Source organism: Populus trichocarpa, chromosome 1, assembly GCF_000002775.5.
Source record: "Populus trichocarpa isolate Nisqually-1 chromosome 1, P.trichocarpa_v4.1, whole genome shotgun sequence".
NCBI classification, from domain to species: domain Eukaryota; kingdom Viridiplantae; phylum Streptophyta; class Magnoliopsida; order Malpighiales; family Salicaceae; genus Populus; species Populus trichocarpa.
In genome coordinates, this window is record NC_037285.2 from 45091944 (window position 1) to 46195122 (window position 1103179).

General features: G+C 34.4%; 35 protein-coding genes, 7 long non-coding RNA genes, 2 other non-coding genes and 3 pseudogenes across 84 annotated transcripts; 14 read left to right on the forward strand and 33 right to left on the reverse strand.

Annotated features, from left to right (window-relative positions):
* Positions 1–7745: 7745 nt before the first annotated feature.
* LOC18095964 (protein FATTY ACID EXPORT 5) lies at positions 7746–10009 on the reverse strand. The gene is made up of 3 exons (XM_006370630.3): positions 9709–10009; positions 8676–8763; positions 7746–8017 (listed from the first exon to the last, which is right to left on the reverse strand). Exons 1-3 carry the CDS (start codon positions 9905–9907, stop codon positions 7945–7947), a joined length of 360 nt encoding a protein of 119 aa, XP_006370692.3. The 5' UTR covers positions 9908–10009; the 3' UTR covers positions 7746–7944.
* A 1331-nt stretch (positions 10010–11340) lies between these two features.
* On the forward strand, positions 11341–13191 carry LOC18095965 (uncharacterized). Its single transcript, XM_006370631.3, has one exon. It carries the CDS (start codon positions 11445–11447, stop codon positions 12537–12539), a length of 1095 nt encoding a protein of 364 aa, XP_006370693.3. The 5' UTR covers positions 11341–11444; the 3' UTR covers positions 12540–13191.
* An 834-nt stretch (positions 13192–14025) lies between these two features.
* LOC18095966 (CRS2-associated factor 2, mitochondrial) lies at positions 14026–16559 on the forward strand. Of its 2 annotated transcripts, XM_006370632.3 has the most exons (6): positions 14026–14582; positions 14678–15190; positions 15286–15413; positions 15538–15763; positions 15885–16012; positions 16099–16559. In XM_006370632.3, the coding sequence occupies exons 2-6, from the start codon at positions 14704–14706 to the stop codon at positions 16192–16194; spliced, it is 1065 nt and encodes a 354-aa protein (XP_006370694.3). In that variant the 5' UTR covers positions 14026–14582; positions 14678–14703; the 3' UTR covers positions 16195–16559. The 2 variants fall into 2 exon arrangements, with proteins under 2 accessions (XP_006370694.3, XP_052310783.1); XM_052454823.1 differs by having other exon boundaries at positions 14027–15190.
* Positions 16560–17326: 767 nt separating this feature from the next.
* LOC18095967 (purple acid phosphatase 18) lies at positions 17327–20488 on the reverse strand. Its single transcript, XM_006370633.3, has 5 exons — positions 20262–20488; positions 19143–19811; positions 18265–18453; positions 17901–17989; positions 17327–17768 (listed from the first exon to the last, which is right to left on the reverse strand). Exons 1-5 carry the CDS (start codon positions 20391–20393, stop codon positions 17549–17551), a joined length of 1299 nt encoding a protein of 432 aa, XP_006370695.1. The 5' UTR covers positions 20394–20488; the 3' UTR covers positions 17327–17548.
* A 3302-nt stretch (positions 20489–23790) lies between these two features.
* LOC18095968 (uncharacterized) lies at positions 23791–36941 on the reverse strand. 2 transcript variants are annotated; one of them, XM_024582116.2, is made up of 14 exons: positions 36775–36941; positions 35533–36673; positions 34679–35417; positions 33464–33959; positions 32115–32266; positions 28630–32040; positions 28303–28515; positions 26876–27079; positions 26516–26719; positions 26257–26415; positions 25341–25691; positions 24541–24976; positions 24298–24382; positions 23791–24160 (listed from the first exon to the last, which is right to left on the reverse strand). In XM_024582116.2, the coding sequence occupies exons 1-14, from the start codon at positions 36806–36808 to the stop codon at positions 23950–23952; spliced, it is 7836 nt and encodes a 2611-aa protein (XP_024437884.1). In that variant the 5' UTR covers positions 36809–36941; the 3' UTR covers positions 23791–23949. The 2 variants fall into 2 exon arrangements, with proteins under 2 accessions (XP_024437884.1, XP_024437888.1); XM_024582120.2 differs by lacking the exon at positions 36775–36941 and having other exon boundaries at positions 34679–35394; positions 35533–35695.
* A 1841-nt stretch (positions 36942–38782) lies between these two features.
* LOC112325676 (peroxiredoxin-2-like) lies at positions 38783–39831 on the reverse strand. Its single transcript, XM_024592506.2, has 3 exons — positions 39508–39831; positions 39343–39422; positions 38783–39237 (listed from the first exon to the last, which is right to left on the reverse strand). Exons 1-3 carry the CDS (start codon positions 39660–39662, stop codon positions 38984–38986), a joined length of 489 nt encoding a protein of 162 aa, XP_024448274.1. The 5' UTR covers positions 39663–39831; the 3' UTR covers positions 38783–38983.
* Positions 39832–44154: 4323 nt separating this feature from the next.
* On the forward strand, positions 44155–49102 carry LOC18095820 (polyadenylate-binding protein RBP45C). Its single transcript, XM_024592517.2, has 7 exons — positions 44155–44555; positions 44962–45433; positions 47597–47652; positions 47727–47857; positions 47943–48039; positions 48131–48385; positions 48696–49102. The coding sequence occupies exons 1-7, from the start codon at positions 44280–44282 to the stop codon at positions 48696–48698; spliced, it is 1290 nt and encodes a 429-aa protein (XP_024448285.2). The 5' UTR covers positions 44155–44279; the 3' UTR covers positions 48699–49102.
* A 2616-nt stretch (positions 49103–51718) lies between these two features.
* LOC18095971 (DEAD-box ATP-dependent RNA helicase 32) lies at positions 51719–56981 on the reverse strand. The gene is made up of 8 exons (XM_006370637.3): positions 56513–56981; positions 55624–55899; positions 54901–55224; positions 54153–54344; positions 53918–54073; positions 53256–53728; positions 52615–52772; positions 51719–52314 (listed from the first exon to the last, which is right to left on the reverse strand). Exons 1-8 carry the CDS (start codon positions 56885–56887, stop codon positions 51968–51970), a joined length of 2301 nt encoding a protein of 766 aa, XP_006370699.2. The 5' UTR covers positions 56888–56981; the 3' UTR covers positions 51719–51967.
* A 2862-nt stretch (positions 56982–59843) lies between these two features.
* LOC18095972 (uncharacterized) lies at positions 59844–66339 on the forward strand. Of its 5 annotated transcripts, none has more exons than XM_052456679.1 (13): positions 59844–60212; positions 60596–60717; positions 60808–60962; positions 61358–61508; positions 61955–61989; positions 62110–62185; positions 62305–62335; positions 62807–63096; positions 63424–63678; positions 63874–63981; positions 64116–64166; positions 64872–64970; positions 65504–65690. In XM_052456679.1, the coding sequence occupies exons 1-13, from the start codon at positions 60050–60052 to the stop codon at positions 65552–65554; spliced, it is 1587 nt and encodes a 528-aa protein (XP_052312639.1). In that variant the 5' UTR covers positions 59844–60049; the 3' UTR covers positions 65555–65690. The 5 variants fall into 5 exon arrangements, with proteins under 5 accessions (XP_052312639.1, XP_024449686.1, XP_024449684.1 ...); XM_024593918.2 differs by having other exon boundaries at positions 59845–60212; positions 63424–63642; positions 64872–64959; positions 65504–66339; XM_024593916.2 differs by having other exon boundaries at positions 59846–60212; positions 64872–64959; positions 65504–66339.
* A 297-nt stretch (positions 66340–66636) lies between these two features.
* LOC18095973 (protein METABOLIC NETWORK MODULATOR 1) lies at positions 66637–68267 on the reverse strand. Its single transcript, XM_052448677.1, has 3 exons — positions 67866–68267; positions 67155–67796; positions 66637–67085 (listed from the first exon to the last, which is right to left on the reverse strand). Exons 1-3 carry the CDS (start codon positions 68265–68267, stop codon positions 67056–67058), a joined length of 1074 nt encoding a protein of 357 aa, XP_052304637.1. The 3' UTR covers positions 66637–67055.
* A 5037-nt stretch (positions 68268–73304) lies between these two features.
* Positions 73305–73845, reverse strand: LOC112326297 (uncharacterized). Its single transcript, XR_008060389.1, has 2 exons — positions 73702–73845; positions 73305–73469 (listed from the first exon to the last, which is right to left on the reverse strand). It is a non-coding gene; the product is annotated as an uncharacterized LOC112326297 (transcript).
* Positions 73846–77200: 3355 nt separating this feature from the next.
* Positions 77201–79639, reverse strand: LOC18095974 (uncharacterized). Its single transcript, XM_006370641.3, has 4 exons — positions 79578–79639; positions 78990–79079; positions 77851–78549; positions 77201–77735 (listed from the first exon to the last, which is right to left on the reverse strand). Exons 3-4 carry the CDS (start codon positions 78547–78549, stop codon positions 77649–77651), a joined length of 786 nt encoding a protein of 261 aa, XP_006370703.2. The 5' UTR covers positions 78990–79079; positions 79578–79639; the 3' UTR covers positions 77201–77648.
* Positions 79640–81601: 1962 nt separating this feature from the next.
* Positions 81602–88282, reverse strand: LOC127904509 (uncharacterized). The gene is made up of 3 exons (XR_008057776.1): positions 88066–88282; positions 87858–87948; positions 81602–81618 (listed from the first exon to the last, which is right to left on the reverse strand). It is a non-coding gene; the product is annotated as an uncharacterized LOC127904509 (long non-coding RNA).
* Positions 88283–101936: 13654 nt separating this feature from the next.
* On the reverse strand, positions 101937–793406 carry LOC18096055 (uncharacterized). Of its 16 annotated transcripts, XM_052448434.1 has the most exons (32): positions 793030–793406; positions 792862–792947; positions 736750–736851; positions 736547–736632; positions 733123–733223; positions 732579–732716; positions 643391–643490; positions 643194–643279; positions 641425–641510; positions 638239–638411; positions 539536–539635; positions 539333–539418; positions 475849–475948; positions 475651–475737; positions 473818–473916; positions 374013–374114; positions 372156–373920; positions 301893–301998; positions 238771–240006; positions 237782–238510; positions 237574–237666; positions 236364–237173; positions 209119–209226; positions 201775–201807; positions 107719–108276; positions 106239–107027; positions 105631–105726; positions 104409–105203; positions 103817–103906; positions 102680–103360; positions 102368–102563; positions 101937–102271 (listed from the first exon to the last, which is right to left on the reverse strand). In XM_052448434.1, exons 17-31 carry the CDS (start codon positions 373907–373909, stop codon positions 102396–102398), a joined length of 8046 nt encoding a protein of 2681 aa, XP_052304394.1. In that variant the 5' UTR covers positions 373910–373920; positions 374013–374114; positions 473818–473916; positions 475651–475737; positions 475849–475948; positions 539333–539418; positions 539536–539635; positions 638239–638411; positions 641425–641510; positions 643194–643279; positions 643391–643490; positions 732579–732716; positions 733123–733223; positions 736547–736632; positions 736750–736851; positions 792862–792947; positions 793030–793406; the 3' UTR covers positions 101937–102271; positions 102368–102395. The 16 variants fall into 16 exon arrangements, with proteins under 16 accessions (XP_052304394.1, XP_052304421.1, XP_052304414.1 ...); XM_052448461.1 differs by lacking the exons at positions 301893–301998; positions 372156–373920; positions 374013–374114; ... (13 more) ...; positions 792862–792947; positions 793030–793406 and adding exons at positions 303536–303608; positions 332281–332426; positions 332517–332603; positions 332917–332987; positions 333144–333494 and having other exon boundaries at positions 238771–241658; XM_052448454.1 differs by lacking the exons at positions 301893–301998; positions 372156–373920; positions 374013–374114; ... (13 more) ...; positions 792862–792947; positions 793030–793406 and adding exons at positions 303536–303608; positions 332281–332426; positions 332517–332618; positions 332917–332987; positions 333144–333494 and having other exon boundaries at positions 238771–241658.
* LOC18096059 (uncharacterized) lies at positions 116326–120848 on the reverse strand. The gene is made up of 3 exons (XR_002976909.2): positions 120480–120848; positions 120277–120362; positions 116326–116969 (listed from the first exon to the last, which is right to left on the reverse strand). It is a non-coding gene; the product is annotated as an uncharacterized LOC18096059 (long non-coding RNA).
* LOC112326625 (uncharacterized) lies at positions 128004–179027 on the reverse strand. The gene is made up of 3 exons (XR_008057783.1): positions 179007–179027; positions 178708–178769; positions 128004–128341 (listed from the first exon to the last, which is right to left on the reverse strand). It is a non-coding gene; the product is annotated as an uncharacterized LOC112326625 (long non-coding RNA).
* On the forward strand, positions 161166–164225 carry LOC112324266 (N-alpha-acetyltransferase MAK3). 3 transcript variants are annotated; one of them, XR_008057762.1, is made up of 5 exons: positions 161167–161494; positions 161584–161707; positions 162109–162164; positions 163372–163480; positions 163630–163779. XR_008057762.1 is itself a non-coding variant. In XM_052448560.1 (4 exons), exons 1-4 carry the CDS (start codon positions 161309–161311, stop codon positions 163408–163410), a joined length of 405 nt encoding a protein of 134 aa, XP_052304520.1. In that variant the 5' UTR covers positions 161166–161308; the 3' UTR covers positions 163411–163623. The 3 variants fall into 3 exon arrangements, 2 of the variants coding, with proteins under 2 accessions (XP_052304520.1, XP_024441810.1); XM_052448560.1 differs by lacking the exon at positions 163630–163779 and having other exon boundaries at positions 161166–161494; positions 163372–163623; XM_024586042.2 differs by lacking the exon at positions 163372–163480 and having other exon boundaries at positions 161247–161494; positions 163630–164225.
* On the reverse strand, positions 174791–177020 carry LOC112326623 (uncharacterized). Its single transcript, XR_002980404.2, has 2 exons — positions 175257–177020; positions 174791–175155 (listed from the first exon to the last, which is right to left on the reverse strand). It is a non-coding gene; the product is annotated as an uncharacterized LOC112326623 (long non-coding RNA).
* Positions 293615–294936, reverse strand: LOC127904510 (uncharacterized). Of its 2 annotated transcripts, none has more exons than XR_008057777.1 (2): positions 294880–294936; positions 293615–294527 (listed from the first exon to the last, which is right to left on the reverse strand). It is a non-coding gene; the product is annotated as an uncharacterized LOC127904510 (long non-coding RNA). The 2 variants fall into 2 exon arrangements; XR_008057778.1 differs by lacking the exon at positions 294880–294936 and adding an exon at positions 294765–294784.
* Positions 419808–421190, forward strand: LOC112326273 (uncharacterized). Its single transcript, XM_024593684.2, has one exon. It carries the CDS (start codon positions 419808–419810, stop codon positions 421188–421190), a length of 1383 nt encoding a protein of 460 aa, XP_024449452.2.
* Positions 461893–532177, reverse strand: LOC112326257 (protein SUPPRESSOR OF npr1-1, CONSTITUTIVE 1). The gene is given in 8 exon segments (XM_052448486.1): positions 461893–462255; positions 462353–462462; positions 462579–463277; positions 463719–463802; positions 464286–465071; positions 465574–466883; positions 466886–467500; positions 531536–532177. Coding segments are annotated over 7 exon segments (4137 nt in total). The 5' UTR covers positions 532107–532177; the 3' UTR covers positions 461893–462255; positions 462353–462390.
* Positions 461935–510877, reverse strand: LOC112326262 (uncharacterized). 2 transcript variants are annotated; one of them, XR_008057758.1, is made up of 3 exons: positions 510041–510730; positions 509108–509824; positions 461935–462017 (listed from the first exon to the last, which is right to left on the reverse strand). XR_008057758.1 is itself a non-coding variant. In XM_024593599.2 (2 exons), the coding sequence occupies exons 1-2, from the start codon at positions 510260–510262 to the stop codon at positions 509471–509473; spliced, it is 576 nt and encodes a 191-aa protein (XP_024449367.1). In that variant the 5' UTR covers positions 510263–510877; the 3' UTR covers positions 509026–509470. The 2 variants fall into 2 exon arrangements, 1 of the variants encoding a protein (XP_024449367.1); XM_024593599.2 differs by lacking the exon at positions 461935–462017 and having other exon boundaries at positions 509026–509824; positions 510041–510877.
* On the reverse strand, positions 462651–530492 carry LOC127904502 (uncharacterized). The gene is made up of 3 exons (XM_052448529.1): positions 529599–530492; positions 527063–527581; positions 462651–462740 (listed from the first exon to the last, which is right to left on the reverse strand). Exons 1-2 carry the CDS (start codon positions 530463–530465, stop codon positions 527189–527191), a joined length of 1260 nt encoding a protein of 419 aa, XP_052304489.1. The 5' UTR covers positions 530466–530492; the 3' UTR covers positions 462651–462740; positions 527063–527188.
* Positions 554464–556131, forward strand: LOC7459150 (N-alpha-acetyltransferase MAK3). Of its 5 annotated transcripts, XM_024611824.2 has the most exons (4): positions 554464–554702; positions 554791–554914; positions 555312–555367; positions 556039–556131. In XM_024611824.2, exons 1-4 carry the CDS (start codon positions 554517–554519, stop codon positions 556042–556044), a joined length of 372 nt encoding a protein of 123 aa, XP_024467592.2. In that variant the 5' UTR covers positions 554464–554516; the 3' UTR covers positions 556045–556131. The 5 variants fall into 5 exon arrangements, with proteins under 5 accessions (XP_024467592.2, XP_024467587.2, XP_052304544.1 ...); XM_024611819.2 differs by having other exon boundaries at positions 555312–556131; XM_052448584.1 differs by lacking the exon at positions 556039–556131 and having other exon boundaries at positions 555152–555912.
* On the reverse strand, positions 558842–558952 carry LOC112326321 (small nucleolar RNA R71; annotated as a pseudogene).
* On the reverse strand, positions 676910–682908 carry LOC18095835 (probable disease resistance protein At4g27220; annotated as a pseudogene).
* Positions 702662–705756, forward strand: LOC18095837 (N-alpha-acetyltransferase MAK3). Its single transcript, XM_006370488.3, has 4 exons — positions 702662–702923; positions 703011–703134; positions 703527–703582; positions 705053–705756. Exons 1-4 carry the CDS (start codon positions 702738–702740, stop codon positions 705215–705217), a joined length of 531 nt encoding a protein of 176 aa, XP_006370550.2. The 5' UTR covers positions 702662–702737; the 3' UTR covers positions 705218–705756.
* LOC18095838 (uncharacterized) lies at positions 713583–725867 on the reverse strand. Its single transcript, XM_052448530.1, has 4 exons — positions 725163–725867; positions 723737–723832; positions 713922–714602; positions 713583–713806 (listed from the first exon to the last, which is right to left on the reverse strand). Exons 2-4 carry the CDS (start codon positions 723794–723796, stop codon positions 713720–713722), a joined length of 828 nt encoding a protein of 275 aa, XP_052304490.1. The 5' UTR covers positions 723797–723832; positions 725163–725867; the 3' UTR covers positions 713583–713719.
* On the reverse strand, positions 726709–728345 carry LOC112326203 (disease resistance protein At4g27190). Its single transcript, XM_024593548.2, has 2 exons — positions 728153–728345; positions 726709–728060 (listed from the first exon to the last, which is right to left on the reverse strand). The coding sequence occupies exons 1-2, from the start codon at positions 728343–728345 to the stop codon at positions 726709–726711; spliced, it is 1545 nt and encodes a 514-aa protein (XP_024449316.2).
* On the reverse strand, positions 784415–857785 carry LOC18095849 (probable disease resistance protein At1g12290). 4 transcript variants are annotated; one of them, XM_052448474.1, is made up of 7 exons: positions 857671–857785; positions 855718–855819; positions 852438–855625; positions 850825–851598; positions 849828–850460; positions 849585–849711; positions 837587–837874 (listed from the first exon to the last, which is right to left on the reverse strand). In XM_052448474.1, exons 3-6 carry the CDS (start codon positions 855612–855614, stop codon positions 849613–849615), a joined length of 4683 nt encoding a protein of 1560 aa, XP_052304434.1. In that variant the 5' UTR covers positions 855615–855625; positions 855718–855819; positions 857671–857785; the 3' UTR covers positions 837587–837874; positions 849585–849612. The 4 variants fall into 4 exon arrangements, 3 of the variants coding, with proteins under 3 accessions (XP_052304430.1, XP_052304434.1, XP_024440047.1); XM_024584279.2 differs by lacking the exon at positions 837587–837874 and adding an exon at positions 849206–849487; XR_008057742.1 differs by lacking the exons at positions 837587–837874; positions 849585–849711; positions 849828–850460; ... (1 more) ...; positions 855718–855819; positions 857671–857785 and adding exons at positions 784415–784843; positions 784940–785132; positions 785249–785878; positions 786426–787193.
* Positions 810621–814921, reverse strand: LOC112323995 (disease resistance protein At4g27190). The gene is given in 8 exon segments (XM_052448507.1): positions 810621–811119; positions 811429–811656; positions 811658–811871; positions 811873–812017; positions 812020–812285; positions 812287–814279; positions 814371–814473; positions 814658–814921. Coding segments are annotated over 6 exon segments (2994 nt in total). The 5' UTR covers positions 814269–814279; positions 814371–814473; positions 814658–814921; the 3' UTR covers positions 810621–810960.
* On the forward strand, positions 829466–830822 carry LOC18095847 (N-alpha-acetyltransferase MAK3). 2 transcript variants are annotated; one of them, XM_006370499.3, is made up of 3 exons: positions 829466–829727; positions 829815–829938; positions 830330–830822. In XM_006370499.3, exons 1-3 carry the CDS (start codon positions 829542–829544, stop codon positions 830527–830529), a joined length of 510 nt encoding a protein of 169 aa, XP_006370561.2. In that variant the 5' UTR covers positions 829466–829541; the 3' UTR covers positions 830530–830822. The 2 variants fall into 2 exon arrangements, with proteins under 2 accessions (XP_006370561.2, XP_024440106.1); XM_024584338.2 differs by lacking the exon at positions 830330–830822 and adding an exon at positions 830169–830288 and having other exon boundaries at positions 829467–829727.
* Positions 857786–878612: 20827 nt separating the features above from the next.
* LOC18104148 (calmodulin-binding receptor-like cytoplasmic kinase 2) lies at positions 878613–879375 on the reverse strand. Its single transcript, XM_006375878.3, has 2 exons — positions 879313–879375; positions 878613–879003 (listed from the first exon to the last, which is right to left on the reverse strand). Exons 1-2 carry the CDS (start codon positions 879373–879375, stop codon positions 878734–878736), a joined length of 333 nt encoding a protein of 110 aa, XP_006375940.1. The 3' UTR covers positions 878613–878733.
* An 18767-nt stretch (positions 879376–898142) lies between these two features.
* LOC112328919 (uncharacterized) lies at positions 898143–902143 on the forward strand. Its single transcript, XR_002984255.2, has 2 exons — positions 898143–898858; positions 901460–902143. It is a non-coding gene; the product is annotated as an uncharacterized LOC112328919 (long non-coding RNA).
* Positions 902144–926546: 24403 nt separating this feature from the next.
* On the reverse strand, positions 926547–1010821 carry LOC127904504 (disease resistance protein RPS2-like). 3 transcript variants are annotated; one of them, XM_052448531.1, is made up of 2 exons: positions 1010553–1010821; positions 926547–927165 (listed from the first exon to the last, which is right to left on the reverse strand). In XM_052448531.1, exons 1-2 carry the CDS (start codon positions 1010772–1010774, stop codon positions 926797–926799), a joined length of 591 nt encoding a protein of 196 aa, XP_052304491.1. In that variant the 5' UTR covers positions 1010775–1010821; the 3' UTR covers positions 926547–926796. The 3 variants fall into 3 exon arrangements, with proteins under 3 accessions (XP_052304491.1, XP_052304493.1, XP_052304495.1); XM_052448533.1 differs by having other exon boundaries at positions 926547–927061; positions 1010449–1010821; XM_052448535.1 differs by having other exon boundaries at positions 926547–926907; positions 1010295–1010821.
* A 10365-nt stretch (positions 1010822–1021186) lies between these two features.
* Positions 1021187–1023381, forward strand: LOC18095741 (uncharacterized). The gene is made up of 5 exons (XM_052449032.1): positions 1021187–1021608; positions 1021816–1022094; positions 1022230–1022533; positions 1022741–1023232; positions 1023334–1023381. Exons 1-5 carry the CDS (start codon positions 1021187–1021189, stop codon positions 1023379–1023381), a joined length of 1545 nt encoding a protein of 514 aa, XP_052304992.1.
* Positions 1023382–1024253: 872 nt separating this feature from the next.
* LOC18095742 (disease resistance protein At4g27190) lies at positions 1024254–1027908 on the reverse strand. Of its 3 annotated transcripts, XM_024610967.2 has the most exons (5): positions 1027810–1027902; positions 1027555–1027656; positions 1026074–1026173; positions 1025826–1025927; positions 1024254–1025733 (listed from the first exon to the last, which is right to left on the reverse strand). In XM_024610967.2, the coding sequence occupies exon 5, from the start codon at positions 1025720–1025722 to the stop codon at positions 1024415–1024417; it is 1308 nt and encodes a 435-aa protein (XP_024466735.1). In that variant the 5' UTR covers positions 1025723–1025733; positions 1025826–1025927; positions 1026074–1026173; positions 1027555–1027656; positions 1027810–1027902; the 3' UTR covers positions 1024254–1024414. The 3 variants fall into 3 exon arrangements, with proteins under 3 accessions (XP_024466735.1, XP_024466731.1, XP_006370444.1); XM_024610963.2 differs by lacking the exons at positions 1027555–1027656; positions 1027810–1027902 and adding an exon at positions 1027400–1027539; XM_006370382.3 differs by lacking the exon at positions 1026074–1026173 and having other exon boundaries at positions 1027555–1027908.
* A 9446-nt stretch (positions 1027909–1037354) lies between these two features.
* On the forward strand, positions 1037355–1040344 carry LOC18095744 (N-alpha-acetyltransferase MAK3). Of its 2 annotated transcripts, XR_008057784.1 has the most exons (5): positions 1037355–1037618; positions 1037706–1037829; positions 1038220–1038275; positions 1039482–1039590; positions 1039749–1039885. XR_008057784.1 is itself a non-coding variant. In XM_024609390.2 (4 exons), the coding sequence occupies exons 1-4, from the start codon at positions 1037433–1037435 to the stop codon at positions 1039953–1039955; spliced, it is 573 nt and encodes a 190-aa protein (XP_024465158.1). In that variant the 5' UTR covers positions 1037360–1037432; the 3' UTR covers positions 1039956–1040344. The 2 variants fall into 2 exon arrangements, 1 of the variants encoding a protein (XP_024465158.1); XM_024609390.2 differs by lacking the exon at positions 1039482–1039590 and having other exon boundaries at positions 1037360–1037618; positions 1039749–1040344.
* Positions 1040345–1050815: 10471 nt separating this feature from the next.
* LOC7491370 (uncharacterized) lies at positions 1050816–1051151 on the forward strand. The gene has a single exon (XM_024593828.1). The coding sequence runs from the start codon at positions 1050816–1050818 to the stop codon at positions 1051149–1051151; it is 336 nt and encodes a 111-aa protein (XP_024449596.1).
* Positions 1051152–1052768: 1617 nt separating this feature from the next.
* Positions 1052769–1057491, reverse strand: LOC7491371 (OVARIAN TUMOR DOMAIN-containing deubiquitinating enzyme 2). 3 transcript variants are annotated; one of them, XM_002300438.4, is made up of 9 exons: positions 1057324–1057491; positions 1056871–1056954; positions 1056717–1056762; positions 1055699–1055807; positions 1054368–1054459; positions 1054204–1054266; positions 1053732–1053850; positions 1053151–1053226; positions 1052769–1053019 (listed from the first exon to the last, which is right to left on the reverse strand). In XM_002300438.4, exons 2-9 carry the CDS (start codon positions 1056933–1056935, stop codon positions 1052963–1052965), a joined length of 627 nt encoding a protein of 208 aa, XP_002300474.2. In that variant the 5' UTR covers positions 1056936–1056954; positions 1057324–1057491; the 3' UTR covers positions 1052769–1052962. The 3 variants fall into 3 exon arrangements, with proteins under 3 accessions (XP_002300474.2, XP_024464540.1, XP_024464538.1); XM_024608772.2 differs by having other exon boundaries at positions 1056871–1057054; positions 1057324–1057475; XM_024608770.2 differs by lacking the exon at positions 1057324–1057491 and adding an exon at positions 1057055–1057262.
* An 8240-nt stretch (positions 1057492–1065731) lies between these two features.
* Positions 1065732–1068717, reverse strand: LOC18110344 (reactive Intermediate Deaminase A, chloroplastic). The gene is made up of 6 exons (XM_006388594.3): positions 1068476–1068717; positions 1067881–1067996; positions 1067577–1067621; positions 1067052–1067125; positions 1066905–1066954; positions 1065732–1066183 (listed from the first exon to the last, which is right to left on the reverse strand). Exons 1-6 carry the CDS (start codon positions 1068663–1068665, stop codon positions 1066053–1066055), a joined length of 606 nt encoding a protein of 201 aa, XP_006388656.2. The 5' UTR covers positions 1068666–1068717; the 3' UTR covers positions 1065732–1066052.
* Positions 1068718–1070581: 1864 nt separating this feature from the next.
* LOC18110343 (NEP1-interacting protein-like 1) lies at positions 1070582–1072624 on the reverse strand. Its single transcript, XM_024595477.2, has 5 exons — positions 1072361–1072624; positions 1071614–1071765; positions 1071260–1071343; positions 1070995–1071165; positions 1070582–1070897 (listed from the first exon to the last, which is right to left on the reverse strand). Exons 1-5 carry the CDS (start codon positions 1072527–1072529, stop codon positions 1070757–1070759), a joined length of 717 nt encoding a protein of 238 aa, XP_024451245.2. The 5' UTR covers positions 1072530–1072624; the 3' UTR covers positions 1070582–1070756.
* A 2992-nt stretch (positions 1072625–1075616) lies between these two features.
* On the reverse strand, positions 1075617–1076245 carry LOC127904920 (uncharacterized). The gene is made up of 2 exons (XR_008058348.1): positions 1076177–1076245; positions 1075617–1076068 (listed from the first exon to the last, which is right to left on the reverse strand). It is a non-coding gene; the product is annotated as an uncharacterized LOC127904920 (long non-coding RNA).
* A 3306-nt stretch (positions 1076246–1079551) lies between these two features.
* LOC127905417 (uncharacterized) lies at positions 1079552–1085309 on the forward strand. Its single transcript, XM_052453535.1, has one exon. The coding sequence runs from the start codon at positions 1081623–1081625 to the stop codon at positions 1084485–1084487; it is 2865 nt and encodes a 954-aa protein (XP_052309495.1). The 5' UTR covers positions 1079552–1081622; the 3' UTR covers positions 1084488–1085309.
* Positions 1082091–1082197, reverse strand: LOC112326333 (small nucleolar RNA R71). The gene has a single exon (XR_002979969.1). It is a non-coding gene; the product is annotated as a small nucleolar RNA R71 (small nucleolar RNA).
* A 5647-nt stretch (positions 1085310–1090956) lies between the features above and the next one.
* Positions 1090957–1093568, reverse strand: LOC18110345 (leucine-rich repeat receptor-like serine/threonine-protein kinase At1g17230; annotated as a pseudogene).
* Positions 1093569–1094039: 471 nt separating this feature from the next.
* On the reverse strand, positions 1094040–1095870 carry LOC7459164 (serine/threonine-protein kinase WAG1). Its single transcript, XM_002300441.4, has one exon. The coding sequence runs from the start codon at positions 1095692–1095694 to the stop codon at positions 1094219–1094221; it is 1476 nt and encodes a 491-aa protein (XP_002300477.4). The 5' UTR covers positions 1095695–1095870; the 3' UTR covers positions 1094040–1094218.
* Between the last annotated feature and the right edge of the window lie 7309 nt (positions 1095871–1103179).

A 1103179-nucleotide genomic window follows, 5' to 3' on the forward strand; every position in this document is an offset into this window, starting at 1 on the left:
GATTCGGGGCTCCTATCACGGCCCACACACCTTCTCTAAGGTGTCTTTGCCCGTTGTCATGGGGCGGTCTGATCCGGGCTCCTATCATGGCCCTCACACCTTCTCTAAGGTGTCTTCGCCTGTTGTCATAAGGCGGTCTGAATTGGGGCTCCTATCATGGCCCTTACACCTTCTTCAAGGTGTCTTCGCCTTTCATAGGCGGTCGCATCCTCCTTCAGCTGAGATGCTTCAAAGTGGCTCCAAAAGTCTCTACCACCATGTGGACTATGGGAGAGATTACTGCCACTGACTACATAGAAAGAGAAAGTTGCGGTATACTCCTCGCAATCCTCCACCTCGATTTCTATGTTTGGAGCTTTTGTGCCTTTTTGCTTGACAGCTCCACCTACACCAACTCTCTTTGGTGTCTTCGCCTTTCATCATAGGCGGTTGCCTTGTATCACAGGCATTTGCACCCCCTCAATTAGGTGCCTCTGCAACAGCTCTCTTTCCATCCTTGCATGTATTGGAAAGGTCTTCGCCTGTTGTCTTCATTAAGAGCACAAGAGACTTCCTGTTGTACAAACTTTAACAGTCTCTGCTCTGAGCTTCATCTGGGAACTCTTATTCTCCTTGCACCTGTTGTCTCATTACAGTACCTCGTTGGATCCTACAGGTACTCTGCACAATCTCCGTGTGCCTTCGTGCAATTTCTGTTCTCCAGATTTCTCCCTATTCCTTGCTTATGTTTGAGAGCAGCTCATCCTGTCATAACACCTATCCAAGTCAAAATAGGGTGCCAATCTTTATCCTCTTGCTGTATTTCTCTTCCATTATCAGGGTCTTCATCAATTCTTCCCTTGAGAAATCACAGTCACCGAATCTAACTTCTTTGGAGAAATCACCACTTCATCAGATCCTTGATCATACGGAACCCAACTGTTCCCTTGTGCCGTCATCTTGCTAGTCTTCAACCGTTTCATTACAAACTGCTATATATACGAAAATAGTACCGTATGGATAATCCTTCCACTAAGCAAGTTCCCAGGAAAGATTGGAGGGGTCACACTGGTCCCGCTTAAAACCCAATCTCCTAGCCAGAACTTCTTAGGTCATATCTATCCATCGTACTGTCTTTCCGTATATACAACCATTTGCTAGCTTTGTTGCGGCTTTCCTTTACAAGTGATCTGGAATATACTGGTTTAATACATGATTTCTCAACATCTGGCGAGACTACCAGTGCTTAGATTCGTCAAGATTGGTCTTCATCAATTTTCACTCTACACCTCTAATTGTCCACATGATCGGGTGTCCAGAGTGTCCCAATTTTGCCTTTCTTCAAGGCAACTAAAATTCTCCCCACTTAGCAGTTCAGCACATATAATTGGGTAAATATGTGCACCTTCTTCTTCTTCATCTCCATCGACCACCATAATGCCCTTCAGATGCCTCCTGATCGGGCAATCTCTTTTGTTAATTCACCACCGCCATTTTTGGTCTCAAATCTCAACGATCGGACCGTACCATTGCATCCGGAACGATCAAATTAGCTGGAAACAAGTCTGAAATCATCCAAATCGCACTTCAGACGGCTAAGATTTGATCAAAACAATTCTGGCCTGATCAACGGCTCAGATTCAATCTCAGATCTGGTTGCACGTAGGATCAACTACACTGGATCCTGTCCCTCGGCTCGCGGCTCGGCTTCAAAACGACTCGGCTCGACTTGGCTCGGCTCGCGGCTGATGATGTGGCAGGTGGGTCCCACTGTGCTGACGTGTCTGCTGACTGGTCGATGATGTGGCTGCTGACATGGCATGCTTACTGTGCATGCTTACATCACACTTACATCAGGCTGATGTCATCCCTGGCATGCCTACTGTGCATGCTGACATCACAATTATGTCATGCTGACGGCATTCATATCCGGGTCAGCCATGTGGGTCGGGTCAACTGGTATTCGGGTCGGGTCAGCCCATCCGGGCGAAGAAGACGCTTGGGGCGCGTCTGCGCGCGTGGGCAGACGCCTTGCCGGAGAGTGATGGAGAGTGCGGCCATGTCCGACGTCCGATTTTGACGCTGTTTTCACCAGTGGCTTCGTCTTGGCCTCCTCTACACAGTGGTATAGTCAAAACACCATTTTGAGAACTTTCATTTTTGAGCAAAAATCAAACACCCCTCTAAACCATGTGCTCTGATACCAATTGTTGGGGATTCCGTCTCCCCCATGCGCGGACCGGGGGTGTACTGATATTTGCTCATAGGAGGGTAAAGCACACTGACACAATATTTTAACGTGGTTTGGCAAAACCGCCTACATCCACGGGAGAGAGTCCATTTTATTAGAGATTAGAGAAAGGATACAAAACAAATACATGGAGGAGGAGGATCACTTCACTCTAACTCTACTCCCAACTCTCATTGTTGCACTTGCAGCTGCTGCAATTGCAGCTCTCCACTTTCTCTCTTGTTCTCTACATTTCTCACCACTCTCATCTCAGTTTGCTATACTCTCTTGCTGCCTATTTATAGGCAAGAATGGTGCCACCAGCTCCAACACTTCTTCAACAAAGGTGGCTGCCAACTCCAGCTCTTCTTCAACAATGGTGGCTGCCAACCTTTGACATCTTGGATGGGTGCACATGGTTGGTGCAACTCCAGCTGCAGCTGCTGCAATTGTCAATGGTTGTTGCACATTAATGGCAACCAACCCAACATATCCCACATAGCTTGCCGTATTATTAACGTTCCTGCCCAAAATGAGAAGGCAAGTGACAGAGAAATGAAGTGGCTGAATGACAGACCTGACCTGGATCTCAATTTACCTAATAAAACCAAGATCTATTTCAAGTAGACATTTTTTTTTAAAGCAACATCAACATGAATTAAGTGAGACATGCTTCTGATGAAACCAGAAATATAAGAGAAGTAGCATAGGTTGTCAGAACAATTTTCTTGTATGTTCTGTGTTACACATTTCTGCGCCTGATAATCTTTCCCCAACCACAGGACAACAGTTGAGAACTAGGAACAGCTACAGTTTTTGCTCTCACAACATCATCTATCAGCTGTGAACTTTTTTTTCCTGCTGTAATATTCACAAATCACATTGGATGGAAACCATATGCACAGGACATGAAAGCATCTTTCTTCATGCAATCATATGGTAAAACAGATTCACAGAATAAATGAATGACCCAACAATGTTGATTGGTGTGATAATTCTTTGTAAGTGAACAAAACCACAACAAATCTACAAATCTGTAATTAAGTAATAATTATACTATTGAGTATTGAAATTTACGAAAAGAATTACTATTTAGAAATAAAACTAGATTTTATAGAATTAACTATCTAAATTAAACTAAAGTAATTGACAAAAATAAATTAAAATAACAAAGAGTAAAATTTAAGTGTTCAATGTCATATTCATCACAAAATTGTTAAAATCTTCCATTGATATATTCCTTCTCATTGTCAGACCTTATAATCTGTATCTTGCATCTACTTTGATTTTCTACCCATGTTTTATACTTCTAGAACACATTAGCAACTTTAAATTTGAATTTAAGAAAATAAATCCAATAAAATCTGGAATAATCATCTATAAAGATTATGTAGTATATATTACCATTTAGGGAAGTTGTTCTCTAAGGACCTCCAACATCTGTATGTACCGGTTGAAGTTTATGTGTTACTCTCCATGTAGTTTGAGGAAAAGGTTTTCTAGCCTGCTTTCCATATTGACAAGCTGCACAGTTTGTTGATATGTTTTCCAGCCATGAAACACCTTTCACTAGATTGTGTTTCTGCATATATATTAGTCTAACATGATGAAAATACCCAGGCCTTTTATGCCATAATTCACCATTGAATGTATTTATAGAAAAAGCACTCTGCTCCTCCCCCATAAGGTTTAGAGTAAAACCTTTTACTCTTATTTTCACTTTGAATATGTTTTTGCCTATAATGTCTTTGATCAAGTACCATTTGTCTTCAAATATCACTTTGAAACCTTTCTTTATTAGTTGTCCAACACTTAGCGAATTCTAATCAATATCAAACACATATAAAACATCTAAAATGCATTTCAAACCTGACAGACTATTTATAGCAATAATTCATTTGCCTTTGACAACAATATAATCATCATTTCTAATTTTGACTTTGAAAATAGCAGTTTTGTCAAGTTTCTTGAATAACTCCTGATTATTTCTCATGTGGTTTATGCAACCACTATCAATTAACCAGGAATCACTTGAGCTGTTGATTGTTGTAAAGCATAATGCAACAAACAGCTACTCCACTTCAAATTGTGGAGCAACAGGATTTGCTTTTTCTTCATGTTATTGTGATCTACAAATTCTTTCAATGTGTCCAATCTGACCACATTTTCTGCACTTGATGTCTAGTCTCCACCAATATTTTCTCTGCTGGAGATTTATTTTTTTACAATAAGAACATGGTGGATATGTCTCCACCTTATTTTTGTAACTTTCAGCCTTTTTCTTCTTATTGAATCTCTTGTCTTTGCCTCCTCATGAGTATTGAGCATTTGCTTAAAAAGCCCCCTACATTGATTCCTCATGTCTCATCAATCTTCTCTACTCTTATGCCTGCAAAGCATTTACCAATTCTCCAATAGATATATTGGTTAAGTTTTTCGACTCTTCTAATAAAGAAATCTTAGACTCATATTTTTCAAGCATGGTTACCAGTTTTTTTTCACAATTCCGTCATCAGAAAAATCCTTTCCAAGCAATCTTACTTTGTTTATTATACTTAGTAATTTGTCAGCATAATCTTTGATGTTTTATATCTCCTTCATCTTCTGCATTTCAAATTCTCTGATTAAGTTGAGAGCCTACATATTTTTAGTTCTTTTATTGCCCTGATATTTTTTTTTAAGATAGTCCTAAATACATTTTGAAAATTCTAAATTCATAATTATTGTGAATATTGCGTTTGACACTGCAGCATATAAGCAGATTGTAAATTTGGACTTCATTGTCTTCTTTACCTTGTGAATCTTTAGTTGAGCTATTGTTGGATTTGCTGGAAAATCAGGAACAACATAGTTTTCTTCTACAACTTCTTAAAGATCTAATGTTTCAAGATGAACTGTCATTCTGATGGCTCAAGCTTCATAGTTATCACCATTGAAGACTGGTGGTGAATCTTGTGAGATAATTGAGTCAGTTTCTATTTCTAGTGTTCTTTTTAGTTTTGTATTTGTGGTTTGATTTGATTGTGTTTTGGTTCTCCCAACTCACAAGTCTCTCAAGATAATTATATATGTTCCCATACCAATTTGTTGATTGTTTTACGCTTAGTGCAGAACAAAACGTAAAAGATCAAAAGAATTGGATGGGAAAGATGGCTTTTATTAATTGCATAACTCTCTTAAATAGAGATAGGGTTTTAATTTAACTTAAAGACTATCAAAACTGAAGAATACATAACAAACAAATCAAAAAATTCAAACAGTTTTATTCCTAAAGACTTGGTCTTCTAGTAGAGATCTTCCAGCCAATCCTCACCATCAGCAAACCTCCTGATCTTCTGCAGCTTTTAAGGCATTCTTTCAACACTCTTAGCTACCTCTTCTTGTTCTGCAACGAACATCAATATAAGCATTGCATTGCACTGCTGTTGGCAATGTATTTACTAATCTTGGACCATTTTAAGAGGGAAAGTTCCATATCCCCAATAAAAGATTAGTGCTTGTGCTTTGTGTTCATTGATAAGTCTTATCAATGAAACGGAATTATAGATATCACACTGAGAAAGAGAATGTCATCTATACCTTTCAGAACAGCAGCATAAATTGAATGTTCATTAGCAAAAAGCCGCATCATATCAGAACAGATGAAGTGTCATGTCCTGCAATCGAAATAAGATAAGAATAACATTATCCACAATCTCCTCACTCACTACTTCTTCATTGTTTTGATTACGCTTGCTAAGCAGGCAAGAGGTGAGATTTTGGTGAGGATTAGCGCCCCTCTGCAATTCAACCTTCTTTCCGGCTATGAGATCCTTCAACATGTTCCAAACCTTTGCACTTGCCTGGAGGCTGCAGTTGTATCGCGTGAAAAACAAGTTAATGACGACTGACCATACTCCCTGTATCATATACTGGGACAAATTGACAAGTTTATCTCTCCGAGACCCTCCTCGTTCGATTCTGAATAGAAGAGAGCAAATGATGTTGAATTTTAGCTTGTTGATTAAGGGCAGGACGCCAGGACCTATAAGCGAACATAAAAAAACTTGTTTTGGTCATCTTTCTTAAACAAGGGGCAATTCATTCATGGTAAACTTCATCAACAAACCGTGACTTGTTTTCCTTGCCAACGCGTCTCCATATGCATCCAGACTTTCTCATCCATTTTCCCCACATAACGGTTCAGTGATTCGGGCTTCAAAAATGATACAAGAGCATCCCCGACACGCTTGTGATCTTGTCCACTGAGTTCTGGCAAACATTTATCCCCCAAAATCCTCGTCAAAGTTTGTGTTTGGCTTTGGCGAGTGTGATGCTATCGCTAGTGAATATGAACTTGTTTTCAGCCTGGCCATATATGAAAACAGTTGGTTTGCCAAACAGACTTAGCTTTGATTGCACTCTTTGTTGAAACCATTTTTCTGCCGTTTTGGCTCTCATGGCACGCTGAAGGTGTAGGCTATATGGCCTACTAATGGAATTCCCAGTGAACCTGAAGGAACCTTCTCTGATGACCATCTGCACCTGGTAAGCAGAAGGAAGATGGGTACAGGGAAGATAAAAATTGTGAAAAATGTATTCATTTCTGCAGATATGGAGTTGAAGTTAAGTGGGCATGTGACTTATATATGAGAATTATGAGGACAATTAAATTGCTTTTGGTCTTCGGGGTTGTAATTTGGCCATAATTGGCGATTAACCTATAAAAAATTGGTGGGACACATTTTTGGACCATAAAAATTGATTGATCTCTGCGGATGATGTGGAAATTTAGAGGTGTCAACTGTCCTAGGACAGGTACGAGGTTAGGTTGCAATCTAAATTTGGATCATAATTTGCTGTCAGCATTATAAGAAAATTGACGTGGGACACGTTTTTGGCTGGTTTGACCTTGTATCAGAAACGCATGATATTGACCTTGCTCACGGCTATGAATATTATATTAACAGTGTTGTATTATTTGTTATTTTGTGCATTTGATTCCAATGCTTAGCACCAATCAATGCACGAAGACAGATGCTTTGCTGCCTTTGTCATCATGTGGTTTAAGATCGGCCATCAAATTTGATTCGTAAATTGTGAAAGTTAGAGCAGGTATATAGTACTGTGAAAATATGTCTAGTTGGATTTGTTCCTAGTTCTTTTGTGTTGGTTTAACCCTAGTGAATTTCTAGGGTTTTTCCAGTCTCTTCAATTTCCTCCTTGTCCTACATCAAATGAAGACTGTCTATGTAATAACCAAACCTAAAATAATAACTTTCTGGGCAGATCCGAAGCCTGAAGTCTACTGGGTAAAATTTCACTCTTTCGATTTTCTTCCTCTATTGCTTTTTGCAATGCTTCACATGAAGAAAGAGAAGACTGAAGAGATTTCCAAGGAAGTGAAAACTCTCCCACGTGCAAGAGGATAAGAGGTTTAAAAATTTACCTCTAATTCTTATCACTTTTTCCTCATCAGGTTTTCATTTACCAGTCAGTTCGAGGAGAAAGGGGAAAGGGGGAAAGAGGGAAAATATTGAAAAGGCACTCAGCATGATGAAGAGAACGCCCCAACTGAGCCAGAAATGGGGTTGTACTTTACTCTTGAACAACATTTTGCCTCATACATTTAATAGCTTCAGCACACACTGGTACAAATCAGTTAAAAAATTTAAAATTCCTCGACACAAATATATGAGTTTCTACAATCTCAGTGCATCTATTGAAATCAGTTATATAAAAACCCTCAAAAGCCTTCACTCAGCCTTAGCTGGAATGTGGTTGCCACCAGCCGCGATTTTGTACAGGTAAAACAGAGTCATAAGAGCACTGCAAGAAAACACAACGGTAAGTGCATAGCTCATGAAATCAAAATAAATGATTCAATCAATAGAGGAAATCCCCGTTAATATGGTGATTTTTAGATGGAGGGTTTCATAAAGTAAAAGTTAACGTGTAGTGGCATGGTGCAATCGTGCACAATACAAAAGAATGGAAGAACTGAAATTTTGAGTGTAAACAAAAAAGAAACTTTGGCAACATGGCTTCTAGAATATTAGATCAAAGGTTTCACAAGGTTAATGGTAAGGCATAGTGGCATGATGCAATTACACACAATACAACAGCAGAACCAATATATTTTAGGCACTAGCACATGCTAGAAAAGATACTAAACAAGAGAGAGCTGAAAAGTTCTATGCCAATACCATGCCAGAACGAGGTTGGAATATAGATTTCCAGACCAAAAATCAGATTGAATAGCTCTCGTTTGATTTATATTTCACAGAAAACACTAGAAAAATATTCAGCAAAGAGTACAATAGATAACCACTGAATATAAGAGGATGAAAGGTGAGATAAGATGTATACAAAATATAAGGCAAATGCATGAATTTTTACATCTACTAATCAATTTTATGATAGGGGTATTGCACATATAATCAGAAAAGAAAGTAGCAGGAAGACGAAAGAGCATGATTTATCTTACCTGATACCAGCAACAATACCAGCAGGCATTATCTTAGAGGTTTGCATATAGCGTTGCCCCATCACAAATGTCAGTATGGCTGCACAAACTGTTCCAAAGGCACATGAATGAATGAATGAATATAATTACAAATTTCCAGGCTATTGGAAAACGACGAAGTAATATGAATACAGTTTGAGTAGTAAAGAGAAGGATGCGATGTTTTCTTCATTTTTAACAGTCCTAGTCAACAAAAAAAGATCAGGATCTGAAGCTTCGCAGATGAATATAAAGCATTTCTATCCTCCTCTTCGAAGATCAACAAAAGCACCATAGTCTTGACATTCAGAATAGGGAAGAAAATCCAATTAACATTTCAGTCAAAATAAACTGTTAAATGGATATTTTCCCTTCTTGGATTCATATGACCATCAACAAACATACACTTGTACTAAAGGTCATTTTTTTCTGTTTTTCCGCACAATCCATTTTAATGCATAGATTAAACTTGAGAGTAGCTTAGTCCCTCTCATGGAAAATAAGGGTCATTTCATTCACCCCGATCGACAAACCAACTTCTCTTCGTAATAGAGAATGCTCCAATCACCAAAAATACACAGAATGATTCGAGTTGAAAACAAAAACCCTTCAATCAACTTAAGCCCAAATGACTACTTCCACTACCCCTTCATCCCATTCACAAACTAATGTTATTTTCTAGACATAGCATATATAATCACAAACCAAGAGGAACCCATTACAATAATAAATACCATCTCATCTAAATCAAAAAAGGAACCTTATTTACTCCATAAATACTTCAAGCCTTAAACACCATGCTCCTTTCTTTTAATAAGGAAATCCTCACACATAATGTCCGTATCCATTCAATTTTCCATCTTTCACTCATTCCTACTCATAGATTATCAAGATCAACACCATTTCAAACACATAACAAGTTAAATTACAGACACAATCAAGAACGTGAACAGCACCAAACCAAAAAGCTACAACCAAATGGAAGAAACAAAGAAAAGAAACAAAAGGGTCATACCAGTTTCGATAGCCAAGCCAAGAAATGAATTCTTCCTCTTCTCAAAAGCTTTAAGACTCAAGTATCCAGCAAAGATAAGAACCAATCCAGTGCCAGCACCACCTCCTAATGATGCCATACTCCCTTTCTTCAAATACCCAATAACCCCTCCAATCACAAGAACCAAACCATAAGGGATTGTGAAGCAGAAATCATGCATCTTTCTTGGATTTCTTGATTTCCAAGATCGAAACTTTTTCTTCACAGATCAAGCAAAGAATGAGTATTTTTCTGTTGGTCAACTGTTTTTGGTCGACCAGAAATGAAATGATTTTATTATTTTTGTTTCCTGATTTGCCCTGGGGACTGTCAAGGGAGTGATACAAAACGTGGTCGTTTTGTTAGTTCTAATTGTAAATGGAAAGTGGTGGGGGGACCATTTATCTTTATCGGAGTGTGGCAAGCACGGTGGGAAGGAGTGAGTTATACGTGATCAAGTTTGGTTATTTGTTGCTTTATGGTCCTTGTATTTTCATAGTAATGACAAATTGAACATTCTATAAAAACATTTTGCTTGTTGAGTTTCTCTAGTTTAAAAACAAAATTGGGAAAAAATCTAAATTATTAAATCAACCCATGAATCATTCCAATCTATTATTTATATTATTTTTTTTATTTTTTTATTTTTTGTGCTGACTAGATTGGATTTAGTTAAATCTACCGAATTATTAAAAATTCAGTCAAAAAAAATTCTTGAGAAATAAGTTGAGTGCATCCAACCAAAGAGACTATAAATGTAACAAAGTAGCAGAATATTGAGACACAAACTGATCCAAATCTACAAAGTCTAATGGGTTTGGGGCAGAAAAGAAAACAAAAGCAAAGCTTGAAGCAACCATGAACTTCCAGTAGTGAACAGAAAATAAAGAGCTGAAAAAAGAAAAACAATATGCAAGCACGTTTCAAACATTTCTGTTAGAGTGCTCAGTAAAAAAAGTTAAATTTTCTACAAAATAATTTAATTTAAATCAAAGAAATAGCATAACTTGAATAAAAATGGATAGAATATTTTAAAAATAGTCGAGATTCATTAATTAAAAACATAGTTATAAAATCAAGAATGATTTGATGGTAAGTAGATCCAAACTGATTTGATAGATAAATTTAGAATCTATCAGTTCAAGTTAAAAAAATAAAATAATAAATTGATCTAAATTAACTTAGTAAAAAAATTAAATTTCCTCATAACTTGATTAACTTAGATAAAACCGGGTCAAAATCTAATGATTTTAAAAAAATTATCAAAATAATTTTTTTTTTAATTTTTTTAAAAAAATTAGATTAATCCTCATGCCTCGTCAACCAAGCCTCATGCCAAATCAAATTTTAAAATTATAATTAAGAGATTTTGAAAGCTTAAGAGTCAAATTGATATCAATGCTAACATTTAAACTATATATATAAAAATATGGTTATTTTAAAAAAAAATTATTTAAAAATATATTATAATTAAAAAAAATTAATAAAAAAATATTTTTTTATTAATACATGAAAATATCAAAATAATATTAATTTAAAAAAGATTTTTTTTTATTTTATTTTATTTTTGTTTTTTTGAAAAGGAGTTATATTTCTAAGGTTTGCATGTAAGAGAACGTCGCAACTTTTCAGAGTACTCTAATGCTTGTTTGTTTTGGTAGCCGGATTCAAACCCCAACCCGAACCAGCTCGTTATATTCAATCCTCAAATCTCTCTAATGCTTGTTTGTTTTGGTAGCCGGATTCAAACCCCAACCCGAACCAGCTCGTTATATTCAATCCTCAAATCTCTCCCCTCCGAAACCCCAAACGCTTCAAAAACCCTAATGGCAGCGCCAGGAACCCAATTGAAATCCAAGCGACCCACTTGTCCATCTTGCTCCAAACCCGCAAGTCTCTGTATCTGCATTCGGATCCAGAACCCGGGTCTTCAAAACAAGGTAAACATCACCATTCTCCAACACAGTCTAGAGAGAAAACACGCTCTTAATTCTGCAAGAATCGCAAGAGTAGGGCTTCAAAATGTCACTTTGAGCACTGTTTCTGATGTTAAATTTGATGCCAAGTTCATGATCCATTTGTTTGACCCGGGTCATGATTCGGGTTCGGGTCAAGATGGAGAAAAAAGTTCAGATTTTTATCAAGTTATGGATGATAAAGCTGATGAATTCGATGCCAGTCATGTAACTAAAGGTAGTAAAGAGCCAGTGATTACCTGTAGTGTAGGTAAATATGGAATTGTTACTAATATTAGTATTGGTAATGTATGGATGCCTCATGTTCAGTGGAAAAGAAGGCTAAGTTTTGATAAGATTTTGGCCTCAAAGGTGGCTGTTGATGATTTGGCAAAAGGGTTTGTTGTTAAAAAGTTGCAAAGGAGAAGGGTTGATGGGAGTGAAGAATTGGAAGAGGTAGAAGAGTTTGAAGTTGCGGTGCCTCCAGGGTCAGTGCTTTTATTTCCTAGCAAGAACGCATTGGATGTTGATGGCCTTAAAGCAATGGATTTTGAAGCGAAGAATTTGATTGTTTTAGATGGGACATGGTCAAAGGCAAGGAGAATGTATTGTGAGAATCCGTGGTTGAGGTTCTTGCCGCATTTGAAGTTGGACTTGGATAGGTTGAGTTTGTATAGTGAGGTTAGGCAACAACCAAAAGCTGGTTATTTGTCTACTATTGAGAGCATTGTTTATGCGTTGGAGGAAATAGGGGATTATCCTGAAGGCTTGGATAATCTATTGGGTGTTTTTGAGTCGATGGTTGGTGATCAAAGAAGATTTAAAAATGAGAGGCTGAGCAAGCTCTCTTCTGCGTAATCATTCTGCTTGCTATTGTAATTTTATCTTATTTATGCAATACCATTTTAATATGGAGGTGACTTCATTGACTTGCGAACCTCAAAACACAGTGCTTGCATCCAGTTGGGACTTGAGATGCTTCATCTTATCTTCTATCTTGAATTATGTTGTTGACTCATGCATTCATGTCTTCCTGATTTGCTGTTGTGGACTGTAGAAAGTTGATGTGGCTTAGTGAAATTTAATAGTTTGTGTATGGACCTTTGATTGTCTTGATATTACTCTGAGAAAAGATATACACGATACGACTAAGCTCAGCTTTTAAGAATTCTGTAGCTGAAATTAATTGTCCCTAGTCATTACGGATGCAGAGAACATTAGCACTGGAGTGAAAAATGCCAAAAATAATGGCAGTTTGCTGTAACTGATGGTTTTACTTTACTTTCTTGACAAGAAAATGCAAAGGGCAGATTTGCACTCGATCAAGGCTGATGGCAAGATAAACTGCTGCGTTTAATCATCTTTGAGATGGTGCCAGAATAGCAAGATGTGTAAGCGAAGGAATATGTTTGCCTGCACTGCAGAATTGAGTTGTATCTGTAGAACATTGTAATTTCGGTTGCAGATTTTGTGTCAAGTAATTTTATTGTGTGCTCTTAGTTGCAAGGTACTTGAACTTCATTCTACAATTCTCTTCGTTAATGAATTCTCATTCTCCTTTATCAAGATTTTGAAGTAAGATGAAGTTCATGTAATCTTCCTCAAAAAGCATGCATTGATTTGACAAGGTAAAAGATATGCACTTTATGATTAGCAGCTTAGTTACAACATGGGATCGATCGATCCAAGAATCTAACCTTTTTCAAATTAAACATTTAGAAGGGCAATCATGCAGGATAAATGAATTGGTCAAAGGATCGTAGAAGATTGCAACACTTTACTAGAACTCTAGAAGTTGCTAGTCAAGGCATACAAATGCGAGAAAATTAGTAAGACAGTTACTCTGTAGCTATAAATTTAGTAGCTGTCATGATCCTGCCATAAACTTTCAGCCCTTGTGCTTTACACTGATATTTCCTTATATTCTCTTCTTGGTGTTTTTTTTTTAATTCACCGAACACTCAATATCATGCTATCAAAACCTCCACCAGAAAGCTATATTAAGGTTCAAAACTTATTTTGTCAGTAGGATTTAGTTTCTCTGGTTTGTTCCTTGTACTCTCTTTGAAAAATCGCTTTTTCTCAAGTGATAAAAAATCAAGAAAATACAATCAGGGCAGGTTTCTTTCACTGTATGGGCAAGAAAATCAAGAACGAGCGAACCAGTGCCGTGCAACATTGCAATGAAGTTAAGGTCTCGGACTTACAGATGACATTCTGTCACTGCCATCTTTCACTTGGTGAGAGAGAGACAAAGATCACTAGGTCAGGGTCTCTCTCTCTTTCTTTATGGGAGGACTAGTAAGTTTAAATAGACTTCAATATTAATTATAGTTGGCTGATTGATGGTTCAAGAGACGGGAGAGTCTTCTTTTCAAGGAGTAAGATTTGAAACATAACCTGTCATGTTTTCTTAGAAATTTGAGAGATTCTATGTTCCCTTTTAGGCTTTTATGATTTAATTGGTAACTAATTTCCAACCCTTTTTTAGTTAACTGGTCTGTTTTCATATACATAGCTTGGTTTTTCGTAAACTAACATGAATATGCTTTTTATTCTGTAAAGCTTAGTCTCTCCTCACTACTGGATGATCAAGATTATAGATAGAACAGGGACAACAGAGATTACTGCCTGTGACAACTTTTGGATTAGTTGGCACGCTCTTGCAGGCTAGCTTAATAACCTGCCAATATGAATAAATTGTGTCGTTCTTCACTTAATTGCAGTAAAAGCAATTTCTTCTGCCATTTCAGTATCTGTCGTGTCTGTTCTAGTCAATGGACTCCTGCTTGCAAAAAAAAACGAAGAAGAAGAAGAAATCTTTAATGCTAGTAGCAATGAAGACTGCTTCTTTACTATATGGAACAAGGCATAATGACTTCATTCACTACATCCAAGGAGGTGTGATTTGCACTTAGAAGCCTCATTGATTGTACCTCCTTTGATAATTTAAATATAAACTCTCAAGAGCTTTTTGTTTTTTTTTGACACAGCAGTGTAATTTAACCTTCTGCTGCACCAAATGGCAGTAAAGTTCCTTTCTTTCCTTCACAAAACCCTAACCCAAAACCCTAAATCAAAATCCCTCTACGTTTCTTACTTCCTAAACCACACTCTCTCTCAAGACCAATATGACCCGCCATTTTCTCTCACCAAAAAACCCAAACCCAAAAACACCACCGAGCCGAAAGAAACGCCTGACCCGAATAACGACCCGAAACTCCCTGTAAAATCGGACCTTGCTTTTGACTTCAGATACTCATATTCTGAGTCAAATCCTGCAATTGAGCCAATTGGGTATCGTGAACCGAAACGCTTTTCTCCATTTGGACCCGGTCGCCTTGATAGGAAATGGACTGGCACTGCTGCTCCGACCCAGTTGGAGACGGACATGGATAAGTTAATGGAGGAGAGGAATCGGGTTCTTGGGGACCCACTTACGGAGGAGGAGGTGGCGGAGCTAGTGGAGCGGTATCGCCATAGTGATTGCTCCAGGCAAATCAATTTGGGTAATTTAGTTACATTAAAATGACATATCATCTATTATATGCCCAATGAACGACTTGTTGTTTTGATCAATTTGTTTGCTTTATCTTGGTGGTAGGCAAGGGAGGGGTTACTCACAATATGTTGGATGATATTCACAACCATTGGAAGAGAGCTGAAGCTGTGAGGATCAAGTGTTTGGGAGTACCAACTCTTGATATGGACAATGTTTGTTTCCATCTTGAGGTGTTGAGCTTAATACAAAGTCTCATAGAATTTTATTTCTTAAAGTTGGAATTCATTTTATCAACCAATCATACATAGTTTTTGGTGTTTGTTAGCTGATGTAGATGATAGTGTTTTTTTGTAGGATAAATCTGGTGGGAAGGTTGTCTATAGGAACATTAATATCCTTCTTTTGTATCGGGGTCGAAATTATGATCCTGAGAACCGGCCTGTTATTCCCCTCATGTTGTGGAAGCCTTATGCGCCTATATATCCGAAGCTTGTTAAGAATGTAGCTGATGGTTTGACGTTTGAAGAGACGAAAGAAATGAGAAACAGAGGATTGAATTCTCTGCCCCTGATGAAACTCAGTAAGTGAAATGTATTATCTAGGGTTGGATAGATTGTTGCTTTAAATAAATTTCAAGGTGATTGAAAGAGGAGGGTGTGTGAGTGGTGTGTTAACTTTGAATGCTGTGAATCTGTGTTCAGCCAGGAATGGTGTGTATGTGAATGTGGTTGACAGAGTGAGGGATGCTTTTGAAACTGAGGAGGTTGTGAGACTGGACTGCAAACATGTGGGTATGAGTGACTGCAAAAAGATTGGTGTGAAACTAAAGGTACGAGTATGACTCAAGCATTACATTTTGTTATTTATAAGATCATGCATGAATGTCTCGCATGACCTTTTATTCCCAAACTGTAGGATTTGGTACCTTGTGTTCCTATTTTATTCAAGGACGAGCAGATTATTCTTTGGAGGGGCAAGAGAAATCAGGAGCTGGAATCATCAACTGCCTGAGCGCAAACTTGGAATCATGTTTTTGGCAAGCCAGGATTGCTGATTGGAGTTTGCTTGTTCTCTAAACACACTCAGCTGGCTGAGACAACATGGATTGGCTTGGTTTACCTGATCAAACCAACAACATATCATCCTTCGTCTCTTGTTTGGTGTGACAGTTAGAATGCCGAAAGGTCCATCCATTACCTCCTTTGCATAAAGGACTCTAGCGTTGCCCATTTGATTAAAATTGGCAGTCTGTTAGACTAAAATTGAGGCCTGATTTGTACAATCTTATCACTTTGCAAGAACTCATGTATTTTCTTGTTTGAGATTGTATTTAAAACTTACTCTTGGTCAAACCGCAATATCCTTCGTTGTTTCTATATCCGGAATTGTGATCGTGGGTCATTATGCCATCTTAGGTGTAAAGAAAGTTGAGACAGAACTCTGAAGTTTCAGGTCCTTAAAAGTCTTGTTATCCTATTCAAGTTTTGATACTATGTTGTTGATGCTTGAGGATTTCCAATGGCACATAAAATTAGGTGCATGTTAAGACGTACAAGAAATTGACTCTATCGCTATAGTCTGGCTACCCTCTTACTTGTTTTGTACGATAGGAAGGGATCCACCGAAAGGGTATAACCATAAGCTCGCTTTTTTTGTTTCTTTTTGGTAGGATTGGTAGGCATACTAATCTTGGATTACATCGAGGAGTTCTTTCTGTTCCATAAAGTGGCCGTTTTCGCTTATGGAATTTCACAAGCTTACCTCTTATTCCGATCCCAGCGGAATATGAACTCAAGATTTCTAACTTTGACTTGCAAGCTCAACCCCTCGAATTAAATTATCTAATCAGTAATGGTTTTTTAATGGAAAAATAAAAATGTTACTGTTAATCCCATTTTTAGACAGTAGCACCTGCCGGCAGATCAATAGTTCTTCGTTCAGATATTTGATCATTATTTGAGGATCAAGAATACTGTTTCATAGCTCTTTCACCTGAATCCACCAATCCCTCTGGGTACCAAACTCTTTGAAATTATGTGTTGTAACCATCATTGTTTTTTCTCTTGGTCCACTAGTGGTTATAGCAAGTAGAGATATCTAAAAGGCCATCTACTAGCCAACCAACACAGGAAGAACAGCATCCTTAGGTGAACGGCTTGAAATTATCCTTCATAAGCAACAAGTGAAATACAACAGCAGCTAGTGAAGTTACTATATTCTATACCCCAGACAAGAGGTGATGGCTTCATTTTATCTACTTGACTGAGATAGGCATGGTAGACTGTGTATCACGACTATTTACTTTGACCTCGCTCGAGTAAAGTTTCATCCCATTTTAGGGTGACAGGAACCAAAAGTTTGAGCATTAAGGTCCCGAGAGAATCTTCATCAGTTCATGTTTCTTTTCAGCGATGCATCCAGAATTCTCCAATGAAGTTATCCAGACCTGATCTGATCTAACAGACTCATCGTCATCGTTCCTGTGCCAACTCCAGTAGGCATGAGTTGAATTCGCTAATTTGAGCTCGCCATGGCCAAAACTTGCTTCACGGAAGACTGACCAAGCTGGCTGTGGGTTTTTGTATCTGTTAATGATATGAAGAAAATTAGATTGTAAGCAAGACAAAGAACTACTCGTTTCGAAAACATTGTTTTCAAAATCTTTTGGTCCTATAAAAGTTTGCTCGCAACAGAAAGTTGTTGGAGTGAGGACATACTTGCTCGCTAAACCTTCTCTGTTTCCTCCATCTCCGATCGTAATATGGACAGCACCACATGGATCCAATTTTCCTTTGTTCACACGTTCCTATCAAAGAGAATGCCAGATAATATAATCAATGTTTCATGAAATCGAGGATGACAGAAAGGTAAGGGCAAATGCAAATGCAGACATAGACTCCTAAACAATTTCCTTGTTCATCATTTAGGGTAAGACTCTCGTCAAGAGAATTTGAACGACAAAACTATAAAGGAATGCAAATCGAAAACTTTATACTTTATAGTGAATGAAACTAAGTCAAGACAAAGATACTTTAGGGAGTATCCCTGGATCTCTGCCTCAAAGGAAAATCTATACCATACCGTGCGTTCATAAGCATGCACATGGCCAGCTAGCACAATATCCACACTAGCAGCGTGAAGTAATGGCTCCATAGCTGCCAGCATTCTGTCCCCTTCATCTTGATGAGCCTCGTTGCTATTATACCATGGGACATGGAATAGTACGATCAGCCAAGGTGTCTTCTTTCGATCCACCTTTGCAACATCAGCCTGTAGATCAATTATGATAGTGAAACCCCAATATTAGAAGCAACTAAAATATTCTCTATTCCTCATGGAGCTTTGAACAAAGAAGAAAGAAGGACAAGAGAACAAACAAGACACCTATCATGTATGCTCATGAAAAGATGGAACTTGAAGCATTTTGCATTAACTTTTGAAATGGCTAAGCCTTTTGTTTTTTTGGAGGCTTTCACCCGCACTGAAGCATCTTGCATTAACTTTTGAAAGGCCTGGTTCATGGTGTGATCACTAATATGCTGCACCTTAATAATCTAAATTTCAATACGGTACGGAGCTATGTTGACAGAATGAGATTGATAGTATTTGATACAGTTTCACGTGCTGCTTTCCAAGTTCTACAACTAGTCCCAATAAATGTTAAGATAATTCAGGGAAGGACAATAGTAAGTCTTGCATTGTTTCATAATGCCTTAGATGACACACAAACAAAGGACACACATAGCCAGGAGCATGGAATCACAACATGCTGTTGACAAGTGCGAAAGAACCACGTGTATACATCAAATAATTATTTCCAAATTTCCTGCCAGCGAGTCTCTTGACAAATTCACATTTTCTTATCAGTTCATTGAGCCTTTTGTTAATAAACTACTATTTGCACTTAAAACAGAAAAGGAAAGAAGATCACATTGTAAGAGGATAAAGATTTAACTAACCTTGAGCCAGTTATATTGATCCGAGTGCTCATCGTAATCTGTATATGAGCCAAGCATAATAATGTGAGCCCCTGCAACTTCAAAAGAATAATAAAGATTTGAACTTGATCCACTCTCCTCATATGGCATCTTCCATCTAGAATTGTAGGATTGAAAACCATCCTTAAAGAACATAATGCTTTCCTTTTCATGATTCCCCTGTGTTACCATCCATGGTCTTGCACTGGCAAGTGGCTCAACCAGCTCGCCAAATGTGTCCCAGCGGTGCTGTATGTAATCAGCATATGAAAGGTCTCCAGGAAGCAGATGCACATCATATTTGCATAGGTCAATATGATCTAGTGTCGATTTAGTCCATCCAGTTTGGCCTAAATCTCCTGCCACAGCAAACATAACAGGGAACTGAGCTGGAGGAGTCTTGAGCTTGTACTCAGGACCTCCTCCACCACATCGATAGTAATAAACCGTGTTATCTTCCAGCGGCCCAATGATTGTGTGGTGTATCTTTCCAGAGCTATAAAATAGATAACTATATGAAGTGCTCTCTCCTTGAGACTTATTGCTGTATCTTCCAGGAGAAGTTCCATATTCAACCATGGGTAGGGTAGATTTATCATTGGAGACCCATGAGACTCGCATGTGCTTGTCTCCAGCCAAAGAGATGTGCACCTACAATAGGGGATTCATTGAGCCAAAGCACTTCAAAACCAAATCAGCATCATAAATTACGTTGAAACCCAGAAAAACCATTGTTCCAAAGCATTTCACAGAGTCACAGACAAGAAAAGCATCTCAGAAACAACTCTTTGGGGTAACTTCAGCATGTAATTAAACCAAACAGACACCCACCAAATCAAGTCCAATAAAACAACAATCAACATCAATAAAATCAAGAGTTCCAATGCAACTAAACAGCAACAATTCAACACATTCAAAAGTAACACTCTTTCTTGACTTTATCCTATTCAATGAACTATTTTTTCATCAAAAGAACCCGGATGAAGAAAACAGAAAAAAAAAAACCGGATCAGATAATTGGAAAAGAAACAATCTTTAACACGAAAACCAATGCAAAACACAATCTGATCAACAGAACAGGAAGAGGGATGATAAGATAACCTGTTGGGGATGAGAAGACAACTTTGAATTCCAAGGAAAATGAAGGGTCTTTCGAGGTGGAGGTCTAATGTATTCACAGGTAGCCGCTGCAGAGATTAGCAGAAACACAAATAAAACCAGTTTTGGCTCCATTGTTTGATTTTCAGTTAGTTACTATTATTGTATGAAAGAGAGATCAGACAATTTATATTGTTTGTTTTGCTTGAACTGGTACTATCTAGCCAGGTTTGTCCTGTTTTGATGACAGGTCTGCCCTTAATACAAGGGGCAGGTACATGACAGAAAAAGGGTTAATGTCAGGCATATTTTCTTGCCAATGACCCATGATTACTTTCTTGGAAGTATGTTTTTACTTTTTCATGGGAGTGGGAGATAATGATCATGTTCCACTTCCGCATGGTTTCACGTTAATTTTTTTTCATGAAAAGACAAATTTCATAAATTATGTTTTGAAAAAAATAATTTATGAGCATGGCCGATCAAAAACTAGTTGTAATGCATTACCTATTTATTTTTTAACAAATATATTATTTTAATTCAAAAAATAAAATTAATCTAATAATTCGAGCCTTAAACCGAGTTAACTGTAGTAAAAAAATTAAAAATTAAATACTAAATTGGATTATTTAAATGTTTGTTTTCTTGATAATTTGCTATGAGACAAGAAATCATATTTTTTTTGGGTGACGAAGTATTTAAATTATGAATTTATTAAAATAAATAGAAAGCAATGTATAGAAAATATTTGTTAACCACCATGGTTTCTTGAACATGGTTCATTTAATTTAGCAATTATTATAATATAATATTAATTATATTATATATGGAATATTCACAAAATTAATCAATGATGATAATAATTACATTAGGATCAATTAATTATTCTAAATTAGAAAGAGTGGATCAACGCAACTACTCTTCATTTATGCACAAAAATTGGATGGGTGTTTGGTAAACCTAATAAAAAGCAAATTAAAATATATTATGAAGCATAGTTTTTAATCAACCTAGTGTTGGAAGATGAAATTGAGAAGAAAAAAATTAATTAAAAATAACACAAAAAACAACTCGAGTCAATTCATCAAATTAATTCGTGACCCGAGCCATGAAAAGAGGATAACCAGCTTCATAGAAAGCAAACTGAAAGATGTTAAGAAGCCTAATTTACAATCAACTTAATTTTAAAGAATAAAACTGAGATAAAAAGTCAATTAGAAAAAGGAGAGAAAAACTCGAGTCAATCGAGTTAACTCATCAAACCTGTAGTCTAGGTCATAATACTGGGATACCTTTATAAAAAATAGATTGAAAATTATGAAGATTAATCCCCAATAAATCTAATATTGAAAGATGCAATTGAAATTAATAAATCAATTAAAAAAACAAAAAATAACTCGATTCAACTCAAGTTAACATACAACTCACAAACTAAATCATGAGATTAAAATAATCTTACAGAAAATAAATTAAAAAAATCACAACCTATAATTCTAAATAAATTTAATTTTAAAGGTTGAATTTAAAAAAAAAATTAAATAAGAAAAACTCAAATCGGTTAAGTTAATCCATTAACCTTGTAGTTGAGGTTACATTACTAATATTTTATAAAAATTAAGTTAAAAAATATAAATTATAATACTTAATAAATTTAATAATAAAAAATAAAATTAAAATTAAAAAAAAAAGTTTCACGAGAAAGGTACACTAAGACTCTCATCTTTAGTTTTTTTTTTGGGGGGTTAATGTGAATGGATTTATCTTTTAGAAAGTAACATGTATTTCGTCATTTCTAGCTGACTTTTTGGGTCTCCCAGGTCCCATCTAAATGACAGATTTGCTCTTAATTTTCATTTCCGGAGGGGAAATCTATCTCAATAGTCACCTCAAACATCAAATCCATACTAAAATTAAGAGATTTATTATTCAAATTAATAGATTTGAACCCTAACCCTATCCCTTCAACAATCATCATGCCGACTCCCTCAATAATCGATGTTAGATCTGCTCTAGCAAAAAAAAAAAAAAACTTTGTTTGTTTATTACAGCTAGCTACGCGTTAGCCGCAAGAACAGACACACCCTAAGAGGTCAGATGGCTAACAGAAATTATTGTCATACCAAAACACGTGAACTCGACAGTGATTTAACGTTTGGATGCCTGTCCATAATTTTCGTACGTTTCTCTCATTGAGCAATCATAATAAATGAAGGGTGAGAATAACTTAAATAGTGATTGGCAGTATTCGTTTTTTTTTAAATAATTTTTTATGTCAAAATGTATATTAATAATATTTTTTTATTTTTTAAAAATTATTTTTTATATCAGTACATCAAAACAATCCAAAACATACAAACTATATTAAATTTTAACAAAAAAACCGAATTTTTTGGGAACGTGGTTTGCACCGTGTTCCCTAACACATTCTTAGTTTGTCCGTTAATTATTTATTTTTGTTTATTAAAAATATTTTTGAAAAAAATTAATTTTTTTATTTTAAATTAAATTTTTTTATGTTTTTTTTTATCTATGTAATAATGTTAAAAATATTTTAAAAAAATATATATATTATTTTAATACATTTTTATACAAAAATAATTGCTATTATAATATAAACATCCTATTTAATGGCCGCCGTTTTAATAGTAATTTAAATATAATTATTTATGAATATTTTAAAAACAACTATTTCCTGAATCATTATTTCTTTCTATTCAAACTATATGGATATTTTAAAACTATTTTACTCTATAATTGAGATTAAATAGTTTTTAAAATAATTTTAAAAACTTACACACAAAAATGTTATTAAAAGTTTGTCTTAAGATTTACACTCATGGAATCAAAGAACATTAGACTACCCTTAACCACTAGACATGCTCATTGAAATTATTGAAAATGAATTATACAATATTCGGTCTACCTAATTGTAGACTTCTATTTTTAGTACAAGCAAGATATAGTTAATGTTTGGAAACGTGTTTGTATCTATATTTTTAAAAAATTTAAATTTTTTTAAAATATATAATTTTTTTTTATATTTTCAATTATTTTGATGCGTTGATCTTAAAAATAATTTTTTTTAAAAAAAAACATCATTTTGACACATTTCAACTTGAAAAATACTTTAAAAAATAATCACAACCATATTTCTAAACAGATCATCATAGTCCCACCCAAACCTGTATCAAATTATGTTCCCAAAAATCGCCTTCATATTCAAATTATGCGAGGAGTGGAGATTTAAAAAACATGTTTAAAGCGTTTCTGAAAATTTTTATTGTTTTAAATTTTTATTATTATTTTGATGTTTATGCTAATATCAAAATAAATTTTAAAAAATAAAAAATAAAATATTTTAATAGACTCTAAGTAAGAAATACAACCTACTCTCAACAACACGTACTGATGTAAGATATGTAGTTCAAGATTCGCGTACAAGAAAAGCATGCCCTATCCTCGGGATTTATTTATTTAATATATAAAAGGAAGCCTCGAAAGCCGAAGACTTGGAACAGAGTGCGAAGATGGCTGAGTTTAGGATATCTTCCAATCCTATTTATTTAATATATATTTTCATGTTTCTTCAGGTGTATAAGCAATCCAAACATAAAAATATAATGTTGGTCACGAGATTAATAGACAAAACTGAACTGATTTTACATTTAAAATGAAAGTACATTTGCACAAGTTATAATTCAATTTCTGCTATAGTCCTTTCCCATTTGAAAAGACCAGAATTTTCTACATCTTCAAGTGATAAAACCCGTGTATCATCTGATGATTTCTTTCCAAGAACATTTGTGATGATCACTAGAAGAGATTGACAGGCGTGCTGTTCATACATTCTCTGTGATTCACTCAGTTCACATGAAGGATCCTTCCACGGTTGGTAGAATGACCTGCACAAAGAATGTTGCAGAGCAATTTAGTTTAAATTGATAGCCTGGAAAATATTTATTTTGCAGCAATGATCAAATTCCTTTCAGTCACACATCATAAAATAAAAGTAGAAACACTCTGACACGGAATATATTACCATCTCCAAGCAGGATTAGCTTCAGCTGGACAACGAATTTTCGACCATAGTGACAGTGTAGAAGTCCTGTAACCAAGTGCGAAATCTGCTCCAGGTTCAACACACATCATCAAAATTAATGAAACTATCATTGCCCAAGGATTAACCCAAAACAAAAACACAATTCTTGCAGACATTTACTTTGGGAAAGAAAGCAAAAGCATAAAACCAAGATGCCAGCAAAAAACAACTGAAGTACCATACCTGAAAACTTCGATTTCTTGCGAAGAAGTAGAAGAGATAGTGAAGACACAACTGAAGGAAGCACTGTGAAATTCATGCCAAGAAGCTGCTGGAGGTAAAATATTGACAAAGCTAATACCTCTTCACAATCAAATCCCAATCTGTTGCTTTCTCCACACCCTTTTTCAACATTTTCTAATAAGTTTTGCAATGTTTTAAAACTTGATTTTTCAGAAAGTTCAGCATTTACATCAAGTTTCCTTGAAAGCTTTCCCAGAATTACAGAAGCAACAAGCCAACGCAAAAGTTTTGATACCAAAGACTCCTCAGATGGTGTTTCCTCCGAGTTGATTGTGAGATTCGCACGAGTATCTTTAACATTGATGATTTGGCTGGAATCAGACTTCATGGCAGTAGAGACTGCCCACAGAAGGAAACTTGAAAGCTTCTCTTGATTCTGTAAATGATATCAAACAAAGATTTAAAAGACCAATGTCAGTTGTGGCAGTATTGGCAACACTGAATAAAAGTGTGAAAAAATAAGTTATTCACTAAACAATTCAAGCAACCAGATATACTCATTATTTATCGAATTTCATTTCATATCACTTCATTTTTTGCCCCCCCCCCCCCTCCATTTTCCTTTTCTGTTAGCGTGTCTGACAGTAAAACCTCCTTTCTTTTCTAGTTCCCCTTTTGTATCCCTGTTTTCATTATTGTAACTTAGAACGTTGAGCATGCATTAATGCAAGAGAGAAGGTAAGAGAGGGGGGAGAGAGAGCTACACACACACACAGAGAGAGAGAGAGAGAGAGAGAGACCATGTGCAATATGTCAACCCGAGGAAAACCCATAAGTATTGTTTTAAGCCCAAGCTCTGAACTTGCACTAGGTCTTGAAGTATTGAATACATCCAAAGCCTGATAAATTTGGAATAAGCCCTCGAATGTTAGGGTAAAATGTGGCTGGTATATTTTCCTTTTTTGGGATATTTTCAATGTTGTCAGCATTATATGCAGAACCGAATTAACCAATGTGACATTCTCCTTTATCAACTTTGAGCCAGCAACTAGGAGCTTGTAAAGATAAGTTGCAAGTTCCATTAGCTGCTCAAGAGCATAGTTTTGCAACCACTCAACAATGTTTCTGGATGAAACAACATCATTGACGACCTAAATCCAAAAAAAAAAAAAATGTCACTAAAACAAAGCATCAACACAATAATTTTGTCAAAAGAACCTAGATAAAAAGAAAAGACATTCAAACAAAAACCAGCATAATTTGACCCAAAAAAACCTAGAGTGCATACAAGCCTATATAACTTTAAAATATGTACAGGTCACTCATAAGCATATCCAATTTTATTCTTGAGCCTATATAACCTTCAAATATGTACAGGTCACTCGTAAGCATATCCAATTTTATTCTTGAGCCTATATAACCTTCAAATATGTACAGGTCACTCGTAAGCATATCCAATTTTATTCTTGCCAGCATTATTGAAGTAGGTTGTGTCCATAATAGTCTCCTATTAAGCACTTTTAACATTGCAAATATTTCAGAGAACAGTCATGACAAAATTGGAGCAATGACAAGATCCCAGTTAAGGACTGAAACAATAATGACAAATTTATTTTACCGGTATGAATGAAGAAAATACTATCAAGTGAACTATAGAATAGAAATATCACAGGACAAATGTTTCAAAAAAGACAGCAAATAAAAACTAGCAACTACCTCTATGACCACAACCAACAGCTGTGAGAAAAAAATTCTTTCATTTTCATGCAGCATCCCTTTGTAGACTGAGAGAACAGATGATAACCACGGAAACAGACCACAGTGTTCCACTAGGTAACGAACCATCCTGGGCAATTTAGCCGCCTTCTTCACTATCTGCAAAACAAATAAGAAAAAAACTGTCATCTGCAAGAAGAAAACTTAAAAGAAATGCGTCAACTGCAAAGCATGCTAGACCAAAAAATCCAAACTTTACCTCAAGAATTATTTCTTTTGACTCATTATCTGAAAGAGGAGAAGAATAAAAACTCAATAGGGTCTCAATAGTGGAATTCCTAATAAATATTTGAGTATCGTCATCTAAATTCAGCCCTCCACATGCTAGGCGAAGCATCCAGAGCCTCTCCATTCTGAAATTGACTGCATTACTCAGGAAAAAGACATGAAATAATGGTATGCTCTGCAATATTAAACAAAGTGAGAAGGATGGAGTTAGTCATTGTAAGAGCAAAAGATTATACAACGAACAAAAAGATGAGTATAAAACAAGCTGCTGCAAAACAATGGAAGAGATACATTCATAGCAAGTCAGATTGCTTTGCTCATAAGACAATACCTTCATGTTCACCTTGGAGGAATGCATCAAATGCTTGCTTAAGGTTGTGTAATGATCATGTGAAGGATCCAACAATATCAAAGATGACTCTGCAGCAAAAAGTGCTAGAACAGAAGGAATTCTCTGCCATGGTTCAGATATTCCATTTTGCAAGTATGTCAACAGGAGTCGGAGTCGCATTACATCTTTTGTCTTTTGACAGTTCTGTGCAAAAAAAAAAATTGAACTTCAAATAAAAAATGGAAGGGAACTTGGATGCGGGAAGAAAAAAATCATGCACTCATGTAAACAAGAAGAATGTGTCACATAACTCTATCCCATATTCTATATTCCATTACATAAAGGGTCCAGCAACTCTACCAACTCTACCTTTTTTATGTTCTTGCATCACAATGAATTTACAATTACTATATATAAAAGTTCCACTGTTTTTAAAATTTTTGTGAAGACAAAAAAATATCCTAATTGCTGTATTTACAAAATAGCCTTATATTGAATTATTACAATATCTGGTCATTAGAGTATAGCATAAGAGAGAGCATTTGAATAGTTACAAATTACCATAGAAAAATTTTGGAGTGCTTCTTTTCCTACTGCAAATGTATTCCCATTTGATTTGTTTTTCTTCTTTCTATTTAAACCTCTCTAGGGTCTATTTTATCCAATGACCCGTGAATAATTTAGATAAACAAGTGAGACAGGTATATTTGATTGGTTAAAGTTGAGACATGATACTTCTTGAATTACTGTTTACCAATGAGACACGTCAACTTTCTAAGATGCATTTAACGCCCACATGAACCTCTTTACCCATGTTCAAAAACTTCTGGAATTATCACAACCCTTTTAAGATGCATCTTACCAATGAAACACGTCGACTTTCTAAGATGCATTTAACGCCCACATGAACCTCTTTTTACCCATGTGCAAAAACCTGGAATTATCACAACAACCCCTTTAAGGGTTTATAAGAGAAAACAGGTCTAACCATTTCCTTTAATATTAGTCCTTTTCCCTTTCCAAATATGTCAGTACTTATCAACCATATTTGTTATTTTGCTCACTCAAAAAAGTTTCTAAACTTAAGTGACTTTTTGCATAAACATGAATGTTATCGTTTGAAAATATACATCACCCATCTGTAATACATTAAATACTATGTTGTAAACCACAAAGAATAAAATGCATTGCATGTCTCACAGAAAAATACTGTAGATTAAATGAGCAATCCACCATTCTGAGTAGCATGCCATAGGAATTTCTTTTAAGGAAAAATAACAAATGAAAATTCAATTATTGAATCAAACCACAGGGATAATATGCATGCACATGCATGGGGACCCATAGACATTAACTGTCTCTCACTTGCATGCATGATCATATGCAAGCTCAGCATGAGCCAGTAACAGCATGGAAGAGAGTATTACCTCTAGCACATTCTTATATTTCCCAATTAATTCATAACCCAGTTTTCTCATCCCAACATCAGGTGAAGACATGCTAACAAATGCAACAGCAAGCAACCCCAAACCAGCAAACTCCACGGCTTCAATGTAACCCATTGACAGAGCATGAATTGAAAAGCGCAATATGAAAACAGGATCATATAGCTGTATGTTTTCAACACCAGGAACATGTCTCTGCACACAATACAATAGAATCAAATAGTTCTGAGTTGTCATGGCCAGAACAAAAAGGCAAATTCTTCAAAAGCACAAATTCAGATTAATCTGCTAAAGTAACATTGATCATACCTCATATATATCCTTTAGATTATCTAGTTGAAGCCTATCCAAGGAAAAAGATCCATCAGTTACAGTTCTGTCGTAGGGAAAATGTAGCGCCGTTGTCACACACATCTTGGGATCAACAGGAAGATTTTCCCTAAATTGACTTCTTCGATGTTCTTTTACTGCTTCTGTATTAGTCACGACATCATATGTTTCCTGATCTAGCACCCGTTCTTTGCTTATCTTTAAAACAGCAGTTCCCCACAGATAATCCATATCAGCAACAACATCAACGACAGAATTATCAATTGACTCAATCTCAAGCATCAAATTGTATATCTCAAAGTCAGTTTCACTTAGGGTTGCACCATAAGAAGATAGAAGCAACAAATGCAATTCTTTAAGATTTATGCCAATATCGTTTCCAGAATCAAAACTGCTCTGACGAGGCTTTAGTTGAAGGAGTGTTCTGAGTAACTTAACAATTTCCAGCTGCTTCATGTGCAGCTCAGTTGTTTGCAAATCATCACTGCTTTTTGTACGAAGGATAACAGGTGATCTCAGAATGCTAGACATGGGCTTGACAAAAGCACCGGTCTGACATCCAAATGATTCAGTGATAGATTGAATAGTAGAAGAAAATTGAGAGTGAGAAACAAGCAGTTGAAGATATAGAGCACATGAAAATTTTCCTTCTGACAGCAAAACTAAAATACCACGAAGAATTTTCATTGTTGTTGGATCCTCAAAACGATAGAGAAGAGAAGACCTCGTCAACTGTTCAAGGAAGGGAACAGACTCCAAAAGGATAAGATCCTCACGCATCTCCATGGCTAATTCAAAAATGGTTCTGAAAATGAACAGCTCCAGGTATCTGTATAACTGCAAACAATTGGAGATCTTTTCTTTCGTTGAACCATTTGAAACTGAAGGGAATTTCTTAACCATGAATTGCCAAGTATCTACCAAAATCTTTAACAACCTCATCCTTGATTGGCCCTCCTTGTTAGACACCTTTTCTAAAGAAACCTCCTGCAAGTTCTCAACTGCTTCTTTTGGCAGAGACACAATCTGATTATCCTTTGGAAATAACAACATTCGACAAAATGATATTTTTGCAACAACTCTATTAACAAGGTTTAATGACTGGTTATGAGAACAAAATTCCATTTCACCAACTTCACAATCTAGCAGTTCAACATGTGTATCGGAACAGGATAGAATGGAATTAAAAAGTTTCAATCGCTCCTTCAATTTCATATCTACACTTATGGAGAAGTACTGTCGTAACATACAGATTGCCTTTCCAAGAAGACTACTATCCACGAGATTGAGAAGTTCTTCAATGGATGATGGCAAGAAATCATTATAACTTTCCTGAAATACATATCCAGATACAAAACTCTTCCAATGAAGGAAACCCTTTAATAGCAATTTTGAGTAGAACGAAGGTATATTTGTAAACTGCTTGTATTGCTGCTTTTCAAATTTCATGAGAATTGAATTCAAGTATGACAAAGCAGCGGGTAGAAGCATAACAAAATCTGTATTTGAAAGAGCTGAATCACGAGTCTTTTCCACTGTCTTTATCTTCAGATTAAAATCTTCATCCAAAATCCCAAAAAATAAGTGTCCGAAGACTGACAAATGCAAGGGGCTCATCTCAACAAGAAGAGACAATAATTTAGTTTTTGTCATGTTTGTTCGGTAAATGCATTGAGAAAGTATTTCTAGAGGAGTGCTCCTTATAATCCTAGGCAATACCAAGCTTAATGGATGAAGGATGCCATGTTGCATGTATTTTTGGCTGTAGACAGCATTCACAGCTTTCAGCAAACAAACATGCGCAAAATCCTGGTTAAAATCAGTGGCAAACTTGCATACTTGAACATAGATCTCCTCAATCAGGTTAACATCAAAAAATTTCTCTTCTGATTTCCAAAGCATATAAAATGGCACATTCCTTGTCATTGGCTGCTGCAAATAAGCAGACAAAATGTCAAAGGCATCAGCAGCGATGCAAAGACCCACAGAAAGAGCTGATAACCCAAAATGTTTCTGAACATTTAAACCACTCGCATCAACCCTACCAAACATCCAATGGACCAATTTGAGAAGCTCAAATGGGGATATAAACCGATTCAAAGCATGCAAAGCATAAAATAATGGGAGAAGGGGCAGTGGATCTTCTGTACTAGTGCACTGATCAAACTTGTCCCTAACTTCCAGATATAGCCTCTGTAACAGGGTGTTGAAAGCCTTCACAATTAGTTTACTAGCACAATCATCAAATTCAAGTGTAGAACGATGTTGCCCACCAGACAGAAGAAACAAATCATCAAAAGTTGCTGTCAACATATCCAAGACATGATGATCTATTTTGTGAACCGTCTGTCCAGAGAAACAAAGGATTTCCTCCAAACTTTCCCCTAACTTTCCCTCGGTGAAATCACCATGACAATGCAAAGGATGAACCAAAGATGCTACCACTGCAGGATGACAGAAAATGGTTTCAGCCACTTCTCCAATGTTATCTGCTGATAAAGGAACCCCTGCATTCATGGGAGAATTGAGCTTTGAAGCCAGTGGTTGAGCAAGGATGTGCTTAACAAGAACATAGCAAATTTCAGCAAGTCGTTCAAGCTCAGTCAATGGTTTAATTCTATAAGATGACCATATTTGATGAAACCAAAATAGAATAAGGCGCAAATGAGAAATAACAGAATCAGTTGATGACTCAGATAGTCTTGCCAAAAGCAAGTCTTTTATATTCAAGGATTCCACTAAAGAAGGAGCATTGATGCTCATGATTGCGGGAAATAGCAGATGAAAAGGCACCTGCCTAAGAAAGAGGCTGAATGAAACAGCTGCTGCAGATTCACTGACATCAAAATCCACATGCTGTGCTGTTTCTTTAGCAGAGGCATCACCAATTGTGCCTTGAGAATTAATCATAGAGATTACCATTTCTAAACCAGAAAAGAACATTTCAGGCCACAGCTTCAGAACACCAGCAAGAAAACTGTGCTCAAGAAAGATTATTGATGATAAAAATGACTCGGGAACTCGAAGGCGTTGAAAAGTTATCAAAACTGACGGAAAGTTCTTTAATAGCTCATTGGATGTTGTACATATAATTGAAGAAGAAAGAGCTTTTGATATTCCAGCTATTTCACCACCATGCCCACTCTCTACAATATTCCTTACTTCATCAAGTGTGTTTGTAAAAGAACCAACAGTGGGCATAGCTTCTTGGTCATTGAAAAATTGGCAGCAAGCTTGTTTATTCAATACACTCTCCGCAAAGAGCAACAAGTTCCTCAATGGTCTCCACTCACAGAACAAAGTCTCAGAATCATCAATTGAAGGACAGTGATCCGTAAGCCCCTCGGACAAAACTGACCTAATCAAAGCAGATAATAAGCCCGCATCTACCTGTAAATTTTCATCTTTCTGATTACATGAAACACAAACACCTCTAATTGTAAGCCAAAGTACAAAATGCTTACCTGAGTTTGCAAAAGATACTTCAATGTGCTGCACACATATACTGAAATTATTGATTTCTCAGGCAATGAAAAGGTTCCTGATTCAGAACCAAGTAACCTTACACACTTCTGCAAGATACATATGATGAAAGGGCTAAAATCCAGGGATGCATCTGCAGTAAAAAAACAATAAAACTGTAAACAAAATACATGCCATCATCTGTCATCGGTCTTTTGGGTGAGCAGAAAGAATTAGACATCCCTTTTATGCAATCTATTAAACAGAAAGACAAAAGCCAATTTATAGGACTGTCAAACTATCAATACAAAGCTGAAGTGATGTTCCTAAGGTTCAGGGGATGTTAGGTATCTATTCAACCAAAAAAAAAAGTATAAGAAATAAAGCTACCAAACAAAAATATGTAGTTAGCGGGGAGGTGTTAGAGAGGTGCTCGTGATTAAAATTGGCTACCTGAATTATCAGAGAGAGAGAGAGACAGAGCTAAAAAGAGGAGAATATTATCCTGGCCTCAACAAATTTTATTTGAAATTTCACTACAGTGTCAGAGAATCATTCGGGTGTATCAATCCAATAAAATATGATATAATTTTGTTCTCGATGAATGAACACAAAAGTTATTCTGATCACTCAAACAGCACAATCAAGCAAAAATCCTTGGAAAGCCTGCAATTGAAGTAACTTCCTGTGGCCCAAATATACTATTCTTGCACAGCCGAGAGATCCATGTTGATATGCACATGCATCGACATGTCCAGTTTGACCAAAACTAAATGCAAGAAAGCAGGACCATAGGCCATGATAAGACATGGATGCAAGGGGCCAGCCATTCTATACAAGAAAGGATCATGTTAAAATTAAAAGATCAAACAACAAAAAAAAGGGAGATTACCAACCAAATATGGTCCACGTCTTAATTGGATTAACATCAGTGTCAATGCATGTTAAGCTGACAGAAGTAGGATGAAATGACAAGTCCATTATCATATTATATAGCCAGTGTATTATGCAAACAGCTAACTGAATCCTAACAAAGCTAGAACATTAAAATAAATGTAACCTTTTTTTTCCTTTTAGCAGACATCCAGCATAACCAATGTATACGCCTCCTACTAACAAATTCTACAAGCAGTTAAAAGGGCCTGCAAATAGTTTCTTTAAACAGCAAATGCTTCAAAAATAGCTAAATGACCAAATTATGAAGAAAAGCTTAACAATATTTTCTATATATTATTGATGTAAATATCAATAAAAACAAATTGTCATATGCAAAGGTATAACTATATAATTTCAATCCACAAAACAAGACTCGCAGATACCATTCAATTAATATGTGTGAATTAGTAGTTACCTTTGAACTCTTTCAAGGAGTGATTATAATTCCTGAGAGCATCCCAGTATTTGAATAAGTTATTCCCAATGGTAGAGATGGCATCACATAAGAATGAAATGACAGCTGATGATAAACTCTGCAGCACTTCGATTCCTTGGACCTCAAAAGATGATCTGACTGCAGTGTAACCAGGTAAGAAGAAAAACCATGCATCAATTTCTTTTAAGTTTCTGTCAAATGCACCAGTACTTGACATAGCTGCCCGTGCCAGGTTATATGCTTGAACCTTTATGTCATCAATGGGTGAAAAGATCAGTAAGTTAATAAAGGTCTGCAGTTGCTTGTACATCAAGGATGGTGTTCTAATAGCAATTCCACTCGTTGGAGACCGTTTAATGTACTCAACTAGAAGAGACAATAAAGAGCCCTGCAGATTATTGGGTAATGCTAAAGGATTGCTGAGAAGATTCATAAAAAATTCAAATGATCCCTCCAAAGCAGTGGGCATTGTCAGCTGCAGAAGATGAAGTTCAAAGCTAAGGTAAGAATGATCACTTGAAACAGGCTTTAAGGTTATAAAGTTACATCTTCCACTCAGCATTAATTGTTGCCACATAAAATGTTCAGAACTAATAACACTTGGAACAGTCTTTCAAAATCATAAAGTTAATCCATCATTCAACATTCATTTCCCCATAAGATTGACAGACATGATAGGAGTCATCAGCTAGATGCTGGAGTATAATAGTGATTTAAAGTCAATAAGCCATAAATATAAAGATGGACCAAGTAACAGGAAAACATAATACAAGTACATACTTGGAGAAACAAAAATTACAACACATTGCAACTCTTTAGCAAATTAAAGATGGAAAGCACAAAATCATGATATCCAGAAAAGGAGAGATTGCCAAATAAACTACTCAAATGGACAAATCAAGAACAGTTTAGTCACTAATTTCCCATCATACAGCAAACAAGCATTTGGTGGGCCAAGAACCATCATAAAAAATGACTGGCCACTGGATGGTAAAAAAAAAATGCACCAAGAACAAGTGTCCTGAACTTGGAAAGGCCAGACCAACAAAGGCATATCAAATCAAATAGCTTATAAACAAATTATTCTAGAATAAAACTATCCATTTTTTGTATATGAAAATTACATGCACGGAAAACAGAAAGAAATTCATGTTTCCATACAATGTCCAAGTTACAGCACGAATTGAAACTTACAAGATAAATTTTCAGAGCATCAAGCAGCTTAGAGTGGAAGAATATCTCTGCATCCTTCAGTGTAATAACAGGCTCAGAGCACAGGTCAGAACCCCACAGCTGTAATATAACATTTATAAAATCCTTTCCGCTGTCTGGCTCCTCTGGTGCCTCTGCCTCAGCAACAGATTCACCCTCCCCAGGCAAAGGGATATCGGGAACTGAACTTATTCCAGCTACAATAATGTCCATCTCCTCATCTACAGCATCTGTTTTCAGTTTCTTTATTCTTTTGCCTCCTTGTTCAGCAAAATTTTCTTCATCTGCTTTTCTTTTCAAACATTTCTCATCAGTTCTAGCATGGCTACCAAAAGAAGAAAGCAAGGTCAATAAAACTTGGGGATCAGGAAGCAAAGTTCGAATTTCATTCTGGATTTCCTGCTTGAGAGATGCCCAGCTATGCAAATTTTTTTGTTTCCTGGAACAGGAAAGGTTTATAGATCTGAAGAAGGAATTCAACAGTTTTAGTCCCTCCATAAGAAGTCTTAAAGTTCCATTCTTTACTAGAAAATCTGAGTGAAGTAACCCCTTATTGATCACTGATCTGCTGAATGGAGGAGGAGATATGCAATTAATGATACTCTTCACATCCATGCTATCGAAGGAAGGTGGATCATTGGATTGAGAATCAAGAAAACCAAAATGAAGGCCGACTCCCACTGACGAAACTAATTTTGCTGCCAGAGAAACAGTAGAAAACCTGCTGCAGCTTCAGTTGCAATGTATATGTGTAGAAGCAAATGGAAAAGAAAAGAAATGATAAAAAAACAAATGAATAAAGATATGGTGTGTGCAAAACTATGCAGAAATCTGACCAAGAAGGCGATGCATAATCTTCAAGGTTGTAAGGGAACTCCTCCAAGTATGCTGAGCCAAACGACGGCCTTCCCTTAACAATAGCTAAGAGCAAGTCTCTGTGATAGTCAATATTAACTGCCTTTAGCTTCTTCATGAGCCCCAAGAGTCTCTTCGGATTACCCTTTAATGGACTTGGATGTCTATTCAAATCCGGCATCAATCCATTGCTAGGATCAGTACAAACCATAACCAACACATTGTGTGCCAACTCAGCAGCATCTCCACCATTCTCCTTACCAGAAATCCCGACTAACTGTTCCAAAGTAACATTCCCAAAGAGAACACTCCTAAGACCAGGAGGCACCAATGACTGCTCGATAAGCACTCTATCCCTCAATGTGGACAAAACATAAATTAAAGTCTCATCGTCATCACTCCCAAGTCCACGTAGAACGCCTGAATACATCTCCTTTTGCTGCAGCACCCATCTCAACAACCCCGGCTTCCCCACCTCCAAAAATGACATCGCAAACCCAACAAATGCCTTTCTAGTGGACTTCTTCTTTCTCTTATCATTTTGTTGCCTCTTCTTATACTCCGCCAGTTTCAAAAACCCCTGAAGCTTAAAATCAAAAGTCTTCGCGACCTCCGAAGCCAAACCCGACCCTCTCCTAACAATAGACGCCATTAACAAAAGCACTGCCTTTTCACGCTTCCCGTCTTTACTATTCAACTCCTTATAAAGACCATCCATTTTTTCTTGGACAATCAACCTAGCAAACTTATCAAGAGCCCTACTAACAAATATCCTCTCTCTATCATTAGCGCTATATTTCCCCTCAGAATGACTAAAAATCACCGAAATCAATGACATTACATATGAAATTCCATTTTTCCCTGCCCTAAGCTTCCAAGCACTTAAAAGTTCCGTAAAACTCGATGAAATTTGTACATAAACACGAAGCAATTCTCCCCCAGACTCACTTTTTAGTAACTTGATGAACTCTTTTGTTCCGTCTTTACATAACTTAATCTCATTTGAATTTATTCTGTGTAGTAATTCACTAAGTTTCGCTTGGAAGTTTGCTTTGATTTCAAACTTTGGCACTGCGCTTTCCTCTACCTCGACTTCGCTATCGTTTTCATCTCCCATTACAACTGCGAAAATGGTACCAAAATATATATAAAAAAAATACATGAAACATAACGATAAATAGAAAGGTTTGGACTAAAAGAGTGAAGTTTAAGTTACTGCATACCGTTGTCTTCAGAGGCGGAGCTTGGGTCGTCCATTGAAGAGAGTGAGGCGAAAGAGTACGTGGTTGTTTTGAGGTTTTGGAAGATTAGGGTTTTTGCTTTTAGGGTTTAAGCAGTTGAGCTGCTGACAAGGAAGAAAGGAGAGGGTTTCTTTTTTTGTTACAGAAAGGGGCTTGAAGCCCAAAACAAAGAAAAAGTAAGGACAAGCCATCCTATCTTGGACCACCCAATTAGATCGGCCCATAAAGCATTCAGAATCCAACGGAGCCCAACTAAATCGGGCCATTCATGCTCCATGTTTTTAAATGTTCAATGAAAATAAAGGATATATGTTTTTTCATATATACATATTTTGAGATTATATAAATTTATTAAGATAATTTTAAGAGTATATTTATTTTATATTTTTATCTTTATTTATTCAACCAATGTATTTTTTCCTCTCTTATATTTATCACCTGTCTTAAAAAAATAATCAATTTATAGTAATTGATTAAAGTAATATTTGAAAGTCTTACTAGATATGCCAATGATGTTAGTTTTTTAAAAAAATTTGTATTTATTTAATTTTAAAGAAATTAAAATAAATACTCATAAGAATTTTAATGATTTAGATTCTAATGAAAAAAAAAGTTTTTGGTTAAGACTCCCTTTTTTATTCATAATTAATAATGTTTTATTAATAGCATGATTTTTAATAGAAACTTATCATGGAAAGCCAATTTCAAAAAAAACAAAAACATGTCTTGGTGGTTGTATCTGAAAATGAAGAATTAATTAATTTGAAAACAATATAGAAAAACTTTACGGTAAAAAATACAAAATAAATATTTTAATATAATAAAATACCCATGAGCATTAAAAAAAACAACTGCATGTTAGATTCATATATAAAAATTTATAAAATAATTGTTAGTGTTATCATAAAAAGTTATAATTTTATTTGAAAAACATAATGTCACCAAAAACATTTTAAAGTATCATTATAATTATTTTATTTACAAAAAAACTATTTTAAAATTATAAAAATAAAATAACTCAATAAAAATAAATAAATAAAATAAGAGAATCAAGCGCAAATATACTTGAATTTTATAGAGCATGTCAAATATATCTAGCTTTTCTAAAAATATTAACCTAATAACACATCATCTAGGCATAAGATACAACATCTCTACAACATATTTTGGCCACCTTAGATAATTAAGAAATTAAAGTTTGAGTTTTTCTTTACTCTTCAAACCCTAACCTCAACTTGTTTTCATCAAAAACATTTTATAAACTTTCATAATCTAATTTTCAACCCCAAAACACGCACGATAACATTAAAATCAATACTTTCGTGTTTAAAATATAACTGACGATTAGTTTTTTCTCTCATATCCTAATTTTAATGGACTGAAATGTAAAGAAAATAAATTTTCATAAAAATAAAATTAAAAACTACACAGCCCAAAGTGTAAAATAAAAAACACTCCTCCTGAACAGTGCAATGTTCCGGGGAACGCATGAACAATGTGGGGGCATGATAGAACACCATTTTATTTTCTTAATTCAGTTTGGTTTGGTTTTAATAGCACAAGTGTCTCCTGCACTAAGTAATTTAATCTGTATATCGAAGTTCATCTATCCTTGAAGATTTGACTTGAATGACATGTGAGTTCAATCAAGTTATACTATCCCAGCTTTGAACTAAGAAAAAAAAATGTGAGCTTTTTTTTAATATACCAATCCAAACGTGAATGATCTATATATATATGAAACCAAAAGGATCCTGGTGATTTTATATATGAACTCTAGAATTGTAGGATCTGCAAAAGGAATTATGTTGCTCTAGTTCTTTAATGTGCTAAACTAGTTATCTTAAAGAACATGTCTGGATTTGCAATCTAACAAGTTCCCATTTAAAGATTTCACATTATCTTCAACCTCGAGTACAGGTAAAGCTCCTGCAAATGGCTATCCAGTACTCACCACGCAGCTTCACACTAACCATTCTAACCAGGAGCATTATATTAGCATATAATCACTTTATTTGCAAAACCATCTCACACCATGATACCATTACAGACGAGAACCTTAACTCCATGCCAAATTCATTACATTCCTTTTCTCCATGAAAACATCAAGCATGACCAGTAGAAACACAGAAAGCAAGAGGAACTAAACCTCAGTGATGCAAAAACATTAGAATAGTGCTGGTGTGGAAATTTAAAGATCCTTGAGGATATCATCAGCACTGGACACAGTGAATTCTCCACCACCTTCAATATTTGCAGCTTTCACCTTGAGGTCATCGACCAAGAGAGCAAACCTCCTAGAACGGGTGCCAAGTCCCTTCTCTTGCAGGTCAAGCTCAAGGCCAAGAGCATGGGTGTATGTTGCAGATCCATCAGCTAGGAATTTGACATGCTTATTCTCAGGGTAAGTTTTTGCCCATGCTTTCATCACAAAGGGGTCATTCACTGGAAATGAATAATAATAAAAACAAAAATTAACAACAAGACTAGATGTTGAGAGTTGGGGTGAAGACATGGATTGAAAAAGAAAAAAGGAAAACGAGGACATACCGCTGATGCACAAAATTTCAGCAACCCCCTTGGATTTAAGCTCCTCTGCTTTCTCAACAAACCCTGGCACATGCTTCAAGCTACACATCACCAAAAAACGAAATCAAAACCAGACCTAAAACCCCAGATCATATATGCTTAAATAGTGAATTACAAATAATAAACCTGCAAGTGGGGGTGAAGGCACCGGGAACACCAAAGAGGATGACCTTTTTACCGGCAGCAAGAGAGTGTACAGACACGTCCTGGAGCTGATCTTGTTCGTCGAAATAAGCGAGCTTTCCATCAGGCAAGACATCACCGACAGCAATCGGAGCCATATCGAATCGACGGTGGTGTTGATTTTGTTGCTGTTACCGAGTGTATTGGATATTATATTTAAGTGGAATTGAGAAAGTTTTGGGATCCGGTGTGAAGTGAGGGGGAGGAAGGAAGGGTGTGGCTGGTCTTGTGATATTTTTAACTATGATAATTATTTTAACATGCCGTCTGTCGAATCAGTTTCATGTTCACTGTCTTGGAGTACCTGCGCTTTACGAGTAGATCATTGGTCGGCACTATACTGGGGTTAAATCAAATCTTTTCAATACGAAAATATCTTATAGCGTTGCTATTATTTTTTCAAGTAAAAATAAATAAATTATATAGATGTTAATTTTATAAATTTGAGGATTGTTTGAATTATCAGTAAAAATAATATAGATTGATTCAAAAAATCAAAACTAAATATTAAGATAAAAAAATATTGAAAGACACGTCTCCATTTAGATTTAGTTATCAAATTCATGAATAATAATGATTTTATAAAAAGATAACTAAAAAAAACTTATATAAACCAATTCTTATTTAATTCAATATTAAATAATAAAATTAAAAAATAAACAATTTGAGTTAATCCAAGTTATCTTGTCAAATTCATAATACAACTCATGAGACCAAAATAATTCTATAACAAATAAATAAAAACAAATCATGCAACATAATTTCTAATCAATCCAGCGTGGAATGATAAAATTAAAAAAATAACACAAAAAATTATCATAGTCAACCTATCAAACTTATAGTATGAGTTGTAAGATTATGATAACCTTGTAGAAAATAAACAAACAAAATTACTCGAGTCAGTTTAGGCTAACTTGTTAAACTTGCAACTTAGATCACTAGACATGGATGATTCTATGTAAGGTAAATTGAAATAAATTATGAAAAACAATTATCATCCAGCCTATATTGTTGAAATATGAAATTAGAAAAAAAAATCATTGTAAAAAAATGACACGATGAAACGACTCGAGTCAACCCACATTTAAGCGCAAAACTTATGATCCAGGTAATGAGACTGAAATAATTTAATAGAAAGTAAATCAAAATAAATCATGAAAACTAATTCACAGTCAACTTAATGTTAAATGGTTAAACTGGAAAAAACAATGCTAGTTTCAAATAAAATAAAAAATTGAGTCAATTGGGTTAACCCACCAAACAAATTATTGGATTAAAAAAAAGTAAATCACAGCAAATTATAAAACTTGATCTCTTATAAATTAAATGTTGAACGATAAAAAAAAACATATTATTATAGTGAAGAATGTTTGTGAGGTGGTGCATGATAAAAATACCATCTTTTTTAGTTTTTTTTGTTTTTGTAATGTTATGATATTATTGACATGTTTTCTTAGTAAATTTTATTTGAGAATTGAAATTATGATATTTGCTTTTTACAGAATGAATTGTAAAATTACATGAAATGACATTCGTTAAGAATTTGTTAATGTTAGCCACATATTAAAGTAAAATGTTAATTTTCATATTGAAAAGACAAAATATAAATATTTGACCCAATAACATGGGTAACTTTACAATTTCTTATTTTGTCGTGCAAATAAAAAAAAATATTTGTGAGAAATATGAAATAAATTTTTAAAAATATATTTTTTAACCAAAACATTTATTTCTTAATATATTTTTTTAAAACCATGTGTGTGTGTAAACATCAAGCATTATGGTTTATTAAATACAAAATAGAGAAAATTAAAATATAAATTAGAAAACATTCTATTGATTTTAAATAAAAATATTAAAAAATATATATCTCTAATAAAAACTTCATTTTTTTTATTTGTGTATTTTAATTTTCCTTGCAAGACATATTTTTTAAGAATTATTATTAAAATAAAAATTATCATAAATTTTGAATTTCTTTTTTATAATTTCAAAGGGCAATATAAAAATATAAATCTAAGAAAACCACATAAGATCATCCATAATAAAAAATAAATAGATATTTATTTGCAATAAATGTTCACAAGTTGATTTAAAAAAATAAGCATATTAGGTTTGTATATTTTTATTAAAAAAGTAGTTGCTAATGCTATTAAAAAGAAGGGTAGCTTTGCTACCTGCAAGTTATGCCACAATCTCATAATTATTTAGATATTGTCTGAATAATTTTATTTAAAATAAATTATATTATAAAATATAAAAAACTAGGACATGTAAAAAGATGTGCCCACACGTGTGCGTGTGTGTGTGGTGGGCGGAAAAAACTATCATGTAGATTGTAGACCTCTAAAAACTTTTTTTTTTAATTAAAATGTTTGATTACTATTTTTTATTAAAAAGTTAGACTATATAAATTTTAAAACACCACTTAGGGCAATAATTGTAATTTAAATAAAAAATATTAATGAAAATAAAAAAAAAATTTGGGTGCCGTGGAGCTTGCCCGACAAACCTAGTTTATTATTATGCTGAACTTTTTTAAATGGATGATATGTCATTTCAAAATATTATCTAACCATTTTAAAAATAAATTAAATGAATAAAAATAAATCATAAACCTCATCTATTTTTTTTTTATAATGGTTAAAATACAACACCATCTTTATCAAAATGTTCATTGACACGGGAAATGTTTTTTTTGATACATTTGGGCATATTCTCTATCCTTAATGTTTGTTAACTGTGTTCTCATTTATTTCCTAGCATCTAGGGACTAAAATATTAAAAAATAAAGTTTGAGATTAAAATATAAAATCAAAAAACTATAGGGACTAGACAATGGATAAACTGAAATTATGGGGTTCAAATTGAACTTTTTTGTGCATTTTCAACATTGGAATCTATTTTGTCTTTATTATTGTAGAATTTTCAATTACAGTCTATGATTGCTTGAATATTTCTCTATAGTTTGTATATTTGAGATCATGCAAAGTAAAAAAGAAGAAGAAGAATGGACACATTGAACCATGCTGGCACAACTTAGAAAGATAAAATTACAAAACAATAAAAGTGATCTATCAAAATAAAAGAAATCATTTAAAATAAACAGTGATATTGATAAAGAGTGGATTGCACTGTTTCTTTTCCCAAATTTTTAGTTTATAAGTATAAAATAATAATATAATGATTTGGATTTTACAATTTTTCCTAACACTCATTTTGCCAATTCAAATGATATACTTACTTTATCTTTTTATTTATTTATTAACATGAGTGTCCGGGCCAATTTACGCATACCTCGAATAATTCTACGAGCCCTGAAGTTAACGACCATGTAAGCCTCCAGTGACCCTAAAATTTGTGGAACTCAAACTAGTAATCTCTAAAGAGTAAACCTAGAGTCTAACCAGTTGAGCTACACCCATAATTTTTAAACCCGGCATGGTAGTCGACCCAATATAATGATCGGGTCATGGGTTAGATGGCTTGACCCGGGTCAACAAAAAAAAATCAGGTAAAAGCCAGTCCAAGTTAGACCCTTGACGTTTTATCCACATGCACACACAAAATTCAAACCAGTTGGTCACGGTGGAGTGGAGTAGTGGACCCCTGAAAAAGAAAGAAAACAAACAAGCTTATAGACCACAAAATTCAAACTGCACGGTCTTTGTCTCTCTCCCCTCCCCCCACTAGTTTCTTGTGCTCAACCACAGCGTCTGCGTTTCTCTTTCATGGACGCCTCTTCCTTTCATCTATAGGCTGCTCTTGCTGACTCTTCCTTTGCAAACAGTTCCCCTACTAGAGAAGAGTACTCTTAACCAACAGGGAAAAGGCGGATTCCGGTCCGACATCCTGTATAGGGTGGGATGAAGCTGTTCTCTTTTTGGAAGAGAGTAGGGCCCTCGTTGAGCCTGAGTTTGTTCGTTCTGTGTACAAGGTTGGCTTGCTTTGTGGTGCCGTTGATACCTTGCCTAGCTGAATAACTGATCGACGGTGGAATGGTAAGCTTTTTCGTTCACCTACACTTGTTCCCGCCAGCCAAACGACTTAAATGCAGCTGCAAACACCTGCAAACTTATATATATATATATATTAAAAAAAAAGACTGGGTCTCAGCCGGGTCGACCAGGTTTCGCCGGGCCAACTTCCAGGCGGGTTTTTATTTAGACCCGGACTGGTCCCAGCCTCGGGTCGGCTGGGTCCCGGGTCGACCCGCCGAGTCGGTCCAGGTTTCAAAACTATAGCTACCCCGCTCAGGTTTCCGTACTTTATCATTAATCAATACAAACACAGCATAATAAATTGTAGTTTATAAAAAACAAGTACATTAATCACTAATTTTGATTGTGAAGTAAGACGATGTTTTTTTTATTTTTTTATTTTGAATTGTTTTGATATATTATTGTTAAAAATACATTTTAAAAATAAAAAAATTATTATTTTAATATATTTTCAATCTAAATATAATTTAAATAATTAAAAAACAAATTTATTTTAACAACTTTTGTTTTTAAAAATCATTCAAATATCTATTATCACTTGAGCCGGGCTAATCCAAAGCCCACAAACCCATCCCCCACCACACACGCGAAGCATAATAAATCATCCCATCCTCTCCATCTAGGGTTTACTTCTCTTGAAAAAATAAATCCTTAGATCTCTCCCCAACCACCACCTTATCCTCCATCAGAATAACACAATCCCTAACTCCAAACATGATGCAACAACCAGGAATCGCCGGAGCGGGTGTCCCGCAACCAGATCAACAACAACAATACCAACAGCAATGGATGATGCAGCAACAGCAACAATCGCAACCCGTACCTCCTCCTGCTGGATGGACTCCGCCGCCTGTTCCTCCTCCGTCCCAGTATGGTTCAGCCGCCGGAAGTGCTGCTGTTGGAGACGAGATCAAGTCGTTGTGGATCGGGGATTTGCAGCAGTGGATGGATGAGAATTATATTCTCAGCATCTTTTCTACCACTGGGGAGGTAATCTTTTGATTCCAATTTTTTGTTTTGGTTTTTATTTTCGTATAAATAAGAAGCCTTATGTTTTAATCTGTAATTCGTAATATTGTGCCTGTTCCTTGAGAAGTGGACTGAGATGGAAATTTTTTGGTGGAACTTTTAGGAGAATAGGAAGTATAAATTTTGTTTGTTCAATTTATTCTATTGATTGTGTATTTAATTGTGATTTGAAAACAGATCTAAGGTGAAGAGACTAGGTTTGTTTTGTGGATTAATGATTTTTTTATTTGGAAACAATAATTTATGAAAATAAAATAAAATTGATGGGCTGTGTTAATCTGTATGAACGGGATATTTTGTTGATGGGAAATATTAATGTTGCGTAGTAAAAAGAATTTTGATGAATGGTATGCTTTTGTTGTAACAGGTTGTCCAAGCAAAGGTTATTCGTAATAAGCAAACAGGTTACCCAGAGGGTTATGGTTTTATTGAATTTGTTAGTCATGCTGCAGCAGAGAGGATTTTGCAAACATACAATGGGACACCAATGCCAAACAGTGAGCAGACTTTCCGGCTGAACTGGGCTACCCTCGGTGCCGGCGAGAGGCGCCAAGATGATGGGCCTGATTATACAGTTTTCATTGGAGATTTGGCTGCTGATGTCAATGATTACCTCCTACAAGAAACATTTAGAAATGTTTACTCATCCGTGAAAGGTGCAAAAGTTGTTACTGATAGAGTTACTGGACGTTCAAAGGGATATGGATTTGTTAGATTTGCTGATGAAAATGAACAAATGCGTGCCATGGTTGAGATGAACGGACAATACTGCTCTACTAGGCCTATGCGGATTGGACCAGCGGCCACAAAGAAACCTTTGACCCAGCAATATCAGAAAGGTATGTTTTTTGCAACTTTGGTTGCTGTGTAGCATGGATACTTCTGTTTGATTTTATTTTGTTCTGCTTACATTTGTACTCTTATCTCTAATGTTGAAAATGCACATCAGATTGGTAAGCTGAATGTTTTGTGTACCATGTATGTATTTTTCTTTTTTGAGGTGATGTTGCCTAAACATGCTCTTAGTTTTTTGTGCTTCCAGTTATGCACTTGAAGATAGGTGGAATTTAAAGAGTCATTTCCTTCCAGCACTTACCTTTGTAAACTTGGGCACATTTAATTTAGTTAAAACATGCAAAAACTTATATAAAACTCATGTTGTCTTAAAGCAGGACACCAAGAGGCTCTCATTTTGGGGAGCCTGGAACTGACTTCAGCTGAAATGATTCCACTTAAATGCGTGGCCTCATTTTAGGTCAGTTATTTTGTTTACGTCATAAGCTTAATTTCTTGTGGCATTTTGCTACATTAACGAATTACTTTCCAGTTTGTTATTTTCAAGGAGTTATGATGTCAAGCTAAATATGTTCTTTTTCCTAAAGATGGTGTAATTTCATTCAAGAGTTCCTTTATTTATATTAATCAGACAAGAATCGTTGGTTTATTTCTTCATGGTTCAGCCCTTTGCTTTGTTCACTTACGGTCAGCAGCTGTTTTTGAGTTCTTGTTTGGTATTTAGCGAAACTATTTACTCTGACGTGGATTCCAAGCATTAGAAACCTTATGAAACCAACCTATGATGATGGATTCAGAGATGTTCTCTGTCATGGGGGTCATTATTCTGACCGCCAAACTCAGAGTTTTAGTGCCCTTCAAGCTGCTCTTTTTTTTATAACATACTTTCTCTCTTATTATTTTTATTTCTTGTGCGACTGAGAGCATCCATGTTTTGGAGGAAGTGCTTGATCACATGCTTCTGTCATTCCATTCCTTAAGTACCTACTCGAGGATCAAGTCCATGTATCTTCTTGTAGAGATCTATATGCATTTAGTGTAATAAGACATCGGGTTATTTGATTTTGAAAGGAGATCTCTTCTTTCTTCTGTGATCATCATCTTTTGACTTCATCCTGTCTTGTATGTCACTTTCTTATTCTTCCTTCTTTTCCATCATTTGTCTTAGACTTGTCTTGCTTAAAACTTAGATAGGCTGTAAACTGAACTTTTGCTTCTGTTCTCCTGTTTGTCTCTGCACTAAGGAAATCAGGAAATATGGAACCTAGAATAACAATTTTTTCCCCAGAAACCAATGGGTTTATTGTTGATAATAACATCAAAAGGTGCTAACATAAAATCTGAATCACGTTTCCCATTCTCTCTGCAAATATGAATCTAGTTTGGAACTTTCCAATTGTTCATGCTTTGAAGTTTGGATATTGCGAAGTATTTGGGCCTTAAATACTTTCTACCTTGATTACCTTTCTCATGATTTTTTGGCTGTCTGTGCTGGGGTTTTATGCTAGCAATGTTCATCTTGAAAAACAACAACTGAAAATTACTTCACTGATGCTCAGTGTTTTGACAACTGACAACAGTATAATGATTTAAAACTGTTGCAAGGCAAGTAGATTAGTTGCATTATTTCTCCCATACTCTAGGCAACATTTATTAACTTCACACTCAAAATGGTGGGCATATGTAAGCAGTGATATTGTTATAAACTGAATTTCCTTTCTTGTCAAATTTCCTGAAAATACTAGCAGTAAGCTGGCTAAGCTGGCACTGGTCAGTTAGCTGATTTTGATGGAGTCAACTCCACTAATATAATGCAAAAGTTAATTATTCTTTGTTCGCTATATTTGATTGGGTAATTGATTTTCTGTTATCTATGCGAACCTCTGTAAATCACTGTACCTTGCATGTAGGTTTTTACCCTAAAGAAAAATCATCTCTTAGATTTTTTAAGAACAGAAAAATAAATTGATCTTTTTTTCCCTGAATGCTCCTCAGAAGTAGTGTTTTTTTAATGTTTAAACTCATTCCAGCGTGATAATATTGTTTGGTTTATTCTTTGGGTTTTCCTGCGTGCTTTCTCCATGCTTACATCTCCTTGGATTTTCATACAACACCAATTATCCTTCAGAGAAGCTCTGGGTTTGGTGCCTGCTGCTTTTTGTTTGTGTTTATTCATGTGTTATTTCACAAGCATTTGTCATTTGCAGCTGCTTACCAGAGTCCTCAAGGAAATCAGGGGGAGAGTGATCCAAATAACACAACAGTGCGTAGTTTGCTTTATTGTTGATATGGATTATTACTTGCTGAAGTGATTTGACTTGTTTCTCTTGTCTGCAGATATTTGTTGGTGCTTTGGATCCAAGTGTGACTGATGACACTTTGAGAGCAGTGTTTAGTAAATATGGTGAGCTAGTGCATGTGAAAATACCTGCAGGCAAGCGTTGTGGATTCGTTCAGTTTGCTAATCGGTATATGAATACCCTGATTTCTGTTATTTTGGATTGTAATGATTGCCTTGTCCTGATTTGGTTGTCTGTGTTTTGTTGCATTTAGCACTTGTGCGGAGCAAGCACTATCGATGCTGAACGGAACTCAGATAGCTGGTCAAAATATTCGACTCTCATGGGGCCGTAGTCCTTCTAACAAACAGGTTTGGCTGATGCCCCTTAAATCTTCCCTGTTTTTACACTTGCGATTGTACCAGTGTTTATTTAAAAGGTGCATCTATTGGTTTCGACCAGGCTCAGCCAGACCAAAGCCAGTGGAACGGTGGTGGATATTATGGATATCCACAAGGATATGATGCATATGGATATGCTGCTGCTGCTGCTGCCGCCGCCGCTGCCGCTCCCCAAGACCCTAGCATGTATTATGGAGGATATCCTGGATATGGAAACTACCAGCAACCAGGAGCTTACCAACAGCAACCGGGAGCTTACCAACAGCAACCCGGAGCATACCAACAGCAACCCGGAGCTTACCAACAGCAACAGCAGGTAGAGTAACCGTATTTTAGAAATTTTTCGTTCACTGAATAAATAAGAGCTCTATTCAACCAAGGCTTGACTAGCAGAGAGTAAGCAGTTGAACTTTTAGAATAACAATACTCAAATCTCATCCTATTTTGATTTTAGTTTCCTGATTGCTGGTAATATAATCCGATGCAAGAGATGCTTCAGTGCATTTTCTATTGCTGGGTGTATTAATTCTGGTGAATTGAATGATTTTGATCTTTATTCAGTAGTGGTGTCATTTGATCCTTTTGTTTTATTAGTAATAATGTCTTTTACGTTCTGGTATGTGCAGTGATCTGCTTACACTGCGGTATCGATGTGAGAGGACTGATGTTAATCGGTAGCAGAGCAATCCTAGGTTGCAGTTCACTAGTTGCATGGATGTGCTTGGTGTTCGGAGTTTGGTATTTTGACATTTGTTCTAGTGTTAGCAGTGTTGTGGGCACCATATGGGGAGGAGGGGGCATCACTGCATTCTGATATGATCATGGTTTTGTAATGTAATGGTGCCTCAAAGTTTGCACTATTTGCCTAATGGATTTTTCGCACTCGTGGCTCTTTAATTACTTAAATTATGGTTTACTTTTTTATTTATTTATGGGATGTTATGCTCTTTGAGGTTTGTGTCTCGTATTATTCGATGATGTGGTGCTCAAACTCAAACTTTGCTATATTTTTACAAGTTGTAGCTTTGTCTCATACTCTCATCACCTCATGTGCTTCCTTATTAGCTCATACTCTTATTCCACACCAGCAGCTCATAAAATCAAAACAATTCTCTTCAAATTTCTTCTCTTCTCTTCTCTTGCAGATCTAAAAAATCTCCGTAATAAAATTAAAAAAATATATAAACGACTCGCACACCTCGCTGAGCTGGACTCTGCTCCTATCCCAGAATAAAAAAAATAAAAAAACTGATAGGGGGTGGTGAATTCTTTGTACATCTAGATATAATGCAGGAAGACTGTATTTATGATTTTGCTCTTCACAAAAAAAAAATTAATAAACTACATATTAGTGGTAATGCTGTAATTTCATAAAGATTAATTGGTTATTATATTGATCGAGATAAATGTGATATTTTTATGTTTTTAGTACAATTTAATGACTGGTGTACTACAAATCAAAATAAATCTAATGGAGTTTAGGGGTTAATTTGTCCTTTTGTTTTTGAATGCACAATGAATTAATTTAATTTCCATTGGACTCGTAATTGTTTGCTTGCTTAAATCAAACATGTTATTTTTTTTTATTTTTTTTTAGCATTTGATCTTTAATTTTTTAGGATGTTATTTTTTTTCTTTGTTTTGGGGTCTTTTGTCAATTTAAATTTGTTTTTAATTTTATTTTCCAAATTAAGAATCGAGAGTCGTGACTTTTTCCTGTTGGGTTACATCAATCTCGTGATTAAGGTCACAAATTTGAAAGACTAACTTGATTGATAACAATTTTTTTTGTTTTTTTTACATTGATTTTATTTTTTAATTTTATCCTTTAATACTTTATATTTTATCTTTTTTTTATTTTTTTTAAAATTTATTATGGCCTCATAGACATATTGTGGATTTGGCAGGTATGTTCGGGCTGACTTGGGTTATTTCTTCATCTTTTTTTTTATTAATTTTCTTCCTACTACACTTGATTGTTTTTTTCTTTTTAATAAGTGGTTTTTCTTTTTTGATGATCATTTTTTTTTCCTAGTTCCTTTTTTTTTTCCTTTTAATAAACGATCCATATAATGTCATTATTTTTTTTTGTTACCGTATTTAAGTTAAGCTTTATTTGACTCAGCTAGATGTATTACTTGAATCAGAATTTTTCTTACTTTTTTGAAATACACTTGCACCCTTTTAATATATTTTTCTAATGATAAGACTTTGTTCTCGTGCGGGCCACGAAACTAGTTTCTCACTAATCGTGCTCGTCGAGGAGGCCAGAAAGTTTGAGGAGAGCTGCGAGTGCTGCTGTAGGAGGAGCTTTTTCATTACTAGGTAGGGATTGTGATGAGAGTCTTTAAGAGTTCAATATCAATACTATCAGAGGTAGCTTTTGAGATTTGCTTCAGATGAGTGTTGCTCTCACTTTTGGTACCCAAATGCCCATCATCAAGCTCCCTTGTCTTAATTCTTTAAGTTTTCCATTCTTTTTCTATGTTTTCTTCTTGTTTTTTTAAATCGAACAGGTGCTTAAATATTGCTGTAGTGCATAAAATTCTGCCGACTTGTTTATACGAATTGGCCTTTAATATTTATTCGGCTCTTTTAGATTGTTAAGTCTTGTCTTCATATGATTTGGGATAAGGTGGCTAAGAACATGGAACTTACGCAGGATCGTGTGAAGGAATTGTAGGCATGGGTCTTGGGGAAACGAGAAGAATGGTTCTTCCTCTGTCTTCTTTCAGTACTTGGTTCTTTCTTTCACTTCCTCTGTCGAATGTTACATTATCTTAGGACTTAGCTCAAGTAAGAGTTGTTGGCCGAGCAAAACTTTCCAAGAGTCTCGATAAAATTCTCTCTTTCATTACTGTTTTTTGTAACCTCAAGCTTTTCACAAAAATCCTCTCCATGCAAGAAAGCTAGGTTAAAAAAATAACCCGTAACATGAAGGTTACAATGAAGATGCCTATCCCATTGCTCCTTAATAATTGTTGTATAATCAAGATTTTAATAAGTTTTTTCATATACATCTACTATACGTAACAACCTTATATGAGGGCCAGCAATTTTCACCATAATCAAACACTAATCCCAAAATCTGCTATCCAAGAAGATATTTTGCGAACCTTTTTTTTTCCAGGTATAGATCTGGATACCTTATGATCTGTGAAAAGCTTGTTTGTTGCCGAAGCTTGAAAGTCAAGCTAGAGCACATGACTATTCTTCTTTGTTAGGAAGGAGGTTGCAAAACGATTTGGTCTCGGACGCACGATCTCTCCCCAAACAAATCTTTTACTTAACCAAGCTAAAAGGCATTGATGATTGTCTGCAAAAACTGTCACCTTACATGAACGTGATGCGAGGCTTTGAAAGTGAATGCTACTGATAACCTTCAAGATCAAGTTCAACGAATATTACCTTACTTAACATGTACCAACTTCCTAGCTTTTATATAACTAGATGCGTTATCAGCATGCATAATTATTAAATAAAAAAAGAGAGAGAACCTGCATCACTAATGTAATACAAGAGCCAAATTCAAAATTTTATTTTCTACCAAGGGCTCTATGATTTGACATAAAAGCACTGACGTTATCGATCATTTAAACTCTTTCTCTCAGCAAGGAGAATAAAAAAGCTGGTAGCAGCATGCACACAATTCTCAGAGCCATCAAAACATAGATTCCAGGTGGTACAACTAGAAATCATGTGATCAGTGCGTATCACAAGTAATCTGTATAGTGCTGTTTTTCTTCAGAAACAAGCAACTCAGCAAACTATTCTTAAAAACAAAAAAGGACACATACAAAAAAAGTATGGGAATTGGGAAAGGGGCAGAGAAAAAGAAATTGCTCATCTAGGCAAAATTGTAGGTTGAGATGAAGGTTCGCACTGTAGTAAACAGGATCTATGAGTGCATAGAACTCAACAACTTCAGGGCAAGAGCTTCTTGGTCTGCAAGTGAAATGGAATCGGTACTTATGCCTGCATTATCTTTACTTTCTGTCATCTCGGCATTATCACTATCACTATCAAAATATATCTTTGATCTTTTATGCTTTCTGCCCTCTCCTTCTGAACCAGAGAGATCATCCTCGCCTTCTCCATCCTCCTCTAAACCCATAGATCCTATTTTCCTCTTCATCTTTTCCTTAATCCGTTTCTCTCGGCGGCGCTGGCGATCTAAAACTTTATCTTCCTTGTCCACATGCTTCATTTGTTCCCTCATGTTTTTATAGTATTCTTCTCTTTTGTCTGCAAATGAACAACAGATTAATGAGAAAACAAAGGCTGACCAATGCAAAGGACAATTTGTTTCAGCTAGACATTTTATCTTTGGCAGACAGCCAATCAAAACAACTATGATCTATACTCCATAGCTTATATGTGTTTTTAAATTGTCAAAAAACCGTAGCAATGTTTTCAGAGCTAGCAATAATCACGGTGAAGGCCACAGAAAAGTAAAGCATTACTTTGTTTCAGTGCAAAACAAGCTAGTTCTGTCCGGGAATATCAGTCAAGATAATTCATGCCTGGAAATTCAGGAGAAGTTACCTTGGTCAAGCAGAGATGAATTAGCAACATTCTTTCTATCAGCCACTCTTGCAAGTGGAGGAAGTGTATTGCCTTCTTCATCAAAGACAACCCTTGTCCCTACCGGTCTATGGACATTGATCTTCAACTTCTTTTTCTTCAAAACTCGTGTTGCTGGCCTGCAAAAACAAAACCAGATCCCATTATTAAGGATAAGAAAACAAAGGTTTAATCCAATAAAGATTTAGCCTAGTCAGATGATTCATTCACAAATAATTCCAATGTCTTATTCCATTACATTTCACAAATGAGGAATAATTCCAATAAGAGGCCACATTATTGCATCAATTAAGTGCGTGTTTCGTATTGTGGTGTAGAGTGCTTTTTAAAAGTGTTTTTTACTCAAAAAAGAATCAAAATGATTTTTTTTTTCATTTTTAACACCAGCACATCAAAATTATTAAAAAAAACACTAAAAAAAGCATTGATTTGATGTTTTTTCAAGGAAAAAGCACTTAAAAGCGGAAGCCACCGCACTTCCAAACAGGTTTGATGGGGAAATTAGTCATTTGAAAATCTTCAAAAGCTGCTTGTAGTTAATTCTTATATCTAGAAGCACTGTGGCATGAACATATTTCCATATTTTTTAAGAAGTTACTTACACAAGATCTTCAATTTCGCCTGTTTTTGCTTCACTCCCATTTAGAGCATTCTTCGTTTGAAGAAAACCTTTTTCCACGTTCTCTTCCTCTGAATCACCAATCTTTAGATTCTCTTTTAGTCTGCCCACACTTTCTTCCCTGAAGTTACCGATATCAAGCTTCTCACCTGGTATCTCTGCAGCATCCTCCTTTTCAGAATCTTCTGATTCGAGAAGAGCAGATTTTCCAAATGCCTTTTTCCCTTTTATTTTCTGGTTCAGAAAACGGACTTTTGGGGTCATAGGTAGACCCAATGAAGCTGAAAATTCTTCAATAGATAGCTTCAAAACATCAAACACTTCTTTGTCCTTCTGTATATGTATAGATCGCAAATATGTTATGAAGGCCCTCTGAGCTAGCTGCTGCATATCAGGATACTTGACTAGTAAAGCTGACAACAATCCAGAAACTGGCTGCAGTCTTTTTGTATTTGCCTGAGAATCAGCATAAAAGCATGTTTAGCATCATGAACCCATGCATATAAGGGACTCAATGCTGTAAACACAAATTAAAGTCAACCACCGTGACTGATTATTTCAGGTAGTAAACCAATCAGCAGATCTACCCCTCCAAATTGAAATAAACCAGGTTAAGATAATACATTTTCCGATTAAGGCACCCACCTTAATAAACTGTACGGGAATTTTTGCTGTTTGCAATTTTTCAAGCATTTTCATTTCTGAAGGCATCAGAAACAAAACTGACCTTCCTCCAGCCAGATAGCGTGCTGTGCGACCAACCCTGTGTATGTAGGATGCAACATCATCTGGACAATCTACCTATAGAAGAAACAAGTTCTAAGAACCTCATCATTGGGAAAGATGTGCCAGGGCTTTGTCTCAAAAACAAATATCTCACCTGGACAACCCAGTCAACTGCCTTATTAAAATCAAGGCCTCTGGAGGCTACATCAGTTGAGAAGAGAACTGAATGACTTTCGCAGAACTGAGAATAAATTCCCATCCTTTTCTCCTGCTTCATCCTTCCATGGAGACACTTCAATGGGATTCCAGGCCGTAGTTTCTTAAATGCTTCAAAGACAAATTTCACCTATCAAATGGCGCAATTCAGAATTGTCAAGAACAGTTGTAACTGGGTTGATTATGAAACTAGGAATTGTAGAAAAAAAACAGAACAAAAGAGTTACATCTGGCACGCTTGAAGAGTGGACAAGTAATACTTCCTCAACTACCTATGCCGGCCAAACCATTCAATTATATTTCCCTGTCTACAACACCAAATCTAGAAATTGCCAGGTAGAACAAGATGAAATCATCTCAAGCTCGAAATGCATATGCCCATACCAATGCACTCATCAATATAATATAAAATTTGAGTGATCCACTAATGCTCAGTTAACTATGGCCTGCCGTAAACAAATTAACTTAAGTCGATGGAAGGAACCATCCAGGCTCCAAACCCAATCACACACATGTCTACTACGAGTTCCTACTGTCTTAATCAGCATTGGCTAAAACATGTCCAACTAGTAATTGAAGACGTGGCTTAGTTCACAACCAAATACAATGGCGGTATTAAATCAACATCAAACACCCTTATCCAACAAAAAAATCACTAGCTTCTCAAAGGAACACTGACAAGTTACCTGTTTGCAGCTAGAAAGAAACACAAGAATCTTTGAGTTAAGATGAGCTTTTACAAAACTCCATAGCATATCTAGCTTCTGCTCAAGAGGAACAATCATTGCAGTTTGCTGCAGGCGGCTGGGAGTTGCTGTCTCAGCATCTTCATGCACACTGATATACTCTGGGTCCTTCAAACTCAGTCTTGCAAGATCCTGAATGGACTTTGTTTGAGTTGCAGAGAAAAGCAATGTTTGTCTACGCTTAGGTAGCTGTGCGACAATTGCATTCAGAGTCTTCTTAAATCCAACATCAAGAATACGATCTGCCTCATCAAGGACCAAAACCTGTTCTATGGCCGGCAATGCACTCAAATCAGATAAGACAAAATAGGATCTAAATTTAATTCCCAAACAGTAGGTGCATAGGCACAGGAAAGAAAGATCAGTATGGAGTTCATTGGAGCAAGATTAAGTAGTTGGAATGGTTCAGAGTGGAGAAAAAGTTAAAGAGCATTTTTCCCAGCAGAAAATGAAAGTAAAACATCATAAGAATGTTAGTTGATACGAAGTGAAAGTAATTAGATTTGGAAGCTAATTTCATTTCTCTCTCTAAAACAAAAGTCTTCTGACAAGACATTGTGGATAAGCACAGTCTCTTGTGTTATCCATGTTTTGCAAATGAAAATATAAAAAAATGACCAGCAAAAAAAAGAAAAAGAAAAGGAATAAAACAGTTATGTTGACCTGAAGCTGTGAACAATCAAAATTTGGAGTCTCGTCCATATGCTGAAGAAGTCTTCCAGGAGTGCAAACTAATATGTTCAGAGCATTAACATGCTCTTTCTCCATTTCCACTTCCTTTCGACCACCAATGAGTAGTCCAGCGCTAAAGTTATGGAACTTCCCAACAGTTTTCAATACATCAAAAAGCTGCCCTGCTAATTCCCTTGTGGGAGAGATAATGATGCCGCCTACTCCATCCTCGGAACCCCATCTTTCTTTATATAATTTTTCCAAAATCTGAATTCCAGATATAAATCAATAAATATGTAGAAACATAAAAACATCAATTCCATCATCCAATCATCCAAAAAATTCTCTATTGAACTGCGAAACAAGTAATAGTCTAACCTTCAGATTTAAGTGCTCAAGTTAAGCATCCCTGTATTGTTCAATTAATTCTCATTTCAAACTGACAAAAGAAAAACTAAACTACACTAATTACTTCCTAAAAATCCATTCTTTTCCCGATAATTAATCTGTCAATCAAAGTACAGAAGCACAAAACTAAACTGTACTAACTTTAATAAGAGAATCATAATAAAAACAACCAAAACAAGCCGAACCCCTCAAACTTAGAGCCGAGAAAGATATAGCACCCATTCATTTCCAATTATCAATTTTTTTCCATTCCGTGCCACCAGAAAAGGCATCTGTCGACCCTAAAAATCCATTCTATTCCCAGTTCTTTTTTTGTTTTCCTATTTTGCAACACCAAATATCTGTCACTGAACCACACAAGCTCAAAATAAGAACCACACTAGGTTTTTCCCCCCACTTTTTGCATGAAAAAGGCAACAAAAGCAAGCAAACCAAACCCATAAAACTCAAAATAAAAATAAAACCAACTCACAGGAATAATAAAAGCGAGTGTTTTGCCAGACCCAGTTTTAGCAGCACCAAGAATATCCCTTCCACAAAGAGAATGAGGCAAAGAAGCCCTTTGTATATCAGTCATTTTAGAAAAATTCGCTCTCTTTAACCCATCTTGCGTTCTCTTTGACAAAGGCAATTCCTTGAACATTGTAGCCCCTGAATATCTTGAAAATTTATCATCTTGAAGGGGCCCAATTGGTGCATCTTTTGGTAGTGGTGGGAGTGATAAAGGGTTGGTCCCTGAGTCTGGTTTTTGTGAGTCTATCCATTGGTTTAGCTTGGAGATTTCTTCCTGTTCTGCTTCATGACGATCCCTTCTTGTTTGTTTAGACTTTGGTTTTGATTTTCTCATCGTGGAAGCTAACTCTGGAAGTTGGAGAGACAGAGAGATGAAGGCAATAGCTAGGAGAAGATTCGATGGGTTAGGGTTTTGTCAAGGTTTTGCTTTTCTTTTGTATTTTATTTTTGGTCTCGAAGCCACGTGTGTATCTACCTGGAGACACGTGGCAATAATTCAGAGTAACTGTCCCTTCCCCGGCCATGTGTAAGAAAAAAACAATTTGAAGTTTACTCGGTTAATTTACAACTCGTTTAAAATTTATTAACTTTTATTTTTTAAAATAAAATCATTTTATTTTTTTAAAAATATTTTTAATAACTAACCCAAAAATCCATTCAACCCTAACCCAAAAATTGAGCCGAATAAATTTAATAACTAGTAGCTATGATTTTTTTTCCTTTTGAAAGACGTAAATTATAAATTTACAATAATACGCTTTTGCCTTAAAAAAAAAAGTATTTTCAATTTCAAAGTCTGCAAATAAATATCAACTCTTAATTATCTTATTCATATTTCCAATAAAAAAAATATTTTCTGTTTTTTTTTATTGGATTTCAACTTTTGATGATAAACTAGAAATCATATTTACTTATTAGTTGAGTTGAAAAAGATTTTTTTTAAAAACAAAATAAACAAGAGTTTTATACATGAGATTTGGTCAAGACTAAAGTGAGTTTGTTCATCCTTGCATGTAAATAAAAACAAAATTGAAAGAAAATAATTTTTTATGAATATTTATATCATAGATAGTATGCTCAAATTTAATCAAGAAAAAAAATAGTTCTGATATAAAAAACTGTCTAAAAAATACTTTGATCCGAAAAAAAAACACAATGCTCTTTTCTAATTCAAAGAAAAAAAATCTATAATAGCAGATGTTTTTTTTTTAGAAAATTTTTTTGCATTTTTTTCCACAGTGTATTAGTTTTTTTTTCTCATTTTGTTTTATTTTTTTTTTTGCATTTTTTTTACTCACATCACATGTATTACTTTCCTTTATTTTCTCTACAGTAATTTTCTTTTTTTTATTATTTTTTTTAAATTATCTTTGTCAATTGAGCTGGTTAAAAATTTTGTTTTGTAATTTTTTTCACTTATAGTGTATTATTTTTTTTTCATTTTTTTTAAATTTTTGTTATTATTAATTTTTGTTTATTTTTTTAATATTAATGTAATTGAAAATTAAGTTTTATAATTTTTTTTCATTTTACCTTTTTACAGGGTTAAAATGGTTTATCTACTTGCTAGGATAACCCAAGTTATTCCGGTTTACAAGTTTGGTGAGATTTTTTTCTTTTTAATTGAACTTGACTTTGTTATCGTTTATCTCATAATAATTAAATATAATAGTTTCAGAAAAAAAAAACCATTATACATAAAGCTAAAACATGTGGGGAAACTACTGTAGCTTTCCTCATATATTACTGTGAATTGCTACAGTATTTTTTTTTCTTTTTTTGTCCCAAAATTATGTTATAGTGTTTCCGACATTGTTTTTTTTTATATTTTTTTTAAAAAATTGACTCTGTCAATTTTATTTTTTTAATATTGAGCTGATTGAGAATTTAGCTTTATAATTTTTTTTCTTTAAAACACTGTGAATTGCTGCAGTGTTTTTTCACATGATTATTTTTATGATTTTTTTCAAAATTATCTTCATCAATTTTTTTTAATATTGAGTTGGTTAAGAATTATAATTACAATAAAACTAAATCATATGAGAAAAGCGTTGTTGTTTTCTGCACAAAACACTGTGGATTGCTACAATATTTCTCTAAATGGCTTTTTTTATGATTTTATTAGGGAAAACACTGTAGTTTTCTTCATAAAACATTATCAATTGCTACAACGTTTTTTCTCATAGGTGTTTTTTCCTTCCAAAATTATTTTTGTCGATTTTTTTTAATATTAAGTTGGTGAAGAATTTTGCTTTATAATTTTTTTTGCTTTTTATTAACAGAAAAGCTAAATCATGTGGCAAAAACACTATATCTTTTATCACAAAACACTGTGGATTGCTACAAATCATTTTATTCAGTCTTTAAGTTTTTTATCACCAATACAATTTTGTTTTCCGTCATGAAATATTAGCTTCATCATATCTTTAGTTTCTATTACTTATTTAGCGCTAATTTACAATTATAATACTATTATATATATATATATATATATATATATATATATATATATATATATATATATATATATATATATGGGGACATGTCATCTCGTATATATCTAAACAACGGAACAACTTCTAGTCAAATATAAAAGATATAAATATGAATAAACATTTTATTAAAGTCTCCACTAAATTCTAACATGATTATCATTATCTTTGTAACATTCACAAATTGTTTTATTTTAAAAAATTCCTTTTTAATTATATATATATATATAAATAAAAAAATTATTCTAAAATCTAATTAAAGAGTCCTTTTTGAACTATTAGCTGGCATTCCCTAATATATCATTGTTCATCTTCTTTTATTATATTTTCATTTTTATTCTCTCTTAATCACTGTCCACGATTCTCTCTCCCCATAATATATCTCCCTTGTATTATTCAATTTACTCTTTATAAAATTCTTTTGGTTACGTGTGTGTGTCAGGAATTTAATATAATAATTTAATAAACTTTAATTATATTTTAAATTTTAATTATTAGCTTTTATTAAATATATTTCTAAGTATTTTTACCACTCAAAGTTTGTAGTTATAAATATTTATTTAATAAAAGAGATAACTACGAGAGGGAGAGATAAATAAAAAATTTTAAAAAATAAAAATTTAAAGAAGTATTAATAATTACACTTTAGAATCATAAGATTTTTTTTTGATAATTTTGATATATTAATATTAAAAATAAGAAAAATTTATTTTAATATTTTTTAAATAAAAAATATTTTTTAAAAATATATTATAATACTAAACACCCACTTATTACATACATGTATTCGACATTAAAAAAAAAAGCCAACGAAAACTCATAAAACAAAACGACAGAGACACGATCACGTACAAAGAACACACAAGGAAAAAAGCATCTCTCTATTTTCCAATTTCCTGCCATTTTTTCCTTTAGATCTCTCCTTCCATCTAGCACAAACTCTTTGTAAGAAAAACTTACATACACAAAAGTCTTATCACTGTTTTTTTTCGGTACAAACAGAGATGGGTTACAAAAACAGAGCAGAAGCTGAAACAGAGGCATGCTTAAACGAGGCTTTATTGTTTGCTACTATGTGTATAATTGGACTCCCTGTTGATGTGCATATTAGAGATGGTTCTGTTTACTTTGGGACTTTTCACACTGCTTCTTTTGACAAGGAAAACGGTGAGCGTGTTCTTTCTTTCAGAAAAAAAGATTGCTTCTATTTAACATTGGTTTTTGAATTACTTGAAAGTTATGATTTTTGTTCAAAATGGTATCTGGGTTCTGATTTTTGTAAGCATTCCTAAATGGGTTTTGGTTTTATTGAGAAATAGTTATGGTACTTTTTGTTATGGATGGGATCAGATTGGATTCTGATCTTGGTTTTTGCCTATTGTCTAAGCATATATTTTGTTTCTGTTTCTGATTTTTACTCTATTTAGTTAAGTAATGGAGGGTTTCGTTGTTTCATTTGTTTAACATAGACTGAATTTGGTACTCTTGGCAATACGAGTCCATAAAGATTGGAAATTCATTTATGAAGTCAAGTTATGGACTTTGCGTAGGTATTGTTTTGAAGGAAGCAAGATTGACTAAAAAGGGAAAATCCAGTGCAAATGTAGGTAATGGGAGTGTGATAGAGACACTTGTAATTCTTTCAGTTGATATTGTTCAAGTTGTTGCTAAGGTATGCAACTCTTTCTTTTTTAGATCTCTGTTAGTTATAAGGATTCAACATTGGAGAGTCCGCCTAATATGCGTGCTTCATTGTATGTAGGGAGTTCTATTTCCAGCTGATGGTGTCGCTGCAAATATATCTGGTGACAATGCAGAAGCTGCTGTAACCAATGCTTCATCTTCTGAGATTGCAGTGAGCGAGGCAAAGAAATCTAACATGTTCACTGTGGATAGAAAGAAATCTAATCAAAACAGGTATTTCCTTGTTTTGGATTTGGGTTGGAAGGATTGGTGTTAACTGTTGAAATTTAATTATAAGTTGTAACAATTTAAAGTCATATCTATTGGTTTACTTTTCTTTTCCATGTTGCATTCATTTCCAAGTTGACTTTTAGTTATATTTTGGTGGTTTCTCTAGGGCGACATTTTTTTATTTCCATGGTTTGTACATAATGAGCACCACTTTAGCGCCTTTTGCATGTTTTCAGACACATATATACTATTGTTGAGTGATTAAGAGATAACAACCTACTTTTTTCCTTCTGTATTAGTACAGAAAATCGGTCTAGGAAATATTTCATCATCCAAGCAATATTCCTTTTCTTTGGTTATATGTATAAAACTCTTCACTAATTGTACCTATGAAGCAGGGGTTCAGCCAAAAACAAGAACGGTTCTTCTCAAGGTCTTATGCTGACAAGAGCAGTGAAGGATCATGAAGGGAGAAAAATGCCACCAAATGACATAGGAAATGTCATGGAATTTGAACATGGGAAAAGAGATGGTGTAAATATCTCAAAGGTGAGGCTTCTATTTTCTTTTTCTTTATTTTTTGTTTTGTCTAATAGGGAAAGAGTTTTCTAAGCTTGTCTTGATACTCATCAAAAGATATCTGTAAATGATTTTAACTTGTGTTTGATTATTAGCATTCCTGTCACGAGAGACCTGTATCAGCTGCAGCATAGTCGCCTGTTTATAATTCTGACAGCAGGTTTTTAGTTTAAGATGGCTGTGCTTTTTTTTTTTAATGCTACCTAGGATGCATCTAATTGATGGTTTGGATGATATGATGGATTGGCACATGGCTTGAAGGGAATCCTTTCAATTACTGGATAAATGAGTCAGTGGTAATTAATATATGTAGCAGGGATACATTATTTAAGATGCTTGTGTGTGAGAAAGAGATATAGGTACACTTTTCACTTCTTTTCTTTTTAACTTTTTTAATTTCTGTTTTGTGTACGTAGAGAGAAGCTTCTTCTGGTGACTCAGTTAATGGAAGGTATAAATTAAATTACCAGCCTTTTCCAAGTTTCAAGTGATATTTACAAAGTTTAAATTATTTTCTTATATGAAATTCCTTCTAACTTTCAGATTCCTGTCAATTATTTTTTTCTGACAGGCAGACTGGAGAAGACTGGTCACAGGGGGAGCAGGATCTCTATAAACATAAGTTTGAGTTTCAAAGGGAAAAGAGTGTATGTCTTGACAGGCATAGTTTATTTCATTGCTTAATGCCCTATGTTTGTAGAAGTGGAAACTATTTGTCTATTGAGTGTTTGATGTAAATTTTTACTTGTGCAATTGATTTGTGCAGGCTGATGAAGTTCATAGCCCAAATGCAATCAGTAAGTTCAATTTCCATCTCTGGGTTTAATTACTTGTTCAGAACTTAGTAGACAGGTCTGCCTTAATATTGTGAATTTTTTTCACGAAAAGAAAGTAGAAGAGGAGGCATGCATTCTTTTAGTAGTGAATAGTTCTGATACTACCAGTGGATATGTTTGTAATAAAATACTCATTATGTATATAAGACTTCGTTTCCTGGCTTCATAATAACAATCATTATTGATAGACTTTGGGCTTTTGTATCAATTGTATCATATTGTACATAACATTCATGCGAATTTAGTGGTTGCATGCCATTTTCTGATTTTTTTTTTTATTATTACAAGGCCCTATGTTGAGATGCATCTAGGCCATAGTTTGTCTGGAAATTGCTAAGCTTTACCACTAATCCCTGATTTTGTCTTGTATTTTTTTAAATGCTTTTGTTGGTTTTGATTCTTGTTTTAATTGCTTATTTTGCTAACATGCAGCAGGGCCTCACCTCAGTGAAGCAAAACCCGTTGCAGAAGGGCGAGTAACAGTGAAGCTGTTGCCTAACGGTGTATCTTGTAATTCTGCTGGCGAGCTTATGAAGCCAGACAATCAATACCGTGGAAGGCCTGCTTCTGTGGGAACCACTTCTCCTATTGCTGTTTGTGCAAGTGTTTCAACTTCTTCCAATCCAACGGTTGATGTTCCTTCAGAATCACTCTGTAGTTCATTAGCAAATTCTACTGATGCAGTCTCTCCACGAATCTCAGAATCTAATAGAAGCTCCAAGGCAAGAACCATGTTTTTACCTTTTGGTACCTACCTCTGTGTCATCTCACCTCCTTTGACTGTCAAATTTATATGGCAGTCATCAGGTCACTGGCTGTCTCGTCAGTAAATCATATAATTTATTGAACCAGCAATTTTTATGAGTAAACTGAAATATTTTGTTGAATAGTTACTGCAATTCATATCTGGTATAGATTATAATCTATACCACAAGCATTGGTAGAAATCATTGGGTTTAGATTACATTGTAGTTTCCTTGGAATTTTGGAATATTTGCAAGTTCAGTTTTATAATCATGGTGATGTTTTTGACATTAATTTTCTTTCAGGCATTCAAGCTCAATCCAGGAGCAAAAATTTTTTCTCCATCTTTTTCCAATCCTATATCAGCTACTGCTCCAGCAGTGCCAACTGCTGCAAGCATGGCTTACATATCAAGCAACTCTCCAGCGGTACCTGTTGCTGTTGTGCAGCCAGAAGTTGGGATCCCTTTTGCACCTCGTTCATCTGTCCCTGCTAAGTACCCCCCCTATAGCAACTTGACAGCGGTAAATGGTGGCAGTGGTTCTCAATTTTTGCAACCTGTATGTGTTAGCTAACTTCTAGTTTCTTGCTTATTTAGTAACTCATATCTATTGAAGTCACTAGAAAAAATCAGGAACTTTATGGTCAGCTCTTGGAATATTTTTTTGGTTGAACTAGCCCAAGCTAAACTAAATGACTAATTGTCAAGAGAGGAACCCTCTATTAGTTCTCAAAAGGTTTCATTTTGGCTATAGGTTGTTGGACACATGGGAAGCAGAGCACAGCCACAGCCACTTAGATATTCTGGTCAGTATCATGCTGTTCAGGCAGCACCAGCATTTGTGCCTCCAAATTCTCAATCTGTAAGTAGAAGGAAGATTCACGTGATATCCTTTGGGCAGTTTATTTCTGGTGCTCTGTTGTTTTATTGTTGGATTTGGAGATTTGTAACTTTATTTTCTAATCTTGTCGCTAATCTGGCTCTCTGTTTCTCAAGGTTATGGTTGGACAACTGGGGCAGCTCATGTATATTCAGCCAGTTTCTCATGTAAGATACCTGCAACATGAACTAATTAAAGCACTCTGATGTTTGATAGTTACAGATACAACTAACATGTAGTTTCTGGGTGTTGTAGCTTGTATTTAACTGTTTTATTACCGTGCTAGGAAGCAATTTAATCTACATATGGGGAGGACGGTTTTAAGTCATTATCTGATCTCAAGATAGTTTCTAGAATCAGCCTTGAGCAGTACTTCTAAGCTTCATACTAACTCTTAACACCCTACTGTGATTTACTTTTCTAATTATCTATATAGTTGGCTTCCTCAACCAGTGTTACACCATGCTACTCTTAACATGGATGCTTTTATATTAGCCAAGTTATAATAGAAGAATGCTTGTTGTGTGTGTCACTGATCCGAAGCTAGATAGCTAATTAGCTAAGATTATAAATATGCTATATTATGTGAAGGAAATAGCAATTATTCGTATCTTACTGACCAAAGCCTGCAGCTATGGAATCTTGCATGTATATCATGAAGGCCTAGTGGCAGGCTTATTTTCTTCTTTTTCGTGCATAACTTCTTTCTCTTTTTCAACACTTCTGTCATTTTTTGGTTGTTGGAGCTGATCCTCTTGCATTTCAAGTCATCTCAAGCTTTTAATTTCTTCACTTCCCTGGAGTTCTTATCCAAGTAGATTAAATGCATGTTATATTTCTCTGATTGTTTCATTGCATTTGTACCATGAAAGGATTTGGTTCCAAGCGCAGCAGCCATATCATCTGTATCTGCACGTCCTATGTCAACTCCTCACCAAGTCCAATATCCTAAACACCAAGGTATGAGAAAGGTATTCCTTTTATTGGTTGGAATTTTTCATGTGCTATATTGCAAGAGATTCTGGTTTCAAAGGTTTGCCATTGCACTTGCTGCCATCAATGAGGCTGCACATTCCAAGCAAGCTTAGATTTTTTATGTTACTGACTACATGAAGGGACAACCTAACTGCCAGGCTAGCAGCAAGTCAGGATAACTGTTTCAAAAATTAATGTTGAAAATTCCAACCTCTGTCAATGTCCGCAAGGGGTTGATAATCATTATGTGCACAACCATTTGAGAAACTGATTACTTTGAGTTTCGATTTAATGAGAAAACTTAAATTTAACACTACAAATCAAATATAGGGAAGGTGATCATGTTCTTGCTGGTGCTTGTTTTAGAGCTCCAACATATTCGCACACCCCACCCACTTGCAAAACACACAGAAAAGAAAATGAAGAAAAATATTTCTTGAGCATAATGTAATTATAGTGGCAGTGCCAAGTCTCAGCATCTCTATGTTTTTCTATCGAGTCTTTGAATTTTTTTTTTTGGATATTGCAGGAAGTGCAGCCGGCCAAACCTTGCAGCTCTGTGTGGCTCCACCTTTTGTAGCTGGTGGACAACAACCATTTGTAATGCCAAGCCATATTCCTTTTCTTCAGCCACCTATCCCTGCAATTCGCCCCATTCCAGTCCCAGGATCCAATACTCTTTTCAACACCAAGTTTCCATGAGTATATTCCATAGTGAAATCAAGATTCGTTTTCGTAAACAACAAAATTTTGATCCATAGTTCTACAGAAAAACATCAAGCAATAGGCAATTAGTTTCATCCCTTATTTTCAGGGTTTAACTCATTTCAATGATTTCTTGTGAAACCTGATTTGAGAGTGATTTTTTATTTGATGATCCATGCTGTAAGGGTGGTTTTCTGTTTTGGCGAAGAATTATGAGAAGTTCCCCCCCGGTAGAAAGAAGAATTGCATCTTGAAAGGTGATAATACAGGCCCAAAGGTGTAAAGTGTACAATATTGAGACAGAGGCAACAGCTACAAGGTTTTGATACAAAAAGTCAGCAGGATAATTCATTTCATTTTTGGCTTAATTTAGCAACAGTTTTGGGGTTCGTGCAGTGCAGATTATTGCTGATTTGTTTTTGTTGCTGGGAAATGTTGAGCGTCACCTTTTCCATCGGCCCTAAGGTGTAGGCATCCTTGTTTACAATCCGTAGAAGCAAAGTTTACCATCATTTGAGTGAGAAGTGAGAGATTTTATATCACTGGAGATTTATTTTCATGGAAATTACAATGTCATCTCTTCCCTTTTGTTCCTCTCTCCTCTTGTCATGGAATAAATATTATTAGTAGCTCTTTTGAATAACATAAAATTTCTATCCAGTGAGAACCTCAGCCTGGAATATTACTCTTGGTACCCAAATTACCTAATGTGAACAGCTTACAATGCATTTTACTCCAGATGAATACTTACAGATCATGCAGTTCCTGAAATACCAACACTGCGCCACCTCACTAAAACGAGTGAATTAAGACACCACAGGGACAGGCCTTAATTTTCCTCGTCTATTTAAAATTCTCCTTGCTAAATCTTTGCTCACCCGTATCTTCCCTTTTACCCTGCAAGATCGCTTTTAGCAAAGTCTACCTGGCACTAGCACAGCTAAAAGCAGGCATGTATGATACAATGATAAAAGCGGAGGCTGTATAAATGTCTAATAAGAAGCTATCTTTCAATTCAAACTGTGAATAAATTACAGTTCCAAACGCTAACAAGCACCTAGGTTTCCTTTATAACTGTAAAGAAAAAATAAGATTAAAGTCTTTGAGGAGACACTTAGCCTCCCACTTTCAAGCAAAGATGGATCTTCTGTGGCCTCTATACCTAGTTTATGACGCTAATTATCTATAGACTTGTACAAGCCTAGCAATTTATTCTCCGGAAACATGTCAGATAGTCCAGAAGCAGCAGGTACACCATCTGCCCGTGCCCTGATCTTAGAAATACTACTCCATTCACTTCCAACCTCGGTTTCTGGGCTTTTCAAATTATCTAGTTCAAAATCCAGAACCTGCAGCTGGCTCCTCAGTCTGAGCCATCAGAATGTCATGTTTTCCTGCAAAACCTTCTTAAGGTTCAATGTCAATAACAAGTCATTGATCTTGGTACATGACAGATAATTGAACAATTATTTTACCTGCAAGAGCTGAGTCATTTTGCCAGTCTTGTAGTCCTCAGAAGGTATAGATGCAACTGCAGGATGGCTGTCAACAATAGGCTGTAAAACTTGCAGCGGTTTAACTGACAGGGCCTGTTCTGTGTCACTGCCATCCTTTTTTTCCACAATACCAGAATCTTCCACAGGCAAGTTAACAGCTAAGCTGCTATTAGTCTCTGTTGATTGTGATGGAGCATGAACCCTCCTGATGACTTCAGTTAACAGTTTCTCAAAAGGCATATGTGTTGTTTTCATCGGGCTGACTTCTGATTCATGCAGTCCCCCTGCTGGATTTTGATTAAAGGGACTTGTTATCACCTGGTGGTTATTTTGAGATTGAAATTGTATAATCTCATTTGTTGGTGTTAATCCATTTGATGAAGGAGCAGCATCTAGAACCTGCTTGCCTTTTGAAGGCACCAGATGAGCAGTTTGGTTTGTGGCACTGGCACTCAGTGCACCATTTGATAGATTGACTGGCTGAAGTACAACAGGAACTACATTGCCTCTTGATATTGGAGGAGTTTGGGGTACCACTGAAAGCACCTGCTTACCTTTTGAGCCAACTGGATTAGCAGCACGGTCAGCATGAGCAGTTCCATTTCTATCTCTAGGCCCAGGCTAACGGGTGTGTACCTGATTATTGCTTTCTCTCGTAAGGGGAATCTCATTCCTTCTGATCATTGGAACATCTGGGGCAATATCATTTTCTGGATTAACAGGGATGTAATGTCCAGGCTTAAAAACAACACCCCTCAAAGTGGTTTCTGTATCACCAACCCTGACATTCAGCAAATATCCAGCATCAAATGTTGCTTCTATGACACCATACACTGACTGGCCTATCATGGCATCAATTGCATTGTTAACTGGACCTACTTGATGTGGCTGATTACTATTGACCACTCCAAATCCAGGAGGAGCATGAGCATTCTCTCCATGGTTTAGATTTTGAATCCCTGGAACGTTAACATGTGCATTCGCCACATGATCAACCTCCATTTTAGGGTACTTGCGTGGACGCCCACGCCTGCGTTTCAGAGGGACAATTGCTGAAGCATCAGGATTATTCCCTTGGTTTGCTTCACTCATGTTCAGTATAATTTCCTGCCTTACCCAAATGATCTTTTATTTGTTTCCCTCCCTGCAGCAAAAGGACAAGTATTTAGTTTGTGAAGCAAATTATGCCAACCATGATGGAATGAAGGCAGTAAAGAGATGAAACACGTGCATTAAAAAAAAAAGCATTTAAGTTCTACAAAAAAGTGTATGATATCCATTATGGAATTCTAGAGAACCACTAATGTATGTAGTGCGATAATCCCAAATTTGGTATATTTTCCACAACTGAGATCCTCAGGCCTTAAAAGGATAGGCAATAAAGTGGGAGAATATGAGTCTTCTGAAACCATGTTTAGAATGCTCAATGCTTATATACTACATGTTGATCATGTCTAGAATAAAAAATGTTGATAAACTTTACGCTTTAGCTCAATGAATCATGCTAGAAAAAAATTGAAACAAGTTAATACCTTAACAAGCAGAATTAACACACCTGATACGGGAATGATCACTACTATACAATACATAGGATATATCTTGAGTTGAATATCACAAGGTTTAATTTCATACTCTCTCATAATAATTGGCTATCAACAGTTTCAAAAAGCCAACTGAATTTGACTTTGACCAATTATTTTTGAAATTTTTATCGGTTTCAAATCTAAAAAATTAAAATTTAGAAAGTTTCAATTCATATTTTTTTTAACATTTTTTTTGTTAAATTTTTAATCAAAATAAAACTAAAGAAAAAATTATTCAAAATCATGTTATATTGACTATGAAAAGTTGACAAGGGCCAATTATTATGGGATAGAGGGAGAAATAAATACTAAATTCTGCGAATTAGGGTGCTCAAGTCAAAGAACATGAGCAAAAAATTTCTTAGATAGTTAAGAATGAAATTGCCTAACTTATCCAAAACTATTTTCGACAAGCTTGAATACCAAGATACTCCAAAGCAATACAACAAAACCATACACATTTCTATTTTCTTAATTTGTAATTTAGCAATTAGTGGTATCCTTGGCCAAGCTTGCGCAAATCAAGACAACATCCCCCTCCCTAGTTTGGTCAAAAGCATACAATCTATGCTAGGACTAGAGGTATCAAGGGGAAATAAATCATCATAGCCTAACCTTAAAATAGAATCACACCCTAATCCAAAACAATACACACTCCAACTAGGGCAACCTCTATGTCACTAGCATACATGTTTCTATTACAAAGTTTCCATATGTACAAGCAATCCCCTGAAATTATATGGATGGTTCAACAAGATGAATCAATACATCAATGCCGCAATTGTGATTTTTGATACATAGCCATAATGCCTCATATTTTTAATGAACCATATATAACACCTCATTTTAAAAGGGGGATTGTTATTATTATAATGTTGTCTGCATATAATTGTCATGGCCAAATTATTAGATCAGTATATGCGCACAACATTTGATATTTTTAACCATTCACATACATGAAATAGAACCTATGGAAACATGACACAAACACAGACAACAACTGCAACATGATACAAATGTCATCGCAACTGCAACCATGATTTCACGACACATTGAATAATTAACTTACTATCACTGCCATCATTACCCTTCAAATCTATAGTTAATTCCATTTTTCTATAAAAGACAATATCATCGGTATCCAATGGTTGCCAACTTCACCAGGGTTTAACATTTTTTTGACATGTTGGGATTCGATACTAATGAGCGTATTTTCTTAAGTTGAAATAGGGCTACCCAATCTAGGTTCAAGTGGGTTGATGAATCAAATAAAGGTTGTTATTTGACTGCAATTGGATGACTCATATTTGATTTATGGCGCTATGATAAGGGAATCATAGCTAATCATAGCTACTATCACCGTCATCATTACCATCAAATCTATAGTTAATTTCATTTTTCAGTAAAAGACAATATCATCGGTATCCAATGGTTGCCAACTTCACCACAGATTTAACATTTCTATAGTTAACATTTCTTTTGCATGTTAGGATTTCAATACTAATAAGTGTATTTTCTTGAGTTGAAATAGTACTACCCAATCTAGGTTCAAGTGGGATGATGAATTAAAGAGCAGTTGTTATTTGACGCTGCAATTAGATGGCTCATATTTGATTTATGGAGCTATGATAAGGGAATCATGCTTATAACAATATTTACATAGTAACAAGCATTATTAAAGATGCTACACAAGTAAGTTTCCAAATGCTATCAACAAATATTATAACCTCTTAATTTATACAAGGATTGAGCTAAATTGCATACAAGCAATCCCTAACTTTGGTAGTTTCTTTGTGTTAAAAATGGAGACTTCTTGGTGTTTGCCGGAACTCCAACTTGGGTATACCTTTTGTGAACAAGAAACAAGGTAAAAACATCTTTTAACAATATCAAATCATTTATTCATAAAAGTATTAGTATTTTCATTTATAGTGAATCATTTAATTTTACTACATTGAAGAAAATTCTGATTTGATACCAATTCATGCCTGGCACGACTGTTACATAACACTTGGGATGCTCAACAATACTATATTCGCAATCATGACAACGAACACTGAAGCAGCCACGAAAACATCAAAACTGTGCCCACCTATTTGATTTGGTAGTAGTATTGACTGCAAACTTGGTTGACCAACAGAATCCCAGCCTTCAGCCAACCCCAAGTTTGACTATCATCGTATAATATTGATCATCACATTATGCTAATATAACAACATTCTTAAATTCACATCCTACCGACTATTATGGCTATTATAATGGCCATCATGCCATAAGAGCCTCAATTTGAGCCAATTTCTCTCTCTTGCCACTATTAGCTTCCAACCATTCTCCACGTTTCACTTTTCTTCAAGTATTTTCACCAAAATAAAGCTTCAACCTTTAAATTTTTGCTTATAAAGTCGAGATCCAAGGGATTATTTAAGATTTTATGGGAAGCATTTCAAATATTTTATGTTTTTTTTTTTGAAATATTGTTATAGACATAGAATCAACAAGATTATGTGACATTCTATATTGATTTTGTGATATTTTAATCACTAAAAGTATGGGTTTCAGAAAAATAAAAACCAAACAAAAAATTGAAAAAATTAAAAATTTTCAAACCAACCCAATCCAACATATTGATCACTTTTGGTTTGGTTTGGTTCGGATATTTTTTAGCTGAAACAATTAATAACCATTTTCAAAAGGTAACTATTGACAAGCCTTTCACCAAAACCATGTTCATTTATGCTGAATCAATCCAAATCAGGTTCAGGTTGCTAACTCAAACTAACGCAATCCAAAATTGAATGCACACAGACTCTGGGTTGTTTCAGTTTATTGATTTTTAGAAATGTCAAACTGAAACTGAACCGAAATAAATGAATATTTCTAACTGAGACGCCCCAAAATACTGAAAAAATGGTTGGTTTTGTTTAGTTTAGTTTGGTTATAGTAGATACCCCTGACAATCTGCTTTTTCACTCGACCTCAAACAATAAGCACTATTATTATGTCTTTAAGTGAATTACTATAAAGTATAAAAATATATGTGGATAATTGAAAATTTGCTTAGAGTTGCTAATAATTCACAACTGCAACAACCAACACGACCAGGTAATGCTTGGGAATGGGATCATGTAATGCTTGGGAATGGGCCTTGGTGCACAATCATGATTGTAACCATGATTTAAAATCATTTCCACACTAGACTATCCAAGACAATTGGTATTGGATTGTTAGCAACAATTCAGTTTATAATAATAATAATAATGTTGATTCTTTTATCTCCTACTTAATGCAAGTGTCCATCGTGTGCTGAAATTGATTATTTACCTCATATTTCTTTTAAAGGTAGAGATTTCTTGGTTGACAATGGGAAAAAGTAATTGCATGGTTATTTTCCATAAGATTCATTTGAGTAAATATTCTCTATTGGAGGTCAATTTCATCGAAGCAATTACTTCAATGAACACTTCCTAATTACCAATCTCTAAGTAGTCATCACCCTTATCCTAACTTTTTTATTTCCTAATAAAATCTCACGGTTTTTCATCATGTTCAAAGGAAAAGTTGACCTTGCAAATGGTGCTCTAAGGAACCAAGTCATCCTAGAACTAATCATCCACCTAATCTCATCAACTCCTTGTTGCACAAACAACTTGTCTCACTTAAAGGGGATTTTAATGATGAACAAACACCAACTCCTTGTTGCTCAAATACATATGCTCATTTAAACACAATTTTGCATTACCTAGAACTGACAAGGCCTAAAATTCCTGACATAGAATTTTGTTTTAAAGGAACTTCAGGTTTTCTATATAGGATGCTTGACCTCATTAAAGATAAACTGAGGACATCCATAACATAAATTATCTTCCTTGCCCCAAAGTCAGCACAGAAAAACCCTGTTCACTATAAAGGTTCTGAATGTTTTTCCTAAATTTCATGATATGGCATTCAACACATCAAACTCCCAATTTAGCATCTTATGCAAACTACAACTGCAGAAGGCTTGTACATGTAGGGGAGGTAGGACGAGCTGCAAAGTTGTCGCATCTATTGTTATGCTGTTCAGAGTTTCTATCTCATCATCCAATCTGCCAAAAATATAAAAGATCATCATGTGCATGAATTTGATCTCAAAGGGGTAACACCTCATATGCCTACGGGAGATACATGACCAGTGATGGTTGTTCTATCCACAAAATTAGCTAACATATGACTATTTTATTCAACTACCATTTCACGATATGAGTTCTCCTAGCCACACTCAAAAGCCCTAGCCGCTATATGAACAAGGCACCTAAAAAATTAATCACCTACCTAATCTAATTCAGGAAAATTTGGTCAAAATCTCCTACAATGAAACGAGTTATTTGAATGCACAGACAGGAAATTCAGGTAAACACACACAAACACACACACACCTGATCATAAATTTCCTAAAGAAATTCTGAATTGTAACATTGGTAAACAAAGAGTGACAATATCATCACATTAAAAATGCATTTCACTCAAAACAAATAACAGCTCAAGAAAAAAAATTGCAAGAAGCCAATAGAGAATAAAGTAAGCAGTCCATAAACAAGAGACAGAGAGACATTGTTCCAATAGAGAAAAGTAATTAAAACCCAACAACTAAAACTGAGAAAGAATCAAACCAGTGAGTAACTAATCCTTTTAAAGCATTCCAAGAATGGCAACCAAATGTAACATAATCAACCTGCAAAAACAAACACAAAAAGAATTAGAAGAAGAAACCCCATTAGTTAATAAGTTCAAACAGCAGCAGCAGCAGCAAAAAGACTCAAATTTTAGTTATTTGGACTTGAGAAAAAGCACTGAACCCTCTGTGAAAATGCCATGAAAGGGGTGCTAAGAAACCAGGAAAATAATAACTTTTAAAAGGGTGTTTTTACAAAGCAAGAAAGAAGCTAGGAAGCAAGGAAGCCTACCCTCACGAACTCTGTTTGTTAATTGTTTTTTCTCCTTTGACGTGAAAACAAAAAAAGAAAAAAAGAAAAAAAATCAAAGAGCACCCAGAAAATCTAGTCAGAAATATTTTATGTTGTTGTTTTGGAGAGACGCAGATACCGAGGAACAGTTGTGGGGCCACCATTGGTGAGCAGTGATACAGTGGCAAGTATGTGAAATAACGCATATTACAATGCGCAATGATAGAGTGAGTCTGGGTGGACAAACTTCTGGTGGTACACGTGGTGCTTAATGATTTGACGGCTATGGAGAGAAGTTACACGAGGGAAATAAGATGGAAAAAGTGGCCTTTCTAAGATTTTGGAAATGTTCTCTGAAGAAAGAAAGAAAATAATTTCAAAGGGGGACAAAAATGGGGTAATATCAGATTTGGAACATAATCTTGGTTGGTGAAGAATAACATAATCTAAGGAGAAATCTAGGGCAAGTCTGGTGAGATTTGAGCTTAGATTTTCAATCAATTTATAGTTAGATGATACCATCATGGATGATAAATGTTTAGTTGATGGATAAAAAAGTTATCAGATTCTGTGTGTGTGAGGCTGTCATATGTTTCTTTCTTCTATGATGGATAAAAAACGCTAAGCAATGAACCATTTTGTCCACCTGAGTAAAAAAGGTATTATGGTTATGATGAGAACTCTACAGCCTGTGATTCTATTTTTGAAGGTATTCTTATTATATTTATAATTATAAAAATATTTAAAAAAAACACGAGTAAAATATTATTCTCGCATCACTATTTACTGGTATTATAGACTTAAAATTCATAGATAATTAAGTAAATTTGTTGAGGAAAAGCAAAATTTAACTATAGATAATCAAAGTGAAAAAAAAACCTCAAAAAAAGATGGTAGTTTCAAGATTAAAGCCAAAAATTCACTTTGATTCTCATACTTTTCAGATAATGACTTTTTGGTCCCTTAAGTTTTCTCACATTTTATTTTTGATCCACAACTTCATTTTTCTATATTCTCATTCCCTAATTTGATAGAGGAGACAAAAAGTTATTGGATTACAATGTTAGAGAGAGTCTCTATAACAGTCTCAACATTTGTATTCAAAACAAAGAGCAAGGACATGATGATTCAAATAAAATTATGAAATTTTTTTTTGTAATCAATAAAAAATTCAGCAGAGTTTTTTTTAATATTTTTAGATACTAAGTTATCGACTTTTCATCTACAATCCTCAATTATCAAATTTCTTACTCATCCTATCATCCAGAACTTCCTCCTCTCATTACATCACAACTTCTTAATAATCAAATTCACATATGTCTAAATAATTCAATATCCCACATTTACATGGATAATCTATGAGTTTGTTTTCTTTTTCTTTTTCTTTTTTCTTTTTTAATATCAACCAAAAATATAATTATTCCTATCACTCAATTAACCCGACATTACTTTCATTAATAGATGATTAATTTTCCACCAGTCTATTCAACAAACACTATTGTCATCAATCCAAAAATTAGTTTAACATTTCATCCATTCATCAGGTACAAATTCTATTAACCAGGGAAATTAATTATTCATCTCGCCCATTTGCCAGGGCACTAATTCCATTAAATCAGGAATTAGTTCAACGATTTACCCATTCACTAGGGTACTAATCCCATTAACCAAAGACTTAATTCCTCATCATGCCTATTCACCAGGATATTAATCCCATTAATTCAGGAATTAGTTCAACGATTTGCCTATTCACTAGGGTTCTAATCCCATTAACTAGAGAATTAATTCCTTATCACGCCCATTCACCAAGGCATTAATCCCATTAGTTCAAGAATTAATTCATCACATCGTATATCTTATTTTCTAAAGTAAACAATATAATAATTTCATATTTATCAACCATAATTAATCAAATAAAAATACATATTGACCAATAATAAATTCAGGTACAGTGTAATTACCTGATGACTAAGCTCGAGCTGAAATTTCCTGCTGTGGTGTCGGTCTGACAGCCTCTCTTGAATTGACAAGTACATCACATCATTATTTTACTTTCCATATTGAAACACTCAATAAATAAAATCATTCCAATTATCCTTTTATTTGCCAAAACAAAATCATTTTGTAAATTTCCTTCCTATTCTTTCAATTTCCACATTGTAACACAATTCATTTCATCATTCAAATCAATATATATATTCTTTAAATTTATTTATTTAATTTTTACCTTAATTTAAATCAAAGAAAAACATAAAAAAATTTCATGATCTATTCACTCTTTAACATTAATATCATCTCTTTCTTACACAATCTCATCATCTTATCAAAACTCTTAAATTTTTATTTTTCTTATTATTATTTTTCCAAAAATCCCTTCTTCAAGAACACCTAAAATTTTGCTTTAATTACCATAATTTCTTACTTTCCCTACTCACTTCAATAATCTTAACACAATTTCATAATTAATTGTAATTTTCTCTAAAATTTATCATGAACCCTAATTCCTCATTTCACAAAGTTCAATCAATTTAAAGCATAAATTCTTCAAGAATCTTATTTAAAAGTGTGAGGACATCTTACCCACCAATAACCAAAGCTTTAACACTTTTAAATTGAGAAATTTTCCTTGCTTGAATTTGTTTTTCCTCTCCTGGGAGAATGCTTCATTCTTTTTGAAAAAGCAAGTTTTTTTTTTGTTTCCTTATAGCACACACTCACTTGCACTCATATATATATATATATATATATATATATATATATATATATATATATATATATATATTAACTCTTTTTTTTAAATACCTTCCACATCCCTAAATTTTTTCTTTCCCCGTACACACATATAATTACTTAACTTTTTAAAAATACCTTCTATTAATAATAAATTTTATGATTTTTGGGTAAAATTTCTTGAATCCTAATGCCTGTTTATACCAAATTATCCAGGTTATTTCAAATTTCACTCAATTACTCGTTAGTATTTTCAGTTTCATGAAATTCATTTCCATAAAAATTTTATTCACATTTTCATGTTTATTTATTTATATTTATTTTTTATATATATTTTAACACCCGAACAAAACATTTCAATTCAGATTTTCGAATATATCATCATTCTTATAATTTAATTTATCACTTTTCCTCATTTTTTGTAATCTTGACTTTTATTAATATCAATAATATTACCTGGGGTTTTACAGTCTCAGTTGACATTGATTTTTGCCATAAAAAATGGTTGATTTTAATGATTTTTTTTAATATCTATATGTTTTTTTTATATTTTATATGAATAAACTTTATTTTCGTGTTTATAAAAATAAGAATTATTTGTTCTTGGTAAGAAAAAATGACCTAAGATTAAAAAGGAGGAGAAAAGTGACCTTTAAGATTAAAAGTATCTGCTCGAAAAAACCATTCAACATAAGATTGCTCTGCTAGGAAAACATGATATCAGTATCAAACTTTTGAACAAAGAGTTCAGCAACAAGTCTCAGCCATCTTGAGATTTGAATGCCCAAATATATTCACATGCTCATACAATAACATTTTTAATAATGCATTATGCATTAGAAACAGAACATCAAACGAAGAGTTCAGCATCAAGGAGAACGCATGAAAGTCCACACATTAAACCAAAAGAAACACAAATGGGCAAGCAAACATGCTTTTTTGAGGTTCACACAGTAATGACTAAATACACAACATGACATTACTCCTGTGCTGTCAACAATTCTTCTAACTTCTTCAGCAATGTGAAGCCAATTTATATCCCATTGCCAATGGAACAGTTGGAATTATTTCCCACCAATCTAAAACATATTCGCAGCACCAACCTTGAAATCATGTAACAGTTAACCACCATTCAACATGAGATTGTTCTGCTAGGAAAACATGATATCAAACTTTTGAACAAATAGTACAGCATCAAGTCCAAATATATTCACAGCTCAAAGACATGAGTCTCCATCTTCTTTCCACCCGTTATATCTGTTCCACTCTCTATTAATACTTGAATCTTCATCTACTTCAGATACCTGTAAACCAATTCAAGCATGGCATGCTCATTTAACTTGTAAATCTTATTATTGAGAGAAACAAGAAACAAACACACTAAAAGAGAGGCAAGAAATCAAGTCAAATCAGCAGCACCTCTGATTGAGCACTCATTGAACCATCTGGTGTAGTAGCAAATTTTGTGGTCAGCTTTGGACATTGATGGACCTTCAACTTCTCCAAACGAGGGAATAAGAAATAATCACACCATCCGAAACTAAAACGGACAATACTTGATAATTGTTTTAGCGACAACTCCTTTAGATTAGGAAGCACTATCTCCTTCTCAACGTTGATAGGTGAAGCTTGACCATCCTGCCCAGGAGACTCTGGAATTATTTCCCTTTCGCCATCCTCTTCTCTGATAATATGCTTCAATTCACCGCAGTTATTTATGAAAAGAACTTCTAGCTTTGACAGACTTCGAGCGAGGGACGGTGTGAAGATAAATGTCAGATTGTTGAGAGACTCCAAATTCAGACGATTAAGACTTTGGAGGCTGACATGTCTAGATGGCCCCTTCCATATACATTTGAGCTCAGGTAAACATGACAGCCGTAACTCTGTTAAAGATGACAGAAGCGGTAGCTCCTTCTCCTCACTGCTTCCTTCATCAGCCTCGCCTAATTCAAATACCTCTTCCAATGATTTGCAGTTGGAAATGTTCACCCTCCTTAGATTTTTCAAAGCTCGTAGCAATTTTGCTGGAAACGGAGTGAGAACATCCCCACAATCGTCCACTTGTACAAGTTCTAATCTTTGTACGAAGCCATTTTGCTGTCCATGGGCGGCCATCTTATCAGAGAACAATATTATATTTTTTCACTCTCATAAAAACAATTTATATGATGTATAAATAGGAGAAAAAAATAGAGAAAAACAGGATTAAATACTTTTTAGAGATTACATATTATTGTTTTAGGTTTTTTTCTTAATTAGAGATAAGTTAAATATTAATTAGATTTTTGCGAAAAAAGGTTACTACAACTCCTAATAATTAGTTTCATGTAAAAAATAAAAATAAAAATAGTAACTAATATTTTTATTTTAGTTATAAAGTTAATAAATTTTTAAAGATATTGTAATAATAATTTTCAACACAAAATTTATGCTCTTATATGTTAATAATTTTTTTGTGAAGTTATTTGATGTACTTTTGTATAAAAAACATTTTTTATTACGTGCAAAGTTGTTTTAGTGGACAAACTTGTCTAATTTTTATCCAGATAGATTACCTTCAAAGTAGTCAATTTGCTCAGACCCTTCCATACACACCTCGTGTCAGGCAGATGGTGCAAGCGTAATTCTTTCAAATTTGTGAACCCCTGCTTCAAAAGAAATTTTGTGCACTTTTGAACTATATAATTTTGGTAAATAGATGAACGAATTGTCCATATAAACTTCAGCAAAAAAACTTATCAACAAAAGGATAGAAGTAGGCATGGGAATATGAAATCATAAGCTGCAGGACTGAAACAATCAACTCAATATTAGCAGATGGAGGTTTATCTTCCTCTTCAAATACTTCCATTAATTGGGGGAAGAGCCTCAATTTCACTCAAACTGGGAAAGCATAAAGATTGAAAAATCTAGGTAGGATTTCATTACAATAATTAATTTCTTACTTCTTAAGCCCTGCATCAAGAGACAAGGAATGATACAGTTAGAAAGCTCCTTTTAAATTTAGTGGATGGCTAATGGATTTATCTCCACTTATCAATTACTTCAGTTTCAGAAATTTAAAGGAAGAAATCAACATGTATTGAAGTTGACAATTTAAATTAAAAAGGAAAAAAAATATTGGAGAAATATAAAGGACGTACTTGGAGCTGTGCAAACAAATTTCCCAATTCTTTGTGGCCATTGATTTGTAGATATTGCAAAGAAGGCAATTAGGCAGCAAAATTCTTCGGACCAAAGAAGCTGCAATTTGAAATATTCAATTCTCTTAGCTTAGGGAACTTGATGATGCCATCTCTGGTGAGTGTATCTCCTTCTACACTGTAAAATATTTGCTTTAAATTATGAGCTTTAAAAATCCGCATCTCTTCCAGGTTCAGAAGGCTTGGAGACACAGAGACAGGGAGGATATATTCCAGTTTACCACACTTCTCTATGCTGATAGTTTTTAATTTTGGGAAGCAAGGAGACTCTGGAATTATTTCCCTTTCACCAGCCTCTTCTCTGATAATATGTTGCAATTCAGCGCAATTCTTTATGTAGAGGCCTCCTAGCTGTGGCAGACTTTGAGCGAGGGACGGTGTGAAGATAAATGGCAGTTTGTCGAGAGAATCCAAACTCAGAATATTAAGACTTTGGAGGCTGACATGTCTGGTGGGCCCCTTCCATATACATTTGAGCTCAGGTAAACATGACAGCCGTAACTCTGTTAAAGATGACAGAAGCGGCAGCTCCTTCTCCTCACTGCTTCCTTCATCAGCCTCACCTAATTCAAATACCTCTTCCAATGATTTACAGCGATCAACAGTCACCCCCTTTAGATTTTTCAAAGCTCGCAGCAATTTTGCTGGAAACGGAGCGCGAACATCCCCACAATCGTCCACTTCTACATATTTTAATCTTTGTAAGAAGTCGTTTTGCTGCCCATGGACGGCCATCTTATCAGAGAACAATATTATATTTTTTCACTCATAAAAACAATTTATATGATGTATAAATAAGAGAAAAAAATGAAAAAACAGGATTACATACTTTTTAGAGATTACATAATGTTGTTTCAGTTTTTTTCTAAATGAGAGATAAGTTAAATAATAATTAGATTTTTGCGAAAAAAGGTTACTACAACTCCTAATAATTAGTTTCATGTAAAAAATAAAAATAAAAATAGTAACTAATATTTTTATTTTAGTTATAAAGTTAATAAATTTTTAAAGATATTTTAATTGAATTAAATATTTGAACACAAAATAAGCTAATATGATTTCTATGATTAATTGTTGGTATTAAGTTTCTTATATTTATATATGTTTAGATAAAACAAAAAAATAAGCAGTGACGAAGAAAGAATAAATCTAACAGATAATAAAAATTACGTAAACCATGAGGCAGTTAAATCTAACAGATAATATATTTCAAATGAGGCAGTTAAATCTAACAGATAATATGTTCTTCCATATGATTAATTTTTAATAACGCAAACAACAATGAGGCAGTTAAGTTTCTTATATTTATATATGTTTAGATAAAAAAACAAATCATAAAAAAATAAAAATAAGCATTTATCAATTACTTTACTTTTAGAAATTGGGAGGAAGAAAGAATAAATTATCGCAATTGACAATTTAAATTAGTGGAGAAATATAAATTACGTACTTGTAGCTGTGCCAACCAATTACCCACTTCTTCGTGGCCTTCAATGTTTAGTTCTTGCAAAGGCAATTGAGCATCAAAATTCCTTGGACCTAAAAAGCTGTAATTTTAATTGAGCATCAAAATCTTAGATATAATGGATCCACCCACACTTTCGATAGCCATTTTCCACCAGTCTGGAATCAGAGAAATAAGGATACCAAACGTGAGAGTGAGTCGTAGTAGAGGCATAGAGAGAATGAGAAAAGGAATTTTATTATCTTAATTTGGGAAAATATGTGCGAAAAGCTCTGGCAATCAATGAAATAGCGGGAGGAAGAAAAGGAGAAGGCCTGTAGCTCTGTATGGAATCCAGCTTCAAAAGCAACAAGGCAAGGTTCAAACTGACACTTGTGAGTTGAAGTAGTAATTCCCATTAAAAATGCTTCTTGATGACATAATTAAGATAATATAGAGACAGTGATAGAGAAATAAAGAAATGAATGAAAGGTTCAGGATAATCACTTAGACGCCTCCCTGGATGATACCAGCTCGCTTCCTACAACAAATATTATTAACCTACGCTATGATCGGTCAGTTTTTTTCAGTTTTCTTTTCTTTTCTTTTTTTTTAAAAAACAGATCAACAAGGGAAAAGACTTGCAAAGAAGTAGAATTACTGGAACGAACTCAACAAAGGATCAAACTCAAAGTAATTGTCTATGAGAAGCATTTTTGTGTCACACACAGAAGTAATATTATTGACCTATTACATTATACAAATTAATAATAATAATAATAATAATAATAATAAAAGAACTAGGTTTTTGATGGCATCCAGAGTGCTGTTACTTTCAAATAAAAAGGCTTGTGCATGTGGTGTTATGCTGTTCATGTAGGCTAAGATCTCCTATGAATACAATTGTAAAATCATACAATTGTATTCTTTTTATTAAGCAGCTAATTTATGCAGCTTTAGCTCATGTTCTCTCTTCTTGTCTTGCTATTCTGATTTTATCTTTTTCTTTGCATGATATAAGAGCAGGTTCTTACCTCTTGAAGTCTGCAGAATAAACCTATCAGCAGAAGATCCTGAACCGATCCCAAATCACAGCTTCAATCCCCGTAGTCTTCCGTCCTCAATTGGGAAATGATCCAAAATCAACAACGGGTCCGGAGATAGTTTGTGTGAAAAGAAACGGCTGAGAGATGAAATGTGAAGGTTATGGTGAGAAATTAGATGACAAACTTACTGTGTCCTACTAATGCTTTTGCTTTCATTGTTTCAAAAAGTAAAAGAGACATAAGCATAATCATAAGAATCCTGTTTTTTCTATTTTTTTTCTCCTATTTATACATAAAAAAAATGGCAGTTTTTCTTTTCCTTTCTTTTTAAAATCTTATGCCAAATTGGGTGAGGAAATTAGTGGAGCATTAGACTTTTTAAAAGACAACAAAAAGAAGCAATGTCTCATCTTTTGATATGGTGGTACAAGATACACCATGGTATGGTGGTCCTGCAAGATCAGTTTGTTGATGAAGATATCGAAAGATTCGAGTCTCCGTTCTAGCTAATGTTGGATGCAAGGCTGAAAGTTAAGATTATTTTAGAATATTTTTTTATCGGTGGTTTGTGTGGAGTAATTTACGATAATTTAATCTTTAAAAAGTCATTTAAAAAAAAATAGATTTTTAATTAATAAATCTTTAAGGCCATGTTTGTTTCTCGGAATTCATTTTCCGGGAAACCACTTTCCAAACTTTCCTGTGTTTGTTTGCCATTAGAAAAGTTGGTCAACGGAAAACACTTTCCGGTCAACGGAAAACACTTTCTGGTCAACAGAAAACACTTTCCAGTCAACGAAAAATTTGGTTTGATTTCTAGGAAAGTGTTTTCCTTTTTGGCTGTGTTTGTTTTCCGGAAAGTGGTTTCCGGGAAACCACTTTCCAAACTTTCCTATGTTTGTTTGCCATTGGAAAAGTTGGTCAACGGAAACACTTTCCAGTCAAAGAAAAATTTGGCTTGGTTTTCAGGAAAGTGTTTTCCTGAAAAATTTGGGCGGAAAACACTTTCCGGAAGTTGTGAAAAATTTAGAAATGTCATTATTTGCTGATTATATCAAATTTGATCCTCAAACTTTTGACTGCTATATATAATTTGTTTTGAATATTTATTTTTCAATTTCATCTCTTAAAATTTAATTTTTATATTAATTTTGGTCCTTATTTTTATAATTGCTATTTGCTTTTTCCTTATCATTTTTTTATTGAAATTTTTTATCTATCAAATTTGATCCTCATTCTTTTGATTTTTACTTATTTTATTTGAAATAATTTATGAAATGTTTATTATTATTATTTTAATTTCTTCACCTTTTATTTTTTTTAATTTTTTAGATTTGATCTCTATTATTTTGATTATTATTTATTTTATTTGAGATAATTTATGAAATTATATTTTTTTTCAATTTCATTCTCATTCAACTTTTTAATTTGTAAGATTTGTTCCTTATTATTTTAATAAACTTGAAAAAATAAAACATTAATAAGTTATTTTCCAGCTCATTTTCCATAACATAACCAAACACTGGAAAGTGTTTTCCAACTTATTTTCCATTACACTACCAAACATCGGAATTCACTTTCCCGGAATTCACTTTCCAAAAAGAAACTACTTTCCAAAAAGAAACGGGGCCTAACTATAAATTTATTTAATGAGATCTTCAGTAATAATTCTAGTTGGTTAGGCAATATAAACAGTTTTCACAAAGATTCTACGACTGATGTGTCCATATTACACAGGAACAGAATGCTAGAGAATAACTTTCTTTTTACAAAAAAAAAAAGGTCGAGAATTTTCCTTAAAGCAGACACCCATGAAGAAGAGATAGTTGCCTTAGCCAAGCTTCTCACTTTACAAAATTGTATCTTAGCAGTCTGCACCCACTAGGAAGTCCAGAATAGGAAAAGAAAAAGGACGCTTAGCGGACCCGCAAAAGTTGAAAACACTTGCATTTCTTTTTTATTTTCTCTTTCAAATTAGCGTGGTAAATTTTATATTTTTTAAAATATCGTAATGAAAAACACAGCATTCAGGGAAAAAAAAACACAATTGAAATAAAATAATAAATCTAGATTATTTTTCTATTGTGTATCAAATTTATGATTTTTAACCCTAAGAGATTTTAAATTCGGTTTGGTGGTCGACCAGGTTCAAGAAATTCGAGTCACAAGTTTTGATCAGGTCATATGAGTTAACTTCATTTTTTTTATATAAATCAAAATAATATCTTTTTTTATTAAAAATATAGTCAACAGGTTACAACCAAATTTTTTATCGGTTCTTTCCAAGTCAACCGGATTACCAGGTCACTCGGCTTTTTTACTTTTCTTATTTTTTAAACCTGGTTTGATTCCAACTTTGGATCTATTGGGTCCGGATTAACCCATGAGACCAGACCAGGTTTAAAACAATGATATATGTGCAAATTCAGCTATCTCAATTCTCAATTTTCAATTGAAAATGCTAAAGAATTCCCAATTGATAGCAAATAATAAATGTTAAGCATGACAAGTCTTTTTTAAATTAAAAAGCCAAAAATGAACGCATCTACTCTTGCAAGAATGGACTCAAAAGGTCAGCTAATCTGCATAATTAAATAGTACTGTTACTGTAAACTACTAGGAAATTCATGGGTAGAGCCAAAATGTTAACAATAGCATTGATTCGGTCAGGGGCTCTGGTGTATAGAGAGGACCTTGCCGTTAGAAACTATGGAACCCACTATTTATTAATTCATTTCTATTTACTACTATTTACTATTTATTTATTTTTATTTACTATATTTCTGTATGTGATACCTAAGTACCAATAAAATTTGAGATTCCTTCAATTTTTAGGTGCATGGTCTAGTCTAATGGCTTCATGTACAAAATCAATTCAAGGGTGTGTATCCTTAACTATATATCAGGCTAACCTTTACAGGCTTCGCTATCAATCGATAATTAATTTTTAATGAATTCATTTTTTATTTAAAATAAGGGAAACGACATTGGTGAATAAAATGTTTCCTTCCTATTGTAATTGTTAGACCTTACAAAAGGGCTAATTTAGAAAAGATTATCAACTTACAGGTCACCAGGGCCGAGGTCAACTTGTAATTATGTAGATCAATTTAAATTAATTATTTTTATTAAAATGATAATGTTTTGTTTTTTTTTTCTTGATATTAATTTAGCTAATTTTTATCAAATCAAATCACTAAAAACTTAACCAAAACAAATTTCATCAAATCAATAATATTTTATGTAGTTGAATTTAAAATTATAGTGATTTAAAACAATTCATTAAAATGTTTGTAAATGTTTTTATTTTGTGACGATGATTCTCGTGTTATCTTTTATGTATTGTCGCTATCGTACATAAACGCCAGACATGAGGGTCATTTGAAGTCGTCATCTAGTTGTTTAGTTCAAGGTCACTAAAAAACCTAGAAATAATAGTCCTGTTAGAGATTTGAGAGTAAAAGACTAATTGTGGCTAAAGAATGTGCCACAATACCAAATTATAGTATAAATTAAAAGAGAAAGGAGTTTTCTCTTCATCACTATTCACTTATATTCATTTTACTATGGATATTAATAGTGAATTTTTGGAAAATTTCCAATTTCATACTCAATTATTTTTTTTCACAATTGAGCTCTTTTAAATCCAAATTAGAGCTTAATTGCATATTTTTTCAAGGATGAGGGCTGAATTGAAAGACATAGGACCGAAGTGAAAAACTCGACTAAAATAAGTTGTGGCTTTGCAATTTGTTTGCAAAGTTCATTTTAGTCCCTATAATTTTTTGTCATTGTATTTTGATACCAAACTTTATTTTCCTTTGTTTTTAGTTTTTTTTTTTGTGTAAGAGAGAGAGAGGATCACCATATTTCGTTTTAGAGAGAGAAAGTTGTTGAGGATTTTGACCACCAAAACAGTTGATTTTTGTGTCAAATTATTATGTATTAATTAAACAAGGTTCCTTAAATGTTTTCTAGGTGTTTTGGGTTAAAATGGGTTGAAGACAGATTTTAGGTTACAACTAGGTTTTTTACCAAATTGGTCAAAGTTTTTTTTATAAAAAAAAACAAATCAAGAAGAGAGAAGACTTGTAAAAAAGTAGAATTACTGAAAGAAACTCAACAAAGAATCAAACTCAAGCAATTAAAAATAATTGTCTATGATGACCATCTCTGAATCACACATTCAGGTAATATGATTGACCTATAACATAAATAAAGCCATGCAAACAATTAAATTATGCTTCAAAAGCAACAAGACAAGGTATAAAGTACACCAACAAAAATAGTTTACTAACTGACACTTGTGAGTTAAAGCAGTAATTCCCATTCAAAATATTGCATTTTGATGACATAATTAAGATCATTTAGAGACAGTGACAATCAAATTTAAAAAAATAATAATGTGTAAAAGTACTCACCTAGCAGAGACAAACGAGTGAAAGGTGTAGGATAATCACTTAGACGCCTTCATGGATGATACCAGCTCGCTTCCAACAATAAATATAATTAATGATCGATTAATTTTTTTAGTTTAAAAAAAAAAGGATCAACAAAGAACTTGCAAAGAAGTAGAGTTACTGGAACGAACTCACTAAAGATCAAACTCAAGCAATTACAAGTGAACGAATTACTCACTAAAGATCGATCACTTGGTCGACACTCACACACTTGACAACACCTTTGATCTATCGATCGATTCCAACCACATATAATTTATCTAAGGAGTTATGTATGTGATCTTACTATAGGTAGGTATGGTCTCTCAAGGGGACATTAGCGAAAAGAATTGAAAAGGAGAGAAGAACCCTTTCTAGACCGCGCGCCCACACAACGATAGCCTAAACAACCACCAGCCATGCCACTTTTCAAGACCCCATCTCTCAATCTCAAAACCAGAAACAACCCTTTCTCCATTTAACCGAACCTCATAACTCCGGGAAAGTGAAGGACTAAACCATAGTGGCAAAAATCTTAAAGGGTTCTAAATTCTCTCTGTTACTTTCCCTTAATTTTCTAGACAAGTAAAAGGAGCTAAACTTATTCCCGACCAAAACGTCAAGAATTTCAGTGGAACAAAAGAAGAGATCATTACTTGACTAAAAACAACTAGTCAGCACCCAAAGAAACCGAGTGAATGAGAGAAAAAGACTAATAGCTAGAAAACAATCAACAGATCCAAGAATTTTCTGTATGGTTTCCAAGAAAATGAAACGAAATGAGCAGCACAACCCTCTTTCTCCTCCAAGAAAACAAAGAAAAAGAAAGGAAAGAAACAAAAAAAAGTCAAACTTGGCTCCTCTTTTAGTGTTAAAAAAAAAAACCCAAAGAAGTTCGAGGAAGTGGGCAGCCTTTTTTCTGATGTTCATGCGGTGTTCTGCTGTTCACGTATACTAAGAGTGTGATCGGTAATGTGATATTAGTTATTTTTGAAATAATTTTTTATATTAAAATAAATATTAATAATATTTTTTTAATTTTTAAAAATTAATTTTAACATCAGATCCAAAACATACCAACCGTATTAAATTTTAATAAAATAAAATTAAAATTTTTTAGGAACGCGGTAACTCCTACCTTCCGTAAAATCATATAATTAAAACACAACAATAAAAAAGTAATAAGCAGCTAATTATGTGCGAAAATCAGAGAAATAAGGATACAGAACGTGAGAGTGAGTCATTGCAAGTAAAAGAGGCGCAGAGAGAATGGGAATAGGAATTTCATTACCTAAACTTGAGAAAATATGTGAGAAGGATACAGAACTGGTACTGATTGCTCAATGAAATGGAGAAGGCCTTTAGCTCTGTATGGAATCCAGCTTCAAAAGCAACAAGGCAAGGTATAAGCATTTTGATGACATACTTAAGATACTATGCGTAGTAATATAGAGACAGTGACAAAGAAATGAAGAAAAATAATGTGTAAAAGAACTCACCTAGCAAAGAAAGAAACGAATGAAAGGTTGAGGATAATCACTTAGACGCCTTCATGGATGATAACAGCTCGCTTCCAACAAGGGAAAAGACTTGCAAAGAAGTAGAATTAATGGAACGAACACAACAAAGGATCAAACTCAAGCAATTAAAAGTAATTGTCTATGAGTACGTAGGGCCAGTCCTGTAGAAAGTTTGAAAAGTAGCATGAAAGAAGAGGATAATAGAGTAGTTGTCAGAATCAAAACACGTATAAATAGAGGACAAGGGAGGGAGGCTGTTTTTTTTTTTTTACTGTGTCTGAGTGCTTTTTATAATTATATTTCATTTAAAAATATTAAATTAATATATTTTTTAATATTTCTTGTTATTATATATATATATATATAATATTTAATAAATTTTTAAATAAAAAATATTTTTAAAAAGTATGTGTCACAATACAAAATTATAGTATAAATTAAAATAAAAAGGAGTTTTATGGTCATTACTATTCACTTGACATGTAGATATTAATAATAAAGTTTTTGAAAGTTTTCGATCTAGTATTTTAACTTAATTTTTTTGCATAATTGAATTTTTTTAAGCTTAATTGCATATGTTTTTTTTAAGGAAATAGGTTGAATTGAGAAACAGAGAAACTCGGCAAAAATATTGGTAGTGTGAACAAATCACCAAAGTCAGCAGCAAGGAAGTTCCAGGAAGTGGGCAGCCTTTCTTCTGCTGTTCATGTGGTGTTCTGCTGTTCATGCAGACTAAGAACTCCTACCATTGTAAAATCATATATTTAAAATACAATAATAAAAATGTAATACGCCGCTAATTAATGTATTGAGCAGCTAATTAATGCTGTTGTTCTTTCTTCTTGTTTTGCTATTTTGATTTTATTGTATTTTAAAAAACAATTATGATTGTGAAAGCTAGCCAAACCATTAGTTCCAAGCAATCGAAGAGGTTATTTGAGAGTATGGCTGTCGTTGTTTTTCAAAGTGTTTTTCACTCGGAAATGCATCAAAATAATATATTTTTATTTCTTAAAAATTATTTTTAACATCAATATATCAAAATGATTTAAAAAATCCAAACAAATATTAATTTGAAGTAAAGAAAAAAAGAAAAAATTTTCAAAAAAATTTTTGAAACACAAAAACAAACAGAAAAACTAGTATAGGTGCGCTCAACAATATTGTCCCGAGTTACTTTTATAATCTAACTTTTTTAATATATTTTTTATTTAATTATGCAATATATTTATAGAAAACACTCAAAATAAAATTATAGACAAAAAATATATATTTCATCAAAATTCTCTAGTCTGATTCATGTATTTTTTTTTTAAAAAAAGTTTTTGATGATATAAAAAGTAATAACAACCAGGAAAAGTATCCAAAAAAACTGTAATGATTTGAACAATCACTTAAATATTTTTTTAATAAATTGATTGAAAGAATTTTTTTATTAAAAATAAAGAATAAAAAATGAAATGATATCTAAGATAAAGGTCATACAAGCCTTCAAAGATAATATATGTACGTGTATAATACAAATTAATAAATTCTAAGTAGCAATATTTAATGCAAGTTTAAGAATAAGAGTTTGATTTGTGTTTTGTTGTGAGATTAACCATATCAAATTATATATTTAATAATAAATAATTGTGCTGTGTTATGAGTAAAATCAATAAATTATTTGGTGTTCTGTTGTCTTGTTGTTTGAATTAAAATTATTATTAAGAATATAAATTAAATTAAATATTGAAAAAACTAAATGAATTGCTTAATAAATAAATAAATTCTTTCTTTAGAAAGCATGGAAATGCCATGACATTGGCTTTTTAGAGAATACTACGATATTAACAGCCAAAAAAGTTATCGATAGCTGTGTAAATCATTGAAATTGCCACAAAAGCAACCCAAATTATTTATGAATTGGATTCGATGGAAGGAAGATGGGAAGGGGGAAATGGGTAACGGGAAATTAAAGAGAGATGAAGATCAGCGCATGGCTCCCTGTTTTTGAGAATTATGGAAAGTTATCCCTAACTCAAAACGGCACCAATTATAAGTTTATTAAAAAAAATCTGGAGCATAAAGAATGAGCCAGATTTTAAGTGCAATGAAATTTGTCTCACTTTATTCTTTTTTTTTTTAAATGATACAATATATACTACTTATTTCAAATCAAACAGAATGACATCGACAACCTTTAAAAGGAGTAGGGACCGCATATATGTAGCTCGAATTCGATAGCCTTTCTCCTATGCTGACATGTGCTTTACACGCACCAACATTTCGTTCTCCTTTATTTTATAATATTTCACATCGGCGAGTAAAGATTTGATAGCTGATCTTATTAGTAGTGTTGGTTGCTGATTTGTCAGATACGTTTTGGGTTCATGCATGGTCACCAAGAACAAATCCGTGAGGGCGATAAGGTCCCAAAAAGACAATATCTGGTAGGTTTGGTCAGGCTATGACATATTCGATAATAACTCTTCAATTAAGTTATAAATCTCATTTCATCTTTTCAATTTAATCTCTAATTTGACACCAACTCTTCAATTAGACCCCAAAGCTTATCTCACTTGAGGAAAGCCCTCTTCTTTCAATTTAGCCCCTTATTATCTTCAATTTAATATCAAATTTTATTCGACCCAAGCCCAAAAAAGGCTAAGCGAAGATAGAATAAAGGAAGGGAAAGAAAATGAATAATTGACCAACTGAGTTAACGTGTTCTGGTCTTTTCTCCATGATTCGGGTTGAACATTTGACATTTATCCTTTTTTTCTATACTCTTTTCTCCATGTTCGTTGTGATGCCGCATACGTGCGACAAGCAGTAAATCTATAGTTAATTTCAATTTTTGATAAAAGATTATACCATAGGTATAGAATGGTTACCAACTGTTAGTTTAATATGTCTTATAGCCAATCAGTTAGTTACACAAGGTATTATTATATTCATGTAAATACATATTTATTATTAATAAAGGCTTAATTTAACTTTAATATTCATATAATATTATAGTAATGAATCTAGAGTATAGATAAAGTTTATGAGATAAAAATGCTTTGCAAAGAAAATTATAAAGTTGTTATAATTATGAGATTTTTAATGCATCAAAGTATTGTTCATAAAATGTTCTTGGTTGATGCTCTCTTAAATACTGGATATTTATTAGAGCCATAAAGACTGATACATATTATGTTTTTTTCTTTATGAAATGAAGCAACTATTCTCATAAGTTGAGCTATAAGGAATACCCAAAACTAATATGTATGCGCTTGTCATAAGACATGTACACTGAATTGACCAGCATGAGAATTCCATATGGAGAGATTACCTATGTCTATGGAAAGACTCACGTGACGGTTGTATATGTAATACTTAGACTTGAGATTACTAAGTTATCTTATATAGAGAATGTTATGCTTTGATCCTGTTACATGTTATCTTAATTGAGGTAACAAAATGATAGACATTGGGTATATCATGAACTATATGAAGGTACTTGAGTGATCAAAAGAGGATTTCATCACCCTATATGAATTAGAAAAAATGTTCCATCTGTTCTCAAATAGTATTGACTGAGAAATCCTTGGGTAAGGTGGAATGAGATTTAAAAAGGGTTTCAAATCTTATTCAAATGATCAATTACTATTATGCAGAGAATGAACATGATTTAACATGGCAAACATGTTTCATGCTTTAATGTTAAATAAGAACATTAGTGATAAAATGGTATTAATTACAATGAGAAACCGGTAATTGAAACCATTAATGAATTTTCTAATATTTAGGGGATCATGACACGTTACTAAACAATGCACATGATATTCAAATCTTCAATTCTAATTTATTTAATTATAATTTATATTTGGACCAATATATTAGGAACCTAATAGGTCATACATATTAAGAATTAAACTGTGATTATTTAATTAAGTATAACTTGATTAAAATATATTTTAGAAATTAAGGACTATAATATAATTAATATAGGGATTATATTTCCAGACCTAGAAAAATCAAGTAAGGACTTGATTGAGTTAATTTATAAAATGATCTTAAATTAATATATGGATATTATTCAAGGGAAAAATTGATATTTTATCAATTTATAGAGTTTTTCAGATTTCCTTATAAATAGTAAGTTATGCCTTTTATTTTTTAGGAGTTGTCTATTAAACAAGAAAACTAAGTATGTCACAAAATAAATAGATAATACTCTAGGCATAATAATCCCTTTCTCCTAAATAGGAATTTAGGAGATTTTTCACTAGTGATTTGTGTGGATTACCATTGAAGGTCGGACAATTAGACGACTTCTAGTTTGTGATAACCCAACCTTTAAAAATATATTCAAAACCGAAGATGATCAAATCTTTAGATAATAAATGTCTAAATAACTCTAGATCTGTTTAACGAGATTCTAGAGACTCTTAAATAATTTTATTTTATTGTTTTGGTTACGTGTATGCTATTCGACAAACCCAACACCAACTTCATCACGGGTTTAACATTTCTTTTACATGTTGGAAATTTGGTACTAATGGGTGTATTTTTTTAAGTTGAAATAATGTCACGCAATCTACGTTCAAGTGGGTTCATGAATCAAATAGTGGTTGTTATTTGACACCGCAATTGGATGGCTTGGTGTTCGCCGGAACTTGGGCATGCCATTTTTGAACAAATAACAAGGTAAAAACATCTTTTAACGATGTGAAATTATTTATTCATTTAAAGTATCAATATTGTCATTTATAGTGAAACATTTAATTTTACTACATTGAGAATACGTTGACCAATAGAATCCCCGCCTTCAGCTAACCCCCAATATGTCTTGAATAGCAATGGCCATCCTTTGGCCATCATGCCATAAAAGCCTCATTTGGAGCCAATTCCTCTCTCTCTCTCTCTCTTGCCACTATTAGCTTCCAACCATTCTTCGCGTTTCACTTTTCTTCAAATGTTTTCACCAAAACAAAGCTTCAACCTTTAAATTGTTGCTCATAAAGTCGAGATCCAAGGGATTATTTAAGACTTTATGGAAAGTACGTATTTCAAATATTTTATGTTTATTTTTCTGAAATGTTGTTTGAAGAAAAAAAAAATTTAATTTTGTTTAAAAGTATTTTTAAAACACAAAAACAACCAGAGTTTGTTTTTTACTTTTTTAAATATTATTTTTAAAAAATAATTTTTTGTATTCTAAATTAATTTTTTGTATTTTTATATTGATATTAAAAATAATTTTTTAAAAATAAAAAAAATATTATTTTAATATATTTTAAGATATAAAAATATTTTAAAAAACATCTACATAAAAAATATTATTTTTCTGAAATAATACTTTTCTCTATATTTTGAGTTTTAGTTTTTAATAGCTATGTTCGTTTGATTTGTTTTTTAATTTTTTTTCATGTTCTTGCAAATAAGGCACGAAAAGAGGATCTGAAATCACGATAGTAAATAAGGAGAGAAATAGGGTGTTTGTTTTTTATTTTTTAAAGTATTATTTTTAAAAAATAATTTTTTTATTCTAAATTAATATTTTGTATTTTTATATTGATATTAAAAATAATTTTTAAAAATAAAAAAAATATTATTTTAATATATTCTTAAATAAAAAAATATTTTTAAAAATAACTTCTTATTCAAACACTTAAAATAAAAATCTTAAAATCACATCATGATAAAAGAAGAAAGAAAGGAATGGGATAAAGAAGAAAGAACCAAAAAAACCCCTAAAATCACGGCATGATCAAAAGAGAAAGAAAAGGATGCGACAAAGAAGGAAGAAAGTAAGGTCACGTAGGGGCCAGTATTGAAGAAAGGCTAAAAGAACTATGTTTATGAGAAAAGGACCAGGTAATCCAAGAAACCAATAGATGATCGCCACATGTTCAACCTTATCTCCACATGTTTAACCTTTTATTGTGACATGGAGATAAAGATAATCTCAAAAGCTAATAGATGTTCGCCACGTGTTCAACTTTATGTACCCACTAGGAAAGGATAGAAAGTGGGAGAGAGAAAGGTTAAAAAGGCTTTAAAAAAAGAGAAAAGGAAAGACACGGTTGGGATAAATAGACAGATCGGAGGAGAGTAAGAAAAAAATATATGATAAAAATACTCTTTTTTTTTTGGTCTTTTATTTGGAATTTCTTTGGACACTTTAATAATATAATAATAAAAAAATTAAAAAATTAATGAAATTATTACTCATTCAAACACAAATTTACTGTGGACTATGATAGTATTTTTTTCTTTATTTATATTTTGGGTTTTAGTTTTTAATAGCCATGCTCGTTTGATTTTTTAAAATCTTTCATGCTCTTGCAAATAAGGAAGGAGAGGAGGACCTGAAATCACGATAATGAATAAAGAGAGAAATAGCGTGTTTGTTTTTGATTTTTTAAAGTATTTAAAAAATATATAATTTTTATTTTTATATTAATATTAAAAATAATTTTTTTAAAATAAAAAATAATTTTTTAATATAATTTTAATTAAAAAATATTTTAAAAAAACTACTTCAAAAACCTTAAAATCACGGCATGATAAAAGGAGAAAGAAAGGAAGAGGACAAAGGAAGAAAGTGAATGGGACAAAGGAAGAAAGTGAGGTCACGTAGGGGGGCCAGTCTTGTAGAAAATAGGAGATGAAAATTAGTATGAAAAAGAGGATGATAGAGTGGTTGTCCAAATCATAGTGGTTTTTTATAATTATATTTAATTTATACAAATATTAAATTAATATATTCTTAGTATTTTATATAATTTAAAAAATATGTGTATAAAAAATTATTTTAATATATTTTTAAATAAAAAATATTTTTAAAAGTATATGTCACAGTACCAAATTATATTATAAATTAAAAAACAAATGGGGTTTTATGTTCATTAGTACTTACTTAGAGTCATTTAATTGTGGATAAAAATGGTGTATTTTTTAAAAATTTTCAATTTTATACTTGAATTTTTTTTTCCACAATTGATCCTTTTTAATTAAAATTAGAATTCAATTGCATATTTTTTTAAAAATAAGAGTTGAATTAAAAGACAGGGGACTAGTTAAGTTAAAAACTCAATTAAAATAGATGACAACTCTATAATTTGTTTGCAAAGTTCATTTTAGTTCCCCATCTTTTTAAGTTATTAAATAATAAGTCCCTATAATTTTCCAACATTGCATTTTGAATTTTTTTTATTGATACATTTTTATATATATATTTGAAAATAATTTTAAAAATGATGTTTTCATTAATATTCATTTTCTATGATTTTTTTTGGCCTTATGTAATCTTTCTTCAATTATTTTTAATTTTGTTAGATGTGTTTAATTTTTTAAGAGGTTAGTATGATTCATTTGTAAATATTTTTTGTATATTTAAGATAGATTAAATATTTAATTTTTATAATATTTTAAATATGTGTAGCCTTGTATAGTTTTTTTTTTCTTTTATGATATTAAAAAAAATTATATGTGTATTGATTTTTATTATAAATTGATTTTAATATATAAATTTATTAAATATAATTAGGTAAATGATTAAATACTTCATCTGTTACTTTCCCTTAATTTTCTAGACAAGCCAGCGAAAGGAGCTAAACTTATTCCCGACCAAAACGTCAAGAATTTCAATAGAACAAAAGAAGAGATTATTACTTGACCAAAAGAACTAGTCCGCACCCAAAGAAACCGAGTAAATGAGAGAAAAAGACTATTAGCTAGAAAACAATGAACAGATCCAAGAATTTTCTGTATGGTTTCCAAGAAAAATGAAATGAAACGAGCAGCACAACCCTCTTTCCCCTCTAAGAAAAGAAAGAAAAAGAAAAAGAAAAAGAAAAAGAAAAAGAAGGGAAAGAAACAAAGAAGTTCGAGGAAGTGGGCAGCCTTTGTTCTGCTGTTCACACAGACTAAGCACTCCTACCATTGTAAAATCATATCATTAAAACACAACAATAAAAATGTAATAAACAGCTGATTAATGCTGTTGTTCTTTCTTCTTGTTTTGCTATTTTGATTTTATCATATTTTCTTAAGAAATTATGATTGTGAAAGCTAGCCAAACTATTAGATCCAAGCAATCTAACATAGAAACTAGTGTAGATGCGCACCGTTGTCCCAGTACTTTTTATAATCTAACTTTCTGTAATATGTTTTTTTTATTTAATTATGCAATAAATTCATAGAAAAGACTACAAGAGGAAAAATATATATTTCATCAAAATTGTGTAATCTGATTCATGTATTTTTCTTAACAAAAAAAAAAAGTTTTTGATGATATAAAATGTAAAATAAATAAATTAGAAAACAAAGACATGGAGAGTGGCGGGCGGGCATTATTGTGTTTTTTTTTTAATCCGACTCCCATATATAATGAAAGTAAGAACGTTCATTCCTTTATAAACATTGACTTTGATTTTTCCTTTATAAAACCATAAACCTGCAAGTCCTACAAATCAACATGAAGACTTATCAGTTCCTAATGAAAAGCTGTCAAAATCCTATCAGAAATTAAGGAAGATGACGTTACGTTAACTTCAAATCTGAAGATTAATTGTAGCAGATCTTATAGGGTTCAGCTGATTGCTTTACTTGTTTAAATAATTCTCTTGTAAGCCTAATGGTTCACGTCTTCCATCATTGCAACCTTTTTTTCTGTGATTGAAAAATCTATAATAGGAACCTGCACTGCATCCCTTCTATGCTGCTGTTCTTTCTTCTTGTTTTGCTATTTTGATTTTATCATATTTTCTATAATGAAAGTTGAAGAAATTCTACTTCGAAACTCAAGACAAAGTCTCTCGGACTGCATATTAGTGGGTTGCTCATTGGGATTTCTATAAACAACTGATTCTATTGCAAAACAACATTACGAAAAACTGAATATTTCACACATAGTCTAATAAAAGTAGATTCCATTGTCAATTCCTTAACATTTTCCAAACAAATCCATGCTCCTCATTTTATACTTTCTTGAGGGTTTCTATTCTCATATTACCAATTTCAGTGAGTTTCATAATAAGCTGCTTAGAAAGAAGCTATCTAACAGGAGGGTGGGGCTACTCTTAGCCAATGAAAACAGCTTCACATGCTATACAGCAACGTGAAAAAAAGATTCTCAGCCTGTTCTCTCTTTAATGAACACCCTCTTGGATTCTCTAGCATTAGCCAACAAGGTATCTGCTTGGAATTACTTCCACCAATCTGAAAAGAACATTCAACCTATTTAACCTATTTAATATACTTAACTAAGGATCTATTTCATAACCCTATATATTTTTTAACTAAACTAGTTATTTTTTTCAAAAACCAAAAAAGTAAACGGTTTTCCAGAAATCTAATTCACAATAAAACAAATAATAAGACTTGATAATAATTCACTAAATAACCATCAATTATTCATCAAACCAATCTAAAAAAGCTAATATTAAGGCTAGGGACCAACTGGAATTTTATCATATTTTTAGGGGTCAAATTATAATTTTATCAAATTAGAAGACCAAACTAAAAATATCATAAATTCATGACTATACTGGAATTCTGCCCATAATTCATCCTCAATTCTGCCCAGAATCTCAAATTATGCTCCAGGGACCACTCTGGAATTTTATCAAATTTCTAGGGTCAAATTGTAATTTCATCAAATTGGAGGATCAAAGTGAAAATGTCATAAATTCATAACTATACTGGAATTCTGCCCATAATTCATCTTTAATTTTGTCCAGAATCTCGGATTATGCTCCAGGAACCAATCTCTAATTTTTCTAAAGTTCAAGGACTAAACTATAATTCTCACAAATTGAGGGACCAAGCTGAAACTTCAACCTCAAACCCAGAATTTACACAGATAACCTACTGATATATCAAGATTTCTAACTTAAATTAACCATTTAAATAAACCATAACTTAAAATCATCATTTTTATCTAAAATCTTTCAAAATCAACTAAATAACTCATTACTCATAACAATCGACCCATAATTTTTTTGTAATGTAATTGTAATTCCTAGCATAATGCATATTCGAGGGCAAGCACAACAACTCAAGAGCAAAGAAACTCGATGAAATAGCGAAAGAAAAAGACTTGAAGGACTGAAATAAAATAAAACCAAAAAAGAGGGATGAAAAATGTAACCGCACAATGGTTGCCACCAAAAACATAGTTCTTTTAGTATTTTGTTTTTAAAAAATATTGTAATAGGTCAATCATATTACCCGAGTGTGTGACACAGAGATGATCATCATAGAAAATTACTTTTAATTGCTTGAGTTTTATCCTTAGATGAAAAACTTAAGTTGTCCTACTAATGCTTTTGCTTTAATTCATTGTTTCGAAAGTAAAAGAGACATGAACATAATCATTTCCTTCCTTTTACTTTCCACTTCTTTGTAATATTGGATTGCGAACAGGATGGGGCTTGCGAAACTAATATTTGATATTTTTATTTTTTTTTCATACTCTTCCAAATAATGCAGGAAATGAGGACCTGAAATGACAGCAGCGAATAAGGAGAGAAATAACGTGTTTGTTCTTATTTATTCTAAAGTATTTTTTTAAAAAATTAAATTTTATTTTATTTTTATTTCAAATTAATTTTTTTAAAAGCTAATTTAAAAATTAGTATGAATAAAGAGGATAATAGAGTAGTTGTTCAAATCAAAGCACATAAATATAGGACAGAAACAGGGAGAGAGACTCTTTGTTTTCTTAACTGTATTGGTTTAATAAGGTTTATAGAGTGTTTTATAAATATTTTAGATAAAAAATAAGTTAAAAGCAAGTTTTTAAATGAAAAATCAAGCTTTATTTTTTTATATAATTTAAATAAAATAAATTTATTTAATTCTTCAGAATTATAACTCAAGGGGAAAGACTTACAAACAAGTAGAATTACTGGAACAAACACAAAAAGGATCAAACTCAAGCAATAAAAAGTAATTGTTTATGATGACCATCTCGCTAAGTAAGGAGAGAAAAGAAAGAGAAAGAAAGGAATGGGACAAAAAAAGAAAGAAAATAAGGTCACGTAGGGGCCAGTATTGTAGAAAATTTGAGAATTAGTATGAAAAAGAGGATAATAGAGTAGTTGTTAGAATATAAGGAGAGAAAAGAAGGGGCTGAAATCACGGCAAGGGCAAGAAGGAAAAAGAAAGGAATGGGACAAAGAAGGAAGAAAGTAAGGTCACGTAGGGGCCAGCCTTGTAGAAAGAAGAGATTATTACACGGCAAGTGCCGAGTGCCAAAGGGTAAAAGTATCAAGTGAAATAGAGCCTTTGTTTTTGCTTTATTTTTTTTAAAAGTATTTTTGAAACAAATTAGATTTTTTTATTTTTTTTATTTTCATATTATTTTAATACATTTTTGAAAAAAAATATATTTTAAAAAACAATCACTAACACATTCTTTTTAAGCTATTAAGTAACCAGTCCCTATAATTTTCCAACATTGCATCTTGATACCAAACTTTATTTTTCTCTTTTTTAAGTTTTTTTTAGGTGGAGAAAAAAGAGATGATCGTCAGATTTCAATTTAAAGAGAAAAAGTTGTTGAAAAAGTTTTTGGCCACCGAAATCATTGATTTTTGTGTCAAATGGTAATCACCTATTTTTTTCATGTGTTCATACTTAAAACCTTTTTAAAGGGTTATTATCAATGGCTTTACATGGATAATCTATGAGTTTGTTTTCTTTTTCTTTTTCTTTTTTCTTTTTTAATATCAACCAAAAATATAATTATTCCTATCACTCAATTAACCCGACATTACTTTCACTAATAGATGATTGATTTTCCACCAGTCTATTCAACAAACACTATTGTCATCAATCCAAAAATTAGTTTAACGTTTCATCCATTCATCAGGTACAAATCCCATTAGCCAGAGAAATTAATTCTTCATCTCGCCCATTTGCCAGGGCACTAATTCCATTAAATCAGGAATTAGTTCAACGATTTACCCATTCACCAGGGTACTAATCTCATTAACTAAAGACTTAATTCCTCATCATGCCCATTCACCAGGACATTAATCCCATTAATTCAGGAATTAGTTCAACGATTTGCCTATTCACCAGGGTTCTAATCCCATTAACTAGAGAATTAATTCCTTATCACGCCCATTCACCAAGGCATTAATCCCATTAGTTCAAGAATTAATTCATCACATCGCATATCTTATTTTCTAAAGTAAACAATATAATAATTTCATATTTATCAACCATAATTAATCAAATAAAAATACATATTGACCAATAATAAATTCACGTACCGTGTAATTACCTGATGACTAAACTCGAGCTGAAATTTCCTGCTGTAGTGTCGGCCTGGCAGCCTTTCTTGAATTGACAAGTATATCACATCATTATTCTACTTTCCATATTGAAACACTCAATAAATAAAATCATTCCAATTATCCTTTTATTTGCCAAAATAAAATCATTTTGTAAATTTCCTTCCTATTCTTTCAATTTCCACATTGTAACACAATTCATTTCATCATTCAAATCAATATATATATTCTTTAAATTTATTTATTTAATTTTTACCGTAATTTAAATCAAAGAAAAACATAAAAAAATTTTATGATCTATTCACTCTTTAACATTAATATCATCTCTTTCTTACACAATCTCATCATCCTATCAAAACTCTTAAATTTTTATTTTTATTATTATTATTTTTCCAAAAATCCCTTCTTCAAGAACACCTAAAATTTTGCTTTAATTACCATAATTTCTTACTTTCCCTACTCACTTCAATAATCTTAACACAATTTCACAATCAATTGTAATTTTCTCTAAAATTTATCATGAACCCTAATTCCTCATTTCACAAAGTTCAATCAATTTAAAGCATAAATTCTTCGAGAATCTTATTTAAAAGTGTGAGGACATCTTACCAAGCAATAACCAAAGCTTTAACACTTTTAAATTGAAAAATTTTCCTTGCTTGAATTTGTTTTTCCTCTCCTGACCGAATGCTTCCTTCTCTTTGAAAAAGCAAGTTTTTTTTTTTGTTTCCTTATAGCACACACTCACTTGCACTCGTATATATAACTCTTTTTTTTTAATACCTTCCACATCCCTCAATTTTTTCTTTCCCCCTACACACATATAATTACTTAACTTTTTAAAAATACCTTCTATATTCCTTAATAGTAAATTTTATGATTTTTGGGTAAAATTTCTTGAATCCTAATGCCTGTTTATACCAAATTTTATCCAGGTTATTTCAAATTTCACTCAGTTACTCGTTAGTATTTTCAGTTTCATGAAATTCATTTTCATAAAAATTTTATTCACATTTTCATGTTTATTTATTTATATTTATTTTTTACATATATTTTAACACCTGAACAAAACATTCCAATTCAGATTCTCGAATATATCATCATTCTTATAATTTAATTTATCACTTTTTCTTATTTTTTGTAATCTTGACTTTTATTAATATCAATAATATTACCCGGGGTTTTACAGTCTCAGTTGGCACTAATTTTTACCATAAAAATGGTTGATTTTAATGATTTTTTTTAATATCTATATGTTTTTTTTATATTTTATATGAATAAACTTTATTTTCATCTTGGTAAGAAAAAGTGAGCTTTAAGATTAAAAAGAAGAAGGAGAAAAGTGACCTTTAAGATTAAAAGTATCTGCTCGAAAAAACCATTCAACATAAGATTGCTCTGCTAGGAAAACATGATATCAGTATCAAACTTTTGAACAAAGAGTTCAGCATCAAGTCTCAGTCATCTGGAGATTTGAATGCCCAAATATATTCACATGCTCATACAATAACATTTTTAAAAATGCATTATGCATTAGAAACAGAACATCAAACTGCAGAGAAAACATGCTGATGCAGAAAATACTCAAGTCGTAGAAAGGAGAACGCATGAAAGTCCACACATTAAACCAAAAGAAACACAAATGGGCAAGCAAACATGCGCCCTTACTTCTGGAGGCTTGTACGATAATGCGCAAGCAACATTGTTTTTTTGAGGTTCGCACAGTAATGACTAAATACACAACATGACATTACTCCTGTGCTGTCAACAATTCTTCTAACTTCTTCAGCAATGTGAAGCCAATTTGTATCCCATTGCCAATGGAACAGTTGGAATTAATTCCCACCAAATCTAAAACATATTCGCAGCACCAACCTTGAAATCATGTAACAGCTAACCAACCTTGCCTGATGCAAACATGAAGAAAAAAGACAATCCATGATTTAATTCAACCATTAAAATTTAAGGGTAAAGGAGAGGATAAATAATTGCAGCTATATCACCTGGTTTGGGCAAGAAAGAATTATTAGACTAGCAATCATCATCATCATCTTCTTCTTCTTCCTCCTCTTCCTCTTCCTCTTCTGACCCAACATCATCATCATCTTCTTCTTCTTCTTCTTCTTCTTCTACTTCTTTCCACCCATTATTTCTGGTCCACTCTCTTTTAAAGCTTGAATATTCAGCTACTTCAGATACCTGTAAACCAATTCAAGCATGGCATGCTCATTTTAACTTGTAAATCTTATTATTGAGCCAAACAAGAAACAAACACACTAAAAGAGAGGCAAGAAATCAAGTCAAATCAGCAGCACCTCTGATTGAGCACTCATTGAACCATCTGGTGTAGTAGCAAATTTTGTGGTCAGCCTTGGACATTGATGGACCTTCAACTTCTCCAAACGAGGGAATAAGAAATAATCACACCATCCGAAACTAAAACAGACAATACTTGATAATTGTTCTAGCGACAACTCCTTTAGATTAGGAAGCACTATCTCCTTCTCAACATTGATAGGTGAAGCTTGATCATCCTGCCCAGGAGACTCTGGAATTATTTCCTTTTCACCATTCTCTTCTCTGATAATATGCTTCAATTGACCGCATTTACTTATGTAAAGTCTTTCTAGCTTTGGCAGACTTCGAGCGAGGGACGGTGTGAAGATAAATGTCAGTTTGTTGAGAGACTCCAAATTCAGACGATTAAGACTTTGAAGGCTGACATGTCTAGATGGCCCCTTCCATATACATTTGAGCTCAGGTAAACATGACAGCCGTAACTCTGTTAAAGATGACAGAAGCGGTAGCTCCTTCTCCTCACTGCTTCCTTCATCAGGCTCACCTAATTCAAATACCTCTTCCAATGATTTACAGCTGTCAACAATCACCTTCTTTAGATTGTTCAAAGCTCGCAGCAATTTTGCTGGAAACGGAGTGCGAACATCCCCACAATCGTCCACTCGTACAAATTTTAATCTTTGTAAGAAGCCGTTTTGCTGCCCATGGCGGCCATCTTATCAGAGAACAATATTATATTTTTTCACTCTCATAAAAACAATTTATATGATGTATAAATAGGAGAAAAAAATAGAAAAAAACAGGATTAAATACTTTTTAGAGATTACATATTATTGTTTTAGTTTTTTTCTTAATTAGAGATAAGTTAAATATTAATTAGATTTTTGCGAAAAATGGTTACTACAACTCCTAATAATTAGTTTCATGTAAAAAATAAAAATAAAAATAGTAACTAATATTTTTATTTTAGTTATAAAGTTAATAAATTTTTAAAGATATTGTAATAATAATTTTCAACACAAAATTTATGCTCTTATATGTTAATAATTTTTTTGTGAAGTTATTTGATGTACTTTTGTATAAAAAACATTTTTTATTACGTGCAAAGTTGTTTTAGTGGACAAACTTGTCTAATTTTTATCCAGATAGATTACCTTCAAAGTAGTCAATTTGCTCAGACCCTTCCATACACACCTCGTGTCAGGCAGATGGTGCAAGCGTAATTCTTTCAAATTTGTGAACCCCTGCTTCAAAAGAAATTTTGTGCACTTTTGAACTATATAATTTTGGTAAATAGATGAACGAATTGTCCATATAAACTTCAGCAAAAAAACTTATCAACAAAAGGATAGAAGTAGGCATGGGAATATGAAATCATAAGCTGCAGGACTGAAACAATCAACTCAATATTAGCAGATGGAGGTTTATCTTCCTCTTCAAATACTTCCATTAATTGGGGGAAGAGCCTCAATTTCACTCAAACTGGGAAAGCATATATAAAGATTGAAAAATCTAGGTAGGATTTCATTACAATAATTAATTTCTTACTTCTCAAGCCCTCTATCAAGAGACAAGGAATGATACAATTAGACAACTCCTTTTCAATTTAGTGGATGGCTAAAGGATTCATCTCCACTTATCAATTACTTCAGTTTCAGAAATTTAAAGGAAGAAATCAACATGTATTGAAGTTGACAATTTAGATTAAAAAGGAAAAAAATTATTGGAGAAATATAAAGGACGTACTTGGAGCTGTGCAAACAAATTTCCCAATTCTTTGTGGCCATCAATTTCTAGAATTTGCAAGGAAGGCAATTGGGCAGCAAAATTCTTTGTAGCAAAGAAGCTGCAATTTGAAAGAGACAATCTTCTTAGCTTAGGGAACTTGATGATGGCATCTCTGGTGAGTGCATCTCCTTCTCCACTGTAAAATATTTGCTTTAAATTATGAGCTTCAAAAATCTGCATCTCTTCCAGGTTCAGAAGGCTTGGAGACACAGATACAGGGAAGACATATTCCAGTTTACCACACTCTTTTATGCTGATAGTTTTTAATTTTGGGAAGCAAGGAGGCTCTGGAATTATTTCCCTTTCACCATCCTCTTCTCTGATAATATGCTTCAATTCACCGCATTTATTTATGTGAAGGCTTTCTAGCTGTGGTAGACTCTGAACGAGGGACGGTGTAAAGATAAATGTCAGTTTGTCCAGAGAATTCAAATACAGATAAGCAAGACTTTGGAGGCTGACATGGCTGGTAGGCCCTTTCCATATGCATTTGAGCTCAGGTAACTGGTACAGCCGTAACCAGGTTAAAGATGATGGAAGCGGCAGCTCCTTCTCCTCACTGCTTCCTTCATAAGGCTCACCCAATTCAAATACCTCTTCCAATGATTTGCAGTCCTCAATTTGCACACTGCTTAGAATTTTCAAAGCTCGCAGCAATTTTGCTGGAAACGGAGCGCGAACATCCCCACAATCGTCCACTTCTACATATTTTAATCTTTGTAAGAAGTCGTTTTGCTGCCCATGGACGGCCATCTGATCAGAGAACAATATTATATTTTTTCACTCATGAAAACAATTTATATGATGGGAAAAAAAGAAGAAAAAACAGGATTACATACTTTTTAGAGATTACATATTATTGTTTCAGTTTTTTTCTTAATTAGAGATAAGTTAAATAATAATTAGATTTTTGCGAAAAAAGGTTACTACAACTCCTAATAATTAGTTTCATGTAAAAAATAAAAATAAAAATAGTAACTAATATTTTTATTTTAGTTATAAAGTTAATAAATTTTTAAAGATATTGTAATAATAATTTTCAACACAAAATTTATGCTCTTATATGTTAATAATTTTTTTGTGAAGTTATTTGATGTACTTTTGTATAAAAAACATTTTTTATTACGTGCAAAGTTGTTTTAGTGGACAAACTTGTCTAATTTTTATCCAGATAGGTTACCTCCAAAGTAGTCAATTTGCTCAGCACGAGACCCTTCCATATACAACTCATGTCAGGCAGAGACTTCAAGCGTAATGTTTTCAAATTTGTCAACCCCTGCATCAAAAGAAATTTTGTGCACTTTTGAACTATATAATTTTGGTAAATAGATGAACGAATTGTCCATATAAAACTTCAGCAAAAAAACTTATCAACAAAAGGATAGAAGTAGACATGGCAACAAGGCATGGGAATATGAAATCATAAGCTGCAGGACTGAAACAATCAACTCAATATTAGCAGATGGAGGTTTATCTTCCTCTTCAAATACTTCCATTAATTGGGGGAAGAGCCTCAATTTCACTCAAACTGGGAAAGCATAAAGATTGAAAAATCTGGATATCATTTCATTACAATAATTAATTTCTTACTTCTTAAGCCCTCTATCAAGAGACAAGGAATGATACAATTAGACAACTCCTTTTCAATTTAGTGGATGGCTAAAGGATTCATCTCCACTTATCAATTACTTCAGTTTCAGAAATTTAAAGGAAGAAATCAACATGTATTGAAGTTGACAATTTAGATTAAAAAGGAAAAAAATTATTGGAGAAATATAAAGGACGTACTTGGATCTGTGCAGACAAATTTCCCAATTCTTTGTGGCCATCAATTTTTAGATATTGCAAGGAAGGCAATTGGGCAGCAAAATTCTTTGGACCAAAGAAGCTGCAATTTGAAATAGACAATTTTCTTAGCTTAGGGAACTTGATGATGCCATCTGTGGTGAGTGCATCTCCTTCTACACTGTAAAATATTTGCTTTAAATTATGAGCTTTAAAAATCCGCATCTCTTCCAGGTTCAGAAGGCTTGGAGACACAGATACAGGGAAGACATATTCCAGTTTACCACACTCTTCTATGATGATAGTTTTTAATTCTGGGAAGCCAGGAGACTCTTGAATTATTTCCCTTTCACCAGCCTCTTCTCTGATAATATGCTGCAATTCAGCGCAATTATTTATGTAGAGGCCTGCTAGCTTTGGCAGACTTCGAGCCAGGGACGGTGTGAAGATAAATGTCAGTTTGTCGAGAGATCTCAATTTCAGAATATTAAGACTTTGGAGGCTGACATATCTGGTGGGCCCCTTCCATATGCATTTGACCTCAGGTAACCTTTGCAGATCTAACATTGTTAAAGATGACAGCAGCTCCTTCTCCTCACTACTTCCTTCATCAGGCTCACCTAATTCAAATACCTCTTCCAATGATTTGCAGTCCTCAATTTCCACACTCTTTAGATTTTTCAAAGCTCGCAGCAATTTTGCTGGAAACGGAGGGCGAACATCCCCACAATCGTCCACTCGTACAAATTCTAATCTTTGTAAGAAGCCGTTTTGCTGCCCATGGACGGCCATCTTATCAGAGAACAATATTATATTTTTTCACTCATAAAAACAATTTATATGATGAGAAAAAAAAAGAAAAAACAGGATTACATACTTTTTAGAGATTACATATTATTGTTTCAGTTTTTTTCTTAATTAGAGATAAGTTAAATAATAATTAGATTTTTGCGAAAAAAGGTTACTACAACTCCTAATAATTAGTTTCATGTAAAAAATAAAAATAAAAATAGTACCTAATATTTTTATTTTAGTTATAAAGTTAATAAATTTTTAAAGATATTTTAATTGAATTAAATATTTGAACACAAAATAAGCTAATATGATTTCTATGATTAATTGTTGGTATTAAGTTTCTTATATTTATATATGTTTAGATAAAACAAAAAAATAAGCAGTGACGAAGAAAGAATAAATCTAACAGATATAATATAAATTACGTAAACCATGAGGCAGTTAAATCTAACAGATAATATATTTCAAATGAGGCAGTTAAATCTAACAGATAATATGTTATTCCATATGATTAATTTTTAATAACGCAGACAACAATGAGGCAGTTAAGTTTCTTATATTTATATATGTTTAGATAAAAATAAAAATAAGCCAATTTAATTTACTTTACTTTAAGAAATCGGGAGGAAGAAAGCATAAATTATCGCAATTGACAATTTAAATTAGTGGAGAAATATAAATTACGTACTTGTAGCTGTGCCAACCAATTACCCACTTCTTCGTGGCCTTGAATGGCTAAGTATTGCAAAGGCAATTGAGCATCAAAATTCCTTGGACCTAAAAAGCTGTAATTTGATCTGAGCCCAAGAGACAATTCTCTTAGTTGAGGGAACTTGATGATGCCATCTCTGTTATGAGACAAAGAGACTGGGAAGACATATTCCAGTTTATCACAGAAATATATGTAGATATTTTTTAATTGTGGGAAGCAAGGAGACTCTGGAATTATTTCCCTTTCACCATCCTCTTCTCTGATAATATGCTTCAATTCACCACAATCACTTATGTAAAGTCTTTGTAGCTTTGGCAGACTGTAAGCAAGGGACGGTGTGAAGATAAATGTCAGTTTGTCGAGAGCATACAACTCCAGATTAATAAGACTTTGGAGGTTGACATGTCTGGTGGGCCCCTTCCATATGCATTTTAGCTCAGGTAATATTTTCAGCTTTAACTCTGTTAAAGATGACAGCAGCGGCATCTCCTTCTCCTCACTGCTTCCTTCATCAGCCTCACCCAATTCAAATACCTCTTTCAATGATTTACAGCTGTCAACAATCACCTCCTTTAGATTTTTAAAACCTTGCCGCAATCTTGCTGGAAACAGAGTGAAAACATCCCCACAACTGCTCACTTGTACAGATTCTAATTTATGTAAAAACAATTGCTCAAATGTCTTCGCATTCAAGGATGTACCAGCTGTCGAAATTAAGGAGGTTGGGTAGCGATCCCTAAACATTCTATAATATCCATCAGCATTCCCTAATATTATATCATATTTGCGCAAGCTATCTGGAAAAACAAAATCTCTAGGAATGCATTCAACCTTCGGTATCCTCAATGATAATACGGCTAACTGAGACAACGAATTTAGTTCTGTTAGTCTTGCATTCATTCCTCCTGTGCTGTCACATCCAACATCATCCCATCCATCAAAGCTGCGATGCCCGATCAACAGCTCTTCTAACTTCTTCAACCTTCCAATCAAATTCACAGGGATCCTTCTTAGCCTTTCACAACCTGTCACATCCAACAACCTTAACTCCTTGAGCTCTCCTATTTCATCAGGTAATTCTTCAATGGATGAGCACGACACAAGACCAAGAATCTTAAGTCTCTGCAGCTTTCTCAACCGAATGAGGTCCTTGCAATTACACGAGATCAACACCAACGATTGAAGTTTCGTTGAGAGTTCAAGTGATTGCAATGACAAACACCCTCCCTTCAGAGACAAAACTTCAATTTCTTTCATCCCTTCAAAAAACCTCTCTGGAACATTCAAACCAGAATCCACTTCTAACAATAGAACTTTGAGCTTTGGACATACCAATCCTTCAGGAAGTTCTGCTAGTTGATTGCCCATTAACGAAATTGTTGTACAACCTTCAAAGCTTGTATCGCTCATTGGCCACTTCTCTAACCCTAAGCCAGCCTTTACCATGAATCCATATTCTTCTGATGCTATGTGAATAGCAACATCACGAACAAGGTCATGCATTTTCACATGTTCTTCAGTTTCAGAGCCCAACAGCATGCAACAATCTTTGAGGTTTTCGATTGCCACAGAAACTCGTTTCCTTGCATCTTCAATGGGCTCCGCATCTTGATGTAACCCATAGCCAACTGCATATCTCGTCAAGTCCTGGATTGGAATGTCATAGTCTTCTGGAAATAAACAGCATAGCACGAAACATGACTTGGTTTCCTGGAGCTTCAAATAATCATAGCTCAACTTAAGACATGTATAAGCATTATTTTTTTCGTCAATTTGTTCCATGCGCGCAAATTGAGATTCTTTGAGCTGTCTACACGCTAATTCCCACTGAAGTGCAGATTGATCTCTTAGAGCCCTTCCCACTGTCACAAGTGCTATGGGCAAGCCTTGACATTCTCTCGCAACCTCCCTTGCCACTGTGTTCAAGGTAGGGTGCCCATCAAGTAAATCTGCATTGATTCTGAATAAATCCCATGCTTCTTTTTCAGGTAATTCTCTTAAGAACACTTTTTGCTGGCATTTCATAGAAGAACATACATTTGTACGACGTGTTGTTAGAAGTATTTTACAACCCCTGTGATCATCACCAATTGGGATCCCTATCTCTTTCAAGTCAATATATTTCCAAACATCATCTAGGATAATAAGCATCTTCTCCACTTGCTTCAGTCTCTGCCATAATCGATCTGCTCTCCCTGCATTAGTACTCTTTTCTTTAATATCCAGACCTAACTTATCTGCCATTTGGTGCTGAATGTCTGTGACATTTGGATTCTGCGACACCGTAGCCATCAAAACTTCATCAAACAGCTGCAACTCTTTGGCTCTCCTGCCTACTTCTTTCACCAGGGTGGTTTTACCCACCCCTCCCATGCCGTACAGTCCGATCATATTGACGGTGTCATCTTTGAGAGCTTTCATAATCTGTTCCAAAGCTTCTTTTGAAGATTCTGAGGGCGTGAAATCCTTTGATGGAAGAAATTCTATGGGCTGAGGATGAGCTCTGTAGGACACTTTAGTAGGCTTTTTTTCTAAAAGTTCTCTGAAAGTCTCCGACTTCTTGGCCAGTGCCTTGCTTAACTTGAATTGTCGCATGCAGTTTGGGCACCAAGGAAAGCATTTGCCATTTCTTCCTATTTCATTTTCCAAGGGCTTCGCACCTTCAATTTTGCTGTTTGCATCTTCCATCCACTTTTTGACAACTTTCTTAATTTCTTCAGCATTCCTTTCAGCAGCTTCGACATCTTTTTGCAGACCATCTAGTGCTAAAGCAAGGTTCTCCTTTTGTTCTTTGAATTCTTCAACAAAATTGTTGAAACAGAACATGTAACGGAACTGCCTTCCCACTGGTTCCACCATGAGTTCTGCTATCTTAGATATAATGGATCCACCCACACTTTCGATAGCCATTTTCCACCAGTCTGAAAATAAGAGAAATGAGGATACAGGACGTGAGAGTGAGTCACTACCAGTAAAACAGGGGCAGAGAGAATGGGAATAGGAATTCCATTACCGTAATTTGGGAAAATATGCGCGGAAAGCACTGGTACTGAGAGCTCAATGAAATAGCGGGAGGAACAAAAGGAGAAGGCCTTTAGCTCTGTATGGAATCCAGCTTCAAAAGCAACAAGGCAAGGTATAAGGATTCTAACTGACACTTGTGAGTTAAAGCAGTAATTCCCATTAAAAATGCATTTTGATGACATAATTAACATCATATAGAGACAGTGGCAAACAAAAAAAAATGTATAAAAGCACTCACCTAGCAAAGAAAGAAACGAATGAAAGAACCATCTAGGTGGTGGCTCAGTAGTAAGAACTTGGGACCAAGAGGTTTGCTCCCTCTGTGGTCTCAGGTTCGAGCCCTGTGATTGCTCATATGATGGCCGCTAGAGGCTTACATGGTCGTTAACTTCAAGGCCCGTGGGATTAGTCGAGGTGCGCGCAAGTTGGCCCGGACACCCACGTTAAACTAAAAAACTAAAAAAAAAAGAAACGAATGAAAGGGCACTTAAGGGTCTAGCTCAGTGGTCAACAGGCGAGGCTTGCCTTGCCCCCCGTCCCAAGTTCGACCCTTCATGTGTATTCCTGTCACCCCCGCGGTGCATTACCTGTCTACTGGACTTGCAGGATGTTCAGTAGACCCAGAGAATTGTCGTGGTGCGCGCAAGCTAGCCCGGACACCCCAGGTTATAAAAAAAAAACGAATGAAAGGTTCAGGATAATCACTTAGCTCGCTTCCAACAACAAATATAATTAATTAATCTAAGCTATGATCGGTAAAGGTTTTTTTTAGTTTTATTCTTTTTTTAAAATTAAAAAAAAAACAGGAAAAGACTTGCAAAGAAATAGAATTACTGGAATGAACACAATAAAGGATGAAACTCAAGCAATTAAAAATAAATTATCTATGATGATCATCTCTGTGTCACACTCAATGAGGTAATCACTATTACAATATTAAATAAATAAATAAAAGCTAAAAGAACTAGGTTTTTGGTGGCATCCACATTACGGTTACTTTCTTCATCTTTCTTTTGTGGTTTTATTTTATTTCAGTCCTTCAAATCTTTTTCTTTTGCTATTTCATCGAGTTGCTTTGCTCTTGAGTTGATGTGCTTGCCCTAGAATATGCATTATGCTAGGGATTACAATTACATTACATAAGAAATTATACTTACAGATTATAATTAAAAATTTCAGTTTTTTTTTTTAAAAACAAATTTATGAGAAAGTACCAATATAACAACGTGAGTAAATGAAAGGAGAATTTTAAATCTTTTTGTGACATGGTGACCAGCTGATCCAAGTAACCAATAGATTATCGCCACTTGTTCAAAGTCATAACTATGACTAGGGGTGAGCAAAAAAACCGGAAAATCAATTTAACCAAGAAAACCAGAAAAAAATAACTGAAAAAACCGAACCGGTAAAAAAAATCGATTGAACCGGTTAAAATATTTAGGAAAATGTTTGATTCGGTTCGGTTTCCGGTTTTGGTGTACCTGAACCAGCCAACCCGAACCGAACCGAACCGGTTCGGTTTAGGAATGAAAAAAAAATATAAACCAAGCGGGTTGCCTCCTCCCATTACTTTCCCTTTTAACAACCCTAGCAGACCATTTATTTGCTTTCCCTTTCACACAGCCGCCCCCTCCCCTCAAACCCTTTCAATCTTCATTCACACTTCACAGACACAGCCGCCCCCTCCAATCACCCCTACTCCCATTAACAGCCGCTCCCTCCCATTAACAGCCGCCTCCTCTTCACCAGTCAACGAGCTTAGGCTATTCTCGGACAACCATTCTTCGAATCTCGAAAGAAACCGCTGTGCGTGTGAGGTGGCGAAACGTTACCGCTTTCAGATCTTCTTCAATCTATTGCTTCTATCAAAGCCGATTACATCGCTCAGGTAATCTTGTCATGTAATTACATATTTAATTAATTATTGCTTGTTGATTTTATATTGTTTCTATTTTTCTATTTTGATGTGTTAATTATTTTGAACAATATAAAAATGAAGGTGGACGAAAGAACACAATTTGGAAAGGAAATTGGAATCGTTGTCCCTGTCTCAGATTCTCAAAAGACAATCAATCGCAAACAGTATGTCCTCAATTTTTTTTCCTTCTTTTCTTTCTCACTAGTAGATTGGAATTTGGAACTGCCAACAAAAGTTTGTATTCGAAGTTAGCTTTTTAAAAATTGACTCTATTATTTACTTTGGCTTAAGCTTTGAGATATTGCATGATTATGAATTAGTTTATATGAGTTGAAACTTGAAACATAGTCTGACAAGGATGGATTAACCAATTGCTGGGGAAATAGTTTTCAAATCTCTTTGAATAATGTTTGATGCTGCGACATAAGTCACATAACAGACCCGATTTGAAGGGAATCTTTGAGATATTGCATGATTATGAATTGGTTTATAGGAATTTGTTGGATTGATTTTTTTTCTTTTTCTTTTTTAAAAGGGAATCTAATTAAAATATATTTTTTTCATCTACTTTTTAAGTTTAAATCTTAGAATTAATATCCAAAAAATTTCACCTTTGCTCGCCAAAATATAATTTTAATCTTAACAAAAAACTATATCTTAAAATTTTGATGGCTTACTGTGTTGCTATCCAACTAAGAAATTGACTCAAGTGGCTTAGTGATATATAGCGGGGACATTCTATTTTAGACATGCAGCTTGTTGCCTTGTTCTACTTTATTCTATAATCTATTTGAGAAAAATATTGTTTATTTCTTCTAGACACTTTAGTCTTCCAAATTTCAGTTGTAACCAGCAAGCATAGAGGTTATGTATTGGGAAGATGAACTATCTTTTTATTTGCAGTGGTTGTGAAACTCTCTTTCTGTGTGTCTCTGTCTCGTGTGCATGTGTACATATGCACCTGTAATTCTTGCTTCTCTCCAGTTCCTTTCGTTTGCAAGTTATTGTTGCTAGAGTAGGTGCAACTAGTTCTTTCCTCTACAAGTCGGGTTTGGTAAGATTGATTATAAAGAAAAAGGTATTGGTAATGCAAAATTTTGATTTTAGTGTTGATGTTAAGTGTGACTTGTTTTATGATGGATAATTATGTTGACAATATTGGGCTTCATGAATGATGATGCCAGATTATTTATGGTCTTAATAAGCTATATTACTGCTGGATTTGTGCTCTTTATTTATATGACAAATTCTTATTCAAATCTTTGATATTTATCGCTAATGAAACTTCAATCTTGCCTCAGGTTGTCGACCAAGGCAAAATTCCTCCAACAAGTATACAATATTGTTTTATTATAATGTTATTTGTTGTTTTTTTAAGCCCTTTGAAGACATTGGTTTGTAATTTGTATTAATTTGGATTTTAACTTATTGATATGTGACTGAATGTTATTTAAATTTTTTTGAAGCATGAGAAAAAAAATTAGAAAGGTAAAAAATATATTGAACACAAGATTGACAATAACAACTTAATATAAATGAATATTTAGTGGCAAAAAAATTAAATATACTTTGGAATTTTTTTAAGAAAATTAGATATTATTAACATCATTTATAAGCCCATCAGAAATCCATTAAAAGCCCATTACGAAGCCCATTACAAAGCCAGAAAAATAACCATAGGTTTTTCCGGTTTTGGACCTAAAACACCGGACCCAAACCGAACCGAAACCGGTCGGTTTGGACCGGTTTGGGTTCGGTTTGGGTCCCTTTTTTTTTTTTGCTTTCCGGTTTGGTTGTTTTTTAAAGGTAAAAATCGAACCGAACCGAAAATGATCACCCCTAACTATGACTCGTTTGTTTAACGAAAATAATTTTTTAAAAAATAAATTTTAAATTTTTTTAATATTTATTTATTATTAAAAAAATTAGTCAATAAAAAATACTTTTTAGTAAAAAAATTAGCTTTATTTTCAAAAACGTGTTTTTTTTTAATTTTAGATGGAAAATACTTTCCAGAAGTTGTTAAAAATTTAGAAATATCATATTATTTGTTGATTATAACAAATTTGGTCCTCAAACTTTTAATTGCTATATATTTTGTTTTGAATATTTTTGTTTTTAATTTCACCCCTTAGAATTTGATTTTATATTAAATTTTGTCTTTATTTTTATGATTGTTATTTGCTTTTATATGATACTAAATACTAAAAAATATTTTCTAACTTTTTTTATATGATATTATCAAATACCAAAAAATATTTTACTTTCCGAAAACATTATTTAAAAAAAAATTACATCAATCAAACAAACAGTAACTTAGATTCTACTGTGACATGGAGATAAAGGTAATTTCAAAAGCTAATAGATGGTCGCCACGTGTTCAACTTTATCTACCCACTAGGAAAGGATACAAAGTGGGAGAGAGAAAGCTAAAAGGCTTAAAAAAAAGAAAAAAAAAGAAAAAAAAGAGAGAGGAAAGGCACGGTTGAGATAAGATAGGGACGTGGAAATAGAGGGAGAGGTTGTTGGAGGCAGAAAAGGAAAGACTACGATACTATTTTTCTCTATATTTTGAGTTTTAGTTGTTAACAGCCATGCTCTTGCAAATAAGGCTGCAAATAAGGCAGGAAAAGAGGACCTGAAATCACGGCAGCGAATAAGGAGAGAAATAGCGTGTTTGGTTTTTATTTTTTAAATTATTTTTTTATAAAATTATTTTTTGTATTCTAAATTAATTTTAAAAAATAAAAAAAATATTATTTTAATATATTTTTAAAATAAAAAATATTTTAAAAAACAACTACTTATTCAAGCATTTAAAATAAAAACCTTAAAATCACGGCATGATAAAAGGAGGAAGAAAGGAATGGGACAAAGAAGGAAGAAAATAAGGTCACGTAGGGGGCCAGTCTTGTATAAAATAGAAGATGAAAATTAGTATGAAAAAGAGGCTATTTGTTTTTTTACTGTGTCAGAGTGGTTTTTATAATTATATTTAATTTATAAAAATATTAAATTAATATATTTTTAAATATTTCTTGTTATTATATATATATATATATAATATTCTAATATGTTTTTAAATAAAAAATTATTTTAAAAAAATATGTGTCACAATACTAAATTATAGTACAAATTAAAATATAAAAGAGTTTTCTGTTTATTACTATTTACCAAGACTTATTTTGTTGTGGATGTGGATATTAATAGTGAATTTTTTAAAAATTTTCAATTTGATATTTGAATTTTTTTTTTTCATAATCGAATCTCTTTATGCCCAAATTAAAACTCAATTGCATTTTGTTTTTTAAATATAAGAGTTGAATTCAAAGATAAATGACTGAAATGAAAAACTCGGTAAAAATATGCGGCGACATTGTAATTGTTTGCAAAGTTCATTTTAGTCCCTTATCTTTTTGAGCTACTAAATAACATGTCCTTATAATTTCTCAACATTACATTTTATCTAGAATCTCAGATTATGCTCTAGGGACTAAACTAAATTTTTCATAAATTGAGAGACCAAACTGAAATTTATCATTTTCAATCTTAAACCTAGAATTTTCACATATCACCTACTGATATAACAAGATTTCTAACTCAAATTCACCATTTAAATAAACGATAACTCAAAATCATCATTTTTACTTAAAATCTTTCAAATCAACTAAATAACTCATTATTCATAACAATCAATACATAATATTCAAATCAATTCATCAATCAAACCCAAAACACAATCTTCAAAACCCTAATATTCAACAAAATAGAAAATTAAAGCTAAGAAAAACACATTTATACACATCAAAGCGTAAATATTCTTACCTTTTAATTTATTTTCTCTAACTCTCTTATCCTTTCTTTATCTTTTCCTCTTTTCTCTTTTTCTTTTTTCACTCTCACGGTTTTTTCTCTAAGAATTCAAATCTCTTTTTTTTTTCTATTTATATTTATGAACTCTTTGTTCAATTACTACAATACCGTTCATTTATTTATACCTACTTCTAAGCCTCCAAGAGTTTTGTTGTCTTTTTCTATTCTCTTTTATTTCCAAATCATCACAATAAAATTGTTTTCTTTTTATTAAGCTGCTAATTTATGCAGCTTTAGCTCTTGTTCTCTTTTCATGTTTAGCAACTCTGATCTGTTCTTTTTCTTTGCATGATATAAGAGCAGGTTCTTACGTCTTGAAGTCTGCTTCAATCCCCGTAGTCTTCCGTCCTCAATTGGGAAATGATCCAAAATCAACAACTGGTCCGGAGATAGTTTGAGTGAAAACAAACGGCTGAGAGATGAAATGTGAAGGTTATGGTGAGAAATTAGATGACAAACTTACTGTGTCCTACTAATGCTTTTGCTTTCATTGTTTCAAAAAGTAAAAGAGACATAAGCATAATCAGTGTGTTTTCTGTTTAGCAATAGCTAGCAAGGTATCTGCTTAAAAAGACCATTGAACAAGGGATGAGCCATTCAGCAAGGGATTCTGCTAGGAAAACATGAAATTGTTCTTCATTCTATTTGATATTTGTATCAATCTTCTAAACAAATAGTACAGCATCAAGTCTCAGTCACCTATTAACGAAATTGTTGTATTTCTAATGACAATGCTAATAAAAAAGTTGAGCCAGCATGACACATTAAATTCAAAAATAACAAAATAACATGACAATATAAATATTTATATTATAATTATACATCTCAAAAAATCACTTGATGCAACAAATAGGATAGACTTCTAGGAAATTCTTTCACTGTAAAATGGCTGAAGGTTCTTTTATGAACATTTATATTAAAAAATTGGGTCAATTAATCTTTGTTATTTAACATGAATAAAGTGTTGATTTAGTCATGTAGTTATTATATCAAAGCTTTTATTAGTTTATGCATGATCCCTTATTTGACTTTCTTTATTTTTTTAAACCCAGCTTGGTTCTAACCCCGGGTCATCAGGTCCCGGATCGACCTTTAAAGCCAAATTAAGTTTTAAAACTATGCTATTTTTGCAAATTTAGTTATCTCAATTCTTAATTTTCAATTGAAAATGCTACAAAATTCCCCATTGGGAGCAAATAATAATATGTTAAGCATGACACATTTTATTTAAATTAAAAAGCCAAAAATGAACGCATCTACTCTTGCAAGAATGGACTCAAAAGCCAAAAATGCTATTTTATTTAACAATAGCATTGATTCGGTCAGGGGCTCTGGTGTATAGAGAGGACCTTGCCGTTAGAAACTATGAACCCACTATTTATTAATCCATTTCTATTTACTACTATTTACTATTTATTTATTTTTATTTACTATATTTCTGTATTTGATACCTAAGTACCAATAAAATTTGAGATTCCTTCAACTTTTTAGGTGCATGGAAGTCTAATGGCTTCATGTACAAAATCAATTCAAGGGTGTGTATCCTTAACTATATATCAGGCTAACCTTTACAGGCTGAGCTAGCAATCAATAATTAATTTTTAATGAATTCATTTTTTATTTAAAATAAGGAAAAGGACATTGGAGAATAAATTGTTTCCTTCCTATTATAATTGTTACACCTTACCAAAGGGCTAATTTAGAAAAAGATTATAACTTATAGGTCACCAGGGCCGAGGTTAACTTTTGATTAATTATTTTTATTAAAATGATAATGTTTTGTTTTTTTCATATTAATTTGGCTAATTTTTATCAAATCAAATCACTAAACACTTAATCAAATTAAATTTCATCGAATCAATAATATTTTATGTAGTTGAATTAATAATATATATATATATATATATATATATATATTTGAAAATAATTTAAAAATGATGTTTTCATTAATACCCATTCTCAATATTGACCAAATTCACATATTCATGTATAATATTTTAATTTGTTTTTAAATAAAGAATATTTTTAAAAAGTATGTGCCACAATACCAAATTATAGTATAAATTAAAAGAGAAAGGAGTTTTCTCTTCATCACTATTCACTTATATTCATTTCATTATGGATATTAATAGTGAATTTTTTGAAAATTTCCAATTTGGTACTCAATTATTTTTTTTCACAATTGAGCTCTTAGTAACGGTTGAGATAAGAGAGGGGCGTGGAAATAGGAGAGGTTGAGGGAGGCAGAAACGGAAGTAGACATTGAAAGATCGGAGGAGAGTAAAGATAAAAAAAAATATGAATATGTGATGCTCGTTTATCTATTTGATTGGGATTTTTTTTGTCTCTTTTATTTGGAATTTCTTTGGACACTTTAATAATATAATAACAAAAAAAATTAAAATATTGGTGAAATTATTGTTCATTCAAACACAGATATACTGTGGACTACAATAGTACTTTTTTTTTTCTATATTTTAAGTTTTAGTTTTTGATAGCCTCGTTTGTTTGTTTTGTTTTTCATGCTCTTACAAATAATGCAGGAAATGAGGACCTGAAATCACGGTAGCGAATAAGAAGAGAAATTACGTGTTTGTTCTTAAGTATTTTTTTAAAAAATTAAATTAAATTAAATTTTATTTTTATTTCAAATTAATTTTTTAAAAACTAGCTTGAAAATTATTACGAAAAAAAATATGATAGTAGAGTAGTTGTCCAAATCAAAACACATAAATATAGGACAAAAACAGGGAGAGAGGCTCCTTATTTTTTTAACTGTATTGGTTTAATAAGGTTTATATAGTATTTTATAAATATTTTGGATAAAAAATAGGTTAAAAACAAGTTTTTTTTAAAAAAAATCAAGCTTGTAACATAGTGCAGAACAAACAGAAGACACATCTGGTTTCTCTTGAGCAAAATAAAGAAATATATATATATACTCTCTCTTCCAATTTCCTCTCCCAACTGAATTTTGGCGACCGCCCACACAACGATAGCCTACACAACCACCAGCCATGCCACTTTTCAAGACCCCATCTCTCAATCTCAAAACCAGAAACAACCCTTTCTCCATTTAACCGAACCTCATAACTCCAGGAAAGTGAAGGACTAAACCATAGTGGCAAAAATCTTAAAGGGTTCTAAATTGTCTCTGTTACTTTCCCTTAATTTTCTAGACAAGCAAAAGGAGCTAAACTTATTCCCGACCAAAACATCAAGAATTTCAGTGGAACAAAAGAAGAGATCATTACTTGACCAAAAACAACTAGTCAGCACCCAAAGAAACCGAGTGAATGAGAGAAAAAGACTAATAGCTAGAAAACAATCAACAGATCCAAGAATTTTCTGTATGGTTTCCAAGAAAATGAAACGAAATGAGCAGCACAACCCTCTTTCTCCTCCGAGAAAAGAAAGAAAAAGAAAGGAAAGAAACAAAGAAAGTCAAACTTGGCTCCTCTTTTAGTGTTAAAAAAAAAAAACAAAGAAGTTCGAGGAAGTGGGCAGCCTTTTTTCTGATGTTCATGTGGTGTTCTGCTGTTCACGCAGACTAAGAACTCCTACCATCGTAAAATCATATAATTAAAACACAACAATAAAAAAGTAATAAGCAGCTAATTATGTGCCAAAAATATCAGAGAAACAAGGATACAGAACGTGAGAGTGAGTCATTGCAAGTAAAAGAGGCGCAGAGAGAATGGGAATAGGAATTTCATTACCTTAACTTGAGAAAATATGTGGGAAAAGCACTGGTACTGATTGCTCAATGAAATGGAGAAGGCCTTTAGCTCTGTATTGAATCCAGCTTCAAAAGCAACAACGCAAGGTATAAGCATTTTGATGACATACTTAAGATACTATGCGTAGTAATATAGAGACAGTGACAAAGAAATAAAGAAAAATAATGTGTAAAAGAACTCACCTAGCAAAGAAACAAACGAATGAAAGGTTCAGGATAATCACTTAGACGCCTCCATGGATGATACCAGCTCGCTTCCAACAACAAATATAATTAACCTAAGCTATGATCGGTCAATGTTTTTTTTAGTTTTCTTCTTTTTTTATTAAAAAAAAAACAGATCATCAAGGGAAAAGACTTGCAAAGAAGTAGAATTAATGGAACGAACACAACAAAGGATCAAACTCAAGCAATTAAACGTAATTGTCTATGAGTCCCATCTGTGCCACACACTCAAGTGAGGAGAGAAAAGAAGGAGAAAGAAAGGAAAGGGACAAGGAAGGCAGAGAGTAAGGTCACGTAGGGCCAGTCTTGTAGAAAGTTTGAAAAGTAGCATGAAAGAAGAGGATAATAGAGTAGTTGTCAGAATCAAAACACGTATAAACAGAGGACAAAAACAGTGAGGGAGGCTGTTTTTTTTTTTTAACTGTGTCTGAGTGATTTTTATAATTATATTTAATTTAAAAAATATTAAATTAATATATTTTTTAATATTTCTTGTTATTTTATATATATATATATATAATATTTAATAAGATTTTAAATAAAAAATATTTTTAAAAAGTATGTGTCACAATACAAAATTATAGTATAAATTAAAAGAAAAGGGAGTTTTATGCTCATTACTATTGACTAGACTTGTAGATATTAATAATAAAGTTTTTGAAAGTTTTCGATCTAGTATTTGAACTTATTTTTTTTGCATAATTGAGTTTTTTTAAGCTTAATTGTATTTTTTGAAGGAAATAGGTTGAATTGAGAAACAGAGAAACTCGGCAAAAATATGTGGTTAAAATCAATCCTTAGTTGTTAAGGAAAGATTGGTAGTGTGAACAAATCACCAAAGTCAGCAGCAATGAAGTTCCAGGAAGTGGGCAGCCCTTGTTCTGCTGTTCATGTGGTGTTCTGCTTTTCATGCAGGCTAAGAACTCCTACCATTGCAAAATCATAAAAATGTAATAAGCAACTAATTAATGTATTAAGCAGCTAATTAATGCTGTTGTTCTTTCTTCTTGTTTTGCTATTTTGATTTTATTGTATTTTTAAAAAAAAATATGATTGTGAAAGCTATCCAAACCATTAGATCAAAGCAATCTAAGAGGGTTTTTTAAAGTGTGGTTGTTATTATTTTTCAAAGTGTTTTTTATTCAGAAATACATCAAAATAATATTTTTTTTATTTTTTAAAAATTATTTTTGACATTAGCGTATCAAAATTATTTGAAAATACCAAAAAAATACTAATTTAAAGTAAAGAAAAAAATAAAAAATTTTCAAAAATGCTTTTGAAACGTAAAATCAAATAAAGCCTTAGAAATTAGTGTAGCTATGCCCAACGTTGTCCCGAGATACTTTTTATAATCTAACTTTTTTAATATAATTTTTATTTAATTATGCAATATATTCATAGAAACCACTCAAAATAAAATAAAATTATAGACAATATATATATTATCAAAATTTTCTAGTCTAATTCATGTATTTTTCTTTAAAAAAAAAAGAGTTTTTGACGATATAAAAAGTAATAACAACCAGGAAAAGTATCCTAAGAAACTGTAATGATTTGAACTAAAAAAATATTTTTTTAATTAAAAACATAAATTTTTAATTCATGCATTTTTTTTATTTTAAAAAAAAATATTTTTTATGAGTAACATTATTTTGCTCAAATGTCCCTAACACATAATTATTTATAAAGTAATGAAAATATCATAATAAAAATTCCTAATCTTCTTGAAAACAATTAAATAATTGAACAATCACTTAAATATTATTTTAATAAACTGATTGACAGAAATATTTTATTAAAAATAAAGAATAAAGAATAAGATGATATCTAAGATAAAGGTCATACAAGCCTTCAAAGATAATTATGTACGTGTATAATACAAATTAATAAATTCCAAGTAGCAATATTTAATGCAAGTTTAAGAATAAGAGTTTGCTTTGTGTTTTGTTGTGAGATTAACCATATCAAATTATTTAATAATAAATAATTGTGCTGTGTTATGAGTAAAATCAATAAATTATTTGGTGTTCTGTTGTCTTGTTGTTTGAATTAAAATTATTATTAAGAATATAAATTAAATTAAATATTGAAAAAACTAAATGAATTGCTTAATAAATAAATAAATTATTTCTTTAGAAAGCATGGAAATGCCATGACATTGGCTTTTTAGAGAATACTACGATATTAACAGCCAAAAAAGTTATCGATAGCTGTGTAAATCATTGAAATTGCCACAAAAGCAACCCAAATTATTTATGAATTGGATTCGATGGAAGGAAGAAGGGAAGAGGGGAAATGGGTAACGGGAAATTAAAGAGAGATGAAGATCTGCGCATGGCTACCTGTTTTTGAGAGAATTATGGAAAGTTATCCCTAACTCAAAAATTTATATTTGTATCAATATATTAGAAATCTAACTGTTATTGAGATGATTTAATTAAGTATAATTTATTTAAAATATATTTTAAAAATTAAAGACTATAATATAATTAATACAAAGATTATATTTTCAGATCTAGAAAAATCAAGTAAGAACTTGATTGAGTTAATTTATAAAATTATCTTAAATTAATATATAGATATTATTCAAGAAGGAAATTGATATTTTGTCAATTTATAGAGTTTTTCAGATTTTCTTATAAATAATAAGCTATGCCTCTTATTTTTTAGGAGTTATCTGTTAAACAGAAAAACTACGTATGTAACAGAATAAAGAGATAACACTCCAGGCATAACAATCTCTTTCTCCTAAATAGGGACTTGTGAGATTTTTTTACTAGTAGTTCATGTGAATTACCGTTGAAGAACGGACAATTGAACGACTTCTAGTTTGCAACAACCCAACCTTTTAAAAATTATTCAAAACAAAAAATGATCAAATCTTAAGACAATAAATTCCTAAACTCTAAATCTATTTAACGAAATTTTAGAAATTCTCGAATAATTTTATAACCTCTTAATTTATGCAAGAACTTAGCTAGATTTCATGCGAACAATCCCTAACTCTAGTATTTTCTGTGTTAAAAATGGAGACTTCCCGGTGTTCGCCGGAACTTGGGTATACCATATTTGAACAAATAACAAGGTAAAAACATCTTTTAACGATATTAAAATCATTTATTCATTTAAAGTATCAATATTGTCATTTATAGTGAAACATTTAATTTTACTACATCCGTTGACCAATAGAATCCCTGCCTTCAGCCAACCCCAAATTTGTCTATCATCGTATAATATTGATCATTACATTATGCGATTTCCAGGTAATGATAGGATATAAAATAAATTTTTATATTCTAATTTTTTATTTTTTTATTTTTATATTGATATTTAAAAAATAAAAAAATATTTTAAAAAACATGTACTTATTCAAACATTTAAAATTAAAATCTTAAAATCACAGCATCATAAAAGAAGAAAGAAAGGAATGGGATAAAGAAGAAAGAATAAAAAAAAACCCTAAAATCACGGCATGATAAAAGGAGAAAGAAAAGGATGGGACAAAAGAAGGAAGAAAGTAAGGTCGCGTAGGAGGGGGCCAGTATTGAAGAAAAGCTAAAAGAACTATGTTTATGAGAAAGGACCAGGTAATCCAAGGAACCAATAGATTATCGCCACATGTTCAACCTTATCTCCACATGTTCACCCTTAGATTTTATTGTGACATGGAGATAAACGTAATCTCAAAAGCTAATAGATGGTCGCCACGTGTTCAACTTTTTCTACCCACTAGGAAAGGATAGAAAAGTGGGAGAGAGAGAGAGGTTAAAAAGGCTTAAAAAGAAAAGAAAAGGTAAGACAGAAATAAAGGAAAGGACGTGGAAATAGAGAAGGAGAGGTTGAGGGAGGCAGAAACGGAAGAAGACATAGAAAGATCGGAGGAGAGTAAGAAAAAAATATATGAATATGTGATGTCCTATTTCTTATAAAAATACTCTGTTTTTTTTTTCTCTTTTATTTGGAATTTATTTGGACAAAGGAAGAAAGTAAGGCCAGTATTGTAGAGACTAGGAGATGAAAATTAGTATGAAAAAGAGGATGATAGAGTGGTTGTCCCAATCATAGTGGTTTTTATAATTATATTTAATTTATAGAAATATTTAATTAATATATTTTTAGTATTTTATATGATTTAAAAAATATATGTTTATAAAAAATTATTTTAATATATTTTTAAATAAAAAATATTTTTAAAAGTATGTATCACAGCACCAAATTATAGTATATATTAAAAGAAAATGGGGTTTTATGTTCATTACCACTCACTTAGACTCATTTAATTGTGGACAACAATATTGTAATTTTTTGAAAATTTTTAATTTTATACTTGAATTTTTTTTCACAATCGATTCTTTTTAATTAAAATCAGAGTCGAATTGCATATTTTTTTAACGATGAGAGTTGAATTAAAAGACAATGAACTAAAGTTAAAAACTCAGCTAAAATAGATAGCAGCTCTATAATTTGTTTGCAAAGTTCATTTTAGTTCCCTGTTTTTTTAAGCTATTAAATAATAAGTCCTTATAATTTTCCAGCATTGCATTTTGAATTTTTTTTATTATTAATACTTTTTTATATATATTTTTGAAAATAATTTTAAAAATGATGTTTTTATTAATACCCCCTTTCTATGATTTTTTTTGGCCTAATGTAGTCTTTCTTCAATTATTTTTAATTTTGTTGCTTGTGTTTAATTTTTTAAGAGGTTAGTAATATTTATCTATAAATATTTTTTATATATTCTAGATAGATTAAGTATTTAATTTTTATAATAATTTGAATATGTGTAGCCTTGCATAGTTTTTTTTTCCTTTTATTATATTAAAAAAAATTATGTGTGTTGATTTCTATTATAGATTGATTTTAGCAAACAAATTCATTAAATATAACCAGATAAATGACCCATGTTGTAATATTAAATACTTTATCTATATTTGTTTCTTAATTTTTCCACTTGCATTTTTAATTATCAGTAATGACTTCATTTTTTTCATTTATTTACACAATTGTTTGTGATTTATTTAGTTCGATGCGTGTATAAGTTTTTCGATTTAAATTTAGAATTTTTTTAATGTAAAAAAACATGTTGAGAAATTCTTATTCTTATGATTTCAGTTTGATTCTTATTCTTATGATTTCTTATTTTTTTTCCCAACCCTTTTATAAAACAAAAAATTATTTATAATTTCATCCTTCAATTCAATATAATGATGTATTTTTTTCATTATATATATTCTTGTTTGTTATTCTTGTTTTTTTTTCTTTATATAATTCATATAAAATCAGCTTATTTAATCGGTCAAGACTAAATAAAAAAAAGAAGATATACTGTGTCTTCCCATTTCCTCTCCCTGGTGAATTTTGGCGACCACCCACACAATGATAGCCTAAACAACCACCAGCCATGCCACTTTTCAAGACCCCATCTCTCAATCTCAAAACCAGAAACAGCCCCTTCTTCCATTTAACCGAATCTCATAACTCCAGGAAAGTGAAGGACTAAACCATAGTGGCAAAAATCTTAAAGGGTTCTAAATTATCTCTGTTACTTTCCCTCAATTTTCTAGACAAGCAAAAGGAGCTAAACTTATTCCCGACCAAAACGTCAAGAATTTCAGTAGAACAAAAGAAGAGATTATTACTTGACCAAAAACAACTAGTCCGCACCCAAAGAAACTGAGTGAATGAGAGAAAAAGACTATTAGCTAGAAAAACAATAACAGATCCAAGAATTCTCTGTGTGGTTTCCAAGAAAAAGAAACGGAACGAGCAGCACTACCCACTTTCTCCTCCAAGAAACGAAAGAAGAAGAAAAGAAAAAGAAAATTCCTTTAATCCACCTCAAAGACAATTTATCTTAGGGAATTCCAGCGACCCATGCAATTTATTTCTTGGAAATTCCTTTAACCCGCCCTAATTAAGTCATTTTATCTAAGGGAATTCCAAAATCAATTTATTTCTTGGACTCAGTATTCTTTGATACTAGTTATTTATATATAATTTAACAACACTTAATCATCTTGCATTTAAGAAGAAATTCAAAAGTAAGGATATAACCCTTACCTAGAGCTCCTGTGGTTCTTGTTCCCGAGAGAATTGGCTCCACTCCGGGCAAATCTACTACCAAAAACCCAAGTTTCAACCAATCAATAACATCAACACCGATTTTAATTCAATGCAATAAGTTTTTCTTAACTAATTTACTTGATGCAAGTTCTTATAATCAAAGTGACAGTTTTCAGGATGAAGACAAGCAGAAGGGTGTGTATTAATTTTATTTTTTAATGTTGAGCTTTTTTATTGAATTTTATTTGTCAATATTAAATTAATTATAAATTAATTTTTATATTTTTTATCATATATAAAAAAACAAAGTAATCTCATCTTTTGATACGGTGGTCCAAGATGCACCATGACATGGTTGTACGTAGTTTTTTTTTGCCTTTTTCTTTTAAAAATGTTATGTCATTTAATTTATAATTATAAATTAATTTTTTTATTGGTCATTTTATTTTTTTTTTACTTTTTTTATATATAATTTTTTAATTTTATATTTTAATGTTGAGTTTTTTTATTAAATTTTATTTGGCTATAAACCAGAACTTTTTATTTTTTGGACAAGTAGAGAGAAATTAAATAAACAAAGTAATCTCATCTTTTGATATGGTTGTAGTTTTTTATTAATTGTTTTTTTTTTTGCCTTTTTCTTTTAAAAATGTTATCTCCTTGGTAAGGAATCCTTGGTTCCCAACGGCAACTGTAGCAACGTAAAAACAAATCTCTGAACTCCACCGAAAGTAGTGGAGCATTAGAATTTTTAAAAGACAAAACGGGGACAAGTGGGAGACGAAGAAAAAGACAATAGTGCATGTTTAAAACATGCGATACACCGTATATATGACAATAATAAAACCACCGTTTAAAACAACTCTGAAAACAAATTTTTTTATAATTCATAATTTATTAAACATGCGATAAAATAAGTCATAGTGCATGTTTTCATTTGGCATTTAATTCCATGAACATGATTTTTTTAGATTAATATGAATATCCGGGTTAGCTTGTGTATCTCGATTAATCTAATGAATCCTAAAGTTAACGATAATATAAGTATCTAGTTGCCCTGAAGTTTGTGAAATTTGAACTTATAAGTTTTAGAAAGCAAATTCAGGATCTGATCAGTTGAGCTACACTCCTCAGACTTTCATTAACATGATCTTACTTTTCGATCAAATTAATGTGACCATATTATACTTGTAATCAGACCATTAATTGAATGTTCTTGACTAGCTATTGTTTCTCATTGGCAAGAGTCATTGCCAATTATCATAACATGTTAGTGATCTATTACAACTAGTTCTAGCATCTACAGAGTTCTTATTTAACCATTAAATCAATTTATAAAACATTATTGACTAGCTATCTAACACTAACAACTAATCACTGATAATATTTATGCAAAACTTGTAGCTTCATACAAATCACAGTTGCTCCTCGTTTGATACTTTCTTGAAGGTTTCTTTTCTCTTATTACCAATTTCTGTGAGTTTGTGAGTTTTTATCTGTACCGTATCATCCGAACAATTACTAGAACCACACAACTAATATGTAAATTCACAAATTCCCTACAGTTCATATTGCCAACGAACTCCTCTTGCCATTCCCTAATTGCATTGAGCCAGCTAATCTGGATGAAAGAAAGGACTTCGACCTTGCTAATCTGGATGAAAGAAAGAAAGGAACCTTAAAGCAGACCCAACTTTGTAGCTCATTACCAGTTACGTAAAAGTTATCAATAGCTGTGTGAATCATTGAAACTGCCACAAAAGCAACCCAAATTAGTTATGAATTGGATTCGATAAAGGAAAGAGGGGAAGGGGGAAAAGACAGATGAAGATCTGCGCAGGGTTACCTGTTTTGAGAATTATGGATTTTTATCCCTGTCTAACGTGACAAAACCTTCTCTTAGACTTAGACCTGTTTCATTGGTCCATAAATGCATTTGCTAGACTATCAACATAATTTATCTTGGGCAAATCTTCATCTAGTTATGGTAGACTCACACCTGACTGCTTATAATCACTAATTATTATAGAATTGACTACATCAAAATTGGTCGGTTTTTTTGTTTTCAAAGAGATTTAAACTTGATGCAGACGAAAGCTATAAACACAATAATTAAAGAACACCAAAAAATATATGAGCAAAAGAGACTGTAGATGTGAACCCTCAAATTCCCAAGTTTATTTTCTCTAAAATAATAATAATAAAATTTTTCTTCTCAGGAGGTTTACAAAGCCTTAAATATGTTAGGAAGCTTACCTCAACTAGGAAACAAAAACAGAAACCAAAATTACAAAGGAAAGAAATATAAAATCCAAAACAAGCAAGAAATAAAAAAATAACAAGGAAAATCACAAAACTGCCAAAACTAGAGGCCTAAACAAGATTTTTTATATTTAAAGATTCGATGGTTCACGTGAAAATTTGAGCATGATCAAATAATCAAATAAAAAATTATAACTTTTTGAGCTTTTATTCTGGTCTGACGCGAACAAACTTCTTCTTAATTTTAAACTTGTTTCATTGGTCCATAAATACATCTCCATCTCCATCTCCATGACCTTTTTTTTTTGTTTCACTATAGATGGAGTTTGACCATCATCCTATATGGTTTGACTTAGCCGTATCGGTTTTCAATTAGATCAACTTTATTTATTATGGGTTTACATTTACTATTTTTTAAGAAGTGCTCACAAGTCTATTTTTCGAATCTCAAACTCGTAACTGCAGCGATTCGTAGGCAACGAAACTAGTTAGAGACTAGAGAGTAAACATGCTACTAAAGTTTGCAGGTGAGGGTTTAGATTAGATTATTTGTTGTCTTGTTTCAAATATTATATCAGTCTCAACTCATTAAATAAACAAGTGGTGCATTGATCCTTGGACTCAAATCATATATACACGGTGAGCTTATTTGTGTTTTTATTATTTGTTCCTCCCTGTACTTGTAGCAGGAGAGAAGCTGCTCTCATCTTTGAAGGAATGCAAACAATTGTTAATATGAAACATATTATGTACAAATTATAATATTTGTAAAAAGCTGTTTTGCTGCCCACCGGCGGCCATCTGATCAGAGAACAATATTATATTTTTTAAACCCTTCACTCTCGTAAAAACAATTTATATGATTATAAATAGGAAAACATAGAAAAAAAATATGATTAAATATTTTTAGAGATTACATATTATTGTTTTAGTTTTTTTTCTTGATTAGAGATAAGTTGAATAAAAGTAGTAATAATTTATTTTTGTGAAAAAAGGTTACTACAACTCCTGATAATTAGTTTCATGTAAAAAATAAAAATAAAAATAGTAACTAAAATTTATTTTAGTTATGTTAATAAAATTTTAAAGATATTTTAATTGAATTAAGTATTTCAACACAAAATTTTTGTTCTTATACAGTTATATATTAATTGTAACAAAAAATATGGTTTCTATGTTTAAATTTTGGTGTTAATAACGCATACAACAATGAGGCAGTTAAGTTTCTTCGATAAAATAAAATCATTTAAAAAATAAAAATAAGCTAGTATGTTTGTTACATAACTAAAAAAAAAATCGATTTTTTTTAAAATTAATTTTTTGTAAAATCATTTTAATAGACTGATATTAAAAATAAATTTTAAAAAATAAAAAATATATTATTTTGATATATTTTCAAGAAAAAAATATTATGAAAATAAATTGTTAATATTTGTTAAAACATTATTGTTAATATTTCTAGTCGTTTACTAAAAATATAATGGCATGTGATTGGAATAATGTATGTGAACTTGTACACAACTTCATAAATGAGAAAACTAAGGTAGCCGGTCACGTGGGCTTAATGGACCTTAATACAAGTTGACACTAACTTAATGCTCAGCCTTGGTACAAATTAAGTCAGCACTTCCATGCCTTGTGATCTTGACAAAAATATTTTTGGTCCTTTTAGTTTAGAAATGAAACTTTTCAGTACAAAACTTTATTTTACCTCTATATATATAGTTCTTGAGTTTGAGAAAAGAAAGAAAGATTTGTTGAAAAACTACAAAGGAGAGATAAAATTAGTCAATTTAGATTTGGGTTGATTTTCTAATTTTAAATCAATTAAATGTTTATTTAAAATCATTTGCACGCCTCATTTTAAAAAGTGGATTATTATTATTATTATTATGTTGTCTGCATATAACTGTCATGTAAGGGCTTCCAATTCGCCTCTCGGTATTACAGCACTTTACATGCATTGAAGCTTTTAACTCTTATATTCAAATTATTAGATCAGTGTATGCACACAACATTTGATATTTTTAACCCATGGAAACAGGACACAAACGTCGACTGCAACTGCAACATTATACTAATGAGTGTATTTTCTAATTAAAGTCGAAAGAGTGCTACCCAATGTAGGTTCAAGTGGGATGATGAATTGAAGAGCAGTTGTTATTTCAATACTAATGGCTCATATTTGATTTATGGAGCTATGATTAGGGAATCGTGCTTGTATATTTACATAGTAACAAGCATTATTAAAGATGGTACACTAGTATGTTTCCAAATGCTATCAACAAATATTATAACCTCTTAATTTATACAAGGATTGAGCTAAATTGCTTTATCAAATATTTTATTTTTATTTTTATTTTTTGAAATATTGTTATAGACATAGAATCAACAAGATTATGTGACATTCTATATTGATTTTGTGATATTTTAATCACTAAGAGTATGGGTTTCAGAAAAATAAAAACCAGACAAAAAATTGAAAAAATTAAAAATTTTCAAACCAACCCAATCCAACATGTTGATCAGTTTTGGTCTGGTCTGGTTCGGATATTTTTTAGCTGAAACAATTAATAATCATTTCCAAAAGGTAACTATTGATAAGCCTTTCACCGAAACAATGTTCATTTATGCTGAATCAATCCAAATCAGGTTCAGGTTGCTAACTCAAACTAACGCAATCTAAAATTGAATGCACATAAACTATGGGTTGGTTCAGTTTATTGATTTTTAGAAATGTCAAACTGAAACCGAAACAAAATAAATGAATATTTCTAACTGAAACGCCCCAAAAACTAATGTAATCCAAAATTAATTGATTGTTTACCTCATATTTGTTTTAAAGGTAGAGATTTCTTGGTTGACAATGGGAAAAAGTAATCGCATGGTTATTTTCCATAACATTCCTTTGAGTAAATATTCTCTATTGGAGGTCAATTTCATCGAAGCAATTACTTCAATGAACACTTCCTAATTACCAACCTCTAAGTAGTCATCTCCCTTATCCTAACTTTTTATTTCCTAATAAAATCTCACGGTTTTTCATCATGTTCAAGGGAAAAGGTGACCTTGCAAATGGTGCTCTAAGGAACCAAGTCATCCTAGAACTAATCATCCACCTAATCTCATCAACTCCTTGTTGCACAAACAGCTTGTCTCACTTAAAGGGGATTTTAATAATGAACAAACACCAACTCCTTGTTGCTCAAATACATATGCTCATTTAAACACAATTTTGCATTACCTAGAACTGACAAGGCCTAAAATTCCTGACATAGAATTTTGTTTTAAAGGAACTTCAGGATTTCTATATAGGATGCTTGGCCTCGTTAAAGACAAACTGAGGACATCCATAACATAAATTACCTTCCTTGCCCCAAAGTCAGCACAGAAAAACCGTGTTCACTATAAAGGTTTTGAATGTTTTTCCTAAATTTCATGATATGGCATTCAACACATCAAACTCCCAATTTAGCATTTTTATGGCAAGAAAACCAAACAAAGCTGGAAGACGATTTGGGTTTTGTACCCTTTCCTCTAAAGACTCAACTGATGATTTACTTCGCAGCTTAAATAATATTTGGTTTGACTCTTAGAAGTTGTGGGTCAACTTAGCAAGATTTGAAACAAGACACACCCAAGGCAAAATCCCACAAAATCCCCTTAAACCTGTAGCTAGACTGAAAAGCCCACCTTTTAGAACAAGAGATCACCGAACCTATGCAACAGTTCTGCAAACTATGGACACCCCGCACCATCTAATGTCTGCGCAAGAAACTTGTCTTCCTCAAAAGCCACCTAAACTTGATTCGATGAAAGAAACTGTCATTTACTCTTCAAAACTAGAAGACATATCATGGTTAAACAATTGTTTGCTTGCATCCATATCTGCAGGTGCAAACTATGGAAAGATTCAAAATGACCTTATTAGTTGTGATATTCAATCAACCGGAATGAGGTTTCTTGGTGCTTCACAGGTTCTGCTCCTATTTGAAGATCATCCCTCCATGATGCATGCTTTTGAGGCTGACTTGCCTTTTTGGGACAAATATTTTGATGATATAAGGCTATGGCCAAGGCGGAGCCAGGAATTTTTACTGTCCTGGGCTATTAAATAAATATATAAATATTTTTAAAGATAAATTATTAATTCATATACATGAATTTTTAAAGTTAACAGTAAAGTTTTAATTCAAATACACTACCCAAAATATTAAAAAATAAATTTAAAAGTATATAAAATTAAAGTGAAAGTAAAAATAAACTCACTATTAAAGTTACATCCTTTGATGTTTTGTGGAATATAATTCATCTATAATCGAATCTGAATCGATATTATAACAAACACTCAACCAGGATAAAATAACAATCTCATGTCAACTGAAAAATAAAGTAATTAAATTTTCTCCCTCTCTCAATTCCTCCTTCCTTCACTTGATTCTTCCTTAGATTACTATTTTATAAGTTGGACTTTGTAAGTTTACAAGGTTATTCTCTCATTTTTCTTTTTTTTTTCCTTGAATTTGTTTTATGTTTTCCCCTTACTTTTTTTTTTCTCTCTCTCTTGCCTTTTCTTTTCTTTCCTTTTCTATTCTACTTCTGCTCAGTCGGCAACATATAAAAGGAAGAAAGAACTGATTTGTTTTATTTTTTAATGGCAAATAATCATTTTACCTTTAATGAGTCGTTTTGCTTTTGTTTGATGTTTTTTTTTTGTTAGCACTACCACACTCTGTTCATCCTAAAATTTTAACCAGATTTTATTCAATATATTTTAAGATTTCTCATAAAGTTTCAGCTCAATCTGATGGTCGGATTGAAAATTACACCCAATAACGTAAAACTGGTCAAATTGTGATTTTTTTATCAAATTTCTGAATTTCTCCAAAAATTCTGAAATTTTAACCCTAGCTAAAGCATAATATTAGAAGGCTCCATGTAAATTTTCAGAATTTTGTGATACCTCAATTAAAAATTACAAATTTTCTTTACATAAAATTAATAAAAAAATATTGATAAAATCTTGATCTAGGCTAGAGCCCACCCTAGCCCATGCATGCCTCCGCCCTTGGCCATGGCTCTCTACAGATTGTGCCATTGATAGGTTAGCATGGATCTCCATACAAGGATTGCCAATAGTAGGATGGAACGTACAGAAATTGTCTAGCAACTCTTCTCAGATCTACAAGAGATATTATTGGCTTTGGCCGTTTAGGCCTTAGACGTTCAGCCCTTGTATCTTTACACTTATTGCTTGGTACAAGAAGTGATGAAGATATAAGGAAGACAATCATCTTGCACATTGATGGGGAAGATCATACCATTTGTATTGACGAAATTGACAGTCTTCACTATCCCATGGCTGACTCAATTTGCTACTCCATTGACACCTTCCATAGTAACTTAGTTTTGGAAGATGGGTACACAACCTGTGGCTATGAATCTAGTTCGGATGGAACTATAGCAAATATTTCAGTTGAAACTAATCATGATGTGGGGCTTGAAACGAGGGAGAAAATGAAATCTTTTTCAAATTGTGAAGAGGCGGCAACTGCTAAACCATATCTAGCTGGTGATCCAGCTTATAGAAAGGCTATCTATTTAGCTCCAACTAGGCTCCAAGACCACAGCTCTCTTGTCATCATAAATGCACTGCAACAACTAGGGGGGCAAGTCCACTTCCCAACAATGTCTACAGATCTTTTCCCTGAAATTTTGGGATATACTCAAAACTTAAATCATCACGTCAGCACCACTAGCAACAATGCTGCAGATGTTAGCAAGGTGCAAGACTCTAATGTTCAAGCTCATCATTTAGTGGACCTTGGTCATGATACTTCGGGCCACCCCCTTACATTAGAAGCCCAGCTTAGTTTGGGTACTTACTGCTCTGACTTCCTTGACAGTACCTCCTCTTTTTCTTGCTCCAATTATGAGTAGGCCCATGAGCCAATTCAAGATAGGCGGCCCCACATGGATGAAGCAAGCCAACCCTTAAAGTTGGGTTCTACTGTGTATACCAACTCTAGAGATCTTACTCAACAGGACAACAGTCAAGTGAAATTTTGCTCTAGACGAAGAAAGACAAAACTTTTAACAATTCATGGGACTTTACAGAGACACGCGGATGACATAGAAGAATCTACAGATGACTCAGATGTTCACATGAGGAATAGACGCCATTTTCAAAATTTTGGGGATTCTCATAAACATCTTTGTATAACAGGATCTGTACAATCAGGAGATGAAGAAGCTACTATGAGTTCAGAAGATCGAGAAGTTCAGGGTATGGTCCAGATTGGGGAAGCTTTGCTTATTGGGGACAATTCCAACCTTTATGCTTTTGAAGGAGATATTCGGAAACAGCTTCAACAAGAGGAGGCTGACTGGAGGGCTGTCCAGTAAGTCCTTTGTTTCCTCTGCTTTGGTTAGGATTTTTTCTGGTTTTTTTTTATGAAGGTTCTCTCTTGGAACTTATGTGGACTGGGTAGGGCTGGAAAATTACGGGCTGTGGGTAGGCTTATTGATATTCATAATATTGATGTGTGCTTTCTTCTAGAAACAAAAATTAAGACTTGCACAGACTCTTTCATTTTTCATGTTTGGAACAATAGCAATGTTAATTGGGCTTGTAATGAGGCTAAAGGAAGTAGAAGGGGTATGATTGCTCTTGATACAAAATTTCAGGTTTCATCTGTTGAATATGGTTATGGTGGATTGGTCTGTACGGTCAGCATATGCAAAGTGGTTTTATCTGTGCTATTGTTGGTGTTTATGCCTCTTATTCTATGTTAGAAAAACGGGATCTTTGGATGAACTTGTGTATCCTCAGACATGCCTTCCCTATTCCGTGGTTGATGGTGGGAGATTTTAATGAGACTTTAAATCAGATTGATAGAAGCAGTGGCTATCTTCATATCAGGGGCTCTTCAGCTTTTAGGAATTTTCTGGATTCTTGTTACCTTATTGAGTATCAACTGGCTGGAGGCTACTTCACCTGGTTCAGGAATCGCTTGATGAGCAAACTAGATCGTGCTTTCTCAGATGAATCCTTTCTTCTTCAGTTCTTTAATGTAATGCTCCATCGATTACCTAGAGAAATGTCATACCATTGCCCCTTGCTTGTGTTTGATTGCCTCCTAGAGAGTGGTTATAGTCCTTTTAAATTTTTGGATTGTTGGCTTCAATTTCCTAACTTCAAAAACATTATTAGAGGCTTTTGGTTTGACGGGTGTACTGCATTCCTAGGACGCTTCAGATTTATTAAAAAGCTTAGCTTTGTAGCAGCTCAACTTCGGTGATGGAACGAAGATGATTTTGGTGATCAAGAGCACAAGCTTTAGGTTGTGATTTCCCAAATTGATGATCTAGAGAGAAAACAGGAGGCTGATCCTCTATGTCCCTCAGATCACCTCAAGCTTGAATCTCTTATAAGGGATAAATGGACCTACAGTAATAGAGTTGAATGCAAGTGGAGGCAGAGATCTAGACAGTTGTGGTGCAAGCTAAGGAACCGTAATACCAAGTTTTTCCATTTGATAGCTAACTTCAGAAGAGCCAAATCTCAAATTATGATGATCAATCATAAAGGGGCTGAACTTCGGTCTTTACCAGAAATCAAATCTGTTGTCGTTGATTATTTTTATAATCTGTATAAAGCTCTAATTGGGAAGAAAGCAAAGATGGGTCCTGTAGGTTTTAAAAGGTTAAATTCAAAGTTGTCTCTTAGGCTAGAGCGAGATGTGACCTTGGATGAAATTAAAAGATGTGTGTGGGATTGTGATGGTTCTAAGAGTCCTGGTCCAGATGGTTTCAATTTTAAATTCTATAAGCTTGCTTGGGATTTTATTGCAGAAGACTTATTGGACCTGATTACTGTATTTTTTAGAACAGGGTCTATGCTGAAAGGGGTTAACCTCTCCTATATCACATTGGTGCCGAAAAAAAAAGCTTACCTTGGAATTCAAAGAGTACCGCCCAATTAGTGTAAACCCCGGGAAAAATAATAAATAAATAAAAGTGAAGAAATTCATGCATATGATTAAATAAAAATAGAAATTCAGAAATTTTTGAATATAAATTTCCGGGCGAAATAATTCGAGACATTATAATAAACCCGGTACTATTGAGGGTTGGATTTAATTGAAGAGAATAATACACTTAAAGGAAAAAGGGGGTCTAAATAAAAATAAGGGAAAATATAGAGTATAAATACTCTCTCCTCAACAAAAAAAAATCTGTAGGAACCATAAGGAGAGAAAATAGGGAGTTTTATACCCATTCTCGAGAAATCAAGAGAGAAACACTAAAATTTCAAGAACCCATCCAAGACTAAGAGCTTAAAGATGGGATAAACACTTGAGAGCAAAGGATTACCAAGAAATTGAACAAGAAGAAAAGACAGGAGGGAAATTGAACAAGAAGAAAAGAAAGGACGGAGTTGAAAATCTTCAACTGGTTGAAGATCAAAATCTTAATTTGTACCGGGTAAGGTATTCTAAACATGATCTTAAAAAAATTCTTTTTTAAATTTGATAAAGAATTGATGCCTTGATATTGAATCATAGGTTAGGATTCTTAGATATAAATTGGGAAAAAAGCACTTATTGTTGAGATTAAGTTTATGAAAGTATTGTGTGAAGGGGAGGGGGAGACGAATCTGGACAGACTTGTCTCCTAACTTTCGATGAGATTTCGGGTAGGAGGATGAGGGGATTAGGATCGGGTTCCCCATAGAAATTGTAGATTTGAATGTTAGGTAACCTAGGAAACTGGTCTTGCTCAATTTGAAAATGTAGAACTCCAGTTATGGGTTACCAACTGAGACTGAGTCGTGACTGATTATGTAGGACAATAGGACTAATTAGTAAATGAACAATTTTGACTATCTTAGAGGCAAAACTGGGTTCTCCTCCCTCAGAGAACTAGTAGCCTCGTGTCTTAGCTTTCCAACGAGATCAATCTCAGTTAAAATGGAGTTTTAGAACTTTAGATATAGTTAAAAATCTGATGAGTGTTCAGACAGTAACAGTTGGAAATTGGACAGTAACAGTTCAAAGTCAAACAGTAACAGTTCAAAGTCAGACAGTAACGGTTGGAAAAGTCAAACAGTAACGGTTGGAAAAGTCAAACAGTAACAGTTCAAAGTCAAACAGTAACAGTTCAAAGTCAGACAGTAACGGTTGGAAAAGTCAAACAGTAACAGTTCAACGTCAAACAGTAACAGTTCAAAGTCAGATAGTAACGGTTGGAAAAGTCAGACAGTAATAGTTGGAAAAGTCAGACAGTAACAGTTCAAAGTCAGACAGTAACAGTTGGAAATTGGATAGTAACAGTTCAAAGTTAGACAGTAACAGTTGGAAATTTGACAATAACAGTTGGAAATTTGACAGTAACAGTAGACTTTCATGTGAATACTATAAATAAGAATATAAAAGAATTGAGTCATACGAACACTTGTATATTGAGATATTAACTCTGAAAATATACATGATATATGTATGTATGTTATTATGAGGAAATGAACATGCATAGAAAGTAACATATGAGTAATGGATGAATATGAATTCTCTATAATATCGGCTTGAAAGAATCATAACCAAAAAAAAAAAACTTCCTTATGATTCAGGAGGAGCAACCAGGATTGGATCTTCTGTTAGGGGAGGTCGCGAGACAGGCAAAGCAGGTGCGTGATTTTCCCTCCTATTTACACATACAATTTAGAATCCTTCTGGTAAATGCAATTATAATAAATATCGTTCAATGTAAATAAAACCTAGTGTATTTACAAGATTAGCTTCGGCTAATGGCATCTATGATAGAATTGCCGGGAAATGATACACATGATTAGCTTCGGCTAATGGCATCCGTGATAGGATTGCCGGGAAATGATTCATATGATAAGCTTCGGCTATTGCCGAGATATGATTCATATGATTAGCTTCGGCTAATGGCATCCGTGATAGGATTGCCGGGATATGATTTTGGGATATGATTTACACGATTAGCTTCGGCTAATGGCATCCGTGATAGGATTGCCGGGAAATGAATTACAGGATTAAACCTTACAAGGTCACCTAGTTTATGCAAGTAAATAAGATTATTCAATTAAGAATATACAAATGAGTGTTAATTCAGTTTAAAAGATTTACAAGCAAAATATAAGTTCTTTGTTAGAATTCTCATGGATTTGATAGAAAATTAATACTTCATTCGTATTCATTACATGAGCATACATATATTCTTTATCAACATAATGGTATGTTTATTTATGTAACAGGTCCATCAAACATTCAGGAAGATCATTAGTTTAGGACTCTACTTTGTGAAGCTTATATAAATATTTAACTTAAAACAAAAAGGAATTAACGTGTTTATGTAGTATACTTTTGTGCAAACCTTGATGTATTTATAAAGGTTCAGCTTAGCATGTAGTATTTTTAGTTATCCTGTAATTAACCATTTTGAAATATTTAATTATATTGTAAATACTTTCTTTGCATGTTAGTATTCCTTTTCCTTTAAATTTTATGATATTGTTGATTAATTTCGCAAGTGCATGAATCGTAACAAGTAATAAAGTGATGAGTAGAGTATCGTCCCACGAGGATTTGTAAAAATGACTACTAATTACCAAAGTCTTTTAAATTATGATCTATTTGAGGAATCGAATAAGATAGTTTATGAAACAAAAATTAATGATTAAAAAAAAAAGAAGCAACCAAATGATTAAATATTAATGAATTCAATTGTACTGGTTCTAGGATTTATGACTTACCGTAACTATGCCTATGTGAACTTTCTCGATTAAATTAATTACGCCTAATGTTGATAATCAGGTTTTCCCAATGTAAATATTAATCTCTCTCGAGCATCAATAAATTATTTCGACAAACAAATTTCATATACTCTACGAAAGTTCTGAACTTGTCGAAATTAATTAAATACTGTAAAACCTGTAACGATTACAAAAGTTCCTAGGATATCTCTATCCTATAGATTTCTTAAGGTATTTCAAACAATAGCTAAAACAATCATCACTTCTCAGTTTCAAATTGAATTCTAAATCATGCAGATGTTGGCCAAACATACGCAAGCATTACACATAGAATGAAATACTCAACATCTTAATGTAATAATTCAATCAAAGAAATTGTTCACATATTCATAGTAAGGTTACATCAAAAATCCCAGAATAAAAGTCTACTCCATATTTAAATTAAAGAGAAACAAACTTGATATGATTATTAAATTATATTGTAACTTGTACATTTTCCTTTATGTCTAGTTAGAGCTCCAAAATTATGAAATTATATTAACTCTTGTATTAAGACAATTCAATTATATTATGAAGTTGATTTTGTTATTAATGTTGCGTTGAACTCTGATTGAGTTAGGATAAGTTTGTATGTAAGTTTGGGTTCGCATAGGTATGGAACCTTGGAGGGAAACCTTGCCTATGTGCCGGTCATGGATCCGGGAATCGGGTCATGACAAACTTGGTAATCAGAGCTTTAGGTTAAAGAAACAATAGTATAATTAATTTCATAATAAGTTGAGCATTAGGATCCGTATCGTCTTGTTTGTTGTTTTTGAATTTTGAATTCTCATCAAGTATGTCTTCTTCCTTGTGATAGACATGTTTTGCTATAATTCTGTGATAATTATCATGCTATTGTTCTAGCATGACTTGAGTGCTCTCACTTTTATTTTAGGAAATGCCGAGGAATAGACATAAAATTGATACTTTTAGAGTAAATGACAATAAAGATGATGTCCCTATTGTACAATTTAGAAATGCAAGGTATAGGAGGCTAGGTAGTACATCCGCACCTCAACATATTCTTGTTGTTTGCTTTTTTTTTAAGCAAAAATATTATTTAATATGGGTGCAACTCATTTATTTGTGTCCTTATATTTTTGCCATGAGGTTGGATAAGCAACCAACTTTATTAAGATCCCCAATTTCAATCTTTACTCCCCTAGATGAATTAGTATTAGTGAAGTATGTGTATTCGGATTGTGGAATAGAAATTGGAGATAAGATCTTTATGGGAGAATTAAATGTCTTAGATATGGTTGATTTTGATGTGATTTTGGGAATTGATTGGTTAGCAAAGCATAGGGCTTCAGTAAATTGTTGGGGTAAGAAAATAATGTTTGATCTAGATGAAGAAGTTGGGTTGGTATTTCAAGGAGATAAAATTGGGTCTCCATCAATTATGTTGTCAGCTATCTCGAGGAAAATGGCTCGAAAAGGGGCACAATGCTACCTAGCATATATAGTAGATGTAGAGAAAGAAGTTTCCCAATGAGATCAAGTCCCTATAGTTAGGGAGTTTATCGATGTTTTTCCCGATGACTTACCTGGATTGCCTCCATATAGAGAGATTGAGTTTTGTATTGATTTGATTCTGGGTACCGAACCAATATCAATGGCACTATATAGAATGGCGCCAGCAGAATTGAGGGAGCTAAAGGAGCAACTACAGGATTTGTTAGATAAAAAGTTCATCCGACCGAGTGTGTCCCCTTGGCGAGCCCCGGTGTTGTTGTGAAGAAGAAAGATGGGTCATTGAGGTTGTGTATAGATTATAGGCAACTGAATCGGGTGACTGTTCGAAATAGATATCCACTCCCTCGCATTGATGATTTGTTTGACCAATTGTAGGGAGCTCAATTCTTTTCTAAGATCGATCTTCGATCTGGGTATCATCAGTTGAGGATAAGAGAGGATGACATTTTGAAGACAGCTTTTAGAACTCGGTATGGTCATTATGAGTTCTTAGTGATGTCTTTTGGGTTGACGAATGCACCAACAACTTTTATGGATTTGATGAATAGAGTGTCTGGACAGTTTATTGATCAATTTGTGATAGTTTTTATTGATGATATTTTGGTGTATTCGAGGTCTAGAGAGGAGCATGAGCAGCACTTGAGAATTGTGCTTCAAACTTTGCGAGATCATCAGTTGTATGGCAAGTTCTCAAAGAGTGAGTTTTGGTTGGAGAGTGTAGCATTTCTTGGGCATGTAGTGTCAAGGAATGGGATTGAGGTTGATCCTCAAAAGATTGAAGCAGTTAAGCAGTGGCTTAGGCCAACTTCGGCGATAGAGAATAGAAGTTTCTTAGGTTTGGCCAGCTACTATCGGAGGTTTGTAGAGAACTTTTCTTGTATTTCTGCACCATTGACTAAGTTGACGCAGAAAAATGTTAAGTTTTAGTGGTCTGAAGCTTGTGAGAAAAATTTCTTAGAGTTGAAAGAGAGATTGACTACAGCGTCTATTCTAGCAGTACCATCAGGTTCTGGTGGTTACACAGTGTATTGTGATGCTTCGAGAGTGGGGTTAGGATGTGTTCTAAAGCAGCATGACAAGGTTATTGCCTATGCTTCACGGCAACTGAAGAAGCATGAACAGAACTATCCTACACATGATTTGGAGATGGCGGCTGTAATTTTTGCTTTGAAGAATTGGAGGCACTACTTGTATGGTGAAACTTGTGAGATCTTCACAGATCACAAGAGTTTGAAGTGCATCTTTCACTAGAGGGATCTAAATCTGAGGCAGAGGAGATGGATGGAACTGCTGAAGGATTATGATTGTATCATACAGTACCACCCAGGTAAGGCAAATGTAGTTGCCGATGCTTTGAGTAGAAAATCATCAGGGAGCTTAGCTCATATTCAGGAGGTACAAAGACCTCTGATTAGGGAGCTGTATGAGTTGGTGGATAAAGGAGTCAGATTTGATCTTAGTGAAGCTGGAGCAATGATTGCTCACTTTCAGGTTAAGTCGGATTTGTTTGATAAGATAAAAGCAGCTCAGAAGAAAGATGTTTCACTACTCAGGATCAGAAATGAGGTTGAGCAGGGTAAGGCTGCAAGTTTTGTGATAGATGATGATGATGTGCTGAGATATAGGAATGGTCTTTGTGTACCTGATGTAGATGATCTGAGGAGAGAATTGATGGTAGAGGCACATCAGACAGTTTACACAATGCATCCAGGTTCCACCAAGATGTATAAAGACCTCAATGTGTGTTATTGGTGGAATAAGATGAAGGCTGATGTAGCAGATTTTGTTTCTAGGTGTTTGACCTGTCAGAGGGTAAAGGGTGAACACCAGAAACCTCCTGGATTGTTGCAACCATTGTTGATTCCAGAATGGAAGTGGGAAAGGATCACAATGGACTTTGTGACAGGATTGCCTAGGAGTAAGGAGGGTTATGATTCGATATGGGTGATTGTTGACAGGTTGACAAAATAAGCCCATTTTCTGCCAGTTAAGATTACTTATGGATATGCAAAACTGGCGGAATTGTTTATTAGTGAGATTGTACAGTTGCATAGAGTGCCAATCTCGATAGTGTCAGATAGAGGTCCACAGTTTACATCGCGATTTTGGGTGAAATTTCAAGAAGCTATGGGTACTAAAGTGCAGTTGAGTACAACTTTTCACCCTCAGACCGATGGTCAGTCTGAGAGGACCATTCAGATCTTGGAGGATATGTTAAGGGCTTGTGTTATGGATTTTGGAGTTGGTTGAAGTAAGTTCCTACCATTAGTGGAATTTGCTTACAATAACAGTTATCAGGCTAGCATAGAGATGACACCTTATGAGGCTTTGTATGGTTGGAAGTGTAGATCACCGGTTTGTTGGTTTGAGGTTGGTGAGAAGAGGTTAATGGGACCGGAGTTGATTCAGATTACCTCGGAGAAGATATAGATAATTAGAAATAAGCTTCAAACAGCTCAGAGCAGACAAAAGAGTTACGCAGATAAAAGAAGGCGTGACTTAGAGTTTTCAGTGGGTGATTGTGTGTTCTTAAAAGTATCACTGACAAAAGGAGTATTCAAGTTTGGGAAGAAAGATAAGTTGAGTCCTCGATTCATTGGACCGTATGAGATTCTGGAGAGAGTTGGGGCAGTTGCTTATAGGTTATCATTACCACCAAACTTATTTGCTATTCATCCGGTATTTCATGTTTCCATGCTAAGGAAGTATATGTCAGATCCATCGCATGTGTTAGAGATTCATCCCATTGAATTGAGAGATGATATGGTTTATGAGGTGCAATCGGAAGCTATAATCGACCGGCAAGTGAGGAAGCTTCAGTCGAAGGATATAGCTTCAGTGAAAGTGAAATGGAAAGGTCATTCACGTGAGGAAGCGACATGGGAGCTCGAGGATAAGATGCGTCAGGAGTATCCTCATCTTTTCGATAATCTCGGTAAGTATTCAATCTTTTCTATTAAGTTTTGAGGACGAAACTTTTATAAGGTGGGGAGATTGTAATATTTTGAAATAAAAAAAAAAGATAGGAAATGGCAACAAAGCCCTTGGAGGCTTAAAGAGTATAAATTTAAATTTAGGGAAATAGAAAGGAATTGAAGAAATAAGTTTAAAGGTAAGATTTAGGTTGTTAAATGTATAAATGTATGTTAATTGAACTTTAATTTCAGTTTTGATGAATGTTAGGGTTTTGAAAATTTATGTTTTGGGTTTAATTGATGAATTAAATTAAATGTTATGGGGTTGATTGTTGTGGGTAATTGATTATTTAGTTGATTATGGAAGATTATGATGATTTTGAGTTATGATTTTGTTTGAATGGTGAATTTCTGTTAGAAATAAGGAAAGAACAGTGGGTTTTCTGTTGAAATTCTGGGTTGGAGGTGGAAGATGATGAAAATTCAATTTGGTCCTTCAATTTATGGAAATTACAGTTTAGTCCCCAAACTTTGGAAAATTTACAGATTGGTCCCTAGAGCCTATTCCGAGATTCTAAACAGAATAAAAGATGAATTATGGGCAGAATTCCTGTATAGTTTTGAAATTTTAACACTTTCAATTTAGTCCTTCAATTTGACAAAAATTACAATTTGACCCTAAAAATTTGGTAAAATTCCAGAATGGTCCCTGGAGTATAATGAGATATTCTTGACAGAAATGAGGATTAATTATGTTCAGAATTTCAGTATAGTAATGGATTTATGATATTTTAATTAGTTTGGTCCTTCAATTTGACAAAAGTTACAATTTGACCCTTAAAAATATGATAAATTACAGATTAGTCCCTAGCTGTAATATTAGCTTGTGCAGTTTGGTTTGATGAATAATTGAGGGTTATTTAGTGAATTATTACCAATTTTATTATTTGTTTTATTATTGGATTAGATTTCGGGAAAACCATTAAATGTTGGGTTTTTAGGAAAAATAACTAGTTAGTTCAAAAACATATAGGGTTATGGAATACACCCTTAGATAAGTGTATTAAATAGGTTATATATTCTTTTGAGTCATTCTTGAATATGTCTCCTCTATATTCAGATAATCCTGATATTCTACCGGCGGGACGTCAGTAGGATTTTCTTCGGTGTCTGCTTTTGATTTCTGTTTGCTTTCGAGTCAGGTGAGTGGATAATTTTCCATATGCATGAGAAATATTATAAATATTTTATTTGTTAATGTGAATTGGATCATGCTTCTTGATAATATATATGTTGATTATTATCCTTGTTATGATAAAGTATGATCAATTGTTAAATCTGAATTCTTGATATGAACCAGTATATATTTTGAATTGACTTCTGAATTGATAACTCCTTATTTGATTGATGTCATGAGTTGAGCCTTAAGATATGAATATGTATGTTTGATTATGATTATGAGGCTATGGTATGTCAGTCAGAATACCCATGCTAACAGGGTAGTGTTAGTCTTTGTGCACATCGTATCTGAACCCTAGTTGGTCGGGGGAGTCACCAACCTGTGTGAACTGATCATCTCACAGTACGGAGCCTTATGCTCATTGCATTTTGATTTTCTGACGAGTTTTACCATATGATATTCTTGTTATGGCCTATTTGAGAAACCTTCCTATAAGAACCTAGAGCCATACTTGTATATATATTTCTCATTGCTGTATTACCTCGTGTGTGTGTATTGAATATTATCTACTCACTGAGTTGTTGAACTCACTCTCTCATTATTTATCCTTTTCAGGCTTATAGCTTGATTTTTGAACTCACTCTCTCATTATTTATCCTTTTCAGGCTTATAGCTTAATAGCAAGTCACTTTTGTTGGACCTTCAGAACCTGCTCTTTTGGTTGTAACTTGTACATTTTCCTTTATGTCTAGTTAGAACTCCAAAATTATGAAATTATATTAACTCTTGTATTAAGACAATTCAATTATATTATGAAGTTGATTTTGTTATTAATGCTGCGTTGAACTCTGATTGAGTTAGGATAAGTTTGTATGTAAGTTTGGGTTCGCATAGGTATGGAACCTTGGAGGGAAACCTTGCCTATGTGCCGGTCATGGATCTGGGAATCAGGTCATGACAGATACAGTTAGACAACTCCTTTTAAATTTAGTGGATGGCTAAAGGATTTATCTCTACTTATCAATTACTTCAGTTTCAGAAATTTAAAGGAAGAAATCAACATGTATTGAAGTTGACAATTTAAATTAAAAAGGAAAAAAATTATTGGAGAAATATAAAGGACGTACTTGGAGCTTTGCAAACAAATTTCCCAATTCTTTGTGGCCGTCAATTTTTAGAATTTGCAAATAAGGCAATTGAGCAGCAAAATTCTTGGGACCAAAAAAACTGTAATTTGATCTGGAAGAAAGATCCAATTTACTTAGTCGAGGGAATTTGATGATGCCATCTGTGGTGAGTGCATCTCCTTCTCCACTGTAAAATATTTGCTTTAAATTATGAGCTTTAAAAATCTGCATCTCTTCCAGGTTCAGAAGGCTTGGAGACACAGAGACAGGGAGGACACATTCCAGTTTTCCACAGTCTTCTATGAAGATAGATTTTAATTTTGGGAAGCCAGGAGTCTGTGGAATTATTTCCCTTTCACCATCCTCTTCTCAGATAATATGCTTCAATTCACCGCAATTTCTTATGTAATAGCCTTCTAGCTTTGGCAGACTTTGAGCGAGGGACGTGTTGGGTAATTCTAGAACTCAAACACACATCAATTTACGTGGTTCGGCAACTTGCCTACTCCACGGAGCTACTGGTTTGTATTAATCAAGCTTAGAAACAATACAAACAACAAAACAAGGAGGAGGAGAAAATCTCCTCTACTCAACTCAAGCTCTCTCTCTCACGTTTTTCTCTCTGTGTTTTCACTCTTCTCTGTGTTCTTCACACACCAACCCTCCAGCTCTTCACTGAGCATACATATATATTAAGCTAGGAGTGAAGGGCATAAATCATGCCATGATTTATGCCCACCGTTTGCCTCCACTTGTGCTAAGTGGAGATTAGGTATTCCCACTAAGCACATAGTGGAGGTGGGACATTGCTTGTCTCCAAATAGCTAACAATCTCCCACTTGGAGACAAACAATGAAATCATCATTTATCCTTGAAGACCAACTGAAGTTTTACACAACTTCAGTTTATCAAGTGTAACTCCTTTGGTTAACATGTCAGCTGGATTCTTGCTTCCACAGACCTTTTCTAGCATCAGTTGTTCATCGTCTAGCAATTGTCGGATGAAGTGATATTTGATCTGAATGTGCTTAGTCCTAGAGTGAAATGCTGGATTCTTGGCAAGGAAGATTGCACTCTGACTATCGCTATACAAAGTACCCTTTCCATTCATCTTGCCCAATTCTTTCAGGAAACTCTGCAGCCATACGATCTCTTTTGCAGATTCTGAGACTGCAACATATTCAGCTTCTGTTGTTGAAAGAGCGACGATCTTTTGCAAGGTAGAACTCCAGGAAACAGCAGTCCCTCCTAGAGTATATACATATCCTGTAGTGCTCTTTCGGCTATCAACATCTCCTGCTAGATCAGCATCTACAAAACCTTCAAGTTTCAAACCACCAGCTGTGAAACTGAGACAAGTTTCCGAGGAACCTTTTAAGTACCTCATGATCCATTTGACCGCCTCCCAATGCTGCTTTCCAGGATTGCTCATATATCGGCTTACAACTCCCACTGCATGGGCAATGTCTGGTCTGGTACAGACCATAGCATACATCAAAGAGCCGATAGCTGAGGCGTATGGAATCTTATCCATGTATCCACTTTCTAGCTCAGTTTTTGGTGATTGATCTTTGCTGAGCTTGAAATGATTCCCCAGTGGTGTACTTACTGGTTTAGTATTATCCATACTAAACCTGCTGAGAACCTTCTTGACATACTCTGTTTGTGAAAGCTTTAGTACGCCTTTGTCTTTATCTCTGAAGATTCTCATGCCAAGTATTTGTTTAGCAGCTCCCAGATCCTTCATTTCAAACTGTTTTGACAACTGCTGTTTCAGCTTATCAATCTCCTCAATGTTGGATCCTGCAATCAACATATCATCTACATATAATAGTAGAATGATGTAGGAGTTGTCAAAATGTTTGACATAGCAACAATGATCAGCTTGGCATCTTGTATACCCGGAACTGCACATAAAGTTGTCAAACTTCTTGTACCACTGTCTTGGAGCTTGCTTCAACCCGTATAGGCTTTTCTGTAGCTTGCAGACTTGATTCTCCTTTCCTTGCATTGTAAACCCCTCTGGCTGTTGCATGTAAATATCTTCCTCCAAGTCACCATGAAGGAATGCTGTTTTTACATCTAACTGTTCAAGATGTAAATTTTCTGCAGCTACTATCCCCAGAACAACTCTGATTGTTGTGAGCTTCACAACTGGAGAAAATATCTCAGAGTAGTCAATGCCTTTCTTTTGTTGAAACCCTTTGACAACAAGTCTTGCCTTGAACCGTTTACTTCCGTCATGCTCAGTCTTCACTCTGTAAACCCACTTGTTTTGTAAAGCCTTCTTTCCTTCAGGCAGTGTGGTTAGCTCCCAAGTTTTGTTCTTCAGCAACGAACTCATCTCATCCTTCATGGCTAACTCCCACTTGCTTGAGTTTCCATCTTGTAAGGATTCTTCATAAGTTAGCGGTTCACCACCATCTGTCAACAAAATGTAATTCAGTAAAAGTGTGAACCGTTGCGGGGGCTTTATCGTCCTCGAAGACCTGCGAACAGCTGGTTCAATTTGCTCCGCATCTTCTTGTGTAGTAGCGGGTACAGATATGCTTGAGTCTTCTTGTAAAGACTCTTGATTGTTGTTCTGCTCAGTAACATCGGGAAGGCCTTCTAATCTTATGAATTCAGATCCTTGTGGACTTGTATCTGAATCAGCCTTATCTGTTTCTGCACTTGATCTGTCTTTGTACAGAACTTTCTCATTGAAGATCACGTTCCTGCTTCTGATAATCTTTCTATTCTGATCATCCCAGAACCGAAAGCCAAATTCTTCATCTCCATAGCCGATGAAGAAACATTTCTTGGATTTGGCATCCAACTTGTTGCGAGCATCAGAATCTATATGAACATAGGAAACACACCCAAAGACCTTTAAATGAGAGAGTTGTACCTCTTTTCCTCTCCATACTTCCTCGGGCAGTCTGAACTCCAAAGGAACTGATGGTCCACGGTTGATCAAGTAAACTGCGGTATGAACTGCGTCGGCCCAGAATGTTTGAGGTAACCTTGAATGCAACCTCATGCTTCTAGCTCGTTCATTGATGGTCCTGTTCATCCGTTCAGCAACGCCATTCTGTTGCGGTGTGCCTGGAACGGTCTTTTCCATTCTGATACCATTGACAGCACAATACTCCTTGAAACCTCCATCAATGTATTCTCCTCCATTGTCAGATCTTAAGCATTTCAACTTTAGACCTGATTCAGTCTCAACCATAGCCTTCCATTTCTTGAATGTTTCAAACACATCAGATTTATTTTTCAGAAAGTAAACCCATACCTTCCTGCTGAAATCATCAATGAAAGTCACGTAATACCGAGAACCTCCAAGAGATGCTACTGGAGACGGTCCCCATAAATCTGTGTGTACCAGCTCTAGCTTTCTTGGTCTTAAGGTCCTGCCAACCTTCAAGAAACTGAGCTTTTTCTGTTTTCCAAGAACACAGCTTTCACAAATGTCTAGATCGACATTTTTTAATTCTGCCAGCTTTCCCTTCGACTGAAGTATCTTCATCCCCTTTTGACTCATATGGCCAAGTCTACAGTGCCATAGTTGTGCCTGATTTTCTGCTTCTGTAGTGGCAATGGTGTCTGCAACTCTTGTGGTCATATACAGGGTGCCGGTTTTCTTTCCACGAGCTAAAACCATTGCACTCTTTGATACTTTCCACATACCTCCAGCAAAACGTATTTCATGACCACTATCGTCAAGCTGTCCAACAGAGATCAACTTCTTCATTAATCCAGGAACATGCCTGACATTCTGCAAGTTCCATGTAGATCCATTCATTGTCTTGATTTGCACATCTCCTACACCCACAACAGCCATTGGTTGTCCATCGGCCAGATAGACCACACCATAATCTCCAGCAACATAGTTTAGCATCATGTCATGGTTAGGTGTACAGTGAAATGAAGCACCAGAATCAAGAATCCAATCATCAATTGGACTTTGTACAGCAAGAATCAAAGCATCATGTACCTCATCTGTGGTAGCGTTTGCAGAGTCAGCTTCAGGTTTTTTCGGTTTTGTGCAATTCCTCATGAAATGACCGGGTTTGCCACAATTCCAACATTCAACCTGTTTTCTGGGTCCAAACTTGCTTTTACTTCTATATCTTGATTTTGATCTGCCTCTGGATAAGCCTCTATCATGTCTCCTCCCTCGAGTGTTGATGTTGAGAGCTGATCCTGAGCTTGAACTTTCACCCGAGTCTTTCCTTCGCACTTCTTCAGCCAAAATCAAGTCTCGAATGTCATCATACTTCAGTTTGGATTTTCCAGCTGAATTGCTCACGGCTGTCCTCATGCCTTCCCAACTGCTTGGAAGTGAAGCTAGCAAGATGAGTGCACGAATCTCATCATCAAACTCAATCTCAACAGATGATAATTTATTTGTGATGGTATTAAAGTTGTTGAGGTGTTATGTCACAGAAGTGTTTTCGACCATCTTCAAGTTGAACAACTTTTTCATCAGGTGCACTTTATTATTTGCTGATGGCTTCTCATACATCCCAGACAAGGCTTCCATCAATCTTGCAGTGGATCTTTCTTTCGTAACATTGTGAGCAACTCTTCTTGATAAGGATAACCGGACAATGCCCAGAACTTGTCTATCAAGAAGTAGCCAATCTTCTTCTTGCATATTTTCTGGTTTGCTCCCCAACAAGGGAAGATGAAGTTTCTTCCCATATAGATAATCCTCAATTTGCATTTTCCAGTATCCAAAATCTGTCCCGTCAAATTTTTCAATTCCAGCTGCTTTTATTTCATCTGCCATTTTTACTACTTCTCCGATTCGAATTTCCCAAATCTGACCTTACAGATGTGTCCGGAACAGCCGAAAACCTTGGAAATGACACTGAGATCACCCCAATCGGACTTCGGATGGCTCAGATTTTAGCAATCAAAGTTTTGGATTAACGGACGGTGCAGATGCAGCCGCGTGTCAGCCAGAGTACCGCCTGCGTCGCACCGGATCAAAACTCAGCAGCGGTTCTGATGAAGCCACGTGGCAGCAGATGATGGCCTGAGTCGCACTGGATCAATACTAAAGAGTGGTCCTGATTTAACCACGTGTCAACTGATTGGATCCTGCGCCGTACTGGATTAAAACCCTTCAACGGTGATGATGTAGCCACGTGTCAGAATATCAGCTTCTGCGACACATCGGAACAAAACTCAGTCGGATGACGTGGCAGGTGACGTGGCAGGTGACGCGGACGGTGACCGTACGGATTTGCTGACGTGGCGGGTCAGTCCGATCCGTTTTGCAGAAGCCGGGCGAAGATGGAGCGTGGCGCGCGTACGGCGCGTTGGTGCGCGTGGGCAGTCTGGACGTCGGCGCGTGGGAGCGCGTGCGGGCATGCAGGACGTCGGTTCTTCGCCGGGTTTGAAACAGTGGATTCGTCCGGTTGTCCTCTACACGATGGTATGTTCAAAAACACGTTTGGAGAACTTTTATTTTTGAGTTTGGATCAAACACCCTCTTTGTCAAGAACAAGCTCTGATACCAGTTGTTGGGTAATTCCAGAACTCAAACACACATCAATTTACGTGGTTCGGCAACTTGCCTACTCCACGGAGCTACTGGTTTGTATTAATCAAGCTTAGAAACAATACAAACAACAAAACAAGGAGGAGGAGAAAATCTCCTCTACTCAACTCAAGCTCTCTCTCTCACGTTTTTCTCTCTGTGTTTTCACTCTTCTCTGTGTTCTTCACACACCAACCCTCCAGCTCTTCACTGAGCATACATATATATTAAGCTAGGAGTGAAGGGCATAAATCATGCCATGATTTATGCCCACCGTTTGCCTCCACTTGTGCTAAGTGGAGATTAGGTATTCCCACTAAGCACATAGTGGAGGTGGGACATTGCTTGTCTCCAAATAGCTAACAAATAAATGTCAGTTTGTCGAGAGAAATCAAATATAGATGAGCAAGACTTTGGAAGCTGACATGCTTGGTGGGCCCCTTCCATATGCATTTGAGCTCAGGTAACTATGACAGCTGTAACGTTATTAAAGATGACAGCAACGGCAGCTCCTTCTCCTCACTGCTTCCTTCATCAGCCTCACCCAATTCAAATACCTCTTCCAATGATTTACAGCTGTCAACAATCACCTCCTCTAGATTTTTTAAACCTTGCCGCAATCTTGCTGGAAACAGAGTGAAAACATCCCCACAACCCCTCACTTTTACAAATTCTAATTTATGTAAAAACAATTGCTCAAATGTCTTCGCATTGAAGGATGTACCAGCCAAATTTAATCTTGTCGAGGTTGGGTATCCATAATTGGCTATCTGGAAACACAAAATCTCTGGGAATGCATTCAACCTTCGGTATCCTCAATGATAATACGGCTAACTGAGACAACGAATTTAGTTCTGTTAGGCTTGCATTCATTCCTCCTGTGCTGTCACATCCAACAACTTCCCATCCCTCAAAGCTGCCATCCCCGATCAACAGCTCTTCTAACTTCTTCAACCTTCCAATCAAATTCACAGGGATCCTTCTTAGCCTTTGACAACCTCTCACATCCAACAACCTTAACTCCTTGAGCTCTCCTATTTCATCAGGTAATTCTTCAATGGATGAGCACGACACAAGACCAAGAATCTTAAGTCTCTGCAGCTTTCTCAACCGAATGAGGTCCTTGCAATTACACGAGATCAACACCAACGATTGAAGTTTCGTTGAGAGTTCAAGTGATTGCAATGACAAACACCCTCCCTTCAGAGACAAACTTCAATTTCTTTCATCCCTTCAAAAAACCTCTCTGGAACATCCAAACCAGAATCCACTTCTAATAATAGAACTTTGAGCTGTGGGCATACCAATCCTTCAGGAAGTTCTGCTAGTTTATTGCCCATTAACGAAATTGTTGTGCAACCTTCAAAGCTTTCAATACTCGTTGGCCACTTCTCCAATACCATGAATCCATATTCTTTTGATGATGCTATCTGAATAGCAACATAACGAACCAAGTCATGCATTCTCACATGTTCTTCAGTTTCAGCGCCCAACAACAAACAACAAGCTTTGAGGTCTTTGATTGCCACATGAACTAGTTCCCTTGCATCTTCAATGGGCTCCCCATCTTGATGTAACCCATAGCCAAGTGCATATCTCGTCAAGTCCTCGACTGGAATGTTGTAATCTTCTGGAAATAAACAGCATAGCAGGAAACATAACTTGGTTTCCTTGGACTTCAAATAATCGTAGCTCAACTTAAGACATGCATATGCATTTTTTTCTTCAATTTGTTCCTTGTCCGGAAATTGAGAGTTTTTGAGCTGTTTAGACATTCTTTTCCACTTAACTGCAGATTCATCTCTTAGAGCCCTTCCCATTGTCACGAGTGCTATAGGCAAGCCGTGGCATTCTCTCGCAACATCCGTTGCCACTCTGTTCAAGGTAGAGTCCCCATCATCTAAACCTGCATTGATTCTGAATAAATCCCATGCTTCTTTTTCAGAAAAGAGACCTAAAAACACATTTTGCTGGCACACCATATAAGAACATATGTCTCGACGACGTGTTGTTAGAAGAATTTTACAACCCCTGTGATCATCACCAAATGGGATCCCTATCTCTTTCAAGTCAATATGTTTCCAAACATCATCCAGGGTTATAAGCATCTTCTCCACTTTCTTCAGTCTCTGCCGTAATCGATCTGCTCTCCCTTCTTTACTGTTTTCTTCAATTTTCAAACCTAACATATCTGCCATTCGGTTCTGAATGTCTATGACATTTGGATTCTGCGACACCGTAGCCATCAAAACTTCATCAAAAAGCTGCGACTCTGTGGCTATCCTGCCTACTTCTTTCACCAAGGTGGTTTTACCCACCCCTCCCATGCCGTACAGTCCGATCATATTGACGTTGTCATCTTTGAGAGCTTCCATAATCTGTTCCAAAGCTTCTTCTGACGATTTTGAGGGCGTGAATTCCTTTGATGTTAGAAATTCTATGTGCTGAGGAGGACGTTTGTCGGCCACTTTTGTAAACTTTGTTTCTCCAAGTTTTGTGAAAGTCTCCGACTTCTTGGCCAGTGCCTTGCTTAACTTGAATTGTCGCATTTTTTCCTATTTCATTTTCCAACGGCTTCGCACCTTCAATTTCGTTGTTTGCATCTTCCAGCCACTTTTTGACATCCTCCTTAATTTCTTCAGCATTCCTTTTAGCAGCTTCGACTTCTTTTTGCAGACCATCTAGTGCTAAAGCAAGGTTCTCCTTTCGTTCTTTGAATTCTTCAACAAAATTGTAGAAACAGAACATGCAACGGAACAGCCTTCCTACTGGTTCCACCATGAGTTCTGCTAGCATAGCTATAATGGATCCACCAGCACTTTCGAGAGCCATTTTCCACAGGTCTGAAAATCAAAGAAATAAGGATACAGAACGTGAGAGTGAGTCACTACAAGTAAAAGAGGCTTAAAGAGAATGGGAATAGGAATTTCATTACCTTAATTTGGGAAAATATGTGCGAAAAGCACTGGTATTGAGTGTTCAATGAAATAGCGGGAGGAAGAAGAGGAGAAGGCCTTTAGCTCTGTATGGAATCCAGCTTCAAAAGCAACAAGGCAAGGTACAAGTATAACAATAAAATAGTTTACATGGATTCTAACGGACTCTTGTGAGTTAAAGCATTAGTTCCCTTTAAAAATGCATTTTGATGACATAATTAAGATAATATAGAGACAGTGACAAACAAATAAAAAAATGTGTAAAAGAACTCACCTAGCAAAGAAAGAAACGAATGAAAGGTTCAGGATAATCACTTAGACGCCTCCATGGATGATACCAGCTCGCTTCCAACAACAAATATAATTAACCTAAGCTATGATCGGTCAAAGTTTTTTTTAGTTTTCTTTTTTTTTTTAAAAAAAAAAAGATCAACAAGAGAAAATTAAGACTTGCAGGAACGAACTCAACAAAGAATGAAACTAAAAGAACCATGTTTTTTATGATGATCATCTCCGTGTCACCCACTTGGGTAATATGATTGACCCGAGTGTGTGACATCCAGAGTGCGGTTACTTTTTTCATCCCTCTTTTTTGGTTTTATTTTATTTCAGTTCTTCAAGTCTTTTTCTTTTGCTATTTCATCGAGTTGCTTTGCTCTTGAGTTGTTGTGCTTGCCCTCAAGTATGCATTATGCTAGGAATTATAATTACATATTATAATTACAAATTTCAGTTTTTTAAAAAACAAAAAAAATATGAGAAAGGACCAATATTACAATGTGAGCAAATGAAAGGAGAATTTTAAATTTTCTTGTGACATGGTGACCAAGTAATCCAAGGAACCAATAGATTATCGCCACTTGTTCAACCTTATCTGCACATTAAGATAGGGGTAGAAAGTAGGAAAGAAAAATCATAATCCTAGATTTTATTGTGACATGGAGATAAAGGTAATCTCAAAAGCTAATAGATGGTCCTTTATCTACCCTTAGGAAAAGATAGAAAGTAGGAGAGAAAAGTCATAATCTTAGATTTTATTGTGATATGGAGAGTTTCTCTCAACTCATTTTTAGACCTCAACTGATGAAGATGGTGTGTATTTTTTTTTAAATCAAGTGCATGTGTTTGTTGAAAAATTGATAAAAATAAAGGAGAAAGAAATATTTTTTTCGAACCCTGTTTGAGGTGTTTTCTACTCTTTATATCCTCCTCCTTTGATGCCAAAAGCATCAGGTTTCTTAGGCTAATAAGGAGTCTTCATATAAATCCCTCATAATTTGCATTTGTTTTTTTAAAAAACTGATTATGCTGCTGTCGTAATTTTTTATTCCAACTTAGGCTCTAATTCTGACTTGGTTTCGTATGATATTTGACCATCCTACCTATTTTTATCACTCATGACATGTTGAAGAATTGACCTATACCTTTATTGGGTCCTAGGGGTCATTGTTCTTAGGGTAGACTCTCAGTCAGATTTGGATGCTTGGCATTGTCAGATCAAGAAAACCTTTTTGACCAACCAGATTCCTGTCAGATTCTGTTATCTAAAACGATTTTATCTCACTTCAAATCCTTCATCAAAGTTGTAGTCTGGGACAAGTAGATGAATTTGAGCTTTTGAATTGCTTGATTTGAAGATATTCCTGTTTGAAATCTAGCATGAAAGCATAAAATCCTGCCGCGAGAAGGTTTCCAGTCGAGTTTGGTTGCAATTCTGTTATTCAAAAGGAATTTATCTCATTTTTATCTTTCATGAAAGTTGTAGCTCTACAAGTGTAGATGAATTTGGGACTTTTCAATCGCTTGATTTTGATATCAAAAGCTCATAATATTCTCGTTTGAATATCTAACGTGAAAGCAGAGAATTCTGTCGCGAGAAGGATCTTGACCCGAGTTTTGCACTAAAGACTCTATTTCCATCACAAAAATTATTGATTTGTTCTTAGGTCATACTCTCAGTCATATCGCGATGCTCGACGTTGTCAGTTTCTGAATTAGATCAGGAGACCCTTTTTGACCAACCAGATTACTGCCAGATTCTGTTCTCTAAAACAATTTTATCTCACTTCGAATCCTTCATCAAAGTTGTAGTCCTGGACGTGTAGATGAATTTGGGCTTTTGAATCGCTTCATTTCAATATCAAAAGCTCAAGATATTCTCATTTGAATATCTAATGTGAAAGTAGAGAATCCTGCCGCGAAAAGGGTTTATCCCAAGTTCGCAGGTCTTATTTGAAGGATTTTTTTGGACCAAGGACTAAATTGAAAAGTGCTAAAATGAGGGATTTAATTGAAGAAGGATATTGGAAGCTGGAGAGGGGGGCTGGATCATCATAAATGACGGGATTTCTACCACACCGAATAAGGAAAATAAGACTTTGCAGCATGCACCGTTACCCATCTGATTTCTTTTCTTTTTCTTTGCAAATTTCTTGCTGGTTTCCACGTTTCTCTTGCTGGATTGGAGAGCTCCAGGCCATGTTTTTATTGCCTCATTTCAAAGGAAACAGCTGGTGTCTCATGATCCCAGATTTGGAAGGAAAGAAAGGAGTCGCACTATCCTCTAAAATACTGGAAAGAAATCAGATATGATCACAGAATCAGAATCAAAATATTTTGGTTTCCTATTTCTACTCACCCGAGATTACACCCTAGAGTTAATGTAATATTTGTTTTCTAAATAGAGCTGCGTTTTAGGTTATAAGCCTCCTCTACTGGGAGAAGAAAGGGATGAAAAAAAAGAAGGGAAGCAGGACAGAAAAGAGGGAGAACAGGAGAGGAGAAAAGGGGCCAAATCTAAACCCTCTCTAGAGGAGCGCCACCCCCCCCCCCCACTGGCTTCTGTTTTGGCTCCCAGAACAGGCCACAACGCAGAAAAGGGGGGGGGGAGGCCTTTTCTTTCATCCTTTGGTTACTGTGAAGACTTTACTGAACGGGGAAAGAAAAGAAAAGGAAAGGAGGAGCAGAGGAAAAAACAAGAAAAGAAAGACAAGAAAAAACATAAGAGAGGCAGGGAGTAGGAGAGAAAAAAACAGAGAACGAGGGAGTTTCTTTCCTTCATCCTTGCGTTGTTGGGAGATCAGGAAGGCAAGCAGTATAAGAGAAGAAGGAGAAGAAAAAGCAAGAAAAACGAGAAAAGAAAGAGAAACCATAAACAAGCAGAGACTGCCTTTTCGGTCTTGCTTTCATTTTTCTGCATATAACATCTGCAGAACAGGGAAGGAGAAAGTGCAGGAACCAGGGAGAGAGGGTGACGAAGACGCAGAGAAAAGAAAAAATCAGAAAACAGACGCAAATATAGAACAAGAGGAAAAGGTTTGAAACAGATGAAACAGACCGATCAACCATCACGCTTTCAACGTCAAGGCAGCTTCTTCGCTTCCGTTCCTAGGTCTGTTCTCTTCACCTCTCGCACCATGCATTTTTTTGCTTTGTGTTTGCATTGTTCAAGTGAATTTTAACTCACTTGAATAGTAACGTGGTCTCTTTGCATGCATTTTACTTTGTTCATTGAGAGGATTGCGCCCTTTTTTTTGTGTCCAGCCGGGTCACTTGCAGCCAGACCTACTATTTTTTTCTTTTAAAAAAATAAAAGAAAGAGAAAGAGATTTATGATTTTCTGGCATATTTATTTAAGGTCTGAATTTTTTTTATGTTGTAAAAAATATCAATCTCGTATTTAGAATACCCGGTTTTCGACGCAATGTGACAAATATACATATATATCAAAAATGTTTTCTTGTGTGTTGCATACGGCCAATACCCTAACATGTTTTGAACGTTCTTTTTTATACAAAAAATATTGGAAGTTTCAAAAATGTGTCGCATGGATTTCTTAAACACAACAAAAATTATTTTCTTGCATTTCTGGATTTTACAACATGTTTGTAAAACTCCAAAGGGTATTGGCCAATATTCCAAAAAAATAAAAAATCTTATTTTGGAGGGAATTAATCTATTGTTCACCATTAATGTTTGGATAAAGAAATCTCAAAGGGATGAATATCCAAAATATTATTGGAAATAACTTGTTATTATTCACTGTTAATATTTGGATAAAGAAATCTTAAGTGGAAAATATCCAAAATAATTTTCTAGAAAGAATAAGTCATCACACATCCTTGAAAAAAGCCTTGATTATAATCGAGGACATTTTAATTTTTTACTCCACGGTTTATGAGCCGTGAGAGTTTAAAACACTAAGGCAAAAATAAGCTTTTAAAGCGCCCTAAATTTCTAAATTTTTGTCCCTCCTCCTTGCGATTTACGAGTTGCAAACTCTTAAAATACTAAGGGAAAATGAGCTTTTAAAGCACATGGAATCTCCTTGGATTTCTATCTTAATAAATTTAGTTGAATCAAACCTAGAAAAACTGATGGGATTAGAAAAACACCAACACCATAGCAATTATAAAGCAAACCAAACACCAAGCAGCTTACCTTAGGTAGGGCGTACTAGGGGTGTTAATACCTTCCCTTTACGCAACCAGTCTCTTGCCTTAGAATCTCTAAAAGACCAGTTAGGGTTCCTAGTGACTAAAATATTAGGTGGCGACTCTTTTTTCCACACAAAAAAAACCGAAATCAATCAAGGGTCGTCGCAATGGTGTGACAAACATCATCATTACCCATCAACATAACTCCTCCATCGAACTCTTTAAGTCTTGAGAACAAGTGTTTGTTGTGGCACATGTGATAGGAAAATCTAAAATTAAAAACCCATTCACTGGAATGGTTTTATGGTGATGAGACCATGAATGAAGAGTCTTGTTCATCTTCATCTCATGCAATATTCATAGTTGGTTCATCCTTTTTTGTTGTCCTTGTTGCTTTTATTTGGACAATCTTTCTTCTAGTGTCCTTCTATCTTAAATAAATAGCAGACATGCTTGGGTCCTCTTTTTTTTCCCTTTGTGAGTGTACAACGCACAGTGGTAGGCAACCTATATTTCTTTTATTATTAAGCAAACAATAATTCACCTAATGGTTGGATCATCTAAAACTTGCTATTATAACGATAGCTGGAAAAATATAGGGTTGGTATAATAATTTAATTTTTAATTCATTGACATCTAAAAATACTATAAATTTTTTTTATAAACCACTTACCAGCTCCAAAACATCCTTAAACCATTCAAAAGACAAAAAAAAAAAAAACTAAATCAAAAAAATCTAAAAGAACTTGAATCTATTTTTTTCAGGTAAGATGAATGACAGAGAACACTTAAATGTAACTTTTCTCCTCGAAAGAAACCCGTTTATACAAAGAATGATTTTTTCATGGTCATAATCTTGGCAATCAAAAACTTTTTTATTTTATCATCATTTTTCAATGTTTCTCTTTCTCTCATCTCTCAAACCAGAGATCAAGATTAACATCCAATCCCCAAATTAGAAGGGATCAAAATGTAACTTTGACAAAACCAAAACATAAAATTTAACAAAAAAACCTAGACTCTTTTATTCTTCTTCCATTTGGTTTCTTAACTTTTAATTTTGTAAAAATAATAAAATCACATAAATTTCAATAAAATTAAAAATCAATTTAATGACAAGAAGTTTTGTCAAGAATATAATAGTCTCGTGAAAAAGCAAGAAAGAACAAATTATAAAGATTGATTCCAATGAACACAATGTGAAACAATTAAATAAAACATTGAAGAGCATTCAAAAAGAAAACATTGTTTAGCCCAATTCACAAATTCCACTAAAGATTCCACCTTTCTCACCTTTGATTTCTGTGTCGCCGGTCTCCGTCTTATTTGGTTTTGGTATCTGTCATTGTTTTTTTTTTTTTTTTTTTTTTGGGGGGGGGGGGGGGGGTGGGGTGGGGAGGAGGATTTATAGCGTGGTAAAATGAGAATTATTTGCTGCTTATTACTTTGTAATAAATAAATTAATTCTCAAAAAATAGTAAATTAAACTTGCCTTCAATTAGGATTTGTGTTCTTCAATTTTGAACCTTTTCTTTTAATCCCACAAGTAGTATTTTGCTATTTAGTTTACTACTACATTATATTTATATTTAGTTTCAAGTTTTTCTTAAAAAAATCTTAATATATTTTTGTGTTCTTTTCTATATTCTACTTTTTACAACTTTTTCTTTAAAAAAACATTATTTTCTACTTTTTTAAGTTTTTCTTTAAAAAATAATATTTTTTTATCAAATCTTAAACAATTCATTCATATTTGAATTCATATATTTATAAGAATTTAATTTTTGTAATTGATTTTTAAATCTCATTCCAAATTTATAGTGTAAAGATTAAACTGAATTGGTTAGGTTGATAAACTAGCACGAAATCCAGAAATGGATAATGCTCGTAAGCCCAACACAAAGCAATACCCAATGGAGTCCAGCTAAAGAAGTAGAAAGGGCCGAAGGGAATCTTTTTATTAGGAAGCTGCTACATTTTCAAACAAGAAGTAGAACCCTTCGGTTATAGTCGTCAAGAAACAGAATAACAACAATGGACGAAGTTCAAGAAAGAGAGAAAAAAGACGAATTCGATGCATCAGAGATTGAATACGTTAGCTATGGTGGTGAGCATCACCTACCATTAATCATGAATCTTGTCGATCAAGAACTTAGTGAGCCTTACTCCATCTTCACCTACCGTTACTTTGTTTATCTTTGGCCACAACTTTCTTTCTTGGTAAGTGTGATTCTTTTCTTCTTTTATGTTGTTGGGATTTTTTTTTTGGTGTTGTAACTGTGTTTTTGTTGGTGGGTTTTCAATTTCAGGCCTTTCACAAAGGCAAATGTGTAGGGACTGTTGTATGTAAGATGGGGGATCATCGGAATTCAACTTTTAGAGGTTACATTGCTATGTTAGTTGTCATCAAACCTTATCGAGGAAGAGGCATTGGTAATGGCTTCTTCTTTTTTTCATATTGGGATTTTGTGCACAGTTTTAGGTTGTGTTGGATTATATATGTGAATCCTGGATTGGTTTTTAATGTACTATAGATCTATTGGAAACAAGAAAGGAAAGGGGGTGAGGGTTTTCAAGAAATTGGACGTGCATTGATAACATTAATGGTAGAAATATGGATGTTTGGAATGATTATGTGTATAATAAACTGGCTGCATTTGATTTGAACTCAAGGTCCATTCTTTGTTTTCCTACACTTGGGATGGCATTTACAAAGGATTGGATGTGGGCTTTGATAGTTTTTAGGCTTTGTGTTGATATATCATGTTTTTCTTGTTAATTGTGTTGTGTATGGGTACGTTGTAATTTCCAGTGAAATTCTCTCCAGACTGCAGCTACTGAACTTGTTACCAGATCTATTCAAGTGATGATGGAATCGGGATGTGAAGAGGTTTGTCGAGTTTTAGTTGTTGTACCTTTTGGTTTGTACTCATCTAAATGGAGCATTATTCATACAACTATATCACAAAGGAAGTACGGATTTTTTATCCTCAAGCTTTAGTTGTACTTTCCATGGTACCAAATGAGCATATAGGAGAGTAGAAATAACTACATTTCCTAAGCATTACCACCAAACGTTGGAGCTCTGTTTGGGGCTTGAAACAGCATGGGAAACAAAGGAGAATTATGAAACTGCTTAAGTGGTTACCTTCACTGCCAATTATAGGAGAGTTGAAATAGTTTTCCTTTCTACTCCATTGTGCTCTTTGATCTCAAACCAAAGAGAAAAATAAGCTTTCCTCTCGAGTTTGACTGGCACCTTGGCATGTGTGTAAATGGTGATGCCGTATCTTTTATTCACACCTCCAAAAACCTTTTCTTCTGAAATTTCTTGGTGTTTGTGCATTACTCTGTAGTAACACCATGTCTCTTAGACACTTCATGCTTCATGTGTTATTTCAATTCTATCTCTCCTCTTAGTTACCTCATGCTGCATGTGTTATTTCAATTCCATCTCTCCTCTTGCTTTAATCTTTATTAGGGTTAAGTGAGCCAGTCCTTGGAGGTATCCCTGCACATGGATAGTAGTCCATGCAAACAATGAATTATGTTGTTAATGTGCTGCCAGTTTATGCTCCCTGCTAGAAGTCCAAAATATTACATGTCATGTGTGATGATTTTGACTTGCATTGACTGATTGCACCTACGTGACCAATTTAGGACTTGCAGCTGATATATTGATATGGTTAAATTGAACTGTCCCAGAAATTTTCATTTCATTATCTCGAGGTTGAAATTGTGAGAAAAAAAAATTAAAAGAATGATTCCATGGAAAAAAAAAAAAAAAAAAACGAGATCAATGGAAATTTACTGCTGAGAAAGGAATATGGTTTCATTCAATGTAAACGCAACTCCATGCTTTGCTGCAGTATCATAGTTCTGAACGAACTTAAATATTGTCCCAAGAAGCCAATAATTTGTGAGGCCTTGGCTTTGCTGATATTCCTTGTGTTTTTGAATGATGCGTTAATTCTATTTCTAGTTATTTCACCTTGATGCATGAATTTGCTCTCATTTCTCATATCAGGCAAAGAACATAGAATGAAAAGGTGGGAGAGAATATAGAATCCGAATAAACTGCTATGACTTTAATGTAGGATATCAGAACAGCTCAAATGAACTGCATGATTATTTGACTGTTTTTCCACCTTAACTGGTGATAAGTGGTCCACTCTGGAACACAAGCATGCCACATTAAAGAATATGGTCCATTAAATAACTAACTACATTCCCCCCTATTTGCTTATGATTTAGCATATCCCAACTTTATATTTATGTATTCAAGCATATCACTTTCTTAACTACATTGTTGTTGATCTTTTATTGTGTTGTGTTTTTCTCTTTCCTCTTCGAAGGTAACATTGGAAGCAGAAGTTACAAATAAAGGAGCACTTGCACTATATGGCCGTCTTGGTTTTATTAGAGCAAAACGACTCTTTCACTATTACTTGAATGGAGTTGATGCCTTTCGTCTGAAGCTGCTATTCCCCCAACCAGAGTTATACCCCTCTTTGCCTATGATGGCTGATAGAGACGATACACACGAGCATGATGATTGCTAGCCAATGGATGAGCTTTCTGAGCTCCGAGCTCCACAGAGGCTTGGAACTAGTGGGCTTTCTACCATTCATTACACAGTCTCTGCGAGCTACAAGGATGGTTTGATATTTGATCTTTAGAGAGGCAGCACAGCCTCGTAACCTACACAGGGATTCGCACAAATGTGGGTTCTTGGTCATGTCATCTTTGTTCACTGAAGTCGATGTACATGTTTTATTGGCCTTGTCTAATAGAAATGTATCAACATACGAGGCCGAAGCTCACATACTGTAATACTTGCACATTATAGATGTGGCAGCTATGACGAAAACAGCCAATCTCTCTCTGTTCACTCTCAAAATATTTGATTGAGGCGAAGATCAAGTCTAAAAGACCAAAAATGCTTCAGCAATGGTTTGGTACAAAGGGTATGATGGTGACTTGAGACAATAGTGGGTTACTTACCATAACAGCCAATGAAACACAGTCAAACCAAGAAAATCCCAAATGTTAAAATAATATCCATGCGTCTCTCTCTAATGGCTGCAGGATATATAACATTTGATTTGCGTTGTATGGTAGGTGGGTTGCTCAATTGAGTCAGCTGCATGCCTATTCTAGTCAAAAGGCTTAAGAAAGTAGCAATACTATTTTAAAAGTGTTTTGTTGCTACGACTTCTTGGAGGTTGCAGCACCAATCAAAATGTTTTTAAAAACCATATTCTAATGTGTAGTTGTGTTAATTTACAAGCACCCGCATTGTTAATTTGTTTGAATTTGGTGTGTTGAAGAAATGTCTTCAATTTGTTAATATTCTCCCAAGTTTATATGCTCTCTATCATTTTAATAACCAGAATTATTTTGATAATTAAGCAACCAAGCATTTACGATATGATGATATGAGTCAATGAACACTGCACCTCTTCAGTTAAGTTGATCTAATTGGCATTGTCTAATAGAAATGCGTCAACATATTAGACCTAATACATGTAACATATTATGAAAAGTTAAAATTAAAATTACATTACTGTTTTTACTGTAGCCAATTTAATGTTCACCCTCTCATTTCATTGTGGATTTCAGTAGTAATATATTTGAAAAGTTTCAATTTAATCTTTAAATTTTTATTTTGCATAATTGAGCTCTTTTCAGCTCAAATTGAATGCCAATTTATATTTTTTTGGGGTGAGGGTTGAATTAAAAGAAAGAGGGCTTAAGTGAAAAATAAAAGTAACATAGGTGACGGCTGTGCAATTTATTTGAAAAGTTCATTATAGTCCCTTATTTTTTAGCTTTGAAAGATTTTTTTGTTTCGGATTGATTATGAGTTTTAAGGTGTTTTCTTTTTTTTGTGTTTTTTAAGGCTATAAATTGGTTAAACAAGAATCCAGAGTGTTTCCTAAATATTTTAGGTTAAAAATAAGTTGAAATAGGTTTTTTGGTTGAAAAAATAAGAACCCTATTCAAAAAATATTTTTTGCATTTATGTTTTGATTAATACTTATTCTTTGCGATTTTTTTATTTATTTAGTTTTTTTAAATAACAATTATTTTTAAATTATATTAAATATTAAAAATAAATTAAATTTTTATTAATAATAAATATAAATATTTATGTGAATATAATAAAATCAAGTATAAAAACAGACGATAGATGATGTGAGAACTCAATCCCATTCCATTTCAGAATCAAAATGGGGAATATTTCCCGGCTCAAAGGTGCAAGAAAGTTGTTCGCTGAGGCTGTGGCATGTGTATATTGAATTCTTTGTTTCGAACAGATCCATTATCCCGCTTGACCAACTGAGAGATGATTAATAAACAAGAGAAAAGGACTAATCAATGGTTTAATTTTCAATTTCGAACAACATAGTACATGCATTGCAAAAGTCATGATTTTTACCAAGAGAATTTTGATCTTTCTTGTTGTAGAGAAATATTTCCCATTTAACTTCGTAAACACATATCTATATGATATTAATTATATAAAAAAAAATTATAAGATTTGAACTTATAATTATTTTGTCAATAAAAATACTGTTAAGTTTGCACAAGCCCCATTATATTATGCTATTAATTATATAAAAAAATAAAGATTTGAACTCGTAATTTATGTGAATTCATTAAAATATAAAAATATCTTAATTTAAAAACTTAATCTATCGTATAAGATTTTAAAATATTATTTATATTATTTTTTAATACTAATAAATATAAATAATCATGTTCTTTGCCACACTCTTGAAACTAGTGAAAACTATTTTTCTGGGCCATCAAACGTGGGAGATTTTTTCCAAGAAAAACAAGATAGGTTATTGTCAATCAAAAGATTAGCGTGACTTTACACAGCTAGAGCGCATTCTTGTTGACTAATTAATATTGAATTCAAGGCTTTGATTTAGCAAAAATCAAGTTGGTGAGGCATGTGATTCAAATCTTTCCAATCTCGACCAAGCCTAATAAACCAAAAACTATAATATATATAAAAAATAAACCTAACCATCTATACTTTTCCTTCTAAATATTCATACCTCTTCAACTTTATTATACATTTCATGATAATCACTTGAAACTACAAGAGAGGATTACCATACGAGCTGCCAATGAAACACAGTCAAACCAAGAAAAATCCCAAATGGCATACAATGTCCATGCATTTCTCCATAGACTACGCAGGATATATAACATATGATTTCCATGGCATGGTAGGTTAAGGTTTGCTCAATTGAGTCAAATTCCCATGCAAGTCAAAAGGCAAGGAAGTAAGTAGTGATACTTGAATTATTTACTAGTACAATCTTGGAGGCTGCAACACGATTTTAACTAAGAAAATTGATCCGAGTAATTAATTGTCTAGGTAGTCTTAAAACCTTATATTATATTGGGTCATTTTCGTATTATACAAGCACACGTACGTCTAGTTAACTTGTTTGAATTTCATGTGGTCTCCGATATTATTCTCCCAAAGTTTGTAAGCTTATCATTTTAATAATCAAAATTACTTAATTTGATAATTAGTCAACCACACATTTTGAATATGGTTAATTAAATGATGATGTGAGCTCCAATTGCATTGATTTATACAATCTTCATGTGAACGGTGTGGTCGAGACTCTTTAATATACTCATACGTGAGATTCTTTATATATAATATACTTAGACATGAGATTCTTTATATATATATATAGTAATGGATTTCTTTGAGTAGTCTACATATTAATTGAGATTAGATTTTTTTTCTCCAGTGATCTTAATTGTGTATCTACTACATTTGCTTGATGTGTCTCGATGAATTTCATAAATTTTCTTGAATACTAACTCTAAATTTTGAATATAAAAAGTCAAAAAATAAAACAAATCCCTTTTAAATTGGCGAAGAGAGCTAGATATGTGGAATGTGCATCTTTAGAATTCAACTTATCATGTTGTTGAACGGGAACAATCTAACGTTTTGGAACCACCTATGTGAACTTGGCATAACATGCAGGAGAATTTATTAAATTCTTTTGAAAATATTAGGCTAATATAGGAAGTATGTCTTTAAAAATCACTAAAAAAATAATTTTAGTTTACATGCAAGTTATCCATCGGAAAAGATATAAGTTATTTGTGCAAGTTAGGGAAACTTTTCATATATTATAACTAGATTATTTCTCATAGCTATGCTGTGAATTGAATTAAATTTTTTTAAATGTAAAAAAAAAAATATCTAAGCCATGAAGAACTATTTAAGATTATTATTAAATCTGGTTTAGTGTGTCAAACTTGAAAACTCCTGACTGAACTCCTTATCTAATCATATTTCAAATTAAATCTTGTAAAATTATTCTAACGTGACCTAGTCGACTTAGTGGATATAAAAGCTAAAAAATAAAAGAAAAAATAATGACCAAAATAAAAGTAAAGAGAGAGAGATCAGGCGCACGAGTCTAAGGACAATATGGATAATTAGTAAAAACATAGTTTGACTTTTTTAAAAAAATTTAAAATAACTTTTTTTTAAAAAAAACAATCAAACAGTGATATATTGAATCGATCTGAGTTAACTTGTCAAACTTGTGACCAGGATCATGAATTCCACTAGATCTAATAACAATTAATTATATGATAAAAAATATGAAGACTAGTTCAAAACCAACTAAATATTGAATGAAAAAAATGAATTTTTTTTTTAAAATACAGCAAAAACTCAATGTTAAATGATAAAACTTGAGAGAAAAAAAATACAAGTCATGTGCGTGAACTTGGATTATAACAACGAAAAAAAAATCTTAGCTTTGTAAAGATATCTTAAGCCTTTAACTCAGGAAAACAAAATGAATTTTTTTTCTACATTTAGTATCAGTAATCCATATTGTCATTTTAATCTCATGGTTTAATTCAATTCGATATAACACATTCATATACATTACAAATATCATACAATTATGATTGATGTTTCTAATTTTTATCAAAATTTCAGCAGAGTCTTCTTTGTCTAGGTAACCAAACAGTTCTTCTCTTCTTCTAAAAACCTACATAACGATCAAGGAGAGTTTCAAATCCCACACATAACAATTTATATCCAGGTATTGGGCCTCAGGCCATTCAATCAATCAATCAATTCATAATAGTTCACACCTATTAAAGTTTATTGGGTACATTTAAATAATTTAAACTTAGCTTTTCATCAAGATAGCATTTCATTACAAGAACAACATTATAAATACTTATTCATATTACAATCCCCGTTCATTTGAATTACAATATACTACTAAGAACTCATCTAACATTGTAACTAAGAAAATTAGAATCTTGTCTTAGCATGTGATATTCCAGATCATAAACATGAAAATTATAGAAATTTAAATAAGATATTTATTACAACACAATTAAAATATGTCAGATACAATATATATATATGATTTTTCATGGAGCAAACATAATTTCTTTGGATAATAATAGAATCGACTCATTTGTCATAATCTCTACTAATTTTAAGTATTGTATAGTCACCTCGTCAAGGTAATTCCAAGCTTTATCTTCTCATCTAAAAGTTATATCTTGTTCATAAATCCATCTTGGAAACTTTATCTATCGAAGCTCACCATAAAGTTTTATTAATGGTAATTAAAGGCCTATTCCACGTATCCTACCCTATGCTATTAATTTATCAAAGGTAAATTATCATTTGTACTCTTTGCTCTATATGTTTCTTAAGGAATTAAATCCTTTACTAGTATCGCCCTACAATTTTAAATAAATATAATTAATGATTTATTGATTTCTATTTTCCATAATGAATCTTTAACATTGATTTAACTTAATTTGGTTTTAGCAACATATCATTCATCTTACAACAAACTTTTATGTACACATGTCTTAACATGCATCAATACACTTATTTGTCCATTGGATTGACCATCATATAGCTTGAAATATACAATCATAGATGTCCATGTTCTTGTCCTATTAGGCCACCAAGATGATTTTCAAATCTCTTATCATGTTGTACTGGAATCAGTATATACTTATGCCCTTTTACATTATCAAACAATCACCATTTTCTTCATGAATACACCATCAAAACCGCATACATTCAACTACACCACATTATACAAACCAATTCTTTATTATAACCCGTTTCACTATCATTACAATCCTTAGAGTTCTCATGCATATGTTGTCCACAACAATATTTGAAATCTATTTTCAAGTCATTTTCACCTAGAAAACATTGTTGTTCCCCTAATAACTCTTTGCTCATATAATAGATTGTCAAAACAACCTACAAATTACGCTTCGATGCAGCCCAAAACATAAACATGTAGTAATATTAGTCATCACACCGTGATTGACTACCCAATAGATTCTAATATCGTTATTGTCTAATACTACTAGTCTTTTAACTCTAAAACACCCTAAAATAACACAAACAAAGGGGTTTTTATTTGTTTAGAAATCTATTTTCAAGTCATTTTCACCTAGAAAACACCATAAAAACATTCCTAAACCAACCATTAACTCTAAAACACCCCAAAATAACACAAAAAATAAAAATCAAACTAATCAAGAAAATCTTAATTGAATCCAATCTACTTTTCAAGCATTGTTAGAGAAAAAGTCATCGCTATTTGAAAACTCATCATTAAATGAAACTCGTTGAGACCAAGAACAACTACTTTTATCGCTGAAAAGTGGTCAAACCGATAACTTTCTCTTTTCTTATCGTTTTTCAATGAGTCTCTCTCATCTATGTAACTTGGGGTTGAGAATGACCAAAATAAACTTTTAGACTAAAATATTAAAAATTCTAGAACTTTGAAATTAACCATGTATTTTCTTCATATTTTACATTTCACTCCTCTCACTTTTAATTTGGTTTTTATTATCAAAATTTCAAACCATCATCAGGCTATAAAAAGAATCAATTGAAAAACAAATTTTGAAGACAGAAATTAAAAAAAAAGGGGACGGAAAAAAGAAAGAAAAAGGAGGGTAGTTTTTTTAGTTAAAGCTGATGGTTTCTAGCCAAAAAAAAAGCAATGAGTGTTGGGGTGCCACGTGTAAGGAGCCCATTAAGTATGTGGTGGGTGAAGTCAGCTAGAGCTAAGCATCCATTTTTGGTGGGGTTTTTCTGGTTAGATTTGCCTGTTGGAGGATCGTAGCATGGGATTATATTTGGTTGTAAAGGAAAGTGTCAATTTAGGAGCCACCAACCATCGACAAGTTAGTGAAAATGGTGTCGAGTGCCGCACCCACCACCTCCTTCGATCAATCACCTCATCATCCATGTAATTAACCCTTTTTTGATCTATCACTTTTACGTTACTAAACACTTCCACTTCTATATTAGACGTGTGGAATGATTCGATTTCTAGTTTTTTTATTTGTGAATCAAATTAATACTTGAAGCTAGTAGATGGATGTGTCTAATCAACTTCCTTTGATTCAATTTCATGAAATTTTTTATCATAAAACATCAATAAAAATGTGTTGTATATCTTGAACCGATATCTAATAAAATCTTAAAAGTTGGGAGTGAAAGATATAATTTATTTTATTTTTTTAATATGTTTTTTAATTAAAAATTATTTCAGTTTAAAACTTAAAGGATTATACTATTTTATACATTAAAAAATAATTCATAACTATTTGGTTATCATGTAAAAAAAATATTTTAAATTAAAAAATTTAAATTTTTAAAATTATATAAATTGCTCTCTTTTGAATAACCTTTCGTATTGTGATGTTTCATGGGTAAATAAAACATGATAAAATATAATAAGAAAGAATTTTGCTAGGAAAAATACAAAAATGAGATACCAAATCTATTTATTTAATTGAACAAAACTATTTTTCTATCAATCTCACATGTATATCAAACAATAAAGGATAAATTAGAAAGTGGACTTGTCACTAATTAAATGTATATATTATGATTTTTATTTTCTAAGATGATATATTAGGATTTTTTATTATTATTAATGTAGGTGTTCGGACTAACTTGCGTGTACCTCAACTAATCTCACGAGTTTTGAAGTTAACGATCATGTAAATCTTCAATGATCCTGAGATTTGTAAGACTCGAACTGGTAATATCTAGAGAATAAATTTAGAATATGATGAATTAAGTTTCACTTCTCATGATTAATATATTTAGAGTTTTGAATACTTAAAAGGAGGTGTTGTTTTTATTTTTATTTTCAAATCTAAGAACCTCAAAAACTTTTAGGAATCTAAAAAAAAACTCATTTTTTTAACCCCAAAACATTTTCTAATTAGCCTAAATAATGAAAATCAATCTGAATAAAAAAAATATTGGTCTAATATATTTTTTCTAGCATGGTTAAAAGGCAAAATCATTTTTATTGAACTCTTTTTTTCAAAACAAATCCATTGATGTTAAAATTAGTTTTTTTATGACCGGAATATGATTAGCTTCACCACATTCTCCCCCTCTCAACATACAATAACTAAAAATATGATAAAAATGAAGTTTTAAGATGGAGTCGTAAAAATTTTAAACAATATGATTAAATAAATCTGAAAAACAAAAACTTCAAGGACCATATTAAACTTTTCTACAACTTTGGAAAAAGATTGCATTATAGGAGAATAGTTTAATGCACAATAACTTGAGTCTTGCTGCACAATAAAATTTATTATGGTAAGAATAACAAATGTTTTAATTTAGATTATAACACGAAGCATACACAATTAAGATTACAACAAGGAGATTTCAAGTAGTTAAACTTAGGTTATATTAGATATGACTTTTGTAAATTGATTTAATATATTTTTCACTTTTGATTTTAATTTTAATTTTTTTTAAGTAAGTTAAAATAGCTTTTGATTTAAATTTTTTTTGTTATAAATTGGATTCAAACCTTTGATTTAATAAAAAACAAGAAAATTTTACTTTAGTTTGTGGATTTTATACTGAATTCCTTATTAAAAAGTTATTTTGAATCATTTTTACAAATAATGCTTATAACTTACGGTTATTTTAATTTATTTTTTTCATAAATTGTTTATAAAAAACAACTTTTAAATTACAATTCAAAGTAAAATATCATAATTAGTTATGAATTGGATTCGATGAAAGGAAGATGGGAAGAGGGGAAATGGGTAACGGGAAATTAAAGAGAGATGATGATCTGCGCATGGCTACCTGTACCAGAACAGATGGAAAAAACTCGAAACAACTCGGCTAGAATTTAGGCAAGAAATTCAGAATGAGTCAACATTTTAAGTGAGATGAAATTTGTCTCACTTTGTTCTATTAAACAGAGGAGCATTTAGAGGATAGAATATTAGAGTCTCTAGCAAAAGCCAGCAAGGTATATTTAGAGCCAAATTCGGGTAACAAATTATCATAACCAACTGATCCATTTCGGCTCGGAGGCTTCAGATTTGTACCAGTCATCAACTGGTGCTCTTTGCTTTGCAGCCTTTGAGGAAGAAGTAAAAGCCTCCAAAAATATCATCATTATTATTAACAGATGAACTAGACCCGTTTAACCCACCAAAATATATCATCATTAAAAGATGATTTCGCACTCGTATTTTTAGTACTGGAAAACACAAAATCATAACCGAAATCAAACCCAGTGCTATTTTGTTTTTAATTCTTTTGAAAAACATCAAAAATGTCAAAATCATCATCAAAATTCTATAATTTTGAATTGCTAAAGAGAGTTTCGTGATAATCCATGAAAGACCTATCAAAAGAATTGGAAATGAAGGTTAATTTAGAAGAATATGAGGAGGGTTTCTGGTTTGATGGAGGGAAATTCAAATAACAAAACTGGCTATATGTTTCTTTGAGGATGAAACATGCAAGAGATTCCACCACCAGGACAGACAACAACACTGAAACACAAATCCACATGAGAAATCAATTTTAATAGTAATTTTATTTTTAAATTTGAAAAAAATTACAAGTTCTTCACTGTTTGTTATTGAAAAGGAAGAGAGAGGGGGGAAAATGTTATGTTTTTAGATGTTTTTGAATTATAGGATGCTAGGGAAATATATATATATATATATATATATATATATATATATATATATATATATATATATATATATATATTTCCCTAGCATCCTATAATTCAAAAACATCTAAAAACATAACATTTTTCCTATATATATATATTTATAAAAGAAGAAGAAGATAGTGTTAAAAAATCAAAGGGAGCTTTTACAAGAATACTATTATCTTTTTTTTTTTCTCAAAATCAATAAAAAAAATTTCATTGAATGAAAAATAGTATATCATCAATCTAATGACTACATTTATCTTTACAATCTTCCAAAGAAACAACTTTATGTTAAAAAGAGGAGAAATATGATAACAAAATAATTTTTATTGATTCAAACTAGTGTAAGAGACACTTGTGAGTAAAAGTGTCAATTCCCATAAAAAAAAATGCAATTTGATGACATAATTAAGGTGGTAAGACTAATACAGACACTAACAAACAAATAAAAATAATAATTTGTACAAATACTCACCTAGCAAAGAGATGAACGGATAAAAGGTTCACCACGGTCAATATTTTTTTTATTTTTCTTGGTTTATTTTTTTTTGTTTTGAAAATGATGAATAATGGGAAAAAAAGAAGAAGAAGAAAAACTTGCAAAGAAGCACTATTAATGGAACTAGGTTATGATGACAATCCCTGTATCACACTCTCAAATAATATAATTTATCCATTATATTTTGCATTATATATATAAACTAAAAGAGCTAGGCTTTTGATGGCATCCAAGTGTAGTTGCTTTTTCATCCCACTTTTTTGGTTTTATTTTATTTCAATCATTTAATTTTGTTTTTGCTATTTTATCATGCTTAGAGTTGTCTTTTTCAATTTGATTTGGTGCCAGCTTGGGAATCACCATTTTAATTGTGGTTGTGATTTCTAATTGTTCGATAGTATTTCAAAAGCTGATATTATAGCCTCTTCTATATGTTATTTTCAGAAGTTACAATTTATAGCTTTTCAAAAGCCATAATTGCCTGTTTGTTTCTGCGTTTAAAAAACATTTTAAAAAAAAATTAAATTTTTTTAATTTTTTATTAACTTTAAATTAATATGTTTTTAGTATTTTCAAATCATTTTGATGTGCTGATATCAAAAATAATTTTAAAAAAATAAAAAAACATCATTGGCATGCATTTTGACACGAAAAGTTATTTGAAAAACAACCGTAACCACATTGTCAAATTTCCAAATAAATTCTTGATAGAGGGTTGTTTTGATCTTGAGTGTTGTGCTTGCAAAGGAATTACAATTACTTTACACATTATAATTATAAATTACTGTTTAAAACAATTAAGAGAAAGGACCAATAATATAGAGTGAGCAAATGAAAGCATAAATTTAGATTTTATTGTGACATAGAGATTAGGTAATTCATGAAAGTTGGTAATAATATACTGTGAGCAAAGGAACCTGCTCGAAAAAACCATTCAACATGAGATTGCTCTGCTAGGAAAACATGATATCAGCATCAAACTTTTGAACAAATAGTGGAGCATCAAGTCTCAGTCATCTTGAAGTATGTCGACAACAAGTCACATAAGCATATGCAATAGAAACAGAGCATCAAACTGACAGAGAAAACATACTGATACCCTTATTCACACAGAAAACATACTGATAGATAAGTCGAAATCTTCTATGGTAAATAAGACTGTTACAATGTGAAGCCAATTTGTATCCCGTTGCCAATGGAACAGTAGGAATTACTTCCCACCAATCAAAAACATATCTGCAGCACCACAGCTCAAAGACATGAATCTCCGTGAAATCGCCTATTGAGGAGTTGATCGTGTAACAACCAACCAACCTTGCCTCAAGCAAACACGAAGAACAAAGACCATCCATGCATATTTAATTCACCCATTAAAAGTTGAAGGATAAGGAGAGAAGATAAATAATCATAGCCATGTTACCTAGTCAGGGCAAGGATGAATTATTAGCATGTTTCTCAAATCCCAATCCCAAACTAATCATTTCTCTTCATTTTGTTGTGCTCAGCGAAGGAACTACCAAATCTTACTGAAAGTATTTAAGTGAAGACAACAAATAGATGTGTACTGTTTTATTTGAACTGAAAAGAATTGATTGCTTACAGATCATTGCAATCCTTACAAATATATAGTAAACCAAACAAACTGAATTGCTAACTTAAAGCACCAAATCATGCAAAATGCTACCATCATTACCTTCAAATCTATAGTTAATTCCATTTTTCTATAAAAGACAAAATCATCGGTATCCAATAGTTGCCGACTTCACCACGGGTTCAACATTTTTTTGGCAAGTTGGGATTCGATACTAATGAGCATATTTCTTAAGTTGAAATAGTGCTACCCAATCTAGGTTACAGTGGGTTGATGAATTAAAGAGCAGTTGTTATTTGACACTGCAATTAGATGGCTCATATTTGATTTACGGAGCTATGATATGGGAATCGTGCTTGTATCACATATAAAAATATTTACATAGTAACAAGCATTATTAAAGATGGTACACTAGTAAGTTTCCAAATGCTATCAACAAATATTATAACCTCTTAATTTATACAAGGATTGAGCTAAATTGCATACAAGCAATCCCTAACTTTGGTAGTTTCTTTGTGTTAAAAATGGAGACTTCTTGGTGTTTGCCGGAACTCCAACTTGGGTATACCTTTTGTGAACAAGAAAAAAGGTAAAAACATCTTTCAACGATATCAAATCATTTATTCATATAAAGTATTAGTGTTGTCATTTAATTTCACTACATTGTAGAAAATTCTGATTTGATACCAATTCATGCTTGGCACGACTGTTACATGACACCTGGGATGCTCAGCAACACTACATCCACAATCATGACGACGAACACTGATGCAGCCACGAAAACATCAAAACACTATTTGCTTTGGTAGTAGTATTGACTGCAAACTTGGTTGACCAACAGAATCCCTGCCTTCAGCCAACCCCAAATTTGACTATCATCGTATAATATTGATCGTCACATTATATTTTCCAACTTTTAATAGGATTTTAAGGACAAGTTACAGTTGAAAGCTAATATAACAACATTCTTAAATTCACATCCTACCGACCATTATGGCTATTAGCTTCCAACCATTCTCCAGGTTTCACTTTTCTTCAAGTATTTTCACCAAAATAAAGCTTCAACCTTTAAAGTTTTGCTTATAAAGTCAAGATCCATGGGATTATTTAAGATTTTATGGGAAGCATTTCAAATATTTTACGTTTTTTTTTTTTAAAATATTGTTATAGACATAGAATCAACAAGATTGTGTGACATTCTATATTGATTTTGTGATATTTTAATCACTAAAAGTATGGGTTTCAGAAAGATAAAAACCAAACAAAAAATTGAAAAAAATAAAAATTTTCAAACCAACAGAATCCAACATATTGATAAGTTTTGGTCTGATTTGATTCGGATATTTTTTAGCTGAAACAATTAATAACCATTTTCAAAAGGTAAGTATTGACAAGCCTTTCACGAAACCATGTTCATTTATGCTGAATCAATCCAAATCAGGTTTAGGTTGCTAACTCAAACTAACACAATCCAAAATTGAATGCACACAGACTCTGGGTTGTTTCAGTTTAATGATTTTTACAGTTTAATGATTTTTAGAAATGTCAAACTGAAACCGAACCGAAATATATGAATATTTCTAACTGAGATACCCCTAACAATCTGCTTTTTCACTCGACATCAAACAACAAGCACTAATATTATGTCTGTAAGTAAATTACTATAAAGTATAAAAATATATGTGGATAATTGAAAATTTGCTTAGAGTTGCTAATAATTCACAACTGCAACAACCAACACGACCAGGTAATGCTTGGGAATGGGATCATGTAATGCCCGGGAATGGGCCTTGGTGCACAATCATGATTGTAACCATGATTTAAAATCATTTCCACACTAGACTATCCAAGACAATTGGTATTGGATTGTTAGCAACAATTCAGTTTATAATAATAATAATAATGTTGATTCTTTTATCTCCTACTTAATGCAAGTGTCCATCGTGTGCTGAAATTGATTGTTTACCTCATATTTCTTTTAAAGGTAGAGATTTCTTGGTTGACAATGGGAAAAAGTAAACGCATGGTTATTTTCCATAAGATTCATTTGAGTAAATATTCTCTATTGGAGGTCAATTTCATCGAAGCAATTACTTCAATGAACACGTCCTAACTAGCAACCTCTAAGTAGTCATCTCCCTCATCCTAACTTTTTATTTCCTAATAAAATCTCACGGATTTCCATCATGTTCAAAGGAAAAGTTGACGTTGCAAATGGTGCTCTAAGGAACCAAGTCATCCTAGAACTAATCATCCACCTAATCTCATCAACTCCTTGTTGCACAAACAGCTTGTCTCACTTAAAGGGGATTTTAATGATGAACAAACACCAACTCCTTGTTGATCAAATACATATGCTCATTTAAACACGATTTTGCATTACCTAGAACTGACAAGGCCTAAAATTCCTGACATAGAATTTTGTTTTAAAGGAACTTCAGGATTTCTATATAGGATGCTTGACCTCATTAAAGATAAACTGAGGACATCCATAACATAAATTATCTTCCTTGCCCCAAAGTCAGCACAGAAAAACCCTGTTCACTATAAAGGTTCTGAATGTTTTTCCTAAATTTCATGATATGGCATTAACACATCAAACACCCAATTTAGCATTCTTATGCAAACTACAACTGCAGAAGGCTTGCACATGTAGGGGAGGTAGGAAGAGCTGCAAAGTTGTCGCATCTATTGTTATGCTGTTCAGAGTTTCAATCTCACCATCCAATCTGCCAAAAATATAAAAGATCATGTGCATGAATTTGATCTCAAAGGGGTAACACCTCATATGCCCACGGGAGATACATGACCAGTGATGGTTGTTCTATCCACAAAATTAGCTAACATATGACTTTTTTATTCAACTACCATTTCATGATATGAGTTCTCCTAGCCACACTCAAAAGCCCTAGCCGCCATATGAACAAAGCACCTAAAAAATTAACCACCTACCTAATCTAATTCAGGAAAATTTGGTCAAAATCTCCTACAATGAAACGAGTTATTTGAATGCATAGTCAGGAAATTCAGGTAAACACACACACACCTGATCATAAATTTCCTAAAGAAATTCTGAATTGTAACATTGGTAAACAAAGAGTGACAATATCATCACATTAAAAATGCATTTCACTCAAAACAAATAATAGCTCAAGAAAAACAATTGCAAGAAGCCAATAAAGAATAAAGTAAGCAGGCCATAAAAAAGAGACAGAGAGACATTGTTCCAATAGAGAAAAGTAATTAAAACCCAACAACTAAAACTGAGAAAGAATCAAACCAGGGAGTAACTAATCCTTTTAAAGCATTCCAAGAATGGCAACCAAATGTAACATAATCAACCTGCAAAAACAAACACAAAAAGAATTAGAAGAAGAAATCCCATTAGTTAATAAGTTAAAACAGCAGCAGCAGCAAAAAGACTAAAATTTTAGTTATTTGGACTTGAGAAAAAGCACTGAACCCTCTGTGAAAATGCCATGAAAGGGGTGCTAAGAAACCAGGAAAATAAAAACTTGTAAAAGGGTGTTTTTACAAAGCAAGAAAGAAGCTAGGAAGCAAGGAAGCATGCCAGCCTACCCTCACGAACTCTGTTTGTTAGGCCATGTTTGTTTCCCGGAATTCACTTTCCGGGAAACTATTTTCCAAACTTTCCTGTTGTCGCACCCGACATCGCGGCGGCCCTAAAAGTAGTTCTCGATATATGGAAAAAGAACAGATTTCTGGCATCTGGTTCTTTTAAGGGAAAAGGTCTTGTTTGAGGAGTCGCCACCTAGTATTATGGTCACTAGGAACCCTAACTGGTCAACAGAGATTCTATGGCTCGGGATTGGTTACGTAAAAGGGAAGATATTATCACCCCTTAAACGTTCTGCCTAAGGCAGACTGCATTGCTGGTTTTGTCTTAAATTGCTAAACATTTATTCGCTGATGCTATGATGATTTGTTTATAATATTCCTGACTCTGGCGCCAGTGAATATTCGAGCTCGAATAATTCCAACTCTGGCGTTGGTAAAAATTCGTAGCTACGAAAAAAAATTAGATCAATATTTTTTATTTCTTACTCTAGCGCCTAGTGAATAAATAAATAAAAATAAATTTATTTTTTCCGCATGCACATATTTTTTTATTTTTCTAGCTAAATAAAATAAAATACAACGAATAAAAATAATATAAATTTAAACCAGTATTTTTATTCCTGACTCTAGCGTCAGTGAATAAACCAATAAATTTACATTATTTTTATTCATGCATACACATTTTTTATTTTTTCTACTTTTTTTTTATTTTTCTGTTTTTTCTAATTTTTTATTTTTTTATTTTTTTTGGGCTGGGCCCATCTCAGCCCACATAGGCTGGGCTAGACCCGGCCAGCCCAGCCCGGTCACTGGCCTAAGCCAGTGACCCGGCTGGGCCACATGAGGCACGCGTGATCCAAATCATGCATGCCAGGCCTTTAGTTTTAAATCAAGACAGGCGGCGAAGATGAATTAATGAAACGCGGGGAAAAAAAAACAGAGCAGAAGACTTACCTGGTTCGTTTGCAGGGAGTTTACGCGAGATTGCTGAGGGCGACGTTTCTGCTTCGAATTTCCTCTTAATTCCTTCTGCTTGTGTTCCCTGTTGTATTCCTTTCATGTGTCTCTATTTCAGCTTGTTTTTCTTCGTCTTTATGCTCTGTTTTCAGAACACCATCTCTCTCTCTCTCGGCTGGTTTTCTCTCTCGTTTTTCTTAAGTCAGAACTGGTGAGGGAAGCCTATTTCTAGTATGGGAGTTCTGGAGATGAACCTAAAAATTATGTGCTTTGCTTGTGTTTCTCTTCTTTTCGGTTTCTTTCGTCTCTCTCTCCCTCTCTAACCGACCTTTCTCTTCGGTGCTGCTCGGTTTATATAGGGCTCGGCGGGTTGATAACAGGCGGTAGGCTAACGGTCGGCCACCATTAAGGCGCCCATAACTGAAGCCAACGGACGACGATTACTGCTGCAACGTTCCTCCCTCCATTACTGCAGAAACGGTCACTGGCTTAAAGGAGAAGAAGATGAACAGCATCCTCAAAACGACGCCGTTTGGAGATAAACAGTGGCCATTTTCACTTTGACCCATGAAGTTTCGAAAATTTTATAATTAAACCCCTGCTTTAAACAGTAATTTTCCCTGCATTTCGGTGCCTTTTACAAGTTAGTCCTTGGACTTTAATCTGCTGCAATCGTATCCCCAATTAACCCCAAACTTTGTTATTTCTTCAATTAAGTCCCTGATTTCATTAATTTAATTAAATCCAAAGTCCAATTAAGTCTAAAACTTATCAATTCTCCAATTAAGCCCCTGATTGGATTGATTAAATTAATTCCAAGCTTAATTAAGTCTCAAAACTTATCAATTCTCCAATTAAACCCTTGATTGGATGAATTAAATTAATTTCAAGCTTAATTAAGTCTAAAAATTTATCAATTCTCCAATTAAACCCTTGATTAAATTAATTCCAAGCTCAATTAAGTCTCAAAACTTATCAATTCTCCAATTAAACCCTTAATTGGATTAATTAAATTAATTCCAAGCTTAATTAGATTAATTTCAAAGTTTAATTAAACCCCAAAACTTCTAATCATGTTGCCCTTAACCCAAATTTTAATTCATTCTTCATTTATCTCATTTTACTTGTTTTTTTATCATTATTATTTTTTTATCATCATCATCATTTTTTTTATCCTTTTCAGTAAATAAAATAATAATAATAATTAAAATAAAATGGTCAAAAATTGGGTAATGACAATTGCCCCCTCTTTATAATATTTACTATGCAAAGATATTGGAAAATTTTATTTTCTTTTAGCTTTGTGTAGTAAATTTATAAAGAAAAGTAGATACAGAAAGAACATTTTTTTTTTTTTAGTCTTGAAAACTTTGAAAACAGTAGATTGACACACGACCTTTACAGAGAGATGTAGAAATCAAGAAACAAGTCATTTGGAAGACGACCCACTTTTTTTTTTGTTTTTTTGTTTTGTTTTGTTTTTTTTTTTAGAAGTGGTCTCATTGTGATGGGTGACCTACCCAAGTAAAAAAAGAAATGAAAATGAGGGCTCGAAGGCGCGCTCGAAAGAATGTGAGGGCTCAAAGGCGCTCGAAGAAGAAAGGGAGGGCTCAAAGGCGCTCGAGGAAGAAAGCGAGGGCTCAAAGGCGCTCAAGGAAGAAAGCGAGGGCTCAAAGGCGCGCTCAAAGGGAAGCGAGGGCTCAAAGGCGCGCTCGAAGGGAGAAAGCGAGGGCTCAAAGGCGCGCTCGAAGGGAAGCGAGGGCTCAAAGGCGCGCTCGAAGAGAAAAGGAAGTGCTCAAAGGCACTCGAAGAGGAAAGAAAGTGCTCAAAGGCACTCGAAGAGAAAAGCGAGGGCTCAAAGGCGCGCTCGAAAAGAAAAGCAAGTGCTCAAAGGCACTGGAAGAGGAAAGCGAGGGCTCAAAGGCGCGCTCGAAGCGAAAAGCAAGTGCTCAAAGGCACTCGAAGAGGAAAGCAAGTGCTCAAAGGCACTCGAAGAGGAAAGCGAGGGCTCAAAGGCGCGCTCGAAGAGAAGCGAGGGCTCAAAGGCATGCTCGAAGAGAAAAGCAAGTGCTCAAAGGCACTCGAAGAGAAGCGAGGGCTCAAAGGCGCTCTTGAAGAGAAAAGCGAGTGCTCAAAGGCACTCCAAGAGGAAAGCGAGGGCTTAAAGGCGCTCGAAGAGGAAACCGAGGGCTTGAAAGCGCCCTAAAAATGATGATCAAAGGCTCGAGGGTGCATTTGAAGGGAGGTAAGGCTCGAAGGTGTTCTCGAAAAGGGAGGTAGGGTTAAGAAACGCAATACCTTGGATGGTCAAGGGCTCAAAAGCGCACTTGAAAGGAGACAAGGACTTGAAAGTGCCCTAAAAATGATGATCAAAGGCTCGAAGGCGCATTTAAGGAGGTGGAAAAACATAGAGATTTTTCAGAGGGCCTAATTCTTGTGGGCGGCCTGCCAGGTTGAAAAATTTTCAAAAGTGAAAATTTTTCAAAAGCAATTTCAATCCTGGCCATTTCAAGTTGGCCTTCCACTTGATGGATTCCGTTGGAATTTTCTCTAATGAGATTTGCAAAACTTATTGTCCAATTTCTCAAAGTTTAGATGATATGCATGCATCTTTACCTGATTTGAAATATAGGCCCCCCATTTCTTCTTTGTCTTCTTGTTGCTTGACTGATGAGGACTTGCTACCTCTGATTTGCGTCATATTTGTCACTTGGCTTCTAGCCCACTCGAGTTGGCCCATGTAAGTCTATTTCCAAATTTGTTTGCACAACTTAGCCTTTATGGTGCCCATCGTGACCCACTTGCTTGCTAGAGATTTTCTATCTTGTCAAATAATTTGAGAGGATCATTCATTACTCCTCGTCTCGCTACTAAAAATATTCGGTGTCACTTGCTGAAAGGATCAAACTGTCTTTCATAAACCAAAATGCCCCCTTGTCTTGTTGTAGGAAATATTCCTCTCTTTTTCTAGAAGAGAAAATACAATGTTGCCCCTTGTACTGCTCATTGCCTCCAAGTGTGCTTTGCCAGCGACTGGGACAAATAATGGTTTTAAAAGACCATTCTCTCATTTCTCTTTTTGTTCATTTTGGTGAAGGAATATGGGTCCATAATAAATCTTGAAATCTTGATCTTGCATTTTGAAAACAAAAATTGTTTCGATGTGAGTCTAAAATAATTTGCTTTTGAAATCTTGCAACTCCTTGGTTGTTTTCTTTTTTGGAAAAGAGATTATTTGCTCTTGTGTTTGGCAAAGAGGTCTTTTGGTGAAAATATGTCATGAGATGACCTTTTTGTTTTCAAAGTGAAGGGCTCGAGAAAAAGCTCGAGGTTTTGTTTGAGAAAAACAACTTATCTCTTTTTAAACATTCATTTTTATCAGCATGAATAATAATGAGTAGTTTATTCTTGATGTCATGAATCTTATGAAAAAGTATTCTTTGCATTTTGAGAGCATTGTTTATTGTTCTAGGTTGCTTGCTTTCTTGATTAGAAAGGACTTTTACCGGCACGTAACGTAGGTTGTGGTTTTTTGCTATGAAAGAAAATGATTCGTAATGCTCAAAGAGTGTTTCAAGGTTTCAAAGACTGAGGATCACTATCAACAGTTTGACTCTTGACGTCATTCACATTTTCTTTTGCCGCTCTTCTTTAATTTGCCCTTTGTCATTGTTTTGGCTATCACTTTTTCTTGTGATTTGGGCATGCCCCCTAGCATTTGAGTTTCTTGGGCTCTTTATGCCTTTTTGGCTTTCTTGCAGCTTTTTCTCTTTTCTCATTGAAATTTTCTCTTGCCCCCTAGTGTGGGGTGTGATCCTAGTCGGGATTTTTTTCATGAAAGAAATATTATTCAGGCTAAAAAAGGGATCGCAAGGGATGTATTTATTTCAGAATGTGAAAGGAATAACAAAGATGACCCTTCTTCATTTCAAGCGCAAGCAGTTAAGATCAATAAACCTTGACCTCATCCAGTGTGTTGGTTTGGTCTTTGCAAAGATGCATTTCATGGGTCATGAGCAACGAGTTCACTACATACCATTATTCATACATTTAAAAACACATGATTCAAGAGTCATGGGGTAAGGGTGTTTATTTCTTTCTTTTTTTTCTTTTTCACAATATTTTTTGGTTTATAAGTTAATCACCTCAATGATGGAGTTGCTTGATTCACTTGTCATTCTACAATTAGAATGTGAAAAATATCATTTTTGAATGAACATCAAATTATTTTTGAAATCAAAATACCAGATCAATTTTTTTTCAAAACTCCAATAGGGAAATGGATTTTGGTACAAGAGATGAATTGCATCTACGAGATCACGCAAGGCTTCAAAGGTGTATTCGTGAGTTCTTATAACAAAACTCTCTTAATAATGATTGGTCGTAAACATGATTGAATGAGAAACTCATTATTTCATTGAAGCTTTGGAAAAGAAACAACAAAGAACTTATGCCAACATGAATACTAGCATGATAACACATAAAAGGGGCTAAACATTTAGTAATCATTGATTGGAATTTCTGGAATCTTTCAATCATTCATTCTCCTTGACAAAGGCATCTTTTCAACACTTAGTTGCAGTCACATGCAGACCATTCTCGACCTACTATCACCATAACCCTATTGGAAAATTTGGGCGGAAAACACTTTCCGGAAGTTATGAAAAATTTAGAAATGTTATTATTTGTTGATTATATCAAATTTAATCCTCAAACTTTTGATTGCTATATATGATTTGTTTTGAATATTTATTTTTCAATTCCATTTCTTAAAATTTAATTTTTATATTAATTTGGCTCCTTATTTTTATAATATTTATTTGCTTTTTCCTTATCATTTTTTTATTGAAATTTTTTATCTGTCAAATTTGGTCCTCATTCTTTTGATTGTTACTTATTTTATTTGAAATAATTTATGAAATGTTAATTATTATTATTTTAATTTCTTCACCTTTCATTTTTTTAAAATTTTTAGATTTGATTTCTATTATTTTGATTATTATTTATTTTATTTGAGATAATTTATGAAATTGTATTTTTTTTCAATTTCATTCTCATTCAACTTTTTAATTTGTAAGATTTGTTCCTCATTATTTTAATAAACTTGAGAAAATAAAACATTAATAAGTTATTTTCCAGCTCATTTTCCATGACATAACCAAACACTGGAAAATGTTTTCCAACTTATTTTCCATTACACTACCAAACATCAGAAAATACTTTCCCGGAATTCATTTTCCCCGGAATTCACTTTCCAAAAAGAAACTACTTTCCAGCAAACAAACGGGGCCTTAATTTTTTTTTCTCCTTTCAAGTGAAAAAAAAAAAAAACAAAGAGCACCAAGAAAATCTAATCAGAAATATATTTTTTTTAGTCTGAAATATTTTATGTTGTTGTCTTGGAGAGATGCAGATACCGAGGAACAGTTGTGGGGCCACCATTGGTGAGCAGTGATACAGTGGCAAGTACGTGAAGTAACGCATATTACAGTGCGCAATGATAGAGTGAGTCTGGGTGGACAAACTTTTGGTGGTACACGTGGTGCGTAATGATTTGACGGCTATGGAGAGAGGTTACATGAGGGAAATAAGATGAAAAAAGTGGCCTCTCTAGATTTTGGAAATGTTCTCCGAAGAAAGAAAGAAAATAATCTCAAGGGTGGACAAAAATGGGGTAATATCAGATTTGGAACATAATCTTGGTGAAGAATAACATAATCTAAGGAGAAATCTAGGGCAAGCCCAGTGAGATTTGAGCTTAGATTTTGGACCAATTTATAGGTGGATGATACCATCATGGATGATGTCCAGCTGATAAATGTTTAGTTACTTGCAATTTTATCAAAAAGTTATCAGATTCTGTGTGTGTGAGGCTGCCATAAATTTCTTTCTTCTATGATGGATAAAAAACGCTAAGCAATGAACCATTTTGTCAACCTAGTAAAAAAGGTATTATGGTTATGATGAGAACTCTACAGCTGTGATTCTATTTTTGAAGGTATACTTATTATATTTATAATTATAAGAATATTTTAAAAAAACACGGGTAAAATATTATTCTCACATCACTATTTATTGGTATTATAGACTTAAATTCATAGATAATTAAGTAAATTTGTTGAGGAAAAGCAAAATTTAACTATAGATAATCAAAGTGAAAAAAAAAACCTAAAAAAAAGATGGTAGTTTCAAGATTAAAGCCAAAAATTCACTTTGATTCTCATACTTTTCAGATAATGACTTTTTGGTCCCTTAAGTTTTCTCACATTTTATTTTTGATCCACAACTTCATTTTTCTATATTCTCATTCCCTAATTTGATAAAGGAGACAAAAAGTTATTGGATTACAATGTTAGAGAGAGTCTCTGTAACAGCCTCAACATTTGTATTCAAAACAAAGAGCAAGGACATGATGATTCAAATAAGATTATGGAATTTTTTTTTGTAATCAATAAAAAATTCAGCAGAGTTTTTTTTATATTTTTAGATACTAAATTATCGACTTTTCATCTACAATCCTCAATTATCAAATTTCTTACTCATCCTATCATCCAGAACTTCCTCCTTTCATTACATCACAACTTCTCAATAATCAAATTCACATATGTCTAAATAATTCAATATCCCATATTTACATGGATGCAATCCAAAGAATTATTCTACAAATTATAACTGAAGTACATTACATAATTCAAAGATTTACAAATAAGGACCATTGACGAAATTATAATCGAAATAAGTATATAATTAAAGAAGAAATTCATAATTAAGATTATACTATACAAAAGAGCTTTCGATAAACTGTTGACACATTATATTACATAACAAAATGATAAATTCATTCATTACAAAAAGATACCCAACAAAATATAAGAAAATTAATCTATTGTTCAGCCCGATAAGGGGATGTACCTGAAAATTGATTTAATACAATAATTCAATTAGACAGATGAAAAAAAGATATCCTGCTTTCTTTCTTTCTTCCTTTTTTTTTTTAAAAAAAAATAGTCAAAAGATCATTAAATTAACTTGCTCATGTAGTATTATATATATATATATATATATATATATATATATATATCAATTATATTTCAGAATAATCTATGAGTTTGAGTTTGTTTTCTTTTTCTTTTTTCTTTTTTAATATCAACCAAAAATATAATTATTCATATCACTCAATTAACCCGACATTACTTTCACTAATAGATGATTAATTTTCCACCAGTCTATTCAACAAACACTATTGTCATCAATCCAAAAATTAGTTTAACGTTTCATCCATTCATCAGGTACAAATCCTGTAACAACCTCAAAACAATTTCAATCAATATATATTTGTTTAACTCTTACATAAAGGGCAAATGGAGCAATTTTTTTTTTTTTTTTGTTAAATTCACCAAAATTTCTAACGAAATTTCGGCAGAGTCTCCCCTATACCGGGAGATCCCAAGTTATCGACAATTTATCCTGCACACAATTATAATCACATCCCACCCATAATCACATCCATGATTGGTACATTCAATCATTTTATTCATTCGAGAATATACTTAGGACAAATCTTCATTCTCAATCTCCATCTCATATCACATGCATAAATTATTAATTAAGAGGACCATCCAAGCACTGAAATTTCATATATATAAGCACAACACAATTTAGCGTTCTGAACATAAGCTATTACGCTATAATTTTTCCAAGTATAGATTAATACATTAATATTCCAAAACATAATAATATAAGGAGTATACTATTCTATTCAGGTTACATGTTGGTGCATAACAAAATTACATGAAAATCTCTAAGTTCCTAACTTATACAAAAGGGATAAGGAACCTAAATTCTATTCCTGACGTGAATGGGAGGGACCTGCAAAACATAAATTTTCCATATAATTAAAAATAACTAAAATACAAACAATTCACGGAAGAAATTTATACAACACATCTACCTACTTAAGTCATATGCAATTTCAATACACCACCACCATCCCTTTTGAGGATTATCCAGTTTATTTCCTTTAACTACTTCTCCCCACATTAGGAAGACTATACCGGCACTAACGACCTCCATTAGTGTCTTTAGTTTTCCATCCTGGGGTCAACTAATCAGATTCATGAAAATGCCGACGCTAACACGACCGTTGGTGTCATTAAATATATATATATATATATATATATATATATATTTTTTTTTTTTGAACCAAAATAGTTAATCACTGTTCTATGCTACTTTGGGAGGTCCTCGGGTATGCCGATGTCAAGGATTCTTGACATCATTAGCTTTCACCTCGGAAAGCTAATCAAGTCTATAAGTTTTGCCGATATCGACGACACCCGCCGATATCATTAACTATTCTGAATCCGAATAGTTAATCAAGTTTACAAATTTTGCCGATATCGACGTCACCCGCCGATATCATTAACTATTCTGAATTCGAATAGTTAATCAAGTTTATAAATTTTGCCGATATCGACGTCACCCGTCGATATCATTAACTATTCTGAACCTGAATAGTTAATCAAGTTTTTATATTTCTCCTCCCACGTACCGGTAATGCCGATGTTAACCAACTTGGTTAACATCATTAGCCTCCCATATCAGGGACAGGCTAATCAAATTCGAGAAACAATCATTATTAAAATTCATTGTTACTGTTCATCTCCTCTAAAAAGACCTATAATTTAAATTTAGTCCTCATTTCTATTTTCCCACCATTTCACCTTTCCTTTTCCCCTTTCTTTTCCTCATCAATATGCACCAAATTTTTATAGTTCAATAGTTAGTTAAAATAATTATTAACAAGAGGAGATATAGGTACCGAGTACCTACCTGCTGTAGACGCTCGACTTGCGTTCCCCTGTTGTTGTTGTACTCCTCCCGCGGTTCCTCCTGAAACCACAAACACCCATCATTATTCCATATTAGTCCACATATCACAACACAACAACAACAATGGGAATAATATTCATTTCTCTTTTACCAATCTTTTCTTTCTCACTTACATTCCTCATTATTATCCTTTCACATTTTCGGCTCATTTGTAGTCCAAGTGGACATCATAAATTCAATTTTGATTACCGTTTATTCTTTTTGAAGATCAAGACACACTTTGTGAAGGGCGAGAAAACAAATTCTACCCTTAATACGGCTAAATTTTGCCGTTTTATCGACTTGGCCGAAACTGCCAACAGGGGTGGCAGCTTGACCTCTCCTCAGATTTTCATTTGTATCCGGAGTTCTAGGACTCCAAATTAGGCGAGGTCAGATTCGTTGGAAAGCTAACACTTCCGGCTACAACTTCTATGAATGGACCCTCCCTAGATTCTATCATCTTCAGGTCCAGATTCTCTCAGGAACCAGGGCAACAAATCTGCCGTGTTTTGTCAATGGAGAAGGTACCTACAATTTTTATTTCCAATCCTTTTTTTTTCCCCATCAATTTCAGCCAATTTCAGCCATGTTTTCACCTTACCTGGAACGTAGGTTCCTCTCCCTTATAAGTTACAATTTGTAACTACACTATAGCAACACACCTAATTAATTAACAGGGGAGTCATACGTTCTCCTCTGTTTTTTTTTCTTCCCCTCCAGTGGCCGGTCCTTTAAAATCAGTTCCTTCTCTTTTTTTTTTTATATTTATATATATACACACTCAATCACCACATTTCCTTATCATTCACCTCCTGAAACCTGTTTCAATTTTGCAATAAGGAAAACAACGCAACTATCACAATTTCCTTTCTTTCCTAACAATCTCATGGCTGGCCACTATTTCCCCATGGTCTTTGGTTTTTGTTGAAATCTTCTTTGCATAATTCCATCCTTTTTAGGCAACCTATGCAGCTCAACTCATTTAGTTCCAATTAATTCCACATTTCCCCAAATTTTACTCAAAGACCCTAATTTTTCAAACTTCAAATTAATGCACAATTCTTGCATGAATTTAATTTGGCTTTCCCAATTGGTTTAGAACTTCATACCTGGAGGAAATTTAGGTTTGATTTCTGATTTGATTAAAGTTTCCTAACCCCTTTCTTCTCTACAAGCAGCCGACCTCCCACTCCCTCTTCTCTTATAAATTCTATCACTTTTTCTTCTTGCAAATCTCCTGCCCCGGTTTGTCTCCCCACGTAGAAAATCTAAGGTTTGTGTAGGTATAGAAATATAGGTGTTTTCTCTTAAGCTTGGTGAAGGAAAATCTGAAAAATTTCCCTCCCCTTTTCTTTTTGTTACCTCCCCCGGTCATGAATGAGAGAAGGGATGGGTATTTATAGTCCCATCTCTTCTTAATTCATTTTGGTCCCAACTTTCTCCCTTTTTCTTATTTTAGCCCCTTCTATTTTATATATATATATATATAACAACATTTTTTTTTAATTATTATAAACTCCCCCCCCCCCACTTTTTTTTTTTTTTTTGCATACTTTATTCTCAGGCTTCACATTCTCCCCCCCCTAATAAAAATTTTGTCCCCGAAATTTAAACTGCTTACCTGACTCAAAGAATAGGTGGGGGTATTTTTCCTTAATCTCTGATTCTCTCTCCCACGTTTCTTCCTCAATTTGTGAGTTTCTCCACAGCACTCTGACTAGTGGTACTCTCTTATTCCTCAATGTTTTTTCACTCCGATCCATGATCTTGACTGGCCTGGTCTCGAGTGTCAAATCTTCTTTTACTTCCATAGGAACTAGAGGTAACACTCGGGAAGGATCCACTTCCGCCTTCCGCAATAGTGATACATGGAATACATTGTGAATCTTCTCTAGGTGTGCCGGTAGTTTCAGGCGGTAAGCAACCGGCCCTATCCTAGCTATCACCTCAAATGGCCCAATGTACCTCGGAGCAAGCTTTCCTTTCATTCCAAACCGAATGATGCCCTTCCACGGTGCCACCTTTAAGAATACTTTATCCCCTATTTGGAATTCTAAAGGTCTCCTCCGGTTATCTGAATAACTCTTCTGTCTATCTTGGGCTTCCTTCATTCTTTGCCTGATCACTCTTACTTTATCAGTTGTTATTTGTACCATTTCAGGACCCAAGAGTTTCCTTTCTCCAATTTCATCCCAACATATCGGAGTGCGACATTTTCTCCCATAAAGGGCTTCATATGGGGCCATCCCAATAGAAGCTTGGTAACTATTATTATACGTGAACTCTACCAATGGTAACAAGTCTTCCCAGTTTCCCCCAAACTCTAGCACGCATGACCTTAAAAGGTCTTCAAGTGTTTGGATAGTTCTTTCAGATTGGCCATCTGTCTGGGGGTGGAATGCCGTGCTCAGGTTCACCTCGGTTCCCAAAGCTCGTTGTAAGCATGACCATAACCTCGAGGTGAATCTTGGGTCTCGGTCTGACACAATTGATAAGGGCACTCCATGTAGTCTAACCACTTCATTCACGTATAATTTGGCCAACTTGTCTACGGGGTCCGTCATTTTCGTGGGCAAGAACAGAGCTGACTTCGTTAGTCGATCTACCACTACCCATATAGCATCATTGCCCCTTTTTCCCTTTGGAAATCCGGTTACAAAGTCCATGGCTATATTTTCCCACTTCCATTCCGGAATTGGTAGCGGTTGTAATTCCCCTGCCGGCCTTTGGTGTTCTATCTTCACTTGTTGACATATCCCACATCTTGACACGTATTTTGCTATCTCCTTCTTCATATTTGGCCACCAGTAATACTCTTTGAGGTCCCTATACATCTTGGTGCTCCCGGGATGGGTTGCAAACCGAGATTCATGAGCTTCCTTCAATATTTCACCCTTTAAGGCCTTATTCTCATGTACGTAAACTCGTTTTCCCATTGCCACCAACCCTCCCGGTACGACCTGAAAGGATAACTCTTTGCCTTGCTTGATTTTTTCTTTGATTTCTCCTATACCCTTATCTGCCAATTGAGCTTCTAGAACTTTATCTCGTAGTACTGATCTGATCTTTATATGAGCCAGTAGTGACCCTTCAGGACCCACGCTTAACTGCAATCCCATCTTTTTTAATTCCATCAAATTCTCTTGTTCTGTAATTTCTATATCACCCACCACTGCTGTCCCTTTCCGACTCAAGGCGTCCGCCACTACATTGGCTTTGCCAGGATGGTAGTCAATTACGCAGTCGTAGTCTTTTATCAATTCCACCCACCTCCTCTGTCGCATGTTTAACTCCTTTTGCGACATTAAATACTTCAAACTCTTATGGTCGGTGAAAATCTGGACTTGTGTTCCATACAAATAATGTCTCCATACTCTTAAGGCAAATACCACTGCTGCAAGTTCCAAGTCATGGACCGGGTAGTTCACTTCATGTGGCTTTAACTGTCTGGAAGCATAGGCGATCACCTTCCCATGTTGCATTAGTACACATCCCAAACCCCTCCTTGAGGCATCACTGTAAACCATGAACCCTTCTGTTCCGGAAGGAAGGACCAAAACGGGGGCTGATGTAAGCCTTCTTTTCAACTCCTGAAAACTCTCCTTGCATTCCTTTGACCAATTAAACCTTACTTCTTTACGAGTCAACTTGGTCAGAGGCGATGCTATTGTGGAAAACCCTTCGATAAACCTTCTATAATACCCTGCAAGGCCTAAGAAGCTTCGGATTTCGGTCACAGTCGTGGGCTTCTCCCACTTTAGAACTGCCTCCACTTTCCCTAGGTCTACACATATTCCCCCCGCTGAAATAACATGTCCCAAAAATATCACCTCTTTGAGCCAGAACTCACATTTATCCAGTTTTGCATACAATTTATTTTCTCTCAATATCTCCAACACCTTCCTCAAGTGCTTCTCGTGTTCCAAATAAGAGCTTGAATATACCAGTATATCATCAATAAACACCACCACACATTTATCTAAATAAAACCGAAACACTCGATTCATCAGGTCCATAAATACCGCCGGGGCATTAGTTAACCCAAAAGGCATCACTAAGAATTCATAATGGCCATAGCGGGTTCTAAAGGCAGTCTTTTGTATGTCCTGTTCTCTGATTCTTAGTTGATGATACCCCGATCTCAGATCTATCTTCGAGAATACTCTCGCACCCTTCAACTGATCAAACAGGTCATCTATCCGTGGTAGCGGATACTTGTTCTTTACCGTCACTTTGTTCAGCTGACGATAGTCAATACATAACCTGAACGTACCATCCTTTTTCTTTACAAATAACACTGGGGCTCCCCAAGGTGAATTGCTCGGTCGTATGAACCCTTTGTCCAGCAACTCCTGAAGTTGGATCTTCAGTTCAGCTAGTTCTATAGGGGCCATTCTATAAGGGGTCTGTGCTATAGGGTTGACTCCTGGAAGAGTCTCAATGGAAACCTCAATCTCTCTGATTGGAGGTAGTCCTGGTAATTCTTCCGGAAACACATCTGGAAATTCTTTTACAACTGGGATATTTGTTAATTCTATGCTCCCCTTCTTTAATTCTCTCACATGAGACAACCAAGCAGGGCATCCTTTTCTAATCAGTTTTCCGGCCGTCATGACCGAGATTATGGAGTTTGGAATCACCCTCCTTTCCCCCATGAATACTACTCTTTTACCACTCACATCTTGGAGGCTTACGGTCTTTGTGAAACAATCTACCTGTGCCCTATATCTACTCAACCAATCCATTCCCAAAATCAAATCAAAATCATATAATTCTAAAGGCATGAGGTTTACCCTTAGTTCTACCCCCTCAATGTATAGTATCACTCCCTTGTAAACCTCATCAATGTTTATATTTTTCCCCAAAGGTGTACTAACTACCATCCCGACCTTCAATCTACTTGGTAACACATTTAAATTACTGATAATTCGATGGGCCACAAAAGAATGACTGGCCCCAGGATCAATTAAAGCATAAACTTGTATTAAACCCAATTGTAGTGTACCTGCTACGACATTTGGCATTGCCCCCACATCTTCTTGAGTCATATGGTATATCCTGCCTCGAGTTCTTTCCTCCTGGAATCTGGGTCGACTTTTATTGGCACTTGTCCCTGACTGAGTAGGTCGTACGGGCCGATCAACTGTCACTGACTGTTGTTGGCTTTGGGTAGTTATCCCCTGTCCATGCACTCCCTCCGTGGCTCTATACGGACATTCTTTCTTTTTATGACCCGTTTCCCCACAATGGAAACAACCCCTTTCCAAATACTGGCAGTCCCTCCATCGGTGTCCTTCCCCTCTACAAATATAGCATCTTCCTGGTGTGGCTGAACAATCCCCGGGGTGTTTCTGGTTACATCTCATGCATAACGGGTAGACAGGTCTCCTCTACTCCATGGACCCCCCTATAACACTTGTCCCCTGGCGAGTCTGACCTCCTATGGATCCCCCAGCATTAACGTGTCTAGCACCTCCTGAACTCCCACCATGAATAAAACTCCCCCTTTTTTTCGGGAGTGGCCCGAACGATGACCCGCTCCTTCCTTTCTTCAAAGGAGGATTCCTTCCCATAGGAGGTATGAAATCCCTTCTTTTGAATCCCGTAGTCTGACTCTGCTCACTTGTTAACCTTGGGGTGTCATTCATTACTCTTTCCATGCCCTGAGCAGCTCGCACTAACTCCCGGACCGACTGAAACTGCATAGCCACCAAAATTAATTTCAGCTCTTGCCTGAGCCCTTCCCGAAACCGTTCTACCCGATGATGCTCAGTGGGAAGATAGGTGGTGGCAAAAATAGATAAGTCCTGAAACCTCCTCTCATACTCCAGGACGGTCATATTCCCCTGTTTCAGATCCAGGAACTCCTGTTCTTTCTCTTTTCGGTGCTGCCAGGAGTAGTACCGCTCCTCAAATTCTTCTCGAAAGTGTTTCCACCTTAATTCTTCTCTTGCCCTTCTTTCTCTAATAGTCTCCCACCAGGAGTGGGCACTCTCCGTTAACAACTGGGTCACACAGTCTACTCGAGTTTCCTCTGGCACTTGCATCTGATCTATGACCCTTTCTACCTTCCTCAGCCAATGTCCTGCTACTTCGGCGTCTTCTTCCCCTGAATAGGTCGTGCAACCCATTTCCCGCATGCCCTTCACCCAATGAACCAGGGTCACTACTCTTTCTACCCGAGGAGTGGAATTGGATGCACCTGCGGCCATCCCTGTTGCTATTGCCTTGACCAATTGCTCCAGAAATGTGGGGTCCGAATATGGATTCGGGGTGACCGTCGGTGCCACTAGTGGTGGCCTGTCTTCTGGTCCTTGACCACCTGCTGCTCCAGGCAATAACACTTCTTCCCGATGAGAGACAGGGTCATCCTGATGCCCCCCTGATTCTCCCCTCTCTGAATGGACCGACGCTGCAGGTTGGTGGGAGGCCGTGTCCATCAGTGGTTCCCCTTCATTTTCATTCCCGTATAGTGAGCCATACTCTCTCCCATGCATAGGGGACGGGTCTGCTCTTGCTTCTTGTCGGGTGCGAGCCATCCTGCAACATGTTTCCAAATTCACATCAGTGTTTCAATCCCTGAAACTTCAACCAGTGGCTCTGATACCAACTGTAACAACCTCAAAACAATTTCAATCAATATATATTTGTTTAACTCTTACATAAAGGGCAAATGGAGCAATTTTTTTTATTTTTTTATTTTTTTTGTTAAATTCACCAAAATTTCTAACGAAATTTCGGCAGAGTCTCCCCTATACCGGGAGATCCCAAGTTATCGACAATTTATCCTGCACACAATTATAATCACATCCCACCCATAATCACATCCATGATTGGTACATTCAATCATTTTATTCATTCGAGAATATACTTAGGACAAATCTTCATTCTCAATCTCCATCTCATATCACATGCATAAATTATTAATTAAGAGGACCATCCAAGCACTGAAATTTCATATATATAAGCACAACACAATTTAGCGTTCTGAACATAAGCTATTACGCTATAATTTTTCCAAGTATAGATTAATACATTAATATTCCAAAACATAATAATATAAGGAGTATACTATTCTATTCAGGTTACATGTTTGCTGCATAACAAAATTACATGAAAATCTCTAAGTTCCTAACTTATACAAAAGGGATAAGGAACCTAAATTCTATTCCTGACGTGAATGGGAGGGACCTGCAAAACATAAATTTTCCATATAATTAAAAATAACTAAAATACAAACAATTCACGGAAGAAATTTATACAACACATCTACCTACTTAAGTCATATGCAATTTCAATACACCACCACCATCCCTTTTGAGGATTATCCAGTTTATTTCCTTTAACTACTTCTCCCCACATTAGGAAGACTATACCGGCACTAACGACCTCCATTAGTGTCTTTAGTTTTCCATCCTGGGGTCAACTAATCAGATTCATGAAAATGCCGACGCTAACACGACCGTTGGTGTCATTAAATATATATATATATATATATTTTTTTTTTTTGAACCAAAATAGTTAATCACTGTTCTATGCTACTTTGGGAGGTCCTCGGGTATGCCGATGTCAAGGATTCTTGACATCATTAGCTTTCACCTCGGAAAGCTAATCAAGTCTATAAGTTTTGCCGATATCGACGACACCCGCCGATATCATTAACTATTCTGAATCTGAATAGTTAATCAAGTTTACAAATTTTGCCGATATCGACGTCACCCGCCGATATCATTAACTATTCTGAATTCGAATAGTTAATCAAGTTTATAAATTTTGCCGATATCGACGTCACCCGTCGATATCATTAACTATTCTGAACCTGAATAGTTAATCAAGTTTTTATATTTCTCCTCCCACGTACCGGTAATGCCGATGTTAACCAACTTGGTTAACATCATTAGCCTCCCATATCAGGGACAGGCTAATCAAATTCGAGAAACAATCATTATTAAAATTCATTGTTACTGTTCATCTCCTCTAAAAAGACCTATAATTTAAATTTAGTCCTCATTTCTATTTTCCCACCATTTCACCTTTCCTTTTCCCCTTTCTTTTCCTCATCAATATGCACCAAATTTTTATAGTTCAATAGTTAGTTAAAATAATTATTAACAAGAGGAGATATAGGTACCGAGTACCTACCTGCTGTAGACGCTCGACTTGGGTTCCCCTGTTGTTGTTGTACTCCTCCCGCGGTTCCTCCTGAAACCACAAACACCCATCATTATTCCATATTAGTCCACATATCACAACACAACAACAACAATGGGAATAATATTCATTTCTCTTTTACCAATCTTTTCTTTCTCACTTACATTCCTCATTATTATCCTTTCACATTTTCGGCTCATTTGTAGTCCAAGTGGACATCATAAATTCAATTTTGATTACCGTTTATTCTTTTTGAAGATCAAGACACACTTTGTGAAGGGCGAGAAAACAAATTCTACCCTTAATACGGCTAAATTTTGCCGTTTTATCGACTTGGCCGAAACTGCCAACAGGGGTGGCAGCTTGACCTCTCCTCAGATTTTCATTTGTATCCGGAGTTCTAGGACTCCAAATTAGGCGAGGTCAGATTCGTTGGAAAGCTAACACTTCCGGCTACAACTTCTATGAATGGACCCTCCCTAGATTCTATCATCTTCAGGTCCAGATTCTCTCAGGAACCAGGGCAACAAATCTGCCGTGTTTTGTCAATGGAGAAGGTACCTACAATTTTTATTTCCAATCCTTTTTTTTTCCCCATCAATTTCAGCCAATTTCAGCCATGTTTTCACCTTACCTGGAACGTAGGTTCCTCTCCCTTATAAGTTACAATTTGTAACTACACTATAGCAACACACCTAATTAATTAACAGGGGAGTCATACGTTCTCCTCTGTTTTTTTTTCTTCCCCTCCAGTGGCCGGTCCTTTAAAATCAGTTCCTTCTCTTTTTTTTTTTTTATATTTATATATATACACACTCAATCACCACATTTCCTTATCATTCACCTCCTGAAACCTGTTTCAATTTTGCAATAAGGAAAACAACGCAACTATCACAATTTCCTTTCTTTCCTAACAATCTCATGGCTGGCCACTATTTCCCCATGGTCTTTGGTTTTTGTTGAAATCTTCTTTGCATAATTCCATCCTTTTTAGGCAACCTATGCTGCTCAACTCATTTAGTTCCAATTAATTCCACATTTCCCCAAATTTTACTCAAAGACCCTAATTTTTCAAACTTCAAATTAATGCACAATTCTTGCATGAATTTAATTTGGCTTTCCCAATTGGTTTAGAACTTCATACCTGGAGGAAATTTAGGTTTGATTTCTGATTTGATTAAAGTTTCCTAACCCCTTTCTTCTCTACAAGCAGCCGGCCTCCCACTCCCTCTTCTCTTATAAATTCTATCACCTTTTCTTCTTGCAAATCTCCTGCCCCGGTTTGTCTCCCCACGTAGAAAATCTAAGGTTTGTGTAGGTATAGAAATATAGGTGTTTTCTCTTAAGCTTGGTGAAGGAAAATCTGAAAAATTTCCCTCCCCTTTTCTTTTTGTTACCTCCCCCGGTCATGAATGAGAGAAGGGATGGTTATTTATAGTCCCATCTCTTCTTAATTCATTTTGGTCCCAACTTTCTCCCTTTTTCTTATTTTAGCCCCTTCTATTTTATATATATATATATAACAACATTTTTTTTTAATTATTATAAACTCCCCCCCCCCCCACTTTTTTTTTTTTTTGCATACTTTATTCTCAGGCTTCACAAATCCCATTAACTAGGAAAATTAATTATTCATCTCGCCTATTTGCCAGGGCACTAATTCCATTAAATCAGGAATTAGTTCAACGATTTACCCATTCACTAGGGTACTAATCCCATTAACCAAAGACTTAATTCCTCATCATGCCCATTCACCGGGACATTAATCCCATTAATTCAGGAATTAGTTCAACGATTTGCCTATTCACCAGGGTTCTAATCCCATTAACTAGAGAATTAATTTCTTATCACGCCCATTCACCAAGGCATTAATCCCATTAGTTCAAGAATTAATTCATCACATCGCATATCTTATTTTCTAAAGTAAACAGTATATAATAATTTCATATTTATCAACCATAATTAATCAAATAAAAATACATATTGACCAATAATAAATTCAGGTACCGTGTAATTACCTGATGACTAAGCTCGAGCTGAAATTTCCTGCTGTGGTGTCGGTCTGGCAGCCTCTCTTGAATTGACAAGTATATCACATCATTATTCTACTTTCCATATTGAAACACTCAATAAATAAAATCATTCCAATTATCCTTTTATTTGCCAAAATAAAATCATTTTGTAAATTTCCTTCCTATTCTTTCAATTTCCACATTGTAACACAATTCATTTCATCATTCAAATCAATATATATATTCTTTAAATTTATTTATTTAATTTTTACCGTAATTTAAATCAAAGAAAAACATAAAAAAATTTCATGATCTATTCACTCTTTAACATTAATATCATCTCTTTCTTACACAATCTCATCATCTTATCAAAACTCTTAAATTTTTATTTTTCTTATTATTATTTTTCCAAAAATCCCTTCTTCAAGAACACCTAAAATTTTGCTTTAATTACCATAATTTCTTACTTTCCCTACTCACTTCAATAATCTTAACACAATTTCACAATCAATTGTAATTTTCTCTAAAATTTATCATGAACCCTAATTCCTCATTTCACAAAGTTCAATCAATTTAAAGCATAAATTCTTCGAGAATCTTATTTAAAAGTGTGAGGACATCTTACCAAGCAATAACCAAAGCTTTAACATTTTTAAATTGAGAAATTTTCCTTGCTTGAATTTGTTTTTCCTCTCCTGACCGAATGCTTAAAAAGCAAGTTTTTTTTTTGTTTCCTTATAGCACACTCATTTGCACTCATATATATATATATAACTCTTTTTTTTAAATACCTTCCACATCCCTCAATTTTTTCTTTCCCCCTACACACATATAATTACTTAACTTTTTAAAAATACCTTCTATATTCCTTAATAGTAAATTTTATGATTTTTGGGTAAAATTTCTTGAATTCTAATGCCTGTTTATACCAAATTTTATCCAGATTATTTCAAATTTCACTCAGTTACTCGTTAGTATTTTCAGTTTCATGAAATTCATTTCCATAAAAATTTTATTCACATTTTCATGTTTATTTATTTATATTTATTTTTTATATATATTTTAACACCCGAACAAAACATTTCAATTCAGATTCTCGAATATATCATCATTCTTATAATTTAATTTATCACTTTTCCTCATTTTTCGTAATCTTGACTTTTATTAATATCAATAATATTACCCGGGGTTTTACAGTCTCAGTTGGCACTGATTTTTGCCATAAAAAATGGTTGATTTTAATGATTTTTTTTAATATCTATATGTTTTTTTAATATTTTATATGAATAAACTCTATTTTCATGACGTGTTTATAAAAATAAGAATTATTTATTCTTGGTAAGAAAAAGTGACCTTTAAGATTAAAAAGAAGAAGAAGGAGAAAAGTGACCTTTAAGATTAAAAGTATCTGCTCGAAAAAACCATTCAACATAAGATTGCTCTGCTAGGAAAACATGATATCAGTATCAAACTTTTGAACAAAGAGTTCAGCATCAAGTCTCAGTCATCTGGAGATTTGAATGCCCAAATATATTCACATGCTCATACAATAACATTTTTAAAAATGCATTATGCATTAGAAACAGAACATCAAACTGCAGAGAAAACATGCTGATGCAGAAAATACTCAAGTCGTAGAAAGGAGAACGCATGAAAGTCCACACATTAAACCAAAAGAAACACAAATGGGCAAGCAAACATGCGCCCTTACTTCTGGAGGCTTGTACGATAATGGGCAAGCAACATTGTTTTTTTGAGGTTCGCACAGTAATGACTAAATACACAACATGACATTACTCCTGTGCTGTCAACAATTCTTCTAACTTCTTCAGCAATGTGAAGCCAATTTGTATCCCATTGCCAATGGAACAGTTGGAATTATTTCCCACCAAATCTAAAACATATTCGCAGCACCAACCTTGAAATCATGTAACAGTTAACCACCATTCAACATGAGATTGTTCTGCTAGGAAAACATGATATCAAACTTTTGAACAAATAGTACAGCATCAAGTCCAAATATATTCACAGCTCAAAGACATGAGTCTCCATCTTCTTTCCACCCCATATTTCTGGTCCACTCTCTATTAATGCTTGAATCTTCAGCTACTTCAGGTACCTGTAAACCAATTCAAGCATGGCATGCTCATTTAACTTGTAAATCTTATTATTGAGAGAAACAAGAAACAAACACACTAAAAGAGAGGCAAGAAATCAAGTCAAATCAGCAGCACCTCTGATTGAGCACTCATTGAACCATCTGGTGTAGTAGCAAATTTTGTGGTCAGCTTTGGACATTGATGGACCTTCAACTTCTCCAAACGAGGGAATAAGAAATAATCACACCATCCGAAACTAAAACGGATAATACTTGATAATTGTTCTAGCGACAACTCCTTTAGATTAGGAAGCACTATCTCCTTCTCAACGTTGATAGGTGAAGCTTGACCATCCTGCCCAGGAGACTCTGGAATTGTTTCCCTTTCACCATCCTCTTCTCTGATAATATGCTTCAATTGACCGCATTTACTTATGTAAAGTCTTTTTAGCTTTGGCAGACTTCGAGCGAGGGACGGTGTGAAGATAAATGTCAGTTTGTTGAGAGACTCCAAATTCAGACGATTAAGACTTTGGAGGCTGACATGTCTAGATGGCCCCTTCCATATACATTTGAGCTCAGGTAAACATGACAGCCGTAACTCTGTTAAAGATGACAGAAGCGGTAGCTCCTTCTCCTCACTACTTCCTTCATCAGGCTCACCTAATTCAAATACCTCTTCCAATGATTTACAGCTGTCAACAATCACCTCCTTTAGATTGTTCAAAGCTCGCAGCAATTTTGCTGGAAACGGAGTGCGAACATCCCCACAATCGTCCACTCGTACAAATTTTAATCTTTGTAAGAAGCCGTTTTGCTGCCCATGGACGGCCATCTTATCAGAGAACAATATTATATTTTTTCACTCTCATAAAAACAATTTATATGATGTATAAATAGGAGAAAAAAATAGAAAAAAACAGGATTAAATACTTTTTAGAGATTACATATTATTGTTTTAGTTTTTTTCTTAATTAGAGATAAGTTAAATATTAATTAGATTTTTGCGAAAAAAGGTTACTACAACTCCTAATAATTAGTTTCATGTAAAAAATAAAAATAAAAATAGTAACTAATATTTTTATTTTAGTTATAAAGTTAATAAATTTTTAAAGATATTGTAATAATAATTTTCAACACAAAATTTATGCTCTTATATGTTAATAATTTTTTTGTGAAGTTATTTGATGTACTTTTGTATAAAAAGCATTTTTTATTACGTGCAAAGTTGTTTTAGTGGACAAACTTGTCTAATTTTTATCCAGATAGATTACCTCCAAAGTAGTCAATTTGCTCATGTCAGGCAGAGACCTCAAGCTTAATTCTTTCAAATTTGTCAACCCCTGCATCAAAAGAAATTTTGTGCACTTTTGAACTATATAATTTTGGTAAATAGATGAACGAATTGTCCATATAAACTTCAGCAAAAAAACTTATCAACAAAAGGATAGAAGTAGGCATGGGAATATGAAATCATAAGCTGCAGGACTGAAACAATCAACTCAATATTAGCAGATGGAGGTTTATCTTCCTCTTCAAATACTTCCATTAATTGGGGGAAGAGCCTCAATTTCACTCAAACTGGGAAAGCATAAAGATTGAAAAATCTAGGTAGGATTTCATTACAATAATTAATTTCTTACTTCTTAAGCCCTCTATCAAGAGACAAGGAATGATACAATTAGACAACTCCTTTTCAATTTAGTGGATGGCTAAAGGATTTATCTCCACTTATCAATTACTTCAGTTTCAGAAATTTAAAGGAAGAAATCAACATGTATTGAAGTTGACAATTTAGATTAAAAAGGAAAACAATTATTGGAGAAATATAAAGGACGTACTTGGATCTGTGCACACAAATTTCCCAATTCTTTGTGGCCATCAATTTCTAGAATTTGCAAGGAAGGCAATTGGGCAGCAAAATTCTTTGGAGCAAAGAAGCTGCAATTTGAAATAGACAATTTTCTTAGCTTAGGGAACTTGATGATGCCATCTCTGGTGAGTGTATCTCCTTCTACACTGTAAAATATTTGCTTTAAATTATGAGCATTAAAAATCCGCATCTCTTCCAGGTTCAGAAGGCTTGGAGACACAGAGACAGGGAGGACATATTCCAGTTTACCACACTTTTCTATGCTGATAGTTTTTAATTTTGGGAAGCAAGGAGGCTCTGGAATTATTTCCCTTTCACCATCCTCCTCTCTGATAATATGCTTCAATTCACCGCATTCACTTATGCGAAGGCTTTCTAGCTTTGGTAGACTCTGAACGAGGGACGGTGTGAAGATAAATGTCAGTTTGTCCAGAGAATCCAAATGCAGATCAGCAAGACTTTGGAGGCTGACATGGCTGGTAGGCCCCTTCCATATGCATTTGAGCTCAGGTAACTGGTACAGCTGTGTTGGGAAAACTAGGGACAACTAACCGGATCAATTCAGCGGAATACAATTCACAATTCACAAGTCCCAATCCTTTTCCCTCTTTGTGCAGTAAAAACAGAATCAAACAATGAACAAATATAATGCAACAATCACACAAATCAACACCAAGATTTTTACGTGGAAAACCCGATGCGGGAAAAACCACGGGACCGGAGTCCACCTAAAAACTTCCACTATCACAAATAATGGGTTCACAATTGTTCTTCCTCAGATTCAACTAAGGGCTACAACATATATATCATCAAGAACAACTTATTCTCGGATTACAACAAGATTAAAGAGAGTAATGTTAGAGAAAAGCTCACAACACTGACAGCCCCGTTTTCTGTCAAAACGACCAGCTTCCACACCACCAATCTTCAATCCAACCGTTCAGAATCAAGAGTAATGTGTCTAGAAGCTTCTGTCCAAATCTCAGCCCGATCCAACGGTGAACGAACTGGAAATCGAAGAAAGAAGACAGACTGCTCTGCTGCCTCTTCTTCCTTTCTTTCTCTCGGTTTTCTCTTCTCTCTTTTGTTCAAAAACAGCTACTGCCATCTACAGTGGCAGCTCCTATATTAATTCAAAGAGACAGCCTTGCCTTGCTGTCTCTTACTAATTAATGTGGTGGTCCCACCATCACATGGTGCGGGACCACACACAACAAATCTCCCCCTCACGCACCATGTGAGGAATTCGCCATACTGGCGATCAACATGTAAGCTTCAATTTAGGAGGCTCTGACAAGCCTGCCTCCCTTCTGCAAAACTCAAACTTCTCTCTCGGTAGAGGTTTGGTCATCATGTCTGACACGTTGTTATTGGTATGGATCTTCTCAACAACAAATGACTTCATCTCCATAGCATCTCGAATCCATTGATATCTAACCTCAATGTGTTTTGATCGAGAGTGAAAAGTAGGATGCTTACTGAGATGGATTGCACTTTGACTATCACAGTGCAACACAAAGTTCTCTTGAACTAGGCCAAGTTCATGTAAGAACTTCTTCATCCATAACAACTCTTTGCCCCCTTCAGTAAGAGCAATATATTCAGCCTCAGTAGTGGATAATGCCACACATTTTTGCAACCTTGATTGCCATGAGACTGCTCCCCCTGCAAACTTCATCAAGTATCCTGATGTGGACTTTCTAGAATCAACATCACCAGCCATATCTGCATCTGTGTATCCATCCAACACAGGTTTATCATTACCAAAACATAAGCTGAAACTAGAAGTACCTTTGAGATACCTGAGTATCCATTTCACTGCTGACCAGTGTTCTTTACCAGGATTTGAGAGGAACCGACTGACCACACCAACTGCATGAGCTATATCCGGCCTTGTGCAAACCATGGCATACATCAAGCTACCAACTGCGGATGCATAAGGAACCTTTTCCATCTCATCTCTTTCTTCATCACTTGAAGGACACTGCTTAGAACTTAGTTTAAAGTGGCTTGCAAGTGGAGAACAAACCGGTTTGGAGTTGCTCATGTTGAATCTCTCAAGTACCTTTTGAACATATCTCTCCTGAGATAGCCAAAGTTTCTCCTTCTTCCTGTCACGTGTGATCTTCATGCCAAGAATCTGTTTTGCTGGTCCTAAGTCTTTCATTGCAAAAGACTTGCTTAACTCTTCCTTCAAAATCTGAATCTTCTTAGCATCATGGCCAACAATCAACATATCATCCACATACAACAAGAGAATAATAAAGTTTCCATCTGGAAACCTTTTCATAAATACACAATGATCAGAAGTGGTCCTGTCATAACCATGGTCCACCATGAAAGAATCAAACTTCTTGTACCATTGTCTTGGAGCTTGCTTTAACCCATATAGGCTCTTTTTCAACTTGCAAACTAACTGCTCTTTGCCTTTTGCTTCAAACCCTTCAGGCTGTTCCATGTAGATCTCTTCATCTAAATCACCATGGAGAAAGGCAGTTTTCACATCAAGTTGCTCAACTTCAAGATTCAAACTAGCAGCTAAGCCAAGTACAACTCGGATTGAAGACATCTTGACCACTGGTGAAAAGATTTCTTCAAAATCAATACCCTTCTTCTGACCGAAGCCTTTCACAACCAATCTTGCCTTGTACCTTGGTTGTGAGCAATGTTCATCAATTTTCAACCTGAACACCCATTTGTTCTTGAGTGCTCTCTTACCTTTAGGAAGCTTCACTAACTCAAAAGTATGGTTTTCATGCAAGGATTTCATCTCTTCTTGCATTGCTTGCAACCACTCACTTTTCTTCTCATGTGACATGGCTTCATCAAAGCATTCTGGCTCTCCCCCGTCAGTAACCAGCACATACTCATGAGGAGAATATTTGGTGGAAGGTTGGCGAGGTCTGGTTGACCTCCTCAATTGTGGCTCATCTGGAGCTTCCTGCATAACCTGTTCAGGAATAACATCAATATCATCATTAGTTGATTCATGATCACCAACTAATGGCTCAACAGGAAAACCACCATTATCATCATTTTGCAAATCTCCCCCATGATTAGCAGGCATCAAAGGTAACTGTGGAGTAGGTCTTGGATTGGAATTAGATGGAATAAAAGTTGTAGACTCTGTTTTCTCCTTCAGTTCAAAGTCTTCAATGGTTTGATCTTCAAAGAAGATAACATCTCTGCTTCTCACAATTTTCTTCTCCTTTGGATCCCACAACCTATAGCCAAACTCATCATCTTCAGATCCCAAGAAAATACACTGCTTTGTCTTGCTGTCAAGCTTAGACCTTTCATCCCTTGGAACATGTACAAATGCTCTGCATCCAAACACTCTCAAGTGTGCATAGGAAACATCCTTTCCTTTCCAAACTCTATCTGGAACATCAAACTCAAGAGGAACTGATGGAGAAAGGTTGATCATGGCAACTGCAGTTTTCATTGCCTCACCCCAAAAGGACTTAGGCAGTTTTGCATGAGAGAGCATACATCTAATTCTTTCAACAATGGTTCTGTTCATTCTCTCAGCCACTCCATTCTGCTGTGGAGTCTTAGGAACTGTCTTCTCCAACTTGATACCTTGTTCCCTGCAGTACTTTTCAAAAGGACCTCTGTATTCACCACCATTGTCTGCTCGAACACATTTAAGCTTTCTGCCAGTTTCTCTTTCAACTCTGGCATGGAAATCCTTGAAGACATCAAGCACCTGATCTTTGGATTTCAAACAAGTGGCCCAAATCTTCCTGGAGTGATCATCAATAAAACTAACAAAGTACAATGCACCTCCAAGAGACTTATCAATCATAGAGCAAACATCAGTATGAACTAAATCAAGAACATGTGACCTTCTATGTGAAGGTGATCTTTGAAATGCAACTCTATGTTGTTTACCAACTAAACAATGAGTACATGTGTTCAAGTTCATACCTTTCAATGGAAGGTAGTTCTTCTTGGCAAGGATGCCAAGACCTTTCTCACTCAAATGTCCAAGCCGCTTATGCCATAGATCAGTAGAGCAATCTTCAATTGCATTCACCTCCCCTTTGATCACCTTGGCTTGTGACATGTAGAGACCCATCTTCTTCCCTTTAGCAACAATTAGGGAATTTCTGGAGAGCTTCCATTTACCATCTCCAAAGTAACTGTGATAGCCTTCTTTATCAAGAGTACCTGTAGAGATTAAATGTAGGCGCATATCAGGCACATGCCTAACATCTTTGAGTAGCAACTTGCACCCAGTATTGGTTTCCAACCAAATATCTCCAATGCCCACAACACTAGCCATCCCTTGATTTCCCATCCTAACTTGACCAAAGTCACCAGCTGTATAGGATGTGTAAAAATCATGTCGGGGTGTAACATGGTAAGAAGCTGCTGAATCTGCAACCCAGGTGGTATCTTGACATGCAAGATTAACATAACCATCATCACAAACAATGGCAACATCACCATCAAACACAACTGCAGCTGTACCATTCTCTTCATTCTTGTCTTCATCTCTACCCTTTTTATCTCTTTTATACTTTCTGCAATCCTTTTGCATATGCCCAGGCTTGTCACAATAATAACACTTAAAACCCTTTCTTGACTGAGATCTTCCTCTTGGCTTCCATTTGCCTTTTCTATGGCTGGATTCTCCATCTTGCTTGCCGTGAGAGAACCTGCTTTGACTTCTCCCTCGACTTTCTGTAACAAGTGCATGAGACTCGGAAATGCTTGTCCCTTTCCTCCTCTTCTCTTCATTGAGGATACAATCCTTCACTGTTTTCAAAGTGAGCTTTCCATTCGGAGTAGAATTGCTAAGTGACACCACTAAAGTCTCCCAACTATCCGGCAATGAACTCAATAGGATTAATGCTTGCATTTCATCGGCTAACTCAAGGTTCATCAATGACAGCTGATTCAAGAACCCTTGGAATACATTTATATGCACCGAAGCATCTTCACCATCTCTATACTTCAAATTCACAAGGTCTCTAATTACAAAAACCTTGTTTTGTGCACTCTCCTTGGCAAAGGTTTCTTCCAACATCTTCCAAACTGTATAGCAGTCATGTTCTTGAGAAATGTGATTAATGGACTTAGAAGATACCCATTTTCTAACATTAGCGGTAGCCTTTCTATTTAGTCCATTCCATTTTGCATCATCCATATCATCAGGCTTTATTCCTTTACATTCAATCGGCAAAGCTAAATCATTGCAATATAAGTGATCCTCCATCATTGTTTTCCATAAAAAATAATTTGAGGAAGTGAGCTTTATCATGCCCGAATCTTCCTTTTCCATTTTAACTGCACAAGAATTCAATCTACACAACCAAATGCTCTGATACCACTTTGTTGGGAAAACTAGGGACAACTAACCGGATCAATTCAGCGGAATACAATTCACAATTCACAAGTCCCAATCCTTTTCCCTCTTTGTGCAGTAAAAACAGAATCAAACAATGAACAAATATAATGCAACAATCACACAAATCAACACCAAGATTTTTACGTGGAAAACCCGATGCGGGAAAAACCACGGGACCGGAGTCCACCTAAAAACTTCCACTATCACAAATAATGGGTTCACAATTGTTCTTCCTCAGATTCAACTAAGGGCTACAACATATATATCATCAAGAACAACTTATTCTCGGATTACAACAAGATTAAAGAGAGTAATGTTAGAGAAAAGCTCACAACACTGACAGCCCCGTTTTCTGTCAAAACGACCAGCTTCCACACCACCAATCTTCAATCCAACCGTTCAGAATCAAGAGTAATGTGTCTAGAAGCTGCTGTCCAAATCTCAGCCCGATCCAACGGTGAACGAACTGGAAATCGAAGAAAGAAGACAGACTGCTCTGCTGCCTCTTCTTCCTTTCTTTCTCTCGGTTTTCTCTTCTCTCTTTTGTTCAAAAACAGCTACTGCCATCTACAGTGGCAGCTCCTATATTAATTCAAAGAGACAGCCTTGCCTTGCTGTCTCTTACTAATTAATGTGGTGGTCCCACCATCACATGGTGCGGGACCACACACAACAAGCTGTAACCTGGTTAAAGATGATGGAAGCGGCAGCTCCTTCTCCTCACTGCTTCCTTCATAAGGCTCACCCAATTCAAATACCTCTTCCAATGATTTACAGCCCCAAACAATCACCTCCTTTAGATTTTTCAAAGCTCGCAGCAATTTTGCTGGAAACGGAGGGCGAACATCCCCACAATCGTCCACTCGTACAAATTCTAATCTTTGTAAGAAGCCGTTTTGCTGCCCATGGACGACCATCTTATCAGAGAACAATATTATATTTTTTCACTCATAAAAACAATTTATATGATGAGAAAAAAAAAGAAAAAACAGGATTACATATTATCGTTTCAGTTTTTTTCTTAATTAGAGATAAGTTAAATAATAATTAGATTTTTGCGAAAAAAGGTTACTACAACTCCTAATAATTAGTTTCATGTAAAAAATAAAAATAAAAATAGTAACTAATATTTTTATTTTAGTTATAAAGTTAATAAATTTTTAAAGATATTTTAATTGAATTAAATATTTGAACACAAAATAAGCTAATATGATTTCTATGATTAATTGTTGGTATTAAGTTTCTTATATTTCAAATGAGGCAGTTAAATCTAACAGATAATATGTTCTTCCATATGATTAATTTTTAATAACGCAGACAACAATGAGGCAGTTAAGTTTCTTATATTTATATATGTTTACATAAAAAAACAAATCATAAAAAAATAAAAATAAGCATTTATCAATTACTTTACTTTTAGAAATTGGGAGGAAGAAAGAATAAATTATCGCAATTGACAATTTAAATTAGTGGAGAAATATAAATTACGTACTTGTAGCTGTGCCAACCAATTACCCACTTCTTCGTGGCCTTCAATGGTTAATCTTTGCAAAGGCAATTGAGCATCAAAATTCCTTGGACCTAAAAAGCTGTAATTAGATTGGAGCCAAAGAGACAATTCTCTTAGCCGAGGGAACTTGATGATGCCATCTCTGGGGAGTGCATCTCCTTCTCCACCGTAAAATATTTGCTTTAAATTGTCAGCACGAGCAATCCTCATCTGTCCCAGGTTCGTAAGACTTGGAGACATGGAGACAGGGAAGACATATTCCAGTGAAGAACAGAAAGATATGTTGATTTTTTTTAATTTTGGGAAGCGAGGGGACTCTGGAATTATTTCCCTTTCACCATCCTCTTCTCTGATAATATGCTTTAATTCACCGCATTCACTTATGCGAAGGCTTTCTAGCTTTGGCAGATTTCGAGCGAGGGACGGTGTGAAGATAAATGTCAGTTTTTTGAGATCTGAAACTTTCAGATGAACAAGATTTTGGAGGCTGACATGTCTGGTGGGCCCCTTCCATATGCATTTGAGCTCAGGTAACTCTTGCAGCTTTAACAGTGTTAAAGATGACAGCAGCTCCTTCTCCTCACTGCTTCCTTCATCAGCCTCACCCAATTCAAATACCTCTTCCAATGATTTACAGCTGTGAACAATCACCTCCTTTAGATTTTTTAAACCTTGCCGCAATTTTGCTGGAAACAGAGTGAAAACATCCTCACAATCCCTCACTTTTACAAATTCTAATTTATGTAAAAACAATTGCTCAAATGTCTTCGCATTGAAGGATGTACCAGCCAAAATTAATCTTGTCGAGGTTGGGTATCGTCCTGCATCAAACCGATTCCCAAATATTATATCATATTTGCGCAAGCTAACTGGAAAAACAAAATCTCTGGGAATGCATTCAACCTTCGGTATCCACAATGATAATACGGCTAACTGAGACAACGAATTTAGTTCTGTTAGGCTTGCATTCATTCCTCCTGTGCTGTCACATCCAACAACATCCCATCCCTTAAAGCTGCGATCCCCGATCAACAGCTCTTCTAACTTCTTCAACCTTCCAATCAAATTCACAGGGATCCTTCTTAGCCCTTCACAACTTGTCACATCCAACAACCTTAACTCCTTGAGCTCTCCTATTTCATCAGGTAATTCTTCAATGGAGAGGCACCGCTTAAGACTAAGAATCTTAAGTCTCTGCAGCTTTCTCAACCAAATGAGGTCCTTGCATTCACACATGATCAACACCAACAATTGAAGTTTCGTTGAGAGTTCAAGTGATTGCAATGACAAACGCCCTCCCTCCAGAGACAAAACTTCAATTTCTTTCATCCCTTCAAAGAACCTCTGAGGAACATTCAAACCATAACCCACTTCTAATAATAGAACTTTGAGCCGTGGACATACCAATCCTTCAGGAAGTTCTGCTAGTTTATTGCCCATTAACGAAATTGTTGTACAGCCTTCAAAGCTTTTACCCGTCCACTGCCACTTCTTTAACCCTAAGCCAGCCTTTACCATGAATCTATATTCTTCTGATGCTATGTGAATAGCAACATCACGAACAAGGTCATGCATTTTCACATGTTCTTCAGTTTCAGAGCCCAACAGCATGCAACAATCTTTGAGGTTTTCGATTGCCACAGAAACTCGTTTCCTTGCATCTTCAATGGGCTCCGCATCTTGATGTAACCCATAGCCCACTGCATATCTCGTCAAGTCCTGGATTGGAATGTCATAGTCTTCTGGAAATAAACAGCATAGCACGAAACATGACTTGGTTTCCTGGAGCTTCAAATAATCATAGCTCAACTTAAGACATGTATAAGCATTATTTTTTTCGTCAATTTGTTCCATGCGCGCAAATTGAGATTCTTTGAGCTGTCTACACGCTAATTCCCACTGAAGTGCAGATTGATCTCTTAGAGCCCTTCCCACTGTCACAAGTGCTATAGGCAAGCCTTGGCATTCTCTCGCAACCTCCCTTGCCACTGTGTTCAAGGTAGGGTGCCCATCAAGTAAACCTGCATTGATTCTGAATAAATCCCATGCTTCTTTTTCAGGTAATTCTCTTAAGGACACTTTTTGCTGGCATTTCATAGAAGAACATACATTTGTACGACGTGTTGTGAGAAGTATTTTACAACCCCTGTGATCATCACCAAATGGGATCCCTATCTCTTTCAAGTCAATATATTTCCAAACATCATCTAGGATAATAAGCATCTTCTCCACTTGCTTCAGTCTCTGCCATAATCGATCTGCTCTCCCTGCATTAGTACTCTTTTCTTTAATATTCAGACCTAACTTATCTGCCATTTGGTGCTGAATGTCTGTGACATTTGGATTCTGCGACACCGTAGCCATCAAAACTTCAGGAAAAAGCTGCAACTCTTTGGCTCTCCTGCCTACTTCTTTCACCAGGGTGGTTTTACCCACCCCTCCCATGCCGCACAGTCCGATCATATTGACTTTGTCATCTTTGAGAGCATCCATAATCTGTTCGAAAGCTTCTTCTGACGATTTTGAGGACGTGAATTCCTTTGATGGGAGAAATTCTATGGGCTGAGGATGAGCTATGTCGGACACTTTTGTAAACTTTGTGCTATTTTCTAGAAGTTTTCTGAAAGTCTCCGACTTCTTGGCCAGTGCCTTGCTTAACTTGAATTGTCGCATGCAGTTTGGGCACCAAGTAAAGCATTTGCCATTTCTTCCTATTTCATTTTCCAAGGGCTTCGCACCTTCAATTTTGCTGTTTGCATCTTCCATCCACTTTTTGACACCTTTCTTAATTTCTTCAGCATTCCTTTCAGCAGCTTCGACTTCTTTTTGCAGACCATCTAGTGCTAAAGCAAGGTTCTCCTTTTGTTCTTTGAATTCTTCAACAAAATTGTTGAAACAGAACATGTAACGGAACTGCCTTCCTACTGGTTCCACCATGAGTTCTGCTAGCATAGCTATAATGGATCCACCAGCACTTTCGAGAGCCATTTTCCGCAGGTCTGAAAATCAGAGAAATAAGGATACAGAACGTGAGAGTGAGTCACTACAAGTAAAACAGGCGCAGAGAGAATGGGAATAGGAATATCATTACCTTAATTTGGGAAAATATGTGCGAAAGGCACTGGTACTGAATGCTCAATGAAATAGCGGGAGGAAGAAAAGGAGAAGGCCTTTAGCTCTGTATGGAATCCAGCTTCAAAAGCAACAAGGCAAGGTATAAGGATTCTAACTGACACTTGTGAGTTAAAGCAGTAATTCCCATTAAAAATGCATTTTGATGACATAATTAAGATCATATAGAGACAGTGGCAAACAAAAAATAAATGTATAAAAGCACTCACCTAGCAAATAAAGAAACGGGTCGTGCTCCAGCGGTACGTGGGGGTTTGTTTTTTTCTGCCGTCCTGAGTTCGATTTTTTTTATGTGCCTGTCATCCCCGCGGTGCTTTACCTGCTTACTGGGCTTATAGGGTGTTCAGTGGGCCGTGGGGAATAGTCATGGTGCGCGCAAGCTGGCCCGAACACCCCACACTAATTCAAAAAAAAAAAAAAACGAATGAAAGGTTCAGGATAATCACTTAGCTCGCTTCCAACAACAAATATAATTAATTAATCTAAGCTATGATCGGTCAAAGTTTTTTTTAGTTTTATTCTTTTTTTAAATAAAAAAAAAAAGGAAAAGACTTGCAAAGAAATAGAATTACTGGAATGAACACAATAAAGGATGAAACTCAAGCAATTAAAAATAAATTATCTATGATGATCATGTCTGTGTCACACTCAATGAGGTAATCACTATTACAATATTAAATAAATAAATAAAAGCTAAAAGAACTAGGTTTTTGGTGGCATCCAGATTACGGTTACTTTCTTCATCCTTCTTTTGTGGTTTTATTTTATTTCAGTCCTTCAAATCTTTTTCTTTTGCTATTTCATCGAGTTACTTTGCTCTTGAGTTGATGTGCTTGCCCTAGAATATGCATTATGCTAGGGATTACAATTACATTACATAAGAAATCATACAATTACATTAAATAAATAAAGAAATGCATTTCACTCAGTTTTTTTTTTTAAACAAATTTATGAGAAAGTACCAATATTACAACGTGAGTAAATGATAGGAGAATTTTAAATCTTTTTGTGACATGGTGACCAGCTGATCCAAGTAACCAATAGATTATTGCCACTTGTTCAACCTGATCTGCACTTTAAGATAGGGGTAGTCATAACTATTCCTCCTTTTGTTTGACGAAAAATAATTTTTAAAAAAATAAATTTTAAATTTTTTTATATTTATTTACTATTAAAAAAATTAATCAATAAAAAATATTTTTTAGTAAAAAAAATTAGTTTTATTTTTAAAAAAGTATTTTTCTTTTATTTTAGGCGGAAAATACTTTCCAGAAATTGTGAAAAAATTAGAAATATCATATTATTTGTTGATTATAACAAATTGGATCCTCAAACTTTTAATTGCTATATATTTTGTTTTGAATATTTTTGTTTTCAATTTCACCCGTTATAATTTGATTTTATATTAAATTTGATTCTCATTTTTATGATTCTTATTTGCTTTTCTCTTTTTATTTTTTTAATTGAAATTTTTTATTTATCAAATTTTATCATCATTCTTTCACTACCAGAAATTCGCTAAATACCAACGGCTTTACCGACGGAATATTTCTGTCGGTATTTTGAGGTTGAAATTACCGACGGCCACTTTCCGTCTGTAATTCAGTCTGTAATTACGGACGGAAAATTTTCCGAATTTAAAAAAAAAGCGGGTCGCTGACGTGGAGGTTTTGGCGGGTTATTTTTTTCCGACGGAATCACCGACGGATTCAAAACGACAGCCCGTACAGTGCCCGTACAGTGATGCGACCGGTTCGCCGTTTGAATTACCGACGAACTCACCGAGGGATTTGAAATGGCAGATCCGTACGGTGACGTGTCTATGTTTCCGTCAGAATCACCAATGTAATCACCGACGGAGTTTATTTCTCCTTCTTCTTCCTCATCCCAACTCTTCCCATCTGCAAACAACCAGCCCCACCTCCCCCCCCCCAAAAAAAATCTTCCTCATATCAGCACAACAAGTTATATTTCTTGAAGTTTTGTGGTCACAGCATCCGTGTTCTGATTTACCGACGGATTTTATCAGTTTTTGTAAGTAATTATATCTTTTTAAATTTTAACATTTAATTAAATGCCAATTTTATTGTTTTTTTAGTATATGTATTTTGTTAGTAGATGTACATGTTTTATTGTTATTTCTCAAACAAACTTGTAGTATATGAATGTATAATTTTGTACCTGTTATGGTTTGTTTTAGATTTTGTAAGATTTTATTTGTTTGTAAATTGTTATTTCTTTATGGAATTACCGAATTACATGTGCTATTTTGAAATAATTAATAGCTTGCTTAATGGGTCCGTTTAAAGTTTTATCAATGGTATTGCGGAGTGGTAATTTCTTTAAATTTATATATTTTAATTCGTATGGACGTTGATAAATGATAATGAATATTTAATATTTATGAGAAGTTGTGATTGGTTTGTTGGATAATCTCGAGGTAAAGTAATATTTTTACAAGTTTATTTACCTAACTTAGTTAATTAATACATGATATCATCATAATTTTATAGAGGTTCGATATAAGTCATGGATGATCGTTCATGGATGTATCGAGATTCACTCCAAGGATTGCGGAGGATGGATTATTGTAACGGGGTTCAGGGTTTTATTAATTTCGCAACATCTATTCCCAGAAATTTTACTGGAGGCGGTATTAGGTGTCCATGCAGGAAGTGTGAAAATAAAAAGTATTTGCATCAAGATGTTGTAATGATGCATCTTCTACACAAAGGGTTTATGGAGAATTACCAATGTTGGTATGCACATGGAGAAGTATTTGTTAGCGAGAGTGAGAGGAGAATGGAAGAAACGGTGGTTGGGTCTACTTCTAGTGCTAGCAACGTGCATGAAACGACAAATGACAACACTAATCCTTACAGAAATATGGTTATGGATGCAATGAGAATGAATCAAGGTAATGGCAGTCAATGTCCAATCGTAGAAGAAGAACCTAATGTAGATGCAGCTAGGTTTTTTGATTTGTTGAAAGATTCTGACGAACCATTATGGGATGGCTGCACGAACCACAGTAAATTATCGGTCGTAGCACAGGTGTTCACCATCAAGTCAGATCACGGGTTGAGTGAGGCCGGGTATGACAAGATTATTGAATGGGCAAGAAGCATTTTACCTGAAGGGAATAGGCTGAAAGACAACTTCTATACTGCGAAGTCCATGATGAAACCCCTCGGTTTAGGATACCAGAAAATTGACATGTGCCCTAACTTCTGCATGTTATACTACCTTGAAAATGCTAAGATGACCGAGTGCATGACATGCGGGCATTCCCGTTACAAACCTAGAACTGGCAGGGGAAAGACTCTAGTGGCATATAAAAAACTTAGATACTTCCCGATCACACCTAGACTGCAGAGGTTATTCATGTCACCAAGAACTGTTGAGCACATGACATGGCACCAAGCACACCATGCGGTTGATGGAGTGATGGTTCATCCTTCTGACGGCGAAGCGTGGAAACGCTTTAACAGTGTTCATCCTCACTTTTCAGCTGAATCAAGGAATGTGCGTCTTGGGTTGTGTACAGACGGATTCAACCCATTTGGGTCATTTGCTGCTCCTTATTCTTGTTGGCCGGTCATACTCACAGTTTATAACTTGCCACCGGGAATGTGTATGAGGCCGGAGTTCATGTTTTTATCTACTGTCATACCTGGTCCAAGAAGCCCAGGGCGGAATATAGATGTTTGTCTTCGACCGTTGATTGATGAGTTGGCGCAGTTGTGATCCTCCAGAGCTCTGACTTATGATATATCGAGGAAACAAAATTTCCTTATGAGGGCGGCATTGATGTGGACTATCAATGATTTTCCAGCTTATGGAATGCTTTCTGGTTGGAGCACGCATGGGAAACTCGCATGTCCATACTGCATGGAAAACAACAAGGCATTCACGCTAGCAAATGGAGGTAAAGCTTCTTTTTTTGACTGTCACCGTCGCTTCTTGCCACTTCATCACAGGTACAGAAAGAACATAAAAGATTTCTTTGTTGGCAGAGTTGAAAAAGATGTTGCATCCCCGTGTCTTTCTGGTGAAGAATTGCATGATGTTGTCTCAGAGTACGGTGACATTGTGTTTGGCCTTCAATCAGGTAAGCAAAAGTTTCCTGGTTTTGGTTTGACCCATAATTGGGTAAAGCGAAGTATCTTTTTTTAGCTTCCTTATTGGAAGACCAATCTACTCCGCCATAACCTTGACGTCATGCACATCGAAAAGAACATGTTTGAAAATATTTTCAACGTCGTCATGGATGTGAAGGGGAAGACAAAGGACAACATCAAGGCTAGATTGGATATAGCTTTATACTGTAACCGTAAAAATATGGAGTTGGTTTATGATGAGTCACGGGTCGCAAAACCAAGAGCAAGCTTCGTGTTAGAGAAAAACGCACAACTGCTAGTCTACAAATGGCTTAAGAGTCTGCGTTTTCCGGATGGACATGCATCGAACATATCAAGGCTGGTTAGTATAGAGGACTGCAGATTGTATGGAATGAAGAGTCATGACTGCCACGTGTTTATGCAAACACTCATCCCATTAGCTTTTCGTGATTTGTTGCCAAAGGGAATATGGGATGCACTCACGGAGATAAGTCATTTCTTCAGAGATATATGCTCCAGCAAGTTGAATGTTGATCACATTGAGAGGCTTCAAACGAATATCGTCGAGACACTATGCAAACTTGAGATGATATTCCCTCCATCATTTTTTGACTCAATGGAGCATCTCCCTATACATCTACTGTTCGAGGCAAAAGCTGGAGGACCAGTCCAATATAGATGGATGTACCCATTCGAACGGTTAGATATTACAGTTGCAATGTAATTCATATATAAAAGTATTTTCTATGTTTTTCTTAATTGAAAATACTTAATTAATTCAATACAGGTACTTGTTTAATCTCAAGAAAAAGGTTAAGAACAAGGCGCATGTTGAGGCTTCGATATGTGAGGCCTATATTGTTGAGGAGATCTCAACATTTATCTCGTACTATTTCGAACCTCATCTGAGAACGAGAATCAATCGCGTTCCATGGCATGATGATGGCGGTGAAATGCCTTCTAGTGGGAACTTGTCAATATTCTCCAATACTGGACGACCCACACCTAAAAATGCTATAAGAGGAAGATATTTGTCGGAAATAGAGTTCAAACAAGCACACAACTATATTCTATTTAACTATGATGAGCTAAGACCTTTTATTCAGTAAGTTTATACTAATTAAACTTTGTTAGTAATATACTGTTAATTATATATTGTAATATCATACACTCATTATCACTTGCAGGCAACATCATCAATATTTGCTCTCCAATAACTCACAGCTGACCGAATCCCAGATCTTAAAATTACAAGATGAGCAGTTTGCCACGTGGTTCAGAACACATGTAAGCACTATCACAAACTCATTCTAACTTGCAAAATTATTGTACGTATGCATGTCATTACGAGATTCTCGTTCATTTACTGTTTATTGATGTACATTACATGCAAGGTTTATCAAATGGGAAGGAGTGCACCTAAGTCATTGTCTTTACTAAGCCTGGGGCCTGAAAGAAAATGTAAGTGCTACAACGGGTATTTTGTCAATGGATATGTTTTCCATACTGAAGAATACGGGCAAGGAAGAAAGACATACAACAGCGGTGTTTGTGTTAAGGGATCCACTAGTAGTGAGTTAGAAGTTGACTATTATGGTAGATTAGAAGAGGTCGTCGAACTGCAATATCATAACGAGCAGAATATAGTGTTTTTATTCAAATGCTATTGGTATGACACGACTGACAGAGGAATCAGAGTTGATCCGCACTATGGTCTGGTCGAAATCAACTCAAAAGCTAGACTCCGCAACATAAACGATGTCTTTGTTTTCGCAAAGCAATGTCAACAAGTTTATTACACATACACCCCTTCATTTAGAAAGGATCGATCAAGAGTGGATTGGTTGTCCGTTTTAAAAACGAAACCCCGGGGTCGTGTCGAGGTTGTTCATGATGAGAATAAAGACACAAGTGTGCGAGATGAAGTTTTTCAAGTTAGTGATGTTGACGCAGAGGAGTTGAATTTTGTTTTGAGCTCTAGCGGACAACCAAATATTGATGAAGAAGATGATATTCATATTGAAGATTGCAATGAAGGTGATGACAATTCAATTGATGACGAAGAAGAAACAAATTCTGACTAACTACCAAAATGAAGCCCTATATAAAACCCTTTTTTTCATGTAATTTAGATTATGAATGATATATATATTTTGAAACACAAAATATTTATTACTTGAAATAATTAGTTGAAATGCCACAATTATGATATAATTACTTGAAATAATTATTGATAATGGATGATATATTTTGTGACATGAAATAATTATTGATAATGGATGATATATTTTGTGACATGAAATAATTACTTGAAATGCCACCCAATCACCGACGGACTTAGTCCGTCGGCATTTCACAGAGAGTTCGAAAATAATTACTTGAAATGCCACCCAATTGCCGACGGACTAAGTCCGTCGGCATTTCACAGAGAGTTTGAAAATAATTACTTGAAATGCCACCCGATCACCGACGGCCACACCGACATATTTAAATCCGTCGGTAAGTTGTCGGCGGTTCAATTTTACCGACAACATTACCGACGGACCGCGCGAATTTCAAAGGGTTGCGCATTAAATTCGCCTCTGACCGCGTAATCTTGCCGACGGAATTACCGACGGACCACGAAAAATATGGAGGGTCATTAAAAATTTTGGTGCGAAATTCAAAATTTTCCGACGGATTTTTAACACATCACCGACGGAACAAATTAAAATAATAATTAATTTTATATCCTTCGGTAAAACTGCCATATAAGTTTAAGTGACCGCCCGTTCAGTTCATTTTTTCTTCTCCTTCGTTTCTCTCATTCGGTGAATCCTCTCCATTCTTCAAAGCTTTCACCTCCAATCTCTAGCAAGTTTTCTTCATCATCTTCATCAGTTTAAAAGGTTAGTGTTTCCTCTATTTCATTTTACTTTAATAGTTTTTTTTGCTATTTTTTTTGTTATTTTATTTGTTTTGGTGTATTTTTTATAATGTAGATAAAGTCTATAGTTTTTTTTGCATAATTCATTGCTAAAGTATATAGTTTTTTTTTTGAATTTATTGAATATTTTTTATTGTTGTATTGGCATAATTATTATTAGTTAATTTGTTGAATTTTTATTGTTAATGTTGAATTTACCATAGAATTAGTAATTGAATATGTTGGAATAATTATTAATTTTACTTTATTATTGCATGATTTGTGTTTAATTTTTTCCATTTATTTTGATTGTTATTCTAGAGTTTTTTTTTTAATTTATTGTTTTGTTGTATTGGTATAATTATTGAATAATTACTTGAATTGTAATTGTTAATGTTGAATTTACCGTAGAATTAGTAATTGAATATGTTGGAATAATTATTAGTTTTACTCTATTATTGCATGCTTTGTGTTTAATTTTTTCCATTTATTTTGATTGTTATTCTAGAGTTTTTTTTATTATTGTTTTGTTGTATTGGCATAATTATTGAATAATTACTTGAATTGTAATTCTTAATGTTCAATTTACCTTAGGATTAGTAATTGAATATGTTGGAATAATTAGTATAGATTGGGTAAATTGGTTGTGGCTATTGTTAATATGTGCAGGTTTGTGGATTTGGGTAGTATCCGGTATAGGGGAGGTGCTGTCGAATTTTTTTTTACATTTGAATTTAATTATATAATTATTTGTATCAAATTGTGTAGATGCGTAGAACGAAAACCAGAGCTGGTCGCTCAGGTGCGGTCGCAGCTAGTTCGTCTAGCAGCGAGGATGATATTTCCTTAGGTGCCTCTCAAGAAGAGGCACCTACACCACCTGCGCCGTCAACCGATGCTGCCTCTTCCAGCGGTACTTCACAGCGCAGAGGCGGCGTGCCTTCGCAGTGGAATCAATTTACCCGCAAGTACGAGGCACAGTGGAAGGACGACCTTTCAATGTAAGTTTGTTAAGGTTTTAGTTTTTTTTAATCACTATTGAATTTATTTCATTTATTTTCAGGTTCACAAACATTGAAGCCGCCCGAGTAATATCATCGGTGTTTAAATCATCGATGGAGATTCCATTGTTTCAATGGAGTCAGATATCCAAGCATCCTGAATGGATGCCTCAAATCAATGCATGGTTTAACAGGTTTGAGGTTGGTATTAATTTATAATTTTCAGCTTATTAATATAATTGTATTATTTTTATTTAAACTTGTTTATTTATACAAAGCACAAATTCTGTTGGGACATTGAGCATAACGCTGTTGTGAGGAGGGTGTGGGAAAATCACGCGGCAACTAGGTAAGATCGAAAACAATAAAGGATTTTTTTTAGACAAAAATTTATGTTTGGAAACAAATTCTCCTTCAAAAAAATATAATAAAGTCTCATATGTTAATGAAGATTTAAGTATAACTTAGCCCTGTAATTTATTAAAATTAATTATTTAGTACGTCCTTAAAGTATCATGGATAATTAAAAAGTCTATTAACTAGTGTTGACCACCCTCCATTAATTATATTTTTCTCTAAAAAATGCCTTCCTTCCTAATGAAATTTCTCCAACTGCATACTTTTCTTTTCCTTATTCTAATTTTTAAGAAAGAAGAAAAAACATATTAATTGGAAAAGAACTAAACAATATGTAACTTTAAAAATATAAGAATTAAACATATAGTTATTGAAACTATGGGATTAATTAATTATTGTTATCAAATTATAGAGACTAAATTATAATTGAATAAGTGTTTGTGTGGAGGAGTGTTTGCAAATACCATGGGAGATGCGATTTGTATTATTAATTTAGTTGTTGGTATAATAGTCCAAATATTGTGACGACCATTTTATAGAAATGAGCACAATGTTTTTAGAATATTTATAAAAATTGACTTAAACCAATCAAAAAAATGATTTTTGAGTTTGTTAAACAATTTTAATAAAAATATAAAATAGAATTGAATTGGTTGGATATGACCCAAACTAAATTAAATAAAAAAACTTAACCAAGCTATATTTCAATGATCTTGGTATGGATTTTTTTTTATAAAAAAAACATGTTCATCCTTTTTTAAACTTCTTGTGGCCTGTTCATTCATACTTTATTAATATTTAAATTATTTTTTTATATTTTTTAAATTTATTTTAATGTTATGATATTTTTTAATTTTGTTTTGATTGATACATAAAAATATTGTTTTTATTGATTAAATTTTATTTGGAATTATTGTTGATATTACAAAGACTTATTTATTCCTATTCAGTTGATAATGACTACTTAGATTTTGTAAAAAGAGTTACTTTCTTTAATAGCCAGATTTTTTATGAGAAAAATAAAACATCTTTTGATGTGAAAAAAAGACACCATGCACCGTCGTGTGATACGATGCTTTTTTTCTTGTGGCATGTTTTTGATGCTTTTGATACGATGTTCTTCCAGGAATTTTTTATCTTTTTATTAGGCGGTCTAAGATGCACAGTCGTGTGTGTGTCTATATATATATATATATATAAAAGTCATCGATGCATGTTTTCATTTGGTATTCAATTCAATTTCATAAACATTACTTTACTCTCTAATTAAATTGCTGCAACTATATATATTATACCCTTAACCAGACTATTAGTTTACCATTCCTGACTAGCTATTGTACCCTTTTGGCAAGAATCATTGCCAATTACTTTATTCGTAGTATGTAAGAGTCACTATCCAACCATTTTCAATTCCATTTCAAATCACTTTCTTTGATAAATTAGTTTATAAAATATTTTTACAAAAACTCCATACCATACATCTAAACATCACATATGTTCAAATTAATTTGAACATAGATAGCAAGTGTTATATCTTCTTTTAAAGATTGTAAATGATAAATATACAATTACATTTTCCTTTTTGGGTCTCAAGTACATTTGCATTTACATATTCACCTAGTAATTTCTTTTATAAAATTTATAATAAACTCAAAAAAATAAATAGTACGAGAAACAAAAATAAAAAACAAAGTTGATAGACACAACCGAGAACATGCTCACGAGTTTAAATATCTTAATTTTAGTTTGCAGAACATAAAGAGAAATAGAATTGATCCATTATTTTGTTTGCAGAACATAAATGAGAAAGCAACATCAATAGATAAACTTAATTAATAAATATATAGTTGGTTTTGTTTTACAAGAAAGAATTATTTTGTTCTAGAAAAGAGTAATTGAATTTTATAAATAAAAACACGAAATTATTTATTTCAATGCAAGATGAAGTCAAGATTCACCACTCATTTGTGTGAGGCAAAACAATATTATTATTATTATTATTGCCCCAGCAGCAAACAATTATTGTTATTGTTATTGTTATTTTAGGTGCTATTTGCTAGAAACTTAACATCCAAAATTTCCTTCACTAATCTTTTGCTCATTTTGAAACCGAAGAGTCCTGTACTAACAAAAGCCTTTTTATAGGATGCTGTGTTTTCTTACCCACCTCACGCATGGACATGGTCATACAAACAATATGATCATGAACACAAGCCTAAGATGTCTCTCTTTTTACTTTCTTGAATCAATAACAAACGTTTGATTAATCTTAGCACACCGTAGATGAGAAGCTCTTTCAATTTCAAATTTCAAAGTTCCCTTTACAAATCCTGTAACAATCAACGCTAACTTCTAACTCATTTTAAAAAAGGCTTCAATGGATGAATATAACCAGCGAGTCTTGTTCTTGCATTCGACTAAAAAAGGTCTGCAAAATTACAGTATTCTCAAAACGTTCATAATGGTACTGATATAGGCCTATTGTTGCCATCCTGCTAACAAATACATATACGAACAATGGCTTTACAAGTTTACTGAATGAAAGCAGTACAATGGCTTACACGGACCTGAAGTTAAACGACGAATTGTAGAATGTTACAGGGCGGCAACTAACTAATGGGTTCACACGGGGGGAAATTCAAATTAAAGGAACAGTTGATAGAACGGTGCGTTTAGAGTAAGTCATTAAGTCCAAAACGATGCGTTTTATAGAGTTTATAATTCTGTTATGAGTCACTTGGAAAGGAAAGAAGTCACGAGCTGGTTGTTAGGCTCCTCTGTATATATAATAGCATTATGTTGCAACAGATGCATGCATGGAATAATATTGAACCAATTCCTTTTCTTTCGGTAATTCTTCCCTCACCCCTTCTCTGTGTTTCCACCGCTCCTTCTTCTTCTTCTTCATCTATTTCTTCTGCTCTATCTCTTGACAACCAAGTTAGTTGCTCCAAGTGGTATCAGAGCTGCATCTTCAGACTCAAAATGCCTCCTGAAACAAGATCCCAAGATGCAAGAAGAGTGGATGAAACCACCAATCCAGAGCAACCCCGAGCATATGATCACATCCAACAACAACTTAATGATACCAGGGCCGATGCTAATACACGCTTCAGAGAACTTAAAGAGGCTATGGATGCCCTTGTTTCTCGGGTAGACACAGCATTGCAGAAGACCCAACTATCTTCAGAGGAGTGCAGCTTACCTAAGGCTCCTTAGTTTCCCCCCACAAGAGATTCCCCTGCTCGTTTCAACTGGATTAATGAAGGTACTCCTCCTCACTATCAATTACGTGGACCAAAACGAGAGTTTCCTATTTTTGAGGGAGAGGGCGCCCTTAAATGGATTTATAAGTGTAACCAGTACTTTGATGTAGAAGAAATTGTTGAGCAAGACAAGCTCAAATTAGCTTCCTATTACCTAGATGGCATGACTCTATGCTGGCATCAAAATTACATGAGAAGTTTGGGAGGACGAGTAGTATCTTGGTCAGAATATGTAGAAGCTTTATGCTGCAGGTTTGGGGGAGAGAAAAACCCTTTAGAGGAGCTCATTGAACTTAAACAGAAAAATGACTTAGAAACCTATATCAAGGATTTCGATATCCTCTGGAATCGATCTGAAATTTCTGAGAAAAATGCTTTGGTATTCTTCATAGGAGGGCTGGATGTAGAGGTTAAGAATATGATCAAGATGTTTGAGCCAAAGTCTTTGAAGCAAGCATATACTTTGGCTAGATTACAGGACAACACCCTCACCCATAGACGTTATGGCTCTAATCCTAACAAACAGACTTATCACCCAACCACCTTTGCTTACCCAAACAAACCTGCTACCCTTTTTAGCTACAACAAAAATTTTCCCACCGGATTCCCAAGCACCAGCCCTAAACCACCACAAGCAGGTCTCTTACCAAACCCACCTTACAACCCCAACATTACCCAAAGAACCACTAGACCCATCAGAAATAGGGACTTGGATGAGAGTAGGGCTAAGGGCCTTTGTTTTTGGTGTGATGAGAAGTTTATACCGGGGCATAGATGTCAGAACAAGAAACTGTATTCACTATGTATTATGGAAGATAGTGGGGAGGGTAGTGAAGACGAGGGAGCCACTGACCTGGACCCTAACACTTATAATCCTCATATATCCCTCAATGCCTTAAAAGGAGTAACTAGCCTTAACACATTGCGGGTCATAGGCAAGATCGAAAAACAGCCTATAGTTTTCTTGATAGATTCTGGCAGTACACACAATTTCATCAGCAATCACGTAGCAGACAGATTGCATTGTAATCTTACAAACATTAAGGCTCTAACAGTGCAGGTAGCTGATGGTGGGATCATGGATTGCACTTCTGTGTGTAGCAACTTCCAATGGTCCATCCAAGGAGTTGATTTTGTGACTGATGTATTTACCTTGGATCTTAAAAATTGTGATATGATATTGGGCATTCAATGGCTGGCTACGTTAAAAACCATCGTATGCAACTATGAAGAAATGTGGATGGCGTTTACATGGCAAGGTCAAGAGGTTTTTATCAAGGGAAATGATCCAGTAACCATGGAAACTGTTAGACTAAAGCAACTTAATGGTTTGTTATGTAGTGCTAATTTGGTTTCTAAAATTAATCTGTGCAGCCTACGCTCTATTAACAGTCAGGAACGGGGCACTGGGTTACAGCCTGGCCTTGCTGCAAATACAGTTTCACCTCTCTGTAGGCAGAATACCAGGAGCTGTTTGCAGAACCAAAGGGCTTACCTCCTCCTCGCAGCCATGATCACAATATACCTCTTAAGGAAGGCTCTAATCCAGTCAATCTCAGACCCTATCGACACTCCAGTCTACAAAAGGATGTGGTAGAACATATGGTTAAAGAAATGTTGGGCTCAGGCACCATTCAACATAGTCATAGCCCTTTTTCTTCCCCAGTCGTCCTAGTCAAGAAGAAGGACGGATCATGGAGATTATGCATTGACTACAGGGCATTAAACCAGCTCACAATCAAAGATAAGTTCCCTATTCCTTTAATAGATGAACTCCTAGAAGAATTGGTGGGGGCCTCAGTTTTCTGTAAGATTGATCTCCGCTCTGGCTACCACCAGATTCGTATAGCTCCTGAAGACATCTACAAGACTGCATTTAAGACGCACAATGGGCACTATGAATTCTTGGTCATGCCTTTTGGCTTGACTAACGCTCCTGCCACTTTTCAAAGTCTAATGAACGACTTATTTAGGGACCAACTGAGGAAGTTTATTCTTGTTTTCTTTGATGACATTCTTATTTACAGTCACTCCATGACAGAGCACATAGGCCATCTTAGGACTGTCTTTACAATTCTACAGGCTAACCTGCTGTATGCCAAGGCCAGCAAATGTGTTTTTTGCAGCCCCCACGTTGAGTATCTCGGCCATGTCATTTCGGCAGCAGGGGAGTCGACTAATCCCCATAAGATCGAGGCTATGTTTAATTCGATAAGGTTATTTTATATTAAAAACCAAATTCATTAAAGAGTTGTTTATTTTTTGTAATGACTTTGTTTTTCATTTATTTATATAATATTCATGATTTATTTAATTTGATACGTGCATAAGTTTTTTAATTTATATTTATGATTTTTTTTAATGTAAGAAAACACGTTCATAAATTTTTATTCTTATGATTTCAGTTTAATCCTTATTCTTATGATTTTTTATTTTTTTCCTTGTCATATTTGTTAATATTGAATTAATTATAAATTAATTTTTATATTTTTTTATCATATATAAAAAAACTAAGTAATCTCATCTTTTGATACGGTGGTCCAAGATGCACCATGATATGATTGTAGTAATTTTTTTTTTTTTTTTGCCTTTTTCTTTTAAAAATGTTATGTCCATGGCAAGGAATCCTTGGTTCCAACAGAAACTGTAGCAGGGTTGACGGTTGCGTAAGAAAAAATCTCTCAACTCCACCGAAAGTAGGTGGTCTAAGATACACCGTATATATGACAATAATAAAACAACTGTTTAAAACAACTCTGAAATTATTTTTTTTTATAATTCATAATTTATAAAACATGCGATAAAATAAGTCATAGTGCATGTTTTCATTTGGCATTTAATTCTATAAACATGATTTTTTTAGATTAATATGATATCTAGGTTAGCTTGTATACCTCGACTAATCTTATAAATTCTAAAGTTAACGATTATGCAAACATTTAGTGGCCCTAAAGTTTGTGAGATTCGAATTAATAATTTTTAAAGAGCAAATTCAGGGTCTGACTAGTTGAGCTATACTTCTCGTACTTTCATTAACATGATCTTACTTTTCGATCAAATTACTGTGACCATATTATAATTGTAATCAAACCATTAATTGACTGTTCTTGACTGGCTATTGTTTCTCGTTGGCAAGAGTCACTGCCAATTATCATAACATGTTAGTGATCTATTATTACAAGTAGTTCTAGCATCGACAGAGTTACTATTTAACCATTAATCAATTTATAAAACATTATTGACTAGCTATCTAACACTAACAACTAATCACTGATAATATTTATGCAAAACTTGTAGCTTAATACGAACTCTCAGACATGTGGGTGGGGCAACTCAAAGTACAGGGAGAGTGGTAACCTCTGATATATAACAGAGAAAATTATAGAGTAAAGCAGGACGGAATTTTCTTAAATTAACAACAGAAATCTAGATACTTCAATAAATTAACACACTGACTAATAAATCCCCCCCCACCATCATCCAGTTATCACAGGTGCATCTACAATGAACAGTTCTTGAGAAGAAACTCAAGAAACGCAAAGCTACATGATGACATAATAGGAACCTGCATTGCCTCCATTCCATGATGAAAGTTCAAGAAATTCTACTTCGAAACTCAAGACAAAGTCTCTCAGACTACATATTAGTGGGATTTCTATAAACAACTGATTCTATTGCAAAGCAACATTATGAAAAACTAATATTTCACACATAGTCTAATAAAAGTAGATTCCATTGTCAATTCCTCAACATTTTCCTAACAAATCCATGCTCCTCATTTGATACTTTCTCTCTTATTACCAACCTCATTGAGTTTCATATAAGCATAGTCAATCACATAACTAATATGTGGATTCACAATTAAAGAAAGGACTTCGACCTTGCTAATCTGGATGAAAGAAAGAAAGGAACCTTAAAGCAGACCCAACTTACACGGGCCAATTCGAGTGGGCTAGAAGCCAAGCGACAAGGAGGACCCAAATCAAAGGTAGCAAGTCCTCATCAATCAAGCAACAAGAAGACTAAGAAGAAATGGGGGCCTATATTTCAAATCAGGTAAAGATGCATGCATATCATCTAAACTTTGAGGATATTGGACAATGAGTTTTGCAAGTTCCATAAGAAAAAATTTTTGCGGAATCCATCAAGTGGAAGGCCAACTTGAAATGGCCAAAGATTGAAATTGCTTTTGAAAAATTTTCATTTTTGAGAATTTTTCAACCTGGGCAGGCCGCCCATGAGAAATCTCTGTGTTTTTCCACCTTCTTTTATCGCGCCTTCGAGCCTTCGATCATCATTTTTAGGGCGCCTTCGAGCCCTCATCTCCTTTCAAGTGCGCCTTTAAGCACTTGACCATCCAAGGTAGTGCGTTTCCTAACCCTACCTCTCTTTTGAGTGCGTCTTTGAGCCCCCGCTTCCTTTCGAGCACGACTTTGAGCCCTCGCTTCCTGTCGAGCGCGCCTTTGAGCCCTCGTTTCTCTTCGAGCGCGCCTTTGAGCCCTCACATTTCCTCAAGCATGCCTTTGATCCCTCGCTTCCTTTCGAGCGCGCTTTCGAGCCCTCAACCATCCTTTTGAGTGCACCTTCGAGCCCTCATTTTCCTTTCTCTTTTTACTTGGGTAGGTCACCCATCACAATGAGACCCTTTCTTTTTTTACTTGGGTAGGTCACCCATTACAATGAGACTCGTTTCTTTGTATTTGTCAAAAAAAAAATCTTCGTCTTATTCTTCATCGAGCAGGTCGCCTGGAACAATTAGAACACTCGCGAAACCCTTTTCGCGTTTTATTCTTCATCGGGCAGGTCGCCTGGAACAATTAGACCACTCGCGAAACCCTTTTCGCGTTTTACTCTTACTATCGGGCAGGTCGCCTGGAACAATTAGACCACTCGCGAAACCCTTTTCGCGTTTTAGTCTTCATCGGGCATGTCGCCTGGAACAATTAGACCACTCGCGAAACCCTTTTCGCGTTTTACTCTTACTATCGGGCAGGTCGCCTGGAACAATTAGACCACTCGTGAAACCCTTTTCGCGTTTTATTCTTCATCGGGCATGTCGCCTGGAACAATTAGACCACTCGCGAAACCCTTTTCGTGTTTTACTCTTACTATCGGGCAGGTCGCCTGGAACAATTAGACCACTCGCGAAACCCTTTTCGTGTTTTATTCTACATCGAGCAGGTCGCCTGTCGCGAAACCCTTTTCGCGTTTTATTCTTCATCGGGCAGGTTGCCCAAAACAATTTGATCCATTAAAAAAACAAAACAAAAAAAAAATAACAAAAAAAAAACAAAAAACAAAAAACAAAAAAAGTAAGTCTTCTTCCAAATGACTTGTTTCTTGATTTCTACATCTCTTTGTAAAGGTCGTGTGTCAATCTATTGTTTTCAAAGTTTTCAAGACTAGGGAAAAAGCAAAGGTTCTTTCCGTATCTACTTTTCTTTATAAATTTACTACACAAAGCTAAAAGAAAATAAAATTTTCCAATATCTTTGTATAGTAAATATTATAAAGAGGTGGCAACTGTCATAACCCAATTTTTGACCCTTTTATTTTAATTATTATTATTTTATTTACTGAAAAAGATATAAAAAATAATGATGAAAATAATAATAATAATAATAATAATAATGAAAAGCAAGTAAAATGAAATAAATGAAGAATGAGTTAAAATTTGGGTTAAAGGCAACATGATTGGAAGTTTTGGGGTTTAATTAAACTTTGGAATTAATCTAATTAATCCAATCAAGGGTTTAATTGGAGAATTGATAAGTTTTGAGACTTAATTGAGCTTGGAATTAATTTAATTAATTCAATTAAGGGTTTAATTGGAGAATTGATAAGTTTTGAGACTTAATTAAGCTTGGAATTAATTTAATTCATCCAATCAAGGGTTTTAATTGGAGAATTGATAAGTTTTGAGACTTAATTAAGCTTGGAATTAATTTAATTAATCCAATCAGGGGCTTAATTGGAGAATTGATAAGTTTTAGACTTAATTGGACTTTGGATTTAATTAAATTAATGAAATCAGGGACTTAATTGAAGAAATAGCAAAGTTTGGGGTTAATTAGGGGCAAAATTGCAACAGATTAAAGTCCAAGGATTAGTTTGTAAAACGCGCCGAAATACAGGGGTCCAATTACAATTTACAAAGGGGCTTGATTACACGATTTCAGAACTTCAGTGACCAAATTGAAAATAATCATTCCCATCGCACAAACGGTCTTTTGCAATTATTGTCAATCCCCCACGTGGCTACCCATAATTGGACTGTCATCACAGCTGTATAAATGTCTCGCTCAAGCCAAAAACAGAAACGCACAAAACCCCTCCCCCAACAGAGAATCAAATGATAGCTAGATGTCTGTGTAACCGACCAATCGCGTTACCAAAGGAGCCTGCCTAATGACGTGTCACTCTAACATCTCCATGACCATAACAATAATAATCATAATCCAACTATGCCTTACTTTTTGATTTTGTACCTTAATAATCTACAATTACACTCTTGAATTATCCCTCACTTTTTCAATGGTGAAGATATCCTCGTGTCTGTCACCTTCTACATTAGGTTTTATAAAATCTTGATTTTTTTTAAATTAATTTTTCAAGTTTTAATTATGAATTGTTTATGCAAAGAACCAAAAGAAAAAGAAAAAATTTCTCAGTGTTTTCTGTTACTTGTTTAGCAATAGCTAGGGATTCTGCTAGGAAAACATGAAATCGTTCTTCTCTTTGATATTTGTTTCAATCTTCTAAATAAATAGAAACAGAACATCAAAACAAATACATGGTATGCATACAGAATTATATCGGTCAAAATTTGCCTTTTCTTTTATTCCAAATCGGATTGGTATGCATACAGAATTATATCGGTCTTACCAATATTCACCTTGAAAACCCTTAATCTCTATCTCGGCTTTTAAATATATAATTCATAGCCGTTGTAAATTAACAAAAAAAACGTTGAATTTATTTTTAAATCCTGTAACTTTATTTTTTTATTATTATCTTTTTTATCCTAATTTTTTTATATAATTCTTTTTAAATAATTCACGGTTTTTTTATTCTTTCAAATTTGATTTTCATTTTTTTTTTGATATTTTTTTCTTTGGTAAGTTTTTTAAATTGATTGTTTTTATGAATTTATCCTTCAAAATTAAATTGGTTGGAAATTACGCTTCTTAATTGAACCTGATTCAAGAATTTCATAGGTTGTGAGTTTTAGAGAATAGACTAGGTTTAGGAGGCTTGTCAGAGTTAACTTATTTCTTTTTCCTTTTTGAAAGCTATTTTTTTATATTTTGATCATTTTTTCTTAGAGATTTGCTTTATTATTTTTTATGAGTTGCCTTTTATGGGATTAGTCTCGGGTTCATGTCCAAAATCACTAGTTTCAAAGTTTGACATGGGCGGACTTTTATTTTTTTATACTTTTTTTAAATTGATTTATTTCAATTTCATCATTCAATATTTAATTTATTTGAAATTGGCTTCCTACCTTTTTTTTCTCTTTTTTCTATTGGGTTATCCCAATCTTGTGCCAATGATCAAGGGGTTTGCGAATTAATCTGGGTTAACTATTTTTTTCCTATCTATAGGGTTAATCTTGGGTTCAGGACCAGGGTCACCGGTTTCAAAAGTTAACACAAATTGACATTTTTTTCTTTATCTTTTTTAAAATTGAATTATTTCAATTTCATCCTTTAACATTTGATTTATTAAAAATTGGTTTTCATACTTTTTTTTTCATTTCCTTCCTATTGGTTATCCTGATCATTGTTTTTTACAATTTCATTCTCCATCGAATGCTTTCCCATCAAATTTGATCCCCATTCTTTTTATTGTTATCTTTTTTTTTGGCAAGTTTTATAAATTAATATTTTCTTTTCATGATTTTATTCTTTAAAATTAAATTGCTTGGGAATTGAACATCTTGATTGAACTCGATTCAAAGATTTCATGATTTCCATGGTTGCGGGTTAACTCGGGTTAATTTATTTTTTTCATTTATATCTTTTAACATTAAGTTGTTTAATGATTAAGCTTCATAATATTATTTAATTTCCTCTGGCAACTGAATTTTGGCAACCATCCACACAATGATAACCTACACAACCACCAGCCATGCCACTTTCCAAGACCCCATCTCTCAATCTCAAAACCAGAAACAACCCCTTTCTCGATCCATTTAACCGAACCTCATAACTCCATGAAAAGAGAGAGATACGACTTTTGTAAATTGATTTAATATATTTTTTACTTTTGATTTTAAATTATTTTTTCAAGTATGTTAGTTAAAATAGCTTTTGATTTAATTTTTTTTTTGTTATAAATTGGATTCAAAACTTTGATTTAATAAAAAAAAATCTTAACTTTAGTTTGTGGATTGTATACTAAATTCCTTAATAAAAAATAGTTATTTTGAATCTTTTTTACAAATAATGCTTGTAACTTATGGTTATTTTAATTTATTTTTTAATAGTTTGTGGATTGTATACCTATAGCTCACTTTGATATCCCCTATTATGTATATAATTACTCTTCAATAAAGGAGCAATTTTTCATTACATTCAACACAATATTTATTTCTCTAACATGAATGAAGATGGCATGAGTTAAAATGATTATGTAAATTAATTTACAAGAACGAGGCCTTTGTATATAGTAATTTATCCCAGACAAGACGACTCAAGTAACTCAAAAGATTCAGTAGACGTTGTCTCAACATGGATTCTGGAATTCTGCCTTGCTCGAACGCGGGCAAAATTTGCCTTTTCTTTTATTCCGAATTGGATTGGTATGCATACAAAATTATATCAGTAATCACCTTTAAAACCCTTAATATCTATCTCGAATTTTAAATATGTATATAATTCATAGCCTTGTAATTTCACAAAAAACATTGATTTTTTAAAAAACAAAATCTCGTAACTTCCTAGAGTGTGGGTTATAATAATTATATCTATGTATTCAACGTGTTTTTGTTTGTTGAAATATTTTTCAGTCATTTTCGATAACTATAAAATGAAGTCATAGTTTTTGGATTGCAAAACTTAAGTTTTATCCTGCAAACACCCCCAAAATTATTAGTAATCTTGAAAACTCAATTTTCAATCCAAAAACATCTTCTAATTAACCTAAATAGTGAAAATCAAACCGAATAAAAAATTTATGGGTTTAATATACTTTTTAGAATGATTAAACGCTAAAATAATTTTTATCGAACTCCATTATTCAAGATAAATTTATTAAAATTAGTCTTTTTACGACTGGAATATAACAAACCAAATCCTCCTTTTTGACCACATTCTCCTCCCTTCCTTAACATTCAATAACTGAAAACAATTTAAATAAACTACAAGATTAAATAAAAGTTTTAAGATTGAATCGTAACAATTTAAATAAACTACAAGATTAAATAAATCTGGAAAACAAAAATTTCAAGGATCATATTAAACTTTTCTACACCTCAAAAAGGATCGTATTATAGGAGAATAGTTTGATGCATAATAACTTGAGTCTTGCTACACAATAAAATTTGTTATGGCAAGAATAACAAATGTTTTAATTTAAAATATAATACGAGGCATACACAATTAAGATGACAACAACGAGATTTTAAGTAATAGTTAAATTTAGATTATATTAAATACGATTTTTGTAAATTGATTTAATATATTTTTTACTTTTGATTTTAATTTTTTTTTTTAAGTATGTTAGTTAAAATAGCTTTCGATTTATTTATTTATTTATTTTGTTATAAATTGGATTCAAAACTTTGGTTTAATAAAAAACAATAAAATCTTAACTTTAATTTGTGGATCATATACTAATTTTTTTGTTATTAAAAAGAGTTATTTTGAATCATTTTTTTTACAAATAATGCTTATAACTCATGGCTATTTTAATTAATTTTTATTTTCATAAATTATTTATAAAAAACAACTTTTAAGTTATAATTCAAAGTAAAATATCATAATTTAAATATCATGTTAAACACGCTCTTGATTTCCAACACCACAAGCTATATGCATAGAAAGAAGCTGGGGCTGCCCTTAGCGACTGAAAACAGCTTCAAATCCAACACAAAAGGAAAAGAAAAATTAGTGAGGGAAGCATTTCCTACATTTTGTGTCCTACAGTATGGTCTGAGATTTAAAATATGTTTACGCAGATTAGCTTATGAAAGGGTTTGTTAAGCAGCAAACAATTAGAAATCAGAGGAACATTTAGAGGATAGAATATTTGAAATCTCTAGCAATAGCCAGTAATATATCTGCTCGAAAAAAACCATTCAACAAGTCATCTTGAGATTTGAATGCCCAAATATATTCACAGCTCAAAGAATTGAGTTTTCCTTGAAATCACCTATTGTCGAGTTGATCACCCGACACCATCTTCTTTCCATCTTCTTTCCACCCGTTATCTCTGGTCCACTCTCTATTACTGCCTGAATCCTCAGCTACTTGAGATGTCTGTAAACCAATTCAAGCATGTCATACTCATTTTAACTCGTAAGTCTTATTATTGAAGGGAAACATGAAACAAACACACAAGAAGAGAGACAAGAAATCAAGTCAAATCAACAACACCTCTGATCGAGCACTCATTGAACCATCTGGTGTAATAGCAAATTTTGTGGTCAGCTTCGGGCATTGATGGACCATCAACGTCTCCAAATGAGGGAATAAGAAATCACAGCATCCGAAACTAAAACAGACAATACTTGATAATTGTTCTAGCCACAACACAATTAGATTAGGAAGCACCATCTCCTTCTCAATGTTGATAAGTGAAGCATGATCATCCTGCCCAAATACTACCAATAATTGAGAGGCTTCACTTACTCTCAGTGTTTGCAGCTTTGGGAAACCTGAAGCCATGGCTACCGGGAAGAGACTCTCCAACTTGTTGCATTCTCTAATCTCAACTTCACACAAATTAGGGAAGCATAAAGATTGAAGATGATCTCCTGGCAATATCTGACCCTTTTCATCATCATTATCCCTAGCAATGATTTGCTCCAATTCCTCACAGGACAATATCTTTAGGACTTTCAGTTGAACTAGACTGACAATCATGCTGCATGTGAATACATGTGTCAGTCTCTTACACTTAACCACCTCCAAAGTAGTCAATTTCCTCAGCACGAGACCCTCCCATATACACCTCATGTTAGGCAGGGATTCCAAGCATAATGTTTCCAAATTTGTCAACCCCTGCATCAAAAGAAAGCAAGGATACCAATTTGTTACATATCATTCCTAATAAATTTTGTACACTTTGGAACTATATAATTTTGGTAAATAAATGAACGAATTGTCCCCAATACTTCAGCCAAAAACATATCAACAAAAGGATTTAAGCAGACATGGCAACAGAGTATGGGAATATGAAATCAGAAGTTGCAGGACTGAAACAAACAACTCAATATTAGTAGATGAAGGTTTATCTTCCTCTTCAAATACTTCGATTAATTGAGGGAAGTTCCTCAATTTTTCTCAAACTGGGAAAGCATAAAGATTGAAAAATCTAGGTAGGATTTCTTACAATAATCAAGAGACAGGGAAAGATACAGTTAGACAACTCCTTTTTAAATTTAGTGGATGGCTAATGGATTTATCTCCACGTATCCATAACTTCAGTTTTAGAAATCTAGAGGAAGAAATCACAGTGTATTGAAGTTGACAATTTAAATTAAAAAGGAAAAAATTATTGGAGAAATATAAAGGACGTACTTGTAGCTGTGTCGACAAATTACCCAATTCTTCGTGGCCAGACAAGCATAGATTTTGCAAAGAAGGCAAATGGGCAGGAATATTCTTCGAACCAAAAAAGCTGTAATTTGATGTGGAATAAAGAGCCAATTTTCTTAGACGAGGGAACTCGATGATGCGATATGTGGTGAGTGTATCTCCTTCTCCATTGTAAAATATTTGCTTTAAATTATCAGAATAAAAAATCCACATCACTTCCAGGCTTAGAAGACTTGGACACACAGAGACAGGGAAGACATATTCCAGTTTACCACAGTCATATACGATGATAGTTTTTAATTCTGGGAAACTAGGAGACTCTGGAATTATTTCCCTTTCACCATCCTCTTCTCTGATAAGATACTTCAATTCACCGCAATCACTTATCTCAAGTCTTTCTAGCTTTGGCAGACTTTGAGCGAGGGACAGTGTGAAGATAAAAGTCAGTTTGTTAAGAGAATACAAATTCAAAAGAGTAAGACTTTGGAGGCTGACATGTCTGGTGGGCTCCTTCCATATGCATTTGAGCTCAGGTAACCCTCGCAACTGTAACTCTGTTAAAGATGACAGCAGCGGCAGCTCCTTCTCCTCACTGATTCCTTCATCAGCCTCACCCAATTCAAATACCTCTTCCAATGATTTGCAGTCCTCAATTTCCACACTCTTTAGATTTTTCAGAGCTTGCAGCAATTTTGCTGGAAACGAAGTGCGAACATCCCCACAATCCCTCACTTGTACAAATTCTAATCTTTGTAAGAAGCTGTTTTGCTGCCCATGGCCATGGGCAGCCATCTGATCAAAGAACAATATTATATTTTTTAAACCCTTTTCTCTTATAAAAACAATTTATATGATGTATAAATAGGAAAATAATAGAAAAAAATAGGATGAAGTATTTCTTAGATATTATTGTTTTAGTTTTTTTCTTAATTAGAGATAAGTTGAATGAAAGTGGTAATAATTAGATTTTTGTGAAAAAGGTTAATAATTAGTTTCATGTAAAAAATAAAAATAGTAACTCAAACTTGATTTATTTTTATTTTTTTTTAAAGGAGGGACATAGGTGTAAGTCTCCATATAGAAATTCAGTGGATGGCTCAGGACTTCCTACCATTTATCATTTATCAATTAGAAATTTGGAGGACGAAAGAATAAATTATCACAATTTAAATTAAAAATATAAAGTACGTACTTGTAGCTGTGCCAACAAATTACCCCCTTCTTTCCACCCGTAATCTCTGGTCCACTCTCTATTACTGCTTGAATCTTCAGCTACTTGAGATATCTGTAAACAATTCAAGCATGGCATAGACATTGTAACTTGTAAATCTTATTTTTGAGCGAAACAAGAAACAAACACACTAAAAAAGAGGTAAGAAATCAAGTCAAATCAGCAGCACCTCTGATTGAGCACTCATTGAACCATCTGGTGTAGTAGCAAATTTTGTGCTCAACTTTGCGCATTCATACACCTTTAACTTCTCCAAACGAGGGAATAAGAAATCACAACATCCAAAACTGAAGCAGACAATGCATGGTAATTGTTCTAGCGATAGCTCCTTTAGTTTAGGAAGCACCATCTCCTTCTCAACGTTGACATGTGAAGCTTGATCATTCTGCCCAAATACTCCCAAAAATTGAGAGGCTTTTGTTATTTTAAGTAGTTGGAGCTCTGGAATACCTGAAGCCATGGCTACTGGGAAGAGACTCTTCAACTTGTTGCATTCTTCAACCTCAATTTCACACAAACTAGGGAAGCATAAAGATATGAGATGATCTCCTGACAACATCTGATACCTTTCATCATCATCCTTAGCAATGATTTGCTCCAATTCTTCACAACTTGATGTCTTTAGAACTTTCAGTTGAACTAGACTAGCAATCATGCCGTATGTGAATACATGTGTCAGTCTCTTACACCCATTCACCACCAAAATAGTCAAATTGCACAGCACGAGACCCTTCCATATACACCTCATATCAGGCAAGGAGTTCAAGTATAATTTTTCCAAACTAGGGAGTGAAAGTTCATGCCCACCTCTTCCATCAGTTACAAAACTTACAACCTGAATTCCATCTTGTGCTCCTCCGCATTCTCTAACATATATATGTTTCAAATCTGAAAACCCCTGCATCAAAAGAAAACTACTTTGGAACTATATTATAACTTTGGCACCCCAATTTGTTAGGTATAATTCCTAATAATTTTTGTGCACTTTGGAACTATATTATACTTTTGGTAAATAGATGAACCAATTATCCCCAGTACTTAATTAGGTTTTAGAAATTTGGTGGAAGAAGGAAGAAATTTAGAAGTTGACAATTTAAATGAAAAGGTACAAAATTAGCAGAGAAAATATAAATGAATGGTTAGATTTAAATGACGTACTTGAAGCTGTACCAACAAATTACCCAATTCTTCATGGCCATGAATGGTTAGATTTTGCAGAGAAGGCAACTGGGCAGCAAAATTCTTTGGACCAAAAAAGCTGTAATTTGATTCGGACCAAAGAATCAACTCTCTTAGTTGAGGGAACGTGATGATGCGTGCATCTCCTTCACTGTAAAATATTTGCTTTAAATTGTTAGCATTATCAATCCTGATCTCTTCCAGGTTCTGAAGACTTGGAGACACAGTGACAGGGAAGACATATTCAAGTTCGGCACAGGCAAATATATAAAGAGTTTTTAATTTTGGGAAGCCAAGAGACTCTGGAATTATTTCCCATTCATCATCCTCCTCTCTTAGAACATGCTTCAATTCAAGGCAATTTCTTATCTCAAGTTTTTCTAGCCGTGGTAGACTTTGAGCGAGGGACGGTGTGAAGATAAATGTTAGTTTGTGAAGACGGTTCAAATTCAGATGAATAAGACTTTGGAGGCTGACATGTCTGGTGGGCCCCTTCCATATACATTTGAGCTCAGGTAACATTTCCAGCTCCAACCTTGTTAAAGATGACAACAGCGGCAACTCGTCCTCGACATTGCTTTCATCATCCAATTCAAATACCTCTTCTAATGATTTGCAGCCATTAATTTTCACACTCCTTAAATTTTTCAAAACTTGCAGAACTTTTGCTGGAAAAAGAGTACAGATATCCCCACAATGCCACACTTCTACAAATTCTAATCTCTGGAAGAAGCCGTTTTGCTGCTTATGATCAGATAACAATACTATATTTTTTAAACCCTCCACTCTCCTAAAAACAATTTGAGACACAGTAGGAAATAACTGCTCCGATATCTTTGCATTTAAGGATGTGGCGCTTGTATTATCCAAATGTAATCTTGTCGAGGTTGGGTATCCTACTGGATCCCTTATAAATGGATTATAATTCCCTATAATTATATCATATTTGAGCAGTCCGGGAAAAACAAAATCTCTGGGAATGCTTTCAACCTCCGGTATCTTCAATGATAATACAGCTAAATTAGACAACGAATTTAGTTCTGTTAGGCTTGCATTCATTCCTCCTGTGCTGTCACATCCAACAACATCCCATCCATCAAAGCTGCAATCCCCGATCAACAGCTCTTCTAACTTCTTCAACCTTCCAATCAAATTCACAGGGATCCTTCTTAGCCTTCGACAACCTGTCACATCCAACAACCTTAACTCCTTGAGGTCTCCTATTTCATCAGGTAATTCTTCAATGGATAAGCACCACATAAGACCAAGAATCTTAAGTCTCTGCAGCTTTCTCAACCAAATGAGGTCCTTGCATCCACACCTGATCAACACCAACGATTTAAGTTTCGTTGAGAGTTCAAGTGAATGCAATGACAAACACCCTCCCTTCAGAGACAAAACTTCAATTTCTTTCATCCCTTCAAAAAACCTCTCTGGAACATTCATACCATCATCCAGTTCTAATAATAGAACTTTGAGCTTTGGACATACCAATCCTTCAGGAAGTTCTGCTAGTTTATTGCCCATTAACGAAATTGTTGTACAACCTTCAAAGCTTTTATTGATCATTGGCCACTCCTTCAACCCAATGCCTGCCTTTACCATGAATCCATATTCTTTAGATGATGCTATCTGAATAGCAACATCACGAACCAAGTCATGCATTCTCACATGTTCTTCAGTTTCAGTGCCCAACAACAAACAACAAGCTTTGAGGTCTTTGATTGCCACATGAACTTGTTCCCTTGCATCTTCAATGGGCTCCTCATCTTGATGTAACCAATAGCCAACTGTATATCTCATCAAGTCCTCAATTGGAATGTCATAATCTTCTGGAAATAAACTGCATAGCAAGAAACATAACTTGGTTTCCTCGTGCTTCAAATTTTCATAGCTCAACTTAAGACATGTAAAAGCATTTTTTTGTTCGTCAAATTGTTCCATGCGCGGAAATTGAGAGTCTTTGAGCTGTTTAGACGCTACTTCCCACTGAACTGCAGATTTATCTCTTAGAGCCCTTCCCACTGTCACAAGTGCTATAGGCAAGCCTTGGCATTCTCTCGCAACCTCCCTTGCCACTCTGTTCAAGGTAGAGTCCCCATCACGTAAACCTGCATTGATTCTGAATAAATCCCATGCTTCTTTTTCAGATAAGACACATAAATACACTTTTTGCTGGCATTCCATATAAGAACATATGACTTGAAGACGAGTTGTTAGAAGAATTTTACAACCCCTGTGATCATCACCAAATGGGATCCCTATCTCTTTCAAATCAATTTCTTCCCGAACATCATCTAGGATTATAAGCATCTTCTCCACTTCCTTCAGTCTCTGCCATAATCGATCAGTTCTCCCTGCATTACTCTTTTCTTTAAAATCCAGACCTAACTTATCTGCCATTTGGTTCTGAATGTCTGTGACATTTGGATTCTGGGACACCGTAGCCATCAAAACTTCAGAAAAAAGCTGCAACTCTTTGGCTCTCCTGCCTAATTCTTTTACCAGGGTGGTTTTACCCACCCCTCCCTTGCCGGACAGTCCGATCATATTGACACTGTCATCTTTGAGAGCTTTCATAATCTGTTCGAAAGCTTCTTTTGACGATTCTGAGGACGTGAATTCCTTTGTTGGGAGAAATTCTATAGGCTGACGATGAGGTATGTGGGACACTTCTGAAAACTTTCTGCTATTTTCTCCAAGTTTTCTGAAAGTCTCCGACTTCTTGGCCAGTGCCTTGCTTAACTTGAATTGTCGCATGCAGTTTGGGCACCAAGTAAAGCATTTGCCATTTTTTCCTATTTCATTTTCCAAGGGCTTCGCACCTTCAATTTCGTTGTTTGCATCTTCCAGCCACTTTTTGACAACTTTGTCAATTTCTTCAGCATTCCTTTTAGCAGTTTCGACATCGACTTGCAGACGTTCTTTTGCCGAAACCAGGTTCTCCTTTAGTTCTTTGAATTCTTCAACAAAATTGTTGAAACAGAACATGTAACGGAACTGCCTTCCTACTGGTTCCACCATGAGTTCTGCTAGCATAGCTATAATGGATCCACCAGCATTTTCGAGAGCCATTTCCACAGGTCTGAAAATCAGAGAAACAAGGATACAGAACGTGAGAGTGAGTCACTACAAGTAAAAAACAGGCGCAGAGAGAATGGGAATAGGAATTCCATTACCTTAATTTGGGAAAATATGTGCGAAAAGCACTGGTACTGAGTGCTCAATGAAATAGCGGGAGGAAGAAAAGGAGAAGGCCTTTAGCTCTGTATGGAATCCAGCTTCAAAAGCAACAACGCAAGGTATAAGCATTTTGATGACATAATTAAGATAGTATGCGTAGTAATATAAAGACAGTGACAAAGAAATAAAGAAAAATAATGTGTACAAGTACTCACCTAGCTAGCAAAGAAAGAAACGAATGAAAGGTTCAGGATAATCACTTAGACGCCTCCATGGATGATACCAGCTCGCTTCCAACAACACATGTAATTAACCTAAGCTATGATCGGTCAAAGTGTTTTTTAGTTTTCTTCTTTTTTAAAAAAAAAAAAAAAACAGATCATCAAGGGAAAAGACTTGCAAAGAAGTAAAATTAATGGAACGAACACAACAAAGGATCAAACTCAAGTGAGGAGAGAAAAGAAGGAGAAAGAAAGGAAAGGGACAAGGAAGGAAGAAAGTAAGGTCACGTAGGGCCAGTCTTGTAGAAAGTTTGAAAAGTAGCATGAAAGAAGAGGATAATAGAGTAGTTGTCAGAATCAAAACACGTATAAACAGAGGACAAAAACAGGGAGGGAGGCTGCTTGTTTTTTTAACCGTGTCTGAGTGCTTTTTATAATTATATTTAATTTAAAAAATATTAAATTAATATTTTTTTTTAATATTTCTTGTTATTATATATATATATATATATATATTTTTAAATAAAAAATATTTTTAAAAAGTATGTGTCACAAAACAAAATTATAGTATAAATTAAAAGAGAAAGGTGTTTTATGCTCATTAGTCAATCTAAAATCTTCTTAAACTCAATTGACAAGCACTTGACAAGCACCAAATTACAGAAGTATCAACACAACAACTTGAGAGAGTGTTTAAAATCAATCCATTTTTTTAAAAAAAACTCCTTAGTTGTTAAGGAAAGATTGGTAGTGTGAACAAATCACCAAAGTCAGCAGCAAGGAAGTTCCAGGAAGTGGGCAGCCTTTATTCTACTGTTCATGTGGTGTTCTGCTGTTCCTACCATTGTAAAATCATATATTTAAAATACAATAATAAAAATGTAATAATCATCTAATTAATGTATTAAGCAGCTAATTAATGCTGTTGTTCTTTCTTCTTGTTTTGCTATTTTGATTTTATTGTATTTTAAAAAAAAATTATGATTGTATAAGCTAGCCAAACCTTTAGATCCCAACAATCTAAGAGGGTTTTTGAGAATGTGGTTGTTTTTAGTTTTCAAAATGTTTTTTACTCTGCAATACATTAAAATAATATTTTTTTTATTTTCTAAAAATTATTTTTGACATTAGCATATTAAAATTATTTGAAAATATCAAAGAAATACTAATTTGAAGTAAATAAAAATATAAAAAAAACTTTAAAAAATATTTTTGAAACGTAAAAACAAATAGAGTCTTAGAAATTAGTGTAGCTATGCCTAAGGTACTTTTTGTAATCTAACTTTTTTAATATATTTTTTATTTAATTATGAAATATATTCATAGAAAACACTCAAAATAAAATTATAGACAAAATATATATATATTTCATCAAAATTCTCTAGTCTGATTCATGTATTTTTCTCAAAAAAAGAAAAAAGTTTTTGACGATATAAAAAGTATCCTAAGAAACTGTAATGATTTGAACTAAAAAAGTATTTTTTTTATTGAAAACATAAATTTTTAATTCATGTATTTTTTTATTTAAAAAAATATATTTTTTATGAGTAATATTATTTTGCTCAAATGTCCCTAATACATAATTATTTATAAAGTAATGAAAATATCATAATAAAAATGCCTAATCTTCTTGAAAACAATTAAATAATTCAACAATCACTTAAATATTATTTTAATAAATTGATTGAATGAATTTTTTTATTAAAAATAAAGAATAAAGAATAAAATGATATCTAAGATAAAGGTCATACAAGCCTTCAAAGATAATATATGTACATGTACAATGCAAATTAATAAAATCTAAGTAGTAATATTTAATGCAAGTTTAAGAATAAGAGTTTGGTTTGTGTTTTGTTGTGAGATTAACCATATCAAATTATTTAATAATAAATAATTGTGCTGTGTTATGAGTAAAATCAATAAATTATTTGGTGTTCTGCTGTCTTGTTGTTTGAATTAAAATTATTATTAAGAATATAAATTAAATTAAATATTGAAAAAGCTAAATGAATTGCTTAATAAATAAATAAATTATTTCTTTAGAAAGCATGGAAATGCCATGACATTGGCTTTTTAGAGAAGACTACGATATTAACAGCCAAAAACGTTATCGATAGCTGTGTAAATCATTGAAACTGCCACAAAAGCAACCCAAATTATTTATGAATTGGATTCGATGGAAGGAAGAGGGGAAGAGGGGAATTGGGTAACGGGAAATTAAAGAGAGATGAAGATCTGTGCATGGCTACCTGTTTTTGAGAATTATGGAAAGTTATCCCTAACTCAAAACGGCACCAATTATAAGTTCATTCAAAAAAATCTGGAGCACAACAGATGGAAAAAACTCGAAACAACTCGTCTAGAATTTAGGCAAGAAGAATGAGCCAAGATTTTAAGTGCAATGAAATTTGTCTCAGTTTGTTCTGTTTTTTAAAATGATACAGGATATATTGCCTATTTCAGGTGAAACAGAATGGAATCGACAACCTTTAAAAGGAGTAGAGACAGCATATGTGTCGCTCGAATTCAATATCCTTTCTCCTATACTGACATGTGCTATATACACACCAACATTTCTTTTCCTTTTATTAAATAATATTCAACATCGGCAAGTGAGGATTTGGTAGCTGACCTTATTAGTAATATTGGTTACTAACTTGTCAGACACGTTTTGGGACCATGCGTGGTCACTAATTAAGAACAAATCCGTGAGGGCGATAAGGCCCCAAACATACAATATCTGGCAGGTTTGGTCAGGCTGTGACATATTCGATAGTAACTCTTCAATTAAGTCCTAAATCTCATTTCATCTTTCCAATTTAATCCCTAATTTGACACCAACTCTTCAATTAGACCCCAAAGCTTATCTCACCCGAGGAAAGCCCTCTTCTTTCAATTTAGCCCCTTATTATCTTCAATTTAATATTGAATTTTATTCGACCCAAGCCCAAAAAAGGCTAAGTGAAGATAGAATAAAGGAAGGGAAAGAAAATGAATAATTGTCCAACTGAGTTAATGTGTTCTGGTCTTTTCTCTTTGATTCGAGTTGAACATTTGACATTTATCCTTTTTTTTCTATAGTCTTTTCTCCATGTTCATTGTGACGCCGCACACGTGCGACAAGTAGTAAATCTATAATTAATTTCATTTTTTGATAAAAGATAATACCATCGGTGTAGAATGGTTACCAACTGTTAGTTTAATATGCCTTGTAGCCAATCAGTTAGTTATACGAGACATTATTATATTCATGTAAATACATATTTATTATTATTAAAGGCTTAATTTAACTTTAATATTCATATAATATTATAGTAATGAATCTAGAGTATAGATAAAGTTTATGAGACAAAAATGCTTTGCAAAGGAAATTATAAAGTTGTTATAATTATGAGATTTTTAATGCATCAAAGTATTGTTCATAAAATATTCTTGGTCGATGCTCTCTTAAATACTGGATATTTATTAGAGCCATAAAGACTGATATATATTATGTTTTTTCCTTTATGAAATGAAGCAACTATTCTCATAAGTTGAGCTATAAGGGATACCTAAAACTAATATGTATATGCTTGTCATAAGACATGTACACTGAATTGACCGGCATGAGAATTTCATATGGAGAGATTACCTATGTCTATGGAAAGACTCACGTGACGGTTGTATATGTAATCCTTAGACTTGAGATCACTAAGTTATCTTATATAGAGAATGCTATGCTTTGATCCTGTTACATGTTATCTTAATTGAGGTAACAAAATGATAGATATTGGATATATCATGAACTATATGAAGGTACTTAAGTGATTAAGGGAGGATTTCATCACCCTATGTGAGATAGAAAAAATGTTTCATCTGTTCTCAAATAGTATTAACTGAGAAATCTTTGGCCAAGGTGGAATGAGATTTAAAAAGGGTTTCAAATCTTATTCAAATGATCAATTACTATTATGTAGAGAATCAACATGATTTAACATGGCAAACATGCTTCTTGCTTTAATGTTAAATAAGAACATTAGTGATAAAATGGTATTAATTACAATGAGAAACTGGTAATTGAAACCACTAATAACTTTTCTAATATTTAGGGGATCATGACACATTACTAAACAATGTACATGATCTTCAAATCTTCAATTCTAATTTATTTAATTATAATTATAATTATAATTTATATTTGGGCCAATATATTAGAAACCTAATAGGTCATACACATTAAGAATTAAACTATGATGATTTAATTAAGTATAACTTAATTAAAATATATTTTAAAAATTAAGAACTATAATATGATTAATACAATGATTATATTTTCAGATCTAGAAAAATCAGGTAAGGACTTGATTGAGTTAATTTATAAAATTATCTTAATTTAATATATGGATATTATTCAAGGGGGAAATTGATATTTTGTCAATTTATAGGGTTTTTCAGATTTCCTTATAAATAGTAAGCTATGTCTTTTATTTTTTAGGAGTTTTCTGTTAGACATAAAAATTACGTGTGTCACAAAATAAAGAGATAACACTCTAGGCATAACAATCCCTCTCTCCTAAATAGGAACTTGTGAGATTTTTCACTAGTGGTTCATGTGGATTATCATTGAAGGACGGACAATTAGACGACTTCTAGTTTGCAATAACCCAGTCTTTTAAAAATTATTCAAAATCAAAGATGATCAAATCTTCAAGAAATAAATCCCTAAACAACTTTAGATCTGTTTAACAAGATTCTAGAGACTCCCGAATAATTTTATTTTATTGTTTCGGCTGAGTGTATGCTATTCGGCAAACCCAACACCAACTTCATTGCAGGTTTAACATTTCTTTTACATGTTGGGAATTTGGTACTAATGGATGTATTTTCTTAAGTTGAAATAATGCCACACAATCTAGGTTCAAGTGGGTTCATGAATCAAATAGTGGTTGTATTTGACCCCAATTGGATGGCTCATATTTGATATATGAAGCTATGCTAAGGGAATCATGCTTGTATCACCTATACTAATAATAATAATAATAATATTTACATATTAACAAGCATCATTTGATTAGTAAGTTTCAAATTCTATCCACAAATATTATAGCCTCTTAATTTATGCAAGAACTTAGCTAGATTTCATGCAAGCAATCCCTAACTCTAGTATTGTCTTTGTGTTAAAAATGGAGACTTCTTGGTGTTCGCCGGTGCTTGGGTATACCATTTTTGAACAAATAACAAGGTAAAACCATCTTTTAACGATATTAAATCATTTATTCATTTAAAGTATCAATATTGTCATTTATAGTGAAACATTTAATTTTACTACGTTGAAAATACGTTGACCAATAGAATCCCCGCCTTCAGCCAACCCCAAATATTGAACAAATTTGTCTATCTAATTCATACCTTTACATTATTAAATTCACATCCTACCGACCATTACGGCTGTCATAGAATAGCAATGGCCATCCTTTGGCCATCATGCCATGAAAGCCTGATTTGGAGCCAATTCCTCTCTCTTTCTTGCCACTATTAGCTTCCAACCATTCTTCGCGTTTCACTTTTCTTCAAATGTTTTCACCAAAACAAAGCTTCAACCTTTAAATTGTTGCTCATAAAGTCGAGATCCAAGGGATTATTTAAGATTTTATGGAAAGTACGTATTTCAAATATTTTACGTTTATTTTTCTGAAATATGATTTGAAACAAAAAAAATTTAAATTTTTTTAAAAATTCTTTTAAAACACAAAAACAAATAAAGTTTGTTTTTTTATTTTTTAAAGTATTGTTTTTAAAAAATAATTTTTTGTATTCTAAATTAATTTTTTTATTTTTATATTGATATTAAAAATATTTTTTTAAAATAAAAAAAATATTATTTTAATATATTTTAAAATAAAAAATATTTTAAAAAACATCTACATAAAAAATATTATTTTTCTGAAATAATACTTTTCTCTGTATTTTGAGTTTTAGTTTTTAATAGCTATGTTCGTTTGATTTATTTTTTAATTTGTTTTTCATGCTCTTGCAAATAAGGCACGAAAAGAGGACCTGAAATCACGGCAGTAAATAAGGAGAGAAATAGGGTGTTTGCTTTTTATTTTTTAAAGTATTATTTTTAAAAAATAATTTTTTGTATTCTAAATTAATTTTTTGTATTTTTATATTGATATTAAAAATAATTTTTAAAAAATAAAAAATATTATTTTAATATATTCTTAAATAAAAAAAATATTTTAAAAATTAACTACTTATTCAAACACTTAAAATAAAAATCTTAAAATCACATCATGATAAAAGAAGAAAGAAAGGAATGGGATAAAGAAGAAAGAACCAAAAAAAACCCCTAAAATCACGGCATGATCAAAGGAGAAAGAAAAGGATGGGACAAGTAAGGAAGAAAGTAAGGTCACGTATGGGGCCAGTATTGAAGAAAAGCTAAAAGAACCAGGTAATCCAAGAAACCAATAGATTATCGCCACATGTTCAACCTTATCTCCACATGTTCAACCTTAGATTTTATTGTGACATGATAAAAGAAGAAAGAAAAGAACGGGACAAAGAAGGAAGAAAGTAAGGTCACGTCGGGGGGCAGAATTGTAGAAAATAGGAGATGAAAATTAGTGTGAAAAAGAGGATGATAGAGTGGTTGTCCAAATCATAGTGGTTTTTATAATTATATTTAATTTATAGAAATATTAAATTAATATATTCTTTGTGTTTTATATGATTTTAAAATGTTTTTTTATGATTTAAAAAAATATATGTGTATAAAAAAATATTTTAATAAATTTTTAAATAAAAAATATTTTTAAAAGTATGTGTCACAGTACCAAATTATAGTATAAATTAAAAGAAAATGGGGTTTTATGTTCATTACCACTCCCTAGACTCATTTAATTGTGAACAACAGTAGTGTATTTTTTGAAAATTTTCAATTTTATACTTGAATTATTTTTCACAATTCATCCTTTGTAATTAAAATTAGAGTCTAATTGCATATATTTTTTTAAGAATGAGAGTTGAATTGAAAAACAGGGGACTGCAATGAAAAACTCAGCTAAAATAGGTGAAGGCTCTGTAATTTGTTTGCAAAGTTCATTTTAATTCCTCATCTTTTTAAGCTATTAAATAATAAGTCCCCATAATTTTCCAACATTGCATTTTGAAATTTTTTTTATTGATACTTTTTTATATATATTTTTGAAAATAATTTTAAAAATGATGTTTTCATTAATACCCCTTTTCTATGATTTTTTTGGCCTTATGTAGTCTTTCTTCAATTATTTTTAATTTTGTTAGATGTGTTTAATTTTTTAAGAGGTTAGTATGATTTATCTGTAAATATTTTTTTGTATATTTCAGATAGATTAAGTATTTAATTTTTATAATATTTTGAATATGTGTAGCCTTGCATAGTTTTTTTTCTTTTATGATATTAAAAAAAAATATATGTATGTTGATTTCTATTATAGAATAATTTTAATAAATAAATTTATTAAATATAACCATATAAATGATACATGTTCTAATATTAAATACTTCACCTGTTACTTCCCTTTAATTTTCTAGACAAGCAAAAGGAGCTAAACTTATTCCCGACCAAAACGTCAAGAATTTCAGTAGAACAAAAGAAGAGATTATTACTTGACCAAAAACAATTAGTCCGCGTCCAAAGAAACCGAGTGAATGAGAGAAAAAGACTATTAGCTAGAAAACAATCAACAGAACCAAGAACTTTCTGTCTGGTTTCCAAGAAAAATGAAACGAAACGAGCAGCACAACCCTCTTTCCTCTCTAAGAAAAGAAAGATAAAGATAAAGATAAAGATAAAGATAAAGAAAAAGAAAAAGAAAGGAAAGAAACAAAGAAGTTCGAGGAAGTGGGCAGCCTTTGTTCTGCTGTTCACACAGAACTCCTCCCATTGTAAAATCATATAATTAAAACACAACAATAAAAATGTAATAATCAGATCTTATAGCGTTCAGCTGATTGTTTTACTTGTTTAAATAATTCTCTTGTAAGCCTAATGGTTCACGTCTTCCATCATTGCAACCTTTTTTTCTGTGATTGAAAAATCTATAATAGGAACCTGCACTGCATCCCTTCTATGCTGTTGTTCTTTCTTCTTGTTTTGCTATTTTAATTTTATCATATTTTCTATGATGAAAGTTGAAGAAATTCTACTTCGAAACTCAATACAAAGTCTCTCGGACTGCATATTAGTGGGTTGCTCATTGGGATTTCTATAAACAACTGATTCTAATATTGCAAAGCAACATTACGAAAAACTGAATATTTCACACATAGTCTAATAAAAGTAGATTCCATTATCAATTCCTTAACATTTTCCAAACAAATCCATGCTCCTCATTTTATACTGTCTTGAGGTTTTCTATTCTCTTATTACCAATTTCAGTGAGTTTCATAACAAGCTGCTTAGAAAGAAGCTATCTAACAGGAGGGTGGGGCTACTCTTAGCCAATGAAAACAGCTTCACATGCTACACAGCAACGTGAAAAAAAATTCTCAGCCTGTTCTCTCTTTAATGAACACCTCTTGGATTCTCTAGCATTAGCCAACAAGGTATCTGCTTGGAATTACTTCCGCCAATCTGAAAAGAACATACAACCTATTTAATATACTTAACTAAAAATTTATTTCATAACCCTATATATTTTTTAACTAAACTAGTTATTTTTCCCAAAAACAAAAAAAATAAATGGTTTTCCAGAAATCTAATTCACAATAAAACAAATAATGAGACTTGATAATAATTCACTAAATAACCATCAATTATTCATCAAACCAATATGAAAAAGCTAATATTAAGGCTAGGGACCAATCTTGAATTTTATCATATTTTTAGGGGTCAAATTATAATTTTATCAAATTAGAGGACCGAACTAAAAATGTCATAAATTCATGACTATACTGGAATTCTGCACATAATTCATCCTCAATTCTACCCAGAATATCAAATTATGCTCCAAGGACCACTCTGGAATTTTATCAAATTTCTAGGGTCAAATTGTAATTTCATCAAATTGGAGGACCAAAGTGAAAATGTCATAAATTCTTAACTATACTGGAATTCTGCCCATAATTCATCTTTAATTCTGTCCAGAATCTCGGATTATGCTCCAGGGACCAATCTCTAATTTTTCCAAAGTTTAGGGACAAAACTGTAATTTTCACAAATTAAGGGGCCAAGCTGAAATTTCATAATCTTCAACCTCAAACCCAGAATTTACACAAATAACTTACTGATATATCAAGATTTCTAACTCAAATTCACCATTTAAATAAATCATAACTCAAAATCATCATTTTTACCTAAAATCTTTCAAAATCAACTAAATAACTCATTATCCATAACAATCAACCCATAATTTTTCTGTAATGTAATTGTAATTCCTAGCATAATGCATATTCGAGGGCAAGCATAACAACTCAAGAGCAAAGAAACTCGATGAAATAGCAAAAGAAAAAGACTTGAAGGACTGAAATAAAATAAAACCAAAAAAGAGGGATGAAAAAAGTAACCGCACTCTGGTTGCCATCAAAAACATAATTCTTTTAGTATTTTTTTTATTAATATTGCAATAGGTCAATCATATTACCCGAGTGTGTGACACAGAGATGATCATCATAGAAAATTACTTTTAATTGCTTGAGTTTTATCCTTAGATGACAAACTTACCTTGTCCTACTAATGCTTTTGCTTTCATTGTTTCGAAAGTAATTAAAAGAGACATAAACATAATCATTTCCTTCCTTTTACTTTCCACTGCTTTGTAATGGATTGCAAACGGGATGGTGCTTAGGGGGGCCAGTTTTTCTTTTCCTTTCTTTTTAAAATCTTATTTTTTATAACACTATTAAATATAAATAAATAACTTACTTTGTAAGAATTTATTTTCTATAAAAACTACCTTTTAAAAGAAACTACTTTAAATAAACGGGGCTCAAATCTCACTCTCATGGCTTTATTTATCAAGTTTTAAGAGATAGATAGACCTTCATAACCGCATGTGGTTATTTGTCATGATATTACCTTCTTCTGGAATTAGGACATGATGAAAATAGGCAAACAAAACCTAATAATTTAGTCATTCTCAATGTTTTGGAAGATTTTTGCGAAAGAAAAATTATTACAAATTTCCCTAGTCATGATCATATCCATGACATCTGACAAAATTATTATAAACAGTTTTTTTTTTTTTTAAAACATTTAGAAAAAAGAGTTTATTACTTGGCGAAAAACAACTAGTCATCACCCAAAGAAACCGAGTGAATGAGAAAAAAAGACAAATAGCTAGAAAACAATCAACAGATCCAAGAACTTTCTGTATGGTTTCCAAGAAAATGAAAAGAAACGAGCAGCACAACCCTCTTTCTCCTCCAAGAAAAAGAAAAGTAAAGGAAAGAAGATAGAGAGTCAAACTTGGCTGAATTGGCACATGATTTGAGTTATGAGTTGGGTGGGTTAATCTAAAATGATTCAAATCAATAATTTCTTCTAAATGATGAAAACATGTTGTTTTGAACAGAACAAAAATATCAATTAGAATTTTTATTGAGTTTTGACTAGGTTGCAAGTCAGACTCGTCATAATGTCAAACTATATTAACTTTTTTCTTAATTTTTATCGAGTTTTGACTAGGTTGCAAGTTAACTCATCATCGGTGATGGATTGTTCAAGCCAAGTTTAATAACAATGTTTTCGTCTATTTAACTAACCCTTGTAATTTATATATTTGTGTTTATGTTTTTTTTTTCCATTCCACAGTAAAAGAAAATCTCTTAATTTCTCATGAACAATCTTAAAACTGTACTTCAAGATTTTGAAGGAAAAGACATTAAAGAAGCTTCTTATGAAATGCAGTTTCAACGAAAACTCCTTCACGCTATTTTCCAAGATACTTCTACCCACAAGAAACCTGGAAAAACTTAAATAATATCAGCAAAACTATAATCAATGAACATGGCAGTAACAGGTTGGGAATGTGACAGAATGCTAAGTGCCAAAGGGTAAAAGTATTATTAAAGAGGCGTGACACAAACGAAGCTACCCCTTACCTACTCCTGGGAAGGGATGTCAGACTATACAGCTTTTTCAATTCATTAATGTCGTTCTCTGTTTGTCTTCTAAAACCTACTTGAATCATATACATGTATTATATTCTTAAAATTGCTCTATGGGATTGCAGGTCATGCTCGTTTGAGTTTTATCCTTAGATGACAAACTTACCTCGTCCTACTAATGCTTTTGCTTTCATTGTTTCGAAAGTAAAAGAGACATAAACATAATCATTTCCTTCCTTTTACTTTCCACTTCTTTGTAAACGGGATAGTGCATAGGGGGGCCAGTTTTTCTTTTCCTTTCTTTTTAAAATCTTATGCCTAATTGGGTGAGGAAATTAGTGGAGCATTAGACTTTTTAAAAGACAACAAAAAGAAGCAATGTCTCATCTTTTGATATGGTGGTCTTCCATGATCAGTTTGTTGATGAAGATATCGAAAGATTCGAGTCTCCGTTCTAGCTCAGGTTGGAAGCTAGGCCGAAGGCTAAGCTTCTTTTAATTATGAATTGTTTATGCAAAGGAAACCCAGAAGCTTGAACAAACAGAAATGCCTTGTTGATTTCTCTGCTACTACTCATTATTTCCAATATTATTCCATTATCTTACCCGAAAGCAATTATAAAGAAATTTCATTATCCTGCCCCAAAAGGAAATTTATTACAAGGACTTCTCCTTTAACCTCCTTGAAGGCAATTTATTTGATGCAAATTCCTTTAATCCACCTCAAAGACAATTTATCTTAGGGAATTCCAACAACCCAGGCAATTTATTTCTTGGAAATTCCTTTAACCCGCCCTAATTAAGGCATTTTATCTAAGGGAATTCCAAAATCAATTTATTTATTGGACTCAGTATTCTTTGATACTAGTTATTTATGTATAATTTAACAACACTTAATCATCGTACATTTAAGAAGAAATTCAAAGGATAGGATAACCCTTATCTAGAGCTCCTGTGATTCTTGCTCCCGAGAGAATTGGCTCCATTCCTGACAAATCTATTACCAAAAACCCAAGTTTCAACCAATCAATAACATCAACACCCATTTTAATTCAATGCAATAAGTTTTTCTTAACCAATTTACTTGATGCAAGTTCTTATAATCAAAGTGACAGTATTCAGTGACAGTATTCAGGGTGAAGACAAGCAGAAGGGCGTGTATTAATTTTATTTTTTAATGTTGAGTTTTTTTATTGAATTTTATTTGTTAACATTGAATTAATTATAAATTAATTTTTATATTTTATTTTATCATATATAAAAAAACAAAGTAATCTCATCTTTTGATACGGTGGTCCAAGATGCACCATGACATGGTTGTAGTTTTTTTTTTTTGCCTTTTTCTTTTAAAAATGTTATGTCATTTAATTTATAATTATAAATTAATTTTTTTTATTGGTCATTTTAAATTTTTTTACTTTTTTTATATATAATTTTTTAATTTTATATTTTAATGTTGAGTTTTTTTATTAAATTTTATTTGGCTATAAACCAGAACTTTTTATTTTTTATTTTTTGGACAAGTAGAGAGAAATTAAATAAACAAAGTAATCTCATCTTTTGATATGGTTGTAGTTGTTTTTTTTTTTGCCCTTTTCTTTTAAAAATGTTATCTCCTTGGTAAGGAATCCTTGGTTCCCAACGGCAACTGTAGCAACGTAAAAACAAATCTCTGAACTCCACCGAAAGTAGTGGAGCATTAGAATTTTTAAAAGACAAAACGGGGACAAGTGGGAGACGAAGAAAAAGACAAAAGTAGGTGTTCTAAGATACACCGTATTTATGACAATAATAAAACAACCGTTTAAAACAACTCTGAAAACAAATTTTTTATAATTCATAATTTATTAAGCATGCGATAAAATAAGTAATAGTGAATGTTTTCATTTGGCATTTAATTCCATGAACATGATTTTTTTAGATTAATATAGATATTCGGATCAGTTTGTGTACCTCGACTAATCTCATGAATCCTAAAGTTAATGATAATGTAAGTATTTAATGGCCCTGAAGTTTGTGAGATTCGAACTTATAAATTTTAGAGAGCAAATTCAGGATATGATTAGTTGAGCTACACTACTCATACTTTCATTAACATGATCTTACTTTTCGATCAAATTAATGTGACCATATTATACTTGTAATAAGACCATTAATTGACTGTTCTTGACTAGCTATTGTTTCTCATTGGAAAGAGTCATTGCCAATTATCATAACATGTTAGTGATCTATTACAACTAGTTCTAGCATCTACAGAGTTTTTATTTAACCATTAAATCAATTTATAAAACATTATTGACTAGCTATCTAACACTAACAACTAATCACTGATAATATTTATGCAAAACTTGTAGCTTAATACAAATCACAGTTGCTCCTCGTTTGATACTTTCTTGAAGGTTTCTTTTCTCTTATTACCAATTTCTGTGAGTTTGTGAGTTTTTCTGTACCGTATCATCCGAACAATTACTAGAACCACACAACTAATATGTAAATTCACAAATTCCCTACAGTTCATATTGCCAACGAACTCCTCTTGCCATTCCCTGATTGCATTGAGCCAGCTAATCTGGATGAAAGAAAGGACTTCGACCTTGCTAATCTGGATGAAAGAAAGAAAGGAACCTTAAAGCAGACCCAACTTTGTAGCAAATAATTAATATGAGATATATTTTTCATTTTTTTTAGATTAACGTGGGTGTTCGGGCCAGCTTGCACACACTTCAACTAATCCCACGGACCCTGAAGTTAACGACTATGTAAACCTCCAGTGGCCATCATATGAGCAACCACAAGGTTCGAACCTGAGACCATAGAAGAAGCAAACCTCTTAGTCCCAAGTTCTTACCACTTGACACCACCTAGATGGTTGATTTACTTTTCATTTTAGTGAACCTTAAAGCAGACCCAACAGTTACGTAAAAGTTATCAGTAGCTGCGTAAACCATTGAAACTGTTACTGTAGGTGCACACTCAATTACACCATGGATTCACATAGTGCAATTGTTATATTTTTTAAAAAAATTCCATGTTATTTTTTTATTTGAACCTTTATTTGTCAGCATGTTTCGCAATTGGCCTTGGTATTTTGTTTTCATTTTCTCTATGTTTCCTTCTTCTGTAGATAAAAAACATCATGTCTTGGGGCTCGTGCTTGATAGTGCAAAATTAATGACACAATAATCAAAGAACACAAAATTTTTTTATAGGCGAAAGGAATTGAAAACGTAAACCCTAAAATTCACAAGTTTGTTTTCTCTAAAATAATAATAATAATAATAATAAAGTCTACCTTTTTAATAGGTTTACAAAGCCTTAAATGGGTCAAGAACCCCACCCCAACTAAAAAGCAAAAATAAAAATCCAAAATTATAAAGGAAAGAAGCATAAAATCCGAAATAAACAAGAAATCTAAAAATAATAAGAAAAATCACAAAAATTACCAAAACTAGAGGCCTCAATGAGATTTTTTATATCTAAAGATCTGATGGTCCGCATAAACATTTGAGCACAATCCAACAATTAAATAAAAAATTATGACTCTTTTGAGTTGTTATTCTGGTCTAGCGTGACCAAACCTTCTCTTAAGCTTATACCTATTTTATTGGTCCATAAATGCATTTGCTAGGCTATTAATATAATTTATCTAGGACAAATCTTTATCTAGTTATGACAGACTCACACTTGACTGCTTAGAATCACTAATTATTATAGGATTGACTACATAAAAATTGGTCCCTTTTTTTTTTTTAAAAGAGATTTAAACTTGATGCAGACGAAAGCTATAAACACAATAATCAAAGAACACCAAAAAATGTATGAGCGAAAGAGACTGTAGATGTGAACCCTCAAATTCCCCAGTTTATTTTCTTTAAAATAATAATAATAAAGTTTGTCTTCTTAGGAGGTTTACAAAGCCTTAAATGGGTCAAGAACCTTACCTCAACTAGGAAACAAAAACAGAAACCCAAAATTACAAAGGAAAGAAACATAAAATCCAAAACAAGTAAGAAATAAAAAAAATAACAAGGAAAATAAAAAAACTACCAAAACTAGAGGCATAAACAAGATTTTTGATATTTAAAGATTCGATGGTTCACGTGAAAATTTGAGCATGATCAAATAATCAAATAAAAAATTATAACCTTTTGAGCTTTTATTCTGGTCTGACGCGACCAAACTTCTTCTTGATCCTAAACTTGTTTTATTGGTCCATAAATACATCTCCATGACCTCTTTTTTTTGTTTCACTATAGATAAAGTTTGACCATCATCATATATGGTTTGACTTAGCCGTATCGGTTTTCAATTAGATCAACTTCATATATTATGGGTTTACATTTACTATTTTTTAAAAAAATGCTCACAACTTCATAAATTATAGTATTTGTAAGAAGCCGTTTTGCTGCCCACAGGCGGCCATCTGATCAGAGAACAATATTATATTTTTTAAACCCTTCACTCTCATAAAAACAATTTATATGATTATAAATAGGAAAACATAGAAAAAAATAGGATTAAATATTTTTAGAGATTACATATTATTGTTTTAGTTTTTTTTCTTGATTAGAGATTAGTTGAATAAAAGTAGTAATAATTTATTTTTGTGAGATAAGTTAAATGAAAGTAGTAATAATTTATTTTAGTTATGTTAATAAAATTTTAAAGATATTTTAAATGAATTAAGTATTTCAACACAAAATTTATGTTCTTATACAGTTATATATTAATTCTAACAAAAAAAATATGGTTTCTATGTTTAAATTTTGGTATTAATAACGCATACAACAATGAGGCAGTTAAGTTTCTTCGATAAAATAAAATCATTTAAAAAATAAAAATAAGCTAGTATGTTTGTTACATAACTAAAAAAAATTGATTTTTTTAAATTAATTTTTTGTAAAATCATTTTAATAGACTGATATTAAAAATAAATTTTAAAAAATAAAAAATATATTATTTTGATATATTTTCAAGGAAAAACCATTATGAAAAGAAAATGTTAATATTTGTTAAAACATTATTGTTAATATTTCTAGTCGTTTACTAAATATATAATGACATGTGATTGGAATAATGTATGTGAACTTGTACAAAACTTAATAAATGAGAAAACTAAGGTAGCCGGTCACGTGGGCTTAATGGACCTCAATACAAGTTGACTATGGAAAAGGCACCACATTTAATTTAGGGGGTGTCTGCCATGTATTTTAAGTGGACTTTTGCATAGTTTTGAAAGTTTTTTTTTTTTTCAAATTTTTTTTTTTTATATTTTTGTGGTTACCATATCAGGCAAAGTAGAGGTTGATTTCAACAAGCATGAAAAACCAAATTCATTATGAGATATATAGCCTCAAGATTATCACATCATAGCAATTTTATCTCGAAACAACATTGACACTAAATTAATGCTCAGCCTTGGAATAAATTAAGTCAGCACTTCCATGCCTTGTGATCTTGACAAAAATATTTTTGGTCCTTTTAGTTTAGAAATGAAACTTCTCAGTACAAAACTTTATTTTACCTCTCTATATATATATATAGTTCTTGAGTTTGAGAAAAGAAAGAAAGATTTGTTGAAAAACTACAAAGGAGAGATAAAATTAGTCAATTTAGATTTGGGTTGATTTTCTAATTTTAAATCAATTAATTAAATGTTTATTTAAAATCATGTATGGATTTATTGAAGTCACTTTTTACATATAGTATTTAAAACATAATAAATTTTTGTATCCTAAATTAATTTTTTTATTTTTATATTGATATTAAGAATAATTTTTAAAAAATAAAAAATATTATTTTAATATATTTTTAAATAAAAAAATATTTTTAAAAAAGCTACTTATTCAAGCACTTTAAATAATAAACCTTAAAATCACGGCATGATAAAAGGAGAAAGAAAAGAATGGCACAAAGAAGGAAGAACAAAAAAAAAAAAATTCTAGAGAACCACTAATGTATGTAGTGCGATAATCCCAAATTTGGTATATTTTCCACAACTGAGATCCTTAGGCCTTAAAAGGATAGGCAATAAAGTGGGAGAATATGAGTCTTCTGAAACCATGTTTAGAATGCTCAATGCTTATATACTACATGTTGATCATGTCTAGAATAAAAAATGTTGATAAGCTTATCGCTTTAGCTCAATGAATCTTGCTAGAAAAAGATTGAAACAAGTTAATACCTTAACAAGCAGAATTAACACACCTGATACGGGAATGATCACTACTATACAGTACATAGGATATATCTTGAGTTGAAAATCACAAGGTTTAATTTCATACTCTCTCATAATAATTGGCTATCAACAGTTTCAAAAAGCCAACTGAATTTGACTTTGACCGATTATTTTTGAAATTTTTATCGGTTTCAAATCTAAAAAATTACAATTTAGAAAGTTTCAATTCATATTTTTTATAACATTTTTTTGGTTAAATTTTTAATCAAAATAAATCTAAAGAAAAAATTATTCAAAATCATGTTGACTATGAAAAGTTGACAAGGGCCAATTATTATGGGATAGAGGGAGAAATAAATACTAAATTCTGCGAATTAGGGTGCTCAAGTCAAAGAACATGAGCAAAAATTTTCATAGATAGTTAAGAATGAAATTGCCTAACTTATCCAAAACTATTTACGACAAGCTTGAATACCAAGATACTCCAAAGCAATACAACAAAACCATACACATTTCTATTTTCTTAATTTGTAATTTAGCAATTAGTGGTATCCTTGGCCAAGCTTGTGCAAATCAAGACAACGTCCCCCTCCCTAGTTTGGTCAAAAGCATACAATCTATGCTAGGACTAGAGGTATCAAGGGGAAATAAATCATCATAGCCTAACCTTAAAATAGAATCACACCCTAATCCAAAACAATACACACTCCAACTAGGGCAACCTCTATGTCACTAGCATTCATGTTTCTATTACAAAGTTTCCATATGTACAAGCAATCCCCTGAAATTATATGGATGGTTCAACAAGATGAATCAATGCCGCAATTGTGATTTTTGATACATAGCCAAAATGCCTCATATTTTTAACAAACCATATATAACACCTCATTTTGTTAGAGAATAATATAAATCATATCTTGGGACCTCACCTAACAGCTTAAACTATTGGGTTGAGATGGTTCTTTGACATGGTATCAGAGCCTTGATGACCAAGCGGTCACGAGTTCGAATCTCACTATCCCCATTTATTTGATAAAAATTAAGCACAAGGTAATGTGGACCTGTGCAAGTTTCAAGCCCAAAGGGCTTTCACTTGAGGGGGTGTGTTAGAGAATAATATAAATCATATCTTGGGGCCTCACCTAACAGCTTAAGCTATTGGGTTGAGATGGTTCTTTGACACATTTTAAAAAGGGGATTGTTATTATTATAATGTTGTCTGCATATAATTGTCACGGCCAAATTATTAGATCAGTGTATGCGCACAACATTTGATATTTTTAACCATTCACATACATGAAATAAAACCCATGGAAACATGACACAAACGTAGACAGCAACTGCAAAATGATACAAATGTCATCGCAACTGCAACCATGATTTCACGACACATTGAATAATTAACTTACTATCACTGCCATTATTACCTTCAAATCTATAGTTAATTCCATTTTTCTATAAAAGACAATATCATCGGTATCCAATGGTTGCCAACTTCACCAAGGGTTTAACATTTTTTTGACATGTTGGGATTCGATATACTAATGAGTGTATTTTCTTAAGTTGAAATAGGGCTACCCAATCTAGGTTCAAGTGGGTTGATGAATCAAATAAAGGTTGTTATTTGACTGCAATTGGATGGCTCATATTTGATTTATGGCGCTATGATAAGGGAATCATAGCTAATCATAGCTACTATCACCGTCATCATTACCATCAAATCTATAGTTAATTTCATTTTTCAGTAAAAGACAATATCATCGGTATCCAATGGTTGCCAACTTCACCACAGATTTAACATTTCTATAGTTAACATTTCTTTTGCATGTTAGGATTTCAATACTAATGAGCGTATTTTCTTAAGTTGAAATAGGGCTACCCAATCTAGGTTCAAGTGGGTTGATGAATCAAATAAAGGTTGTTATTTGACTGCAATTGGATGGCTCATATTTGATTTATGGCGCTATGATAAGGGAATCATGCTTATAACAATATTTACATGGTAACAAGCATTATTAAAGATGCTACACAAGTAAGTTTCCAAATGCTATCAACAAATATTATAACCTCTTAATTTATACAAGGATTGAGCTAAATTGCATACAAGCAATCCCTAACTTTGGTAGTTTCTTTGTGTTAAAAATGGAGACTTCTTGGTGTTTGCCGGAACTCCAACTTGGGTATACCTTTTGTGAACAAGAAACAAGGTAAAAACATCTTTTAACAATATCAAATCATTTATTCATAAAAGTATTAGTATTTTCATTTATAGTGAAACATTTAATTTTACTACATTGAAGAAAATTCTGATTTGATACCAATTCATGCCTGGCACGACTGTTACATAACACTTGGGATGCTCAACAATACTATATTCACAATCATGACAACGAACACTGAAGCAGCCACGAAAACATCAAAACTGTGCCCACCTATTTGATTTGGTAGTAGTATTGACTGCAAACTTGGTTGACCAACAGAATCCCAGCCTTCAGCCAACCCCAAGTTTGACTATCATCGTATAATATTGATCATCACATTATGCTAATATAACAACATTCTTAAATTCACATCCTACCGACTATTATGGCTATTATAATGGCCATCATGCCATAAGAGCCTCAATTTGAGCCAATTTCTCTCTCTTGCCACTATTAGCTTCCAACCATTCTCCACGTTTCACTTTTCTTCAAGTATTTTCACCAAAATAAAGCTTCAACCTTTAAATTTTTGCTTATAAAGTCGAGATCCAAGGGATTATTTAAGATTTTATGGGAAGCATTTCAAATATTTTATGTTTTTTTTTTTTGAAATATTGTTATAGACATAGAATCAGCAAGATTATGTGACATTCTTTATTGATTTTCTGATATTTTAATCACTAAAAGTATGGGTTTCAGAAAAATAAAAACCAAACAAAAAATTGAAAAAATTAAAAATTTTCAAACCAACCCAATCCAACATATTGATCACTTTTGGTCTGGTTTGGTTCGGATATTTTTTAGCTGAAACAATTAATAACCATTTTCAAAAGGTAACTATTGACAAGCCTTTCACCGAAACCATGTTCATTTATGCTGAATCAATCCAAATCAGGTTCAGGTTGCTAACTCAAACTAACGCAATCCAAAATTGAATGCACACAGACTCTAGGTTGTTTCAGTTTATTGATTTTTAGAAATGTCAAACTGAAACTGAACCGAAATAAATGAATATTTCTAACTGAGACGCCCCAAAATACTGAAAAAATGGTGGGTTTTGTTTAGTTTAGTTTGGTTATAGCAGATACCCCTGACAATTTGCTTTTTCACTAAGAGACAAAGAGACAAAACAAAGACCCGACTTTGAATCCGAATTCACTGGTTTGTTGGGCACCCAAACTCAGCTTGCTAGCACACTCACCACGTCTGAAGTTTCATCGTGGTACCTTTACCCAGAAATTACTGAAATCTGCAAACATGCGGTTTTATCTGATGAGAGTACGTATGAAGGCGATAACCAGTTAGCCTTGGTACCTTACGTATCTGTCGAGGTGGATTCAGTTGCATGCAGAGGGGTGGCTATGCAAAAAGTTTCTTGCTTTACTGCTAAGGATGGGCTGAATCAACATATAAATTATGACAGTGGACTCCTAAAGCAAATGGGGTGTAAGAAAAAGCAGAAATCAACGAGCATTGGGCCATCTTTTACAACCTTCATCACTCCTATTGCTGATCCATATGAGCTTAGTGCTCTGGAAGTAGGAGACAGGAAAACCCACAGGAAAAAAGCAACGAAGCTCAGACGCAGATCACACTCTCTTAGGAGGAGGAAATCACGTCAACTGGGAAAACAAAGCGGTAAGCAATCAGAGACCGTAATTGTTGAATACTCAGTTTCTGATAATGGGATAAAGAACAGAAATGCTATTATCAAAGCTGGTAAGGAATTGATTGGTGAGGATGAGGCCAGTAGTTCAAGATACAGGCCCGACACCAATGCTGGTGCTGAAGCAAATACGCCTGCACATTCTGATAATAGGGCAGAAGCCACTGCTTGCTGGGAAGTTGGACAAGCTATTCTCCAAGGGCATGACGATAGCACACTCATGACTCAGACACTGCAGGGATTCCTAGACCGAGAACAGGAAGAGTGGATCCTAAGGAAGAAGACGTGATTTGCTTCCGTAAATAGTCTGAAGGTATGGTCTCTGTAATCACTCCTATGGGTAGTATAATTGTTTGGAATGTATGTGGCTTAGGGGGGCGAGAAAAAAAGAGATGTTTGAGGAATCTTGGTCGAAAATTTGATCTTCATATCCTGGGTATTTTGGAAACAAAATTGGAAACTTTGAATGATTTCACTATTACTGCTATATGGGGTCGTCATCCTAGGGCTTGGTATGCAGTTCCCTCATTAGGTCTTTCGGGGGGAATATTATGTATATGGAATCCGGATTTTTTTTGTGTCTCTAGCTGTTCTGTTGCTATGAATGGCCATATTTTGCATATTGAAGGCACCTTCACTCAGTCCAATCTAGATTGCCTAGTCTCTTTTGTATATGCTCCGAATGGTGGGAACCTGAAGAATGAGTTGTGGACTTATCTTGTTACATTCAGGGATAGTGTTAGCAAGCCGTGGTGTCTTGCGGGAGATTTTAATGAAACCTTATTCCCATCAGATAGAAAAGGAAGCTCACAAATAACATCTTCCATGACACGATTCAAAAATTGCATTGATGGTTGTCATCTTATGGAGCTCCCCTTAAATGGGAGGAAATTTACATGGTCTCGAGGTAATGCGGCGAGCCGTATTGATAGAATATTTGTCTCGGGGGATTGGTTGCAGACTTTCCCATCATCTACCTTATTTGGTCTCTCAAAATATTCATCTGATCATAGGCCTCTGCATCTGTTGCTAGACTCTACAAATTGGGGCCCGAAACCCTTTCGCTTCATGAATTGCTGGTGGCTTGTGTCTGATTTCAGGAATATGATTCAGAGCTTTTGGAGTTCAATCATGGTTTCAAAATCTGGCTCAAGGAAAATGGTCCCAGCTCTAAAGATGTTGAAAGAGAGATGTCGGCAGTGGAGTAAAGCTAATATGGGAAGCATGAATAATAGAATTGCCGAACTGGAACTTGAAGCTGACTCAATGGATCGTAAAAATGAGTGCAGGGTCTTGAGTGCTGATGAACTGATTAGAAGTAATTCCATTGCCTCCCGACTCAAAATCCTGTATAGAGCTCAAGAGTCTGCATGGCATCAGAAATCAAGAATTCAGTGGTGTAAGCTTGGAGATAAAAATACTCGATTCTTTCATTTAGCTGCAACAACAAGACAGAAAAAGAATCAGCTTGCATGCCTGGAGGTTGATGGACAGATCCTATCTAAACCAATCGATGTGAAGCTAGCTGTCTTTAACTTTTTTCGCAACCTATACTCCCACCAGAACAGACCTAGAGCTTCATGTTCAAACCTGGAATTCTCAAGGCTGAAGCCTTCATCCTCGGCTGCTCTTGAATTGCCATTTTCTGCAGAAGAGATTAAAACAGCTGTGTGGGATTGTGATGGAAATAAAGCTCCAGGTCCTGATGGTATTAACTTCCTTTTCATCAAGAAAGCGTGGAACATTATAGGTGAGGATATTATCCAGATGGTTGATGACTTCTATCGGACTAATCTCCTTCCTGCTGGTATCAATAGCACCTTTGTTACTCTTATTCCGAAGATTAAAGGTGCTAACAAGCTATCAGATTTCAGACCTATTAGTTTGGTTGGCAGCCTATACAAGATCATCTCAAAGATTCTAGCAACCAGGTTGAAACATGTTATGCCAGAGGTCATCTCTCATCATCAAAATGCTTTCATCAAAGGGAGGCAAATTTTAGACAGCGTCTTGATTGCAAATGAGGTCCTTTCTTTCATTAAGAAGAAAAAGGGTAAAGCTTATCTCTTAAAATTAGATTTTCATAAAGCCTTTGATTCGGTTTTATGGGAATATATTAATGAAATCATGGCTAGTATGGGCTTTGGCAATAGATGGCGAGGGTGGATTATGCAATGCATATCAACGGCAAAAATGTCTGTGCTTGTTAATGGGTCTCCCACAGAGGAATTCTGCTTAGCTAAAGGCCTACGCCAAGGAGACCCTCTCTCTCCGTTTCTCTTCAACATTGCAGTCCAGGGGTTGAGTTGTATGTTGCAGCGTGGCTGTGATTTGGGTTTGACTTCAGGTATCAACATCGGCAATGCAGGGCTTGTCATATCTCACTTACAGTTTGCGGACGACACCCTTATATTCAGTTCAGACTCTTTACATAGCATGCAGAACATTAAACGTATCCTATTATGCTTTGAACTTGTCTCGGGGCTGAAGGTCAATTTTTATAAAAGTAGCATTGTCGGTGTGGGTGTAGCAGCTCATACATGTAACTTCACGGCTCAGCTTCTCAGATGCAAGCAGGATCAACTGCCTCTCATGTATCTTGGACTCCCCATCGGTGGAAACCTGGGCAGAGCTACAATGTGGAATCCTATTTTACGCAATATCAGTTTCCGGTTGGCTTCGTGGAAATGCAGGTTCTTATCTATTGGGGGCCGTTTGTGCTTGATTAAATCTGTGCTCAGCAACCTCCCCATCTACTACCTATCTATGTTCCCTATGCCTGCTTCGGTTGCCTCCACCATTGATCACAAACTTCGATCCTTCCTCTGGTCTGGAAATGAGGAAAGACGCAAAATATGCAATGTCAGCTGGGCCACTGTTACTCTTCCAAAACAAGCGGGTGGTCTTGGGATTGGTCCCTTAAGGGACAAAAACACAGCTCTGCTCTTCAAATGGTTATGGAGGTTTAGGTCGGAGGAATCAAGTTTGTGGAAGGATGTGATCAAAGGCATCCACATCTCCAATTGTTCTAATCTGCTGCTGCAAGCTCCTATTCCAGGAGCTGCAACTACATGGTCCCGGATTGTCAATCATTGTGTGAGAAATAATAAGCTGCAGGATATTGTGAAAGAGCAATCTCTGGTTCTTATCGGAAATGGCAAGAAGACTAAATTTTGGCTTGACTGCTGGCTTAATAACCACTGTTTAGCAGAGCACTTCCCTACTCTTTTCCAATTATCCAATGACAAAGCTGCCAGCATTGCTAAAATGGGAATGTGGGAAGGGTATTAGTGGATTTGGGTTTTTTCCTGGATACGTCCGCTACGGGGGCGCAGCATTGGCTTGCTCGATCAGCTTTATGCAATCCTATCGACTATACTCATGGACAAAGATGAAGAGGATAGACTAATATGGAAGGACAATAATTCAGGAAGATTTTCAGTTAAATCTCTCTGTGGATTGTTAAGCCCAAAGCCTTCCACAAACAATGCCTTCTCGTTTGCTGGAATTTGGAAAGGTATTGTCCCTCCTAAGGTAGAGATCTTTTGCTGGATGGCTATCATTAACAGAATCAACACCCGATGCATGTTGGTTCGAAGAGGTATATTGAGTAGCTCAGAATCAAATTGCCCTATCTGCCTAGTGGAGGCAGAATCGGTGGACCATATCCTGCTTCAATGCCATAAGCATTGGCTCATTTGGTCCAAAATCATTAAGTGGTGGGGTTTAGTTTGGTGTTGCCCAAAGAGCTTCTCAGATTTGTGGTCTCAATGGACTTCCATGGTGCATGGTCATTTTCAGAGGAAGGCGTGGCTGATGTTGTTCTTCTCAGTGGCATGGTCTCTTTGGCTACTTCGAAATGATCTGATCTTCCAACAGAAGACACCTGACTATGATTCAATATTCTTTCTTATTATCACCCGTCTATGTTTATGGCTAAAAGCTATCCATTCTGATTTCCCATACTCCCCTTCAGATCTGATCAGATCGGCAGATGGCTTACTTCGGTGGTCCAATGCCCACTCCTTCAGGATTCATAATATGTGGTCTCCTCCTATGATTAATAGCCTCAAATGGAACGTGGATGGCTGGTCTCTTGGTAAGCCATGCCCTTCTGGAATAGGTGGTGTACTGCGAAATCATCATGGACATCTTCTCGGTATGTTCTCTGTTCCAGTTGGTTTTTAGACTCTAATATTGCTGAGTTAAGGGCTATTGTCAAAGCCATTGAACTTTCAGCATCTAATTGTCTCTTCCACCATCAACACCTTATCATAGAATCTGACTCAGTCAATGCTATTAGCTGGATGAATAAGCCTCACAACCGTCCCTGGAAGCATCATAATTTGTTCTCCTCTGTTAATAGGCTGAAAGCATATTTTGGTTCAATCACCTTCTCCCATATCTTCCGTGAAAGTAATTGCATGGCAGATTGCATGGCTAAACAAGGAGTGCAGAGATCAAGTGATTTTGTTGCCTGGCTTTGACTACACTTTTTTTTTTTCTATGGCCTTGCTCTTGTGTCTTCTCCCACTATGTCTTTGAGTTATTTTCGTTTTTTTTTTTGTAGAGGATTGTTTAGCTTCGAGCTCATTCGGATGGCTATTCTAAGGTTTTCTTTGCTTTTGTTTTTCTTATTCTGCGCTTTATCCTATTTATGGCTTTTTGCCGTAGTAAGATATTGTGTAGTTTCTGTACTACTCCCGCCAGGCTTTGGCGTTTAAATAATATACACATCTTTCAAAAAAAAACAATCTGCTTTTTCACTCGACCTCAAACAATAAGCACTATTATTATGTCTTTAAGTGAATTACTATAAAGTATAAAAATATATGTGGATAATTGAAAATTTGCTTAGAGTTGCTAATAATTCACAACTGCAACAACCAACACAGTAATGCTTGGGAATGGGATCATGTAATGCTTGGGAATGGGCCTTGGTGCACAATCATGATTGTAACCATGATTTAAAATCATTTCCACACTAGACTATCCAAGACAATTGGTATTGGATTGTTAGCAACAATTCAGTTTATAATAATAATAATAATGTTGATTCTTTTATCTCCTACTTAATGCAAGTGTCCATCGTGTGCTGAAATTGATTATTTACCTCATATTTCTTTTAAAGGTAGAGATTTCTTGGTTGACAATGGGAAAAAGTAATCGCATGGTTATTTTCCATAAGATTCATTTGAGTAAATATTCTCTATTGGAGGTCAATTTCATCGAAGCAATTACTTCAATGAACACTTCCTAATTACCAACCTCTAAGTAGTTGTTGTAACCCAATTTTGGATCCACCAAGATTTTCTCAAATGTTATTTTATTTCTATTATTATTTATAAAAATCCAAAAAAATTAAGAAAAAGGAAAATTCAAAAATATATTTTTCTCGAGTCAACCGCATCTTTCCATCAAAACCGAATCTACCGGGTCAATACGGGTCTACCGGGTCAATACGGGTCAAACCATGTCGACCAGGGTAAAAAATGAGTTTCGGCCCGTTTCGGATCAAAACTGTTATTTTTGACCAAAACCGAGTTCACCAGGTCAGTACGGGTCAAACCATGTCAACCAGGGTAAAAAATGAGTTTCGGGCCGTTTCGGGTCAAAACCGTCATTTTTGACCAAAACCGAGTTCACCGGTTCAATACGGGTCAAACCATGTCGACCAGGATAAAAAATGAGTTTTATGCCATTTTGGGTCAAACCTGTTATTTTTTGGTCAAAACCCGGTCCACCGGGTTTATATCCATTGAAAGTTTTTTTTATGTTTCAACATAATTTTCGGTAATTTAAAATTGATTTTTAGCGGTTGAATCGGGCTTTTTTCTAATACTGATTTGAATTTTTAATTTTATCTATATAAATATTTAGTATTATATATAATAAAACAAAATCAATAATTCAAATGTAAATTTTGTTTCAACGGAGCAGTTTAATTATACAAGTAGCAGGTATGTTAATATAATTTTTTATTTAAGGTAGATGGAAAGCAGATGCTTGCTGTCCCCTCTCATTGGCTATAAATAGCCAGTGACAGTGCGCCAACCAAAAAAAAAAAACAAAGGGAAGAAAAAAAAAAAGAAGAGAGATTACATATTTACTATTCAGGTTTTTTTTACTATTTCTTCACGAGAGTAGGATATTGATTTTTATTAAAAACAATATGAAAAATACCAAATATATCCTAACCGTTAGATCTAATAGTGTTTAGATCTGAACCGTTGACTTAATAGGATACAATAGGGCTTACCACACTAGATTAAAACCCAAACACATCTCAGCCCTTGAAATATTCCAAGATTTGATCCCGTTGCGCCACGTCATCCGGTGTACCGAGCTTTGGTGCACCGCGCCACACCAGATCAAAGCTCCGCTCATCCGGACCGTCCAATCAACCTGCAAATCGGGCCAATCACCGCCGCACGATCTTTCCATCATAAATCCAACGGATCACAGGCCTCAGCTGCACCGGTGTACCGTGTTTGCGTTCTCACCATAGCATAACCCAGAGCATCTCTCTCCTCTCGCCGGCGACTCCCTCTCTCTCCTCCGATCTCCCATATCCGGCCATCGAAAGCTTCCAAGCCACCACAGAAAGGTCGCTATCCTCATATAAAGCCAATCCCCGGTCGGTTTCATCGTTTTAGCCGCCCCGTTTGGCCGGAAAAGGGCCGCGATCGTCGGCTGCCACCGAAGCTTCAAACCGACGATTCTCCCTCGTCAGCTATCAACGGCCGTCAAGACCACCACCATCAGAACCCTCGACATCAGATCTACCAGGATCGACCATCGGTTGGCCAGAAATCCCGCCGGAAAATTTCGCCGCCTCCAACAGTAGCCGCGCGTGTGCCACACGCGCCGCCAGTGGCATTTTCGTGATTTTCAGAGAAATTTGAGGGTATTTCAGTATTTTACCTATACAGTGGCACTCAGGTAATTTTTCGGGGTTTCTACTGGTATTTTTGATATTTTTTATATATAAATGCTTGTAAATTTTCTTGCATGTTGTAAAAAATACAAAAATCAAAGTCGACACGTCTCTTTTTTTAAAAGGACCGATGTCAAAAATGTAAATACCAAATATGGATTATGTCCATTATTTCTTTTGGTAACCCAGACGTAACTCTCCTTTTTAGGGACAAACGTCAATATTTTAGACGAGTCTCCTAATTTTTAGGGACTGGTGTCATTTTTAACGTGTCTCCTATTTTTAGGGACCGACGTTAACCATTTTAAAAAAACAAATTACCAATAAACCCAAAATATAATGGATTATATCCATTATTTCTTTTGGTAACTCAGACGAGTCTCCAATTTTTAGGGACTGATGTCATTTTTAACGTGTCTCCTATTTTTAGGGACCGACGTTAATCATTTACAAAAATTTACAAATAAGCCCAAAATATAATCGCATTTGAATCAAATAAAAACACACAAGTAAGGGTAACCTTTCTTTTGAAAGGATGTTTTAAGGGTGGTGTCTACCTTCCCTTAATCATAACTAACCCCGTACCCGAATCTCTGGGACCAGTGTCTAATTTGGGATTTCTAGTTCCCTCAAATTACTAGATGGCGACTCCAATAAAATCTTTGTTTTCCCCCAAAAGAGAAAAAACCCTTTTTGTTAAACAAACAAAAAAAGCGGGGTCGCCCGACGTCGTGTATCGACAGAATGACGACTCCACTGGGGACTTTAGGGTTGAGCCAACTGCTTGTGTTTGCTTTTCATTTGCTCTTTCTTATTGCTATTTATTTTTGGGCATTTATTTTATTTGCATTATTTATTTTATGCAATATCTACTGTGATTCTTTTCAATTTTTCATTTCATCACATACATACATATTATTTATTTGTGTATTCACACACTTCACTGTGAACCCATAAAAGCTCTGGACCCGAGCTCGTCCTTTTTAAGATTAGAAAAGAGAGATTCAAGTGGCAAGTGTGACTTATGTCCACTGATGCTCATTTGGACTTTTGCTTAGATTGTAACTCACCCTATGCAACTAGTACTGTGGAGTTTTTCTCCCCTACTCATGTTGTATAAGGTTAAGAGGCCGATTACTTCACGAGTAATTCGGGCAATCTAAGAACCGGAGAATATCTTTAAGGATAGACTAAACTGAGCCAAACCTTATGAGCTAGATCCTATCAAGTAGGATATACCCATTAGGACACGAACAAATGTCAATGCATGAACATACATGTTCATATACATTTCATGTGCTCATTAAATCTCCACCGATCCTTACAGGAAGTGTGAGATGGAAAAATCCATTACTATTGAGGAATTTTTGACCAGATCAGAATTGAGCCAGCATGATGAAGGGGATTGTTTGCCATCAGAATTTAAGTCTCAGTTGCCAGAGCATGTTAAATTAGATGACAGACCACTTGGTACAGGACAACTGCTAGACTGCTGGGAAAAGTTATCCTCTCATGATCAAATCACTTTTCAGAAACAATATGGGGATCTATCATATTTACTGAAGATTAGGGTCCAACATGCTTGTTTTCAGGCCATGATAGGGTTTTGGGATCCAGAATATCGGTGCTTTACATTTGATACTGTGGATATGACTCCTACTATCGAGGAGTATGAATCCCTGCTAAATTGTCCCAAGTCAGAAAAGGTGTACTTTTACACACCTATAGAGCATGCATTTTCTAACTTTGCTTGGATTACCCAGACAGACTGTCAACTAGCAAAATCACATGCAACTAAACGAGGAAATAGCCAGGGTTGGTTTTGGAATGAACTAGAGGCCATATTCAAGAGGAGATTACATGATGAAAGCAATGAAATTCAATTGAGAATTTTGGCCTTAGGGATATATGGTTTGGTTCTTTTCCCATCGGCCGAAGGAATGATTGATTTTGAAGCTGTTAATGTATTCAAAAATGTGGTGACCCTTAAAATTAACCCTGCTACAGCAATATTGGCAGAAACTTTCTCATCCTTGAATTATTGCAGAAAAGCTGGAAGGGGTCGTTTAAGATGTTGCTTGCAGTTATTGTTTGTCTGGACTGTGAGTCATATGATTGAGGGGAAGATTTCAGGTTTGGTTGGTACCCCGTGGCATCTTTATTCTCAGCTGGAGAATTTTGCTGAAAAACACTTGCATGAAGTAGGAAAAACCACATGGGAATCAATGTTCCTAAGTCTAAGTAAATCTCAATTTCATTGGAGAAGTCGATATGCTTATTTCAAATCTTATCTGGCGTATTGTGGTGAGTACCCATGGGTCCCGTTGATAGGAGCCCGCTGCTGTATTAGTTACTGTCCTAACCTGGTTTTACGACAGTTTGGATTTGAGCAGTTTATTCCAAGGACTACTAAACTGGCAACATTTTATGAAGATTTCAAGACCTCAAAGAAATTATTGGAGTCAGTGAAGAAGGCATGGAAACATCCTGGTAGGGTTACTTCCGCTAAGAGAGTAGAAGGAAAAACAACTGAAGGATATCCAATATGGCAAAAGAAGAGAGGGAAAGGGTACAAAGTTCCTCCTTTTGAAGGACCACCCAGGTCTTTGATTCAGTCTGCTGAAGACATACACGAAGAAGTTCGCGCCCAACAAGAATCTTATAACCTAAGTTTGAATGCTGAAGTGGAAGAGTTAGGGGCTAAAAAAAGAAAGTTAGAATCTAATCTAGCCACTCGAGAAAAAGCTTTGGTTATCATAAAACAGGAAAATGATGACTTGTCAGCTCAGCTACAACATCAACAACTTGATTTCCAGCAATTACAAGAAAAATATGTACTTTTGTCAGAAGATAAGAGGAAGCAAGATGTCAACATGAAGAGATGGGTTAGAAGAGCATCGAAAGCTGAGGAAATGGTATTAAAGTTGGAAGAGACAAATAAATCACTTCAGGAGCAACATCAAAAGCAAGATGTAATAATTGCCAATTTAGATGAGCATTTAGACCATTTGCTTTTTATTGAGCAAACTTTATCATCAGAAAAAGAAAAGGCAGAAAAAGAAGCAGAATGTTGGGCTTCTGAAGCTATGCGCTATCATGTACAAGCAGATGATGCCAAGAATTATGCTTTAGGATTAAGAGGCCTAGCCCAACAAATAGCAGATGGTGAGCCAATGACCAGAAATGAATTCCATCAGTTTTTTAGGTTGATCAGAGATGGAATTAATGAGATCTCAGCATACGACGGTCCAAGGCTTTGGAAAGATTGACTTGTTGTACTTTTAATATTATCAATTAATAAAAGACAATTTCATCATCTTTTTGTTATGAGAAATGTTTATTCTGATTTATGGCATCAAATTTCTCCACCAAATCGGTTCAAGTTCCTGTAGGTTTGGAGTCCTCGGTGAGAACTTTTTTAAGAGAATCTGATCTGGTCTATTCCTCGTTATAAGGAAACCTTGCAACAAATAACAAACATGCATAAAACATATGGCATTTTGCATCCATTTGTGCATTTCATTCATTTATCAAGCATGCACACGTTTGAAACATACGTTCCCCTACCTGAGGTCTAATGGACTGATGAAGATGGAAAATCAAGACAGGGGTTAGCTAGAGACTCGTTATCAAAAGAAAGTTGAGAGCAGTAAAGGTGAAGTAGCTCAACTCATAAATTTATTTGAATAAGTGTTGAGCTTCAAGAATGGAAAGGGAACGTCTGCACAGTCTCTTGTGTGGAACACTACTTGTCCACGTTCCATTGAAGTTGCACCTCTCCTTTTTCATCATGAACAATGACAACAATGTCTTCAGTCATCAATTAATGACGACAACCCTTGTTCTCGTTCAACTGTACTGATAGTCGTTCAAAGCCTTCACATATTCCAAGAGCACATAATAGCTGCTAGCTTTCTGTTCCTGGTGCATTGGCCTTCTTTCCAGACATCTCTATTGTGAACACTATTCCGGTCCAGCAGCATCGGATGCTGATCTGAGAAAAACAAGAGCAAACATTGCAACTTTAACAAAGCAGAATTCCTACTATAGGTGTTTGTTTGGTGCACTGCCAGTGAGGAATCAAAGAGGAGACAAAAGGGTTTTCAGATTCATCAGTTTCTCTTCCAGTTGAGACAACGCATGATTCCACACGTTGGCAATGGTGGTGTTGCATATTTCTGTGCGTTACTAAGATCACCTGGCTGTTGGAAAGTTTTTACCAATCCACAAATAACCACAACAACATTGGAAAGATTGACATGATGTTGTGAGGATTGTTGAAAGAATTGAACAAGCTACAAAGAGGGGAATGATTGAAGATTCTGCTAAGGATTCTAGAACAATAATGAGAAATGAATCAAAGGATGCCTCTAACGATGGGAAGCCTTAATTATGTGGTCCAACCAGGTCTCACTGTAACATCAACTGCTCAAATGTCTTTGCCACGATTGACATACCTCAACCACTCGAGTTTGTCTACCAGCATCTGTTAGACTCTGGACTTATTGCCCTGACTCCGCCAATTTACCTCCTTTTGAGTGCGCCTTTGAGCCCTCAACTCCTTTTGAGTGTGCCTTTGAGCCCTCACCTCCATTTTGGGTGCGCTTTTGAGCCCTCATCCCTTTGGTGGTGCGTTTTCTAACCCTACCTCCTTTTGAGTGCGCCTTTGAGCCCTCACCTCCATTTTGAGTGCGCCTTTGAGCCCTCATCCCTTAGGTAGTGCGTTTTCTAACCCTACCTCCTTTTGAGTGCGCCTTTGAGCCCTCACCTCCATTTTGGGTGCGCTTTTGAGCCCTCATCCCTTTGGTAGTGCGTTTTCTAACCCTACCTCCTTTTGAGTGCGCCTTTGAGCCCTCACCTCCATTTTGGGTGCGCTTTTGAGCCCTCACCTCCATTTTGAGTGCACCTTTGAGCCCTCATCCCTTTGGTAGTGCGTTTTCTAACTCTACCTCCTTTTGAGTGCGCCTTTGAGCCCTCACCTCCATATTGAGTGCGCCTTTGAGCCCTCACCTCCATTTTAGTGCGTTTTCTAACCCTACCTCCATTTTGAGTGCGCCTTTGAGCCCTCAACTCCCTTTGAGTGCGCTTTTGAGCCCTCATCCCTTAGTAAAATATACATGAATATCATTGAGGGATTTTGTGCCATTCAATTGAACGGTTGAAGAATTTCAAGAATCAAGTTGAGTTTGTGCAAAATGACGTCATCGGCCATATTGTCACCTCAACATCCTCAGATTGACAAGTGATCGAAATGCTTGGCAAAACACAAATATCGCCAGAAAAGCTGATCCAAGAAGAGTGTTAAACTGTCGATCCTTTTTGTTATGAGTTTTGTCATTCTGCATTTTATTTTGGGATCACATCTCATCTTTTAACGAAACATGTCTTTTCTTTGTCCCTTTGTTGTTCTGAACGCATGAGATGTTTCTTTCAAAGGTTATTTTGACAAAATCTTTTGATCAAGCTCCAATATGCGTTTAAGATTAGTCAATCCTGAAGATTAAAATTATGTTGCTTGAATGACTCAATGCTTACTGAAATGACATGTGGTGACCAAGAAACTTTTGAGCTCACACATGAAATTGAACCACACACCATGTAGCTACGTTTTAGCAGTATTCATAATAACACGTAGTGGATTCATTAGTTATGGACTCGTGACTTATGATTCTTACAAGTCTAAATCATTACGTTGAATGAGGTCAAAATTTATCGGTTCTAACCGACCTTGCTTGAAATGAGAAAAGGCCATTTTTGTTTCATCCTTTCACAATTCTTGAAATATATATCCCTTGCAGTCCCATTTTGAGCTGATAGAATATTTCTTTCATAAAAAACCCTGACTAGGATCACACCCCACACTGGGGGCAATGAGAATCTTTTCCTAGAAAAGACAAAGACAATGTTAGAGTCGATGGATAAAGGGAAGGCTTAGAACAAAAGTCCAATGATTGAGAAAGGGCTAGAAGAAGAAAACCAAAGATTGATAAAGACACAACAAATGCCAAAAGTTAACCCGAAAAATCAAGTGATGTCTTTTGGTGTGTCTATGATAAAGCCTTTACAATCTCCAAAAGATTAGATTGGCTATTCATCAAAGAAAAGTTGGATTTGCGTTATGACCTATGCTAAACGAATTTTAATCTTTGAGATTAACAAGGTTGTATGTCACCGTCTCTACAAAGACAACATGAGGAAAAGAGATTGATGAGTAATTGATGGTGATCCTAGGTTTATGAAACCCTCAAACACCTTTTGAGCTTGTGAAATTCCTTTCTTTCAAAGCCAGGAACCATAGCTTACATTACGTGCTTTAGAAAGTCCTTTTTAATCAAGTTAAGCAATCTGAACCGATAAATGGCGATCTCATAACTTGAAGAGTTGTTTCATACAGGTCGTGACTTCATGAATCAAGCTACTGATTATTATGCATGCTGATAAAATTGTTGCTAAGAAAAAGAAACAATCTTTCTTGATAAAGCCTCAAGTTTTGACTCGGGTACCTTGTTTTTCTTGAAATTCATAAAAGGTCACCTCATCACAGACAATCAAAAGATATACCCAAAATTAGAGTTTAAAATGGATACAAAGAACCATGGAAAAACCATTTTAATCTTACAACGAGTCAATTTCTTTTCTCTCAAAATACAAGACAATCAAAGGACTATATTGAATAGCGTGTGTTGGATCTTTGACCAATAAAGCTTGATTTCCAAAAAATACTTTCAAAAATTGACATCTCTCTGATTTCATTTCAACAATCATACTTGAATAGACATGACCTTTGAAATGTGAGATTTGATTCCAAAATAAGAAAGATTTTCAAACAAGAAAAACATCGACCAAGTTTGCAAATTCCTGACATAAATGACATCAATTCTCCTCGACACTCCTGGGGACAACAATTGAGAGCAAAGATGTACCTGAAGGACATCTTCATATCTTCATCTTGGTTTATCATCTCCAATATGGCTATGACTATTGAAAGATGTTATCACATGAATTGCTGTGAATGAATGTTGGGAGGATGCACCGCACCCACCTAGACTGACCGTGAGACCATCTGATTTGAAGTCAATGTGCACTGCACCACATGATTATGGGTGATAAAAGCAACATCATTGATGAGGCCGAGACACTTCTTTTCACAATCTGGTTAAATGAGTTGAGAAGAACTTATTGAGAAAGAAACTGAGCATACAACGATGAGCTTTTTACTGCAAAGTATGAAATGCAGGTCTGAATGACATGACAGTTCCATGAAAGTGGATGACCGCATATACTTGAAGGGTATGTTTCAACTGAAGTCGAGTTCATAACTGATTGACAATCTTGATGGGTGTTGGCACGATGCGCACAATCAATCAGAGAACAATTCTTGAAAGAATCCAGGAGATGAACGATTTGTTAAGCTTCTTAATGATAAATCAAGCAACACTACACTTGGGGGCATTGTCAAGCTTGATAAACAGTGAGAGCAGTAATTATCGCGGACAGCCCAAGATGGGCACTGCATTTACAACTAAGCAGGTGGCTAGCACATGAATGAGCCAATACATCGAAAGAACAAAGAAGGCTTTGGAATGCAAACAAAGCCACCCCATGACGATGAAGCATCAAAGAGGGGGGAACCTATATTTCAAAAACAGGTAAGATGCATTGCATATCATCTAACTTCACGAGCATTGCATATTTGTTTTGCAGATATTTCACGAAACAAAATTCCCACTGGGATCCAACGAGACTCACATGAATTGAAGTTCTTATAAATCACATCAAATATGGCAATTCCACAAAAGCAAAATTCATAAATGAAGACAAGAAAGATGGATTTTTATTCATGGAAAAGGGGTTTACAAGTATAAATGCTAAACAGTGCGAGGACGATCAGGGATATTTTCATCTTGGTGGTTAATCATGCCTCGGAATTCCTCAAATTGTTTATGCATGCGCTCCATCTCTTCCTCGAACTCGAGGTGTCGTGTGTTAACATAGTCCCTCCAAAAGTCAACACGTGTATTTAACTCTTGGTTTCTCCTCTCCAAGTTGTTTCTGTGACGTCTCTCATCACGGAGTCTATTCCTTAAATTCTCAATCTGATGTTGGAGATCAAGAACCTGAGTATTCAACTCAAGTCTTCTGGCATGAAGACGCTCTGCAACGTTCACCAAAGACGAAGTAGCTCTGATACTAAGAGCAAGTGACTGATTCACTGCTTCAATATCGGTCCTGGCTGCCAACATTATTTCATCACGAGGAAGGATCATGTCTCTGGCCACGGCTACATCAATATCTTCATTGTCCATTACAGTATCCTCTATTGTAACTGGACGACCATTCACTTCAAAGGTAGTACGCCAAACTGCAGGCTCTACTTCAGGAACAGGGTTTGGGTTCGCATTGGAAGAAGAGGAAGACATGGTTAAAGCTTCAAAAGTTGAGAACTTTGAGAGTATTGAAAATGCAAGAAGTTGATGATGTCTTTTGCCAAATACTGCGTGATTTATAAGAAATTTACTTCTACCATCACTTTGAACGGCAGAAATCCCAGCCGTACATACGAGACTTCCTTGAGAAGCTTTCCTCATTTTTTGGGATCCACAAATCAAATCCCAACCGTACATACGAGACTTCCTTGAGAAGCTTTCCTCATTTTTTGGGATCCACAAATCAAATCCCAACCGTACATACAAGACTTCCTTGAAAAGCTTTCCTTATTTTTTTGGGATCCACAAATCAAATCCCAACCGTACATACAAGACTTCCTTGAGAAGCTTTCCTCATTTTTTGGGATCCACAAATCGAATCCCAACCGTACATACAAGACTTTCTTGAAAAGCTTTCCTCATCTTTGGGATCCAATTACAAATCAAATCCCAACCGTACATACAAGACTTTCTTGAGAAGATTTCATCATCTCTGAGATCGATTTACAAATCAGATCTCAACCATACAGGTATGACTTCCTTTAGAATTTTTCATCAACCCTGAAGCTCATTGTTGAAATCACTTTCATGTATTTCACAAAAATGTTGAAATCACTTTCATGTATTTCACAGACGGGTCGGTTCACAAAACCATTGCTGAAATCACTTTCATGTATTTCACAAAAACATTGTTGAAATCACTTTCATGTATTTCACAAAAAAAAACCAATGTTGAAATCACTTTCATGTATTTCACAAAACCATTGTTGAAATCACTTTCATGTATTTCACAATGCTAATCTGAAATCACTTTCATGTGTTTCAGAAAACAAATGTTGAAATCACTTTCATGTATTTCACAAAAAAACCAATGTTGAAATCACTTTCATGTATTTCACAAAACCATTGTTGAAATCACTTTCATGTATTTCACAAAACCGTTGTTGAAATCACTTTCATGTATTTCACAACATTAATCTAAAATCACTTTCATGTATTTCACAAGATCAATAATGAAAACACTTTCATGTTTTTCATTTGGGCAGGTCGCCCATAAGAATTAGACCAACTGAAAAATCTGTGCATTTTTCAACACTTCCATCGTTTTTCTTTACAAAACTTACTATGCAAAGTCAAAAGAAAATGAATTTTCCAATGCCTTTGCACCGTAAGCATTGTAAAGAGGGGGCAACTGTTGTAACCCAATTTTGGATCCACCAAGATTTTCTCAAATGTTATTTTATTTCTATTATTATTTATAAAAATCCAAAAAAATTAAGAAAAAGGAAAATTCAAAAATATATTTTTCTCGAGTCAACCGCATCTTTCCATCAAAACCGAATCTACCGAGTCAATACGGGTCTACCGGGTCAATACGGGTCAAACCATGTCGACCAGGGTAAAAAATGAGTTTCGGCCCGTTTCGGGTCAAAACTGTTATTTTTGACCAAAACCGAGTTCACCAGGTCAGTACGGGTCAAACCATGTCGACCAGGGTAAAAAATGAGTTTCGGGCCGTTTCGGGTCAAAACCGTCATTTTTGACCAAAACCGAGTTCACCGGTTCAATACGGGTCAAACCATGTCGACCAGGATAAAAAATGAGTTTCATGCCATTTTGGGTCAAACCTATTATTTTTTGGTCAAAACCCGGTCCACCGGGTTTATATCCATTGAAAGTTTTTTTTATGTTTCAACATAATTTTCGGTAATTTAAAATTGATTTTTAGCGGTTGAATCGGGCTTTTTTCTAATACTGATTTGAATTTTTAATTTTATCTATATAAATATTTAGTATTATATATAATAAAACAAAATCAATAATTCAAATGTAAATTTTGTTTCAACGGAGCAGTTTAATTATACAAGTAGCAGGTATGTTAATATAATTTTTTATTTAAGGTAGATGGAAAGCAGATGCTTGCTGTCCCCTCTCATTGGCTATAAATAGCCAGTGACAGTGCGCCAACCAAAAAAAAAAAAAACAAAGGGAAGAAAAAAAAAAAGAAGAGAGATTACATATTTACTATTCAGGTTTTTTTTACTATTTCTTCACGAGAGTAGGATATTGATTTTTATTAAAAACAATATGAAAAATACCAAATATATCCTAACCGTTAGATCTAATAGTGTTTAGATCTGAACCGTTGACTTAATAGGATACAATAGGGCTTACCACACTAGATTAAAACCCAAACACATCTCAGCCCTTGAAATATTCCAAGATTTGATCCCGTTGCGCCACGTCATCCGGTGTACCGAGCTTTGGTGCACCGCGCCACACCAGATCAAAGCTCCGCTCATCCGGACCGTCCAATCAACCTGCAAATCGGGCCAATCACCGCCGCACGATCTTTCCATCATAAATCCAACGGATCACAGGCCTCAGCTGCACCGGTGTACCGTGTTTGCGTTCTCACCATAGCATAACCCAGAGCATCTCTCTCCTCTCGCCGGCGACTCCCTCTCTCTCCTCCGATCTCCCATATCCGGCCATCGAAAGCTTCCAAGCCACCACAGAAAGGTCGCTATCCTCATATAAAGCCAATCCCCGGTCGGTTTCATCGTTTTAGCCGCCCCGTTTGGCCGGAAAAGGGCCGCGATCGTCGGCTGCCACCGAAGCTTCAAACCGACGATTCTCCCTCGTCAGCTATCAACGGCCGTCAAGACCACCACCATCAGAACCCTCGACATCAGATCTACCAGGATCGACCATCGGTTGGCCAGAAATCCCGCCGGAAAATTTCGCCGCCTCCAACAGTAGCCGCGCGTGTGCCACACGCGCCGCCAGTGGCATTTTCGTGATTTTCAGAGAAATTTGAGGGTATTTCAGTATTTTACCTATACAGTGGCACTCAGGTAATTTTTCGGGGTTTCTACTGGTATTTTTGATATTTTTTATATATAAATGCTTGTAAATTTTCTTGCATGTTGTAAAAAATACAAAAATCAAAGTCGACACGTCTCTTTTTTTAAAAGGACCGATGTCAAAAATGTAAATACCAAATATGGATTATGTCCATTATTTCTTTTGGTAACCCAGACGTAACTCTCCTTTTTAGGGACAAACGTCAATATTTTAGACGAGTCTCCTAATTTTTAGGGACTGGTGTCATTTTTAACGTGTCTCCTATTTTTAGGGACCGACGTTAACCATTTAAAAAAAAACAAATTACCAATAAACCCAAAATATAATGGATTATATCCATTATTTCTTTTGGTAACTCAGACGAGTCTCCAATTTTTAGGGACTGATGTCATTTTTAACGTATCTCCTATTTTTAGGGACCGATGTTAATCATTTACAAAAATTTACAAATAAGCCCAAAATATAATCGCATTTGAATCAAATAAAAACACACAAGTAAGGGTTGTCGCACGTGCGCGACGTCGCGGCGATCGTCCACCCACAATGTGTGATGGGGGGATATATATCTGGTCAATGTGGGGAGACAAGGAATTCGTTGTCTCTTAGTAGTGAAAAATGGTGTGGGAGTCGCCACCTAGTATTTTGGTCACTAGGAACCCTAACTGGTCTCAGAGATCGGGCACGGGGACTGGTTGCGTAAAGGGAAGGTATTAGCACCCCAAATACGCCCTACCTAAGGTAAGCTGCATTGTTTGATTGTCTGATAAAAAAAGCTAAGGTGTTATTGTATTTCTAGTTGTTGGTCCCTTGATAGTTCAAGAAAAGTCCTCCTCAATAAGGAGGTCCTTATCTTATCGGGTAAAGCCTAACCGTTCTAACGTCTATGTAAAAAAACATATTTTTAATATCAGGAATACGTTCTACGTATAAATTCGTAATCCCAAATACTAAAAGAAGACCAAAAGATTTTTTAAGAATTTTTGAAATATTGGCCTAGTTCTCATGGCTTGAATAAACTGGTTATTAAAGCCAAAATGCATGCTAATATATATATTGTTTTTGAAATTTCCTTTGTTGTGTGAAAATATGATGTTATAATATTTATATATATATATTGGAGAGACTAGGCCGTATGCATGAAAACAAAACATTTTTTTTTTTGAAGACTTGACAAAAACCAGGTATTTTAATATCGGATTTGTATCTTTACAGTATAAAAATACAAACCGATATTGATCAAAATACAGTAATAAATTTAGAGAAAATTACATTTTTTTTGAAATAATTTTTAAAGAATTTTTTGTTCGAACGGGCCAGACCCGGCCCCGAAAGGAGACTGGGCCGAAATCGGCCCAAAATAAAACGGGTCTACTTTCTACAGGGCTGGACTCAGCCCAGCAGCATGGGCTGGGGTTCCAGCCCAAAACAACAGTAAACGGGGTCACTGTACATCGGGGGTACTGTACACGCATAGTAACCGGGGTACTGTACACGCATAGCAACCCGTTAATTAATTAGCTGGTTACTATGCACATGTACAGTAACCGGCTAATTATTTTCTTGCTTGCAGAACGTGCACAGTGCACGTTCCGCATGCAAGAAGATGAACAGTAAAACGAGATAAGGGGCAGAGGGCTGACCTGTGGTGGCTCTGAAGGCGGTGCTGCTGGCGGTTGCTGACCGGAGAATGGCTTGGACGGTGGTGAGCTTTTCTTCCCTTTCTTCACTATGTTTTCCCTTACTCTGTTCTCCTCTGCTTCTCCTTTCTTCTTCTGTTTCTCATGGTGCTCTTCCCTCTCGCGGTGGTTCTGCTGTTGTTTGGCAGCTTTGATGGTGCTGGTGGCAATGGAGAGGACGCCCGATGATAGCAGTTGTTTTCTTCTTCTTCTTCCCCTGCTGCTCGCGAGGCAGGCGCTCCCTTTTTCTTCAAGCAGCAACGCCGGGTGGGAGGAAGGTGATGAACTGAGGCAGGATGGTGGTGGCGTTTGGCAATGCTGGTGCAGTTGGCGTGTTACTGCAACTGCTCCTGGTGTTGCCACTGCTGCTCTTCCTCCTGGTGTTGCTGCTGCTGCTCTTCTCCTGGTGTTGCTGCTGCTGGGCTAGAGGAGATGATGAGGGCGTTGGCAGCATTGGTGCGGCTCCTGGTGTTGCTGCCGCTGCTGGGATAGAGGAGAAAATGAGGTCGGTCTGGGGCTCCGTTGACAGAGAAGGTTGTTTCGGGTGCAGGGAAGAAATGGCCGAGAGAGGGGAATGGCCAGGAGGGGGACTGTTTTTTGGGTGCTCTCCCTCTTTCTCCTCCGTTCAACAAAACTCTCCTCGTTTTAAACTTCTTCCTCTCTCTGTTTCAAAAAGTTTTCCCCCCCCCCTTTGTACTGCTGTGTTGGGTGCTATTTATAGAGCCAAGTGAGTGGGGCTTCTTACCGTTGCGCATGGGAGCAGGGCAAGCGGCGGCTGGTCGGCCATTGGGTGCTACTGTCGAGGTTCAACTCCAACGGCATGGGGCCTCGGGTTGAGGAACAGTGTCAAAACGACACTGTTCAAATTCTTTTTTTTTTCTTTTTTTTTTTATTATTATTATTATATATATATTTTTTATTTGTGGGGACCCAAAAATGGGTTACAACAGATGCCCCCTCTTTATAATGCTTACGAAGCAGCATGGGTTTTGCGTAGTAAGTTTTATAAAGATAAACAAAACTGAACTTCCGAAACTGATATTGTCGAAGCTTGATCTATCTGGAACTGTCTTTACAGCAGCTCGCCTTCAACCCGAAAAAAATGATCAAAACTTAGTCCTCTTGAGATCCCAATCCGGCAATCCCCTGACCTCTAACTTGGATTAGATTAACCTGGCATTCCATCCGAGATCCATTCTGGCGATCTCTTTTAACTAAAAATCCATATTTGTAGTTGGGCCAAACTGAAATCCCATCTGATGATTTCCCTTAGCTAATATCGATGTTACGGTTGGGCTAACCTGAGATCCCTTCCGGCGATCCCCTTTAACCAGAACCATTATTCTGTGTGTGGTTGGGCTAACCTGAGATCCCATCTGGCGATCCCCTTTAACCAGAACCAAAATCATGTGTGTGGTTGGGCTAACCTGAGATCCCATCTGGCAATCCCCTTTAACCAGAACCATTATTCTGTGTGTGGTTGGGCTAACTTGAGATCCCATCTGGCGATTCCTTTACCCATAACCTAAATACAAAAACACGTATGTGGTCTCATTATGACGGGTGACCTGCCCGAATGGGAAAAGGAAAGAGTGGTCTCATTATTATGGGTGACCTACCCAGGGGGAAGAATGGCCTCATTATTATGGGTGACCTACCCAGGTAAAAAAAAGATGAAGAATGGTCTCATTGTATGGGTGACCTACCCAGGAAAAATGATGGTCTCATTGTATGGGTGACCTACCCAGGAAAAATGATGGTCTCATTGTATGGGTGACGAACCCAGGAAAAATGATGGTCTCATTGTATGGGTGACGAACCCAAGAAAAATGATGGTCTCATTGTATGGGTGACGAACCCAAGAAAAATGATGGTCTCATTGTATGGGTGACTAACCCAAGAAAAATGATGGTCTCATTGTATGGGTGACGAACCCAAGAAAGAAAAATGATGGTCTCATTGTATGGGTGACTAACCCAAGAAAAATGATGGTCTCATTGTATGGGTGACGAACCCAAAAAAAATGATGGTCTCATTGTATGGGTGACGAACCCAAGAAAAATGATGGTCTCATTGTATGGGTGACTAACCCAAGAAAAATGATGGTCTCATTGTATGGGTGACGAACCCAAGAAAAATAATGGTCTCATTGTATGGGTGACCTACCCAAGGGGAAGAATTCTTAGTAAACTCCATGCTTTTCTAAGAAATAGTTTCAATACGATGTCCCTTCTAGCGACCTTCCTTGATAAATGTCGAAGTACGAGATCCTTTCTGGCGATCTCAAATAACTTGGAATCCCATCGGGCAATTCCTTTTACCAAAGCTAAAACATGAAGTTCCTTCTGGCGACCTTCATCGAAATACAAGATCCCTTCTGGCGATCTGCTTTATCCAAACAACTTGGAATCCCATCTGGCGATTCCTTTTAACCAACATGTAATACGAGGTCCCATCTAGCGACCTCCAAATAGCGAAACACGAGATCCCTTCTGGCGATCTCCTTTAATCAACTTGGAATCCCAATCTGGCGATTCCTTTTAACCAACATGAAATATGAGGTCCCATCTGGCGACCTTCATCAACTTGGAATCCCATCTGGCGATTCCTTTTATTCAAAGCTGAAATAATGAGATCCCTTCTGGCGATCTCCTTTAATCAAAAACCAAAAAAATCTATTTTGTAAATCGGTCAACCTGGAATCCCATCTGGCGATTCCCTTTAACCGATTGCTCGATGTCGTTCTTCCTGATGGCAGGGTTTGAAAATTATTATCTTCTCTTCTTGTTGTTCTAGAATCAACTCAATGATTCTTTCTTCACCTCCAATTTTGTTGGAATGCATTAAGGTCTCCTCCTGTAATGATCCAAAAAACATATATGCAATGATTTATGATTAGATGCCATGCATGCATTTGTACCTGGTTTTGAAACATAGGCCCCATCATCTTCTTCTATTTCATGAAACTCTCTCTTGATATGAGCTTGCTTTTGAAGTCGTATGCTGGATTCATTTCTCGTGCTGCCTCTTTTTACCTATCATATCTTTGAGAAGAAGTCTTCGACTTTTTACAAGTAGCTTTTTCAAAATGTATGACTTGTCATTGTCTTCTTTGTCATGCTTTCGTCAAATGCTTTAACTTATCTTTTCAAATCTACGGGCTCTCATCTCGTTTTAAAATCACGTAAAACTTTTCATGAAATATAATTTATTGCCACAGTGTGGGGTGTGAAAAATATGTCAAGTTTAGATTTAATTTGATTCTCTCCAATTGATGGAGTCATCTCTTTAGTCATGTGTTAAAACAATTCTTTTAAGTAAAAGATTTCAAATGCTTTGAGATCATATGTTTTATATATATATATATATAAAAAAAGGTTCCTTGCAAAGAGAATTCATGGCCGAACCTTTCTTATTGATTGGGAAGCATAGTATTTCTTTATAGAGTCATCATTCATAAGTTTAACTAGATCTTCTCCATCCATCCTAGATAACAAATAAAGCTCCTCTCGAGAATGTTTTCTTTAACATGTAAAGGCCCTCATTGTTTGGCGTCCTTTTACTTTGATCCTCTTCTGGTAAAGGCTATATTCAGTACAAAATCTCCTTCATGGAATCCTCGAGATCGGACCTTCTTATCATATGATTAGGCCATCTTTGATGATGACAGATTGCAGCTAATCTCTTTTCACTGATCATATTCAACTATTCATATCTAACTTTTAATCTTCTCTAGCATGGTCAGCTAGGTGATCGGCAATGACATTCATGGCTTTCCTTATCATATATACTATGTTGTACTCAGCTAGTATAACTTGCCATTTTGCAATTCAGCTTGATAGATAGGGGTAGATTTAGTAGGTACTGCTTGATTTTCTCGAAAGCTTTTTTTCACTCTTATTCCAAATTCCAAGATTCTTCTTCCTTAACAACTGAAAATGGGATCATAAATTGGGATATCAATCGAGCAATGTAATTCAACCTTCCCAAGAACCTCCTTATATCACTCTCAGTCTTGAGAGGTGGCATAGATTGAATAGCTTTTACTTAACCCGGATCCACTTCTACCCCTTCGTCACTCATCATAAATCCCAATAACTTTCCAGATTTCACCCCGAATAAACATTTTGTGTGGTCAAGCCTCAACTTATACTTCTTTGGTCTTTCAAGACAATTCCTTCAATATTTGGACATGATTCTCTCCGTCTCTAGGTTTGGCAATCATGTCATCCACTTATACTTCAATCTCTTTGTGCATCATGTCGTGAAATAGAGTTACCATGGCCCTTTTGGCAGGTGGCCCTAATATTCTTCAACCCAAATGACATGACCTTATAGCAAAGTTTCCCCATGGTGTTGTCTTCTTCTTATCCTTTACGCCATTTTTATCTGATTGTAACCTAGAAATCCATCAAAATATGTGGAGATATATGCTGCATTGTCAACTAACATATCTATGCGCGGTAGACAAACTTTGATTTTATCTTTCTTTTTGGGTAATACCACTATATTGGACACCCATTGTGGATATTTGACTACCTCTAGAAAACCGGTGTTCCACTGCTTTTCAATTTCTACCTTTACTCTTTCTTAACCGATTTGCATCCTTCTACTAGTGGTACCATATACAAACCAGGCACATCCTTGTAGGACCAGGCAAAAACATCCATAAAATCTCAAAGTAATCAACTCTTCTCCTTCTTTAGGAGTGATCATAGTCCATATCTTCAATTTTTCTCTTATTTTTTCATTGCCCGCATCTATGGTTTCAAATTCCTCTCTGGCGGGTTTCCAAGCTTGTTCATGTTGTCCTATTTTCATCCACTTCTTCCTCTTCTATAGCTACTATGTTTTCTTAAGTTTGGCCATTCATTCTTAGTGTAAAGTGTAAATGTTTGTTTTGAAAGATCCGATTTGAAAACGGAAAGTGATGTGTAAAAACATCAAGATGAACTTTTGAAAATGCATGATCTCATTAAAGGAAAAAATAAATAAATAAATAAATTGTCTCAAAACATTTGCTTGAGCAAACCGATTAGGTGCGCAACATCATTCCAAACTCCATGAAGCTTTCTTTGGTACTGAGCTTTTGGGTGTAACCTTTCTTCATTTTCCATCCTTTTCTTTAATTGAGTGTTGTGCATTCTAGAAGGAGGATCTATGTTTCTAGGTCTGATGCGTGCATAGATGTATAAGAAAATGCATGACATAATGCATGATTGTCATAAGAATGCTTTGTATATTGGGTACGGATGCAGCCTTCTTGTGAACGAATAACAGCCACCACCTTATAAACATAGGCTCTCTTGTTACATTGCTAGGAGTACTGCCTTTCGAGTCGTTTGTTTGAATCATGTTCACCAAGAGACAGATTTTGCATAAGAAGATGGGTCAATGCCTAATGCTTGACAAGTTTGTTACCTTTCCTCCACAAACTCTCTAGCCAAAGATAAACAGGCAAAGCCGCGATTCTCAATCTTCCCTAGAAAGGCATCGGTTTTAGCTAGGCTTCGGCGCTAGCGAATGCTGTCCCCTCCTACTTTTCATGCATGGATTCTAATAATCCGATCATGCGCAACAACTTTGTCCATTTGCTCATTCGTCTTGGTCATCTTTTCTATGAGCAACATATTGGTTTTGTTCAAAGCAGCATTGCTAGCGTCTATTTAATCCTTGTATTTTTCCATTGCTGCTAGCTTATTGTCCAAATACTTCACCTTTTCGCGCTCCTTGTCAAGTTTTATCCTCATAACTTTTATCTCATTCTTAACCGCTAACTTTGCTTCAATAGCCTTAAACCTTTCCTTTTACTCTCTTCCTTTACAATCTCCATCAAATGGTCTTCCTAATCCTTCCATCCGTTCGAATTGAACTTGTGTAGATTTTTCTTAGGTATATTTTATGCTTCTTTGGCAATCTTTAAAGTCAATCTCCATTGCTTCAAGTTCAAAGCAACTTTGCATCCAATCCAAACTCATCCCTCCTAGCTCCTTCTCACTTCTTTCCTAGTAATCTTCTCTTCACCTAGCTTTAACTCAAGCTTTGTTATCCTCGCATCAATAGATTGTATTTGCTCATCCTTTCTGCTTTTGCTCAATTCTATCCGAAACTTTTCCACTAGTCTTCCTTATTGACCATTTTCCTCTTAATAAGCTCCTCTATAGTTTGGGGAGATTTGGCTTCTATTAGCTGAAGCAGTTAAGTCTCTCCATCTTGCATATCTTTCACTTGCACTTGCATCCTTTAAACCTCCTATCTCAACCAAAACCAGATGCTTCCAATCTTGTTTGATGATCTCCACAACTTCTTGTGCAATGGGATCTTCGAACAAACCAAAGAATTGAGCAATTCCTATAGTCCTTGGAACAAATTGCATGCCCCCAAGTTGCCTTACCACAAGGGTAGGAGCATAACTTACATAACTTGTGATCCTTACCAAAAGCACCCAGCGTCTTTGCCCACAACTCACCAAGACATCCACTATAGTGACCCACGGGGCTCTCCACTGAAATCACTATTAGGCAAACCTTCTAATTTGTCAACCCAAACCTGGTTGCCTAGATCTTCCCATTCTTTTCTTCTACCAACTTCAGGGGTCTTTGGGTGAACCACGAAAAATTATTAAAGATAGGCCTTTTTGTTTCGATGTGGCTAACCATCTAGATATACAACAACTGCCTCATTGCTCCTTTTCCGGTCTTCCTACAATGGTTAAGTGTCACGATAGTTTCAACTAAATTAAAAAACCACTGGATTGATTTGTGTATTCTCATACTCTACATAAGCAACAGCGGCCTCCAAACTCACTACATTCGTCTGGCCTAGGAACAACACAAGGCCAAATATACTCTATTTCTGATCCTGACCTTTTTCTAGTTCAATTTCTAACATCCTCCACTTCAGACCGGTACCATTCTTTTTCCAAAAACTTTTCCAAGTAGGCAATTCTGAGCAGTTTTGACAGTTCGGGGGTGATCTTGTCAAATCTCAAAGGAAAATAAATCCTATACAAATTGTTTGGAAACTCAGTCAACATCCTATATTAGGACATAGGTTTATGCTTCCAAAAGAAAAACACCGGTAGTCTGGATCCCAAAAATGAACTAAGGCTCGCACAGTTCTGCTTAAACTTCTACCCTTGCGATTTCTACCAAACGTCTATATTTCCTAAAAAACACATCCTCATCCACATTCTGAAAGTGAGTCACTAACTTGGTCACCTCATTCATAATGCAATTCAGGTTCTTGATTGGTGACAACTTCTTAGCATCGCTTCTGAGGCAGTCTCCTTCAGTCAATTGTGACATTTCAGAATTTTTTCGTATTCTATGATGGAAAATTTAGCAATGGTGGCCATTTCATTCACAAGTCCTGGGAAAAATACCTTTAGGTTTAGACTTGTTTTGATGCAAAAGAGATTATGGAGCATACAACCTAAAGGTAGGTTCTAGTTCCTTTATGTGAGACATAGGATAGATTTACTACTTGGTCTCTAAAAGGGGTCTCTTGCTGTCCCAGTGATTGCCCTCGTGGAGGCAATATGGGGGCTTGTAGGCAATGAGATGGCACATGTACCAACTATTACCAGTCTAAGCACTCAGCGAAGAGTTGGGGTTTACACAAACTTAAACCTTGACTAACAGTCGTAAGGTAAGCTGCTAGTCCCCCACTTAACTTAAAGTTTGTGTGTGCTCTCAATAATCAAAGTATGTGATGCATGAGACAGTTCTATATAATGCATGAACAATGTGTAAAAATATTTAAAGCATATACGCATGAGACAGTTCTATATTTAACAATAAACACACGAAAACAAAAACAAATCAGACAAAAACAAAGCTTAGTCCACAAGGTCCCCAGTGGAGTCGCCATTCTGTCGCACGTGCGCGACGTCGCGGCGATCGTCCACCCACAATGTGTGATGGGGGGATATATATCTGGTCAATGTGGGGAGACAAGGAATTCGTTGTCTCTTAGTAGTGAAAAATGGTGTGGGAGTCGCCACCTAGTATTTTGGTCACTAGGAACCCTAACTGGTCTCAGAGATCGGGCACGGGGACTGGTTGCGTAAAGGGAAGGTATTAGCACCCCAAATACGCCCTACCTAAGGTAAGCTGCATTGTTTGATTGTCTGATAAAAAAAGCTAAGGTGTTATTGTATTTCTAGTTGTTGGTCCCTTGATAGTTCAAGAAAAGTCCTCCTCAATAAGGAGGTCCTTATCTTATCGGGTAAAGCCTAACCGTTCTAACGTCTATGTAAAAAAACATATTTTTAATATCAGGAATACGTTCTACGTATAAATTCGTAATCCCAAATACTAAAAGAAGACCAAAAGATTTTTTAAGAATTTTTGAAATATTGGCCTAGTTCTCATGGCTTGAATAAACTGGTTATTAAAGCCAAAATGCATGCTAATATATATATTGTTTTTGAAATTTCCTTTGTTGTGTGAAAATATGATGTTATAATATTTATATATATATATTGGAGAGACTAGGCCGTATGCATGAAAACAAAACATTTTTTTTTTTGAAGACTTGACAAAAACCAGGTATTTTAATATCGGATTTGTATCTTTACAGTATAAAAATACAAACCGATATTGATCAAAATACAGTAATAAATTTAGAGAAAATTACATTTTTTTTGAAATAATTTTTAAAGAATTTTTTGTTCGAACGGGCCAGACCCGGCCCCGAAAGGAGACTGGGCCGAAATCGGCCCAAAATAAAACGGGTCTACTTTCTACAGGGCTGGACTCAGCCCAGCAGCATGGGCTGGGGTTCCAGCCCAAAACAACAGTAAACGGGGTCACTGTACATCGGGGGTACTGTACACGCATAGTAACCGGGGTACTGTACACGCATAGCAACCCGTTAATTAATTAGCTGGTTACTATGCACATGTACAGTAACCGGCTAATTATTTTCTTGCTTGCAGAACGTGCACAGTGCACGTTCCGCATGCAAGAAGATGAACAGTAAAACGAGATAAGGGGCAGAGGGCTGACCTGTGGTGGCTCTGAAGGCGGTGCTGCTGGCGGTTGCTGACCGGAGAATGGCTTGGACGGTGGTGAGCTTTTCTTCCCTTTCTTCACTATGTTTTCCCTTACTCTGTTCTCCTCTGCTTCTCCTTTCTTCTTCTGTTTCTCATGGTGCTCTTCCCTCTCGCGGTGGTTCTGCTGTTGTTTGGCAGCTTTGATGGTGCTGGTGGCAATGGAGAGGACGCCCGATGACAGCAGTTGTTTTCTTCTTCTTCTTCCCCTGCTGCTCGCGAGGCAGGCGCTCCCTTTTTCTTCAAGCAGCAACGCCGGGTGGGAGGAAGGTGATGAACTGAGGCAGGATGGTGGTGGCGTTTGGCAATGCTGGTGCAGTTGGCGTGTTACTGCAACTGCTCCTGGTGTTGCCACTGCTGCTCTTCCTCCTGGTGTTGCTGCTGCTGCTCTTCTCCTGGTGTTGCTGCTGCTGGGCTAGAGGAGATGATGAGGGCGTTGGCAGCATTGGTGCGGCTCCTGGTGTTGCTGCCGCTGCTGGGATAGAGGAGAAAATGAGGTCGGTCTGGGGCTCCGTTGACAGAGAAGGTTGTTTCGGGTGCAGGGAAGAAATGGCCGAGAGAGGGGAATGGCCAGGAGGGGGACTGTTTTTTGGGTGCTCTCCCTCTTTCTCCTCCGTTCAACAAAACTCTCCTCGTTTTAAACTTCTTCCTCTCTCTGTTTCAAAAAGTTTTTCCCCCCCCCCTTTGTACTGCTGTGTTGGGTGCTATTTATAGAGCCAAGTGAGTGGGGCTTCTTACCGTTGCGCATGGGAGCAGGGCAAGCGGCGGCTGGTCGGCCATTGGGTGCTACTGTCGAGGTTCAACTCCAACGGCATGGGGCCTCGGGTTGAGGAACAGTGTCAAAACGACACTGTTCAAATTCTTTTTTTTTTCTTTTTTTTTTTATTATTATTATTATATATATATTTTTTATTTGTGGGGACCCAAAAATGGGTTACAACAAGGGTAACCTTTCTTTTGAAAGGATGTTTTACGGGTGGTGTCTACCTTCCCTTAATCATAACTAACCCCGTACCCGAATCTCTGGGACCAGTGTCTAATTTGGGATTTCTAGTTCCCTCAAATTACTAGATGGCGACTCCAATAAAATCTTTGTTTTCCCCCAAAAGAGAAAAAACCCTTTTTGTTAAACAAACAAAAAAAGCGGGAGCCGTCGCCCGACGTCGTGTATCGACAGTAGTCATCGCCCTTATCCTAACTTTTTATTTCCTAATAAAATCTCACGGTTTTTCATCATGTTCAAAGGAAAAGTTGACCTTGCAAATGGTGCTCTAAGGAACCAAGTCATCCTAGAACTAATCATCCACCTAATCTCATCAACTCCTTGTTGCACAAACAACTTGTCTCACTTAAAGGGGATTTTAATGATGAACAAACACCAACTCCTTGTTGCTCAAATACATATGCTCATTTAAACACAATTTTGCATTACCTAGAACTGACAAGGCCTAAAATTCCTGACATATAATTTTGTTTTAAAGGAACTTCAGGATTTCTATATAGGATGCTTGACCTCATTAAAGATAAACTGAGGACATCCATAACATAAATTATCTTCCTTGCCCCAAAGTCAGCACAGAAAAACCCTGTTCAATATAAAGGTTCTGAATGTTTTTCCTAAATTTCATGAGCTGGCATTCAACACATCAAACTCCCAATTTAGCATTCTTATGCAAACTACAACTGCAAAAGGCTTGTACATGTAGGGGAGGTAGGAAGAGCTGCAAAGTTGTGGCATCTATTGTTATGCTGTTCAGAGTTTCTATCTCATCATCCAATCTGCCAAAAATATAAGAGATCATGTGCATCATCAAAAGCCCTAGCCGCTATATGAACAAAGCACCTAAAAAATTAATCACCTACCTAATCTAATTCAGGAAAATTTGGTCAAAATCTCCTACAATGAAACGAGTTATTTGAATGCATAGACAGGAAATTCAGGTAAACACACACACACCTGATCATAAATTTCCTAAAGAAATTCTGAATTGTAACATTGGTAAACAAAGAGTGACAATATCATCACATTAAAAATGCATTTCACTCAAAACAAATAATAGCTCAAGAAAAAAAATTGCAAGAGGCCAAGAGAGAATAAAGTAAGCAGTCCATAAAAAAGAGACAGAGAGACATTGTTCCAATAGAGAAAAGTAATTAAAACCCAACAACTAAAACTGAGAAAGAATCAAACCAGTGAGTAACTAATCCTTTTAAAGCATTCCAAGAATGGCAACCAAATGTAACATAATCAACCTGCAAAAACAAACACAAAAAGAATTAGAAGAAGAAATCCCATTAGTTAATAAGTTAAAACAGCAGCAGCAGCAAAAAGACTAAAATTTTAGTTATTTGGACTTGAGAAAAAGCACTGAACCCTCTGTGAAAATGCCATGAAAGGGGTGCTAAGAAACCAGGAACATAAAAACTTGTAAAAGGGTGTTTTTACAAAGCAAGAAAGAAGCTAGGAAGCAAGGAAGCATGCCAGCCTACCCTCACGAACTCTGTTTGTTAAAAAAAAACAAAGAGCACCAAGAAAATCTAATCAGAAATATATTTTTTTTAGTCAGAAATATTTTATGTTGTTGTCTCGGAGAGATGCAGATACCGAGGAACAGTTGTGGGGCCACCATTGGTGAGCAGTGATACAGTGGCAAGTACGTGAAGTAACACATATTACAGTGCGCAATGATAGAGTGAGTCTGGGTGGACAAACTTTTGGTGGTACACGTGGTGCGTAATGATTTGACGGCTTTGGAGAGAAGTTACATGAGGGAAATAAGATGAAAAAAGTGGCCTCTCTAGATTTTGGAAATGTTCTCTGAAGAAAGAAAGAAAATAATCTCAAGGGTGGACAAAAATGGGGTAATATCAGATTTGGAACATAATCTTGGTGAAGAATAACATAATCTAAGGAGAAATCTAGGGCAAGCCCAGTGAGATTTGAGCTTAGATTTTGGACCAATTTATAGCTGGATGATACCATCATGGATGATGTCCAGCTGATAAATGTTTAGTTACTTGCAATTTTATCAAAAAGTTATCAGATTCTGTGTGTGTGAGGCTGCCATAAATTTCTTTCTTCTATGATGGATAAAAAACGCTAAGCAATGAACCATTTTGTCAACCTAGTAAAAAAGGTATTATGGTTATGATAAGAACTCTACAGCCTGTGATTCTATTTTTGAAGGTATTCTTATTATATTTATAATTATAAGAATATTTTAAAAAAACATGGGTAAAATATTATTCTCACATCACTATTTACTGGTATTATAGACTTAAATTCATAGATAATTAAGTAAATTTGTTGAGGAAAAGCAAAATTTAACTATAGATAATCAAAGTGAAAAAAAAAACCTCAAAAAAAGATGGTAGTTTCAAGATTAAAGCCAAAAATTCACTTTGATTCTCATACTTTTCAGATAATGACTTTTTGGTCCCTTAAGTTTTCTCACATTTTATTTTTGATCCACAACTTCATTTTTCTATATTCTCATTCCCTAATTTGATAGAGGAGACAAAAAGTTATTGGATTACAATGTTAGAGAGAGTCTCTGTAACAGCCTCAACATTTGTATTCAAAACAAAGAGCAAGGACATGATGATTCAAATAAGATTATGGAATTTTTTTTTGTAATCAATAAAAAATTCAGCAGAGTTTTTTTTATATTTTTAGATACTAAGTTATCGACTTTTCATCTACAATCCTCAATTATCAAATTTCTTACTCATCCTATCATCCAGAACTTCCTCCTCTCATTACATCACAACTTCTCAATAATCAAATTCACATGTCTAAATAATTCAATATCCCACATTTACATGGATGCAATCCAAAGAATTATTCTACAAATTATAACTGAAGTACATTACACAATTCTAAGATTTACAAATAAGGACCATTAACGAAATTATAATAGAAATAAGTATATAATTAAAGAAGAAATTCATAATTAAGATTATACTACACAAAAGAGCTTTCGATAAACTGTTGACGGATTATATTACATAACAAAATGATAAATTCATTCATTACAAAAAGATACCCAACAAAATATAAGAAAACTAATCTACTGTTCAACCCGATAAGGGGATGTACCTGAAAATTGATTTAATACAATAATTCAATTAGACAGATGAAAAAAAGATATCCTGCTTTCTTTCTTTCTTCCTTTTTTTTAAAAAACAAATTAGTCAAAAGATCATTAAATTAACTTGCTCATGTAGTATTTTATATATATATATATATCAATTAAATTTCAGAATAATCTATGAGTTTGAGTTTGTTTTTTTTTTTTTTTTTTTTTTAATATCAACAAAAAATATAATTATTCCTATCACTCAATTAACCCGACATTACTTTCACTAATAGATGATTAATTTTCCACCAGTCTATTCAACAAACACTATTGTCATCAATCCAAAAATTAGTTTAACGTTTCATCCATTCTTCAGGTACAAATCTCATTAACCAGGAAAATTAATTCTTCATCTCGCCTATTTGTCAGGGCACTAATTCCATTAAATCAGGAATTAGTTCAACGATTTACCCATTCACTAGGGTACTAATCCCATTAACCAAAGACTTAATTCCTCATCATGCCCATTCACCGGGACATTAATCCCATTAATTCAGGAATTAGTTCAACGATTTGCCTATTCACCAGGGTTCTAATCCCATTAACTAGAGAATTAATTCCTTATCACGCTCATTCACCAAGGCATTAATCCCATTAGTTCAAGAATTAATTCATCACATCGCATATCTTATTTTCTAATATAATAATTTCATATTTATCAACCATAATTAATGAAATAAAAATACATATTGACCAATAATAAATTCAGGTACCGTGTAATTACCTGATGACTAAGCTCGAGCAGAAATTTCCTGCTGTGGTGTCGGCCTGGCAGCCTCTCTTGAATTGACAAGTATATCACATCATTATTCCACTTTTCATATTAAAACACTCAATAAATAAAATCATTCCAATTATCCTTTTATTTGCCAAAATAAAATCATTTTGTAAATTTCCTTCCTATTCTTTCAATTTCCACATTGTAACACAATTCATTTCATCATTCAAATCAATATATATATTCTTTAAATTTATTTATTTAATTTTTACCGTAATTTAAATCAAAGAAAAACATAAAAAATTTTCATGATCTATTCACTCTTTAACATTAATATCATCTCTTTCTTACACAATCTCATCATCTTATCAAAACTCTTAAATTTTTATTTTTCTTATTATTAGTTTTCCAAAAATCACTTCTTCAAGAACACCTAAAATTTTTCTTTAATTACCATAATTTCTTACTTTCCCTACTCACTTCAATAATCTTAACACAATTTCACAATCAATTGTAATTTTCTCTAAAATTTATCATGAACCCTAATTCCTCATTTCACAAAGTTCAATCAATTTAAAGCATAAATTCTTCGAGAATCTTATTTAAAAGTGTGAGGACATCTTACCAAGCAATAACCAAAGCTTTAACACTTTTAAATTGAGAAATTTTCCTTGCTTGAATTTGTTTTTCCTCTACTGGCCGAATGCTTCCTTCTCTTTGAAAAAGCAAGTTTTTTTTTTTGTTTCCTTATATCACACACTCACTTGCACTCATATATATATATAAACTCTTTTTTTAAATACCTTCCACATCCCTCAATTTTTTCTTTCCCCCTACACACATATAATTACTTAACTTTTTAAAAATACCTTCTATATTCCTTAATAGTAAATTTTATGATTTTTGGGTAAAATTTCTTGAATCCTAATACCTGTTTATACCAAATTTTATCCAGGTTATTTCAAATTTCACTCAGTTACTCGTTAGTATTTTCAGTTTCATGAAATTCATTTCCATAAAAATTTTATTCACATTTTCATGTTTATTTATTTATATTTATTTTTTATATATATTTTAACACCCGAACAAAACATTTCAATTCAGATTCTCGAATATATCATCATTCTTATAATTTAATTTATCACTTTTCCTCATTTTTTGTAATCTTGACTTTTATTAATATCAATAATATTACCCGGGGTTTTACAGTCTCAGTTGGCACTGATTTTTGCCATAAAAAATGGTTGATTTTAATGATTTTTTTTAATATCTATATGTTTTTTATATATTTTATATGAATAAACTTTATTTTCATGACGTGTTTATAAAAATAAGAATTATTTGTTCTTGGTAAGAAAAAGTGATCTTTAAGATTAAAAAGAAGAAAAGGAGAAAAGTGACCTTTAAGATTAAAAGTATCTGCTCGAAAAAACCATTCAACATAAGATTGCTCTGCTAGGAAAACATGATATCAGTATCAAACTTTTGAACAAAGAGTTCAGCATCCAGTCTCAGTCATCTTGAGATTTGAATGCCCAAATATATTCAGATGCTCATAAAATAACATTTTTAATAATGCATTATGCATTAGAAACAGAACATCAAACTGACAGAGAAAACATGCTGATGCAGAAAATACTCAAGTCGTAGAAAGGAGAACGCATGAAAGTCCACACATTAAACCAAAAGAAACACAAATGGGCAAGCAAACATGCGCCCTTACTTCTGGAGGCTTGTACGATAATGGGCAAGCAACATTGTTTTTTTGAGGTTCGCACAGTAATGACTAAATACACAACATGACATTACTTCTGTGCTGTCAACAATTCTTCTAACTTCTTCAGCAATGTGAAGCCAATTTGTATCCCATTGCCAATGGAACAGTTGGAATTATTTCCCACCAAATCTAAAACATATTCGCAGCACCAACCTTGAAATCATGTAACAGTTAACCACCATTCAACATGAGATTGTTCTGCTAGGAAAACATGATATCAAACTTTTGAACAAATAGTACAGCATCAAGTCCAAATATATTCACAGCTCAAAGACATGAGTCTCCATCTTCTTTCCACCCCATATTTCTGTTCCACTCTCTATTAATGCTTGAATCTTCAGCTACTTCAGGTACCTGTAAACCAATTCAAGCATGGCATGCTCATTTAACTTGTAAATCTTATTATTGAGAGAAACAAGAAACAAACATACTAAAAGAGAGGCAAGAAATCAAGTCAAATCAGCAGCACCTCTGATTGAGCACTCATTGAACCATCTGGTGTAGTAGCAAATTTTGTGGTCAGCTTTGGACATTGATGGACCTTCAACTTCTCCAAACGAGGGAATAAGAAATAATCACACCATCCGAAACTAAAACAGACAATACTTGATAATTGTTCTAGCGACAACTCCTTTAGATTAGGAAGCACTATCTCCTTCTCAACGTTGATAGGTGAAGCTTGACCATCCTGCTCAGGAGACTCTGGAATTATTTCCCTTTCACCATCCTCTTCTCTGATAATATGCTTCAATTGACCGCATTTAATTATGTAAAGTCTTTGTAGCTTTGGCAGACTTCGAGCGAGGGACGGTGTGAAGATAAATGTCAGTTTGTTGAGAGACTCCAAATTCAGACGATTAAGACTTTGGAGGCTGACATGTCTAGATGGCCCCTTCCATATACATTTGAGCTCAGGTAAACATGACAGCCGTAACTCTGTTAAAGATGACAGAAGCGGTAGCTCCTTCTCCTCACTACTTCCTTCATCAGGCTCACCTAATTCAAATACCTCTTCCAATGATTTACAGCTGTCAACAATCACCTCCTTTAGATTGTTCAAAGCTCGCAGCAATTTTGCTGGAAACGGAGTGCGAACATCCCCACAATCGTCCACTCGTACAAATTTTAATCCTTGTAAGAAGCCGTTTTGCTGCCCATGGACGGCCATCTTATCAGAGAACAATATTATATTTTTTCACTCATAAAAACAATTTATATGATGAGAGAAAAAAAAAAAAAACAGGATTACATACTTTTTAGAGATTACATATTATTGTTTCAGTTTTTTTCTTAATTAGAGATAAGTTAAATAATAATTAGATTTTTGCGAAAAAAGGTTACTACAACTCCTAATAATTAGTTTCATGTAAAAAATAAAAATAAAAATAGTAACTAATATTTTTATTTTAGTTATAAAGTTAATAAATTTTTAAAGATATTTTAATTGAATTAAATATTTGAACACAAAATAAGCTAATATGATTTCTATGATTAATTGTTGGTATTAAGTTTCTTATATTTATATATGTTTAGATAAAACAAAAAAATAAGCAGTGACGAAGAAAGAATAAATCTAACAGATAATATAAATTACGTAAATCATGAGACAGTCAAATCTAACAGATAATATGTTCTTCCATATGATTAATTTTTAATAACGCAGACAACAATGAGGCAGTTAAGTTTTTTATATTTATATATGTTTACATAAAAAAATAAATCATAAAAAAATAAAAATAAGCATTTATCAATTACTTTACTTTTAGAAATTGGGAGGAAGAAAGAATAAATTATCGCAATTGACAATTTAATTTAGTGGAGAAATATAAATTACGTACTTGTAGCTGTGCCAACCAATTACCCACTTCTTCGTGCCCTTCAATGGTTAATCTTTGCAAAGGCAATTGAGCATCAAAATTCCTTGGACCTAAAAAGCTGTAATTAGATTGGAGCCAAAGAGAAAATTCTCTTAGCCGAGGGAACTTGATGATGCCTTCTCTGGTAAGTGCATCTCCTTCTCCACCGTAAAATATTTGCTTTAAATTGTCAGCACGAGCAATCCTCATCTGTTCCAGGTTCGTAAGACTTGGAGACATGGAGACAGGGAAGACATATTCCAGTGAAAAACAGAAAGATATGTTGATTTTTTTTAATTTTGGGAAGCGAGGAGACTCTGGAATTATTTCCCTTTCACCATCCTCTTCTCTGATAATATGCTTTAATTCACCGCATTCATTTATGCGAAGGCTTTCTAGCTTTGGCAGATTTCGAGCGAGGGACGGTGTGAAGATAAATGTCAGTTTTTTGAGATCTGAAACTTTCAGATGAACAAGATTTTGGAGGCTGACATGTCTGGTGGGCCCCTTCCATATGCATTTGAGCTCAGGTAACTCTTGCAGCTTTAACAGTGTTAAAGATGACAGCAGCTCCTTCTCCTCACTGCTTCCTTCATCAGCCTCACCCAATTCAAATACCTCTTCCAATGATTTACAGCTGTGAACAATCACCTCCTTTAGATTTTTTAAACCTTGCCGCAATTTTGCTGGAAACAGAGTGAAAACATCCTCACAATCCCTCACTTTTACAAATTCTAATTTATGTAAAAACAATTGCTCAAATGTCTTCGCATTGAAGGATGTACCAGCCAAAATTAATCTTGTCGAGGTTGGGTATCGTCCTGCATCAAACCGATTCCCAAATATTATATCATATTTGCGCAAGCTAACTGGAAAAACAAAATCTCTGGGAATGCATTCAACCTTCGGTATCCACAATGATAATACGGCTAACTGAGACAACGAATTTAGTTCTGTTAGGCTTGCATTCATTCCTCCTGTGCTGTCACATCCAACAGCATCCCATCCCTGAAAGCTGCGATCCCCGATCAACAGCTCTTCTAACTTCTTCAACCTTCCAATCAAATTCACAGGGATCCTTCTTAGCCTTTCACAACCTGTCACATCCAACAACCTCAACTCCTTGAGCTCTCCTATTTCATCAGGTAATTCTTCAATGGATAAGCACCGTCTAAGACCAAGAATCTTAAGTCTCTGCAGCTTTCTCAACCCAATGAGGTCCTTGCATCCACACCTGATCAACACCAACGATTGAAGTTTCGTTGAGAGTTCAAGTGATAGCAATGACAAGCACCCTCCCTTCAGAGACAAAACTTCAATTTCTGTCATCCCTTCAAAAAACCTCTGAGGAACATTCAAACCAGAATCCACTTCCAATAATAGAACTTTGAGCTGTGGGCATACCAATCCTTCAGGAAGTTCTGCTAGTTTATTGCCCATTAACGAAATTGTTGTACAACCTTCAAAGCTTTTACCCGTCCATTGCCACTTCTCTAACCCTAAGCCAGCCTTGACCATGAATCCATATTCTTTTGATGCTATCTGAATAGCAACATCACGAACAAGGTCATGCATTTTCACATGTTCTTCAGTTTCAGAGCCCAACAGCATGCAACAATCTTTGAGGTTTTCGATTGCCACAGAAACTCGTTTCCTTGCATCTTCAATGGGCTCCGCATCTTGATGTAACCCATAGCCAACTGCATATCTCGTCAAGTCCTCGATTGGAATGTCATAATCTTCTGGAAATAAACAGCATAGCACGAAACATGACTTGGTTTCCTCGTACTTCAAATAATCATAGCTCAACTTAAGACATGTGTAAGCATTATTTTGTTCATCAATTTGTTCCATGCGCACAAATTGAGATTCTTTGAGCTGTTTAGACGCTACTTCCCACTGAACTCGTGATTTACCTCTTAGAGCCCTTCCCACTGTCACAAGTGCTATAGGCAAGCCTTGGCATTCTCTCGCAACCTCCCTTGCCACTGTGTTCAAGGTAGAGTCCCCATCACGTAAACCTGCATTGATACTGAATAAATCCCACGCTTCATCTTCGGGTAAGACTCTTAAATGCACTTTTTGCTGGCACTCCATAGAAAAACATATGCCTTGAACACGTGTTGTTAGAAGAATTTTACAACCCCTGTGATCATCACCAAATGGGATCCCTATCTCTTTCAAGTCAATATGTTTCCAAACATCATCCAGGGTTATAAGCATCTTCTCCACTTTCTTCAGTCTCTGCCGTAATCGATCTGCTCTCCCTTCTTTACTGTTTTCTTCAATTTTCAAACCTAACATATCTGCCATTCGGTTCTGAATGTCTATGACATTTGGATTCTGCGACACCGTAGCCATCAAAACTTCATCAAAAAGCTGCGACTCTCTGGCTATCGTGCCTACTCTTTTCACCAGGGTGGTTTTACCCACCCCTCCCATGCCGTACAGTCCGATCATATTGGCGTTGTCATCTTTGAGAGCTTTCATAATCTGTTCCAAAGCTTCTTTTGAAGATTCTGAGGGCGTGAATTCCTTTGATGGAAGAAATTCTATGGGCTGAGGAGGAAATTTGTGGGCCACTTTTGTAAACTTTGTTTCTAAAAGTTTTCTGAAAGTCTCCGACTCCTTGGCCAGTGCCTTGCTTAACTTGAATTGTCGAATGCAGTTTGGACACCAAGTGAAGCATTTGCCATTTTTTCCTATTTCTTTTTCCAAGGGCTTCGCACCTTCAATTTTGCTGTTTGCATCTTCCATCCACTTTTTGACACCTTTCTTAATTTCTTCAGCATTCCTTTCAGCAGCTTCGACTTCTTTTTGCAGACCATCTAGTGCTAAAGCAAGGTTCTCCTTTTGTTCTTTGAATTCTTCAACAAAATTGTTGAAACAGAACATGTAACGGAACTGCCTTCCTACTGGTTCCACCATGAGTTCTGCTATCTTAGATATAATGGATCCACCCACACTTTCGAGAGCCATTTTCCACCAGTCTGAAAATCAGAGAAATGAGGATACAGGACGTGAGAGTGAGTCACTACAAGTAAAACAGGCGCAGAGAGAATGGGAATAGGAATTCCATTACCGTAATTTGGGAAAATATGCGCGGAAAGCACTGGTACTGAGAGCTCAATGAAATAGCGGGAGGAAGAAAAGGAGAAGGCCTTTAGCTCTGTATGGAATCCAGCTTCAAAAGCAACAAGGCAAGGTATAAGGATTCTAACTGACACTTGTGAGTTAAAGCAGTAATTCCCATTAAAAATGCATTTTGATGACATAATTAAGATCATATTGAGACAGTGGCAAACAAAAAATAAATGTATAAAAGTACTCACCTAGCAAAGAAAGAAACGAATGAAAGGTTCAGGATAATCACTTAGCTCGCTTCCAACAACAAATATAATTAATTAATCTAAGCTATGATCGGTCAAAGTTTTTTTTAGTTTTATTCTTTTTTTAAAAAAAAAAACAGGAAAAAACTTGCAAAGAAATAGAATTACTGGAATGAACACAATAAAAGATGAAACTCAAGCAATTAAAAATAAATTATCTATGATGATCATGTCTGTGTCACACTCAATGAGGTAATCACTATTACAATAAAAGCTAAAAGAACTAGGTTTTTGGTGGCATCCAGAGTGCGGTTACTTTCTTCATCCTTCTTTTGTGGTTTTATTTTATTTCAGTCCTTCAAATCTTTTTCTTTTGCTATTTCATCGAGTTGCTTTGCTCGAGTTGATGTGCTTGCCCTAGAATATGCATTATGCTAGGGATTACAATTACATTACATAAGAAATTATACTTACAGATTATAATTAAAATTTTCAGTTTTTTTTAAACAAATTTATGAGAAAGTACCAATATTACAACGTGAGTAAATGATAGGAGAATTTTAAATCTTTTTGTGACATGGTGACCAGCTGATCCAAGTAACCAATAGATTATCGCCACTTGTTCAACCTGATCTGCACTTTAAGATAGGGGTAGTCATAACTATTCCTCGTTTTGTTTGAGGAAAAATAATTTTTTTAAAAATAAATTTTAAAATTTTCTATATTTATTTGCTATTAAAAAAATTAATCAATAAAAAATATTTTTTAGTAAAAAAAATTAGTTTTATTTTTTAAAAAGTATTTTTCTTTTATTTTAGGCGGAAAATACTTTCCAGAAATTGTGAAAAATTTAAAAATATCATATTATTTGTTAATTATAACAAATTGGATCCTCAAACTTTTAATTGCTATATATTTTGTTTTGAATATTTTTGTTTTCAATTTCACCCGTTATAATTTGATTTTATATTAAATTTGATTTTATATTTTTGTTATTTGCTTTTCTCTTTTTATTTTTTTAATTGAAATTTTTTATTTATCAAATTTGATCATCATTCTTTTGATTGTTACTTATTCTAAAGGAAAGACTACGATACTATTTTTCTCTATATTTTGAGTTTTAGTTGTTAACAGCCATGCTCGTTTGATTTTATTTTATTTTTATTTATTTTTTTCATGCTCTTGCAGATAAGGCAGGAAAGGAGGACCTGAAATCACGACAGCGAATAAGGAGAGAAATAGCGTGTTTGTTTTTTATTTTTGAAATTATTTTTTTATAAAATTATTTTTTTATTCTAAATTAATTTTTTGTATTTTTAAATTGATATTAAAAATAATTTAAAAAATAAAAAAATATATTATTTTAATATATTTTTAAAATAAAAAATATTTTTAAAAACAACTACTTATTCAATCACTTAAAATAAAAACCTTAAAATCACGGCATGATAAAAGGAGGAAGAAAGGAATGGGACAAAGGAGGAAGAAAATAAGGTCACGTATAAAATAGAAGATGAAAATTAGTATGAAAAAGAGGCTATTTGTTTTTTTAATGTGTCAGAGTGGTTTTTATAATTATATTTAATTTATAAAAATATTAAATTAATATATTTTTAAATATTTCTTGTTATTATATATATATATATATATATATATATAATATTCTAATATGTTTTTAAATAAAAAATTATTTTAAAAAAATATGTGTCACAATACTAAATTATAGTACAAATTAAAATATAAAAGAGTTTTCTATTATTATTTACCAAGACTTATTTTGTTGTGGATGTGGATATTAATAGTGAATTTTTTTAAAATTTTTAATTTGATATTTGAATTTTTTTTTTTCATAATCGAATCTCTTTATGCCCAAATTAAAACTCAATTGCATTTTGTTTTTTAAGTATAAGAGTTGAATTCAAAGATAGATGACTGAAATGAAAAACTTGGTAAAAATATGCGGCGACATTGTAATTGTTTGCAAAGTTAATTTTAGTCCCTTATCTTTTTGAGCTACTAAGTAACATGTCCCTATAATTTCTCAACATTACATTTTATCCAGAATCTTAGATTATGCTCTAGGGACTAAACTAAATTTTTCATAAATTAAGAGACCAAACTGAAATTTATCATTTTCAATCTTAAACCTAGAATTTTCACATATCACCTACTGATATAACAAGATTTCTAACTCAAATTCACCATTTAAACAAACCATAACTCAAAATCATCATTTTTACTTAAAGTCTTTCAAAATCAACTAAATAACTCATTATTCATAACAATCAACACATAATATTCAAATCAATTCATCAATCAAACCCAAAACACAATCTTCAAAACTCTAATATTCAACAAAACAGAAAATTAAAGCTAAGAAAAACACATTTATACACATCAAAGCGTAAATATTCTTACATTTTAATTTATTTTCTCTAACTCTCTTATCCTTTCTTTATCTTTTTCTCTTTTCTCTTTTTCTTCTTTCACTCTCACGGTTTTTTCTCTAAGAATTCAAATCTTTCTCTTTTTTATTCTATTTATATTTATGAACTCTTTGTTCAATTATTACAATATCGTTCATTCATTTATACCTACTTTTAAGCCTCCAAGAGTTTTGTTGTTTTTTTCTATTCTCTTTTATTTCCAAATCATCACAATAAAATTGTTTTCTTTTTATTAAGCTGCTAATTTATGCAGCTTTAGCTCTTGTTCTCTCTTCTTGTCTTGCTATTCTGATTTTATCTTTTTCTTTACATGATATAAGAGCAGGTTCTTACCTCTTGAAGTCTGCTGGATAAACCTATCAGCAGAAGATCCTGAAGCGATCCCAAATCACAGCTTCAATCCCCACCACAACCAATCTCCTCTTTCCCATAGTCTGTCGTCCTCAATTGGGAAATGATCTCAAAAAATCACTTGATGCAACAAGTAGGGTAGAGAAATATAAGACTTCAACAAAGAATCAAACTCAAAAAAATAAAAGTAATTGTCTATGAGAAGCATTTCTGTGTCACACACTCAAGTAATATGATTGACCTATTACATTATACAAATTAACAATAATAATAATAATAATAATAATAATAAAAGAACTAGGTTTTTGATGGCATCCAGAGTGCTGTTACTTTCAAACAAAGAGGCTTGTGCATGCGGTGTTATGCTGTTCGTGTAGGCTAAGATCTCCTATGAATACATTTGTAAAATCATACAATTGTATTCTTTTTATTAAGCTGCTAATTTATGCAGCTTTAGCTCATATTCTCTCTTCTTGTTTAGCAATTCTGATCTGATCCTTTTCTTTGCATGATATAAGAGCAGGTTCTTACCTCATGAAGTCTGCTGGATGAACCTATCAGCAGAAAATCCTGAATCAATCCCAAATCACAGCTTCAATCCCCACCACAATTACCAATCTCCTCTTTCCTGTAGTCTTTCTTCCTCAATTGGAAAATGATCCAAAATCAACAACCAGTTCGGAGATAGTCTGTGTGAAAATAAACGGCTGAGAGATGAAATGTGAAGGTTATGGTGAGAAATTAGATGACAAACTTACTTTGTCCTACTAATGCTTTTGCTTTCATTGTTTCAACAAGTAAAAGAGACATAAGCATAATCATAAGAATCCTGTTTTTTCTATTTTTTTCACCTATTTATACATCAAAAAATGGCAGTTTTTCTTGTCCTTTCTTTTTAAAATCTTATGCCTTGGGTGAGGAAATTAGTGGAGCATAAGACTTTTTAAAAGACAACAAAAAGAAGCAATGTCTCATCTTTTGATATGGTGGTCTTCCATGATCAGTTTGTTGATGAAGATATCGAAAGATTCGAGTCTCCGTTCTAGCTCAGGTTGGAAGCTAGGCCGAAGGCTAAGCTTCTTTTAATTATGAATTGTTTATGCAAAGGAAACCCAGAAGCTTGAACAAACAGAAATGCCTTGTTGATTTCTCTGCTACTACTCATTATTTCCAATATTATTCCATTATCTTACCCGAAAGCAATTATACAAGAAATTTCATTATCCTGCCCCAAAGGCAATTTATTACAAGGACTTCCTTTAACCTCCTTGAAGGCAATTTATTTGATGAAAATTCCTTTAATCCACCTCAAAGACAATTTATCTTAGGGAATTCCAACGACCCAGGCAATTTATTTGCTGAAATTCCTTTAACCTCCTTGAAGGCAATCAAGATTTTAAATTAAAAAGCCAAAAATGAACGCATCTACTCTTGCAAGAATGGACTCAAAAGGTCAGCTAATCTGCATAATTAAATAGTACTGTTACTGTAAACTACTAGGAAATTCATGCGTAGAGCCAAAATGTTAACAATAGCATTGATTCGGTCAGGGGCTCTGGTGTATAGAGAGGACCTTGCCGTTAGAAACTATGAACCCACTATTTATTAATCCATTTCTATTTACTACTATTTACTATTTATTTATTTTTATTTACTATATTTCTGTATGTGATACCTAAGTACCAATAAAATTTGAGATTCCTTCAATTTTTTAGGTGCATGTACAAAATCAATTCAAGGGTGTGTATCCTTAACTACATATCAGGCTAACCTTTACAGGCTGAGCTAGCAATCGATAATTAATTTTTAATGAATTCATTTTTTATTTAAAATAAGGAAAAGGACATTGTTACACCTTAACTATTATAATTGTTACACCTTACCAAAGGGTTAATTTAGAAAAAAATTATCAACTTACAGGTCACTGGCCGAGGTCAACTTATGATTAAGTAGATCAATTTAAATTAATTATTTTTATTAAAATGATAATGTTTTGTTTTTTTTTTTTTGATATTAATTTGGCTAATTTTTATCAAATCAAATCACTAAAAACTTAATCAAATTAAATTTCATCAAATCAATAATATTTTATGTAGTTGAATTATATATATATATATATATATATATATATATATATATATATATATATATATTTGAAAATAATTTAAAAATGATGTTTTCATTAATACCCATTCTCAATGTTTTTTTTGCCTTATTTAGCTTTTTTTTTCAATTATTTTTAATTTTATTAGCTTTGTTTAGTTTTTTAAGAGGTTAATATAATTTATTTGTAATTTTTTTTATATATTTCAGATATATTAAGTATTTTTTTTATGTGTGTTTCAATTTCTTTTATATATTAATTTTATTAAATAAATTTATTAAATATAACCAGAGAAATGACTCATGTTACCATATTAAATATTTTGATCTATATTTGTTCCTCAATTTCTTAATTTTTCCACCTGCTTTTTTAACTATTGATACTGACTTATTATTATTATTATTATTCACACAATATAGTGCTGACACCCGCAGGTGAGACTTGAGTAAACGAAAATGAAATATTTTGGGTGTCTATCTCCTAGTTATGCTATTATTAATATTTGAGGGTTTTGATTTGGAATAATTAATGAAGATTTAATTAGAACTTAGCCCCGTACTTTATTAAAACTAATTATTTAGTCCTTAAAGTGTCATGAATAATTAAAAAGTCTATTAACTAGTGTTGACCACCCTCCATTTACTATGTTTTTCTCTAAAAAAATGCCTTCCTTCCTAATGAAATTTCCGCAACTGCATCAGATGTTTATTCCCGTTCAAATGCTCGCAACAGGGAAAGCATATGATAAAGAGAATGGAACAAGATTCTTGTCTATGGAGGGAATCAATGCTTCAACTTGCCTTGTGATTTGCTTTAATAAGATTTTTTTTATATAAAAAACAACTTTTAAATTATAATTAAAAGTAAAATATCATAAATTTATTTTATATTAAAAACCGAATTCATTAAACATAACCAGGGTTGTTTATTTTTTGTAATGACTTTGTTTTTCATTTATTTATATAATAATTCATGATTTATTTAATTTGATGCGTGCATAAGTTTTTTAATTTATATTTAGGATTTTTCTTAATGTAAAAAAACATGTTCATAAATTTTTATTTTTATGATTTCAGTTTGATTCTTATTTTTATGATTTTTTATGTTTTTTCCTTACCCTTTTATAAAAGTTTTTTTGTTTATAATTTTACCCTTCAATTCAATATGATGGTGTAATTTTTTTTTTTCATTTTTTGCTTTATATTGTTGCCTCTCTCCTTTTGGGAATATTGTTGCCTCTCTCTTTTTTCTTTTTTTCTTTTTTCATTTTATCAGCTTTTGCATGTGGAATATTGAGTCTTCTATTTTTTATCCACAGAATTGAATCCTTTATATATTCTTAAAACTAGATTTGAATTCTAATGAAGGAATAATAAAGATTGTTGCATGTACAAATTCTCCTTCAAAAAAATATAATAAAGTATCATGGATTTAAGTATAACTTAGCCCTGTAATTTATTAAAATTAATTATTTAGTACGTCCTTAAAGTATCATGGATAATTAAAAAGTCTATTAACTAGTGTTGACCACCCTCCATTAATTATATTTTTCTCTAAAAAATGCCTTCCTTCCTAATGAAATTTCTCCAACTGCATACTTTTCTTTTCCTTATTCTAATTTTTAAGAAAGAAGAAAAAACATATTAATTGGAAAAGAACTAAACAACATGTAACTTTAAAAATATAAGAATTAAACATATAGTTATTGAAACTATGGGATTAATTAATTCACTACCAGAAAATTGATAAATACAAACGGAAATACCGAGGGAATATTTCCGTCGGTAAATTTCCAAGGGATTTTACCGACGGAAATATTCCCTCGGTATATACCGAGGGAATTACCGTGGGAAAAAAAATTAAAACAAAACAAAAAAAAATGATGACGTGTCATTTTTACCGACGGAATTTGTTCCGTTGGTAATTCCGTCGGTAAATTTGTTGGTAAATTGTGAACACTGTTCATCATGTTAATTACAAAGGGAATCACCGACGGAAAATTCCATCGGTATTTTCCAGAGAGTAAATCACCGACGGATTGAAAAGTCGTCGGTATTATTTGGCGGTTTTCTGAAAAAATTCAATTAATTTAAAATTTTCATTTAAATATTACAGACGGAATCACCGACGGATTAAAAAATCGTCGGTAATTTTTTGGCGGTTTCTGAAAAATTTTTACGAAATTGAAAATTTAAATTAAATATTACCGATGGAATTACCGACGGAATAATTAAAAAATATTAATATTTAATTATCCGTCGGTAAATCGTCTCAATAAAAAGCTTGAATGCCTTTATTTCACAAGAGACAGAGCCGTTTCTTCTTGTTCTTCTACTTCTTCTTGTTCTTCTACTTCTTCTTCTTCACTATATGTAAAAAACATCATTAAGGTATGTCTTCTTCTTCTTCTTTACTTTATGTAAAAACATCATTTCTTATCTATTTCTTTCTCTTCTTTTCTCTCCTCATCTCCTTCTCTTTTCCTCCATGCTTGGGTATGTCTTCTTCTTCTTTCTTCTTTTATCCTCTTAGTTTTTTTTTTAATTAATATGCTTAATGAAATTTTTTTTCTCTCCTGAGCTTCACTTGCAACTACATTAAGGTAAGATTTTTCTTTTTTCTTCTTTTTTCATGATTTTTTTCACTATATTTGTTTTTTATTTTATTTTTAATTGTTTTTGTTCTTAATAATTGTATAAATGTTGTTGTGAGATTTTTTTTTCATATGAGATCAATTTTTAGTAGATTTATTTATAGGATTTTTAAATTTTTAGCAATTGCAACTTCATTTTTTTCATATGAATTAATTTTTTAGTTGAATTAATTTTTTTATTTTATTTATTTGTTGCAAATTTGTTTGAATTGATTTTCTTATTCTTTTTTCCAAGCATTTTGAGTATATATTATACAGTGTTAATTTATGTTAATTTAATTATTTTATAATTTTATAAAATGAATTTTTTTTAAAATGTTTTTCAATAATTACCGACGGAATTACCGACGGAAATTCCGTCGGTAATACCGTCGGAAATCCGTCGGTACATCCGTCGGTAATTCCGTTGGTAATAAAAAAATTATTACCGATGCGTATGTTCCGTCAGTAAATCCGTCGGTAATTATATTACCAACGGACAAAACATTACCGACGAACGATTTACCGACGGATCATTTCCGTCTTTGATTCCGTCGGTAATATAATTACCGATGGAATATGTGTCTTACACCGACGGAAAAATTCCGTCGGTAAAACTGTTAAATCTTGTAGTGATTATTGTTATCAAATTATAGAGACTAAATTATAATTGAATAAGTGTTTGTGTGGAGGAGTGTTTGCAAATACCATGGGAGATGCGATTTGTATTATTAATTTAGTTGTTGGTATAATAGTCCAAATATTGTGACGACCATTTTATAGAAATGAGCACAATGTTTTTAGAATATTTATAAAAATTGACTTAAACCAATCAAAAAAATGATTTTTGAGTTTGTTAAACAATTTTAATAAAAATAATAAAAATATAAAATAGAATTGAATTGGTTGGATATGACCCAAACTAAATTAAATAAAAAAACTTAACCAAGCTATATTTCAATGATCTTGGTATGGATTTTTTTTATATAAAAAAAACATGTTCATCCTTTTTTAAACTTCTTGTGGCCTGTTCATTCATACTTTATTAATATTTAAATTATTTTTTTATATTTTTTAAATTTGTTTTAATGTTATGATATTTTTTAATTTTGTTTTGATTGATACATAAAAATATTGTTTTTATTGATTAAATTTTATTTGGAATTATTGTTGATATTACAAAGACTTATTTATTCCTATTCAGTTGATAATGACTACTTAGATTTTGTAAAAAAGAGTTACTTTCTTTAATAGCCAATTGAATGATTTTTTATGAGAAAAATTAAACATCTTTTGATGTGAAAAAACGACACCATGCACCGTCGTGTGATACGATGCTTTTTTTCTTGTGGCATGTTTTTTATGCTTTTGATACGATGTTCTTCCAGGAATTTTTTATCTTTTTATTAGGCGGTCTAAGATGCACAGCCGTGTGTGTGTCTATATATATATATATATATATATAAAAGTCATCGATGCATGTTTTCATTTGGTATTCAATTCAATTTCATAAACATTACTTTACTCTCTAATTAAATTGCTGCAACTATATATATTATACCCTTAACCAGACTATTAGTTTACCATTCCTGACTAGCTATTGTATCCTTTTGGCAAGAATCATTGCCAATTACTTTATTCGTAGTATGTAAGAGTCATTATCCAACCATTTTCAATTCCATTTCAAATCACTTTCTTTGATAAATTAGTTTATTCACTGACGCCAGAGTTAGGAATAAAAATACCGGTTTAAATTTATATTATTTTTATTCATTATATTTTATTTTATTTAGCTAGAAAAATAAAAAATATGTGCATGTGTAAAAATAAATTTATTTTATTTGTTTATTCACTGACGCTAGAGTCAGGAATAAAAATATTGATCCAAATTTATTTTATAGCTACGTAATATTTACCAACGCCAGAGTTGGAATTATTCGTAGTTGAATATTCACTGGCGTCAGAGTCAGGAATATTGCAAGTAAACCATCAGAGCATAAACCAATAAATATTTAGCAATTTAAAACAAAATCAGCAATGCAGTCTGCCTCAGGCAGAACGTTTAAGGGGTGATAATATCTTCCCTTTTACGTAACCAGTCCCGTATCATAGAATCTCTGTTGATCAGTTAGGGTTCCTAGTAACCATAATACTAGGTGGCGACTCCTTAAACAAGACATTTTCCCCTAAAAGAACCAGATGCCAGAAATCTGTTCCTTTTTCATAATTCAAGATTATTTTTAGGGCCGCCGCGATGTCGGGTGAGACACCCTACAGTTCATATTGCCAACAAACTCCTCTTGCCATTCCCTAATTGCATTGAGCCAGCTAATCTGGATGAAGGAAAGGACTTCGACCTTGCTAATCTGGATGAAAGAAAGAAAGGAACCTTAAAGCAGACCCAACTTTGTAGCTCATTACCAGTTACGTAAAAGTTATCAATAGCTGTGTAAATCATTGAAACTGCCACAAAAGCAACCCAAATTAGTTATGAATTGGATTCGATAAAGGAAAGAGGGGAAGGGGGAAAAGACAGATGAAGATCTGCGCAGGGTTACCTGTTTTGAGAATTATGGATTTTTATCCCTGTCTAACGTGACCAAACCTTCTCTTAGACTTAGACCTGTTTCATTGGTCCATAAATGCATTTGCTAGGCTATCAACATAATTTATCTTGGGCAAATCTTCATTTAGTTATGGTAGACTCACACCTGACTGCTTATAATCACTAATTATTATAGGATTGACTACATCAAAATTGGTCGGTTTTTTTGTTTTCAAAGAGATTTAAACTTGATGCAGAAGAAAGCTATAAACACAATAATTAAAGAACACCAAAAAATATATGAGCAAAAGAGACTATAGATGTGAACCCTCAAATTCCCAAGTTTATTTTCTCTAAAATAATAATAATAAATTTTTTCTTCTCAGGAGGTTTACAAAGCCTTAAATATGTTAGGAACCTTACCTCAACTAGAAAACAAAAACAGAAACCAAAATTACAAAGGAAAGAAATATAAAATCCAAAACAAGCAAGAAATAAAAAAATAACAAGGAAAATAAAAAAAAACTACCAAAACTAGAGGCCTAAACAAGATTTTTTATATTTAAAGATTCGATGGTTCACGTGAAAATTTGAGCATGATCAAATAATCAGATAAAAAATTATAACTTTTTCAGCTTTTATTCTGGTCTGATGCGACCAAACTTCTTCTTGATCCTAAACTTGTTTCATTGGTCCATAAATACATCTCCATGACCTGTTTTTTTGTTTCACTATAGATGGAGTTTGACCATCATCATATATGGTTTGACTTAGCCGTATCGGTTTTCAATTAAATCAACTTTATATATTATGGGTTTACATTTACTATTTTTTTAAAAATGCTCACAAGTCCATTTTTCACACCTCAAACTCGTAACTGCAGCGATTCGTAGGTAACGAAACTAGTTAGAGACTAGAGAGTTTGCAGGTCATGGGGTTATTATTTGCAGGTGAGGGTTTAGATTAGATTATTTGTTGTGTTGTTTCAAATATTAGAGCAGTCTCAACTCATTAAATAAACAAGTGGTGCATTGATCCTTGGACTCAAATCATATATACACGGTGAGCTCATTTGTGTTTTTATTTTTTGTCCCTCCCTGTACTTGTAGCAGAAGAGAAGCTGCTCTCATCTTTGAAGGAATGCAAACAATTGTTAATATGAAACATATTGTGTACAAATTATAATATTTGTAAGAAGCCGTTTTGCTGCCCACCGGCGGCCATCTGATCAGAGAACAATATTATATTTTTTAAACCCTTCACTCTCGTAAAAACAATTTATATGATTATAAATAGGAAAACATAGAAAAAAATAGGATTAAATATTTTTAGAGATTACATATTATTGTTTTAGTTTTTTTTCTTGATTAGAGAGAAGTTGAATAAAAGTAGTAATAATTTATTTTTGTGAAAAAAGGTTACTACAACTACTAATAATTAGTTTCATGTAAAAAATAAAAATAAAAATAGTAACTAAAATTTATTTTAGTTATGTTAATAAAATTTTAAAGATATTTTAATTGAATTAAGTATTTCAACACAAAATTTTTGTCTTATACAGTTATATATTAATTCTAACAAAAAATATGGTTTCTATGTTTAAATTTTGGTATTAATAACGCATACAACAATGAGGCAGTTAAGTTTCTTCGATAAAATAAAATCATTTAAAAAATAAAAATAAGCTAGTATGTTTGTTACATAACTAAAAAAAAATTGATTTTTTTTAAAATTATTTTTTTAAAATCATTTTAATAGATTGATATTAAAAATAAATTTTAAAAAATAAAAAATATATTATTTTGATATATTAAAAAAAACATTATGAAAAGAAATTGTTAATATTTGTTAAAACATTATTGTTAATATTTCTGGTCGTTTACTAAATATATAATGACAAGTGATTGGAATAATAAATGTGAACTTGTACACAACTTAATAAATGAGAAAACTAAGGTAGCCGGTCACTGGGCTTAAAGGACCTCAATACAAGTTGACTATGGAAAAGGCACCACAATTAATTTAGGGGGTGTTTGCCATGTATTTTAAGTGAAGTTTTGCAGATTTTTGAAATTTTTTTGAAAATAATTTAAAAATGATGTTTTCATTAATACCCCTTCTCAATGTTTTTTTTGCCTTATTTAGCTTTTTTTTCAATTATTTTTAATTTTATTAGCTTTGTTTAGTTTTTTAAGAGGTTAATATGATTTATTTGTAATTTTTTTTATATATTTCAGATATATTAAGTATTTTTTTATGTGTGTGTTAATTTCTTTTATATATTAATTTTAGTAAATAAATTTATTAAATATAACAGAAATGACTCATGTTACCATATTAAATATTTTGATCTATATTTGTTCCTCAATTTCTTAATTTTTCCACCTGCTTTTTTAACTATTGATACTGACTTATTATTATTATTATTATTCACACAATATAGTGCTGACACCCGCAGGTGAGACTTGAGTAAACGAAAATGAAATATTTTGGGTGTCTATCTCCTAGTTATGGTATTATTAATATTTGAGGGTTTTGATTTGGAATAATTAATGAAGATTTAATTAGAACTTAGCCATGTACTTTATTAAAATTAATTATTTAGTCCGTAAAGTGTCATGGATAATTAAAAAGTCTATTAACTAGTGTTGACCACCCTCCATTTACTATGTTTTTCTCTAAAAAATGCCTTCCTTCCTAATGAAATTTCCGCAACTGCATCAGATGTTTATTCCCGTTCAAATGCTCGCAACAGGGAAAGCATATGATAAAGAGAATGGAACAAGATTCTTGTCTATGGAGGGAATCAATGCTTCAACTTGCCTTGTGATTTGCTTTAATAAGATTTTTTTTATATAATAAAAAACAACTTTTAAATTATAATTAAAAGTAAAATATCATAAATTTATTTTATATTAAAAACCAAATTCATTAAACATAACCAGGGTTGTTTATTTTTTGTAATGACTTTGTTTTTTATTTATATGATTTTTTACAAACATGTTCATAAATTTTTATTTTTATGATTTTTTATGTTTTTTCCTTACCCTTTTATAAAAGTTTTTTTGTTTATAATTTCACCCTTCAATTCAATATGATGGTGTAAAATTTTTATTTCATTTTTTGCTTTATATTGTTGCCTCTCTCTTTTTTCTTTTTTTTTTTCATTTTATCAGCTTTTGCATGTGGAATATTGAGTCTTCTATTTTTTATCCACAGAATTGAATCCTTTATATATTCTTAAAACTAGATTTGAATTCTAATGAAGGAATAATAAAGATTGTTGCATGTACAAATTCTCCTTCAAAAAAATATAATAAAGTCTCATATGTTAATGAAGATTTAAGTATAACTTAGCCCTGTAATTTATTAAAATTAATTATTTAGTACGTCCTTAAAGTATCATGGATAATTAAAAAGTCTATTAACTAGTGTTGACCACCCTCCATTAATTATATTTTTCTCTAAAAAATGCCTTCCTTCCTAATGAAATTTCTCCAACTGCATACTTTTCTTTTCCTTATTCTAATTTTTAAGAAAGAAGAAAAAACATATTAATTGGAAAAGAACTAAACAATATGTAACTTTAAAAATATAAGAATTAAACATATAGTTATTGAAACTATGGGATTAATTAATTATTGTTATCAAATTATAGAGACTAAATTATAATTGAATAAGTGTTTGTGTAGAGGAGTGTTTGCAAATACCATGGGAGATGCGATTTGTATTATTAATTTAGTTGTTGGTATAATAGTCCAAATATTGTGACGACCATTTTATAGAAATGAGCACAATGTTTTTAGAATATTTATAAAAATTGACTTAAACCAATCAAAAAAATGATTTTTGAGTTTGTTAAACAATTTTAATAAAAATATAAAATAGAATTGAATTGGTTGGATATGACCCAAACTAAATTAAATAAAAAAACTTAACCAAGCTATATTTCAATGATCTTGGTATGGATTTTTTTTTATAAAAAAAACATGTTCATCCTTTTTTAAACTTCTTGTGGCCTGTTCATTCATACTTTATTAATGTTTAAATTATTTTTTTATATTTTTTAAATTTGTTTTAATGTTATGATATTTTTAAATTTTGTTTTGATTGATACATAAAAATATTGTTTTTATTGATTAAATTTTATTTGGAATTATTGTTGATATTACAAAGACTTATTTATTCCTATTCAGTTGATAATGACTACTTAGATTTTGTAAAAAGAGTTACTTTCTTTAATAGCCAATTGAATGATTTTTTATGAGAAAAATAAAACATCTTTTGATGTGAAAAAAAGACACCATGCACCGTCGTGTGATACGATGCTTTTTTTCTTGTGGCATGTTTTTGATGCTTTTGATACGATGTTCTTCCAGGAATTTTTTATCTTTTTATTAGGCGGTCTAAGATGCACAGTCGTGTGTGTGTCTATATATATATATATATAAAAGTCATCGATGCATGTTTTCATTTGGTATTCAATTCAATTTCATAAACATTACTTTACTCTCTAATTAAATTGCTGCAACTATATATATTATACCCTTAACCAGACTATTAGTTTACCATTCCTGACTAGCTATTGTACCCTTTTGGCAAGAATCATTGCCAATTACTTTATTCGTAGTATGTAAGAGTCATTATCCAACCATTTGGTATTCAATTTCACTTTCTTTGATAAATTAGTTTATAAAATATTTTTACAAAAACTCCATACCATACATCATAAACATCACATATGTTCAAATTAATTTAAACATAGATAGCAAGTGTTATATCTTCTTTTAAAGATTGTAAATGACAAATATACAATTACATTTTCCTTTTTGGGTCTCAATTACATTTGCATTTACATATTGTTCACCTAGTAATTTCTTTTATAAAATTTATAATAAACTCAAAAAAATAAATAGTATGAGAAACAAAAACGATAAACAAAGTTGATAGACATAACCGAGAACATGCTCACGAGTTTAAATATCTTAATTTTAGTTTGCAGAACATAAAGAGAAATAGAATTGATCCATTATTTTGTTTGCAGAATATAAATGAGAAAGCAACATCAATATATAAACTTAATTAATAAATATATAGTTGGTTTTGTTTTACAGGGAAGAATTATTTTGTCCTAGAAAAGAGTAATTGAATTTTATAAATAAAAACACGAAATTATTTATTTCAATGCAAGATGAAGTTAAGATTCACCACTCATTTGTGTGAAGCAAAACAATATTATTATTATTATTATTGCCCCAGCAGCAAACAATTATTATTATTATTATTGTTATTGTTATTTTAGGTGCTACCTAGTACTTTGCTAGAAACTTAACATCCAAAATTTCCTTCACTAATCTTTTGCTCATTTTGAAACCGAAGAGTCCTGTACTAACAAAAGCCTTTTTATAGGATGCTATGTTTTCTTACCCACCTCACGCATGGACATGGTCATACAAACAATATGATCATGAACACAAGCCTAAGATGTCTCTCTTTTTACTTTGTTGAGACGCACGTGAAGAGTCAAGACCGCCAAAAGGGGGTGCAACAGTTCGTTAACAACCGCGCTCAACACTTTGAGGTATGTTCGTTCAACCATTTTATTTCATAAGTTATTATTTTTATTGAATTGAATATGATGATGATGATTTCTTTTTTCATTTTCAGGAGACCTATAATAGTCGGTTGAGGGAGAGATATGGGGACGATCCTTTGACCCTCCGGATTTCGATCCGGATTTGTGGATGGAGGTCGAATCGTTCGATGGACTCGATAAAAATCGGCTGTACGGGCTCTCCAACACTACGACCGAGAACTTGCGGTCGGCCCGTAGTGTCTCAACTGTTGGGAGCTCCAAATCAGTATCGAGCACCCAATCTGAGGATATCATGACCTTGAAACAATACACAGCTAATCTCACCGAGAAATACGAGCAACTCTTGGCAAATTATGATCAACTCCGCCAAATTGTCATGAACATGACTTCACAGAGTGGTGCTACATGTCCGCCCTCTTTTTGGCCGTATAACAACCAGCCTCCTCCTCCTCCTCCTCCAACTCCGCCATTGTGCTAATTTAATATTTTTTTGAAACACATTCAATTTGTAATGAATATTATTTAACACTATTTTTTTGTTCTTAATGTTTAATAAAATTTTATTTGCATAATTGGTTTTTTTACTATTAATTTATATAATTTTATGTTATTTATTCTAAATCATTTTTAATTTTTTTAAAATACCCACCGAGGGATTTACCGACGGAATGTATCACCGACGAATTTACATACGGATATAATCCGTCGGCATTTCACAGGAAATGCACACTCACCGACGAATTTACAGACGGATAACGTCCGTCGGCCTTTCACCGATAGCTAAAAAATATTTACTATATATGCCACTATCACCGACGGAATAAATCCGTTGGTAAGGTTCCAGCGGGAAGTTTTTTTTTTGGCGTGCAATTTCCGTTTGTAAAACCATCGATAATATTTTTTTTACCGACAGCCTTAGCGACGGAATGCGGTATTACCGACGAACATTATGCCGACGGACGTTTTCCGTTGGCGATTTAGTCGGTAAAAAAATTACCGACAAACTCTGAATCTCATACCGACGGAATATGTCCGTCGGTAAAACTGTGAAATTTTGTAGTGATTTAGATTTGGGTTGGTTTTTTATTTTTAAATCAATTAAATGTTTATTTAAGATCATGAATGGACTTATTGAGGTACCTTTTACCTATAGCTCACTTTGATACCCCCTCCGATATATCTAACTCTTCAATAAAGGAGCAATTTTTCATTACATTCAGCACAATATTTATTTCTCTAACATGTATGAAGATGGCACGAGTTAAAATGATTGTGTAAATTAATTTACAATAACGAGGCCTTCGTATATAGTAATTTATCCCAGACAAGATGACTAAAGTAACTCAAAAGATTCAAGTAGACGTTGTTTTAACACCTTGAAGGACTCTGAAATTCTGCCTTGCTCTCGAACGCGCACAAAATTTGCCTTTTCTTTTATTCCTAATCGGATTCGTATGCATGCAAAATTAAATCACCTTGAAAACTCTTAATCTCTACCTCGGCTTTTAAATATATAATTTATAGCCATTGTAAATTCACAAAAAAATATTGATTTTTTTTTTAATCTCTTGGGTTATAATAACCATATCTATCCGGTGTTGTTTATTGAAATATTTTTCAGTTATTTTGGATGAGTATAAAATGAATTCATAGTTTTTGAACTACAAAACCTAAGTTTTATCTTGCAAACAACCCCAAAAACTTTTAGTATTCTCAAAAACTCAATTTTCAATCATAAAACACCTTCTAATTAGCCTAAATGTGAAAATCAAACCTAATAAAAAAATTATGGGTCTAATATACTTTTTCTAGCACGGTTAAATGACAAGATCATTTTAATCGAACTTCTTTTTTCAAGATGAATCTATTAATATTAAAATCGGATTTTTTAGATCAAAATATAATCAGTCAAATCCTTTTTTTTCTCCATTTTCTGACCACATTGTCTCCCTCCTCTCAATATTCAATAACTTAAAATATAATAAAAATGAATTTTTAAGATTGAATCATAAAAATTTAAAGCTATAGAATTAAATAAATCTGAAAAACAAAAACTTCAAGAACCATATTAATTTTTTCTGCAACTTCTAAAAGGATTGCATTATAGGAGAATAGTTTAATGCATGATAACTTGAGTCTTGCTACACAACAAAATTTGTTACAGTAAGAATAACAAATGTTTTAATTTAGAATATAACTAGTTAGGTGCTCGCACTATATCGCGGGTTCACATTTTATTTTCATAAAAAATATCATAAAAATTTATAATACAAATAATAATATTTTTTCAATATTAATAATCATATTTTTTCAAATTTATTAATAATATTTATAACACAAATAATAATTTTTTTATTATAATTGTATTAATTATAATAAAAATAAAATATTTATAACATAAATGATAATATTTTTAATAGTAATACTATTAATTATAATAAAAATAATAATATTTATAGCACAAATGACACTATTTTTAATATTAATACTTTAAATTATAAAATATATATATATATATTTAAAATACAAATAATTATATTTAGAAACCTAAAACCTAAGAACCTTGGGTTTTGATAAAGGATCCAATAGAATTAGGTCCTGACGCAAGACCCTTTAAGCTTGGGTCTTGATACGGGACTCAAGACAATCGGGTCCTGACGCAGGACCCAATTCGAAAAGTAAAAATATAAATTATTGTTCTTATTATCATTATTATCAATAATAAATTTGACATAAAATATTATTACCACCAAAGAAAAACTATATAGTTGATTTGAAGGATAAAATTAATAATAATAATAATAATAATAATAATAATAATAATAATAATTATTATTATTATTATTATTATTATATGTGCTATAGATATTATTATTTTTATTATAATTGAAGGTATTAATATTAAAAATAATATTATTTGTGTTATAAGTATTAATATTTCTATTATAGTTCAAAGTATTATTATTTATGGTAAAAATATTATTATTTTTATTATCATTGAAGGTATTAATATTAAAAACAGTATTATTTATGGTATAAATATTATTATTTAACTTGTCTGCCTAAATGTTTATATTTTTGAGTCTTTAAAAAACAATTGTGGTTTTTCTTCGATAGTAATAATAGTTTTTTTTAATTTATTGATGATGATGATGATGATAATTTTTAATTTTACCTTTCAAATAAAATTTATGGTTGTTTTTCAATATTAATAATATTTGTTTTTCAAATTTATTTATTATTTTATTAATAATATTAATTATAATTAAAATAATAATATTTATAAGACAAATAATAATATTTTTATTATAATAAAAATAATAATATTTATAACACAAATGATAATATTTTTAATATTAATGCTTTGAATTATAATAAAATAATAATATTTATAACACAAATAATACTATTTTTAATATTAATACTTTTAATTATAATAAAAATAATAATATTTAAAATAAAAATAATTAAATCACCTTGAAAACTCTTAATCTCTATCTCGGCTTTTAAATATATAATTTATAGCCATTGTAAATTCACAAAACAATATTGATTTTTTTTTTTTAATCTCTGGGGTTATAATAACAATATCTATCCGGTGTTGTTTATTGAAATATTTTTCAGTTATTTTGGATGAGTATAAAATCAAGTCATAGTTTTTGAACTACAAAACCTAAGTTTTATCTTGCCCCATAAACTTTTAGTATTCTCAAAAACTCAATTTTCAATCATAAAACACATTCTAATTAGCCTGAAAGGTGAAAATCAAACTTAATAAAAAAAATTATAGGTCTAATATACTTTTTTTAGCATGGTTAAATGACAAGATTATTTTCATCGAACTTCTATTTTCAAGACGAATACTAATATTAAAATCAGTTTTTTTAGAAGGGAATATGATTAGTCAAATCCTTTTTTTTTCTCCATTTTCTGACCACATTCTCTCTCTCCTCTCAATATTCAATAACTAAAAATATAATAAAAATGAAGTTTTAAGATTGAATCATAAAAATTTATAGGATTAAATAAATCTGAAAAACAAAAACTTCAAGGACCATATTAAATTTTTCTGCATCTTCTTAAAGGATTGCATTATAGGAGAAAAGTTTAATGCATGATAACTTGAGTCTTGCTACACAATAAAATTTGTTACAGTAAGAATAACAAATGTTTTAATTTAGAATATAAATAGTTAGGTGCTCGCACTACGTCGTGGGTTCACTTTTTTTTTATATATATATATAAAACATATCATACAAATAATAATATTTTTTCAATATTAATAATAATATTTTTTCAAATTTAATAATTATTTTTTTAATAATATTTATAACACAACTGATAATATTTTTAATATTACTACTATTAATTATAATAAAAATAATTATATTTATAGCACAAATGACACTATTTTTAATATTAATACTTTAAATTATAATAAAAATAATAATATTTAAAATACAAATAATTATATTTAGAAACCTAAAACCCAAGAACCTTGGGTATTGATGAAGGACCCAATACAATTGGATTCTGACGCAAGACCCTTTAAGCTTGGGTCTTGATACTGGATTTAAGACAATCAGGTTCTGGCGCAGACCGAATTAAAAAGGTAAAAATATAAGTTATTGTTCTTATTATCATTATTATCAATAATAAATTTGACATAAAATATTATTACCACAAAAGAAAAACCATATAGTTGATTTGAAGGATAAAATTAAAAATTATTATCATTATTATTATTATTAGTATTTGTGCTATAGATATTATTATTTTTTATTATAATTGAAGGTATTAATATTAAAAGTAGTAGTATTTGTGTTATAAATATTAATATTTCTATTATAGTTCAAAGTATTATTATTTATGGTAAAAATATTATTATTTTTATTATCATTGAAGGTATTTATATTAAAAACAATATTATTTGTGGTATAAATATTATTATTTAACTTGCCTGCCCAAATTTTTATATTTTTGAATCTTTAAAAAACAATTATGGTTTTTCTTCGATAGTAATAATAGTTTTTTTTAAAATATTTATTAATGATGATGATGATGATGATAATACTAATAATAATTTTTAATTTTACCTTTCAAATAAAATCTATGGTTGTTTTTAAATATTAATAATATTTGTTTTTCAAATTTATTTATTATTTTATTAATAATATTAATTAAAATTAAAATAATAATATTTATAAGACAAATAATAATATTTTTATTATAATAAAAATAATAATATTTATAACACAAATTATACTATTTTTAATATTAATACCTTCAATTATAATAAAATAATAATATTTATAAGACAAATTATACTATTTTTCATATTAATACTTTTAATTATAATAAAAATAATAATATTTAAAATACAAATAATTATATTTAGAAAGCTAAGACCCAAGAATCTTGGGTCTTGAAGAAAGACCCAATAGAATTGGGTCTTGATGCCAGACCTAAGACAATTGAGTCCTGACGCCGGACCGAAGACAATCGGGTTCTGACGCTGGATTCAAGAAAATTTGATCCTGACGCAAGACCATTACCCTTGGGACCAACACGGGACCCAAGCGAATTGGATCTTGACGTAGGACCCATTAGAGTTGGGGTTCTAGGGCAGGATTTAAGAGCATTGGGTCCTAACGCAGGACCCATTACCATTGGATCCTAGTGCAGGACCCAAGCGAATTGTGTCCTGAGACAGGACCCATTAGACTTGGACCCTTAGGCAGGAGCCAAGAGCATTAGGTCCTGGCGCATTTAAAATAAAATATTATTACCACCAAAGAAAAACCATATAGTTGATTTGAAGGATAAAATTAAAAATTAAAATAGTATTATTTGTGTTATAAATATTAATATTTTTATTATAGTTCAAAGTATTAATATAAAAAATATTATTATTTGTATTAGGAAGATTATTATTTTTATTATCATTGAAAGTGTTAATATTAAAAATAATATTATTTGTGGTATAAATATTATTATTTGCGGTACAAATATTTTTAATTTTTATTATAATTGAAAGTATTAATATTCAAAATAGTATTATTTGTGTTCTAAATATTATTATTTTTATTATAATTCAAAGTATTAATATAAAAAATACTCTTATTTGGGGTATAAATATAATTATTTTTATTATAATTGAACTAATAATATTTAGAATAGAAATTATAATATGTTTGATATTAATACTTTCAACTATAATAAAAATAATTATATTTATAAGGAAAATAATTATATTTAGAAACCCAAGACCCAATAACCTAGGGTCTTGATGCAGAACGCATCAGCCTTGGATCCCGACGCCGGACCACAGAGCACTGGTCCTGTTGCAGGATCCAAGAGTACTGAGTCCGGACACGGGACCCAAGAGAACTGGTCTTGATGCAGGACCCATGAGCCTTGGATCTTGACGGGGACCCAAGAGAACTGGGTCCTGACGCTGGACCCATGAACCTTGGGTCTTGCTAGGGTTCGCGTTGACCCAGCACACAGGCAGGGAAGCCCGAGCGTAAGGTGTCCCCATGTGGCGCGCGGGTCTGGCTCAGCACCCAGGGCTTGCCAGCCGTAGCGCCAGGTGTTCGCATCTCAGAGCTTGCAGCCCCACCAAAACTGGAACTAACCATTTTCTCCCCAACCATCCCTTCAATGCCAAATGCATCCCTGTGAGAAGACAACCCCACCCCTCCCCTGCTGTCCTTGCAAATCTATGTGGCAAGAGTAACTTTGCTATTACACTGCTTTAATCCACAATATTTTGTATCTAGATAAATAGTAACAGGAGCACTGAACCTTTTTAGTATAACAAGGAGATTTCAAGTAGTTAAATTTAGGTTATATTAGATACGACTTTTGTAAATTGATTTAATATATTTTGATTTTTGATTTTGATTTTTTTTGAAGTATGTTAGTTAAAATAGCTACCAGATTAGGCATGTAACTTATGAAAGGGTTTGTAAGCAGAAAACAATTAGAAATCAGAGGAAGATTTAGAGGATATAATATTTAGAATCTCTAGCAAAAGCCAGCAAGGTATCTGCTCGAAAAAACCATTCAACATGAGATTGCTCTGCTAGGAAAACATGATATCAGTATCAAACTGTTGAACAACTAGTACAGCATCAAGTCTCAGTCATCTTGAAATATATCGACATCAGCATACAAAAACATTTATTCTGCATTGCCAGGCCCATTTCCAAAACCACATAAGCATATGCAATAGAAACAGAGCATCAAACTGACAGAGAAAACATAGTGATGCAGCAAATACCCAAGTCGTAGAGCCATTAATTTGAGCAGAAACGAGAATGAAAGTCCACACATTTTTCTTCTTTCCACCCATTATCTCGGGTCCACTCTCTATTAGTGCTTGAATCCTCAGCTACTTCAGATACCTGTAAACCAATTCAAGCATGGCATACACATTTTAACTTCTAAATCTTATTATTGGGCGAAACAAGAAACAAACACACAAAAAGAGAAGCAACAAATCAAGACAATTCAGCAGCACCTCTGATTGAGCTCTTATTGAACCATTTGGTGTAGTAGCAAATTTTGTGATCAGCTTTGGGCATTCAAACACCTTCAACTTCTCTAAATGAGGGAATAAGAAATCATAACATCCGAGACTGAAGCATACAATACTTGATAATTGTTCTAGCAACAGCACCTGCAGATTCGGGAGCTCCATCACCTTCTCAACATTGACAGGTAAAGCATTCTCTTCCTGTCCAAATACTCCCAATAATTGAGAAGCTTCTCTTACTTTCAGTATTTGGAGATTTGGGAGACCTGAAGCCATGCCTACTGGGAAGAGACATTTCAACTTGTTGCATTTTCTGACATCAATTTCACATAAATTAGGGAAGCATAAAGATTGAAGATGATCTCCTGGCACTATCTGATCCTTTCCATCATCATTATCCCTAGCAATGATTTGCTCTAATTCCTCACAACTTTCTATGTTTAGAAAATTCAGTTGAACTAGACTAGCAATCATGCTGTCTGAGAATACATGTGTTAGTCTCTTACACTCATACACCACCAAAGTAGTCAAATTGCTCAGCACGAGACCCTTCCACAAACACCTCATGTCAGGCACAAGCAGGGAGCCCAGGCGTAATGTTTTCAAACTTGTCAACTCCTACATCAAAAGACAACAATGGCACTAATTTGTTAGATATAATTCCTAGTATGTTTTGGTAAATAGATGAATCAGTTATCAACAAAAGGATACAAGTAGACATGGCAAAAGGGCATTGGAATATGAAATCATAAGTTGCAAGACTGAAATAGACAACTCAATATTAGCAAATGGAGGTTTATCGTCCTGTCCAAATACTTTCATTAATTGGGGGAAGAGCCTCAATTTCACTCAAACTGGGAAAGCATAAATCAAGGTAGGATTTCATTACAATAATTAATTTCTTACTTCTTAAGCCCTGCGTCAAGAGACAGGGAATGATACAGTTAGACAACTCCTTTTAAATTTAGTGGATGGCTAAAGGATTTATCTCCACTTATCAATTACTTCAGTTTTAGAAATTTGGAGGAAGAAACACAGTGTATTGAAGTTGACAATTTAAATTAAAAAGCAAAAAAATTATTGGAGAAATATAAAGGACGCACTTGAAGCTTTGCCAACAAATTACCCAATTCTTCATGGCCATCAATGATTAGACATTGCAAAGAAGGCAATTGGGCAGCAAAATTCTTAGGGCCAAAAAAGCTGAAATTTGATCTGGAAGAAAGAGACAATTTTCTTAGTCGAGGGAACTTGATGATGCCATCTGTGGTGAGTGCATCTCCTTCTCCACTGTAAAATATTTGCTTTAAATTATGAGCATAAAAAATCCCCATCTCTTCCAGGTTCAGAAGACTCGGAGACACAGAGACAGGGAAGACATATTCCAGTTTACCACACTCTTCTATGAAGATAGTTTTTAATCTTGGGAAGCGAAGAGACTCTGAAATTATTTCCCTTTCATCATCCTTTTCTCTGATAATATGCTTCAATTCACTGCAATATCTTATGTCAAGGGTTGCTAGCTTTGGCAGACTTTGAGCCAGGGATGGTGTGAAGATAAATGTCAGTTTGTCGAGAGAATTCAAATTCAGATGAACAAGATTTTGGAGGCTGACATGCCTAGTAGGCCCCTTCCATATACATCTGAGCTCAGGTAAGTCGATCAGCAGTAACGTTGTTAAAGATGACAGTAGCGACAGCTCCTTCTCCTCATTGCTTTCTTCATCAACCTCACCCAATTCAAATACCTCTTCCAATGATTTACAGCTCTCAATATCCACACTACTTAGATTTTTCAAAGCTTGCAGCAATTTTGCTGGAAACGGAGTGCGAACATCCCCACAATCGTTCACTTCTACAAATCTTAATCTTTGTAAGAAGCCCTTTTGCTGTATAAATATTATATTTTTTAAACCCTTAACTCTCATAAAAACAATTTATATGATGCATAAATAGGAAAAAAAAATTATAAAGTACGTACTTGTAGCTGTGCCAACCAATTACCCAATTCTTCGCGGCCATGAATGGTTAGTTTTTGCAAAGAAGGCAATTGGACAGCAAAATTCTGTGGACCTAAAAAGCTGTAATTTGATCCGAGCCGAAGAGACAATTCTTTTAGTTGAGGGAACTTGATGATGTCATCTCTGGTAAGTGCATCTCCTTCTCCACCGTAAAATATTTGCTTTAAATTGTCAGCATAATAAATCGTCATCTGTTCCAGGTTCGGAAGACTTGGAGACATAGAGACTGAGAAGACATATTCCAGTTTACCACATCCTGATACAAGGAGAGTTTTTAATTTTGGGAAGCCTGGAGACTCTGGAATTATCTCCCTTTCACCATCCTGTTCTCTGATAATATGCTTCAATTCACCGCATTTTTCTATCTCAAGTGTTTCTAGCTGTGGTAGACTTTGAGCGAGGGACGGTGTGAAGATAAATGTCAGTTTGTCGAGAGACCAAACCTTCAGATGAGCAAGACTTTGAAGGCTGACATGTCTGGTGGCCCCCTTCCATATGCATTTGAGCTCAGGTAACCCTTGCAGCTCTAACATTGTTAAAGATGATAGCAGCGGCATCTCTTTCTCCTCATTGCTTTCTTCATCAACCTCACCCAATTCAAATACCTCTTCCAATGATTTGCAGCTGTCAATAATCACCTTCTTTAGATGTTTCAAAGCTTGCCGTAATTTTGCTGGAAACAGAGTGCAAATATCCCCACAACGCTGCACTTGTACGAATTCTAATCTCTGTAAGAGGCCCTTTTGGGGCTCATGGCCATGGTTGGTCATGTGATCAGAGTGCAATTCTATATTTTTTAAACCCTCTAAACTCGTAAAAACAATTTGGGACACCGTAGGAAACAACAGCTCAAATGTCATCACATTTAAGGATGTGGCGCTTGTACCAGCCAAATTTAATCTTGTCGAGGTTGGGTATCCTCCTGCATCAAACCGATTCCCTAATACTATATCATATTTGTGCAAGCTAGGAAAAACAAAATCTCTGGGAATGCATTCCACCTTCGGTATCCTTAATGATAATACAGCTAACTGAGACAACGAATTTAGTTCTTTTAGGCTTGCATTCATTCCTCCTGTGCTGTCACATCCAACAACATCCCATTCCTCAAAGCTGCCATCCCCGATCAACAATTCTTCTAACTTCTTCAACCTTCCAATCAAATTCACAGGAATCCTACTTAGCCTTTCACAACCTGTCACATCCAACAACCTTAACTCCTTGAGCTCTCCTATTTCATCAGGTAATTCTTCAATGGATAAGCACCACATAAGACCAAGAATCTTAAGTCTCTGCAGCTTTCTCAACCAAATGAGGTCCTTGCATCCACACATGATCAACACCAACGATTGAAGTTTCGTTGATAGTTCAAGTGATTGCAATGACAAACGCCCTCCGTTCAGAGACAAAACTTCAATTTCTCTCATCCCTTCAAAACACCTCTGAGGAACATTCAAACCATAATCCACTTCTAATAATAGAACTTTGAGCTTTGGACATACCAATCCTTCAGGAAGTTCTGCTAGTTTATTGCCCATTAACGAAATTGTTGTACAACCTTCAAAGCTTGTATTGCTCATTGGCCACTTCTGCAACCCAATGCCAGCCTTTACCATGAATCCATATTCTTCTGATGATGCTATCTGAATAGCAAAGTCACGAACCAAGTCATGCATTTTCACATGTTCTCCAGTTTCAGTGCCCAACAGCATGCAACAATCTTTGAGGTTTTCGATTGCCACAAAAACTCGTTTCCTTGCATCTTCGATGGGCTCCGCATCTTGATGTAACCCATAGCCAACTGCATATCTCGTCAAGTCCTCGATTGGAATATCATAGTCTTCTGGAAATAAACAGCATAGCACGAAACATGACTTGGTTTCCTCGAACTTCAAATAATCATAGCTCAACTTAAGACATGTATAAGCATTTTTTTGTTTGTCAATTTGTTCCATGCGCGGAAATTGAGAGTCTTTGAGCTGTTTAGACGCTACTTCCCACTGAACTAGAGATTTATCTCTTAGAGCCCTTCCCACTGTCACAAGTGCTATAGGCAAGCCATGGCATTCTCTCGCAACCTCCCTTGCCACTGTGTTCAAGGTAGAGTCCCCATCACGTAAACCTGCATTGATTCTGAATAAAGCCAATGCTTCATCTTCAGATAAGACTCTTAAAAACACTTTTTGCTGGCACTCCATAGAAGAACATATGTGTTCAAAACGTGTTGTTAGAAGAATTTTACAACCCCTGTGATCATCACCAAATGGGATCCCTATCTCTTTCAAGTCAATATCTTCCCAAACATCATCTAGGATTATAAGCATCTTCTCCACTTCCTTCAGTCTATGCCTTAATCGATCTGCTCTCCCTTCTCTACTCTTTTCTTTAATATCCAGACGTAACTTATCTGCCATTCGATCCTGGATGTCTGTGACATTTGGATTCTGGGACACCGTAGCCATCAAAACTTCAGGAAAAAGCTGCAACTCTTTGGCTCTCCTGCCTACTTCTTTCACCAGGGTGGTTTTACCCACTCCTCCCATGCCGTACAGTCCGATCATATTGACACTGTCATCTTTGAGAGCTTTCATAATCTGTTCCAAAGCTTCTTTTGACGATTCTGAGGGCGTGAATTCCTTTGATGGAAGAAATTCTATGGGCTGAAGATGAGCTTTGTGGGACACCGTTTTAAACTTTTCGCTAATTTCTTCAAGTTTTCTGAGAGTCTCCGACTTATTGGCCAGTGCCTTGCTTAACTTGAATTGTCGCATGCAGTTCGGACACCAAGTAAAGCATTTGCCATTTTTTCCTATTTCATTTTCCAAAGGCTTCACACCTTCAATCTCGTTGTTTGCATCTTCCAGCCACTTTTTGACAACTTTTTCAATTTCTTCAGCATTCGTTTTAGCATCTTCGACAATATTTTGCAGACGTTCTTTTGCCGAATACAGATTCTCCTTTCGTTCTTTGAATTCTTCAACAAAATTGTTGAAACAGAACATGTAACGGAACTGCCTTCCTACTGGTTCCACCATGAGTTCTGCTATCTTAGATATAATGGATCCACCCACACTTTCGATAGCCATTTTCCACCACTCTGAAAATCAGAGAAATAAGGATACAGAACGCGAGAGTGAGTCACTACAAGTAAAAGAGGCACAGAGAATGAGAAAAGGAATTTTATTACCTTATTTTGGGAAAATATGTGCGAAAAGCACTGGTACTGATTGCTCAATGAAATAGCGGGAGGAAGAAAAGGAGAAGGCCTTTAGCTCTGTATGGAATCCAGCTTCAAAAGCAACAAGGCAAGGTATGATCTAAGACGAATGAAAGGTTCAGGATAATCACTTAGACGCCTCCATGGGTGATACCAGCTCGCTTCCAACAACAAATGTAATTAATCTAAGCTATGAGCGGTCAATGTTTTTTTTAGTTTTCTTTTGTTTTTTTTCTTAAAAAACAGATCAACAAGGGAAAAAACTTGCAAAGAAGTACAATTACTGGAACGAACTCAACAAAGGATCAAACTCAAGCAATTAAAAGTAATTGTCTCATCTCTGTGTCACACACTCAAAGAATTTCATTACCTTATTTTGGGAAAATATGTGCGAAAAGCACTGGTACTGATTGCTCAAAGAAATAGAGAAGGCCTTTAGCTCTGTATGGAATCCAGCTTCAAAAGCAACAACGCAAGGTATAAGCATTTTGATGACATAATTAAGATAACATGCGTAGTAATATAAAGAAAGTGACAAACAAATAAAAATAATAATGTGTACAAGAAAGAAACGAATGAAAGGTTCAGGATAATCACTTAGACGCCTCCATGGATGATACCAGCTCGCTTCCAGTAACACATATAATTAACCTAAGCTATGATCGGTCAAAAAAAAAATTAGGTTTCTTTTTTTTTTATAAAAAAAAAACAGATCAACAAGGGGAAAAAAAAAGAAAAGACTTGCAAAGAAGTAGAATTACTGGAATGAACTCAACGAAGGATCAAACTCAAGCAATTAAAAGTAATAGTCTCATCTCTGTGTCACACACTAAAGGAAGGAGAGAAAAGAAGGGGATGGGATCACGGCAAGAAAGAAGGAGAAAGAAAGGAATGAGACAAAGAAGGAAGAAAGTAAGGTCACGTAGGGGCCAGTCTTGTAGAAAGTTTGAGAATTAGAATGAAAAAGAGGATAATAAAGTAGTTGTCAGAATCAAAACACATAACATAAGACAAAAACAGGGAGAGAGGCTATTTGTGTTTTTTAACTGTGTTAGAGTGTATTTTATAATTATATTTAATTTATAGAAATATTAAATTAAAAGTTTTTAATATTTTTTGATATTTTTTTTAAAATATAAAATATTATTTTAATACATTTTTAAATAAAAAAACATGTCACAAAACCAAATTATAGTATAAATTTAGAGAGAAATTGATTTTCTTGTTCATTACTGTTCACTCATACTCATTTTACTATGGATATTAATTGTGGGTTTATTGAAAATTTTCAATTTGATACTCAAGTTCGTTTTTCTATAATTGAGCCCTTTTGAGCTCATTTGCATATTTTTTAAGGATAAGGGTTAAATTGAAAGACAGAGAACAAAAATGAAAAACTAGGCTAAAATAGATGGCGGCTCTGTAATTTGTTTGCAAAGTTAATTTTAGTCCCCCATCTTTTTAAGCTATTAAGTAATCAGTCCTTGTAATTTTTAAACATTGCATTTTGGTATAAAATTTCATTTTCCTTTTTTTTTAGTTTTTTTTTATGGAGGAAAGAGAGAGGGTCGCCAGATTTCATCTTAGAGAGAAAAAGTTGTAGTTGGGGAAGATTTTGGCCCCCAAAACATATGTTGCTTGTTTTTTAATTGTGTCTAAGTGGTTTTTATAATTATATTTAATTTATAAAAATATTAAATTAATATATTTTTAGTATTTTTTGGTGATTTAAAAAAATATAAAATTATTTTATTATATTTTAAATAAAAAATATTTTTAAAAAGCATGTGTCCCAATACCAAATTATTATAATTATAATATAAACTAAAAGACATAGTCTTTTAGTATGGCCTTTGACTTATAGCACCGTGAATTAGAACAATGTTATGATGTCCTAACCATAGTTATTAAACCCGGCCCGGGGGTTGACCCGGCCAAGGTGCTGGGTCCTGAGTTTCATGGATCAACCAAGAAAAAAAATTTAAACTTTTAATATTTTATATGAAAAAATTAAGAAAAAATCCATGTAAATATAGGCTATACATATTATAAATAATGAAGTTTAAAAGAATATTTTAAAAAGTTTTTTTATCTCACATTAAAAAGATATTATGTTAAGCTTTTAAGTTGAAATATTTAAACCAAAAAAGTTTTTTATCTCACATTGAAAAAAATATAACTTTTTTCTTGGAAACATAGAGTATATATACTAATGGGTTTCAAATCCCACATTGAAAAAACATAGTTTTTTTCTTGTGAACATAGCATAGTTTTTTTCTTGTGAACATAGAATATATATACTAATGGGTTTCAAATCCCACATTGAAAAAAAATAACTTTTTTTTTGGGAACATAGAGTATATATACTATAATACTAATGGGTTTCAAATCTCACATTAAAAAAGATACTATGTTATCCTTTTAAGTTGAAGTATTTAAACTAAAAGGTTTTTTATCCCACATTGAAAAAATATAATTTTTTTTTGGAACATAATATATACTAATGGGTTTCAAATCCCATATTTGAAAAAAAAAACACCGGGTCTCGCCCGGGTTGACCCGCCGGGTCGATCAAGTTTGGCCGGGTCATTGCACCGGCCGATCTTTTGACAAACTCGGACCGGTTCAGCCCCCGGGCCAACCCACCAGTCCGGTCCGGGTTTAATAACTATAGTCCTAACCCTTCTTCACAAAACTGAAAGATGTTGCTTTTGAGGGTGTTTTGGTATTTTCATGGGAATTCAATTGACATTGATGAATTCATTGGTGGCGAACTGATCTTCACATAAATTTTTGGCACAGTGCAATGACTTTCTTACCCTTAAAAGCAAAATGACATATACCTATTACTTAAGGGTATTTTGGGTGTTTCAGATTTAATTATATAGTGAATTCACGACTCAACCCTGCAAGACCAAAAAAAAGAAACGGGTATGCAAGGCATTTGTGTATTTTCCTTTTGGTTTTGTGGGTAATTATCAAATTGAGGGAGGAGTTGTTGCGTCTTTTACCAGTTATATAATATCCTCATTTCCGAGACCACACATCAATCATGAAAGAGGAAAACATGGTAATTTTTTTTAATCGGATTTATACAAGGTTCATTGAAATTTCTACTAAAATTTTGACAGTGTCTCTCCTATACCGGGAGGTCTCAAGTAATCGACAAACAACCTGTACATTTTTATTATTCATTACTCAATCTCATCCCAATCATCCTAAATATCAAACATCATAATATTCAATGGTACAACCACAATATCCCAAATATTCATATTAAAAAATCAGACATAATTTAATACTTAAATAAAAGAAACAAACATACATGAATGTTAGAAGTATATACTAATATAGTAGACATTCGGTTTAAAGAATGTTATTACAATTCAAGTCATATAGTTTCTAAGCATCATCATTCGTTTAGTTCTAAATAACACAAAAGATAGAGAATCTAAAATGTTACTCTTGTTGTGATATGATGGACCTGAAACAATATAACCTTCAAAAATAATTATATTAAAGGCAATATTATCGTAAAGAAATATCAAACGGTTATATATATATATATAATTCCCCATCTAGTCTCCTTCTAATACTTCTAGATTTATCCCTTCAAGAATCACTAACATTTCCCCCTCCTTTTTCATCCTACAATTTTCAACCAATCTCACATATTAATGCCGAAGGAATCATTCCTTCAAAATGCCGATTCCCATTTCATTAGTACCATCAACCATTCTCCACTGAGAACACCAATCATACCATTTCTTTCCAAAACCTAGGAGGTAATGCCGACACTAATGAATCTCATTAGTGTCATTTGTCGTCCTTACCGGGATCGACTAATCAAGTTCGTTGTAAGTGTCGACATCAATGCAGCCGATTGATGTCATTAACTATTTCCAACCTGAAATAGTTAATCAATTTTCCATAACACCTTGGAATATTTATGGGAATGTCGATGTCAAAGATTCTTGACATCATTAGCTTTCACATTATGAATAATTAATCAAGTTCCATGGGATTGCCATTATTTAGTAAACCATATTGGGGACCGACTAATTAAATTCGAGAAGTGATTATCAATGAATTCCATTAATATAGTTTATTATTTTTAATCAAATCAATTAATCAAGTTTACTTTCATTTCTCATTTATTTCATCTTATATTTTCTCCTTTTGGCTTTATCCATAGATATGAAATCCAAGAATTGAACATATTACCAAAATTACCATTATTTTAGGAAAGTATACGTATAGAACACCTACTTGCTGCAGAAGCTCAGCTCGCACTCTCTTACTGCTATTGTGCCTCTCCTACGGTTCCTCCTGAATCCACAGGCATACTACATTATTCCTTACTCAATAACATCCTTGGCTATAACTTCTATGAAGAAACCTCTCCTAAATTTTATCATTTTAGGCCTGAATCCTCTCTAGGATTAAGGCGACGAATCTCTCTAGTTTTTGTCAATGGTTTAAATGAATCTCCAATTATCTCCATTTCCCTTTCCTCTCTCAAGACAACTATTTTCACGTTATATGTATGGCAACCTTCTTAAATATGACCTCCCATGGCCATTTATGCAAATTTGCCCTTTTTGTGTAAGGTGATCAAGAACTATTTCAAGAAGCATACATATTATTACTTTTACGATTTTCCTACATTTCGCAACTCCTCCTAAGATAAGCCATAAGCCGTACATATGGCCCATAAACTCAATTCTACCGCACATAACACATGAAATAGATATGTGAAGTTCTCTTATCATCAAGTTATCTTGCTTCCCTTATTAGTAAACTTTCCACGAAACCTAATTCACTCATCATTATGATACGAAATCTCAAAACTCCCTCTCCCCTTCCTTAATCTTGTCTTGGCCGAAACTTGGCCCAAGGGAACCAAGAGTTCCCTTCTTCTTCTTATGTGATAATTATCCTTTCTAGCTATTTTCACATTACAACAACACATCATAAGCAATTAATAAAGAAAATCACAAATTCTACTTTTCCCACTCACACCCTTAGTGCCTGACCACCTTGGATCCTTTACCCATTGGCTTTTCTTTGTTGTTCTTACATAAATTCACATCCAAAGCAACCTATGATACTCTAATTGGTCCAATTCCAAACAATTTTATGTTTCCTCCAAATTTTGTTCAAGAATCCTAATTTCAATTCAAGATAATTACACAAGTTCTAATCAAATTTAAGTAAATTCATATAGTTGAGTTTAAGACTCCTTACTTGGGGATAATCTGAATTGATTCTTAATTGGTTGAAAAATTTCAACCCCTCCTTCCTTGCATGCAGCCGACCCTCTCCCATTTTCTCCTCATAATTTCTTCACTTGTTTCTTACAAATTCTCTTGCCAAATGGTTTTTTTCCCCTACCAACCTATCTAAGACTTGTAAAATCTTGATAAACTTTGGTGTTTCTCTCTTAAATTTTTTATGAAAAAATCTGGAATTTCTCCCCTCTTTTGTGTTCATGTCGCTGGCCTCATGAAGGAAGAAATGAGGTATTTATAACCCCATTCTTCTTAATTACACTGTGACCCAATTTCTTTTTTTTTTTTCACAATTTGAGTCATACTTCTTTTGTCTTTCATGGTTTGTTTTTAATTAATTGAATTTTTTTGTATAAATTCATTCTCGGGGTTTACATGCCGCTTTTTTTTTCTTATTTTCTCTCTCATCCTAGGAAAGCGCATTGTCCATAAAAAAATTCAATACAGTCCTTTAATTAGTTTTGTCTTCAAATTTGGTCCCTGGTCTTTTGATTAGTATTTGTTTATTTGAAATAATTTATACAAAAAAATTGTTTTCAATTTCATCACCAATGGATTTGAGATAATGGGTCTAGAGCTTATCAAGTTGCGAGTTTGAGATATTAATCTAGGGTGAGGAGAGGTTTGCCCGAGTTTGCTTGGTTGTTTTCATTCATTTTTTAAATATCTTTTTTTTGTTTCATTATCCGATATTTTTTTTCCACTTTTGATGGCACTTTTCTACAAATGAAGGAGAAGGAGCATTGGTGAATCCAACTTTTATAAAAGTCTTGTTGAGTGCTTATGTTATTTAACCTGCACGAGACTTGACATTCTATTTGGAGCTGGTTTGGTTAGCAGATTTATAGAAATTCCAAGATTTTCTCGCTTGCAGGCAGCCAAGAGGATTTTACGGTTTGTTAAAGGCATATCCACTTATGGTTTATTTTACCCATCTTCACAAAATCTTGAACTTGTTGGTTATAGTGACAATGATTGGTCTGGAAGTTATGAAGATAGAAAAAGTACTATTGGTTGTGTTTTACTTGGGTGAAGTAGCTTTTACATGGTCTTCCAAAAAACAATCCATTTTAGCACTTTCAATTTGTGAAGCTGAGTATGTTGTAGCTGTTTGGTTGAGCAAATTGCTAGAAGAAGTACAACAGAAGCAAAAGAAAGCAACCAAGATTTTTGTTGATAATAAATCAGCTATTGCATTAGCAAAGAATGCAGTTTAACATGAACAATCAAAGCATATTGATAAACATTTTCATTTCATAAGGGAGCACGTGAAAGAAAGAGATGTGGAGTTGGTTCATGTTAGGACAAATGAGCATGTGGCTGATATTTTTACAAAACCATTAAAGATAAAAAAATGTTCTGTTATTTACAGAAGAAGCTTGGAGTTATGATGATGGATGAAACAAGTTTAAGAGGGAAGAATGTTGATGTTTAAACTTGTTTGTTGAAAACTAATTATATTGAAGTCAGTGTTAGAATAAAATGTCATGAAAATCAGTAATGTCATGAAGTCAGTGTTAAGATTAATTGAGTCAAGAGTTTATTTAAGTTTCTTAGAGGTTTGTAAAAGACATTCTTCAATGTCTATAAAGATGTAAACATTTATGTTATTGAAGGTGTGAGAGTATCAATTTTCAGCCTTTTATATTCCACCAAAATCGTGTGTGTAAAAGTGAGTGTTCTTCTCTGTTTTTGTGTGAAGTTTTCCAACATGCAGGACTTTAGAAATCTGTTTAACATTCCATTATTGAATGGATCAGGTTGTAATGGGCTTTGAGAGGGACAATTTAGGCATGGTTTTTTTTTTTGGAAATAATACGTCTCATATTACAGTGAGTTCTAAGCCTTAAGGGCTACTATCTACCTTCTTATTCCAATGGATCTTCCAGTAGCAATAAGAGCAGAATGTTTGAAGTTTTTATCATACCTATGACTGAGCCTGAGGAGATTGAAAAGCTTGAAAAGGATAAAAAAGAGAGTATGAACAGAAGGAGGAAGATATCGATATTGAAAACAACAAATAAAGGAAAGAAATTGCAAAGTAAGAGGGCAAAGGCAGCATCTCTTGAAATTGTTGATATGTCAATATCTGATGATGGAATTAGAAACAGAAAAGGGGCTCTTTGTTCCTTATAGAGTGATGGATGTTGGTGATCCTATTCAACTGACTGAACAAGATTCTCCAACCATAAATAAACAGAAAGTTATTGCTTGCTGGGAGGTTGGAAAAGCCACTCTTGAACCAGATGAAGACACTGATTAGATGATTGTTTATAGATAAGAAGTGTGAGAATTAGGGTGATGGGAGGGGGCAGTTGTGACACTCCTGCTGAAGTATGGGTGTTCTAATCTTTTCTTATAGGTAGTATTATTGCTTAAATGCTTGTGATTTGCTAGAATTACCTTTATCAGGTAAAACGTTCACCTGGTCTATGGGAAACTCAAACGTTCACCTGGTCTATGGGAAACTCAGCTAGTCATATTGATAGGGCTTTCTTATCTACTGACTGGTTGAACAAATTTCATTCTTTCTCCTTGTGTGGTCTTGCTAAATTATAGACCTATTCATTTGATGATGGATAAAACTAATCGAGGTCCTAAGCCATTAAGGTTCTTAAATTGTTGGTGATTGAGATTTGATTTCACGAAAGTTGTCCAGGATTTTTGGGGTTCTGCATGCTATGACTTCAGTCAGTTATGGTGGAAATGTTGTGAAGGCTATCAAAGTTATTAAAGAGGCTCTGATATCATGGAATAATGCTATTGTTGGTAATATTGAATAGAAAATCAAGGCTTTGGAGTTGGAAGCTGAGATTTTAGAGAGCACCAAAGAGAGCAAGGATCTATTTAGAAGCAAACAACTTGTCAATGATCTTAATTCTTTATACGGTATGTGGGAATCTCTATGGCATCAAAAATCTAGAGTTTAATGGTGCAAATTTAGTGACAAAAACACACGTTTTTCCATCTATCTACCACTGCTAGAAAAAAATGAATGTTGTTTTCTCAATTTCAGTAGATGGGAAGGTTATTTCCAAGCAAGCTGAAGAAAAGCATGAAGTTATTAGATTTTACAAGGGTCTTTACTCTCTTGAAAAATGATGGAGGCCCTCTTGCTCGAAACTAAATTTTCAGAAACTTTTTCCTTCTTCGACAATTTCTCTAGAAGTTAGAGATGTTATTCACTCTTGATGAGGTTAAAGCTGCAATTTGGGATTGTGACAACAATAAAGCTTCCCAGTTTGATGTTGTCACCTTTTTTTTTAATTAAGAAAACATAGGATACAATAAGGGGTGACATCTCTAACATGGTTAATGATTTTTATTTAGATGGTTCCTTTCTCATGACATTAATAGTTCATTCATCACCTTAATTCCTAAAGTTGTTGGCTCTAACAATCTTAAGGACTAAAAGTTTATCAGTCTCATTAGAAGTCTCTCAAAGGTGCTAATAGACTCAAGGGTGTTATGCCTTAGGTTATTGGTGATTATCAGAATGCCTTTATCAAAGGAAGACAAATCCTTAATGGTGTTTTTATTGCTAACAAGATAATCAACCACTTAAAAAGGAGAAAACCAAAAGGTTATCTACTCTAAATCGATTTCCATAAAGCTTTTGACTCAGTGATTTGGGAGTATCTAGATGAAGTTATGGCATGTACGGGATTTGGCTCACGTTGGAGAGAATGGATCCACCAATGTATTTCAACAGCAAAAATTTATGTTCTTGTGATTGGCTCTCCAACTGAAGAATTCTTTATGGAAAAGGGTTTGCATCAACGAGACTTTTTATTACCATTTCTCTTGATCAACATAGTAGCCGAGGAACTTATAGCAGAATGCTGAAAAAACGGTTGTGAATTGGGATTTATAGAGGGATTCATTGAAGATTCAAATGAAGTTCAGTTGCCAGCTATGATTAAAGCACTAAAACTATTTTTTTCGCGAGATGAATTTATTAGAGTAAAGTTTATTTTTTAATCTGATTATGATGTTCTGGTTAACTAGATGAATAAGTCATTTAATAGGCCATGAAGATTTCATGAATTTTTCATCCTTCCATCTAGATTTTCTTCGCGTTCGGTTTAGTGTCCTTTCATATTTTGTACGATACTAAGCATATGGCCGATGGTTTTGCAAAATAAAGTGTGACTAGAAGTTGTGACTATGTGACATGGCTTTGATCTTCATGCTTTATTTACTCCCTGAAACTCTGCTGGAATTGATTCCAATTCATCTCTTCTCATCTAATAATTGATGCAGTTCAGGTTGTTGGCTTACATGGTAATAACTGCTTGGAGTCTCTGGTACACAAGAATTTATAGCATGGGCATAAAGCTGCATTCTTTGCTTTAGTGATGTCCTAATTATATAGTTTTTTATTTTGGTTCAGTATATCTGCAGACCATAGATTTAGAATTTAAGATACGCGTGAAAAACTTTTAAGATTTGGCTATATGTAAAGCAAAATATTTTTTAAAGTGGAAATTTATTTTTTGAATTTTCAATTTAATTTTTATTTTTTTAATCTTTTTAAGATTTTAGAAAAAACTATGTATTTTAATACCAGATCTATAGCTTACCGTGTATGTCTATAGTCCGATATTATACAAAATTATTGGAAAAACATGCGATAAAATCACAAATATTTTGAAATAACCCTTTGGAAATTTTTAGGATTTTTTTTGAAATTATATAATATTACATTATTATTATATTATTAAATATAAATTGGGCTGGACCCAGCCCAACCATCTGGGCTCAGCCGAAATGGGCCCATCCTGACCCAGTCAGGGTGGGCCAACTAGCGGCCTAACTGACCCATCTTTTTTTTTGGAGTTGGGCTAAGTCGGGCCGGTTAGGGTCCGACCTAAAATAGTTTAGTCACTAGCCCAACCTAGTGATCAAGATGCATGAACAATGGAGTGTGAATTATAATTCAGGCTCCATTGTTCATAACGGCATGAATTATAATTTATGTTCCATTGTTTGCATGCAGTAGAATAGGAAGAAGAAGAGAGTTACTTGGCATGAAGGCTTCAACTGTGAAGAGAAGGTTCGACTGGTAGTTGAGGAGGCGTTGATGGAGGCGACGGTGGTCGGTATTGGCTGTGGGATGAAGAAGAAACCTTTGGTTGAGGGGGAAGAAGGAGAAGTCGTGGTGGTGGTCCTTGTCTCCGATGAGGGGATGAAGTGGCAAAGGGTATTGGGCCACCGACAACCATGTTGTTGGTGTGGTGATGGTAGTGGAAGAGGTGACAAAGAGAGAGAAAATCGTCGGCTAGAGAAGGAAAACGGGGGGCAGACTGATTTTTAGCCAACTTTGGACTTGAGTTTTGTAACAGTCCCGACTATTCGATTTTATCAATACTAAAAGATCCTAACATATACTTTTATGAGGGTAATTTTTTTTTTAACCAGACTTCTACAATTTCATGTTCTTGGGATAAAATTCCTAGATCCTAGCATTTGTCTATATAAAATTTTTACCCAGGTGAATTCAAATTTCATTTAGTTACATATTGATGATTTTATTTCCTGGTAACTCACTCCCAGTAATATTTTATTCATATTTTTGTATTTTTTTTCTTTTGTATTTGGTTTGTTCTAATGCTTGTTTGGTGCTTCTATTAAATCTATTCTATAAGCACTTAGATTGCTTTTCTGCCTAATTTTCAACCGGGGTGTACAAGTATCTCCTCCCTCAGGCTATGAAATCCTCCTTTATTTATAGGGAGTGGAAGAGAGACATTTTGTTTTTTATTGTGTTAAATCTTGGCCCTAGATTTGGCCCCAAAAGATTCCAAGAAAAATATCAGGTGATCATTTTCGTGCAAGTTTTGTCAAATTTGATGAAAGGTAGAGGCATTAAATGCACTTGTAAAGTAGCTCTCTGAGCAGTTTTTTTCAGAGAAAAATTGAAGAAGAAGATGAATAGTAACCACAACGGCGCTATTTTGATCAAGTTTAATTCAGTCCTTCGATTTTTTATTTCTCTCAATTACACCCCTGTTTCAAACTTTCAATTTTATACAATTTCATCCCTAAAAAACTTCAATATCAACCCTAGATTTCAACCCGTTTTTCACATTAGTCCTTCGTTTCAGATTTATGCAAGTTGATCCTCAATTGACCATTAAACTTTTAATTTTCTTTAATTTTATCCCTGATTTCAATCAATTGGATCCTTATAGTTCGGTGCCATTTACAAATTGGTTCTTAGCTGTAAATTTCTTCAATTTAACCATTAATTGACAACAAAACTTTGATGTTCTTGCAATTTTATCCATGATTTCAATCAATTGACTTGGTAAAAATTAAATTTGGTCTTCTAAAATTACAATCTTCTCAATTAAGCCCAATTTTGGGCTCCCAAACTTAATTTTTCATCATCAATTAAGCCCCTAATAAAATTAATTTGACTCATTTAAAGTATAATTAAGTCATTGCAGCTAATTAAATCTTTTAATTGGACCCAATTAATTTTTAACATAATTAAAATTTAATTTGGCCTATGATTAAATCAAATTGGCCTATTAAAAATCTAATTATGTCTTTAGGCTTGATTTTTAAGTAGATTCGTCTAATAATCATTTAATTTGTCTTTAAATCTGCATTGTCTCTCTAGTTTTGGATATAATGAGGTACATTTAGGTTCCTAATCCCATCCAAAGTTGCAGCTTGATTTGAAATCCTAATAATCCTTATTTTAGTTATTTTATTTTTTATTTTGAAAAGAAAAAAGATGAATTTGGGAAATAGCTCAGAAATGAGTTATGACAATGAGAATTGTACATTCTGTGATTTTATTTTTGAAGGTATTCTTATTACATTTATTATTATAAGAAACTTTAAAAGGTGCAAGTAAAATATTATTTTCACACCACTGTTCACCCGACATTGTGGTTTGCCACAATGTTTTTTTTTTTTCATCCTGTTTTTATAGGTCTAAATTGATAGATAATTTGAGTAAATTTGTTAAGGAAGAGAAAAATCTAAACACAAATAATCGAAGTGAAAAAACAAAACATAAAAGAAGGGTGGGAGTTTCCATATTGAAGCTAAAAGTTCACTTTGGTCCTTCTACTTTTAAAATAATTACTTTTTGGTCCTTTAAGTTTTTCCACATTTTATTTTTGGTCCACAACTTTATTTTTCTATTTTTTCATTCCCTAGTTTGAAAGAGGAGACAAAAAGTCATTGGACTACAATGTTAGAGAAAAACTCGATTGACGCTGATTTTCACCATAAAAATGGTCAATTTTGGTCTTAATAGGTTTCATTTAATGAAGAGAGTTTCACTGAGGTGTTTTTTGCCCTTGAAATTGCCAAAAAAATTATGTTTTTTTGGGTTATTTTATTGGTTTATTTACATCATGAGGACCATTTTTAGATGTTTTGGTGTGAATGTTGTTTAAATTTGCATTTTTTAGGTCAAAAAACGCCCTGCTTGATTTTCTAACCACCCTTCCAATGGTCAAGAACGGGAGAGTCTTAGTAGGTGACATGTCGTATCCCTTTATCTTTTTTCAAAAACATTTAGGGCATTTCCAAATAAAAAAAAATAAAGCTCACATAAGTGAGCCCTTTTTAAAATGGGCTTGATATGCAGGCCTGACTTGCTAGGCCTAAAAATGCCTGACCTATTTTTTTTTCTAATTATATTCTTTCCAAAGTTTTAGATAGTTTATTTAGTCTTTTTTAAATAGTGGTTATCTTTTACTTATCTTTTATGTATTTAATATCTCAAAGAAATTATTCCAATTCATCTATAATGTTTTTATGTTTTATATAAATAAACTTTATTTTCATGACGTGTTTATAAAAATAAGAATTATTTGTTCTTGTTAAGAAAAAAAAATGACCTTTAAGATAATAAAAGAAGAAGAAGAAGAAAAGTGTGCATTAAGGGAAAAGTTGAGGTTAAATATTATATTTATCTATCTTTTACTTTTATGAAAATGATTATCATTTTATTTTATAATTTGTTTGGCATTAACAACTCTTTATGAGTTTATTAGTTCATATTTTGTTAAGATTTATTTTGTTTCACATCTCTCAATTAAGAGAATCATGATACAATAAAATGCATTTGAAACACCATCCCATTTTTCTACTATATTAAAAATTAACTTAAGATCCTACATGTGGCGCAGTGTGTTAACAACTGTTTTTGTATTTATTAACATATATGACCCCCAATTTATTTTATTATATGTAAACATCAATTTTTTTTATTCACAATTATATTTTTTTTCTCTCGATATCAAAAAATACATTAACAACACTTATATATCCATTCTTTTGTGTTGGAAAAAATTATATGACCCGTAGCGAAGCGAGTTAAATAAACACATCAATACTTTTTTTGTATTTATAATTAGGGATTTTTTTGTTAAAAATACATTTGAAAAGCATTTATTTTTTTTGCTAAAACACATTTCTGACCCATAGTGAAATGCGAGTCTAATAACTACTAATATGACTATAGTGAGTGTCTTTTAGTATATATGTGGATGTAGAAAGCAATGTGTTATATTATTAGTTAGACATAACTTACCTATTCATTATTAAAAAAAACCATAAAATAAATAATTATATTAATAGAAACCTAAAAGAGATCGGCTGAAATAATATATTCTCTGAGTGAAAATATTGTGGATTTACACAATGAGTGTAATGTTTACTTTTTCTTCTTTGTCCTTTTTTTATTTAGTGATCTTTGATTATGAATTAATTAAGATTTGAGGTCGGTAATGTATTTTTATTTGTCTTTCTATGGTTATCTTGCTCTTAATAAAACATCTTGATATTAGGACGGTGCTTAATTTCACAAAAAAATAAATAAATAATTTTGTTGTTTGTAAGAAATTGAAAATGAGGGGATCAAAATTAAAATAAAAAAAAAACCCAGAGACCCTTTTTTTTAAAAAATATGGTGTCAGCTTTGGTCCCTTTTTTTTTTTTTTTGCTTTTGATCATCTATTTTTTTTTTTTATAAAAAAATTTGATCTTTCAATTTTGTGTTAATTGAGATTTGAAGTTGGTAATTTTATGTGAGCATTTAGAACTAAATAAAAAGCCCATCATTTGTTTGGTGCTCGACTTTACGAAAAAGAATTCGATTATATTGTTTGAGAAAAATTGAAAATAAAGAAACTAGAATTGAGACATGAAAAAAATAGGAGGCCTTCAAAAAACAAATTGTGTCAACGCCTCTATGCCTTGTGATTTTGACAAATTTTCTTTTTGGTCCTTTTAGTTTAGAAATGAAACTTTTTGGTACAAAACTTTATTTTACTTGTATTTTAGTTCTTGAGTTTGAGAAAGGAGAAAGAGATTCATTGAAAAATTACAAAGGTGAGAGAAAATTAGCGAAAGACTAATTTTCATAGTGTGAACATATTTCATTTACTATGAGAGTTAAATTTAGATTTCTTTTTCTGTATCTTGCTAAAAAAAAAAGTACATCTACCTCGATAATTAATTTAGATTCAAGTTGATTTTTTATTTTTAAATCAATTAAATGTTTATTTAAGATTTTGAATGGATTTATTGAGGTCCCTTTTACATATAGCTCACTTTGATATCCCCTCCGATGTATCCAACTCTTCAATAAAAGGAGCAATTTTTCATTACATTTAGCACAATATTTATTTCTCTAACATGTATGAAGATTGTCGCACCCGGCATCGCGACGGCCTTAAAATTTTTTACTCAAAAAAACAGATTTTTGGCATCATTTTCTTAGATAGGGAAGATCTTGTTTAAGGAGTCGTTGTCTAATATTATGGTCACCAGGAACCCTAACTAATCAACAGAGATCCTATGATACGAGACTTGTTACGTAAAAGGAAAGATATTATCACCCCTTGAACATCCTACCTGAGGTAGATTGCATTGCTGGTTTTGTCTTAAATTGCTAACAGTTTGTTGGTTTATACTATGATGGTTTGCTTGTAATATTCCTTAACTCTGGTATCAGTGAATATTCAACTACGGATACTTCCAACTCTGGCGTTGGAAGTAATTTATAATTCAATCCTCAAACTTCAAATTTGTGTTGTCTTAATTAAATTCTCAAATATTTTTTATTCATTCATTTTTTTTATCTTATTATTTATTTTATTTTTTGAAAATTTAAAAATTAAGTTATGACAAAGATGACATGAGTTAAAATGATTATGTAAATTAATTTACAAAAATGAGGCCTTTTTATAGAGTAATTTATCCTAGACAAGATGACCACGTACCCAACTCCAGTGAACTTAGATTCTGCAATTCTGCTTTGCTCCAACACGGACAAAATTTGTTGAAGTCCCTTGTATTCCATGTAACAAAAACTTCAAGGACCATATTAAACTTTTCTATACCTAAGAAAGGATTGTATTATATGAGAATAGTTTAATGCATAATAACTTGAGTCTTGCTACACAATCAAATTTGTTGTGGTAAGAATAACAAATGTGTTAATTTAGAATATAATACGAGGCATGCACAATTAAGATTACAGCAGGGAGATTTCAAGAAGTAGTTAAATTTAGGTCATATTAGAAACGACTTTTGTAAATTGATTTAATATATTTTTTACTTTTGATTTTTTTTTAAAGTATGTTAGTTAAAATTGCTTTTGATTTATTTTTTTTTGTTATAAATTGGATTCAAAACTTTGGTTTAATAATAAAAAAAAATCTTAACTTTAGTTTGTGGATTATATACTAAACTTTTTGTTATTAAAGAGAGTTATTTTGAGTCATTTTTTTTTTGACAAATAATGCTTATAACTTATGGTTATTTTAATTTATTTTTTTCATAAATTATTGATAAAAAAACAACTTTTAAGTAACAATTCAAAGTAAAATATCATAATTTAAATATATCATGTTAAACATGCTCTTGATTTCCAACACCACGAGCTACATGCTTAGAAAGAAGCATATGGAAAGGTTTGTAGACAGAAAACAATTAGAAATCAGAGGCGGATTTAGAGGATAGAATATTTAGAATCTCTAGCAAAAGCCAGCATGGTATCTGCTTGAAAAAACCATTCAACAAGGGGTTCTGCTAGGAAACATGATATCATTTATTCAAGATCTCAGTCATCTTGAGATTTGGATGCCCAAATACATTCACATGCTCATACAATAACATTTATTCAAGATCTCGAGCGGCATTGCTGATGCCCAAAACCACATAATGCATTATGCAATGAAACAGAACATCAAACTGACAGAAAACATGCTGATGCAGAAAACACTCAAGTCTTAGAAAGGGAATGCATGAAAGTCCACACATTAAACATTATGCCTTTATTTTTGAAGGTTCACACACTTGAAAAGAAACACAAATGGGCAAGCAAACATACGCCCTTACTTCTGGAGGCTTGTACGATAATGACTGAACACACAGACAAGTCAATATTCTTTTTATTTTATTTTATTTTTAGCAGAAAGGAGAATGAAAGTCCACACATTAAACAGTAAGCATTATGCCCTTGTTTTTGAACATTCAGACACTTCAAAAGAACCTCAAATGGGCCAACACTCACACTCACTTATTTTTTGAGGTTCGCACAGTAATGACTAAACACACAACATTACATTACTTATTCACACATGGATAGATAAGTCGATATCTTATTTTGGGGGTTCTTGTTGGAAAAAAATTGACAGAACAGAGGAGGGAGCACTACTCACACAATTTTGGTGGAATACAATACACTAAACAATGGTACTCTAACATCTTTCATTATCAAATCCATACAATATATATAGACATTATAAAATGTCTTTTACAATATTCAAGGTACTTAATTAATATTAGACTCTTCAATACTTACTCTAGATTCATAGTACTACTAGATTCATAGTATTTCTAGATTCATAGTATTTTTAATGTGGATGATTATTCATTGAACTAACTTTAATACACTTAATCTTGATAAACAAGTTTAATAACTAACATTCTCCCCTCTTAAATTTATTCCGTCCATCTTCATGATTCCAAGCTTCTTCTACAAATAACATAACACATCAGTCTTCAATGGCTTTGTAAAAATGTCTGCAATTTGTTCATGAGTTTTGACATGAACTAACTTCACATCTCCTTCTTTTATGTGCTCTTTAATGAAGTGAAATCGAGTATCAATATGTTTTGAACGTTCATGATGAACTGGATTCTTTGCAAGTGCTATAGCAGACTTGTTATCAACAAAGATTCGTGTAGCCTTGCTCTGTTTCTGCTGCAAATCTTCCATCAGTTTCCTTAGCCATATTGCATGACACACACACGATGCAGCAACAATGTATTCTGCTTCACATGTGGATAATGCGACAATAGATTGTTTCTTTGATGTCCACGTGAAAGTTGTTTCTCCCATAAAGAATGCAAATCCAGTTGTGCTTTTTCTGTCTTCCAAGCTTCCTGCCCAGTCACTGTCACTGTAACCTGTAATTTCAAGATTCCATGAAGATGAATAAAACAATCCATAGCTTGAAGTTCCTTTAACAAAACGAAGGATCCTCTTTGCTGTCTTCAAATGTGAACTTCTCGGCTTCTCCATATATCTGCTAACCAAGCCAACTCCATACAGAATATATGGTCTGGTACATGTTAAATAACGCAAGCAACCCACAATACTTTTGTAGTATGTAGGATTAACTAAATCTCCTTCTCCTTCTTTAGTTAACTTGGTTCCATATTCAACTGGATTGTCTGCTGGACAACAATCTTCCATAGCAAATTTCTTCAAAACTTCTGTTGCATACTTGGCTTGTGAAATGAATATTCCATTACTGCACTGCTTCACCTCTAATCCCAAAAAATAGGCCATAAGACCTAAATCTGTCATTTCAAATTCCTTCACCATGGATTGCTTGAAGTCTTGAATCATAGTTGGATCATCCCTTGTGAAAAGTATATCATCAACATATAAACAAACAAACATTACTCTACCTTGTAAAATTTTCTTCACATATAATGCATGCTCATAAGGGCATCTTGTGAATCCTTTCTGGGAAAGATAACCATCAATTTTGGAGTTCCATGCTCTTGGTGCTTGTTTAAGCCCATAAAGAGCTTTCTTCAATCTGCAAACCTTCTCTTCTTCTCCTTTTACCACAAAGCCAGCTGGTTGTTCTACATACACTACCTCTTCAAGGTTGCTGTTCAAGAATGCTGACTTTACATCCATCTGAAATATCTTCCATCTTTTCTGAGCTGCCAGGGAAATCATCAATCTTACGGTTTCCATTCCTGCTACTGGAGCAAAAACATCTTCATAATCAACTCTATATTGTTGCTTGTACCCTTTCGTTACTAATCTGGCTTTATGTTTTTCAATCTCTCCTTCTGCATTCCTCTTTGTCTTGAAGATCCATTTTACTCCTATTGCATTGTGTCCTTCGGGAAGTGTTGTCAATTCCCATGTATTATTTTTTATGATGGAATTGATCTCCTCCTTCATTGCTTTCTTCCACATGTCTTCTTGATATGCTTCTTCAAATGTAATAGGATCATTTCCTGAAAACAAGCAAAGCATATTAACATCATCAAGATTGATTCTTTCTGTTACATCATAAATCTTTTGTATGCTCTTTGTCTTTCTTGTTGTTGAGCTTGAAGGACCAGCAGGACTGTTAGTTGACGGGGATGGAGCTACATCTTTCTGAATGTGTTCTTCATCTATAATTAGTTTATGTGGCTGATCTTCAGAATTCCAACTCAATTCTTGCTCTTTATCAAACTTCACATCTCTTGACATGATCACCTTCTTTGTCATCGGATTGTATAATTTGTAACCATGCGAGTTTTCTCCATATCCCAGTAGTATGCCTTTTTACTTTTATCTTCAAGTTTAGTTCTTTTTTCCTCTTGATTTTGGCATAAGCAACACTGCCAAAAATTCTCAAATGATCAACTCTTGGTTTCTTCATGCTCCATGCTTCTTCTAGTGTGATCTTTTAAAGTCTTTTTGTTGTAAATTTGTTCAACAAATACACAGCACATACAACTGCATCTCCCCAAAACTCTTTTGGACATTTTTTTCTTTTAGTATACATCTAACCATGTTAATAATAGTTATGTTTTTTCTCTCTGATACTCCATTCTGTTGTGGAGTCTGTGGCATTGTGAGCTGATGAACAATACCATTTTCCTTACAATAATCATCAAAATCACGAGAAATATACTCTCCTCCCCTATCTGTTCTTAAGCATTTTAGCTTACACTTTGTTTTTCTACTAAATTTTTAAACTCCTTAAATTTGCCCAACACTTCTTTCTTTTCTTTTAACACATATACCCATGTCTTTCCACTAAAATCATCAGTAAAAGTGAGAAAATACCTGCTTCCTCCTATTGAAGTAGGCGAAATAGGGCCACACACATCTGAATACACCAAGTCAAGAGGCTGAGATGCTCTTGAGCTCTTCTTTGGGAATGGCTTTCTGTGCTGCTTTCCCATTACACACACTTCACACATTCTGCTTGTGTGCTCTATTTGGTATTCCAAGAACCATTTTGCTTTTCTATATCAACATAAGTGATCCACTGTGAAGCCCGAGAATAAAGTATACAAAGAGGGGGAGGTTTATAATAATTCAAAATGTTGTTATAATATAATAATAATAATAATAAAAATAATAAAGAAAAAAGGGTGAAAGATGGGGCCAAAATGGAATTAAGAAGAGATGGGACTATAAATACCCATCCCTTCTCTCATCAATGGTCGGCTGATAATAAGAAGAAGGAGGGGGGAGAATTTCAGATTTTTCCTTCATCAAAACTAGGAGTAAACACCTAAAATTAGTATACCCAAATAAGCCTTGGAATTATTAAGTGGAGGAACACAATCGGGTGGAAGAATTAACAAGAAGAAAAGTGAAGAATTGGTGGAGAAAAGAGGGGGAAGAGTGGCTGACTATATACAAGGAGAAGAAGGCTAAGATTCTTCTAAATTTGTGAAGTAAAGTTTAGATTTCCATCCAAGTAAGGAGTTCAAATTCCAATTTCTATTAAATCAACTTCAATTTGATTAGAAGTTTATGCTTTTCTTGAATTGGGAATTAGGGTTATTTAACATAAAATGCTGGGAAAATGCAGAAATGAGTGAGGTTAAATGGATTAGAATAATCTAAGTGCCTAAAAGAAGAAGAAGAAATGAGTGCATAAAAGAGAGGAAGGGAACTTTTGGTTCCCTTGGGCACGTTCTCTTCTGGGATACTGCAGAGAGGGAATGAAAACTCATGATGTGCTTAATTAATTAATTTGGTACAAGTGACCTTAAGAGGATGTAAAATGAGACGGGAATGCCATGAATAAAGGAAAGGCATGGCTGTGACTGATGAGGAAGCAGGGATTTAAGATGAATTGGAGATACTTTCTCCATTAGCAAAACAGGGCAGGTTCGTTGCCTTGTTTCCTGGGGAAATTTGGACCTGAAAACTACAGAATCCAGGGAGGGTCCCCACATAGAAGTTGTAGCCGGGAGTGTTAGCTTTCCAACGAGTCTGACCTCGCCTAATTTGGAGTCCTGGAACTCCAGATACAGATAAAAATCTGAGGAAGAGGTCAAGTTGCCACCCCTGTTGGCAGATTCGGCCAAGTAGACAAAACGATGAAATTTAGCCATATTAAGGGTAGAATTTGTTTTCTTGCCCTTCATAAAGTGTGTCTTGATCTTCAAAGAGAATAAACTATGATCAAAATTGAATTTATGATGTCCACTTGGACTACTAATGAGCTGAAAAGTTAAAGGATAATAATGAGGAATGTAAGTGAGAAAGAAAAGATTAGTAAAAGAGAAATGAATATTATTTCCATTGTTGCTGTTGCGTGTGATATGTGGACTAATATGGAATAATGATTGGTGTTTGTGGTTTCAGGAGGAACCGCGGGAGGAGTACAACAACCACAGGGGAACGCAAGTCGAGCGTCTACAACAGGTAGGTATTTGGTACCTATATCTCCTCTAGTTAATAATTAGTTTAACAAACTATTGAATTATAAAAATTTGGTGCTTATTGATGAGGAAAAGAAAAGGGGGAAAAGAAAGGTATAATGATGAGAGAAAAAAATAGAATCGAAGGACTAGATTTAGTTTATGGGTTCTTTTGGAGAAAATGAACAGTAACAACAAATCTTGATAATGACTGTTTCTCGAATTTGATTTTTCTGTCCCTGATATAGGAGGCTAATGATGCTAACCAAGCTGGTTAACATCAGCATTACCGGTACATGGGATGAGAAATATAAACCTTGATTAACTATTCGGGTTCAGAATAGTTAATGATATCGGCGGGTGACGTCGATACCGGTAAAATTTATACACTTGATTAACTATTCGGATTCAGAATAGTTAATGATATCGGCAGGTGATGTTGATATCGGAAAAATTTATACACTTGATTAACTATTCGGTTTCAGAATAGTTAATGATATCGGCAGGTGACGTCAATATCGGCAAAATTTATAGACTTGATTAGCTTTCTGAGGTGAAAGCTAATGATGTCGAGAATTCTTGACATCGGCATACCTGAAAACCTCCTAAGGTAATATGGAACAGTGATTTACTATTTTAGTTTTAAAATAGTTAATGACATAAATGGTTACGTTCGTGTTGGCATTTTCATGAAACTGATTAGTTATTCTTGGGATGGGCAACTAAAGACACTGGTGGAGGTTATTGGTGTCAGCAACAGTCTTTTCGATGTTAAAGGGGGGAGAAGTAGTCAACAGAAACAATTTTTTTTAAAAACCTTTAAAAGGGGTTTATGGTTGTATTGAGAATCTCATATGATTTTAGTAGATAGATATGCTGTTAATTTTTCTTCTGCAGATTACTTGTATTTTAATCATTTGTTTTTAATTATATGGAAAATTTATATTTTTGCAGGTCCCTCTCATTAACGTCAGGAATAGATTTTAAGTTCTTTGATCCCTTTTTGTATAAGTTAGGAACTTAAGGATTTGTGGTGTAATTTTGTTATGCAGTAAACATGTAACCTGTATAGAATATTATATTCGTAATATTTTGTTTCTGAAATATTAAATGTATCAACATATGCTTGGGATATTAGAGTGTACTAGATTGTGTTAGAATATTAAACTATGTTGTGTTATATATATATATGAAATCTTCGTGCTCGAATTGGCTCTTTTGATTATTAACTTATTGTGTGTGATGTAAGATGGAGTTTGGGAATAATTATGGTCCTAAATATAATCTGGAATGAATTATGCAGTTGATTGTACTAAACATGGATGTGATTATGGATGAGATGTAATTCTAGATGTGTGCAGGGTACATTGTCGATAACTTGGGATCTCCTAGTATAGGGGAGACTCTGCTGAAATTTCTAACAAAATTTCGATGAGAGAAAAAAAAATTTATGCTTCATCTACCTTTTATAGGGGGAAGATTAATGGATAAACTAATAGTAAAATTAGGGCTGTTATAGTTGGTATCAGAGCATTTGGTTGCAGTTTCAGGGATTGAAATACTAATGTGATTTTGGAAAAATGTTGCAGGATGGCTCGTACACGGCAAGCCGCAAGGGCTGTTCTGTCCCCTGTGCAAAGAAGAGAGTATGACTCACTTTCTGGGGATGAAACTGAAAGGGACCCATTAATGGGCATTGCCTCCCATCAATCTGTGGTGTCGGCCCATTCAGAGAGGGGAGATTCAGGGGGACATTAGGATGACCCTATCACTTCTCGGACAGAAGTGTCGCCGGCTGAAACACCGGGTGGCCAAGGATCAGAAGACAGGCCACCGCCAGTGACATCAACGGTCACCCCGAATCCCTATTCGGACCCCACATTTCTCGAGCAATGGGTTAAGGCAGTAGCAGCAGGGATGGCTGCAGGTGCATCCAATTATACTCCTCGAGCGGAAAGAGTAATCACCCTGGTTCAATGGGTGAAAGGCATGCGAGAAATGGGTTGCACAACCTATTCAGGGGAGGAAGACGCCGAAGTAGCAGGGCATTGGTTGAGGAAGGTAGAAAGGGTTATAGATCAGATGCAGGTGCTAGAGGAAACCCGAGTAGATTGTGTGACCCAGTTGTTAACGGAGAGTGCCCACTCCTGATGGGAGACCATTAGAGAAAGAAGGGCAGGAGAAGATTTGAGGTGGAGAAACTTTCGAGAAGAATTTGAGGAACGGTATTACTCCTAGCAGCACCAAAAAGAGAAAGAGCAGGAGCTGAAATTAATTTTGGTGGCTATACAGTTTCAGTCGATTCGAGAGTTAATGCGAGCTGCTCAGGGTATAGAAAGAGTAATGAATGACACACCAAGGCCAACAAGTGAACAGAGTCAGACCACGAGATTCAAAAGAAGGGATTTCACACCTCCTATAGGGAGGAATCCTCCTCCGAAAAAAGGAAAGAGTGGGTCATCATTCGAGCCATTATCGAAAAAAGGGGGGAGTTTTGTTCATGGTGGGAGTTCATGAGGAGTTAGACGAGTTAATGTTGGGGGATCCGTGGGAGGTCAGACTCGCCAAGGGGCAAGTGTTATAGGGGGTCCATGGAGCATAGAGGACCTGTCTACCCGATATGCATGAGATGTAATCAGAAACACCCCGGGGATTGTTCAACCACACCAGGAAAATGCTATATTTGTAGAGGGGAAGGGCATCGATGGAGGGATTGCCAGTATTTGGTAAGAGGTTGTTTCCATTGTGGGGAAACGGGTCATAGAAAGAAAGAATGTCCACATAGAGTCACTGAAGGAGTACATGGACAGGGGATGGCTACCCAAAGCCAGCAACAGTCAGTGACATTTGATCGGCCTGTACGGCCTGTACGACCTACTCAGTTAGGGGCAAGTGCTAACAAAGGCCGACCCAGATTCCAGGAGGAAAGGACTCGGGGCAGGATATACCATATGACCCAGGAAGATGTGGGGGCAATGCCAGATGTCGTAGCAGGTACACTACAATTGAGTTTAATACAAGTTTATGCTTTATTGATCTTGGGGCCAGTCATTCTTTTGTGGCCCACCGAATTACTAGAAATTTAAATGTGTCACCAAGTAGATTGAATGTGGGAATGGTAGTTAGTACACCTTTGGGGAAAAATATAAACATTGATGAGGTATACAAAGGAGTGATACTAAACATTGAGGGGGCAGAGCTAAGGGCGGATCTCATGCCTTTAGCATTAGATGATTTTGACTTGATACTGGGAATGGGTTGGTTAAATAGATATAGAGCACGAGTAGATTGTTTCACAAAGACTGTAAACCTCCAAGATGTGAGTGGAAAAAAGGTAGTATACAGGGGAGAGAGGAGGGCAATTCCAAACTCCATAATCTCGGTCATGACGGCCGGAAAACTGATTAGAAAGGGATGCCCTGCCTAGTTGTCTCATGTGAGAGAATTAAAAAAGGGAAGCATAGAATTAACAAATATCCCTATTGTAAAAGAATTTCCAGACGTGTTTCCAGAGGAATTACCAGGACTACCTCCAATCAGGGAAATTGAGGTTTCCATTGAGACTCTTCCAGGAGTCAACCCTATAGCACAATCCCCTTATAGAATGGCCCCTATAGAACTAGCCAAATTGAAGATCCAGCTTCAGGAGTTGTTGGACAAAGGATTCATAAGGCCGAGCAATTCACCTTGGGGAGCCCCGATGTTATTTGTAAAGAAGAAGGATGGTACATTCAGGTTATGTATCGATTATCGTCAACTGAACAAAGTGACGATAAAGAACAAGTATCCGCTACCACGGATAGATGACCTGTTTGATCAGTTGAAGGGTGCGAGAGTATTCTCGAAGATAAATCTGAGATCGGGGTATCATCAATTAAGAATCAGAGAATAGGACATACAGAAGACTGCCTTTAGAACTCGTTGTGGCCATTATGAATTTTTAGTAATGCCATTTGGGTTAACTAATGCCCCTGTAGTATTTATGGATCTAATGAATCGAGTGTTCTGGTTTTATTTGGATAAATGTGTGGTAGTGTTTATTGATGATATACTGGTATATTCAAGCTCTTATCTGGAGCACGAGAAGCACTTGAGGAAGGTGTTAGAAATATTGAGAGAAAATAAATTGTATGCGAAATTGGATAAATGTGAGTTATGGCTCAAGGAGGTGATATTTTTGGGACATGTTATCTCAGCTGGAGGAATATGTGTGGATCCAGGAAAAGTAGAGGCAGTTCTAAAGTGGGAGAAGCCTACAAATGTGGCTGAAATTCGAAGTTTCTTGGGCCTCGCAGGGTGTTATAGGAGGTTTATTGAAGGATTTTCTACAATAGCATCGCCTCTGACCAAGTTGACTCGTAAAGAAGTAAGGTTAAATTGGTCAAAGGAATGTCAGGAGAGTTTCTAGGAGTTGAAAAGAAGGCTTACATCAGCCCCCGTTTTGGCCCTTCTAGAACAGAAGGGTTCATTGTTTACAGTGATGCCTCAAGCAGGGGTTTGGGATGCGTATTAATGCAGCATGGGAAGGTGATCGCATATGCTTCCAGACAGTTAAAGCTGCATGAAGTGAATTATCCGATCCATGACTTGGAACTTGCATCAATAGTATTTGCCTTACTAGTATTGAGACATTACTTAAATGGAACACAAGTGCAAATTTTCACCGACCATAAAAGTTTGATGTATTTAATGTCGCAAAAGGAATTAAACATGCGGCAGAGAAGGTGGCTGGAATTGATAAAGCACTACAATTGCATAATTGATTACCATCCTGGAAAAGCCAATGTAGTGGCAGATGCATTAAGTCGAAAAGGGAAAGTAGTGATGGGTGATACAGAAACTTCGGAACAAGAGAATGTGATGGAATTGAAAAGGATGGGAATACAATTAAGTGTGGGTCCTGAAGGATCACTACTAGCTCATATGAAGATCAAATCGGTGTTACGAGATAAAGTTCTAGAAGCTCAGTTGGCGGATGAGGGTGTAGGGAAAATCAAGGAAAAGATAAAGCAAGGCAAAGAGTTATCCCTTCAAGTGTTGCCGGGAGGATTGGTGGCGATGGGAAAACGAGTTTACGTACCTAAGAATAGGACCTTAAAGGGTGAGATATTGAAGGAAGCTCATGAATCTTGGTTTGCAACCCATCCTGGGAGTACCAAGATGTATAGGGATCTCAAGGAGTATTACTGGTGGCCAAATATGAAGAAGGAGATAGCGGAATATGTGTCAAGATGTGGGATATGCCAATAGGTGAAGATAGAACATCAAAGGCCGGCAGGAGAATTACAACCACTACCAATTCCAGAATGGAAATGGGAAAATATAGCCATGGACTTTGTAACCGGATTGCCAAGGGGGAAAAAGGGCAATGATGATATATGGGTAGTGGTAGATCGACTGACAAAGTCGGCTCTGTTCTTGCCCATCAAAATGACAGACCCCGTAGACAAGTTAGCTAAATTATACGTGAACGAAGTGATTAGACTACACGGAGTGCCTATATCAATGGTGTCAGATTGAGACCCGAGATTTACCTCGAGGTTATGGCCATGCTTACAATGAGCTTTGGGAACCGAGGTGAACCTGAGCACGACATTTCACCCCTAGACAGATGGCCAATCTGAAAGAACTATCCAAACACTTGAAGACCTTCTAAGGTCATGTGTGCTAGAGTTTGGGGGAAACTGGGAAGACTTGTTACCGTTGGTAGAGTTCACGTATAATAATAGTTACCATGCTACTATCGGGATGGCTCCATATGAAGCCCTTTATGGGAGAAAATGTCACACTCCGATATGCTGGGATGAAATTGGAGAAAGGAAACTCCTGGGTCCTGAAATGGTACAAATAACATCTGATAAAGTAAGGGTGATTAGGCAAAGAATGAAGGAAGCTCAAGATAGACAGAAGAGTTATTCAAATAACCGGATGAGACCTTTAGAATTCCAAATAGGGGATAGAGTATTCTTAAAGGTGGCACCGTGGAAGGGCATCATTCGGTTTGGAATGAAAGGAAAGCTTGCTCGGAGGTACATTGGCCTATTTGAGGTGATAACTAGGATAGGGCCGGTTGCTTACCGCTTGAAGCTACCGACACACCTAGAGAAGATTCACAAGTTATTCCATGTATCACTATTACGGAAGGCGGAAGTGGATCCTTCCCGAGTGTTACCTCCAATTCCTATGGAAGTAAAAGAAGACTTGACACTCGAGACCAGGCCAATCAAGATCATGGATCGGAGTGAAAAAACATTGAGGAATAAAAGAGTATCACTAGTCAGAGTGTTGTGGAGGAACTCACAAATTGAGGAAGAAACGTGGGAGAGAGAATTAGAGATTAAGGAAAAATACCCCCACCTATTCCTTGAGTCAGGTATGCAGTTTAAATTTCATGGACGAAATTTTTATTAGGAGGGAAGAATGTGAAGCCCGAGAATAAAGTATACAAAGAGGGGGAGGTTTATAATAATTCAAAATGTTGTTATAATATAATATAAATAATAATAATAATAATAATAATAATAATAATAATAATAATAATAAAGAAAAAAGGGTGAAAGATAGGGCTAACATGGAATTAAGAAGAGATGGGACTATAAATACCCATCCCTTCTCTCATCAATGGCCGGCTGATAATAAGAAAAAAGGGTGAAAGATAGGGCTAACATGGAATTAAGAAGAGATGGGACTATAAATACCCATCCCTTCTCTCATCAATGGCCGGCTGATAATAAGAAGAAGGAGGGGGGGAGAGTTTCAGATTTTTCCTTCATCAAAACTAGGAGTAAACACCTAAAATTAGTATACCCAAATAAGCCTTGGAATTATTAAGTGGAGGAACACAATCGGGTGGAAGAATTAACAAGAAGAAAAGTGAAGAATTGGTGGAGAAAAGAGGGGGAAGAGTGGCTGACTATATACAAGGAGAAGAAGGCTAAGATTCTTCTAAATTTGTGAAGTAAAGTTTAGATTTCCATCCAAGTAAGGAGTTCAAATTCCAATTTCTATGAAATCAACTTCAATTTGATTAGAAGTTTATGCTTTTCTTGAATTGGGAATTAGGGTTCTTTAACATAAAATGCTGGGAAAATGCAGAAATGAGTGAGGTTAAATGGATTAGAATAATCTAAGTGCCTTAAAGAAGAAGAAGAAATGAGTGCATAAAAGAGAGGAAGGGAACTTTTGGTTCCCTTGGGCACATTCTCTTCTGGGATACTACAGAGAGGGAATGAGAACTTATGATGTGCTTAATTAATTAATTTGGTACAAGTGACCTTAAGAGGACGGAAAATGAGATGGGAATGCCATGAATAAAGGGAAGGCATGGTTGTGAGTGATGAGGAAGCAGGGATTTAAGATGAATTGTAGATACTTTCTCCATTAGCAAAACAGGGCAGGTTCGTTGCCCTGTTTCCTGGGGAAATTTGGACCTGAAAACTACAGAATCCAGGGAGGGTCCCCACATAGAAGTTGTAGCCGGGAGTGTTAGCTTTCCAACGAGTATGACCTCGCCTAATTTGGAGTCCTGGAACTCCAGATACAGATAAAAATCTGAGGAGAGGTCAAGTTGCCACCCCTGTTGGCAGATTCGGCCAAGTAGACAAAACGATGAAATTTAGCCATATTAAGGGTAGAATTTGTTTTCTTGCCCTTCATAAAGTGTGTCTTGATCTTCAAAAAGAATAAACTGTGATCAAAATTGAATTTATGATGTCCACTTGGACTACTAATGAGCTGAAAAGTTAAAGGATAATAATGAGGAATGTAAGTGAGAAAGAAAAGATGAGTAAAAGAGAAATGAATATTATTTCCATTGTTGCTGTTGCGTGTGATATGTGGACTAATATGGAATAATGATGGGTGTTTGTGGTTTCAGGAGGAACCGCGGGAGGAGTACAACAACCATAGGGGAACGCAAGTCGAGCGTCTACAGCAGGTAGGTATTTGGTACCTATATCTCCTCTAGTTAATAATTAGTTTAACCAACTATTGAATTATAAAAATTTGGTGCTTATTGATGAGGAAAAGAAAAGAGGGAAAGGAAAGGTAAAATGATGGGGGAAAAAAATAGAATCGAAGGACTAGATTTAGTTTATGGGTTCTTTTGGACAAAATGAACAGTAACAACAAATCTTGATAATGACTGTTTCTCGAATTTGATTTGTCTGTCCCTGATATAGGAGGCTAATGATGTTAACCAAGCTAGTTAACATCGGCATTACCGGTACATGGGAGGAGAAATATAAACCTTGATTAACTATTCGGGTTCAGAATAGTTAATGATATCGGCAGGTGACGTCGATACCGGTAAAAATTATAAACTTGATTAACTATTCGGTTTCAGAATAGTTAATGATATCAGCAGGTGACGTCGATATCGAAAAAATTTATACACTTGATTAACTATTCGGTTTCATAATAGTTATTGATATCAGCAGGTGACGTTGATATCGGCAAAATTTATGAACTTGATTAACTATTCGTTTCAGAATAGTTAATGATATCGGTGAGTGACGTCGATATCGGCAAAATTTATAGACTTGATTAGCTTTCTGAGGTGAAAGCTAATAATGTCGAGAATTCTTGACATCGGCATACCTGAAAACCTCCCAAGGTAATATGGAACAGTGATTTACTATTTTAGTTTTAAAATAGTTAATGACATAAACGGTTACGTTCGTGTTGGCATTTTCATGAAACTGATTAGTTGTTCCTGAGACGGGCAACTAAAGACACTGATGGAGGTCATTGGTGTCAGCAATAGTCTTTTTGATGTTGAAGGGGGGAGAAGTAGTCAACAGAAACAAAAATTTTTATAACCTTTAAAAGGGGTTTATGGTTGTATTGAGAATCTCATATGATTTTAGTAGATAGATATGCTGTTAATTTTTCTTCTGTAGATTACTTGTATTTTAATCATTTGTTTTTAATTATATGGTAAATTTATATTTTTGCAGGTCCCTCCCATTCACGTCAGGAATAGATTTTAAGTTCTTTGATCCCTTTTTGTATAAGTTAGGAACTTAAGGATTTGTGGTGTAATTTTGTTATGCAATAAACATGTAACCTGTATAGAATATTATATTCATAATATTTTGTTTTGAAATATTAAATGTATCAACATATGCTTGGGATATTAGAGTGTACTAGATTGTGTTAGAATATTAAACTATGTTGTGTTATATATATATATGTATATGAAATCTTCGTGCTCGAATTGGCTCTTTTAATTATTAACTTATTGCGTGTGATGTAAGATGGAGTTTGGGAATAATTATGGTCCTAAACATAATCTGGAATGAATTATGCAGTTGATTGTACTAAACATGGATGTGATTATGGATGAGATGTAATTCTAGATGTGTGTAGGGTACATTGTCGATAACTTGGGATCTCTTGGTATAAGAGAGACTCTGCCGAAATTTCTAACGAAATTTCGGCGAGAGAGAAAAAAAATTTATGCTTCATCTACCCTTTATAGGAGGGAAGATTAACAGATAAACTAATAGTAAAATTGGGGCTGATACATCCACAATTCAAATGTCCATATCGCAGATGCCACAAATTCTTCATGTTAGAGATTTCTGCCTTAAAACATTTTGACAGATATATGCTAAGATCCAGAGGGAACATCCTATTTCTAGTCATTTTAATTGAAGCAATTGCAGCTCCAGACTCATCAAAAATGTTCAAATTCTTGTCTTTCATCTGCACTTCAAAGCCTTTCTCTAGAAATTTCCCCAAACTCAGAATGTTGTTTTTCTTGTCTGGAACATAAAAAACTTCTGATATGAACTTCTGCTCACCATTCTTAAGTTCAATAAGAATTCTACCTCTTTCTTCAACTAGTCTTTGAGAAAGATCTCCAAAGGTAATGTTACCTTTATAACTTTCATCGATATCAACAAATGCTTCCTTCATACCACACATATGATTTGATGCTCCTGTATCTAGATACGAGGTGTTGAAGTTGCTGCCATCAAATTTTCCACAGGCCAACAATAATGCAGGCTCTTCATAATCAATTTCTTTCTCAGCAAAGTTGACATTCTTGTCTTCAAATTTGTGTTGTGAGCAATCTGAAGCAAAATGACCATACTCTTTACAATTATAACATTGTACGTTTGCATGATTATTCCTCCAATTTGAATATCCTTTATGACTTCTTCCTCTGCTTCTGCCACGGCCTCTGAAATTAAAATTTTGATTTCGTGCTCCATGAGATTCTTGATTTCGGAATGATCTTCCTCCTCTTCCTCTTCTATGAATGAACCTTCCTCTTTGAAATGCTCCTCTGCCAGATTCATTAACATTCTTCACAGTTAACTTTGTCTGCAATGCTTGTTGAAGAGATCTACCTTCTCCTCTTCTATCAATTTTCTACTCATGGGCTTGCAGAGATCCTATTAATTCTTCTACTGTCAGATCTTCCAAATTCTTTGATTCTTCAATTGCTACGACCACATGATCAAACTTTGAATCCAAAGACCTCAAAAGTTTCTCCATCACACGAACATCATCAATATTTTCACCATTCCTTCTCATCTGGTGAACCACAGAGATTACTTTTGTGAAGTAATCTGAAACTGTCTCATTACTTTCTTTACTCAACTTCTCAAAGTCTCCTCTCAATGCTTGCAATTGTACCCTTTTTGTCTTTTTAACTCCACTATAAGTCTTGTTAAGCATTTCCCATGCCTCCTTTGACGTCTTTGCTGGTGCCACCATCTCAAGAGTTGCTTCATCAAGTCCTTGATAAATGGTGAATAACGCCTTATTATCCTTCTTCCTTGATTCTCTCAATGTTTGTCTTTCTGCATTACTCATTGCTGCCTCTTCTCTTGTTGATTTTGGTTCAGTATAACCATCTTCAATTAACTCCCATAACTCTTGTGATCTTAGTAGTGCCTTGTATTGAATACACCACATATCATAGTTTTATTTGGTAAGACGGGGAATATGAAATTGAGAATTGTTGTTGTTGGAAGCCATATCTACTCTCAAGCTCTGATACCACTTTGTTGGAAAAACAATGACAGAATAGAGAAGTGATCACTACTCACACAATTTTGGTGGAATACAATACACTAAACAATGGTACTCTAACATCTTTCGTTATCAAATCCATACAATATATATAGACATTATAAAATGTCTTTTACAATATTCAAGGTACTTAATTAATATTAGACTCTTCAATACTTACTCTAGATTCATAGTACTACTAGATTCATAGTATTTCTAGATTCATAGTATTTCTAATATGGATGATTATTCGTTGAACTAACTTCAATACACTTAATCTTGATAAACAAGTTTAATAACTAACATTTGGTAAATAAGACTGTTACGATGTGAAGCCAATTTGTATCCCATTGCCAATGAAACAGTAGGAATTACTTACTACCAATCAAAAACATATTCGCAGCTCCACAGCTCAAAAACATGAATCTCCGTGAAATCGCCTAAGCAACATTACATTACAATACATGGGTAAACAAGCAGATACCGTTATTCACACATAGTTAGATAAGTCGAAATCTTCTTATTCCATGTAACAAAAACTTCAAGGACCATATTAAACTTTTCTACACCTAAGAAAGGATTACATTATATGAGAATAGTTTAATGCATAACAACTTGAGTCTTGATATACAATAAAATTAGTTATGGTAAGAATAACAAATGTTTGAATTTAGATTATAATACGAGGTATACATAATTAAGATTACAACAAGGAGATTTCAAGAAGTAGTAATTTGAGTTTGTGGTTATATACTAATTAAAATTTTTGTGGTTATTTACTAAATTTAGTTTGTGGTTATATACTAAATTTTTTGTTATTAAAAAGAGTTAATTTGAGTCATTTTTTTTACAAATAATGCTTATAACTTATGGTTATTTTAATTTATTTTTTTCATAAATTATTTATAAAAAACAACTTTTAAATTATAATTCAAAGTAAAACATCATGTTAAACATGCTCTTGATTTCCAACACCACAGCTTAGAAAGAAGCTAATCATATGGGGGGAGGCGAGCAAGAAATTACTGTTCTACAGTATGGTCTGAGATTTAAAATATGTCAGCTTTAGGTTTCACAAGAAATTAGCGAGGGTAGCTTAATCTGGTAGGAAAACATGCTTAGAAAGAAGCTGGGGTTGGGGATACTCTTAGCTAATGAAAACAGCTTCAAATCCAACACAAAAGGAAAAGAAAAATCAGTGAGGGAAGCATTTTTGTAGGATTTTGCCAGAATAAAATGCAGAGCCTAGCAATTAACACACTTGTTCTGAAAACTTCACAACTTTATTGATCATTATAGGTCTTATTTAAGCAATAAGAGAAACAAAAATGCAAGTAACAAGCAGCTCAATCTGCTATTGTTACGTAAAAGAATTTAAGAAGATCATAACAAAATACAGAAGATTTATGTCAATGTCAATCTTAACAGATTTTGACAATTTCAAATCAACAAGTGTTTTATTAAATCTAAAACTCTTATCAGCATCCACATCAGCAGGCTCCACATCAGTAGCTTCTTGAGACATCAATTCAACATTCCTCTTTGGCTTTGAAGCTGCAGATTCCAAGTCTTTGTCTTAAGAAGTCATACTTAGCTTTAGGAAGTGGCTTAGTCAGAATATCAGCATTTTAATTTTCTGTTTTGCAGTAGATCAGTTGTATTTCACCTTCTTTTTGTACTTCTCTTTGGAAATAGAGTTTCATTTTAAAGTGTTTCATTTTGCCATGAAACACAGGATTTTTTGCGATTGAAATTGCAGCTTGATTGTCTACAAGTATCCGTGTGCTTTCCTTTTGCTCCATCTGCAGATCAGCCATCAATTTTCTAATCCAAATGGCCTGATTCATGGCAGTAGTAGATACTACATACTCTGCTTCTGCTGTGGATTGAGCTATGACTTCTTGCTTCTTAGAGCTCCATGAAAAAATAACAGATCCAAAGCTAAAACAATAACTTGAAGTACTCCTTATGTCATCAACACAGCTGGTCCAATTACTGTCAGAATAACCATGGAGTATGAAGTTTTTAACTTGACAAAACCTCAATCTATAGTCAATTGATGTATCTGACAATTCTTTTTGCTGTTTGAAAATGAATTTCACTTGCACAATGCATATACCTTGAAAGTATACTTGTAGCATTCATAATGTCTGGTCTTGTTGCAGTGAGATACATCAAGCATCCTATTAAGGTTCTGTAGAGTTTTTCATCAATCTTTGCAACTCCATCTTCTTTGCAAATTTCTCCTTTTGATTCATTGGTGTTTATGTTGGTCTGCACTCTTCCATGTTGAACTTCTTTAAAATCTCTTTGGCATATTTTTGTTGTCATATGAAGATTTCATTCTCCTTTTGTTTAACTTCCATGCCAAGAAAGAATGTCATCTTTCCCATGTCAGTCATCTCAAAAACATCCTCCTTTTCTCTTTTGAACACATCAATCTGCTTCATGTTACTTTTTGTCACAAGTAAGTCATCCACATAAAGAGAAACCATAAGTAATTCATCATTTACTTTCCTGAGATAGAGTGTAAATTCACTTAGATTTTTGTAAAGCCTAAGTCTAAAAAATGTGTATCAATCCTGCTATACCAAGCCCTTGGTGCTTGCTTTAAACCATAAAGAGCCTTTTTCAGTAGATATACTTTCTCCTCTTCTCCTTGAACGACAAAACCTTCAAGCTGCTCCACAAATATTTCCTCCTCCTAAATATCCATTTAAGAAAGCAGATTTGACATCCATTTGATGTATAATCCAGCCATTTTGAGCAGCAAGAGCAAGTAGCATTCTTATAGTATCAAGCCTAGCAACCAGAGCAAAAGTTTCAGAGAAATCCACCCCAAACATCTAAGCATATCCTTTGACAACAAGCCTTGCTTTGTATTTGTTTATAGAACCGTCAGCGTTAAACTTGGTCCTATAAACTCATTTGACTCCTATAGCCTTTTTATATGCATCCAAGTCTGATTTTTCTCAATCATCATAAGCTCCTCCTTCATTGCAGTCATCCAATGTTGATCTGCAACAGCTTCTACATATCCTGTAGGTTCAATTATTGCAACAATGCAACTCTGATAGATATCAGAGAGTAATCTGGTTTTTGTAACAGATTCATCATCAATGTCAGCATTCTCCTCTTGGAATTCAAGCTTATTATTCTCCCAGTTCTAGCTTTCTGACTCAAAGAATTGGATGTTCCTGCTAACAATTACTTTGTTGTCTTGTGGAAGAAATCCTATAGGCTTTTGAAATTGAACTGTAGCCTACAAAGATCCTAGGTTCTGTCTTTTTATCAAGTTTGTCTCTCTTAACCTGCGGAATATAAGAGAAACAAAGACAACCAAAAGTTTTTAAATTCTGAAACTTTGGTTTATAGCCATACCATGCTTCAAATTTTTCAGGAACTGTGACAAGAATTTTTTGAACAATTCTAGAATAGAAATCAGTACCAAGAAGCCTTACTTTGTTTACAATGTCAAGAAGTCTGTCATAGTAATCCTTGATGGTTTCTGATTCCTTCATTCTTTGCATCTCAAATTCTCTGATTAGATTTAGAACTTGCATGCCCTTCACTCGTTCATTTCCTTCATACTCCTTTTTCAGGAAGTTCCAAATTTCATTTGTTGTTTTTAGTGTCATAATTCTAGTGAAGATTGAAGAAGAAACAGTTGCAAATAAGTTAGCTTTTGCCTTTGATTTCCTTTGCTTACACTCGTGATTTTTCATTTGAGCTATAGTTGGATTGTCAAGCAAAGGAGGAACCTCATATGCATTTTCAATGGCTTCCCACTGATCATTAGCATCAAGGTAAGCTTCTATTTGAACAACCCACACTTCATAATTTGTTCCATCAAACACTGGTGGTGCCATCACAATCACAGAGGCTTCTGAACTCATTTTGCATTGGTTGGGTTTTTTGAAAGATGATAAGTGTTTAAGCTCTCAACCTCACAGATCTCTCAAGAAAGAAATAGGCTCTTATACCAATTTGAAGGATTTTGACAGAATAAAATGCAGAGGCTAGCAATTAACACACTTGTTCTGAAAACTTCACGACTTTATTGATCATTAGAGGTCTTATTTAAGCAACAAGAGAAACAGAAATGCAAGTAACAAGCAGCTCAATCTGCTGTTGTTACGTAAAAGAATCTAAGAAGATCATAACAAAATAAAGAAGATTTATGTCAATCTTAATAGATCTTGATAATTTCAAATCAATAAGTGTTTTATTAAATCTAAAACTCTTATCAGCATCCACATCAGCAGGCTCCACATCAGCAGCTTCTTGAGACATCAATTCAACAATTTTTCTACAGATTGTGTCCTACAGTATGGTCTGAGATTTAAAATCTATCAGCTTTAGGTTTCACAAAAGCTACCAGATTAGGCATGTAGCTTATGAAAGGGTTTGTAAGCAGCAAACAAATAGAAATCAGAGGAATATTTAGAATCTCTAGCAAAAGCCAGCAAGGTATCTGCTCGGAAAAGCCATTCAACATGAGATTGTTCTGCTAGGAAAACATGATATCAAACTTTTGAACAAATAGTACAGCATCAAGTCCAAATATATTCATAGCTCAAAGACATGAGTCTCTCCATCTTCTTTCCACCCCTTATTTCTGGTCCACTCTCTATTAATGCTTGAATCTTCAGCTACTTCGGATACCTGTAAACCAATTCAAGCATGGCATGCTCATTTTAACTTGTAAATCTTATTATTGAGCGAAACAAGAAACAAATACACTAAAAAGAGAGGCAAGAAATCAAGTCAAATCAGCAGCACCTCTGATTGAGCACTCATTGAACCATCTGGTGTAGTAGCAAATTTTGTGGTCAGCTTTGGACATTGAAGGACCTTGAACTTCTCCAAACGAGGGAATAAGAAATAATCACACCATCCGAAACTAAAACAGACAATACTTGATAATTGTTCTAGCGACAGCTCCCACAGATTAGGAAGCACCATCTCCTTCTCAACGTTGACAAGTGAAGCATGATCTTCTTGCCCAAATACTCCCAATAATTGAGATGATTTTGTTACTCTAAGTATTCGGAGATTTGGGAGACCTGAAGCCATGGCTATTGGGAAGAGGCTCTTCAACTTGTTGCATTCTCTTATCTCAATTTGACGCAATTTGGGAAAGCATAAAGATCGGAGATGATCTCCTAACAATATCTGGTCGTTTTCATCATCATCCTTAGCAATGATTTGCTCTAATTCGTCACAGGACAATATCTTTAGAACTTCCAGTTGAACTAGACTGACAATCATGCTACATGTGAATACATGTGTCAGTCTCTTACACTTAACCACCTCCAAAGTAGTCAATTTGCTCAGCACAAGACCCTTCCATATACACCTAATGTCAGGCACCAGCAGGAAGCTCAAGCGTAATGTTTCCAAATTTGTCAACCCCTGCATCGAAAGAAAACAAGGATACCAAATTGTAAGATATACTTCCTAATAAATTTTGTGCACTTTGGAATATGTAACATATATTGGTAAATAGATGTTTCCAAGTACAATTTTGGTAACATGTCAGGCAGGGACTCCAAGCATTATATTTCCATGTATAATTTTGATAAATAGATGAACGAATTGTCCCCAATACTTCAGCCAAAAACTTATCAACAAAAGGATATAAGTAGACATGGCAATAGGGCATGGGAATATGAAATCAGAAGTTGCAGGACTGAAAGAGACTCAATAATTAATTTCTTACTTCTTAAGCCCTGCGTCAAGAGACAGGGAATGATACAGTTAGACAACTCCTTTTAAATTTAGTGGATGGCTAAAGGATTTATCTCCACTTATCAATTACTTCAGTTTCAGAAATTTAAAGGAAGAAATCAACTGGATGGCTAAAGGATGGCTAAAGGATTTTACTCAATAATTAACTTCGTATTGAAAAGGAAAAAAAAAAGGAATTTTGTGCAAAGAAAATTTAAATTAAAAAGGAAAAAAATTGTTGGAGAAATATAAAGGACGTACCTGGAGCTGTGCAAACAAATTTCCCAATTCTTTGTGGCCATCAATTTCTAGAATTTGCAAAGAAGGCAATTGGGCAGCAAAATTCTTTGGACCAAAAAAGCTGCAATTTGAAAGAGACAATCTTCTTAGCTTAGGGAACTTGATGGTGGCATCTCTGTAGAGACAATCTTCGACACTGAAAAATATTTGCTTTAAATTATGAGCTTTAAAAATCCGCATCTCTTCCAGGTTCAGAAGACTTGGAGACACAGAGACAGGGAGCACATATTCCAGTTTACCACAGTCTTCTATGAAGATATTTTTTAATTTTGGGAAGCCAGGGGACTCTGGAATTATTTTCCTTTCACCATCCTCTTCTTTGATAATATGCTTCAATTCACCACAATCACTTATGTCAAGTCTTTCTAGCTTTGGTAGACTTTGAGCGAGGGACGCTGTGAAGATAAATGTCAGTTTGTCGAGAGAATACAAATCCAGAAGATTTAGATTTTGGAGGCTGACATGTCTGGTGGGCCCCTTCCAGATGCATTTGAGCTCAGGTAACCATAACAGCTGTAACAGTGTTATAGATGACAGCAACGGCAGCTCCTTCTCCTCACTGCTTCCTTCATCATCCTCACCCAATTCAAATACCTCCTCCACTGATTTACAGCTATCAACAATCACCTCCTTTAGATTTTTCAAAACTTGCCGCAATTTTGCTGGAAACAGAGTGAAAACATCCCCACAATCCCTCACTTTTACAAATTCTAATTTATGTAAGAAGCCTTTTTGGGTCATCTGATTAGAGTGCAATTCTATATTTTTTAAACCCTCTAAACTCTCAAAAGCAATTTGAGACACCGTAGGAAACAACTGCTCAAATATCTTCGCATTTAAGGATGTACCTCCCAAAATTAATCTTGTCGAGGTTGGGTATCGTCCTGCCTCAAACTGATCCCTAAGCTTTATATCATATTCTTTAGCATTCCATAATTTTATATCATATTTGAGCAAGCTGGGAAAAACAAAATCTCTGGGAATGCATTCAACCTTCGGTATCCTCAATGATAATACAGCTAAATGAGACAACAAGTTTAGTTCTTTTAGGCTTGCATTCATTCCTCCTGTGCTGTCACATCCATCAACATCCCATCCCTCAAAGCTGCGACCCCCAATCAACAGCTCTTCTAACTTCTTCAACCTTCCAATCAAATTCACAGGGATCCTTCTTAGCCTTCGACAACCTCTCACATCCAACAACCTTAACTCCTTGAGCTCTCCTATTTCATCAGGTAATTCTTCAATGGATAAGCAATGTATAAAACCAAGAATCTTAAGTCTCTGCATCTTTCTCAACCAAATGAGGTTCTTGCATCCACACCAGATCAACACCAACGATTGAAGTTTCGTTGAGAGTTCAAGTGATTGCAATGACAAACGCCCTCCCTTCAGAGACAAAACTTCAATTTCTTTCATCCCTTCAAAAAACCTCTGAGGAACATTCAAACCATAATCCACTTCTAATAATAGAACTTTGAGCCGTGGACATACCAATCCTTCAGGAAGTTCTGCTAGTTTATTGCCCATTAACGAAATTGTTGTACAACCTTCAAAGCTTTTGTTGCTCATTGGCCACTTCTCCAACCCAATGCCAGCCTTTACCATGAATCCATATTCTTCTGATGATGCTATCTGAATAGCAAAGTCACGAACCAAGTCATGCATTTTCACATGCTCTTCAGTTTCAGTGCCCAACAGCATGCAACAATCTTTGAGGTTTTCGATTGCCACATAAACTTGTTTCCTTGCATCTTCAATGAGCTCCTCATCTTGATGTAACCAATAGCCAACTGTATATCTCATCAAGTCCTCAATTGGAATGTCATAATCTTCTGGAAATAAACTGCATAGCAAGAAACATAACTTGGTTTCCTCGTGCTTCAAATTTTCATAGCTCAACTTAAGACATGTAAAAGCATTTTTTTGTTCATCAAATTGTTCCATGCGCGGAAATTGAGAGTCTTTGAGCTGTTTAGACGCTACTTCCCACTGAACTGCAGATTTATCTCTTAGAGCCCTTCCCACTGTCACAAGTGCTATAGGCAAGCCTTTGCATTCTCTCGCAACCTCCCTTGCCACTGTGTTCAAGGTAGAGTCCCCATCACGTAAACCTGCATTGATTCTGAATAAATCCCATGCTTCATCTTCAGGTAAGACTCTTAAAAACACTTTTTGCTGGCACTCCATAGAAGAACATATGCCTTGAAGACGTGTTGTTAGAAGAATCTTACAACCCCTGTGATCATCACCAAATGGGATCCCTATCTCTTTCAAGTCAATATGTTTCCAAACATCATCCAGGATAATAAGCATCTTCTCCACTTGCTTCAGTCTCTGCCATAATCGATCTGCTCTCCCTTCTTTACTCTTTTCTTTAATATCCAGACCTAACTTATCTGCCAGTCGATCCTGGATGTCTGTGACATTTGGATTCTGGGACACCGTAGCCATCAAAACTTCAGGAAAAAGCTGCAACTCTTTGGCTCTCCTGCCTACTTCTTTCACCAGGGTGGTTTTACCCACCCCTCCCATGCCGTACAGTCCGATCATATTGACGTTGTCATCTTTGAGAGCTTTCATGATCTGTTTCAATGCTTCTTTTGACGATTCTGAGGGCGTGAATTCCTTTGATGGGAGAAATTCTATGGGCTGAGGATGAGCTTTGTGGGCCACTGTTTTAAACTTTTCGCTAATTTCTCCAAGTTTTCTGAAAGTCTCCGACTTCTTGGCCAGTGCCTTGCTCAACTTGAATTGTCGCATGCAGTTTGGGCACCAAGTAAAGCATTTGCCATTTTTTCCTATTTCATTTTCCAAGGGATTCGCAGCTTCAATTTCGTTGTTTGCATCTTCCAGCCACTTTTTGACACCTTTCTTAATTTCTTCAGCATTCCTTTCAGCAGCTTCGACATCTTTTTGCAGACCATCTAGTGCTAAAGCAAGGTTCTCCTTTCGTTCTTTGAATTCTTCAACAAAATTGTTGAAACAGAACATGTAACGGAACTGCCTTCCTACTGGTTCCACCATGAGTTCTGCTAGCATAGCTATAATGGATCCACCAGCACTTTCGATAGCCATTTTCCGCAGGTCTGAAAATCAGAGAAATAAGGATACAGAACGTGAGAGTGAGTCACTACAAGTAAAACAGGCGCAGAGAGAATGGGAATAGGAATTTCATTACCTTAATTTGGGAAAATATGTGCGAAAGGCACTGGTACTGAATGCTCAATGAAATAGCGGGAGGAAGAAAAGGAGAAGGCCTTTAGCTCTGTATGGAATCCAGCTTCAAAAGCAACAGGGCAAGGTATAAGTAATTCCCATTAAAAATGCATTTTGATGACATAATTAAGATAATATAGAGCCAGTGACAAACAAACAAATAAAAATAATAATAATATGTACTCACCTAGCAAAGAAAGAAACGAATGAAAGGTTCAGGATAATCACTTAGACGTCTCCATGGATGATACCAGCTCGCTTCCAACAACAAATATAATTAACCTAAGTTATGATAGGTCAAAGTTCTTTTTAGTTTTTTTTTTGGTTAAAAAAAAAAACAGATCAACAAGAAAAAAGACTTGCAAAAAAGCAATTAAAAGTAATTTTCCATGATGACTATCTCTGTGTCACACACTCACGTAATATGATTGACCTATTACATTATTTAAAAAAAAAAAAAAGAAGCTAAAAGAACTATGTTTTTGATGGCATTCAGAGTCTCTCTTTTGAATCTCTCTTTTGTGGTTTTATTTTATTTCAGTCCTTCAAGTCTTTTTCTTTTGCTATTTCATCGAGATGCTTTGCTCTTGAGTTGTTGTGCTTGCCCTCGAATCTGCATTATGGTTTTAAAAATCAGTTTAATCAGTTTTTTATCTCGATTTGGTTTTCTCAGTTAATTTTTCATTGGTTTTTTCAGTTTTCTCAGTTAATTGGTTTTTTTAACACCCCTACCCCCTAGGTATATTCCAATAAAATAGTTTACATGGATTCTAACTGACACTTGTGAGTTAAAGCAGTAATTCCCATTAAAAATGCATTTTGATGACATAATTAAGATAATATAGGGACAGTGACAAACAAATAAAGAAAAACAAGGTGTAAAAGTACTCACGCAAAGAAAGAAACGAATGAAAGGTTGCGATAATCACTTAGACGCCTCAATGGGTGATACCAGCTCGCTTCCAACAACAAATATAATTAACCTAAGCTATGATCGGTCAAAGTTTTTTTAGTTTTTTTTTTTAAAAAAAAAAAACAGATCAACAAGAGAAAAGACTTGCAGGAACGAACTCAACAAAGAATGAAACTAAAAGTCTTTTGTGGTTTTATTTTAAAAGTCTTCATTCCTCTTTTGTGGTTTTATTTTATTTCAGTTCTTCAAGTTTTTTTTTTTTGCTATTTCATCGAGTTGGTTTGCTCTTGAGTTGTTGTGCTTGCCCTTGAAAATTATAATTACATATTATAATTACAAATTTCAGTTTTTTAAAAAAAAACAAATTTATGAGAAAGGACGAATAGTACAATGTGAGCAAATGAAAGGAGAATTTTAAATCTTTTTGTGACATGGTGACAAGCTAATCCAAGGAACCAATAGATTATCGCCACTTGCTCAACCTTATCTGCACATTAAGATAGGGGAAGAAAGTAGAGTAAGGGAGGGACGTGGAAATAGAAGGAGAGGTTGAGGGAGGCTGCAGAAACGGAAGAAGACATTGAAAGATCGGAGGAGAGTAAAGATAAAAATATGAATATGTGATGTCCTATTTCTGATAAAAATACTCTGCTTTTATTTCTTTGAATGGGATTTTTTTCTCTTTTATTTGGAATTTCTTTGGACACTTTAATAATATAATAACCAAAAAATTTTAAAATATTGATGAAATTATTATTCATTCAAACACTTTAATAATATTTTGAATTTTAGTTTTTAAGAGCCATGCTTGTTTGATTTTAAATTTTTTTTTTCATGCTTTTGCAAATAAGGCAGGAAAGGAGGACCTGAAATCACGACAGCGAATTAAGAAAAGAAATAGCGTGTTTGTTTTTTATTTTTTTTAAAAATAATTTTTTGTATCCTAAAATAATTTTTAAAAAATAAATAAAATATTATTTTAATATATTTTAAAATAAAACAATATTTTAAAAAACAACTACTTATTCAAACACTTAAAATAAAAACCTTAAAATCACGGCATGCATGATAAAAGGAGAAAGAAAGGAATGGGAAAAAGAAGGAAGAACAAAAAAAAACCCCTAAACTCACGGCATGATGGAAGACGAAAGAAAGGAATGGGACAAAGAAGGAAGAAAGTAAGGTCATGTAGGGGGGCAGCCTTGTAGAAAATAGGAGCTGAAAATTAATATGATAAGGAGGATGATAGAGTGGTTGTCCAAATGAGAGTGATATGACTTATCTCTATTACTTTCCCTCAATTTTCTAGACAAGAAAAAAGAGCCAAAACGTCAAGAATTTCAGTAGAATAAAAGAAGAGATTATTACTCGATCAAAAACAACTACAAAACAATAAACAGAACCCTCTTTCTCCTCTTTCAGTGTTCAAAAAAAACAAAGAAACGTAAAAGAGGACTTTTCAAAGTCAGCTAAGTATATGGCTTATTATATTCATAGAGAGAGGCGGAATTTTATGAGCCATGCAATATATCTCTTTTTTCTTGGCAACCAAACACAACCACAAGCCCAAATGAAAACAATCTTGACGAATTCCCACCAAACAATTCAACTGTTGCTGTAATTGAGATTTTCAGTTATATGTAATTTTTGTGGTCCAAAGTATAAATAATTTTCTTTTCTTTCATTTTATTAACTTAATTTCGCATATGAAATATTGAGTCTTTTGTTTTTTCAGACACAGAATTGAATCCTTTATATATATATATTCTTAAAACCATATTTGAATTCTAAGTTCCTCAGTGAAGGAATAATAAAGATTGTTGCATGTACAAATTCTCCTTCAAAAAACAAATAATAAAGTCCCCTATGTTAATGAAGATTTAAATATTATAACTTAGCCCCGTACTTTATTAAAACTAATTATTTAGTCCTTAAAGTGTCATGGATAATTAAAAAGTCAATTAACTAGCGTGGACCGCCGTCCATTTACTATGTTTTTCTCTAAAAAATGCCTTCCTTCCTAATGAAATTTCCCCAACTGCATACTTTTCTTTTCCTTATTCTATTTTCAAGAATGAAGAAAAAAAATATTAATTAGAAAAGAACTAAACAATATGTAACTTTAAAAATATAAGAATTAAACATATAGTTATTGAAACTATGGGATTGATTCATTATTGTTATTAAATTATAGAGACTAAATTATAATTTGGTTAAGTGTGTGCGTGGAGGAGTGTTTGCAAATACGATGCGATTTGTATTGTTTTACCTGTTGGTATAATTAATAGTCCAAATAATGCGACCACCATTTTATAGAAATGAGCACAATTGTTTTAGAATATTTATAAAAATTGACTTAAATCAATCAAATAAAATGATTTTTTGAGTTTGTTAAACAATTTTAATCAAAAAAATAAAACATAAAATAGAATTGAATCGGTTGGATATAACCAAACTAAATTAAATAAAAAAACTAAACCAAACTAAATTGAAAGAATCCATTATAAACTAGTGGTCCCTCTATAATTTTAATAAGGACAAATATTAAATATACTATTTAACTACATGGTTATTATAGATTTTGCACCCAATTTATGTTTTAAATTAATTTTATTAGTAAACTATTTTGATTTCTCAATTAAGTATATTGTTACCAACTTTTGACCCCACAAAAAATAAAAAAATAAAATACAGGAGAAAAGTACAAAGAGCAAGCTTTAAAGATTGTGAAGTTGATGGTAGAGGACCAAGATGACAAGTGAAAAAGTTGGAGACCAAAATATATAAGATTTACAAAATCAGCAACCCAATTCTGATTGACAAAGAGCCTAATTTGTGAAAATATTTTTATTTTAGATAAATAAATACAAATTTAAATGGCTAAGGACTTAATGAGAATTTTGGGAAGGCTTAATTAATTTTATTAAAGACTTAATTGTAAAAAAAATCAGTTTTTGAAGTCAATTTGGGTGTTAATTGGAAGAAATTAAAATCTAAGGACTTAATTGATTTTTTAAGAAGTTTAATTGGACGAACCAAGGGCTTAATTGTAAGAATATTGAAGTTTGATGGGAAATTAGGGATTTGATTGAATAAATCTAAAACCAAGGACCTAACTGAAAAAAGCACATGATTGTATGGACTGAAATTAACTAAATTAGAGGTCAAATTAAAAGGAATTGAAATTTTAGTAGTCAATTAAAGCTGAAATTGAATAAATTAAAAAATCATGGACTTATTTGTAAAAGGTAATCATAAAATAAAATCAAATTCCTAATCAATTTGATGATAGGGACCGGACCTCACGCTTTACTTTCAACTTCTTGGCCCAGCCCAACTATAACTAACTTTCCCGCTGATCTTCATTCCCGCCTTTCCAATTTATTTTTTTATTTTCCGAGGTTACCTTCTGTTTTTCCTGTGTCAGTTTGGATTGTTTGAAATTACTAGTTTCTTTAATAATTTCTACCACACCCTTTATTGAAGGGGAAATGTTTTTAGATCTTTTCCCATGTGGGAAGGGGGTGACTTCCTTGTTTCTTGTAAAATACTACGCATGAACTGTATCAGATGTTTATTCCCGTTCAAATTCCCGCACTTTCCAACTTTTTTTAACATAAAATTTATAAAATTTGTCTATGGAGAGAATCAATGCTTCAACTTGACTTGTGATTTGCTTTAATAAGATTTTTTTTTAATATAAAAAACAACTTTTAAATTATAATTCAAAGTAAAATATCATAAGATTATTTTATATTGAAAACCGAATTCAATCGACTAGTTTCGCTTCTATTCATTTCGGTTTTGACACGGTTCAGTTCGGTTCAGTTCGGTTTCGGTTTGATTCGATTATTTTATATTAAGAAACAAAAACTATATTATTTTTTTGGGTTTTTTTTTGCCTTTCTAATGTGCTTGGTTTCGATTTGGTTTGGGTTTTTTTTGTTTGGGTTTTTTATTTTTGTCAGTTTGGTTCAGTTTTTTGATTTTAGACTTATGAAACCGAAACCGAACTGAATCAAATACTTTTAAAAAATTCTAATCAGTTTAATCAGTTTTTTTTATTTGGTTTTTTCAGTTTTTTTTAATCAATGTTTCAGTGTTTTTTCTTACCCCTAATTGTTCGAATCAAAACACATAAAAGTAGGACAAAAACAAGGAGAAAGACTATTTGTTTTTTTAACTATGTCAGAGTGGTTTTTATAATTATATTTAATTTATAGAAATATTAAATTAATATGTTCTTCGTGGTTTTTTTATGATTTAAAAAAACATTGATGATTTAAAAAAATATGTATGTATAAAACATTATTTTAAATAAAAAATATTTTTAAAAGTATGTGTCGCAATACCAAATTATAATATAAATTAAAAGAGAAAGGGTTTTATGTTCATTACTATTCACCTAGACGCATTTCATTGTGGATAATAATAGTAATTTTTTAGAAAAATTTCAATTTAGCACTCGAATTGTTTTCACAATCGAGCCTTTTTAGCCAAAATTAGAGCCCAGTTGCGTATCTTTTTTAAGGATGAGAGTTAAATTAAAAGACAGAGAACTAAAGTGAAAAACTTGACAAAATTATGTGGCAGCTCTACAATTTGTTTGCACAGTTTATTTTAGTCCCTCATCCTTTTAAGCTATTAAGTAAGCAGTCCCTATAATTTTCCAACATTACATTTTGGTACCAAACTTTATTTTTCTCTTTTTTAAGTTTTTTTTAGGTGGAAAAGAGAGAGAGAGGGTCGCCAAATTTCATTTTAGAGAGAAAGTTATAGTTGGGAAAGATTTTGGCTACCGAAATGGTTGATTTTTGTGTCAAATGGTTCAATATGATTAAATGAATTAAGATTAGGTGTTTTTTTTACCTTCAAAACACATAAAAAAAGGATCTGAACTCTAGAAAATTTTTGGTTTTAGGGTGATTTTTTATGTTTTTTTAAGGCCATATATTGGTTTAATAAGGATTTAAGGGTGTTTCATAGGTATTTTTGGGTAAAAAAACATATTGAAAATAGGTTTTTTGGTAAAAAAATCAAGCATTGTTTTCCCAGCTACATTAGTAGCCGAATTCCATGGACACATAGACAAGGCGTCGTCTATAGAGACAGATACATCATTTTTTTTCAAATATTAGGGGAGATGGCACGTCGTCCACCCATTAACTTAACAAAAAAAAAATTAAATGCTTGTGCGCATGGGCCTGATCTTGCAGGTCCGCGCACATGCCTTTGATGGGTGGGCCAAGCACTAGGCCTGACTTTCGAGACCTAGCAACGTCTGACCTCATTTTTTTTTATTATTAATACCTATATATATATATATATATATATGTATTTGAAAATATTTTTAAAAATGATGTTTTCATTAATACCCCATTTCTTTGATTTTTTTTTGCCTTATTTAGCCTTCAATTATTTTTAATTATGTTGGGTATGTTTAATTTTTTAAGAAGTTACTATGATTTATTTGTAAATTTTCTATATATATTTCAGATGGATTAAGTATTTACTTCTTATAATATTTTGAATAATTGTAGCCTTACATAATATTTTTTTTTCTTTTTATGTTATTCAATAAATTTTATGTATGTGTTGATTTCTATTACAAATTAATTTTAGTAAATAAATTCATTAAACATAACCATGATCATTTATTTATTGGTAATGACTTTGTTTTTTCATTTATTTATATAATGGTGATTTATTTAATTTGATGCGTGCATAAGTTTTTTAATTTATATTTAGGATTTTTTTTATTGTAAGAAAACACGTTCATAAATTCTTATTCTTATGATATCAGTTTAATCCTTATTCTTATGATTTTTTATTTTTTCCCTTATCCTTTTATAAAAGTTTTTTTTTTTGTAATTTCACCATTCAATTTAATATAATGGTGTATTTTTTTTTCATTTTTTGCTTCTTTTATATATATATATATATATATATATTCCTGTTTTGGGAATATTGTTGCCTCTCTCCTCTTTTTTTTCATTTTATCAGCTTTTGCATGTGGAATATGGAGTCTTCTATTTTTTCAGCCACATAATTAAATCCTTTATATATTCTTAAAACTAGATTTGAATTATAATGAAGGAATAATAAAGATTGTTGTATGTACAAATTCTCCTTCAAAAAACATATAATAAAGTCCCATAAGTTAATGAAGATTTAATTATAACTTAGCCCTGTAATTTATTAAAATTAATTATTTAGTCCTTAAAGTATCATGGATAATTAAAAAGTCTATTAACTAGTGTTGACCACCCTCCATTAATTATATTTGCAACCCTATATGATCAAATAACAGTATTATATTTTTTAAACCCTTCACTCTTATAAAAACAATTTAATGATTATAAATAGGAAAAAAATAGAAAAAATAGGATTAAATATTTTTTAGAAATTACATATTATTGTTTTAGTTTTTTTTCTTAATTAGAGATAAGTGAAAGGTTAATACAACTCCTAATAATTAGTTTCATGTAAAAAATAAAAATAAAAATAGAAAATTTTACTAATAAAGTTAATAACATTTTAAAGATATTTTAATTGAATTAAATATTTCAACACAAAATTTATGTTCTTATACAGTTATATATCAATTCTAACAAATAATATGATTTCTATGTTTAAATTTTGGTATTAATAACGCAGACAACAATGAGGGAGTTAAGATTTTTAGATAAAAAAATCATTAAAAAATAAAAAAAAGCTAGTACATTTGTTACATAACTAAAAAAATTGATTTTTTTCTTTAAATTAATTATTTTACATCGTTTTAATATTTTAATGTTAAAAATAATTTTTTAAGATAAAAAAATATTTTTTTATATATTTTCAAAAAGTATTTTGAAAAGTAATTATTATTATTTTTAAATTTTTTTGCAAGTATTAACAATCATAGTTTCTACTTTAAAATATGAATATGTTACAGAAAACTAAGGTAGCCGGTCATGTAGGCTCAAAGAACCTACTACAGCTGGCCTAACCTAAATTTCTCAGTACAAGTTGATTATGGAAAAGGCACCACATTTATTTTAGGGGTTGTTCGCATGCCTTTTAATTGGAGTTTTGCATATATTTTTGAAAGGTTTTTTTATTATTATTTTAACTTGAATTTTTTTTTGTGTGTTTTTAGATTATTTTGATATTTTAAAGTTAAAAATTAATTTTAAAAAATAAAAAAATAAAAATTATTTTAATCAATTTCCACACAAAAAGCATGTTGAAAAACATCTACCACTCTACCACTGCTCTAAACACCCTCTGACAACAAAGTAATGCAAGACATGTAAACAGAAGAGGTTTGGTGAGCATATTGGAATTTGATCATCAGTGGCTATGAACTGAACTTGGAGCTCTTTCTGAGTTATCATATTAGACAAAGTAGAGGTCGAATTCAACATCCTCCATGCAAGCATGAAAAACCAAATTCATTATGAGATATATATCCCCAAGATTATCACATCATAAAAAAGAGGAGTAGTGGTCGAAATCCCTAAATCTATAAAAACAAATGAAAATATACTTGATATGTGTATGTATGTTATGATGAGGAAATGAACATGCATAGTAACTATTATATGTGTAATGAATGAATATGGATTGCCTATAACATTTTGCTTGAAGGAATTATGACCAAAGACTTCTTTGTGATTCAGGAGAAGCGACTAGGATTGTATCTTCTGTTGGAGGAGGTCACGAGACAGGTGGAGCAAGTGCGTGGTTTCCCCTCCCCTTTACGCTTATGCAATTTAAAGTCTTCCTGATGAATGCAATTACAATAATGTTATGTTCAATGTAAATAAAGTATGGCATATTAACAAGATTAGTTTTGGCTAATGACGTCCATAATAGGATCGTCGGGAAATGAATTACTAGGTTAGCTTCAGCTAATGACATCCGTGATAGAATTGCTAGAAAATGAATTACAAGCTTAGCTTCGGCTAATGACATCAGTGTTGGGACGCCTGAGAACAATCGATAAGGCTCGATTCTTAAAGGGTATTCGTGTTTGGATGACTTGGGAAAATTGAAAAGCATAATTGCCTAAAAATATCAAGGTTGGACCATGCAAAGTAACTCGGTTCATGCAAGAAAATAAGAGTATTAAAATTAAGGATATGTAAATGATATCTGATTGGGTTTTATATGATTCATAAGCAAATTATAAGTTTATTATTAAAATTCTTATGGAATCGATAGAAAATTTATGCTTTATTTGTATACATTACATGATCATTTATATCTCTTTTGTCAACATAATGGTATGCTTATTACATTGGTATTGTAACACGTTCATCTAATATCCAGGGAGCTCATTAGTTTAGGGGGTGTTTGCCCCGCATTTTAATTTGAGTTTTGCAAAAAAAATTTTGAAATTTTTTTTATTTTAAATTGATTTTTTTTTGTGTTTTTTGATCATTTTGACATGTTAAAGTCAAAAATAAAATTTTAAAAATAAAAAATATATTATTTTAATATATTTTCAAACAAAAAATAGTTTTAAAAATAACATTTATTAGGTTCCAACACCCTTTTAGAACAAAGGAATGCCAAATGAGTAAACAAAAGAGGTTTGATGAGCATATGAGCATATTGGGATTTGAACATCAGAGGCAAAGTAAAGGTCGATTTCAACATGCTTCATGTAAGCATGGAAAACCAAATTCATTATGAGATATATAGCCACAAGATTATCACATCATAGTAAAAAGAGTAGAGATCGAAATCCCTAAACCTATATATATAAAAAAGAACTAAGCAATTTTATCTCGGCAACAAAATTGACAATAACTTCATGCTCAGCCTTGGTACAAACTATATTAGCACCTCTACGCCTTGAGATTTTGACAAATTTTTGTTGTTGTTTTAGTTTTGAAATATAACGTTTTGGTACAAAACTTTATCTTACTTGTATTTTAGTTTTTAAATTTGATAAAAAATAAAAAGAAAGAGTTGTCGAAAAACTATATAAAAAAAAGAATGTTAATGAATGACAACTTTTTAATGATGAAACTTGTTTTTAATGTGAATGGATTTTATTTAACAATTAGAGTTTTATTTCAGTTTTTTTTCTTTATTTTACTGAAAAAAATAAATCATGACTCGATAATTAATTTTGATTTGGATTGATTTTTTATTTTTAAATCAATTAAATTTTTATTTAGATGAATGGTTAAATAAGATCATTTTAATGAAACTCACATCTCGATTAGTCAATTACTCTCTTTTCTCCGTTTTCTCACCACATTTCCTATCTCCTCTTAACATTCAATAACTAAAAATATGATACAAATAAAGTTTTAAGATTGAATCATAAAATTTTAAAACTACAGAATTAAATAAATTTGAAAAACCAAAATTTCAAGGACCATATTAAACTTTTATGCTATTAAAGGATTGCATAATAGGAGAATAGTTCAATGCATAATAACTTGAGTCTTGCCCACATTAAAATTTGTTATGGTAAGAATAACAAATGTTTTAATTTAAAATATAATATGAAGCATATACAATTAATATTACAAGGAGATTTCAAGAAGTAGTTAAATTTAGCTAGGTTATATCATATACGACTTTCGTAAATTGATTTAATATATTTTAGAGTATCTGCTCGAAAAAACCATTCAACATGAGATTGTTCTGCTAGGAAAACATGATATCAAACTTTTGAACAAATTGTACAGCATCAAGTCCAAATATATTCACAGCTCAAAGACATGAGTCTCCATCTTCTTTCCACCCCTTATTTCTGGTCCACTCTCTATTAATGCTTGAATCTTCAGCTACTTCGGATACCTGTAAACCAATTCAAGCATATATGGCATGCTCATTTTAACTTATAAATCTTATTATTGAGCGAAACAAGAAACAAACACACTAAAAAGAGAGGTAAGAAATCAAGTCAAATCAGCAACACCTCTGATTGAGCACTCATTGAACCATCTGGTGTAGTAGCAAATTTTGTGGTCAGCTTTGGACATTGATGGACCTTCAACTTCTCCAAACGAGGGAATAAGAAATAACAGCATTCGAAACTAAAACAGACAATACTTGATAATTGTTCTAGCGATAGCTCCCACAGATTAGGAAGCATCATCTCCTTCTCAACGTTGACAGGTGAAGCATGATTTTCCTGCCCAAATACTCCCAATAATTGAGAGGCTTCACTTACTCTCAGTGTATTGAGCTTTGGGAGACCTGAAGCCATGACTACTGGGAAGAGACTCTTCAACTTGTTGCATTTTCTAATATCAATTTGACACAAATTGGGGAAGCATAAAGATTGAAGATGATCTCCTGGCAATATCTGATCCTTTTCATCATCATTATCCTTAGCAATGATTTGCTCCAATTCCTCACAGGAAAATATCTTTAAGATTTTCAGTTGAACTAGACTGGCAATCATGCCGCATGTGAATACATGTGTCAGTCTCTTACACTCAACCACCTCCAAAGTAGTCAATTTGCTCAGCACGAGACCCTTCCATATACACCTCATGTCAGGCATGGAGTCCAAGTATAATTTTTTCAAATTTGTCAACCCCTGCATCAAAAGAAAACAAGGATACCAATTTATATGTGAATTGTTGTTAGATATAATTCCCAATACTTCAGCCAAAAACTTATCAACAAAAGGATATAAAAGGGAATATGATTGCGGGAATATGAAATCATAAGTTGCAGGACTGAAACAAACTCAATATTGGCAGATTGAGGTTTATCTTCCTGTTCAAATACTTCCATTAATTGGGGGAAGAGCCTCAATTTCACTCAAACTGGGAAAGCATAAAGATTGAAAAATCACAATTTTTAAATTTAAATTACTTCAGTTTCAGAGATTTAAAGGAAGAAATCACAATGAATTGAAGGAAGAAAATTATTGGAGAAATATAAAGGATGTACTTGGAGCTGTGCAAACAATTTTCCCAATTCTTTGTGGGCATCAATTTTTAGATATTGCAAAGAAGGCACCAGCAGGAAGCTCAAGCGTAATGTTTCCAAATTTATCAACCCCTGCGTCGAAAGAAAACAAGGATACCAATTTGTTAGATATAATTCCTAATTAATTGTGTGCACTTTGGAACTATATAATTTTGGTAAATAGATGAACTACTTCAGCCAAAAACTTACCAACAAAAGGATACAAGTATACATGGCAACAGGGCGTGGGAATATGAAATCAGAAGTTGCAGGAATGAAAGAGACAACTCAATATTAGCAAATGGAGGTTTATCTTCCTCTTCAAATACTTCCAATAATTGGGGGAAGAGCCTCAATTTCACTCAAACTGGGAAAGTATAAAGATTGAAAAATCTAGGTAGGATTTCATTACAATAATTAATTTCTTACTTCTTAAGCCCTGCATCAAGAGACAAGGAATGATACAGTTAGACAACTCCTTTTCAATTTAGTGGATGGCTAAAGGATTCATCTCCACTCATCAATTACTTCAGTTTCAGAAATTTAAAGGAAGAAATCAACATGTATTGAAGTTGACAATTTAAATTAAAAAGGAAAAAAATTATTGGAGAAATATAAAGGACGTACTTGGAGCTGTGCAAACAAATTTCCCGATTCTTTGTGGCCATCAATTTGTAGAATTTGCAAAGAAGGCAATTGGGCAGCAAAATTCTTTGGACCAAAAAAGCTGCCATTTGAAAGAGACAATCTTCTTAGCTTAGGGAACTTGATGATGGCATATCTGGTGAGTGCTTCTCCTTCTACACTGTAAAATATTTGCTTTAAATTATGAGCTTCAAAAATCCCCATCTCTTCCAGGTTCGGAAGGCTCGGAGACACAGAGACAGGGAAGACATATTCCAGTTTATCACAGTAAGATATGTTGATATTTTTTAATTGTGGGAAGCAAGGAGACTCTTCTCTGATAATATGCTTCAATTCACCGCAATTTCTTATGTCAAGTCTTTCTAGCTTTGGTAGACTTTGAGCGAGGGACGGTGTGAAGATAAATGTCAGTTTGTCGAGAGAATTCAAATACAAACGAGCAAGACTTTGGAGGCTGACATGTCTGGTGGGCCCCTTCCATATGCATTTGAGCTCAGGTAACCGTGATAGTGTTAAAGATGACAGCAGTGGCAGCTCCTCCTCCTCACTGCTTCCTTCATCAGACTCACCTAATTCAAATACCTCTTCCAATGATTTGCAGCCGTAAATGTTCACACTCAGATTTTTCAAAGCTGGCAGCAGTTTTGCTGGAAACGGAGGGCGAACATCCCCACAATCCCTCACTTGTACATATTCTAATCTTTGTAAGAAGCCGTTTTGCTGCCCATGGACGGCCATCTTATCAGAGAACAATATTATATTTTTTCACTCTCATAAAAACAATTTATATGATGTATAAATAGGAGAAAAAAATAGAAAAAAAAGGATTACATATTATTGTTTCAGTTTTTTTCTTAATTAGAGATAAGTTGAATAATAATTGGATTTTTGCGAAAAAAGGTTACCACAACTCCTAATAATTAGTTTCATGTAAAAAATAAAAATAAAAATAGTAACTAATTATATTTTTATTTTAGTTATATAAAGTTAATAAATTTTTAAAGATATTATAATTGAATTAAATATTTGAACACAAAATTTATGTTCTTATATATTAAATCTAACAGATAATATGATTTCTATGATTAATTGGTGTTATTAATAACGCAAACAACAATGAGGCAGTTAAGTTTCTTATATTTATATATGTTAGATATTAAAAATCATAAAAAATAAAAATAAAAATTTATGATCTTATATTTGTGGATCTGTTTGAGATTGTGGTGGCGATGGCGGTTTAAATTGCTTTTTGCTTAGAAATACATCAAAATAAAGTTTTTTCATTTTTTAAAAATCATTTTTGACAGGAGCACATCAAAACGATTTGAAAACATAAAATAATTTTCATTTAAAAAAAAAATTAAAATTTTTGAAAACATTATTCCTACCGCATTCCCAAACACCTTCTAAATCTAAAAGATAATATGATTTCTATGATTAATTTTTGGTATGAATAATGCAAACAACAATGAGGCAGTTAAGGTTCTTATATTTATATATGTTTAGATAAAAAAAAAGCATAAAAAATAAAAATAAGCTGTGTCAACCAAACTTGTAACTATGTTGTATAATTAAAAAAAAATTAAACTTGGATTTTCCTAGCATTTATCAATTACTTTACTTTTAGAAATTTGGAGGAATAAATTATCGCAATTGACAACTTGAAATATAAATTACGTACTTGTAGCTGTGCCAACCAATTACCCACTTCTTCGTGGCCTTGAATGGTTAATCTTTGCAAAGGCAATTGAGCATCAAAATTCCTTGGACCTAAAAAGCTGTAATTTGATCTGAGCGCAAGAGACAATTTTCTTAGTTGAGGGAACTTGATGATGCCATCTCTGTTATGAGACAAAGTGACTGGGAAGACATATTCCAGTTTATCACAGTAAGACATATTCCAGTTTATCACAGATCCAACAACCTTAACTCCTTGAGCTCTCCTATTTCATCAGGTAATTCTTCAATGGATAAGCACGACATAAGACCAAGAATCTTAAGTCTCTGCAGCTTTCTCAACCGAATGAGGTCCTTGCAATTACACGAGATCAACACCAACGATTGAAGTTTCGTTGAGAGTTTAAGTGATTGCATTGACAAACACCCTCCCTTCAGAGACAAAACTTCAATTTCTTTCATCCCTTCAAAAAACGTCTCTGGAACATTCATACCATCATCCAGTCCTAATAATAGAACTTTGAGCCGTGGGCATACCAATCCTTCAGGAAGTTCTGCTAGTTTATTGCCCATTAACGAAATTGTTGTACAACCTTCAAAGCTTTTATTGCCCATTGGCCACTTCTCCAACCCAATGCCAGCCTTTACCTCGAATCCATATTCCTCTGATGATGCTATCTGAATAGCAAAGTCACGAACCAAGTCATGCATTTTCACACGTTCTTCAGTTTCAGTGCCCAACAGCATGCAACAATCTTTGAGGTTTTCGATTGCCACAGAAACACGTTTCCTTGCATCTTCAATGGGCTCCGTGTCTTGATGTAACCCATAGCCAACTGCATATCTCGTCAAGTCCTCGATTGGAATGTCATAATCTTCTGGAAATAAACAGCATACCACGAAACATGACTTGGTTTCCTCGTACTTCAAATAATCATAGCTCAACTTAAGACATGTGTAAGCATTATTTTGTTCGTCAATTTGTTCCATGCGCACAAATTGAGATTCTTTGAGCTGTCTAGACGCTACTTCCCACTGAACTCGTGATTTACCTCTTAGAGCCCTTCCCACTGTCACAAGTGCTATAGGCAAGCCTTGGCATTCTCTCGCAACCTCCCTTGCCACTGTGTTCAAGGTAGAGTCCCCATCACGTAAACCTGCATTGATTCTGAATAAATCCCATGCTTCATCTTCAGGTAAGACTCTTAAAAGTACTTTTTGCTGGCACTCCATAGAAGAACATATGCCTTGAAGACGTGTTGTTAGAAGTATTTTACAACCCCTGTGATCATCACCAAATGGGATCCCTATATCTTTCAAGTCAATATGTTTCCAAACATCATCCAGGATTATAAGCATCTTCTTTCCCTGCAGTCTCTGCCATAATTCATTTGCTCTACCTTCTTTACTCTTTTTGTCAAAATTCAGATCTAAACTATCTGCCATTCGATCCTGGATGCCCGTGACATTTGGAGTCTGGGACACCGTAGCTATCAAAACTTGATCAACAAGCTGCAACTCTTTGGCTCTCCTGCCTACTTCTTTTACCAGGGTGGTTTTACCCACCCCTCCCATGCCGTACAGTCCGATCATATTGGCGTTGTCATCTTTGAGAGCTTTCATAATCTGTTCCAAAGCTTCTTTTGAAGATTCTGAGGGCGTGAAATCCTTTGATTGAAGAAATTCTATGTGCTGAGGAGGAGCTTTGTGGGCCACTTTTGTAAACTTTGTTTCTAAAAGTTTTCTGAAAGTCTCCGACTTCTTGGCCAGTGCCTTGCTTAACTTGAATTGTCGCATGCAGTTTGGACACCAAGTAAAGCATTTGCCATTTTTTCCTATTTCATTTTCCAAGGGCTTCGCTCCTTCAATTTCGTTGTTTGCATCTTCCAGCCACTTTTTGACACCTTTCTTAATTTCTTTAGCATTCCTTTCAGCAGCTTCGACATCTTTTTGCAGACCATCTAGTGCTAAAGCAAGGTTCTCCTTTCGTTCTTTGAATTCTTCAACAAAATTGTTGAAACAGAACATGTAACGGAACAGCCTTCCTACTGGTTCCACCATGAGTTCTGCTAGCATAGCTATAATGGATCCACCAGCACTTTCGAGAGCCATTTTCCACAGGTCTGAAAATCAAAGAAATAAGGATACAGGACGTGAGAGTGAGCCACTACAAGTAAAACAGGCGCAGAGAGAATGGGAATAGGAATTTCATTACCTTAATTTGGGAAAATATGTGCGGAAAGCACTGTTACTGATTGCTCAATGAAATAGCGGGGGGGAGAAAAGGAGAAGGCCTTTAGCTCTGTATGGAATCCAGCTTCAAAAGCAACAAGGCTGTATGGTATAAGTATAACAATAAAATAGTTTACATGGATTCTAACTGACTCTTGTGAGTTAAAGCAGTAGTTCCCATTAAAAATGCATTTTGATGACATAATTAAGATAATATAGAGACAGTGACAAACAAATAATAATAAAAAAAATAATGAGTAAAAGTACTCACCTAGCAAAGAAAGAAACGAATGAAAGGTTCGGATAATCACTTAGACGTCTCCATGGATGATACCAGCTCGCTTCCTCCAACAAATATAATTAACCTAAGCTGTGATAGGTCAAAGTTCTTTTTAGCTTTCTTTTTTAAATAAAAATAAAAAACAGATCAACAAGAGATAAGACTTGCATAAAAGTAGAATTACTGAAAGAAACTCAACAAAGAATCAAACTCAAGCAATTAAAAATAATAGTCTATGATGACCATCTCTTATCACACGTTCAGGTAATATGATTGACCTATAACAATATTAAAAAAACAAAAAAAAAGCTAATAGATGGTCGCCACGTGTTCAACTTTATCTACCATTAGGAAAAGATAGAAAGTGGGAGAGAGAGAGGTTAAAAGGCTTAAAAAAAAAAAAACAGAAATAAAAGAAAGGTTGAGATAAGAGAGGGACGTGGAAATAGAAGGAGAGGTTGAGGGAGGCAGAAACGGAAGAAGACATTGAAAGATCGGAGGAGAGTAAAGATAAAAATATGAATATGTGATGCTCGTTTATCTATTTGATTGGGATTTTTTTGTGCCATTGATAAAAATACTCTATTTTTTTTTTAATCTCTTTGATTGGGATTTTTTTGTGTCTCTTTTATTTGGAATTTCTTTGGACACTTTAATAATAACAAAAAAAATTAAAATATTGGAGAAATTATTGTTCATTAAAACACAAATTTACTTTGGACTACGATAGTATTTTTCTTTAATTTTGAGTTTTAGTTTTTGATAGCCATACTCATTTGATTTTTTTTTAATTTTTTCATGCTCTTATAAATAATATAGGACATGAGGACCTGAAATCACGGCAGCGAATAAGGAGAGAAATAACATGTTTGTTTTTTTAAAAAAGTATTTTTTAAAAAACTTAAATTTTATTTTTACTTGAAATTAATTTTAAAAAAATTAGTTTGAAAATTAATATGAAAAAAAGGATAATAGAGTAGGTGTCCAAATCAAAACACATTAACATACACTACCAGAAAATCGGCGAAAACCAACGGAATTACCGACGGAATGTTTTCATCAGTAATTTTTACCGACGAAAATAATTCCGTCACCAATTATGTCGGTATATACCGACTGACAATACTCGTCGGCGATACGGTCGGTATATACCGACAAAGTATGTCCGTCGATATATACCGACAGTATCACCGACGGATTAAATAGTTTTTTTGGAAAGTTGCAATGGCGTGATGACGTAGATTTTTTTCAGATGATTTTACCGATGGAATGACCGAGGGATTCAAACTGGGATCTCCGTACAGTGACGTGGCACTGTCACCGGCGGACTCACCAACAGGTATACAGACGGAATGTGTCCGTCGGTGATTCAATCGGCAAAAGTGAATATATACCCACTCTGCCGACTCTCTTGCTCTATTTCTCCTCCTTCTTCCCCATCCCACCTCTCCCCTCTCAAACTACAGCCAACCACCCATCCCAACTCTCCCCCTCTTCTCAACACAAGCACTCAAGTTTCTTATACTTTTGTACGTGGTCACAACATCTGTTCTTGTGGATTTTATCATTTTTTGTAAGTAAATCTATCATGTTTAGTTTTAACATTTAAATGTGAATTTTATTGTTTTTTTAGTATATGTTTTTTTGTTAACGTATATGCTTGTTTGATTGTTATTTGTCAAAGAAACTTGTAGTATGAATGTATAATTTTATAGTTGTTATAGTTTGTTTTAGATTTTGTCAAATTATATTTGTTTGTAAATTATTGAAACTTTGTTTGAATTACACCGAATTAGATGTGTTGTGATGAAATAAATAATAGCTTGTTTAACGGGTTCATTTTAATTTTTATCAATTCCATTGTGAAGTTGTGATTTCCGTAAATTTATATATGTATAAATTTGTATGGACGTTGATAGTTGATAATTGATAATGGATATTTAACATAAGTGTTTTTTTAGTTTGTTGGATAATGTCGGGGCAAACCAATATTTTTGTTATGTTTATTTACGTAATATAGTTAATTAATACATGTTGTCGTCATAATTTTATAGAGGTTCGATAGAAGTCATGGATGATCGTTCATGGATGTATCGGGACTCACCCCAAGGATTGCGAAGGATGGATTATTGTAACGGGGTTCAGGGTTTTATTAATTTCGCAATATCTATCCCAATGAATTTTACTGATGGCGGTATTAGGTGTCCATGCAGGAAGTGTAAAAATAAAAAGTTTCTGCATCAAGATGTTGTAACGATGCATCTTCTAAGCAAAGGGTTCATGGAGGATTACCTGTGTTGGTATGCACACGGAGAACTATTTGTTCCTAATGAGAGCATAGTAGAAAGGGCGGTTGGGTCAACTTCTAGTGCTAGCAACATGCATGAAGTTGGAAATGACAATAGTAATCCTTACAGGAATATGGTTATGGATGCAATGAAAATGAGTGAAGGTATTGTCAGTGAATGTCCAATTATAGAAGAAGAACCTAATGCAGATGCAGCAACGTTTTTTGATCTGTTGAAATATTCCGACGAACCATTATGGGATGGCTGCACGAACCACAGTAAATTATCAGCTGTAGCACAAGTGTTCCCCATCAAGTCAGATCACGGGTTGAGTGGGGCCGATTATGACAAAATTATCGAATGGGCGAGAAGCATTTTACCTGAAGGAACAGGCTGAAAGAGAACTTTTATGTTGCCAAGTCCATGATGAAACCCCTCAGGTTAGGATACTAGAAAATTGACATGTGCCCTAACTTCTGCATGTTATGCTACCTTGAAAATACTGAGTTGACCGAGTGCATGACATGTGGGCATTCCCGTTACAAACCTAGAACTGACAGAGGAAAGACTCTCATGGCATTTAAAAAACCTAGATACTTCCCAATCACACCTAAACTGCAAAGGTTATTCATGTCACCAAGGACTGCTGAGCACATGACATGGCACCAATCACATCATGTGGTTGATGGAGTGATGGTGCATCCTTCTAATGGCAAAGCATGGAAACACTTTAACAGTGTGCATCCTCACTTTTCAGCTGAATCGAGAAACGTGTGTCTTAGGTTATGTACAGACGGATTCAACCCATTCGGGTCATTTACTGCTCCTTATTCTTGTTGGCTGGTCATACTGACGGTTTATAACTTGCCATCAGGGATGTATATGAGGCTGGAGTTCATGTTTTTATCTATGGTCATACCAGGTCCGAGCAGTCCGGGGTGGAATAAAGATGTTTGTCTTTGACCGTTGATTAATGAGTTGACGCAGTTGTGGTCCTCTAGAGCTTTGACTTATGATGTCTCGAGGAAACATAATTTTGTTATGAGAGCGGCTTTGATATGGACTATCAATGATTTCCCAGCTTATGGAATGGTTTCTAGTTGGAGCACGCATGGAAAACTAGCATGTCCATACAGTATGGAGAACAACAAGGCATTCACGCTAACAAACGGGGGTAAAGCTTATTTTTTTTACTGTCACCATCGTTTCTTGCCACCGAATCACAGGTACAGAAAGAACAGAAATGATTTCTTTGTTGGTAGAGTTAAAAAGGATGTTGCACCCCGCGTATTTCTGGTGAAGAATTGCATGATGTTGTGTCAGAGTACGGTGACATTGTGTTTGGTCTCCAATTAGATAAGCTGAAGTTTGCTGGTTTTGGTTTGACCTATAATTGGGTGAAGCAAAGTATCTTTTGGGAGCTTTCTTATTGGAAGATCAATCTTCTTCGCCATAACCTTGACGTCATGCACATTGAAAAGAACATGTTTGAGAACATTTTCAACACCGTCATGGATGTGAAGAGGAATACAAAGGACAACATCAAGGCTAGATTGGATGTAGTGTTCTGTAACCGAAAAAATATGGAGTTGGTTTGTGATGGGTCACGAGTCGCAAAACCAAGAGCAAGCTTTGTGTTAGAGAAAAACGCACAACTACTAGTCTATAAATGGCTTAAGAGTCTGCGTTTCCCCGATGGACATGCCTCGAACATATCAAGGCTGGTTAATACGGAGGAATGCAAATTATATGGAATGAAGAGTCATGACTGCCATGTGTTAATGTAAACACTCATCCCATTAGCTTTTCATGATTTGTTGCCAAAGGAGATATGGGATACACTCACGGAGATCAGTCATTTCATGATCAGCCTTTGTTAAACTTAAAAACTTGCTTACTTCTGCTCTGTCATTCAACCTCCTGATTGGTCATTACCTTTTGAAATAATGTGTGATGCTAGTGATTATGCTGTAGGTGCTGTCTTAGGACAAATAAAAGATAAGAAACACTATGTGATTTACTATGGAAGTAAAACTTTAAATAGTGCTAAAATGAATTACACTACCACTGAAAAAGAATTACTTACAGTAGTATTTGCATGTGACAAGTTCAGATCTTATCTTGTTGGCTCACCTGTTGTCGTTTTTAGTGATCATGCAGCATTGAAATATCTTCTCTCTAAGAAAGATTCTAAGGCTAGATTGGTGCGGTGGATTTTGTTACTTCAAGAATTTGATATCACAATCAAAGACAAGAAAGGCACCGAAAATATTGTCGCAGATCATTTGTCAAGATTGACAACCGATTCAAGATCTGACATCACACCAATCGATGACTACTTTCCTGATGAATCTTTATTTTCTGTCTCTACAATACCTTGGTTTGCTAATATTGTTAATTTTCTTGTTTCAGGACAATTGCCAGCTCATTGGAGTACCCAAGACAAAAGAAAGTTCTTGAACGAAGTGAAGAACTTTTATTGGGATGACCCTTATTTATTCAAATATTATCCTGATCAAATATTTCGAAGATGCATTCCTAACAATAAGGTAAGTAGTGTCATTAAATTCTGTCATTCTGAGGCATGTGGAGGTCATTTCTCATTAAGAAAGACAACTGCAAAAATCTTACAAAGTGGATTTTACTGGCCCACCATGTTCAAGGACTCACATGCATTCTGCAATACTTGTGAAAATTGTCAAAAGTTGGGATCTATTTCAAAACGTCACATGATGCCTTTAAATCCTATTCTTGTCATTGAGATCTTTGACTGTTGGGGTATAGATTTCATGGGTCCATTTCCACCATCATTTGGTTTCTTATACATATTAGTCACAGTAGATTATGTTCAAAATGGATAGAGGCAATTCCAAGTCGAAACAATGATCACAAAATAGTGATAAAGTTTTTGAAAGAAAACATTTTAAGTCAATTTGGAATCCCTCGAGCCATGATAAGTGATGGTGGAACACATTTCTGCAACAAGCCATTTGAGTCTTTAATGAAGAAATATGGAATCACATACAAAGTTGTCACCCCTTATCACCCTCAGACGAGTGGACAGGTAGAACTTGCTAATAGGGAGATCAAACAGATTTTGGAGAAAACAGTGAACCCTAATCGGAAAGACTGGTCTTTAAGACTTAATGATGCACTTTGGGCTTATCAAACGGCTTATAAAACATCATTAGGTATGTCACCTTATAGACTAGTCTATGGAAAACCTTGTCACTTGCCTGTGGAACTTGAACATAAAGCTTATTGGGCTATTAAAGCTTTCAATTCAAACCTTGATGATGCTAGTCAGTTGCAAAAATTAAAAATAAATGAGCTTGAGGAAATAAGAAATGATGCATATGAAAATTCAAGAATTCATAAAGCAAGAATCAAAGTGTTTCATGACAAGAAAATACTGAAAAAAACATTCAATGTTGGTAAAAAAGTCTTGCTTTATAATTCTCGACTCCATTTATTTCCTGGAAAACTAAGATCAAGATGGAGCGGTCCTTTTATTGTGAAACATGTGTATCTATATGGAGCCTGTGATATCAAGAATCCAAAGAATGGCAATGTTTTCAAGGTAAATGGACATCGTTTGAAAGTTTACTTTGACAATTTTTTAGTTGAACATGACTCTATTGAATTGGGTGATCCTGTATATAAAGATTGATTCTTTTTTTTCTCACATTGTTTTTATGTTTTTTTTTGTGTGATTTTTATTTTGCTAGTCTCTTTCACCCCGGTCAAATGGTGGATAACGGTACTCTATGACTCTTAAGTCGGTTCTTTCAGTTTCTCATGATAACTGATATCTGTGTATATATTTGTGCAATTCTTTGCTCTTTCTCCTTTCTTTTCCCGCTCTGCCTCAGAATGCGATTACAAAAATTTACCGTGCTAGATGTGCAAGATTGAGGTTGTTAATGAATCATGGATTTCCTGAAGATATTCACTGGCTGATTGAAGCAAAGGTCCGATTATTAGGTGAGTCCTCCAATTCTTTCATTTCATACATGCCTAGAACAGGTAAAAGCACTTTTACAAAGAAACGCCGTGCAAAACGACTGAAAGTCTGTCACAGATGTGCCAGATGGACTTGTAATGCAACATGTCGTTCTTTAGGAATGGTATCTGTAAATCGTGAATATAAAATACAATTCATTAAGGATGGCCTGAGTAAAGGATCTTTAGATAATCTTCTATTGAGTCTTGAGACACACCCTAGTGGAGATGTGCATCGTGCAATTCATGATTTATGGCCACAATTCCATAAAGAACATGCTCGACTTAGTCTTGGGAATCTGACTAAAAAAGACCCTGTTTGCCAGTTTTTAAGAAAACTAGATGGGAAGCCTATCCCCGACCCATAGAGGGCGTTTAAGCCGTTCTTGGACGTAAAACCAAGGAAAGATGTGAGCCACAATCACAACTACATGTACATACACATGCTTTTTCAAAATAAATAAATAAATAGAGAGAGAGAGAGACTACAATTGGCTTATATATAGGTGGTATGATTGTATTTTCAATTTCTCATCTATAAATTCTTCTCTTCCTTCCCTTCATTTCTACTCAACCCATACATTCATCAAATATAGAAGTGTGTAGAAATGACAAGTTCCTCAAGTCATCACATAAGAAATATTTGTGTTTTTTGTGGATCCAGTCCTAGGAAAGAAAAAGAGTTTTTAGAATCAGCAAATCATCTTGGTCAAGTACTAGCTGAGCGAAAGATTCATTTAGTGTATGGAGGAGGCAACCTTGGGTTAATGGGGGGAGTGTCAATAGCTGCATTTTTAAGAGGTAGTCAAGTTTTGGGGGTTGTCCCCAAAGCTTTAGCACAAGGGGACATCATTGGAAAAACAATTGGAGAGGAATTACAGGTCCCCACAATGTCTGATCGAATGAATACAATGTTTAACCATGCTGATGTCTTCATTGCCTTACTAGGTGGTCTGGGCACATTGGAAGAGATCTTTCATATTTCCTCTTGGGCCCAACTGCACATTCACCATAAACCCATAGGTCTGTTAAATGTTAATGGTTTTTATGATAAGTTGTTGTCTTTTATTGATCATGCTGTGGAACAAGAATTTCTAACATCTTCGACACGACAAATCATAATCTCTGCTGCTACTGCTGAACAATTGATTGACCAACTACAATCTTTCATCCCTGTAATTGATCCCTCCATGAGTCGCATAAATTGGTCAACTAAGGAAAGCCGTAAAAAGCTTAGATTGGATTTGAGCCTTCGTTTGTAAAAACTTTGTGTCTTTTGGTTTTATTATTATGTTTTGTTGTTTCTTATATTTGTTTAAGTGTGTTTCAGGTTTGTCAGTGTTCGCTATTTCAGGTGATGTCTTCTATACTCTATCTTTCTACCTTAGGACATTGAGGACAATGTCACATTTTGGTTGCGGGGAAAGGGTAGTAGTTGATATATTTTTTTAAAAAAAAACTAATTGTGTTTTTTTATTTCATTAACTATTTGCAAAACTATTGTTACTAGGATGATAGAGTAAAAGGAGTTCTTTTGTTAAAGTGACTCTTGAGACGCATCTTAGTAAACATTCTTAACAAGGTCTATCAGAATACTTCTTGAAATATTCAGGTTTACAAACTCTCGTATTGTTATCACTTGATTCTGCTCATATGCTCATTTAACAAGTATTCTTAACTCTTCATTTTTACACACACTTTAACATATGATTGTGGGTTGCACATTGGATTATTACATTATTTATGTTCTTTTGTTAAAGGTAACAACTAAGGAAAAGGGATAGTATATAATTTGTAAAAAAAAAAACAAAAAAACCAAAACAAAAAAACAAAAAAACCAAAAAAAAAAAAAACAAAAACAAAACAAAAAAAATAATAAAAAGGTAGATAAGTTTGGTTTCGTAGCCTCCCTAACCTAAGCAATAAAAAAAACAAAAAACAAAAACAAAAACAAAAACAAAACAAAAATAATAATAAAAACGTAGATAAGTTTGGTTTCGTAGCCTCCCTAACCTAAGCAATTAAGCCCAAAGGGGTGTTTTAACACTTAATACCCTAAAGTCAACTGACTTGGGAGCTATTGGCCCAACACTTGTTACATGGGTTGAGGAGAAAAGCTTAAGGGAATCAAACATTGCACTATCTACATATCAGTATCTGCAACCCGAGTTACTAAGCTTGTAGGAGTGTCTCAACACCTAATGCCCTAAGACCAACTAGTCTGGGAGTCATTAGCCGAAAGCTTGTTACATGGGTTAAAGATGCATTGTGTTTTAAGTTATATGTATATATATTTAAAAAAAAAGAAAAAGAAAAAAGAAGAAAAAGATAATAATCATAACCCAAGGAAGTTAACCTTAAACATTAGAACAAAAATTTTGTTTTCTTCCAAGTAAAGCCCCATAACTATATGTTGATATTTTGAGCACAAAAGAAAGGTTTATTAATATCTTGTTTAAGAGGTATTGAGCAGATATATGAATTTAATGAGAGTTTGTTTATCTGGATAGATTAATGGAAGTTGAATGATGAATGCCTTGCTTTATGGAATTTGCAAATTGTTTTTCTATTTTAACGCTTTGATTACTAGGGACTAGTAGTAAGCTAGTTGGGGGGGTGTTAGTACTTAAAAGTGCATTTTTATCACGGTTTTATATCATCATTTTGCAATTGAAGTATCAATAACTCTTTAACTAAAGCATATACCTAATAATATAAGATACCTTTAATTTATGGTAAATGTTCATCTTAAATGCAGGTCTATCACATAAATGAAAGGATTGATTGATGAGTTTAAGTATTGAAATTGAAAGGCAAAGAGAGGGCCCAACTTAGAAAAAAGATGTTGGTGTAGTCCAAACTGGAACACTGTTCGGTAATTGGGTCATATCTCGAGTTCTAGATGTCCAAATGACCTTAATTTGTTGGACAGATTTGGTAAGACATAGGCCTACAACTTTCATGTGGAGTCCAAGATTTAAAAAGGTCATTTTCAAGTCCAAATTATAGCAACAACAGAGAAGTCTGAATCTGTTCTGCAGCCCAGACACTGTTCAATGTTCAGCCCATATCTCAAGTTTTAGAAGTCCAAATGACCTCAATTTGTTTTCCTGGAAAGATAAGAAAATTTCCTATAACTTTCATGAGTATAGGTGGTTCCAGTTCTGATGCTAGCAATGACGTTTTATTCAGACAAGAAGATAAGGATTTTCACCAAGTCAAGAGTTGGCCACCCACTCAACAATTAGTCATCAAATCAATAGTTCCAAATTTTGGCCTATAAAAGGAGGCATTTGCCATGCATTTAGGGGCTTGGTTATTCAGATCAAGAACTTGCTCTTGCTCTCTCTTGACACGATCAAAGAGTTGATGTCTTATTCCAAGTGCAGGAGTGTCGAAGTAATAAATAACCCGGCAAGACCGGGGTCGAACCACAGGGAGGTCAATTATATAAATTACAAATAAAGAGAAAGATTTGAAGAGAATAATAACATAAAAGGAGTTGAAGAGAGTTTTGGGATGTGATATTGGTGTAAGGATTAAACAATGATAAAACAGATGTCAAAGTTAGAGGATTCGCTAATGGTATTTCAAATAAATATAATATAAACTCTTTTTATTACTCAATTGGAAACCACACACAAAGGAGGTTCCAATCGGATGATTTATCGTTATTAGCTCATTATAAATTATTAACATGATCATATTAATCATCTTATCTAAGTAACACCATACTTATAAATATCATCAGGCATTCATGTTGCTAGCTTATGTTAACAACAAATCAAGTTCCTATCATAACAACGATGTCGGCCGAAAACTATGAAGGACCAAGCATTTGATGTACCAAGTGTTATACAACACAAATCTAGATTAACCATTTAACAAGCAAGGTATTAAGAATTAGTAAGATAAAAAGATAAGACATGCTAATAACAATTTTTCTTGGATATAAACATTAAAGTCCATGTTGAGTTTATATTATACCTATTCTAACACCATTAGTAAAACCTTTTCACCTTGACATAATTAACTTAGCTAAACATAATGAAGAAGAAAAACATAAATAAACAAGATAAGAACATGATTATGATATAAGTTAACTAAATATATGAAAGGAAATGAAAAAGCATAAACAAGAGATTAATATAACATGAAAGAAAACTTGAACATTACAAAGATATAAAGAGAGAAAGTAAGAACATGATTTTGATTTGAAAAATAATATGACTAAATACATGGCAAATGCCTCCTTTTATAGGCTAAGATTCAGAATTATTGATTGGTTGACAAACTATTTGGTTGGTGGCCAACCATTGATTTGGTGGCTGGTTTTTGACATTGGTGGCTGCTGGTTATTGACATTGGTGGCTGGTTATTGATATTGTTGGCTTGCCAAAACATCATTGCTAACATCAGAATTTGAGCCATTTGTTCCATGAAATTTGTGGGCAATTGTCTCAGCTTTCCAACAAAAAAAACCAGAGCTCATTTGAACATCTAGAACTCAAGATATGAGCTGAAAACCAAACAATGTTTGAGCTGCAGGACAGGTTCTGACTTCTCCGTTGTTGCTAAGATTTGAACTTGAAAATGGCAGAATTAGGTCTATGTCTTATCTTTCCATCCATATAAAGTGGACCTAAATCCGAGTTCTACAACTCCAGTTATGATCAAATAACCGAATGGTGTTCCAGTTTGGAATTGAACCAGCATCTCTTCTCTTAGCCTAGTCCTCTTTTTGTCTCTCCATTTCAATAGTTAATCACATCAATCAATCCTTTGAATTGTGAGATATACCTGCATTCAAAACAAGCATTTACCATAAATTAAAGATATATTGTATTAGTAGACTTGTTATTATAAAACATGGTTTAGTTAAGGAATTTAACGATACTTTAGTGCAATATATTGATATAAAGCCTTAATGAGAATGCACTTTTAAGTACTAATCATCTCTCTTTATATTTTTTTTTTGTAATTCTTAAGTTTTGCTTTCATTAATATCTTGTTTATGCTTTTCATTTCCTTTCCTTTACTTAGTTAACTTGTATCTTATTTATGTTCTTGTTTTGTTTATTTATGTTTCTCTTCTTCATTATGTTTAGGTAAGTTTATTATGTCAAGGTGAAAAGGTTACACTAATGGTGTAAGAATAAGTATATTGTAAACTCAACATGGACCTTAATGTTTAATATTAACATGTCTTATCTTTTTATCTTACTAATTCTTAATACCTTGCTTGTTAAATGGTTAATCTAGATTTGTGTTGTATAACATTTGGTACAACAAATGCTTGGCACTCTCATAGCGCAACCGTATGGTATTACCTACACCTGTGCTATGAAAGGAACTTGATTTGTTGTTAACATAAGTTAGCATCATGAATTCCTGACAATATTTAAAAGTTTGGTGTTACTTAAATAAGATTACTAATATGATCATGTTAACAATTTATAATGAGCTATTAATGATAAATCACCCGATTGGAACCTCCTTTGTGTGTGGTTTCCAGTTGAGTAATAAGAGTTTATAGTATATTTGTTTGAAATACCATTAGTGGATCCTCTAACCTTGACACTTGTTTTTATCATTGTTTAATTATCACATTGATCTTCCATCTCAAAATTCTCATCAACTTCTTCTTCTTCTTTATTATTATTATTATTATTATTATTATTATTACTATTATTGTTGTTATTGTTGTTGTTGTATTATTGTTGTCTATAATTTATACAATTAACCTCCATGTGGTTCGACCCCGGTCTTGCCGGGTTATTTATTACTTCGACACTCTTACACTTAGGAGAAGACATCAATCTTTTGGTCGTGTCAAATACCAACAGCCTCTTACCTATCGGTATTGTACCGAGAGTTGCAAAACAATTACGACATTTTTCCACCCTCACCGACGGGCATACCGACAGAAAGGTACCCTTCGGTATTTTACCGAGAGTTGCAAAAAAATTATAGTCCCTGCCACATTCACCGATAGATATACCGACACATTCACCGACAGATGGCGCACATTCCAACTCGCATGACTATCAGACTGCCTGGTTGGTCGGCACATTTACCGACGGATTAGCCGATGGCCCCGACATATCCAATGCGTGTGTGCTCTGACACGCAGTTACCGACGGACATCAAAAAATCTGGAGGGATTTTCAAAATTTTAGTGCGAATTTCAAAAGAATACTGACGGAATTTAATGTCACCGCCCAAAAAAATATTATTCTATGTCCATTGGTAATTTCATTAGTAAACCTACAGTATAAAACCGACCCCCCCCTCCGCGGTTCATTTTTTCCCGGCTCCTCTAATTTCTTCTCTTCTCCTCCTCTTCTCCTCTCAGTATCAATCTTTTGCTCTTGTTATTTTGTATTTTTATTGTTTTGATTGTAGTTTTCAACATATTAAAAGGTATGATTCTCCTTTCTTTATCTTTGTATTTGTTTACTTTTTTTTCTAATTATGATTATTTTTGTGGTGTTCTTTGTTTTGTGTATTATTTGTAGATAAAATCTTGAAATCAACACACTATAAGGTAAACATTTTTCATTCCTAAAGTCTTTAGTTTTTGCTTTTGGTTTGTTCAATTTATTTTATTTTTTGTATTGCTATAATAACTGAAAAATTTGTTAAATACGAATTGTTATTGTTGAATTTACCTTTAAAATGTTAATTGAAATATTTAGTTAAATTTAATTAGTTTATCTTAATTTTATTATATTATTGCTTGTTATGTTTTTTATTATTTTGATTAATTTTAATTGTTATTTATCAATTTGTATAGATGTTAGTTGAAATTATATAGATGTTGAATTTCTATAGATGTTAGATTGTATTGAGTTGATTTTGCAATATTTGTGTAATTATCAAGATTTGCAGGTTTGACTGTGGGTAGTCTCTAGTATAGTGCTGCTGAATTTTTTTAAATAATCGAGTTAATTATGTAATTATTCGTATAAATTTGTGTAAATGTGTTGAATGAAAATTTAATTATTTTTTTGTTTGAATTGTAATAATTATTTGATAATTTAGTCTCTTTTAATTGTTATTGTTGAATTTTCCATGGAAATGGTAATTGGAAATGAAGAATTAAATTACATTGTTTTATCTCAATTTTATTCTGTTATTGATTGTTATGTTTTTTATTATTTCCATTAATTTTAATTGTCATTTATGCATTTCTATAGATGTTAGTTGAAAATATATAGATGCTGAATTTCTATAGATGTTAGGTTGTATATAAGATTTTCCAATGGAGTCAATTGGTTTGTGGTTATTGTAAAGATTTGCAGGTTTGAAAACTGTGGGTAGTCTCTAATATAGGGGAGGTGCTACCGAATTTGTTTTTAAATAATTGAAGTTAATTATGTAATTATTCGTATAAATTTGTGTACATGCATAGAATGAAATCTATAGCACGTCGTCAGCAGACGGTTGCAGCTAATTCTTCTAGCAGCAAGGAAGACCTATCCTTAGGTGCTGATCACAGCGAGGCATCTGCACCAACTAGTGATGCTGCCTCTTCTAGTGTGGTTTCATAGCGCAGAGACGGTGTGCCTTCACAACGGGGTCAATTCACCCACAAGTACTAGGCACAATGAAAGGATGACCTCTCAATGTAAGTTTGTTTAGGTTTTAGTTTTTTTTTATACTTATAACATAATTTATGAACAACTAATTAATATTTTTAGTAAATTTTATTTAATTTTAGGTTCACAAACATTGAGGCTGCCAGGACAATAACATCGGTATTTAAATCGTCGATGGAGATTCCATTGTTTTAATGGAGTCAGGTTTACAGACATCCTGAGTGGAAACCTAATATCAATGCATGGTTTCGGCAATTTTAGGTCGGTGTTAACTTTTAATTTCCAACTTATTTTTAATAAATTATTTTTATAATTTTATATCTTGTACTATTTTTATTTTAAATGAATTATTTATATACACAGCATAAATTTGAGTGGGATAGCATGGACAACAATGTTGTGAGGAGGGTATGGGTGAATCACACGGCAACTAGGTAACATCGAAAATAATATTTATTTTTGTTTTATAATTTTATGTTCTAAATTCTAATTTCTTACTATGGAAGTAGGTTGCGTGATTTTTGGTATGACACCCAAAAAAAATCAAAAAGATATGCGAGCGATAACGGTCTTCAAGGATGGAATGAGGTGGCGGTTTGGCGGGAATTCAAACCGCCATTCATCTCGGGAGATATATGGACGACATATATTGAGCACGTGACGTCAGAGTGGTTCTCACAGCGCTCACAGTCTGGCGTCGACAACCAGAATTGGCAAATTCATGGTTCGGTGACCACGCGCACCAGCGGCTCCATCCCATTCAGTGCACTTGCGAAGTGGATGGTAAGATTAATTAAAATGAAATATATCGTTAATTAATTTGTTGTTGCTTATAAATATATTTAACTTGCAACCTTTTTTTTCCTTACAGGCTGCGTCTCTTGGACGTTAGCTGAGTTCAATGGAGCTGTTTGTAGAGACGCACGTGCGGAGTCAAGACCGCCAAAAGGGGGTGCAGCAGTTCGTGGACAACCGTGCTCAGCACTTTGTGGTATGTTCGGTCAATCATTTTATTTCATAAGTTATTATTTTCTTGACTTGAATGTGATGATTTTTTTTTCAAATTTTTAGGAGACCTATAATAGTCGGTTGAGGGAGAGATATGGGGACGATCCTTCGACCCATCCGGATTTGTGGATGGAGGTAGGATTGTCTGGTGGACCCGATAAAAATCGGGTCTATGGGCTCTCCAACACTACGACCAAAAACTTGCGGTCGGCCCGTAGTGTCTCAACCGTTAAGAGCTCTCCATCAGCATTGAGCACCTAGTCTGAGGAGTTCATGGCCTTGAAACAACAATATGAACGACTCTCAACGGATTATGATCAGCTCCGTCAAATGGTCATGGAGATTAGATCAAGGATGGGTGATAATACATGTGCAGCCCCTTTTTAGTCGTATGGTCCTAGGAACAACGAGCGTCCTCCTCCAGCTCCACCGTTATTCTAGTTTAATTTTGTTTTTTAAACACATTAAATTTGTAATGAATATTTGGATGAATATTATTTAACATTATTTTTATATTTTTAATGCTTAATACAGTTTTATTTGGTTATTAAGTTTTTTTTACTATTAATAAATATTTTTTTAATGTTTCAAATAAATACCGACGAATTTCGAGACGGAAACCGACCGTCAGTATTTTACCGAGAGTTGCAAAAACATTACCACCTATGCCACAATTACCAACGGATATATTCCGTCAGTGTTTACCATTACTATTACCGACGGAATATATCTGTCGGTATTTGACAGAGAGTTCTGAAATATTTACCGCCCATGCCACAATCACCAATAGAATATCCGTCGGTGATTACCGTTGAAAAGACAGACGGAATTATTCCGTCAGTAAAGTTCTCGTAGGAAATTTTTATTACTAACAACATTAGCAACGGAATGAGAAATTACTGATGATCAATATTCCGATGGACGGATTCTGTCGGTGATGCCGTCGGTAAAAATGTTACCGACGGTTTTCGTGCCTCCCACCGACGGAATGAATCCATCGGTAAAACTATTTAATGGTGTAGTGATAGGACAAAAACAGGGAGAGAGCCTATTTGTTTTTTTAACTGTGTCAGAGTGGTTTTTATAATTATATTTAATTTATCAAAATATTAAATTAATATTTTTAGTGTATTTTGATGATTTAAAAAATATATATATGTATAAAAAAAGTATTTTAATATATTTTTAAATAAAAAATATTTTTAAAAGTATGTGTCACAATACCAAACAGCTACTAAAATGATTAATTTTTGTGTCAAATGATTTCATATGATGAAGGGAGTTAAGTTTAAGTTTTTTCTTACCTTGAAAACACCTAAACAAATAGAACTAAACTTTGAAAGATTTTTTTTTGTGTCGAATTGATTATGGATTTTAAGGCATTTTGTTTTGTTTTTAGTTTTTAGTTTTTAGAGGCCATAAATTGGTTAAATAAGGTTCCAAAAGTGTTTCCTCGGTATTTTGGGTTAAAATGGGTTGAAAAAATAAAAACATTGTTTTTCCAATCACCATAATAGTTGAATTCTAAGCAATTATAGACGACGCGTTATTTGTCAAGATAGACAACACATAGTCTAATTTTTTTTGTAAATAATGGGGCGAACAACCCCATTAACTCAGGAAAAAAATAAAGGCCAAGTGCGGATCTTTTCTTTATGAGCTAGGCATGAGGCATGGTTTACTAGGCTCACAACGCCTGATCTCATTTTTTTTATTTTTTTAAATTACTATTTTTTATATGTATTTTTTAAAATGTTTTTTTGCATTTATGTTTTGATTAATACTTTTTTTGGGATTTTTTCTAACTTATTTAGCTTTTTTGAAATAATGATTATTTTTTAATTATATTATATTTATATGATATTTAAGATGAATTAAATCTTTATTAATAATAAATATATATTTACATAAATATAATAATACCATATATAACTAACCAATGGATTATAGATGATATTAAACTAACGTTATTGATGATGTGAGAACTCAATCCCATTCCATTTCAGCTCAAAGGTGCAAGAAAGTTTTTTTTTTTTTTTTTGATCAAATGTTAGAATTTTATAGATCAAAAAGCAATATTAGCTGGAAAACCAGCATGCCAAAAATACATATGTACAGAACAAGCCAGTGAAAACAGGCTCCCAACAAGTGCAAACAAAAAATAAAACCCAGAGAAACAAAACTTCTCATACATAGAGAGAAGGTAACCTCACTACAAGTGCCAAGAATCCAAAGATATAGGTGCCAAGAATAACCGAGGGAACAGAAAACCACAAGCCATCAAGACAAAAATGCTTAACTACATTTACCAAAAATTCCAAAAGCCATGGATTGAGACCACGGACAAAATCAGGTGGACCCGACAGCAAAGAGATGCACGTGTAGCCAATCTGCATGAACCAGAAGCAACATTTCTCTATGGAAAAACCATAACTGAGAGTACTATCTTCAAAATTCCAACACCCAAAAATATATGAGCGCACAGCCACCCGAAGACAAAGCCTGGAGGGCCCAGAGAGGTGAACTTGATGTGATGAACATACCACAAGAGCAAGCATCGCACTTCCTCATGCAGTCACTTAGGCTGAGGCATGTGTATATTGAATTCTTTGATTCGAACAGATCCATTATCCCGCTTGACGAACTGGGAGATGAAAAAGAAAAAAAACCATGATTAATAAAAAAGAGAAAAAGACTAATCAATGGTTTAATTTTCAACTTCGAACAACATAGTACATACATTGCAAAAGTCATGATTTTTATTTATAGAATTTTGATCTTTCTTATTGTGGAGAATTTCCCATTTAACTTCATCAACATATATTATGCTATTAATTATAAAAAAAATGAAGATTTGAACTCGTAATTATTATGAATTTGTTAAAATATAAAAATATCTCAATTTAAAAACTTAATCTCACAAATAAGATTTTAAAATATTATTTATATTATTTTTTAATACTAAAAAATAAATAATCGTGTTCTTTGCCACTCTCTTGAAACTAGTGAAAACTATTTTTCTGGGCCATCAAACGTGGGAGATTTTTTCCTAGAAAAACAAGATAGGTTATTGTCAATCAAAAGATTAGCGTGACTTTACACAGCTACCATACTTGTTGACTAATTAATATTGAATTCAAGGCTTTGATTTAGTAAAAATCAAGTTGGTGAAATCTCGACCAAGCCTAATAAACCAAAAACTATGTTTTTTTTTATATATAAAAAAATAATAATAATAAACCTAACCATCTATACTTTTCCTTCTAAATATTCATACCTCTTCAACTTTATTAAACATTTCATGATAATCACTTGAAACAACAAGAGAGGATTACCATACGAGCTGCCATTGAAACACAGTCAAACCAAGAAAAATCCCAAATGGCATAAAATGTCCATGCATTTCTCCATAGACTGCGCAGGATATATAGCATATGATTTCCATGCATGGTAGGTTAAGGTTTGCTCACTTGAGTCAAATTCCCAAGCAAGTCAAAAGGCAAGGAAGTAAGTAGTGATACTTGAATTATTTACTAGTACAATCTTGGAGGCTGCAACACGATCTTAACTAAGAAAATTGATCGAGTAATTAATTGTCTAGCTAGTCTTAAAACCTTATATTATATTGGGTCATTTTCGTATTATACAAGCACACGTACGTACGTCTAGTTAACTTGTTTGAATTTCATTTGGTCTCCGATATTATTCTCCCAAAGTTTGTAAGCTTATCATTTTAATAATCAAAATTACTTAATTTGATAATTAGTCAACCACACATTTTGAATATGGTTAATTAAATGGTGATGTGAGCTCCAATTGCATTGATTTATACAATCTTGATGTGAACGGTGTGGTCGAGATTCTTTAATATACTCATACATGAGATTCTTTATATATAATATACTTAGACATGAGATTCTTTATATATATATAGTAATGGATTTCTTTGAGTAGTCTACATATTAATTGAGATTAGATTTTATTTTCTCCAGTGATCTTAATTGTGTATCTACTACATTTGTTTGATGTGTCTCGATGAATTTCATAAATTTTCTTGAATACTAACTCTAAATTTTGAATATAAAAAGTCAAAAAATAAAACAAATCCCTTTTAAAATGGCGAAGAGAGCTAGATATGTGGAATGTGCATCTTTAGAATTCAACTTATCATGTCGTTGAAGGGGAACAATCTAATGTTTTGGAACCACCTATGTGAACTTGGCATATATCAATATACCTACTTGAATTAAACGGATTGACCAGATTGATTGTTAAGAGGTTTTTTTTTTTTTTAGATTTAAGTTTTAAGGCTAACATCTAGGAGAATTTATTAAATTCTTTTGACAATATTAGGCTAATATAGGAAGTATGAAGAAATTTAAGACAATGTTTTACAGAAAGAAAACTTCAATCGTATCCCTGTTCTGTTGTTCTATACATGTATATATAGCAGGAAATTATGTGGCAAGGAAAGACAATCTTGCACATAATTTCTCCAAGAATCTCGCTAGGATTTCAGACTAATAATAACAGAGCATAAAATCATGTCTAATCTAGGTAACAAATAAATTACATTAGGGAATATTATAATACTGGAATATCTGCAGAATCTCTGTATCAATAGTTGTAGCTGGAATATCTTCTTCAATATCTGTTGTATTTTCTGCAGTATCTTCAATACTCCCCCTCAAGCTGGATCGAGCGGATTGGTAGATCCAAGCTTGCTCAACAACCGGTGAAATTGAGTAGATGACAGCGCTTTTGTGAGCACATCAGCTAATTGATCATGAGAACGAACATACTGGGGTTGAATAAGTTTGGCTTGAACCTGTTGATGAATGTAGTGACAATCAACTTCGATGTGCTTTGTACGTTCATGAAATACCGGATTGGACGCAATATGCATGGCAGCTTGATTGTCACAAAACAATGTCATGGGAGTAACCCCATGAAAACCGAAATCAGCAAGAAGTTGTTTAAGCCATATCAATTCGCAGGCAGCAGAGGCCATAGCACGATATTCTGCTTCAGCACTTGACCGAGCGATGACAGATTGTTTCTTACTTTTCCAGGACACCAAATTACCACCAACAAACATATAATAGCCAGTAGTAGATCGACGATCAAGAGAGTTTCCTGCCCAGTCAGAATCAGCATATCCCATGATGTTGTTATGACCATTGCGAGTCATAACTATGCCACGACCAATGGTGCCTTTCAGATATCGCAAGATACGTTTGACCATACCAAGATGTTGAACTGTTGGAGCATGCATATAACCACTGACAAGACTGACAGCAAATGTAATATCCGGTCGAGTGATTGTTAAGTAAATGATTTTTCCAACAATTTGTTGATAGTAAGTGCAAGAAACAAGAGATTCACTGGAAGAGTCCAATGTTAATTTGCTGTCTAAAGGGTTGGCAACAGGCTTCATGTGCAGCATATCAACATCCTGCAATAAATCAATGATGTATTTACGCTGATTGAGAAAAAATCCTTTACAGGAGGCTGCCATTTCAATGCCTAAGAAATATTTCAATGAACCAAGATCTTTGATCGGAAATTGCTGCTGGAGAGACCGTTTAAGCTGGGCTATGGAAGCTTCATTACTCCCGGTTATAATAAGATCATCGACATATATCAGTACAGCCAGTATGATCAGAAACAATTTTAATGAACAAGGAGGAATTTGCCGAGCTTCTTGTAAAACCGAGACTCTCAAGAGCAATGCTTAATTTTGTATGCCAAGCACGAGAGCTCTGCTTCAAGCCATAAATAGATTTGTGAAGCTTGCAAACCAACATAGAGTTTCCACTGTGAGGATGTCCGGGAGGAAGTTTCATGAACACTTCCTCTTCAAGATCTCCATGTAAAAATGCATTGCTGACATCCATTTGGAAGAGAGGCCACCCCTGGTTGATAGCAACTGAAAGTAAAACTCTAACAGTGGTCATCTTGGCCACAGGAGCAAATGTCTCCTTGTAATCAACACCAAATTTTTGAGTGAAACCTTGTGCCACTAGACAAGCTTTGTGGCGATCAACTGTCCCATCTGATTTAAACTTTGTCTTGAATATCCAACGACATCCAACAGCTTCCTTTCCAGCAGGTAATGAGACTATAGTCCATGTGTGATTTTCAGTAAGAGCCTTTAATTCTTCATGCATGGCCTGCTGCCATACAGGTTGTGATTAAGCTTCTTTAAAGTTTTTCGGTTCATGAACATTGGATATAGAGGTAAGGAATGCACTATGTGTTGGAGACAGTCGATGATAAGACATAAATTTGGAAATAGGGTACCTCACGTTGTAGGTGACATAGTCTTGCATGCGTGATGGCGGTTGACGTGTTCAAATAGAAACTCTTCTAGTGACTGGCAGAGCATCAAGAGTACCAGGCAGTTCTGAGTTACTGATATGGTCAATTGTGGAATTGCTGGAATCAATGGCAAACTGGAGGTGAATCTGTTGGTCAATCTGCAGAATATCATTGCTGGGATTAGATGCAGGATTAGTTGCAGCTGGAAGTGGATGTTGTCCCAGACCATCATTGTTGGATGTGAATCCAGTGGAAGACTGAGTGTGTTGGTCCGGATTGGGAAGAACACAATCAATACTAGGAACAGTAGACAGAAGATGATTAGTGTTCTCAATACTGGGCAAAGGAAAATTTTTTGACAAAACTTCTCCCTGTTTTCCTGCAGTAAAATATGGTGTGCCTTCAATAAATCTAACATCTCTGGACACATACAATTTCTTCAACAACGGGTCATAACATTTGTATCCTTTTTGGGTTGTAGAGTAGCCCAAAAAAATACACTTGCTTGCTCTAGGATCTAATTTATCCCGGTGAGTAGCTGATAAATGCATGAAACAAGTGCAGCCAAACACCTTGATGTGTGATATATCCGGAACCTTATTCTGCAAAACTTCAAGAAGAGATTTAAATTTCAGCACTCGACTGGGTAAACGATTGACAAGATAAACAGCAGTAAGGATTCCATATGACCAGAAGTGTTTTGGAACATTCATTTGAAGCATGATGGCACGAGTTTTTTCAAGCAGATCACAATTTTTGCGTTCAGATACCCCATTCTGTTGAGGTGTACCAACACAACTAGTCTGATGCACAATTCCGTTAGAATGTAAATATTTTGACATGTCTTTGGACATATATTCGGTGCCATTATCAGATCAAAGGATTTTAATATGAGCAGAATACTGATTAAGGATGAATGAATGAAAATCCATAAAGCAATCAAATACGTCATGTTTAGTTTTCAACAGATACACCCAAGTGACTCTAGAGAACTCATCGATGAAAGAGACAAAATACTTAAAACCATCAATAGAAGCATAAAAGGGTCCCCATACATCTGAATAAATAAGTTCAAAAACATGAGTGGTTTTCGACTTCGAAAGGGAAAAAGGAAGTCGTGTAGATTTCGAAAAATGACAAATCTCACAATTGAGAGGTTCTTGTATTGGGACAGATTTTATTTTATTGAGAACAAACTCTGAAGGGTGCGCTAGCCGACGATGCCATAAGAGGTGCTCATGTGAATGATTAATGGTTGCTTGAAAACTCCTGGGAACTGGAGATTTATGAGAGATATAATAGAGACCATGTAGAAAAAATCCTTCACCAATCATCTTCTTGGTGACAAGATCCTGAAACACAACCTTGGATGAGGTAAAAATTACTTCACAGTTGAGAGTAGCTGTAATTTTACTAATAGAAAGCAATTGAAATGGGAAAGAAGGTAAGAAAAGGACATCTGATTCTATCTTATTAGACAATAGGTTGATCTTACCTTTTCCCTTAACATAAGCATTTTTTCCGTTAGCAACAGACACAAAAGTGGGACGAACGAATGATTTAAAATCATGGATGCTGGTTAACTTATTTGACATGTGATCAGTGGCACCAGAATCAATTATCCAAAGATCATGCAAATTTACAAGTTCTAACGCAGTCATGAAAGCAAGCAGTTTACCTTGACTGTTTTTCGGGTCTGTCTCTGCTAGAAAATCAGCAAAGTGGCTAAGGAGTGCAGCTGATTGCTTCTGATCCTGACTAGTTTGTTGATCAGGTGACTTGCCCTGGACTTGCTTGTCTTGCAAATAATTTGCAAAATCAGATATCAAGGTTCCCGGAGTAGCAGGAAAAATCTCGGTGTGGTTGGAATTATTGTGGGCAAGGTATGACTTAGAATTGTTTGCACGTCTTGGTTGCCTCTTGAAATCCTTTGCAAATTTAGGCTTGAGTTCGGGGTGTAGAAGCCAGCAACGATCCACATGATGACCAATATTGTGACAGTATTGGCACTTGGAATCAGGTCGTTTCCCTTTGTAAGCTTTATTCTTAGATAGTGACCTGTACTGACCATGATCAGCATTTCTAGAACTCATGTCTTGCGACAACAACTTGGTTTGATAAGCACGAGTATTCGATACACCAGCTTCCCGAGTCATTACTTTTCTGCGTATTTCTTCACGTTGAATGGTGGCACACACTGATTTAAAAGTGGGCAGTTCTGGGTTCATTAGAATGTGGCTTCGCAGATCTTCAAAATCTGGACTGAGACTCGCCAATAGCTGAAAAATTTTGTCCTCCTCAGTCCTTTTCGTAGTATGGTGGCATCTGTAGTGTGAGGTCTGTACATTTCCAATTCATTCCACAAGTTTTTAAAACTACCCAACAATTGAACAAAAGGTTTGTCTTCTTGGTGAAGGCTGACAACTTCACGATGGATCTGGAAAATCCTGGCAGAATTGTTTTGATTCCCATACATGTCACGAATAGCATCCCATAGCTCAGAAGATGATTATGAGAAACTAAATATTTCAGCAAGGTTTCTTTCCATGGAGTTGAGAATCCATGACATAACCAGTTGGTCTTTGGACAACCATGCTTCATATTCCGGATCGTTCACTTCAGGAGAAACAGTTGAACCATTGATAAAGCTCAATTTAGATCTTCCACCAAGGGCAATGGTTACAGCCCTTGACCAAGGAAGGTAGTTGAACTCATTCAATAATACAGAGCTTAATTTGTGGAAGGTGTTTGTGTCGTCTGAGTAACTAACTGGTGTAGAGAATTTGGAGCCAACATCAATGGCTTCTTTCAAGTGGCCTTCCATGGCAGCACAACTGACTCTGCCTATGGTAAACAAAAAATTCAGAGAACCTGCTCTGATACCATGAAGAAATTTAAGACAGTGTTTTACAGAAAGAAAACTTCAATCGTATCCCCATTCTGTTGTTCTATACATGTATATATAGCAGGAAATTATGTGGCAAGGAAAGACAATCTTGCACATAATTTCTCCAAAAATCTCGCTAGGATTTCAGACTAATAATAACAGAGCATAAAATCATGTCTAATCTAGGTAACAAATAAATTACATTAGGGAATATTATAATAGTGGAATATCTGCAGAATCTCTGTATCAATAGTTGCAGCTGGAATATCTTCTTCAATATCTGTTGTATTTTCTGCAGTATCTTCAATAAAGTATGTATTTAAAAATCACTAAAAAATTAATTTTAGTTTACATGCAAGTTATCCGTCGGAAAAGATATAAGTCATTTGTGTAAGTTAGGGAAACTTCTCATATATTATAACTAGATTATTTCTTTTAATATGCTGTAAATCGAATTAAATTTTTTTAAATGTAAAAAAAAAATATTTAAGCCATGAAAAACTATTTAGCATTATTATTAAATCTGGTTTAGTGTGTCAAACTTAAAAACTCCTGACCAAACTCCTTATATAGTCATATTTCAAAATAAATCATGTAAAATTGTTCTAACGTGATCCAGTTGACTTGGTGGATATAAAAATAAAAAAATAAAAGAAAAAATAATGACCAAACTAAAAGTAGAGAGAGAGATCAGGTGTGCGAGTCTAAAGACAACATGGATAATTAGTAAAAAAAAAACAACAAAAACTTAATGTTGAAGGATGAAACTTGAGGGAGAAAAAAAAAATACATGACATGTGCGTGAACTTGGATTATAACACCCAAAAAAAAAATCTTAGTTGTGTAAAGATATCTTAAGCCTTTAACTTAGGAAAACAAAATGAAAATTTTTTTTTCCACATTTAATATCAGTAATCCATATTGGCATTTTAATCTCATGGTTAAATTCAATTAGTTATTTAACACATTCATATACATTACAAATATCATATAATGATGATTGATGTTTTTAATTTTTATCAAAATTTCAGTAAAGTCTCATTTATCCAGGTAACCAGACAGTTCTTCTCTTCTTCTAAAAACCTGCATAACGATCCAGGAGAGTTTCAAATCCCACACATAGCAATTCATATCTAGGTATTGGGCCTCAAGCCATTCAATCAATCAATCAATCAATCAATTCATAATAGTACACATCTATTGAAGTTCATTGAGTACAACATTATAAATACTTATTCATATTACAATCCTCGTTCATTTGAATTACAATATACTACTAAGAACTCACCTAATATTGTAACTAAGAAAATTAGAGTCTTGTCTTAACATGTGATATTCCATATCATGAACATGCAAAACATAAAAATTTAAATAAGATATCTATCACAACACAATTAAAGTATGTTAGATATAACATGTACATGATTTTTCATGGAACAAACGTCCATAATTTCTTTTGATAATAACATAATCGACTCATTTGTCATAATCTCTACTAACCTTGAGTATTGTATAGTCACTTCATCAAGGTAATTCCAAGCTTTATCTTCTTATCCAGAAGTTATATCTTGTTCATAAATCCATCCTAGAAACTTTATCTATCGAAGCTTACCATAAGGTTTTATTAATGGTAAAGGCCTATTCCACTTATCCTACCATATACTATTAATTTATCAAGGGTAAATTATCATTTGTAATCTTTGCTCTATATGTTCCTTAAGGAATCCAATCCTTTACTAGTATCGCCCTACAATTTTAAATAAGTATAAGTAATGATTCATCAATTTCTATTTTCTATAATGAATCTTTAACATTGATTTAACTTGATTTAGTTTGAGCTAACATATCATTAATCGTTCATCTTACAACAAACTTTTATGTACACATGTCTTCACATGCATCAATACACTTATTTGTCCCTTGGATTGACCATCATATTGCTTGAAATATACAAGCATAGATGTCCATGTTCTTGTCCCATTGGGCCACCAAGATAATTCTCAAATCTCTTTCCATGTTGTACTCAAATCAGTATATATTTATGCCTTTTTACATCTGTCATAACCCATTTTTGGGTTATTCCCCAATTCACATTTTTTCCTCTCTCTTAAAAAAAAAATATATATAATACAAAAAAATCAAAAAAATATTATCAAAAAATATAACAGTGAAAAGAGAATGCCAGAACGCTCAGAAAATAGTCAAAATTTGGTTGGGGAGTTTTAAAAATACAAAAATTAAAATTTGGCAGTATTTTACTGACTGATGATAGCCCTGTTGACAAAGAAAATTCAATTTGAGGAAGAAAAGTCCAAAATTAGATGTTGGTGGACTCAATTCAATTATATTGAAGGTTTAATTGAATTTATGGAGGGTTTGATTATAAGAAAAATTGATTTTGGAGTTAATTTAGGTTTTAATTGAAAGAAATTAAAGTTCTGGGGTCAAATTATAATTTTTGAGAGTTAATTTGGTCAAATCAGGAGCTTAATTGTATAAATATTGAAGTTTGATGGCCAATTGGGGACTTAATTGAAGAAATCTGAGACCAAGGACCAAAATGAAAAACGCGCGCAAATTGAAGGATTGGCTTGAAATCTGGCGCTTTGGCGCCAGTTTTTTCATTTAAATGAAACGGCGCGTTTTAATCAAAACGACGTTGTTTCATGCGTTTAAAAAAAAAAAGGGGGGGGACAAAACGGTGTCGTTTTGAGGCGGCACTGTTTCTTCTTCTTCTTCCCCTGGACGTGTAGCAGGGGAAGAAAAAGTTTTGTTTTCTTCCCCTTGGCTCTTCCTCCCCACGTGCTCTGTTACAACCAAAACCGGACACCACCTGCACCTCCTCATGATGAGAAAGCAGAGAAGTCGTGCCCTGCAAGCGACGCCACCATTGGCCACCTCAGCCGGCGCCGCAGCGGTGCAGGAGACGTGCGCCCCATGCATGGGCAGCGATGGGATGGGGCAGGGTCGACCCCGCTCCCCCTGCCCCTATAAATACCACCCGAATGCAAGAGAAAAAAAAGAGAAAAAAAACGGCAGCAAACGGGGAGAGAAACCGAAAGAGAGAGAAACCGACCAAGAGAGAGAGAAACCGATCGAGACAGTAGAAACCAAAAAAAAACTGGGGATATCAACAGGGAGACTGAGAGAGACAGTCGGGGAGAAGGAAGAAAAAGGATAGAAAGGATAAAACCAGCGGGGAAAGAGGAAACGATCGGTATCTCTACACAACGGAAGCACCGCTGCTTTCACTGGGTTTCACCGCAACGCCACCGAGCACAGTCACCAGCACCACCATCAGCTCAGCCATCCGGGATCATCGCCTCAGGTAAATTCCCTTCCCCTCCTCACGCCGTTCATTAGTCATCTTCCTGCCTGCAGAACGTGCACTGTGCACGTTCTGCTCATGCACAGTAACCAGTCATGGTTTTTTCCTTCTCCGGCGGGCTGGAACATCAGCCTAGCCCACGCGGCTGGGCTGAGTCCAGCCCTGTTTTATGCGGGCTGGAACATCAGCCCAGCCCACGCGGCTAGGCTGAGTCCAGCCTTGTGGCTGGGCCTAGTCCAGTTTATTCTATTTATTATTTTTTCCTTTTTTGTTCTTGTGTGTTTTTTTTAATTATTATTATATTTATATGTTTTTTTTAATTTGTGATTTTCCCACGGATTTTTTTATGTCATTTAGACTAAGATTGGTCTGTATTTTTATATCATAAAAATACAAATCCGGTATTAAAAATACCCGGTTTAAAAAAAAAAACTTTTGTTTTCATGCATACGGCCAAGTCTCTCAAAGCTAAAAAATCATATTGTATTTTTATACAATAAAGAAAACTTCAAAAAAATATATATATTATTTTAGCATGCATTTTGGCTTTAATAACCGATTTATTAAAGTCATGAGAACTTTGGCCAATATTTCAAAAAATAAAAATAAAAGTAATATTTTGTTTTGTTTTAATGTCTGGGATTACAAATTTATACGTAAAACGTAATCCTGATATTAAGAAGGTAGTTCTTTTATAGACATTAGACCGGTTAAGTTTCGCACCATAAGATAAGAACCTCCTTACTGAGGAGGGCTTTTCTTGAACCATAGACGGACCAACATGATAAGACCTTATATTTTTTATCAGACAATAAAACAATGCAGCTTACCTTAGGTAGGGCGTATTTGGGGTGCTAATACCTTCTTTTTAAGCAACCAGTCTCCGTACCCAATCTCTGAGACCAATTAGGGTTCCTAGTGACCAAAATACTAGGTGGCGACTTCCATTCCATTTTTTACCGCTAAGAGACAACGAATTCCTTGTCTCATCATATTTTCCAGAATAGATAGACATACCACACATGATGATGATGATTGAGGGTGGATGATCGCCACACACGTGCGACAAAATGGCGACTCCACTGGGGACCTTGTGGACTAAGCATTGTTTTGTCTGGTTTTTTTCTTTGGTTTTATGTGTGTCATTTTTAAGATGAATTTCCTTTAGTTATTTGCTCATATGCTTTAGATTTATACATATTTGTTCATGCATTATATAATTGTGTCATGCATCATTCATTTTATATGAGAGTTTGTACTGAAAAGCTTTAAGTTAAGTGGGGGACTAACAGCTTACCTTACGACTTTTAGTCAAGGTTTAAGTTTGTGTAAACCCCAACTCTTCGCTGAGTGCTTAGACTGGTAACAGTTGGTACACGTGCCATCTCATTGCCTACAAGCCCCCATATTGCCTTCACGAGGGTGATCACTGGGACAACAAGAGACCCTTTTGAGACCAGGTATAAAGCCACCCATCCTGTAATGGCCTGAAACTTATCGCTAGAGTCTGAACTCCCTAATATGCATATATATACATTTGCACCCATATGCATACATCCATTCATTTGTAAATAACATACATACATACAACAGGTTGAAATATAGGTCCCTAACGAGTCTATAACACCCGACTTCAAGCGAGAAAAATGGAAGATGAAGAACGTGCTCACCGTGATGCCCATTTTCAAGAAGATTTGGAGTCTCTGAAGACAAGCGTGGCTCGCCTTACTAGCTTACTCGAGCAAACACTGAGAAATGCCTCTGGTGAGGGTCCTTCTAACCGACCGGTCACCTTTAATCAGACTCCAATAACAACTCAGCCCAAAGAAAGAATGAGTGAGCATGGTCAAGAGCCTCAACATAATCCAGCGTTTGTGCAGTCAACAACACCTGTACCAGCCCCGACAGTCATGGATGCATTTGCTAACGAATCCCACCAGGCCAAGTCATCTGATAGCCTTGATCAAGAAAAGATAGCGGCGCTAGAAGCCAGAATCAAAGTCATTGAAGGGGTAGACTTATATGATCCAGTACGGGCAGTGGAGATGTGTCTAGTCCCAAATGTGGTTGTCCCGAAGAAGTTTCGTGTTCCTGAGTTCATCAAATATAGTGGAACACAATGCCCCATGACTCACCTCAGGTCTTATTGCAATAAAATGACAGAAGTAGTACATGATGAAAAACTACTGATGCATTTTTTTCAGGATAGCTTAAGTGGGGCAGCATTAAGCTGGTACATGAGATTGGACAACACAAAGATCCGGAGATGGAAAGATCTTGTTAAGGCTTTTGTCAAGCAATACAAGTACAATATGGACATTGCTCTTGATAGAACTAGCTTGTCCAATCTAGGAAAAAAGGACAAAGAAAGCATAAGGGAATATGCTCAAAGATGGCGAGAATCAGCTGCTCAAGTCCATCCTCCACTTCTGGATAAAGAGATGGTCACTTTATTTGCCGACACACTTAAAGCGCCATATTATGAGCATGTGATGGGCAGTTCGGCTCAACAATTCACTGATGTTGTGGTAGTGTGCGAACGCATAGAGCAAGGAGTCAAGAGTGGTAGAATTCCTGCACCCATCGAGAAAAAAGGCTTTGAAAGGAAGGAGGTCAACCATATTGAAGATGGCTACAAGGGTAGGAAAAACTCATCCCAAAACTACCACACTCTATCCCAAATTGCCAACATCAAAAAACTTGAGCCCTTTCAAGCCAAAAGCCAAATTGGAAATTACCAAAGGGTCCAAGAACAATTACCTCCATTACCGCTCCCCCTGAATGAAATGTACCAGAAGTTATTAAGCATCGGGCAAGTAGCTCCCGAACCTCTGACGCCGGTGCAACCACCTTATCCCAGCTGGTACAAGCCAGAGCTCACTTGCGAATACCATGCTGGTATTGCTGGACATAGTATCCAAACTTGCAACGCCTTCAAAAGAAAACTTTTGCAATTAATCAAGGCAGGGTGGATAGAATTGGAAGACACTTCTAATGTGAACACGAACCCTCTACCTAATCATGCTTGAAGTGGTAGATCAGAAATGCACTAGTGATGGAATCTTCGGGAAATCTAGAAGCACCGACGATTTAGGTGGGGTGTGAAAGAGGCAGCATAAATTTTAAAGGTCTCGGATCTCGACCATAGTTTTTGTCCATATCGTCAAGGAGTCCTCTACAAGAGTTGTTGTGGGGAAGCTAACCTAAGAGGAGATTTGCCAAAATGAAAGGATGAAGCTTGCCCTATTATTGTCTTTTGTTTGATCATGTCTGTTTTAACTTGTTTCAGTCTTGTTGGTAACTTGGCTCATAATGCAACAAGACTTTCTTTGTCAAAAGAGCCTTCGTGTTAATAAGATCAAGTGTTTTCCTGTGTTCATAACATGTTTTCATTTTTGTTGTTGTTTCATGTAAATAACACTCTGACCACAATATTTACTCACAAAACCACTGCACCAAGAATCCTTCAGTGTGTTTCCCTTTTCTTCCAAAATTTTTTTTCGAGAATTCAAAGTTTAGTACAGAAACAAAAATCATTTTGGTGTTTGTTCAAAACTGACGAGTACTGAAAATTCAAGTGATTCCTTAGAAAGGTAATCATACACCAAAAAAAAAACCCATGAGGTGACTCCAAAGCTGAGTTTTATTTAAATGAATAATCACTTGGCATACTCGCATGAAAGCAAAGCTTACCGATCCAAAGTGCATGTGTTTGAGACGAGGAAAGACAATTTTTTGATAATCCGTTCACGAGGCTAAAATATATCATTTGCAATCCCCTTTTGAGCCTAATGCTTTTCTTGAGATAAATAACATTGGTTAGGATCACACCCCACACTGGGGGGCAAGTGCGAGAGACATAGCAAAAAAAAAAAAACCTCAATGTTTGAAAGTGCCCAAGCAACACTGGGAGCATAAAAGAAAATTCTCAATCATCAAAGGTGCCCAAACAAAACTGGGGGGCATGAAGAAAAATCCAAAATATCTGAGCTTCAAAAAATAATAATAACTGATATGATGATGCTCGACCAAGTGAAGAATGAAGAGAAAGAGCCCAAGCCCGACAATAGGGGGCATGATAGACCATTTCAAAAATAAAAATGAAAAAAGGTTAAAAAACAAGCACAAGTGATCCTTAGTCTTGAAATCCCTTAAAACACCTTTTGAGCTTGTAAATATCCTTTTTTTTTCATAACCAACAGCCCAAGCCTACATTATGTGCCTAATCAAGCCCTTTCTGATCAAAGGCAAGCAATTTGGATCGGTAGGCAGTGCTTTCTCATGCGAACCAAATCGTTATTCATGCAAATAAAGTGAATGCTTTGAACACTGATTCTTTGAAACCCTCAAATTAAATCTGAAACTTTTTTGACCAACCAAATGTCACTTCACATTTTCAACAAAAGCAAAACAAAGAGTTTTCATCACTTCTGAAAACCTCTTCATAGGAATCACTTGAATTTCTTCGAAATGAGTTTGCTTTGAATCGATGTTGAAATGATTTCTGTGTCTGGAATAGCTTTGAAATTCCAAAAATTCTGCATGAAAACAACTCCTTGTCGAAAAAACCAAATCTTCCTTCATATAGCCTCATCCCAAACCCGAATTAAATACTTGGGGCATGATCAAGCTGGGGGGGAAATAAAAATGCATGGTACGGTTGGCTCTATTATTCCCTTCCTAAGGAAAATGTCGGGCAAAATTGGCAACCCTTGAGATAAAGGGGCGGAGGACAAAGACGTATGATGATATCAAGTCTTTTCTAGAGGTCAAGGTCACAAGAGATGACTCGAGTAAGCAAGAGCGAAAAAGCCATCAAAGTCTATTTGCCAACACTCCAACTTTTGAGAAAAGAAAGACACCATGAAGAAATGGGGACCTATATTTCTCAGGTAAGTATACATGCATATTGATCATAATGCATTGCTTTCAACATTGTCAGATCTGTGTTTCCTCATCACCTTTTGGGTAGTGCGTTTTCTAACCCTACCTCATTTCGAGTGCGCCTTTGTGCCCTCACCTCATTTCGAGTGCGCCTTTGAGCCACCATCCCTTAGGTAGTGCGTTTTCTAACCCTACCTCCTTTTGAGTGTGCCTTTGAGCCCTCATTTCTCAGGTAGTGCGTTTTTTAATCCTACCTCTTTTCAGTGCGCCTTTAAGCCACCATCCCTTAGGTAGTGTGTTTTCTAACCCTACCTCCTTTGGAGTGCGCCTTTGAGCCCTCACTTCTCAGGTAGTGCGTTTTCTAACCCTACCTCCTTTCGAGTGCGCCTTTGAGCCCTCACTAACATTTTTCTGGGTAAGTCACCCATTACAACGCGACCAACTCTCCATGTTTTTTTACCTGGGTAGGTCACCCATTACAATGAGACCACTCTTCCTTTTTCTACTTGGGCAGGTCGCCCATGAAAATAGACCAGGGTAAGCGTGAGTGTGTGGGCTGGTCGCCCCTGAAAATAGACCACTTTGAGTATGCTTGGGCAGGTCACCCATGAAAATAGACCACGACTAGTGTGAGTGTGTGGGCAGGTCGCCCCTGAAAATGGACCACTTTGAATATGTGTGGGCAGGTCGCCCATGAAAATAGACCGGAGTAAGTGTGAGTGTGTGGGCTGGTCGCTCGTGAAAATGGTGATCGTTTTCTTCAAAAGGGGCAGGTTGCCCAAGATAAAGTGATCGTTTTCTTTTTTTCTTCTTTACAAAACTTACTACGCAAAATCTTTGCTTCGTAAGCATTGTAAAGAGGGGGGCAACTGTCATAACCCATTTTTGGGTTATTCCCCAATTCACATTTTTTCCTCTCTCTTAAAAATATATATATATATATATATATATATAATACAAAAAAATCAAAAAAATATTATCAAAAAATATAACAGTGAAAAGAGGATGCCAGAACGCTCAGAAAATAGTCAAAATTTGGTTGGGGAGTTTTAAAAATACAAAAATTAAAATTTGGCAGTATTTTACTGACTGATGATAGCCTGTTGACAAAGAAAATTCAATTTGAGGAAGAAAAGTCCAAAATTAGATGTTGGTGGACTCAATTAAATTATATTGAAGGTTTAATTGAATTTATGGAGGGTTTGATTGTAAGAAAAATTGATTTTGGAGTTAATTGGGGTTTTAATTGAAAGAAATTAAAGTTTTGGGGTCAAATTATAATTTTTGAGAGTTAATTTGGTAAAATCAGGGGCTTAATTGCATAAATATTGAAGTTTGATGGCCAATTGGGGACTTAATTGAAGAAATCCGAGACCAAGGACCAAAATGCAAAACGCGCGCAAATTGAAGGATTGGCTTGAAATCTGGCGCTTTGGCGCCAGTTTTTTCATTTAAATGAAATGGCGCGTTTTAATCAAAACGACGCCGTTTCATGCGTTTACAAAAAAAAAAGGGGGGGACGAAACGGTGCCGTTTTGAGGCGGCACTGTTTCTTCTTCTTCTTCCCCTGGACGTGCAGCAGGGGAAGAAAAAGTTTCGTTTTCTTCCCCTTGGCTCTTCCTCCCCACGTGCTCTATACAACCAAAACCGGACGCCACTTGCACCTCCTCATGATGAGAAAGCAGAGAAGTCGTGCCTTGCAAGCGACGCCACCATTGGCCACCTCAGCCGGCGCCGCAGCGGTGCAGGAGACGTGCGCCCCATGCATGGGCAGCGATGGGACGAGGCAGGGTCGACCCCGCTCCCCCTGCCCCTATAAATACCACCCGAACGCAGGAGAAAAAAAAGAGAAAAAAAACGGCAGCAAACGGGGAGAGAAACCAACCGAGAGAGAGAGAAACCGACCGAGACAGTAGAAACCAAAAAAAACCGGGGATATCGACACGGAGACTGAGAGAGACAGTCGGGGAGAAGGAAGAAAAAGGATAGAAAGGATAAAACCGGCGGGGAAAGAGGACACCGATCGGTATCTCTACACAGCGGAAGCCACGCTGCTGTCACTGGGTTTCACCGTCACCGCCACCGAGCACAGTCACCAGCACCATCGTCAGCTCAGCCATCCAGGATCATCACCTCAGGTAAATTCCCTTCCCCTCCTCACGCCGTTCATTAGTCATCTTCCTGCATGCAGAACGTGCACTGTGCACCTTCTGCATGAAGGAAGAAAATAATTAGCCGGTTACTGTGCATGCGCACAGTAACCGGCTAATTAATTAACTGGTTACTGTGCTCATGCACAGTAACCAGTCATGGTTTTTTCCTTCTCCCACGCGACTGGGCTGAGTCCAGCCCTGTTTTAGGCGGGCTGGAACATGAGCCCAGCCCACGCGGCTAGGCTGAGTCTAGCCCTGTTTTAGGCGGGCTGGAACATCATCCCAGCCCACGCGGCTGGGCTGAGTCCAGCCTTGTGGCTGGGCCTGTATCCAGTTTATTCTATTTATTATTTTTTCCTTTTTTGTTCTTGTTTGTTTTTATTATTATTATTATTATTATATATCTATGTTTTTTTTAATTTGTGATTTTCCCACTGATTTTTTATGTCATTTAGACTAAGATTGGTCTGTATTTTTATATCATAAAAATACAAATCCGGTATTAAAAATACCCGGTTTTCAAAATAAAAAACTTTTGTTTTCATGCATACGGCCAAGTCTCTCAAAGCTAAAAAATCATATTGTATTTTTATACAATAAAGAAAACTTCAAAAAATATATATATTATTTTAGCATGCTTTTTGGCTTTGATGACCGATTTATTAAAGTCAAGAGAACTTTGGCCAATATTTCAAAAAATAAAAATAAAAAAAATATTTTGTTTTGTTTTAATGTCTGGGATTACAAATTTATACGTAAAACGTAATCCTGATATTAAGAAGGTAGTTTTTTTATAGACATTAGAATTTTTTTGAATGTAAAAAAAAATATATTTAAGCCATGAAAAACTATTTAGCATTATTATTAAATCTGATTTAGTGTGTCAAACTTGAAAACTCCTGACCGAACTCCTTATATAGTCATATTTCAAATTAAATCATGTAAAATTGTTCTAACATGATCCAGTTAACTTGGTGGATATAAAGATTAAAAAATAAAAGAAAAAATAATGACCAAACTAAAAGTAGAGAGAGAGATCAGGTGTGCGAGTCTAAAGACAACATGGATAATTAGTAAAAACATAGTTTGGCTTTAAAAAAAAAATTAAGATGATTTTTTTTAAAACAATCAAACGGTGATATATTGGATCGATCCGGGTTAACCCGTCAAACTTGTAACTAGGATCAAGAAATCCACTAGATCTAATAACAATTAATTATATGATAAAAACAATATGAAGACCAGTTCAAAACCGACTAAATATTGAATGATAAAAATTAAAAAAAAATACAAAAAAAACTTAATGTTGAAGGATGAAACTTGAGGGAGAAAAGAATACATGACATGTGCGTGAACTTGGATTATAACACCCAAAAAAAAAAAATCTTAGCGTTGTAAAGATATCTTAAGCCTTTAACTCAGGAAAACAAAATGAAATTTTTTTTTTCTACATTTAATATCAGTAATTCATATTGGCATTTTAATCTCATGGTTAAATTCAATTCGTTATTTAACACATTCATATACATTACAAACATCATATAATAATGATTGATGTTTCTAATTTTTATCAAAATTTCAGTAAAGTCTCATTTGTCCAAGTAACCTGACAGTTCTTCTCTTCTTCTAAAAACTTGCATAATGTTCAAGGAGAGTTTCAAATCCCACACATAGCAATTCATATCTAGGTATTGGGCCTCAGGCCATTCAATCAATCAATCAATTTATAATAGTACACATCTATTGAAGTTCATTGAGTACATTTAAACAATTTAAACTTAACTTTTCATTAAGAAAGCATTTCATTACAACAACAACATTATAAATACTTATTCATATTACAATCCTTGTTCATTTGAATTACAATATACTACTAAGAACTCACCTAATATTGTAACTAAGAAAATTAGAGTCTTGTCTTAACATGTGATATTCCATATCATGAACATGCAAAACATAAAAATTTAAATAAGATATCTATCACAAAACAATTAAAGTATGTTAGATATAACATGTACATGATTTTTCATGGAACAAACGTCCATAATTTCTTTTGATAATAACATAATCTACTCATTTGTCATAATCTCTACTAACCTTGAGTATTGTATAGTCACTTCATCAAGGTAATTCCAAGCTTTATCTTCTCATCCAAAATTAATATCTTATTCATAAATCCATCCTAGAAACTTTATCTATCGAAGCTTACCATAAGGTTTTATTAATGGTAAAGGCCTATTCCACTTATCCTACCCTATACTATTAATTTATCAAGGGTAAATTATCATTTGTAATCTTTGCTCTATATGTTCCTTAAGGAATCCAATCCTTTACTAGTATCGCCTTACAATTTTAAATAAGTATAATTAATGATTCATCAATTTCTGTTTTCTATAATGAATCTTTAACATTGATTTAACTTGATTTAGTTTGAGCTAACATATCATTAGTCGTTCATCTTACAACAAACTTTTATGTACACATGTCTTCACATGCATCAATACACTTATTTGTCCCTTGGATTGACCATCATATTGCTTGAAATATACAAGCATAGATGTCCATGTACTTGTCCCATTGGGCCACCAAGATAATTCTCAAATCTCTTACCATGTTGTACTCAAATCAGTATATACTTATGCCTTTTTACATCATCAAACAACCACCCTTTTCTATATGAATACATCATCAAAACCGCCTTCATTCAACTACACCGCATTGTACAAACCAGTTCTTTATTATAACCCGTTTTACTATCATTACAATCCTTAGAGTTCTCATGCATATGTTGTCTAAAATAGCATTTGAAATGCATCCCATTGTTGTTCCCCTAATAGCTCTCTACTCATATAATATGTTGTCAAAACAGCCTACAAATTACACTTTGATACAGCTCAAAACATAACACATTTAGTAATATTAGTCATCTTCCCCGTGACTGACTACCCAATAGATTCTAATATCGTTATTGTCTAATACTATTAGTCTATTAACTCTAAAACACCCTAAAAGAACACAAACAAAGGGGTTTTTCTTTGTTTAGAAATCTATATTCAAGTCATTTTCATCTATAAAACACCATAAAAACATCCCTAAATCATCCATTAACTCTAAAACACCCCAAAATAACACGAAAAATAAAAATCAAACTAATCAAGAAAATCTTAATCGATCCAATCTACTTTTCAAGCATTGTTAGAGAAAATGTCACCACTATTTAAAAACTCATCATTAAATGAAACTTGTTGAGACTAAGAACAACAACTTTCATCGTCGAAAAGTGGTCAAACCGACAACTTTCTCTTCTTTTTTTGAAAGATGCATGCGTATATTATTTAAACGCCAAAGTCTGGCGGGAGTAGTACAGAAGCTACACAATATCTTACTATAGCAAAAAGCCATATATAGGATGAAGCGCAGTCTAAGATAAATAAAAGCAAAGAAAACCATAGAATATCCATCCGAATGAGCTCAAAGCTAAACATTCCTCTACAAAACAAAACAGAAATAACTCAAAGACATAATGGCAGAAGACACAAGAGCAAGGCCACAGAAAAATGGTGGAGTCAAAGCCAGGCAACAAATTCACTTGATCTTCGCACTCCTTGTTTAGCCATGCAGTCTGCCATGCAATTACTTTCACAAAAGATATGGGAGAAGGTGATTGGACTTGTCGCACCCTCGCGAGCGGAGCGCGGCGTCGCGGCGACCCTCGATTGATTTCGGGGTCTTTTGTTTTTGTGAATAAAGGAGTCGCCACCTAGTATTATGGTCACTAGGAAACCTAACTGGTCTTTCAGAGATTCTAAAGGCAAGGGACTGGTTGCGTAAAGGAAAGGTATTAGCACCCCTAGTACGCCCTACCTAAGGTAAGCTGCTTGGTGTTTGGTTTGTCTTATAATTGCTATGGTGTTGGTGTTTTCCAATCCCATCAGTTTTCTAGGTTTTGATTCAAACTAAAATTATTAGGATAGAAATCCAAGGAAGTTCCATGTGCTTTAAAAGCTCATTTTCCCCTTAGTTTTTCAAGAGTTTGCGACTCGTAAATCGCAAGGAGGAGGGACAAAAATTTAGAAATCTAGGGTGCTTTAAAAACCTATTTTTTTTCTTAGTGTTTTATACTCTCACATCTCGTAAACCGTGGAATAAAAAATTGAAATGTCCTCGATTATAATCAAGGCTTCTTTCAAGGATTTGTGCGGATTTATTACTCCCAATAATATTTTGGATATTCGTCCTTTAAGGATTTCTTTATCCAAACATTAGCGGTGAATAATAGATGAATTCCTCCCAAAATAAGATTTTTGTATTTTTTTGGAATATTGGCCAATACCCTTTGGAGTTTTACAAACATGTTGTAAAATCCAGAAATGCAAGAAAATAATTTTTGTGTTTAAGAAATCCATGCGGAAACACATTTTTAAAACTTCAAATATTTGTTTTTTTAGAGGAAATTCAAAAAAAGATGTTAGGGTATTGGCCGTATGCAGCACACAATAAAACATTTTTTTATATTTTTTTATCAAAACGCAAACATCACGGAAAATATTCACCTATTCTAAAATTCGCAAGAAGCTTAAAACAATTAATCTCAAATAAACAAGGTTCAGCACACCAATTTAAAACACAAGTCAGTGTGCACAAAACATATAAAAAAACAAAGTCCTGAAGCTAACAAAAATTACAACATGAACCGTGACCCCCCTGCAAACTCAAAAAAAGAAAAACAAAGATGGCTCTTCGAACCCAACCCGGTTACTGGCCCAAACCAGTAACCGGTTCGGCCACTGTTGCATGCATATGCATGCTACAGTGGCTAGATAATTAAATTTGCAAAAGTGACAAGAGTGCAGGGCGCTTACCTGATAGCTGACGGGCGAAGATGATGCTGCAGTTTCTTGCGCAAAACCGGTCATCACTGATTCTGAAGACAATGACGACCGCTGGTAACTGGTGTTGGTCTCTGTCTATCTCTTCTTGCCGACGCTTTCTCTGGAGACGACGAAGACGATGATGAAGGTGTGATGTGCTGGCGAAATGGATGTTCTTCCCTCTGTGTTTTCTTGCTCCTTCTCTGTTTTCTTGTGAGCTGCTGCTTCGGCTAATACCTATGAAAGAAAACGTTGCACCGCTGGAGGAGAAGAAAACTGGAGACGGAAACGAAGGGATGAAGGCGATGGCGAGGGCGTGCTGGTTGGTCCCTCTGTGTTTTCTTCTGTTTATGTTCTTTCCTTCTGCTCGTCCCTGTTGTGCTCTTCTTCGTCCGTTTGTTTCTATGATTTTCTTTCCCGTGCTTCCCCTGTTTCTCCCTCTGTATTTTCTGTTCATCCTTCCTCTCACTCGCGTCCGTCTTGTCTCTACTGAGAAGAAATGCATGGTTGTTGTTGCTATGGCTGGCATGCTCACGGTAAGAGAGTGAGGGCTGGTGCTTACGGGTGCTCTCGGTGAGAGGGAGATTAGTTCGGGAGGAGATGGTGGTCATGGTTTGGGGAAGATGGTGTGGGTGTACATGGGATGCTGGTTTGAGTAACAACCGGGGCTGCTGAGGGAGGCTGGGATGATTGGAGATGACGGGTCCGGCTAAAAATGGGGAGGTGAGTAGCGGCTTCTGTAAAGATAAATTTAGGTTTAGGGTTTTGTATTACCCTTAATTTTTTTTTTTGTCTTCAAACTGCTCCCTTGTGAATTTTCTTCCCCCTTTGCATATGGCTGGAGGTTTACTTATATAGAAAATCTCTACACGTGCTATTTAAGGAAATATTGCAATAATTATTGTAGAGATTGTCTTCTATAACCAGCACCAACAAATCCTATAGATATGGTATTTTATATTGCAATGATTATTTTCCATAACCAGCACGAATCAAATCATATATCTATGGTATTTTATTTTGCAGTAATTATATATGATTCAATAATTATCTCCTTGACATATTGCTTCCTTGATATTAGTCATGATGCTCTATGTTATCGCCACATGTAAACCCTTATTTTTTATTTCTATTTTTATTTTTTTATTTTTTTATTTTTGAAAAATTATTAAAACATGGGTCAAAATTTGGGTAGCAACAGAACTGACAACTTTCTCTTTCCTTATCATTTTCCAATGAGTCTCTCTCATCTCTCTAACTCAAGGTTGAGAATGAGGAAAATATAATTTTAGACTAAAATAAAAATTCTAAAATTTTTGAAATTTATTATGTATTTTTTTTATGTTTTACATTTCACTCCTCTCACTTTTAATTGGTCTTTGTTTTATCAAAATTTCAAACCATCATCATATTTAATCAGGCTATAAAAAGAATCAATGGAAAAAACAAATTTTGAAGACAGAAATTAAAAAAAAAAAAAAAAAAGGGACGGAAACAAAAAAAGAAGTAGTTTTTTTAGTTAAAGCTGATGGTTTCTAGCCAACCAAAAAAAAAAAGAAGCAATGAGTGTTGGGGTGCCACGTGTAAGGAGCCCATTAAGTATGTGGTGGGTGAAGTCAGCTAGAGCTAAGCATCCATTTTTGGTGGGGTTTTTCTGGTTAGATTTGCCTGTTGGAGGATCGTAGCATGGGATTATATTTGGTTGTAAAGGAAAGTGTCAATTTAGGAGCCACCAACCATCGACAAGTTAGTGAAAATGGTGTCAAGTGCCGCACCCACCACCTCCTTCGATCAATCACCTCATCATCCATGTAATTAACCCTCTTTTGATCTATCACTTTTACGTTACTAAACACTTCCACTTCTATTAGACGTGTGGAATGATTCGATTTCTAGTTTTTTTATTTGTGAATCAAATTAAGACTTGAAGCTAGTAGATGGATGTGTCTAATCAACTTTTTTGGATCCAATTTCATGAAAATTTTTATCTCAAAACATCATAGAAATAAGTTGTATATCTTAAAGGATATCTAATAAAATCTTAAAAGTTGGGAGTTAAAGATATAATTTATATTATATTTTAATATATTTTTTAATTAAAAATTATTTTAGTTTAAAATTTACAAAAGATTATATTATCTTATACATAAAAAAATAATTCATAACTGTTTGGTTATTATGTAAAAAATTTAAACTTTTAAAATTATATAAATTCTTGCTCTTTTTTTAATAACCTTTCGGATTGTGGTGTTTCGTGGGTAAATAAAACATGATGAAATATAATAAGAAAGAATTTGGCTAGGAAAAATACAAAGATGACATATCAAATCTATTTATTTAATTGAACAAAACTATTTTTCTTTCCATCTCACATGTATATCAAACAATGAAGGATAAATTAGAAAGTGGACTTGTCACTAATCAAATGTATATATTATGATCTTTATTTTCTAAGATGATATATTAGGATTTTTATTATTATTATCGTGGGTGTTCGGATTAGTTTGTGTGTACCTCGACTAATCTCACGGATTTTAAAATTAACGATCATGTAAGCTTTCAATAATCCTGAGATTTGTAGAATTCGAACTGATAATATCTAAAAAAAAAATCTAAAATCTAACTAATTAAATTATACTTTTCATAATTAATATATTTGGAGTTTTGAATAACTAAAAGAGATAAAAGAGGTGTTGTTTTCATTTTTATTTTCAAATCTAAGAAAAAGGGACAGGTCATCTTGGTTGGTGTGAAGGGAATAAATTAATTAAAAGCTTAATTGTCATAATTATGAACATAAAGTACTTCCTAAATTTTGGGTGAATAGTCATATGATAGAAAACGTTAGGAGCCACACGCGATCATGTAGTGGCTAAGGCATCAAGGTGATAGATTCCTTTCCCTTGATTGTGTTCACACTTGTGCCTTTAAACCTAAAGATTCTATATGAAACCGTGTTCACACTTAATCCACCTAAAGAGCCGCTTTTAGCTTCGGCTTGGTGGCGGGCTTAGCACCATCCATTAGCCGGATGGTCTTATCATCACATGAGAAACATCATTCAAACCAAAATTATTAAGGACATGTTTGGTGCACTAGTTGCACTGGTTTTTTTTATTATAAAATTTTGAATTAATTTTGTTTTAAATTATTTTTTTATTTTTTTATATTATTTTAATATGTTAATATCAAAAATAAATTTTAAAAAATAAAAAATATTATTTTAATGCATTTTAAACGAAAAGTACTTTGAAAAATAATATTCACCACTCTACCACTTTCTCAAATAGATTTTAAGATTTTTTTTGTTCAAGTAAGCATTTTGAAAAAAATATTATTTTAATATATTTTAACCTCTATCTCTTTGAAATGTATTAGAATATTTTTTTTTATATTTAGCATATATATCAAAATTATTGAAAAGTACAAAACAATATTAATTTATGTATTTTTAAAATAAATATGTTTTGAAATATAACTAAATATAGTTGAAAATGCAGAATGATTACTTTTGTTAAATTTTGTTATATTATGTGATTTTGGTGTTAAATTAACATGTATGAACTCAAAAATGTATGAGCACATAATGCATGCATAATATAAAGAGAATAAAAAAAAAACAATAATTAGTTGAAACACGCACCTTGATAGAGACATAAACGAATGATTATGAATGGAAGGTTCACGATCACATAGACACTCGCGCACCTTTCTATCGATCGATTCCAACCGCAAATATAATTTTTCCAAGGAGTTATGTATGTGATGCTACTATATAGTTATATATGGTCTCTCAAGGCTTTTTTTTTTTTTTTTAATGATGATTGGGGAAAAAAACTAAACACTTGAAAAGCAAATATAATTGATTAATTGAATGAAAAATCCTATGTGCCACCTCCAAGGATCAAATCTAAGCTAGCATCTATAAGTAATCTGTTTATGACTATCTGATGTAGAACAAGTAGCGGAAGCATACATGCTCAAGAGGGATCACCCGAAATTCAAAGGCAACTGAATTTCGATAGTCGGGGTGTCGAAGTCGGAATGCCGCGAAACTCACCGAGTCAATGCGTTTCGCCGTTTGCGGAGGAAGTCAACGGCTATGTACCTGATGTCCACCAGTTTTTGGCCAAATTCCATCGTTTCAGCCCCGAAATCGTCATTTTTTTTCATTTTTGGAAAGTTTCGTTTTAGCCATAACTCTTGATTTCCGAGTCCGAATTGACTTTCGTCAATTCCTGTTTGCTCAGGATTTATAGGCTTTTCATATTCTGCATTTATCTCAAATTTGCCATTTATGGTAAATTTAATGTTTTGTGTCGTTTCCTTATCCGTCATGGGTTAGGTTAGAGTTTTGCTTTAAATACCATTGTAAGGCCTCTGACCGGGGAGCGATTGATTATTGAATAAACAAACCTTGAGTTTTCTGAGAGTTTCTCTCGTTGTAAATCATTTACGGAATATTGACGTTGGTCGTATTCATTTACTGTTTTCTGCTGCGTCAATTGGTATCAGAGCACGGATTTGCCAAACTCGATGGCAAATAACGAAGCAGGAGACGAAAACGCTATTGGCGGAGACCATGGAGTAGAGGCCTTGTGGGCGGCAGTGGAGGAGACGCGACAACAAGTAGCGCAGATTCGCGAGATGCTTGCTGCCGGGGTTAACCTCAACGCCAATAACAGGCCACCAGTTAACAGGGCTCGCGCCGAAGGAATTGCCAGAGGCCAACCTGTTGATAGAAGACGCAACCCAGCACCTCGCATCCAACCTGACAGCGAGGATGATTTTGACGAAGAAGATGACATGGGATACAATTTACCTCCACCTGTGAGACGTCTGAGGGAGCAAGATGATTATCGCCTGAAAGCAGATCTGCCCAGTTTCAATGGGAATCTGCGAATTGAAGATTTTCTTGATTGGGTTACCGAAGTGGAGCGATTCTTTGAGATGATGGAGATACCAGAAGAAAAGATGGTGAGGTTTGTAGCCTTCCGATTGAAGGGAGGGGCTGCAGTATGGTGAGATCAATTACAGAAGAATCGGCAGCGACAAGGAAAGGCGTTTGTAAGGACTTGGTGTAGGACGAAGCAACTGATGATAGGGAGGTTTCTGCCACCAGATTATGAACAATATCTGTTTCAATTACTTCAAGACTGCTCACAAGGATCCATATCTGTGTTTGATTATACTGCAGAGTTCTCTAGACTCTTGGAGCGAAACAATCTTAACGAGACAGAGGGGCAGCGCGTAGCCAGGTATATGAATGGATTGAAATCATCATTGCGAGATAAGATTGGGTTACAGGTGGTTTGGACTGTGGAGGAAGCTCATAATCTGGCATTGAAAGCTGAACTGATGGAGCGAAGAGGGGGAGTCTCAGGGTTTCGTCGAAACAATCCAGAGTCTTCGTTTAATACCAGAGACAAGGGTGGCAACAGCAGCCAAGCAGGCGTATTGAATCAGAACAAAGAAGGAGGCAGCAGCAGCAGCCAAGCAGCCCAAAGCAACAGGAATATACCCAGAAATCCAAATCAGAATACGAACACGAACTTGAATCCCAACCCTTACGCCAGACCTGCACCTGGAGTCTGTTATCGCTGTCGGAAACCTGGGCATCTCTCTAACACTTGCCCAGATCATCGCAAACCTGTCAACTGGATCGAAGGGGAAGAAGGGGATCCAGAGGCTACTAGAGATGATGCAGGGGAGGATGACTGTTATGAGGGGGTAGAGTTCGCTGAGGAGGATGGAGAACGAATCAACTGTGTAGTGCAACGGATATTATACACTCCAAGGCAAGAGGACGCAGGACAACGAAATAACATCTTCCGCTCATACTGCACCGTGAGCCAGAAGGTGTGCGACTTAATTGTGGATAGCGGGAGTTGCGAGAACTTCGTTGCAAGGGGCCTAGTTGATCACCTAAAGCTACCAACCGAGAAGCACCCGACTCCATACACTATCGGCTGGATCAAGAAAGGACCCACGGTGAAGGTAACTGAAATCTGTCGCGTTCCTATTTCCATTGGAAAAATATATAAAGATGAAGTAGTTTGCGATGTGATTGATATGGATGCTAGTCATGTGTTGTTGGGTCGGCCGTGGCAGTATGATGTTGATATTACCTACAAGGGTCGGGATAATACTTGTTCACGTGGGGGTCACATAAAATTGCTATGGCTCCTTACAAAAAGAAGGCACTGTCCGGTAAGGCTTTTGAAGTGGGGAAGCAATCGTTTTTGACAGTGTCCAGTTCGGATACAAAGTTTGTGGCAGACATCAAGGGTGCGCCAGAGTTCTATGCGCTCGTAGTGAAAGCCCTCGTGGTGGAAGGGGAAGTTAAGGCTTCGGTGACAGTCCCTGACAGGCTGAAACCATTGATAGATCAGTTTAGGGATATCACTTCGGAAGAGTTGCCGAATAATCTACCGCCCTTAAGGGATGTCCAGCACCATATATACCTCATACCAGGGGCCAGCTTGCCAAATCTACCTCATTATCGGATGAGTCCGAGAGAGAACGAGGTCTTGAGGGAGAAAATTGAAGACTTGTTGCAGAAGGGTTTTATCCGCGAAAGCATGAGTCCGTGCGTGGTTCCTGCGTTGTTAACGCCAAAGAAAGATGGGAGTTGGCGTATGTGTGTGGACAACCGAGCTATCAACAAGATAACCATCAAGTATCGCTTCCCAATTCCCCGCCTAGATGACATGTTGGATCAGCTTGAGGGCTCGAAGTTATTCTCAAAAATTGACCTCCGTAGTGGATATCACCAGATTCAGGTCAGACCAGGGGACGAGTGGAAGACAGCATTCAAAAGCAAAGACGGGTTATATGAGTGGCTGGTTATGCTGTTTGGGTTATCCAACGCGCCCATCACTTTTATGCGCGTGATGAATCAGGTATTGAGGCCTTTTGTGGGGAAATTTGTTGTCGTTTATTTCGACGATATCCTTATCTATAGTAAGACCGCGGATGAGCATGTGGAGCAGTTACGGGATGTGTTGGCGGTGCTACAAGAGAACCAACTATTCCTTAATCTGAAAAAGTGCAGCTTTATGACGGATAGCTTGTTGTTTCTGGGTTATGTGGTAAGTTCAGAGGGGATTCATGTGGATGAAGAGAATGTCCGAGCAATTAGAGAATGGCCTGCACCGAAGACCGTGGGTGAAGTTCGGAGCTTCCACGGATTAGTCACTTTCTACCGCCGATTTATTCGGAACTTCAGTACTGTCATGGCACCGATAACCGAGTGCATGAAGAAAGGCAAATTTCAGTGGGGGGAAGAGGCAGAAACGAGCTTTGCGTTGATTGATGCAACCATATTATTCGATAGTTTCACCCACATTTAACTAGTGTTTTGCCTATGTTTTATATATAAAATGCCTTGATATTCTTTGTTTTATGTTTTGAAGGCACTTTTGGATGAAAGATGCAAAAAGGAGTAAATTGAATTTTACCACTAGTCCTGTTTAGAACGTCGTTTCCCTTCAGGAAAAAAAAAGCCAATACCTAATTCCACCAAAACATCTGTTTTGAACAGTACCGCTGCTGTAATGAACAGTACCGCTGCAAGCAAAAATTCTCTCTTTTTTTTTTCAGAAAAAGAAATAACAACCACAGCAAATAAAAATAATAGCACAAGAATCAACTAAAATTACTTCCCTGACAACGGCGCCAAAATTTGTTGCGATGTCGCAGTCGCACAAATTAATTACCCTAGCTTCAAACATAACACACAAGATAGTATAGAGCAAGCAAGGGGTCGATCCCACGAGGAAGATTCAAGTCAGATTTTTATGCTAGATGATATGCAATTTGGGGGGGTTTGGACGTTATCTAGGCTAAAGCAAAAGAAAACAGAAAACTATCAAACTAAATTTAATAAAATCAGAAAATTATCAAGAGAACAAACCTTGGTCACAAGCACACATCCACCTACAGAAATCAGAACTGATCATGGAAACGAAACATCAATTTATATTCTGAATATTTATCTCTTCTTAACATTGGTTAGTTAACGGATCCGCCGTATAACTAGCCCTAACCATCAAACAACCACAGTGTCCGCACTAGTAATTTAATTCAATGGCAGCCTTAAGAACTAGATAAGTTGATTAATCAAGAAAACATAATTGTCCGCAGTCTATGTTTGATTTGATTGAATGTTCTCCCTAAGATTAATAACGTAGATCCGCCACAATTATTAAACTCAGTTGCTTCACAAGTTCATATACCACAACTCCGGTTTTGATATCAAACTTAACAATAGATTGTCTACAATAATAACTTAGAGTCCGCTCTAGCAATTAAAATAAACAATCATAGGAAAAATAAGCATAGGAGAACAAACATATTCATCATATAAACTGAAAAGAAAAGGTAAAATAAATCTCACAGTTCTTGAAATCTGAAGGTTTCCGTGTCCTTGCAACCAAGAAAAAGTGTTTAGCCTTGCATGTTTGTTGAACAACTAATCAAAAAAAAGGAAGAATGCATAATTTAGGGTTTCTTAGAGGAAGGGGGCGTTTTTCTCCTCTTGGCTGGCTGCCCCCCTTCTCTTCTCTCATTCTTTTTATATCCTAGGAAACCCTAGGTCTCTATTTTACAAAATAGTCCTCCATTAAGTAGATTGTTTACATTTAAGTACTTCAATAACTATTTTCCTAAAAAAGGAGAAATAGCCTTGCATGAAATCTTCAAGCTTTGACTTAGAGGAGCTAAATTGCTGAAATACAAACTTGGATATCGGTTTAGATGCTTCGGAATGTAATTTGGACTCGTTTCTTCACGAAACCTGTTTGCTGGCAGAATTTAGTTGTCATCTTTGAAAAATCATATCTCCCTCATATGACATCGGTTTTGGCTGAAATTTGGAGCGTTTATAAACCTTTGAGACGTGAATCCAAAACAATTGAGTTTGCATCAATTGAATTTTTGTAGCTCCAGATATTCAAGTTGGAATGGCCGAAGGTCAACACTGGCAGATTGTGAGATTTGACTTTGAAGGCTGCGATTTCCATGCTCTTCCTTATTTTATTTTCTTGCCTTAGATTTCCAGAAAGGTATGGATGTTAGATTTTTAATGCCACTGGAATCACTTCATTTCAACCTCTAGAGCTCACGCTCTGCACAAAACATCGACTGAAGGTCAAATCTGCCAATTATCTCCAATTTACTCCTTTTTGCATCTTTCATCCAAAAGTGCCTTCAAAACATAAAACAAAGAATATCAAGGCATTTTATATATAAAACATAGGCAAAACACTAGTTAAATGTGGGTGAAACTATCGAATAATATGGTAGCATCAAATACCCTCACACTTAGCTCTTGCTCGTCCTCGAGAAAGGATAGGTAAAATCAAATTGAAGTTAAATTAAATGAAATCACTATGACTAATCTTCTAATCTCCCATCAATATCCAAGAATATATGCATTATAAACAAGAACACAATTAAGAAGGATAAAGAGTATAAATTTTCATGAATTTATTTATATGCAAACTTCAAAATTCAATTAATCGTCGAGATTTAAATGAAATCTATGTCATGCCAAAGTGATAGGTCCTCTCATTGATATACACTCCAACACTCACGTGTTTAGGGCTTATGTGTTTAAATCTCTCAAATTCAATCAATGAATATGTTCTACCATAAGCTTGCTCTTCAATCTCATCTCCATTAATAACATATTACAAACAATGCATGAATCAAAAGGTCTTATTTTCTGGTTGTAATGGGGCTAAGGTAAAGGTGAGGTAAAAGAGAGTAAAAGAAAAGGTTCAAACCAAAGAAAGTAGAGCATTCTGAAAAATGATATTTCAAACAAGATATTCCATCAAAGCACATAAATTTTCCATCTTTAATCACCAATGCTTAACTTCTTTTGATTTCAAGCTTTTTCAATATAAAATCTTAAGAACATAAAGGAACACTTTTTTCTTTTTCTTTTTCTTTTCTTTTTTTTTCCTTTCCTTTTTTTTTTTTACCTTTGGCAACTTTGCCTATCTTTTCATCAAACATCACTTCTTCTTTCTTTTCACATAATTTCCAACCATAATTCCATGAGATATCATAAGTATACGCTCTACTAATCCTTGGCCAGGGGAAAAGGAAAACATATAAAAAGTTAAGGCTTATACATGGATAAAGCAAAGAAAAGATAAACAAGCTCAAAAGGGGCTCACTAAGGATAATATGCTTTAGGTTGGCTTTTTGGCTCAAGTGGTTAAAATTTCTAATGCCTTTATCATCTTCATGTATATATGTAATATGAATGTAATCTCAATAAGATATGAAGCAAGTTCTAAAGATACATATCATTGAAAGAAGGCACAATAAAAGAATATAATGTTGAAGGCTCAAAAGCTTGCATTGGTATAACACTATAAAGTCAACATGGCATATTCTCAAAGTCAATCCCTAAACCAATTAAACCTTAAAACTTGCATGCACACTCCTTCATTTGATTTATATCTTCATCTATCTCAACTAATTCTCATACATAATACTCATATTCTCAAAAACCAATGGGAGTTCAAAAGATCAAACATAATTTTTTAATTTTTTTTTTTTTGAAAAATAACAAAGAAAACCAAAATTAGAAAACCAACATTCTCCCAATACCCCCACACTTAAAACACAACATTGTCCTCAATGTTGAAATAAAAGAAAAGGAATATTGGAGAATGACGAAAATAAAGTAAAATGCGAAAAATAAAAGATAAGGGAAAAAGAAAGCAAATCTTTTTTTTTTGTGCTGGGTTGCCTCCCAGTAAGCGCTTTTGTTTTATGTCATTGGCTCGACATGTTGCATGCTCATTCTTCATAGATTGGTTCAGCTAACTCCGCAGAAGCGGTGAGTTCTGTCGTCCAACCTTCATAGAAAGGTTTCAAGCGATGCCCATTGACCTTGAGTACTTTGTTGGTTTCTAAACTTGTAATTTCAACTGCACCATAAGAAAAAACATTAGAAACAACAAAGGGTCCAATCCAACGAGAGCGTAACTTTCCAGGAAAAAGTTTCAAACGCGAATGATAAAGAAGGACTTTGTCTCCAACATTAAACTCTTTTCTTGTAATCATTCGGTCATGGAGATTCTTAGTCTTTTCTTTGTAAATCCTTGCATTCTCATAAGCATCATTTTGTATTTCTTCCAACATAATTCCAATCTTTTTGGGCACCAAAAAGATAGGCGCCACCCATTCACTGTCCGTGATGAGCACGTTTCGGGGAACACATACATGCCTCTCCATCTTTTCTATCTTGGTAAAATCATAGCCATAGCTCAAAGCTACGCTTAATCCATCCTCACAATCAAAATCAAAAACTTGCTGCACATACTTATCAACTTGGTCATAGCATGTGATAGAATAAACATTGCTATAAGGATATTTCATTGCATCATGAAAATTAAATTCAATCTTTTCATCTCCTACTTCCATAGACAAAGTATCCTTACCACAATCAATCTTTGTATTGGCAGTTTTCAAGAATGGTCTCCCAAACAATATAAGAGTGTTGTTTGATGAATCACAAGAATCATGTTCCATATCAAGAATATAAAAGTCGCATGGAATGACCAAACTATCAATCTTGACTAGGACATCTTCTATCACACCAAGTGGGTAAACAAAACTACGATCCGCAAGTTGTATTACAATGCTAGTTTTATTCAAAGGCGCAAGACTAAGAGAATCATAAACATGTTTAGGCATAACACTAATGGATGCACCTAAATCGCACAAGGCCCTTTTGAAACCAGCATTACCAATAACACATGGGATAGTAAACGCACCTGGGTCTTTTTGCTTCAAAGGCATATTCTTTTGAACAATAGCAGATACAACTTCACCCATACTTACCATTTCATGACCTTTTAGTTTGAAAGCTCTCTTGGTAGTACACAACTCCTTCAAGAATTTGGCATACTTGGGAATTTGCTTGATAGCATCAAGCAAAGGAATGTTGAGTTCTACTTTCTTGAAAACCTCTAAAATCTCTTTTTCTTTGTCCTCTTTCTTTGACCTAGAAGAACTCACAGGAAAAGGTGGAATTGTTTTAAAACTGGAATTCATTGAGTGAGGAGTTACCTTTGGAGTGTTGGTCGATGTTTCAGTTTGTGGAGGAGGAGGATGTTCCTTCTTTGTACTCAATTCAGTTTCTATCTCTTCTTCTTCCTCCATCTCAATTTGTTTCGACCTTTTCTCTTCAAATTCTTTCCCATTTCGCAGCATGATCACACTAACATTCTCTATTGGATTCAATGCTTGAGAGGGCAATTTTCCATTCATTTGTGCTTCCAATTTCCCCACACTTGAAGCTATTTGCCCCATTTGCTTCTCCAAGTTGTGAATACTTGACCTTGTTTCCTGTTGAAAAGACATGACATTTTGTTGCAAGGTCACAGTGTTAGAAGCCAAAGTTTTCATCATCTCACGAAGATCATCACTGGATGACGACCCCATAACATTGGAGTTTGTGAATGGAGGGGGTTGTCTTGCTTGATAATTCTGTTGGGGTTGAAATCCATGGGGATGGAATTGTCGGCCTTGATTGCCTTGTTGAGGCTGGTTCCCATACTGTAGGTTGGGATGATCTCTCCATCCAGGATTGTACGTGTGGGAAAAAGGATCATACTTACGCTGAGGTTGTCCATTGAATGCTCCATCAACTGCATTAGCTTGTTCAATGTAATCTTCTTGCATTGTTGGGCACATATCTGAAGCATGTCCTTGTAAGGAGCATATGCTACAAACTTTCACCTGCTGTACATTGCCACAAGCCAAAGAACGCACAAGAGAAGTAAGATCATTAACTTTATTCTTAAGGTTAGAAATACTTACCTCATTTACTCGTTTATTTGCGAAGTCTCCACGAGTGTCAAACTGTTTTGAGTTGGCTGCCATGTTTGAGATCAATTGGCGTGCAGCCTCGGGTGTCTTATCTACCAATGCCCCTCCACTTGCAGCATCAATGATACTACGGTCAGTAGGCATCAATCCTTCATAGAAATATTGAATGAGCAGCTGATCGGGTATTTGATGATGAGGGCATTGAATGCACAGTTGCTCAAATCTTTCCCAATACTCGGAAAGTGTCTCTCCATGAGATTGTCGAATCCCACATATTTCTTTCCTTATGTTGGCAACTCGAGATGCTGGGAAATATTTTTCAAGGAAAATCTTCTTCATGGCATTCCAAGTTCCAATGGAACTTGGGAGAATAGAGAAAAACCATGCCTTTGCTGCCCCTTTTAAAGAAAAAGGGAAAGCTTTCAACTTCACCTGTTCTTCGTCAACTCCATTCGGTTTCATGCCAACGCAAACCATATGGAACTCCTTGAGATGAGTATGAGGATCTTCACCTGCAAGACCATTGAATGTTGGTAGCAAATGTATAAAACCAGATTTGAGCTCAAAGTTTACATTATTGTCGATGTTGATGCACAATGGTTGATTTTCCATGTTAGGAGCAGCAAGCTCCTTGAGTGTTTGTTGTCGTTCAACAACCATGATGTTGACGCGAGCTTCCTTTCGTAACCTGCGTAAAGTTTTTTTTTCTTTCGAGATCCAACTGCACTTGACTTTGATTAGTAGAACGGGTTACTGGCATAAATCATCAAGAAAACTCAAAAGAAACCAACCACACAAGAGGATCCAACTCCTTGAATCTTCCTCGTGGGATCGACCCCTTGCTTGCTCTATACTATCTTGTGTGTTGTGTTTGAAGCTAGGGTAATTAATTTGTGCGACTGCGACATCGCAACATTGATAAAGGAGAAGCTATGCACCGCACCAGTATTGGCCCTACCCAGTTTTGAGAAGATTTTCGAAGTTGAATGTGATGCGAGTGGCGTGGGAATTGGGGTTGTGCTATCCCAGGAGAAAAGACCAGTAGCCTTCTTCAGTGAGAAGTTGAGTGAGGCTCGTCAGAAGTGGAGTACGTATAACCAAGAGTTTTACGCGGTAGTCCGAGCTTTGAAGCATTGGGAACACTATCTAGTGCAACGGGAGTTTGTTTTATACACTGATCACCAAGCTCTGAAATTTATTAATAGCCAGAAGCACTTGGATAACATGCATGTCAGATGGGCAACTTTTCTTCAAAAGTTCCCTTTTGCTATTCGACACAAGTCTGGTGCTTTGAATCAGGTTGCCGATGCGTTGAGCCGTCGTGCCAATCTGCTTGTGACATTGGCTCATGAGATAGTGGGGTTTGAGTGCCTAAAGGATTTGTATCAGGAGGATGAGGATTTCAAAGAAATTTGGGCGAAGTGCCTTGAGAAACACCCCGTCAGCGATTTTCATGAGAGCGAAGGTTTTCTGTTTCACGAAAATCGTTTGTGTATACCCCGGATGTCTCTACGAGAGAAATTGATCCGTGACCTTCATGGGGGTAGATTGAGTGGACACTTGGGCAGGGACAAAACAGTGGCAAGCTTAGAGGAACGATATTTCTGGCCGCAACTGAAGAGAGACGTCGGCAATTTTGTACAAAGGTGCTATATTTGTCAGGTATCTAAAGGTCAGTCGCAAAATACTGGTCTTTACACACCTTTACCTATTCCTAACAATATTTGGGAGGATTTGTCTATGGATTTTGTGTTGGGGTTGCCTCGCACCCAACGAGGGGTGGATTCTGTTTTTGTGGTGGTTGACAGGTTTTCAAAAATGGCTCACTTCATCCCTTGCCGAAAGACCTCAGATGCTTCGCATATAGCCCGGTTATTCTTCAGGGAGGTGGTCCGACTTCACGGAGTGCCGCAGTCAATTACTTCTGATCGCGACACGAAATTCCTTAGCCATTTTTGGGTGACTTTATGGAAGATGTTTCAGACTTCGCTGAACCGAAGCACAACCGTGCACCCGCAAACTGATGGGCAGACAGAGGTGACAAACAGAACTTTGGGAAATCTGGTTCGTAGCATATGTGGGGATAAACCAAAACAGTGGGATCATGCGTTGCCACAGGCTGAGTTTGCTTACAATAATGTTGTTCATAGCGCAACGGGGAAGACTCCTTTTGCTATGATATATGTGACACCACCGAGACATACAGTGGACTTAGTTCGTCTACCCAAGGGAGGCCCAGGATTTAGTATGGCCGCTGAGAACATGGCGACACAAGGCCAGACCGTGCAGGAGGAAGTGAGGCAGAGGTTGGAAGCAACAAATGCAAAGTACAAGGCTGCGGCGGATAGGCATCGACGTCGCCAGGTGTTTGAAGAGGGAGATTCCGTGATGGTTTTCTTGCGTAAAGAAAGGTTTCCCGTACGCAAGGTTGTCAAAATCGCGATTTTGACACGGCACGGAACATGCAAATCAAACTCGGATCGTAAAAACGGATCGTAAAATCGTAAGGAATTTTAAAATACATTAAAAAAAATTTATGTTTCAAATAAAAATTTATGGGTGAATAATAGTTATCCTACACCTTTTAATTTTTGTTATTTTATAAATTTTAATAGCATGATTTTTCTGTAAAATTATTATTTTTAATTTTATAAGAAAATATAAACTATAAAAAAAGTCAAATTTAATTAAAAAAAAACACCCCACTAAATTTATAAACAAGAATAACCTGAGTTATTTGACAAACTAGCAAATCACGCTAGCTTAATAGAAAAAAATTACAAATTTAACTTTCCAACCATATTAATATTAAAAAAAACAAAAATAATTTAAAAAAAAAAAGAAAAAAAACCTATTTTTCAACTACAAACAAAAAACTCAACGTGGAAAGTAGCAATTCATGTGAGAAGAAAGAACCACGGTTACCAAGTCAAGAAAGAGTGCAGAAAGTTCATTCAAGGTAAAAAGGAAACTGATACAAAGGACAACAAACCTGACCTTTCCAGAAATTATTTACTTTTCTATTCAAAGTTAGCCTTTACGTGGCTTTATTCAAGCCTGCCACGCAAGGAAAGTAGGAAAGCATGAAACTTTTACCTTGAATGAACTTTCCGCGTAAAATCGTGAAATCGCGATTTTATGCGATTTCACCCGATTTTAACGATTTTACCCGATTTTGACCCGATTTTACCTATTTCGAGTTTTACAAGCGATTTAGCACGTAAAGTCTATATCAACTCGTAAAAACGTACGATTTTACGAGTTGAATCGCGATGTTGACAACCTTGCCCGTAGGCACTTACAACAAGCTGAAGCCCAAGAAATATGGTCCGTATCAGGTTTTGAAGAAGATCAACGATAATGCCTATGTAATTGATCTTCCCGAAACCATGGGCATTTCCAAGACTTTCAACGTTGCAGATTTGTTTCAGTATTATGCAGAGGAACACTTGTATCCTGATACCGATCCAGAACCTAACTCGAGGTCGAGTTCTTTTCAAGTGGAGGAGTCTGATGTAGAACAAGTAGCGGAAGCATACATGCTCAAGAGGGATCACCCGAAATTCAAAGGCAACTGAATTTCGGCAGCCGGGGCGTCGAAGTCGGAATGCCGCGAAACTCACCGAGTCAATGCGTTTTGCCGTTTGCGGAGGAAGTCAGCGGCTATGCCCCTTATGTCCACCAGGTTTTGGCCAAATTCCATCGTTTCGGCCCCGAAATCGTCATTTTTTTTCATTTTTGGAAAGTTTTGTTTTAGCCATAACTCTTGATTTCCGAGTCCGAATTGACTTTCGTCAATTCCTGTTTGCTCAGGATTTATAGGCCTTTCATATTCTGCATTTATCTCAAATTTGCCATTTATGGTAAATTTAATGTTTTGTGTCGTTTCCGTATCCGTCATGGGTTAGGTTAGAGTTTTGCTTTAAATACCATTGTAAGGCCTCTGACCGGGGGGCGATTGATTATTGAATAAACAAACCTTGAGTTTTCTGAGAGTTTCTCTCGTTGTAAATCATTTACAGAATATTGACGTTGGTCGTATTCATTTACTGTTTTCTGCTGCGTCACTATCCCTTTATCACACTCAAGGAATAAGGACTATGATTTACCCATATAGAAGAAAAAGAGACATTCCTTATTTCAAATTTGATTTACTTATGAAATAAGACTGTTACAATGTGAATCCAATTTCTATCCCATTGTTACAAAAGCTTCTTGTGATGATTTTGAGGGTGTAAATTCCATTGATGGAAGGAATTCTATGTCTTGAAGAGGAGCTTTGTGGACACTGTTGAAAACTTTCTTTGTATTTTCTTCAAGGTTTCTCAAAGTCACCGTCTTCTTTGCCAGTGCCTTGCTTAACTTGAATTTTTGTATCCAATTTGGACACCAAGTAAAGAATTTGCCATGTTTTTCTATTTCATTTTCCAAACAATTCACAGCTTCAATTTCGTTGTTCGCATCTTCCAGCCATTTGCTGACATCTTTCTCAATTTCTTCAGCATTCCTTTCAGCAGCTTTGACATCATTTTGTATACGATCTAGTGCGAAAGCCAGGATCTGCTTTTGTTTATTGAATTCGACAAAAAAATCGTTGAAACAGAACGTGTAACGAAACTTCCTTATTGCTGGTTCCAGCAAGAGTTCTGCTATCTTAGATATAATGGATTCACCAACACTTTCGATAGCCATTTTCTGCCGGTCTGAAAATCAGAGACCTAAGGATAACGACTGTGAGAGTGAGTCATTACAAGTAAAATAGGTATTGAGAGAATGAGAATAAAAATTTATTACCTTAATTTGTGAAAATATGTGCGAAAATCATTGGTATTGATTGCTCAAAAATAAAATATAGCGAGGAACAAAAGGAGAAGTCCTTTAGCTCTATATGAACCCATCTTCCAAAGCAAGAAGGGAAGGTATAAATATAGCAATAAAAAGATAGAAATATACCTTATTTATTTTTAAAAAATTACCCTAGTATTTTATAGTTTAATTGAAGTTATATTTGCTTACCGAGTTTTGAAACTTATGAGGAATATATTTCATATTCTGGAGAATATACGGATGAGTCAAAGTCGCTGAATCAAAATTCATGCTTTAGAGAGTTTTGAATGCTTTACAGGACCAGTGAAATATTGAAGTGAGGAGGGTTCATATCGATTCCATAAAGTTAAAAAACAGATCAACTTTTCTTACCCTACTCATAAACAACGTTGGCAAATTTACAGCAGATCCCATAGAAATAACATTCTGACACCCCAACAAGTCAGATCCCATTCTTACACACCAGTTGCTGAGTTGCTGGAGCCAAATTCGGGTAACAAATTATCATAACCAACTGATCCATTTCGGCTCGGAGGCTTCAGTTTTGTACCAGTCATCAACTGGTGCTCTTTGCTTTGCAGCCTTCGAGGAAGAAGTAAAAGCCTCCAAAAATATCATCATTATTATTAACAGATGAACTAGACCCGTTTAACCCACCAAAATATATCATCATTAAAAGATGATTTCGCACTCGTATTTTTAGTACTGGAAAACACAAAATCATAACCGAAATCAAACCCAGTGCTATTTTGTTTTTAATTCTTTTGAAAAACATAAAAAATGTCAAAAGCATCATCAAAATTCTATAATTTTGAATTGCTAAAGAGAGTTTCGTGATAATCCATGAAAGACCTATCAAAAGAATTGGAAATGAAGGTTAATTTAGAAGAATATGAGGAGGGTTTCTGGTTTGATGGAGGGAAATTCAAATAACAAAACTGGCTATATGTTTCTTTGAGGATGAAACATGCAAGAGATTCCACCACTACAGACAACAACACTGAAACACAAATCCACATGAGAAATCAATTTTAATAGTAATTTTATTTTTAAATTTGAAAAAAATTACAAGTTCTTCACTGTTTGTTATTGAAAAGGAAGAGAGAGGGGGAAAATGTTATGTTTTTATATATATATTTTCCCCTAGCATCCTATAATTCAAAAACATCTAAAAACATAACATTTTTCATATATATATATATATATAAAAGAAGAAGAAGATAGTGTTAAAAAATCAAAGGGAGCTTTTACAAGAATACTATTATCTTTTTTCTTTTCTCAAAATCAATAAAAAAAATTTCATTGAATGAAAAATAGTATATCATCAATCTAATGACTACATTTATCTTTACAATCTTCCAAAGAAACAACTTTATGTTAAAAAGAGGAGAAATATTATAACAAAATAATTTTTATTGATTCAAACTAGTGTAAGAGACACTTGTGAGTAAAAGTGTCAATTCCCATAAAAAAAAAATGCAATTTGATGACATAATTAAGGTGGTAAGACTAATACAGACACTAACAAACAAATAAAAATAATAATTTGTACAAATACTCACCTAGCAAAGAGAGGAACGGATAAAAGGTTCACCACGGTCAATATTTTTTTATTTTTCTTGGTTTATTTTTTTTTGTTTTGAAAATGATGAATAATGGGAAAAAAAGAAGAAGAAAAACTTGCAAAGAAGCACTATTAATGGAACTAGGTTATGATGACAATCCCTGTATCACACTCTCAAATAATATAATTTATCCATTATATTTTGCATTATATATATAAACTAAAAGAGCTAGGCTTTTGATGGCATCCAAGTGTAGTTGCTTTTTCATCCCACTTTTTTGGTTTTATTTTATTTCAATCATTTAATTTTGTTTTTGCTATTTTATCATGCTTAGAGTTGTCTTTTTCAATTTGATTTGGTGCCAGCTTGGGAATCACCATTTTAATTGTGGTTGTGATTTCTAATTGTTTGATAGTATTTCAAAAACTGATATTATAGCCTCTTCTATATGTTATTTTCAGAAGTTACAATTTATAGCTTTTCAAAAGCCATAATTGCCTGTTTGTTTCTGCGTTTAAAAAACATTTTTAAAAAAAAATTAAATTTTTTTAATTTTTTATTAACTTTAAATTAATATGTTTTTAGTATTTTCAAATCATTTTGATGTGCTGATATCAAAAATACTTTACACATTATAATTATAAATTACTGTTTAAAACAATTAAGAGAAAGGACCAATAATATAGAGTGAGCGAATGAAAGCATAAATTTAGATTTTATTGTGACATAGAGATTAGGTAATTCATGAAAGTTGGTAATAATATACTGTGAGCAAAGGAACCTGCTCGAAAAAACCATTCAACATGAGATTGCTCTGCTAGGAAAACATGATATCAGCATCAAACTTTTGAACAAATAGTGGAGCATCAAGTCTCAGTCATCTTGAAGTATGTCGACAACAAGTCACATAAGCATATGCAATAGAAACAGAGCATCAAACTGACAGAGAAAACATACTGATACCCTTATTCACACAGAAAACATACTGATAGATAAGTCGAAATCTTCTATGGTAAATAAGACTGTTACAATGTGAAGCCAATTTGTATCCCATTGCCAATGGAACAGTAGGAATTACTTCCCACCAATCAAAAACATATCTGCAGCACCACAGCTCAAAGACATGAATCTCCGTGAAATCGCCTATTGAGGAGTTGATCGTGTAACAACCAACCAACCTTGCCTCAAGCAAACACGAAGAACAAAGACCATCCATGCATATTTAATTCACCCATTAAAAGTTGAAGGATAAGGAGAGAAGATAAATAATCATAGCCATGTTACCTAGTCAGGGCAAGGATGAATTATTAGCATGTTTCTCAAATCCCAATCCCAAACTAATCATTTCTCTTCATTTTGTTGAGCTCAGCGAAGGAACTACCAAATCTTACTGAAAGTATTTAAGTGAAGACTGTCATAACTCATTTTTGGGTCACTCCTAAATTTTTTTTCCTTTTCTTCAAAAAAAAATAAAAAAAAAACTGCACGGTGCCGTTTTGAACGGCACAGTGCAGCTTCTTCTCCCCTGCAGAGACAGGGGAGAAGAAGATTTTAAATCTTTTCCCCGCTCTCTCTCTCCACCCCACTTACCCAAAAAACCCGCGTGACCCATACCCACACAACCATACCCTGCAAGTATTATGGAAGAAAAATGAGACGGAAACCATGCCCTGCCAGCAGCTCCCATCACCCACCTTACCCTGCGCCATGGCAGGGGTAAGGTGATCCTCTCCTCCTCTACTTATAAATACCAGAGGAGGAACCAGCAACCGGGGGGGAAATTTTTTGGGAGAGCAGAGGGAAGCAAGCTGCAGAAACGAAAAAAAAAGGGGAAACAAGAGGGGGCAAAACTTTTGAGAAACGAACTTGAAGGGAGGAACAAATTTGAGAAAGGAGACAGGGGAGGTTTACAAAGAAGCAGAAACAGAGGGGGGGGTTTTCGGGTCCAAAGTTAGAAAACAAAATCATCCTTTTCGGGTTCCCAGCAGCTGCTCCTCCCTCTCCACCGTGGCCTTCGGCCACCACCATCCAGCACCGCCATTCCGCCACCATCGGCGCTGCCACCAGCAGCAACAGAGGAGAAACCGAAACAAAACAGAGAAGGAGAAAGAACAAGAGAGAGAGCAGAAACAGAGAGGAAGCAAAGGAGAGAAAGGAGAAGAACCACCGGCTGCTATCCTCTCCACCGCCACCAGCATCACCGCCAGCTGCCATTGCCCTCCCAGTCGACAACAGCCCCGTGAGAAGCAGAAGGAAGAAACGGAAACAGAGGCGAACAGAGCTGAAGAAAAACGCAGAGAAGAAGAGGAAGAAAGGCCGACCACCGTCCAAGCCACTCCCCCAGGCCGCCACCACCAGCATCTCCAACCGCCGCTGACAGCCACGAAGAGACAGAGGAGAAGAAGAGAAGATAACGGAAAAACAGAGGAGAGGGGGGCTGAGAAGAGAAACAGAGGAGACAGGAGAGAAGGAAGGATAACGCCGCCGCTGTCACCGCCAACTTCCACCACCGCCGACGACCACAACCGTGCTTCCCCACTCCAGGTAACCTGCTCACTCCCGCTGCCTTTTGTTTACTTGCTCTTCCCTGTTTTCATTCTTTTTTTTTCATGCAGAACGTGATTCACGTTCTGCAGCAAAGAATGAAATAATTAGGTAGTTACTGTGCTGAGCACAGTAACTACCTAATTATATTTAGCTGGTTACTGTGCTCAGCACAGTAACCAGCCGTTGTCTGGTGGGCTGGAACATCAGCCCAGCCCATGCGGCTGGGCTGAGGCCAGCCTTGTAGTTGGGCCAATGCAGGCCCAGCCCAGGATGGGTGGGCCGGGCCCGGCTCCTTTTTTTAAAAAAAAAAAACTTGCCAAAAAATATTGTTTGGGATTTTTTTTTTTACAATTTCCTCGCGTATTTGTTACGTTGTTTTTTATCAATATCGGACTTTATTTTTATGTCATTAAAAATACAAAATCCAGTATTAAAATACCCGGTTTTCGTCAAAACTTCCAAAATACAAAAAACTTTGAAAAAAAAAATTTTGTGCATATGGCCAAGTGTCTCAAAGCTAAAAAATCATATTGTGTTTTTTATACACCAAAAAACAATGTTTTAGCATGCATTTTGGCTTTAATAACCAGTTTATTAAAGTCAAGAGAACATTGGCCAAAATTTCAAAAAAACAACAAAAAATTTTATTTTGTTTTGTCTTTTAGTATCCGGGGTACGATATTACATGTAATACGTATTCCGGATATTAAATCTTTTTCCAATGTTAGAACAGTTAGGTTCTACCCCATAAGATAAGAACCTCCTTATTGAGGAGGGCTTTTCTTGAATCTTAAATAGACAGGACCAATAATTAGAAAACACGACCAAGCCTTAGATTTTGATCAGACAAATAAAAATAATGCAGCTTACCTTAGGTAGGGCGTATTTGGGGTGCTAATACCTTCCCTTTACGCAACCAGTCTCCGTACCCGATCTCTGAGACCAGTTAGGGTTCCTAGTGACCAGAATACTAGGTGGCGACTCCCATTCTATTTTTTCCACCGCTAAGAGACAAATAATTCCTTTTCTCCCCGTATTTTCCAGATACACACACAATTGAGTGTGGAGGGCGATCGCCGCGACGCCGCACACGTGCGACAAAGACAACAAATAGATGTGTACTGTTTTATTTGAACTGAAAAGAATTGATTGCTTACAGATCATTGCAATCCTTACAAATATATAGTAAACCAAACAAACTGAATTGCTAACTTAAAGCACCAAATCATGCAAAATGCTACCATCATTACCTTCAAATCTATAGTTAATTCCATTTTTCTATAAAAGACAAAACCATCAGTATCCAATAGTTGCCGACTTCACCACGGGTTCAACATTTTTTTGACAAGTTGGGATTCGATACTAATGAGCATATTTTCTTAAGTTGAAATAGTGCTACCCAATCTAGGTTACAGTGGGTTGATGAATTAAAGAGCAGTTGTTATTTGACACTGCAATTAGATGGCTCATATTTGATTTACGGAGCTATGATATGGGAATCGTGCTTGTATCACATATAAAAATATTTACATAGTAACAAGCATTATTAAAGATGGTACACTAGTAAGTTTCCAAATGCTATCAACAAATATTATAACCTCTTAATTTATACAAGGATTGAGCTAAATTGCATACAAGCAATCCCTAACTTTGGTAGTTTCTTTGTGTTAAAAATGGAGACTTCTTGGTGTTTGCCGGAACTCCAACTTGGGTATACCTTTTGTGAACAAGAAACAAGGTAAAAACATCTTTCAACGATATCAAATCATTTATTCATATAAAGTATTAGTGTTGTCATTTAATTTCACTACATTGAAGAAAATTCTGATTTGATACCAATTCATGCTTGGCACGACTGTTACATGACACCTGGGATGCTCAGCAACACTACATCCACAATCATGACGACGAACACTGATGCAGCCACGAAAACATCAAAACACTATTTGCTTTGGTAGTAGTATTGACTGCAAACTTGGTTGACCAACAGAATCCCTGCCTTCAGCCAACCCCAAATTTGACTATCATCGTATAATATTGATCGTCACATTATATTTTCCAACTTTTAATAGGATTTTAAGGACAAGTTACAGTTGAAAGCTAATATAACAACATTCTTAAATTCACATCCTACCGACCATTATGGCTATTAGCTTCCAACCATTCTCCATGTTTCACTTTTCTTCAAGTATTTTCACCAAAATAAAGCTTCAACCTTTAAAGTTTTGCTTATAAAGTCAAGATCCATGGGGATTATTTAAGATTTTATGGGAAGCATTTCAAATATTTTATGTTTTTTTTTAAAAAAAATATTGTTATAGACATAGAATCAACAAGATTGTGTGACATTCTATATTGATTTTGTGATATTTTAATCACTAAAAGTATGGTTTCAGAAAGATAAAAACCAAACAAAAAATTGAAAAAATTAAAAATTTTCAAACCAACAGAATCCAACATATTGATCAGTTTTGGTCTGATTTGATTCGGATATTTTTTAGCTGAAACAATTAATAACCATTTTCAAAAGGTAAGTATTGACAAGCCTTTCACGAAACCATGTTCATTTATGCTGAATCAATCCAAATCAGGTTCAGGTTGCTAACTCAAACTAACACAATCCAAAATTGAATGCACACAGACTCTGAGTTGTTTCAGTTTAATGATTTTTAGAAATGTCAAACTGAAACCGAACCGAAATATATGAATATTTCTAACTGAGACACCCCCAAATATTAAAAAAATAATTGGTTTTGTTTTGTTTAGTTTGGTTATAGCAGATACCCCTAACAATCTGCTTTTTCACTCGACATCAAACAACAAGCACTAATATTATGTCTGTAAGTAAATTACTATAAAGTATAAAAATATATGTGGATAATTGAAAATTTGCTTAGAGTTGCTAATAATTCACAACTGCAACAACCAACACGACCAGGTAATGCTTGGGAATGGGATCATGTAATGCCCGGGAATGGGCCTTGGTGCACAATCATGATTGTAACCATGATTTAAAATCATTTCCACACTAGACTATCCAAGACAATTGGTATTGGATTGTTAGCAACAATTCAGTTTATAATAATAATAATAATGTTGATTCTTTTATCTCCTACTTAATGCAAGTGTCCATCGTGTGCTGAAATTGATTGTTTACCTCATATTTCTTTTAAAGGTAGAGATTTCTTGGTTGACAATGGGAAAAAGTAATCGCATGGTTATTTTCCATAAGATTCATTTGAGTAAATATTCTCTATTGGAGGTCAATTTCATCGAAGCAATTACTTCAAGGAACACATCCTAACTATCAACCTCTAAGTAGTCATCTCCCTTATCCTAATTTTTTATTTCCTAATAAAATCTCACGGTTTTTCATCATGTTCAAAGGAAAAGTTGACGTTGCAAATGGTGCTCTAAGGAACCAAGTCATCCTAGAACTAATCATCCACCTAATCTCATCAACTCCTTGTTGCACAAACAGCTTGTCTCACTTAAAGGGGATTTTAATGATGAACAAACACCAACTCCTTGTTGCTCAAATACATATGCTCATTTAAACACAATTTTGCATTACCTAGAACTGACAAGGCCTAAAATCCCGGAAATAGAATTTTGTTTTAAAGGAACTTCAGGATTTCTATATAGGATGCTTGACCTCATTAAAGATAAACTGAGGACATCCATAACATAAATTATCTTCCTTGCCCCAAAGTCAGCACAGAAAAACCCAATTTAGCATTCTTATGCAAACTACAACTGCAGAAGGCTTGCACATGTAGGGGAGGTAGGAAGAACTGCATGAATTTGATCTCAAAGGGGTACCACCTCATATGCCTACAGGAGATACATGACCAGTGATGGTTGTTCTATCCACAAAATTAGCTAACATACGACTATTTTATTCAACTACCATTTCAGGATATGAGTTCTCCTAGCCACACTCAAAAGCCCTAGCCGCTATATGAACAAAGCACCTAAAAAATTAATCACCTACCTAATCTAATTCAGGAAATTTTGGTCAAAATCTCCTACAATGAAACGAGTTATTTGAATGCATAGACAGGAAATTCAGGTAAACACACACACAACCCCCTGATCATAAATTTCCTAAAGAAATTCTGAATTGTAACATTGGTAAACAAAGTGTGACAATATCATCACATTAAAAATGCATTTCACTCAAAACAAATACTAGCTCAAGAAAAAAAATTGCAAGAAGCCAATAGAGAATAAAGTAAGCAGTCCATAAACCTGTGAGTAACTAATCCTTTTAAAGCATTCCAAGAATGGCAACCAAATGTAACATAATCAACCTGCAAAAACAAACACAAAAAGAATTAGAAGAAGAAACCCCATTAGTTAATAAGTTAAAACAGCAGCAGCAGCAAAAAGACTCAAATTTTAGTTATTTGGACTTGAGAAAAAGCACTGAACCCTCTGTGAAAATGCCATGAAAGGGGTGCTAAGAAACCAGGAAAATAAAAACTTTTAAAAGGGTGTTTTTACAAAGCAAGAAAGAAGCTAGGAAGCAAGCCAGCCTACCCTCACGAACTCTGTTTGTTAATTGTTTTTTCTCCTTTGAAGTGAAAACAAAAAAAGAAAAAAAGAAAAAAAAAACAAAGAGCACCCGGAAAATCTAGTCAGAAATATTTTATGTTGTTGTCTTGGAGTGACGCAGATACCGAGGAACAGTTGTGGGGCCACCATTGGTGAGCAGTGATACAGTGGCAAGTATGTGAAATAACGCATATTACAGTGCGCAATGATAGAGTGAGTCTGGGTGGACAAACTTTTGGTGGTACACGTGGTGCTTAATGATTTGACGGCTATGGAGAGAAGTTACATGAGGGAAATAAGATGGAAAAAGTGGCCTCTCTAGATTTTGGAAATGTTCTCTGAAGAAAGAAAGAAAATAATTTCAAAGGTGGACAAAAATAGGGTAATATCAGATTTGGAACATAATCTTGGTTGGTGAAGAATAACATAATCTAAGGAGAAATCTAGGGCAAGCCAGTGAGATTTGAGCTTCGATTTGGGACCAATTTATAGCTGGATAATACCATCATGGGTGATGTCCAGCTCATAAAGTTATCAGATTCTGTGTGTGTGAGGCTGCCATATGTTTCTTTCTTCTATGATGGATAAAAAACGCTAAGCAATTAACCCACCTAGTAAAAAAGGTATTATGGTTATGATAAAAACTCTACAGCCTGTGATTCTATTTTTGAAGATATTCTTATTATATTTATAATTATAAGAATCTTTAAAAAAGACACGGGTAAAATATTATTCTCACATCACTATTCACTGGTGTTATAGGCTTAAATTGATAGATAAATTAAGTAAATTTATTGAGGAAAAGCAAAATTTAAATATAGATAATCAAAGTGAAAACAAAAGCGCAAAAAAAAATGGTAGTTTCATGATTGAAGCTAAAAATTCACTTTGATTCTTATACTTTTCAAATAATGACTTTTTGGTCCTTTAAGTTTTCCTACATTTTATTTTTTATCCACAAATTTATTTTTCTATGTTCTCATTCCCTAATTTGATAGAGGAGACAAAAAGTCATTGGATTACAATGTTAAAGAGAGTCTCTGTAGCAGCCTCAACATTTGTATTAAAACAAAGAGCACGGACATGATGATTCAAATAAAATTAGGGATTTTTTTTTAATCAATAAAAAATTCGGCAGAGTTTTCTCTATATTTTTAGGTATCAAGTTATCGACTTTTCATCTACAATCCCTAATTATCAAATTTCTTACTCATCCTATCATCCAGGACTTCCTCCTCTCATTACATCACAACTTCTAAATAATCAAATTCACACATGTCTAAACAATTCAATATCCCACATTTACATGGATACAATCCAAAGAATTGTTCTACAAATTATAACTGAAGTACATTACACAATTCAAAAATTTACAAATAAGGACCATTAACGAAATTATAATCGAAATAAGTACGTAATTAAAGAAGAAATTCATAATTAAGATTATACTACACAAAAGAGCTTTCGATAAACTGTTGACGCATTATATTACATAACAAAATGATAAATTCATTCATTACAAAAAAAAATACCAAACAAAATATAAGAAAACTAATCTACTGTTCAATCCGATAGGGGGATGTACCTGAAAATTAATTTAATACAATAATTCGATTAGACAGATGAAGAAAAGATATCCATAAAATTCTTTTTACTTTCTTTCTTTCTTCCTTTTTTTTTTTTGAAAATTTAGTCAAAAGATCATTAAATTAACTTGCTCATATAGTATTATATATATCAATTAAATTTCAGAATAATCTATTAGTTTGTTTTCTTTTTCTTTTTTAACATCAACCAAAAAAATAATTATTCCCATCGCCCAATTAACCCGGCATTACTTTCACTAATAGATGATTAATTTTCCACCAGTCCATTCAACAAGCACTATTGTCATCAATCCAAAAATTAGTTTAACGTTTAATCCATTCATCAGGGTACAAATCCCATTAACCAGGAAAATTAATTCTTCATCTCGCCTATTAATTTGCCAGGGCACTAATTCTATTAAATCACGAATTAGTTCAACAATTTACCCATTAACCAAGGACTTAATTCCTCATCACGCCCATTCACTAGGACATTAATCCCATTAGTTCAAGAATTAATTCATCACATCGCATATCTTATTTTTTAAAATAAACAATATAATAATTACTAATTTATCAACCATAATTAATCAAATAAAAATACATATTAACCAATAATAAATTCGGGCACCGTGTAATTACCTAACGACTAAGCTCGAGCTGAAATTCCCTGCTGTGGTGTCAGCCTGACAGCTTCTCTTGAATTGACAAGCATATCACATCATTATTCTACTTTCCATATTGAAACACTCAATAAATAAAATCATTCCAATTATCCTTTTATTTATCAAAATAAAATCATTTTGTAAATTTCCTTCCTATTCTTCCAATTTCCACATTGTAACACAATTCATTTCATCATTCAAATCAATATATATATATTCTTTAAATTTATTTATTTATTTTTTACCGTAATTTAAATCAAAGAAAAACATAAAAAATTTCATGATCTATTCACTCTTTAACATTAATATCATCTCTTTCTTACACAATCTCATCATCTTATCAAAATTCTTAAATTTTTATTTTTCTTATTATTATTTTTCCAAAAATCCCTTCTTCAAGAACACCTAAAATTTTGCTTTAATTACCATAATTTTTTACTTTCTCTACTCACTTCAATAATCTTAACACAATTTCACAATCAATTGTAATTTTTCATAAAATTTATCATGAACCCTAATTCTTCAATTCACAAAGTTCAATCAATTTAAAACATAAATTCTTCAAGAATCTTATTTAAAAGTGTAAGGGCACCTTACCAAGCAATAACCAAAGCCTTAACACTTTTAAATTAAGAAATTTTCCTTGCTTGAATTTGTTTTTCCTCTCCTAGCCGAATGCTTCCTTCTCTTTGAAAAAGCAAGTTTGTTCTTTATTTTTTGGTTTCCTTACAACACACACTCACTTGCACTCATATATATCAATTTTTTCTCCCCCCCTCCCCCTCCCCCCCCCACACTTACACACATATAATTACTTAACTTTTAAAAAATGCCTTCTATATCCCTCAATACTAAATTTTATGATTTTTGGGTAAAATTTCATGAATCCTGACTCCTGTTTATACCAAATTTTACACGGGTTATTTCAAATTTCACTCAATTACTCGTTAGTACTTTCAGTTTCATGAAATTCACTTTCATAAAAATTCTATTCATATTTTTGTGTTTTTTTATTTATTTTTATTATATATATATATATATATATTAACACCCGAACAAAACACTTCAATTCAGATTCTCGAATATATCATCATTCTTATAATTTAATTTATCACTTTCCCTCATTTTTTGTAATTTTAACTTTTATTAATATCAATAATATTACCCGAGGTTTTATAGTCTCAGTTGACACTGATTTTCACCATAAAAAATGGTCGATTTTTGTTTTAATGAATTTCATTTGATGAAGAGAGTTTCATTGAATTTTTTTTTTCCCTTTAAATTGCCAAAAAATTTATGGTTTTTGGGCTATTTTATTAGTTTATCACATCATAAAGACCATTTTTAGGTGTTTTGGTGTGAACTTTGCTTAAATTTGCATTTTCGGGTCAAAAACACCCTGCTTAATTTTCTAGTCACCTCTCCAATGGTCAAACAGGAAAGTCTCGGTAGGTGACATGTCGCTTTTTTTTTTCAAAATTATTTGGAGCATTTTCAAATAAAAAAAGGCCCATATGTACCAACCCTTTTTAAAATGGGCTTGATGTGTAGGCCTGACTTACTAGGCCCAAAAGCACTTGATCTATTTCTATTTTTTTTTCTAATTTTGTTTTCTTAATTGATATTTTTTTATGTATTTTTAATGAATTTTTGAATTTATATTTAAATTAATACTTTTCTCTCTAAATATTTAGATTGTTTATTTAGTTTTTTTTTTAAATATAGGTTATCTTTTACTTATCTTTTATGTATTTAATATCTAGAAAAAAATATTTCAATTCATCTATATGGTTTTTTTATATTTTATATGAATAAACTTTATTTTCATGGCGTGTTTATAAAAATAAGAATTATTTGTTCTTGGTAAGAAAAAGTGACCTTTAAGATAAAAAAAAAAAAAAAGAAAAGGAGAAAAGTGTGTATGAAGAGGAAAGTTAAGGTTAAGTATCATATTTATGTATCTTTTACTTTTATGAAAATGATTATCATTTTATTTTATAATTTGATTGGCATTAAGAACTCTTTATTAGTTTATTAGTTCATATTTTTGTAAGATTTGTTTTTTACATTTCTCAATTAAGAGAATCGTAATACAATGAAATGCACTTTAAACATTATCCTATTTTTCTACTACATTAAAAATTAACTTAAGATCCTATATGTGGCACGATGCGTTAACAACTATTTTTTGTATTTATAAACACTTATGGTCCTTACTTTATTTTTATTATATGTAAACATCAACTTTTTTATTCACAATTATAATTTTCTCTTGATTTTTAAAAATACATTAACAACATTTATACATTTTTCTTTTGCGTTCAAAAAATTATCTGACTCGTAACAAAATGAATTAAATAAACATGTCAACACTTTTTTTTTGTATTTATGATTAGGATTTGTTTTTATTAAAAATGCAATTGAAAAGCATACAAATTTATTTTTTTGCTAAAAACAATTTTGTGATGCATAACAAAGTACGAGTTAAATAACTACTAATATGGCTATAGTAAGTCTTTTAGTATATATGGATGTAGGAAGCAATGTGTTATATTATTAGTTAGATATAACTTACCTATTCATTATTAAAAAAACATAAAATAAATAAATATATTAATAGAAACCTAAAAGAGATCGGCTGAAATATAATATTTTTGTCCTTTTTTTATTTTGTTTCACATTTCTCAATTAAGAGAATCATGATATAATGAAATGTATTTGAAACACCGTCCCATTTTTCTACTACATTAAAAATTAACTTCCTACATGTGGTGCGTTGCGTTAACAATTGTTTTTGTATTTATTAACATATATGATCTCAAGTTTATTTTATTATACGTAAATATTAACTTTTTTTATTCACAATTATATTTTTTCCTCTCGATATAAAAAAATACATTAACAACACTTATACATCCATTCTTTTGTGTTGGAAAATATTATTTGACCCATAGCGAAGCGAGTTAAATAAACACGTCAATACCTTTTTTTGTATTTGTGATTAGGGTTTTTTTTTTTTTTGTTAAAAAAATACATTTGAAAAGCATTTATATTTATTTATTTTGCTAAAAAACATTTCTTACCCTTAGTAAAGTGTGAGTTAAATAACTACTAATATGGCTATAGTGAGTGTCTTTTTATACAGTATACTTGGATGTAGGTAGCAATGTATTATATTATTAGTTAGATATAACTTACCTATTCATTATTAAAAAAAAACATAAAATAAATAAATATATTAATAGAAACCTAAAAGAGATCGGTTGAAACAATATAGTCTCCCTAAATTAGCGAAAGCCAGCAAGGTATCTGCTCGAAAAAACAAATGGGCAAGCAAACATACGCCCTTACTTCTGGAGGCTTGTACGATAATGGGCAAGCATCATTGTTTTTTTGGGGGCTTGTACGATAATGACTAAACACACAACATTACATTACTTCTAACTTCTTCAGCAAACACAGATAGATAAGTCGAAATCTTCTGTATTCCCATTGCCAATGAAACAGTTGGAATTACTTCCCACCAATCTAAAACATATTCGCAGCACCAACCTTGAAATCATGTAACAGCTAACCAACCTTGCCTGATGCAAACATGAAGAACAAAGACAATCCATGATTTAATTCAACCATTAAAATTTGAAGGTAAAGGAGAGGATAAATAATCTTCAGCTATATCACCTGGTTTGGGCAAGAAAGAATTATTAGACTACCAATCATCATCGTTCTTTCCACCCCTTATCTCGGGTCCACTCTCTATAAATGCTTGAATCTTCAGCTACTTCAGATACCTGTAAACCAATTCAAGCATGGCATGCTCATTTTTACTTGTAAATCTTATTATTGAGCCAAACAAGAAACAAACACACTAAAAGAGAGGCAAGAAATCAAGTCAAATCAGCAGCACCTCTGATTGAGCACTCATTGAACCATCTGGTGTACTAGCAAATTTTGTGGTCAGCTTTGGACATAGATGGACCTCCAACTTCTCCAAACGAGGGAATAACAAATAATCACACCATCCGAAACTAAAACAGACAATACTTGATAATTGTTGTATCGACAACTCCTTTAGATTAGGAAGCACTATCTCCTTCTCAACGTTGATAGGTGAAGCTTGACCATCCTGCCCAGGAGGCTCTGGAATTATTTCCTTTTCACCATCCTCTTCTCTGATAATATGCTTCAATTGACCGCATTTACCTATGTAAAGTCTTTCTAGCTTTGGCAGACTTCGAGCGAGGGACGGTGTGAATATAAATGTCAGTTTGTCCAGAGACCACAAATCCAGATAAGCAAGACTTTGGAGGCTGACATGTCTGGTGGGCCCCTTCCACATGCATTTGAGCTCAGGTAAACCTGACAGCCGTAACCCTGTTAAAGATGACAGAAGCGGCAGCTCCTTCTCCTCCCTACTTCCTTCATCAGGCTCACCTAATTCAAATACCTCTTCCAATGATTTGCAGCCGTTAATGTTCACACTGCTTAGATTTTTCAAAGCTCGCAGCAATTTTGCTGGAAACGGAGCGCGAACATCCCCACAATCGTCCACTCGTACACGTTCTAATCTATGTAAGGAGCCGTTTTGCTCCCCATGGGCGGCCATCTGATCAGAGAACAATATTATATTTTTTCACTCTCATAAAAACAATTTATATGATGTATAAATAGGAGAAAAAAACAGGATTAAATACTTTTTAGAGATTACATATTATTGTTTTAGTTTTGTTCTTAATTAGAGATAAGTTGAATAATAATTAGATTTTTGTGAAAAAAAGGTTAATACAACTCCTAATAATTAGTTTCATGTAAAAACAAAAACAAAAATAAAAATAGTAACTAATATTTTTATTTTAGTTATAAAGTTAATAAATTTTTAAAGATATTTTAATTGACTTCAAAATTTTCAACACAAAATTTATGCTCTTATATATTAATAATTTATTTGTGAAGTTATTTGATGTACTTTTGTATAAAAAACATTTTTTATTACGTGCAAAGTTGTTTTAGTGGACAAACTTGTCTAATTTTTATCCAGATAGATTACCTCCAAAGTAGTCAATTTGCTCAGCAGAAGACCCCTCAAGTCAGGCACGGATTCCAAGCTTAATTCTTTCAAATTTGTGAACCCCTGCATCAAAAGAAATTTTGTGCACTTTTGAACTATATAATTTTGGTAAATAGATGAACGAATTGTCCATATAAAACTTCAGCAAAAAAACTTATCAACAAAAGGATAGAAGTAGACATGGCAACAAGGCATGGGAATATGAAATCAGAAGTTGCAGATGGAGGTTTATCTTCCTCTTCAAATACTTCTATTAATTGGGGGAAGAGCCTCAATATCACTTAAACTGGGAAAGCATAAAGATTGAAAAATCAAGGTAGGATTTCATTACAATAATTAATTTCTTACTTCTTAAGCCCTGCATCAAGAGACAAGGAATGATAAAGTTAGACAACTCCTTTTAAATTTAGTGAATGGCTAAAGGATTTATCTCCACTTATCAATTACTTCAGTTTCAGAAATTTGGAGGAGAAATCAACCTGTATTGAAGTTGACAATTTAAATTAAGAAGAAAAAAAAATTATAGGAGAAATATAAAGGACGTACTTGGAGCTGTGCAAACAAATTTCCCAATTCTTTGTGGCCATTGATTTTTAGAAATCGCAAAGAAGGCAATTGGGCAGCAAGATTCGTTGGACCAAAAAAGCTGTAATTTGATATGGAAGAAAGAACCAAGTCACTTAATCGAGGGAACTTGATGATGCCATCTGTGGTGAGTGCGTCTCCTTCTCCACTGTAAAATATTTGCTTTAAATTGTCAGCATAATAAATCGTCATCTGTTCCAGGTTCGGAAGGCTTGGAGACATGGAGACAGGGAAGACATATTCCAGTTTACCACACCGTTCTATGAAGATATTTTTTAATTGTGGGAAGCAAGGAGACTCTGGAATTATTTCCCTTTCACCATCCTCTTCTCTGATAATATGCTTCAATTCACCGCATTCACTTATCTCAAGTATTTCTAGCTTTGGCAGACTTCGAGCGAGAGACGGTGTGAGGATAAATATCAGTTTGTCGAGAGAATTCAAATACAGATGAGCAAGACTTTGGAGGCTGATATGTCTGGTGGGCCCCTTCCAAATGCATTTGAGCTCAGGTAAACGTGACAGCCGTAACCCTGTTAAAGATGACAGAAGCGGCAGCTCCTTCTCCTCCCTACTTCCTTCATCAGGCTCACCTAATTCAAATACCTCTTCCAATGATTTGCAGCCGTTAATGTTCACACTGCTTAGATTTTTCACAGCTCGCAGCAATTTTGCTGGAAACGGAGTGCGAACATCCCCACAATCGTCCACTGCTACAGATTTTAATCTTTGTAAGAAGCCGTTTTGCTGCACATGGACGGCCATCTTATCAGAGAACAATATTATATTTTTTCACTCTCATGAAAACAATTTATATGATGTATAAATAGGAGAAAAAAAAAATAAAAAACAGGATTAAATACTTCTTAGAGATTACATATTATTGTTTCAGTTTTTTTTTTTTTCTTAATTGGAGATAAGTTGAATAATAATTAGATTTTTGCGAAAAAAGGGTTAATACAACTCCTAATATAATATAAATTACGTAAACCATGAGGCAGTTAAATCTAACAGAAAATATATTTCAAATGAGGCAGTTAAATCTAACAGATAATATGTTCTTCCATATGATTAATTTTTAATAACGCAGACAACAATGAGGCAGTTAAGTTTCTTATATTTATATATGTTTAGATAAAAATAAAAATGAGCATTTATCAATTACTTTACTTTTAGAAATTGGGAGGAAGAAAGAATAAATTATCGCAATTGACAATTTAAATTAAGTGGAGAAATATAAATTACGTACTTGTAGCTGTGCCAACCAATTACCCACTTCTTCGTGGCCTTTAATGTTTAGATTCTGCAAAGAAGGCAATTGAAAATCAAAATTCCTTGGACCTATAAAGCCGTAATTTGATCGGAGCCCAAGAGACAATTCTCTTAGTTGAGGGAACTTGATGATGCCATCTGTGGTGAGTGCATCTCCTTCTCCACTGTAAAATATTTGCTTTAAATTGTCAGCATAATAAATCGTCATCTGTTCCAGGTTCGGAAGGCTTGGAGACATGGAGACAGGGAAGACATATTCCAGTTTACCACACCGTTGTATGAAGATATTTTTTAATTGTGGGAAGCAAGGAGACTCTGGAATTATTTCCCTTTCACCATCCTCTTCTCTTATAATATGCTTCAATTCACCGCATGCTGTTATGTCAAGTGTTTGCAGTTGTGGTAGACTTTGAGCGAGGGACGGTGTGAAGATAAATGCCAGTTTGTCCAGATACCCCAACTCCAGAAAATTAAGACTTTGGAGGCTGACATGACTGGTGGGCCCCTTCCATATGCATTTGAGCTCAGGTAAACGTGACAGCTCTAACTTGGTTAAAGATGACAGCAGCGGCAGCTCCTTCTCCTCACCCAATTCAAATACCTCTTCCAATGATTCACAGTTGTCAATAACCACCTCCTTCAGATTTTTTAAACCTTGCCGCAATCTTGCTGGAAACAGAGTGAAAACATCCCCACAACCCCTCACTACTACAGATTCTAATTTATGTAAAAACAATTGCTCAAATGTCTTCGCATTTAAGGATGTAACAGCCCAATATAATCTTGTCGAGGTTGATAAATAATACCCATAGCCAAAAGCATTCCCTAATATTATATCATATTTGCGCAAGCTAACTGGAAAAACAAAATCTCTGGGAATGCATTCAACCTTCGGTATCCTCAATGATAATACGGCAAACTGAGACAACGAATTTAGTTCTGTTAGGCTTGCATTCATTCCTCCTGTGCTGTCACATCCAACAACATCCCATCCCTTAAAGCTGAGATGTCCGATCAACAGCTCTTCTAACTTCTTCAACCTTCCAATCAAATTCACAGGGATCCTTCTTAGCCTTTGACAACCTGTCACATCCAACAACCTTAACTCCTTGAGCTCTCCTATTTCATCAGGTAATTCTTCAATGGATAAGCACGACATAAGACCAAGAATCTTAAGTCTCTGCAGCTTTCTCAACCAAATGAGGTCCTTGCATCCACAGCTAATCAACACCAACGATTGAAGTTTCGTTGAGAGTTCAAGTGATTGCAGCGACAAACGCCCTCCTCCAGAGACAAAACTTCAATTTCTTTCATCCCTTCAAAAAACCTCTCTGGAACATTCATACCATCTTCCAGTTCTAATAATAGAACTTTGAGCTGTGGACATACCAATCCTTCAGGAAGTTCTGCTAGTTTATTGCCCATTAACGAAATTGTTGTACAACCTTCAAAGCTTTTGTTTCTCATTGCCCACTTCTCCAACCCAATGCCAGCCTTTACCATGAATCCATATTCTTCTGATGATGCTATCTGAATAGCAAAGTCACGAACCAAGTCATGCATTCTCACATGTTCTTCAGTTTCAGTGCCCAACAGCATGCAACAATCTTTGAGGTTTTCGATGGCCACAGAAACTCCTTTCCTTGCATCTTCAATGGGCTCCGCATCTTGATGTAACCCATAGCCAACTGCATATCTCGTCAAGTCCTCGATTGGAATGTCATAATCTTCTGGAAATAAACAGCATAGCACGAAACATGACTTGGTTTCCTCGTACTTCAAATAATCATAGCTCAACTTAAGACATGTGTAAGCATTATTTTGTTCATCAATTTGTTCCATGCGCACAAAGTGAGATTCTTTGAGCTGTTTAGACGCTACTTCCCACTGAACTCGTGATTTACCTCTTAGAGCCCTTCCCACTGTCACAAGTGCTATAGGCAAGCCTTGGCATTCTCTCGCAACCTCCCTTGCCACTGTGTTCAAGGTAGAGTCCCCATCACGTAAACCTGCATTGATTCTGAATAAATCCTAAACGAAATAGCAGAATGATAATTGAAAATAACAGAGTAATGAAAAAGGGGTTGTATATTCAGTGAGTATGTTTGTACAGAATGGCTAGCCATTATATAGAGACAGATTCGAACTATTCTAGGAATGTCAACTATACATTAAAATGATCCTAAGATCATGCTAGGCTGATCTGGTGCATTGATCCCGATCCACAATTTTCTCCTTAATGAGATTCATTTCCTTTTAACACTCCCCCTCAAGTTGGAGTATGAATGTCTATGACACCCAACTTGCTGAGATGTGTATGAAACGCTGGCGATCTCAATGGTTTTGTGAATAAATCTGCAATTTGCTTTCCATTTTGAACATACGTTGTCTTGACTTCTCCTCTTTGAATTCTTTCTCGAATTGTATGGCAATCTAGTTCAATATGCTTTGTTCGTTCGTGATAAACTGGATTTGCGGCAATGTGTAAAGCTGCCTGATTATCACAAAACAACTTTGCTGGTCCAGGGTGTGATACTCCCAAATCTTTCAATAAGTACCTCAACCAGGTAAGCTCACAAGCAGCTGCAGCCATGGAGCGATATTCCGCCTCCGCTGATGATCTTGATACTGTTGTCTGCTTTCTACTTTTCCAAGACACAAGTGATTTTCCAAGGAAGGTGCAATATCCTGTTACAGATCGTCGTGTAATTGGACACCTTGCCCAGTCTGCATCACAATACCCTATCAAGTGGAGCGGGCTATCTGAAGGAAATAATAACCCTTGTCCTGGGGCTGCTTTCAAGTAATGGAGGAGTCGATGAGCAGTCTTGAGATGATGTAGTTTTGGTTCCTGCATGAATTGACTGAGTGTGTTCACGGAGTACGTGATTTCTGGTCTGCTAATTGTGAGGTAGATCAATTTTCCAACTAGATGTCGGTATCTAGTAGGGTCTTTAAGTGTCGCACTCCCTGTATCTGTTAACACTAAGTCAGGCTCCATGGGTACCTTAGCTGGCTTTGCTCCAAGTAACCCAGCTTCCTCTAATATGTCTAACGTGTATTTTCGTTGACATACTGTAATCCCTGTCTTGGATCGTGCTACCTCGATCCCAAGAAAGTATTTTAATGGTCCAAGATCTTTAATTTTGAAGCAACTGTTGAGAAACGTCTTGAGATCATTAATAGCCTTTTCATCATTCCCAGTAACAACCATATCATCGACGTAAAGTAATATGATTGTAATGGAATCCCCACGGACCTGTGTAAAAAGTGAATAGTCAGCACGAGATTGTTGGAATCCAATTTCTTGGATTGCACATGAGAATCTGCGAAACCAACTACGAGATGCTTGCTTAAGGCCATAAAGTGACTTATGGAGTCGACAAACTGTATTCTCCCCCTGTCGACGATAACCTGGAGGTGGGAGCATATATACTTCTTCACTGAGCTCTCCATGTAAGAAAGCATTGTGGACATCCATCTGATGTAATGACCAGTGCCTAACAGCAGCTACTGCGAGGAGGCAGTGGACGGTGGTTATTTTGGCAACTGGGGCGAAGGTGTCTTTGTAATCGATACCTTCGCATTGTGTAAACCCCTTTGCAACAAGCCTGGCTTTGTAACGCTCGATGTTGCCATCAGCTTTGTACTTGATCTTAAAAACCCACTTGCAACCGATGGGTCGGTGGCCAGGGGCTAAAGGAACAGTGGACCAAGTGTGATTGTCCTCAAGAGCTGTAATTTCAGCAGTCATGGCAGCAACCCACTGGGGATCATGACGAGCCTGCTCATAAGTGGCTGGCTCAACCAGGCGAGATATATTACTCACAAAGGAACGATATGGACTAGAGAGGCCAGAGTAGGAGACATACCGTTGGAGTGGATGACGTGTGCCAGACATGGATGTAGAGGAGACATCAGGGCCAAGGACAGCAGCATGATAGGTTTGGAAATCTTGGAGGTAAGGTGGAGGCCGATGAAGGCGGGTGGAATGGCGAGGTTCGGGGAGGGTTGGTATTGGGTAGACCATGGGGGGTTCAGTGACGTTGGTTAAGGAGGACACAGATGGATCAATGGATGTTGACGGGACGGATGACTGTGGTGTCGTCACATGAGGTTCTAATGGGACAGTGTTTGTGGTGTGAGGGCGACGAGAGTAAACATGGAGTGGGGTTGGGTGAGGAGTGGCAACCGTCGGAGGGGAAACAAGGGTAGGAGAGGTATTGTGGGAGGGGGAAGGTGGTTCAAGATTTGGTTGGGTGGAAGGCTGATTAGATAGTGTGGGTTGAGGATGGGTGATGGTCTCAGGTAATGTGGCTAGGCTACTGGGGATAGGCAAAACTGGGTTGTCGTCTAGATTTTCTGGTGGTAGCTTAGTGAAGGGAAATGTATGTTCATGGAAAGTGACATCTCGTGAGGTAAAAAATTTCTTGCTTTCAAGATCATAAACACGATATCCTTTTTGGCCATGAGGATATCCAATGAAAATGCAACGGCGAGCACGACAATCAAGTTTATGATCAGGGGTGAGATTTGTGGCATAACAAAGGCAACCAAAAACCCGAAGAGTAGAGTAGTTGGGTGGAGTGTGGTATAAAAGTTCATATGGGGATTTGTGAGAAAGCAGGGGAGTAGGTAGACAGTTGATAAGGTAACATGATGTTTGGACACTTTCCCCCGAAAATTGTAGTGGTAAATTGGCTTGAAAGCGAAGGGCTCGGGCTACATTTAGAAGATGACGGTGTTTGCGCTCAACCACTCCATTTTTTTGAGGGGTATAAGCACATGTGTGTTGGAAAATGGTACCACGTTCATCAAGAAAAAGAACGTAGTGAAGTGAATTCACCCCCATTATCTGCACGTAAAATTTTGATGTCCCTATTAAATTGTGTTTTTACCCAAGAGAAAAAGGACTTTATCAATGATTGGGTGTTGGATTTAAGACTCATGAGGTGTACCCAGGTGAAACGAGTAAAGTCATCAACAATCGTTAAAAAATAACGAGCCCCAGAATGTGTATGGATTTTGTGTGGTCCCCAAACATCACAATGAACTAAATCAAATGGTGCAATGGTATTTATTGAGCTTGTAGGAAAAGATAAACGAGTTTGTTTTGCCAGAGGACAAATCTCGCAGACATGCTTATTATTAAAAACAATATCAGGGAAAGATTGGGATAAATGGTGGAGGGGAGCAGCAGATGGGTGTCCGAGTCGTTGATGCCAAAGGTTTGAAGTGCAAGTGATGTGATTGATGAGGCAAGGATTTTGAGCTGGGGTGAGATAGTAAAGGCCATTAAAATGCTTGCCCAGGCCAATCGTCCTCCTCGTATTCACGTCCTGCACAACACAAAAATTTTCAGTAATGCCATGATTTGCTTATACTCTTCAGCTGTGAAGGTTGGGCTTTCATCAGTCGATTCCCTCTTCATCTCAATGTTGTTGATTGCTGTCTTCTTATTTCTTGGCTTCATGTTTTTATTATGCCATTTGTGGCCAATTGGAAACCCAATTAGATAATAACATTGATCAACCAAATGTCCTCCTTGCTCACAGTGGGTGCAGAACTTCCTGCTGCCAAACGAAGTCACCGTCTGTGATCCTCCCCGTCGTGCAACCTGCATCGCATGGGAGGCCGGCACGATGGAATTGCGTGCTGCTACCTCCATTTGCCTCTCTTATTGGAGAATAAGGCCATGGGTTCTTCGTGTATCGGGTAGGGGGTTCATCATCAAGATCGACCCACGGATTTGGGAATAGGGTTCGTTAAGCCCCATTAAAAATTGCATCACCTTCTCCTTCTCTTCTCTGTCAGCAAGCTTTTTCAGCATGTCGCAAGAGCAAGGGATGGGTTCCTGGTAAGACCCTAATTCATCCCAAAGCCCTTTGAGTTTCGTATAATAGGCAGATATGGAGAGGGACCCTTGACGACATTCAACAATTTCTTGTCGTATTTGGTAGATTCTGGATTCGTCTCCTTGGGAAAATCTGTCTTTGAGGTCGTTCCAAATCACGGCTGCCGTATCTGAGTAGATGACGCTACGAGCTATCTTTGGTTGAACAGAATTAAGGATCCAGGACACCACCAGATCATTGCAGCATTGCCATAATGGGAATTTTGCATCATTTGTTGGTGAAGCTTCTATGGATCCATCGATGAGACCAAGTTTGTTTTTGGCGCTGAGGCTGCGACGCATTGAACGACACCATTCCCCATAGTTGCGTCCATTCAAAAGTGTGCTGACCAGGGTGAGTCCTGGTGTGTCTGAATGATGTAGAGCCAAAGGATCAGGTAAGGAAATCCCTCTCTCTTCTCTGTTCTGTGATGTGAAATCTGTGGATTTGTCTAGGATTTCAGTTGTGTTGATTCCTGTGTTGGCCATGTTGTCAATACAATGGTGTTTGTGATTTGGTTGTAGCGGAAGATGTTAGGCTAGAGACACCAGAACCAGCGCTCTGATACCATAAACGAAATAGCAGAATGATAATTGAAAATAACAGAGTAATGAAAAAGGGGTTGTATATTCAGTGAGTATGTTTGTACAGAATGGCTAGCCATTATATAGAGACAGATTCGAACTATTCTAGGAATGTCAACTATACATTAAAATGATCCTAAGATCATGCTAGGCTGATCTGGTGCATTGATCCCGATCCACAATTTTCTCCTTAATGAGATTCATTTCCTTTTAACAAATCCCATGCTTCATCTTCAGGTAAGACTCTTAAAAGCACTTTTTGCTGGCACTCCATAGAAAAACATATGCCTTGAACACGTGTTGTTAGAAGAATTTTACAACCCCTGTGATCATCACCAAATGGGATCCCTATCTCTTCCAAGTCAATATGTTTCCAAACATCATCCAGGATTATAAGCATCTTCTTTCCCTGCAGTCTCTGCCATAATTCACTTGCTCTACCTTCTTTACTCGTTTTTTTCAAATTTCAGATGTAAACTATCTGCCATTCGATCCTGGATGCCTATGAAATTTGGATTCTGGGACACCGTAGCCATCAAAACGTCAGGAAAAAGCTGCGACTCTTTGGCTCTCCTGCCTACTTCTTTCACCAGGGTTGTTTTACCCACCCCTCCCATGCCGTACAGTCCGATCATATTGACGGTGTCATCTTTGAGAGCTTTCATGATCTGTTCCAAAGCTTCTTTTGACGATTCTGAGGGCGTGAATTCCTTTGATGTTAGAAATTCTATGGGCTGAGGAGGAGCTTTTTGGGCCACTGTTTTAAACTTTGTGCTATTTTCTAGAATTTTTCTGAAAGTCTCCGACTTCTTGGCCAGTGCCTTGCTTAACTTGAATTGTCGCATGCAGTTTGGGCACCAAGTAAAGCATTTGCCGTTTTTTCCTATTTCATTTTCCAAGGGCTTCGCACCTTCAATTTGGTTGTTTGCATCTTCCAGCCACTTTTTGACATCTTTGTAAGTTTTTTCAGCATTCCTTTCAGCAGCTTCGACATCGTCTTGCAGACGTTCTTTTGCCGAAACCAGGTTCTCCTTTTGTTCTTTGAATTCTTGAGCAAAATTGTTGAAACAGAACATGTAACGGAACTGCCTTCCTACTGGTTCCACCATGAGTTCTGCTAGCATAGCTATAATGGATCCACCAGCACTTTCGAGAGCCATTTTCCACAGGTCTGAAAATCAAAGAAATAAGGATACAGAACGTGAGAGTGATCACTACAAGTAAAACAGTCGCAGAGAGAATGGGAATAGGAATTTCATTACCTTAATTTGGGAAAATATGTGCGAAAAGCACTGGTACTGAGTGCTCAATGAAATAGCGGGAGGAAGAAAAGGAGAAGTCCTTTAGCTCTGTATGGAATCCAGCTTCAAAAGCAACAATAAAATAGTTTAGATGGATTCTAACTGACTCTTGTTAGTTAAAGCAGTAGTTCCCATTAAAAATGCATTTTGATGACATAATTAAGATCATATAGAGACAGTGACAAACCAAAAAGAAAGAAACGAGTGAAAGGTCCAGGATAATCTAAGCTATGATCGGTCAAGGTTTTTTTTAGTTTTATTCTTTTTTTAAATAAAAAAAAAACAGGAAAAGACTTGCAAAGAAATAGAATTACTGGAATGAACACAATAAAGGATGAAACTCAAGCAATTAAAAATAAATTATCTATGATGATCATCTCTGTGTCACACTCAATGAGGTAATCAAATAATAAAAAATAAAATAATGTGTAAAAGTACTCACCTAGCAAAGAAAGAAACGAATGAAAGGTTCGGATAATCACTTAGACGTCTCCATGGATGATACCAGCTCGCTTCCAACAACAAATATAATTAACCTAAGCTGTGATAGGTCAAAGTTTTTTTTAGTTTTCTTTTTTTTAAAAAAAGAAAAAAACAGATCAACAAGAGAGAAGACTTGCAAAAAAGTAGAATTACTGAAAGAAACTCAACAAAGAATCAAACTGAAGTAATTAAAAATAATAGTCTATGATGACCATCTCGGTATCACACATTCAGGTAATATGATTAACCTATAACAATATTAGAAAAAAAAAAGTTAATAGATGGTCGCCACGTGTTCAACTTTATCTACCCTTAGGAAAGGATAGAAAGCGGGAGAGAGAGAGGTTAAAAGGCTTTTAAAAAAAAGAAAAGGAAAGACAGAAATAAAAGAAAGGTTGAGACAAGAGAGGGACAAGGAAATAGAAGGAGAAGTTTGTAATATAACCATTTTAATTTAATATTTTAAGAGATTTCAGAATATGATTTATATTATTTTCTAATACACCCTCTCAAGTGTTCTTTGGACTTTAAACTTGAACAGACCCACATTACCCTGTGTTTAATTTTTATCAAATAAATAGGGATGGTGAGATTCGAACTCGTGATCGTTTGGTCATTAAAGCTCTGATACTATGTCAAAAAATTATCTCCACCTAATAGCTTAAACTGTTTGGTGAGGTCCCATGATATGATTTATATTATTCTCTAATAAGGTTGAGGGAGGCAAAAATAGAAGAAGACATTGAAAGATCGGAGGAGAGTAAAGAAAACAATATAAATATGTGATGCTCGTTTATCTATTTGATTGGGATTTTTTTGTGTCTCTTTTATTTGGAATTCTTTGGACATTTTAATAATATAATAACAAAAAAATATTAAAATTATTTTTATTTTTTCATGCTCTTATAAGTAATGTAGAAGATGAGGACCTGAAATCACGACAGCAAATAAGAAGAGAAATAACGTGTTTGTTTTTTTAAAAAAAGATATCTTTAAAAAAATTAAATTTTATTTTTACTTGAAATTAATTTTTAAAAAGCTAGTTTGAAAATTAATATGAAAAAAAAGGATAATAGAGTAGTTGTCCAAATCAAAACACATTAACATAGGACAAAAACAGGGAGAGAGGCTATTTGTTTTTTTAACTGTATTGGTTTAATAAGGTTTATATAGTATTTTATAAATATTTTGGATAAAAATTTTAAAGGGTTCTAAATTATCTCTGTTACCTTCCCTTAATTTTCTAGGCAAGTAAAAGGAGCTAAACTTATTCCCGACCAAAACGTCAAGAATTTCAGTGGAACAAAAAAAGAGATCATTACTTGACCAAAAACAACTAGTCAGCACCCAAAGAAACCGAGTGAATGAGAGAAAATTAAGGACTCATAGCTAGAAAACAATCAACAGATCCAAGAATTTTCTGTATGGTTTCCAAGAAAATGAAACGAAATGAGCAGCACAACCCTCTTTCTCCTCCAAGAAAAGAAAGAAAAAGAAAGGAAAGAAACAAAGATAGAAAGTCAAACTTGGCTCCTCTTTTAGTGTTAAAAAAAAAAAACAAAGAAGTTCGAGGAAGTGGGCAGCCTTTTTTCTGCTGTTCATGTGGTGTTCTGCTGTTCACGCAGACTAAGAACTCCTACCATCGTAAAATCATATAATTAAAACACAACAATAAAAAAGTAATAAGCAGCTAATTATGTGCCAAAATCAGAGAAACAAGGATACAGAACGTGAGAGTGAGTCATTGCAAGTAAAAGAGGCGCAGAGAGAATGGGAATAGGAATTTCATTACCTTAAACTTGAGAAAATATGTGCGAAAAGCACTGGTACTGATTGCTCAATGAAATGGAGAAGGCCTTTAGCTCTGTATGGAATCCAGCTTCAAAAGCAACAACGCAAGGGATAAGCATTTTGATGACATACTTAAGATACTATGCGTAATAATATAGAGACAGTGACAAAGAAATAAAGAAAAATAATATGTACTCACCTAGCAAAGAAAGAAACGAATGAAAGGTTCAGGATAATCACTTGGACGCCTCCATGGATGATACCAGCTCGCTTCCAACAACAAATATAATTAACCTAAGCTATGATCGGTCAAAGTTTTTTTTAGTTTTCTTCTTTTTTAAAAAAAAAAAACAGATCATCAAGGGAAAAGACTTGCAAAGAAGTAGAATCAATGGAACGAACACAACAAAGGATCAAACTCAAGCAATTAAAAGTAATTGTCTATGAGTACCATCTGTGTCACACACTCAAGTGAGGAGAGAAAAGAAGGAGACAGAAAGGAAAGGGACAAAGAAGGAAGAAAGTAAGGTCACGTAGGGGCCAGCCTTGTAGAAAGAAGAGATTATTACGTGGCAAGTGCCGAGTGCCAAAGGGTAAAAGTATCAATGAACATGGCAGTAACAGGTTGGGAATGTGACGGAATGCCAAGTGCCAAGTGACACAAACGAAGCTACCCCTTACCTACTCCTGGGAAGGAATGTCAGACATACAGCCTTTTTCAATTCATTAATGTCGTTCTCTGTTTTGTCTTCTAAAACCTACTCCCATCATATACATGTATTATTTTCTTAAAATTGCTCTAAGGGATTGCAGGCCATGCTCGTTTGATTTTTTTTATAAAAAAATTATATAGGGTTTTTTTTTACCTTTTTTTTTAGTATTTTTGAAAAAAAAATAGATTTTGTTAATGTTTTAATTTTTATATTATTTTGATATATTTTTGAAAAAACAATATTTTAAAAAATAACCACTAATACATTCTTTTTAAGTTATTAAATAACCAGTCCCTATAATTTTCCAACATTGCATTTGGATACCAAATTTTATTTTTCTTTTTTTTAAGATTTTTTTTGGATGAAGAAGAGAGAGAGGGTCGCTGAATTTTATTTTAGAGAGAGAAATTTGTTGTTAAGAAAGATTTTGGCTACCAAAATCATTGATTTTTGTGTGAACTAATTCAATATAATGAGAGGAGTTAAGATTACGTGTTTTTTTTACCTTCAAAACACCTAAAAAAAGATATGAACTATGGATTTTTTTTTTTTTGTTTTTAGGTTGATTTTGAGTTTTGAGGTGGTTTTTTATGTTTTTAAAGGCCATGTATTGGTTTAATAATGTTTTTAGGGTACTTCATAGGTATTTTGGGGAAAACAAAATTTCAGCTTGATTTTTCCATAAATTTGAGATCCTTCTCGGCTTGTTTTTTCCATGTTAGCAGCTTTAATTTTATTTTTTATTTTTGTTTTAGAAGAAAAATGAATGAATTTAGGGAACAACCTAAAATGGGTTACAACAGATTAAATAATTTAGTTTTCATAAATTACAGTGTAAAGTTCATCAAGGCAGGTGTGAAAGATTTTCGTTGGATCTATTGCCATTCTGTAATAAATTTCGAAGCACAGAAGCTGGTAGCAAGTGATACCATGGTCAGCACTTGACTTCTATACATGTCCAAGAAAGAGAATGAATATGAGAAGTTTCCTTTGGTGGGGTGAAGCAAAATTTAACTCATTGCTTTAAAAATCATCCCCACTGTTTTTTATGATTTCAGTCTGAATTTCAGGGAAGGCAGGCGGTGGCCGGATTGACAGTGATTCTACCACATACTATAAATGTAATGCAGCAAAGGTTCCGGTAAGGAAAAATACCATAGCTGTTGTTTTTCTTTGGGCTCACATGCGCACATGCAGGTTAACATAAAATACCAGGGGGTGATCATTTTTAGTTCGGTTCGGTTTTTATCAAAAAAAAAATAATTAAACTGAATCATATTCAAACCGACCAGTTTCAGTTCGGTTTTTTAGGACAAAAACCGGCTCAAACCGGTTTGGCTCGGTTTTTTCCGGTTTTGCTCGGTTTTTTCGGTTTGGGTTCGGTTCGGCTCGGTTTTTTCTGTTTCAGGCTTAAAAAACAAAACCGAACAGAACCATTTGGTTTTTTCAAAATTTTAATCGGTTTAATCGGTTTTTTTCACTGTTCGGTTTTTTCTGTTAGATTTTTTTGGTTTTCTCGGTTTAATTAGTTTTTCAGTTTTTTTCCCACCCCTACAAAATACAGAAGCTTGTAAATTTGTTAACTATTTTTTTAAATAAAAAAGTACATATAAGATTCCCAATGTAGATCGTAAGACTAATATATTTGTATTTTGTATATTTCAAAAAACAAAATTCATATATTTGCATTTTGTAAAGCTGTGAGGTCCCGTCCACATGCATGGGGAGAATCTGTTCTGCTTGCCATTTAATTTTCTCAGTAAACAATTCGGTTATCACAAGTTAAATCTCAAACCAAATAGAACACATATATGAGACCTTTTGAATCATCATGCTCAAGATGTTCTGAATATTTTTCTTGGCATTGAGAAACAGCAGATAATCTATCAGACCAGACCGCAGCTCTGATACGAGGTGGTGTTATAGAAATATGGTTATAGATATGGAAAGAATGAAATAGGTTTATGATGGTTAACGAAGAACCTAATGCCATCCATTAAAGTCTCCACGCGGCAGCGAGTATCACGAAATGAGAGGGTTCATCACATAATATTAAAGAACAAAGGGGGAATATATTTAAAGACTATGATTTTAGCCAAATAAAATAATATATATATATTAATGTGGTGTGATTTAATTTTTTGTGTCAATTTGAGGTTCTGTTTCTATTACATATGCCCTTCAAAAAACAGAGGCAAATGAAGTGATTTAGGTTTCTTGAATTAAATTAGGGCAAATAAAAAATCAATGCAAATACTTACTCTAGAGCATAAATAGTCTAGCTAGGAACAAGACATTTTTTAACTAGGATTGATGAAGGTGGGAGTTGTTAGGAAACCCCCACCATTTGGCCAAAAGAAAACAAATATGAGGGGAGGAGGAGTCTTCAATGGTATTATACTAATATAATGATGTTCTATGTTCAATGATAAGGATTGATGAAGTGTGCACTAAGTTAAATCATTTTTAACTTCTTTCCATATCTCTTGATTTGCACTTATATGCTTTATGCTGGTGATTTAAGTTGTGTGAATCATGTTATCATGAAAATAAAAAAAAATAAAAAAAAGAAGAAGAAGAAGAAGAAAGATTTGATGTCTTGATAAGAAATGAACTTTAATTGTTGGTTCCTAATAGAGTTTATACGCAATAGAATCCTATGATGTTAAAAAAATGCATAGGAAATGTTTGATTAGTGGATCAATCCATGAATTCTAGTCTGGGCAGTTCGGTAATGGAAATCCCAACACACATTTGACTTAAAGATGATAGAAATTGTTGTAATGTTTTATATAAAAGTAGTGGAGGAATGAATTAGCTAACATTTATATACGAGCAATATACCATTAAGAGGTCAAACTATTCGTAACAGGATATTTTGGTTATCAAAATTAAAATCATCATTAGACATAGAAGATGATAGAAATTGTTGTAATGTTTTATATAAAAGTTGTAGAGGTAAATGAACCATGTTGTAATATTAAATATCTTGATTTATATTTGTCTCTCAATTTTTTCACTTGCTTTTTTAATTATCGGTAATGACTTTGTTTTTCCATTTACTTACACAATGGTTCGTGCTTTGTTTAATTCGATGCATGCATAAGTTTTTCGATTTACATTTAGGATTTTTTTAATGTAAAAAAATACGTTGAGAAATTCTTATTCTTATGATTTCAGTTTGATTCTTATTCTTATGATTTCTCTTTTTTTTTTACTTAACCCTTTTATAAAAAAAAAATTGTTCATAATTTCACCCTTCAATTCAACGTGATGGTGCATTGTTTTTTATTTATTTATTATTTGGGTCCTCATTGATGGCTTCTTTATATATATTCCCGTTTGCTATTATTGCCTCTTTTTTTTTTCCATATGATTCAAATAAAACCAACTTATTTAGTTGGTTAGGACTATAACCCAAGTTATTTAATGTCCTTTAAAAAAAAACACTTGTAATATAATGCAGACACCAATCTAGTACAAACCGAAGAGACATTTGGTTTCCCTAGAGAGAAAAAAAGATATACTCTATCTTCCCATTCCCTCTCCTTGCTGAAAAGGATGTTACACCCCCATGTTTTTTTGGTGAAGAATTGCATGACGTAGTGTCACAGTATTGTGATATTGTGTTGTAAACAGAAGTTTCCTGGTTTTGATTTGACCCACAATTAGATAAAACAAAGTATTTTTTGGGAGCTTTCTTATTGGAAGATCAATCTGCTCCACCATAACCTTGATGTCATGCACATAGAAAAAAAAACGTGTTTGAAAACATTTTTAACGGTCATGAACGTGAAGGGAAAGACAAAGAACAATATCATGGCTAGAATGGATATAATATTTTTTTGTAACCGTAAAAATATGGAGTTGGTTTTTGATGGGTCGCGGGTCACAAAGTCCAGAGCAAGCTTCGCCTTAGAGAAGAATACACAACTACTAGTCTACCTATAGCTTAAAAGTCTGTGTTTTCCCGATGGACATGTCTTGAACATATCAAGGTTGGTTAATCTGGAGAAATTCAGATTGTATGGAATGAAGAGCCATGATTGCTACGTGTTTTTGCAAACACTCATTCCATTAGCTTATCTTGATTTATTGCCAAAGGACATATGTGATACACTCATGGAGATCAGTCATTTCTTTAGAGATATATGCTCCAGCAAGTTGCAGACACATCACATTGAGAAGCTTGAAACAAATATCAATGAGACAATATGCAAACTTGAGATAATATTCCCTCTATTGTTTATTTGACTTGATTGAGCATCTACCAATACATTTACCGTATAAGGCAAAAGTTGGAGGCCCAGTCCAATATAGATGAATGTATCCATTCGAGAGGTTAGATATTAGAGATGCAATGCAAGTATTAATGTATTTTCATTGTTTTTCTTAATTGAAAATGTTTGTTTAATTTGATGCAGGTACTTGTTCAATTTTTTTAAAAAAAAGTTAAGAACAAGGTGCATGTTGAGGCTTCGATATGTGTAGCCTATATTGTTGAGGAGATCTCAACATTTATATTATACTATTTCGAGCCTCATCCTGGAACGAAAATCAACTGTGTTCCACGGCATGATGATGGTGGTCAAGTGCCTTCAAGTTCAAACTTGTCAATATTCTCCAATCCTGGATAACCCATGTCGCACCCTCCCGAGAGCTCGACGTCGCGGCGACACTTCCTCCGTAGCGGGGATTGATTGTTGGGGTCTTTCTGTTGTGAAAAAGGGAGTCGCCACCTAGTATTATGGTCACTAGGAAACCTAACTGGTCTTTCAGAGATTCTAAGGCAAGGGACTGGTTGCGTAAAGGGAAGGTTTTAGCACCCCTAGTACGCCCTACCTAAGGTAAGCTGCTTGATGTTTGATTTGTCTTATAATTGTTATGGTGTTGATGTTCTCTAATCCCATCAGTTTCCTAGGATAAGTCTGCTCTGATGAACGAAATCTAGGGTGCTTTAAAAACCTATTTTTTGTCTCGTAAACCGTGGAGTAAAAAAAAATTGAAATGTCCTCGATTATAATCAAGGCTTCTTTCAAGGATTTGTGCGGATTTATTATTCCTAGAAAATTATTTTGGATATTTACCACTCCGGGTTTCTTTATCCAAATATTAACAGTGAATAATAACAAATTATTCCCAATAATATTTTGGATATTCGTCCTTTAAGGATTTCTTTATCCAAACATTAGCGGTGAATAATAGATGAATTCCCCCAAAATAAGATTTTTATATTTTTTGGAATATTGGCCAATACCCTTTGGAGTTTTACAAACATGTTGTAAAATCCAGAAATGCAAGAAAAATGATTTTTGTTGTGTTTAAGAAATCCATGCGAAAACACATTTTCAAAGATTCAAATATTTGTTTTTTATATAAAAAAACATAAAAACAATGTTAGGGTATTGGCCGTATGCAGGAAAACAAAACATTTTTGCATTTTTATATTTTTTTTGATGTCTCGACGAAAACCGGGTATTTTCATACCGGACTTGTATCTTTACCATATAAAAAATACAAGCAGATATTGATAAACAATGCATCAACAAACTTTCAGAAAATCACATATTTAAATAATTCTTTTAAAGAAAATTTTCCGAACGGGCCAGACCCGGCCCAAAAGGAAAATGGGCCGAAATCAGCCCAAAAATAAAATGGGCCAACTTTCTACAGGGCTGGACTCAGCCCAGCCCAAAACCACATGATGGGTACTGTTCACTATACAAAGCAACCGGGTAATTATTATTCTCACATTAACAAAGCAAACTGCATGCAAAAGACCACGTTACTGTTCAAGTGAATTAAATTTCACTTGAACAGTGCAAACACAAAGCAAAAAATTACACAGTGCGGGAGGTTACAGTTCAATCCAAGCTGGCGGGTTACTGTTCAAGTGAATTAAATCACTTGAACATGCAAATACAAAGAAAACAAATGCACGCAAAGGGTGAAGAGAACACCTGGAGACGAAGAAGCTGTCTGCGTTCGTCTGTTTCAAATCTTTTACTCCTGTCCTGTATTGGCGTCTGTTTTCCTGTTTTTGCTTTCCTCTACGTCTGTCACTTTCTGCTCTTTCTTCTTCCCTGTTCTGCAGATGTTATATGTAAAAAAAATGAAAGCAAAGACCGAAAGAGATGATGAGCTGGTGCGGTTGGTGGTGTTGCTGCGACTGCTCTTCCTCCTCTTTGGTGTTGCTGCGCTGCCTTTCCTCCTCGTCTGTGCAGTTGCTGGTGCAGTTGGTGGTCTTGCCATTTTCGTCTACTGGCTTCTTGTTTCCTCCTCTTTCTATCTGCCTTCGGGTTCCTCTGGTGCTGGTGCTTGCTGAAGATGGAGGTCGGGAAGGATATCCTGCTGTCATGTTACTGCTGTTGTTTGCTGCTTCAGGAGGAAGGATCCGGCTATTGTGCTGTTCTTGCTTATTGCTGCTCAAAGTGGCTGAGGAATTGCAACTGGTGATGACCGCGCCCCTGCTGGTTCATGCTCCCAGTGCAGAGCAGAACACAGCTACTGCTGGCGACGGGGAAAAGATATAGACGCTTGGGATCAGCTGCTGGTGCAGAGACGAGACTGGTTGCCATCCTGAATTGCTGCTGCGGCTAGTACCCACTCCTGGTGATTGAGGGGCTGCTAGTCAGCGATGGCTGCTGGAGCTGAAGACGACGCCGTTGTTGAGGCTGGAGATGGCTGCGTACTGGTGCGGGACTCAGAGAAGAGCTGTCTGTTTGGAATGTGAAGCAAAACTCCTGACGCTGCTTGTGGCTCACGATTTTGGCTGGTCTTAAGAGAAGCTGTTGGATCGTGGGGGAGAATCTGGTGGTGTTGGGAGGAAGCCGACAATGCCTCATGGTGGTCAGGAAGGTGGCGGTGTGCTCCCAAATGGTAGAGGGAGAGAGCAGAGAGAGAGGTTACCGTTCTCCTCTTCCCCTCTGTTTTCCTCCTTTAACTGCCATTTTCTCTCATTCAAAACTTTCCCCCCTCTTTTAGTTTTCCAGCCCTCTCTCCTGTTTTCAAAAACTCTTCCCCCTCCTTTCAAAAAACTCCTCTTCCTCCTGATAAATTAATTGTGAGTGGTATTCATAGGCACAAGTGGAGCGGGGCAGCAGCGTGCGCATGGGGAGCAGGGGACACCAAGCCAGGGCAGCCTACGCTGCTCCCCACTCCTGAGGGTCTCAGGCAGCGGCATGCACATGGGAGGAACGGTGTCTACACTATTTTGGTTTTTTTTTCTTTTTATTTTTTTATTTTTGTGGGGATCCAAAAATGGGTTACAACAGATGCCCCCTCTTTATAATACTTACGGAGCAGAGATTTTGCGTAGTAAGTTTTATAAAGATAAATAAAACTGAATTTCTGAAACTGATATTGTTGAAGTTTTATCGATCTGAAACTTTGTCTTTATAGCTATTCCCCTTCAACCCGAAACAACGATCAAAACATTGTCATCTTGAGATCCCAATCTGGCGATCCTCTGACTTCTAACTTCGATTAATTTAACTTGGAATTCCATTTTGAGATCTCTTTTGGCAATCTCTTTTAACCAAAAAATTTATATTTGCAGCTTGGCCAACCTGAAATCCCATCTGGCGATTTGCCTTAGCCAAAGCTAATATCTGTGTTGCGGTTGGGTTAACCTGAGATCCCTTCTGGCGATCTCCTTTAACCAAAACCCAAAAAAACTATTTTGCAGCTCGGTCAACCTGGAATCCCATCTGGCGATTCCCTTTAACCAAAGCTGAAAGATGAGATCCCTTCTGGCGATCTCTTAAAATTCCTAGAAAACTCCACGCTTTTCTAAGGAATGGTCTCAATATCGGGTGACCTACCCATCTTAAGATTCTTTAGAAAACTCCACGCTTTTCTAAGGAATGGTCTCAATATCGGGTGACCTGCCCATCTTAAAATTCTTTAGAAAACTCCACGCTTTTCTAAGAAACGGTCTCAATATCAGGTGACCGACCCATCTTAAAATTCTTAAAAAACTCCACGCTTTTCTAAGAAACGGTCTCAATATCAGGTGACCGGCCCATCTTAAAATTCTTAGAAAACTCCACGCTTTTCTAAGGAATGGTCTCAATATCGGGTGACCTGCCCATCTTAAGATTCTTAGAAAACTCCACGCTTTTCTAAGAAACGGTCTCAATATCAGGTGACCGGCCCATCTTAAAATTCTTAGAAAACTCCACGCTTTTCCAAGAAACGGTTTCAATATCAGGTGACCGGCCTCTCTTAAAATTCCTAGAAAACTCCACGCTTTTCTAAGGAATGGTCTCAATATCGGGTGACCAGCCCATCTTAAAATTCTTTAGAAAACTCCACGCTTTTCTAAGGAATGGTCTCAATATTGGGTGACCTGCCCATTGTAAGATTCTTAGAAAACTCCACACTTTTCTAAGAAACGGTCTCAATATCAGGTGACCGGCCCATCTTAAAATTCTTAGAAAACTCCACGCTTTTCTAAGAAACGGTTTCAATATCAGGTAACCGGCCCCTCTTAACATTCTTTAGAAAACTCCACGCTTTTCTAAGGAATGGTCTCAATATCGGGTGACCTGCCCATCTTAAGATTCTTAGAAAACTCCACGCTTTTCTAAGAAACGGTCTCAATATCAGGTGACCGGCCCATCTTAAAATTCTTAGAAAACTCCACGCTTTTCCAAGAAACGGTTTCAATATCAGGTAACCGGCCTCTCTTAAAATTCCTAGAAAACTCCACGCTTTTCTAAGGAATGGTCTCAATATCGGGTGACCTGCCCATCTTAAGATTTTTAGAAAAACTCCATGCTTTTTAAAATGTGGTCTCAATGTCGGGTGACCTGCCCGTTATAAGGTTTTTTAGAAAAACTCCACGCTTTTTCTAAAAGTAGTATCAATGTTAGGTGACCTGCCCGTTATAAGATTTTTTAGAAAAACTCCATGTTTTTTTTCTCTAAAAAGTGGTCCCAATGTCGGGTGACCTGCCCGTTTTGAATCTCAAAATAAATCATCTTACCTCAAGGAATGAAGCAGTGTTAGCTCACCAATCTCCTCCGTATTTCCGTTGACCTTAGATTCGGTATCTCAACGGTTCCCAAAAACTTGGAACTATTTTGGCTTTCGCCACACCTTTCCTGCCAGGTTAATGTTTATGACAGTATAGTATGCATGCTTTTGTTACCTATTTTGGAAACATAGGTCCCCCTTTCCGTTGTAGCCGTCTTTGAGCTCCTGTTTCCATTTATTTGCATGTCCTGTCCTTTTCGAACCAGAATATGCTCCACGCGCTACACTTCTTATCCTCTTGGTGAAGAGATCTTTGGTTCCTTTTGGGGCCCTTTCTTGCTCCATTGAGTATTGGCTTTTATTATTATTTTAAAAGGAAAACTCAAAAGATTTGGTTTTGTTCATGAAAACTGAAACTTTCAATGCAATTAGTAATTCCCATAAAAGATGCTTTTTCAGAAGTTTTTATGATGATACCCCTTTTGGGCTTTGGTTAACTTTGGGCCCCTATGTGCACTTCGTGCGCTCCTTGCCCCCAGTGTGGTGTGCAAAAATATGTCAAGTCTAGATTTGATTTGATTCTCTCCAATTGATGGAGTCATCTCCTTAGTCATGCGTTAAAAACAATTCTTTTAAGTAAAAGATTTCAACTGCTATGAGATCATACGTTTTATGAAAAAAGGTTCTTTACAAAGAAAATTCATGGCCGAACTTTATTTTATTGACTAGGAAGCATAGTATTTCTTTATAGAGTCATCATTCACAAGTTTAACTAGATCTTCTCCATCCATCCTAGATAACAAATAAAGCTCCTCTCGAGAATGTTTTCTTTAACACGTAAGGGCCCTCCTTGTTTGGCGCCCTTTTACTTTGATCCTCTTCTGGTAAAGGCTCTATTCAGTAAAACATCTCCTTCATGGAATCTTTGAGGTCATAACTTCTTATCATATGATTAGGCCATCTTTGATGATGATAGATTGCAGCTATCCTCTTTTCACTGATCATATTCAACTATTCATATCTAACTTTTACCCATTCCACCTCTTTTAAACTCAGAGTCTACCAATACTCTTAATGAGGGGTTTTTCCACTTTTAAAGGCATCACTGTCTCCATTCCATATACCCACGTATATGGGGTGGCTCCTATTGAGGTTCAGACTGCGGTGCGGTACGCGTAAAGGGGCCAATGGCAACATTTCATGCCAACACTTGTACATGACTACCATCTTCTAAATAATCTTCTTGACATTTTTGTTAGTAGCTTCTACCGCACCATTCATCTTTGGCCTACATGGCGAGGAATTCGGATGCATGATTTTCCATTTAGCGCAAAGTTCTATTATCATCTTGCCAATTGAAATTCTGGGCATTATCAGTTATAATCTTTTTCTGGTGGACCATACTGACAAATCAAATCTCTCTCAATAAATTTCTTCACCACCTTTTGCCTCTACGTCATCCAAACATATTCTCAACAAAGTTCTGTCAGATGATTTCTTATACAAAGTTTCCCCATCAAGATTGAAATCCATTGCCAACATTCTCAAAGTCTTCTTGTTGATTTTGGATGCCCCCATGGGATATGTCTGGTTTTTTGGATGAAATTCTTGATATCATAGTACCAAGGGTTTCCATTTATTTCCCTCTCAACTGAGCAACCATGAGCTGGGTTATTTCTGATATCAATGTGTACCGGTTGTATCTTGTGCCCAAAGTCTATTCTAGCCATATAAGTTAATGTGACCAAAGCATCAGCAAAATGTTTTCCTTCCATTCCTAAATGGGTGAAATTTATCTCCTCAACTTCTCTAGCCAATTTAGACAGGTATTCTTGGTAAGGTCCCAACTTCTCGTCCTTGGTTTGCCTTTTTCCTTTCACTTGGCAAATAATCAAAATCGGATATTGTTGTTATTGCACCCATACACATTTATTTTTCTAATATTCAGCTCCAATGCCACCTCTAAAACGAGAATGCAAGCTTCATACTCCTATGTTGTTATTGCAACCAAACTGCAACTTAACTAAAACCGAATACTACTTTTTATTAGGAGAGATTATCATTGCCCCAGCTCTGTTAACACATACGTTTACATCACCATCAAAGTACATAGTCCACCAATCTAATTTCCCTTCCTCCAACTGAAAGCACATCTTCATCAAGAAAATCAAATTTTAATGACTCATAATCTTCTCTAGCATGGTCAGCTAGGTGATCGGCAATGACATTCATGGCTTTCCTTATCATATATACTATGTTGGACACCCATTGTGGATATTTGACTACCTCTAGAAAACCGGTGTTCCACTGCTTTTCAATTTCTACCTTTACTTTTTTTTAACCGATTTGCATCCTTCTACTAGTGGTACCATATACAAACCAGGCACATCCTTATAGGACCAAGAAAAAATATCTATATAATCTCGAAGTAACCCACTCTTCTCTTTCTTTAGGAGTGATCATAGTCCATATCTTCAATTTTTCTCTTATTTTTTCATTGCCCGCATCTATGGTTTCAAGTTCCTCTCTGGCGGGTTTCCGAGCTTGTTCATGTTGTCCTATTTTCATCCACTTCTTCCTCTTCTATAGCTACTATGTTTTCTTAAGTTTGGCCATTCATTCTCAGTGTAAAGTGTAGATGTTTGTTTTGAAAGATCGGATTTGAAAACAGAAAGTGATGTGTAAAAACATCAAGATGAACCTTTGAAAATGCATGATTTCATTAAAGGGAAAAATTGTCTCAAAACATTTGCTTGAGCAAACCGATTAGGTGCGCAACATCATTCCAAACTCCATCAAGCTTTCTTTGGTACTGAGCTTTTGGGTTTAACCTTTCTTCATTTTCCGTCCTTTTCTTTGTCGAGTGTTGTGGATTCTAGAAGGGGGATCTATGTTTGTAGGTCTGATGCGTGCATAGATGTATAAGAAAATGCATGACATAATGCATGATTGTCATAAGAATGCTTTGTATATTGGGTATGGATGCAGCCTTCTAGTGAACGAATAACAGCCACCACCTTATAAACATAGGCTCTCTTGTCACATTGCTAGGAGTACTGCCTTTCAAGTCGTTTGCTTGAATCATGTTCACCAAGAGACAGATTTTGCATAAGAAGATGGGTCAACGTCCTTTTCATTGATGCTTGATAAGTTTATTACCTTTCCTCCACAAACTCTCTAGCCAAAGGTAAAAAGGCAAAGTCGCGATTCTCAATCTTCCCTAGAAAGGCATCGGTTTTTAGCTAGGCTTCGGCGATAGCAAATGATGTCCCCTCCCACTTTTCATGCATTGATTCTAATAATCCGAGTATGTGCAGCAACTTCGTCCATTTCCTCGTCTGTCTTGGTCATCTTTTTATGAGCAACATATTGGTTTTGTTCAAAGCAGCATTGTTAGCATTGATTTGATCCTTGTATTTTTCCATTGCTGCTAGCTTATTGTCCAAATACTTCCACCTTTTCGCGCTTCTTGTCAACTTTTTATCTCATTCTTCTTAACCGCTAACTCCGCTTCAATAGCCTTAAAACCTTTCCTTTTACTCTCTTCCTTTACAATCTCCATCGAATGGTTTTCCAACTCCATATATTTCTTGTTCAAATCCTCATACTTCCCAATCCTATCCATCAGTTGGAATTGAACTTGTGCAAATTTTTCTTGGGTATCTTTTGTGCTTCCTTGGCAATCTTTAAAGTCAACCTCCATTGCTTCAAGTTCAAAGCAACTTTGCATCCAATCCAAACTCATCCCTCCTAACTCATTCTCACTTTTTTCCTAGCAATCTTCTCTTCACTTAGCTTTAACTCAAGCTTTGTTATTCTCGCATCTTTAGATTGTGTTTGTTCATCTAGAAATGTTCTTCTTTTATCTTCTTCCAGCAATCATTTCTTCCAACATTGCCTTGTCTTCTCAACTCCTCTTCATTATTGTCCCTTTTTCTCTTGATAGGCTCTTCTATAATTTGGGGAGATTTGACTCCTACACAAGGCATGGCTAAAGCAACTAAGTCTCTTGATCTTGCATATCCTTCACTTGCACTTGGATCCTTTAAACCTTCTATCTCAACCAAAACCAGATGCTTCCAATCTTGTGTGATGATCTCCACAACTTCTTGTGCGATGGGATCTTTGAACAAACCAAAGAATTAAGCAATTCCCATAGTCCTTGGAACAAATTGCATGCCCCCAAGTTACCTTACCACAAGGGCAGGAGCATAACTTACATAACCTGTGATCCCTACCAAAGGCGCCCAACGTTTCTGTCCACAACTCATGAGGACTTTCACTGTCGTTACCCACGGGGCTCTCCACTTGAAATCACTATTAGGCAAACCTTCTAATTTGTCAATCCAACCCTGATTGTCTAGATCTTCCCATTCTTCTTCTTCTACCAACTTCAGGGGTCTTTGGGTGAACCACCAAAAATTATTGAAGACATGTTTTTTTGTTTCGATGTGGCTAACCATCTAGATATACAACAACTGCATGCAACATCTCATTGCTCCTTTTCCGCTCCTTTTCCAGTCTTCCTACAATGGTTAAGTGTCAAGATGGTTTCAGCTAAATTAACAGCCACTAGATTGATTTGTGTATTCTCATACTCTACATAAGCAGCAGCGGCCTCCAAACTCACTAAACCTGTTTGACTTGGGAACAACACAAGGCCAAAAATGCCCAAGGCAATCAATCTCTCTTGTTCTGATCCTGACTTCTTTTCCAGCTCAATTTCTAGCATCCTCCATTTCAGACTGGTATCATTCATTCCCAAAACTTTTTCCAAGTTGGAGATTCTAAGCAGTTTTGACAATTCAGGGATGATCTTGTCAGATCTCAAAGAAAAATAAATCATATACAAATTGTTTGGAAACTTAGTCAACATCCTATGTTCCTCCATATTAGGACATATGTCTATGCTTCCAAAAGAAAAACACTGGTAGTCTGGATCTCCAAATGAACTAAGACTCGCACAGCTGTGCTTAAAACTTCTACCCTTTCAATTTCCATCAAACGTCCATATTTATTAAAAAATGCATCCTTATCCACATCCTGAAAGTGAGTCGTTAACTTGTTCACCTAATTCATAATGCAATTCAGGTTCTTGATTGGTGACAGCTTCTTAGCATCGCTTCTAAGGCAGTCTCCTTCAGTCAATTGTGACATTTCAGAATTTTTTTCATATTCTATGATGGGAAATTTAGCAATGGTGGCCATTTCATTCACAAGTCCTGGGATTCAAAATGCCTTAGGTTTAGACTTGTTTTGATGCAAAAGATATTATGGAGCATACAACCTTAAGGATAGGTTCTAGTTCCTTTACGTGAGACATAGGGTAGGTTTACTACTTGGTCTCTAAAAAAGGGTCTCTTGCTGTCCCAGTGATCGCCCTCGTAAAGGCAATATAGGGGTTCAGCAGATAGTGGGATGGCACATGTACCAATCACTATCAGTCTAAACACTCAGCAAAGAGTTGGGGTTTACACAAACTTAAACCTTGACTCAAGTCATAAGGCAAGCTGCTAGTCCCCCACCTAACTTAAAGTTTAATGTGTGTGCTCTCGACAAGATAGTAATAATACAAGTGATGCATGATAGGCTCTGCAATAAAATCTATATCCATATCCGATATACCATGCATGATAGGATGTAAAGATGCATGCTAAAGCTTTTAAACAAAGTATCATTCATAGTAAAAAAACAACAACACATGGCATAACAAAAAAAAAAACAATTACCAAGCTTAGTCCAAGGGTCCCTAGTGGAGTCGCCATCCTGTCGCACCCTCCCGAGAGCTCGACGTCGCGGAGACACTTCCTCCGTAGCGGGGATTGATTGTTGGGGTCTTTCTGTTGTGAAAAAGGGAGTCGCCACCTAGTATTATGGTCACTAGGAAACCTAACTGGTCTTTCAGAGATTCTAAGGCAAGGGACTGGTTGCGTAAAGGGAAGGTTTTAGCACCCCTAGTACGCCCTACCTAAGGTAAGCTGCTTGGTGTTTGATTTGTCTTATAATTGTTATGGTGTTGATGTTCTCTAATCCCATCAGTTTCCTAGGATAAGTCTGCTCTGATGAACGAAATCTAGGGTGCTTTAAAAACCTATTTTTTGTCTCGTAAACCGTGGAGTAAAAAAAAAATTGAAATGTCCTCGATTATAATCAAGGCTTCTTTCAAGGATTTGTGCGGATTTATTATTCCTAGAAAATTATTTTGGATATTTACCACTCCGGGTTTCTTTATCCAAATATTAACAGTGAATAATAACAAATTATTCCCAATAATATTTTGGATATTCGTCCTTTAAGGATTTCTTTATCCAAACATTAGCGGTGAATAATAGATGAATTCCCCCAAAATAAGATTTTTATATTTTTTGGAATATTGGCCAATACCCTTTGGAGTTTTACAAACATGTTGTAAAATCCAGAAATGCAAGAAAAATGATTTTTGTTGTGTTTAAGAAATCCATGCGAAAACACATTTTCAAAGATTCAAATATTTGTTTTTTATATATAAAAACATAAAAACAATGTTAGGGTATTGGCCGTATGCAGGAAAACAAAACATTTTTGCATTTTTATATTTTTTTTTATGTCTCGACGAAAACCGGGTATTTTCATACCGGACTTGTATCTTTACCATATAAAAAATACAAGCAGATATTGATAAACAATGCATCAACAAACTTTCAGAAAATCACATATTTAAATAATTCTTTTAAAGAAAATTTTCCGAACGGGCCAGACCCGGCCCAAAAGGAAAATGGGCCGAAATCAGCCCAAAAATAAAATGGGCCAACTTTCTACAGGGCTGGACTCAGCCCAGCCCAAAACCACATGATGGGTACTGTTCACTATACAGGAACCGTGTTACTGTTCCTCTGCACATGCACAGTAACCGGGTAATTATTATTCTCACATTAACAAAGCAAACTGCATGCAAAAGACCACGTTACTGTTCAAGTGAATTAAATTTCACTTGAACAGTGCAAACACAAAGCAAAAAATTACACAGTGCGGGAGGTTACAGTTCAATCCAAGCTGGCGGGTTACTGTTCAAGTGAATTAAATCACTTGAACATGCAAATACAAAGAAAACAAATGCACGCAAAGGGTGAAGAGAACACCTGGAGACGAAGAAGCTGTCTGCGTTCGTCTGTTTCAAATCTTTTACTCCTGTCCTGTATTGGCGTCTGTTTTCCTGTTTTTGCTTTCCTCTACGTCTGTCACTTTCTGCTCTTTCTTCTTCCCTGTTCTGCAGATGTTATATGTAAAAAAAATGAAAGCAAAGACCGAAAGAGATGATGAGCTGGTGCGGTTGGTGGTGTTGCTGCGACTGCTCTTCCTCCTCTCTGGTGTTACTGCGCTGCCTTTCCTCCTCGTCTGTGCAGTTGCTGGTGCAGTTGGTGGTCTTGCCATTTTCGTCTACTGGCTTCTTGTTTCCTCCTCTTTCTATCTGCCTTCGGGTTCCTCTGGTGCTGGTGCTTGCTGAAGATGGAGGTCGGGAAGGATATCCTGCTGTCATGTTACTGCTGTTGTTTGCTGCTTCAGGAGGAAGGATCCGGCTATTGTGCTGTTCTTGCTTATTGCTGCTCAAAGTGGCTGAGGAATTGCAACTGGTGATGACCGCGCCCCTGCTGGTTCATGCTCCCAGTGCAGAGCAGAACACAGCTACTGCTGGCGACGGGGAAAAGATATAGACGCTTGGGATCAGCTGCTGGTGCAGAGACGAGACTGGTTGCCATCCTGGATTGCTGCTGCGGCTAGTACCCACTCCTGGTGATTGAGGGGCTGCTAGTCAGCGATGGCTGCTGGAGCTGAAGACGACGCCGTTGTTGAGGCTGGAGATGGCTGCGTACTGGTGCGGGACTCAGAGAAGAGCTGTCTGTTTGGAATGTGAAGCAAAACTCCTGACGCTGCTTGTGGCTCACGATTTTGGCTGGTCTTAAGAGAAGCTGTTGGATCGTGGGGGAGAATCTGGTGGTGTTGGGAGGAAGCCGACAATGTCTCACGGTGGTCAGGAAGGTGGCGGTGTGCTCCCAAACGGTAGAGGGAGAGAGCAGAGAGAGAGGTTACCGTTCTCCTCTTCCCCTCTGTTTTCCTCCTTTAACTGCCATTTTCTCTCATTCAAAACTTTCCCCCCTCTTTTAGTTTTCCAGCCCTCTCTCCTGTTTTCAAAAACTCTTCCCCCTCCTTTCAAAAAACTCCTCTTCCTCCTGATAAATTAATTGTGAGTGGTATTCATAGGCACAAGTGGAGCGGGGCAGCAGCGTGCGCATGGGGAGCAGGGGACACCAAGCCAGGGCAGCCTACGCTGCTCCCCACTCCTGAGGGTCTCAGGCAGCGGCATGCACATGGGAGGAACGGTGTCTACACTATTTTGGTTTTTTTTTCTTTTTATTTTTTTATTTTTGTGGGGATCCAAAAATGGGTTACAACAGATGCCCCCTCTTTATAATACTTACGGAGCAGAGATTTTGCGTAGTAAGTTTTATAAAGATAAATAAAACTGAATTTCTGAAACTGATATTGTTGAAGTTTTATCGATCTGAAACTTTGTCTTTATAGCTATTCCCCTTCAACCCGAAACAACGATCAAAACATTGTCATCTTGAGATCCCAATCTGGCGATCCTCTGACTTCTAACTTCGATTAATTTAACTTGGAATTCCATTTTGAGATCTCTTTTGGCAATCTCTTTTAACCAAAAAATTTATATTTGCAGCTTGGCCAACCTGAAATCTCATCTGGCGATTTGCCTTAGCCAAAGCTAATATCTGTGTTGCGGTTGGGTTAACCTGAGATCCCTTCTGGCGATCTCCTTTAACCAAAACCCAAAAAAACTATTTTGCAGCTCGGTCAACCTGGAATCCCATCTGGCGATTCCCTTTAACCAAAGCTGAAAGATGAGATCCCTTCTGGCGATCTCTTAAAATTCCTAGAAAACTCCACGCTTTTCTAAGGAATGGTCTCAATATCGGGTGACCTAAATTATTTCTCCCAAGCCAGCCGACTGCCTCCCTCCCTTTGCAAAAAAGGCTGGCCGCCGCTTCCCCCAGTTTTGGTTCCCTTTGGCTCCTTCTTAAACCTTCAGCCCCTCCATCACTAGGGTCTTCATTTCCACGATCTCCCCTAAGCTGGCCCCTGACCCATTTCCGGGCATTGCCAGCAGTGGCGCTGCATGGAGCAAATGCGCCGTCATTATTCTGGCAGATTCCAGAAGGCTTTCCACTGATCCTGTAGTTTCTGGGGGCTTATTTTGTAATTTTTGAATTGTATTTGATACATTTTAAATTTTTGTTATTTTGAAACATGTCAAAATGATGTGTGAGTTGAGCATAATAAAAAAAAGTGATGTGTGTGTGTGTCTGTTTGTATTTTCTTTTATATATGTTTTCTTTTAATGTTAAAATAAAAAAGACAAAAATATTAAAAAGAAGAAAAAAGAATTAAGTGTTTAATTTGTATATGGTCAAGTATTTTAAGGACAAATAAAATCATGTTGTACTTCTCGTGAAAATGTAAGTTATTTTGATTATTTTAAAGACAAGTATTTTTTAATTTTTTTATATGCTAGATTTGATTTTTATTATTTTGATTATTATTTATTTTATTTAAAATAATTTATAGAATTAAATTTCTTTTTTAATTTCATTATCTTTATTTTTTATTTTTATAATAAACTTGAAGAGAAAAACTCAAATATTAATAAGTTATTTTTTAATTTATTTTTTATGACATGAACAAACATTTGAAATTATTTTTTAACATATTTTTTAATTTATTTTTCTTAACACTATTAAATATAAATAAATAACTTACTTTGTAAGAATTTATTTTCTATAAAAACTACCTTTTAAAAGAAACTACTTTAAATAAACGGGGCTCAAATCTCACTCTCATGGCTTTATTTTTCAAGTTTTAAGAGATAGATAGACCTTCATAACCGCATGTGGTTATTTATCATGATATTACCTTCTTCTGGAATTAGGACATGATGAAAATAGGCAAACAGAACCTAATAATTTAGTGATTCTCAATGTTTTGGAAGATTTTTGCGAAAGAAAAATTATTACAAATTTCCCTAGTCATGATCATATCCATGACATCTGACAAAATTATTATAAACATAATTTTTTTTTGCAAACATTTAGACAAAAGAGTTTATTATTTGGCGAAAAACAACTAGTCATCACCCAAAGAAACCGAGTGAATGAGAAAAAAAGACAAATAGCTAGAAAACAATCAACAGATCCAAGAACTTTCTGTATGGTTTCCAAGAAAATAAAAAGAAACGAGCAGCACAACCCTCTTTCTCCTCTAAGAAAAAGAAAAGTAAAGGAAAGAAGATAGAGAGTCAAACTTGGCTGAATCGGCACAAGGTTTGAGTTCTGAGTCTAGTGTATTAACCTAGAAGGATTCAAATCAATAATTTCTTCTAAATGATCAAAACATGTTGTTTTGAAAAGACCAAAAATATCAATTAGAAATCTTATCGAGTTTTGACTAGATTACAAGTCAATTCATCATCAAATCAATCGGGTCAACCTATATTAATGTTGGGTTAACTTTTTTCTTATACCCAACCCGAGCAAGCTAACGGTTTGTTCAAATCAAGTTTAATAACAATGTTTTCATCTATTTAACTAACCCTTTTAATCTATATATTTGCGTTGATGTATTTTTTTTCATTCCACAGTAAAAGAAAATCTCTTGATTTCTCATGAACAATCTTAAAACTGTTCTTCAAGATTCTGAAGGAAAAGACATTAAAGAAGCTTCTTATGACATGCAGTTTCAACGAAAACTCCTTCATGCTATTTTCCAAGATACTTCTACCCACTAGAAACCTGGAAAAACTTAAATAATATCAGCAAAAGTTTTGTTGTCAATGAACATGGCAGTAACAGGTTGGGAATGTGTCAGCATGCGAAGTGCCAAAGGGTAAAAGTATTATTAAAGAGGCGTGACACAAACGAAGCTACCCCTTACCTACTCCTGGGAAGGAATGTCAGACTATACAGCTTTTTCAATTCATTAATGTCGTTCTCTGTTTGTCTTCTAAAACCTACTCCCATCATATACATGTATTATATTCTTAAAATTGCTCTATGGGATTGCAGGTCATGCTCGTTTGATTGCTTTTTTTTATATTCTTTTCATGCTCTTCCAAATAAGGCAGGGAAGGAGGACCTGAAATCACGGCAGCGAATAAATCACGGCAGCGAATAAGGAGAGAAATAGCCCGTTTGTCTTTGCTTCTTTCTTTTAGTATTTTTGAAAAACATTAATTTTTTTACTTTAAATTATTATTTTATATTTTCATATTATATTGATATATTTCTAAATAAAAAAATATTTTAAAAAATAACCGCTAACACACTCTTTTTAAGCTATTAAGTAAACCAGTCCCTATAATTTGTCAACATTGCATTTTGGTACCATCCATTTTTTTCTTGTGTTCATACTTAAAACCTTCTTAAAGGATTCTTATTAATAGCTTTAAAACCTCTCTCTCAAGATTAAAAGGTTAGAAATAACTTTATGCTCTCTAAGTCTAACAAAACCACCAAGTACCCTTAAAATCAAAACCATCATTGCAAAACCAGTTTAGTACAAAAAATTTTAGCTGTTAGCTTTTATCCAGAACCTTTTACTTTGATCAAATGGTTAAACTTTCATTAATTTTTGAGGGAATCCACAAAAAAACCTAGAAAAACCTATAAATACTCTTGAAAATTAGAGCTGGAGAGGAGGAGAAAATGAGAGAAAAAGAGAGGAAAAACGTGTGTAAATAATTTGTTAATAGACTCTATTATAAAGGTTCAAGAGGCTAATATAAAAGGTCTAACCAGCTTTAGAAAGAAAACGAGGGAAAGGAAAAGAAGGAAGGAAATGAAAATAAAAAAATAACAACGTAATTTTGAACTTAAAGGTCTAATTTCAGTGAAAGTTAAGAGCATTAGAGACTAGACCGTGCTTATACCAAAAACGACTCTCATCGTTGAAGGAATGCAAACAGTTGTTAACGAGACACTTATGCTGTTCCAACATTCAAAGATTGTTGAATCTAGTACTGGTGCTCATTCTGGATCTAGTACCAAAAGGAGAATATAGAAAGAGATAGTAGTGAATTAATTATCTTTCATTCAGTAGTAAGAAACAAACGGGGGCACTGCATTTATAATAGCCAGAGAGGTGTTTTTATATACAATCAACAATTAAGGTATCTTCTTGTGCTGAGCTTCCATCATGGTTGCAAGACATTACCATTGGGGCAAGGTTATTTTGCTCGTAAAAGCAAGTTTTAATTAAAAACTAAATAAATAAAGTATTGAAAATTATTATAATCAATATGAAAAAACCTAATAACAATAGATTATTATTCTTGTTAAAACCCTGACTTCATAATAAAATTTGATTATCCTAATACAAGACTTAATACAATTTCATAGTTGTGGAACACTAACTAGATATAAAGAAAAAGTACAAATTACAACAAAAAATACAGGTTTTGAAGGTCCAACAAAAATGATTTGCTAACAAGCTATAAGCTTGAGAAAGATAAATAATGAGAGTGTGAGTTCAAAAACTCAGTGAGTAGATAACGTTCAATATACATACACGAGGTAATACAACAATGAGGAATATATATATATATACAATTATGGCTTTAGATTCTTATAGGTAGGTTTCTCAAATAGGCCATAACAAGGATATCGTAAGGTAAAATTTGTTAGAAAATCAAAATGCAATGAGCATGAGGCTCCGTACTATGAGATGATCAATCCACACAGGTTGATGACTCTCTCGACCAACTAGGGTTTCAAATACGATGTGCACTAAGACTAACACTACTCTGTTAGCATGAGCATTCTAACTGGCATACCATAAGTTCATATCATAATCAAACAAACAAATTCATATCTCAAGGCCCAACTCATGACATTAATAAAATAAGAAGCTATCAATTCAGAAGTCAATTTAGAAGTATATATTGGCTTATATCAAGAATTCAGATTCAATAATTGATTATGTTTTATCATAACAAAGATAATAATCAACATATATATTATCAAGAAGCACAATCCAATTCATATTAACAACTCAAATATTTATATTATTTCTCATGCATATGAAATTGACTTAAAAGTGAACAGAACTCAAAAGCAAATACCGAAGAAAATCCTACTGATATTCCGCATGTAGAATATCAAGATTATCTAAATACAAAGGAGACATATTATAAAATAACTCAAAAAGAACATACAACCTATTTAATACACTTAATTAAGGGTCTATTTCATAACCCTATATATTTTTTTTAACTAAACTAGTTATTTTTCCCAAAAACCAAAAAAGTAAACGGTTTTCCGGAAATCTAATTCATAATAAAACAAATAATGAGACTTGATAATAATTCACTAAATAACCACCAATTATTTATCAAAACAATCTAAAAAAGCTAATATTAAAGCTAAGGACCAATCTGGAATTTTATCATATTTTTAGGGGTCAAATTATAATTTTATCAAATTGGAAGACCAAACTAAAAATATCATAAATTCATGACTATACTGGAATTCTGCCCAAAATTCATCCTCAATTCTGCCCAGAATCTCAAATTATGCTCCAGGGACCACTATAGAATTTTATCAAATTTTTAGGGTCAAGTTGTAATTTCATCAAATTGGAGGACCAAAGTGAAAATGTCATAAATTCATAACTATACTGGAATTCTACCCATAATTTATCTTTAATTCTGTCCAGAATCTCGGATTATACTCCAGGGACCAATCTCTAATTTTTCCAAAGTTCAGAGACTAAACTGTAATTTTCACAAAATGGGGGACCAAGCTGAAATTTCATAATCTTCAACCTCAAACCAGAATTTACATAGATAACCTACTGATATATCAAGATTTCTAACTCAAATTCACCATTTAAATAAACCATAACTCAAAATCATCATTTTTACCTAAAATTTTTCAAAATCAACTAAATAACTCATTACCCATAACACTCAACCCATAATTTTTTTGTAATGTAATTGTAATTCCTAGCATAATGCATATTCGAGGGCAAGCACAACAACTCAAGAGCAAAGAAACTTAATGAAATAGCAAAAGAAAAAGACTTGAAGGACTGAAATAAAATAAAACCAAAAAAGAGGGATGAAAAAAGTAACCGCACTCTGGTTGCCATAAAAAACATAGTTCTTTTAGTATTTTTTTTTTTTAAATATTGTAATAGGTCAATCATATTACCCGAGTGTGTGACACAGAGATGATCAACATAGAAAATTACTTTTAATTGCTTGAGTTTTATCCTTAGATGACAAACTTACCTTGTCCTACTAATGCTTTTGCTTTCATTGTTTCGAAAGTAAAAGAGACATAAACATAATCATTTCCTTCCTTTTACTTTCCACTTCTTTGTAAACGGGATGGTGCTTAGGGGGGCCAGTTTTTCTTTTCCTTTCTTTTTAAAATCTTATGCCTAATTGGGTGAGGAAATTAGTGGAGCTTTAGATTTTTTAAAAGACAACAAAAAGAAGCAATGTCTCATCTTTTGATATGGTGGTCTTCCATGATCAGTTTGTTGATAAAGATATCGAGAAACCTAGGTTGGAAGCTAGGCCGGAAGCTAAGCTTCTTTTAATTATGAATTGTTTATGCAAAGGAAACCCAGAAGCTTGAACAAACAGAAATGCCTTGTTGATTTCTCTGCTACTACTCATTATTTCCAATATTATTCCATTATCTTACCCCAAAGCAATTATACAAGAAATTTCATTATCCTGCCCCAAAGGCAATTTATTACAAGGACTTCCTTTACCTCCTTTAAGGCAATTTATTTGATGAAAATTCCTTTAATCCACCTCAAAGACAATTTATCTTAGGGAATTCCGACAACCCAGGCAATTTATTTCTTGGAAATTCCTTTAACCCGCCCTAATTAAGGCATTTTATCTAAGGGAATTCCAAAATAAATTTATTTCTTGGACTCAGTATTCTTTGATACTAGTTATTTATATAAAATTTAACAACACTTAATCATCTTGCATTTAAGAAGAAATTCAAAAGTAAGGATAACCCTTATCTAGAGCTCCTGTGGTTCTTGCTCCCGAGAGAATTGGCTCCACTCCGGACAAATCTACTATCAGAAACTCAAGTTTCAACCAATCAATAACATCAACACCCATTTTATTTCAATGCAATAAGTTTTTCTTAACCAATTTACTTGATGAAAGTTCTTATAATAAAAGTGACAGAATTCAAGGTGAAGACAAGCAGAAGGGCGTGATAGAGTTTGACAAAGATGAAGCTAGTTCCAATAAAGGGAAACACTCTATGCAGGCCAAACAACAGTGGAAATTCTTATAATCCCACCAATCAAGGATTACAGGACCCTAGTCCTTCCCAAACCAATTTGAACTCCCCGTAGAGAAAACATCTCCAAACCCATTTTGAATCACCCACAACAAGCATCTTCACAACCTGTTCTGAACCCCCCCACAACAAGCATCTCCACAACATGATTTTATTTCCTTGTGTGACAGGTAGGTCAAAATTGAAAGATATTACTATTTTCATTAATTTTATTAAAGCTTAATTTATTTATTTATTTTGCCCTTTTCTTTTAAAAATGTTATCTCCTTGGTAAGGAATCCTTGGTTCCCAACAGCAACTGTAGCATAGTTAAAGGTTGCGTAAAAAAATATCTAAACGCCACCGAAAGTAGTGGAGCATTAGAATTTTTAAAAGACAAAACGGGGACAAGTGGGAGACGAAGAAAAAGACAAAAGTAATCCCATCTATTGATGTGGTGATCCAAGAGACACCATAACATGGTGTTCTTCCATGAAGTCTAAGATACACCGTCGTGTTGTTTCATATATATTTATATATATGAAAATAATAAAACTACCGTTTAAAACAACTCTGAAAACAAAATTTTTAATAATTCATAATTTATAAGCAAACATCACTTATAAGCAAATAATTAATGATGGTTAAACTAATTCATTGTTAGGCGGATATGTATTAAGGTTAAGACCCCTCTATCTAACACTAATAACTAATCACTGATAATATTTATGCAAAACTTGTAGCTTAGGATGAACTCTCAGAGATGTGGGCGAGGCAACTCAAAGTAGAAGGGAAGGGGTAACCTCTGATAACAGAGAAAATTGTAGAGTAAAGCAACCGAATTTTCTTAAATTAACAACAGAAATCTACAATGAACAGTTCTCGAGAAGAAACCCAAGAAACGTATATAAAGCTACATGATGACATAATAGGAACCTGCATTGCCTCCATTCTATGATGAAAGTTCAAGAAATTTTACGTCGAAACTCAGAGTCTCTCAGACTACATATTAGTGGGATTTCTATAAACAACTGATTCTATTGCAAAGCAACATTACGAAAAATTGAATATTTCACACAGTCTAATAAAAGTAGATTCCATTGTCAATTCCTCAACATTTTCCAAACAAATCCATGCTCCTCATTTTATACTTTCTCTCTTATTACCAACTTCATTGAGTTTCATATAAGCATAGTCAATCACACAACTAATATGTGAATTCACAATTTCTTACCGAAAACATTTTATCAGTGCAAATTAATACATAATTTTACCTCTCCTCTTGGTGAAAACACAGACACAACCACCGAGCAGATCTCTGGTAATGGTCTCTACAAATTCCCTACAGTTCCTATTGCCAACAAACTCCTCTTGCCATTCCCTAACTTCATTGAGCCAGCTAATCTGGATGAAAGAAAGGACCTCAGCCTTGAAATTAGCATCATAGTCATGGAACCTTAAAGCAGACCCAACTTTGTAGCTCATTACCAGTTAAGTAAAAGTTATCAATAGCTGTGTAAATCATTGAAACTGCCACAAAAGCAACCCAAATTAGTTATGAAATTGATTCGATAAAGGAAAGAGGGGAAGAGGGGAAATGGGTAACGGAAAATTAAAGAGAGATGAAGATCTGCGCATGACTACCTGTTTTGAGAATTATGGATTTTTATCCCTAACTCCAAATTGCACCAATTATAAGTTCATTAAAACAAATCTGGAACAGAACAGATGGAAAAAACTCGAAACAACTCGGCTAGAATTTGGGCAAGAAATTCAGAACGGCCAAGATTTTAAATGAGATAAAAGTTATCCCATTTTGTTCTGTTTTTTTTTTTAAATTAATATGAGATATACTATCCATTTCAAGCGGAGCATAATGGAATGAACAACCTTGCATAGAAGACCTAATTTTAGTGAAACTCAAGTTTATTGTGTCAAAGAAAATGTTCTAAAAAAATGTTTTAAGCATTAACAAAATCTAGTTGGCCTAGGCAATCCACTATTGTTGCTGTTACCGTTGGTGCATACTCAATTACACCATTGACATAGTGCAACTGTTTTTCTTTCTTTCTTTCTTTCTTTTAAAAAATCCATGTTATGTTTTTTATTTGAAGCTTTTTTGTTAACATCTTTCGCAATTGGCCTTGGTATTTTGTTTCCATTTTCTCTATGTTTCCTTCTTCTGTAGTTAGAAAACATCATGTCTTTGGGTTTGCGCTTGATACCGCAAAATTAAGGACACAATAGTCAAAAAACACAAAAAAATTTATAAGTGAAAGGGGTTGCAGTTGTGAACCCTAAAATTTACAAGTTTATTTTTTTAATAATAATAATAATAATAATAATAATAATAAAGAAGTTTGCCTTCTTAGAAAGTTTACAAAGCCTTAAATTGGTTAGGAACCTCACCTCAACAAGGAAACAAAAAAAAAAATCCAAAATTATAAAGGAAAGAAGCAAAAAATCTAAAATAAGCAAGAAATCTGAAAATAACAAAGAAAATCACAAAAAACTAACAAAACCCGGGGCATCAGTGAGAGTTTTGATATTTAAAGATCCGATGGTTTGTATAAAAATTTGAGCACAATCCAATAATCGAATAAAAAATTCTAGCTCTTTTGAGCTGTTATTCTTGTCTAGTACAACCAAACATTCTCTTGGGCTTAAACCTGTTCTATTGGTTCATAAATACATTTACTAAGCCATCAATATTATTTGTCTGAGGAAATCCTCATCTCGTTGTGGGAGACCCACATCTGACTGCTTAGAATCACTAGTTATCGTAGGATCGACTATATCAAAATTGGTTGGTTTTTTGTTTTCAAAAAGAATTAAAATTTGATGCAGATGAAAGCTAAAAACACAATAATTAAAGAGCACAAAAAATTTTATGAGCGAAAGAGGCTGCAGATGTGAACCTTCAAATTCACAAGTTTATTTTCTCTAAAATAATAATAATGAAGTTTGTTTTCTTAGGAGGTTTCCAAAGCCATAAAAATATCAAGAATCCTATCTTAACTTGGAAATAAAAATACAAACTCAAAATTACAAAGGAAAGAAGCATAAAATCTAAAATAAGCATGAAATTAAAAAATAACAAAGAAAATCACAAAAAACTACCAAAACTAGAGGGCTCAACAAGATTTTTGTTATCTAAAGATTCGATGGTCCGTATAAGAATTTTAGCATGATCTAACGATCGCATAAGAAATTATGACCCTTTTGAGCTATTATTTTCGTTTAACGTGACCAAATCTTTTTTTGTCCTATACTTGTCTTATTAATCCATAAATACATCTCCATGACCTATCTTTTTTTTTCCTACTATAGATGGAGTTTGACCATCATCGTCGTATGATTTGACTTAGTTGTATCGGTATTCAATCAGATCAACTTTATATATTATGGGTTTACATTTACTATTTTAAAAAAATGCTCATTATCGGTTTTCGATCACCATAAGTCCATTGTTCACACCTCAAGTCCGTACCTGCAGCGGATCGCAGGCAACGAAACTATAGACTCGAGAGTAAACATGCTACTATAGTTAGCAAGTAAGGGTCCAGGTCATTTGTTGTCTGGTTTCAAATAGAGTTTCAACTCATTTAATAAATATATACATGGCTCATAGTTGGATTATTTGTGTTTTTGTTATTTGTTCCTCCCAGTACTTGTACCAGAAGCTGCTCTCATATTTGAAGGAATGCAAACAATTGTTAATATGAAACTTATGATGCATAGGAAATTGCCATTTTTCTCATTTTTAATTCAAAGAAAAATCACAAGTAAGTTTTTGTTAGAAAATAACTTCTTATTTCAATCAGAAGTGTGCCACTAAATTGATTTATAAGTAAGTTTTTAAATCGTGGATTATATCTTACATTATATTTTTTTATTTACAAAAGTTTATTTGAGTTATTTTTATTAAAAATACTTATAATTTAAAATTATTTTAATTCTTTTTTATCATAAATTATTTATTAAAAACAACTTAGATTATCGCTTGAAATAAAAAAAGAAAAAGAAAAATTTTTCAGCCTGTTTTCTCTTTACTGAACAACCTCTTTGATTCTCTAGCATCTGCTTGGAAAAACCATTCAACAAGGGGATTCTGCTAGGAAAACATGCAATTGTTCTTCTATCTGATATCAGTTTCAAAATTCTAAACAAATAATGCAACAAGTCACATTTATTACAAAAAAAGTCACGTTTATTCCAGACCTCAAGCTGCATTGCCTATTTCAAAACCACAAAGAGAACATCATACAGAACAACAAATACCCAAGTCGTAGAGCCATTAATTTGAGCATAAAGGAGAATGAAAGTCCACGCATTAAACAGTAGGCACACACATGAGTAGACATTATGCCCTTGTTTTTGAAGATTCAGACACTTCAAAAGAAAACTCACGCTCTTATTTTTGGGAAGTTCTTCTATGGTAAATAAGACTGTTACAATGTGAAGCCAATTTGTATCCCATTGCCAGTGAAACAGTAGGAATTACTTCCACCAATCTAAAACATATTCGCAGCACCACAGCTCAAGGACATGAATCTCTGTGAAATCGCCTAAGGTCGAGTTGCTCATGTAATAGGCAACCAACCTGCCTAATGCAAACAGAAGTACAAAGACCATTCATGCATATCCATTACCTGATTAGGATGTTTTTCAAATTCCAATGCCAAACTAATCATCCTACCCATCATCATCATCACCACCATCTCCCTTCACCACCTTCCTTCATCTCCTTCACCACATACCCACCCATTATTTCGGGTCCACGTTCTACAACTGCTGATTGGCGCAGAGCAACCAGTGCTTGAATCCTCAGCTACTTCAGATACCTGTAATCCAATCCAAGCATGGCATACACATTTTAACTTCTAAATCTTATTATTGAGCGAAACAATAAACAAACACACAAAAAGAGAAGCAAGAAATCAAGACAATTCAGCAGCACCTCTGATTGAGCTCTTATTGAACCATTTGGTGCAGTAGCAAATTTTGTGATCAGCTTTGGGTATTCTAACACCTTCAACTTCTCTAAATGAGGGAATAGGAAATCATAACATCCGAGATTAAAGCATACAATATTTGATAATTGTTCTAGCAACAGCACCTGCAGATTCGGGGAAGAAAAAAGGCAGAACCGAGGCTGAAAAAGGAGAAAAAAAGGGCAGAACCGAAGGGCCAATGGGGAGCATGAACGAAAACAGAGAGGGGACCTAAAAAGAGAGAAATAGGGAGAGAGCAAAAGGACAGCAGGCCTGCTTTGCCTTTGTTCTCAAAACGCAAGTGAAGTGCAGGGAAACTGCAAGCGTTGGTCAGCCTAATTATTCGTCTCCAGCTACACACTCCAAACCATCAAAAGAAAGAACTGAGAAAAACAGGAGAAAAGGAGGAACACGAAAAAAAACCAAGGGAACGGGCAGATACAGAAAAAAAAAACTGGAGGGAAAAACCCAGGGGAAAGAAAAACAGAGGACTGCAGGAGGAAAAACTGGGGAAGAAAAGGGCAGAACCGCGGGAACAGAGAGAAGAGACTCAGGAAAAAAAGTAGAAGGAAAGGCAGAGGAGAGTCACAGATCAGCTCTGCCATTGTCTTCATCCCTGCAAAAAAATAAAAGAATGACACTGAACCAAAGACTATTGACAACCGGCATCACCATTGTTTACTTTCCTTCATCTCAAAACTAGAGGAGACAGAACGCAATCAAAGAAAGAAGCAGAGGAAAGTCACCGAGACCGTTGCTACTGCCTTCGGCGTTTCCAGAACTAGGAGAGAAAGCAAAAGAAAGCAGGAGGAAAGGTGTTAAGCAGACAACAGGCACCATCACACTGCAGCCATCTTCGCCGTTTCCAGAAGCAGGTACGGCCCTCATCCCATTTTGCATCTTCATTTCAAATTGAATTGTTACAAGAGCTGTGCGAAGGTAATTTAATTACCTTCGCACTGCTCATGCACGCGTGAAGCCACTTCACGCGTGCTTTTCGTTTTGCCCAGGGCCAGTGACCGGGCCGGGCTGGCTGGGTCCAGTCCATGCCATGTGGGCTGAGCTGGGCCCAGCCCCAAAAAAATAAAAGAAAAAAACAGAAAAATAAAAAAATAGAAAAAATAGAAAAAATAAAAAAATAAAAAATATGCATACATGAATAAAAATAATGTAAATTTATTGGTTTATTTACTGACGCCAGAGTCAGTAATAAAAATATCGGTTTAAATTTATATTATTTTTATTTGTTGTATTTTATTTTATTTAGCTAGAAAAAAAATATGTGCATGCTGAAAAATAAATTTATTTTTTCATTGGCGCTAGAGTAGGGAATAATAAAAAATTGATATAATTTTTTTTATAGCTACGTAATATTTATCAACACCAGATTTGGAGATATTCATAGTTGAATATTCACTGACGCCAGAGTTAGGAATATTATAAGCAAATTATCATAGTGTAAACTAATAAATATTTAGTAATTTAAGACAAAACCAGCAATGCAGTCTGCCTCAGGCAGAACGTTTAAGGGGTGATAATATCTTTCCTTTTACGTAACCAGTCCCGTACTATAGAATCTCTGTTGATCAGTTAGGGTTCCTAGTGACCATAATACTAGGTGGCGACTCCATAAATAAGATATTTTTTCCTAAAAGAACAAGATGTCAGAAATCTGTTTTTTTTCCACAATCGAGTTTATTTTGTGGACCGTCACGATATCGGGTACGATAAAAGTAGTCAAATTGCTTAGCACGAGACCCTTCCACAAACATCTCATGCTTGTGTCAGGCAGGGACTTCAATTTTAATGTTTTCAAACTTGTTAGCTCCTACATCAGAAGACAACAAAGGCACTAATTTGTTAGATATAATTCCTAGTATGTTTCGGTAAATTGATGAATCAATTACCCCCAATACTTACGTATCAACAAAAGGATATATGTAGACATGGCAGTAGACAACTCAATATTAGCAAGTGGAGGTTTATCGTCCTGTCCAAATACTTCCATTAATTGGGGGAAGAGCCTCAATTTCACTCAAACTGGGAAAGCATAAATCTAGGTATCATTTCATTACAATAATTAATTTCTTACTTCTTTAGCCCTGCATCAAGAGACAGGGAATGACACAGTTAGACAACTCCTTTTAAATTTAGTGGATGGCTAAAGGATTTATCTCCACTCATCAATTACTTCAGTTTCAGAAATTTAAAGGAAGAAATCACAATGTATTGAAGTCGACAACCAGAAGCCCAAAAGAAAACAATTTTGACGAATACCCACCAAACAGTTGAAGTGCTGCTGTAACTGAGATTTTTTATTATATGTATTTTTTGTGGTCCAATGGATAAATAATTTTTTTTTCTTTTATTTTACCAGCTAAATTTCGCATGTGGAATATTGAGTTTTCTGTTGTTTTTTCAGACACAGAATTGAATCCTTTATATATTCTGTTTACCTTCCATAATTTTTTCATAAAAATCTTAAATATTTTATTTTTATCAGCCATCATTATAATTTCAGATTCTGAACTAAATGAGTTGATACCTTTTAACAAATAAATATAAAACTTCAAACCTTCAAATTTTCAAGACACCATCTCTCAATCTCAAACCAGAAACAACCCCTTCTCCATTTAACCGAATCTCATAACTCTGGGATAGGAGAGGGATAGGACTTTTGTAAATTGATTTAATATATTTTTGACTTTTGATTTTAATTTTTTTTTAAGTATGTTAGTTAAAATAGCTTTTGATTTAATTTTTTTTTGTTATAAATTGGATTCAAAACTTTGTTTTAATAATAATAAAAAATCTTAACTTTAGTTTGTGGATTGTATACTAAATTCCTTAATAAAAATAGTAATTTTGAATCTTTTTTACAAATAATGCTTATAACTTATGGTTATTTTAATTTATTTTTTTCATAAAAAAAACTTTTAAATTATAGTTCAAAGCTACCAGATTAGGCATGTAGCTTATGAAGGGTTTGTAAGCAGCAAACAATTAAAATTAGAAATCAGAGGAACATTTAGAGGATAGAATATTTAGAATCTCTAGCAATAGCCAGCAATGTATCTGCTCGAAAAAACCATTCAACATGAGATTGTTCTGCTAGAAAAACATGAGATTGCTCTGCTATTTGATATCAGTTTCAAACTTCTGAACAAATAATACAGCATCAAGTCTCAGTCATCACATGCCCATTCAAAAACATTTATTCCAGATGTCAAGCTGCATTGCCAGGCCCGTTTCCAAAACCACATAAGCATATGCAATAGAAACAGAGCATCAAACTGACAGAGAAAGCATGAGAATGAGAGTCCACACATTAAACAAGAGTAAACATTATGCCTTTATTTTTGAAAGGTTCACACACTTCAAAACAAACACGAATGGCCAAGCAAACATACGCCCTTACTTCTGGAGGCTTGTACGATAATGGGCAAGCAACATTATTTTTTTGAGGTACGCACAGTAATGACTAAACACACAACATTACATTACATGGGTAAACAAGCAGATAACCTTATTCACACATATATAGATAAGTCGTTATCTTCTTTTGAAATCACACATAGCAGATAACCAAACGAGGGAATAAGAAATCACAGCATCCGAAACTGAAGCAGACAATACTTGATAATTGTTTTAGCGACAGCTTCTTTAGATTAGGAAGCACCATCTCCTTCTCAACGTTGACAGGTGATACATGATCATCCTGCCCAAACACTCCCAATAATTGAGAGGCTTTTGTTACTCTTAAGTATTTGGAGCTATGGGAGACCTGAAGCCATGGTAACTGGGAAGAGGCTCTTCAACATGTTACATTCTCCAATCTCAATTTCACACAAATTGGGAAAGCATAAAGATTGGAGATGATCTCCTAACAATATCTGGTCGTTTTCATCATCATCCTTAGCAATGATTCGATTGAATTCCTCACAGGACAATATCTTTAGAACTTTCAGTTGAACTAGACTGACAATCATGCTGCATGTGAATACCAGTGTCAGTCTCTTACACTCAACCACCTCCAAAGTAGTCAATTTGCTCAGCACGAGACCCTTCCATATACACCTCATGTCAGGCAGGGATTCCAAGCATAATTTTTCCAAATTTGTCAGCCCCTGCATCAAAAGAAAACAAGGATACCAATTTGTTAGATATAATTCCTAATAAATTTTGTGCACTTTGGAACTATATAATTTTGGTAAATAGATGAACGAATTGTCCCCACTAGTTCAGCCAAAAACTTATCAACAACAGGATATGAGTAGACATGGCAATAGGGCATGAAAAGTTGCAGGACTGAAACAAACATTGGAGAAATATAAAGGACGTACTTGGAGCTGCGCAAACAAATTTCCCAATTCTTTGTGGCCATCAATGTTTAGAATTTGCAGAGAAGGCAATTGAGCAGCAAAATTCTTTGGACCAAAAAAGCTGCAATTTGAAAGAGACAATCCTCTTAGCTTAGGGAACTTGATGATTCCATCTCTGGTGAGTGCATCTCCTTCTCCAGTGTAAAATATATGCTTTACATTGTCAGCAAAATCAATCTCCATCTCTTCCAGGTTCAGAAGACTTGGAGACACAGAGACAGGGAAGACATATTTCAGTTTACCACAGTAACTTATAGAGAGACTTCTTAATTTTGGGAAGCAAAGTGACCCTGTAGTTATTTCCCTTGCATCATCCTTTTCTCTGATAAGATGCTTCAATTCACCGCAACTACCTATGTTAAGGCTTTCTAGCTTTGGCAGACTTTGAGCGAGGGACAGTGTGAAGATAAATATCAGTTTGTTGAGAGAAATCAAATTCAGATCAGCAAGATTTTGGAGGCTGACATGATTGGCGGGCCCCTTCCATATACATTTGAGCTCAGGTAACTTGATCAGCTGTAACTCTGTTAAAGATGACAACTCCTCCTCACTGCTTCCTTCATCAACGTCACCCAATTCAAATACCTCTTCCAATGATTTGCAGTCGCAAATGTTCACACTCCTTAGAATACTTGTCTCATATTTGTCTCATAGGTGAGTTAGTTAATGTACGTTGATTGAGCAGAAGGTAGTGGGTTCAAGCTATACTAGGAATAATATTATGTTTTTTCAAATTACTAGCAAAGGCGTGTGGGCTTGTTTAAGGCTCACATGCACGTGCCTGAGTTTTGTTGTCATAGGACGAGTCATTAGTTCAGTTTTTTTTTTTATTAGTCATTTTAGTTTTTATTTTTAATTTTTTTAATATATTTTTTGAATTTTATTCTTTAGTATTGAGTTTTTTTATTAAATTATATTTTTTAATATTGAGTTAATGATAAATTAGTTTTTATATTTTTTATCATGTAATAAAATAAAAAAAATTAATTTAACTCAATATAATTTATAATCCGAGTGGGTTGACTAGAGTTAACTTGAACTATTTTATTTTTTTTATTTTTAGACAAGTAAAAGGAAAATTAAAAAAACAAAGTAATCTCATCTTTTAGTACGGTGGTCCAAGATGCACCATGATATGGTTGTAGTTTATTTGCCTTTTCCTTTTAAAAATGTTGTCTCCTTTGTAAGGAATCCTTGGTTCCCAACAGCAATTGTAGCAGAGTTGAAGGTTGCGTAAAACAATTCTCTAAACTCCACCAAAAGTAGTGGAGCGTTAGAATTTTTAAAAGACAAAACGGGGACAAGTGGGAGACGAAGAAAAAGACAAAAGTAATTTAATCTTGATGTGGTGATCCAAGATACACCATGATATGGTGTTCTTCCAAGAAGTCTAAGATACACCGTCGTATTGTTTCATATATATGACAATAATAAAAAAAACCGTTTAAAACAACTCTGAAAACAAAAATTTTTATAATTTATAATTTATAAAACATGCGATAAAATAAGTCATAGTGAATGTTTTCATTTGGCATTTAATTCCATGAACATGACCTTATTCTTTGATCAAATTACTGCGATACTCGAAACTAAATTGAATGTTACTGACTAGCTATTGTTTCTCATTGGCAAGAATCATTGCCAATTATCATAACATGTTAGTGATTTATTAGAACTAGTTCTAGTATCTCCTACCTCACTCATCAAATATCATTATTTTGTTCATAGCCATATGAGAGTTATTATCCAACCATTTTCAAATCCATTCAAAAACCTTGGTAAATCAATTTATAAAACATTCTTACTTACAAAAACTTGTAGGTCTAGTGTTACCAATCCTTGTCTTGGGCTTATACATGTTCCATTGTTCCATAAATATATTTGCTAAGTTATCAACATAATTTGTTTGGGGCAAATCCTCATCTAGTTATAACAGACTCACACCTGACTGCTTAAAATCACTAGTTATTGTAGGATTGACTACATCAAAATTGATTGGTTTTTTGTTTTCAAAGAGATTTAAACTTTTGATGCAGACGAAAGCTAAAAACACAACAATAATCAAAGAAAACAAAAAAAAAATATAAGCAAAAAGGACTATAGATCTAAACACTCAAATTCACAAGTTCATTTTCTCTAAAATAATAATAATGAAGTTTGTTTTCTTAGAAGGTTTACAAATCCTTAAATATGTCAGGAACCTTACCTCCACTAGGAAACAAAAACAAAAACACAAAATTACAAAGAAAAGAAGCATAAAATCCAAAACAAGCAAGAAATAAAAAAAAATAACAAGGAAAATCACAGAAACTATCAAAACTATAGGCCTAAACAAGATTTTTGATATCTAAAGATTCGATAGTCCACGTAAAAATTTGAGCATTATCCAATAGTCGAATAAGAAATTGTAACTCTTTTGAGCTGTTATTCTAGTCTGACGCAACCAAACCTCCTCTTGATCTTAAATCTGTCTCATTGATCTATAAATACATTTTCATGACATATCTTTTTCTTCTTTTTTTTACACTATAAATGGAGTTTGACCTGTTAAATAATATTTATGTAGTCTTATTTATTAAGGGTAGAATAGTACTTTCAGTTTGACCTATATATACTTTATTTGTATTTAGGTTAAGACTATGCATTCATAATATACAGATTATTCAGAATTGTAGCCTCCTTTCTCTATTTGATCTCAATTAATTTAACATGGTATCAGAGCTGGTTTTATGAAACGAGGCTTAATCTCAAGCACAAGTTCGCGGATCCAACCATGCGGTGAGTTGGCTGGGGGTTTGCAGGGGCAGCGCGCCCCTGCCGGGGTTCGGGGCAGAGCCCTGAAAATTTTTTGGAGTGAGATTTTGTCTTCCGCTTCTGCAAAATTTGGTATTTCGTCAGTTTCTGCAATTATTTTGGTATTTCGTCTACCCTTCAGCTTTTGCAATTTGGTATTTGTGTTTAGTTTCTGCAAATTGGTTTTGTGTTTTGGAGTAATCGTATAATTTTGAGAAGATATTTGTTTAGTTTCTGCAATCTCTGTTCAGTTTCTGCAATTTGGTATTTTGTTTTCCGCTGCTTTTGCATTCTGGTTCTCTGTGATTGTTAATTATGGCTACTGAAAGAGATGATTCGCTTCAGTCTGTGAATGTAAGGTTGGATGGGAAGAACTATTCATATTGGAGCTATGTAATGCGAAATTTTCTTAAGGGTAAGAAGATGTGGGGTTATGTTAGTGGAACTTATATAATACCTAAGAATGTTGAGGAGGGGGATGCTGTTTTGATAGATACATGGGAAGCAAATAATGCAAAGATCATTACTTGGATCAACAATTCTGTTGAGCATTCGATAGGTACGCAGTTGGCGAAGTATGAGACAGCAAAAGAGGTTTGGGATCATCTGCAAAGGTTATTCACGCAATCAAATTTTGCAAAACAATATCAATTAGAGAATGACATACGAGCTCTTCATCAGAAGAATATGAGTATTCAAGAGTTTTATTCTGCTATGACAGATCTTTGGGATCAATTGGCTCTTACAGAATCAGTAGAATTAAAGGCATGTGGTGCCTATATTGAGCGTAGAGAGCAGCAACGATTGGTACAGTTTTTAACAGCACTTCGCAGTGACTTCGAAGGACTTAGAGGTTCAATTCTGCATCGTACTCCACTGCCTTCTGTTGACTCTGTTGTCAGTGAGTTATTAGCTGAAGAAATACGTCTTCAGTCTTATTCTGAAAAGGGAATTCTTTCTGCTTTAAATCCTTCTGTACTAGCAGTACCTTCTAAGCCATTCTCTAATCATCAGAACAAGCCCTACACAAGGGTTGGCTTTGATGAGTGCAGTTTCTGTAAGCAGAAAGGTCATTGGAAGGCTCAGTGTCCTAAGTTGAGACAACAGAATCAAGCTTGGAAGTCTGGCAGTCAATCACAATCCAATGCTCATCGACCACCTCAGGGTTATAAACCACCACACCACAATACTGCAGCAGTAGCTTCCCCAGGCTCTATTACCGATCCTAATTCTTTGGCTGAGCAATTTCAGAAGTTTCTCTCCTTGCAGCCACAAGCAATGTCCGCTTCTTCTATAGGTCAGTTGTCTCATAGTTCCTCAGGTATGTCACACTCTAAATGGGTCTTGGATTCTGGTGCTTCCCATCATATGTCTCCAGATTCCTCATCTTTTACCTCAGTGTCCCCTTTGTTCTCCATTCCTGTTATGACTGCTGATGGCACTCCTATGCCCTTAGCAGGTGTTGGTTCTGTTGTCACACCTCACTTGTCTCTCCCTAATGTTTATCTTATTCCAAAACTCAAATTGAATCTTGCGTCTGTTGGTCAAATATGTGATTCTGGTGATTATTTAGTCATGTTTTCTGGTTCTTTTTGTTGTTTACAGGATCTGCAGTCTCAGAAGCTGATTGGGACAGGCCGTAGGGAGAATGAACTATATATTTTGGATGAGTTAAAAGTGCCAGTTGCTGCTGCTGCCGCTGCTACTACTACTGCTGATTTGTCTTCCTTTCGTTTGAGTCTTTCATCTTCTAGTTTTTATTTATGGCATTCCCGTCTAGGTCATGTTTCATCATCTCGTTTGAGATTTTTGGCATCCACAGGAGCTTTAGAAAATTTGAAAACTTGTGACATTTCTGATTGTAGTGGATGTAAACTGGCAAAATTTTCTGCTTTACCTTTTAATCGAAGTATTTCTGTCTCATCTTCACCATTTGATTTGATTCATTCTGATGTATGGGGACCTTCTCCTGTTTCCACAAAAGGAGGGTCTCGATATTATGTCTCTTTTATTGATGATCATACTCGTTATTGTTGGGTTTATTTAATGAAACATCGTTCTGAATTCTTTGAGATATATGCAGCTTTTCGAGCTCTTATGAAAACTCAACATTCTGCTGTGATCAAATGCTTTAGGTGTGATTTGGGTGGGGAATACACCTCTAATAAATTTTGTCAAATGCTTGCCTTAGATGGAACCATCCACCAAACTTCATGTACAGATACTCCTGAACAAAATGGTGTAGCTGAAAGAAAACATAGGCACATTGTCGAAACTGCTTGTTCTCTCTTGTTGTCTGCTTTTGTTCCTAGTGAGTTTTGGGGAGAAGCTGTTCTTACTGCTGTAAGTTTGATTAATACAATTTCATCTTCTTATAGTTCGGGTCTATCTCCTTTTGAAAAGTTATATGGGTATGTCCCTGATTATTCCTCATTTAGAGTCTTTGGTTGTACTTGTTTCGTTCTTCGTCCTCATGTAGAACGCAATAAGTTATCCCCTCGATCCGCTATTTGTGTCTTTCTGGGTTATGGTGAAGGTAAAAAGGGGTATCGTTGTTTTGATCCAATAACTCAGAAACTTTATGTGTCTCGTCATGTTGTCTTCCTTGAGCATATACCTTTCTTTTCTATTCCATCCACTACTCATAGCCTGACAAAATCTGATCTTATTCATATAGATCCTTTTTCTGAGGATTCTGGTAATGATACCTCTCCCTATGTTCGATCAATTTGTACTCATAACTCTGCAGGTACTGGTACTTTACTCTCTGGCACACCTGAAGCTCCATTCTCATCTACAGCCCCTCAAGCTTCATTTGAGATTGTGGATCCACCTCCACGTCAGTCCATCCGCATTCGTAAGTCCACAAAACTACCAGATTTCGCTTATTCTTGTTATTCTTCATCATTTACTTCCTTTTTAGCTTCTATTCATTGTCTCTTTGAGCCCTCTTCCTATAAAGAGGCAATTCTTGATCCGCTTTGGCAGCAAGCTATGGATGAGGAACTTTCTGCTTTGCATAAGACAGATACTTGGGATCTGGTTCCTCTACCTCCTGGTAAGAGTGTTGTTGGTTGTCGTTGGGTGTATAAGATCAAGACTAATTCTGATGGGTCTATTGAGCGATACAAAGCTAGGCTGGTTGCAAAAGGATACTCTCAACAGTATGACATGGACTATGAGGAGACATTTGCCCCGGTTGCAAAAATGACTACTATTCGTACTCTTATTGCCGTAGCTTCGATTCGTCAGTGGCATATTTCTCAGCTTGATGTTAAAAATGCATTCTTGAATGGAGATCTTCAAGAAGAAGTTTATATGGCACCCCCTCCTGGTATTTCACATGACTCTAGATATGTTTGTAAGCTTAAGAAAGCATTATATGGTCTCAAACAAGCACCTCGTGCTTGGTTTGAGAAATTCTCTATTGTGATCTCGTCTCTTGGCTTTGTTTCTAGCAGTCATGATTCTGCTCTTTTTATTAAGTGCAATGATGCAGGTCGTATCATTCTGTCTTTATATGTTGATGACATGATTATTACTGGTGATGATATTGATGGTATTTCAGTTTTGAAGACAGAGTTGGCTAGACGATTTGAAATGAAGGATTTGGGTTATCTTCGATATTTCCTGGGTATTGAGGTAGCATACTCACCTAGAGGTTACCTTCTTTCTCAGTCGAAATATGTTGCAGATATTCTTGAGCGGGCTAGACTTACTGATAACAAGACTGTAGATACTCCTATTGAGGTTAACGCAAGGTACTCTTCTTCTGATGGTTTACCTTTGATAGATCCTACTTTATACCGCACTATTGTTGGGAGTTTGGTATATCTCACCATCACTCGTCCAGATATTGCATATGCTGTTCATGTTGTTAGTCAGTTTGTTGCTTCTCCTACTACTGTTCACTGGGCAGCTGTTCTTCGTATTTTGCGATATCTTCGGGGTACAGTTTTTCAGAGTCTTTTACTTTCATCCACCTCTTCTTTGGAGTTGCGTGCATACTCTGATGCTGATCATGGTAGTGATCCCACAGATCGCAAGTCTGTTACCGGGTTCTGTATCTTTTTAGGTGATTCTCTTATTTCTTGGAAGAGCAAGAAACAATCTATTGTTTCTCAATCATCCACCGAAGCAGAATATCGTGCCATGGCATCTACTACCAAAGAGATTGTTTGGTTACGTTGGTTACTTGCTGATATGGGAATTTCCTTTTCTCATCCTACTCCTATGTATTGTGACAACCAGAGTTCTATTCAGATTGCTCATAACTCGGTTTTTCATGAGCGCACTAAACACATTGAGATCGATTGTCATCTTACTCGTCATCATCTCAAACATGGCACCATTGCTTTGCCTTTTGTTCCTTCTTCCTTGCAGATTGCAGATTTCTTTACCAAGGCGCATTCCATCTCTCGTTTTCGTTTTCTGGTTGGCAAACTCTCGATGCTTGTAGCTGCCACATCGTGAGTTTGAGGGGAGATGTTAAATAATATTTATGTAGTCTTATTTATTAAGGGTAGAATAGTACTTTCAGTTTGACCTATATATACTTTATTTGTATTTAGGTTAAGACTATGCATCCATAATATACAGATTATTCAGAATTGTAGCCTCCTTTCTCTATTTGATCTCAATTAATTTAACATGACCATCATTGTCATATAGTTTGACTTAGTTGTATCGTTTTTAATCAGATCAACTTTATATATTATGAGTTTACATCTACTAATTTTTAAAAAATGCTCACAAGTCCATTGTTCACGCCTCAAATTCGTAACTGCAGCGATTCGTAAGCAACGAAAACCAGTTAGAGACTAGAGAGTAAACATGCTACTAAAGTTAGCAAGTAAGGGTTTAGATTAGATTATTTGTTGTCTTGTTTCAAATATTAGAGCAGTCTCAACTCATTAAATAAACAAGTGGTGCATTGATCCTTGCATTAATAAACCAGAATCTGCTCTCATCTTTGAAGGAATGCAAACAATTGTTAATATGAAACTTATGATGTACAAATTCTAATCTTTGTAAGAAGTTGTTTTGCTGCCCACCGGCGGCCATATGATCAGAGAACAATATTATATTTTTTAAACTCTTCACTCTCATAAAAACAATTTATATAATTATAAATAGGAAAAAAATACAAAAAAATAAGATTAAATATTTTTTAGAAATTACATATTACTGTTTTAGTTTTTTTTCTTAATTAGAGGTAAGTTCAATAAAAGTAGTAATAATTATATTTTTGTGAAAAAAGGTTACTACAACTCCTAATAATTAGTTTCGTGTAAAAAATAAAAATAAAAATAGTAATACGTTAACAAAATTTTAAAGATATTTTAATTCAATTAAGTATTTCAACACAAAATTTATGTTCTTATACAGTTATATATTAATTCTAACAAAATAAATATGATTTCTATGTTTAAATTTTGGTATTAATAACGCATACAACAATGAGGCAGTTAAGTTTCTTAGATAAAATAAAATCATTTTAAAAATAAAAATAAGCTAGTATGTTTGTTACATAATTAAGAAAATTTAATTTTTTCTTCAAATTAATTTTTTTAAATCGTTTTAATATGGTGGTATCGAAACTAAATTTTAAAAAAAATATTATGAAAAGCAATTGTTAATATTTGTTAAAACATTATTGTTAATATTTCTAGTCGGTTGCTATATATATAATGGCATGTAATTGGAATAATATATGTTAACTTGTACACAACTTAATAAATTAATGAGAAAACTAAAGTAGCCGGTCATGTGGGCGCAATGACAATCCGCTTCTTCTCTCAACCTCAAACAATAAGCACTATTATTGTGTCTTTAAGTGAATTACAATAAAGTATAAAAATATATCTGGATAATTGAAAATTTGCTTAGAGTTGCTAATAATTCACAACTGCAACAACCAACACGACCAGGTAATGCCCGGGAATGGGTCTTTGGTGCACAATCATGACTGTAACCATGATTTAAAATCATTTCCACACCAGACTGGTGCACAATCATGACTGTTAGCAATAATTCAGTTTATAATAATAATAGTAATAATAATAATGTTGATTCTTTTATCTCCCACTTAATGCACGTGTCCATCGTGTGCTGAAATTGATTGTTTACCTCATATTTCTTTTAAAGGTAAGGGATTTCTTGGTTGACAATGGGAAAAAGTAATCGCATGGTTATTTTCCATAACATTCCTTTGAGTAAATATTCTCTATTGGAGGTCAATTTCATCGAAGCAATTACTTCAATGAACACTTCCTAATTACCAACCTCTAAGTAGTCATCTCCCTTATCCTAACTTTTTACTTCCTAACTAAATTTCACGGTTTTTCATAATGTTCAAAGGAAAAGTTGACCTTGCAAATGGTGCTCTAAGGAACCAAGTCATCCTAGAACTAATCATCCACCTAATCTCATCAACTCCTTGTTGCACAAACAGCTTGTGTCACTTAAAGGGGATTTTAATTATGAACAAACACCAACTCCTTGTTGCTCATTTAAACACAGTTTTGCATTACCTAGAACTGACAAGGCCTAAAATCCCAGATATAGAATTTGTTTCAAAGGAACTTCAGGACTTCTATATAGGATGCTTGACCTCATTAAAGACAAACTGAGGACATCCATAACATAAATTATCTTCCTTGCGCCAAAGTCAGCACAGAAAAACCTTGTTCACTATAGAGGTTCTGAATGTTTTTCCTAAATCTCATGATATGGCATTCAACACATCAAACTTCCAACTTAGCATTCTTATGCAAACTACAACTGCAGAAGGCTTGTACATGTAGGGGAGAGGTAGGAAGAGCTGCAAAGTTGTCGCATCTATTGTTATGCTGTTCAGAGTTTCTATCTCATAATCCAATCTGCCAAAATTATAAAAGATCATGTGCATGAATTTGATCTCAAAGGGGTAACACCTCATCTGCCTATGGGAGATACATGATCAGTGATGGTTGTTCTATCTACAAAATTAGCTAACATATGACTATTTTATTCAACTACCATTTCACGATATGAGTTCTCCTAGCCACACTCAAAAGCCCTAGCCGCTATATGAACAAAGCACCTAAAAAATTAATCACCTACCTAATCTAATTCAGGAAAATTTGGTCAAAATCTCCTACAATGAAACGAGTTATTTGAATGCATAGACAGGAAATTCAGGTGAACACACACACACACACACACACACACACCTGATCATAAATTTCCTAAAGAAATTCTGAATTGTAACATTGGTAAACAAAGAGTGACAATATCATCACATTAAAAATACATTTCACTCAAAACAAATAATAGCTCAAGAAAAACAATTGCAAGAAGCCAATTGAGAATAAAGTAAGCAGTCCTTAAACAAGAGACAGAGAGACATTGTTCCAATAGAGAAAAGTAATTAAAACCCAACAACTAAAACTGAGAAAGAATCAAACCAGTGAGTAACTAATCCTTTTAAAACATTCCAAGAATGACAACCAAATGTAACATAATCAACCCGCAAAAACAAACACAAAAAGAATTAGAAGAAGAAACCCCATTAGTTAATAAGTTAAAACAACAGCAGCAGCAGCAGCAAAAAGACTCAAATTTTAGTTATTTGGACTTGAGAAAAAGCACCGAACCCTCTGTGAAAATTTGACTCAAATTTTAGTTATTTGGACTCAAATTTTTTTATGCCATACGATGGATAAAAAACGCTAAGCAATGAACCATTTTGTCCACCTAGTAAAAAAGATATTATGGTTATGATGAGAACTCTACAGCCTTTGATTCTATTTTTAAAGGTATTCTTATTATATTTATAATTATAAGAATCTTTAAAAAAGATATATGGGTAAAATATTATTCTCACATCACTATTCACTGGTGTTATAAGCTTAAATTGATAGATAATTAAGTAAATTTGTTGAGGAAAAGTAAAATTTAAATATAGATAACCAAAGTGAAAAAAAAGGCGTAAAAAAAGGTGGTAATTTCAAGATTGAAGTAAAAAATTCATTTTGATTCTCATACTTTTCAGATAATGACTTTTTGATCCCTTAAGTTTTCCTACATTTTATTTTTTATCCACAACTTCTTTTTTCTATTTTCTCATTCCTTAATTTGACAGAGGAGCCAAAAAAGTCATTGGATTACAATGTTAGAGAGAGTCTATGTAACAGCCTCATCATTTGTATTCAAAACAAAGAGCAAGGACATTATGATTCAAATAAGATTAAGGAATTTTTTTTTTGTAATCAATAAAAAATTCAGCAGAGTTTTTTTATATTTTTAGATACCAAGTTATCGACTTTTCATCCACAATCCTCAATTATCAAATTCCTTACTCATCCTATCATCCAGAACTTCCTCCTCTCATTACATCACAACTTCTCAATAATCAAATTCACACATGTCTAAACAATTCAATATCCCACATTTACATGGATGCAATCCAAAGAATTATTCTACAAATTATAACTGAAGTACATTACACAATTCAAAGATTTACAAATAAGGACTATTAACGAAATTATAATCGAAATAAGTATATAATTAAAGAAGAAATTCATAATTAAGATTATACTACACAAAAGAGTTTTCGATAAACTGTTGACGCATTATATTACATAACAAAATAATAAATTCATTCATTACAAAAAGATACCCAACAAAATATAAGAAAACTAATCTATTGTTCAGCCGATAGGGGTATGTACCTGAAAATTGATTTAATACAATAATTCAATTAGACAGATGAAAAAAAGATATCCATAAAATTCTTTCTACTTTCTTTCTTTCTTCCTTTTTTTTTGAAAATTTAGTCAAAAGATCATTAAATTAACTTGCTCATCTAGTATTATATATATCAATTAAATTTCAGAATAATCTATGAGTTTGTTTTCTTTTTCTTTTTTCTTTTTTAATATCAACCAAAAATATAATTATTCCAATCGCTCAATTAACCCGGCATTACTTTCACTAATAAATAATTAATTTTCCACTAGTCCATTTAACAAGCACTATTGTCATCAATCCAAAAATTAGTTTAACGTTTCATCCATTCATCAGGTACAAATCCCATTAACCAGGGAAATTAATTCTTCATCTCGCTCATTTGCCAGGGCACTAATTCCATTAAATCAGGAATTAGTTCAACAATTTACCCATTCATCAGGGTACTAATTCCATTAACTAGAGACTTAATTCCTCATCAAGTTCATTCATCAGGACATTAATCTCATTAATTCAGGAATTAGTTCAACGATTTGCCCATTCACCAGGGTTCTAATCCCATTAACTAGGGAATTAATTCCTTATCACGCCCATTCACCAGGACATTAATCCCATTAGTTCAAGAATTAATTCATCACAACGCATATCTTATTTTCTAAAGTAAACAATATAATAATTTCATATTTATCAACCACAATTAATCAAATAAAAATACATATTGACCAATAATAAATTCGGGTACCGTCTAATTACCTGATGACTAAGTTCGAGCTGAAATTTCCTGCTGTGGTGTCGGCCTGGCAGCCTCTCTTGAATTGACAAGTATATCACATCATTATTTTACCTTCCATATTGAAACACTCAATAAATAAAATCATTCCAATTATCCTTTTATTTGCCAAAATAAAATCATTTTGTGAATTTCCTTCCTATTCTTCCAATTTACACATTGTAACACAATTCATTTCATCATTCAAATCAATATATATATTCTTTAAATTTATTTATTTAATTTTTACCGTAATTTAAATCAAAGAAAAATATAAAAAAATTTCATGATCTAGTCACTCTTTAACATTAATATCATCTCTTTCTTACACAATCTCATCATCTTATCAAAACTCTTAAATTTTTATTTTTCTTATTATTTTTTTTCCAAAAATCCCTTCTTCAAGAACACCTAAAATTTTGCTTTAATTACCATAATTTCTTACTTTCTCTACTCACTTCAATAATCTTACACAATTTCACAATCAATTGTAATTTTCTCTAAAATTTATCATGAACCTTAATTCCTCATTTCACAAAGTTCAATCAATTTAAAGTATAAATTCTTCAAGAATCTTATTTAAAAGTGTGAGGACATCTTACCAAGCAATAACCAAAGCTTTAACACTTTTAAATTGATAAATTTTCCTTACTTGAATTTTTTTTTCCTCTCTTGGCCGAATGCTTCCTTCTCTTTGAAAAGGAAGTTTGTTTTTATTTTTTGTTTCCTTATAGTACACACTCACTTGCACTCATATATATATATATAATTAACTTATTTTTTAAATACCTTCCACGTCCCTCAATTTTTTCTTCACCCATACACATAGATAATTACTTAACTTTTTAAAAATGCCTTCTATATTTTTCAATAGTAAATTTTATGATTTTTGGGTAAAATTTCATGAATCATGACGCCTGTTTATATCAAATTTTATCTAGGTTATTTCAAATTTCACTCAGTTACTCGTTAGTACTTTCAGTTTCATGAAATTCATTTCCATAAAAATTTTATTCACATTTTCATGTTTATTTATTTATATTTATTTTTTATATATATTTTAACACCCGAACAAAACATTTCAATTTAGATTCTCGAATATATCATCATTCTTATAATTTAATTTATCACTTTCCCTTATTTTTTGTAATCTTGACTTTTATTAATATCAATAATATTACCCGGGGTTTTACAGTCTCAGTTGGCACTGATTTTCGCCATAAAAATGATCGATTTTTATTTTAATGAGTTTCATTTGATGAAGAGAGTTCCATTAAAATGTTTTTTGCTTTTGAAATTGCCAAAACATTTATGGTTTTTGGGCTGTTTTATTGGTTTATTACATCATAAAGACCATTTTTAGGTGTTTTGGTGTGAACTTTCTTTAAATTTGCATTTTTTGGTCAAAAACCACCCTGCTTAATTTTCTAGTCACCTCTCCAATGATCAAGAATGGGAAAGTCTCGGTAGGTGACACGTCGCTTTTCTTTATTTTTGTTTTTCAAAAACATTTGGAGCATTTTCAAATAAAAAAGGCCCATACGTACCAACCCTTTTTAAAATGGACTTGATGTGTAGGCCCAACTTACTAGGCCCAAAAGCACTTGATCTATTTCTATTTTTTTTCTAATTTTGTTTTCTTAATTGATATTTTTTTATGTATTTTTAATGAATTTTTGAATTTATATTTAAATTAATACTTTTCTCTCTAAATATTTAGATTGTTTATTTAGTTTTTTCTAAATAGTGGATATCTTTTACTTATCTTTTATGTATTTAATATCTAGAAAAAATTATTCCAATTCATCTATATGTTTTTTTTATATTTTATATGAATAAACTTTATTTTCATGATGTTTTTATAAAAATAAGAATTATTTGTTCTTGGTAAGAAAAAGTGACCTTTAAGATAAAAAAGAAGAAGAAGGAGAAAAGTGTGCATGAAGATGAAAGTTAAGGTTAAGTATCATATTTGTGTATCTTTTACTTTTATGAAAATGATTATCATTTTATTTTATAATTTGATTGGCATTAACAACTCTTTATTAGTTTATTAGTTCATATTTTTGTAAGATTTGTTTTTTACATTTCTCAATTAAGAGAATCGTAATACAATGAAATGCACTTGAAACAATGTCCCATTTTTCAACTACATTAAAAATTAACTTAAGATCCTATATGTGGCACGATGCGTTAACAACTATTTTTTATATTTATGAACACTTATGGTCCTTATTTTATTTTTATTATATGTAAACATCAACTTTTTTATTTACAATTATAATTTTCTCTTGATTTTTAAATATATGTTAACAACATTTATATTTTTTTTCTTTTGCGTTCAAAAAATTATCTAACTCGTAGCAAAGTGAATTAAATAAACGCATCAACACTTTTTTTTTTTGTATTTATGACTAAGATTTGTTTTTGTTAAAAATGCAATTAAAAAGCATACAAATTTATTTTTTTGCTAAAAACAATTTTGTGATCCATAGTGAAGTGCAAGTTAAATAACTATTAATATGGCTATAGTAAGTCTTTTAGTATATGTGGATGTAGGAAGCAATGTGTTATATTATTAGTTAGATATAACTTACCTATTCATTATTAAAAAAAACATAAAATAAATAAATATATTAATAAAAACCTAAAAGAGGTGGCTGAAATATAATATTTTTGTCCTTTTTTTTATTTTTTTTTCACATTTCTCAATTAAGAGAATCATGATACAATAAAATGCATTTGAAACACCTTCCTATTTTTCTTCTACATTAAAAATTAACTTCCTACATGTGGTGCGCTGCGTTAACAATTGTTTTTGTATTTATTAACATATATGATCCCCAATTTATTTTATTATTTGTAAACATCAACTTTTTTTATTCACAATTATATTTTTTTCTCTCGATATCAAAAAATACATTAACAACACTTATACATCCATTCTTTTGTGTTGGAAAATGTTATCTGACCCATAGCGAAGTGAGTTAAATAAACACGTCAATACCTTTTTTTGTATTTATGATTAGGGTTTTTTTGTGTGTTAAAAATACATTTAAAAAGCATTCATATTTATTTATTTTGCTAAAAAACATTTTTGATCCATAGTAAAGTGCGAGTCAAATAACTACTAATATGGCTATAGTGAGTATCTTTTTAGTATGTGTGGATGTAGGTAGCAATGTGTTATATTATTAGTTAGATATAACTTACCTATTCATTATAAAAATAAATAAATAAATAAATAAATATATTAATAGAAACCTAAAAGAAATCGGCTGAAATAATATAGTCCCCGAGAGGAAATATTATGAATTCACACAATGTTTACTTTCTCTTTTTTTGTCTTTTTTTATTCAGTGATCTTTGATGATGAATTGATTAAGATTTGAGATGGGTAATGTATTTTTATTTGCCTTTTTTATAGTTATCTTGCTCTCAATAAAACATCTTGATATTAGAACAATGCTCAATTTCACAAAAAAAAATAAAAATTGTTTGTAAGATATTGAAAATGAAAAGATCAAAATTGAAACAAATAAAAAATCAATGTTTTTTTTAAAAAATATGGTGTCAACTTTGCCTTTTGTTTTTTGCTTTTGATCATCTACTTTTTTTTTTTAAAAAAATTAATCTTTCAATGTGGTAATTTTATATGAGCATCTAGAACTAAATAAAAAGCCACACCATTGGTTTGGTGCTCGACTTTACAAAAAAAAAAAAAATTGATTATATTGTTTGAGAAAAAAATAAAAAATAAAATTGAAACATGAAAATAAAATAAAAATAGAACATCAAACAAAGAGTTCAGCATCAAGGAGAACGCATGAAAGTCCACACATTAAACCAAAAGAAACACAAATGGGCAAGCAAACATACGCCCTTACTTCTGGAGGCTTGTACGATAATGGGCAAGCAACATTGTTTTTTTGAGGATCGCACAGTAATGACTACACACACAACATTACATTACATTACATTACATGGGTAAACAAACAGATACCCTTATTCACACATGGATAGATAAGTCGATATCTTCTTTTGGGGGTTCTATGGTAAATAAGACTGTTACAATGTGAAGCCAGTTTGTATCCCATTGCCAATGAAACAGTTGGAATCACTTCCACCAATCAGAAACATATTTGCAGCACCACAGCTAAAAGACATGAATCTCCGTGAAATCACCTAAAGTCGAGTTGATCATGTAATAGGTAACCAACCTTGCCTGATGCAAACATGAAGAACAAAGACCATCCATGATTTAATTCAACCATTAAAATTTGAAGGTAAAGGAGAGGATAAATAATTGCAGCTATATCACCTGGCTTGGGCAAGAAAGAATTATTAGACTACCAATAACCATCACCACCATATCGGGTCCACTCTCTATTAGTGCTTGAATCTTCAGTTAGTTGAGATATCTGTAAACCAATTCAAGCATGGCATACACATTCTAACTAGTAAATCTTATTATTGAGTGAAACAAAAAACAAACACACTAAAAGAGAGGTAAGAAATCAAGTCAAATCAGCAGCACCTCTGATTGAGCACTCATTGAACCATCTGGTGTAGTAGCAAATTTTGTGGTCAGCTTTGGACATTGATGGACCTTCAACTTCTGGGAATAAGAAATAATAACACCATCCGAAACTAAAACAGACAATACTTGATAATTGTTCTAGCGACAACACCTTTAGATTAGGAAGCACTATCTCCTTCTCAACGTTGATAGGTGAAGCTTGATCATCCTGCCCAGGAGACTCTGGAATTACTTCCCTTTCACCATCCTCCTCTCTGATAATATGCTTCAATTGACCTCATTTACTTATGTAAAGTCTTTCTAGCTTTGACAGACTCCGAGCGAGGGACGGTGTGAAGATAAATGTTAGTTTGTCGAGAGAAGTCAAAAACAGAAGATTAAGACTTTGGAGGCTGACATGTCTAGGTGGCCCCTTCCATATGCATTTGAGCTCAGGTAACTGGTACAGCTGTAACTCTGTTAAAGATGACAGCAGCGGCAGCTCCTTCTCCTCACTACTTCCTTCATCAGCCTCAACTAATTCAAATACCTCTTCCAATGATTTGCAGCCGCCAACAATCACCTCCTTTAGATTGTTCAAAGCTCGCAGCAATTTTGCTGGAAACGGAGCGCGAACATCCCCACAATCGTCCACTTGTACAAATTCTAATCTTTGTACGGAGCCGTTTTGCTGTGTATGGGCGGCCATCTGATCAGAGAACAATATTATATTTTTTCACTCTCATAAAAACAATTTATATGATGTAGAAATAGGAGAAAAAAATAGAAAAAACAGGATTAAGAAACATATTATTGTTTCAGTTTTTTTTTCTTAATTAGAGATAAGGTTAACAATTAAATTTTTGCGAAAAAAAGGTTAATACAACTCCTAATAATTAATTAGTTTCATGTAAAAAATAAAAATAAAAAAAAGTAACTAATATTTTTAAATTAAAAATATAAAATACGTACTTGTAGAGATATGGAGACAGGGAAGACACATTCCAGTTTACCACAGTGAGATATGCGGAGAGTTTTTAATTAGTTTCATGTAAAAAATAAAAATAAAAATAGTAACTAATATTTTTATTTTAGTTATAAAGTTAATAAATTTTTAAAGATATTTTAATTGAATTAAATATTTGAACACAAAATTTATGTTCTTATATATTAAATCTAACAGATAATATGATTTCTATGATTAATTTTTTTATTAAGTTTCTTATATAATTATATCAAACTTGCATTTATCAATTACTTTACTTTTAGAAATTGGGAGGAAGAAAGAATAAATTATCGCAATTGACAATTTAAATTAAGTGGAGAAATATAAATTACATACTTGTAGCTGTGCCAACCAATTACCCACTTCTTCGTGGCCTTTAATGGCTAATTTTTGCAAAGGCAATTGAACATCAAAATTCCTTGGACCTAAAAAGCTGTAATTTGATCTGAGCTGAAGAGACAATTCTCTTAGTTGAGGGAACTTGATGATGCCATCTCTGTTATGTGCTTCTCCTTCTCCAGCACAAAATATTTGCTTTAAATTGTCAGCAAAGTCAATCGTCATCCGTTCGAGGTTCGGACATATTCTAGTTTACCACAGTGAGATATGCAGCGAGTTTTTAATTTTGGGAAGCGAGGAGACTCTGGAATTATTTCCCTTTCACCATCCTCTTTTCTGATAATATGCTTCAATTCACCACAATCACTTACTTGAAGTCTTTCTAGCTGTGGTAGACTTTGAAGAGTTAGAGACACGGAGACAGGGAAGACATATTCCAGTTTACCACACTCTTCTATGATGATAGTTTTTAATTTTGGGAAGCAAGGAGACTCTGGAATTATTTCCCTTTCACCATCCTCTTCTCTGATAATATGCTTTAATTCGCAACAATCTCCTACCTCAAGTCTTTCTAGCTTTGGCAGATTTTGAGTGAGGAACGGTGTAAAGATAAATGTCAATTTATCGAGAGAAATTAAATACAATACAGTAAGACTTTGGAGGCTGACATGTCTGGTGGGCCCCTTCCATATGCATTTGAGCTCAGGTAACCGGGACAGCAGTAACGTTGTTGAAGATGACGGCAACGGCAGCTCCTTCTCCTCACTGCTTCCTTCATCAGCCTCACCCAATTCAAATACCTCTTCCAATGATTTGCAGTCGTAAATGTTCACACTGCTCAGATTTTTCAAAGCTCGCAGCAATTTTGCTGGAAACGGAGCGCGAACATCCCCACAATTGTTCACTTGTAAAGATTCTAATCTTTGTAAGAAGCCGTTTTGCTGTCCATGGGCGGCCATCTTATCAGAGAACAATATTATATTTTTTCACTCTTATAAAAACAATTTATATGATGTATAAATAGGAGAAAAAAATAGAAAAAACATTAATTGAATTAAATATTTGAACACAAAAGTTATATATTAAATCTAACAGATATTATGATTTCTATGATTAATTTTTGGTAATAATAACGCAAACAACAATGAGGCAGTTAATTTTCTTATATTTATATATGTTTAGATAAAAAAACAAATCATAAAAAAATAAAAATAAGCTACTATGTTTGTTATATAATTAAAAAAAATTCAAACTTGGATTTCCTAGCATTTATCAATTACTTTACTTTTAGAAATTGGGAGGAAGAAAGAATAAATTATCGCAATTGACAATTTAAATTAGTGGAGAAATATAAATTACGTACTTGTAGCTGTGCCAACCAATTACCCACTTCTTCGTGGCCTTCAATGGTTAAGTCTATGATGCCATCTCTGTTATGAGACAAAGAGACTGGGAAGACATATTCCAGTTTACCACAGTGAGATATGCGGAGAGTTTTTAATTTTGGGAAGCGAGGAGACTCTGGAATTATTTCCCTTTCACCATCCTCTTCTCTGATAATATGCTTCAATTCACCACAATCACTTACCTGAAGTCTTTTTAGCTGTGGTAGACTTTGAAGAGTTAGAGACACGGAGACACGGAAGACATATTCCAGTTTACCACAGCCTTCTATGATGATAGTTTTTAATTTTGGGAAGCAAGGAGACTCTGGAATTATTTCCCTTTCACCATCCTCTTCTCTGATAATATGCTTCAATTCACCGGATTTACTTATGCAAAGGGTTTCTAGCTTTGACAGACTTTGAGCAAGGGACGGTGTGGAGATAAATGTCATTTTGTCGAGAGAATCCAAATGCAGATGAGCAAGACTGTGGAGGCTGACATGTCTGGTGGGCCCCTTCCATATGCATTTGAGCTCAGGTAACCGGTACAGCTTTAACTCTGTTAAAGATGACAGCAACGGCAGCTCCTTCTCCTCACCCAATTCAAATACCTCTTCCACTGATTTGCAGTCCTCAATTTCCACCCTCCTTAGATTTTTTAAACCTTGCTGCAATCTTGCTGGAAACAGAGTGAAAACATCCCCACAATCCCTCACTTCTACAAATTCTAATTTATGTAAAAACAATTGCTCAAATGTCTTCGCATTTAAGGATGTACCACCCAAAATTAATCTTGTGGAGGTTGGGTATCCATTAGAATAATATTTAGTAGTATTCCCTAACATTAAATCATATTTGAGCAAGCTGGGAAAAACAAAATCTCTGGGAATGCATTCAACCTTCGGTATCCTCAATGATAATACGGCTAACTGAGACAACGAATTTAGTTCTGTTAGGCTTGCATTCATTCCTCCTGTGCTGTCACATCCAACATCATCCCATCCCTTAAAGCTGTCTTTCCCGATCAACAATTCTTCTAACTTCTTCAACCTTCCAATCAAATTCATAGGGATCCTTCTTAGACTGCGACAACCTGTCACATCCAACAACCTTAACTCCTTGAGCTCTCCTATTTCATCAGGTAATTCTTCAATGGATAAGCACATTATAAAAACAAGAATCTTAAGTCTCTGCAGCTTTCTCAACCAAATGAGGTCCTTGCATCCACACCTGATCAACACCAACGATTGAAGTTTCGTTAAGAGTTCAAGTGATTGCAATGACAAACACTCTCCCTCCAGAGACAAAACTTCAATTTCTTTCATCCCTTCAAAAAACCTCTGAGGAACATTCATACCATCATCCAGTTCTAATAATAGAACTTTGAGCCGTGGACATACCAATCCTTCAGGAAGTTCGGTTAGTTTATTGCCCATTAACGAAATTGTTGTACAAGCTTCAAAGCTTTTGATACTCATTGGCCATTCCTTCAACCCAATGCCAGCCTTTACCATGAATCCATATTCTTCTGATGATGCTATCTGAATAGCAAAGTCACGAACCAAGTCATGCATTCTCACATGTTCTTCAGTTTCAGTGCCCAACAGCATGCAACAATCTTTGAGGTTTTCGATTGCCACGGAAACTCGTTTCCTTGCATCTTCAATGGGCTCCGTATCTTGATGTAACCCACAGCCAACTGCATATCTCGTCAAGTCCTCGATTGGAATGTCATAATCTTCTGGAAATAAACAGCATAGCACGAAACATGACTTGGTTTCCTCGTACTTCAAATAATCATAGCTCAACTTAAGACATGTGTAAGCATTATTTTGTTCGTCAATTTGTTCCATGCGCACAAATTGAGATTCTTTGAGCTCTTTAGACGCTACTTCCCACTGAACTCGTGATTTACCTCTTAGAGCCCTTCCCACTGTCACAAGTGCTATAGGCAAGCCTTGGCATTCTCTCGCAACCTCCCTTGCCACTGTGTTCAAGGTAGAGTCCCCATCACGTAAACCTGCATTGATTCTGAATAAATCCCATGCTTCATCTTCAGGTAAGACTCTTAAAAGCACTTTTTGCTGGCACTCCATAGAAAAACATATGCCTTGAACACGAGTTGTTAGAAGAATTTTACAACCCCTGTGATCATCACCAAATGGGATCCCTATCTCTTTCAAGTCAATATGTTTCCAAACATCATCTAGGATTATAAGCATCTTCTTTCCCTGCAGTCTCTGCCATAATTCACTTGCTCTACCTTCTTTACTCGTTTTTTCAAATTTCAGATGTAAACTATCTGCCATTCGATCCTGGATGCCTATGACATTTGGATTCTGGGACACCGTAGCCATCAAAACTTCAGGAAAAAGCTGCGACTCTTTGGCTCTCCTGCCTACTTCTTTCACCAGGGTTGTTTTACCCACCCCTCCCATGCCGTACAGTCCGATCATATTGACGTTGTCATCTTTGAGAGCTTTCATGATCTGTTCCAAAGCTTCTTTTGACGATTCTGAGGGTGTGAATTCCTTTGATGTTAGAAATTCTATGGGCTGAGGAGTGTTAAAATAATTAAGCTCAAACACGAAAAGGAGGCTAGAATTCTGAATAATATGTATATTATGAGTGCTTAGTCTTAACCTAAATACAAACAAAGTATATATAGGTTAAACTGAAAGTACTATTCTACCCTTAATAAATAAGACTACATAAATATTATTTAACATCTCCCCTCAAACTCACGATGCGGCAGCTACAAGCATCGAGAGTTTGCCAACCAGAAAACGAAAACGAGAGATGGAATGCGCCTTGGTAAAGAAATCTGCAATCTGCAAGGAAGAAGGAACAAAAGGCAAAGCAATGGTGCCATGTTTGAGATGATAACGAGTAAGATGACAATCGATCTCAATGTGCTTAGTGCGCTCATGAAAAACCGAGTTATGAGCAATCTGAATAGAACTCTGGTTGTCACAATACATAGGAGTAGGATGAGAAAAGGAAACTCCCATATCAGCAAGTAACCAACGTAACCAAACAATCTCTTTGGTAGTAGATGCCATGGCACGATATTCTGCTTCGGTGGATGATTGAGAAACAATAGATTGTTTCTTGCTTTTCCAAGAAATAAGAGAATCACCTAAAAAGATACAGAACCCGGTAACAGACTTGCGATCTGTGGGATCACTACCATGATCAGCATCAGAGTATGCACGCAACTCCAATGATGAGGTGGATGAAAGTAAAAGACTCTGAAAAACTGTACCCCGAAGATATCGCAAAATACGAAGAACAGCTGCCCAGTGAACAGTAGTAGGAGAAGCAACAAACTGACTAACAACATGAACAGCATATGCAATATCTGGACGAGTAATGGTGAGATATACCAAACTCCCAACAATAGTGCGGTATAAAGTAGGGTCTATCAAAGGTAAACCATCAGAAGAAGAGTACCTTGCGTTAACCTCAATAGGAGTATCTACAGTCTTGTTATCAGTAAGTCTAGCCCGCTCAAGAATATCTGCAACATATTTCGACTGAGAAAGAAGGTAACCTCTAGGTGAGTATGCTACCTCAATACCTAGGAAATATCGAAGATAACCCAAATCCTTCATTTCAAATCGTCTAGCCAACTCTGTCTTCAAAACTGAAATACCATCAATATCATCACCAGTAATAATCATGTCATCAACATATAAAGACAGAATGATACGACCTGCATCAGTGCACTTAATAAAAAGAGCAGAATCATGACTGCTAGAAACAAAGCCAAGAGACGAGATCACAATAGAAAATTTCTCAAACCAAGCACGGGGTGCTTGTTTGAGACCATATAATGCTTTCTTAAGCTTACAAACATATCCAGAGTCATGTGAAATACCAGGAGGGGGTGCCATATAAACTTCTTCTTGAAGATCTCCATTCAAGAAGGCATTTTTAACATCAAGCTGATAAATATGCCATTGACGAATCGAAGCTACGACAATAAGAGTACGAATAGTAGTCATTTTTGCAACCGGGGCAAATGTCTCCTCATAGTCCATACCATACTGTTGAGAGTATCCTTTTGCAACCAGCCTAGCTTTGTATCGCTCAATAGACCCATCAGAATTAGTCTTGATCTTATACACCCAACGACAACCAACAACACTCTTACCAGGAGGTAGAGGAACCAGATCCCAAGTATCTGTCTTATGCAAAGCAGAAAGTTCCTCATCCATAGCTTGCTGCCAAAGCGGATCAAGAATTGCCTCTTTATAGGAAGAGGGCTCAAAGAGACAATGAATAGAAGCTAAAAAGGAAGTAAATGATGAAGAATAACAAGAATAAGCAAAATCTGGTAGTTTTGTGGACTTACGAATGCGGATGGACTGACGTGGAGGTGGATCCACAATCTCAGATGAAGCTTGAGGGGCTGTAGATGAGAATGGAGCTTCAGGTGTGCCAGAGAGTAAAGTACCAGTACCTGCAGAGTTATGAGTACAAATTGATCGAACATAGGGAGAGGTATCATTACCAGAATCCTCAGAAAAAGGATCTATATGAATAAGATCAGATTTTGTCAGGCTATGAGTAGTGGATGGAATAGAAAAGAAAGGTATATGCTCAAGGAAGACAACATGACGAGACACATAAAGTTTCTGAGTTATTGGATCAAAACAACGATACCCCTTTTTACCTTCACCATAACCCAGAAAGACACAAATAGCGGATCGAGAGGATAACTTACTGCGTTCTACATGAGGACGAAGAACGAAACAAGTACAACCAAAGACTCTAAATGAGGAATAATCAGGGACATACCCATATAACTTTTCGAAAGGAGATAGACCCGAACTATGAGAAGATGGAATTGTATTAATCAAACTTACAGCAGTAAGAACAGCTTCTCCCCAAAACTCACTAGGAACAAAACCAGACAACAAGAGAGAACGAGCAGTTTCGACAATGTGCCTATGTTTTCTTTCAGCAACACCATTTTGCTCAGGAGTATCTGTACATGAAGTTTGGTGGATGGTTCCATCTAAGGCAAGCATTTGACAAAATTTATTAGAGGTGTATTCCCCACCCAAATCACACCTAAAACATTTGATCACAGCAGAATGTTGAGTTTTGATAAGAGCTCGAAAAGCTGCATATATCTCAAAGAATTCAGAACGATGTTTCATTAAATAAACCCAACAATAACGAGTATGATCATCAATAAAAGAGACATAATATCGAGACCCTCCTTTTGTGGCAACAGGAGAAGGTCCCCATACATCAGAATGAATCAAATCAAATGGTGAAGATGAAACAGAAATACTTCGATTAAAAGGTAAAGCAGAAAATTTTGCCAGTTTACATCCACTACAATCTGAAATGTCACAAGTTTTCAAATTTCCTAAAGCTCCTGTGGATGCCAAAAATCTCAAACGAGAAGACGAAACATGACCTAGACGGGAATGCCATAAATAAAAACTAGAAGATGAAAGACTCAAACGAAAGGAAGACAAATCAACAGTAGTAGTAGCAGCGGCAGCAGCAGCAACTGGCACTTTTAACTCATCCAGAATATATAGTCCATTCTCCCTACGGCCTGTCCCAATCAGCTTCTGAGACTGCAGATCCTGTACACAACAAAAAGAACCAGAAAACATGACTAAATAATCACCAGAATCACATATTTGACCAACAGACGCAAGATTCAATTTGAGTTTTGGAATAAGATAAACATTAGGGAGAGACAAGTGAGGTGTGACAACAGAACCAACACCTGCTAAGGGCATAGGAGTGCCATCAGCAGTCATAACAGGAATGGAGGACAAAGGGGACACAGAGGTAAAAGATGAGGAATCTGGAGACATATGATGGGAAGCACCAGAATCCAGGACCCATTCAGAGTGTGACATACCTGAGGAATTATGAGGCAACTGACCTATGGAAGAAGCGGACATTGCTTGTGGCTGCAAGGAGAGAAACTTCTGAAATTGTTCAGCCAAAGTATTAGGATCGGTAATAGAGCCTGGTGAAGCTACTGCTGCAGTATTGTGGTGTGGTGGTTTATAACCCTGAGGTGGTCGATGAACATTAGATTGTGACTGACTGCCAGACTTCCAAGCTTGATTCTGTTGTCTCAACTTAGGACACTGAGCCTTCCAATGACCTTTCTGCTTACAGAAACTGCACTCATCGAAGCCAACCCTTGTGTAAGGCTTATTCTGATGATTAGAGAATGACTTAGAAGGTACTGCTAGTACAGAAGGATTTGAAGCAGAAAGAATTCCCTTTTCAGAATAAGACTGAAGACGTATTTCTTCAGCCAATAACTCACTGACAACAGAGTCAACAGAAGGCAGTGGAGAACGATGCAGAATTGAACCTCTAAGTCCTTCAAAATCATTGCGAAGTGCTGTTAAAAACTGTACCAATCGTTGCTGCTCTCTACGTTCAATATAAGCACCACATGCTTTTAATTCTGCCGATTCTGTAAGAGCTAATTGATCCCAAAGATCTGTCATGGCAGAATAGAACTCCTGAATACTCATATTCTTCTGGTGAAGAGCTCGTATGTCATTCTCTAACTGATACTGTTTTGCAAAATTTGATTGCGTGAATAACCTTTGCAGATGATCCCAAACCTCCTTTGCTGTCTCATACTTCGCCAACTGTGTACCTATAGAATGCTCAACAGAATTGTTGATCCAAGTAATGATCTTTGCATTGTTTGCTTCCCATGCATCTATCGAAGCAGTATCTCCTTCTTCAGTATTCTTAGGTACCACATAAGCTCCACTGACATATCCCCACATCTTCTTACCCTTAAGAAAATTTCTCATTACATAGCTCCAATACGAATAGTTCTTCCCATCCAACCTCACACTCACAGACTGAAGCGAATCATCTCGTTCAGTAGCCATAATCAACAATCACAGAGAACCAGAATGCAAAAGCAGCGGAAAACAAAATACCAAATTGCAGAAATTGAACAGAGATTGCAGAAACTAAACAAATATCTTCTCAAAATTATACGATTACTCCAAAACACAGAACAAATTTGCAGAAACTGAACGCAAATACCAAATTGCAGAAGCTGAAGGGAAGACGAAATACCAAGTTGGATCCGCGAAGCTGTGTTCGGGATTAAGCCTCGTTCCATAAAACCAGCTCTGATACCATGTTAAAATAATTAAGCTCAAACACGAAAAGGAGGCTAGAATTCTGAATAATATGTATATTATGAGTGCTTAGTCTTAACCTAAATACAAACAAAGTATATATAGGTTAAACTGAAAGTATTATTCTACCCTTAATAAATAAGACTACATAAATATTATTTAACAAGGAGGAGCTTTTTGGGCCACTGTTTTAAACTTTTCGCTACTTTCTCCAAGTTTTCTGAAAGTCTTCGACTTCTTGGCCAGTGCCTTGCTTAACTTGAATTGTCGCATGCAGTTTGGGCACCAAGTAAAGCATTTGCCATTTTTTCCTATTTCATTTTCCAAGGGCTTTGCACCTTCAATTTCGTTGTTTGCATCTTCCAGCCACTTTTTGACATCTTTGTAAGTTTCTTCAGCATTCCTTTCAGCAGCTTCAACACCTTTTTGCAGACGTTCTTTTGCCGAAACCAGGTTCTGCTTTCGTTCATTGAATTCTTCAACAAAATTGTTGAAACAGAACATGTAACGGAACTGCCTTCAACAAACCATGAGTTCTGCTAGCATAGCTATAATGGATCCACCAGCACTTTCGAGAGCCATTTTCCACAGGTCTGAAAATCAAAGAAATAAGGATACAGATACAAGTAAAACAGGCGCAGAGAGAATGGGAATAGGAATTCCATTACCTTAATTTGGGAAAATATGTGCGAAAAGCACTGGTACTGAGTGCTCAATGAAATAGCGGGAGGAAGAAGAGGAGAAGACCTTTAGCTCTGTATGGAATCCAGCTTCAAAAGCAACAAGGCAAGGTATAAGGATTCTAACTGACTCTTGTGAGTAAAAGCAGTAGTTCCCATTAAAAATGCATTTTGATGACATAATTAAGATCATATAGAGACAGTGACAAACAAATTAAAAAAAATAAAAAAAATGTGTAAAAGCACTCACCTAGCAAAGAAAGAAACGAATGATAAAAATGCATTTCGTTTAGTTTTCTTTTTTAAAGGAAATAGAAGGAGAGGTTGAGGGAGGCAGAAACGGAAGAAGACATTAAGGGTTGAGTAAAGAAAAAAATATGAATATGAGGATTGGGATTTTTTTGTGCCTTTGATAAAAATACTCTGTTTTTTTTTTTTATCTCTTTGATTGGGATTTTTTTTTGTCTCTTTTATTTGGAATTTCTTTGGACACTTTAATAATATAATAACAAAAAAAATTAAAATATTGGTGAGATTATTGTTCATTCAAACACAGTATTTTTTTCTATATTTTAAGTTTTAGTTTTTGATAGCCTCGTTTGAAATTTTTTTTCATGCTCTTACAAATAATGCAGTAAATGAGGACCTGAAATCACGGTAGCGAATAAGGAGAGAAATAATGTGTTTGTTCTTAAGTATTAAAAAAAAATTAAATTAAATTAAATTTTATTTTTATTTCAAATTAATTTTTTAAAAACTAGCTTGAAAATTAGTACGAAAAAAAATGATAATAGAGTAGTTGTCCAAATCAGACAAAAACAGGGAGAGAGGCTCTTTATTTTATTAACTGTATAGGTTTAATAAGGTTTATATAGTATTTTATAAATATTTTGGATAAAAAAAAGGTTAAAAACAAGTTTTTAAATAAAAAATCAAGCTTTATTTTTTTATATAATTCAAATAAAATCATTTTATTTAGTTGTTCAGAATTATAACTCAAGTTATTTAACGTCTTTTTAGGGAGAAAAAAAACGCTTGTAACATAGTGCAGTACAAACAGAAGAGACATCTGGTTTCTCTTGAGCAAAATAAAGAACAAAAAAAAAAAATATATATATATATATACACTCTCTCTTCCAATTTCTTCTCCCAGCTGAATTTTGGCGACCGCCCACACAAATCATTTAACCGAACCACCCGAAACAACCACCCGAAACAACCCTTTTTCCATTTAACCGAACCTCATAACACCAGGAAAGTGAAGGACTAAACCATAGTGGCAAAAATCTTAAAGGGTTCTAAATTGTCTCTGTTACTTTCCCTTAATTTTCTAGACAAGCAAAAGGAGCTAAACTTATTCCCGACCAAAACGTCAAGAATTTCAGTAGAACAAAAGAAGAGATTATTACTTGATCAAAAACAACTAGTCAGCAACCAAGGAAACGGAGTGAATGAGAGAAAAAGACTATTAGCTAGAAAACAATCAACAGATCCAAGAATTTTCTGTATGGTTTCCAGGAAAATGAAACGAAATGAGCAGCACAACCCTCTTTCTCCTCCAAGAAAAGAAAGAAAAAGAAAGGAAAGAAACAAAGAAAGTCAAACTTGGCTCCTCTTTAGTGTTAAAAAAAAAAAAACAAAGAAGTTCGAGGAAGTGGGCAGCCTTTTTTCTGCTGTACATGTGGTGTTCTGCTGTTCACGCAGACTAAGAACTCCTACCATCGTAAAATCATATAATTAAAACACAACAATAAAAAAGTAATAAGCAGCTAATTATGTGCGAAAATCAGAGAAATAAGGATACAGAACGTACGTGAGAGAGAGTCATTGCAAGTAAAAGAGGCGCAGAGAGAATGGGAATAGGAATTTCATTACCTCAACTTGAGAGAATATGTGCGAAAAGCACTGGTACTGATTGCTCAATGAAATGGAGAAGGCCTTTAGCTCTGTATGGAATCCAGCTTCAAAAGCAACAAGGCAAGGTCTAAGCATTTTGATGACATAATTAAGATACTATGCGTAGTTATATAGAGACAGTGACAAAGAAATAAAGAAAAATAATGTGTACAAGTACTCACCTAGCAAGGGAAGAAACGAATGAAAGGTTCAGGATAATCACTTAGACGCCTCCATGGATGATACCAGCTCGCTTCCAACAACAAATATAATTAACCTAAGCTATGATCGGTCAAAGTTCTTTTTAGTTTTCTTCTTTTTTTAAAAAAAAAAAGATCAACAAGGGAAAAGACTTGCAAAGAAGTAGAATTACTGGAACGAACACAACAAAGGATCAAACTCAAGCAATTAAAAGTAATTGTCTATGATGACCATCTCTGTCTCACACACTAAGTAAGGAGAGAAAAGAAGGACAAAGAAAGGAATGGGACAAAGAAGGAAGAAAGTAAGGTCACGTAGGGGCCAGCCTTGTAGAAAATTTGAGAATTAGTATGAAAAAGAGGATAATAAAGTAGTTGTTAGAATCAAAAGTCATAAACACGGGAGAGAGGCTGTTTGCTGCCTGAAATCACGGTTATACAGCCTTTTTCAATTCATTAATGTCGTTCTCTGTTTGTCTTCTAAAACCTACTCCCATCATATACATGTATTATATTCTTAAAACCTGCTCTATGGGATTGCAGGCCATGCTCGTTTTTTATAAAAAAATTATTTTCATGCTCTTGCAAATAAGGCAGCGATGGAAGACTTGAAATCACGGCAGCGAATACGAAGTGAAATAGAGCGTTTGTTTTTGCTCTTTTTTTTTAGTATTTTTTTTTAAAATTAGATTTTTTTTATATTTTTATTTTCATATTATTTTAATATATTTCTGAATAAAAAAATATTTTAAAAAACAACTACTAATGCATTCTTTTTAAGCTATTAATTAACCAGTCCCTATAATTTTCCAACATTGCATTTGGATATCAAACTTTATTTTTCTCTTTTTCAAGTTCTTTTTTGGGTGGAGAAGAGAGAGGGTCGCTAAATTTTATTTTAGAGAGAGAAAGTTGTTCTTAAGAAAGATTTTGGCTACCGAAATCATTGATTTTTGTGTGAACTAATTCAATATAATGAGAGGAGTTAAGATTATGTGTTTTTTTTTTACCTTCAAAACACCTAAAAAAAGATCTGAACTCTGAGATCAATCATTTATTTAGATATATATGCTCCAGCAAGTTGTAGACACATCACATTGAGAAGTTTGAAACGAATATCATTGAGACAACATGCAAACTTGAGATGATATTCCCTCTATCGTTTTTTGACTCGATTGAGCATCTACCAATACATTTACCACATAAGGCAAAAGTTGGAGGCCCAGTCCAATATAGATGGATGTATCCATTCGAGAGGTTAGATATAATAGAGGCAATGTAAGTATTAATGTATTTTCATTGTTTTTCTTAATTGAAAATGTTTGTTTAATTCGATGCAGGTACTTGTTCAATTAAAAAAAAAGTTAAGAACAAGGTGTATGTTGAGGCTTCGATATGTGAGGCCTATATTGTTGAGGAGATCTCAACATTTATATTGCACTATTTCGAGCCTCATCCGAGAATGAAAATCAACCACGTTCCCCGGCATGTTGATGGTGGTGAAGTGCCTTTGAGTTAGAACTTGTCAGTATTCTCCAATCCTGAATGACCCACATCTAAAAATATTGTAAGGGGAAGATATTTGTCTGAAATAGAATTCAAACAAGCACATAATTATGTGTTATTTAACTGCAATGAACTGAGACCTTTTATTTAGTTAGTATATATACTACTTAAACTTTGTTGTAAATGGACTATTTATCTATTGTAATATCACAAACTCGTACATTTTTGAAAACCTCATAGGCAACGTTGACAATATTTACTGTTTAATAACTCATAGCTGACGAAATCCCTTCGATTACAAGATGAACAATTTTTCAGGTGGTTCAGAACACATGTAAGTACTATGACAAACTCATCATGTATCATTGTACTTAATTTCGTTACAAAATTCTCGTTTACTGTTCATTGTTGTACTAGATGTACAACATTTATCAAATGGGAAGGAATGTTAGTGCTTCATTGTCTTTACTAAGCCTGAGTCCTAAAAGAAAAGTGAAGTGCTACAACAAGTATTTTGTTAATGGATATGTGTTTCATACTAAAAAATACGGGCATGGAAGAAAGACATATATAACAATGGTGTTTATGTTAAAGGATTGACTAGTAGTGAGTTTGAAGTTAACTATTATGGTAAATTAGAAGAGATCATTGAACTGCAATATCATAGCAAGCATAATAGAGTGTTTTTATTCAAATGTTATTGGTATGACACCACTGACAGAGGAATCAGAGTAGATCCCCACTATGGTTTGGTCAAAATTAATTCAAAAGCTAGACTCCGCAATGTAAACAATGTCTTTATTTTCGCCAAGCAATACCAGCAAATTTATTACACATACACCCCTTCCTTTAGAAAGGATCGTTCAAGAGTTGATCAGTTATCTGTTTTAAAAACAAAACTCATGGGTCATGTAGAGGTTGTTTAGGATGAGAACGAAGACACAAGTATGACAGATGATGTCTTTCAAGTTAGTGAGTTGATAGAACCATATCGAGTTGCTCCATTGATTGACTTAGAAGAAAATTCAAATTTTTGCATCTTCAATAATAGTCTTGTTGATGTTGACGCTGAGGAGTTGAATATTATTCTAAGCTCCAGCAAACAAGCACAGATCAATGAAGATGATGATACCAATGCTATCAACGTTGAAGATTGTGGTGGAACTGATGACAATTCAATTGAAAAAGAAGAAGAAGATGATTCTTACTAACTATCAGAACACGAAAGTGTAATGCAATTTTTTATAATGTAATATTTATGGATGCAGAAATATTTATTTCATAATTCATTTGTGAACTGTTGTTATTGTGTTGGGTATACAACTTCAATTTAAGTATTTGCAAAGAGGATAACTATGAAAACAGAAACAACCTGTGTGCACATCACAGATGAAAACACTGACAGTTTTTGGTCCGTCGGTGTTTTCTAGAGGCGATAAGAACTGTTCACCTCCCATGTCGGTGATGTCAATTAAAGTTCTCTGAATCAATTGCATTTTACCGATAGAATGATCGACGGATTACGAATTTCAAAGCACATGTAATTAATGCATTTCTGATCGTGTGTACTATTTTACATTAGCGAGGGAATTACCGACGGGTTATGAAAATTCTGGAGGGTTTTTTGAAAATTGTAGAGTGAAATTAAAATTTTTGTGTGAATTTACCGAGAGAATCACCAACGGATTAATTAAAATAATATTATTTAATATTCTATTAGTGAGTCTGTCGGTGAATCCGTAATATAATCTCAGCGAGAGCCCCTTCAGTTCATTTTTTTCTCTCCTTCATCTTCAACGTTTTCTCAATCCCAAATCTCTCTGTTTTTTTCCTCTCAATCTCTATCTCTAGTTCTATCTTCATCTTCAAAGTTTAAAAGGTATGTATTATGATTCAATTTACTTAATGATTTGCTATATTTCATCTTTTTCTTCGTTTTATTAACAATATATCTTTGTTCTTTTTTGTATTGTACATTGATAAAGTCTAAAAATAAACACATTATTAAGGTAAGCATTTTTCATTCCTAAAGTCTATATTTTTATAAAAAAATTGTTGCCTATTTTATTGTTTTTATTGCAATAATGATTGATTGTTTTCTTGAATTTTAATTGTTATTGTTGAATCTGCTATATAAATGTTAATTGAATATATATGATTAAATTTAATTTTTTTATGTCAATTTTATTGTATATATTGCATAATAAAGTGTTTGATTGTTTTGTTGAATTTTAATTGTTATTGTTCAATTTGTATAAATGTTAGTTGAATATATAGAAATAATTATTTTTTTCTATATTTTACTGTTAAATTTGTATATATGTTTGCTTATATGTAGGATTTTTTTTCTTTATTTTATGATTAGAAATATTATATTATCACGTTGAAAATGAGATGAAATTGAATAATCCAAAATTTTTGGTAGAAATAAAATAAAATCAACTGGTTTGTGGCATATATCTTGTTAGTATTTGCAGGTTTGAACAATTTGGGTAATCTCCGATATAGGGGAGGTGTTGCTGATTTTTTTTTAAAAAAAAATTGATTATGTAATTATTCATCAAATTTGTGTAGATGCTTAGAACAAAATCAACTACACGTCGTGAGCACATAGTCGTAGCTAGTTCTTCTAGCAGCGATGATGACCTGTCATTAGGAGCCGACCAAGAAGAGGCACCTGCGGTGACTCACGACGCTACCTCTTCCAGCGCAGTTCCACAATGTAGAAGCGGTGTCCCTTCACAACGGGGTCAATTCTCCCACAAGTACGAGGCACACTGGAAGGACGGCCTTTCAATGTAAGTTTGTTTTTATTTCAGTTTTTTTCTTCTTTTAACGTAATTTGTGAACAACTAATTAATATTTTATTAATTTTATTGATTTTGAGGTTCACAAACATTGAGGCCACCCGAGTAATAACATCAGCGTTTAAATCATCAATGGAGATTCTATTATTTCAATGGGGTCAGGTTTCCAAACATCCTGATTTGAAACCTTATATTGATTCATGGTTTACAAGATTTGAGGTTAGTGTTTGTAATAAATTTTAACTATTTTTATGCTATATTGTAATTATTGATTTATTTTTCATAAATTATTTATATACGGAACAAATTTGAGTGGGATAGCGCAAAAGACAATGTTATGAGGAGGGCGTGAGAGAATCACGCAGCAACTAGGTAACATTGAAAACAATATGATATTTTTTTAAAATCTAATTTGTCATCAAATCATATAAAATTCGTTCATGGATGTAGGTTGCGTCACTTTTGGTATGAAGCGCAGAAAAAAGCAAAAAACAATATGCCAAAGATAATGCTCTACCAGGCTAGAATGACGTGACGGTTTGGAGGGATTCTAGACTGCCTTACATCCTAGAGGATATATGGGCATCATATATCCAACACATGACGTCTAAGTGGTTCACACGTCGCTCACAGTCCGGTGTCGAGAACCAGAACCGGAAAATTCACAGTTTGGTTACCATGCACACCAGAAGCTCTTTTCCGTTCGTTGCACATGAAAGCGGATGGTAAGATTAATTTTAGTGACATCTAGAATTAATTAATTTCTTGTTATTTATAAATATATTTAACTTGCAACATTTGTTTTTCTTATAGGTTACATCTCTTGGACGTAAGTCGAGCCCTCTCGCAAGGCTGTTAGACCCAAGATTATTCTGAGAAATAAAGTTGATGGACACAACTAAGGGCATGCTCATATTGCGAGGTTAAATATCTTAATTTTAGTTATTTTTTAATCAAATATCAATTTATTTAATTAGATATGTGCATAAATATTTTGATTTATGATTGGAAATTTTTGATATAAAAAAAGTTGAAAAAACTTGTTCTTGAAAGATCTAAAAGACCCTGCAACTAAGGTTTGTTTATTTGAAACCAGACACAACAATTCTAGTTTTGCCTTTGAAAATGAATTTCTAATACCTTTTTCCATGAAAAAGTGTTTGACCTTCATCAAATCAAATAGAAATAGAATTGATCAATTATTTTGTTTGCAAAACATAGAGAAAACAATATCAATATATAAACTTAATTAATAAATATATAGTTGGTTTTGTCTTACAATGAAGAATTTTTTTGTCCCAAAAAAGAGTAATTGAATTCTTGTTGAATAGAAACACGAAATTATTTATTCCCATGCAAGATGAAGTCAAGATTAACCCCTCATTTGTGTGAGGCAAGACAATATTGTTGTTGTTGTTGTTGTTGTTGTTGTTGTCGTCCCAACAACAAACAATTATTATTTTATTACTGTTATTTTTGGTGCCACCTAGTCTTTTGCTAGAAACTTTACATCTAAAATTTCCTTCACTAATCTTTTTCTCATTTTCTAACCGAAAAGTCATGTACTAACAAAAGCCTTTTATAAGATGTTTGTTTTCTTAGCTACTTCACACATGGTCATACAAACATGATGAACACAAGCCTAATATGACTTTCTTTTTACTTTCTTGAATCAATAACAAACGCGTCCCAAGAAAACTAATGTTTACTTTTGCGTGTTGTGCATACTAGATCGAAAGGAAACACAAAAAAACACAAACAAGTAGATTTACGTGGTTCCCCAAAATGGGTACGTCCATGGAGGCAGCAAGTTGTATATTATTGGAGGAATGTTACAAACACTCTACTCAACCTCAGTATAATTCCAAAAAACATAGTATTTCACTTTTATACTCAATGTTTCTCTAAATCTGCCTTTTCTCACTCTCACATTACATTGTCTTCCTATCTTTTTTTGCTTTTTTTTCCCTCCTTTTATAAGAGAAATGGAAGCCTTGACAACCTCATTAATGCCAATTCCAGCAACCCATAAATACCAAACAACCGTTAACTATCATAATAAATGTTGCAAATGACTTTAGTGCATCTATCATAAGTGTTGGTGGTTGAAAAATGTTTATATAAATTTGCTACAAATCTCCAACTTGGCGAGATTTTTCCATCAATCATAGTGATTAATCAATATTGCCTCTAATGAGCTATATGGCGCTGCACCCTGAAGGTGCTCAACACCAAAAGATGTTGACAAAGTCCAAACAATATTGGAACTTGATCCTTGAGACATATTCTATGAGCATGTCAGCTGGATTATCTGCAATACCAATCTTCTGTGACAGAATATCCCCTTCATCCATAATTTCTTGAACAAAATGAAATCGAACATCAATGTGTTTGGTGCGAGAATGATGAAACTAGTTCTTTGCAAGACAAATTGCACTTTGACTATTACAATGGACATCCACGTGCTCTTGAACAATTCTCAAGTCTGCAATTAACCCATGTAACCAAATAGCTTCCTTGGAGGCTTGTATTACTACCATGTACTCTATCTTAGTTGTTGATAACGCTATTGTTGATTATAGCATTGACCTCCAACTTACAGGTCGTTTAGTAAGTGTAAACACATAGCCTATTGTGGAACGACACTTGTCTAAGTCACCAGCATAGTCTGAGTCCACATAACCAACTAAATTTTATACGAGGCTATTGTCGCACCCTCGCAGCGGAGCGCGGCGTCGAGGCGATCCCTCGATTGGTTTCGGGGTCGTTTTCTGATTTTGTGTAAAAGGAGTCACCACCTAGTATTTTGGTCACTAGGAACCCTAACTAGTTTTTCAGAGATTCTAAGGTAAGGGACTGGTTGCGTAAAGGGAAGGTATTAGCACCCCTAGTACGCCCTACCTAAGGTAAGATGCTTGGTGTTTGGTTTGCTTTATAATTGCTATGATGTTTGTGTTTTCTAATCCCATCAGTTTTTCTAGGTTTGATTCAAACTAAATTTATTAAGATAGAAATCCAAGGAGATTCCATGTGCTTTAAAAGCTCATTTTTCCCTTAGTATTTCAAGAGTTTGCGACTCGTAAATCGCAAGGAGGAGGGACAAAAATTTAGAAATCCAGGGTGCTTTAAAAGCCTATTTTTGCCTTAATGTTTTATACTATTACGACTCGTAAACCGTGGAGTATAAAAAAAAATTGAAATGTCCTCGATTATAATCAAAGCTTCTTTCAAGGACGTGTGATGACTTATTATCCCTAGAAAATTATTTTGGACATTTACCACTTAGGGTTTCTTTATCCAAATATTAACAGTGAATAATAACAAGTTATTCCCATTAAACATTTTGGCTATTCATCCCTTTGGGATTTCTTTATCCAAACATTAACGGTGAATAATAGATGAATTTCCTCCAAAATAAGATTTTTTATATTTTTGGAATATTGGCCAATACCCTTTGGAGTTTTACAAACATGTTGTAAAATCCAGAAATGCAAGAAAATAATTTTGTTGTGTTTAAGAAATCCATGCGAAAACACATTTTTGAAAGCTTCTAATATATTTTTTTATATGAAAAAAAAAACGTTAAAAACATGTTAGGGTATTGGCCGTATGCAACACACAAAAAAACATTTTTTTTGTAAAAAAAAAACACGAAAAACATGAGAGTCAGTCGGTAAAAAACCATACACATCCATTCCAAAATTTGTAAAAAAAAACTCAAAACACTGATATGTATAAAAATAATTTTCCAAAGCTAAATTTTACTCACATAAGATTCAGTCGGTACTTAAACCCAAATCCTATAAAAAAAATCCTTATGCACCAGAAGACTAAGATTCGGAGACCGAAACCATAACAGGAACCATAACTCACCAATTCCTTTTTTCAATCTTTTAATACTGCCGCGCTTGTTTCATGCATAAAGAAAAGACTTGAGCAGCACCCTTATCTTAAACAATTAAAAACTAACAACACAAACCAAAGGCCATCTCTCTCTTGTTTTCAAAAGAAAATAACAGAAATGAAAACGTGAACCAAAAGTCTGCCAAAAGACTACCTTGACTGTAAAGGGACTCTTCTCATGCCTTTTACTTTCTCCATGGAACATTCTCTTGCGTTATTTACTTTCTCCTTTGGCCAAAGCTTTGTTTAGAAACATAATTTCTCTTATGCAGCATTATAAGACCGAGAGGTACCGGACAAAGGGGACTAGAGGTGGTGAAGGCCTTTAAGCCTCACAGTCTCTTACAAAAAAAAGGGAGGAGGAAGAGACGCATAACTCTAATATAGACAAACTATCTAAACTCAACATGTATGAAAAAACAAATGAGCAAGCGTACAACTTGTTGCCAAAACAGAAAAAAACGTACGTCCCAGACAAGAGCAGAAACAAGTTTTTTGAAAGAACAATCAGCAGACACCAGCTTTGAAATATTGCAAGGAAGGAGAAACTAAAACTTATACCTGCAAATCCTGCTTGTTCTGAATGCCAAAGATGACGTACCAGCCGATAGGCAAAGCTTCTGCATTCTCGCCTCTGGTGACCACAGAAAGACTCCTTCTCTTTCCTTTCTCCTCTCTCTGTTTTGGTCTTCTCTGTCTCTCCCGTTTTTCTCCTCTTTTCTGTCTTTTTTTTTCCTTTTCTACCGTCTTTCACTTTTCTTCTTCTCTGCTCTGTATCCTTTTTCTTTCTTTCACATTCCAGTGAAGGTTTTTTAGTATCAAAGAAAAGCCTCCTTTCTTTGTCCTTGTTTTGCCTCCATCTCTCTCTTTTTTTTTTCCCGTTAGGTCATTAGAAGGGCTTATATAGTCTAATTATGTCTCTATTTAGGAAGGATTCAATGCATTAATCCTAGGACGCAAATCCCTACTGATTTGCAGTAAAAAAACGCAAAAAGGAAACTGCAATATTCTGATTTTGTGTCGGTGTTTTACTTCTGATTTCTTTCCGGTTTTAGAGGAGGGTGTGACTCTTTTCTTTCCTTCCATAGGGCCAGCTGCACCCTTTGAAATGAGGCAACAAAAAACGTGGTCTTCAGCTCCAAAAATCAGGCGTGATGAGAAAGGAAAACAGCAGAGAAAAAAAGGAAAGAAATCAGATGGAGGGTGCAGCTGCAAAGTCTTATTTTCCTTATTTGGTGTGGTAAAAATCCTGTCATTTATGATGATCCAGCCCCCTTCTCTAGCTTTCAATGTCCTTCTTCAATTCAATCCCTCAATTTAGCACTTTTCGATTCAGTCCTTGGTCCAAAAAAAATCCTTCGAATCAGTCCCGCGAACTTGGAAAAAAAACCCTTCTCGCGGCCAGGAATCCCTGCTTTCAACACTAGATATTCAAATGGGAATATCTTGAGCTTTTGATATTGAAATCAAGCGATTCAAAAGCCCAAATTCATCTACGTGTCCCAGACTACAACTTTTATGAAGGATTCAAAGTGAGATAAATTCGTTTTGAATAACAGAATTGCAATTAAACTCGGTTGGAAACCTTCTCGCGGCAGGATTCTATGTTTTCATGCTAGATTTCAAACAGGAATATCTTGAGTTTCTGATATCAAAATCAAGCAATTCAAAATCTCATATTCATCTACATGTCTCAGACTACAACTTTGATGAAGGATTCAAAGTAAGATAAAATCGTTTTGGATAACAGAATCGGGGAGGAATTTGGTTGGTCAAAAAGAATCTCCGGGTCTAATTTAGAAACTGACAATGCCGAGAATCCTGATATGAATGAGAATCTGTCCTAAGAAAAATGATCCCTAGGACCTAATAAAGGTGTAGGTCAATTTTTCAACATGTCATGAGTGACAGAATATAGCTAGGATGGTCAGATATCGTACGAAACCGAGTCAGAATCAGAGCCTAAGTTGGAACAAAAAATTGCGACAGCAGCAGAACCATTTTTTTTTAATGCAAATTCTGAGGGATTTATTCAACCTTAAAGACCAGATAAAAAAAGGAACGAATTTAGCATTATGAAGACCCCTAGTTAGTCTAAGAAACCTGATGATTTTGGCAGCAAAGGGAAAGGATAAAGAGAGCAGAAAACAACTCAAACAGGGTTTTGAAAAAAAAAATTTCTTTTTCTGCTTTTGTCAATCTTCCAGCAAACATGAGTTAAATTCCTACACTCAGTTCAAAAGAGGTATACAACGTCTCCATCACGTGGGGTCCAAAAATAAGTAACAACAGCTATCATCCCTTTCAAACTTCAAACCAATAGCAATTGTGCCATGAATGTACCATAGAATCCATTTAACTGCCTGTCAGTGACCCTTTTCTGAATCATGCATATACCCACTCACCATATTGACAGCATATGAAATATCTAGTCTCGTATAAACTATTGCATATATTAATGCACTTACAACATTTGCATACAGAATTTGAGCCATATACTTGCACTCATCCTCTATGCGTGGAGACATTGAAGCATTTAGCTTAAAATGAAGAGCTAAAGGTGTGCTTACAAGCTTGGTCTTACCATCTACCCCAAATCTCTATAGAATTTTCTTCAAGTATTGGGTCTGTGTCAAACATACTATATCTTTCCTTCTGTGTCTCTAAATCTCTATACCAATAATCTTTTTAGCTTCTTCAAGATCTTTTATTTCAAATTCATTTCTCGGTTGAGCTTTCAATTTATCAATTTCCAATTAACATAGCATTCACATATAAGAGCAAATAAATAAAGGACACATCAAGAAGCTTGCGAAAATATACACAATGGTTAAACTGACTCTGTGTGTATCCATGTTCTATCATGAACTTATCAAATCGCTTATACCACTGGCGAGAAGATTGTTTCAATCCATACAATGATATCTTCAGTCTATACGCTCAATTCTCTTTCTCGGTGACTTTGAAACCATCTAGTTGTTACATATAAATTTCCTCTTCCAAATCTCCAAGTAGGAATCTAGTTTTCACATCAAGTTGGGCTAACTTAAGATCAAAATGTGCAATCAAGGCTAGCAGAATATGAATTGATGAATGCTTAACAACCAGAGAGAATACCTCATTATAATTTATCCCCTATTTTTGAGAGTAGCCATTTGCTACTAATCTTGCCTTGAATTGGATGCTATCTTTTCCAAGATTACCTTCCTTCTTGGCATAGACCCACTTGCAACCAATTGTCTTCTTTCCTTTAGGGAGTTATACCAAATCCCAAGTCTGATTTTTGTGGAGAGATTTCATCTCTTCATCTATTGTCTCTTTCTATTTTACACTTTCTATACTCTCAACAGATTCTTTGTAGGTGTAGGGGATTCCATCATCAATTATTGGAAATGCATAAGCCACCATGTTACAATACCGAAAAGGTTTCTTGATAACCCTTTTCAGCTTACTTATTACAATGAATTCTTGTTGTTATGTGGTTGTTGGAGTTATAACATCCTCTTCATTTGAACTTTCATCTGAATCTTCTTCAACATGAATTGTCTGAATAGTCTTTATAGGAATGGTTGAAGTCTCAAACTCCACATGTTATGCATCACTTGGTTGTTTCACCTTTTCTTGCGACCTCTCTTGTTGTAGCATGCTAAACTCGTCAAAAGTAACATCTCTACTCAAAATCACTTTAATTAATTCAGAACACAAGAGTCTATAACCCTTTACTCCTCCATTAAAGCCTAAAAATATAGATTTCCTAGCTCTAGGATCTAGCTTGGACTCGGTAACATGATAATATGTTAAACATCCAAATACACGCATATAGTCATAATCATTTGCAGGAGAGCTTGACCATACCTCTAAGGGAGTTTTTCTATTTAATGTTGTTGAAGGCAACCAATTAACAATATGACGAGCATAACTTAATGCCTCACCCCATAATGCTTTGTTTAGTCTCGAATGTTATAGCATACATCAAACTTTCTCCACCAATATACGGTTCATACGTTCTGCTACTCCATTCTGTGTGTTTTTTCAAATAGTAAAATGTCGTTTTATCCTTTCATTTTAGCAAACTTCAAAGAAAGGATCTGATGTGTACTTACCACCATTATCTGATTGAAGAGTCTTAATTCTCTTTCTAGTTTGATTCTCCACCATTTTTCTTCCATTTCAGAAAGATATCAAGGACCTCATCTTTGTTGTCATAACCCAAATTTTGACCCTTTATTTTAATTATTATTATTATTTCATTTACTGAAAAGGATATAAAAAAAATGATGATGAAAAAATAATTATGATGAAAAGCAAGTAAAATGAAATAAATGAAGAATGAATTAAAATTTGGGTTAAGGGCAACATGATTGGAAGTTTTGAGATTTAATTAAATTAATCTAATTAATTCAATTAAGGGTTTAATTGGTGAATTGATAAGTTTTGAGACTTAATTAAGCTTGAAATTAATTTAATTAATCAAATCAAGGGTTTAATTGGATAATTGATAAGTTTTGAGACTTAATTGGACTTGGATTTAATTAAATTAATGAAATCAGGGACTTAATTGAAGAAATAACAAAGTTTGGGATTAATTGAGGGTCCAAATTGCAAAATTAAAATCCAAGGACTACATTGGAAATGGCGCACAAATGCAGGGGCCAATTACAGTTTAAACGAAGGGCTTAATTACAAAACTTTTAAAACTTCAAGGGCCAAAATGAAAACAACCATTAAACACAAAAACGGTGCCGACACTGTTCGTCTTCCTCAACGGTTCAGCCGCCCGCCACCACCATTACACCTGCAATCAATGGATGAAACGGCATTGTTCTCTGGCTATAAAAGCCAGAGAACGAAAGGCCACAAAAAAAAAAAATACAGTAGAGAGAGGGACAGAACCGAGGGGGGGAGAACAGAAGAAGAAAAAAAACTTTCGTTCCTCTGTTTCTTCTCAAAGAAACAGAGGAGGCCACGGAGAGAGACCACGAGCAGCGGAGGAAGAAAGCAGCCAGTCCTCCATCACGTTTCCATTTCTCTGCTTCTAGAGAGGAAGTAACACCGGGAACACAACAAGACGCAAGAACAGGAGAATTGGGAGGAGAGAGTGAACCAACAGGAGAGAGAGAGAGAGAGAAGCAAACGAAACAAAGAGGAAAGCGAAACAAACTTATAGCTACGTAATATTTACCAACGCCAGAGTTGGAATTATTCGTAGTTGAATATTCACTGGCGCCAGAGTCAGGAATATTATAAACAAATCATCATAGCATAAACTAATAAACATTTAGCAATTTAAGACAAAACCAGCAATGCAGTCTGTCTCAGGCAGAACGTTTAAGGGGTGATAATATCTTCCTTTTTACGTAACCAATCCCGAGCCATAGAATCTCTGTTGATCAGTTAGGGTTCCTAGTGACCATAATACTAGGTGGCGACTCCTCAAACAAGACCTTTTCCCCTTAAAGAACAAGATGCCAGATATCTGTTCTTTCCATGTAAATATTTTTTAGAGCCGCCACGATGTCGTGGAATGATTTTTTCAAAAGAATGATTTTTTCGTGGTCATAATCTTGGCAATCAAAAACTTTTTTTATTTTATCATTATTTTTTAATGTTTCTTTTTCTCTCATCTATTAAACCAGAAATCAAGATGAAAAAAGAATTATTAGACCATAACTTCCAATCCCCAAATTAGAAGGATCAAAAAGTAACTTTGACAAAACCAAAAGGCAAAATTTAACAAAAAAACCAAGACTCTTTTATTCTTCTTCCATTTTGGTTCCTTAACTTTTAATATTGTGAAAATAATAAAATCACATAAATTCCAATAAAATTAAAAATCAATTTAATGACAAGAAGTTTTGTCAAGAATATAATAGTCTCGTGAAAAAGCAAGAAAGAACAAGTTATAAAGATTGATTCCAATAAACACAATGTGAAACAATTAAATAAAAAATTGAAGAGCATTAAAAAAAAACATTGTTTAGCCCAAATCACAAATTCCACTAAAAAATCCACCTTTCTCACTTTTGATTTCTGGGTCGCCGGTCCTAGTCTTATTTGGTCCTAGTCCAAATTTATAGTGTAAAGATTAAACTGAATTATTATAAAAATCAATAGCAGGTCTTGCTTGGTGGAACTAATAGTGCCTTTTTTTGGTGCAGCATATTCATGTGATTTTATCTAATTGCTTTGGTTAGTTTATATATTTATTTTGCAGGTTTCAATATTAATTTATTTCAAACCAGTTTTATTATCTGAGACTAAATTTATTTTGAGTCTTAAATAAGAAATTATATGATGTTGAATTTATAATCATAATATTTACCACATAAAAAATATAAGAATAATAGATAAATATGAAAGAGGGAATTTTTTAAAATAATATTATCATTTTTTATAGAATTGAATTTCTTTTCTTTTTTTTATATATCTATTTCTCTTCTATACTTTAAATATTAATAGATATAATAACTTGAACTTTTACTAGGAAGAAATGCAAATCTAGAATATAAAAAAAAAAAAATTATTAGTAATATTATTATTATTATTATGGGCCTGTTGATAAACTAGCACGAAATCCAGAAATGGATAATGCTCGTAAGCCCAACACAAAGCAATACCCAATGCCAATGGAGTCCAGCTAAAGAAGTAGAAAGGGCCGAAGGGAATCTTTTTATAAGGAAGCTGCTACATTTTCAAACAAGAAGTAGAACCCTTCGGTTATAGTCGTCAAGAAACAGAATAACAACAATGGACGCAGTTCAAGAAAGAGAGAAAAAAGAAGAATTCGATGCATCAGAGATTGAATACGTTAGCTATGGTGGTGAGCATCACCTACCATTAATCATGAATCTTGTCGATCAAGAACTTAGTGAGCCTTACTCCATCTTTACCTACCGTTACTTTGTTTATCTTTGGCCACAACTTTCTTTCTTGGTAGGTGTGATTCTTTTCTTCTTTTATGTTGTTGGGATTTTTTTTTGGTGTTGTAACTGTGTTTTTGTTGGTGGGTTTTCAATTTCAGGCGTTTCACGAAGGCAAATGTGTAGGGACTGTTGTTTGTAAGATGGGGGATCATCGGAATTCAACTTTTAGAGGTTACATTGCTATGTTAGTTGTCATCAAACCTTATCGAGGAAGAGGCATTGGTAATGGCTTCTTTTTTTTTTCATTTTGGGATTTTGTGCACAGTTTTAGGTTGTGTTGGATTATATATGTGAATCTTGGATTGGTTTTTAATGTACTATATATTTATTGGAAACAAGAAAGGAAAGGGGGTGAGGGTTTTCAAGACATTGGACATGCATTGTTAACATTAATGGTAGAAATATGGATGTTTGGAATGATTATGTGTATAAACTGGCTGCATTTGATTTGAACTCAAGGTCCATTCTTTGTTTTCCTACACTTGGGATGGCATTTACAAAGGATTGGATGTGGGCTTTGATAGTTTTTGGCTTTGTGTTGATATATCGTGTTTTTCTTGTTAATTGTATTGTGTATGGGTACGTTGTAATTTCCAGTGAAATTCTCTCCATACTGCAGCTACTGAACTTGTTACCAGATCTATTCAAGTGATGATGGAATCTGGATGCGAAGAGGTTTGTCAAGTTTTAGTTGGTGTACCTTTTGGTTTGTACTCATCTAAATGTAGCATGTGATTCATACAACTATATCACAAAGGAAGTATGGATTTTTTATCCTCAAGCTTTATTTGTACTTTCCATGGTACCGAATGAGCATATAGGAGAGTAGAAATAACTACATTTCCTAAGCATTACCACCAAACGTTGGAGCTCTGTTTGGGGCTTGGAACAGCATGGGAAACAAAGGAGAATTATGAAACTGCTTAAGTGGTTACCTTCACTGCCAATTATAGTAGAGTAGAAATAGTTTTCCTTTCTACTCCATTGTGCTCTTTGATCTCAAACCAAAGGGAAAAATAAGCTTTCCTCTCGAGTTTGACTGGCAACTTGGCATGTGTGTAAATGGTGATGCCGTATCTTTTATTCACACCTCCAAAAACCTTTTCTTCTGAAATTTCTTGGTGTTTGTGCATTACCACCATGTCTCTTAGACACTTCATGCTTCATGTGTTATTTCAATTCCATCTCTCCTCTTAGTTACCTCATGCTGCATGTGTTATTTCAATAACAGTGTTTTAACACCTACGTGTCACAATTTAACCATATTCTTAAATATTGTCCATAGAAGCCAATAATTTGTGAGGCCTTGGCTTTGCTGATATTCCTTGTGTTTTTGAATGATGCAGCTATGACTAAAACAGCCAATCTCTCTCTGTTCACTCTCAAAATATTTGATTGAGGCAAAGATCAAGTCTAATAAACCAAAAATGCTTCAGCAATGGTTTGGTACAATGGGTATGATGGTGACTTGAGACAATAGTGGGTTACTTACCATAACAGCCAATGAAACACAGTCAAACCAAGAAAATCCCAAATGTTAAAACAATGTCCATGCGTCTCTCTCTAATGGCTGCAGGATATATAACATTTGATTTGCGTTGAATGGTAGGTGGGTTGCTCAATCGAGTCAGCTGCATGCCTATTCTAGTCAAAAGGCTTAAGAAAGTAGCAATACTATTTTAAATACTATTTTAAAAGTGTTTTGTTGCTACGACTTCTTGGAGGTTGCGGCACCAATCATTTTAATAACCAGAATTATTTTGATAATTAAGCAACCAAGCATTTGGGATATGATATGATGATATGAGCTACATGAACATTGCACCTCTTCAGTTAAGTTGATCTAATTGGCATTGTCTAATAGAAATGCGTCAACATATTATACCTCATACATGTAAAATATTATGAAAAATTAAAATTCAAATTACGTTAATGTTTTTACTGTAGCCAATTTAATGTTCACCCTCTCACATTTCATGGTAGATTTCAGTAGTAATATTTTTGAAAAGTTTCAATTTGATCCTTAAATTTTTATTTTATAGAATTAAGCTCTTTTTAGCTCAAATTGAAGGCCAATTGCATATTTTTTTGGGGTGAGGGTTGAATTAAAAGAAAGAGGGCTTAAGTGAAAAACAAGGGTAACATAGGTAACGGCTCTGCAATTTGTTGAAAAGTTCATTTTAGTCCCTTATTTTTTTTAAGCTCTTAGGTAATCGGTCCTTATAAATTTTAAACATTACATTTTGATAGCATATTTTATTTTCCTCTTTTTTAGTGGATGAGAAAGATAAGATTACTAGATTTCAACTTAGAAAGAGAGTTGTTATTAGGAACGATTACAACTAGTAAAATGATTAATTTTTGTGTCAAATGATTTCATATAATGAACGGAGTTAAGATTAAGTGTTTTCTTACCTCGAAAACATCTAAACAAATAGAATTGAGCTTTAAAAGATTTTTTGTTTTTGATTGATTATGAATTTTAAAGTGTTTTTTTTAAGGCCATAACTTTTGTTAGAAAGCTGAGACAATTGCCCACAACTTTCATGAGTAAAATGGGCTCCAATTCTGATATTAGCAATGATGTTTTGGCCAACCAACAATATCAATAACCAACCAACAATGTCAAAAACCAGCCATTAAGTCAATGATTGGCCACCAACTATTTTCTTTGTCAACCAATCAGTAGTTCTGAATTTTAGCCTATAAAAGAAGGTATTTGCCATGTATTTAGTCATCTTGGTTTTCAGATCAAGATCATGTTCTTGTTTTCTTTCTTTATATTTTTATAATGCTTAAGTTTTGCTTTCATTAATCTCTTGTTTATGCTTTTCATCATAACTATGTTCTTATCTAGTTTATTTATGTTCTTCTTCATTATATTTAGCTAAGTTTATTATGTCAAGGTAAAAAGGTTTCTCTAATGGTGTTAGAATATGTATAATATAAACTCAACATGGACTTTAATGTTTATATCCAAGAAAGTTTGCTATTAACATGTCTTATCTTTTTATCTTACTAATTATTAATATCTTGCTTGTTAAATGACTATCTAGATTTATGTTGTATAACACTTGATACATCAAATGCTTGATCATTCATAGTCTTCGGCCAACATCGTTGTTATGAGAGGAACTTGATTTGTTGTTAACATAAGTTAGCATCATGAATACCTGATAATATTTAAAAGTATTGATGTTACTTAAATAAGATAATTAATATGATCATGTTAACACTTTGTAATGAGCCATTAACGATAAATCATCCGATTGGAACCTTCTTTATGTGTGGTTTCCAATTGAGTAATAAAAAGAGTTTATATTATATTTATTTAAAATACCATCAGTGGATCCTCTAACATTGATAATTGTTTTTATCATTGTTTAATATTTTCATCATTATCACATCTCAGAGTTCTCTTCAACATCAATATCATTATTATTATTTATAATTTATATAGTTCACCTCTCTATGGTTCGACCCCGGTCTTGCCGGGTTATGTATTACTTTGACACTCCTGCACTTGGAATAAGACATCAACTATTTGATCGTGTCAAGTTTTTGGCGCCGTTGCCGGGGAGGTAAGTTATTGAATAAATTATATATTTTATTTTCTTTTCACTTTTATTTGTTTCTCTAATTTTTTTTTTCTTCTTTTTCTTTGTTTTTCTTTCTTTCTGCACTTGCATGAGAGTTTGGACACGTACATTAAGTGGTAGACTTTCTAGGAAATCCTCATTTTTTCAGAAAACATGGCCGACGAAGATAACGAGTCAATTCATAATAAGAATAATCGTATTAGAACAGTTAGAGACTACATGAATCCAACAAGAACAAGTGCATGATTATGTATAGTTTTTCCTCCTGATGCATCTCATTTTAATTTTAAGCCAGGTATTATTCAACTTTTACCTACTTTTCTTCGCTTAGAATTAGAAAATCCATACTTGCCTTTAAGAGAATTTGAAGAAGTTTGTAACACCTATAATGACTTAAATTGTAGCATAAACACCATCAGATTAAAGTTTTTCCTTTTTCATTAAAAGATAGAGCTAAAACATGGCTACAAAATCTTAGGTTAGGATCCATTCGTGCTTGGAATAAAATGCAACAATAATTTTTAAAGAAGTTTTTCCCTTCTCATAGAACAAACTCTTTCAAAAGATAAATCACCATTTTCAATCAAAAACCAGGAGAAATATTTTACAAGTGTTGGGATAGATATAAAGACTTGCTTAATACCTGTCCTCATCATGGTTTTGAAACATGGAGATTGGTTTCACAATTTTATGAAGGGTTAACACCTAAAGATAGACAAATTATGGAATTGATGTGCAATGAAACTTTTGAAAACAAAGACCCTGATAAAGCAATGGAGTACCTAGATTTGCTAGCTGAAAATGCTCAAAATTAGGACACTACATGCAGTTGTGAGGCACCAGGTAAAACTTAACCTCATACATTTAGTGGAGGCATGTATAACCTTAGGAAAGATCATGACCTCCAAGCCAAATTTGCATCTTTAGCTAGAAAAGTTGAGGCACTAGAATTAAAAAAGAGTGGTCAATTAAAATCTGTTCAAGAAATTGTGTGTCAAACTTGTGAAACTAATGAACACTCAACCAATGATTGTCCAACTTTGCCTTCTTTTAATCACCAAAATTTCAGTTGGAAGAGTAGTAACAATAATGCGCAAACTTCACAACCACCATTTCAAGCACATCATAATTTTAAAAATTCTCATGGATATGCACCTCCTTATGTTCCCCATCCTAGAAGAAATCTTGAGGAAACATTGTATGCATTCATTGAAAAGCAAGAGACAATCAACACTCAACTTGCTTAAAACATGACAGATTTTAAAGATACTCTTGCAAAATTCACATATGCTCTAAGTTTTCAGGAGAAAGGTAAGTTCTCATCTCAACCACAGCAAAATCCCAATAGGAAATACAATGCAAATGCAAGTACTTCTAGAAGCCAACACATAGATCAAGTCAAATCAGTCATTACTATCCACGGTGGTAAGGTTATTGAAAAACCAATTTTTGAACCTTGTGAGAAAGATGATGAGTCAATCTCTAAGGGTAATTAAGGAAAGGGTTAAACCTGAACATTGCAAAGAAAAGACTGATTCCCCACTAATACTTCCATTTCCTCATGCTATGACCAAACAAAGGGAAGTCAATCACGATTCTGAAATTTTTAAAACTTTCAAATAGGAAGAAATCGAGGATGAAAAAGGCACCGAAAATATTGTCGTGGATCATTTGTCAAAATTGACAATAGATTCGATATCTGACATCACACTAATTGATGATTACTTTCCAGATGAATCTTCACTTTCTATTGCTTCAATACCTTGGTCTGCTAATATTGATAATTTTCTTGCTTCAGGATTTTTGCCAGCTCATTTGGATACCCAAGATAAAAGAAAGTTCTTGAGCGACGTGCAGAACTTTTATTGGGATGACCCTTACTTATTCAAATATTGTCCTAATCAAATATATCAAAGATGCATTTCTGACAATGAGGTAAGTGGTTTCATAAAATTTTGTCACTCTGAAGCATGTGGGGGTCATTTCTCATCAAGAAAGACGACTGCAAAAATCTTACAATGTGGATTCTACTGGTCCATCATGTTCAAATACAAATATGCATTCTGCAAAACCTGTGAAAATTGTCAAAAGGTGGGATTTATTTCAAAACATAGAGAGTCTTTAGATAATCTTCTATTGACTCTTAAGTCTCATCGTAATGGAGATGTGCATCGTGCAATTCATGATTTATAGCCCCATTTTCATAAAGAACATGATCGACTTAGTCTTGAGAATCTGACTAAAAAAGACCCTGTTTGTCAGTTTTTAAGAAAACTGGATGGGAAGCGTATCCCTGACCCATAGAGAGTGTTTAAGCCATTCTTGGACGTAAAATCAAGGGAAGATGTGAGCCACGATCACAACTACGATTTAAGCCTTAGGTTGCAAAAATTTATGTATTTTGGTTTTATTAATAGCATAATATTTGTGTTCTGTTGTTTCTTATATTTGTTTAAGTGTGTTTTAGGTTTGTTTGTAGTCGCTATTTTAGGTGATGTCTTCTATATTCTATCTTTCTGCCTTAAAACATTGAGGACAATGTCTCATTTTGTTTGGGGGGAGAGGGTAGTAGTTGACAAAAAAAAATATTACTAATTGTGTTTTCTATTATTAAAATCATTTGCAAAACTGTTGTTACTAGGATGGCAGAGTAAAGGAGGAACTTTAATAACTCTTGAGACGCATCTTAGTAAACATTTTTAACAAAGTCTATCAGAATACTTCTTGAAATATTCAGGTTTACAAACTCTTGTATTGTTATCACTTGATTATGCTCATATACTCATTTAATAAATATTCCTCAACCTTTATTTTCACACACACACTTTAACATATGATTGTGGGTTGCACATTGGATTATTACATTATTTATGTTCTTTTGTTAAAGGTAACAACTAAGGGAAAGGGATAATATATAATATTCAAAAAAATAAACAAAACAAAAACAAAAGCAAATTGATAATAAAATGAATAAATGAAAAAAGTAGATAAGTTTGGATTCGTAGCCTCCTGACTTAAGCAATTAAGCTCGAAGGGGTGTTTTAACACCTAGTACCCTAAAGTCAACTGACTTGGGAGCTATTGGCCCAGTGCTTGTTACATGGGTTGAGGAGAAAGCTTAAGGGAATCAAACATTGCACTATCTACGTATCAGTATCTGCAACCCGAGTTACTAAGCTCGTAGGGGTGTCTCAACACCTGATGCCCTAAGACCAACTAGTTTGATAGTCATTAGCCGAAAGCTCGTTACATGGGTTAAAGATGCATTGTGTTTTAAGTTATATGTATATATACCAAAATAATAATAATAATAATAATAATAATAATAATATAAATATTAAAGATAAATTAAATTTTTATTAATAATAAATATATATTTAATTGAATATAATAAAATCAAGTATAAAAACAGACGATAGATGATGTGAGAACTCAATCCCATTCCATTTCAGAATCAAAATGGGGAATATTTCCCGGCTCAAAGGTTGCAAGAAAGTTATTGATGTGGCATGTGTATATTGAATTCTTCGTTTCGAACAGATCCATTATCCCGCTTGACAAACTGAGAGATGAAAAAAAAAAAAAAAAACCCATGATTAATAAACCAGAGAAAAGGACTCATCAATGGTTTAATTTTCAATTTCAAACAACATATTACATACATTGCAAAAGTCAAGATTTTTATTTATAGAATTTTGATCTTTCTTATTGCGGAGAATTTCCCATTTAACTTCATCAACATATATTATGCTATTAATTATATAAAAAAAATAAAGATTTGAACTCATAATTATTGTGAATTCGTTAAAATATAAAAATATCTTAATTTAAAAACTTAATCTATCATATAAGATTTTAAAATATTTTTTATATTATTTTTTAATATTAATAAATAAATAATCATGTTCTTTGCCACACTCTTGAAACTAGTGAAAACTATTTTTCTGGGCCATCAAACGTGGGAGACTTTTTCCTAGAAAAACAACATAGGTTATTGTCAATCAAAAGATTAGCGTGACTTTACACAGCTACCAAACTTGTTGACTAATTAATATTGAATTCAAGGCTTTGATTTAGCAAAAATCAAGTTTGTGAGGCATGTGATGCAAATCTTTCCAATCTCGACCAAGCCTAATAAACCTAAAACTATATATATATATATATAGATATATAAGAAACCTAACCATCTATACTTTTCCTTCTAAATATTCATACCTCTTCAACTTTATTATACATTTTCATGATAATCACTTGAAACTACAAGAGAGGATTAAATTAACCATACGAGCTGCCAATGAAACACAGTCAAACCAAGAAAAATCCCAAATGGCTTACAATTCCATGCATTTCTCCATAGACTGCGAAGGATATATAACATATGATTTCCATGCATGGTAGGTTAAGGTTTGCTCAATTGAGTCAAATTCCCATGCAAGTCAAAAGGCAAGGAAGTAAGCAGTGATACTTGAAAAAATGTTTTGTTAATTATACTACCACAATCTTGGAGGCTGCAACACGATTTTAACTAAGAAAATTGATCGAGTAATTAATTATCTAGCTAGTCTTAAAACCTTATATTATATTGTGTCATTTTCGTATTATACAAGCACACGTACGTCTAGTTAACTTGTTTGAATTTCATTTGGTCTCCGATATTATTCTCCCAAAGTTTGTAAGCTTATCATTTTAATAATCAAAATTACTTAATTTGATAATTAGTCAACCACACATTTTTGAATATCGTTAATTAAATGATGATGTGAGCTCCAATTGCATTGATTTATACGATCTTGATGTGAACGGTGTGGTCGAGATTCTTTAATATACTTAGACATTAGATTCTTTATATATATATATATATATATATATATAGTAATGGATTTCTTTGAGTAGTCTACATATTAATTGAGATTAGATTTTTTTCTCGAGTGATCTCGAATGAATTTCATAACTTTTCTTGAATGCTAACTCTAAATTTTGAATATAAAAAGTCAAAAAACGAAACAAATCCCTTTTAAAATGGCGAAGTGAGCTAGATATGTGGAATGTGCATCTTTAGAATTCAACTTACCATGTTGTTGAAGGGGAACAATCTAATGTTTTGGAACCACCTTTGTGAACTTGGCATACATCAATATATCTACTTGAATTAAAGGGGTTGCCCAGATTGATTGTTAAGAGTTTTTTTTTCCTTAGATTTAAGTTTTTTAACTTGGCATATATCATCGAGGAGAATTTATTAAATTCTTTTGAAAATATTAGGCTAATATAGGAAATATGTCTTTAAAAATCACTAAAAAATTAATTCTAGTTTACATGCAACTTGTCCGTCAGAAAAGATACAAGTCATTTGTGTAACTTAGGGAAACTTCTCATATATTATCCCGGATTATTTCTCGTACTATACTGTGAATTGAATTAAGTTTTTTTTAATGTAAAAAAAATAATTTAAGCCATGAAGAACTATTTAGTATTATTATTAAATCTGGTTTAGTGTGTCAAACTTGAAAACTCCTGACCGAACTCCTTATTTAGTCATATTTCAAATTAAATCATGTAAAATTGTTCTAACGTGACCCAATCAACTTGGTGGATATAAAGGCTAAAAAATAAAAGAAAAAATAATGACCAAACTAAAAGTAGAGAGAGAGAGATCAAGAGCGCGAGTCTAAAAACAACATGAATAATTAGTAAAAATATAGTTTGACTTTTAAAAAAATTTCAAGATGACTTTTTTTAAAACAATCAAACGGTGATATATTGGATCGATCCGGGTTAACCTGTCAAACTTGTGACTAAGATCATGAACTCCACTAGATCTAATAACAATTAATTATATGATAAAAAATATGAAGACCAGTTCAAAACCAACTAAATATTGAATGAAAAAAAATGAAAAAACAAATTAAAAAAAATACAACAAAAACCCAATGTTAAAGTATGAAACTTGAGAGAGAGAAAAATACAGGACATGTGCATGAAATTGGATTATAACACCCAAAAAAAAATCTTAGCATTGTAAAGATATTTTAAGCCTTTAACTCAGGAAAACAAAATGAAATTTTTTCTCTGCATTTAATATCAGTAATCTATGTTGGCATTTTAATCTCATGGTTAAATTCAATTTGTTATTTAATACATTCATATACATTACACATATCATACAATAATGATTGATGTTTTTAATTCTTATCAAAATTTCAGCAAAGTCTTCTTTGTTCAAGTAACCAAATAGTTTTTTTCTTTTTTAAAAACCTTGTATAACGATCAAGGAGAGTTTCGAATCCCGCACACAACAATCCAGAAGTTATATCTTGTTCATAAATCCATCCTAGAAACTTTATCTATCGAAGCTCACCATAAGGTTTTATTAATGGTAAAGGCCTATTCCACGTATCCTACCCTATACTATTAATTTATCAAGGGTAAATTATCATTTGTACTCTTAGCTCTATATGTTCCTTAAGGAATACAATCCTTTACTAGTATTGCCCTACAATTTTAAATAAGTATAATTAATGATTTTTTTATTTCTATTTTTCATAATGAATCTTTAACATTGATTTAACTTGATTTAGTTTGAGCCAACATATCATTAGTCGTTCATCTTACAACAAACTTTTATGTACACATGTCTTCACATGCATCAATACACTTATCTGTCCCTTGGATACAAGCATAGATGTCCATGTTCTTGTCCCATTGGGCCACTGATTAGTACTTAAAAGTGCATTCTCATTAAAGCTGTATATCATCATATTGCACTAAAGTATCATTAAATTCCTTAACTAAAGTATCATTAAATTCCTTAACTAAAATATGTTTTATAATAACAAGTCTGATAATATAATATATCTTTAATTTATGGTAAATGATTGTTTTGAATGCAGGTATATCTCACAATTGAAAGGATTGATTGATGTGATTAACTATTGAAAGTGAAGAGATAAAAAGAGGACTAAACTTAGAGAAAAGATGCTGGTTCAATTCAAACTGGAACACCATTCGGTTATTAGGTTATAACTGGAGCTGTAAACCTTGGATTTAGGTCTGCTTTATAGTATGGAAAGCTACGACATGGACCTAAAACTTTTATGCGGAGTTCAAGACTCAATTCTGCCATTTTCAAATTCAAATCTTAGCATCAACGAAGAAGTCGAAATCTGTCATGCAGCTCAGACACTGTTCGGTTTTCAGCTCATATCTCGAGTTCTAGAAGTCCAAATGAGCTCTGGTTTTTTTTGTTAGAAAGCTGAGACAATAGCCCACAACTTTCATGAGTAAAATGGGCTTCAATTATGATATTAGCAATGACATTTTGGCCAGCCAACAATATCAATAACCAACCAACAATATCAATAACCGGCCAACAATGTCAAAAACCAGCCACCAAGTCAATGGTTGGCCACCAACTATTTTCTTTGTCAACTAATCAGTAGTTCCGAATTTTAGCCTATAAAAGGAGGTATTTGCCATGTATTTAGTCATCTTGGTTTTCAGATCAAGATCTTGCTTTCTTTCTTTATATTTTTGTAATGCTTAAGTTTTGCTTTCATTAATCTCTTGTTTATGCTTTTCATCATAACTATGTTCTTATCTAGTTTATTTATGTTCTTCTTCTTCATTATGTTTAGCTAAGTTTATTATGTCAAGATAAAAAGGTTTCTCTAATGGTGTTAGAATATGTATAATATAAACTCAACATAGACTTTAATGTTTATATCCAAGAAAGTTTGCTATTAACATGTCTTATCTTTTTATCTTACTAATTATTAATACCTTGCTTGTTAAATGACTATCTAGATTTATGTTGTATAACACTTGCTACATCAAATGCTTGATCATTCATAGTCTTCGGCTGACATCGTTGTTATGAGAGGAACTTGATTTGTTGTTAACATAAGTTAGCATCATGAATACCTGACAATATTTAAAAGTATTGGTGTTACTTAAATAAGATAATTAATATGATCATGTTAATACTTTGTAATGAGCCATTAACGATAAATCATCCGATTAGAACCTCCTTTGTGTGTGGTTTTCAATTGAGTAATAAAAAGAGTTTATATTATATTTATTTGAAATACCATTAGTGGCTCCTCTAACCTTGACAACTGTTTTTATCATTGTTTAATATTTTCATCATTATCACATCTCAAAGTTCTCTTCAACATCAATATCATTATTATTATTTATAATTTATATAGTTTACCTCTCTGTGGTTCGATCCCGGTCTTGCCGGGTTATGTATTACTTTGACACTTCTGCACTTGGGATAAGACATCAACTCTTTGATCGTGTCAAGTTTTTGGCGCCATTATCGGGGAGGTAAGTTATTGAATAAATTATATATTTTCTTTTCTTTTATTTTCTTTTCACTTTTATTTGTTTCTCTAATTTTTGTTTCTTCTTCTTCTTTTTCTTTGTTTTTCTTTCTTTCTGCACTTGCAAGAGAGTTTGGATACGTACATTAAGTGGTAGACTTTTTAGGAAATCCTTATTTTTTTCAGAAAACATGGCCGACGAAGATAACGAGTCAATTCATAATGAGAATAATGAGAATAATCGTGTTAGAACACTTAGAGACTACATGAATCCAACAAGAACAAGTGCACGATCATGTATAGTTTTTCCTCCTGATGCATCTCATTTTAATTTTAAGCCAGGTATTATTCAACTTTTACCTACTTTTCTTCGCTTAGAATTAGAAAATCCATACTTGCATTTAAGAGAATTCGAAGAAGTTTGTAACACCTATAATGACTTAAATTGTAGCATAAACACCATCAGATTAAAGTTTTTTCCTTTTTCATTAAAAGATAAAGCTAAAACATGGCTATAAAAGCCGTGAGAAAGCCAAAAAGGCATAAGAGCTCAAGAAACTCAAAATGCTAGGGGGCATACTCAAATCACTAGAAAAAGTGACTTCCAAGATAAAATGAGTATGCCTTAGCAAAGCAATAAAAAAGAAAAAAATAGTAAATCAAAGAAGAGCGGCAAAAGAAAATATGAATGACGTCAAGAGTCAAACTGTTGATAGTGATCCTCAGTCTTTGAAACCCTGAAACACTCTTTGAGCCTTATGAATCCTTTTCTTTCATAGCCAAAAACCACAGCCTACGTTACGTGCCTGTAAAAGTCCTTTCTAATCAAGCAAGCAAGCAACTTGGAACAATAAACAATGCTCTCAAAATGCAAAGAATACTTTTTCATAAGATTCATGACATCAAGAATAAACTACTCATTATTATTCATGCTGATAAAAATGAATGTTCAAAAAGAGACAAGTTTTTTCTCAAATAAAACCTCGAGCTTTTTTCTCGAGCCCTTCACTTTGAAAACCCATAAAAACAAAAGGTCATCTCATGACGTATTTTCACCGAAGACCTCATTGCCAAACACAAGAGCAAATAATTTCTTTTCCAAGAAAGAAAATAACCAAGGAGTTGCAAGATTTCAAAAGCAAATTGTTTTAGATTCACATCAAAATAATTTTTGTTTTCAAAATGCGAGATCAAGATTTCAAGATTCATTCTAGACCCATATTCCTTCACCAAACTGAAAAGGAGAGAAATGAGAGAATGGCCTCTTAAAACCATTTACCTATGTCGCTGACAGAGCACACTTAGGGGCAATACAAGGGGGCAACATTGTGTTTAGAAGGAAAAATTCTAATTTCCTTCAACCAGACAAGGGGGCATTTTGGTTTACAAAACACAGCTTGATCCTTTCAGCAAGTGACATCGAATGTTTCTAACAGTGAAATGAGGAGTAATGAGTGGTCCCCTCAAATTATTTGACAAGTCAGAAAATCTTTAGCAAGCAAGTCGGTCACGATGGGCACCACAAAAGCTGAGTTGTGCAAACAAATCTGGAAATAGACTTACATGGGCCAACTCGAGTGGACTAGAAGCCAAACAATGAAGATGACCCAAATCAGAGATAGCAAGTCCTCATCAATCAAGCAACAAGAAGACAAAGAAGAAATGGGGGGCCTATATTTCAAATCAGGTAAAGATGTATGCATATCATCTAAACTTTGAGAAATTGGACAATGAGATTTGCAAATCTCATTAGAGAAAATTCCAACGGAATCCATCAAGTGGAAGGCCAACTTGAAATGGCCAGGATTGAAATTGCTTTTGAAAAATTTTCACTTTTGAGAATTTTTCAACCTGGGCAGGTCGCCCACGAGAATTAGGCCCTCTGAAAAATCTCTATGTTTTTCCACCTCCTTAAAATGCGCCTTCGAGCCTTTGATCATCATTTTTAGGGCGCTTTCAAGTCCTTATCTCCTTTCAAGTGCGCTTTCGAGCCCTTGGCCATCCAAGGTATTGCGTTTCTTAACCCTACCTCCCTTTTCGAGAACACCTTCGAGCCTGACCTCCCTTCAAATGCACCCTCGAGCCTTTGATCATCATTTTTAGGGCGCTTTCAAGCCCTCGGTTTCCTCTTCGAGCGCCTTTGAGCCCTCGCTTTCCTCTTGGAGTGCCTTTGAGCACTCGTTTTTCTCTTCGAGCGCGCCTTTGAGCCCTCGCTTTCCTCTTCGAGTGTCTTTGAGCACTTGCTTTCCTCTTCGAGTGCCTTTGAGCACTTCATTTTTTCTTCGAGCGCGCCTTTGAGCCCTCGCTTCCCTTCGAGCGTGCCTTTGAGCCCTCGCTTTCCTCTTCGAGTGCCTTTGAGCACTTGCTTTCCTCTTCGAGTGCCTTTGAGCACTTCATTTTTTCTTCGAGCGCGCCTTTGAGCCCTCGCTTCCCTTCGAGCGCGCCTTTGAGCCCTCGCTTTCTCCCTTCGAGCGCGCCTTTGAGCCCTCGCTTCCCTTCGAGCGCGCCTTTGAGCCCTCGCTTCCCTTCGAGCGCGCCTTTGAGCCCTCGCTTTCTCCCTTCGAGCGTGCCTTTGAGCCCTCGCTTCCCTTCGAGCGCGCCTTCGAGCCCTCATTTTCATTTCTTTTTTTTTTACTTGGGTAGGTCACCCATCACAATGAGACCACTTCTAAAAAAAAAAAACAAAACAAAAAAAAAGGGTGGATCGTCTTCCAAATGACTTGTTTCTTGATTTCTACATCTCTTTGTAAAGGTCGTGTGTTAATCTACTATTTTCAAAGTTTTCAAGGCTGCAAAAAAAAACAAAAAAAAGTGGGTCGTCTTCCAAATGACTTGTTTCTTGATTTCTACATCTCTCTGTAAAGGTTGTGTGTCAATCTACTATTTTCAAGGTTTTCAAGACAAAAAAAAAAGAAAAAAAAGCAAAAGTTCTGTTTGTATCTACTTTTCTTTATAAATGTACTACACAAAGCTAAAGGAAAATGAAAATTTCCAAATATCTTTGCATAGTAAATATTATAAAGAGGGGGCAACTGTCATAACCCAATTTTTGACCTATTTTAATTATTATTATTATTTTATTTACTGGAAAAAAATAAAAAAAAATGATGATGGAAAAATAATAATAATAATGATGGAAAAACAAGTAAAATGAAATAAATGAAGAATGAATTAAAATTTGGGTTAAGGGAAAAATGATTGAAAGTTTTGGGGTTTAATTAAACTTTGAAATTAATCTAATTAAGCTTGAAATTAATTTAATTAATCTAATTAAGGGTTTAATTGGAGAATTGATAAATTTTTAGACTTAATTAAGCTTGAAATTAATTTAATTCATCCAATCAAGGGTTTTAATTGGAGAATTGATAAATTTTGAGACTTAATTAAGCTTGGAATTAATTTAATTAATCCAATCAGGGGCTTAATTGGAGAATTGATAAGTTTTAGACTTAATTGGACTTTGGATTTAATTAAATTAATGAAATCAGGGACTTAATTGAAGAAATAGCAAAGTTTGGGGTTAATTGGGGATACGATTGCAGCAGATTAAAGTCCAAGGACTAACTTGTAAAAGGCGCCGAAATGCAGGGAAAATTACTGTTTAAACCAGGGGTTTAATTATAAAATTTTCGAAACTTCATGGGTCAAAGTGAAAATGGCCACTGATTATCTCCAAACGGCGTCGTTTTGAGGATGCTGTTCATCTTCTTCTCCTTTAAGCCAGTGACCGTTTCTGCTGTCGCACGGGTGCGGCGTCGCGGCAAAATAATATGATTCCCACTTTAAATCTAAAATGTAAACTTATTTGGCAAATATGGGGAGACAAGAAATTCTTGTCGTCTATTGGTCGAAAATGGAATGGGAGTCGCCACCTAGTATTTTGGTCACTAGGAACCCTAACTGGTCTCAGAGATCAGGTACGGGGACTGGTTGAGTAATGAGAAGGTATTAGCACCCCAAATACGCCTTACCTAAGGTAAGCTGCATTGTTTATTTGTCTGATAAAATTCAAGGTCTCGTTGTGTTTCCCAGTTGTTGGTATGGTTCAAGAAAAGTCCTCCTCGGTAAGGAGATCCTTATCTTATTGGGTAATTCTGGACGTGGAACCGAAAGGGGCGAAGTGCGATGGCGAACACTCACAGTGATGCTGGTGGCGGTGGAGAGGCAGCCGACGAGGGCTCATGGTGGTTCTGACGGTGGCAGTGGCTGGGAAGCTCGATGACAGCAGTTGTTTCCTCTTCTTCTTCCCCTTTGCAGACACGTTGCTTCTTCTCTTGGTTTCCTTTGTTCCCTCGGTCAACAATGTTCTTCCTTCTCTGCAGCGGATTCGTGGAGGTGCTGGTGGTGGCGGCCTGAGGAGTGGCTTGAGCGGTGGTCGGCCTTTCTTCCTTTTCTTCTCTGCGTTTTTCTTCAGCTCTGTTCTCCTCTGTTTCCCTTTTCTCCTTCTGCTTCTCACGGTGCTGTTGTCTACTGGGAGGGCAGTGGCAGCTGGAGATGATGCTGGGGGTGGTGGAGAGGAAGCCGACGATTCCTCACGGTGATTAGGAAGGTAGCAGTGGTTGATGACAGCGGCTGTTTTCTTCTTCCTCCTCCCCGTGCAGAGGCGCAGGTTGCTGCCTTTTCTTCAATGGTGCTGCAACGGGGGAAGAAGATGGTGAGCTGAAAAAGAATGACGATGTCGTGGGTAGTGCTGCTGTTTTTGTGCTCCTGGTGGCGTTGGTGTCGCGGCAGCCGGCTGTGGTCGCTCTTCCCTTTTTTCTGCTGCTTCTGTGTTACTTCTTCTCCTTGTTTCTTTCGGTTTCTCTCTTCTCTACACTCTCACAGTACCTCTCATTTCAAACTTCTCTGTATTCTTTCCTTCCTTTCTCTTTGTTCTCTCTTCTCTTGTTCAAACTTCTCTCCATCCCCCCGTCTTCCCGTGCTGGCGTTGGGGGTATTTATAGGGCAAAAGGGAGCGGGGGCGTCCCTATTGCCACCCTATGGCAGCGCATGGGGAGCAGGGCTTTGCTGCCCTGCCACAGCGCCGGGCTGGCTGGCCAATGAGCGTGGCTGGCAGGGCGCGGCTCCCTCGGTGTATCATCATGAGAGGGTGTGGGGTTTCGGGAGGTGGCAGGCATGTGGCGTGTAGGGTTCATTGAAGAAAGAAGAAAAAACTGCCTTCCCCTGCTGCACGTCCAGGGGAAGGAGAAAGGGGAACAGTGTCGTTCAAAACGACACTGTTCTGCCTCTTTTCTTTTTTTTTAACACATGAAATGACACCGTTTTATACAAAACGCGCCGTTTCATTTAAAGGCGGTGCCAACATTTGTTTTCCAAATCAGTCCTTAATTTATCCTTTGTTCTTTTAAGTCCTCACAATGTAATTTTGATTTTAAGAATTAATTCAATTGCATCCCTGCTAATTTCAGTCTCCGCCCCTATAGTTGGCCGTGCTTTTCACTTCAGTCCTTGGCCTCTGATTTATGCAATTGGACCCCTAATTTGACCAAATCAACTCTTAAAAATTATAATTTGACCCCAGAACTTTAATTTCTTCCAATTAAAGCTCAAATTGACTTAAAAATCAATTTTCTTGCAATCAAACCCTCTATAAATTCAATTAAACCTTCAATAAAATCCAATTAAGTCCATAAACATCCAATTTTAGACTTTTCTCTTCAAATTAAATTTTCTTTTCCCACAAGGCTCTCATCATTCAAGTATATACTGTAAAAACTTCAATCCTTGTATTTTTGAACCTCCTTAATCAATTTTTCTGATCCTTTTCTGAGTGCTCCAATCTCCTATTATTTTTTCTAATTTCTTCCAGCTATATATTTATATATTTATTTTTATTTTTGTGTGGGGACCCAAAAATGGGTTACAACATCTGCAGTAATGGAGGACGCCGAACGTTGCAGCAGTAATCGTCGTCCGTTGGCTTCAGTAATGGGCACCTTAATGGTGGTCGACCCTCAGCCTGCCGCCCGTTACCACCCGCCGAACTCTATATAAACGGAGGAGCACCGAAAAAACAGGGGTTGAAGGGTTGGAGAGAGAAGGGACGAACGAAACCAAAAGAGAGAAACCTAAAGATACCAGCCGAATTTTTAAGTGTTGTTTTAGAATCCCATACCAGAAGTGAACCCTTCCCTTACCAATACCAGCCTTAAAACAACGAAAACAGAAACAAACCGAGAGAGAGAAGACTGGAGAGACAAAAACAGTGAGGCGCATTGGCCAGCCAACACAGGAGCGCCAACCTCGTCTCCGGTTGCGCCACCCCCTTTCCCCTCCGAACAGACATAATACAGAGACGAGAAGAGAGCCACGAGCAGATTTTCGTTCCTCTGTTTCTTTGAGAAGAAACAGAGGAAGCTAAAGAAAAAGAGCCACGAACGGAGGACGAAGAAAAGAGGCTGGAGACGCAGGACACCGAGAGAAAACAGTGAGCATAAAAGGCAGGAGGAGACAAGCAGAAGGGAAGAACCTAAGCAGAGGAAAGCCACCGTGACCAGAACCATCGTTGCACCCTGCCTTCGGTGTTTCCAGAACCAGGTAAGTAGGCTTCACATCCCCCGCTTTTCATTTTAATTCACTCCCTTTACCTGCACATGCACGCGTGATTTAATTCACGCGTGCTTTATGTACCCAACCGGTCACTGGCTTGGGCCAGTGACCGGCTGGGCTGGGTCTAGCCCAGCCCATGTGGGCTGAGCTGGGCCCATCCCCAAAACAATATAGAAAAAATAAAAAAACAGAAAAAATAAAAAAAAGTAGAAAAAATAAAAAAATAAAAAATGTGTATGCATGAATAAAAATAATGTAAATTTACTGGTTTATTCACTGACGCCAGAGTCAGGAATAAAAATACCGGTTTAAATTTATATTATTTTTATTCAGTGTATTTTATTTTATTTAGCTAGAAAAATAAAAAATATGTGCATGCGTAAAAATCAATTTATTTTTATTTATTTATTCACTGGCGCTAGAGTAGGGAATAAAAAATATTGATCTAAATTTTCGTAGTTACGAATTTTTACCAACGCCAGAGTTGGAATTATGAATATTCACTGACGCCAGAGTCAGGAATATTATAAAAAATGATCAAAGCATAAACTAATAAACATTTAGCAGCAATTTAAGACAAAACAACAATGCAGTTTGCCTTAGGCATAACGTTTAAGGGGTGCTAATATCTTCCCTTTTTACGTAACCAGTCCCGAACCATAGAATCTCTGTTGACCAGTTAGGGTTCCTAGTGACCATAATACTAGGTGGCGACTCCTCAAACAAGACATTTTTCCTAAAAGAACAAGATGGCAGAAATATGTTCTTTTTCCACAATCGAGAATACTTTTTAGAGCCGCCGGGATGTCGGGTGCGACAACTAGGATGGCAGAGTAAAGGAGGAACTTTAGTAACTCTTGAGACGCATCTTAGTAAACATTTTTAAGAAAGTCTATCAGAATACTTCTTGAAATATTCAGGTTTACAAACTCTTGTATTGTTATCACTTGATTCTGCTCATATACTCATTTAATAAATATTCCTAAACCTTTATTTTCACACACACACTTTAACATATGATTGTGGGTTGCACATTGGATTATTACATTATTTATGTTCTTTTGTTAAAGGTAACAACTAAGGGAAAGGGATAATATATAATATTCAAAAAAATAAACAAAACAAAAACAAAAGCAAATTGATAATAAAATGAATAAATGAAAAAAGTAGATAAGTTTGGATTCGTAGCCTCCTGACTTAAGCAATTAAGCCCGAAGGGGTGTTTTAACACCTAGTACCCTAAAGTCAACTGACTTGGGAGCTATTGGCCCAGTGCTTGTTACATGGGTTGAGGAGAAAGCTTAAGAGAATCAAACATTGCACTATCTACGTATCAGTATCTGCAACCCGAGTTACTAAACTCGTAGGGGTGTCTCAACACCTGATGCCCTAAGACCAACTAGTTTGGTAGTCATTAGCCGAAAGCTCGTTACATGGGTTAAAGATGCATTGTGTTTTAAGTTATATGTATATATACCAAAATAATAATAATAATAATAATAATAATAATAATAATCCCAACTCAATGAAGTTAACCTTAGAAAAATATTAGAACAGAACATTGTTTTCTTCCAATAAAAGCCCCATCATCCATGTTTTCATACATTAAGCACATAAAAAGAAGGTTTATTAATATCTTGTTTAAGAAGTATAAAGCAGATATATAAATGAGAGTTTGTTTATTTGGATAGATTAATGGAAGTTAAATGATAAATGCCTTACTTTGTGGAACTTTCAAATTGTTTTTCTATTTTAACACTTTGATTACTAGGGACTAGTAATAAGCTGATTGGGGGGTGTAATTAGTACTTAAAAGTGCATTTTTATTAAGGTTTTATATTATCATATTGCACTAAAGTATCATTAAATTCCCTAACTAAAACATGTTTTACAATAACAAGAGTCATAAATTGATTAAACAAGAGTCCAAGGGTGTTTCTTAGATATTTTGGGTTAAAAATAGGTTGAAATAGGTTTTTTGGTTGAAAAAATAAGAACCCTATTCAAAAAATAATTTTTGCATTTATGTTTTGATTAATTCCTCTTCTTGGCGATCGATTTTTTTACTTATTTAGTTTTTTTAAATAACAATTATTTTTATATTATATAAATATTAAAGATAAATTAAATTTTTATTAATAATAAATATATATTTATGTGAATATAATAAAATCAAGTATAAAAACAGACGATAGATGATGTGAGAACTCAATCCCATTCCATTTCAGAATCAAAATGGGGAATATTTCCCGGCTCAAAGGTGCAAGAAAGTTGTTCGCTTAGGCTGTGGCATGTGTAGTTTTGATTAATAAACAAGAGAAAAGGACTAATCAATGGTTTAATTTTCAATTTCGAACAACATAGTACATACATTGCAAAAGTCAATATTTTTATTTATAGAATTTTGATCTTTCTTGTTGTGGAGAATTTCCCATTTAACTTCATCAACATATATTATGCTATTAATTATATAAAAAAAAAATTTAAACTCATAATTATTGTGAATTCATTAAAATATAAAAATATCTCAATTTAAAAACTTAATCTATTCGAATAAAATTTTAAAATATTATTTATATTATTTTTTAATACTAATAAATAAATAATCATGTTCTTTGCCACACTCTTGAAACTAGTGAAAACTATTTTTATGGACCATCAAACGTGGGAGATTTTTTCCTAGAAAAACAAGATAGGTTATTGTCAATCAAAAGATTAGCGTGACTTTACACAGCTAGAGCGCATTCTTGTTGACTAATTAATATTGAATTCAAGGCTTTGATTTAGCAAAAATCAAGTTGGTGAGGCATGTGATGCAAATCTTTCCAATCTCGACCAAGCCTAATAAACCAAAAACTATAATATATATAAAAAATAAACCTAACCATCTATACTTTTCCTTCTAAATATTCATTCCTCTTCAACTTTATTATACATTTCATGATAATCACTTGAAACTACAAGAGAGGATTACCATACGAGCTGCCAATGAAACACAGTCAAACCAAGAAAAATCCCAAATGGCATACAATGTCCATGCATTTCTCCATAGACTGCGCAGGATAAATAACATATGATTTCCATGCATGGTAGGTTAAGGTTTGCTCAATTGAGTCAAATTCCCATGCAAGTCAAAAAGGCAAGGAAGTAAGTAGTGATACTTGAATTATTTACTAGTACAATCTTGGAGGCTGCAACACCGATCAACACGATTTTAACTAAGAAAATTGATTGAGTAATTAATTGTCTGGCTAGTCTTAAAACCTTATATTATATTGGGTCATTTTCGTATTATACAAGCACACGTTCGTCTAGTTAACTTGTTTGAATTTCATTTGGTCTCCGATATTATTCTCCCAAAGTTTGTAAGCTTATCATTTTAATAATCAAAATTACTTAATTTGATAATTAGTCAACCACACATTTTGAATATCGTTAATTAAATGATGATGTGAGCTCCAATTGCATTGATTTATACAATCTTCATGTGAACGGTGTGGTCGAGATTCTTTAATATACTCATATGTGAGATTCTTTATATATAATATACTTAGACATGAGATTCTTTATATATATATATAGTAATGGATTTCTTTGAGTAGTCTACATATTAATTGAGATTAGATTTTTTTTCTCCAGTGATCTTAATTGTGTATCTACTACATTTGCTTGATGTGTCTCGATGAATTTCATAAATTTTCTTGAATACTAACTCTAAATTTTGAATATAAAAAGTCAAAAAATAAAACAAATCCCTTTTAAAATGGCGAAGAGAGCTAGATATGTGGAATCCCATCTGGCGATTCCCCTTTTTTATTTATTTATTTATTTATTTTTTTAACCAACATGAAATACGAGGTCGCATCTGGCGACCTCCAAATGGTGAAACACGAGATCCCTTCTGGCGATCTTCTTCAACTTGGAATCCCATCTGGCGATTCCTTTTATTCAAACGAAATATGAGGTCCCATCTGGCGACCTCCAAATAGCGAAATACGAGATCCATTCTGGCGATCTCCTTCAACTTGGAATCTCATCTGGCGATTCCTTTTATTCAAACGAAATATGAGGTCCCATCTGGCGACCTCCAAATAGTAAAATACGAGATCCCTTCTGGCGATCTCCTTTATTCAACTTGGAATCCCATCTGGCGATTCCTTTTAACCAACATGTAATACGAGGTCCCATCTGGCGACCTCCAAATAGCGAAACACGAGATCCCTTCTGGCGATCTCCTTTAATCAACTTGGAATCCCATCTGGCGATTCCTTTTAACCAACATGAAATATGAGGTCCCATCTGGCGACCTCCATCAACTTGGAATCCCATCTGAAGATTCCTTTTATTCAAAGCTGAAATACGAGGTCCCTTCTGGCGACCTCCTTTGACCAATATCGAAATACGAGGTCCCTTCTGGCGACCTCCTTTGACCAATATCGAAATATGAGATCCCTTCTGGCGATCTCAAACAGCTTGGAATCCCATCTGGCGATTCCTTTTATTCAATATGAAATATGAGGTCCCTTCTGGCGACCTCCTTTAACCAATATCGAAATACGAGATCCCTTCTGGCGATCTCAAACAACTTGGAATCCCATCTGGCGATTCCTTTTATTCGAAGCTGAAATAATGAGATCCCTTCTGGCGATCTCCTTTAATCAAAAACCAAAAAATCTATTTTGTAAATCGGTCAACCTGGAATCCCATCTGGCGATTCCCTTTAACCGATTGCTCGATGTCGTTCTTCCTGATGGCAGGGTTTGAAAATTATTATCTTCTCTTCTCGTTGTTCTAGAATCAACTCAATGATTCTTTCTTCGTCCATAATCTTGTTTGGAATGCACTAAGGTCTCCTCCTGTAACAATCCAAAAAACATATATGCAATGATTTATGATTAGATGCCATGCATGCATTCGTACCTGGTTTTGAAACATAGGCCCCATCCTTTTCTTCTAGTTCATGAGACTCCCTCTTAACATGAGCTTGCTTTTGAAGTTGTATGCTGGATTCATCTCTCGTGTTGCCTCCTATCATATTCTTGGAGAAGAAGTCTCTGACTTTCTTCATGTAGTCCTTTTCCTAAAATGTATGACTTGTCATTGCCTCTTTGTCATGCTTTTGTCAAATGCTTTAGCTTGGTTTTCAAATCTATAAGCTTCCGTACATTTTAAACACATAAAACTTTTCATGAAAACATCTCTTATTGCCCCCAGTGTAGGGGTGTGATTCTAGTCTAGGCTTTTGTATAGAGAAGAAATTCATTCAGCCGATGCTAAACTTTTTAGGTGCGATAACAACAAGACACGCACTATTGGGATTAATGCAAAAATGATTATTTGTGAGACCAATGCAGAAGGAAAGAAGTCAATGGCCAAACTTTGCTTTATTGATTTAGGAGCCTACATCAAGCATAATATCTTTTTACAGAGTCAGAATTCACAGGTCGAGCTAGGTCTTTTCCATCCATTCTAGCCAAGTTCAGCGCTCCTCCTGAGAATGCCTTCTTTACTACGTAAAGACCCTCGCAATTCGGTGCCCATTTACTTTGATCATCTCCAGGTAGTGACAAAAGTTGTTTTCGCCTTATCCTCCGGAGCCATTTTTATCTGGTTGTATCCTAAAAAACCATCCATAAAGGAATATGTGGAACTCCGGGCAGCGTTGTCCACTAAAACATCTATGTGTGGTAGAAGAAAATCATCCTTGGGACTAGCTTTACGCACACTCTAATCTTCCCTTCCTTCTTAGGCACCACAACAATGTTAGATACCTATTGTGGATATCTAACTACTTCTAGAAAGTCGGCACCCCATTGCTTCTCGAGTTCTACCTTAACCTTGATCCAGATATCCGGGTGGGCCCTCCTCAGCTTCTGTTTGACTGGTTTACAGCCTTCTTCCAACGGTATCTTGTGTACTACAATATTTGTGTCCAAACTGGGCATATCATCATAGGACCAAGCAAAGACATCTGTATATTCCTGTAATAGGGCGATCATTTTTTTGTTCTTAGTTCAGCAGTAATTAGGGTACCTATTTTCAACTCTTTCTTGAACTGATCACTGCCTACATTGACGGTTTCAAGTTCCTCTGCGGCAGGTTTCCAAGTCTGTTCTCGTTGTTCTACTAGCTTGGTGAATTCACTGATATTGCTTTCATCCTACTCTTCTTCTTCCATAGTTATCACATGTTCGTTCAAGTTTGGCCATTTATGCTGAATGTATGTGAATGTTGGAGGAGATCCGCTTTCAGGATTCCTGAAAGCGGATCGTGTTTGGTGTAAATGCATAAAAAAGAAGGCAATTTGTGAAAAGTGCATGATCTCACAATTTATTTAAAGAAAAAGGTAAGTTCCATGACAAACACGAAATTTAGCTGACAATTGAGCCTTGATTATCGACTAGAGAAAATAAAAGCAAATAAAAGCAATGACAAAAGCATGCTAAGGCAAATAAAGTTGGTTTACATTTTGAAACACTACGGGAGCTTCTTGGGTCACCCCGTTCTGAAACTTCTCACCCTGAGCCAACTTGCGCACAAAGGTCTTGGCAGAGACTTTTTCTAGTGTGTGGAAAGTCAACCGTGGCAGAGCTTCATCTTCCTTCCCCACTTGTGTTTCCTTGTCATCTCCTTCAATCTCACCTTCTTCATTATTGATAATTTTTTACCAAGGTTTTCCAACCCTTTATCCACTTGTGTCATGACTAGGCAATGGTTTTGAATTGATGTTGGGTGTGTCTTCAAATGACACCCATCCTATCTTGATGAGCTTCAACAACCTTTTCTTGAAAGCGTAGCACGTTTCAAGACCATGCCCGGGGATACCAGCGTGGTACTCGCAAGTCAACTCGGGCTTGTACCAGATGGGGAATGGTGGTTGTAGTGGTAATGTGGGGATAGGAGCTATTTGTCCGATGCTCAATAGTTTGGCATACATGTCCTTCAAAGGCATGGGTAATGGTGGTAGTTGTTCTGAAATGTATCTTGTGTTTGGTCTGTGGTGGTTGTTTTGGTTGTTTGGTTGGTTATTCGCTCGATTAGGGGAAAAAGGTTTGTTAAAGTTTATGTGGGCAACATGAGAGGTAGGTATTTGCGGGTTATATGAATCCACTATCTTGCCATTGGACCCACCTTCGAAGTTGTTAATGTGACTTTCCATTTTTCTTCAAATAAAACCCTTCGTTTGCAATGGCTCAGCTATACGCCCAACCTTAATCCCTTGCTCTATCCTTTCAGCTATGCGCACCGCATCGTAGAAATGCTGAGAGGAGCTACCCATTAAATGCTCATAATAAGGTGCCTTGAAGGTATTGGCAAACAAGGTCACCATTTCTGTTTCTATAAGAGGTGGCTGGACATGCATTGCCTCATCCCTCCACCTTTGTGCGTAGGCCCTTACCGACTCTTGGCTCCTCTTCTCCATTGACATTAGACTTGTTCTGTCAGGAGCTATTTCTATGTTAAACTTGTACTACTTAAGGAAAGCCTCCACCAAGTCTCTCCAGCTCCTGATCCTAACACTATCTAACCTCATGTACCAGCTCAAAGCGGATCCTGCGAGGCTATCTTGAAAGAAATAGATTAACAATTTATCATCGCGGATTACTTCAGCCATTTTATTGCAGTAGGATCGAAGGTGAGTGTTTGGGCATTCCAAACCGGTGTACTTAATGAAATCTGGTATCCTAAAATCCTTTGGCACCACAATGTTTGGTACCAGACATACTTCAGCTGCTCGCATAGGGTCAAACCAGTCATTACCCTCAACAGCCCTTAATCTTTCTTCCAAAGCAATCAACTTATCCTGGTCCATCAAGCTGGGAGGCCTATTATCCGGGATTCCCTCCGCTGTTAAGTCCACAGTGATTGGAGCATGAGTTGGCTGGATAGGGGTGGTAGGCACAAAATGTTGTTCATTGGCCGAGTTTGCCCCCTGGTTTTGAGATGCTTGAGGAATGTGAGCTGCTGGCGCTCCTTCAGGTTATTGTGTTGATGTTCCCTCCCCATTCTTAGCCCTTAGAAGTTGCTCGAGTAGGTCGGTTAGCCGAGAAACTTCATTTTTTACGGATTCCAACTCGGTCTGATAATGTGACTCTAAGTGAGCTCTTTCTTCGTTCTCCATCCTCGATCTAGACCGGGTGTTGTGGACTTTAGATGTGGGACCTATGTTTCACGATCTGGACGTGCATATGATAAATTATAAACAAATGCGTGATGAAAATATGATGCATTTAGTCATGATTTCAGCTCAAAAAAACTTAGTTTGATGAATTTAACATTATTAATCTTGATGCAAAAGAAAGTAAGATACATATCCTAAGGATAAGCTCTATTTATTAAGTGAGAATGGGTAGGTTTGCTATCTGGTCTTGAAAGGGTCTCATATCTGCCCAGTGACATTCTTCGTAAAGACAGTATGGGGGTGTTGCAAGAAACAGTTAAGGCACGTATGCCCACCATTACCAAGCAGGCACTCAGATATGAGTTGCGTGTTTCACGCATCTGAACCCTGACCAATAGTCATAGGGCAAATCGGTAATCCCCCACCTAACTTAAAGCTTGTGTGTGCTTCTCGAAATCAAAATATGTGATGCATGTGACAATTCTATAAGATATATGAGACAATTCTATACAATGCATGAATAATATGTGTAAAATATTTAAAGCACATAAGCAGATAACAAAAGGAAAGTCGTATTAACAATAAACACACGAAAACAAAAACAAATCAGACAAAAACAAAGCTTAGTCCACAAGGTCCCCAGTGGAGTCGCCATTCTGTCGCACGGGTGCGGCGTCGCGGCGAAATAATATGATTCCCACTTTAAATCTAAAATGTAAACTTATTTGGCAAATATGGGGAGACAAGAAATTCTTGTCGTCTATTGGTCGAAAATGGAATGGGAGTCGCCACCTAGTATTTTGGTCACTAGGAACCCTAACTGGTCTCAGAGATCGGGTACGGGGACTGGTTGCGTAATGGGAAGGTATTAGCACCCCAAATATGCTTTACCTAAGGTAAGCTGCATTGTTTATTTGTCTGATAAAATTCAAGGTCTCGTTGTGTTTCCCAGTTGTTGGTATGGTTCAAGAAAAGTCCTCCTCAGTAAGGAGATCCTTATCTTATTGGGTAATTCTGGACGTGGAACCGAAAGGGGCGAAGTGCGATGGAGAACACTCACAGTGATGCTGGTGGCGGTGGAGAGGCAGCCGACGAGGGCTCACGGTGGTTCTGATGGTGGCAGTGGCTGGGAAGCTCGATGACAGCAGTTGTTTCCTCTTCTTCTTCCCCTTTGCAGACGCGTTGCTTCTTCTCTTGGTTTCCTTTGTTCCCTCGGTCAACAATGTTCTTCCTTCTCTGCAGCGAATTCGTGGAGGTGCTGGTGGTGGCGGCCTGAGGAGTGGCTTTAGCGGTGGTCGGCCTTTCTTCCTTTTCTTCTCTGCGTTTTTCTTCAACTCTGTTCTCCTCTGTTTCCCTTTTCTCCTTCTGCTTCTCACGGTGCTGTTGTCTACTGGGAGGGCAGTGGCAGCTGGAGATGATGCTGGGGGTGGTGGAGAGGAAGCCGACGATTCCTCACGGTGGTTAGGAAGGTAGCAGTGGTTGATGACAGCGGCTGTTTTCTTCTTCCTCCTCCCCGTGCAGAGGCGCAGGTTGCTGCCTTTTCTTCAATGGTGCTGCAACGGGGGAAGAAGATGGTGAGCTGAAAAAGAATGACGATGTCGTGGGTAGTGCTGCTGTTTTTGTGCTCCTGGTGGCGTTGGTGTCGCGGCAGCCGGCTGTGGTCGCTCTTCCCTTTTCTCTGCTGCTTCTATGTTACTTCTTCTCCTTGTTTCTTTCGGTTTCTCTCTTCTCTACACTCTCACAGTACCTCTCATTTCAAACTTCTCTGTATTCTTTCCTTCCTTTCTCTTTGTTCTCTCTTCTCTTGTTCAAACTTCTCTCCATCCCCCAGTCTTCCCGTGCTAGCATTGGGGGTATTTATAGGGCAAAAGGGAGCGGGGGCGTCCCTATTGCCACCCTATGGCAGCGCATGGGGAGCAGGGCTTTGCTGCCCTGCCACAGCGCCGGGCTGGCTGGCCAATGAGCGTGGCTGGCAGGGTGCGGCTCCCTCGGTGTATCATCATGAGAGGGTGTTGGGTTTCGGGAGGTGGCAGGCATGTGGCGTGTAGGGTTCATTGAAGAAAGAAGAAAAAACTGCCTTCCCCTGCTGCACGTCCAGGGGAAGGAGAAAGGGGAACAGTGTCGTTCAAAACGACACTGTTCTGCCTCTTTTCTTTTTTTTTAACACATGAAACGACACCGTTTTATACAAAACGCGCCGTTTCATTTAAAGGCGGTGCCAGCATTTGTTTTCCAAATCAGTCCTTAATTTATCCTTTGTTCTTTTAAGTCCTCACAATGTAATTTTGATTTTAAGAATTAATTCAATTGCATCCCTGCTAATTTCAGTCTCCGCCCCTATAGTTGGCCGTGCTTTTCACTTCAGTCCTTGGCCTCTGATTTATGCAATTGGACCCCTAATTTGACCAAATCAACTCTTAAAAATTATAATTTGACCCCAGAACTTTAATTTCTTCCAATTAAAGCTCAAATTGACTTAAAAATCAATTTTCTTGCAATCAAACCCTCTATAAATTCAATTAAACCTTCAATAAAATCCAATTAAGTCCATAAACATCCAATTTTAGACTTTTCTCTTCAAATTAAATTTTCTTTTCCCACAAGGCTCTCATCATTCAAGTATATACTGTAAAAACTTCAATCCTTGTATTTTTGAACCTCCTTAATCAATTTTTCTGATCCTTTTCTGAGTGCTCCAACCTCCTATTATTTTTTCTAATTTCTTCCAGCTATATATTTATATATTTATTTTTATTTTTGTGTGGGGACCCAAAAATAAAAATAAATATATAAATATATAGCTGGACAAAAATGGGTTACAACATCTGCAGTAATGGAGGACGCCGAACGTTGCAGCAGTAATCGTCGTCCGTTGGCTTCAGTAATGGGCACCTTAATGGTGGTCGACCCTCAGCCTGCCGCCCGTTACCACCCGCCGAACTCTATATAAACGGAGGAGCACCGAAAAAACAGGGGTTGAAGGGTTGGAGAGAGAAGGGACGAACGAAACCAAAAGAGAGAAACCTAAAGATACCAGCCGAATTTTTAAGTGTTGTTTTAGAACCCCATACCAGAAGTGAACCCTTCCCTTACCAATACCAGCCTTAAAACAACGAAAACAGAAACAAACCGAGAGAGAGAAGACTGGAGAGACAAAAACAGTGAGGCGCATTGGCCAGCCAACACAGGAGCGCCAACCTCGTCTCCGGTTGCGCCACCCCCTTTCCCCTCCGAACAGACATAATACAGAGACGAGAAGAGAGCCACGAGCAGATTTTCGTTCCTCTGTTTCTTTGAGAAGAAACAGAGGAAGCTAAAGAAAAAGAGCCACGAGCGGAGGACGAAGAAAAGAGGCTGGAGACGCAGGACACCGAGAGAAAACAGTGAGCATAAAAGGCAGGAGGAGACAAGCAGAAGGGAAGAACCTAAGCAGAGGAAAGCCACCGTGACCAGAACCATCGATGCACCCTGCCTTCGGTGTTTCCAGAACCAGGTAAGTAGGCTTCACATCCCCCGCTTTTCATTTTAATTCACTCCCTTTACCTGCACATGCACGCGTGATTTAATTCACGCGTGCTTTATGTACCCAACAGGTCACTGGCTTGGGCCAGTGACCGGCTGGGCTGGGTCTAGCCCAGCCCATGTGGGCTGAGCTGGGCCCATCCCCAAAAAAATATAGAAAAAATAAAAAAACAGAAAAAATAAAAAAAAGTAGAAAAAATAAAAAAATAAAAAATGTGTATGCATGAATAAAAATAATGTAAATTTACTGGTTTATTCACTGACGCCAGAGTCAGGAATAAAAATACCGGTTTAAATTTATATTATTTTTATTCAGTGTATTTTATTTTATTTAGCTAGAAAAATAAAAAATATGTGCATGCATAAAAATCAATTTATTTTTATTTATTTATTCACTGGCGCTAGAGTAGGGAATAAAAAATATTGATCTAAATTTTCGTAGCTACGAATTTTTACCAACGCCAGAGTTGGAATTATTCGAGCTCGAATATTGATTGACGCCAGAGTCAGGAATATTATAAACAAATGATCAAAGCATAAACTAATAAACATTTAGCAGCAATTTAAGACAAAACAACAATGCAGTTTGCCTTAGGCATAACGTTTAAGGGGTGCTAATATCTTCCCTTTTTACGTAACCAGTCCCGAACCATAGAATCTCTGTTGACCAGTTAGGGTTCCTAGTGACCATAATACTAGGTGGCGACTCCTCAAACAAGACATTTTTCCTAAAAGAACAAGATGGCAGAAATATGTTCTTTTTCCACAATCGAGAATACTTTTTAGGGCCGCCGGGATGTCGGGTGCGACAACTAGGATGGCAGAGTAAAGGAGGAACTTTAGTAACTCTTGAGACGCATCTTAGTAAACATTTTTAACAAAGTCTATCAGAATACTTCTTGAAATATTCAGGTTTACAAACTCTTGTATTGTTATCACTTGATTCTGCTCATATACTCATTTAATAAATATTCCTAAACCTTTATTTTCACACACACACTTTAACATATGATTGTGGGTTGCACATTGGATTATTATATTATTTATGTTCTTTTGTTAAAGGTAACAACTAAGGGAAAGGGATAATATATAATATTCAAAAAAATAAACAAAACAAAAACAAAAGCAAATTGATAATAAAATGAATAAATGAAAAAAGTAGATAAGTTTGGATTCGTAGCCTCCTGACTTAAACAATTAAGCCCGAAGGGGTGTTTTAACACCTAGTACCCTAAAGTCAACTGACTTGGGAGCTATTGGCCCAGTGCTTGTTACATGGGTTGAGGAGAAAGCTTAAGAGAATCAAACATTGCACTATCTACGTATCAGTATCTGCAACCCGAGTTACTAAACTCGTAGGGGTGTCTCAACACCTGATGCCCTAAGACCAACTAGTTTGGTAGTCATTAGCCGAAAGCTCGTTACATGGGTTAAAGATGCATTGTGTTTTAAGTTATATGTATATATACCAAAATAATAATAATAATAATAATAATAATAATAATAATCCCAACTCAATGAAGTTAACCTTAGAAAAATATTAGAACAGAACATTGTTTTCTTCCAATAAAAGCCCCATCATCCATGTTTTCATACATTAAGCACATAAAAAGAAGGTTTATTAATATTTTGTTTAAGAAGTATAAAGCAGATATATAAATGAGAGTTTGTTTATTTGGATAGATTAATGGAAGTTAAATGATAAATGCCTTACTTTGTGGAACTTTCAAATTGTTTTTCTATTTTAACACTTTGATTACTAGGGACTAGTAATAAGCTGATTGGGGGGTGTAATTAGTACTTAAAAGTGCATTTTCATTAAGGTTTTATATTATCATATTGCACTAAAGTATCATTAAATTCTCTAACTAAAACATGTTTTACAATAACAAGAGTCATAAATTGATTAAACAAGAGTCCAAGGGTGTTTCTTAGATATTTTGGGTTAAAAATAGGTTGAAATAGGTTTTTTGGTTGAAAAAATAAGAACCCTATTCAAAAAATAATTTTTGCATTTATGTTTTGATTAATTCCTCTTCTTGGCGATCGATTTTTTTACTTATTTAGTTTTTTTAAATAACAATTATTTTTATATTATATAAATATTAAAGATAAATTAAATTTTTATTAATAATAAATATATATTTATGTGAATATAATAAAATCAAGTATAAAAACAGACGATAGATGATGTGAGAACTCAATCCCATTCCATTTCAGAATCAAAATGGGGAATATTTCCCGGCTCAAAGGTGCAAGAAAGTTGTTCGCTTAGGCTGTGGCATGTGTAGTTTTGATTAATAAACAAGAGAAAAGGACTAATCAATGGTTTAATTTTCAATTTCGAACAACATAGTACATACATTGCAAAAGTCAATATTTTTATTTATAGAATTTTGATCTTTCTTGTTGTGGAGAATTTCCCATTTAACTTCATCAACATATATTATGCTATTAATTATAAAAAAAAATTTAAACTCATAATTATTGTGAATTCATTAAAATATAAAAATATCTCAATTTAAAAACTTAATCTATTCGAATAAAATTTTAAAATATTATTTATATTATTTTTTAATACTAATAAATAAATAATCATGTTCTTTGCCACACTCTTGAAACTAGTGAAAACTATTTTTATGGACCATCAAACGTGGGAGATTTTTTCCTAGAAAAACAAGATAGGTTATTGTCAATCAAAAGATTAGCGTGACTTTACACAGCTAGAGCGCATTCTTGTTGACTAATTAATATTGAATTCAAGGCTTTGATTTAGCAAAAATCAAGTTGGTGAGGCATGTGATGCAAATCTTTCCAATCTCGACCAAGCCTAATAAACCAAAAACTATAATATATATAAAAAATAAACCTAACCATCTATACTTTTCCTTCTAAATATTCATACCTCTTCAACTTTATTATACATTTCATGATAATCACTTGAAACTACAAGAGAGGATTACCATACGAGCTGCCAATGAAACACAGTCAAACCAAGAAAAATCCCAAATGGCATACAATGTCCATGCATTTCTCCATAGACTGCGCAGGATAAATAACATATGATTTCCATGCATGGTAGGTTAAGGTTTGCTCAATTGAGTCAAATTCCCATGCAAGTCAAAAAGGCAAGGAAGTAAGTAGTGATACTTGAATTATTTACTAGTACAATCTTGGAGGCTGCAACACCGATCAACACGATTTTAACTAAGAAAATTGATTGAGTAATTAATTGTCTAGCTAGTCTTAAAACCTTATATTATATTGGGTCATTTTCGTATTATACAAGCACACGTTCGTCTAGTTAACTTGTTTGAATTTCATTTGGTCTCCGATATTATTCTCCCAAAGTTTGTAAGCTTATCATTTTAATAATCAAAATTACTTAATTTGATAATTAGTCAACCACACATTTTGAATATCGTTAATTAAATGATGATGTGAGCTCCAATTGCATTGATTTATACAATCTTCATGTGAACGGTGTGGTCGAGATTCTTTAATATACTCATACGTGAGATTCTTTATATATAATATACTTAGACATGAGATTCTTTATATATATATATAGTAATGGATTTCTTTGAGTAGTCTACATATTAATTGAGATTAGATTTTTTTTCTCCAGTGATCTTAATTGTGTATCTACTACATTTGCTTGATGTGTCTCGATGAATTTCATAAATTTTCTTGAATACTAACTCTAAATTTTGAATATAAAAAGTCAAAAAATAAAACAAATCCCTTTTAAAATGGCGAAGAGAGCTAGATATGTGGAATGTGCATCTTTAGAATTCAACTTATCATGTTGTTGAACGGGAACAATCTAACGTTTTGGAACCACCTATGTGAACTTGGCATAACATGCAGGAGAATTTATTAAATTCTTTTGAAAATATTAGGCTAATATAGGAAGTATGTCTTTAAAAATCACTGAAAAAATAATTTTAGTTTACATGCAAGTTATCCATCGGAAAAGATATAAGTTATTTGTGTAAGTTAGGGAAATTTTTCATATATTATAACTAGATTATTTCTCATAGCTATGCTGTGAATTGAATTAAATTTTTTTAAATGTAAAAAAAAATATCTAAGCGATGAAGAACTATTTAAGATTATTATTAAATGCAGTTTAGTGTGTCAAACTTGAAAACTCCTGACCGAACTCCTTATCTAATCATATTTCAAATTAAATCTTGTAAAATTATTATAACGTGACCTAGTCGACTTAGTGGATGTAAAAGCTAAAAAATATAAGAAAAAATAATGACCAAAATAAAAGTAAAGAGAGAGAGATCAGGCGCACGAGTCTAAAGACAATATGGATAATTAGTAAAAACATAGTTTGACTTTTTTTAAAAATTCAAGATAACTTTTTTAAAAAAAAAACAATCAAACAGTGATATATTGAATCGATCTGAGTTAACTCGTCAAACTTGTGACCAGGATCATGAATTCCACTAGATCTAATAACAATTAATTATATGATAAAAAATATGAAGACTAGTTCAAAACCAACTAAATATTGAATGAAAAAAATGAATTTTTTTTTAAAATACAGCAAAAACTCAATGTTGAAGGATAAAACTTGAGAGAAAAAAAATACAAGGCATGTGCATGAACTTGGATTATAACAACGAAAAAAAAATCTTAGCTTTGTAAAGATATCTTAAGCCTTTAACTCAGGAAAACAAAATGATTTTTTTTTCTACATTTAGTATCAGTAATCCATATTGTCATTTTAATCTCATGGTTTAATTCAATTTGATATAACACATTCATATACATTACAAATATCATACAATTATGATTGATGTTTCTAATTTTTATCAAAATTTCAGCAGAGTCTTCTTTGTCCAGGTAACGAAACAGTTCTTCTCTTCTTCTAAAAACCTACATAACGATCAAGGAAAGTTTCAAATCCCACACATAACAATTTATATCCAGGTATTGGGCCTCAGGCTATTCAATCAATCAATCAATTCATAATAGTTCACACCTATTAAAGTTTATTGCGTACATTTAAATAATTTAAACTTAACTTTTCATCAAGATAGCATTTCATTACAAGAACAACGTTGTAAACATTATAAATACTTATTCATATTACAATCCCCGTTCATTTGAATTACAATATACTACTAAGAACTCATCTAACATTGTAACTAAGAAAATTAGAATCTTGTCTTAGCATGTGATATTCCAGATCATAAACATGAAAAATATAGAAATTTAAATAAGATATTTATTACAACACAATTAAAATATGTCAGATACAATATGTATATGATTTTTCATGGAGCAAACCTCCATAATTTCTTTTGATAATAATAGAATCGACTCATTTGTCATAATCTCTACTAATTTTAAGTATTGTATAGTCACCTCGTCAAGGTAATTCCAAGCTTTATCTTCTCATCTAAAAGTTATATCTTGTTCATAAATCCATCTTGGAAACTTTATCTATCGAAGCTCACCATAAAGTTTTATTAATGGTAATTAAAGGCCTATTCCACGTATCCTACCCTATGCTATTAATTTATCAAAGGTAAATTATCATTTGTACTCTTTGCTCTATATGTTTCTTAAGGAATTAAATCCTTTACTAGTATTGCCCTACAATTTTAAATAAATATAATTAATGATTTATTGATTTCTATTTTCCATAATGAATCTTTAACATTGATTTAACTTAATTTGGTTTTAGCAACTTATCATTCATCTTACAACAAACTTTTATGTACACATGTCTTAACATGCATCAATACACTTATTTGTCTATTGGATTGACCATCATATAGCTTGAAATATACAATCATAGATGTCCATGTTCTTGTCCTATTAGGCCACCAAGACGATTTTCAAATCTCTTATCATGTTGTACTGGAATTATATATTTATGCCCTTTTACATTATCAAACAATCACCATTTTCTTCATGAATACACCATCAAAACCGCATATATTCAACTACACCACATTATACAAACCAATTCTTTATTATAACCTATTTCACTATCATTACAATCCTTAGAGTTCTCATGCATATGTTGTCCACAACAATATTTGAAATCTATTTTCAAGTCATTTTCACCTAGAAAACATTGTTGTTCCCCTAATAACTCTTTGCTCATATAATAGATTGTCAAAACAACCTACAAATTACGCTTCGATGCAGCCCAAAACATAACACATGTAGTAATATTAGTCATCACACCGTGATTGACTACCCAATAGATTATAATATTGTTATTGTCTAATACTACTAGTCTTTTAACTCTAAAACACCCTAAAATAACACAAACAAAGGGGTTTTTATTTGTTTAGAAATCTATTTTCAAGTCATTTTCACCTAGAAAACACCATAAAAACATTCCTAAACCATCCATTAACTCTAAAACACCCCAAAATAACACAAAAAATAAAAATCAAACTAATCAAGAAAATCTTAATTGAATCCAATCTACTTTTCAAGCATTGTTAGAGAAAAAGTCATCGCTATTTGAAAACTTATCATTAAATGAAACTCGTTGAGACCAAGAACAACAACTTTTATCGCTGAAAAGTGGTTAAACCGATAATTTTCTCTTTTCTTATTATTTTTTAATGAGTCTCTCTCATCTGTGTAACTCGGGGTTGAAAATAAGAAAAATAAATTTTTAGACTAAAATATTAAAAATTCTAAAACTTTGAAATTAACAATGTATTTTCTTCATGTTTTACATTTCACTCCTCTCACTTTTAATTTGGTTTTTATTATCAAAATTTCAAACCATCATCAGGCTATAAAAAGAATCAATTGAAAAACAAATTTTGAAGACAAAAATTAAAAAAAAAGGGACGGAAAAAAAAGGAGGGTAGTTTTTTTAGTTAAAGCTGATGGTTTCTAGCCAAAAAAAAAAAGAAGCAATGGGGGTTGGGGTGCCACGTGTAAGGAGCCCATTATGTAGGTGGTGGGTGAAGTCAGCTAGAGCTAAGCATCCATTTTTGGTGGGGTTTTTCTGGTTAGATTTGCCTGTTGGAGGATCGTAGCATGGGATTATATTTGGTTGTAAAGGAAAGTGTCAATTTAGGAGCCACCAACCATCGACAAGTTAGTGAAAATGGTGTCAAGTGCCGCACCCACCACCTCCTTCGATCAATCACCTCATCATCCATGTAATTAACCCTTTTTTGATCTATCACTTTTACGTTACTAAACACTTCCACTTCTATATTAGACGTGTGGAATGATTCGATTTCTAGTTTTTTTATTTGAGAATCAAATTAATACTTGAAGCTAGTAGATGGATGTGTCTAATCAACTTCCTTTGATTCAATTTCATGAAATTTTTTATCATAAAACATCAATAAAAATGTGTTGTATATCTTGAACCGATATCTAATAAAATCTTAAAAGTTGGGAGTGAAAGATATAATTTATTTTATTTTTTTAATATGTTTTTTAATTAAAAATTATTTCAGTTTAAAATTTAAAGGATTATACTATCTTATACATAAAAAAGTAATTCATAACTATTTGGTTATCATGTAAAAAAAATATTTTAAATTAAAAAATTTAAACTTTTAAAATTATATAAATTCTTGCTCTCTTTTGAATAACCTTTCGATACTGTGGTGTTTCATGGGTAAATAAAACATGATAAAATATAATAAGAAAGAATTTTGCTAGGAAAAATACAAAAATGAGATACCAAATCTATTTATTTAATTGAACAAAACTATTTTTCTATCAATCTCACATGTATATCAAACAATGAAGGATAAATTAGAAAGTGGACTTGTCACTAATTAAATGTATATATTATGATTTTTATTTTCTAAGATGATATATTATGATTTTTTTTATTATTAATGTAAGTGTTTGGACTGGAGTTAACGATCATGTAAATCTTCAATGATCCTGAGATTTGTAAGACTCGAACTGGTGATATCTAGAGAACAAATTTAAAATATGATGAATTAAGTTTCCCTTCTCATGATTAATATATTTAGAGTTTTGAATACTTAAAAGGAGGTGTTGTTTTTATTTTTATTTTCAAATCTAAGAACCTCAAAAACTTTTAGGAATCTCAAAAAAACTCATTTTTTTAACCCCAAAACATTTAATTAGCCTAAATAATGAAAATCAATCTAAATAAAAAAAATATTGGTCTAATATATTTTTTCTAGCATGGTTAAAAGGCAAAATCATTTTTATTGAACTCCTTTTTTCAAAACAAATCCATTGATGTTAAAATTAGGTTTTTTATGACCGGAATATGATTAGCTTTACCACATTCTACCCCTCTCAACATTCAATAACTAAAAATATGATAAAATTGAAGTTTTAAGATGGAGTCGTAAAAATTTTAAACAACATGATTAAATAAATCTGAAAAACAAAAAATTCAAGGACCATTGTCGCACGTGAGCGACGTCGCGGCGATCGTCCACCCTAAAAAATGTAATGGGGGATATTATATCTGGTGAATATGGGGAGACAAGGAATTCGTTGTCTCTTAGCAGTGAAAAATGGTGTGGGAGTCGCCACCTAGTATTTTGATCACTAGGAACCCTAACTGGCCTCAGAGATCGGGCACGGGGACTGGTTGCGTAAAGGGAAGGTATTAGCACCCCAAATACGTCTTACCTAAGGTAAGCTGCATTGTTTGATTGTCTGATAAAAAAAAGCTAAAGTGTTATTGTATTTCTGGTTGTTGGTCCGTCTATGGTTCAAGAAAAGTCCTCCTCAATAAGGAGGTCCTTATCTTATCGGGTAAAACCTAACCATTCTAACGTCTATGTAAAAATCATATTTTTAACATCAGGAATACGTTTTACGTATAAATTCGTAATCCCATATACTAAAAGAGGACAAAAAGATTTTTTTAGAATTTTTGAAATATTGGCCTAGTTCTCATGGCTTGAATAAACAGGTTATTAAAGCCAAAATGCATGCTAATACATATATTGTTTTTGAAATTTCCTTTGTTTGTGTGAAAATATGATGTTATAATATTTATATATATATATTGGAGAGATTAGGCCGTATGCATGAAAACAAAACATTTTTTTTGTAATTATGTATTTTTTTGATGTTTTGACGAAAACCAGGTATTTTAATACCGGATTTGTATCTTTACAATATAAAAATACAAACCGATATTGATCAAAATACAGTAATAAAATTACAACAAAATCGCATATTTTTGAAATGATTTTTGAAGAACTTTTTTGATTTTTTTGTTTGTTTTAAAACATGTATACATATATAAATAATACAAAACAATATAATGTATAATATATAATATTAAATGGGCTGGGCTGGTCCGGCCCAACCAACTGGGCTGGACTCAGCCCAAAAGTGTTGGGCCGATTTCGGCCCAAAATGGATTGGGCCGATCTCGGCCCAAAAAAACTAATATCCCCTTCTGGGCCAGGCCCGGCCCAGAAGGCAGGGCTGGGCCAGGACCAACCTCGCCCAGCAACAAAACTGGTGGGGGGAATTATTCCCCCCCCCCACTCTCCTGCATGCAGAACGCTATTCGTTCTGCATGCAGGGAGCAAAACATAACGCCACAATGAAGGGGGAAGAAGAATTACCTGGCGCGGAGGAGGCGATGCGTCGCTGGTCTGTCGGCTTTGCTGGTGGTGCTGCGGTGGAGGCCGGTGGCGGTGTCGTGGCTCACGGACGGCGGCAGTGGCGTTGCTGCGACCTCCTTCCTCCTCCCTGCTGTTTCGGCACTGCTTCTTCTCTTTGTTTCCTTTGCTCCCTTTGTCAACAACGTTCTTCTCTCTCTACAGTGGCGTCATAGAGGTGCTGGTGCTGCTGGAGGCTGGTGGCGGTGTCTTGGCTCACGGACGGCGGCTCCAAGCAGCGGCAGCGGTGCTACTTTTTCAGTGTTTTCCCATGATCCTCCCGGTTTGTTTTCTTCAAGTTTACAACTCTTCCTTCCTCTCACTGTGTTTCGGTCTCTCTCTCTCTTTCAGTTTTTTTTCGTTCTCCTCCTTTTCCTCCTCCTCTGTTTTTTCGTTTCTTCCCTCTTTTTGTTTTTGCCCGTCCTCCCTTTTCTCTCTTTCGGGTCTTTTCTTCCTTTTTCTCCCTTTTGGGTCTTTTCTTCCTCTTTCCTCCTTTTTTCGCTGCTGTGTTGGGTGCTATTTATAGAGCGAGTGAGTGTGGCTTTTTACTGTGGCGCATGGGCAGCAGGTCTCGCGGCGGCTGGTCGGCCATTGGGTGCTACTGTCGAGGTTCGGCTCCCCCGGTTTTCTGGCAGGCGCGCGGCGGGTGGTCGGCCAGTGTCTTCGGTCGGCGGTCCAACGGCGTGGGGCTTCGGGTTGGTGGCCTCGAGGCGAGAAAGGGCCGGCAAAATTTAAACGAAAGCTCCTTTTCCCTTCTTCCCCGCTGCATGTTCGGGGGGAAGAAGAAAGAGGAACGGTGTCGTTCAAAACGACACCGTTCTGCTCTTTTTTTTTCTTTTTTTTGATACAATGTATGAAACGGCGTCGTTTTGGAGAAAACGCGCCGTTTCATTTAAATGTGGTGCCAGAACGCGCCAATTTTCAAATCAGCCCTCAATCATCTTTTGTTCATTTCAATTGCACCCCTGCCAAAATTAGTCCCCGCCCTTATAGTTGGCCGCGTTTTTCACTTTGGTCCTTGGCCTCTGATTTATGCAATTGAGCCCTCAATTGATTAATAAACTTTCAATTTCTTCAATTAGGCCCCTGAACCGAATAATTGCAGCCCCTCCATTTACGCGCCTCTTCCAATTTGGTCCCTGGTTTCGGATTTTCTCAATTAAGTCCCCAATTGGCCCTTAAACTTCAATATTTATGCAATTAAGCCCCTGATTTGACCTAATAAATTCCTAAAAAAAATATTTTGGCCCCGGAACTTAAATTTCTTCCAATTAAAGCCTAAATTGACTTAAAAATCAATTTATCTTGCAATCAAATCCTCTATAAATTCAATTAAACCTTCAATAAAATCCAATTGAGTCCATAAACATCCAATTTTGGCCTTTTCTCTTCAAATTAAATTTTCTCTTCCAACAGGGCTCTCCTCATTCAAGTATATACTGTAAAAAATTTCACTCCTTGTCTTTTCGAACCTCCTTAGTCAATTTTTCTGATTCTTTTCTGAGCGCTCCCACCTCTTATTATTTTTCTAATTTCTTCCAGCTATATATATATTTTTTAAGGGGGGGGACCCAAAAATGGGTTACAACAAATGCCCCCTCTTTATAATACTTACGAAGCAGGGGTTTTGCGTAGTAAGTTTTATAAAGATAAACAAAACTGAACTTCCTAAACTGATCTTGTCAAGGCTTGATTGATCTGAGACTATGTCCTTACAGCAATCCTCCTTAACCCAAAACTATGATCAAAACTTAGTTGTCTCAAGATTCCAAATCTAGCAATCGTCTGAGTTCTAACTTCGGTATGATGAACATAGAGTTCCATCTGAGATCCCTTCTAGCGATCTCGTTTAACCAATCAACTTGGAATCCCATCTGGCGATTCCTTTTATTCAATAGAAATATGAGGTCCCTTCTGGCGACCTCCTTTAACCAATATCGAAATACAAGATCCCTTCTGGCGATCTCAAACAACTTGGAATCCCATCTGGCGATTCCTTTTATTCAATATGAAATATGAGGTCCCTTCTGGCGACCTCCTTTAACCAATATCAAAATACGAGATCCCTTCTGGCGATCTCAAACAACTTGGAATCCCATCTGGCGATTCCTTTTATTCAATATGAAATATAAGGTCCCATCTGGCGACCTCCCAATAGCGAAATATGAGATCCCTTCTTGGCGATCTCCTTTAATCAACTTGGAATCCCATCTGGCGATTCCTTTTATTCAAACATGAAATATGAGGTCCCATCTAGCAACCTCCAAATAGCGAAATACGAGATCCCTTATGGCGATCTCCTTTAATCAACTTGGAATCCCATCTGGCGATTCCTTTTTTTAACCAATATGAAAAACGAGGTCCCATCTGGCGACCTCCAAATAGCGAAACACGAGATCCCTTCTGGCGATCTCCTTTAATCAACTTGGAATCCCATCTGGCGATTCCTTTTTTTAACCAATATGAAAAATGAGGTCCCATCTGGCGACCTCCAAATAGCGAAACACGAGATCCCTTCTGGCGATCTTCTTTAATCAACTTGGAATCCCATCTGACGATTCCTTTTTTTAACCAATATGAAAAACGAGGTCCCATCTGGCGACCTCCAAATAGCGAAATACGAGATCCCTTATGGCGATCTCCTTTAATCAACTTGGAATCCCATCTGGCGATTCCTCTTTTTTTTAAACCAATATGAAAAACGAGGTCCCATCTGGCGACCTCCAAATAGCGAAACACGAGATCCCTTCTGGCGATCTCCTTTAATCAACTTGTAATCCCATCTGGCGATTCCTTTTAACAAACATGAAATATGAGGTCCCATCTGGCGACCTTCAAATAGTGAAATACGAGATCCCTTCTGGCGATCTCCATCAACTTGAAATCCCATCTGGCGATTCCTTTTATTCAAAGCAAAAATATGAGGTCCCTTCTGGCGACCTCCTTTGACCAATATCGAAATACAAGATCCCTTCTGGCGATCTAAAACAACTTGGAATCCTATCTGGCAATTCCTTATTACCAAAGCTGATATTGATGTCGTTCTTCCTGATGGCAGGGTTCAAAACTTTTCATTTTCTCTCTTTTTCTTGTTCTTCTCGTTGTTCCAGAATCCACTATGGTTCAAAACCGTGATTCTTTGCTATCATCCACTATGATTCTTTCTTAGTCTCCAATCTTGTTGGAATGCATTAAGGACTCCTCCTGTAATGATCCAAAAAACATATATGCAATGATTTATGATTAGATGCCATGCATGCATTCGTACCTGGTTTTGAAACATAGGCCCCATCATCTTCTTCGAGCTCATGAGACTCCCTCTTAACCTGAGCTTGCTTTTGAAGTCGCATGTTGGATTCATCTCTCGTGTTGCCTCCTATCATATTCTTGGAGAAGAAGTCTCTGACTTTCTTCAAGTAGTCCTTTTCTCAAAATGTATGACTTGTCATTGCCTCTTTGTCATGCTTTTGTCAAATGTTTTAGCTTGGTTTTCAAATCTATAGGCTTCCGTACATTTTAAACACGTAAAACTTCTCATGAAAACATCTCTTATTGCCCCCAGTGTAGGGGTGTGATTCTAGTCTAGGCTTTTATAGAGAGAAGAAATTCGTTCAGCCGATGCTAAACTTTTTAGATGCGACAACACAAGACATGCACTGTTGGGATTAATGCAAAAATGATTGTTGTGAGATCAATGCAAAAAAAAGAAAGAAGTTAATGGCCAAACTTTGCTTTATTGATTTAGGAGCCTACATCAAGCATAATATCTTTTTACAGAGTCAGAATTCACAGGTCGGGCTAGGTCTTCTCCATCCATTCTAGCTAACTTCAGCGCTCCTCCTGAGAATGCCTTCGTTACTAAATAAGGACCCTCGTAATTTGGTGCCCATTTGCTTTGATCGTCTCCGGGTAACGACAATATTTTCTTCAATACTAGATCCCCTTCTCGAAACAACCGCGGTCTAACCTTCTTATCATATGCCTTGGTCATTCGCTTCAGGTAAAGTTGGTGATGACATATTGCGGCCATCCTCTTTTCACTGATCAGGTTCAGTTGCTCGTGTCTCATTTTGGCCCACTCGGCCTCTTCTAATTCGGAGTCCATCAACACTCTTAACGACGGGATTTCTACTTCCAAAGGCATCACTGCTTCCATACCGTACACTAGAGAATATGGGGTAGTTCCTGTCGAGGACCTGACTGTAGTGCGGTATGCATGAAGAGCAAACGGCAACATCTCATGCCAATCTCTATATGTGACTACCATTTTCTGAATAATCTTTTTGATGTTCTTGTTGGCGGCTTCTACTGCGCCATTCATTTTTGGTCGGTATGGTGAGGAATTCGAATGCTTGATTTTCCATTTAGTACACAGCTCCGCTATCATTTTGCCATTGAAATTCTGTGCATTATCTGTCACTATCTTTTCTGGAGGACCATATCGACAAATCAAGTCCTTCTCTATGAACCTCTTCACTACGTTCTGTGTTACGTGGGCATATGAATTAGCTTCCACCCATTTTGTGAAGTAGTCAATAGCTACGAGGATGAATCTATGACCGTTGCTAGCTTTTGGGTTAACAGGTCCGATTACGTCGATTCCCCACATTGCAAATGGCCAAGGGGATATTAGATTAAATAGAGGAGCTGGTGGCATATTGACCTTGTCACTGTAAACTTGACATTTATGACATTTCCTGACATAGTCGATACAGTCTTTCTCTAGTGTCATCCAAAAATAACCAGCCCTTTGGATTTTCCTCGCTATCATATGCCCGCTAGCATGGGTTGAGCAAATCCCCTCATGGACCTCCCGTAATGCATTTCTAGCATCTGCCTCATTCAAACACCTTAGCAGGGTTCCATCAAATGATCTTTTGTACAAAATCTCTCCATCTAAATAGAAGTCTATAGCCAACCTTCTCAAGGTTTTCTTGTCCGTTTTGGAAGCTCCCACCGGATATTCATGATTTTGCACAAGGTTCTTGATATCGTAATACCAAGGCTGTCTGTCTATCTCTCCTTCAACTAAGCAACAATAAGCTGGGTCATTTATAATGTCAATGTGTACCGGTTGTACCTTGCACTTGAGATCAATGGTAGTCATAACAGCTAGCGTGGCCAAAGCATCCGCAAAATGGTTCCCCTCCCTTCCCAGATGGGTGAATCTAATTTCTTCAAATTCCTTTGCTAGCGTGGATAGGTATTCCTGGTACGGCCTCAACTTTTCCTCCTTGGTCTGTCATTCCCCTTTAACCTGACAGATAATCAACATTGAATCTCCATATACATCTAACTTCTTTATCTTTAACTCTAATGCCGCTTCTAAACCGAGGATACAAGCTTCATACTCAGCTGTATTGTTGGTGCACTCGAAATGTAGTTTAACCGAAACTGGATATTGTTTCTTATCAGGAGAGATTATTACCGCACCGGCCCCGTTACCATATACATTCACTGCACCGTAAAAAAACATCGTCCACCAATCTGTCTTCTCTTCTTCTTTCTCTATTGACAATATATCTTCATCGGGGAAGTCAAAATCCAAAGGCTCGTAATCTTCAACAGCATTATCGGCCAAATGGTCCGCAATTGCACTTCCTTTTATGGCTTTCCTTGTCATATATACTTTGTCATATTCTGCTAATAAAACTTGCCACCTTGCAATTCGACTTGAGAGAAAGGGTTTGTTACAAATATACCTCAGAGGATCCACTTTTGAAATCAATCAGGTGGTATAGTATAACATATAATGTCGCAACCTCTTTGCTGCCCACACCAACGCACAACAGAGCCTTTCTATCTCAGTGTATCTAGACTCACATTCGGTGAGCTTCTTACTCAAGTAATAAATAGCTCTTTCCTTCCTTCCAGTTTCATCATGCTGACCCAGTACACATCCCATGGCTGTTTCGGTTACCGTTAAATATAATACCAGAGGTTTTCCTGATACCGGAAGGACTAGTAAAGGTGGATTTTGTAAATAATATTTGATTTTATTGAATGCTTCCTCACACTCCTCATTCCAGGTTCCAGGATTCTTTTTCCTTAATAGTCGGAATATAGGTTCGCATGTTGTTGTCAGCTGAGCTATAAACCGAGCAATGTAGTTTAACCTTCCTAAGAATCCTCTTACTTCTTTCTCCGTCTTAGGGGATGACATAGCTTGGATGGCCCTCACTTTATCTAGATCCACCTCTATACCTCTATCACTTACCACAAATCCTAACAGCTTACCCGATTTAACTCTGAATGAACATTTTGCAGGATTGAGCCTTAATTCATACTTCCTCAATCTCTCAAACAACTTCCTCAAAACTTCAACATGATCCTCTCCCCTTTTAGACTTGGCAATCATGTCGTCTACATACACCTCAATTTCCTTGTGCATCATGTCATGGAAGAAAGTCACCATTGCTCTTTGATAGGTTGCTCCTGCATTCTTCAATCCAAACAGCATGACCTTGTAGCAGAACGTCCCCCAAGGTGTGACAAAAGTTGTTTTCGCCTTATCCTCCGGAGCCATTTTTATCTGGTTGCATCCTGAAAAACCATCCATAAAGGAATATGTGGAACTCCGGGCAGCGTTGTCCACTAAAACATCTATGTGTGGTAGAGGAAAATCATCCTTGGGGCTAGCTTTATTCAAATTCCGAAAATCCACGCACACTCTAATTTTCCCCTCCTTCTTAGGCACCACAACAATGTTAGATACCCATTGTGGATATCTAACTACTTCTAGAAAGCCGGCATCCCATTGCTTCTCGAGTTCCACCTTAACCTTGATCCAGATATCCGGGTGGGCCCTCCTCAGCTTTTGTTTGACTGGTTTACAACCTTCTTCCAACGGTATCTTGTGTACTACAATATTTGTGTCCAAACCGGGCATATCTTCATAAGACCAAGAAAAGACATCTGCATATTCTTGTAACAGGGTGATCATTTTTGTCCTTAGTTCAGAAGTAATTAGGGTACCTATTTTCAACTCCTTCTTGAACTGATCACTGCCTATATTGATGGTTTCGAGTTCCTCTGCGGTAGGTTTCCAAGTCTGTTCCTGTTGTTCTACTAGCCTGGTGAATTCACTGATATTGCTTTCATCCCACTCTTCTTCTTCCATAGTTATCACATGCTCGTTCAAGTTTGGCCATATATGTGATGTTGTAGGAGATCCGCTTTCAGGATTCCTGAAAGTGGGAAGTGTTTGGTGTAAATGCATAAAAAAGAAGGCAAGTTGTGAAAAGTGCATGATCTCACAATTTATTTAAAGAAAAGGTAGGCTCCATGACAAACACGAAATCTAGCTGACAATTGAGCCTTGATTGTCGACTAGAGAAAATAAAAAAAACAACCAAAGCAATGACAAAAGCATGTTAAGACAACCAAAGTGGGTTTACATTTTAAAAACTACTGGAGCTTCTTGGATCACCCAGTTCTGAAACTTCTCGCCTTGAGCCAACTTGCGCACAAAGGTCTGGGCGGAGACTTCTTCTAGGGTGTAGACCGTCAGTTGCGGCAGTGTTTCGTCTCCCTTTCTCGCTACTGTCTTCACGTCATCTCCTTCCACCTTGTTTTCCCCCAAGGTATTTATGCTCATGTTTGACAGCTCTTGATCAAGGCTTTCGGCTTCTTTATCATGTTGCATTATGTATGCAGCTTTTAGGAATGACACGCTAAGGGGAGGGATTTCTAGCTTTTCTTCTTCAGGCTCCCTTCCTTCAATTCTAGCTATTCTTCTTTCCCTTCTCCGACTAGCAGCCCACCGATGATCCTCCTTGCTAGGTTTATATCCTAGCCCAAATATTTGATCAACACATGTCATCTTTGCCGAATTAACACCTTCTGGTATCCCGGTGATAGGGTTATACTGAAATGGGATCCCGCGTTCCAAGAAGCATTGAGTTGCCATCCTTGCTGCTTCTGAGATCCTTGGCTTTCTTAATACTGTGTTCTCCGGCACCCAGTCAGTGTTCACAATCTCAAAAGCATGGATATTGTTATCTTTGCAATCATCTACCTCTATAAAAGGTACCGCCACATTCTTTATCATGGATATTGTCTCTTCAGCTTTGACAGTTACCAACATCCCATTCATGATATACTTCAGGCATTGGTGCAATGATGAAGCTACGGCCCCCGCTGCATGAATCCAAGGTCTTCCTAACAACATACTATAGGAAGGATGTATATCCATAACTTGAAGTGTTACTAGGAACATTTGTGGTCCCACATATAGCTCCACCTCTAAAGTCCCAATTATTGGCCTAGGTGAGCCATCATACGCTCTGGCCATCATAGTACTTGGCTTTATATGGGATTCATCGATCGGCATTTCTCCCAGCATGTGCTTTGGCAACACGTTAAGGGCCGAGCCATTATCAATGAGTACTTTTCCTATGAGGCAGTCCTTGCACCTAACCGTAATGTATAAAGGCTTGTTATGTCCGGTACCTTCAGCATCAAGCTCATCAGTCGTGAAGTACAGGTAATTAGTTGCATGGATCCTCCCCACTAGATGCTCCATGGTTTTATGTTCAATGTCTTGGGGTACATATGCCTCATTCAATACCTTTTGCAAGGCGTTTCGATGCGGCTCAGAGCTGAGTATCAAGGACATAAGGGAGATCCTAGCTGGGGTCTTCTTTAGTTGGTCTACTATGCAATATTCGCTATGCTTGATCAACTTCAAGAATTCATTCGACTCCTCCTCTGTTACCGGCTTATTAACTTCTAGTGCTTTGTCCAGATCTACCACTTCTTTACCCTTTTCCTTCCTCAACTCCTCAGGCGTAAAGCAACGACCACTCCTGGTCAAACCACTTATCTCAGTCTGGAACAAAGGAAGAGGAGCTCGAACGTTGGAGGCATAACCATAATTATAAGGCATGGCATGGTGATTCCCTTTTGTGTAGGACGGTTTAACTAAGATTAGCCTTGGGGGCCCATTAGCTGTTTGTTGGATCCTACATACTCCTGTCATTTCATCTTGACCTTCCATCATACTCACCTCACCCCTGCTCTCCATGGGTTCAATTCTCAACTGCCCCATTTTTAACATTTTTGCAATCTTTTCGCAAAACTCGATGCAATCCTCAATATGGTGCCCATCTCTTCCATGGAACTCACAATAACCACCTCCCTCCAAATGGCTTTCCACATTTGCCTCTAGAAATCCTGATCGTACTAACATCTCGTACATCTTTTCCATAGACACCTTCAACACCTTGCATTGATTTCCAACTTCTATCATGCCTATTCCACTACTACTTGAGGCATTTTTAGGCAACGGGTTTGAATTAACATTGGGCTTGTCTTCAAAGGATACCCATCCTATCTTAATAAGCTCCAACAATCTTTTCTTAAAAGCATAACAGGTTTCAATCCCATGCCCGGGATTACCCGCATGGTACTCACAAGTTAACTCGGGTTTGTACCAAATTGGGAATGGTGGTTGTAATGGTAGTGTAGGGATAGGAGCTATGTGCCCAATGCTCAACAGTTTGGCGTACATGTCCTTCAAAGGCATGGGTAGCGGTGGCAGTTGTTCTGAAGTGTATCTTGTATGGGGTCTTTGGTAGTGATTTTGGTTGTTTGACTGGTTATTTGTTCGATTAGGGGAAAAAGGTTGGTTAAAGTTCATGTGTGAGAATTGAGAGGTAGGTACTTGTGGATTGTGGGAATCTACTTTCTTGCCCTTATACCCTCCTTCCAAGTTGTTAATATCGCCTTCTCTCTTTCTTCCAATAAAACCCTTCTTTTCCACCGGCACCGCTATACGCCCAGCTTTAATCACTTGCTCTATCCTTTCAGCTATGCGTACCGCATCATAGAAATGTTGAGAGGAACTACCCATTAGGTGCTCATAATAAGGTGCCTTGAAGGTATTAGCAAACAAGCTCACCATCTCTGTTTCTATCAAAGGGGGTTGGACATGCATTGCCTCATCCCTCCATCTTTGTGCATAAGCCCTTACTGACTCTTGGCTCCTTTTCTCCATTGACATTAAACTTGTTCGATCAGGAGCGATCTCCATGTTAAACTTGTACTGCTTAAGGAAAGCCTCCACCAAGTCCCTCCAGCTCCTGATCCTGATGCTGTCTAACCTCATGTACCAGCTTAAAGCGGATCCTGCTAGGCTATCTTGAAAGAAATAGATTAGCAATTTATCATCACGGATTACTTCCGCCATTTTGTTGTAGTAGGATCGAAGGTGAGTGTTTGGGCATTCCAACCCGGTGTACTTAATGAATTCTGATATCCGAAAATCTTTTGGTACCACGATGTTTGGTACCAAACATACTTCGGCTGCTCGCATAGGGTCAAACCAGTCATTACCCTCAACTGCCCTTAATCTTTCTTCCAGAGCAAATAGCTTGTCTTGGTCTATCAAACTGGGAGACCTATTATCCGGGACTCCCTCCGTTGTTAAGTCCACAGTAATTGGAGAGTGAGTTGGCTGGATAGGGGTGATAGGCACAAAATGTTGTTCATTGGCCGAGTTTGCCCCCTGGTTTTGAGATGCTTGAGGGATGTGAGCTGCTGGCGCTCCTTCAGGCTGTTGTGCTGATGTTCTCTCCCCATTCTTAGCTCTTAGAAACTGCTCAAGTAAGTCGGTTAGCCGAGAAACTTCATTTTTTACGGACTCCAACTCGGTCTGATAATGTGACTCTAAGTGAGCTCTCTCTTCGTTCTCCATTCTCGCTCGAGACCGGGTGTTGTGGACTTTGGATGTGGGACCTATGTTTCACGGTCTGGGATGCATGGAAAAATGTAAATGAATGTATGATAAAGAAACAATGCATGAATGCTCTTAGAAGCTTGTTTTAAAAAACGATCGATGGCCAACATTCCTCTTGTGTAATGGGCATGGACTCTTTTTGTCACGTTCCTTATCAGGAGTAGTTCTGCTCAAGCTGCTACTTTGGTAGGCTTACATTTTTTTTATAAAAGATGGGTCAAAGCCCCTTTCCATTAATATTGGTTAATTCATCTCTTGAAAAGAGGGTACAAAATAATAAAAAGAGAAATACATCAATCTTCATCTTCATCCATATCTCTAGCCACTGGTAGGAAAGCGAGGCCTCGATTCTCAATTTTCTCTAAGAAGGCATCTGTCTCAGCCAAGCTTTGTCGATAACAAAAGATGTCCCTTCCCACCCTTCGAGCATTGGCTCTAATAATCCGTGCGTGAATGGCAGCTTCATCCATTTGCTCATCTACTTTGGCCATTTTCTCTATAAGCAACATGTTGTTCCGATTCAAGGTATTGTTGTTGGTGTCGATCTGTTCTTTATGTTTTTTCTGAAATTTCCAACTTTTTGGTCAATTGTTTCACCTTTTCTCGTTCTTTGTCAAACTTCACCTTCAGCGTTCTTATTTCAATTTTCTTAGCTGCCAAATCTGCCTTCAAAACCTCCTCTTCATTACCCTTTCTTTCGAACTCTTGCAATTCAGCTAGGCGACTTTCTCTCGTCATATATTTCTTGTTTAACTCATCATACTTCTCAATTCGGTCTAACAACTCTGCTTGAACATGCAAGAATTTGTCCTCGACATTCTCTTGATAGCCGTTGAAGTCGGCTTTCAACGCTTCCAATTCAGAGCTGCTTTGCATCCAATCCAAAATTAGTCTTCCTCTTTCTTTCTCGGACTCTTCTATTACGGCCTTTCCTTTGCTCAATTGCAGCTCTAACATCCCTATTTTCGCATCTCTGGATTTGAGCTGTTCGTTTAGAAACACTCTGCTTTTATCTCCTTCCATCATCATCCTTTCTAATGTTGTTTTATCTTCCTTACTCTTTCCCAATTCTATTTAGAGCCTTTCTAATTGCTCCATAAGGTCTTCCTCATTACTGACCTTTTTTCTTTTCAATGACCCTTCTTCAATCCGTGAAGGCCCATCTTCAGAACATGGCTTTTTCGGAGCGGCAATCGGGGTCAAATTCCTCCACTTTTCATATCCTTCACTTGAGCTAGGGTCTCTCAATCTTTCCGACTCCTTTTGAATTAGAGTCAAATGGCTCCAATCTTGTTTGATGGTTTCAAGGACTTCTCGCGCGGATTGATCCTTAAAAAACCTGGAAAATTCAGCAGCTCCCACAGTTCTTGGGATGTGTTGTATGCCACCTAATTGTCTTATCACCAGAGCCAGAGCATAGCTGACATAACCTGTGATCCCAATTAAAGGTACCCAGCATTTTTGTCCACAACTTACTATGACATCAACTGATTTAACCCAAGGGGCCTTCCAACTAAAGTTGCTACTAGGTAACTCTTGGAGTTTTTTCATCCAACCCTGATCACCCAGGATTCCCCATTCTTCTTCCTCCACTATCTTCAAGGGTTTTTGGTTAAACCACCAAAAATTATTAAAGATCGGCTTCTTGGTTTCAACATGGCTTACCATCCAGATGTATAATAACTGAGTACAGCATCTTACTGCGCCTTTCCCTGTCTTTCTAAAATGGTTGAGGGTCAGCAAGGTCTCAGCTAATATGGCAGTTGTAGGGTTGACATGAGTATTTTCATATTCCACGAATGCAGCAGCAGCTTCTAGACTTATAACCCCTTTTAAGCTTGGAAATAACACGAGACCATAGATCCCCAGAGCGATTAACCTGTTTCTTTCTAGCATTGAGACGTATTGCTCTTTTTTCCTTTCTAATTCAACTTCCAAAAATTTCCACTTTAAACCGCTGCCATTCTTCTCTAAAAATCTGCTCAGATGTGGAATCTTCAATAATTTTGACAACTCAGGAATCACCTTGTCATTTCTCAAAGGAAAATAAACCCGGTGCAGGTGTTTGGGAAACTCCGTCAACATTCCATACTCCTCTATAGTGGGACACAAATCCACATTTCCAAAGGAAAAGCATCTGTAATCGGGATCCCAAAAGTTAATCAAGGCTTTGATTGCTGGGTTCAATACTTCTATCTTTGCAATTTCCAACAATCGCCCATATTTCCCGAAAAATGCCGCCTCATCAATGTTCTGACTATGGCCCAATATTCTCTTCATCTCATATACTACGCAATTCAGGTCTTTGACTACTGGCAGCTTCCTTGCATCATATCTAGAGCAATCTCCCTCTGATAGTTGTGACAATTCAGAATTCTGCCCATATTCCACAGTAGTAAATTTGGTAATGATGGCCATCTTATCGTTTCAAAAGACCTGAAAACCAAATACTTTATGTTTTAGGTTGTTTTATGCAAAATGTACTTTGTGGAGCATACACCCTATAGCCGGTTCTAAATCTTTTGTGCTTGACGAGGGTAGGTTGGCTATTCAGTCTCTAAAAAGGGGTCTCTTGCTGTCCCAGTGATTGCCCTCGTGGAGGCAATATGGGGGCTTATAGGCAATGAGATGGCACATGTACCAACTATAGCCAGTCTAAGCACTCAGCGAAGAGTTGGGGTTTACACAAACTTAAACCTTGACTAATAGTCGTAAGGTAAGCTGCTAGTTCCCCACTTAACTTAAAGTTTGTGTGTGCTCTCAATAATCAAAGTATGTGATGCATGAGACAGTTCTATATAATGCATGATCAATATGTGTAAAATATGTGTAAAATATTTAAAGCATATACGTATGAGACAGTTCTATATTTAACAATAAACACACAAAAACAAAAACAAATCAGACAAAAACAAAGCTTAGTCCACAAGGTCCCCAATGGAGTCGCCATTCTGTCGCACGTGAGCGACGTCGCGGCGATCGTCCACCCTCAAAAATGTAATGGGGGATATTATATCTGGTGAATATGGGGAGACAAGGAATTCGTTGTCTCTTAGCAGTGAAAAATGGTGTGGGAGTCGCCACCTAGTATTTTGATCACTAGGAACCCTAACTGGCCTCAGAGATCGGGCACGGGGACTGGTTGCGTAAAGGGAAGGTATTAGCACCCCAAATACGTCTTACCTAAGGTAAGCTGCATTGTTTGATTGTCTGATAAAAAAAAAAGCTAAAGTGTTATTGTATTTCTGGTTGTTGGTCCGTTTATGGTTCAAGAAAAGTCCTCCTCAATAAGGAGGTCTTTATCTTATCGGGTAAAACCTAACCATTCTAACGTCTATGTAAAAATCATATTTTTAACATCAGGAATACGTTTTACGTATAAATTCGTAATCCCATATACTAAAAGAGGACAAAAAGATTTTTTTAGAATTTTTGAAATATTGGCCTAGTTCTCATGGCTTGAATAAACAGGTTATTAAAGCCAAAATGCATGCTAATACATATATTGTTTTTGAAATTTCCTTTGATTGTGTGAAAATATGATGTTATAATATTTATATATATATATTGGAGAGATTAGGCCGTATGCATGAAAACAAAACATTGTTTTTGTAATTATGTATTTTTTTGATGTTTTGACGAAAACCGGGTATTTTAATACCGGATTTGTATCTTTACAATATAAAAATACAAACCGATATTGATCAAAATACAGTAATAAAATTACAACAAAATCGCATATTTTTGAAATGATTTTTGAAGAACTTTTTTGATTTTTTTGTTTGTTTTAAAACATGTATACATATATAAATAATACAAAACAATATAATGTATAATATATAATATTAAATGGGCTGGGCTGGTCCGGCCCAACCAACTGGGCTGGACTCAGCCCAAAAGTGTTGGGCCGATTTCGGCCCAAAAATGGATTGGGCCGATCTCGGCCCAAAAAAACTAATATCCCCTTCTGGGCCAGGACCAACCTCGCCCAGCAACAAAACTGGTGGGGGGAATTATTTCCCCCCCCCCACTCTCCTGCATGCAGAACGCTATTCGTTCTGCATGCAGGGAGCAAAACATAACGCCACAATGAAGGGGGAAGAAGAATTACCTGGCGCGGAGGAGGCGATGCGTCGCTGGTCTGTCGGCTTTGTTGGTGGTGCTGCGGTGGAGGCCGGTGGCGGTGTCGTGGCTCACGGACGGCGGCAGTGGCGTTGCTGCGACCTCCTTCCTCCTCCCTGCTGTTTCGGCACTGCTTCTTCTCTTTGTTTCCTTTGCTCCCTTTGTCAACAACGTTCTTCTCTCTCTACAGTGGCGTCATAGAGGTGCTGGTGCTGCTGGAGGCTGGTGGCGGTGTCTTGGCTCACGGACGGCGGCTCCAAGCAGCGGCAGCGGTGCTACTTTTTCAGTGTTTTCCCATGATCCTCCCGGTTTGTTTTCTTCAAGTTTACAACTCTTCCTTCCTCTCACTGTGTTTCGGTCTCTCTCTCTCTTTTGGTTTTTTTTCGTTCTCCTCCTTTTCCTCCTCCTCTGTTTTTTCGTTTCTTCCCTCTTTTTTTTTTTGCCCGTCCTCCCTTTTCTCTCTTTCGGGTCTTTTCTTCCTTTTTCTCCCTTTTAGGTCTTTTCTTCCTCTTTCCTCCTTTTTTCGCTGCTGTGTTGGGTGCTATTTATAGAGCGAGTGAGTGTGGCTTTTTACTGTGGCGCATGGGCAGCAGGTCTCGCGGCGGCTGGTCGGCCATTGAGTGCTACTGTCGAGGTTCGGCTCCCCCGGTTTTCTGGCAGGCGCGTGGCGGGTGGTCGGCCAGTGTCTTCGGTCGGCGGTCCAACGGCGTGGGGCTTCGGGTTGGTGGCCTCGAGGCGAGAAAGGGCCGGCAAAATTTAAACGAAAGCTCCTTTTCCCTTCTTCCCCGCTGCATGTTCGGGGGGAAGAAGAAAGAGGAACGGTGTCGTTCAAAACGACACCGTTCTGCTCTTTTTTTTTCTTTTTTTTGATACAATGTATGAAACGGCGTCGTTTTGGAGAAAACGCGCCGTTTCATTTAAATGTGGTGCCAGAACGCGCCAATTTTCAAATCAGCCCTCAATCATCTTTTGTTCATTTCAATTGCACCCCTGCCAAAATTAGTCCCCGCCCTTATAGTTGGCCGCGTTTTTCACTTTGGTCCTTGGCCTCTGATTTATGCAATTGAGCCCTCAATTGATTAATAAACTTTCAATTTCTTCAATTAGGCCCCTGAACCGAATAATTGCAGCCCCTCCATTTACGCGCCTCTTCCAATTTGGTCCCTGGTTTCGGATTTTCTCAATTAAGTCCCCAATTGGCCCTTAAACTTCAATATTTATGCAATTAAGCCCCTGATTTGACCTAATAAATTCCTAAAAAAAATATTTTGGCCCCGGAACTTAAATTTCTTCCAATTAAAGCCTAAATTGACTTAAAAATCAATTTATCTTGCAATCAAATCCTCTATAAATTCAATTAAACCTTCAATAAAATCCAATTGAGTCCATAAACATCCAATTTTGGCCTTTTCTCTTCAAATTAAATTTTCTCTTCCAACAGGGCTCTCCTCATTCAAGTATATACTGTAAAAAATTTCACTCCTTGTCTTTTCGAACCTCCTTAGTCAATTTTTCTGATTCTTTTCTGAGCGCTCCCACCTCTTATTATTTTTCTAATTTCTTCCAGCTATATATATATATTTTAAGAGGGGAAACCCAAAAATAGGTTACAACAACCATATTAAACGTTTCTACAACTTTGGAAAAAGATTGCATTATAGGAGAATAGTTTAATGCACAATAACTTGAGTCTTGCTGCACAATAAAATTTATTATGGTAAGAATAACAAATGTTTTAATTTAGATTATAACACGAAGCATACACAATTAAGATTACAATAAGGAGATTTCAAGAAGTAGTTAAACTTAGGTTATATTAGATATGACTTTTGTAAATTGATTTAATATATTTTTTACTTTTGATTTTAATTTTAATTTTTTTTAAGTAAGTTAAAATAGCTTTTGATTTAAATTTTTTTTTGTTATAAATTGGATTAAAACCTTTGATTTAATAAAAAACAAGAAAAATTTACTTTAGTTTGTGGATTTTATACTGAATTCCTTATTAAAAAGTTATTTTGAATCATTTTTACAAATAATGCTTATAACTTACGGTTATTTTAATTTATTTTTTTCATAAATTATTTATAAAAAACAACTTTTAAATTATAATTCAAAGTAAAATATCATAATTAGTTATGAATTGGATTCGATGAAAGGAAGGTGGGAAGAGGGGAAATGGGTAACGGGAAATTAAAGAGAGATGATGATCTGCGCATGGCTACCTGTACCAGAACAGATGGAAAAAACTCGAAACAACTCGGCTAGAATTTAGGCAAGAAATTCAGAATGAGTCAACATTTTAAGTGAGATGAAATTTGTCTCACTTTCTTCTATTAAACCGAGGAGCATTTAGAGGATAGAATATTAGAGTCTCTAGCAAAAGCCAGCAAGGTATATTTAGAGCCAAATTCGGGTAACAAATTATCATAACCAACTGATCCATTTCGGCTCGGAGGCTTCAGTTTTGTACCAGTCATCAACTGGTGCTCTTTGCTTTGCAGCCTTCGAGGAAGAAGTAAAAGCCTCCAAAAATATCATCATCATTATTTACAGATGAACTAGACCCGTTTAACCCACCAAAATATATCATCATTAAAAGATGATTTCGCACTCGTATTTTTTAGTACTGGAAAACACAAAATCATAACCGAAATCAAACCCAGTGCTATTTTGTTTTTAATTCTTTTGAAAAACATCAAAAATGTCAAAATCATCATCAAAATTCTATAATTTTGAATTGCGAAAGAGAGTTTCGTGATAATCCATGAATGACCTATCAAAAGAATTGGAATTGTAGGTTAATTTAGAAGAATATGAGGAGGGTTTCTGGTTTGATGAAGGGAAATTCAAATAACTAAACTGGCTATATGTTGATGAAACATGCAACAGATTCCACCACCCAGCAGACAACAACATTGAGAACAAATCCGTGTGAGAAATCAATTTTAATAGTAATTTTATTTTTAAATTTGAGAGAAATCACAAATTCTTCAATGTTTATCACTGAAAAAGAAGAGAGGGGGGAAGAAATGATGTCTTTAGATGTTTCTGAATTATAGGATGCTAGGGTAATTTTTTTATATATAAATATATAAATAGAAGATTGTGTTAAAAAATCAAAGGGAGCTTTTACAAGAATACTATTATCTTTTTTCTTTTCTCAAAATCAATAAAAAGAATTTCACTGAGAGAAAAATAGTATATCATCAATCTAATGACTGCATTTATCTTTACAATGTTCCAAAGGAACAACTTTATGTTAAGAAGAGGAGAAATATTATAACAAAATAATTTTTATGGATTCAAACTAGTGTTATAGACTCTTGTGAGTAAAGTGTCAATTCCCATAAAAAAAATTGCAATTTGATGACAAAATTAAGGTAGTAAGACTAATACAGAGACACTAACAAACAAATAAAAATAATAATTTGTACAAATACTCACCTAGCAAAGAGAGGAACGGATAAAAGGTTCACCACGGTCAATTTTTTTTCTTTTTCTTGGTTTTTTTTTTTTTTTTTTTTTGAAAATGATGAATAATGGGAAAAGAAGAAGAAGAAAAACTTGCAAAGAAGCGCTTATAATGGAACTAGGTTATGATGACAATCCCTGTATCACACTCTCAAATAATATAATATATCCATTATATTTTGCATTATATATATAAACTATTATATATATAAACTAAAAGAGTTAGGCTTTTTTATGGCATCCAAGTGTAGTTGCTTTTTTCATCCCGCTTTTTTTGTTTTATTTTATTTCAATCATTCAATTTTGTTTCTGTTTCTGCTATTTTATCATGCTTCGAGTTGTCTTTTTCAATTTGATTTGGTGCCAGCTTGGGAATCACCATTTTAATTGTGGTTGTGATTTCTAATTGTTTGATAGTATTTCAAAAGCTGATATTATAGCCTCTTCTATATGTTATTTTCAGAAGTTACAATTCAAAAGCCATAATTACCTGTTTGTTTCTGCGTTTAAAAAACGTTTTTAAAAAAAAAAATTAAATTTTTTTAATTTTTTATTAACTTTAAATTAATATATTTTTAGTATTTTCAAATCATTTTGATGTGTTGATGTCAAAAATAATTTTAAAAAATAAAAAAAATCATTGGCATACATTTTGACACGAAAAGTTATTTGAAAAACAACCGCAACCACATTGTCAAATTTCCAAATAGATTCTTGATAGAGGGTTGTTTTGATCTTGAGTGTTGTGCTTGCAAAGGAATTACAATTACTTTACACATTATAATTATAAATTACTGTTTAAAACAATTAAGAGAAAGGACCAATAATATAGAGTGAGCAAATGAAACCATAAATTTAGATTTTATTGTGACATAGAGATTAGGTAATTCATGAAAGTTGGTAATAATATACTGTGAGCAAAGGAACCTGCTCGAAAAAACCATTCAACATGAGATTGCTCTTCTAGGAAAACATGATATCAGCATCAAACTTTTGAACAAATAGTGGAGCATCAAGTCTCAGTCATCTTGAAGTATGTCGACAACAAGTCACATAAGCATATGCAATAGAAACAGAGCATCAAACTGACAGAGAAAACATAGTGATGCAGCAAATACCCAAGTCAAGATCCATGGGGATTATTTAAGATTTTATAAAGTATTTTCTTCAAGTATTTTCACCAAAATAAAGCTTCAACCTTTAAAGTTTTGCTTATAAAGTCAAGATCCATGGGGATTATTTAAGATTTTATGGGAAGCATTTCAAATATTTTATGTTTTTTTTTTTAAAAAAATATTGTTATAGACATAGAATCAACAAGATTGTGTGACATTCTATATTGATTTTGTGATATTTTAATCACTAAAAGTATGGTTTCAGAAAGATAAAAACCAAACAAAAAATTGAAAAAATTAAAAATTTTCAAACCAACAGAATCCAACATATTGATCAGTTTTGGTCTGATTTGATTCGGATATTTTTTAGCTGAAACAATTAATAACCATTTTCAAAAGGTAAGTATTGACAAGCCTTTCACGAAACCATGTTCATTTATGCTGAATCAATCCAAATCAGGTTCAGGTTGCTAACTCAAACTAACATAATCCAAAATTGAATGCACACAGACTCTGGGTTGTTTCAGTTTAATGATTTTTAGAAATGTCAAACTGAAACCGAACCGAAATATATGAATATTTCTAACTGAGACGCCCCCAAATACTAAAAAAATGATTGGTTTTGTTTTGTTTAGTTTGGTTATAGCAGATACCCCTAACAATCTGCTTTTTCACTCGACATCAAACAACAAGCACTAATATTATGTCTGTAAGTAAATTACTATAAAGTATAAAAATATATGTGGATAATTGAAAATTTGCTTAGAGTTGCTAATAATTCACAACTGCAACAACCAACACGACCAGGTAATGCTTGGGAATGGGATCATGTAATGCCCGGGAATGGGCCTTGGTGCACAATCATGATTGTAACCATGATTTAAAATCATTTCCACACTAGACTATCCAAGACAATTGGTATTGGATTGTTAGCAACAATTCAGTTTATAATAATAATAATAATGTTGATTCTTTTATCTCCTACTTAATGCAAGTGTCCATCGTGTGCTGAAATTGATTGTTTACCTCATATTTCTTTTAAAGGTAGAGATTTCTTGGTTGACAATGGGAAAAAGTAATCGCATGGTTATTTTCCATAAGATTCATTTGAGTAAATATTCTCTATTGGAGGTCAATTTCATCGAAGCAATTACTTCAAGGAACACATCCTAACTATCAACCTCTAAGTAGTCATCTCCCTTATCCTAATTTTTTATTTCCTAATAAAATCTCACGGTTTTTCATCATGTTCAAAGGAAAAGTTGACGTTGCAAATGGTGCTCTAAGGAACCAAGTCATCCTAGAACTAATCATCCACCTAATCTCATCAACTCCTTGTTGCACAAACAGCTTGTCTCACTTAAAGGGGATTTTAATGATGAACAAACACCAACTCCTTGTTGCTCAAATACATATGCTCATTTAAACACAATTTTGCATTACCTAGAACTGACAAGGCCTAAAATCCCGGAAATAGAATTTTGTTTTAAAGGAACTTCAGGATTTCTATATAGGATGCTTGACCTCATTAAAGACAAACTGACGACATCCGTCCGTAACATAAATTATCTTCCTTGCCCCAAAGTCAGCACATAAAAACCTTGTTCACTATAAAGGCTCTGAATGTTTTTCCTAAATTTCATGATATGGCATTCAGCATTCTTAAGCAAACTACAACTGCATAAGGCTTGTACATGTAGGGGAGACGTAGGAAGAACTGCATGAATTTGATCTCAAAGGGGTACCACCTCATATGCCTACAGGAGATACATGACCAGTGATGGTTGTTCTATCCACAAAATTAGCTAACATACGACTATTTTATTCAACTACCATTTCAGGATATGAGTTCTCCTAGCCACACTCAAAAGCCCTAGCCGCTATATGAACAAAGCACCTAAAAAATTAATCACCTACCTAATCTAATTCAGGAAATTTTGGTCAAAATCTCCTACAATGAAACGAGTTATTTGAATGCATAGACAGGAAATTCAGGTAAACACACACACACCCCCCTGATCATAAATTTCCTAAAGAAATTCTGAATTGTAACATTGGTAAACAAAGTGTGACAATATCATCACATTAAAAATGCATTTCACTCAAAACAAATACTAGCTCAAGAAAAAAAATTGCAAGAAGCCAATAGAGAATAAAGTAAGCAGTCCATAAACAAGAGACAGAGAGACATTGTTCCAATACAGAAAAGTAATTAAAACCCAATAACTAAAACTGAGAAAGAATCAAACCAGTGAGTAACTAATCCTTTTAAAGCATTCCAAGAATGGCAACCAAATGTAACATAATCAACCTGCAAAAACAAACACAAAAAGAATTAGAAGAAGAAACCCCATTAGTTAATAAGTTAAAACAGCAGCAGCAGCAAAAAGACTCAAATTTTAGTTATTTGGACTTGAGAAAAAGCACTGAACCCTCTGTGAAAATGCCATGATAGGGGTGCTAAGAAACCAGGAAAATAAAAACTTTTAAAAGGGTGTTTTTACAAAGCAAGAAAGAAGCTAGGAAGCAAGCCAGCCTACCCTCACGAACTCTGTTTGTTAATTGTTTTTTCTCCTTTGAAGTGAAAACAAAAAAAGAAAAAAAAAACAAAGAGCACCCGGAAAATCTAGTCAGAAATATTTTATGTTGTTGTCTTGGAGTGACGCAGATACCGAGGAACAGTTGTGGGGCCACCATTGGTGAGCAGTGATACAGTGGCAAGTATGTGAAATAACGCATATTACAGTGCGCAATGATAGAGTGAGTCTGGGTGGACAAACTTTTGGTGGTACACGTGGTGCTTAATGATTTGACGGCTATGGAGAGAAGTTACATGAGGGAAATAAGATGGAAAAAGTGGCCTCTCTAGATTTTGGAAATGTTCTCTGAAGAAAGAAAGAAAATAATTTCAAAGGTGGACAAAAATAGGGTAATATCAGATTTGGAACATAATCTTGGTTGGTGAAGAATAACATAATCTAAGGAGAAATCTAGGGCAAGCCAGTGAGATTTGAGCTTCGATTTGGGACCAATTTATAGCTGGATAATACCATCATGGGTGATGTCCAGCTCATAAAGTTATCAGATTCTGTGTGTGTGAGGCTGCCATATGTTTCTTTCTTCTATGATGGATAAAAAACGCTAAGCAATTAACCCACCTAGTAAAAAAGGTATTATGGTTATGATAAAAACTCTACAGCCTGTGATTCTATTTTTGAAGATATTCTTATTATATTTATAATTATAAGAATCTTTAAAAAAGACACGGGTAAAATATTATTCTCACATCACTATTCACTGGTGTTATAGGCTTAAATTGATAGATAATTAAGTAAATTTATTGAGGAAAAGCAAAATTTAAATTTAGATAATCAAAGTGAAAACAAAAGCGCAAAAAAAGATGGTAGTTTCATGATTGAAGTTAAAAATTCACTTTGATTCTTATACTTTTCAAATAATGACTTTTTGGTTCCTTAAGTTTTCCTACATTTTATTTTTTATCCACAAATTCATTTTTCTATGTTCTCATTCCCTAATTTGATAGAGGAGACAAAAAGTCATTGGATTTCAATGTTAAAGAGAGTCTTTGTAGCAGCCTCAACATTTGTATTAAAACAAAGAGCACGGACATGATGATTCAAATAAAATTAGGGATTTTTTTTTAATCAATAAAAAATTCGGCAGAGTTTTCTCTATATTTTTAGGTATCAAGTTATCGACTTTTCATCTACAATCCCTAATTATCAAATTTCTTACTCATCCTATCATCCAGGACTTCCTCCTCTCATTACATCACAACTTCTAAATAATCAAATTCACACATGTCTAAACAATTCAATATCCCACATTTACATGGATACAATCCAAAGAATTGTTCTACAAATTATAACTGAAGTACATTACACAATTCAAAAATTTACAAATAAGGACCATTAACGAAATTATAATCGAAATAAGTACGTAATTAAAGAAGAAATTCATAATTAAGATTATACTACACAAAAGAGCTTTCGATAAACTGTTGACGCATTATATTACATAACAAAATGATAAATTCATTCATTACAAAAAAAATACCAAACAAAATATAAGAAAACTAATCTACTGTTCAATCCGATAGGGGGATGTACCTGAAAATTAATTTAATACAATAATTCGATTAGACAGATGAAGAAAAGATATCCATAAAATTCTTTTTACTTTCTTTCTTTCTTCCTTTTTTTTTTTTGAAAATTTAGTCAAAAGATCATTAAATTAACTTGCTCATATAGTATTATATATATCAATTAAATTTCAGAATAATCTATTAGTTTGTTTTCTTTTTCTTTTTTAACATCAACCAAAAAAATAATTATTCTCATCGCCCAATTAACCCGGCATTACTTTCACTAATAGATGATTAATTTTCCACCAGTCCATTCAACAAGCACTATTGTCATCAATCCAAAAATTAGTTTAACGTTTAATCCATTCATCAGGGTACAAATCTCATTAACCAGGAAAATTAATTCTTCATCTCGCCTATTAATTTGTCAGGGCACTAATTCTATTAAATCAGGAATTAGTTCAACAATTTACCCATTAACCAAGGACTTAATTCCTCATCACGCTCATTCACTAGGACATTAATCCCATTAGTTCAAGAATTAATTCATCACATCGCATATCTTATTTTTTAAAATAAACAATATAATAATTACTAATTTATCAACCATAATTAATCAAATAAAAATACATATTAACCAATAATAAATTCGGGCACCGTGTAATTACCTAACGACTAAGCTTGAGCTGAAATTCCCTGCTGTGGTGTCAGCCTGACAGCTTCTCTTGAATTGACAAATATATCACATCATTATTCTACTTTCCATATTGAAACACTCAATAAATAAAATCATTCCAATTATCCTTTTATTTATCAAAATAAAATCATTTTGTAAATTTCCTTCCTATTCTTCCAATTTCCACATTGTAACACAATTCATTTCATCATTCAAATCAATATATATATATATTCTTTAAATTTATTTATTTATTTTTTACCGTAATTTAAATCAAAGAAAAACATAAAAACATTTCATGATCTATTCACTCTTTAACATTAATATCATCTCTTTCTTACACAATCTCATCATCTTATCAAAATTCTTAAATTTTTATTTTTCTTATTATTATTTTTCCAAAAATCCCTTCTTCAAGAACACCTAAAATTTTGCTTTAATTACCATAATTTCTTACTTTCTCTACTCACTTCAATAATCTTAACACAATTTCACAATCAATTGTAATTTTTCATAAAATTTATCATGAACCCTAATTCTTCAATTCACAAAGTTCAATCAATTTAAAACATAAATTCTTCAAGAATCTTATTTAAAAGTGTAAGGGCACCTTACCAAGCAATAACCAAAGCCTTAACACTTTTAAATTAAGAAATTTTCCTTGCTTGAATTTGTTTTTCCTCTCCTAGCCGAATGCTTCCTTCTCTTTGAAAAAGCAAGTTTGTTCTTTTTTTTTTGGTTTCCTTACAACACACACTCACTTGCACTCATATATATCAATTTTTTCTCCCCCCCCTCCCCTTCCCCCCCACACTTACACACATATAATTACTTAACTTTTAAAAAATGCCTTTTATATCCCTCAATACTAAATTTTATGATTTTTGGGTAAAATTTCATGAATCCTGACTCCTGTTTATACCAAATTTTACACGGGTTATTTCAAATTTCACTCAATTACTCGTTAGTACTTTCAGTTTCATGAAATTCACTTTCATAAAAATTCTATTCATATTTTTGTGTTTTTTTATTTATTTTTATATATATATTACTATTTATCTGGTATCAGAGCCTATTGGGATCTGGGTGGGAATAGTAACATAAAAGCCAGTATTCTTAGAAAGAACAAGAGACCATTAGACTATAGGTATGCAACTGAATGGTGTAAGTCCCGTTTGAGTTTTAGGGCAATAAATCCATATAACTTGCAGCGTGTTCCCTAGTTTATCTTTCCTTTCTATGGATTCCGTCTTTCACAGAACTACTTCTCTTTCAGCTTCCTCTACCTCTGAATCTTCTGAAAGCAGAAGAATAGTACAAAGTGAAGAGATAACTATTGAAGACTTTACAAAAAACATTGATGACTGGAAAATTCCAAAAATTTCTCAAACTCAGATTTATCAAAAATCTAAATATGATATTTTCAAAACAGATTTTACTATCAAAACTGAAGAGCGAGATATTCAGCTTACCAAACCTTTTGAAACCATTCAACTCCTCTCTCAAAAATCCTTACAAAAACATCTAGCCCGAAACTATAAATATATTCATGTTGGCCTTGTCCAGGTTGGAATAAAACCCCTTACAAAAGAAGGCTTAAACACCTCTATTCTAGCTGTCCTCCGTAATGCTAGATTTCAAAACTTCCAAGACTCCCTCCTCAGTTCTATTGAGTCTAGTCTTTGCAGTGGGCCGGTATCATTTGACTGTTATCCAAACATAACCATACCCCTCAAAGACAAAAATATCTTGCAGAGTATGCTACTACAAATAAAGACCCACAACTATGACATGCTCAAAGGATCTATCTCTGTTGCTCTCATATTCAAAATCCATTACAAAGCCATGTTCTCAGCCTTTGCCAGCAAAGACAAATTCCAATCTCAAAAAGGTGAAACACTCCTACTACAAACAGATTTATCCCGCTCAAACACTGTTGTCCCAAAAGCAATCCAATGGAAAGACATATCCCTACCAGAAGATTGGATCCTTGAAGGTGCAGCACCACCAGAACTACCACCACCACCTCAACCCAATGTCCAAATTAAAAATATTACCCAATATACAGATGGAAAAGTGAAACTGTCTTTCCACCGACACTCTACAAGTTCCAGATTCTCAGAAGCCTCTTCCTCTTCCAGTACAATAGATTTGGGAAGAATTTCCAAAATCCCTTCTGTTATCAATATCCCTTATCACGAAAACCTTCCAAGAAAATCTACATCTGATATCCCTTCTCCTAGTTTCCAAAATGCAGACTATACTACAAATATACCAAAACCTGTCTATACAAACCTTGAGCAACCATCTCCTCCAACTTCACCGACCTTTTCAGCTATTACTGAAAATATCCAAAACGAGCTGAATGTTTTGACTTCAGAGAAACATTTCGTTCTTGACAAAACACTTTTCAAAAAGGATTTCTATTCGGCCTGTAACTCTAAAAAACGAATTTGGTTTTTTCAAAACTTTCTCGAGCAAAGAAGTGAAATACAAAAACAATTTTATAATTTCATTGAGCTACATAAAATACAAATTATATTCTTTGATTGATTCGAATTATATTATGCATCTGAACATCACATTTCATATCCTTTTGCATCAATTAAGCATGCATGCCCGGTCACATCCAGGTCAAAAACCCATGTATGGAACCTCACCAGTGGACCTACAGTTGAGTCTGAACATCCACATTTGAGAAATATCCAAATAACCCATAATAACCAGACTGTCGAGGCAGCCCCTTACAAAATATCCACTGATGACACCCTTTCCAATACAAAACACATCATTAACCAAAACAACTTTACAAACACCAACCTTAATACCTTGGGAAAACAGCTTACACGGCTTGAGAAACAAATACAAAGAACTGCTACAAGTTCAGCTGGCATTAAAACCTCAACCGACTTAAAGCTAAAAAACCCAGTCTTCAAACCCTACCAAATTACAAAAACCAGCCAAACACAGATCCAAGAAAACCAAACAGATTTTCTTAAAGCTATTAAAACGCATCTACAACACCTTGACAGTTCATCTTTAACTGTCCCTGACACACCACAAATAACCAACCCTTCTACCTCTACAAATCAAGTCAACACTTTACAGAATAGTCCTCAGGAATCTTCTGATGAAGGTACTTCTCCACAAAAACCTCTTACCCTAAACAGACTTACCTGGCAAACTCCCAAAACAACCATTGCCCCAGACATTTCCATAACTACTGAACCAACTATTCTTACTCAACACAAGTATAATGCCTCTTCCCTCTATGAATGGAATATAGATGGAATGTCCGAATATAATATCCTAAACACTCTCCAACAAATGACCATGGCAGCGAATGCTTACAAAACCCAGACAGGAACCCCAGATAAAGCTATTGCTGAGCTCCTTATTAATGGTTTCTCCGGCCAATTAAAAGGATGGTGGGATTACCATCTCACTGACACTGATCACCTGCATATCCTAAACTCCTTCCAAACATATAAGGACCAAACACCCATCCTTGACCCATCCGGAAACACCATCCAAGACGCTGTGTCAACCCTTATTCTTACAATTTCCCTACATTTTGTTGGAGATCCTTCACATTTGAAAGACAAAAATGTTGAACTCCTTTCCAACCTTAGATGCAAGAAACTAAGTGACTTTCAATGGTACAAAAACACCTTCCTTACCCGTGTCATGCTTAGGGAAGATTCAAACCAACCCTTTTGGAAAGAAAAATTCCTTGCAGGACTACCTATTCTCTTAGGAGAAAAGGTTAGAAACAAAATCAAAGATACCTTCACAACAAAAACCATCCCATATGACCAGCTCACATACGGTGAACTTGTAAGCATTACTCAAAAGGAAGGTCTGAAGATCTGTCAAGATCTTAAACTCCAGAAGCACCTAAAGTGGGAAATGAAACGTACCAGGCAAGAACTTGGTAGTTTCTGTCACCAGTTCGACCTTTCCACCAAAAAACCCTCCTGTAACGGAAACTGTTCACGTCCCAAAAAATATTCAAGCCAGAGACCTCCTTATAAACGATCACTACATAAAAACCGACAACAATTCTATTCTAAACCAGATCAACCTTACTACAAAAAGCCCTATAAATTTACCAAGCCCCACAAACCTTTCCAGTCGAAACCTAAAACAAAATTTGATCCCAAAAACATTACCTGTTATAAATGCAACCAGAAAAGACATACATCCCGTTTCTGCAAGGTCAATACTAAACTTCATGAACTCCAAATAGATGAAGACACCATCAACCAAATACAAAATCTCTACATTGAGGCTACAGACACTGACCACTCTCCTTCAGACACTTCTGAAGAAGAATTCCAAATCGATGAAATAGCAACCACCAGTGCTACTTCAGATGCCTCTACAAATTCCAAACAAATCAACGTCTTGACCCAAGATCAAGAGTTCATTCTTGAGGCTATCAAACGACTTGATGATCCTCAACTTCAAAAAACCTATTTGGATAAATTATTGAAAGACTTCAGCCAACCGGAGCACCCCCAGTCTAACCGCTCTATATTAACTTCTGCCAGCACCAATACCTATGATCTTACAAAAATTCTTGGCAGAAAGAAATCCAAAACCACAGTCACCATTCTAGAACTACAGTCTGAGATAAAAACCCTCAAATCAGAATTGCAAATCCTCAAACAAGCCCAACAGAAAGACTCTGCCATACTACAACATCTTCTGTCCAAAATTGAAAGCCCGTCTGATACTGAGTCTGATACAGAGGATCAAACCATTGAATCTCATGCATTACCACATACACTTACAAATATTGAGCATATTCCAGATGATTTCTTAAACGTTCTAACCCAAATATCTTCCAAGAAATATTTAATTAGAATTACTCTTGTTTTCTCAGAAGATTTCAAGCTTGATACTATTGCCTTATTTGACACAGGTGCAGATTTGAACTGTATCAAAGAAGGCGTGGTTCCAAAAAGATTTTTACAAAATACCTATGAAAAACTCTCTACTGCTAACAATTCCAAATTACACATTGCAGGCAAAACCCAAGCCTCCGTTTTCAATAACGACATTTCTCTTAAAACATTTTTTGTTGTTACAAAAGACATCAATCATACCATCATTCTTGGCACTCCATTTATTGACATGATCACTCCATATCAAGCACGTCATAACTGTATTACTTCCAAAATTAATAACACCAAACTTGTTTTTTCATTCTTAGAAAAATCTAAGACTAGGAATTTAAATTTAATTAAAGCATGTTCCATACATACCTGTCATATCAATGCACTAATTCATGGGAAACAATTCCATCTACATGATTTATAAAACCATGTTTCTTTTTGTCGTATCAACAAACAATTACAAAGTTCTGATTTACAAAAGAAAATCATTGATTTCCAAAATAAGATTGAACAACAGATATGTTCAGACTTACCCAATGCTTTTTGGAAGCGAAAACAACACATCGTTGATCTTCCTTATGAAGATACATTTTCAGAAAAACTAATCCCTACAAAAGCAAGACCTATACAAATGAATGCTGACTTAGAACAGCATTGCAGACTTGAAATCCACGATCTCGAGTCTAAAGGTCTTATCCAAAAGTCTAGATCACCCTGGTCGTGTGCGGCCTTTTATGTCAATACAAATTCTGAAATTGAAAGGGGCACACCAAGACTTGTGATCAATTACAAACCTCTCAATTCTGCTTTAAAATGGATCAGGTATCCAATCCCAAACAAAAAAGATTTATTACAAAAATTGCACTCCGCATTCATATTTTCTAAGTTTGATATGAAATCTGGATTTTGGCAAATCCAAATTGATCCCAAAGATAGGTACAAAACTGCTTTTACAGTTCCTTTTGGCCAATATGAATGGAATGTCATGCCTTTTGGCCTCAAAAATACACCATCCGAATTTCAACGCATCATGAATGACATATTCAATGCATATTCAAAATTCTGCATTGTTTACATTGATGACGTGCTCATTTTTTCACATTCCATAGAACAACATTTCAAGCATCTACATATATTTTTTCATACTACCAAACAAAATGGTTTAGTTGTTTCTAAAACAAAAATTTCTCTTTTTCAAACCCGTGTCCGTTTCCTCGGTCATTACATCTACCAAGGTACCGTAATACCAATAGAGAGATCTTTAAACTTTACAAATAAATTTCCTGACAAAATCACTGATAAAACCCAATTGCAAAGATTCTTAGGAAGTCTTAATTATGTCTTGGACTACTATCCCAATATTAGTCGTCTATCCAAACCCTTACATGACAGGTTAAAAACCAACCCCATTCCTTGGTCTGACCTTCATACCAATCTAGTCAAACAAATTAAGAAACAGGTCCAAACTATTCCTCTCCTCCATTTAGCTAACCCTTTAGCCCCTAAGATTGTTGAGACTGACGCCTCTGACCTAGGGTATGGTGGAATTCTTAAACAGTTACAAGATAACAAAGAACAAATAATCCAGTACACATCTGCCCACTGGAATGACTGCCAGAAAAATTACTCTACTATTAAAAAGGAAATCCTTTCAATTGTTCTTTGTATTACAAAATTTCAAAGTGATTTATTAAACCAAAAATTTCTCTTACATGTTGACTGCAAATCTGCAAAAGAAGTTCTCCAAAAAGATGTCCAAAATCTTGCTTCCAAACAAATCTTTGCCAGATGGCAAGCCATTTTAAGTATCTTTGATTTTGATATTGTTTACATTAAAGGAGAATCAAATTCCATCCCTGATTTCCTAACCCGAGAATTCCTTCAAAACAGGTCCTGATGCCTCATAAAGCAAAAGCCAAGGACAAGGGAAAAGCCCCTCAAACACAGCCTACAAAACCAGAGAGCCCCAAGCCTTCTACAAAACTCATGTCTTCCGCCATCCTCGCTGCCAAGCCTATCAAATCTTGGTATGAGGCAGTTATTGAAGATGAAGAAACTACAAAACCACCACAAGTACAAACAGACGCAGTTCAACATTGGGTTGACACTATATCCAAATCGCCAGAATTACTCCTGGCATTGCAAAAAGTATCCCAACAAGCCTCCAGTGACTCCGTGTCTCAAACAGGTAGTATTTCCAAATCACTTTCAAAACCCCAAGGAGGCATTTTATCTTCAAAACCCCTCCTTTCCTTACAACAAACAAGTTTTCCAAAAACCAAATCCAAATATATTTTCAAAAATGCTTTCCAAAACATTTTAACTATGGAAGAAGGATTTTACCATGAAAACCCTTCCATTGCTGCTTCAAAAATATTCCCTCCAAAATGGCACTATAAACCTTGAAATCTAGCTCAACCACAATCCTATTATGCAACTATCCTTGAAATTACCGATTCTATCAAATTCAAACACTTCAAATTACATTCTGATCACACTGAACCAGCTTACTCTACATGCATTATTCACAAAGTCATCCACCCTAAAGATTGGGGACAACCCCTGCATCAACCTCTCTCCTTCCCAATACAATACCGCACAAGCCCCCAAGACTTCAATACCTCCTACACATATTGGGATTACCAACAGGCATGGTTTAATGCCTTCCTCATACAAAATCAAAATCATAGCCATTCTTGGCTCTTCTACTTCCACAATACCATGAATACTACAAATCTCCCCCTCTGGTTCCTTCAATGGTGGGACTTTTATGGTTGTCATGTTGATTACCTTAAAGAACATCCTTTAGTTGAAAATGGTTATCTACATTTCAAAAACAATTTCCAACCAGCTCCCTCTGAAAGAAAGTTTTCTTCCCTCCTTATCTTCTATACAAAATTTTTTGTTCCGTGGGTATGTTCATGGTTCTTTGATTATAATTTACAAAACGGACATCCAGTACTTATTCGCAAATTCAAAATCAAGTGGTGGGATTCCTTTGCAGCTGAGTCCAAAAGTTCAAAATTAGCTGTTACGGAATGGTTACAAAAACATCAAACAACTCCCATCATCGATCCTCATCCTCAATCAAAGTTCTTAGCCAGAAAGGCCCAAACGGCAGCTCTCCTTGCCTCTGCTAGAACTGAGGAAGAATACCTACAAATAGTACAAGGAATTATACAAAGCCAAGACCCAGAAACAGTCTTGTCCCAATCCAGCTCATCTGGCTCAACATCTCCTGCCATTTCCCTCGGCAATGATAATGAAGATGACTGTTTTGGTATCCTGCCATCTATCACGTGACGTTAAAAAAAAATAAAAAAAAAGGAGTATTTCATGTCTTTTTAAGGCTCATCTGTTTAGAGCCCATTTTGGTCTTTTTTAAGGCTCATCTGTTTAGAGCCCATTTTGGTCTTTTTAAGGCTCATCTGTTTAAGAGCCCATTTCTTTTAGACTCAGATGTTTTGAGTCGTTTTTCGGCCTATCTGTTTTAAGGCCTTTTTCTACAAAAGTTACCAGTTACTACAAACCCACCAATCAAGTGTCGGTGGCAAGACGACAACAAACGAAGCTCAACCAAAAACGTGGACAATTTCCATTTTGTCGCCATCCAATCAAGGCAGACAGCACCACATGGGCTTCTATAGGTTCTGCCAAATGCCACATAGGTTCACATGGGTCCTGAAGAGCTTCTCCAACAGGACAATTTGGCCTCTTCCATGCCAACTCGCCTATAAAAGGCCACTTCAAAACCCTTAGAGGGCGGACTAATCTTTCCCCTAGAAAAAATTTACTCTCCCCTAAAAATTTGTAACCCATTCTCCTCTGTAACCAATATCTCCTGTCTTAATTTTGTTACAAATTTAAGTAAGATAATCTTATTTTTATCTACGTTTTTGTTATATCTGTTGTTGTTCTTTTTGTTACTTTTAAGTATGCTCTGTGTTTTATCAAGGATCCTGACATTGTTGGTCTTGCCTTGATCATTCGCATCAGAAATCTGTTTATATTGTTCTTTTCTTTGTTCTTTTATACAATCAGTATATAGGCTGGAAACCTGTGACCCGATCTTTTAAAGATCATTCTCAAGTATAACAACGCCACGTACTGTTTACTATTTATCTGTTCCTGTTTACTATTTATCTGTTTACTATTATATATATATATATATATATATATATATATATATATATATATATATTAACACCCGAACAAAACACTTCAATTCAGATTCTCGAATATATCATCATTCTTATAATTTAATTTATCACTTTCCCTCATTTTTCGTAATCTTAACTTTTATTAATATCAATAATATTACCCGAGGTTTTATAGTCTCAGTTGACACTGATTTTCACCATAAAAAATGGTCGATTTTTGTTTTAATGAGTTTCATTTGATGAAGAGAGTTTCATTGAATTTTTTTTTCCCTTGAAATTGCCAAAAAATTTATGGTTTTTGGGCTATTTTATTAGTTTATTACATCATAAAGACCATTTTTAGGTGTTTTGGTGTGAACTTTGCTTAAATTTGCATTTTCGGGTCAAAAACACCCTGCTTAATTTTCTAGTCACCTCTCCAATGGTCAAGAACAGGAAAGTCTCGGTAGGTGACATGTCGCTTTTTTTTTTTCAAAATTATTTGGAGCATTTTCAAATAAAAAAAGGCCCATATGTACCAACCCTTTTTAAAATGGGCTTGATGTGTAGGCCTGACTTACTAGGCCCAAAAGCACTTGATCTATTTCTATTTTTTTTTTTAAATTTTGTTTTCTTAATTGATATTTTTTTATGTATTTTTAATGAATTTTTGAATTTATATTTAAATTAATACTTTTCTCTCTAAATATTTAGATTGTTTATTTAGTTTTTTTTTTAAATATAGGTTATCTTTTACTTATCTTTTATGTATTTAATATCTAGAAAAAATTATTTCAATTCATCTATATGGTTTTTTTATATTTTATATGAATAAACTTTATTTTCATGGCGTGTTTATAAAAATAAGAATTATTTGTTCTTGGTAAGAAAAAGTGACCTTTAAGATAAAAAAAAAAAGAAGAAGAAGAAAAGGAGAAAAGTGTGTATGAAGAGGAAAGTTAAGGTTAAGTATCATATTTATGTATCTTTTACTTTTATGAAAATGATTATCATTTTATTTTATAATTTGATTGGCATTAAGAACTCTTTATTAGTTTATTAGTTCATATTTTTGTAAGATTTGTTTTTTACATTTCTCAATTAAGAGAATTGTAATACAATGAAATGCACTTGAAACATTGTCCTATTTTTCTACTACATTAAAAATTAACTTAAGATCCTATATGTGGCACGATGCGTTAACAACTATTTTTTGTATTTATAAACACTTATGGTCCTTACTTTATTTTTATTATATGTAAACATCAACTTTTTTATTCACAATTATAATTTTCTCTTGATTTTTAAAAATACATTAACAACATTTATACATTTTTCTTTTGCGTTCAAAAAATTATCTGACTCGTAGCAAAATGAATTAAATAAACATGTCAACACTTTTTTTTTGTATTTATGATTAGGATTTGTTTTTGTTAAAAATGCAATTGAAAAGCATACAAATTTATTTTTTTGCTAAAAACAATTTTGTGATCCATAACAAAGTACGAGTTAAATAACTACTAATATGGCTATAGTAAGTCTTTTAGTATATATGGATGTAGGAAGCAATGTGTTATATTATTAGTTAGATATAACTTACCTATTCATTATTAAAAAAACATAAAATAAATAAATATATTAATAGAAACCTAAAAGAGATCGGCTGAAATATAATATTTTTGTCCTTTTTTTATTTTGTTTCACATTTCTCAATTAAGAGAATCATGATATAATGAAATGTATTTGAAACACCGTCCCATTTTTCTACTACATTAAAAATTAACTTCCTACATGTGGCGCGTTGCGTTAACAATTGTTTTTGTATTTATTAACATATATGATCTCAAGTTTATTTTATTATACGTAAATATTAACTTTTTTTATTCACAATTATATTTTTTCCTCTCGATATAAAAAAATACATTAACAACACTTATACATCCATTCTTTTGTGTTGGAAAATATTATTTGACCCATAGCGAAGCGAGTTAAATAAACACGTCAATACCTTTTTTTGTATTTGTGATTAGGGTTTATTTTTTTTTTGTTAAAAAAATACATTTGAAAAGCATTTATATTTATTTATTTTGCTAAAAAACATTTCTTACCCTTAGTAAAGTGTGAGTCAAATAACTACTAATATGGCTATAGTGAGTGTCTTTTTATACAGTATACTTGGATGTAGGTAGCAATGTATTATATTATTAGTTAGATATAACTTACCTATTCATTATTAAAAAAAAACATAAAATAAATAAATATATTAATAGAAACCTAAAAGAGATCGGTTGAAACAATATAGTCTCCCTAAATTAGCGAAAGCCAGCAAGGTATCTGCTCGAAAAAACAAATGGGCAAGCAAACATACGCCCTTACTTCTGGAGGCTTGTACGATAATGGGCAAGCATCATTGTTTTTTTGGGGGCTTGTACGATAATGACTAAACACACAACATTACATTACTTCTAACTTCTTCAGCAAACACAGATAGATAAGTCGAAATCTTCTGTATTCCCATTGCCAATGAAACAGTTGGAATTACTTCCCACCAATCTAAAACATATTCGCAGCACCAACCTTGAAATCATGTAACAGCTAACCAACCTTGCCTGATGCAAACATGAAGAACAAAGACAATCCATGATTTAATTCAACCATTAAAATTTGAAGGTAAAGGAGAGGATAAATAATCTTCAGCTATATCACCTGGTTTGGGCAAGAAAGAATTATTAGACTACCAATCATCATCGTTCTTTCCACCCCTTATCTCGGGTCCACTCTCTATAAATGCTTGAATCTTCAGCTACTTCAGATACCTGTAAACCAATTCAAGCATGGCATGCTCATTTTTACTTGTAAATCTTATTATTGAGCCAAACAAGAAACAAACACACTAAAAGAGAGGCAAGAAATCAAGTCAAATCAGCAGCACCTCTGATTGAGCACTCATTGAACCATCTGGTGTACTAGCAAATTTTGTGGTCAGCTTTGGACATAGATGGACCTCCAACTTCTCCAAACGAGGGAATAACAAATAATCACACCATCCGAAACTAAAACAGACAATACTTGATAATTGTTGTATCGACAACTCCTTTAGATTAGGAAGCACTATCTCCTTCTCAACGTTGATAGGTGAAGCTTGACCATCCTGCCCAGGAGGCTCTGGAATTATTTCCTTTTCACCATCCTCTTCTCTGATAATATGCTTCAATTGACCGCATTTACCTATGTAAAGTCTTTCTAGCTTTGGCAGACTTCGAGCGAGGGACGGTGTGAATATAAATGTCAGTTTGTCCAGAGACCACAAATCCAGATAAGCAAGACTTTGGAGGCTGACATGTCTGGTGGGCCCCTTCCACATGCATTTGAGCTCAGGTAAACCTGACAGCCGTAACCCTGTTAAAGATGACAGAAGCGGCAGCTCCTTCTCCTCCCTACTTCCTTCATCAGGCTCACCTAATTCAAATACCTCTTCCAATGATTTGCAGCCGTTAATGTTCACACTGCTTAGATTTTTCAAAGCTCGCAGCAATTTTGCTGGAAACGGAGCGCGAACATCCCCACAATCGTCCACTCGTACACGTTCTAATCTATGTAAGGAGCCGTTTTGCTCCCCATGGGCGGCCATCTGATCAGAGAACAATATTATATTTTTTCACTCTCATAAAAACAATTTATATGATGTATAAATAGGAGAAAAAAACAGGATTAAATACTTTTTAGAGATTACATATTATTGTTTTAGTTTTGTTCTTAATTAGAGATAAGTTGAATAATAATTAGATTTTTGTGAAAAAAAGGTTAATACAACTCCTAATAATTAGTTTCATGTAAAAACAAAAACAAAAATAAAAATAGTAACTAATATTTTTATTTTAGTTATAAAGTTAATAAATTTTTAAAGATATTTTAATTGACTTCAAAATTTTCAACACAAAATTTATGCTCTTATATATTAATAATTTATTTGTGAAGTTATTTGATGTACTTTTGTATAAAAAACATTTTTTATTACGTGCAAAGTTGTTTTAGTGGACAAACTTGTCTAATTTTTATCCAGATAGATTACCTCCAAAGTAGTCAATTTGCTCAGCAGAAGACCCCTCAAGTCAGGCACGGATTCCAAGCTTAATTCTTTCAAATTTGTGAACCCCTGCATCAAAAGAAATTTTGTGCACTTTTGAACTATATAATTTTGGTAAATAGATGAACGAATTGTCCATATAAAACTTCAGCAAAAAAACTTATCAACAAAAGGATAGAAGTAGACATGGCAACAAGGCATGGGAATATGAAATCAGAAGTTGCAGATGGAGGTTTATCTTCCTCTTCAAATACTTCTATTAATTGGGGGAAGAGCCTCAATATCACTTAAACTGGGAAAGCATAAAGATTGAAAAATCAAGGTAGGATTTCATTACAATAATTAATTTCTTACTTCTTAAGCCCTGCATCAAGAGACAAGGAATGATAAAGTTAGACAACTCCTTTTAAATTTAGTGAATGGCTAAAGGATTTATCTCCACTTATCAATTACTTCAGTTTCAGAAATTTGGAGGAGAAATCAACCTGTATTGAAGTTGACAATTTAAATTAAGAAGAAAAAAAAATTATAGGAGAAATATAAAGGACGTACTTGGAGCTGTGCAAACAAATTTCCCAATTCTTTGTGGCCATTGATTTTTAGAAATCGCAAAGAAGGCAATTGGGCAGCAAGATTCGTTGGACCAAAAAAGCTGTAATTTGATATGGAAGAAAGAACCAAGTCACTTAATCGAGGGAACTTGATGATGCCATCTGTGGTGAGTGCGTCTCCTTCTCCACTGTAAAATATTTGCTTTAAATTGTCAGTACGATCAATCGTCATCAATTCCAGGTTCGGAAGGCTCGGAGACACAGAGACAGGGAAGACATATTCCAGTTTACCACAGTCTTTTATGAAGATAGTTTTTAATCTTGGGAAGCAAGGAGACTCTGGAATTATTTCCCTTTCACCATCCTCTTCTCTGATAATATACTTCAATTCACCGCATTCACTTATCTCAAGTGTTTCTAGCTTTGGCAGACTTCGAGCGAGAGACGGTGTGAGGATAAATGTCAGTTTGTCGAGAGAATTCAAATACAGATAAGCAAGACTTTGGAGGCTGACATGTCTGGTGGGCCCCTTCCAAATGCATTTGAGCTCAGGTAACCCTGACAGCAGTAACTCTGTTAAAGATGACAGCAGCTCCTTCTCCTCACTGCTTCCTTCATCAGCCTCACCTAATTCAAATACCTCTTCCAAAGATTTGCAGCACCAAACACCCACTTTCTTTAGATTTTTCACAGCTCGCAGCAATTTTGCTGGAAATGGAGCGCGAACATCCCCACAATCCCTCATGTGTACAGCTTCTAATCTTTGTAAGAAGCCGTTTTGCTGCACATGGACGGCCATCTTATCAGAGAACAATATTATATTTTTTCACTCTCATGAAAACAATTTATATGATGTATAAATAGGAGAAAAAAAAAAGAAAAAACAGGATTAAATACTTCTTAGAGATTACATATTATTGTTTCAGTTTTTTTTTTTCTTAATTGGAGATAAGTTGAATAATAATTAGATTTTTGCGAAAAAAGGGTTAATACAACTCCTAATATAATATAAATTACGTAAACCATGAGGCAGTTAAATCTAACAGAAAATATATTTCAAATGAGGCAGTTAAATCTAACAGATAATATGTTCTTCCATATGATTAATTTTTAATAACGCAGACAACAATGAGGCAGTTAAGTTTCTTATATTTATATATGTTTAGATAAAAATAAAAATGAGCATTTATCAATTACTTTACTTTTAGAAATTGGGAGGAAGAAAGAATAAATTATCGCAATTGACAATTTAAATTAAGTGGAGAAATATAAATTACGTACTTGTAGCTGTGCCAACCAATTACCCACTTCTTCGTGGCCTTTAATGTTTAGATTCTGCAAAGAAGGCAATTGAAAATCAAAATTCCTTGGACCTATAAAGCCGTAATTTGATCGGAGCCCAAGAGACAATTCTCTTAGTTGAGGGAACTTGATGATGCCATCTGTGGTGAGTGCATCTCCTTCTCCACTGTAAAATATTTGCTTTAAATTGTCAGCATAATAAATCGTCATCTGTTCCAGGTTCGGAAGGCTTGGAGACATGGAGACAGGGAAGACATATTCCAGTTTACCACACTCTTTTATGAAGATAGTTTTTAAAAGCACTTTTTGCTGGCACTCCATAGAAAAACATATGCCTTGAACACGTGTTGTTAGAAGAATTTTACAACCCCTGTGATCATCACCAAATGGGATCCCTATCTCTTCCAAGTCAATATGTTTCCAAACATCATCTAGGATTATAAGCATCTTCTTTCCCTGCAGTCTCTGCCATAATTCACTTGCTCTACCTTCTTTACTCGTTTTTTCAAATTTCAGATGTAAACTATCTGCCATTCGATCCTGGATGCCTATGAAATTTGGATTCTGGGACACCGTAGCCATCAAAACGTCAGGAAAAAGCTGCGACTCTTTGGCTCTCCTGCCTACTTCTTTCACCAGGGTTGTTTTACCCACCCCTCCCATGCCGTACAGTCCGATCATATTGACGGTGTCATCTTTGAGAGCTTTCATGATCTGTTCCAAAGCTTCTTTTGACGATTCTGAGGGCGTGAATTCCTTTGATGTTAGAAATTCTATGGGCTGAGGAGGAGCTTTTTGGGCCACTGTTTTAAACTTTGTGCTATTTTCTAGAATTTTTCTGAAAGTCTCCGACTTCTTGGCCAGTGCCTTGCTTAACTTGAATTGTCGCATGCAGTTTGGGCACCAAGTAAAGCATTTGCCGTTTTTTCCTATTTCATTTTCCAAGGGCTTCGCACCTTCAATTTGGTTGTTTGCATCTTCCAGCCACTTTTTGACATCTCTGTAAGTTTTTTCAGCATTCCTTTCAGCAGCTTCGACATCGTCTTGCAGACGTTCTTTTGCCGAAACCAGGTTCTCCTTTTGTTCTTTGAATTCTTGAGCAAAATTGTTGAAACAGAACATGTAACGGAACTGCCTTCCTACTGGTTCCACCATGAGTTCTGCTAGCATAGCTATAATGGATCCACCAGCACTTTCGAGAGCCATTTTCCACAGGTCTGAAAATCAAAGAAATAAGGATACAGAACGTGAGAGTGATCACTACAAGTAAAACAGTCGCAGAGAGAATGGGAATAGGAATTTCATTACCTTAATTTGGGAAAATATGTGCGAAAAGCACTGGTACTGAGTGCTCAATGAAATAGCGGGAGGAAGAAAAGGAGAAGTCCTTTAGCTCTGTATGGAATCCAGCTTCAAAAGCAACAAGGCAAGGTATCATGATTCTAACTGACACTTGTGAGTTAAAGCAGTAATTCCCATTAAAAATGCATTTTGATGACATAATTAAGATCATATAGAGACAGTGACAAACCAAAAAGAAAGAAACGAGTGAAAGGTCCAGGATAATCTAAGCTATGATCGGTCAAGGTTTTTTTTTGTTTTATTCTTTTTTAAAATAAAAAAAAAACAGGAAAAGACTTGCAAAGAAATAGAATTACTGGAATGAACACAATAAAGGATGAAACTCAAGCAATTAAAAATAAATTATCTATGATGATCATCTCTGTGTCACACTCAATGAGGTAATATGATTGGCCTATTACAATATTAAATAAATAAATAAAAAAGCTAAAAGAACTAGGTTTTTGGTGGCATCCAGATTGCGGTTACTTTCTTCATCCTTCTTTTGTGGTTTTATTTTATTTCAGTCCTTCAAATCTTTTTCTTTTGCTATTTCATCGAGTTGCTTTGCTCTTGAGTTGATGTGCTTGCCCTAGAATATGCATTATCCTAGGGATTACAGTTACATTACATAAGAAATTATAATTACAGATTATAATTAAAAATTTCAGTTTTTTTTAAAAAATAAATTTATGAGAAAGGACCAACGTGAGTAAATTAAAGGAGAATTTTAAATCTCAAGGATTTACATGAAAGTGTTTTTTTTAGACGTAAAATATTTTCTAGAAATTATGAAAAATTTAGAAATATGATATTATTTATTGATTATAACAAATTTAGTCCTAAAAAATTTAATTGCTATATATTTTGTTTAGAATATTTTTTTTTCAATTTCACCCCTTAGAATTTGATTTTTATACTAAATTTGGTTCTCATTTTATGATTGTTATTTGCTTTTTTCTTTTTATTTTTTTAATTGAAATTTTTTATTTATCAAATTTGATCCTCATTATTTTGATTGTTACTTATTCTATTTGAAATAATTTATGAAATTATAATTATAATTATTTTAATTTCATCATCTTTTAATTTTTTTTATCTTTAGATTTGATTTTTATTATTTTTATTATTATTTATTTTATTTGAGATAATTTATGAAATTAGACTTTTTTTCAATTTCATTCTCATTTAACTTTTTAATTTGTAAGATTTATTTCTCATTATTTTCCAGTTCATTTTACATAACATAACCAAATAGCAGAAAATGTTTTCCAACTTATTTTTAATAATACTATTAAATATCAAAAAATAATTTAACTTTCAAAAAATCTATTTAAAAAAAAATTACATCAAACAAACAACAAGGATTATATTACGACATGGAGATAAAGGTAATCGCCAAGTGTTCAACTTTATCTACCCACTAGGAAAGGATAGAAAGTGGGAGAGAGAAAGCTTAAAAGGCTTTAAAAAAAAAAAAAAAACAGAGAGGAAAGGCACGGTTGAAATAAGATAGGGACGTGGAAATAGAGGGAGGGGTTGTTGGAGGCAGAAAAGGAAAGACTACGATAGTATTTTTCTCTATATTTTGAGTTTTAGTTGTTAATAGCCATGCTCGTTTGATTTTATTTTATTTTATTTTTATTTATTTTCTACATGCTCTTGCAAATAAGGCAGGAAAGGAGGACCTGAAATCACGGCAGCAAATAAGGAGGGTAATAACGTGTTTGTTTTTTATTTTTTAAATTATTTTTTTATAAAATAATGTTTTGTATTCTAAATTAATTTTTTTTTATTTTTATATTGATATTAAAAATAATTTTTTAAAAATAAAAAAAATATTATTTTAATATATTTTTAAAATAAAAAAATATTTTAAAAAACAACTAGTTATTCAAACACTTAAAATGAAAATCTTAAAATCACAGCATGATAAAAGAGGAAAGAAAGGAATGGGATAAAGAAGGAAGAAAGCCAGTCTTGTAGAAAATAGAAGATGAAAATTAGTATGAAAAGGAGGCTATTTGTTTTTGTAGTGTTAGAGTGGTTTTTATAATTATATTTAATTTATAAAAATATTTAATTAATATATTTTTTAATATTTCTTGTTATTTTATATATATATATATATATATATAATATTTTAATATGTTTTTAAATAAAAAATTATTCAAAAAAATATGTGTCACAATACTAAATTATAGTATATATTATAAGATAAAAGAGTTTTCTGTTCATTATTATTTACCGAGACTTATTTTATTGTGGATGTGGATGTTAATAGTGAATTTTTTTAAAAAATTTTCAATTTGGTATTTGGATTATTATTTTTTTTTACATAATTGAATCTCTTTATGCCAAAATTAAAACTCAATTGTATTTTTTTTTAAGGATAAGAGTTGAATGGAAAGATAGATAACTGAAATGAAAAACTCCGTAAAAATATATAGTGACAATGTAATTGTTTGCAAAGTTCATTTTAGTTCCTTATCTTTTTGAGCTACTAAGTAACATGTCCCTATAATTTCTCAACATTATATTTTATACAGAATCTCGGATTATGCTCTTGGAACCAAACTGAAATTTTCACAAATTGAAGGACCAAACTGAAATTTCATGATCTTCAACCTCAAACCCAGAATTTTCACAAATCACCTATTGATATCAAGATTTCTAACTCAAATTCATCATTAAAACAAACCATAACTCAAAATCATTATTTTTACTTAAAATCTTTCAAAATCAACTATATAACTCATTATCAATAACAATCAACACATAACATTCAAATCAATTCATCAATCAAATCCAAAACACAATCTTCAAAACTCTAATATTCAACAAAATAGAAAATTAAAGCTAAGGAAAACACATTTATACACTTCGAAGCGTAAATCTTACATTTTAACTTATTTTCTCCAATTCTCTTCTCCTTTCTTTATCTTTTCCTCTTTTCCTCTTTTTCTTTTTTCACTCTCACGGTTTTCTCTCTAAGAATTGAGAGCTTTTTATTTTTTTCTATTTATATTTATCAATTCTTTGTTCAATTACTACAGTTCATTCATTTATACCTCCTTCTATGCCTCCAAGAATTTTGTAGCCTTTTTCTATTATCTTTCACTTTCAAAAGATCACAATAAAATTGTATTCTTTTTATTAAGCTGTTAATTTATGCAGCTTTAGCTCTTGTTCTCTTTTCATGTTTGGCAACTCTGATCTGATCCATTTCTTTGCATGATATATAAGAGCAGGTTCTTACCTCTTGAAGTCTGCTGGATAAACCTATCAGCAGAAGATCCTGAACCGTTCCCAAATCACAGCTTCAATCCCCACCACAACCAATCTCCTCTTTCCCGTAGTCTTTCGTCCTCAACTGGGAAATGATCCAAAATCAACAGCCGGTCCGGAGATAGTTTGTGTGAAAAGAAACGGCTGAAAGATGAAATGTGAAGGTTATGGTGAGAAATTGGATGACAAACTTACTTTGTCCTACTAATGCTTTTGCTTTCATTGTTTCAAAAAGTAAAAGAGACATAAGCATAATCATAAGAATCCTGTTTTTTCTATTTTTTTCTCCTATTTATACATCAAAAAATGGCAGTTTTTCTTTTCCTTTCTTTTTAAAATCTTATGCCTTTGGGTGAGGAAAGTAGTGGAGCATTAGACTTTTTAAAAGACAACAAAAAGAAGCAATGTCTCATCTTTTGATATGGTGGTACAAGATACACCATGGTATGGTGGTCCTGCAATATTAGTTTGTTGATGAAGATATCGAAAGATTCCAGTCTCCGTTCTAGCTAATGTTGGATGCAAGGCTGAAAGTTAAGATTATTTTAGAATATTTTTTTAATCGGTGGTTTGTGTGGAGTAATTTACGATAATTTAATCTTTAAAAAAAATTAGATTTTTAATTAATAAATTTTTAAGTAACTATAAATTTATTTAATGAGATCTTCAGTAATAATTCTAGTTGGTTAGGCAATATAAACAGTTTTCACAAAGATTCTACTACTGATGTGTCCATATTACACAGGAACAGAATGCTAGAGAATAACTTTCTTTTTACAAAAAAAAAAAAAAAGGTCGAGAATTTTCCTTAAAGCAGACACCCATGAAGAAGAGATAGTTGCCTTAGCCAAGCTTCTCACTTTACAAAATTGTATCGTAGTAGTTTGCACCCACTAGGAAGTCCAGAATAGGAAAAGAAAAACGGACGCTTAGCGGACCCACAAAAGTTTAAAACACTTGCATTTCTTTTTTATTTTCAAATTAACATGGTAAATTTTGTATGTTTAAAAATATCGTAATGAAAAACACAGCATTCGAAAAAAAACACAATTGAAATAAATCTAGATTATCCTTCTATTGTGTATCAAATTTATGATTTTTAATGGTCAGGGATTTTAAATCCAGTTTGGTGTACGACCCGATCCAATAAATTCGAGTCACGAGTTTTGATCGGGTCACCCGAGTCAACTTTTTTTTTTTATATATATAAATCAAAATAATATCGTTTTTTATTAAAAAAAATAGTCAACATGTTACAATTAGATTTTTTACCGATTCTTTCCAGGTCAACCGGATTACCAAGTCACTTGACTTTTTATTTTTTTTAAACCCGACTTGATTCCAATCCTGAATGTAAGGTCAGACCAGGTTTTAAAAATATGCTATATATGCAAATTCAGCTATCTCAATTCTCAATTTTCAATTGAAAATGCTAAAGAATTCCCCATTGGTAGCCAAAAATGAACTCATCTACCCTTGCAAGAATGAACTCAAAAGTTCAGCTAATCCACATAATTAAATAGTACTGTTACTGTAAACTACTAGGAAATTCATGGGTAGAGCCAAAAAGTTAACAATAGCATTGATTCGATCAAGTAAGGGGATCCAATGTCTCCATAGAAACTATGAAGCCCACTATTTATTAATCCATTTCTATTTACTACTTATTACTATTTAATTAATTCTATTTACTATAGTTTTGTTTGTTCAATTTAGCATACAGGTTTAACAAATATGCTTCGCACTTGCAGCTGTGGTCATTTGGTAATTGGGAGAGGCTTTAGTTTCGTACCTGTTGATCTGCTTCATATACACTTGGACCTCTTATTTTATTTTATATTGGTTGGATCCAAACTTAATCCAACACAAAATTAACATATTTATTATTTATTTAAGATAAATGATATCACTTTAACATATTAGCGTACACTTAATATGATTTAATTTAATTTAATTAATTAACATCTCACCGCAATAAATTTGACCATTTGCAACCAAAAAACAGTTGACACCTTATTAATATAATATTATATTTCGTAGAAAAATTATAGTGATTTAAAACAATTCATTACAATGTTCTAAATGTTTTTATATTTTATATTGGTTGGATCCAAACTTAATCAAGATTTTTAAAAAGTGATTAATTCTCATGAATTAAAAAATAGTAGTCTATTAAAATATTGATCAAATTCACATGAATTTAATAAATTGGTTATTAAATTCTAAAATGCATATTCATATATAATATTTTAATTTGTTTTTAAATAAAGAATATTTTTAAAAAGTGTGTGCCACAATACCAAATTATAGTATAAATTAAAAGAGAAAGGAGTTTTCTCTTCATCACTATTCACTTATATTCATTTCACTATGGAATATGGATATTAATAGTGAATTTTTTGAAAATTTCCAATTTAATACTCAATTATTTTTTTTCACAATTGAACTCTTTTAAATCCAAATTAAAGCTTAATTGCATATTTTTTCAAGGATGAGGGTTGAATTGAAAGATATAGGACTGAAGTGAAAAACTCAACTAAAATAAGTTGTGGCTTTGCAATTTGTTTGCAAAGTTCATTTTAGTCCCTATAATTTTTCATCATTGTATTTTGATACCAAACTTTGTTTTCCTTTGTTTTTAGTTTTTTTTAGGAGAGAGAGAGGATCACCATATTTTGTTTTAGAGAGAGAAAGTGGTTGTTGGGGATTTTGGCCATCAATTTTCTAGGTGATTTTGGTTAAAATGGGCTGAAAACAAGTTGTAGTTTACAACTAGGTTTTTTATCAAATTGGTCAAAGTTTTTTTTAGTTGTTTTTTTTAAAAAAAACAATTCATCAAGAGAAAAGACTTGTAAAAAAATAGAATTACTGAAAGAAACTCAACAAAGAATCAAACTCAAGTAATTAAAAATAATTTTCTATGATAACCATCTCTGTATCACACACTCAGGTAAATATGATTGACCTATAACATAAATAAAGCCCTGCAAACAATTAAATTATGCTTCAAAAGCAACAAGACCAACAAAAATAGTTTACTGACACTTGTGAGTTAAAGCAGTAATTCCCATTAAAAATGCATTTTGATGACATAATTAAGATCATATAGAGACAGTGACAAACAAATAAAAAAATAATAATGTGTAAAAGTACTCACCTAAGAAAGAAAGGTTCGGATAATCACTTAGACGTCTCCATGGATGATACCAGCTCGCTTCCAACAACAAATATAATTAACCTAAGCTGTGATTGGTCAAAGTTTTTTTTAGTTTTCTTTGTTTTTTTAAAAAGAAAAAAACAGATCAACAAAGAATCAAACTGAAGTAATTAAAAATAATAGTCTATGATGACCATCTCGGTATCACACATTCAGGTAATATGATTGACCTATAACAATATTAGAAAAAAAAGTTAATAAATGGTCGCCACGTGTTCAACTTTATCTACCCTTAGGAAAGGATAGAAAGTGGGAGAGAGAGGGGTTAAAAGGCTTTTAAAAAAAAGAAAAGGAAAGACAGAAATAAAAGAAAGGTTGAGACAAGAGAGGGACGAGGAAATAGAAGGAGAAATTTGTCAAATAATCATTTTAATTTAATATTTTAAGAGATTTCAGAATATGATTTATATTATTTTCTAACACACCTCTTCAAGTGAAAGTCCTTTGAGCTTGAAACTTGCACAGACTCACATTACCCTATGCTTAATTTTTATCAAATAAATGAAGATAGTGAGATTCAAACTCGTGACCGCTTGGTCATCAAAGCTCTGATACCATGTCAAAAAACCATCTGCACCCAATAGCTTAAACTGTTAGGTGAGATCCCAGGATATGATTTATATTATTCTCTAACAAGGTTGAGGGAGGCAGAAATAGAAGAAGACGTTGGAAGATCGGAGGAGAGTAAAGAAAACAATATGAATATGTGATGCTCGTTTATCTATTTGATTGGAATTTTTTTGTCTCTTTTATTTGGAATTCTTTGGACATTTTAATAATATAATAACAAAAAAATATTAAAATTATTTTTATTTTTTCATGCTCTTATAAGTAATGTAGAAGATGAGGACCTGAAATCACGGCAGCAAATAAGAAGAGAAATAACGTGTTTGTTTTTTTTAAAAAAGTATCTTTTAAAAAAATTAAATTTTATTTTTACTTGAAATTAATTCTTAAAAAGCTAGTTTGAAAATTAATATGAAAAAAAAAAGGATAATAGAGTAGTTGTCCAAATCAAAACACATTAACATAGGACAAAAACAGGGAGAGCGGCTATTTGTTTTTTTAACTGTATTGGTTTAATAAGGTTTATATAGTATTTTATAAATATTTTGGATAAAAATTTTAAAGGGTTCTAAATTATCTCTGTTACCTTCCCTTAATTTTCTAGACAAGCAAAAGGAGCTAAACTTATTCCCGACCAAAACGTCAAGAATTTCAGTAGAACAAAAGAAGAGATCATTACTTGACCAAAAACAACTAGTCAGCACCCAAAGAAACCGAGTGAATGAGAGAAAATTAAAGACTAATAGCTAGATAACAATCAACAGATCCAACAATTTTCTGTATGGTTTCCAAGAAAATGAAACGAAATGAGCAGCACAACCCTCTTTCTCCTCCAAGAAAAGAAAGAAAAAGAAAGGAAAGAAACAAAGAAAGTCAAACTTGGCTCCTCTTTTAGTGTTAAAAAAAAAACAAAGAAGTTCGAGGAAGTGGGCAGCCTTTTTTCTGCTGTTCATGTGGTGTTCTGCTGTTCACGCAGACTAAGAACTCCTACCATCGTAAAATCATATAATTAAAACACAACAATAAAAAAGTAATAAGCAGCTAATTATGTGCGAAAATCAGAGAAATAAGGATACAAACGTGAGAGTAAGTCATTGCAAGTAAAAGAGGCGCAGAGAGGATGGGAATAGGAATTTCTTTACCTCAACTTGAGAAAATATGTGCGAAAAGCACTGGTACTGATTGCTCAATGAAATGGAGAAGGCCTTTAGCTCTGTATGGAATCCAGCTTCAAAAGCAACAACGCAAGGGATAAGCATTTTGATGACATACTTAAGATACTATGCGTAGTAATATAGAGACAGTGACAAAGAAATAAAGAAAAATAATATGTACTCACCTAGCAAAGAAAGAAACGAATGAAAGGTTCAGGATAATCACTTGGACGCCTCCATGGATGATACCAGCTCGCTTCCAACAACAAATATAATTAACCTAAGCTATGATCGGTCAAAGTTTTTTTTAGTTTTCTTCTTTTTTAAAAAAAAAAAACAGATCATCAAGGGAAAAGACTTGCAAAGAAGTAGAATCAATGGAACGAACACAACAAAGGATCAAACTCAAGCAATTAAAAGTAATTGTCTATGAGTACCATCTGTGTCACACACTCAAGTGAGGAGAGAAAAGAAGGAGACAGAAAGGAAAGGGACAAAGAAGGAAGAAAGTAAGGTCACGTAGGGGCCAGCCTTGTAGAAAGAAGAGATTATTACGTGGCAAGTGCCGAGTGCCAAGTGACACAAACGAAGCTACCCCTTACCTACTCCTGGGAAGGAATGTCAGACATACAGCCTTTTTCAATTCATTAATGTCGTTCTCTGTTTTGTCTTCTAAAACCTACTCCCATCATATACATGTATTATTTTCTTAAAATTGCTCTATGGGATTGCAGGCCATGCTCGTTTGATTTTTTTTATAAAAAAATTATATAGGGTTTTTTTTTACCTTTTTTTTTAGTATTTTTGAAAAAAAAATAGATTTTGTTCATGTTTTAATTTTTATATTATTTTGATATATTTTTGAAAAAACAATATTTTAAAAAACAACCACTAATACATTCTTTTTAAGTTATTAAATAACCAGTCCCTATAATTTTTCAACATTGCATTTGGATACCAAACTTTATTTTTCTCTTTTTTAAGATTTTTTTTGGGTGAAGAAGAGAGAAAGGGTCGTTGAATTTTATTTTAGAGAGAGAAATTTGTTGTTAAGAAAGATTTTGACTACCAAAATCATTGATTTTTGTGTGAACTAATTCAATATAATGAAAAGAGTTAAGATTACGTTTTTTTTTTTACCTTCAAAACACCTAAAAAAAGATTTGAACTATGGAAATTTTTTTTGTTTTTAGGTTGATTTTGAGTTTTGAGGTGATTTTTTTATGTTTTTAAAGGCCATGTATTGGTTTAATAATGTTTTTAGGGTATTTCATAGGTATCTTGGGGAAAACAAAATTTCAGCTTGATTTTCTCATAAATTTGAGATCCTTCTCGGCTTGTTTTTTCCATGTTAGCAGCCTTAATTTTATTTTTTATTTTTGTTTTAGAAGAAAAAGGAATGAATTTAGGGAACAACCTAAAATGGGTTACAACAGATTAAATAATTTAGTTTTCATAAATTACAGTGTAAAGTTCATCAAGGCAGGTGTGAAAGATTTTCGTTGGATCTATTGCCATTCTGTAATAAATTTCGAAGCACAGAAGCTGGTAGCAAGTGATACCATGGTCAGCACTTGACTTCTATACATGTCCAAGAAAGAGAATGAATATGAGAAGTTTCCTTTGGTGGGGTGAAGCAAAATTTAACTCATTGCTTTAAAAATCATCCCCACTGTTTTTTATGATTTCAGTCTGAATTTCAGGGAAGGCAGGCAGTGGCCGGATTGACAGTGATTCTACCACATACTATAAATGTAATGCAGCAAAGGTTCCGGTAAGGAAAAATACCACAGCTGTTGTTTTTCTTTGGGCTCACATGCGCACACGCAGGTTAACATAAAATACTAGGAGTGATCATTTTTAGTTCGGTTCGGTTTTTATAAAAAAAAATAATTAAACTGAATCATATTCAAACCGACCAGTTTCAGTTCGGTTTTTTAGGACAAAAAGCGGCTCAAACCGGTTTGGCTCGGTTTTTTCCGGTTTTGCTCGGTTTTTTCAGTTTGGCTCGGTTTGGGTTCGGTTCGGCTCAGTTTTTTCGGTTTCAGGCTTAAAAAACAAAACCGAACTGAACCATTCAGTTTTTTCAAAAATTTAATCGGTTTCATCGGTTTTTTTTCACAGTTCGGTTTTTTCGGTTATATTTTTTTGGTTTTCTCGGTTTAATTAGTTTTTCGGTTTTTTTCCCACCCCTACAAAATACAGAAGCTTGTAAATTTGTTAACTCTTGTTTTATAAAAAAAAGTACATATAAGATTCCCAATGTAGATCGTAAGACTAATATATTTGTATTTTGTATATTTCAAAAAACAAAATTCATATATTTGCATTTTGTAAAGCTGTGAGGTCCCGTCCACATGCATGGGGAGAATCTGTTCTGCTTGCCATTTAATTTTCTCAGTAAACAATTCGGTTATCACAAGTTAAATCTCAAAACAAATAGAACACATATATGAGACCTTTTGAATCATCATGCTCAAGATGTTCTGAATATTTTTCTTGGCATTGAGAAACAGCAGATAATCTATCAGACCAGACCGCAGCTCTGATACGAGGTGGTGTTATAGAAATATGGTTATAGATATGGAAAGAATGAAATAGGTTTATGATGGTTAACGAAGAACCTAATGCCATCCATTAAAGTCTCCACGCGGCAGCGAGTATCACGAAATGAGAGGGTTCATCACATAATATTAAAGAACAAAGGGGGAATATATTTAAAGACTATGATTTTAGCCAAATAAAATAATATATATATATATATATATATATATATATATATATATATATATTTTAATGTGGTGTGATTTAATTTTTTGTGTCAATTTGAGGTTCTGTTTCTATTACATATGCCCTTCAAAAAACAGAGGCATAATGGTTTTGAAATAAGCCTAGCAATGCAGTTTGAGATCTGGAATTAGCTAGCAAAAAATGGGTCATTTAATCATCTACAATATAAATATGTAACAGTATCAAAGATTTACTCTCTGATTATAGGTTACTGGATAGGCAAGGATTATGCGCCTAAAGCTTGTATTACCTTTTTTTTAAAAAAAAAATATATATGTATGATGAAGAGAAGGAGATTGCATTTTTTTTTTTTAAAAAAAGCCACGCCATATAACAAATAAAATTAAAAGCATAACCTTTTATTATAAGCTTTAATAAATTAATGAAAACAGTCATATCTCTCAATTTTGACCTCCTTGTCACCCACCGGTAGACTGAACCGTGCTAATGTTTTGTTCAGTTGTAAAGCAAAACAGACACGTTGATCAGCGAATTAAATTATTAACAATATATTCTTATACTTTTTTAATATTTAATTTAATTTATATTCTTAATAATAATTTTAATTCGAACAACAAGACAGCAGAACACCAAATAATTTATTGATTTTACTCATAACACAACACAATTATTTCTTATTAAATACTTTGATATGGTTAATATCACAACAAAACACAAAGCAAACTCCTATCCTTAAACGTGCATTAAATTTTACTACTTAGAATTTATTAATTTGTATTATACATGTACGTCGTATATTATCTTTGAGGCTTGTATGACCTCTATATTAGATATCCCCCCACCCTTTTTTTTAATAAAAACGTTTCTTTCAATCAATTAATTAAAATAATATTTAAGTGATTTTTAATTATTTCATTGTTTTCAAGAAACATAAGCCTTTTATTATGATATTATTGATTAATTTATAAATAATTATGTATTAGCATAGTAGATAAAAAATTTAAAATGATTTGCTTATTAATATTAAAAAAGAGAGAGAACAGGAGGAAACAAAAAAAAAAAAGAAGGAAAACCGCAAGGGAGGATAAGAAAATCACCAAGTACTCCCTCAAAATTCTTCCAAGTTCGGGAGGTAAGAGTAACCCTTTACCCTTCAAACTTGTTATATGAGGTGTTAGGTTGTATGAGAAGAAAGCCCCAAATGAAGTGATTTAGGATTCTTGAATTAAATTAGGGCAAATAAAAAATCAATGCAAATACTTACTCTAGAGCATAAATAGTCTAGGAACAGAACATTTTTTAACTAGGATTGATGAAGGTGGGAGTTGTTAGGAAACCCCCACCATTTGGCCAAAAGAAAACAAATATGAGGGGAGGAGGAGTCTTCAATGGTATTATACTAATATAATGATGTTCTATGTTCAATGATAAAGATTGATGAAGTGTGCACTAAGTTAAATCATTTTAACTTCTTTCCATATCTCTTGATTTGCACTTATATGCTTTATGCTGGTGATTTAAGTTGTGTGAATCATGTTATCAAGAAAATAAAAAAAAATAAATAAAAGAAGAAGAAGAAGAAGAAGAAGAAGAAAGATTTGATGTCTTGATAAGAAATGAACTTTAATTGTTGGTTCCTAATAGAGTTTATACGCAATAGAATCCTATGATGTTAAAAAGATGCATATGAAATGTTTGATTAGTGGATCAATCCATGAATTCTAGTCTGGGCAGTTCGGTAATGGAAATCCCAACACACATTTGACTTAAAGATGATAGAAATTGTTGTAATGTTTTATATAAAAGTAGTGGAGGAATGAATTAGCTAACATTTAGCACTAGTCTTGCCTCAATTTGGAGTTATATAGAACTTTATATATGAGCAATATACCATTAAGAGATCAAACTATTCGTAACAGGATATTTTGGTTATCAAAATTAAAATCATCATTAGACATAGAAGATGATAGAAATTGTTGTAATGTTTTATATAAAAGTTGTAGAGGTAAATGAACCATGTTGCAATATTAAATATCTTGATTTATATTTGTCTCTCAATTTTTCCACTTGCGTTTTTAATTATCGATAATGACTTTGTTTTTCCATTTACTTACACAATGGTTCCTTTGTTTAATTCGATGCATGCATAAGTTTTTCGATTTACATTTAGGATTTTTTTTAATGTAAAAAAATACGTTGAGAAATTCTTATTCTTATGATTTCAGTTTGATTCTTATTCTTATGATTTCTTTTTTTTTTTTTACTTAACCCTTTTATAAAAAAAAAATTGTTCATAATTTCACCCTTCAATTCAACGTGATGGTGCGTTGTTTTTTTATTTATTTATTATTTTGGTCCTCATTGATGGCTTCTTTATATATATTCCCGTTTGCTATTATTGCCTCTCTTTTTTTTCCATATGATTCAAATAAAACCAGCTTATTTAGTTGGTTAGGACTATAACCCAAGTTATTTAATGTCCTTTAAAAAAAAAACACTTGTAATATAATGCAGACACCAATCTAGTACAAACCGAAGAGACATTTGGTTTCCCTAGAGAGAAAAAAAGATATACTCTATCTTCCCATTCCCTCTCCTTGCTGAAAAGGATGTTACACCCCCATGTTTTTTTGGTGAAGAATTGCATGACGTAGTGTCACAGTATTGTGATATTGTGTTATAAACAGAAGTTTCCTGGTTTTGGTTTGACCCACAATTAGATAAAACAAAGTATTTTTTGGGAGCTTTCTTATTGGAAGATCAATCTGCTCCACCATAACCTCGATGTCATGCACATAGAAAAAAAAACGTGTTTGAAAACATTTTTAACGGTCATGAACGTGAAGGGAAAGACAAAGAACAATATCATAGCTAGAATGGATATAATATTTTTTTGTAACCGTAAAAATATGGAGTTGGTTTTTGATGGGTCGCGGGTCACAAAGTCCAGAGCAAGCTTCGCCTTAGAGAAGAATACACAACTACTAGTCTACCTATAGCTTAAAAGTCTGTGTTTTCCCGATGGACATGCCTTGAACATATCAAGGTTGGTTAATCTGGAGAAATTCAGATTGTATGGAATGAAGAGCCATGATTGCTACGTGTTTTTGCAAACACTCATTCCATTAGCTTATCTTGATTTATTGCCAAAGGACATATGTGATACACTCATGGAGATCAGTCATTTCTTTAGAGATATATGCTCCAGCAAGTTGCAGACACATCACATTGAGAAGCTTGAAACAAATATCATTGAGATAATATGCAAACTTGAGATAATATTCCCTCTATTGTTTTTTTTTACTTGATTGAGCATCTACCAATACATTTACCGTATAAGGCAAAAGTTGGAGGCCCAATCTAATATAGATGAATGTATCCATTCGAGAGGTTAGATATTAGAGATGCAATGCAAGTATTAATGTATTTTCATTGTTTTTCTTAATTGAAAATGTTTGTTTAATTTGATGCAGGTACTTGTTCAATTTAAAAAAAAAAAAGTTAAGAACAAGGTGCATGTTGAGGCTTCGATATGTGTGGCCTATATTGTTGAGGAGATCTCAACATTTATATTATACTATTTCGAGCCTCATCCGGGAACGAAAATCAACCGCGTTCCACGGCATGATGATGGTGGTCAAGTGCCTTCAAGTTCAAACTTGTCAATATTCTCCAATCCTGGATGACCCACATCTAAAAATGTTGTATGGGGAACATATTTCTTTAAAATAGAATTCAAACAAGCACATAATTATGTGTTATTTAACTGCAATGAACTGAGACCTTTTATTTAGTTAGTATATATACTACTTAAACTTTGTTGTAAATGGACTATTTATCTATTGTAATATCACAAATTTGTACATTTTTGAAAACCTCGTAGGCAATGTTGACAATATTTACTAACTCACAACTGACGGAATCCCTTCAATTACAAGATGAACAATTTTCCAGGTGGTTCAGAACATATGTAAGTACTATGACAAACTCATCATGTATCATTGTACTTAATTTCATTACAAAATTCTCGTTTACTGTTCATTGTTGTAGTTTGTTGCTACCCAATTTTGACCCATGTTTTTGATAAATTTTAAAAAAAAACCTAAAAAAGCAAAAAAACAATGAAAACCCCAAAAAATACATTTTTGATATGTTTGCATCGTTTCTAGCATTTTCAATGTCATCTCAGAAGAATTTAAATTTTCAAAGGTATTTTGAACATGTTCAACTTTTAATGCGTTAATTTTACAATCACTGATTTTTCTTGTTGGGTCAACATTGATATTGCTTGCTTTCAAAAATACAAAAAAAAAAAATAATTTAAAATTGACAAAAAATAAAGAAGTTGAGGAACCAATGTGTTTTGGGGACCAAGCCACTTTGCCTATAAATAGAGGTCACAACACACGCAAAAAGAGGAGAAAAATTTCATAGGGGAACAATTTTAAGACAGAGAAATTTAGGGCAACAAAAAATAAACCTAAACATAAATTATTTCTCCCAAGCCAACCGACTGCCTCCCTCCCTTTGCAAAAAAGGCTGGCCGCCGCTTCCCCCAGTTTTGGTTCCCTTTGGCTCCTTCTTAAACCTTCAGCCCCTCCATCACTAGGGTCCCCATTTCCACGATCTCCACTAAGCTGGCCCCTGACCCATTTCCGGGCATTGCTAGCAGTGGCGCTGCATGGAGCAAATGCGCCGTCATTATTTTGGCAGATTCCAGAAGGCTTTCCACTGATCCTGTAGTTTCTGGGGGCTTATTTTGTAATTTTTGAATTGTATTTGATACATTTTAAATTTTTGTTATTTTGAAACATGTCAAAATGATACGTGAGTTGAGCATAATAAAAAAAAGTGATGTTAGTGTGTGTGTGTTTGTGTTTTTTTTATGTATGTTTTCTTTTAATGTTAAAATTAAAAAAAAAGGTGAAAATGTGATGTTAGTGTGTGTGTGTGTTTGTATTTTCTTTTATGTATGTTTTCTTTTAATGTTAAAATAAAAAAGACAAAAATATTAAAAAGAAGAAAAAAGAATTAAGTGTTTAATTTGTATATGGTCAAATATTTTAAGGACAAATAAAATCATGTTGTACTTCTCTTGAAAATATAAGTTATTTTGATTATTTTAAGGACAAGTATTTTTTAATTTTTTTATATGCTAGATTTGATTTTTATTATTTTGATTTTTATTTATTTTATTTAAAATAATTTATAAAATTAAATTTCTTTTTTAATTTCATTATCTTTATTTTTTATTTTTATAATAAACTTGAAGAGAAAAACTCAAATATTAATAAGTTATTTTTCAATTTATTTTTTATGACATGAACAAACATTTGAAATTATTTTTTAACATATTTTTTAATTTATTTTTCTTAACACTATTAAATATAAATAAATAACTTACTTTGTAAGAATTTATTTTCTATAAAAACTACCTTTTAAAAGAAACTACTTTAAATAAACGGGGCTCAAATCTCACTCTCATGGCTTTATTTTTCAAGTTTTAAGAGATAGATAGACCTTCATAACCGCATGTGGTTATTTATCATGATATTACCTTCTTCTGGAATTAGGACATGATGAAAATAGGCAAACAGAACCTAATAATTTAGTCATTCTCAATGTTTTGGAAGATTTTTGCGAAAGAAAAATTATTACAAATTTCCCTAGTCATGATCATATCCATGACATCTGACAAAATTATTATAAACAGAATTTTTTTTTTGCAAACATTTAGAAAAAAGAGTTTATTATTTGGCGAAAAACAACTAGTCATCACCCAAAGAAACCGAGTGAATGAGAAAAAAAGACAAATAGCTAGAAAACAATCAACAGATCCAAGAACTTTCTGTATGGTTTCCAAGAAAATAAAAAGAAACGAGCAGCACAACATGTTTTGAGTCTAGTGTATTAACCTAGAAGGATTCAAATCAATAATTTCTTCTAAATGATCAAAACATGTTGTTTTGAAAAGACCAAAAATATCAATTAGAAATCTTATCAGGTTTTGACTAGATTACAAATCAATTCATCATCAAATCAATTGGGTCAACCTATATTAATGTTGGGTTAACTTTTTTTTTATACCCAACCCGAGCAAGCTGACGGATTGTTCAAGTCAAGTTTAATAACAATGTTTTATCTATTTAACTAACCCTTTTAATCTATATATTTGCGTTGATGTATTTTTTTTCATTCCACAGTAAAAGAAAATCTCTTGATTTCTCATGAACAATCTTAAAACTGTTCTTCAAGATTCTGAAGGAAAAGACATTAAAGAAGCTTCTTATGACATGCAGTTTCAACGAAAACTCCTTCACGCTATTTTCCGAGATACTTCTACCCACTAGAAACCTGGAAAAACTTAAATAATATCAGCAAAACTATAATCAATGAACATGGCAGTAACAGGTTGGGAATGTGTCAGCATGCGAAGTGCCAAAGGGTAAAAGTATTATTAAAGAGGCGTGACACAAACGAAGCTACCCCTTACCTACTCCTGGGAAGGAATATATGTCAGACTATACAGCCTTTTTCAATTCATTAATGTCGTTCTCTGTTTTGTCTTCTAAAACCTACTCCCATCATATACATGTATTATATTCTTAAAATTGCTCTATGGGATTGCAGGTCATGCTCGTTTGATTGCTTTTTTTTATATTATTTTCATGCTCTTCCAAATAAGGCAGGGAAGGAGGACCTGAAATCACGGCAGCGAATAAGGAGAGAAATAGCCCGTTTGTCTTTGCTTCTTTCTTTTAGTATTTTTGAAAAACATTAATTTTTTACTTTAAATTATTTTTTTATATTTTCATATTATTTTGATATATTTCTAAACAAAAAAATACTTTAAAAAACAACCACTAACACACTTTTTTTAAGCTATTAAGTAACCAGTCCCTATAATTTTTCAACATTGCATTTTGGTACCACCCATTTTTTTCTTGTGTTCATACTTAAAACCTTCTTAGAGAGTTTTTATCAATGACTTTAAAACCTCTTTCTCAAGATCAAAAGGTTAGAAATAACTCTCTGCTCTCTAAGTCTAACAAAACCACCAAGTACCCTTAAAACCAAAACCACCATTGCAAAACCAGTTTAGTACAAGAACTTTTAGCTGTTAGCTTTTGTCCAGAACCTTTTACTTTGATCAAATGGTTAAACTTTCATCAATCTTTGAGGGGATCCATAAAAAAACCTAGAAAAACCCTATAAATACTCTTGAAAATTAGAGCTGGAGAGGAGGAGAAAATGACAGAAAAAGAGAGGAAAAACATGGGGAAATAATTTGTTAATAGACTCTATTATGAAGGTTCAAGAGCTTAATATAGAAGGTCTAACCAGCTTTAGAAAGAAAAAGAGTGAAATGAAAAAAAGGAAGGAAATGAGAATAAAAAAATAACAACGCAATTTTGAACTTAAAGGCCTAATTTCAGTGAAAGTTAAGAGCATTAGAGACTAGACCGTGCTTATACCAAAAACGACTCTCATCGTTGAAGGAATGCAAACAGTTGTTAACGAGACACTTATGCTGTTCCAACATTCAAAGATTGTTGAATCTGGTACTGGTGCTTATTCTGGATCTAGTACCAAAAGGAGAATATAGAAAGAGATAGTAGTGAATTAATTATCTAGTACAAACGTGGGCAATGCATTTACAATAGCCAGAGAGGTGTTTTTATGTACAATCAACAATTAAGGTATCTTCTTGTGCTGAGCTTCCATCATGGTTGCAAGACATTACCATTGGGGCAAGGTTATTTTGCTCGTAGAAGCAAGTTTTAATTAAAAACTCAATAAATAAAGTACTGAAAATTATTATAATCAATATGAAAAAACCTAATAACAATAGGTTATTATTCTTGTTGAAACCCTAACTTCATAATAAAATTTGATTATCCTAATACAAGACTTAATACAATTTCGTAGTTGTGGAACACTAACTAGATATAAAGAAAAAATACAAATTACAACAAAAAATACAGGTTTTGAAGGTCCAACAAAAATGATTTGCTAACAAGCTATAAGCTTGAGAAAGATAATTAATGAGAGGGTGAGTTCACAAAATCAGTGAGTAGATAACGTTCAATATACATACACAAGGTAATACAACAATAAGAAATATATATACAATTATGGCTTTAGATTCTTATAGGAAGGTTTCTCAAATAGGCCATAACAAAGATATCGTAAGGTAAAACTCGTTAGAAAATAAAAATACAATGAGCATGAGGCTCCGTACTATAGGATGATCAGTTCACACAGGTTGATGACTCCCTAGACCAACTAGGGTTTCAAATACGATGTGCACTAAGACTAACACTACCCTATTAGCATGAGCATTCTAACGGGCATACCATAAGTTCATATCATAATCAAACAAACAAATTCATATCTCAAGGCCCAACTCATGACATTAATAAAATAAAAAACTATCAATTCAGAAGTCAATTTAGAAGTATATATTGGCTTATATCAAGAATTCAAATTCAACAATTGATCATGTTTTATCATAACAAAGATAATAATCAACATATATATTATCAAGAAGCACGATCCAATTGATATTAACAGCTCAAATATTTATATTATTTCTCATGCATATGAAAAATTATACACTCATTTGACTTAAAAGTAAACAGAACTCGAAAGCAAATACCGAAGAAAATACTACTGATATTCCGCATGTAGAATATCAAGATTATCTAAATACAAAAGAGACATTATAAAATGACTCGAAAAGAACATACAACCTATTTAATACACTTAACTAAGGGTCTATTTTATAACCCTATATATTATTTTTAACTAAACTAGTTATTTTTCCCAAAAACCAAAAAAGTAAATGGTTTTCCAGAAATCTAATTCATAATAAAACAAATAATGAGACTTGATAATAATTCACTAAATAACCATCAATTATTCATCAAACCAATCTGAAAAGGCTAATATTAAAGCTAGGGACCAATCTGGAATTTTATCATATTTTTAGGGGTCAAATTATAATTTTATCAAATTGGAAGACCAAACTAAAAATGTCAAAAATTCATAACTATACTAGAATTCTGCCCATAATTCATCCTCAATTTTGCCCAGAATCTCAAATTATGCTCCAAGGACCACTCTGGAATTTTATCAAATTTCTAGGGTCAAATTGTAATTTCATCAAATTGGAGGACCAAAGTGAAAATGTCATAAATTCATAACTATACTGGAATTCTGCCCATAATTCATCTTTAATTCTGTCCAGAATCTCGGATTATGCTCCAGGGACCAATCTGTAATTGTTTCAAAGTTCAAGGACTAAACTGTAATTTTCATAAATTGAGGGACCAAGCTGAAATTTTATAATCTTCAACCTCAAACCCAGAATTTACACAGATAACCTACTGATATATCAAGATTTCTAACTTAAATTCACCATTTACATAAACCATAACTCAAAATCATTATTTTTATCTAAAATCTTTCAAAATCAACTAAATAACTCATTACCCGTAACAATCAACCCATAATTTTTCTGTAATGTAATTCCTACACAATGCATATTCGAGAGCAAGCACAACAACTCAAGAGCAAAGAAACTCGATGAAATAACATAACCGCACTGGTTGCCATAAAAAACATAGTTCTTTTAGTATTTTTTTTTTAAAAAAAATTGTAATAGGTCAATCATATTACCCGAGTGTGTGACACAAAGATGATCATCATAGAAAATTACTTTTAGGTGCTTGAGTTTTATCCTTAGATGACAAACTTACTTTGTCCTACTAATGCTTTTGCTTTCATTGTTTCGAAAGTAGAAGAGACATAAACATAATCATTTCCTTCCTTTTACTTTCCACTTCTTTGTAACGGACTGCAAACGGGATGGTGCTTAGGGGGGCCAGTTTTTCTTTTCCTTTCTTTTTAAAATCTTATGCCTTTGGGTGAGGAAATTAGTGGAGCATTAGACTTTTTAAAAGACAACAAAAAGAAGCAATGTCTCATCTTTTGATATGGTGGTCTTCCATGATCAGTTTGTTGATGAAGATATCGAAAGATTCGAGTCTCCGTTCTAGCTCAGGTTGGAAGCTAGGCCGAAAGCTAAGCTTCTTTTAATTATGAATTGTTTATGCACAGGAAACCCAGAAGCTTGAACAAACAGAAATGCCTTGTTGATTTCTCTGCTACTACTCATTATTTCCAATATTATTCCATTTTAATTCAATGCAATAAGTTTTTCTTAACCAATTTACTTGATGCAAGTTCTTATAATCAAAGTGACAGTATTCAGGGTGAAGACAAGCAGAAGGACGTGTATTAATTTTATTTTTTAATGTTGAGCTTTTTTATTAAATTTTATTTGTCAATATTGAATTAATTATAAATTAAATTTTATATTTTTTTTTATAATATATAAAAAAACAAAGTAATCTCATCTTTTGATACGTGGTCCAAGATTCACCATGACATGGTTGTAGTTTTTTTTTTTGCCCTCTTTTAAAAATGTTATGTCATATAATTTATAATTATAAATTAAATTCTTTTTATTGGTCATTTTAAATTTTTTTACTTTTTTTATATATAATTTTTTAATTTTATATTTTATTAATGTTGAGTTTTTTTATTAAATTTTATTTGGCTATAAACCAGAACTTTTTATTTTTTATTTTTTGGACAAGCAGAGACAAATTAAATAAACAAAGTAATCTCATCTTTTGATATAGTTGTAGTTTTTTATTATTTGTTTTTTGCCTTTTTCTTTTTAAAAATGTTATCTCCTTGGTAAGGAATCCTTGGTTCCCAACGGCAACTGTAGCAGAGTTGACGGTTGCGAAAAAACAAATCTCTAAACTCCACCGAAAGTAGTGGAGCATTAGATTTTTTAAAAGACAAAACGGGAACAAGTGGGAGACGAAGAAAAAGACAATAGTAGGTGGTCTCAGATAGATACACCGTATATATGACAATAATAAAATAAGCCTTTAAAACAACTCTGAAAACAAATTTTTTTATAATTCATAATTTATAAACACATGCGATAAAATAAGTCATACTGCATGTTTTCATTTGGTATTTAATTCCATGAACATGATTTTTTTAGATTAATATAGTGTTCGGACGAGCTTGTGTACCTCAAATAATCTCAAGAGACCCTGAAGTTAACGAACATGTAAGTCTCCAATAACTATGAAGTTTGTGGGACTCGAACTAATAATCTCTGGAAAGCAAACTCAATGACTGACCAGTTAAACTACACCCCTGATCTTTACTGCGACCATATTATACTTGTAATAAGACCATTAATTGACTGTTCTTGACTAGCTATTGTTTCTCGTTGGCAAGAGTCGTTGCCAATTATCATTACATGTTAGTGATCTATTACAACTAGTTCTAGCATCTACAGAGTTCTTATTTAACCATTAAATCAATTTATAAAACATTATTGACTAGCTATCTAACACTAACAACTAATCACTGATAATATTTATGCAAAACTTGTAGCTTTATACGAACTCTCAGACATGTGGGTGGGGCAACTCAAAGTAGAAGGAAAGTGGTAACCTCTGATATATAACAGAGAAAATTAACAGCAGAAATCTAGATACTTCAATAAATTAACACACTGACTAATAAATCCCCCCCACCATCATCCAGTTATCACAGGTGCATCTACAATGAACAGTTCTTGAGAAGAAACTCAAGAAACGCAAAGCTACATGATGACATAATAGGAACCTGCATTGCCTCCATTCCATGATGAAAGTTCAAGAAATTCTACTTCGAAACTCAAGACAAAGTCTCTCAGACTACATATTAGTGGGATTTCTATAAACAACTGATTCTATTGCAAAGCAACATTATGAAAAACTGAATATTTCACACATAGTCTAATAAAAGTAGATTCCATTGTCAATTCCTCAACATTTTCCTAAAAATCCATGCTCCTCATTTGATACTTTCTCTCTTATTACCAACCTCATTGAGTTTCATATAAACATAGTCAATCACACAACTAATATGTGGATTCACAATTTCTTACCGAAAACATTTTATCAGTGCAAATTAATACATAATTTTACCTCTCCTCTTGGTGAAAACACAAAGACACAACCACCGAGCAGATCTCTGGTAATGGTCTCTACAAATTCCCTACAGTTCCTATTGCCAACAAACTCCTCTTGCCATTCCCTAATTGCATTGAGCCAGCTAATCTGGATGAAAGAAAGGACTTCAAACTTGGAATTAGCATCATAGTCATGGAACCCTAAAGCAGACCCAACTTTGTAGCTCATTACCAGTTATGAATTGGATTTGATAAAGGAAAGATGGGAAGAGGGGAAATGGGTAACGGGAAATTAAAGAGAGGTGAAGATCTGTGCATGGTTACCTGTTTTGAGAATTATGGATTTTTATCCCCAACTCAAAACGGCACCAATTACAAGTTCATAAAAAAAAAAAATCTGGAACAGAACGGATGGAAAAAAATCGAAACAACTTGGCTCAAATTTGAGCAAGAAATTCAACTAATCATTGTTATTTTTTTTATTTGAACCTTTTCTGTTAGCATGCTTTGCAATTGGCCTTGGTATTTTGTTTCTATTTTCTCTATATTGTCCTTCTGTATTTATAAAACATTATGTCTTTGGGTTTGGGCTTGATCTTGCAAATCTTTTTAATGCAGACGGAAGTTAAAAGAAACAATAATTAAAGAACACAAAATTTTTGGAAAGTGAATTCCAGGAAAGTGAATTATTTTACGATGTTTGGTAGTATAATGAAAAATAAGTTGGAAAACACTTTCCAGTGTTTGGTTATGTCATGCAAAATGAGCTGAAAAATAACTTATTAATATTTTATTTTCTTAAGTTTATTAAAATAATGAGGAACAAATCTTACAAATTAAAAAGTTGAATGAGGATGAAATTGAAAAAAAATATAATTTCATAAATTATCTCAAATAAAATAAATAATAATCAAAATAATAGAAATCAAATCTAAAAAATAAAATAAAAATGAAAGATGAAGAAATTAAAATAATAATAATTAACATTTCATAAATTATTTCAAATAAAATAAGTAACAATCAAAAGAATGAGGACCAAATTTGATAGATAAAAAATTTCAATAAGAAAATGATAAGAAAAAAACAAATAACAATTATGAAAATAAGGACCAAAGTTAATATAAAAATTAAATTTTAAGAGATGAAATTAAAAAATAAATATTCAAAACAAAATATATATAGCAATTAAAAGTTTGAGGATCAAATTTGATATCAGCAAATAATATGACATTTCTAAATTTTTCATAACTTCCGGAAAATATTTTCCGTCTAAATTTTCCAGGAAAATACTTTCCTGGAAACCGAGTCAAATTTTCTTTTGACTGAAAAGTGTTTTCTGTTGACCAACTTTTTTAATGGTAAACAAACACAGAAAAGTTTAGAAAGTGGTTTCCCGGAAACCATCACTTTTCAGGAAACAAACATGGCCTAAAATGAGATGGTAACAAAGAAACATTTAGAGGATAGAGTATTTAGACTCTCTAACATTTAGAGGAACATTTAGAGGAACATTTATAGGATAGAGTATTTAGACTCTCTAGCAAAACCATTCAACAAGGGGTTCTTATAGGAAAACATGACATTGTTATGCTATTTGAACAAATAATACAACGTCAAGTCTCAGTCATCGCAAAAACATTTATTCAAGATCTCATGCTGCTTTGCCAGGCCCATTTCCAAAACCACATTAGCATATGCAATAGAAACAGAGCATCAAACTTATTAAAAAATAATATAAATTATATACTAGAATCTTTTACCTTATAGTTTAACCATAGCTCTTACCAGTTAAGTAAAAGTTATCAATAGCTGTGTAAATCATTCAAACTGCCACAAAAGCAACCCAAATTAGTTATGAAATTGATTCGATAAAGGAAAGAGGGGAAGAGGGGAAATGGGTAACGGGAAAAGAGAGATGAAGATCTGCCCATGAATACCTGTTTTGAGAATTATGGATTTTTATCCCTAACTCAAAACAACACCAATTATAAGTTAATCTGGAACAGAACGGATGGAAAAAACTCAAAACAACTTGGCTAGAATATGGGAAAGAAATTCAAAATGAGCTTAGATTCTAAATGAGATGAAATTTATCCTACTTTGTTCTTTAAAAAAAAATTAATATGAGATATACTGTTTATTTTATGCTAAACAGAATGGAATGGACAATCTTGCATAGAAAATCTAATTTTAGTGAAACTCAAGTTTATTGTGTCAAAGAAAATGTTCTAAAAAAATGTTTTGAGCATTAACAAAATCTAGTTGTCCTAGGCAATCCACTATTGTTGTTGTTACTGTTGGTGCATACTTAATTACTCTTAGAGAATAATATAAATTATATCTTGAGACCTTACTTAACAACTTAAGCTTAGTCACGAGTTTGAATCTCACCATCCTCATTTATTTAATAAAAATTAAACACAAGGTAATGTGAACTTATGTAAGTTTCAAGGTCAAAGAGCTTTCACTTGAGGAGGTATGTTAAAGAATAATATAGATCATATCTTAGAGCCTCACCTAACAGCTTGCGATGGTCCTTTGACAATTACACTATAGATTCACATAGTGCAATTTTTTTAAAAAACAAAATCAACCTTATTTTTTTTTATTTCGACCTTTTCTATTAACATGTTTTGTAATTGGTCATGGTATTTTGTTTCGATTTTCTCTATATTGTCTTCTATAGTTAAAAAAACATCATATTTTTAGGTTTGAGCTTTGTCGTGCAAATTTTTTTGATGCAGTCAGAAGCTAAAAACATAATAATTAAAATACAAAAAATTTTTAACGAGTGAAAATGAGTTGCAGATATGAACTTTTAAATTTACAAGTTTATTTTCTCTAAATTAATAATAATAAAGTCTACCGTTTTAGAAAGTTTACAAAGCCTTAAATAGGCCAGAAATCCTACCTCAACTAGAAAACAAAAACAAAAACCCAAAATTACAAAGAAAAGATGCATAACATCCAAAATAAACAAGAAATAAATAAACAAAAAAACATGGAAAATCACAAAAAACTATCAAAATCAGGGGCCTTATCAAGATTTTTTATATCTAAAGATTTGAAGGTTCATGTAAGAATTTGAACATGATCTAACAATTGGATAAAAAATTATGGTCATTTTAAGTTGTTATTTTGGTATGATGCGACCAAATCTCTTCCATTGATCCATAAATTTAATGCCTGTACATATAAAAAGAAATAGATAGCTGCCCAATTGAGTTAACATGTTCTAGTCCTTTTTCCATGATTCAAGTCGCAAATTTAGCATTTATCCTGGGTTGACTGTGTGTGATCTTATATATCAATATCTCAATATTAAACAATAAAAAATTTCAAGCTTGATTTACTTAGGTTGACCTATATTTTTACCAATAGTCCAAGTTACATTTGGATTTATCAAATAAAAAATGAGCTAAACTTAAGATTAACACTTAAAATAAAAAAAAATTAATTAAAAAATCATATTAAAAAAATTATTAATTTCTGACACCACAACAATATGCTTAGAAAGAAGCTAGCTAACGGGAAGCTACTCTTAGCCATTGAAAACAGCTTCACATGCAACACAACAACGTGAAAAAAAGTGGAAACAAAAGAAAAGGAAAAATTTCTCTGTTTTCTCTTTAATGAAAACAAGGTATCTGCTTGGAAAAACCATTCAACAAGGGATTCTGCTAGGAAAACATGCAATTGTTCTTCTATCTGATATGAAATAGAAACAGAGCATCAAACTACAGAGAAAACATGCTGATGCAGCAAATACCCAAGTCGGAGAGAAATTAATTTTAGCTGAAGGGAGAATGAAAGTCCACACATTAAACTGTAAACATTATGCCTTTGTTTTTGAAGATTCAGACACTTCAAAAGAAACTCAAATGGGCCAACACACACACACACTTATTTTTGGGAAGTTCACATAGCAAACACATACATAGATAAGTCGAAATCTTCTTTTGGTAAATAAGACTGTTACAATGTGAAGCCAATTTGTATCCCATTGCCAATGAAACAGTTGGAATTACTTCCCACCAATCAAAAACATATTCGCAGCACCACAACAGCTCAAAGACATGAATCTCCGTAAAATCACCTAAGGTAGAGTTGATCATGTAAAAGGTAACCAACCTTGTCTGATGCAAACATGAAGAACAAAGACCATCCATGGATATCACATACGTTGATTTAATTGAACCATTAAAAGAAGGAGGAAAAGGAGAGCAGACAAATAATTGCAGCCATATTACCTGTTTAGCATGTTTTTCAAATTCCAAAGCCAAACTAATCATCAGACCCATCATCATCATCATCACCATCATCTTCCTTCATCTCCTTCTCCTTCTTCCCAACCATTATTTCAGGTCCATGTTCTATAAGTGCTAATTGGTGCAGAGCAACTAGTGCTTGAATCCTCAGCTACTTCAGATACCTGTAAACCAATTCAAGCATGGCATACACATTTTAACTTCTAAATCTTATTATTGAGCGAAACAAGAAACAAACACACAAAAAGAGAAGCAAGAAATCAGGACAATTCAGGAGCACCTCTGATTGAGCTCTTATTATTGAACCATTTGGTTTAGTAGCAGATTTTGTGATCAGCTTTGGGCATTCAAACACCTTCAACTTCTCTAAATGAGGGAATAAGAAATCATAACAAGCACAGAGTCTTATTTTTTGAGGTTCGCACAGTAATGACTAAACACGCAACATTACATTACATGGGTAAACAAGCAGATACCCTTATTCACACAGCATATGCATTATTTTGTTCGTCAATTTGTTCCATATGCGCAAATTGAGATTCTGAGCTGTATAGACGCTACTTTCCACTGAACTGCAGATTTACCTCTTAGAGCCCTTCCCACTGTCACAATTGCTATAGGCAAGCCGTGGCATTCTCTCGCAACCTCCCTTGCCACTGTGTTCAAGGTAGAGTCCCCATCACGTATAACCTGCATTGATTCTGAATAAAACCAATGCTTCATCTTTAGATAAGACTCTTAAAAACACTTTTTGCTGGCACTCCATAGAAGAACATATGCCTGGAGGACATGTTGTTAGAAGAATTTTACAACCCCTGTGATAATCACCAAATGGGATCCATATCTCTTTCAAGTCAATATTTTTCCAAACATCATCTAGGATTATAAGCATCTTCTCCACTTCCTTCAGTCTATGCCTTAATCGATCTGCTCTCCCTTCTCTGCTATTTTCTTTAATATCCAGACGTAACTTATCTGCCATTTGATCCTGGATGTCTGTGACATTTGGATTCCGGGACACCGTAGGCATCAAAACTTCAGGAAAAAGCTGCAACTCTTTGGCTCTCCTGCCTACTTCTTTTACCAGGGTGGTTTTACCCACCCCTCCCATGCCATACGGTCCAATCATATTGACGTTGTCATCTTTGAGAGCTTTCATGATCTGTTCCAAAGCTTCTTTTGATGATTCTGAGGGCATGAATTCCTTTGATGGAAGAAATTCTATGGGCTGCACTAATTTCTTCAAGTTTTATGAAAGTCTCCGACTTCTTGGCCAGTGCCTTGCTTAACTTGAATTGTCGCATGCAGTTTGGACACCAAGTAAAGCAATTTCCATTTTTTCCTATTTCATTTTCCATAGCCTTCACATCTTCAATTTTGATGTTTGCATCTTCCAGCCACTTTTTGACATCTTTCTTAATTTCTTCAGCATTCCATTCAGCATTTTCCAAATCTTTTTGCAGACCATCTAGTGCTAAAGCAAGGTTCTCCTTTTGTTCTTTGAATTCTTTAACAGAATTGTTGAAACAGAACATGTAACGGAACTGCCTTCCTACTGGTTCCGCCAAGAATCCCGCTAACTGCCCTCCTACTGGTTCCACCAAGAATCCCGCTATCTTAGATACAATGGATCCAGCAGCACTTTCGATCGCCATTTTCCACCAGTCTGAAATCAGAGGAATAAGGATACCAAACGTGAGAGTGAGTCACTACAAGTAAAATAGGCATAGAGAGATTGAGATTAGGAATTTTATTACCTTAATTTGGCAAAATATGTGCGAAAGGCAAGTGAGGTACTGAGTACTCAATAAAATAGCGGGGGGAAGAAAAGGAGAAGGCCTTTAGCTCTGTATGGAACCCAGCTTCAAAAGCAACAAGGCAAGGTATAAGCATTTTGATGACATAATTAAGATAATATGCGTAGTAATATAAAGATAGTGACAAGCAAATAAAAAAATAATAATGTGTAAAAGTACTCACCTAGGAAAGAAAGAAATGAATGAAAGGTTCAGGATAATAACTTAGAAGCCTCCATGGATGATACCAACTCGCTTCCAACAACAAATACAATTAATCTAAGCTATGATCGGTCAACGATTTTTTTAGTTTTTTTTTATGAAAAAAAAAACAGATCAACAAGGGAAAAAAAAAAAGAAAAGACATGCAAAGAAGTAGAATTACCGGAACAAACTCAACAAAGGATCAAACTCAAGCAATTAAAAGTGATTGTCTATGATGACGCATTACATTATACAAATAAATAAATAAATAAATAAAAGAACTAGTTTTTTACTAGCTATTGTTCTTTCTTCTTGTCTTGCTATTGTGGTTTTATCCTTTTCTTTGCATGATATAATTGCATGATATAAGAGCAGGTTCTTACCTCTTGAAGTCTGCTGAATAAACCTATCAGCAGAAGATCCTGAACCGGTCCCAAATCACAGCTTCAATCCCCACCACAACCAATCTCCTCTTTCCCGTAGTCTTTCATCCTCAACTGGGAAATGATCCAAAATCAACAGCCGGTCCAGAGATAGTTTGTGTGAAAAGAAACGGCTGAAAGATGAAATGTGAAGGTTATGGTGAGAAATTAGATGACGAACTTACTTTGGTCTACTAATGCTTTTGCTTTCATTGTTTCGAAAGTAAAAGAGACATAAACATAATCATTTCCTTCCTTCTACTTTCCAGTTTTTTATTTCTCTGCTACTACTGCTTATTTCACTACCTGTGAAATAGAATTAAGTTTTGAGAAAAATAAAAATTATACAGTGATCAGCGCTTTTAAAGAAAACTAAAATTCTGCACAACATCACCATATTCATATATCATATACTACATTAATTACAACCTTTTTTGTTTAACATTACGAGCACCCAATTTACTTGATGCAAGTTCTTATGATAAGTGACAGTAGTATTCAAGGTAAAGACATGCAGAAGGGCGTGATAGAGTTTGACAAAGATCAAGCGAGTTCCAGTAGAGGGAAGCACTCTATGCAGGCCAAACTTCCAGTCTTACACGTTGACAATAAGGAGAAATTGGCATCCAATAAGTGAGGACAATCTTGTATCTTCCAAGTGGCTGTAGAAGTTAATTATAACTGTCATTGTTCTTATCACCCATGGCCGGCCCTATACATAGCTAAAAACCATATTCTATTTGAAAATTTTCTTTTATTTCATTTCAAATAAAATCAGTTCACCCACACACCATTATTCCTTTTCTACATTAACTCTAACATAAACCCTAATTTGTAACAAAATTGGGGATTTACACCCCTTATCAAAATTTTATTCCGGCTAATGGATTTATCTCCACTAATCAATTACTTCAATTTTAGGAATCGGGAGGAAGATATCACAGTGTATTGAAGTTGACAATTTAAATTAAAAAGGAAAAAGATTATTGGAGAAATATAAAGGACGTACTTGGAGCTATGCAAACAAATTTCCCACAGTAAAATATATGCTTTGAATTATCAGAATAAGAAATCCCCATCTCCTTCTCTATCCAGTTTCCCACAGTGACATATAGAGAGAGACTTCTTAATTCTGAGAAGCAAGGAGACTCTGCAATTATTTCACTTTCATCATCCTTTCCTCCGATAACATGCTTCAATTCACCGCAATCTCTTATGTCACTTTCATCATCCTTTCCTCTGATAACATGGGTGGTCATCTGATCAGAGGGCAATAATATATGTTTTAAACCATCTAATCTCCTAAAAGCAATTTGAGACACCGTAGGGAAACAACTGCTCAAATGTCTTCGCATTTAAGGATGTGGCGAAATATAATCTTGTCGAGGTTGGGTATCCTCCTGGCACGTGCCAATTCCCTAACTCAAGCCAGTCTTGTACAAAGTTTGAAAATTAGGATGAAAGAAGAGGATAATAAAGTAGTTGTCAGAATCAAAACATATAAACAGAGGACAAAAATAGGGAGAGAGGCTGTTTGTTTTTTTAACTGTGTTGCTATTTATAATTATATTTAATTTAAAAATATTTAATTAATATATTTTTAGTATTTTTTATTTTAATATATATATATATATATATAATATTTTAATATGTTTTTATATAATTTTTTAAAAAATAACTATGTGTCATAATACCAAATTATAGTTTAAAGTTTTCCTTTCATTATTATTTGAGCACATACCCGTTCCCTACCTCTATATCATATTTGAGCCTTACATTTACACTCCTTCAACATCAACGATAGAAGTTACGTTGAGAGTTCAAGTGATTGCAATGACTTCAATTGCTGTCATCCCTTCAAGCTGGGAAAAACAAAATCTCATCGGCCACTCCTTCAACACCAACGATTGAAGTTTCGTTGAGAGTTCAAGTGATTCCAATCCTTCAGGAAGTTCGGTTAGTTTATTGCCCGTTAACGAAATTGTTTCACAAGCTTCAAAGCTTTTGATACTCATCGGCCACTCCTTCAACCCAATGCCAGCCTTTACCATGAATCCATATTCTTTTGATGACGCTATCTGAATTGCAACATCACGAACCAAGTCATGCATTTTCACATGTTCTTCAGTTTCAGTGACTAACAGCATACAACAAGCTTTGAGTTTTTTTACTTCCACATAAACTCGTTTCCTTGCATCTCCAATGGACTCCACATCTTGATGTAACTCATACCCAACTGCGTATCTCGTCAAGTCCTCTATTGTAATGTTGCAATCTTCTGGAAATAAACAGCATAGCAAGAAACATAACTTGGTTAATTTCCTTGCTCTTCAAATAATCATAGCTCAACTTAAGACATGCATATGCAGTTCTTTGTTCATCAATGTGTTCCACGTCCGGAAATTGAGAGTTTTTTATCTGTCTAAATGCTACTTCCCACTCAACTTCAGATTTATCTCTTAGAGCCTTTCCCACTGTCACAAGTGCTATAGGCAAGCCTTGGCTTTCTCTCGCAACCTCCCTTGCCACTGTGTTCAAGGTAGAGTCCCCATCACGTAAACCTGCATTGATTCTGAATAAAGCCAATGCTTCATCTTCAGATAAGACTCTTAAAAACACCTTTTGCTGGCACTCCATAGAAGAACATATGCCTTGAAGAATTTTACAGCCCCTTTGATCATCAGCAGATGGGATCCCTATCTCTTGGAAGTCAATAACTTTCCTAACATCATCCAGGATTATAAGCATCTTCTCCTCTTCCTTCAGTCTATACCTTAATCGATCTGCTCTCCCTTCTTTACTCTTTTCTTTAATATCCAGACGTAACCATTCGGTTCTGAATGTCTATGACATTTGGATTCTGCGACACCGTAGCCATCAAAACTTCATCAAAAAGCTGCAACTCTCTGGCTATCGTGCCTACTCTTTTCACCAGGGTTTTACCCACCCTGGCCTCCCATGCCGTACAGTCCGATGATATTGACTTTGTCATCTTTGAGAGCTTCCATAATCTGTTCAAAAGCTTCTTCTGACGATTCTGAGGGCATGAATTCCTTTGATGGAAGAAATTCTATGGGCTGAGGATGAGCTTTGTGGGACACTGTTTAAAACTTTTCTCTCATTTCTAAAAGTTTTCTGAAAGTCTCCGACTTCTTGGCCAGTGCCTTGCTTAACTCGAATTGTCGCATGCAGTTTGGACAACAAGTAAAGCATTTGTCATTTTTTCGTATTTCATTTTCCAAATGACTCACATCTTCATGAACGATTGCTTTGGTTGCATCTTCCAGCCACTTTTTGACATCTTTCTCAATTTCTTCATCATTCCTTCCAGCAACTTGGACAGCATTTTGCAGACGATCTAGTGCCAAAAGCCAGGTTCTGCTTTTGTTCATCGAACTCTTGAACAAAATTGTTGAAACGGAACATGTAATGGAACTGCTTTATTGCTGGTTCCACGAAGACTCCCGCTATCTAAGATGTAATGGATACACCAGCACTTTCGAAAGCCATTTTCCACCGGTCTGAAAATCAGAGAAATAAGGATACCAAACGTGAGAGTGAGTCACTACAGAGAGAATGAGAAAAGGAATTTTATTAACTTAATTTGGAAGAACATGTTCAAAAAGCACTGGCAATCAATGAAATAGCGTGAGGAAGAAAAGGAGAAGGCCTTTAGCTCTTTATGGAATACAGCTTCAAAAGCAACGAGGCAAGGTATAAGCATTTTGATGACATAATTAAGATAATATGCGTAGTAATATAAAGAAAGTGACAAACAAATAAAAAAAAAAATGTGTACAAGAAAGAAACGAATGAAAGGTTCAGGGTAATCACTTAGACGCCTCCATGGATGATACCAGCTCGCTTCCAGAAACATATATAATTAACCTAACCTATGATCGGTCAAAGTTTTTTTTAGTTTTCTTTTTTTTTAAAAAAAAAAAACAGATCAACAAGGGAGAAGACTTGCAAAGAAGTAGAATTACTGGAACGAACTCAACAGAGAAGAGAAAACCAGATCAAACTCAAGCAATTAAAAGTAACTGTCTATGATGACCATCTCTGTGTCACACACTCAAGTAAGGAGAGAAAAGAAGGGGATGAAATCACGGCAAGAAAGAAGGAGAAAGAAACGAATGGGATAAAGAAGGAAGCAAGTAAGGTCACGTGGCGACCTGTCTTGTGTAAAATAGGAGTTGAAAATTAGCATGAAAAAGAGGATAACAGAGTAGTTGTTACGTAGGTAATTATTTTTTCTTCAATTTGGTTTTTATTTATAAAAACTAACTAAATTAAAATTTTATAAAATATAAAAAATAAAACTAAAACTCAACCAAAACTGTTTCAAATTAATTATTTCGATTCAGTTTAGTTATATTATTTTATATTAAAAATCAAAACTCAAATGACCGGTTTTGGTTCTATTTGATTTTTGATACGGTTTGATTCAATTTCGGTTAGGTTTAGTTATTTTATATTAAAAATAAAAAAACTATATTATTTTTTGGAGTTTTTTTTTTTACTTTCAAATGGGTTTAATTTTGGTTCAGTTTAGGTTTTTTCAGTTTGGGTTTTTTATTTTTTTCGGTTCGGTTTGGTTTCAGGTTTATAAAACCAAAACCGAACCGAACCGAATATTTTTTTAAATATTCTAATTAATTTAATTTATTTTTTGTATGATTTAATTTTTTAGTTAGTTTTTTTCTTAATTTAATTTATTTTTTTATTTTTTTACTCCTCCCGGAGCAAAACACATAAAAAAAAAGAAGAAAAAAAATAAACATGAAGAGAGGCTATTTGTTTTTTTAACAGAGTGGTTTTTATAAATATTAGGCAGTCAAAGATGCACCCCGTGTGTGTCTATATATATATATATATATATAAACTAATATTCTAAAAACCAAGGAAAAGTATTGTACCTTTCCCCACATCACATGCCTTTTTTTAGTTTTTTATTTGTTTTGTTTTTTTTGTTTGTTCATTTTTTTTGTTTTGTATTTTTTTTTCCTTTTTTTTTCCCATATTGTTTTCTTTTTTTTTCTTTCTTTTTTTTGGGCTTTACATGTTTTTTTTCTTTTTTTCCCAAGATTGTCTTCTTTTTTTTTGTTTTTTAATTCCTTTTGTTTTTATGTTTTTTTTCAAAATTATCTTTGTCGATTTTTTTTAATATTGAATTGATTGAAAATTTAGTTCTGTAGTTTTTTTCTGTAAAACATTATGGATTACTACAATGTTTCCCTACAAGGTTTTTTTTTATGAATTTTTTTTTTCAAAATTATCTTTGTCGATTTTGCTTCATAGTTTTTTTCTTTAAAACACTGTGGATTGTTACAATGTTCCCCCACATGATTTTTTTTTGCTACAGTGTTTTCCCACATGTTTTTTTTCAAAATTATCTTTGTCGAATTGTTTTTTTAATATTGAGCTGGTTAAGAATTTAGCTTTAACTTTCCCCACATGTTTTTTTTTTCATTTTTTTTGCTTTTTTTTTTCAAAATTGTCTTCTTTTTTCCTTCAATTTTTTGCATTTTTTTTCAGAATTGTTTTTGTTGATTTTATTTTTTTAATATGGAGCTAGTTGAAAATTTAGCTTTGTAGTTTTTTAAAAAACAAACAATGTGAATTGCTACAATGTTTCCCCACATGTTTTTTTTATTTTTTAATGATTTTTTTTCCAGAATTGTCTTTGTCAATTTTTTTTTCATATTGAAGTGGTTGAGAATTTCGTTTCGTAGTTTTTTTCTTTAAAACACTGTGGATTGCTACAGTATTCCCCCACGTGATTTTTTTGTTGTTATGATTTTTTTCAAAATTATCTTTATCGATTATTTTTAATATTGAGCTGGTTGAGAATTACAACTGGAGATTTCCTCATGAAACACTATAGATTGCTATGGTGTTTCCCTGCATGGTTTTTTTTCCTTTTATTTTTTTTATGATTTTTTCTAAAATTTTATTTGTTCATTTTATTTTTTAAATATTAATCTGGTTAAGAATTTAGTTTTGTAGTTTTTTCTTTGAAAACATTGTGGATTGCAACAGTTTTTCTCCATATAATTTTTTATTTATTTTTTCCATAAATCCACGACAACACAAACATGCCACAAGCCCGCGGCATCGCGCGGGCATGACATCTAGTATATATATAGAAGTCATCGAATGCATGTGTTTTCATTTGGTATTCAATTTCATAAACATTACTTTACTCTCAAATTAAATTGCTACAATTATATTATACCCTTAACCAAACTATTAGTTTACTATTCCTCATAGTTATCAGACCAGATTCGGAGGTTGACCCGGTCAAGAAGCCGAGTCCTAGGTTACACGGGTTGACTCGGGACAACCCGTAAAATAAAGAAATATTTAAAATTTTAATATTTTATATGAAAAAATTAAGAAGCAATCAATGTGAATATAGGCTATACATATTATAAATAATGAAATTTAAAAAACATTGAAAAAAATAACTTTTTTCTTGTGAAGATAGAATATATATACTAAAGGGTTTCAAATCTCACATTGAAAAAATAAAACATTTTTTTAGTATTTATATGGTGAACTTTGAAAAGGGTTAATAACCAACTAAAAAATATTTTTTAAAAAAAGATGAGTCACTGGCTAGGAGAAAAAATATATTTGAAAAAAAAAAAACCGGGTCTCAACCAAGTTTTGCTAGGTCGCCAGGGTCATGGGTCAACCCAGCAGGTCAACCAGGTTTTTGTTTATCCCGGTCTTTTGCCTTATCTGGAGGCCATGTTTGTTTTTGCGTTTTAAAAGCGCTTTTGAAAAAAATTAATTTTTTTTTATTTTTTTTGCTTTAAATTAATATTTTTTTGATGTTTTTAGATCATTTTGATGTACTGATATCAAAAATAACTTTTAAAAAATAAAAAAAATAAAATTATTTTGATATATTTTTTAGGAAAAAGTATTTTAAAAAGCAATCGCAACCACACACTACTTCTATTGCATTCGTAGCATACATGAATCATTATCCATTTTCAATTTCATTTCAAATCATTTTCTTTGATAAATCAGTTTATAAAAATATTTTTACAAAACCTCCATTTCATATATTCACAAACATCACATATAAGCAAATTAATTTAAACTTAGCAAGTGTTATATCTTCGTTTAAAGATTGTAATACATGGATTGTAATATACATATAGTAGAGGAAAAATACATAATTACATTTTTTTTGGGTTATAAACTAATCTCAATTACATTTGCATTCACATGTTATTCATCTAGTAATTTTTTTTATAGAATTTATAATAAACTCTAAAAAAAAATTATTCTTAAAAATAAAGTTGATGGACATAATCACGGGCATGCTAATATTATAAGTTTAAATATATTAATTTTAGTTATATTTTAATAAAATATCAATTATGTGTCCAAGTATTTTGATTTTTAGATTGAAAATTTTTTATATAAAAAAAGGTTGAAAAAGCTTGTATATTTAGTTTTTGTAAAGTGCGGGCTTTGAAGTGTGGACTCTTGGGAGATCTCAAAGACCCTGCAATTCTAGTTTTGCCTTTGAAAATGAATTTCTAATACCTTTTTCCATGAAAAAGTGTTGACCTTCATAAATAGAAATAGAATTCATCAATTATTTTGTTTGTAGAACATGAATGAGAAAGCAACGTCAATATATAAACTTAATTAATAAATATATAGTTGGTTTTGTTTTACAAGAAAGATTTTTTTTGTCCTAGAAAAGAGTAATTGAATTCTAGTTGAATAGAAACACGAAATTATTTACTTTCATGGAAGATGAAGTCGAGATTACCCACTTATTTGTGTGAGGTAAAACGATATTGATATTATTATTATTATTATTGTAGCAGCAGGAAAAATTTCTGATGCTTCGGTCTTTCTTCACTTCTTCTTGTCACCAACCTCTTCTATTCCACTCTTTGTCTCCGTCTTTTCCTTCCCCAATCCCCCGAGTTTTCTCGAGTCTCCCCCCTTCTTTTCTGCCCTTCCCCTCTTGTGCTTCCTCTGTTTTTTCTTTTAATAAACGAAAAAAATCACCGACTTTATTTGCATCCAATCTTTGGAGGTAATCTTGCAAATCAACTTAGTTACTGACCATTGATTTCTCTTTGCTTGATTCGTGGAGATAGGATCAGATTTTGAAAGCTAAATCTTGCATCAAAATGGAAAGGATGGCTGCTGGTCTTGGAGGGAGGCTGATTGAGTGAGCATGTTTGGCATGAAATCTGTAATGGATTCTGAGAGTTAAAGCCTGATTTCTTGTATCATGATTGTAGCTAACATATCATAGAACATGTTTCTCTCATTTTCTTGCCACCAAGAGAATCAACTGGGATCAAAATTAGGCCCTAATATTGCACGAAGATCAGTCCTCCTTGCCCACAAATCTGCAGAGCACATGAACAAAACGACGTTGTTTCCTTTGAATCTTCATCTTTTATTCTCCCCTCTTTCAATCAAAATGCATCGTTTCAATTAATTTGAAACAACGCCGTTTTAGGCCTTAGGGTTTCTTTTCTAATTAAATCAGGCCCATCTTCATATAAGTCCCTGTATTTAAGTGTTTTTTGCATTTCAGTCATTCGTCTTTGAATCTTTCTTAACTAGGTCAATTTCATCTTTTTCTTCTTACTTTCTTTCAATTATACCCCTGACAGAATATGTCCTCTAAATTCTCTGCTTTATCCATTTCCGTGCTTTGGTACTTCAATTCTTCATTTTTTGAGCCAAATTGCCTTCTAATTTCAATTTGTTTTTTCAATTAAGCTCTTAATTAATTTTCTAACTTGATTATTTGTTCCAAACTCATCTTTGAACCTCAATTTCTTTCAATTTTAGCTAATTTAAGCCCATTTCTCTTCAATTCAGATCTCAAATATGACTTCAAAATTTACAAACTTCACTTTTGCTTGTGATACTCAAATGTTGGTCCAATTGCAACCCTATATGATCAAAGAACAATATTATATTTTTTAAACCCTTCACTCTTATAAAAACAATTTATATGATTATAAATAGGAAAAAATAGGATTAAATATTTTTTAGAAATTACATATTATTGTTTTAGTTTTTTTTCTTAATTAGAGATAAGTGGAAGGTTAATACAATTCCTAATAATTAGTTTCATGTAAAAAATAAAAATAGTAACTAAAATTTTATTTTAGTTATAAAGTTAATAAAATTTTAAATATATTTTAATTGAATTAAATATTTCAACACAAAATTTATGTTCTTATACAGTTATATATTAATTCTAACAAATAATATGATTTCTATGTTTAAATTTTGGTATTAATAAGGCAGACAACAATGAGTCAGTTAAGATTTTTAGATAAAAAAATCATTAAAAAATAAAAATAAGCTAGTACATTTGTTACATAACTAAAAAAAATTGATTTTTTTCTTTAAATTAATTATTTTACATCGTTTTAATATGTTAATGTTAAAAATAATTTTTTTAAAATAAAAAAATATTATTTTTATATATTTTCAAAAAGTATTTTGAAAAGTAATTATTATTATTTTGAAATTTTTTTTGCAAGTATTAACAATCATAGTTTGTACTTTAAAATATGAATATGTTACAGAAAACTAAGGTAGCCGGTCATGTGGGCTCAATGAACCTACTACAGTTGGCCTAACCTAAATTCCTCAGTACAAGTTGATTATGGAAAAGGCACCACATTTAATTAGGGGTTGTTCGCATGCATTTTAATTGGAGTTTTGCATATATTTTTGAAAAAAAAATTATACTTTAAATTGAATTTTTTTTATGTTTTTAGATTATTTTGATATTCTAAAGTCAAAAATTAATTTTAAAAAATAAAAAAAATTATTTTAATTATTTTTCACATAAAAAAGCATGTTGAAAAACAACGTCTACCACTTTTCTGCTGCTCTAAACACCCTTTGACAACAAAGGAATGCAAGACATGTAAACATAAGAGGTTTGGTGAGCATATTGGAATTTGATCCTCAAAGGCTATGAACTAAACTTGGAGCTCTTTGTGAGTTATCATATTAGACAAAGTAGAGGTCATTTCAACGTCCTCCATGCAAGCATGAAAAACCAAATTCATTATGAGATATATATCCCCAAGATTATCACATCATAAAAAAAGGAGTAGTGGTCGAAATCCCTAAATCTATAAAAACAAATGAAAATATACTTGATATGTGTATGTTATAATGATGAAATGAACATGCATAGAAACTATTATATGTGTAATGAATGAATATGGATTGCTTATAACATTTTGCTTGAAGGAATCATGACCAAAGACTTCTTTGTGATTCAGGAGGAGCGATCATGATTGGATCTTCTATTAGAGGAGGTCACGAGACAAGTGGAGCAGGTGCGTGGTTTCCTCTCCCCTTTACGCTTATGCAATTTAAAGTCTTCTTGATGAATGCAATTACAATAATGTTATGTTCAATGTAAATAAAGTATGGCGTATTAACAAGATTAGCTTTGGCTAATGACGTCCATAATAGGATTGTCGGGGAATAAATTACAAGATTAGCTTCAGCTAATGGCATCGGTGATAGGATTGCCGGAAAATGAATTACAAGATTAGTTTCAGCTACTAACGTCATTGTTGGGACGCCTGGGAACGATCGATAAGGCTCGATTCTTAAAGGGTATTTATGTTTGGATGACTTGGGAAAATTAAAAAGTATAATTGCCTAAAAATATCCAGGTTGGACTATACAAAGTCACTCGGTTCATGCAAGAAAATAAGAGTATTAAAATTAAGGATATGAAAATGATATCTAATTGGGTTTTATATGATTCACAAGTAAATTATAAGTTTATTATTAAAATTCTTATGGAATCGATAGAAAATTTATGTTTTATTTATATACATTACATGATCATTTATATTTCTTTTGTCAACATATTAGTATGCTTATTACGTTGGTATTGTAACAGGTTCATCTAATATCCAGGAGCTCATTAGTTTGGGGGGTGTTTGCCCCGCACTTTAATTTGAGTTTTGCATATTTTTTTTGAAATTTCTTTTACTTTAAATTGATTTTTTATGTGTTTTTGGATCATTTTAATATTCTAAAATCAAAAATAATTTTTTTTTAAATATATATATATTATTTTAATATATTTCTAAATAAAAAATATTTTAAAAAATAACATTTACCAGTGTTCCAACACTTGCTTGTAACAAAGGAATGCCAAATGAGTAAACAAAAGAGGTTTGATGAGCATATTGGGATTGGATCATAAGAGGCAAAGTATAGGTTGATTTCAACATGCTTCATGCAAGCATGAAAAACCAAATTCATTATGAGATTATCACATCATAAAAGAAAGAGAAGAGATCGAAATCCCTAAACCTATATATATGAAAAAGAACTAAGCAATTTTATCTCGGCAACAACATTGACAATAACTTTATGTTCAGCCTTGGTACAATTTTTTTTTGGTTTTTTTAGTTTAGAAATATAACGTTTTGGTACAAAATTTTATTTTATTTGTATTTTAGTTTTTAAATTTGAGAAAAGATAGAGAGAGAGAGAGAGAGAGTTGTTGAAAAACTATAAAAAAGGAAGAAAGTTAGTGAATGATAACTTTTTGGTAATGAAAGTTATTGTTTTTAATGTGAATGGATTTCATTTAACGATTAGAGTTTTATTTTAGTTTTTTTTCTTTATCTTACTGAAAAAAATAGATCATGACTCGATAATTAATTTAGATTTGGATTGATTTTTTATTTTTAAATTAATTAAATATTTATTTAAAATCATGAATGATTAAATAAGATCATTTTAATGAAACTCTCATCTTTAAGATGAATCCATTGATATTAAATAGGTCTTTTTATGACATTAGTCAAATACTCTCTTTTCTCTATTTTCTCACCGCATTCCCTGTCTCCTCTCAACATTTAATAACTAAAAATATAATAAAAATAAAGTTTTAAGATTGAATCATAAAAATTTAAAACTACATAATTAAATAAATCTGAAAAACAAAAATTCCAAGAACCATGTTAAACTTTTATGCTATAAAAGGATTGCATAATAAGAGAATAGTTCAATGCATAATAACTTGAGTCTCGCCCACATTAAAATTTGTTATGGTAAGAATAACAAATGTTTTAATTTAAAATATAATATGAAGCATATACAATTAATATTACAACAAGGAGATTTCAAGAAGTAGTTAAATTTAGGTTATATCATATACGACTTTCGTAAATTGATTTAATATATTTTAGAGTATCTGCTCGAAAAAGCCATTCAACATGAGATTGTTCTGCTAGGAAAACATGATATCAAACTTTTGAACAAATTGTACAGCATCAAGTCTCAGTCACCTATTGTCACCATCTTCTTTCCACCAGTTATATCTGTTCCACTCTCTATTAATGCTTGAATCTTCAGCTACTTCAGATACCTGTAAACCAATTCAAGCATGGCATGCTCATTTTAACTTGTAAATCTTATTATTGAGCGAAACAAGAAACAAACACACTAAAAGAGAGGCAAGAAATAAAGTTAAATCAGCAGTACCTCTGATTGAGCGCTCATTGAACCATCTGGTGTAGTAGCAAATTTTGTGGTCAGCTTTGGACATTGATGGACCTTCAACTTCTCCAAACGAGGGAATAAGAAATCACAGCATCCGAAACTAAAATAGACAATACTTGATAATTGTTCCAGCGACAGCTCATTTAGATTAGGAAGCACCATCTCCTTCTCAACGTTGACAGGTAAATCATGATCTTCCTGCCCAAATACTCCCCATAATTGAGAGGATTTTTTAACTGTAAGTATTCGGAGCTCTGGGAGACCTGAAGCCATGGCTACTGGGAAGAGGCTCTTCAACTTGTTGCATTCTCTAATCTCAATTTCACGCAAATTGGGGAAGCATAAAGATTGAAGATGACCTCCTGGCAATATCTGGTCCTTTTCATCATCATTATCCCTAGCAATGATTTGCTCCAATTCCTCACAGGACAATATCTTTAGGACTTTCAGTTGAACTAGACTGACAATCATGGCTACTGGGAAGAGACTCTTCAACTTGTTACATTCTCTAATCTCAATTTCACACAGATTAGGAAGCACCATCTCCTTCTCAACGTTGACAGGTGAAGCATGATCATCCTGCCCAAAGACTCCCAATAATTGAGAGGCTTCACTTACTCTAAGTATTCGGAGCTTCGGGAGACCTGAAGCCATGGCTACCGGGAAGAGGCTCTTCAACTTGTTGCATTCTCTAATCTCAATTTGACACAAATTGGGAAAGCATAAAGATTGGAGATGATCTCCTAACAATATCTGGTCGTTTTTATCATCATCCTTAGCAATGATTTGCTCTAATTCCTCACAGGACAATATCTTGAGAACTTCCAGTTGAACTAGACTACAATCATGCTACATGTGAATACATGTGTCAGTCTCTTACACTTGAACACCTCCAAAGTAGTCAATTTGCTCAGCACGAGACCCTTCCATATAAACCTCATGTCAGGCAGGGAGTACAAGCGAAATGTTTCCAAATTTGTCAACCCCTGCATCAAAAGAAAACAAGGATACCAATTTGTTAGATAGAATTCCTAATAAATTTTGTGCACTTTGGAATATGTAACATATAGTGGTAAATAGATGTTTCCAAGTATAATTTTGGTAACATGTCAGGCAGGGATCCCAAGCATAATGTTTCCAAGTATAATTTTGGTAAATAGATGAACGAACTGTCCCCAATACTTCAGCCAAAAACTTATCAACAAAAGGATATAAGTAGACATGGCAATCGCCTCAATTTCACTCAAACTTGGAAAGCATAAAGATTGAAAAATCTCGATATCGTTTCATTTCAATAATTAATTTCTTGCTTCTTAAGCCCTGTATCAAGAGACAAGGAATGATACAGTTACACAACTCCTTTAAAATTTAGTGGATGGCTAAAGGATTTATCTCCACTTATCAATTGCTTCAGTTTCAGAAATTTAAAGGAAGAAATCAACATGTATTGAAGTTGACAATTTAAATTCAAAAGGAAAAAAAATTATTGGAGAAATATAAAGGACGTACTTGGAGCTGTGCAGACAAATTTCCCAAGTCTTTGTGGCCATCAATTTCTAGAATTTGCAGAGAAGGCAATTGGGCAGCAAAATTCTTTGGACCAAAAAAGCTGCAATTTGAAAGAGACAGTCTTCTTAGCTCAGGGAACTTGATGATGCCATCTCTGGTGAGTGCATCTCCTTCTACACTGTAAAATATTTGCTTTAAATTATGAGCTTTAAAAATCCGCATCTCTTCCAGGTTCAGAAGGCTTGGAGACACAGAGACAGGGAGGACATATTCCAGTTTTCCACAGTCTTCTAGGAAAATAGATTTTAATTTTGGGAAGCCAGGAGACTGTGGAATTATTTCCCTTTCACCATCTTCTTCTCTGATAATATGCTTCAATTTACCGCAATTTCTTATGTAAAGGCCTTCTAGCTTTGGCAGACTTTGTGCGAGGGACAGTGTGAAGATAAATGTCAGTTTGTCGAGAGAAATCAAATACAGATGAGCAAGACTTTGGAAGCTGACATGCTTGATGGGCCCCTTCCATATGCATTTGAGCTCAGGTAACCATGACAGCTGTAACGTTATTAAAGATGACAGCAACGGCAGCTCCTTCTCCTCACTGCTTCCTTCATCAGCCTCACCCAATTCAAATACCTCTTCCAATGATTTACAGCGGCGAACAGTCAACTCCTTTAGATTTTTCAGAGCTCGCAGCAATTTTGCTGGAAACGGAGCGCGAACATCCCCACATTTGTCCACATGTACAAATTCTAATCTTTGTAAGAAGCCGTTTTGCTGTTCATGGGCGGCCAATCTTATCAGAGAACAATAATATATTTTTTCACTCTCATGAAAACAATTTATATGATGTATAAATAGGAGGAAAAAATAGAAAAAACAGGATTAAATACTTCTTAGAGATTACAATTACAATTTATATGAATAATAATTAGATTTTTGCGAAAAAAGGTTAATACAACTCCTAATAATATTTTTATTTTAGTTATAAAGTTACTAAATTTTTAAAGATATTTTAATTGAATTAAATATTTGAACACAAAATTTATATGATGTATAAATATTTGAATTAAAATTACGTACTTGTAGCTGTGCCAACCAATTACCCACTTCTTCGTGGCCTTGAATGGTTAATTCTTGCAAAGGCAATTGAGCATCAAAATTCCTTGGACCTAAAAAGCTGTAATTTGATCTGAGCCAAAGAGACAATTCTCTTAGTTGAGGGAACTTGATGATGCCATCTCTGTTACGTGACAAAGCGACTGGGAAGACATATTCCAGTTTATCACAGAAAGATATGTTGATATTTTTTAATTCTGGGAAGCAAGGAGACTCTGGAATTATTTCCCTTTCACCATCCTCTTCTCTGATAATATGCTTCAATTCACCGCATTCACTTATGCGAAGGCTTTCTAGCTTTGGCAGACTGTAAGCGAGGGACGGTGTGAAGATAAATGTCAGTTTGGAGACTTTGGAAGCTGATATTTCTGGTGTGGAAATATGCATTTGAGCTCAGGTAACCTGTACAGCTGTAACAGTGTTAAAGATGACAGCAGCGGCATCTCCTTCTCCTCACTGCTTCCTTCATCAGCCTCACCCAATTCAAATACCTCTTCCAATGATTTACAGCTGTCAACAATCACCTCCTTCAGATTTTTTAAACCTTCCCGCAATCTTGCTGGAAACAGAGTGGAAACATCCCCACAACCCCTCGCTTTTACAAATTCTAATTTATGTAAAAACAATTGCTCAAATGTCTTCGCATTTAATGATGTACCAGCCAAAATTAATCTTGTCGAGGTTGGGTATCCATAATTGGCTACCACAAACCAATTCCCTAATATTATATCATATTTGCGCAAGCTAATTGGAAAAACAAAATCTCTGGGAATGCATTCAACCTTCGGTATACTCAATGATAATACGGCTAACTGAGACAACGAATTAAGTTCTGTTAGGCTTGCATTCATTCCTCCTGTGCTGTCACATCCAACAACATCCCATCCCTCAAAGCTGCCATCCCCGATCAACAGCTCTTCTAACTTCTTCAACCTTCCAATCAAATTCACAGGGATCCTTCTTAGCCTTTGACAACCTGTCACATCCAACAACCTTAACTCCTTGAGCTCTCCTATTTCATCAGGTAATTCTTCAATGGATAAGCACCACTTAAAAACAAGAATCTTAAGTCTCTGCATCTTTCTCAACCAAATGAGGTCCTTGCATCCACACCTGATCAACACCAAGTGATTGCAATGACAAACACCCTCCCATCAGAGACAGAACTTCAATTTCTCTCATCCCTTCAAAAAACTTATCTGGAACATTCATACCATCATCCAGTTCTAATAATAGAACTTTGAGCTGTGGACATACCAATCCTTCAGGAAGTTCTGCTAGTTTATTGCCCATTAACGAAATTGTTTTACAACCTTCAAAGCTTTTAATACTCGTTGGCCACTTCTCCAATACCATGAATCCATATTCTTTTGATGATGCTATCTGAATAGCAACATCACGAACCAAGTCATGCATTCTCACATGTTCTTCAGTTTCAGTGCCCAACAACAAACAACAAGCTTTGAGGTCTTTGATTGCCACATGAACTTGTTCCCTTGCATCTTCAATGGGCTCCCCATCTTGATGTAACCCATAGCCAACTGCATATCTCGTCAAGTCCTCGACTGGAATGTTGTAATCTTCTGGAAATAAACAGCATAGCAAGAAACATAACTTGGTTTCCTTGGACTTCAAATAATCGTAGCTCAACTTAAGACATGCATATGCATTTTTTTCTTCAATTTGTTCCATGTCCGGAAATTGAGAGTTTTTAAGCTGTTTAGACACTCTTTTCCACTTAACTGCAGATTCATCTCTTAGAGCCCTTCCCATTGTCACGAGTGCTATAGGCAAGCCGTGGCATTCTCTCGCAACATCCCTTGCCACTTCGTTCAAGGTAGAGTCCCCATCATCTAAACCTGCATTGATTCTGAATAAATCCCATGCTTCTTTTTCAGGTAATACTCTTAAGAACACTTTTTGCTGGCACTTCATAGAAGAAAATATATTTTTACGACGAGTTGTTAGAAGAATTTTACAACCCCTGTGATCATCACCAAATGGGATCCCTATCTCTTTCAAGTCAATATGTTTCCAAACATCATCCAGGGTTATAAACATCTTCTCCACTTTCTTCAGTCTCTGCCGTAATCGATCTGCTCTCCCTTCTTTACTGTTTTCTTCAATTTTCAAACCTAACATATCTGCCATTCGGTTCTGAATGTCTATGACATTTGGATTCTGCGACACCGTAGCCATCAAAACTTCATCAAAAAGCTGCGACTCTGTGGCAATCCTGCCTACTTCTTTCACCAAGGTGGTTTTACCCACCCCTCCCATGCCGTACAGTCCGATCATATTGACGTTGTCATCTTTGAGAGCTTCCATAATCTGTTCCAAAGCTTCTTCTGACGATTTTGAGGGCGTGAATTCCTTTGATGTTAGAAATTCTATGCGCTGAGGAGGACGTTTGTCGGCCACTTTTGTAAACTTTTCGCTACTTTCTCCAAGTTTTCTGAAAGTCTCCGACTTCTTGGCCAGTGCCTTGCTTAACTTGAATTGTCGCATGCAGTTTGGGCACCAAGTAAAGCATTTGCCATTTTTTCCTATTTCATTTTCCAACGGCTTCGCACCTTCAATTTCGTTGTTTGCATCTTCCAGCCACTTTTTGACATCTTTGTAAATTTCTTCAGCATTCCTTTCAGCAGCTCTGACAACATCTTGCAGACGATCTTTTTCCGAAACCAGGTTCTCCTCTCTTTCTTTCAATTCTTGAGCAAAATTGTTGAAACAGAACATGTAACGGAACTGCCTTCCTACTGGTTCCTGTTGGGCAATTCCAGAACTCAAACACACACAAATTTACGTGGTTCGGCAACTTGCCTACTCCACGGAGCTACTGGCTTGTATTAATCACTCAAAGAAACAATACAAACAAAGGAGGAGGAGAAAACTCTTCTCAACTCAACTCCACTCACTCAAGCTCTCTCTGATGTTCTCACTTCTCTTCTGTTCTCTCTGTGTTTTTCACACTCACTCACACAGCTCTTCACTGAGCTTATATCTATACAAGATGAGAGTGAAGGGCATAAATCATGCCATGATTTATGCCCACCGTTTGTGTCCTCCACCATGTGCCAAGTGGGAGATTAGGTATTCCCACTTGCATATGGTGGGACATTGTTTGTCTCCACTAACTAACAATCTCCCACTTGGAGACAAACAATGAAATCATCATTTATCCTTGAAGACCAACTGAAGTTTTACACAACTTCAGTTTATCAAGTGTAACTCCTTTGGTTAACATGTCAGCTGGATTCTTGCTTCCACAGACCTTTTCTAGCATCAGTTGCTCATCGTCTAGCAATTGTCGGATGAAGTGATATTTGATCTGAATGTGCTTAGTCCTGGAGTGAAATGTTGGATTCTTTGCAAGGAAGATTGCACTCTGACTGTCGCTATACAAAGTACCCTTTCCATTCATCTTGCCCAATTCTTTCAGAAAACTCTGCAGCCATACGATCTCTTTTGCAGATTCTGAGACTGCAACATATTCAGCTTCTGTTGTTGAAAGAGCGACGATCTTTTGCAAGGTAGAACTCCAGGAAACAGCAGTACCTCCTAGAGTATATACATATCCTGTAGTGCTCTTTCGGCTATCAACATCTCCTGCTAGATCAGCGTCTACAAAACCTTCAAGTTTCAAACCACCAGCTGTGAAGGTAAGACATGTCTCTGATGAACCTTTTAAGTACCTCATGATCCATTTCACCGCCTCGCAATGCTGCTTTCCAGGATTGCTCATATATCGGCTTACAACTCCCACTGCATGGGCAATGTCTGGTCTGGTACAGACCATAGCATACATCAAAGAGCCGATAGCTGAGGCGTATGGAATCTTATCCATGTATCCACATTCTAGCTCAGTTTGTGGTGACTGGTCTTTGCCGAGCTTGAAATGATTCCCCAGAGATGTACTTACTGGTTTAGCATTATACATACTAAACCTGCTGAGAACCTTCTTGACATACTCTGTTTGTGAGAGCTTTAGTATGCCTTTGTCTTTATCTCTGATAATTCTCATGCCAAGTATTTGTTTAGCAGCTCCCAGATCCTTCATTTCAAACTGTTTTGACAATTGTTGTTTCAGCTTGTCAATCTCCTCAATGCTGGATCCTGCAATCAACATATCATCCACATATAATAGTAGAATGATGTAGGAGTTGTCAAAATGTTTGACATAGCAACAATGATCAGCCTGGCATCTTGTGTATCCCGAACTACACATGAAGTTGTCAAACTTCTTGTACCACTGTCTTGGAGCTTGCTTCAAGCCGTATAAGCTTTTCTTTAGCTTGCAGACTTGTTTCTCCTTTCCTTGTATTTCAAACCCCTCTGGTTGTTGCATGTAAATGTCTTCCTCCAATTCTCCATGAAGAAATGTTGTTTTTACATCTAATTGTTCAAGATGTAAATTCTCTGCTGCTACTATCCCCAGAACAACTCTGATTGTTGTGAGCTTCACAACTGGAGAAAATATCTCAGAGTAGTCAATCCCTTTCTTTTGTTGAAACCCTTTTACAACAAGTCTTGCCTTGAACCGTTTTCTTCCGTCATGCTCAGTCTTTACTCTGTAAACCCACTTGTTTTGCAAAGCCTTCTTTCCTTCAGGCAGTGTGGTTAGCTCCCAAGTCTTGTTCTTCAGCAACGAACTCATCTCATCCTTCATGGCTAACTCCCACTTGCTTGAGTTTCCATCTTGTAAGGATTCTTCATAACTTAGCGGCTCACCACCATCTGTCAGCAAAATATAATTCAGTAGAAGTGTGAACCGTTGTGGGGGCTTTACAGTCCTTGAAGACCTGCGAATATAAACAATTGGTTCACTTTGCTCTGCATCTTCTTGTGTAGTGGTGGGTACAGATGTGCTTGAATCTTCTTGTAAAGACTCTCGAGTTTTGTTCTGCTCGGTAACATCGGGAAGCTCTTCTAATCTGATGAATTCAGATTTTTGTGGACTTGTATCTGAATCAGTCATATCTGTTTCTGCACTTGATCTGTCTTTGTACAAAACTTTCTCATTGAAGATCACGTTCCTGCTTCTGATAATCTTTCTGTTCTGATCATCCCAAAACCGAAATCCAAATTCTTCATCTCCATAACCAATGAAGAAACATTTCTTGGATTTGGCATCTAGCTTGTTGCGAGCACCAGAATCTATATGTACATAGGAAACACACCCAAAGACCTTTAAATGAGAGAGTTGTACCTCTTTTCCTCTCCATACTTCCTCGGGCAATCTGAACTCCAAAGGAACTGATGGTCCACGGTTGATCAAGTAAACTGCAGTATGAACTGCATCGGCCCAAAATGTTTGAGGTAACCCAGAATGCAACCTCATGCTTCTAGCTCGTTCATTGATGGTCTTGCTCATCCGTTCAGCTGTGCCATTCTGTTGCGGTGTGCTTGGAACGGTCTTTTCCATTCTGATACCATTAACAGCACAATACTCTTTGAAACCTCCATCAATGTATTCTCCTCCGTTATCGGATCTCAAGCATTTCAACTTCAGACCTGATTCAGTCTTAACCATAGCCTTCCACTTCTTGAATGTTTCAAACACATCAGATTTATTTTTCAGAAAGTAGACCCATACCTTTCTGCTGAAATCATCAATGAAAGTCACGTAATACCGAGAACCTCCAAGAGATGCTACTGGAGACGGTCCCCATAAATCTGTATGTACCAATTCTAGCTTTCTTGGTCTTAAGGTCCTGCCAACCTTTAAGAAACTGAGCTTCTTCTGTTTTCCAAGAACACAGCTTTCACAAATGTCTAGATCAACATTTTTAAGCTCTGGCAGCTTTCCCTTAGATTGAAGTACCTTCATCCCCTTTTGACTCATATGGCCGAGTCTACAGTGCCATAGATGTGCTTGATTTTCTGCTTCAGTAGAGGCAATAATGTCTGCAAATCTTGTGGTCATATACAGGGTGCCGGTTTTCTTTCCACGAGCCAAAACCATTGCTCCCTTTGATACCTTCCACATACCTCCAGAAAAAAGGATTGAATGACCACTATCATCAAGTTGTCCGACCGAAATCAGCTTCTTCTTTAGATCAGGAACATGCCTTACATTTTGCAAGTTCCATATAGATCCATTCATTGTCTTGATTTGTACATCTCCTAAACCCACAATATCCAATGGTTGTCCATCGGCCAGATAGACTACACCGTGATCTCCAGCAATATAGTTTTGCATCATTTCATGGTGTGGTGTACAGTGAAATGAAGCACCAGAATCAATAACCCAATCATCAACAGGACTATGCACAGCAAGAATCAAAGCGTCTTGCACCTCATTTGTGGTAGCGTTTGCAGAGTCAGCTTCAGGTTTTTTCGGTTTTGTGCAATTCCTCATGAAATGACCAGGTTTGCCACAATTTCAACATTCAACCTGCTTTCTGGGTCCGAACTTGCTTTTACTTCTGTATCTTGATTTTGATCTGCCTCTGGATAAGCCTCTATCATGTCTCCTCCCTCGAGTGTTGATGTTGAGAGCTGATCCTGAGCTTGAACTTTCACCCGAGTCTTTCCTTCGCACTTCTTCAGCCAAAATCAAGTCTCGAATGTCATCATACTTCAGTTTGGATTTTCCAGCTGAATTGCTCACGGCTGTCCTCATGCCTTCCCAACTGCTTGGAAGTGAAGCTAGCAAGATGAGTGCACGAATCTCATCATCAAACTCAATCTCAACAGATGATAATTGATTTGTGATGGTATTGAAGTTGTTGAGGTGTTGCGTAACGGAAGTGTTTTCGACCATCTTCAAGTTAAACAACTTTTTCATCATGTGCACTTTATTATTTGCTGATGGCTTCTCATACATCCCAGACAAGGCTTCCATCAATCTTGTAGTGGATCTTTCTTTCGTAACATTGTGAGCAACTCTTCTTGATAAGGATAACCGGACAATGCCCAGAACTTGTCTATCAAGAAGTAACCAATCTTCTTCTTGCATATTTTCTGGTTTGCTCCCCAACAAGGGAAGATGAAGTTTCTTCCCATATAGATAATCCTCAATTTGCATTTTCCAGTATCCAAAATCTGTCCCGTCAAATTTTTCAATTCCAGCTGCTTTTATTTCATCTGCCATTTTTACTACTTCTCCGATTCGAATTTCCCAAATCTGACCTTACAGATGTGTCCGGAACAGCCGAAAACCTTGGAAATGACACTGAGATCACCCCAATCGGACTTCGGATGGCTCCGATTTTAGCAATCAAAGTTTTGGATTAACGGACGGTGCATATGCAGCCGCGTGTCAGCCAGAGTACCGCCTGCGTCGCACCGGATCAAAAACTCAGTAGCGGTTCTGATGAAGCCACGTGTCAGCAGATTAGGTCCTGCGTCACACCGTATCAAAACTCAGTAACGGTTCTGATGAAGCCACGTGTCAGCAGATTAGGTCCTGCGTCACACCGTATCAAAACTCAGTAATGGTTCTGATGAAGCCACGTGGCAGCAGATTAGGTCCTGATCAAAACTCATCAACGGTGCAGATTGAGCCACGTGTCAGCAGATGATGGCCTAAGTCGCACTGGATCAATACTCAAGAGTGGTCCTGATTTAACCACGTGTCAACTGATTGGATCCTGCGTCGTACTGGATCAAAACCCCTCAACGGTGATGATGTAGCCACGTGTCAGAATATTAGCTTCTGCGACACATCGGAACAAAACTCAGTCGGATGACGTGGCAGGTGACGTGGCATGTGACGCGGACGTTGACCGTACGGATGTGATGACGTGGCGGGTCAACCCGACCCGTTTTGCAGAAGCCGGGCGAAGATGGAGCGTGGCGCGCATACGGCGCGTTGGTGCGCGTGGGCAGTCTGGACGTCGGAGCGTGTGGGCGCGTACGGGCATGCAGGACGTCGGTTATTCGCCGGGTTTTCAACAGTGGATTCGTCCGGTTGTCCTCTACACGATGGTATGTTCAAAAACACGTTTGGAGAACTTTGATTTTTGAGTTTGGATCAAACACCCTCTTTGTCAAGAACAAGCTCTGATACCAGTTGTTGGGCAATTCCAGAACTCAAACACACACAAATTTACGTGGTTCGGCAACTTGCCTACTCCACGGAGCTACTGGCTTGTATTAATCACTCAAAGAAACAATACAAACAAAGGAGGAGGAGAAAACTCTTCTCAACTCAACTCCACTCACTCAAGCTCTCTCTGATGTTCTCACTTCTCTTCTGTTCTCTCTGTGTTTTTCACACTCACTCACGCAGCTCTTCACTGAGCTTATATCTATACAAGATGGGAGTGAATGGCATAAATCATGTCATGATTTATGCCCACCGTTTGTGTCCTCCACCATGTGCCAAGTGGGAGATTAGGTATTCCCACTTGCATATGGTGGGACATTGTTTGTCTCCACTAACTAACAGTTCCACCATGAGTTCTGCTAGCATAGCTATAATGGATCCACCAGCACTTTCGAGAGCCATTTTCCACGGGTCTGAAAATCTAAGAAATAAGGATACAGAACGTGAGAGCGAGTCACTACAAGTAAAACAGGCGCAGAGAGAGTGGGAATAGGAATCCATTACCTTAATTTGGGAAAATATGTGCGCAAGAGCACTGGTACTGAGTGCTCAATGAAATAGCGGGAGGAAGAAAAGGAGAAGGCCTTTAGCTCTGTATGGAATCCAGCTTCAAAAGCAACAAGGCAAGGTATAACTATAATTAACAATAAAATAGTTTACATGGATTCTAACTGACTCTTGTGAGTTAAAGCAGTAGTTCCCATTAAAAATGCATTTTGATGACATAATTAAGATAATATAGAGACAGTGACAAACAAATAAAAAAATAAAAATGTGTAAAAGTACTCACGCAAAGAAAGAAACGATTGAAAGGTTCGGATAATCACTTAGACGTCTCCGTGGATGATACCAGCTCGCTTCCATGGATAGGTCAAAGTTTTTTTAGTTTTCTTTTTTTAAAAAAAAAACAGATCAACAAGAGAAAAGACTTGCAAAGAAGTACAATTAATGAAAGAAACTCAACAAAGAATCAAACTGAAGCAACTAAAAATAATTGTCTATGATGACCATCTCTGTATCACATATTCAGGTAATATTCAGGTAACAATATTAAAAAAAAAAAAAAAAGCTAAAAGAACTACGTTTTTGATAGCATCCAGAGTGCGGTTACTTTTTTAACCCTTCTTTTGTGGTTTTATTTTATTTCAGTCCTTCAAGTCTTTTTCTTTTGCTATTTCATCGAGTTGCTTTGCTCTTGAGTTGTTTTGTGGTTTTATTTTGTTTCAGTCCTTATGCTAGGAATTATAATTACATATTATAATTACAAATTTCAGTTTTTTTAAAAATATATATATGAGAAAGGACCAATATTACAATGTGAGCAAATAAAAGGAGAATTTTAAATTTTCTTGTGACATGGTGACCAGATAATCCAAGGAACCAATAGATTATCGCCACGTGTTCAACTTTATCTACCCTTAGGAAAGGATAGAAATGGGAGAGAGAGAGAGAGGGGTTAAAAGGCTTAAAAAAAAAGAAAAAGGAAAGACACGGCTGAGATAAGAGAGGGACGTGGAAATAGAAGGAGAGGTTGTGGGAGGCTGCAGAAACGGAAGAAGACATTGAAAGATCGGAGGAGAGTAAGATAAAAATATGAAAATGAGATGCTTGTTTATCTATTTGATTGGGATTTTTTTGTGCCGTTGATAAAAATACTCTGTTTTTTTTTTTATCTCTTTGATTGGGATTTTCTTGTCTCTTTTATTTGGAAATTCTTTGGACACTTATATAATATTGGTGAAATTATTGTTCATTCAAACACAAATTTACTTTGGACTACAATAATATTTTTCTCTAATTTTGAGTTTTAGTTTTTGATAGTCATGCTCGTTCGATTTATTTTATTTTTTATTTTTTCATGCTCTTGTAAATAATGTAGGAGATGAGGACCTGAAATCACGGCAGTGAATAAGGAGAGAAATTTTATTTTTATTTGAAATTAATTTTTTAAAAACTAGTTTAAAAATTAATATATATATAAAGATAATAGAGTAGTTGTCCAAATCAAAACTCATTAACATAGGACACAAACACGGAGAGAGCAATTTTTTTTTTAACTGTATCAGAGTGGTTTTTAATTAATATTTTTAGTGTATTTTTATGATTTAAAAAAATGTTTTTTTATGATATATATATATATAAAATTATTTTAATATATTTTTAAAATTATATGTCACGAAGGGGGTTTTATATTTTTTAAAATTCGCCTAGATTTATTTTACTGTAGATAACAATAATGAATATTTTAAAAATTTTAATTTTTAATTTTTATTTTAAAGAGAGAAACTTGTTAAAATCATTGTTTTTTTGTGTCAAATCATTATTTTTTTTACTTTAAAAACACCTCAAAAATAATCTGAACTCCAAAAAAATCTCCAGAAAATCTTTTATTTTAGATTGTTTTTAGATTTTAGAGTGGTTTTTTATATTTTTGGAGATTTTGTATTAGTTTAATAAGGTTATCAGAGTGTTTCATATGTATTTTGGATAAAAAAATAGGTTGAAAATAAATTTTTAAATAAAAAATCAAGCCTTGTTTTTAAATATAATTCAAATGAAATTATTTATTTAGTTGGTCAGAATTATAATTTTAATTATTTAATATCTTTTTAGAGGAAAAAGAAACACGATTACAAATAGTGTAGTACAAATCGAAGAGACATCTTGTTTTCCTAAAAAGAAAAAGAAAGAATATATATATATATTCTTTCTTTTTATGTTTTCTCCCTTCTTAATTTTATCGACCACTTATCCAACGATAACCTACACAACCATCAGTCATGCCACTTTTGAAGACACAATCTATCAATCTCTAAACTAGAAACATCCCCTTCTCTATTTAACCTAATCTCATAACTCCAAGAAAGTGAAGGACTAAACTATAGTGACAAAAATCTTAAAAAGTTCTAAATTATCTCTGTTACTTTCCCTCAATTTTCTAGACAACCAAAAGGAGCTCTAAACTTATTCCCGACTAAAATGTCAAGAATTCCAATAGCACAAAAGAAGAGATTATTACTTGACAAAAAACAACCAATCAGCACTGAAAGAAACCGAGTCAATGAGAGAAAAAGACTAATAGCTAGAAAACAATCAACAAAACGAAGAACTTTCTGTATGGTTTCCAAGAAAATGAAAAGAAACAAGCAGCACAACCCTTTTTCCCCTCCAAAAAAAGAAAAAAAAGGTAAAAGGTAAAAGAAAGGAAAGAAACAAAGATAGAAAGTCAACTTGGCTAAGTCTATGGCTTATTAAATTCATATAGAAAGGTGGGATTTTATAAGCCATGCAATATCTCTTTTTTCTTAGCAACCAAACACAACTAGAAAGCCAAAAGGAAACATTTTTTATGAATACCCACCAAACAGTTGAAGTGCTGCTGTAACTGAGATTTACTGTTATATGTAATTTTTGTGGTTCAATGGATAAATAATTTTCTTTTCTTTCATTTTATCAGCTTTCGCACATGGAATATTGAGTCTTCTGTTTTTTTCAGCCACATAATTGAATCCTTTATATATTCTTAAAACCAGATTTGAATTCTAAGTTCCTAAATGAAGGAATAATAAAGATTGTTGCATGTACAAATTTTCCTTCAAAAAATTAACAAATAATAAAGTCCTATATGTTAATGAAGATTTAATTATAACTTATCCCTGTAATTTATTGAAATTAATTATTGTGTCCTTAAAGTATCATGGATAATTAAAAAGTCTATTAACTAGTGTTGACCACCCCCTATTTACTATATTTTTCTCTAAAAAATGCCTTCCTAATGAAATTTCCCAACTGCATACTTTTCTTTTCTTTATTCTATTTTTCAAAAAAGAAGAAAAACAAATATTACTTGGAAACAAACTAAACTATATGTAACTTTAATAATATAAGAATTAAGCATATAGTTATTGAAACTATATGATTAATTAATTATTTTTATCAAATTATAGAGACTAAATTATAATTGGTTAAGTGTTTGTGTGGAGGAGTGTTTGCAAATACCATGGGAGATGCGATTTGTATTATTTTAGTTGTTGGTATAATAGTCCAAAATGTTATGACCACTATTTTATCATAGTTATTAGACTTGGTCCAGCTCAGCAAGTCAACCAGGACTCGGGTGACCTGGGGCCTTAACCAAGTCTGTTTTATTGAAAACTCGGGCCTGCAATTGACTAAGAGAAAACTGGTCAACCCGAAACCTGGGTGACCCAACAAAACCCGGTAGAGACCCCTTTTTTTTAGTTTGTTTTTTTCTCCTAACCAGAGACCTCTCTTTTTATGTATATATATTTTTCAATTGGATACCAACTCATTTCAAAGTTCAACAACCCAGTTTCATGGAATTGGATGTTTACACCTAAATTCTTCCATTGAAGTCTGCAACATCTTGTCTCTGATCAGTGATCACTACAATTGCATATTCTAGGCTGATTGAGTTGACACCATTAAACGAATGAATGTGAATCTACAACCTCCAAATTAAACACGGTTGGATCTAAACAAAATGTGTGCACCTCCTTTACCAACTTTAGGTGGTTTTTGATGATGTTTACATCAGAGTTGCTCCAGCAAAACCTTAAAAATGCTCAACCTAATCAGCCTTGACTATGTCACCCATTTCACAAAAGGTTTTTTTCGTGTGTTCACATTTAAAACCTTCTCAAAAGGTTCTTATCAATGACTTTAAAACCTACCTTTCAAAATCAAAAGGCCAGAAATAACTCATTGCCTTCTAAGTCTAGCAAAACCATCAAGCACCCTTCAAACCAAAACCACAATTGCAAAACCAGTTAAGTATAAGAACTTCTAGTTGTTTGCTTTTTTTAGAACCCTCTGACTTTGATCAAAGGGCTGAACTTTGATCAATCTTTGATGGAATCCACCAAAAAACCTAGAAATACCATATAAATACCCTTGGAAATCAGAGTTGGAGAGAAGGATAGGGAAAACATGGAAATAGTCTGTTAATAGACCATCCTGTGAAGGTTTAAGAGCATAATATAGAAGGTTTAACAAGCTTTGTAAAGAAAGAGAGTGAAAAATAACAGTTTATAGTTAGCAAGCTTGAAGAAGATATAATCATGTAAAAACCCAAGGGTGGAGTCTATGTGACTTGCCCATTCATGTTTTCTTAATGTTTAAACATCTTTTAATGTTTTTTTAAACTTGTTTTAGTGCTATGATGTTTTTTAGTTTTGTTTTGATTAATACATAAAAATATTATTTTTATTGTTTAAATTTTATTTGGAATTGTTGTTGATGTTACAAAGACTTATTTATCATTGATCAATTTGGTAATGATTACTAGACTTTGTGAAAAGACCTCACTGTCTCTAATAGCCAGTTCAATGATTTTTTATGATATAAACAAAACATCATCATATGAACAATATTTTCACTTATAGTGAATAGTATTTTCTAAGTGGTTTTAGATTTGGTTTATTAGAGTTTCTAAAAGACAAAAAATGAAAAGTGAGAGACAAATAAAAAAAGAGTAATCTTATCTTTTGATATGGTAGTCTAAAATACACCATGATATGGTGGTGAGGTCATTTTTTCCTGCCTTTTCTTTTAAAAAATGTTATGCCTTTGATTACGAATCCTTAGTCCCCAACAACAATTGTAACAGAGTTAAAGGTTATGTAAAAGGAATCTAAAAACTCTATCAAAAGTAGTGGAGCACTAGCATATTGGCTCGTGCTCTGCAACAGGTCAATATCAATTTTTTTAAAATGTAAAAAAAAAAAATATGAAGAGTATAGAAAATGTTTTAAGCGTCTTGGGTCTAGTACCCTTACTAGAACTAAGCATGACTACCAGACTCAAGTTGCTTGGGTCTGGCAAGGCTGAAGACCCAAGGCTCTTCAGTGTAGTATAGTTGCCAGACCCAAAGCAATGGGGTCTGGCATTGTTGCTAGACCCACAGAGACAAACATATCAGACCTACATTACTTGGGTGTGATAACATTGCCAGCCCCGATCGACCTGGTTCTGTTAGTCATGCCAAAATTGATCACCTTTGGTCTTGCAGTCATGCTAGACTTATCGCTTTGGGTTTACCATGGCTAAAAGAACCAAGGATCTTGGGTCTGGCACGATGCCAAACCTAATGCTTTTTGGTGTGGCACCTTATCAAACTCAAGGTGATTGAGTTTGACATGACTGCCAGACTCAAGATGATTGTGTCTGGATTAACTGTCAGACCTAAGGTGCTTAGGTCTCGCAAGGCTGTCAGACCCAAGATTATTCTGAGAAATAAAGTTGATGGACACAACTAAGGGCATGCTCATATTGCGAGTTTAAATATCTTAATTTTAGTTATTTTTTAATCAAATATCAATTTATTTAACTAGATATGTGTATAAATATTTTGATTTATGATTGGAAACTTTTTATATAAAAAAAGTTGAAAAAACTTGTTCTTGAGAGATCTAAAAGACCCTGCAACTAAGGTTTGTTTATTTGAAACCAGACACAACAATTCTAGTTTTGCCTTTGAAAATGAATTTCTAATACCTTTTTCCATGAAAAAGTGTTTGACCTTCATCAAATCAAATAGAAATAGAATTGATCAATTATTTTGTTTGCAAAACATAGAGAAAGCAATGTCAAGATATAAACTTAATTAATAAATATATAGTTGGTTTTGTCTTACAAGAAAGAATTTTTTTGTCCTAAAAAAGAGTAATTGAATTCTAGTTGAATAGAAACACGAAATTATTTATTCCCATACAAGATGAAGTCAAGATTAACCACTCATTTGTGTGAGGCAAAACAATGTTGTTGTTGTTGTTGTTGTTGCTGCTGCTGCTGTTGCTGCTCCAACAACAAACAATTATTATTTTATTGCTGTTATTTTTTATGCCACCTAGTCGTTTGCTAGAAACTTTACATCTAAAATTTCCTTCACTAATCTTTTTCTCATTTTCTAACCGAAAAGTCATGTACTAACAAAAGCCTTTTATAAGATGTTTGTTTTCTTAGCTACCTCACGCATGGTCATACAAACATGATGAACACAAGCCTAATATGACTTTCTTCTTATTTCTTGAATCAATAACAAACCCGTCCCAAGGAAACTAATGTTTACTTTTGCGTGTTGTGCATCCTAGATCAAAAGGAAACACAAAAAAACACATACAAGTAGATTTATGTGGTTCCCCAAAATGGGTACGTCCATGGAGGCAGCAAATTGTATATTATTGGAGGAATGTTACAAACACTCTACTCAACCTCAGTATAATTTCAAAAAAACTTAGTATTTCACTCTTACACTCAATGTTTCTCTAAAATCTGCCTTTTCTCACTCTCACATTACATTGTCTTCCTGTCTTTTTTTGCTTTTTTTGCCTCCTTTTATAAGAGAAATGGAAGCCTTGACAACCTCATTAATTCCAATTCCAGCAACCCATAAATACCAAACAACTATTAACTATCATAATAAATGTTGCAACTGACTTTAGTGCATCTATCATAAGTGTTGGTGGTTAAAAAATGTTGATATAAATTGCTACAAATCTCCACCTTGGCGAGATTTTTCCATCCAATCATAGTGATCAATCAATGTTGCCTCTAATGAGCCATATGGCGCTGCACCCTGAAGGTGCTTAACACCAAGAGATGTTGACTAAGTCCAAACAATGTTGGAACTTGATCCTTGAGACATATTTTATGAGCATGTTAGTTGGATTATCTACAATACCAATCTTCTATAGCAAAATATCCCCTTCATCCATAATTTCTTGAACAAAATGAAATCGAACATCAATGTGCTTGGTGCGGGAATGATGAAACTAGTTCTTTGCAAGACAAATTGCACTTTGACTATTACAATGGACATCCACGTGCTCTTGAACAATTCTCAAGTCTGCAATCAACCCATATAACCAAATAGCTTCATTGGAGGCTTGAATTACTACCATGTACTCTGCCTTAGTTGTTGATAACACTATCGTTGATTATAACATTGACCTCCAACTTACAAGTCGTTTAGTAAGTGTAAACACATAGCCTATTGTGAAACGACACTTGTTTAAGTCACCAGCATAGTAGAGTCCACATAACCAACTAAATTTTATCCGAGGTTATCATCCCTTTCAAACTTCAAACCAATATCAGTTGTGCCATGAATGTACCATAGAATCCACTTAACTGCCTATTAGTGACCCTTTTCTGAATCATGCATATACTTACTCACCATATTGACAGCATATGAAATATCTAGTCTCGTATAAACCATTGCATATATTAATGCACCAATAACATTTGCATACAGAATTTGAGCCATATACTTGCACTCATCCTCTGTGCGTGGAGACATTGAAGCATTTAGCTTAAAATGAAGAGCTAAAGGTGTGCTTACAAGCTTGGTCTTACCATCTACCCCAAATCTCTGTAGATTTTTCTTCAAGTATTGGGTCTATGTCAAACATACTATATCTTTCCTTTTATCTCTTTAAATATCTATACCAATAATCTTTTTAGCTTATTCAAGATCTTTTATTTCAAATTCATTTCTCAGTTGAGCTTTCAATTTATTAATTTCCACCTTGCTTTTAAATACAATTAGCATATCATCCATATATAAGAGCAAATAAATAAAGGAACCATCAAGAAGCTTGCGAAAATATATAAAATGGTTAAACTGACTCTGTGTGTATCCATATTCTATCATGAACTTATCAAATCGCCTATACCACTAGCAAGAAGACTGTTTCAATCCATACAATGATATCTTCAGTTTATACGCTCAATTCTCTTTTTTGGTGACTTTGAAACCATCTAGTTGTTACATATAAATTTCCCCTTCCAAATCTCCAAGTAGGAATCCGGTTTTCACATCAAGTTGGGCTAACTTAAGATCAAAATGTGCAATCAAGGCTAGCAGAATATGAATTGATGAATGCTTAACAACTAGAGAGAATACCTCATTATAATTTATCCCCTATTTCTGAGAGTAGCCTTTTGCTACTAATCTTGCCTTGAATTGGATGTTATCTTTTCCATGATTACCTTCTTTCTTGGCATAGACCCACTTGCAACCAATTGTCTTCTTTCCTTTGGGGAGTTATACCAAATCCCAAGTCTGATTTTTGTGGAGAGATTTCTTCTCTTCATTTATTGTCTATTTCTATTTTACACTTTCTATACTCTCAACAGATTCTTTGTAGGTGTAGGGGATTCCATCATCAATCACTGGAAATGCATAAGCCACCATGCTACAATACCGAAAAGGTTTCTTGATAACCCTTTTCAGTTTACTTATTGCAATGAATTCTTGTTGTTATATGGTTGTTGGAGTTATAACATCCTCTTCATTTGAACTTTCATCTGAATCTTCTTCAACATGAATTGTCTGAATAGTCTTTATAGAAAAGGTTGAAGTCTCAAACTCCAAATGTCACTTGGTTGTTTCTCTTTTTTCTTGCGACCTCTCTTGTTGTAACATGCTAAACTCGTCAAAAGTAACATCTCTACTCAAAATCACTTTAATTGATTCATAACACCATAGTCTATAGCCCTTTACTCCTCCATTAAAGCCTAAAAATATAGCTTTCCCGGCTCAAGGATCTAGCTTGGACTCAGTAACATGATAATATGTTAAACATCCAAATACACACATATAGTCATAATCATTTGCAGGAGAGCTTGACCATACCTCAAAGGGAGTTCTTCTATTTAATGTTGTTGAAGGCAACCAATTAACAATATGACGAGCATAACTTAATGTCTCGCCCCATAACGCTTTGTTTAGTCTCGAATGTGATAGCATACATTAGACTTTCTCCACTAATATACGGTTCATACGTTCTACTACTCCATTCTGTGTGTTTTCAAATAGTAAAATATTGTTTTATCCTTTTATTTTAGCAAACTTCAAAGAAAGGATCTGAAGTGTACTCACTACCATTATCTGATCGCAGAGTCTTAATTCTTTTTTCTAGTTTGATTCTCCACCATTTTTCTTCCATTTCAGAAAGATATCAAGGACCTCATCTTTGTGTTTCATCATATCAACTCATACTCATCTTGAGAAATCATTAATAAAAGTAATAAACCAACGATTACCTCCAATAGATTCATTCTTTGAATGTCCCTATATGTCTATGTGAACATAATCTAGAATCTATTTTATGTTGTGTACTACAGTGCCAAACTTGACCCTTGTCTGTTTTCCAAGAATATGATGCACATAAAACCCATACTTTCTAGTCTTGGCGCCTTTTAATAGACCTTTCTTGACCAATCCTCGCAAAGCCTTTTCACCAGCATGTCTTAAACGTACATGCCAAAGTCTGGAATTATATGCTTCATCATCTTTAAAACTCTTGGAGACGACTACTCTACCAGTAACTGTAGACCTATCCAGGAAATATAAGTTTCCTTTCCTTGTGCATTTTAAAGCATCTAATACACCACAAATTGCTTTTAGGACTCTACCATGCATGATAATCTTATAACCACTGGATTCTAAGACTTCAAGCGAGAAGAGATTTTTCTTTAAGTCAGGTACATACCGTACTTCTGTTAGTGTCTTGACTATCCCATTATGCATCTTCAGATGGATAGTCCCTATCCTTTTTATGTCACAAACATCATCATTACCCATAAACATAACTCCTCCATCGAACTCTTTAAGTCTCAAGAATAAGTGCTTGTTGGGGCACATGTGATAGGAACATCCAGAATTAAAAACCTATTCACTAGAATGGTTTTCTGGTGATGAGACCATGAATGAAGAGTCTTGTTCATCTTCATCTCGTGCAATGTTCATAGTTGGTTCATCCTTGTCCTTGTTGCCTTTATTTGGACAATCTTTCTTCCAGTGTGGGTATCTTAAATAAATATCAGACATGCTTGGGTCTTCTTTTTTTTTTCTTTGTGAGCGTATAATGCACAATGGTAGGCAACCTATATTTCTTTTATTATTAAGCAAACAATAATTCACCTAATGGTTTGATCATCTAAAATCTTGCCATTATAATGATAGCTGAAAAAATAAAGGGTTGGTATAATAATTTAATTTTTAATTCATTGACATCTAAAAATACTATAAAAAACTTTTATAAACCACTTATCAACTCCAAAACATCCTTAAACCATTCAAAAGACAAAAAAAAAAAAAAAAACAACTAAATCGAAAAAATCTAAAAGAACTTGAATCTATTTTTTCAGGTAAGATGAATGACAAAGAACACTTAAATGTAACTTTTCTCATCGAAAGAAACCCGTTTATACCATGAATGATTTTTTCATGGTCATAATCTTGGCAATCAGAAACTTTTTTATTTTATCATTATTTTTCAATGTTTCTCTTTCTCTCATCTCTCAAACCAGAGATCAAGATGAAAAAAAAATTATTGGACCATAACTTCCAATCCCTAAATTAGAGGGATCAAAAAGTAACTTTGACAAAACCAAAAGGCAAAATTTAACAAAAAAACCAAGACTCTTTTATTCTTCTTCCATTTTGGTTTCTTAACTTTTAATCTTGTGAAACTAATAAAATCACATAAATTCCAATAAAATTAAAAATCAATTTAATGACAAGAAGTTTTGTCAAGAATATAATAGTCTCGTGAAAAAGCAAGAAAGAATAAGTTATAAAGATTTATTCCAATAAACGCAGTGTGAAACAATTAAATAAAAAATTGAAGAGCATTAAAAAAAACATTTATTAGCCCAAATCACAAATTCCACTAAAAAATTCACCTTTCTCACCTTTGATTTCTGGGTCGCCGGTCCTCGTCTTATTTGGTTTTGGTATCTGTCATTGTTTTTTCTTTTTTCTTTGTTTTTTTTAGGAGGGGGGGGGATTTATAGCGCGGGTTAAACGAGAATTATTTGCTGCTTATTACTTTGTAATAAATTAATTAATTCTCAAAAAATAGTAAATTAAACTTGCCTTCAATTAGGATTTGTGTTCTTCAATTTTGAACCTTTTCTTTTAATCCCACAAGTAGTATTTACTATTTAGTTTACTACTACATTATATTTATATTTAGTATCAAGTTTTTCTTTAAAAAATCTTAATATATTTTTATGTTCTTTTCTATATTCTACTTTTTACAACTTTTTCTTAAAAAAACATTATTTTCTACTTTTTTTATCCAATCTTAAACAATTCATTCATAATTGAATTCATATATTTATAAGAATTTAATTTTTGTAATTGATTTTTAAATCTCATTCCAAATTTGTAGTGTAAAGATTAAACTGAATTATTTAAAAAAATCAATAGTAGGTCTTGCTTGTAGGAATTAACTAGTTAGGTGGTCCGCTCTACGCCGCGCGGGCTCATATTTAACTTCCAAAAAAAATTGAGAGCAGAACTCAAGCCTATTTGGGTCCTGCCAAGCTAGGTTCAAAGCATATTTGGATCCTGCTGCGGCCAGGATCCAAGGCTATTTTGGGTCCTGCCCAACCTGGCCTAAGTCTAGTCTTGGGCCAGGCCATGCAGGACCCAAGGTTATTTGGGTCGTGTAATGGTAAGATCCAAGTTTATTTTTGGGTCTTGCAACTAATAATTTGTATGTAATTTATAAATTAAATTATATGTAATTTGATAAAATTATTATTACAATACATTTGGCACGTGGACTGCAGCGCAGAGGAAGCAGGCCAGGTGCCACATGGTGTTTGAGCTGTCCGCCCTCAAGAGAGAACTCAAATACCACGTGTCCCAATGTGGTTTTTTTTTATATAGTAATAACAGTTTTTTAAATTTTATTAATGATGATAATAATATTTATACTCTTATAAATTTTAATGAAAATAATAATATGTATAATACAAATAATAATATTTTTAGTAGCAATAATATGAATTATTATAAAAATAATATTATTTATAACACCAAATATAATAATATTTTAGAGATAAATACTATTAATTATACTAAAAAATAATATTAATAGAACAAATAATAATAGTTTTGAGAACAATACTATTAATTAGACTAAAAAAAAATATTTTTAATACCAACACTATCAATTATACTAAAAAAGTATATTAAGAAATAATATAATAATTATTTTAATATTAATTATACTAAAAAAATAATATCAACAAAACAAACAATAATATTTTTACCATTAATACTCTAAACATTAATTTTACTAAAAAAAGAATATTTTTAATACAATTATACTAAAAGTATAGGCAGCCCAAGCGCCACTTGGTGCTTAGACTGCACTCAAGAGAAAGGAAAGCTAGTGCCACGCGGCGCTGAGGCGGCTTGCCTGGGGGCGTGGCAGCACTTGGTCTGCCCGCGGCCAGGACCCAATGCTATTTTGGATCCTGCCCTGCCAGGCCCAAGGCTAGCCTTAGGCCATGCCTGACAGTGCCCACGCCAAAGCACCACGTGGCGCTTGGACTGCAGCACAGAGGAAGCAGGCCAAGTGCCACGTGTACCAACATGGTTTTTTTCATAGTAATAACAATTTTTTAAAATTTATTAATGATGATAATAATATTTATACTTTTATAAATTTTAATGAAAATAATAATATTTGTAATACAAATAATAATATTTTTCGTATGAATAATATGAAGTATTATAAAAATAATATTATTTATAACACCAAATATAATAATATTTTAGAGATTAATACTATTAATTATACTAAAAAATAATATTAATAGAACAAATAATAAAAGTTTTGAAATCAATACTATTAATTAGACTAAAAAAATAATAATATTTTTAATACAAATACTATCAATTATACTAAAAAAAATATATTAAGAAATAATATAATAATACTTTTAATATTAATTATACTAAATAAATAATATTAACAAAACAAACAATAATATATTTGGTTAGTGAACAGACCAAGAGAAAGGAAATCAAGCACCACGTGCGCTCCTGGTCTGCCCAGTGCCTAAGGCCGGGCCAACCAAATGTTCAGGTGGCGACGCGCTTGGCGCCCTGGTCTGCCCCCAGCCCCAAGGCCGGGCAGACTGAGCACCAGGGGACAGCAACCCTGGGGGCTTGCCTCTAGGCTGGCGCCCCTGCCCTTCAGCCCAACCACACCCCTGCTAAACAGTGCGGTTCATAGTGAAAGCTATCACAGTCCACAATAAAAGCACTCACAATGCATCCACAGTGTAGCGAGTGCAATCCACAGTGAATTCACTCACAGTGAACAGTATTCCGCGTTATAGTGAAACACTGATAAGTTTTAGTTATAATTAATAGTGTTTTTATTTTTGTGCAGCATATTCAATATGATTTTATCTAATTGCTTTGGTTAGTTTATAAATTTATTTTGTTGGTTTCAACAATAATTTATTTAAAATCAATTTTATTATCTGAGACTAAATTTATTTTGAGAGTTTTAAGTAATAAATTCTATGATGTTGAATTTATAATCATAATATTTACCACGTAAAAAAAATATAAGAATTAGAGATAAATATTAAAGAGGGAATTTTTTAAAATAATATTATCATTTTTTATAGAAATGAATTTTTTTTGTTTTTTTTATATATCTATTTCTCTTCTATACTATAAATATTAATAGATATAATAACTTGAACTTTTACTAGGAAATGCAAATCTAGAATATAAAAAAAATTAATTATTAGTATTATTATTATTATTATTATGGACCTGTTGATAAACTAGCACGAAATCCAGAAATGGATAATGCTCGTAAGCCCAACACAAAGCAATACCCAATGGAGTCCAGCTAAAGAAGTAGAAAGGGCCGAAGGGAATCTTTTTATAAGGAAGCTGCTACATTTTCAAACAAGAAGTAGAACCCTTCGGTTATAGTCGTCAAGAAACAGAAGGACAACAATGGACGAAGTTCAAGAAAGAGAGAAAAAAGAAGAATTCGATGCATCAGAGATTGAATACGTTAGCTATGGTGGTGAGCATCACCTACCATTAATCATGAATCTTGTCGATCAAGAACTTAGTGAGCCTTACTCCATCTTCACCTACCGTTACTTTGTTTATCTTTGGCCACAACTTTCTTTCTTGGTAAGTGTGATTCTTTTCTTCTTTTATGTTGTTGGGATTTTTTTTTGGTGTTGTAACTGTGTTTTTGTTGGTGGGTTTCAATTTCAGGCGTTTCACAAAGGCAAATGTGTAGGGACTGTTGTTTGTAAGATGGGGGATCATCGGAATTCAACTTTTAGAGGTTACATTGCTATGTTAGTTGTCATCAAACCTTATCGAGGAAGAGGCATTGGTAATGGCTTCTTTTTTTTTCATTTTGGGATTTTGTGCACAGTTTTAGGTTGTGTTGGATTATATATGTGTATCTTGGATTGGTTTTTAATGTACTATTATTGGAAACAAGAAAGGAAAGGGGGTGAGGGTTTTCAAGAAATTGGGCATGCATTGTTAACATTAATGGTAGAAATATGGATGTTTGGAATGATTATGTGTATAAACTGGCTGCATTTGATTTGAACTCAAGGTCCATTCTTTGTTTTCCTACACTTGGGATGGCATTTACAAAGGAATGGATGTGGGCTTTGATAGTTTTTAGGCTTTGTGTTGATATATCATGTTTTTCTCGTTAATTGTATTGTGTATGGGTACGTTGTAATTTCCAGTGAAATTCTCTCCGTACTGCAGCTACTGAACTTGTTACCAGATCTATTCAAGTGATGATGGAATCTGGATGCGAAGAGGTTTGTCAAGTTTTAGTTGGTGTACCTTTTGGTTTGTACTCATCTAAATGTAGCATTATTCATACAACTATATCACAAAGGAAGTATGGATTTTTTATCCTCAAGCTTTATTTGTACTTTCCATGGTACCGAATGAGCATATAGGAGAGTAGAAATAACTACATTTCCTAAGCATTACCACCAAACGTTGGAGCTCTGTTTGGGGCTTGAAACAGCATGGGAAACAAAGGAGAATTATGAAACTGCTTAAGTGGTTACCTTCACTGTCAATTATAGGAGAGTAGAAATAGTTTTCCTTTCTACTCCATTGTGCTCTTTGATCTCAAACCAAAGGGAAAAATAAGCTTTCCTCTCGAGTTTGACTGGCAACTTGGCATGTGTGTAAATGGTGATGCCGTATCTTTTATTCACACCTCCAAAAACCTTTTCTTCTGAAATTTCTTGGTGTTTGTGCATTACTCTGTAGTAACACCATGTCTCTTAGACACTTCATGCTTCATGTGTTATTTCAATTCCATCTCTCCTCTTAGTTACCTCATGCTGCATGTGTTATTTCAATTCCATCTCTCCTCTTGCTTTAATCTTTATTAGGGTTAAGTGAGCCAGTCCTTTGGAGGTATCCCTGCACATGGATAGTAGTACATGCAAACAATGAATTATGTTGTTAATGTGCTGCCAGGTTATGCTCCCTGCTAGAAGTCCAAAATATTACATGTCATGTGTGATGATTTTGACTTGCATTGACTGATTGCACCTACGTGACCAATTTAGGACTTGTAGCTGATAAATTGATATGGTTAAATTGAACTGTCCCAGAAATTTTCGTTTCATTATCTCGAGGTTGAAATTGTGAGAAAAAAAATTAAAAGAATGATTCCATGGAAAAAAAAAAAAAAACGAGTTCAATGGAAATTTACTGATGAGAAAGGAATATGGATTCATTCAATGTAAACACAACTCCATGCTTTGCTGCAGTATCATAGTTCTGAACGAACTTAAATATTGTCCCAAGAAGCCAATAATTTGTGAGGCCTTGGCTTTGCTGATATTCCTTGTGTTTTTGAATGATGCGTTAATTCTATTTCTAGTTATTTCACCTTGATGCATGAATTTGCTCTCATTTCTCATATCAGGCAAAGAACATAGAATGAAAAGGTGGGAGAGAACATAGAATCCGAATAAACTGCTATGACTTTAATGTAGGATATCAGAACAGCTCAAATGAACTGCATGATTATTTGACTGTTTTTCCACCTTAACTGGTGATAAGTGGTCCACTCTGGAACACAAGCATGCCACATTAAAGAATATGGTCCGTGATAACTACATTTTCCCCCTATTTGCTTATGTTTAGCATATCCCAACTTTATATTTGTGTATTCAAGCATATCACTTTCTTTACTATAGGGAAGATGAAATGCTAGTTGTTGATCTTTTATTGTGTTGTGTTTTTCTCTTTCCTCTTCGAAGGTAACATTGGAAGCAGAAGTTACAAATAAAGGAGCACTTGCACTATATGGCCGTCTTGGTTTTATTAGAGCAAAACGACTCTTTCACTATTACTTGAATGGAGTTGATGCCTTTCGTCTGAAGCTGCTATTCCCCCAGCCAGAGTTAACCCCTCTTTGCCTATGATGGCTGATAGAGACGATACACACGAGCATCTCCCCTGCTGTAAAGAAAAACCCCGGTGGTTGTCATCGTTTTCTCCGCCTCATCTGGCCGGAAAAAGACCGCGATTGTCGTCGTCCACCGAAGCTTCAAACCGACGATTCTCCCTCGTCAGCCATCAACGGCCGTCGAGACCACCGCCATCAGAATCCTCGCCCTCAGATCTACCAGAAGCAACCATTTTTTGGCCGGAAATCTCGCCAGAAAATTTCACCGCCTCCAACAGTAACCGCGCGTGGGCCACACGCGCCGCCAGTGGCATTTTCGTAATTTTCAGAGAAATTCGAGGGTATTTCAGTATTTTACCTATACAGTGACACTCAAGTAATTTTTTGGGTTTCTACTGGTATTTTTGATATTTGTTTTTATATATAAATGCTTGTAAATTTTCTTGCATGTTGTAAAAAATACAAAAACCAAAGTCGACACGTCTCTTTTTTTTAAAAGGACCGATGTCAAAAATGTAAATACCAAATATGGATTATGTCCATTATTTCTTTTGGTAACCCAGACGTAACTCTTCATTTTAGGGTTAAAACGTCATATTTTAGACAAGTCTTCTAATTTTTAGGGACTGATGTCATTTTTAACGTGCCTTCTATTTTTAGGGACCGATGTTAACCATTTTAAAAAAAACAAATTACCAATAAACCCAAAATATAATGGATTATATCCATTAATTCTTTTGGTAACTCAGACGAGTCTCCTAATTTTTAGGGACTGATGTCATTTTTAACGTGTCTCCTATTTTTAGGGACTGACGTTAATCATTAATTTTTTTTACAAATAAGCCCAAAATATAATCGCATTTGAATAAAATAAAAAACACACAAGTAAGGGTAACCTTTCTTTTGAAAGGATGTTTTAAGGGTGATGTCTACCTTCCCTTAATCATAACTAACCCCGTACCCGAATCTCTGGGACCAGTGTCTAATTTGGGATTTCTAGTTCCCTCAAATTACTAGATGGCGACTCCAATACAATCTTTGTTTCCCCCAATTGAGAAAAAACCCTTTTTGTTAAATAAACAAAAAAGCGGGAGCCGTCGCCCGACGTCGTGTATCGACAGAATGGCGACTCCACTGGGGACTTAGGGTTGAGCCAACTGCTTGTGTTTGCTTTTCATTTGCTCTTTCTTATCGCTATTTATTTTTGGGCACTTATTTTATTTGCATTATTTATTTTATGCAATATCTATTGTGATTCTTTTCAATTTTTCATTTCATCACATACATACATATTATTTATTTGTGTATTCACACACTTCACTGTGAACCCATAAAAGCTCTGGACCCGAGCTCGTCCTTTTTAAGATTAGAAAAGAGAGATTCAAGTGGCAAGTGTGACTTATGTCCACTGATGCTCATTTGGACTTTTGCTTGGATTGTAACTCACCCTATGCAACTAGTACTGTGGAGTCTTTCTCCCCTACTCATGTTGTATAAGGTTAAGATGCTGATTACTTCACGAGTAATTCGGGCAATCTAAGAACCGGAGAATATCTTTAAGGATAGACTAAACTGAGCCAAACCTTATGAGCTAGATCCTATCAAGTAGGATATACCCATTAGGACACGAACAAATGTCAATGCATAACATACATGTTCATATACATTTCATATTCTCATTAAATCTCCACCGATCCTTATAGGAAGTGTGAGATGGAAAAACCCATGACTATTGAGGAATTTTTGACCAGATCAGAATTGAGCCAACATGATGAAGGGGATTGTTTGCCATCAGAATTTGAGTCTCAATTACCAGCACACGTTAAATTAGATGACAAACCACTGGGTACAAGACAACTGCTAGACTGCTGGGAAAGGTTATCCTCTCATGATCAAATCACTTTCCAGAAACAATATGGGGATCTATCACATTTACTGAAAATTAGGGTCCAACATGCTTGTTTTCAGGCCATGATAGGGTTTTGGGATCCAGAATATCGGTGCTTCACATTTGATACTGTGGATATGACTCCTACTATCGAGGAGTATGAATCCCTGCTAAATTGTCCCAAGTCAGAAAAGGTGTACTTTTACACACCTATAGAGCATGCACTTTCTAACTTTGCTTGGATTACCCAGGCAGACTGTCAACTAGCAAAATCACATGCAACTAAACGAGGAAATAGCCAGGGTTGGTTTTGGAATGAACTAGAAGCCATATTCAAAAGGAGATTACATGATGAAAGCAATGAAATCCAATTGAGAATTTTGGCCTTAGGGATATATGGTTTGGTTCTTTTCCCATTTGTCAAGGAATGATTGACTTTGAGGCTGTTAATGTATTCAAAAATGTGGTGACCCTTAAAATTAACCCTGCTACAACAATATTGGCAAAAACTTTCTCATCCTTGAATTATTGTAGAAAAGCTGGAAGGGGTCGTTTAAAATGTTGCTTACAGTTATTGTTTGTCTGGACTGTAAGTCATATGATTGAGGGGAAGATTTCAGGTTTGGTTGGCACCTCATGGCATCTTTATTCTCAGCTGGAGAATTTTGCTGAAAAACACTTGCATGAAGTAGGAAGAACCATATGGGAATCAATATTTCTATGTCTAAATAAATCTCAATTTCATTGGAGGAGTCGATACTCTTACTTCAAATCTTATCTGACATATTGTGGTGAGTATCCATGGGTCCCGTTGATAGGAGCCTGCTGCTGTATTAACTATTGTCCTATCATGGTTTTACGACAATTTTGATTTGAGCTGTAACACCCCACCTCACTAGCAAAAAATTGTCCGCTTTGGGCCTCCCAATCCACCCATGTCCAGGGCTTCCACCCAGGTCCCCCTGACGGGTTTGTTCTTAGCAGCCATGCATGGCCTCAAAACGCGTCTTTCAGAGTAGTGCAGCACACTCACCCTGTCAGATACTGTCCCTTCTAGGCCCCCCGGTCCACCCATTCCTAAGGCTTCCACCCAGGTTCCCCTCAGGGTTTTAAACGCGTCTTACTAGTCAAGATGAGCATGCACTTATAAGGCCCTAGCTTTTGATGTTCGCTTCCGATGTGGGATCTAACATGAGCAGTTTATTCCAAGGACTACCGAACTGGCAACATTTTATGAAGATTTCAAGACCTCAAAGAAATTATTGGAGTTAGTGAAGAAGGCATGAAAACATCATGGTAGTGTTACTTCTGCTAAGAGAGTAGACGGAAAAACAACTGAAGGATATCCAATAAAAATCAAATTTCTCCCCCAAATCGGTTCAAGTTCCTGTAGGTTTGGAGTCCTCAGTGAGAACTTTCTTAAGAGAATCTGATCTGGTCTATTCCTCGTCATAAGAAAACCTTGCAACAAATAACAAGCATGCATAAAACATATGGCATTTTGCATCCATTTGTGCATTTCATTCATTTATCAAGCATGCACACGTTTGAAACATATGTTCCCCTACCTGAGGTCTAATGGACTGATGAAGATGGAAAATCAAGACAGGGGTTAGCTAGAGGCTCGTTATCAAAAGGAAGTTGAGAGCAGTAAAGGTGAAGTAGCTTAACTCATAAATTTATTTGAATAAGTGTTGAGCTTCAAGAATGGAAAGGGAACGTCTGCACAGTCTCTTGCGTGGAACACTACTTGTCCACATTCCATTGAAGTTGCACCTCTCCTTTTTCATCATGAACAATGACAGCAATGTCTTCAGTCATCAATTAATGACCACAACCCTTGTTCTCGTTCAACTGTACTGATAGTCGTTCAAAGCCTTCACATATTCCAAGAGCACATAATAGCTGCTAGCTTTCTATTCCTGGTGCATTGGCCTTCTTTCCAGACATCTCTATTGTGAACACCATTCCGGTCCAGCAGCATCGGATGCTGATCTGAGAAAAACAAGAGCAAACATTGCAACTTTAACAAAGCAGAATTCTTACTATAGGTGTTTGTTTGATGTACTGCCAGTGAGGAATCGAAGAGGAGACAAAAGGGTTTCAGATTCATCATTTTCTCTCCCAGTTGAGACAATGCGTGATTCCACACATCAGCAATGGTGGTACTGCATGTTTCTGTGCGCTACCAAGATTACCTGGCTGTTGGAAAGTTTCTACCAATCCACAAATAACCACAACAACATGGGAAGATTGACATGATGTTGTGAGGATTGTCGAAAGAATTGAACAAGCTACAAAGAGGGGAATGATTGAAGATTCTGCCAAGGATTCTAGAACAATAATGAGAGATGAATCAAAGGATGACTCTGACGATGGGAAGCCTTAATTATGTGGTCCAACCAGGTCTCACTGTAGCATCAACTGCTAAAATGTCTTTGCCAAGATTGACATATCTCGACCACTCGAGTTTGTCCACCATCATCTGTTAGACTCCGGACTTATTGCCCTGACTCCGTCAAATCCCATACAACCATCGTTTTCTAGGTGGTATAATCCAGAAAAGAGATTTGAACATCATTAGGGGATTTTGTGCCATTCAGTTGAACAATTGCAAGAATTTCAAGAATCAAGTTGAGTTTGTGCAAAATGACATCATCAGCCATATTGTCACCTCAACATCCTCAGATTGACAAGTGATCGAAATGCTTGGCAAAACACAAATATCGCCAGAAAAGCTGATCCAAGAAGAGTGTTAAACTATCGATCCTTTTTGTTATGAGTTTTGTCATTCTGCATTTTATTTTGGGATCACATCTCATCTTTTAACGAAACATGTCTTTTCTTTGTCCCTTTGTTGTTCTGAAAGCATGAGATGTTTCTTTCAAAGGTTATTTTGACAAAATATTTTGATCAAGCTCCAACATGCGTTTAAGATTAGTCAATCGTGAAGATTAAAATTATTTTACTTGAATGACTTGATGCTTGTTAAAATGGCATGAGGTGACCAAGAAACTTTTGAGCTCACACATGAAATTGAATCACACACCATATAGCTAAGTTTTAGCAGTATGCATAATGACACGTAGTGGATTCAGTAGTTATGGACTCGTGAATTATGATTCTTACAAGTCTAAATCATTACATTGGATGAGGTCAAAATTTATCGGTTCTAACCGACCTTGCTTGAGATGAGAAAAGGCCATTTTTGTTTCATCCTTTCACAATTCTTGAAATATATATCCTTTGTAGTCCCATTTTGAGCTGATAGAATATTTCTTTCATAAAAAACCCTGACTAGGATCACACCCCACACTGGGGGCAATGAGAGTTTTTTTTCCTAGAAAAGACGAAGACAATGTTAGAGTCGATGGATCAAAGGGAAGGCTTAGAACAAAAGTCCAATGATTGAGAAAGGGCTAGAAGAAGAAAGCCAAAGATTGATAAAGACACAACAAATACCAAAAGTTAACACGAAAAATCGAGCGTTATGTCTTTTGGTGTGTCTATGATAAAGCCTTTACGATCTTCAAAAGTTTAGATTGGTTATTCATCAAAGAAAAGTTGGATTTGCGTTATGACCTATGTTAAACGAATTTTGATTTTTGAGATTAACAAGGTTATATGTCACTGTCTCTACAAAGACAACGTGAGGAAAAGAGATTGATGAGTAATTGATGGTGATCCTAGGTTCTTGAAACCCTCAAACACCTTTTGAGCTTGTGAAATTCCTTTCTTTCATAGCCATGAACCATAGCCCACATTACGTGCTTTAGAAAGTCCTCTTTAATCAAGTAAGCAATCTGAACCGATAAATGGCGATCTCAAAACTTGAAGAGTCGTTTCATAAGGGTCGTGACTTCATGAATCAAGCTACTGATTATTATGCATGCTGATAAAATTGTTGCTAAGAAAAAGAAACAATCTTTCTTGAACTAGCCTCAAGTTTTGACTCGGGTACCTTGTTTTTCTTGAAATTCATAAAAGGTCACCTCATCACAGACAATCAAAAGATATACCCAAAATTAGAGTTTAAAATGGATACAAATAACCATGGAAAAGCCATTTTAATCTTACAACGAGTCAATTTCTTTTCTCTCAAAATACAAGACAATCAAAGGACTACATTGAATAGCGTGTGTTGGATCTTTGACCAATAAAGCTTGATTTCCAAAAATACTTTCAAAAATTGACATCTCTCTGATTTCATTTCAACAATCAGACTTGAATAGACATGACCTTTGAAATGTGAGATTTGATTCCAAAATAAGAAAGATTTTCAAAAGAAAAACATCGACCATGTTTGCAAATTCCTGACAGAAATGACATCAATTCTCCTCGACACTCCTGGGGGCAATACAATGGACCTCCGAGAAGGAAAACAAACAGTGTTTAAATCAGCTAGGGGATAGGGATGATCAAATGATGAATCAATAAACTGAGGACAATATGGTTCAAAGAAAGATAATCAGTGAATGATCACATTCAGATCAATTAAGGGCAATGATGTTCAAGAACAATTTATGATCCAGTAAACCCCGACAACAATTGAGAGCAATGTACCTGAAGGACATCTTCATATCTTCATCTTGGTTTATCATCTCCAATATGGCTATGACTATTAAAAGATGTTATCACATGAATTGCTTTGAATGAATGTTGGGAGGATGCACCGCACCCACCTAGACTGACCGTGGGACCATCTGATTTGAAGCTTAAATGTGCACTGCACCACATGAGTATGGGTGATAAAAGCAACATCATTGATAAGGCCGAGACACTTCTTTTCACAATCTGGTTAGATGAGTTGAGAAGAACTTATTGAGAAAGAAACTGAGCATACAACGATGAGCTTTTTACTGCAAAGTATGAAATGCAGGTCTGAATGACATGACAGTTCCATGAAAGTGGATGACCGCATATACTTGAAGGGTATGTTTCAACTGGAGGTGAGTTCATAACTGATTGACAATCTTGATGGGTGTTGGCACGATGCGCACAATCAATCAAAGAACAATTCTTGAAAGAATCCAGGAGATGAATGATTTGTTAAACTTCTTAATGATAAATCAAGCAACACTACAATTGGGGGCATTGTCAAGCTTGATAAACAGTGAGAGCAGTAATTATCGCGGACAGCCCAAGATGGGCACTGCATTTACAGCTGAGCGGATGGCTAGCACATGAATGAGCCAATGCATCGAAAGAACAAAGAAGGCTTTGGAATGCAAACAAAGCCACCCTATGACGATGAAACATCAAAGAGGGGGGAACCTATATTTCAAAAACAGGTAAGATGCATTGCATATCATCTAACTTCACATGCATTGCATAATTGTTTTGCAGATATTTCACGAAACAATATTCCCACTGGGATCCAACGAGACTCACATGAATTGAAGTTCTTGTAAATCACATCAAATATGGCAATTCCACAAAAGCAAAATTCATAAATGAAGACAAGAAAGATGGATTTTTATTCATAGAAAAAGGGGTTTACAAGTACAAATGTTAAACAGTGCGAGGACGATCAGGGATATTTTCATCTTGATGGTTAATCATGCCTCGGAATTCCTCGAATTGCTTATGCATGCGCTCCATCTCTTCCTCGAACTCGAGGTGTCGTGTGTTAACGTAGTTCCTCCAAAAGTCAACACGTGCATTCAGCTCTTGGTTTCTCCTCTCCAAGTTGTTTCTGTGACGTCTCTCATCACGGAGTCTATTCCTTAAATTCTCGATCTGATGTTGGAGATCAGGAACCTGAGTATTCAACTTAAGTCTTCTGGCATGAAGACGCTCTGCAACGTTCACCAAAGATGAAGTAGCTCTAATACTAAGAGCAAGTGACTCATTCACTGCTTCTATTATTATTTCATCTTTGACCGATATCAATAAGAGGAGAAAAAAAAAAGAAAGAAAAGAATTGCAAACACTATTCACGTTTTTTTACTATTTCAAAGAAAAACATAAAAAAATTTCATGATCTATTCACTCTTTAACATTAATATCATCTCTTTCTTACACAATCTCATCATCTTATCAAAACTCTTAAATTTTTATTTTTCTTATTATTAGTTTTCCAAAAATCACTTCTTCAAGAACACCTAAAATTTTGCTTTAATTACCATAATTTCTTACTTTCCCTACTCACTTCAATAATCTTAATACAATTTCACAATCAATTGTAATTTTCTATAAAATTTATCATGAACCCTAATTCCTCATTTCACAAAGTTCAATCAATTTAAAGCATAAATTCTTCGAGAATCTTATTTAAAAGTGTGAGGACATCTTACCAAGCAATAACCAAAGCTTTTACACTTTTAAATTGAGAAATTTTCCTTGCTTGAATTTGTTTTTCCTCTCCTGGCCGAATGCTTCCTTTTCTTTAAAAATGTTTCCTTATAGCACACAGTCACTTGCACTCATATATATATGAAGCCAATTTGTATCCCATTGCCAATGGAACAGTTGGGATTATTTCCCACCAATCTAAAACATATTCGTAGCACCAACCTTGAAATCATGTAACAGTTAACCACCATTCAACATGAGATTGTTCTGCTAGGAAAACATGATATCAAACTTTTGAACAAATAGTACAGCATCAAGTCCAAATATATTCACAGCTCAAAGACATGAGTCTCCATCTTCTTTCCACCCCATATTTCTGGTCCACTCTCTATTAATGCTTGAATCTTCAGCTACTTCAGGTACCTGTAAACCAATTCAAGCATGGCATGCTCATTTAACTTGTAAATCTTATTATTGAGAGAAACAAGAAACAAACACACTAAAAGAGAGGCAAGAAATCAAGTCAAATCAGCAGCACCTCTGATTGAGCACTCATTGAACCATCTGGTGTAGTAGCAAATTTTGTGGTCAGCTTTGGACATTGATGGACCTTCAACTTCTCCAAACGAGGGAATAAGAAATAATCACACCATCCGAAACTAAAACGGATAATACTTGATAATTGTTCTAGCGACAACACCTTTAGATTAGGAAGCACTATCTCCTTCTCAACGTTGATAGGTAAAGCTTGACCATCCTGCCCAGGAGACTCTGGAATTATTTCCCTTTCGCCATCCTCTTCTCTGATAATATGCTTCAATTCACCGCAGTTATTTATGAAAAGAACTTCTAGCTTTGGCAGACTTCGAGCGAGGGACGGTGTGAAGATAAATGTCAGTTTGTTGAGAGACTCCAAATTCAGACGATTAAGACTTTGGAGGCTGACATGTCTAGATGGCCCCTTCCATATACATTTGAGCTCAGGTAAACATGACAGCTGTAACTCTGTTAAAGATGACAGAAGCGGTAGCTCCTTCTCCTCACTACTTCCTTCATCAGGCTCACCTAATTCAAATACCTCTTCCAATGATTTGCAGTCCTCAATTTCCACACTCTTTAGATTTTTCACAGCTCGCAGCAATTTTGCTGGAAACGGAGTGCGAACATCCCCACAATCGTCCACTTCTACATATTCTAATCTTTGTAAGAAGTCGTTTTGCTGTCCATGGGCGGCCATCTTATCAGAGAACAATATTATATTTTTTCACTCTCATAAAAACAATTTATATGATGTATAAATAGGAGAAAAAAATAGAAAAAAACAGGATTAAATACTTTTTAGAGATTACATATTATTGTTTTAGTTTTTTTCTTAATTAGAGATAAGTTAAATAATAATTAGATTTTTGCGAAAAAAGGTTACTACAACTCCTAATAATTAGTTTCATGTAAAAAATAAAAATAAAAATAGTTACTAATATTTTTATTTTAGTTATAAAGTTAATAAATTTGTTGTAACCCAATTTTGGATTCACCAAGATTTTCTCAAATGTTATTTTATTTCTATTATTATTTATAAAAATCCAAAAAAATTAAGAAAAAGGAAAATTCAAAAATATATTTTTCTCGAGTCAACCGCATCTTTCCATAAGAACCGATTCCACCGGGTCAATACAGGTCAAACCATGTCGGCCAAGTAAAAAATGAGTTTTCAGGTCAAAACCGAGTCCACCGAGTCAATACGGGTCAAACCATGTCGACCAGGGTAAAAAATGAGTTTTAAGCCGTTTCGGGTCAAAACCGTCATTTTCGGTCAAAACTGAGTCCATCGAGTCAATACGGGTCCGACCATGTCGACCGGGGTAAAAAATGAGTTTCAGGCCATTTTGGGTCAAAACTGTTATTTTTGGTCAAAACCCAGTTCACCGGGTTGATACTCGTCAAAAGTTTTTTTCCAGTGTTTCGACATAATTTTCAGTCATTAAAATGAATTTTTAGCGGTTGAAACGGGGTTTTTCTAATACTGAATTGAGTTTTTAATTTTTAGGATTAAAAAAATGCCGAAAGCAGACGGTGATTAAAAAATAAAATTTTGTGGAAATTTAAGCTTTCTATGTCCCCTGTAATTGGCTATAAATAGCCAGTGACAGTGCGCCAGGGAAGAGGAGAGAGAAAAAGAAAGAAAGAAAAGAATTGCAAACACTATTCACGTTTTTTTACTATTTCTTCATGCGAGTAAGATATTGATTTTTATTAAAAACAATATGGAAAATACCAAATATATCCCGACACATCTCAGCCCTTGAAATATTCCAAGATTTGATCCCGTTGCGCCACGTCATCCGGTGTACCGAGCTTTCGGTGCACCGCGCTACACCAGATCAAAGCTCCGCTCATCCAGACCGTCCGATCAACCTGCAGATCTAGCCAATCACAGCCATCCGATCGTTTCATCCGAGATCCAACGGTGCACAGTGTTCAGCGGTACCGGTGTACCATACACGCGTTCATACCGTAGCATAATCTCGGACTCTCTCTCTCCTCTCGTCGGCGCCGCTCTCTCTCTCATCCGATCTCCACTTTCCGGCCGTCTCCAGCCTCCGCACCACCACAGAAAGGTTTCTCCCCTGCTGTAAAGAAAAACCCCGGTGGTTGTCATCGTTTTCTCCGCCTCATCTGGCCGGAAAAAGACCGCGATTGTCGTCGTCCACCGAAGCTTCAAACCGACGATTCTCCCTCGTCAGCCATCAACGGTCGTCGAGACCACCGCCATCAGAATCCTCGCCCTCAGATCTACCAGAAGCAACCATTTTTTGGCCGGAAATCTCGCCAGAAAATTTCACCGCCTCCAACAGTAACCGCGCGTGGGCCACATGCGCCGCCAGTGGCATTTTCGTAATTTTATCGATTCTAACCGACCTTGCTTGAGATGAGAAAAGTCCATTTTTGTTTCATCCTTTCACAATTCTTGAAATATATATCCTTTGTAGTCCCATTTTGAGCTGATAGAATATTTCTTTCATAAAAAACCCTGACTAGGATCACACCCCACACTGGGGGCAATGAGAGTTTTTTTTCCTAGAAAAGACGAAGACAATGTTAGAGTCGATGGATCAAAGGGAAGGCTTAGAACAAAAGTCCAATGATTGAGAAAGGGCTAGAAGAAGAAAGCCAAAGATTGATAAAGACACAACAAATACCAAAAGTTAACACGAAAAATCGAGCGTTATGTCTTTTGGTGTGTCTATGATAAAGCCTTTACGATCTTCAAAAGTTTAGATTGGTTATTCATCAAAGAAAAGTTGGATTTGCGTTATGACCTATGTTAAACGAATTTTGATTTTTGAGATTAACAAGGTTATATGTCACTGTCTCTACAAAGACAACGTGAGGAAAAGAGATTGATGAGTAATTGATGGTGATCCTAGGTTCTTGAAACCCTCAAACACCTTTTGAGCTTGTGAAATTCCTTTCTTTCATAGCCATGAACCATAGCCCACATTACGTGCTTTAGAAAGTCCTCTTTAATCAAGTAAGCAATCTGAACCGATAAATGGCGATCTCAAAACTTGAAGAGTCGTTTCATAAGGGTCGTGACTTCATGAATCAAGCTACTGATTATTATGCATGCTGATAAAATTGTTGCTAAGAAAAAGAAACAATCTTTCTTGAACTAGCCTCAAGTTTTGACTCGGGTACCTTGTTTTTCTTGAAATTCATAAAAGGTCACCTCATCACAGACAATCAAAAGATATACCCAAAATTAGAGTTTAAAATGGATACAAATAACCATGGAAAAGCCATTTTAATCAAGCTTATTGATATCGGTCAAAGATCCAACACACGCTATTCAATGTAGTCCTTTGATTGTCTTGTATTTTGAGAAAAAAGAAATTGACAAAAAAAATCAATATCTTCTCGATCTAATGTTGGATCTTTAATCAATATCTTATTCTGGCGATACACGACGTCGGGCGACGGCTCCCGCTTTTTTTGTTTATTTAACAAAAAGGGTTTTTTCTTTGATTAGGGGAAATAAAGATTTTATTGGAGTCGCCATCTAGTAATTTGAGGGAACTAGAAACCCAAATTAGACACTGGTCCTAGAGATTCGGGTACGGGGTTAGTTATGATTAAGGGAAGGTAGACACCACCCTTAAAACATCCTTTCAAAAGAAAGGTTACCCTTACTTGTGTGTTTTTTATTTGATTCAAATGCGATTATATTTTGGGCTTATTTGTAAATTGTTTTTAATGATTAACATCGGTCCCTAAAAATAGAAGACACGTTAAAAATGACATCAGTCCCTAAAAATTAGGAGACTCGTCTGAGTTACCAAAAGAATTAATGGATATAATCCATTATATTTTGGGTTTATTGGTAATTTGTTTTTTTTTTAAATGGTTAACATCGGTCCCTAAAAATAGGAGGCACGTTAAAAATGACATCAGTCTCTAAAAATTAGAAGACTTGTCTAAAATATGACGTTTTAACCCTAAAAAGAAGAGTTACGTCTAGGTTACCAAAAGAAATAATGGACATAATCCATATTTGGTATTTACATTTTTGACATCGGTCCTTTTAAAAAAAAGAGACGTGTCGACTTTGGTTTTTGTATTTTTTACAACATGCAAGAAAATTTACAAGCATTTATATATAAAAACAAATATAAAAAATACCAGTAGAAACCCAAAAAATTACTTGAGTGTCACTGTATAGGTAAAATACTGAAATACCCTCGAATTTCTCTGAAAATTACGAAAATGCCACTGGCGGCGCGTGTGGCCCACGCGCGGTTACTGTTGGAGGCGGTGAAATTTTCTAGCGAGATTTCCGGCCAAAAAATGGTTGCTTCTGGTAGATCTGAGGGCGAGGATTCTGATGGCGGTGGTCTCGACGGCTGTTGATGGCTGACGAGGGAGAATCGTCGGTTTGAAGCTTCGGTGGACGACGACAATCGCGGTCTTTTTCCGGCCAGATGAGGCGGAGAAAACGATGACAACCACCGGGGTTTTTCTTTACAGCAGGGGAGAAACCTTTCTGTGGTGGTGCAGAGGCTGGAGACGGCCGGAAAGTGGAGATCATATGAGAGAGAGAGTGTCGCCGACGAGAGGAGAGAGAGAGTCCGAGATTATGCTACGGTATGAACGCGTGTATGGTACACCGGTACCGCTGAACACTGTGCACCGTTGGATCTCGGATGAAACGATCGGATGGCTGTGATTGGCTAGATCTGCAGGTTGATCGGACGGTCTGGATGAGCGGAGCTTTGATCTGGTGTAGCGCGGTGCACCGAAAGCTCGGTACACCGGATGACGTGGCGCAACGGGATCAAATCTTGGAATATTTCAAGGGCTGAGATGTGTCGGGATATATTTGGTATTTTCCATATTGTTTTTAATAAAAATCAATATCTTACTCGCATGAATAAATAGTTAAAAAACGTGAATAGTGTTTGCAATTCTTTTCTTTCTTTTTTTTTTTCTTTCTCCCCCCTCCTGGCGCAGTGTCACTGGCTATTTATAGCCAATTACAGGGGACATACAAAGCTTAAATTTCCACAAAATTTTATTTTTTAATCACCGTCTGCTTTCGGCATTTTTTTAATCACCGTTTGCTTTCGGTGCAACTGCCCGTTTGACAAATTTTTTATTTTATTTTATTTTTATTTTATTTTTTTATTATGTATAATAATATATATTTATATAGGTAAAATTAAAAACTCAATTCAGCATTAGAAAAACCCCCTTTCAACCGCTAAAAATTCATTTTAATGACCGAAAATTATGTCGAAACACTGGAAAAAAACTTTTGACGGGTATCAACCCGGTGAACTGGGTTTTGACCAAAAATAACAGTTTTGACCCAAAATGGCCTGACACTCATTTTTTACCCCGGTCGACATGGTCGGACCCGTATTGACTCGATGGACTCGGTTTTGACCGAAAATGACGTTTTGACCCGAAACGGCTTAAAACTCATTTTTTACCCTGGTCGACATGGTTGGACCAGTATTGACTCGATGGACTCGGTTTTGACCGAAAATGACGGTTTTGACCCGAAAACTCATTTTTACTTGGCCGATATGGTTTGACCCGTATTGACTCGGTGGACTCGGTTTTGACCGAAAATGACGGTTTTGACCTGAAAACGGCCTGAAACTCATTTTTTACCCTGGTCGACATGGTTTGACCCGTATTGACTCGGTGGACTTGGTTTTGACCGAAAATGACGGTTTTGACCCGAAACGGCTTGAAACTCATTTTTTACCCTGGTCGACATGTTTTGACCCGTATTGACTCGGTGGACTCGGTTTTGACCCGAAAACTCATTTTTTACTTGGCCGACATGGTTTGACCTGTATTGACCCGGTGGAATCGGTTCTTATGGAAAGATGCGGTTGACTCGAGAAAAATATATTTTTGAATTTTCCTTTTTCTTAATTTTTTTGGATTTTTATAAATAATAATAGAAATAAAATAACATTTGAGAAATAAAATAACACTATTTTCCGACGAATAGTGTTTGCAATATCGGTCCTGGCTGCCAACATTATTTCATCACGAGGAAGGATCATGTCTCTAGCCACGGTTACAGCAATATCTTCATTGTCCATTACAGTATCCTCTATTGTAACTGGACGACCATTCACTTCAAAGCTAGTACGCCAACTGCAGGCTCTACTGCAGGAACAGGGTTTGGGTTAGCATTGGAAGAAGAGGAAGACATGGTTAAAGCTTCAAAAGTTAAGAACTTTGAGAGTATTGAAAATGCAAGAAGTTGATGATGTCTTTCACCAAATACTGCGGGATTTATAAGGATTTTACTCCTACCATTTGTTTCGAACAGAAGATCAGATCTCAACCATACATACATGACTTCCTTGAGAAGCTTTCCTCATTTTTGGGATCCACAAATCAAATCCCAACCGTACATACAAGACTTGCTTGGGAAGCTTTCCTCATTTTTGGGATCCACAAATCGAATCCCAACCATACATACAGGACTTCCTTGAGAAGCTTTCCTCATTTTTGGGATCCACAAATCGAATCCCAACCGTACATACAAGACTTCCTTGAGAAGCTTTCCTCATTTTTTGGGATCCACAAATCGAATCCCAACCGTACATACAAGACTTCCTTGAAAAGCTTTCCTCATCTTTGGGATCCAATTACAAATCAAATCCCAACCGTACATACAAGACTTTCTTGAGAAGATTTCATCATCTCTAAGATCGATTTACAAATCAGATCTCAACCATACAGGTATGACTTCCTTTAGAATTTTTCATCAACCCTGAAGCTCATTGTTGAAATCACTTTCATGTATTTCACAGACGGGTCGGTTCACAAAACCATTGCTGAAATCACTTTCATGTATTTCACAAAAACATTGTTGAAATCACTTTCATGTATTTCACAAAAAAAAACCAATGTTGAAATGACTTTCATGTATTTCACAAAACCATTGTTGAAATCACTTTCATGTATTTCACAATGCTAATCTGAAATCACTTTCATGTGTTTCAGAAAATCAATTTTGAAATCACTTTCATGTATTTCACAAGACTAAGGTTGAAATCACTTTCATGTATTTCACAAAAAAAAAATCAATTTTGAAATCACTTTCATGTATTTCACAAAACCATTGTTGAAATCACTTTCATGTATTTCACAACATTAATCTGAAATCACTTTCATGTATTTCACAAGATCAATATTGAAAACACTTTCATGTTTTTCACTTGGACAGTTCACCCATAAGAATAGACCAACTGAAAAATCTGTGCATTTTTCAACACTTCCATCATTTTTCTTTACAAAACTTACTATGCAAAGTCAAAAGAAAATGAATTTTCCAATGCCTTTGCACCGTAAGCATTGTAAAGAGGGGGCAACTGTTGTAACCCAATTTTGGATTCACCAAGATTTTCTCAAATGTTATTTTATTTATATTATTATTTATAAAAATCCAAAAAAATTAAGAAAAAGGAAAATTCAAAAATATATTTTTCTCGAGTCAACCGCATCTTTCCATAAGAACCGATTCCACCGGGTCAATACAGGTCAAACCATGTCGGCCAAGTAAAAAATGAGTTTTCGGGTCAAAACCGAGTCCACCGAGTCAATACTGGTCAAAACATGTCGACCAAGGTAAAAAAATGAGTTTTCGGTCAAAACCGTCATTTTCGGTCAAAACCGAGTCCATCGAGTCAATACGGGTCAAACCATGTCGACCAGGGTAAAAAATGAGTTTTAAGCCGTTTCGGGTCAAAACCGTCATTTTCGGTCAAAACCGAGTCCATCGAGTCAATACGGGTCCGACCATGTCGACCGGGGTACAAAATGAGTTTCAGGCCATTTTGGCTCAAAACTGTTATTTTTGGTCAAAACCCAGTTCACCGGGTTGATACCCGTCAAAAGTTTTTTTCCAGTGTTTCGACATAATTTTCGGTCATTAAAATGAATTTTTAGCGGTTGAAACGGGGTTTTTCTAATACTGAATTGAGTTTTTAATTTTACCTATATAAATATATATTATTATACAAAATAAAAAAATAAAATAAAATAAAATAAAAAATTTGTCAAACGAGGCAGTTGCACCGAAAGCAAACGGTGATTAAAAAAATGCCGAAAGCAGACGGTGATTAAAAAATAAAATTTTGTGGAAATTTAAGCTTTGTATGTCCCCTGTAATTGGCTATAAATAGCCAGTGACAGTGCGCCAGGGAAGAGGAGAGAGAAAAAAAAAGAAAGAAAAGAATTGCAAACAATATTCACGTTTTTTTACTATTTATTCATGCGAGTAAGATATTGATTTTTATTAAAAACAATATGGAAAATACCAAATATTTCCCGACACATCTCAGCCCTTGAAATATTCCAAGATTTGATCCCGTTGCGCCACGTCATCCGGTGTACCGAGCTTTCGGTGCACCGCGCTACACCAGATCAAAGCTCCGCTCATCCAGACCGTCCGATCAACCTGCAGATCTAGCCAATCACAGCCATCCGATCGTTTCATCCGAGATCCAACGGTGCACAGTGTTCAGCGGTACCGGTGTACCATACACGCGTTCATACCGTAGCATAATCTCAGACTCTCTCTCTCCTCTCGTCGGCAACGCTCTCTCTCTCATCCGATCTCCACTTTCCGGCCGTCTCCAGCCTCCGCACCACCACAGAAAGGTTTCTCCCCTGCTGTAAAGAAAAACCCCGGTGGTTGTCATCGTTTTCTCCGCCTCATCTGGCCGGAAAAAGACCGCGATTGTCGTCGTCCACCGAAGCTTCAAACCGATGATTCTCCCTCGTCAGCCATCAACAGCCGTCGAGACCACCGCCATCAGAATCCTCGCCCTCAGATCTACCAGAAGCAACCATTTTTTGGCCGGAAATCTCGCTAGAAAATTTCACCGCCTCCAACAGTAACCGCGCGTGGGCCACACGCGCCGCCAGTGGCATTTTCGTAATTTTCAGAGAAATTCGAGGGTATTTCAGTATTTTACATATACAGTGACACTCAAGTAATTTTTTGGGTTTCTACTGGTATTTTTTATATTTGTTTTTATATATAAATGCTTGTAAATTTTCTTGCATGTTGTAAAAAATACAAAAACCAAAGTCGACACGTCTCTTTTTTTTAAAAGGACCGATGTCAAAAATGTAAATACCAAAAATGTAAATACAAAAACGTCATATTTTAGACAAGTCTTCTAATTTTTAGGGACTGATGTCATTTTTAACGTGCCTCCTATTTTTAGGGACCGATGTTAACCATTTAAAAAAAAACAAATTACCAATAAACCCAAAATATAATGGATTATATCCATTAATTCTTTTGGTAACTCAGACGAGTCTCCTAATTTTTAGGGACTGATGTCATTTTTAACGTGTCTTCTATTTTTAGAGACCGACGTTAATCATTAAAATTTTTTTACAAATAAGCCCAAAATATAATCGCATTTGAATCAAATAAAAAACACACAAGTAAGGGTAACCTTTCTTTTGAAAGGATGTTTTAAGGGTGGTGTCTACCTTCCCTTAATCATAACTAACCCCGTATCCAAATCTCTGGGACCAGTGTCTAATTTGGGATTTTTAGTTCCCTCAAATTACTAGATGGCGACTCCAATACAATCTTTATTTCCCCCAATTGAGAAAAAACCCTTTTTGTTAAATAAACAAAAAAGCGGGAGCCGTCGCCCGACATCGTGTATCGACAGAAGTTTTAAAGATATGTTAATAATTTTTTTGTGAAGTTATTTGATGTACTTTTGTATAAAAAACATTTTTTATTACGTGCAAAGTTGTTTTAGTGGACAAACTTGTCTAATTTTTATCCAGATAGATTACCTCCAAAGTAGTCAATTTGCTCAGCACGAGACCCTTCAATATACACCTCGTCTCAGGCATGGATTCCACGCGTAATGTTTTCAAATTTGTGAACCCCTGCAGCAAAAGAAATTTTGTGCACTTTTGAACTATATAATTTTGGTAAATAGATGAACGAATTGTCCATATAAACTTCAGCAAAAAAACTTATCAACAAAAGGATAGAAGTAGACATGGCAACAAGGCATGGGAATGTGAAATCATAAGTTGCAGGACTGAAATAAACAACTCAATATTAGCAGATGGAGGTTTATCTTCCTCTTCAAATACTTCCATTAATTGGGGGAAGAGCCTCAATTTCACTCAAACTTGGAAAGCATAAAGATTGAAAAATCTAGGTAGGATTTCATTACAATAATTAATTTCTTACTTCTTAAGCCCTGCATCAAGAGACAGGGAATGATACAGTTAGACAACTCCTTTTCAATTTAGTGGATGGCTAATGGATTTATCTCCACTTATCAATTACTTCAGTTTCAGAAATTTAAAGGAAGAAATCAACATGTATTGAAGTTGACAATTTAGATTAAAAAGGAAAAAAATTATTGGAGAAATATAAAGGACGTACTTGGAGCTGTGCAAACAAATTTCCCAATTCTTTGTGGCCATCAATTTCTAGAATTTGCAAGGAAGGCAATTGGGCGTTTTGCTGCCCATGGACGACCATCTTATCAGAGAACAATATTATATTTTTTCACTCTCATAAAAACAATTTATATGATGTATAAATAGGAGAAAAAAAAAGAAAAAACAGGATTACATACTTTTTAGAGATTACATATTATTGTTTCAGTTTTTTTCTTAATTAGAGATAAGTTAAATAATAATTAGATTTTTGCGAAAAAAGGTTACTACAACTCCTAATAATTAGTTTCATGTAAAAAATAAAAATAAAAATAGTAACTAATATTTTTATTTTAGTTATAAAGTTAATAAATTTTTAAAGATATTTTAATTGAATTAAATATTTGAACACAAAATAAGCTAATATGATTTCTATGATTAATTGTTGGTATTAAGTTTCTTATATTTATATATGTTTAGATAAAACAAAAAAATAAGCAGTGACGAAGAAAGAATAAATCTAACAGATAATAAAAATTACGTAAACCATGAGGCAGTTAAATCTAACAGATAATATATTTCAAATGAGGCGCAGTTAAATCTAACAGATAATATGTTCTTCCATATGATTAATTTTTAATAACGCAAACAACAATGAGGCAGTTAAGTTTCTTATATTTATATATGTTTAGATAAAAAAACAAATCATAAAAAAATAAAAATAAGCATTTATCAATTACTTTACTTTTAGAAATTGGGAGGAAGAAAGAATAAATTATCGCAATTGACAATTTAAATTAGTGGAGAAATATAAATTACGTACTTGTAGCTGTGCCAACCAATTACCCACTTCTTCGTGGCCTTTAATGGTTAATCTTTGCAAAGGCAATTGAGCATCAAAATTCCTTGGACCTAAAAAGCTGTAATTTGATATGAGCCCAAGAGACAATGTTCTTAGCTTAGGGAACTTGATGATGCCATCTTTGTTATGAGACAAAGAGACATATTCCAGTTTACCACATCCATGTATATCGAGAGATTTTAATTCTGGGAGACTCTGGAATTATTTCCCTTTCACCATTCTCTTCTCTGATAATATGCTTCAATTCACCGCAATCAATTATGAAAAGTTTATCTAGCTTTGGTAGACTTTGAGCGAGGGATGTTGTGAAAATAAATATCAATTTGTGGAGAGAATACAACTCCAGTTTAATAAGACTTTGGAGGTTGACATTTCTGGTGGGCCCCTTCCATATATATTTGAGCTCAGGTAACCTTTTTAGATGTAACTCTTTTAAAGATGACAGCAGCTCCTTCTCCTCACTCCTTCCTTCATCACTTAATTCAAATACCTCTTCCAATGATTTACAGCTGTGAACAATCACCTCCTTTAGATTTTTTAAATCTTGCTGGAATCTTGCTGGAAACAGAGTTAAAACATCCCCACAACGCCACACGTCTACAGATTCTAATTTATGTAAAAACAATTGCTCAAATGTCTTCGCATTTAAGGATGTACCAACCAACATTAATCTTGTCGAGGTTGGGTATCGATCCTCAAACATTCTAGTATATTCATCAGCTATCTGGAAAAACAAAATCTCTAGGAATGCATTCAACCTTCGGTATCCTCAATGATAATACGGCTAACTGAGACAACGAATTTAGTTCTGTTAGTCTTGCATTCATTCCTCCTGTGCTGTCTCACATCCAACATCATCCCATCCCTTAAAGCTGTGACCCCCAATCAATAGCTCTTCTAACTTCTTCAACCTTCCAATGAAATTCACAGGGATCCTTCTTAGCCTTCGACAACCTGTCACATCCAACAACCTTAACTCCTTGAGCTCTCCTATTTCACCAGGTAATTCTTCAATGGATGAGCACCACTTAAAAACAAGAATCTTAAGTCTCTGCAGCTTTCTCAACCGAATGAGGTCCTTGCATCCACACATGATCAACACCAACGATTGAAGTTTCGTTGAGAGTTCAAGTGATTGCAATGACAAACACCCTCCCTTCAGAGACAAAACTTCAATTTCTTTCATCCCTTCGAAAAACTTCTCTGGAACATTCATACCATCATCCAGTTCTAATAATAGAACTTTGAGATGTGGACATTCCAATCCTTCAGGAAGTTCGGTTAGTTTATTGCCCATTAACGAAATTGTTGTAAAAGCTTCAAAGCTTTTGATACTCATTGGCCATTCCTTCAACCCAATGCCAGCCTTTACCATTAATCCATATTCTTTTGATGACGCTATCCGAATAGCAACATCACGAACCAAGTCATGCATTTTCACATGTTCATCAGATTCAGTGTCCAACAGCATGCAACAATCTTTGAGTTTTTTTATTTCCACATAAACTCATTTCCTTGCATCTCCAATGGACTCCACATCTTGATGTAACTCATACCCAACTGTGTATCTCGTCAAGTCATCGATTGGAATGTTATAATCTTCTGGAAATAAACAGCATAGCAAGAAACATAACTTGGTTTCCTTGCTCATCAAATAATCATAGCTCAACTTAAGACATGCATATGCAGTTTTTTGTTCCTCAATGTGTTCCATGTCCAGAAATTGAGAGTTTTTTAGCCGTCTAAATGCTTCTTCCCACTCAACTTCAGATTTATCTCTTAGAGCCTTTCCCACTGTCACAAGTGCTATAGGCAAGCCTTGGCATTCTCTCGCAACCTCCCTTGCCACTCTGTTCAAGGTAGAGTCCCCATCACGTAAACCTGCATTGATTCTGAATAAAACCATTGCTTCATCTTCACTTAAGATTCTTAAAAGCACTGTTTGCTGGCACTCCATAGAAGAACATATGGCTTGAAGACGTGTTGTTAGAAGAATTTTACAACCCCTGTGATCATCACCAAATGGGATCCCTATCTCTTTCAAGTCAATATATTTCCAAACATCATCTAGGATAATAAGCATCTTCTCCACTTGCTTCAGTCTCTGCCGTAATAGATCTGCTCTCCCTGGATTAGTATTCTTTTTTTTAATATTCAGACCTAACTTATCTGCCATTAGGTGCTGAATGTCTGTGACATTTGGATTCTGCGACACCGTAGCCATCAAAACTACAGGAAAAAGCTGCAACTCTACGGCTATCGTGCCTACTTCTTTCACCAGGGTGGTTTTACCCACCCCTCCCATGCCGCACAGTCCGATCATATTGACTTTGTCATCTTTGAGAGCATCCATAATCTGTTCGAAAGCTTCTTCTGACGATTTTGAGGACGTGAATTCCTTTGATGGGAGAAATTCTCTGGGCTGAGGATGAGCTATGTCGGACACTTTTGTAAACTTTGTGCTATTTTCTAGAAGTTTTCTGAAAGTCTCCGACTTCTTGGCCAGTGCCTTGCTTAACTTGAATTGTCGCATGCAGTTTGGGCACCAAGTAAAGCATTTGCCATTTCTTCCTATTTCATTTTCCAAGGGCTTCGCACCTTCAATTTTGCTGTTTGCATCTTCCATCCACTTTTTGACAACTTTCTTAATTTCTTCAGCATTCCTTTCAGCAGCTTCGACTTCTTTTTGCAGACCATCTAGTGCTAAAGCAAGGTTCTCCTTTTGTTCTTTGAATTCTTCAACAAAATTGTTGAAACAGAACATGTAACGGAACTGCCTTCCCACTGGTTCCACCATGAGTTCTGCTATCTTAGATATAATGGATCCACCCACACTTTCGAGAGCCATTTTCCACCAGTCTGAAAATCAGAGAAATGAGGATACAGGACGTGAGAGTGAGTCACTACAAGTAAAACAGGCGCAGAGAGAATGGGAATAGGAATTCCATTACCGTAATTTGGGAAAATATGCGCGGAAAGCACTGGTACTGAGAGCTCAATGAAATAGCGGGAGGAAGAAAAGGAGAAGGCCTTTAGCTCTGTATGGAATCCAGCTTCAAAAGCAACAAGGCAAGGTATAAGGATTCTAACTGACACTTGTGAGTTAAAGCAGTAATTCCCATTAAAAATGCATTTTGATGACATAATTAAGATCATATAGAGACAGTGGCAAACAAAAAAAAATGTATAAAAGTACTCACCTAGCAAAGAAAGAAACGAATGAAAGGTTCAGGATAATCACTTAGCCGCTTCCAACAACAAATATAATTAATTAATCGAAGCTATGATCGGTCAAAGTTTTTTTTAGTTTTATTCTTGTTTTTTTTTTAAAAAAAAAAAAACAGATCAATAAATGAAAAGACTTGCAAAGAAATAGAATTAGTGGAATGAACACAATAAAGGATGAAACTCAAGCAATTAAAAATAAATTATCTATAATGATCATCTCTGTGTCACACTCACTGAGGTAATATGATTGGCCTATTACAATATTAAATAATAATAAAAAAAGCTAAAAGAACTAGGTTTTTGGTGGCATCCAGATTGCGGTTACTTAATCCTTCTTTTGTGGTTTTATTTTATTTCAGTCCTTCAAATCTTTTTCTTTTGCTATTTCATCGAGTTGCTTTGCTCGAGTTGATGTGCTTGCCCTAGAATATGCATCATGCTAGGGATTACAATTACATTACATAAGAAATTATACTTACAGATTATAATTAAAAATTTCAGTTTTTTTTAAAAAACAAATTTATGAGAAAGTACCAATTTACAACGTGAGTAAATGAAAGGAGAATTTTAAATCTTTTTGTGACATGGTGACCAGCTGATCCAAGTAACCAATAGAATATCACCACTTGTTCAACCTATCTGCACATTAAGATAGGGGTAGACATAACTATGACTAGGAGGGAGCAAAAAAACCGGAAAACCGATTTAACCAAGAAAACCAGAAAAAAATTAACCAAAAAAACCGAACCGGTAAAAAAAACCGATTGAACTGGTTAAAATATTTAGGAAAATGTCCGGTTCGGTTTCCGGTTTTGGTGTGCCTGAACCAGCCAACCCGAACCGAACCGAACCGGTTCGGTTTAGGAATGAAAAAAAAATATAAACCAAGCGGGTCGCCTCCTCCCATTACTTTCCCTTTCAACAACCCTAGCAGACCATTTATTTGCTTTCCCTTTCACACAGCCGCCCCCTCCCCTCCAACCCTTTCAATATTCATTCACACTTCACAGACACAGCCGCCCCCTTCAATCACCCCTACTCCCATTAACAGCCGCTCCCTCCCATTAACAGCCGCCTCCTCCTCACCAGTCAACGAGCTTAGGCTATTCTCGGACAACCATTCTTCGAATCTCGAAAGAAATCGCCGTGCGTGTGAGGTGGCGAAACTGTTACCGCTTCTAGATCTTCTTCAATCTATTGCTTCTATCAAAGCCGATTACATCGCTCAGGTAATCTTGTCATGTAATTACATATTTAATTAATTATTGCTTGTTGATTTTATATTGTTTCTATTTTTCAATTTTGATGTGTTAATTATTTTGAACAATGTAAAAATGAAGGTGGACGAAAGAACACAATTTGGAAAGGAAATTGGAATCGTTGTCCCTGTCTCAGATTCTCAAAAGACAATCAATCGCAAACAGTATGTCCTCAATTTTTTTTCCTTCTTTTCTTTCTCACTAGTAGATTGGAATTTGGAACTGCCAACAAAAGTTTGTATTCGAAGTTAGCTTTTTGAAAATTGACCCTATTATATATTTACTGTGGCTTAAGCTTTGAGATATTGCATGATTATGAATTAGTTTATATGAGTTGAAACTTGAAACATAGTCTGACAAGGATGGATTAACCAATTGCTGGGAAATTAGTTTTCAAATCTCTTTGAAAAATGTCTGATGTTGCGACATAAGTCACATAACAGACTCGATTTGAAGGGAATCTTTGAGATATTGCATGATTATGAATTGGTTTATAGGAATTTGCTGGATTGATTTTTTTTCTTTTTCTTTTTTAAAAGGGAATCTAATTAAAATACATTTTTTTCATCTACTTTTTAAGTTTAAATCTTAGAATTAATATCCAAAAAATTTCACCTTTGCTCGCTAAAATATAATTTTAATCTTAACAAAAAACTATATCTTAAAATTTTGATGGCTTACTGTGTTGCTATCCAACTAAGAAATTGACTCAAGTGGCTTAGTGATATATAGTGGGGACATTCTATTTTAGACATGCAGCTTGTTGCCTTGTTCTACTTTATTCTATAATCTATTTGAGAAAAATGTTGTTTATTTCTTCTAGACACTTTAGTCTTCCAAATTTCAATTGTAACCAGCAAGCATAGAGGTTATGATAGAGGTTATGTATTGGGAAGATGAACTATTTTTTTATTTGCAGTGGCTGTGAAACTCTCTTTCTGTGTGTCTCTGTCTCGTGTGCGTGCGTACATATGCACCTGTAATTCTTGCTTCTCTCCAATTCCTTTCGTTTGCAAGTTACTGTTGCTAGAGTAGGTGCAACTAGTTCTTCCTCTACAAGTCGGGTTTGGTAAGATTGATTATAAAGAAAAATGTATTGGTAATGCACAATTTTGATTTTAGTGTTGATGTTAAGTGTGGCTTGTTTTATGATGGATAATTATGTTGACAATATTGGGCTTCATGAATGATGATGCCAGTTTATTTATGGTCTTAATAAGCTATATTACTGCTGGATTTGTGCTCTTTATTTATATGGTAAATTCTTATTCAAATCTTTGATATTTATCGCTAATGAAACTTCAATCTTGCCTCAGGTTGTCGACCAAGTCATAATTCCTCCTACAAGTATACAATATTGTTTTATTATAATGTTATCGCTAATGAAACTTCAATTTTATCTTAGGTGCTCTTTATTATTATATTGATATTAAAAATAATTTTAAAAAATAAAAAATATATTATTTTAAAATATTTTTAAAATAAAAAATATTTTAAAAAACAACTATTTATTCAAGGACTTAAAATAAAAACCTTAAAATCACGGCATGATAAAAGGAGGAAGAAAGGAATGGGACAAAGAAGGAAGAAAATAAGGTCACGTAGGGGTCCAGTCTTGTATAAAATAGACAATGAAAATTAGTATGAAAAAGAGGCTATTTGTTTTTTTACTGTGTCAGAGTGGTTTTTATAATTATATTTAATTTATAAAAATATTAAATTAATATATTTTTAAATGTTTCTTGTTATTATATATATATATATATAATATTCTAATATGTTTTTAAATAAAAAATTATTTTAAAAAAATATATGTCACAATACTAAATTATAGTATAAATTAAAATATAAAAGAGTTCTCTGTTTATTACTATTTACCGAGACTTATTTTATTGTAGATATTAATAGTGAATTTTTTTAAAATTTTTAATTTGGTATTTGAATTATTTTTTTTCATAATTAAATATCTTTATACCCAAATTAAAACTCAATTGCATTTTGTTTTTTAAGAATAAGAGTTGAATTCAAAGATAAATGACTGAAATGAAAAACTCGGTAAAAATATGCGGCAACATTGTAATTGTTTGCAAAGTTCATTTTAGTCCCTTATCTTTTTGAGCTACTAAGTAACATGTCCCTATAATTTCTCAACATTACATTTTATCCAGAATCTCGGATTATGCTTTAGGGACTAAACTGAATTTTTCATAAATTGAGAGACCAAACTGAAATTTTATCATCTTCAATCTCAAACCTAAAATTTTCACATATCACCTACTGATATAACAAGATTTCTAACTCAAATTCACCAGTTAAACAAACCATAACTCAAAATCATCATTTTTACTTAAAATCTTTCAAAATCAACTAAATAACTCATTATTCATAACAATCAATACATAATATTCAAATCAATTCATCAATCAAACCCAAAACACAATCTTCAAAACCCTCATATTCAATAAAACAAAAAATTAAAGCTAAGAAAAACACATTTATACACATCAAAGCGTAAATATTCTTATCTTTTAATTTATTTTCTCTAACTATCTTATCCTTTCTTTATCTTTTCCTCTTTTCTTTTCTTTTCCTTTCGCTTTCACGGTTTTCTCTCTAAGAATTCAGATCTCTCTCTCTCTTTTTCTATTTATATTTATAAACTCTTTATTTAATTACTACAATACAACCGTTCATTAATTTATACCTACTTCTAAGCCTCAAAGAGTTTTGTTATCTTTTTCTATTCTCTTTCATTTTCAAATCATCACAATAAAATTGTTTTCTTTTTATTAAGCTGCTAATTTATGCAGCTTTAGCTCTTGTTCTCTTTTCATGTTTAGCAACTCTGATCTGTTCTTTTTCTTTACATGATATAAGAGCAGGTTCTTACCTCTTGAAGTCTGCTGGATAAACCTATCAGCAGAAGATCCTGAAGCGATCCCAAATCACAGCTTCAATCCCCACCACAACCAATCTCCTCTTTCCCGTAGTCTGTCGTCCTCAATTGGGAAATGATCTCAAAAAATCACTTGATGCAACAAGTAGGGTAAAGAAATATAAGACTTCAACAAAGAAATCAAACTCAAAAAAATAAAAGTAATTGTCTATGAGAAGCATTTCTGTGTCACACACTCAAGTAATATGATTGACCTATTACATTATACAAATTAATAATAATAATAATAATAATAATAAAAGAACTAGGTTTTTGATGGCATCCAGAGTGCTGTTACTTTCAAACAAAGAGGCTTGTGCATGCGGCGTTACGCTGTTCATGTAGGCTAAGATCTCCTATGAATACAATTGTAAAATCATACAATTGTTTTCTTTTTATTAAGCTGCTAATTTATGCAGCTTTAGCTCATGTTCTCTCTTCTTGTCTTGCTATTCTGATTTTATCTTTTTCTTTGCATGATATAAGAGCAGGTTCTTACCTCTTGAAGTCTGCTTCAATCCCCGTAGTCTTCCGTCCTCAATTGGGAAATGATCCAAAATCAACAACTGGTGCGGAGATAGTTTGAGTGAAAACAAACGGCTGAGAGATGAAATGTGAAGGTTATGGTGAGAAATTAGATGACAAACTTACTTTGTCCTACTAATGCTTTTGCTTTCATTGTTTCAAAAAGTAAAAGAGACATAAGCATAATCAGTGTGTTTTCTGTTTAGCAATAGCTAGCAAGGTATCTGCTTAAAAAGACCATTGAACAAGGGATGAGCCATTCAGCAAGGGATTCTGCTAGGAAAACATGAAATTGTTCTTCTAAACAAATAGTACAGCATCAAGTCTCAGTCACCTATTAACGAAATTGTTGTATTTCTAATGACAATGCTAATAAAAAAAAATTGAGCCAGCATGACACATGAAATTCAAAATTAACAAAATAACATGAAAATATAAATATTTATATTATAATTATACATCTCAAAAAATCACTTGATGCAACAAATGGATAGACTTCTAGGAAATTCTTTCACTGTGAAATGGCTGAAGGTTCTTTTATGAACATTTATATTAAAAAATTGGGTCAATTAATCTTCGTTATTTAACATGAATAAAGTGTTGATTTAGTCTTGTAATTATTATATCAAAGCTTTTATTAGTTTATGCACGATCCCTATCGGGTCCCGGATCGACCCATAAAGCCAAACCAAGTGTTAAAACTATGCTATCTTAGCAAATTTAGTTATCCCAATTCTTAATTTTCAATTGAAAATGCTAAAGAATTCCCCATTGAGAGAGCAAATAATAATATGTTAAGCATGACAAATTTTATTTAAATTAAAAAGCTAAAAATGAACGCATCAACTCTTGCAAGAATGGACTCAAAAGTTCAGCTAATCAGCATAATTAAATAGTACTGTTACTGTAAACTACTAGGAAATTCATGGGCAAAGCCAAAATGTTAACAATAGCATTGATTCGGTCAGGGGCTCTGGTGTATAGAGAGGACCTTGCCGTTAGAAACAATGGAGCCCACTATTTATTAATCTATTTCTATTTACTACTTATTAATATTTATTTATTTTTATTTACTATATTTCTGTATGTGATACCTAAGTACCAATAAAATTTGAGATTCCTTCAACTTTTTAGGTGCATGGTCTAGTCTAATGGCTGCATGTACAAAATCAATTCAAGGGTGTGTATCCTTAACTATCAGGCTAACCTTTACAGGCTGAGCTAGCAATCGATAATTAATTTTTAATGAATTCATTTTTTATTTAAAATAAGGAAAAGGACATTGGAGAATATATTGTTTCCTTCCTATTATAATTGTTACACCTTACCAAAGGGCTAATTTAGAAAAAGATTATAACTTATAGGTCACCAGGGCCGAGGTTAACTTTTGATTAATTATTTTTATTAAAATAATAATGTTTTGTTTTTTTATATTAATTTGGCTAATTTTTATCAAATCAAATCACTAAAAACTTAATCAAATTAAATTTCATCGAATCAATAATATTTTATGTAGTTGAATTAATAATATATATATATATATATTTGAAAATAATTTAAAAATGATGTTTTCATTAATACCCATTCTCAATATTGACCAAATTCACATGAATTTAATAAACTAGTTATTAAATTCAAAAATGCATATTCATGTATAATATTTTAATTTGTTTTTAAATAAAGAATATTTTTAAAAAGTATGTGCCACAATACCAAATTATAGTATAAATTAAAAGAGAAAGGAGTTTTCCTTCATCACTATTCACTTATATTCATTTCATTATGGATATTAATAGTGATTTTTTTGAAAATTTCCAATTTGGTACTCAATTATTTTTTTTCACAATTGAGCTCTTAGTAACACGGTTGAGATAAGAGAGGGACGTGGAAATAGGAGAGGTTGAGGGAGGCAGAAACGGAAGTAGACATTGAAAGATCGGAGGAGAGTAAAGATAAAAAAAAAATATGAATATGTGATGCTCGTTTATCTATTTGATTGGGATTTTTTTTTGTCTCTTTTATTTGGAATTTCTTTGGACACTTTAATAATATAATAACAAAGAAAATTAAAATATTGGTGAAATTATTGTTCATTCAATCACAGATTTACCAATAGTACTTTTATTTGGACTACAATAGTACTTTTTTTCTATATTTTAAGTTTTAGTTTTTGATGGCCATGCTCGTTTGTTTTTTTTTAATTTTTTTTTCATGCTCTTACAAATAATGCAGGAAATGAGGACCTGAAATCACGGCAGCGAATAAGAAGAGAAATAACGTGTTTGTTCTTAAGTATTTTTTTAAAAAATTACATTAAATTAAATTTTATTTTTATTTCAAATTAATTTTTAAAAAACTAGCTTTACGAAAAAACAAATGATAGTAGAGTAGTTGTCCAAATCAAAACACATAAATATAGGACAAAAACAGGGAGAGAGGCTCTTCATTTTTTTTAACTGTATTGGTTTAATAAGGTTTATATAGTATTTTATAAATATTTTGGATAAAAAATAGGTTAAAAACAAGTTTTTAAATAAAAAATCAAGCTTGTAACATGGTGCAGAACAAACAGAAGAGACATCTGGTTTCTCTTGACCAAAATAAAGAATATATCTATATATACTCTCTCTTCCAATTTCCTCTCCCAGCTGAATTTTGGCGACCGCCCACACAACGATAGCCTACACAACCACCAGCCATGCCACCTTTCAAGACCCCATCTCTCAATCTCAAAACCAAAAACAACCCTTTCTCCATTTATCCGAACCTCATAACTCCAGGAAAGTGAAGGACTAAACCATAGTGGCAAAAATCTTAAAGGGTTCTAAATTGTCTCTGTTACTTTCCCTTAATTTTCTAGACAAGCAAAAGGAGCTAAACTTATTCCCGACCAAAACGTCAAGAATTTCAGTGGAACAAAAGAAGAGATCATTACTTGACCAAAAACAACTAGTCAGCACCCAAAGAAACTGAGTGAATGAGAGAAAAAGACTAATAGCTAGAAAACAATCAACAGATCCAAGAATTTTATGTATGGTTTCCAAGAAAATGAAACGAAATGAGCAGCACCACAACCCTCTTTCTCCTCCAAGAAAAGAAAGAAAAAGAAAGGAAAGAAACAAAGAAAGTCAAACTTGGCTCCTCTTTTAGTGTTAAAAAAAAAACAAAGAAGTTGAAGGAAGTGGGCAGCCTTTTTTCTGATGTTCATGTGGTGTTCTGCTGTTCACGCAGACTAAGAACTCCTACCATCGTAAAATCATATAATTAAAACACAACAATAAAAAAGTAATAAGCAGCTAATTATGTGCGAAAATCAGAGAAATAAGGAAACAGAACGTGAGAGTGAGTCATTGCAAGTAAAAGAGGCGCAGAGAGAATGGGAATAGGAATTTCATTACCTTAAATTGAGAAAATATGTGCGAAAAGAACTGGTACTGATTGCTCAATGAAATGGAGAAGGCCTTTAGCTCTGTATGGAATCCAGCTTCAAAAGCAACAACGCAAGGTATAAGCATTTTGATGACATACTTAAGATACTATGCGTAGTAATATAGAGACAGTGACGAAGAAATAGAGAAAAATAATGTGTAAAAGAACTCACCTAGCAAAGAAAGAAACGAATGAAAGGTTCAGAATAATCACTTAGACGCCTCCATGGATGATATACCAGCTCGCTTCCAACAACAAATATAATTAACCTAAGCTGTGATCGGTCAATGTTTTTTTTAGTTTTCTTCTTTTTAAAAAAAAAAAAAAAAACAGATCATCAAGGGAAAAGACTTGCAAAGAAGTAAAATTAATGGAACGAACACAACAAAGGATCAAACTCAAGTGAGGAGAGAAAAGAAGGAGAAAGAAAGGAAAGGGACAAGGAAGGAAGAAAGTAAGGTCACGTAGGGGCAGTCTTGTAGAAAGTTTGAAAAGTAGCATGAAAGAAGAGGATAATAGAGTAGTTGTCAGAATCAAAACACGTAAGTTTTTTTTTTTTTTAACTGTGTCTGAGTGCTTTTTATAATTATATTTAATTTAAAAAATATTAAATTAATATATTTTTTAATATTTATTGTTATTTTATATATATATATATTTATTTATTTATTTTAAATAAAAAATATTTTTTAAAAGTATGTGTCACAATACAAAATTATAGTATAAATTAAAATAAAAAGTAGTTTTATGCTCATTACTATTCACTGGACTTGTAGATATTAATAATAAAGTTTTTGAAAGTTTTCGATCTAGTATTTGAACTTATTTTTTTTGCATAATTGTATTTTTTAAGCTTAGTTGCATATTTTTTTAAGGAAATAGGTTGAATTGAGAAACAGAGAAACTCGGCAAAAATATGTGGTTCAAATCAATCCATTTTTTTTTAAAAAAACTCCTTAGTTGTTCCAGGAAGAGGGCAGCCTTTCTTCTGCTGTTCATGTGGTGTTCTGCTGTTCATGCAGACTAAGAACTCCTACCATTGCAAAATCATATATTTAAAATACAATAATAAAAATGTAATACGCAGCTAATTAATGCTGTTGTTCTTTCTTCTTGTTTTGCTATTTTGATTTTATTGTATTTTAAAAAAAAATTATGATTGTGAAAGCTAGCTATCCAAAACATTAGATCAAAGCAATCTAAGAGGGTTTTTTAGAGTGTGGTTATCGTTGTTTTTTAAAGTGTTTTTATTCAAAAATACATCAAAGTAATATTTTTTTATTTTTTAAAAATTATTTTTGACATTAGCGTATCAAAATTATTTGAAAACACCAAAGAAATACTAACTTAAAGTAAAGAAAAAAATAAAAAAAATTTAAAAATACTTTTGAAACATAAAATCAAATAAAGCCTTAGAAATTAGTGTATCTATGCCCAGAGATACCTTTTATAACCTAACTTTTTTAATATAATTTTTATTTAATTATGCAATATATTCATAAAAAACACTCAAAATAAAATTATAGACAAATATATATATATATATATGAACATCCAAAAAAGTTATCGATAGCTGTGTAAATCATTGAAATTGCCACAAAAGCAACCCAAATTAGTTATGAATTGGATTCGATGGAAGGAAGAGGGGAAATGGGTAACGGCCAATTAAAAGTTCATTAAAAAAAAATCTGGAACACAACAGATGGAAAAAACTCGAAACAACTTGAATTATAGTATAAATTAAACTCGAAACTGGAAAAAAAAAACTGGAACACAACAGACTCATTAAAAGTCGACGTGTCTAGAATTTAGGCAAGAAGAATGAGCCAAGATTTTAATTGCAATGAAATTTATCTCACTTTGTTCTTTTTTTAAAAAAAATGATACAAGATATACTGCTTGTTTTAAGTGAAACAGAATGGAATCGACAACTTTAAAGGGAGCAGAGACCACATATGTATAGCTCAAATTCAATAGCTTTTCTCCCATGCTGACATGTGATTTACACGCACCAACATTTTTTTCTTCTTTATTTTGTAATATTTCACATCGGCAAGTAAGGATTTGATAGCTAACCTTATTAGTAGTGTTAGTTGATGACTTGTCAGACACGTTTTGAGGTCATGCGTGATCACCAAAAACAAATCCGTGAGGGCGGTAAGGCCTAAAACGGACAATATCTGACAGGTTTGACCGGACTGTGACATTTGGTATCAGAGCTGACCTCACTGGCTATCCAGTTGTGCTGACAGGGTCATTAAACTCCTTAAAAGGGGTGAATTGTAATATCTCACATCAGTGGGTAAGGATTTGGTAACTGGTCTTACTAGTAGTGCTGGTTGCTGACTTGTCAGATGCGTTTTGGGGCCATGCGTGGTCACCAAGAACAAATATGTGAGAGCAATAAGGCCTAAAACGGACAATATGTTGTAGGTTGGGTCAAGCTGTGACATATTCAATAATTACTCTTCAATTAAATCCTAAGTCTCATTTCATCTTTTCAATTTAATCCCTAATTTGACACCAACTCTTCAATTAGACCCCAAACCTCATCGCACCTGAGAAAAGCCCTCTTCTTTCAATTTAGCCCTTTATTATCTTCAATTTAATATCGAATTTTATTCGATCCAAGCCCAAAAAAGGCTAAGCGAAGATAGAATAAAGGAAGGGAAAGAAAATGAATAATTGCCCAACCGAGTTAACGTGTTCTGGTCTTTTCTCCATGATTCGGGTTGAACATTTGACATTTATCCTTTTTTTCTATAGTCTTTTCTCCTTGTTCGTTGTGACGCCGCACACTTGCGACAACCAGTAAATCTATAGTTAATTTAATTTTTTGATAAAAGATAATACCATCGGTATAGAATGGTTACCAACTGTTACTTTAACATGCCTTGTAGCCAATCGGTTAGTTGTACGAGGCATTATTATATTCATGTAAATACATATTTATTATTAATAAAGGCTTAATTTAACTTTAATATTCATATAATATTAGATTAATGAATATAGAGTATAGATAAAGTTTATGAGACAAAAATGCTTTGCAAAGGAAATTATAAAGTTGTTATAATTATGAGATTTGTAATGCATCAAAGTATTGCTCATAAAATGTTTTTGGTCGATGTTCTCTTAAATACTGGATATTTATTAGAGCCATAAAGACTGATACATATTATGTTTTTTCCTTTATGAAATGAAGCAATTGTTCTCATAAGTTGAGTTATAAGGGATACCTAAAACTAATATGTATGTGCTTGTCATAAAACATATACACTGAATTGACCCGCATGAGAATTCCATATGGAGAGATTACCTATGTCTATGGAAAGACTCGCATGACGGTTGTATATGTAATCCTTAGACTTGAGATCACTAAGTTATCTTATATAGAGATTGTTATGCTTTGATCCTGTTACATGTTATCTTAATTGAGGTAACAAAATGATAGGCATTAGGTATATCATGAACTATATGAAGGTTTTCTTGAGTGATCAAGAGAGGATTTCATCACCCTATGTGAATTAGGAAAAATGTTCCATCTGTTCTCAAATAGTATTGACTGAGAAATCCTTAGCTAAGGAGGAATGAGATTTAAAAGGGGTTTCAAATCTTATTCAAATGATCAATTACTATTATGTAGAGAATGAACATGATTTAACATGACAAACATGCTTCATGCTTTAATGTTAAATAAGAACATTAATGATAAAATGATATTAATTATAGTGAGAAACCAGTAATTGAAATCACTAATGACTTTTCTAATATTTAGGGAATCATGACAAGTTACTAGACAATGCACATGATCTTCAAATTTTCAATTCAAATTTATTTAATTATAATTATAATTTATATTAGGAACCTAATAGGTCATACACATTAAGAATTAAACTGTGATGATTTAATTAAGTATAACTTGATTAAAATATATTTTAGAAATTAAGGACTATAATATAATTAATATAAGGATTATATTTCCAGATCTAGAAAAATCAGGTAAGGACTTGATTGAGTTAATTTATAAAATTATCTTAAATTAATATATGGATATTATTCAAGGGGGGAAATTAATATTTTGTCAATTTATAGGATTTTTCAGATTTCCTTATAAATAGTAAGCTATGCCTCTTATTTTTTAGGAGTTATCTGTTAGACAGAAAAACTACGTATGTCACAGAATAAAGAGATAACACTCTAGGCATAACAATCCCTCTCTTCTAAATAGGGACTTGTGAGATTTTTCACCAGTGGTTCATGTGGATTACAATTAAGAGACGGACAATTGGACGACTTCTAGTTTGTAACAATCCAATCTTTAAAAAATTATTCAAAACTGAAAATGATCAAATTTTCAGGTAATAAATCCCTAAACAACTCTAAATCTGTTTAATGAGATTCTGGAGACTCCTTAATAATTTTATTTTATTGCTTTGGCTAAGTGTATGCTATTCTGCAAACCCAACACCAACTTCATCGTGAGTTTAACATTTCTTTTACATGTTGGGAATTTGGTACTAATGGGTGTATTTTTTTAAGTTGAAATAATGCCACACAATCTAGGTTCAAGTGGTTCATGAATCAAATAGTGGTTGTTAGACACTGCAATTGGATGGCTCCTATTTGATATATGAAGCTATCCTAAGGGAATCATGCTTGTATCACCTATAATAATAATAATAATAATAATAATTATTATTATTATTATTATTATTATTATTACATATTAACAAGCATCATTTGATTAGTAAGTTTCCAAATTCTATCCACAAATATTATAACCTCTTAATTTATGCAAGAAATTAGCTAGATTTCATGCAAGCAATCCCTAACTCTAGTATTTTCTTTGTGTTAAAAATGGAGACTTCTTGGTGTTAGCCGGAGCTTGGGTATACCATTTTTGAACAAATAACAAGGTAAAAACATCTTTTAACGATATTAAAATCATTTATTCATTTAAAGTATCAATATTGTTAAAAAACATCTTTTAACAACCATTCTTCGCGTTTCACTTTTCTTCAAATGTTTTCACCAAAACAAAGCTTCAGCCTTTAAATTGTTGCTTATAAAGTCGAGATCCAAGGGATTATTTAAGATTTTATGGAAATTACGTATTTCAAATATTTTATGTTTATTTTTCTGAAATATCGTTTGAAGCAAAAAGCAAAAAAGAATTAAATTTTTTTTAAATATTTTTAAAACACAAAAACAACCAGAATTTTTTTTTTTATTTTTTAAAGAATTGTTTTTAAAAAATAATTTTTTGTATTCTAAATTAATTTTTTTTATTGATATTAAAAATATATATTTTTTAAAATATTATTTTAATATATTTTTAAATAAAAAATATTTTAAAAAACATCTACTTAAAAAATACTATTTTTCTGAAATAATACTTTTCTCTATATTTTGAGTTTTAGTTTTTAATAGCTATGCTCGTTTAATTTTTTTTTATTTTAATGTTTTTTCATGCTCTTGCAAATGAGGCACGAAAAGAGAACCTGAAATCACGACAGCAAATAAGAAGAGAAATAGGTGTTTGTTTTTTATTTTTTAAAGCATTATTTTTTAAAATTAAATTTTTGTATTCTAAATTAATTTTTTTATATTTTTATACTAATATTAAAAATAATTTTTAAAAAATAAAAAATATTATTTTAATATATTTTTAAATAAAAAAATATTTAAAAAAACAACTGTGTATTCCAACACTTAAAATAAAAATCTTAAAATCACAGCATGATAAAAGAAGAAAGAAAGGAATGGGATAAAGAAGAAAGAATAAAAAAAACCCCCTAAAATCACGGCATGATCAAAGGAGAAAGAAAAGGATGGGACAAAGAAGGAAGAAAGTAAGGTCACGTAGGGGCTTGTCTTGTAGAAAATTTGAGAATTAGCATGAAAAGAGGATAATAGAGTAGTTGTTAGAATCAAAAGACATAAACACGGGAGAGAGGCTGCCCCTTACCTCCTCCTGGGAAGGAATATATGTCAGACTATACAGCCTTTTTCAATTCATTAATGTCGTTCTCTGTTTGTCTTCTAAAACCTACTCCCATCATATACATGTATTATTTTCTTAAAATTGCTCTATGGGATTGCAGGCCATGCTCGTTTGATTAAAAATTGCTCTATGGGAATTTGGTACTAATGGATGTATTTTCTTAAGTTGAAATAATGTCACTGGGATCATGAATCAAATAGTGGTTGTTATTTGACACCGTAATTGGATGGCTCATATTTGATTTATGAAGCTATGCTAAGGGAATCATGCTTGTATCACATATAATAATAATAATAATAATAATAATAATAATAATAATAATAATAATAATATTTACATATTAACAAGCATCATTTGATTAGTAAGTTTCCAAATTCTATCCACAAATATTATAACCTCTTAATTTATGCAAGAACTTAGCTAGATTTCATGCAAGCAATCCCTAACTCTAGTATTTTCTGTGTTAAAAATGGAGACTTCTTGGTGTTAGCCGGAGCTTGGGTATACCATTTTTGAACAAATAACAAGGTAAAAACATCTTTTAACGATATTAAAATCATTTATTCATTTAAAGTATCAATATTGTCATTTATAGTGAAATATTTAATTTTACTACATTGAAAATACGTTGACCAATAGAATCCCCGCCTTCAGCTAACCCCAAATTTGTCTATCATCGTATAATATTGATCATTACATTATGCGATTTCCAGCTAGTGATAGGATTTTAAGGACAAGTTACCACAACATTATTAAATTCACATCCTACCGACCATTATGGCTGTCATAGAATAGCACAAAAAGAGGATCTGAAATCACGTGCAAATAAGGAGAGAAATACCATGTTTGTTTTTTATTTTTTAAAATATTGTTTTTTAAAAATAATTTTTTGTATTTTAAATTAATTTTTTTAATTTTTATATTAATATTAAAAATAATTTTTAAAAAATAAAAAATATTTTATAGTTACATGAAGATAAAAGATAATCTCAAAAGCTAATAGATGGTCGCCACGTGTTCAACTTTATCTACCCACTAGGAAAGGATAGAAAGTGGGAGAGAGAAAGGTTAAAAAGGCTTTAAAAAAAAAAAAAAGGAAAAGACACGGTTGAGATAAGAGGGGGGACGTGGAAATAGAAGGAGAAACGGAAGGAGACATAGAAAGATCGGAGGAGAGTAAGAAAAAAATATATGAATATGTGATGTCCTATTTCTCATAAAAATACTCTGTTGTTTTTTGGTCTTTTATTTGAAATTTCTTTGGACACTTTAATAATATAATAACAAAAAAAATTAAAATATTGATGAAATTATTATTCATTCAAACACTAATTTACTATGGACTACGATAGTATTTTTTCTTTATTTATATTTTGAGTTTTAGTTTTTAATAGCCTTTGATTTTTTAAAATCTTCGAGGACCTGAAATTACGGCAACGAATAAGGAGAGAAATAGCATGTTTGTTTTTTATTTTTTAAAGTATTAAAAAAAATATATTTTTTATTTTTATATTGATATTAAAAATAATTTTTAAAAATAAAAAATATTATTTTAATATATTTTAAATAAAAAATATTAAAAAAAAACCCACTTTAAAAACCTTAAAATCACGGCATGATAAAAGGAGAAAGAAAGGAATAGGACAAAGGAAGAAAGTGAACGGGAGAAAGGAAGAAAGTAAGGTCACGTAGGGGGGCCAGTATTGTAGAAAATAGGAGATGAAAATTAGTATGAAAAAGAGGATGATAGAGTGGTTGTCCCAATCATAGTGGTTTTTATAATTATATTTAATTTATATAAATATTAAATTAATATATTCTTAGTGTTTTATATGATTTAAAAAATGTTTTTAAAAGTATGTATCACAGTATCAAATTATAATAAATTAAAAGAAAATGGGTTTTATGTTCATTACCACTCACTTAGACTCATTTAATTATGGACAATAATAGTGTCTCATTTGAAAACTTTCAATTTTATACTTGAAATTTTTTTCATAATTAATCATTTTTAATTAAAATTAGATTCCAATTGCATATTTTTTTTTTAAGGAGGAGAGTTGAATTAAAAGACAGGGGACTGAAGTAAAAAACTCAGTTAAAATAGATGGCGGCTCTACAATTTGTTTACAAAATTTATTTTAGTTTCTCATCTTTTTAAGTTATTAAATAATAAGTCCGCATAATTTTCCAACATTGCATTTTGAATTTTTTATATTATTAATACTTTTTATATATTTATTTGAAAATAATTTTGAAAATGATGTTTTCATTAATACCCTTTTTCTATGATTTGTTTTTTGGCCTTATGTAGTCTTTCTTTAATTATTTTTAATTTTGTTGCTTTTGTTTAATTTTTTAAGATGTTAGTAATATTTATCTGTAAATATTTTATATATATTTCAGATAGATTAAGTATTTAATTTTTATAATAATTTGAACATGTGTAGCCTTGCATAGTTTTTTTTTTCCTTTTATGATATTAAAAAAAAATATGTGTGTATTGATTTCTATTATAGATTGATTTTAGTAAACAAATTCATTAAATATAACTAGATAAATGATCCATGTTGTAATATTAAATACTTTATCTATATTTGTTTCTTAATTTTTCCACTTGCATTTTTAATTATCGGTAATGACTTTATTTTTTTCATTTATTTATATAATTGTTTGTGATTTATTTAATTTGATGCGTGTATAAGTTTTTTAATTTATATTTAAAAAATTTTTAATGTAAAAAAACACGTTGAAGAATTCTTATTCTTATGATTTTAGCATAATTCTTATTCTTATGATTTCTTATTTTCTTTCTAACCCTTTTATAAAACAAAAAATTGTTTATAGTTTTATCCTTCATTTCAACATAATGATGTATTTTTTCCTTATATATATTCTTGTTTGTTATTATTGCTTTTTTTTCTTTATATAATTCATATAAAACCAGCTTATTTAATCGGTCAAGACTAAATAAATAAAAAAAAAAGATATACTATGTCTTCCCATTTCCTCTCCCTGGTGAATTTTGGCGACCACCCACACACTGATAGCCTAAACAACCACCAGCCATGCCACTTTTCAAGATCCCATCTCTCAATCTCAAAACCAGAAACAACCCTTTCTCATAACTCCGGGAAAGTGAAGAACTAAACCATAGTGGCAAAAATCTTAAAGGGTCTAAATTATCTCTGTTACTTTCCCTCAATTTTCTAGACAAGCAAAAGGAGCTAAACTTATTCCCGACCAAAACGCCAAGAATTTCAGTAGAACAAAAGAAGAGATTGTTACTTGACCATAAACAATTAGTCCGCACCCAAAGAAACTGAGTGAATGAGAGAAAAAGACTAATAGCTAGAAAACAATCAACAGATCCAAGAATTTTCTGTATGGTTTCCAAGAAAATGAAACGAAACGAGCAGCACAACCCTCTTTCCCCTCTAAGAAAAGAAAGAAGAAGAAAAAGAAAAAGAAAAAGAAAGGAAAGAAACAAAGAAGTTCGAGGAAAGAAAAAGTAAGAACGTTCATTCCTTTATAAACATTGACTTTGATTTTTCCTTTATAAAACCATAAACCTGCAATTGTCCTACAAATCAACATGAAGACTTATCAGATCCTAAAGAAAAGCTGTCAAAATCCTATCAGAAATTAAGGAAGATGACGTTAACTTCAAATCTGAGGATTAATTGTAGCAGATCTTATAGAGTTCAGCTGATTGCTTTACTTGTTTAAATAATTCTCTTGTAAGCCTAATGGTTCACGTCTTCCATCATTGCAACCTTTTTTTCTGTGATTGAAAAATCTATAATAGGAACCTGCACTTCATCCCTTCTATGCTGTTGTTCTTTCTTCTTGTTTTGCTATTTTGATTTTATCATATTTTCTATGATGAAAGTTGAAGAAAACACCCCTTCTTTTGCAATTATTACCACTCCCCCCACGTGGCTACCCATAATTGGACTGTCATCTCAGCTGTATAAATGTCTCGCTCAAGCCAAAAACAGAAACGCACAAAACCCCTCCCCCAACAGAGAATCAAATGATAGCTAAAATCAAATATTATTATTATTATTATTATTATTGCCCCAACAACAAACAATTATTATACAATTATTATTATTGCTGTTGTTATTTTAGGTGCCACCTAGTCCTTTGCTAGGAACTTAACATCCAAAAATGCCTTCACTAATCTTTTGCTCATTTTCAAACCGAAGAGTCCTGTACTAACAAAAGCCTTTTTATAGGATGCTATGTTTTCTTACCCACCTCACGAACATGATCATGAACACGAGCCTAAGATGACTCTCTTTTTACTTTCTTGAATCAATAAAATAACCAGTGAGTCCTGTTCTTGCATTCGACTAAAAAAGGTCTGCAAAATTACAGTAATTGCTTATGATGATACGAACACAACAAAAGATCAAACTCAAGCACTTAAAAGTAATTGCTTATGATGATCATCTCACTAAGTAAGGAGAGAAAAGTAAGGAGAAACGGAAGGAGACATAGACAGATCGGAGGAGAGTAAGAAAAAAATATATGAATATGTGATGTCCTATTTCTCATAAAAATTCTCTCTTTTATTTGGAATTTCTTTGGACAAAGGAAGAAAGTGAGGTCACGTTGGGGGGCCAGTATTGTAGAAAATAGGAGATGAAAATTAGTATGAAAAAGAGGATGATAGAGTGGTTGTCCCAATCATAGTGGTTTTTATAATTATATTTAATTTATAGAAATATTAAATTAATATATTCTTAGTGTTTTATATGATTTATAGAAAAAGACTAATAGCTAGAAAACAATCAACAGATCCAAGAATTTTCTGTATGGTTTCGAAGAAAATGAAACGAAACGAGCAGCACAACCCTCTTTCTCCAAGAAAAGAAAGAAGAAGAAGAAGAAAAAGAAAAGGAAAGAAAAAAAACAAAGAAGTTCGAGGAAGTGTGCAGCCTTTGTTCTGCTGTTCACACAGACTAAGAACTCCTACCATTGTAAAATCATATAATTAAAACACAACAATAAAAATGTAATAATCAGATCTTATAGCGTTCAGCTGATTGCTTTACTTGTTTAAATAATTCTCTTGTAAGCCTAATGGTTCACGTCTTCCATCATTGCAACCTTTTTTTCTGTGATTGAAAAATCTATAATAGGAACCTGCACTGCATCCCTTCTATGCTGTTGTTCTTTCTTCTTGTTTTGCTATTTTGATTTTATCATATTTTCTATGATGAAAGTTGAAGAAATTCTACTTCGAAACTCAAGACAAAGTCTCTCGGACTGCATATTAGTGGGTTGCTCATTGGGATTTCTATAAACAACTGATTCTAATATTGCACAGCAACATTACGAAAAACTGATTATTTCACACATAGTCTAATAAAAGTAGATTCCATTGTCAATTCCTTAACATTTTCCAAACAAATCCATGCTCCTCATTTTATACTTTCTTGAGGGTTTCTATTCTCTTATTACCAATTTCAGTGAGTTTCATAATAAGCTGCTTAGAAAGAAGCTATCTAACAGGAGGGTGGGGCTACTCTTAGCCAATGAAAACAGCTTCACATGCTATACAGCAACGTGAAAAAAAATTCTCAGCCTGTTCTCTCTTTAATGAACACCCTCTTGGATTCTCTAGCATTAGGCAACAAGGTATCTGCTTGGAATTACTTCCACCCATCTGAAAAAATAACATACAATCTATTTAATACACTTAACTAAAAATGTATTTTATAACCCTATATATTTTTTAACTAAACTAGTTATTTTTTTCAAAAACCAAAAAAGTAAACAGTTTTTCAAAAATCTAATTCATAATAAAACAAATAATGAAACTTGATAATAATTCACTAAATAACCATCAATTATTCATCAAACCAATCTGAAAAAGCTAATATTAAAGATAGGAACAAATCTAGAATTTTATCATATTTTTAAGGATCAAATTATAATTTTATCAAATTGGAGGACCAAACTAAAAATATCATAAATTCATGACTATACTGGAATTCTGCCCATAATTCATCCTAAATTTTGCCCAGAATCTCAAATTATGCTCCAAGGACCACTACATAATTTTATCAAATATCTAGGGTCAAATTGTAATTTTATCAAATTGGAGGACCAAAGTGAAAATATCATAAATTCATAACTATACTGGAATTCTGTCCATAATTTAACTTTAATTCTATCCAGAATCTCGAATTATGCTCCAGGGACCAATCTCTAATTTTTCTAAAGTTCAGAAATTAAACTGTAATTTTCATAAATTGAGGGACCAAGCTGAAATTTTATAATCTTCAACCTCAAACCCAGAATTCACACAGATAACCTATTAATATATCAAGATTTCTAACTTAAATTCACCATTTAAATAAACCATAACTTAAAATCATTATTTTTACCTAAAATGTTTCAAAATCAATTAAATAACTCATTACCCATAACAATCGATCCATAATTTTTCTGTAATGTAATTGTAATTCCTAGCATAATGCATATTCGAGGGCAAGCACAACAATTCAAGAGCAAAGAAACTTGATGAAATAGCAAAAGAAAAAGACATGAAGGACTGAAATAAAATAAAACCAAAAAAGAGGGATGAAAAAAGTAACCGCACTCTGGTTGCCATCAAAAACATATATAGTTCTTTTAGTATTTTTTTTTAAAATAATATTGTAATAGGTCAATCATATTACCCTGAGTGTGTGACACAGAGATAATCATCATAGAAAATTACTTTTAATTGCTTGAGTTTTATCCTGAGATGACAAACTTACCTTGTCCTACTAATGCTTTTGCTTTCATTGTTTCGAAAGTAAAAGAGACTTAAACATAATCATTTCCTTCCTTTTACTTTCCACTTCTTTGTAATATTGGATTGCAAACGGGATGGTGCTTAGAGGGGCCACTTTTTCTTTTCCTTTCTTTTTAAAATCTTATGCCTTTGGGTGAGGAAATTAGTGGAGCATTAGACTTTTTAAAAGACAACAAAAAAAAGCGATGTCTCATCTTTTGATATGGTGGTACAAGATACACCATGGTATGGTGGTCCTGCAAGAAATGTCTTAGCTTTTGATATGGTGGTCTTCCATGATCAGTTTTCGAAAGATTCGAGTCTCCGTTCTAGTTCGGGTTGGAAGCTAGGCCGAAAGCTAAGCTTCTTTTAATTATGAATTGTTTATGCAAAGGAAACCCAGAAGCTTGAACAAACAGAAATGCCTTGTTGATTTCTCTGCTACTACTCATTATTTCCAATATTATTCCATTATCTTACCCGAAAGCAATTATACAAGAAATTTCATTATCCTGCCCCAGAAGGCAATTTATTACAAGGACTTCCTTTAACCTCCTTGAAGGCAATTTATTTGATGAAAATTCCTTTAATCCACCTCAAAGACAATTTATCTTAGGGAATTCCAACAACCCAGGCAATTTATTTCTTAATTTTATATTACTGTTTTCATTAATTTTATTAAAGCTTAATTTTATATTTTTTCTGCCCTTTTCTTTTAAAAATGTTATCTCCTTGGTAAGGAATCCTTGGTTCCCAACAGCAACTGTAGCATAGTTAAAGGTTGCGTTAAAAAAATATCAAAACTCCACCGAAAGTAGTGGAGCCTTAGAATTTTTAAAAGACAAAACGGGGACAAGTGAGAGACGAAGAAAAAGACAAAAGCAATTCCATCTATTGATGTGGTGATCCAAGATACACCATAACATGGTGTTCTTCCATGAAGTCTAAGATGCACCGCCGTGTTGTTTCATATATATTTATATATATGAAAATAATAAAACTACCGTTTAAAACAACTCTGAAAACAAAAGTTTTAATAATTCATAATTTATAAGCAAACATCACTTATAAGCAAATAATTAATGATGGTTAAACTAATTCATTGTTAGGCGGATATATATTAAGGTTGAGACCCATCTATCTAACACTAATAACTAATCACTGATAATATTTATGCAAAACTTGTAGCTTAGGATGAACTCTCAGAGATGTGGGCGAGGCAACTCAAAGTAGAAGGGAAGGGGTAACCTCTGATAACAGAGAAAATTGTAGAGTAAATTGTAGATGTGGACCGAATTTTCTTAAATTAACAACAGAAATCTACAATGAACAGTTCTCGAGAAGAAACTCAAGAAACGTAATAAAGCTACATGATGACATAATAGGAACCTGCATTGCCTTCATTCTATGATGAAAGTTCAAGAAATTTTACATCGAATCTCAAGACAAAGTCTCTCAGACTACATATTGCAAAGCAACTGATTCTATTGCAAAGCAACATTACGAAAAATTGAATATTTCACACTCAGTCTAATAAAAGTAGATTCCATTGTCAATTCCTCAACATTTTCCAAACAAATCCATGCTCCTCATTTTATACTTTCTCTCTTATTACCAACTTCATTGAGTTTCATATAAGCATAGTCAATCACACAACTAATATGTGAATTCACAATTTCTTACCGAAAACATTTTATCAGTGCAAATTAATACATAATTTTACCTCTCCTCTTGGTGAAAACACAAAGACACAACCACCGAGCAGATCTCTGGTAATGGTCTCTACAAATTCCCTACAGTTCCTATTGCCAACAAACTCCTCTTGCCATTCCCTAACTGCATTGAGCCAGCTAATCTGGATGAAAGAAAGGACTTCCAGCCTTGGAATTAGCATTATAGTCATGGAACCTTAAAGCAGACCCAACTTTGTAGCTCATTACCAGTTAAGTAAAAGTTATCAATAGCTGTGTAAATCATTGAAACTGCCACAAAAGCAACCCAAATTAGTTATGAATTGGATTCGATAAGGGAAAGAGGGGAAGAGGGGAAGAGGGGAAATGGGTAACGGAAAATTAAAGAGAGATGAAGATCTGCGCAGGGCTACCTGTTTTGAGAATTATGGATTTTTATCCCTAACTCCAAATTGCACCAATTATAAGTTCATTAAAACAAATCTGGAACAGAACAGATGGAAAAAACTCGAAACAACTTGGCTAGAATTTGGGCAAGAAATTCAGAACGGCCAAGATTTTAAGTGAGATAAAAGTTATCCCATTTTGTTCTGTTTTTTTTTTTAAATTAATATGAGATATACTATCCATTTCAAGCGGAACATAATGGAATGAACAACCTTGCATCGAAGACCTAATTTTAGTGAAACTCAAGTTTATTGTGTCAAAGAAAATGTTCTAAAAAAATGTTTTAAGCATTAACAAAATCTAGTTGGCCTAGGCAATCCACTATTGTTGCTGTTACCGTTGGTGCATACTCAATTACACCATTGACATAGTGCAACTGTTTTTCTTTCTTTCTTTCTTTCTTTTAAAAAATCCATGTTATGTTTTTTATTTGAAGCTTTTTTGTTAACATCTTTCGCAATTGGCCTTGGTATTTTGTTTCCATTTTCTCTATGTTTCCTTCTTCTGTAGTTAGAAAACATCATGTCTTTGGGTTTGCGCTTGATACCGCAAAATTAAGGACACAATAGTCAAAGAACACAAAAAAATTTATAAGTGAAGGGGGTTGCAGTTGTGAACCCTAAAATTTACAAGTTTATTTTCTTAATAATAATAATAATAATAATAATAATAATAAAGAAGTTTGCCTTCTTAGAAAGTTTACAAAGCCTTAAATTGGTTAGGAACCTTACCTCAACAAGGAAACAAAAAAAAAATCCAAAATTATAAAGGAAAGAAGCATAAAATCTAAAATAAGCAAGAAATTTGAAAATAACAAAGAAAATCACAAAAAACTAACAAAACCCGGGGCATCAGTGAGAGTTTTGATATTTAAAGATCCGATGGTCTGTATAAAAATTTGAGCACAATCCAATAATCGAATAAAAAATTCTGGCTCTTTTGAGCTGTTATTCTTGTCTAGTACAACCAAACATTCTCTTGGGCTTAAACCTGTTCTATTGGTTCATAAATGCATTTACTAGGCCATCAACATTATTTGTCTGAGGCAAATCCTCATCTAGTTATGGGAGACCCACATCTGACTGCTTAGAATCACTAGTTATCGTAGGATCGACTATATCAAAATTGGTTGGTTTTTTGTTTTCAAAAAGAATTAAAATTTGATGCAGATGAAAGCTAAAAACACAATAATTAAAGAGCACAAAAAATTTTATGAGCAAAAGAGGCTGCAGATGTGAACCTTCAAATTCACAAGTTTATTTTCTCTAAAATAATAATAATGAAGTTTGTTTTCTTAGGAGGTTTCCAAAGCTATAAAAATATCAAGAATCCTATCTTAACTTGGAAATAAAAATACAAACTCAAAATTACAAAGGAAAGAAGCATAAAATCTAAAATAAGCAAGAAATTAAAAAATAACAAAGAAAATCACAAAAAACTACCAAAACTAGAGGGCTTAACAAGATTTTTGTTATCTAAAGATTCGATGGTCCGCGTAAGAATTTTAGCATGATCTAACGGTCGGATAAGAAATTATGACCCTTTTGAGCTATTATTTTCGTTTAACGCGACCAAATCTTTTTTTGGTCCTATACTTATCCTATTATTCCATAAATACATCTCTATGACCTATCTTTTTTTTTCCTACTATAGATGGAGTTTGACCATCATCGTCATATGATTTGACTTAGTTGTATCGGTTTTCAATCAGATCAACTTTATATATTATGGGTTTACATTTACTATTTTTAAAAAATGCTCATTATCGGTTTTCGATCACCATAAGTCCATTGTTCACACCTCAAGTCCGTACCTGCAGCGGATCGCAGGCAACGAAACTATAGACTCGAGAGTAAACATGCTACTATAGTTAGCTAGTAAGGGTCCAGGTCATTTGTTGTCTGGTTTCAAATAGTGTTTCAACTCATTTAATAAATGTATACATGGCTCATAGTTGGATTACTTGTGTTTTTGTTATTTGTTCTTCCCAGTACTTGTACCAGAAGCTGCTCTCATATTTGAAGGAATGCAAACAATTGTTAATATGAAACTTATGATGCATAGGAAATTGCCATTTTTCTCATTTTTAATTGGAAGAAAAATCACACGTATGTTTTTGTTAGAAATAACTTCTTATTTCAATCAGAAGTGTGTCACTAAATTGATTTATAAGTAAGTTTTTAAATCGTGGATTATATCTTACATTATATTTTTTTATTTACAAAAGTTTATTTGAGTTATTTTTATTAAAAATACTTATAATTTAAAATTATTTTAATTCTTTTTTATCATAAATTATTTATTAAAAACAACTTAGATTATCGCTTGAAATAAAAAAAGAAAAAGAAAAATTTCTCAGCCTGTTTTCTCTTTACTGAACAACCTCTTTGATTCTCTAGCATCTGCTTGGAAAAACCATTCAACAAGGGATTCTGCTAGGAAAACATGCAATTGTTCTTCTATCTGATATCAGTTTCAAAATTCTAAACAAATAATGCAACAAGTCACATTTATTACAAAAAAAGGTCACGTTTATTCCAGACCTCAAGCTGCATTGCCTATTTCAAAACCACAAAGAGAACATCAAACAGAACAACAAATACCCAAGTCGTAGAGCCATTAATTTGAGCATAAAGGAGAATGAAAGTCCACGCATTAAACAGTAGGCACACACATGAGTATACATTATGCCCTTGTTCTTGAAGATTCAGACACTTCAAAAGAAAACTCACGCTCTTATTTTTGGGAAGTTCTTCTATGGTAAATAAGACTGTTACAATGTGAAGCCAATTTGTATCCCATTGCCAGTGAAACAGTAGGAATTACTTCCACCAATCTAAAACATATTCGCAGCACCACAGCTCAAAGACATGAATCTCTGTGAAATCACCTAAGGTCGAGTTGCTCATGTAATAGGCAACCAACCTGCCTAATGCAAACAGAAGAACAAAGACCATTCATGCATATCCATTAGCTGTTTAGCATGTTTTTCAAATTCCAATGCCAAACTAATCATCCTACCCATCATCATCATCACCACCATCTCCCTCCACCACCTTCCTTCATCTCCTTCACCACATACCACCCATTATTTCGGGTCCACGTTCTACAAGTGTTGATTGGCGCAGAGCAACCAGTGCTTGAATCCTCAGCTACTTCAGATACCTGTAATCCAATCCAAGCATGGCATACACATTTTAACTTCTAAATCTTATTATTGAGTGAAACAAGAAACAAACACACAAAAAGAGAAGCAAGAAATTAAGACAATTCAGCAGCACCTCTGATGGAGCTCTTATTGAACCATTTGGTGTAGTAGCAAATTTTGTGATCAGCTTTGGGCATTCAAACACCTCGAACTTCTCTAAACGAGGGAATAAGAAATCATAACATCCGAGATTGAAACATACAATACTTGATAATTGTTCTAGCAACAGCACCTGCAGATTCGGGAGCTCCATCACCTTCTCAACATTGACAGGTAAAGCATTCTCATCCTGAAGCCATGGCTACTGGAAAGAGACTCTTCAACATGTTGCATTTTCTGACATCAATTTCACATAAATTAGGGAAACATAAAGATTGAAGATGATCTCCTGGCAATATCTGATCCTTTCCATCATCGTTATCCCTAGCAATGATTTGCTCTAATTCCTCACAACTTTCTATGTTTAGAAAATTCAGTTGAACTAAACTAGCAATCATGCTGTCTGAGAATACATGTGTTAGTCTTTTACACTTATTCACCATCAAAGTAGTCAAATTACTCAGCACGAGACCCTTCCACAAACACCTCATGCTTGTTTCAGGCAGGGACTTCAATTTTAATGTTTTCAAACTTGTTAACTCCTACATCAGAAGACAACGAAGGCACTAATTTGTTAGATATAATTCCTAGTATGTTTTGGTAAATAGATGAATCAATTATCCCCAATACTTATCAACAAAAGGATTAGATATAATTCCTAGTATGTTTTGGTAAATAGATGAATCAATTATCCCCAATACTTATCAACAAAAGGATATATGTAGACATGGCAATAGACAACTCAATATTAGCAAATGGAGGTTTATCTTCCTGTCCAAATACTTCCATTATTTGGGGGAAGAGCCTCATTTTCACTCAAACTGGGAAAGCATAAATCTAGGTGTAGAAACACAAATTTTCTACTAGTCAAATTTCGCCATGTGTTATTTTATTCTTTAAAAGAAAGGATAAAATAAAATTGAAATAAATGACATGAAAAATAAATGAGCCTTCATATATTTCTTGGCCAATGAAAAGTTGACACTTGGGATGAGATATTCAAGATATCTTGTCATAAATACAAGATCCCATCAGATATCTTGTCATAAATGCAAGATCCCGTCAATAAATATCAACCAATAAAATTATGCCATGTGGCATTGGAAAAGGACCTGAGAGCCCTTACAGATCTCTATAAATAGAGGGCCTCAACCTAAAGGAAGGGGGATTCCGGGAGATACAAATTTCCTTCAAGACAAGCTCTGCAAACAAGGAAGCTCTCGCTCTCTCTCTCTCTCTTCAAGCAAGGAAGCTCTCGCTCTCTCTCTCTCTTCAAGCAAGGAAGCTCTCTCAAAGAGTTCTCAAGCCTCCTTCATCTACGCTTGAAGTCTACAAAGAACGAAGCTTTGTTGGATCAAGCATAAACGCCCCATAAGAGTTCTTCAACAACACTTTGAAGACAAATCAAAGGTACTCTTCAAAGCATCAAATTACCAAATCTCGCTAAGCTCTGTTGGATCAAGCCTAAACGCCCCATAAGAGTTCTTCAGCAACACTTTGAAGACGAATCAAAGGTACTCTTCAAAGCATCAAATCACCAAATCTCACTTCGTAATACACGCCCAAATTCGCGTTCTTGCAAAGCACAAATCTTGGCTTGATTACTCAAATAAATCAAGTCACCATACATCAAATTCAAGGGAAGAATCAGAGGATTGTCTTGTTCTTTTGAAAGAATATATTACGTAGAGATTGTACCCATTCATATATTTAATAAAATCATATATTTGTACACGCGTGCTTGTTTAATTTCAGGTGCTCAAAATTATGTCTACAAATTTCTGGTGACTCCACTGGGGAAATCTCTACCTCTCATCTCTTCCCTTCAAGAAAGAATTTTCAACAAACTCTCAATGGCAACTAGGAGGAACATGATCACCATTGTCACTTCGAAAAGCAACAAGGCCACTGATTCAAGTCACCAACATACTATTGAAGATTCTTCAACCCCGCCATTGAAAACAAAATCCATCGTCGAGTTGTATGAACAAACTAAGCCGACTCTCAAGTTGACATCAACTTCGAATGCAAGAGGGGCACAAGATCTCGCCTCAAAGATGAAGCCACAAGCAACTCCACTACAAGAGTCAAGTGGGGCGCGCGAAATTCTCTTCGGCACTCAAGGCGACTTCGACAATTCACCCATGGAAACTTCTCCATGTCAATCACCAAGTAAGGCTTCGGGTTTTGGCACCATGTCAGTGATGATGACCGAGACAACATCTTTAGAGGATCAAGTGGCTACCTTGACAAAACTCGTCGAGGGGCTTTCGACTTCACTCAAGGCAAAAGACCACGAGATAGCAAAGTTGATGAACAAGCTTGAGAGCATGAACGAAGGAGGCCAAACCTTGGCTACCAAGGCTTTACAAGTAGATCAATTAGATGTCATTGAGGATTCTACAATCGGAGCTGCAAGGAATATACACGGTATTACTGATGGTATTTTTACCATGAATCAACTGAAAGAACTTATCAAGGAAGTCATCACGGACCAAGTAGAAAGCTCAGTTCAACCCTCGTATTCTTATGTGAAGCCGTACACCCAACGAATTGACCTGCTAAGGATGCCTCCGAACTATCAACCACCAAAGTTTCAACAATTCGATGGCAAAGGGAATCCTAGGCAACATATAGCTCACTTTGTGGAGACTTGCAACAATGCCGGAACTAATGGCGATCTCATGGTAAAACAGTTTGTTCGTTCCTTGAAAGGTAATGCCTTCGATTGGTATACTGACTTGGAGTCTGGCTTGATCGATACTTGGGAGCAACTAGAGCGCGAGTTTCTTAACCGCTTTTACAGCACTCGTCGTGTGGTTAGCATGATTGAACTCACTAATGCACGTCAATGGAAGGAAGAGCTTGTCATCGACTACATTCATCGGTGGAGAAACCTTAGCCTCAACTGTAGAGATCGGCTCACCGAAACTTCTGCACTAGACATGTGTATTCAAGGGATGCATTGGGGACTACGCTATATTTTACAAGGTATCAAACCAAAGTCTTTTGAAGAATTGGCTACTCGAGCACACGACATGGAACTTAGCATTGCGGCGGTTGAAAGCTCATCATTACCTATGCAAGAGCCAATGAGAAATAAGCTTGAAGGTCATAGATTTGAAAAGAGCACTGCAAAGGTCGAGGGAAAGCAATCTTTAGTAGTTAACTCGACTACCACAAGGGTACCAACTGGAGTTAAGAGGAATGATCGGGCGACACCAGTTACTTTTCAAAAAGGTGAAAGAAAGAAACCATCCCTGAAAAAGCGACAAGAAAAGGTGTATCCATTCCCCGACTCAGACATATCTAGGATGTTGGATGATTTGCTTGAGGCAAATATCATTGAGTTACCGGAGGTGAAACGCCCCGATGAAGCAAACCAAATGGACAATCCAAACTATTGCAAATACCATCGCTTGATCAGACATCCCGTAGAGAAGTGCTTTGTGCTGAAAGATAAGATCATGAGGCTACACGAGAATGGGGATATCGTTTTCGATGATGAAGTAGCAACCTCTAATATCACAACCATGGTCAATTTAGGACCACGCCAGTCACTCCCTACAATAAGTTTTGGCTCCTTTGAACCTATAGAGCTTGGAATCATTTTGCCTACGAGCTTCATTGCATCCTCAAGTCAAACTCCATGTATAACCCTCACACCTCATGTTGACAACTCGAAACCTGATTCATCTGAAAATTATGATGACGAAGGATGGACTTTAGTCATGCATAGAAGAGGAAGGAAGAGGCACATGCAGATGACAAAGCCAACTAGAATGAGGATCTCGACGGTGAGGAAGCTAATGGAGCCGACACGCCGAAAGATTCAACGAAAGTCCATACCAGTCAGAAATGAGGGCTTTTCAACTCAAAGTCTAAGAAAGCCCGTTACACTGAATGAGTACATGCCAATAGAAATGAGAAGAATTGAAAATGTACTTGTTGCTTGCTATCATGTTGATGAAGAGAAAACTCATACTAAACCTGTCATGAAGGAAAATCATGATGACTCTTCAAACTTGTCTCACGGTGTAGGCACAACAGAGATATCCTTCAACAATGAAGACTCGTTGCTTGGATCAAAACTCTATAATCAGTCATTGTTCATTAAAGGATATGTTGATGAAAAGATGATGAATCGTATCTTGGTGGATGATGGCTCGGCGGTCAATATACTACCTCTTAAGACTATGAAAGAGCTAGGGATTCCTATAGATGAACTCTTCTCAAGTCATCTGATGATTTAAAGTTTTAATCAAGGACGGCAAAACACCATAGGAAAGATAAGGCTTGCGATACACATGGAAGATATGAAGTTCAATGCATTTTTCCATGTCATAGATGCCAAAACTACTTATAATATGCTACTTGGACGACCATGGATACATGAAAATGGTATCATCTCCTCAACGCTCCACCAATGTTTTAAGTATTGTCAAGATGGGGGCAACAAATTCCTCTCCAAATGGGATTACCCTTATATGGTTCAAGAAGTCTACACCAACGGAGCTTACAAAATTGTTGATGAGAATGGATTGAGGATTGGGCCTATCAACGGCAAATTCTTGAAAAGATACTATGCTTGAAATCTGATGTAGCTTCTGGCCCGCACGAGCTAAAACTATGAAAGGCACAAAAAAAAACAAAATTGAACTACGTTATGACTTGATCCTTTATCCACAAAGGTACGTAGGCAACTCGGAATTCATTCTGAGTACAGTCACGCAAAAAAAAAAATCTTTTGAACTACGTTGTGACTTGATCCTTTATCCACAAAGGTACGTAGGCAACTTAGAAGTTATTCTAAGTACAGTCGCACATCATCCTTTAAAGCTATTCGAGCCGATATGATTGTTCGCATGGAAAAAGAGGGATAAGTAAACCTCACAACACAATCATAACATAGAAAATCAGGTGATAAGACACAAGCGAAGACAAAATATAAACTTTATTAATAGAAAGAAGAATTCTATTACATAAAGAATGTATTCTTAACATAGAGTCAATAAGCCAGTGTCACCAAAACAAAAAAAATCCAAAGCATGAGAAATCATCAGCATACTCCGGCTATGACCTTCTAAGCTCCTTTTGTTTGGTCTCCAATAGTCCTTTTAATTTTTGAAAAATGATTGCGTTGGCTTCATTTACCACAGGAGAAATAAATATTGTATTGATCTCTGCTCGAATACTGGAGGTGGTGACTTTTCTCTTAGAAAACTCGACTGTCAACAGTTGAATAGCCACATAGGAGTGAATTGGATTTTGATGACCCGGTTGGCTTTGTTGTGTCTGGGTGGATGGCCGTTGCTGTCACCAAAGCTGTGAAGGATGAGGCATTCAAGGAGAATAAAATTGATCCATTAAACAAAGGCATAGCCTGAGGATGAGTTCCTCTGTAAGTTATTCTGCCCCCAACATGTGCAGGGATTGGAATCCGATACGCGCCATTTTGCAAAATTGCCAAGTATTTGAGTTTCATTTCCTGGGAAGTTTGGGTAGTTGAAGTTCATTGTTGTAGCGCCAGTTATTGCTAATGTCGTGGTGTTCATTGAAGCAGAACTTTAGCTATTTGAAGAAGCAACATTGTCGGCAACATGGGAAGGACTCATGCTGGCTGGTCGTAGCAGCTGCTACTTCTACAGCAGCTTGTTATTGATTCGTTGGGAAAAAGAAAGCGGGTTCTAGTCTTTGAGCAGTTGCTGTAGAAGGATTGGTTGGGCAAAGGCAATCAGAGGATGTTGTACTGAGAAGTGCTTTCACTGCTTCACCGTGTAACTCAACCATGGCAGATTTTGTCAAAATTTGAACAGCATCTGCTAGTTCGGCAATAAATAGATGATAGTGGGTTGGAGCAGTGGCTACCAGCTTCTTCATTACATCCACCATAAGCTAAGCATCGTCCATTTCTGTTGCTCCACAACTGACGCAGCTGGAGTCTTCGACACACCAGCAGCTGGAGTCTTCATCAACAGCAGCTCTAACTCGATCCACCACGAAATACAGCACCAGCATCAGCTTTAACATCAAGCAACTCTTCATTCCTCCAACAGCACCGAGATCACAGCCGTCCTCCACAGCATAGCTCCATCTCAGCTCTGTTCCAGCCGTACACCAGCAACAGTACGTAGTGATTGATGTGTTAGTTATTAAACTTATTTATCAAGATTAGTATTGAAGAGTTGCATCTATTAGTATTAAAGAGTCATAACTATTAGTATTGAAGAGTTGCATCTATTAGTATTAAAGAGTCATAACTATTAGTATTGAAGAGTTACATGTATTAGTATTGAAGAGTCACAACTATTAATGTCTATATATTGTATGAATCTCATAATGAAAAAGTGTGAGAGTACCATTTTCATATGTATTGTATTCTACCAAATTAGAGAGTGTGCAACCTAAATCCTTTTCAATTCTATTCTCTATTTCTGCCAAATTTCCAACAAAATTGGTATCAGAGCCCGAGAGACAACATGACTTCCAACAACAACTATTCCCAATTTCATATGCCCCGCCTTACCAAACAAAACTATGATTTATGGTGCATCCAATACAAAGCACTACTTAGATCACAAGAGTTATGGGAGCTGGTTGAAGATGGTTATACTGAACCAAGAGAAGACGCTGTGATGAGCAATGCAGAGAGACAAGCACTGAGAGAATCAAGAAAGAAAGACAACAAGGCGTTATTCACAATTTATCAAGGGCTTGATGAAGCAACCCTTGAGATGGTGGCACCAGCAAAGACATCAAAGGAAGCATGGGAAATGCTAAGTAAAACTTATAGTGGAGTTGAAAAAACAAAAAGAGTTCGGCTACAATCTCAGAGAGGAGATTTTGAGAAGCTGAACAAAGAAGGCAATGAGACAATCTCAGATTACTTTACAAAAGTAATCACTTTGGTTCACCAGATGAGAAGGAATGGTGAAAATATTGATGATGTTCGTGTGATGGAGAAAATTTTGAGATCACTGGATTCAAAGTTTGACCATGTGGTTGTAGCAATTGAAGAATCAAAAGATTTAGAAGAATTGACAGTAGAAGAGTTAATGGGATCACTGCAAGCCCATGAGCAGAAAATTGACAGAAGAGGAGAAGGAAGAACACTTGAACATGCTTTGCAGACACAGCTAACTTTGAAGAATTCAAATGAATCCAACAGAGGAGCATTCCAGAGAGGCAGATTTTTGCATAGAAGAGGAAGAGGAGGAAGATCATATAGAAATCAAGAATTTCATGGTGCACGAAATCAGAATTTCAATGGCAGAGGCAGAGGCAGATTCAGAGGAAGAAGTCGTGGAGGATACTCAAACTGGAGACATAACAATGCAGGCGTGCAATGCTATAATTGCAAGGAATATGGTCATTTCGCCTCTGACTGTTCACAATACAGATTTGAAGACAAAGTTGTTAATTTTGCTGAGAAGGTAAGTGATTCAGAAGAACCTGCACTGCTGCTGGCATGTGGAAAATTTGATGATAGCAGATCTAGTACCTGGTATCTAGACACCGGAGCATCAAATCATATGTGTGGCATGAAGGAAGCATTTGCAGATATTGATGAGAGTTACAAAGGAAAAATCACTTTTGGAGATCTTTCTCAGATACCTGTTGAAGGAAGAGGCCGAATTCTTATACAACTCAAGAATGGTGAGCAGAAATTCATAACAGAAGTATTTTACGTTCCAGACATGAAGAGTAACATCTTAAGTCTGGGACAATTTCTGGAGCAAGATTTTGAAGTGCAGATGAAGAATAAGAACTTGAAGATTTTTGATGAAACTGGAGCTTTAATTGCCTCAGTCAAGATGACCAAAAATAGGATGTTTCCTCTTGACTTAAATGTGTGTATGTCAAACTGTTTCAAGGCAGAAAGTTCAAATCTGACGAACTTGTGGCATTTGCGTTATGGACATCTGAATTGTGGATCATTAATGATGATGGAGAAACACAGGATGGTTCTGGGAATACCACAGCTCGAACACACAAACGATTTGTGTGAAGTGTGTGTGATGGGAAAGCAGCACTGAAAATCCTTCCCAAAGAAGAGTTCTAGAGCATCTCAGCCTCTGGAATTGGTGTATTCAGATGTGTGTGGGCCAATTACACCTACAACAATAGGGGGAAACAGGTATTTCCTTACATTCACTGATGATTTTAGTGGAAAAACATGGGTATATGTGTTGAAAGAAAAAAAAGAAGTGTTGAGCAAGTTTAAGGAATTTAAAAATCTAGTAGAAAAGCAAAGTGAATGCAAGCTGAAAAATCTGAGAACTGATAGGGGAGGAGAGTATGTGTCTCATGCTTTTGATTATTATTGTAAAGAGAATGGTATAGCACATCAGCTCACAATGCCACAGACTCCACAACAGAATGGAGTATCGGAGAGGAAAAATAGGACTATTATGAACATGGTTAGATGTATGTTAAAAGAAAAGAATTGTCCTAAAGAGTTTTGGGGAGATGCAGTTGTGTGTGCTGTGTATTTGTTGAACAGATTTACAACAAAGAGGTTGCATATGCTTACACCAGAAGAAGCCTGGAGCATGAAGAAACCGAGAGTTGATCACTTAAGGATTTTTGGCAGCATAGCTTATGCCAAAATTCAAGATGAAAAACGAACCAAGGTTGAAGATAAAAGTCAGAAATGCATACTGCTAGGATATGGAGAAAATTCGTATGGTTACAAATTGTTCAATCCAGTAACAAAAAAGGTGATCATGTCAAGAGATGTGAGATTTGATGAAGAGCAAGAATGGAACTGGAGTACTGAGGAACAGTTGCAGAAATTGGTTGTAGAAGAAGAACAAATGCAGAATGATGAAGAAGAAATCATAATCAATCCAGCCCCATCAACTAGCAGCCCTGCTAGTCCTTCAAGTCCAGCAAGAAAAACAAAGAGCATACAAGAAATCTATGACGCAACAGAGAGAATGAACCTTGATGATGTCAACATGTTGTGTTTGTTTTCAGGAAATGATCCCATAACATTTGAAGAAGCATATCAGGAAGACAAGTGGAAGAAAGCAATGAAGGAGGAGATCAATTCCATTCAGAAGAACAATACATGGGAACTGACAACACTTCCTGAAGGTCACAATGCAATCGGAGTAAAATGGATCTTCAAGACAAAGAAGAATGCTGAAGGAGAAATTGAAAAACATAAAGCCAGATTAGTTGCAAAAGGGTACAAGCAACAATATGGAGTAGATTATGAAGATGTTTTTGCTCCAGTAGCAAGAATTGAAACTGTGAGATTGGTGATTTCATTGGCTGCTCAGAAACAATGGAAGATATTTCAGATGGACGTAAAATCAGCATTCTTGAATGGCAATCTTGAAGAGGAAGTATATGTTGAGCAACCAGCTGGCTTTGTAGTAAAAGGAGAAGAAGAAAAGGTGTGCAGATTGAAGAAAGCCCTTTACGGACTCAAACAAGCACCAAGAGCATGGAACTCAAGAATTGATGGCTATCTTTCTCAGAAGGGGTTTACAAAATGCCCGTATGAACATGCATTATATGTGAAGAAAAACTTGCATGGTAGAATAATGTTTGTTTGTTTATACGTGGATGATATTCTGTTCACAGGGGATGATCCTACAATGATTCAAGATTTCAAGCAATCCATGGTAAAGGAATTTGAGATGACAAACTTAGGTCTTCTAGCATATTTTCTGGGATTAGAAGTGAAGCAATGCAGTAATGGAATTTTCGTTTCTCAAGCCAAGTATGCAACAGAAGTGTTAAAGAAATTTGCTATGGAAGATTGTGATCCAGCAGACAATCCAGTTGAGTATGGAACGAGGTTAACTAAAGAAGGAGAAGGAGATTTAGTTAATCCTACATATTACAAAAGTATTGTGGGGTGTTTGCGTTATCTAACTTGTACCAGACCAGACATTCTGTTTGGAGTTGGTTTAGTTAGCAGATACATGGAGAGACCAAGGAGTTCACATTTGAAGGCAGCAAAGAGGATCCTTCGGTTTATTAAAGGAACATTAAACTATGGATTATGTTATTCATCATCACAGAATTTCCAAATCACAGGTTATAGTGATAGTGATTGGGCAGGAAGCTTGGAAGACAGGAAAAGCACAACTGGATTCATATTTTTCATGGGAGAAACAGCATTCACATGGACATCCAAGAAACAATCTATTGTTGCATTATCCACATGTGAAGCAGAATACATTGCTGCTGCATCATGTGTGTGTCATGCAATATGGCTAAGGAAATTGATGGAAGATCTGCAACAGAAACAGAGTGAAGCCACAAAAATTTTCGTTGATAACAAGTCTGCTATAGCTCTTGCAAAGAATCCAGTGCATCATGAACGTTCAAAGCATATTGATACTCGATTTCATTTTATTAGAGAGCACATAAAAGAAGGCGATGTGGAGTTAGTTCATGTCAACACTCATGAACAGATTGCTGATATTTTTACAAAGCCATTGAAGACTGAAGTTTTTTGTTATCTGCAGAAGAAGCTTGGAATCGTGAAGATTGATGAAACAAGTTTAAGAGGGGTGAATGTTAGTTATTAAACTTATTTATCAAGATTAGTATTGAAGAGTTGCATCTATTAGTATTAAAGAGTCATAACTATTAGTATTGAAGAGTTGCATCTATTAGTATTAAAGAGTCATAACTATTAGTATTGAAGAGTTACATGTATTAGTATTGAAGAGTCACAACTATTAATGTTTATATATTGTATGAATCTCATAATGAAAAAGTGTGAGAGTACCATTTTCATATGTATTGTATTCTACCAAATTAGAGAGTGTGCAACCTAAATCCTTTTCAATTCTATTCTCTATTTCTGCCAAATTTCCAACATGATGTTCACGTTACAAGCGTCCCAAGTTCTCCGGCAGCAAATTTTCAATAGTGCAGCTGTTAAGAGCAACGTCATTACAAAGAATAATTGTATGCTAGGCATGGGAAACGAGCAGTCAAATCGCTTAGAAAGCTTGAGAATATCCATGAGGAAAGCAGGAGATGAGGTCAAGGGAGCTTCTTTGGCTAGCGATGCATTCTTTCTTATTGCTTGGAACGATACAGTGGAGAAGGTATGTGAAGTTAGCATTGGTGTTGTTGCAGAGCATGGTGGTAGCATCAGGAATAAGGACACCATAAAATGCTGCAACAATATACGAAAAAAAAAAGAAAAAAAAAAAGAGGGAGAGAGAGACCCCCATGCATACCTGCTAAGACTGGTGGAGGCTGTGCTGATAGTAAAAGGAGAGGGAGGAGTCGTGCCAGTTATAACAGAAAGAAAGGAAATGCAGTGTTCTTTTAGTCGGAAAAACTGCAAAAGGTGATGAATAGATACTAGTCTCGTGGTGAACTGCAGAAACCGCGATGTTGATTATAAAGTTCTCAATATTCTTGAAGTCACGCAACAAATCATCTCGATACTTCAATAGGAGTGGTTAATACAACTAAATGTGGCGTGATATCAGCTGCTTTGAACCAGATTTTGAGGAAATGCAGAAAATACATTAGGGAACTCGGTGGCCATAGATGATGATGATGAAATGTGGTCTGAATAAACACTTCCTTTACTAGTTGCTGGTGTTTTACTACGAGTGGAAGCTGCAACTATAACTGCAAATTGTCACTGCTTTTAAAGCTGAAGGATTTGTTGACTCTGCGGCTACTGTTACAACAACTCCGTGGTAATTCAATGAGAAGATGAAAGTGAGCCCATACAAAATATTACGATGATCATCAGGGGGGGCAGGTCTTGCTGAAGCAAAATCTGCAAAGACACAAATAAAAAAAAAGATTATTAGCATCGTTTGATCCTTGGAGGTTTGTGCCGGATGGGACCAAGGAGAAGTTTGATGGCAATGGATCTGATGCAATTGGAATTAAGGGTCACAGCTCTGCTCCAGTCGACATTGATGGTCAATAAATCTGATGCTATTGACATTGATAAAGACTTGGTTGGTGATGAAAAGGACATTGAAATAGCTGCAGTAATGGTTTGGTTTCCAATAAAGAAGATCCCTTGATGGAACAGTCCACCATGGGAGTATACTTGGCCAATCACTTCAGACCTTCAATGAGCTTTGGGAGGTTGGATACCACCTAGCAGTGAACAGCCACACGCATAATCGAAGATATATAGAGATAGCAGCAAGAATAGGGTGGGCACCTTCCTTCTCGTTTTTGCAGTTGTAATAAAACAAAAAATAAATAAATAAAGGGAGATATGCATACCTGGACTGCTGGTGGAGGCTGCGTTGAAGGAACCAGGATTATTAAAACAACACAGAACGACCGCAACTTATTGAATGGAAATAATATGGCTGATTCCTTTGAGAAGTAGCAACCTGTTGGTGCTAAAGAAGAAGAGAATGACGAACGCCTCCTAAGATTGATTGCCTGGCTTATTGGAGGCCGAACTGTCTGTAAAAAAATAGAAGGGACAGTATGGTTTTTATAGCCGCTTACTCTGATGAGAGTACTCTTGCTTAATTAACATAATCAAAAGCTAGCGAACTTTTCCTAGTTGAAGAAAATTTTCCTAGTTCAATTAAGCGAAGTCGGCTACCAGTACTGGAAATTCTTTTGCTGCCTTAATAATTCATTCACGTTGGACAATTCATTCAGGAAACAAAGGATGCACATGGTAAAGCCAAAAGAAAAGGAAACAACAAATTTCCTATACTGTTGAGAAGGAATTATATAGGAAAGAGCATTTGAACGGGAATGAAGCAAATAATTCATCAAACAATGAGTGCACACATATCAAGAGAAGAAAGAGAATATGAATCAAAATCTTTAATATGTGATAATTCATTAACCGCTACTCGGAATCATAAACGGATTGCATCATTGGATTCAGAACAACGAGATCTTTAAAACAAGATGTTACAGTGACCACGTCCAGTTAAAAACAAAAAAAATTTCTGCAGCCTGGTCAAAGTGTTAGTTGCTATTCGGGTATAAAGATAAATTTTGTTTGTTCCTGAATATGCAACAGTTTGAAATGAGGTATTAGACCTGAATATTCTATCATTTGATTTGATAAATCTCAATCAAGATTGATCCATAAATTTTCAATTTTGATTATCATATTTTATTTTTACAATAAAATTTATCTGCTTGTTGTGAAAATCTAATATGATCAAATCAAATTTTAGTCGAAAATATAAAACTTTCTCAGCTATTTTTTTCGAGACATGCCCACTTGTTTCTAAAGTAAGTGAACTTGTCTCGAGGGGGCATCTGTAGAAACACAAATTTTCTACCAGTCAAATTTCGCCATGTGTTATTTTATTCTTTAAAAGAAAGGATAAAATAAAATTGAAATAAATGACATGGAAAATAAATGAGCCTTCATATATTTCTTGGCCAATGAAAAGTTGACACTTGGGATGAGATATTCAAGATATCTTGTCATAAATACAAGATCCCATCAGATATCTTGTCATAAATGCAAGATCCCGTCAATAAATATCAACCAATAAAATTATGCCATGTGGCATTGGAAAAGGACCTGAGAGCCCTTACAGATCTCTATAAATAGAGGGCCTCAACCTAAAGGAAGGGGGATTCCGGGAGATACAAATTTCCTTCAAGACAAGCTCTGCAAACAAGGAAGCTCTCGCTCTCTCTCTCTCTTCAAGCAAGGAAGCTCTCTCAAAGAGTTCTCAAGCCTCCTTCATCTACGCTTGAAGTCTACAAAGAACGAAGCTCTGTTGGATCAAGCCTAAACGCCCCATAAGAGTTCTTCAACAACACTTTGAAGACAAATCAAAGGTACTCTTCAAAGCATCAAATTACCAAATCTCGCTAAGCTCTGTTGGATCAAGCCTAAACGCCCCATAAGAGTTCTTCAGCAACACTTTGAAGACGAATCAAAGGTACTCTTCAAAGCATCAAATCACCAAATCTCGCTTCGTAATACACGCCCAAATTCGCGTTCTTGCAAAGCACAAATCTTGGCTTGATTACTCAAATAAATCAAGTCACCATACATCAAATCCAAGGGAAGAATCAGAGGATTGTCTTGTTCTTTTGAAAGAATATATTACGTAGAGATTGTACCCATTCATATATTTAATAAAATCATATATTTGTACACGCGTGCTTGTTTAATTTCAGGTGCTCAAAATTGTGTCTACACTAGGTATCATTTCATTACAATAATTAATCTCTTACTTCTTAAGCCCTGCATCAAGAGACAGGGAATGACACAGTTAGACAACTCCTTTTAAATTTAGTGGATGGCTAAAGGATTTATCTCCACTTATCAATTACTTCAGTTTCAGAAATGTGGAGGAAGAAATCACAATGTATTGAAGTTGACAACCAGAAGCCCAAAAGAAAACAATTTTGACGAATACCCACCAAACAGTTGAAGTGCTGCTGTAACTGAGATTTTTTATTATATGTATTTTTTGTGGTCCAATGGAAAAATATTTTTATTTTCTTTTATTTTATCAGCTTAATTTCGCATGTGGAATATTGAGTTTTCTGTTGTTTTTTCAGACACAGAATTGAATCCTTTATACATTCTTAAAACCAAATTTGAATTCTAAGTTCCTAAATGAAGGAATAATAAAGATTGTTGCATGTACAAATTCTCCTTAAAAAATTAAAAAATAATAAAGTATTTATTAAAATTAATTATAACTTAGCCCTGTAATTTATTAAAATTAATTATTTAGTCTTTAAGTATCATGGATAATTAAAAAATCTATTAACTAGTGTTGACCACCCTCCATTTACTATATTTTTCTCTTAAAAATGCCTTCCTTCCTAATGAAATTTCCCCAAATGCTTTTCTTTTCCTTATTCTATTTTTCAAGAATGAAGAAAAACCTTTAAATGGCATTAGGTTTTTTTTGCAAATGAAAGAAAAATATATCCTTTACAGTTATAATTCCATAAAATTAGATGTTTATATTATAATTTTTTCATAAAAATCTTAAATATCTTATTTTTAATCAGCCATCATTATAATTTTAAATTCTGAACTAAATGAGTTGAACTTTAAACAAATGAATATAAAACTTCAAACCTTCAAATTTTCAAGACACCATCTCTCAATCTCAAAAGCAGAAACAACCCCTTCTCCATTTAACCGAATCTCATAACTCTAGGAAAGGAGAGGGATATGACTTTTGTAAATTGATTTAATATATTTTTAACTTTTAATTTTTTTTAAGTATGTTAGTTAAAATAGCTTTTGATTTAATTTTTTTTTGTTATAAATTGAATTCAAAACTTTGATTTAATAATAATAAAAAATCTTAACTTTAGTTTGTGGATTGTATACTAAATTCCTTAATAAAAATAGTAATTTTGAATCTTTTTTACAAATAATGCTTATAACTTATGGTTATTTTAATTTATTTTTTTCATAAAAAAACTTTTAAATTATAGTTCAAAGCTACCAGATTAGGCATATAGCTTATGAAGGGTTTGTAAGCAGCAAACAATTAAAATTAGAAATCAGAGGAACATTTAGAGGATAGAATATTTAGAATCTCTAGCAATAGCCAGCAATGTATCTGCTCGAAAAAACCATTAAACATGAGATTGTTCTGCTAGAAAAACATGAGATTGCTCTGCTATTTGATATCAGTTTCAAACTTCTGAACAAATAATACAGCATCAAGTCTCAGTCATCACATGCCCATACAAAAACATTTATTCCAGATCTCAAGCTGCATTGCCAAGCCCGTTTCCAAAACCACATAAGCATATGCAATAGAAACAGAGCATCAAACTGACTGAGAAAGCATGAGAATGAAAATCCACACATTAAACAAGAGTAAACATTATGCCTTTATTTTTGAAAGGTTCACACACTTCAAAACAAACACGAATGGGCAAGCAACATTCGCCCTTACTTCTGGAGGCTTGTACGATAATGGGCAAGCAACATTATTTTTTTGAGGTTCGCACAGTAATGACTAAACACACAACATTACATTACATGGGTAAACAAGCAGATAACCTTATTCACACATATATAGATAAGTCGTTATCTTCTTTTGAAATCACACATAGCAGATAACCAAACGAGGGAATAAGAAATCACAGCATCCGAAACTGAAGCAGACAATACTTGATAATTGTTTTAGCGACAGCTTCTTTAGATTAGGAAGCACCATCTCCTTCTCAACGTTGACAGGTGATACATGATCATCCTGCCCAAACACTCCCAATAATTGAGAGGCTTTTGTTACTCTAAGTATTTGGAGCTATGAGAGACCTGAAGCCATGGTAACTGGGAAGAGGCTCTTCAACATGTTACATTCTCCAATCTCAATTTCACACAAATTGGGAATGCATAAAGATTGGAGATGATCTCCTAACAATATCTGGTCGTTTTCATCATCATCCTTAGCAATGATTCGCTTGAATTCCTCACAGGACAGTATCTTTAGAACTTTCAGTTGAACTAGACTGACAATCATGCTGCATGTGAATACCAGTGTCAGTCTCTTACACTCAACCACCTCCAAAGTAGTCAATTTGCTCAGCACGAGACCCTTCCATATACACCTCATGTCAGGCAGGGATTCCAAGCATAATTTTTCCAAATTTGTCAACCCCTGCATCAAAAGAAAACAAGGATACCAATTTGTTAGATATAATTCCTAATAAATTTTGTGCACTTTGGAACTATATAATTTTGGTAAATAGATGAACGAATTGTCCCCACTAGTTAAGCCAAAAACTTATCAACAACAGGATATGAGTAGACATGGCAATAGGGCATGAAAAGTTGCAGGACTGAAACAAACATTGGAGAAATATAAAGGACGTACTTGGAGCTGCGCAAACAAATTTCCCAATTCTTTGTGGCCATCAATGTTTAGAATTTGCAAAGAAGGCAATTGAGCAGCAAAATTCTTTGGACCAAAAAAGCTGCAATTTGAAAGAGACAATCCTCTTAGCTTAGGGAACTTGATGATTCCATCTCTGGTGAGTGCATCTCCTTCTCCAGTGTAAAATTACATTGTCAGCAAAATCAATCTCCATCTCTTCCAGGTTCAGAAGACTTCGAGACACAGAGACAGGGAAGGCATATTCCAGTTTACCACAGTAACTTATAGAGAGACTTCTTAATTTTGGGAAGCAAAGTCACTCTGTAGTTATTTCCCTTGCATCATCCTTTTCTCTGATAAGATGCTTCAATTCACCGCAACTACCTATGTTAAGGCTTTCTAGCTTTGGCAGACTTTGAGCGAGGGACAGTGTGAAGATAAATATCAGTTTGTTGAGAGAAATCAAATTCAGATCAGCAAGATTTTGGAGGCTGACATGATTGGCGGGCCCCTTCCATATACATTTGAGCTCAGGTAACTTGATCAGCTCTAACTCTGTTAAAGATGACAACTCCTTCTCCTCACTGCTTCCTTCATCAACGTCACCCAATTCAAATACCTCTTCCAATGATTTGCAGTCGCAAATGTGCACACTCCTTAGAATACTTGTCTCATATTTGTCTCATAGGTGAGTTAGTTAATGTACGTTGATTGAGCAGAACGTAGTGGGTTCAAACTATACTAGGAATAATATTATGTTTTTTCAAATTACTAGCAAAGGCGTGTGGGCTTGTTTAAGGCTCACATGCACGTGCCTGAGTTTTGTTGTCATAGGACGAGTCATTAGTTCGGTTTTTTTTTTTTTATTAGTCATTTTAGTTTTTATTTTTAATTTTTTTAATATATTTTTTGAATTTTATTCTTTAGCATTGAGTTTTTTTATTAAATTATATTTTTTAATATTGAGTTAATGATAAATTAGTTTTTATATTTTTTATCATGTAATAAAATAAAAAAAATTAATTTAACTCAATATAATTTATAATTCGAGTGGGTTGAGTAGAGTTAACGTGAACTATTTTATTTTTTTTATTTTTAGATAAGTAAAAGGCAAATTAAAAAAACAAAGTAATCTCATCTTTTAGTACGGTGGTCCAAGATGCACCATGATATGGTTGTAGTTTATTTGCCTTTTCCTTTTAAAAATGTTGTCTCCTTTGTAAGGAATCCTTGGTTCCCAACAGCAATTGTAGCAGAGTTGAAGGTTGCGTAAAACAATTCTCTAAACTCCACCAAAAGTAGTGGAGCGTTAGAATTTTTAAAAGACAAAACGGGGACAAGTGGGAGACGAAGAAAAAGACAAAAGTAATTTAATCTTGATGTGGTGATCCAAGATACACCATGATATGGTGTTCTTCCAAGAAGTCTAAGATACACCGTCGTATTGTTTCATATATATTTATATATATGACAATAATAAAAAAAACCGTTTAAACAACTCTGAAAACAAAAAATTTTATAATTTATAATTTATAAAACATGCGATAAAATAAGTCATAGTGAATGTTTTCATTTGGCATTTAATTCCATGAACATGACCTTATTCTTTGATCAAATTGCTGCGATTCTCGAAACTAAATTGAATGTTACTGACTAGCTATTGTTTCTCATTGGCAAGAATCATTGCCAATTATCATAACATGTTAGTGATTTATTAGAACTAGTTCTAGTATCTCCTATCTCACTCACCAAATATCATTATTTTATTCATAGCCATATGAGAGTTATTATCCAACCATTTTCAAATCCATTCAAAACCTTGGTAAATCAATTTATAAAACATTCTTACTTATAAAAACTTGTAGGTCTAGTGTTACCAATCCTTACCAATCCTTATCTTGAGCTTATACCTATTCCATTGATCCATAAATATATTTACTAAGCCATCAACATAATTTGTTTGGGGCAAATCCTCGTCTAGTTATAACAGACTTATACCTAACTGCTTAGAATCACTAGTTATTGTAGGATTGACTACATCAAAATTGATTAGTTTTTTGTTTTCAAAGAGATTTAAACTTTTGATGCAAACGAAAGCTAAAAACACAATAATCAAAGAAAACAAAAAAAAAAATATAAGCAAAAGGGACTATAGATGTAAACCCTCAAATTCACAACTTTATTTTCTCTAAAATAATAATAATGAAGTTTGTTTTCTTAGAAGGTTTACAAATCCTTAAATATGTTAGGAACCTTACCTCCACTAGGAAACAAAAAAAAAATACAAAATTACAAAGAAAAGAAGCATAAAATCCAAAACAAGCAAGAAATAAAAAAAATAACAAGGAAAATCACAGAAACTATCAAAACTATAGGCCTAAACAAGATTTTTGATATCTAAAGATTTGATGGTCCACGTAAAAATTTGAGCATGATCCAATAGTCGAATAAGAAATTATAACTCTTTTGAGCTGTTATTCTAGTCTGACGTATCTTTTTCTCTTTTTTTCACTATAAATGGAGTTTGACCATCATTGTCATATAGTTTGACTTAGTTGTATCGTTTTTAATCAGATCAACTTTATATATTATGAGTTTACATTTACTAATTTTAAAAAAATGCTCACAAGTCCATTGTTCACACCTCAAATTCATAACAGCAGCGATTCGTAGGCAACGAAACCAGTTAGAGACTAGAGAGTAAACATGCTATTAAAGTTAGCAAGTAAGGGTTTAGATTAGATTATTTGTTGTCTTGTTTCAAATATTAGAGCAGTCTCAACTCATTAAATAAACAAGTGGTGCATTGATCCTTGGACTCAAATCATATATACACGGTGAGCTCATTTGTGTTTTTATTTTTTGTCCCTCCCTGTACTTGTAGCAGAAGAGAAGCTGCTCTCATCTTTGAAGGAATGCAAACAATTGTTAATATGAAACATATTATGTACAAATTATAATATTTGTAAGAAGCCGTTTTGCTGCCCACCGGCGGCCATCTGATCAGAGAACAATATTATATTTTTTAAACCCTTCACTCTCATAAAAACAATTTATATGATTTTAAATAGGAAAAAATAGAAAAAATAGGATTAAATATTTTTTAGAAATTACATATTACTGTTTTAGTTTTTTTTCTTAATTAGAGGCAAGTTCAATAAAAGTAGTAATAATTATATTTTTGTGAAAAAAGGTTACTACAACTCCTAATAATTAGTTTCGTGTAAAAAATAAAAATAAAAATAGTAATAGGTTAACAAAATTTTAAAGATATTTTAATTCAATTAAGTATTTCAACACAAAATTTATGTTCTTATACAGTTATATATTAATTCTAATAAAATAAATATGATTTCTATGTTTAAATTTTGGTATTAATAACGCATACAACAATGAGGCAGTTAAGTTTCTTAGATAAAATAAAATCATTTTAAAAATAAAAATAAGCTAGTATGTTTGTTACATAATGAAGAAAATTTAATTTTTCTTCAAATTAATTTTTTTAAATCGTTTTAATATGGTGGTATCGAAACTAAATTTAAAAAAAAAATATTATGAAAAGCAATTGTTAATATTTGTTAAAACATTATTGTTAATATTTCTAGTCGGTTGCTATATATATAATGGCATGTAATTGGAATAATATATGTTAACTTGTACACAACTTAATAAATTAATGAGAAAACTAAAGTAGCCGGTCATGTCGGCGCAATGGACCTCAATACAAGTTGACAACATTTTAAGTGGAGTTTTGCATATTTTTGAAAGTTTTTTTATGCATTTTAATTTAGCCAAACCTTAAAATAGAATCACACCCTAATCCAAAACAATACACACTCCAACAATGTCACATGTTTCTATTACAAAGTTTCCATATGTACAAGTAATCCCCTGAAATTATGAAGATGGTTCAACAAGATGATTCAATACCGCAATTGTGATTTTTGATGCATAGCCGTAATGCCTCATATTTTTAACGAACCATATATAACACCTCATTTTAAAAAGGGGATTATTATTATTATTATTATTATTATAATAATGTTGTCTGCATATATATAATTAACTGCCTTAAAAAGGGGATTAGTATTACATCACTTTACGTGCATTATAGCTTTTAACTCTTATATTCAAATTATTAGATCAGTGTATGCGCACAACATTTGATATTTTTAACCACACGCATACATGAAATAAAACCAATGGAAACATGACACAAATGTCAACTGCAACTACAACCTGATCAAATATTTTATGTTTTTTTTTTGAAATATTGTTATAGACATAGAATCAACGAGATTATGTGACATTCTATATTGATTTTGTGATATTTTAATCACTAAAAGTATGGGTTTCAGAAAAATAAAAACCAAACAAAAAATTAAAAAAAATTAAAATTTTTCAAACCAACCCAATCCAGCATATCGATCGGTTTTGTTCTAGTTTGGTTCAGATATTTTTTAGCTGAAACAATTAATAACCATTTTCAAAAAGTAACTAACTATTGACAAGTCTTTCATCGAAACCATGTTCAAATCAGGTTCAGGTTGCTAACTCAAACTAACACAATCCAAATATGAATGCACATAGACTCTGGGTTGGTTCTTTATTGATTTTCAGAAATGTCAAACTGAAACCGAACCGAAATAAATGAATATTTCTAACTGAAACGCTTCAAATACTGAAAAAATGATCGGTTTTGTTCATGTTTAGTTTGGTTTGGTTTGGTTATAGAGATACCCCTGACAATCCGCTTCTTCACTCAACCTCAAACAATAAGCACTATTATTGTGTCTTTAAGTGAATTACTATAAATATAAAAATATATGTGGATAATTGAAAATTTGCTTAGAGTTGCTAATAATTCACAACTGCAACAACCAACACGACCAGGTAATGCCCGGGAATGGGTCTTTGGTGCACAATCATGACTGTAACCATGATTTAAAATCATTTCCACACCATCCAAGACAATTGGTATTGGATTGTTAGCAACAATTCAGTTTATAATAATAATAATAATAATGTTGATTCTTTTATCTCCTACTTAATGCAAGTGTCCATCGTGTGCTGAAATTGATTGTTTACCTCATATTTCTTTTAAAGGTAGAGATTTCTTGGTTGACAATGGGAAAAGGTAATCGCATGGTTATTTTCCATAAGATTCATTTGAGTAAATATTCTCTATTAGAGGTCAATTTCATCGAAGCAATTACTTCAATGAACACTTCCTAATTACCAACCTCTAAGTAGTCATCTCCCTTATCCTAACTTTTTATTTCCTAATAAAATCTCACGGTTTTTCATCATGTTCAAAGGAAAAGTTGACCTTGCAAATGGTGCTCTAAGGAACCAAGTAATCCTAGAACTAATCTCATCAACTCCTTGTTGCACAAACAGCTTGTCTCACTTAAAGGGGATTTTAATGATGAACAAACACCAACTCCTTGTTGCTCAAATACATATGCTCATTTAAACACAATTTTGCATTACCTAGAACTGACAAGGCCTAAAATTCCTGACATAGAATTTTGTTTTAAAGGAACTTCAGGATTTCTATATAGGATGCTTGGCCTCATTAAAGACAAACTGAGGACATCCATAACATAAATTATCTTCCTTGCCCCAAAGTCAGCACAGAAAAACCCTGTTCACTATAAAGGTTCTGAATGTTTTTCCTAAATTTCATGAGCTGGCATTCAACACATCAAACTCCCAATTTAGCATTCTTATACAAACTACAACTGCAGAAGGCTTGTACATGTAGGGGAGGTAGGAAGAGCTGCAAAGTTGTCGCATCTATTGTTATGCTGTTCAGAGTTTCTATCTCATCATCCAATCTGCCAAAAATATAAAAGATCATGTGCATGAATTTGATCTCATCATATGCCTACGGGAGATACATGACCAGTGATGGTTGTTCTATGCACAAAATTAGCTAACATATGACTATTTTATTCAACTACCATTTCACGATATGAGTTCTCCTAGCCACACTCAAAAGCCCTAGCCGCTATATGAACAAAGCACCTAAAAAATTAATCACCTACCTAATCTAATTCAGGAAAATTTGGTCAAAATCTCCTACAATGAAACGAGTTATTTGAATGCATAGACAGGAAATTCAGGTAAACACACACCCACACACACACACACACACACACCTGATCATAAATTTCCTAAAGAAATTCTGAATTGTAACATTGGTAAACAAAGAGTGACAATATCATCACATTAAAAATGCATTTCACTCAAAACAATTAATAGCTCAAGAAAAAATTTTGCAAGAAGCCAATAGAGAATAAAGTAAGCAGTCCATAAACAAGAGACAGAGAGACATTGTTCCAATAGAGAAAAGTAATTAAAACCCAACAACTAAAACTGAGAAAGAATCAAACCAGTGAGTAACTAATCCTTTTAAAGCATTCCAAGAATGGCAACCAAATATAACATAATCAACCTGCAAAAACAAACACAAAAAGAATTAGAAGAAGAAACCCCATTAGTTAATAAGTTAAAACAGCAGCAGCAGCAAAAAGACTCAAATTTTAGTTATTTGGACTTGAGAAAAAGCACTGAACCCTCTGTGAAAATGCCATGAAAGGGGTGCTAAGAAACCAGGAAAATAAAAACTTTTAAAAGGGTGTTTTTACAAAGCAAGAAAGAAGCTAGGAAGCAAGCCAGCCTACGCTCACGAACTCTGTTTGTTAATTGTTTTTTCTCCTGTGAAGTGAAAACAAAAAAAGAAAAAGAGAAACAAAAACAAAGAGCACCCAGAAAATCTAGTCAGAAATATTTTATGTTGTTGTCTTGGATAGACGCAGATACCGAGGAACAGTGTGGGGCCACCTTTGGTGAGCAGTGATACAGTGGCAAGTATGTGAAATAACGCATATTACAGTGCGCAATGATAGAGTGAGTCTGGGTGGACAAACTTTTGGTGGTACACGTGGTGCTTAATGATTAGAAGTTACATGAGGGAAATAAGATGGAAAAGGTGGCCTCTCTAGATTTTGGAAATGTTCTCTGAAGAAAGAAAGAAAATAATTTCAAAGGTGGACAAAAATGGGGTAATATCAGATTTGGAACATAATCTTGGTTGGTGAAGAATAACATAATCTAAGGAGAAATCTAGGGCAAGCCCAGTGAGATTTGAGCTTAGATTTTGGATCAATTTATAGGTGGATGATACCATCATGAATAATGTCCAGCTGATAAAGGTTTAGTTACTTGCAATTCTATCATAAAGTTATCAGATTCTGTGTGTGTGAGGCTGCCATATGTTTCTTTCTTCTATGATGGATAAAAAACGCTAAGCAATGAACTATTTTGTCCACCTAGTAAAAAAGGTATTATGGTTATGATGAGAACTCTACAACCTGCCATTTTATTTTTGAAGGTATTCTTATTATATTTATAATTATAAGAATCTTTAAAAGATACACGGATAAAATATTATTCTCACGTTATTATTCACTGGTGTTATAAGCTTAAATTAATAGATAATTAAGTAAATTTGTTGAGGAAAAGCAAAATTTAAATATAGATAACCAAAGTGGAAAAAAAAAAGCACAAAAAAAGGTGGTAGTTACAAGATTGAAGTAAAAAATTCACTTTGATTCTCATACTTTTCAAATAATGACTTTTTGGTCTCTTAAGTTTTTCTACATTTTATTTTTTATCCACAACTTCATTTTTCTATTTTCTCATTCCCTAATTTGATAGAGGAGACAAAAAGTCATTGAATTACAATGTTAGAGAGAATCTCTATAACAACCTCAACATTTGTATTAAAACAAAGAGCAAGGACATGACGATTCAAATAAGATTAGAGATTTTTTTTTTGTAATTAATAAAAAATTTGGCAGAATTTCCTCCATATTTTTAGGTATTTAGTTATCGACTTTTCATCCACAATCCCCAATTATCAAATTTCTTATCCTATCATCCAGGACTTCCTCCTCTCATTATATCACAACTTCTCAATAATCAAATTCACATCTGTCTAAACAATTCAATATCCCACATTTACATGGATGTAATCCAAAGAATTATTCTACAAATTATAACTGAAATACATTACACAATTCAAAAATTAACAAATAAGGACCATTAACTAAATTATAATCGAAATAAGTACATAATTAAAGAAGAAATTCATAATTAAGATTATACTACACAAAAAGGCTTTCGATAAACTGTTGACGCATTATATTACATAACAAAATGATAAATTCATTCATTACAAAAAGATACCAAACAAAATATAAGAAAACTAATCTATTATTCAGTATGATAGGGGGATATACCTGAAAATTGATTTAATACAATAATTTGATTAGATAGATGAAGAAAAGATATCCATAAAATTCTTTCTACTTTCTTTTTTTTTTCCTTTTTTTTTAAAAAAAATTTAGTTAAAAGATCTTTAAATTAACTTGCTCATCTAGTATTATATATAAAATAATTTGATTAGACAAGTGAAGGCTTGTACACGCAGGGGAGAGGTAGGAAAAGCTGCAAAAGTTGTCGCATCTATTGTTATGCTGTTTAGAGTTTCTATCTCAGCATCCAATCTACCAAAAATATAAAAGATCATGTGGAGGAATTTGATCTCAACGGGGCAGCACCTCATATGCCTACGGGAGATACATGACCAGTGATGGTTGTTCTATCCACAAAATTAGCTAACATATGACTATTTTATTCAACTACCATTTCAGAATATGAGTTCTCCTAGCCACACTCAAAAGCCCTAGCCGTTATATGAACAAAGCACCTAGAAAATTAATCACCTACCTAATCCAATTCAGGAAAATTTGGTCGAAATCTCCTATAATGAAACGAGTTAATTGAATGTGAGAGTTCGATAAAAGATTGGTTCTGCAAGGAAAAAAAACATTACTCTTAATACACCTTACTTAAGGTATGTTACATTAGTATTTAATTATATTTTTAGGTCATGTTTCTATTCTCTGGTCATTTCTAAGGTCTAAAGTAGATCTTCTTTCATGATAGAGTCTCTATTTTATTGGGTGAAATCCTAACCATTCTAAAGTCTAAATTATAGCATCACATTTATTTCCAAAATACAACTAATTCCTAACATTTCGAACATAAGGATTGTTATGGTTTTTTTGTATTTTGATCAAACCCTAATAGATAATCATAAACTGATTATGATATTTATTTTTGCATTTTTAAAATATGAGAAAGATATAATTTTTATTTTTATATGAAAATACATGTGAAAAACTTTTTAAGATTTGATCGTATGTAAAACAAAACATTTTTTGAAGTGAAAATTTATTTTTTGAATTTTCAATTTATTTTTTATTTTTTAATCTTTTTAAGATTTCAGAGAAAACCGGCTATTTTGATCAAGTTTAATTTAGTTCTTTGATTTTTTTAATTCTCTCAATTACACCTTGATTGATTTCAAACTTTTAATTTTATGCAATTTCATCCTTGAAAAACTTCAATATCAACCATAGATTTCAACCTATTTTTCACATTAATCCTTGGTTTCAGATTTATACAAGTTGACCCTCAAGAGACCATTAAACTTTAAATTTTCTTTAATTTTATCCCTGATTTTAATCAATTGGGTTCTTATAGTTCGTTGTCATTTACAAATTGGTCATTGGTTGTGAATTTCTTCAACTTAACCATTAACTGACCACAAAACTTTGATTTTCTTGCGATTTTACCAACGATTTCAATCAATTGACTTGGTAAAAATTAAATTTAGTCTCCTAATATTTCAACCTTGTCAATTAAGCTGAAATTGGGCTCCAAAACTTAATGTTTCACCAATTAAGCCCCTAATAAAATTAATTTGACTCATTTAAAGTATAATTAAGTCCTTGCACCTAATTAAATCCATTAATTGGACCCAAATTAACTCTTAAACATAATTAAATCTCAATTTGGCCTATTAAAATCTTATGTCTTTAGGCTTGATTTTTAAGTAGATTCGTCTAATAATCATTTAATTTGTCCTTGAATCTACATTGTCTCCTTAGTTTTGGGTGTAATGGGGTACATTTAGGCTCCTAATCCCATCCAAAGTTGTAGCTTAATTTGAAATCCTCACAACTTGCTTTTGTTAAAATGTCAGTCCTTATTTTATTTATTCTATTTTTTTATTTTGAAAAGAAAAGAGATGAATTTGAGGAATAACCCAGAATTGAGTTATGACAATGAGAACTCTACATTCTGTGATTTTATTTTTGAAGATATTTTTATTCATTTATAATTATAACTTTAAAAGGTGTGGGTAAAATATTATTCTCACACCACTGTTCACTTGGCGTTGTGGATTGCCACAATGTTTTTTTTCATCCTGTTTTTATAGATCTAAATTGATAGATAATTTGAGTAAATTTGTTAAGGAAGAGCAAAATTTAAACACAAATAACCAAAGTGAAAGAAAAAAGCATAAAAAAGGGTGGTAGTTTTAAGATTGAAGTCAAAAGTTCACTTTAGTCCTCCTACTTTGTAAATAATGACTTCTTGGTCCCTTAAGTTTTTCCACATTTTATTTTTGGTCCACAACTTTGTTTCTTGATTTTTTTTTCGTTCCTTAGTTTGAGAGAGGAGACAGAAAGTCATTGGATTATAATGTTAGAGAGAGTCTCGGTTGACACTGATTTTCACAACAAAAACAGTCGATTTTGGTCTTAATAGGTTCCATTTGATAAAGAGAGTTCTATTGAGGTGTTTTTTGCTCTTGAAATTCCCAAAACTTTTATGATTTTTTGGGCAAATTTATTGGTTTATTTACATCATAAGGACCATTTTTAGATGTTTTGGTGTGAACTTTGTTTAAATTTGCATTTTTAGGTAAAAAAACACCCTACATGATTTTCATGCCACCCCTCTAATAGTCGAGAACTTAAAAGTCCCAGTAGGTGACATGTTTCCCTTTATCTTTTTTCAAAAACATTTGGCATTTTCAAATAACAAAATAAGGCTCACGTGAGCTAGCCCTTTTTAAAATGGGCTTGATGTGCGAGCTTGACTTGATAGACCTAAAAACACCTAACCTATTTCTTTATTTTTTCTAATTATGTTTTTTAATTGATATTTTTATATGTACTTTTTAATGAATTTTTGAATTTATCTTTCTAAATTTTTTGATAGTTTATTTAGTCTTTTTTAAATAGTGGTTATCTTTTACTTATCTTTTATGTGTTTAATATCTCGAAGAAATTATTCCAATTCATTTATAATTTTTTTATGTTTTATATAAATAAACTTTATTTTCATGATGTGTTTATAAATATAAGAATTATTTGTTCTTGGTAAGAAAAAATGATCTTTAAGAAAAAGAAGAAGAAGAAGAAGAAGAAAAGTGTGCATTAAGGGAAAAGTTGAGGTTAAATATTATATTTATCTATCTTTTACTTTTTTATGAAAATGATTATCATTTTATTTTATAATTTTATTGGCATTAATAACTCTTTATTTGTTTATTAGTTCATATTTTTTTAAGATTTATTTTGTTTCACATTTCTCAATGAAGAGAATCATGATACAATGAAATGCATTTGAAACACTGTCCTATTTTTCTACTACATTAAAAATTAACTTCCTACATGTGGCGCGTTGCATTGACGATTGTTTTTGTATTTATTAATATATATGATCCCCAGTTTATTTTATTATATGTAAATATCAATTTTTTTATTCACAATTATATTTTTTTCTCTCAATATCAAAAAATACATTAACAACACTTATACATCCATTCTTTTGTGTTGGAAAATGTTATCTGACCCATAGCAAAGCGAGTTAAATAAACACGTCAATACCTTTTTTTGTATTTATGATTAGGGTTTTTTTTTGTTGTTAAAAATACATTTGAAAAGCATTCATATTTATTTATTTTGCTAAAAAAACATTTCTAACCCATAGTAAAGTGCGAGTCAAATAACTACTAATATGGCTATAGTAAGTGTCTTTTTAGTACATGTGGATGTAGGAAGTAATGTGTTATATTATTAGTTAGATATTACTTACCTATTCATTATAAAAAAAAACATAAAATAAATAAATATATTAATAGAAACCTAAAAGAGATCGGCTGAAATAATATAGTCTCCGAGAGAAAATATGTGAATTCACACAATGTTTACTTTCTCTTTTTTTGTTCTTTTTTTATTCAGTGATTTTTTATGATGAATTAATTAAGATTTAAGATGGGTAATGTATTTTTATTTGCCTTTTTTATGGTTATCTTGTTCTCAATAAAACATCTTGATATTAGAGCGATGCTCAATTTAAATAAAAAAAAATTTGTTGTTTGTAAGAAATTAAAAATGAAAAGATCAAAATTGAAACAAATAAAAAACCAATTTTTTTTAAAAAAATATGGTGTCAATTTTGCCTTTTGTTTTTTGCTTGCGATCATCTACTTTTTTTTAAAAATAAATTGATCTTTCAACGCTGTTTTAGTTGAAATTTGAAGTTGGTAATATTATATGAGCATCTAGAACTAAATAAAAAGCCGCGAAAAAAAATCGATTATATTGTTTGAGAAAAAATGAAAATAAAAAAACCAAAATTGAAACATGAAAAAAAATTAAAAATAGGAGTCCTTAAAAAAACAAAAAATTGTGTCAACGCCTCCATGCCTTGTAATTTTGACAAATTTTCTTTTTGGCCCTTTTAGTTTAGAAATGAAACTTTTTGATATAAAACTTTATTTTACTTGTATTTTAGTTCTTGAGTTTGACAAAAGAAAAAGAAATTTATCGAAAATTTACAAAACGAAAGCCAGCAAGGTATCTGCTCGAAAAAACCATTCAACATAAGATTGCTCTGCTAGGAAAACATGATATCAGTATCAAACTTTTGAACAAAGAGTTCAGCATCAAGTCTCAGTCATCTTGAGATTTGAATGCCCAAACATATTCAGATGCTCATAAAATGACATTTTTAATAATGCATTATGCATTAGAAACAGAAGATCAAACAAAGAGTTCAGCATCAAGCAAACATACGCCCTTACTTCTGGAGGCTTGTACGATAATGACTACACACACAACATTACATTACTTCTAACTTCTTCAACAAACATATAGATAGATAAGTCAAAATCTTCTATGGTAAATAAGACTGTTACATTGCCAATGAAACAGTTGGAATTACTTCCCACCAATCTAAAACATATTCGCAGCACCAACCTTGAAATCATGTAACAGCTAACCAACCTTGCCTGATGCAAACATGAAGAAAAAAGACAATCCATGATTTAACTCAACCATTAAAATTTGAGGGTAAAGGAGAGGATAAATAATTGCAGCTATATCACCTGGCTTGGGCAAGAAAGAATTATTAGACTAGCAATCATCATCACCACCATCTTCCTCTTCCCCTTCCTATTCTGACCCATCATCATCATCATCATCTTCTTCTTCTTCTTCTTCTTCTTCTTCTTCTTCTTTCCACCCATTATTTCTGGTCCACTCTCTATTAATGCTTGAATCTTCAGCTACTTCAGATACCTGTAAACCAATTCATGCATGGCATGCTCATTTTAACTTGTAAATCATATTATTGAGCGAAACAAGAGACAAACACACTAAAAGAGAGGCAAGAAATCAAGTCAAATCAGCAGCACCTCTGATTGAGCACTCATTGAACCATCTGGTGTAATAGCAAATTTTGTGGTCAACTTTGAGCATTCATACACCTTCAACTTCTTCAAACGAGGGAATAAGAAATCACAGCATCCGAAACTGAAGCAGACAATACTTGGTAATTGTTTTAGCGACAGCTTCTTTAGATTAGGGAGCACCATCTCCTTCTCAACGTTGACAAGTGAAACATGATCTTCCTGCCCAAATACTCCCAATAAATGAGAGGATTTTGTTACTCTAAGTATTCGGAGATTTGGGAGACCTGAAGCCATGGCTACTGGGAAGAGGCTCTTCAACTTGTTGCATTCTCTAATCTCAATTTGACGTAATTTGGGAAAGCATAAAGATCGGAGATGATCACCTAACAATATCTGGTCGTTTTCATCATCATCCTTAGCAATGATTTGTTCCAATTCCTCACAGGACAATATCTTTAGGACTTTTAGTTGAACTAGACTGACAATCATACTGCATGTGAATACATGTGTCAGTCTCTTACACTCAACCACCTCCAAAGTAGTCAATTTGCTCAACTCGAGACCCTTCCATATACACCTAATGTCAGGCACCAGCAGGAAGCGCAAGTGTAATTTCTTAAAATTTGTCAACCCCTGCATCGAAAGAAAACGATGATTGGAGCCTTTGTTAGATATAATTCCTAATAAATTTTGTGCACTTTGGAACTATATAATTTCGGTAAATAGATGAACGAATTGTCCCCAATACTTCAGCCAAAAACTTATCAACAAAAGGATATAAGTAGACATGGCAATAGGGCATGGGAATATGAAATCAGAAGTTGCAGGACTGAAAGAGACTCAATATTAGCAAATGGAGGTTTATCTTCCTCTTCAAATACTTCCATTAATTGGGGGAAGAGCCTCAATTTCACTCAAACTGGGAAAGCATAAAGATTGAAAAATCTCGATATCATTTCATTACAATAATTAATTTCTTACTTCTTAAGCCCTGCATCAAGAGACAAGGAATGATACAGTTAGACAACTCCTTTTAAATTTAGTGGATGGCTAAAGGATTTATCTCCACTTATCAATTGCTTCAGTTTCAGAAATTTAAAGGAAGAAATCAAACATGTATTGAAGTTGACAATTTAAATTAAAAAGGAAAAAGATTATTAGAGAAATATAAAGGACGTACTTGGAGCTGTGCAAACAAATTTCCCAATTCTTTGTGGCCATCAATTTCTAGAATTTGCAAGGAAGGCAATTGGGCAGCAAAATTCTTTGGACCAAAGAAGCTGCAATTTGAAAGAGACAATTCTCTTAGTTGAGGGAACTTGATGATGGCATCTCTGGTGAGTGCATCTCCTTCTCCACTGTAAAATATTTGCTTTAAATTATGAGCATTAAAAATCCCCATCTCTTCCAGGTTCAGAAGGCTTGGAGACACAGAGACAGGGAGGACATATTCCAGTTTACCACAGTCTTGTATGAAGAGAGCTTCTAATTTTGGAAAGCAAGGAGACTCTGGAATTATCTCCCTTTCACCATCCTCTTTTCTGATAATATGCTTCAATTCACTGCATTTACTTATGTGAAGGTCTTGTAGCTTTGGCAGACTTTGAGCGAGAGACGGTGTGAAGATAAATATCAGTTTGTCGAGAGAAGTCAAAAACAGACGAGCAAGACTTTGGAGGCTGACATGTCTGGTGGGCCCCTTCCATATACATTTGAGCTCAGGTAACTCTGACAGTATTAAAGATGACAGCAGCGGCATCTCCTTCTCCTCAGTGCTTCCTTCATAAGGCTCACCCAATTCAAATACCTCTTCCAATGATTTACAGCGGCGAACAGTCAACTCCTTTAGATTTTTCAGAGCTCGCAGCAATTTTGCTGGAAACGGAGCGCGAACATCCCCACATTTGTCCACATGTACAAATTCTAATCTTTGTACGAAGCCGTTTTGCTGTTCATGGGCGGCCATCTTATCAGAGAACAATATTATATTTTTTCACTCTCATAAAAACAATTTATATGATGTATAAATAGGAGAAACAAAATAGAAAAAAACAGGATTAAGTACTTCTTAGAGATTACATATTATTGTTTCAGTTTTTTACTTAATTAGAGATGAGCTGAATAATAATTAGATTTTTGCGAAAAAAGGTTAATTCAACTCCTAATAATTAGTTTCATGTAAAATAAAAATAAAAATAGTAACTAATATTTTTATTTTAGTTATAAAGTTAATAAATTTTTAAAGATATTTTAATAGAATTAAATATTTGAACACAAAATTTAAGTTCTTATATATATTAAATCTAACAGCTAATATGATTTCTATGATTAATTTTTGGTATTAATAACGCAAACAACAATGAGGCGCGCTGTTAAGTTTCTTATATTTATATATGTTTAGATAAAAAAAAAATCATAAAAAATAAAAATAAGCTAATATGTTTGTTATATAATTAAAAAAAAATCAAACTTGGATTTCCTAGCATTTATCAATTACTTTACTTTAAGAAATTTGTAGGAAGAAAGAATAAATTGACAATTTAAATTAGTGGAGAAATATAAATTACGTACTTGTAGCTGTGCCAACCAATTACCCACTTCTTCGTGGCCTTCAATGGTTAAGTCTATGATGCCATCTCTGTTATGAGACAAAGAGACTGGGAAGACATATTCCAGTTTACCACAGTGAGATATGCGGAGAGTTTTTAATTTTGGGAAGCGAGGAGACTCTGGAATTATTTCCCTTTCACCATCCTCTTCTCTGATAATATGCTTCAATTCACCACAATCACTTACCTGAAGTCTTTTTAGCTGTGGTAGACTTTGAAGAGTTAGAGACACGGAGACACGGAAGACATATTCCAGTTTACCACAGCCTTCTATGATGATAGTTTTTAATTTTGGGAAGCAAGGAGACTCTGGAATTATTTCCCTTTCACCATCCTCTTCTCTGATAATATGCTTCAATTCACCGGATTTACTTATGCAAAGGGTTTCTAGCTTTGACAGACTTTGAGCAAGGGACGGTGTGGAGATAAATGTCATTTTGTCGAGAGAATCCAAATGCAGATGAGCAAGACTGTGGAGGCTGACATGTCTGGTGGGCCCCTTCCATATGCATTTGAGCTCAGGTAACCGGTACAGCTTTAACTCTGTTAAAGATGACAGCAACGGCAGCTCCTTCTCCTCACCCAATTCAAATACCTCTTCCACTGATTTGCAGTCCTCAATTTCCACCCTCCTTAGATTTTTTAAACCTTGCTGCAATCTTGCTGGAAACAGAGTGAAAACATCCCCACAATCCCTCACTTCTACAAATTCTAATTTATGTAAAAACAATTGCTCAAATGTCTTCGCATTTAAGGATGTACCACCCAAAATTAATCTTGTGGAGGTTGGGTATCCATTAGAATAATATTTAGTAGTATTCCCTAACATTAAATCATATTTGAGCAAGCTGGGAAAAACAAAATCTCTGGGAATGCATTCAACCTTCGGTATCCTCAATGATAATACGGCTAACTGAGACAACGAATTTAGTTCTGTCAGGCTTGCATTCATTCCTCCTGTGCTGTCACATCCATCAACATCCCATCCATCAAAGCTGCGATGCCCGATCAACAGCTCTTCTAACTTCTTCAACCTTCCAATCAAATTCACAGGAATCCTTCTTAGCCTTTCACAACCTGTCACTTCCAACAACCTTAACTCCTTGAGCTCTCCTATTTCATCAGGTAATTCTTCAATGGATGAGCACCACTGAAAAACAAGTATCTTAAGTCTCTGCATCTTTTTCAACCAAATGAGGTCCTTGCATCCACAACTGATCAACACCAACGATTGAAGTTTCGTTGAGAGTTCAAGTGATTGCAATGACAAACGCCCTCCCTTCAGAGACAAAACTTCAATTTCTTTCATCCCTTCAAAAAACCTCTGAGGAACATTCATACCATAATCCACTTCTAATAATAGAACTTTGAGCCGTGGACATACCAATCCTTCAGGAAGTTCTGCTAGTTTATTGCCCATTAACGAAATTGTTGTGCAACCTTCAAAGCTTTCAATACTCGTTGGCCACTTCTCCAATACCATGAATCCATATTCTTTTGATGATGCTATCTGAATAGCAAAGTCACGAACCAAGTCATGCATTCTCACATGTTCTTCAGTTTCAGTGCCCAACAGCATGCAGCAATCTTTGAGGTTTTCGATTGCCACGGAAACTCGTTTCCTTGCATCTTCAATAGGCTCCGCATCTTGATGTAACCCATAGCCAACTGCATATCTCGTCAAGTCCTCGATTGGAATGTCATAATCTTCTGGAAATAAACAGCATAGCACGAAACATGACTTGGTTTCCTCGTACTTCAAATAATCATAGCTCAACTTAAGACATGTGTAAGCATTATTTTGTTCGTCAATTTGTTCCATGCGCACAAATTGAGATTCTTTGAGCTGTTTAGACGCTACTTCCCACTGAACTCGTGATTTACCTCTTAGAGCCCTTCCCACTGTCACAAGTGCTATAGGCAAGCCTTGGCATTCTCTCGCAACCTCCCTTGTCACTGTGTTCAAGGTAGAGTCCCCATCACGTAAACCTGCATTGATTCTGAATAAATCCCATGCTTCATCGTCAGGTAAGACTCTTAAAAGCACTTTTTGCTGGCACTCCATAGAAAAACATATGCCTTGAAGACGTGTTGTTAGAAGAATTTTACAACCCCTGTGATCATCACCAAATGGGATCCCTATCTCTTTCAAGTCAATATGTTTCCAAACATCATCTAGGATTATAAGCATCTTCTTTCCCAGCAGTCTCTGCCATAATTCACTTGCTCTACCTTCTTTACTCGTTTTTTCAAATTTCAGATGTAAACTATCTGCCATTCGATCCTGGATGCCTATGAAATTTGGATTCTGGGACACCGTAGCCATCAAAACTTCAGGAAAAAGCTGCGACTCTATGGCTCTCCTGCCTACTTCTTTCACCAGGGTTGTTTTACCCACCCCTCCCATGCCGTACAGTCCGATCATATTGACGTTGTCATCTTTGAGAGCTTTCATGATCTGTTCCAAAGCTTCTTTTGACGATTCTGAGGTCGTGAATTCCTTTGATGTTAGAAATTCTATGGGCTGAGGAGGAGCTTTTTGGGCCACTGTTTTCAACTTTTCGCTACTTTCTCCAAGTTTTCTGAAAGTCTCCGACTTCTTGGCCAGTGCCTTGCTTAACTTGAATTGCCGGATGCAGTTTGGACAGCAAGTAAAGCGGTTGTCATTTTTTCGTATTTCATTTTCCAAATGCTTCACATCTTCATGATCAATTGCTTTGGTTGCATCTTCCAGCCACTTTTTGACATCTTTGTAAATTTCTTCAGCATTCCTTTCAGCAGCTTCGACACCTTTTTGCAGACGTTCTTTTGCCGAAACCAGGTTCTGTTTTCGTTCATTGAATTCTTGAGCAAAACTTTCTAAACAGAACATGTAACGGAACTGCCTTCCTACTGGTTCCACCAAGACTCCCGCTATCTTAGATATAATGGATACACCAGCACTTTCGAGAGCCATTTTCCACAGGCCTGAAAATCAGAGAAATAAGGATGCAGAACGTGATAGTGAGTCACTACGAGTAAAACAGGCGCAGAGAGAATGGGAATAGGAATTTCATTACCTTAACTTGGGAAAATATGTGCGAAAGGCACTGGTACTGAGTGCTCAATGAAATAGCGGGAGGAAGAAGAGGAGAAGGCCTTTAGCTCTGTATGGAATCCAGCATCAAAAGCAACAAGGCAAGGACTTAGACGTCTAACTGACTATTGTGAGTTAAAGCAGTAGTTCCCATTAAAAATGCATTTTGATGACATAATTAAGATAATATAGAGAAAGTCACAAACAAATAAAAAAAAAATAATGAATAAAAGTACTTAGACGTCTAATTAGCAAAGAAAGAAACGAATGAAAGGTTCGGATAATCACTTAGACGTCTCCATGGATGATACCAGCTCGCTTCCAACAACAAATATAATTAACCTAAGCCGTGATAGGTCAAAGTTCTTTTTAGTTTTCTTTTTTTAAGGAAATAGAAGGAGAGGTTGAGGGAGGCAGAAACGGAAGAAGACATTGAAAGATCGGAGGAGAGTAAAGATAAAAATATGAATATTTGATGCTCGTTTATCTCTTTGATTGGGATTTTTTTGTCTCTCTTTTATTTGGAATTTCTTTGGACACTTTAATAATATAATAACAAAAAAAAAATTATCTACTTTGGACTACGATAGTATTTTTCTCTATATTTTGACTTTTAGTTTTTAATAGCCATGCACGTTTGATTTTTTTATTTTTTTTTTATGCTTTTACAAATAATATAGAAGATGAGGACCTGAAATCACGGCAGCAAATAAAGAGAGAAATAACATGTTTGTTCTTGTTTCTTCTAAAGTATTTAAAAAAAATTAAATTAAATTTTATTTTATTTTTATTTCAAATTAATTTTTAAAAAAACTAATTTAAAAATTAGTATGAAAAAAGAGGATAATAGAGTAGGTGTCCAAATCAAAACACATAAATATAGGATAAAAACAGGGAGAGAGGCTCTTTGTTTTCTTAACTGTATTGGTTTAATAATGTTTATAGAGTGTTTTATAAATATTTTAGATAAAAAATAGGTTAAAAGCAAGTTTTTAAATAAAAAATCAAGCTTATTTTTTAATATAATTCAAATAAAATCAATTTATTTAGTTGTTTAGAATTATAACTCAAGTTATTTAACGTCTTTTTTAAAAAAAAATAAAACACTTGTAACATAGTGCAGTACAAACAGAAGAGACATCTGCTTTTTCTTGAGAAAAAGAAAGAAAGACAATATATATATATATACTCTCTCTTCCAATTTCTTCTTCCAGTTGAATTTTGGCGACCGCCCACATAACGGCCAGCCATGCCACTTTTCAAGACCCCATTTCTCAATCTCAAAACCAAAAACAACCCTTTCTCCATTTATCCGAACCTCATAACTCCAGGAAAGTGAAGGACTAAACCATAGTGGCAAAAATCTTAAAGGGTTCTAAATTGTCTCTGTTACTTTCCCTTAATTTTCTAGACAAGCAAAAGGAGCTTAACTTATTCCCGACCAAAACGTCAAGAATTTCAGTAGAACAAAAGAAGAGATCATTACCTGTCCAAAAACAACTAGTCAGCACCCAAAGAAACCGAGTGAATGAGAGAAAAAAGACTAATAGCTGGAAAACAATCAACAGATCCAAGAATTTTCTGTATGGTTTCCAAGAAAATGAAACGAAATGAGCAGCACAACCCTCTTTATCCTCCAAGAAAAGAAAGAAAAAGAAAGGCAAGAAACAAAGCAAGTCAAACTTGGCTCCTCTTTTAGTGTTAAAAAAAAAAAACAAAGAAGTTCGAGGAAGTGGGCTGCCTTTTTTTCTGCTGTTCATGTGGTGTTCAGCTGTTCACGCATCGTAAAATCATATAATTAAAACACAACAATAAAAAAGTAATAAGCAGCTAATTATGTGCGAAAATCAGAGAAATAAGGATACAAACGTGAGAGTAAGTCATTGCAAGTAAAAGAGGCGCAGAGAGGATGGGAATAGGAATTTCATTACCTCAACTTGAGAAAATATGTGCGACAAGCACTGGTACTGATTGCTCAATGAAATGGAGAAGGCCTTTAGCTCTGTAAGGAATCCAGCTTCAAAAGCAACAAGGCAAGGTATAAGCATTTTGATGACATAATTAAGAATTAAAGAAAAATAATGTGTACAAGTACTCACCAAGCAAAGAAAGAAACGAATGAAAGGTTCGGGATAATCACTTAGACGCCTCCATGGATGATACCAGCTCGCTTCCAACAACAAATATAATTAACCTAAGCTATGATCGGTCAAAGTGTTTTTTAGTTTTCTTCTTTTTTAAAAAGAAAAAACAGATCATCAAGGGAAAAGACTTGCAAAGAAGTAGAATTAATGGAACGAACACAACAAAGGATCAAACTCAAGCAATTAAAAGTAATTCTCTATGAGTACCATCTGTGTCACACACTCAAGTGAGGAGAGAAAAGAAGGAGAAAGAAAGGAAAGGGACAAGGAAGGAAGAAAGTAAGGTCACGTAGGGCCAGTCTTGTAGAAAATTTGAAAAGTAGCATGAAAGAAGAGGATAATAGAGTAGTTGTCAGAATCAAAACACGTAAGTTTTTTTTTTTTTAACTGTGTCTGAGTGCTTTTTATAATTATATTTAATTTAAAAAATATTAAATTAATATATTTTTTTTATATTTCTCGTTATTATATATATATATATATATATATATATATATATATATTTAATATTTAATATTTAATATTTAATAAATTTTTAAATAAAAATATTTTTAAACAGTATGTGTCACAATACAAAATTATAATATAAATTAAAAGAAAAAGGAGTTTTATGCTCATTACTATTCAGTAGAGATGTAGATATTAATAATAAAGTTTTTGAGAGTCTTCGATCTAGTATTTGAACTTATTTTTTTAGCATAATTGAATTTTTTTAAGCTTAATTGCATATTTTGTTTTTAAGGAAATTGAGAGAGAGAAACTCGGCAAAAATATGTGGTTAAAATCAATCCATTTTTTTTTAAAAAAAAACTCCTTAGTTGTTAAGGAAAGATTGGTAGTGGGAACAAATCACCAAAGTCAGCAGCAAGGAAGTTCTAGGGAGTGGGCAGCCTGTTTCAGGGCTACCTGTTTTTGAGAATTATGGAAAGTTATCCCTAACTCAAAAACGGCACCAATTATAAGTTCATTAATAAAAATCTGGAACACAACAGATGGAACAAACTCGAAACAACTCGTCTAGAATTTAGGCAAGAAGAATGAGCCAAGATTTTAATTGCAATGAAATTTGTCTCACTTTGTTCTTTTTTTTTTAAATGATACAAGATATACTGCCTATTTCAAGGGTAAAATAGAATGGAATCAACAACCCAGCATATACCACATATGTGTAGCTGGAATTCGATAGCCTTTCTCCGATGCTGATATGTGCTTTACATGCACCAACATTTCTTTCTCTTTTATTCTGTAATATTTCACATCGGCGAGTGAGGATTTGGTAGCTGACCTTATTAGTAGTGTTGATTAATGACTTATCAGACGTGTTTTGAGGCCATGCGTGGTCACCAAAAACAAATTCGTGAGGGCAGTAAGGCCCAAAATGAACAATATCTGACAAGGTGGATCGGATTGTGACATTTGGTATCAAAACTGGTCTCACTGACTATCCAGTTGTGCTAACGGGGTCATTGAGCTCCTTAAAGGGGGTGAATTGTAATATCTCACATCGGTGGGTGAGGATTTGAAAGCTGGCCTTATTAGTAGTGCTGGTTGCTGACTTGTCAGATGCGTTTTAGGGCCATGCGTGGTCACCAAGAACAAATCCGTGAGGACGATAAGGCCTAAAACGGACAATATTTCGCTGAGTTCTTAGACTGATAATGATTGGTACACATGTCATCTCATTACCTACTAAGCTCTTATATTGCCTTTACGAGGGTGATCACTGGGACAATAAGAGACCCTTTTGAGACTAGGTAGAAATCCACCCATCATGTAATGGCCCAAAACCTATCCTTAGAGTATGAGCTCCCTAATACGCATGTACATATATTTGCATCCATATATACATCAATTCATTGTAAATAACATACATGCATCAGATTGAAATATAGGTCCCTAAAAAGTTTACAACACCCAACTTTGAGCAAGAAATATAGAAGATGGAGAGCGTGCTCACCGTGATACCCATTTTCAAGAAGAGCTGAAGTCTCTGAAGACAAGCGTGGCTCGCCTCACTAGCTTACTCGAGCAAACACTGAGAAATACCTCTGGTGAAAGCCCTTCTAACTGACCGGTCACCGTTAATTAGGCTTCGATTACAGTTTAGCCTAAAGAAAGAATGAGCGAACATGGTCAAGAGCCTCAGTAAAATCCAACATTTGTGCAGTCAGCGACACTTGCACTAGCCCCGACAGTCATGGAGGTATTTGCTAATGAGTCCCATAAGGCCAATTCATTTGATAGCATTGATCAAGATAAAATACAGGCGTTGGAAGCCAGAATCAAAGTCATTGAAGGGGTAGACTTATATGACCCAGTTCGGGCAGTAGAGACGTGTCTGGTCCCAAATGTGGTTGTCCCGAAAAAGTTTCGTGTTTCAGAGTTCATCAAATATAGTGGAATATAATGCCCCATGACTCACCTCAAGTCCTACTGCAATAAAATGACAGAGGTAGTACATGATGAAAAACTATTGATGCATTTTTTTCAAGATAGTTTAAGTGGGGCAACATTGAGCTCGTACATGAGATTGGACAACATAAAAATCTAGAGATTGAAGGATATGGTGGTTGCTTTTGTCAAGCAGTACAAGTACAACATGGACATCACTCCCGACAGAACCAGCTTGTCCAATATAGAGAAAAAAAGACAAAGAAAGCATAAGAGAATACATTCAAAGATGGTGGGAATCAGCTGCTCAAGTACATCCCCAACTTCTGGATAAAAAGATGGGCACTTTATTTGCCGACACACTCAAGGCACCATAATAGGTAGTTTGACCCAGCAATTCACTAATGTTGTGGTAGTGTGTGAACGCATAGAGCAAGGCGTCAAGAGTGGTAGAATTTCTGCACCCATTGAGAATAGAGGTTTCGAAAGAAAAGAGATTAACCATGTTGAAGATGGCTATAAGGGTAGGAAAAACTCATCCCAAAACTACCACACTCCATCCCAAATTGCCGACATAAAAAAACCTGAGCCCTAAAACTTTCAAGCCAAAAGCCAAATTAGAAATTACCTAAGGGTCTAAGAACAACTACCTCCATTACCGCTACCCCTAAATGAGATGTACCAGAAGTTATTAAGCATCAGACATATAACTCTCGAACCTCTAGCACCTTTGCAACCCCCTTACTTCGGCTGGTATAAGCCAGAGCTCACTTGCGAGTACCATGCTGGTGTTGCCAGACATGACATTCATATTTGCAACACCTTTAAGAGAAAGCTTCTGCAATTAATTAAGGCAGGGTGAATAGCATTTGAAGACACTCTGAATGTGAACATGAACCCTCTACCTAATCATGCTTAAAGCGGTGGATTAGAAATGCACGAGCAATCGAATGTTTGGGGAATCTGAAAGCATCAATGGTCCAGGTAGGGTGCGAAATGGTAGCATAAATTTTGAAGGACTCAAATTCCAACCACAGTTTTTATCCCCATCATCCCAAGAATTATTATAGGGAGGCTAGCCTAAGAGGAGATTTACCAAAATGGAAGGATGAGGCCTGCCATATTATTGCCTTTTGTTTAATCATGTTGGTTTTAACTATTTCAGTCTTGTCGGTAATTTAGCTCATAATGCCACAAGACTTTCTTTGTCAAATGAGCCTTCTTGTTAATAAGATCATATATTTTCCTATGCTTATAACATGTTTTCCTTTTTCCAAAACTATGCATGATCTCACATATTTATAAGAATTTTAGGAATTCAAAGTTTGGTACAAAAATATAAATCATATTGGTGTTTCTCCAAAACAAATGAATTCTAGAAATTCAAGTGATTCCTTAGAAAGGTAACTATACACTTAGAAAACTTGAAAAAAAAAACAAAAAAACAAACACAAAAAAAACCATGAGGTGACTCCAAAGTTGAGTTTTATTTGAATAAATAATGAGAAATCACTTTGCATACTCGCATGAAAGCAAGGCTTACCGATCTTAAGTGCATGTGTTTGAGATGAGGAAATGCCTCCTTTGCAATCCCTTTTTGAGTCTAGTAACATTTTTTAGAAATAACCTTGGATAGGATCACACCCCAAACCGGAGTCAAGTGCGAGAGACACAGAAAAGACCTCGATGATTGAAGTGCCCAAGCAACATTGGGGGGCATAAAAGAAAATTCTCAATCATCAAAGGTGCTCAAACAAAGCTAGGGGTATGAAGAAAAATCCAAAGGATCCAAAATTTTTGAGCATAAAAAAAACAATTAAATGATGCTCAAAACCAAATGAAGAAAACAAAAAGAAAAAGAAAAAGCCCAACATTGGGGGGCATGATAAACCATTTTGAAAAGACATTTCAAAGACAAAAGGTCAGGAAACAAACACTAGTGATCCTTAGTCTTGAAATCCCTTGAAACATCTTTTGAGCCTACAAATATCCTTTTCTTCATAACCAAGAGCCCAAGCCTACATTACATGCCTAATCAAGCCTTTTCTGATCAAAGGCAAGCAATCTGGATCGGTAGGCAGTGCTTTCTCATGTGAACCAAATTATTATTCATGCAAATAAAATGAATGCTTTGAAGGCTGGTTCTTTGTAACCCTCAAATTAAATCTTAAACCATTTTTTACCAAACCCAATGTCACTTCATGTTTTTCACCAAAAGCAAAACAAAAGGTTTTCATCACTTCTGAAACCTCTCCATAGGAATCACTTGAATTTCTTCAGAACGAGTTTGCTTTGAATCGATGTCAAAATGATTTCTGTGTCTAGAATAGCTTTGAAATTCCAACATTTTTGCATCAAAACAACTCCTTGTCAAAACTTCCTTTACATAGCCTTATTCCCAAACCCGAATTGAATACTTGGGGGTATGATCAAGCTGGGAGGCAATAAAAAATACATGGTAGGGCAGGCTTTATAATTCTTTTTCTAAGAAAAATATCGGGCAGAATTGGCAACCCTTGAGATATAGGTTAAAGGGTAAAGAAGTAGGATGATATGAAGCCCTTCTTAGAGGTCAAGATCACAAGATATGACTCAAGTAAGCAAGAGCGAAAAAGTCATCAAAATTTACTACTTACACTCCAACTTTTGAGAAAAGAAAGACACCATGAAGAAATAAGGACCTATATTTCTCAGGTAAGTATGCATGCATATCAATCAGAATGCATTAGTTTCAACATTGTCAGATCGGTGTTTCACCATCACCTTTTGGGCAGGGCATTTTATAACCCTACCTCATTTTGAGTGTGTCTTTGAGCCGTCACTTTCTTTTCGAGTAAGTCTTTGAGTCCTCATCTCATTTTGAGTGCGCCTTTGAGCCTTTACTTCGTTGTCAAGATGCGCCTTTGAGCCTTCGCTTCCTTTGGAGTGCGCCTTTGAGCCCTCATTTCCTTTTGAGTACGTCTCTGAGCATCTCTTAGGTAGTGCATTTTATAACCCTACCTCATTTTGAGTGCATCTTTAAGCCCTCACTTCCTTTTGAGTGCGCCTTTGAGCCCTCACCTCATTTCGAGGGTGGTAGTGTATTTTCTAACCCTACCTCCTTTTGAGTGCGCCTTTGAGCCCTCACCATCTTCCTGGGTAGGTCATCCATTACAATAAGGTCATTCTTCCACCTGGGTAGGTCACCCATTATAATGAGACCACTCTTCCCTTTTCCACTTGGGTAGGTCACTCATTACAATGAGACCAATTCTCCGTATTTTTTTGCCTAGGTAGGTCCCTCATTACAATGAGACCATTCTTCCACCTGGGTAGGTCACCTATTATAATAAGACCACTCTTTTCTTTTTTTCCCCTTTGGGTAGGTCACCCATTACAATGAGACCATTCTTTTTTCTAGGTAGGTCACCCATTATAATGAGACAACTCTTTCCTTTTTTTCCCTTTAGGTGGGTCACCCATTACAATGAGACCATCCTTTTTTCTAGGTAGGTCACCCATTACAATGAAACCATTCTCCATGTTTTTTTTTACCTGGGTAGGTCACCCATTACAATGAGACCACTCTTTCTTTTTTCCACTTTGGTAAGTCAACCATTATAATAAGACCATCATTTTTCTGGGTAGGTCACCCATTATAATGAGACCAATTCTCCTTATTTTTTTACCTGGGTAGGTCACCCTTTACAATTAGACCATTCTTCCACTTGGGTAGGTCATCCATTACAATAAAACCATTCTCCATATTTTTTCACTTGGGTAGGTCACCCATAACAATTCAACCATTTCAAAAATCTTTGAATTTCACTAGGAAAAAAACCTTTTGACCATTTGAGTGTGCTTTCTAGCCCTCAAATGCTTTCCAAACAATTCATCATATGGTGAGTCCGTTATCTTTTTTTTTTCTTCTTTACAAAGCTTACTATCTAAAATCTCTTACGAGACTTTCTATAGTAAGTATTGTAAATAGAGGGCAATATATATATATATATATATATATATATATATATATATATATATATATATATATATTTGGACTAAAAAATAAACAATCAAAAAAATCAAAAAAATAATAACAGTGAGAAGAGGATGCCAAAGTGCCTGGAAAATAACTAAAAATTGGTTGAGGAGGTTTAAAAATACAAGGATTGAAATTTGACAGTATATCATTGACTGATGAGAGCCTGACTGACAAAGAAAATTCAATTTGAGGAAGAAATGTATAAAATCAGATGTTTATTGGACTCAATTAAATTTATTAAAGGTTAAATTGAGTTTATGAAGGGTTTGATTGCAAGAAAAATTAATTTTGGAGTCAATTTGAGCTTTAATTGGAAGAAATTAAAGTTCTGGGGTCAAAATATAATTTTTGAGAGTTAATTTGGTCAAATCAGGAGCAAAACTGCATAAATATTGAAGTTTGATGGCCAATTAGGGACTTAATTGAAGAAATATGAAACCAATGACCAAACTGGAAAAGACGCGTAAATAGAGGGGTTGTAATTAACTGAATCAGGGGCTAAATTGAAGAAATTAAAAGTTTATTGATCAATTAAGGGTCAAATTGCATACATCAGAGACTAAGGACTAAAGTGAAAAAGGCGGCTAACTTCAGGGCCGACGATTGAATTTGGCAGGGAAGCAATTGAATTGATTTTTAAAATTAAAGTTACAATTTAGGACTTGATTGAACAAATCACAAATTGAAGACTGATTTGGACTTTGATATGATTCTGCCGTTATTTTTTTTAAATGAAACAACGTGTTTTGTCCAAAACAGCGCCGTTTCATCTATTGTTAAAAAAAAAAACCTCAAACGATGCCATTTTAAATGGCACTGTGGGTCTTCTTCTTCCCTGCAAACGCAGAGGCAAGGGAAGAAGAAGATTTCTTTCCCCAGCATTTCTCCTTTTCTCCTCTCTCCCCATCAAATTCACATCCTACCAACCATTATGGCTGTCATAGAATAGCAATGGCGATCTTTTGGCCATCATGCCATAAAAGCCTCCTTTGAGCCAATTCCTCTCTCTTGCTCTTGCAAATAAGGCACGAAAAGAGGACCTGAAATCACGGTTGCAAATAAGGAGAGAAATAGTGTGTTTGTGTTTTTATTTTTTAAAATATTATTTTTAAAAAATAATTTTTTGTATTCTAAATAAAAACATGATAAAAGGAGTATGATAAAAGAAGAAAGAAAGGAATGGGATAAAGAAGAAAGAATAAAAAAAAAACCCTAAAATCACGGCATGATAAAAGGAGAAAGAAAAGGATGGGACAAAGAAGGAAGAAAGTAAGGTCGCGTAGGGGCCAGTATTGAAGAAAGGCTAAAAAAACTATGTTTCTGAGAAAGGACCAGGTAATCCAAGGAACCAATAGATTATCGCCACATGTTCAACCTTAGATTCTACTGTGACATGGAGATAAAGGTAATCTCAAAAGCTAATAGATGGTCGCCACGTGTTCAACTTTATGTACCCACTAGGAAAGGATAAAAAGGTTAAAAAGGCTTTAAAAAGAAAAGAAAAGGAAAGACAGAAATAAAGGAAAGGACGTGGAAATAGAAGGAGAGGTTGAGGGAGGCAGAAACGGAAGAAGACATTGAAAGATCGGAGGAGAGCAAAGAAAACAACATGTTTGAGTGGGATTTTTTTGTGCCTTCGATAAAAATACTCTGTTTTTTTTATCTCTTTGATTGGGATTTTTTTGTGTCTCTTTTATTTGGAATTTCTTTGGACACTTTTATAATATAATATCAAAAAAAAAATTGATTAAATTATTGTTCATTCAAACACAGATTTACTGTGGACTTCAATAGTATTTTTCTCTATATTTTGAATTTTAGTTTTTGATAGCCATGCTCATTTGATTTTTTTATTTTTTTTCATATTCTTCCAAATAATGCAGGAAATGAGGACCTGAAATGACAGCAACGAATAAGGAGAGAAATAACGTGTTTGTTCTTGTTTCTTATAAAGTATTTTAAAAAGCATTAAATTAAATTAAATTTTATTTTTATTTCAAATTAATTTTTTTAAAAACTAATTTGAAAATTAGTATGAAAAAAGAGGATAATAGAGTAGTTGTCCAAATCAAAACACATAAATATAGGACAAAAACAGGGATAGTAGAGTGCTCTTTCTTTTGATTTCTTAACTGTATTGGTTTAATAAGGTATATAGAGTGTTTTATAAATATTTTAGATAAAAAAAATAGGTTAAAAGCAAGCTTTTTAAATAAAAAATCAAGCTTTATTTTTTTATATAATTTAAATAAAATCAATTTATTTACTTGTTCAGAATTATAACTAGTTATAACTCAGGAGAAAAGACTTGTAAAGAAGTAGAATTACTGATACGAACACAACAAAAGATCAAACTCAAGCACTTAAAAGTAATTGCTTATGATGATCATCTCACTAAGTAAGGAGAGAAAAGTAAGGAGAAACGGAAGGAGACATAGACAGATCGGAGGAGAGTAAGAAAAAAATATATGAATATGTGATGTCCTATTTCTCATAAAAATACTCTGTTGTTTTTTGGTCTTTTATTTGAAATTTCTTTGGACACTTTAATAATATAATAACAAAAAAAATTAAAATATTGATGAAATTATTATTCATTCAAACACTAATTTACTATGGACTACGATAGTATTTTTTCTTTATTTATATTTTGAGTTTTAGTTTTTAATAGCCTTTGATTTTTTAAAATCTTCGAGGACCTGAAATTACGGCAACGAATAAGGAGAGAAATAGCATGTTTGTTTTTTATTTTTTAAAGTATTAAAAAAAATATATTTTTTATTTTTATATTGATATTAAAAATAATTTTTAAAAATAAAAAATATTATTTTAATATATTTTAAATAAAAAATATTAAAAAAAAAACCCACTTTAAAAACCTTAAAATCACGGCATGATAAAAGGAGAAAGAAAGGAATAGGACAAAGGAAGAAAGTGAACGGGAGAAAGGAAGAAAGTAAGGTCACGTAGGGGGGCCAGTATTGTAGAAAATAGGAGATGAAAATTAGTATGAAAAAGAGGATGATAGAGTGGTTGTCCCAATCATAGTGGTTTTTATAATTATATTTAATTTATATAAATATTAAATTAATATATTCTTAGTGTTTTATATGATTTAAAAAATGTTTTTAAAAGTATGTATCACAGTATCAAATTATAATAAATTAAAAGAAAATGGGTTTTATGTTCATTACCACTCACTTAGACTCATTTAATTATGGACAATAATAGTGTCTCATTTGAAAACTTTCAATTTTATACTTGAAATTTTTTTCATAATTAATCATTTTTAATTAAAATTAGATTCCAATTGCATATTTTTTTTTTAAGGAGGAGAGTTGAATTAAAAGACAGGGGACTGAAGTAAAAAACTCAGTTAAAATAGATGGCGGCTCTACAATTTGTTTACAAAATTTATTTTAGTTTCTCATCTTTTTAAGTTATTAAATAATAAGTCCGCATAATTTTCCAACATTGCATTTTGAATTTTTTATATTATTAATACTTTTTATATATTTATTTGAAAATAATTTTGAAAATGATGTTTTCATTAATACCCTTTTTCTATGATTTGTTTTTTGGCCTTATGTAGTCTTTCTTTAATTATTTTTAATTTTGTTGCTTTTGTTTAATTTTTTAAGATGTTAGTAATATTTATCTGTAAATATTTTATATATATTTCAGATAGATTAAGTATTTAATTTTTATAATAATTTGAACATGTGTAGCCTTGCATAGTTTTTTTTTTCCTTTTATGATATTAAAAAAAAATATGTGTGTATTGATTTCTATTATAGATTGATTTTAGTAAACAAATTCATTAAATATAACTAGATAAATGATCCATGTTGTAATATTAAATACTTTATCTATATTTGTTTCTTAATTTTTCCACTTGCATTTTTAATTATCGGTAATGACTTTATTTTTTTCATTTATTTATATAATTGTTTGTGATTTATTTAATTTGATGCGTGTATAAGTTTTTTAATTTATATTTAAAAAATTTTTAATGTAAAAAAACACGTTGAAGAATTCTTATTCTTATGATTTTAGCATAATTCTTATTCTTATGATTTCTTATTTTCTTTCTAACCCTTTTATAAAACAAAAAATTGTTTATAGTTTTATCCTTCATTTCAACATAATGATGTATTTTTTCCCAACTTGCAATTGTCCTACAAATCAACATGAAGACTTATCAGATCCTAAAGAAAAGCTGTCAAAATCCTATCAGAAATTAAGGAAGATGACGTTAACTTCAAATCTGAGGATTAATTGTAGCAGATCTTATAGAGTTCAGCTGATTGCTTTACTTGTTTAAATAATTCTCTTGTAAGCCTAATGGTTCACGTCTTCCATCATTGCAACCTTTTTTTCTGTGATTGAAAAATCTATAATAGGAACCTGCACTTCATCCCTTCTATGCTGTTGTTCTTTCTTCTTGTTTTGCTATTTTGATTTTATCATATTTTCTATGATGAAAGTTGAAGAAAACACCCCTTCTTTTGCAATTATTACCACTCCCCCCACGTGGCTACCCATAATTGGACTGTCATCTCAGCTGTATAAATGTCTCGCTCAAGCCAAAAACAGAAACGCACAAAACCCCTCCCCCAACAGAGAATCAAATGATAGCTAAAATCAAATATTATTATTATTATTATTATTATTGCCCCAACAACAAACAATTATTATACAATTATTATTATTGCTGTTGTTATTTTAGGTGCCACCTAGTCCTTTGCTAGGAACTTAACATCCAAAAATGCCTTCACTAATCTTTTGCTCATTTTCAAACCGAAGAGTCCTGTACTAACAAAAGCCTTTTTATAGGATGCTATGTTTTCTTACCCACCTCACGAACATGATCATGAACACGAGCCTAAGATGACTCTCTTTTTACTTTCTTGAATCAATAAAATAACCAGTGAGTCCTGTTCTTGCATTCGACTAAAAAAGGTCTGCAAAATTACAGTAATTGCTTATGATGATACGAACACAACAAAAGATCAAACTCAAGCACTTAAAAGTAATTGCTTATGATGATCATCTCACTAAGTAAGGAGAGAAAAGTAAGGAGAAACGGAAGGAGACATAGACAGATCGGAGGAGAGTAAGAAAAAAATATATGAATATGTGATGTCCTATTTCTCATAAAAATTCTCTCTTTTATTTGGAATTTCTTTGGACAAAGGAAGAAAGTGAGGTCACGTTGGGGGGCCAGTATTGTAGAAAATAGGAGATGAAAATTAGTATGAAAAAGAGGATGATAGAGTGGTTGTCCCAATCATAGTGGTTTTTATAATTATATTTAATTTATAGAAATATTAAATTAATATATTCTTAGTGTTTTATATGATTTATAGAAAAAGACTAATAGCTAGAAAACAATCAACAGATCCAAGAATTTTCTGTATGGTTTCGAAGAAAATGAAACGAAACGAGCAGCACAACCCTCTTTCTCCAAGAAAAGAAAGAAGAAGAAGAAGAAAAAGAAAAGGAAAGAAAAAAAACAAAGAAGTTCGAGGAAGTGTGCAGCCTTTGTTCTGCTGTTCACACAGACTAAGAACTCCTACCATTGTAAAATCATATAATTAAAACACAACAATAAAAATGTAATAATCAGATCTTATAGCGTTCAGCTGATTGCTTTACTTGTTTAAATAATTCTCTTGTAAGCCTAATGGTTCACGTCTTCCATCATTGCAACCTTTTTTTCTGTGATTGAAAAATCTATAATAGGAACCTGCACTGCATCCCTTCTATGCTGTTGTTCTTTCTTCTTGTTTTGCTATTTTGATTTTATCATATTTTCTATGATGAAAGTTGAAGAAAACACCCCTTCTTTTGCAATTATTACCACTCCCCCCACGTGGCTACCCATAATTGGACTGTCATCTCAGCTGTATAAATGTCTCGCTCAAGCCAAAAACAGAAACGCACAAAACCCCTCCCCCAACAGAGAATCAAATGATAGCTAAAATCAAATATTATTATTATTATTATTATTATTGCCCCAACAACAAACAATTATTATACAATTATTATTATTGCTGTTGTTATTTTAGGTGCCACCTAGTCCTTTGCTAGGAACTTAACATCCAAAAATGCCTTCACTAATCTTTTGCTCATTTTGAAACCGAAGAGTCCTGTACTAACAAAAGCCTTTTTATAGGATGCTATGTTTTCTTACCCACCTCACGAACATGATCATGAACACGAGCCTAAGATGACTCTCTTTTTACTTTCTTGAATCAATAAAATAACCAGTGAGTCCTGTTCTTGCATTCGACTAAAAAAGGTCTGCAAAATTACAGTAATCTCAAAACGTTCATAATGGCACTGATATAAGCCTATTGTTACCATCCTGCTAACAAATACAAATACGAACAATGGCTTTACAAGTTGACTGAATGAAAGCAGTACAATGGCTTACACGGACCTGAAGTTAAACGACGAATTGTAGCAGCAGGAAAAAATTCCGATGCTTCGGTCTTTCTTCACTTCTTCTTGTCACCAACCTCTTCTATTCCACTCTTTGTCTCCGTCTTTTCCTTTCCCAATCCCACCAGTTTTCTCTAGTCTCCTCCCTTCTTTTCTGCCCTTCCCCTCTTGTGCTTCCTCTGTTTTTTCTTTTAATAAACGAAAACAAATCACCGACTTTATTTGCATCCAATCTTTGGAGGTAATCTTGCAAATCAACTTAGTTACTGACCATTGATTTCTCTTTGCTTGATTCGTGGAGATAGGATCTGATTTTGAAAGCTAAATCTTGCATCAAAATGGAAAGGATGGCTGCTGGTCTTGGAAGGAGGCTGATTGAGTGAGCATGTTTGGCATAAAATCTGTAATGGATTCTGAGAGTTAAAGCCTGATTTTTTGTATCATGATTGTAGCTAACATATCATAGAACATTCTTCTCTCATTTTCTTGCCACCAAGAGAATCAATTGGGATCAAAATTAGGCCCTAATATTGCACGAAGATCAGTCTTCCTTGCCCACAAATCTGCAGAGCACATGAACAAAACGACGTTGTTTCCTTTGAATCTTCATCTTTTATTCTCCCCTCTTTCAATCAAAATGCATCGTTTCAATTAATTTGAAACAACGCCGTTTTAGGCCTTAGGGTTTCTTTTCTAATTAAATCAGGCCCATCTTCATATAAGTCCCTGTATTTAAGTGTTTTTTTCATTTCAGTCATTCGTCTTTGAATCTTTCTTAACTAGGTCAATTTCATCTTTTTCTTCTTACTTTCTTTCAGTTATACCCCTGACAGAATATGTCCTCTAAATTCTCTGCTTTATCCATTTCCGTGCTTCGGTACTTCAATTCTTCATTTTTTGAGCCAAATTGCCTTCTAATTTCAATTTGATTTTTCAATTAAGCTCTTAATTAATTTTCTAACTTGATTATTTGTTCCAAACTCATCTTTGAACCTCAATTTCTTTCAATTTTAGCTAATTTAAGCCCATTTCTCTTCAATTCAGATCTCAAATATGACTTCAAAATTTACAAACTTCATTTTTACTTGTGATACTCAAATGTTGGTCCAATTGCAACCCTATATGATCAAAGAACAATATTATATTTTTTAAACCCTTCACTCTTATAAAAACAATTTATATGATTATAAATAGGAAAAAATAGGATTAAATATTTTTTAGAAATTACATATTATTGTTTAAGTTTTTTTTCTTAATTAGAGATAAGTAAAAGGTTAATACAACTCCTAATAATTAGTTTCATGTAAAAAATAAAAATAGTAACTAAAATTTTATTTTAGTTATAAAGTTAATAAAATTTTAAATATATTTTAATTGAATTAAATATTTCAACACAAAATTTATGTTCTTATACAGTTATATATTAATTCTAACAAATAATATGATTTCTATGTTTAAATTTTGGTATTAATAACACAGACAACAATGAGGCAGTTAAGATTTTTAGATAAAAAAATTATTAAAAAATAAAAATAAGCTAGTACATTTGTTCCATAACTAAAAAAAATTGATTTTTTTCTTTAAATTAATTATTTTACATCGTTTTAATATGTTAATGTTAAAAATAAATTTTTTTTAAATAAAAAAATATTATCTTTATATATTTTCAAAAAGTATTTTGAAAAGTAATTATTATTATTTTTTTAAAAAATTTGCAAGTATTAACAATCATAGTTTCTACTTTAAAATATGAATATGTTACAGAAAACTAAGGTAGCCGGTCATGTGGGCTCAATGAACCTAGTACAGTTGGCCTAACCTAAATTCCTCAGTACAAGTTGATTATGGAAAAGGCACCACATTTAATTAGGGGTTGTTCGCATGCATTTTAATTGGAGTTTTGCATATATTTTTGAAAAAAAAAAATTGTACTTTAAATTGAATTTTTTTTTATGTTTTTAGATTATTTTGATATTTTAAAGTTAAAAATTAATTTTAAAAAATTAAAAAATTATTTTAATCATTTTCCATATAAAAAGCATGTTGAAAAACAACGTGTACCACTCTTCTGTTGCTCTAAACACCCTTTGACGACAAAGGAATGCAAGACATGTAAACATAGGAGGTTTGGTGAGCATATTGGAATTTGATCATCAGAGGCTATGAACTGAACTTGGAGCTCTTTGTGAGTTATCATATTAGACAAAGTAAGGTCGATTTCAACGTCCTCCATGCAAGCATGAAAAACCAAATTCATTATGAGATATATATCCCCAAGATTATCACATCATAAAAAAGAGGAGTAGTGGTCGAAATCCCTAAATCTATAAAAACAAATGAAAATATACTTGATATGTGCATGTTATGATGATGAAATGAATATGCATAGAAAATATTATATGTGTAATGAATGAATATGGATTGCCTATAACATTTTTCTTGAAGGAATCATGACCAAAGACTTCTTTGTGATTCAGGAGGAGCGACCATGATTGGATCTTCTATTAGAGGAGGTCACGAGACAAGTGGAGCAGGTGCGTGGTTTCCTCTCTCCTTTACGCTTATGCAATTTAAAGTCTTCTTGATGAATGCAATTACAATAATGTTATGTTCAATGTAAATAAAGTATGGCGTTAACAAAATTAGCTTTGGCTAATGACGTCCATAATAGGATTGTCGGGGAATGAATTACAAGAGTAGTTTCAGCTAATGACATCCGTGATAGGATTGCCGGAAATGAATTACAAGATTAGTTTCAGCTACTAACGTCATTGTTGGGACGCCTGGGAACGATCGATAAGGCTCGATTCTTAAAGGGTATTTATGTTTGGATGACTTGGGAAAATTGAAAAGTATAATTGTCTAAAAATATCCAGGTTGGATTATGCAAAGTCACTCGGTTCATGCAAGAAAATAAGAGTATTAAAATTAAGGATATGTAAATGATATCTAATTGGGTTTTATATGATTCACAAGTAAATTATAAGTTTATTATTAAAATTCTTATAGAATCGATAGAAAATTTATGTTTTATTTATATACATTACATGATCATTTATATTTTTTTTGTCAACATATTAGTATGCTTATTACGTTGGTATTGTAACAGGTTCATCTAATATCCAGGAGCTCATTAGTTTGGGGGGTGTTTGCCCCGCACTTTAATTTGAGTTTTGCATATTTTTTTTGAAATTTCTTTTACTTTAAATTGATTTTTTATGTGTTTTTGGATCATTTTAATATTCTAAAATCAAAAATAAAATTTTAAAAAAATATATATATATATTATTTTAATACATTTCTAAACAAAAAATATTTTAAAAAATAACATTTAGCAGTGTTCCAACACCCGCTTATAACAAAAGGAATGCCAAATGAGTAAACAAAAGAGGTTTGATGAGCATATTGGGATTCGATCATAAGAGGCAAAGTATAGGTCGATTTCAACATGCTTCACGCAAGCATGAAAAACCAAATTCATTATGAGATTATCACATCATAAAAGAAGGAGAAGAGATCGAAATCCCTAAACCTATATATATGAAAAAGAACTAAGCAATTTTATCTCGGCAACAACATTGACAATAACTTTATGTTCAGCCTTGGTACAATTTTTTTTTGGTTTTTTTAGTTTAGAAATATAACGTTTTGGTACAAAACTTTATTTTATTTGTATTTTAGTTTTTAAATTTAAAAAAAGATAGAGAGAGAGAGTTGTTGAAAAACTACAAAGAAGGAAGAAAGTTAGTGAATGATAACTTTTTGGTGATGAAAGTTATTGTTTTTAATGTGAATGGATTTCATTTAACGATTAAAGTTTTATTTTAGTTTTTTTTTTATCTTATTGAAAAAAATAGATCATGACTCGATAATTAATTTAGATTTAGATTGATTTTTTATTTTTAAATTAATTAAATGTTTATTTAAAATCATGAATGATTAAATAAGATCATTTTAATGAAACTCTCATCTTTAAGATGAATCCATTGATATTAAAATAGGTCTTTTTATGACATTAGTCAAATACTCTCTTTTCTCTATTTTCTCACCACATTCCCTGTCTCCTCTCAACATTTAATAACTAAAAATATAATAAAAAATAAAGTTTTAAGATTGAATCATAAAAATTTAAAACTACATAATTAAATAAATCTGAAAAACAAAAATTCCAAGAACCATGTTAAACTTTTATGCTATAAAAGGATTGCATAATAAGAGAATAGTTCAATGCATAATAACTTGAGTCTCGCCCACATTAAAATTTGTTATGGTAAGAATAACAAATGTTTTAATTTAAAATATAATATGAAGCATATACGACTTTCGTAAATTGATTTAATATATTTTAGAGTATCTGCTCGAAAAAGCCATTCAACATGAGATTGTTCTGCTAGGAAAACATGATATCAAACTTTTGAACAAATAGTACAGCATCAAGTCTCAGTCACCTATTGTCACCATGAATGCCCAAATATATTCACAGCTCAAAGACACGAGTCTCCATCTTCTTTCCACCCGTTATATCTGTTCCACTCTCTATTAATGCTTGAATCTTCAGCTACTTCAGATACCTGTAAACCAATTCAAGCATGGCATGCTCATTTTAACTTGTAAATCTTATTATTGAGCGAAACAAGAAACAAACACACTAAAAGAGAGGCAAGAAATAAAGTTAAATCAGCAGTACCTCTGATTGAGCACTCATTGAACCATCTGGTGTAGTAGCAAATTTTGTGGTCAGCTTTGGACATTGATGGACCTTCAACTTCTCCAAACGAGGGAATAAGAAATCACAGCATCCGAAACTAAAATAGACAATACTTGATAATTGTTCCAGCGACAGCTCATTTAGATTAGGAAGCACCATCTCCTTCTCAACGTTGACAGGTGAAGCACGATCATCCTGCCCAAATACTCCCCATAATTGAGAGGATTTTTTAACTGTAAGTATTCGGAGCTCTGGGAGACCTGAAGCCATGGCTACTGGGAAGAGGCTCTTCAACTTGTTGCATTCTCTAATCTCAATTTCACGCAAATTTAAATACCTCTTCCAATGATTTGCAGTCCTCAATTTCCACCCTCCTTAGATTTTTCAGATCTCGCAGCAATTTTGCTGGAAACGGAGTGCAAACATCCCCACAATCGTACACGTGTACATATTCTAATCTTTGTAAGAAGTCGTTTTGCTGTTCATGGGCGGCCAATCTTATCAGAGAACAATAATATATTTTTTCACTCTCATGAAAACAATTTATATGATGTATAAATAGGAGGAAAAAATAGAAAAAACAGGATTAAATACTTCTTAGAGATTACAATTACAATTTATATGAATAATAATTAGATTTTTGCGAAAAAAGGTTAATACAACTGCTAATAATATTTTTATTTTAGTTATAAAGTTACTAAATTTTTAAAGATATTTTAATTGAATTAAATATTTGAACACAAAATTTATATTAAATTGTTGGTATTAATAACGCAAAATTACGTACTTGTAGCTGTGCCAACCAATTACCCACTTCTTCGTGGCCTTGAATGGTTAATTCTTGCAAAGGCAATTGAGCATCAAAATTCCTTGGACCTAAAAAGCTGTAATTTGATCGGAGCCAAAGAGACAATTCTCTTAGTTGAGGGAACTTGATGATGCCATCTCTGTTATGTGACAAAGAGACTGGGAAGACATATTCCAGTTTATCACAGAAAGATATGTTGATAGTTTTTTAATTGTGGGAAGCAAGGAGACTCTGGAATTATTTTTTTTTCACCATCCTCTTCTCTGATAATATGCTTCAATTCACCGCATTCACTTATACGAAGGCTTTCTAGCTTTGGCAGACTGTAAGCGAGGGACGGTGTGAAGATAAATATGAGTTTGTCGAGAGAATTCAAATTCAGATGAGCAAGACTTTGAAGGCTTACATGCCTGGTGTGCCCCCTCCTCCTCACTGCTTCCTTCATCAGCCTCACCCAATTCAAATACCTCTTCCAATGATTTACAGCTGTCAACAATCACCTCCTTTAGATTTTTTAAACCTTCCCGCAATCTTGCTGGAAACAGAGTGGAAAGATCCCCACAACCCTAGCTTTTACAAATTCTAATTTATGTAAAAACAATTGCTCAAATGTCTTCGCATTTAAGGATGTACCAGCCAAAATTAATCTTGTCGAGGTTGGGTATCCATAATTGGCTACCACAAACCAATTCCCTAATATTATATCATATTTGCGCAAGCTAACTGGAAAAACAAAATCTCTGGGAATGCATTCAACCTTCGGTATCCTCAATGATAATACGGCTAACTGAGACAACGAATTTAGTTCTGTTAGGCTTGCATTCATTCCTCCTGTGACATCCAACAACATCCCATCCATCAAAGCTGCCATCCCCGATCAACAGCTCTTCTAACTTCTTCAACCTTCCAATCAAATTCACAGGGATCCTTCTTAGCCTTTGACAACCTGTCACATCCAACAACCTTAACTCCTTGAGCTCTCCTATTTCATCAGGTAATTCTTCAATGGATAAGCACGACATAAGACCAAGAATCTTAAGTCCCTGCAGCTTTCTCAACGAAATGAGGTCCTTGCATTCGCACTCCGTCAACAGCGACAATTGAAGTTTCGTTGAGAGTTCGAGTGATTGCAATGACAAACACCCTCCCTTCAGAGACAAAACTTCAATTTCTTTCATCCCTTCAAAAAACCTCTCTGGAACATTCAAACCATCATCCAGTTCTAATAATAGAACTTTGAGCTGTGGACATACCAATCCTTCAGGAAGTTCTGCTAGTTTATTGCCCATTAACGAAATTGTTGTGCAACCTTCAAAGCTTTCAATACTCGTTGGCCACTTCTCCAATACCATGAATCCATATTCTTTTGATGATGCTATCTGAATAGCAACATCACGAACCAAGTCATGCATTCTCACATGTTCTTCAGTTTCAGTGCCCAACAACAAACAACAAGCTTTGAGGTCTTTGATTGCCACATGAACTTGTTCCCTTGCATCTTCAATGGGCTCCCCATCTTGATGTAACCCATAGCCAACTGCATATCTCGTCAAGTCCTCGACTGGAATGTTGTAATCTTCTGGAAATAAACAGCATAGCAAGAAACATAACTTGGTTTCCTTGGACTTCAAATAATCGTAGCTCAACTTAAGACATGCATATGCATTTTTTTCTTCAATTTGTTCCATGTCCGGAAATTGAGAGTTTTTGAGCTGTTTAGACACTCTTTTCCACTTAACTGCAGATTCATCTCTTAGAGCCCTTCCCATTGTCACGAGTGCTATAGGCAAGCCGTGGCATTCTCTCGCAACATCCCTTGCCACTTCGTTCAAGGTAGAGTCCCCATCATCTAAACCTGCATTGATTCTGAATAAATCGCATGCTTCTTTTTCAGGTAATACTCTTAAGAACACTTTTTGCTGGCACTTCATAGAAGAACATATATTTTTACGACGAGTTGTTAGAAGAATTTTACAACCCCTGTGATCATCACCAAATGGGATCCCTATCTCTTTCAAGTCAATATGTTTCCAAACATCATCCAGGGTTATAAGCATCTTCTCCACTTTCTTCAGTCTCTGCCGTAATCGATCTGCTCTCCCTTCTTTACTGTTTTCTTCAATTTTCAAACCTAACATATCTGCCATTCGGTTCTGAATGTCTATGACATTTGGATTCTGCGACACCGTAGCCATCAAAACTTCATCAAAAAGCTGCGACTCTGTGGCTATCCTGCCTACTTCTTTCACCAAGGTGGTTTTACCCACCCCTCCCATGCCGTACAGTCCGATCATATTGACGTTGTCATCTTTGAGAGCTTCCATAATCTGTTCCAAAGCTTCTTCTGACGATTTTGAGGGCGTGAATTCCTTTGATGTTAGAAATTCTATGCGCTGAGGAGGACGTTTGTCGGCCACTTTTGTAAACTTTTCGCTACTTTCTCCAAGTTTTCTGAAAGTCTCCGACTTCTTGGCCAGTGCCTTGCTTAACTTGAATTGTCGCATGCAGTTTGGGCACCAAGTAAAGCATTTGCCATTTTTTCCTATTTCATTTTCCAACGGCTTCGCACCTTCAATTTCGTTGTTTGCATCTTCCAGCCACTTTTTGACATCTTTGTAAATTTCTTCAGCATTCCTTTCAGGAGCTCTGACAACATCTTGCAGACGATCTTTTTCCGAAACCAGGTTCTCCTCTCTTTCTTTGAATTCTTGAGCAAAATTGTTGAAACAGAACATGTAACGGAACTGCCTTCCTACTGGTTCCACCATGAGTTCTGCTAGCATAGCTATAATGGATCCACCAGCACTTTCGAGAGCCATTTTCCACGGGTCTGAAAATCTAAGAAATAAGGATACAGAACGTGAGAGTGAGTCACTACAAGTAAAACAGGCGCAGAGAGAGTGGGAATAGGAATCCATTACCTTAATTTGGGAAAATATGTGCGCAAGAGCACTGGTACTGAGTGCTCAATGAAATAGCGGGAGGAAGAAAAGGAGAAGGCCTTTAGCTCTGTATGGATTCCAGCTTCAAAAGCAACAAGGCAAGGTATAAGTACAACAATAAAATAGTTTACATGGATTCTAACTGACTCTTGTGAGTTAACTTAAAGCAGTAGTTCCCATTAAAAATGCATTTTGATGACATAATTAAGATAATATAGAGACAGTGACAAACAAATAAAAAAATAAAAATGTGTAAAAGTACTCACGCAAAGAAAGAAACGATTGAAAGGTTCGGATAATCACTTAGACGTCTCCGTGGATGATACCAGCTCGCTTCCATGGATAGGTCAAAGTTTTTTTTAGTTTTCTTTTTTTAAAAAAAAAAACAGATCAACAAGAGAAAAGACTTGCAAAGAAGTAGAATTACTGAAAGAAACTCAACAAAAAATCAAACTGAAGCAATTAAAAATAATTGTCTATGATGACCATCTCTGTATCACATATTCAGGTAATATTCAGGTAACAATATTAAAAAAAAAAAAAAAAAAAAAGCTAAAAGAACTACGTTTTTGATAGCATCCAGAGTGCGGTTACTCTTTTAATCCCTTTTTTGTGGTTTTATTTTATTTCAGTCCTTCAAGTCTTTTTCTTTTGCTATTTCATCGAGTTGCTTTGCTCTTGAGTTGTTTTGTGGTTTTATTTTGTTTCAGTCCTCGAACATGCAACATGCATTATGCTAGGAATCATAATTACATATTATAATTACAAATTTCAGTTTTTTTAAAAAAAAATATATGAGAAAGGACCAATATTACAATGTGAACAAATGAAAGGAGAATTTTAAATTTTCTTGTGACATGGTGACCAGGTAATCCAAGGAACCAATAGATTATCGCCACTTGTTCAACCTTATCTGCACATTAAGATAGGGTTGAAAGTAGGAGAGAAAAGTCATAACCCTAGATTCTATTGTGACATGGAGATAAAGGTAATCTCAAAAGCTAATAGATGGTCGCCACGTGTTCAACTTTATCTACCCTTAGGAAGGGATAGAAATGGGAGAGAGAGAGGTTAAAAGGCTTAAAAAAAAGAAAAAAGGAAAGACAGAAATAAAAGAAAGGTTGAGATAAGAGAGGGACGTGGAAATAGAAGGAGAGGTTGAGGGAGGCTGCAGAAACGGAAGAAGACATTGAAAGATCGGAGGAGAGTAAGATAAAAATATGAAAATGAGATGCTCGTTTATCTTTTTGATTGGGATTTTTTTGTGCCTTTGATAAAAATACTCTGTTTTTTTTTTTTTTTTCTCTCTTTGATTGGGATTTTCTTGTCTCTTTTATTTGGAAATTTTTTGGACACTTATATAATATTGGTGAAATTATTGTTCATTCAAACACAAATTTACTTTGGACTACAATAATATTTTTCTCTAATTTTGAGTTTTAGTTTTTGATAGCCAAGCTCGTTCGATTTTTTTTATTTTTTTTTTCATGCTCTTGTAAATAATGTAGGAGATGAGGACCTGAAATCACGGCAGCGAACAAAGAGAGAAATTTTATTTTTATTTGAAATTAATTTTTTAAAAACTAGTTTAACAATTAATATATATATATATATATATAAAGATAATAGAGTATTTGTCCAAATCAAAACTCATTAACATAGGACACAAACACGGAGAGAGCTATTTGTTTTTTTAACTGTATCAGAGTGGTTTTTAATTAATATTTTTAGTGTATTTTTATGATTTAAAAAAATGTTTTTTTGATGATATATATATATATATATATAATTTTTTTAATATATTTTTAAAATTATATGTCACGAAGGGGGTTTTATATTTTTTAAAATTCACGTAGATTTATTTTACTGTAGATAACAATAATGAATATTTTAAAAATTTTAAAGAGAGAAACTTGTTAAAATCATTGTTTTTTGAGTTAAATCATTGTTTTTTTTACTTTAAAAACACCTCAAAAATAATCTGAACTCCAAAAAATCTCAGAAAATCTTTTATTTTAGGTTGTTTTTAGATTTTAGAGTGGTTTTTTGTATTTTTGGAGATTTTGTATTAGTTTAATAAGGTTATAAGAGTGTTTCATATATATTTTGGATAAAAAAATAGGTTGAAAATAAATTTTTAAATAAAAAATCAAGCCTTGTTTTTAAATATAATTCAAATAAAACTATTTATTTAGTTGGTCAGAATTATAATCTTAATTATTTAATATTTTTTTAGAGGAAAAAGAAACACGCTTACAAATAGTGCAGTACAAACCGAAGAGACATCTTGTTTCCCTAAAAAGAAAAAGAAAGGAATATATATATATATATATATATATATATATATATATCCTCTCTTTTTATATCTTCTCTCTTCTTAATTTTATCGACCACTTATCCAACGATAGCCTAAACAACCATCAGTCATGCCTCTTTTCAAGACACAATCTATCAATCTCTAAACTAGAAACATCCCCTTCTTCATTTAACCTAATCTCATAACTCCAAGAAAGTGAAGGACTAAATCATAGTGACAAATCTTAAAGAGTTCTAAATTATCTCTGTTACTTTCCCTCAATTTTCTAGACAACCAAAAGGAGCTCTAAACTTATTCCCAAAAAACAACCAATCAGCACTGAAAGAAACCGAGTCAATGAGAGAAAAAGACTAATAGCTAGAAAACAATCAACAAAATGAAGAACTTTCTGTATGGTTTCCAAGAAAATGAAAAGAAACAAGCAGCACAACCCTTTTTCCCCTCCAAGAAAAGAAAGACAAGGTAAAAGGTAAAAGAAAGGAAAGAAACAAAGATAGAAAGTCGAACTTGGCTAAGTCTATAGCTTATTAAATTCATATAGAAAGGTGGGATTTTATAAGCCATGTAATATCTCTTTTTTCTTAGCAACCAAACACAACTAGAAAGCCAAAAGAAAACATTTTTGATGAATACCCACCAAACAGTTGAAGTGCTGTTGTAACTGAGATTTACTGTTATATGTAATTTTTGTGGTTCAATGGATAAATAATTTTCTTTTCTTTCATTTTACCAGCTTTCGCACGTGGAATATTGAGTCTTCTGTTTTTTTCAGCCATATAATTGAATCCTTTATATATTCTTAAAACCAGATTTGAATTCTAAGTTCCTAAATGAAGGAATAATAAAGATTGTTGCATGTATAAATTTTCCTTCAAAAAATTAACAAATAATAAAGTCTCATATGTTAATGAAGATTTAATTATAACTTAGCCCTGTAATTTATTGAAATTAATTATTGTGTCCTTAAAGTATCATGGATAATTAAAAAGTCTATTAACTAGTGTTGATCACCCCCTATTTACTATATTTTTCTCTAAAAAATGCCTTCCTAATGAAATTTCCCCAACTGCATACTTTTTTTTTCCTTATTCTATTTTTCAAAAAAGAAGAAAAACAAATATTACTTGGAAACAAACTAAACTATATGTAACTTTAATAATATAAGAATTAAGCATATAGTTATTGAAACTATATGATTAATTAATTATTGTTATCAAATTATACAGACTAAATTATAATTGGTTAAGTGTTTGTGTGGAGGAGTGTTTGCAAATACCATGGGAGATGCGATTTGTATTATTTTAGTTGTTGGTATAATAGTCCAAAATATTATGACCACTATTTTATCATAGTTATTACACTTGGTCCAGCTCAGCAAGTCAACCAGGACTCGGGTGACCTGGGGCCTTAACCAGGTCTGTTTTATTGAAAACTCGAGCCTGCAATTGTCTAAGAGAAAACTGGTCAACCCGAAACCTGGGTGACCCAACAAAACCCGGTAAAGACCCTTTTTTTTAGTTTGTTTTTTCTCCTAACCAGAGACCTCTCTTTTTATGTATATATATTTTTCAATTGGATACCAACTCATTTCAAAGTTCAACAACCCAGTTTCATGGAATTGGATGTTTACACCTAAATTCTTCCATAGAAGTCTGCAACATCTTGTCTCTGATCAGTGATCACTACAATTGCATATTCTAGGCTGATTGAGTTGACACCATTAAACGAATGAATGTGAATCTACAACCTCCAAATTAAACACGGTTGGATCTAAACAAAATGTGTGCACCTCCTTTACCAACTTTAGGTGGTTTTCGATAATGTTTACATCAGAGTTGCTCCAGCAAAACCTTGAAAATGCTCAACCTAATCAGCCTTGACTATGTCACCCATTTCACAAAAACCACCCATTTTTTTCGTGTGTTCACATTTAAAACCTTCTCAAAAGGTTCTTATCAATGACTTTAAAACCTACCTTTCAAAATCAAAAGGCCAAAAATAACTCATTGCCTTCTAAGTCTAGCAAAACCATCAAGCACCCTTCAAACCAAAACCACAATTGCAAAACCAGTTAAGTATAAGAGCTTCTAGTTGTTTGCTTTTTTTAGAACCCTCTGACTTTGATCAAAAGGCTGAACTTTGATCAATCTTTGATGGAATCCACCAAAAAACCTATAAATACCATATAAATACCCTTGGAAATCAGAGTTGGAGAGAAGGATAGGGAAAACATGGAAATAGTCTGTTAATAGACCATCCTATGAAGGTTTAAGAGCATAATATAGAAGGTTTAACAAGCTTTGTAAAGAAAGAGAGTGAAAAATAACAGTTTATAGTTAGCAAGCTTGAAGAAGATATAATCATGTAAAAACCCAAGGGTGGAGTCTATGTGACTTGCCCATTCATGCTTTCTTAATGTTTAAACATCTTTTAATGTTTTTTTTAAACTTGTTTTAGTGCTATGATGTTTTTTAGTTTTGTTTTGATTAATACATAAAAATATTATTTTTATTGTTTAAATTTTATTTGGAATTGTTGTTGATGTTACAAAGACTTATTTATCATAGATCAATTTGGTAATGACTACTAGACTTTGTGAAAAGACCTCACTGTCTCTAATAGCGAGTTCAATGATTTTTTATGATATAAACAAAACATCATCATATGAACAATATTTTCACTTATAGTGAATAGTATTTTCTAAGTGGTTTTAGATTTGGTTTATTAGAGTTTCTAAAAGACAAAAAATGAAAAGTGAGAGACAAATAAAAAAAGAGTAATCTTATCTTTTGATATGGTAGTCTAAAATACACCATGATATGGTGGCGAGGCCCTTTTTTCCTGCCTTTTCTTTTAAAAAATGTTATGCCTTTGATTACAAATCCTTAGTCCCCAACAACAATTGTAACAGAGTTAAAGGTTATGTAAAAGGAATCTAAAAACTCTATCAAAAGTAGTGGAGCACTAGCATATTGGCCGGTGCTCTGCAACAGGTCAATATCAATTTTTTTAAAATGTAAAAAAATATGAAGAGTATAGAAAATGTTTTAAGTGTCTTGGGTCTAGTACCCTTACCAGAACTAAGCATGACTACCAGACTCAAGTTGCTTGGGTCTGGCAAGGCTGAAGACCCAAGGCTCTTCAGTGTAGTATGGTTGCCAGACCCAAAGCAATGGGGTCTGGCATTGTTGCTAGACCCACAGAAACAAACATATCAGACCTACATTACTTGGGTGTGATAACATTGCCAGCCCCGATCGACCTAGTTCTGTTAGTCATGCCAAAATTGATCACCTTCGGTCTTGCAGTCATGCTAGACTTATCGCTTTGGGTTTACCATGTCTAAAAGAACCAAGGATCTTGGGTCTGGCACGATGCCAAACCTAATGCTTTTTGGTGTGGCACCTTATCAAACTCAAGGCGATTGAGTTTGGCATGACTGTCAGACTCAAGATGATTGTGTCTGGATTGACTGTCAGACCTAAGGTGCTTAGGTCTCGCAAGGCTGTCAGACCCAAGATTATTCTGAGAAATAAAGTTGATGGACACAACTAAAGCCATGCTCATATTGCGAGTTTAAATATCTTAATTTTAGTTATTTTTTAATCAAATATCAATTTATTTAACTAGATATGTGTATAAATATTTTGATTTATGATTGGAAACTTTTTACATAAAAAAAGTTGAAAAAACTTGTTCTTGAGAGATCTAAAAGACCCTGCAACTAAGGTTTGTTTATTTGAAACCAGACACAACAACTCTAGTTTTGCCTTTGAAAATGAATTTCTAATACCTTTTTCCATGAAAAAGTGTTTGACCTTCATCAAATCAAATAGAAATAGAATTGATCAATTATTTTGTTTGCAAAACATAGAGAAAGCAATGTCAAGATATAAACTTAATTAATAAATATATAGTTGGTTTTGTCTTACAAGGAAGAATTTTTTTGTCCTAAAAAAGAGTAATTGAATTCTAGTTGAATAGAAACATGAAATTATTTATTCCCATGCAAGATGAAGTCAAGATTAACCACTCATTTGTGTGAGGCAAAACAATGTTGTTGTTGTTGTTGTTGTTGTTGCTGCTGCTGCTGCTGCTCCAACAACAAACAATTATTATTTTATTGCTGTTATTTTTTATGCCACCTAGTCGTTTGCTAGAAACTTTACATCTAAAATTTCCTTCACTAATCTTTTTCTCATTTTCTAACCGAAAAGTCATGTACTAACAAAAGCCTTTTATAAGATGTTTGTTTTCTTAGCTACCTCACGCATGGTCATACAAACATGATGAACACAAGCCTAATATGACTTTCTTTTTATTTCTTGAATCAATAACAAACTCGTCCCAAGGAAACTAATGTTTACTTTTACGTGTTGTGCATCCTAGATCAAAAGGAAACATAAAAAAACACATACAAGTAGATTTATGTGGTTCCCCAAAATGAGTACGTCCATGGAGGCAGCAAATTGTATATTATTGGAGGAATGTTACAAACACTCTACTCAACCTCAGTATAATTCTAAAAAAACTCAGTATTTCACTCTTACACTCAATGTTTCTCTAAAATCTGCCTTTTCTCACTCTCACATTACATTGTCTTCCTGTCTTTTTTTGCTTTTTTTTGCCTCCTTTTATAAGAGAAATGGAAGCCTTGACAACCTCATTAATTCCAATTCCAGCAACCCATAAATAGCAAACAACTATTAACTATCATAATAAATGTTACAACTGACTTTAGTGCATCTATCATAAGTGTTGGTGGTTGAAAAATGTTGATATAAATTGCTAAAAATCTCCACCTTGGCGAGATTTTTCCATCCAATCATAGTGATCAATCAATGTTGCCTCTAATGAGCCATATGGCGCTGCACCCTGAAAGTGCTTAACACCAAGAGATGTTGACTAAGTCCAAACAATGTTGGAACTTGATCCTTGAGACATATTTTATGAGCATGTCAGTTGGATTATCTACAATACCAATCTTCTATAGCAAAATATCCCCTTCATCCATAATTTCTTGAACAAAATGAAATCGAACATCAATGTGCTTGGTGCGGGAATGATGAAACTAGTTCTTTGCAAGACAAATTACACTTTGACTATTACAATGGACATCCACGTGCTCTTGAACAATTCTCAAGTCTGCAATCAACCCATATAACCAAATAGCTTCATTGGAGGCTTGTATTACTACCATGTACTCTGCCTTAGTTGTTGATAACACTATCGTTGATTATAACATTGACCTCCAACTTACAGGTCGTTTAGTAAGTGTAAACACATAGCCTATTGTGAAACGACACTTGTTTAAGTCATCAGCATAGTATGAGTCCACATAACCAACTAAATTTTATTCGAGGTTATCATCCCTTTCAAACTTCAAACCAATATCAGTTGTGCCATGAATGTACCATAGAATCCACTTAACTGCCTATTAGTGACCCTTTTCTGAATCATGTATATACCTACTCACCATATTGACAGCATATGAAATATCTAGTCTCGTATAAACCATTGCATATATTAATGCACCAACAACATTTGCATACAGAATTTGAGCCATATACTTGCACTCATCCTCTATGCATGGAGACATTGAAGCATTTAGCTTAAAATGAAGAGCTAAAGATGTGCTTACAAGCTTGGTCTTACCATCTACCCCAAATCTCTGTAGAATTTTCTTCAAGTATTGGGTCTATGTCAAACATACTATATCTTTCCTTTTATCTCTTTAAATATCTATACCAATTATCTTTTTAGCTTCTTCAAGATCTTTTATTTCAAATTTATTTCTCAGTTGAGCTTTCAATTTATTAATTTCCACCTTGCTTTTAGATATAATTAGCATATCATCCACATATAAGAGCAAATAAATAAAGGAACCATCAAGAAGCTTGCGAAAATATACAAAATGGTTAAACTGACTCTGTGTGTATCCATATTCTATCATGAACTTATCAAATCGCCTATACCACTAGCAAGAAGACTGTTTCAATCCATACAATGATATCTTCAGTCTATACGCTCAATTCTCTTTTTTGGTGACTTTGAAACCATCTAGTTGTTACATATAAATTTCCCCTTCCAAATCTCCAAGTAGGAATCCGGTTTTCACATCAAGTTGGGCTAACTTAAGATCAAAATATGCAATCAAGGCTAGCAAAATATGAATTGATGAATGCTTAACAGCTAGAGAGAATACCTCATTATAATTTATCCCCTATTTCTGAGAGTAGCCTTTTGCTACTAATCTTACCTTGAATTGGATGCTGTCTTTTCCAGGATTACCTTCTTTCTTGGCATAGACCCACTTGCAACCAATTGTCTTCTTTCCTTTGGGGAGTTATACCAAATCCCAAGTCTGATTTTTGTGGAGAGATTTCTTCTCTTCATTTATTGTCTATTTTTATTTTACACTTTCTATACTCTCAACAGATTCTTTGTAGGTGTAGGGGATTCCATCATCAATCACTGGAAATGCATAAGCCACCATGCTACATTACCGAAAAGGTTTCTTGATAACCCTTTTCAGTTTACTTATTGCAATGAATTCTTGTTGTTATATGGTTGTTGGAGTTATAACATTCTCTTCATTTGAACTTTCATCTGAATCTTCTTCAACATGAATTGTCTGAATAGTCTTTATAGGAAAGGTTGAAGTCTCAAACTCCAAATGTTATGCATCACTTGGTTGTTTCTCCTTTTTCTTGCGACCTCTCTTGTTGTAGCATGCTAAACTCGTCAAAAATAACATCTCTACTCAAAATCACTTTAATTGATTCAGAACACCAGAGTCTATAGCCCTTTACTTCTCCATTAAAGCCTAAAAATATAGCTTTCCCGGCTCAAGGATCTAGCTTGGACTCAGTAACATGATAATATGTTAAACATCCAAATACACACATATAGTCATAATCATTTGCAGGAGAGCTTGACCATACCTCCAAGGGAGTTCTTATATTTAATGTTGTTGAAGGCAACCAATTAACAATATGACGAGCATAACTTAATGTCTCGCCCCATAACGCTTTGTTTAGTCTCGAATGTGATAGCATACATTAGATTTTCTCCACCAATATACGGTTCATACGTTCTACTACTCCATTCTGTGTGTTTTCAAATAGTAAAATGTTGTTTTATCCTTTCATTTTAGCAAACTTCAAAGAAAGGATCTGAAGTGTACTCACCACCATTATCTGATCGAAGAGTCTTAATTCTTTTTTCTAGTTTGATTCTCCACCATTTTTCTTCCATTTCAGAAAGATATCAAGGACCTCATCTTTGTGTTTCATCATATAGACTCATACTCGTCTTGAGAAATCATTAATAAAAGTAATAAACCAACGATTACCTCCAATAGATTCATTCTTTGAATGTCCCTATATGTCTATGTGAACATAATCTAGAATCTATTTTATGTTGTGTACTACAGTGCCAAACTTAACCCTTGTCTGTTTTCCAAGAATATGATGCTCACAGAACCCATACTTTCTAGTCTTGGTGCCTTTTAATAGACCTTTCTTGACCAATCCTCACAAAGCCTTTTCACCAGCATGTCTTAAACGCACATGCCAAAGTCTGGAATTATCTGCTTCATCATCTTTAAAACTCTTGGAGACGACTACTCTACCAGTAACTGTAGACCTATCCAGGAAATATAAGTTTCCTTTCCTTGTGCATTTTAAAGCATCTAATACACCACAAATTGCTTTTAAGACTTCAAACGAGAAGAGATTTTTCTTTAAGTCAGGTACATACCGTACTTCTGTTAGTGTCTTGACTATCCCATTATGCATCTTCAGATGAATAATCCCTATCCTTTTTATGTCACAAACATCATCATTACCCATAAACATAACTCCTCCATCGAACTCTTTAAGTCTCAAGAATAAGTGCTTGTTGGGGCACATGTGATAGGAACATCCAGAATTAAAAACCTATTCACTGGAATGGTTTTTTGATGATAAGACCATGAATGAAGAGTCTTGTTCATCTTCATCTCGTGCAATGTTCATAGTTGGTTCATCCTTGTCCTTGTTGCCTTTATTTGGACAATCTTTCTTCCAGTGTGGGTATCTTAAATAAATATCAGACATGCTTGGGTCTTCTTCTTTTTTTTCTTTGTGAGCGTACAATGCACAATGGTAGGCAACCTATATTTCTTTTATTATTAAGCAAACAATAATTCACCTAATGGTTTGATCATCTAAAATCTTGCCATTATAATGATAGCTGAAAAAATAAAGGGTTGGTATAATAATTTAATTTTTAATTCATTGACATCTAAAAATACTATAAAAAACTTTTATAAACCACTTATCAACTCCAAAACATCCTTAAGAACAACTTGAACAAAAAAAAAAAACAACTAAATCGAAAAAATCTAAAAGAACTTGAATCTATTTTTTCAGGTAAGATGAATGACAAAGAACACTTAAATGTAACTTTTCTCATCGAAAGAAACCCGTTTATATCAAGAATGATTTTTTCATGGTCATAATCTTGGCAATCAGAAACTTTTTTATTTTATCATTATTTTTCAATGTTTCTCTTTCTCTTATCTCTCAAACCAGAGATCAAGATGAAAAAAAAATTATTGGACCATAACTTCCAATCCCTAAATTAGAGGGATCAAAAAGTAACTTTGACAAAACCAAAAGGCAAAATTTAACAAAAAAACCAAGACTCTTTTATTCTTCTTCCATTTTGGTTTCTTAACTTTTAATCTTGTGAAACTAATAAAATCACATAAATTCCAATAAAATTAAAAATCAATTTAATGACAAGAAGTTTTGTCAAGAATATAATAGTCTCGTGAAAAAGTAAGAAAGAATAAGTTATAAAGATTGATTCCAATAAACGCAGTGTGAAACAATTAAATAAAAAATTGAAGAGCATTAAAAAAAAACATTTATTAGCCCAAATCACAAATTCCACTAAAACATTCACCTTTCTCACCTTTGATTTCTGGGTCGCCGGTCCTCGTCTTATTTGGTTTTGGTATCTGTCATTGTTTTTTCTTTTTTCTTTGTTTTTTTTTTTAGGGGGGGGATTTATAGCGTGGGTTAAACGAGAATTATTTGCTGCTTATTACTTTGTAATAAATTAATTAATTCTCAAAAAATAGTAAATTAAACTTGCCTTCAATTAGGATTTGTGTTCTTCAATTTTGAACCTTTTCTTTTAATCCCACAAGTAGTATTTACTATTTAGTTTACTACTACATTATATTTATATTTAGTATCAAGTTTTTCTTTAAAAAATCTTAATATATTTTTATGTTCTTTTCTATATTCTACTTTTTACAACTTTTTCTTTAAAAAACATTATTTTCTACTTTTTTAAGTTTTTCTTTAAAAAAATAATTACTTTTTTTTATCCAATCTTAAACAATTCATTCATAATTGAATTCATATATTTATAAGAATTTAATTTTTGTAATTGATTTTTAAATCTCATTCCAAATTTATAGTGTAAAGATTAAACTGAATTATTAAAAAAAATCAATAGTAGGTCTTGCTTGTAGGAATTAACTAGTTAGGTGGTCCGCTCTACGCCGAGCGGGCTCATCTTTAACTTCCAAAAAAAATTAAGAGCAGAACTCAAGTCTATTTGGGTCCTGCCAAGCTAGGTTCAAAGCATATTTGGATCCTGCTGCGGCCAGGATCCAAAGCTATTTTGGGTCCTGCCCAACCTGGTCTAAGTCTAGTCTTGGGCCAGGCCATGCAGGACCCAAGGTTATTTGGGTCGTGTAATGGTAAGATCCAAGTTTATTTTTGGGTCCTGCAACTAATAATTTGTATGTAATTTGTAAATGAAATTAAATGTAATTTGATAAAATTATTATTACAATACATTTGGTAAAATTAGTAAATAATATAACATTTTCTTTCAAATTCATCAATTATTTTATTAATAATATTAATTACAAAAAAATATACTCTTATAAATTTTACTGAAAATAATAATATTTATAATACAAATCATAATGTTTTTAGTATTAATATTATTAATTATTATAAAAATAATATTATTTATAACTCCAAAAATAATAATATTTTTGAGATTAATACTATTAATTATACTAAAAAAATATATTAAGAAAAAATATAATAATAATATAATATTAATTATACCAAAAAATAATATTAAAAGAACAATTAATAATAGTTTTGAGATCAACACTATTAATTAGACTAAAAAAATAATAATTTTTTTAACACCAATACTATCAATTATACCAAAAAAATGTATTAAGAAAAAATATAATAATTCTTTTAATATTAATTATACTAAAAAAATAATATCAACAAAACAAACAATAATATTTTTACTATTAATACTCTAAAAATTAATTATACCAAAAAAAGAATATTAAGAAAACTAATATGATATTTTTAATATTAATACTTGTAATTATACTAAAAGTGTAGGTAGCCCAAGAACCACGTGGCGCTTGGGCTGCACCTAAGAGGACCTGCCTTTGTGCGTGGCAGCGCTTGGGGTGCCTGCGGCCAGGACCCAATGCTATTTTGGGTCCTGCCCTGCCTGGCCCAAGGCTAGCCTTGGGCCATGCCTTGCAGTGCCCACGCCATAGCGCCACCTGGCACGTGGACTGCAGCGCAGAGGAAGCAGGCCAGGTGCCACATGGTGCTTGAGTTGTCCGCCCTCAAGAGAGAACTCAAATGCCACGTGTCCCAACGTGGTTTTTTTTTTTATAGTAATAACAGTTTTTTAAATTTTATTAATGATGATAATAATATTTATACTCTTATAAATTTTAATGAAAATAATAATATGTATAATACAAATAATAATATTTTTAGTAGCAATAATATGAATTATTATAAAAATAATATTATTTATAACACCAAATATAATAATATTTTAGAGATAAATACTATTAATTATACTAAAAAATAATAGTAATAGAACAAATAATAATAGTTTTGAGAACAATACTATTAATTAGACTAAAAAAAATAATATTTTTAATACCAACTCTATCAATTATACTAAAAAAGTATATTAAGAAATAATATAATAATTCTTTTAATATTAATTATACTAAAAAAATAATATCAACAAAACAAACAATAATATTTTTACCATTAATACTCTAAACATTAATTATGCTAAAAAAAGAATATTTTTAATACAATTATACTAAAAGTATAGGCAGCCCAAGCGCCACGTGACGCTTAGACTGCACTCAAGAGAAAGGAAAGCTACTGCCACGCGGCGCTGAGGCGGCTTGCCTGGGGGCGTGGCAGCACTTGGTCTGCCCGCGGCCAGGACCCAATGCTATTTTGGATCCTGCCCTGCCAGGCCCAAGGCTAGCCTTAGGCCATGCCTGACAGTGCCCACGCCAAAGCACCACTTGGCGCTTGGACTGCAGCGCAGAGGAAGCAGGCCAAGTGCCACGTGTACCAACGTGGTTTTTTTCATAGTAATAACAATTTTTTAAAATTTATTAATGATGATAATAATATTTATACTTTTATAAATTTTAATGAAAATAATAATATTTGTAATACAAATAATAATATTTTTCGTAGGAATAATATGAATTATTATAAAAATAATATTATTTATAACACCAAATATAATAATATTTTAGAGATTAATACTATTAATTATACTAAAAAATAATATTAATAGAACAAATAATAAAAGTTTTGAAATCAATACTATTAATTAGACTAAAAAAATAATAATATTTTTAATACAAATACTATCAATTATACTAAAAAAATTTATTAAGAAATAATATAATAATACTTTTAATATTAATTATACTAAATAAATAATATTAACAAAACAAACAATAATATGTTTGGTTAGTGAACAGACCAAGAGAAAGGAAATCAAGCACCACGTGCGCTCTTGGTCTGCCCCAGTGCCTAAGGCCGGGCCAACCAAACGTCAAGTGGCGACGCGCTTGGCGCCCTGGTCTGCCCCCAGCCCCAAGGCCGGGCAGACCGAGCGCCAGGGGACAGCAACCCCGGAGGCTTGCCTCTAGGCTGGCGCCCCTGCCCTCCAGCCCAACCACACCCCTGCCAAACAGTGCGGTTCACAGTGAAATCTATCACAGTCCACAATAAAAGCACTCACAATGCATCCACAGTGTAGCGAGTGCAATCCACAGTGAATTCACTCACAGTGAACAGTATTCCACGCTACAGTGAAACACTGATAAGTTTTAGTTATAATTAATAGTGTTTTTATTTTTGTGCAGCATATTCAATATGATTTTATCTAATTGCTTTGGTTAGTTTATAAATTTATTTTGTTGGTTTCAGCATTAATTTATTTAAAATCAATTTTCTTATCTGAGACTAAATTTATTTTGAGAGTTTTAAATAATAAATTCTATGATGTTGAATTTATAATCATAATATTTACCATGTAAAAAAATATAAGAATTAGAGATAAATATTAAAGAGGGAATTTTTTAAAATAATATTATCATTTTTTATAGAAATGAATTTTTTTTTTGTTTTTTTTATATATCTATTTCTCTTCTATACTATAAATATTAATAGATATAATAACTTGAACTTTTACTAGGAAATGCAAATCTAGAATATAAAAAAAATTAATTATTAGTAATATTATTATTATTATTATGGACCTGTTGATAAACTAGCACGAAATCCAGAAATGGATAATGCTCGTAAGCCCAACACAAAGCAATACCCAATGGAGTCCACAGTCCAGCTAAAGAAGTAGAAAGGGCCGAAGGGAATCTTTTTATAAGGAAGCTGCTACATTTTCAAACAAGAAGTAGAACCCTTCGGTTATAGTCGTCAAGAAACAGAAGGACAACAATGGACGAAGTTCAAGAAAGAGAGAAAAAAGAAGAATTCGATGCATCAGAGATTGAATACGTTAGCTATGGTGGTGAGCATCACCTACCATTAATCATGAATCTTGTCGATCAAGAACTTAGTGAGCCTTACTCCATCTTCACCTACCGTTACTTTGTTTATCTTTGGCCACAACTTTCTTTCTTGGTAAGTGTGATTCTTTTCTTCTTTTATGTTGTTGGGATTTTTTTTTTGTGTTGTAACTGTGTTTTTGTTGGTGGGTTTCAATTTCAGGCGTTTCACAAAGGCAAATGTGTAGGGACTGTTGTTTGTAAGATGGGGGATCATCGGAATTCAACTTTTAGAGGTTACATTGCTATGTTAGTTGTCATCAAACCTTATCGAGGAAGAGGCATTGGTAATGGCTTCTTTTTTTTCATTTTGGGATTTTGTGCACAGTTTTAGGTTGTGTTGGATTATATATGTGTATCTTGGATTGGTTTTTAATGTACTATTATTGGAAACAAGAAAGGAAAGGGGGTGAGGGTTTTCAAGAAATTGGACATGCATTGTTAACATTAATGGTAGAAATATGGATGTTTGGAATGATTATGTGTATAAACTGGCTGCATTTGATTTGAACTCAAGGTCCATTCTTTGTTTTCCTACACTTGGGATGGCATTTACAAAGGATTGGATGTGGGCTTTGATAGTTTTTAGGCTTTGTGTTGATATATCATGTTTTTCTCGTTAATTGTATTGTGTATGGGTACGTTGTAATTTCCAGTGAAATTCTCTCCGCACTGCAGCTACTGAACTTGTTACCAGATCTATTCAAGTGATGATGGAATCTGGATGCGAAGAGGTTTGTCAAGTTTTAGTTGGTGTACCTTTTGGTTTGTACTCATCTAAATGTAGCATTATTCATACAACTATATCACAAAGGAAGTATGGATTTTTTATCCTCAAGCTTTATTTGTACTTTCCATGGTACCGAATGAGCATATAGGAGAGTAGAAATAACTACATTTCCTAAGCATTACCACCAAACGTTGGAGCTCTGTTTGGGGCTTGGAACAGCATGGGAAACAAAGGAGAATTATGAAACTGCTTAAGTGGTTACCTTCACTGCCAATTATAGGAGAGTAGAAATAGTTTTCCTTTCTACTCCACTGTGCTCTTTGATCTCAAACCAAAGGGAAAAATAAGCTTTCCTCTCGAGTTTGGCTGGCAACTTGGCATGTGTATAAATGGTGATGCTGTATCTTGTATTCACACCTCCAAAAACCTTTTCTTCTGAAATTTCTTGGTGTTTGTGCATTATTCTGTAGTAACACCATGTCTCTTAGACACTTCATGCTTCATTTGTTATTTCAATTCCATCTCTCCTCTTAGTTACCTGATGCTGCATGGCTTCTTCTTCTTCTTTTTAGAGGTTAATATATGTTACTGAGAAAAGTACACTTGGCACCCAAAAAGTAGTGAAAGATTGGTTTTAAAAATATAAAATTTAAAATTTAACAATATATATTTGATTATTGGCACAAAAAATTCAATATAAGAAATAAAAATTTAAAATTGGATGTTTAAGGACTCATTTAGATTTTTTTAAAAAGTTCAATTAAATTTATAAAGGTTTTAATTGCAGGAAATTTGATTTTTTAAGTCAATTTGGGCTTTAATTGAAAGAAATTAAAGTTTAGGGGTCAAATTACAATTTATAAGAGTTAATTTGGTCAAATTAGGGGTTTAATTACATAAATATTAAAGTTTGATGGGTAATTAGAGACTTGATTTAAGTAATCTAAAACAAAAAACCAAACTGAAAATGTACGTTAATATAGGGTCTAAAATGACCGAATTGAAAAAATTAAAAGTTTGTTGATTAATTATGGGTCAAAATACATAAATTCAAAATTAATGAAAAATACAGCTAATTTTAAGGATAACATTTGAATTTAACAGGGATAATTGAATTGAAAAAAAAAAGAAGGTTAAAAATGATGTTGTTTCAATAGCACTGTACATCTTTTTCTTTCCCTAATTGTGCTGTAGACAGGGGAATTAGAAATTTGGAGGAAGAAAGAATAAATTATCACAATTTAAATTAAAAATATAAAGTACGTAAAGGCTTTCTAGCTTTGTGATAATTTAAATTAAATTATCACAATTTAATTATTATAATTTAATTAAAATATAAATTATGAATTTTATTTACTTTTTCTAGCATGGTTAAAGAACAAAATCATTTTTATTGAATTTGTTTTTAATTAAATTCTTTAATATTAAAATCAGTCTTTTTTATGACCTAAATATTATCAGCCAAATCCTTTTTTTCCTCCCTTGACCACGTTGTCTCCCTCCTCTCAACATTCAATAATTAAAAACTTCAAGGATCATATTAAACTTTTCTACACCACAAAAAAATATATCAATTAAGAAAAATAGCTTAATGCATAATAACTTGAGTCACGCTACACAATAAAATTTGTTACGGTAAGAATAACAAATGTTTTAATTTAGAATATAATACGAGGCATGCGCAATTAAGATTACAAAAACGAGATTTCAAGTAGTGGTTAAATTAGTGGAGAAATATAAATTACGTACTTGTAGCTGTGTCAACCAATTACCCACTTCTTCGTGGCCTTCAATGGTTAAGTTTTGCAAAGGCAATTGAGCATCAAAATTCCTTGGACCTTAAAAGCTGAAGAGACAATTCTCTTAGTTGAGGGAATTTGATCCGTTGGAGGTTCGGAAGACATGGAGACACAGAGACGTATTCCAGTTTACCACAATCATATATACGGAGAGTTTTAAATTTTGGGAAGCAAAGTGACTCTGGAATTACTTCCCTTTCACCATCATTTTCTCTGATAATATGCTCCAATTCACGACAATGTCTTATCTCAAGTGTTTGCAGTTGTGGTAGACTTTCAGCGAGGGACGGTGCGAAGATAAATGTCAGTTTGTCGAGAGCCAAACCGTCAGATGAGCAAGACTTTGCAGGCTGACATGTCTGGTGGGCCCCTTCCATATGCATTTGAGCTCAGGTAACCTTTGCAGCTCTAACTTAGTTAAAGATGATAGCAGCGGCATCTCTTTCTCCTCATTGCTTTCATCAGCCTCACCCAATTCAAATACCTCTTCCACTGATTTGCAGTCCTCAATTTTCACACTCTTTAGATTTTTCAAAACTTGCCGCAATTTTGCTGGAAACAGAGTGAAAACATCCCCACAATCCCTCACTTCTACAAATTCTAATCTTTGTGAGAAGCCCTTTTGGGGCTCATGGCCATGGGTGGTCATCTGATCGGAGTGCAATTCTATATTTTTTAAACCCTCTAAACTCGTAAAAACAATTTGAGACACTGTAGGAAACAACAGCTCAAATGTCATCGCATTTAAGGATGTGGCGCTTGTACCAGCCAAATTTAATCTTGTCGAGGTTGGGTATCCTCCTGCCAAAAACCGATTCCCTAACTTTATATCATATTTGAGCAAGCTGGGAAAAACAAAATCTCTGGGAATGCATTCAACCTTCGCTATCTTCAACGCGAATTAAGGATGAGACAACGAATTTAGTTCTTTTAGGCTTGCATTCATTCCGCCTGTGCTGTCAATCCAACAACATCCCATCCCTCAAAGCTGCGACCCCGATCAATAGCTCTTCTAACTTCTTCAACCTTCCAATCAAATTCACAGGGATCCTTCTTAGCCTTTGACAACCTGTCACATCCAACAACCTTAACTCCTTGAGCTCTCCTATTTCATCAGGTAATTCTTCAATGGATAAGCACCACTTAAAAACAAGAATCTTAAGTCTCTGCATCTTTCTCAACCAAATGAGGTCCTTGCATCCACACCTGATCAACACCAAGTGATTGCAATGACAAACACCCTCCCATCAGAGACAGAACTTCAATTTCTCTCATCCCTTCAAAAAACTTATCTGGAACATTCAAACCATCATCCAGTTCTAATAATAGAACTTTGAGCTGTGGACATACCAATCCTTCAGGAACTTCTGCTAGTTTATTGCCCATTAACGAAATTGTTGTACAACCTTTAAAGCTTTTATTGCCCATTGGCAACTTCTTCAATCCAATGCCAGCCTTTACCATGAATCCATATTCTTCTGATGATGCTATCTGAATAGCAAAGTCATGAACCAAGTCATGCATTCTCACATGCTCTTCAGTTTCAGTGCCCAACAGCATGCAACAATCTTTGAGGTGTTCGATTGCTACAGAAACTTGTCCCCTTGCATCTTCAATGGGCTCCGTATCTTGATGTAACCCATAGCCAACAGCATATCTCGTCAAGCCCTCGATTGGAATGTTGTAATCTTCTGGAAATAAACAGCATAGCACGAAACATGACTTGGTTTCCTTGGACTTCAAATTATCATAGCTCAACTTAAGACATGTATAGGCATTTTTTTGTTTGTCAATTTGTTCCATGCGCGGAAATTGTGAGTCTTTGAGCTGTTTTGACGCTACTTCCCCCTTTTTTTGGGAGTGGCCCGAACAATGACCCACTCCTTCCTTTCTTCAAAGGAGGATTCCTTCCCATAGAAGGTATGAAATCCCTTCTTTTGAATCCCGTAGTCTGACTCTGCTCACTTGTTAACCTTGGGGTGTCATTCATTACTCTTTCCATACCCTGAGTAGCTCGCACTAAATCTTGGACCGATAAAAACTGCATAGCCACCAAAATTAATTTCAGCTCCTGCCTGAGCCCTTCCCGAAACCATTCCACCCGATGATGCTCATTGGGAAGATAGGTGGTGGTAAAGATAGATAAGTCCTGAAACCTCCTCTCATACTCCAGGACGGTCATATTCTCTTATTTCAGATCCAGGAACTTCTGTTCTCTCTTTCCAGTACTGTCAGGAGTATTACCGCTCCTCAAATTCTTCTTGAAAGTGTTTCCACCTTAATTCTTCTCCTGCCCTTCTTTCTCTAATAGTCTCCCACCAGGAGTGGGCACTCTCCGTTAACAACTGGGTCACACAGTCTACTCGAGTTTCCTTTGGCACATGCATCTGATCTATGACCCTTTCTACCTTTCTCAACCAATGTCCTGCTATTTCAGCATCTTCTTCCCCTGAATAGGTCATGCAACCCATTTCCCGCATGCCCTCCACCCATTGAACCAGGGTGACTACTCTTTCTACCTGAGGAGTGGAATTGGATGCACCTGCGGCCATCCCTGCTGCTACTGCCTTGACCAATTGCTCCAGAAATGTAGGGTCCGAATATGGATTCGCGGTGACCGTCAGTGCCACTAGTGGTGGCCTGTCTTCTGGTCCTTGACCACCCGCTGCTCTAGGTAGTAACACTTCTTCCCGATGAGAGACAGGGTCAATCTGATGCCCCCCCTGATTCTCCCCTCTTTGAATGGGCCTACTCTATAGGTTGGTGGGAGGTTGTGTCCATCAATGGGTCCCCTTCATTTTTGTTCCCATATAGTGAGCCATACTCTCTCCCCTGCATAGGGGACGAGTTTGCTCTTGCTTCCTGTCGTGTACGAGCCATCCTGCAACATGTTTTCAAATTCACATAAGTATTTCAATCCCTGAAACTTCAACCAGTGGCTCTGATACCAACTGTAACAACTTCAAAAGTTCAATCAATATATTCGTTTAACTTCCACATAAAGGGTAAGTGGAGCAATTTGTTTTTTATTAAGTTCACTGAAATTTCGGCAGAGTCTCCCCTATACCGGGAGATCCCAAGTTATCGACAATTTACCTTGCACACAATTATAATCACATCCCACCCATAATCACATCCATAATTGGTACAAACCAACCATTTAATTCATTCAAGAATATACTCAGGACAAATCTTCATTCTCAATCTCCATCTCATATCACATGCATAAGTTAGTAATTAAGAGAACCATCCAAGCACTGAAATTTCATATATAAGCACAACATAGTTTAGCATTCTAAACATAAGCTAATGCACTATAATTTCCCAAGCATAGATTAATACATTAATATTCCAAAAACAAAATAATATAAGGAGCCTACTATTCTATTCAGGTTACATGTTTACTGCGTAACAAAATTACATGAAAATCCCTAAGTTCCTAACTTCTACTCCTGACGTGAATGGGAGGGACCTATAAAACATAAATTTTCCATGTAATTAAAAATAACTAAAATACAAACAATTCACTGAAGAAAATTTATATAGCACATCTACCTACTTAAGTCATATGCAATTCAATACACCACCACCAACCCCTTTTGAGGACTATCCATTTTATTTCCTTTAACTACTTCTCCCCATATTAGGAAGACTACTACCGACTCTAATGACCTCCATTAGAGTCTTTAGTTGCCCATCCTGAGGTCAACTAATCAAATTCATGAAAATGTCGACACAAACACGACTGTTGGTGTCATTAACTATTTTTGGACCGAAATAGTTAATCAATGTTCTATGTTACCTTAGGAGGTCCTCGGGTATGCCGATGTCAAGGATTCTTGACATCATTGGCTTTCACCTCGAAAAGCTAATCAAGTCTATAAATTTTGCCAATATCGACGTCACTCGCCGATATCATTAACTATTCTGAACCCGAATAGTTAATTTAGTTTATAAATTTTTCAAATATCGACGTCACCCGCCGATATCATTAACTATTCTGAACCCGAATAGTTAATCAAGTTTTATATTTATCCTTTCCTCCCACGTACCGGTAATGCCAATGTTAACCAGCTTGGCTAACATCATTACCCTCCCATATCAGGGATAGGCTAATCAAATTCAAGAAACAATCATTACCAAAATTCATTGTTACTGTTCATTTCCTCAAAAAGAACCTAAAAATTAAATCTGGTCCTTCATTTCTATTTTCCCATCATTTAACCTTTCCTTTCTCCCTTTTCTTTTCCTCATCAATAAGCACCAATTTTTTATAGTTCAATGGTTAGTTAAAATAATTATTAATTAGAGAAGATAGAGGTACCGAGTACCTACCTACTGTAGACGCTCAACTTGCGTTCCCCTGTTGTTGCTGTACTCCTCCCGCGCCACATTTCCCCAAATTTTACTTAGGACCCTAATTTTTCAAACTTCAAATTAATGCACAATTCTTGCATGAATTTAATTTGGCTTTCCTAATTGGCTTAGAACTTCATACCTGGAGGAAATTTAGGTTTGATTTCTGGTTTGATTAAATTTTCCTAACCCCTTTCTCCTCTACAAGCAGCTGGCCTCCCTCTCCCTCTTCTCTTAACAATTCCGTCACTTCTTGCAAATCTCCTGCCCAAGTTTGTCATCCCACTTAGTAATTCTAAGGTATAGAAATTTAGGTGTTTTCTCTTAGGCTTGATGAAGGAAAATCTGAAAATTTTCTCTTAGGCTGGTCATGGATGAGAGAAGGAATGGGTATTTATAGTCCCATCTCTTCTTAATTCCATTTTGGCCGAATCTTTCTCCTTTTTTCTTATTTTAGCCGTTTTTTTTTTGTATTATAACAAAAATTTTGAATTATTATAAACCTCCCCCTTTTTTGTATATTTTATTCTCAGGCTTCACAAAACATTATGGTCCTTTTGAGTTATTATTTTGGTTTGACACGACTAAACCTTTTCTATTGGTCCATAAATTTAATGCCCCTACATATAAAAAGAAATAGATAGCTGTTTAACTGAGTTAACACGTTTTGGTCCTTTTTCCATGATTCAAGTCGCAAATTTAGCATTTTCCTAGGTTGATTGTGTGTGTGATCTTATATATCAACATCTCAATATTAAATAACAAAAAATTTCAAGCTTGATTTTTTTAGGCTAACCTATATTTTACTAATAGTCTGAGTTGTTTTTGGATTTGTCAAATAAAAAATGAGTTAAACTTAAGAAAAACAACTCAAGATTAACACTTTTAAAAATAAAAATAAAAAAATTCTTAATTTCTGACACCAGAACAAGATGCTTAGAACGAAGCTATCTAACAGGAGGGTGGGGCTACTCTTACCAATGAAAACAACTTCACATGCAACACAACAACGTGAAAAAAAGTAGAAACAAAAGAAAAAGATTCTCAGCCTGTTTTCTCTTTAATGAACACCCTCTTGGATTCTCTAGCATTAGCCAACAAGGTATCTACTTGGAATTACTTCCACCAATCAAAAACATATTCGCAGCACCACAGCTCAAAGACATGAATCTTCGTGAAATCGCCTAAGGCCGAGTTGATCATGTAATAGGTAACCAACCTTGCCTGATGCAAACATGAAGAACAAAGACCATCCATGCATATCGCATACGTTGATTTAATTGAACCATTAAAAGAAGATGGAAAAGGAGAGCAGACAAATAATTGCAGCCATATCACCTGGTTTGGGCAAGAAAGAATTATTAGACTAAACACCTTCAACTTCTCTAAATGAGGGAATAAGAAATCATAACAACAAGCACACACTCTCTTATTTTTTTGAGGTTCGCACAGTAATGACTAAACACGAAACATTACATTACATGGGTATACAAGCAGATAACCTTATTCACACAGCATATGCATTATTTTGGTCGTCAATTTGTTCCATGCGCGTAAATTGAGATTCTTTGAGCTGTCTAGACGCTACTTCCCACTGAACTGGAGATTTATGGCCGATTGACATGCCAAAGCAGTTGTGGCACTACCATAAAGTAGCCAACCCGACCAGCCTTTCTGTAGTAACTTGTCAGGCCATGATTGCAACTTTAAGTCAATGGTTGGGATCCTTCAGAGTTGAATTAAGGGCCAAGGGCACCATTAAAGACAAAATGCCCCTCTTCCACCCCTATAAATAGAGGTGAATTTCATGGCCTATGAGAGGAAACAATCGGGTCCAAAGTGTTGGGTTTGTTGCCATTAATGTGCAACAAATGGACGACACCGTCCATTGACTTTGGTAGCCACCATTGTTGAAGATAAGCTGGAGTTGGCAGCCACCATTGTTGAAGAAGAGCTGGAGCTGGTGGCACCATTCTTGTCTATAAATAGGCACCGAGAGAGCAGAGCAGAGTGAGAGAACAAAGAGAGAGTGAGACCAAGAGAGAAAGAGGGGCTGCCAAGGGCAGCAGCCCTGTTGCCTTGTGCAGTAGTGTGAGAGTAGAGTTGAGTGAAGTGATCCTCCTTCTCCATGTGTGTTGTAACCCTTTCTCTATCTATCTCTAATAATATGGACTTCTCCCGTGGATGTAGGCGATTTGCCGAACCACATTAAATATTGTGTCCCAGTGTGCTAAGCCTCCAATAGACAACTATTAGAACACCACCGGTCCATACATAAGGGGTCGGAATCCCCAACATAAAGTTGATAAAAAAACCAGCCTTACCCCTAGTATTTATCCACCATTATCGTTTTTTTCTTCTTCTCTGTCGTCGTACGTGACCTTTGGTGGCCTAGCACCCTTGCCACTCCATCTCCTTGCCAGCAACAGGAGTAGCCATCATTGGCTCCTCCCTTCTCCCCTAAACAATAACCCTTGCATGCTTCTTCCTCTTCCTCCTAAACCAACAATGACTCCTGCACCTTCAACTTCCACTCACTAGTGACAACACCAGTAACTCCAGCAGACCAATAATTGCCACCATTTTAGTTTTGTTCTCCTTCAGCACCGGTAGCAGCAACAACTCCAACCATGCCAATGTTTTCTTCTTTTTCTCCCTTCAACAGCCAACACCGCCCACCACCGTCTCCACCAACAGCTTTGACAGTAGTCGACAAAAAGGCCATGCGGCCACTCCTTCTGTAATAACCCAATTTTTTATTCTCCAAAATTTTCTTGAATGTTGTTTTTATTTCTATTTTGATTCATAAAAATCCAAAAAAAAAGTTAAGAAAAGAATATTAAAATTCAAAAATATATTTTTCTCGGGTCAATCGTATTTTACCATGAAAAATGAGCTCATCGGGTCAATACGGGTCAAACCATGTTGACTGGGGTAAAAATTGAATTTCAAGCTATTTTGGGTCAAAACTATTATTTTTTGTCAAAACTCGGTCAACTGGGTTGACACTAGTTGAAAAATATTTATTGATGTTTGAAATTAATTTTTTAATAATTAAAATTGATTTTTAGCAGTTGAAATGGGATAGGTAAAAAATTTTCTTCAGGACAATGTCGTGTCCCCATAAACGTTTCTTCAGGACAACATTAACTATAAAAGGTAGTGAAAATTTGCTAAAACAAAGAAGAAGAAAAAAAAAGTGAATATGAATGATAATACTATTCATGTTTTTTTAGTTTTTTCTTCACACGAGTAAGTTAATGATTAAAAAAAAAACAATTCAAAAGGTATCAAAACTATCTTGACCGTTAGATCTAATAGTATTTTAGTTCTTGACCCTTAATTAGATTTGATCTAATACGGCTTACCATACTAGATGAAAACTCAAATTCATCTCAGCCATTAACCAAATCTGACCTTGGATCTAATTTTGCCACATCACTAAGCTGCACAAGATTTTTGGTACACCTGGTGACGTCATAAAATTAGATCCAAGGTCAGATTTGGTTAAGCATCCATATGGATTTGGGTTTTCATCCAGTGTGGTAAGCTCTATTAAATTTTAAAATTTATAGCTGGACGATACCAATTTATTTAGATTTTGGACCAATTTTCAAAAAACCAACTTGATAAGGAATCTGAAACTATTCCTTGATTATAGATGATTTGTTATTATATACATATCTTGTAGGATTTATATTGACTACGTTTTATTTGTTTCCTATTATATAGGATTTGTTAACTGCTGTACATTGTATATATAATGAGAATCAATCACCTCTGCATGATAGGGTGAATTACAGCTATTCTTAAACCTTGTTATGGTATCAGAGCTCCTTTAGGTTTTTCTTTTACTCTATCTCTTTATCATGGCTGCGCCGTTCCGCTGAACACGATGGTGCATATGCTTACCATCAAACTGACCTCCTCAAATTATTTGTTATGGAGAAATTAGTTTATACCATTGTTAACAAGCCATGATCTTCTTGGATTTCTGGATAGTAGCATCGCAGTTCCTTCTCCACAGATAACTGGTACTGATGGCTCTACTCAGGTGAATCCAACATACTCTTCTTGGCTAAACACAGATCAGACCCTATTAAGTCTCCTTTATTCTTCCCTTACAGAGGAATCTATGAGTGAGGTGCTTGGTTTGAAACATGCTCATGAGGCCTGGACTGCTCTTGAAGCCTCCTTCTCCCACAGATCAAAGACTCGTGAACTGCAACTCAAGGACGAGCTCCAACTGATGCAGCGAGGCTCCAAATCAGTGGCTGAATTCTCTCGCCTTTTCAAAGGCCTCTGCGATCAACTGGCAGCAATTGGTCGACCCATCGATGACCTGGACAAAGTTCATTGGTTCTTGAGAGCTTTGGGTCCTGAATATAAAATCTTCTCAACAACAATGCTTTCCCAGTCTCCGTTACCTTCTTTTGCAGATATAATCCCGAAAGCTTTAAGCCATGAGATTTTTGAACGATCAGTGTATCAACAATCTGCCAACTCGGCGTTTTATGCTCAGCAACGTCATTCTTCAACCACTAGATCAAAATACATCAACAGAGGAAAACCCAAACCTCCCTCTGCCTCTGTCACAAAATCTAGTTTCTCTCCAGTCCATTGCCAACTCTGTGACAAGGCCACTTGGCTAAACGTTGCTGGACATTTCTTAATCTCAAGAAAAAGCAGTCTGCCAATCTTGCTGAAGCTTTTGCTGCTTGTTCAATCCCGGCCTCCCCTGATCCTGCCTGGTATCCGGACTCTAGAGCCACCTCTCACATGACAAATGATCCTGAGGGTGTTGATATTCCTGCTGTATATTCTGGTAACGAAAGGGTGATGGTTGGTAATGGTCAGTCTCTTTCTATTTCTCACACTGGCTCCGTTTCCGCTCTTGTTCCCAACAGCCCATTACTTTTATCTATTGTTTTAGTTGTTCCTGTTATTACTAAAAAGCTTATTTCCATTAGTCAACTTACAAAAGATAATAATTGTTGGGTCATCTTTTTTTATTCTGGTTTCATAATACAGGACCGGGTCACAGGAGTATTGCTGGGAGTCGGCAGATGTGAGAATGGCTTATATGTACTCCAGCAACATCATTATGCCCTTGCTTCCACAGTTTCTTCCAATAAATTGCGTGTCTCTGCTCATTTGTGGCATGCTCGTCTAGGTCATCCTAGTTTTCATACTATTGACTCTCTCACCAAGTCAAGTTTTATTTCTTGTAGTGATAAATTAATCGGTTTGGATTCTAGTTTATGTGTTGGATGTAACCTTGGCAAAAGCCATCGGCTACCCTTTTCAATTAATAATACTTGTTGTGATTTGCCTTTTGATCGTTTACACTGTGATTTATGGGGTCCTTCACCTATTTGTTCAACTACGGGTTTTCGATATTATGCAGTTTTTGTTGATGATTGTACTCGTTTCAGTTGGTTTTTTCCACTCAAACATAAATCTGATTTTTTTGATACATTTATCAACTTTCAACAGTATATTGAAACTCAATTTTCATCCAAAATTAAATCCTTCCAATGTGATGGTGGAACTGAATTTACCAATAATAAATTTCGCTCTCACCTCACATGTTGTGGTATTGTATTGCGTGTTGCATGTCCTTATACACCCAGTCAAAATGGAATTGCTGAACGTAAACACCGACATGTTACCGAAACAGGACTCACTCTTATGTTTCATGCATGTGTTCCTTTGCCTCTTTGGGTTGAGGCCTTCTCAACAGCTGTTTATTTCATCAACCGACTCCCCTCACAAACTCTTGCTGGCAAAACTCCTTACGAGCTTCTGTTTGGTAAATACCCCGACTACACCATGCTTCGTACTTTTGGATGTTTATGCTTTCCTTATTTGTGAGATTATGCTCCTAACAAATTATCTCCCAAATTTGCTCCTTGTGTCTTCTTAGGTTATAGCCCCCTTCACAAGGGTTTCCGCTGTTTTGACCGCAAGACACAACGTCTTTATGTCTCTCGCCATGTCCAATTTTATGAAACTATATTTCCTTATGCATGTGATAATGTTCAACAAAATCATAATTCCACACCCTATATTACTTTCTCTGATTTCTTGGACTCTCATAATATTGTGTCTCCTGCCTCCCCACCTCCATTGGTGTCTTCTCCAGTTTCGACTTCTACTTGTTTGCCATGCAGTGATAAACCTGTAGCCTCCTGTTCCCAGCCTCCTATTATGTCTATCATCCCATCTTCCAGTCAGCCCTCTCCTTCTGTTCCTGTTCCACCAATGACGACCTCTACTAACCTTCACCCTATGGTTACTAGAAGGAAAGCTGGTATATTTAAACCTAATGCTTATCATGCGCTAACCATTGCAGGTTCTTCTCAGTTTTTTCAGGTTCTTCTAGCTCTCCAAGAGCCTCGGGGTTTCAAATCTGCAGCCAAACACCCTGCATGGCTCTCGGCTATGGATGCTGAAATACAAGCCTTGAAGAACAATGACACATGGGATTTTGTACAGCGTCCTGCAAGTCACAATGTGGTTGGTTGTCGCTGGATCTTTAAAACCAAGCTCCGTGCTAATGGATCCATTGAGCGTCATAAGGCTCATCTTGTGGCCAAGGGTTTCTCACAGATTCATGGCCTTGATTTTGAAGACATGTTCAGTCCTGTGGTGCGTCCTGCTACTGTTCGGATTATTCTATCCATTGAAGTCGGTTCCGGGTGGCCTCTACATTAATTAGATGTTCAAAATGCCTTTCTTCATGGTCATCTTTTTGAACTGGTATACATGGATCAACCTCCTGGCTACATAGATCCCCGGTTTCCTCATCATGTATGTCGACTAAAGCGTGCTCTTTATGGGCTCAAACAAGCCCCTCGTGCTTGGTTCCAACGCTTTAGCTCGTTTTTACTGCAACTTGGTTTTCTTATCAGCAAAGCAGATTCCTCTCTGTTTGTGCATCACTCTGCAGCTGGCACGGTTTATCTCTTGCTCTATGTAGATGATATGGTGCTTACTGGTAGCAATCCCAGCTTGATCAAAACTCTTATCACACGACTGTCCACCGAATTTGCCATGAAAGATTTGGGGTCTCTACACTATTTCCTTGGTGTTGAAGTCCACCATAACTCCCACGGTTTATTTCTCAGCCAGACCAAGTATGCTCTTGATCTTCTCCACCGTGCTGACATGGTTGAAGCCAAACCCATTACCACTCCTTATGTTGTTGGCCAGCATCTATCCACTGAAGGGAAGTTATTTTCAAATCCCACTCTTTTTCGGTCTCTTGCTGGTGCTTTGCAATATTTGACAATTACTCGCCCTGATCTCTCATTCAGTGTCAATTCAATTTGCCAATATATGCATGCTCCGACAGAAGATCACTTTCGCGCACTCAAACGTATATTGCGTTATGTTAAAGGAACGGTTCATCATGGCCTTCAACTTCATCGCAATCCTTCCCGTGATTTGCTTGCCTATTCTGATGTTGACTGGGCTGGTTGTCCTGATACACGTTAGTCTACCACTGGCTATCTTATTTTCTTGGGTCCCAATCTTATCTCCTGGTGCTCCAAGAAACAATCCACAGTTTCTCGTTCCAGTGCCGAAGCTGAATATCGTTCCTTAGATGTCGCTACTGCTGAAGTCGCTTGGATTGTTCAGTTACTTCGTGATCTCCATCTACAATTACCTTCACCTCCGAAGCTGCTATGCGACAACAAAAGTGCTATATTTATGGCGGTCAATCTTGTCACTCGGCCTCGCTCTAAGCATATTGCGATTGACTATCATTTTGTTCGTGAACTCATTGCCAATGGTTCCTTAAAAGTCACCTTTGTTCCCTCTCATCTTCAGCTTGCCGATTCCATTACAAAAGGAGTCCCCAAACCTCAGTTCCTCCTTTTTCGTCACAAGCTTCACGTGGTTCCTTCTTCCATGCTCAACTTGAAGGGGGGTGATAAGGAATCTGAATCTATTCCTTGATTATAGATGATTTGTTATTATATACATATCTTGTAGGATATATATTGACTACGTTTTATTTGTTTCCTATTATATAGGATTTGTTAATTGTTGTACATTGTATATATAATGAGAATCAATCACCTCTGCATGATAGGGTGAATTACAGCTATTCTTAAACCTTGTTACAACTGAATTTGACTTTGACAAATTATTTTATAATTTTTTATTGGTTTAAAATCTAAAAAATTAAAATTTTGAAAGTCTCAATTCATATTTTTTTTTAAAAAAAATTTGTTAAATTTTTAATCAAAATAAAACTAAAGAAAAAATTATTCAAAATCATGTTATATTGAGTATGAAAAGTTGACAGGGGCCAATTATTATGGGATAGAGGGAGAAATAAATACTAAATTCTGCGAATTAGGGTGCTCAAGTCTAAAAACATGAGCAAAAACTTTCATAGATAGGTAAGAATGAAATTGCCTAACTTATCCAAAACTATTTATGACAAGCTTGAATACCAAGATAATAGCTTGCATATGGCCTCCGGAATCCTCAACAAGCTGATTCTTGAGAAGCAGGATGGATTTCCACAGAGGAGAGGCAGGGGCCTGAGCCTAAGCAGACCAAACGTACGAGGCACATAGATAGAAATGATGTATCCATTGGATCCATACAGAATCTGTTTTCAAGTGAATGTTCCACGGCTGCTTGGCTAAAAAATTATTACTGCAGGATTTGATATCAACCAAAGTTGACTTGCTTCTTAAGAAGTTCCCTGTCCATAAAAAGTTTCGACAGAGTCGAGTAATGTGCCTAATGACCGCTTGCGGCATGGGAAGAATACTAATCCAAAACTGAACCATTCCGTGCAAAACAGACTTAACAAGCTCAAGCCTCCCAACAAAGGTAAGATTCTTCCCCATCCAGCCATGAATGCCCGCTTCAAGCTTGTGTAGCAAGGGAGAATACTGACTAGCTAAAAGCCTTGAGAGTTATATTTAGATTTCTTTTTCTTTATCTTGCTAAATGCCATAACCCATTTTTGGGTTATTCCCCTATTCACATTTTTTCTCTCTTTAAAAGAATAAAATACAAAAAAATAAAAAAAATATTATCAAAAAATATAACAGTGAAAAGAGAATGCTAGAACGCTCAAAAAATAGTTAAAAATTGGTTAAGGAGGTTCAAAAATACAAAGATTAAAATTTGACAATATTTTGCTAATTGATGAGAGCTCTTTTGACAAAGAAAATTCAATTTGAGGAAGAAAAGTCCAAAATCAGATGTTTATGGACTCAATTAAATTTTATTGAAGGTTTAATTGAATTTATGGAGGGTTTGATTGCAAGAAAAAATGATTTTGGAGTTAATTTGGGCTTTAATTGGAAGAAATCAAAGTTCTGGGATCAAATTATAATTTTTGAGAGTTAATTTAGTCAAATCAGGGGCTTAATTGCATAAATATTGAAGTTTGATGGCCAATTAGGGACTTAATTGAAGAAATCCGAAACTAAGGACCAAAATGAAAAAGGCGCGTAAATAGAGGAGCTATTATTAAAACCGAATCAGGGGCCAAATTGAAGAAATTAGAAGTTTATTGATTAATTGAGGGTCAAATTGCACTAATTCGAGACCAAGGACCAATTTGGAAAAGGAGGTCAACTTCAAGGCCGACGATTGAATTTGGCAGGGATGCAATTGAATTAATTTTTAAAATCAAAATTACAATTGAGGACTCGATTGAACAAATCCAAAATTGAGGACTGATTTGTACTTTCACATAAGTTTGCCGCCATTTTCATTTAAATAAAATGACGCGTTTTGCCCAAAACGACGCCGTTTCATGCACTGTTAAAAAAAAGGAAAAACCCAAAACAGTGCCGTTTTGAATGGCATTGTGGGTCTTCTTCTTCCTCTGGACGTGCGAGGCAGGGGAAGAAGAAGATTTTTTACTGACTTTTCTCCTCCTCTTTCTCCAAAAAGCATCAAAAAGACGCCGATCATAACCCCACTTGTATAAACTCTGACCCGTGGCCTACCACAGGGCGGTGAAAAAAGGAGGAAACGTGTCCGTCGGCAGTCGTGGGGCGGCAGCATAGTGGCCACCCCAGCCATGTCCCTCCCTTGTTTTTGGCTATAAAAACAAGGGGGCAGAACAAAAAAAAAAACAAGAGAATAAGGGGGGAGCACAAGAGAAAAAGAAGGTCTAGAGACCGAAAGGAAAAAAAAAAAAACTAAGAGGAGAAGAGGAAAAAGAAACAGAAGAACAAAGGAAAAAAAAGCAGAGAAAAACAGAGGAGGAAGAAGGAGAAGGAGAAGAAGAAGAACCACCACTGACAACCTTTAACCCAGCAGCGCCACCGTTGCGGCTCCTCTCCATCGCCATCAGCAGCAGCAGCTCGTCAAGTAGAAGAAGAAAAGAAAAGGAAAAAAAACAGAGGCTCTCACCTCTGCACACTGAAGAAGAGGAAGCCAGCACCGCGTGCCACCATGCCCCTAGCCACCACTAGCAGCACCGTTGCCATCGCCACAGTCGCTCGAAGCACCATGAGCCACCTTAGGTAAGCCTTCTTCCCTTTCCCTTTCTTCTTCTTCTTCTTCTTCGGGTCTCTCCACTGTTCACGTTGGTGTCGCCACTATTCACGTTGCATGTGAACAGTGGAGAGACCCACTGTTTGAATGGGCCAGCAAACCCGGCCCAACCCAAAACGTTTGAGCTAGGTCCGACCCAATTAAAAAAAAAATTCTCAAAATGCTTTTTTAAAAAATTGTAATTTTTCCGTGTATTTTTCTATTTTTTTGCTTAATATCGGTCTGTATTTTACGTCATAAAAATACAAATCCGGTATTAAAATGCCTGGTTTTCGTCAAAACTTCCAAAAATACAAAACAAATTGAAAAAAATGAAATTTATGCATACGGCCAAGTGTCTCAAAGCTAAAAAATCATATTGTGTTTTTTCATACACCCAAAAACAATGTTTTAGTATGCATTTTGGCTTTAATAACCAGTTTATTAAAGTCAAGAGAATATTAGCCAAAATTTCAAAAACAAAAAAAAATTATTTTGTTTGTCTTTTAGTATTCAGGGTACGACATTCCACGTAATACGTATTCTGAATATTAAATTCTTTTTTCGGAGGCTAAAACGGTTAGGTTTTACCCCATTAAGAATAAGAACCTCCTTACATAGGGCTTTTCTTAAATCTTAGATAGACAGAACCAACGATTAGAAACCACAACCAAACCTTAGATTTTATCAGACAACAAAACAATGCAGCCTATCTTAGGTAGGGCGTATTTGGGGTGCCAATACCTTCCCTTTACGCAACCAGTCTCCGTACCCCATCTCCGAGACCAGTTAGGGTTCCTAGTGATCAAAATACTAGGTGGCGACTCTGAGTTCATATTTTACTGATAAGAGACAAGAATTCCTTGTCTATCCATATTTGCCATATACACCATTCCATATTCCATTTCCTTGAGTGGTGGACGATCGTCGCGACGCTGCACAAGTACGACACTAAAAAAAGTACATCTAGCTCGATAATTAATTTAGATTCAAGTTGATTTTTTATTTTTAAATCAATTAAATGTTTATTTAAGATTTTGAATGGATTTATTGAGGTCCCTTTTACACATAGCTAACTTTGATATCCCGTCCGATGTATCCAACTCTTCAATAAAAGGAGCAATTTTTCATTACATTCAGCATAATATTTATCTAACATGTATGAAGATTATCGCACCCGACATCGTGGCGGCCTTAAAAACATTTACTCAAAAGAAAAGATTTTTGGCATCTTTTTCTTAGATATGGAAGGTCTTGCTTAAAGAGTCGTCACCTAGTATAATAGTTACTAGGTACCCTAACTAGTCAACAGAGATCCTATGGTATGGGACTAGTTACGTAAAAGAGAAGATATTATCACCCCTTAAACGTCATGTCTGACTGGTTTTGTCTTAAATTGCTAACAGTTTATTGGTTTATGCTATGATGGTTTGCTTGTAATATTTCTGACTTTAGCGTCAGTGAATATTTAACTATAGATACTTCCAATTCTGGTGTCGGTAAATATTACGTACTAAAAAAAACATATGGTATTTCTCGACTATGGAAGTGAATAACCTAGTAAAATCATTTTAAAATCAATGCATGCATATTTTTTTTTTTATAGAAAAAAATGTATTGTACAGTAGATTTACATTTCACAATAAAAATTTACAAGTTAGTTATACAATGAAATACCAAAAAAATATATTTGAGGGACCTATAAATAAATTCAAAATGATCCTTGAATGTTTTTGAAATTTGCTGAGATAAAAAAAAAAAAAGCTTGCTAGTTAAATATCAAAACCAAAAAAAAAAAAAAGGGGAATGGGCTGATTGGGCATGAGGCCCAGGTCCAACCCGCCCTCAGCTTTTTCAGCTTTACCTTCGCACTGTGTAATACAAACTCAAAGAATGAAACTCAATAGCCAGCATGAAAAAACCATCTTCAAAGGAAATCTGCTCGAAAAAACCATTCAACAAGAGATTGTTCTGCTAGGAAAACTTTTGAACAGATAGTACAGCATCAAGTTTCAGTCATCTTGAGATTTGAATGCCCAAATATATTCACATGCTCATACAATAACATTTTTAATAATGCATTATGCAATAGAAACAGAACATCAAACTGACAGAGAAAACATGCTGATGCAGAAAAAACTCAAGTCGTAGAAAGGAGAACGCATGAAAGTCCACACATTAAACCAAAAGAAACACAAATGGGCAAGCAAACATACGCCCTTACTTCTGGAGGCTTGTACGATAATGACTACACACACAACATTACATTACTTCTAACTTCTTCAGCAAACACATAGATAGATAAGACTGTTACAATGCGAAGCCAATTTGTATCCCATTGCCAATGAAACAGTTGGAATTACTTCCCACCAATCTAAAACATATTCGCAGCACCAACCTTGAAATCATGTAACAGCTAACCAACCTTGCCTGATGCAAACATGAAGAACAAAGACATTCCATGATTTAATTCAACCATTAAAATTTGAAGGTAAAGGAGAGGATAAATAATCTTCAGCTATATCACCTGGTTTGGGCAAGAAAGAATTATTAGACTACCAATCATCATCATCATCACCATCTTCTTCTTCTTCCCACCCATTATCTCGGGTCCACTCTCTATTAATGCTTGAATCTTCAGCTACTTCAGATACCTGTAAACCAATTCAAGCATGGCATGCTCGTTTAAACTTGTAAATCTTATTATTGAGCGAAACAAGAAACAAACACAATAAAAAAGAGGCAAGAAATCAAGTCAAATCAGCAGCACCTTTGATTGAGCACTCATTGAACCATCTGGTGTAGTGGCAAATTTTGTGGTCAGCTTTGGACATTGATAGACCTTCAACTTCTCCAAACGAGGAAATAAGAAATAATCACACCATCCGAAACTAAAACAGACAATACTTGATAATTGTTCTAGCGACAACTCCTTTAGATTAGGAAGCATCATCTCCTTCTCAACGTTGACAAGTGAAGCTTGATCATCCTGCCCAAATACTCCCAATAATTGAGAGGCTTTTTTTACCCTCAGTATTTGGAGATTTGGGAGACCTGAAGCCATGGCTACTGGGAAGAGACTCTTCAACTTGTTGCATTCTCTAATCTCAATTTCACACAAATTGGGAAAGCATAAAGATTGGAGATGATCTCCTAACAATATCTGGTCGTTTTCATCATCATCCTTAGCAATGATTTGCTCCAATTCCTCACAGGACAATATCTTTAGCACTTTCAGTGGAACTAGACTGAAAATCATACTGCGTGTGAATACATGCGTCAGTCTTTTACACTCAACCACATTCAAAGTAGTCAATTTGCTTAGCACGAGACCCATCCATATACACCTAATGTCAGGCACCAGCAGGGAGCCCAAGCGTAATGTTTCCAAATTTGTCAACCCCTGCATTGAAAGAAAACAAGGATACCTAATAAATTTTGTGCACTTTGGAACTATATAATTTTGGTAAATAGATGAACGAATTGTCCCCAATACTTCAGCCAAAAACTTATCAACAAAAGGATATAAGTAGACATGGCAACAGGGCATGGGAATATGAAATCATAAGCTGCAGGACTGAAACAATTAACTCAATATTGGCAGATGGAGGTTTATCTTCCTCTTCAAATACTTCTATTAATTGGGGGAAGAGCCTCAATTTCACTAAAACTGGGAAAGCATAAAGATTGAAAAATCTAGGTAGGATTTCATTACAATAATTATTACTTCTTAAGCCCTCTATCAAGAGACAAGGAATGATACGTACTTCGAGCTGTGCAAACAAATTTCCCAATTCTTTGTGGCCATCAATTTCTAGAATTTGCAAAGAAGGCAATTGGGCAGCAAAATTCTTTGGACCAAAAAAGCTGCAATTTGAAAGAGACAATCTTCTTAGCTTAGGGAACTTGATGATGGCATCTCTGGTGAGTGCATCTCCTTCTACACTGTAAAATATTTGCTTTAAATTATGAGCATTCAAAATCCGCATCTCTTCCAGGTTCAGAAGGCTTGGAGACACAGATACAGGGAAGACATATTCCAGTTTACCACACTCTTCTATGATGATAGTTTTTAATTTTGGGAAGCAAGGAGACTCTTGAATTATTTCCTTTTCACCATCCTCTTCTCTGATAATATGCTTTAATTCACGGCATTTACTTATGTAAAGTCTTTCTAGCTTTGACAGATTTTGAGCGAGGGACGCTTTGAAGATAAATGTTAGTTTGTTGAGAGAATCCAGATACAGATGAGCAAGACTTCGAAGGCTGACATGTCTGGTGGGCCCCTTCCATATGCATTTGAGCTCAGGTAACCTTTTTAGATATAACCCTGTTAAAGATGACAGCAGCTCCTTCTCCTCACTGCTTCCTTCATCAGGCAGCTCACCTAATTCAAATACCTCTTCCAATGATTTGCAGTTGTAAATGTTCACCCTCCTTAGATTTTTCAAAGCTCGCAGCAATTTTGCTGGAAACGGAGTGCGAACATCCCCACAATCGTCCACTTGTATAAATTCTAATCTTTGTAAGAAGCCGTTTTGCTGCCCATGGACGGCCATCTTATCAGAGAACAATATTATATTTTTTCACTCTCATAAAAACAAGTTATATGATGTATAAATAGGATAAAAAAATAGAAAAAACAGGATTAAATACTTCTTAGAGATTACATATTAGAGATAAGTTGAATAATAATTATATTTTTGCGAAAAAAAGGTTACTACAACTCCTAATAATTAGTTTCATGTAAAAAATAAAAATAAAAATAGTAACTAATATTTTATTTTTCTAAAAGGTTTATATAGCTCATTAAATAGGTTAGAAATTGACTTTTGCAAGGTAAAAAAATTATAATCTTAAATAATAAAAAGGAAATACAACATAACATTTAAAATTAAGCATAAAATCCAAAAAAAAAAAAAATTTAGCTCAAACGTCATCTTCCAAATCTAACTCACGAGTCTTTCAAGGCTGTTTTTTTTCTAATAAGCTTGTTTTTTTATATAGAATTGGATCTGTTAAATAATTTAGTGAAATTTAAATTTAATTCAATAATTAAATATAAAATTATGTTATTAAATATAAAATTATGTTATTAATTAAATATAAAATTTAGCGTAAATAGATTTATTTTTTTGTGCACATTATAGCACATCAATTTATAAACGACTCTAATAGGTTTTCTAAAAATGATTCACTGGATAATGAACGAATCTATGTTTGGATACAATATGTTATATAATTAAAAAAAAATATCAAACTTGGATTTCCCACTGGTAGCTGTGCCAACCAATTACTTTACTTTTAGAAATTGGGAGGAAGAAAGAATAAATTATCGAAATTGACAATTTAAATTAGTGGAGAAATATAAATTACGTACTTGTAGCTGTGCCAACCAATTACCCACTTCTTCGTGGCCTTCAATGGTTAATTCTTGCAAAGGCAATTGAGCATCAAAATTCCTTGGACTTAAAAAGCTGTAATTTGATCTGAGCCGAAGAGACAATTCTCTTAGCCGAGGGAACTTGATGATGTCATCTCTGGGGAGTGCATCTCCTTCTCCACTGTAAAATATTTGCTTTAAATTGTCACCATCATAAATCGTCATCTGTTCCAGGTTCGGAAGAGTTAGAGACATGGAGACAGGGAAGAAATATTCCAGTTTACCACAGTAAGATATACGGAGAGTTTTTAATTGTGGGAAGCAAGGAGACTCTGGAATTATTTCCTTTTCACCATCCTCTTCTTTGATAATATGCTTTAATTCACCACAATCTCTTATCTCAAGTGTTTGCAGTTGTGGTAGACTTTGAAGAGTTAGAGACACAGAGACAGAGAAGACATATTCCAGTTTACCACACTCTTCTATGATGATAGTTTTTAATTTTGGGAAGTAAGGAGACTTTGGAATTATTTTCCTTTCACCATCCTCTTCTCTGATAATATGTTTCAATTCACGACAATCTGTTATGCAAAGACTTTCTAGCTTTGACAGACTTTGAGCGAGGAACGCTGTGAAGATAAATGTTAGTTTGTTGAGAAACGTAACTGCCAGAAAATTAAGATTTTGGAGGCTGACATTTCTGGTGGGCCCCTTCCATATGCATTTGAGCTCAGATAAACATGACAGCTGTAACGTTGTTAAAGATGACAGAAACGGCAGCTCCATCTGCTCACTGCTTCCTTCATCAGCCTCACCCAATTCAAATACCTCTTCCACTGATTTACAGCCGTGAACAATCACCTCCTTTAGATTTTTCAAAACTTGCAGCAATTTTGCTGGAAACAGAGTGAAAATATCCCCACAATCCCTCACTTTTACAAATTCTAATTTATGTAAAAACAATTGCCCAAATGTCTTCGCATTTAAGGATGTACCAGCCAAATTTAATCTTGTCGAGGTTGGGTATCGTCCTGCCACAAACCCATACCCTAATATTATATCATATTTGCGCAACCTAACTGGAAAAACAAAATCTCTGGGAATGCATTCAACCTTCGGTATCCTCAATGATAATACGGCTAAATGAGACAACGAATTTAGTTCTTTTAGGCTTGCATTCATTCCTCCTGTGCTTGTCCCAACAACATCCCATCCCTGAAAGCTGTCTTTCCCGATCAACAATTCTTCTAACTTCTTCAACCTTCCAATCAAATTCACAGGGATCCTTCTTAGCCTTCGACAACCTGTCACATCCAACAACCTTAGCTCCTTGAGCTCTCCTATTTCATCAGGTAATTCTTCAATGGATAAGCACCACATAAGACCAAGAATCTTAAGTCTCTGCAGCTTTCTCAACCAAATGAGGTCCTTGCATCCACACGTGATCAACATCAACGATTGAAGTTTCGTTGAGAGTTCAAGTGATTGCAATGACAAACACCCTCCCTTCAGAGACAAAACCTCAATTTCTTTCATCCCTTCAAAAAACCTCTGAGGAACATTCAAACCATCATCCAGTTCTAATAATAGAACTTCGAGCTTTGGACATACCAATCCTTCAGGAAGTTCTGCTAGTTTATTGCCCATTAACGAAATAGTTGTACAACCTTCGAAGCTTTTATTGCTCATTGGCCACTCCTTCAACCCAATGCCTGCCTTTACCATGAATCCATATTCTTTAGATGATGCTATCCGAATAGCAACATCACGAACCAAGTCATGCATTCTCACATGTTCTTCAGTTTCAGTGCCCAACAGCATGCAACAATCTTTGAGGTTTTCGATGGCCACAGAAACTCGTTTCCTTGCATCTTCAATGAGATACCCAACTGCATATCTCGTCAAGTCCTCGATTGGAATGTTGTAATCTTCTGGAAATAAACAACATATCAAGAAACATAACTTGGTTTCCTTGCTCTTCAAATAATCATAGCTCAACTTAAGACATGCATATGCAGTTCTTTGTTCATCAATGTGTTCCATGTCCAGAAATTGAGAGTTTTTTAGCTGTCTAAATGCTACTTCCCACTCAACTTCAGATTTACCTCTTAGAGCCCTTCCCACCGTCACAAGTGCTATAGGCAAGCCTTGGCATTCTCTCGCAACCTCCCTTGCCACTGTGTTCAAGGTAGAGTCCCCATCACGTAAACCTGCTTTGATTCTGAATAAAACCAATGCTTCATCTTCAGTTAAGACTCTTAAAAGCACTTTTTGCTGGCACTCCATAGAAGAACATATGGCTTGAAGACGTGTTGTTAGAAGAATTTTACAACCCCTGTGATCATCACCAAATGGGATCCCTATCTCTTTCAAGTCAATATATTTCCAAACATCATCTAGGATTATAAGCATCTTCTCCACTTCCTTCAGTATATGCCTTAATCGATCTGCTCTCCCTTCTCTACTCTTTTCTTTAATATCCAGACCTAACTTATCTGCCATTCGATCCTGGATGTCTGTGACATTTGGATTCTGGGACACCGTAGCCATCAAAACTTCAGGAAAAAGCTGCAACTCTTTGGCTCTCCTGCCTACTTCTTTCGCCAGGGTGGTTTTACCCACCCCTCCCATGCCGCACAGTCCGATCATATTGACTTTGTCATCTTTGAGAGCTTCCATAATCTGTTCGAAAGCTTCTTCTGACGATTTTAAGGGCGTGAATTCCTTTGATGGAAGAAATTCTATGGGCTGAGGATGAGCTTTGTGGGCCACTGTTTTAAACTTTTCGCTACTTTCTCCAAGTTCTCTGAAAGTCTCCGACTTCTTGGCCAGTGCCTTGCTTAACTTGAATTGTCGCATGCAGTTTGGACACCAAGTGAAGCATTTGCCATTTTTTCCTATTTCATTTTCCAAGGGCTTCGCACCTTCAATCTCGTTGTTTGCATCTTCCAGCCACTGTTTGACATCTTCGTAAATTTCTTTAGCATTCCTTTCAGCAGCTTCAACATCGTCTTGCAGACCATCTAGTGCTAAAGCAAGGTTCTCCTTTCGTTCTTTGAATTCTTCAACAAAAGTGTTGAAACAGAACATGTAACGGAACTGCCTTCCTACTGGTTCCACCATGAGTTCTGCTATCTTAGATATAATGGATCCACCAGCACTTTCGAGAGCCATTTTCCACAGGTCTGAAAATCAAAGAAATAAGGATACAGGACGTGAGAGTGAGTCACTACAAGTAAAACAGGCGCAGAGAGAATGGGAATAGGAATTCCATTACCTTAATTTGGGAAAATATGTGCGGAAAGCACTGGTACTGAGTGCTCAATGAAATAGCGGGAGGAAGAAGAGGAGAAGGCCTTTAGCTCTGTATGGAATCCAGCTTCAAAAGCAACAAGGCAAGGAATAAGTATAACAATATAATAGTTTACATGGATTCTAACTGACTATTGTGAGTTAAAGCAGTAGTTTTGAGTTATAGCTTTCTTTGATATTCGATTGCTGATTTTAAGCTAAGTTTTTTGTGGTTTCGCTTTATTTTTTCATTCACTGTTTCTTGTAATTAGTCATTATATTTTTTTTTCATTGTTTCTTGTAATTAGTCATTATTGATAATATGAGATGGTGAGTAATTGTTAAATAATTAGTTTTGAGTTTTTATTATTAAGTAATTATTATAAAATTAGGTTTATATATATATATATATATATATATATATATATTTGACAACTTTTTGGCTGCTGAGACGTGTCGTTGGAGATGCTGTACTACCGTGCGCTATTACTACTTCTTGTCGCTTTCAAATAGTGATTTTGGTTGATGAAAGTAAAAAATATTTAATTCAAAGTCATGTTTTATAACTTATTATGTTATTGTTAGTTTCTGAGTTTTTTTTATTCTAAATTAATTTTTTTTATTTTTATATTGATATTAAAAATAATTTTTAAAAATAAAAAATAATATCATTTTAATATTTTTTTTAAAAAAAACTACTTTAAAAACCTTAAAATCACGGCATGATAAAAGGAGAAAGAAAGGAATAGGACAAAGAAGGAAGAATAAAAAAAAAAATCCTAAAATCACGGCATGATAAAAGGTGAAAGAGGAATGGGACAAAGAAGGAAGAAAGTAAGGTCACGTAGGGGCCAGCCTTGTAGAAGATAGGAGATGAAAATTAGTATGAAAAAGAGGCTATTTGTTTTTTTACTGTGTCAGAGTGGTTTTTATAATTATATTTAATTTATAAAAATATTTAATTAATATATTTTTAAATATTTCTTGTTATTTTATATATATATATATATATAATATTTTAATATGTTTTTAAATAAAAAATTATTTTCAAAAAGTATGTGTCACAATACTAAATTATAGCATAAATTAAAAGAGAAAGGATTTTTCTGTTTATTACTATTCAAATTTCAGGGTAAAAATATGTTGTGACATTGTAATTGTTTGCAAAGTTTATTTCAGTCCCTTATTTTTTTGAGCTACTAAGTACTAATTCCCTATAATTTCTCAACATTACATTTTGTCAAAGTTCAGGAACTAAACTGCAATTTTTACAAATTAAGGAACCAAATTGAAATTTTATTATCTTCAACCTCAAACCCAGAATTTACACAGATAGCCTACTGATATATCAAGATTTCTAACTCAAATTCATTATTGAAACAAACTATAACTCAAAATCATCATTTTTTTAAAAAACCTTTCAAAATCAACTATATAACTCATTATCCATAACAATTCACACATAATTTTCAAATCAATTCATCAATCAAACCCAAAACACAATCTTCAAAACCCTAATATTCAACAAAACAAAAAATTAAAGCTAAGGAAAACACATTTATACACATCAAAACATAAATCTTACATCTTAACTTATTTTCTCTAATTCTCTTCACTTTTCTTTATCTTTTCCTCTTTTTCTTCTTTCACTCTCACGATTTTCTTTCTAAGAATTCAGATCTCTTATTTTTTTTCTATTTATATTTATCAACTTTTTATTTAATTACTACAATACCGTTTATTCATTTATATCTACTTTTAAGCCTCCAAGAGTTTTGTTACCGTTTTCTATTCTCTTTTATTTTTAAAACATCACAATAAAATTGTATTCTTTTTATTAAGCTGCTAATTTATGCAGCTTTAGCTCTTGTTCTCTTTTCATGTTTAGCAACTCTGATCTGATCCTTTTCTTTGCATGATATAAGAGCAGGTTTCTTACCTCTTGAAGTCTGCTGGATAAACCTATCAGCAGAAGATCCTGAACCGATCCCAAATCACAGCTTCAATCCCCACCACAACCAATCTTAGCAAATTCAGCTATCTCAATCCTCAATTTTCAATTGAAAATGCTAAAGAATTCCCCATTGGTAGCAAATAATAAATGTTAAGCATGATAAATCTTATTTAAATTAAAAGGTCAAAAATGAACGCATCTACTCTTGCCAGAATGGACTAAAATCCGCATAATTAAATAGTAATCTTACTGTAAACTACTAGGAAATTCATGGGTAGAGCCAAAAAAAAATTAACGATAACATTGATTGGATCAAGTAAGGGGCTCCGGTGTCTAGAGAGGACCTTGCCGTTAAGGAAATAACCATAGAAACTATGGAGCCCACTATTTATTACTCCATTTCTATTTACTACTTATTACTATTTATTTATTTTTATTTACTATATTTTTATTTGTGACACCTACTACCAATAAAATTTGAGATTCCTTCAATTTTTTAGGTGCACGCAAGTCTAATGGCTTCATGTACAAAATCAATTCAATCGATAATTAATAAAATGTTTCCTTCCTATTATAATAAGTCGAGGTCAACATGTGAGTTAATAGATCAATCCAAATTAACTATTTTTATTAAAATAATAATATTTTTTTCTTGATATTGATTTGGCTAATTTTTATCAAATTTTATCAAATCAGCTGAATCACTAAAAACTTAACCAAATCAAATTTCATCAAATCAATAATATTTTATGTATTTGAATTAAGAATTCAATTCAATTCTAGCTCTGAACCCTGAGTTTTGTTTGTTCAATCTAGCATACAGGTTTAACAAATATGCTTCGCACTTGCAGCTGTGGTTAATTTGCTGCGGGCAATTGATAATTGGGAGAGGCTTTAGTTTCGTACCTGTTGTTCTGCTTCGTATACACTAGGACCTCTTATTTTATTTTATATTGGTTGAATCCAAACTTAATCCAACACAAAATTAACATATTTATTATTTATTTAAGATAAATGATATAGCTTTAACATATTAGCGTACACTTAATATGATTAAATTTAATTTTAATTTTAATTAATTAACATCTCACCGTAATAAATTTTACCATTTGCAACCAGAAAACAGTCGACACCTTATTAATATAATCAATATAGTAGAAAAATTATAGTGATTTAAAACAATTCATTAAAATGTTTGTAAAAGTTTTTATTTTGTGACGAGGGTTTTCGTGTTATCTTTTATGTATTGTCACTGTAATAATATGTTTCTAGATTATTTTTTAAATTCATCTTCTTTCTTTTCAAAATAAAAAAGATTAAAAAATAATAATAGTAAGAAAACTAGCATTTTGGCAAAAGCATGCTGGGAAAATTTCAAATGTAGAATTGCAATTTTGGATGGAATTGGAAGCTTAATTGTACTTTATTTATCCAAAACTGGAGAAACAATGCAAATTCAATGTCAAGTTAAATGATTATTGAACGAATCTTTATAAAAATTAAGCCTAAGGACATAATTAGATTTTGAATAGGCTACTTTTATTTAATCATGGGCCAAATTAAATTTTATTTCTGTTTAAGAATTTTTTTAGGTCCAATTGAAGGATTTAATTAGATGCAAGGACTTAATTTTACTTTAAATTGATCAAATTAATTTTATTAGGTGACTTAATTGGTGAAAAATTAAGTTTGGGAGCCCAATTTGGACTTAATTGAGAAGATTGATATTTTAGGATGTTGTACATGGACGCGCAACATCGGGGGGTCATTTAGAGTCGCCACCTAGTTGTTTAGTTCAAGGTCACTAAGAAACCTAAGTATACTAGTCTTATTAGAGATTCGAGAGTAAACGACTAGTTGTGGGTAAAGAATGTATTAACACCCCTAGCGCACCCTACCCAGGTAAGTTACTTTGTGATTAGATGTGGTTTAGAGATTTTGATGATTTTATGATATATCTATAGTTTAGGATTGAGATTTGCATGTATGAATAACTTTGGTGTTTAATAATTTATTATGGACTCTTGTACCAAGATAAATTCTTAGAAAAAAAAAGTTATTTGTAATTTGTGTATTATGGTAAAAATTAATCTCAATAAAAATTGATAAATATTTAGAATAACTTTGAGGATTTTCTGATCAATTCCAATTTTTCAAATATCAGCCTCACTTATAGGTATAGCGTTTTATATCAAGATTTTAACCATTAATTCTCATGAATTAAAAAATAGTGGTCTATTAAAATATTGACCAAATTCACATAAATTTAATAAACTAGTTATTAAATTCTAAAATGCATATTCATATATAATATTTTAATTTGCTTTTAAATAAAGAATATTTTTAAAAAGTATGTGCCACAATACCAAATTATAGTATAAATTAAAAGAGAAAGGAGTTTTCTCTTCATCACTATTCACTTATATTTATTTCACTATGGAATATGGATATTAATAGTGAATTTTTTGAAAATTTCCAATTTGATACTCAATTATTTTTTTTTCACAATTGAGCTTTTTTAAATCCAAATTAAAGCTTAATTGCATATTTTTTCAAGGATGAGGGTTGAATTGAAAGATATAGAACTGAAGTGAAAAACTCGACTAAAATAAGTTGTGGCTTTGCAATTTGTTTGCAAAGTTCATTTTAGTCCCTATAATTTTTCATCATTGTATTTTGATATCAAACTTTGTTTTCCTCTGTTTTTAGTTTTTTTTTTAGGAGAGAGAGAGAGAGGATCACCATATTTTGTTTTAGAGAAAGAAAGTTATTCTTGGGGATTTTGGCCATCAATTTTCTAGGTGATTTTGGTTAAAATGAGCTGAAAACAAGTTGTAGTTTACAACTAGATTTTTTATCAAATTGGTCAAAGTTTTTTTTAGTTTTTTTTTTTAAAAAAAACAATTCAACAAGAGAAAAGACTTGTAAAAAAATAGAATTACTGAAAGAAACTCAACAAAGAATCAAACTCAAGCAATTAAAAATAATTGTCTATGATGACCATCTCTGTATCACACACTCAGGTAAATATGATTGACCTATAACATAAATAAAGCCCTGCAAACAATTAAATTATGCTTCAAAAGCAACAAGACAAGGTATAAAGTACACCAACAAAAATAGTTTACTAACTGACACTTGTGAGTTAAAGCAGTAGTTCCCATTAAAAATGCATTTTGATGACATAATGAAGATCATTTAGAGACGAATGATGTGTATAAGTACTCACGCAAAGAAAGAAACGAATGAAAGGTTCCGATAATCACTTAGACGCCTCCATGGATGATACCAGCTCGCTTCCAACAACAAATATAATTAACCTAAACTATGATCGGTCAAAGTTTTATTTTAGTATCCCCTCCTCAATATTCTTAGGTATTATATAAGTTCCACTAACATACTCCCACATCTTCTTATCCTTAAAAAAATTTCGCATTACATAGCTCCAATACGAATAGTTCTTCCCATCCAACCTCACAGTCACAGACTGAAGCGAATCATCTCTTTCAGTAGTCATAATTAACAATCACAGAGAACCAGAATGCAAAAGTAGCAGAAAACAAAATATCAAATTGCAGAAACTGAACAGAGATTGCAGAAACTAAACAAATATCTTCTCGAAATTATACGATTACTCCAAAACACAAAACTAATTTGTAGAAACTGAACGTAAATACCAAATTGCAAAAGCTGAAGGGTAAACGAAATACCAAAATAATTGCAAAAACTGATGAAATATCAAATTTTACAGAAGCGGAAGACAAGATCTCACTCCAAAAAATTTTGGGATTAAGCCTCGTTTTATAAAACCAGCTCTGATACCATGTTAAATTAATTGAGATCAAATAGAGAAAGGAGGCTAGAATTCTGAATAATCTGTATATTATGAATGCTTAGTCTTAACCTAAATTCAAATAAAGTATATATAGATCAAACTAAAAGTACTATTCTACCCTTAATAAATAAAACTGCATAAATATTATTTCACATGAATCACTACAAGTAAAACAGGCGCAGAGAGAATGGGAATAAGAATCTCATTACCTTAATTTGGGAAAATATGTGGGAAAAGCACTGGTACTGATTGCTCAATGAAATGGAGAAGGCCTTTAGCTCTGTATGGAATCCAGCTTCAAAAGTAACAAGGCAAGCTATAAGCATTTTGATGACATAATTAAGATACTATGCGTAGTAATATAGAGACAGTGACAAAGAAATAAAGAAAAATAATGTGTAAAAGAACTCGCCTAGCAAAGAAAGAAACGAATGAAAGGTTCGGATAATCACTTAGACGTCTCCATGGATGATACCAGCTCGCTTCCAACAACAAATATAATTAACCTAAGCTGTGATAGGTAAAGTTTTTTTTAGTTTTCTTTTTTTTTAAAAAAAAAAAACAGATCAACAAGAGAAAAGACTTGCAAAAAAGTAAAATTACTGGAAGAAACTCAACAAAGAATCAAACTCAAGCAATTAAAAATAATTTTCTATGATGACCATCTCTGTATCACACATTCAGGTAATATGATTGACCTATAACAATATTAAAAAAAAACAAAAAAAAGCTAATAGATGGTCGCCACGTGTTCAACTTTATCTACCATTAGGAAGGGATAGAAAGTGGGAGAGAGAGAGGTTAAAAGGCTTAAAAAAAAGAAAAAAGGAAAGACAGAAATAAAAGAAAGGTTGAGATAAGAGAGGGACGTGGAAATAGAAGGAGAGGTTGAGGGAGGCTGCAGAAACGGAAGAAGACATTGAAAGATCGGAGGAGAGTAAGATAAAAATATGAAAATGAGATGCTCGTTTATCTTTTTGATTGGGATTTTTTTGTGCCTTTGATAAAAATACTCTGTTTTTTTTTTTTTTTTCTCTCTTTGATTGGGATTTTCTTGTCTCTTTTATTTGGAAATTTTTTGGACACTTATATAGTTAGAAAACATCATGTCTTTGGGTATCACACTTATTTTTTCTATGATGACCATCTCTGTATCACACTTATTTTTTGGCAATTGGCCTTGGTATTTTGTTTCCATTTTCTCTATGTTTCCTTCTTCTGTAGTTAGAAAACATCATGTCTTTGGGTTTGCGCTTGATACTGCAAAATTAAGGACACAATAATCAAATAACACAGAATTTTATAAGTGAAAGGGGTTGCAGTTGTGAACCTAAAATTTACAAGTTTATTTTCTCAATAATAATAATAATAATAATAAAAAAGAAGTTTGCCTTCTTAAAAGGTTTACAAAGCCTTAAATAGATTAGGAACCTTACCTCAACAAGGAAACAGAAAAAAAAAAACCAAAATTATAAAGGAAAGAAGCATAAAATCTGAAATAAGCAAGAAATGAAAATAACAAAGAAAATAACAAAAAACTACCAAAACCAGGGGCATCATTGAGATTTTTAATATCTAAACATCTGATGATCTGTATAAAAATTTGAGCACATTATTCCAATAATCGAAAAAACAATTATGGCTCTTTTGAGCTGTTATTCTAGTTTAGCACGATCAAACATTCTCTTGGGTTTAGACTTGTTCTATTGGTTCATAAATGCATTTACTAGGCCATCAACATTAATTGTCTGAGGCAAATTCTCATCTAGTTGTGGTAGACTCACACCTGACTGCTTAGAATCACTAGTTATCGTAGGATCGACTACATTAAAATTGACTGGTTTTTTGTTTTCGAAGAGATTTAAAATTTGATGCAGATGAAAGCTAAAAACACAATAATTAAAGAGCACAAAAAAATTTATAAGCGATAAAGGCTGCAGATGTGAACCCTCAAATTCACAAGTTTATTTTCTCTAAAATAATAATAATGAAATTTGTCTTCTTAGGAGGTTTCCAAAACCATAAAAATATCAAGAATCCTACCTTAACTTGGAAACAAAAACACAAACTCAAAATTACAAAGGAAAAAAGCATAAAATCCAAAATAAGCAAGAAATTAAAAAATCACAAAGAAAATCACAAAAAACTACCAAAACCAGAGGGCTCAACAAGATTTTTGATATCTAAAGATTCAATGGTCCACGCAAAATTTTTTGCATGGTCTAACGGTTAGATAAGAAATTGTGATCCTTTTGAGCTATTATTTTCATCTGACACGATCAAATATTCTTTTGATCCTATAATTGTCCTATTAGTCCATAAATACATCTCCATGACCTATCTTTTTTTTTTTTCCTACTATAGATGGTGTTTGACCATCATCGTCATATGGTTTGACTTAGTTGTACTGGTTTTTAATAAGATGAACTTTATATATTATGGGTTTACATTTACTATTTTTAAAAAATGTTCATTATCGTTTCGATCCCTATAAGTCCATTGTTCACAACTGAAGTCCGTACCTGCAGCGGATCACAGGCAATGAAACTATACAAACACACTAGAGACTCAAGAGTAAACATTCTACTATAGTTAGCAGGTAAGGGTCCAGGTCATTTGTTGTCTGGTTTCAAATAGAGTTTCAACTCATTTAATAAATATATATACATGGCTCATAGTTGGATTATTTGTGTTTTTGTTATTTGTTCTTCCCAGTACTTGTACCAGAAGCTGCTCTCATATTTGAAGGAATGCAAACAATATATTGTTAATATGAAACTTATGATGCCTAGGAAATTGCCATTTTTCTCATTTTTAATTGGAAGAAAAATCACAAGTATGTTTCTGTTAGAAATAACTTCTTATTTCAATCAGAAGTGTGTCACTAAATTGATTTATAAGTAAGTTTTTAAATTGTGGATTATATCTTAATTACATTATATTTTTTTATTAACAAAAGTTTATTTGAGTTATTTTTATTAAAAATACTTATAATTTAAAATTATTTTAATTCTTTTTTATCACAAATTATTTATTAAAAACAACTTAGATTATCGCTTGAAATAAAAAATTCTTAATTCAAAAGTCATATTAAAAAAATTCTAGGTATCATTTCATTACAATAATTAATTTCTTACTTCTTTAGCCCTGCATCAAGAGACATGGAATGACACAGTTAGACAACTCCTTTTAAATTTAGTGGATGGCTAAAGGATTTATCTCCACTCATCAATTACTTCAGTTTCAGAAATTTTTTTTTCTTTTATTTTATCAGCTTAATTTTGCATGTGGAATATTGAGTTTTCTGTTATTTTTTCAGACACAGAATTGAATCCTTTATATATTCTTAAAACCAAATTTGAATTCTAAGTTCCTAAATGAAGGAATAATAAAGATTGTTGCATGTACAAATTCTCCTTCAAAAAATTAACAAATAATAAAGTCCCCTATGTTAATGAAGATTTAATTATAACTTAGCCCTGTAATTTCTTAAAATTAATTATTTAGTCTTTTAAGTATCATGGATAATTAAAAAATCTATTAACTAGTGTTGACTACCCTCCATTTACTATATTTTTCTCTTAAAAATGCCTTCCTTCCTAATGAAATTTCCCCAAATGCTTTTCTTTTCCTTATTCTATTTTTCAAGAATGAAGAAAAACCTTTAAATGGCATTAGGTTTTTTTTGCAAATGAAAGAAAAATATATCCTTTACAGTTTTAATTCCATCAAATTAGATGTTTATATTATAATTTTTTCATAAAAATCTTAAATATCTTATTTTTGATCGGCCATCATTATAATTTTAAATTCTGAACTAAATGAGTTGAACTTTAAACAAATTAATATAAAACTTCAAACCTTCAAATTTTCAAGACACCATCTCTCAATCTCAAAAGCAGAAACAACCCCTTCTCCATTTAACCGAATCTCATAACTCTAGGAAAGGAGAGGGATATGACTTTTGTAAATTGATTTAATATATTTTTAACTTTTAATTTTTTTTAAGTATGTTAGTTAAAATAGCTTTTGATTTAATTTTTTTTTGTTATAAATTGAATTCAAAACTTTGATTTAATAATAATAAAAAATCTTAACTTTAGTTTGTGGATTGTATACTAAATTCCTTAATAAAAATAGTAATTTTGAATCTTTTTTACAAATAATGCTTATAACTTATGGTTATTTTAATTTATTTTTTTCATAAAAAAAAACTTTTAAATTACAGTTCAAAGCTACCAGATTAGGCATATAGCTTATGAAGGGTTTGTAAGCAGCAAACAATTAAAATTAGAAATCAGAGGAACATTTAGAGGATAGAATATTTAGAATCTCTAGCAATAGCCAGCAATGTATCTGCTCGAAAAAACCATTAAACATGAGATTGTTCTGCTAGAAAAACATGAGATTGCTCTGCTATTTGATATCAGTTTCAAACTTCTGAACAAATAATACAGCATCAAGTCTCAGTCATCACATGCCCATACAAAAACATTTATTCCAGATCTCAAGCTGCATTGCCAAGCCCGTTTCCAAAACCACATAAGCATATGCAATAGAAACAGAGCATCAAACTGACTGAGAAAGCATGAGAATGAAAATCCACACATTAAACAAGAGTAAACATTATGCCTTTATTTTTGAAAGGTTCACACACTTCAAAACAAACACGAATGGGCAAGCAACATTCGCCCTTACTTCTGGAGGCTTGTACGATAATGGGCAAGCAACATTATTTTTTTGAGGTTCGCACAGTAATGACTAAACACACAACATTACATTACATGGGTAAACAAGCAGATAACCTTATTCACACATATATAGATAAGTCGTTATCTTCTTTTGAAATCACACATAGCAGATAACCAAACGAGGGAATAAGAAATCACAGCATCCGAAACTGAAGCAGACAATACTTGATAATTGTTTTAGCGACAGCTTCTTTAGATTAGGAAGCACCATCTCCTTCTCAACGTTGACAGGTGATACATGATCATCCTGCCCAAACACTCCCAATAATTGAGAGGCTTTTGTTACTCTAAGTATTTGGAGCTATGAGAGACCTGAAGCCATGGTAACTGGGAAGAGGCTCTTCAACATGTTACATTCTCCAATCTCAATTTCACACAAATTGGGAATGCATAAAGATTGGAGATGATCTCCTAACAATATCTGGTCGTTTTCATCATCATCCTTAGCAATGATTCGCTTGAATTCCTCACAGGACAGTATCTTTAGAACTTTCAGTTGAACTAGACTGACAATCATGCTGCATGTGAATACCAGTGTCAGTCTCTTACACTCAACCACCTCCAAAGTAGTCAATTTGCTCAGCACGAGACCCTTCCATATACACCTCATGTCAGGCAGGGATTCCAAGCATAATTTTTCCAAATTTGTCAACCCCTGCATCAAAAGAAAACAAGGATACCAATTTGTTAGATATAATTCCTAATAAATTTTGTGCACTTTGGAACTATATAATTTTGGTAAATAGATGAACGAATTGTCCCCACTAGTTAAGCCAAAAACTTATCAACAACAGGATATGAGTAGACATGGCAATAGGGCATGAAAAGTTGCAGGACTGAAACAAACATTGGAGAAATATAAAGGACGTACTTGGAGCTGCGCAAACAAATTTCCCAATTCTTTGTGGCCATCAATGTTTAGAATTTGCAAAGAAGGCAATTGAGCAGCAAAATTCTTTGGACCAAAAAAGCTGCAATTTGAAAGAGACAATCCTCTTAGCTTAGGGAACTTGATGATTCCATCTCTGGTGAGTGCATCTCCTTCTCCAGTGTAAAATTACATTGTCAGCAAAATCAATCTCCATCTCTTCCAGGTTCAGAAGACTTCGAGACACAGAGACAGGGAAGGCATATTCCAGTTTACCACAGTAACTTATAGAGAGACTTCTTAATTTTGGGAAGCAAAGTCACTCTGTAGTTATTTCCCTTGCATCATCCTTTTCTCTGATAAGATGCTTCAATTCACCGCAACTACCTATGTTAAGGCTTTCTAGCTTTGGCAGACTTTGAGCGAGGGACAGTGTGAAGATAAATATCAGTTTGTTGAGAGAAATCAAATTCAGATCAGCAAGATTTTGGAGGCTGACATGATTGGCGGGCCCCTTCCATATACATTTGAGCTCAGGTAACTTGATCAGCTCTAACTCTGTTAAAGATGACAACTCCTTCTCCTCACTGCTTCCTTCATCAACGTCACCCAATTCAAATACCTCTTCCAATGATTTGCAGTCGCAAATGTGCACACTCCTTAGAATACTTGTCTCATATTTGTCTCATAGGTGAGTTAGTTAATGTACGTTGATTGAGCAGAAGGTAGTGGGCTCAAGCTATACTAGGAATAATATTATGTTTTTTCAAATTACTAGCAAAGGCGTGTGGGCTTGTTTAAGGCTCACATGCACGTGCCTGAGTTTTGTTGTCATAGGACGAGTCATTAGTTCGGTTTTTTTTTTTTATTAGTCATTTTAGTTTTTATTTTTAATTTTTTTAATATATTTTTTGAATTTTATTCTTTAGCATTGAGTTTTTTTATTAAATTATATTTTTTAATATTGAGTTAATGATAAATTAGTTTTTATATTTTTTATCATGTAATAAAATAAAAAAAATTAATTTAACTCAATATAATTTATAATTCGAGTGGGTTGAGTAGAGTTAACGTGAACTATTTTATTTTTTTTATTTTTAGATAAGTAAAAGGCAAATTAAAAAAACAAAGTAATCTCATCTTTTAGTACGGTGGTCCAAGATGCACCATGATATGGTTGTAGTTTATTTGCCTTTTCCTTTTAAAAATGTTGTCTCCTTTGTAAGGAATCCTTGGTTCCCAACAGCAATTGTAGCAGAGTTGAAGGTTGCGTAAAACAATTCTCTAAACTCCACCAAAAGTAGTGGAGCGTTAGAATTTTTAAAAGACAAAACGGGGACAAGTGGGAGACGAAGAAAAAGACAAAAGTAATTTAATCTTGATGTGGTGATCCAAGATACACCATGATATGGTGTTCTTCCAAGAAGTCTAAGATACACCGTCGTATTGTTTCATATATATTTATATATATGACAATAATAAAAAAAAACCGTTTAAAACAACTCTGAAAACAAAAAAATTTATAATTTATAATTTATAAAACATGCGATAAAATAAGTCATAGTGAATGTTTTCATTTGGCATTTAATTCCATGAACATGACCTTATTCTTTGATCAAATTGCTGCGATACTCGAAACTAAATTGAATGTTACTGACTAGCTATTGTTTCTCATTGGCAAGAATCATTGCCAATTATCATAACATGTTAGTGATTTATTAGAACTAGTTCTAGTATCTCCTATCTCACTCACCAAATATCATTATTTTATTCATAGCCATATGAGAGTTATTATCCAACCATTTTCAAATCCATTCAAAACCTTGGTAAATCAATTTATAAAACATTCTTACTTATAAAAACTTGTAGGTCTAGTGTTACCAATCCTTACCAATCCTTATCTTGAGCTTATACCTATTCCATTGATCCACAAATATATTTACTAAGCCATCAACATAATTTATTTGGGGCAAATCCTCGTCTAGTTATAACAGACTTACACCTAACTGCTTAGAATCACTAATTATTGTAGGATTGACTACATCAAAATTGATTAGTTTTTTGTTTTCAAAGAGATTTAAACTTTTGATGCAAACGAAAGCTAAAAACACAATAATCAAAGAAAACAAAAAAAAAATATAAGCAAAAAGGACTATAGATGTAAACCCTCAAATTCACAACTTTATTTTCTCTAAAATAATAATAATGAAGTTTGTTTTCTTAGAAGGTTTACAAATCCTTAAATATGTTAGGAACCTTACCTCCACTAGGAAACAAAAAAAAAATACAAAATTACAAAGAAAAGAAGCATAAAATCCAAAACAAGCAAGAAATAAAAAAAATAACAAGGAAAATCACAGAAACTATCAAAACTATAGGCCTAAACAAGATTTTTGATGTCTAAAGATTTGATGGTCCACGTAAAAATTTGAGCATGATCCAATAGTCGAATAAAAAATTATAATTTTTTTGAGCTGTTATTCTAGTCTGACGTATCTTTTTCTCTTTTTTTCACTATAAATGGAGTTTGACCATCATTGTCATATAGTTTGACTTAGTTGTATCGTTTTTAATCAGATCAACTTTATATATTATGAGTTTACATTTACTAATTTTAAAAAAATGCTCACAAGTCCATTGTTCACACCTCAAATTCATAACAGCAGCGATTCGTAGGCAACGAAACCAGTTAGAGACTAGAGAGTAAACATGCTATTAAAGTTAGCAAGTAAGGGTTTAGATTAGATTATTTGTTGTCTTGTTTCAAATATTAGATCAGTCTCAACTCATTTAATAAACTAGTGGTGCATTGATCCTTGCATTAATAAACCAGAATCTGCTCTCATCTTTGTAAGAAGTCGTTTTGCTGCCCACCGGCGGCCATCTGATCAAAGAACAATATTATATTTTTTAAACTCTTCACTCTCATAAAAACAATTTATATAATTATAAATAGGAAAAAATAGAAAAAATAGGATTAAATATTTTTTAGAAATTACATATTACTGTTTTAGTTTTTTTTCTTAATTAGAGGTAAGTTCAATAAAAGTAGTAATAATTATATTTTTGTGAAAAAAGGTTACTACAACTCCTAATAATTAGTTTCGTGTAAAAAATAAAAATAAAAATAGTAATACGTTAACAAAATTTTAAAGATATTTTAATTCAATTAAGTATTTCAACACAAAATTTATGTTCTTATACAGTTAAATATTAATTCTAATAAAATAAATATGATTTCTATGTTTAAATTTTGGTATTAATAACGCATACAACAATGAGGCAGTTAAGTTTCTTAGATAAAATAAAATCATTTTAAAAATAAAAATAAGCTAGTATGTTTGTTACATAATGAAGAAAATTTAATTTTTCTTCAAATTAATTTTTTTAAATCGTTTTAATATGGTGGTATCGAAACTAAATTTTAAAAAAAAATATTATGAAAAGCAATTGTTAATATTTGTTAAAACATTATTGTTAATATTTCTAGTCGGTTGCTATATATATAATGGCATGTAATTGGAATAATATATGTTAACTTGTACACAACTTAATAAATTAATGAGAAAACTAAAGTAGCCGGTCATGTCGGCGCAATGGACCTCAATACAAGTTGACAACATTTTAAGTGGAGTTTTGCATATTTTTGAAAGTTTTTTTATGCATTTTAATTTAGCCAAACCTTAAAATAGAATCACACCCTAATCCAAAACAATACACACTCCAACAATGTCACATGTTTCTATTACAAAGTTTCCATATGTACAAGTAATCCCCTGAAATTATGAAGATGGTTCAACAAGATGATTCAATACCGCAATTGTGATTTTTGATGCATAGCCGTAATGCCTCATATTTTTAACGAACCATATATAACACCTCATTTTAAAAAGGGGATTATTATTATTATTATTATTATTATAATAATGTTGTCTGCATATATATAATTAACTGCCTTAAAAAGGGGATTAGTATTACATCACTTTACGTGCATTATAGCTTTTAACTCTTATATTCAAATTATTAGATCAGTGTATGCGCACAACATTTGATATTTTTAACCACACGCATACATGAAATAAAACCAATGGAAACATGACACAAATGTCAACTGCAACTACAACCTGATCAAATATTTTATGTTTTTTTTTTGAAATATTGTTATAGACATAGAATCAACGAGATTATGTGACATTCTATATTGATTTTGTGATATTTTAATCACTAAAAGTATGGGTTTCAGAAAAATAAAAACCAAACAAAAAATTAAAAAAAATTAAAATTTTTCAAACCAACCCAATCCAGCATATCGATCGGTTTTGTTCTAGTTTGGTTCAGATATTTTTTAGCTGAAACAATTAATAACCATTTTCAAAAAGTAACTAACTATTGACAAGTCTTTCATCGAAACCATGTTCAAATCAGGTTCAGGTTGCTAACTCAAACTAACACAATCCAAATATGAATGCACATAGACTCTGGGTTGGTTCTTTATTGATTTTCAGAAATGTCAAACTGAAACCGAACCGAAATAAATGAATATTTCTAACTGAAACGCTTCAAATACTGAAAAAATGATCGGTTTTGTTCATGTTTAGTTTGGTTTGGTTTGGTTATAGAGATACCCCTGACAATCCGCTTCTTCACTCAACCTCAAACAATAAGCACTATTATTGTGTCTTTAAGTGAATTACTATAAATATAAAAATATATGTGGATAATTGAAAATTTGCTTAGAGTTGCTAATAATTCACAACTGCAACAACCAACACGACCAGGTAATGCCCGGGAATGGGTCTTTGGTGCACAATCATGACTGTAACCATGATTTAAAATCATTTCCACACCATCCAAGACAATTGGTATTGGATTGTTAGCAACAATTCAGTTTATAATAATAATAATAATAATGTTGATTCTTTTATCTCCTACTTAATGCAAGTGTCCATCGTGTGCTGAAATTGATTGTTTACCTCATATTTCTTTTAAAGGTAGAGATTTCTTGGTTGACAATGGGAAAAGGTAATCGCATGGTTATTTTCCATAAGATTCATTTGAGTAAATATTCTCTATTAGAGGTCAATTTCATCGAAGCAATTACTTCAATGAACACTTCCTAATTACCAACCTCTAAGTAGTCATCTCCCTTATCCTAACTTTTTATTTCCTAATAAAATCTCACGGTTTTTCATCATGTTCAAAGGAAAAGTTGACCTTGCAAATGGTGCTCTAAGGAACCAAGTAATCCTAGAACTAATCTCATCAACTCCTTGTTGCACAAACAGCTTGTCTCACTTAAAGGGGATTTTAATGATGAACAAACACCAACTCCTTGTTGCTCAAATACATATGCTCATTTAAACACAATTTTGCATTACCTAGAACTGACAAGGCCTAAAATTCCTGACATAGAATTTTGTTTTAAAGGAACTTCAGGATTTCTATATAGGATGCTTGGCCTCATTAAAGACAAACTGAGGACATCCATAACATAAATTATCTTCCTTGCCCCAAAGTCAGCACAGAAAAACCCTGTTCACTATAAAGGTTCTGAATGTTTTTCCTAAATTTCATGAGCTGGCATTCAACACATCAAACTCCCAATTTAGCATTCTTATACAAACTACAACTGCAGAAGGCTTGTACATGTAGGGGAGGTAGGAAGAGCTGCAAAGTTGTCGCATCTATTGTTATGCTGTTCAGAGTTTCTATCTCATCATCCAATCTGCCAAAAATATAAAAGATCATGTGCATGAATTTGATCTCATCATATGCCTACGGGAGATACATGACCAGTGATGGTTGTTCTATGCACAAAATTAGCTAACATATGACTATTTTATTCAACTACCATTTCACGATATGAGTTCTCCTAGCCACACTCAAAAGCCCTAGCCGCTATATGAACAAAGCACCTAAAAAATTAATCACCTACCTAATCTAATTCAGGAAAATTTGGTCAAAATCTCCTACAATGAAACGAGTTATTTGAATGCATAGACAGGAAATTCAGGTAAACACACACCCACACACACACACACACACACACCTGATCATAAATTTCCTAAAGAAATTCTGAATTGTAACATTGGTAAACAAAGAGTGACAATATCATCACATTAAAAATGCATTTCACTCAAAACAATTAATAGCTCAAGAAAAAATTTTGCAAGAAGCCAATAGAGAATAAAGTAAGCAGTCCATAAACAAGAGACAGAGAGACATTGTTCCAATAGAGAAAAGTAATTAAAACCCAACAACTAAAACTGAGAAAGAATCAAACCAGTGAGTAACTAATCCTTTTAAAGCATTCCAAGAATGGCAACCAAATATAACATAATCAACCTGCAAAAACAAACACAAAAAGAATTAGAAGAAGAAACCCCATTAGTTAATAAGTTAAAACAGCAGCAGCAGCAAAAAGACTCAAATTTTAGTTATTTGGACTTGAGAAAAAGCACTGAACCCTCTGTGAAAATGCCATGAAAGGGGTGCTAAGAAACCAGGAAAATAAAAACTTTTAAAAGGGTGTTTTTACAAAGCAAGAAAGAAGCTAGGAAGCAAGCCAGCCTACGCTCACGAACTCTGTTTGTTAATTGTTTTTTCTCCTGTGAAGTGAAAACAAAAAAAGAAAAAGAGAAACAAAAACAAAGAGCACCCAGAAAATCTAGTCAGAAATATTTTATGTTGTTGTCTTGGATAGACGCAGATACCGAGGAACAGTGTGGGGCCACCTTTGGTGAGCAGTGATACAGTGGCAAGTATGTGAAATAACGCATATTACAGTGCGCAATGATAGAGTGAGTCTGGGTGGACAAACTTTTGGTGGTACACGTGGTGCTTAATGATTAGAAGTTACATGAGGGAAATAAGATGGAAAAGGTGGCCTCTCTAGATTTTGGAAATGTTCTCTGAAGAAAGAAAGAAAATAATTTCAAAGGTGGACAAAAATGGGGTAATATCAGATTTGGAACATAATCTTGGTTGGTGAAGAATAACATAATCTAAGGAGAAATCTAGGGCAAGCCCAGTGAGATTTGAGCTTAGATTTTGGATCAATTTATAGGTGGATGATACCATCATGAATAATGTCCAGCTGATAAAGGTTTAGTTACTTGCAATTCTATCATAAAGTTATCAGATTCTGTGTGTGTGAGGCTGCCATATGTTTCTTTCTTCTATGATGGATAAAAAACGCTAAGCAATGAACTATTTTGTCCACCTAGTAAAAAAGGTATTATGGTTATGATGAGAACTCTACAACCTGCCATTTTATTTTTGAAGGTATTCTTATTATATTTTTCTTGGCAACCAAACACAATCACGAGCCCAAACAGTTGAAGTGCTATGTAGTCATGATTTTTTAGAATTGTATTTTTTTTGGAAAGATATTAAAGTATTTTTTATTTTTTATTTCAATATATTAAAAATATTAAAAATATATTAAAAAAAATATCAATTTAATAATTTTTAAAATAAATAATTTTTAATTTAAAAAATATCTAAAAATAAAAAAAAAATACCATACTCCTGAACGAGCTGGGTACAACACAACAACTTGAGAGAGTGTTTAAAATCAATCCATTTAAAAAAAAAAAAAAAACTCCTTAGTTGTTAAGGAAAGATTGGTAGTGTGAACAAATCACCAAAGTCAGCAGCAAGGAAGTTCCAGGAAGTGGGCAGCCTTTCTTCTGCTGTTCATGTGGTGTTCTGCTGTTCCTACCATTGTAAAATCATATATTTAAAATACAATAATAAAAATGTAATACGCAGCTAATTAATGTAATACGCAGCTAATTAATGCTGTTGTTCTTTCTTCTTTATTGTATTTTAAAAAAAAAATTATGATTGTGAAAACTAGCCAAATCATTAGATCCAAGCAATCTAATAGAAACTACTGTAGCTACGCCCAATGTTATCCCAAGATACTTTTTATAATCTAACTTTTTTAATATATTTTTTATTTAATTATCCAATATATTCATAGAAAACACTAAAAATAAAATTATAGATAAAAAATATATATATTTCATCAAAATTCTCTAGTCTAATTCATGTATTTTTCTTAAAAAAAAGTTTTTGACAGTATTAAAAATAATAACAACCAGGAAAAGTATCCTAAGAAACTGAAATGATTTGAACTAAAAAAATATTTTTTTTTTGTTGAAAACATAATTTTTTAATTCATGCATTTTTTTATTTTTAAAAAATTTACTTTTTATGAGTAACATTATTTTGCTAAAATGTCCCTAATACATAATTATTAATAAAGTAATGAAAATATCATAATAAAAATGCCTAATCTTCTTGAAAACAATTAAATAATTGAACAATCACTTAAATATTATTTTAATAAATTGATTGAAAGAATTTTTTTTATTAAAAATAAAGAATAAAAAATGAAATGATATCTAAGATAAAGGTCATACAAGCCTTCAAAGATAATATATGTACGTGTATAATACAAATTAATAAATTCTAAGTAGCAATATTTAATGCAAGTTTAAGAATAAGAGTTTGCTTTGTGTTTTGTTGTGAGATTAACCATATCAAATTATATATTTAATAATAACTAATTGTGTTGTGTTATGAGTAAAATCAATAAATTATTTGGTGTTCTGCTGTCTTGTTGTTTGAATTAAAAGTATTATTAAGAATATAAATTAAATTAAATATTGCAAAAACTAAATGAATTCCTTAATAAATAAATAAATTCTTTCTTTAGAAAGCATGGAAATGCCATGACATTGGCTTTTTAGAGAATACTACGATATTAACAGCCAAAAAAGTTATTGATAGCTGTGTAAATCATTGAAATTGCCACAAAAGCAACCCAAATTATTTATGAATTGGATTCGATGGAAGGAAGATGGGAAGGGGGAAATGGGTAACGGGAAATTAAAGAGAGATGAAGATCTGCGCATGGGCTACCTGTTTTGAGAATTATAGATTTTTATCCCTAACTCAAAACGGCACCAATTATAAGTTCATTCAAAAAAATCTGGAACACAACATATGGAAAAAACTCGAAACAACTCGTCTAGAATTTAGGCAAGAAGAATGAGCCAAGATTTTAAGTGCAATGAAATTTGTCTTACTTTGTTCTGTTTTTTAAAATGATATAAGATAAACTACCTATTTCAGGTGAAACAAATGGAATCGACAACCTTTAAAGGGAGTAAATGTGTCGCTCGTATTCAATAGCCTTTCTTCCATACTGACATGTGCTTTACACGCACCAACATTTCTTTCTCTTTTATTCTATAATATTCAATATCGGCGAGTGAGAATTTGATAGTTAGCCTTATTAGTAGTGTTGGTTGTTGACTTGTCAGACATGTTTTGGGGCCATGCGTGGTCACCAAGAACAAATTCGTGAGGGTGATAAGGCCCAAAAAAGACAATATCTTGTAGGTTCGGTCAGGCTATGACATATTCGATAATAACTCTTCAATTAAGTCCTAAATCTCATTTCATCTTTTCAATTTAATCCCTAATTTGACACCAACTCTTCAATTAGACCCCAAAGCTCATCTCACATGAGGAAAGCCCTCTTTTTTTAATTTAGCCCCTTATTATCTTCAATTTAATATCAAATTTTATTCGATCCAGGCCCAAAAAAGGCTAAGCGAAGATAGAATAAAGGAAGGGAAAGAAGATGAATAATTGCCCAACTGAGTTAACGTGTTCTGGTCTTTTCTCTATGATTCGGGTTGAACATTTGACATTTATCCTTTTTTTCTATAGTCTTTTCTCCATATTCGTTGTGACGCCGCACACGTGCGACAACCAGTAAATCTATAGTTAATTTCATTTTTTGATAAAAGATAATACCATCGGTATAGAATGGTTACCAACTATTAGTTTAATATGCCTTGTAGCCAATCAGTTAGTTACACGAGGTATTATTATATTCATGTAAATACATATTTATTATTAATAAAGGCTTAATTTAACTTTAATATTCATATAATATTAGATTAATGAATCTAGAGTATAGATAAAGTTTATGAGACAAAAATGTTTTGCAAAGGAAATTATAAAGTTGTTATAATTATGAGATTTTTAATGCATCAAAATATTGTTAATAAAATGTTCTTGGTTGATGCTCTTTTAAATACTGGATATTTATTAGAGCCATAAAGACTGATACATATTATGTTTTTTCCTTTATGAAATGAAGCAACTGTTCTCATAAGTTGAGCTATAAGGGATAGCTAAAACTAATATGTATATGTTTGTCATAAGACATGTACACTGAATTGACCTGCATGAGAATTCCATATGGAGAGATTACCTATGTCTATGGAAAGACTCATGTGACAGTTGTATATGTAATCCTTAGACTTGAGATCACTAAGTTATTTTATATAGAGAATGTTATACTTTGATCATGTTACATGTTATCTTAATTGAGGTAACAAAATGATAGACATTGGGTATATCATGAACTATATGAAGGTATTTGAGTGATCAAGAGAGGATTTCATTACCCTATGTGAATTAGAAAAAATATTCAATCTGTTCTCAAATAGTATTGACTGAGAAATCCTTGACCAAGGTGGAATGAGATTTAAAAAGGGTTTGAAATCTTATTCAAATGATCAATTAGTATTATTTAGAGAATGAACATAATTTAACATTGAAAATACGTTGACCAATAGAATCCCCGCCTTCAGCCAACCCCAAATTTGTCTATCATCGTATAATATTGATCATTACATTACGCGGTTTCCAGCTAATGATAGGATATAAAATAATTTTTTATATTCTAAATTAATTTTTTTTATTTTTATATTGATATTAAAAATAATTTTTAAAAAATAAAAAAATATTATTTTAATATATTTTTAAATAAAAAATATTTTAAAAAACATGTACTTATTCAAACACTTAAAATAAAAATCTTAAAATCACAGCATGATAAAAGAAAAACCCCTAAAATCACGGCATGATAGAAGGAGAAAGAAAAGGAATGGGACAAAGAAGGAAGAAAGTAAGGTCACGTAGGGGCCAGTATTGAAGAAAAGCTAAAAGAACTATGTCTGTGAGAAAGTACCATGTTCAATCTTATCTCCACATGTTCAACCTTATATTTTATTGTGGCAAGGAGATAAAGATAATCTCAAAAGCTAATAGATGGTCGCCACGTGTTCAACTTTATGTACCACTAGGAAAGGATAGAAAGTGGGAGAGAGAAAGGTTAAAAAGGCTTAAAAAGAAAAGAAAAGGAAAGACAGAAAGAAAGTAATAGGACAAAGGAAGAAAGTGAATGGGACAACGGAAGAAAGCAAGGTCAGTATTGTAGAGAAGAGGAGATGAAAGTTAGTATGAGAAAGAGGATGATAGATAGAGTGGTTGTCCAAATCATAGTGGTTTTTATAATTATATTTAATTTATACAAATATTAAATTAATATATTCTTAGTATTTTATATGATTTAATTTTTTTTTGATGATTTAAAAAATATATGTGTATAAAAAATTATTTTATATCACTTGTTCGTCTTGAAAAGCAACTGCTTCGGCTTGCTTCTCTTTACATTACCATTTCTGGTGTGGGGTTGATTTCCACAATACTAGGCAGCTATTTGTTTATTCTTCTGTTATAACTGAAAAACTCCCCTGTGATTTAGAAGAAATAAGATAACAAAAATCTGAGGTTGATTGTTCCTTGTAATCCTTACGAATGCTCCAAAGAACCTCTGCGCATTTCCTCATGCTCGGCCTGCTCTGTCTGCCAGGAGCCAAACATTGCAATGCTAGTTCCAGAATCTTTTCTAGGGCCAAGTTATTTGCAGCAGTTCGCTCTAGCTTCGGGTCCAAGATCACAATGGCATTACCTTCTGCAAACTTCTTTATTGCCTGCATGTAAACCAACTGAAATCAGAACAGAGAGAAACCTTCCTTTGCTATTACTCCAGGTAAATGTGATCGCTTTGATCTCTTGGACAAAAGTATTAATTGCTTCGACATCTTGGTAGACAAGTTCCAATAATATTGAGATTAGATGGAAGCTCTGGGATTGCTTTATTGGTTCGGTGGAGGACTTCCATCAGATATTGCAAGCGTTGGATAACAATAGAGCTGTGGTTTTATAGCAGTTACAGAACATTATTAATAATTTAGCAATACTTGTATTGAGTGGAGAAACAGAGGGAAAGAGGATTGTACCCATTTTGCAGTTAATCGTTCCTTTATTTCCCTTTTCGGTTCAATAGGACGCCTACCTGTCATATTGAACCGAAATAGGTGGGAAATTTATAATTTGTTTGCAAAGTTCATTTTAGTTCCTTGTTTTTTAAGCTATTAAATAGTAAGTCCCTATAATTTTCCAGCATTGCATTTTGAATTTTTTATTATTATTAATATTTTTTTTTATATATTTTTGAAAATAATTTTAAAAATGATGTTTTTATTAATATCCCTTTTCTATGATTTTTTTTGGCCTTATGTAGTCTTTCTTCAATTATTTTTAATTTTTTTGCTTGTGTTTAATTTTTTAAGAGGTTAGTAATATTTATCTGTAAATATTTTTTATATATTTCAGATAGATTAAGTATCTAATTTTTATAATAATTTGAATATGTGTAGCCTTGCATAGTTTTTTTTTCCTTTTATGATATTAAAAAAAATTATGTGTGTTGATTTCTATTATAGATTGATTTTAGTAAACAAATTCATTAAATATAATAAGATAAATGACCCATGTTGTAATATTAAATACTTTATCTATATTTGTTTTTTAATTTTTCCACTTGCATTTTTAATTATCGGTAATGACTTTATTTTTTTCATTTATTTACATAATTGTTTGTGATTTTTTTAATTTGATGGGTGTATAAGTTTTTCAATTTACATTTAGAATTTTTTTAATTTAAAAAAACACGTTCAGAAATTCTTATTTTTATGATTTCAGTTTAATACTTATTCTTATGATTTCTTATTTTTTTCCTAATCCTTTTATAAAACAAAAAATTGTTTATAATTTCATCCTTCATTTCAACATAATGATGTATTTTTTTCAATATATATATTCTTGTTTGTTATTATTGCTTTTTTTCTTTATATAATTCATATAAAACCAGCTTATTTAATCTGTCAAGATTAAATAAATAAATAAAAGATATACTCTGTCTTCCCATTTCCTCTCCCTGGTGAATTTTGGCGACCACCCACACAATGATAGCCTAAACAACCACCAGCCATTCCACTTTTCAAGACCCCATCTCTCAATCTCAAAACCAGAAACAACCCTTTCTCATAATTCCGGGAAAGTGAAGAACTAAACCATAGTGGCAAAAATCTTAAAGGGTCTAAATTATCTCTGTTACTTTCCCTCAATTTTCTAGACAAGCAAAAGGAGCTAAACTTATTTCCGACCAAAACGCCAAGAATTTCAGTAGAACAAAAGAAGAGATTGTTACTTGACCATAAACAATTAGTCCGCACCCAAAGAAACTGAGTGAATGAGAGAAAAAGACTAATAGCTAGAAAACAATCAACAGATCCAAGAATTTTCTGTATGGTTTCCAAGAAAATGAAACGAAACGAGCAGCACAACCCTCTTTCTCCTCCAAGAAAAGAAAGAAGAAGAAAAAGAAAAAGAAAAAGAAAGGAAAGAAACAAAGAAGTTCGAGGAAAGAAAAAGTAAGGAAGATGAAACCATAAACCTGCAAGTCCTACAAATCATAAACATTGACTTTGATTTTTCCTTTATAAAACCATAAACCTGCAAGTCCTACAAATCAACATGAAGACTTATCAGATCCTAATGAAAAGCTGTCAAAATCCTATCAGAAATTAAGGAAGATGACGTTACGTTAACTTCAAATCTGAGGATTAATTGTAGCAGATCTTATAGAGTTCAGCTGATTGCTTTACTTGTTTAAATAATTCTCTTGTAAGCCTAATGGTTCACGTCTTCCATCATTGCAACCTTTTTTTCTGTGATTGAAAAATCTATAATAGGAACCTGCACTTCATCCCTTCTATGCTGTTGTTCTTTCTTCTTGTTTTGCTATTTTGATTTTATCATATTTTCTATGATGAAAGTTGAAGAAAACACCCCTTCTTTTGCAATTATTACCACTCCCCCCACGTGGCTACCCATAATTGGACTGTCATCTCAGCTGTATAAATGTCTCGCTCAAGCCAAAAACAGAAACGCACAAAACCCCTCCCCCAACAGAGAATCAAATGATAGCTAAAATCAAATATTATTATTATTATTATTATTATTGCCCCAACAACAAACAATTATTATACAATTATTATTATTGCTGTTGTTATTTTAGGTGCCACCTAGTCCTTTGCTAGGAACTTAACATCCAAAAATGCCTTCACTAATCTTTTGCTCATTTTCAAACCGAAGAGTCCTGTACTAACAAAAGCCTTTTTATAGGATGCTATGTTTTCTTACCCACCTCACGAACATGATCATGAACACGAGCCTAAGATGACTCTCTTTTTACTTTCTTGAATCAATAAAATAACCAGTGAGTCCTGTTCTTGCATTCGACTAAAAAAGGTCTGCAAAATTACAGTAATTGCTTATGATGATACGAACACAACAAAAGATCAAACTCAAGCACTTAAAAGTAATTGCTTATGATGATCATCTCACTAAGTAAGGAGAGAAAAGTAAGGAGAAACGGAAGGAGACATAGACAGATCGGAGGAGAGTAAGAAAAAAATATATGAATATGTGATGTCCTATTTCTCATAAAAATTCTCTCTTTTATTTGGAATTTCTTTGGACAAAGGAAGAAAGTGAGGTCACGTTGGGGGGCCAGTATTGTAGAAAATAGGAGATGAAAATTAGTATGAAAAAGAGGATGATAGAGTGGTTGTCCCAATCATAGTGGTTTTTATAATTATATTTAATTTATAGAAATATTAAATTAATATATTCTTAGTGTTTTATATGATTTATAGAAAAAGACTAATAGCTAGAAAACAATCAACAGATCCAAGAATTTTCTGTATGGTTTCGAAGAAAATGAAACGAAACGAGCAGCACAACCCTCTTTCTCCAAGAAAAGAAAGAAGAAGAAGAAGAAAAAGAAAAGGAAAGAAAAAAAACAAAGAAGTTCGAGGAAGTGTGCAGCCTTTGTTCTGCTGTTCACACAGACTAAGAACTCCTACCATTGTAAAATCATATAATTAAAACACAACAATAAAAATGTAATAATCAGATCTTATAGCGTTCAGCTGATTGCTTTACTTGTTTAAATAATTCTCTTGTAAGCCTAATGGTTCACGTCTTCCATCATTGCAACCTTTTTTTCTGTGATTGAAAAATCTATAATAGGAACCTGCACTGCATCCCTTCTATGCTGTTGTTCTTTCTTCTTGTTTTGCTATTTTGATTTTATCATATTTTCTATGATGAAAGTTGAAGAAATTCTACTTCGAAACTCAAGACAAAGTCTCTCGGACTGCATATTAGTGGGTTGCTCATTGGGATTTCTATAAACAACTGATTCTAATATTGCACAGCAACATTACGAAAAACTGATTATTTCACACATAGTCTAATAAAAGTAGATTCCATTGTCAATTCCTTAACATTTTCCAAACAAATCCATGCTCCTCATTTTATACTTTCTTGAGGGTTTCTATTCTCTTATTACCAATTTCAGTGAGTTTCATAATAAGCTGCTTAGAAAGAAGCTATCTAACAGGAGGGTGGGGCTACTCTTAGCCAATGAAAACAGCTTCACATGCTATACAGCAACGTGAAAAAAAATTCTCAGCCTGTTCTCTCTTTAATGAACACCCTCTTGGATTCTCTAGCATTAGGCAACAAGGTATCTGCTTGGAATTACTTCCACCCATCTGAAAAAATAACATACAATCTATTTAATACACTTAACTAAAAATGTATTTTATAACCCTATATATTTTTTAACTAAACTAGTTATTTTTTTCAAAAACCAAAAAAGTAAACAGTTTTTCAAAAATCTAATTCATAATAAAACAAATAATGAAACTTGATAATAATTCACTAAATAACCATCAATTATTCATCAAACCAATCTGAAAAAGCTAATATTAAAGATAGGAACAAATCTAGAATTTTATCATATTTTTAAGGATCAAATTATAATTTTATCAAATATTGTAATAGGTCAATTATATTACCCGAGTGTGTGACACAGAGATGATCATCATAGAAAATTACTTTTAATTGCTTGAGTTTTATCCTTAGATGACAAACTTACCTTGTCCTACTAATGCTTTTGCTTTCATTGTTTCGAAAGTAATTAAAAGAGACATGAACATAATCATTTCCTTCCTTTTACTTTCCACTTCTTTGTAATATTGGATTGCAAACGGGATGGTGCTTAGGGGGGCCAGTTTTTCTTTTCCTTTCTTTTTAAAATCTTATTTTTTATAATACTATTAAATATAAATAAATAACTTACTTTGTAAGAATTTATTTTCTATAAAAACTACCTTTTAAAAGAAACTACTTTAAATAAACGGGGCTCAAATCTCACTCTCATGGCTTTATTTATCTAGTTGAGATAGATAGACCTTCATAACCGCATGTGGTTATTTGTCATGATATTACCTTCTTCTGGAATTAGGACATGATGAAAATAGGCAAACAGAACCTAATAATTTAGTCATTCTCAATGTTTTGGAAGATTTTTGCGAAAGAAAAATTATTACAAATTTCCCTAGTCATGATCATATCCATGACATCTGACAAAATTATTATAAACAGTTTTTTTTTTTTTTTTGTAAACATTTAGAAAAAAGAGTTTATTACTTGGCGAAAAACAACTAGTCATCACCCAAAGAAACCGAGTGAATGAGAAAAAAAGACAAATAGCTAGAAAACAATCAACAGATCCAAGAACTTTCTGTATGGTTTCCAAGAAAATGAAAAGTAAAGGAAAGAAGATAGAGAGTCAAACTTGGCTGAATTGGCACATGATTTGAGTTCTGAGTTGAGTTCTAAGTTCGGTGGGTTAATCTAAAATGATTCAAATCAATAATTTCTTCTAAATGATGAAAACATGTTGTTTTGCATAACAAAAATATCAATTAGAATTTTTATTGAGTCTTGACTAGGTTGCAAGTCGACTCGTCATCAGGTCAAACTATATTAACTCTAAGTTAACTTTTTTCTTATACCCAACCCGAGCAAGGTGATGGATTGTTCGAGCCAGTTTAATAACAATGTTTTCATCTATTTAACTAATCCTTGTAATTTATATATTTGCGTTGATGTTTTTTTTTTCATTCCACAGTAAAAAAAAACTCTTGATTTCTCATGAACAATCTTAAAACTGTACTTCAAGATTCTGAAGGAAAAGACATTAAAGAAGCTTCTTATGACATGCAGTTTCAACGAAAACTCCTTCACGCTATTTTCCAAGATACTTCTACCCACAAGAAACCTGGAAAAACTTAAATAATATCAGCAAAACTATAATCAATGAACATGGCAGTAACAGGTTGGGAATGTGACAGAATGCTAAGTGCCAAAGGGTAAAAGTATTATTAAAGAGGCGTGACACAAACGAAGCTACCCCTTACCTACTCCTGGGAAGGGATGTCAGACTATACAGCTTTTTCAATTCATTAATGTCGTTCTCTGTTTGTTTTCTAAAACCTGCTCGAATCATATACATGTATTATATTCTTAAAATTGCTCTATGGGATTGCAGGTCATGCTCGTTTGATTGATTTTTTTCAAATTCTTTTCATGCTCTTCCAAACAAGGCAGGGAAGGAGGACCTGAAATCACGGCAGCGAATAAGGAGAGAAATAGCCTGTTTGTCTTTGCTTTTTTTTTTTTTTAGTATTTTTGAAAAACATTATTTTTTTTTTGATATAAATTAATTTTTTTATATTTTCATATTATTTTGATATATTTCTAAACAAAAAAATACTTTAAAAAACAACCGCTAACACATTACCAGAAAACCGATAAATACAAACGAAAATACCGAGGGAATATTTCCGTCGGTAAATTTCCGAGGGATTTTACCGACGGACATATTCCCTCGGTATATACCGAGGGAATTACGGAGGGACAAAAAATTAAAACAAAACAAAAAAAATGATGACGTGTCAGGATTTACCAACGAAATTACAGACATAATTTATTCCGTCGGGAAAATACCGTCGGTAAATCCGTTGGTAACCTTGTTTACACTGTTCATCATGTCAATTACAAAGGGAATCACCGACGGACAAAATCCGTCGGTATTTTCCAGAGAGCTCCAGAACTGTTCACTTTCCAATTGCACTGTTAATTGTTGTTCTTTAAGGACAAAATCACCGACGGATTGAAAAGTCGTCGGTGTTATTTGGCGGTTTTCTGAAAAAATTCAATTGATTTAAAATTTTCATTTAAATATTACAGACGGAATCACCGACGGACTAAAAAATCGTCGGTAATTGTTGGCGGTTTCTGAAAAATTTGTACGAAATTAAAAATTTAAATTAAATATTACCGATGGAATTACCGACGGAATAATTAAAAAATATTAATATTCAATTATCCGTCGGTAAATCCGTCGCTAACGCGCCCCAATAAAAAGCCCGAATCCCTTATTTCACAAGAGACAGACTTATTTCTTCCTATTCTTCTACTTCTTCTTCTTCTTCACTATATGTAAAAAACATCAATATCTATTTCTTTCTCTTCTTTTCTCTCCTCGTCTCCTTCTCTTTTTCTCCATGCTCGGGTATGTCTTCTTCTTCTTTCTTCTTTTATCCTCTTAGTTTTTTTTTTAATTAATATGCTTTACGAAATGTTTTTCTCTCCTTAGCTTCACTTGCAACTACATTAAGGTAAGATTTTTCTTCTTTTTTCATGATTTTTTTCACTATATTTGTTTTTTATTTTATTTTTAATTGTTTTTGTTCTTAATAATTGTATAAATGTTGTTGTGAGATTTGTTTTTTCATATGAGATTAATTTTTAGTTGATTTATTTATAGGATTTTTAAATTTTTAGCAATTGCAACTTTATTTTTTTTCATATGAATTTTTTTAGTTGAATTTATTTTTTCATTTTATTTATTTGTTGCAAATTTGTTTGAGTTGATTTTTGTATTTGTTTTTCAAGAATTTTGAGTATATATTATACAGTGTTGATTTATGTTAATTTAATTATTTTATAATTTTATAAAATGATTTTTTTTTATTTTTTTTTAAATAATTACCGATGGAATTTCCATCGGTAATTCCGTCGGCAAATCCGTTGGTAATAAAAAATATTATTACCGACGGATTTACCGACGAAATGAAGCGGGTAATTTTATTTTTTTATTTCTGACGGATTTACCGACGGATAAAAAATTACCGATAAAGGATTCACCGACGGAGCATTTCCGTCGGTGATGTCGTTGGTAAATTAATTACTAACGGAATATGTGTCTTACACCGACGGAAAAATTCCGTCGGTAAAACTGTTAAATCTTGTAGTGACATACTTTTTTTAAGCTATTAAGTAACCGGTCCTTATAATTTTCCAACATTGTATTTTGATACCAAACTTTATTTTTCTCTTTTTTAAGTTCTTTTTTGAGTGGAGAAGAGAGAGAGGATCGCCAGATTTCATTTTAGAGAGAAAAAGTTGTTGTTGAAAAAGATTTTGGCCACCGAAATCGTTGATTTTTTTTAGTCAAATGGTAGCCACCCATTTTTTTCTTGTGTTCATAATTAAAACCTTCTTAAAGGGTTCTTATCAATGGCTTTAAAACCTCTCTCTCAAGATCAAAAGGTTAAAAATAACTCTCTGCCCTCTAAGTCTAACAAAACTACCAAGTACCCTTAAAACCAAAACCACCATTGCCAAACCAGTTTAGTACAAGAACTTCTAGCTGTTAGCTTTTGTCCAAAACCTTTTTACTTTGATCAAATGGTTAAACTTTCATTAATCTTTTAGGGAATCCACAAAAAACCTAGAAAAACCCTATAAATACTCTTGAAAATTAGAGCCGGAGAGGAGGAGAAAATGAGAGGAAAAGAGAGGAAAAACATGGGGAAATAATTTGTTAATAGACTCTATTATGAAGGTTTAAGAGCCTAATATAGAATGTCTAACCTATTTTAAAAAGAAAAGGAGTGAAAAGAAAAGAAAGAAGGAAAAAAGAAGAAAAAAATAACAACGTAATTTTGAAATTAGAAGGTCTAATTTCAGTGAAAGTTAAGAGCATTAGAGACTAGACCATGCTTATACCAAAAACGAATCTCATCGTTGAAGGAATGCAAACAGTTGTTAACGAGACACTTATGCTGTTCTAACATTCAAAGATTGTTGAATCTAGTACTGGTGCTCATTCTGGATCTAGGAATGCAACGTAATTTTCTGGACCAATTAATTTCAGGTATTTTTTTTCCTCTTTTATTTCCTTTATGTTTTTATCTTCTTCTTCGTAGATCTGTAAAAATTATGGCATAAATCCTTTGATATTCTTGATAAATCCGCTACTGTCATATTTTTTCCATAACATTTCCATAACTCTTCATCTTATCTCGCCACATTCCACAGTTAAAACTAACCAAATTCATCAAGCAACCCACAAAAAACACATTTTTTCCATGACTGTTTTCTTCTTCATGAATCACAATTGGCAGCTCAAATCATCTAACCAAACAAGGGGGGAATTTCTAACCAAACAGAGAGACAAAACTGGGGGGGGGGGGGGTAACTGTGAACAGAGAGAGGCAAAACGCGGGGAGCCATTTCTGTTAACATAGAGAGGCAAAACACGGGGGGCGATTTCTGTTAACATAGAGAGGCAAAAGGGTGAGGGGGGGGCGATTGATTTCTGTGAACAGAGAGAGGCCAAAACGGGGGGGGGGGGGGGTTCTGTTAACAAAGAGAGGCAAAATGGGGGGGGAGATTTCTGTGAACTTTACTGTGAAGCAGCCCCTCCCTGTCCCCGGATCCGGCCACCATATACTTTCTGTCAACCCTTGCTCTCTTTTTTTGTCAAGACACAGCTTTACCAGAGCAAGTAGCCGGGGGAGAGAGGAGGAGAAACCGAAAGTGAGAGGGAACAGGGGAATGAGGGAATAAGAGAAATCGAGAGGGAGAGGGAACAGGGGAATTGGGGAAACTGGAACCAGGAGAGGGGAATGAGAACAGGGGAATTGGGGGAACTGGAACCAAAAGGAGAGGGGAATGGGAACAGTGCAATTGGGGAATGTTAAATAGGGAATTATAGAAACCGGTTATAACAGGGGAAATGGGGAATGAATATAACAGGGGAAATGGGGAATTATAGAAACCGATTATAATAGGGGAAATGGGGAATGAATATAACAGGGGAAATGGAGAATTATAGAAACCGATAGGGTGAGGGGAATAGGTGGGGAATGGGATAATGGGATGGGAACAACGAAATTATAATAGAACCCTAATAAACATAAATTTGTGTTTTATTTTGCTTTGATCAATTTATGATTAGTGTTTGATTATATTTGTTATATATGGATAAATTTGTGTGACTATGTCGGTAATTATATAGATTTCATTGCGCAATGTCTATTGATCGTTGTGAACTTATGAAATCGCATGTATGAAGATGATGGTGTTGAAAAGTTGTCTAAACAGATTGGAGATGTAGCATTTGCAATTCAAAGCCTCAGCAAAAATCAACTTGATGTTAATGCATTGTATGCGGAAGTGATGAAAATTGAAGGTTTTGATGAGATCACTCTTGGAGATGCATTTGATCATTTGGTCCAAAATGAAATATTGGCAAAAGTATTTATGATAAAAAATGCTAATTTGAGGAAAATTTGGGTTCAGAATTTTGTGAACCAACACTACTATAGGCCTGCTTGCTAAGATGGTTTGACTATGTTTAAAATTTGGGTTCAGACTATGTTTGTTATTTGACAAGTATCTTTACTTGTTTAATTCAGTCTAGCATGTTTATGTTTGTAATTTGAACTAATATGTATGTATATGACATCGAAACTTAATATTTATTCATAACTTTGTTTGATGTTAGATATTTATATTTATTTCTTGATGCTTATTTGATATATATTAAAGGGATAATTGCCTTTACCCGTAAAAAAAAAAATATATTTATCCAAAAAACCCATCAAAATATTTTTTGAATCTACTTATCTTTTTTACAAAACTTCATACAAAAAAAAAAACAACCCAAATATATAACTCTTACCATAAACTAATTTGACTTTCTTCATATGAAAAAAAAAAATTATTTTAAGCTTTTAAAATTGAAAAAAATATAGTAATAGGTTTTACTTAAAAAATATTTCACAAGCTTATTTCTATATAATATGATATGACATATATAGTTATATTTTATAAAATAAGCTATGTATGAATATATATTATAATAAAAAAAATTCATCATTATACTTTTTAGATTTCATTATTTTATTGTAAGTGATTAAATATTTATATTAAATATTATATATATATATTAGATAAACTTTAAAAAAAAATTAATTCATTAATAAATTATTTTTCAGTTCATTTTCCATAACATAACTAAACACTGGAAAGTGTTTTCCAGTTCATTTTCTATAACACTACCAAACATCGGAAAATACTTTCCCGGAATTTACTTTCCAGGAATTCACTTTCCCCGTAATTCACTTTCCAAAAGGAAACAACTTTCCTGCAAACAAACGGAGCCTTGATTATCCTAATACAAAACTTAATATAATTTCGTAGTTGTGGAATACTAACTAGATATAAAGGAAAAATATAAATTACAACAAAAAAATACAGATTCTAAAGGTCCAAAAAAAGTGATTTACTAACAAGCTATAAGCTTGAGAAAGATAAATAGTGAGAGGATGAGTTCAATAACTCAGTGAGTAGATAATGTTCAATATACATACACAAGGTAATACAACAATGATAAATATATATACAATTATGACTTTAGATTCTTATAAGAAGGTTTCTCAAATAGGCCATAACAACGATATCGTAAGGTAAAACTCGTTAGAAAATCAAAATGCAATGACCATAAGGGTCCATACTATGGGATGATTAGTCTACACAGGTTGATGACTCCCTCGACCAACTAGGGTTTCAGATACGATGTACACTAAGACTAACACTACCATGTTAGCATGAACATTCTAATTGGCATACCATAAGTTTATATCATAATCAAACAAACAGATTCATATCTCAACGCCAGCTCATGACATTAATAAAATAAGAAGTTATCAATTCAGAAGTCAATTTAAAAGTATATATTGGCTTATATCAAGAATTCAGATTCAACAATTGATCATCTTTTATCATAATAAAGATAATAATCAACACATATATTATAAAGAAGCACGATCCAATTCATATTAACAACTCAAATATTTATACTATTTCTCATGTATATGAAAAATTATACACTCACTCGACTTAAAAGTGAACAGAATTCGAAAGCAAATACTGAAGGAATCCTACTGATATTCCGTATGTAGAATATCAGGATTATATGAATACAAATGAGACATATTATAAAACGACTCGAAAAGAACATACAACCTATTTAATACACTTAACTAAGGGTCTATTTCATAACCCTATATATTTTTTTAACTAAACTAGCTATTTTTCCCAAAAACCCAAAAAGTAAACGGTTTTTCAGAAATCTAATTCATAATAAAACAAATAATGAGACTTGATAATAATTCACTAAATAACCATCAATTATTCATCAAAACAATATGAAAAAGCTAATATTAAAGCTAGGGACCAATCTGGAATTTTATCATATTTTTAGGGGTTAAATTATAATTTTATCAAATTGGAGGCCCAGACTAAAAATATTATAAATTCATGACTATACTGGAATTATGCCCATAATTCATCCTCAATTCTGCCCAGAATCTCAAATTATGCTCCAGGGACCACTCTGTAATTTTATCAAATTTCTAGGGTTAAGTTGTAATTTCATCAAATTGGAGGACCAAAGTGAAAATATCATAAATTCATAACTATACTGGAATTCTGCCCATAATTTAACTTTAATTCTGTCCAGAATCTCGGATTATGCTCCAGGGACCAATCTCTAATTTTTCTAAAGTTCAAGGACTAAACTGTAATTTTCACAAATTGAGGGGCCAAGCTGAAATTTCATAATTTTTAACCTCAAACCCAGAATTTACACAGATAACCTACTGATATATCAAGATTTCTAACTCAAATTCACCATTTAAATACAATCATAACTCAAAATCATCATTTTTACCTAAAATCTTTTAAAATCAACTAAATAATTCATTACCCATAACAATCAACCCATAATTTTTCTGTAATGTAATTGTAATTCCTAGCATAATGCATATTCGAGGGCAAGCACAACAACTCAAGAGCAAAGAAACTCGATGAAATAGCAAAAGAAAAAGACTTGAAGGACTGAAAAAAAATAAAACCAAAAAAGAGGGATGAAAAAAGTAACCGCACTCTGGTTGCCATAAAAAAACATAGTTCTTTAAGTATTTTTTTTTTTTTAAAATATTGTAATAGGTCAATCATATTACCCGAGTGTGTGACACAGAGATGATCATCATAGAAAATTACTTTTAATTGCTTGAGTTTTATCCTTAGATGACAAACTTACCTTGTCCTACTAATGCTTTTGCTTTCATTGTTTCGAAAGTAAAAGAGACATAAACATAATCATTTCCTTCCTTTTACTTTCCACTTCTTTGCAAACGGGATGGTGCTTAGGGGGGCCAGTTTTTCCTTTCCTTTCTTTTTAAAATCTTATCCCTTGGGCGAGGAAATTAGTGGAGCATTAGACTTTTTAAAAGACAACCAAAAGAAGCAATGTCTGATCATCTTTTGATATGGTGGTCTTCCATGATCAGTTTGTTGATGAAGATATCGAAAGATTCGAGTCTCCGTTCTAGCTCAGGTTGGAAGCTAGGCCGAAAGCTAAGCTTCTTTTAATTATGAATCGTTTATGCAAAGGAAACCCAGAAGCTTGAACAAACAGAAATGCCCTGTTGATTTCTCTGCTGCTACTCATTATTTCCAATATTATTCCATTATCTTACCCGAGAGCAATTATACAAGAAATTTCATTATCCTGCCCCAAAAGGCAATTTATTACAAGGACTTCCTTTAACCTCCTTGAAGGCAATTTATTTGATGAAAATTCCTTTAATCCACCTCAAAGACAATTTATCTTAGGGAATTCCAACAAGCCAGGCAATTTATTTCTTGGAAATTCCTTTAACCCGCCCTAATTAAGGCATTTTATCTAAGGGAATTCCAACAACCTGCTCCAAAATCAATTTATTTCTTGGACTCAGTATTCTTTGATACTAGTTATTTATATATAATTTAACAACACTTTTATCTTATATTTAAAAAGAAATTCAAAAGTAAGGATAAGCCTTACCTAGAGCTCCTGTGGTTCTTGCTCCCGAGAGAATTGGCTCCACTCCAGACAAATCTACTACCAAAAACCCAAGTTTCAACCAATCAATAACATCAACACCCATTTTAATTCAATGCAAGAAGTTTTTCTTAACCAATTTACTTGATGCAAGTTCTTATAATCAAAGTGACAGTATTCAGGGTGAAGACAAGCAGAAGGGCGTGTATTAATTTTATTTTTTAATGTTGAGTTTTTTTATTGAATTTTATTTGTCAATATTGAATTAATTATAAATTAAATTTTATATTTTTTTATCATATATAAAAAAACAAAGTAATCTCATCTTTTGATACGGTGGTCCAAGATTCACCATGACATGGTTGTAGTTTTTTTTTTTGCCTTTTTCTTTTGAAAATGTTATGTCATTTAATTTATAATTATAAATTAAATTCTTTTTATTGGTCATTTTAATTTTTTTTACTTTTTTTATATATAATTTTTTAATTTTATATTTTATTAATGTTGAGTTTTTTTATTAAATTTTATTTGGCTATGAACCAGAACTTTTTATTTTTTATTTTTTGGACAAGCAGAGACAAATTAAATAAACAAAGTAATCTCATCTTTTGATATAGTTGTAGTTTTTTTATTATTTGTTTTTTGCCCTTTTCTTTTAAAAATGTTATCTCCTTGGTAAGGAATCCTTGGTTCCCAACGGCAACTGTAGCAGAGTTGACGGTTGCGTAAAAACAAATCTCTAAACTCCACCGAAAGTAGTGGAGCATTAGAGTTTTTAAAAGACAAAACGGGGACAAGTGGGAGACGAAGAACAAGACAACAGTAGGTGGTCTAAGATACACCGTATATATGATAATAATAAAACAAGCCTTTAAAACAACTCTGAAAACAAAAAATTTTATAATTCATAATTTATAAACACATGCGATAAAATAAATCATACTGCATGTTTTCATTTGGCATTTAATTCCATGAACATGATTTTTTTAGATTAATATGGATATTCGGGTCAGCTTGTGTACCTCAACTAATTCTATGAATCCTAAAATTAACGATTATATGAGCATCTAGCAGGCCTGGAATTTGTGAGATTCGAACTAATAATTTTTAGAGAGTAAATTCAGGGTCTCACCAGTTAAACTACATTTATCAGAATTTCATTAACATGATCTTACTTTTCAATCAAATTGCTGCGACCATATTAGACTTGTAATCAGACCATTAATTGACTGTTCTTGACTAGCTATTGTTTCTTATAATCAAAGTGACAGTATTCAAGGTGAAGACAAGCAGAAGGGCGTGATAGAGTTTGACGAAGATCAAGCTAGTTCCAATAAAGGGAAACACTCTATGCAGGCCAAACCACAGTGGAAATTCTTATAATCCCACCAATCAAGGTTTACAGGACCCTAGTCCTTCCCAAACCAATTTGAACTCCCCGTAGAGAAATCATCTCCAAACCCATTTTGAACCCCCCACAACAAGCATCTCCACAACCTATTCTGAACCCCCCCACAACAAGCATCTCTACAACATGATTTTATTTCCTTGTGTGACAGGGAGGTCAAAATTGAAAGATATTACTATTTTCATTAATTTTATTAAAGCTTAATTATTATTTTTTTGCCCTTTTCTTTTAAAAATGTTATCTCCTTGGTAAGGAATCCTTGGTTCCCAACAGCAACTGTAGCATAGTTAAAGGTTGCGTAAAAAAATATCTAAACGCCACCGAAAGTAGTGGAGCATTAGAATTTTTAAAAGACAAAACGGGGACAAGTGGGAGACGAAGAAAAAGACAAAAGTAATCCCATCTATTGATGTGGTGATCCAAGAGACACCATAACATGGTGTTCTTCCATGAAGTCTAAGATACACCGCCGTGTTGTTTCATATATATTTATATATATGAAAATAATAAAACTACCGTTTAAAACAACTCTGAAAACAAAATTTTTAATAATTCATAATTTATAAGCAAACATCACTTATAAGCAAATAATTAATGATGGTTAAACTAATTCATTGTTAGGCGGATATTTATTAAGGTTAAGACCCCTCTATCTAACACTAATAACTAATCACTGATAATATTTATGCAAAACTTGTAGCTTAGGATGAACTCTCAGAGATGTGGGCGAGGCAACTCAAAGTAGAAGGGAAGGGGTAACCTCTGATAACAGAGAAAATTGTAGAGTAAATTGTAGATGTGGACCGAATTTTCTTAAATTAACAACAGAAATCTACAATGAACAGTTCTCGAGAAGAAACTCAAGAAACGTATATAAAGCTACATGATGACATAATAGGAACCTGCATTGCCTTCATTCTATGATGAAAGTTCAAGAAATTTTACGTCGAAACTCAAGACAAAGTCTCTCAGACTACATATTGCAAAGCAACTGATTCTATTGCAAAGCAACATTACGAAAAATTGAATATTTCACACTCAGTCTAATAAAAGTAGATTCCATTGTCAATTCCTCAGCATTTTCCAAACAAATCCATGCTCCTCATTTTATACTTTCTCTCTTATTACCAACTTCATTGAGTTTCATATAAGCATAGTCAATCACACAACTAATATGTGAATTCACCATTTCTTACCAAAAACATTTTATCAGTGCAAATTAATACATAATTTTACCTCTCCTCTTAGTGAAAACACAAAGACACAACCACCGAGCAGATCTCTGGTAATGGTCTCTACAAATTCCCTACAGTTCCTATTGCCAACAAACTCCTCTTGCCATTCCCTAACTTCATTGAGCCAGCTAATCTGGATGAAAGAAAGGACCTCAGCCTTGAAATTAGCATCATAGTCATGGAACCTTAAAGCAGACCCAACTTTGTAGCTCATTACCAGTTAAGTAAAAGTTATCAATAGCTGTGTAAATCATTGAAACTGCCACAAAAGCAACCCAAATTAGTTATGAAATTGATTCGATAAAGGAAAGAGGGGAAGAGGGGAAATGGGTAACGGAAAATTAAAGAGAGATGAAGATCTGCGCATGACTACCTGTTTTGAGAATTATGGATTTTTATCCCTAACTCCAAATTGCACCAATTATAAGTTCATTAAAACAAATCTGGAACAGAACAGATGGAAAAAACTCGAAACAACTCGGCTAGAATTTGGGCAAGAAATTCAGAACGGCCAAGATTTTAAGTGAGATAAAAGTTATCCCATTTTGTTCTGTTTTTTTTTTAAAATTAATAGGAGATATACTATCCATTTCAAGCGGAACATAATGGAATGAACAACCTTGCATAGAAGACCTAATTTTAGTGAAACTCAAGTTTATTGTGTCAAAGAAAATGTTCTAAAAAAATGTTTTAAGCATTAACAAAATCTAGTTGGCCTAGGCAATCCACTATTGTTGCTGTTACCGTTGGTGCATACTCCATTACACCATTGACATAGTGCAACTGTTTTTGTTTCTTTCTTTCTTTCTTTTAAAAACATCCATGTTATGTTTTTTATTTGAAGCTTTTTTGTTAATATCTTTCGCAATTGGCCTTGGTATTTTGTTTCCATTTTCTCTATGTTTCCTTCTTCTGTAGTTAGAAAACATCATGTCTTTGGGTTTGCGCTTGATACTGCAAAATTAAGGACACAATAGTCAAAGACCACAAAAAATTTTATAAGTGAAAGGGGTTGTAGTTGTGAACCCTAAAATTTACAAGCTTATTTTCTTAATAATAATAATAATAATAATAATAATAAAGAAGTTTGCCTTCTTAGAAAGTTTACACGGCCTTAAATTGGTTAGGGACCTTACCTCAACAAGGAAACAAAAAAAAATCCAAAATTATAAAGGAAAGAAGCATAAAATCTAAAATAAGCAACAAATCTGAAAATAACAAAGAAAATTACAAAAAGCTAACAAAACCCGGGGCATCAGTGAGAGTTTTGATATTTAAAGATTCGATGGTCTGTATAAAAATTTGAGCACAATCCAATAATCGAATAAAATTTTTTTTGCTCTTTTGAGCTGTTATTCTTGTCTAGTACAACCAAACATTCTCTTAGGCTTAGACCTGTTCTATTGGTTCATAAATACATTTACTAGGCCATCAACATTATTTATCTGAGGCAAATCCTCATCTAGTTGTAGTAGACCCACATCTGACTGCTTAGAATCACTAGTTATCGTAGGATCGACTATATCAAAATTGGTTGGTTTCTTGTTTTCAAAAAGAATTAAAATTTGATGCAGATGAAAGCTAAAAACACAATAATTAAATAGCACAAAAAATTTTATGAGCGAAAGAGGCTACAGATGTGAACCTTCAAATTCACAAGTTTATTTTCTCTAAAATAATAATAATGAAGTTTGTTTTCTTAGGAGGTTTCCAAAGCCATAAAAATATCAAGAATCCTATCTTAACTTGGAAATAAAAATACAAACTCAAAATTACAAAGGAAAGAAGCATAAAATCTAAAATAAGCAAGAAATTAAAAAATAACAAAAAAAATCACAAAAAACTACCAAAACTAGAGGGCTCAACAAGATTTTTGTTATCTAAAGATTCGATGGTCCGCGTAAGAATTTTAGCATGATCTAACGGTCGGATAAGAAATTATGACTCTTTTGAGCTATTATTTTCGTTTAACGCGACCAAATTTTTTTTTGGTCCTATACTTGTCCTATTAGTCCATAAATACATCTCCATGACCTATCTCCATGACCTATCTTTTTTTTTTCCTACTATAGATGTTGTTTGACCATCATCGTCATATGATTTGACTTAGTTGTATCGGTTTTCAATCAGATCAACTTTATATATTATGGGTTTACATGGCTCATAGTTGGATTATTTGTGTTTTTGTTATTTGTTCTTCCCAGTACTTGTACCAGAAGCTGCTCTCATATTTGAAGGAATGCAAACAATATAATGTTAATATGAAACTTATGATGCATAGGAAATTGCCATTTAATTTTCTCGTTTTTAATTCAAAGAAAAATCACAAGTAAGTTTTTGTTAGAAATAACTTCTTCTTTCAATCAGAAGTGTGTCACTAAATTGATTTATAAGTAAGTTTTTAAATCGTGGATTATATCTTACATTATATTTTTTTATTTACAAAAGTTTATTTGAGTTATTTTTATTAAAAATACTTATAATTTAAAATTATTTTAATTCTTTTTTATCACAAATTATTTATTAAAAACAACTTAGATTATCGCTTGAAATAAAAAAAGAAAAAGAAAAATTTCTCAGCCTGTTTTCTCTTTACTGAACAACCTCTTTGATTCTCTAGCATCTGCTTGGAAAAACCATTCAACAAGGGATTCTGCTAGGAAAACATGCAATTGTTCTTCTATCTGATATCAGTTTCAAAATTCTAAACAAATAATGCAACAAGTCACATTTATTACAAAAAAAGTCACGTTTATTCCAGACCTCAAGCTGCATTGCCTATTTCAAAACCACAAAGAGAACATCATACAGAACAACAAATACCCAAGTCGTTGAGCCTTTAATTTGAGCATAAAGGAGAATGAAAGTCCACGCATTAAACAGTAGGCACACACATGAATATACATTATGCTCTTGTTTTTGAAGATTCAGACACTTCAAAAGAAAGCTCACGCTCTTATTTTTGGGAAGTTCTTCTATGGTAAATAAGACTGTTACAATGTGAAGCCCATTTGTATCCCATTGCCAGTGAAACAGTAGGAATTACTTCCACCAATCTAAAACATATTCGCAGCACCAGAGCTCAAAGACATGAATCTCTGTGAAATCGCCTAAGGTCGAGTTGCTTATGTAATAGGCAACCAACCTGCCTAATGCAAACAGAAGAACAAAGACCATTCACGCATACCCATTACCTGTTTAGCATGTTTTTCAAATTCCAAAGCCAAACTAATCATCCTACCCATCATCATCATCACCACCATCTCCCTTCACCACCTTCCTTCATCTCCTTCACCACATACCACCCATTATTTCGGGTCCACGTTCTACAAGTGCTGATTGGCGCAGAGCAACCAGTGCTTGAATCCTCAGCTACTTCAGATACCTGTAATCCAATCCAAGCATGGCATACACATTTTAACTTCTAAATCTTATTATTGAGCGAAACAAGAAACAAACACACAAAAAGAAAAGCAACAAATCAAGACAATTCAGCAGCACCTCTGATTGAGCTCTTATTGAACCATTTGGTGTAGTAGCAAATTTTGTGATCAGCTTTGGGCATTCAAACACCTCCAACTTCTCTAAATGAGGGAATAAGAAATCATAACATCCGAGACTGAAGCATACAATTCTTGATAATTGTTCTAGCAACAGCACCTGCAGATTCGGGAGCTCCATCACCTTCTCAACATTGACAGGTAAAGCATTCTCATCCTGAAGCCATGGCTACTGGGAAGAGACTCTTCAACATGTTGCATTTTCTGACATCAATTTCACATAAATTAGGGAAACATAAAGATTGAAGATGATCTCCTGACAATATCTAATCCTTTCCATCATCATTATCCCTAGCAATGATTTGCTCTAATTCCTCACAACTTTCTATGTTTAGAAAATTCAGTTGAACTAGACTAGCAATCATGCTGTCTGAGAATACATGTGTTAGTCTTTTACACTTACTCACCACCAAAGTAGTCAAATTGCTCAGCACGAGACCCTTCCATAAACACCTCATGCTTGTTTCAGGCAGGGACTTCAATTTTAATGTTTTCAAACTGTCAACTCCTACATCAGAAGACAACAAAGGCACTAATTTGTTAGATATAAGTCCTAGTATGTTTTGGTAAATAGATGAATCAATTATCCCCAATACTTACTTATCAACAAAAGGATATATGTAGACATGGCAATAGACAACTCAATATTAGCAAATGGAGGTTTATCGTCCTGTCCAAATACTTCCATTATTTGGGGGAAGAGCCTCATTTTCACTCAAACTGGGAAAGCATAAATCTAGGTATCATTTCATTACAATAATTAATCTCTTACTTCTTAAGCCCTGTATCAAGAGACAGGGAATGATACAGTTAGACAACTCCTTTTAAATTTAGTGGATGGCTAAAGGATTTATCTCCACTTATCAATTACTTCAGTTTTAGAAATTTGGAGGAAGAAATCACAATGTATTGAAGTTGACAACCAGAAGCCCAAAAGAAAACAATTTTGACGAATACCCACCAAACAGTTGAAGTGCTGCTGTAACTGAGATTTTTTATTATATGTATTTTTTGTGGTCCAATGGATAAATAATTTTTTTTTCTTTTATTTTATCAGCTTAATTTTGCATGTGGAATATTGAGTTTTCTGTTATTTTTTCAGACACAGAATTGAATCCTTTATATATTCTTAAAACCAAATTTGAATTCTAAGTTCCTAAATGAAGGAATAATAAAGATTGTTGCATGTACAAATTCTCCTTAAAAAAATTAACAAATAATAAAGTCCCCTATGTTAATAAGATTTAATTATAACTTAGCCCTGTAATTTCTTAAAATTAATTATTTAGCCCTGTAATAATAAAGTCCTCCATTTACTATATTTTTCTCTAAAAAAATGCCTTCCTTCCTAATGAAATTTCTTCAAATGCATACTTTTGTTGTCCTTATTCTATTTTTCAAGAATGAAGAAAAACCTCTAAATAGCATTAGGTTCCATGAAATTGAATGTTTACATTATAATTCTTCTATAGAAGTCTTCAATATTCTATCACTTAAAATATAAAGCTTCAAACCTCCAAATTTTCAAGACCCCATCTCTCAATCTCAAAACCAGAAACAACCCCTTCTCCATTTAACCGAATCTCATAACTCTAGGAAAGGAGAGGGATACGACTTTTGTAAATTGATTTAATATATTTTTGACTTTTGATTTTAATTTTCTTTTTAAGTATGTTAGTTAAAATTGCTTTTGATTTAATTTTTTTTGTTATAAATTGGATTCAAAACTTTGATTTAATAATAAAAAAATCTTAACTTTAGTTTGTGGATTGTATACTAAATTCCTTAATAAAAATAGTAATTTTGAATCTTTTTTACAAATAATGCTTATAACTTATGGTTATTTTAATTAATTTTTTTCATAAAAAAACTTTTAAATTATAGTTCAAAGCTACCAGATTAGGCATGTAGCTTATGAAGGGTTTGTAAGCAGCAAACAATTAATTAGAAATCAGAGGAACATTTAGAGGATAGAATATTTAGAATCTCTAGCAATAGCCAGCAATGTATCTGCTCGAAAAAACCATTGAACATGAGATTGTTCTGCTAGAAAAACATGAGATTGCTCTGCTATTTGATATCAGTTTCAAACTTTTGAACAAATAATACAGCATAAAGTCTCAGTCATCACATGCCCATTCAAAAACATTTATTCCAGATCTCAAGCTGCATTGCCAGGCCCGTTTCCAAAACCACATAAGCATATGCAATAGAAACAGAGCATCAAACTGACAGAGAAAGCATGAGAATGAAAATCCACACATTAAACAAGAGTAAACATTATGCCTTTATTTTTGAAGGTTCACACACTTCAAAACAAACACGAATGGGCAAGCAACATGCGCCCTTACTTCTGGAGGCTTGTACGATAATGACTAAACACACAGACAAGTCAATATTCTTTTCTTTGTTTTTTTGAGCTGAAAGGAGAATGAAAGTCCACACTTTAAACAGTAAGCACACACGAGTATACATTATGCCCTTGTTTTTTTGAACATTCAAACACTTCAAAAGAACCTCAAATGGGCCAACACTCACACTCACTTATTTTTTGAGGTTCGCACAGTAATGACTAAACACACAACAATATTACATTACATGGGTAAACAAGCAGATAACCTTATTCGCACATAGATATAGCTTAGGGAACTTGATGATTCCATCTCTGGTGAGTGCATCTCCTTCTCCAGTGTAAAATATTTGCTTTACATTGTCAGCAAAATCAACCTCCATCTCTTCCAGGTTCAGAAGACTTGGAGACACAGAGACAGGGAAGACATATTCCAGTTTACCACAGTAACTTATAGAGAGACTTCTTAATTTTGGGAAGCAAAGTGACTCTGTAGTTATTTCCCTTGCATCATCTTTTTCTCTGATAAGATGCTTCAATTCACCGCAACTACCTATGTTAAGGCTTTCTAGCTTTGGCAGACTTTGAGCGAGGGACAGTGTGAAGATAAATATCAATTTGTTGAGAGAAATCAAATTCAGATGAGCAAGATTTTGAAGGCTGACATGGTTGGCGGGCCCTTCCATAAACATTTGAGCTCAGGTAACTTGATCAGCTGTAACTCTGTAAAAGATGACAGCTCCTTCTCCTCACTGCTTCCTTCATCAACCTCACCCAATTCAAATACCTCTTCCAATGATTTGCAGTCGCAAATGTGCACACTCCTTAGAATACTTGTCTCATAGTTGAGTTGGTTAATGTATGTTGATTGATCAGAAGGTAGTGGGTTCAAGCTATACTAGGAATAATATTATGTTTTTTCAAATTACTAGCAAAGGCGTGTGGGCTTGTCTAAGGCTCACATGCACGTGCCTGAGTTTTGTTGTAATAGGACGAGTCATGTGTTTGGTTTTTTTTTTTTATTAGTCATTTTAGTTTTTATTTTTTTAATATATTTTTTGAATTTTATTTTTTAATATTGATTTTTTTATTAAATTTTATTTTTCAATATTGAATTAATAATAAATTAGTTTTTCTAGTTTTTTATCATGTAATAAAATAAAAAAATTAATTTAACTCAATATAATTTATAACCCTAATGTATTTGATGGGTTGACTAGAGTTAACCTGAACTATTTTTTTTTTTAGATAAGTAAAAGACAAATTAAAAAAACAAAGTAATCTCATCTTTTAATACGTTGGTCCAAGATGCACCATGATATCAGAGTTTTAAAACCCGGACCGGCCCTGTGGGTCGACCCGTGACCCGGCCGACCCGGGTATGGGACCGGTCCGGGTGGAGGTAATAACCCACTTGGGAGTTGACCCGGTGAAACCCGGTCAACCTGACAGGTCGACCAGGGATCCAGGCCACCCGGTCAAACCCGCATGAGACCCGGTCTCTTTTTCATTTTGGCCTTGATTTGCGCCACTGCTATTTTCGATGATAAAGCTGCAAATTTGACACAAAAACACGAGAACCACAAAAGGGTTGTTCTTCGTTTCTTGAAAAAATGGATAAACAAGTGGGGTTTCTGTCAATTACCTTGTGATATTGTAAAAAACGAAGTGTACAACAAGAAGAAGATAGTGGAGAGAGGAAGCTTAGAAAGTGCCATAACTGAGGAAGAACTTGAGTTTCACCACTTCATCTCCTGGTTCTGGTTCAGCTAAAGATTCTTGCATTATCTTGTAGGGTCTTGTGGTTCTCTTTTAAGTGAATTTTTTAGGTACTGTACAGTTTCATTATGTACTGTACAGTTGTTTAATAAGAATTATGCAAACACAAGAGAGAATCTAAACCCTAAACACAAAAGAAGAAGGAGAAAATTGTACCAGTGGAGGAGAAGGAGGAGGCTTGCTTGATTTGGTTCGCTGGAGAAGAGATCTAGAGAGAATTATGAATAAAAATCACTACTAATTTGCGATTTGAAGAGCACTGTCAAGAAAACTGACATCACAGAGGAGATGTTGTCGGTGATGATGATAATGATCTCACGCGAGAGTCCGGTCCGGATTATTACCCAACGTTACCACTTTATCCCAAACTCTCTGCCGTTTCATCATAGGTTTTTTTTTTGATTGACCAGGGTTAACCCGGGTCAACCTATCTGACCCGTGACCTGATCACTTGACCGGGTCAATGATCAGATCGGGTTTTAAAACTATGCATGATATGGTTGTAGTTTATTTGCCTTTTCCTTTTAAAAATGTTGTCTCCTTTGTAAGGAATCCTTGGTTCCCAACAGCAATTGTAGCAGAGTTGAAGGTTGCGTAAAAAAATTCTCTAAACTCCACTAAGCATTAGAATTTTTAAAAGACAAAACGGGGACAAGTGGGAGACGAAGAAAAAGACAAAAGTAATTTAATCTATTGATGTGGTGATCCAAGATACACCATGATATGGTGTTCTTCCATGAAGTCTAAGATACACCGTCGTATTGTTTCATATATATTTATATATATGACAATAATAAAACAACCGTTTAAAACAACTCTGAAAACAAAATTTTTTATAATTTATAATTTATAAAACATGCGATAAAATAAGTCATAGTGAATGTTTTCATTTGGCATTTAATTCATGACCTTATTCTTTGATCAAATTGCTGCGATACTCGTAACTAGACCATTAATTGAATGTTCTTGACTAGCTATTGTTTCTCATTGGCAAGAATCATTGCCAATTATCATAACATGTTAGTGATTTATTAGAACTAGTTCTAGTATCGCCGACTTCACTCACCAAATATCATTATTTTATTCATAGCCATATGAGAGTTATTATCCAACCATTTTCAAATCCATTCAAAAACCTTGGTAAATCAATTTATAAAAAATTCTTACTTACAAAAACTTGTAGGTCTAGTGTTACCAATCCTTATCTTGGGATTATACATGTTCTATTAGTCCATAAATATATTTGCTAAGCTATCAACATAATTTGTTTGGGGCAAATCCTTATCTAGTTATAACATACTCACATTTGATTGCTTAAAATCACTAGTTATTGTAGGATTGACTACATCAAAATTGGTTGGTTTTTTGTTTTCAAAGAGATTTAAACTTTTGAGGCAGACGAAAGCTAAAAACACAATAATCAAAGAACACAAAAAAAAAAAAATTATAAGCAAAGGGGACTATAGATGCAAACCCTTAAATTCACAAATTTATTTTCTCTAAAATAATAATAATGAAGTTTGTTTTCTTAGGAGGTTTACAAATCCTTAAATATGTCATGAACCTTACCTCCACTAGGAAACAAAAACACAAAATTACAAAGAAAAGAAGTATAAAATCCAAAACAAGCAAGAAATGAAAAAAATAACAAGGAAAATCACAGAAACTATCAAAACTATAGACCTAAACAAGATTTTTGATATCTAAAGATTCGATGGTTAACGTAAAAATTTGAGCATGATCCAATGATCGGATAAGAAATTGTAACTCTTTTGAGTTGTTATTCTTGTTTGACGCAACCAAACCTCTTCTTGATCCTAAATCTGTCTTATTGGTTCATAAATATATTTCCATGACCTATATTTTTCTCTTCTTTTTTTTCCATTATCGATGGAGTTTGACCATTATTGTCATATAGTTTGACTTAGTCGTATCGATTTTTAATCATATCAACTTTATATATTATGGGTTTACATTTACTATTTGAAAAAAAATGCTCACAAGTCCATTGTTCACACCTCAAATTCGTAACTGCAGCGATTCGTAGGCAACGAAACCAGTTAAGAGACTAGAGAGTAAACATGCTACAAAGTTAGCAAGTAAGGGTTTAGATTAGATTATTTGTTGTCTTGTTTCAAATATCAGTCTCAACTCGTTTAATAAACTAGTGGTGCATTGATCCTTGCATTAATAAACCAGAAGCTGCTCTCATCTTTGAAGGAATGCAAACAATTGTTAATATGAAACTTATGATGTACAAATTCTAATCTTTGTAAGAAGCCGTTTTGCTGCCCACCGGCGGCCATCTGATCAGAGAACAATATTATATTTTTTAAACTCTTCACTCTCATAAAAACAATTTATATAATTATAAATAGGAAAAAATACAAAAAAATAAGATTAAATATTTTTTAGAAATTACATATTACTGTTTTAGGTTTTTTTCTTAATTAGAGATAAGTTGAATAAAAGTAGTAATAATTATATTTTTGTGAAAAAAGGTTACTACAACTCCTAATAATTAGTTTCGTGTAAAAAAATAAAAATAGTAATAGTAATACGTTAATAAAATTTTAAAGATATTTTAATTCAATTAAGTATTTCAACACAAAATTTATGTTCTTATACAGTTATATATTTATTCTAACAAAAAATATGATTTCTATGTTTAAATTTTGGTATTAATAACGGATACAACAACGAGGCAGTTAAGTTTCTTTGATAAAATAAAATCATTAAAAAAATAAAAATAAGCTATCTTATATAATTAAGAAAATTTGATTTTTTTGTCAAATTAATTTTTTTAAATCGTTTTAATATGGTAGTATCGAAACTAAATTTTAAAAAATAAAAAAAATTGATATATATTTTTTTAAAAAATATTATGAAAAGCAATTGTTAATATTTGTTAAAACATTATTGTTAATATTTCTAGTCGGTTGCTATATATATAATGGCATGTAATTGGAATAATATATGTTAACTTGTACACAACTTAATAAATTAATGAGAAAACTAAAGTAGCCGGTCATGTGGGCGCAATGGACCTCAATACAAGTTGACAACATTTTAAGTGGAGTTTTGCATATTTTTGAAAGTTTTTTTATGCATTTTAATTTAGCCAAACCTTAAAATAGAATCACACCCTAATCCAAAACAATACACACTCCAACAATGTCACATGTTTCTATTACAAAGTTTCCATATGTACAAGTAATCCCCTGAAATTATGAAGATGGTTCAACAAGATGATTCAATACCGCAATTGTGATTTTTGATGCATAGCCGTAATGCCTCATATTTTTAACGAACCATATATAACACCTCATTTTAAAAAGGGGATTATTATTATTATTATAATGTTGTCTGCATATATATAATTAACTGCCTTAAAAAGGGGATTGGTATTACATCACCTTACGTGCATTATAGCTTTTAACTCCTATATTCAAATTATTTGATCAGTGTATGTGACGTAGCGGAAGTCTCTTAAATAAAAGGATCACCGTCCCTTTGTAGATAATTGCTCGAGTCCACGAGCAGGAAGTAGATTACTCGAATCCACGAGTAAGAGATTGAGGTTCTGAATGAAATTCTTATTTCAATGAAAATTTTCAGTGTCTGTAACGAGGATTGGTTGCTTGTATTTATAGCTACCAATCCTAATTCCAATCAGAAACGTACTTGCAGAGATAATTAAAAACATATAATATTCCTACTTAAAAACGTAAACTAAAGTTCTAACTTTTAAACAATAATAACAGTAGCAGAGGAGCACTTAAATAGTGGAATCCGTGTGCAATAAGGAAAAGAGCAGTAGTGGCAGAGCATGCTTCTTTGAATCCTGACGTGTTCTTCCTTGCAGCACTAGGATTCCAGTTGGTCTAGACTTCCTTCATTAAGCTGTCCTACATCAGTCTCCCCTTCTTGAACAGAACTCGTCCTCGAGTTGACCAGGTGAGAAGGACATTCATCTGGAGGATGATAGTCAAACAGGTCAGCAACATTGAAGGTGGGGGATATGGTCATTTCTGCAGGAAGGTCCACAACATATGCATTGTCATTAATCTTCTGTAGGATTTGGAAAGGGCCATGCTTTTTATTGTTCAGCTTGCTATACGTTCCTGCTAGTAGTCGCCCCTTACGTAGATACACCATCACAAGATCTCCTACCTGATAGACCTTGGCTCGTCGTTTGCGATCTACGACTGTTTTGTATCGGACATTAGCTTCCTCTAGATTCGCTCGCACTTCGTCCTGAATTGTTTTAATCCGGTCAGCCATATGCTCTGCTGCGATGCTCATTCCTGGAATTTTAGGCAGCGGTGCTAGGTCCAGTGCATGATGTGGTGGCTGGCAGTAGACAATTTGGAATGGAGTTTTTCTCGTGGACCTGTTTAGCATGCTGTTATAGGCAAATTCAGCCTGTGCCAGTGTAAGATCCCATTGTTTTGGTCTCTCCCCTGAGAGGCAGCGGATTAAGTTTCCCAGAGTGCGGTTTACAACTTCTGTCTGTCCATCGGTTTGAGGGTGGCTAGTGATACTGAATTGCAATGATGTATCAAACCGTCGCCATAATGTCCGCCAAAAGTGGCTTAAAAATTTTCTGTCTCGATCCGAAGTGATGGATTTAGGAACTCCATGTAGACGAACCACTTCTTTGAAGAACAGATTTGCGATGTGCACGACATCTGATGTCTTTTTGCATGTGATGAAGTGAGCCATTTTGGAGCACCTGTCCACTACTACAAAGACGGAGTCAAATCCATGCTGAGTTCGTGGAAGCCCCAGGATGAAATCCATAGATAAGTCTTCCCAAGGGGCTGCTGGGATGGGCAACGGCATGTAGAGACCTGTGTTCTGCGTGTGTCCTTTGGCGGCTTGGCACGTGGGACAACGTTTGACATGGTTACCAATGTCCCGTTTCAGCTGGGGCCAATAATACCTCTCTTCTGCCATGACCACTGTTTTGTCCCGTCCTAGATGGCCCCCCAAACCGCCACCATGTAGCTTGCGGGTTATCTGTTCTCGTAAGGAGCTCCTGGGGATGCATAATTGATTGCCCCGGAATAAATATCCCTCTTGAATATGCATGCCTTCCTGTGAGCGTCCTTGTAGACATTTGGTCCAGATAGGGCCAAAATCTTCATCATCCGCATACAAATCCTTAAGGCAGTCGAAACCCATAACTTCAGTCCGTATGGTGACAAGCAATAGCGCCCTTCGACTTAAAGCATCCGCTACTTTATTTAATTGCCCAGCCTTATGTTTCAGGGAGAAGGTGAACCTTTGGATGAAGGATACCCAACGTGCATGCATTCGGTTCACATTGTTCTGGTTATTAATGAATTGTAAGGCGTGGTGATCACTGAAGAGGATAAACTCCCTTTGCACTAAGTAGTGCTCTCTAACCTTTAAAGCACGAAACACAACATAAAGTTCAAGTTCGTAGGTGGACCATTTCTTGCGAGATTCACTTAGTTTCTCGCTGTAGAAAGCAACAGGCCTACCTTCATGAGACATTACAGCACCAACGCCAACAATAGACGCATCACACTCCACTTCAAATAATTTATCGAAATCTGGCAGTGCGAGAACTGGAGCAGAAGACAACTTTTCTTTAATTAGTATAAAGCTTTGTTCTGCTTCAAGTCCCCAATGGAATTTCCCTTTCTTCATGCATTCAGTGATCGGTGCGACGATTCGACTAAAATTTCTAACAAACCGTCGATAGAATGTTGCTAGGCCATGGAAGCTACGCACCTCGCTGACATTCTGTGGAGTAGGCCATTCCCGGATGGCTCTTATTTTGCCTTCATCGACTTTAATCCCCTCAGCACTCACAACAAATCCCAAAAATAGCAAACTACTGGTCATTAAGTCACACTTTGTCAAATTAACATACAGCTTGTTCTGTTGTAATACTGTTAGCACTTCCCTCAAGTGCTCCAAGTGGTCAAACTTGCTTTGGCTATAGATTAATATATCGTCGAAGTACACTACAACAAAACGGCCAGTGAAGGGTTTAAGTACCTGATTCATTAGGCGTATGAAGGTACTCGGGGCGTTGGACAGTCCAAAGGGCATTACTAGCCATTCATATAAGCCCTCTCCCGTCTTGAAAACAGTTTTCCATTCATCCCTGGGTCTAATTCGAATCTGATGATAACCACTCCGTAAATCAATTTTTGAAAAAAATTTCGACCCTGACAACATGTCTAGCATATCCTCCAGGCGAGGAATTGGAAACCGGTACTTAATTGTGATTTTGTTAATGGCTCGGCTGTCTATGCACATGCACCAACTACCATCTCTCTTTGGTACTAGCAAGGCTGGCACCGCGCAAGGACTCATACTCTCTTGAACTAGTCCCTTTCTAATCAGCTCTTCTACCTGCTCTTGTAGGATCTGACTCTCTTTCGGACTCATTCGATAATGGGGTCGATTTGACAGACTAGCCCCTGGAGTTAGATCAATCTGGTGCTGAATATCGCGCATGGGGGGTATTCCATCTGGTAGCTCTGATGGTATGATTTCCTGAAACTCTGCTAGTAAGGGTCTTAGCTCCTGAGGAATGTTGTGAAGTTCGGTACCGATTCCTCCCCCAATTACTACTGCAAAAAGCTCTCCTGTCTTCTTGGCTTCGTCCATAAATTTTTCCCCATCGACCAGAAGCACTGACTTCCCTTTGGTTTTCGGTTCGACTACAGAAAATTCTTCCTTTATTGGACCCAACACGACTTTCTGCCCTTTACTCCTGAAGATATACACATTATCATGCCCCTTGTATATAGCATCCACATCAAACTGCCACGGTCTGCCTAGAATTATATGACAGGCGTCCATTTCAACTATGTCACAAGTAACGTTGTCCAGGTAATTTTGCCCAATGGAGAATTGAATGCGGCAAATTTCTGTGACCCTTGCTTCTGCACCCTGTTTGATCCAGCCGATTGACACGACCAAAAGATTGATGTCTTCTCCCAAGTGCAGGAGTGTCGAAGTAATAAATAACCCGGCAAGACCGGGGTCGAACCACAGGGAGGTTAATTGTATAAATTATAAACAACAATAATACAACAACAATAGTAACAATAATAACAATAACAATAACAATAATAATAATAATAGTAGTAGTAGTAGTAGTAGTAGTAATAGTGATAGTAATAGTAATAGTAATAGTAATAGTAATAGTAATAATAATAATACCAATAATACTATTAATAATGATAATAATAAAGATGAAGAAGAAGAAGAAGTTGATGAGAACTTTGAGATGGAAGATTAACGTAAGGATTAAACAATGATAACAACAAATGTCAAGGTTAGAGGATCCACTAATGGTATTTCAAACAAGTATAGTATAAACTCTTTTTATTCAATTGGAAACCACACACAAAGGAGGTTCCAATCAGATTATAAATTGTTAACATGATTACATTAGTTATCTTATTCGAATAATGCTAATACTTGTAAATGTTGTCAGGCATTCATGATTATAACTTATGTTAACAACAAATCAAGTTCCTTTCATAGCTCAGGTGTCGGTTATACCATACAGTATGGGCTATGAAAGTGCCAAGTATTTGTTGTACCAAGTGTTATACAACATAAATCTAGATTAACCATTTAACAAGCAAAGTATTAAAAGTGAACAAGATAACAAATACAAAGCATGTTAGTATCCAACATTAAGGTCCATGTTAAGTTTATATTATACTTATTCTTACACCATTAGTGTACCCTTTTCACCTTGACATAATTAACTTAGCTACACATTATGAAAGAAAGAAACATAAATAAACAAGATAAGAACATGAATGAGAAAGAAGTTAACTAAGTAAAGAAAAGGAAATGAAAGGCATAAACAAGAGATTAATATAAACAAAACTTAAGCATTACAAAATATAAAGAGAGAGAAAGAGCATGATCTTGATCTGAACACCAAGATGCCTAAATACATGGCAAATGCCTCCTTTTATAGGCCAAAATTCGGAACTATTGATTTGTTGACTAATTGATGAATGGGTGGCCACATCTTGACTTGATGACAATTCTTATCTTCTTGTCTGCCAACAACGTCATTGATAACGTCATAATTTGAACCGACTTCAATCATGAACGTTCTAGGCAATTGTCTCATCTTTCCAGGGTAAAAATTTGAGATCATTTGGACTTCTAGAACTCGAGATATGGGCTGAACACTGAACAGTGTCTGGGCTGCAGGATAGATTCAGACTTCTTCGTTGTTGCTACAATTTGGACTTGAAAACGGCCTTCTTAAATCTTGGACTCCTCATGAAAGTTGTAGGCCTATGTCTTAGCTTTCCATCCATATAAGGTGGACCTAAATCCGAGATCTACAGCTCCAGATATGACCCGATTACCAAACAGTGTTCCAGTTTGGACTGCACCAACATCTCTTTTCTAAGTTTGACCATCTCTTTGTCCTTTCAATTTCAGTACTTCAACTCATCAATCAATTCTTTCATTTATGTGATAGGCCTGCATTTAAGATGAACATTTACCATAAATTAAAGGTATCTTATATTATTAGATATGTTATTATAAAACATGCTTTAGTTAAGGAGTTATTGATACTTCAAGTGCAAAATGATGATATAAAACCTTGATAAAAATGCACTTTTAAGTACTAATCACACCCCCCAACCAGCTTATTACTAGTCCCTAGTAATCAAAGCGTTAAAATAGAAAAACAATTTGCAACTTTCACAAAGCAAGGCATTCATCATTCAACTTCCATTAATCTATCCAGATAAACAAACTCTCATTAAATTTTATATATCTGCTCAATATCTCTTAAACAAAATATTAATAAACCTTCCTTGTTATGTGCTCAATGTATGAAACATAGATGATGGGGCTTCTATTAGAAGAAAACAATATTTTGTTCTAATGTTTAAGGTTAACTTCCTTGGGTTGGGATTATTTTATTTTATTTTATTTTTTTAATTTTTTATATATATATATACATGTAACTTAAAACACAATGCATCTTTAACCCATGTAACGAGCTTTCAGCTAATGACTCCCAGACCAGTTGATCTTAGGGCATTAGGTGTTGAGACACCCCTACGAGCTTAGTAACTCGGGTTGCAGATACTGATACATAGATAGTGCAATGTTTGATTCCCTTAAGTTTTTCTCCTTAACCCATGTAACAAGCTTTGGGCCAATAGATCCCAAGTCAGTTGACTTTAGGGTATTAGGTGTTAAAACACCCCTTCGGGCTTAATTGCTTAGGTTAGGGAGGCTACGAAACCAAACTTATCTATGTTTTTATTATCATCATTTTTTTTTCTTCTTTTTTTTTTTGAAAATTATATATTATCCCTATCCCTTAGTTGTTACCTTTAACAAAAGAACATAAATAATGTAATAATCCAATATGCAACCCACAATCATATGTTAAAGTGTGTGTGTGAAAATGAAGGTTTAAGAATACTTGTTAAATGAGTATATGAGCAGAATCAAGTGATAACAATGTGAGAGTTTTGTAAACCTGAATATTTCAAGAAGTATTCTAATAGTCCTTGTTATTAATATTGCAAATAACCATTAGAAAATGTTTACTAAGATGCGTCTCAAGAGTCAATAAAATTCCCCCTTACTCTGCCATCCTAGTAATAACAGTTTTGCCAAATGGTTTTTAAAAACAAAAACAGTTAGTTGGTTATTTTTTTTTTAAATACTTCTACCCTCTCCCCCCAACCAAAACGAGACATTGTCCTCAATGTCCTAAGGTAGAAAGATAGAGTATAGAAGACATCACCTGAAACAACGAACACTGACAAACCTGAAACACACTTAAACAAATATAAGAAGTAACAACACAAAATAATATGCTATTAATAAAACCAAAAGACACAAGGATTCACAAACGAAGGCTCAGATCCAATCTAAGCTTTTTACGGCTTTCCTTAGTTGACCAATTTATGCGACTCATGGAAGGATCAATTACAGGGGTGAAAGATTGTAGTTGGTCGATCAATTGTTCAGCAGTAGCAGCAGAGATTATGATTTGTCATGCCGAAGATGTTAGAAATTCCTGTTCCACAACTTGATCAAGAAAAGACAACAAATTATCATAAAAACCATTAACATTGAGCAAACCTATAGGTTTATGGTGAATGTGCAGTTGGGCCCAAGAGGAAATATGAAAGATCTCTTCCAATGTGCCCAGACCACCTGGTAAGGCAATGAAGGCATCAGCATGGTTAAACATTGTATTCATTCGATCAAACATTGTGGATACCTGTAGTTCCTCTCCAATTGTTTTCCCAATGAAGTTCCCTTTTGCTAAAGCTTTGGGGACGACCCCCAAAACTTGACTACCTCCTAAAAATGCAGCTATTGTCACACCCCCCATTAACCCAAGGCTGCCGCCCCCATACACTAAATGAATCTTTCTCTCAGCTAGGACCTGACCAAGATGATTTGCTGCTTCTAAAAATGCTATTTCCTTCCTAGGACTGGATCCACCGAAAACACAAATATTTTTTATGTGATAACTTGAGGGACCTACCATTTCTACACACTTCTATATCTGTCTAATGTAAGGGTTGAGTAGAAATGAGGGGAAGGAAGAGAAGATTTTATAGATGAGAAATTGAAGATGCAATCATACCCCTATATGTAGACCAGCTGGAGTCTCACACACTCTTTCTCTCTCTCTCTCTCTCTCTATTTATTTAATTATTTATTTTGAAAAAGCATGTGTATGTACAGGTAGTTGTGATTGTGGCTCACATCTTCCCTTGGTTTTACGTCCAAGAACGGCTTAAACGCCCTTTATGGGTCGGGGATAGGCTTCCCATCCAGTTTTCTTAAAAACTGGCAAACAAGGTCTTTTTTAGTCAGATTCCCAAGACTAAGTCGATCATGTTCTTTATGAAAATGGGGCCATAAATCATGAATAGCACGATGCACATCTCCACTAGGATGCGTCTCAAGGGTTAATAGAAGATTATCTAAAGACCCCTTACTCAGGCCATCCTTAATGAATTGTATTTTATCTTCACGGTTTATAGATACCATTCCTAAAGAACGACATGTTGCATTACAAGTCCATCTGGCACATCTGTGACAGACTTTTAGTCGTTTTGCACGACGTTTCTTTGCAAAAGTGCTTTTACCTGTTCCAGGCATGTGTGAAATGAAAGAATTGGAGGACTCACCTGATAATCAGACCTTTGCTTCAATCAGCCAGCGAATATCTTCAGAAATTCCATGATTCATTAACAACTTCAATCTTGCACACCTAGCACGGTAAATTTTTATAATCACATTCTGAGGCAGAGCGGGAAAGTACTTTTTCAATTTTTCAAGAGTGGTGTCCATTTTCAAATGAGAATTGGAGAAGAGATTTAGAGAAGGGAGAAAGAGACAAGAATTGCACAAATATATACAGATATCAGTTATTATGGGAAACTGAAAGAACCGACTGAAGTCACGAAGTACCGTTATCCGCCATTTGACCAGGATGAGAGACTAGCAAAACAAGAGTCACACCAAAAGGAAACACAAAAACAATGTGAGAAAAACAAAATAATCAACCTTTATCTACAGGATCATTCAAACCAATGGATTCAATTTCACTAGGAAAATTATCAAAGTAAGTTTTCAAACGATGTCCATTTCCCTTAGAAACATTGTCATTCTTTGGATTCTCAATATCAAAGGCCCCATAAGGATACACATGTTTCTCAATAAATGGACCGCTCCATCTTGATCTTAGCTTTCCAGGAAATAAATGGAGTCGAGAATTATAAAGCAAAACTTTTTGACCAGTATCAACTTTTTGACAATTTTCACAAGTTTTACAGAATGCATGTGTGTCCTTGAACATGGTGGGCCAATAAAATCCATTTTGTAAGATTTTTGCAGCTGTCTTTTTTGACGAGAAATGGCTCCCACATGCTTCAGAATGACAAAGTTTAATGACATTACTTACCTCATTGTCAGGAATGCATCTTCGAAATATTTGATCAGGACAATATTCGAATAAGTAAGGGTCATCCCAATAAAATTTATTCACTTCGTTCAAAAACTTACCTTTGTCTTCGGTACTCCAATGAGTTGGCAAATCTCCTGTAGCAAGAAAATTGATATTTTTAGCAAACCAAGGCAGTGAACTAAGAGAAAGTAAGGATTCATCAGGAAAGTAATCATCGATTGGTGTGATGTTGGATGTCGAATCTGTTGTCACTCTTGACAAAAGATCCGCATCAACATTTTCGGTGTCTTTTTCATTCGTGATTTCTTCTTGAGAATAAATCATTTGCAAATCTTCAGATTCATCCAATTCAATTTTACTCAAAGTAGATTCAAGTTGATGATAAACTAATTCTTCAATAGAATCTACTTCTTGTAAATCATTATCATCTCCAGGTTGCTTGCAAATGTTAAAAATATTCATCTCCAATGTCATGTTCCCAAATGATAGCTTCATCAGTCCATTCCTACAATTAATCAATGCATTAGAAGTTGCAAGAAATGGACTTCCTAAAATAACAGGAAATGAATTACATGCTTCAACAGGTTGTGTGTCCAAGACAATAAAATCCACAGGATAAATGAACTTATCGACTTGTACTAACACATCTTCAACTATTCCTCTAGGTACTTTTACAGATCTATCGGCAAGTAAAAGAGTTACAGAAGTTGGTTTTAACTCACCTAGATTGAGACTTTGAAAAACTGAATATGGAAGTAAATTCACACTAGCCCCAAGATCAAGTAAAGCTCTTTCAATTTTATGTTCTCCAATAAAGCATGAAATTATAGGACAACCAGGGTCTTTATATTTCAAAGCATTATTGTTTTGAAGAATAGCACTTACTTGTTCGGCTAAGAAGGCTTTCTTTTTCACATTCAATTTTCTCTTCACAGTGCACAGATCTTTCAAAAATTTAGCATAAGAAGGAACCTGTTTAATAACATCCAGCAAAGGTATATTGATCCTTACCTGTTTGAAAGTTTCAAAGATTTCAGAGTTGTGATTGACTTTCCTTTGTTTGGTCATGGCATGAGGAAATGGAAGTGCTGGCGGAGAATCAGTCTTTTCTTTGTAATGATCAGATTCAACCCCTTCCTTACCCTCAGAGATTGACTCATCATCATTCTCACAAGGTTCAAGACTGGGGTTTTCAATAATCTTACCACTGCGAAGAGTGATGACTGATTTGGCTTGATCCATGTGTTGGCTTCCAGAACTACTTGCATTCGCATTGTATTGCCCCTTTGGATTTTGTTGTGGTTGAGATGGAAACTTACCTTTCTCCTGGAAACTGAGAGCAGATGTCAATTTTGCAAGAGTATCTTTAAAATCTGTCATGCTTTGAGCAAGTTGAGTGTTGATCGTCTCTTGCTTTTCCATGAATGCATGCAATGTTTCCTCAAGATTTCTTCTAGGAGGTGGAGCATAAGGAGGTGTATACCCATGAGAATTTTGGAAATTATGGTGTGCTTGAAACGGTGGCTGTGAAGTTTGTGCATTATTGTTATCACTCTTCCAATTGAAATTTGGGTGATTTCTCCAACCAGGGTTGTATGTTTGCGAGTATGGGTTATGATTGGGCCTTTGGAAACTGTTTAAAGCATGGGCTTGTTCATGGAGACATTCCTTAAAAGAAGGCAAAGTTGGACAGTCATTGGTTGAATGTTCATTGGTTTCACAAATTTGACACACAATGTCTTGAACAGATTTTACTTGACCACTCTTTTTTAATTCTAGTGCCTCGACTTTTCTAGCTAAGGATGCAAACTTGGCTTGGAGGTCATGATCTTCCCTAAGGTTGTACATACCTCCACTAGATGTATGAGGTTGGGTCTTACTTGGTGCCTTATAAGTTCCTGTAGTGTCCCAATTTTGCGCATTTTCAGCTAGCAAGTCTAGGTATTCCATGGCTTCATTAGGGTCTTTATCCTCAAAAGTTCCATTGCACATTAATTCAACCATTTGCCTATCTCTAGGAGTTAACCCTTCATAAAAATGTGAAACTAATCTCCATGTTTCAAAACCATGATGAGGGCAAGTATTAAGCAAGTCTCGATACCTATCCCAACATTGGTAAAATGTTTCTCCTGGTTTTTGAGTGAAAGTGATTATTTGTCTTTTGAAAGAGTTTGTTCTGTGAGATGGAAAAAACTTCTTTAAAAATTATTGTTGCATTTCATCCTAAGCACGAATGGATCCAGGTCTCAAATTTTGTAGCCATGTTTTAGCTTTATCTTTTAATGAAAAAGGAAAAAGCTTTAATCTAATGGTGTTCATGCTACAATTTGAGTCATTATAGGTGTTACAGACCTCCTCAAATTCCCTTAAATGCAAGTATGGATTTTCTAAATCTAAACCATGAAAAGAAGGTAAAAGTTGAATAATGCCTGGCTTAAAATTAAAATGAGATGCATCAGGTGGAAAAACTATGCATGAGGGTGCACTTGTTCTTGTGGGATTCATGTGGTCTCTAAGTGTTCTAACCCGAATATTCTCATTATTCTCATTATGAAGCGATTGGTTATCTTCTTCGGCCATATTTTCTGAAAATGATGAGGATACCCTACAAAGTCTACCACTTAATGTACGTGACCAAACTCTCATGCACGTGTAAAAAGAGAATAAAAAGAAGAAGAAAACAAAAGAAAAAGAAACAACACAAAAGAAACAAAGTTAAATACAATAAAAGTAAAAAAAAGAAAAGAAAATAAATACTATAATTTATACAAGAATTTACCTCCTTCATTAAGCTGTCCTACATCAGTATGTGCACAACTTCCTATCACTGCCATCATTACCTTCAAATCTATAGTTAATTCCATTTTTCTATAAAAGACCATATCATCGGTATCCAATGGTTGCCAACTTCACCACGGGTTCGACATTTTTTTGACGTGTTGGGATTCGATACTAATAAGCGTATTTTCTTAAGTTGAAATGGTGCTCCTCAATCTAGGTTCCAATGCGTTGATGAATCAAATAAAGGTTGTTATTTGACCGCGATTGGATGGCTCATATTTGATTTATGGAGCTATGATAAGGGAATCATGGCTAATCGTAGATACTCTCATTTTTCAGTAAAAGACAATATCATTGGTATCCAATGGTTGCCAACTTCACCACAGATTTAACATTTCTTTCGCATGATAGGATTTCAATACTAATGAGTGTGTTTTCTTAAGTTGAAATAGGGCTACCCAATCTAGGTTCAATTAAGTGGGATGATGGATTAAAGAGTGGTTGTTATTTGACACTGCAATTAGATGGCTCATATTTGATTTATGGAGCTATGATAAGGGAATCGTGCTTGTATCACATATAACAATATTTACATAGTAACAAGCACTATTAAAGATGCTACACCAGTAAGTTACCAAATGCCATCTACAAATATTATAACCTCTTAATTTATACAAGAATTGAGCTAAATTGCATACAAGCAATCCCTAACTTTGGTAGTTTCTTTGTGTTAAAAATGGAGACTTCTTGGTGTTTGCCGGAACTCCAACTTGGGTATACCTTTTTTGAGCAAGAAACGAGGTAAAAACATCTTTCAACGATATCAAATCATTTATTCATATAAAGTATTAGTGTTGTCATGTATAGTGAAACATTTAATTTTACTACATTGAAGAAAATTCTGATTTGATACCAATGTTGGGATATTGCTATTATTGGACAACAACTGTGCAGTCTACCCTAAAAAGAGAGGGTTGCCATTGTCAATGATAGTTGCATTGACAAAATTGAATGATGAATTAAAGAGCAGTTGTTATTTGACACTGCAATTAGATGGCTCATATTTGATTTATGGAGCTATGATAAGGGAATCGTGCTTGTATCACATATAACAATATTTACATACCAACAAGCATTGTTAAAGATGATACACTAGTAAGATGCCACTATTGGCTTCCAACCATTCTCCACGTTTCACTTTTCTTCAAGTATTTTCACCAAAATAAAGCTTCAACCTTTAACTTTTTGCTTATAAACTAGAGATCCAAGGGATTATTTAACATTTTATGGGAAGCATTTCAAATAATGTTTTTTTCTTTTTGAAATATTGTTATATACATAGAATCAATAAGATTATGTGACATTCTATATTAATTTTGTGATATTTTTAATCCCTAAAAGTATGGGTTTCAGACAAATAAAAACCAAACAAATAATTGAAAAAATTAAAATTTTTCAAACCAACCCAATCCAACATATTAATCGGTTTTGATTTTATTTGGTTTGGATATTTTTTGGCTGAAACAATTAATAACAATTTTCAAAAATAACTGTTGACAAGCCTTTTACCGAAACCATGTTCATTTATGCTAAATCAATCCAAATCAGGTTTAGGTTTCCAACACAATCCAAAATTGAATGCACATAAACAATGGGTTGGTTCAGTTTATTGATTTTTAGAAATGTCAAACTGAAACTGAACCAAAATATATGAATATTCTAATTCAAACGCCCGAAAAAACTGAGAAAATGATTGGTTTTGTTTAGTTTGGTTATAGCAGATACCCCTAACAATCCGCTTTTTCACTCGACCTCGAATAATATGCACTATAAAGTATAAAAATATATGTGGATAATTGAAAATTTGCTTAGAGTTGCTAATAATTCACAACTGCAACAACCAACATGACCAGGTAATGCTTGGGAATGGGATCATGTAATGCCCGGGAATGGGCCTTGGTGCACAATCATGATTGTAACCATGATTTAAAATCATTTCCACACTAGACTATCCAAGACAATTGGTATTGGATTGTTAGCAACAATTCAGTTTATAATAATAATAATAATAATGTTGATTCTTTTATCTCCTACTTATTGCAAGTGTCCATCGTGTGCTGAAATTGATTGTTTACCTCATATTTCTTTTAAACGTAAGAGATTTCTTGGTTGACAATGGGAAAAAGTAATCGCATGGTTATTTTCCATAAGATTCATTTGAGTAAATATTCTCTATTGTTATGCTGTTCAGATTTTCTATCTCATCATCCAATCTGCCAAAAATATAAAAGATCATGTGCATGAATTTGATACATGACCAGTGATGGTTGTTCTATCCACAAAATTAGCTAACATATGACTATTTTATTCAACTACCGTTTCAGGATATGAGTTCTCCTAGGCCACACTCAAAAGCCCTAGCCGCTATATGAACAAAGCACCTAAAAAATTAATCACCTACCTAATCCAATTCAGGAAAATTTGGTCAATATCTCCTATGATGAAACGAGTTAATTGAATGCATAGACAGGAAACACACACACACCCCTGATCATAAATTTCCTAAAAAATTTCTGAATTGGAACAATGGTAAACGACAAAGATTGACAATATCATCACATTAAAAATGCATTTCACTCAAAACAAATAAAAGCAATAAAATAATTTGCAAGAAGCTAATAGAGAATAAAGTAATTAAAACGCATTACAGAAAAGTAATTAAAACCCAACAACTAAAACTGAGAAATTTTAAAGCATTCCAAGAACGGCAACCAAATGCAACATAATCAACCTGCAAAAACAAACACAAAAAGAATTAGAAGAAGAAACCTTATTAGTTAATAAGTTAAAAGCAGCAGCAGCAAAAACACTCAAATTTTAGGTATTTGGACTTGAGAAAAAGCACTGAACCCTCTGTGAAAATGCCATGAAAGGGGTGCTAAAAAACCAGGAAAATAAAAACTTTTAAAAGGGTGTTTTTACAAAGCAAGAAAGAAGCTAGGGATTGTGAAAGAGAAGGAAGCAAACAAGCCTACCCTTTGAAACCCTGTTTGTTAATTGTTTTCTCTCCTTTGAAGTGAAAACAAAAATAGAACATAAAAATCAAAAAACAAAGAGCACCAAGAAAATCGATTCAGAAATATTTTATGTTGTTGTCTTGGACAGACGCAGATATCGAGGAACAGTTGTGGGGCCACCATTGGTGAGCAGTGACATAGTGGCAAGTATGTGAAATAACGCTTATTACAGTGCGCAATGATAGAGTGAGTCTGGGTAGACAAACTTTCGGTGGTACACATGGTGCTTAATGATTTGACGGTTATAAAGAGAAGTTACATGAGGGAAATAAGTTGGAAAAGGTGGCCTCTCTAGATTTTGGAAATTTTCTCTGAAGAAAGAAGAAAAGAAAACAATCTCAAAGGTGGATAAAAACGGGGTAAATATCATATTTGGAACATAATCTTGGCTGGTGAAGCATAACATGGAAATTCTGAGGGGAAATCTAGGGGAAGCCCAGTGAGATTTTAGCTTAGATTTTATGATTTTTATATAATCATAAAATTATAATTATAAAATTTAGAATTCATCATCTAATATTAATTAAGATTATTAAAAAATTTATAGTTTACGAGAGTTTGATAAAAAAACTGGTTGTGTAAGGAAAAAAAATATTATTCTTAGTGTACCCTACTTAAAATAAGTTACATTGTTATTTAATTATTTTTTAGGTCATGTTTCTATTCTTCGATCTTTTTTAACATCTAAAGTAGATCTTCTTTTGTGAGAGAGTTTTTATTAGGTGAAATAATAACTATTTTCAAGTTCAAATTATAGCATTGTATTTATTTTCAAATACAACTAATTCCTAACATTTCAAACATAAGGATTGTTAAGGTTTTTTTTATATTTTGGTCAAACCCTAATGAATAATCTTAAATTGATTATGATATTTATTTTTTTATTTTTAAAATATGAGAAAGATACATTTTTTGTTTTTATATTAAGATACACTTGAAATTTTTTTTAAGATTTGGCCGTATGCAAAACAAAACATTTTTTTGAAGTGAAAATGTATTTTTTGAATTTTCAATTTATTTTTTTATTTGTTTAATCTTTTTAAGATTTCAGAGAAAACTAGCTATTTTGATGAAGTTTAATTTAGTCATTTGATTTTTTATTTCTCTCAAGTACACCCTTCATTGATTTCAAACTTTTAATTTTATGCAATTTCATCCCTAAAAAACTTCAATATCAACCCTAGATTTCAGCTCGTTTTTCACATTAGTCCCTGGTTTCAAATTTATACAAGTTGACCCTTAATTGACCATTAAACTTTAAATTTTCTCTAATTTTATCCCTAATTTTAATCAATTGGGTCCTTATAGTTCGGTGTCATTTACAAATTGGTCCTCAGCTATGAATTTCTTCAATTTAACCATTAACTGACCACAAAACTTTGATTTTTCTTACGATTTCACCCATGATTTCAATCAAATGACTTGGTAAAAATTAAATTTGGTCTCCTAAAATTCCAACCTTCTCAATTAAGCACAAATTGGGTTCCCAAACTAAATGTTTCACCAATTAAGCTTTTAATAAAATTAATTTAACTCATTTAAAGTATAATTAAGTCCTTGCATCTAATTAAATCTATTAATTGGACCCAAATTAATTCTTAAAAATAATTAAATTTCAATTTGGCCCATGATTAAATCAAATTGGTTTATTAAAAATCTAATTATATTTTTAGGCTTGATTATCAAGTAGATTTGTCCAATAATCATTTAATTTGCCCCTGAATCTACATTGTCTTTCTAGTTTTGGGTGTAATGGGGTACATTTAGGCTCCTAATCCTATCCAAAGTTGTAGCTTGCTTTGAAATCCTCCCTAGCTTGCTTTTGCCAAAATGTCAGTCCTTATTTTATTTATTCTATTTTTTTTTTATTTTGAAAAGAAAAAAGATGAATTTGAGGAATAACCTAGAAATGAGTTATGACAATGAGAACTCTACATTATGTGATTTTATTTTTAAAGGTATTCTTATACATTTATAATTATAAGAAACTTTAAAAGATGTGGGTAAAATATTATTTTCACACCACTGTTCACCTGGTATTGTGGATTGCCACAATGTTTTTTTCATCCTGTTCTTATAGGTCTAAATTAATAGATAATTTGAGTAAATTTGTTAAGGAAGAGCAAAGTTTAAACACAAATAACCAAAGTGAAAGCAAAATGCATAAAAAAGGATGGTAGTTTTAAGATTGAAGCCAAGTTCACTTTGGTCCTCTTACTTTTTAAATAATCACCTTTTAGTCCCTTAAGTTTTCCCACATTTTATTTTTGGTCCACAACTTTTTTTTCTTTATTTTTTTTTCATATCTTAGTTTGAGAGAAGAGACAGAAAGTCATTGGATTACAGTGTTAGAGAGAGTCTCAGTTGTCACTGATTCTTATGACAAAAAACGATCGATTTTAGTCTTAATAGGTTCCATTTGATGAAGAAAGTTCTTTTGAGGTGTTTTTTGTTCTGGAAATTTCCAAAACTTTTATGATTTTTTGGGCTAATTTATTGGTTTATTTACATTATAAGGACCATTTTTAGATGCTTTGGTGTGAACTTTGTTTAAATTTGCATTTTTAGGTCAAAAAACACCCTACATGATTTTCTAGCCACCCCTTTAATGGTCGAGAACTTGAAAGTCTCAGTAGGTGAGATGTCGTTTCCCTTTATATTTTTTCAAAAATATTTAGGGCATTTTCAAATAAAAAAAATAAGGCTCACGTAAGCTAGCTCTTTTTAAAACGGGCTTCATGTGCGGGCTTGACTTGATAGGCCTAAAAGCACCTAACCTATTTTTTTTTGTAATTATGTTTTTTAATTGATAATAAAAGAAGAAGAAAAGTGTGCATTAAGGGAAAAGTTGAGGTTAAATATGATATTTATCTATCCTTTACTTTCATGAAAATGATTATCATTTTATTTTTTAATTTAATTGGCATTAACAACTCTTTATCAGTTTATTAGTTCATATTTTTTTTAAGATTTATTTTGTTTCACATTTCTCAATTAAGAGAATCATGATACAATGAAATGCATTTGAAACACCGTCCCATTTTTCTACTACATTAAAAATTAACTTCCAACATGTGGCGCGTTGCGTTAACAATTGTTATTGTATTTATTAATATATACGATCCTTAGTTTATTTATAAACAACAACTTTTTTTATTCACAATTATATTTTTTCTCTCAATATCAAAAAATACATTAACAACACTTATACATCCATTCTTTTGTGTTGGAAAACATTATCTGACCCATAGCAAAGTGAGTTAAATAAACACGTCAATACATTTTTTTGTATTTATGATTTGGGGTTTTTTTTTGTTAAAAATACATTTGAAAAACAGAACGAGCACATTTAGATCATACTGGGGTAATATTGTTCGAAGAAAATCATGATCTAAGTGAAATCTAGAAGCAATTAGAGTAAAGATGTGCCTGAAGGACATCTTCATATTGTCATTTGGGTTTACCCTCTGAAACATTGTTATGACTCCTGGAAGATGTTATCACATGGCTGTTTTTTAATGAATGTTGGAAGGATGTACACCACCAAGACTAACGGTGGAACAAAGATGTACCTGAAGGACATTTACATATCGTCATCCTTTGAAACATGGTTTTCGACAGATGTAATCACACAATTGCATTGAATGAATGTTGGAAAGGTGCCTACCCCAAAGACTAAATGTGGGACAATTTGTTTTGAAATTATATGTGCACTTCAGCGCATGAGTATGGGTGATAAAAGCAACATCATTGATGAGGTGGAGACATTTCTTTTCACAATCTGATTAGAAGAGCTGAGAGGAATCTATTGAGAAGAACACTAAGCATACAACCGTGAGCCTTTGTACTACAAGCTATGAGATGCATGTCTGGACGATTGGATAGTTTCCAAGAAGACTAATGATAACATATACTTGAAGAGTATTGTTTCAACTGGGGGTAAGTCCATGACTGATTGACAATCTAAAATGAGGTTAAACACTAGAAAACCTCTTGACGGGTGTTGGCAAAACACACACAACCAATCAAAGGATAATTATTGAGAGAATCTAGGAGATAGATGATTTGTTCAACTCCTTCATGATGAATCGAGCAACACCACACTTGGAAGCATGGTCAAGCTTGACAAGCAATGAGAGTAGTAATAGTCACGAACAACCCACAATAGGCATTGCACTTACATCTGAGTGGAAGGCTAGCACACGAATGAGTCAGTACATTGAAAGAATAAAGAAAGCTTTTAATAGCAAACAAAGACAACCTGTGATGATGGAACATCGAAGACGGGAGACCTATATTTCAAATCAGGTAAGGATGCATGCATGCCATCTAACGTCAAAGCATTGCATATATTTTTTATTTGTTATAGGAAAATCCTTAATGTAGTCCAGCAAGATTGAGGACAAAGAAAGAATCATTTAGTTGATGAACAACAAAGAATCATGGTTTTGACCTTACAATCAAGAAGAAAAGTGAGAAAAACCCTACTATTAGGAAATTCTCAAAGAAAAAGAAAGTCCAAGCATTGTCAACAAGAAGCACAAACAGATTTTGGTTCTGGTTAAAGGAGATCGGCGAAGGGATCTCAGTTTAGCTTAACCACACACATAGAATTTTGGGTTCTGGTTAAAGGGGATTGGCGAAAGGAATCTCAGTTTAGCCTAACCACACACAGGATTTTGGTTCTAGTTAAAGGAGATTGACAAAAGGAATCTCAGTTTATCCTAATCACACAGGATTTTTTGTTCTGGTTAAAGGGGATTGGCGAAATGAATCTCAGTTTAGTCTAACAACAAAGAGAATTTTAGTTCTGGTTAAAGGGGATTGGCAAAAGGAATCTCAGTTTAGCCTAACCACACAGAGGAATTTGGTTATAGGTAAAGGGGATTGGGGAAAGGAATCTCAGTTTAGCCTAACCACACAAAGGATTTTGGTTTTGGTTAAAGGAGATTGGCGAAAGGAATCTCAGTTTAACCCAACTACACACATGACTTTGGTTCTGGTTAAAGGGGATCAGCGGAAGGGATCTCAGTTTAGCCTAACCACGCATAATTTAACTTTGGTTATAGGGAATCGCTAGATGAGATTTCAGGTTGACCGAGCTACAAACCAATTTTGGTTCTTGTTAGATTGCTAGATGAGATCTCAGGTAAATCCAATCAAAAGGGCAGGTTGCCCTTGAAAATAGATCAAAGTGAGTATGTGTGGGCATGTCGCCCATAAAAATAGACTAGGGTAAGTGTGTGTGGGTCGGTCGCCCCTGAAAATAAACCACTTTGAGTGTGTGTGGGCAGGTCAACTGTGAAAATAGACCACTTTGAGTGTGTGTGGGCAGATCGTTTGTGAAAATAGACCAGTGTGAGTGTGTGTTGTGTGGGCAGGTTGCCCATGAAAATAGACCACTTTGAGTATGAGGTCACTTGTGAAAATAGACCAGTGTAAGTGTGTGTTGTGTGGGCAGGTTGCCCGTGAAAATAGACCACTTTGAGTATGAGGTCACCCGTGAAAATAGACCAGTAAGAGTGTGTGGGCAGGTCGCTCATGAAAATAAACCACTGTTGAGTGTGTGTGGGCAGGTCGCCCATGAAAATAGACTAGCATAAGTGTGTGGGCAGGTCGCCCATGAAAGTAGACCAATTTTCTTTAAAAAGAACAGGTCGCTCAAGATAATGAGATTATTTTATTTTTGTTTTCTTTACAAAGCTTACCATGCAAAACATTGAGGAGCTTTGCTTCGTAAGCATTGTAAAGAGAGGGCATATGTTGCTACCCAATTTTTAACCTATCTTTTTGTTAAGTTTTTGAAAATTCTATTATCCGGAAGAAAGAAAGTAGTAGTAATATAAAAAGGCACCGAAAGTACAGATATCCTCACAATGCCACATTTCTACAAATTCTATTCTCTGGAAGAAGCCGTTTTGCTGCTCATGATCAGAAAACAATACTGTATTTTTTAAAACCTCCACTCTCCTAAAAACAATTTGAGACACAGTAGGAAACAACTGCTCCAATATCTTTGCATTTAAGGACGTGGCGCTTGTATTATCCAAATGTAATCTTGTCAAGGTTGGGTATCCTACTGGATCCCTTATAAATGGATTATAATTCCCTAAAATTATATCATATTTGAGCAGTCTGGGAAAACAAAATCTCTGGGAATGCTTTCAACCTCCGGTATCCTCAATGATAATACAGCTAAATGAGACAACGAATTTAGTTCTGTTAGGCTTGCATTCATTCCTCCTGTGCTGTCATATCCATCAACATCCCATCCCTCAAAGCTGTAATCCCCGATCAACAGCTCTTCTAACTTCTTCAACCTTCCAATCAAATTCACAGGGATCCTTCTTAGCCTTTCACAACCTGTCACATCCAACAACCTTAACTCCTTGAGCTCTCCTATTTCATCAAGTAATTCTTCAATGTCTAAGCACCACTGAAAAACAAGAATCTTAAGTCTCTGCAGCTTTCTCAACCAAATGAGGTCCTTACATTCACACTCCATCAACACCAACGATTGAAGTTTCGTTGAGAGTTCAAGTGACTGCAGTGACAAGCACCCTCCTTTCAGAGACAAAACTTCAATTTCTTTCATCCCTTCAAAAAACCTCTGAGGAACATTCAAACCATCATCCAGTTCTAATAATAGAACTTTGAGTTGTTGACACACCAATCCTTCAGGAAGTTCTGCTAGTTTATTGCCCATTAACGAAACAAGTCATGCATTTTCACATGCTCTTCAGTTTCAGTGCCCAACAGCATGCAACAATCTTTGAGGTTTTCGATTGCCACAGAAACTCGTTTCCTTGCACCTTCAGTGGGCTCCTTATCTTGATGTAACCCATAGCCAACTGCATATCTCGTCAAGTCCTCAATTGGAATGTCATAATCTTCTGGAAATAAACTGCATAGCAAGAAACATAACTTGGTTTCCTCATGCTTCAAATTATCATAGCTCAACTTAATAAATGTAAAATCATTTGTTCGTTCCATGCGCGTAAATTGAGATTCTTTGAGCTGTCTAGACGCTACTTCCTAATGAACTGGAGATTTACCTCTTAGAGCCCTTCCCACTGTCACAAGAGCTATAGGCAAGCCTTGACATTCTCTCGCAACATCCCTCGCCACTCTGTTCAAGGTAGAGTCCCATCACGTAAATCTGCATTGGTTCTGAATAAATCCCATTCTTCTTTTTCAAGTAAGGGACTTAACAACACTTTTTTCCGGCACTCCATAGAGGAACATATGCCTTGAAGACGTGTTGTTAGAAGAATTTTACAACCCCTGTGATCATCACCAAATGGGATCCCTATCTCTTTCAAGTCAATATATTTCCAAACATCATCGAGGATTATAAGCATCTTCTCCACTTCCTTCAGTCTATGCCTTAATCGATCTGCTCTCCCTTCTCTACTCTTTTCTTTAATATCCAGACCTAACATATCTGCCATTAGGTTCTGAATGTCTATGACATTTGGATTCTGCGACACCGTAGCCATCAAAACTTCATCAAACAGCTGCAACTCTTTTGCTTTCCTGCCTGCTTCTTTCACCAGGGTGGTACAGTCCGATCATATTGACACTGTCATCTTTGAGAGCTTTCATAATCTGTTCTAAAGCTTCTTTTGACGATTCTGAGGGCGTGAATTCCTTTAATGGAAGAAATTCTGTGGGCTGAGGATGAGCTTTGTGGGACACTTTTGTTGCCTTTTTTTCTAAAAGTTCTCTGAAAGTCTCCGACTTCTTGGCCAGTGCCTTGCTTAACTTGAATTGTCGCATGCAGTTTGGGCACCAAGTAAAGCATTTGCCATTTTTTCCTATTTCATTTTCCAAGGGCTTCGCACCTTCAATTTCGTTGTTTGCACCTTGCAGCCACTTTTTGACACCTTTCTTAATTTCTTCAGCATTCCTTTCAGCAGCTTCGACATCTTTTTGCAGACCATCTAGGGCTAAAGCAAGGTTCTCCTTTCGTTCTTTGAATTCTTCAACAAAATTGTTGGAACAGAACATGTAACGGAACTGCCTTCCTACTGGTTCTACCATGAGTTCTGCTAGCAATAGGTATAATGGATGCACCAGCACTTTCGAGAGCCATTTTCCACAGGTCTGAAAATCAAAGAAATAAGGATACAGAACGTGAGAGTGAGTCGTTACAAGTAAAACTGGCGCAGAGAGAATGGGAATAGGAATTTCATTACCTTAATTTGGGAAAATATGTGCGAAAAGAAATAACGGGAGGAAGAAAAGGAGAAGGCCTTTATCTCTGTGTGGAATCCAGCTTCAAAAGTAACAAGGCAAGGTATATTGATGAAATTATTATTCATTCAAACACAGATTTACTTTGGACTACGATAGTATTTTTCTCTATATTTTGAGTTTTAGTTTGGTATTTGAAATTTTTTTTTTCATAATTGAATCTCTTTAAGTCCAAATTAAAGCTCAAATGCATATTTTTTTTTTAAGGATGACGGTTGAATTGAAAGATGGAGGACTAGAGTGAAAAACTCGGTAAAAATATGTGGCGACACTGTGATTGTTTGCATTGTTCATTTTAGTTCTCTACCTTTTTCAGCTACTTAGTAACATGTCCCTATAATTTCTCAACATTGCATTTTGTCCAGAATCTCGGATTATACTTTAGGGACCAATCTGAAATTTGTCCAAAGTTCAGGGACCAACCTGAAATTTTCAAAAATTGAGGGACCAAACTGAAATTTCATCATCTTCAACCTCAAACCCACAATTTCCACAAATCACCTACTGATATATCAAGATTTCAAATTCACCATTTAAACAAACCATAACTCAAAATCATCATTTTTTATCTAAAATCTTTCAAAATCAACAAAATAACTTATTATCCATAACAATCAACCTATAATATTCAAATCAATTCATCAATCGAACCCAAAACACAATATTCAAAACCCTAGTATTTAACAAAACAGAAAACTAAAGCCAAAGAAAACACATTTATACACATCAAAGCGTAAATCTTATCTTTTAACTTATTTTCTCTAACTCTCTTGTCCTTCATTTATCTTTTCATCTTTTCGCTTTTTCTTCTTTCACTCTCACGGGTTTCTCTTTAAGAATTCAAATCTCTTTTTTTTTTCTATTTATATTTATCAACACTTTGTTCAATTACTACAATACTGTTCATTCATTATTTATACCTACTTCTAAGCCTCCAAGGGTTTTGTTGCCTTTCCTATTCTCTTTTATTTTCAAAACATCATAATAAAATTGTTTTCTTTTTATTAAGCTGTTAATTTATGTAGCTTTAGCTCTTGTTCTCTTTTCATGTTTAGCAACTCTGATATGTTCCTTGTCTTTACATGATATAAGAGCAGGTTCTTACCTCTTGAAGTCTGCTGAATAAACCTATCAGCAGAAGATGCTGAATTGATCCCAAATCACAGCTTCAATCCCTACCACAACCAATCTCCTCTTTCCCGTAATCTTTCGTCCTCAATTGGGAAATGATCCAAAATCAACAACCGGTTTGGAGATAGTTTGAGTGAAAAGAAATTAATGGTTGAAAGAAGAAATGTGAAGGTTATTGTGAAGCCCAAGAATAAAGTATAAAAAAAGGGGGAGGTTTATAATAATTCAAATACAAAATAATGCAAAAAAAAGGGGGGGCTAAAATAAGAAAAAGGGGAAAGATGGGACTGAAATGGAATTAAGAATAAATTGGACTATAAATACCCATTTCTTCTCTCATCTATGGCCAGCTGATAACAAGAAGAAGAAGGGGGGAGAATTTCAGATTTTTCCTTCATCAAATCTAGGAGTAAACACCTAAAATTAGTATACCCACATAAGCCTTGGAATTATCAAGTGGATGAACACAATTGGGTAGAGAATTAACAAGAAGAAAAGTGAAGAAAAGAGGGGGAAGTGTGGCCGGCTATATGCAAGGAGAAGAAGGCTAAGATTCTTCTAAAATTTTTGATCTAAATTTTAGATTCCATCCAAGTAAGGAGTTATAATTCCAATTTCTATGAAATTAACTTCAATTTGATTAGAAGCTCATGATTTTCTTGAATTGGGAATTAGGGTTCTTTAACATAAAATGTTTGAAAAATGCGGAAATGAGTGAGATTAAATGGACTAGAATAATCTAAGTGCCTTAAAGAAGAAGAAGAAAAAATTAGTGCATAAAAGAGAGCAAGGGAACTCTTAGTTCCCTTGGGCATGTTCTCAGCTAAGAGATACTATAGAGAGGGAATGAAAACTTACGATTTGCTTAATTAATTAAGTTGATGCAAATGACCTTAAGAGGACATAAAAGAGACGGGTTGCCATGAATAAAGGGAAGGTGTGATGTTTTGAATTAAAAGACATAGGAAAAGGCAATAAAGCCCTTGAAGGCTTAAAGAGAAAGTATAATTAAATGAGGGGTATAATAGTAATTGAATAAAGCTCCCAGAGCATGGTACAACAGAATTGACGATCATCTACATAGGCTCTGTATGACCTCAAACAAGCTTCTAGAGCATGGTAGCAGAATTGACGATCATCTACATAAACTTGGCTTTGTTAAAAGTTTTAAGTGAGGCCACATTGTATGTAAAAGGAGCTGATGCAAACTTAATTATTGTATTTGTTTATGTTGATGACTTGTAACAGGAAGTAATAAGACACAAATTGAAGAATTCAAGGCACAAATGCTTGATGTGTTTGGGATGACAGATCTCGGGTTAATGTCTTACTTCCTTGGAATGGAGGTGAAACAAAGTGATGATGGAATCTTCATATGTCAACAGAAATATGCTAAAGAGATATTGAAGAAATTTCACATAGAAAGCTGCAAGAGCACAAGCACACCTATGAATCTGAAGGAAAACTTCAGCAAGAATGATGGAACAAACAAAGCAGATGAAGGTCAGTACATAAGTTTAATTGGATGTTTAATGTATCTTATAGCTACAAGATCATACATTGCATTTGTTGTGAGCTTGCTATCACGTTTTATGCATTGTGCAAGTGAATTGCATCTTCAAGCTGCAAAAAGGATAGTAAGATATGTCAAAGGTACATTTATTCTCTCATCTTCAAAATTTCATGCTACATGGGTACTCTAATAGTGACTAGGCAGGATCTGTGGACGACATGAAGAGCACCTCAGGCTACTGTTTTAGTCTTAGATTAGGCATGTTCTCTTGGTGTTCGAAGAAGCAAGATAATGTAGCTCAAAGCACAGTTGAAGCTGAATATGCAGCCTACTGCTGTTGTCAATCAAGCTATTTGGATAAGGAAAATTCTTGCAGATCTGGATATGAATCAACTAGAACCAACAAAGATTTATGTTGACAATCAAGCTGCAATTTCTATTGCAAATAATCCTGTGTTTCATGACAGAACTAAGTATTTTAAAATCAAGTTATATTTTCTAATAGAAGCGCAGAAAGAAGAAGAAGTTACTCTGCTATATTGCAGAACTAATGATCAGATTGCAGATATTCTAACAAAAGCTCTTTCAAAAGCAAGTTTGGAAGATTTACCCAACATAATTAAAAATAATGGAAGGCTAAATAAGGCAAAAAAAATCAAACAAAAGGGGTATTAATGAAAACATCATTTTAAAAAATATTTTCAAATATATATATATATATATATATAGGTATTAATAATAATAAAAAAACAAAGGAAAAACAGAAGGTAACCTTGAAAAATAAAAAAATAAAACGAAAAGACGAGAATGAAGATCAGCGGGAAAGTTAGTTATAGTTGGGCTGGGCCAAGAAGTTGAAAGTAAAATGTGAGGTCCGGTGAGGAAGGCGAGGCCCACCCTAGCACCAAATTATTAGGAATTTAATTTTTTATTTTATTTTAGGACAGCCTTAACATTAGAATAAGGAAAAGAAAAGTATGCAGTTGGGGAAATTTCATTAGGAAGGAAGGCATTTTTTAGAGAAACACATAGTAAATGGAGGGTGTTCAACACTAGTTAATAGACTTTTTAATTATCCATGACACTTTAAGGACTAAATAATTAGTTTTAATAAAGTACGGTGATAAGTTATAATTAAATCTGGACTTTATTATTTGTTTTTTGAAGGAGAATTTGTACATGCAACAATCTTTATTATTCCTTCATTTAGGAACTTAGAATTCAAATCTGGTTTTAAGAATATATAAAGGATTCAAGTATGTGGCTGAAAAAACAAAAGACTCAATATTCCACTTGCGAAATTAAGCTGATAAAATGAAAGAACAGAAAATTATTTATCCTTTGGACCACAAAAATTACATATAACTGAAAATCTCAGTTACAGTAGCAGTTCAACTGTTTGGTGGGTATTCGTCAAGATTGTTTTCATTTGGGCTTCTGGTTGTGTTTGGTTGCCAAGAAAAAGAGATATATTGCATGGCTTATAAAATTCCGCCTCTCTATATGAATATAATAAGCCATATACTTAGCTCACTTTGAAAAGTCCTCTTATTCGTCAAGATTGTTTTCATTTGGGCTTCTGGTTGTGTTTGGTTGCCAAGAAAAAGAGATATATTGCATGGCTTATAAAATTCCGCCTCTCAATATGAATATAATAAGCCATATACTTAGCTCACTTTGAAAAGTCCTCTTTTACGTTTCTTTGTTTTTTTGAACACTGCAAGAAGACAACCCAATGGTTGTGCTGCTTGATTCTTTTCATTTTCTTGGAAACCAGAAATTTCTTGGTTCTATTGATTGTTTTCTAGCTATTAGTCTTTTTCTATCATTCACTCGGTTTCTTTCGGTGCTGACTAGTTGTTTTTGGTCAAGTAATAATCTCTTCTTTTGTTCTACTGAAATTCTTGACATTTTGGCCGGGAATAAGTTTAGCTCCTTTTTCTTGTCTAGAAAATTGAGGGAAAGTAAAAGAGATAATTTAGAACCCTTTAAGATTTTTGCCAGTATGGTTTGGTCCTTCACTTTCATGGAGTTATGAGATTCGGTTAATGGAGAAGGGGTTGTTTCTGGTTTCGAAATTGAGAGATGGGGTCTTGAAAAGTGGCATAGCTAGTGGTTGTGTAGGCTATCGTTGTATGGGTGGTCGCTAAAATTCAGCCCATTTTCATGGGAAATGGGAAGAGAGAGTATATCTTTTTTTAAAAAATAGAGATAGTGGAGAAAGAAGAAACATATTTTCATGCCCATTTTATATTGAAATGATAGAAAATCATTCAAAAGTTATTTTAGAAATATATTTATTTTATATCTCTATCTATGCTATATTAAATCAAATATGTTTTTCTCTTTTTGAATCCTTTTTTCTTCTAAGACACTAACCAAATTTACAGAGATAAAACCGAATAATAACAAGATTTATTCCAAATCATAATAATAGCATACTCTACATGTATCATTCAACAAGACGTTTTGGCCTCTTCCATGTCAACTCGTCTATAAAAGGGAACTCCAAAATCCTCAGAAGGCAGACGATCATTTTTCCTCAGAAAATTTGACTCTCCCCTGAAACTCATATTTCATGCCCATATCCATTCTCCTCTGTAACCAATATCTCCTGTATTGATTTACATTACAAATTTAAGTAAGATTCTGTTTTTGTTATTTATATTCTTGTTATATTTTATGTACGTTTAAGTATGCTTTGAGTTTGATCAAGGATCATGGCGTTCTTGTTCTTGCCTTGTTCATTCGCATCAGAAATATTCTGCTTATATTTATTACTATATATATATATTCTTTTTTGCTATTATTATGATTCAAATAAAATCAACTTATTTAGTCGGTCAGGATTATAACCCAAGTTATTTAATGTATTTTTTAAAAAAGAAACACACTTGTAATGTTGTGCGGACACCAGCAGGTGAGACTTGAGTAAATGAAAATGAAATATTTTGGGTGTTTATCTCTAGCTTGGAGATTCCTTCAGAACCCATGTGAACCCATGTGGTATTGCCTGCTAGGGGTGTTCAAAAAAACCAAAAAACCGATTAAACCGAGAAAACCGGAAAAAAAAACCAAAAAAACCGAACTGTGAAAAAAAACCGATTAAAATTTTGAAAAAACCGACCGGTTTGGTTCGGTTTCGGTTTTTTAAGCCTGGAACCGAAAAAACTGAACCGAACCGAACCCAAACCGAAAAAAACCGAGCCAAACCGAAAAAACCGAGCCAAACTGGAAAAAAACTGAGCCAAACCGAGCTAAACCAAAAAAACCGAGCCAAACCGGTTTGAACCGGTTTTTCGCTCTAAAAAACCGAATCGAACCGAACAGAAACCGGTCGGTTTGAACCGGTTTTGGTTCGGTTTCGGTTTTTTTTTTAAATTCGGTTTGGTTACTTTTTTTGATAAAAACTGAACCGAACCGAAAATAAACACCCCTATTGCCTGCCATGATTGGGTGATGAAAAAATGGAAATTGTCCATGGTTTTTGTGAGGCTTCCTTTGTTATCGTCTTGCCACGACACTTAATTTGTTTGTTTGTAATAGCAGGTAATATTTGTAGAAAAAAGCCTAAAACAAATGGGCTTAAAACAAAAAGGAACTCAAAACAGTTGAGTCTAAAAGATATGAGCTCTAAACAGATGAGCCTGAAAAAGCCTGAAATACTCTTCTTCTTTTTTTAATGTTGCTTCATAGGTGGCAAGATACCAAAACAGTCATCTTCATTATCATCTCCAAGGGAAATGGCAGGAGATGTCGAGCCAGATGAGCTGGATTGGGACAAGACTGTTTCTGGGTCTTGGCTTTGTATAATTCCTTGTACTATTTGTAGGTATTCTTCCTCAGTTCTAGCAGAGGCAAGGAGAGCTATCGTTTGAGCCTTTTCGGGCTAGAAACTTTGATTGAGGATGATTATAAATGATGGGAGTTGTTTGATGTTTTTGTAACCATTCAGTAACAGCTAATTTGGAACTTTTGGACTCAGCTACAAAGGAATCCTACCATTTGATTTTGAATTTGCGAATAAGTACTGGATGTCTGTTTTGTAGATTATAATCATAGAACCATGAACATACCCATGAAACAAAAAATTTTGTACAGAAAATGAGGAGGGAAGAAAACTTCCTTTCAGAAGGAGCTGGTTGAAAATTATTTTTGAAATGTAGGTAGCCATTTTCAACCAGAGGATGTTCTTTGAGGTAGTTAACATGACAACCATAGTAGTCCCACCATTGGAGGAACCAGAGGGGGAGGTTTGTAGTATTCATGACACTATGGAAATAGAAAAGCCAAGAATAGCTATGGCTAGTATTCATGCCTGTTGGTAATCCCAATATGTATAGGAAGTATTGAAGTCCTGGGGGCTTATATGGTAGTGCATGGGGAAGGAGAGAGGTTGATGTAAGGGTTGCCCCCAATCTTTAGGGTGGATAACTTTGTGAATGATACATGTAGAGTATGCCGGTATAGTGTGATCATAATGTAGTTTGAAGTGTTTGAACTTGACAGAATTGGTAATCTCAAGGATGGCGGCATAGTAGGATTGTGGTTTGGCTAAATTCCAGGGTTTGTAGTACCTTTTTGGAGGGAAAATTTTTGAAGCAGCAATGGAAGGGTTTTCATGATAAAATCCTTCTTCCATAGTTAAAATATTTTGGAAAGTAGTTTTGAAAATATATTTGGATTTGGTTTTTGGAAAACTGGTTTGTTGTAAAGAAAGGAGGGGTTTTGAAGCAAAAATGCCTCCTTGGTGTTTTGAAAGTGATTTGGAAATACTACCTGTTTGAGATACAGAGTCACTAGAGGCTTGTTGGGACACTTTTTGTAGTGCCAGGAGTAATTCTGGTGATTTGGATATAGTGTCAACCCAATGTTGAATTGCGTCTGTTTGTACTTGTGGTGGTTTTGTAGTTTCTTCTTCTTCAATAACTGACTCTTACCAGGATTTGATAGGTTTGGCAGCTAGGATGGCTGAAGACACGAGTTTTGCAGAAGGCTTGGGGCTCTTTGGTTTTGTAGGCTGGGTTTGAGGGGCTTTCCCCTTGTCTTTGGCTTTTGCTTTAGGAGGCATCAGGACCTGTTTTGAAGGAATTCTCGGGTTAGAAAATCAGGGATGGAATTTGATTCTCCTTTAATGTAAACAATATCGAAATAAAAAATGCTTAAAATAGCTTGCCATCGGGCAAAAATCTGTTTTGAAGCAAGATTTTGGACATCTTTTTGGAGAACTTCTTTTACAGATTTGCAGTCGACACGTAAAAGAAATTTTTGATTTAATAAATCGCTTAGAAATTTTGTAATACAAAGAACAATTGAAAGGATCTCCTTTTTTATAGTAGAGTAATTTTTCTGGCAGTCATTCCAGTGGGCGGATGTGTACTAGAGTATTTGTTCTTTGTTATCTTGTACTTGTTTAAAAATCCCACCATACCCTAGGTCAGAGGCATCAGTCTCTACTATCTTTGGAGCTAACGGGTTAGCTAAATGAAGGAGAGGAATGGTTTGGACCTATTTCTTAATCTGTTTGATTAGGTTGGTATAGAGGTCAGACCAAGGAATGGGGTTGGTTTTTAACCTGTCATGTAAGGGTTTGGCTAGACGACAAATATTGGGATGGTAGTCCAGAACATAATTAAGACTGCCTAAAAACCTTTGCAATTGGGTTTTATCAGTGATCTTATTAGGAAATTTATTTATAAAGGTTCAAGATCTCTCTATTGGTGTTACAGTGCCTTGGCAGATGTAATGGCCTAGGAAACGGACACGGGTTTGGAAAAGAGAAATTTTTGTTTTATAAACAACTAAACCATTTTGTTTTGCAGTATGAAAGAATATATGTAGATTTTTGAAATGTTGATCTATGGAATGTGAAAAAATAAGCACATCGTCAATGTAAACAATGCAGAATTTTGAATGTGCATTGAAGATGTCATTCATGATGCGTTGAAATTCAGATGGTGCATTTTTTAAGCCAAAGGGCATGACATTCCATTCATATTGGCTAAATGAAACTGTAAAAACGGTTTTGTATCTATCTTTGGGATCAATCTGGATTTGCCAAAATCCGGATTTCATATCAAACTTAGAAAATATGAATGCAGAGTGCAATTTTTGCAACAAATCTTTTTTGTTGGGAATTGGATATCTGATCCATTTTAAAGCAGAATTTAAAGGTTTGTAGTTGATCACAAGTCTTGGTGTGCCCCTTTCGATTTCAGAGTTTTTATTTACATAAAAAGCCGCACACGACAAGGGCGATCGAGACTTTTGGATAAGACCTTTAGACTCGAGATCACTGATTTCAAGTCTGCAATGTTGTTCTAAATCAGCATTCATTTGTATAGGTCTTGCTTTTGTAGGTATAAGTTTTTCTGAAAAAGTATCTTCATATGAAAGATCAACGATGTGTTGTTTTCTTTTCCAGAAAGCATTAGGTAAGTCTGAAAAGATTTGTTGTTCAATCTTATTTTGTAAATTAATGATTTTCTTTTGTAAATCAGAATTTTGTAATTGTTTACTGATACGACAAAAATAAACATGGTTTTGTAAATCATGTAGATGGAATTGTTTTCCATGAATCAGTGCATTGATATGATAGGTATGTATGGAGCATGCTTTAATCAAATTCAAATTTCTAGTCTTAGATTTTTCTAAGAATGGAAAAACAAGTTTGATGCTATTGATTTTGGAAGTAATACAATTATGATGTGCTTGATATGGAGTAATCATGTCAATGAATGGAGTGCCAAGAATGATGGTATGATTAATATCTTTTGTAACAACAAAGAATGTTTTAAGAGAAATGCCTTTGTTGAAAACAGAGGCTTGGGTTTTTCCTGCAATATGCAATTTGAAATTATTAGCAGCAGAGAGTTTTTCAGAGGTATTTTGTAAAAACCGTTTTGGAACCACACCTTTTTTGATGCAATTTAAATCTGCACCTGTGTCAAATAAGGCAATAGTGTCTTTGAAATCTTCTGAGAAAATAAGCGTAATTCTAATTAAATATTTTTTTGAAGATATTTGTGTTAATACACTCAGGAAATCATCTGAAATATACTCAATATTTGTAAGTGTATGGGGCAATGCATGAGATTCAATGGTTTGATCTTCTGATTCAGACTCAGTATCGGACTAGCTCTCAATTTTGGACAGAAGATGTTGTAATATGGTTGAGTCCTTCTGTTGGGCTTGTTTTAAGGTTTGTAATTCAGATTTGAGGGTTTTGATCTCAGAATGTAATTCTGGAATGGTGACTATGGTTTTGGATTTTGTTTTTAAGTATCTTTGTAAGGTCATAGGTATTAGTGCTGGTAGAGGGGTAATATAGAGCGGTTTGGAGGGTTAAATGGAGGATGCTCTGGTTGGTTGAAATCTTTCAACAGTTTATCTAAAGGTTTTTTGCAGTTGAGGATCATCAAGTCTTTTGATAGCCTCAAGAATGAACTCTTGGTATTGGGTTAAGACGTTAATTTGTTTGGACTTCGTAGAGGCATCTGAAGTAGCACTGGTAGTTACTATTTAATCAATTTGAAATTCTTCTTCAGAAGTGTCTGAAGGAGAGTGGTCAGTGTCGGTGACTTCAATGTAAAGATTTTGTATTTGGTTGATGGTATCTTCATCTATTTAGAGCTCATGAAGTTTGGTATTGACTTTGCAGAAATGAGATGTATGTCCTTTCTGGTTACATTTGTAACAGGTGATATTTTTGGGGTCAAATTTTTGTTTGGGTTTTGACTGGAAAGGTCTGTGGGGTTTGGTAAATTTATAAGGCTTTTTATAGTAAGGTTGATCTGGTTTGGAATAAAACTGTTGTCAGTTTTTATGGGCCGATCGTTTATAAGGAGGTTTTTGGCTCGAATATTTTTTGGGTTGTGAACAGGTTCCACTGCAGGAGGGTTTTTTGGTGGAAAGATCAAACTAATGACAGTAACTACCAAGTTCTTGCCTAGTACGTTTCATTTTCCACTTTAGGTGTTTTTGGAGTTTGAGATCCTGGTAGATCTTAAGACCTTCTTTTTGGGTAAAGCTCACAAGTTCACCATATGTAAGCTGGTCATATGGTATGGTTTTGGTTGTAAAGGTATATTTGATCTTGTTTCTAACTTTTTCTCCTAAGAGAATAGGTAGGCCTGCAAGGAATTTTTCTTTCCAAAAAGGTTGGTTTGAATCCTCCCTAAGCATGACACGGGTAAGGAATATATTTTTATACCATTGAAAGTCACTTAGCTTCTTACACCTAAGATTGGAAAGGAGTTCAACATTTTTGTCTTTCAAATGGGAAGGGTCTCCAACAACATGTTAGGAAATCATAAGAATAAAGGTTGACACAACGTCTTGAAAAGTGTTTCCAGATGGCTCAAGGATGGGTGTTTGGTCTTCATATGTTTGGAAGGAGTTTAGGATATGTAGGTGATCTGTTTTAGTGAGATGGTAATCCCACCATCCTTTCAACTGGCCAGAGAAACCAGTAATAAGGAGTTCAGCAATAGCCTTGTCTGGGGTTCCGATTTGGGTTTTGTAGGCATTGGTTGCCATAGTCATTTGTTGAAGAGTGTTGAGGATATTGTATTCGGACATTCCATCTATATTCCATTCATAGAGGGAAGAGGCATTATATTTGTGTTGAGTAAGGATAGTTGGTTCAGTAGATATGGAAATATCTAGGGCAATGGTTGTTTTGGGAGTTTGCCAGGTTAGTCTGTTTAGTTCAAGAGGTTAGTGGGGAGAAGTATCTTCATTAGAAGACTCCTCAGGACTATTTTGTAAGGTATTGACTTGATTTGTGGATGTAGAAGGGTTGGTTGTTTGTGGTGTGTCTGGGACAGTTAAAAATGAATTGTCAAGATGTTGTAAGTGTGTTTTGATAGCTCTAAGAAAATCTGTTTGGTTTTCTTGGATTTGTGTTTGGCTTGTTTTTGTAATTTGATAAGGTTTGAAAAATGGGTTTTTTATTTTTAGGTCGATTGAGGTTTTAATGTCAACTGAACTAGTAGTGGTTCTTTGTATTTGTTTTTTCCAGTCGTGTAAGCTATTTTCCTAAGGTATTAAGGTTGGTGTTTGTAAAGTTATTTTGGTTAATGATATGTTTGGTATTGGAAAGGGTGTCTTCACTGGGTAATTTGTAGGGGGCTGCATCTACAGTCTGGTTGTTGCGGGTTATTTGGATATTTCTCAAGGGTGGATGTTCAGACTCAACTGTTGGTCCACTGGTGAGGTTCCATATAGGGGTTTTGGATCTTGATGTGACCGAGCATGCATACTTGATGGATGCAAAAGGATATGTAATGTAATGTTTGGATGCATAGTATAATTCAAACCAATCAAAGAATAGAATGTGTATTTTATGTAACTTAATGAAATTATAAAATTGTTTTTGTATCTCACTTCTCTGTTGGAGAAAGTGTTGGAGAAATCAGATTTGTTTTGTAGAATTATAGGCAGCATAAAAATCTTTTTTGAAAGAGTTTTATCATGAACAAAATGTTTTTCGGAAGTCAAAACATTCAGCTCATTTTGGATGTTTTCAGTAACAGCTTAAAAGGTTGGTGAGGTTGGAGGAGATGGTTGCTCAAGGTCTGTATAAACAGGTTTTGATATATTTGTAGTATAGTCTGCATTTTGAAAACTAGTAGAAGGGATATCAGATGTAGATTTTGTATGAGGGTTTGCGTGATAAGGGATATTGATAACAGAAGGGATTTTGGAAATTCTTCCTAGATCTCTTGTACTAGAGGAGGAAGAGGCTTCTGAGAATCTGGAACTTGTAGAGTGTTGATGGAAAGACAATTTGACTTTGCCATCTGTTGCTACTCAATTTTTGACCCATGTTTTGATAATTTTTCAGAAAAAAACCAAAAATAGCAAAAAAACAATGAAAACCCAAAAAATGCATTTTTGATATGTTTGCATCGTTTTTAGCATTTTCAACGTCATCTCAAAAGAATTTAAATTTTCAAAGGTATTTGGAATGCGTTCAACTTTTAACGTGTAAATTTTATGATCACTGATTTGCCTTGTTGAGTTGACGTTGATATTGCTCGCTTTCAAAAATACAAAAAAATAAGAAAAATCAAAATTTACAAAAAAAGAGGAAAAGAGAAGGAAAGGAAAAGTTGAGGGACTAGTTTGAAAACCTAGCAAAACTTTTCCTATAAATACCATGCTACACTGAATTTTCACCAGGGGGCAATTTTGCAATTAAAGGGGGAGGGAACACAAAAACAAGAAACCCTAAAAGCTTAACATTTTTTCTTCTCCCTCACCCTAGGCAGCCACCGAAGCGCCCCTCTCCATCTCACTATCTTCTCCCTCAACCGGAGCCGCCACCCCCCCTCTTGATCACATTTTTCTCTTCTTCTCGCCAGCCTAGAGCTTGGCTCTTTGGACTGCACACAAGCCTCCCCTTCTCAGCCACCTCGTCTTTCCCTCTCCAGCCGGCTCAACTTTTCCCCCCATTTCCTCTCATCACCATCCCAGTTGTTCCCTTCCAGCACAAGACTTTCCCTCTCTGGCAACACAGACAGAGATCGGCTTCTGCACCTCCCCACAGCAGCCGGCCACTACATTTCTCTCAGCCGTTTGTCGCCGCCAGCAGCAGCAGCGCTGTCCTCACCAGTGAGCCACCAGCCCCCACACGGCAACGCCGGGGCACCACTCTTCTTCATCTTCTGCAACTGGCCTCTTGCCCGCCTTCTCCCTCCGGCAGCGCCCGCAGACCCAGCAGTCTCCAGCGACAGCCCCCATACAACGGCGCCCACAGAATCCAGCCGCTGCTCACCTTCCTCCAGCCGCTCACAGAGACGCCCTGACCTTAGAGCCGTCCGCCACCTGTAGAAGGGAAGAACAGAAAACCAAAAGGAGAAGACAAGAGAGAGTAGATAAAAAAAAAGGGAAAAAGAATCGGAAGCTTTGCATGTGTGTTTTTCCCTTTGCAGGTAACGGTGATTCTCACAGCCAGCAGAGAAGGGAAGGGAAGAAGAAAGCAGGGCAGATCTGCCCATTTCCGGTCATTGTCAGCAGCGGCGCGTGAACCCACGCATCGCCAGTGGCGACGGCGCGTGGGGAGACGCGCCGCTACTGTTCAGGCAGTTCCATAAGTCTGCCTGACACTGTTCTGTTGGTGCAGAAGGCTATCCCTGTAATTTTAGATTATTTTGGGGTTAATTTTTGTAATGTAAAAATTGTTTAATGTATTTTTTTGTTTAGTTGACTTTTTATAATTTGTATTGTTGATGTAACAAAAAAAAAAGAAGAAGAAAGAAAAAGAAAAGGAAAAGAAAGAAAAGAAAAGTATAGTGAAAAGGAAATGTGCGGTGTGTATTTTGTTTATGAAATGTTTTTTTTTGTTTTATGATAAAATTGCAAGAATAAAGAAGAATTTAATATTCTGATTTGCTCACGGATAAAGAATTATGAACTTACATGTAAGTTGTATTTTCTAAAATTCGATGAATGAACCGAATTTTAAAACTTCTTTAAACACATCAAGTTCACGAAGCAGCTTACCTCAGGTAGGGTGCGTTAGGGGTGCTAATACCTTCCCTAACCACAACCAGTCCCTTACCCGTGAATTTCTGACAAGACCAGTACATCCGGTTTCCTAGTAGCCTTCAATTAAATACTAGGTGGCGACTCCCAACGATGTAACCAATCAAAGCAAAACGAGAAGACGAAAGAATCGCCAGCCCGATGCCGCGTGGATTTTCTAACGTGCGACAGAATGGCGACTCCACTGGGGAAGGTATTGTTTTCAACAGTATTGGACTAAGCTTTTTGTTTTTGATGCGTTTATGTTTTTACAATTTTGTCCTATTTTATTTTTGTTTTATCCATGCATTTTGTAGAATTGTCTCATGCATCACATAGTGTAATTTTTTAAAACACACACAAGCTTCAGGTTAGGAGGGGGACTAGCAGCTTACCTTACGACTTTTAGTCAAGGTTTAAGTTTGTGTAAACCCCAACTCTTCGTTGAGTGCTTAGACTGGTAATAGTTGGACACGTGCCATCTCATTGCCTACAAGCCCTTATATTGCCTTCAAGAGGGTAATCACTGGGACAACGAGAGACCCTTTTTAGAGACCAAGTAGTAAACCTACCTTTTGTCTCACTTAAAAAGGATTAGAACCGTCTTTAGGATGTATGCTCCGTAGACATTGTTTTGCATCCAAGCAAGCCCTTCTTGAAGCATCTTGAACTCCAGACTTATGGGTGACACAATGACCGTCGCTCAGAAAATTTTCATTGTAGAGTTTGTGCAAGAATCAAGATTCTTGTTTCATCATGCAAGAGTTGCGATCATATGTCACCCCTAGAAGGGTAAGTTCATCATATAGATTACATATTCATACATTTATCATGCATGTAACGGGTTGAAAGGTAGGTCCCCCGCACAAGTTGTGCTGCACGTGATTGAAGAAAGATGATGGAAGTGAAGAAAGATGTCAGATAGAGGCTCATTATTAGATTGAGGTTAAGAGCATCAAAGGTGAAGTAGCTAGACTCAGATCTGCTCGAACAAGTGTTGAGCATCAAATGGAAAGAGAATGTCTGCACAGTTTTCTGTGGGAACACTGCTTGTCCACGTCTAATTGAAGCTACACCTCTCATTTTCAGTCATGAACAACAGCAGCAATGCCTTCAGTCATCAGCTAATGACAACCTTTGTTCTTGTTCGGTTGCACTGTTAACTGTTCATCGCCTCCACTTCTTTTAATGAAACCAAACAATTATTAGCCTCCTTTGCATGGTGCATTAGTCTTCTTTGAAGTTACCCTAATTGTGAGCTCAGTTCCAGTTCAGCAGCATATGATAGTCTTCTTTGAAGTTCATCATTAGACACTGAACTTCTACGTGGTAGAGCTTTTATGGATTTGCCAATGGGAAATGCAAGAGAGGATTTACTAATTGCATATGCTACAAATATTTCTCTCATCAGTTTCAGCACGAAGACACTGTAGTAGGTTGAAGAGCCAGACTTGGTCTGAAAAACATGAGCAGACATCAAACTTCAACGTAGCAGAGCTCTCTCGGCAGGAATCTTTTGTGGATCTGCAAGTGGGAAATCCAAGAAGGGATGTAGTAGTTTCAGATGGTCTAAAAATTTTCTCCTGCCAGTATCAGCATTTACAACGCAAAAGTAAGGAGAAAAGACAAACCTGGACTAAACAACATGAAGAAGACTGAAACTTCAATAGAGGAGAACTCCCTCTACAGGTGTCTGTTTGTTGCACTGTCTATGAGCAATCGAAGATGAGACAGAAGAGTTTTAGATTCATCAAGTTCTCTTCCAGTTGAGACAACACGTGATTCCGCACGTCAGCAGTGGTGGTACTGCAAGTTTTTGTGCGCTGCCAAGATTACCTAGCTATTGAAAGGTTTTCAACAATCCTAAAACAACAACAACAACATTGGAAGATTGACATGAAGTTGTGTGGATTGCCAAAAAAAAATTGAACAAAGCTATCAAGATGGGAAAGATTGAAGGTTCTGCCAGGGATTCTAGAACAATGATGAGAGATGAATCAAAAGAAGACTCTGACGGTGAGAAACCTTAATTATGTGGTCTAGCCAAGTCTCGTTGTATCATCGACTACTCCAATGTCTTTGCCAAAGATAGACATTCATTTTCCATGTGGTATAATCCAGACAAGAGATGTGATGTGATGGTGGGGTCCTCGGCCATTTCAATGGAATTGCTGCAAGAATTTCAATTGAATAGTTGTCATGTGAGTTTATTTACCAGCATCTGCCAGATTCCAGATTTTTGCTTGACTCCGACAAATCCCATGCAACTACCATTTTCTAGGTGGTATAATCCGAACAAGAGATGTGATGTCATGGTGGGGTCCTCAGCCATTTCAATTGAACAGTTGCGAGAATTTCAAGAATCTAGTCCGGAAGTTGGTGAGCAAAAGACGGGTAGTTTCTGTGAAGGAGGGTGTCATTGGCTATATTGACCCCCGAGCATCTTCAGAATGACATGTGATCAAAAATGCTTGGCAAAACACAGATATCGCCAGAAAAGCTGATTCAAGAATGGCGATGAATTGTCAATCATATTGTTGTGGAATGTTGCATTTTTGTTTTGGGATCACATCTCATCCTTCAACGAAACATGTCTTGTTTTTGTCTCTTTGTTGTTTTGAAATCAACAGATGTTTAGCATTTTATTCTGACAAAATATTTTGATCAAACTCCAACATGCGATAAAGGTTAATCAATCCTGAAGATTAAAAGTGTTTTGATTACAGAAATGACTCGATGCTTGAAAATGACATGAGGTGACCAAACAATTTTGAACTCATACCTCCTGAAATTGAACCACACATCATATAGCTAAGTTTTAGCAGTATGCATATTGACATGTAGTGGATTCGGTAGTTATGGACTCGTGAATCATGATTCTTACAAGTCCCAATCATTACACTGGATGAGGTCAAAATTTATCGGTTCTAACTGACCTTGCTTGAAATGAGAAAAGGCCATCTTTAATATCCCTTCACTTTCTGAAAATTATATCCCTTGTAGTCCCATTTTGAGCTGGATAGAATATTCTTTTCATAAGAAACCCTGACTAGGATCACACCCTACACTGGGGGCAGAGATATTTTGAAGACACTGATTGGACTAATGGATAAAAGAAAGGCTTAGAACAAAAGTCCAATGATTGAGAAAAGGGCTAGAAGAAGAAAAGCCATAGATTGAGGGCCATCCAAGAAAACTTTGAGGAAGGTTATGTAAAAAAAAAAGTGGAATGGAAGGGGAATGCCTATCAATTCTAAGATGGGCAAAAGAGGTTTCAATTGAAGAAAGACACAACAAATGCCAAAAGTTAAAAAAAAAAATCAAGTTTTATATCTTTTGGTGTGTCTAGGATAAAGCCTCTGATGTCTTCAAAAAGATTAGATTGGTTATTCATCAAAGAAAATTTGGATTAGCAATATGACCTATGTTAAGAGAATTCTGATCTCTGAAATTAACAAGGTTATATGTCACTTTCTCTACAATGACAACAAGAGAAAGAGAGTTGATGAATAATTGATGTTGATCCTAGGTCTTTGAAACCCTCAAACACCTTTTGAGCCTGTGAAATTTCTTTCTTTCATAGCCATGAACCATAGCCTGCATTACATGCTTTTAAAAGCCCTTTTTAATCAAGCAAACAATTTGAACCGATAAATGGCGATCTCGAAACTTGAAGAGTTGTTCCATAAGGGTCGTGACTTCATGGATTAAGCTACTGGTTATTATGCATGCTGATAAAATTGGTGCTAAAAAAAGAAAACAATCTTTCTTGATGAATCCTCAAGTTTTGACTTGAGCCTTTTGTTTTTTAAAATTCACAAAAAAGGTCACCTCATCATAGACCATCAAAAGATATACCCAAAATCAGAGTCTAAAATGGATACAAAGAACCATGAAAAACAAAAACCATTTTAGTCTTACAACGGGTCAATTTCTGTTTTCAAAATACATGACAATCAAAGGACTGTATATTTCGAATAACGTGTGTTGGATCTTTGATAAAAAGCTTGATTTTCAAAAGATCTTTTCGAAAAAGGACATCTCTCTAATTTCATTTCAACAATTAGACTTGAATAGACATCACCGTTGAAATATGAGATTTGATTCCAGAACAAGAAAGATTGTCAAACAAGAAGAATATCGATCGAGTTTGCAAAATCCTTGACAAGAATGACATCAACACTTCTTGACACTCCTTGAAAAGTTGACCACCTGGGGGTAATACAGTGGACCCTGAGAAGGAAAACAAAAGGTATTCAAATCAGCTGGGGGCAAAGAAAGAATCGAACGATGAGTTGGCGAAGTCCATCGAAGTCATTCTTGGCGATCACAAAAACCATTTGGTTATAGACAGAAGAACGAGCATGTTCAGATCATATTGGGGGCAATGTTGTTCAAAGACAATCCATGATTTAGTGAAACTTCAGCAGCAATTGATGGGCAATGCTGCACTTGAAAGATATTTTCATATCTTCATCTTGGTTTATCATCCCCAACATGGCTATGACTTTTGAACGATGTTATCACATAGTCGCATTTGAATGAATGTTGGAAGGATGCACCCACTAAGGCTGATTGTGGGGCCATTTGTTTTGAAACCTAAAGATGCACTTCACCGCATGAATATGGGTGATGAACATCATTGATGATGCCAAATCATTTCTTTTTATAAGCAGATTTGACAAGCCAAGAGGAATCCATTGAGAAGAGCATCGAGAATGCAGCAAAGAGCCTTTTACGGCAAGTTATGAGAGGCATGTCTGGACGACTTGTCAGTTTCCAAGAAGGTTGATGATAACATATACTTGAAAAGTATTGTTTCAACTGGAGGCAAGTTCATGACTAGTTGACAATCTTGATGGGGTTGGCATGAGGCACACAATCAATCAGAGGATAATTCTTAGAAGAATCCAAAAGAGAAAATCCTTCATTATGAATCAAGCAACACCACACTTGGGGGGCAGAGTCCAGCTTGATAAACAACGAGAGTAGTAATCGCCATGGACAGCCTAAGATGGGCATTGTACTTGCATTTGAGTGGAAGGCTAGCACGCAAATGAGCCAATGCATCGAAAGAACAAAGAAAGCTTTGGAATGCAAACAAAGGCACCCTATGATGATGGATCATCAAAGAGGGGGAGACCTATATTTCAAATCAGGTAAGGATGCATGCATGCCATCTAACCTCAAAGCACTGCACATACTTGTGATTGTTATAGGAAGATCCTCAATGAAGTCCAGCAAGATTGTGGACAAAGAAAGAATATTGAGTTGATGATAAGAAAGAATCGGTTTAGATCCTGGAACGAGAAGAGAATGAGATGAACCCTGCTAGTAGGAGAATCTCAAAGAAACGAGGAGATCAACCCTGTCATCAAAAGGAGTCTTCAAGTCAACCCTACAATCAGGAAGCGTCGTTTGTCAGCCTTATCCTGTCAGGACTTCGCCTGCCAAGTCTTTTTGCCAGTTAAGTCACATTTTTTCATCTGGGTAGGTCACCCATCATAATGAGACCATCTTTCTTTGGGTAGGTCACCCATCACAATGAGACCATCATTTTTTCCACTTGGGTAGGTCACCCATCATAATGAGATCGTTTTTAACATTCTTTCATCTGGGTAGGTCACCCATTATAATGAGACCACTTTTTACATTTTTTTGGTTTTGGTTAAAGGAGGTCGCCAGATGGGATCTCACGTAGCTTTGGTTAAAGGGAATCGCCAGATGGGATTTCAGGTTGACCGAGCTACACACATTCTTTGGTTCTGATTAGAGGGGATTGGCGAAAGGAATCTCAGTCTATCCTAACCACAGAGGATTTTGGTTCTGGTTAGAGGGGATTGGCGAAAGGAATCTCAGTCTATCCTAACCACAAAGGATTTTTGGTTCTGGTTAGAGGGGATTGGCGAAAGGAATCTCAGTCTATCCTAACCATACGCAGGAATTTTGGTTCTGGTTAGAGGGGATTGGCGAAAGGAATCTCAGTCTATCCTAACCACAGAAGATTTTGGTTCTAGTTAAAGGGGATCGACGAAGGGATTTCAGTTTAGCTTAACCACACATAGACTTTGGTTCTGGTTAAAGGGGATCGGCGAAGGGATCTCAGTTTAGCCTAACTGCAAAGGATTTTGGTTCTGGTTGAAGGGGATTGGCGAAGGGGTTTCAGTTTAGCCCAACCACACAGATTTTGGTTCTGGTTAGAGGGGATTGGCGAAAGGAATCTCAGTCTATCCTAACCATACAGGAGTTTCGGTTTTGGTTAGAGGGGATTGGCGAAAGGAATCTCAGTCTATCCTAACCGCACACAGGAGTTTTGGTTCTGGTTGAAGGGGATCGGCGAACGGGTCTCAGTTCAGCCCAACCACACAGATTTTGGTTCTAGTTAGAGGGGATTGGCGAAAGGAATCTCAGTCTATCCTAACCATACAAGAGTTTCGGTTCTAGTTGAAGGGGATCGGCGAAGGGGTCTCAGTTCAGCCCAACCACACAGATTTTGGTTCTGGTTAGAGGGGATTGGCGAAAGGAATCTCAGTCTATCCTAACCATACAAGAGTTTCGGTTCTGGTTAGAGGGGATTGGCGAAAGGAATCTCAGTCTATCCTAACCGCACACAAGAGTTTTGGTTCTGGTTAAAGGGGATCGGCAAAGGGATCTCAGTTTAGCCTAACCACGCAGAATTTAGCTTTGGTTAAAGGGAATCGCTAGATGGGATTTCATGTTGACCGAGCTACATGTCGCACGTCGGAAAAACCCCGCGCGGCGTCCCCGCTTCCTGGCGATGGCGATTTTTTCTCTCTGTTATTGGAATTGATTTTGTTAGGAGTCGCCACCTAGTATTTAATTGAGGGTTACTAGGAAACCCAAGTTGACTGGTCTTGTCAGAGATTCGCGGGTAAGGGACTGATTGTGGTTAGGGAAGGTATTAGCACCCCTAACACACCCTACCTGAGGTAAGCTGCTTCGTGGCTGTGATGTGTTAAAGAAGTTTTAAAAATTTTGTCTTTTCATCGGAATTTAGAAATACAACTTTCGTACAAGTTTGTACTTCTACACCGTGATCCGATCAAAATATTAAATCCTTCTTTATGCTTTGCCATCTCGTTGTAAAAAGATCCCTGAAATAAATACAAACATGCATTTTTGTTTTTTTTGTTTTCTTTCTTGCCTTTTTTATTTTTTATAACATAATAAAAAAAAACAAGCACAAACACACATTTTTTTTATTATATTTTTCTTCTTTTGTTTTCTTTTTCTTTTTCTTTTTTTTTCTTTTTTTTTCTTTTTCTTTTTACATCCACAATACAAATATAATAATTTAAAAATAAATAAAAATTACATCAAATAATTTAAAATTTACAAAACAGTCCCTAAAACTCCAGGAATTGCAAGGGAACCCTTCTGCACAGGAATTGGAGACAGGAACAGCTGGCGGCGCGTGTTCCAACGCGCCACCATTCCTAGCGGCGCGTGAAGCCACGCGCCGCCGCTGATGCCGGAAACGGGCGGATCTGCCCTGCTTTCTCCTTCTCTTCCCTTTCCTGCCGGCTGTGAGGAACACCAATCCCTGCAAAACACAATAAAACGCAAGCAACTGTCTGTTTTGCTTCACTGCAGATCCGGTTTCTTCTTCTTCAGGTGGTCGGTCGCTGGACCATGGAGCTGCTGGTCTGTGGGGAAAGGTTGAGGGAGACGGCGAGGTGGCTTGCTGCCGTGTGACCTTGTAGAGCCGGCGTTGATGGAGTCGGTCTGTCCGTTGACCTGGAGGGAAGTGGGGGGTCGGTTGAGAGAGACCCGGCTGTGGGTTGCTGCTGCCACCGCTGGGGGGAGGAGCTGGAGACAGCGCCGCTGTGATGAGGAGACACTGCTGCTGTTGTGGTGCTTGATGGAGCTGGAGCTGGAGCTGGAGCGGAGTGGAAGGAGCTGCTACAGGTGTGGGTTTCTCCAGGTGTGGCCGGCGGTTGTTGATGGAGACGAACTACCGCTGAGAGGAGGAGAAGGAAGCGTTTCCTGGGCGCAGGGAGCAACTGCGTGTCTGTGGGCACAACCGTGTGTGGGTCGGAGCTGAGGAAGAAGGGAGCCGCTGTGGAGGCCGTTGGGTAGAGCAACCGGGTCTGCTGGAGGAAGACGGCGCTGCTTCACGGAAAGGGGTCGTCGCTGCTGGAAGAAGAAGAAACCAGAGGGCAAAGGAGAGTGGCCGGTCTCTGTTTTTAGAGGAGAAGACGATGGAGAGGAAAACGGTGCCGGTTTGAGAGAAGAAGAAGATGCTGGAACCGGCTGGAGAGGGAGAAGGAAAATGAAGGATTGTGCAGGGAAGGGAGTCCGGCTTGTCTTTGGTAAAGAGAGGGGAAGTGGCCGGCTATGGGAAATGACCGGCTGCGGGTTGAAAGGAAAATGCTGGCCCTGTCTTGGTAGAGAAGATGGAGAGGCAGCCAGCAAAAATGGGTTGAGCGGCCGGTTTCTGAGAAAGAAAATCAAAGCCGGCTGGGGGCGGCGGCTCTAGAGAAAAGGATAGGTTTAGGGTTAGGTTTTTTGTATTTTTCTCTGATGTTGTCAAAATTGCCCCCCCAGGTTTTGAGTTAAAGGCTGCTATTTATAGGCAGAGTATTTTTTCGGGCTTCAAAATTGGTCCCTCAAGTTTTGTGTTTGGCCCCTAATTTCAATCAATTCACTTGGTAAAAATTAAATTGGGTCTCTTAAAATTCTGATTTTTCAATTAAGTCTAAATTAAGCTCCCAAACTTAATTTTTCACCAATTAAGCCCTCAAATTAATTTGACCCGCTTAAAGTATAATTAAGTCCTTGCACTTAATTAAATCCTTCAATTGGACCCAAATTAATTCTTGAACATAATTAAAATTCAATTTGACCCATGATTAAATCAAATTGGCCCATTAAAAATTTAATTATGTCATTGGACTTAATTCTTATGCAAATTCGTCCAATAATCATTTAATTTGACCTTTGAATTTTCATTCTTCTATTTTTGGGCATAACAGCGTACACTTGGGCCTTGAAATTCTTCCGAAAATTGCAGCTTGATTTTCGCCTATTTTGCAGCCTTTCTTGGTCGGCTTTCTCTGCATTGCCAGCCTTTATTTTATTTTTTATTTTTTATTTTTATTTTTATTTTTTTATTTTTTTGGGAAAAAAAAATGAATTTTGGGGAATCACCCAAAATTGGGTGATGACACTACACACCAATTTTTGTTCTTGTTAGATCGCCTGATGGGATCTCAGGTAAACCCAATCAAAAGGGCAGGTCACCCTTGAAAATAGACCAGTGTGAGTATGTGGCAGGTCGCCCGTGAAAATAGACCAGTGTGAGTGTGTGGGCAGGTCGCCCCTGAAAATAGACCACTTTGAGTATGTGTGGGCAGGTCGCTCGTGAAAATAGACTAGTGTGAGTGTGTGGGCAGGTCGCCCCTGAAAATAGACCACTTTTCTTCAAAGAGGGCAGGTCGTCCAAGATAATGAGATCATTTTCCTTTTTCTTTTCTTTACAAAGCTTACTATGCAAAACATTGAGGAGTTTTGCTTCGTAAGCATTGTAAAGAGGGGGCATCTGTTGCTACTCAATTTTTGACCCATGTTTTGATAATTTTTCAGAAAAAAACCAAAAATAGCAAAAAACCAATGAAAACCCAAAAAATGCATTTTTGATATGTTTGCATCGTTTTTAGCATTTTCAACGTCATCTCAAAAGAATTTAAATTTTCAAAGGTATTTGGAACGCGTTCAACTTTTAATGCGTAAATTTTATGATCACTGATTTGCCTTGTTGAGTTGACGTTGATATTGCTCGCTTTCAAAAATACAAAAAAATAAGAAAAATCAAAATTTACAAAAAAAGAGGAAAAGAGAAGGAAAGGAAAACTTGAGGGACTAGTTTGAAAACCTAGCAAAACTTTTCCTATAAATACCATGCTACACTGAATTTTCACCAGGGGGGCAATTCTGCAATTAAAGGGGGAGGGAACACAAAAACAAGAAACCCTAAAAGCTTAACATTTTTTCTTCTCCCTCACCCTACACAGCTGCCGAAGTGCCCCTCTCCATCTCACTGTCTTCTCCCTCAACCGGAGCCGCCACCCCCCCTCTTGATCAGATTTTCCTCTTCTTCTCGCCAGCCTAGAGCTTGGCTCTTTGGACTGCACACAAGCCTCCCTTTCTCAGCCACCTCGTCTTTCCCTCTCCAGCCGGCTCAACTTTTCCCCCCATTTCCTCTCATCACCGTCCCAGCTGTTCCCTTCCAGCACAAGACTTTCCCTCTCTGGCAACACAGACAGAGACCGGCTTCTGCACCTCCCCACAGCAGTCGGTCACTACATTTCTCTCAGCCGTTTGTCGTCGCCAGTAGCAATAGGGCTGTCCTCACCAGTGAGCCACCAGCCCCCACACGGCAACGCCGGGGCACCACTCTTCTTCATCTTCTGCAACTGGCCTCCTGCCCGCCTTCTCCCTCCGGCAGCGCCCGCAGACCCAGCAGTCTCCAGCGACAGCCCCCATACAGCGGCGCCCATAGAATCCAGCCGCTGCTCACCTTCCTTCAGCCGCTGCTCACCTTCCTCCAGCCGCTCACAGAGACGCACTGACCTCAGAGCCGTCCGCCACCTGCAGAAGGGAAGAACAGAAAACCAAAGGAGAAGACAAGAGAGAGTAGATTAAAAAAAAAGGGAAAAAGAATCGGAAGCTTTGCATGTGTGTTTTTCCCTTTGCAGGTAACGGTGGTTCTCACAGCCAGCAGAGAAGGGAAGGGAAGAAGAAAGCAGGGCAGATCTGCCCATTTCCGGTCATTGTCAGCAGCGGCGCGTGAACCCACGCGTCGCAAGTGGCGACGGTGCGTGGGGAGAGGCGCCGCTACTGTTCAGGCAGTTCCATAAGTCTGCCTGACATTGTTCTGTTGGTGCAGAAGGCTATCCCTGTAATTTTAGATTGTTTTGGGGCTAATTTTTGTAATGTAAAAATTGTTTAATGAATTTTTTTGTTTAGTTGACTTTTTATAATTTGTATTGTTGATGTAACAAAAAAAAAAGAAGAATAAAGAAAAAGAAAAGGAAAAGAAAGAAAAGAAAAGTATAGTGAAAAGGAAATGTGCGGTGTGTATTTTGTTTATGAAATGTTTTTTTTTTGTTTTATGATAAAATTGCAAGAATAAAGAAGAATTTAATATTCTGATTTGCTCATGGATAAAGAATTATGAACTTACATGTAAGTTGTATTTTCTAAAATTCGATGAATGAACCGAATTTTAAAACTTCTTTAAACACATCAAGTTCACGAAACAGCTTACCTCAGGTAGGGTGCGTTAGGGGTGCTAATACCTTCCCTAACCACAACCAGTCCCTTACCCATGAATTTCTGACAAGACCAGTACATCCGGTTTCCTAGTAGCCTTCAATTAAATATTAGGTGGCGACTCCCAACGATGTAACCAATCAAAGCAAAACGAGAAGACGAAAGAATCGCCAGCCCGATGCCGCGCGGATTTTCTGACGTGCGACACCATCTATGTACTAGGTAATGTTTTTAATTTGGACATTGGGTTGAGGTGGTTGAGGTAAGTCTAATGGTGCTGCACCTTCGAGGATCCAATCTTCTGCAAGGGATATATCTTTCCATTGGATTGCTTTTGGGACCATAGTGTTTGAGTGGGATGGATCTGTTCGTAGAAGGAGTGTTTCTCCTTTTTGAGATTGGAATTTGTGTTTGCTGGCAAAGGTTGAGAACATGGCTTTGTAATGAATTTTGAAAATGAGAGCAACAGTGATAGATCCTTCTAGCATGTCAAAATTATGGGTCTTTATTTGTAGTAGCATACTTTGCAAAATATTTTCTTAAACTCTATAACTATTTCTACCCAGATCCCAGTAGGCTCTGATACCAAATGGATAGAAGATGCTACTAATGAAGAAATAATGCAAAGATAAATAGATAAATAATTTTTGAAAATTATTAGTACGTGGCGTTGTTACACCTTTTCCATAATAGCCAAGCTATTCTATATAATAGAGGTTTAAGGAAAAGAACCTTGAATTTGTATTAATACAAGCAGTAGATAATTTTCAGTAGATACGGGTTACAATTTGGGAATTTATCTTGGTACAAAGCAGGAAATGAATTGATACAGTTTGAAAATACAAAGGATTATGATTCGTCTGCAGAGAAACTCGTTCTGGGTGTAACTAGTTCTGCCTTCTGAATGGAAGAGAGTCTTCTTATATAGAGGAAGACAGTCAGGAGAGCATTGAACTTTGCACTGAAAGTTGGTTGTCCGGTTGTATGAGTGGACTCCGAGTGGGGAACACCTTTTGGAAGTGGGCGACATCTTTTGTAGTGATGGGGACCACCTTTTTGTAAAGAGGAATCTGTATCGAAAGCATTTTTGTCAACTTATGCCGACAGTTTTGGAGATAATTAATGCTTCTTGATAGGTGGCAGAATGCCATAGCAGTCATCTTCATTATCATCGCCAAGGGAGATGGCAGGAGATGAAGAGTTGGATGAGCTAGAGGAGCTGGATTTGTGTAAGACTGAGCTGGAGTCTTGACTTTGTATGATCCCTTGCAAAAGGAGGAGGTATTCTTCCTCGGATTTTGCAGAGGCCAGGAGGGCTGCTGTCCTAGCTTTTTAGGCTAGAAATTTGGACTCTGGATCTTGTTGGACAATAGTAATCAATTTGTTCTTTTGTAACCATTCCTTAACAGCAAAATCAGAACTTTTGTTTTCAGCTGCGAAGGAATCCCACCATTTGATTTTGAATTTACGGACTAGAACTGGATGTCCGTTATGGAGATTGTAGTCATAGAACCATGAACATACCCATGTGACAAAAAACTTTGTACAGAAAATGAGAAGGGAAGAAAACTTTCTTTTCTAAAGGAGTGGGTTGGAAATGTTGTTTGAAAAGGTGGTAACCACTTTCAATTAAAGGGTGACCTTGGACGAAGTCAGGGTGACAACTAAAATAGTCCCACCATTGGAGGAACCCAAGGGGAAGGTTGGCAGAGGTCATGGAGGTATGAAAGTAGAAAAGCCATGAGTGGCTGTGATAGGTGTTTTGGAGGAAAAAAGCATTAAACCATGCTAGTTGATAATCCCAGTATGTATATGTAGTGTTGAAATCCTGGGGATTGGTTCGAAGGTGTATAGGGAAGGAGAGAGGCTGATGTAAGGGTCATTTCCATTCGGAAGGATGTAAGACTTTGTGAATGATGCATGTGGAATATGCTGGTTCAGAGTGGCTTGTATGAATTTTGAAGTGTTTGAATTTGACAGAATTTGTAATTTCAAGGATTGTAGCATAATAAGATTGTGATTTAGCTAAATTCCACGGTTTGTAATGCTAGTGAGGAGGGAAAAGTTTGGAGGCGGTAATGGAAGGGTTTTCGTGATAAAATCCTTCTTCCATAGATAAAATATTCTGGAAATTGGTTTTGAAAATATATTTAGATTTGGTTTTTGAAAAACTCTTTTGTTGTAAAGAAAGGAGGGGTTGTGGAGCAAAAATACCTCCTTGGGGTTTTGAAATGGATTTAGAAATACTACCTGTCTGTGACATGGAGTCACTGGGGACCTGCTGAGATACTTTTTGTAATGCTAGAAGTAATTCTGGCAATTGGGAGAGAGTATCTACCCATTGTTGGATGGATGCTGTTTGTACAAGTGATTGTTTTATAGAGGCTTCTTCTTCAACAACAGCCTCGTACCAGGATTTGATGGGTTTGGCAGCAAGGATGGCTGAAGACATAAGTTTGGAGGAAGGCTTTGGGCTTTCTGGTTTTGTAGGTTTGGTCTGGGGAGCTTTCCCTTTATCCTTGGATTTTGCCTTAGGAGGCATCAGGACCTGTTTTGAAGGAATTCTCGGGTTAGGAAAACAGGGATGGAATTGTAATCTCCTTTAATGTATTCAATATCAAAATCAAAAATACTTAATATAGCTTGCCATCTGGCAAAAATCTGTTTTGATGCAAGATTTTGGACATCTTTCTGTAATACTTCTTTTGCTGATTTGCAATCAACTCGTAAAAGAAATTTTTGATTTAATAGATCACTTTGAAATTTGGTAATGCAAAGAACAATTGAGAGAATTTCTTTTTTGACAGTGGAGTAGTTTTTCTGACAATCATTCCAGTGGGCAGATGTATATTGGATTATGTGTTCTTTGTTGCTATGGACCTGTTTAAAGATCCCCCCATAACCTAAGTCTGAGGCATCAGTCTCAACTATTTTAGGAGCTAACGGGTTAGCTAGATGGAGGAGAGGAATAGTCTGAACTTGCTGTTTGATTTGCCTAACTATACAGGTATAAAGGTCAGACCATGGGACTGGGTCTTTTCTTAACCTATCATGTAAAGGTTTGGCAAGACGACTAATATTTGGATTGTTGTAACCCATTTTTGGGTCCCCGCACAAAAAAAAAATATAAATATATAGTCGGAGGAAATTGAAAAAATAATAATAACAGTAGAAGGCTGGAGCGCTCGGCAAATGGTCAGAACAATTGATTAAGGAGGTTAAGAAATACAAAGAGTGAAATTTTGATAGTATATACTTGAATGATGAGAGCCCTGTATGAAAAGAAAATTCAATTTGAGGAGAAAAGTCCGAAATTGGATGTTTATGGGCTCAATTGAATTTTATTAAAAGTTTAATTGAATTTTATTAAAAGTTTAATTGAATTTATAGAGGGTTTGATTTCAAGAAAAAATACTTTTTAACTCAATTTGAGCTTTAATTGGAAGAAATTAAAGTTTTAGGGTCAAATTATAATTTTTGAGAGTTGATTTGGTCAAATCAGGGGCTTAATTGCATAAATATTGAAGTTTGATGGCCAATTAGGGACTTAATTGAATAAATCCAAAACCAATGACCAAACTGGAAAAGGCACGGAAATATGGGGTGCGAATTGAAGTTCTTCAGGGGTGAAATTAAACAAAATTGAAAGTTTGAGGCCAATCAGGGGTGCAATTAGAGATAAACCACAAATTAAGGGACTAAACTGTAATTGGCAGAAATTTACTATTCATCATCTTCTTCAGAGAGGCTGCCCGAGGGGCCTCCTTCCTAAGGCGTTTGATGCTTCGTTTCTTCGCCAAATTAAATGATACCTGCACGAAAACGATACCCTGACACCTTAATACAGTTTAGTGTAAATATGTTTCTGATCGAGGCTATAGAGGCGGCGACACCGCCCCAAAGTGGCCAACCTGACCAGCCATTTTCCTGCACAAAACTGGCAATTCATCATTGCTTCTTCGAAGCAGTGGTTGGAGTGTTTTCAGGTCGAACTAAGGGCTGAAATTTGTCACTAGAAGAGAAGAGGTGTTCCTCTTCCACCACCTATAAATAGATGTGATTTTCATGCTTCAAGGAGGGAGAAATTCGGGTCCAAAGACAGCCAAAAAACCAGCATCCCTAACCCGGTTCCTGCTGCCAGCAGAACCTGCCTCTCTCTCTCTCCACCGTGGCGTTCAGCCGCCAACATCATCACCACCGGCTTGAAAACCTCCATCTCCATCACAAGCAACCACCATAACACCTCATATAGTGAGAGCGCCGCCGAGCCTCTCTCCTCTGCAACTTTTCTTCTTCCTTCCCCTCAACCGACCCATCAGCCTCCCTCACCTGGCTACCACCGACAGACCACGACCTGACCTTCTCTTCCCCATATTTGTTCTTCTTCTTTTCTTTTTCCCTGCAGATTAGCCTCCACAGAAACCAACCGCTGCTCGCCTTCCTTAAGCAGAACTCACCGACCAGCAGCAGCCCTGCTCTACCAGCACCTCCACGAAGCCGCGACAGAGAGGGAAGAACATCGCTGACAGCAGAGAACACCCGAGAACAAACAGAGAAGGAGCTGCAGAAGCAAACGGGGAAGGAAAACAGAGGCTGGACGCCTCTGCACGGGGAAGATGAGAAAACAGCTGCTGTCACCGGGCTCCGCAGCCACCGACCACCGTCCCAGCAATCCTCCGGTCAGACGCCACCAGCATCACCGCGAGCGTACGCCATTACCATCGTCTTCAAGCATCGTTTCCGCCACCAGGTTTGCTCCCCACGTCCCTGTGCATGTAAGTCCCTGTTTTGCATTTTCACTGCTCAAGTGAATTATAATTCACTTGAACAGTAACATTTGAATATATTACTGAGCATGCACACGTGACGCATGCCTTCTGTTTTCCCAGCCGGGTCACTGGGCCAGTGACCCGGTTAGGCCTATTGGGTCCAGCCCAGCCGCATGGGTCTAATTGGACCCAATCCAAAAAATATATAAAATAAAAACAAAAATAAAAATTCTTCAAAAAAAATATTTCAAAAATCTGTGATTTTCCGCAATTTTATTACTGCATTTTGATTAATATCGGTTTGTATTTTTTATACTGTAAAGATACAAATCCGGTATTAAAATACCCGGTTTTCGTCAAGTCTTAGTCTTAAAAAAAATGTTTTGTTTTCATGCATACGGCCTAGTCTCTCCAATATATATATATATATATATATATATATATATATATATATATATTATAACATCATATTTTCACACAACAAAGGAAATTTCAAAACAATATATGTATTAGCATGCATTTTTGCTTTAATAACCAGTTTATTCAAGTCATGAGAACTAGGCCAATATTTCAAAAAAATTTAAAAAATTATTTTGTTTTCTTTTAATATCTAGGGTTACGAACTTATACGTAAGACGTATTTCGGATATTAAATTCTTTTGTTAACGGTAGAATTACCCAATAAGATAAGGATCTCCTTACCGAGGAGGATTTTTTTTGAACCATACCAACAACTAGAAAACATAACGAGACCTCAGATTTTATCAGACAAATAAACAATGCAGCTTACCTTAGGTAGGACGTATTTGGGGTGCTAATACCTTCCCTTTACGCAACCAGTCCCCGTGCCCGATCTCTGAGACCAGTTAGGGTTCCTAGTGACCAAAATACTAGGTGGCGACTCCCATTCCATTTTCCACCGACAAAAGACAATATTTTCTTGTCTCCCCACATTTGCCAGATAGATATTATACATTTTAGATTTAAAGTGGAACCATATTTGCCGCGACGCCGCACACGTGCGACATGGATAATAATCAAGGACATAGTTAAGGCTACCTAAAAACCTTTGTAATTGGGTTTTGTCGGGAATCTGATCAGGAAATTTGGTTGTCAAAGATAGAGAACGCTCTATAGGGGTCACGGTACCTTGGCAGATGTAATGGCCTAGGAAACGGACATGAGTTTGAAAGAGATAAATCTTGGTTTTAGAAACAACAAGACCATTTTGTTTTACAGTATGAAAGAATGTATGTAGATGTTTGAAATGTTGATCTATGGAATGAGAAAAAATTAGTACATCATCAATGTAAACTATGCAGAATTTTGAATGTGCATTGAAGATGTCATTCATGATGCGTTGGAATTCAGATGGGGCATTTTTTAAGCCAAAGGGCATAACATCCCATTCATATTGACTGAAGGGCACGGTAAAAACAGTTTTGTATCTATCTTTGGGATCAATTTGGATTTGCCAAAATCCGGATTTCATGTCAAATTTTGAAAATATGAATGCAGAATGCAATTTTGTAACAAATCTTTTTTGTTTGGGATTGGATAACGAATCCATTTTAAAGCAGTATTGAGGGGTTTGTAGTTGATCACAAGTCTTGGTGTGCCTCTTTCAATTTCAAAATTTTTGTTGACATAGAAGGCTACACACGACCAAGGTGATCTGGACTTTTGGATAAGACCTTTAGACTCTAGATCTTGGATCTCAAGTCTGCAATGCTGTTCTAACTCAGCATTCATCTGAATAGGTCTTACTTTGGTAGGTATTTGTCTTTTTGAGAAAAGATCTTCATAAGGAAGATCAACAACATGTTTGCGTTTCCAGAAAGCATTGGGTAAGTCTGAACAGATTTGTTATTCAATCTTACTTTGGAAATCAAGAATTCGTTTTGTAAAGCATGATTCTAAAATGTCAATCCTTATTTTATTTATTCTATTTTTTTATTTTGAAGAGAAAAAAGATGAATTTGAGGAATAACCCAGAAATGAGTTATGACAATGAGAACTCTACATTCTATGATTTTTATTTTTGAAGGTTTTCTTATACATTTATAATTATAAGAAACTTTAAAAGGTGTGGGTAAAATATTATTCTCACATCACTGTTCACCTAGCATTGTGGATTGCCACAATGTTTTTTTCATCTTGTTCTTATAGGTCTAAATTGATAGACAATTTGAGTAAATTTGTTAAGGAAGAGTAAAATTTAAACACAAATAACCAGAGTGAAAGAAAAAAGCATAAAAAAGGGTGGTAGTTTTAAGATTGAAGCCAAAAGTTCACTTTGGTCCTCCTACTTTTTAAATAATGACTTTTTGGTCCCTTAATGTGAAACCTTAGAAAATTTATAATTTAAATATGTGGATGTATAACTTACCATGTAAACATAAGACTGAAAGTAATATATAATGGAGGGGATGACCTTCATAAATGAATTTTGTTTTAAAATTCATAAAGACAAAGAAATTGGTAACGTGTTTTGATGGATAAAATAATGAGAGAAATGACAAAATATTTCTAAGAAATAAGTGAGGTAATAACGAATACATTATAATAAAGGATAATTCAATGAAAATGGCAGTACTGAAGGTGCAAGCATTAATTAAAAAATCAGTGACGTTACTTTGAAACAATAATAATACCCAATAAATAAATAAAGGCAAAAATTTTTAAATGAATATATTCCAAAATAATAAAATGACCTTAAAGGTTTAGAAGGATAATTGATATTATTTTATGTGAAGATTGAACAAGAAAATTTGGATCATTGATCAAAAGTCATAAACGGACTAATTTTACATTAGAAAGCAATGCTCTCAATCTAATCGTCGGATCAGGATGAAATTTTGCATGAAGTCTATTAATATGTTTTTCTACCTTGGTGAAAGATCTCATCCCAATAGGAGTTTGGTAAAGACTAGATATTTAAGCAGAAACAAACTGGATAGTTTACATGAAAAATAAAATAAAATACATAAATGAGGGACATAAATGTAATTAGGGGAAAATGTGCCTTTAAAACAGCAAAAGGCCACCAGTTCAAAAAAAAAAAGGGGTGAGAGACAATAGAGAATTCGGCTAGAGAGAGAGGTGCAGAATTTGGAGGAACCAATAATTCTCTGGTGGCCATATCTCTGGAATCCACCGTTGGATCATGTTGATTTTTGGATATGTTGTTCTTCTCACACATCGCTGCTAACTGACCGGAAGGATTTGAAGGCACATACTCTGTTTGAAAAAAATCATCATCAGACGTTTCATGGAAAACAAAAGGAAAAACACTTGCAGGGCAGTTTTGGTCGCTGACCGTTTTCTCTCTCTTTCACCGTTGGATCATGCCTATTTTTGGATATGTGGTGCGCCTAGATGTTTCCTTCATTCTGGATGGTGGAGTTCAGAAACACACTCTCTAGAAGGTGTCGTTCATGTTGAACAATAGCTTTTCCATTGTCTTGTTAGTTCGGTTTCATTCAGTTCTATAGAGATCCAACTGTTGGATTATTCTGATTTTGAGATATATTTTACACAACTCAATGATCTATATTCTGACCGTTGGCTGCAAGCAAATAAGCAAAGGTGGATGACTTATTGCTTTTTCAATCTATTGCTAGTCTTAGTGAAAATTTAGGAAGCTTGATTTAATTACATATTTTGATGAAATTAGAATTGTGTGGGTGTAGGGTTTATGTAAGATGTAATGGTAAAATATGTTCTTGTTATTTGTGTTGTTATAGATTAATTGTGTTGTAAAATGTGTTATGGAAGTTTTGAAATTTGGATGAAGTGAGATTGAGTTTGTTGAATTAATGGATATATGCAAGGTTATTAAACTTGCGAGTTGACTCATAAAATCGTATGATTTTACGAGTCAACTCAGATATAAGGTGTAAAATCGGGTAAAAAACTCAGAAATCAGCAAATTCAGTCAAACTCAGTTAAAATCGATCAAACTTGGTAAACTCGGTCCGAGTTTACCGCGAGTTTACCAAGTTTGACAAAATTAACAAAAATTATTCACTCTGAGATTGCATCTTCATCTGCAAAGTCTCTTAGTGAAGCCCCCTCACCAAGCCCCTCACTTTCTCGTCCAGCTAGCCTTGGGCGCGCTACACCACTATTGGAACCTGCACCCAGGGCAACCCCGCAACTTCGTGCTAATGGAACTGTTTCTCATACGCAATCCCAACAAATTGAAGATCCTACAAACAGGGAATCATAAGAGTTTGATGAGACGCGTGAAACACTTCAGATGATCAGGGTGAAAATTTTGCGCCTTGCACATAGACTTGGGCAGACTCCCCATAATGTTATTGTTGCACAGGTTTTATATAAACTGGGATAAGCTGAGCAGCTGCGAGGTAGAAATGGTGGTCATGTTGCTGGTTTTGATCGTGCCAATGCCATAACAGAGCATCTTGAGGCTGTTGGGCAGGAATCCCTCGATTTCTCTTGTACAGCTATGGTTCTTGGAAAGACATGTTTGGTAAAAGTGCCACCATCAACTCTATATTTGATGAAGTGAAGTTATAGAAATGCTTTACAGGTGTTGGTTCATGGTTGTGTTGCTGGGTGTTGGTAAAAGTGCCACTATCAACTTTATATTTGATGAAGTGAAGTTTGGCATCGATGCTTTTCAAATGGTCAGGTTTGCTTTACAGTATTGATTTGAGTTGGTTATTAAATTACTTATCATTAGATTGTTTATTTTAAATTTATTATTTATTAATTAATGAAAATTTATTTAAATTATATATGCATTTATATTTAAATAATGTATTTTAAGGTATTTAAACTATGCATAAATTTTTATTTGAACCATATATTTTAATATGCTTGAACTTTATATGAAAAAAATTTACTTACGATTTTACGATCTGTTTTTACTATCCGAATTTATTTTATATTTTTTGTGCCGTGTTAAAAATGTGTTTTTGACAACCTTGGATATATGTTTTTAGGCATTAAAAAGGATTGGGTCTAGTGATAAATGAAAGAAAACTTGAAGAAAATTGTATTCTCCATTTAATGCAAAGATTCGGCCTAAACATATAAATGAGAGGATGAGCTTAATTGTTTTAATTGCTATGGCATTTGAGTTGAATGAGGTTAGAATAGATATGAAATGAATGGGTAAAGGTTTATCTATAATAATTAAAAAGGAAATCATCCCTCACCATGAATGAAGGCATTCGGCCAAATGAAGAAGAAATAAGGAGATAAGACTTTGATTCATTTTCTATGTAAATTAGGTATGGATGCATTTACATGTATAAAGAAAATTAATTATGTAGAGTGCCAATTGAAAGAATTTTAAAAGGATCCAAATTCTCATCATAATATGGAATTCAACCAAAAATGAAAATCTTTAACTTGAGTTTATTCGACCCAATGTTATGGGGATTTTTATGGGATTGTGGTTTGTTGAATGCCAAATGAATTGTGTTATGTTTGAAATAATAGATTAATGTGAGGAAAATTTTATTTTTGTGGAATTTTAAGGTTGTCCAAATGGATAATAAAAGGGGAGAAAAAGGTTAAATTAAGACGTGCATTGAGTTATGATGAAAAATATGTTGTTAAATTTACTTAAGATGAAGTAAAGTGGACTTGTGAAAAAGAATTGAAAAAATCATCATGAAAAAAAATATATAAAAAATAAGGTTATTCAGCCAAGAATTGGTTTGATAAGGAAAATGAATTAGTTTCAATGGTATGAATAAATGTAAGGATGTGAAGTTACTAAGTCTATACATGATGGGTTAAGTAGACAAAAAAATAAATTTGTTAAGCCATGTTTAAAGATTGAAGCCTGGAAAGACAAGTCATGAAAGGAAAGGAAATAAATAAATAAATAAATAAATACATGTGTCATGCGATTTTAAATTTAAATGGATTTTAGAATGGAATTTCCAATTATGGTGGAGCCACATTTGATATGTATCTTTAATGATACAGGAGAGAATGCAAGATCTGTTCAGTAGCATGGGACTTTTGCTCGAGTTCAAGCATTAGGTAAGTGTCTTACACTTCAAACTTTTGTTTTTACAGTACTTGTTAGAGTTAAATAAATGGTATTTTCTATAAATATACTTGTGCTTGTGTAATTGTGAATGTAGATGTCGAGGAAAAAATAATGGACTAGATGGCTTGAATAGAGTTAGTGGTGCTACTGTACTGACTATCGAGTTAGATGTATAATAACAAAAATGAAGTGTACTGATTTTGGGGTGATAAATTAATGGTATATTATGATTAAATTATTGATGCTCGATTTATATATGTATACTGATGATGTGCATGTGTTTAAATAATTTATGTGAAGGAAGCAGGTGTATCGCACCTTATCTTTTTAATTTGTGTAAACTTATTGATAAATTTCAGAATTTATTGTTTTATTGCTTTGATGATATTGAAATGAATAAGAGTGCCTTATGTGCAACGACATATCTCTATTAGTTAGGATAATGTTTGAACGAATAGGAGTGACTTGCGTGCGTTGTTATGTATCAAATTAATTATGTTATTATGATCGTAGTGTCGATAACTAAGTTTTTGTGTGAAAGATACTTAGCAACAGTGGTTATAATGCATATGATGTTAAAAAAAAGGGGGAGAAAGAAAAAAAAAAGAAGAAGAAGAAAAGAAAGAAAGGGGATCGATACAAATGGAAATTTCAAGTGACATTGATTAGCTATCCGGATTTGGATAGCTAATGGTATCTGTTATAACCCAATTTTTGACCCTTTTATTTTAATTATTATTATTATTTTATTTACTGAAAAATGATAAAAAATAATGATGAAAAAAAAATAATGATGAAAAACAAGTAAAATATGAAATAAATGAAGAATGAATTAAAGTTTGGGTTAATGACAACATGATTGGAAGTTTAAAGATTTAATTAAACTCTTGACTAGTTTAATTAATCAAATCAAGGGGTTAATTGGAGAATTGATAATTTTTGAGACATAATTGAGCTTTGAATTAATTTAATAAAATCAGAGACTTAATTGAAGAAATACCAAGGTTTGAAGAGTCAATTAAGGGCTGAATTGATACATTCTGAAACCAAGGACTCTTTTGTAAAATGCGCTGAAATGCAGGGGTCCAATTAAAGTTTACCCAGGGGTTTGCTTACAAAAAGTTCAAGACTTCAAGGACCACATCAAAAATAGCAATTTGAAGGGAAAACAGAACCGTTTCTTGGATAAACTGTTCACTGCCCATTTCAGCTTCCATTTCGACAATTAAAGGGAAGGTTTTATGTTTCAGTGTAAAGGGATTAAGAGGGGGGCAACCGAGGGGACGCAGGGGAGAAAGAAACTAAAGAAAAAACTGAGGAAACTGAGAGAGGGGGAGACCGAGAACAGGAGGAAAGAAAAAGGAGGGGCAGAACGAGCAAAAGAAAGAGGAACCGATAGAAGGAGGACAGAGACGAGGACAAAGAAAAACACAGGAGAAGAACCCCTATCTCCTCGGTTTAGACCTCCATCACCATCGACCATCGTCTTCGTCTGCGTCTGCGTCTTCGTCTTCCAATAATAGCACAAGCAACAGCTTAGGAAAGGAAGACTAGGGAAGATGCAGAAAACAGAAATAGAGGGGAAGCAGCAGCAGTCGGGCAAGCCTCCGTCACCATCGACATGGTCTTCACCTTCACCCCGCAGCTGCACCAGCCCCAACAGCTCTTCCATACGGTGAACATCTAGCAGTCCACCATTGAAGCAGCTGTCTCATCTCAGCCCCGGTTGGCCAAGGACCAACAACATAGGAGGACACCGGGGACGAACAACACGAGGGGAAGATAGAGGGCAAACAGACGCAAACAAAAGGGAACAAAAACGAAGAACAGAAGGGACACGAAGGAGAAAACCAAAACAAACATAGGGGATTAAGAAAACAGGCGAGGAGAACCGATGAAGATAAGAAGAAACAGGGGAGAGTGTCCGGCCAACAAGTAACCCTCTTTCCCCCATCGTGCTCTTGAGGCCAGTGTTCACTGGCTCCTCAGTCGTGAGAGGTTTCTTCTCCGCCATGAACAGCAAGCTGAATCGCCAATCGTGAGCACCGTCTCCCTCAGCCTTGCCAGGTAAGTTCTTCAGCTTTCCCTGTTTTGTTAAATTAATTACCCTGTTACTGTTGCATGCATGCGTGAGTCACTCACTCACGCATGCAGTAGTGGCCAACTACCAGTGACCCGACCTCTTTTTTTTTTAGTTTTGAGACCGGGCTACATAAATAAAAAATAAAAAAATAATTTTTGTTTCTTTTAATACATAATTTTTGGGTTGCTCTATATTTACCAACGTCAGAGTTGGAAATATTCATAGGCGAATATTCACTGACGCCAAAGTCAGGAATAAAAATACTGATTTAAATTTACTTTGTTTTTATACTACGTAATATTTACCAACGCCAGAATTGAAAGTATCCGTAGTTGAATATTTATTGGCACCAGAGTCAGGAATATTATAAGCAAATTACCATAGGAGGATAAAAAAACAAATATTTAGCAGTTTAAGGCAAAACCAGCAATGCAGCCTACCTCAGTTAGGACGCTTAAGGGGTGATAGTATCTTCTCTTTCGCGTAACCAGTCCCGTACTAAAGAATCTCTGTTGACCAATTAGGGTTCCTAGTGACCATAATACTAAGTGGCGACTCCTTAAAATAAGACCTTTTCCCTAAAAGAATAAGATGTCAAATATCTGTTCTTTTTCGACAACCAAGATTATTTTTAAGGCCGCCGCGATGTCGAGTGCGACAAAATGGCGACTCCGTTGGGGACTTTAGGATCAAGCTTTGTCTTTTGTCTTATTATTGCTATTTTGTTTGTTATGTTTATTTGTTTATTTTTCCTGCATTTACTGTTTTAGCATGCATCCTTGTTTATGTTGCCATGCATCACTTTGAGAGCACACACTTTACAACCTATGATAAGTGGGGGAGTAACGGTACCCTAATGGCTTTAGTCTGGGTAAGACTCGTGAAACCATCCAACTCTCGCTTGATTGTTTACTTGGAAGTGGTTGATATGCCAAACTGATATTACTCAGGGCCTCTATCTTCACACTACTTGTAAGCCTCATATCGACCTTGCAAGGTTGATCACTGAGCATGCGAGAGACCTTTTGAAACTAGATAATGACCAATCCCTTGATGCACTCAACAATTAGGATCTTTCTACTAGGTTGTCACCCTGTGAAGGGCAAGTTTGCATTTCATACGCATTTTGTTTTAATCAATATTTTTGCATAAATTGCATGATTTACATTTAGCAGGTTGAAATATAGGTTCCCTATTGAAACCCAATGGAAAATGGAAAATGACAATCATTTGAGAAAAAGACAAATAGAAAATGAAGAAAGAGCTCGGTTGGAAGCCCAACACCAAAAAGAGGTGGACAATCTTAAAAAAAAAGTCGTAAGGCTCACTAGTCTACTCGAACAGGTCTTGAGAGACAAATCCGGAAAAGCAACACATATAGCTCAGCATGAACCTATGCTCGTAAATCCCTTCAATCCACAGAATATGGGGGTAAATGGGTTGTCATCTGATTTTCAACAAGCCATGCATTTCCAACCAGCATACCCCATGAGAATGCCGTTTACCATTGATTCTACAGAGAAAGAATCTCAAAAGGGCAAGATGGTAAAAGAAGAGGGTCTGGAAAAATGGACTGCACTAGAAGAAGAGAGGGTAAAGGCAGTTGAGGGAAACCATTTGTGTGACTTAGTGAAAGCTGCCAAGATGTGTTTGGTACCTAACGTAGTCATTCCTAAGAAGTTTAGGGTGCCAGAATTCGTTAAATATACAGAAACCCAATGCCCTGTAACTCATCTCAAAGCATACTCAACAAAATGGCTGAGGTGGTTGATGATGAGAAATTGCTGATTCATTTCTTTCAAGACAGCTTAAGTGGCGCTGCTTTCACTTGGTATATGCAGTTGGACAATACCAAGGTTAAAAAATAGAAGGATTTAGTTGATGCCTTCATGAGGCAATATAAGTTCAATATAGACGTGGGCCCTGATCGGTTAAGCTTGCAAGCTATGGAGAAGAACAACAAGGAGTCCTTAAGAGAATACGCCCAAAGATGGAGTGAGGTAGCTGCACAAGTTAACCCTCCCATGTTGGAAAAAGAGATGATTACTTTATTTTCCAACACCTTTAAAGCTCCATACTTTTGTTGCTACCTAATTTTTGACCCATTTTTTAATAATTTTTCAAAAAAAAAAATTAAAAAAAAAATAAGAGTTTACATGTGGCGATAACATAGAGCATCAAGGATAATACTAAGGAAGTAATAAGTCAAGGAGATAATTATTGAATCATATATAATTACTGCAAAATAAAATACAATAGATATATGATTTGATTCGTGCTGGTTATGGAAAATAATCACTGCAATAGAAAATACCATATATATAGGATTTGTTGGTGCTGGTTATAGAAGACAATCTCTACTATAATTATTGCAATATTTCCTTAAATAGCACGTGTAGAGATTTTCTATATAAGTGAATCTCCAACCATATACATAAAAGGGGAAAAATATTAACAACGGGGCAATTTTCCAGAAAAGAAGGACAAACACAAAAATCCCTAAAGATAAAAAACCTAAACCTGTTTCTCTTTCTCAGCCGCAGCCCCTCCTCTTTTTTTTTTTAAAAAAAAAAAAACAAGCCGCCACCTTTCCCCCCTTTTTTTTTTGGAAGCAAACCAGAGAAACCACACAAATACACAGAAGCCAGCGGAACTCCCCCCATTTCAATAGATCTTCTTCCCCTTCGATCTTCCCCACAGCAGCTGGCGGCCACAACACCCACTTTTCCTGTTCTTACTATCCCAGCTAAGAGAAGCCGCTTCCCCTCACCTGACTTTTTCATCCCCATAGACAGCCGGCTCATCTCTCTCCTTCCCACGTTTCCCACTCACAGCCCCGTGTCTTGCCCTCATCAGAATCTCCTTCTCTCGGTCAAGACCTCCCTTCCGATCTCCACTCCTCTCATTTCCCTTTCCTTTTGAAGTAAACCAGAAGACCCTGACTGCCGCCCCTCTTCTAAAGAAGAAAACCAGAGAAACCCCTGGCCAGATATATAGAACAGCCTCGTCTTCTCCTGACCAGAGAACGGGCTGCGCCAGCCCCTTCACTCTCCCTTCCTCTCCGCTGCTAACAGCAGCTCATTACGGAGAAGATGGAGAAATAAGAGGGGAGGCCGAAGGACAGTAAAGAAGGAGCAGAAAACCGAGACTCCAAGGGCGTCGATCTTTTGCCATGCCAGCGGAAGACTTTCCTCCACCTGTGAACGAGACGATGTGCAGCAATAAGCAAGAGCAGCACAGTAGCAGGGATCCTTCCTCCCAAAGCGGCAAACAGCAGCAGTAACATGACAGCAGGATGTTTTTTTTCTTCCAGCCTCTATTAAAGCCACATCGAAAACTCTCCTGCATGACAGCAATTCTGTTTCTGCTGTGAGCAGCAGGCCGGATCTTCCTTCATGAGCAGCGCCCAGTTGTCTCAGCGCCATCGCCTCCACTTCGCCTCCAGCCGCTGCCTCGCCAGGTAAGTCTTTCTTTCCCTGTTCTTGTTTTGCATTTACTAAAGCATTTGGGCACTGTGTGAAGGTAAATTAATTACATTCGCACTGTGAAGTACATGCGTGAGTAATTCATGCATGCAATCTGCAACAGTGCCCAGCGGGGTCACTGGTTTGGGCCAGTGACCCGGCTAGGCTTGCTGGGTTCAGCCCAGCCACATGGGCCGAGCTGGACCCAGCCCAAAAAAAAAACGAGTAATATCGTTGGTTTTCTCATGTATTTAGTTTATTATTTTTTTATATTGTGGAAATACAAATCTGGTATTAAAATACCCGGTTTTTTCCATGAAATGTTGCAAATATATATATATATATATATATATATATATATATATATATGTCTGAAAAACAAAAAAAAAAATATTTTCTTGTGTGTTGCATACGGCCAATACTCTAACATATTTTGAATTTCCTCTTTTAAAAAAAAAAAATATTTGAAGTTTTGAAAAATGTGTTTTCGCATAGATTTCTTAAACACAATAAAAAAAAATTATTATTTTTGTGCATTGCTGGATTTACAACATGTTTGTAAAACTCCAAAAGGTATTGGCCAATATTTCAAAAAAATACAAAAATCTTATTTTGGAGGAAATTCATCTATTATTCATTTGGATAAAGAAATCCCACATGGATGAATATCCAAAATATTATTGGGAATAACTTGTTATTATTCACTGTTAATATTTGGATAAAGAAACCCTTAGTGGTAAATATCCAAAATAATTTTCTAGGAATAATATGTCATCATACAGCCTTGAAAGAAGCCTTGATTATAATCAAGGACATTTCAATTTTTGACTCCACGATTTACGAGCCGTGAAAATATGAAATACTAAGGCAAAAAGAGGCTTTTAAAGCGCTCTGAATTTCCTTAGATTTCTAAATTTTTGTTCCTCCTCCTTGCGATTTACGAGTCGCGAACACTTGCAATACCAAGGGAAAAATGTGCTTTTAAAGCACATTGAATCTCCTTGGATTTCTATCTTAATAAATTTAATCTGAATCAAACACAGATTTCAAGAGATCTGCATTGGTTCTCCTTGGTACTTTGTAGACATATCTAAGGGTGTGATCCACATTGACCAAGGGTTATTTCTTTTTAAACTTTCAGCCCAAATCCATTCATCATAGCAAAACGTATCCTAGGAAAACACCAACACCATAGCAACTATAAGGCAAACCAAACACCATGCAGCTTACCTTAAGTAGGGCGTACTAGGGGTGTTAATACCTTCCCTTTACGCAACCACTCCCTTGCCTTAGAATCTATAAAAGACCAGTCAGGTTTTCTAGTGACCATAATACTAGGTGGCGACTCCCTTTATCGACAACAAACAAAGACCCCGAAATCAACCGATGGTCGCCGCGACGCCACGTTCCGCTCGCGAGGGTGCGACAGGATGGCGACTTCCTGTCACACCCTCGCAGCGGAGCGCGGCGTCGCAGCGACCCTCGATTGATTTCAGGGTCTTTTGTTTTGTGTAAAGGAGTCGCCACCTAGTATTATGGTCACTAGGAAACCTAACTGGTCTTTTAGAGATTCTAAGGCAAGGGACTGGTTGCGTAAAGGAAAGGTATTAGCACCCCTAGTACGCCCTACCTAAGGTAAGCTACTTGGTGTTTGGTTTGTCTTATAATTGCTATGGTGTTGGTGTTTTCTAATCCCATCAGTTTTTCTAGGTTTGATTCAAACTAAATTTATTAAGATAGAAATCCAAGGAGATTCCATGTGCTTTAAAAGCTCATTTTTCCCTTAGTATTTCAAGAGTTTGCGACTCGTAAATCGCAAGGAGGAGGGACAAAAATTTAGAAATCTAGGGCGCTTTAAAAGCCTTTTTTTGCCTTAGTGTTTTATACTCTCACAGCTCGTAAACCGTGGAGTAAAAAAAATTGAAATGTCCTCGATTATAATCAAGGCTTCTTTCAAGGATGTGTGCGGATTTATTATTCCTAGAAAATTATTTTGGATATTTACCACTCCGGGTTTCTTTATCCAAATATTAACAGTGAATAATAACAAATTATTCCCAATAATATTTTGGATATTCGTCCTTTAAGGATTTCTTTATCCAAACATTAACGGTGAATAATAGATGAATTCCCCCCCAAAATAAGATTTTTATATTTTTTAGAATATTGGCCAATACCCTTTGGAGCTTTACAAACATGTTGTAAAATCCAAAAATGTAAGAAAACAAATTTTTTTGTGTTTAAGAAATCCATGCGAAAACATATTTTCAAAACTTCCAATATTTTTTGTATATAAAAAAAAAAGCATTCAAAACATGTTAGGGTATTGGCCGTATGCAACATACAAAAAAAACATTTTTTATATATTTTTTTATTAAAAAAAAATACAAGCATCACAGTTAATCGCAATTAATTGTGGGCTTGACGGGATTCAACAAGGCTCAACCCGGTTACTGGCTCACACCAGTAACCGGTTCTGCCACTGTTGTATGCATATGCATGCTACAGTGGCAAGGTAATTAATTTAGCAAAAACCAGTGAAAGAGAGACTTACCTGCGAGGGAACGGCTGGAGGCGAAGTGGAGGGAGACGACTGGGCGCTGCTCATGAAGGACGCCCCTGCTCGCTATTCCCAGTGGAGACAGGTTTGCTGGCTGAAAGATGATTGTCTCAATGGTGGCTCTTCGGTGTTGCTACGAACAGTGGAATTTCTGCAGGGAAAAGAAGGATGCTACTGGAGGAGCAACCTATGGCCCTGCTGCTTCTTGCTCCCGGTGCAGAGAAGAAAACACGGCTACTGCTGGGGCGATGGGGAAGAGATATGGCAAGGCAGGCGACTAGGACCAGCTGCTGGTGCAGAGGCGAGACTGGTCACAGCGCTGTTGCTGAAGGTTACAATGTAGAGGCTGAAGCTGCTAAAGCTTGCAGTGCTGTCATGTTAATTTTTGGTGTTGCTGTTGCAGCGCTGTTGCAGAGGAAATAGCCAGTGAGGAGGAAGATTGCGGGAGAGTCGTTTCTGGGGGCTGTGTTGACAGAGAGGGAAGGTCGGTTGGCTGAAGGGGAAAATGGTGGGCTGTTGATGAGAGGGACAGGCTGTTGGAGGCTTGGGGGTTCTGTGACCGAAATCTCCAAAGTCGGGGAAGCCGCTAGTGGCTGGCTTAGACTTGAAGATGAGAGGATGAAAAAGAGATGGAAAGGCAGAGGGGCTGGTGTGTTCTTTGGTCGGCTGAGGGGAAGAAGAAAACGAAGGGAAAAGGCTGGACTCGGGGAGAATGGATTGTTGGTGCTGTGGTCGGGTCTCTGTAGGGGTGCAGTGGCTGAGATGGAGAAATAAATGGGCTCTTGCTGGTGGCTGGCTTAGAGAGGAAAAAAATTAGAAAGATGGGGGCGACGACTTGGTTTAGGCTAGGAGAAAAAAATTAGATTTAGGGTTTTTTGTGTTTGCCCTAAATTTCTCTCTTTAAAAAATTTGTCCTCTGTAAATTTTCCTCTCCTTGTGCATATGACTGAAGGTTCACTTATATAAAAAATCTCTACATGTGTTATTTAAGGAAATATTGTAGTAATTATTGCAGAGATTGTCTTCTATAACCAGCACCAACAAATCATATATATATAGTATCTTATATTGCAGTGATTATTTTCCATAACCAGCACGAATCAAATCATATATATATGGTATTTAATATTGCAGTAATTATATATGATTCAGTAATTATCTCCTTGACACATTGCTTCCTTAATCTTAGCCCTGATGCTCTATGTTATCGCCACATGTAAACCCTTATTTTTTATTTCTATTTTTATTTTTTTATTTTTTATTTTTGAAAAATTATTAAAACATGGGTCAAAAATTGGGTAGCAACAACTTTGAATACTTGGTTAGAAGCTCTGCACAACATTTTACTGACCTGGTTGTTATAGCTGAGAGGATTGAACAAGCCATTGGGTTAGGTAAAATTGTTGATCCGACTAAAAAGAATGGTTTCACTTAAAAAGGAAAGGACACTGAAGGGGGTTGCCATGGCACTTACCGTTCCTATAGCTAATTTCTTCACACCGACTCCCAGAAATCAACTATATTGAAGATAAAGCTATGGTGATAGTAGGTCGAGAATGGTCTGCATATGACTTCAACTAACTGTTGAAAAGATGCCCTTGTCAAGGAGAATGAATGATTGAAAGATTTTGAAAATTCCAATCAATGATTGCTAAATATTTAGCCCCTTTATGTGTTACCATGCCAATATTTATAGCCCAAGATGTTGGCATAAGTTCTTTGTTGTTGAAATTCTTTTCCAAAGTTTCAATGAAATAATGAGTTTGTCATTCAATCGTGTTTACGACCAAGTATTATTCATCTTTTTAAGAGAGTTTTCTTATAAGAACTCACGAATACACTTTTGAAGCCTCGCGTGATGTCATAGACGCAATTCATCTCTTTTACCAAAATCAGTTTCCCTATTGGAGTTTTGAAAAATTGATCTGGCATTTTGATTTCAAAAATAATTTGATGTTTATTCAAAAATGATATTTTTGACATTCTACTTGTAGAATGACAAGTGAATCAAGCAACTCCATCATTGAGGTGACTAAATTATAAACCAAAAAAAAAGAAAAAAGAAAAAAGAAATGAATAAACACCCTTACCCCATGACTCTTGAATCATGTGTTTTTAAATGTATGAATAATGGTATGTAGTGAACTCGTTGCTCATGATTCATGAAATGCATCTTTGTAAAGACCAAACCATCATACTGGATGAGGTCAAAGTTTATTGATCTTAACTGCTTGCGCTTGAAATGAGGAAATGCCATCTTTTTTATTCTTTTCATGTTCTGAAATAAGTACATCCCTTGCGATCCCTTTTTTAGCCTGAATAATTTTTCTTTCATGAAAAAAAAAATCACAACTAGGATCACACCCCACGCTGGGGGGCAAGAGAAAATTTCAATGAGAAAAGAGAAAAAGCCGTGAGAAAGCCAAAAAAGGCATAAGAGCTCAAGAAACTTAAATGCTAGGGGGCATGCCCAAATCACTAGAAAAAGTGACATCCAAGATAAAGTGAGTATGCCCTAGCAAAGCAATTAAAAAAAAGAAGAAGCAGCAAATAAAAAAAGAGCGGCAAAACAAAATATGAATGACGTCAAGAGTCAAACTGTTGATAGTGATCCTCAGTCTTTGAAACCCTGAAACACTCTTTGAGCCTTATAAATCCTTTTCTTTCATAGCCAAAAACCACAGCCTACGTTACGTGCCTATAGAAGTCCTTTCTAATCAAGCAAGCAAGCAACCTAGAACAATAAACAATACTCTCAAAATACAAAGAATACTTTTCATAAAATTCATGACATCAAGAACAAACTACTCATTATTATTCATGCTGATAAACATGAATGTTAAAAAAAAAGACAAGTTTTTCTCGAGCCCTTCACTTTGAAAATCTATATAAAAAAAAAGGTCATCTCATGACGTATTTTCACCAAAGACCTCATTGCCAAACACAAGAGCAAATAATCTCTTTTCCAATAAAGAAAATAACCAAGGAGTTGCAAGATTTCAAAAGCAAATTGTTTTAGACTCACATCGAAATAATTTTTGTTTTCAAAATGCAAGATCAAGATTTCAAGATTCATTCTAGACCCATATTCCTTCACCAAACTTAAAAGGAGAGAAATGAGAGATTGGTCTCTTAAAACCATTATTTGTCTAAGTCGTTGACAGGGCACACTTAGGGGCCATGACAAGTACAAGGGGGCAATATTGTGTTTAAGGAAAATCGATCTCTTTTAGAAAAATAGAGGAACATTTCCTACAACAAGACAAGGGGGCATTTTGGTTTATGAAAGACAGCTTGATCCTTTCAGCAAGTGACACCAAATGTTTTTAGTAGTGAGATGAGGAGTACTGAATGATCCTCTTAAATTATTTGACGAGATAGAAAATCTCTAACAAGCAAGTAGGTCATGATGGGCACCACAAAGGCTGAGTTGTGCAAACAAATCTGGAAATAGACTTACATGGCCCAACTCGAGTGGGCTAGAAGCCAAGCGACAAAGATGACCCAAATCAGAGGTAGCAAGTCCTAATCAATCAAGCAACAAGAAGACTAAGAAGAAATGGGGGCCTATATTTCAAATCAGGTAAAGATGTATGCATATCATCTAAACTTTGAGACATTGGACAATGAGTTTTGCAAATTTCATAAGAGAAAATTCTAGCGGAATCCATCAAGTGGAAGGCCAACTTGAAATGGCTAAGATTGAAATTGCTTTTGAAAATTTTTTATTTTTGAGAATTTTTCAACCTAGGCAGGTCGCTCATGAGAATTAGGCCACTTGAAAAATATCTCTGTGTTTTTCCACCTCTTTCGAATGCGTCTTCGAGCCTTCGATCATCATTTTTAGGGTGCCTTCGAGCCCTCATTTACTTTCAAGTGCGCCTTCGATCCCTCAACCATCCTTAAGGTAGTGCGTTTTTTACCCTACTTCCCTTCGAGTGCGCCTTCTAGCCCTCATCTCCAAGTTAGTGCGTTTCCTAACCTTACCTCCTTTTGAGTACGCCCTCGAGGCCTCACTTCCTTTTGAGCACGCCTTCGAGCCCTTATTTTCTTTGAGCTATCATCTCTTGAATAGTGCGCATTCAAGCCCTATCATGTCATCCTTTGAAAAAATTTATATTTTTCCACTGGGCAAGTGACCCATTACAATGTGACCACTTTTGAAAAATCCTCGTATTCCCCCCCTGGGCGGCTTTAAAATTTAATCTTGGTGATGGAAAAAGGTCTTGTTTAAGGAGTCGCCACCTAGTATTATGGTCACTAGGAACCCTAACCGGTCAACAAATATTCTATGGTACGGGACTGGTTACGTAAAAGGAAAGATATTATCACCCCTTAAACGTTCTGCCTGAGGTAGACTGCATTGCTGGTTTTGTCTTAAATTGCTAAACGTTTATTAGTTTATGCTATAATGATTTGCTTATAATATTCCTGACTCTGGCGTCAGTGAATATTCGACTACGGATACTTTCAAGTCTGGCGTTGGTAAGTATTACGTAACCCAAAACAAAAATTAATGGTGTTGCTGACTCTAGCTCTTTAAATAAACCAATAAAAATAAATTTAAATATATGCATGCATATTTTTTATTTTTTATATATTTTCTATTTTTTATTTTTTTTGTGGGCCCAGCTCAGCCCCACATGGGCTGGGCTTGACCCAGCCAGCCCGGCCAGGTCACTGGCCCAAGCCAGTGACCGCGCAGTTTTACCCGCGGGCGTGCGTGAACTGCTCAGGCACGCCTGTTACAGAAACAAGCAATTAAAATGCAGGGAGGGAAAACGCAACTTACCTGTCGCTGCACTTGAAGACGAGGATGACAACTGACCAGCGTTACTCCTCTCTGTTACTGCTTTTTGTCTACTGGTTTGCTTCTGTTCGTTCACCTCTGTTTGCGTTTCCAGGTCTCCCTTTTGTTGTTCGTTCCTTCGTATTGTGTGTTCTTGCTCGTCCCCTGTGTTTTTTTCTATGTTCTTTTCTTCCTTTATCGTCTCTTTGTTTTATCTCCGTCTTCCATCTCTGGTGTTGGGGATGAGAAGGCAGTGATCCCTTTTCCTCCGTGGCCTTCTCTGGCTTTTATAAAGCCAGAGGACGGCCTCTGTTTCTTTGAGAAGAAACAGGGGAACGAAATTCTGCTACCCTGGTTTCTCTCGGTTCCCCCCTGCTCAGGAGGAAGGAGATGGTAATAAAGGCATGACGTTCTGCCAGTTGAACGTAAGCTCCCTCTGGTTTTTCTCTTTTTTTCGTTTCTCTTCCCCCTCTGTTTCCCCTTTCTCTGTTTTGTTCGTTCTCCTGGCTTTTTTTTCGTGTTCCCCTAGTCTTTTTTCGTGTTCCTCCTCTGTTTTTTTCTCTCCGTCTCCCTCCGGCTTTTTCGTGTTGCCCCCCTGTTTTTATTTCTTGCAGTCCCCTCGCGAGGTTGCCTTTACCCGGGTTTTTATAGGGCTGGGAGATCGATCGACGCTATAACAGCTGGCAGTAAGGGCGTGGGGCGCTCCATTCAATGGAGAAACATCCCTGCGTTTAATGGCGAAGCCGCTGCAGAGGAAGAAAACGAGCGAACAGTCGCAGGCCCAAAACGACTCTGTTTTCCAATTTCAAAGGCTGCTTTCAGTTTGGTTCTTGGAATTCTTGTAATTTTGCAATCAAGCCCCTGGTTAAAATGTAATTGGATCCTTGCATTTCCGCGCCATTTTCAAGCTAGTCCTTGGATTTTAATTTTTGCAATTTGGACCCCAATTAAACCCCAAACTTTGGTATTTCTTCAATTAAGTCCTTGATTTGATTAATTAAATTAATTCCAAGCTTAATTAAGTCTCAAAACTTATCAATTCTCCAATTAAGCCCTTGATTTGATTAATTAAACTAGTTAAATCTTTAAACTTCCAATCATGTTGCCCTTAACCCAAAATTTAATTCATTCTTCATTTATTTTATTTTTACTTGTTTTTTTCATCATCATTTTTTCATCATCTTTTTTATTATTTTTCAGTAAACAAATAATAATAATAATTAAAATAAAATGGTCAAAAATTAGGTTATGACAGTTGCCCCCTCTTTATAATATTTACTATGCAAAGATATTAGAAAATTTCATTTTCTTTTAGCAATGTGACCACTGTGAAAAATCCTCGTATTTTTCCACTGGGCAGGTAACCCATTACTATGTGACCACTTTTGAAAAAATCCTCGTATTTTTTCTCCTGGGCTGGTAACCCACTACAATGTGACCACTTTTGAAAAATCCTCGTATTTTTCCATTGGACAGGTAACTCATTGCAATGTGACCAATCTGAAAAATCCTCACACTTTTCCACTAAGCAGGTAACCCATTACAATGTGACCAATTCGAAAAATCCTTGTATTTTCCCCCCCGGGCATGTAAACCCCCAATTATAATTTTTTCTAGGTTATTAAAAGATGATAAATTTAACCAATAGTAAAATGGGTTAAATTAAATTAAAGAAACCCAAATCAAGATAAAAATAGTGAAATTAATGAAATGAAAAGTGAATATAGTACTAAATTATTGAAAAGAAAAACATTTGTGAGGACAAAATGAATACGTAAGATCAAGAGAGGTCAATATTCAAATAACAGAAGTTTGGGAGTTTATGTACAAATGATAAAAAGGGGTGGGGATAAATGTGCAATTAACCAGATGTTAGAACTATAAATATCATTCTACTTCTCTCTTGGAGGGACTGGCAAGAGTAAGAGAGAGTCTAGAGAGAGACTGGAGAGAAGACATATTGAAGGTAGAACATCCGACAGCTATAACTCCACCTTCCACCGTTGGATCAGAACGATATTTGGATTTGTTGTTCTCATCCATGTTCTGTACATTTTCACCGGAGGGATTTTCTATATCAATCCACGTTTAAGACATATCAAGGGAGGAAAATATCCGGGAAAATACACTTTTGGACAGTCTTCTTTGTTGTTTGTTACTCCTTCTGCCACCGTTGGATTAGGCTATAATATGGATATGTTGTTCTTCCTGATTCTGTCTAGATTTGGAACGGTGGAGATCAGAAACAAACATTCGGTATAGAAGTTGTGCTTCTCACACAGTTGGTCTGTAAGTTTGAGGTCAGTTCGGTTAAACCCATATTTCTAGAAATTTCACCATTTGATGAAATTAATATTTGGATATGTTATACTCATAATAATGCATTATAACTTGACAGTATGGATTGTTTGGAATATTATTCGTTTGTTATTTATGGTTGATAGAAATTGTTGTCAAGGATGGTATTTAGAAGAATATTGTTCGGAAAGTTTGTAAAATCGATAAGAATGTTTTATTTTGACAATTAAGAGGGAAGATTGAAATAAATAAGATAAATTAGCTCTTATAAAGATATTTTTTTTTGACACTCTTAAATGATATGTGATATGGCTAGGTGTTAAGATAAAAAAGAAAAAGTTAAATTGTGGATGTTGTGTGTAAATGGAAAGGTTGATAAATCTGGACAGATTCGTCTCCTTACTTTTGGAGAGAATTCGAGTAAGAGGATGAGAGAATTAGGATCAAGTTTCTTCATAATGATTGTAGTTTTGGATGTTAGCTAACTAAAGAAATTGGTCTTGCTTAATATAGAGCTGTAGAACCCCAGCTATGGATCATCAACCGAGATTGGTTCCTGACGTCTGTAGGGTAGTGTTTGTTGATGAGAAATTTTGACTGTCTCAGAGGTAGAACTGGGTCTCCTTCCTTCAGAGAACTTGTAGCCTCGTGTATTAGCTTTCCAACGAGACTAATCTCGCTTGAAACGGAGTTCTATAACTCTAGATATAGTTAAAAATCTAATAAGTGTTCAAACAATAACGATTGGATAATAACAGTTCAATTTCTAGCCAGTAACAGTTGGAAGTAACGGTTCAATGTCTAGACAGTAACGGTTAGACAATAATAGTTCAATGTTTAGACAGTAACAGTTGGACAGTAAGAGTTCAATGTCTAGACAGTAACAGTTCAATATCTACACAGTAACAGTTGGACACTAACAATTCAATGTCTAGACAGTAACGGTTGGACAGTAACAGTTCAATGTCTGGACAGTAATAGTTGGACAGTAACGGTTCAATGTCTAGACAGTAATGGTTGGACAGTAACAGTTCAATGTCTGGACAGTAACAGTTCAATGTTTAGACAGTAACAGTTGGACAGTAACAGTTCAATGTCTAAACAGTAACGGTTGGACAGTAATAGTAGACTTTCACGTGAATACTATATGTAAGAATATAAAAGAATTGAGTCATACGAACACTTGCACATTGAGATACTAACTCTGAAAATATATATATATATATATATATATATATATATATATATATATGTTATTATGAGGAAATGAACATGCATAGAAAGTAACATATGAGTAATGGATGAATATGGATTCTCTGTAATATCAGCTTGAAGGAATGATAACTATGGTTGGATAAAGGATGACAACATTAATGGGTGTAATGAGAAAAATGTAAGATATAAAGAAAGAAATGATTGAAAGAAAGATTTATTAGCTATTGATATGATTATTAAAAAACATATCCGTGAATGAGAAATATTTATGAGATGAGTCTGGGACTGCAGGAGGGACCACTGGTGTGGTGCAACAGCAACAACAGGGGAGCACGAGTAGAGCTTCTACTGCAGGTAGGTGACTTTCACCTTCCTTTTAAATAATGTTGAATAATGAAAATACTTTATCATGAATGTTACCGTATTGTATTAATTAAGATATCAGACTGTCAAATGCTTAAATGTTAACAATTGATTAGCTTCGGCTAATGGCATCCGAAGGGATGGCCGGGACAAATGAATGATTAGATTTGGCTAATGGCATCCGAAGGGATGACCGGGACAAACAATTGATTAGCTTCAGCTAATGGCATCCGGAAGGATGACCGGGATGAACGAATGATTAGTTTTGGCTAAATGCATCCAAAGGGATGACCAGGACAAACAATTGATTAGCTTCGGCTAATGGCATTCGAAGGGATGGCCGGGACAAATGAATGATTATGTAAGATCCCACATCGGAAGCGAGCGTCCAGTGCCAGGGTCTTATAAGTGCATGCTCACCTTGACTAGAGTGACGCGTTTTGGGGCCATGCGTGGCTGCCAAGAACAAACCCGTGAGGGGGACCTGGGTGGAAGCCCTGGACATGGATGGACTGGGAGGCCCAAAGCGGACAATATCTTGCTAATGAGGTGGGGTGTTACATTTGGTATCAGAGCCAAGTACGGCTCGTCTTAAGGTGGGGGGATTGTAAGATCCCACATCGGAAGCGAGCGTCTAGAGCCAAGGCCTTATAAGTGCATGCTCACCTTGACTAGAGAGACGCATTTTGGAGCCATACGTGGCTGCCAAGAACAAACCCGTGAGGGGGACATGGGTGGACTGGGAGGCCCAAAGCGGACAATATCTTGCTAGTGAGGTGGGGTGTTACAGATTAGCTTTGGCTAATAGCATCCGAAGGGATGACCGGGACAGACAATTGATTAGCTTCGGCTAATGGCATCCGAAGGGATGACCAAGACAAACAATTGATTAGATTGGCTAATGGCATCCGAAGGGATGACCGGGACAAATGAATGATTAGCTTTGGCTAATGGCAACTGAATGGACGACTGAGACAAACGGTTGATTAGCTTTGGCTGATGGCATTCGAAAGGGATGGTCGGGGTAAGTTAACGGTTAACCTCGACAAATGATGCCTTAAGAGGATGGCCGGATTTAAGATTATAGCTGATTGTAAGAATTGGTGCATCTATATATACTATAAGTTGTATATACCAAGAACATGAAGGTACTACAAATGTCACGCTTCAAACATGAGATAATGTTAATGCTTCATTAAACTGCCAGACCATTTTCTTATTATTATTATTAAGTAATTGCATTCTTGTAAATGTTTTGTACTGCAGTAGGGACGTCATTCCAACAAGGTGCCTAGAAAACCCAATACACGGAACCTACTTTTGCAAGGAATCATGTAGTTGCATTCTAAATCATGATGTATTTTATATGTACCAATATACTGAATGTATAACTATTATTAGATCCTTTTAGATTAAATTCATGATGACTATTCGTAGGATAGAATACAAACTCATGTCTATGCATTTATATTTTAAATGCGAACTTCTAACCATGCAAACATAATATTATGAGTTTATATAAGATTCACTTTTAAATAAAATGTTGATTGTTGTTGATTTATGGATTGTATATTGATGATGTAAAGGTAACATGTTCGTCGATTTCCGACACGATGTGTGTCAAGTACAAAAAAATAAAAATTTACTATTGTTTTGGGCTTGAAAAGTCGGGTTGTTACAGGGCAGGTAACCCAATACAACGTGACTATCCTGAAAAATCCTCATATTTTCCCCCCCGACAGGTAACCCATTACAATGTGACCATCCTGAAAAATCCTCGTATTTTTTCCACTGGGCAGGTAACCCATTACAATGTGACCAATCTTAAAAATCCTCGTGTTTTTCAAATATCGGGCAAGTCGTCTGGAACAATTAGACCACTCGCGAAACCCTTTTCGTGTTTCTTCTTCCTATCGGGCAGGTTGCCTGGACCAATTAGACCACTCGCGAAACCCTTTTTGTATTTTATTCTTCATCGGGCAGGTTGCCTGGAACAATTAGACCACTCGTGAAATTCTTTGCGTTCTTTTATCATCGGGCAGGTTGCTCAAAACAATTTGATCCATTTCAAAAAAAACAAAAAAACAAAAAAAAAGTGGGTCGTCTTCCAAATGACTTGTTTCTTGATTTCTACATCTCCTTGTAAAACTCATATGTCAATCTACTATTTTCAAAGTTTTCAAGGCTCTAAAAAAAAAAAAAGCAAAAGTTCTTTATGTATCTAGTTTTCTTTATAAATTTACTACACAAAGCTAAAAGAAAAGAAAATTTTCCAATATATTTGCATAGTAAATGTTATAAAGAGGGGACAACTCTCATAACCCAATTTTTGACCCTTTTATTTTAATTATTATTATTATTTTATTTACTGAAAAATGATAAAAAAAATGATGATAAAAAAATGATGATGAAAAACAAGTAAAAAATGAAATAAATGAAGAATGAATTAAAATTTGGGTTAAGGGCAACATGATTGGAAGTTTAAACCTTCCCTTTAATTGTCGAAATGGAAGCTGAAATGGGCAGTGAACAGTTTATCTAAGAAACAGTTATGTTTTCCCTTCAAATTGCTATTTTTGATGTGGTCCTTGAAGTCTTGAACTTTTTGTAAGCAAACCCCTGGGTAAACTTTAATTGGACCCCTACATTTCAGCGCATTTTACAAAAGAGTCATTGGTTTTAGAATGTATCAATTCAGCCCTTAATTGACTCTTCAAACCTTGGTATTTCTTCAATTAAGTCTCTGATTTCATTAAATTAATTCAAAGCTCAATTATGTCTCAAAACTTATCAATTCTCCAATTAAGCCCTTGATTTGATTAATTAAACTAGTCAAGAGTTTGTTTCAGCGTAAAGGGATTAAGAGGGGGGCAACCAAGGGGATGCAGGGGAGAAAGAAACTAAAGAAAAAACTGGGAAACTGAGAGAGGGGGAGACTGAGAACAGGAGGAAAGAAAAAGGAGGGGCAGAACGAGCAAAAGAAAGAGGAACCGATAGAAGGAGGACAGAGACGAGGACAAAGAAAAACACAGGAGAAGAACCCCTATCTCCTCGGTTTAGAACTCCATCACCATCGACCATCGTCTTTGTCTTCCAATAATAGCACAAGCAACAACTTAGGAAAGGAAGACCAGGGAAGATGCAGAAAAACAGAAATAGAGGGGAAGCAGCTGTCTCATCTCAGCGCCGGTTGGCCAAGGACCAACAACATAGGAGGACACCGGGGATGAACAACACGAGGGGAAGATAGAGGGCAAACAGACGCAAACAAAAGGGAACAAAAACGAAGAACAGAAGGGACACGAAGGAGAAAACCAGAACAAACATAGGGGATTAAGAAAACAGGCGAGGAGAACCAGTGAAGATAAGAAGAAACAGGGGAGAGTGTCTGGCCAACAAGTAACCCTCTTTCCCCCATCGTGCTCCTGAGGCCAGCGTTCACTGGCTCCTCAGTCGTGAGAGGTTTCTTCTCCGCCATGAACAGCAAGCTGAATCACGAATCGTGAGCACCGTCTCCCTCAGCCTCGCCAGGTAAGTTCTTCAGCTTTCCCTGTTTTGTTAAATTAATTACCCTGTTACTGTTGCATGCATGCGTGAGTGAGTGGCCAGCAGGGTCACTGGTCGAAACTAGTGACCCGACCTCTTTTTTTTAGTTTTGAGACCGGGCTATATAAATAAAAAATAAAAAAATAATTTTTGTTTCTTTTAAAATAGAATTTTTGGGATTTATTTACTGGCGCTAGAGTCAGGAATACCATACTTTTTTGGGTTGCTCTATATTTATCAACGTTAGAGTTGGAAATATTCATAGGCGAATATTCACTGACACCAGAGTCAGGAATACAAATACTAATTTAAATTCACTTTGTTTTTATACTACGTAATATTTACCAACGCTAGAGTTGAAAGAATCCGTAGTTGAATATTTACTGGCGCTAAAGTCAGGAATATTATATGCAAATTACCATAGGAGCATAAAAAAAACCAAATCTTTAGTAGTTTAAGACAAAACCAGCAATGTAGCTTACCTCAGTTAGGACACTTAAGGGGTGATAGTATCTTTCCTTTCGCGTAACCAGTCCCATACCAAAGAATCTCTGTTGACCAGTTAGGGTTCCTAGTGACCATAATACTAGGTGGCGACTCCTTAAAACAAGACCTTTTTCCTAAAAGAACAAGATGCCAGATATCTGTTCTTTTCCTATAACCAAGATTATTTTTAAGGCCGCTGCGATGTTGGGTGCGACAGTATCCATAAGGTTTCATTGGTACCGGCATTTAGGGTGATATTGATTACCTATCCGGATTTGGATAGCTAATGGTATCAATAAGGTTTCATTGATATCGGCATTTTAGGCGACATTGATTAAAAATTCAGTTTTGGATTGCTAATGGTATCAATGAGGTTTCATCGGTGCCGACATTTCTTAAATTGATTAGTCGATCCCAAGCAATTGGGTGACTAATGATGTTAGTAAAGATTACTAACATCAGCATGATTACTCCTGGTTCAGTGAAAAAGATAAGTTGATTTCCGGGTCAAGAATAGTTAATGATATCAATGGGTCACATTGGTATCGGCAACCATTTCTGATCTGATTAGCTACTCTAGGTAAGGAGGCTAATGATGTCAAGTGTTCTTAACATCAACCACTTTGATGGTAAACCAGATATGAATAAGATTTGATACTCTAGATAAGAATAGTTAATGATACTAATCGCTTGTGTTAATATCGGTACGTGAATGTAATTGATTAGTCTAGCCCACTATGAGAAGACTAATGATACTAATGAGATTTATTAGTGTCGACGATTACCTTCCAGAAAATAAAAGGGAAAATATTGATTGGTTATTTCAAAAGAATGAGATATCCAGACAGGAATATCTTGGTATAAAGTGAGAATTGATTTATAAGGAGATGGTGTTTGAAAATCGTTGAGTTGTGTTGAGATTTCCAAGATGAAATTATTCTCAACAAATGGGATAGGATATTAGATGGATATTGGTAATAGATTGAAAATGCATGTTGTAAAAGAGGTTTATACCTAATTTTATATCTCAAAAGAAATTCTATGGAGATTATTACCTATTGTCGCACCCTCGCGGCGGAGCGCAGCGTTGCAGCGACCCTCGATTGATTTTGGTGTTTTTTTTTGTTTTGTGGATAAAGGAGTCGCCACCTAGTGTTGTAGTCACTAAGAACCCTAACTGGTCTTTCAGAGATTCTAAGGCAAGGGACTAGTTGCGTAAAGGGAAGGTATTAGCACCCTAGTACGCCCTATCTAAGGTACGCTGCTTGGTGTTTGGTTTGCCTTATAATTGCTATGGTGTTGGTGTTTTCTAATCTCATTAGTTTTCCTAGGTTTGATTCAAACTAAATTTATTAAGATAGAAATCCAAGGAGATTCCATGTGCTTTAAAAGCTCATTTTCCCCTTAGTATTTCAAGAGTTTGCGACTCGTAAATCGCAAGGAGGAGGGACAAAAATTTAGAAATCTAAGGAAATTTAGGGCACTTTAAAAGCCTATTTTTGCCTTAGTGTTTTATACTCTCACGGCTCGTAAACCGTGGAGTCAAAAATTGAAATGTCCTCGATTATAATCAAGGCTTCTTTCAAGGATGAGTATTTGGATATTCATCTAGTGATTCAATAATATTTCATTGGTATTCATCGATACCGACATTCAATGGATGAATGTCCTCGATTAGTATCATTAACCTTTTACCGATGATTCAATTTACTTAATGATTTTCTATATTTCATCTTTTTTTTTGTTTTATTAACAATATATTTTTGTTCTTTTTTGTATTGTTCGTTGATAAAGTCTAAAAATAAACACATTATTAAGGTAAGAATTTTTCATTCCTAAGTCTATATTTTTTAAAAAAAAATTGTTGCCTGTTTTATTGTTTTTATTGCAATAATGATTGATTGTTTTCTTGAATTTTAATTGTTATTGTTGAGTTTGCTATATAAATGTTAATTGAATATATATGATTAAAATTAATTTTTTATCTCAATTTTATTGTATATATTGCATAATAGAGTGTTTGATTGTTTTGTTGAATTTTAATTGTTATTGTTCAATTTGTATAAATGTTAGTTGAATATATAGAAATAATTTGTTTTCCTATATTTTACTGTTAAATTTGTATATATGTTAGCTTATATGTAGGATTTGTTTTCTTTATTTTATAATTAGAAATATTATATTATCACATTGAAAATGAGATGAAATTGAATAATCCAAAATTTTTGGTAGAAATAAAATAAAATCAACTGGTTTGTGGCATATATCTTGTCAATATTTGCAGGTTTGAACAATTTGGGTAATCTCCAGTATAGGGGAGCTGTTGCTGATTAAAAAAAACAAATTTGATTATGTAATTATTCATCAAATTTGTATAGATACGTAGAACAAAATCAACTACACGTCGTGAGAACATGGTCGCAGCTAGTTCTTCTAGCAGTGATGATGACCTGTCATTAGGTGCCGACCAAGAAGAGACACTTGCGGTGACTTATGACACTGTCTCTTTCAGCGCGGTTCCACAATGTAGAGGCGGTGTCCCTTCACAACGGGGTCAATTCTCCCACAAGTACGAGGCACATTGGAAGGACGACCTTTCAATGTAAGTTGGTTTTGATTTCAGTTTTTTTTTCTTCTTTTAACGTAATTTGTGAACAACTAATTAATATTTCATTAATTTTATTGATTTTTAGGTTCACAAACATTGAGGTCACCCGAGTAATAACATCAACGTTTAAATCGTCAATGGAGATTCCATTGTTTAAATGGGGTCAGGTTTCCAAACATCCTGATTTGAAACCTTATATCGATTTATGGTTTACAAGATTTGAGGTTAGAGTTTGTAATAAATTTTAACTATTTTTATGCTATATTGTAATTATTGATTTATTTTTCATAAATTATTTATATATGGAACAAATTTGAGTGGGATAACGCGAATGACAATGTTATGAGGAGGGCGTGAGAGAATTACGAAGCAACTAGGTAACATCGAAAACAATATGATATTTTTAAAATCTAATTTGTCATTAACTCGTATAAAATTCGTTCATGTATGTAGGTTGCGTCACTTTTGGCATGAAGCACAGAAAAAAGCAAAAAAAAATATGCCAAAGATAATGCTCTAATAGGTTGGAATGACGTGGCAATTTGGAGGGATTCCAGGCAGCCTTTCATCCCAGAGGATATATGGGCATAATATATCCAACACATGACGTCTGAGTGGTTCAACGTCGCTCACATTCCGGTGTCAAGAATCAGAACCGGAAAATTTCCAGTTCGGTTACCACGCACATTGGCGGTTCCGTTCCGTTCGTTGCATATGGAAGCGGATGGTAAGATTAATTTTAATGACATCCAGAATTAATTAATTTGTTGTTATTTATAAATATATTTAACTTGAAACATTTACTTTTCTTACAGGTTACATCTCTTGGACATAAGTCGAGCCCAATGGAGCTTTTTGTCGAGATGCACATGCAGAGTGAAGACCTCTAAAAGGGGGTGCAACAGTTCGTCGACAACCGCACTCAACACTTCGTGGTATGTTCGTTCAACTATTTTTTTTAGGTTATTATTTTCTTGAATTTAATTTGATGATTTCTTTTTTAATTTTTAGGAGACATATAATAGCCAATTGAGGGAGAGATAAGAGATTTGTGGATGGAGGCAGAATCGTCTGGTGGACCCGATAGAAATCAGGTGTGCGAACTCTCCAACACTATGGTTGAGAACTTGTGGGCAACCCATAACGTCTCAATCGTTGAGAGCTCCCAATCAGTATCGAGCACCCAGTCTAGTTTGATTTTATTTGTACAAATAAAATTGTAATGAATATTTGGATTTTATATTATTCAATTTTATTTTTACATATTTCAATTTTATACAATTTTATTTGTTTAATTATTTTCTTTTTTTTAGTATTCTATACAATTTTATGTTAATTATTCTATACAATTTTATTTTTTAAAATATTTTTTAATTATCATGGACAAATTTACAAACGGAATCCATCCATCTGTATTTTACAGAGGTGATGGAACAAATTTATTGCATATGCCACAATCACTGACGGAATACGTTCGTCGATGAATTACTGATGGGAATACATATCGAATCTATCCGTCGATATATTCTAGAGAGTTTGAAAAAAATTACTACATATGCCACTATCACTGATGGAAATATACCGATGAAATTTTTCTGTCGGCATATTTCCAACAGGAAATTTATAAGTTTTAAGAATACTTATGTTTTAAATTCTTTCATTAAATGTTAGTGCCCCTTTTCCCTTTGACTTTATAATATGATTTGTGGATATATATATATATATATATATATATATATATATATATATATATATATTGTGTGAATGGTGTTGAGTATTGATGATGGAAATAAAGTCCAAAACCCTTATACCATGTTGTGATGGATTGAATATGTAAATTGGAAGTAGTCGACAACTTGAGACATTGTATATACAAAGGAAACTCTGCCGAAATGTCGGTAGAATTCTTTTTTTAAAAATAAAAATTACCCTCACATTAAAAGCATATGTCAGGATTTTTTAGCATTTATAGATTAGTATAGTCGGGACCTTTACAAGTGTCAAATTCAAAATGAGTCCTGATTAGTACTTAAAAGTGCATTTTTATCAAGGTTTTATATCATCATTTTGCACTTGAAGTATCAATAACTCCTTAACTAAAACATGTTTTATAATAACATATCTAATAATATAAGATACCTTTAATTTATGGTAAATGTTCATCTTAAATGCAGGCCTATCACATAAATGAAAGAATTGATTGATGAGTTGAAGTACTGAAATTGAAAGGACAAAGAGATGGCCAAACTTATAAAAGAGATGATTGGTGCAGTCCAAGCTGGAACACTATTTGGTAATGGGGTCATATCTGGAGCTGTAGATCTCGGATTTAGGTCTATTTTATATGGATGGAAAGATAATACATAGGCCTACAACTTTCATGAGGAGCCCAAGATTTAACAAGGCCTTTTTCAAGTCCAAATTGTAGCAACAACAAAGAAGTCTGAATCTGTCCTGCAGCCCAGACACTGTTCAGTGTTCAGCCCATATCTCGAGTTCTAGAAATCCAAATGATCTCAAATGTTTATCCTGGAAAGATGAGACAATTCCCTAGAACTTTCATGATTTAAGTTTGTTCCAATTATGACATCATCAATGACGTTTTTGGCAGACAAGAAGATAAGAATTGTCACCAAGTCAAGATGTGGCCACCCACTCATCAATTAGTCAACAAATCAATAGTTCCGAATTTTGTTCTATAAAAGGAGGCATTTGCCATGTATTTAGGCATCTTGGTTTTCAGATCAAGATCATGCTCTTGCTCTCTCTTTATATTTTGTAATGCTTAAGTTTTGCTTATATAAATTTCTTGCTTATGCTTTTCATTTCCTTTCCTTGTTTATTTATGTTTCTTTCTTTCATTATGTGTTGCTAAGTTAATTATGTCAAGGTGAAAAGGGTACACTAATGGTGTAAGAATAAGTATAATATAAACTTAACATGGACCTTAATGTTGGATACTAACATGCGTTATATTTGTTATCTTGTTCACTTTTAATACTTTGCTTGTTAAATGGTTAATCTAGATTTATGTTGTATAACACTTGGTACAACAAATACTTGGCACTTTCATAGCCCATACTGTATGGTATAACCGACACCTGAGCTATGAAAGGAACTTGATTTGTTGTTAACATAAGTTATAATCATGAATGCCTGACAACATTTACAAGTATTAGCATTATTCGAATAAGATAGCTAATGTAATCATGTTAACAATTTATAATCTGATTGGAACCTCCTTTGTGTGTGGTTTCCAATTGAATAATAAGAGTTTATACTATACTTGTTTGAAATACCATTAGTGGATCTTCTAACCTTGACATTTGTTGTTATCATTGTTTAATCCTTACGTTAATCTTGCATCTCAAAGTTCTCATCAACTTCTTCTTCTTTATTATTAATATTATTATTATTACCATTATTGTTGTTGTTGTTAACTATAATTTATACAATTAACCTCCCTGTGGTTCGACCCCGGTCTTGCCGGGTTATTTATTACTTCGACACTTCTACACTTGGGAAAAGACATCAATCTTTTGGTCGTGTCAAGTCCTCAATTTTTTATTTGTTCAATCAAATCCTTCATTGCAATTTTGATTTTAAGAATCAATTCAATTGCATCCCTACCAAATTCAAATGTCAACCCAAACATAATTTTTCACCAATTAAACCCCTAATAAAATTAATTTGACCCATTTTTAGTCCTGACACTTGATTAAATCCTTCAATTGGACTCAAATTAATTCTCAAACATAATTAAACTTTAATTTGGCCCATGATTAAATCAAATTGGCCTATTAAAAAATTAATTATGTCCTTAGACTTAATTTCTATACAAATTCTTCCAATAATCATTTAATTTGACCTTCAAACTGCATTGTTTCTTTAGTCTTGGGTATAATGGGGTACAATTAGGCTTCAAATTTCATCAAAAATTGCAGTTTGATTTTCCCATAAGTTTGAGATCCTCCTCAGTCTGCTTTTTCCGCGTCGCCAGTCTTAATTTTATAAAAAAAGTACATATAAGATTCTCAACGTAGATCGTAAGACTAATATATTTGTATTTTGTAAATTTCAAAAAAAAAAATTCATATATTTGCATTTTGTAAAGCTGTGAGGTCCCGTCCACATGCATGGGAGGATCTCACATGCAACTATGATTTTAAAATAGTTGTTGATGATAATGCTCACCTTCGTAACGCTTTTACCTTTCGGACACTTGACTTTGCTATGTCAAGAGATGAATTTAGTGCCTTCTATTTGGTCAAGTGGAAGGAAAACTCTCGGAATCTGTTCTGCTTGCCATTTAATTTTCTCAGTAGACAATTCGGTTATCACAAGTTAAATCTCAAACCAAATAGAACACATATATGAGACCTTTTGAATCATCATGCTCAAGATGTTCTGAATATTTTTCTTGGCATTGAGAAATTAGAGGGAAAAAAAACAGCAGATAATCTATCAAACCATACCGCAGCTCTGATACGAGGTGGTGTAATAACTGATGGCCTTACAAAAGGTGATGTTATAAAAATATGGTTATGGATGTGATAAAAATAAATTAGGATTATGCCGGTCAACGTCCAATTATAAATGAAGAATCGAATGCCATCCATTGAAATTTCCACGAGACAGTGTGTATCACGACATCGGAGGGTTCATCACAAAATATTAAAGAACAAAGGGGGAATATATTTAAAGACTATGATTTTAGCCTTTGGATCTATTTGAATATTCTTAGAACATTACAATGTGTGATGTCTTAGTGATTTTTATAAATAAAAATGTATTAAAATATATATTTTTTTTTACGTGGTGTGCTTTTTGTGTCAATTTGAGGTTCTGTTTCTATTACATATTCCCTTCAAAATACAGAGGCATAATGGTTTTGAAATAAGCCTAGCAATGCAGTTTGAGATCTGGAATTAGCTAGCAAAAATTGGGTCATTTAATCATCCACAATATAAATGTAACAGTATCAAAGATTTACTCTCTGATTATAGGTTACTGGATAGACAAGGATCATGCGCCTAAAGCTTGTATTACTTTTTTTTTAAAAAAAAAAAAATATATGTATGATGAAGAGAAGGAGATTGCATTTTTTTTATTTTTTTTTAAAGCCACGCCATATAACAAATAAAATTAAAACATAACCTTTTATTATAAGCTTTAATAAATTAATGAAAACAGTCATATCTCTCAATTTTGACCTCCTTGTCACCCACCGTAGACTGAACCGTGCTAATGTTTTGTTCAGTTGTAAAGCAAAACAGACACATTGATCAGCGAATTAAATGTTGGGTTGGTTGCCATTAATGTGCAACAACCATTGACAATTGCAGCAGCTGCAGCTGGAGTTGCACCAACCATGTGCACCCATCCAAGATGTCAAAGGTTGGCAGCCACCATTGTTGAAGAAGAGCTGGAGTTGGCAGCCACCTTTGTTGAAGAAGAGCTGGAGCTGGTGGCACCATTCTTGCCTATAAATAGGCAGCAAGAGAGTAGAGCAAACTGAGATGAGAGTGGTGAGAAATGTAGAGAACAAGAGAGAAAGTGGAGCTGCAATGGCAGCAGCCTTGCTGCTATTGTAGCAGCTGCAAGTGCAGCAAGAGAGCTGGGAGTAGAGTTTGAGTGAAGTGATCCTCCTCCTCCATGTGTGTTGTAATCCTTTCTCTATATATCTCTAATAATATGGACTCTCCCGTGGACGTAGGCGGTTTTGCCGAACCACGTAAAATATGGTGTCAGTGTGCTTAGCCTCCTTTGAGCAACTATCAGTTCACCACCGGTCCGCGTATGGGGGAGCCGGAATCCCCAACAATTGGTATCAGAGCATATGGTTTAAAGTGGTGTTTGATTTTTGCTCAAAAATGAAAGTTGTCAAAATTATGTTTTGACCATACCACTTTGTAGAGGAGGAAGAGACGAAGCCACTGGTGAAAACGGCGTCGAAATCGGACGTCGGACGTGGCCGCACGCACCCACACACGCCGACAAGGTGGCGGCCCACGCGCGCAGACACGCCACACGCGTCACACGCGTCTTCTTCGCCCGGATGGGCTGACCCAACCCGAATACCAGTTGACCCGACCCATTTAACTGACCCGGATAATGATGACGTCATCATGACGTAATAGTGACATCAGCATGCACAGTAGGCATGCCAGGATGACATCAGCCTGATGTAAATGTGACATCATCATGCACAGTCAGCGTGCCATGTCAGCAACCAGTCAGCTGACACGTCAGGAAATTGGGACCCACCTGCCACGTCATCAGTCGCGAGCCGAGCTGAGTTGAGCCGAGCCGCGTGGAGCCGATCCGAGCGGGAGCCGAGCCGCGAGCTGAGGGACAGGATCCAGTGAAGCTGATCCTACGTGCAACCGGATCTGAGATTGAATCTGGGCCGCTCATCAGACCATAATTGTTTTGATCAAATCTTAGCCGTCTGAAATGCGATTTGGACGATTTCAGACTTGCTTCCAGCTAATTTGATCATTCCGGATGCAATGGTACGGTCCGATCATTGAGATTTGATACCAAAAGTGGTGGTGGTGAATTATTAAAGAAACATTGCCTAATAAGAAGGCATCTGAAGGTCATCATGGTGGTCGATGGAGATGAAAAAGAAGATGTCATACACATTTGCCCAATTATGTGTGCTGAACTGCTAAGTGGTGGAATTTTTTTTTTCAGTTGCCTTGAAGGAAGGCAAAAATTGGGACACTCTGGACACCCGGTTATATGGACAATTAGAGGTGTAGAGTGAAAATTGACAAAGACCAATCTTGACGAATCTAAGAACTGGTAGTCTCGCCAGATGTTGAGAAATCATGTATTAAACCAGTATATTCCAGATCACTTGTAAAGGAAAGCCGCAACAAAGCTAGCAAATGGTTGTATATACGGAAAGACAGTACGATGGATAGATATGGCCTAAAAAGTTCTGGCTAGGAGATTGGGTTTTAAGCGGGACCAGTGTGACCCCTCCAATCTTTCCTGGGAACTTGCTTAGTGGAAGGATTATCCATACGGTACTATTTTCGTATATATAGCAGTTTGTAATGAAACGGTTGAAGACTAGCAGGATGATGGCATAAGGGAACAGTTGGGTTCCGTATGTTCAAGGATCTAATGGAGTGGTGATTTCTCCAAAGAAGTTAGATTCGGTGACTGTGATTTCTCGAGGGAGAATTGATGAAGACCCTGATAATGGAAGAGAAATACAGCAAGGGGATAAAGATTGGCACCCTATTTTGACTTTGACAGGTGTTGTGACAGGATGAGCTGTTGTCAAACATAAGCAAGGAATATGGAGAAATCTGGAGAACAGAAATTGCACGAGGGCACACTGAGATTGTACAGGAGTACCCGTATGATCCAACGAGGTACTGTAATGAGACAATAGGTGCAAGGAGAAGAAGTGTTCTCAGATGAAGCTCAGAGCAGAGACTGTTGAAGTTTGTACAACAGGAAGTCTCTTGTGCTCTTGATGAAGACAACAGACGAAGACCTTTCCAATGCATGCAAGGATGGAAAGAGAGCTGTTGCAGAGGCACCTAATTGAGGGGGTGCAAATGCCTGTGACACAAGGCAACCGCCTATGATGAAAGGCGAAGACACCAAAGAGAGTTGGTGTAGGTGGAGTTCTTAAGCGCAATGATGAAAGGCGTAGAAGCTCCAAACATAGAAATCGAAGTGGAGGATTGCGAGGAGTATACCGCAACTTTCTCTTTCTATGTAATCAGTGGCAGTAATCTCTCCCATAGTGCACATGGTGGTAGAGAAATTTTGGAGCCACTTTGAAGCATCTCAGCTGTAGGAGGATGCGACCGCCTATGAAAGGCGAAGACACCTTAGAGAGAAGGTGTGAGGGCCATGATAGGAGCCCCAGTTCAGACCGCCTTATGACAATAGGCGAAGACACCTTAAAGAAGGTGTAAGGGCCACAATATGAGCCCAAAATCAAACCGCCCCATGACAACGAGCGAAGACACCTTAGAGAAGGTGTGAGGGCCATGATAGGAGCCCCGGATCAGACCGCCCTATGACAACGGGCGAAGACACCTTAGAGAAGGTGTGTGTGGGCCGTGATAGGAGCCCAAGTTCAGAACAACCCCAAAGCCAATGTGATGGTTGGATATAAGTGGATATGTGTATGGATAGCCAATGAAGTGGCTATGATAAGTATCAAGACATATATGGATCAACCTTTAATGGGCTGCCCCCATGGGTAAAGGTGGAAAGCTACCTGGACTCTTAGGACTAAGAGCGAGAGACTCACGGAGAAGTAAGGCATGATTCCTAGAGTGGAACAGAGGGCAGACGCAACTCCTGGATGAGTAGACTCTTGGAAGAGTGGTGAGCTCGTGATCATATTGAGATACTCAGATAATGACTGTCGCACTTGGAATATCCGTTTGAGGGGGTGTTGTATGCCTTGGTGTGAGGCTTGATGAATCAATCCGGACCGAGCATGGTTGATATGCTCGAAGGGGAATGTTGTCCCAGAGACAAGCGATAACACTCTTCAGATGTGATGTGGCAGACCATCTGGTTGTAGTGATCCTTTTGTGTGAGAAAAGGTGTGCTTTGGTGACTCTGGTGATTGAAAGGTTTGGCGAGTACCTGTAAACTTGGCCACAAACGCTCTCGAAATGGTAAGCTTGGAAGAGCTGCAGGATGCAAGCCTGTGCTGAAGAAGCAAGAGGACAGTTGCCCCACATGAATGGCAAAGGGGGTGATTGTTGGGTTGGTTGCCATTAATTTGCAACAACCATTGACAATTGCAGCAGCTGCAGCTGGAGTTGCACCAACCATGTGCACCCATCCAAGATGTCAAAGGTTGGCAGCCACCATTGTTGAAGAAGAGCTGGAGTTGGCAACCACCTTTGTTGAAGAAGAGCTGGAGCTGGTGGCACCATTCTTGCCTATAAATAGGCAGCAAGAGAGTAAAGCAAACTGAGATGAGAGTGGTGAGAAATGTAGAGAACAAGAGAGAAAGTGGAGAGCTGCAATGGCAACAGCCTTGCAGCTATTGCAGCAGCTGCAAGTGCAGCAAGAGAGTTGGGAGTAGAGTTTGAGTGAAGTGATCCTCCTCCTCCATGTGTGTTGTAATCCTTTCTCTATATATCTCTAATAATATGGACTCTCCCGTCGACGTAGGCGGTTTTGCCGAACCACGTAAAATATGGTGTCGGTGTGCTTAGCCTCCTTTGAGCAACTATCAGTTCACCACCGGTCCGCGCATGGGGGAGCCGGAATCCCCAACATTAAATTATCAACAATGTATTCTTATACTTTTCTTATGACCAAGCTATAAGTCCCATGACACAGTATTCTCAAAAAGCCAAGGTCATGGTATTTCTATGTTTTCTAAAGAAATTAATATTTAATTTAATTTATATTCTTAATAATAATTTTAATTCGAACAACAAGACAGCATAACACCAAATAATTAATTTATTTTACTCATAACACAACACAATTATTTATTATTAAATAATTTGATATGGTTAATCTCACAATAGAACACAAAGCAAACTCTTATCCTTAAACGTGCATTAAATTTTACTACTTAGAATTTATTAATTTGTATTATACATGTACGTCGTATATTATCTTTGAAGGCTTGTATGACCTCTATATTAGATATCCTTTTTTTATATATATAAAAACATTTCTTTCAATCAATTAATTAAAATAATATTTAAATGATTTTTAATTATTTCATTGTTTTCAAGAGACATAAGCCTTTTATTATGATATTATTGATTAATTTATAAATAATTATGTGTTAGCATAATAGAAAAAAAAATTAAATGATTTGCTTATTAATATTGAATGAGAATAAAATGTATAATATTTTTAATTTTTTGTATTGTTAAGTTTTTATATAATTTTCTCAAATCTATTGTTCTTAGGTTTTTCCATGTGATTATAATAATGTTCGATACATATTTTTTGAATTTTTAATTAAAACTTGTTTTTATGTGCAAAATAAGTTTTTATGTGTGTCGTACCCTCTCGAGAGCTCGACGTCGCGGCGACCCTTCCTGGTAGCAGGGATTTGATTTCGGGGTTTTTGTTTTGTGAAAAAGGGAGTCGCCACCTAGTATTATGGTCACTAGAAAACCTAACTGGTCCTTCAGAGATTCTAAGGCAAGGGACTAGTTGCGTAAAGGGAATGTTTTAGCACCCCTAGTACGCCCTACCTAAGGTAAGCTGCTTGGTGTTTGGTTTGCCTATAATTGCTATGGTGTTGATGTTCTCTAATCCCATCAGTTCCCTAGGATAAGCACCCCTAGTACGCCCTACCTAAGGTAAGCTGCTTGGTGTTTGGTTTGCCTATAATTGCTATGGTGTTGATGTTCTCTAATCCCATCAGTTCCCTAGGATAAGTCTGTTATGATGTACAAACTTGGGTTCAAAGTTTAAGGGAAAGAGTCCTTGGCCAATATGAATCATACCTTTAGATATGTTTATAGAGTGCCAAAGAGAAACGGTGCAGAACTCTTGAAGTTCATGCTTGATTTGAACTAAATTTAGAATTTATGAATTTAGAGACATCTAAGATAGAAATCTGAGGAGATTCAATGCGCTGAAGAGCTCATTTTTCCCTTAGTATTTCAAGTGTTTCGCGACTCGTAAATCGCAGGGAAGAGAAACAAAAAAAAAACTAAGTTAGAAATCTAAGGAAATTCAAGGTGCTTTAAAAACCTATTTTTGCCTTAGTATTTCATATTTCCTTGACTCATAAACTGTGGAATCAAAATTTTGAAATGTCCCCAATTATAATTGAGGCTTCTTTCAAGGAAGTGCGATTAAATGGTTCTAAATAAAATTTTAGGCATAAATCTGCCTTTATGTTAAAAATAAACTAGTTGTGTTCCTGTTAACAATATTTTGGACATTTACCTTTCATAGGTTTTTTGCCCTTATATTATTAAGGGATAATGACTTGTTATTCCTAAAAAATATTTTTTGATATTTACCCCTTGGGGTTTCTTTATCTAAATATTAACGGTGAACAATGACGAATTATTCCCAATAATATTTTGAATATTAACCCCTTTTGGGGTTTCTTTATCCAAACATTTGTAGTGAATAATAACAAATTATTCCTAATAATATTTTGGATATTAACCCATTTGGGGTTTCTTTATCCAAACATTACTAATAAATAACAAATTATTTCTAATAATATTTTGGATATTTATCCCTTTGGGATTTCTTTATCCAAACATTAATAGTGAATAAAAAATGAACTCCCAAAAATAAGATTTTTATATTTTTTGGAATATTGGCCAACACCCTTTGTAATTTATAAACATGTTGTAAAATCCAAGATGCAAGAAAAATAATTTTTTTTGTGTTTAAGAAATCCATGCTAAAACATATTTTTTGAAACCTTGAATATTTGTCTTTTTTAAAAAAATAATTTAAAATATATTAGGGTATTGACCGTATTCAACACACAAGAAATTTTTTATGTTTTGTCGAAAACACAAACAACATAATTATATCAAGTATCACAATTAAAGAAACAAGCCGTACACATCTATATTTCAAAATTCACTGGAAGCTTAAAACAATCCAAATCAAGCAAAGCCTGATATAGCAACTTAAAATTGAATCCTGAATATAAGTCTATCCGTTAGTCTTAAAAGAGAAACACCCATCCGCATGCACAAGAAAACAAAGTTGAACTCAAAGCCTTACACAGAAACAGAAACAGCAACCGGGTCTAGCGCCTATCATCTTTTCCTAATCTCTGACGCTGCCGTGCTAGTTTCATGCAAGAGGCAAGAAACCTCGGAAGCATGTCTCTATACCCCGTATATTCAAAACTGAACTAGATAATCAAAAACAACTGGCCTACTAAATCACCTTCAAAGAAAGAAAGAAAAAAACGACCAACAGAAACTGCCTAAAAGAAACCCCTCAACTGCAGAGGAACCCCTCTTGCATTTTTCTTTATAGATAAACTAAATCTATGTGGAAGGCATTCCTAATACACATCCCAGTCAAAGAGGAACTGAGCCGAGGAGGGGAAGGATGGTGAAGGCCTTTAAAAATCACGGTCCCTCACGGCAAAAGAACCAGAAAAGAAATATGCAGCTTTAACATAAGCAAAAGGAAACCAACTCAGAGCTATGGATGGAACAATGGGTAAACATACCACCTTTTGTCCCAACAGAAAACGAACGTCTAGAGCAAAGGAAACAAACAGTTCTGGAGCATAACAAAACACATATGCACAGGTTTGAATATAGCGGGAAAAACAAAGGGGGGGGGGGGGGGGGGGCGAAACTTATACCTGCAGATTGCTTGCAAAAAGGGAGAACAAACCGGTGGGCAGTCCCTGCATGTTTGCCCTTGATGACCCGAAGAAAACCTTCCTCCTTTACCGTTAGGAACTTTTTTCAAAACCCTTTAGAGCTTTGTTAAATTATTTTTCGGCAGGGTAGAAATAGTTTGAAGTTAACCTCCCCTCCCTTTCGTTGTTTCCCTCTATTTTCTACCCCAACTTCTACTTGTTCTCTCAGTTCCCTCTTTTCCCTTGTCTTTATGTTTTCCTTTTCCTCTGTCTCTACTTCTTCTTCTTTTGTGCGTGCTTAACTCTCTCCATCTCCCTCTACTCTCTCTGTTTTTGGCCTCCCTCCCCCGTCTCTACCTTTTCTCTCTGTCTTTAAACTCTCTCTGTCTCCCTCCCTCTCTTTTTTTTCTTTGTATTTAAACTCTCTCTGTTTCCCTCCACTTTTCTCTTTTTCTCCCCCCACTTGCTTTCTTTTCACAGCTTGTATATATAGTCAAGCGAAACTTGGAGGCCCCTCTCCTCCTCCTCATCCCAGCCGTGTGTATTAGGGATGAAATCCCAGCCCTTCGATGGTGTGAGGCTCCCTCTGCGTCCTCTTCCCCTAGCTGGCACTGGAGGTACAAAGCCGTTCCCTCTTGCAGCTGCCATCCTAGCATGAAAAGGGGGACTGTTTTGTGCAGTGCAAGGACGGGAGAAATGCCAAAAACAGAAAATGGCAAGAAACAGCTGCAGAGGAGGGAAACGGTTGCAGACGGGGGTACAGTACCATGCTTATTAATTCAAAATGGGGCTGCTCTCATACGGCATCGTTTAGCTAAAGAAGTGAATTAAAAAAAAGACAAAGACGGTGTCGTTTAGAAAGGCAGCAGAAACGTAACCCCTCGTGGCAGAATTTCTGTCATTTTCTAATCCTATCCCTGTTTTTTCTATTTCTTCCCAAAACCCAGCCAAGCTCTTCCAGTCTTTATCTGCAATTAACTCCCTTATTTCAGTTTTTTCAATTCAGTCCTGCAGACTTGGGGGGCAAAAATCCATCCTGCGGCAGAAAATTTTTGTGGCAGAATTTCCTCGGCAGAATTTTCACTTCCTCATTAAATATTCAAACGTAAATATCTTGAGCTTCTGATATCGAAATTAAGCGATTCAAAAACTCAAATTCATCTACACATGTAGGACTACAACTTTCATGAAGGATTCGAGGTGAGATAAAATTGTTTTACAGAACAGATTCGGGCCGCAATCTGATTGGTAAAAAATGGTCTCCTGATCTGATTCAAAAACTGACGAATGCCGAGCATCCCGATATGACTGAGAGTATAACCTAAGAATAACAACCAGAAAAATCATGATGGAAGCATAGTTTTTAGTGCGACTCTGGTCAAAATCTTGCTCGCGGCAGAATTCTCGTCAGATATTCAAACAGGAATATCTTCATAAAAATAAGTGACTGAATGGTTTGTTGTATTTCATAGATCAAACAGTACAGTATATATAACCACAACTTGCTATCATTTCTACTATTAAGGCTTTGAAGTCGTGATCCAAAATTAGCGGGATATGACCTCTGCTAATTTTAGGCAAGTAAAGATATTATTAATATTTACATAGGTATTTCTTAATACTCCCCCTCAAGTTGGAGAGTGAATATCATGAAGTCCCAACTTGTTGCGCAATGTCACAAACTGATCCTTTCCCAATGCCTTTGTAAAAATATCTGCCAATTGGAAGCGTGTAGGTACATATGAAGGACTAACCACTCCAGCTTGTAGTTTTTCTCGAACTATGTGACAATCAATTTCGATATGCTTTGTACGTTCATGAAAAACAGGATTTGCTGCAATATGTAAAGCTGCCTGATTATCACAGAATAAAGGTGCAGGAGCTGTTTGTGGGATTTTTAAATCCTGTAGTATAAAGAGTAACCAAGTCAGCTCCAAACATGTGTTGGCCATGGCTCGATATTCAGCTTGTGCTGATGACCTTGAAACATTGGCTTGTTTCTTGGATTTCCATGAGATGAGTGAATTTCCAAGAAATATATAGTATCCTGTAACTGATCTCCTTGTTGCACGGCAACCTCCCCAATCTGAATCACAAAAAGCCTTTAATGTAAGATTGTTAGTGGCAGAAAATAACAAACCCTGACCTGGAGTCCCTTTGATGTATTTAAGGACCCGTATGGCGGCATCCCAATGAGTTTTGCGGGGTTGATGTATGAATTCACTTAACGTTCGAACATGATAGACAATAACAGGCCTTGTGACAGTAAGGTAGATCAATCGACCAACTAGTCTCTTGTATTTTGATGGATCATCCAGTAATTTTCCATCTGTGGGAGTGAGTTTCAAGTTCTGTTCCATTGGGAACTTGTCTGGACGTGCAGCTAGAAGTCCTGAATCTTGTAAAATATCAAGTGCATACTTTCTTTGAGACATGAAGATGCCTTTCTTAGACTGAGAGAATTCGATGCCTAAAAAATATTTCAAATCTCCAAGATCTTTGATGCGGAAGCGTTTGAGAAGGAACTTTTTAAGACGTTCCATTTCTTGAAGATTATTTCCTGTGAGAAGTATGTCGTCAACGTAGATCAGAACTGCAGTAAATGAAGTGTCTTGAGCCTTGGTAAAAAGAGAATAATCAGCTTTAGATTGTTGGTAACCGGCCTGTTGAATGGTATCTAAGAAGGTGGAAAACCAGTTTCTGGAAGCTTGTTTGAGGCCATAGAGTGACTTGTTAAGCCGACACACAACATTCTCCCCCTATCGGCGAAGACCAAGAGGAGGCTCCATGTATACCACCTCATGTAAAGCGCCATGCAGAAAAGCATTCTGCACGTCCAATTGATGGATGAACCAATGACGAGCAGCAGCAACAGCAAGAAGACAACGTACTGTAGTGAGTTTGGCGGTAGGGGAGAAAGTCTCTTGATAATCAATGCCCTCAATTTGAATGGAGCCTTTGGCAACAAGCCGAGCCTTATAATGTTCAATAGTGCCGTCAGACCTGTGTTTGATTTTGTAGACCCATTTGCAGCCGATTGGTTTATGACCAACAGGCAGTGGAACCAAACTCCAAGTGTTATTGAGTTGCAGAGCTTCTAATTCTGCAGTCATAGCATGACGCCAATTTGGGTCAAGAATGGCCTGGGCATAGGATGTAGGTTCTGTGTGACCTGTAATCTTAGCAAGAAAGGCACAATGGGCAGAAGATAAACGTGAGTAGGTAAGGAAATGAGAAAGAGGATATCGAGTACCTGATGCAGAACAAGGCATTAAGGTTAAGTGATTGACGTGGTTGGACATGTGGTAGTCTGCATGCCATGCTGGAGGATGTTTAGTACGAGTGGACTGTCGGGGAGGGGTAAGGGGAATGATGGGCTGATCTGGAGGAGTAGGGGTGGATGTAATGGGTGGTGACAGCTCATATGAGGGGATGTGTGTCGGGGACGAAGGTGGGATAGGAGAGGGGGGTATATCAGGTGCATGTGGTGGGTTGCCATTTGGGTTAGATGGATGGACTGGTGGGTTAGGTATATCGGGCATGGATGTCCAGTTGTCTAAAAAAACAGAGGAAAGTGGAGGAGTTTGAGAGGTAGATGAGGTAGGAATTTGAGAGAAAGGGAAGGAATGTTCACAGAATCGAACATCGCGGCTAACAAAGAATTTGTTTGTCTCTAAATTGTAGAGTCTGTAACCCTTTTGGCCAGTAGGATATCCAACAAAGACACAACATGTGGCGCGAGGGTCAAATTTTTGAATAGGATGGACAACAGTTGCATAACAGAGGCAACCAAATACTCTCAAGTGATCGAATGAGGGGGGGCGGTTGTATAGGAACTCGAAAGGTGATTTATTGGAGAGTAACGGGGAGGGTAATCGGTTAATGAGATAGACAGTGGTCAAGACACAATCACCCCAGAAAATAAGGGGTAGATGAGACTGAAAAAGTAATGCACGTGCGACGGTTAGAATGTGACGATGCTTGCGTTCTACAACTCCATTTTGTTGAGGAGTGTAAACACAAGTGCGCTGATATACAATACCATGATTCTGAAAAAATTCCCTCATGGAGAAAAACTCTGATCTATTGTCTACCCGAATGGTTTTAATGTTGGCATGAAATTGAGTTTGAGCAAAAACGACAAAAGATTTGAGGAGGTTTTGGGTTTCAGATTTATGTTGCATCAAAAATATCCATGTGCACCTAGTGAAATCATCCACAATGGTAAGAAAGAAACGTGCTCCTGAATGTGTGGGAATTTTATGTGGACCCCAAATATCACAATGTAACAAATCAAATGCAGCTTTAGTGGAGATTAAACTGAGAGGGAATGGCAGTCTCGTTTGTTTGGCCATGGGACAAACACTACAATTATAATCAAAGGAAATAGTTTTGGAATGCAATAATGGAGAAGCTAGTCTAAATGAGAGGAGAGGGAAACTTGATATGAGGCAGGTGTATGTTGTAATGGAGACATGTAGTAGAGACCACCACGCTGTTTACCCGAGCCAATCATCTTCCCCGTAGCCAAGTCCTGCAAGACACAGAAGGTGGGGAATAAAATGGCACAACAATTTAGAGAATGAGTGAGTTTACTGACAGACATGAGATTTAGGCGAAAAGATGGAACACATAAAACTTTGTCTAATGTGATATTTGAATTAAATGGTATGGTGCCAGTGGAAGTGATTGGGGCACAAGAACCCGTGGGTAAATTAACAATCGGAATTTGTGAGGATTCAACTTTAGTGAAAATTGTGGAGTCATAAGTGATGTGATCAGTAGCTCCACTATCTAAAATCCAAGGTTTGGTGAACACAGAATTTATAGAAGGGTTGAAAAAAGAAGCCAAACCTGCAGCATTAGCATAAGCATTGCTATTATGAGGAATGAGTTGAACTTATCATAGAAACAGCTTGTGCTAGTTGGTGGAGTTGCTCTGCAGAGATCTCATTTAGGAGATTAGATTGAGAGGCTAGCTGGGATGGCGCACTGAAGCCATGTGACTGGCCCCTATGCACTGGAGCTATGTCTACTGCGTGAGTAGCAGGAAACAACCCACGCGGATTAGTGTTCCCTTTCGATCCTTGACGTTGTTGCTTGGATTGGTTGTGTCTACTGGCTTGAGTTCCTGTGTTATTGGGTACCCATGTCCCATTTTTAAATTTACAACGATCCTCAGTGTGTCCTCTCCTGTCACAATAGTTGCAACGAAATTTAAGGGTCCGACATTCTTCAATTGTGTGACCGTTTCTATCACAATGCTCACAGTGTTTGTTTGTAGAATCATTCAACATATTGTTAGATCTGTTATGAATTGCAGCTGCAATGGAAAAATTGTCTGTTGATGCTGATGTTACCTGTCGCTGAGTCTCATCTTGAATGACTAGTGAATAGGCTTGACGAACATTGGGTAATGGAGACATCATAAGGATGTTGCTACGAACACCATTGTAACTGTCATTGAGACCCATAAGGAATTGCATCATTCGATCTTCTTCCTTTTGTGCACTGTGTGCGTTCATCTATTTTCATGTGACAGGGGTTTAATGTGTTTCTAATTCATCCCAGAGATCTTTGAGTTTCTTGTAATAATCTGAAACTGTCATGGTGCCTTGTGAGAGAGAAGCGATGGATTTTTGTATCTGATATATGGTTGGAGCATTCTTTTGTGAGAACTGATCTGTAAAATCCTGCCACACTTGATGAACAGTTTTGGCATGGACAACTGCTTTGGCCAGATCATGTTCCATTGAGTGAGCAAGCCATGATAAAATCATACTGTTGCATCGATTCCAGAGAGCATACTCTGTTGCTTGTTCAGTTTCTGAAGGAGGTTGAATGGTTCCATTTATAAAGCCAACTTTGTTCTTGGCTGTGAGAGCATGAATCATTGATTTACTCCAAGATGGGTAATTGGTGCCGTTCAACTTTATTGGAACGAGCATGAGACCGGGGTGATCTGATTGATGAACAAAGTATGGATGTAATGAATGCATATTGAGATTTTTGGAATTGTTGTTTTTGGTTTCTGGGAGTATTTGGTTGGACAAGGTTATTAAAGGCGGCTGAGATGTAGAAGGCGACAAATACCTAGATACTGCTCTGATACCATCATAAAAATAAGTGACTGAATGGTTTGTTGTATTTCATAGATCAAACAGTATAGTATATATAACCACAACTTGCTATCATTCCTACTATTAAGGCTTTGAAGCCGTGATCCAAAATTAGCGGGGTATGACCTCTGCTAATTTTGGGCAAGTAAAGATATTATTAATATTTACATAGGTATTTCTTAATATATCTTGAGCTCCTGATATTGAAATCAAGCAATTCGAAAGCCAAAATTTATCTATGTGTCCAGAACTACAACTTTAATGAGGGATTCGAAGTGAGATAAAATTGTTTTAAGGAACAGAAACTGGCAGCAATCTGGTTGGTAAAAAAGAGTCTCCATTAGCATGTATGGCTTTAAAAAATAGGTAACAACAGATGCCCCCTCTTTACGAAACTTGCGAAGCTAAAACTTGAGTAGCAAGTTTTGTAAAGATAAAATAATTGATAAACTATCAAAACTCGATGCCTTCTTAAAGATGGTCTCATTATCCGGTGACCTACTTGTTTTAGACAACTCCACGTTTATGGTCTAAGTATCAGGTTACCTACCCGTTTTGCAATTTAGTAGTTTTTTAGAAAAACTCTCACGTTTTTTCTAAAAAATGGTCTCAATGTCGGGTGACCTGCCCATTTTAATATTTTTTAGAAAAAACTCCACGTTTTTTTTTTCTAAAAAAGGGTCTCAATGTCGGGTGACCTGCTCGTTTTCAGATTTGTTTTAGAAAAACTCCACGCTTTTTCTAAGAAATGGTCTCAATGTCGGGTGACCTGCCTGTTTTAAGAATTTTAGAAGTCTATCGGCCACTGAAAATAATCACGCCCCTGTTCTGCTATGGAATGGTTATGCCCCTCCAAAAGTGGATGTGTTCATATGGCTTCTTTTTCATGGCAGTTTGAGTACACAGAGTTTTTTAGCTGAGAGGAGAATCATTAATTATGAGGAATCTCACTGCCCATTCTGCTGCAAGGAAACTGAGACAATTAATCATCTCTTCCATTGGTGTCCTATAACATGGTCTCTTTGGGGTCGTTTCTTGAACTGGTTCGGGTGCTCAGGTTGTCTGCACAAAGACCCAAATCAAAATCTACAGGAATGGTCCGGTTTGATTAATGGAAATTTTCAGCGACGTGCTATTACCCTCCTCTGCAAAGGTCTGTACTGGTCAATTTGGATAGCGCGCAACCGCCTAATCTTCGAATCCAAGACTCTGGATTGGGATATGATTTTTTATCTCACCTTTCACCGTTTGACCTTCTGGTTGAAGTCTTCAGTTAGAAATTTCAGCTATACAGGCTCAGATCTTTTTAGAAATCCTGAATGTATTATGAACTGGACTAATTAATTAGGTCCTCGTCGCTTTGGTCTTCTCTTTTCTTTTATATTCCCATTGTATTTTATCTTTCGTTTAGTTTCACCTACTTGATGGGGCTGTTTAATATATAATTCTCTCGTTTACTATAAAAAAAAAAAAAGTCTTTTACACTTAACCACCTCCAAACTAGTCAATTTGCTCAGCACGAGACCCTTCCATATAAACCTCATGTCAGGCACAGATTCCAAGCGTAATTTTTCCAAATTTGTCAACCCCTGCATCAAAAGAAAACAAGGGTACCAATTTGTTAGATATAATTCCTAATAAATTTCGTGCACTTTGGAATATGTAACATATATTGGTAAATAGATGTTTCCTAGTATGATGTAGTATAATTTTGGTAAATAGATGAACGAATTGTCCCCAATACTTCAACCAAAAACTTATCAACAAAAGGATATAAGTAGACACGGAAACAGGGCCTCAATTTCACTCAAACTCCTTTTAAAAAATACTTCCATTAATTGGGGGAAAAGCCTCAATTTCACTCAAACTTGGAAAGCATAAAGATTGAAAAATCTGTATATCATTTCATCAAGAGACAAGGAATGATACAGTTAGACAACTCCTTTTAAATTTACTAATAATCATCAATTACTTCAGTTTCAGAAATTTAAAGATATTTTAACTGAATTAAATATTTGAACACAAAAGCTATGTTCTTATATATTAAATCTAACAGATAATATGATTTCTATGATTAATTGTTGGTATTAATAACGCAAACAACAATGAGGCAGTTAAGTTATGATTTCTATGTTTGTTATATAATTAAAAAATATTTATATATGTTTAGATAAAAAAAATATCATAAAAAATAAAAATAAGGCAGTTATGATTTCTATGTTTGTTATATAATTAAAAAAAATCAAATACTTTACTTTAAGAAATTTGGAGGAAGAAAGAATAAACTATCGCAATTGACAATTTAAATTAAGTGGAGAAATATAAATTACGTACTTGTAGCTGTGCCAACCAATTACCCACTTCTTCGTGGCCTTCAAGGCTAATCTTTGCGAAGGCAATTGAGCATCAAAATTCCTTGGACCTAAAAAGCTGTAATTTGATCTGAGCTCAAGAGACAATTCTCTTAGCCGAGGGAACTTGATGATGCCATCTCTGTTATGAGACAAAGAGACTGGGAAGACATATTACAGTTTATCACAGAAAGATTTGTTGATAGTTTTTAATTCTGGGAAGCAAAGAGACTCTGGAATTATTTCCCTTTCACCATCCTCTTCTCTGATAATATGCTTCAATTCACCGCAGTTATTTATGAAAAGAACTTCTAGCTTTGGCAGACTTTGAGCGAGGGACGGTGTGAAGATAAATGCCAGTTTGTCGAGAGAATTCAAACTCAGATGAATAAAACTTTGGAAGCTGACATGTCTGGTGGGCCCCTTCCATATGCATTTGAGCTCAGGTAACCCCCGCAACCGTAACTCTGTTAAAGATGACAGCAGCAGCATCTCCTTCTCCTCACTGCTTCCTTCATCAGCCTCACCCAATTCAAATACCTCTTCCAATGATCTACAGCTCTCAACAAACACCTCCTTTAGATTTTTCAAAACTTGCCGCAATCTTGCTGGAAACAGAGTGAAAACATCCCCACAATCCGTCACGCTTACAGATTCTAATTTATGTAAAACCAATTGCTCAAATGTCTTCGCATTTAAGGATGTACCAGCCAAATTTAATCTTGTCGTGGTTGGGTATCCTCCTGCCACTAACCAATTCCCTAATATCATATCATATTTGAGCAAGCTAACTGGAAAAACAAAATCTCTGGGAATGCATTTCATCTTCGGTATCCTCAATGATAATACGGCTAACTGAGACAACGAATTTAGTTCTTTCAGGCTTGCATTCATTCCTCCTGTGCTGTCACATCCAACAACATCCCATCCATCAAAGCTGCGATGCCCGATCAACAGCTCTTCTAACTTCTTCAACCTTCCAATCAAATTCACAGGGATCCTTCTTAGCCTTTGACAACCTGTTACATCCAACAACCTTAACTCCTTGAGCTCTCCTATTTCATCGGGTAATTCTTCAATGGATAAGCACCACTTAAAAACAAGAATCTTAAGTCTCTGCATCTTTCTCAACCAAATGAGGTCCTTGCATCCACACCTGATCAACACCAACGATTGAAGTTTCGTTGAGAGTTCAAGTGATTGCAATGACAAACACCCTCCCTTCAGAGACAGAACTTCAATTTCTCTCATCCCTTCAAAAAACTTATCTGGAACATTCATACCATCATCCAGTTCTAATAATAGAACTTTGAGCTGTGGACATACCAATCCTTCAGGAAGTTCTGCTAGTTTATTGCCCATTAACGAAATTGTTGTGCAACCTTCACAGCTTTCAATACTCGTTGGCCACTTCTTTTGATGATGCTATCTGAATAGCAACATCACGAACCAAGTCATGCATTCTCACATGTTCTTCAGTTTCAGTGCCCAACAACAAACAACAAGCTTTGAGGTCTTTGATTGCCACATGAATTTGTTCCCTTGCATCTTCAATGGGCTCCCCATCTTGATGTAACCCATAGCCAACTGCATATCTTCATAAAAATAAGTGACGGAATGGTTTGTTATATTTCATAGATCAAACAGTACAGTATATACAACCATAACTTGCTATCAATCTTACTATTAAGGCTTTGAAGCCATGATCCAAAATTAGCGTGATATGACCTCTGCTAATTTTGGCCAAGTAAAGATATTATTAATATTTACATAGGTATTTCTTAATATTCTCCCTCAAGTTGGAGAGTGAATATCATGAAGTCCCAACTTGTTGCGCATTGTCACAAACTGATCCTTCCCCAATGCCTTTGTAAGAATATCTGTCAATTGGAAGCATGTAGGTACATATGAAGGACTAACCACTCCAGCTTGTAGTTTTTCTCAAACTATGTGACAATCAATGTAAACCCTCGGTTATAATTTTTCTGGGTATTTAAAAGATGAGAAATTTAACCAATAGTAAAATGGGTTAAATTAAATTAAAGAAACCTAATAAAGATAAAAATAGTGAAATTAATGAAATAAAAAGTGAATATAGTACTAAATCATTGAAAAGAAAAACATTTGTGAGGACAAAATGAATACGTAAGATCAAGAGAGGTCAATATGCAAATAACAGAAGGTTGGGAGTTTATATATAAATGATAAAAAGGGGTGGGGATAAATGTGCAATTAACAAGATGTTAGAACTATAAATATCATTCTATTTTCTCTCTTGGAGTGACTGGCAAGAGTAAGAGAGAGTTTAGAGAGGGGCTGGAGAGAAGATATAGTAACAGTTCAAAGTGTAGACAGTAACAGTTCAAATGTCTAGATAGTAACAGTTCAAAGTCAGACAGTAACGGTTGGAAAAGTCAAACAGTAACAGTTCAAATGTCTAGACAGTAACAGTTCAAATGTCTAGACAGTAACAGTTCAAAGTCAAACAGTAACGGTTGGAAAAGTCAAACAGTAACAGTTGGAAAAGTCAGACAGTAACGGTTGGAAACGGTTGGAAAAGTCAAACAGTAACAGTTCAAAGTCAAACAGTAACGGTTGGAAAAGTCAAACAGTAACGGTTCAAAGTCAGACAGTAACAGTTGGAAAGTGGACAGTAACAGTTCAAAGTTAGACAGTAACAATAGACTTTCACATGAATACTATATAAAGGAATTGAGTCATACGAACACTTGCACATTGAGATACTAACTCTGAAAATATACATGATATATGCATGTATGAGGAAATGAACATGCATAAGAAAGTAACATATGAGTAATGGATGAATATGGATTCTCTATAATATCGGCCTGAAGGAATGATAACTATGGTTGGATAAAGGATGACAACATTAATGGGTGTAATGAGAAAAACATAAGATATAAAGAAAGAAATGATTGAAAGGAAGATTTATTAGCTATTGATATGATTATTATAAAACATATCCTTGAATGAGGAAAATTTATGTGATGGGTCTGTGACTGCAGGAGGGACCACCGGTGTGGTGCAACAGCAGCAACAGGGGAGCACAATTAGAGCTTCTACTGCAGGTAGGTGACTTTCACCTTCCTTTTAAATAATGTTGAATAATGAAAATACTTTATCATGAATATTATTGTATTGTGTTAATTCAGATACCAGACTATCAAATGCTTAAATGTTAACAAATGAACGATTAGCTTCAGCTAAAGGCATCTGAAGAGATGACCTTGAACATTGAAATACCTTATCATGAACGTTGTCGTATTGTGTTAAGTTAGATATCGGATTGCCAAATGCTTAAATGTTGACAAATGATTGATTAGCTTCGGCTAATGGCATCCGAAGGGATGACCGGGACAAATGATTGATTAGCTTCGGCTAATGGCATCCGAAGGGATGACCGGGACAAATGAATGATTAGCTTCGGCTAATGGCATCCGAAGGGATGACCGGGACAAATGAACGATTGATTAGCTTCGGCTAATGGCATCCGAATGGATGACTGGGACAAATGAATGATTAGCTTCGACTAATGGCATCCGAAGGGATGACCGGGACAAACGATTGATTAGCTTCAGCTAATGGCATCCGAATGGATGACCGGGACAAACGATTGATTAGCTTCGGCGACAAACGATTGATTAGCTTCGGCTAATATCATCCAAATGGATGACCGGAATAAATGAACGATTAGCTTCGGCTAATGGCATCCAAAGGGATGACCAGGACAAACGGTTGATTAGTTTTGGCTGATGGAATTCGAAGGGGATAACCGGGACAAACGATTGATTAGCTTCGGCGACAAACGATTGATTAGCTTCGGCTAATAGCATCCGAATGGATGACCGGAATAAATGAACGATTAGCTTCGGCTAATGGCATCTAAAGGGATGACCAGGACAAACGGTTGATTAGTTTTGGTTTATGGAATTCGAAGGGGATGGCCGGGGTGAGTGAATAGTTAACCTCGACAAATGATGTCTTAAAAGAATGGCCGGATTTAAAATTATAGTTGATTGCAAGAATTGGTGTATATATATATACTGCAAGTTATGTATACCAAGAACATGAAGGAACTATAAATGTCACGCTTCAAACATGAGATAATGTTAATGCTTCGTTAAACTGCCAGACCATTTTCTTATTGTTGTTGTTGTTGTTATTATTATTATTATTATTATTAAGTAATTGCATTCTTGTAAATGTTTTGTACTGCAGTAGGGACGTCATACCAACAAGGTGCCTAGGAAACCCGATACATGGGAACCTACTTTTGCAAGGAATCATGTAGTTGCATTCTAAATCATGATGTATTTTATATGAATCAATGTACTGAATGTATAACTATTATTAGATCCTTTTAGATTAAATTCATGATGACTATTTGTAGGATAGAATACAAACTCATGACTATGCATGTATATTTTAAATGTGAACTTCTAATCATGCAAATATAATATTATAAGTTTATGTAAGATTCACTTTTAAATGAAATGTTGATTGCTGTTGATGTATGGATTATATGATGATGATGTGAGGAGAACATGTTCGCCGATTACCGACACGATGTGTGTCAAGTACAAAAAAAAAAAATTACTGTTGTTTTGGGCTTGTAAAAGCCGTGCTGTTACAATCAATTTCGATATGCTTTGTATGTTCATGAAAAACAGGATTTGCTGCAATATGTAAAATTGCCTGATTATCACAGATGTTGCTACCCAATTTTTTACTCATGTTTTAATAATTTTTCAAAAATAAAAAATAAAAAATAAGGGTTTACATGTGGCGATAACATAGAAAATCAGGGCTAATATTAAGGAGGCAATATGTCTAGGAGATAATTATTGAATCATATATAATTATTACAATATAAAATACCGTAGATATATGATTTGATTCGTGTTGGTTATGGAAAATAATCATTGCAATATAAAATACCATATATATAGAATTTGTTGGTGCTGGTTATAGAAGACAATCTCTGCAATAATTATTGCAATATTTCCTTGAATAGCACATGTAGAGATTTTCTATATAAGTAAACCTCCGGCCATAATAAAAAAGGAGGAGAAAAATATTCAGGGGGGATAATTTTTCAGAAAAGAGGGAAAACAAAAAGAAAAAACCTAAACCTATCCTCTCTAGCAAAGAAGTCGTAGCCCTTCCCCCCCTCTCATCTTTTTTGAAAACAAAGCAGACCCCCCCTTCCCTTGAAGAAAAACCAAAACTAACGCCCCAGCTTTTCGCCCTTCACCTTCTTCTTCCTCACTCACCTGTTATTCTCCACAGACACCCGGACACAAGCCTCTCTTCCCCTGTCTTAGCCGACTTAGAGCATCCGGTCACCACCTCCTCATCTCTCTCTATCGGTTGCAGCCCCTTCCCCAGACCTCACTCCCCAAGCCTGCAACCATCGTAAACACCATTTACAGGCCTTCCCCTCTCTATCAACACAGCCCACACAGCCCCCCCCCAGAAACGGCTCTCCATTCATATTTTTTTCTCCCTCAGCTCAGACCCGCCTAATAACATTCAAAACCAGATGGAACCAGCAGAAGCCACACCTTTCCTCAACCGTAGTAGCAGAATCATCAGAAGCCATCCTTCCCTTCCAGTACTAACACGAGAAACAGAGGAGAAATATCAACCAGCCAGCGGGCCACCATTTCCCGTTTTGTCTGCAACGCGCCTGAAACAAGCAGCGACAACAGCCGGCAAGCCTGGCTCCACCGTGAACAGCGAGCAGGGGCGTCCTTCGTGAGCAACAACCAGTCGTCTTCCTCCACTTCGCCTCCAGTCGCTGCCTCTCCAGGTAAGTCTTTCTTTCCCTGTTCTTGTTTTGCATTTACTAAAGCATCTGGGCACTGTGCGAAGGTAAATTAATTACCTTCGCACTGTGCAGTGCATGCGTGAGTAATTCACGCATGCAATCTGTAACAGTGCCCAGACGGGTTATTGGTTTGGGCCAGTGACCCGGCTAGGCCTGCTGGGTTCAGCCCAGCCACATGGGCCGAGCCGGACCCAGCCCAAATAATAATAATAATATCGTTGGTTTTCTCGTATATTTAGTTTATGGTTTGTTATTTTTTTATATATTGTGAAAATACAAATCTGGTATTAAAATACCCAATTTGTTCTATGAAATGTTGCAAATATATATATATATATATATATATATATATATATATATATATATATATGTCTAAAAAACAAAAAAATGTTTTCTTGTGTGTTGCATACGACCAATACTCTAACATGTTCTGAACGTTCTTTTTATATAAAAAAAATATTGGAAGTTTCGAAAATGTGTTTTCGCATGGATTTCTTAAACACAACAAAAAATTATTTTCTTGCATTTCTGGATTTTACAACATGTTTGTAAAACTCCAAACGGTATTGGCTAATATTCCAAAAAATATAAAAATCTTATTTTGGGGGGAATTAATCTATTATTCACCGTTAATGTTTGGATAAAGAAACCCCAAAGGGATGAACATCCAAAATATTATTGGGAATAATTTGTTATTATTCGTTGTTAATGTTTGGATAAAGAAACCCCAAGTGGCTAATATCCAAAATATTTTTCTAGGAATAATAAGTCATTACACATCCTTGAAAGAAGCCTTGATTATAATCAAGGACATTTCATTTTTTTTATTACTCCATGGTTTACGAGCCATGAAAGTATGAAACACTAAGGCAAAAATAGGCTTTTAAAGTGCCCTGAATTTCCTTAGATTTTTATCCATTCTCCTTGCGATTTACGAGTCGTAAACTCTTGAAATACAAAGGGAAAAATGAGCTTTTAAAAGCACATGGAATCTCCTTGGATTTCTATCTTAATAAATTTAATTTGAGTCAAACCTAGGAAAACTGATGGGATTAGAAAACACTTACACCATAGGATTTATAAGGCAAACCAAACACCAAGCAGCTTACCTTAGTTAGGGCGTACTAGGGGTGTTAATACCTTCCCTTTACGTAACCAGTCTCTTGCCTTAGAATGTCTGAAAGACCAGTTAGGGTTCCTAGTGACCAAAATACTAGGTGGTGACTCCCTTTTACACAAACAAAAAACCCCAAAATCAATCGAGGATCGTCGCGACGCCGCGCTCCGCCGTGAGGGTGCGATAACAGAATAAAGGTGCAGGAGCTGTTTGTGGGATTTTTAAATCCTGTAGTATAAAGAGTAACCAAGTCAGCTCCAAACATGTGTTGGCCATGGCTCGATATTCAGCTTCTGCTGATGACCTTGAAACATTGGCTTGTTTCTTGGATTTCCATGAGATGAGTGAATTTCCAAGAAAAATATAGTATCCTATAATTGATCTCCTTGTTGCACGACAACCTCCCTAATCTGAATCACAAAAAGCCTTTAATGTAACATTGTTAGTGGTAGAAAATAACAAACCCTGACCTGAAGTCCCTTTGATGTAATTAAGGACCCGTATGGCAGCATCCCAATGGGTTTTGCAAGGCTGGTGTATGAATTCACTTAACGTTCGAACAGGATAGACTATATCAGGCCTTGTGACAGTAAGGTAGATTAATCGACCAACTAGTCTCCTGTATTTTGATGATCATCCAGCAATTTTCCATCTGTAGGAGTGAGTTTCAAGTTATGTTCCATTGGGAACTTGTCTGGACGTGCAGCTAGAAGTCCTGAATCTTGTAAAATATCGAGTGCATACTTTCTTTGAGACATGAAGATGCCTTTCTTAGAACGAGAGAATTCGATGCCCAAAAAATATTTCAAATCTCCGAGATCTTTGATGCGGAAGCGTTTGAGAAGGAACTTTTTGAGACGTTCCATTTCTTGAAGATTATTTCCTATGAGAAGTATGTCGTCAACGTAGATCAGAACTGCAGTAAATGAAGTGTCTTGAGCCTCGGTAAAAAGAGAATAATCAGCTTTAGACTGTTGGTAGCTGGCATGTTGAATGGTATCTGAGAAGGTGGAAAACCAGTTTCTGGAAGCTTGTTTGAGGCCATAGAGTGACTTGTTAAGCCGACACACAACATTCTCCCCCTGTCGATGAAGACCAAGAGGAGGCTCCATGTACACCACCTCATGTAAAGCGCCATGCAGAAAAGCATTCTGCACGTCCAATTGGTGGATGAACCAATGACGAGCAGCAGCAACAGCAAGAAGACAACGTAGTGTAGTGAGTTTGGCAGTAAGGAAGAAAGTCTCTTGATAATCAATGCCCTCAACTTGAGTGTAGCCTTTGGCTACAAGCCGAGCCTTATAACGTTCAATAGTGTCGTCAGACCTGTGTTTGATTTTGTAGACCCATTTGCAGTCGATTGGTTTATGACCAACAGGCAGTGGAACCAAACTCCAAGTGTTATTGTGTTGCAGAGCTTCTAATTCTGCAGTCATAGCATGACGCCAATTTGGGTCAAGAATGGCCTGAGCATAGGATGTAGGTTCTGTGTGACCTGTAATCTTAGCAAGAAAGGCACAATGGGCAGAGGATAAACGTGAGTAGGTAAGGAAATGAGAAAGAGGATATCGAGTACCTGATGCAGAACGAGGCAGTAAGGTTGAGTGATTGACGTGGTTGGACATGTGGTAGTCTGCATGCCATGCCGGAGGATGTTTAGTACGAGTGGACTGTCGGGGAGGGGTAAGGGGAATGATGGGCTAATCTAGATGAGTAGGGGTGGATGTTACGGGTGGTGACATCTCATGTTAAGGGATATGTGTGCGGGACGAAGGTGGGATAGGAGAGGGGGGTATATCAGGTGCATGTGGTGGGTTGCCATTTTGGTTAGGTGGAGGACTGGTGGGTTGGGTATATCGGGCGTGGATGTCCAGTTGTCTAAAAAAACAGAGGAAAGTGGAGGAGTTTGAGAGGTAGATGAGGAAAGAAACTGAGAGAAAGGGAATGAATGTTCACAGAATCGAACATCGCGGCTGACAAAGAATTTGTTTGTCTCTAAATTGTAGAGTCTGTAACCCTTTTGGCTAGTAGGATATCCAACAAAGACACAACGTGAGGCGCGGGGGTCAAATTTTTGAATAAGATGGACAATAATTGCATAACAGAGGCAACCAAATACTCTCAAATGATCGAATGAGGGGGGCGGTTGTATAAGAACTCGAAAGGTGATTTATTGGAGAGTAACGGGGAGGGTAATCAGTTAATGAGATAGACAGCGGTTAAGACACAATCACCCCAGAAAATAAGGGGTAGATGAGACTGAAAAAGTAATGCACGTGCGACGGTTAAATGTGACGATGCTTGCGTTCTACGACTCCATTTTGTTGAGGAGTGTAAACACAAGTGCGCTGATATACAATACCATGATTCTAAAAAAATTCCCTCATAGAGAAAAACTCTGATCCATTGTCTACCCGAATTGTTTTGATGTTGGCATGAAATTGAGTTTGAGTAAAAACGACAACAGATTTGAGGAGGTTTTGGGTTTCAGATTTATGTTGCATCAAAAATATCCAGGTGCACCTAGTGAAATCATCCACAATGGTAAGAAAGAAACGTGCTCCTGAATGTGTGGGAATTTTATGTGGACCCCAAATATCACAATGTAACAAATCATGAAGCTTTAGTGGAGATTAAATTGAGTGGGAATGGCAGTCTTGTTTGTTTGGCCATGGGACAAACACTACAGTTACTATCAAAGGAAATAGTTTTGGAAGGCAATAATGGAGAAGCTAGTCTAAGACGAGAAGGAGATGGGTGTCCAAGTCGCATGTGCCATAAATGAGAGGAGAGGGAAACTTGATATGAGGCAGGTGTCCATTGTAATGGAGACATGTAATAGAGACCACCATGCTGTTTACATGAGCCAATCATCTTCCTCATAGCCAAGTCCTGCAAGACACAAAAGGTGGGGAATAAAATGACACAACAATTTAGAGAATGAGTGAGTTTGCTGACAGACATGAGATTTAGGCGAAAAGATGGAACACATAAAACTTTGTCTAATATGATATTTGAATTAAATGGTATGGTGCCAGTGGAAGTGATTGGGGCACAAGAACCCGAGGGTAAACTAACAATGGGAATTTGTGATGATTCAGCTTTAGTGAAAATTATGGAGTCATAAGTGATGTGATCAGTAGCTCCACTATCTAAAATCCAAGGTTTGGTGAACACAGAATTTATAGAAGGGTTGAAAAAGGGAGCCAAACCTGCAGCATTAGCATAAGAATTGCTACTATCAGAGGAATGAGTTGAACTTATCATAGAAACAGCTTGTGCTAGTTGCTGGAGTTGCTCTGCAGAGATCTCATGTAAGAGATTGGATTGAGAGGCTAGCTGGGTTGGCGCGCTGATGCCATGTGACTAGCCCTTATGCACTGGAGCTATGTTTACTGCGTGAGCAGCAGTAAACGACCCACGTGGATTGGTGTTCCCTTTCGATCCTTGATGTTGTTGCTTGGATTGATTGTGTCTACTGGCTTGAGTTCCTGTGTCATTGGGTACCCATGTCCCATTTTTAAATTTACAACGATCCTCAGTGTGTCCTCTCTTGTCACAATAGTTGCAACGAAATTTAAGGGTCCGACATTCTTCAATTGTGTGACTGTTTCTATCACAATGCTCACAGTGTTTGTTTGTAGAATTATTCAACATATTGTTAGATCTGCTATGAATTGCAGCTACAATAGAAAAATTCTCTATTGATCCTGTTGATGCTGATGTTACCTATCGCTGAGTCTCATTTTGAATGACTAGTGAATAGGCTTGACGAACATTAGGTAATGGAGACATCGTAAGGATGTTGCTACGAACACCATTGTAATTGTCATTGAGACCCATCAGGAATTGCATCATTCGATCTTCTTCCTTTTATGCACTGTGTGCGTTCATCTCGTTACATGTGACAGGGGTTTGATGTGTTTCTAATTCATCCCAGAGATCTTTAAGTTTCTTGTAATAGTCTGAAACTGTCATGGTGCCTTATGAGAGAGAAGCGATGGATTTTTGTATCTGATATATGGTTGGAGCATTCTTTTGTGAGAACTGATCTTTAAAATCATGCCACACTTGATGAACAGTCTTAGCATGCAGTGGCGGAATTAGAGGGGGGCAAGCAGGGGCCCGGGCCCGGGCCCCTGGAAAACATTCAATTTGTTTCATTACCTGGACACTAAACATGAGAAGAAGGAATAAGTTTTGTTTTAAATAGGTGGGCCCTCCTCATAGTAAATATATTAGTAGAGTTTAGTTATGCTTTGTTTTAACCCCTATGGGGAAAGAAGAATATAAAGCTGCCGTGACTTTCTAAAACCCTAACATAAAATAAAAGATAGATAAAAGAATATAAACGGCAGCTGGAAAAGCTAAAGCAGACGGCAAACTCACATAAATTAATCTTTCATCAAATAAAACAAGGTAATTCATTACTCATAACCTAAATTTAAAATTTATTTTTATTTTGTTTTGGAATGTTTGTTAAGAATTTGATGATGTTTTTTTATATATAATTATACTATTTTTGCTTTTTTTTCTCAGATCTGCTAGTTTTACCAAAAAAAATTTGAATTCTTGTTATAGTGATGTTTTTTTTAATTAATTTGATATATTTTATGGGTTTGTTTTGATTATGCTTGGATTTTTTTTATGTTTTGTTTTTAGCAGAGCCACCAAAATTATCAATTTTTTCTCACGATATATGTTTTCATTTTTGGTTGAACCATGAACAAAATAAGAAGAATTGATTCTTTTTTTAAGAAAAAGAGGAAAAATATTGATAACTCACAGCCTAGTGAACCAACTCCAATGTGTAATGTTGAAGTTATGGTTGAGCAACCCCAATGTGCTTCAGTTTACGAAGAACCTGTATTGACTAGTGAACCACCTCCTACTAGAATCGACATTGCTCATTTAATTAGAGATCCAAGCAATCGTCCTCAAATTTGGGAATACCCGGTTAATCAACAAGATGAAATTCGAAGGGCATACATTAATTTGGGGCCATATCAACCTTTGATGTCTGAATATCCGATGACTGGTGAAAAACATCCTCGTCGATTTCAATCTCACTGGTTCAAAAGTTATCCATGGCTTGAATATTCAGAGAAAAATACTGCATTTTGTTTTCCTTCCTATCTATTTTCAAGTAAGTCATCTGGGAAGCCAGGATCAGACACATTTACTGTTAAGGGATTCAATTGTTGGAAGAAAGTTAATGATGGGGAGCGGTGTGCTTTTTTGACTCATATGGAAAAAAGATCCAAATTCAGCTCACAGATTTGCTACCAGGTGCTTGGAGAATTTGAAAAATCAGTCATGTCATATTGAGAAGGTAATTAAGAGACAAACTACTCAAGAAATTCTAAATAATTGATTGCGTATGAAAGCTTCAATAGATATTGTTCGTTGGCTCACATTTCAAGCATGTGCTTTAGAGGGCATGATGAACGTCCAGAGTCAAAAAACCAAGGTAATTTTCTTGAAATGATGGAACTTTTAGCATCTTATAATGAGCAAGTAGGAGCTCTTGTTTTGGGTAATGCTCCACAAAATGCAAAATACACCTCACATCAAATTCAAAAAGAAATTTTGCATGTCTTTGCTAGAAATGTTCAGTCTTCAATTCGTCATGAGATTGGTGATGCAAGATTTTGTTTAATTATTGATGAAGCTCGAGATGAATCCAGAAGAGAGCAAATGGCCCTTGTTATTAGGTTTGTTGATAGAAGTGGATTTATACGAGAATGATTTTTGGATATAGTTCATGTCAAAGATACAACTGCTTCAACTCTTAAGGAAGAGATTTCCTTTGTTTTATCTCATCACAATCTTAATGTTCAAAATATTAGAGGTCAAGGGTATGATGGCGCTAGTACTATGCGTGTAGAATGGAATGGTTTGCAAGCTTTATTCATTAATGATTGCCCATATGCATATTATGTACATTGCTTAGCTCATCAGTTACAATTGGCTCTTATTGCTGCAGCTAGAGAAATATCTGATGTTCACACTTTCTTTCAGAATTTGATCTTTATTATTAACATTGTTAGTGCTTCTTGCAATCGTAATGATGATTTACGGGCTTTACAAGCAGCTACAATTGAGCATCTAGTTGATATTGGTGAGATTGAAACGGGTAAAGGAGTTAATCAAGTAGGTGGTTTGCAACGACCTGGAGATAGCAAATGGAGTTCGCACTTCAAATCAATTTGCAGTTTGATAAAAATGTATGGGGCAACTTGCTTGGTTCTTGAAAACATTGCTTTAGATGGATCTACTTATTCTCAACGTGGTGATGCGGCCTTTTTATTTAAGTTGCTAATGTCATTTGATTTTGCATTCTTCTTACATATAATGAAGAATGTTATGGGAATTACTGATATGCTTTGTCAAGCATTGCAACAAAAATCTCAAGACATTTTAAATGCTATGCATTTGGTGACTAGCACAAAGACTTTAATTCAGAAGTTAAGAGACGATGGTTGGGAAACTCTTTTAGAAGAAGTGACATCATTTTATAAGCATCAAGACATTGAAGTTCCTGATATGGATGCTTGTTTTTTTAGTGTGGGACGATCTCGTCGTAAAACAAAATCAGTAACAGTTGAGCATCACTACCGAGTTGATATATTTACAGCTATCATTGATCAGCAATTGCAAGAGCTAAATAACATATTCAATGAGCAGGCGATCGAGCTTCTTAAATTGAGCACAACTTTAGATCCTAGAAATAGCTATAAATTATTCAATGTTGAAGATATATGCTTACTTGTTGACAAGTTCTATCCTGAAGATTTTTCTGACCAAGAAAAAATTCATTTGAGATTTCAGTTGCAACATTATGAGGTTGATGTACCCAATCATCCAAAGTTAAAGAATATATCATCGATTGCATATTTATGTCTAGAATTGGTTGAAACAGAAAAATCAACAATTTATCCACTCATTGACAGGTTGATTCGGCTTATCTTGACTCTTCCTATTTCGAAAGCAACTACTGAACCAGCTTTCTCAGCGATGAAGATTGTTAAAACAAGACTTCGCAATTGGATGGAGGATGATTTTCTTGCAAATTATTTGATTGTCTATATAGAAAAAGAAATTGCTGAAAGATTCACAATTGATATGATAATCGATGATTTTTATTCTATGAAAGAATGACGAGCACAATTAAAATAAATATGTAAGAATTATTATTTATTATTTTATTTCAAAGTTTATTAAACATAAATATTGCTTCGTTTTAGTTAATGTTTTTTATATACTTTGTATGTTTGTATTTAATAGGTACAATTGTACAAAGATTATTATATATTTTATAATACGTTCTTTAAATAAAACTAAATCATGCAGTTTTTATTTTATTTTTACAACTCATATATAATAAATTAAAAAAATATTATATTTTTTGGTCTCCCTGACAAATAATCTTAACTCCGTCCCTGTTGGCATGGACAACTGCTTTGGCCAGATCATGTTCCACCGAGTGAGCAAGCCATGATAAAATCATACTGTTGCATCGATTCCAGAGAGCATACTCTATTGGTTGTTCAGTTTCTGAAGGAGGTTGAATCGTTCCATTTATAAAGCCAACTTTGTTCTTGGCTGTGAGAGCATGAATCATTGATTTACTCCAAGATGGGTAATTGATGCCATTCAACTTTATTGGAACGAGCATGAGACTGGGGTGATCTGATTGATGAACAAAGTATGGATGTGATGAATCCATATTGAGATTTTTGGAATTATTGTTTTTGGTTTTTGGGTGGATAAGGTTATTGAAGGGGCTGAGATGTAGAAAGCGTCAAATATCTAGATACTGTTCTGATACCATCATAAAAATAAATATCTAGATACTGTTCTGATACCATCATAAAAATAAGTGACTGAATGGTTTGTTATATTTCATAGATCAAACAGTACAGTATATATACAACCATAACTTGCTATCAATCCTACTATTAAGGCTTGGAAGCCGTGATCTAAAATTAGCGGGATATGACCTCTGCTAGTTTTGAGCAAGATAAGATATTATTAATATTTACGTAGGTATTTCTTAATATATCTCGGCAAGTCCTCGACTGGAATGTTGTAATCTTCTGAAAATAAACAGCATAGCAAGAAACATAACTTGGTTTCCTTGGACTTCAAATAATCGTAGCTCAACTTAAGACATGCATATGCAGTTCTTTGTCCATCAATGTGTTCCATGTCTGGAAATTTAGAGTTTTTGAGCTGTTTAGACACTCTTTTCCACTTAACTGCAGATTCATCTCTTAGAGCCCTTCCCATTGTCACAAGTGCTATAGGCAAGCCTTGGCACTCTCTCGCAACCTCCCTTGCCACTGTGTTCAAGGTAGAGTCCCCATCACGTAAACCTGCATTCGTTCTGAATAAATCCCACGCTTCTTTTTCAGGTAAGGGACTTAACAACACTCTTTTCTGGCACTCCATAGATGAACATATGCCTCGACGACGTGTTGTTAGAAGAATTTCGCAACCCCCGTGATCAACACCAAATGGGATCCCTATCTCTTTCAAGTCAATATATTCCCAAACATCATCTAGGATTATAAGCATCTTCTCCACTTTCTTCAGTCTCTGCCATAATCGATCCGCTCTCCCTTCTTTACTCTTTTCTTTAATATCCAGACCTAACTTATCTGCCATTTGATCCTGGATGTCTGTGACATTTGGATTCTGGGACACCGTAGCCATCAAAACTTCATCGAAAAGCTGCGACTCTTTGGCTCTCCTGCCTACTTCTTTCACCAGGGTGGTTTTACCCACCCCTCCCATGCCGTACAGTCCGATCATATTGACGTTGTCATCTTTGAGAGCTTCAATAATTTGTTCCAAAGCTTCTTCTGACGATTGTGAGGGCGTGAATTCCTTTGATGTTAGAAATTCTATGCGCTGAGGAGGACGTTTGTCGGCCACTTTTGTAAACTTTTCGCTACTTTCTCCAAGTTTTCTGAAAGTCTCCGACTTCTTGGCCAGTGCCTTGCTTAACTTGAATTGTCGCGTGCAGTTTGGGCACCAAGCAAAGCATTTGCCATTTTTTCCTATTTCATTTTCCAACGGCTTCGCACCTTCAATTTCGTTGTTTGCATCTTCCAGCCACTTTTTGACACCTTTCCTAATTTCTTCAGCATTCCTTTCAGCAGCTTCGACATCTTTTTGCAGACCATCTAGTGCTAAAGCAAGGTTCTCCTTTCGTTCTTTGAATTCTTCAACAAAATTGTTGAAACAGAACACGTAACGGAACTGCCTTCCTACTGGTTCCACCATGAGTTCTGCTATCTTACATATAATAGATCCACCCACACTTTCGATAGCCATTTTCCACCAGTCTGAAAATCAGAGAAATGAGGATACAGGACGTGAGAGTGAGTCACTACAAGTAAAACAGGCGCAGAGAGAATGGGAATAGGAATTCCATTACCTTAATTTGGGAAAATATGCGCGGAAAGCACTGGTACTGAGAGCTCAATGAAATAGCGGGAGGAAGAAAAGGAGAAGGCCTTTAGCTCTGTATGGAACCGAGCTTCAAAAGCAACAAGGCAAGGTATCAGGATTCTAACTGACACTTGTGAGTTAAAGCAGTAATTCCCATTAAAAATGCATTTTGATGACATAATAAAGATAATATATAGACAGTGACAAAATAAAATAATGTGTAAAAGTACTCACCTAGCAAAGAAAGAAACGAATGAAAGGTTCAGGATAATCACTTAGACGTCTCCATGGATGATACCAGCTCGCTTCCAACAACAAATATAATTGACCTAAGCTGTGATAGGTCAAAGTTTTATTTCAACAAACAGATCAACAAGAGAAAAGACTTGCAAAAAAGTAGAATTACTGAAATAAACTCAACAAAGAATCAAATTCAAGCAATTAAAAATAATTGTTTATGATGACCATCTCTGTATCACACATTCAGGTGATATGTTTGACCTATAACAATATTACAAAAAGAAAAAAAAAAGCTAATAGATGGTCGCCACGTGTTCAACTTTATCTACCCTTAGGAAAGGATAGAAAGTGGGGGAGAGAGAGGTTAAAAGGCTTTAAAAAAACAAAAAAAGGAAAAACAGAAATAAAAGAAGGAGAGGCCGAGGGAAGCAGAAACGGAAGAAGACATTGAAAGATCGGAGGAGAGTAAAGAAAACAATATGAATATTTGATGCTCGTTTATCTATTTGATTGGGATTTTTTTTGTGTCTCTTTTATTTGGAATTTCTTTGGACACTTTTATAATATTGGTGAAATTATTGTTCATTAACACAAATTTACTTTGGACTACAATAATATTTTTCTCTAATTTTGAGTTTTAGTTTTTGATAGCCATGCTCGTTTGATTTTTATTTTATTTTATATTTTTTCATGCTCTCATAAATTAAAAAAAAAAGGGGGTTTATATTCTTTATGATTCGCCTAGACTTATTTTATTGTGGATAATAATAATGAATTTTTTTAAAAAAAATTATTTTAAAAAGAGAAAGTTGTTGAAAATAAATTTAGCGACCAAAATCATTGATTTTTGTGTTAAATGATTCAATATAATGACAAGAGCTAAGATTATATGTTTTTTTACCTTAAAAATATCTAAAAAATGATATGAACTTTAAAAGATTTTTTTATTTTAGATTGATTTTAGGTTTTAGAGTGGTTTTTTATGCTTTTGGAGGCTATATATTAATTTAATAAGATTTTTAGAGTGTTTCATATATATTTTGGATAAAAAAAAAGTTGAAAACAGGTTTTTAAATAAAAAATCAAGCCTTGTTTCTGCAAAAAACAAAGAAGTTCGAGGAAGTGGGCAGCCTTTTTTTCTGCTGTTCACGCAGACTAAGAACTCCTACCATCGTAAAATCATATAATTAAAACACAACAATAAAAAAGTAATAAGCAGCTAATTATGTGCCAAAATCAGAGAAATAAGGATACAAACGTGAGAGTGAGTCATTGCAAGTAAAAGAGGCGCAGAGAGAATGGGAATAGGAATTTCATTACCTTAACTTGAGAAAATATGTGGGAAAAGCACTGGTACTGATTGCTCAATGAAATGGAAGGTATAAGCATTTTGATGACATACTTAAGAAACTATGCGTAGTAATATAGAGACAGTGACAAAGAAATAGAGAAAAATAATGTGTAAAAGAACTCACCTAGCAAAGAAAGAAACGAATGAAAGGTTCAGAATAATCACTTAGACGCCTCCATGGATGATATACCAGCTCGCTTCCAACAACAAATATAATTAACCTAAGCTGTGATCGGTCAATGTTTTTTTTAGTTTTCTTCTTTTTTTAAAATAAAAAAACAGATCATCAAGGGAAAAGACTTGCAAAGAAGTAGAATTAATGGAACGAACACAACAAAGGATCAAACTCAAGCAATTAAAAGTAATTCTCTATGAGTACCATCTGTGTCACACACTCAAGTGAGGAGAGAAAAGAAGGAGACAGAAAGGAAAGGGTCCCGTAGGGGCAGTCTTGTAGAAAGTTTGAAAAGTAGCATGAAAGAAGAGGATAACAGAGTAGTTGTCAGAATCAAAACACATATAAACAGAGGACAAAAACAGGGTGGGAGGCTGTTTTTTTTTTTTTTTAACTGTGTCTGAGTGCTTTTTATAATTATATTTAATTTAAAAAATATTAAATTAATATATTTTTTTAATATTTCTTGTTATTATATATATATATATAATATTTAATAAATTTTTAAATAAAAATATTTTTAAAAAGTATGTGTCACAATACAAAATTATAGTATAAATTAAAAGAAAAAGGAGTTTTATGCTCATTACTATTCCCTAGACTTGTAGATATTAATAATAAAGTTTTTGAAAGTTTTCGATCTAGTATTTGAACTTATTTTTTTTGCATAATTGTATTTTTTTAAGCTTAATTGCATTTTTTTTTTTAAGGAAATAGGTTGAATTGAGAAACAGAGAAATTCGGCAAAAATATGTGGTTAAAATCAATCCAATTTTTTTAAAAAAACTCCTTAGGTGTTAAGGAAAGATTGGTAGTGTGAACAAATCACCAAAGTCAGCAGCAAGGAAGTTCCAGGAAGTGGGCAGCCTTTCTTCTGCTGTTCATGCAGACTAAGAACTCCTACCATTGTAAAATCATATATTTAAAATACAATAATAACAGTGTAATACGCAGCTAATTAATGTATTAAGCAGCTAATTAATGTTGTTGTTCTTTCTTCTTGTTTTGCTATTTTGATTTTATTGCATGTTTCAAAAAAATTATGATTGTGAAAGGTAGCCAAACCATTAGATCAAAGTAATCTAAGATGGTTTTTTAGAGTGTAGTTTTCGTTGTTTTTCACTCGGAGATATATCAAAATAATATTTTTTGTATTTCTTAAAAATTATTTTTGATATTAGCGTATCAAAATTATTTGAAAACACCAAAGAAATATTAATTTGAAGTAAAGAAAAAAATAAAAAAAAATTAAAAGTGCTTTTGAAACGTAAAAACAAACAGAGTCTAGTCTAGTGTAGCTGCGTCCAACGTTGTCCCGAGGTACTTTTTATAATCTAACTTTTTTAATATATGTTTTATTTAATTATGCAATATATTCATAGAAAACACTCAAAATAAAAATATATATTTCTTAAAAATATTTTTTTTATTGAAAACATAATTTTTTAATTCATGCATTTTTTTATTTAAAAAAAAATGTATTTTTTATGAGTAACATTATTTTGCTAAAATGTCCCTAATACATAATTATTTATAAACTAATGAAAATATCATAATAAAAATTCCTAATCTTCTTGAAAACAATTAAATAATTGAACAATCACTTAAATATTGTTTTAATAAATTGATTGAAAGAAATTTTTTATTAAAAATAAAGAATAAAGAATAAAATGATATCTAAGATAAAGGTCATACAAGCCTTCAAAGATAATATATGTTCGTGTATAATACAAATTAATAAATTCTAAGTAGTAATATTTAATGCAAGTTTAAGAATAAGAGTTTGCTTTGTGTTTTGTTGTGAGATTAACCATTTCAAATTATTTAATATTAAGTAATTGTGTTGTGCTATGAGTAAAATCAATATATTATTTGGTGTTCTGCTGTCTTGTTGTTTGAATTAAAATTATTATTAAGAATATAAATTAAATTAAATATTGAAAAAGCTAAATGAATTGCTTAATAAATAAATATATTGTTTCTTTAGAAAGCATGGAAATGCCATGACATTGGCTTTTTAGAGAAGACTACGATATTAACAGCCAAAAAAGTTATCGATAGCTGTGTAAATCATTGAAATTGCCACAAAAGCAACCCAAATTAGTTATGAATTGGATTCAATGGAAGGAAGAGGGGAAGAGGGGAAATGGGTAACGGGAAATTTAAGAGAGATGAAGATCTGCGCATGGCTACCTGTTTTTGAGAGAATTATAGAAAGTTATCCCAACTCAAAACGGCACCAATTATACGTTCATTAATAAAAATATGGAACACAACAGATGGAAAAAACTCGAAACAACTCGTCTAGAATTTAGGCAAGAAGAATAAGCCAAGATTTTAAGTGCAATGAAATTTGTCTCATTTTGTTCTTTTTTTTTTAAATGATATCAAAGATGATTAAATTTTTTGGCAATAATTTTCTAAATAATTTTAGATCTGTTTAATAAGATTTTAGAGACTCCTGAATAATTTAATTTTATTGTTTTGGTTGTGTGTATGCTATTCAGCAAACCCAACACCAACTTCATCGCAGGTTTAACATTTCTTTTACGTGTTGGGAATTTGGAACTAATGGGTGTATTTTCTTAAGTTGAAATAATGCCACACAATCTAGGTTCATGAATCAAATAGTGGTTGTATTTGACACCGTAATTGGATGGCTCATATTTGATATATGAAACTATGCTAAGGGAATCATGCTTGTATCACCTATAATAATAATAATAATAATAATAATAATAATTACATATTAACAAGCATCATTTGATTAGTAAGTTTCCAAATTCTATCCACAAATATTATAACCTCTTAATTTATGCAAGAACTTAGCTAGATTTCATGCAAGCAATCCCTAACTCTAGTATTTTGTTTGTGTTAAAAATGGAGACTTCTTGGTGTTCGCCGGAGCTTGGGTATACCATTTTTGAACAAATAACAAGGTAAAAACATCTTTTAACGATATTAAAATCATTTATTCATTTAAAGTATCAATTTTGTCATTTATAGTGAAACATTTAATTTTACTACATTGAAAATACGTTGACTAATAGAATCGCCGCCTTCAGAGAGCCCCAAATTTGTCTATCATCGTATAATATTGATCATTACATTATGCGATTTCCAGCTAATGATAGGATATAAAATAATTTTTTGTATTCTAAATTATTTTTTTTGTATTTTTATATTGATATTAAAAATAATTTTTTTTAAATAAAAAAATATTTTTTTAATATATTTTTAAATAAAAAAATATTATAAAAAACATGTGCTTATTCAAACACTTAAAATAAAAATCTTAAAATCACAGCATGATAAAAGAACAAAGAAAGGAATGGGGCAAAGAAGAAAGAATAAAAAAAACCCCTAAAATCACGGCATGATCAAAGGAGAAAGAAAAGGATGGGACAAAGAAGGAAGAAAGTAAGGTCACGTAGGGGGCCAGTATCGTAGAAAATAGGAGATGAAAATTAGTATGAAAAAGAGGATGATAGAGTGGTTGTCCAAATCATAGTGGTTTTTATAATTATATTTAATTTATAGAAATATTAAATTAATATATTCTTAGTGTTTTATATGATTTAAAAAATATATCTGTATAAAAAATTATTTTAATATATTTTTAAATAGATTTTTTTTTTAAAAGTATATATCACAGTACTAAATTATATTATAAATTAAAAAAAAATGGGGTTTTATGTTCATTAGTACTTACTTAAGCTATTAAATAATAAGTCCCTATTACTAGTCCCTATAAAACCGGTGACTAGTTAAGTGAAAAACTCAGCTAAAATAGATGGCGGCTCTATAATTTGTTTACGGAGTTCATTTTAGTTCCTCATCTTTTTCAGCTATTAAATAATAAGTCCCTATAATTTTCTAAAATTGCATTTTGAATTTTTTTTTATTGATACTTTTTTATATATATTTTTGAAAATAATTTTAAAAATGATGTTTTCATTAATACCCATTTTCTATGATTTTTTTTGGCCTTATGTAGTCTTTCTTCAATTATTTTTAATTTTGTTAGATGTGTTTAATTTTTTAAGAGGTTAGTATGATTCATCTGTAAATATTTTTTTTATATTTCAGATAGATTAAGTATTTAATTTTTATAATATTTTGAATATGTGTAGCCTTGCATAGTTTTTTTTTCTTTTTATGATATTAAAAAAAAATTAGGTGTATGTTGATTTCTATTATAAATTGATTTTAATAAATAAATTCATTAAATATAATTTGATAAATAACCCATATTATAATATTAAATACTTTATCTATATTTATCCCTCGATTTTCTAGAAAAGCAAAAGGAGCTAAACTTATTCCCCACCTAAACGTCAAGAATTTCAGTAGAACAAAAGAAGAGATTATTACTTGACCAAAAACAATTAGTCCGCGTCCAAAGAAACCGAGTGAATGAGAGAAAAAGACTATTAGCTAGAAAACAATCAACAGAACCAAGAACTTTCTGTATGGTTTCCAAGAAAAATGAAACGAAACGAGCAGCACAACCCTCTTTCCCCTCTAAGAAAAGAAAGATAAAGATAAAGAAAAAGAAAAAGAAAGGAAAGAAACAAAGAAGTTCGAGGAAGTGGGCAGCCTTTGTTCTGCTGTTCACACAGACTAAGAACTCCTAAAATTGTAAAATCATATAATTAAAACACAACAATAAAAATGTAATAAGCAGCTGATTAATGCTGTTGTTATTTCTTCTTGTTTTGCTATTTTGATTTTATCATATTTTCTTAAGAAATTATGATTGTGAAAGCTTGCCAAACTATTAGATCCAAGCAATCTAAGATAGAAACTAGCGTAATTGCGTCCCTGATGTTCCAAGTATTTTTTATAATCTAACTTTTTATAATATATTTTTTTTATTTAATTATGCAATAAATTCATAGAAAAGACTACAAGAGGAAAAATATATATTTCATCAAAATTGTGTAATCTGATTCATGTATTTTTCTTAACAAAAAAAAAAGTTTTTGAAATAAAATGTAAAAAAAATAAATTAGAAAACAAAGACATGGAGAGTGGCGGGCGGGCATTATTGTGTTATTTTTGAATCCGACTCCCATATGTAATGAAAGTAAGAACGTTCATTCCTTTATAAACATTGACTTTGATTTTTCCTTTCTAAAACCATAATCCTGCAATTGTCCTACAAATCACGAAAATCTAGATCAACATGAAGACTTATCAGATCCTAATGAAAAGCTGTAAAAATCCTATCAGAAATTAAGGAAGATGACGTTAACTTCAAATCTGAGGATTAATTGTAGCAGATCTTATAGCGTTCAGCTGATTGCTTTACTTGTTTAAATAATTCTCTTGTAAGCCTAATGGTTCACGTCTTCCATCATTGCAACCTTTTTTTCTGTGATTGAAAACTCTATAATAGGAACCTGCACTGCATCCCTTCTATGCTGTTGTTCTTTCTTCTTGTTTTGCTATTTTGATTTTATCATATTTTCTATGATGAAAGTTGAAGAAATTCTACTTCGAAACTCAAGACAAAGTCTCTCGATCGGACTGCATATTAGTGGGTTGCTCATTGGGATTTCTATAAACAACTGATTCTAATATTGCAAAGCAACATTACGAAAAACTGAATATTTCACACATTGTCTAATAAAAGTAGATTCCATTGTCAATTCCTCAACATTTTCCAAACAAATCCATGCTCCTCATTTGATACTTTCTCTCTTATTACCAACCTCATTGAGTTTCATATAAGCATAGTCAATCACACAACTAATATGTGGATTCACAATTTCTTACCGAAAACATTTTATCAGTGCAAATTAATACATAATTTTACCTCTCCTCTTGGTGAAGACACAAAGACACAACCACCGAGCAGATCTCTGGTAATGGTCTCTACAAATTCCCTACAGTTCCTATTGCCAACAAACTCCTCTTGCCATTCCCTAATTGCATTGAGCCAGCTAATCTGGATGAAAGAAAGGACTTCAAACTTGGAATTAGCATCATAGTCATGGAACCCTAAAGCAGACCCAAGTTTGTAGCTCATTACCAGTTATGAATTGGATTTGATAAAGGAAAGATGGGAAGAGGGGAAATGGGTAACGGGAAATTAAAGAGAGATGAAGATCTGCGCATGGCCACCTGTTTTGAGAATTATAGATTTTTATCCCTAACTCAAAACGGCACCAATTATAAGTTCATAAAAAAAAAATCTGGAACAGAGCGGCTGGAAAAAAATCGAAACAACTTGGCTCAAATTTTAGCAAGAAATTCATAATGAGCTGAGATTCTAAGTGAAATCAAATTTATTTGTTTTTTTTTTAATAATACAAGATATACTGTCTATTTCAGACGGAATAGGATGGAACCTTGCTTAGAAGACCTAATTTTAGTGAAACTCCATTGTGTCAAAGAAAATGTTCTAAAAAAACGTTTTGAGCATGAACAAAATTTAGGCTATCAGTGTTGCTGTTATTGTTGGTGTATACTCAATTATACCATGATTCACATAGTGCAATTGTTTTTTTTTTTTTTTCAAGAACATTTATTCAAGATCTTAAGCGGCATTGCCAGGCCCATTTCCGAAACCACATAACCATATGCAATAAAAACAGAGCATCAAAATCATTTAGATGGTGGACAGTGATAAGAGTTTGGGATTAAAAGATTTGTTCTTTCTGTGATCTCAGGTTCAAGCCCTGTGATTGCTCATATGATAGTAACTGGAGGCTTACATGGTCGTTAACTTTAGGGCCCGTAGGATTAGTCGAGGTGCGCGCAAGCTGGCCCGGACACCCACGTTAAACTAAAAAAAATAAAAACAGAGCATCAAACTTATTAAAAAATAATATAAATTATATATTAAAATCTTACTTAATAATTTAACCATAGCTATTACCAGTTAAGTAAAAGTTATCAATAACTATGTAAATCATTAAAATTGCCATAAAAGCAACCCAAATTAGTTATGAAATTGATTCGATAAAGGAAAGATTGTAATACATATAGTAGAGGAAAAATACACAATTACATTTTTTTTTATAAACTAATCTTAATTACATTTGCATTCACATATTATTCACCTAGTAATATTTTTTATAGAATTTATAATAAGCTCTCAAAAAAATTATTATGAGAAACAAAGTTGATGGACATAACCAAGGGCATGCTAATATTATAAGTTTAAATATCTTAATTTTAGTTATATTTTAATAAAATATCAATTATGTGTCCAAGTATTTTGATTTTTAGATTGAAAATTTTTTATATAAAAAAAAGGGTAGAAAAAGCTTGTATATTTAGTTTTTGTAAAGTGCGGGCTTTGAAGTGTGGACTCTTGGGAGATCTCAAAGACCCTGCAACTAAGATTTGTTTGTTTGCAACCAGACACGGCAATTCTAGTTTTGCCTTTTTCCATGAAAAAGTATTGACCTTCATAAATAGAAATAGAATTCATCAATTATTTTGTTTGTAGAACATGAATGAGAAAGAAACGTCAATATATAAACTTAATTAATAAATATAAACTTTTCATGAATGTTTAATAACTAAATAAAAAAAAATTTAACATTAACAAACTAAATTAAATGAAAAAAATTAATTAAAAAAAACAAAAAAAAAACAAAAGGAATCAGCCTTTACACTGTGGACTGCATTGTGAAGAAAAAGAAAAAAAATCTGAATTAACCGGATTAACCCATAATTAACTGGGTTAACCTGTCAAATCAGGTTAACCCGTCAAACTCGGGATACGTGTCATGAAGGTCTGATAATTAAATAGAAAAACAATTTTAACATTAACAAACTATACTAAATGAAAAAAATTAATTAAAATGAAAAAAAGAAAAAAAATTCAGGTTAACCCGTCAAACCCGGGATACGTGTCATGAAGGTCTGATAATTAAATAGAAATTTTACATTAACAAACTAAACTAAACAAAAAAAATTAATTAAAATGAAAAAAAGCAAAAAAAAAAATAATTACGAGTTAACTCATCAAACATTGTTAACTCGTCAAACCCGGGATCTGTGTCATGAAAGTCTGATAACTAAATAAAATAAAAATTAACATTAACAAACTAAATTAAACAAAAAAAATTCATTAAAAGAAAAAAAAACAAAGAAAAAAGCAAAAAAAAAACTCTAAAGGCATAAAAAATGAAAAAAAAACTGGAAAAAAAGAGACAGCTCAGCCTTTGGACTGCAGATTGCACTGTGTAGTCCAAAACCAGGTCAACCCGTTAAACCCAGGATACCTGTCATGAAAGTCGAAGTTAAATAGAAAGAAATCCAATATTAACAAACTAAACTAAATGAAAAAAATTAATTAAAACAAAAAAAAAGCAAAAAACAAATTCAGGTTAACTTGTCAAATCAGGCTAACCCGTTAAACTCAGGATCCGTGTCATGAAAGTTTGATAACTAAATAAAAACAAAATTAACATTAACAAACTAAATTAAACAAAAAAAATTCATTAAAAGAAAAAAAACAAAAAAAAAACAAAAAAAAAATGGAAAGACATTAAAAAAACAAAAAAAAATTAAAAACAAAAAAAACAACCCAACCAAAAAAAACTAAACTCATCAGTGTAAAAAAATAGAAACGGAAAAGAAAGGTAAATCATCAGTGTTTTACTGTGGACTGCACTGTGCAGTCCACAGTAAAACACTGATGCCTTTTAGTATATGTTACAATAATAAATGAAAAAATTAATTAAAAAGAAAAAACCAAAAAAATAAACTCAGGTTAACCCGTCAAACCCGGAACCCGTGTCATGAAAGTTTGATAACTAAATAGAAAAAAATTAACATTAACAAAAAAAATATTCATTAAAAAAAACAAAGAAAAAAAACTGCTTAAAAAAAAGCAAAAAGCAAAAACAAATAAAAGACAGCTCAGCGTTTCATTATGGACTGCACTCGAAAAAATAATTAATAAAAAAGAAAACCAGAAAAAAATCTGGGTTAACCCGTCAAACTCGGAACCCATGTCATGAAAATTTGATAACTAAATAGAAAAAAATTTAACATTAACAAAAAAAATTAAACAAAAAAATATTCATTATAAAAAACAAAGAAAAAAACAGCTTAAAAAAAGAAAAGAAAAACAAAACAGCTTAAAAAAGAAGTAAAAAAGCAAAAAAAAAAAAAAAACAGCTGCTCAGCATTTGACTGTGGATTGCATTGTGCAGTCCACAGTAAAACACTGAGCAGTTTTAGTTATAGTTTAATTAATAGTGTTTTTATTTTTGTGCAGAATATTCAATATGATTTTATCTAATTGCTTTGGTTAGTTTATAAATTTATTTTGTTGGTTTCAACATTAATTTATTTAAAATCAATTTTCTTATCTGAGACTAAATTTATTTTGAGAGTTTTAAATAATAAATTCTATGATGTTGAATTTATAATCATAATATTTACCACGTAAAAAAAATATAAGAATTAGAGATAAATATTAAAGAGGGAATTTTTTTAAATAATATTATCATTTGTTATAGAAATGAATTTTTTTTTGTTTTTTTATATATCCATTTCTCTTCTATACTATAAATATTAATAGATATAATAACTTGAACTTTTACTAGGAAATGCAAATCTAGAATATAAAAAAATTAATTATTAGTAATATTATTATTATTATTATGGACCTGTTGATAAACTAGCACGAAATCCAGAAATGGATAATGCTCGTAAGCCCAACACAAAGCAATACCCAATGGAGTCCAGCTAAAGAAGTAGAAAGGGCCGAAGGGAATCTTTTTATAAGGAAGCTGCTACATTTTCAAACAAGAAGTAGAACCCTTCGGTTATAGTCGTCAAGAAACAGAAGGACACCAATGGACGAAGTTCAAGAAAGAGAGAAAAAAGAAGAATTCGATGCATCAGAGATTGAATACGTTAGCTATGGTGGCGAGCATCACCTACCATTAATCATGAATCTTGTCGATCAAGAACTTAGTGAGCCTTACTCCATCTTCACCTACCGTTACTTTGTTTATCTTTGGCCACAACTTTCTTTCTTGGTAAGTGTGATTCTTTTCTTCTTTTATGTTGTTGGGATTTTTTTTTGGTGTTGTAACTGTGTTTTTGTTGGTGGGTTTCAATTTCAGGCGTTTCACAAAGGCAAATGTGTAGGGACTGTTGTTTGTAAGATGGGGGATCATCGGAATTCAACTTTTAGAGGTTACATTGCTATGTTAGTTGTCATCAAACCTTATCGAGGAAGAGGCATTGGTAATGGCTTCTTTTTTTTTCATTTTGGGATTTTGTGCACAGTTTTAGGTTGTGTTGGATTATATGTGTATCTTGGATTGGTTTTTAATGTACTATTATTGGAAACAAGAAAGGAAAGGGGATGAGGGTTTTCAAGAAATTGGACATGCATTGTTAACATTAATGGTAGAAATATGGATGTTTGGAATGATTATGTGTATAAACTGGCTGCATTTGATTTGAACTCAAGGTCCATTCTTTGTTTTCCTACACTTGGGATGGCATTTACAAAGGATTGGATGTGGGCTTTGATAGTTTTTAGGCTTTGTGTTGATATATCATGTTTTTCTCGTTAATTGTATTGTGTATGGGTACGTTGTAATTTCCAGTGAAATTCTCTCCGTACTGCAGCTACTGAACTTGTTACCAGATCTATTCAAGTGATGATGGAATCTGGATGCGAAGAGGTTTGTCAAGTTTTAGTTGGTGTACCTTTTGGTTTGTACTCATCTAAATGTAGCATTATTCATACAACTATATCACAAAGGAAGTATGGATTTTTTATCCTCAAGCTTTATTTGTACTTTCCATGGTACCGAATGAGCATATAGGAGAGTAGAAATAACTACATTTCCTAAGCATTACCACCAAACGTTGGAGCTCTGTTTGGGGCTTGAAACAGCATAGGAAACAAAGGAGAATTATGAAACTGCTTAAGTGGTTACCTTCACTGTCAATTATAGGAGAGTAGAAATAGTTTTCCTTTCTACTCCATTGTGCTCTTTAATCTCAAACCAAAGGGAAAAATAAGCTTTCCTCTCGAGTTTGACTGGCAACTTGGCATGTGTGTAAATGGTGATGCCGTATCTTTTATTCACACCTCCAAAAACCTTTTCTTCTGAAATTTCTTGGTGTTTGTGCATTACTCTGTAGTAACACCATGTCTCTTGGACACTTCATGCTTCATGTGTTATTTCAATTCCATCTCTCCTCTTAGTTACCTCATGCTGCATGTGTTATTTCAATTCCATCTCTCCTCTTGCTTTAATCTTTATTAGGGTTAAGTGAGCCAGTCCTTTGGAGGTATCCCTGCACATGGATAGTAGTCCATGCAAACAATGAATTATGTTGTTAATGTGCTGCCAGGTTATGCTCCCTGCTAGAAGTCCAAAATATTACATGTCATGTGTGATGATTTTGACTTGCATTGACTGATTGCACCTACGTGACCAATTTAGGACTTGTAGCTGATAAATTGATATGGTTAAATTGAACTGTCCCAGAAATTTTCGTTTCATTATCTCGAGGTTGAAATTGTGAGAACAAAAATTAAAAGAATGATTCCATGGAAAAAAAAAAAAAAAAAACGAGTTCAATGGAAATTTACTGATGAGAAAGGAATATGGATTCATTCAATGTAAACGCAACTCCATGCTTTGCTGCAGTATCTTAGTTCTGAACGAACTTAAATATTGTCCCAAGAAGCCAATAATTTGTGAGGCCTTGGCTTTGCTGATATTCCTTGTGTTTTTGAATGATGCGTTAATTCTATTTCTAGTTATTTCACCTTGATGCGTGAATTTGCTCTCATTTCTCATATCAGGCAAAGAACATAGAATGAAAAGGTGGGAGAGAATATAGAATCCGAATAAACTGCTATGACTTTAATGTAGGATATCAGAACAGCTCAAATGAACTGCATGATTATTTGACTGTTTTTCCACCTTAATTGGTGATAAGTGGTCCACTCTGGAACACAAGCATGCCACATTAAAGAATATGGTCCGTGATAACTACATTTTCCCCCTATTTGCTTATGTTTAGCATATCCCAACTTTATATTTGTGTATTCAAGCATATCACTTTCTTTACTATAGGGAAGATGAAATGCTAGTTGTTGATCTTTTATTGTGTTGTGTTTTTCTCTTTCCTCTTCGAAGGTAACATTGGAAGCAGAAGTTACAAATAAAGGAGCACTTGCACTATATGGCCGTCTTGGTTTTATTAGAGCAAAACGACTCTTTCACTATTACTTGAATGGAGTTGATGCCTTTCGTCTGAAGCTGCTATTCCCCCAGCCAGAGTTATACCCCTCTTTGCCTATGATGGCTGATAGAGACGATACACACGAGCATGATGATTGCTAGCCAATGGATGAGCTTTCTGAGCTCCGAACTCCACAGAGGCTTGGAACAAGTGGGCTTTCTACCATTCATTGCACAGTCGCTGCGAACTACAAGGATGATTTGATATTTGCTCTTTTGAGAGGCAGCACAGCCTCGTAAGCTACACAGGGATTCGCACAAACGTGGGTTCTTGGTCAGGTCAATTTTGTTCACTGAAGTTGATGTACATGTTTTATTGGCGTTGTCCAATAGAAATGTATCAACATACGAGGCCGAAGCGCTCATACTGTAATACTTGCACATTATAGATGTGGCAGCTATGACCAAAACAGCCAATCTCTCTCTGTTCACTCTCAAAATATTTGATTTAGGCAAAGATCAAGTCTAATAAACCAAAAATGTTTCAGCAATGGTTTGGTACAAAGGGTATGGCGGTGACTTGAGACATTAGTGGGTTACTTACCATAACAGCCAATGAAACACAGTCAAACCAAGAAAATCCCTACTGTTAAAATAATGTACTAAATCATAGACTAAATCTAGATAGGTGCTGAGGGACTAAATTAAAAACCAAAATAAATAGCAATCAAAATAAAAATGACTAAATCTAGCATAAAAGCTAAATGAAAGAAAATAAGGGACTAAATTAAAAATTAAAAAAATGATAAAAATAAATAGCAATAAAAAAATAGGGATTAAAATTGAATAAAAAAATTAAATTAAATTAAATAATGAGAGGTAAATTTGAAAAAAAATCTAGAAAAAGATAAAAACAAAAAAATAGCAATAAAAAAATAAGGATTAAGATCGATATAAAAAATTAAATAATATAAATTTTTATGGATGAAATTGCAAAACAATTAAAGATCAAAATGCATTAAAAGCAAAAACAAATGAAAATTAAAAGAATGAGGATAAAAATTAATAGAAACACAAAATGGACGACATAATGGATTTTTAAAAAAATTAGCGTTAATTTCTAGACTATAAGAGAAAAAAGAGATAGGAAAAGAAAAATATTCATAGTAGCTCAACCGCACTTTATTCGTGAACAAGCATCCCACCACCGCAAAGAAAATGACCCACCTTTCAAACATCGTCGTTGACGCAAACTTTTAACCATCGGTAGGGGAGGCACACACCACCCAAAAAGCATGGGTGACTTTCATTTGCTAACGTGTGTGTGACACATATCAATCATTTTTAAAAATCTTTTTTATATATATGGTTAAAGACTTAATTGCCCTTCATCCAAATATATATTTACAAAATAATTGTGTTGAAAAGATCTAAATGCCTCTAAACACAAGTTCTATCCTTTTTTTATTTTAAGAGAAATATGATCTTTTTACTATGCATTTAATGAAATTACAAAAAGACCATAAAACTATTCTTTCTAATTTTAAATTTTCTTACTTTTAAAAGTGTTTAAATCATTACACTGTTTATTTAGAACGCAAACAAACTAACTTGTCCCTATTAAAAATAATAATAACTAATAAATCCCATTGAAACACCTTTATACACCTGAGACAAAGTTAAACAAGTTTTTTTTCCAAAAGAAAATAACAATTTCAATGGAAATCAAAGTGAAATGAGAATGCACGGTCAAAAATAAATTTTAAAAAACAAAATAAAAAAAACAACCGAATAATGCAAAGCTAAACAGACTAGTTAAGACTTTACGTTTCTCTAACATAAAGCATGTGGTTGCATTGTTTAACCTCCATGCTTTAGGTATTCTTTTTCATTTTGTTCAATTATGTCTGCCTATCTTCTTCTTCGATTACCTCAGGTTATACTCAACCGAATGCTTATACCGTTTATATAACAACCGGCGGCATCGCCCGGCAATTCACATAGCATGTACTATAACTCAAAACATTCAACTCGGAACAGAGAACGCAAATCCTTTATCAAATGAAAACTTCATCAAAGGAAGAAGGATATTAAGGGAAGACTAATGCCAATGAAACACAGTCAAACCAAGAAAATCCCAAATGTTAAAATAATGTCCATGCGTCTCTCTCTAATGGCTGCAGGGTATATAACATTTGATTTTTGTTGTATGGTAGGTGGGTTGCTCAATTGAGTCAGCTGCATGCCTATTCTAGTCAAAAGGCTTAAGAAAGTAGCTATACTATTTTAAAAGTGTTTTGTTGCTACGACTTCTTGGAGGTTGCAGCACCAATCAAAATATTTTTAAAACCATATTCTTTTGTGTAGTTGCTGTGTTACTTTACAAGCACCCGCATGGTTAATTTGTTTGAATTTTTCTTAGGAATGCATGGTGTGTTGAAGAAATGTCTTCAATTTGTTAATATTCTCCCAAGTTTATATGCTTTCTATCATTTTAATAACCAGAATTATTTTGATAATTAAGCAACAAAGCATTTGGGATATGATGATATGAGCTACATGAACATTGCACCTCTTCAGTTAAGTTGATCTAATTGGCATTGTCTAATAGAAATGCGTCAACATATTATACCTCATACATGTAACATATTATGAAAAGTTAAAATTAAAATGACGTTAGTATTTTTACTGTAGCCAATTTAATGTTCACCTCTCATTTTATTGTGGATTTCAGTAGTAATATTTTTGAAAAGTTTCAATTTGATCTTTAAATTTTTATTTTATACAATTGAGCTCTTTTCAGCTCAAATTGAAGGCTAATTATATATTTTTTTGGGGTGAGGGTTGAATTAAAAGAAAGAGGACTTAAGTGAAAAATAAGGGTAATATAAGTGACGGCTCTGCAATTTGTTTGAAAAGTTCATTTTATTAGTCTCTCATTTTTTTAAGTTATTAGATAATAGGTCCCTATAAATTTTAAACATTACATTTTGATATCATACTTTATTTTCCTCTTTTTTAGTGGATGAGAGAGATAAGATTGCTAGATTCCGACTTAGAAAGAGAATTGTTATTAACAATAATTACAATCACTAAAATGATTAATTTTTATGTCAAATGATTTCATATGATGAAGGGAGATTAAGTGTTTCCTTACCTTGAAAACATCTAAACCAACATAATTGAGCTTTGAAAGATTTTTTTGTTTCGGATTGATTATGAGTTTTAAGGTATTGTTTTTTTTTCTTTTCTTGAAGGCCATAAATTGATTAAACAAGAGTCCAAGGGTGTTTCCTAAATATTTTAGGTTAAAAATAAATTGAAATAGGTTTTTATGTTGAAAAAATAAGAACCCTATTCAAAAACTATTTTTTACATTTATGTTTTGATTAATTCCTCTTCTTTGCGATCATTTTTTTTACTTATTTAGTTTTTTTAAATAACAATTATTTTTATATTATATAAATATTAAAGATAAATTAAATTTTTATTAATAATAAATATATATTTATGTGAATATAATAAAATCAAGTATAAAAACAGACGATAGATGATGTGAGAACTCAATCCCATTCAATTTCAGAATCAAAATGGGGAATATTTCCCGGCTCAAAGGTGCAAGAAAGTTGTTCGCTGAGGCTGTGGCATGTGTATATTGAATTCTTTGTTTCGAACAGATCCATTATCCCGCTTGACGAACTGAGAGATGATTAATAAACAAGAGAAAAGGACTAATCAATGGTTTAATTTTCAATTTCGAACAACATAGTACATGCATTGCAAAAGTCAAGATTTTTATCAAGAGAATTTTGATCTTTCTCATTGTAGAGAATTTCCCATTTAACTTCGTAAATACATATCTATATGATATTAATTATAAAAAAATTAAAAATTATAAGATTTGAACTTATAATTATTTTGTCAATAAAAATACTGTTAAGTTTGCACAAGCTCCATTATATTATGCTATTAATTATAAAAGAAAATAAACATTTGAAATCGTAATTATGTGAATTTATTAAAATATAAAAATATCTCATTTTAAAAACTTAATCTCACAAATAAGATTTTAAAATATTATTTATATTATTTTTTAATACTAATAAATAAATAAGCGTGTTCTTTGCCACACTCTTGAAACTAGTGAAAACTATTTTTATGGACCATCAAACGTGGGAGATTTTTTCCTAGAAAAACAAGATAGGTTATTGTCAATCAAAAGATTAGCAATACTTGTTGACTAATTAATATTGAATTCAAGGCTTTGATTTAGCAAAAATCAAGTTGGTGAGGCATGTGATGCAAATCTTTCCAATCTCGACCAAGCCTAATAAACCAAAAACTATAATATATAAAAAAAATAAACCTAACCATCTATACTTTTCCTTCTAAATATTCATACCTCTTCAACTTTATTATACATTTCATGATAATCACTTGAAACTACAAGAGAGGATTACCATACGAGCTGCCAATGAAACACAGTCAAACCAAGAAAAATCCCAAATGGCATACAATGTCCAAGCATTTCTCCATAGACTGCGCAGGATAAACAACATATGATTTCCATGCATGGTAGGTTAAGGTTTGCTCAATTGAGTCAAATTCCCATGCAAGTCAAAAGGCAAGGAAGTAAGTAGTGATACTTGAATTATTTACTAGTACAATCTTGGAGGCTGCAACACGATTTTAACTAAGAAAATTGATCCGAGTAATTAATTGTCTAGGTAGTCTTAAAACCTTATATTATATTGGGTCATTTTCGTATTATACAAGCACACGTACGTCTAGTTAACTTGTTTGAATTTCATTTGGTCTCCGATATTATTCTCCCAAAGTTTGTAAGCTTATCATTTTAATAATCAAAATTACTTAATTTGATAATTAGTCAAGCACACATTTTGAATATCGTTAATTAAATGATGACGTGAGCTCCAATTGCATTGATTTATACAATCTTGATGTGAACGGTACTGTGGTTGAGATTCTTTAATATACTTAGACATTAGATTCTTTATATATATATAGTAATGGATTTCTTTAAGTAGTCTACATATTAATTGAGATTAGATTTTTTTTCTCGAGTGATCTCGAATGAATTTCATAACTTTTCTTGAATGCTAACTCTAAATTTTGAATATAAAAAGTCAAGAAATAAAACAAATCCCTTTTAAAATGGCGAAGTGAGCTAGATCTGTGGAATGTGCATCTTTAGAATTCAACTTATCATGTTGTTGAACGGGAACAATCTAATGTTTTGGAACCACCTATGTGAACTTGGCATGTATCAATATATATATCTACTTGAATTAAAGGAGTTGGCCAGATTGATTTTTAAGAGTTTTTTTTTCTTAGATTTAAGTTTTAAGGCTATCATCGAGGAGAATTTATTAAATTCTTTTGAAAATATTAGGCTAATATAGAAAATATGTTTTTAAAAATCACTAAAAAAATAATTTTAGTTTACATGCAAGTTGTCCATCGGAAAAAATTATAAGTCATTTACTGTAAATTAAATTAAATTTTTTTAAATGTAAAAAAAATATCTAAGCGATGAAGAACTATTTAACATTGTTATTAAATATGGTTTAGTGTGTCGAACTTAAAAACTCTTGACCGAACTCCTTGTCTAGTCATATTTCAAATTAAATCATGTAAAATTGTTATAACGTGACCTAGTCAACTTGATAGATATAATGACCAAAAATTAAAAGAAAAAATAATGACCATAATAAAAAAATTTCAATTTAGTAACGTGACCTAGTCAACTTAGTAAGAACATAGTTTGACCTTTTTAAAAATTTCAAGATTAAAACAATCAAACGGTAATATATTTGATCGATCTGGGTTAACCTGTCAAACTTGTGACCAGGATCGTGAATTCCACTAGATCTAATAATAATTAATTATATGATAACAAATTTGAAGACCAGTTCAAAACCAACTAAATATAACACCAAAAAATAATCTTAGCGTTGTAAAGATATCTTAAGCCTTTAACTGAGGAAAACAGAATGAAAACTTTTTTCCTACATTTAATATCAGTGATCCATGTTTGCATTTTAATCTTATGGTTAAATTCAATTTGTTATTTAACACATTCATATACATTACAAATATCATATAATTATGATTTATGTTTCTATTTCCTATCAAAATTTCAGTATAATCTTCTTTGTCCGAGTCATCAAACAGTTCTTCTCTTCTTCTAAAAAACCTATATAACGATCAAGGAGAGTTTCAAATCCCACACATAACAACTTATATCCAGGTTTTGGGTCTGAGGTCATTCAATCAATCAAAACAAAATAATACACACCTATTGAAGTTCATTAAGTACATTTAAACAATTTAAGCTTAACTTTACATAAGAGAGCATTTCATTACAAGAACAACATTATAAATACTTATTCATATTATAATCCTCGTTCATTTGAATTACAATATACTACTAAGAACCCACCTAATATTGTAACTAAGAAAATTAGAATCTTGTCTCAACATGTGATATTCTAGCTAGATCATGAACATGTAAAACATAGAAATTTAAATAAAATATCTATCATAATATAATTAAGGTATGTCAGATATAACATGTACATGATTTTTCATGGAACAAACCTCCATAATTTCTTTTGATAATAACATAATTGACTCATTTGATATAATCTCTACTAACCTTGAGTATTATATAGTCACTTTGTCAAGGTAATTCCAAGCTCTATCTTCCCATCTAGAAGTTATATCTTGTTCATAAATCCATCTTGAAAACTTTATGTATCGAAGCTCACCATAAGGTTTATTGATGGTAAAGGCTTATTCCACGCATCCTACTCTATACCATTAATTTATCAAGGGTAAATTATCATTTATACTTTTTTTTCTCTATATGTTCCTTAAGGAATCTGATCATTTACTAGTATCGTCCTATAATTTTAAATAAGTATAATTAATGATTTATCAATTTCTATTTTCCATAATGAATCTTTAACATTGATTTAACTTGATTTAGTTTGAGCCAACACATCATTAGTCGTTCATTTTATAACAAACTTTTATGTACACATGTCTTCACATGCATCAATACACTTATTCATCCCTTGGATTGACCATCATATTTCTTGAAATATACAAGCATAAATGTCCATGTTCTTGTCCCATTAGGCCATCAAGACAATTCTCAAATCTCTTACCATGTCGTACTCGAATCAGCATATACCTATGTCCTTTTACATGATCAAACAACCACCCTTTTCTTAATGAATACACCATCAAAACTGCATTCATTCAACTACACTACATTGTACAAACCAATTCTTTATTATAACCCATTTTACTATCATTACAATCCTTAGAGTTCTTATGCATATGTTATCCAAAACAATATTTGAAATGCATCCCATTGTTGTTCCTCTGATAGCTCTCTGCTCATATAATATGCTGTCAAAATAGCCTACAAACTATGCTTCAATGCAGCCTAAAACACAGCACATTTAGTAATATTAGTCACCACCCCCGTGAGTGACTATTGAATATATTCTAATATCGTTATTGTCTAATACTACGAGTTTATTAACTCTAAAACATCCTAAAATAACGTGAACAAATGAATTTTTCTTTGTTTAGAAATCTATTTTCAAGCCATTTTCACCTAGAAAACACCATAAAAACAATCCTAAACCATCCATTAACTCTAAAACACTCCAAAATAACGCAAAAAATAAAAATCAAACTAATCAAGAAAATCCTAATTGAATCCAATCTACTTTTCAAGCATTGTTAGAGAAAAAGTCACTACTATTTGAAAACTCATCATTAAATGAAATTCATTGAGACTAAGAACAACAACTCTCATTGTCGAAAAGTGGTCAAACCGATAACTTTCTCTTTTCTTATCGTTTTTCAATGAGTCTCTCTCATCTGTATAACTCGGGGTTGAGAATGATCAAAATAAACTTTTAGACTAAAATATTAAAAATTCTAGAACTTTGAAATTAACCATGTATTTTCTTCATGTTTTACATTTCATTCCTCTCACTTTTAATTTGGTTTTTATTATCAAAATTTCAAACCATCATCAGGCTATAAAAAGAATCAATTGAAAAACAAATTTTGAAGACAAAAATTAAAAAAAAAAGGGACGGAAAAAAAAGGAGGGTAGTTTTTTTAGTTAAAGCTGATGGTTTCTAGCCAAAAAAAAAAAGCAATGAGGGTTGGGGTGCCACGTGTAAGGAGCCCATTAAGTAGGTGGTGGGTGAAGTCAGCTAGAGCTAAGCATCCATTTTTGGTGGGGTTTTTCTGGTTAGATTTGCCTGTTGGAGGATCGTAGCATGGGATTATATTTGGTTGTAAAGGAAAGTGTCAATTTAGGAGCCACCAACCATCGACAAGTTAGTGAAAATGGTGTCAAGTGCCGCACCCACCACCTCCTTCGATCAATCACCTCATCATCCATGTAATTAACCCTTTTTTGATCTATCACTTTTACGTTACTAAACACTTCCACTTCTATTAGACGTGTGGAATGATTCGATTTCTAGTTTTTTTATTTGTGAATCAAATTAAGACTTGAAGCTAGTAGATGGATGTGTCTAATCAACTTTTTTGGATCCAATTTCATGAAATTTTTTTATCTCAAAACATCATAGAAATAACTTGTATATATTGAAGGATATCTAATAAAATCTTAAAAGTTGGGAGTTAAAGATATAATTTATATTATATTTTAATATATTTTTTAATTAAAAATTATTTCAGTTTAAATTAAATTTACAAAAGATTATACTATCTTATACATAAAAAAAAATAATTCATAACTATTTGGTTATTATGTAAAAAAATTATTTTAAATTAAAAAATTTAAGCTTTTAAAATTATATAAATTCTTGCTATCTTTTGATTAACCTTTGGTATTGTGGTGTTTTATGGGTAAATAAAACATGATGAAATATAATAAGAAAGAATTTTGCTAGAAAAAAAATACAAAAATGAGATACCAAATCTATTTATTTAATTGAACAAAACTATTTTTCTTTCCATCTCACATGTATATCGAACAATGAAGGGTAAATTAGAAAGTGTACTTGTCACTAATCAAATGTATATATTATGATTTTTATTTTCTAAGATAATATATTAGGATTTTTTTTATTATTAATATGGGTGTCTGAATCCGTTTGTGTGTACCTCGACTAATCTTATGAATTCTAAAGTTAACGATTATATAAGCCTTTAAAAATCCGAAAATTTATAAAACTCAAATTGGTGATAACTGAAAAGCAAATCTAGAATTTGATAAATCAAATTATATTTTTCATTAATATATTTAGAGTTTTGAATGCGTAAGATGGTGGTGTTTTCATTTTTATTTTCAAATCTAAGAAAAAGGGACAGGTCATCTTGGTTGGTGTGAAGGGAATAAACTAATTAAAAGCTTAATTGTCATAATTATGAACATAAAGTACTTAGTAAATTTTGGGTAAATAGTCATATGATAGAAAACGTTAGGAGCCACACGCGATCATGTAGTGGCTAAGGCATCAAGGTGATAGATTCCTTTCCCTTGATTGTGTTCACACTTGTGCCTTTAAACCTAAAGATTCTATATGAAACCGTGTTCACACCTAATCCACCTAAAGAGCCGCTTTTAGCTTCGGCTTGGTGGCGGGCTTAGCTCTATCCATTAGCCAGATGGTCTTATCATTACGTGAGAAACATCATTCAAACCAAAATTATTAGGACATGTTTGGGGCACTAGTTGCACTGGTTTTTTTTTATAAAATTTTGAATTGGTTTTGTTTTAAATTAATTTTTTTATGTTTTTGTATTGTTTTAATATGCTAATATCAAAAATAAATTTTAAAAAATAAAAAAATATTATTTTAATACATTTCAAATAAAAAGTACTCTACTATTCTCCCAAATAAACTCTAAGATTTTAATTTTTTTCAAATAACAAATAAGCATTTGAAAAAAATATTATTTTGATATATTTTTATCTTTATCTCTTTAAAATGTATTAAAATATTTTTTCTGAATTTTGTTTTTAATATTTAGCATATCAAAATTATTGAAAAGTATAAAAAAATATTAATTTAATATTTTTTAAAAATAAATATACTTTTGAAATATAACTAAATATGGTTGAAAATGCAATATCAAATTGGCACTCAAGCTCTAGAGAATGATTACCCTTGTTAAATTTTGTTATATTATGTGATTTTAGTGTTGTATAAAATAAAAATTTTAACAAAATTTATTTATAATCGAGAGTTTTCTCAAATTTATTTTTAATCAAAATGTTTGAAAAATGTTTTAAGATTCAATCGGTTGTAGATAATATAATTAGAAAATTTGTTTTTTTTTCTCTCTTATCAACATATTTTATTATCCAAGACAAATTACAAAGTTTTTTTCACATATAAATAGCTACAAGTTTTTACTATGATTTTTTTATCATCATCTGACCGCCGCTTTTGATGAGTATATATAACTATTTATATTTTCGATGAAGAACTTCACAGTAAATTAAAAGAATATACGAAAAAATATAACAGTAATTGCTTTTTAAAATATATTTTATTTAGAAAAATATAAAAATAATTTTTTTATTTTATTATTTAAAATTTATTTTTGACATCAATATATCAAAACAATTCAAAAAAGTTAAAAAATAATTTTAAAAAATTCTAATTTTAATAAAAAATAAATTAAAACTCATTCCCAAGCACCCCTAACCTAACCTAGCCTAGTTGAGCCAAGCCATGGAAGCACCGGCAATGGCTACCCACCAGCATCAACTTCATGGTGGATAGGATTCCTCACATGCAAAGTGGCAATTAAGTCAACACCAATCACTTGCCAGGTCACCAAACATGTCATCTTACGTGGCAACAAATTAGGTCTGACCTTTCTTCCTCATCCCCTTCTGCCATGCATCCTCTCCCTATATAACATCCCTCTCCTCTTCTTGCCCAAAACTTGCTCTCTCTACACTATCACATCCTCAAGATATAGAGAAAGATGGGAAATTGTTTAAGACATGAATCACAGGATTTTTCAGGGTTTGACATGCAAGAGAAAGCCATGAACAGCATAAAAGAGGAAGGGCTTCTTGGAGATAATAACACGGGAGAATTCACATCCTGCTCTCCAACAACAACAACAACATCAACTACAAAAGTGAAGATCAAGATTACGAAGAAACAACTCGAGGAGTTGATAGGCAAGGTTGAAGTAAAGGAACTCTCAGTGGAACAAATCTTGTCCATGTTGATGAATGGCAGTAGCAACGATAGATCTTACGAGGCACATGATCAGCTGTCTTGGAGGCCTAATCTACAGAGTATACCGGAATGATCATGAGCTGGTTTTGACGAAGGATGGGATCATGAAGATCCATTTATGTCTTCTTGTCGTACATGGTTTTGTTTTGTAGGGAAAGATGTGTAGTCTTACCTAGCCAATGTATTAAGCTAGCTCTAGCCCTATACATTTTGTTCATTTCTGTACATACAGGAACCAATATTTGGTTTTATAGTTAAAAGAATTGTTCCTTTTTCTTTTTAATTCTTTGTTTAACATCTTTTTACAATTTTGGTTCACAATATTGAGTGATTTTTATCCACAAATGTTGATATATGACATTGCTACAGGCCCCTGCCTGTAGCTTGCCGGCTTGTGTTTGGGGCACAGGCCATAAAATTATCAAGGGATAGACGGGGATTTTAGAGATTTATGTCAAGAGGCTTAATCTTAATCCTGAAGTAACTTTGAATTCTGAAAGGATCGATAGGTGGGGACTTTAGAAATGCCAACATGCTATCTTTAAAAGTGTAATATTTAGGGAAACAATTATGAACAGAAATAAATTTTATAAAATATCTTGTTTGTTTCCAACATTGTTATGTCTCCATTCTCAAAACAGTATCTAGTCAACAACTTGCATGGCCGGCATTTACCTGTTTGGATCAAAATTGATCAGAGGTTGCTAGTCGACAACTTGCATGGCCGGCATTTACAGTGGCCCTTTAAACATTTCATGTGCTCTGTCATTGTCATTCAACCACTGAAAGAAAATAGTTTTACATTCATATATAAAAGAAGTCATGGCAAAACCTCGACCAAATCGTTCAAACTTCAACCACATGTTTTCAATCTTGTTAAATTATAATTTAAACGCCAAAACAAAGGGAGAAATGGTCAAGGGAGATGAAGATTAGACCATATCATGTTTCCATAATGGTTGGCTCACAGGCTAACTCTCTTCATGTGGTGATTAATTGAAGACTGCATTGCAGCTCTCATCTTTTCGGCAATCATCCTAACCATTGGATTTGTAGATGAATCAACTGATTTCGATTGATGGGACTTCTCAAAAACTGATTTCGGGAAGAATCTGTGTAAAAGTTGCAGCACCTTTCAAGGTCAAACACAATTCTAGGCGTAGTTATCTGGTATATTATCATTATTATATCTATTATATTAGAGTTTATTATACAAATTCCATTAGAACAGTGGTAATCCCCAGATAAGAACCCATCCATGCTACTTCCTTTGTCAAATAATTTAGCTGCTTTGGTGCTTGACATTTTTCAGAGACATTTATCAACAATCAATGAAATGCTGGAAATAAAAGCAAAAGGATTGATATAACAGTGCGTAACGGTGCTAAAAGTCAAAATTGCTGGCATACAGTAGCAAGACAAAATGTCGGCCCCAATAAAAATAATTCACTGCTGGATGGATGACAGCAGCTTGAAATCGCAGCCAACAATTGAAACCAAACCAGGAACTGCCCGTTTGGCAAAATAATGCTTTCGGCTTTTTCAGAGCTTTAGGGCTTACAACTACAACCAGCAAATGCCACAGCCATCCCGAAATGGACCCCAAAACATGGATGTTTCACAAAAATCTAAAAGTTGGCGCCAAGCAATTCTAACCAAATTAAATAGTAGCATAAACCTGCATCCCATGGAAAACTAAACAACATTTTGTTACGAATTGATGCATTAGCTGAAATTGAATGTTTCTTTGTTTCAATATGATCATACAAGAACAACAAAAGAGCATACAGCAGCTTTATAGTGTAATTTAAAAATCAAATATGGATAGCACAACAATCCTTTAGTTACCAAGGACCTTGAGAAATGAAGAGTTTCTGCTTTCTGTTATCTATATTCTTGAAAGTTCACATGGCCAGTGGCTTGCGCATGTTCAACAGCCTCCTAAATATTAACATGAAAATGAAAATGAGAATATAGAAATCGAGTAAAATTGCACCCAGCTCGATATAAGCATAAAGCTCAATATAAGCACTGAGAATGGAGCAAGAATAGTAGCATCAATATGAACTAACCTTCTGACCAATTACTCCAATTTGGCATACCCCACAGCGCAAAGTGAAGTTGGCAGTGTCTGTGTAACTTCTTCTCCTGCCAGTAATACAATGAAATGAATATTTCAAAATTACAAGATTTCCCAATTGGCATATACCAATGGAGAAAACAGGGAAAAGAAATAAAAAGAATACATCATTTGCTAGATGGAGAATAAAATCAAAAGAGAGTAAAACAAGAGCATTGGATAGGAAAGATTCTAATGATCCTGAAATGCAAAGCAGCATAGGATTAAAAACCAACATATAGTGTAACCTTAATCCATCTTATAAATCTGACTCATAAAGGTTCTAGAATGGCAAAGAAGTTTTCAAGAAGATATGAACTATGATGCTAAAAAAATCCGTGGTTGTCAAGTTATCTCCAGCCTCTGCATTATTTGGATTTTGTCTAGAGGGCATTTATCTGTTCATGTAGTCTACTTCCAGTCACATTATGTATTCAGAACAGGATATACATGAGCTAAATATTTCGCATTTAGAACATGAAAACTTCTTTCCATCTTCAAGTATTTGTCCAATTTTGTTTACATAAAGAATACCTTTGTTGCTCCTTAACAAGATTAAGAGCATGCCCCTCAGCTTGCCCTATCGTCCTGTCGTTTTGCACCGCAAATATGGTCTGATCAAACTCCTCTGGAGCTCCCTCAAATGGAGACATCTGTTTGGATGCATAACCAAGAGAAAGGTCCCATAAGTAGGGTACAAAAAAAAAAAAAAACCCTGTTAATGGAGCATGGCAGGAGGTGTAAAATAAATTATTATTGCAGCATGGCAAGTCAATAGTGGGAATTTGCTACCAAACAATACTGCAGCCTATAGCTTAATGCAATCTCTCCGATGTTTTGGACTATGTTTCGACCATAGATCTTCCTTGGAGGGACTTAGACTGTATTCTACATCAATGGATCACACATATTTTCCTTTTTTTATCCTCCTTTAATACTCCAATTTGACAATAAAATCACGCTAAAATGCTAATTAATAAATAGATTGGCAGTGTAAAACACATACAGCTAAAGCATCATAATGGAGTCCATCGTAAATCAGCATGGCCCTTTCTGAGTACGTCCTCTCCTGTCAAATAGCAGCATAGGGCAGAGGGAGAAACTCACAACCATTCAGTAATGCTCAAGTTGGTGATATTTAAAAAAAACAAAATTATTAATAGCACTGACCTGACCATACAAATCACATCGCATGGTCTGTATATCATATGCTGCAATTTCACGTCCATAATAATCTGCTAATATTGAAAGCTCAATGGCACCTTCACAAGACAGCACCAAGCAACAAAAGTAATCAGAACAGGTCAACAAGCAATTAAACATTCTGAAAAAAATAGAGTTTAGTGCATGATTGTGAAAGAAAAAGAATGCATGAAAGAATTTAGTGGATAACGATCCTGAGAAAAGCAGAGAATTTAGTGCCTATCCGATTAAAACAAATTAAAAGACTACAAAGAAATGCTTAATAGAAGCCAAGGACCTAACAATCGTCAACATCCTAGACTGCATGATACCTTCACTGCTAAAATGTAACGCTTAAGATTCAAATTCAGTATCTAGATTATTACAAGAATACCAAATTTCCTATGGAAAACTACAGACAAGATTTTTGTAACCCTTTACATGGTGTGCTTCCTATTAAGTATGCTGATATGATCAGGGTGGCTACTCCTCGTACGAAACATATATAATTTTCTAGGGCCTTGGCCCTGTTTATTACCAAAAATAATTATACAGAGATTTCCAGCTCATAGGTTATTTGTTTGTGGGATTTCCTGAAGTGTTTCCATTGTTGTTTCAAGGAATACAGCAAACTATGCATCCACCTTTACAGCACTAACTTGTATAGACAAGGTCCTCACAAAACAGGTTCCCCTTTCTTAGGCAGAAAAAGGAAAATGCCATGCTTTTACATTCTTTATACATGCTAGAAAGTTGAAAATATGATATTGTGAGAAATAAAATAAAAAAAATTCTTTGATTTAAGTCAAATTACATGATTGAAGTATTGACAGCTTTCCTTTGGAGAAAAGAAAAGTGCTTTATTTTGTAAAGATTCCAAAATCCATGTCCTCTACTTTGAATAAAGGAATCTGGTATAAAGCAATGGATAATACTTGGGTCACTTATTGCACAAGAGAATAAAGATTGATGTTGCAAATATTAATACATTCCCAAAGCTAAACAGCGATGTAAAAGGCAATTTATCTTTACCAACTCTTTTAGATTGAAGTCAAGATGCCAAACTCTAGGAGTTCCATGACTGAGTGATGAAAGGCCCTTGACTTCTCCTAGATGCTGCTAAATTATAAGTCACATATATTGAATATGAACACAATTTGGTTGACCAGAGAGAGAAAGAGGGTTCCACACTTGCTACTTGTTATAGTCCTTCTACACAACAATCTCATATTTAAGATAGTCATTCACTTCCTTTCAGTAACTGGCCCTTTAGTCATTAAAGCACCATCTCAATAGGCAAGGAAAAAAGTTCAACCTACCTCCCCACTTCTCAGGGTCAATGATCCAAGTACAATATTCGCCATTTGGCTTCCCAAGAAATGCTTCGTTATATTTTTCTGGATCGCTTGCCACTGTTGCAGCTATGACCTTAAAAATTTATTGATTGCAACAAAATCAAGAGAACAAGATAGAAAAAAAAAAAAAAAGAATACAGAAAGTCAATAGAGCAGGGATTTAAGTGAAATGGAATGATGAGTTGTTTCTTTATCAATGATTTGAAAAGTATCAAGATGTCAACAATACTTCAGGATACCACATAGCATCTCCAGCAATGTCAGTGCCAAGCCATGGCAATCTATTATATGCCCTGACACTTGGCAAACTAACGAGCAATCCTGGAGATGATTCCATGCAAAATATTGTTCTAGAATCAGATCCACTCACAGATAGCATCAATTTAAATGGAATGATTCTGAATCCCACTTCCATAACATCTACATCTTTTGCATTCCTACAATCATAATGAAGTATTCGGTATTCCATCCAGCAGAGTATTATCTTCTAGGTGAAATTTTTCTTTTTATTTCGCTGCCACTAAGCATGTTCTTATTTTATCTGATTACATTCCTCTTGTAATTTTGCAACTTCAAAATCCACCAAAATATGTCCATACAGCATTCAAAGGCATCTCCAATTACGGTAACAACAATTGTTACCTCCAAAAACAAGAAACTAAAATTAAAAAATGAAAATGGAACACACTTGTGTAAATCTAGACATCTAAATCCTGCAACTAGCAGTGCACTAAACATGCAACAACGTAACTCCATACATGCATTATTTGTTCATATACAGTATTGCTATCAGATTGAACATTATAAACAATTTTTCCAATTCAAAAATCAAAAGTTTATGCTTTAGAAATTAAAGTAAACTTTTTAAGGATCAAGTTCCTCCAACTATACTCATTTCACATAAACAAAATCAAAAGGTTAAAGAATTACACATTTTTTTCTTATTGAAAGCCAAGCTAGAATAAAGATGAGAAGCAAGAACCTGTCTCAATTCAGGAGCTTTATTTTTGTCATGGTCCATAACATAGCTTCAAACAAGCAAAAAAACAGCATCAAAGATTGAAACTTAGCCACCAAGTCATACAATTGAAACAAAGAAAACATTGAAAACAGAAGCATCATAGTTTAAATTTTACCCAACAGCATTGAAAAGACAACTATTGTCCGAGGGAATAACCCTTCTAAGAATGATTCCTTCCATGGTGCCAGTAAACAAGAACCTGCAATTCCAGGTAAAATATCAGCTTTATACTTGTAATTCAAAAGGTACTAAAATTTACAAGAACCCAAATTTAAAAACTTGGAACAACTACAATGCACCTGCCAAAAAAATAAAAAGGACCCCAATTTCCACCAAGCAAAACCACCCCCAGATGCAGAAACACAACAAGAAAAGGAAATGAATGGTTAATAAGAATCTTTTATAAGTAATTTAAAAAATGCCCACAAGAACCATATGTATGTTACAAGGATGAGCTGATAGTTCAAGGCAAAGAAACTTCAAGAAACAAGAAAAGCAAAGAAATAAATAATAAAAAGCTGTATTATTTATAGATATAGTGTTGTTCTAAGTGAAGGAGAAATCTTACGGGTTTTGAAAATGAAAAAGGAGGACTAGTTGAGAGAGAGAGAGTTTTTGGGTCCGAGATGTCGTTAGCTATTTGTTATCGGTTTGCTTTTTGAAGTTCCCATTTGAGCAAGGGTTAAGGCCTAATGTCAAGTAGTTTCTCAAAGTTAACCAGTAACTAGTCTTTGCTGTGGATAGAATCTATTTCAAAAAAAATATCAAGAACGCGAGGATTCTTTGTAATTTCATTAAATATGGTTAAGCGGCTAAATCTTAAATCCTTTGGATCTCTGTCTACTCAATTTTTTAATTAAAAATGTCAAAGCTGATATGATTATAATTTAAAAGAAAAACACTTAAAACAATGATGTATTAGATTGGTTTTGATCACCCTGTAATTTGAATCTATTTAATTTAAAATTTTTATTTTTTAAATTTATTTTTATATAATTATATGATTAAAAAATAAATTTTTGTAATATCGAGTATCAACCTTAAAATAAATATTTGTTTAAATCTTATAGAAAAAATAAAAATAATTATAAAATTTATTTCTCATCCAATCCAATATTAAAAAATAAATATAAAAAAATTAATTAAAAAAATCGGGTATTCCTGGTTACCAACCAAACAAGTGAACTGGGTCATGGACTTCACTGGAACTGATTACTTTTTTTAAAATTATTTTTTATTTAATTATATAATAACAAAAATAAATGATCTCAAAATTAAGAACACCATACCAAAACCTTTTTTTGAGACTTTGATAACCTCACATAGAGTAAAACAATACAAATCATGAAAATCAATTCTCAATTAACTCAAATAGGGCACCAAACTTTTAAACAAGTTTATGGATTTTATAAAGTTTAATTATATGATTTTTTTTTTCTAGATTGTTTTTTTAACTATATAAGAAAAGGATAGATGATAACAAAATTGAGTTCAATTAAAAAAAAGTACTTTAAAAAACCCATAAATCGGAGCAACTTAAGTTACCCTGCTAAACCTACAATCTAGATTATGGGCTCTACAAAGTTTAATAGCTTTGGTTTTTTTTTTCCAAAACCATTTCTAATTAAAGTAAATATTAAAAACTAAATGATCACATAATTGATCATTAACCCAATATTAGATAATTTGTTTGATATTGTGATAACCCTGTAGAAAGGCAAAATAAAAAGAAACAAATTATAAAGTTCAATTTCTAACTAACTTAATGTTAAAGGATGAAATCGCGAAAATAATTATAAAACATCAATTAAAAAGATATAGGATTGAATCAAAGAGATTTTAAAAATCAAAAGACTAAACTAAAAGGAAGGAAAAGTGCCAAATTTGGAAAAAACAAATTTTAAAAATATAGGACTGAATTGAAAGAATAAATGAAAGATACTTATCAAAGCATAGCATGAAGAATGCCCATTACCTTTAGGCGGCACGTGAGCCTTCCTCCATGTTCCGATTGATGTCATCTTTGACGCCATCAGATTCATCATGACATCACATTCCCTATAAAGCGCGTTGCAATGTGGCACCGACAACCCATTTCACTTTCTTTCTTTTTCTCTCTCATTGCCTCAGTGGATGGCTTATTAAATTCTCTCCATTAGGTCTCAATGGTTTCTCATTCTTCAAATGTAGTCCCTTTATTCTAAATTTTTGTAAAAATTAAGAATCCAAACAATATCTCGCATAATTGAGCATAAAAAACCCTACATTTAGATTTTTTTCTGATACCATGATTGTTAAGATTTTCTTATAATAGCTCTATGTTGTCCTAGTCTTTAGGGATTTATTCAGTTAAATAAATCGTGGTTTTATGGCTAAGTAAGTGGTGCTTATTGTCCTATTCTATAGGAGTAGTGGTTAATGCTAAGAAGGAATGTTGTTATGTAAAGCCTATAAATAGGCCTTTTTTCTTTATCAATAATATATTGATTTTTCACCATTCAAATTGCTTTTTCTTTTTTGTTTTTCAACGTAGTAATAGTGGTATCAGAGCAAAGTTAATGAGATAAAATAAAAGAGATAAAGTTTCTAAACAGTAAGTCTCCAAAATAGTCAAAAATAGTTGTAGCTTTTTCTCCTCTTCATCTTTTGCAGCAATAGCTTTTTCTCTTTTTCATCTTTTACAGGTAACAATGGCATCAGATTCAAATTTTATGCAAGCAGCGATCCCACGTTTTGATGGTCACTATGACCATTGGAGTATGCTAATGGAGAACTTCCTTCGGTCAAAAGAATATTGGCCGATTATTGAATCTGGAATTGAAGAACTAGCAACAACTACAATCTTAATAGATGCCCAGAAAACAGAGTTGAAAGGGAGAAAGCTTACAGATTTGAAGGCAAAAAAATTACCTTTTTCAGGCAATAGATCGTCCCATCTTGGAAACAATTCTTAGCAAAGAAACTTCTAAGGATATATGGGACTCTATGAAGAAAAAATATCAAGGCTCTACTAGAGTAAAGCATGCACAACTTCAAGCCTTGAGACGAGATTTTGAGACCTTACAAATGAAAGTTGGAGAATCTATCACCAACTACTATGTCAGGACTATGGAGATAAGTAACAAAATGCGATTTCATGGGGAGAAGATGGATGATGGTGTCATTGTTGAAAAAATATTGCGTTCTTTGGCACCAAAATTTGATTATGTTATTTGTTCAATTGAAGAATCAAAAGACATAGATGCACTACTTATTGATGAATTGCAGAGCTCCTTGCTAGTCCATGAACAAAAGATGAACCGAAGTTCAAATACAGATGAGCAAGCTCTAAAGGCTTTTACCTTTACTCAGTTCTCAAATTCTGAAGGAAGGAGAAGGGGTAGAGGTAGAGGTAGAGAAAGGGGAGTTAGAGGCAATAGAGATGGCAGCAGATAATTTTTAAGGCTGATAATGATCAATATTAAAGTAGAGGCAGAGGACGAGTTCAACACTTTGACAAATCCAAGGTAAAGTGTTTTAAATGTCATAAATTTGGACATTATCGTTCTGAATGTTATGCTAGGATGTCTAATGACAAAGAAAAGGGAGAGCAATCGCATTTTGCCGAAAAGAAGGAAGTGGAAACTTTGTTGATGGCTGTTGAAGCTAATCAGAAGCTAGAGTCTGATGTTTGGTATATGGATACAGGCTGCAGTAATCACATGTGTGGATGTAAGTCTTTTTTTTCTTATTAGATGAAGATTTTCATTTCGTAGTAAGTTTTGGTGATTGTTCCATTGTGAATGCAATAGGAAAAGGTGATATTAAGATAAGAACCAAGAATGGTTTTATAGAAACAATTTCTAATGTTCTTTATGTTCCTGACTTGAAAAGTAATTTATTGAGTGCTAGTCAATTGCAAGAAAAGGGTTATGTGATAACTATTTAAAATGGTATTTGTGAGATATATGATCCTTTAAGAGGAGCAATTGTTGTTGTTTAGATGAGTTCAAATAGGTTGTTTCCATTGAAGATAATAACATCTCAACCTTGTTTAATGGCTGAAATAAAAGACCCTTCGTGGCTTTGGCATTTTCGTTATGGCCACTTGAATTTTAGTGGATTAAAGACTCTTCAACAGAAAGATATGGTGATAGGCCTCCCTAAAATTCACATTCCTTCCCAAATTTGTGAAGAATGCGTTGTTAGCAAACAACATCGTTCTCAATTCCCTCAAGGAAAGTCATGGAGAGCAAAACGTGTCCTAGAGCTGGTACAGTCTGACATTTGTGGACCGATAAATCCATCTTCTAATAGAGGTAAAAGATATTTAATTACCTTCATTGATGATTTTACTCGAAAAACTTGGGTTTATTTTTTACAGCAAAAGTTAGAAGCTTTTTATGTATTTAAAAGCTTTAAGGCTCATGTGGAGAATAAAACAGGAAAGACTGTTAAAACCCTTCGAACAGATCGTGGTGGAGATTATTGTTCAACCGAATTTGAAGTTTTTTGTGCAGATCATGGCATTCAAAGGGAACTAACAGTTGCTTATACACCACAACAGAATGGTGTATCAGAGAGAAAAAATAGAATCATCCTTAATATGGTGAGAAACTTGTTAGTAAGAGGGAACATTCCAAAGAATTTTTGGCCAGAGGCAGTAAATTGGAGCATCTATGTGTTAAACAGAAGTCCTACCTTTTTTGTTCAGAACAGAACACCCGAGGAAGCTTGGAGTGGGCGAAAACCAGTTGTAGATCACTTCAGAATTTTTGGTTGCATAGCTTATGCACATGTCCTGGATGAGAAAAGAAAGAAGCTTGATAATAAGGGTGAAAAATGTGTCTTTATTGGCATAAGTGAATGTTTCAAGGCTTATAAATTGTTCAATCCACTCACAAAAAGGATTGTGACCAGCTGAGATGTTTTTGATGAGGAAAACACTTGGGATTGGAATAGGCAGTAGCCAACACAAGTTGTTTTCGACACTGATTCTGAAAGTGAGCCAACTCCAGTACCTATTATGCCTAACAATTCATCAGAAGCAACCCCAACAGCTGCTGAAATTTTGCCAGCAGCAGCAACTCAATCTCTTCCTACCTCAACAGCTGCTGACATTTTGCCAACAGCAACAGAAGCTTCTATTGCAGCAACTCCATCTCATCCTCGTATTCGAAAAAGGCCCGTATGGATGGAAGACTATAAGGTAACTGGAATTGAAGATCCAATCACTCATTTTGCTTTATTTTCATATTGTAATCCTACAACTTTTGAAAGTGCTGTCAAAGAAGAAAAATGGAGGAAGGTGATGAATGATGAAATTGATGCCATTGAAAGAAATAACACTTGAGAGCTGACTGATCTTCCGAAAAGGCACAAAACCATTGGTGTCAAGTGGGTTTTCAAAACCAAACTAACAGAAAATGGTGAAGTTGATAAGTATACAACATGTTTGGTAGTCAAGGGATATAAGCAAGAATATAGGATTGATTATACAGAAGTTTTTGCTCCTGTTGCAAGACATGATACAATCAGATTGGTGATTGCATTAACAACATAGAACTTGTGGCCTATTTTCCAGTTGGATGTCAAATCGGCATTCTTGCATGGAAACTTGGAAGAATAGGTATTTGTAGAACAACCTCTTGGTCATGTTAAGATCGGAAATGAATATAAAGTTTATAGATTAAAAAAAGCTCTTTATGGGTTACAACAAGCTCCACGAGCTTGGTATAGTCGCATTGAGACTTATTTTTTGAAAGAAGGCTTTCACAAATGTCCATATGAGCACACATTATTTGTTAAAATTGGAGATAAGGGGAAACTGCTCATTATTTACTTATATGTAGACGATCTTATATTTACTGGAAATGATGTTGTCATGTTTAAGAATTCAAAAAATCTATGATGATTGAATTTGAAATGCCTGACCTTGGTATGATGCATTACTTTCTTGGCATAGAAGTAGTGCAATCTGTTAATGAGATTTTTATTTCTTAAAAGAAGTATGTGTAAGATATTTTGGACAGGTTTCAGATGAAGGATTGCAATCCTGTTAGCACTCTAACTGAATTTGGCTTAAAGCTAAACAAAAATCATGAAGGGAAGAAAGTGGACAACACATTTTACAAGCAAATTGTTGGCAATTTAATGTATTTAACTGCAACAAGACCAAACATAATGTATTATATGAGCTTAATTAGTAGGTATATGAAGAATCCAACAGAAATGCATTTGTTAGCAGCCAAGAGGATCCTTCGTTACTTGCAAGAAACTAGAGATTTTGGGTTGTTCTATAAGAAGGGTGAAAAGTTAAAGTTGTTTGGGTTTACTGACAGTGATTATGCAGGAGATCAAGATGACAAAAGAAGCACTTCGGGTTATGTTTTTATGTTGGGCACAGGTGCTGTTTAATGGTCTTCTAAGAAGCAACAAATTGTCACTTTATCAACTACAGAAGCAGAATTTATTGCTACCACAGCTTGTGCTTATCAAGCTATCTAGCTAGGAAGAATTCTTGAAGAACTATAGTTCCAGCAAATTGAGGCTACTACAGTTTTTTGTGATAACAACTCAGTGATTAAACTCTCCAAGAATCCAGTGCTTCACGGAAGAAGCAAGCATATCAATGTGAGATATTATTTTTTAAGAGATCTTAGCAATGATTGAACAATCAAATTGGTTTATTGTCGAAGTGAAGACCAAGTTGCAAATATACAGATCAAACCTCTTAAATTTGCTACATTTGTGAAATTGCGTGGTTTACTTTGAGTTTGTTCACGTTCTACAGTGAATGAGAATTTTACAGAGAGTTGATTTTTTTTTTAAACTGATATCTGCAGATTTCAGTTTAAGAGGGGATGTTAAGATTTACTTATAATAGCTCTATGTTGTCCTAGTTTTTAGGGATTTATTCATTAAATAAATCGTGGTTTTATGGCTAAGTAAGTGGTACTTATTGTCCTATTCTATAGGAGTAGTGGTTAATGCTAAAAAGGAATGTTGTAATGTAAAGCCTATAAATAGGTTTTTTTTTTTTTTTATCAATAACATATTGCTTTTTCACCATTCAAATTGCTTTTTCTCTTTTGTTTTTCAACGTGGTAACAATGATAACCATGCAAAATAAAAATTAAAATAAATTATCTTCTTTAAATCATAATAAATACATAATATAAGAAATAAACTGAAAAGAGAGAGAAATCAATAACCAAAGAAAAAAAAATTAAAAACACACATAAAAAATACAAAACACTGTGGATTAACCTTAAACTGTGTTTAATCCTCCTGGCTAATTTAGGATTGATGTATAAGTTGATTCAAAATATGTTTTAATGGGATGTTTTAATTGTAATTTTGAATGTTTTATATTGGTTAAAACCTGTTTGTTTTAGCATTTTAAAAATACTTTTTATAAAATTTAAATTTTTTTTATTTGTTTTAATTTTTTTTTTATTTTCAGATCATTTTAATACCAATCAAAAATAATTTTTAAAAAATAAAAAAAATATTATTTTAATATGTTTTTATATAAAAAATATTTTCAAAAACAACCATAACTATATTGTTCAACATCTCTTTAACTGTGATTAGTTGTATATAAAATTTTAAATTAATTTCCAACGCAATAGAAGAAGATACTGGTATAATGCGAGACTCAAATGAGTTGAAATATTTGGATGCTCAAAATCTCGTGTTTGTAGTATCTCTGGAAGCTCCTCGGTAGCCGTGATAAAAGAAAATGCCATTTCTCTGTCTCTCGACTCATTACCTGCATATGCTGCTGTCCAGCAAATCCCAAGAAATATCAGTCCCTGATGTGTAATGAAATTATATATCAATACATCAAAATCATCGAGAAAAACAGGATCTAATCCAAAACCGTAAGCAAGGAGACGACCATTATTGATATTGTTGTAGTAGTTGTTCAAGTGCTTGGAAATGAAATGAAAACTGGTAATAATTTCATACCAGGGTTTGCAAACACACTTGAGTTTCAGTGAAGTTTTTCACAGGCAGCCGTGAGAGAATCTCGATCACAAGTCTTCAGGGGAAAGGTCTCCTCCATTCTTGGTATCCATCTATATATCGACAAGATGAACTTGAATCGAAAGATTACCTCTTCCTAAGATAACCGAGTAGAAGCGATGGCCTTTATCTGCCATGCAATCCTTGAAGATGGTGTTTTGGATCAAATATCATGTAAGAAAATATGATTTGGGATGCGTGAGATTGAGAAAGAATTCGAGGTGTGCTTGAGTTCGAGACAGACAAATATCCAAAATCTCCATATTTCATTTTCTTTGAAATCATGCGATTTACAGGAACACGTTCACGTATGGATTTGTTTCCGAACAAATGAAACCGTTGCCATATTTTGCTGCACCCATAGCTTTCCATTACCTCTTCCTTATCTTTTTTTGTGGGAGTTAACTTAGAAAGCAAACTTTAATGAACCCCATCAAAATCATTTTGCTAAAATTAAATTACATTATTGCTTTAATTTATAATTTCAATAAAAAACATCATTTAAAAAATAAAAATTTTGAGAAGGGTTTAAAGCAAATTATATTTTAGTTTTGAAAACCAAAAAAACCAATCTACTAATTAAGAATCGATTCAACCGTTCTTGTTCAAATTAGAATTTTCTTATATTATTTTAATTTTTTAATTATTTATAAATTAAATCAGTCAATCGTTCTTGTTCAGATAATTATAATTATAATGTAATTGTAATTGAGTTGCTGTGGTAGTGGGTCCTTTGACTTTCTTGAGTATCATTATCAACCATGTTATGATCGATCATGGATACTGTTTTCTGCCTGCGATTTTAGATTACTGTTAGAAACTTTAAACAGCTTCTATAACCTGAAGTTATTAGCTATACCTTATGCAACTATCACATGCGAGTAATGCACGCACGATGGCACTCTAAATTAGTATTAAACTCGAGCTTTCTTATGCACGATGAGAAGTGCTGCGTCAGACGCGAGGTTAACAAAAAGACTGCAACATGCAAGGCTTTAAAGTTCTGGCTTAAACTTCACAAAGTTACACATTCATCCAATAATGGCACTTACAGAACGCTGTAAATTCCTCAATGTTTGTTCATTTTTTTGGTTCCATGATTACCCGGGGGCTTCTTGCCCCATGTTCTCAAGCATGCCAGCTGTTTACTAATGATGGGAAAGACAACCAAGGGGAAGTAAGACAAAGTAGAACCCCATTGTCATGTATGCGGGCCCCTCCCACTTTTATTAACTTGAACAACTTCTGAAAAGTGCCAGATGAATTCCTTCACATTGTTAACTTAGGTCACGCGAGCGAAACTGGCTGAGGCTCCACCTTTTGGGGAAGTTCAGCAATGCACTCGACTTCAATCTTGGCATCCAATGGCAATGCTGCTACCTGATATGTTGAGCGAGCAGGAAATGGTGCAGGGAAGTCTGTAACACAAACCATATTATTAACTTGGGTTGCAAACTGCAATGATGTCAGATGCCAGATAACAAATTATCATTTTCTCATAAAGGGACAAAAATACTTTATAAAGAAATTTCCAGATACATGTTCTTATGTCAAAAACTGATCCTTTAGAAGCTTAAATGTTATCCAGTAAGCACTTATCAGCAAAGAATTTGATGCTACAGAATAGCTTGGACTTGCCAAAACTCTACCAGAAAAATGAAGAATATATGCATAATGATCAAGGTTAGCCAAAAAGGGATTCACATGTTCCAGTTTCAGTCAACATCCTAAGTTAATGGCAAGCTGATCATCAATACATGTATTGAATGCTTATCAATCCTGCTACAACTGTAAGGGACAATTCTTAACCCATATAGAAGTCTTACCTACATATACTGATTATACAGATCCAGATTTTTGGTCTGTACTGCCTAGAGTTCAAAAATAGCATGCATTATCATCCAATGTAGAAAACTTAAAAGTCAGCGTGGGTGGATTTGGAAAGCACCTGCCATGAAGTTTTTCACTAAAGCATATTCTACATTTGCAGAGTGATATACAATGTTTCATTTTCTTGTTATTGGCAGGTCCAATGTATTATAGACATGGTAATTTGCAAAACAAACTAGGGGAAAGCCTATATGCTCCATAACATGCCAGCACAAATAATCTGCACAAAACAATTCGATCATAACATACATTTTGCATAGATATCATTCACTTTCTTGAAGTCTTTCAAGTCAGCCAACCTACAGAAAACAACAAAGTACAAACAAGGACAGAGTCAATTCTCTTTCCAATTTTCAATAAAAAAATAAATATTGCAAGGCAAAAAGAGAACCCTACATTATTGTTGTCTTTACTACTAAGGAATAGTCGCTACCACTAGCTTTCAGTATCTCCCCCATATTCTTAAGTAACTGTAAAGTTCATAAAGTCAATCTGTCAGTTATTAATCTGCTTATCAGCTTGAAACTGAGAAGCTACGCATTATTGCAGTCAAACTAAGACCAATCAACAAAATAAGGCAGAAGAAATTTGGCATAAATACAACTACATCGAACCCAGAAAAACATTCTTGAAGAGGGAGATAATAGAGGAGAGAAATTGCACAATCAATAACATTTACGCAAAGCTCACACTGATATCTAAGAGGAAACATTATATCAGTGGAAAAGACTGCACGCTACAATTTCAGCATATCTTCAGATACAAATAGGCTGATCATAAAAGGCAGAGTACACAAAACTAAGAAATAAAATTGCTAAAACCACTGGAGCTAGCCTCTTGAGCTGAACACCAACTCAACAGAAAAAATAAAACGAAAAAGAAGTGTACAACAAGAAATTCTAACTCAAGGGCTGCTTATACCTGTTCTGTCTGATCCTCAACATTCTCCGAGACAAACTTCCCAGTCTGCATAAGAGTATCAAAAATCATATTGCAAGTATACAAGAAAGTGATTCTAAGAAAAAAAACAACTTAACATATGCAGTAGCGTGGTTTGATCTCAACAAGCACGCAACAGTAGAATAATTAAGGACCCCAACAAAAGCATATTTTATACTCCAACATCCATCCTCCAAAAGTACAAATCACAAAAACCAAAAAAACAGGAAAATATGGAAAGACATCAAACAGTCATTCAAAATGGAAATGGAGCATTGAATCATACCTCTGGAATGAGACCTAAAACACCTGAAACAAATACTAGGTTATTGGATTTAATTGCTTGAGAATATGGTCCCAATGCAGCTGGTGCCTTGTCAGTTTTAACAGCCTCTTTTTTAGCTACAATCAAAGCATACATTTGCCACCGTCAGCCATCGAAGCCACAAAATCGAATCCCAAAATAAATCAACCTCCTTTCTAGCAAAATAACCAAAAAATCGAACCTCATACAAATCACCCTCTTTCCTAGCAAAACAATCACACATTAAACAAACTTTTCAACTCTCCACATCTATCAAACCAATACCATCAAACCCAACATTACAAAATTGCCATACTTTTCTACAAGTTGATCATTCACACACATATTAACAAAAACCCACAAATCAATTCCCATGAAAAATCCAAGATTTTTTACTCTGTTCATACTATCACCCATTAACCAAAACCCAGATATCATTTCTCATAAAGTCTCAAACTTTATATCCAACTTACTTAGTTACGCGCATTTAGCTAATCAAGTCCACATGTAGAATTCGAAATAAGAAGACAAAACTAGAGAGAGAGAGAGAGAGAGAGAGAGAGGGAGAGAGAGTTACGAGGTAAAGTGTAAGTGGTCAAGGAAGCGAAAGGAGGAGTGGCTAATCGAGTGGAACAACACTGCCGCCAGAGACCGGTGTTGATGACGGAGGCGCAGCCAATGCCGCCGATGGAAAAAGGGGTTCGGTTGCGCACTGCGCCGGCGTTCATCAACGAGACATTTAAGGGTTTTAGAGCACACCACGACATTTTCTCTCTTGTTTGCAGTTTTCTTAATGAGGTTGCAGGTAGTGCTTTAGTTGGAGTTTTTTTTAAAAAAAGTTAATGGTGCATCTAATCCTACTCTTAATCTTGTCACGTTTAGTCCTCGTACTTGTTTTTATCCCAATATTATCCTCCACCCCTCATCTCCATAACCATTAAGGGTTAAGGATGATCAAATCCATCATTTTTAAAGTAAATTTGGCTAAATTAAATGATTTATTTCTAAATTTTTCAATATTACTTGTTTTTTGTTGTGAGGTTTGTTTTTAAAGGAAACAAGACAGATGCTAACAAACAAGGATAGAAGGATGAAATTAAGAAAATAAATAGTAAAGGACAGCTATGGCATAAGAATAAAGTCTGGTGACCAAATAACACCATTAATTCCTTGTTTTCAATTTTGGTTGCTGACAGTAGAAACTAGGTGTTTAAATTCTCTGGTCCCGTTGTTTTGGGCTCAACTGAGTTTGGAAGCCCATAAGGTGATATTAATATAAACAATATTTTCAAAGGCCATCATTTATTAATTTTACTATTTTTCACCGAAGCGGAACAGTAAATTTTTGTTTTTATATTTTAAAAATATTTTTTAAAAACTTTATTTATATTTTTTTATTTTAAATTAATATTTGTTTTTATTTTTTTTATTATTTTAATGTGTTGATATCACAAATAATTTTTTAAAAATAAAAAATATTATTTTTATATATTTTTAAATAAAAAATAATTATTACAAATAGGAAAGTTACCGGAATCAAATGCATTGAATTGGTGTGGAAGCAAGCTCGCTACTCTTCCTAGGCCTTTTGCAAGCATGTTTTGGAGTTGGTCCCTTCTTTAGTAAACAAAGTGCAACTTAACTTACGGTAGGTGAGCAGATTTGCTGGTGATCATACTATTTTCTTTATTGGCAAGTTAGTTCAAGAACATGGTAGCACTTTCTTTTTATTTTTTTTTTCTACAAGTTTTTTTTTTAATTTTATTATTTAATATTTAATTAATCAGGTATTTAACTTTTTAATTGAATTTAAATCTAAAATTTAATGAATTGCAAGTTTAAAATATTAATTTGAGTTTATAAAAATTGACTCAGGTTTGCTTCATGTTTTTTTCAAGCTCTTTTTTTTATAGTGTGATCTATTAGCATTTTTTTTTTGTTTTTTCTTCTGTTTTCTATGAGAGTTTTTAGTTATTTTGAAAATAATACAAATTATCTTTAGTCTTTTCTTGATTTTTCTTAGTTTTATCTTTTTAAAAAAGAATTTTGTTTTTTAATTAAATTAATTGATTTTATCATGTTAAATTTATGAGGTGTTAAGTTTTTTTAGTTGAGTCCAGGTTTAGAATTTAATATATTACAAGTTTAAAAGATTTACTCAAGCTTATTTTATTTAATTTTTTTTTCTATTTCTTTAATTTTTTTTCATTCTCCAAATGTTTTTTTTTCACTTTCTATAGAGTTTTTTAATAGTTGTAAAAATAACATGATTATCAATAAAGAAAATAATATGATCACCACCAAATATGCTCACCTTTGAAAGTTTAGTTGCACTTCTTTTATTGAATATGGGACAAATCCCAAAACATAGTTATCAAACTCTATCATCATGTATGTTAAAAAAAAACTTAAGCTTGAATATTCGGATAATATTTTTAGTTTAATTTTATAAGATATTGATATCCTTAAATTTGATACTTAATTGAATTTTTAATGACTCGGTTAATTTGATCCATCCCAATTTAAACTTCACTAGGTCAATGTTTTATAGAAAAACAAAAAGTTATCGTCTTCTGTAAAAATAATTAATCTAGTTATCTATGATCCTTACACGAGTCGGTTCTTAAATTGAGTATTGCAACTATGGCACAACATACCGCACAGAACAGAACAGGAGTATTCATTTTCCTTCAGTCGAGCCTTGTACTTCCATTAATGGACATCATGCTAACACATTCCATATTGTTCAAGCAACATCTTGCAACCCAGAAAGGCCAAAACCAACTTGGGCAAGATTTTCTTTTCTTTTCTTTTTTCCTTTTTTGATTAATTTGTGAGTGGAAACAAGTGATCTAGTACTATACATCATTGTCATCACATACAGAATTTCTACAATTTGGGCAAGACCCGTTTGTAGCCAGCCATTTATCTAGGCAGGACAGATGAAAGTAGTGTCCACAGTGGGGAAGTTTTCTCATTGAATCTCCATCCTTGAAATCCTGACAAAAAAAAATTGTTAAAAATCTGTTAAAAGCAAGATTACAATGATTTCCTCACAGAGCTAAAATAATCACTCAAAGACAATTAGTTCAGTACCTGCAAGCAAATAGCACAACTAGAGGCGAGGCAGCATTGTTCAACAATGTTATTGTCAGATTTGAATGTACATTCAGGAAGTTTTTTGATACAATCCTCGGACAAGCCTCTAACTTCACTTGTGTCATAAATGTCTGATATTTCTCTGTAAGTTGTTTCCAATGCATTAACCTGGGAGATTTACAAGCCTGATTAAGTCCCACATAGTACGTTCAATAATCTATTCTAAGAACTATTGGTATGCAAATTGAACAGGTCTACTTACCTGCCATTGATAGGCTTTTAGCACCGCAGGACCTACCCATTCCATGAATACCTTCCCATTCAACAAGCTGTGCAAGAGAGCAACCTGTAAAAAAGTAAAGTCCCCTTTACTTTGGATTCTAAAGCGCATGGCCCTCCCTCTTAAATTGAAAGAGACAATCATGATGCTGTGTACAGTTTATTGAAACGGGCCTCCCTATTAAATTTTGCAGTTCTTATTAACATGCATTAATTCAGTGAAAAATACCATATCAATATTAAAAGCAGATGTATATTATTTTTATCCTTTGTGTTTTTTCCTGTGAAAATCATTGAAATGCTGCTGTATTTATACAGTGGATATGGATTGTATTACCTTGGACAATGGTTCACCATTAGTAATTGATTCTAGCAATTGAACAGCAGTGATGGCACCTGCAACAGCACCTACTCCAGAGCCACGAAGAAACCCAGTTTCTGTTGTCTGACCTTTCATGGCTCCTATGATTGATCCCACTAGAGCCCCTCCTGCAAAACCAAGGCCAAAATTTGAGAATCATGCAAAGAGGTTAAGGAAGAGCTAGCATCCAAATGAATACTGATATTTTCATAGAATAAATAATTTATTTGACAGATTAAGCAAATATATATATGATTATACGTACAGGCCTTACTTAAAGTGTGGATTATGTGTATATAATTGTATTCTTTCTGTCACTATCAAATGTCAGTTGAAGTTTCTTTATGTAGCAAGTGGAAGCCTAGCTAGCTGATCATGTACATTGGAGAGAAGTGTGGAGTCAGCAACTAGCTAGAAGTGCATTTATTAATGCCCATCCCTGCATGGGATGGACTAGTGATTTTGTGGCCCTAGCATGCATGGAACACAGTCATACATCTTTAAAGGTGAAAACAAAACTCTTATCTTAACACTAATATACATGAAGGCATGAAGCTATCTCTAACAGGTTCAGCTAAAATGCTGCCAGAAGGATTCCCAGAAGGGCTGAAATGCAGTGTCTTGAAGGAAGAAAAAAGAAGTTAAAAAAGTTTCCCTGGATGTGAACTAGTTTTCCATTAACCAGACCAGAAAATGAAGATAGTACAAGGAGAAGAGGCATACCTAGTGCAAAAATACAAGTAGATGCAGCAAGGACGGAATTCTTCAGAACTGATCTAATGAAAAGTCCAGTTCCAAAACCCTCTAGCTTTGCTGCAAAAACCCACGAAGAAACGGCCTCTTTACACCTGAAAGAAGCTTTTGTTACGCCAGAAAACCACCTTTTCATCATTGGAAGAACGGAATTTTGCTAGTGTGTGAAAGCCTTAATTTAGCTGATGAGAAGGAAAGCAAAGGTAAGTAGTGTGCAGCTGTCAAATGTGTGAAGCTACACACAAGCATTTATAGGAGGGTACACAATAGAGCATTTATGATGCACATATACACATGCATGGATTGGGAAAGGTGTTATGCATGACAGCTTCTCATGCATGCAAATTGATGAAAATAATGCACAGAAAATGACAGTAATTTAGCCCCCCCTTCCCATTTTCAGGAAGTTCACCTGTCAACTTTCTCTTCCTGCAGTTGAAAAAGCTACCCTAGGGATAGCATTAATTAGGATGTTTAAAAATCTTATTCTGATTTCAATTGCTTTTTAAATATATTTTTTTCTTGAAAAACAATTAAATAAATATTTTTTTAATATTTACTATAATTTTGATATACTGATTTTAAAAATAAAAAAAATTGAAGAAAAAACTAATTTAAAAATCCCTCTCAACCACAGTTCCAAATTTTATATTTATTCATTAAAAATGATATATTTTATTTAGAATGACAACTTGTGAGCTTTTATTTTCACTTGTCAATTATCTTATATCCTAGTCCAATGGCGAAGGAGTATGGCCTGGGGTGCCATTGGCTGATATCATATAATAACATTTCTTGAGTTGTCCCAGAAATTATGAGCTATCCCCACTTCCGCACACTTGGAGGAAGAGAGAGCAAGGAGAGGGAACGCAAGAGAAAAATGAGAGTGAGATCGTGCCAGCCTAAGATTACATCAGCAAGGAACACGGACTGAGCGACACAACAGAATCATTAGTGTTACTGATCGAATTGAATAAACTAGACTTGAATAACTAAGTAAAGATCCCTGCTGGAGATGATATTTTTTTGGTATCTGATCAAAATTCACTGGATCGGTTGAGCTGGATAGATCATTAGTGTTACTGATCGAATTGAATAAACTAAGTAAAGATCCCTGTTGGAGATGATAGTTTTCTGTTTAAATCAATCCAGTATCTGAAAATTCATTAGACCCAACTAATTCAGTTGAACTCAGTCGATCTATTAAAAAATAAAACTCTTCCAAAAATAGTGTATTTCATATACAAGCTCGAACTCAAAACCTTATTTTTTTTAAAAAAAGGCATTGAATTACTTGAAGAAAGCACTGTTGATTCTTTGTTGAAGATGATGGATAAATGTTTCAAACACAGTAATTTGATTGGTTGATTGATGCAATGCAGGCAACAAGAAAAATCTGCATGGATTCTATGTGGAAAAAAATGCCTATCATTTAATGAATATATATTGTTGAATGATATCTAAATAAAATAGGGTATTCTGGAATACATGCAACTAGATAATTCTCAATGCCCTCTTTACGGGAAAGATGTCAATCAACTATAGAAATAGAATAATAATGCATTGGAACTTTGTCGAAGGCTAAGATCCTTCCTTGGATTTAACCTGTCTCGTGGTGCTGGAACCATCCTGAAGATAGCATTAATATAAAATTAATGCTGCTGGCTGAAGTGCTCTTAAGCCTTGTTCTTCTTCTTTTACACAACTAAGAGGATCGACTTGATATCTCATTGGCCAGGGCTTGCTCATTCAATTGCATGCCAAATCTGTTGGAACTAATTAAATATACTGATCATGGATAATGCACAGTAGCATAAGATAGAAGTGCTTCATTTGCTGAGAGAGCTACTTCCCTTACTTGATACTAAAGGCCAATTTGGCTTTGTCAGAGCTGCAAAAAAACAAGGGGCGCCAATAGCATGACAGAGAGAGAGAAGGGGGAGGAAATGTTAAAAACCAGGTGCTACTGGATGGTGGTTAGTGCTTCTGTGGGCTGGTAACAGGAAAGAAGAGGATATTTTGAGACGATAAGATTTCAGAAGCATGGACATTATGTTCAAATGGAGTAAGGGTCCTTCAATTGCATTAATGAGAAACAAACAATGGCTACCTTGATTACTTTCTTGGTATATATCATGGTAGGTAGGTTGTCATTCACACTTCCTTGCCTATTTTGTGATCCTAGAAAAACCATGGACTTCTTTCTTGAGATTCAACAAATTGATATTTTGGTGTTCCATTTTAATGCTTTGTCCAAGAGATAAGATACCATTTTCTAGTATAGGTATTTTGTGCCTTGTGGAAACAAGATACATCTTCCTCCTTGAAAAGATGACTTCTTTCTTAAGAAAAGATCTAGACTCTGTCTTCCTCTTTATCATTGAGTTATTGAAGGAGTGAAGACATGCCCATTTTCTATACTTGGTGCATGGTTTGAATTTGAACCTGTGCACCACAACTCAAGGTATTCTAGGTTGATAAATACAGAAGTGATAAAAACATAGATAAAAATATAAAATGAGTCGGTATCTGCGATAATTTTAACGTGAATTTCTGTATTTTAAAAACATGGACAAACATTTTATTTGATTTGGGTTTGGCCTTTTGGGGATTCCTTATCATGCCAAAAAGGCTCCTGTCCTTCTCCATGCATGGCATTAATTTAACTTGATTTGGTTGGTTGTCATTAAAATCTCAACTGCAAATGCCAAGCAGAATAAGTACAATCACAGAAAGTATTTTTAATGTCATTCCAAATAATCGAGATCAAATCCCACCAAAGAAAGTTCATATGAATGGAGAGAATTAATTATGGGAAACTAATGGCGATGGCAGGACTTGAAGCCCAGAAAAAGACCTCTGTAAACCATTTAAGATCATTTACAGTGTACTGCTAATTTAAATGCATAGGCTTGTAGAAGTGGGCTATCATCATTTTAAGTATGTCTTTAATTACATCAACTTCATATTTCTTTAACAAATTAATGTAGAAAACAGAAATTTCACACAAGATTTTAGTTATGAAATTGTCTATGGACAAAGTGGGGATGGGGATTCAATTTTTCCTTGGACTAATAGGACGTTTGCCAACTTATTAGCAAGTTTCTGAGAGGAGTGTACAAGTTGCAGACAGGCATCAACATCAAGCATTGAATCATCTAGTGAAATAAACTTTCACATAAACAGAGAAGCATAAGATGGACGAGAAAAGTATAGAGAGATGCTATGTAATTTTAAGTTAATTATACCAATTCAGCGAGGCTTAATTTTCTGACAGGGATTAATATTCCAATATCCAGTTGAGGGAGGATAAAAGTATTAGCATAAGCAAATGAGAGAATATAAACTGTGTCAGGAATTATATATATATATATCCAAGTAATGAGCTCACAGGATCAACACATGAATTGCAGAAGAAGGTCTTCAAACTGCAAGTAGTCTCTGTAGGATTAAATAAATCCCTTACCTTGTATTCAATCTGCAAAAACCTTGAACTTTTGTCACCTTAACCAATCATTTTAGTAATGGAAGCATGGGCCTCGTGCATAATGTTTTCAAATGAGAAAACAAAGGAAAAGAAAAATGCATTTCTAAACTTATTAGGCAGGTGTCTTCATCTGAGGGGATTCTGATGGAGAATTCACTGATGCCTCCCTAGCATCAATGTGTGAGCATATTCTGCACATAGGAAGAAAAAAAAACATTTACTAACATGATACCTTTGAATAATTTAGCACAATCAAGATAGACAACTGTTCGGTTCCTATTTTCAAATGATGGGCGTACCTGGGGCAATGTAACTGTTAGAAGATGTGTTTAGGACTGCTGACGTGGACTGCTAATGTGGAGTTATAAACACTGTTTAGTTTGTTTTACTGTTTCAAAGCTATTGCTATTTCTTTGGTATCAGTTATTTCATGATTGTGATCATGGCGTAATCTTAGGACCATGATGTTAGTGGGTTGTTATTAATCAAGCTTTAAATTGTAATGTTTCATACATTAATTGTATTTAGTTTTCAGCTTCAAAATATATTGCTCTCATTTTTTATTTTCTTTACCGCCAGCAATACTCTGTTTCTTCTTTCTTTATTCTAAAACAACTACAATTGGTATCAGAGCTTTCTTCTTAAAGGGACCGGTGTTTGATGGAGACAACTACCAGATTTGGGCAGTACGCATGGAGATATACTTGGATGCTTTAGATCTTTGGGAAGCAGTGGAAGAAGACTATGAAATCCCTGAACTTTCTAACAATCCCACCATGGCACAGATCAAAGCGCATAAGGAGAAGAAAATGAAGAAATCAAAGGCAAAAGTCTGTTTGTTTACTGTAGTCTCATCCACCATCTTTACTCGTATCATGTCTCTGAAGTCAGCAAAGGAGATATGGGATTATCTCAAGATTGAATATGAAGGAGATGAAAGGATCCGAGGGATACAAGTGCTGAACTTGGTACGCGATTTTGAGTTGCAGAAGATGAAAAAGACTGAATCCATCAAAGAGTATTCTGACAGGTTGCTTAACATTGCTAGCCGAGTCAGACTACTTGGCTCGTCTATACCAGAATCAAGGATTGTCCAAAAAATTCTTGTAACAATTCCTGAAAAATTTGAGGCAACAATTACATCCTTAGAAAACACTAAGGATATGTCAAAAATCACTTTGTCAGAGATATTGAATGCATTGCAAGCACAGGAGCAAAGAAGGGCTATGAGGCAGGAAGATGATGTTGAGGGAGCCTTATTTGTCAAGCATAAAGAGAACAAAAACTACAAAAAAAAATAAAGGTAAAAGCCATCAAGGTTTAAATGGAGATTTTAAGGCCAACAACAACAGGAGCAATACTGGAAACAAGAACGGATCTTATCCTCCATGCCAGCATTGTAATAGAAAATCTCATCCATATTTTAAATGCTGGAGAAGACCAGACGCCAAGTGCAACAAATGCAACCAAATGGGGCATGAAGTTGTTATCTGTAAGAGCAAAAATCAACAACATGGTGAAGAGGCACAAATTGCTGATTAAGAGGAGGAAGATCAACTGTTCGTGGCTACATGTTTCTCTGGCATTGAATCAAGTGAGAGTTGGCTTATTGACAGTGGTTGTACTAACCACATGACACATGACACATTACAAGGATCTATTCAGAGAACTAAGGAGCTCAAACACATCGAAAGTTCGAATTGGAAATGGCGAGTCTATACATAACTATGGAAGGAAAGGGAACAATTGCAATTGCAATTTCAACCTGTTCAGGTACAAAGTTCATTTCTGATGTGTTGTATGTTCCTGAAATTGATTAAAACTTGTTTAGCATTGGACAACTAATTGAAAAAGATTATAAAGTTGTGTTCGAAGATAAAAGTTGCTTGATTAAAGATGCAGATGGCCATGATATTTTCAAAGTAAAAATGAAAGGAAAAAGCTTTGCTCTAAATCCATTGGAGGAGGAGCAAACTGCTTTCCCAATTAAAGAAAATATCATAGAAGTTTGGCACAAGAGGCTCGGGCACTATCATCATAAGGGGCTGTTGCAGATGAAATCTAAGATGATGGCAAATGATCTTCCAGCACTTAATGATCACATTCCCAATTGCAAAGCATGTCAGTCTGGAAAGCAAAGCAGGAAACCATTTCCCAAAGTAACATGGAGAGCAACAAAAAAGCTACAATTGATTCATACGGACATTGCAGGCCCACAAAGAACACCTTCTCTAAATGGTAGTCGCTATTATGCTGTATTCATTGATGATTTCTCCCGTATGTGTTGGATTTTCTTTTTGAAGCACAAGTCAGAGATGGCTCAAGTTTTCTGGAACTTTAAAGCCAGAGTTGAAAACGAGAGTGGCTATAAAATTCAAATTCTTAGATCAGACAATGGCAAGGAGTACACCTCTAACTCATTCAACAGTTTTTGTGAGGAGGCAGACATTCAACATCAATTAACCGCTCCATACACTCCACAAAAAAATAGAGTGAGTGACGGAACAAATTCATTTTGGAGATGACAAGATGTATGCTACATGAGAAGAATCTACCAAAGAAGTTCTGGGCAGAAGCAGCAAACACTACTGTTTTTCTGCAAAACCGACTTCTAACAAAAGTTGTAAAGGATCAAACACCCTTTGAGGCATGATATGGTTATAAATCATCTTTAAATTTCCTTAAAATATTTGGATGTTTGTGCTTCACTCTTGTTCCACAGATCAAGAGAGATAAACTAGACAAAAGAGCACTTCTAGGCATCTTCATTGGCTACAGCTTGGTTGCAAAAGCTTATAAAGTTTTCCGGCCACAAACTGAAAAAATTGTTATAGGCAGGGATGTGCACTTTATGGAAGATGAAGAGTGGAGCTGGGATGATGCAACGAAGATAGATTCAACTTCAACAGAGCCAAAGATCAAGTTTTTTGTTCCAGACACAGAGGAACAAAGCATAGGAGACTGGCAGAATGTCATGACAAATGACACTCCCATCAAAGGCACAAGACTACTTTCTGATGTTTATCAAAGATGCAACATTGTTATGTGTGAACCTGCAGATTTTGAAGAAGCCAAGATAGATCAAAATTGGATTGCTGCAATGAAGGAGGAGTTGTTTATTATTGAAAGGAACAAAACATGGGAGTTGGTTAATCGACCCCAAAACAGAAAAGTAATTGAAGTCAAGTGGGTGTACAGAACCAAGCTTAATGCTGATGGCTCAATCAATAAGCATAAAACCAGACTCGTGGTCAAAGGATATGCTCAAATATTCGGTGTGGATTACTCAGATACCTTCGCACCAGTAGCTAGACTCGATACTATCATACTCTTACTTGTTGTTGTAGCACAAAAGAATTGGAAGGTGTACCAGTTAGATGTCAAGTCAGCATTCTTGAATGGTTTTTTGCAGGAGGAGATTTATGTAGAACAACCAGAAGGCTATGTAAAAGAAGGAGAAGAAGACAAAGTCTATCTTCTTAAGAAGGCTCTCTACGGATTGAAGCAAGCTCCAAGAGCTTGGTATAGTATAATTGATGAACATCTGCAGAACTTGGGATTTGCTAAAAGCTTCTCTAAATCAACACTGTATGTCAAGCAAAATGGAGCTATCATTCTTATTATCTCACTATATGTGGATGATCTGCTTGTGACAGTGATGTAACCATATTATTCGATAGTTTCACTCACATTTAACTAGTGTTTTGCCTATGTTTTATGTATAAAATGCCTTGATATTCTTTGTTTTATGTTTTGAAGGCACCTTTAGATGAAAGATGCAAAAAGAAGTAAATTGGAGGTAATTGGCAGATTTGACCCTCAGTCGATGTTTTGTGCAGAGCATGAGTTCTAAAAGTCGAAACGAAGTGATTCCAGTGGCATTAGAAAGCTAACATCCATACCTTTCTGGAAATCTAAGTCAAGAAAAATAAAAATACAAAGAGCATGGAAATCACATCCTTCAAAGTCAAAACTCGCATTCTGCCAGTGTTGACCTTTGTCCATTCAAAATTCAATATCTGGAGCTGTAGATATCCAATTGATGCAAACTAAATTGTTTTGGATTCCTGACTCACATGCCTACAAACGCTCCAAATTTCAGCCACAAACAATGTCATATGAGGGAGATATGATTTTGCAAAGATGACAACTGAATTCTGCCAGCAAACAGGTTTCATGAAGAAACGAGTCCAAATTACATCCCGAAGCATCAAAACCGACATCCAAGTTTTAATTTCAGCAATTTAGCTCCTCAAGTAAATCAATCCAGAAGGTCAAGGAAGGCAGCCACCAACCTCAAGCCACCAACCTCAAACCACCAACCACAAACCAGCTGCCAGCCACCAGCCACCAGCCGCCTTCACACTACCACCATCTCTTGATGTTCACACTTGAACTTTGAATTTTTTTACTTACAATTTGTGTATAAATAGGCAGCTAAGTTCATGATATTAAGAGAGCCAAGAGAGAGGGAGAGGGAGTGCAGTAGAATCAAGGAAAGAGGGGTGGCAGCCATAAGAGAAGAAACACAAACTCTCCCCTCTACAAATCAGAAATCATGTATTCTTTCATCTTTAGGAGTAGTTTTTCAATAGATATGCAAGGCTAAGCTCGTTTTCTTGGTTGTAAGGACGCAAACACCTTCAGATTTCAAGAACTGTGAGATTTATTCTTCCATTTATTTTTGGTTTGTATTATGAATGAGTATGTTTGTTTTCCTATGCATATTTCGTATGATTGTTTATCTTAATTGCTAGAGCGGACTCTAAGTTATTATTGTGAACAATCTATTGCTAAGTTTGATATCAAAACCGGAGTTGTGATATATAAACTTGTGAAGCAACTAAGCTTGGTAATTGTAGCGGAACTACGTTATTAAACTTAGGGAGAACATTCGATCAAAGCAACACAAGCTGACAACTTGGTTGTTAAGATTAATGAATTTATCTAGATCTTAAGGCTGCCATTGAATTAAATCATTAGTGCGGACACTGTGATTATTTGTTGGTTAGGGTTAGTTATACGGCGGATCCGTTAATTAACCAATGTTAAGAAAAGATAAAAAATTCAGAATATAAGCTGAAGTTTCGTTTCAAGGATCGGTTCTGATTTCTGTAGGTGGATGTGTGCTTGCAACCAAGGTTTGTTTTCTTGATATATTTCAGTTTTAATTGATTTTGTTTGTTAGTTTAATTTCTACCATAGTTTAAGATCATTGCAAATCAAACCCCCCCAATTACATAACGTATAGCATAAAAATCTGAACTAAACCTTCCTCGTGGGATCGACCCCTTGCTTGCTCTATACTATCTTATGTGTTTTAAGCTAGGGTAATTAATTTGTGCGACCGCGACATCGCAACAAATTTTGGCGCCGTTGCCGGGGAAGTAATTTTAGTTAATTCTTGTGCTGTTATTTTTATTTGCTGTGATTGTTATTTATTTTTCTAAAAAAAAAAAAGAGATAGAATTTTTGCTTGCGGCGGTACTGTTCACTTACGGCAGCGGTACTGTTCAAAACAGATTTTTTGGTGGAATTAGGTATCGGCCTTTTGTTTCCTGAAGGGAAACAACGTTCTGAACAGGACTAGTGGTGTACCACTAACCTCACCTTATCGAGGCCAAATTCTACTGTTTTCTAGGGTTTTTTAGGCAGTTTTAGTTTTCTACCGTAAGATTTTCGTACAATTTGCATTGTTTTCAATCTCTTGTGTGATTGGTTTATTTTGAGTTTTCTTGAAGATTTATGCCTGTAACCCGTTCTACTAATCAAATTCAAGTGCAGTTGGATCTCGAAATAGAAAACACTTTACGCAGGTTACGAAAGGAAGCTCGCCTCAACACCATGGCTGTTGCACAACAACAAACACTCAAGGAGCTTGCTGCTCCTAACGTGGAAAATCAGCCACTGTGCATAAACGTCGACAATAATGTAAACTTTGAGCTCAAATCTGGTTTTATACATTTGCTACCAACATTCAATGGTCTTGCAGGAGAAGATCCTCATACTCATCTCAAGGAGTTCCATATGGTTTGCATTGGCATGAAACCGAATGGAGTTGACGAAGAACAGGTTAAGTTGAAAGCTTTCCCTTTCTCTTTAAAAGGGGCAGCAAAGACATGGCTTTTCTCTATTCTCCCAGGATCTATTGGAACTTGGAATGCCATGAAGAAGATTTTCCTTGAGAAGTATTTCCCAGCATCTCGAGTTGCCAACATAAGGAAAGAAATATGTGGGATTCGGCAATCTCATGGAGAGACACTCTCTGAATATTGGGAAAGATTTGAGCAACTCTGCATTCAATGTCCTCATCATCAAATACCTGACCAGCTACTCATTCAATATTTCTATGAAGGATTGATGCCTACTGACCGTAGTATCATTGATGCTGCAAGTGGAGGGGCATTGGTAGATAAGACACCCGAGGCTGCACGCCAATTGATCTCAAACATGGCAGCCAACTCGAAACAGTTTGGCACTCGTGGAGATTTCTCAAACAAACAAGTAAATGAGGTAAGTGTTTCTAACCTTGAAAATAAAGTTAATGATCTTACTTCTCTTGTGCGTTCTTTGGCTTGTGGAAATGTACAGCAGGTAAAAGTTTGTAGCATATGTTCCTTACAAGGACATGCCTCAGATATGTGCCCAACAATGCAAGAAGATTACATTGAACAGGCTAATACAGTTGATGGAGCATTCAATGGACAACCCCAGCGTAAATATGATCCCTTTTCCAACACGTACAATCCTGGATGGAGAGATCATCCCAACTTACGCTATGGGAACCCACCTCAACAAAGCAATCAAGGACGACAGTTCCATCCCCATGGATTTCAATCCCAACAGAATTATCAAGCAAGACAACCCCCTCCTCCATTCACAAACTCCAATGTTATGTGGTCGTCATCCAATGATGATCTTCGTGAGATGATGAAAACTTTGGCTTCTAACACTGTGACCTTACAACAAAATGTCATGTCTTTTCAACAGGAAACAAGGTCAAGTATTCACAACTTGGAAAAGCAAATGGGGCAAGTAGCTTCAAGTGTGGGGAAATTGGAAGCACAAATGAATGGAAAATTGCCCTCCCAAGCATTGAATCCATTAGAGAATGTTAGTGCGATCATGCTGCGAAGTGGAAAAGAACTTAAAGAACAAAGGTCGAAACAAATTGAGATGGAGGAAGAAGAAAAGATAGAAACCGAATTGAGTACAAAGAAGAAACATCCTCCTCCTCCACAAACTGAAACAATGACCATTACTCCAAAGGTAATTCCTCAATCAATGAATTCCAGTTTTAAAACAATTCCACCCTTTCCTGTAAGTTCTTTTAGGTCAAAGAAAGAAGACAAAGAAAAAGAGATTTTAGAGGTTTTCAAGAAAGTGAAACTCAACATTCCTTTGCTTGATGCTATCAAGCAAATTCCGAAGTATGCCAAATTCTTGAAAGAGTTGTGTACTACCAAGAGAGCTTTCAAACTAAAAGGTCACGAAACGGTAAGTATGGGTGAAGTTGTATCTGCTGTTGTTCTAAAGAATATGCCTTTGAAGCAAAAGGACCCAGGTGCGTTTACTATCCCATGTGTTATTGGTAATGCTAGTAGTTTCAAAAGGGCCTTGTGCGATTTAGGTGCATCCATTAGTGTTATGCCTACACATGTTTATGATTCTCTTAGTCTTGAACCTTTGAATAAAACTAGCATTGTAATACAACTTGCGGATCGTAGTTTTGTTTACCCACTTGGTGTGATAGAAGATGTCCTAGTCAAGATTGATAGTTTGGTTATTCCATGTGATTTTTATATTCTTGATATGGAACATGATTCTTGTGATTCATCAAACAACACTCCTATATTGTTTGGGAGACCATTCTTGAAAACTGCCAATACAAAGATTGATTGTGGTAAGGATACTTTGTCTATGGAGGTAGGAGATGAAAAAATTGAATTTAATTTTCATGATGCAATGACATATCCTTATAGCAATGTTTATTCTATCACATGCTATGACCAAGTTGATAAGTGTGTACAACAATTTTGTGATTTTGATAGTAAGGATGGATTAAGCGTAGCTTTGAGCTATGACTATGATTTTACGAAGATAAAACAGATGGAGAGGCATATATGTGTTCCCCACAGCGTGTTCCAATCAGCATTGGCTTTGCAAGCTTTTCAAACTGTCCCCCATGATGCAAAAGTCATTCTCTCCATCACGGACAGTGAATGGGTGGCGTCTATCCTTTTGGTACCCAAAAAGACTGGAACCACGTTTAAAGAGATACAAAATGATGCTTATGAGAATGCAAGGATTTACAAAGAAAAGACTAATAGTCTTCATGACCGAATGATTACAAGAAAAGAGTTTCATGTTGAAGACAAAGTCCTTCTTTATCATTCATGTTTGAAACTTTTTCCTGGAAAGTTACGCTCTTGTTGGATTGGACCATTTGTTGTTTCTAATATTTTTCCTTATGATGCAGTTGAAATTACAAGTTTAGAAACCAACAAAGTATTCAAGGTCAATGGGCATCGCTTGAAACCTTTCTATGACAGTTGGACGACAGAACTCACCGCTTCTGTGGAGTTAGCTAAACCAATCTATGAAGAATGAACATGCAACATGTCAAGCCAATGACATAAAAATAAAAGCGCTTACTGGGAGGCAACCCAACATAAAAAAAAAATTTCAGATTTGCTTTCTTTTTCCCTTATCTTTTATTTTTCGTATTTTACTTTATCTTTGTCATTCTCTTATATTCCTTTTCTTTTATTTCAACATTGAGGACAATGTTGTATTTTAAGTGTGGGGGTATTGGGAGAATTTTTGTTTTCTTATTTTCATTTTCTTTGTTATCTTAAAAAAAAAATTATGTTTGATCTTTAGAACTCCTATTGATTTTTGAGAATACGAGTATTATGTATGAGAATTAGTTGAGATAGATAAAGATATAAATCAAATGAATGAGTGTGCATGAAAATTTTAAACATTTAATTGCTTTAAGGATTGACTTTGAGAATATGCCATGTTGACTTTATAGTGTTATACCAATGCAAGCTTTTGAGCCTTCAACATTATATTTTTTTTATTGTGCATTCTTTCAATGATATGTATCTCTAGAACTTGCTTCATATCTTGTTGAGATTACATTCGCATTACATATATACATGAAGATGATAAAGACATTAGAAATTTTAACCACTTGAGCCAAAAAGCCAACCTAAAGCAAATTGTCCTTAGTAAACCCCTTTTGAGCTTGTTTATCTTTTCTTTGCTTTATCCATGTATAAGCCTTAACTTTTTATATGTTTTCCTTTTCCCCTGGCCAAGGATTAGTAGAGCATATACTTGTGATATCTCATGGAATTATGGTTGGAAATAATGTGAAAAGAAAGAAGAAGTGATGCTTGATGAAAAGATGGGCAAAGTTGCCAAAGGTGAAAAACAAGAAAAAAAAAAAGAAAAAAAAAAGAAAAAAAAGAAAAAAAAAGTATTCCTTTATGTTCTTAAGGTTTTATGTTGAAAGAGCTTGAAATCAAAAGAAGTTAAGCATTGGTGATTAAAGATGAAAAATTTATGTGCTTTAATTGAATATCTTGTTTGAAATATTATTTTTCAGAATGCTCTACTTTCTTTGGTTTGAACCTTTCCTTTTACTTTCTTTTACCTCACCTTACCCCTAGCCCCATTACAACCGGAAAATAAGACCTTTTGATTCATGCATTGCTTGTAATATGTTAGTAATGGAGATAAGATTGAAGAGCAAGCTTATGGTAGATTATATTCATTGATTGAATTTGAGAGATTTAAACACATAAGCCCTAAACACGTGAGTGTTGGAGTGTATATCAATGAGAGGACCTATCACTTTGGCATGGCATAGATTTCATTTAAATCCTGACAATTAATTGAGCTTTGAAGTTTGCATGTAAACAAATTCATGAAAATTTATACTCTATATCCTTCTTGATTGTATTCTTGTTTATAATGCATATATTCTTGGATATTGATGGGAGATTAAGAGATTGATCATAATTATTTTCAATTTGATTTTATCTATCCTTTCTCGAGGACGAGCAAGAGCTAAGTGTGGGGGTATTTGATGTAACCATATTATTCGATAGTTTCACTCACATTTAACTAGTGTTTTGCCTATGTTTTATGTATAAAATGCCTTGATATTCTTTGTTTTATGTTTTGAAGGCACCTTTAGATGAAAGATGCAAAAAGAAGTAAATTGGAGGTAATTGGCAGATTTGACCCTCAGTCGATGTTTTGTGCAGAGCATGAGTTCTAAAAGTCAAAACGAAGTGATTCCAGTGGCATTAGAAAGCTAACATCCATACCTTTCTGGAAATCTAAGTCAAGAAAAATAAAAATACAAAGAGCATGGAAATCACATCCTTCAAAGTCAAAACTCGCATTCTGCCAGTGTTGACCTTTGTCCATTCAAAATTCAATATCTGGAGCTGTAGATATCCAATTGATGCAAACTAAATTGTTTTGGATTCCTGACTCACATGCCTACAAACGCTCCAAATTTCAGCCACAAACAATGTCATATGAGGGAGATATGATTTTGCAAAGATGACAACTGAATTCTGCCAGCAAACAGGTTTCATGAAGAAACGAGTCCAAATTACATCCCGAAGCATCAAAACCGACATCCAAGTTTTAATTTCAGCAATTTAGCTCCTCAAGTAAATCAATCCAGAAGGTCAAGGAAGGCAGCCACCAACCTCAAGCCACCAACCTCAAACCACCAACCACAAACCAGCTGCCAGCCACCAGCCACCAGCCGCCTTCACACTACCACCATCTCTTGATGTTCACACTTGAACTTTGAATTTTTTTACTTACAATTTGTGTATAAATAGGCAGCTAAGTTCATGATATTAAGAGAGCCAAGAGAGAGGGAGAGGGAGTGCAGTAGAATCAAGGAAAGAGGGGTGGCAGCCATAAGAGAAGAAACACAAACTCTCCCCTCTACAAATCAGAAATCATGTATTCTTTCATCTTTAGGAGTAGTTTTTCAATAGATATGCAAGGCTAAGCTCGTTTTCTTGGTTGTAAGGACGCAAACACCTTCAGATTTCAAGAACTGTGAGATTTATTCTTCCATTTATTTTTGGTTTGTATTATGAATGAGTATGTTTGTTTTCCTATGCATATTTCGTATGATTGTTTATCTTAATTGCTAGAGCGGACTCTAAGTTATTATTGTGAACAATCTATTGCTAAGTTTGATATCAAAACCGGAGTTGTGATATATAAACTTGTGAAGCAACTAAGCTTGGTAATTGTAGCGGAACTACGTTATTAAACTTAGGGAGAACATTCGATCAAAGCAACACAAGCTGACAACTTGGTTGTTAAGATTAATGAATTTATCTAGATCTTAAGGCTGCCATTGAATTAAATCATTAGTGCGGACACTGTGATTATTTGTTGGTTAGGGTTAGTTATACGGCGGATCCGTTAATTAACCAATGTTAAGAAAAGATAAAAAATTCAGAATATAAGCTGAAGTTTCGTTTCAAGGATCGGTTCTGATTTCTGTAGGTGGATGTGTGCTTGCAACCAAGGTTTGTTTTCTTGATATATTTCAGTTTTAATTGATTTTGTTTGTTAGTTTAATTTCTACCATAGTTTAAGATCATTGCAAATCAAACCCCCCCCAATTACATAACGTATAGCATAAAAATCTGAACTAAACCTTCCTCGTGGGATCGACCCCTTGCTTGCTCTATACTATCTTATGTGTTTTAAGCTAGGGTAATTAATTTGTGCGACCGCGACATCGCAACAGACAGGAAACAACATAAGTCTTGTGGAGAAATTTAAGCAAGAGATGATGAAGGTTTTTGAGATGACAGATCTCGGTTTGATGACTTTCTTTCTTGGAATGGAAATTAAACAGGATGAACATGAAGTATTTATCTGTCAGAAGAAATACGCCAAGGAGATTCTAAAGAAGTTTAAACTTGAAGAATGCAAAGAAATGAGCACTCTCATGAACCAAAAGGAAAAGCTCTGTAAAGAAGATGGAATAGATAAGATTGATTAGGTATATTTCAGAAGTCTGATTGGTTGCTTAATGTACCTCCCAATAACTCGGCCTGACATTTTGAATGTTGTAAGCATCTTGTCTCGGTTTATGCACTGTGCAAGCGAATTGCATCTCAAGGCTGCAAAGAGGGTAATTAGATATGTCAAAGGCACATGTAATTTTGGCATTAAATTCACAAGGAGCAAAGAGTTCAAGCTGGTTGGTTTCTCAGACAGTGATTGGGAAGGTTCCATTGATGATTTAAAGAGCACTTTAGGCTATTGTTTTACACATGGTTCTGGTATTTTTTCATGGTGCTAGAAAAAACAAGAAACTGTAGCTCAATCCACTGCTGAAGTAGAGTTTGTTGCTGCAACTGCTGTTGTTAATCAAGCTTTGTGGCTGAAGAAGATTTTAATTGATCTTAAATTGGAGCAGAAGGAAAGCACGAAGATTATTGTTGACAACCAAGCTGCTATTACTATCTCTCATAATCCTGTATTTCATGGCAAAACTAAGCATTTTAACATTAAGTTATTCTTCTTAAGGGAAGTATAGAAAGATGGAGCTATTGTTCTTGTCTACTGCAAAACAGAAGATCAGGCTGCAGACATTTTCACCAAGCCTCTGCCAGTTAGCAAGTTTGAATTTCTGAGGACAAAACTTGGAGTTTGCAGTTCCTAAATCAAGGAGGAGTGTTAGAAGATGTGTTTAGGACTGCTAATGTGAACCGCTAATGTGGAGTCATAAACACTGTTTAGTTTGTTTTATTGTTTCAAAGTTGTTGCTATTTCTTTGGTATCAGTTATTTCTTTTGTTATTCATGATTGTGATCATGGCGTAATCTTAGGACCATGATGTTAGTGGGTTGTTATTAATCATGCTTTAAATTGTAATGGTTATTCAGTTTTCAGCTTCAAAATATATTGCTCTCATTTTCTATTTTCTTTACTGCTAGCAATACTCTGTTTCTTCTTTCTTTATTCTAAAACAACTACAATAACCATTTGAACCTGCAACAGTAGACATGGATTTTGAGCAGGGAAAATCAATCAACTTCACCAAGCCAGAGTCTCTTACATGAGCTTGAAGTACTTCATCCAACAAAATGTTGTTCAACTTGCAATCATAATGGAGATAACACAAACCCTCTGCTGCTCCAAGACCAATATTATATCTAGCATTCCAGTCCAATGAACATGTTTGGACACTGCCAATAAACATTTTTGGACACTGCCAATAAGGTGATCTCCAAAGCTCCCATTTGTCATATATTCATATAGGAGAATATTGTAGTCCTGATGGTAGCAGAAGCCAAAGAGCTTAACAAGATTACGGTGTCTAATGTTTCCGAGGGTCAGTATCTCAGAACGGAAGCTGTGGTCACAACTAACTACTTCACCGCGAGACTTCAGCTTTTTTTACGGTGATTACCTCTATTAGTTTAGTATGTGATATAGCTAATTGATTAGTTACATGTGATATTATTATATTTATATAAATATATATATTTATTATTAATAAAAACTTTATTTATTTTTAATAATCATATTAGATTGATGAATCTAATATTTGATTTATGGATCAAGAGTAAAGATAAAATTCATAAGACAAAAATACTTTGTAAAGAAAATTATAAAGTTGTTATAATTATAAGATTTTTATTGCATCAAACCATTATTCCTAAAATATTCTTGGTCAATACTCTCTTAAATATTAGATATTCATTAGAGTTGTAGAGTAGTGTACATATTATATATTTTTTTTATGACAAGAAACAGTTGTTCTCATAAGCTGAGGTACTAAGGATACATAAAACTAATATGTAGGTATTTATTATAACATATGTATACTTGACTGACCCGTATGAGAACTCCATATGAAGAGATCATCTATATGTATAGAAAGGCTATTGTAACGACCACGTAAGTGATCCTTAAACATGAGATCACTAATTTATTTTATATACAGAATATTATACTTTGTTTATGTTACATGTTATCTTAATCGAGGTAACAAAAGGACAGACATTAAGTATAACATAAACTATATGAAGATACTCAAGTGATCAAGAGAGGATTCATCACCCTAAATGAATTAGAAAAAAATATTTCATATGTTCTTAAATAATATTAACTGAGAAATTTTTGGCCAAGGTAGAATGAGATTTGAAAAATGTTTCAAATCTTATTCAAACGATCAATGACTATTATGTAAAGAATAAACATGATTTAACATGACAAACATACTTCATGTTTTAATGTTAAATTAGAACATTATTGATGAAATGATATTAATTACATTTAAAAATCAATTACTGAAAGGTTAAGTCAAACCACTAATAACTGTTTTAATATTTAGGAGATCATGACACATTGCTAAACAATGCACCCGATCTTCAAATATAAATTAATCAATTGTTGAATTGATAATAAATTAAATTGTTTAATTTATTTAATTTTACTTAATTAAAATTAAAATTTATATTTGGATCAATATATTAAGAACTTAATGGGTCACCTATATTAAAAACTATCGATAAAAAATTAAACTGAGATGATTTAATTAAGTATGATTTGATTAAAATATATTTTAAAAATTGAGGACTAGAATATAATTTATATATAGATTATATTTCTAGACCTAAAAAAATCAAGTAAGGACTTGATTGAGTTAATTTCTAAAATTATCTAAAATTAATATATGAATATTATATAGAGAACAAATTGATATTTTGTCAATTTATAGGGTTTTTTATATTTCTCTATAAATAGTAAGCAATGCCTCTTATTTTTAGCAATTGTGAAAAAACTACACAAGTAATACAATAAAAATCTAGCTTTTTAGGTATAACAATCTCTTAGATTTCTAATTAATAGTTCATGTGGATTATCGTTAGAAACCAGAAAATTAGACGACTTGTTGTTTGTGATAACCTAATTTTTAAAGAATTATTCAAAGCAAATTAAAATCAATATTCTAAAAACTCCCAAATAATTTTAAATTAATCTAACAATATTCTAAAAACTCCCAAATAATTTTGATTTGTTATTTACACTGAGTGTATAACATATTCAGAACCTAACAACTTCACCATCGGCCATAAAAGCCTTGTACACTGTGCCACAGGCTCGCCTTCCTATAACTGCATCTTCTGCAAAATTTCCAGTAACATATTTACCAGAAGGTCATTATTGTCTACCACATCATGCCTTGTTGCATCTTTACGAGGAATAAAAGCAGGTTGACGACGCATCATAGCCCAGCAAATTCCCACTATGAAAAACAGAGAAGTAACCCAATAGCACCAGAAATAATGGCCACTAGTTCCGCTCTGGATGAACTCTCCTTGATCCAGTTTTTGTTAGGAGTAGGAAATGGGATCACTGGATGACAATGGTACGAACCTGATTTGCACGAGCCATTGTTGCCAGCAAAGTTTGTGAGAGTCCATTCGTAGAAATGCAGGATTATTTGGCACTGGTCCTCCCAGGTTACTTTTAGAAAGATTAATGCAGACTAGAAGGCTGAACAGCTCACTGAAAGATGCCAGGAACGTCACCAACAAGTTGGTTCTCGTTCAAGTAGAGTGATTCTAACAGCTGAAATTTCCCTAAATCAATGGGAATTGTACCAGAAAGACGATTATGGCTAATGTTGAGAGCAATCTGAAGACTATCAAGTTGACCAAGCTCGACAGGTATGGCACCAGAAAAAAACATTTCCTCCCATTTGCAGCTCTGTCAGTCTGCTTAGACTGCTTAAGGTAATTGGAATTTCTCCGGTCAATCTGTTGTCTGAAAGCTTCTGGATTTCTACGTTCACTAGCTTGCCAATTTCTTCTGGAACAGAGCCTGTGAATTGGTTCCGACTAAGATCAAGCCTCTGAAGTCCCATGCAATTTCCCAAGTCACGAGGGGTATCTCCTGAGAGCCAATTGGAAGAAATGTTGAATGCAACAAGCTGTGTCAGGTTTCCTATCTCAGGAGGAATTTTCCTAGTAAAATAGTTATCTGACAAGTGCAACCTCTTCAAATTCCAGAGCTTGCCTACACCAGGGGGTAGAGACCCGGAGAATCGATTTTGATTTATATCAAGAGAAGAAAGATTGTGAAGTTGATATAAATCAACAGGGAGACTTCGAATACGCAGGTTACCACCTAGCATTAGCTGTTTAAGAGACTTGCAAGTTTTCAGACCAAAAGGCATGTTTCCAAACAACCTATTTGATCCAAGGCTCAAAAACATCAGTTTCTCATACTTGCATAGGTATGAAGGTATGTTAACAACAATATTGTTGTCAGATAAGTCAAGGACAGAGAGGTTACTATTATACCCAATGAGGAAAGGAATATGACCCTCAAGATAATTGCTGAAAAGCTGCAACTCCTCTAGATTTGTTAGGTTTTGAAACTCTAGAGGAATTGTACTTGTCGGATTATTTATAAACAGGTCAATGTTTTGTAACTGTGTGGACTCTCCAAGTTCCCTGGGAATACTTCCCTGAAGGTTATTCTCAAAAAGGTGAAGCAAGCGGAGATTAGGAATACAACCCAATTCTCAGAAAGATCTATCTCAAGAGCACCACTGCAATTTCCTAGTTCCCGAGGAATTGTTCCATTCAACAGGCTGGTATATATGTAAAGTTTCTATAGCTGCGATAGCTTGCCAAGTTCTCTTGGAAGAAAACCACTAAAGGAATTTTGATGCAATGCAAGCACCTCTAGGTTACTGATATTTCCTATCTCAGGAGGAATCTTCCCAGATAAAAGGTTTTGTCAAAGGATGAAAGTGGTAAGATTTTGAAATTTCTGAAGCTCCTTTGGAAGAGAACCTCGGAAGCTATTCTGTGCCAACCGGAGTATCTCTAAGGTCTCACATTCACTAATTTCAGGTGGTACGTATTGGACCCGTGAAGGAGTTCACACCTGCCAAGATGACCCTAAGATGTTTTAACTCACGGATTGATGCAGGAATTGTGCCTGTGAGATTATTGCTATAGATGACAAGCTCTTCGAGTGAAGTCCAATTTCCTATCTCCCTAGAGATTTCTCCGAATATGTAGTTCTCGCAGAAATAAAGCAGCTTAAGAGTGTTAAGTGAGCACAAATGTGCTGGAAATTGTCCAGACTGCGACACTGACCAAGATATATTGAGGAATGGGACACGAAAAGAAGTTAGAGGAGACATTTCTCAGCTAAACCAGGGAGATTACTACATATACTTACAGTTGTAGACAAACTACCAGACAAATTAAGGCCATGGAGATTCAAAGAAGTTACCTTAAGATTGGTAGAACAACCCACCCCCTTCCAATTCCTAGGAGTTGAGTCCAATGAATTCCACCTATGAAGATTCTTGTCAGGACCAACGACAGACTTTCTATGGAAATTCTTTGATCATCAATCAATAACATTCTTTCTTCTCCACCATTGTTGTTAGACCTGCCATTGCATTTTTCATCGTGTAATGATTTGCTTCTAGACCGTGATCTGTGTGTCTTCCCTTCTTGGTTAGAATTTATTCAAGAAAGTAAAGAAAAAAAGAGTTTAAACAAACTTACAGCAAATTTTCCTAGATTGTTTAGGACCTGGCCCTATTTGCAAATTTTCCCATATTGAGGCTTCAACTGTTGCCTGCCCCATTACAGAAACTTGGACTTGGACCTCTTATTGGCATGGAAATAATTGCTGTGTTTACCTCACATCCCTTCAATTGTCAAACATTCAAGAGGGTTCATTTTGTACCTGGATTAGTTTGATTAGCAAAACCTCTTTAAGATTTGACAAGGTTAATCAAATTATAAATTATTGCATTATATCACATAAGTTTAGCCGGATTAATATCAAACTATTTCAAATTAAAATACATGAGTTATGTTTTGGATCACAAATTTAACAGATGAACTTGTTAATCCAAGCAGGATTTAGATATTATTTAGTTTTTTTTTTTTTCTCATGACCTGAAAAATCAACCTCATCCTAAACGCCAAAATGACATTTGCTGTTGAAAACTTGCATTACTTTGAGGAAAGGATGGATCGATTTGGAAAAGAAGATGATCACTACTCATGAGTCATGAGCACCGACTGTGTGTGTATTTCAACAGGGACAAAATTCAACAACTAAAAGTATGAATCTTCATTAATAGTAATCCGATCCATGTACAGTGTGTAAAAGAAAAATAATAAGGTACCTCTCCAAAATTGACATATCTCGTCACCCTTCTATGATCTAATTATACAAAGTCCTCAAAGCTAAATGTATGATTTGGGATACCCTTACTGATTAATCAACTAAGCACATTTCCTAACCTTATAATGATGATAATTAGCATTGTAATGTTGGTTGTTATTCAAAAGATAATATCTTGGACTTGATCCCTTATTTCTCAACAAGTTGCCAAGACCGCCACCACCGCCACCAGTACCCTTCTTCCACAGCCTCCACCAACACTTCCTCCTAGGGGATGAAACACCCCCTAGCACGTGACCACTTGAGTGGCTCTTCCCTTTTTTTGCCACAAGCCCTCGAACCTCAGGTGGCTTATAGTTCCTTATCAAAGGCCACTTGATCCCATAAAAAAAAGGGTGTCTTTTAATATCTGTGGCACCCTTGGTGCACCCTAGCCTCTGCCTTGGATCCTTGACTAACAACTTCTCGATCAGATCCTTAGCCTCTTCCATTCCTTTACCTTCCCCTTCCATCACATGGAAGTTCACGTGCTTACTCGATGCTATATTGCGCAAGGTGCTCTCTTTACTCCCTCCCTTAAACGGTGTCGTTCCATACAATAATTCATAGACCAAAACCCCAAAAGCCCACCAATCCACTCCATTACCATGACCATTTCCAGACAACAACTCAGGAGCCAAGTACTCATGGGTCCCAACACATGATCTCGACAAAGCTTCCGTGGGCTCCGCCACAAACTCCTCCTCCACCACTTCCTCCTCCACTACTCCCCTCCGGCTAAACGTACCAAAACAATCACCCCCTCTTCTCATGGACCCCGCCATTCTTTTTCTGTGGACCCTTCTATCAAAAGTGGGAACAACATCAGCTTTGAAGCACAAATCGAAGTCAGACAACATTATATGACCATCTTCACGTAATAATATGTTCTCCGGCTTTAGATCCCGGTAAACAACACCTAGGGAATGCAAATACTCCAAAGCTACCAAGACCTCAGCAGCGAAGAACTTAACAGCCTGAACCGGTAACCGGTTAGCAGGCTGTTTACGTAGCAAAGAGTGAAGGTCTCCATTCGGGCAATAATCAATCAAAAGGCAGCTGTAATGAGAGACTTCAAGATGGGCATAGAGTGTAGGCAAGAAAGGGTGGTCTAGCATGGAGAGAATCTCACCTTCCATCTGAACTTGAGATAGTTTTTTCTTGGTTAAAGAATCTTTATCCATAACTTTCAAAGCAAAGTTTGCATTGTTGAAGTCTCTAAGTTGGCAGAGAAAGACCCGGCCAAGATTTCCGGTACCAAGATGACGGAGGAGTTTGAGGTGGCGGAGGTGGAGTCTGCCATCTGTTGAGAGGCTGGTGGCTGTTTTTATAGCTGACCAATGCTGATCACATTTACGGTGGTGGAGAGAGCTTGTTGTTGTCATTGTGGTGGTGGAAAGGCCGTCGTTGAAGCTGAGAGTTAGACTAGAACGTGCACTTGAGGAGGCGAAAGTGCGGTCAGTGGCAGTGGAGGTGAAGCTGAAATCAAGATCGGTATCAGATGGGCAGCGATGAAGCTGGGTTTCTTCAATATCCATGGTTTTAGCGTGTGGAGAAAATTGGAGTAATGAGCTGGGGATATAAGGGCCGGCCGGCTGGCTTATAAAGAAGAGGGAGAGGGGAGGAGGTGAAGGGAATTAAATATGGTGGTTGGTTGACCAAAATAGAGATAGAGAGTAGGAGATGGAGATGGAAAGCAAATGGAAGATGCTGATAGGTTGACCCAATTGCAAATTTCTTGTTTTTAATGGATCCTTATGTTATAAGATTTTGACGGTCACATTTAATATATTTTCATTTATTCAACCATAGTAAATATTTTTATGATAATCTATATTAAATTCTATTTCAAGCAATCTTAAAAACACATTCATATATCAACTGGATATATATACTATAAAAAAATACATTTTTTAAATGATAATTTCAAGAATAGAACTTCAAATTAAAATGATTAAACACTTAGAAAATAGAAAGATGAGTAATAAATCATAAAAATAATAAAATTTTTGGGGGAATAACATAGGTTAAAAAAATATTTGAAAACTAGCATAGGTTTAACCAATCATGTTTTTAAATATCGGTTGTATTTAAAATATATTATTTTCTAAATAATCTTCCAATAAATTTGTTTTACCATACTGTTTTAGAATATAGTAAAGACATTTTGTATATAAAGTGGAATTCGATGGAAAAAAAAGGGTTTATTCTTACACTAACTTTTATAAGAATCGAATCTAAATAACATTATCTAAGTAATAAATCAGAAAAGTATAAAGTAACTACTCAAAATAAACTCAATTTGTGTACTTCTAAAATCCATGCAAGAATTTCTACCACGTATGTAACTTCGAAGGGAAGAAACACCACGTTGTGGTATAAGAAGCCGAAAGGCTTGTGTGGCATAAACAGCTAAAACCTCGAGAAATAAAAAACAATTTGTGCCAAGAAAAATGGCTTAATTAGGCAAAAAGTCAGAGAGGGTGGTTCCAAGAATTAAGAAGGGGGGGAGCAACCGCGTCGTGGTGTTGGATTCTGTGCAAAATAAATTGCACTGAACACAAACAAAGGAGATAGGGAACCGAGCGAGGAGGCTGGCAACTGCTAAGTAGTCGGCTCTGTGCAGACACTTCCTTTAAGTTATGACTTTGATATTAACTTGTTACTTGTTTTTTATTAGGGTTAGGTCAGTTTCAACAAAATTTACGAGGACAGCAATAAAGTGTTGTCTACCTGGTTTGTCGACAAGGTGATGCATGGATTCATCATCGTTCATAAGGGGATTTGAAATATGCCCATTTGAGTTCACACTTCCTGTAATTGTACCAGCACCGAGTCATGTAATACTGTTCAGTTGTCTCTATATCTTGTTTCAACTTCGACAAGTCTACGTCACCCAGTATTTTTTTTAACAAAAAAAAAACAAAGATAAACATTGTTGTTAAATTGGCTCGAACCTATCCGAAAAGGAGCCTTTGAGTCATTAAGTTAACTTCTTGATAATCGAGAATTAACTATCTTTATTAAATTAGTAGCATTTTGAGTTTTTATAAGATATTGGCCTGATAAAATTTGAGAGAATGATAAAAACATGATATATGATATAGCTAGTCGAGTTAGTATCTTATTTGATTCAACTAGAAATATCTAATACAATTGAATCAAACGGTTGTGATGAGAAATAATTAAGAGAAATATACCTTTTTTTGTATGTATTCCTTTTATAATACAAGAGTTTTTTATACATATATAAAGAAAATTTTATTGGAAAATAGAACTTGTTTGCTAATTAAATACATCATGAGTTCTTATTATCATGTTAAATTAATAATCACAATAATCATATTGTTGGGTTCCCGAATATCATACACACAGTGAAAATAATAAAACAAAATTATTTTATAATCTCTAAAACCTCGTTAGATAGATCTAGAGTTGTTTAGGGATTTATTACTTGAAGATCTGATTTTCTTTGGCTTTGAATAATTCTTTAAAGGCTGGGTTGTTGCAAAATATAAATTGTTCAATTGTCTGCCTTCAACAGTAACTCGCATGAATCATCAATGAGAAATCTTCTAAATCCCTATTTAGAAGAGAGAGATTATTATACCTAGGGTGCTAACTCTTTATTCTATGACTAACGTAATTTTTCTATCTAATAGACAACAACTCAACAATCACTATTTATAGAAAAATCTGAAAAACATTATAAATTAGCAAAATATCAATTTGTCTCCTGGATAATATCCATATATTAATTGAGGATAATTTTAGAAATTAACTCAATCAAGTCCTTACTTGATTTTTCTAGGTTTAGAAATATAATCCATGTATTAATTATATTCTAGTCCTTAATTTCAAAAATATATTTTAATCAAGTCATACTTAATTAAATCATCCTAGTTTAATTTCTGACTAATGATTCGTCATGTGTGTGACCTATTAGATTTCTAATATGTTGACCCCAATATAAATTCTAATTCTAATTAAGTAAAATTAAATAAATTAAACAATTTAATTTATTATCAATTCAACAATTGCTTAATTTATATTTGAAGATCAAGTACATCTTCTAGCAATGTGTTATGATCCTCTAAATACTAGAAAAGTCATTAGTGGTTTGACTTAACCTTTCAGTGGTTGTTTTCTTAGTATAATTAATATTCTTTCATCAATAATATCCTAATTTAACATTAAAGCATGGAGTTTGTCTGCCATGTTAAATCATGTTTGTTCTCTACATTAGTTATTGATAATTTAAATAAGATTTGAAACTCTTTTCAAATATCATTCCACTTTGGCCAAAGATTTCTCAGTCAATAATATTTGAAAACATACGTAATATTTTTCCTAATTTACCTAGGGTTATGAATCATCTTTTGATCACTCAAATACCTTCATATAATTCATGTTATACCCAACGTATGCCCCTTCGTTACCTCAATTAAGATAGCATGTAATAAGATCAAAGCATAATATTCTTTATATAAGATAATTTAGTGATCTCAAGTATAAAAATCACTTATACAACCGTCATGTGAGCCTTTCAGTAGATATAAGTGATCTCTTCATATGAAATTCTCATGCAAGTTAGTTCAATGCACATGTCTTATGCCAAGCATCTACATATTAGTTCTAAATATATCTTATACCTCAGCTTATGAGAACAATTATTTCTTTTCATAAAAGAAAGAACATAATATGTACCAATTTTTATTTCTCTAATAAATATCCAATATTTAAAAGATCATTGACCATGAACATTTTAGGAACGATGCTTTGATGCAATAAGAATCCTATAACTATAACAACTTTATAATTTCCTTTACAAAATATTTTTATCCCATAAACTTTATCTTTACTCTAGATTTATAAATCAAATATTAGATTTATTAATCTAATATTATATGAATATTAAAGATAAATTAAGTCTTTATTCATAATAAATATGTATTTACACGAATATAATAATGTCACGGATAACCAACTGATTAACCACTGGGTATATTAAACTAACAATTTCTCACTTGTACTAAAGTCAATCGTTGATATATCTAATACCATATTGCTCGATATACAATATTTATATCTTTCATTTCATTGATTTAACAAATCAAATGGAATTTTTTAAGTACTTATTTGGATCATTGATGAAACCTTGGTTCCTTTGCTTATACAATGGCTCCATTGTTATCATAATACAAGGCAACTGGATTAACAATGTCAGGAACCAACCTAGTTCATTAATCCAAACAACCTCTTTGTTTCCTCAAACGTGGAGGTGTACTTTTATGTAGTTATAAAATCAGTTGTTGTCTCTTATTTGGAACTCTTTTAACTTAGAGCATTACCATTTATAATAAAACATATATTTATTGTATTCACTATTTTTCCAACATTTCATTGAAAAAATCTTAATTCAAATAATTTTGAACTTTTAGTTTATCTTCTATATTGATGGATCCTATAGTCAAATATAGGTATCATTTCCATCATATCTCTCTCAATTTGTGTCTTAGAACACATGTCTTTAGAGGGAGGTGTTCCATACAAAATAAATAAGAATCCAATCTTAGATTCTTCCATGTTAAGATATTTTAGCATCTAGTTTATATACATGGATTAGGATAATCTAAGCAAACTTCTAGATCTATCTTTATATTCCATATATATATTGCTTCTCTTAATTTCTTTATAGAGAAATTCTTGGACAACCAAAACTTTACTAATTAAAGTAAAGATATGTAATTTCTTAACACTAATATGTCATATACATATAATATTAGAAAAACAACACCACCCCCACTAACCTTTTTGTAAACACAAAGTTTATCCATATTTTTTATGAAATCAAATTTGTTGATTATGCCATCAAAATCTAATATTCCTACTCTTTAAAGATTGTAATGTATATTTGTGCATTGCCTTTCATGTTAATCTTTCTCTTAAAAACACACTTAGATCCATTAGATTTTATTCCTTCAAGTCGATTAACCAAGTTACAAACTTGATTAGTCCATGAAATTCATAGCTTCAAGTCATTTCTTGGAATAAATATCATATGTTACTTCCAAGTAAATAGGAGGCTAATCAATTATGAGCAATATGTCATTCATAACTTTCATAAGAGGTCCTTATATCATTGATGCATGACATGTCCTACCAAATTTAAAGAGATTTTATGTTTCTTAAGGTTTAGGCTAAACATCCAATGTTTTAGCCTTAGGAATATATTTACATGTAATTGTAAATGTGAAAACCACATTCAGTATTTAATATCCAAGAACTACAATGCAAAGTAGTAGGATAGTTTTCAATTATAAACATACCTGAAATAAAAGCTTCATTAAGCTTTTTTTTCCTTTACGGTTGCAAGATATTCCTTACAATTCCTCATCCAATATCCTTTCTCGCTACAATGATGACAGATGCCCTTGTCTGTTTTATGCCTCCTAGTAGGTTTGTTTGCTTTAGAGACAATACACTTATTCTTCTTATCATTCTTCTTAGATATTATAAAAGACTAAACTAAAATAGTTGACCTTTTTTCCTTCTTAAAGGCCCTTTTAGCCATCTTAAACATACTAAACAATTTTGGTAATGCACTATCTAACTTGTTCATGTGATAGTTCATAATGAATTGCAAAAAGCTTTGGAATAATGACTGCAAGACCAAGTCAACACTTAACTCATGGTCTATGACAAAACCCAATTGACCTAATTTCTCAATGTAGCCAATTATTTTCAAAACACAAGTGTTCACTAAAAAACCCCCTGTCATCTTGTAGTGGAACAATTCCTTAAAGGTCTCATACCTCTCAATCTCACTGGCCTCATCAAATAATTTTTTGAGATGCATAATCATAGTATGGACATCCATATTCCCATGCTACATTTGAAGTTCAGGTGACAAACTAGCTAACATCACATATGTAGCTTCTTTATCGTCATTAACATGACACTCACTACAATATTTAACAGTTTTACCGATGAAATTTTTTCGTCGGCGTAATACACATATTCCGTCGGTAATTAATTTACCAACGAAATCACCGATGGAAATGCTCTATTGGTGAATCTTTCATCAGTAATTTTTTATCCGTCGGAAAATCCGTTGGTAATAAAAAAATATTATTACCGACAGATTTACTAATGGAACAGACACGTCGGTAATAATATTTTTTTATTACCAACGGATTTACCGACGGATATACCAACGGAAATTCCATCGGTAATTCTGTCGATAATTATTTAAAAACATTTAAGAAAAAATTCATTTTATAAAATTATAAAATAATTAAATTAACATAAATCAATACTCTATAATATATACTCAAAATGCTTGGAAAAAAGAATAAGAAAATCAACTCAAACAAATTTGCAATAAATAAATAAAATGAAAAAATAAATTCAACTAAAAAAATTCATATGAAAAAAATGAAGTTGCAATTGCTAAAAATTTAAAAATCCTATAAATAAATCAATAAAAATTGATCTCATATGAAAAAAAAAATCTCACAACAACATTTATACAATTATTAAGAACAAAAACAATTAAAAATAAAATAAAAAAACAAATATAGTGAAAAAAATCATGAAAAAAGAAGAAAAAAGAAAAATCTTACCTTAATGTAGTTTCAAGTGAAGCTAAGGAGAGAGAAAAAATTTCGTAAAACATATTAATTAAAAAAAAACTAAGAGGATAAAAAAAGAAAGAAGAAGAAGATATACCCGAGCATAGAGAAAAAGAGAAGGAGATGAGGAGAGAAAAGAAGAGAAAGAAATAGATATTGATGTTTTTTTACATATAGTAAAGAAGAAGAAGAAGAAGAAGAAGTAGTAGAAGAAGAAGAATAAAAAATGATTCTGTCTCTTGTGAAATAAGGGGATTCAGGCTTTTTATTGGGGCGCGCTAGCAACGGATTTACCGACGGATAATTTAATATTAATATTTTTTAATTATTCCGTCGGTAATTCCATCGGTAATATTTAATTTAAATTTTTAATTTCGTAAAAAGTTTTTAGAAATCGCCAACAATTACCGATGATTTTTCAATCCGTCGGTGATTCTGTCTGTAATATTTAACAGTAACCCTCAGTAACTCGACAAGTTATTCATAAATAAAACTCTGGTTTTATGCTTATAAAATTAGAAGGCAACTATTCATGTTCTCAAATTTTACTTAATATATTAGTAAGGGATTTATTATCAATCAATTAGGTCTCATACATAACATGGCATAACATTTACATAATTAATTAAGAAACCTTAAGTTATATTTGAGGGGAATTAGATGGGGGGAAAAATTACAACCCAGAAGAAAAATAGAGATAAGGCAGGACACACAAGCTCTATTTAATAAAAATTACTACCACTCAACCATCAAATAAAAACACAATCACATTGATCTTTAATGTCCACAGTCATCCATCATGCATAAAAACATTTTAATATCACAATAAATTACATTGCATACTTCAATTCTAATCATCGACTTTATGTGCTACTATAAAATAATATTTCTAAAACTTAAAAATATTTAATCAAATATAATTTGATAATTTTCAAGTATTGTACATGATAAAAGAGGTGATAGTCGAGTCAAACAACAAGGCATGATTGACATGATAATCTCTAAGACGAGAGGTGTGTATAGGGTGTATAGAATGATGTAAAGATGGTTGATTTTATGGCAAAATTTATACAGTTTCTAAGGTGTTGTCCTTGAAGGACTGGATGTCAGCAGAGAAGGATGATAAATTAGGTTTGGAGATGAAATGTTGAGAGACGTGGAATCATAAGTAACATGAAGAGATGAAGTGATGTGATCAAGAGGTATGGGTAAAACAGGATAACTATCTTGAGTATCATAAATTAACAAAAAACAAATCGCATGAGCAATGGTGATTGGCCATGTAAATTCTCATATGGTGATTTTCAGAGATAATATATATATATATAAAATGTTAATTACCTGTGGCTTGAATTGCCCGGGGTGTGAGTAATTAACAAAATCAAACTC

Coding starts and splice junctions, on each gene's coding strand:
- LOC18095964 (XM_006370630.3), bottom strand. CDS start 9,907: ATGCATGATTTCTGCTTCACAATCCCTTATGGTTTGGTTCTTGTGATT. Junction 8,764..9,708: donor TGGCTTGGCTATCGAAACTG/GTATGACCCTTT, acceptor CCTTTGGAACAG/TTTGTGCAGCCATACTGACA. Junction 8,018..8,675: donor GGTATTGTTGCTGGTATCAG/GTAAGATAAATC, acceptor GTTTTCTTGCAG/TGCTCTTATGACTCTGTTTT.
- LOC18095965 (XM_006370631.3), top strand. CDS start 11,445: ATGCTTGTTTGTTTTGGTAGCCGGATTCAAACCCCAACCCGAACCAGC.
- LOC18095966 (XM_006370632.3), top strand. CDS start 14,704: ATGGCAGTAAAGTTCCTTTCTTTCCTTCACAAAACCCTAACCCAAAAC. Junction 15,191..15,285: donor CTCCAGGCAAATCAATTTGG/GTAATTTAGTTA, acceptor TCTTGGTGGTAG/GCAAGGGAGGGGTTACTCAC. Junction 15,764..15,884: donor TCTGCCCCTGATGAAACTCA/GTAAGTGAAATG, acceptor ATCTGTGTTCAG/CCAGGAATGGTGTGTATGTG.
- LOC18095967 (XM_006370633.3), bottom strand. CDS start 20,393: ATGGAGCCAAAACTGGTTTTATTTGTGTTTCTGCTAATCTCTGCAGCG. Junction 17,990..18,264: donor TGCATGCTTATGAACGCACG/GTATGGTATAGA, acceptor TCTCTTTGATAG/GAACGTGTGAACAAAGGAAA. Junction 17,769..17,900: donor AGAGAAGGTTTAGCGAGCAA/GTATGTCCTCAC, acceptor TATCATTAACAG/ATACAAAAACCCACAGCCAG.
- LOC18095968 (XM_024582116.2), bottom strand. CDS start 36,808: ATGGACGACCCAAGCTCCGCCTCTGAAGACAACG. Junction 32,267..33,463: donor CTCCTTGAAAGAGTTCAAAG/GTAACTACTAAT, acceptor TTTTTACTGCAG/ATGCATCCCTGGATTTTAGC. Junction 24,383..24,540: donor CAAGAAATCGAAGTTTTCAG/GTATGGTACTTC, acceptor AACCTGGAGCAG/ATTTCGCACTTGGTTACAGG.
- LOC112325676 (XM_024592506.2), bottom strand. CDS start 39,662: ATGGCTCCGATTGCTGTCGGTGATGTCTTGCCTGATGGAAAGCTCGCT. Junction 39,423..39,507: donor GCCTTCACCCCCACTTGCAG/GTTTATTATTTG, acceptor GGTGATGTGTAG/CTTGAAGCATGTGCCAGGGT. Junction 39,238..39,342: donor TGAAATTTTGTGCATCAGCG/GTATGTCCTCGT, acceptor ATTCATTTCCAG/TGAATGACCCCTTTGTGATG.
- LOC18095820 (XM_024592517.2), top strand. CDS start 44,280: ATGATGCAACAACCAGGAATCGCCGGAGCGGGTGTCCCGCAACCAGAT. Junction 44,556..44,961: donor TCTTTTCTACCACTGGGGAG/GTAATCTTTTGA, acceptor TTGTTGTAACAG/GTTGTCCAAGCAAAGGTTAT. Junction 47,653..47,726: donor GTGATCCAAATAACACAACA/GTGCGTAGTTTG, acceptor TCTTGTCTGCAG/ATATTTGTTGGTGCTTTGGA.
- LOC18095971 (XM_006370637.3), bottom strand. CDS start 56,887: ATGAGAAAATCAAAACCAAAGTCTAAACAAACAAGAAGGGATCGTCAT. Junction 55,225..55,623: donor TTGATTGTTCACAGCTTCAG/GTCAACATAACT, acceptor GCCATAGAACAG/GTTTTGGTCCTTGATGAGGC. Junction 53,729..53,917: donor TTCCCGTACAGTTTATTAAG/GTGGGTGCCTTA, acceptor GCTGATTCTCAG/GCAAATACAAAAAGACTGCA.
- LOC18095972 (XM_024593916.2), top strand. CDS start 60,050: ATGGGTTACAAAAACAGAGCAGAAGCTGAAACAGAGGCATGCTTAAAC. Junction 62,186..62,304: donor AGTTTCAAAGGGAAAAGAGT/GTATGTCTTGAC, acceptor TGATTTGTGCAG/GCTGATGAAGTTCATAGCCC. Junction 64,960..65,503: donor CCAATATCCTAAACACCAAG/GTATGAGAAAGG, acceptor TGGATATTGCAG/GAAGTGCAGCCGGCCAAACC.
- LOC18095973 (XM_052448677.1), bottom strand. CDS start 68,267: ATGAGTGAAGCAAACCAAGGGAATAATCCTGATGCTTCAGCAATTGTC. Junction 67,797..67,865: donor AAAATGATATTGCCCCAGAT/GTTCCAATGATC, acceptor CACACCCGTTAG/CCTGGGCCTAGAGATAGAAA. Junction 67,086..67,154: donor AAATGACTCAGCTCTTGCAG/GTAAAATAATTG, acceptor TTGAACCTTAAG/AAGGTTTTGCAGGAAAACAT.
- LOC18095974 (XM_006370641.3), bottom strand. CDS start 78,549: ATGGCCGCCCATGGACAGCAAAATGGCTTCGTACAAAGATTAGAACTT. Junction 77,736..77,850: donor CAATGAGTGCTCAATCAGAG/GTGCTGCTGATT, acceptor ATTGGTTTACAG/GTATCTGAAGTAGATGAAGA.
- LOC112324266 (XM_024586042.2), top strand. CDS start 161,309: ATGGACGAAGTTCAAGAAAGAGAGAAAAAAGACGAATTCGATGCATCA. Junction 161,495..161,583: donor GGCCACAACTTTCTTTCTTG/GTAAGTGTGATT, acceptor TTTCAATTTCAG/GCCTTTCACAAAGGCAAATG. Junction 161,708..162,108: donor TTATCGAGGAAGAGGCATTG/GTAATGGCTTCT, acceptor TCCAGACTGCAG/CTACTGAACTTGTTACCAGA.
- LOC18096055 (XM_052448414.1), bottom strand. CDS start 390,326: ATGGCTCTCGAAAGTGCTGGTGGATCCATTATAGCTATGCTAGCAGAA. Junction 370,217..370,792: donor ATTTGTTTGCACAGCTCCAG/GTACGTCCTTTA, acceptor CTTTCGATGCAG/GGGTTGACAAATTTGGAAAC. Junction 209,227..236,363: donor ATTTGTCGACACAGCTACAA/GTACGTCCTTTA, acceptor GTCCATGGGCAG/CAAAACGGCTTCTTACAAAG.
- LOC112326273 (XM_024593684.2), top strand. CDS start 419,808: ATGGAAGATGAAGAACGTGCTCACCGTGATGCCCATTTTCAAGAAGAT.
- LOC112326262 (XM_024593599.2), bottom strand. CDS start 510,262: ATGGAGATTGATTTTGCTGACAATGTAAAGCATATATTTTACACTGGA. Junction 509,825..510,040: donor ATTTGTTTGCGCAGCTCCAA/GTACGTCCTTTA, acceptor CTTTTGATGCAG/GGGCTGACAAATTTGGAAAA.
- LOC127904502 (XM_052448529.1), bottom strand. CDS start 530,465: ATGTTAGGGAATACTACTAAATATTATTCTAATGGATACCCAACCTCC. Junction 527,582..529,598: donor ATTGGTTGGCACAGCTACAA/GTACGTAATTTA, acceptor GCCCATACACAG/CAAAACGGCTCCGTACAAAG.
- LOC7459150 (XM_052448571.1), top strand. CDS start 554,517: ATGGACGCAGTTCAAGAAAGAGAGAAAAAAGAAGAATTCGATGCATCA. Junction 554,703..554,790: donor GGCCACAACTTTCTTTCTTG/GTAGGTGTGATT, acceptor TTTCAATTTCAG/GCGTTTCACGAAGGCAAATG.
- LOC18095837 (XM_006370488.3), top strand. CDS start 702,738: ATGGACGAAGTTCAAGAAAGAGAGAAAAAAGAAGAATTCGATGCATCA. Junction 703,135..703,526: donor TTATCGAGGAAGAGGCATTG/GTAATGGCTTCT, acceptor TCCGTACTGCAG/CTACTGAACTTGTTACCAGA. Junction 703,583..705,052: donor TGGAATCTGGATGCGAAGAG/GTTTGTCAAGTT, acceptor TCCTCTTCGAAG/GTAACATTGGAAGCAGAAGT.
- LOC18095838 (XM_052448530.1), bottom strand. CDS start 723,796: ATGCCTGAGACGAGGTGTATATTGAAGGGTCTCGTGCTGAGCAAATTG. Junction 714,603..723,736: donor GCAAATTGACTACTTTGGAG/GTAATCTATCTG, acceptor GCCCATGGACAG/CAAAACGACTTCTTACAAAG. Junction 713,807..713,921: donor CAATGAGTGCTCAATCAGAG/GTGCTGCTGATT, acceptor ATTGGTTTACAG/GTACCTGAAGTAGCTGAAGA.
- LOC112326203 (XM_024593548.2), bottom strand. CDS start 728,345: ATGTCATCAAAATGCATTTTTAATGGGAATTACTGCTTTAACTCACAA. Junction 728,061..728,152: donor GCATATTTTCCCAAATTACG/GTAATGGAATTC, acceptor TCTGATTTTCAG/ACTGGTGGAAAATGGCTCTC.
- LOC18095847 (XM_006370499.3), top strand. CDS start 829,542: ATGGACGAAGTTCAAGAAAGAGAGAAAAAAGAAGAATTCGATGCATCA. Junction 829,728..829,814: donor GGCCACAACTTTCTTTCTTG/GTAAGTGTGATT, acceptor TTTCAATTTCAG/GCGTTTCACAAAGGCAAATG. Junction 829,939..830,329: donor TTATCGAGGAAGAGGCATTG/GTAATGGCTTCT, acceptor TCCGCACTGCAG/CTACTGAACTTGTTACCAGA.
- LOC18095849 (XM_052448470.1), bottom strand. CDS start 855,614: ATGGCTCTCGAAAGTGCTGGTGGATCCATTATATCTAAGATAGCAGAA. Junction 785,879..786,425: donor ATTTGTTTGCACAGCTCCAA/GTACGTCCTTTA, acceptor CTTTCGATGCAG/GGGTTGACAAATTTTAAGAA. Junction 785,133..785,248: donor CAATGAGTGCTCAATCAGAG/GTGCTGCTGATT, acceptor ATTGGTTTACAG/GTATCTGAAGTAGCTGAAGA.
- LOC18104148 (XM_006375878.3), bottom strand. CDS start 879,375: ATGACAGGTAGGCGTCCTATTGAACCGAAAAGGGAAATAAAGGAACGA. Junction 879,004..879,312: donor AACGATTAACTGCAAAATGG/GTACAATCCTCT, acceptor GTTTACATGCAG/GCAATAAAGAAGTTTGCAGA.
- LOC127904504 (XM_052448531.1), bottom strand. CDS start 1,010,774: ATGGGCAATAAACTAGCAGAACTTCCTGAAGGATTGGTATGTCCACAG. Junction 927,166..1,010,552: donor TCAGGTGTGGATGCAAGGAC/CTCATTTGGTTG, acceptor GAATGTAAGGAC/CTCATTTGGTTGAGAAAGCT.
- LOC18095741 (XM_052449032.1), top strand. CDS start 1,021,187: ATGTGTAATGTTGAAGTTATGGTTGAGCAACCCCAATGTGCTTCAGTT. Junction 1,022,095..1,022,229: donor CAAATGGCCCTTGTTATTAG/GTTTGTTGATAG, acceptor TCAAAATATTAG/AGGTCAAGGGTATGATGGCG. Junction 1,023,233..1,023,333: donor TGCAACATTATGAGGTTGAT/GTACCCAATCAT, acceptor ACTCATTGACAG/GTTGATTCGGCTTATCTTGA.
- LOC18095742 (XM_006370382.3), bottom strand. CDS start 1,025,722: ATGGCTATCGAAAGTGTGGGTGGATCTATTATATGTAAGATAGCAGAA.
- LOC18095744 (XM_024609390.2), top strand. CDS start 1,037,433: ATGGACGAAGTTCAAGAAAGAGAGAAAAAAGAAGAATTCGATGCATCA. Junction 1,037,619..1,037,705: donor GGCCACAACTTTCTTTCTTG/GTAAGTGTGATT, acceptor TTTCAATTTCAG/GCGTTTCACAAAGGCAAATG. Junction 1,037,830..1,038,219: donor TTATCGAGGAAGAGGCATTG/GTAATGGCTTCT, acceptor TCCGTACTGCAG/CTACTGAACTTGTTACCAGA.
- LOC7491370 (XM_024593828.1), top strand. CDS start 1,050,816: ATGGGAAATTGTTTAAGACATGAATCACAGGATTTTTCAGGGTTTGAC.
- LOC7491371 (XM_002300438.4), bottom strand. CDS start 1,056,935: ATGGAAGGAATCATTCTTAGAAGGGTTATTCCCTCGGACAATAGTTGT. Junction 1,053,851..1,054,203: donor TCCATTATGATGCTTTAGCT/GTATGTGTTTTA, acceptor GCATCCAAACAG/ATGTCTCCATTTGAGGGAGC. Junction 1,053,020..1,053,150: donor TTGGAGTAATTGGTCAGAAG/GTTAGTTCATAT, acceptor GTTAATATTTAG/GAGGCTGTTGAACATGCGCA.
- LOC18110344 (XM_006388594.3), bottom strand. CDS start 1,068,665: ATGTCGTGGTGTGCTCTAAAACCCTTAAATGTCTCGTTGATGAACGCC. Junction 1,067,622..1,067,880: donor TTTTAGGTCTCATTCCAGAG/GTATGATTCAAT, acceptor ACTCTTATGCAG/ACTGGGAAGTTTGTCTCGGA. Junction 1,066,184..1,066,904: donor GAATGATATCTATGCAAAAT/GTATGTTATGAT, acceptor TTTGTGTTACAG/ACTTCCCTGCACCATTTCCT.
- LOC18110343 (XM_024595477.2), bottom strand. CDS start 1,072,529: ATGATGAAAAGGTGGTTTTCTGGCGTAACAAAAGCTTCTTTCAGGTGT. Junction 1,071,166..1,071,259: donor TAAAAGCCTATCAATGGCAG/GTAAGTAGACCT, acceptor TAAATCTCCCAG/GTTAATGCATTGGAAACAAC. Junction 1,070,898..1,070,994: donor GTTGTGCTATTTGCTTGCAG/GTACTGAACTAA, acceptor TTTTTTTGTCAG/GATTTCAAGGATGGAGATTC.
- LOC127905417 (XM_052453535.1), top strand. CDS start 1,081,623: ATGCCTGTAACCCGTTCTACTAATCAAATTCAAGTGCAGTTGGATCTC.
- LOC7459164 (XM_002300441.4), bottom strand. CDS start 1,095,694: ATGGATATTGAAGAAACCCAGCTTCATCGCTGCCCATCTGATACCGAT.